Below are 1,114,198 nucleotides of genomic sequence, written 5' to 3' on the forward strand. Positions count from 1 at the left end.
TTGTGTGTTTAGAGTCACAATACCACGCTGGGACCAGTATTTGGCTCATCCCTCATACAGACACTGTAAGAGTTACCAGGGATCTCCCGGCTTTGCCTCTCCTGCCAAAAGAGAGGCGAGGAGCTGCACAAGTCACTCTGGTGGGAGGGGAATTCACGTCTGTTCCAGTTCACGCAAGAGACACTGTAGAAAGGGCCACCAAAAAAAAAGGCTGCTTAGCAGTCTTTCAGTCTCACGGGAAAGTTTCACTACCAGAAAGCTAGTGTTACTTGAAACCTCTTGGGCAGATAAACTGCCTCTGTATTCTGCTGAGATGAAACAGAAATATGATGATGCTTGTTCCCTCAGCTGAGATCATGCTCAGTGCAACCAGCAGAAGCAGCTATCATTTCTCTGGTGGCTTAATGTCCTCCCTCCGTGAGTCCTCCTGGCGCCGAGCTGTGCTATGCACAGTCCTCAACGCTCAGCGACCCCGGCTGAGCTGCCTGCAGCGCTGTAGCGAACAGCAAACCGTCTGAGACCATTTGATCTCCCTAGACTATCGACAAAAACTTCTCCATGCGTGCTTTGGTCTTGAGAAAATGACTTCAGGTGCTGCTGCGGGAGCTGATTTACAAGGGGAGGCTGAAAGAATAAAGGGTCTCACACACTTCTCATGTTACATTGCATCCACGCTGGTGTGAAGTCAGGGGCGTTTACGCCCAGCTAATGGAGGGAGAATTGGGCCCAGACCCAGTATATCTCTCTGACCAACAGAGAGGATCAAAGACCTGTAAAGGCTAAGCAGGGGTGGTCCAAAAATATTAGAATCTGAAGCAATGGGATAAACTATATCAGAGTAAAATTTAAGTTGTAGAGAAAAGATTTGCAGCCGACATCCGTTCCCTCAGCCGCTGTTCTGACTTCCACAGGAAGCTTCTAGGTATGGCTCACATCAGTCAGGAAAGGGGATTAAATGGTTTTTGGGTTTAGCACGGTCTGGCACGCAGCAGGCAGACTAGATCGTGAGTATTTTGAGCACTGATGGCTTGCAAGTCATCAGAAGGTGGTCTGCAAGTGGATTACAGCATCATTCTCCAAATTTCCGCCCATACACTCATGCCTCATGCAATATCTAACACATGCAGTCAAATGAAATGGTGACAAATAAAAGCAGCTGTCAGAAATGAAAAATGCAGAATTTCAAAGGTTGGCTTGATTTTTGTTTGGCTATAACTGCAGGCTGCTGTGTGGTATCACGACATGAAAGAATCTGTGTATTTTTTTCTTCCCTGAAAGGTTAGTTTGTTCTTTGGATTAAAAAAGGATCGGAAACACCAAGATATGTATCGTTTTGAAATTCATCTAACCCTTGTTCTCAGAGACTGTAAATTCCTGAGCGCCATGCCCTTGGTATCAGCCGTGATTCTTTTTTCTAAAAGGAGACCTGGTTCCTAAAGTTTCAAAGCAATGACTGGTAGGTGCTTTGCTATCCTGGTCTTTAAAATGCAATAGAAGTGTACGTGTGCACAGCCTGATGCTAAGACAAAACAGGGCATATAGGCACAGAGGCACAGAGCTGTAAGAGCAGCTCTTTCTGCTTTTTACCCAGTCTCCAGATTGCAGTAGGGTGACAGCGTTGAGTGGAGACACCATGTAAAAGTAGAGTGGAGAGTATAAAAAAGGATACTGCAGATAGACAATGCACAGCCAGGCTAACCCCAAAGGAGAGAGACTTAAAATGTTTCATAAGTCAGTGTCTGCAAAGCTCAACGACAGAGAGTTGGATATATTGCTGAGGATGATATAAAAGGGTCATATGAGGAATAATGAACGTAAAAAGGGAAACTGCAGGTTGGTAACATACTGATGTTTTGGGAGGTGTGTGTGTCTAACTCCAAATTGGACAAGAACACAGCAAAGAGCAGCCCTGTCTTGGGGCAGTGTCTCCTGCAGGCTCCCCCCGGTTGTCTAGCCACGGGGGCGTAGCTGGAGAAGGTAGGTTTAGGGAGCGTGACACCTCTGACATTGCTTGGGAGGTCAGGAATGTCCTCTGGCCAGCTGGCCCCTCTGGGGAGAGGAGGGTTACCCTGGGGTGCATCCTCAGGAGCTGAGGGCTGGCACCAGCCCTGATTTGGCCCCATGAGCTCTCGGCTGACTCCAGGGCACCAAGAAGCACCAGCTCGTGCCCAGGGCCGGGGGTTTCCCTGGGGGCTGAGCCCAGAGCGGGACCTGCCAGCGCCGCGGGGCCTTCCCCGCACTCCCCTCGGTGCCTGGCTGTCTCCAGGCCCCGGCCGCCAGGCTGGGATGTGGGTTAGCAGATTTTTTCCACGCTGTTTCTCTGGGATCCCTGACAGAGCCCATCAGAGCTGCCTTTTATCAGCACTGCACGCCTTAGTGAGCCTGTCATGACTCACACACAATGTGCTCTGTGCTGGATTAATCCGGCCGGCTTTCATGCTCAGGATGTGGGCGACGGGCAGGGTTGAGGGGCACGGGGACGGATGCAGGGCTAGCGGGGGCCCGAGAGACTGGGGATCCCCAGCGTTTTCACTTGCTGAAGGTAAAGACTTGTTTGAGGGCTGTTTCAGGGGACAGGGAAAGATGAGGCCATAAGCAATGAAAAAGAAAGAAGGAAAGGCAACAGGTGTGTGGGAAAGTGGTGAAGGAGGAGAGATTATAGGTAAATAATAGGTGAATAAATGGACTACAACAAAGAGAGAATGTCATGTAAAGGGAGATCCGTGTGCCTTAAAAGGTAAGGTCCCTTCTTGATAGACATTACAGGTAGCTATTTCGCATAGGTGTAATTACTCAGGGACTGCACCCCAGCTAAAGGGATCTTTTCAGCCTTCAGCATTAACCTGGAACACCTTTAAGATACCTCCGTATCTTGACTATTGATGTCTGTAAACCCTCAATAACTTACTTCAGGTTAAGGGAAGCAGTAAAAAGTGTGAAATCTTAAACCCAGTGAAGTCTGTACTGGTGGGAATAAGACTCCCATTGACTACTGTAGCACCAGGTTTCCATGTAGAATCTCCACAGAGACCCCACAGAGAAAAGAAGTGGTTCATCTACCATGAGGAGAAACTAACTGCTTTTTTTCCAACAAACCTCTGCAAGCCTGGAAACAGCAGGGGAAATGGATTGATAAAAGCCACCTAACCAATACTGCGCAAACATCTTGCACTCCCTGCTATGATTCCTAGCTGAAGGTGTGCACACACCAAAAGAACCCCTGATTTTGCATGAGCTGGGGATGCTGCAGGCACGTGCATATACATAATACGGATGCATATGCTAACACATTGTCTACATTGCATATATATGCATATGTATCTCCTCCAATTTGAGATTCACAATGTTAATTTGAAATTATCCATTCTATCTATTGCATTTTACCCATGAAAGCCCCATTTTCAGCACCTACTGCCTAAGTTCCCATCTCCACTTGGAAGGGTGAACTACTTTATAACATATTTCTGTCTATCCGCTGCACATGCATCCTAAAGTTTCCAAATAATTTTCCATTCAAGGGCCTGAATAAGCTTGCCTACTGCTGAAACGGCACCTTCTCTGGGGCAAAACACAACACTTATTTAATAGCACGTAGCAACATTGTAAGAGCAAAAGATGACATGCACAGTCTTGTTTTTACCTCCTATCCATCAGGGGAGCATTTATCATTACTTTGAGACGGATTCGGGTGATAAGCCCAAAGGCAGGAGGGCACGTACTACCAGCACTACCTCTTTCTGTATACGGCAGGTTCCTGGTGCTCTTGTATCCAGCCCCAGGATTTGCCACATCCAGCGCTGGCAGTGAGGTGTGTGGTCATGATCACAAAGGTGGTTGCATTGGTTTTCACTGCATGAAAAGTTTTAAACTGTAGAAGAGTTGTTGCTAAGTTTTGAGGAAGAAAACCGGATCCTAAGGGGAAAAAAAGGCTATTTATTTAGGGCATTTGTCTGAGCTCCTTACTCAAGCAAAAGGGTTTACCCATTGCATTTGATAATTTCCAATGAAAAAACCCTTCCCTTAAAGACCCAGTCCTCCGCCCAAAATGTTGACTGACATTGTAAAACACTCCCCAAATACAAGCGGATCTCTCTGACTACTGATCCCTGAACATTTTAAAATGAGGAAACAAAGGGACCCAAATTGGGTCACTTCATAGACCTGGGAGCCCACTGATTGTCCAAATAATTCATATCAATGAACTCACTACAAACAGAATGGTAGTTCTTTACAACATCCCCTATAGATACATAGTACAGACCACAGGTACATCTGTACCCGTATATAACACATTTTATGCCAATATACCTATCACTGTGCAAAAGGAGAATGATACTTTTGCAGGGAGATGTTTCTTTTATATTGTTTTTACTGTGTCTGAAATAGGAATTGTACCAGTAAAACAATCCTGTTGTCAACCCTTCTCTGACAGAAGGCAGAGCTATCACTGGTTCACTGAGATTTATTTTATTGCAGATTATACATGTTACGCCTCGTGTGCAAACACACACATAAATTCTGAAGTAAATCTCAGGGAACATATGACATTTCTGTCTGACATCAGGGTAAGCTCGTCACAACCAAGGCTATGTCCCTGGCTTGGACCCTAGTGGTAAAACTAAACTGACATTGAGTTGGTTTAGTTTACAGCAGCACAGATTTCCTAATATAGACAGGCCCTATCTCTTGTCCTCCTGTCCCACCCCCCTCTTTAATTTGTCTCTGAGTTTTGACGACTGAATCACTTCCCCTTTTGTTTCTCTGATTTCTTTCCTAATCTTCTGCTCCTGAAAGATGCTTAGTTCCTGAATCCCTGTACAAATACACTTTTCTTTCTAATCTTCTCACCAGCCAAACAAGGTTTTATTTGTTTATTTAATTTGACATGCCGAGAGAGAAATGATCCCATTTCCTATGGATTATCGAAGTAACAAATAGCTTTACAAGAGGGTAAACAAAGTAAAACTTGTGCTGAAACTCCTTTGAACCAGAGGCTTCCCGTTCACATCCCTTCCTAATGTGAGTCTTTCCCCTCTCCTCCCTGCCACACATGATATGACTTTCTGGTCTCTTTGGACAGTGGCCACTGCCTTCAGATCAGCCCGCTGCTTGTGCTGAGCTGGTCACGGCCTCCTCATCCTTCCCTTCACCAAACTCACCACAAATTACCCAAAACATGGCCAGACAGCTTTGAACTCACTCTGTGAAGGCGCGTTTTCTCCATCTTGTCTTTGGCTCCGTAGCCCAATTCCCCCCCAACAATTTCCATTTTTGCAAAGATTCAGAGCTAGGAAAACCTGGGGGTGAGCCCGGGAGTCTCCATGAAGACAGGGATGCCGCACTGATTTTTGTTGGGATATTTGCCTAACTCAGGCGCCAGGTATGGACACCTGAAAGCATCACTCTGCACACGCACCTCCTGCAAGGTGCATTTATGGAGAAAAATAAACAAGACAAGAAAACCCAGGCCTGAATCTGGGCTAAAATTCAGAAGGACTCGGAGCCAGGGCTGCTGATGGGCTCCCCCAAGCAGCGTGCAGCTCACATTTTTTGGGGGCATTTAGGTTTGAGGGCTGGGGCCTAGCCTGTTCCCCCCTGCCCCCAACATCCCTTTCTATTTATTACTCCTGCCGTAATTGGGAGGCATGTGTGGATGAATTAAACATAGCAGGACGGATGAGAAAACTCTCCCTCTTAGCTGGCTGAATGAGCAAATTTAACTGAGCCTGTTACCCACTGAGTATCGTGCCGACATGCCAGGGTCCGGTTTCCTTTGAGCTCGCCCTTTCATGCGGAGTCCCTCCGTGCCCCCCGCCTTGCTCCGCACAATATCAAACAGCTGGAGTTTCTGCAGCCCTGAGGAGGAGCCTTTGCATCCGATGGCAGCAGCAGTGGGAGTTTCGCCTGGGATTTGAGAGGGACGGGGCCGATCCAGGCAAGCCGGTAGCTGAAGATCGGGGGGCTCTGGCACCTCCAGAGGGGGATGGGTACCCCCCCCAAACACAGCGTGTGCCTGGTCACTGCCCACAGTAAAAGCTTCCTTATGCCTGAGAGAATGTGGCTAAAGGAGAGGTTTTTGGCTTTCACACTACTTTGAGTTTCAGCCAGGCCAGTGGCACCCAGAAATCAGTTCTGGTGGGTAGTTTGAAATAAATGGGTGCCAGCCTAGAGCCCGTGTCCCCGGCACAATAACAGGGCAACTGCCTGCAAGCAGGGCTGCTGCTGGCTTGTCTGGGGATGCCAGGAGGACATGGCCGCACGAACGAGCATCCTGCTTCATCCCCAAGGCATTTCTTCCAGCATTAACAACGGGGGCAGGTGGGAAGAGCAGAATACGAAGGGTGCTGCTGCGCCCCGCGTTTCCTCCTCCCCAGGGATAAACAGGGAATGTAATCCTGTGAGGCTGCAATCTTTTTTTCCCTAGCATTAAACAGGCCCCGGGGCACTCCTTTGCACAAGGTAGCTCTAATCCTTCTCCCTTGCCTCTTTCTTCCCACCTCTCTAAGCCTAAAAGTAGTCAGGGCTAATTCAATTCCTGTTTTAATTTAGGACAGTTTATGAGTGCTCTAAATTAGGAAACCCCTGTTTTTCAGATGAGGCAGGTGCTAGAGGTCTCAGCACTTGTAAAAATTAGGCCACTTAGTGAGGTGTCTACGTACAGATTTAGCACCTGAGGACTGTGTTACTAAGCAGCGTAAAGAAAAACTCGGAATCTGGGAAACAGTTCTTTAAAAGATAATTAGACAGCAAAGTTAACATTGTGGAGGAAGGAAGTGTGTGTTCAACCTGATAAGCCTACCCATTCAAATGCAAGTTGAAGAGCCATCAATACTATTCCCCTAGAACTCAAGAAACCCTGCAGAAGAAATCAGTTTTGACATTTTCAGTACCCCTGTCATAAACCAAGGAAATAAGAAACCCAAACCCAAATATAAAAAACCCCAAATCCTTCAAATCATCCTTATGCGTGAGAAATGGGTAATCCAGGAGCACAGGCCCCTACAGTGCTGCTAAGCATCAATAACTCTGAAGCCTAATGACAACATGAGAATAAAATTTAACTCTTTCACTTTCTTCTCTAACTGAAGGACTTCAGATTTAGAAACTACAGATCACGTTTATCATCTACGCTCAGTGCATGGCAAAGGTGTGAGAAACCTATCTCCTGACCTTTCAGTGACAGCAGATTTGTTTCAAGCTAGTCTTTACTGAAGGGTTTTGAAAGACAGAGGATTTCCCTGCACCTCTGGGTAAATTTATGTGTTGGGGCATGTATTCATCCTCTGGTGTGGGGGGAGGCAGTGAGCAGGAGCTGGCTTTGTTTAATCCCGGGGGTGGTGTCATTGCTTTTTCTGAAAATCTGTGCCTGAGATGCTTTCCCCGTGAGGAAGCACCTGCCAGGAGGGATAGCTGGAAGAAAAGATCTTTTCCTTCTTGTCTCGGTTTTCTCCATGTCACCTCCAGAGAAGCTGCACACGTTATGGGTTAAGAGAAGGAGTCAGTCACCTTCCTTGAAACCAGCTGGCTAAAATCACATATAGACCGTTTGACCTCCATGGGATGGAACTGTCTCCATTTAGCAAAATATTAGTCCCCATGCTTAGGGGGAAACTGCAACTTGAAATAAACATTTGGGAGCACCTTATTTAATCTGGATGCATGCAAAGTTTGGCCTTTTGCATAGTCATTTCTCTTCCTCCTTCTCTCCTTCCATGCCTTCACTTTTGTTTCAGGTGTCTTCATGTCCTGATCCAGATGGTCTGTCCCGGGTCGCACAACAAGGCAAGCAGGATGGGAATCCTCTCCTGGAGGGAATGAGCCTGTGGGTGATGCCAAGCGGGGAAAGCACCGTGGGTCCCCTCACAAGCGTTTGTTAAGCCTGTGAGGCAGCTTGGCAGATGCTTGAACTTCAGAAGCACGACCGGGGAAACTGAGGCACATAAGAGACCACTTTCCTCATCCCACCCAGCAGAGTGCCACCACCGGAGCCTGGAGGAGGGCAGGAGCCTGGGCTGGGCAGACCCCTGGCAGTGCTCACACATGGTCACTCCTCCGTCCTTCCAGCAGGTGCCTGGCGGTGCGGGGACAGACCTACAGAAACGGGGAAACTTGACAGGTGGTCGGTGCAATTTCTACGCAACTCTCTGGGCTCGGTCCCTCCTGGGAAGGGGCCGGGGGGAAGGTCTCCCAGCAGATCTGCCACAAAGTCCTATTTATTAGCGGCCCATTTCCTTACAACTAACGAGTGTTGGTTCTCACAGCCGGGATGAGGTGGGATGGCCACCCGCTGTGGGGAGGCCACTTCAGCCAGCGAGGCCCGGCGGCTGCCACCCCACCACCACCACCACCACCATCACCCCACCGTCTGTCCCCTCCCCGGGGCAGCCGGGGACCCGCCGCTGTCCCTGTACCCCACAGCCGGCGGGGCGGCCTCCCGCCGCCCGGGCCAAACTCCTTGGCCCAACTTTCTTTCCTGCTTCCGCCTGCCGTGGTGGAGGGGAGGGCGGCGGGAAGCGGCCCTGCGGTGCCTCCTTTGGGGGTGGGCACCGGCCAGGCCATGCCGGCCGGTGTTATTATGTGGGGAGGGCGGGGGGCGGGACGGGACACGGACATAGGGGACGGGGTACGGCCGCTGCCTGTTTTTTGGGGAAAGGAGGGGGTTTATTTCGCGTTTCTCTCCCTTCTCTGGCTCCTCCTTCTTCATCCCTCCTCCTCAGGGGGAGGGGAGGAGGGAGGCTCTGGGGCAGGAGTAGCCAGAGCAGGGAATTGTTTGGGAGTTCAGTCATCCAAAAGCCGTCTCCCGTATGGAGGGTCTGGCTTCCCGCATCCCGGCGCCTCTTCCCTCCTCCTCCTCCTCCTCCTCCTCCACCTCCTCCTCCTCCTCCTCCCGCCGCGCCTGAGCTCTGCGCGGCCCCCCATCCCTAGCGGCAACAAACACAACCACCACCCCCAAACCAAGGGCACCCCACCTTCCCCTTCTCTCCCCTTCGCCGTCCCCCCCAAAGCCAGGCTTTTCCCCTCTTTCTCTCTCTCTCTTTTTTTTTTTTTTTTTTTTTTACTTTTTTTCTCTGTGTGTGTGTGTGCTGAATTCCCCGCAGATCCGGCCTGGAAGTTCCCCAGCTCCTGGAGTTAAGCCTCTTTGTTGCTTTCCTTTCGTTTGGGGGGCATCTTTGTGTTTCCCCCCCTTCCACCCCCTCCCCGCCTGCTGCAGCGGAGGCCGCGGTGAGTGAAGCCAAGGGAGGGGGGACACGGGGGGACTCGGGGGTGGGGTGGGGGGCCGGGAGGGAGGACGGGCTGCGGCGGGGCGCGGGGCTCGACCACCATCCCCTCCCCGCCTTCTCCTTCATCCGGCGGCGGCCCATCTTTGTGCCGGAGTTTGGGAAGTTGGCGTGGGGATGCGGGGAAGGGGCTCTGCCTCGGGAGGCGGGAGAGGTGACAGAGGAGGAGCGGCGACCCGCAGGTCTGTCCTCCCTCGGGCAGGTGAGATGCGGGGACGGGGATGGGGATGGGGGGGTTGTCCCGGCCCTTTCCCTCTCCAGCTCTTCCTCCTGGGTCAGGCGGCGTTAATGGAGGGCCCAGGCCCGTGCCTGGAACTTCTTCCCCAAAAGCTTAGTCTGAGACATCCATGGCCCCATCCTCGCCGGCGGCTAGTCGAGGAGGGAGGGGGCACGGCGGAGAGAGGGAAAGGGGAAAAAAGCTGGGCGTAATGAACCCCGGATTCATCCTCCGTGGCTCCAGCTCTTGTCAAAAGCTGATGGGAGTTTGCAGGCAAGACCCGGCTCCTGCAGATGCGAAGGCATTTCGGAGTGTGCCCTGTGAAGGGGGTGATGCTGCAAAGCGAAGCGAGGGTGGGTAGTGTGCCAGTAAAGTTTTTCTCCTCTCCTGGTGCGACTGCAGGGTTTTTAACCCACCGGTGCGAGGATGAGGAGCGATTTGGGTTGGGGGAAGTGATTTTTCTGCCCGGCGGTGGGATGCTGTGGGGTTTGTGCACGCGTGCCTCCGCTGCTTGGACGGCAGCTTTGGCAGGTCCTCCGGATGGTGACTGTAAATAGAAAATGTGCTGGGGAGAAGGCGGGATGCTGAATTTGTAGCTGTGTCCAGACGAGACTTTTTAAAGTGCGCTGAAGATACTAATAATTACTTTGAAAAATAATAACAGACTTTTCCCAACACCCCCCCGGCTGGCAAAAGGTACTTAATGCAATTATTGTATTTTTGAGGCGCTTCCGCAACTAATTCTGGTACCCCAAGTGTTATTTCACTGGCATTGTGGGAAAGGCAGTCCAGGTCTATTAAAGGGGGAGGTTTGTCCTTGTTTGTTTTAAAGAAACTCTCTTGACCTCTCTGCAGTATTATGCGAGTGGGATAACAGGAATCTACACACACACTGTGCGCCCGCGCGTAATTCCCGGCATGTCTTAAATTGCTTGTTTTTCTTGGTGCCCAATTCTCTTAATTTCTACACCGCTACCGTAGTGTCTTTTTGATACGTTCATTTGCAATCTACCATTAAAGTTTCTTTTCCCATGGGCTAAAAAACTACTGTGGAAAATATTAGAAGAATGTGGGTGTTTTGTAAGTAGGATTTTATCTTAGTTTTCTTTTCTTTTGAAACTAACTGCCTGTGTGCGTATATTTAGAGGAGGGTTCTTGCATATTTATGCATATACATGCAGACGCTTTTATTTAATGGGTTGGATATTGAGGTTTTGGGCTCCAGGAAGGATTTCAGCAGAAACACATCATGGGTTTGCACTGAAGATTTCTTCTGTTTATTTAAGTGACCTAAAGAAATGAAGGTGAAATAACTTCCTGCACTAATGGGAGTCATCTTGGGATCTTTTGAAGTAAATAGCACAATTAAGGAGAGCTGTGAGCTCCCTGCTGGGTACATCATATTTTCTAACAAGAAATAAATGGAATTTTGTTCCATGTACTTTTCTTAGCCCTCCCCTCTAGATACAGTAACAGGGACTCATCCTGCACACACAATGCAGACGAGGTCACAGTAGGTGTTGTCCATGAGGGTTGAAGTCAGATACAGAGCAGTCCTCCCTGCTGGTGTAGTTCCCACTGGTGAAAATGACACAGGTTCATCTGAAGGGCGCACAAGGGTCCTTGTGCGGATTTGAAAGGCAAGTTCAGTTTTCTCCCTCTCTTATACACCTGCATAGCCACAAGACGTTTCTTTGAGAAATATCTCAGTGCAAGTAACTGAATCCACACACATCTCTTCTCTGGTTGGTACACAGAAGAAGTATTACAGGTGCTACAAACTGGCATGTAAGTCTTACGGGTGCTCTGTATCCCTACAGTCTGGAAAATACAGCTTTTCTGTATCTTGTACTGACATGATACTGAAGCACAGAATGAGAGGTTCTTAAAGATTGCAAAGTGAAACCCAGTGCCTGGTGTTTGCAGAGGTCTTTCCAACCCTTTGGGTGTGAGACTCACAGTTTGGAGTTTTGCTCCATTGAAGGATGGGGGAATCATTGCTCAGTCCCCCTCACTTTTTGACGTTCTGCTCTGTCCTCAAAACTAACAGCAGGCAGATCCCTCTGAGCCCTCGTATCAACTTGCAGCCCCGCAGTTGCCAGGCTGCCGGTACAGCTCCTTCCACCTGACTAGGGCTGGCAGAGTTGGCCCTTTGGGAGCCAGCTGAAGCCTCCTGCCGAGCAAGGAGCGTGGGCTGCAGGTGGGGCCATGAAGCCAGCAGCCTCCTTTGTCCCCATCCTCCCCAGTGATGCAGAGGGGAAACTTCCTGAGTTAAGAAAACTAAGCCATTTGGGGCAGACCTGTATGTTTGTAGTTTCTTTTCATTGTTGCTTAATGACCACACTTGCCTACACTACCAACAAATCTACCTGCCAGTGCTTCCCAGCCTCTTCTTGAATTGCATGTCCTCAGGAATGCAGAAACCTCGCAGTCTGATACCATGCACGGAAAAAAAACCCCACTATTAGTTCTTCTGCCCAGGCTGTGGGAGGTAAGATGGGTGACAGGGCAGGAAAGACACTCTTTGGGTGGAAGCACAGGTTTGGATGTGGACTTGTTTGGGCTGTGTCCTCAGCACATGCCCTGTGTGAGATTAAAGAATTTTCTCCACAGCTTTGGTTTTCCCATGCAGAAAACAGAGCTAAACCCTGTGCCAACAGGGTGAGCGCTGTGGCAGGGCAGATACTGCCATCCACGTTGACTCTTGTCAGCCGACCAGCACCCAGCCTCGTGTCTCTCAGAGTGGAGGACCAGGGAGGACCTGCTCTGCTGTGCCAAGCCTCTCCAGGGCTGCTGGAGGGCTGGAGAGGCACTTCTGTGTCCCCAAACCCACTCCTTTTCCTCAGGCAAAGTCAGGCTGTCTCCCCAAAACACCCATCGCATGCCTTACGAAGTGGGGGAGCAGTGGCAGGGAAGAGTGTGTTGTGGACCGTGTTGGTTGTTTTAGCCCAGGTTGGCCCACGGGTGGGTTTTCAGAGACCTCAGGCTCAGTTAGTCTCAGTTTAGTCACTCAGCCCACAAGTAGTTACAGCAGCAGTTAGGCCGGTGTAGCTCTGAGTTAACAAAAGTTTCTTCAGCAGTAAATAATGGTGGACCGGTCGTTTTAATGCCTGATGCCGAGTGCCTGAGAGGTATGAGGCGCAACTCCCTTGGACTTCTTTAATGTGCAAGGATAACTTGATGTATTACTGCTGGCATGCTACCGACCAAGGCTTGCAAATCTCTTGGTTTGAACCGTTACCTCCCGGGCTAAAAACTTTGCAGTACGAAGTCTATGGTTGGGATGGGATATCCCGCAAGGAAAAAGCCTTCTTGCAAAATCTTCGGAGACTTCCTGTTTCTGGTTAGACTGAAAACATCCTGAGGGAAAAACCTGCTGCTGTGTATTTTGGTGCTCCTGTGGCCAGTCTCGGTTTAAGAGGTTGTTACGTATTCCAGTTCCTAGGCCACGAGAACAATTTAAGGAGAATAATGAATAAATGAATTGCAGGTCCTTTGGTGGAATGCGGGTGAATATCATCTTCCAGTTTTCTAAATGTACCTTGGGTAATTGTTCAACAAAAGGTATAACAAGCATCTTTTTTTTTATTTCCTTGTATTTGGTTTAGTTCCTCCTGACCCCGAATCATACGACATTGTTTCTGGTGCTTCGTTGGCTGAACATAGTGCTTGAAGCTGTTTTTCTGGAGGGAATGCTTGCAGGGTAGGAAGCTTGCAAAATTTGCTTCGCATGCACATTTGCGCGTAAGAGTTTTTTAAAATCTACTCCACAGGAGTGTGTGCTCCAGCTGTATGAGCATCCATGGGAAATCAAGACGAAAGGAGTGTGGATGCAGTGGCAGCAAGTTGGCTGAAGAGCTCAGCAAGATATTTGTTGCAGGGGGAAAAAAAAAAACGCTCAAGGGTTGCACAGTCCCAAAGCTGCCGCAGGCAGTGCAGGGCTTTCTACATAAACAGGGAACAACAGATCCCTGCCCTGAGGATGTTGCGTGCTCCTTTTATTAAAATGGCCTCTCTTCTTCCCTGCAAAAGGACAAACGGGGATGGGAGGCTCAGCTGTGCCTGATGGGGTTGTTAGCAGAGCACCTGGCACAAGGCAGACAGGGTGCCTGAGAGGGGCTCTCAGGGCTGCCGTTGTGTGTTGCAGGAGCCCTTGAGTAAGAGGCAGTGCCAATTTGTTTTGGCTCTGGTGGGATTGGTGGAGGGAAATGTGCTTCGGGGAGCGTGTGGGACGTGCTCGAGCTTCTTCGCCCTCCTCGTGGGCAGTGTGCCAGCACAGAGGTGAGAGCCAAACTTTACCCTTGCTTTCTGCTTGGCTGCTCCAGGGAAGCTGCTGCCCTGTGGCCGAAACCCTTGCCTGAGCTCCCCTTAGACGTGAGGATGGCGGCTGCACCTTGTGCCCCTGCAGCGGGTCGGAGGCTTGCTGGGCAAAGTCCAAACCACACCACAGCGTGTTTCCCCTATGAAAACCCACTGTTGTCGAGTTCACAGAGGTTTTGGGCTGTGGTGTCTCTATCTACGTCTGTGGAAGCCAGATGGTGTTTTGGAAACCAGTCATTTTTCATTAACTTCTGTGCCCGGCGTAGGCAGTAAGTCTTTCACCCTGGGCCCCGCAGCGGCAATGCCATTTTGGCTTTACAAGGTCCACTCTGGCAAAGAGATTAGCCAGCAGGTCGTACTCTTATGCAGAGCCACAGTCCTGGGGCCCCGCCAAATGCAAGGATGTGTTCACTGGTTGCGATGTCAGCGAGTCTGAACAAGCTAGTGCGCCTAAAGACTGTGCATCAGGCCCTTCTGCTATTCCTCAAATCATAAGAGTGGAGAGGAAAAGGGTGTAAAGATCCCTGTCAGAAATGTGTCATCAGGTTTCAAATGACAAAATGAGGTTGCTTTTTATTTTTCTTCTATCAAAGAAATTCTTCTACCACAGAGCCCTGTGAATCAATGTGTTGAGCTTAGTGTGGTTAAGAAAACTTGTGCTGATATAAACCTACTGAGGTAGTCTTTGAGAAATAAACCTCAAATGTGGATGCACTGGCCTAGAATATAGCATTTATATGCAAAATGCAGCTTCCTCTGGTAATGTCACTGTAATTTATGCAGGTACAGCAGCCATCTTGCTTAGTGATGCCAGTGTTTTAGGGCACAAGCCTGGGGTGTGAGGAGAGCTGGGCTTGGTTCTCCACTAGACCGCAGATTTCCCCCTAGGTTGGGGCAGGTTGCTCTTTGCCTCAGCTCTCCACCTGCAAAACCTGTAAGTGGCACTTCCCTGCCTCCTTGTGGTGTTGAGGTTAGGTCTGCTGGAGATGGAGAGAGACCATAGGTTTGCTGGCCCTCGAAAAACCTCTCGGATGAGGACCACGGCTGGTTTCAGCAGAGAGCCTCCCGCGGCGTTGGCAGCCCAATGGGCGGCTCCTGCGGTTGCCTCTGGGGGCGTCCACCCCTGTCTGCTGGGTGGATGTGTGCTCTGGTGAGGGTTGCGTGATGCTTTTGGTTTAGAGGGTAGGCTGGGTGTGCGGCTGTAGGGAAGGCGCTCTCTGAGCGTGACCCTTGGGGAGTCTAGCGTAGGTAGTAGCACTGCAGCTGCAGCGAATTTATGGCTCCAGCCAGTGGTGGTACAGAGAGGCCATTGTAGTCCTATGTACTGTACAGTGTACATCTCGACAGGCAAAGTGGCTCCTGGGTTGGTTTTCACCCCCCACCCCTCCTCCTCTCCATCCCTTCACGTCTAGCTTTATGAAGTTCCTCCCCTTAAATTGCAAATTTGGCCTTATCTTCAAAGAAGCCCTTTGGTGCCAAGCTTTTAAAGGTAGGGAAGAGGCGAGAGTGAAAACATCAAATCCATTAACAGCCCGGTTGCCAGAGAAAATGTTTTTTAAAACAAAATCTGAAACCTTAGTGTTTGAGATCCAAAGCCGAGATTGAATACAAGTATGGGCCTTGTCCCCAGAGAGTCGCAGCGCTGGGAATATGCTGGCAGAGACCATGGAACGAGGATTCTTGTGCATGCACGCACACAAATAGACAATTATTTGGAAGCCAATGGTATTCTGAATGCTGAATAATAATTTACTTCATCTAGTGCCTTCTGTCCCAAGTTGCTCCCTGAGCTGTAGCTGATGTGGAGAGCGTTCCCATTGCTCCAGTCCTCTGCTGGATGGCAGTCCCCTCTGGGGCAGGAAGGTGGTACTTGCTTGCATGTTGCTCGGCCGTGGGTGGTAAAAAGGACTAGCTGGCCCCACTTCTTCAGAGCTTGCTGCTGTCAGTGAGAGATTCCTTTGGGCCCCCTTAATGGTGATGAGAATGCGATTTTTGTGGTTTTTTTCCCCCAGAAGAAAGCTGCTTGTTTAACAAACCCAAGCAGTGTCAGAGTGGAGGGATGGATTTGAGTCCCAGTGTCAAGAGGTGTTTTCAGAAACATGCTGGGTGGGATTTTTCAGAAACACCTGGGGTGACTTTAATGATGTGGTGGAGAGTCAATGAGACTTGTGCATTGAGAGACCCGACAGCTCTCCCCTCACTTTTAAGTACAAGGTCATGCTTGGCAGGTTTGTGGGATGGTCCCACTGTTACCAGTGTAGCAGCTGCCCAAATTAGCCCCGACCACCTACTCCTGCTGGAAGTGGAATCTTTATTTCAAAAGTGGCTATCATCAGGCACGTCTTGGCTTGCAAGTAGTTGAAGTGCAGCTTCTAAGCCAGAGCCGTCTGGGCAGAAGGAGGGCACTATGGCCCAATTATCCAGCCTTAATGGGGTCTGAATCCAGTGAGGAGCACCCCATCACTGTCTCTTTCTTGCAGCACGGCCAGCCAGACCGCAGCAGAGCTGTGGGACCCTGACAGGAGAAGGGCTTGACATCTACTAGATTTTGAGTCCCCATGGGGACTTCCCTGCCCCTTAGCTGGCCACAGAGTATCTGTCTTGTAGCTGTCAGCCACCTCTGGAGCTGGAGGTTTGTAGGGTGAGACAGGGCAATGAAGAAGCTGGGACGTGGAGGGCTCCTCAGAGAAACATGCCAAGTGCTCTGGATGTGTCCATCATCACTGTTTCACCAATCTGATGCTGCTCTTGGGGTGTCCAGGGCTGGCCTGAAGGGAAAAGGTCTTTGTTTCCCAGCCTGTGAGGAGCAGAGCTCCTGGTTGCATTCCAGCTTGTGCCTGAACACTTCCATAATGCTGTAGAGAAAAAATCCAAGGCAGCGAAAGTGCTAGTTGCTTTTGAGGACCTTGCTGCTCTGGGTGCCTGAGCTGCTGTGAATGTTGCAAGAGTAGCATAGCACATTGGCACCCCAGCTCCAGGCCAGCCACCAGAGAGGGAGAAGGTCTCAGGATCATGCTCAACTGTGCTCAGTAACCATGCAGCCCATTAGCTCGATGATGGATGCTGAGAAAGGGAGGTCAGTACCAATGTGTGGAGCTGGAGTTGCTGGAGCCTGGGTGTGTGTTTGCTGACCCTACTCCCTTCTTGGCAGGGAGGTGAGTAGCCAGTCTGGGGAAGCGCTAGGGAAGAGCAGTATGGTTTACATGGTTATAGCGAGACAAGCCAGCCCTGTATCTCATAGGACAGGCACCAGTCTACTAGCAAGATCTAGCTGTACTTGCCTGGTACGCGAACACGCAATACAGGCTGTGGGATCCTGCTGATTGCATCATGAAGCCTGTAGTCTTCTGGGCGAGCAAGGGTCGACTATTTACATCATGTAGCAAGCCAGGCAGGAACATACTTGCTAAACGTACAGTTGTCCAGTTTTCCCCACGATTGCCTGGACTGCGGATTTGGGGAGGAGGGAAAAGGAGCGCAAAGAGAACAACATCAAGAACAAAGTGTCAAGCCATGTTTGTCGTTGATGCCTGACATGCACTCTACCCCATAATCTGGCTCCCCTGGGATAGCTTCGGACATCCTTAACCTCTGAGCCACTTCAAAGAACCACCTTTAAAAAAACTTCCCAAACTAGTGACCAAGCAAACCAGCAAAAATTTCAGCAGCCACAAAAATGTGAGCATAACCCAGCATAGCTCCAGCATTGAAGATAAGTAGAGGTTTCTCAACATTGACTCTCTGGATGAAGGCCTGAGAAAGGCCTGCCACGCCATCTTCCCCATCACCGTATTCCAAAACCTAAATTATTATTTGTATTACAGTTGTGTCTACAAGTTTTAACCAAGGCTGGGACCCAGCTATATTAGGTACCATGCTAACTTGTAATGGGAGATGGTTTCTACATCCTCATTCAAAACAGCAAGACAAATGCAGAACAGGAGGTAAAAACAAAGCATGACAAAGGACACATGTGCCTTGGGGTGACTCAGCAGGTCAGGAGTGTAGCTTAGTACAGACCCCGTGTTGCCTGATACCCAGTCCCATGCTCCATCCTCTGCCTTGGCCTGCTCTTCAGAAGAGGAGGTCAAAGTTGAGCATTGCCAGGGCTTGACTGAGAGTTGTCTCCCTTGAAGCTGAGAGTTGTCCATAGCAGAGTCTCATCTTCTGTAGTCCATAGCTCACATCAGTCACTCACATCGGGGTGATGTAGCTTCATGTGCTCCAGTAAATGGTTGCCTGAATGGGGCACTTGGGCCTGCAGGTGACGTTGGTAGCATCTTGCTGCTGTGGCATGCCTTGCTTTGGGGTGGGCAGCCGGTCTCGCGGAGCTGAAACTTCTGCCCGTCTTTCAGGAGGCAATTGAGCAGGCATTCTGCTGGTGTGCTGGGGGAATGGCAGGTGGAAAGCAAGAGAGTGTGGCTGAGGGGGAAGGAAAGGAGCCAGTTATGACTTTAATTCTCTCCTGTCAGCTAGTTTTCAGTTGCGGCGTCGTGCTTTGAAAGATAACTGGGGGAGCAGAGAGCTAGTGTAATAAAAGCGTTTTGCTTGCAGCGTGCAATCTCATTACATAAATATTGCGTGCCTTCTTTCTCGGGGCGGGGGGTGGGGGGTCTGGGACTGTGCTCCTCCTGCTTTGGAGGCACGGGCTTTCAGTGCACAAGCCAAGGATAAACTCAAACAGATGCTGCTAAGGCCAAGTCCATGCCTCTTGCTGTGACCCAGGTGCAAGCAGAGAGGTTGCTCACCTCCCCATGGTCAGCACGGAGGTACCTTATGCTGTAGGGAAGTGCAGGAGGAGGAATGAGGAGGAGCAGTGGTACAAGGAGCTGCTCTTCCTGAGAGCTGCAGGGTTGAGCACGTGGGCTGGGGATACACAGGGGTACCTGAAAGCTAACCTGACCCCTGCAGGCACTGGTAGCCCAGGATGGAGCAGCTGTGTGGACACTAATAGCAGGACACGAGCAAAACTACCTCTCAAGGGGGATCGGATTGCTTCAGTGAAACCTGTGCAGGTTCCTTCACCCCTCCTTTCTTGTCTGACTTACAGCACCATTTTGGGGAGCAGGTGGGAATGCATATGCATCCTCTTCTGGCACCTGTTTGTTTGCAAAAAGCTGTGGGCAAACTCTCCTGGGGGGATGCTTGTGGCCGTGCCGTGCTGCTGTCTGAATAACAGCATGAACTGCAGTCGGAGGCTTTTTTGCTTAGAGGAATGCTTTGAAACATATTGTTTGTAATGGCACTGTGTTGCCAAGGGCTCTTTGTGGCTGGATGAAGAGATGACTCCATGCTCTGCTCTGCAGGGAGAGGAGCCTATCTGAAGCAGGACTCCTCCATTTTGCAAGTGGGTTTGATCTGACCTCTTCAAGCTAAGTAATTTAACTACATAAGAGATCTTAGATGAGGTGTTCAGGCCCCTCCGGTTTCTCCCTAGCTCAGTCAGCGCCTTGGGAGCGTGAAGAGTGGTGGGAGATGCCAGACAGCTGCACAACTATGGCTTTTTCTTCTCTGTTGGCCCCAGGTCGCTCCTTGTGCATGGAAGACTGCAAGGAGGCACCAACGTAGCTGTTGCCTTCATTTCTGTCCAGGTGAATTTGGCAGGGTGTGGGATGGAGAAAGTGTCAAAAAATGTGTTTATGCCACCCCATCCCTCCTTGTGCTTATGGAAAATAATCACATTCCTCTCAGTTTTGCTGGGGAGGCTTTTTTTTTTTTTTTTTTCCTCGGACCCTGCAATGGGGAGGGAGAACGGGTTTGCAGCTGAGGCTGTTGCATGCCCCTGTTCCCCGCGTGTGTGCTGCCTCCCAAAGGATGCAGGGGCTGCCGCCAGGCTCTCACACCCTCTTTTCTCCGCATCTTCTGGCTCTAATTTCTTCGCTTCTGCCTGAGGTCCCCCTATGCCAACAACAGTTGCCGGGGCTGAGAAAGGCTTGTTGGGCCATATCCCGGATGCCCCTGTCCTTACTTGTTTTGGGGAAGGCTGATAAGGAACAACTGGGGGTGCCTCCCCAGGCGCCAGCCCGCTGCCGGAGAGGTGCTCCCAGTGGGGTGCTGGCATGTTGGAGCGGGTTCGGGGAGCCCTTGCCTGGGCAGGGTGGCTGCCTGCAGTTGCAGGCAGGGCTGCTGCCTCCCTAGAGGTTATTCTGGAGAAATACCATCCTTGAAAGGACAGCCACGTCTCTCCAGCCCTTCTTTCCCCACAGCTGGTGGGTTGGGGCTCAGGGGTTCAAAGGCAACGTTCTCAATTCTCTGCCAACATTTCTGATCTCACGACGTTTTGCAAACTGGGAGGGTTTTGTGTTGACCTGTCTCCCTACTGGCAGCCAGAGAAGCAGCTCAGTGGGGCTGGCGGACGCGGCATGCACCAAGGTGCCAGCATCTGCAAGGGGCATGTAGGCACCGGGCCAAAAAGCCTCAGTGAGCTGTTAATGAGCTACAGATTGACAGCTTTATCTGGGAGCCTGCTGCCTTGGGCTTCTAGAGCTTTCTGCTGAAGAAATACATGAGTAAAAGCTGGTGGTAGATAAGGGTTGGGAAGGAAGACCCTAAATTAAAGATCCTTAGAAAGGCACATCTGGGGTGGACCTCAAGAGATCACCTCTGACAGAGGCTCCTCGTGTTTTTTTCTGAAGGTTTCCTTAACTACTTGGAGGCTGCAAAAAAAGACTCATTTTCTGTGTAACACTTTTGTCATCGATAGGTAAGACCAGCAGAGGTTTCTCTGTGGCTTTTACAGCAGAGGCTTTCCAGAGGCTTTGCTGGGGTACAAAGCCCCAGAGGCTGTGATGGATGTGTTCCCCTCTTGGGGGGAAGGACGCTCCCAACAGATGTTTGTTATCGGCAAAGCGGGGGAACAGACAAACTTCAGCTGGTGAGAAAAGCAGAGGGAAATTATCACTGTTTCCCTGTTGGGCTTGCAGAGGGAATTCTGGAAGCTGCTTTTTGTCCCGTTGTTACGGTTTATGTTTATATAGCTTCTCTCTTTCATGAGGGACTATTAAATTCTGCAACGTGTTGTGGATGTGACTATATGAGAACTGCTTGCTTTACCCATCCCAGGGCAGAATGTGCCAGCTGCACAACTTGATTTAAAAATCATGGAGCAGCATTGCCTCAAAACTGAGGAGTGCTTTTCATCCTGAAAGAGTTTATGGTATTTTCCAAATTAAGAAATGGTCAATAATTTCCCTATTGGTAATTGTAGCTGAGTTTTCCCAGTTGCTACCGGGAGAGGGGAAGTCCTCATTCCCTTCCGCTTCTAAGATTGCATTTGTGGTCTGTAGCAAGTGACAGTATTTAGCGTAAGTTGGAGGGTAGGTACTGACTGAGCTGGTCTACAGATGACACTGCACTGAATAGTGAAAGTTTTTTATAGGGGTATTTAGTGCTATGGGACAGTCACAGACTTCCCTTCTCAAAGAAAGCGTTGACAGTCTCTGTAAGCAATTAGAGATAAATATCCTTGAGGCAGAGGATGTCTCTTTATTGTATTTTTTGTAGAGTACCTAATACTGAGGTCTTAAGGGAGTCTCTGTAAAATAAGAGAATTGAATACTCCTTATGTTCCTTTACGGGACAGTAACGTAAGGATCTTTGGAAGATCCAAAGTGTTTTAAATATGTTTGGTTTTTTTTTTTTTTTCCTGGCAGACAAGTGAGCAAATGGCAGAGATTTGCTATGTTCTCCCAGACCACTGCAGGGTGAGTCTTTGGAGAGGATGATCTGATCTTGTCTGTGAAAAGCCTATGAACACCTCTCAAGCAAAGGCGATTTTTGCATAAAAAGGCTTTCTAAATTGGTAAAGCACTTCACAAAAACATCTTAGTCCTTTGCAACAGAGGAAGAAGTAGACTTCTTGGCTTAGACCATTGCTGGGGCTTTTAAGAATTTCTTTGGCTGAACAGTATACGTTCATAGATGGAGAGGAGAGTCACTTCTGTTCTGCTTCCCCTGCTGTCACCTCCCGAGGCCCAGGGGCTGGTGTCGCAGTTTCTTCCTGGTCTCTTCACTGCATACGGTTTTCTCCAAAAATGACTAAATATATAAAACAAGGATTGGGTTTTGGGGTTGGTTTGTTGTGTTTTTTTTCTTCCCCTATTCTAGGACAGATGCTGACCACAGTCATGTGGGGTTTTTTGGTTTTTTTTTCTCCCTTACTTCCAAATGCAGTCACATAACAATAGCCTGGAAAAAAATACTGGAAATGAGTTGGTCATGAATTTGTTTCCTTTTTTGGGCTATAGGGAGCGGGTTAGCATTTGGGTGAGGAGGCTGGGAGCTCCAAGCCATCCCTTCCAAGGTTGAAGGGGGTTTAAATGGGGCACCGTCCTGGTAGAATGAGAAGTACTGTAGAAAGGCAGCCTTTTGTGGGCAAGGACTTCCATTGCTCCATGTGCAGAGCCTCGCGCTTGGGTCCCCTTTTCTCAGCTGGCCCCAAGACGTTATTTGCTATTTACGTAATAGTAAAGCTTTGTGCAGACCCTGCTAAACAGGCTTTGTCTGCTGCTGGCAGGCAGGGATGCCTAGAAGAGAAATGTTGCCTCTTGTATCAGGCTTCTTCAGTGGGTGACTGTTTGCTTTCCTTAACAGATTGCTAATAGAAGGTGGTGGGTGGTGTTGTCTTTCTTATTTATTTTATGTAGGACGTCATGACAGATGGTTATTTTGAATGTTGTCCACAGCTGTAGAAACTGCTTGCTTTCTAAACCAAGTTGACTAGGATGGAGGCATGGGAGCTGATGAGACACGGGATAGTCTGCAAACGAGGAAAACTGATCAGAGTACCAGTGGGCTGTTTTCCGTCATCTCTCTCCTGAGCAGCAGGCAGAGAAGTATTTTGCAGACAGGGTTGGGAGATATGTTTTCAGTATCTGGATCTTTAGGTCTTGGGAGGTGGTATCACCGTTTACAAGGAGAATGAATGGTCATCAGGTGGGACAAAGATGAATATGTGACTGCTGCACTGGTCAGGAGGGTGGCTGTTAAAATCTCAAACAGTACAGGCGGTGAAACCTTGAAATTTTATCGATGGTTCAGTGGATTTGGTTCTTATATGGAGAAGAAGTGAAAGCAAGTGGAGCTTATGCATACTGGAGAGAATACCATCTGATAAAGGCTAGACCAGTAGGTAAAGTCTTCAGATCACAGTAAATTTCCTTAAAGTATTTATTTATTTATGGCTTTGGTGAAAAAAAAATTCAACCAGCTGTGTTTAAAAATATAACAGTAATGAGATACTTAAAAAAGGAGTTAATCTTTCCCTCTCTTTGACGTGCTGCAGAACACCAGCTGTAGCACAGGCGAGCCCTGGGGAATCAAAATGGCATAGCCCTGCAGCCAGCAAGCCAAAGTCACACCTTGGGAAGCCAAACCCCAGAGGGAAGCACCAGCCTGCAGCGGGTCACAGGGATGCTGGAGGGGTGACCCTTTGGCCATCCTCCCAGGGCAGCAGGTTCAGCCTACCAAGCTCTTCAGGGCTCCCCAAATCTCCCGCAGCCCCCCAGCCAGTCGCCCTAAGGGCAGCAAGACCCAATTTTGTCTGTGCTGCTGGAAAGCCTTGAACTGTCTCTGACATCCTTAATGGGGAAATGCTGGAATGAGGAGGAGGGGAAACCAAGGGCTTTTGTACTGAGGGAACAAAAAACATCCTCTGCATGTCCCTGGGTTCAGCTGTTACAGACTCTCCAAATTGGACTGGGTTTTTTGTTTTGCTATTAAATGCTTCTTTAGTAAATGTGATTTTTTTATTTTTTTTTTTGGCTGGAGGGTGTCTCTTTGGGAGACAAAGCCAGTTTGGGGCTCTTCATTTGGCCCATTGATCTTATCCACAGACCATGTACAAGCCCTCTCCTCCAGGCTGGATTTCCTCTAAGATGCCCTATGGCTTTGCAATGGCCAAGCCTTCCTGTTTGGTAGCGAAGTTGGAAAGGCCAGCAAGGACAGGCCAGCTGTGTCATGTCCTCCAGCCCTCTGCCAACGGGGGCTCAGTGCAGGGTTGGGGAGCACTGAGAGGGCTACAGCTATGAGTGGTGAAAAATGTATGTGGTGATTGGCAGGAAACTGAGGAAGAAGACGCCTCTTCTGATGATGGTGGGGTGGCACGTGGTAGACTAGAAAGGTAAAGCAAGTTAGGTTTGGTTCTAGGTGGAGGTTTGTGTGGAGAAGTCTTGTTTCGTCTGGGCCTACTGGTTTCAGCTTCAAGATGACATACCGCAAGAGAAAAATCTTTCCCCACTGTTTCCTTTTTCCACCACTGGTAGCTAATCAAGATTCAGTTTTAATGACTTCCCTCTACTCTCTCTGCTTCCTCTCCCCCTGCCCCACACATGCCTCTTTTTTTTTATATATTTTTTTAATGCATTTCTTTTTGGCAGAAGTTGAAACGCAAGAAGCATTTGGACAAAGATGAAACCAGTGGAGGAGCATGTTGGGCAGTGCAGTGCTTTGTTCTGAGTTCAGGGGGAGAAGAGGGGGAAGTGAGGGGGGTGGGATGTCATTTCCCAGATGGGGACCCTGCCAAAGATGTTCTTGCTTCAGAAAGCAAAGAACAATTTTTGAGGTTATACCAGGTTTAACCCTTTGTTATCCCACTTCTGCTGTGCAGGGAAACCCCCCTAGTCCTGGTGCCAAACTGGGGCCATGTTGTGTTACGTGGCCCAGGTGACATGAATCCAAATTCTGCTGTTGTGACTAAATGCTAACGACAGTCAGAGGTTCTTGTTGCTGGAAACCATAAAGAGTGCATGAGAAATCTGTGTTTGTCTGTGAGCGTCCAGAACCAGCATGGTTGCCGTTTGAAAAACAAAATCAGCGTTTTCCTCACAGGGGGTTGGGACCGCTGTGCTGTTTCCTGCCCTGCCCAGAAGCACCTGGTGGGATCCGGGATGCTGCTGAACTCTGCTTCAGCTGTTCCCATCAGGGGGCAAGGAGTACGTTGGCCTTGTAATGTGGAAGATGCTTGGGAAGCACCTTGTCCTCTGGCCAAAGGAGCCCTGCACTGCTGAGACCGGGGCAGCAGCGAGCCCTGCCCCCGGATAGCTCGTGGATGTGCTGGGAACTGCTGGGAGGTTGCAGTGCTGGTTCCTCCTTTCTGTTTTGAGCCAGTCTCCTGTGCGAGAAAATTGTGATGTTGGAGGGTATGGGGGGTGGAAAACCTCTGTAGGCATGTACCACTATATTTGTGTCTGCCTTGGGCCGTAAATATTGCACAGTGCATAGGCCACTGATTTAATTGCCCCAGTGCTGTTGCACAGTAGCAAACTGAGGGTGTGAGGATACAGGAGGGGATCAGAGAAGGGAAAATAAAAGCAGCTCTATCTCTTCATTAACATATTTTCCGGGTCATAAATACTTGGAGCACTTGTGTCAGGACTCCAGAGGAGGTCATGTACCTCCTGATTAAAAAAACCCCAAGGGTTTGGGTGTGTGGTGCTGGGCTGTTTGTTGGTATGGAGATCCAGCCTCTTCAATCTGGATGGGGTTCTACTGGAAAGACCACCCTTTTTTTCTCAGAGCTGGAGGGGACCTGTGCTGTATGCATAAATTCCCTTTGTGTAAACCCAGGCGGAGTCACTGTTCACCACAACTAAACCTGCAAACCCTTTCTTCATGAAGACCAGCAGTCTCTCTGGCCCTCTCACAGTCCCTTTTGTCCAGAAAGGGAGGTAGCAGCTTCCCTAATTCCCCTGTGATCCTCTTGAACATGAACACAGTCTTCAGCTCCAAAGAAGGTGTCAGTAACTTTGGGCCGGAGACCACAAACTTCCTCTTCCCAGCAGCTTTGGCTGCAGCGTGTTGAATTTTTGGTGGCTTGCACATAGTGCAGCTGGCCCCAGATGTGCCAAGGAGTGGTCACAGCAGCACCACTGTGGGTGCAGGGGTGGCCAGTGACTAATAGAGAAATGATGCATATCATGCAGGCCTTGAAACATGCCTCGTGTCTTGCACGCTTCCTTCTAGACAGCCAAAAGAGGCCTGATCTGTAGGAAATGAATATAACACCACTCTGGTGTCACCCATCGGGATGAGGTGGGGGAGAATAGGGGTATGCAGACAGAAGATGTATGTGCGTGATCACCTGTGATGGGTTTCAGCTTTATTTTTCAACATGTGCAATCTTGAATATTTTCCCATGGAGGTCAGTAGACCTGGTTGGAAATTTCTTGTGCACAACTTACTGCACAGTATGCCTGAACTTGCATATTTTTCATCCCTTTTCTTGGACCCCTTAAGTCACCTGCATATGCCTTTCAGCAGTCTTGTGAACCATAGGTGGGAAGCACTGACTGATGGATAGGCACTTGGGTGGGGAGCAGAAGACCAATGTTTACCTCCCTTGCTCCACTGCTGACTCTGTGTGGCTAAAAGAAACTGCCATTGCCTCTTAGAGGTTCCTTTTCCTCCTGCCCATTGGCTTTAGCCAACTTAAGTAAAAAGCATGGAGAGTGGTCGTGGCCTTTGTGCAGCCTTGTAGCCTTGCTCAGTGCCACTGAGCACCCCTGGTTTCAGGGCTGAGGTCGGCCGACCTGCCATTAGATCTGTGGTGTGTTTGGCCTTGGTCTCTGGCTCCCTGTAAGCATGGTAAATACCACCACAGGCTTCTAGGTACAGCGAGACTGAAAATAAGCGTGTGAAATGTGTCAAGGCCAGGTTGGATGGGCTTTGAGCGACCTAGTCAGTGGAAGGTGTCCCTGCCCGGGGCAGGGCGGGGGGGGGTTGAAACTAGATGATCTTTAAGGTCCCTTCCAGATCTCACCATTCTATGATTATGATTGTATGATATCAGTAGCTGTTGAGTATCACTTCTTGTCTTGGAGGACTCCCTTCAGCCTGGAGTTTGGCTTCATTTCACTTGTCCAGGTGGTTGCATGTGTACGTGTGTGCTGCAGGAAAGTGTCCATTGAACCCACGCAGACTGCTGTGCCCACACCTGCCCAGGTGTGCAAATCCTGTACTGAATGAAAATATTTGGAAGGTGTGAATTGCTCCTTGTTCATCTAACCTGGTGGTGGGTCTTCCTTTCAGCCCCTTGGCTTCACTAGTGCCTGCTGATGGGCTCGATCGTGGGGCATTTGGAAACGGTGACACATGGACTCCGGTGTTTCTCCTTCTCTGTTTGCTTAGTTCTTGGCAGCTGCATGTTTGAATGTTTGCTTGACAAACAGTTTCCCTGGAGTCTGTGATTACAGAAAGTTTAGTCTGACAAACCTCACTGAATTATCCTGTTCTCTGTTGTCAATAATCTCTTGGTTGCTGTCTCCCTTAACCACAATATTTTGTGTGTGGTGCAAATTCATTTTTTTTTTTCCACCCGTGTTGTAATCAGCCTGCCCCTCCCTGCTTGGTTCAGTTACTGAGGCTGTATCCCCGGGATGCTGACATCTGTATTTTACTAATCCAGAAATCCTGAGGCTACCAGGAAGCAGTACAGATAATAAGACTGCATACCTGTCTAGCACCTTTCATCTGAGAATCTGAAATTGTCTGACTCATCTTACTGCTTGTACCAGCTGGGATTTGCTTTTCCTGTTTTTGCAACCTGGGAAGCTGAGACACGCGGTAGGGGGATATTTTGTCCAATAGATGAAGAAGCGATTGCAGAAATGTGGTGTCATAACCTCCACAACTATGAGTTTCTATCTCTCTTTGTCGTGCAATACCTAATTTGTGCCCAAAAGGATAGAGATCTGAGCGATTGGTTGGTTTCGAGTAACACTTTATTTGTAGCGATCCACAGCTTTTTTTTTTTTGGCACCCTGATAAATTCCACCCAAGAACAAAAAGGCAATTGCAAGATTTCTCCAAGGTAAGTTACCTTCCTTGTCTGTGATCAGGTGTCCATAATGTGGGTCACGGGAAGGGCGATAGCCAAATATTGTCTCTTGTTGTCAGTTTGGTGGTTTGGAGTGATGCTGAGGGCCAAGTGTTAACCGCGGGCCCAGAGAGGGGAAGGATCTCGCTGTGTGTTTCAGGAGCGGTAACGAGACTGGTGGAAACATGTCTGCAGGTGGTTGGGTGGTCAGCCTGGACCGTTAATCTGTCCTGCTGCTGGCCTGTTTTGGATGAGGTCCAAGACCAGGTAGGAGACACTGCTGCTTTTCTTACCGCCTCCAAACACAGCTGAGGACCTTCCAAGCTAACCTAGGCTGGGTTATGGTTTTGGGTGGGAACCACAAGTAAACCACGTCAAATCGCTGGATTTGACCCCAAACCAGGCAAAGCGCATGAGCTTCTGTTTCGTTTTGCTTGGGGATGACTGGGAGAAGAGGGAGATGGAGGAAAACCCGCGTGGATGCGGCATTGATGTAAGGCCATAGGTGATCCATTCCTAAAGCCCGCAAGTGCTGTTCCCACAGCTAGACCAGGACGGTGAGGGCAGAATGATACCCAAGCTGACGTCCCCTGGGAGCTTGGATGTAAAAGGAGGGATATTTTGTCTGAAACCCTTCCAGACAGGGACAGTTGAGAGGGAAGGGAAGAAATTTAAAAAAAAAAAAAAAAAAAGGTGACAAGGATGCGTGCCCCCGATGTATGCAATCTCAGCTGAGGTGATGGGGAAGCTGGGTCAGCGTTTCCCGGTGCTTCGGGGCACCGGAGCATAGTGTGCATGGGGGATAAGAAACCCTCAGGAAGAGAGGGGGAGAATTGTAAGCCCCAGGAGGTAAAAGTGTATTTATTCTTCACGTGTTCCATCAGAACACACTAATTCTGCCTGGAAGGGAGGGCAAGTGCGTGCAAAACCAATCCGGCTCGCTAGGAAAGGGGTGCGGGAGCGTGATGCCAAATGGCTCGGGAAATGTTGCTTTAGACCCCTCTTTCCCCTGGGCATCCGTGCAGGGCACCAGACTAGCACCCCTATGTGCTGACCCTCCTGTGGCCGTGTGCCAGGGCTTCGTAAAGCGCCTCCAGCTCCCCTCTCTGCCCCCCTTCTTCCCCCCTTCTCCCATGTGCTTTTATTCCTTTCGCAAACAGCGTATGCCAAATCCAACTTCACAGCTGGCTCTGCTCCACGTGTTTGTTTTCTATGCCTGCGCGGCGCTCGCCAGCTCTGCTTGCGCCGAGGTGGAGGCGGCGGGGGGAGAGGGAGCAAGGGTGGCTGGGGAGGGAAACGGGAGCAGGCTGCTGCTTTCCAAGCCCTTATTTGTTTAAAGCTTAAGCCTGTTTGAGAGAGCCTTTTTGGAGTTGAGGGGTAAGTGGCAGGGGTGGGATGGGGGGGAACGGAGAAAGTAAACTGTGCGTCAAGGAAAGCAAACTTTGCAGCTGGAATTGCTGCTGGTGCTTATTGTGTGAAGGGCCCGGGGAGGTGCCTCCGGCTGTGTGCTCGCACTCGCTCTCTCGACACGGGTGCAAGCGTAAACGGGCACGGGCAAACAGCAGGGAGCCAGCGATGGGTCTGTGCTGTGTGCGGGCAGTGCTGCCCGGCGGGCATTGCCACTGTGGTCGCATAAAACTCTGGTGCAGGTGCTGGCCATGGCTCTCACCAGCGTGTCCTGGTGGCCAGCCGGGGTGCAGGCAGGTAAGCCTTCCTTCCCAGGCTCTGGGGCAGCAGCGTGGTGCCGCTGTGGCGCGTTTCCCATCTTTTTGTCCTGGAGCATCCCCTTGCAGAGACGGAGAAACCAGGTGCTGGGCCCTGCCCATCTCTGCCGGGTGATGCGAGGTCTTACTCCATCTCCTGCCTGCGTTTGGGTCACTGTTCTCAACCGGGACATCATTTTCAGAGAGGCGTGTTTATTGCTGGGATGATAAATGGGACAAATGACGTGCAGACATAATATTTAAGAAAAAAAACCCAAGAGATGGCAACAGTTTCTTCTTTACCTCTGAGCCAGGGGAAATCTGTAACCCATCCCAAGACCCTGCTGTGACTGTGTCCCCCATCATTTTTCATCTCCAGGTGGGCCCCATGGGATTTTGGGGCAGCACGGCGGCTGCTGGTCACAGCACGAATGAGGGCTGTGGCTCAGCCTGTCTGGGTGCTGGCACTCTGCACCGAGCCCCTGCACCCCACCTAGGCATTTGGCACCAGCCGGAGCATTTTCTATGGGCAGTCATTTCTGTCCCTTTGTTTTGCTGGCCTCGAGCTTCCTCTTGTGTTTTTTGGAGTAGTGACATGTCTTCCAGGGGAAATTTGTCCCAGCAGAGAGTCCTAGAGTCTTTTGACCTGCTCCCGCAACCAAAATGATTATTGTTAGTGAAAAGCATTTAAGTGACAGCTATGGAGAGTAAAAACTCCCATTTATTCCCCAATTTATAAAAGAGAGAAAATAACCCCAACTTTTAAATACCATCTTCAAAGGACAAGAAAAAATGGGCTCGTGCTCTTTTGCATCCCAACAACAAGGCATTGCTGAAAGGAGTGCAAACTAGAAGGCAATTTCTCTTTATGGTGGTGATGGGGATGTCTCTAAAGCCAGCCATCTGGGGATTAAACTTTGTATTGACGTTACTGGCGAGTACTTTGTCCTGTCTCTTTTGTATGCTCTTCTGGATTTTGATGTCAACTGTGTTAAACTAGCCTCACGCTTGTTAATGCGGTTTCTGGGCCTGCTCCCATTGAAGTCATGGCAAAGATCAGGGTGATTTTGGAGACAGCAGAATCAAGTCCTCTGTTAGGATCTTCTGGATGTGCTGTTTTAGCACGTATTTCTGCTGTGCCGCTGGCTTGTATTTTATATCAGCTTGGTCAGTTTTTTACTGCAACTGTTGGAGGTGCCCCTGCTCCTCAAATACACACTGGAAGAAGGCTCGAAAGCTAGGAAAGCTACCCAAGTCTTTGCTCTGCTCCAATAGGGAAATTTCCCCATTGCAACTTCCCCCAAGGAGGGCTTAACAGTGTCACCCCCAGTTTCTGTGGGCTTTTCTGGTTTGTTTTTTTTTTTTGTTTATGTGTTTGTTTCACTCTATTGTTGTTCCTAATTGGACATGGACAAGATTTTTCTATTGTTCCTAGACAAAGATGACTTTTAAAAATTATTTTTTAATTGGTACTTGAAGGTAGTCTCATATTTAAGCGTATAAAGAAGCGGGCTGCTCTCAAAAAGCATCCATAGCTGCTGTCTTTCTGGCTTGTGATCCACTCTGTGAACAAGAGCTTTTGAGACCCGGTTCGGAGGTGGCCGTAGCTGACAGGCACACTGAAATGCTCCCTGCTCCCTGGGCACTCCTGTGGCGCTTCATGCAGGTGCTGACTGGTGGTGTTTGTCTGGTGTACAACTCCTCTGTGCTTTGGTTTATATTGTATGGATTCTGCTTTCAGAGAGAGGAGCGTTTCATCTGGTGGTTACCAGCATGAATGGACGCTGTGATATTTATTGTCTGCCCTGTTGCAAGCCTGACCCATCACGAGACAGAGACAATAAAACGGAGATCGGTCTCTTCAGGGCAGCTCAGTGTCACACCTTTGCTGTGATTTGTGGTCCTCCTTCCCTGGGGCCTGTTACTAACCGCTGGGCCAGCTGCAGAGAGGCCCTAGGGTGATATTAGGTAGCGTAGAATGCAGCATTTATAGTGTTGCTGCTGCATCAATGGTGAAATACTTGTTTTGGTCAACGTGGCGGTGTCCTGTGGTTGGGGAGTGAGGGCTGGCTGTGTGTATGTGCTCGTCGAGAGCTGCTGGGGGAAGCAATGCAGAGCTCAGCGAAAACAGCTTTGAAGGAGAGCATCCTTCTCTTCCCCGTGGAAAAATGTTGTTTCACTGGGACCAGAGCACACTATGGAAGCGCATCTGTTGATTAAACTTTTGTGTTGGGAGCAGGATGGAGTTTCTGGTGAGAGCAGGCGTCGTTTTCCTGCTATCATGAGTAACCCACGTTTAAACAAAGTGGGAGAGTGGCAGCTGGGAAGGGAGAGATTTGCTTGAGATGTGGCAGTCCCAGGGGACAGCCCTTACTCTGAGGAAGACAGGGCAAGGGCTTGAGCCTGGGCACATGAGCAGCAGCTGAGCCATGGCATTGCCTGCTCTGTGCCTCCCCAGCCCCTGGAGCAGTGGGGACAAATGCAGTGTAAGGAAATAAGCCAGAATCCCAGCTCCTCCATTTCACCTTCTTTCTTGACCCCCCTCATCTCAATTTAATTTTCCTGCCTTTTCTGTTCTGCCACCTTTATTCCCCGCTTCCCTTTGACATCTCGCAGAGCTTTTGCCCAGCATCACTTTCCCAGCATCTGCCTCTTCTCTGACCTCTCCCTAACCCAAGAGGCAATTAGAGCCTCAACCTCAGACTTCAAGTTTTGGGTTGGTTTTTTTTTGTTTGTTTGTAAAGGATGAGAAGGGAAAAACAAAAGCAGTGCCCTGACTAATGTAAACTAGCCACAGGCGCATCTGTGCCTGGGCGATGATGGCTCCTGGTGGGAACTGCCCATCCCTCCCAGCGCTCTCCTTGGCTGCAGTTGCTGACAAGGAGGGGAACAACCTGACACTGGGCTCACGTTGGTGTGGGATTCGGTGTGGTGGAGCCCAGACCAGAGTCAGCAGCATCGCCTGGTGCTTGCTGCCCATCCTGCAGGTCGCACAGCGTCAGCCCCCAGCAGAGCCATCCACTGGGCTTTCCTCCCCCAGGAGCGTGCTTTGCCCCTCTGTGCAAATAGGAAAAGGTGTAGATGCTAGATAAATTTTGTTGTCGCCTGTATCAGACAGCCTAAAGGGAGTAACTTTTCTGGCCAGTGGTGTGAAGTCTCTAGGACATGGGGTAGTTTTTGCTCTGTGCTTAGTAGGGCCTCTGTCTGTAGCTCTGACTGCATTGATGCTGATCCCTGGCTTTAGTTGTGATGCGAATGATAAAGCGGGCATTGTCTTCACATGGCAAGAGATAGGATGCTTGAGGTGACGGGCAAGTAATACAGTGCAGTAAATCCCCCGCTTCTACGACTGAAGGTGTTTTCACGTCGCCCTTGTGTCAATGGGTGACCCCTTTCCTGCTGCCTCCTCTGCAGTGCTTCTCACCACAAAAATGCAATGTTGTCCCATTGCAAAGCCCCAGATAAGTCAGGGTTTATTGCTACATTGTGAGCTGAGTTTGTAGCAGGCATGGGGAAACGGAAAACGCTCCAGAGTAGGTAATTATCTCCATAAGTGTGTGGCTATATTGATGTAGTTTTCCAAGGGGATCCTGACCCTTTCTCACGGCACCAACTTTGGCATAAGGGTAAGTTGAGCTGCAACCCTGTGTACACTTGGTCGGGGTCTCACCAGTCCTTGATACCAGCAGTTCTGCTGATTCCTGACGTTTGACATTCAATCCCCCAACATGCCTGACCTGCACTCTTCTGTAAGCACTGGAGATGTGCACTCACTTTGGGAGTCCTCAGCTCTTTAAATTACGACATTAGCTGGGAGGTTGGAGAGTCCACAGGTGGATCAAGGATGAGAAGGATGGGGAGTGTGGAGGAAAAGTTGGTCTAAAGCTATGATAGCTTTCCCAGGTTGGAGGCTGAGCCTTGATTAAGGCTTTCAACTGGAGAGGTGTCCTATCCTGGCCTCAGGGGCATCCCTGGTGACTGCTGCAGGGCCGCTTTCCCCCCTCACGCGCTTGGGAGAAGGAGCCAGCGAGCAGCCAGCAGCTCCAGACTTGTTGCAGCAACAACATCTGTTTCCTAGGTGCACTTTGTTTCTGAAGAGGCTGCGCAGCACGCTCCATCTGCGCCCTTCTCTTTTATTTTTTTTCTTCTCTCTTTCCCCCCCCCCCCCTTTTTTGTCACTTGTGCTGCATTCGGCAGCCGAGGACGGAGGCACTTAGGGGAGGCGAGCGCTTCCCTGGGAGTTCCCTGCGCCAGCCTCCGTGCCAGCGCTGGCTGTGGGGCTCTTTCCACCCGAAGCAGCATTGTCAGCATCTTGACAGCTGGCCGGCTGCATGCTTATTAGTTGCTCCTTTCCTCTTGCCCTCCACCTCTCCTTCGCCTCCATAACCACCTCCACCCTCTCCCTTCCCCCTTCGGGCTCCTGCCCCGCCGGCCGGCCGGCCCTTTGGGGAGCCCCCAGCCTCTCCAGATTAGAGCTCTCCAGGGACTTGGTCCTTTTGAAAGGAAGAAAAGGGAGGGGAGAGAGTCGGGGGCGGGGGGTGGGGGGGAAGGAGGGGGGAGAAGGAGGGGAGGAAAAAAATTTATTAAAAAAAAAAAAAAAAAGAGAGAGAGAAAAGAAAGAGGGGGAACAGAAGAATGAAAACAGACCCAAGGGGCAATAGTCCCTCGAGCCATTTCACTGCATTACAATGAATATGGACTCTATTAAGCTCCGTTCTGCCTGTTAGTGTTTCCCAGGGCAACACAGCTCCCATATGGCAAGCATGCAGCAGATTAGGGTAGGCCTCCGGGCTTCATTGAGGGCCCGAGGCTTGACTGGCAGTTGAACCCCATCCTTGCCCCCCCCTCCTCACACTTGACACTGCCTGTGTTTATCTAAAGCAAAAAGGGCCGGGGTGGGAGAAGGGGGCATTTGGGGGGTTATTGTCCCGGGCAATGGGAGAGGGCAGGGAGAGGGATTGGGGGGGTGATGAGGGAGGGAGGTGGGATGGAGGAGAAAGGGGGTGGGGGGGCGCAGCCCCTCATACATATTCAGGAGGGGTCTTGAATGGGCAGAGGAGAAATAAAGCAGATGGAATTCATGTTAAAGAACAGCCACAATCGCCCTCCAAAAACAAGGAGAGAAAAGCGGGCAGCCTTAAAGGAGCGTAGGGAGCAGCGTTTATCCAATTAGCAGGGTTGTCAAATTGAATTTACTCAGAATGGAGGGGGAAGCCGGGGGGGGGAAGGAGGGAAATTAAGTGTCTAGGGCATGGGGGGAGCACGATATTGAAGAAAGGATGCGGGTTTTCTTTCTTTCTTACACTTTAGCCTTGTCTTTTCAAGGGCTGGAGCTGTTTTCGGGTGCGCCAAAGGGCAGCGAAAGCCGGCGTGCATACTCTGTTTTAGCACAGGGCTCCTCTCCTGGTAGCTGTGGAAAAAGGGAGGCATATCCCAGGGGGCAAGGCCATCCTCGCATCCCTGGCCCACCGGCAGCAGGGCTGTCTCAGGCCAGTGGGTCCAGTCACCCTGGGACCACCGTGCCACAGGCATGTCCCGAGGCAAGCCGCAATCACTGCGGTGACACTGTGGCCAGCATGAGGGTGGCATTTCCTTCTTCAGTCAGCCTTATGCTTGCTGGCTGATGAAATGCCAACATGAAGGGGTTTGCTGGCGCTCGGCGAAGTCAGCCTGGAAAGTGGCACTCATTTCAGAGGAACGGTTGGATGGAGATGTGCCAGAGAACACAGGCGCTGGGTCTTCAGGGGGTGCGACCAAAAGTCAGACAGGCGATGGGAAGGCTTTGTGTCCTGTTGCTAATTCAAAGCCAGCATGCCCGGTCTCCTCCCTGGCGATATCACAGGCAGTTTTGGAAAGGAGTTGCCTAGGGCAGTAGCTTTGTCTTGAGGAAAACGGGACGAAAAAAAAAAAGTCACAAAGATCACTGCATGATTTGTTTGGCTTGTTGCTGGTTCGGTTTGCAGGAGCATTTTTGTTCAAGGAAAAAGAGTTGTTTTACCTGTGAGTTTAGTTTATTTTTTTAGAGAGGTGTCTGTTGCCACTGAATTGCTCAGGACTTGCTTGGAGAAAATCTGTGGTTCTTTTTTAGGGTCACACAGTGCCCAAGCACAATTTGTAGTTTACAGGTAAACTGGCTAATCTGCATGGTCATGGTGCCATGCCAGGTTTTGCTCTGGATATTTTCCTTATCCCAACTATGAGCATGAATTTATCCCAGGCTTTCTCTGTGGTGGCTTCTTGATGGACACACTGAGCTCACAAGTAGCCAGTAAGAGAGTCTTTTTTGCCTAAGCACTTTAAAAAAGGGAAGGGGGGGGACGACACACTCCTCACACAGTTAATCAAGGGCTATGTTAACAGAGCTAATGCACTCTGAAGTCAGGAGCTTTCAGTGCTATAGAGGGAATCAGGCAAGCCTTTATCCCTGTTTGCATGTACACTGTGCTACCTCCTTGACTTTAAACACGGCAGTGTAACGTTGGATGCTGCCTCCCTCTGCCCTGTCATGACACCACCCGCTTCCCATTTGGGATCCTGCCTCTCCATACAGCATCTGCACCCCCATCCCCTTCAGATAGCCATGCTGTTATGTGGGAGAAGGAGCATGTCTCCTGCTGCAAACCTCTCCTTTCCCAAACCCTTTCAGAGTGAGCAAATATAACTTAGTGGTGTGAAGTTAATACTTGGAGTGGGGATGGGTGTTGGTAGAGGGTAATCTTGTCCTCTGGGGTGTTTTTGTTTGGTGATTTTGGAGAAGCAGTCTTCAGAGGTGTCCAGATTGCCATACGTGCCCAGAATCATGTGGGGACTTTGCAGTTGACCTGCTCAGGTGGGTCACCTCGACGGGGTTGGTTTTTTTTCAGCTATAAGATTATACAGTTGTGTGGGGTTTTTTTCAGATGGGACTTCAAAGATCTGGGATCCAAGAACAACATGCCTGATGGGGTGAAGGTCCCAGTCAGAGAGCTTTTGGTTTCCATCCCTGCTGTTGCTTTATTATATAACCTTGGGCCAGGTTGCCTTCCTCTTCTAGCCCTCAGGTTCTCTCTGTTGTAAAGCAAAGGGGTACTGTGGCTCTTTCCTCTTTTACATTTTGTTTTTCACTGCTTTAAGCTCTACAGAACAACAACAAAAAATACTGTCTTGTATTAAAAAGTAATGATTACAAGTAAAATTGGCACGCTGTGCTGTGTAAGACATTGCTTTTTCTGAAGAACTGAAGTCTCAATGTATAAAACAGAGAACTGGGAGTATCATTGTCCCTACTTGACCCGTCGGAAATGGAGACCAGCTGCAATGAATTCTCCAGAGTCACCCAGGGTGTCCCCAGCTGGTAGCTGGACCTGAGTTTCTGCAGCCTTTGCCTTAGTGCAAAGCAGCCCTTTCCCCTTCCTACCATTCCTCCATGGCACAAAGGAGGGGCCGGGGGTCCGGTCGCCTGCCACAACGCCAAACTGCCCTCGTGTGCACTGACACGCTTGCTTTCTGGTGGATAACAGCATGGACGCATCTGACCTGAGCCATTCTGCCTCTGCTTTTCCCCCCCGCCTGCCCGTGGAGCTGGGTTGTGTGGTGCGGGGATAGTGCCCCGGAGCCGGGGCAGAGGCTGGTTCCTATTTGGGAGCCTTGTAAATCACAGGCAGCATGGCAGTAACAAGGGCTGCTTGGCTGGCCCTTGTTAAGCAGGAGGGGGCTTGGGCCTGTGAGCAGCATTTCCTCAGTAAAACCTTCAGTTTCTAATCAGCAAACACCTCTCCCGCTGTCTGCATTTAATTCAGATCCCTTTTTCCTTTCCAGCTTTATCACACACACCCCCACATGCGCACGCCTCTCTTCTCTTTTATATCTTCACCTCTGGTTTTTCTTTCTTGCTCGGCTCCCTTTGCTGTGCCCTCCATCGCCGCGGCACAGCTGGGGCTGTGCGGCACGGGGGCCGCAGTGGGCTTAGGTGTGTGGCGGGAAGCTGAGCCGACAGATTTTACACCCCCACCACCCCCTATATCTGATCAAGCTCTCGTTAATTTTGTTCTCCTAATGGCCCCTCCTTGATTTACTGGGCTGTCTGAAAGGGACTTAGAACCTTCACTCCACTGACAGGAAATTGTTATTTTAACCTGGCAGGAAAGAATTAAAAATAAATAAACAAATATTTTTTTGTTTTCCCTTCCCCCCTTGAAGCTCTTTAAGTGACTTTAACTCTTTCTTTTCCCAAATAGCAATTAAGCGGGAGCTGTTGAGGCTGGTGGAGGCTGCAGAAATGCTGGCAACCAGGGCTATCTCGTAGCATACCTGCCTTGGGGAGAGGAGGCATCAGAGCAAGATGCCATCATGCAGCAGCCCTGCGGCTCCCGGCGTGTTTGCCTGCCCAGGACCGCTGCCTCTGGGAAGGCAACTGGAGCACCTGGGGCCTCCTCTGCTCCCTACCTCTGCTGCCTCTCCTGCTGCTTTGGCGGTGCTTGAAGGGACGCCGGGCAGATAGAAAGCTGCCTGATTAATAAAGTTCCTTGCTTTGCACTACTGCAGGCTGCTTAAGGGCAGCATTTTCAAAAGAGGTCAGCTCCCATTTAAGCATCGAAATAAGTTGGTTGCCTATTCAGGAGAGCTCAGCATGTCAAGAACTGAATGCTTTTGAAAATCTGGCTTCAATTGTGGAAGCTGAGAATTTCGAAATCTGGCCCTGGATCCTAATAGTTCTTTTGGAATTGATGTTTTCATTCATTTTCCTCATTATTTTTATGCTGGCCATTTACTTTTTGTACTTCACTCAGCTGTGAAAGAAATGGCCACATGTCCCTATTTAGAGCTCATATTCTGCCTGGAGGTTTGGGGAGGTACCATACACTTGTTGCAACACACCTTCTCTCCTCAGTCTCTGCTCAATACTCTTCAATCTGCCTGGTGCCGTGGCCAAATTTTTTGATCTCCCCTTTTTTTTCTCCCCACCTATTACCCTTCATCTTTTTACAGGCTTGGGGGCAGCCAGTTCAGTTGTCATACCAATGTGCCTGGGTGGTCCTAGCTCACGAAGGGTCCATTACACATTTCTGCGCCTTTGGCTTTGCCCTTCTGGCCAGAGACTCCGCACGACGCAGAGCTGCAGGGAGGTCTGGTTGGGAACATCTTTGCCTACCCCCTCCCCCAGCATGGGCTCCAAGAAGCAACTCTTTTCTGTCCAACATTTTTCCATACTGCTGCCAAACCCATCCAGATAGGGGGAATGAGTCAGCTTTGTTCTGTAGGCTTCCAACACTGAGGAACAAGACGTTAAGTCCTACCCCAAAATGTTTCTTCTATGTTGGTGGAAGGCTTTCTATCCCCAGCAACCCTGACGGTGTGAGGTCCAAACAAAACCCAGGTTTTAAGCCTGAACTAACTCAAGGTCTTTTCTAGATGAGTGTAATGAGGGGTCTGGAGAACAAGTCCTATGAGGAGAGGCTGAGGGAACTGGGCATGTTTAGTTTGGAGAAGAGGAGGCTGAGGGGAGACCTCATTGCCCTCTACAACTACCTGAAAGGAAACTGTAGAGAGGCAGGGGTTGGCCTCTTCTCCCAAGGGAATAACGACAGGACCAGAGGAAATGGTATGAAGCTGCGGCAAGGGAGATTTAGATTAGATATTAGGAAGAATTACTTTACTGAAAGAGTGGTCAGGCACTGGAACAACCTGCCCAGGGAGGTGGTGGAGTCACCATCCCTGGAGGTATTTAAGAAACGTGTAGACATGGCTCTTCAGGGCATGCTCTAGTGCCCAAGATTATTGGTTTGTGGTGGGGTGTTGTGTGTGGCGTTGTGGGTGTGGAGTTTAGTTGGTGGGTGCTTTTTTTTTTGTGGGGGTTTTTTTTTGGGGGTTTTTTTTTTTTTTATGTGATTGGACTTGATGATCTCAAAGGTCCCTTCCAACCACTAAGATTCTGTGATTCTGTGATTCTGTAATAAGTGTCGCATCAGTGGTGTCAACAGTGCATGTTCTGGTGCAGACAGAACTCGGTCACTTTTATGGCCATGGTCAGCGGTGTTTGCCCTAGATAACAGCAACAGATTTTTGCCCTGGATTGTGGCATAACGAAGGGCATTTTTGTGGCTGTCTCACATGGAGAAACAAAATTGGGTATCTCAGATGCTCTCTAGGCTGATAGCAAAAGGATCTCATACAACTGTATGTGCTGGTTGATGGGGGAAACTCTTCAAAGACAAATTGTTGAGACTCTGTTCCCTCTTTTGGGGAGGAGAGCGATACCAGGAAGGATGAAGTATGTGGGAGGGGGATGTTGCTGTCTTGTCGCTTTGACACTGGAGGTTACCCACAGAGGACATCCACATGTAACAAGGCTGTGGGCTGCAGTAGCTGGAATACGAGTCTAGCTGATCTTTCTGGGTTCCTTCAGGGTATACCTAGCCCGATGGTCGAGCTCTGTCCATGCTCCTGGCCACCCAGAAGCCAAGCTTGACCTAATTTACCCTACCTGTCGGTGGGGTTTGTTATCTTGGGCTTATGGCCACACTAACGATGGCTGGGTAACTCCTGGGAAACAGCTGTCTTGCCTTGAGCCTGCTGGGCAGGCTGGCCAAGTGAGCTCACATCGGCCTGTAAAGGTGCTCTTTGTGGCATTAGCAAAGCTCCAGCTGCAGGTCACTTCACTTGGCATTGCTTCCTTTTGAAGTTGCCAGCTCACAAGTGGCTTTTCTTTTTCGTGTCTCCTCTCAATTTTATACAAACGTCTCCTCTGTGACTACTCCCCCAGTCAATGCTTTTGGGGGGGGGCAGGATGGGGACAGCTTATGAGGCTCTCAGAGGGACAGCCCTATTTGCAGAGATTCCTGCTGTCGCGATGTGGACCTCAGTGTGGCCAGCCGTGGACTTTGACCCTGCGCTGTGCTCTTGCACCTTTGCTGTCACCAGAGGCCAAGCAAAGTCATTTGAGAGTAGCTTGGTGAGATTTCCCCAAATGCTGTGGTTCCTTGCTAGCAGTAATCAACCTTGCCTCGAACGACTTACTGAGCATCTCATGGGAGTCTGTGTCAGTGTGTACTTCATGAGTTAGGGGGTTTAATTTTGGAGGTTATTCTTGAAGGGGCTTGTCCCCTCTGTTTGACTGAGTTGTGTTTGGAAAAGGGCATGCTTAAGCAGGTGATGGCTGGATCAGTGACCATGGTGGAACTAGGAAATACTGCTCTGCAGAGGCCAGGTACTCCTGAGGATGGTGGTTGCAGTTAATTGTGCGTCTGCGGGGGCAGCAGGCAATATAACTGCGGCTTGAGCTGGCTGTTGGTTTGGTCTTGGACTTCTCCCCTGCCAATGCGGACATGTCACAGGAGCAATTCTGAAACGCCTTTGAGACTTGAGGGTCATCGTCTTAGTGCTGCAGCTGGAGGGAACTCAAAGTCCTGTAGCTGCATTACGATGTCCATAGAGGGAATCCTCTTCTTGACTTCAGCCCTTTGCCCTTGGTTGAAGCTGAATTCAGCCTGACATCCAAGGTGTCTCTTGGTGCAGCCACTTAGATCTTTAATCTCCCTGACCTGGCTTGTTTGCTTTAGCGTTCATTCATGACAGTCTCTCCGAAACAGCTGCTGCAGTGTGCAGCTCTTCACAGTGATGTGGGCTGTGAGGGGTGGCCTTTGGCTTCTAGTTTTTTGGAGATTGCCGATGCTTTCAAATGTGAACCTCGTGGTTTGTCCAGGCAGGGTAGTTCAACTCAAAATAAGCAGCGTATTTCAGGCAGAAGAGTTAATCTGAAATTGGGTTTCGTAGTTTGGAGTAAAAGTGTGTTATACCAAATTAGTGTAATCCGCCCTCAGCATACTGCACTGAATTTAAACAAATTTAGAACTGGGCATTTCTTTTCTCTTGAAAAAGGGTTCCCTCTGCTTCAGAAAAATACCATGCAGAAATGCCCTGAAAAATTTTACATCTCCTAAGGAGTCCCATCTGGATTGAAACATAGGTATGCCCAGTAGCAACATGGCCAGTGTCTCAGGAAGAGACTGTGAAACTGCAGGATCATCTCTGTTTTCATGTAGCTCAGGAGTTGTACTACGCTTTAATTTTGTGTTCAAGCTGGAATATATTCCAGAGACAGCCAAGAAGTGGCAGCAACACTTAGTGAATATCTCCAGTGACACTTTGTTGGAAATGTTTGTGTTTTGCTCCTGAAAATTGCCTGGTGTGCATTGCTGACACAGTACAGGCGTTCACTGCGCCGAATCTGAAACGGGGAAGCAGAGTGAGTATAAGCAACCTGGTCTCACCTCCCACTGCAAGTGCCCCTGCCCGTGGCAGGGGGGTGGGAATAGGTGATCTTTAAGGTCCCTTCCAACCCAAACCATTCTGTGATTCTGTGTGTCTATATGCACACATGTAGATTTGTACCGATGGCTGAGGATAGTATATCTTGGGAAACTCATGACTGTGCTTGCGGGAGAGGCTGGAAAAGAGAAGTGCTTGCATCAGTGTCTGTAGCTTGCTCAGGCTACTGGCTTGGTGAATCCCTGGGTGTTATAGGTATGTTGGTGGAGAGACCAGAAAGGGCTGGAAAGCAGAGGGAAATCTGAGGATTTCATCCGTCGTGTCTCTTGTCATCCACAGGAATCCGCTGTCGCACCTCCACTGCATCCCCCGAGGCAGCTTATGGGACCTGTCCCTGGGCGCCTCTGCCCCAGGACACACCGCATGGGATGGCAATGACACGTGGAAAGCAGAGACCCATGTCCCCCATTCCTTGCCTCATCCTCGCAGCCGCTAGCTGCTTTGCCAAACTGAGTAAGTTTCTGTTTTTACTTATCTGTTCCATTTTGTTTATGTTTTGCCTTGAGGCTGATTAGCATAGCCATACCTCAAGTGCAAAGTGGTTTTCTCTCTCCGCTGCTTCCTCAGTAGCCTTTTCCAAAGGTCTGGGTTGAAATACTCCTCCAGAGGACAAGGGGATGCAGTCAGAGTTGGACATCTTTGTCCAGAAATGGAGCTGGTGTGCATCTCAAAGCACTAGGATGCATGTGTGGGGAGCTAAGGGGAAGGAAGCGATGGGGAATGCAAAATGTATCAGCACTGCAGGTTTTTTTCCGTCCTTTCTTTTACTGAGTCTCATAGAGCTTTCTTATTCCCATTTTTTCCCTCTGTGCAGGTGAATCTCTGCAGGTCACGGTGCAACCTGCCTCCATTGTCCAAAAACTTGGGGGCCCAGTCAGCCTGGGGTGTGTGGTGGACCCCCCCAGAGTGAACCTCACCTGGAGACTGAATGGGAAGGAGCTGGCTGGATCAGACGAGGTGCTGGGTATCCACATTGAGCGAGGGAAACTCGTCATCACAGCTCTCAACAACCACACCGTGGGGCGATACCAGTGCATTGCTCGCGTGCCCGAAGGAGTCATTGCCAGTGTCCCTGCAGTGGTCACGTTAGCTAGTGAGTAAGCTTAGTCCTCTGCCGTCCCCTGCATTGCTTGGGCAATGAGAGGTTCATCCACGCTCACTTGTTCATACTGGCATCAAGGGAGGGCTCCTTTGGCTTAGGCCGTTTTGTAGCATTTTTGATCATGGACTGGCTGTCATGTTGTGGCCCAGCCATGACCCAAGCAGTCCTCCTGCATGGCAGGCTGCCAGGTAGATTTTGCAAGACCACAAAAAAAAAAGAAATACCTGAGCAGTGGCGTTCATGCGCCTGGTTGGTTCCCTGCCTGTCGTGTTGCCCCATCTGGTTGTTGACTTCTTCATTGAGGTTACCAAAAAGTACCTGCTGGTGCCTGTGGCCACACCACTGCCTGGGCTGCTGCGGGGCTGTTGCCAGTGCTGGGTCAGTGTGTGCCAAGTTTTGCTGCCTTCCTGACCCGCAGAAAGCAACGTCCCTTGGCCTGCTTGTGCTGTGATGGGGCCTGCACTTTTTTGTGGTGCCCCTGGGTTCATCATAGCCAAAGTACCAGCCCCTGCGCTCGCAGTAAGGAAAAGTTCGCCTGGTTGTGGTAAGGAGGTGCACCTGAGCAGCTGCATTAAGTGGCTGGTGGCCCTCCGTGAGCCATTGTGAAGATCCCTTGCCAAAATGCAAGGTGAAGGACGGGGGGAGTGTTAGGAGAATGGTTGCATAGCGATGTTGAAGGCAGAGCCTGCGCTTTTGTCCTCATTTGGTAAGGCCAGTGAAGAAGCTGGCAGGTGGCAGATGCAGGAGAGCAGAGTATCTAAAAGCACTTGTAATGAGGTTTTTGTCTTTAAGGGGCAGGAGGCTGCATTTGTTACCACTGCTGTTGATCCCAGGAGGGTGGGCTCTCCTTTTCCAGGGCTTCGTCCTCTTCCTACGAGGTTGCAGTGGCATGGCAGCAAAGAGCCACCTTGTTTCCGAGCCACAGCGCTGAGCGAGGGACTTTGCTCCTGTCCCTGAGCTTACATGCTCCTCGCTGCTGCCCTCTGGCATTGGCAACAGACCAAGGAGATGTGCGTGCATGTGAGGAGGCATCTTAGAGCGGGGAACTTCTCTTAGAGGTGCCTGCTTTTGGCCAGACAGAAAGTGCTGTCTTTGCATGCATCTGAGAAGGAACAGCCCATGCCTGCTTGGAGAAGGCAGGGGTGGGGGGTGGGCTCTGTGTGGACCACCCTTGTTTAGGCAATGTAGAGCCTGATCTTCTCGGTGCAGTTTTGGTGGAGCAAGTGCGTGCAGAGGAGACCGCCGTCCCCTGGCAGTGACAGCCCCCGGGCGTGGAAAGGCCTTCGTCTTCCCAGCACGGGGGAGTCTGGGGCTTGATCTCAAGAAAATGAAGAAGTGAAGATGTTTGTGTAAAGTGGGGGCTGGCTTTGCTTTAAAGCCAAGAGCTATTGGCTTGTCACTGATACATTAATCAGGAGTGAAATATTTAGGCCAGGCTGGGTGGGAGGAGGAGGTGAGGGAAAGCGAGGGGAGAGTTTCTGAGCTCTGCAGCCGGGTGGGAGGGGGTTGTCATGGGGCCGAATCTGTCGGGGGATTTGGCATGAGCCCCATGCTGAGATTAAGTTTCGGAGAACACATTCCAGAGCAGAAAGGGGGCTGTGTGCGCTGGTGGCCTGATAGAGGGAAGGAGAGGAGGGGAGAGGTGGATGGGATTACCAAGGGCATGGTTTGCATTTAGGAGAGCAGGGTGTGCACAGCTCCTCAGCCTGATTGATTCCCTCTTAGGCTGATCCCCTGTTCTTTTCTTCCCCTCACACCAACCCACCACCACCAGCTCTGTCTCCTGGGAAAAGTGTGGCTGTTTGACCTATCTGTCTGCTTTGGTCTGGCATCAGTGGTGGCTGGGAGACAGGTCCTAGAGCACCAGAAGGTGTCACCGTGTCCCTCAGGACAAATTTAAGCCACAACTGAGTAGTTCCTCAGGCCTCTCCAGGAGGCAAATCACTTTGAGCTACTGGATTGCAACTGGGGACGGGGGTGCAAAAGAGGGGGACTTGCCCATTGCAGCGGTCCCTGCCGTGGCAAAGGCAGTACCGCAGAGGGGAGCTCAGGAGCACTGTTCAGTGGAGCTCACAAAACTGGAGCCAGAGGTTGGTTGAACAAACAACTAAACCATCATGGAGTGCCCCCGTGCTGCACTGCATGGGTCCCCCGTCCTCCAAGGTGGGTGACAGAGGCCGTGTCCCATGTGCCCAGACAGCCTTAGTCAATAGAGAGCCCCCAGGTGGGGAAGACTTGGCAGACAACAAGTAAAGAGAAAGAGAGGACAGCCCAGGAAAGATGTGGGGCTGAAGGTGTAGGAGGGAAACCTTCTGGAGGGGTTCTAATAACCAGTTTCATGTTCATGAGCTGGAGACTGCTTCTTGCAACAGTGGCTTTGCAGTGGTCTGAAATAACAGGGGACACCGATTTGTGGTGGGACTGAGTTTGGAAGCTATTGTAGCAGATGTGCCCTGGGCTGTCACTCCTGTGCCACACGTCCTCTACAGGGCCTTGCTCTGAGCTGGTTTGGTGGGGACCATGGTCCTGGGGATGGAGGGGGAAGCCCCTGGCAGGTTGACATTGCAGTTGATACATCTCTTCCAGATCACCTGCTGGGCTGAAAGAAAATCCTCTGAAAGTCTTAGCTCTATCCAAAAATTATTTTTGGGGGATAGGGGGAGAGTGAAACTAGAATGTGAATGAAAACAGCGGGAGAGTAGTGGTGGAAATATTTTCAAGGTTTAGGTTTATTTTGGAAGAGGACATGGAGTCATTGGAAAAAATGACTTGGTAGGTTTCGAGGGGTGTAGGTAACATCATCTGGCCAACTTTTAGGCTATTTCCACTCCACCTCCTTTGGAGGAAACACCCTCGAGCACCCCAGGCTGTGCATGCCTGGTCCCTCCGGGCCTCCCGGTGCTTTGCTGATAGTCAGCAAGCAACAGATAACCATCTCTGCTGTGCTGGCAGCCACAGCATAGCCTTGGGACCGATACCTCCTTCTCCCATCTGTGGCACAGCGACGCCAAGTCCATCTCTGCTCTCCCTGTCTCAGAGGGCTGGTTGAAACTAGCATTTAATTCCTCCAGCAGAGATAAAATAACTATTGTATAGCCAAGCGGTGGAGGGAGGGGGGATTTGGAGAAAGGGGAAGATTTCGTAAAGCAACAAAAGGAGCAGTGCTTCAGGCATTTCTTGGGCATTTTTGAGTCCAGTTAGAGCTGACCTGGTGCCCCATGATCCCACACTTGACCTTGGCAGCCTGTGGCAGATTGGTGCAGATAGATACCTGCTGGCCTGCCGTGCTGTGCAAGATCAGCCCCACACAGCCCTGAGGCAGCCCTTCAGCCTGGCAGCGATGGGCTGGAGTCTGGAACAGCTTGAGTGGATGGGACAGAGTTATTCCTAGTTTTTCAAGCCAGGCCCTAAGCCTTTATATGGCTGAGAGCCGCAAGGAAGAGAAAGCTATTTTCTCTGCCCACTTGAGGTGGCAAATTTGCCATAGCGCCAGAAGCCCTGCTGCAGCCCCTCTCCTGGGTGGAGGAGCTATATCGAGGAGCCCACCCCAGGCAGTGGGCTCTGCTGGGGCCGAATAAATCCACCAGGGATGCGAACACAGCGCTGTGGGCTGGTCCTGCAACAGCAAAAGGCTCGGAAGGTTGAGAGTCCTTGGTGGAGCTTGTGGGGCAGCTGAAGTGTGGGGCTGGAGCAGAGGTGACAAAAGCCACACAACTCCCAGCATTCGGCTACGGGTGTGGAAAACCAGTGCAGTGAGCACAACAGCAAGCCTGACCTGGGTAGACGTGACATTTAAAAACAAAACAAAGAAGTAGGCGAGGGGCACAGCAAAGGGACTCCATCTGTTCACCTGTATTCCCTGCGGCCAGGGACCAGAGGAGCATGAGGCACCTGTGTCCCAGGGATGCTGTGGGACAAGGGAGGCTTATTGCCGCCGGGGAGGGCAGCCCTCGGCTTTGCGGCAGCACGTGGGGGAAGCCGGGCCTCAGCGTGCGGTGCTCGTGGTCAGTGACCCTGTGCCGGGGCCGGACGGGCATCCCCCAGGAATTTGCAGCTGCTTTCTGAAGACAGCCCCATTCATTTTCTTCCGCCTGGGCCTCTCCTCTGACGGCTCCCTGGAGGCCATGGCAGGAGGGAGGGAAGGAAAGAGGGAAGGGGGGTGGCTGCTGGTTGGAAAAGCATTTGCTGAGCAGGCACGGGGGGGCTCTGTCCCCTGGGAGGCAGAGGAGGGGGCGAGAAAGAAAACACAGGTGGTGTTGCTTGAGCCGGCGGAGTGGTGGCACGAGCGCTGTGCAATGGGCCCGGGGCGATGTGGGGGATGCCTTTGGGTGTGCGTGAGCAGGGAGGAGGCCAGGGGGCTGCACATGTCCCCTCGGGGCGGGCGGGGGCTGGTGGGGACAGCATTGCTGCCCAGGTGCCTGCGGCACTGACTGGACAGGGAGCAAGAGCCGTAACCCTGGGCTGCTGTGACAGCCGAGGGGGGATTAGTGGAGAGCGCCTGCCCCCAGGCTGGGGGACCCCCATCCCTGCCCATTCCCCGTCTCGGGATCCCTCCTTCACCCTTCCCTACAGCGGGGAGGACTTTCACCTTGAGGGCCGGCATTTTATTTACTACTGCATCTTCTCTGGAGTTATTTATGGTCTCCCATTCATTTAATCCGGTCTGTCTCGCCTGGCTCGTTGCTTGGCCCCCGGCCCTAGGATTCAGCTGGTTTCCCTCCCCGATGACAGGGGCGCAGCTAGCCGCAGGGCTGACCCTCCCCGCACCCCGGCTGGCCACATCGCGCCTCGGACTGGGACACAGATGGACACAAGCGCTGGCCTTTGGTTGCACTCCCTTCTAAAGAAAAAAAGATGGGGGGAAAAAAAGAAAAGAAAAAAAGGAAAAAAATAAGCCCTGTTATCCCAGCACGGCTGGGATTGGCAGTGCTCGCGCTGTCTGTCTGTCCGCAGCACCTCCTGGCCGGTGGCTGGTGGATGAGGACTTGCTGCTTCCCTGTGATCAAGCGTGTCTTTTAAGGACAAGGACATGGGCTGGCACGTCGGGCGCTGCTGTATGGAAAGGAAAACCCAGCCAGTGGAGAGGGGATGTGGTTTTCTCCCAGCTGCGGCGGGAGTTAGGCCGGGGGTGCAAATTGCATGTTAGACGTGGGGCACGGCTGCTGCCGGTCGGGCAGCTGAAGGGGCAAGCGCTGCATCCCCTCTGGCACTGACCCTCTCCTCCACCCTTCCCTGCACTGCCTGGTGGGGGGAGGCGTGTGTGGCTCCCCGCATCTCGGGGAAGGCTCATTTGAAGACCCCAGGGTGAAACTGTGTGTCCTAACGTGGCAGCCTCCATTTTGCTGCGCTGGGGCCAAGTCCAAATGGGTGTGTGAAGGGGGGGCTCATGCCACGAACAGGGGGTGCCCCCAACCACCCCTTGCCAGCCGCAGCCGACCCATGGGCATTAATGGGCGGCTGTATGCGCCCGTATCAGCGGGGAGCGGGGCGGTTGAGACCGCCTGTGGCCAAAACTCACTGGCAAATAAAACAGTCTTGTTCACTGTGGGGGAGCAGGAATTTAGGGGAGTAGTTTGGCAGGAAGCTCGTACACTTGCGTATTGGAAAATAATTTGTCCCGGTGCCCACCTGATGTTTTTCCCCTCTCCCCTGCCAGTTTCACTCCGCTTCTCTGGCGGTGACCAGTTCTTGCTCCCCCAGGCACCTCAGGATCGCTTTGCTCCGTCCTTTCCCCCTCCATCCACAGCTTTGTGCAGTGGGGCTGGGAGGGGAAGGCTGGAAGAGCTGGGGGTCCCACTCCCCACCCCCTTCACCCGGGGGGCTGCAGCACTCACAGCTGTGAGAGCAGTGGGCTGAGCTGCCGTCTGGGTGGCTGCATGTGAGGGACCCCAACGCCCGCCCAGCCCAAGGTCGTCCCGGGGGTCCCCCGGCACGGGAACATCATTTTCCATATCGAAGAGCGTGGTGCTCCCCGGTGGGCTCTGCTGTGCCAGGACCGTGGGTCTGCTCTTCCTCTGGGCTCCTGGGCCCCTTCTCCTCTTCGGGGTCTGTGCGTGCATGTGTGTGTGTGCAGATCCCTGCCAGCATTGCTGGAGCCTATGCCTTGGCTCTGAAATCTTAATTTGGCTGTGATGAATCCAGACCACCAAGGCGCACATTAATTTTCCTGATGCTCGTTTATATTTTGTTGATCGGAGAAATATGCGTGATGTGGGCAGGCAGACACTGGGCTCTCGCCTCTTCTCCACCTCTTTCCATTTCTGTGGCTCTTACTATTTTATTCCTTGATCAAATATAAAAAGCAAAGAGGAGAAAATATCCTGCACCCTTCCCCTCCCCAGCAGTAACTTTCGTTGTTGGAGGAGCGTGAGGCGCTGCCAGCTTTTCACAAGTTAAGAGTTAACCTTCATCTGGCTTTAATACCCAGTGGAAACATGGCTCCCCTCCTCAGCTTGTCTTAGAGGATTAATCACATTTCTGAAGTTCACCCGTATTCCTTCTTTTTATTATTATTTTTTTTAATTGAACGATGCCAAGAAATTCCAGAAGTATTAAGCATGTTCGCTGCAAATCATTTTTATGACATTGCAAAACCTCCCCTTTTCTTTTCAACCTCCTCCCCTTCCCTCAGATCTGGGCCCGGGAACGCTGGCTCCCCCGGCAGCCGCCCGGCAGCCCCTCCGCGCCGCGCTCGGGGAGGCTTTCTCGCCGCCTTGCCAAGAGAGCTGGTTTTTATTTAAACTCCATAAAGGATCTTGCTTTAATCAGAAAGTCTGCTTGAGAAATTTCATGTCACTTTTCCATGACTGTGGGTGGGAGAAGCTTGGAGCCAGAGTTGTCTTTTGCTCTTGGAGCGCTGCTGCATTTCCCAGGGAACAAAAACACATTTTTCTGCCGGCTGGGGCTGCCAAGGGAGGCTGCCTGCCGTCCGCCCGCCGCCAGCCCTCCTGCTTCCCCCCTCCGGCTCCCCAAACTGCCCGAGGTTGTGGGCGCCACGTCGCGGGATGGGTTTTGAGGGGCGAGGGAGCTGTTGACAGCGCGTGGCCAGGCCGTGCCGTGGCAACGGATGCGATGCGCTGCCTTAGCGTGGGGTTTTGAAAAGGGAGTGCGGTCTCGTCGGGATTTAGCGGCGTGCCGCTCGGGAGACACGTGTTAGCCCTGGGTCCCGGGGAAGAGAGGCCAGCTCGAGCCTTGATGCCACAACGTGACTTGCAACTGACCACGGGATGTGCAGTTTGTCACTAGCGGTCGCCTGGGCTGGTGCACAGCACTGTAAAAATGCAAGTGCGGGACTTTTTTCCTGGCACAAAACCCTCTCCCTCCCAGCACAGGCTGACCAAGACAAACTTTGGGCTTGCAGCGCCCCGGCAAGATTTGCCATCGTGCGCAGGGAGAGCAGGGACCAGTTTCATCTCCAGGAAGCTCGGCAGGGCCGGGCTGGCATGTTCCCTGCCCTGACAGATCTGCAGGGTTTCACCGCAGTCCTCTGCTCCTGCTTTGAAAAACAGGGAAAAGAAAAAAAGAAAAAGTCTAGCGTTCCTTTCCCCTGCCCCTGTGCTGCCACTCGTGCTGCCTGCATCGGCCCTGCTGGGGGAGCGACCCCTGTCACAGCCTGGCTGGGGCACATGTGCTGGGACGGGGTGTTTTCACGGCTGCTTTAGGGAGGGGGCAGCTGTGCCGTGGAGAGGAGGAGCTGCTTTTCCTCGCAAGTCCCTGTTCTTTGAACTGGGGCGTGCGCACTGCTTGGGCACACGCAAAGCATCGTAGTCAACCATCCGTCGGCCATGAGGTATTTGATGGGAGCGAGAGTGGCCGGAGCAGAGGCACAGATTACTCAGGCTGCTGGAGGAGCTCAGGGCAACTCTGGGAGCGTCCAGCATTCACGCACCTTCTCCCACTGTGTCACCCGGTGTCTCTACACCCTTGAAGCAGTCTGGGCTCCCTGAGTTATGGCTCCAAAGTTGGCTTCTCGGTAGCAGGACGGCAGCCGCGTTTGAAATAGCAGGCGGCAGAAGGACCATTTTTGGCCGCCCTTCAATGCTGCAGTAAGTTGGCTCATTTTTCACTCTCAGGCCAGGATTTTTCGCACCCAGTTTCTCAGCCGTGGAGCGGGCGGTTTCTCCAGAAGCTGTGTTTTAAGTTATCCATTTTGTAGGAAGGAGGAGGAGAAAAAAAATAAACCTCTGAAACCAGGCCAGTTTCCCTCGCTGCTGGGGACGGAGCAGTCCTCTGCCTGTACCACAGTGAAACAGCCCCAGGTCTGCAGGGAGAGGATGAGCCAAAGCCGGGATGCTGAGCCAGCCACTGAGGTGCCCTGTCGTTCGCTCTCTCTACAGATCTCAAAGATTTCAAGTTCGACGGCCAGCACGTGATCGAGGTGGATGAAGGGAACACGGCCGTGATCGCCTGTGACCTGCCCGAAAGTCACCCCAAGGCTCAGGTCCGCTACAGCGTGAAGCAGGAGTGGCTGGAGGCTTCCCGAGGTGGGTGCCACAGGGGTCTGTCCCACTGAGTCCCTTCCTAGGACCCTTGGTTTTACCTTTCCGTACCAGCAGTAGCTTTCTTTACCTGCTGCATCCTTGTTGTCCCTTTGCCGCCGGTCTGAGCACAGGTTAGTTTAGGAACTTTGCCAGGTCTCCCTGATGTCCCCACTGCCTGGGACTGGGGAGCCACCTGTAACACCAGCTTGTGGTAAGGCGAAAGGAGGCAGAATTAGGTGATGCACAGCGTCACTCTTCATTGGGTGTCTCCACGTGTCTGTGAAGCGTTCTTCTAGCCCAGCCTGGGTAAAGGCAACTTTTGAATTTGGGGAAGTTTTTAAAATTTGGATCTGAATTTTGCAGCTTCACTTCGTCTGCTGCATATACCTGTGACAAGCTAGCTTCACCCAAGGCTCTGTTCCTTCCATCATTGCATCATTGCTCCCCCTGAGAGTTGAACCAAAAGGGGTCATTCCAGTGGTGTTGGTGTTACCGTATTGTTTTTTCCCTCACCAGTTGTCCACCTTTTCTTCAGGGCACTGCATGTCTTCCAGGAGGTTGGGTGGGAGCATATTTTGTGACCACGTGCCACCTCCTCTTCTCTCTCTACAGACAATTATCTTATCATGCCATCTGGGAACCTTCAGATCGTCAATGCCAGCCAAGAGGATGAGGGGACTTATAAATGTGCTGCCTACAACCCTGTGACGCAGGAGGTGAAAACCTCGGTCTCCAGTGAGAGGCTCCGTGTGAGACGTAAGCCATTCTCCTTTCACTGCACGTCTTCTCCATAGCGCTTCCAGCCCTGGGAACACATACCAGTGCTATTGCAGCTGGTTTTCTCTGTGAACCGACATTATCAGTTGCTGGGAAAACCCCTTTCCAGCAGCAGGAGGCCCCAAGGTCTGCTCCTGGGGTATGTGTATACAACTCTGAGATTGCCATACCTCCTCAGGACTTGTTCTTGGTGATGGGCGAGCAAATGCCCTTAGCCCTTCGGCAAGACTGCTTGCTGTGTGCCCGTATCCCTTAGGGAATGTCCTTCCTGGCCTGCCTTGCCATTTATCCACCCCAGCACAGGGGAGCAGTGCGTTAGCCCTACCATTATCCCTACCTGCACTCCACACGGGGTGCTTTCCGACTGGCCACCTTCCTTCCCACCCACCTCCTTCCTCCTCCTCTCCTCACCAGGCTCCACGGCGGAGGCAGCCCGGATAATCTACCCCCCGGAAGCTCAGACCATCATTGTCACCAAGGGGCAAAGCCTCATCCTGGAGTGTGTGGCCAGCGGGATCCCCCCACCGCGGGTCACCTGGGCTAAAGACGGCTCCAGCGTCTCTGCATACAACAAGACGCGCTTCCTGCTCAGCAACCTCCTGATTGACCCCACGAGTGAGGAGGACTCAGGCACCTACAGCTGCACAGCTGACAATGGGGTTGGGGAGGCTGGAGCCGCATTCATCTTCTACAACGTGCAGGTTTTCGGTGAGTGCTGCTGTAGCCTTTGTTTCGGGAGGGGCTTGGACTTTCTCCACTGCTCTCAGGGGAAAATACTAGTGCTGCTGTACTCTTCCTCTCCCTGGACAAACCACAATGTAATGCAAACCCCTGCCTGTGGTTCCAGTTTCTAGGAGATAGGGCAAATTCTTCCTTGAGGGTGGTAGTTCCTCCTTCCTGGCTCTCCTGGCTGGAGATGGTAGATCCTCCCTTCCTCTGCAGAAGCTCTTCTCTTGTCATTTGTGGCATTGGGTTTGCTCTCACACTTTATAGTGAAGGACTGGCTGCTTCTTAGACACATTTGACATTGGCATAGGGAAGACATCAGACTGTCTTGCTTTTTGTTCTGTTCTGTAGGGAAACTCTCTATGGGGTGGGAAATGTAAGGGATACTACACCTTAGATATTTCTACCATGCATCCTCCCCTTCTCACAAGCATTAGGGAGGCTAAGCCTACGTTTTATTGGATTGCATCTCATCCAGGTGCCGATGCGTTGTTTTGGCACAAATGCAATCTTTGCAGAGTAGCATTTCAGCTCAGAAAATGTGACTTGTAGGTGGCTGCTGTCATCTGAGAGGGGCAGATGGCCTTGGGCCGCCTCTCCTTGCGGTTCATGTGGATGTTGAAGGGGAGGTGCAATGAAGCAGACCCCTGCTGGCCCCCACAAAGGGAGTGGGACTTGGGGGTGGGCGAAGGAGCCATCACTCTGCCCTTGGGCCTGCCAGAGAGGAAAGCGCAAAGCCGTGACTGTGCCATGCTCCCTGCCAAGTGGCACTCCTTGGAAAACACATGTTTTTTCCCTTGCACAGAGCCCCCAGAGGTCACCATGGAGCTGTCCCAGCAGATCATTCCCTGGGGCCAGAGCGCTAAGTTCACCTGCGAGGTTCGAGGGAATCCCCAGCCCTCCGTCATGTGGCTGCGCAACGCCGTCCCCCTCTCCGCCAGCCACCGGCTCCGGCTCTCCCGCAGGGCACTGCGGCTGGTCAGCGTGGGGCCCGAGGATGACGGCATATATCAGTGCATGGCAGAAAATGAGGTTGGCAGCGCGCAAGCCATGGTGCAACTGAGGACAGCCCGGCCGGGTAAGTCCCTCTCTCCAAGATTATGACCATTCAATCCCAGAGCCTAACACACAGGGAAAGAGCAGGGGGAGCAGGAGAAGAAAGTTGGTGTGTAATCCTGCCACTTGTGTTTGAGGTGCCTTGCTCTTCCCTCCCTTTCATCCCACACATCGAGTGCTTTTTTGACTAGGATCTCCATATTTCCCTGTAGGAACAGATGGTAGCGGTTTTGCTTCTAAGTGCAGTGCCATGTGTGCTTACTTGAGCTATCTCTACGTGAGAGGCATAGGACATCTGGGTGTAGTGCCTTACCCCATGGTTTACGCAGCTCTGCCTCTGAGCTTGCACTGAGAGCATAAACTCTCTGATGTGGGTATGTTCACCTGGGGTAAGAGAGGTACCACCTTGGTACCACCTTGGACCCTGCTGAACTTATCCAGGGTAAGAGGGGCTTCAGAGAGGGAGGAGGCCCCATGTAGCTGAGGCCCGTTCTCGGAGAGGCCCCGGTGAGGTTTGCAGCGGGAGAAGGAGAGATTATTGCCAACAGGTTTTTGAGTGGCACAGCAAGCAGCACCACCGGGGACCTGATACCTCTAAGGTACCTGTGCTGCGATGGGTGTATAGTGCTGGTCTTCTGAGAGGCTCAAGGGGCTCACAACTCTGCCTTCAGCAGAGAACTGGGGCGGGCATTTACCCTGCCTCGACACCTTGTCTTTCAGGAGCTACACTCAACCCTGAGCGAGATGCCCAGCTGGGCTCGGCCCAGCCTCCAACACCACCTTCCAGGGACAGTGCCTTCCAGCTGCCCCTGGATAAAGCTGGACTGCCAAAGCCTGGGACGACCCCGCTGGCAACGTCTCCACAGTGTGCGGCCAACAGGGAGCTGGTGTCTCCAGCTGAGGCCCCCATCATCCTCAGTTCTCCGCGGACGTCCAAGACAGACAGTTACGATCTGGTGTGGAGACCCCGGCCTGACAGCAGAGCCCCCATCCTCTATTATGTGGTGAAGCATCGCAAGGTATTGCTGTTCCACCCTGCTCCTATCTTCCCTCTGCGCCGTTCCACAGGCGGGCTGGTGGCCTCACTGCACGTTTTCACACCTCATGAGCAGGTGTGTTGGGGCACGGGCACCCATCGCTCACTAGTGGTGCTGGTTGGTGGGACCTCCTCAGCTGCAGACTCAGCCTGTCGAGGTGTGATGAGGACAGGCTGCGAGAGGAGGTTTGCCAAGCTGTGCAAGAAGAGACCATAGTGGTGCCCGTCTGCCTAAGTACGCAGAGGGCATATGCACCCACATCTCTTTCCAGTCTGAAGAACTTCCTCTTCCCAGTTGTGTGCTTACACAAGTAGGAAGTCCTGAGGGCAGATTGCACCATGACTTGCTCTGTAATGCTTTTGTATTGGCACAAGCCACAGGGACACCTCTGCCTTGAAAGGCTCGGGCTGCAGGACACTGAGCAGCAGCCTGCCTCTGCTGCGTGTGCCAGCTCTGCTCAGCAGCACTGAAGCACCCATGCTCAGTGACTGTGACGAGCCGGCAGAGAGCCGTCGTAGCCATGCTAAATCTTCTGGGAAGGTCCTCAACCACCAGTTTTATTCTGGAAGCTGAAAGGCAGCGCACTGTTGAGCACGTCTCTTGGCTGGTGAGCGCATGGTGCACTGCCGAGCCCTGCTTGAGCCCAGGTGCTCCTGCCCTCTGAGGTGCTCCTCAGCACCACAGGCAGAATGCAGGCAGAGCTGCAGCCCAGCGGTTTCTCTAAATAGCGAAGCGTTGTTGAGGTGAAAATTCTGCTTTTGAGGTGTAGAGCATCTCTTCTCATTGTGCTGCAGCTAAGTGGGAAAAAAGGGGCTTGAATTTGTTTGCTTCTCATATTTCCTTTGGGTAGGCAGGGAGTTGCAGGAGAGAGACAGGCTTTGGGGTTTGAGTACATTCCAGATCTGGCATGTTTTGGATTCCCAGCCACTGCAAGGCACTATTTTCAAGTATTTGTGAATATATATATCTATTTTCCTGGAATTGTTTGATTTTGTGAAAATACGGTATAATAGGAAGCTGCTATAATCCCTACACATCCTTGATTTCTTTCTAAAAACTTAAGCTGAGGGTTTCAACTAACCATCTCTTTAAAGAGCCCTTTAAACAAAGGCAGAAGATGCCAACACAAGAACACAATAGGGCAAGCTTAAATAAAAAACAAAAGATGCCAAAGGCCTCACCACAGCGTTGGCTCTGGTTGTCTGCCAAGAAGGGATTTGTCCCCCGATGGTGTATCGTGTAACTACCAATTCTGCATGCGATCCTGACTTGCAGACCAGAGTTTGTCCATATTTTATTTGTTTTTCAGCGCTTCACCTGGAAGGGGCTGTAGGGCAGTGGAGGTCACCGCGGGTCACTGCAGTTTGCAGTAATATGTTTTCAGTGTAGTCCAAATTCTCAGCTGGAGACTCTTTCTTGGGATGCTTAAGGATTGTGTGGGAAGGAATTAGTCCCAATAACCCTTAAACTTGTTTAGAAAGAATCTCTTTCTATCAGAGATCCTCAGGATCAAGTTATATAATGATCTGGTTTTGACATCTCTGACTAGAAAAGCATGTCTGCAGAGAGGGAAGAAATCAATTCAGCAACAAAAGAAAAGGCTCTTTGTGTGAAAGATGGCTATAAGGAAAGTAAAACCTACTAACAGGAGGCTTATATTTGTGCTGGGCAAGGGTCTGGTTCTCCTCTGGAAAATATCTGAGGATGTCTCTTTTTTTTTTTTCCCCCTGCTCTTACACTGCCCCTAAAATCTCAGCAGCCTGCAAGCAGTCAGATGCCATGCAGCCGTTATCTTTGTTTCTTAAGAATTTCTCTTTTTCTTTCCTGGATATTGGCAGTCTTTAGGGCTCCCCACCCTGGCCTCACAACTCGGCGGGCTTGGGAATAAAAATAAAACGAGGCAGGCATTAATCAGTCAGTGTCAAACGCTTGGAGAAGATGAATGATACGGCAGAGTCTTGGCATTTCCGTTTTGTTGCGTTGCCTGCATTGCTAATGCTCCTTGCGGCACTGGGTCACTTCAGTGTCCTGCCTGTTTGCCTGCAAAAATATTATCCTTGCAGCTGGGGAGAAGGAGGAAGGTCCCACCTTCCCTCCCCCTCCACATGGGATGTCGGGGCATCACTGAAAAACCAACTGTGTTTCCAAGCCTTTTGCGGGGGGCCACAGTCTCTTCCCTGCGGAACCCTGTGCTCAAACATTACGGTTCCTCATTTCAGCCAGAAAGTGCCAGCGGTGAGGCGGGATAAAACTGGATAAAAAGCTGTTAGTCACATGGTTTAGGTCCAGGCGATCAAAGTGGTGTCCGAGGTACCTCATCCCATGGAAATGGCCAGCGTCTAAATAAGCTGCTCAGCAGCTGGGCTGCAGGAGAAGTTTGGTTCCTGAAGCAGCTTGAGCCTCTGGCTAATGCTGCCGTTGTTGAGCGTGCCTGCGCCAGAGCTCTGTGTGTGTTGAGGGGCTGTGGTATCAGAGGGGACCAGTGGACAGAACTGGGTGAACCTCTGGGGTCAAGAAAACACCCTGGTGCTTGGGGACTTGTCCTGCTTATACCTGGATCCTTCAGCTTTGCAAAATCAGGTTGGAAACATCTCATACCTTTGCAGGCAGGGAACTGGCCTCCCGGCAGGGAATTGGCCTCTGGGCAGGGAAGGTAGCCCTGGTTGATACAAAACCTGGCATGAAAGTTTCTGACCTTGGTGGGGGCAAGAAACCCAGCCTGTCCCCAGCTTTGCAACGCCCGCGTTGGTCTCTCAGCAGGTCACCAACGCCTCGGACAGCTGGACAGTGAGGGACGTCCCAGCCTCGCAGCACCGCCTGACCCTCACCAGGCTGGACCCTGGGAGCCTCTACGAGGTGGAGATGGCCGCTCACAACTGTGCTGGCGAGGGACAGACGGCCATGGTGACCTTCCGGACTGGTAAAGGTCAAACCTTTCCCTGGGTGTTTTGCTCTGAGTCAGGGGAGGGCCCCCCCGAAACATCCCGCCCCAGCCCTGAGGCACAGGGACCAACCCTAGGACAGAGGGGCTGTTTCTGCTCTGGAAGCCCACCTGCCCTGAGCTTAGAGCGACTCTGTCAGAAGGGAAAGCGGAGGGTGGGACTGAAATGGGATGGGGAAAATCAGCTCTTCCCCTTCGCCTGGGTTGGAGTAAGTCCCTTCCTTCCTCAGTGTCTCAGCTGGACACCTGCAGAACCGTAGAAAACAGGTCTGGCAGGGATGTCAGGAGGTCATTTAATCCATCCTCTGCCTGGGGACAGGATCAGCCTGTGGGGGTTGTTCCCAACAGGTGTTTGTTTAATCTGTTCTTGAAAGCATGTCCTGCACTAAAGGAAACTCCAGGCCTTCCCATACAGTCTGCTTGGTGCTGAGTTGTTTTTGCCACTAAAAGGATGTTCTAAATGTCTCCACTAAGTCCCTCTGTCCCCTGGCTGCTTTTCTTGTCTCCAGCAGGTGTGGGGAATGACATTCCCTTTGTAGCAACCTTCCCCATGGTGGTGGGCTAGCTCACATCTCCCCTCAGGGTCCCATCTTGTGATAATTACTACCTTCTCAGGCAGAAATCTAGCCACATTTCAAGAAAACCAATTAAAAGTTTTAGAAAATTAAATATTGGGGGTGAACACCTATTAACAGTTTAACAAACGTGCCCCTTTAGCTTTAGTTCCTGCCTGCAGGTTGAGTGGTTTGAACCTCTAGGGTATTTCAGTCCAGAGAGTACTTACCTCATCAGTGTGGCTGGGAATATTTTCTTTGCTCATGACAGCAAAAATTAACTCTGAGCCACATCTTCGTGTCACTAACGCCACCTCTCCCTTCTGCACAGGCCGGCGCCCAAAACCAGAGATTGTTGCCAGCAAAGAGCAGCAAATCCAGAGGGACGACCCAGGCACGAGCACTCAGAGCAGTAACCCATCTGACAACAGCCGTCTGTCCCGTAAGGCCCTCCCTGAACTGGGCAAGGAGGGAGGGCAAGGGGTGCTGGATCTCTTGTGGGTGCCAGCGGCCAGGCCACGCTGGGGTTGAAGTCTCCACTGAGTAAAGCAAGACTGTCCAAAGCTGGATGGGTGGTCTCTAGCTCCTGATGAGGAGAGGTCTTTCTCAGACACCCCTGCTACTGCACGTGCCAGGCAGTCAGTCTTAGGAGAATCAGACTGTTCCCACTGCCTGTCCCCACCATTAATGCAAGGACTTGTCAGAAACTCTGTTTCTCGCTGAGTTTCAGATGGAGGGTTCCTCAAGCCCTGCCATGGAGTCTGCAAATGTGTGGTGCACAGGACCAACAAGCTGCTGTGCACCAGTGGGTGCTGGGGAAATGCGAGGGAGAAAGGGCAACCAAGTTCCTGCAGGTCCTGGCATCCTCCTGTCTCAGCCAAGCCCTGACAAGGGGCAGTTAGTGCCCATTCTAGGGGTGCAGGGTGCTCCATTTGGGTATTTTGCTGCAGTGGAGAAACATCAGTTCCTGCCTGGTTAATCCAATTCACTGTTTCCCACCTTGTGTCTGCCATTACTATTATTCACCAGTGCCATTATCCTTTCTGTGAAATGCTCTCCTTCAATCCTTGTCCTTTCTGTGAAGTCCCCTCATTCAGTCTCCCACGCTCATTCTTGTGTTGCCTTTGCTTTCATCTCCACAGCTCAGTTAATCTCTTTCCCTCCCATTTTCTGATTGTTTTCCTATCAAATTACATTTCTACAGTTCAGAACTTTTCCCTATTTCCTCCTCAGCTGGTTCTTCCCAGTCTCTCCTGTTTTCGTCTCCTACACTCATCTGTCCCCAGTGTCAGTCTCCCCCTGCTCGCTGCTTCCACATCAGCCAGGCCTTTTGCTCTGTCTCCATTCCTGCATCCACCTCTCACTGCTCTCCCTTCCATGATGGGTGTACACTCCTCAAACCTTGTCTTATCCTACTTGAGCTGGGAGTGGAAAAGGAGCAAGATGCAAGCAGGAGTAAAAGATGTCTGCACGGCCCAAACTGAAAGGAGTGAGGATTTGGGGGTGCTAACTCTAACGATGGAATGTGGTTCATGTCCTGATGTTCTTCTGTGCTCCTTGCAGCTCCAGAGGCACCGGACCGTCCAACCATCTCCATGGCATCAGAGACATCTGTGTACGTGACCTGGATTCCCCGTGGGAATGGCGGGTTCCCCATCCAGTCTTTCCGTGTGGAATATAAGAAATTGAAGAAATTGGGAGACTGGGTCCTGGCCACCAGTGACATTCCTCCCTCTCGCCTCTCTGTGGAAATCCCAGGCCTGGAGAAAGGTAGGCAGGTGTTCTCCTCCCTGCTTCCTGGAGGGTCTGTAGGAAAGCTGTGCAGTCCCTGTAGGATGGTTGGCCATCTGTCACGTCATGCTTAGCCCTGGTCTGTGCGAGCGAAACAAAGCCTCCCCAGCTCCAGCCTTAGAGGCATGGGGAAAAGCTGCAGATCCAATTTCTCCAGCTGCAAAGACCAGCATAGATTTGACCTCCCTCAGGGAGGCTTTTGCATGCTTTTCTGTATTACAGGATATAGTTACTGAAGGCATTTGGTTTTGCCATTTACTAGACAGGACAGAACTTTCCTTAGCCACAGGCAAGACAGATGGGCACGCAATTCCCATTGCACTTCTCAGGAGAAAAGATGTAATTACTGAACTGGACAGCTTAAAAGGGCAATATATCTACCCCAATTTAAAGACCACTAAAACAACATTTGGGTAAAAGTTATTTAGGCTTTGAGCTTTTAACTGATGTTTGTGTACTTAATTTCCACATACTAGAGGAATAACGCCTGCCTTTACCTGCGTTTGGGTCAGGACATCCTTTCAGGCATCTCTGAATCCACCCACACACTGACTGCCGCCTGACCTCTAGACCATCCAGACAGGAACTGGGGAAGGCAAATGAAAGCAGGCTCCATCTAGCAGATGGCTGAAATCTGGCCATTCAGTGTTTGTACTTTGATCAAAACCTCTCTGTAAGTTCTCTGCTTCAGGAGAAGATGTAGCACCTCTCCACAGTTAGGCCTATGCTGACAGGAGAAGTCTTGGAAGACTCCCATCTCTGCAACTTTTTTATTTCCCATTTTTCCCCCAAGGCATGTCCTATAAATTCCGTGTCCGGGCACTGAACATCCTGGGAGAGAGCGAGCCCAGTGCAGCATCTCGGCCATACGTGGTGTCTGGGTACAGCAACCGAGTCTACGAGCGCCCTGTGGCTGGGCCATACATCACCTTCACAGATGCCATCAATGAGACCACCATCATGCTGAAGTGGATGGTAAGGTTTGTAGGGGTGGAGATCCCTGAATGTGCAGGAAGCAGATGTGTGGGTGCTACTTGCCTGGCTTACACATCTTCAAGGTTACCACACTGGAGCCTGTCACCACCACAAATGGGTCTGGGATCCAATAGCTCCCTCCAGCAAAGGAGGATTGGGCTTGGTGCACATAGAAGTGGGGTAAGCCAGAGAGCCTGGGAAACCCTTTTCATCTGAATCCAGCATCCAACAGGAGGCATTTCAGTGGGTAACCTCAGGGTCTTGACCATTTTGTTCAACAAGCACAGTTCAACAACGCACAGGGCGGCTGCTTGCTCTGCTGGCCAAATTCCTGGAATCCATTAGCACCTCTTTCTGTCCCAGTAGTCTTCAGCAGATATGTCCTTCACTCTCACTTTCTGGGTAGCAGTCCTAAGTGCTGATAATAATTTACACTGTCCACCCCAGAGGATTTTTAGGAGCGGGCAGGATCTTTTGGATCACAAGCCCAGAACCAAGTGTTTCCAACAGCTTAGAGCTTATTCAGAGGGACACGTTGCCCTCTTCTCTCCTAGCTGCTTCTAGACAGAAATTGCTGAAGGGCAGGATGGACACTGCTGCCCATTTAAACACAAACAGTGGCTGATAAAATACTGGGGGAAAGACAGCAAGAACACATGGAGCTGGGACAGTACTGCCCTGGGTGGGGGAGCAACAGAGCTGTCTTCGGAAACACAAGACTCCTGTGGTCACGGGTTCATGGCATGATGCAGTTTGTCTGGAAGCCACAAGCCTACTGGAGTCAAGGTGAAGGTGCGCCTGTCCTTGCCCAGCTGAGTCGCTGTTGCTGAGGAATTTTTTCTCGGAAGCGTTGGCTGCAGCTGCTGAGAGGGAACAGAGTGCTGGATGTGTGGGGTGACAGGACCAGACTCATGCTTTGTCTGTTACCTGAGAGAAGCAAGGTGTGAGAGCATAAAAAAGCACTGAGCTCTTGGAAGGAAGCCCTTACTGTGCAAACCAGTGTCAACACAAGGAACATCCCCCAGTTTTCCTCCCATTTATCCTTCCCATCCCGTTTATCCCCACTGCTCCTCACCTAGTACAATATGGAGCACAGACATCTCTGCTAATTTCTGCTCTCCCTCCCATTCTCTGCAGTATATCCCAGCCAGCAACAACAACACTCCCATCCACGGTTTTTACATCTACTACCGCCCCACTGACAGTGACAATGACAGCGACTACAAGAAGGACGTGGTGGAAGGTAGGAGATATTGAGAGACTGGTCCCAGCTGCTGGTTCCTTCTGGAAGAGTATACGGCCAGAAGGAGCACAAAAGGCAGCTGCTGCTGCTGCTACTGTCCCGGCCTGCTTTACTTAGCACTGCTGCACAGCTGGGCCAGCTGCATGTTCCCCAAGGAAGATAACAGCACCGTGTGTGTGTTCCCTCCTCAGGAGATCGGTACTGGCACTCCATCAGCCACCTGCAACCAGAGACCTCGTATGACATTAAGATGCAATGCTTCAACGAGGGTGGCGAAAGCGAGTTCAGCAACGTGATGATCTGTGAAACCAAAGGTAACGAGCTTCACAGGGCACCTCTGGGAGTGCAGCCTCCTGCTATCCCCACCTGCAGCTGTCCGAGCACGGCAAGGCAGGTACCATCCCTGCCTGACAGTGTGTCATCCAAGCTCAGGCAAGGACATGGAGGCAGCACTGGGGAGCAGAGGGGCATAGGCTTGTTGATGCTGTTAATCAGTATATACCCATAGAATCATAGAATGTGTTGGGCTGGAAGGGACCTTTAAAGGTCACCTAGTCCAACCCCCCTGCAGTAAGCAGGGACATCTTCAACTAGATCAGGTTGCTCAGAGCCTCATCCAGCCTGGCCTTGAATGTCTCCAGGGATGGGGCCTCCAACACCTCTCTGGGCAACCTGTGCCAGTGTCATTGTAAAGAACTTCTTCCTAATGTCTAATCTAAACCTGCCCTGCTCTAGTTTAAAACCATTGCCCCTCCTCCTATTGCTACATGCCCTTGCAAGCAGCCCCTCCCCAGCTTTCTTATGGGCCCCCTTCAGGTACTGGAAGGCCACTATAAGGTCCCCCCAGAGCCTTCTCTTCTCCAGGCTGAACAACCCCAGCTCTCTCAGCCTGCCTTCATAGGAGAGGTGCTCCAGCCCTTTGATCATCTTCGTGGCCCTCCTCTGGACCCACTCCAACAGGTCCATGTCCTTCTTGTGCTGAGGGCTCCAGAGCTGGACGCAATACTGCAGGTGGGGTCTGACGAGAGCAGAGTAGAGGGGGAGAATCACCTCTCTGGATCCACCGGCCACGGTTCTTTTGATGCAGCCCAGGATGCAATTGGCTTTCTGGGCTGCAAGCGCACATTGTTGGCTCATGTCCAGCTTTTCATCCACGAGTACCCCCAGGTCCTTTCTGCAGGGCTGCTCTATCACTTCATCCCCCAGCCTGTGTTGATAATGAGGATTGTCCCGACCCAAGTGCAGGACCTTGCCCTTGGCCTTGTTGAACTATACCAGTGCTCACAGAGCTCTTGTGCAGAGTCCGTGACCATTTCCCTCAGAGTAGCAGTTACCTTTTTTTTTTTCCCTAAGTATCACATAGATGGTGATGGGAACCAGAAGGGCTGACTTTCCCTTGCTGCGCTGAACTCCTGTGTTTGGTTATAAGCAGGTCCCTTGTTGTCTTCCAAGCAGCTGCACTGTCATGATAGGAACAGCATTAAGTCCAAGTGTGTGCTTTGGAGAAGCTATTTTCCTTTTTGCTTTTGCTTTAGCAGCCCAAGAGCCTGGTAAATCCATAAGCCAAGCACAGAGGGCTTGTCTGTACTGCAATATTGCATATTCAGCCTAGGAAACCCTCTGTCATGCAGGAGCATTTCTTTAAAGCCACCATAGAAGTCTATCCGCGCCACAGCAGCATAGACATCCCTGGACCAGGCTGCTGTTCCATCTGCCATGTCTGTGTCTAATGCTCTCTCTCTCTCTCTCGCTTTCCTTTGCAGCTCGGAAGTCTCTTGGTCTGCCAGGTCGTCTTCCACCCTCCACAGTGGCCCCCCAGCAGCATCCCCCACTCAGTGGTGGGCACAGTGGCCTGGGGACAGGAGCCATGGTGGCCCGTTCCAGCGACTTGCCATACTTGATTGTAGGCGTTGTGCTGGGCTCTATCGTACTCCTCATCGTGGCTTTCATCCCCTTTTGCCTGTGGAGGGCCTGGTCCAAGCAGAGTAAGGGTTCTTTCTTGAGGGCTGATTTACAAGATGTGCTCTGCCCTGTGGATTAGATCTGACTCTGGGTGTAGTTGGGTCAAACACCCAAAATGTGAGGGTGGCATGTTCTCGGAAGTAGGGAGAGGGTGGGCAGAGGGCAAGTCCCAAATATCCTGTGGAACCCCATAAAGACAAAGGCCACAGTTTGTCCCTTGTCCTGCTTATCTTGTTGAGAGGGAACTACAGGACTAGAACAGGAGGAAAGGGGCATTCTGTTTGCCTACATATAGAGCACCTTTCCACCATCTGTTTCCACGACTGCTTTGAGTGCCAAAATAGCTGCCTGATAGAACAGCCTAACACTATCCCTGCTGGCAGCTCACTTCAAGAAGCTCAGCTTTGCCTCTGCTTTTGGCCTCAGACTTCCTTTTTCTTCCATCTGCAGAGCAAACCATCGACATGGGCTTCCCAGGAGCTGGGCTGCTGGTATCATCCTGCCAGTACACCATGGTGCCTCTGAGGGGCATCTCTGCTCCTCGTGCCAATGGACATCCCTATGTTAATGGGCAGCCCTACGCTAATGGGGCCCATCTGAATGGCATCTGCCCCTCTGCAGGAGTGGGCTATGCAAGCGCCAAGCCTCGAGATTACAGTCCAGATGAAGTGCCACAGGTATGTCCACACTTGCGGTTGACAGTTAGTTTGGCATGAGCTGGAGGCCGTGGTTGAAGTGAGAGGGCTTCTCCAGACATGGCTGTCACCCTTTGCAGCATGTAGAAGTGGCAAGACTGGCTCCTTCTTAAACGAGATCTCCCCTTTGCAGTGGGGTCTGAAACAAGGGAAGAACGGGAAGGTCTCCAAAACACTGGGTAAAGAGGTGGTTTCTTGGGGTGGTGGCTCTAAGCATGGAGGAGGCAGTGAGCAAAGGCTACTCTTATGGGAAAGGTTCCTCTTTCTCCTGAGCAAAGCTCAGAGGGGCCGACGCTGTTGAGCACTCTGTGTAAATAGTAACACAGGCCAAGGCAGTGCCACAGCTGAAAATTGGTTATCACCCCCAGTGATTCAGCAGTAGGCGTGAAGTGAGCTTTTCAGTGCTCAGTTCTACTCTGTCCTTTGTAGCAAAAGTTTCAGCTTTCTCTGCCTTCTGTCATAAGAGCTTCACCAGTCTGCCCCATGGCTCTGGCTCCCAGATCAGCACCCACCTCTAATGCTGCTTTATGGTGTTGGTCTGCTGAGAATCCTTCTCTCTCCTTCCAGTCACACGAGGAGACCAACGCCTTGCTCCAGGCGAGAGTGCTGCAAAACAGGACTGCCCAGCAAGACTACCAGCCCTCCAGGTTAGCCCTGGCTTATGGAGGGGGAGGGTGGAACAACATGGTGGGGCCCACAAGACTACATGCTCACAAAAGCTTGCCCTCAGCATGCTCCCATCTGTCCCAGTTTGCTTGGGAAACAAATACATGCTCCATCACTACCCCTTCTTGGTCTAAATTGTCTTTGTACAGCTTGTGTCTCTTATGGTTTGAGGGAGGGATAATTTAATTGTAGAGGTGGCCAAGACCTACCTCCCCTTGGCCCCTTTTCCTCCCCCTGCTCCTAAGTGGGAGGCTGAAAAGTAAGGATGAGAGACGCTAACATCTATGACTAGATGCTGATAAACAGCTGCCCCAGAATCTGACCCGGGTCCAATTGCAGGTGCTTTGTGTCTCTACCGTTCAGACGTCAAGTCGTTATTCCCATGGTTCCTCGGGGGGCACTACTCCTCCCAGCTCCTGTGGCACTCACTAGATTTCTGAATCGTGGATACCAGGTCCCATCACCTCATTCCCATCCTGCCAGTACATCATAATTTCTGCTCTTCCTCTCATTTAGGAATGCTCTATGTCATTGCATTGGTGCAGCTGGCTGAGATGTTACATAGATCATATCTTTCAAAGAGGAAAGATCTATGAATAGTGCTAAACCTCTTTGTCTGCCTCCCCAGATTGCCCAACTCAAGAACAGAAGACAGCTCTTTCCTCTACAGTCTCCCAGATGACTCCACTCACCAGCTTCTTCAGCCACAAGATGACTGTCCTCACCTTCAAGAGCACTATGTTGGCCTCCATCATCCAGTGATGGGCAGCAAAGTGGGAGGCGCTGGCCTGGATGCTCGACGGGATCCCCTGTTCCACCAAGGTCAGTGGTCTGGAAAACTCCGTGCTTGCTTCATTGCATCATTTTAGGCTGATCTTGAAGGGAAACGTCACTGTAGAGCCTTTCTGATGGCTCTGTTCATGCTTGCTTCTGCGGCCCAAGGACAGTTTTAATGCTGCATAGAACAACAGCATGGAAAGGCCATACTAGCCAGCTGGTGGCTGTAAATTGCCTCAGTCAGTTTTAGAGGACACATTTCTTATTCCTCCAAAAGCTTGAGCTGTATGCTGCCGGAAGGGCACATGCCCACCTCCAGTTGCAGAGACACTGTCCTTTTTTTAGTCCTTCTAAATTTTGCATTTTCCAGACTGCTAGTAAAACAACAAGGTCCCTGAAAAATTATGTGAATCCATCTCCCTAGGACCTCATCCATTGATCCACCCCTGTAGTGTGGATCAAACTTGTTGTGTGCAAGCATTAGGATCAAACTCCCGTGTAGCCAGGACTTTCAGAATGCAGACATTCCTGTTTGATCAGAGTACCTATCCTCATAAAGTGGACTATTGACTAGAAAGCTACCACAGTGTCTCTCATTTCTGTATCCATTGTAATTGTTTCGTGCTCCTTTCCCTTTCAGGAAGCCCTTGCTGCCTAGGCCTAGTGCCAGTTGAAGAGGTAGAAAGACTAGATTGCTGCCGGTCCAGAGGAGATCTCCATCCCCAGAATCCAGTGATCACATCTTTGGGTCAGGACCTACCAAGACATCTGAACAGCAGCCCGCCACCGCTGAGACCCTTAGAGACTCATTCTCCCACCAGCTAGGGACCAAGCTGCCTTTTGCAAAAGACTTATTCTAAAGAGAAAAAGAGAATGGGTATTTATTTTTGTATAACACCCCTATTTATATATTTATGCACTTGTATATAGATGTATATGTGCCTTTTATAATGCTATGGAGACAGAAGGCATCCTCAGCAAGGTCACAGGAGGGCCCAAGAAAGAAGGCAGCAGCTATCCATGATACTGGGCTGTTCATCAGAGCACAAGATTGAATGAGCAGCACAAGAGACGTCGCAGGACATGTGTGCAAACAGAGCTGCCACCACCAAAATCTAGCATTCCCTTGCAGTGAGGGCTTCACGAAAGATAACGTTGTCGAAAAGGTCCTTTCCTCTCCCCCCCAGGAAGGTTTGTCCCAGGAACACACTCCTGTGAATGGACTGGAGTTATGCACTCTGCCTAATCAACTTAAACAACTCTTCACATACACGCCATCTGCAGCCGCATATCTGTAAAGACAAACCCACGCTTTAACATCTAAAATAAAGGCTTTAGTCTTTTCTGTGGCTGGCTGTATGCTAAATCCTCCCACAGAATGAACCTACTCTTTTTTTACTTGCAGACATACAGCAAGCAGGACACCTGGGGAAATGTGACACTTTCCTGCAGTTCTAGTTTTCCAAAAAGCCACCAACATGAATCTGCTTAATGCTGAGCTCAGGAGAAGAGGGACAGCCGCTACCTGTGCCACTTAAGTGAGATAAAACTCCTGGTGAGGAGCACAGCTAGAGAAAATTTTCATTTATCTCCCAGGACAGCTGCATGAGTTTGGTGATGGTGGGGGGAGGCAGATGGACACCCAAATCGCTGCAAATTTTTTTTCCTTATCCCCCACCCCACATCTTGTGGTTTTTTTCAGCATCCAGGCCTGTGGTTAAGGGTGGGTTTTTTTTCCCTTAATAAAGCAGGAGATGCTGAGCACCTTCATAGGGACACGCTGTAAAGGCAGGCTGCACGTGTACCGTTCATTCAGTTGTGCTGAATCAATGTTCTTGCACCAGGTCTTGTTCCTGACTGGGATCTGGTTGGATCCTGTCTGAGTGTACACCAGACAGAGGAGCAAAAACCAGTGGCCAAAGGCAGGGAGTGGGGAGGAACAGCAAGTACGGCTGCATGTTGTTCAATCTATGTAGTTAAAAATTAGCAACAAACCCCAAACTTCCCCATGTACCCTTTTTGCACTGGAAGAACAGTGCAACACAACCCCTCCGCTTTGGGGATGAAGGAAGTTTTCACAGTAAGCCGGGGTAAGTGCTGTAAATGATTGTGTGCTGCCACCATACCGAATACCAGAGGCAAAAAAGGGTAAAACCTGAAATCATACGGAGCCTGGGCTCTCTCACTCTGGTCAGGCAGGTGCAAGGCAGTGGAATTACAGGCTGACTTTGCATTTGCCATACCCTCCTCCTGCCAGGTAAATAGCACGTAATACCAAACTGCATGTAAATGTCAATACCAACTGCACTGCAGCGCAGTTTTCCACTGCTACAGAGCAGAGGCAAGCGGGAAAATACTTGATTGGCTCCATACCCATCTGAGCGCTGTAGGCGCTGAGGACAAAATTCCCTTTGCTTTCTCCAGATGGTGCTTCCCTTGACTCTAACTAGCTCAGTTACCAGAGAAGAGCCGTTGCTGCTAGGATCTTCAATAAATAACAAAACACACCCTTACGGCAGACCTCTTTTACCGTTTTTGAGACCACAAGGACCAAAGCTGTATTTGCCCACGTGAACTCGTATCCAGACTTCAACAGCCACTTGTTTGAAGAACAGACATACACATATACACATACACATGCACACAGGACAATGGATCGATAATAGCATTTACTAGTTGTATTTGCACTTTTTAATTCTGTATCTGTCACTACAGTCATATTTTGATAGGGAAAGCAAATATAACCTTTTACATCTAAAACCCTGTATAGCCAAAGCAATTAATTTCACACTTCCAGGTACAACTACTGCCACAGTTAACCATATCCATTTTTAAAGGAGACTTGGACTGTTAGTTACCGCTTTTGGTGTAAGAACAGGGAATGATTCAGTTGGTGTTTCAGAGTCCTGTGGTGATGAAGGTTGAAGAAAGAGGCACTCATCTTTTCTTCTAAGGAGAGCGAGTTCTTCTCTTAAGCACCCATCTTTTCTGCTTAGAAGATTGATTTCTTCTCTTAGGAGAGCTGTGTCATGAGCCATATGCTTGAGCCGTGACTCCAGCCTGGCCTTCTCTTTGATGTCAGTAGTTCGGGGGCCCTGAAAGTCTGCTCCCTATAAGGAGAGAAAAAAAATAGCTCCTATAAAACATGGGAGAATGAACGGTGGAAATTTATTTCAAGCAGGAAAGTGAAGCTTTCTAAGGGGCAGGACAGCCTCACAACTTCTGCACTCCTCAGTCAGAACTACTTGGAAGTCAGAGGGAGGGACCACAAACTTAGACTCAGACTGTTGCAGGTGGCTGTCTTATTCCCTAATACAGGGCAAAGGAAATACTTTAATTCATTTCGCTGCTTCCATGTAACAAAGGAATAATTTTGACTTGCTGCAAGGTATGTTTTAATTAGAATTAAGATGAGTTTGTTTCAATAGTGGAAAGCAGCTAAGTAAGAAATTAAAGAGAAGCTAAGGTATGGCCTACTTCAGGATCAGCTCATTCATCTGCCTTTCTACAAGACCTGGAGCAGCCATTCAGCCTGTGCTGCTAAGCAATATTAGCCCAAACTGCTGACTGCGGAGCAGGATGCGAGCCCAGAAAGCTGATAAGGGCCAGGTGGTCCTTTACTCCTTTCTGCAGTCCCAAACCTGCACGTGGTACAGCAGCTAAAAGGCTTACCAGATCATTCTTTAGCGAAGCCAGCTTAGTTTCAAGTTGCTGCTTTTCAAGGCAAAACTGGTTCAGCTGCTGCAGCTTGCTGGTGTTTTCCTTTGTCACCTTCATTAGCTTCTGCCGCAGGTCTAAGATTCTTTCCTAGAAAGATATAAAAGGTTGAGCTGGGATGAGAGAGGACAAAAAGTGTAAAGTGGAGAAGAAGTGGTAGGCACAACGTAAGTGTCACACAAGAGACGAAAACAACAGACTGATCCTGCATTCACCACCTGATCCCACACTACCTTTAGTGCAACCTGGTGTCGTCGTGTTTTTCTTTTTTTCAATATTGCAAATGCCTAAGGAGGTAAAGCAGTTAGGCAAAAGTGTGGGAAAGAGAAAGCCATTAGGAACGTAGTACTTCTGTATGTGCCCTTCTGTAAGGGCAGCATAAGCACGTTGCCTGCTTGCACCACAGCAGCTGAGCCTTGGGCCCCTCCAGATAGAGACACGAACTTTTCAGACTGCGCAGACTAGCATCCCAGGTGTGAGCCAGGGCTGCCCTCTACTCAAATAGTTTGTCACCAAAGGTGGAGGGAGGAGGCAGTAGGTGCCAAATGCCAGCTGAAAACCAAAGGAAAGCACTCAGGAAGAACTTCGTGTAGGGACTGAAGCAGAAGGATGCATTTGAGGGAAGTAAAACAAAAAGATCATCAGCTACCTCCATGACAAAATAGGATGTGTGTCAGCAACTGGAGCAGAGGTAGGAATGATGATGGGAAATGGGAGTTAGACATCAAGGTCTATTAATGACAAATGAAAAGAAACAAACATGAACATGTTCACAAAAGATTTTAGTGTAACTATTCAGCCCCAGGGGAACGAAGCCGTACAGATCATCGTAACATAGAAGTCGTATAAGTCTTCCTCCATTTCTTGCTCCTTACCTCCCACTCTTTGAGCTCCTGGGAGTGCTCATATTCTTTCTCCATTATTTGCACTTTCAACTCTTCCACGCGTATGTTAACAGAGCGTGCTTGAACTGCTTCAAAATCAACCAGCCGGCCAAACTTCTTCATCATCAGATGATTGCACTTCTCTTCCAGTCCTAACAGAAGGGACATGGCACAAATGGCAGCAGTGTCTTTCATTGCTTAATAAGAATTTCTGCCTTACCCCCAAGCTTTTTGTCTGAGCTATTTGGTATTTGCTCTGTAATCAATAATTCACACAAAACTACATGGATCTCACAACTGAGTATTGCCTTTTGCCCTTGCCCACGACCATGTCCATGTGGTCATTAAGCCACACTCTAATCCAGTTTTAGTAAGCTGTTCCCACACCGAAGGCTACATAGGGCCTCCACAGGTTTGGTGGTGCTAGACGCATCTTTGGGTTTGGTCCTTGGGAAAGTAAATGTTTCAAACAGGGCTTGTTCATTCTTCTTATGTTACACAGAGGAGGAAATTGCCAAAAAAGTTTATGTAGCTTCGGGGAAAGTACTTTTTTCCTAGAAGTTCTGGTTTACAGCCAGAAATAGCACTCATGTGTCCTGACTTCCAGTGTCTCATCTCAGTCAACTCTCCTTATACTAAGGTCCCAAATTATTTCACACAGCCTAATTAATGACTCTGCAGCGCTGGAGAACTACCAGTACTTCATCAAAACAGTCCACTTGATCTGCTCTGTTTTATTTTCTGCTGTAACCAGCCATGACATCTGTGTGACTGTAAAGACAGACATCTGGTGAGCTACCCACACCCAGTGAGGGGGACAGGCTGAGCATCAGTACGCTGTGTTGTTCAGACCCTCTGTTACTCACGTCGAATCTCTATCTCCATCTCCTTTTTGTCTTGGACAAGCCGCTTATGTTGCTCCTGGGCCGCCTTATAGATCTCTCTTTGCATTATCTTTTCATTACGTAGGTCCACAATTCTCTTCTGCAGATACTCTAAGGCCTGGTTGGTAAATACCAAAGCCTGGGAGAAGTCACTGGGCATCTCCCCATTAACCAAGTACTTCACCTACAAGAAACAGCCATAAGCAAGGCTGACTTTACTTATTAAGAGTGCTGGTGATCTCTCTGGATAACAAATGTGTAGCGTTAGAGAACTAATGAGTGAGGTAATAGTAAGTGCCAGGGAATCACTGCCACTCAGCAAAGCCCAAAGACTACTTACAGCTGTGATGACTGCCTACACACAAAGCTGTCTACTATTCTATGGCACCTGGGAACAACGAGGGAGTAAGGGTCTCCCTGTCAACCGCACTTTTGAATGATCTGGCAGCTGCGGGATTGCATAGTCAGGCCTTAGACTCTTCCATCTTTCTTACCAACCTTTTAACAAAGGGAGACAGAACAAATGGAGAGAGCAAAGCTTGACTCAGAAGTATGTAAGCCGGAACAGACAGAGGCCTATCTTCTCTCTCTGAGGACAATTTTCCCAGAGGAAATAACAGTATTGTCTTGAGTTTTCCTCCTAATTTTCTACTTATAATCCCTGTGCTAACAGCTGTGTAGATGAATGCAGTGCATTCAATCCAGCATTATTGAATTGAGCAAAACTCCCATTAGTTTCAATAGTTTGGGGGCTTTTTTGGTTTGTTTTTTGGGGATTTTTTTTTCCAGGAGAATATCAGTAGGTATGGACCTGAAGGAAAATCCCATGCCAAATGTATAAAGCACTTTTAGGCTACGCACGTTTCAGCAATGACCTAACCTGCCTGTCCTTAAGTTTTCTGTCAGTACAGGAGAAGTAAAAAAAATAGCAGCATGAAGTTCAATTAACGGCACTTCACTCCCAGGAGAGTATAGTGAATCATGAACTAAGGGCCCCAAAGAACAGTAACACCATTGTTTAGCTGTACGTAGGCCATTCTGCACCTGCAGATGTACAATATCTTGAATTACCTGGTGGAGTTTCAAAGGCACAACTACATATAGCTCATTGAATTTCTGCTGCTTTTCCCACTGAAAGGTCTCCAGTTCCCTCTCTGCGGTGTTCAGACTGATTTCCACTACTTTTGCCTGCAGAAAGACAAATTGTGGACAAAGAAAAATCCAGTACTACTCAAATACATAAGGCAGCAAGGTTCTATGTTAGAGTTCCTGATCCAAAGGGAAAGAAATATAGAAAAAAAGTGTGCTTTGTTTTTTGCATGCTATGATAGATGAGTTTCATAGGCAAACACAAGGATCATCTACATATTCAAGCAAGATTCTACGCTGAATACCTCCGTACACACGTACACTCATAAATGTCTCCTCAGTAGAGAAGCCCTGTATGTACCAAGAGCCAGCTGCTTTGTTTAGTGTCTAAAACACTTCTAGATCTACCGAGCCAGCAAGATATTTTTTATTGTGTTTTGCCTGGAAATGCTTATTGGTTCTGCATGAGAAAGAAACAATTCAGACTCAAATGTCAGACCCCAGGGTGAACATGTGGCAGCTGGCACTTAGGAAAGCCTTTAAAAACTAAACAAAAAATGCTGTAAGTTAAGCATATTTGATGGAACATTTTTGAGACACAATAAAAGCAAGACTTGCGTAATGTTATTTTGGCAGAACTCTATCCCGGATAACCCTTCAAATTAAGATACTCTTGAATTAATATAAATCAAATGTCTTGATGAATGCAGGAGCTCAAAAAATCTAAAAGGAAAACTTGCACCAAGAGAGATTATTCAGTGATTCCTATGACAAAGAGCAAAATGAAATAACTAAAAGCAAAAGAAAGAGATGGAAGAATAGCATTTTTATGCATTTATTTTAACCTGCATTTGTGTTAGGATAAGTATTCTTTAATCTCTCCATCCCTGTACACGTGCACGGAGGATAGGCCAGACTACACCAGGTGTTTCAGCTGAACCAGAGAATCCCATTTCTGCTGCTGCATGATGGTTAGACAGCTGGGAAGGAACTGGACCTAAAACCTGGATCCAGCCTCATAGCAGCTAAGGTTGGACCACTTGGATTTAGCCTTTCCAGGAGGACAGGTGACCCACGGTGAGCTGCCTCCTGTCTCTGTGCTACCACAGATATCTCTACCCAAACTGAGGCCTCTCAAAGGCCTAGGATTTTGGTTTCAAATCTTAGTCAAAATCACTAGCGCAACATTTTCACTGTAACGGAGCCAGACGATGCTTGCTGAGAAGAAAACACTTCAATACCTTTTTGGCCAAGGTGTTATATTTCTTTCTGAGGTTAGCAGCAAGTTTCTTCTCCTCTGTTAAAGCTTTCTCAATGTCTAACCGCTTCTGCCGGAGCTGGATGGTGTTTTGGAAGAGTGCCTCATTGCAGTCTAAGGAAAGAGTCAAAGAATAGCTTAGTTTCGTTATGACTGTACTGTAGTTACAGGCTTGAGCTAGTAGCTTCTCCTGCTGTGCACACTGCCCAGCGTTCCCCATAATAAGACCATGCTCTTGGTTCTCTACAGCTTTCTCAAACTTAAACCACATGGGCCACGCTCCTCCATGAGGGGGTGAATGTCTTGGATGGATCGTTTTCTTTACATTCAGTCAAGAGAATTTGTTTCCAGAAGTAAGACTAAATGCATCAAAGCCAAGTGCTCAAAAGTTAGCTTTTCTAAGTAACGCAGTCCCAGTAATTAATACAGGTTACAGTATAATCTTCAATTATGTGAACATGTAGTTGTTTATCCATAGCACCCTTCACTGTAAGTGATGAATTTTCTGTAGGGATCATTTATAGCTCTGTTTTTAAACAAAGCTGTGGCTCATAGGACCTGTTTCATGGTAAGGAAGAGCTGTGAATTTTTATCTAGCACAGTGACTCCAGTCATACTAATCAAGTGCATAATTATGCCCAAATCAGCGGGTATAATAAAAAAAGAATCCAATAAAGGCAAAGCACATGGCACATAAAGAGACAAATATGAAGAGGGTAATGCAACATGTAATTTCCCTATGAAATTAGTAATTTGGACCTTTTTAATAAAAAGTAAAAACCTTCATTTCTTCCCATTTCGTTGAAAAAGGAGATGAATGAGGAGTTAATCAAAAATTCAATTTGTGGAAATGACATTAAAATCGAATATAAAAAATATGATAAGGTAATTTGTTGGTAAGGTCTAATTGAAAATAAAGCAATGTTGCTACATGGTCATTGAAATATCACTCAAAGATTTTTTTTTTTTAAAAATAACAACACCCTAAACTAGTTAAACTCGTGCAAAAGAAAAGCTGAGGGGGGCGAAGGGAATGCTTGCCTTTGTTGAATGAATGAATGAATGAAGCGGATTTTGCAAAGTAAAGCTCGTAACTTTACAGCTACCCGTAAGAGAGCAGCCTAGCAACAGACAATTGCCGCATAAATCCACGAGGTGGTAACAAAGAGCTTAATTTAACAGCATGGTAGGGTCCCCGCAGAACTTCCCTGGACAGGGATGCAGCTAGGCCAGGCAGCAAGTTTACAGAGAGCAGCAGCTACGGCCTCGCTCCAGCTCCACTCCTGAGAGGAGCCTTTTCTCTCCAGAAAACGGCTGTGAAATGGTGAATGGGTCTTTACACAAAATAATGAATTCTTAGTGCTTTGCTAAGTTTTATGTTTCCAAACTTCTTAATTAGGGTACCCTATACTACCAGTGGTTTCATTATTTTCACTGAGATTTCCTGGAGAGAAATGCTGCACTCAGGAGGGGTACACACATCTGGCCCTTAATGCCATTAACATGCACTGACTAATGAAAAATTCAGTGGTTTCTTTTTAAACACCCAATATTGCCCCTAAAGCTAAACAATTGGTCAACCCAAGGAAATGATGGCTTAGGTACTCTTTGGGCAAACAGTGTCATCAAAGACTTCATCATCAGATCCAGAATTTTCTTCATCAATCCCCAAGCTGGACTCTTCATCATTCTCCTCTTCATGCTCATCTTCTTCATCTGGAAGAAAAGGACAGTACTGCTGGCTTGAAGAACACCAGCAGACTCACTAGCTCTGCATTATGCCAATGTGCTGGTGAACACAATCCAAATAATCCATGAAAGATCATCCTGGTAATATGTGAATCCAGGCACCTTGTGCCTACTGTATTGTATCTGATAATTTCACCAAAAGAAAAAAGGAGAGGAAAAAAAAGGAGAGGAAAAAAAAGGAGAGGAAAAAAAAGGAGAGGAAAAAAAAGGAGAGGAAAAAAAAAGGAGAGGAAAAAAAAGGAGAGAAAAGAGATCACCTAGCAGTGCACAGACCCAGGCACATTTTTGGGGCTTCTTTCAATAATGTTCCCACTAAATCCTATGTGCTAGGATTTTAAATTTCATGAGTTTACCATTCTACTACAGAGATTATTCAACCAAGCAAAATATGGAGGCACAAAACTGTTACAAAAGCATCACTGCTGTTCTCTGCCAAGTCAGAGAGAGCACACAAGTATTTTATCTCAGTAAGGCTGCCTAGCCGTAACAGTTTAAAACCAAGTCACTAAGATAAGTGAAATCCTTTCATAATATGTTTAGACAAATAGATGATTGCGGATTAGGTCTATGATCTCTCATTAGTCAATGGACAGATTAAAGGAGAATGTCACGAAATGTGGCAGACTAATCACTCATCCACAGCTCCCACTGATACAGCATAGGAAGTACCTATTTAAAGCGTTGCCTCTTCTTCATACTCATATATTGACTGACAGGAAGTAAATTGCAGGAGCTGTCATCAGACCAAATGTAGCCATGTTAGAGACTGAATTACATCATTGTAATCATTCAAGATGGCTGTCACAGAACATGGGTCGTTATATAAACAAATCTGTGTAGGGCTGATCTGTGGCTTTTTGAACTGAGTTCAGTGTTGCATGTAACCAGGGCTCCAGCTAGACTGAGAGACATTTAGTTGACCACACGGAAGTATGTGTAACAAATCCATAAGACAAAAAGAACGGTATCTCCAACCTGCTTCTCTTTTGACTTCTTTTTTTTCCATGCACTTGATTTTCTTCTTCAGAACCTTGGTCAGAAAATGGGCAAACTCATTGCCTTCTCCAAGGGATGCTTGGAAGTTGGCGCAAAGAGCATTCTCACATTCCTGAAGCTTTACAATCTCACACTTTCTATCCTCCATCTGTGCAAGGCAGCTGTTCAATTTTGACTAAACAAACAAAAATACTACTTCAGTTAAAAGGTACAAGCCATGTGTGCATAAATAGGATGTACCTGTGAAGATCTGGAAATGCAGAACTTATCTTTCTCTCTTTAAACCCATGCTTCAAGCAAGTAAAACCTATAAGTATGTTCATAAATTTAAGTATATGATTTGTCGCTTATTCTACATCCTGAACTACCTATTAAAATACAACTTCTATGATTACAAAAAGATTAACTATTGGAAGTTAAAAGTGACCATCCTAGGCTGATCATCAAGAGTTTCTTGTTTGTCAAAATTTAGCACTAGACACTGGATCAATGCTAAAATGAAGCAAAAAAGATGCCACCATTTACTTTATGACTTGCTTTTGTTTCAAGCCATGCATTAGTGGTACTCTTAAATCCAGACACATGGCCTGCTTACTTGCATGGCCTCCTGCTCATTGATGAGGGTGTTAACACGCTCCTGGAGAAGGTTCTCATGCTTCTCGAGGTTCTTCAGGATAAGCAGCTCTTCATACCATGTGATGTAGCGCAGGTCAGCACTTTTCATTTGCACATCCAGCTTCAGTTTCTTGTGCCGCAGAAAGCGAAGTTCAGCATCAAAGTTGATCACCAGTGTGTTGATCTGGAGCATATGAGAGAGTCAAATGAGGAACAGGGAAAGCATTACGAGTGGAGCTGAACATGTGAAGCTAGAGAAAGGAGCAGAAGGGAAAAATTCTCTCTGCCAAATCAACAACTCACCCATGTTATTTACCATGAATTACTGAAGCGCTTAGAAAGACAAAGTTAACCCCAAGTGTGTCTTTGTTCTCAGAGCAATAGTAAAAGAATCACCAGGTCTTCAAAGGAACGTTTCACTGCATCCCAGTCCACCCCTGACATATTTTATAGAATCATAGAATAGTTTGCATTGGAAGGGACCTTCAAAGACCATCTAGTCTGACCCTCCTGCCATTGGCAGGGACATCTTCAACCAGATGAGGTTGCTCAAAGCCCAGTGCAGCCTGACCTTGAATTTTTCCAGTGATGGGGCATCTACCACCTCTCTGGGCAACCTGGTTCAGTGTTTCACCACACTCAGCGTAAAAAATATCTTCCTTATATCTAGTCTAAATCTACCCTGGTTTAGTTTAAAACCATTACTCCTTGTCCTATCACAACAGGTCCTGCTAAAAAGTCTGTCCCTACCTTTCTTATAAGCCCCCTTTATGTATTGAAGGCTGCAACCTGTCCACATCTTTCTTATGTTGGTGGCCCCAGAGCTGGACACAGTACTTCAGGTGGGCTCTCACGAGAGCAGAGTAGAGGGGCAGAATCACCTCCCTCGACCTGCTAGCCACGCTTCTTTTGATACAGCCCAGGATACAGTTGGCCTTCTCGGCTGCTAGTGCACATTAGCAGCTCATGTCCAGCTTTTCATCCACCAGTACCCCCAGGTCCTTTTTGTCAGGGCTGCTCTCAATCCCTTCATCCCCCAGCCTGTGTTGATGCTGGGGATTGCCCCGACCCAAGTGCAGGACCCTGTACTTGGCCTTGTTGAACCTCATGATGTTCACACAGGCCCACTTCTCCAGCCTGTCCAGGTCCCTCTGGATGGCATCCCATCCCTCAGGCATGTCAACCACACCACTCAGCTTGGTATTATCTGCTGAGGGTGCACTCGATCCCACTGTCTGTGTCATTGATGAAGATATTCAACAGTGGACCCCTGAGGGACACCACTCAACACTGATCTCCGTCTGGACATTGAGCCATTGACCACTACCCTTTGAACGTGACCATCCAACCAATTCAGCTACGTTGGTCAGGCAGGGCTTCCCCTTGGTGAAGCTATTCTGACTGTCTCAAATCACCTCCCTGACCTCCACGTGCCTTAGCATAACTTCTAGGAGGATCTGTTCCATGATGTTCCCAGACACAGAGGTGAGTCTGACAGGTCGGTAGTTCCCAGGGTCCTCCTTACCACCCTTTTTTAAAATCAGTGGAATGTTTCCCTTTTCACGGGGGACTTCACCTGACTGCCATGACTTTTCAAATATCATGGAGAGTGGCTTGGTAACTACATCAGCCAATTCCCTCAGGACTCTGGGATGCATCTTGTCAGGTCCCATAGACTTCTATATGTTCAGGTTCCTCAGGTGGTCATGAACCTGGTCTTCTCTTACAGTGGGAGGGACTTTACTCCCCAAGTCCCTGTCTTGTGGTCCATCCACTTGAGAGGTGTGGGAAGAGAGGTTGCCAGTGAAGACGGAGGCAAAAACATTCTCTTCAGACAATGTTTTACAGTGCCCTGAAGTAGTTCATGTAACAATCCCAGATGTAGCAATAAATATGTCTTCTGCCTTGACAGACTACTTTGAGAATACCTGCTGGCTCTTCTCTTAGACATTTACAGTTAAATCAGTATTAGCAGCTGCCAACATTAACTTAAATATATGTAATGGTCACAGCAGCATTTGGATATTCCTCAAAACCTTCAGACACATGAACACAAGGCTGTCTGTACTGGGATAGACCTAAGAGTTAATGGCCAATAGCAGAAGTTAGAGAAAAGACGGTAAGAAATGGAGCAAACAAGTGAACACCTCTGGCAGGCTCCCCTCTGTACCCTCCTAAACTCTGACTTAACAACATCCTGAGCTTGAAGCAGCATATTTGTGTTCAACAGCTTTGAATGGATTTTTCTTCCAGACTTTATCACATTGTAGCTTCCCCTACATGCTAATGCTGAGTTCCAAAGCTTAGTTATTGTTGGACAGGAAAACTATTTCCATTTGCATGTTTCAAGCTTTCTACATGACCATTTGATTTGATATCTCTCCTTCTTTTAAGAGATGATTCCCACCCTCCTTTTCTATGTTATTCATAATTTTATCACCTCTGCTACAACCCTTTCAGCTGCCCTTTTCCAGGACAAAGATGCTTTATCCATTTAGATGTGCCTTTTAAAGAAGCTTTTCTGTGACTAAGCATTTTGGTTACTCTCTTTTGTACCTTTTCTAATTCTATAATCATTTTTTGAGACCAAAGGGTCAGGACTACAGTTATTTAAGAGCTGAGAACATTGTGAATATACGAAGTTGTAGTGATGCTCCTTTTTTTCCTCTTCTAACATTTTACATGTCCTTTTTGGCTACTAAGCTCATAGTTTCATAGAACAATCAAGAAGAAATCTAAGATCTGTTTTTCAAGTGATAATAGTTAGTACACAGCCACAGTTAGGGATTTATACTGATTTACACTGTAAACTTGCACCAGATAGCATTTTCTTGCCTTCGGAAAGGCAAGAGTAGCTGCAATCCTGAGAGAGAAGAGGAGTTGGTTTTATTTCTGATGCAGTGGGATTGTTCAATCTGAAAAAAATAACTTTTGATTACCTACCTTTTTAATCAAGGTCTCCTGCAAGTATAGATTTTTTATCTTCTCCCTCTTTAAAATTTCCAGTTCCATTTCTGTTGGCTCTGCCTTCTCAATCTCAAAAACCTTTCGCTGCTCTGTGACCATAGATGATGCTGTTTTCGTTGGATGTGCACCTGCAACCTGTGCCACAGGGTCAGTCTCTTTAATGGAAGGAGCTCGAAGAAACCCACGCCTAAGTGCATGAGATGAAGGAGACCCTTCCAATTGTTCCTGGAGCTTTGCCTTGGCCTCCTGCTCCTCTTTGAACTTCAGGAGGATGTCACTGTCATACTCAAATTTTTTTTCAGGAACCTCATCTGGGTGTAACTGAGGGATCAAGGGAAGAGGGAGGCATTCTGATAAATCCAAGGCTGCCTGTATGGATTTCAATTCTTGCACTAAACATTTGATTTCATCAATAATAGAAACCTTGAGATCCCGCAAAGACATGATCTCTTTGTTCATATTCACTTTCTTCTTATGGATCTGCAAAGGAAAAGCAATTTTAGTAGGATTCCCCTGGGACACTTACATAGTCCGTAGTCTTCCCCAACAAAAGTAATGGTGAACAGGCTTGTCATACTGACTTTCCTTCTTTCCATACTAGCTTTCTTTTCTGTACCATCTCCACACATGAGCATTTTTAAACAGCTGTCTTTCTGTCTGTGGCTTTAAAATCTTTGGAACCACCCCTCCCTCTCCTTCAGCAAAGGTATAAGAAGGGAAATGAGGCTTCCCCATTCTCTCAGTTTCTGACTTGATTGTGAGTTCCTTGACATGAGATGTTGAAGCAGTGCAGAAATCAGACAGAGGCTGTGAAAATAAGCTGTGGGTTTTAGAGCTTTAGTCATTTGGGCTGTCTCTCATTAAATACAGAGAGTATCTCAGTTTTGATATATGGCCCTCTTTTCAAGTATATAGTACTAATACACTAACAAAAAGAAAATTAGATTTCTTTTAGTATTTTGTATAGTAAGCTTCCATCCCCAAGACAAAAGAAACATACCCAAGAGGACATTTACTATATACGCTACCAAATGCACAGCTGTACAGAAATCTAGGCCTCTTTGACATAGTCATTGAAACAAACCCATTGTTACCTCACATAACCTCAAAGACAGTGCAGCAGTTCTCCATAAATGTAAATTCTGGAAGGCAGATGAGATTCTTGCCTTTTATACGTGATGGTGAAGCTAAAATCACAGCTACTGCAGGTGGTTAGAAGTGGAACAATTTTTGAAGCATAGTATATAACAATATTAAAAACAAGAAAGTAACATTCTGTCAGGTGCTTTTGGATTTCATACAAGCCACTAGATTTCCAAAACAAATTCTCTCCAGGTCTTTCAGCAGTCCAGAGTCCCGAAGCCAACTCAGAAAACGTTGGCATCAGCTGAATAGTTTTCTGCAACTCAAGATGAAGATCCACTGATCTGAAAAGTGACACTTATATCAGATGTCAGAGATGGGAATTAAACAGCCCAGTGCAGCAAAACCTATTTGTAACAACTTGTTTGCATCTTGCTTGGCCTGTAGGCAGACCTCAGTAATAATTCTATATTCAGAACTCTGTAATAATAATTCTGTTCAACACCATTATCTAGATGATGGGGCAAAGTGTATCCTCAGCAAGTCTGCTGATAATGCAAAGCTGGGAGGAGTGGCTGATACACCAGAGAGTTGTGCTGCCATCCAGAGGGGCAGGCTGGAGAGATGGGCTGACAGCAACTTCATGAAGTTCAACAAGTGGAAGTGCAAACTCCTGCATCTGGGGAGGAACATGCGCCAGTACCTGCTGGGGACTGCCCAACTGGAGAGCAATTTTGCAGAAAAGAACCTGGGGGTCTTGGAGGACACAAAGTGGACCATGAGCCAGCAATGTGTCCTTCTGGCAAAGAGGGCTAATGTTATCTTGGGCTGCATTAGGGAGTGTTGCCACAGGTCAAGAGAAGTGATCCCTCCTCATCAGTGGTGAGGTCACATCTGGAGTGATGTGTCCAGTTCTGGGCTCCCCAGTACAAGAGAGAGATGGTGCTACTGGAGACAGTCCAGTGAGGGGCCACAAAGATGATTAGGGGACTGGAGCATCTCTCCTATAAGGAAAGGCTGAGAGAGCTGGGACTGTTCAGCCTGGAGAAGAGAAGGCTCAGGCAGGTATCTCATCAATGGATATAAATACATGAAAGGAGGGTGCAGAGAGGATGGAGCCAGGCTCTTTTTAGCAATGCCTAGTTACTAGCGAGAAGAGATGGACACAAACTGAAACACAGGAGGTTCTCTGATCATCAAGAAACCCTTTTTTACTGTGAGGGTGACTGGGCACTGGCATAGATTGCCCAGTGAGGTTGTGGGGTGTCCATCCTTGGAAATACTAAAAAGCCATCTGGCCGCAGTCCTGGGCAACCTAGTCTAGATGGCCCTCCTTGAGCGGAGGGTTTGGACTAGATTACCATCATAAGTGTCTTCCAACTTCAGTCAGTGATTCTGTGATAAAGAGACACTATTAATTTCCTCTTTTCACACGAAATAATAATCAAATGTGATCTAACATTAATGTATTTGGCAGAAACTTCTCTGATCTTTATAAAAGAAAGCAACCCTATACACCAGCCACCTGAAGTAACTGTAATTCTTCGTGTGTATAAACCTGGAATTTATAACAAGAACTATTCCCTTTGTTTGCATTGGCTTGTCCTACTGAGTTAGATTAATCACTTTGTATCTGGTAACATCAATGAAGTACTGGAGCCCAAGCATGAGATTAAAATGATCCAACAAATTCCCTGAGACTGTAGTGTTGCTTCTGTAATGCTTAGACCTTGCTATCAAAGTGACCCATCCAAGAAGGTACCTGCAATTAGGCAACCAGTTCATGAGGATAAGACTGGAGAAGATTCAGGGCCAGAAGATTCAAGAGTATAACTTACACTTTGCCAGAAAAAGATAAACCATACAGAGAAGAGGCTTCTCTGTCAGTAAGCAGGGTAAGAAATAAGCCTTCCTACCAAAAAGCAACTAGGCAGTTCCAAGCTCAATAGATACATTTCTTCATTGTTCTTTTAGCTAAAGTAATGTCACTCTCTGGCACTGCAGCCAAATAAAATTAAAAACAGTTCCTATGAGAAGTCACAAGGGAAGCAACAAAGATAATGCACATTTGAGCTTCTTGTGTCTTTGTGGTTAAAAGACGTGTGGTAGCTGTAGGAGTCCTGTCACAGAAAGGCAGCTCCAAAAGACCTGGTTTCTCAGGAAGATTCCAATGCTTAGTACCCAGAAGCAGCGATTACCAAAGTGCAAATATGGAGAGGCCACACCAGAAACACACCTGTCCTTGCTCACATCCCTGTTTTTGTAGATGTATTTCATGGCAGGGGTTATTTAGCTCAGTGTTTTAAGGATATCAGCTACTAGGTAATAAGACTTTTTGAAGAATTCAAAAAGACAAATGTTCCTGCTGAAGTACTGGAAAAGGTAAACTCTCTCATTTAAAAAGAGCCAGCTGAGAGTTATCTTGGATTGATTCAGGTTTGAGTCTGGTGAAGCACTAACAGTTCGCAAGAGAAAGGCTGATTTGAAACTAAACCTGACTCAAGACAGTCTGTCCTCCAAGGCCTCTCTGAACCACACCTGCATCCACTTTGATTTCCTTTCAAAAAATTTCTTCAGTGACTAATACACTAACCTCTCTGCCCTAAAAAGGGGGAAATATACACTTCAATGAATCAGTTTACATACCAACACTTCCAGGGATGTAAGCTGCATCATCTTCTTCTCAGTGTTCATGTACTTCTGTTCAGGGACTCTGTAATTACTGGCAGTCTTCAGCTCATAACATCCCATATTTTCCTGTGTTTCTATGATGTCCTCAACATCCTTGGGATTCTCATAGTCATCACTAGGTTTGCTTTTGTATCTGGCAGGTACAAAACAAAGCTGAACTGGTACAGATGAACAAACAGGGTCATTTCATACCTTCTGATCTCTGCAGCAAGGCTTGGGAGGTGAGCTAGGGATCAAGAATCACACACATCGCTTTCAGGAACCAATGGCTACTTTGAGAAGAATATCTTTGCACATTTGAACAAAAACCTTAGGTTTTTTTGTTTTGGTTTGTTAGTTGGGTTTTTTGTGGGTTTTATTTTGGGTTTTTTCCCCCAAAAAAAACCCCATTTTATAACAGAGCTCTGCCATGGGACAGATTAAACCTCTACACTTGGACTGAGTTCTGGGTTTAGAAAGTACATGATGCTCTCATCCTCAGGGAGCCATGTGTCAACACTCCACAAGCCTGCAGCACAGAATACCTGATCCTACTCTATATTGTTAAACACTTAATAACCTTAAAAATCCTTGCACTCTGACTCTACATTGGTCCCATTCCCTGTCATTCATCTCCTAATGAAGAACTTCTGTACTTTCATGAGTAAAAATGTCTTGTCCCTCTTTCTTGCCTCTCAAGATAAAGACCAGCATGGAGCGTGAAGGCATACCACAAATACTCACATAATGGCCATGATGTTAGCGCAACTGACTTCATTCAGCTGTTACAGCATCTGCTCTATGTCGTGCTGGTAGGGTTAACTGAGAGTCGACTGTAATAGTCTAGGTGTCCCTCAGTCATGACTGATTTAGACACCTTTTTACTCCCTATCTGAGGATGCAGATACGTTGCTGAATTCAATTTATTTAATATTTTAGAAGAACAATAGAAACTAACTGCAAGATTTTAATGCTCTCTTGAGACTCACAGATACATGAAAACTCAACCATTTTAATTACAGCCATTAGGAATATAAAAAACTAGGTAGAGAGATTATAGTGCCATATGACATCTAAATAGCATTACTTGACCTCAGACAAGAAGCAGAACTAAAAGAGCACAGAGTCCAAGACTCACAATTCATCCCACTCTGCCTTCCTCTTCATGATCTTAGCTTTCACCTTGTCAGATTTCTCAACAATTCTTCTGATTTGCTCACGTTTGCTTTCTATATACTGTGCAGTTGGCTTTTGGACCTCTGACGTCTTCAGCTTTTCAGCCTCGCCCTCGAAAATTCTACCATGTGAACCTAAAAGTAACAATGTGAAGGTGTAAGTACCACGCAGCACAGTGCAGTCCCAACTATTGCAAACCACCTGGGATGGCTCCTGTAGAGCCAGTGTTGATCAGTATAGTTTCACTGCAGTGGATGTTCCGAATGTATTCATGTTCTTTGACTTGACTTTTACGTCATGCTCTACCCACAGGATTGACAGACAATTGCCGAGATTGACCTAAACATGGAAAACTATGTATGTGTGTTACTATGTATGTAGGTACTAAAAAAGCATACCAAAGTTGTATTTCTTTACCTGTACACCTAAAGAAATTATAATTTCTTTAGCTTGGACTCCTGAAAAACAAACTGAAGTGAAAGACAGAAACAATATTACTGATAAAACGGAAATGGTCATCATTAGCCCTATGCATACGCCTTGTCTCTCTGATGATCTTCTTTTCTTCTGCTTCTTTCCATGCCCCTTTAAGTACTGTCTTCTTCCATGATGGACGTTCTTGGTAGTATTTCTCAGACATTGCTAGAAGTCTGTAGGTGGAAATCTGATGATCGCTTTGAATAGCATGGACAACAACAGTTTCAAATTCCAGTGAGTCCCGAAACCTGAAAAGTCAAATTAGACAAAACTGTCTGATGTCACTATGTGCAACCTACCATTTTTCCTTGACCCAAAGGACATGAGTAATGTAATTTATTTATTGCACATACAATCAATACATGCAAATTCACAAGTCAATAAGTAATTGCATGACGATATCTGACACTATCTATTGACTTTTATCCAATCCAGGAATGGAAATGCTTGAGAATAAACATAGTAACACCACTCTCAATATTGAAACTTACACCAGGTTCTTCATGAGAATATCTTTCGTCTTCCATTAAGGACTGATTAAAAACTTTTTCGTTAAAGTCTTTTTCCCAGTCACACACTGGGAAAGATGTTTTTGTTATTATGTATTATTTCTATTGTGTATTTTTTTTTAGGAATTCATCTTTTGCTATATACTTAGATTTAAGAAAACCAACCCAAAATGCACCTCGTGCTTAAACTTGTATTCTTGAGAAAGTTCATTTCATAATTTTAAACTGTATAGAGAACATTGCGTTAGCAGTGACGTTAAAACATCTGACAGACACGCAACATGCCTGAAAACAGGAGTTCATCTCATAGGTTGTTCTTCAAAGTTCCAATAAGAGTTCTTGGTTCTTACTGAACTTACTGGCAAAAACCCAAGCAAAATTAGTCTCAAAAAAACCAAATCCTAATTTTCTTCATATAGAAGTGAATCAGAATGACACTACTTCCCTGATTTGCATATTTGAATTTTTACCAAAGATTCAAAAGAAGTAATTACACCCAAATATCAATATATACTCTTGTGTATGTTCCAAGTAAAATAAGAACAGAATCATAACAGAACAGAAAAAATATTTACTATATGAGGAAAAAAAAAAGAAATCACATTCTTTTTCCTCGTGGCAGGTACAACATCATAAATGATAAAGCCCATGCAAGGTCAGAGGGAGAAGTAGAAGAAAAGTGGTACTTACTGATTTCGTAGTTTCTGTAGTCCAATCAATTGTTTCTCACGCTCCCAAGCCAGCTCTTTTTGCACCAACTGTATTCTCTGTGCTGTCTGCCTATCCAGTTCCTCAAAGATCCTACGGTCCATCTCATACTGCTGCAGAAAGACACAAAAACCCAATATCACATTATCTTGGCTGCTCGGTTTTGGTAATAGGTATTTTTTCCCAGGTGCCAGTTTTCCATGCACGTCAACACAATCCTTTATTTCAGGAGCTATTGAGATCTCCGCAGAGAACCACATTTTTCTCACATGCTTCTTAAATGGCACAAATCATCACCTGTGACTCAGAAGTCCCATCAAATTATATATTCATAGAACTACCTTAGTCCAAAGGGTTGGACATCTTTGGCCCCAACACATCTTGTAGCAACATTCACCAAGAATGTGTCTCTAAATATAAATGACTCTCAAAAACCAGATGTACCTCTCTGTGCAGCTGCATGTGCTTGGGCAACTCCTGGTTCTTTTGAAGAAGAAAAAGGAACTCATGCCTCAGTGCAATTAACTCCTCTCTTTTCTTTTTTTTTTTCCCTTCAGCTTCCTTCATTACCCGTTCATACTCCTTTTTCTGTTTGACTTCCTCAATGCTGAAAACACACGAAAAAGGAAATGGTGTTATCTCAATGGAAGAGAGGAAAGATTACAGTTTATGTAACCTTTTAGATTTCCTTGACAGGCTTAAACTCCCAGCCAACTCAATGGCTCTGAAGGTAATTTAAAAAGGAATCATCTTCCTGTATATTTGTACAGTCCTAACATCATGGGGCTTTGACCTTGACCTTGTGTTGTCTCTGTAGTCTGAAGTTAAATAAGTCTCAGAGTACCATCTTTGAATTACTACCACAGAAAAGTAGATGAAGTAGAGGGAAAGGCTGAAAAAACTTTGTGTGTAACAAGGAAATGATACAAATTCAGGGTAGTCAACTTCTCCCTCCTCTTAGGAGGCAAAAATAAATACACGGTCTGAAGAAAGAGCTACCAACACTCGAAAATCTCTTTCATCATTATCCAAACATCTCTTACTTGTAGGCATTGGGATCCTCAATGTCTTCAGCAGCCTTGTCCTTCTCAAGACCACTCTGGAATAAAAATGTTGTCTTGCCTTTAAACAAGCAATGATAGTTTCAACAGACGATAAAGCTTTTACAAACATTAGGACAGAGCTCCCATTGCCTCTAACAAAACCAAAAGAAACCTTCATGATCAATATTGCTTTATGGGCCTTAAATACCAAGTTTTAATGTTTCAAGAACAAAAAGCAATTTAGTTGGTTTATGAGTAAAAGAACAAATGAAGCATAGTTCTTAGGGACAGAGAACACAAATCCTACATCCTTCCCATCATTAACCATTACATCATTGCTTGCCCTAACTTCATTCTGTCCCATAATATCTTTGCTTCCCTACTACCCCCCAAACCCAATTCTCTTGTCTCCTCTCACTGCCACATTGACAAGAGACAACATATCCTGGGCTAATTCCAAGTTACATGTGTAATTCATCTGGTTTGCTTCTGCTGACTGCATAATGGGTTCACAATTATTAGCCGTGAATAATGACAGATGGATGGACACTGCAGTTACACAAGCCTCATTTCCCTAGGCAGTTATGCTCTAAAAAAAGAGGGGGGCCTATCATCTTACAGTGAATACAGTCATACTAAATTGATCTGTAATTTAACTCAATTAGTTTCAGAGGATTTGTATTTGATTCTCTAAGAATCCCATTACATTTAATGAAGACAGAATTTTTAAAATCTTCCACGTGACTTAAAGCTAGAGTAGATACTTAATGAAGGTACACTTTGATAAGGGAAAAACTCTATTAGGATAGTCATTAAGCAATGTTGCTAGTCTGAACAATAGAAATTCAACATAAAGATCTTTATATAGATCTACTTACATACTCAAAATGACAAAGCTGTATATATGTGCTTTATAATTCTATATTAATACTACTTGTAACACTGGAGCTAATAAGGCTCTGATATAACAGGTTCCAATCATTCACTTAGTTTAAGAAAATAATTTTGAGTCTATTCTTAGTGCTATATATTCTTGTGATACTGGTAAAGAATTCCAACTAGTCATGAACAATTTAACTAAATGACCAAAATCACAATTTGCTCTCTGTTTCCCTTGTCAAGCATCTTTCAAAATGTAGTTACCAATTAATATTAAAAATATTTAAAAGTTGAATTTGTTTTATGTTGACACTTTCAAGATTTTTAAACTGTACTGAATGTATATCTACTCCAAAATTCATTGTGCATGATAGTGCTTCTTCACTCAACAGGTCTCACCGCTTCTTTCAAGTTATATTTGTGTAATTCAAGCACTCAAGAGTTTTTTAAAATGTGTTTAATTTTGGATGATTCAATTAAGTCTGAACAATTTTAGTGGGGGAGTTGACAACTCCCTCTTCTTGTGTATTATCAGTAGAATTGTTATTGAGTTCCTGTGTCATCGGTTCAAACGTGATAAAGGTGATGAGGTCTACTGTGATTACAGGACACCCGTAAAATCATTACTGGTAATGCTGTCCAAGAGTGAAAGAGCAACAGCATCAGGATCATACTGCGCTATTTTGTGAATTTAAAAAATCGAACTTCTGAATTGTCTATGAATGTACTAGATGCACAAAGAAACTATACATTTGGTATTCTCCAACATTATTTCTAGAATCCCCATCCAGAGCAGAATCACACTTTACTGGAACTAAATCCAAGACAGGTATTAAATATGACAAATCCTTGTGGTTCTTTCATTCTAGGAATGTGCATGATTCACATTTGAGTGGGAAAGACTAGTAGAATATTACATATGAAGAACACATACTATGTTTATTTGGAGAAAAACACAAAACATGCAGATGGAACAATCCAGTCAGTGCCTGTTCATTACAGAATGTTTCGCAAGAGCTCTTCTTCCAAATTGTTTGGAAACCTCAGCTTTTGCTATGAAAGATCTATGATGCCAAGTAATTGAACTGGATTTTTTCCACCTGCAGTAGTTTCATTGTAAATAGGCCTAATTCAGTGAACAAGGGTAGCGACTTACCCTAGGAGAGGGGATTTTGGCTTTTAGCTCTTTGTGAACATCCTCTGGAGACAAGACGTTGAAAGTAAAAATGTTTCCATCTCCACCACAGGTAATCAGAAACCTATCATCATAACTAGAACAGATCCCCTGGATCTGGCCATAGTCATTGTCATGTACATTCAAGGACCAGTGTTCCTTCAGGGTATTCACTGAGAGGCCTTCTTCTTGGAGAGGATAAACACGCAGTGCGCCATTCTGCATCCCACAGAACATCAGTAGTCTGCTGGTACTGTTAAATAAGCAACAAGAAACAGTAATAACAGGCAACTTCAAACAAGTAAGGTCTCAGCTCAAAACATGACACTTCTTTAGAAGAGCTAATCTATCTGAATAAATGTAGCCTTCCCAAGTTTGTAAGCTGGGAGCAAAGTATTTGGACCATTTAAAGTATGTGTGAAACTACTACAAACTTTTTTGCAGCTAACTAGCAGCTCAGGAATGCTCCAGCACTGGCTGAGCATCATGGAACTGGTCTCAGCCCCGAGTTGTGCAGGGCAGCAGACGCCAAGAGCTAGAAAAACAGTTGTCCCTCCCTGCTCTCCACCTAGTACGGATGGTGGTGAATGCAGCCAGCTGTAAAGCCTGAACTAAACCTGCTTCCTTAGATGAAGATCATGCCTAGCCTTACAGGGGACCTAATATCAGGAGTCTGAAAATAGTTTACCATTTTCATTCGTCCTGTTACCTCTGCACAAGAGGGATGGACTGATCCCTATATGTTCTCCTTGAGGGCTAACTGTGTCCTCTCTTTGCTAATTACCAAAAAGAAGAGCTGTTCTGATGATCACAATTTGCAGAGGCTTTTAATGGGTCTCCTGGAGATCTACAACCTAGGATGTTTGAGTCCTAATCAGTACTTAATTAAATATCAGACATTTTCATCTTTGAAGGGCTTTTAAAATTATTCTGTTAGACACAGTGCCCAACTGTGTCCATTAGGAATTTTAAGTGAAATTCGGTGCCAGGAAAACCTGAGATAGTTCCTGCATACTACAGTTGACCCACAATTAAAAAAAGGACGAAGCAGTGTATCCTCTTTCTTTCCAAGTTCAATTGCATCAAGCTTTATCATGAAGCTAAGTGTTACACTACAATGTTTTACCTGAAGGAGATTCGGTGGATGGGATTGTTGTCAGTGCCCTCAATAGGAATCGCTTCAAAGGGTTCATCTTGCCTGTTTTCAGGGTTGTCTTGGTCATCATTTGAGGAGAATTCACAATGATAGAGGAACCCTGAGTCATACCCACCCTGAGGAGGACAATAAAGAAATGGTAACAAAAGAACACTGAAGCAGCTGACCAGGTAAATGCAATTTTCAGAATAATTCTTCCTTTCTTAAGGGTCTACTACAGGTTAGAAAATGTTACTTCCAATCATCTAGAGGTCCTTTTTACCCACAGAGAAAAATCTATCATGATCAATGGAATTACAGGTGATTATTGGAATTACCAATACGTTAAGGTTCTACTGTCTGTTTGTGAGGGAACAGCTTAGTCTTTGTGCTCATTCAGGCATCACCAAGAAGCATACCTATTGGAAACTTACTGAACAATCTGAACCGGAGTTACGCTACTGATTTATTTCACAAAGACCACTGAAACTACCAAGTATGAAGGGGATTCCATGGCCTAGAGAATCAGTTTTCTAAGGCACCCAGACGTGAAGGGAAGGTTGCCGCATTTTGCAATCCCATCAACATGAACTAAAAATTAATTTACCAAGGAAAGCCAAAATTTTCCTGGTGATGAATAAAAGCCACAGAGGATGGGACTGGGCTCCTCTGGTATGTAGAGAGGTGGCAATGGCTCTTCTTCGGGTTCTTCTTCAGGTTCTTCTTCTTCTTTTATCTCCTTTCCCATCTCCTGTTGATGCTTTATCCATTCAAGCTTTGCTTTCTCCTTCTCCTGCTTTTTTTTCTCTCTCAGTGCAATCTCCTCTTCCAGCTATTACAACACGCAGAGAAATATGGAGACATGAAACTGAGGCACTCCATGCTTTACTGACTGAAGGAGTCTTATAAATGAAATCCAAGGTGGTCCTGGCATTATATATACAGAGTATCTAGAGAAATCTCTTTTCCTTCAACTAAGCAGATATCAACCAGACTTCACAGTAGTCTCCAGTGGAAATGCCCCCATTTCCTTCCTCCAAAGTAATTTAATTCATGGTCCTTTGAAATAGAAACCATTCTGCATGAGAAGCAGACTTCAGCATAACCTCAGAGACATTATTCCCCAAAACAACCACTATTAGCACATATTACTCCTGCAGAACTCCTAAGCCCTGTCCTTTGCCTGCCCAGGAGAAAGAAAAGCACTGGAAAGCTGAACTCAAGATTCCTGAGTTCTAATCCATCACTGATGTAAAGTAAAAAAAGCAGCAGTAACTGATTTTACTTCTTCTGAACAATGAAGGGAAGACATTTGCAGATTTATAAAACCTTTAAAAGCTCCTTTCCATTCAAGCCTACTTTAGCATAAACAAATATCAAATATTCTCTAAACCAGGATCTTCCTAAGAAGATATTAGATAGCAAATCATAGAGAAAGGTCTGGAAAGTATCTCAAAGGAGCATTCTTTTGCCCAAAAGCAGAATCAGCTAAACCTTAAATATTATCGGCTGATGTTTGTCTCATCTACCCTTTAAAAGTCCACTATGGGGACTCTACAGCCTATGTAAACTATTTCAGTGCTTCACCATCCTTACTGTCAGAAATCTTTTGTTACATCTTATCTAAAACATCCTTGTTGCAATTTATTAATTATTGATCTATTCCTAGAGGAAAGATAGAGCAATTAATATTCTTTCTCTCTGTATAAATTTTTTCTATTTTTAAAGATTTATATTGTCTCCCAACAATATTCTTCTCTTTTAACTTAAAAAACCAAACCAAAACAAAATCAACCCAAAACCCCCAAACCTCCAAACCTCCACACACATTCTTTCAGTCTTTCCTAAGATATGTATATTAGCCTTGTGATCATTCTTGTGGTTCTTCCTGTGAAAAAAACACCAAGAAATCTTTCTCCTGAAAGCTGACTTCCTCCTAGTCTTAACAAGAAATGAGGCTTTGCCTGACATTCAGTAATGCACCACTCAGAAGACAGGAGCAGTTAATAGAGAAAGCAGAGAAGTCACAGGTTAAGATTAGAATCAGAGAGGTTGTTCGATTATAGTGGATGGAACACGTGACTGAGAACCTACTCATTGGAGCTCTGCTCCTGAGCCTTAACATCAGCTTGCTTTTTGATTTCACAAAATTAACTGCAGCTGAGAGCAGGCATAACTCTTTTCCTTTGCCCCACATATCTTCTAAAATGCTAGTTCTCATTCAGAAATAAAAACACACCTTTAAAGTTATCAAAACATTTTAAAAAATCATAAATACATAACTGCTGAAAAAAAAAAGATGTTTCATGCTTGCCTCAAAGTGACCACGTGATTGTTTTATTACTGTTCACAGGGATTTCCTACAGGGCTACCATCAACCACAAGAAACATATTTTTTCTGAAAATTACCAAATTACCAAACCGTTTCCCTTTCATTAATACTATCTTTTAATTCTAATCAAAATGCACCTCATGCTTTCAGTGTGATGTGTGTTCTATTTGAGTAAACAAACAACAACTTGTAATTTCAAACGTTGAAACTCAGACACAAATGGACTCTATTTGTCCTTCCCTTTCAAGAAGCTTAGCAAAAAAATTCTATGATGCAATACAGAGAATAGAAACCTTTTTGGGTAGTTTTGTCCTCTGGAACATGAAGAGCATGTAATTCCTCTGCAGGAAGGTTATTTACCTTGATTCGGGATTTAATACTATAAAAATGGAAGTACTGCATCGGCAGGTTTTTTATTTGATAGGTGGACATTGTATCATGTTCCTCAGGAAGAGGGGCAGGAACCTGGAGAGCAAAGCCATTCTCACAAAGGATGAGCAGTGTGCTCTTCACCTGTACAAAACCACAGAAAACACAAGTATAGGGCAGACATATACATGGAATTGAGAGAAATGTGAAAAAGTTAGTCAGAAGATGCATAGGCACAAAGCCAAGCTCCAGCCAGAAGGCATTAACTCTAACTGTGCTCTTATTTAAATGGACACTTTTAAATGGACTCTTTTAAATGGACACCAGAAATCAGTGAGCTTCTTTTACACTGTGTATCCCAGGCAAAGCTAAGGAATTGAAGAAGTCCTTGCCATATACAAAACAGCTATCATTCTGACACCGTCTAGCTTGGAAGCAGCATGATGATATTTTGGTAGTTTAGGTAAATTAAAGGACGGATCTGACCCAAAAGTTAGCAGCTGAGGTTTTGTTTTGATAATTGTTTGAAAGTTCATACATTTCTATACTAATGAATCCCTTATATCTTCAAGACTGGGCTCAGAATCTTGCCAAATGCTATTTAGATTTGAGTTTGTTTGTTCTTTGCTGGTACTTGCCAGGCGCTTTAAAATATTAAATTAGGAAGAATAGGTGAGGTAAGGGTAATAATTATTTAGTGTTTTGAGATTTTAAAAGGCAAATCTGTATTTAGTTTCAATTTTTTAAGCATTCTGGAGAATAGAGAAAGGGTTATTTTATCTGACCCATCACTAAAAATGTACAAAGGGGGCATATTAGAGTTGCTATGGAAACCTTAACTAGAATTATATGGGTTTTATGTCTATAAAATCTCAGCCTTACAAATGCATTCATTAAATGTATAGTATTTAATCACCAAGGTGGTTTTTTTAAAGAGAAAAAAGGTAATGTAACACTCAGATGCTTGTACTATGTTTAGTAAGTGTTCATATCTAGCAGTGGAGACCTGATACCAGTAGACAAATTACTCAGAAGGAACCTAACATATCAAAGACGTGATGGGTGCTTTTTTAGTAAGTAGGAGTACCTTGTCCTTAAGGAAGGGACTCAAAATGCAACTGTCAGATCAAGATCTGTCATTTCTGCAGTAAGATAGAGTTCATAGCAGCAAGACTTCTTTTGCCAATGCAGTTTTTATCGGTTCCCATGCACAAGCAATAATAGCTACACTTTGCCCCTGTGCACCAGTATAACATATCTTGCTGGCCACTTTGTCAGTGTCTAAATATAATGAACAGTCTCCTTTAAAAATAAGAATATTGGACCAACCAAATTTCAGATGTTAATCTAACCTTATAAAACTTTTTAAATATTACCAAGAAACTATTTGAATGTGTCACTGACACACTGCAAACACACAGTTTGAATTCCAACCAAAAGCTTTGAAAAAGACTGTTTTAACATGGGAAAGAGGCACAGACAATAATGTTTAAATAACTCTTTTATCAAAGAAGGCTAAGACCTTCCAAAAGCTAAGGCACGGGCTTGTTTCTTCAAGGCAGGAACTCAAAGAGCTGAGCAAAATTTTGTGGTTTGCGTATGTTTCTGCTCTTTATTATCCAAAGTCCAAAATACGTCCAAAGTGACTGGACCAGAGATACAGCTATACAGAACCTGTAATTCTGAAACAGCACGAAGAACTAAGTAGCAAAACATCGTTTGCATTGTCTATAGAGAACATGGCCAGGGTGGTCATGGATCTTCATCTATTTTCATTGGAAGTTCCTTTCAAAATGACATTTTAACCCTGTAGGGAGGGAAAGAAAACAAACATGCATTACTCACATGAGAAGGTGGAGACCACTGTAATGCCTGCACAGGCCCAGGGACACAGATGAAACCAATTGGCTTGTATTCATCTTCAACAGCAAAAAAGAAAACGGTTTTGTCTTTACTCTGAGAAAAACAAAAACAAAGATGATGACTGAATCAAATCTGACCAAAAATTCAAAAGGCTGTAAGTACTTTATGACAGAACACAAACTTCAAATGTTTTGTGGCTCAACAGGGGGACTTACAAGTGATTTGCAACTTAGAATTGCATTTCCATGATGATTACAAGGAGGAAATAAAGATTCTGCTCACCTTGCTCCAGGGGTCTGAGTGCACTACATAGCCCTAAATTGCCCTGATGGGCCTTACCGGCATCTCCAGCCATGTGCTTTCTGCCCATTGCCCCAGGAGCTCCTGTAAAGCTCAGGCTCAGGCACAATTTTTCAGATAAGACAGCACAGACTGATTTCCCTGGATAACAAGAAAATGGCAGCTTAAATCCTAAATGCTAAATGGCAGCATTAAGTGAAATGCATGGTGATTCAGCTCAGGGAACACGTAACTGTAAATGCACTGATCATGGCTGAAGGCTAGCTTTTAGAAAGAGAGACCACGTTGACTGGAAATCATCTCCAAGACTAGCAGGCACACTGACAAACCAACTAGTCGATCCTGTTGTAAGGCCAAGCAGGGCTGCACAGCAGCTGGAGTGCTGCCAAGGTGGTGTATGAATGGACTTGCTTATACTAATTCCAAGATACTACTAAACTAATTCCAAAATGAACCAAATCCATCTTCAAAAGGGATTACAGTATTCACACTAAACAGTCCAGCAATTCACAAAATGAATTGTATGAATTACACAGTTGCTTTCCTTCATAAAACAAATGTGAGTGCAAACAGAACCTTCTCTTCCTGCAGCACTGCAGAGAACTACAAGAAGTGATCGAGGGCAGTTAACAGAAGTATAACTGTGTTGTCAATAAAAAAACTTCACCTTATCTTTTAAAATAATCTCTACATTTGTGGCTTAACAAAAATAACCAAAAGAAGTGATACATACCCCTGTGGCAAGCACATCTCCATTTCGTTCATACGCCAAGGCTGTAACTGCAGTAGCGTGAGGTTTGAAAGCTTGTTTAAGATTTATCTTTGCATTCTCTGTATTAGTCTGTCCTGCAAGGACAGGCAGTCCTTTGGGATCATAAACCTCAATTATGCGGACAACACCATCTTCAAATCCCACAGCAATTAGACCTCCATTTGGATTTACCTTTGAGTAGAAGAATGAAGAAAAAAAAATCACAGTGTAGATCTGAGAGTTTAGAATAAGAATCTGTATGGCACATGCTCGGGTGTTAACCTGTAACTCACCTTAAATAGAAGTGTTGCTAAAGCACAAAGAATGTTTCATACGTGGGAAATGTTGTTTATTCTCTCCCATAAAGGGAGTGGGACGACTGATGGTTATTTTTTTGCTTGGATTGGTTCATTTCTTTATGGATAACATGCCATTGAGACTAGAAATGTTAATGAGGATGCGGTTGTAACATCTCAGGAAGAGGTAATTCATACTGATATACAAATATATCCGTAGCTTCTTAAGAAAAAGAGTTGGCACTCAAAAAAGGAATGATTATATTACCCTGAATATAATATTGGGCATGGAATATGGGTATGATTCTTGAAGAGGTAAGGGGACAGACTGGGGTCTGGCTGACTCCATGTAAAGTACAGCTGTCAACAGGGACAGCTACTTGAGATGGAAAGAGGAGGCTATGGAGTCTTTACCGTAAGCCGTGTAGGTAAGCCAATTGCTAACAATGTAGACAGGCTTGAAACGTGAGAGAGAAGAGTTAACAGAAACAGGCCTGTGTTTTAGCTGGATCTAGCTGGACTTGCAGATTTAGCTGATATTAGCCGTACATGGTAGTGTCTTGAAGTGATTTACCAAGGTGAGCCAGCTCCAGACACGGCACAGATGAATGTTAATGCACATGAGAAATGAGACCAGAAGGACAATTGCTATGTGAAAAGATAAGAGTGAATGGAGAAGATCTGTGAGCAATTAGCAGAAGTATGATCTTAGGTATGAAAATATTTATTGCTCAGAACGGAGCTGGGGGTAACCGTCTTCCTGTTATCTGGGGAGATCAGCCCATGACGTCTTATCTTAAAAATCCCCTCTGTAATAATCAGGTGTACAATAGCATTGCTCAGGAAATGACCAAGAGGAGTCACTCATGGACATCAAATTTATGGCTCTGCGTTTGACTCCATTAATTATGTATCTTTCCTCTACTAGGTAGCCAGCATTCAAGATGTGGCCTCCCCAGTGCTGAGTAAAGAGGAAGGATCACCTCCCTCAACCAACTGGTAATGTCCTTCCTAATGCAGCCCAGGATGTTGTAGGACTTCTTTGGGTGCATTGCTGGCTTGTGGTCATCTTGGTGTCCCCCAGGATCCCAAGATCCTTCTCTGTAGAGCTGCTTTCCAGCTGGTGGGCCCCCAGGCAGTACTGGTGCCTGGGGTTGTTCCTACTCAGATGCAGGACTTCACATGTTCCATTGTTGAATTTCATGAGATTCTCCTCAGCCCAATTCTCCAGCCTGCACCCATAATAACCCCTAGGGTACACCACTGGAGATTTGCCTCTAACTGGACTTTGTGCTGCTGAGCACTACCCCCTGGGGCCCAGCCATTTAGGTAGTTTTAAATCCATGTCACTGTTCACGTATCTAACCTGTATGTTGCTAGCTTGCCTATGACGCTATTGTGGAATACAGAGGCTTCAAAGTACCTTGGATGAAATTTTCTTAGATTAATAGGACAGATTTTCAAATACATTTGAGCACCTTAAGCTATATGTAAGTATCTAATGGGATTTTAAATGCAGCTAGTTAAACTAAGTACCCTTGTTTTTCATATTGTGTTTAGTACCAACTTCTGTAAAACTGAACTGAGTCAGTTTTGTAATGCTGAACAATTTATCGTGTCAGTTGGCTTATGTCTTGAACGTACAGGTCATCACCTAATAGCATCCCTGAAAGTCTGCATGGCCAGAATTATAGTTATAAGAGCATCGTCCTAGTGTTACCCCCACCTTGGAAATTCAAGTAGAGCACTTTCCTCCATAAATTTGCTTATAATTAACCCACCAGGCTTGCTACGTTTCCTCAAGAATGTAACTAGACACTATTTTAATTAAAATTAGCAAATATGTCTAAAAGTGATAGACTCCACACTCCACAAATGATCAGTTCTGGCAACAGTTTTTTATGATTCATCTCCAAATGTTTGTGGATTGTCTGGGCTGTCATTTCTAAATGTGTTAACTAACTCATGTGAATTGACGATTACTCTGCGTGGGTTAAATAGAAGCTGTTAGTTTATTATCTAAGACTACTACTTCCTGGGACTGCATACTGAGATCTGATTTTAAAATCTCAGGAGGACACAAAGTAGGATACCTGATAATCCACAGTAAAGTCAAACTGTAGATATACTGTATACATATATACTACCCCACAAACTTATATATACATACTACTACAGTAAATTCCACCATGGCCTAACAGTGACTTCTTTAAGGTGAGCAGTTTTCTTGTTGCTGACAGGCTCATAGGCCCCTTTTGAATTTTTGTTAACACACTAGCAAAAACTCACGACACGAGGTGCCCATGTCAGTGCTGTTCCTCCTTGTTTAAACTTAATTTCACTCAGTTCGCTGTTGCTGATGAAATCATAGATGCGCACTGACCCTGCGTGGAAAGGAGACAGTAATAATTTATTTCTTGCCACGTCACTTACATTATAAGACTTATGGAGAAATGTCCATTTATTTGAATTAAAAGCTGGATAGAATGTTACTAATTTTTCTCTTTGAGTATCAAACGCCTGCTTGGAAAGACATAACTGGTGGTTACAGAATACCACAGCTAGCTTGGTGCTCATGAAAAAAACATAAGCTTTCTTCACTCTTTAACTTACACACTCCCAAGAGTTGTCAGGGCTGAGGGTTGTAACAAGAAGCCCCATGCAGACCACCATGTGTAATTTTCACATAATCACAGAACTGTGGCATGCTGTAAGGAAAATCTGTACTGACAACATAGGAAGAGATGATACGCTACTACTTGGGATTGCCTAGGGAGGAAAATATTTAAATGGATGAAAATGGGAGATTGTCCAAAGAAAAGCCAATTTCACCAGAGGTGAAATTAACAGATTCGTAGACACACATATTGGTCTGCATAAAATTCCACTCCAGCTGGCATATATCCTAAGTGTCATTTGCTCAACTGGTAGGAGTTTGTCTTCAGGCTAGAAGAGCATGTACATTGTATAACACAGACAAATGACAAGATACTGCAGACAAGAATTGAGTTAAAGACCTTGTAGCATTTTTTGAGGAGTGTAAATGACATTGTTAATGATCTGGCCAGTGGTTCTTCTTTCAAAGCACGATAAAGCTAACTGTGAGAGGCCTAAATTGCAATATTTACAGAAGGTAAATAAGTATGTCTGTAATTACATGTTAGCTGTCACTGAGAGCATGATAGCTATTGCATTTTCTAAGAAAGCCACAAATATTAATATTCACAATGACTTACACAATGCTAGAGATGTATGTAATTCCTTACAGAACAAAAATCCCAACACTTACTGATCCAGAGCTTTGAATATAAGTGCTGTTATTGAAACCAAATGTCTCATCTTTTCAGCCATTCCTTCAGAACGAACAGAATTTACAAAGTTTCCCATTAAAAACTTCTCTTGTTAAAATCCCAGGCTTTTAAAATGAAGCAGTCTTAATACATTATTTCAAAACATTAATGATTTGTCTTAACTATTAAAAAATTAATCCCAGGAATAACAATTGTCTGTAAAGTGATTTTTCATGAACAAATATTGAACTTCAGATCAGAACAGAATAGCTCCAAACCAAGCATCATTACTCTTGAAAAACAATTACAGTGGTATGAGAGGAAAGGAATAGTGTACTTACGGTCAAGAGCAGTGGTGGCCACAAGGTATGTAATGGGAGAGACACTCACGGCCTCAATCCTACCGGAGTGAAAGGTATACAGACACTCTGGATCATGGGTCTGCAGTGCAAAACAGAACAGAAATTCTCCTACATTCTGAAGCTGCACTTATATGGAATTACCAGCCATACCACCAGCGAACCTGAAAAATCTAGACAGGTGCTGTTCGTGTGAATAAAGTTTGGCACGCATGAGGTACCTATATGAAATTCACTTTTCTCAAAAATTTAAATGTCCATAAGAAGATCATGAGCAAAACTAATGTAGGAGCATCCGTTCGTTTAAAATTCTATCATATTCTGTGTGAAAATAAAGGGCAATGCCTTTCATTAAGTGGTTTCAGGCTTGGAATTAGCATTTGTAACAAAGAGCTGTTGCTTGGAAGTCAAAGAAGATGCTCTCAAACTTAGGTCTTATGCTGCCTGGGAAATCATTTCATCATCCAAAGGATTTTAGGTTTTGCTATACATTTTTTACATTAGTTTTTATAGTATGCTTTGTATATCTTTTATTTACCATAAAATTCTTGGAACATAATTTTACATGTTGCCACATAATTTTTTTCCACTCAAAGGGATTGTTCCCATTTACTTTAATACATTTGGGAGCAAAAATCATCTGCCCCCATTTTAACTGTGTCATCTATTTCTCCAAAAGCATCTCCAGCAGTAACACTAGTAACCAGTAGGATAAAACATGGGAAGTGTATTTCATCTTCTCCGTGTTTTTCCTGGTTCTTATGTCATTTAGAGATAACAGTAAGGACTGTTTCAAACACCTATCTAGATAGGATATATCAATACTCCTTGAACTCATTTCCTGCATACATGCAACTTTTATTACCTGCTTATGAGCATAAAACTCCTTTAAGGTAACTTGAATTTGGCAGCCAAAATTTCAGGAATCAAAAATCAATTTTTTTTTTTATAATCCTGCACAATCATTATAATCAACAACATTATGAAAATATTTTTTTTAAGAAAAAAAATAACAACATGTTTCAATGCTAAAATTTCCAACTGTGCAGCTTCATAAAACACAAACTTCATTCCAGATGCATGCAATATAGTTAAAGGAAGTTATTGCAAAGGAATTGAAGAAATCAGAAGAAGGAAAAAGAACACAGACTTACCATATTAGAAAAAGTCAAATCCAGCTTCCAGATTGCTCCATTGGTATCCTGAAGAAGAAAAAACAAAACATGTAACTTCAATATTTTCAAACTCAATTTCAGTTTGAAACTCACAGTAACTCCTTAAAAATTCCTTAACGATTATTGGGAAACTGAAACAAATGAATGTGGTGATGTTGGTCTTATCAGTCCAATCCATCAGTCCAGGATAACAGAACTTGGACAATACTTTTTGACATTCCCCGGTTCTTATGCAGTTCTGGCTCCGAAAGCCAGAGTCTCACATGTTACTATACACTAAAAATACAGAACAGAGTAGCATAGCATAGGGCAGCATAGCGTAGAGTAGCATAACGTAGTTCAGTTCAGTTCAGCTGGAAGGTACCTACAACAACCATCTAGTCCAACTGCCTAACCACTTCAGGGCTGACCAAAAGTTAAAGCATGTTATTAAGGGCATTGTCCAAACAACTTTTAAACACTGCTAGGCTTGGGACATAAATCCCCTTCTAGGAAGCCTGTTCCAGTGTTTGAAAGAGGAAGATGATTTTATATATATATAAAAGAAATGTACTGATTTGTAATGGACTCCTGCTGTTAGTTAACATCACCTCCCTCATTCTGTGTTTCTCCACAGAGATGAATGTACTTGCACATATCTTACCTGAGCATACCAAACGGGCTGTCCACAGTCATGAATTTTTGACATGAAACTCAGACTGACATTTCTGCCAACATGAAGTTCATTCATAGGCTCCACTTCCAGTAACCCTGTGTCATCCACAGAGTCAGCAGCATCTATTGCCTCAAAGTTCCACATCTTCATGGTGTTAGAAGCATGAAAAAAATGGGGGTTATAAGACCAGGTTATGTTTTCATACACAATTAATATGGAAATTCAAAATCAGAAGAAACCAGGGGAGTGTAGATACTACAGGTAGAGTATGAAACCTGTCATATCTGCCTCGCTGCTTTGAATGTAACCTAGAACAGTGACAATCAATAACTACTATCCGATATGTTTGGGTGCCATGCAAATTAAATGTAAAAGTTCTCCGTCCAATTCTGAAACAACAGTTGCTTAAATTCAGCCCTGGTACTAGCAGAGCTATACATGTCAGCCTCAGAACTATAAAGACTGAATGATATCTGCCTGCTCTCAGCATTGCTTGTGCAGCGCAGAAGAAAGAACGGGAAATCTAACACATCTGTGTTCTGCTCTGTGCGATAAGGACAAGACATCAGTTGGCACCCTTATAACCAAGTGAATTTTCCTAATGGGATAATATCAATTTACAAAAAAACAACAACAACAACAAAAACTCAAGGGTGTTTGAAATCCTCTGCTGTCTATAACAGTCGGCTTCCTGTTGACTATCTGCGTCTTTCACACATCAGCAGATGACACATCATGTCTTCCCTTAAAGAGGAGGCAAAAAAGATTGCAAAATCCTTGATAATTGACAGGTGAGATCAGAAACTGGTCTGGTATGGATAAGAAAAACTTTTTGACCTTAATTTATAGAATTATCTGTTAACTTCAGGGTGCCTTTTCTTTTAATTGTTCCTCTATTTCAGTATATGTATCTCTGAGAGGCTAGTAATTTTCTATGTCATTTTAATATTAATAATCTGAGCTTTCAAATACTCTGAAAATTAATTTCAAATATGGCTGTAGTTTATAATTTGAAATAACACCAAAAGTATTTGGTGTTACTTCAGACACAAAGGTCTGAAAATTATAAAGATATTAATAGGCCTGAAAATTATAAAGATTAATCAAAACTATACATGACAGAAAAGTTAGAATGCAGGCAAGAACAAAGCTGTTGGAGAATCACTGAAAATTATTCTGATTTACTAGAGTAAAAGGTGATTTATTTACCCCTATTAAACAGAACGTTGCGTGAACACTATCCAATTCAAACATAGACACTGTGGAGATGTGCTCTTATTCTGTTTGTTCTAAAAATTCATTCTCAGAAAGAAAATTGCCTCCATAAATAAGCCCTGGTAAAGAAAACATGTAACGTGTACCTACTGACCACAAATTTGCACACCTAAAGGCAGAGCAGAAGAAAAACTCACCCGAATGAAGCCATCTTTTCCAACAGTGACAAGTTCTCCTTCATCCAGAACTAACTGGCTGACAGGGCCACTGTGACAGGGCTTGTGTCCAGTTCGACAGAGCTCTACTTTAATGAGGCCACCTTCCCAAAGCAGCAAGTTGCCCCACTCAGTCCCTGAGACAACCTTCAATGAAAATGAGATAAGCACATAAGCACCTGCACTTAACCATGCAGAAATACTGGTTAACATTTGTGGCTTCCTTCCATGAAAGCATTAAATCAATAGCAATGTACAGTTATTTGCAAGAGAAGGTGTAAAGGGTGAGAAGATTCAGTTTTTTACAATGTGACTGAAATGGTTAAAGATTAGGGCTGACAGCCTTTGTATTTCTTTACACTAAGGTTTCACTACCCCATAAGAGAAGCCTCAGCTCTAAGCCAACAGAGATCTTTTGTCTGGGAATTACAATACTAAATGTACTTTTCAATTACTACAAAGCAAGCCCGGTTTTTGGCAAATTAAAGTCAATATTAACTTATCAGAGCAGTGCATTGAGGGTCTAATTCAAATCACTTTGAAGCAAATAGTAACTCTCCAACTTACTCAGTAGACTTTATATCAAAACCTGAGAGAGAACATAAAATCAATTAAACTTTTTCTTACTTACCTTCCCATCAGGCAGCTCCACATAACCTATAATGTCGGTCACTGCTGTTTTTCCAAACCTGCCCAAAGCTCCTTGTAACTTGAGACCAGTGAATGTGAGAGCCATCTTCCAGAACCTGAGTATATATAAAAAAAAAAACGCTCTCTGATACAAGATTTCCTAAACACGTTCTTCAGACCCGCTCCAACATTGTAATACTCTTATCAGGGATGCCTCTGAGATAAGGGCTGTTCATTTATTATTCTTTTTCACAGGAGCCTTTGGGTTTTTCTTTTTAAAATGAGATAAAGCTTTGTAACTACACAAACACATTTCCCTACGCTTCCCCTATGAAAAAGCTAGGAAAAGTATTTGGAATAGGCAGAATGAAGATTAAACTACTATTTAAAATTAATAAGTGTAAAATGCATAGCTACAGCCTTCCAGCTACAACCAATAGACATACTTAGGGATACCTATTTTACTCTTCTTGTCTTCAGTGTATGATGCTTAACTTTGTAAATACGAGGGACTAAAGTCTTCACTGAATTCATCCAAGTACCCTGACAGACTTGAGCTTGACTATAAAATCTCAGTGAGACAAAGATTTTATCCTAGATCTTCACATCTATTTCAATTTGATCATTATTTTTTTAGCAGTATGAAACATAGCTTTAAATGACTGCATTACAGAAAAATTAACATCTACTGCAATTAGAGATCCCTCACTGTGTGTACAGGAGACGTTACATTTAAGACAGGTGTTGAAAATTGAATTAGAGACCACATTTGGGTGAAAAGTCATGTTTATCATGTTATAAAAACTATGCCAGAGTTTATTCACAGCATTTTAGCTCAAAAGAAAGTTTATAAGGGATTTTGTTTTGTCTGATTTCCATAAATAATGTATTCTAAACCACATTCATTCTAGGTCTAATAAGCATTTCGTATTTCAGACCAACCCTGCAACCAAACTATAGAGTAAATCTCAGATTTTGATCTGACATCTCCCTTAAAATTCAAAAAATCTTTATAAGTGTTATAATTTTAAAGGTATAATTTCTATTACAAAAGCATCCAAGTCATATCTTAAGTCTCTGCTGTATTAACATTGAATACTGGATAAGTACAGAACACAAAGCTGATACAAAGAGCTTAAAGTTGTGGTTTATTTTTTATTACAAAAGAATCCATGAACTCACCAGAGAAGGGAGTGTACATATATCTTTTGTAAAGCTTCCTTGCAGGCTTTTGGTGGTATCAGAGGATTTCTGATCCACGACTTGGCAACCAGTTTTAATGGCTGCCCAAACAGCAGCTGAGTTCAAGAAATCAGAAGTAGAAAGCCCAGAAGGCACAAGAGGCATATGTGCTGTGTTACCAGTTAGAAGACATATATATATTAATATTTTTTATTAATTCTCCCTGGTGCTTGTTGAAATTACAAGAATGGAGCCAGTGGCACTGACATTCAACATCAAGTATCATCCTTTTTGCACAGCAAAAGCATTAAAAGACTTGGGTGGCTGACTTGAACTTTCTCATTTTTGTAATTGTAATGGCTGGATAAAATAGCATTTCTCATTGGTCCATGTTTGTTAATGATACATTCCTGTTAGTCATCTTCTACCTATTATGATTTTGGATAATCCTAATCTGTAAACCTACCTGATGTGTCCCGCTCCAGATGTAGTCAGTTGCTCTTCATTATCAGCACAAAATGTGACCCTGTAGACATCCTGTGAAAAAGCTTTTGACCTCAACACAATCTTTTCTTGTTTCCAATCCCAGATAGTCAGCATGTAGTCAGGGCTGCTCCCAATACTGGCCAGTAAAGTGCCAGCACCATTGAAATCACCAAAAACGTAGGCTTCCTCTGTTCCACCTGAAGAAACACACAAGCCCCAATACACACATACACACACAGAGAAAAGAGGAAGAAACTAATCTACTTAGAAGAAGCTCAACTTTCACTGCAATTATTTGTTTCACTAGGTAATAGCTCTCAGTTGACTATTTCTACAAAATAAAAGTTTCCTCCCACACAATAATGAAAAAGCTTGAAATCGGTGTTTTCTATTTTGCTTTGAAGGACCAAAAGGTTGCATTTCCTTCTAAACTTCTAAAGTGATCCACTACTCCATTTGCTGGGATCTGTAAACACTGGCCCATTTGTGTAAAATGAAAATAGAACTTTTACACTACCTCGTAGTATTCTGTAGGGCCTCAGTGAAGGATAATCATAGATGATGAGGTTTGGCTTCTTTCCTTTTTCTCCTACTGCAAAGTACTGCTTAGTAGGGTGTGCCTTGAAAAAGCAGAAGTCCCGTTGCATACTGTAATGACACCGTTGTCTCTATTCTGCTAGTTATTGAGTTATTGTATTTACTCACTCATTAGTCAAAAGACATTGCCATAAATACTAGGTTGCGTTTTTCTGTGCATTTATTCTGAACAACTGCCAATCTATTGCTCAATATCAGAATGAAGTGACTATGCACACAAAATGATAAAACCATTACGCACAAAAAATGGTATAGTGCACATGTAATGCAGAACCATGACAAACTATGAAATCATTTGCTTTATTATGCATTCTTTTACTATTCCTACCTCACTCAAGTCAATAGCTGATCTTTCCACGAGCAGGATTTGTGTTAGCAGCCATCTACTTCAGCAGACAGCTGCAGAAAACCCATCCTGAATGACATGGTTCTGAAGACATAAAGATGTACCACGATTCCCCAGAAAAGGCTGCTTACAATGGAGCAGAACAATCTGAGGCTGGCATTCTGAAAGCCTTGCTCATGTGGAATACAACTGAGAGAGGGCAGATCCCTTCACGGGGTAAGGTTCTTCAAATCCAGCGGAAGCATTTGAGAGTTACTAGAGTGAAACCAGATACTTTTTCTCTTCATTTATCTAGGAACTTGATTTTCTAAATTTTAACTGCAGGCAAAACACTATATTAATATCAGCTGCGACTAGGAGAGATGAGTGGTCAAAAAAAAAAAAGTTGATATAAACTGAAATAAGACTGCGATAGTTCTAAAAATTAATCCCAGCTGGCAACTATCAGTTCTTTAAGGTATCTGAGCCTGGGGCATAGGTATGCAGGTATTTGTCCTCTGCCAATTACGTTGATGGGCTGAGCAGCCCATGCTGCATAGTCCACACATCCCCTTAATCAATGCCATACTTTCTTATGTATATGCAGGTGCAGCTGTAGAAATCTTCCATCAGGCAACTAAGTGAACATTTTGCTTCTAGAAAGTGACTAACAGCCTAAAACAGGAAACAAAAACCATACCGTGAGAAACCCAATTCCACCACCACTGCTGCTCCGGAGATAACTTTGAGATTTAGTTTTCAGGTCCAGGAGCACCACTTGGTTACCTGCTATATACATCAGTGTTTTGCTATTCATCGGCAGCAGGTTTACACTTCTGGTGGAGTCATATCCAAAAGAATGCCTGAGAACAGTTCAATAAGGAAAAGATTTTACGCTGGCTTTCTAGAAAAGTTTACTAAGTGGATAGAAACACTTAAACAAAAACTGAAATGGGAATACTGAATCTGGTGACTAATGACTCCTACCATGAATGATGGTAGGAGATAGTTTTATTCAGTATACAGTGAAGGTAAAATATACCAAGTCTCTATAACTGAGGGGAAGGCGCAAGTGAAGACCTTCTAAAATTCATAGTCCGTCCTTTCATCTCCACTACAGGGTTACACCTCTTGCCTCTGCTTGATCCTTTGCGACTGCAAGGAATTAATATTCTATCAGTGTTCTCTTTTCAAACAAAGTGTAAGAGATGTGCCTCAGATTACTAGGAACTGTTCTACAGAAATGAGACCAAACCAAGGAAGTGCTCAAGATCATCTCTTAAATGTTTACAGGCAGACGTAGAAAAGGGAAAATCCAGTCTTCAATAGCAACTTGACTGTGTCTGCAGAGAAAACCACCAGCACTTGTGAAAGTCATGTGTCATATCCTACTTGACCATACATAGCAACGGACTTACTGGAGCTCTTAATTGATGGGCATCGCTTCATTCTCCCAGTTTAGATCTTCTGAGCACCAGGCTACAAATCTACCTGGTTTCTTCCACACTTCTCCCTTAGCAGTTCTGTGAGGAAGTATGAGTTACACAGCTGGTCTTCTCCTGCCCTCCCCTCAGCTTCTTGGGGAACACCAATGTGGCTACACAGAAAGGGAGAGCTTTGCAGGGGATATTCTTAGGTTAGTCTTCTGCCTGGTCACATTAAATTGGCCCTGATCTAGTTCTACAAGAGCACTTATAACTGTAAGAATTATGTCAAATAAGAAATGTTTATGAGGTCAAGACAACGTTTAAGATTAAATTCACCCAGAACCATAACTGGTCAGGATTCTTATCTGTGTCTCAATCAAATGTATCCCACTAATGCCACATAATCTACTCCAAATTAGACAAGTACAATTTTAAAACCATATATTAAATATCCTTAGCTTTAATTTTGCACAGCCTCAACAGAAAGGATACTTAAGAGTAAGAAGGTTAATTGGTATCCCAGAGTTTTCAGTGACAAATGGTCGTGAATATATATCTTCATAATTATAGAAGAAAGTTTCCGAGATTTTCTCTTCTACCTTCTCAGGCTTTTTTTGTGTCTCTGAGAGTATTTCACTGTTATCTTGCTCTTCCAAATGGCCTTCTGCACCTCAGAAGTGGGAGCATAAAGGAAATTTATATTCACCATAAATTTTAGGGTCCTTGCTGATACTTGCACCTAACTGCAAAAGGGAAGGATTCACACATTCCTTGCCTCCTTCAACAGAATAATAGGCACTCCATAGCTCAAAACAGGTGTACCACGCCTTAGTAACAACTTGTCCTGAAACAGCCTGTAACAAGCACTCCCTCAGGCTTTTAAAAACTTTACTGTGAATATTCAAACATGAAGAATTTAAAAATAAAAATTTCAAGAGTGCTTTATAAAAATATATTTTAAAACTCAAGACCTACCAAAGTAGTTTGGCTTTGCCTAGTGTTTAGGTCTCAGCTTTAGAAAGCAAATAAAGTTTAAAGTGTCTCTTTTCAGTAGCTATTAAATGCACATCACTATACAAAACAATTAGTAAAACTACATACAACAGATCACCATAAGACACCATTGTCCTCAAAAAGGCATACTGGTAATGTGCGACCCAGGGTAGTTCTTTGCTGGACTGCAGCGCAGAATACTGTCAACTTGACTTTCAACTAGTCATAAGCACTTGATAAAAGTACTTTTCAGTTTGATATCTCAGATCAAACCCCCATTACCTATGTTGTAAGCTCTCACCCTGTCTTGATATTTTTCTCTCCTAGGTGTTCTATGAAAAACAACCAAAGGGGTCAGAGACCAGCCATGGGAAATGTAAGCCAACTGAAAGGGGGCAGAGAAACTCAATAACTGTAACGTGATGGCACTGGTCTGAGATGCTGTTCAGTGAAAAAATGAAACTAGAAAGTAGTGGGATTTTTAAGTTCGTACCAACATCTCTTCAATAGAAAGCAGTACTCACCAACGCTTTCAGCATCTGATTCCACTTGTTCCACTTCTTCCTCCTGCTCCTCTGCAGCTGGTGATTCCTCTGGAAGACTAGTTTTTCTTTCTTCTGCAAAGGACAATTGGAATTACTCTCTTAGGTATGAATTCCTTTGACTAATTTGCTCATACATGTCATGTTAAATAAATACATAGTTCTGCAGTAGCAAAAAAAAATCCCTTCTGCATAACAATGGACTTGCTGCTGTTTAGCATTAAGTGTAGGGAGAAGTTTGCTACATAGTTTAAAACCTAGGGGAAGGAAAGAAACACATCCTATAACAGGAAAAAGTCATGATAGGAAGATCAAACAAATGCTGAAAGTAATGCAGCAATATAAGCATCAAAAATCCTTCCAAAGTTCCACAGGAGACCCACTAGTGGATTTTGTTGTCCATGCTGCCTAGATCTAGTGTATTAGATGACATGCAGAACACCTGAAATAGACACTGGACAGGCATTTCAAGATGAAAACGGTGTTAGAAAGAGAAATACAGGTCTCTGACTGAAAGACAATGGTGGAGTTAATGAACTGATTGCAGTACTAAGCACAGAGATAGATCTAAGCAGCAAAAATTTTCAGGGGAGAGTCTTTGTGGGCTGAGGGACAGCGGGAACTGCAGACACAGTGGAGAGCCCAGAACTTCACTGGAAAGGGTCATCTTTGACCAGAGTCAAAATGAAATTTGGCAACACCAAGAGCAGCAACTGAAGATGAACACATGCTAGTAAGAAAGAGGTGAGTGGTGGGAGAAGCCAGAAGCTAATGTAGATTCAGTATTGAAATCACTATATAATAGCAGGAAATACTCACGGACACCACCATGATCTGCCTGTGCACCTTCTGATGGGTTCTCATCAGCTCCTTCCTGTTCCTTTGGAGAAGATGGCATGTCCTCTTTACCTGGTGGTGGTGAAGAGGAACTTCTAGTATTTTGGCCTTCATCTGCCATTTGGATTGTTTTCATTTCCTCTCAAATGCTTTGAGATTACCAAAGATAATATTCGTGTCATGTGTTATAAGAATAACCCGAAGATATGTCCTAATTTGAAGGGTAAATTCATTGGTTCAGGTTTTAGGACTCCAGGCTCTGTGTACACTGCTATAGACAGACCACATATTGCATAACAGTGGAAGCTGAAGACAGATTTACATGATTTGGGCTTCTCTTTAATATACTGGGGAGAAAGTTGGTTTTGAGACCACAAGGCTATTTCTTCACCTTTCTGGTGGACCTCCCAAAAATATCAGAAGATAAACATTCTGAGACCATCTAATACCTTGAATGGAAAAGCAGGAGAGATGAATATTTAACAAAAAAAGGACTTTCTTTCAAACATTCTATATTCATGGAAAATGAATTAATAACATTACACATTTTTTTTAAAAAAACAAAGCTTTAAGCAGCTTAACTAACACCCCCCAACAATTTTTCAGCTTTCAGATTATAATTTTCAGAGTGCTACAATGTCACTAGTTACCATTGTCCTCTGGGGTGGGAAGGATCCAATTTTTTCGTATAAAAAACAAACACATTGATCATTTATGTAAACATCTCTGAAAGAAGCAAAACGCACAAACATTGCTCATATTCTAAATTTGTTCTGCCTTTTGATTTCAAACACGGTGTCCATTTCTAAATAAAACACTTTAAAATGAACATTGCAGCAATTTTGTACGAATACTAGAGCTATAAAATACCATCAGAAATCAGAAAGTTCACAAGTTGAATGTAAAGGAACCTAAATATTCAAAATAACAAATATAGGCAGGATGCAAACAAATCTCTCTTTATGTGTTAGCCTGACTTTGATACCAAGAAAAAGTTCCTAAAAACACATTTCTTCTTTCTGGCTTTGAGTCAGAATCCATTTGGGAGAAGATCTTTTAAGGCATTTCAGACTTTTCAGGTATTTCAGGAAAGGCAAAGTGTCCAAAGATAATGACACCCACAAGAAGGACAGTGAGGGCAAAGAAATATTATACACATGTCATTCTCGTCATTATACAGTCAACCTGCCCTACTCAATCTTCATCCAAAGGTTCTGAGTCTCTGCCAGAATCTGACTTTCCTGCATAATTTCATTTAAGAATTAAAATTAGTTTTTACCCCTCAGGACTGCTTAGAAAACCTTGAAAACAGACATGCAGGAAGTTTTACATTCAGAAAACAAATCAAAAGACAACAATTGCAATATATCTCAATATATTTAAATGAAATTCACGAGGTTTTAATGGTGTAACAGAACTGATATCACTGAAGTTGAAGAAATAGTTACAGATTAGTTGCATAAATATATAGTAGAGTGTTCAGAGACCTGAATTCTAATTCCAAACCCACAAATGACGTGTACAATTTGTATCAGCCATTTCACCTCTGGCTGTCTCAGTTATCTCTTGTGAAAAATGAGATAATAATACTTATCCATCTTAGCAGAGTGTTTTGATATCCATAGAGAAAAGTGCTATAAAATTTCAAATTATTGTAACTAATTAGCAATCATTTATCTTCTAAAAATTAAGATTATCATGGTTTTCATTATAAATTAATTCCTATCTGGAAAACGCTTTAGGCTGAAAGAGGGTATGGACATTTCCTCCTGCATTGATATTTGGGTCTAGTTAAAGAAAGTTACTGTGATGTTCACGGTGCATATTACTGGTGATGGTGTTCAAGCACTGTGCCAAAACAAATTTTGAATTTAAAGACTCTGAGGAGGCTCAAGGGGGACACACATCTACTTTGGTTGCAGACTCTGAGTTTAATGGGTTGACTGATCCAGAAAACTTTTGTGTAGGTTCACTGTGACAAAGGTATACTTCTCTCTGAATGCTGATTTTCTTTTCCTGTATTTTTTGAGGCAGTTTTCCTAAATAAGCTAGAATTAAGGCTTTTGATACTGAAAACTGAGATAGTGCCAAGTAGAACTGGTGTGAAGTGGGAAAAAAAACCAAGTTGGCAACCAGATATCTTTGCCAACCCTAATTATACATTATGCCTGATCAGGACAGTATTATTATTTTTCCCCTCTAGTCCTAGTAATTCAAGATACTGGCCTGAAGCGCTGTACCAGATCCACATCGGTTCCACCATTTCACTTTCTAAGAACTCACTCAGGAGTGAATTCAGATTTTATTTGTTTCAGTGGTCAGTGCTATAAGCTGTGAATTTCAGCTAAGCTCCGTTTTCTTTCAGATTGCCTTTCTCTTAGCTATGTTTTCAAAAGCCATAGCTCACCTCAGGATGGAGAAATATGTTCATTTGGGTATATTCTTTCGGTTATTCCAAAACTAAGATGTTTATTTGCAATTTTGCTGCCACGCAGAATCCTTACATATAGGAGCTTCTCAAAAACTCCCAGTAAATTTGGGCATTAAGAGATTTCTCATCTCAGACAATTGTCTCAATTATTCAAAATACAAGATAGTTAAATCAAATGGGTGTTTATTTGGTAACATACAAAAAAAAAATCACTGAGATGACATCCTACATTTTTCCTCTTTCCAGAAAAAAAAAAGGCGTTTAAATGTGTAAGCTTCATAAATGCAGTGCTTGCCTTAATAAACCCCATGACTGACATTTCAACTGCATAAAATGCATCAAATTAAATAACAATCAAAGCATGGCCTACAATTTTACTTTAGAAACCGAACATATCTAATAGTTACTATTTTAAGCTGTCTCTGCCCCACCATTAACTCTGTGACTGTGCTTAAAAGACACCACCTACCTCACCTCAGCTTTTACATCTACAGAAGAGCGATTATCAGTTTTGTCCACTAATTCAGGATATGTAGAAATAGGGAACTATTTCTGCAGAAGATAACTGCAGTGCTATTAGTACCAGTAATAAACAAGAGATTAAAAATTCATCTCTACACTGTGCTGCTTCTGCAGGATTTCATTTTTTGGTTCACACTGAAATGTGCAATTTTTTATAGAAAATCTTGGGCCACTGGTAGGTTTTGAAAAAAAAAAAAAGTCACTTGTTCTGTCCTTCAGGAGAGGTTGTCTTGTGTGTTATTCCTTTACTTGTCTTTATTCCACGTGAAGGAACCCAGTTCATCCCAGGACTTCATTTTGCTTTATTGCTTCCAATCCTGACTCCTCTTAGCACCGTACTATGAGCCTTACGGGCTACACTCGGCTCTCTTTTTGGCCTGGGGGTAACACTGGCCTGAAATAATGACTGCAATGTTTGGCTATTGTGAGGGATGTCTGCCACAAAGAATTACATACTGAATTATAGCCTGTCTCCAGGCTGAGGCATCTTCTTCAAATCTAGCTCTGCTTCGGATGTGTTGGATTTCTTCCCATCTGCCAAGTCCTGCTTGTTTAACTCATCTTCAGATACAGTCCCCTCAGCAGTTTTTTCTGAGTCTTCTGTTTCTTTATGAAAAACAGCATGCCATTGAACAACTCTCTAAGCATTCCTTTTAGCCTTCAGACTACATCAGAGCAATTTATTGGGCTGCTGATGAACACAACATGTGGAAGGAGCGGAGTTTTGCAAAAATTACTTTCATTCAAAAAATTGTAATGTCCATTAGTGCTTATATACCCAAAGAAAAATATCCAAGTGTAAATCAGGCATACCTATCCAGTGCTGTCTGTGTATCATTATCAGTCAGCATTACTACAAATTTAGTAATAAAAGTCAGTTTTAGGCAATCGACCCAAAATCCCACAGAAGAAATTTTTTGTACTAGAGAATATTGCTTTCTCTCTTACAATAGCTAAAAGACTTGAAAGCAAGGACAATAACAGAAGATATCAATTCTCACAGTAGTTAAGGTTAAGTATATAAAATATTTACTAGTCAGAGACTGAGACAGCAAGGATATAGCTACACAGCAGGATCTAGACATATTGTCTTTATCATTGTCTCTTTTTTCCCCCCCTATCAAAGAGAGAAAAGTGGACAGGACAGCCCTGCTTAGAACCTCACTATTGCTATGTTGCACACATTCAAAACATTTTCCTATAAAATTAGGAGAAATAAAACTTAACTCTAATTTCCAACCTTACAACTAAAGTAGTCCTCTGTACGATCCAGATGTCCTATCTCTGCCTCATGCAAGCAAGAGTTTCAAGTCTGTTAAAGTCTGCCTTGTGAATAAAGGTTACCAGGTTTTTATGAAGCAGAAACATAAACAGGTGACATCACCACAGTTACTTATTAACTTACAGTGTAAAAGAAAATCATAAAAATGAACATGGGGACAGTGCCACAGATGCAACAGGTAATAAAACTAACTGCCTCACACAAGGTAAAGCAAAACCACATTTCAAATGAAGTACGGGATGGTCTATTTCAGCTGCAGAACATTCATTCCTGTTTCACTTCTCTGAAGCCAAGCATCTACATGAGAATAAAGGCTTTTTCCAAAAGCCTCTGCGTAGGAAGACTGGTCCCACACAGCCTTCAGCATGCAGAGGTGATGGCACTGGCCTTGCACAGAGGTGCAGGCCCAGCATTGCCTTAGCCTCACACTCTTCCAAGGCCACCTTCCACCTGGACACCAGGGAAAGGCCATGACGAGTGACCGTCTGTTGTGCGGGGGACAGCAAAGGGGCAGGCAGGGGACACCAGGAGCTCCTCAGGGCGAGCAGGGAAGGGAGCTTCTGAGGAGCCATGCGGTGGGTGCCGTAGAGGGGACCCAGCTGGACGCAGTGAGGAGACGCCCCGGCTGCAGCGGGTGCATGAGGAGCGCGGTGGCTACCAGGGGGCAGACTCGTGGGACCCGGGGACACGCGGGCGCCTGCATCCCCCCTCGCCCCGGAGGGGCGATGTGGGCCCGTGCGGGCCGGAGCGGGCCCCGACCCGACCTTCCCACCACCCCGTACCTTGGGCCGCCTCCATGGCGGCGTTACCGGTTTCCAGGCAACCGGTGGCGCGGGGCGCTGCGGGAGCTGTAATGCGGCGGGGGCGGCGCGCGCATGCGCCGGCTCGGGGGGAGCGGTGGGGGGCGCGGCTGGCACCTGCTGGCGGCCGTTACCCGGTGTAACGGCCGGGGCTGAGGAGGACACACCGCAGCTCCGGCTCCGACGTAAATTAGATCATATTGTTTTTGCATTAAAGTGGCTGAGGGAGCTGGGGTTGTTCAGCCTGGAGAAAAGGAGGCTGAGGGGAGACCTCGTCGCTCTCTACCACTACCTGAGAGGAGGCTGTAGAGAGGTGGGGGTTGGTCTCTTCTCCCAAGTAACAGGCGATAGGGCAAGAGGAAACGGCCTCAAGTTGCACCAGGGGAGGTTTAGGTTGGATATTAGGAAAAAATTCTTCACTGAAAGGGTTACCTAACACTGGAACAGGCTGCCCAGGGAAGCGGTGGAATCGCCATCCCTGGACGCACTTAAAAGACATGTAGACGGAGTGCTGAGGGACATGGTTTAGTGGTGGTTTTGTCAGTGTTAGGCTGATGGTTGGACTCGATGGTCTGAAAGGTCCCTTCCAACCTAAACGATTCTGTGATTATTTTGGCCACCGTCACCGTCTTTTCATAACTCAGCGGGAAAATGAAATTAATTCCTTAAACTTTCTGCCCACGAGACGAAGTGCGCACTCCCGGGCGCCGGCCAGTTACGGCGTATTTTCCCAGACGGCAAGAGCTCGGGCGAACCCACCTACCTGCGTTCACACCCTCACATATACCTGTGTGCATTTTTTTTTATATTTATTATTATTTTTTTTTTTAAGCAGTTTCTGAAGCTGGCGGCTGGCATTTTGTCTTTCGGCTGTACGGAGGAGGAGGGAGGGAGGGAGGCGTACCTGCCGACGGGCGGGCGGCGAGGGGCCGCGGAGGGAGGGGACAGTCAGCCCGGCCCTGGGACAGGTGCCACGGGAAGGGGAGGGCCTGTGGGCGCGGCGGGGTGGACCGGCGGCGGACGTCCCCGGGCGGGCGGCGGAGGAGGCAGCGCCATGGCCCCGCGCGGGCGCTGCCGGTGGGCGCTGCTGCTGGCCTGGCTGCCGGCCGGTGAGTGGGGCCGCGCCGGGGTGGCGGCGGTGGCGGTGGGGTCCCTGCCCCCTCCCCGGGGCCACTCCCCGCCTCGGGACACCCGTGTGGCACAGGGGGCCGGGGCCCGGGTGGCGCCCTCGGGTTTCGCCCGGGCTTAACGTGGTGCGGCGCGGGGGGGAGAGGCGGCGGCCGCGCGACGAGGGGAAGGGGCGGCCTGGCCCGGGAGAGCGTTGTTCCCCTTCCTTGGTGTCCCTCCCCGCCGGGCGGAAGAGCGGGGCTCTCCCGATCTCGGCAGGAAAGCCATGCGGAGAGGAGTTTCGTTACTCCAAAGGTGCGGCTAACTGCTGTCCTAGGAGGAAGTGGCCGCCTGCTTCCTGGCAGGCTCCAGTATCGGTCGTGTGCGGCCAGCTTGGTTTGGTCCCCAGCACAGGGTACGGACACAGAGGGGTTCCCTCACAAGCGCCCACCCCTGCTAGCTCAGCAGCCTCAGCCACTTTGGAGATCTGGCGTACCTGGAGAGCTTCCATACCTGTTAGATCCATGCTTGTATGGAGAATAGGAATTCACCTCCATGTCCACAGGCAGCCTTCAGAGAGCAGAGTCCTTTCTGCCGAGCTTTGCAGGTTGCCTGACAGCTTCTGACCTCTTGTAAGGAAATATAGTGATCATTTTTCTTCTTGGATGCCTGAGTCTTTGCTGATGATTTAGCTTTAAATACCAAAGTTCAGGTTTTCGCAAAGAACCAGTAAAAGAAGCAAAAAAAAGTAATGGAGGTATGCTTGTTGATTGTCTTGCTTGACAGCTGCCGTTCCTGCATGATGTTCTAGCTAAAACTTGGCTTCACTGGCGCTGAAGGTTAGTGTCTTCAATAGGCCTGAGGCCTGGGGTAGCAGTAACTTACTAGGTTGGCAGTGTCCAGATTTGTTCTTTCCAAGCAGGTTAAGAAGGATAGCAGCATGCAGTGGAGTAATGCAGTCCAAGTTTAGGAACCAGCCTTAATTGCGCAAGTTTTCAGTTTTCTTCGAGGAGGTCAGTATGAAACATCAGACGTGCAGAGATATTTGACTGTACTCCAGTGGGAACAGTAGTTTTTTAACCTCCTTAGAAAATAAGGAACTTATCTTTCAGCTCCTGACTCTTTTGCAGAACAGAGGTAATGAAAAAGGATCTCTTTCATAAAGAGGTTTGGTTTCTGTAAGTGAAAAGCACATAGTGATTTTGAGTAATTTATTATTGCCAGAGAGATGCTGCTGTAGGAAACCCATGGAAAATCTGTTCTGTTTCCATGAGCCTCGACAGGTCAGAATTCATTTGATTGACAATGAGATCAAGGTTTTGCCAATCTTAGGAGTTTGGATTTTGGGTTGGTTTCTTGTGATTTCCTGCAGTAAGAACCTGCAGATCAGCTATTTCACAATGAAAGCTGAAACAAGATGTTTGAAGTACGATGCTCTTAAATAAGAGCAACTGTAACTACCTGTCACCAGTATGGACTTTGCTTTGCTACAGCATTGTAAAAACTAGACATCCTTGGTTTTGCTAGAGGTTTGCACAGCTGCTGGTATTTCTGTGTTTAAGTGCACGTGTGTATATTTTACTTTTCAGAAAAGCCTTGGACTAAGAGTTTACCTTGGTCCTCTCTGTGTTTGTGTGGTATTTTTAAGGCAAATGAGTTTGCTGCTTGTGCCTTAAGTTGGCAGAGCAGGAGTCTGTTTCAAACCAGAAACTGGGCAAGTACTGCACTGACAATATCCTGCTGCAGAATTGCTTGTTGAGGCAGGATCTCACCTCCGCAGCATGTTTTCCATCAGGTGGAAACGAGTGAGCTTGTATTTGCCTGGAAAATACTGTGGAGGTGCAGCCTAAGAGGACACTGAAAGAATGATGCTTGCAGTTGTGATCCAGATGTTACTACATAGTCCCTTGTTCCCTTGCTGTCATCCTGAAAACATTGAGTAGAGGGAAACTCTTTGAATACATGATAGAAGTCAAGTGTTGGTTCACGGTAACCCTTTCCGGTGGTACCTTCCAAGCCTCCCCCCTTTCCTTCCCTCCTTTCCTGCTGTTGTGTTCCCGAGTTAAGAAGCAACTAGCATAGCACTGCAACTCCTGCCCTGTTCTCTGCAGCATATTCCAGACAGGGCATCCCACGCTTGCTCCACACTGTTTGTATTGCCTTATCGAAGGCAACTAGTGATAACTTCGCTATTGTTAATGACAACCACAACTTACTGTATTATCGAAGTTTAAATAAGATAGAGATGTCTCTGGAGTGTGGCTAAAATAAAGCATAGCTTATGAGAAACTGTGTAAAACTTTGCTCAGTGGGTGCAGCTTCTTGGATAGAAAATGCTGTCAAGTTTGTTACAAGTGAGTTCTAAACATACATAACAATAGCTTCATTAAAAAGGGAAAAAAGGGTAATTGATATGTGCTGTTCTGAAGCTGCGATAAACAGAGCAAGTTTAACTATGATGCTGCAGCCCAGAAGTTGTATAGTCTTAATCCTGGTCACCACTAGGTAAAATTCTGATGACTGTCTTTCTTAGCGAGAGCTTGATAAAATCCATTTCGTGTTTATACGATGGTACCATAGGACTTTTCCAGTTAGGATGGCAAGGCAAGGCAATCCCATCATGTGTACTTCTGGGCCAAACAAATTATCTCCCCCAGGTTGGAGGGACAGTTTTCCCCATGCAGAAGGAGAGCACCAAGTGATGTGCTACATAATGGCTACTAGTAGTTGCTTTGGAGAAAATAATTCAGTCCATAAGGCAGGCCAGTGCAGCTGTCTCAAGCTGCCTTCTGTCAGGGAAAGGTGAGGCTCGTGTTCTGACCAGGATTTGTAATTCTGGATGGCTTCACCAAAGGGGCTGGTGAGGTTTGTAGGTGCAGGTGCTGGGTGAGGCTGAGGGAGGTGTACTTCAGTTGTTGGTCTGGTGCAGAGTGAAAGTTGTGATGCAGTGTCTGTTCCTGCTGGCTGACTGCCTTCTGTGTTCTCATTTGCAGGTTGCCTCTCCCTGCTGGTGACAGTGCAGGATGTTGAACGTTATACCACCTTATTTGCCAGTGTTGTCCTCAGGTGTGACTACAGCACCTCAGCACAGCTGCAGGACGTGGTGGTGACCTGGCGCTTCAAATCCTTCTGCAAGGACCCCATCTTTGACTACTACTCAGTCTGTAAGTGTCAGGCTTGTCCTCCAAGGAATCCCTCTTCAAATGGAAAGGGGAAGGTAGACTTACTGGGGAATACAGGCTTTTGACCTCTTCCTGACCATAAACCAGGTCAGGTGGTGGTATTTCCCTGCACTCCAAGAAAAAATAGGTCATGTCTGTGATTTCCTTTGCAATGTCAATGCTTTATGATATGATGTTGTAGCAGTTCCAGCCAAAGCAGCTCATTTATCCTACTTGTCATCAACTCAGAAGGCAGAGAGGCTCAGCCATGTTTGACGTGTGTCAATCTTGGCAGCCCCACCTTATGCTTCAGCATGTTTGAAAGCAAGGGCCCTGCAATAAGTGGACTTTATGATTCCATGGGGGACCCTATAGTTGGAGCTAGATACCTGTGACCAGGTGTTACTGATTTTAGAGTCACATTTAGAAGAAACACATATATTTTGGAGGGCAGAAAGACTTCTAAGTAGTAACATTTAGTACTGGTGACAGCACTTCATGTGCGGACTTTCTGGTGTGTGCAGCCTTAATTCAGGAATGTTTAAGATGGTTATTAAGATGGTATGCAAACTGCATTCTGGGGTGCATCAAACACAATATAACCAGCTGGTCAAAAGAGATCCCACTGTATTTAGCATTGTTGCAGCCTCACCTTGAATACTGTGTGCAGTTCTGGGCCCCGCAATTTAAGAAGGATGCGAAGGTTCTTGAATGTGTCCAGAGGACAGCAACAAAGCTCATGATGGGGCTGGAGAGCATGTCATATGAGGAGCAGCTGAGGACTTTGGGCTTGTCTAGTTTGGAGAAAAGGAGGCTGAGGGATGACCTCATTGCTTTCTACAGCTTCCTGAGGAGGAGCAGTAGAGAGGGAGGTCTCTTCTCCCTGGTATCCAGTGATACGACGTGTGGGAATGGTTCAAGGCTGCACCAGGGGAGGTTTAGACTGGACATTAGGAAGAATTTCTTCACTGAGAGGGTGGTCAAACACTGAAACAGGCTTCCTAGAGAGGTGGTCAATGCCCCACCAAAGGGCTATTTGGACAATACCAGAGGGTATTTGGACAATGCCCTTAATAACATGCTTTAACTTTTGGTCAGCCCTGAAGTGGTCAGGCAGTTGGACTAGATGATCACTGTAGATCCCTTCCAACTGAACTCCCCTCTCCCCTCTCTTCCCTTCCCCTGAAACAGTCTGCAGTCTGGATGGTCTGGGTAGGCATATTACCAAGTGCTCTACAGCCTAGTCCACAAGCAGGCGGGTCCCTGGCTCTGCTGATCCCAACATAATGTGAGTCCTTTGAGCCCAGGCTCAAGCTAATAGCCCCCAAAACGGACAGAAAGCATGAAGGTCACGGTGTTTGCTTAGTTGGATCTGCTGCTCTTTATGATCCATTGGAGATACAGCAACAGAGGAACCTTTGACAAGCTTTGTCCTCTCCTCTCTTCATTGCAAGCCCTTTACACACAACGCTGACTGTCTGTATCAGCTGTCTCCCCAAATGTCCCAAATACTTGGAAAATAGTTTATGTTGTGAGTCTATCATAAGAGTATTGGACAGAAATTGCTTCTAGCCCTCCTTTTCTGTCTTTATGAGCTCCACAACATCTAATGGGATACAGGAGGGAAATCCCTGCAGCGGTTCCTGTATGTCTGGAGATTTTGTTTGGTAAATAAAGACACTTTTGTTTCAGTCAGTACTCCTGGGAGTTTTATGACTTCTTTTCCTTACAGTTCATCTTCATACTGGGAGCTGCCCTCCAACCAACACCATTAGCTTCTTTCTGCTGTTGTTCTTTCAGCTGTGACTGCAGGAGGCATCTCCTCTGCAGCCCCTGCATTCTCAAAATCTCTGCCATTCCTGTGGCTCTACCTCTGTTTGCTTTTGAGTACTCCAAAGCAACTTGTCCTTGCTGGTTTGAAGCCATGCTTTGTATTACTAAACCAAAGAAAATGCACACATGCTTTCAAGAGTTTCTCTGCTGCTCACAAGGGGATAGAAATTGGTCCATAACTTTTGGCATCTTACTTGATGATGTGTGTTTGTAGCGTATCAGGCTGCTCTAGCTCTTGGCCAGGACCCATCTGATGACTGCAATGACAGCCAGCGAAAGGTGCGCATTGTCATCCAGAAATATGGGCAGAAGGAGCCTGTGTTGGGTATCGACTACCAGCAACGAAAGATCACCATTCAGAACCGTAAGTGACTTGATCTCCCAGGCAGGGACTGAACTCAGTAACTATCTGATATCTGGGCCTGCCAAGTGAAGAGAAGCATAAACATAGCTAATGTCATCTGTATCATTCTGTGAGGTGGTAATGAAATAAGAGTTGTGAAAGGCCCTGTTCCCAGCTGTCCTGAGGGTGCCTGAGCATTTTCCTGAAGAATGCAAACATAAGCTGTGGACTACCGAGGCTAGAAAACAGTTTTTCCTTCAAAGAAGTACTGCATAGTTGTCCAGGTCCATTACATGATCTCTGACAGCCCTCAAGCAATAGCTGCTGCTACTGCCAGAAGAATTATTGGGATGGCTGGCCTAACAGGAACAGCGATCTGTGTTCCAAAACCAGTAGGGTTGGCAGCTGTGAGTATCTGTTAACATTCATCACCCAGCAGCATGCTGGTTATTTCACTCCACAAAGAACTGGTCCCGCTTCTAAGAAGCATTGCCTTCAAGCAACACAAAGGAAAAAGGGACTGGCAGTTGATGCTATTTTACAGGAGTTCTCAATGGACTCAAGTGGGATTGTTTGAAGATGATGGCTATGCTTGGGAAGAGGGTAGATGCAGTACTATATGTCACCTGCAGGCAGAGGGCCCTCTTAGACTGGGGCAGAAAGTAGTTTCTGTCAGTCCCAAATAACCTGCTGACTTTCTCCCTCAGGGGCAGACCTTGTCATCAGTGAGGTCATGTGGTGGGATCATGGCGTGTACTACTGCACTGTGGAGGCACCAGGAGATACCTCAGGCGATCCAGACAAAGAAGTTAAGCTGATTGTTCTCCGTAAGTGCCTGTGATTTGTTGCCTTGGTTGCAGATATCTCCCCCTGTTCTATTTCTCCACACCCCAAAATATCTCCATCAGTGGAGAGGTGCTCAGTAACTTACTATGCCCAGGTACATCAGGACTGTCTTTCTTTCTCCGTGTTTCCCATAGACTGGCTCACAGTACTCCTCATCATTCTTGGTGGCCTCCTTCTCCTTCTGCTGATTGGAGTATGCTGGTGCCAGTGCTGCCCACAGTATTGCTGCTGCCACATCCCATGTGTCTGCTGCCCAACCCGGTGCTGCTGTAATGAGGAAGGTGAGTTTCAAGCAAATGTGCATCCATTCATAGCTTCTGTCAAGACAAAAGCTTGACTTGGAGCTTTCTGAGCTACACTTTCTCCCTCCAGTTCAGCATCCATATGGACTGAGACGTTTCCTTGGCCAATGTGACCCCCATGACCAGTTTGAGTTTAGAGGAGGGGAGCTAGGATACATGTAGCCCATCTTGCTCCTTTGTGACCTACTTTTAGAAGTTCCTCCACACTCACACCTTGCTACCAACATCTCTCATCTCATCCAGGGCATGATCACTTCCCTTGTACGAGTAGCTCAGGTCTTTTCTTCCCTGTCTTGTGGTTCATATGCATGTGCATGTGAGGAGGGCAAGCGAATGCCTTGGTACTACTGAGGTACTCTGAGAGGTAATTACGTAAAATGGAATTTTCTGTTTTCATGTTCTTTTCAGAGCTGCTCCTTCTACAAGAAAAAGATTTTGTTTGTTTTTCTTTTGGGAAGGAAGCAAGGAGAAAGAAAGGAGAAAGACAGTCTGTCTTGGTCGTCAGCCCTGCATATGCACTTTGAGCTTTTGAGGCACAAGAAGCTTTGTTGTGCATAGTTTTTAGCAGTAATAAAAATTCTGTAGCCAGACCCTGTGCTCTTAGTAAGGCCAGTGTTTGATTTTGGCTACTGAAGTCATATAATCTCTGTGTTCCTGTGACTGAAACTTAGTAGCGACACAAGGTGGAATAGGCCCCCTGCAGTTTATACAATCTGAAAGGAACAAAATGCAACAAATACATTTGTATAACACTGAAATCACCAGATTCTTCCCCAGATGTTATAAGGAGAAGATTTATGAACAAGGAGCTGTGTTTCTGGTTTCCCTTTACCTGAAAAGAGCTATTTGGTATACCTTGGGTGTTAGTAAGCTGTGAGAGTTTTAGATTTAAGCTTAATTTGATTATCCCTTGCAAAGCATCCCTCTCATTTGCTAAAAGCAAAACAAAACAAAACACTTTCTGGGAGCTTTACAAGCTGTCAAGTAAAATGCGTAGTATTGAGGAGGCTATGGAAACTTGGCAGAAAAATTAGTTTCCATGAAGGGAGAGAGGCGCGATGGAGATGAAAGACTCACACCTCCAGACTTCCTAGTTCTCGGCAAAAAAAGGGATTCAGAATATATGTGAGTTCTTTTTTGTTTTCCTGTGCTGTAGGAGATGATAGCGCACACACTCCAGACTGCTTCTCTTGTCTTTCCTGCCTCCTGTTGAGGATATGTAGGAGGGATTCTTGCAGGGTTCCCAAAACCTCTCCCTGCTCATGACAGAAGATACAGACAAGTCCAGACTCCTTGACTGGCTAATGGATTCTGTGACTGTAATTTCCATCCCAGCTGCCTGCCCTCTTGATCCACTTCGCAAGGGATCCTTGTGCCTGCTCCCCTCCTCTAGCACACCCTTTTCTTCACTTCCTCTGACTTGCTTTTTTGCACTCCAAGAAATGAACTGGAGGCCTTAAAAAGCCCAAGAAGATAGATACAGGGGGCATCTTAAAAAGCAGTCCCGAGGAATAACAGTTTCACACAGCTGAAGAGAAGACAGAAATCCTCAACTAAGTCTTACGAGTTGGATGATTTCTTCCGAATTATTGTCCACTAGAGGGTAGCCTAGATCTGCTGAACAGTTACAGATGCCATTGAGGCAAGGTAATTCTGGGTGGTTTAACTAACATGATTTTGAACCTAGTAATAAAAATGCATTGTTTGAGTAATTTGGAATTGGTGTACAGAAATATTAAACATGCCCCAGGAGCAAGCCAATTACATCCCCCATGGAAATCTCTCAGAAAAGTCCACTAGGGTAAATATACGTATGACCTCCTCCTGTTCTTATTCGTTCCTTTTCTACGGTGGACTTCTACCACTTATTGGTGCAAAATAGGATATAGTTGCACTTGGGTCTGACTCGGTTGGAAAATATTTTTTTTATAATTGGATAATTGGCCCAGCATCTGTAAAGTCTGTCAAAGGTGAAGAACAACCTTTCTCAGCAGGGAGTAAGTGGAGGGAACAACATGACATTCTGACAAAGTTTTATAGCAGGTATGAGTTTTGGAATTAGGGTGAATCTGACCTTCGTCAGATAAATATGTTCAATTCTATTATGTAGGTGGGGAACCAGAGTATATATTGGGTTCAAACTAGAAGGCAAAGTATCTGGGGAAGAAAGAGAGGATGAAGGTAGTGAAGGAAGTCCACGGGTAATTCTGCATTTGTTCAGCTGTAGGGAGAGATCAGAGAATTACAGGGACAGGATGACTTTGGTCCTAGTGACGGCCTTCATACCCTACAGAGGGGAACTCAAAGTAGGTATGCCCGCCACAGCTACTGGGCCTTTCACTACTCAGGTAAAGACTGTGGTCAAAACCCAGGGACATGCACTCAGCAGGTTCTAAGACATTCTCGAGGTGATAACTGGAGGAACAGGAGAGGAAGAGATAAGGCCTTTCCCTTCTTTTTATCCTTTTTCATTTTCCTCTTTCTCTCTTCCTCTAAGTTTGAAACGTAAACTAGAGGAAAATCCCTTGGGGAAAAAAAATAATAAAGCAAGTTTGACGTAAAATGCTTGAAAGCTGCTACCTCAGGCGACACAAATTTGAAGAAAAATCAGAGTATTAGGACTAAAACCCCTGAAGTTTCCAGCTTTGTAGTTCAGTCTGGTTGGATCCAGGTTGGGGAGAGGGAGGGAGTTTGGAGTGGAGAACGAAGTGGAGCTGCATGAACTATAGGGAAAGCGAAGGAAGTGTTGAGACGCAATGTCAGTCCCTGTTTTGCTGCACGTGGTGCTCCCTACAAATTCAACGAAACCACTAAAGGAGAACACGTTTAATAACTGGAGTGCTATCTGAAATGGAGAGCTCAGTCCCAACGAGCTTGCAGTCTAAATGCTGCCTGCTGCAAATGAACCCAGGGGATAGAATTAATTGCAGCTTAGCTGTAGCCTGGTTTCTTAAAGAAGCGAGGCTTATGCAGTCAACCTGTCTGTCTGTCCCCTGTCTCTTTCCTTCCTATAGCTTTTAATTTCATCAGCCAACTTCAGCCAGATTTATCAGAGGGGTAAAAGTCTCAAAGGCAATTACGTTCCTATCTGTCTTCTGAACTGTATAGCCAGGAATGTTCTATTCATGCCTGACCAGAGAAGAGGCTGCAGTAAAAGCCTGCCACTTCAGAAACTCCAGAGAAGCCATATAAGAGAAATTTTGCAAAGGCCCTGTTGCAGAAAAGCTTCACCCAGTAATGACAGACAAGCCATGCAGACTTAGGCTTTGTAAGGTCTGGGGCTTGTAGAATTTACTTGCTCATAAACTTAAGTTTTGATTGTGGTAGAAGGAGTAAGTTTCTGTAAGATGTTTGTAGGTATTCCCAAAAAAGAAGCAGCAATGAGTGATGGTTTTGAAGACAGGGATGGTGAGGTTGTCCGTGTAGAGGAGGTGAGATGGAAGTGCTGAAAAAAGTGAAGTGAAATTGGACCCTGACCCCATGAGTAGGGGTCTGCAGTTAGCAGTTGTGGGAAAACAGTGAGGGAGAGAAATTTCCTCTGAGTTTGCTCTTTTGGCACACTGAACATTGCTGTTGAGAATAGGAAATTTAGTTTGTTCACCAGTTTGACCACACTGTCCTAAGGGATTTAATTTTAGCAGTCATGCTGAGGTAAATTACAGAGAGAGACAGCAAAAGTGGTTGTAAGGCTAGAATGGGAGAAGCTGGACAGTGCACCTCCGAGTGCCCGATTTGTGGAACAGAGAGGAAACGGTGAAGTATGGTGTGGAAAATATGATCTGGACAGAGCTTACATGAAGGTGGCAAAAAAGGTCCCATTTAGCTGTAAATCAAAGCCAAAAGGGGAAAGGACCAATGATGAGCTGAAAGAGTTTTAAGAGAGAGAAAACAGTGTAGTATGTCTTGCTGTATGAAACATTATTTCCCACCTTTCTGCAACTGTACTCATAATGACAGTGCAGTAGAACTCTTGCATTTGGTTATGTCCTGTGTACTTATAGTGCCATTTGTTCCCAGTTGCTGGAACTGTACCCTGAATATCAGGCAGTAACCCTTTTCTTCTGGTTTAGGTATCTTTTTGAAGCTGTACAACTTCCTATTGGAATTTCCTGTGCTCTATTTTACTTTGTCATAAGGTGGAGAGAGGTTTTCATTCTGTGAATTTCCTATATCTGATCACATCCAAAGGCTACAGTCTATCAAGCAAAATGGTATGTGGTCTGCAAGCTGTGCTCTCTGGATAGCTGCGCTAAGCTTTTTTCTTCTGTTACAGTACTGAAACGGCATCAGTTCATGAAGCAGGCTCAGGCACTTGCACCTTGGATGTCACCCAACATGTTCTACGGAGGTGGCGACAGGAACTCGCAACTTTCCTCTTACCAGCTGAACCCTCTACTGCAACAAGGTGAGACCATGGGCATCATTTCAGAGGGAAACCAGGATGAGAAATGGGTACCTTCTTAGGGAGGTTCCGCAGGTGAGGCTTTAGCCTCTCTACCACCAAAGAGAGAAATGTTACATCTGCAGTGTACTATAGACTTGCCTGGGTGGATAAATACAGCCTATCCATCTTAAGTGTCTTGCTAGGCTCAGTGCTGGGTGAAGTAGTTTAATACTAACTAAGGTATATCTGTGCTACACCCCAGTGACTGCAGGGTAAATATACCCAGCTTATCTTGCTTCATGTGGTAGAGGAGGGTGCTGTCTCTTTGTTCTGCTGTGCTGGTCACGGTCAACTCCTTATAGCCAAAATTGACATGACAAGTGAGGTGCAATTTGTTTGAGTTCTTATCAAATGTCTAGTCTTCAAATGATTAAGGGCAAACTGCCTTCTGTGCAATAGATCTAGCCTGCATGCAGCAAAAAATTAAGGACTCTCTAGTGAACTAGGAAGAATTTTCCAGTTGTTTTGCCCCAAAATCGCTTGTATTAGTGGTATTTATTTGTAACTTTAATAGAGGAGGAAAGATGGAGTCTCTGAAGTCCTAGAGAAATAAGTAATAAAATAACTTATTGACAGTAATATTATTTAATCACCCAAGGAAAATAGGGGAATTCAGCATAATGATTTCTCAAATAAATATAACATATTTTTCATCTGAAATCAGCTTTTCATCACTATACAGCAGTCGCAGATTTACTCTGTGTCTGATGAGTCTTAACTGTTATTTGAAGAAATAGTTTGCAAACATCTTAAATGCTAGATTCAAGATGGTTTAGTATATACCTTTTTAGCCTGCTAGTTAATTCTACAGTTACCATTTTTCCTAGCCAGGGCACCAGTTTTCCTTAGGAAGATCTGGTGACTGAGCCACAATGATTTAAGACAGAATGTACTGAGTCTTCTCAAGGAAATCCACGTGCATACTGGCAGAAAATAGGCAAGTAAGTTCCTCAGGCAGTTTGTTAGCCTGTGTTTTCACAGTCCTTGAATCTCCTGTGTTTAAGTTTCCCTTAGATTTGTTTCACGTCAGCTTTTTAGAGATGTTGGGTAGAAGGGACCTCTAAGGTCATCTAGTCCTACTAGCAACTGTCACCAACCTCAGTCACATTAGCTGTGGTTTTGTCCAGCTGAGTCTTGGAAACCTACAAGGATGGAGATTCCATGACTTCTTTGGGTAACTGTTCCAGAGCTGTATCAGTCTCCCAGTGAAGAAACTTCTCCATTTGCTGCTTATATGTATACATACATATGTGTCTGTATGTGTGTATATATATAAAATTTTCTTTTTCTTTTGCGGTATTGGGTCATATTTCTTCCAGTTCAATAAGATACGAGAGGAAACACTATGAACTTTCTCTGATTTTTTTTTTTTTAATAAAATTTGGTATCAATGATGTAGAAAAAAAATGTTCCTCTCTCTAAATACATAAGCTATATTTCCAGGTGTGCTGGATGACTTTGATTTCTTACCTCTGTGCTGCCCAAAACAGCACAGATCGTGCTGCAACTTACCAGTTACTACTCTTTCCACCTTGCCTTGTGTGGTCTGGATGTGCTGGTTGTAGTGCTTGAGACTCGTGCAGCTCTTGCAGTGAGGAGGAGCAGGAGAAGAGAGGCTCAAAAGTGACTCAGTCAGGATCATCAGTGCAGAAGGGCCCTGTCTTTATTGTTTCCCCTTGACTTGCTGTGTCCTCCCGTGCTTTTATCCTTAGATGTGTCTCTGCAGAACAGCCTTCCACTGGTGCAGCCACAAGCTCAGCTTTTCCCTAACAAGGGTGTTCTGGACTATCTGGAGTCTGAAATCCAAAACCTTAATATGTCACAGCTCCGGCCACCCTCCCACCAGCGGCAGGCTGTACAGCCCAGCTTGCTGTCCTCCCTGGGCTCTGAGATCATGCCACCTCCTCTCGCTGATCACGTCTCCTCCATCCATGGGAGCAGCAACTCCTCACGGCCACAGAGAGCTGCCTGCAACCCCAGACCCTGGGATGCTGCAGCAGAGGACAGGAGGGAAAACCGGAGATTGCCCTTGCCTTCCAGTGAGGATTCTCATTCCAGCTACAGTCAGGAGCCCTGGGACAGGCGGCGAGAGGACCATCCTCAGAGGCAGAGGACAGGCGGCTACAATGGCAGGCCCCAGCACTCCAGACGGGATGTGTCACCCCCACGCCAGGCTGAGAGGGGCAAGAGCAGCAGCAGCAGCTGCAGTTTCTATCCGGAGGAGGCCAAGGAGCGCTCCAGCCACCATCGTGGCTGGAGACCAGAGCCCACAGGGAGGCCAGAGTACCAGCACCATACCAGGAGGAGCAATAACTCAGGTCAGCGGCGGCACAGCTACTCTCCCCCTTCTCGACGGGGATCATGGAGCTCCTCAGAAGAGCAAGTCCGTCTCCCACCAACAAACCGCAGGCGGCGACACCGGTCTCGGGAATGGCCAGAAGATAAACCCCCCAGTTATCGCTCATTAGAAGTCATCCCAGGTCAGGAGAAGAAGCACAAAGGCAGCGCAGGGCCACGCTCGGTGAGTCAGCTGCCTTTTCGCTTTCCCGTCTAAGGGAAGAGGTGGGTTTTGTGGAGTGAGAGTGAATGTTTGTTACTTTCTGCATCCTGTTGCCTTTCAAATGGAGGGCAAGGAGCGCTGCGCAGCTTGGTTATGAGGAGGCTGCTGAGCTCCCTGCCTTCAGACATGTGTTGCATGGCTATAGTGTGTTCAGGGGCAAAGTGAACAATCAAATAAAGTAGGTCCCCTATCACATCCCACATGGAGTGACATGTTACACCTTCTCACTCCTGTCCCCACCTAGAGGCATTTGGGGCTCTATGTATGTGTTGGTGTTAGAATAGCTGTTCTCCTGGCACTGCCTGGGGAGAAACCACTTCCAGAGTAGGCAGCAGTACTGTGTATCCCCCTGCAGCCCTCTCTGGTGTTGGTTTACTTCTGATTTCTTTTAACATGTGCATGATTCTCCTATTATTGATATCCAGCATTTAATTTTATAGCGTCTTGGTGATATTTTTAAGATGGTTCATATGGGAAAGCATCCAGGTGAGGTGCTTAAAGCTACATGAAATTATAGTGGTGAGAAATGTGTGATCCTCCAGGATGGGTGGAAGAGGATGGCTTGCTTTTTGGGACTCCTGAGAACTGAACATGCATTATATGGGCAGTGAACAGCTATTGTTCACAGTTCAACTTGTCAGTTTACACTGGGACTAGATTTCAGGTAGCAACCAAAGTGTGACCTAACCTTCATATCCAATTGCTAGTCTCCAAGTTAGACAGTGTATTCCCTCTTAAAAAAATGAAGGGTTTTTTTTTTTTAATAAAAAAACATTAGCTGTCCCTTATTACATATATGCAGAATTTTACCAGGTGGGAGTCTTCTCAAAGGGCTGTATTTTGCACATTACCATTTTCGCTTCCAAGTTTTGGAAGGAAGTGCAGTTCTACTCTCAGCTGGGATGTGTGTATGTATGAATGGTTTTGTTATGGTGCTCAGAGGAGGTAGGAAGACATATGATTTCCTTTCATCCTTCCTTGTTCCTGAATCTTTTATTTTCTCTTGCAGGACAGAGGAAGTTCACACAGTGGAAGAAGCATAGTCATTTAGTGCCAGTACTGAAAGAACTAAGATTCCCACCGGACTCCTCTTAGCTTTTCTCCTATGTATGTTGGGATGGCTGCTTTTGATTGAACTGACAACCAGCAAAAAAAACAGATGAAGCTGCTTCCCCTTAGACTTGTAACTCTGAAGAATCTATGTCTAGTGGCCATGAAAGCAATACATAATCCCTTTTTATTCTTGTGGTCCGTTGAAGATATTCTGTTGGAAATAGCAGATTTTTTTTTTAGTAAATGCTGTATTCCCAGTCTTTAAAGAGAGATGCCAGTTGTCTTTGTTAGTTGCCCCAGCATTGCAAGGAGCCCAGTCTGTAGAATGCTGGTCCTTTGCACACCGGTTACCGGAGAATGGCTCTGATGATCACAGAGTTGTAAAGTCACAGGACAGTAGAACAATCTATGTTGTTGGGGGCCTCTGGAGGTCATCTGATCCAGTCCGCTGTGAGTTTGGCATAGGGAGGGAGGCACAGCATCTCCTTTTTAAGACCCTCTGTTGTGCTTCACAATGTGAAATGTTTGCTGCTTCTGCTTGGCTGCTCAGCATAGTTTGGGCAGTTGCTTCCTTTTGTCCTCAGTAAGCCTCTCTCCCAAACAGAAGGAGCACAACGCTGGAAGGATGTTTGGCTGCCTTAGTAAGAGCTCACTAGCACGTCTGCAAATTGCCAGCTTATCTACCCTATCCTGACTGAAGCAACCTGCCCTACTTTAAGCTTAGACCTTAGTGCCTTCTAGCCTTTAACCCAGACTTGAATTTATTCGTAAACTTAAAGGAATAAATTTACCAAGGTTTGGCCATTCCTACAGAGACTGCACAAGATATGACCACTGTCCCTCACACCATGGACCAGAATTTCTTTCAACTCTAGGAAGCATGGCTTTGGTGGATATATCTTTCCTAAGCCATGTACTCTTTTCCATGCATTTTATATTCTCGCTTTTCTCTCTGTGCCATGTATCATATACATGGGGCGGGATAAAGGGCTGTGAAGAAGTCTTACAGTCACCATTTTCACTGTTGTCCTTGATCTTTACCTGGACATTTATACCAGCTCTGCATATGTGGTGCATCTGATCTGTAGCTAAATTGCAGGGTTTTCTCATCTCTTACCTTGCAACTAGAACACAGAATTTCTGTACATTCTAAGACAAGTTGCAAAGGAGAACAACTTGCCATTTCTCCTTGATGTGATTGATCCACTGTTTTCATTTAAAATGTGCTGGAAAAAGAGAGGTTCTCTGGGTGCTGGCTGCTTCCACAGGAAACTGGCTTGCCAAAGGCACTTCTTGGATTCAAGAAACTTAAGCTTTTGGAGGACCTTGTGAAGTATTTTGTAACCCAGAGGCACTAGAGATTGGCCAGTATCAATGACTGTATTGCCTTATTTCCCAACCAATGCCCTATGGGACACTACTATTTGTTCTTTAATGTCCCAATTACTGATGTGCTTATGCTTTCCCTTGGAAGACTGACTTGGAGAGACTTTCACTCTGCCCACTTCTTTTTTTTTCTTTTCTTTGGACAATGATGGGAAACATCACACTTAAAGCAAGTACTCCTATCTGGATATCCAGTACAGTCGCTGGTCAACCAAAGGCTACTGCAGAGTGCTCATTTTCCTACGGTTTCCTGGCTGACGGTGCTTATTTCTAATTCCTGTGTATGGAGATAAAGCAGGAGGACCCACTAGCTTCTCTGGTTCACTTCGTTTCTGAACGACAGGCCTACTTTTTGAAGACGGAGAGGCTGTTCACCAGCAGTTGATGGCTAGCACAAAACAGAGCTAAAAGACCAACTCCAAAGTTTGAATTCAAGAAAGGAAGGCTGTGTTAAGTGTAGTCCTTGTCTGCATTAGACCCAAACTGAATAATGTGAACTGACCCATGAGTTACATCTGAAATCTAGGGAATTAAGTGTGTTTGCGGAAGTTGCAAAGCCAGTATCACTCTTGAATCTGGTTCTCAGTCACTGGTTGTGAATCTTTTTTATTCTTATTTAATGACATGCTGAGGGTTTTATGCATACCCTCTTCTGTGATGGGCTAGTATTTTTTTTAGTTAAGAGGAGTTTATGGTGACTGCAATGACAGAAAATAATATGGGGCTCCTTCATCCAAAACTAGCACGCAGTTTTGACTTTAGCATTGCCCTCTGGCGACTAGTAGCAGATACCCAGGGCTCTGCAGATTCTCCCCTTGGAAGCTGAATTAGTAGCTTGGAATTTGACTCTCTCCTTATTCTTCCAATAGGTCCACACATCAGGACAGATTCTTCTCCCTGTCATGTCAACCCAGCCCAAATGTCCAGGTTTCAGGGAAGGGCTGCCCCTTTCTCCATCAAGAGTAGAGGCTATTGAGACATCAGTTGAGATCCCAAGATGGGAAAGAGTTCACTTTCCTTCACATTCAAGTGTCTACAAGCCAACAATATCAATCAAGTTTGCTCAAAAGCAAGAACCCCCTCACATAGCAAGAAAACCTAGATGGCTTTGTGTAACAGTAGCAGCTGTTGAAGCTTGCTGCTGTAGTATGAGCACACTAACTGCAGAGGTTGTGCTTTTTTATCTAAATCCTGTGAAGGAGCCCTCCATCTTTATTTGTTCCTGCAGTCCCCATAATTGAGCTAGGGTGACTAATTGTCGCTTGTGTGAATTTCTGCAATTTGTGCTGTGTGAAGTCTGAAGAGTTTTATCTTTATCATACTTGAGCTCCTCTTCAGTCACTTTGTTCATATTTATAGAAACATTAAACAAAACTCTTCAGGGAAAATTGATTGTATCTCAGTCTTAATTTTGTAGCTTCTGAAATTGTGACGGAAGTAGATTAAGTTATCCAGCAGGGAAGCAGAAATGGTACCAGGTTTACTGGTCCACAGACCACTGCGGTTCATAAAACACCAGTTGGTGGGTTGTGAAATAATGACAAAGGAAATCTATATCTGCATGCTTTACAACTGCAAGCAGACAGAAGAGTCGGAAGGAAATAGGCTCTGCTTTGAATGCTTATTTCTGTTTTTAATTGGCTATAAATGAAAGCTGTTGTGACAGCACTGCACAATACTATGTGGATTCTTTTTTTCCCAGTAAGATTACGGGGTCTTTGACTTTTCAAAAGAGAGAGAGAATTGAGCAGCTCAAATAGTGCACTCTGAAAGAAATAACAGTAGGAAGTAACCTAGCCTTGTTCTTTCTAGATTGTAATTTATTCATGCTTAATTTTTCAACCATTCCAAAGAGCTGATGTTCATACATCAGCCTGTTTGTGATGAAAAAAAGTTGAATATGTTTCACATTCAGGAGTTATTGCCATTATGGACTTTTGGTCTTCCTGTCATGCAGCTGAAGGGAGATATCTTACCCCCCAAGAATTAATTTTCTGTTTCAGATAAAGTGCCTTGATAGCCAGTGGAGTTACCCTAATTTAAAATAATAATGTAATGAGTAAGTAGCCATGCCACATGGGGCAGATAAGGATGCCCGTGCTGCTCCTGTCAGCTGCTTTTCACCTCAGACCAGAGATTCATAGGAGAGATCAAAAAATCATGTAATTTTTCTTTGATTAAGAAAGGACTTGCAATATCTGGCTTTCTTGCTTATTTGTAGAGCGCCGTGCCATTCTGGAATGCCGTTCCAGGAATGGAGGGCAAGGGCTGATTCTTGTGCAATCATTGATCTGGTCTTGGCAAGTGCCTGTTTGGCAGTAGAAAGTGCTGAAATGCCCGGTTGCTATCTCTGGGGCTGTATTCATGATAGTAATCATGAGCTAAAGTTAGGTTAACTTTGGCGGGGGGGAAGTTACCTTGTGTGATAAGAACCACTAGGCAAAGCTCTTCAGCAGTACCTATTACTATATAGGGTAGCTAAGTCCACTCTGCGTTACTACCTCCAGCAGCACATCAGTTTAAAACACCCACTTAATATGGCTAGAGCCTTCCATTTGTCGACTTGACATAGGACAGAGATGACACTTGAGGTTTTATTAAATTGACCCCCACAAGTAATGACTGCTCGTTGCTATTTCTGCGAAGTTTAATGCCTATACTGTGCCTTGTGCTGGTCTTCTGAATATTATTCCAGCTGTAAAAGCAGATGGTAAATGTGTAGATTCTCTTCAATGACTGTCAAATGTATAATTAAAATATAAGAGAACTTTCAACCAGTTGCTCTTGTGTGTTCTTCCTAGACAATAAATTGCTTTTTAGTGTTTGCACCAGAAGTGGAATTGAAAATTCTTAGTTCTTACTTCTGGAATTAATCTTGTTATAAGTTAGTAAGGATTTTCTGTTGCTATTTTTTGGACAAAAATGCAAAATGGTTTGCTTGTATGGGGGATTTTTCTTGTTCATCTTATTTCGGGAGACCTTTTTCTTTGTTTTTCTAAGAAATAAGATAATTTGAATACTTACCAAGAGAGTGGAAAAATGTCTGGGAAACCATTGGCAGGCCTCTTTAATGATGTGACCCACTGCAGCAATTGCTGACTTGGCTGCCATGTCTGTAAAATGAGGATGCTTACTGTTTGGTTCTGAAGTATTTTGAGTTCCATAAGAAGAAAAGTCTTCAAAGTCTTCTAGAAATTTTGTTTGGTTGATAAATGAAGATACTGACTGAGCTTTTCACACTTTCTGCATGTGACAGTCACCTAATAAATAAGTGGCTGACCTATGAACGGAGGTCTGTTGGGTGTCACAGAGTAGGCTTAATTTATGCTTCATGTCCTCCCCATTCCTCTTAGCTAATTCTCTTTGTAGCTCAGTGTTGCTCAGTTCCTTTCTGTCTCTTCCCCCTACTGCTCCAAGGTTGCACATGCCAAATACAGATGGTTGGCCTGACTGAAGACCCAATGGGCCCATGGAACTTGAGCTATGAGAAAACAGGCCCTACAGTGGCAATGCAGCCACTGTCTGACTGGGACCAGGTCCCCTGGGAGCCTGGGGACAAGTTACCATAGAATCATAGAATGGTTTGGGTTGAAAGGGACCTTTAAAGTCATGTTGTCCACCCTGCCCCCGGCTTGGCCAGGGACATCTTTCACTCTATCAGATTGCTCAAAGCCCCATCCAACTTGACCTTGAACACTTCCAATGACATGGTGTCCACAACTTCTCTAGGCAACCTGTTCCAGTGTCTCAGCACCCTCATCATAAAGAATTTATTCCTTATATCCAATTTAAACCTACCCTCTTTCAGTTTAAAACCATTTACCCTTGTCCTGTCACTACAGGTCTTGGTAAAAAATCTTTTTCTGTCTTTCTTTATAAGCCCCCTTTAAGTACTGGAAGGCCACTATAAGGTCTCCCCAGAGCCTTCTCCTCTCCAGGCTGAACAACTCCAACTCTCTCGGCCTTTCTCCATAGCAGAGGTGCTCCAGCTCCCTGATCATTTTCATGGCCCTCCTCTGGACCCCCTCCAACAGGTCCGTGTCTTTCCTGTGCTGGTGGACCCAGAGCTGGACATTTCCCCTGGGCAAGTTTTGACAGCTGTCTCAGACATACACCCATCTTGTCAGCTTGTGCAAAAAGGGTTGGACATGGGGCAAGAAGAAATGCAAGAGAGGTGCACACTTGCCCCTGTGCACCATTTGGTTAATGCATTTGTTGGAAATGGAGGGTAAAATATGAGCAGGTGCATTAGCCACAAATAAATCCCACCGTCAAAGCAGTGGGGTTACGGCACAGGCCTTCCCACAGGAACAGTGGGAGCAAAATTCAGCTAAGCTTTAGCTACTGTTAATGTGGAATTTGGTCAACTTATGAAAGGGGCCTCTATGACATAGTTGCCTGTAGAGGACTCAGTGACCCAGGAGCTGCCTTCCACATCTCTTAGGCTCAGGTCAGACTGACCCTCCATTACCAAATCTCAATAATGGGTCCAGAGTCCTCAACAGCTTCTTACCTGTCCCACTGAGCTGGATCTGCTTGCAAAAGAGCAAATGGAGAAACAAAGCAGGACCTTTGACCCCTTGCTATCGCTATATTAGCTCTGCATAAATGCCGGTGTCTCAGATGAGCATCTACCTCAGCTTCGGCCTGAGAAAGAGAGAGAAAGCAGGACAGGTAAGAGCTGAACTCTCTCTTCTGGGTGCTATGGACTTTGTGACTGGTGTATCTAGGACATAGAGAAGTGAGTGGTCTTCTACTTTGCCCTATTTCTTATGGCAAGCCAAAAAGCATGAGCCCTTCTAACACTCCATAGCCAGGAATGGAGGAGGGTGGGAGTGCTTGAGGTGACCTGGATTGAAGCTGAGTGATGGGTGCTCCATAAGACACTCATAAGAGGGTCAAACCCATAGTAGGGATTGCAGACTTTCAGTGCTGGAAGATACATAACCTTTTCCCAGCTGCCTTCAACACAGGGACTACAGGCTCTAAACTGGGTAAGATCCTCTCTTTATGCTCTTGGGAAGCACATGTATACCTTTCGTCTACAGAGGGAGAAACTGGGTCTAGGATTAAAAATCAAGGAAGGGTGGTAATGGAGCAGCTGCTGCTGGTCAGCAAATTAGTGAAGATGGAGTGGTAGCTTTTGGAGGTAACCTGTGCACAGAAGGAAATCAAAATGGATGCAAATTTCTTTACTGTGGGATAAGAAGGAGCATTGACTTGTAGCTACCAAGCACAGGATTTAGCAAAGCAGCCACATGTAATAGCCTTACAGCCTTTTTTGCCATTGCAGTTCCTAACACTGCGATGTTTTCTTCATGTTGATCTGAGTGATGCAGCTCCCTAATTCAGGGCATAAATCATTTTTAACTTCTAAACACCTTTTTAAGTGTAGCGTGTTCGAAAAACTTGTTTAGATGTAAAGTCATCTTTTCAATGTACCAATTACCAAATTTTAAAGAGTTCCTCCAATTTTGACTTTTTTAACAGACAAAATGAATGAGGTTGGATGAGGCTAAAGTTTGCACTTACTCCCTTTTGAGAACTTGTTCTGCCTGGACTACTATCTGCTTCATTATTCCCAGCGTGGAAAAGACAAGAGAACCTAGTGCGTAGTCAGGCCTTTCCTCATCTAGAGCAAGACAAAATACTCAGATCACTGGGTCACTAAGGTGATCATTCTATGTGATGTACTCACTAGCACAATGTTGTTTAGAGCAATCCACCAAAGAAAATGAAACAAAAAAAATCCCACATTATGAATTTTTCAGTTATACTTACGTATGGAGGAAACCTATACTGACCTCTGACAGTGTTAGTGGTTTGCTCACATGCTGAAACAAGTAATTTTAGCTCTCGTATAAAAGAAGTGGCTTTAACTGTCACATATTTTTTGGAGCTCTGAAAGCTATCATTCATTGTGGATATTTATAATCATACAAATAAAAGGACGCTTTCATTTTTATACTATGTTTTCCTCACTTCTTCAGAGTGAAATTTCAGAGGAAATGCACCGTGATCTTTGCTGTTCTCTTCTTCATTTATTGGTTAGGTTTGTTGCAAAAATCTGATGTTTAACATGTTTTATTTCTCTGAAAACAAACAAAACATTGTATGCTGATTCCAGCAGGTCTCTTGGTATAGAGAGCGGAACTGGTACTGCAAACCATGGTGCAGTCCAGGGCATTGGTGATAGCTCTGATTCTGCTCCTTAGCACCACTCTCCCCGGTAAGTCTGAAAAGCTTTTCTGTCTGCCTGAGACACTGCTCAGCTCTACAGGTTCTCACTTGCCTTAGAGAAGCCTAACCCATCCATGAAGTAGGACTGAAGCCCAATAACACATACAAGACCATGAATATACGGTGCTTGGCAGCATGAAACAAGACGGCAGGGGCCTGGCATGAAGATTGTCCATACTTGATGCAAATACTCTGTCATGTAATGCCTATGACCTAGCTGCCCAAAAATGAGTGATGAGGTGCTGCAGGATGCTGCTGGAGTGAATTCTGGGGGAGGCTTTGAATCTCAGAATCTCAAGTCGCTTCCCACTGCGCCTGGGGGACAATATCAGAGACACAAGTGACTGGAGAAGCCTCATAGTTTTTTGCCTCCTCTTTCTCAGAAGTGCACTCAAAGTCCATCTTTGAGAGAGACCGTCGTGACTGGTTGGTCATCCCCGACGCAATTGCAGCTTACATCTATGAAACTGTGAACAAGATGTCCCCTAAAGTTGGCCAGTTCTTGGTGGATGCTGCCCAGACTCCAGTAGTTGTTGTGACCAGGTATGGAAAGATCTGCAATAGCGCTGCAATGAAATGGAGAGGGAGAAGTGGGAGAAAGAGCAGATTAATTAACTATTGACTGGGGGAGACCCAATGGGAAATTAATCAGGAACCAAAGCCTGATGTGACTACAATGGGAGTGGGGTGCTGGAAAGGTGGGATGGGACAATATAATTTCACGTGAAAGTGCAAGCTCTTCTCAGGGATGCACATTGAACATGACAATGCTTGTGGGGATAGCAGGTACTGCTCTTTATACATTGGTGGCGAGGGAGGGGGCAACTGGCTGGTGGGGGATCAGCCTCCCTGGAAAGGTGCTGCGGTGCCATCTGTGAGGCGCTAAGTACTGAAGGTGCCAGGAAACACTGCTGTCACTCAATGCAAATCACAAAATTGGCTCTAGCTGTAAATACCTATTCCTGAAGAAGGGGAAAGGGTTTCATCCCAAGAGGAAAAACATGATGACCCAAGAGATACAGTTTCATGTAACTCATGGCAAACACATACTGACTATTCCTGTCTTCCAAGGAAAGCCCCTCTAGGACTGCTGAGGAGCTTTGCACTCTCAGTGACAGGCAGTGTGATATCTACAGCAGACAGAAAATACCCTCATGTATTTGTGTATCTTACCACATACACTGTCGTCTCCTGCAGGAACTTCCTCATCAGAGAAACAACTAAACTCAGTATACTGGCTGAACAGCTGATGGAAAAAATAAAGAACCTGTGGTACACAAGAGTTCTAGGCTACTAGCCGGATGAATATAAGTCAGTGTTTCCTGATGGGAGTTGGCAGCACCCTGCAGTGTCCTCTTTCCTCCTGCCCCTATTACTGACCAAGATCAGTCAATAAGACAGAATCGACGCTCCTCTTAATGCTTCTAGAGGGAACCTAGCTTCAAAGACCAAAGGATGGAAGGCATCTGCTGAAATCTCCCCCCCCAAAAAAAAAAAACCAAACGCTGCTGGGAATGAGGAAGGCAATGAGATTGTAGAGCTCTTCTGTAGCCAAATCCTGAAAATTAATTCCTCCTGAATGGCTTGGTCATTGACCCTCGAATAAAATAATGTTCGTTGTTACACTTCCTTAAGTTTCCTGTTTGTATTGACTGTTACAAAATCACATCCACCCCAGCATCCCATTCTGTTGACAATGCAGCTGTGATTCACATGAAGTTGTTGCAAGCAATGCTAACAAACCCTGATTTTCAGGCACATTTAACTAAGCTCAGGTTCTTCCCATCGGGGGTGATGGGGAGAGGGGGGTGCAGATGGACAGATGGATGACACAACTACCTGAGCAGCTTTTGGGGTAACCACAACATGACAACTGTAACTTCACATCAGGAAAGACCATGAAATGTTGAGTCCTACTGATTGTGCTCCTTGGCTAGGTAAGAAGCAAGCAGGTGCACCTCTATCAAGGGGAGATTTCAGATCATTTGGGAAAACACGTGCCAGTAAACCAAACTCTCCGTCAATCTGAGCAGGACTTTGAAAGTATGTTTCATCAGCCAATCACTGAGGCGACTGAATAGTCTTTCCAAAGGAGAAATGAGGGGAAAATTTCTCACTGCCTTCAAGGTGGAGGGTGATCAGTTTATGAGAGGGGTAGCTATGTCCAGGAATGTCTATGAAGACCTGGCAGGTCCTTGTCAGCCCTGTGTAATGGCCTTATCTCAGATGCCCACACTGGATAAAGAAATCCATCTACTTTATCATTAAACAAGCAGAAACAAGTAGGCAATTTGTCTGAGATCACAATGGGAGACTGCGGCAAAGGCTAAAACAAAACCCTGCTAGCCTGAGATCTAGGAGTCACATACACATGGGCAGAGCTACTGCTTAGGAGAGCATCGCTACAACTGGCAAAAGGAGACCTGCCTAATAACTGAAAAGCAACGCTACTGTCTTTTAAGGTGCATCTCCATTTACTTACAACACTGGGGTCTTAAACCTAAAATTTTCTTCTGCTTCAGCATTACCCTTAACTATCTGTCAGGGCTTGAGAGCATCAGTAATGGCCCTCACGTGGGACCCTTATCCACGCACCCTGCCTATGGACCCAGGAGCCACATCTAAGCTCTGGCTCTGAGCACCCAGACCTGTGGCTGCTACCCACTCTCCCAGCTTACTGGTGGGGTTTCTTGCATGGATGCTGAACCTACATTGTTGGTAGACTCATTCTACCTGTGGTTGTGCTTTCTGGGTGGACCTTGGATCTATGCTGTGGCCTTGCCTCCAGCTCTGCCTCCTTCTGTCCTGAGTGGGCTCCCTGGTACGGCTGAAGGACCCTCAGTTACTACCTCACCTCTGCTTGGGTACAGTGGGACTGTGCCCTAGCTGGGAGTGTCACTACCTGTGCTGTGGTCTCTGCTGGCTCCTAGCTTGTCCTCCCTCTCAAAACAGACCAGCTCTTGCTGCTCCCTGACACTGTTTCTAGGTTATCAGGTAATCAACAATTGAGTCGGGGAAGCAGGAAAAGCAGAGAAGCCCAAGGAGGAATTGTGAGATGTCGGTGTTTGGCCCTTCCCATGAAAGTGTGCAAGAGAGCAAAGGGAGAGATGGAGGGTCACAGGGAGAAAGGAGAAGCAATAGAGATTGAAGGAAGAAAAAGAATCAGCTGCAACTCCTCTAAAAGCTAAATGTATTTCCTTAAGGCTATCCCTTCATCCCTGCTGGGTTTGACTATGGAAATTAGCTCAACCAGCTGACAAAAGGCTAATTAACAGATGAAGCCTCTATTTCATGTTGTATCTCTGTGCCAAGCTCCACTAGTATTGGTGGAAGAACTGCCCTGATCCCATGTATGCAGTTCCAGGTCTCTATTTTAACCTGTTCTCCACATTTTACAACAGTATTTGACCATCTCAGGAAAGCAGGCTTTGCCATTGTTGAGCTTCTATGCTCCTATTGCTTGGGCAGCATTGGGCGTGGAGGAAGAATGCCACAAGCCAACAGTAAAGCTCTTTCTCCAGCCTCAAGTGCTGAAAATGTGTCTGTCTACTTTCTTTCTCAGTGATCAGAAAGTCTTACTGCTAGCAGTGCTTGATCGTCCAAAGCTTCCTGTTGCCACAGGCTAAATTTCATCTCCCAAGACTTTTGCTGCTGAGAAGAGTTTGCTTCATCACAAACCTGAACATGTTGTAGCTGTTGTCCTGTTAGAGCAATTTGGTAGGCTATTGATAATACAGGAGAAATGAGTCCCTGATGTTTTGGGGCTTGTTATTTTGTTGTTTCATTTTGGTTTTGTAATTATCAGTCAGATCAGCTATCAATATAAACTTGCACTTAACCATTTGTCTGGAATAAAACATCTAATTTTGCATTTTCTATGTCTCAGCAGCTGCTTCGTATCATGCACAATTGGAATGAAATCAGTGTCCCCATGCAGAGCAGCAAGTTTTTCCACCTCCAGTTGCTTTACCGCTTCTGCAGAGTTCTTTTGCAGATTTTTTTATTGCTGCCTGTTTCGCTTAGGCTGTCTGCGCTTCCCCATTCACACATGAATGTGCGCATGCATATGTATCATGTAAATGCACCAGTGTTTAGAAGAAGGTTTAGAAAGGCACAGTTTGGACTGATAAGAGCGTTTACCACATTAAAAAGCCAGAAACTTCAGCTCCTTCTGCTACAGAGATGATTTCCTAGCTGCTTGTTTTGCACATGTCTGCTCAGTCTTTCTTTCTTTTTTCCCAAATATAACCCTTCATCTTAAATCCCCTCACCCCAGAGAAGAATTCAGCATTCTGAGTTTTCTCAGGATTGAGCTTGTTCTTTTTGCACTTCAAAAGTATTTATTTCTGAAAGAGTGAAAGTCATGAGTCTCATGAAAGAGCCTAGATGTGCCCTTAAGAGTTTGGTGTTCTGGAAATAGCTGCTTCAAGCCTTTTCAATCTATTTGCATGGACTGCCAAAAAGGGTAGGAAAAAGTTTGGAAAGTATAGGGGGTCATGTTGCATTTGGAGCCCATTGTGTGACTTCATCAATGCAACCCAGGCGTATTTGTACTGCATCACTGCACAGCTGGAGCAGAGCAGTACCTGGTATGAATTCCATGATAAAACTCAACAAAGTTTTGGTATGTTGTTAAATACACTTAATTGTAACCCTTTAGTTTTTTCTGCAATGTAACCTTCAGAAAATCCAAGCCGGCCACATGCTGATCACCTGCTTGATATTTGACCGATTTTAGCATACAGGAAAAACTGAATCAGCCTGTATTTGCTTGTACTGAATCTCCTGATCATGTAGTTATCTACGCATTTGTATGCTTTAAAAGAAATAAACAGAAAACCTCCCAGATGGTTAATCTGCTGTACAATGTAGGGCGACGTATGAAGAGTAAAGTAGACAACCTCCCACTGCCACTTCTGAGCCTGACGTTACTGGCATCACCCTGTGGTGATGGGCAGAAACTTAAGGGCAGAAACTAGCATCTGAGACAACATTCAAGCTAGGATCAGATAAAAAAAAAAAAAAAAAAAGGCACTTTATCCCAAAAGAGATCCTGGGGCAAATTCATGGGACAGGTAATGAGAGGGCTATGTGTTTTAATCTCAAAGTCAAAATATTTCACATCCATTCCCACTTTCCAGTAGGAATTAGCCAAATCTGTAATTTCTTTGTAAAATAGGGATGGAAATAACTTCCCAAGTGATGTCTCCGAAAGTTCACCGAGTGCTTCAAGATTCTTGGAGAGGCTTCCTAAGTCAAGCATTCATTTCAGTGAGATGCATGTCACAGAAACTTTCTTTGTGAGTAATCATCATTCACATAGCAGCTCTGGGAAAGCTTGTGGTGTAACTGGTTCAACAGAGTCCATTGAAATGAAATCGTAAGAAATGTCAGTTTTCTGTTGTTTCCAAGATGGATGAATAACACCTCACGTGTTCCTGATTTCTGCAAAAACACCCTCTCTTGAGAAGTATTTATTATGGTGAATACACAATTTTCAGTGGCTCAGAGTGTTGATGGCACAGAACTGTTAGGCTTTTACACGTCCTAGTTTCCCTCACCTCTTACTTCAACACTTGGAAAAATCACAAATTAACGCTAATGAACGAATGCCTCAGGCTCCACACCGCTGTCAGCAACGGCGGCTGACCTTGTTGACGGTGACAAACAGCCCAAACCCTCCAGCAGCGGAAACCTGAAAGCGAGCTATTTTTCCCCTTCCAAGGAGCGATGATGAAGGCTGGAAGAAGCCATGTGATATGTACGGACAGTAGTCACAACTTGAAGAACCATGTGGTGATCTCCTCTCCACACCCACACACACACAGAGGCACAGGCCGATTTAAAGGTATTATATTTTTTTGTCCGCTGGTGATGGCAGTGCATGGGGACGGAGAGGTGTGGAGATGGAGAGGTGTGGGGATGGAGAGGTGTGGGGACGGAGAGGTGCGGCCACCGCCATGAGGGAGCAGGCAAAGATGGCGACCGGCTGCTGAGGTGCAGAGCTGATAACAACGTTTTTTCAGATGGTTTTGTACTTTCCACAGGCCTTTGGCAAAAAAAAAAAAAAAAAAAAGCTTTTAACAGATTTTAAAAGTAAACACAAACGGGGTGCATGTCTGTGATGACAATAACGACAACCGGCACCCAGAGAACACAGGGGCCTCCAGGTGTCCCGGGCCGCCGCCGCGGGAGGCGGCTGCCGCTCTCCAGCAGGGTCGGAGGGTCGGGGCTACCGGCTGACGCCCCTCAGGAGGGGCCCGTTGTGAGGCTCCGCCGCCGAGGGGGACTAAAGGGGACCGGTCCGGAGGGCAGTGCCGCCCCGGCGAGGCGCGGGCGGGATGACAGCAAGCCTTGCGTGCCAGGCGGCCGGCGGCGGGCGGCAGAGATCAGTCAGCGTCTTTCTCCCTTTCGCTCACAACCCGCCGCCTGCCGCCGCGGCGGCCAGCACTGACTCAGAGCGGCACCTTCCCCGCCACCCGCTTCGCACGCAATGCCGCCGGTCTCCCCCCCCACCTCCCCCGCTTCCCTCCTCCAACACACCCGCCCGGCTCCCGGCCCCGCTCCCGGCCTCCGCTGCACTCCCGCTCCTCAAGGGGCCGGGGCGGCGGTACGGCCAGCGGCGGCCCGGGCGCGCAGGTAGGCTCGGGCGGCGGGGAGCGGCGGGGAGCGGCGGGGAGCGGGGAAGAGGCGTGCTGCCGCCTCGGCGCCTCCTCCCCGGCGGCGGAAAACACACGCTCTCACGAATTTACCTCAGGATTTGAGGGGTGGCTGTTAGTTTTTGGGAAACTGCAGTACCCTGAGCCCCCCTCCCTGCTCCTCCGGCCAGGCCCGCATAAGGGGGCTCGGGCAGCGGGACGGGGCGGGGTCTCCCCGCCTGGGGAGGCCAAGGGGGTCTTCAGCCCCGGCGGGAGTCGAGCAGAGGGGGCCGAGAGTGAGGGAGGAGTGGTTTTAATGGCCGTGGACCCACGTTGAGGTGCGGCTGGGACGGGGAACTGGCTCCCAGGCGGCCGGTGAGGGCTCACCCGTGGAGCCTGGGGAAGGGGAAGGGTGTTTTGGTGCGGGCCAAGCTGGGTTTGAGAGGCCGCAGCTGGGAAGGCGTTGGGTGGGGAGGCTTCAGATATTGTTTCCGTAATATGTAGAAAGACCGTTTTTCACGTATGTTTGCCTCCTTACCTGCGTGCTCACCAGCGAGGTGGGAGTTCCTGTCCCTCGAGTGTATTAATGAGCACGCTGTGCTTTGCAGACCCTAACTTACTTGGGGTTTTTTGTGGGGGAGAGAGAGTGTATCAAACCAAATGATCCCATATCACAGAATTCCTCTTTACGCATAGGTTTGGGGGTGATACTGGGACTAGGTCACTTCTCAACAAATGCTTTAAGAAACATTTCTCGTTTTGCTATTCCGAAACCTAGAAAATGGCAGCACAAGTGCAAGCTAACTGTCTTGATGGTAGCAGTGATAAAACGGCTTTATTAAAAGTTCCCCAGTGCCATAAATGCAGTGGCGTTCCAGTGTGTGCCACAGCATCGGGTACTGCCCGTGTTGCGTGGGAGATGCACAGGCCTGTTCACTGGCCTGCTTCTGGAAATGGTTTAGAAGAGAAGTTGCTATCAATCAGCCCCGAGTTGCACTGATTACTGAAGATCTTAACAGCAGAATAAATATTTGCAAGTACAGCTGTGATACATGTCAGTGAAGAGCACGGATCTTTTATTTTCACATCTTCCTATCTCCAGGTTTACAGTAGCGTCCCCATTAAACAGGTTCAGATACAGGGTTTAAGGCCGCTTTATTCACAGAGTCCACTTAAGAAAGAGAAAATGTGTAACTTGGTGTTTGAAAACAAGTGGATTAAGTTCACTGCTTAGAACAACCACTTCAAGATTATTTTTTTTCCTCATAATTGTAACATTGTCTCTTCTCTCCAAAGGCTCCCTTGTCCCTTGCCTTTCTGTAGGGTCATGATGTTCAAGTTCTGCCGGTGGAGGATTGCTCCCTTTGGAGTGGGGTACGGACCCTCCCAGGTAACGTTCCCCGCAGAGATGTCTTCAAAATGGCGTGCTTGGGTCGGCTTTGCCACTTGGAGAGCGCAGAACTGTAAAACAGGCGGCATGGCTGCATGATCTGCAGGACTACTCTGTTTTCAGTTGTGGTCAGTAAAACACAAAGTTCTTTTTTTAAAAAGAAAAAAAAACCACACAAATCAAACCATGTTAATAGTTACAGGCTGTTGCATCCTTAGTTTAATGCTGTTTTTTGTCAGTTAAACTGCTACTGTAGCTGTTAGCTAATTCAGCATTTTACGTTCCCCATGCTTCTGAGCTGCTTTGCGTGGCGTGAAAGTGGGCAGTTTCATATTTCTCCTTTTTGGGTGTCAAAAATTGTTGGAGTTACATACCCATACAGTTATTTTAGCAATTTAAGTAACTCATTAAGTCTTTTTTGGCAGGTAAAACCTTGCGGTGATTTTTAGATTTAAAAGGCGCTTTCAGTATTCTAATAATAAGGTTGACTCAATAGAAGTCATATTTTGTAAAAATAACTGTGGTAGATATTGCTGGAGGGAGAGAATGCTAATTTTATTTGGAGTTACCCATTTTCCCAAATAATACTTTGATACCTTAGAAGAATAAAGATCTATATAAAATCAATACATACATACATGACATGTAATACTTTGCTATTTATTGAGAAGCAATGGTTCATCGAAAATAGTCATTCATCTGATTGATTGAGTTCTGTATTTGTAAAACCATCCTTTGTCCATACAAACTCTGTCTTTCTTCTAAGCACTTCTTATTAGTGGCTAGGTTTAAAAATTTTCCACTTTAATCGTAAGCACCTTTTGCTCCATCGTGTATTATTGTGGAGGGTGCACTGGGTGGCTGAATGGGGGAGGAAAATAAATATTTCTGTATTGAATTGACTCAATGTAGGTCACTAATTTTTGCCAGCTCACGCGCAGTGTTAAAAATACGCCGCAGGCAATTGTCATCTGTCAACCTGGAGAAAAATGCTTGTGGCAAGAGGGAAAATACAAGAATACTGGGCACTGTTACAAGTCTTTTGGGCAACTCATTGGCAGGCAGCCACCATAGAGGGCTGGCAGCTATTGCAGACATTGCTAACTCATGTTATGTCATAGCACATAAAATCAAAATATGGAGCATGAATGCACAAAGTACTTCAGTAATCCACAAGCACTTACTGCCACAGGGCACCAGAGTTTATGATTTACTCCCTTGACTAAATCACAGACCTGACTTACATAACTGAGTTAATAAAAAATCTGGTTTTGAAGCATCTAAACTGGTATGTGGGAGCATGTCCATTCCCTGAGTGAACTGGCAATCTAGTGATGCCAATAGCTAGTTATGTCCTCAAAGCCTACCAGCTTTCTTTTTAAGTGAAGGTTTGTTTCCCCTCCTGTTTGCACAGAAAGCATGTGGTTAAAGGGTAAACCTATGAGTTCAAAAGCAATTAAAAGGATCCTCTGAACATATCTGCATGGCATCTCATGATTTTCAGTGAATTTTGTGAATTCTGAGGATAAATGATGGCCTACCCTTATGGTTTTTGACAGATACACGTCAAGGATAATCTATGTGTATTTGCTTTTAGTGAACTTGATGATTGCCTGAGGTCTCCTCCAGCTGTGCTGCACTGGTAATGCCACTTGTGTTAAAGCATGAGTCAGAATATGAGTTTGCTTTCTTAAAATAAAAAGGAAGAAGGCTGCATGTCACTATTTGTCCTTTCTGTGAACATGCAACACTATGTCAAAAACCAGTAGTATTCTACAGCTGCTAGCAGACACCTCAGCCTTTGCGTTTTTACACTACAGTTGATCACCTTCACTCGATGTGCATTTCACACACTAATTCGATCATGCCCATTGTGTGGCAGGAGCCCTTGGTTTGTTTTTCTGTCTGGTAAAAATGTCAGCGCTTCCATGCAAAGTCTGAATTCAGCATAAGATGAACTGACAATTGGTTTTTGTTGTTTTAGTTTAATTATAAGACTGAAAATCTATACTTCGGTCCTTGTTCACTATGTGCAGTGTTTTGGAAATCCTGTTTTTATTGTAATCTTCCTTTTTCACTTCCTCTGGACCTTTTCACAAGACTTGGTTTAGGGCACATGCTTTCCTATCTGGTCTTAAGGCAAATACCAATTTTTTATTTTTTATTTATTTTTTTTTAGCCACTTAAACTCACTCTCCACCTCTGAATTTCAAGTATGGCTGAAGTGGGCATTGTCTGGGTATGTGGCCTACGGGTATAGCAGCACACTAGCTGTAGCCCCACTGCCTGTTTTGTCTGTGCCAGAGGTCTGAAGAGCCGGGCTGGTGGCTGACTGCTGCGGGAGGGCTGTGCGTGCAGGGGCAGAGATGCTGCCGGAGGACGACAGCCTTACGGCCAGCGGAGTGGCAAACTTGCCTCACTGGGGCTTGCTCCCTCCAGCACCCTCCTAGCTGGGTCCCTTTCCATGTCAGAAACCTTGTCCCATCCTGAACCTGAAGCCCAAGGGTGGCAGGCTTGGTTTTGACTGATCTTTTCAGAATGCTCCCCAGTGATGCTTTCTGTCCAGCTGCTGGACACTGGAGGAAGGCGCTAGCTTTGCCTCTTACAGAACAGAGAGGGGACTCAGCCTTCAAACACACAAACCACTCGTGTTTCGCTGTCTAATGCACTGGCCTACCATGCAGCCAGAACTGCGGTAACCATGTGGGTTAGGATGCCTCAGCCTTCATTTTACTAGTTTACAGGTTTGGTATAGATGAATAAATGCCAGCACGCACTTTAGTGTCAGCTTGCAACCCAAACATACAGTCCCAGTCCCCTGAGGCTTGTTCATCCATATTGATATTCCTTCCCATCACTGCATCCTTGCTGCCCTTGGCCTGCGATCACTGCATTTGGGTGAGCACGTTCACAGCTTCCAGTGTTGCAGTTGCCAATTCAAGCTGTGGTGCAAATGAAGTCTAACCCAGGCACAAACTGCAGAGGGACCTAGGCTGCATGCGCGGGTTGGTCCTGTGCCTGGCACTGCTCCCTGGCAGTACTTACAACCAGATGAGAAGCGCATGCATGCCTTAGCAGTGCACACAGGTGTCTAAATTGGCGCAATCTTGCCCTACGCATTATCCAAATTACTTAATGGCAATTTAAGGAAGGTGCAGCTAATAGTATTAGGAAACCTAATCCAGCAGCACGCGAGCATCTATTCATATGGCTCCTCTCTATATGGCTGAGTGAGGCCATATGATTGTAGGAGTTTCGTGGGTCTTCAGATCTTTTGGAGATGAATCATTAGCATGAACTCTGAAAGAGGGCACACGAGTTCACTCCCGGGTAAGCAGTGTGTGGCTTAGGCTCCCAGTCTTCTCATTCAGCCAAACCCCAACTCTCTTGAAGTTAATCATGTAAAACTCCAGTTGATTTCAATGAAAACAGCAGTTTCTCTACTGACTTGAATTGGTATTTATTTGGGTGACAGCGAAGGTAGGGACCTATAAGCATCATTAGACTAGTTGTACGAGTTCTTAAAAGTTAGAGTAATAGGGGGGTTTCATCTTTCATGAATCAGCAGGGATTTCAGATGTTTTTAATAGCCTCAGGATGGCTGCAGCCTCTAAAGTGGCTATGCAAATGTGAGTGTGCGACAGCACCATCGATGCCTGCTGCCAAAATGTTAGCCCTAGAAGCTACTGAATTATAAGGGTTGTTCAAGGTTTATTCTCTCCTTTTCTCTAGCTAGATCTAGTACTTTTTCTGTGCAGCAGCTCTGCTCTGAAATGTTCTCTCTTCTCAAGTGCTACCTTAGTTTCTCATGGGTACCTTGTTTTAGCACATTTCATATCTGCTGTATACTCTTTGTTCTACTCTTGTCAAAAAAAAAAAAAAAAAAAAAAAAAAAGGGTGCTCTCCAGGGCTCTCCTCACCTTTATTCCCTTGATTTTCCCCTGAGCCTTTTTCTCTCTCCTGGCAACATACCCACAAGGGTTTTTCAATTACATGAGTGTTCCTGAGTGGTCTGAAGTACTGTATTCTTTGACTAGAAATCAGAATATCTGGCAGCTTACCTACAGCTGAGCTGCTGTGAGACCTTGGGCATGCCATTGCACTTTTCAGTGCATTTGTCTGTCCTCTCTTTGCTTCTTAGCACCCCTCCATCCATTAAGTCCTGGTTGGATATAGGAGAGCGGAAGTTTACATACATATATGTGTTTCTTGAAAGCTATCAAGCTTCTACTCCTACCTGCAACATTTCCTTAGGTGGCCTGATTGTACCCATGGCAGTAACTCCCACAGGTTCAAAGCTATGCAAAACCAAATATGCACCTCTGTCTCGCTCTCTCTTTTTTTTTTTAAATCTTTTTGTAATGGTTTGAATGTTTTGCTGTGTGTGAGGCGTGGGTTGATGTTTCTGTGGTTCCCAGAGGAGGGAGGGTGAAGAGTGGGTAACAGGGGAAATGGGTGGTGTGGTCATGCAGGTGTTTAGGCAGTGCATAGAGGGAAGTCAAGTGAGTGGTCAAGTCAGGTGCATGGTACTATACAGGGCGAATATTTGCTGTGTGTTATTTGTACATGGTGTTCCTCAGTGGAAAAACTGCTGTTTACATTTTAAGTCTGCCTTTCTGGTCATTTTGTATACCATTTTTAAAGATAGACTGAAAATTTGGATTGATTTAAAAACCACTGACCAAGTTTCGTTCTCTAACTGAGCAGAGTGCCACACAGTTTCACAGTCCGGTTTTCTTTGCCTCAAATTGAGGGTAAAAGAAAGGGCATCCTTTGGGGAACAGCTGTTCTTTTATATTCATATTAACTAGTTTGATCAGTTTAGAAAGAAAGACGGCATCAGATTCTGGGATCTCCTTTGCATAGTAAAAGGCAGAGTGTTTTTTTCCAGAACTGACTAGTGATTTTTGGATGCATCCAGTTATTTTCAGGTATTACCTAATTTATTTATTTTTGAAGGACCTGCTGCTTAGAAAGTGAGTACTCAGCCCTTTCTGGAAATCAATGCTTCGCAAAGGATCTGAAGCTAGACATTTACAAAGGAAAGCCTCTGAATTTTGTAATCACTTTGTGGGAAGCATTTTCTTTGAACACGGATTCTTACATTACTTCCCCTGTACCTCCCCTGCTCTAGTCCCCAAAGCAGCAAAATGCAGTCCAAATTTCAAGAGGAACACTGATCTCTTCTTTTCTGAAATCTGTTGTGGAGGTGTCTCTTGTAAAATCCCATGTGCCCTAGAAAACGTGAAAAGTAAACAGTAGAGGAAGTATGTTCACTAACTAGACTTAGTGGGAGCTTCTGACTAAGAATGTGCTCTCTTACTGATAAGGAGACTGTTTTGAAGTTTGAAAATACGTATTCTGGTCACAATGCATTGTTTAGATGATTGATACTGATAATGTTGCGTGCTCTCAAACCACAACGTGTGCCCTCTATTTCCAAAGCTGCTTCAATCTGTTACAAAAACATAGGAGAGGTAAATTGGAAAAATAAAACCTACAATTCAGTTTATATTTGAAAATAAGTATCAACCCAAGCAGCTTGGCCTTTGGCAGGGCTTTTTTACTGAGTCACATGCGGAAGGCTGCCTTTCTTCTTGAAGGATGTTGGTTTCCAATCCACTTGCTATGTCATCTCCCATGTCTTGCATTCTTTTACTTTATTAGGAACTCTGGTCTTAGCTGCCTAGATGTTTGGGGCCAAACTCCCTCTGGCTTTTACTGAGAGTGGAGTACTCCAAAACCTCCTGTCACTTGCAGCAAGACTCCAGCAGGATACTGAACACCCGCATCTGCAAACCGAGCAGGTGCTTGGGTTGTTATTGAAACCTAGAGTGCTTGTGGTATAGTATTAAAATGTTATATGAGATAATATGGGCTTTTTCTGGTTTTCTAGGGCTACCTGTCCAGCTCTGTGTGTGAAATTCAGCAGCATTGTAATTACTTCTGAGTCCATTTATTGCATCTTCAATGCCTGTTTCCATCGGTTATGACTTTAGGTAGCTCTTTCTTTGTTCCTATTCATGAATTGATTTCCCTTTCTTTGATGTCATGCAGAATGCTGATGTATTTGGTAAATAGCCTGAGTGGATGGATTTCCCATTGCAGGATTGTCATTAGGCCGTTTGTGGTCAGTGCTTCCTGTTCTTCGCTTGCCATGAAATGTGCTCCTTAACTGGATAAAGCTTTTTAAACAAGAGAAGAATTGGAACTGTTTTTCAATTAGAAATTTTGGGACATATAATGATTTGTGCTTACAGCTTGCAAATCTACTCACAAGTCCCCGTTGACCTCATGAATGTAAGTGATCATACAGGGATAAAGAATTAGTATTCCAGTAGCGTTAAATTGCTAAAAGCACACGTAAGCATCCCCAACCATGAGTTGACATCTCTTTGTACTGTATGCCTTGCAAGCACCTGAAAAAAAATTTAATTTGTCAAAGGGCTTACTCTTCCTGTGCAGCAGTCAACAAGTTGGAACACCTTTGCAAAGTCAGGAAATGTTCTTACTGTAATTCAGCCTATTCGAAACCTGAGTCACAGACACGCCATGTGGGGCTTTTCATCCCTGTCTGACAGAGCCAGGACAAGAAGCTGCAGATGGAATCTTGATGCTCCTTGTCAGTGGAAGTGTACCTCTTAGCTTCTAAGAGCCAACCTTTACTGCATTACTTCTGGAAGGTCAGCCCAGTGCAGTGATTCCACCACTTGTCTTACACGTTTGAGGGCCCTGTGTTAGTTTCTTCTCAGTCCTCCACAACTTCAAGTACCATTTAGTGGTGGTGCAGTCATCAGTGTTAGCACATCTGGCACTGAAATGAAGGTTGCAAAAATTCTTTGCCCATTTAAGTAAGCATCAGATCTGGGTACAATTTTTCTTTGTGTTGAGATGAAATACTTTATTTCTGAAAAATGCTGATTCATTGAAGCCAAAATGGAGACCAAGAACTGCATCTAACCAGGTCCTGATTTATATCAAGAAGCAGAGGCACTCCGACTTTGATTGTGCACATCTCAGGAAAGTGCACCAACCCCTACATTGTTGGGGGTGGTGCCAGTGGTGTCGTTGTTTTCATGAAAAACCTCAAAAGGTCTTGATTTCGGTCCAAAGCAGTACAAAAGCATTTGTGAAATCATGAAAAGGTTTGTGGGATGGGCAGATGAATGTTCCCATCCAGATCTGCTGACAGATTTTCTAGTAGTGCTTTGCTATCTTTTCATGACAGTGAAGGCAGTTAGATTGCAAAAAAACAAACCATATTTCTTAGCTGCAATCATAGTGGATTTATTTTAAAATAAAAGTGGGGAAAAAAACCAGTCCAACTTACTTAACAAGATCTTTGGCAGGTGTCATATCAGAATTGCACGATTTCCATTCCACATTAGCAAACCACTTTACAGTCATTAAGTTCTTTTAATGCGGATAAAATAGGCATCCTGTTATATTACTCAAGTCTACCAGGTTAAATACTTAAAATCACAATAATTTTGGTATCATCCTAAACTGTATTAGTGCTAATAAACAGATAATGAATATTAACATGGAATAGTCAAAATTCCAGGTGTAAGTTTGCTCAAGCATATGTTGCCTTTTCTTTGAAAGAAATAATTGAAAATAATTTTTACATCATTGTGAAAATGTTAGGTAGATCTGCAGTTTACAGGAGTAAAATAAGCACCTTCATAGGGTACAGTCTTTTGGATGAAAGCCTGTAAGAATCCAGAGAGTTTTGCATTGTTGAAGTAGTTACCTCTTTTGTATTATTATTTTTTTTCACTGATATTGAGCATTTGCTGTGGCATTTGTATGTGATTCTCTTCAAGCCTGGATATATTTAGCAAGTTGACTTGTTTTTTTCCAGATGCCAGTACTAAAGCTTTAGGCAATGGAAGATGATCTTGGTAGATTTCCTTGGTCATTGTTCAATTTGGTATTTTTAAGTATTAAAAAAAAAAAAAAGAAGCTGGCAGCCCTAACTTAAAATTATTTAAGGTCTTGTAGATTGATATCCAAAGATACTGTTCTGCTTTGGGTGGGGATTAAGGAAATAATGAGTCTGACTAACTAAGAAAACTCTCTTTAAAACAAGGTGTGATTTTTTTCTGTAATAAAAATCATAGGTTAGTTGAAGTATAAGTCTTAGGCTTCTTTTTGTAATTAAAAAAATAAGCCTCTTGTTAGGTACGAGTAAAGGCAGAGGGAGGATAAGACATTGAGAAGACACTATTGAGACAGTAGTTTTTGAGGGTCTCTGCAACTAAGATCAAAATTTGAGCTGATACTCCTGATTTTCAAACAGTGGAAGGTCTGAAAATACAGTTCATGCTTTTCATGCATTTGTAAGCCTGACAAAGGAGTTCAGCTATTAGGTGTAGGGAGAAAAGTCTGTCATGTGGAGGAAGAAAAAACAAATCTTTTAGAAGAGGTAGTAGGGGAGAAAAAAAATATGCATGCAGTGAAGGGAGAGGATAGCAAAAAGCTAGTGTGTGTCTCTGATGCCCACACTGTAGCCCAGACTCATACCCTGCTGTCATAACTGTGTGCCAAGAGCACACAGTGTCGCCAGCAATTGCTGAAAGACACTTTTGCCCCCACTGACCCTGTAGTGCCATCTCTCCACCTGCTGAAATGAGGGCTTGCTCTGTTAGCCTGTGGGTACAGTAGGGAGCTGACTGGGGAGTTGGGCAAGACGTCCATGCCTTGGTTTCTAGGTTTGCACTGCCCTTGGGTGAGGTGTGGTTTTGTTTCTTTGCCTATATTGAACAGCACAACCTCAAGGTTCAATAAAAAATGGAAATACCAGGATTTATTTGTAACACCCAAAATAGTCATCCCCATTTACAGATGTTTAGAAAATACAGAGGTGCGAAAAGAAAAGCTGTAGTGAATGTACTTGCACTACACTTACATCAGAGGGATACCTCTTCTGTCGTTCAGTTTACACATTTTTTCCCCTGCTATCCAGACAGTAGTTGGGTCTTCAAGCTTTGCCCATTTCTCTGTTTCTCATTAATTATGTTAGCTTGTATAGCTGTCTTCCCTTTGAAGCCTTTTAGCAGGTCTGCATGGGTGTAACCCTTCCCCCTAAAACTCACTGCATCGTTGTCTTAAGTAGGAGACAGTAACTCTTTCATTAGACCGCTCCCTTATTAGAATAAAAGTAATTTTCCATAGGTTTGTAAAATGCCTCGTTGTTATTCTAGGAATAATCTCCTGCATTCTGATCACCTAGAAAACAATTCTTAGCTTCAATGAAATGTAAAAGTCTCACTCTGGTGATCAAAGTGATCCAGGGACTATTCCTGCAACCCTGTGGTCAGTTACAGTATGGATTTGTGTGTCAGCTTATTCGTTTCCTGGCAAAGTTGGGAGAAAGGAACACAGAACGAAACTCTTAAAACTTAACTTGAAACACTGCTGTCTAGTAAAATCATGTGGGGTTTGCTGTATAGCAAATTGCATGAAAGTTGTTACCAGCTTATTTTACTTCTTAAAATTAGACCCAAAGATGTATATTTGCAGACTCTTTCTTTCATTGGCAAAGTTGAATTTGCTTTATCTTACAGTGATGTAAGTAAGTACCATTAAAAATCTTTTACATATTGCAATTTGAGATTTGTTTCCATGTATTTTATCACTTAGTGATAAGATGAAATCTGCCTCTAGTCAACACCTTTGTGGGTTTTGCGATAGCTAGTTTAAAAGCTTCAAAGGCTAAGTGCAAAAGAGAAGAAAGATAAAAATCTTTAAAAATCAGGAAATACAAAAGTTTCTAACAGTGTTTTGACTTAGTCACATTACACATTCTGGATGCTTTATGATGCTCATTTATTATATTTATGACAAGCAGTATTATATTAAGCTAAACATTTAACAATAGAGACAACAGAATATGAGACATTGCAACACAGCCAAGGTATCCCAGTGCTGTCAGAAGTTTAATTCTTATTTTAGCTGTGCACTTCAAAATATTGTACCCTGGTTTCTTGGTTTTAAGCAAACATTTCTATCAATCCCTGGCATTTAGAAGAATATGAAAGATTTAATAAAATAGACGTAGTCAGCTTTATAAAAGTCCATTACCGTTTTTCTGATGAGATGCTTATCTCCTTGCTCCACGTTTGTTCAGTTTGTAAATCTAGGAGGTACTACAGCTGTTAAAAATATGGAGCTTTCTCTGTTCCCCCCTCCCATTTGCTGTCAGACTTGACACCAGTTGGGCAAGTGACATCTTGCACAGCATATTACATGCAAGACTTTTTCATTTCCCAAAGATTGCTGCATAGGAATGAGGCAGCTTTATAGAGCAGTTTTATTTACAGAGCTCAATTCTGTAAATGAATTAAAACATTGGTCCTTCTGAATTCCTTTTCTGTGAGCATCCCTGCACGCCAGGTTTCTTAGCATTCTCAGTGATTCTCTGTGCTTCTCACGGAGAATCACTCAAAAGTTTGTGAAACTCTAGCTAATTTTGCTTTTCAGGCACATTTGCATTTGACTTTGACTCCAGTGGGAGAAAGTAGCCCTACTGCATATGACTTTACATAAACTGGTTGCAGCTAAACAAAGCAGACCCGGACTTTGAACGGCACACAATGTCGTACCATTGTACGACAACCCAAGCAGTCAAAAATTGTGTCAGATCTTCAAAAAAGTCTTAAAAAGCACGAGTGTTTTTTGTTGTGTTTTTTTTTTCCTTTAAGAAAAAGGTTAAATGCAGGATTTCTTTTGCTTGTCCTCTGGTTTCTCTGCCTTCAAATTATCTTTTTTATGAAACCACAAGGGCTAGAAACTTTATTTAAATATTGTGATTAAAGGTAAGATTTAATGCCATAATAAGAAGCTGAGACTTAAAGAAAAATGCACAAGAGTTAAGTTCTGAGAACCGGTAACACACAAATTCATTAAAACATTGGATTTCTAAATTCAGAAAACCTCCAAAAACCCAGAATTGATGTCACTTTGAGGACATTGCAACACGTTTGTGGGTAAGCTAGGAACGAAAGAGAAGAAACATTTCTCTTGCGTTGTTGTTCTTGCACTGCGTGGAATAAAAACCTATATACTTTTAAGTTCAAAGCTTGCCTCGGAACAGCTTTGAGTGAATCACATGGTTCTTTTCTGTAGTTTGTAGCACTTGCACTGGGGTTCCAGTGTAAGCCTTTGTGGATGTTTCTCGGTACAATGGTTTCAGATTTACACCATGCAGTGACATGGCGATCACTGTGAACCATAATTCAGTGGTTAAGGTTTCCTATTCCATTTATCTACATTTAAAGGGAAGCAGCTTTCCTCCCACCTGAAGTGCCAGCTGGATTACACTTGCACCTCTGTCTCTGTCGCTTGTTTCTTTTTTTCAGCTTCTCTCGCTTTTTTCTTTTCCTGCCATCTTTGGAGAGAGAAGTTCCTTCTTCCGCAGTCCTGGCTCCCAGTCAGAGAGAAACAGAGCGCTTCCTCTTCCTAGCGGCATACTCCCCCGCAACAAAATTGGATAAGGAGTGGCTCAGGCGAGTGTCCAGAGTATCTGAGTTGTTGCCACTGCTGCTGCTTTTCACCCATGGGCACAGGCACCGGAGCATGGCTCTGCGGATGTAGTTGTCAAAGCAATAGTAAATGAAAGGGTTGGCACAGCTATTGGCAAAAGCAAAAGGGCTGCTCACCTGCATGCCCAGCTGGGCAATCATGTCAGGAAAACAGTCGGTCTGCTTCAGGAGTCCCAAAAGAATGGCCATAAGCTTGAAAATATTGAAGGGAACCCAGGAGATAACAAAAGCCGCCACTACAATGAAGACGATCTTGATGGATTTTCTCAGTTTCTTATCATGTTTCCCCGCTCTCTGATAATGCACACAGAGTCTCTTGGTGATGGAGCAGTAAAAGGTTAAGATACTCAACAGTGGGAAGAAGAAGGCCAGGATTAAAAGCATCAGTGATACGACCTGTTTGCTTTCTGTCACAGCTTTGTCTGTGCAGTAAGTCTTTCCGTATTGCTTCTTCAGTTCTCTGGACAAAAGAGTTGGCATCCCTAAGCAGCAGGATAATAACCAGACACAGATGCAGAGTCCACTGGAATAGGATCTTGTTCTGACCCGTCTGGCGATAGAGGGATGCATGATCGCAAGGTACCGGTCAGCACTCATACAAGTGAGGAGGAGGATGCTGCAGTACATGTTGACTGAGATGACATAGGAACTGGCTTTACAGAGGAAAGACCCTACCCTCCAGCTCCCATCTGACACCTCCTTGTCCACCCAGAATGGCAGCGTGATGAGGAAGATGAAGTCAGAAGCAGCGAGGTTGATGATGAAGACATCGATCAGCCTCTGGACCCGTCGCTTGAAGACCAAGGCTGCTATCAAGATGGAGTTGCCAACAATGCCCACCAGGAACACAGCAGTGTATAGGATAGGAAGGAAAGTAGCCATATGTTGCAGATGCTGATACTGGCAGTTGTCATCGTAGTAGTAGTAGTCGTCAATGTTGAAAGTGACTGCAGTCACGGGCGAAAGCTGGGTGAGTTCCATTTCTGGCCAAGCTGTCCTCATCCCCGCTCTGAGGAAGGCTCTGAGCTCCCCCTAATCTTCCCCTCAAGCTCTTCTTTAAAAACATGTTAGCGAGTGAGGGGGGAGGAGTAGGGGGAGGGAGGAGGAGAAAAGTGGTTTTGGGGGGGTAATCTATATACTTTTAGCCAATCACATAGGCAACGGACAAGCAACGAGTCTCTGATTAGTCAAAACCCTGTCTTCAGAATAAACACTTGCTTCTTTTTTTAAAATCAGGTTTAGTTTTACTGATTTTATCTTCATTTTGCCTTTGCCTGTATAAGCGAACCAGGTTCAGGTTTTGCTTTTATTTTGGGGGGAGGGAAAGTAGTTTTCAAGATTATGAACTTTTTATTTTCTAAAACAGGATATTGCTAGTTTGCAGAGGTTTGAGATTGTACTAGCTCAGAAGAAGTCAGAGAATGGTAAATTCAGGTGCCACATTCTTTATCTTTACTCAAAGCATTTTATATAAATTGGTTTTCAGGGCAAGTTCAACTTTTCTGAGGCCTGGAGGTTTTTGCTTTCTTTGTCCGTTTATGATTGTTGTTTTTTGTTGAGAGTAATTTTCTCATACGAACATATTTAGGGAAAAACATTTCAAACTACCATCTCCATTCTGCCCTGTAGTTAGTTGTTCTGTGTCAGTCCCAGGCTCTCCACTGCTTTGCTGGTGCCTGTCTCCTGCCCTGCAGCCTCTCCAGTTCCCCTGGCCCTGGGCTCCCCATACCCAGCTTTATTAATGTATTTGGAACTCGGAGGACAGTTTTACAGCATGTCGTATATTTTTCTGCAATTTGAAACTGGACTTGATGTTCCCATCCCTGCACAGGCTTCCTTATCGGCCACAGTCCTGGTCTCTGGAGCACTGATTTGTTCCTTCTCCTTCTGATTGTGAAGCCCACATGGCTCCTGAGCCCTTGTTATGTATAGTGCTTGCTTCTCTTGAAGAACTTCTCTTACGGAGATGATTTTCCTCATCTTTCCTTCACACTATCAATATCGCTTCAGTTGTGGCTTGCCTTACAGACAGCCTTTTCAGTGTTACGTCAATCGAATGAAGATTCTCACTTTTTAAGCTACCGATTTTATTACAGCTTCGTGCAGTGCTTACTAATTTGAAACTTCTACTACTGGTCTTCATCATCCTTCCTCTCTTCTGCAGTTAATTTCATCTTCTCCTTCCTCTCCCTCCCACCTGCATGTTCACAGACCAGGCGCGTCTTCAGGATTCTCAAAGCTTTGAGCAAATCACTTACCAGAGCATGCTCGAGCCCCAGCCAGATAGATTGCATCCATGTATATCTCCACAGGCAGAGAGCAACGCCAAATCGCATGGACAGCAAATTTGTCCCATCCCATGTAGTCTGATTCACTCTGACAGTGCCCAGACTATATGCTCCGGTGCAGCAGGTACCTGGTAGACTTCAGGCGCCTGGCAAAGCAGCCAGCTTTGTATTAAACGACTGGCTGCTGGATCAAGGGATATTTAGGTATCTCTTGTGTAGATACGCTGATATCTAATAAGGAGTTAGTGATATACAGCTGCCTTCCTATCATCCTTCCCTCCATCTCACACCACTACATACTCCTCCTCGAAATTTGCTCCCTCCCTCCCCCCATCCCAGAGCAGACAAAAAAGTGAGTAACTTTTTAAAAAGCTTAATGTAACCATAAAAATAAGCATATGTCCATGTATTCTTGTGTTTGCAGTTCCTCACTTTGTTATCTACCTGCAGTTTAGTAGCCTTATTTACTAAATAAAAAATTAAGATAGTAAACCTTTTCCAGCAGGGATCAACTCTGTTCTCTTCAATATGTTCTGTATTTTGTGAATGCTCTAAATAGACTTGTGGATGTTGCTGTGCGTTGCTCTATGACAGATGTGACACTTCCCTGTCTGGACAGAAGACTTGCAAAAATAGTATGAAGCATTGTCGTGAGTAATGAAGTGATCTGTAATTATCCAAGTGAAGCAGCAACAGGCATATTTGTTGTTAGTCTGTAAGCCTTGGGGTTTTTTTTATGTGGTATTGATTGACTTAGGACTTCATGTAGGCTTCACGTAGCTTCACTCTTGCCAGAGCTCATTTCGCTAAAGTAGAGCCAAGCTCTCAAAAATACGGAGCACATGGAAATTCCCCTCATAACACGTCTGCATAGATATTCCAGAAAGCTCAGCATGTGATGTGCTAAGATCCAAGAGATGTAGTGAGATATTTTGTCACCAGGAGGATAGCCTCTACCCTGTTCTCACCCCTCTCAGAGATTTCCCCAGCACTTTCCTCCTCCCAGGCCTCACCAGACACATGTAAACCCTTTTCCTGAACAAAATCTTCTGCTGAAGCAACACCTACTGGGGCTTGCCTTGGGTGTACGTTCTTCCATTCAGGGTACCCATCTTGTCCAGCCCTTGACGCAGCTCTGCTGAGGCAGTCTGAAAAAATGCAGCCGTGGGGTTCTGAATAGTTTTAAACCTGACTGTGAACCTAAAAGCTTTTGTAACCACATGCTCGCAACTGTCATCGTGGCCGTGAATTTGGCCAGTTCTGCTTTAAAGCTTATGTTTCTCTGATGGTCCTGCCTTTCTAAAATGCACTTGTGAAGTTTGTTATGTCAGTGTTTGTACCATTCCTTAAATCTTCCTCATAGGAAATACTGAAGTCTTTCAACAGGAGCAAGGGAAGAGATTTCATGTCTTTTGTTCACAGTTCTGTAACGCTTGTGATACGTGTTTTATTGTAGCCTTCTAATTTTGTGGCAAAATCAGTAAAAGAGATGCGCAGGAGAACAATCTGCACAGGAAGTATGTAGGGTTAATGATCTAGTTTGTTACACACGCACATTCCCCTTACATGTTTCTGCAATTGAAGCATTTCTGGTAGCAAGGAGTGGGGCTTGTTTTTTCCAATTTTTTTACATTTTCTATTTTACCGATAGTATAATTGTGGTTTTATTGCAACTTGCATATACACTTTTATATAAGCACAGAGATCTAGATAAAATAAGCTACATATCTGTAAATTATTAGTGATGGTAAGTGCTGAGAAGGAACAGAGGTTCATTTGGCTTTAAAAGAAAGTGTAGTAGTTTCTAAATGATTGTGCTTCAAAAACCTTCTGTAAGGAATAGAGATTTGCAGACGTAATTAAAAAAACAACCAAAACCCCCCACCAAATTGGCTGAAACTGCCTTACTATGCTATAACCTAGGTGAAGGCAGGCTCTGAGGTAACCAGAGGAATGCTAACCTACAGAAGTTTCACCCCTGAACAAAGAGGAGAGGGTAGAACTGGTTCAAGTAAAATTGTGGGCCCTGAAATAATGCCTCGGGATAGGTCAAAATAGTTTCATTCTGAGAAACAGTCTCCAAAGTGGGATCTAGGGAGAAAATATTTTTTGTACACCTAATAAAATAAAACTATTTTTTAAATAGTGTTTATATCCTCTTTATCTCATCCTTTTTTAATTTATATTTTTGTGTATGTTCATATATTAACTAGTATTCTATATACCAATAATATATTAGCACAGTAGTACATGTATATAATACTTTTAAAAAATATGCATATAATAGGGGTGCATGCTCGAAATGTTTTTACTTGTTGGGGTCCATGGTAAAAAGGTTTGAAGACCACTAATTTAGATGACAAGTGGGTGTCACTAAAGCGAACCTGCGTTATCCATTTTATTTGGAAGAAGCACATCTAGAAGGTCTTCTCTCTGTGAAAATTATAGTTGTGGCAGGGTTTTCTTAGCCTACCATGTTCTGTGGCACAGATAGAAAAATACAGAAGGCAGAAATAAAACCAGGGAGACTGTAGAGAGGTCTGAGGGGGATGCATGGGATTTTCTGCTTATTCTGGCTATGCGAAATGTGCGTAGATGCCTGAAACACAAAACCTAAAACTACCCTTATTATTATTACAAAGAGAATATTTGTTGGGAGAGGCAGTATCTTGCAGTAAATTAGCTAGCAGTACTGGAAGAAACAGGCAGACACCTTTTTCAGGTCTGAATCAATAAGTTCTAAAGCGAATGTGATAGATGAAAAAGGTTTTTTCATTTCTCATCCTGTATCAGCTTCATTTAATACAGGTAGTACCGCCTCCTACAAATGATTACTTATTTCCTTAGACTGTGAGAGCTAAAATGACACATATTTTGTATGCCACAATTTTTTTGTGACATGCTAGGGTTTTGTTTGCAGCACTCTAATGTTAAACTCTCTGTCAGTGCCTGAGAACTTCTGTTAGAGGTACTAACGAGTGCACGTGATCCAGGTCTGCTATCAAAGAAACGTCAGTTTTGCAAAAAGCAGGAACAGCATTTAAGCTATAGCCATCAGCGTTATTCCCTTCATGCTGCCACGTGCAAGCTGCCACAGTTTCTGCATGGGAAAGCAAACTTTTACTTTGAAAACCTTCCCAAATGATCCTGTTCTGTACCTAAACCGATGGACGAGTGGTTCTGCTGAGGCATGCTGAGGAGGTGTGAAAAGAAGAGAAAATGAAAAAAGATAGGTGTTACCAATGAATGACTGTGTGTTCATTTGTAATGTTTTTATTGGGTTACTCTTACCATATGGAGGGGTATTTTTCCAGACAAAAAAAAATCCAGGTAAAATCTGTAAAGAGTATTTGAAATTAAATAAATAAAATGAAAACACATCTCTTCCCTCTGGCTATTTTCGAGCAGCTGTACACATCATATTGATTAGGGCAGATTATGAAGAAGAGGTCACTGTAGTCTAATTCAATAATTGAAGTAGCAATGGCTGCAGAATTTTGCAGTTGTTTCTCGTTTTTACGAGATTAGATCTTTTAGGGGAAAAACCTATAGATTTGCCAGTGTTAGATAATTCACTACGATTTACAGTAAACATTTCCAATTCTGCTTATCCCACAGCTTAGAACACAGAGGGGTTTCGTTGGTTTTCTTTTTCTTTTTTTTTTTTCCCTAGCTTCAACTTCTGATAGTTTTGCCAGGTATGCTGAAAAAATGATTAACCGATTTTATTTTTTTTTTGTTCCCTATTGCCATTACATGTATTTTATGGTTTTACAACTCCTTAGCCCTCTTTTCAATAAATTAAATTGACTGACCTTCCATGATACATTTCACTGAGAGAGGTTTTCTAATTGCTCAGTGATTTTCATGTCCCTTTTCAGGTTTCTCTCTAGTTTATCAACGTGTCAAAACTAGAGGTGTTATTTCAGCAGCCAGCAGCAACTCTAGATGTGATACAGCTTCTTTCTTCCCTGTGATTTCTCTGTTTATACATCTGAGGTTGCAGGAAAATTGTGGTTTTTGGCCACAGCACCATCTTGGCAGTTGGTAATCCACCATGACCCGTTTATCCTTTTAATTTTGTGCTTCTCAGGATAAAGTTTTATGTCACGTAACTACAGCCTCCACTCTTTGCTCTTAAATGAATGAGCTCATCAATGACCTTATTGAAATGCATGTTTGCTTGCCCCCGGCTACCAAATGATCAGGTCACCCTGTACCAGTGCCCTCTCCATGTCATTATTTACACTTCCCCCAGGCCTTGTGTCATCTGTGAAGTTTATCAGAGATACTGCTGCTTTCTTCCAGGCCGTCGATAAAGATGTTAAGTATTTTAGTCTCTAGCATAAATCCCAGTTTAGACTCCAGAATGTGTCCTTGCAGACAGTCACATTATGAGGTGTTGGTGAAATGGTTCCATGATCTGGGAAGGTGGGACATATAGACAGAGGTTTCTTAATTAAATATAATTTCTAATTATTTTTTAAAATAAAAAAAAAATATATTTTGTCACATCAAGTCAGAGAAGTTTCTTATATCACTGCTTTCACCTTTGCCATCCTAGCTTCTTACCTTGCTGCGAAAATGCTTCCTAGCTGCTCTGGGAGAGGAGTTGGTCGGGATTGTTCCCCAGAAGTCCTCAGAGATGTGAAAACCTCAGGCGTGATTCTGGTTTTTCTGTGTATTTGTTTGCGAGTTTGGAGGTTGGTAAAATCAAAACTGGGTGTGGTGGTCTCTCAGCGGGGGAGTTGTTAACCACTTTTAAGAGTCCTTTTGTAATTTGCATGGGTACGTGTACCAGGGATGGGGGGAAATGTCCAGCTTGGGGCATGGAGCCAGTGTTGCCAATTTTTGCGATTTTTACCGAACCTTTTTCTTTTCCTTAGTTGGTGTTTTCCCAAGTCAGTCAGACAGGATATTGCATCACATTTTTATAAGCAATCAAGCAAAAAAGAAAGAAATATGAGATTTATGGCTGCAAGGGCAGACCAAATAATAGAAATTGCAGAAATCAGAGTTTGTAAAGGTAGGGGGTTTTTGTGCTTCTGTAAAAACTCGTGGCTGTTACAGCAGGTATGGGACTTTGGGACCATGACTCCAGATCCCCAAGTGCCCGTGTCTTGCAGGCCTGCAATGTCAGCATTAATCAGAGTTAATTCTTGACCTTGAGGGTGGTGAGACACTGGAACAGGTTGCCCAGGGAAGCTGTGGATGCCCCATCCCTGGAAGTGTTCCAAGACCAGGTTGGATGGGGCTTTGAGCAACCTGGTCTAGTGGGAGGTGTCCCTGCCCATGGCGCTCACGGCAGGGGGTTGGAACTAGATGATCTGTAAGGTCCCTTCCAACTTTATGATTTTATGAATCAGCGGGCCAGGGTGGTGTGAGGTGCGGTGCTGAGGTGTGGCGGCGTGGGACTGGGCTGACGCCATCCCAGCAGAGCCAGCCCTATGTCAGTGGCAGGGCCCGGCTTTGGAGCCTGCAGGAGCCGGCGGGGTGCCGGGCACCACCGGTGGCTGAGGGGAGGGAGGCGAGGAGGGTTGCCCGTGGGCGTCGAAAGGTGAGGGTTGGCGGCCCGCGGTGGCGGCGGCAGACTACAACTCCCAGCCGGCATGGCGGCGATGCTGACGGGGAGAACTACAGCTCCCGTGGTGCTGCCGGGCCGGGCGCCTCGTCGCCGTTTCGGGAGAGGGCTGGTGAACTACATCCCCCAGGGCGCCCCGGGCAGCGGGGTGGGGCGTTACCCTCTCGCTGGGCACGGCGGGGCGGAAGCGGTGCGGCGGGGCCGGGCCGGGCCGGGGGTGCGAGGCGGTGATGGGCGGTGGGTGAGGCGTCGGGCCGGGCTGGGCCGCGGCGGTTGTAACCGTTGGAGCGGGCTGTTATAACCGTTCGAGCGGGTGGGGGGACTGAGGCGCTCTCTAGGGGTTTGGTGCCGGGCGGCAGTTTCCCCTCACAGGGCTGTCACCTGAGAGGCCGGGGCGGCCGGTCGGGCTCTGTGGAGACGGTCCGGCCGGCCCGGCCCGGCCTCCGCCTCCGTCCGTGGCGGCGGGGGGTGAAGCGTGTCGGCAGGGCTCGGGCGGGCTGCGGGGGGTACCGGTGCCGGGGGGCGGCCCTGGTAACCGACCGGCTGTGGGGCTCCGCGTTTGAACGGAGCGAGAGCCGGTCGCTGAACCCGGTCGCTGAACCCGGCCCTGCATGTCTGCCCCTGTGCGGGACTGATCCTGGTGGGGCATGGTGCTGCCGGCATGAGGGCTCCTGCAGTCATTCCCCCCCTCCCCCCCCCTTTTTTATTTTTCTTTTTTCTCTTAATGAGATGCCTGTTAAATAATTTCAAAATGAAACGATGATCTCAAACTATTTGGTTTGCTTTCTACTTCTAGATTGCTTTTTGGGAACTGGTGGTGGTGAAGAAACGGAATGAATGGAACAGTTAGGGCAGATAGGAAGTTTGTATTTCATGCCCTCCGCTTGCCACAAGACACAAGCAACACTGTGTCTCTGAAGTGACCTGGAAGCATTGGAGAGGTGTGCCCTGAGGGACTCTGAAGACCTCTGAAGGTAAAAAAAAGTGTTTGGTAGTGTTCTTTTCCTAACCCTCTGTTGCCCTGAGTATTAAAAGGAGGATCCTGCTCCGTAGCGTTGCCAGCCCTCTCCCCACATTTACACCTTCTTTTAGGCCTTCTGCCTATTCTCCTTTCCCAAAGAGCAGTCAGATTGCAAGCGTGTTTTCTGAGAAAATGCCAGCAAATGCAGCCTTGCTCTTTTGTGATGTCAGGTAAAAGGAGTTTCTTAAGTGTGGTGGCCAGCCATTGGCTGAAGGGAGTGATTACTGTAACAGGATAAAAATATGCATATTTTGGTGTGCCCCTCTGCCGTGGTACAATAACTTCTTAAAATGCTTCTCCATTCTCCAGTCTTGTGGTTGATTATTTACCACAGTACTAGCTCTTGTGCTGTTCTGTGTTTTTTTCTTTTTCAACTCTACTGGCTTGCCTTGTTTTCCCCTTCTGTGGGGTGCATAGATCTAGTCATTCCTTTGAATGTTGCTGCTAGTTTGGCCTTTGCCTTCTCCTTTATGAGCTGGCGCTTTGAAATTTTTATGTGTCTCGCCTCTTTCAAAAATGAGTACAATATCCTGTGAAGCACTTCTGCTTGAGTGCCTGTTTACTGCTGCCTGTGTTGTCTTATATTCACTGTATAGCTTATTCTAAGCATCTCGTACATATTGCTGTGCATAGAACTTTTTGCAAAGTGTGGCATAATCTCGTAAACATTTTGTGTCTTTCTTCACGGTCTTCTCTGGTAGCTATTTTTTACTGACTATGCTTTCAGCTGCCATTGAGCTCTGCCTGGGGCTTGAAGGATGATTCTCTCTTTAACAGAGCAAAGGACACCTCATTTAAGTTGGGGGGTGTGTCTACTGTAAATGAATATGCATTGGATATACACAATGAATGGGCAAAGTAGTCAGCAACAGTGTGGCAGGAAGAACTCCTATTTCAAAATTTGCCTAAAGTGTTGTAGAGTTCTTCATCGCTTCTGTAAGTAGTTGAAGTGTTAGGCAGAAGCATTGAGGGGACCTTTATTATAAGGAACTGGGGTTGTGCTCTTGCCCTGGCACTGTCTTGTCCATACTGAAAATCTATGTGTGTTCTTTCTGGGACAAATGCCACACAAAACCACTGGGGACTGTAGCCACCTCAGCTGGTTTCTAACTATCCCAGGAGCTGTGCATTGCAAGGATTGAACATAGATAGCCATGACCCTTTTACCAAGACAGTAGTGACAGTCTTTTAATTCACTGTTTGATTTTTTTAATCCGTCATTTTGCTTGTGAATGGCTCTTGGTTGCCAGCTGGCATCAACTCTGTCAAGTCCACTGTACGCCAATGCACAGAAAGCTGTCGAGAAGTGTGTGCTTGTGTTTTAATATTTCCAGCACCAGTGTTCTGCAGCTGGCAGCAGGGATGTTGTTTCTGAAATTAAGGTTATTTTTTTTGAGCCAGTTGTTTTCTTTCTATATGTTAGGTACAAAGTTGATAGGACTTCATTATTGTAAGCATTTATATTAAAGGCAATGGCAGCAAAGAGAAAATAACGTCCTGCTTACGTTCTTTTTTGTCGGACTCTACTGTGAGAATGGAGCTTTTAGGTTCTTGCGATTCCTCCTTCCAGACAGAGCCCTTTTTAAAGAGAGGAGTCTGTTGCAGAGGGTTCCTCTCGCAGTGAACATGACTGCAACAGGGTGGAAAATCCAGACTAGCCTGCTTGCCCGCCTGTTCTGCTGCTTGCCCTGAGAGTGAGTTAGTTCCCAGAGGATCTGCTCTGTTCTGAGCTCAGCTGAGCAGGGGCCGGGCAACACAGCTTTGTCCCTGGAGATGCCACTTGCTCTGTTTGCTTTGTGAGAAGTTTGTGAAGGGGAGGGGATCCCTCAGTGAACTCAGTGAGGATGAATAGTGAGGTCAGCCCTATACAGCAGCTTCTTCTCTCCCTATTATGCGCATGCAATGTCCTGTGTACCTTGAGCTAGACGCTAGGGTATTGAAGGAGAGTATAAGTACATAACCAAGAATTAACACTGCACATAGTATTTTCTTTCAAGTCTGGACTTGATTCTAGGTTTTCTAGGTGAGTAAGCCCAGATACAATGTTTTCTCCCCCTCAATGTTTGTCCTAGCTTATGAGTTCACAGCTTGTGGATTATTATTTAAGTACAGTTGTGGTATGCAAACTTTGCACTATTTTAAATGGGTGCTGCTTGTCAGTTCACCAAAAATCAGTTCTATTCTTACTTGTTGCTAAGGGTGCAGTTAAATGAGGCACAATCTCTGTGATATCCCTCCTTGAATATGGAAATTAAGCATAGGGGATGATATGGATACACATCCTCTCTCCTCCCTAACCCTGTTAGCTAGTTTCAGCCAAATACAGGAGCAGATAGGAGGGAAGAGAAATAAGAATGGCATAGTTAGCAGCAAATATCAGTGCCTTTGAAACTCCCTGCTTTAATTTGCACCTTGTTTCATAGTTCAGAATTTCTTATTGGCAGGTCTGACTTGAGTGCTCATTTTTTTTTCCTTGTGAATATTGTGTTTTAAGGCATTTGCTGTTTCCAGTTGTGGTTCATTCAGTTGCAAAGGAGCTAGACCAAAATATTTTGATCAAAGTATGTGGGAGAAGGGAGGCAGAACAAGCAATAGACAAGAGCTGATTAGATAGTAGCTCGTGTAACCAGACTAGCTCTAGCTGCTGAGTTAACTTCAATTGTTTTGTTGGGTTTTTTTAATTGTTTTTGGCCAGTGTATCAATCCTGATTCATCATAATCCAAAAATTCAATCAAGCATAGAAAATGCATGAGCACAACAGGCATTTGAGTTTCCTCTGATGTATTGCACTATCTGCAAAACATTCCATGTATTATCAATCAATTACTCATTAAAGTCAGTGTTGTCATAAGTGTAAGCATGTGTGGTATCTGTATTTTCCCATGCCTCCTTTGACGCTGAATTTGCACAGTTTTTGAGCATGACCCTGCAAAGGAGGGCATAGATGACCCCCAGGAGCCGGAGCAGGCTCCTAATGACAGTGCATGCAGGCCTTTCAGTTTTGGAAGATCTTGTCATTTTGTTCCCATGGAACAGGCATGCCTCCCCCTCCCCCCATTGTTTTAATTATTGCAACATTTATCATCATTTCCAAATTTGTCTTGCAGTGCTTCCTTTGTGTTCTGTCTCTAGTGCATAGATACATTTCTCTGTTTCCCTAAAGGCGTTCTGGCATCTTGGCATGGTTGCCCTTTGTGAGCAGCCTGGAAGAGCTTTTTTGGCATGCTTCTGGTTCTTATCTTTGCTGTAAACACAAGCTGTGAAAGCCGTATGGGATGGTAGGCTAAAAATAACTTCTACCCTTGGTAATCTCTTAAGGAAAGATAAGTCTTCTGCCTGGGCGCTGTGGATGGATTCTCTGTGGTTCTCTACAATCAGGATCACAAATGGCAGTGAGCTGTGCCATCTGCTTTGGGGACAGAGTTGCTGTTGCTCTGTCACTGCTGTCTCAGAGAGAGTAGCCAGCGAAGAGTGGCTGGGAGAAGGGCAATATCCATGCCTGAACCTCCAGATCCAGCGGATGCTGACTAGTACTGTAGACTTGTTCAGTTGTTCCTTTGATCCCAGCATGTTGGAGAAGGAAGACATGCATATGTTGCATAAGAGGAATGATATCATGAGTTTGACACTGCTAGGATAACTTTGTGTTTACTGTTAGAGGACTTACTTGGCCTTCTCTTTCTTTACAGCAGCAAGGGCGCAATGATGGATAACCGTTTTGCTACAGCGCTCGTAATTGCTTGTGTTCTCAGCCTCATCTCCACCATCTATATGGCAGCTTCCATTGGCACTGACTTTTGGTACGAATACCACACCCTGTCCCCAGCTGAGAATGTCAGTGAAGCTGGTAGGAGCATCTGGGATGAATTTGTCAGCGAAGAGGCAGATGAGAAGACCTACACAGATGCGCTCTTCCGGTGCAACGGCACGGTTGGATTGTGGCGGAGGTGTATCACTATACCCAAAAACTCTCACTGGTACAGCCCACCAGGTATCTCCAGAGCAATTAACACTTCCCTCGCTTGCCTGGGGTGGTATGTGCTAACTTCCTCACAACGTATTCATGCCATTTTGTTCCTCTAGAAGGCTTACTTCTAGCTTATGTGTTTGGGTTTTTTTAATGAAGACAGTCTAAATTTTTAAAGCAGCGAAAGGCAAAATGGTCTATGGCTGTCAGCGCTACAGACTCTGAATTTGACACATGATACTTGATCTAAATTTAGTCTGGTATAACTTGATTTTCTTTTGCATCTTCTGTCTGCCTGAGGATACAGTTATAGTTGCTCTGCCAATCACTGTCTTTTTAGGAGGGGTCCTGGGATCCAGCAATGGAATAAAGATAACACTTTATCAAGGGGGCACTTGTTTCTTTTAGCTAGTCGTTCATTTTGCTCACAAACGTGGTGATGCAACAGTGGGACATTTTGGATTCCTTGTACCATAGTGCTGGATATGGAATGAAGTACTTGTATTCTTTTTCACGATGTTTGGGGGCTAAAAAAGTGTGGTAAGCAATTGTTTTAATTGCTTCAAAGTAGATTTTGGACACATATTGTGTGTGTGAAGCTCTTAATTTTGAACCCTCTTAAAAAAAAAAAGGTAGTTTAAACACTTTCTCTGGAGAAAAACCACCTCGTTAAATACTTCTTTTTTTTTTTTTCTCCAATGAGAATACTGATTTTGGAAGGTGCTTAAACCAGCTCTGATCAATAGTATTAATAGTATTCTCAAAGCAAAATCTAACTGAGGCAAAGAAGAGGAGAAATTTAGTATAGAGAAGTAAATATTTTCTGTCCTTTAAATAGTCCTTTCTATCACATTTTTGGATGAAGTGTTTAGTACGATACCACATTGTGCACATGGAGATAATAACAGCTCAGTTAAGCGACTCTGAGTACAAGAACGTGTAACAACATAGTTGAGCATCGTATGCCACATTTCTTTCTCAGTCTGTCAAGCATGGCCCAGTTCTCTGTGGATAACACAGGTGAGGTTGAAGATTCTGCATGTTTGAATGGTGTCCCTCATTGTAGTAACTACATTGTGACAGACCTGTTTGCAGAGGTAATTTTTTCTCTAAGGTGTTTTTTTTCTCTAAATTTTTTTCTCTGAGGAGCTGCACAGCTTAAATGGTTGGGAAAGGAGGAATTGAAGGAATGGGAGGGAGACACCTAACGGTAATTTTTTCTCTTTCTTTTCCCCCAGAAACTGATATGACTACAAACTGCATCAGTTTTTCCCTCTCTGATCAGTTTATGGAAAAGTACATAGAGCCTGGAAATCACAATAGTGGCACAGACTTGAATCGAACTTGTAAGTATCTTTCATTTCTGGCAGGTAAACAAGTAGGACGAAAAAAAAAAGACATTTCTCAAATACAGTCACTGGTGAAGGAAGCATCTGCTTTTTTTTGGTTTTTTTTGGTCTTCACAGTAGCACAGGCAGTAGGTCAGAGTTTAAAAGGAAGACTTAAGTGCTTTAGCAAAGGTTTTGCCTGTGAATGCAGTACAGGAATTTGTGAGTTAATAAACAAAGTTCTTCCTACTTTCACGGGGCCTTTGGTCCTTTTTAGCTGTGAATGTGGGGTGTCTGATGAAGCAGAAGCAGTGTGGGTAGAAGGGAATGTAAGATAGTGACAGAAGATCAGTTTCTAGTACATTTTCAACAAACTTTGTGTGTTTTTCACATGCAGATCTCTGGCGATTGCAGTTTCTCCTGCCCTTTGTCAGCCTTGGCCTCATGTGCTTTGGGGCTCTGATTGGGCTCTGTGCTTGTGCCTGTCGCAGCCTTTACCCTGCCATTGCCACTGGAGTCCTCCATTTCCTAGCAGGTAGGTCTCCTGCCAACTTACCCTTCCTCCTCCAGAAGCTCATGGCGACAGCCAGAACACCAACAGTGAGCTCATTGCGCTGTACTGCTTCCTCCCCCAGGGCTTTGTACGCTGGGCCTGGTTGGCTGCTATGTAGCTGGGATTGAGCTGCTCCATAAGAAGCTGCCCCTGCCTGATGATGTGAGGGGTGAATTCGGCTGGTCCTTCTGCCTAGCCTGTGTCTCGGCACCTTTGCAGTTTATGGCAGCTGCTCTTTTCATCTGGGCGGCTCGCACCAACAGAAAGGAATTCACTCTCTTGAAAGCGTACCGTGTAGCCTAAGTGCTGCTACCGAAGTATTTGGTTTCCATGTTATGGCCTCTTCTCCCCCCCAACCCTTAGTACTTTCTTCTTTTAGTCAGAATTTTACCTTGTACTGCATGCTTCTTGCAAGTTGAGACAATTTAGCCTGCGGGCCCTGAAGACAAAGACCTCTGGGCTAAATGGCCAAACTGTGCCAGAAGTCTGCAGAACTTGAACATTGTTTTTAAATTGTTTGGTTTTTTTTTAAGAGTTATTATTATTTTTTAAGCTTCATTTGGTTGTTGAATATCCCCTTGATTAGGTGTACATGCCCCTTCCTGATTTTATTACCCTGTCAGCCTGGAGGAAGTAGGAGTGGTATTGTGGGGTGGGAAGAGAGAGAGGAAAAGAAAAAGTGCAGGTAGGCAAGAATGGGAACCACAGTGCACAAATAATAAATAATCAGGAGCTGTCTGCTGTACTGTCTGCAGTAGCTATGGATAGCACCCAAGAGACATGGGGGAACTCAGAAACCCCTGTTGTGGAAGTACTGTAGCTAAATCAGTCCTGTATCTTTGCTTTGGGTCTCTTATTCTCACTAGTTTGCTACTTTTTGTGGCTTCTGGCAAAACTGATGCAGGCAGAGCAGCCGGCTGTGGGGGTGCCTGCACAGCACACCATCCTGAGGTAGAGTCTGCGCTCGTGTTTGCCGAGGAGTGGGATAAGTTAGCCCCCAAGGAGCTCTGTGCTGCTCTTAGCTACACTGGTTCCAGGACCCAGGCTAGTTTCGTATCTGCACTGCATGTGATTGTGCACTCCGATCTTAACTTGTGGTGCTTTTGCTTGCTGTGAAATAAGGCTTCCCTCTCTCTTGTGTTGAAAATGACCCTTCCCAAGTTTTTCGGTTTTAATTTGATTTTGTGTATGTGTGTATATGTACATATATAAACTTAACTTTTTTTAAAGCTCACCTATTTATCCTATATAGCACACAACAGGGTTTTTTTTAAAAGGTGCTGCTCTTTTACCATCTTGCCCCTAACCTATTGTTTAAATGAAATAATAAAAAAAAGCTCAGAAATTTTCAGTGTTGTGTGAATCTGATGGGACAGTGAGGGAATGGTCTGAAGTGAATTTTACTTGGGGAAGGAAAAGGTGGTGTCTAGATCGTTCTGTTTCCAGGGGAACGTCACCAGAAACAAAGATGTTTGTTTTAATTGAATTCTTGGGCTCCTACTAACTTTAAATTTTCTCCTGCTCATCATTGGGTAGGTGCAACACCCCATAATTTCTAATTAGTTCTCAGCTGCTGCACATATTTCTTCTAAATCACTGCAATTCTAGCCAGACTGACTGATATGTTTTATCTAGAAAACAATGTTCCAAGACTAAATTGTTTAATTCTGAGGCCTTAACTCTCCTTATTTCCTTACTCCATGCTTAATGGAAGAAATATGTCTTAGAAAAAACAAATCCTGACAAAATGATTAAGTCTGTGATGGCAAGGGTTCTGTGAGATACTGTTGTTGAGAATGACACAGAAATATCCTTTTTTTTTTTTTTTTTTTTATCTCACATCTGGTTTTTCATTTTGTTTTGTGCTTTTTTCCCACCCCCCACCCCCCATGTAGGTACTTCTACCCAGGCTGGCTTTGCTGGGTCAGCAAACAGCCCTAGTCACTAGTTCCTTGAAGATCAGGGTTATCTGCTAATATTGTTTCTTTATTGTTTTTACCATGTGTGTGATAGGGATCAACCTACTCCTTTTATCATCATTGGAGTCTTTACAAAATGAAACAAGAATGATGATTAAAGCCAGGATGACTGAAAAAGCAGTGGTAGTTCAAGACAATCCTCTTTCTTTTGCTGATGAGTAATTTTTCACCTTCCTCCTAAGACAGCTTCTTTCCCTCTCTGCAATGTCTGGGCCAATTCTAACCCTGTGAGAGGGAATGTGGTACTTCTGTGCAGTATCTGAGAGTAAATGAAAGTCCGTGCTGCTGATACGTAGTGATATGGTGCTTTTTCATTAGTTATCTCTGACTTGGGTAGATAAGGCCTAACTGCTCAGCTTGTCTGGTTCCTCGTTTGTCAGAAATATTAGGGCACGCAAGCTTCAGCTCAGGTCAAAAGGACTGGAAGGCGCTATTGTGCACTCTGAGAGGAAACACTGCTGGTTATTTTATCTACTACGGTTTGGGTGTGTTTTTCTTTTTTTCAGGAGCTGGCAGAATAATCATGTGATTTTAATTTGAGCAATGGGAATCCTCTGCGCTTGGTCTCTCTTCTTGTATGAGCACCTATTTTTCTGAAGTGTGAATCTCACTTTTTAAACACTAACATTCTTGCTTCCAAAAGAATGATTGTTACAGAGAGAAAATGGAATGTTAGAAGAAGTGCTGTCAGTCCTTTCTCGACCATATTAAGTATCAGCAAAACCGAGATCGCCTGCTTTTGTCTGTGTCTTAGACAAACGCTGCTGGCTTTCTCTTCCCTGAAGTGAAGAAAACGGGCTTTATTTGACCCTTGATTTGGAACATTTGCCTAAAATGAGGGTCACCTTTCAGGGTTTTGAGGTTTTTTGCCTTTGCTCATCTTGTAAAGATTTCTTCATGAGAATGTATTTCAGTGAGAAGCAGATTTCATACAGAAAGGGCTAGCCCTCTCTGTTGTCTGGGGTGATGGATGTGTGTGTAGCTATTTTGCTTTGTAACTGTGTGCTTTACTCAGGGTGTCAAGGAGCAGGAAGAGTTCTTGGACTGCTGGCTGGGGTCTGCTAAATGGCATTGCAGGCAGACAGAAAAACAGAGTAGACACTGAGGATGGAGTAATTCTATAAAAGAGAGATGATTAAGCACACTAACAGATGATGAGACAGATCTTGACCCTGGAGTGTGTGGTACAGGCCCTTCACACCAGGAGATCCTCGTGCCACATTCAGATGTCAGCTGCATTCAAGAGAAGCTCGAGGCCTGTATGTATGTTTGTGGTCACATACATATATGCAAATGCAGACACCCTTGCTCAAAAAAGTGAAGAGTGCTCCAAGTCTGGAAGAAAATGGTGAGATTAAAGGCTGATTGGTGTTCCTCGATATTTTGTGGTCTGACCATGGGACATGTTTACTGATACTGGTTCAGTGTTGGAGACAGGGATATACAGAGATGGAAGAAAGGGCTGTCCTTGTGTGTCTGTGTGCACAGGGGAAATGGCACCCATCTCTAATACTGTTGCATGGGCCGGTGAAAGTGAAGAGAAGACATATCAAAGGAAAAAGAGGAGGAGAAATCCTGTCAGACTGAGCGTGAGAACCAAGGACTTTCGACAGTGCATGGAGGAAAACTCACAGGACTTCAGTGTGAACTCCCCATGTGGTACTGTGTCGCCAGCACAGCAAAGGCCAGACGCTGCTCCTCCACTACCAGTGCCTTCCTGCCCACCCGTGGCGCCGTCACAGTGGTGGCACAAGCAAGTGGGTGAACTCTCCTCTTGTGCTTATGAGAAACCCTTACGGGTTCAGTCCCCCAAATCTGAGGTGTGCAAGCTGCATTTGTCCTTCAAACATGCCTCTTTGACGATGTTTCTTCTTCACAGGCTTGGGCTTGTTTCCCTGCCAACCTAGTGAAACCGCTGGGAAAGCAGGACTAGCAGAAAGCTGCACAGAGCAGTGAAGTGTTTAGTCCAAGTAGCAGCCTCTTTGTATTTTTTCCTCAGTGACATTTCCCCCTGTCCTCTCCCCCTGCTCCAAATAGCTGTGAGAAGGGGCTGGCCAATGAAGCCTCAAAGAGGGGGTTTATTATGGTGGTTGTAAAGACGACTCCCACTGGTGTGAGAGGAGAGATCACTGAAAACTGCAGAATAGTCAATCCATTTCCTTACCTTAATAAAAAATCAGTAGAGGACAAACACCAAAAAATTGCTTTGTTGCGTAAAGGGGACAGTTGGCCACTTACAAAAGGAATAATGTATTGTGGGTGCAAGTGGTAGCATAGTCTTGGATGACCGAAGAGGCCCTTCTAATCTGTTGTCATGCCAGAAACTATTTGTGGTAGTCTAGTTTTCCTTCTGGATTGTGTGCTGGCCAGGTGGTCCTTTCCTTGTGGAAAGTCTGTTGCAGTCTTTTTGCTACAGTGATAATGAATGCCTCCTCTCCCCTCATCTAAAATGCTCTGAAGTGTGTTTTGGTTTTTTAAAGTTTTTATTTTATTTTATTTTTTTCCTGTTCTTTGTCACTTATGGTTGGCACTGAGTTATGTACCGGCTCGCGGTCTGTCTTCTGCAGTGTTGTAGTTCTGTGATTCAAGGCAATGTGTTCTGAAAAGCTCTTTCCTGTCACTAGCGTTGTGTGTACTCAGCCAGCACCTGCGATTCAAAGAGAAAACCTGAAATGTCAGCAGCTTGTCATCATTTTATATCTCGGGCTGATTGTCGACCTCTATCTGTGCGTATTTCCTGCTTGAGTAGATTGTGTATCTCAACAGAAGAGAGGATAACATCCTGAAGCTGCTTTTTTGTTTGTTTGATTGGTTTGGGGTTTTTTTCCGATTTTTCTCAGGAATAGCTAGAGTTTCATGCTATAGACCTCCTTTATAACCTGGTTTCTAATTTGAAAAGATGAAATGTTTGCGTGTTTACTACTAACTCTTCTTGCCCTATATTTTTTTTTAAACCACAGCTTTCAAAACTGCAGGGTGTAAAGTGAAGCCTTTGTTCAAGTTACGGGTCAGATACATGGCAGTTGAAGAATGGATACTCTGTAACTGGAAGACTGTATAGGTAACTGCATATGGCAATAACAGCCATACACAAAATTACACTTAACAAGCACCTCTCTGCCTACTGATACATAGCAAACCTTTGTACAAACCGGTGACCACTGGAAAAAAAAAAAAAAAGAATCTGACAGCAGTAATGTATTCTGTTCCCCTCTCTCCTCTTCCCTTCTAAAATTACTGCTTTTAGAAATAACCATAGGGACAATGTTTTATTTATTGATCAGGTTAGAGCAATGCATGTCAGATGTCTCTGTGCTATCTGTGTACAGACAAGGGTGGAGCAGATGGTAATTGATTTTTTCGCAGAGGATCCAAGCATCTCTCTAGTTTTGGATTTTCTGAAGTGAAGATTGAAAATTTGCAAGAAAACTAGAACCTTTTGTTTAATGAAAATTAATTGTTACTTAATCAAACTGTCAAAGAAAAAAAAGTTAGTGGGTTTTTTAATATCCTTCTGTACTTTTCCAGCTTTCTCAAGTCTTTCATTTGCATCTTTTAAAGTGTTTCCTACCTTAAGTGTTTTTAGAATATTATCTTTTTTAGCTTGATATTTGTGAAGATGATGATCTCCTGGTGTATTTTGTATGACTATCTGAGAAGAGGAAACCCTTACATGTCTAACTTTTTAAATGGACTTACCCATTACATCTGTAATTTGGACTAATTCTCAATGTCAGACATGGACATTTTAAAAAAATTTGGAGTACCTATTAAAAACTAGATTGATCCAAACATGCTTAATAGCCTTTCAAAAAAGTAATTAATGAGGGAGTGTTTCCAGAGCACTTTATTTGCAAGGATTCCTTCTGTCCCATGTTATGACCTACCACGTGTCTGGGCCTTTGCCATCAGTCCTTTTTCCATTCAGTTTCCACAGCTGAATGCACGTGAATATATTTTGCTGCACATTAAGTTGATTGAGCTGTGATTGAGGACCGTTCCCTGTTGTAACTTCACCTTTTATCATCCTCATGATAAAAGGGTTGCACTACAATGCCTCTGTTGTTAGACAGGTGGAGAAGCCCTGTGAAGAGGCAGCACGTGGTCTCTTTGTGGAAGAACCATCGTCTGTCAGCTGTCTGCCTGGAGGAGCCGAAGCAGACCCTTCCCCGTGGAGGGAGCGCAGCTCTTTGCCAGTGCCCCATCATGTTTCCATACCCATAAGCTCAGTGGTGGAGACTTCTATGTTAGCTGTAAGTGTTAGTATCAGGTGTCCTTTGCTGCGTGTCAAGTGAGTGTGATTAGATTCCCAGCAGTGTCCAACCGCAATGTGTCATGAGTGCTGCACTCAGTGATGGGGGGTTTCCGTCCTCTGAGGGCAAGTACAGCTTGTACCTTCAGCTAATTTGATTCTTTGGGAGGCTTCTCTGCGGAGTCTGGTAGCTGACGCTGTTGGCTAAGTGGCCATGGCAATACCTTTTCACGTTAAATGCTTTCTATGAAACCTCCCTCAGAGGATTTCCCTGCGACAAACACATGTAAATAGGATCAAAGCTGACCATCCACTGTGTTTACACTGATGTTGATTTAACTGTTGATTGAATCCACCAGTTAATCACCAAACTGATTTGTGTTTTGGAGCGCTGGCTGGAGGAGACCAGGGGTGTCTGGAGTGGTGGAGCAGAGCGGCTGCTAATTTTCTGTGATGCCTCAGCTCTGTCAGAGCCTTCCTGCCTATGGGCGATACCCATAGCAGACGCTGGAGAACTGGCTCCACAGCCTCTCCACATCCTTCCTGGGGCTGAGCCCTGCACTGGACCGTGTTCCCCGACCACTGCTGATTCCCTAATTTAAACAAACTACTTGGGTGAGTGATTTTGCAATCACAGTGACGTCACTCAAGTTGTTTCTCCAACCCCCATTAAACTGCTTTTGTTGAGGAAGGAGCGGTGTTTGTCTTCACCAGAAATAAGCTCTGCTTTCCCGGGCTGTTGCAGTAGTTTCTTTTGCAAACAAATCCCTTTTGTCTTGCAGTCAAGTGACCCATTTAAGTAGCTAGGTTTGATTTGCATTTTGATGTTTACTTCCACACAAACCAACAGCAGCAGTGGTATGAAACCACAGCATCTGCCCAGTGCTAGAACTCCTTGGGTCTCAAGGACTTTGAGTTCTGGAGAGTGATTTAACCGTCCACAGATGATGAGGACCTCATGAATGGTGTCAGTACTGGGATGCTGCTGGTGGATTTGCCCCTGCCTCCCAGTGCGAACTGGGAAGTGAGGCAGGAGGAGCTGGTGGGCAGGGCACGGATGGCTGGGGGAAACGAGCAGCTCCGGGGAGTGGGTGGCAGGTTGTGGACCAGCTTCACTGTTCTGCTTGAACGGCCGCCGCAGACCTGCCCAGGAACAGCACTGGGAAAGCTGTATCAACCCTGTGAGGGACAGTGGGGACAATACTCGGTGGTTTCCCCCACTGTCCTGGGGATGAAGAGGAGGCTGTAGCAGCCAGGGTTGTCCTCTACTGGGAGCAGAAGGAAGTGTGTAGTGTTATGGAGAGAGGAAGCCAAACCTGTTCTGCAGCAGACAGGTGTGTGTTACCTCCAGCCACCTCTTAGGAGCTGGCAGGAGTGTCATCACCCAGGTGACAGGCTTGTTATTCCCCTTCTGCGTCTCCTTGCTTCCTTCTCCCAGCTCCTGCACTGGTTCTCCCCTCTCCATTCTCTTTCTTTCATAGCTTCTTTCACCACAAGAAATAAACTAGTTTCACGCTCTAGAGGCACATTGGGCCATACTCAGAGGACCCTAAGTCTGTCCATGTCCCTGTTACACACCCTGTTGGGTGCGTCTGGAAGCCTAAAGCCAGCTAATTGGAAAGGCTGGGCACGGGAATATTTGTTAGGGCATGTAGCTATGGCCCTGGATGGCTTTAAAGCAACTGGCACCCTTTTTAATATGGCTTGGATGCAGCTGGCTCTGCTCTGCCAGGCGCTCAGCTTACGGTTTAAATTCTCTGCATCCAGTGTTTACAGAATGAGAAAGACAGACCTTAATTTGCAGTAAAAGATTTATGTAGTACAGTCTGGGCTAAAGGAGCTCTTGTCTCTGCCAGCTGTCTGCTTCTGTTACGCTCCCTACCCTGGGTCATCTTCACCTCAGGAGATGCCAGTAGGGAGCTGACAGCTTCTTGGTATTTGGGCATTGTTCGTGTTCAACAGGCTGGCAAGGAAACGGGGATCAACTTGTTGATCAGTAAAGAAAACCCCTGTGGTGCCATCATGCACAGTGCGAAGATTCTGGTTTATAGGTAAAGACCGTGGGGAAATTTTTCCCCTATTTTTCGGAGACCGTATCGTACATTCAGCTTGAGTTTTTTCTTTATTGCCAGTAATTTTTAGATTAACTGCTGGAGTTTCTAAAAAAATATGTGAGTCACCTTTGTCTTCTCACTGAAAAAGGAGATTTGCAACAAAGATGTCACTAACTTCAAGCTCCTGGATGCAAGGAAAAATCCTGAGAGTCACCTGAAGCAGTGAGAAGTAAGTGGGACAAAGAAAGCCACCAATAATGAAGGTTCAGGAAGATGAATTTCAGGCAAAGGTAATGTTTTCTGTAGGTTTCCTATTCTGGGAGGTAGCAACTTGGGAGATGCATAAAAGATGCTGTAAATAATTGTTCTTCTTCACTGGATCATTTTAATTTTTTTTTCATCATTGATGCCACTGTTATACAATAAATGAGAGGTACTATCTATCGGGACTTCTGTAGGTGATTTTGCAAGGGATGGATTGTGACTTGCTCCTCCTGCTTTTAGAACAAACAAAAGGCTAACCTTGAAATCCTGCAGACACTTGAGTGATGCCATGCAGACCTGGTCTGTAAAATACACAGTCGCGTGTGTGTGTGTGTATATATATGTATATGTGTGTATATGTATATATAATTTGAACCTTGGTGCAGCATTTTAAGGAAGTCAGTCACTTAGTGTAATGAAAAATCGCCTACTGATTCACTCTTCACGATGTATCTTGCATTAGATTCCTGTCCCATTTGTGGTGTTTCCTGTAGAGGTGAAATGAGGCTAAACGTGACTATTGTTCGTAGCCCAGAATTGCTCTTTTTTAGGCATCGATGAATTAGTTCATATGGAGTGATGCTAAAAAACTGTCATAAATAGGAGAATAAGAGCAGACGTTTGATATGCAAGGAGACTTCTTTTTGATGTTTGTTACGCCGCATCAGGCTGAAATGAAAGCCATCAAGGGAATGCATCAGAAATAAGAGGTGACAGAGAACTAGACAAAAGCAAGGTTTGGAAAAAAAATTCTGAACTATAAATAATAAAGCTGACATTCTTTCTGGCCTTGCAGGAAAGAAGGTAGCTTCACGTTAGTGATATATTAGTGTCTGTTCTGAGACAGTATTCTTCTTGAGCTTGTTCACACAGAAGTATTCGTCAGCTGGTTTCCCAAAAACTTCTTTGCAATTTTCCTCTGAAAATGAGGCTGGTTAAGCAGCATCTCTTCATTGTTACTCATTTCTAAGACAGAATTAATTATCTTTCAAAGAGGAAATAATTTGTTTCTCCTGATACGCTTTTTCTAGCAATAGATTCTGCTCTATCTGAATTCATTGTGTCTTATCAGAGATGCTCCAATCTTGAGCTCCCCTTTGTTCTCTGTGTCTTTAATTTTTAAGTAAGGCTCTTTACAGCCTACAAATAGCTTGTCTTGGCCGAGTTCTTTGAACTCTTTGCAGCTCATGTTGTTGAACACTGCACAAATCTTCTCATAGTGAGGACGTTTAACTAACAAGAAGGGGAAGAGTAATGAAGAGGTAAGTAAATTAAAGTAATGAGCAGTTAAGCCCAGAGAGAAAAGCTGGGTCCAACTAGAAATCCCCAAATTTGAAGAGAGTTGCTAGCATCTCAGTGCTGCGGCGGTGGGCGCTTTATGGGCTTTGTGGGGATATGAAGCTGATGCGGCAGCTCTCCTGTGCAGAAGTTACAAGGAAATGGTGTGAGTTCGACACCAGATCACAAATTTAAGGGCTTTAAATATAAACTTCAGATTTTAGCGTTAGATGTTAATTTTGTTTCAAAATCTTGCCCTAAGTTTTACAGAAAAACAAGGAGACGCTTCAGGGCTTTGTTGCTTACCTACAGTCAGTGGTGGAGGGAATTTGTTTTGAAACTGTGTTGTGGTTTTTTCAGCTTATGGGTTTTGTTTTGGTTTGAGGTTTTGTTTGTTTTCGACGCAAAGAAAATCTTAGTAGGTGCTTCTGTGTAGGAGAAATGTCTCCCCAGAGATCCCTGCACCAACACGTTTAATCGCTGGGATTACCCTGCTTTGTACATTGTCATAGTGCACTGAGGCTGACAAATTACCTTGTCTGAGGCTTTATCCCACGACGACTTTGCAAAATATTGGTGAACGGTAAGTGTCAGCAGTTGAACGTTTCCAATCCTTACTTTTTCACAACGCACCCTGCCATTAGCCTCTTAATATCAGGCTTCCAGTTACAGCTTTGTATGATGGTGCAGAGATACTTCAGCAAATAGCACAAGGGAGCCCTGAGCACACAAGGAAAAATAAATGCACGAGTACAGAACTACTGCAGTCAGCAAAAACTCAGACTTTACACAATCTCCCCAGTCCCACATGTAGGAATTAAGAAATGCAAATTCAGAAACGTTCTTTTACTAGCCAAGTACAGTAATTGTAGCCAGAAAAGGTACACAGAGAAGAAAATGAAAGAAAAACACTTTAAAGAAAGTAAGCAGTGACTCAGAAAAACAAGTTTTTTGGTCAAATCTAGCATTAGCGTAGCGCAGATAAGCAGAAATTAATTCAGTGATAGTCTCAGAAAAAATGCTCTCTGTTCAAACAGGAAACAAAGCACCAAACACGCAATTTGGCGGTGGTTGAATGTGTGAAGACGTGCTCAGCGCTGTGCAAGAGAGGGCAGCAGACTTGCCAAGCCAAATTTCAACTCCTAGACAGTGGCCTCACTATCACTCCACTTGGAAAGCCGAACTGCAGTACCAAGGAAAAGTATAAAGGTTAAAATACCAGGAAATATCGAGATGACTGAGAAACACGCTTTGATTGATGGGTGTATTTATTTACACTTAAACTTACCAAATGAGTGGCAAATGATGCCCTCGGTAGATCTACAAACAAAACAAGTGCTACTGGAAGAGCATGCATGCCATTTTGGCTTTTCTGTAGCAAAGCTGCAGAAAAATTTAATGTTTTGGAAAGAAAACAAGTAACAAGTTCTGCATAAGTTACTCCAAGAAGTAGACTGCTTGTATCTCTCACTCCAGCACAGCTTTACAGAGCACTTATTGAAGAAAAAAATAAATAAATCTGTATTTCTAAAGTAATGGAAGAATTTAAGCAAAGAGAGAGTATCCTTGTCCTGAAGTACCTGAAGCCAGGTGACCAGCTCCGAAAGCCTTAGGAAATTCAGCCAAGATGCATGTTTGCCTAGGCCCAATTTAAACGAAACACCCTAAAGAGGTGACTGCTGGACACATGCAACGAAAGAAATATGATCTGATTTGGGGAAAAGCCACAATATTCTTACAACTTGGTGACAAAAATGAATCTCAGCAATTTGGAGAGAGTGCTCCCTTACCATGTTCAGAACACTAGTAACAGGACAGAGGGGTTGAGAATGTCCCTGGGGACCTGATTTAGGGAATCTATGAACCCTCACAGCACAGTAGCTGTTATATTAGAACATCATCTAGTGTGAAAATTTGTATGACTCTGAGGACAACTGATTCTTGTGTCTCCTAGAAGGAGCCAACAAAGCAAAACTAAAATATTTGAGGAGTAAGTGCAACATCGTGCATGGCAGACATGGTCATCACCAGGGTCTATGACACAAGTCTGGAAAAGTCACCACAGAAAGCCCACATGTCTGTAGCTCTTGTCATATTGTAATATGCTGCCTACCCAACAGGACAATTTAAGAACCAAATACATCTATGTCCTCGGTGACATGTTACCGGTGAGATAATTTCCCGGCAGAAGCTACTGTGAGTAGGCAAAGAAGTGGCATGGGATTTGCTAGTGTTCACACTTGTTCTTCAGAGTGGGGAAAAGAGAGGCTTCGTCTTCTTATGCATCCCAAAATATCACTATGGATTGAGCGTCCACCATAGCATTGCTTATGAAGACACTAAAACCTTCAGTAAATCTGAAGTCAAGAGAGTTCAGGAGCTCGTTGCAACACGTATCGGAGCTGTTCGGAATGAGAAGAATGCCTCCAGGCAGAGACAGATGCTGCTTACTGTGCAAATATGACTGTGATAGAGATCAGGGACATGATGTCCAGTGGGATATACGCATGGGGACAAGATGCAAAAAGAGACAATGAAAATGCACAACTTCCAAACGTACAACGGAGCAAAGTGGGGCGCATGAGTGGCTTAACTGGGGGGAAAATGCACTAAAGTCGAGCGGAGCCATTTTAACTAGGGCTGTATAGAGTTGACCTACTCTTTGCTGCCCAGCTGAGAAGACCAAAGACCCTACACGAATTTACCCACTTCTTTATCACTGCAAATCTTTTTCCTGTTAATACGAGCATTCTTATTGTAGGCAGTTTCTCGGTGTGCTGGGAACTGGGTGAACTCCTGAACTCCCCAGCGGTGACCGATACCAGTGAAGCGATAAGGCACTTCAGCAGGCACAGCCTGCTCTCTCGTTCCACCATGTCACAACCAACAACGTACTAATGATAAATTAGCACTTACAATTGTAATTACACTACCTGTGTCCTTCAGTGTGGTCTTAAGTTTACTGTAAGGCCCAGGACTGGTACAAGCAACAGTCAGATGAGCCAGGTAAAGTTTGAAATCTTCCTATACTAGTAAGTAAAAGACTACATGAAATCATAACCAAAATGCCTTGTCGGGATCATTTGCTCAGCATAAAAGAGGCAGTTTTACTGGGAATTGAGGAGGTGCCTCTGGGGCTGGGAGCTTCCCGTGTTGGCAGTTCCTCACCGTGGCTTGAGGGCTGTTGGTCACAACACTATTCAGATTTGGGAGCACAGCAGTATCAAGTCCTCGCCTAACCTGTCCTTGGGCAAAAAGGTGCGGGCTTTGATCAGATAAATCCTGGTCATGTAAGGGAGAAAAGGACTGGCACCGGGACCACAGATGTGGTCTGTTACCCACCAAAAGCACAAAGCCTGAAGATGAGATGTAATGCACCTGGCGTGCCTCGGCTGGGGGCTGGTCAGAAAGGAAAGAAACACAAACCAACTTGGTGACCAGCTCAGAGCGTTGCCTCCCCAGCAGAACAAACTGCAGAGCTGTCTCCTCTTTTCCTCATGAAAGGTAGAGCTTTTTTGACTATCCTGATGTTTTTTCCATTTCTTTTTTTTTGCCAAACCTTTTTATATACCAAGTATGAAACCCAGAAGACAACGATTTCCACAGCAGTGAAGAGGTGATGAGTCATGAAAAAAAAAACAAGGTGGTGGTGGCAAATATGAGTGTTGCGCAGGGTTGTATGCCTGTAGAGAGAGAGAGAGAGGGTTTGAAGTGCCTGTGAAACAATATTAACTGTATAAGCAGAGTACAGCATTTGAACTTGGGCTTGATAATTTGGATTGTGATTGGGGAAATAGTAAAGAAGAGTTTCCCAATAGAGTACTTCAATAAATATAAGCTTAATCGTATGTCTCTGTTGGAGTTAGCAGAAGCCTGGCCTGACTAACAGCAGAGGGATCCTGGGAACACTTGAAAACTTGCCATATGCAGCGCTGGTTGATGTCAAGAAGAGAGAGCAGCTGAACCCTTGCTCTCTAGTGCTCCTCCTAATAAATCTGCAGCAGTAACCTTGAGCTCATGGCCAGCCTTCAACCGGGCTACAGGAAAGCAGATCATGAATCATCGTAGTAGCACCCTCAGGGATTGCTTGATTTCACATTTCCTGTAGACGTAGGAACACTATCTAAAATTTAGCCCGTTACTGGCTTTCTAACTTTATCTACTCAGGTATCAAACATAAAAGACACTAGTCTGTACACTGGATGCATCCTAAGAAAGCAATCTGGATAACGGAGTGGAGGCAGCGTAACGTAGATCTCCTTTTCTTCAGGAAGTCTCCAATTGCCCATCCTCTTAAAAGTGGAAGATTCAGAGCTCCCAGGTGCTCCATAATCTAAGCAAGACTGACTGCTGTTATGAACAGAGGCCTTCAATAAAAAAAGCACTTTTCTGTCTCTGTTGCTACCCGAGGCTTGAGACAGTACCAGCGCGAGTTTTCAAGCTATTTATGATGTTGTAGGTGAAAGCGCTAAGTTGGGACAAAAGGGGAAAGGAGAGAAGTGTTGAGGTGGCAAGTGCAGAAGCAGGAAAACTTTTAATAACTGAAAAAAAGGAAAATGAAGCCTGAACAATGGGGCAGTAAGAAGCTAAAGCAGACAGCATTTGGAGGAGGTGACTCAGTGCACAGCAGGCTACATAGATAGGCAGCACTGGAATATACGGGCAGAACTGAGTGAGGAGGGTCGTCTAGAACAGTAAGCATTGAAATGTACTTGCAAAGGTGGAACAAGAATTTTATGTGCTTCTGATCTGTATTACGCCTTCCCCACCCTGGCCATCCCTTCCTCTGTCTCCCAGGAGGAGCTACGAATACACTTCTGTTTACGTTATCTTTACAACCAGAAAAGAATTACGTTATCTTTACAACCAGAAAAGAACAATGTAATTTTACTCTGTTGAGGACAGCCCATGAATTTAAACAACAGACTATGTCAAAGCAAGTATTTTAATGGGCTTCAGAGTCTGGAGGGGTATCATGAATCTTGGTGTCATTGGTATGAACTGGCACCATGGGTCTTCCGGCTTTGTCTCTGACAGGGCTTCCTGTTAAATGGATACAGACGTTCACATTAGCCATTCCTTTTCAGGGAACTCAGAGGGATTTCAGGAACTTGTCTTGGATTTCTAGAGTGTACATTCATCTCCATGTGTGTGTGTTCCTCAGGCCTCCTATCGGATGAAGTAACGCAGCCTCTTGGTGGGTCTCAAACTAAGCACCCTGACGTGGTGTCAGTGTTTAAATAAGATGCTTTTATTCAGCCTGTTCCTGTTTTAGGTGTACTTTAATTCCGGTAATATATCCTCTCTTTTACGTGTCAAATGTCACTGGAGCTCTAAAATGAGAGCCAGCTGTCTAAGGGTGCTCAGTTGATCACATATGCCTCTTTTCACCCATCCCTTTGCATTGCTATGGGCAGTGCTCGATGTGACTCCAAGGAGATGCTCTTCCCCATGGTTTGTACCAAGGGCAGTGCCCCCAGGTGGTGATGGCAGCATGGTCTGCATTGCCAGGGCATGCTGTGTGTCTGATGTCCTGGCCAAGGGACATGGCAGTCTTGGAAACCTTTTTGGAGTCATGGCCACATTGCCCTGCTGGCGCATTAGATTATGTGATGTCATAGAATGTCCACTAAAGCCTGATGGTTTCTGGAGGACATGAGAGCCTCTGCATTCCCGAGCGAGCCTGTCCTGCAGGCAGCAGAATGACTGCTTGCTCTGCAGCAAAAAGGGAGTTACAGGCAGACCAGACTAAGAAATGGATGCTTCTGAAGAACATAATAAATAGTGTCACTAACGCTTGGGATAAGACGACTGTTAAAGTCAGAAAAGCTTTGACATTTCCAGTGACAAGAGGATGAGGCAGCCAGGCCAGTCCCCTCCCCGCCCCCAGTGACTGCACAGGAAGACAACGAGGGGGCACCTGCACCCCATCTCCCTTCCACGGCTTGTGTCTCCTCTCCCCATGCCTTGGGGAGGGATATGTGAAAGGATGCAGCTCTGGGTTTCCTGTGTTACAAACGGAGCTTGTGGGGTAACAGATCCTCACATGGGCTGGAGTCAACCATAAGGCGGGAAAGGAGCCTGCTGGGGTGGTGTAGCTCTTCCCTAGCTCATGGCCCGCAATATATTTGCCCCACATCCAGCAATGGTAATAAAGAAGAAGCTACTGCTCCATTAGCATCTCCCATCAGCCTCTGCTTCAACCATCTGTCTTTTCCTTTATCCCAAGCACAGGACTCATGTCAGTTCTCCCTGCCTCCCTTCCAGAAGTATTACACGTGTAGACCATGAGGTCCACTCCTTCATGGGAGGAGTGCAAGCAAGTACGCAGAAGGGGCACAATTCATGTGGAAATGGCTTCTGAGGGGAAGGTCCCCCCGCAGTCAGCTCAGGAGATACCACCTTCTGGGACCGTGCTGGGAGAAAGCTGGCACAGCAAAAACCTGAGAAAGGTAGCCTTACTTCTTCATCACCTGAGGTGTATATACATGTGTGTGACTAACTGTAGACAAAAGCAGGCGCTGACTTTGAGAAGGTGCTGCAGGCTGGAGCCATCCACCCTCACTATTCAGAAATGCCACCATCAAGATGAGACCCAGGGCACAGCAGCAGTGAAGCTCCAGGAGATACATACTGCACACCCTCAAACCAGGAGCCACTTGGGGCTGAGTTATACACTGGAAATAATAACAATGTTGTCTTTCCTCATCAAAGTTTGACTAGGCTGTATCACCACTAAGGCATGGGCAGACCTTCCATGCAAGACAATATTAAACAAGACTGTTGACTTAATTTGTTGTTATAGTAACTCTATTGCTTATGTAAATAGTTTTATCACCACAAATCATGTGGCAGTCTTAGATATGGGGTTTTTTTTTCCCTCTGAATAGGTAACGTGGAGTTTGTTTCCCTTTAGAACTGTTTTTCTCTTCTAACTCCCACTACCCAAACTGTCATTCTGTATCCTTGAGTCATCTTCCTATAAACCAGTCTTCGGGGGGGCAGTTCCTTTAGGGAACGTCTAACACCCATAGTGTTGCAGGAAAGGCTTCCTCTGCCCCTCATGGGAAAAGCCCTTGGCCTGGGCAACAAATCCATCATTGAATCTGCTGGTGCTGACCAGAGACCTCTTCTTGTGGTTGGTGGTGACACCCACAGAGATGGCTGGCTGTTTCATTTGAGGAGGAACAGCCTCTATGGGATGAAGGACAGCCCGGCTTCCACAAGAACACCTGACATCTTGAACCTCATGGGATAAACATCATTAAATACTGTGGAGTCCTTATAAATTCTTCTCTCCCCTTGTGTCTTTCAACAATAAGGAGCCCAGGAGCATGAGGTCGTATCATCCCTGAGGGCCACCTGCTCTGGTGCTGCAAAGGGAACTCTGTTTGCAGCAGAGCTCAGAGTTCATCTGAAGAAACAGCCCTCCAACAATAAGGCTTCATTGCCCCATGCAAGTGACCTGAGCCTCAAAGTAAGTTTATTCCCCGTGTGGTTTTGGGGAGCCAGTAGTCTCTACAGCTCAGTTTGCTGAGACGATGCCCAACTCCCTCCTGTGCTGTCTCTTGCTGCTACTGAGAAGTGGAGCTCAGGCAGGTAACGCGCAAAACGTACATGAAGGAGTAGGATCGGGGAATTAATTTTGTTTCCCTAAAAATGGTAATAAAAATGCCTTTGTGATCCCAGTGCACTCGCCATAGCACAGTAAAACCATGATTAGCACTTAATGCTATTTAATAAATATGCTGATTAACTTAGGCAGCAGTAATCAATAATTGCACAGATAAATAGCAGACTTGACCAGCCAGCAGTGTGAAACCATCACAAGGAAACAATGCATTAATTCTGCTTCCTATTTCGAGTTTGAATTTGGGCATCCCTCCCTAACACCATGCAAAATCTTCTTCCAACATTGCAGATACACTTGACTGTCAAAGGATCCTGTGTTTTCTTTTTTTTGTGTGTGTGTTTATTGTTGAACTGAGGACAGGAACCTCATCTATTATCTGGGGGCAGGGGCCCGTAGGAAAGGGAAGAATTGTGGTCTGAAAATTTCTAATGTCTTTTCTGATCAGGTTTGTAATTCAGGAAGGCTTTGAAAGAACAAGATTAAATGTAGGTTTTCAAACCCAAATGATTCTGATAAATCCAAGTTGTAGAGTGGACAGTCAGGGTACTTGACAGTGCTTTCCTGGGCTTGGGGACCCCAGGAATCCTGTAAAGCATCTGCAGAGGTTCCTCACTATTCCCCCTTGGTCCCCGCTCAAGAACGCAGCCCACCAGGCATCTGTCAGGGATGGAGCTTGGTCTGACAGGGCATCTTGTTCATCCAGGCCCCACGTGGTGTTTCAAAGCCTGCCGCCTTCTTTGCACTTCTCATTTTGAGGACTTGCATCCACAGGGCCCTCAAATACAGCACACCCCACCCTCCAGCATCCTCCTTCCTCAAATTTGTATTCTTAAGGTTAAACATTTGCCAGCAACAGCTCACCGTACATAGGATTTGGCATTATTACTTGAGTAAATGTATGATTACTGAAGGGAGTTTCCGAGGGAGGAGATGTAAGCTGCGCAGCTCCTCCTGGGTCTCTCCGACGTTGCGGAGGAGCCGGGGCATGGAGCAACTCCCTTCGCCCTCCTCCTTCCCCTGCTGCCAGCACATGGCCCATCGTGGGGGCGGGCAGGGGATTTTGGGCTCTCGGTTATCATGAGGTTTAGCCACTTCTGCCATCTCCTTTGCCCTGTATCAAAGGCACCCGATATATACTCAGTCGTGAAAACTTGCTCAGCAAAGAGTGCCAGCTGCTGCGGTGGGGCTGGTCTCAGCAGAAGGCAGCCCTGTAAATGACTCACTGCCGACCTTTGATTCGAGTTCCAATATTTAGCAAGAAAATATTTAAAACTGTGCCGCTATGAAGGAGGCGCAGCTTTACCACGGGAGACTTGGGCAAGGGGTGCTGCTGAGAAGGGCTAACGCAAGGGAAAGGGCATGCAGCCTTCCTCCCCTCCTCTCCCTCTCCCAGCAGAGCAGCCGGCCCTGCCCGTCCTGCCCACGCTGGGGAAGGAGGAGATGCTTAGACCCCGACAAGGTGGGTGGATGGCTGCTGTACGAAGCAAGGCAGGAGTTTTAAAGCCCTGCAGGGCTGGGTGAAGCTCTCTCAACCCTAAAGGCAAAATAAACGTGGCCATCCCTCCCGCTCACGTTGCCTGCGTGTGACGGGGAGGCCGCTTTGCCCATCCGGCTGCCCGGTGTGACCAGAGCACGGCTGGCCCTGGGGGACTGTCCCCAACCTCTGGTCTGTTTGCTGTGGCTGGGACCCACATACTGATGAGTCTCCAGGAAATTAATTAGCCGGGGTCAGGTGCAGCAACAGGCCAAGGGGGTATTTTTTTCCCTCAGGAGTGGCGTAGAATTAGCTCTGCTGGTCAGTTTATAATTAGATACTTGCACCTAACAGTATTCTTTCTGTTGGATTTTTTTATAGTTTTGTCTCCTCTTTTTTAAATGTGAAAAATAATCAGTCTTAAAATAAAGTAATTTAAAAAAAATTACCCTGGAAAGAGCGACCTATAAAAAGAGAAAATCCTTGCCAGGGGGACGCCACAGCGGCGAGCACAAGCCGCAGAAAGCCCGGTTGCAGGCTTCCCTTTTCCGCAGCTACTCAGAGGTTAACCAGGGTCTGTGAGCAAACAGCTTAAAGAAGGAGCCCAGCTTAGTGCCTGGGTGTCTGGGGCTGCCCCGGGGACCAGCCTAATGCCCTTCCAGCAGCCCCTCCCTCCATCCCTTCCTCCCTCCCAAAGGCGATGGTCAGCAAACAGGGACACCACACCGCCGAAGAGGGTGTTTCGCTTCAGACAGGCGCGGAGCCATGTCTATATAAACCCCGCAGCAGCAGCGGCCCTGGAGGGTTGTTAAGCACACCCTCGCCTCCGCTCCCTCGGCAGCCTGGCGAGGTGCCACCGGCCGTCCCGGCGGCTTGAACCCCGGCATGCAGGAGGACGGGAGCGATCTGCCCATGGGATCCCGCCTGCTGCTGATGCTGATGCTGCTTCAGGCAGGTGAGTACCACCTCTCCGGCCCTCTGCCTCCCCAAGCCTTTCCCCCCCACCCACCCTTGTCCCAGCACAGCCTCTCCCCTCGCCGTCAGCTTTGCCCGGTCCACAGCAGGCACTTCAGCGTGGTTTGTCCAAGTGAGAAAAAATCTCTGCTCGACTCTTTTCAACTTTATAGCGAGGGGCTGCGTTAAGGGAGCTGCCTGCCCGCTTCGCTTCCCTGGCAGTTTACAGAGCTGGGGCAGTGTAAACATGGGGGGGTCCTTTTCTTTTTGGGTAGTTTGTTTTCTGCTACAAAGTTGTTGGCTTCTGCGTTTATTCATAGCAGTACCCTCTTTTTACACCAGCGATCGTGGAGTAAGCCATTTTCAATTCATCTCGATTTAAAATAATTTTTAAAAAGCCTGTTAAAAAAAGCTTAATGCCTAAATGTTAAAATGTAATTGTTAAAAAGCCTGCCAACAGAAAGCCCCTACACACAGAGGCAACCCAACACTAAACCGGCAGGTCTGGGGTTATACCTGCAGTACAGTTTGAAAATAAAACCCAAAACGCTGCTTTAATCTACAGCAAAGGCTGCTCGTTTAAGCAGGAAATAGAAAGTGTAAATTGTCAGATCCAGCCCTGCTCACCTCCCCACAGGTATGTTCTCTGCTAAGGCGCCCCGTTAGTAGTATAGCTAATGAGTGGTCATGCTTCTAACAGGAGATGAGGCTCAGTGCCGGCTGCTGTGGACTTTTTCAAGGCTGTCCCAGCTGCATTGGTTTGGCTGCCTGGTGTAGAAAAAGCAATTTCAGTTCTTGGTGGAGTTATTAGCCGCGCACCTGAATATTGAAACGTACTTGCTGGGGCTGACCTCTCAGCCGCAGCGACCCGCTGTCAGCTCCAAACCCAGCCAGCTTTCAAAGAACGAAACGGCAACATTGGGGTCTGCCTGGGTGCCCACGTTATTTCAGGCTCTCGCAGAGTGCGCAGCCTGAAGCACCATCTTTGGGACTCAGTTCCCCTTGGGGCTTTCTCTCCGCTTTCATGAGCAGCCCTGCACTGTAATTACAGTGCCTTGATCCTCAGAGATATCCCCCAAAAGAAGAATGGCCTTTGTTTTCTTCTGGGTGAGGTGCCTTACCTTACACCAGCCTCCGCTGTTTTCAGCCAGCAGCCAACAGACCGAGCCTAGCAGTCCTGGCTTAAGAGGTCAGCAAAATACAGCTTAAAAAAAAAATGCAAGCTGCTCGTCAGGAGGCCTGAATGCCTACAAAGAAGTTTCTGTCTCCATTGGAACATTTTCAGGGTCTGCAAACTGCAACAGGTTGAAAAAAAGCATGATTTTTAACTCAAAATCCAGAGCAGCTCACTGCGTGTGATTGATTTCCCCTGGGGTGCCCAAGAGCTGAGCCGGCTCCTGGCCCCGGAGCCCCGGCTGTTTAGACAAGGGAAATAGGTTGTCTCTTTAGCCTCGAATAACACCCGCCTAATGCGTTTTTAGCATGAAACCTGAACACTCAAGCAGTGTTTAGGTGAGCAGTGTGGTTACTTTTTCAGGATTGTGCATTTTATCCCCAAGGAATGCCCTGGGAAGCACAAGGAGGCTGTGTGAAACCCCCCACGCCGGGACTGCCCGAGGTGCCGATTGTGGGGGCAAAAATGGCAGAGGGAAGTGCTCGTTCCTGCTGGGGGACAGAGCTGCAGAGAGGGAGCAAAGCCCCTGCCTCCTCCTTCATGGGAAGAGACCCTCCATGTCATTGCAGGGGGTTTGGGTCAGGCCAGGAGGGCTGGCCAGCCCAGGAGATGCGGGGAGAGGCCCATGGAAGGGGATTAGAGGCAAGGTTTTAAAAGGAAAGCAACGGTTTTAATAATAGTATTGAGTCCTCGGGTGGTTTAGGGGATTAATTAGCCCGTGTTTGCGCAGCACTTTGAAGAGGTCAAGCGTGCTGCAGCAGCCGGGGGCAGGTGGCAAAGCAACTTCGGTGGTGGGTTCCCAGATCCCAGCCATCACCACTGTATCCATCCCAGCCTGCCGCAAACCCCCCCGTGCAGGCAGGCGTCTCTTTTCAGAGTGACTGTGCACAGGTGGGACGAACGGACGGGTTGGGCAGCGGGTTTGAGGGGTTTGATGTTACTGGTGAGTAGCTTTGCCAGGTACCACATGGCAAGTGCAAAGCCCACTTGGTCCTTCACAGTAAACCCAGGCAATAAATACTCCCATCTATTGCTATCGTTAACGTGATAAGCATCAACGTTTTCAGCTGAGTGTGACCGAGGTTTGAGTTTTAGGGTCAGGGTACTCTAGATTACTATAACAGTTACTGCCAGGTAGAGCCTGGGGTTTCTAAAGAAGTGGCAAATTAACACGTGAAATCACACAGAATCCACAGAATGGCAGGGGTTGGAAGGGACCTTCGGAGATCATCTAGTCCAAACTCCCCCTGCCAGAGCACAACAGTCTTTGAAAGACTTGTAACTCAAAAAACTCCAGATGGGTTTGGGTAGCCATCCGCACACTTCAGCTGACACGGAGCTCCTTTTTTTTTATTTTTCCAAATTAATGCAGCCAACCTGATGTTACGAGTTAAATGGAACATAATAATGGAAGTGGGTGTAAATGTAGCCAGCGCTTCCAAACACTCAAAAGAAAGCAGATATACGTACATCTTGGCTAATGTAGGCACTCTATCCCTGACAAAGTATACCTTAAGGCTCGGGGACTTGTAGCTATCCCTGTATGCAAACTAATAGTACTGTCAGCTCTTTGCTGTCCGGAGAACAGGCTAAAATATGCTGACTTCTTGGGCAACACAGAAACCTCATTTTTTGCTGTAGAGCCTAGGTTAGGTCTGGTTGTGTGCTCGTCTTCTGCTGCTTCCTGTCTCGCTTAGGACCACGGCATAGCTAGGAAGCTTTCCCAGGTTTGGGAGCTCTGGGATGCAGTGGAGTCCAGCTGGCTCTGCATGGTGCTGGTGGTGGCCCTGCAAAGCTTAACAGTCTGGGGGCTCCGTGGTCTGCCCAACGAGGCATGTTGCTCCCAGGTGCACTATAGAATCATAGAATTGCTGAGGTTGGAAGGGACCTTTCAGATCATCAAGTCCAACCACCAACATAACACTGACAAAAAGCATCATTAAACCATATCTCTAAGCACTATGTCTACCTGTCTTTTAAATACCTCCAGGGATGGTGTCTCAACCACCTCCCCAGGCAGCCTTTTCTAGTGCTTGATAACCCTTTCAATGTAAAAATTTTTCCTAATATCTAACCTAAACCTCCCCTGGTGCAACTTGAGGCCATTTTCTCTTGTCCGATCGCCTGTTACCTGCGAGAAGAGACCGAGACTGATATAGCTGCAATCACACACTAGCACACCAGAGCTGGTTAGTCTTGCTTGAACCGAGCTCCCTCTGCAGAAATAGCCTGCTTGAGTATTTCTGTCCCTGCCTCCTGGACAGCCCAGCCCTCAGGTGAGGCCCTTGCAGGGTCCCCTTTGCGGGGTGAATGTCATGGCAAACCGGACTGCCAAGGCTGTGCCCAACCAACCAGTCATGACCAAAAAAATCCCCCTTTAAGGACTTTAAGAAAATCAGCGTCAGGTGCATTTAATCCTTGTGTGAAGCCATATTCTGTCTTTGCAGTTTGGAAAGGTGCTTTGGGAAAATCCCACTCACTGCACACCCGAGGAATCATCGAGTTGGCAGGAGCTATATCGTGTGGCACGGGAAGGTCTCCCTTGGCATATATTGGCTATGGATGCTACTGTGGACTGGGAGGACAAGGCTGGCCTAAAGATAAAACGGACTGGTAAGAAGAACCTCAACTATGTGTCCAGAAGCAGTGCAGATCTCCCCAGCCTTCCCTGTTCATACTCCTGTGACTCCATGGACTTGTTACTGCCTTGTGGAGGGGGAACTTGGGACATAGGAACAGCACTGGGGAATTGTGAGTGAGGACCCGCGTATCACTTGGGGTTTGAATGAGGGTTTAACCACCTTCTGGATGAGAGCAGAACTCTTGGGACCTTGTACTATGTGGGGTGGAGGGCAGAGGATGTTTATTCAAAAAGAGCAAGCCCTGCCTGAAATAGGGGGACTGACCAAGGTATTTGGAGGGTTCTTTCACCCAGGTCCTGAAAATGGCAGTGATGGGAATATTGCTGTTTATCGTCTGGAAGAAATCCAGATCATCGCAAGGAGTAATCAAACCTGTTGCCTTCATTGCCTGTTAGTTCACACTGAAACAAGGAAGAACAACAACAGGGCAGAGCATGGTGTTATTTTCCCTCTTCTTTGTCAGCGGGGAAGATGCTGGGCTTGTTATTCCCGGGGCTAAAAGCAATGAGTCTAGGAGGTGCTGCAGTCAAAGGTTTCTTTCTTGTACTTGGCGATTAACATACATGTAAATCTTGAGCATGGTGGACTCTTGTGTGCTTTGAGCCTGTTATTTGCAACCTTGTTTGGCTTTAAACCTCAAAGACGGAGCACACCAGTCTACCTGTTTATCTACAGCCAACAGCACAGGTGTTACCAATAAGCAAGCGCTGCTTTTAGCAGGGGTGAAGGCAGCGTGCAGCTCACTGGGAAGGAAACCAAGCTTTCCAGAATATCCAGCCACTGGAGACATTTCGCATTGCTACAAAACCAAACTTTTGATGAATGGGCAGGACAGAAAAAGGGGAAAAAGGGAAGAAAAGACGCCAGGGTTAAAGGCCAACTCCCCAGTGGGCATAAAAGAGCAAGTGTCCCTTAAAACTAGCGGAGATGTCTTCATTAGCGCAGCGAGAACTTTCTCTCCCAAAGCCCTCTCTTCACATCCCTGGTTTGTACCTATGAAACATTTCATCTGTGAAACAGTCATTATGGGACTTACAAATAACGAGTAACTGCCTCCAAAGTGTCATAGCTTGCAGGTGTAGAGACTACTTTTAATTTTCAGTCATATCGCTTGACCTGCTTATCACCACCTACAGCAGTGTCTATAAACATGATTATTATTTTCAATAGCCCTTTACCAATTCTCATAATCAAGCTTTTAAAATAAAACACAACTTCACTAATTTGGACTACTTTTACCGAAGGGCTGAGTGGAGTCACCTAAAAGCTGTTTTCCATAGATGTTGGGTGACCCCCAATTTTAGGTGGCTCTGGGAGATGCGAGTCGTCAGCACTCCTGAAAAACAGAAAAAGAGAGTAAAATATGGCCTTGTGTTCATCAACCAGCGTTTCTGCTGCCGTGTGATTTCCATGGGATGTGGATTTTATCCTAATGGCAGCAATGGAGGACTCTGCACCTGAAAATGCCTCAAAATACCAGATAGTTTGTAAAAAGGCAGCTTGATCCTTTTTTCATTATTATTCCTTAGCTGCATGCTTGACTGCAAAAAAAAAAACCAAAAAAAACCTCACACAAAAAGCCAACCAAACAAGCAAACAAACAAAAAAACCAACCTCGAAAAAAACAAACCAGAAAGGTATTCAGTGAGGTTCTTAGCAAGGAAGAATAGGCAATGCCCCATTAGATTTAGCCCTAAAAATTTCCATTTGATGTTTGCTAGAGGAATCTTCTGATATCTATTACTGAGAATTACAGCAAGGATCAGTGTGGTTGAGTACCTCATGCCTGTCAAACCGACCACATTATTTTCCTTATTTGCCATTCTAAAAAAGAAAGAAGCAGAGAGGCAAAACTACTGTCTGTGAGTGACAAGCACTGTTTGAAATTACTCACCCCCTTGACACTTTTAGGTTTGTTACTGAGACCCTTACAAAAGGAGTAATTTTCTTGTGAGTAATTTGGTCAATCTGTCTAGACAAGGCAAGAGTGCTTCTAAGCACCTCTCTTTTGTGGGAAAAGGGAAAAGGAAAAAAGCCATCGAATGGGTAATCCTTTTACAAGGTCTGTTCCACACACTGACTTTGATGTGGCGTTGTCAGTAATTACCTTTTCCTTTTTGTTCCACTCTCACAGTCCCATCACTTCAAGACATAATGGCATCTCTTCTGCATAAAGTCAATAGATTTGTTTCTCCTTCCCTCTTCTGTTCCCCGATGCTGCAGCACACATTTTGTAAACCAGGACCTGAAGGTGCTCAGCATCTCGCTGAAAACCTCAAATGCCGGTGGCATGTATGGCTCATCTAAGTCCTGAGGAACTCATAGGGAAGACTAAGATTTCCCCTCGGTGTCTGAGTTAAAGCAAAACAAAAGGACACATACTGGTGGCCGTGCTGTTAACGTGACACACACACAACGTGACAAATTCTTACCTTAATGGCATTTACTCAACAGCAGGGGTCTGGCCAGCTGGTCCCTGCAGGCCAGCCAGAGCTGTCTGTAGCCATTCGGGCTGTCTCGTAGCCCAGACATGATGAATAGGTTGCTTACTAACTAGATGACGTGGTTGTGTTTGTTTTCCATACCTGTTGACCAGTGCCCTGCCATCGTGTTGGCTGACTGTTTGCTTTGGTCTAGCTGAGCATTTGCAGGTTATTAAAAGCTTAACGCCACCCCCTGACCCGGGTGTAGGAAAGGGCATTTCCAGACAGGAGGGGATCATGTGAAGGTGGCAAAGGACAACGATAGGTTTCCTCAGTCTTCGTTCCCTGGCAGCTCTTTCAGCGCATCTGAAAGAGATGTTTGTAAAACATGAGACAAAGCCTTCTCGCTTTGTGTTGGTGTAAGCTACCTGTCACCCAGCTGCAGTTACGGGTATCATCAGGAACAACTGGTGTAAGCAGAACTGTGCCCCAAATCCTGCAGAATTTATACAACCTCCCTGATTTTGCCAAGCCAGCTAAGGAGCAGCGAGTTCTCACAGCTAGCTAGCACACCTCTCCGGTGCTCATTTGCTTGTCCTTTCCTGATTCACAGACCACGCTTTGCCTCCTCTGAGCTCTGTTCTCACTTCTCCTACCTCTTTTTCTGTTCCTTCCCTCTGGCTCTCCCTGAAGAGCAATTTCATTCCCTTGGCACACAGGCTCCTAACTTCTCCCTTTGCCAGTCTGCCTTCACATTGTTCCTCCTCCATCGTTGACACCAACTTCACCAATTTGACAACTGATTGACTCCCCGGGCCTCACAAACCCTATGATTTCTACAGCTGGCACTCCACCTCAGCTCAGCCTGATTCGTGGCTCTCCACCGTGGCCTCCTGTGCTCTGTGTCTCCTATATGAGACACCAATGATGGGCCTGCTCTGCTATCTGTCACCCCCCTGAGGGTGGATGAGGCTGTGCTGCAGCTTCAGGTATATTAGCCTTGGGCTACAGCAGCTCCTCCAGATGACACATGCCCAAATTGTAGCTCAGTGCCGTGGTCCATCCCTGTCATATCATATGACATGTTGTGTAGGGACTCAAACGTTGGAGAAAGTTGAGACTTTCCCACTCACCACAAGGCTGCAAATTCTTCTCTTCTGTGGCCTTTCACATCTAACCTCTTCAGGATAAGCCCAGGAGTGAGGTGTTACTGGACCAACAAATGTCTGACCCACAGCCTGTTACTGCCGTCATGTCCAACAGAACTGGTTCCATGGGATAAATAAAGTCTTCTCAATTACAGCAATTGCTGTAAATCCTCATGGGAAAGCTTCCAGATACATATATCCCATAGGGCTTAGACCCATTCTTTGAGGAGCTGGCATGGAAGGAGATAGTAGTCTGCTACTGCTAACGTACATTTCTAGGTTTCACAATGCAGTGAGTAGTCTGGTCGTAATCATCACACAGGTTTCATCTTTGCAAGCTGAGAAAAAAAAAAGGCATTTAGTTTGCCTTTTTCTGTGGGATGAAATTGCTACTTTTAACTACTAAACTGGGAGCTCAGTCAGTAGGGAAAGCACACTGGACTAAATGCAGCCTGCGTGTAATTACAGGGATTACACGAGGATGAATTTGATCTGACTGGTCTGATTCTGTTGTCTCTTTCACATGATTCACCTGATCTACTGCCAGTGATTTTATTAGAATTTGTGTCAGTGGTGGATCATCTTCTTTGCACTTAAAAAATTGCTATTTTTTTTCCTGGGTTTTATCACCTCATGGAGCCCACCAGCCCTCATATCCGTAAACCAGTTTCTAAAAGGGCAAAATCCTCCTGCAGCAGAGGGTGATGAAGCTTGTGATGTTGCTGGGCTCTCCAGTAAGGTACTGGTAGCTCCCGACAGGTGCCCAAAGAAGCCCCGCTTCCTGCACAAGGGACCTTTATCCTTCTTGCAGGGTTGTTCCACTTTTCCAGAGGGACATAATGATGGATCCCAGGCTTTTATTGGCTTTTCAGGTACACCGGCCTCAGGTCTTGAAGGTAACAATCGAGGTCTTCAATTGGATTTGGTAATCTATGGGCAATCAGCACAGCCATGCTCCCTTCTGGCCAGTTCACCAGCCTCTTGAAGAGATTTGCACCTAGGACTCAAGAGCTTCTCTAAAAGCTGACTGCTCTTCATTTACGCCTAATATCAGCCTTCTTCGATGCTTCCCAGTTAGTAGAGTGGTTTCTCTGTAGAGTCCCAGTGATCTTGCAGGGACAGCTTCTGGAAATGTAGGAGGTCACTCCTCTCTGGCTCCAGCCTCTGACCTCGCATTCTTGCTGAAACAGCCTTTGTTATTTGTCAGAGGACCTCTCTAAATGCTGAATCTTTTCTCGGTGTGTTTTGAGTCCCTAAACTACCAGAATAAAATTCAAGCGGGGTCAAGTTTTCCGTAAATTCTGAAATAATTGACAGTGGGAATTACCTCACTGACTAGTCTGTAGGACAAGAGTCATCAGCTGAGCTGGTCACCCTCAGCCCTCTCTATGGTCAATGAAACGCAATTGCACTTTCAAACGCAACGTTTTTCCCCTATGTTAGATCTCTGTAGTATGATAATATGAACTGTGCCCCAGACACGCATAAAGGGAGTATAGATCAACGTTTAGATGTAGATGTTTACGGATGTAGACGTTTATATTTAAGGATCTGAAGTTAACTGATATGAATTCCACCATTGAGGCTGATGAGTTCGTAGCCAGCCCTCAGAAACTGGATGGGCCAAAGAGCACGTGGCAGGTCCAGCTGAACTGAGGAGATGAAGCTGCTTGGTGATGCTGAGGAAGGCAAAAAACATCCCAACTCCAAAGTCTGGGATGAGCATAAGCCTAAGCTGGGGAGCCACGATCACGCACCTCATAGGAACGGTTCAGCCCCCTTTCGGTGGCATTACCGTGTATTGACCACACCTGCCTTTCTGAGGGTAAAAGCTTGGAGGAAAAAAGCACAGTGGTCATGGGAGAAAATATGGCAATACTGAGTTCTTGAGTCGTGTGAACTTTCACAGAGATGCCAGGGCGCTTGGTTCATCAACAGACGATTTAGTGACCGGCTGGGGCAAACATTGCCGTCATGAATAGTGTGTGAGCGGAGTAGTGCAAAAACCCCTGAGCAAAACATGCAGGATGCAGGAGGGTGCCCGAACTCTACCTTTTATTCTCTCCCAGGTGCTGCCACAGGCATGACTGCTGCTACGACAAGGCGGAGAAGGAAGGCTGCAGCCCCAAGGCGCAGCGCTACCAGTGGGTGTGTGAGCAGAACGCCGTGCGGTGCGGTAAGGAAATGCTCCCTCATGTTGGGTTCGTTTCGCTCCCTCCTCTGCAGGCACTAGGCTGACTGAAGAGCTTTGTGAGCCTCAGAGGTAGGTCTCTGTATGCTGAGCCGGTTTCAAAGCTGCTTTAGGCAGCGTCCATTCTCCTCCAAGCTCTCTGACCATCCCTTGCCTGGATCACCAGGCTTGCCAAGAATTTCTCGCTGGACCTAGAAGGAAGGCTGCTTCCAGGAAGGAAGGAAGGAAGTCCCGCTAAAGAGCGGGATTGGGGGCCATGGAGCCCACAATCCATCTCAGTTTGTCAGGGATGCAGATGCCCCTCTGGAGGGTCTCCACTCGCTCACATTAAACATGCCTGCTCCTCACCGATGTCTTCCCACAGCTCTGCAGTGGTCTGCAGGGGTGGTCTTCCTGTGGCAATTTTGGCCCTCCCTCCAGCAGGACCATTCACTTTTATACGTACCATTATGTACTGCTAGAGAAGAGCCATGCTATTTTGCATGGCTACAAGACAGGTTAAGAAAAGTAGGGTGCCAGCCTGCATCTCTGATGTGTGTGGGGCTCCAGCCTAAAGCCCGAAGGCTCCAGCGGGGATTTTGAAGCTTGCAAAATCAAATGCTCTCAAGTGTCACAGGCACAGAGTGAGTGTAGGCTGTGCTCAGCTCTACAGCTGGTACTCAGTCAAGAAGGTCTTGAATTGCACAGTCACAGCCCGTCAGTGGCTCACACCAGTTTGTTTTGACATACACCAGATGACTTGAGTCTTAGAATTTGTCACTTCTATTTCTAAGTCTCCAAAAAGTCCCTGATGGTAAAATCCATTGTAGAACACTTCGGAAGTTTGAAAAGAAACATGTGAGAGTAAAACTTGTCCCCATACCATCAAAGCCTGTATTGATAGTGGGGGTTGCCCCAAACCAGGTGCAGGACCCTGCACTTGGCCTTGTTGAACCTCATGAGGCTCACACAGGCTCACTTCTCAAGCCTCTCCAGGTCCCTCTGGAGGCCCGTCCCTCAGGTGAGTCAACCACACCACTCAGCTTGGTGTTATCTGCAAACTTGCTGAGGGTGCACTCGATCGCACTGTCTGTGTCATTGATGAAGATATTCAACCGCACTGGCCCCAGTATGGACCCCTGAGGGACACTGCTTGTCACCGATCTCCATCTGGACGTTGAGCCGTTGACCACTACCCACTGGATGTGACTATCCCTCATCCACCAAACAGTCGATCCATCAAATCCATCTCTCTCCAATTTAGAGAGAAGGATGCTGCAGGGGACCGTGTCAAAGGCTTTACAGAAGTCCAGACACATGACTGATGCCCGATTCCCTTCAAACAAAAGGGATGAAGAATTAAATTTCCAGGCATGCTTGCTTGGCCTAGGGTAATGATGTCCAGAAACTTCAGAAGCAGAACTGCTTGCACTGTCCTTTCTATGCAAGAGGAAATCAATGCCTGTTGCCTGGCACTGTATCACAAACAGGGAAATTAATTAGAAACTCATTTTACTTGGGACTTCTCCTCCTTTTGCTACTGTTAGGCAGCTTTGTTTGTGGAATGAAAAATATCAGCAAAACCATATTTTTCAGTGCAGGGGTGCTATCACGTGTAGGCAAATTCCATTCAATAAATATCTGGAATATAGAAAAAGTTGTAAGTTGTGGGGGCTGGTCAAAAAATTCATTCTGCTCTAACAGAAACGACTGCCAAGCCAGACTCTTGTACTCTCATTAGATGGACAGTGCTTGGCATGGCATAGGAAGAACTCCAGGAGCAGGGAGCAAGGAGAAAATCAGGCAGGACTGGTAAAGAAAAAAATGGAATTAGTGCTGAGTCTTCATCAGTGGGAGCCTTGAAATGCTTTTTACTGATAAACATGTGATTCTTCAGGAAAGCTTAAGAAATATGGGCTCTTCCTATTTATCAGATACAGGGTTGACCCAGCAAACTCCAGTGAAATCTGGAAGGATTCCTCTACTCACTGCAGTTAGTTTTGGAGCAAAGCCCATGTGCACTGGCATGAAGTTACACTTTAAATTTTGCCCAGTGCAGGGTTTGGTGAGTGTTAGATAATCCATAGCAGCAGCCTCAAATAAATAAGGCACTCCGCTTTTAAGTAATATTAGCCCAACGGCTGCATTATAGCCACCTATTGGTGGGATGGGGTTCATTAACCCCAAATCGGTCATTTGCACCGTAGCCACCTAAGCTAGTTGCTTCGATGTACCTTATGGTCCTTACCTAGTCATGTAGTCATATAAGTGCATCATAAACAGTTCCATACGTATAATTTTGATCAGCTTCTTTAGCTGCTGACTCACAAAAATCAGGTGCCTGACCCTGCTGCAGAGTTCCTTGGCTCCTCTGCCGTGATCAGAGAGAGATGTAAGAGCACCTCATGGAGCACGAGTGAAGGACGCCCGGTGGGGGCTTTCATGCCCCCAGGTTTCCGCATGTCCCTCTGGGAGATTCTTCCTTTCAAAGCATCATTTTTCCTTTTGAAATCAGTTTGATTTGCACAGGGAGGAGCTGGAAGGGAAATTGACTGACTGAGGGAAAATTGAATATTTTTAGCTCAGGCTAAGCAAAAATAATTTTCTTTTTTAGCTTCAGACACTGAACTAAACCCCCGTTGTTCACACAGCTCTAGAAGCGGGGAGTGCTCTGTGCTGGGCAGGTTTTTATAAGCATTGCCAATTTACACTTAGCTGCTACTTTCTGATGCTCTTGGTCACAAGTAAGGTCAGACCTGTTGCCAGAGACAGGACAGGGGAGGGTCAGATCCACACACAACACAACACGTTGGTCCTCCTCTCTTCCTGCTCCCACAGCCTCTGTTCCCTAAGAATTGTGTTGTTAGGGAATTGTTCCTCTTAAAACTGTTGCTCGCCTTCGTCCGATACAGAATCTCTCATTCTCTGTTCACATTTTCTTTTGCAGATAACCTGACAGACCGATGCGAAAAAATGGTGTGCCTGTGTGACCAAGAAGCAGCCAAGTGTTGGGGAGCAGCCCCCTACAACCCACACTTCATCCTCTGGCCAGACTTTTTATGTGGACAGACTCATCCCACCTGCCATTTCAGATATGGGGGGCCGGAATAGGTCTTTTTAGGACTTTTCTTCTAACCCTTTGAATCTGAAGGGACTGGAATAAAATTTTACCTCTTTTACCAGAGCTAACAATGGTGTGAGAGAATGTCTATCAGGCCAGGGTTCATGGGGAGGAGGCACAGGGGAAAATATAGGTTGCAGTAAGGAGAAGATCCTGCTCTGATCGCCGCCTTTGCAGAAAGAGAGGGTTCGGTCTGCAGCGCAGTGAGAACACATTACCCGTCACCAAATGGCTTTTTTGCCCTTTCACATTGCCTGACTTTCAGCTCCCACACATTTGCACATGATCTGGAAAATATGTAGAGACTTCTGCTGGACCGGTTTGTAAAAAAAAATAAAAACATCCGTCTCTGTGAAAAGACACACTGGCTTTCAGAGACCCGAGGCATGCCAGTCTGGAAGCAGAGTGACCGACGTAATTTTCCTGGACATGCAGGAGGAGAGGGGACATCAAAGAAGGAGGATGCCTCCTTATTCCTTATTTGTCTTGGAGAAGTTCTGCTTCCTACCTAAAGGAAAAGCAGAGTCTGGCCCCTTTCTTGGGGGAGGTGTGTGTCTTAGCTTATATAGCCAGCTGTCTTACCCCTCGTATTGCTGTGTCACAGCACTGGGGATGCTTCTGAGGCACATTCAAAGGTACGCAGCGTCACAGTGGGCTATTGCTGTTGCAAGGCCAGGAAGGGTTTCTGACTTCTACTAGTTGGCATGCCCATACTTTGCAAAAGAACGTGTTGCTTACTCGCCACACGCACTTCAGAGCTGATTTGCTGCTCTCCTATGCAGGTGTTGGCATATCCCCCCAGCCATTGACCACCTGGGAATCAGTTATTGTCACATCAGGAAACTAGTCATGTAAGCACATCTTCCACCTCTCCCTTTTTTTAAGGGTATTAGAGGCTTATATTGAAACGCTTCTGGCAAGAGTAAGGCAAAATCCCATTCTTTCAGCCAGGGATAGCTATGTTGAAAGTGGCCCTTTGTTGCCTCTCCGTTACAAGCCTGTTGGCTGGAGCGAGCCAACAGGACAAGAGCTTCTATACCGAGAGGCGCAGGCAGACGGGAGCCACAGTTGCACCCGCAGAAGCAATGCATTCCACTTCCTTGGGTAGGTGTTAGCAGCTGGGGAGCTGGGGGGGGCCTGGGCAGGTCAGGCTCCTTCTGTTTCTTCTGAAGCACAGCTGACAAACGTCAAGTACCACCTTTAAAATGAGAAGTGATGGCAGGGAAAGACCCAAGGTACCTCATCAAAGTCTGGATTCAGAGATACGTGGCTAAACTAAGCCGGGCTTTGGCAGGTGATAATACAAATTCCTTTACAAAAAGCTGTTTTGCTCCTTGCTGCAGGAGAATGCTGAATATGCCACTGTGGCTGACAAAGCTGCAGGAAAAAGGAACAGACTAACAAAAATAAAAATGCCAAAGACAACATGTACCGAGGCAAAAGCTTTTATTTCATCTAGAGCTCCATTTTTGGCTTACAGGACATCAGAAGTTGTTCCGCCTGTAGGCTTTCTGTCTTCCAGCAACTCCTGTAACGCTGCACCTCAAGCTACGCTGAGCAAGAAGGAAAGGAGAGAGAGCGGGTGAGCGGTACGGAGTTAGCACAACACAACAAACTCTTCCAAGGCTCCCTGGCAAGTAAAGGAGTTGTGAACTCTGTCCCTGCAGGGGGGTGATGCCGTGTGGGCTGTATCAGCCTAGGGGTGCAGGTGGGCTTCTCAGCAAGGGCTGGCAGATCCTCCCCGGAGAGCAGGGGCGGAGCTCCTGGTCGTGTCCCTGTCCCCGCCGGGCTGGCCATCAGGTGGCGGCAGCGCTCCAGTGAATGGCAAGAGCAGCTCTGCCTTCATCCCTTCGAGGGAGGGGATTTTTTTTTCACCGGGCCGAGCAAGGTTTTCGGGGCAGGGGAGAAGAGGTGCAAATCACACGGCTCCCCGCTGAAAACACAAAGTCAGCTGAGCCCGGCCTGAAACGCAAGACCCCACCTTGGGTTGCGCAAAATGGGAACTGAGCTTTTTTTCAAAATCCAGCCTTCGGTGTCAGTCTAATTAGACAAGCTGACAGAGCTGGGGAAAAAACAGGTGAGCTTTCAGGTACATCAGCTTCTTCTCAGGTAATTTCTTTGGCTCGTGTGTGATGAAAATGTCTAGTTTTCGCAACCTGATCAGCTGATCTAATAAAAGATATTACTGGGCTTGACAAACCACACCTCAAACATACACTTGGGCTTTCTATACACAAGCATTACAAGAATATGGATGTAAGCATGTAGTCGGTGGGAAGAAGAACTATCCTTCAGCATAAACCTAAAAGAACCGAAGGAGACCCAGGACTTTGTTAAAAGAAGGAGGAGCATCTCACTGAACAACTCTTTGTCGAAAGTGCCAATTAAAGAAGATCCTATTATTTCATATATAGGTAACTCATTAGGCCCATGGGTGAGGCTCTACCCAACATAAACAAAGAACTACTTGAAAGAGATGGAATATATATACAGCCCTGTTAGAGTTTCATCCACACTGCTTATTTCGTGAACCAGATCCCCTGTCTGACCAGAGGTAAGTAAATGGTTAATTCCTCCTTAAATTAAAAAAAAAAAAGGTACCTTTGAAAATAGGTGATCCGGTTCACCTTTCTAGCAAGGGATTCCAGATTTTGGGTTGTGTCCCTTACCTTGGTGAGAGCCCTGTCTCATGCAGAGGACGCACCTCCTCAGCTGTGGGGTTAAAACAATGATCAGAACCACTACGCCTCCGATACCAGCCGCCACAACGCCTATGATGGTTCCAATGGATTCCTCTATCCCAAACAAGCCTGGGGGAGAAGGGAAGGTAGAGAGAGTAACGTAAGATGTCGTCCACGCAAATATTTGCAATGCAGCCGGCACATTTTCTGCACTGGCTGCAGAGGAAGCTGCTTACTGTGATATTGATTATGCCGATGTCTTGTCTGACATGAAATCATGGGCTTCTACACGGGAGAGAGTTTATTGCACTATGGCGTTATTGATTTTTTTCATTCCAAAGTAGGAAGCTGCTATGCTTTCTGGGGGTTTAGGGACAGGACAGCCCCATCTCCTTAGCAATCTCCCTTAACAGATGGATGCTATGGGATGGCAAAAGATGCGTCTGCCTGAATTAATGGGACTCAAGGCTGTATACTTCATTTTGAAATGGAAAAAAATACTTTGACAGTTGTGAGAAAGTCATCAGTCTCCCTGCCTACCCTCAAAGGAGGCAGCACCAGAGGATGGGCAGAGCTCCTCTGAAGTCCTTTCTATGATTTGTTGCTCTTTGGGCCTGTTGTATGGCAGACATGGGATAATCCCATTTTCTTTGAGGTAAGAGCACATCGGCGTTCTGGCTTTTTAATTTGTCAGGATTGAAGGATGACTGAGGAAGAGCCTCTGGTTAGGTGCATGCAGTAGGATGAACTGTAACAAGGGTTATGGGATGCAGCATGGAGAGGATCTGCCCTGTAGCGTAGAGTCTATCAGAGCAGGAGTGTCTCTTTAGAGAGAGAGAACCAGCTGGGCCATGACGCAAGACTGATCTGATCAGATTTTAAGTGACTGCCTCATGCTCACCATAGTCATTTTGCCATGTGACTCACCCAGGAAGGGTAATAAAAAAATGGCTAAAAAGCCTTCCAGTTTTATCTACAATTACAGTGTGATCAGACATTCATTACATATCTCTGTGTGGTTGTATTTAAGCTTCACCAGAAAATTTGCACAGTTTTGCTACCATATTCACACACAGATTTCCAAGCACTAGGCCACCCATTCACAGGAGCAGCTGCTCCTCTGTGCTGCCTGGCCGAATGGACGGACAGCCACAGCTGACCAGTAACCCAGCTGTAGCTCATCAAGAAAAAAAAACCCACACCCCTCCTTCCTCATACACGGAGGTATCCTGTAGCTTAAATCCATTTGCGGGGCTGTTCATTTCATCAGGAAAATGAGGGCCATGATGGTGCTGTAGAACCATTGCTTACTTCACTTCAAAATACATGTCATTTGCTTTCTGTAATGGACAAGTTAACAGAGTCAGCTACCTTCTCCTCATAATTTTAGACAAGTTTTTGAACAGTCTGGATTTGTGGCACGTGACCTTTCTTTATGAATTACATTTCTCACATTCTCTTCTCCCTATAATTCAGGTATAGTGCAGAAATTATGTATCTCATCTTCTCAGGAGCACAGAAGGGCAATTACACTGGCCAGGGTGCAGACGTTGCAAGAGCAACCTGCGCTACTGAGACTATGAGATGAAGCCAACGGGAGACCTCACCAGAGACCTCACCAAGCCCTTGCGGGGGTCACAGTTTTCTTGCCTTGTTAGAGCTACGGTTTAAACTGAGCAGTTTTATACAAATTAGTAAGGGAAGAACCGTGCTCAAAAGGGCACAGGCGTAGTGAATCTCAGTGAGCTAGAAGCTTTGGTAATGAATAAGGGGGAAATGGCACTTGCATAATTTACTCTTGACACAGAAGGTGCTATTTTTTGTTAATTGGGTAATAAGATAATAAACCTTTTGATGTGTCAATTTGTTGGGACTGGAATGTGTTTAGCCTACACAAAAAGGAAAGCTGCTTTGACATTTCCAGATGATAAAGGCAAAGCAAGTTATCTCCTTACTTAATATGCCTAGTGTCTATTTGTGGGGCTAAGAAAACATAGCATGGCACTTTTAATGCTACTTTGATTTCAATGTTTATGAAGTTAAGCAGAAATGATATAATGTGATCTTCATGTTTATTGTGGGATTACTTATGTCATCCAGAGTTAAGGAATGAATGTGCAAGTTAGTGGGTTGGAGACAAATAATGTCAAAAAACCGGGAGTTTGGAGCTGCTCCCTGAGGTGGTATCTTGACTGTCACTATCGGGGGTTCTGCCAAACAGAGCTGTGAGTACAAGAGAACTTGTCTGACTCTTTCACTCTTGGCACTGACTTTGATTTTAGTGATAAAATTATTCCTTCTTTTTTTGGTTGTAAATGCCTCTCCTTACAATATTAGATGTGTGATTGTTTATAGAGGCAACCCAATCAAAATTAGCTGGCCTTATGAAAAGAATGAAAAATGGTATGGAGCAATTACACTCCATGACACCAGGCCCTATCTGCTGGAGGCCAAACAGGCCAACTTCCTTCTTTCTGCAAGCGTGTACACGAGCTTCAGAAGAGAAAGAGGGAGAAAAGAAGTAAATAACATAAAATATTACCCAGAGCCCTCCTGATCCTGAGCTTTGTGCCATCTCCTGTCACCACTTTCCCATCCGGAAGTGTAACCTCACAGAAATAAATACCATGGTCACTGGTTGTCACATTGAGGATCACCAGGGAGGCATCCCCTTGGGACAAGTCTCCACTCATGAAAACCCTGGAGTTATTTGGCAAGACGGTCACATTGTTTTCCAACAGGTCCATCTGCCCCTTTTCATCTTCTTTGTACCACTTCACCATCAGGTCTGCCAGGGAGGGACGTCGTGGACTGTTAAGGTGGCAATTTAAGACCACAGTTTCACCCTCTTTGGCTTTTTCCTTGGCTGGTGTTTGAGTCACCAAAAGGTGCCACGGCTCAGGTGTTGTCAACAACAAAGGCTGTGCTGTTGTATGAGTTACAGCTGCATTCTCCTTGCTTGCACTTCCACTACTAACACCAACATCTGTACCAGGAAAGAGAAAGAAGAGGAGGGTTGAGGGTGACAGGTTGATAAACTTTCTGGCTTTTCCTGACCTGTAACCAGCACAAAGAACGGCCCCTGGAATTAAGACTTGCGGGTAGTCACTATTATGATGATAGGGATGTTTTTCCTGATTCCTGCTTAGATTATGTTCACGTGTACAGATAGGTCTTTTCCTGGTACTCAGTTCCTTTCTACTGACATCCTAGGGGAAGATTAATGCCATTGTCCAATGGCTTTGAGTGAAATTTAGAGTCCATTCAGCCACATTTCCACCTGGAACACTAACCTCTTTCTTCCTACCCCAAAAAGTCTTAGGGCCTGATGTTCGTGAGTCAATTGCTTTTGAGGCAAAGTAAAAAATGCCTGTACACTTACACACAGGCAGCTCTGTTCTGACAAATAAAATGAATATGTGTGCATCCTAATGCAACTGCCCGTATCCCAAAACATAATGTGAGCTTCTTAGAAGTTTTGGCACGCCCTGCCAGATTCATGGTAGGAAATCAAGAAACTGTGGGAAGAATCTCCATTGCCAGACACCGAATCCCCAACAGATGCTACCAGCGACCTGGGGGATGACATGTAAGCATTCTGCAGATATTGATACTGAGAGCACTGGCGTGGGTGAGTTTCCCTAGCATGATAACACTCTGCTCATGAGAGACAATGAGAGATTTTATAATGCAGAAGTTCCTGTGCCAGGGGAAGCTAGTGGTGAGAGGCACTGGCTGAAGTTTATTATGCATCTGCTTTACAAATAGAGTGGGAAAATACAAAGATGGCACTTGATTTTCTGTTTGCCTAGTAGAAATTCAATGAAGTCATTCTGCCTGGGCAGCCAGTTTCTGTAACTGTTTTTTGACAACTTTGAGTTGCTGTGACTTTCGTTTGACGTGTAAGTTTTGATAACTTAAGAGTTGTTGTGAAAACATTTGGCATATGAAATAGCCAACTCCGTTTTGACAACCAACATCCTGAAAGACATAAATAAAAGATGCACCTGAAGACACAGTCAAACTATCATGCGTAAAATTAAGAGGCCTCTTGACAGTATGCTGAGTGACATCTATTCTCTGTGAAGGGACCACATTGTCCTGCTACTTTTTGTTAGAAAAATATGGACAACACGCCAGTAGTACAGATTTAAATCTGCCTTCTCTCATGCAGCTGCTAATCATAGTATCAAACAGCCTCGAGCTAAGAGTAGTGCGGGTGGATCTCATTTCTGGAAACAAGCCTAGGCTCAGAAGATGAGAGGAATTGTTGCTGTCTCAAATCCCCAGCTGGAACAAAAAGAGCGGAAAACAAACTCTTAAAAAGAAGCCAACAGCTGTCGCCAAGAAAGAGTTCAAATTAATTTTTTAAAAAGTGTCTTCTGTTGTTTTTATTTTCTTCAAGTGAAATAGTCTCCCTTCATATTAGTTGGTACCTTCTCAAGGACTGATGACCATCCCGCAGCGAAGGTCTTGATTTTCCATTGCCTTGAGTCTTTCATTGCCATGCAAAGGGTGTGAAACGCTATTGTGCAAAGGGTGTGAAACGCTATTGTCTGGGTCTGGTAAAGCTTCACAATGACAATAGCTTGAATGCTCAGGGACAAGTGTCTCAAGGCAATGGAAAAGCAAACCCCTTGATGATTGGCTTGAGAGTTGCTTGAATGGCTCCTCCAGGCATGCTTGTGCACAAAATCACAAGTTGTATTCATAGTTACTATTATTTATAACTCGTATGGGAGTAGCAGTAACAATTGCTGTCAGACAGCAGGGCCCTGATGTTCTAGGTGCCTTATAAAAGGATGGGCTACAGAGCTCACAGTTTAAATATCGGACAAGAAATAACTCATGGATGCAAAAATATATAAAATACAAGTTTGGTATGAAACTAGGCAACAACAAAGCATGTGAAAAACCCTTCAGAGCTGTTTGGTGCTCTGTGCTTTTACCTCAGAGTAAAAATTTTGGGCCTTGTAACTGGAACACCAATCCATGGGAACTGGATGCCTGAGAATTAGGAATCCAAATATTATTGTAGTTCTGGTTCCAGTCCCCTAAAATTACTAGTCCTTATTAAAGATACCGGATGAAATATTATTCTCATGCTCATACATCATCTTACCGATGACTCCACTGGAGTTACTCGGGGGAATGTGAGGTCCAGATTTTCCCTTTCCAATTAGATAACAGTGTATCAATGCAGCAGTCATAAAAGTTGAAGTATCTTGACAAGGTACTTTGACGAAGTACAAAGTATACTTGAAATACTTGACAAAGCTGATGGTACCTTGACATATTACCATCTTTGTGTATTAAATATTCTGATGTGATATGTTTGGTTGTTTTAAATCTCTGTTCATCAACCATGACCTCCACTGGATACTGCTGCTTTAGCTAGATCAGTACGTGCTACTGCAACCTTTTTTTCAAGGAAAGGTCGCAGAATTTCTTCTCCACTACAGCTATTCCAGTCTCCCCATGTACACCTCTTGCAACACAATTATAATTTTTATTCCTTTTAGTGATGTAAAAGGTATTGTTTTTACACAGTCACTAAGTGGCACAGTGAACATAACTGGGCAGGAACAATGTGCTTTGATGTTGCATCTGTTCATCATGAGTTTTATTTGCACTTCCCACTATGAAATAACCGGCCTTGTCATCTGTGTTATCCCACATCTTTGATTCAATACATATCATGTAACTTACAGCTAGTTAGGAAAATCAAAAATGCAAGAGGATTGTATTGTTTCATCCCAGCTCTGTCTGGGGGCTCCACTGAGAAGGTCACAGCATAGCCTCTATTTTTCTTTCTTCATTTCTTTCTTTTTCTTTTGTAAGGTTGCAAAACTGGAACATACTAGTTCACTGGTATTCAAATACACAATGCCCTTATCATATTGGCATCTGGGAGCATACCATGCCAAATGCCTTGTTGATTCTGCTTCAAAGCTCTTTTTACGTCAATCGCTTCATTAGCAGAGTGATGTGTAGGTCCCCTGTCATGCGGGTTGTACGGCTTAGTTCCCGATGGAGAGGAATGAAAGGATTTTTGGTGAAAGCACTTGAGCTAGACAGAGCACAGAGAAATACAGCACGGATGATCTTGTCTTGACCTGGAAAAATGATTAGATGATCTAATAGGTCATTGTCATATGAAGTCGGTAGTTCATGGCCAGTTTTCAACCACGAGGGGAGAAAGCTCTCTGGGACTTCTGTAATGTGACAATGTGCTCCACATTTGCCAGTATTAATAGGGCACCTACTAAGCCATCAGCCTCCCCTTTACGTCATCTGCAGGTTGATACTTTCCCATGTACAGCCATATCGTTGGCTGTGAATGAGAAATACACAAGGCAGGCGAGAGGAGGTGGGGTGACAAAAGGAAAGAATAAAATACACCTGTGCTCTCCTCCAGTCCTGGAGCATCTAACTTGCTCTTTTGTGCCAAGTAAACCCAAGCAGCCCTGCAAGCTGCTTCTGCCAGCTGCCAACAGTATAAGGGAACCAAAACGGTGGGTGGAAGTCAGTGCAAAACTTGATCTTTCTAGTTGAGCCTCCTCTCCTTTGTTCGCACTCAATAGATAGAGGAGACGTTGAGGGCAAATAGGGCTCAATTTCCAACCCACACATAAAAACCCTCTCATGCTGGAATGACTGTCTTTCGCATGGTTTTGTGGGCTTTAGAGCTCAACTTCACACTCAGATGGTGCCATGAGGGTGCTATACAAGCTGTATCCAGCTCCCAGTTGTCTATGATTAAGTGATCAATGACTGCACATTACTTATCTTAATTTATATGACTTTTGCCCTGTGCTGAGGTTGGCTTTCGCAAATGGACATGAATAACTACCTTGTGATGATAACCGGTTGCTAATACCTCAGAGAACCAAAATAGAAATGAAGCTTCTAGCAATGATGATACACAGCCTTTCTTCTTGAAAGACAAGCAAACATACTCTTTCTGAACATTTCTATTAGCTAAACATGAATGTATCTATAAGGAAAAGTATGCTTTAATGCAGTGCACAATACTAGAAACAGTTTTCCCGCATCCTGAGGAAGCCCTCAGTGGAAAGTTGTGTATTGAAAAAAAGGAAGAGAACCTCTCCAGCCAAGCTCTAGGAATAAGCTATATTTCTTCTAATTAAGGAAGGCGGTTTAGTACTCACCCGTCAGCAAATAGAGCAGGAATGAAGACACAGCAGATCTACAGAGCTTCCCAATGTGCTGGCTCATAGTTGCTGAAGTATATGGCCTCACCGTCTCTCCCTCCGGTAGTACGGGCAAAAAAATATGTGCGTTATTGCAACAGGACCTCACATTCTGCCCAGTGAATGTCACACTTACTAAAGTTACCACAGCTTCGAGCTCACAGTGCTCTGCCTGCTGCCTGGATGACAGCCACCTTTGAAGTGACAACAATGAGTTCCCGGGGGCTGTTCTGATCTCTCCCAGAGAAGATGCCGAAAATGCTCAGAGAGCAGAGGGAAGATAATCTGTTGTTTTTTGCTTTGGCCTTGTATAAACCAGAACTTTGGGCTGAGTACAGAATAGCCAGATACTCAAAAGGAGACCTTTCTTCTGCTGAACCCCCTCCCTAGTGGAGATGAGAAAGAGCATTGGCTTGATTTTCTGAGCAGCCGGACTCCTGTCATTCTAATTTACCATGAAAGGAAGTTATAGGAATTAAATATCTTTGTGGCTATATGCACATGGTGTTTATAGGTAAAATGCATTCCCCAAAGTATTTTTTTCCAGTGCAGAACCAATCCTTTTTCACCAAAAGTTGATTACTTAAACTCCATTGAAGTAAAGCACATCTACGCCACCAGGGTGGAGGGGAAAACCGCTACAGCAGACGGCCTATCCGCAAAACCAGCAGGTGGGCTCTGGAACGGGAAGTCTGGGTTTACACACAGGTACCTACACAGCACTGCTTTGTGGGAAGAGCTCCAGCAGTCCCAAACCTGTAGCATCCAGCCTTGCCAAGCAGTGCCACCACTGTACGGAGCACATGCCGCCCTGGATAGCTGGCCAACTCCTTTTCCCTCAGGAATGGGATTAGGGACTATGGCACACATTTCCACAAACCTGTTGGCTTTATCTAGTGATTTTGCTTATCTTTAGGACTCTTCAGATAATGGAATTGTACTTGAGCATCGAGTAAGGACTGAATTCCACATCTGTTAAAACACAAAGCACAATTCAGCTGAGAGGCACGAGTATTTCTGCTTTTATTCATATTTGAAAGCAAAAAGGACCCCCCAAAAGCCCCCATCACACTATGAGGAAATCTGTCATCATGCTACTGCCATACGGCTTTCTTGAATACACTTTTAATAAATTCTGTGATCTGCATCTTTGCATGTGGATGCTGTACAACAGTTTCAAGAAATTCCACATCTGATTTGCAAAAATCTGGTGACAGAGCAAAGTCAAGAAGAAAACCCTTTTCCTTGAGTGACCACTTGTTGCTCTAGCTTTGATGTGGTCACACCTGTATCAGCAAAAGCAGGATAGTCTAGAGGGAGTATGGCTAAAAGAATGTAAAAGGCAAATATTTCTTCTCTGTTTGAAATGGGTTGGGAGAAAGGGAAGACCTGGGATTACCAGGAAGGAATCACTCCAAAGTAAACTATATATTAAGAAGATAACTGGGACCAACTGCAGAGCAATATAGCACTTCAGTAGAAAGCTGGAAGGTAGATTGTGAGGGTCTTCTGAAGGAAGTACCGCCATAGTGTTAGTCAGCAAAGAAAAAATAAAAATCTATGAACGGAGAAAGTTAGAGGAGTCAAAAACAATCAAGGGTTCGAGGAGGGGATAACCAGTAGAGTCAAAGGCACCTGGCAGACAAAAGAGCAACTGGGACGAAGTTACTGGCTTAGAGTACTGGCCGTGACTGCGTGTCAGAGAAGTCAGTGTGGGAAGATGGAGCAGGACCAAAGGCATTCCAAACACTGTCTGATTTAAACCCAAGTATTTGGTGTTTTTCTAAAAAAAACTTCAAGTGTGTTGTCACAGACATACTACTGTTGCTCCTGCAAATGCTGTTTATGTTCATTTCACTTCATCCTGTAACAGCAGTTCCCTTGTCCATTAAATAGGACGTGCCTGAGTGAAACTGTCAGGTCAGCCAGCTTTTAACTGAGGGAATAAAGGGTTTTTTTGCTGGCAGCCATCAGTTGAACAGGAAGCTTCTCCCACTTGGATAACCCAATATGATTGAGAGAGAATCTGAGTTTTTGGACAAAAAGCAAGGTAAACTGGTCCCCTGAGAGCTGCTGAGAAAAGCTTGAAAAAATTTTGTTTCAGAGGTCCAAATCAAGGAAGCAAGCAACAAAAATGAAATGAAACACACACTGATTTTTACATTTTCTTGTAAATTTTGGACACTCAGAGTCGACGGTGTTAAAGCTGTCCTGCCTGGGCCAACAACTGGGAGGTGACGTCAGCCACCGGGACTTCTGGCACCTTTACTAATGTATTAGGCAGGCAGATATCACAGGGCCCAGAGATGTCCCTTCAGGGGGAGCCTCAACCCACTTTCTGGCGAAGTGGTGAGAGAAAACGAAAAGCAGGAAGAAACAGCCCTGCCACACCAGGCTGCTCTACTCCTCCGTCCCTTGGCCATCCATCCATCCATCCATCCATCCTTTTCCATCATCTACCAGCCAGCCTCCCAGCAAAGTGGAGACTTCTTTCCACCTCACGGGGCTCTTCTTTTCCCTGTGAGGTGACCTGAGGGCACAAATGTTCAAGCCGTCACCGCTCTGCTTGTGTCCCCTGAACTGAGGGGCACGGCCTGGCGCTGCCTGACTCGGAGCCCGGCATTTCAAACCCCCGGGGTCCCCACAGCCTGGGCAGAAACCACCGGGTGCTGCTCAGCAGCAGTTTAACGCCAAGAGCCCGGGTTCCCTCAGAGAAGCCCCCCACCAGCGACTGCCTTTATCCCACCTCACTCCCTGCACGGCCTGAGGACGCGGGGTCTGGCCCCAGCCGGCCCCTCAAGGCTTGTCACAGCGGCCATGCTTGCGAGCGGCCGAACCCGGGGCACCTCAAGAGCACCCAGCAGAGGGTTCCCTTCCCCTTCCCCTCTCTCCCCCTAGGTGTCCCCCTGGAGCGGGCTCTCGGCGGTGTTTTCCACGGAACCCCAAACCTGCCCCCCCGCCCGCCCCCAGTTAGATTTAGGAACCGCTTTTGCTGCCCAGACGCTGTTTAATCAGCTGCCGGGGCTGGGCGCAAGGGGAGGGCGGCGGGGCTTTCCCTCAGGCGGGAGGCAGCGGAGGCCCCATCCCCCTTCCACCTCCCCGCAGCCAAGAGTTTTTTCCTTGCTAAAACTTTCCGAGGCTTCGTAAATTAACCCTTCTGGAAGCCGCCAAGGGGGCCTCCCCTCAGCGAGGAGAGGGAACGGAGGCGCCGCCGCCCTCACGCCTTTGCCCTCCTCAGGCGGCCACCGCTCGCCCTTGGCAACCGCCTCTCGGGTCGGCGGCCCGGCCGGCGCCTGCCCCTTTAAATGGCGGCCGCGGCCCCGCCGTGCGCCCCGCTGAGGCAGTTAGTGGCCGCCGCGGCGCCCTCGCCCCCCTCCATGGTAAGCGCCGCCGCCGCGGTCTGCGCGTTCCCCCGCTCGCCTGCCCCTCCGCTGGGCTCCATGCCCCCGGCCGCTGCCTCGCCGCCCCCCCCGGGGCGAGACGGTGGCGGGCTGCGCAGGTAGGTGTGGGGGGCGGGAGCCCCGCTCCTTCCCCCCGGGGGACGGGACGGGCGGGCCGAGGCCGCGGGGCTTGCCCCGGAGGCCCGGCGGCGGGGTGGCCCCCGCGGACAGCGCTGGGAAGCACCGCCCGGGGGTGCGGGGCCGCTCCGCCGCCGCCACCCTCCGCCCGAAAAGTTTTCTGGGGGCGAGACGGGCACGGCCCTGGGGGGCGGCGGCCCTCCGGGCCCGGCAAGCGCCGGCGCTGTGGGCCCCCGGTGAGGAGGGGCGGCCCGCGAAGGGAGCGGGGGGTCGGTCAGGGCTGTCGGGGTGGCGAGAAACATCCGGACGGGGTTGCCGTGGCAGCCGCGGAGCTCCGGCGATATGGTGGGGTCGGGAGCGGCGGTGCCGCGGCACGAAAGGGTCTGTCGGCTGTGTGAGGGGAAGCCGGGGCGGCGGAGCGGCAACTGGTGGAAGTTGCAGGGAGTCCGTGTGGTGGTTTTTGGTGGTTGTTTTTTTGTGGAAAACTCGGGGAGAGCAGAGCCCTTCTCCCCCGCCACGTAGCCTGCCTGAGGTGACTGGGTGCTGCCTCACCCCGTTGTCTTCTCTCCACCGTAGCCCCAGCCTGGGCCAGCGGGCTTGGCTGGAGCACTGGCCCCTGCCGAGCCATGGGCATGCATGTGTGCCAGCATCGGTTTGGGTTTGAGCTGTTTCTGGGCTGGAAACTCAACTTCACCTCTTTCTGATGGATCCAGTAGTGCAGGTGGTGTTAGGTATTGGTTGGGTCCCTCGGGCTGGTTTTGTACCACTTTGCTGGGTGGCTTGGGACAAGTGTCTTTCTGTGGCTTAGTTTCCCTTCATAAAGTAAAACTGACCTCCTGAGTGAAGAATATTGATATTGAGGGAGAGTGCTACAGAAGAGTGCTTATCTTTATAGTAAGTGATAGGAATAGAACTACTTATCTCTGAAGTGCTGTGCTTTTGTTTATATATGACAAAATATACAATTTAGAGTGCAACTAACAATAAGTATAAATATTTGATGTATTTGTATTGTAATAATATATGTCAGTCCTCTGGTAAATGCTACACACCTGCGTGGCCTTTCTCACATTTTGAAAGGTCCCACAGATTCTTGAGAGGTGCTGCATGTTATGCACTGATGTCTTGTGTTGATGTTACTCCAGCTCTAAATGTCTGTGCAGTTGAGGGGCTGCCGTGGACATAAAATACTCTGATAAAAATGTAAGTAATAATTAAATATAGTATACTCTGGAAAAAAATGTAAAATCAGTGAAAAGGCTGTCAGTGGGAAGTGTTTCTATGCCACTTGCCTTGGTGAAACTAGCATGTCAAGTTTTATTTAATATATAGTTGTTAAATGGATTAACTATCTTCTTATTTCACCTTTCTCCTTCATTGTTGAATTGCATACCTTGCTTCTTTGTTCACAGGAAGTTCATGAAGTGGATCATGGTCTTATTAGCCAGCTACTTGCTGATTCAGAGGAGACTCTTAGTTCGTGCACAGAGAAAATGCAGGGTCCTGCTCAATACAGTTGGAGTGCTGACTGGAGCTTTTGGGTAATGTGTTTCATCTTTCTTTTAACTTGTGTTTTATTTATAAATATAGTATATATTTTAATTTGTATGTGTGTGTATATGTACCAGCTTTATATCTGCAGTTCTCAAGTTGCTTTGTAGTCATGAATTAGTAAGGTGTTCTCCACCTATGTAGTGAGGTAGGTAATTTTATCATTATCAGCTTACTAAAGTGTAAGCTGAGACTGAGGGGATGAAGTTGTTTACCTGATGTCATGTATCAAGTTAGTGACAGGACTTCTGGCTTCTGTGCCCAGTCCTGTCTCCCACTTCCTTGCATGGTTCATTAACCTATCCAATGTCTTTTTATGCCTTTAGAAAGACACTGTTGATGTTTTTTAACGGTAAGGGCTGAATTTTGATACTCAGTGTTGGGTAGTTCTACTGATGTGCTTTCCTAGTGTCTGTTTCTTGTCAAGTAAACACATTTGTTTTCCATGAGAGTAAATAAGCTTCCTGTGTTCTTTATAAGTAATGGGATTTGTGAATAAGAAGGGCAGAAAGAAGGGGTTTAATTTTGCTCCTATCCAGGGAGATGCCTCACTGAAAGTGGAGGATGTCCACTTATATGCTGTCTTTAATATTCCTCTCATGCTTTTGATGGATTTTTTTTTTTCAATGACATGAGAGAAGGTAAACTTATGGGTGTAGACTTAGAGCATATGTTTTGCTGTTAGTTTGGTAGGGTAACACCTGATCTCATGAGAGACTTAGATTCCCTTCCTCACAGCTCTGACAGTCTGACTCAGGTTCTGTGTCAGGTGGCCTCAGTAAATTGTCTGCTTCAGCTTGTGCATAGGAACATCATCTGTACTACTGTGTCTTTGTCCTGATGAGGTCATTGGAGTGTTCATTGTGCTCAACAGGTGAAAGATTAAGTAACTAGCAAAGGCTGTAGGGAATCTGTGGCAGAGCTGCAAACAGAACTGGGGGATTGGATTTCCTCACTCCCTTATTTATAAATCTAGCTTGTATGTCTTTTCATCCCTTCTGTTGAAACTAAGTGAATATCCTAATGGTCGGAACATTGGTTTTGCATCTCAGGCCCTAGCATAAACTTCCCCGAAAATGCGTGTGTACTTTTAAACTGAGCAACAGTAGCCTAGAGCCAATGGAAGTGGGACAGGCTGAATGAATCCCAGCAGGTCTTAGAATTGTGTTGCTAGAGAATGAGTACTTGGATTGTTCACTATTTTCTCCACTGTTCCTACAGTGTCAAAGAAGATACAGGAGTGTCCTGCCTGTGCACAGCTGTATCTGTACTTGAATCGATAGCAAATCATGCTGCGCAGATGTTGTAACTGCCAGCTGTGCTCTCATTAGATGGAAAATTAGACTGCGTAAAGTAACTCTTGGATGGTTTCTGTACCATGGTTAATGCAGTTGGTAGCTTATGTGAGGAGGAAACCTGTTTAGGTCTTGGAGTCAGTCTGTTGGATTTGCAGTTAGCAAGTCAGTCTTTCCTTGGTAAGCTTGGCAATCTAAAATAAAGTCAGAAGAGTATAATATATGAAGAATGTAACTGTGGTATTGGCTTTGCTCTTTTAGGTTTGAAACACATGCTGAAGATTAAAAGTTTCTTTGAACAGAGCTTTAGGCATGTACAGTGCAGGGCATCGTGTGTCCTCTCAGTACCACTTTCTGCTTCCTGTAGTAATGTGTGCCTGTAACTTGAGGGGCATGGGATTCTTCAGTGCAGTGGCAGCTGCTAAGAGAGTGTGAGGCGTTATCTGCTATGATTAAGTGGTTACCTTCTGTCTATGATTTATACTTCAAGACCTCAGTATTTGTTTGAAGTTACTGTTTATCTGGTTCTGCAAATATGACCTTGCAGTTAAACAAAGGAATTGTGTAAATACTTGCCTCTTGTGAGATGGTGCTGTGGCTTGTAAAGTTCTAGCCGTACTGTTTGTCACTGATTAATTTTAAAAACCTCTACCCATCTGGCTATAGGAGGCTGTGGGTACTCATTTTCTTAGCCTCGAGGGGACTGAACTTAGAAGTAACATGAGGCAGAAGGTCACAAATTCAAGGCAAAAGCTAAGGTCTTCTAATTAAAATGTTATTGCATTGGCATCTTTCCCTGCTTTTCTAGACAGAAAATGTGTTTTAATAACTTGCATAGTTGATGATCAACTGCTGACTATATAAACAAATCATTAAAACTCCCTAAATACTGAGTCATAGTAAATGTGTATGTGATAACACGGAAGGCAGCTTCTTGCAGGGTGCAAAACATGTGTCACTAACGTTTGACAAAGGATGATCTTAGTATCCTGTGGCAGGTGTGGGTTTGTTATGCTTGTTCCTACTCTTAAGTCAGTAGCACTAAGGAATTTCTACGACAGCAAGGCTAGCCTGAGGTAGCATCCAGGGATTGGCTTTGGTTGCCTGGGTTATTTATTGGCTTTGAGAGGCTGCACGTTTCTGACAACTTTGGTTTGCTCCAAGGATTAATTTCTTCTGAGTATGTACTCTTGCTTTGCTGATGGTGGAAACCAAATGTGAATGTTAGAGCCTGACTGGTTTGACTTCAATTTTTCATGGATTTGAGTGGGAGTAGGCAGTTGTGCCATGCCTCTGGAAGTCAGGCCAGGTATCATGAATGCTCAATAGGTGCTGTTAGCACATGTAATTAGCAGCAAGCTAGGGTTGGGAGCCTCTGGGTTATAATCTCTTTCCTGACTATGGTGAGTGGAGAGAAGGAAGGTTAGCAGAAAAATTAACACGTAAGGAAGAAAAGAAGAGAATCCTACAATGCGTAATTTTTCTGCTTCTCTATCCAAAATATTCTTTTGTTTTTTAGCTTTATTGAATAATTTTGAGAAAGAAGTCTTTTTTCTGTACTACTGTAAGCAATTCTTAAACTGGTAGTGGTACTAACTGCTGTTTTTAAGGTGGGTGGTTTTTTGTTTTTGTGGGTTTTGGTGGTGTGTTGTGGGGTTTTTTGTTTCTTTTTTTTTTTGAAGACTATTCCCTGGAAGTGGACAAAGCTAGAATTTTTATAACCTCACTGGAGGAAGAAAAAAAGCTTGCTTGTGAACTTAATATCAGGGGTTACCCTCTTTACTGGAATCTGTAAAGCGTGCATCTACTTTGGATTAAATGGTTCTAGTTTTGGCAACTGCAAATAGAAATGATGAAAGTCAAAGATGCTTTGGAAATTAAGTTCCATCTGGAAACTCTATCTCAAGATTCTGAATTCACATTTTATCCTTTTTACGCTCTTCGTACTGAAATATAACTAAATTTAATGTCCTTGGAAGAAGAAACACATGAAAAGTCCTAAGTATTCTCCTATTGTAATGAAGAAGGTAAAAGTGAATGAGGAAGCTAATGAAAAGGATCCTTGCATCAAAAGTGAAGTTGTTCTGTCTGGGGACTCTAGTTTCTATTAATAAACAGTCAAAGAAAGTTCATATTTGTCTACAATAAGAAGAATGCCTGTGGAAAGAAAGAATAAAAAAGTAAGTCCTTCCCTTTCAATGAAAAGGTAGGTGTGAAGAGTTGAACATCTCAGAAAACTGTTTTTATCTGGGAGGCTTGTTTAAGAAATTGGATATGTGGGGTGCCAGGAAGGTGTTGGAAATAAAATAGGCTTCAAAAAAGCCAGTTTGATTCCAGTGTAATGTCAGTTTAAAGAGTTGGTCAGTGTGAAGGAGTACAACAACAGAAGCATATAAATGATACACTGAAAAGTGAAGGTAAGCATTTTATTTTTCATAATACAAGAACAAGGGAGGTTGCACCAGATTTGAAAAAGGATTTTGAATTTTGACAAACATGGATTTGGTTTCTATGAGAGAGAGCTAGTCTGTTGGGAGTGTGTGAGAATATCGTATTCTTGGCACAAGTAAACATACATGACTCAAACCTGCACGGGAGGGATGCAGATATACATTACAATTTGGAAGATAATTTATTGCAGCACAGGTACGAGTTGACATACTTTGAGGCCCAAGACTAGTAAGGATTAGAAGAAATATTTCTTGCGTCTATAGTCATTTGAATGCTCCTCCCACCTTTCTCTGAAAGACTCATGTTCACTCTGGGAATGGTTTACTGGGCTTGTTAAATCAGTAACTATGTTTTGGCAGACTGGTATTTAAAGCACTCTGACAGTTGCTTCACCTCCTATGTTGTATACTTGGTGTGTTACTCCTGGAAAAAAAGCTTTTCTTCTCATCTGTGCCTCCAAATGCTTGGGTTGTGAAGGAGAGACATCATTACTTGTGGCATCAGAGGATGATTTTTAGCGTCCTTTTTATTTGCCACTATGAATCTAAGGAGGATGAGAATTGGATAAATGCTGTAGGTCTCTGAAAAGAATAAAAATCTTAAACTCACTTATGCTGGGTTTTTTTTTCCTGAAATGTTGTAACTTTAATATAAATAGCTTTTGCTGTACTTGTAACACTGGTATGTTGTTTGCTTACCTATCTGGAATCTCTAGAACAGGTGCTTTTTTTATGTCCTGTGGCAGCCCTGATTATATAGAAGCAGACTTCTAAAATAGTAAGAAAAGGTAAACTGTAGTTCTGACTAGCCCTTGAACATGGCAGATGAGGCTGAAGTGTTTTTCTCGCTTATTTTCACCCTGGGAATCTCTTTATTGCTGTTGATGCAGCTCCAGACTGAGCACTGGCTAGATCTGACTGCCATCAGGTTTCAGCCTGTTCTGATCAAACACTGGCAGGTAGTTGGTGCCCTGTCTAAATAAGCTTACCCAGCTGCAGCAGTGGTAAGTTCTATATAGTATGAATTATTATTACACACACCTAAAGAATTAGTCTAGAATCTGAAAGTTAAGTTTAATAGATGAGGAAGAAAATACTTCGGACTTGTGTGATTTCCTTATTTTGTAAGTCACTGGGAACAAACCATCAGAAATGCAATATAGTTCAGAAAATCAGCATGGAGTTGCTAGAATTATGATATCCGTTTAATGAGAAGGGAGTTCATAGCTTATGGAATGAAAGCTTTAAAAGGCAAATCTAGGATATGGAAGTTAAGCTCTTTTTTGGTCTTTGGTTTGGTTACAGCTTTGTTGTTAAGTATTTCTACAAACAAGTAGAGGTGTAACATTGTCTTTTTCAAGTCTGCTGCAGGTGAGCTACTTGCATCCCTTTGTAGGGAAAGAAGACAGGTAAACAAAACTCTACAGGATGTGATTGTTTAGAGGTACATTTAATTAAGTCATTAGCAGCAGCTAGTGGTAGAAAATTCTCCAGGAGGTGTTCAAGAAAAAAAATAATAATAAAAATCTGAAATCCTTTGTCGAAGTTTAGGTGATGTGGGAGACATACTTACCAATCCAAAAACCTAAGGGCATTCTAGACAAGAGTGTACGGCTTTTCTACACTAATGACTACTCTGGAAGTTATATTTTGTATCATCCTATGCAGCAGATGGTTATGCAGTAATTGATCTATGTCAAGATTCCTTGGTGATACCGGCAGCGTTTTAGAAATTACATGGAGTAAGTGAGGTTTTTTAGGTAGTGCTTTTTTTATTGAAGTTGCTTGAAGAGTCAGTAAAGCCTACACTTGGGATATTCATGCACAAGCTTTAACTTCAGTTATACGTTCAGGCTGTGTATTTGTTACTGCAACCCTCTAAAGCCCCTAGGGCAATGACGGATTTCAGGATTCGGGACTTCAGCCTGCTCATAGGACCTCTTAGCTTCTGTTTGCCACTGTTCCTACCCACCAGGAGTCAAGATAATCCCCCCTTGTTCAGAATGAGTGGAGGTATGTGATCAGAGATGTGATCAGATTCCTGTTTTTTTTTTTTTTTTAAAAAAAAAAAAAATAATCTTGCTATCACTCTTGCTTCCAACGGGATTGTTTGTCTCCTTCATGACCTTTTTTTCTCACCAATATTTGTGGACTATTACTAAACTCAAATACAGATCAGAGATGCCAGAGTCCAGTTCTGGGAGAGTAAGGAGGGAAAAGTGCGACTGAGGTATGCCATTCTTTTGCTTTTGTATTTAGCTACTTTTGTATTAAGTAATCTTGGTGGGACTTTTTTTGCAGGTAAGGAATATGAGAGTTCAGAAGTAATGTCTGAACCATGGTGTGTCTGTAGCTGTGATCAGCTTGTGCTGATACACGTCTCCCAATAGCTGACCCTTTTTTGTATGCAGTTAAACAAAAATTATGTGTGGTCTGTCTTTGCTGAAAATGTTTCAATCAAATCTGGTAGCAGCTTTTAATATAGAAATGACTAAGAGTAAAATCTGCATTTGTTTTTTAAGGTAGAAGAGAAAGAGATCAAATTAGATATTTCACAAGAAAAATAGTTTGGGGGTGATCGCTTGGTGAGTGTTACCATCCATGTAATTTCAAATGCAGTAGGGCTACTCGCAGGCTTAAGGAGATGACCAGTATAATTTATACCAACACAGTTCCTGTAGCCGGCTACGGTCACTACTGCATTAACTATGTAACTACTGTTGCAGTTCGTCTAATACGCTCCTACTGGTTTTCACTGTAGTCCTGATTGAAAGATATTTATGTATCCTTCTATGAGTTGCTGAAAAGTAAATGGCACAGATCAGTTATTACATCTGAAGTGCTAAGTAAAAGTGGAATAAATCTTTTGAGAGTTCTTTTTAAAAAAAAAAAAAAAAACAAACAACAAAAAAAACCAAACCAAAACAAAACCCAAAAAATCTTGCAGTCACTCTTGCTTCCAAGGGGATTGTCTCCCTCCTCAATGACCTTTTTTTCTGACCAATATTTGGGGGCTGTTACTAGTTAATCAAATACAGATACTGTTACTCAAATACAGATCAGAGATGCCAGAGTCCAGTTCTGGGAGAGTAAGGAGGGAAAAGTGCGACTGAGGTATGCCATTGTTTGCTTCTGTATTTAGCTACTTTTGTATTAAGTAATCTAGGTGGGACTTTTTTGTAGGTAAGGAACATGAAAGTTCAGAAGTAATGTCTTTTAGGTACTTTGTTATATGCAGTCATGCCCCCTGCGGATTTTTTTCTCCTGCTTATTAAATGGATTAAGTCTAAAGAAAAGCAGTTTGATTTTTTTCATTACTTAGGAGGCCTACAGTGAAAGATCAGGTGAAGGAACAGATGTTCTTACAAATAACATCAGCTAATTGTTTTGCACACAAGCTGTAGGAAGAAAAATGAGTCAGGTGAAACTGCTGTTTAGAAAGGAATGCATTTTTTTATCCAAAAGGAAATCATCTTGACTGAGCTTTTAATTGCCATTGCATCATGTTAGTATGTTTACGGCTGTTGAAACCTGGACAATGCAGTTACAAGACTCAAACTGGGGAGCAGACAAATTATCTGAGCTAAAGTATAACTTGGTGTTGGGAGAGTGACAGACATTTCAATTAAACAATCTTAAAATAGTAACTGCAGAGTTTATACAAACACAGTTGGTTTATTTGTATTAATTTTGTTGTGGTGTTGTGTGTGTTTCGGGTTTGTGATGTTTTTTTAAATCCTTTTAGTAATTGTATTGCCAATCCTTGTGATAAAGTTGCTAAAAATAAATAAGAAGATTGTTTGAAGTCAGGAAGGTAGGTACAGGTCCACATTTTTTCCCTAAAAGGAAGAGGAGCTAGGCACTTAAGACTCTTGTGATCTTGGCTTGTATTAGTGTCTTGCGGAGGCACTATGAAACATGGTCTCTGGCAGAGGCATTAAAGGCATAATTTTACTGCCAGGTCCAAAGAAGTTATTGCCAGTTACAGACGGTGTTGATGAGGATGCTGAGTAAATCTGAGACTGGAGCATCTTGCCTCCTGGAAGAGCTAAAACTACCTTATTTTTCAGTTTGGAGTTGGGGAGGATGGTTTTTCTGTGGAAGTGTCCAAATCTATTGAACTTCTTGCTTGAAATGCTTGAAACAAACTCAGAGGTACTTGGTAGCAGTTACATAAATAATTGTATTTGAACTAGAAATTATCAGCCTTATTGCTAATTACAGACTTCCAGACTCAGGTGTTTAATCAGCTGAAGGTGGCGTTATCTTATAAACAGGAAATGCACTTAAATCACTTTATGCTCGTACTGCTTCTGAGGCCTGAGTCACACTGGTACCCAGGCTTTGGCAGGGCCTTTCTGAGATCACTTTGAGATCTCTTACTGTTTTTCTGATGGAAAGAAATTGCCAATGAATATTTTTCTGTATAGATTTGCTTCCCAATATCTTGCTGCTCCTTCAGCACACAGATTCCCCGTGAAGTATCCTAGCTGTGATTTGGGAAGGCAGAAGAGTTGCCTCGTTTTTCTGGTGAAACCAGTTCCTGCTATTTACATACATAGCTGATCTTGACAACAGAACTGCAGGTGATCTAAAGCGTCACCACCCAGCTAGGTGCACAAAGACAACCACTTAATCCTAGCGAGCAGCAGCGTCTTGCAAAATGACTGAAATATGGCCCCATTGTGTTCAATTATCTTCTCCTTTCAGGCATTCAGATTTAAATCTGATTATACAAGTTATTGAAATGCCTTGAAATTCATTTTTCTGTTTCTTCTTTCAGCTCCCTCAGTAAGGCTATGCTAGGAGAGGGATCTCTCCTCCCTGCTTTTGAGTGAGTCATTAGCTGTATCTTCAGCCAAGTGCCCAAGGGGATCCGACGTGTCTGAGGCTGGGCCTTCAGTGAGCTGAGCGGATGCAGCACAGGGACACCTGCTGCTTCTCCTCTTGCTCTGAAACTGTATGTGTGTTGTGATAGCTTCTAGGGACCCAGTCTTGCAGCTGGGGGTGGGTGGGTGGTGCCGTGCAGGACAGAGGGGCTCCACAGCCCCTTGCTTGTGGTAAGTGGCTCACCCTCTGTGAGGGGTGAAGCTTGTATGCAGGCCACTGTTTCCGATGTAGTCCTCCTCTTTTCCAGAACAGCCCCCTACACAAACTGCAGTTGGAGCCTGACATCATTTAATTAGTCACAGAAATGCAGCAGGCAGGTCCTAGGTAAGACAGATGGAAGGGGACAGACAGCACAAAGAAAGCAGAGCAGATGTGTGCCTGATGTTCCCTTTTCACAGCAGGCAGAGAGGGCTGACGGGCATGCAAAGCCCTTTATCCCTTACCTCAAAGTGTCTGTTCCCTGCCTAGTGTCTACAAAGAACTGAGCTCTGCGTGAGTGGTAACATATTCATTTTGGGAGCTTGGGTGTGCATGAAGTGTGCCCTGATCTTCTCCCCTCCCTCCTCTGATGCTAACCCTGTGGAGATTTGTTAGCAAGGGTTTGACTTAAAGTGGGCAATGGCCAAGTCTTGTGTGAGAGTAGATTTAGATCCATGCCAAGTTACCAAGTGTAGATGTACTCTGTTTTTAAGACTGGTGCACAATGGGTGCATGGGCTGTAGCCTCCAGTGACGCAGAGAGGAGGAGCAATGGGCATTGAGTGCTCCTTTCCAAGCTGGTGTTTCCCTGGTGATGGTACTTTCCTCTGCTGTCCCCTTTGGAACTTTTGTGAACTTGAAATGACCTGTGCCACTGCAGTCTGCCTCCCAAAATCCATTTAGATGATAGCGATTTTAGATTGGAAGTGGGCTCTTAAGTTTTATTTGGCTACTTGCTGCAGCGTTTGTATGTGTGTTCTGCAAGGCTAGTGTGTTTCAGCCTGGTCTCCAAGCTTGCACGCAAGCAGAGGCTGGCAGAACGCTAGCTAGCTCTGTTGGATGGTGGCCAGCACCAGCTCTAAGCAAGCGGGTGAGAGAAGGGGGAGCTGCAGAGGCTGCCTGAGTGTTGGCCAGGGATTTGCACGGGTTGGAACAGGTTGCAGGCAGCTTGAGGAGGAGGTATGTGTAGGGGTGTGTGTCTTCTGACTTTATGTTAGCTTCATACCTTAGTCAGTTTTATTTCTGAAATGGAGCATATGCTTTTTTCCTCACTGTATGTGTCAAACTTGAGATTTTTATATTCAAATCAGAGTTGTTAGAAAAGTACACTGGCTTCACAGCTAAAAAATGCTTTAAACGCTTATTTGCAGAAAATACTGAATACTACAAAGCAATTGCTTCAGAATAAGCAGGGTATAGTCTCAATCCAAACTTTTTTTTTTCAGGGAAAAGTCTATAATATTACTAATGACAAGAGGCTTTGTTATCATTGATAAGAAGGTTATCAGCTTGTTTCCCAAGGACCTTGTTGGACTAGCTTCAGCTGAACCCTATTTCAATGAAATGTAATGGCTTGTGAAATGGATGGGGCTTTGAGCAACCTGGTCGGGTGGAAGGTGTCCCTGCCTGTGGCAGAGGGGTTGGAATTAGGTGATCTTCAAGGTCCTTCCCAACCTAAACCATTATACGATTCTATGAAATTGAGCTAATTCTGGTGGGATCTTGAAGGAGAAACTTGGGGGAGACCCTCACATGTTTTAAGCGGAAGCACTTTGTTACAAAATTCTTGCACATCTTTGCTACTGTTTAAGAAATAACACTTTTGAAATGTTAAAAAACGTTTAAAAAATAATCTTCAACTGGTTGTGCAACTTCATTCTCTGTAGAAATACCCTTACATCGTCCAACTCTTTAAACATTAAGTCTTTGAAGTTTTCTTTCTGCTTGGGAAGGAGGCCAAATCTAAAAATTCTTCATGAAAAAATGATACTTTTGGTCTATTTCTAATTATATAACCTGATGCTAGCAGCATAGTTCCCAGTATTTCATATGATGCTAAATTTTCTTGTCTGTCAAAATCATAATTGTGACAATGTTGGTTGTAGAATTTGTAGGCTGTCTTCCAAGCTGTGCTCCAACATGATTTGATATTTGTACTTATATAGGCAAAGCTCAAGTAGGAGACCTTCTTTCCTGCTTTTGGAAGGACAAGGTGGAAGTGCAGGAGTTGACCAGGCCTTCCGTGAGCAGGATTTCCAGTTCAGCAGAGTTCATGTCACACCATGGGGTAAACAGTTGTGATACAGTAGTTGACCAGAACTGCTGCATGTCAGGCTTATGACCATGGTGGAGTAGTTTCTTCCTACATGGATTTTTGGAAGCTACTAGTGTTAGTGGTAAATAATAGTCTGTCTGACGTTTTCGGTGTGCCTGCCCATGTATCTGTGAGAACTAGTAAATAGTAACATTCATTCTGGAGGGACAAGGGACTCTGTCTTTAGCCTTGTTTATGGGATCTCATAGGATTTAAAAAAAAAAAAAAAATCCCAACACAAAACCCCTGAACAAACAAACAAAACACTAGAAAATACAGTAGCTTGAGTATTTGCTCATGACCTATATTTTAATATCCCTTCCTTGAAATTTTATTGTTGTATTTCTAATGAAGAAAGACATAGTTGCACCAAAATTCTTACTGGATGCCACTCAGCCTGTACACAGATGCCACTGAAGGAGAACTGCCATTGGTTTGCTTTCTGCTCAGTTACTAAGAAATGTTAAAATCTGTTTCACATCCAGCCTCTGCAAATCAGAGGGGGGCTGGGCCACAGAAAGGGACGTAATGACCCTGTGCACAGCCCAGTGCCTGCCAGTGGCCCTCTGGAAGACTGCCCTGTGCTTATGAGACTCCCCTCTCTGGGGAAGTTAAGGGTGAATGAGGAAGAGTGTATAATGAACGTAAGTAAAATAGTCCTGGCTCCTTAAACTCTTCCACCTCCCACTGTGGTTATGAGCTTGTTTCCATTTCCTTGAGAGCATGGGAACTTTTGGAAAGCAGGCGCCTAGGGAATACAATGGCTGAGCCAACCCTGGCAACAGTTGCTTGTTTTTCTTTTTTTTTATTGGTTGACGTGCCTCGTATGACCTATGAATTAAATACAAATGTACTTAATAAATGTATCCACACCTGGATAATCAGATGTGATCAAATAGCTCCTTATTTAAAAAAAACAACATGAAAGTGGACACTTTGTACACATCCAGTCCAAAAGTGCACAGTGTACTACTGTACATAACACAGTAAGTCACCCTAAATAAGATGGTGTTGATCTTCAGGTCTTGTGAGAGCTTCTTTCCCTGTGCAAATTTAATGCTTTTGTACTTCAAGAGAAAGAAAAGGACAGTAAGTTACTGCTAGTAAAGCTTACGAGTACTCAATAATTGAAAGTTATTTCTAACCTCAAATTTTTCTGTGATTTTGTCAAGGAATGGTTAGTGAAAATAGATGACCGAAACAGTAGATCTGGACTGTTTGCTTGTGACAGAGTAAACAGAGAACAAGTCTTGACACTTTCAAAATACATCTTCATGCTTGTTTTCAGAAGAAATAGAAAACTGTGCCCTAGAACTGTGAAAAGATAAGGGAGGCTGGTAGTCACATGAATGTGAGCTTCCACTGTGGTTCTGTGCCTAACAGCAAGTGTGAGTCGGATTTGTGTGTGTTTGCAGTGACTCCTGCAATGCTATGTCTATCTCTCAAGAAGCACATTGAAAATAAGAGGGGATTCAGAAGAGCCAAGAGAATAAGTCTGAAAAAAAAACCTCTTTGCTAATAGACTTCAGAAGCTTAATCCCCATCCCAAAAGAAGATATGGGGTAACTTGCGCACAATCCAGAAGTAATTCACAAAATAAGGATAAGATTAACCAACAGACCATTAGAAGAACTATCCGTAGGCTAGGATGGATTTTTCCATCAGGAGTGACTTTTAATTCAAGAAGGTAAAATATTTTTTTTTTTTCTTTCACAAAGGAAAATTTGGTCATTGTAGCTCTGGTTTTAATGCAGAAGCTAAATTGTGGGATAGCTGTGGCTTGTGCATTATAGATTAGATTGGATGGTCATAATGAACTTTTGTGGACTGAAGAACCAGCTGCGGTGGGATCAACACGTTTCTGATGGCAGAAAGGCTTGTCAGACTTGGCACATTTTACAGGTAGCCTCGGCAGAGTGATGACATCTCAGTGTGCCAAGGGAGTTGTTCTTGTGTTTATAGACACGTCCACCTGAATCTGTTTTGGACTATGTGAAATCTTAAGTTTGCCTTCCTTATACTGCTAAATGAGGCTTTTGTTTAGGGCTGTTAACTTAGTTCTTCCTAGCCTAGTGAGGCTTTAGACTCACTGAAAGTGTTTTGGTTGTTTTTGTGGCTTTTTTTTTTCCCCTCCTAGTTAAATTTCAAGAATACATGTAGTCTTTTTGTATAAACTCAGACTCTTCTCTGGTGGTGTGCTATTCTTCTGGAGGCTGTTTTCTTTCTCCTAGTACTAAGCAGGATTTTAGATGGATTTGAAGGGGGGGGGAAACAATGTATTCTTTAGTACAAGTGCAAGTTTTTGCCAGGATATTTAATGTTTGTTTTGATGTGCTAGTGTAGGATTAAAAATTACTTTCATCCTAAGTTTACTAATACCTCCAAATTTGTTTTCAACTGTGTCTAGAAACTTCATAGGAAAGTACAGGTCAAGCTCTTCTGTCTTTGGGGAATAGCGCATCAGGTGGTTTTTAAGTGGGGTGTAGAGATAGCGGCATGGATTTTCTTGCTGGTAGGCAGAGGAGCAAAGCCATACATCTCATTGGCCACATTTTGATGGTTAAGCAAGGCTTCTGAGCATAAAGGGGGAGTAGGTTGGGTGGCGTATTGGCTTGTTTGATTCTGGGACCCAGAATCAACACTTGGTGGTAACTGATACCAAGACTGAAGCTCAGTGAGAGGCATGTGTGCATCTCTCAAAATGAGGTGACATCAGAGTTGCATTACTCTGGTGGTGAGGTCAGCTTACCTACATCCTTGGCTGTTTGTATTCATAGCTGCGTGTCAAAACTATAGAATGCAAATTGTCAGGTAACATGTGGTTTTTGTGGTGTCTCAAAGCAAGGGGAAAGCACTAACAAAACAAATGTGTAATTATTACTGTTGTTAGCAAATGTTAAAAAATGTGCACACCGTTCTGCTGAGGTTGATTGACTACTTGCATGCTTAGTGATACGTGCAATCAAATAATTTCCTAACAATTAGCATTTTTGCTGTACTCCTGGGAGAAGGTGTAGCTTAATTTTCCTCCACAGTTTGCTAAGTGGCTCAAATTATTTGCAGTGTCCACACTTTGAAGATGTACATGTGAAGGGGAACTGTTCTTTAACAGGCTTCTATCATATAAATAACTCGGCTTAGTCCTACTTAAGTTAACATATATTTTTTTCTGGAAGATGACTTTATATAGTTGGACTCTGGTCCATTTCTAAACAAGGTATGAGAATCACTTCGTTATGTGTCTTCAAGTAGTATCTGGTTTTTACACAACTGTCTTCTGTAAAACTTTCAGGATAACACTGTAAAGGTTTTCTGCTTATGCTATTTCACAGGTTTCTGGTATATTTTTGTGGCTTTAGACAACGAGTGCTAATATTTTGTTGGCTGGACTTAATAATTTTCTTAGTGATTAAATATAGCATACCCATAAATGCCTAAGATTATCCTCAGGCAAAGTGTTTGCCTGACGACTTATAACTAAACTTAGAAATGTGCATGTGTTAAAAATGAGTTGCTGTTTTCATCTGTTAAATGCCATCCTACAGCCTAATTTATGCCTTTCTTCTTTTAATATTTGATGGTAAGTTTTGTAACCCAGAGGTGGCAACCTGCCTCAAATGCTGTCAAGTCTTGGATATTATAATAGTGATTATGAGAGATGCTGTGTTCATAGAAATGAAAATGTTGTATGTTCTTCACTTTAAGGAAATTGGTAGTGCCAATAGTGTTAAAATTGTCCTGTTGTTTCCTGAGTCCACTGAGTGACCTCTTAAGCACCAAGCCACTTACAGATCTAAGTGAGCTAGTTTTCGTACAAAGTAAGGAAAAGATAAGGTTAAAAAGTTTCAATGTGCTCACTTTTCTGTAGATTAGATAAGGATTCAGAGCAGGCTCTTCATAAATGTCCTAAAAGCTCAGTAGAAATCTACAACTAATAAGAGGATTTCTGTCTGTCACTTGTGACAAAGAACACTTCTAAATGCCGGCAAGGATTTCTCAGACAAGCTATAGCAGGTTTTATGCTCTAGGAAAAAAATTCATTTCTAAGTAAAACTCAAAGATATCTTGAGTTTGTATTCTTGGAGCTGTTGAACTGGCTGATTCAGGCACTAATACAAACGTGTCTGTGATACTGTAATGTTCGTGTTCTCCTCTTCCTGATTCCTTTTGTCTTGTAACCACAAAAGTGCTTAAGTTCACTGTAGCTCTTATCTCTTGTATGCAGCATGTTTGAGAAACTGCTTCTCTCCTTAAAATCATGGCCTCTTACATCATGGTTTCATAAATCAGGCTTGAAGATTGTGAAGTTTCTCTTGCTGTCATGGGAAGTTTCTCTTCCCCTTGTATGTTAGTGTTGTCATCACAAGCTCAGGCTTCAGTCAGTTGAGGTATGACTGTGTAAACTGTAGGGTCTCTGGAACTACAGGTGGAAACTTCATAGATCTGAGTTAACTTTTCAGTTTTCCCTGTGTCTCTGTCTAGAGTAATTGCAAAGAACTCAATTTCGTCAAAGTGGTGCAGTCATTGGATGCCTGTTTCATATGATCAGTTAAAAGTGTGTGTTTCAGGGCATGATGTGTCAAGGCCAAGAAACCTTAGCCTGTCTGCTTTAGTAGGTGACATGCTCTCCATGCTCTTTCATAATCTCAGAAATAGCTGAAATATAACTGGAGGCGTACAGCTTAGAGGACGTCTGACATGTTGCCCTATTAGTTGTACCTAAAACTTTCATGCTTGCTTTTCTCAGAAGGGGAGGGGTGGACATACTTTCTTTCTCCCTCCCTCACTTTTGCCTTTTTGCATTGCAATGCTCAGAATACTACTGGACTGCAAATATGTACTCACCAGTGGTCAGACATAAAGACTTTCCTTTATTGATGGTAATAGAAGGTAATGTTAACTTTCTTTTAAAGCTGGAGTGACTCAAGGTGACATTGCCCTGTCTTGTGTGCACTTAAACACCTGACCTTGAAGTAGCGCTTATGTGTTCTTGTGGCCAAAGAACTCAATTGTCAAGTACGGGTAGATGACAGACCATCATAGGATGTGTCTGTAGTGGTGTTCAGGGAACTTTTGAACTGCAAGAAGCAGGAATATCTTCTATAGAAAATAGCAAAATGTGAGAACCTTGATGAGGTGGAGGCACTATTGACACTCACTTATTAACACCCTTAAGCTGAAGATAGTCTATCTATGTTCTGGGATTGTTTTCACAACAAGCACAGACATAATGAAAGGGTAGTGACCAACTAACACACTGCAGGAGTGTGGTAAAACTATGGGCTTTTTAGTAAACATGCTGCAAGGTCATACAGTCAAAAGCAGTTATTTGCCTCTTTTCTACTTTCTTCTCCCACCCCAAACATAAATAGCCACTGATCTTATAGTAAAGATGGGTTTAGTGATGAATATCAAGTTTTGGTGTAATACAGGTGTTCAAGGAGAGAACAGCAACCACATGCTTAAGATCTTTAGAAAGGTTAAAGGAAAAAAAAAAAGGTGTAAAAGAGGCCTTTGTAGTATACTTATACCTGGTTTTTGTAACACTTGAAAGTGACTTCTTCCTGTATTAACTATAGTCCAGATGAGTCATTGTCTCTTACAGCCTTAAGTTAGAATGGCCCCTAAAATAAGTAACTGACATCTGTTAAGGAAAAAAAAAATATGACCTTGTTATTACTGCAAACGAAAAATATGGCTTTTACAGCAGAATTGTTTCTGGAGAACATGCTGAAGCTCTTTATTTGAATGGGAGCAGGGGCATTTGTTTATAAGAATAAGGAGTTAAAGTCCATCAAGATTAATCTTCTTTGCTGTGAGTTGAAGATTTGAATCTTAAATAAACCATAGACAGCGATCTTAAGTATGGGGTGAAATGTAGAACAGGTCAGGAAATCAAGGGGTGATGATGGTGTTGCTATTTGTGTTTACTGGAAGAAACTTTGGCCTTTATTCCTACAGGAATCCTAATTATAGTAACTGGCAAAAAATCCACTGCACTGTAGTATTCCCAAAATGGTACTCCAATTAGAAACTGGTGTTACAGGTCGTGCCCTTGTGTCCAGCTATTGGCCTGCATGAGGACTTGATCTGCTTTGTCACCTCCTATGTTGTGGCCTTGCTGCCTCTTGATTTAGTGTGCGCTAGAAGACTTAGCCCTGGAAGGGGCTCTCATGTCCTTACGAGTGGAGCAGGTTGCCATCATACAACTGTAATGCCTTGTAACTGGCATCTGGCCTCATGCAGGGAACAGTTTGGCCAGTCCTATCCTAAATACTGGAAGCACACTCTTACGTAAGCAAGCATAAAGTTACAGCGATGATTACATTTAGATGCCACCTATTCTTCATTGCTCTTTTGATGTTCATTTGTTCAAGATAAAATTACACATCCAGTATGAAGACAGTCAATGGCTGAAAATAAATCTGTTTGCTTAACCTTTTGCCATTCTTTGTTGCAGCTCTCAAGTTCCACTTACAAATATAGGAGTGAGGAATTCAAGAGACAGTTTTCTCATCTGCCAGACTCGGAGAGACTCATAGTAGGTAAGATGTAATCACACCAAAAGTGCTTGTCTCCTAACTCCAGATTGCAGTAGTGCCAAGGTGGTTTTTTTAATTGCAAATTCTGACTACAGCTGATACCTTCCTATTCTCCTGTCTCTGAACTAGCATCAGATAACTTCAGGGAAAGTCAGGTCCATACTCCTCTCCTATACTGCCTGCTTTGTGAAAAAGACAGATTCCTTTTGGAGGTTGAGAAGTGAAGGAGAGGATATAGAATTCTCCAGTTCATCTAGATGTGGGATGGGAGCCTCAATGTCTTTTCCTGCTGCTACTTTTTAGTGGATTTTGGACAAAACTGTTTCTGACAGCAGTGGAAATGTGACTGCCTGACAGCTGTTAGGGGATAAGCTGGAAAGAAAGGTCACTGTGCAGGGTCAGGGTGAGCACTGAGCATGTAAACTCAACATACGTGCACTGATGAGTTTGTGCAATGTTGAGTGTGAGAAGAACAGAGGTAGAATTAGATCCTGAGAGCAGTGAATTTGTTTTATGTTCTTTCCAGTGTGGACAACCAACTTGGAAGTGTCATAACCATTAATTTTCTATCCTGTGAGTGTCTGAGTTCTCTCTTTTTACTTTAAAGAGACAACTAGTTATGACTGAGTCAGTTGCCATAGATGTTGAGGGAGGAGGGAGTGATTCCATAGTTGTAACGGTTTGGTACTTGGATGCAAAGGTAAGGGATGTTGCTTCAGTGACTCTTAAGTAAGCAGATCATCCTTAGCAGAAGCTTTTCCTTTGCACCCTGGAACTAAGCCTAGACCCTTGCCCTAGGCATCTTGGTTAATGTGACTTCTGGGACTGAGTGACACGGTGGATACTTGTAATTTAAAAGAATCTTTTCAGAGACAAATGCCAGCTATGTGGTATGAGGACAAAAAATGCAGTAGTTAAGTGTGCCATTCCTATCATCCTTCATAGGAGATCATTGGAAAACACAAACCAATCTTTGTTTTGTCCTGACTTACATCCAAGTGTACAGCTTTCTATTTGTCAACATGGTATATTAAGGGCAGATAAAAACATTTTATGCCCCATGCTGGTCTGTGCAGTTATAGTTACTGCTCAGGCTAGTGCTGAGCATGAAGTGCGCTATCTGGTACTGTGCAAATCTATTAGTTCTAGGTTGGCTTATGCCTCGAGCGGAGGTTTTTCACAGCCCAGCATACCACGTTAGCTTATCCATTTGCTCATGACATGGGTGCGAGTGTAGAAGTAACGCTCAACTGGAAGAGTAGAGGTGGTAAGTGCATGGGGTGGGAGGGGACAGAAGCAGGTGGCAGAGAATATCGAACTATGGTACATAAGGAAAGACATCTTTGAGGGTGACAGAGCACTGGAACAGGCTGCCCAAAGAGATTGTGGAATCTCCTTCTCTGGAGATATTCAAAACCCACGTAGACGCGTTCCTGTCCAGCCTGCTCTAGGTGAACCTGCTCAGGCAGGGGGGTTGGACTAGATGATCTCCAAAGGTCCCTTGTCACCCCTACCATTCTGTGTGATTCTATGAGAATTTCTTGGCACTGAAATGTTCCTTTTGAGCTCTGACTCCCTGTTTTGGTCCACTGCAAAATCCAAAGGTGGCAAGCATATAACCCTATCTCCTTTGCGTGCAGTGGTGCACCTTATTCCCTCTTTTTATCACTACTTGCCTTGCAGCTGCCCAAACACTATGTAACACATACACTGTCCAAGAAACATGTGGTGTTTCTATACAAAAGTGGCGTTGTGACTATTTAAAGGTCATCTCTCGTCTTATGTAACCTTTAAGGAAGTGAATATTGAGAGGCTGTCGGTATATCCTTGCAGCATGCCAAGTTTCTTCTGGGTTAATGGAAGACAAATCAGAGCTTTTGCTTGCACAGAAACAGTTAAATCCCTGTGTCCTTTTTCAGCCTCAGAAGAAGGCAGTTATCCTTTGAAATGCCTTCTGTGTTTTTAAAATACTAGAGTTCTGTAGAGAAGTAAAACAGAAGAAAAGGATACTACTTCAAAGCATTGTTTTGGTGTTTCTCCTTACGCAGGATTGATACAGAAAGCTGTGGAGTGAGCTCTGAAGCACAGTTCCAATGAACAGACTGCCTAGGGCTTGGAGAAAGATTTAGTAATGGGTTAATCTCAACAGGATAGCAGCTGCTCCATCAGAAGCAAAGTCATTACTTTATACACATTTTTTTGAAAATGTGTGTAAAAAGCAGTGCTCCTTTGGAAGGACTTTTTCCATCCTCCAGACAAAGAGCTCTTCTTTTGCTTGATGCAGAGAAACTTACCACAGGCTTTACAGTGCTCAAAGAAGCAATTACTTGCTGCTGTTCACTAAAAGAACTGTAACTGCTCCTGTTCTTCACTTAGCTGTTAAAAAAGAAGTGAGTATTCCACTGTAATGATCCCTATATATAAAGATTATATGAAATATAATTCTTATAATGAAAGAGAGGTGACTTAGACTTTTGAAATGGGAGTTTAAAGGAGTGCCACTACTTCAATTTGTCTGAAAATATTGTTTACAAGCACCATCTTAAGTTACTGGCTCTGAAAACTTAGAAGGAGAAATGCTAATCTCTCCCTTTTATTTTGATATTCTCTCTTGTGTAGGTAGGTCATGGTGGTATCACTCATCACTTGCCCAGTGCTCCAATATTTATAGGTCTGAATCCCTTTTCCTCCCCCAAACATGGAAGTTGGATGCAAACTTCTTAGTAACGTTTTCCTCCAGTCCTTAACAGACTCCTGCTGCCTTCCCTCTTCCAGCATTTTGGTATCTGACTTGTCTTTAAACATGCACTTAAAACTTATTGGTTTGGATTTCTTTAAGTTTATGTAATTCTGTTTGCAGTTATGTCTCCAAGGGTTGTATACATGCCTCATGTTTGTTGCAAGAAACTTTATTTCCACTTGATTATTTGAGGGGAAAAAACCAAGAGAATTTGAAAAAAAAAAAAAAAATCATAATAAAAGCTTCTGTAGATGCAGACTTACACTGAAGTTAGGATGGTGAGGGACTCATGAACCTCTTGGTACTTGAACAAGAACCATTTTCATATTCTTACTATCCACAAAATCAAAATTCTGGCTCAGACAATACCAGATACAGTGCTTTTCAAAATAACAGAACTCGTTGATACCTCTAAAATTGTTAACATCCTGCATTAATAGCTACATTCTGGATATTTTCAATACATAAGGTAACCGTCTTTAGGTTGGAGCTTCCAAAAGGGATCTGTCTTAACTTTCTAGTAGTAGTACTTCTGAAAATTCCCTTTGTTTGAATCTTCGGGCTCATAATTATGAAAGTTGTCTCAGAGAGGCTTTTTAAAACTGCAACCAAATCGTCTGCTCTTGTTCTTAATTAGCAGGTATCTGATGGTGGGTAATTGCATTCTAGATGAAATCTGTTTCTCAATAGGGATGTTTCAGCCAGAGGCAGTATCATAATAAAAATGGCAGTCAGCTTTAGAAAATATCCCCTGCCTGAAGAACTGTATAGCTTCAAGCTGCCTTTTAGTGTCTCACTCTGCAGATAGTTTTAGCTTATGATAGGATCTGTTTAGTGGAAAATTATTATCTTACTACAACATATGAACTACTGTTATGTAGGAGTTGACAGTATAATCTGTTTTACTATAAATGTTTGTGTATTCTGTTGTTTAGGCGCTTTGAAGTTTGACTTATGAATGTACACTTCATTGACTTCTTCAGTGTACTCCTGATCTTGCCTGATACATCTTCCCTGAAAATATAGGATAATGCACAGGGGGCCAATACATGGAGTGCTGTTGTCACACTGATACTTCCATCAACTCTGGCTTTGGGGTGTTCCCACACGTTGTCTGGATGCAACCCAGTACAAGTCTGCCTTCAAAGACTTTTGAAGAGTGAAAGAAAAGGCTTTTTATTTATATTGCAGTACCCTTATCTCATTTAAAGTTAACAGCTTTGGGTCAACTGAGCTGCAATAAGTGAGTAAACGTTCTCTTGTTCTTTACATGTAGATTATGCTTGTGCACTCCAGAAGGATATCCTGCTGCAAGGACGCTTGTATCTCTCTGAAAACTGGCTCTGTTTCCACAGCAACATTTTCCGATGGGAGACCACGGTAAGATCTCTTAGCTCATGTGAATCCCACCTCTTCTTTGTCCTGGACTATTGGGATATAAGAGTGTCTCACACAAATCTTAACCCTGTCAATTTCATGCTAGTAACTTTGAGCTGAAGAGAAAGAGCCTGCATCCCTGTGTAGAAATGCAGATCCATTGCTTCATAAAATGAGAACAGCATTGGAGACATCTGAATGCTGAAGTAAGCCTGCTCAGTCAGTCATTCAGCATAGGAAGGAATTCAGGAGTTATGCTAAATCTGATCTCTTTCATTTCTGGATGACAGTTTGCCTCTCCTTACCGAGGAGAGTTGCTCTATAAAAGCATGTAACACATAATGTTCTCCTGTAACACCAGGAACATGATACAGTACATGGTGTTGCCCTATTCAAGAACTCTCCAGCATTGAACCTTGCTTGGTTTAGTCTTCCATGTAAATATCAGCATCTAAGAACAGCTGAAGAGAATCTATAAATGATCTCTGCAAGTTCTCATACTGTGGTATGTAGCTTTTGAACAGTATGAGCAAAAGTAGACATTTGTGATATGTTAGCTCTCTATTTCTGTCAAATTAGGTTAATGAATTAAAACTTTTCATTGAAGTAGTTGTTGCATCTGCTGTAGAAATAGTATGAGGCAGTGAATGAGAAAAGGAAGGTAACCTAGTTAATGGGTGTTGGAGATGCATCAAAATGTTCTGCAGCTGTGAGACTGCTCACACCTAAAGTTAATCTCTTATTCTGCTATGTGTGCCCTGAAATACACAGGACAGACAACAAATAGCTTGTGTACTTAAGACAAAGAGGGGGTGTAGAAATGCTTAATTTCATCAGATGTATATGACGATTGAATGTTTCTTATTGTAGACTTGAGTTCTTTTAAAAATCCTGTCGAAGTTACACCCTTGAATATATAAACTATTCAAAGACTGATTTTTTTTTTTTTTTTTCAGCCAAAACAGCACACATCCTAGTAACTTGTTCCTGACTGCCTAGCAGAGTCGTATCTTAAGGCAATCTGAGCTCATCAGCTAGAGTGCTAGAGCCAAGCTTTGGGATCCTCCTTAGCAGGCTGTGTTGATGCAGAGAGAGAGAGTGTGGAGGACATTCTGCATACACAGGAAAAAGCAAAAATCTAACTGTATGTTCTTCCTTTCTCTGAGCTGAATGGTAGCACAGCCTTATCTTCTAGGGAAGGGGGTAGGCTAAATAGAAATGGCTTGTTGCAGCCAGTCAGACCGTGCTCTTCCAAACAGAAACATTTTGAGTACTGATATGCAAGGCAAACATACCCAAGCAGGAAGACTTCCTTCCAATGTTTGGATGGCAAAGGAAGGATGGCAAATAAAACTCTGAAAATGGACTAGATTGCAAACTTCTGAGAGATGACATAGACAAGATAGTCTATTATCTGATCTGCGTCCTGCCTTATGTATAGGGTACTGATGCGGATTGGTTTTCAGATCTGTGGTTTGTATGTGGTTGGGATTGTGCCCTCAATCCCCATTGCTGGAGGAGCGGAAGGAAAGAAGAAAGAATTACTTGCTTCCCTAGTCCTAGTATGAAAGAGGAGGAAACTTACTCTCAAGTCATCTTAACTTGCCTCTACTTTGGAATGCTTGCTGTTAAGGTTAGCAAGTGGGGATAGTAATTGCCTTTGTGATCTCAACTGATTTGCATCCCAGGGTTTGGGGTTAGTTTAAATTCCTCTTGAGTGTTCTGTGACTTGTAAATTTTTAGTCTTAACAGTTATTTTTAATGTGCTTTATTAACTCTGTTTCTGCTTAGATTTCTATTGCCTTGAAGGACATCACTTTCATGACAAAGGAGAAAACTGCTCGGCTCATTCCAAATGCCATACAAATAGCAACAAAAGGAGAGAAGGTGAAAACCTGTATTTAAATATGGTTGTGGGCTTTTTTTAAATTATAATGTCCAGGGCAGAGCACTTGTAGTTTTAAATATGCATAAGTAACTTCTGTGTCAAATCTTCAAATGTAGTTAGGATTAGAAGACAGACTTGGTGTTTTGGTCCCTGTGAATACTGGCTTCGTAATTCAACTTTAGTTTGATTGTAGACTAGTGTTGATGTAATAACCAGAAAATAGGGAAGCTTTTGTCCAACCAATTCTCAAAGGGAAACCATTTGAAAACTAGAAGTTCAGGGCATGAATACAGAATGTGTGTCCTCGAGTTTGGTATTTTTGCAATCTCAGTGGATTTAAAGTGCCCCTGAAGAAAACTGCTGAAAACAAAAGGGCTGTGATGTCATAAACATGAGGAGGAACTTCTTTACTTTGAGGGTGGCAGAGCACTGGAACAGGCTGCCCAGGGAGGTGGTGGAGTCTCCAACTCTGGAGACATTCAAAACCCGCCTGGATGCGTTCCTGTGCAACCTACTCTAGGTGGCCCTTCTCTGGCAGGGGGGTTGGACTAGATGATCTCCAGAGGTCCCTTCCAGCCCTATGATTCTATGATTCCCTCTTTGCTAAACAAACTTTTGAATAGGGAAGACTTTAATACTGCAAATGATGTGTATTATTTTAATCTCATATCTTCTCATGTGAAAAGATTACTGAAAGGAATATGTGGTGGAAGGGCATATATGTCTCTGATTGTTGCACTTCCAATCTGGAAGTGGGAGAAAGATTTAACTGTGTAGTTAGTTGAGGGGAAGCTCTTCCTTTATGCAAAAGGTACGAATGATTGTGATTGGATGCCCAGAAAAGCAAGTGTCTTTATATTCTATGTGGATATTGGGGAACTAACTCTCAATTATTAAAAGTGATAAAAAGCGTGGAGTGTGAGAAATATGAGACTAGTTTTGTTGAGGTTGAGGGGAGCATGCCATTGCTGAAAACCTTAAGATATTCAAGATCCAAGGAAACATTCTGGGCTTCTTGAAAATACCTACAAGTCAGCTTTTTGCACCTTGTTTTTCTTGCAGTTTTTCTTCACGTCATTCAGTGCAAGAGACAGAAGCTACCTCAGTATATTCCGCTTATGGCAGAATGTGTTGCTGGATAAGGTAAGCTTCGAAGTGCTGGTACCTGTCGTTAAGTAACAAAATAATCTTTTTCTAATGTAAGCAGATGTGTCTTTGGAGAACAAGGAGACTTTTGGATCTTAATTTTAATTTTATTTTAATCCTTGAATTAAGGAGACTTTCCTTAATAAATTAGCTTTTTCTTTCTGATACAGAAATCTAATCTGATTTCTTCGTCTTGTTGTACTTTAGATCCCAGATAAACTTCTATCCTTTCCTTCTCACGCTGCCATCTACAACTTCGCTGTTGATGGAGCATTTTGTCTTTGAAGATAAATTGCATGCTTCTCTTTCACTACCAACTCAAGCAGATGTTACTAAATTGGCATGCATTTGCTTCACATTTTCTATGGCTAATTTGTCATCAAAATGCAAGAGGCTTTTTCGGTGAAAGCTTTTTTTCTTTTTAAGGTAAAAGCCAAAAGTCACCTTCTCAGATAGGTTAGCTGAACTTTTGCCAGCCAACTCATTACAACTCCCCTGACCTTCATTAAATGCAACAAAGTCAGGCTGTATGATATGGAAATGTGTTTTGGCAACTTCTGCTAGTTAGCTTGATTTATATTGCTATTTGTGAACACTTAAGCTAATCTTCTTTCTAAAAATGTACTGACGCTTTTGCAGAACAACACTGTAAGTAATGCAATTTTTGTAAACCAATTCCTTCCTGTTTATGGCTCTTGTTGTTTAAATATTTCAACACAGTTGCAATTGAACACTGAAATATCCATACTTAACTCTGCAATACAGTGGTCCCCAAAGGCTTACAGCTGTTGTACTACTTATATATAGATTTTCTTGTTAGATGAATTTTAAGGCAGACCAGAGGCATTTTTTGTCAAACAAAAGCTGAAAATAAAGGAAAGAGCCAATTAAATCTGTTATCACTCGTATCAAATACCAGTTAACCATAACATCATACCTATCTTGCCTTGAATCCAGCAGTAGCACTGCAAAATCCACAATGTACTATGTCATCTTTTGATTGGAATATGCAAATGGAATTAACTTTGTTTTCCTTTGTTAGGCAAAGTTAGTCAGGAGAGGTAATTAACTTATTCAGTTGGTTACGCTGTGGTAAGGTGGGAGAGGTCTACAAACTTACTCAGTTGGTTAGAGGGTGGATGTATGGGCATTCAGCTGTGTGAACCTATCTATGGGGCTGGAACAGAGGCAGCAAGCTTTGTGCTGTTCAGTATTAGTTTTTCCTGTGTGTTTCTACTCTTTGGCACTGAAATGAGTGTCACGTCTGGAAAGTTTTTTTTTTTTCACTTCAGTGCAGTAACTAAAGAATAGATACATGCAGTCCCTGGCTTCTCCTTTCAGAAGATGAAGTGAATGAAGCCAGCAGGTTTTAGGGACCAGTGCTTCTGATAGCTTTCTTGTACCCTCGCTGAAGTATGTTGAAAGCTAAGTCTGTTATATGAATTTCTGCTTGGAGTTCTCAGTTGCAAAATGGAACATTACCATGAGGTGTATGTAGGGGTTTTTAATGTGGTATGTTTGTAGCTGCTGCTTGAAACAGGATTTCTGTTTGGTTGAGCAACTACTTCTGCAATGTAGTAGTGAAGTCTGATTCTCTGCTAGAATGTTTTTTGAGTCACTTGTCAGCCTGCTTTGTGATCCTTTACTGCTTAACCAAACTAGATCAAGCTATAGAAGGGCACTGAGGAGGTGAAATTAAAAACTGAAGTTGCTTGAGCTGGATCCACTCACTCAGCTACAATGACAGCTGTCTACTGACCTGTTGCTAAAAGAAAGCCTGTGGTGCATCCAAGCAGGTTTGCTGCTTTCTCCCCACCCCCTCATGGCAGTGGACAGCATACATTTGAAAGAGACCTCGTACATCTGAGGCTCTGGCATGGTATCTAGTGCCCTGAGTATATGAAGTGTTTCTGGGCTCTAGTGATCAAAGGGATCCCGTCAGAATTTGTTAGGCTTGTGACAAAAAACCCAAATCTCGCTCTGGAAGCAATTCCAAAAGGAGATAGTTTAATTTTTTTTTTCTCTGCAGATAGCTAAATATTTTAAAGCCTATGGGTAATTTAGTTATCTGGAGTACATCTGCTAGACCTGGAGATGACATCCAAAATAAAGTCCTTCCGGTGTCGTCAGAAGTATGACACTGAATGCAGCTGTCATAGTGCTGGTTTACGCCACCTGATGGTGGATAATCCCCAGTTTGCAGGATTTGGATCCAGAGGAGTGGAATTGCAATTGCTTCAAATCACACTTATGCAGAGATCATTTTTCAGTCACTGGCTCTGCCCTTTTTAGTGCTTCCTGGGCATAGATTTCTTGTTACAAGGTCTCACCTCTGAAGAGTGACCTGTCTGCTTTACCTGATATACCTTAAGCTTTCACCACTTGCAGAACTTCTCGGTAGGGTCAGCATGCCCTTTCCCAGATCTCCATCTTGTGGCCATTCTGCCTTGCACTTAAGTATCACATGTCCTAGACAATTGAATGAATAAGTCGTCTTCTGTAAAGTCTGCCTTCCTATTAGAAATGACTTGCATTGTGTAAGAAAAACAGTAAATGGTCACATGCGATTCCGTGTCTAGGCTTACTTTGGCTGTCAAGATGCTCTCCCCCAATTTTGCGTCCGTGTTCTGGCAGGACTGCTGGTCCCCGTAGCTGAGTTGTAATTCTCTGGCTCATAGCTTCTCCTTCAAATCTTGCTCAGAGTACAATACTGTGCATTTGGTGCCCTTCAACTTTGGTTCCTCTGGGAATCAGTGGGTTCCTTCCTCTTAAGATGGTCCTGTTTTAGGCTATTTTTTTAAAGTGTCCATGTAAAGACTTTTTTCTTTCAAGGAAAATTCCACCTTTTTTTTTTTAATTTTTCGTTTCTATTGTAAAATGTGCTCAGAGTGAGCCTCTTAGGCTTTTACCTAGCCATTGTTTTTTAAATGCTCCTGGTCAAAGGGGGAAGCATCATGGAAAATAAGGAGTCATTAATGTAGGTCTGGAAGAGACATGACACCGGTCTTGATAAAACAGATAGCTGCTTCCACATCCACTGAGGCTTTCAATAATACATCAGTTTATAAAATCAGCCAAAATGCCTGTTTTGTAACAGGCTTTCCAGATTGGTAAAACAAGTTTAAGTAATGTGTGCTATTGACAGTAGGAGCAATGCCATTTATACTTTTGCTTTATTTTCCTGAGGCTTATGGGTGTCAAATATCCTAGTTCAAGGGAGAAGGAACAAATTAAAATCCAATTAGGCAGGTTATTCAAATCCCGAACAAACACAGTGCTCCTTATTTCTAACGGAACAAGATCTTAACTTAATCGGTCTCAATTCCCATGAGTCCTCTTCCTTAGAGTTGGATTTATTTTCCTATTGTTCTTCTTAAGCTTTGCTGGGTAGAGATTTGCACCTGTCTCCAGAATTATTGTAGCAGGTAAGTCTAGAGGTGTGAGAAGGGACCAGAATTTCTGATGAGCTGGGCTTCTTGTGGCAAACATCTGCCAGGACAACAAGTCTGCCTTCCCCAGCAGCTTCTCAGGGGAGGATGTAACAAAAAAAAAATGATGTTTGTTTGCACTGTTGCGTGCTTAGAGATCAGAGAGGGCTTGGTTTGATTCTAACCTTCATCTTTGGGTGGTTAGAGGGGGAGTTTGCTGTTTTCTCTTGCGGACAAGTGATCAGACAGAATTCCACGTCAGAGTTGCCTGATGGGAGTGCGGAGTGTGGTGGGGGGCTGTCTCTGGAGTAAACCTGTATGGACTGTCTTGTTCTTATTTCTGCATCTGTTCAAAGGGGGCAAAAATCAGCGGCTTCACTTAAGTCAGTGGTATTCTGTAGTATTGTTTGTGCCATGCCACCGCTTTGTCTAGCATGAGACAAAGAATTGATGTTTTATGCTCCCAGTTAAAAAGACAAAGATGTCTCCCAGCTGCTTCTTGTAGCCTTTGTTTCTGTATACAAAGAGAACTGAGGGGGGAAAAAAACCTAGCACAGACCGTCACCTTGAGTGGGCAAAGTAATTCATGTTTGGATTCAGCCTTTCAAGCTTCAGAGCTTCTCAAACCATCCCCTCAGAAGCAGAAGTCTGACCCAGAAAATTTGTGCCCTTCTCTGCCTTCACAACTAATCCTTTCTGATACAATAAAGCAAAGTCTGGTTTGATCTTGGGCTGTGACCATTAACAACTTCTTATATCTCGCTGAGCTAAGAATAATTGAGCAGAGTGCAAGAGTCCTCTTTTAGAAGCAGGAGTTGGTAACAGTGACTTCACAAAACCACAGGAAACCACTTTATAGATTCCTAAAATGCATCGCTGAAAGTTTCTCTGCTTTCCGCAAGCCACTGAGCCCTCTGTGCAGGGGCAGTCTGCTGTGCCCACAGACTGAGGCAGAACGTGCTAGTGAATTTAATTAGCGACATTAGCTGTTTCTCAGTTATTTTCTTATGACTGGAAATAAAGGCACTGGCCATACTGGGCAACAGAAATGAAAGTGGCTTTGTCCTTTAATTTCTGGCTGAAAGGTGTGCTACCTGAAGATACACCTCAGTCATATTTTGAAACCGTGTAATGCCGACTCCTGTTTTTAGCTGTTTAATGAACACAGCTGTAGGTAGTTGTTTGTGGTGATGAGTTTACTGCTCCAAAGTACGGTGTGCCTGGGGAAAGTAAGGCAGCTGTATGTCGATGCCTGTGTTTTTAGCACTTTGTAGAACAAACACCTGTGGCAGAGGGAGGCTGGTGTTCAACTGTTATGACTCTTGCTTTATATGTGTGTGGGGTTTGTGGGTTTTTTGGTGTTTTAATGTTTACTTTGTCCTCGTTGGGATGAAATACCTTGAAACTGATCTCTACCAATAGGGTGCTTGCGCCGGCCCTTTCTGAAAAGCCTGAAACCTTGTTGAGCTGGGAAATACCCGAGGGACAAACCCCTCTTGGGGACGGAGGGAGGACAGCCCTGTCCTGAACCGGCCTGGCTTCGCCCAGACCCTCTTTGTGTGCGTGGGAGCGATACAGTGCGGGGGGGGGGGGGGGGGAGGGGGGCAGAGGGACACCCGTGGGTGTCCCTCCGAGGGCGGGGGGGCGGGACACGACATGGGGACCGTGGCCATGCCCGCCGGTGCCCCGCCGCTCCGGGCGGAGCGCGGTGGCTGGCGGGGAAGGGCGGTGTGGGGGGGGCGGCCCCGTCCGGGCCCCGCCGCCCAGGCAGCAGCAGGAAGCGGGAGCGCGGCGTGTCCCGGGAGAAGCGCTGCCCGGCGGGAAGCGACAGGTCTGTGGCGGTGCGGGGCGGCGGGGGGTGGGTTCCCGCAGCCCCGGGGTTGGGTGGCGGGGAGTGGGGAGCACCGAGGGTGTATATGGGCGGGCATTTACATTCCTGCTTGTGGGTCAGCTTTTTTACGTCGGTCTAAAATTGCGGGTAGTATAACACTCCACAGGTGGAGCGGGGAGGTGGAGAGGATCATTTAAAAGCCCTTTAAATAATGCATGGGTATTTAATGTGATCGTTTCATGCAAATAGTAAGCCGTACTTGTGTTACTGCCTCATTAGCACGGTTCTGTTCCCTTGATCAATATGGATTGTGGCTGAGGCACATTTTCCAGTGTGGAGTCTCTTTTTTTTTTTTTTTCTCAAGATCACTAGTGTTGCTCCCTGAGCTTCATTAAATCCCAGAGCCTTATTTCCTTTCTCTTTCTTTTCTCGTGGTTTTTTTTTTTTTTTGAACCCTTTACAGCTGAAGTGGACTTTGAAACTAGTTGCTTACATTGCCGATACGAGTTTGTCATACTGCTTTCACTTCCTGACTTTCCTGGTGATATGAGAGAGCGTAAATATCTCCCAGTAGCTGTGAGAATTCATGGAGCAGGGCAGAGAAATTTTAGAGAAAGAGAAGAGTAGCAAGTGATGTTTCAAGGTAACACTCTTACTGAGCAAAAGCAACTATTTTACGTAAAGGGGGTTCTGGTGTCGTTCCAAAGTGAGGACCTCCTGTCCCACCTTGGCAAAGCAGACAGTTGGCCGACCTAGACACCGCTCTCTGCAGTGACTGAAACGCTAGCCTCTCACCATTTGTAAAGCTCTCTAAGCATCCTGAGGAAACAGGCATGTATCTATTAAGCAGTTTGTCCAAGATCAAAGAGGGAGTCCCTGGCTGTCTACTAGTTACTGGTATTGTGCCGTATCGAGTGAAATTCAAGAGGGAGCTAGCTTGAAGGTATCCGTGAAAACATTGGTGACACATGAAGAAGGAAGTAGTGGCCGCATGTGTGTGTTCTCTCGAAATAACAATTTTTCTCATGTCTGGTGTTACTGGTTGAACAATGATGGGTTGGGAATATATAGTAGACAGGAGTACAGTTCCCCAAAATGCTGAAATCCAATCTTGAAATGTGATACCTAAATGCTTTCAGTCCTTGTCAGAATTGAGGTTAAAGGCTGTGGCGTAATTCAAACTTCTTACTGTTTTACCTCCTGTGCCTTACTGTCCCGTACCATAGTTCTTGACTAGCTTGCTTTCTTTCAGAGGCTGACGAAGCAGGAATTCTGGCAGCTGGTGCACCAGAGCTATGGCTCTGAGCTGGGCCTGAACAGTGAGGAGATGGAGAGCTTCCACTCATCGTCTGAGGACAATGGGCAGTCTCGGTAAGGACAAGCTATAAAGCTTATTGAAATACAAAGGGAGAAGCAGTGTCCTCTTTCTTAAAAATTCTTTTCCCAAAGTGCTGCTGTAGCCTCAGCAGAAGAGTTAAGTCTGTAGTGAAAGGATGCAAAGAACTGAACTGCATAAACTGAACATGCATAAAAACTTAATTGTGTTCATTGCCTAAAATAGTAGGAGCACAGCTGAGGCCCCTCAGAGGAAGGGAGATAAGAAGACCTTGTTCTCCCTGGATCTGCTTGAGGATCTCGACAGGATAGCTTAAATAGCACCCTTTTCTCGTGGTGGTATCTAGTCAGGATCTGTATGCCCTTCAACAGTATGGAAAGGCTGAATGAAATGGATCTATATATGATGTTCAGACACTTTTTCTCTCCTCTGTGGAGACTGAAACCCTTGCTTTGCTTTGTTCTCCTGATCTCTGAGGCCTTATCTTATTCTTGTATTGTGCCCAGCTTGAATTAGGAACCTGGAATGATCTAACTATATGTGGATTATCTTTTTTTTTTTTTACACAGTTGCCTTGATTTCTTGGAACAAATATGAACTAACTTATGAACTGCCAGTGTCAGTCTAATAGTGGGACTTTAATTTTTGTATCTGTATGTAAATAAATATGGCTCTGCAAAATCGCACCACTTACTTTCTCTCTGATTCACCAGTGCTTGGTTTTACTAACCTTACGGTCAAAAGCTGAAGCCCTCTGAAAGGTGGCCAGGGTGAGGAAAATGGCTTGAGGGATTAGTGAACTGAATGTGGGAAGAATGAGTTGGTTGTTTTTAATATTAGCTGAACAGCCATGGTTTGAATGCAAAAATCATACATGAGAAGCTTTCTGAGACTTTTCAGTACTTATATCTCCAAAGATACATTCCTTTTTGCTTTGGACAGATCCAGCATTTGTGATGATTCTGGAGAAAGGGATGAAAAACTACCTAAAATGATTGGTTTAGTTCGGGAACCCACGCTTCAAACGGAAGGAGAGTCTCTGAATAGACACGCGTTGCCAGGCGTAAGTGCTGACACAGCCTTTCTTGTTATTTGTAACTGATAAGCATATATGCTTATTGTGTATCTGTAAGCATAGGATGTGTGGGGATTGCAACTCCTATGGAAGCCTCTGAGAAATCATAATAATCTAGGAGGTTTTCACATCAGAAATCTAATATGAATGTCTTCAGGTTTCAAGAGTATTTCTTGAATTTGGAAATGAATAAACTTCTGCATAAGAGAATATCGTTGGTGTGAGTTTTGACAATGTCCTATCACTAACGCGCTGCATAACCTGGTTAGAACGCTAATTAAAACAAAATTAACTGTTAGCCACATTCCTAGTGACAATGTGCGTTTTTATGCAAGTGCTTTATGAAAGTAATGCCTTTGTTTACTTCCAGTGCTTTCTTGCTTGTGCTACTTTTTGTTTAAAAAATATCTCCTCTTCTGTCTCTCCTATACATGATACTTATTAGAGGGTAGTTATGCTGTGTTATCCTTGCCTTCAAAGGTCAGTTAGTCTGCTGTTGTGAATATATGAAATACTTTTTTTTAAGTTGTGGAAATGTTTCAGAAGGAAGGGTGGAAGAAACCCACCCTTGATGTAATCAAGATAAGTTTTCCCTTAATGCCTTGGGTTAATACAGCTGAACAAGCATGGGTGCTTCACTCATGATGTCGTATGAGTTTGTGAATGTATTTGGCTGGTTGGGAGGGCAAGCGCATTAGTAGCGGTATCTGAGGTGTGCACAGTTGCTGGGACTCTTGTGTGTAGTTGCAGTCCTAAAAGGTTACAGGCATTTTCTCTTAGTTAATAGATACCCCAAGGGAAAGATCCTAGAAAAGCAAATAAATCATTAAAGCACTTCTTATAAACTTAACTAGGATTGGATATCTAACTGCTGTTTCTGCATCGGAAAATTTGGGGAGAGAAAAAAGGAGATGCTTGTAGTAGTTTTTACAACTATATAAATCTTCTGGCTTTTATCACTCGCTAAAACCGATCAGGAGGTTAAGCAGGCTTTAGGTAGTTTTGGCGAAATCCAAGTTAATGGCTAGAGACTTGTACCCAGCAAACAATACTGGTATTTGTTTTTCAGATGTTAAAAGCTTAGTTAATCAGATGATGGGTATCCCTCATGGAAATCCTAGCAGTGTAAAATAAGATTTTCGGAGAGCTGTAAGGGAGGCCTGTGGATGCTGCTGGAATTTGAGCTCTTTAGGATAACTAAAAATCTACCCAGGTAGTCTTGGTTTGGACTCATAAGTCTTGCACAAGAACAAGCTGTTTAAAAATAATCGCTCTGCCTGGAAAAGTGTGTTGTTTACCTGCTGGGTGCCACACCCTGAGATGTCTCTTGCAGGTGCTAAATGGGCATGTTGGTAAGCAGTAATGCCTAGGGATTTAGTCTATATGCAAGGAAAAACACTAGGATTCTCCCTTGAATGAACTGCTCTTAAAAAGTCCTTCAACTGTAGTGTAAAAGTGCAGTCTTGATAAACATGTAGCTAAACTGCATAGCTTATTGTTGCGGTGTAACTAAAATACATAATGAATGTGTTCAGCCTGTATGTGTCACTTGGCACTTCTCAAGATGTCACCACACTCTACGCAACCCCAGGATTACAGCATATGTTGTAGAAACACAGGGGCGGTAGGAGGAGACAGTAGTGCTTTGAGTGTATTTATCAAAAACCATGTCACTGATGACACAAAACACACTTAATCACCTTCTGAAGACTGGAGAGAAACAGGCTTAACCCCTTCTTTCCTCCTCTGGTAGGCAAAGTCCTAAAGCTCTCTTCAGAGGGAGATCTGAATTGGTGGAGTTGTCGGACATAATACTTGGCCTGTCTTGGAAAAAATATCATCAATAGTTGTCCATAGTTGATTAGAGAAAGTGTGCGTAACACCGGTCACGACCTGTGTCCTATGCTTGAGAGACATAAGTGTGGTTCATCACAATGTGGGAACCGCCTTATTGCCTGTATGAATCAACCATATTCTTGCCTCCACCCCTCATAGGGAGACTTAGAGCCTTCCAGTCCTGGAGCCTGCTGTTCATAGACTAAAAAAACTGAAAAGCCTTGGCACAGAGCTTATCAGCCTTGGACTAGCTCAGGAGATAAATGTACACACAGAAGAAATTATACATCTTTAATTCCAGCTGGCAGATCTTAAAATCACTACTCCTTTGGAAAAAAAAAAATAGAAACAAGAAAACTGTGTTTGAGTTAATCAGTTATTCCAAAAACTTTAGCATTAATCTCATCTTGCCTGACATCACAAAAGGCTTTTTTGTAGGAGCTGTTGCTCTAGTCTTTTGACTTTAGCCGGGCTTTCCTGCTCTGCGCATGGCATAGAGGGGGCTGCTCTTATGCTGCTGATGGGAGCTCCACCTGTTCACCAGATTCCTGATCCTCATCAAAATGCTATGAGTTCTTTGGTTTTGTGCGGGATCTGTGTCAATTTTTAGACTGTTTAACCACAACTAGCTCCTTTCTGACTTCCGTCTGTGTTGGTAGAGTGTTTTGAAATGGAAATGTTGGGTCTGTCCTAGTTCCTGTTGTGTGACTGAATGTAACTTCAGGCATGGTAGCTCCTTTCAACAGGAGCATTTGTTAACTGATCTGCTTTTCTGATGCAGTCTTCCTGTTTGGTGGTATGTTGGGGTTTTTTTTGACCTTGAGGGAGTATTTTTGCCTGCTTATACTGCAATCAAATTCATGCCTGTCTCTATTTTCCAGCCACCCACCTTCTGCTAATGGCCCTCAGTTGCACAAAAACGTAGATGGTCTCTATTTTCAAAAAAGCGAAGAAGTATAGGAAGTATGTGGTAACTGTTCCAGCAGCAGAAGCTCTTGCTTTTTTGAGTGTGCTGAATAACCTTTAGGGATGATGGTATTGAAGATGAATTGGAAATCCTCAGTTGAGGAGGCTTGATCATATGTATTTTGGTCAGTGCACTACTGCATATGGGGGGCTGTGCTACTGTTGATCCCATCTGTTCCACTGGAGGCAATGGGAGCTTTGAGGAGATTTGAAGCTATGATTTGTAGCTCGTAGCTAAGCTTTTCGGTGGCATTTTGAGGTGTATGAACCTTGCGCATATGGTTTCACTAGAAATTACTTTATGTGCAATGGCATGTAAGTTTAGCTGCCTGTTACTATAGTTAGGGGTTAAGAGCTGCATCATTTGATTCAGTGAGTGATGTTTTGGGGAATGTACCGCTTATATATTGGCGATGGCAAATGCTACTCCATTGCTTTGTTTCTGAGAAGTAATGTTTTACAGGTAGAATGGCTCTAGACAGTTTTAAAGCTTTGGGTTTTTTTTTTTGGTCGAAGGATAATGGAGCCCTATAAAATAAGAAAATCTTTCAAATATATAATTGGGATGATCTAATCTTGCTGAAAAAGGGAGGCCCTGTCTATTTCATTGTGCTTCCCCTCAGGATTGTCGGACCCCTTGCTAAACTGGTAGGAAAAAACCAACTCAGATTAAAAAAAATAATCTGAGTCAGGTTAATGAATTTATAAACGCTAGCATTGATGCAGAGAAGGGGGCCAAACCGTTCAAGGGGCCTGGATGGGGAGTAAACTGTCCCTTTTAAGGCAGCTTTAGGTATGAGGATGCAGATGAGTAAATTTGTCCCATGTTACCATGGTGAAGTGAAATAAAGAGGAAGAGTGGTTGGCTGGGTAGGGGAACAAGGGAGAAATTAGTGCTTGACTCTGTGGTAATTGAGCGGATAGAACTTGTGGCTTCCTTTATATGTCTGTCTTCTCTTAAAGTAACTTTCTCTTTTTAAATAGCCTGTGATTCCTGATGCAGTTTTTTCCTCTGGGTTGTTTCAGGTGGAGGAGTCTCCAAATGAGAAGCAAATAAAGAAGAGCCCTCTTCCATCCTCAGAAAGAAAACCTGTTAAGCTAGTCAGGAGCAGGTCTTTAGAAAAGTCCTTGGACCTGAATGAGAATGAAAATCTTCCAGAGAAGAGCAGTGCGTCAGATAGTGAAGAAGGTAAATCTCTTAACAATTGGGACAATGAAGACAATCTGACTGTGGTGTTCCAGCTCACTTGTGGAGCAAGTTAGAGAACTTTCTGATCTTATGAAACTTACTTGCTTATTTGTTTCACAGAATTGTGGCAAAAACATCTTTGTATCTTAGTTTCTGGGGAAGAAAAAAAAGTTGTTGTTGGGGGTGTTTAGAACAAAAACAGATTGTGGTTTTGCTTTTTTCTTTTGGTGGGTAAATAGTTACTAACAGCTTAAACTTAAAAAAAAAAAAAAGGTTTCTTGTCATTGCAGTGGTGTTTGTTCACTTTCCATGCTCTCACAGGTATTTCAAAGATTTTTCTTTGTCTTCACTTCTTGGGAACCGAGGGGAAATATTTCAGATTGTTCTCCAGTTTCTGAAAGATTCCCCCACCCTCTCCATCCCCCCCTTCTTTACACTTCTAATTTCTTGAGGTATATGGGCTTCAATATTGTTGGAGTAAACTGAGGAACTCGCTGAAAGTCCAGGCAAGACAACTTCCCAGCCTCCAGGACTGTATTGTGCATATTCTGAATCTGGTCTGAAGATGAAAAACCTTGACCATGTATCTTGGAACAGTTTATACTTGTGTGCCGACTGAGTTAGTATCTTAATGGATCCTAATATACCATCCTTGTATCTCATTACCCAGTACAAGACGAGAAGAAACTTGGATACCACGGCAGTGTAGAGATTGTAACTTGGCTGTTATGTGCTGTTATGCGTTTCCTCTTCTCACCATAGGAGAGAAAAGCATAGCTGTATGTCGCAATGGTTTTGGTTATGAGGGTTTTTGCTACATTGTGGGGAGAGACTGAGGCCGGAATGTGCCTTCTACCTAGGCTGGATGACAGTGAGACTTTTGCTGAGGTCTGTGGGTGCTCGTTCAGTGGTCCCACAGTAGCCCCGACAAGTTCTTGGTGTCTGAGGTGAGCTTTTCACTTACCATGGGGAGCTTGTCTGTGCCAGAAGGCCATAGTTGTTCAGACAGTGCACTGAAGTTGTGGTGGTTGTTTTGTTAAATATCTCAGTCTTGGACTCTGTAACTGCTTTTAAAACAAGGTGTGCACAACCTGTATTGGTTGCAAAGTAGTATGATAATATGCAAATGAAGGACAGAGAAGCTCAACAGTAGGAGTGTGCTTGGTAGCAGTGGAATATCTCTTTCATATGCGGAGATTACTTACTTTCATCACCTGTTGGCAGAATAGAACAGCTCAGTTAATTGAGGCCAGTTCTTAATCTGTCTGAGAAACCTTGCATCTCATCCTTTCAGAGTTGGCAACTGAAATTGCTTGCAGGTGTCATTATGTTGGGATCACTCAGGTGTCCAGGAAAGCTTTCAAAGTCATGGATTCAATTGGCTGCCTCCAGGTTATGACTGTTGCCTGACAATATACTTTATATTCAAGTAACTTTCCTTTTGCTCACCCACACTGCTGCTGTGTTTGCTTGAGTTCAGATTTAACTTGATGCATGTCAGGTTGTATCATTTTTGTGAGTATACCTACTTGAACAGGCTGCTGTTTATGCCGTACTCCTACACATTTAATGAGCTCCACAAATTAATTGGTTATCCATCACAGGTGTGTCTTTTACAGCAGCAGAAAGTTTTGGCCTTTGTATGTTTTAGATATCTTGCAGTTTTCCTATCCTCTTAGTGCCACATCTCTCTTATGTCTCTGGATTTTATTACTTAAGGCAAAGGTCTCCAGTGAAACTGATTTGAAAATAGTCCTCTTGTCTTTCATGCCGCTATTTGCCTAAGTGATAGCAGTAAATGCTCCCTGTCATCCCTGCATTGATGATGTTGAGTAAATACAGCATATTAAACTGGAGATGTCTCTTTAAAAAGAGAACTGACTTTATGCTGCTTTTGTTATTTCTCCGCCCTCTCCCAAGACTAGTCCTTTTTTTTTTATTCAGAGCAGGATTTTCTAGTTCCACAACATTAATCTGTTCTCTAATTCCCTTCTTCATGCTTAGAATTCTTTTTTCTTCTGTTTCTCTGTCTGTTTTCTATTGCAGTTGCCCCATACTCTTACAAGGTGAATTCCTTCATGCAAATGAAACTAGCTTTCCCACGTGGCAAAGGTTTACCCATGCGATTAATCTCTCTTGTGTCCTCTGGCTCATACTCAGGCAACCCATGGAGGTGTCCTGGCAAATAAGGTGAGGGGCAAGCTCAAGACTGTTGTTCTCCAACTCTGGGTCCACCTGATGCCCAAAGCTGGAATACCAGAGCCTTAGCAACACTAGTTCCCTTGGCCTAAGCAATTCTCGCATGGTTTACTGGGCGATGGAGGGGGTATGAGTCTCCCTGTGCACCACTGGCCTATTGACCTGCATCTTGGTGCTTTTGTTCTGCTTCATAAACTGGAGTATAAATGTAGAGCCATGGCAAACTTTTGGCTAAGCTAGAAATTAACATCTGTGGTCTTAATTCTAAATTTCAGAAAACAAATTTTAGCTCGAGCCCAGAATATATAGTTCCAAAATAGAGCCAGGAGATTCTGAAATTCCTCAAGTGACTCTCTTGTGTGTAGGGTTTCTATATGCAGGGGGAAGCAGGAAACTGAAAAAGTCTCTTCCGTTAGAAAGCTTTACTGTATATGGAGACATCATAAATTCCTAATTTCCTTTCAGAACTTGACAGACTTACTGTATTGTTTCCATTTGTATTACTGGAACCTTAAATGTGTGATCTGCAGGAAAGCGTACCTGCTTGTACTGTGGTGCTGTGAGATGGGTACGATGGTGACTTGACTTTTCTTGCAGATAGGAATATATGGGGCAGAAAACAATTTAAATTACAGGGTGTCTGAAATTAGTTCAGCTGTGGTTTAGGTGTTTGGGGCTTTTTTTCCCCCAAAGTAGGAAATTTTGGTTATACTTTGTATTTAAGGAGGAGTAGCCCTGTTATCTTGGTGGTATTTTAATCAAAATACCAAAAGCACGTATTTTGTTGACTATATAACTTCCAATTACTTGCTTTGGGGTTTGGAGGATACGTGTTTGAGTTATCTAAAGGCAAAGGCATATTTTTTTTTTTCTAGTGTACTGGAAAAAGCTAGTGTTGTCACAATATTTACTTGGTACCTCCCTGAGTTTATTTTGTACTTAGTCTTTTAAAGTGTAGGAGAGCTCTTTGATAATGGTTAATATTGCTGATATAGTCTTTAAATAGATGGTGTCTGGAACACATTCGCTCTAGGAATTGGTTTTATGGACTTGATTTCAGGTGTATCTGGCTAAAGGCTCATACCTGCATATTCTTCATGCAGTGTACACTTTTTCCCTATCCCCAGTGGCATACACATCCTTAACAGTGCTAAGATTTGCATAGATACTTTTTTTTTTTCTTCTCTCCTGATCCTCCTGCAACTCCATGGAATGGAAAAATTGGCTATCTTATTAATTTGTTTGATAGCCTCTGCTCTTACCTGTTCAGCTTTCTTCATTTGCTTATGGTGTGTGTGTTTAGCTTCCAGCTGTTGGCTGTTAACAGGAATTTTAAGAACACTTTTTTTTTTCCTGTGTCCTTTCTGCCCCTCCAGTTTTCTGTCTCTCTTTCTTCTTGCACTGCAGATGTTTCCAAAACTCTGCAATCACTGGTGTATAATGGTATTATGTTCAAACAGTATATCACAGCTTGCCTTGCAGTGATGAAAATGACCTTACGGAAGTGCAAGGCAATAGTGGGGGAGGGAACAGATTTGCTGTCTTCATGCTGAACCAGGGCACTCTGGGTAATACGTTTGCTTCTTGTGTTTTTGGGTTTTTTTTTTGAGGGTCCCTAGGGATCCTAACCTAAAGTCAGAATAATCTCATGTTCTTTTACCAGACAGTAGCTCCAATTTGTCTATAAATGTATTCAGGCAAAGAGAGTTAGTGGTTGATAACTGCATACTGCTGAGGAGTTAGAACGGCATTAAAAGTTAAGGAGTTAAATTGATATTAGATACTTGCACAAAACATTTCGTTCATGAACAATATTTCTAAGCCAGTCCTAGGTAAAATGCTTCATGTTGCTCTAGTATTGAGACAAAAAAAAAGGCAGGTGGGTTTATCTGTGTGAGTTAAAACAAACAAACAAAAACAGTAGACAAACATGTATGTTCATTTGTAGCAGAGATGAGGGGTTAAAGCTTTCTATCCTGTTCAAATTGCAAGCGTGTATACTGTACGCTTATACTTTGCAGTGCCACTGTTCCTGCTTGCTGCTTCATCCAGGATTTCTACAGATAAACTCTTGAGAAGCCCAGATTGAAGTGACTTGAAGCTTGTCAAGTTCTCGGTCCATGCAGAGACTTGCTTTCACAGATGTGGAACTCACAGCAGCATTCATACTTGTACCTTCCAGACCTATCATCTGAAAGATTTCCAGGCTTTCTGGAAAACAGCTTTTTTGAATCCTAGCATCTAAAGTGGCTGATAGGCCTGATGTATCAACCTAGTTTCAGCTTGGATTTTCTGAAAATACTGCTTTATATGATAACACCATTTTTAAAATTGTGTGTGTTTGTTCCAAGACCTGAGAGGGATTGTAGGTAAAAGCATATTTCTCAATAGGTACACGACTAGATAAAAGTAGCGTAGGCAAATCAAGTAACAGGAAATCTTGTACAGACCCATGGATACTCTTGTGTAAGACTTGGTACAAGGAGGACAGATTTCATGCTTGAAGAGTAAAATATTTCAGTAGCAAGGTCTGCACCTTAAGGTAATAATGCATGAGCTTTGTGCATATCATAAGTTGCTGTGGTTTACCAAATTACCTCACATCAGCAGAAACATAGTAGCTGTCCTCAGGCATTTCAGGTAAACATAAAATTATGTTGTTTAGCTAAGCCTCACTGGGGCAAAGGTAACTTGTATTATCTTGTATTTGCTAAGACACACACACAGATAGCCTTTGTATTTTTTCGCCTTTTTTTTTTTTAAGTGGTAGCAGATTCCTTGGGCATATCAAGGTCCAGCTGAGTAAGACTCAGCCAGAGTAACTAGGTTTGAATTACCTGGTGTCTGACTCAACACATGTTAGCTGATGCGCAGTAGGCAAAGGGAATGTCAACACCAATATCTGAAGCTTCCTGTCCCTTAGCAAAAGAGGAAGTGGGGGCTGCACTCTGAAAGGAGAGGTCTGTGATGTTGAGGCCTTATTAGATGAGGTCAAACTTACTGTTCACTCGGGCTGCATTCGATGGAATTAGGCTCAGCTCTGAGAGGAAACACAGTGAACATAAGCTGAAAACCCAGGATGAATTTCAGGCTTCCCACAGAATGTTTCAGCACAGCAGAATCGGTATTCTAGTAAGTAATGACTGCATATTGGCTGGTTAAATAGGCCTCTTGAAATGCGTGCTTGGTTTCTTTCCCACCTCGCAATTGTATAGACTTACAATTGCATAAGGAGAACGTGACATGGGAAGGAAGTCCATCTCTTGTGCAAGCACAAAAATATGGCACTCATGCTTACTCCTGGGGTCCTACATTGAAGCCCGATTAGGACGAAGGGAGCTTTTTTTTGGAGGGAGATGTGTAAGAGGGGCTTTTAGCAGGCTAGAAGCAGCACTGGAGCGGAAGTCTGCTCAGTCGGAACTGTACTTCGTTGGGGACTGTTGTGGTGTTTCGTTGCTGCATTTGCATTTATCAATACCGACTGGTACCAAGCAGTAATGTCTTAAGTGCTGTAACCTCAGCCTATAGGCAGCTTGTGAACTGTAGCTTGATATTCAAGCTACCTTTGCATTGGTGGCTGGCGCTGACCTTTGCTAGCTCTGAGCATTCATTTGTATCGGATGAAAGGTTAGGTGTCCTGACTTCTGTCTTGCTTCTGCAAGATTTGCTTTCAGGCTTTTTGTTTTGTTTTAGCGATGTGTGGGTGGGGGGTTTTTTGGTAATTATAACTTAGAATGGACTTGTTTCTAAATCATAAGCAGATTGACCTGGGGTTGACATAGGAAACTGTTTGCCCTCCAGGATTATAATTCTATCCCTTGTCTCTTGCAAGAGTGGCTGAGACAACCACAAAGCTGAGTCATGCCAGCAACCAAGAAGAAGCAGAAATAGCAAGGATCAGTGCTGCAGCCACAGAACACCGCTGGGGCACTTGGTGGTGGTTTTGAAATAGGGGATGGCAATTAAGCATCTTGGTGCAGTTTTCAGGACTGCAAAATGCAGCAGGGTACCTCCTGCATTTCTTTTATAAATAGGTATGGAGGGAGGAACAGTTTGAGGAGCCACTTGGGAGTCCGTGCCTGGTCTCTTAAACTGTGGATGCTACCAGCATTACAGATGTTAAAAGCAGAGTTATGAAACTAGTCACAAGTAAGAAGAAAGCTAGTATGGTTTCACTGTCCTGCTTGCTATGCATGTGTCATTTGCATATATTAATGAAGAGTATGCTAACTTTTTGTCTTCCCTGGTGTTTCCTGTAGGATTAATAGAATACTGAAGGCAAAACTAAAGGAATGGGACCCTGTGATGTTGATTTGTAAACTTATGTTTGCATAGGGAAATTGGAGGGGAAGGGGGAACTGGAAAAATCAACTCTGGACTTTGCTTACCTACCAAATCATGTGTTGCTATCATTACTGGATTTCTGAGAGTGAGAAACAAATGCTGATGCAAGCTTGGGAAGGATTTGAGCTGTATTAAAACTTAGAATATTCTAAAGTTTCTTCATAATACTGCTCTTTTCTTAACCTAATCTCTCTGCCTTTCCTTAGCGGTGAAGGAGACTGTCTCTGAGAATGATCTCTATGGGAGACTTTTTATAAACAGAGTTTTCCACATCACTGCAGACAAGATGTTTGAAATCCTTTTCACCAATTCTCACTTCATGCAGAGGTTTCTCAATTCCAGGAGTATAGTAGGTAATATACTCTTCTCCCTTCTGTCTATGTTGCAAACTATCCTGAAAATTTCAACCTCTAAGAAATGTTAAATAGGGCTAAGCTGAATTTTAAGTTTCTTCTTGCTTTAAAAGAATTTTTAAGCTTTAAAGTTGCAATATGAGAGAGGATATTTAAAGCTAGCCTGTTGTCACTGTAGATCAGTCACATCTCAGAGGAAAAACCTAATTTTAGTGCACGACAAACCTGCACCTTGATGCCTGAATTTTGGGTAGGCTATTAAATTCATGCATTCTGTGGGGTATTTCTGATTACATTGTGTCCCAGAAATAGTGAAATGTGTATGGCTGGCACACAGGCAAAATCACTGCATCCTCCTAAATGATACTCACAGGCTTTAATTTTCTGGATGAGTAAATTTTATTCACTGAGATCATAAGGACAGAAAATTAAGTCAAAAAGAGTAATATTTATTCAGTATCAACTTGGAAGGGAAAGTGGCAAAAGCTTTTGATAATGCTAAGTGAATCTATTCAGCTTTAAGCAGATGGGAAATGACATATTTTCATTTAATTGCTTATTCTTCTCCCCACCCTCAAGTCTCTTTGAGTAGGCTCAGGTTCAGCTACTTAGTGTGTCACCTTTGTTCATCAGTGAACTACAATTTTCCCTTCTCCTGCAAAAAACACAACCATTTGGAATTAGTTTTCTGTCTGTCTCCACATCACTGTTCTTAAAATGTTAAGATATGAGAGGGTAGAGGTAATGCCTTTTAGATAATCTGCATGTGAGATTTTGCATAATTTCTCATCTAGATGCTGTGTCAACCCCTTGGAATAGAGATGCCAGTGGCAATCAGTTGAGGACTTTGACATACACTGTAACAATTAACAATCCACTTTGTGGGAAGTTCACAACTGCAACCGAAAAGCAGGTACTGTGTGCGTGTGTGTGTTTGGTGCCCTTTAAAGCAGGGGAGAGGTCAACCCTATGGTCTGTGAGAGATCTGTCAATGGATTAGAGTTCAGTGAGCTGAATGTGGATCTGCAGTTTAAACATAGCATCTCTAAGGGTAGCTTGCTGTGCCCCTCTCACCGTTAATGGGCAAATGTTGATGAAATCAGAGAGGCTTTCTACCTTTACAGATGGCTGCAAACTTCTCCTGCAGTCTGTGGGGAAAAGTGTTATGAACTTATGAACTGGGAGGAGGTGGAAAGATGCAATGAAATGCTTTGTGTCCATTTCTGGGGTCCCTGGTAAGAGAGAGATGGAAAGAGTCTAACAAAGGGCCACTAAGATGATTAAGGGACTGGAGCATCTCATACGAGAAACAGCTGAGAGCTGGGACTGTTCAGCCTGGAGAAGGCTCGGGGGGTAATCTTACAATGTATGCAACTGTCTGAAGGGAGGGTGCAAAGAAGACCAAGCCAGGCCTTCACCATCAAAAGCCACACCTTTCAGTGGTGCCCAGTGACAGGACCAGAGGGAATGGCACAAACTGAAACACAAGTGGTTCCCTCTGAACATCAGGAAACACATTTTTTACTGTGAGGGTGATGAAGCACTGGAACAGGTTGTCCATAGAGGTTGTGGTGTCTCCTTCCTTGGAGATATTGGAAAGCTGTCTGGGCAACCAGTTCTAGATGGCTGTCCTTGAGCAGGATTCTTGGACAAGATGACCACTAGATGTGCCTTCCAATCTCAACTATCCTGTAACTCCGCTTTGGGAAAGGTCGTATGTCAGTCTCAAAGAAGAGCTGTGGTCACAGGTCAGTGGCCAGCCTTGCATGAGGTACTTGAAATGGCAGTGGGGAAGTACTGCTGCTGCCTGTGTTGGCTCTAGCAGGAGACATCTTCTCTTTCCACACGCCATCTATACTTGCCATTCTTAACTGTTTTTTATTGTGGTTGTTCAGGCTTTCTCCCTGCTCTAGTTCCCTTGGAGTTGGTGGATCTAGCCTAAGGAATTCAGACCAAAAGGGGCAGGGGGGGGGAGGGTTGGGGGGAATGGAGATTGGGTACCATGAATATACCTTCTTATTTTTATTTTTTTTATGGTAGATCCTGCATAAGCAGAGTCAGAAAGGTCAGTCTTATCAGGTGGATGCTGAGGTACTGACCCATGATGTCCCCTACCATGATTATTTCTACACTGTGAACAGATACTACATCAGCCGCACATCCAGTCACAAGTGTCGATTACGGTGAGCCTGAGTGGTGCACAGTGGGAGGGGAGAAGCCAAGGCACATATGTTAGAGGTTGATGAAGTGTGCTTATCAAAAGATCTGCCAACAGCATAGGGAAGGTCAGTTTCTCTTGAAGTTGGGGATCTCTTCTGAAAAATAAGTTTGGTTTATCTCGTTGCATGAATGCTGTATTTGAATCTCATTAATTCAGTGGGAAATGAACTCTTATGTTGACTCTACAAGGTACAGAACTCATCCCCAAGACTGAACTGTGTTCTGATTAGCCTTGCATTTTTGAGTGCAGGTGTGTGAGTGGGATAAACTGGAACTACCTGAGATGTGTTATTACAGAGTTTCCCAGCTATCCTTGCTCAGGGCCTGCAGAGGAGGATGGTTCACATGAAGATGCAGGGAAGATGGAACGTGCCTACTTCTGCCGGCAGGGTACTCCAGTAAACCAGGCTTCATTATTGACTCTACCTAGATAGGGAAGTCTTAAAAGGCACTTCTCTTTTCTATCCCATATCCCATTTGTTGAAAACGCCTGAAGTGATCAAGTTCCATATTCAGTACATTTGTGTCACTTTCTGATGATGTAATCCTTGGTAGTTTTTCTTCTGTCTTCAGTAAAGCCTTTTATCTCAAACTTCACCAGTACCTAGGAAAGGTAAGCAAGCCTGGATTTTATTCTGGCTTATCTCAGGCTATCAAAGTGCTGAAGACTCCCTCTCTACTGGGAGGAGAAGGGAAGAAAGGTCGTTGAACAACTGTTCTGGATGATTTTTGAGTGAGTCATTCTTCCTCTTTGAGGGATGTATTTCTTTTATCCGAGATACATGGCAACCCTATGGTAAGAGCAAAAATCTAGGTTTCAATATGGTGCACAGAGCATGCATGTATAGAACAGAAGGTGCATGGTGGTTTTACAGCTGCCTTTATTATACTGCATTTAAAGTGGCTCAAAAACTCTATGAAAAGGTGCTGTTTTGTTAGACTAAAAACACAATGGGCTTACATTGATTATTTGAAAATGCTGAAAAAAGTGTATTCTAGGGCGATCAGTGTACTTGACTTAAATCAAATTCACAGGCTATCCTTTTGTCCTTTATGAAGAGCTTTGGGATTTATTCAGTTATTAGAAGCAGCCCTCTGAAGGAGGATTCTGCTTCTCTGAAGAATGATTCTGCTCCAATTCAACGAGGGACTTCTTACAAGGGAATGTAGTGATAGGACAAGGGGTAATGGCTTCAAACGGGAAGAGTGTAGATTCAGATTAGATAACAGGAAGAAATTCTTTACTGTGAGGGTGGTGAGACACTAGCACACGTTGCCCAGGGAAGCTGAGGATGCCCCATCCCTGGAGGTGTTCAAGGCCAGGCTGGATGGGGCTTTGAGCAGCCTGGTCTAGTGGGAGGTGTCCCTGCCCATAGCAGGGGGGTTGGAACTAGATGAACTTTAAGGTCCCTTCTAATGTAAACTACCGTATGATTTTGTGATGTGATTTCTATTCTGGAGACATTATTGATTAGCTTGACTTGGAGAATGCAAGGCAGGAATGTCACTTCCCCTCTGTCATGCTCACAGAAAGACAGATTTTAATTTCTGTCCGGTCAGGGTAGGGTCTGAGCACTTGGTGCATGGGTGGTGATAACGAATTTCACCTGCTGACATTGCAGTGCCCATGCAACACATCATGTGTACACGTACAGAGGAAAAAGAAGGACTTTATGATCTGAAAGCCTGAAGCCTATTTTAAATGTATGTTAAAATGACAACACTTCAGAGGGCAGAAATTCTATGATAGTTTGAATGTGAAGGAAAACACTTCAAAATGTTTGCCCTAATTTGGACGGTCAGATCTTCTGAGGCTTTAGCTAGAAATGTTGTCTTTGCTACTGTCTGTCTCTTGCCTTGCTTTGGTGTAAGCGCTGCCCAGGTGGAAAGCCAAGGCAGTTCCAGTTGGTATTTCAGATTATGGTCATAAACTAGAGGCCTGATTCTGATAAGAGACTTCTGCTATCACTGTGCTACTTAGAAGAGTACTCTTTCAGTATTGCATTCTCTTTATTAGGGTTTCTGCGGAAGTGAAGTACAAAAAACAGCCTTGGGGCCTTGTCAAGTCTGTAATCGAGAAGAATACCTGGGGAGGAATACAGGAAAACTTCAAACAACTTGGTGAGGCATTTTCTTCTTTGTGCTGGACTAAGGAGGCTACCTTTCCTATGTATGTTTTCGTGTCTGTCAAACTTGATTCCATAAAGAATGGTGTGAAAAGAAGGCAGCACCAAAGGAACCTCCAAGTCAGAAATTCATGTCATCAATATATCTGGCAATTCCAGGGTGTAAAAGAAGCCTGGTAGCTTAATGCTAACAAGGAGCTCTTGTATACCTTGTGAGTAATTGCTTTCTGAACAGGAAACATGAGGAGCAGCAGGAAAGTGGTTACTCTCAACTGCATGTGCCTGTCTTTAAGTATTTCCTTGACCGTGGGTGTGAGAGAAGAAGCAGTGGCACCTGGCAGGCTCCCGGGCTGTGTCTGTCAATGGTCTGGCCAGCCAAGAGCTGCAGACTCAGACTAACACAATTCCTAGTCTCAGTCTAACAGTGTCTTCAAGCGCTCCTCCAACTGTTAACGTATCATTAGACAATCCTGCATAGGCTGAATGTCATCGTATCTGAAAAGTGTACTAAATGCCACCTAGCAAACAGCACAAGTAGTATAGGTTAAGGTGTAGTTTATGTCAATTATCTGTTCTAAGTTCTTTTACTAGAAGGTACAGTTATTCCTTTCACTGCCACCCTCCATATCTTACAACTTAAGTCTTTAGCGCTAGGCTTTTCAGCTTTCCTTTTGAAAGTTCAGTAACCTTATTTTTTCCACTGCAGAATCAGACCTCCTAATGGAGGAATATGCAATTAATCAGTCCATAGAAGACTCTGGAAAATTAGTTGCCCTGAGACGAAGACGACGCACTTTACACCGGAGTCTAGCAGAATCGCTTCCCAAACGCTCTTCCCAGCACTCTGCTAGTGATATGGGAGTAGAGTCCCAGGGCAGCATAGTAGGTAGGAACTTTTATATCAATCGTTTTCCAAAAGGTGTGTTCAAGAAAGCTTAACTTTTAAAATAGTGCAAGAGTAATATATGTGTGTGTATTACTCTCATTGCCTTTAAGTGGTGTGGTAGCAAATGCTTTCGTGTGTTCAGGCTTGCATAAAATATATTTGGAGCATGCATAGTCACTTTTATGAGTATCTGTCTCATGAAATCAAACCTAATCTCACCCTCTGTTTTTAAAATGAACAAACAAAAAACCAGCCAAAACCTAAAATGCTGTACTGTACCTGCATAGGATTGAAAATGAGATAGGATTAGAAAGAAGTTTAACCTGGCTTTTGTGAAGTTGCTGAAAAATTGCATTATTTCTTCAAATGACTGCACATGCAACTCATGAGTTGATTAACTGCCACTTGCCTCTTGGCCCTATGATCTCTTATTTAATGTTTTTTTTAATGTTGAAGAGGCCATTTCCTGTCTGCTTCTGTAATTTCTGTGTCACTGAAGCATTTTTGCAGTTCCACTGCCACTAGGCATGGCAGCCTTGGACGCTAGCATATACGATATTAGCTACACCCACAGAAATGAGGAATGTCTGTGCACTAATGTGTACTAGAGAATGGTGGATTTCATGACACAAGTTGAATTGTAAGCACTGAAGTAGGGGCAAGTGCCCTTTCATAAAGGAGGAGATAACATTGAGTATAGCACTGAGAGAGCATTTGGATCAACAGTGTGTGTAATGGACTCTTTACCCAGCTGAGATTACTTCCTGATTACTTAATTTTGCCACTGCTGCTCCACCTTTTCAGGTGAGTGTGTTCTGTCTCAGTATACACTATAGCTTTCATGTATGCCCTTTGTCCAGGGCAGGAAATGTGAATGTAAGGAACTGTTTTAGGAGAACAGGTAATTGTATTTAAAGATCAGCCTGCCCACAGTGGTAGGTGATTGCTACTCAGGACATGCACACTTCCTCTCCCTCACTAATGTCTGATCGATCCCTGTTGCCTGACAGCTAGCAGATGCCCTTTCGTAAGGCTATCTTCAGGGCAATACATAAACCAAGCCAGTAAGGATGGGACAAGTAACAGGAGAACTTGATTTGACACTGGTTGTCAGAAAGACTAACGTGGGCAGGAGAACAAGCAGAAGAGAGCTACTTTGCAGCCTGTCTGCTCGTGTGTGACTAACAGCGTATGTGCGGAATGAGTGTTAGTAGTGGATGGACTGTAGCCTTCTCAGGCTATCTAGATTTAATGTGAACATACCCCAGCGCTGTGTTCTCCACAGCATACTGGGATAGGGGGAATCCTGTTCCTTATGGAAGAGCCTGAGTGTCCAGCTGGCTTGTCTGTGTTGACTGCAAAAATGCCTTGGTGAATGTTGGAGATGATCTTGTGCACCCACATGATCTGTTATTTTTTTCCATCAGAAGCTGTTGAGCTATTCTGTGTGAAATGCTGGGCACTGGCATGTATCTGCAGGCATCCTTTAGGAATGTTCTTCAGTACTTTTTAACCTCCTTCTCTTCCATGCCCTATAGGAAGGAAAAGAGATGCTGTAAGTAGGACCACCACCATCATTGTAGTAATGAGTGTCTTGTAAGTACTCACTTGCATTAAAACGTGGTTTGACTCAAGCTCATCTTGCTCTTTATCTGTATCTGTCTGTACCTCACTTGCATGTTAACATTGCATGTAGCACAGTAGATGCTAACCTAATTTTAATGGAGCACTCAGATATAGGAGGGAAATGGGTTGACTTAAGAAGTGACACACGAATGAAAATGCTGACTTGACAAACTAGTCTACCTTGCAGGTCTACTTAGGTCTGATCCTATTAAAAAACATCTAGGACTTACTCATCCCTAGTTTTAAAAGCTCAAAGAGGAGACACTTGTTGTCATTCCTGTTGGTTACTGTTACACAGCTTAACACTAACTGCTAAGAATTGGATAGATCTTTATTTTCAGTATAGTGCTGTCCCACACCTTTTTTTTTTTTTTTTTTTTTCCCCCTCACAGAAGGATTCTCTTTTCTTAGCTGTTTTTAGCCCAGATCTTGTTTTTGTAGCATTGCAAACAAAATTGTTACAAGACTTGATTTTTGTTCTCTTCTCTCTACAGTTTGCTGCTTTTGGTCTTGCTGAATATAACACTGTTTCTCAAACTGTCAAAGATAGAGCATGCAGCTCAGTCCCTCTATCATGTCCAGCTTCAGGACGAAAGCTCTTTGAAGTAAGTTGAATTCACACTCTTTGCTTTCTTTCTTCCTCAGCTTATGTGAGAATCTGATGTAAAGAAATAAATTTTGAACAATGAAACTCGGTGGTAAGTTTTCAAAAGCTGCTGGGGCTTGCTGCTTTTCTGTGGTCTATGCTGATATCCAGTGACATGTCTTGACTGCGTCTTGCAGTAATAAATTTCTTCTTTGACAAGCTGTGTTTTGGGGGAGTGTTAACCTTAGCTTGCATTTATCACCTTCCTGTGACTCATCTTCTGTGAATATCATAGTGCTGATCACAGAATCGAAGTGTTCACTTCATCCTGTGTGAAGCAGCATGATCTCAAATGTAATGCTTAAGATTAATTTAGCTTTTTAGTCTCTTTCTGTGAGTCTCCTGCCAAATCTCCTCTCCCCCTCAAACTTCCATGTTGGGTGCCTTTTGATTCAGACAACATGGAAGAGGCTCAGATGTTGCTTCCACTTGAATATGGACCAAACAAGTTAAAAACCATAACCTGATCTTGAGTGGTGTGGTGACCTCCTCTGGTGATCATCTTAGAACTGATTAGAGTAACTTTCTTCATAAGAAGGATCTTGCCCTCTGAAGACACAATGTGAGCTCATTTGCCTGTGGCAGCCATTGTCTACAAAGGTCCGAGGCGGTATTTTCAAGGCAACAGGGATTGAAATTCAACTGCAGGCAGTTTTTTATGTGGCTTTTGGGAAAGTATGCTTTTGCCAATGGCAGAACAATGGTGGCAGAGAGCAGCTGCTTTTAGAAAAGCACGGAGACGCTTGTTTCATGTTTCTGATGTGATCTCAATCTCTTTCAGCATATCGCCAGAAATGGTATCAAAAGAGGAGATCCCTCAGTATGATAAGGAACAGGTTAAACACGTGAAGGGAGTTTTGAGAGACTCAATTGAAATGCTTGAGCAGGTAGGTCTGCCAGTCTTTCCTGGTGATAGTCTTGTTTCTCAACAACTCAAGTTTTTCTGCTGTGTGCTGTCAGAGCTTTTCTTTGACATGAATATTTAATCTTAGTCAAATAAAAAAATATTGGAAACATGAGCACTGCCTACGTACCAAATTCAAGCCTAGGACAAAACAGGTCAAGGAGTCATGAAAATTTTTATAAGCGCTAGATGTCAATCTTCTTAAACCTGTCAAGCACCTTTATTCATGAGATGTGTTGATGCAATTCTGCATCATGACAAAGCAAAGACTGGAGTAATTAAAAACTTCTTTTCTAAGAAAACTCAAAACGTGATGTTAAGTATTTGCCCACCTCATTATGGGGTTTCTTCACTCAGGTTTATCCTGGCTTTTGCTCCCCACTACTATTTGAGATACGGGTGGGAGCTTCACTTACCCTTGGTTTCATGGGCCACCTAATCTCCACTGAAAAATAAATAAATTCTGCAGACCATATGTTTCTGAGAGGCTCCATAGCTATGGAGTTAATCTTCTTTCTTCACAGTAATTTACACTTCTAGGCTCTTACATACTACAAACACTATATAAAAAAATGAGGTGGTTGAATGTTGTTGTGTTTCTCTGATCCTGAAGTCCAGGACTGGTAAACCCCTAGGCTGAAATTTCAACTCAGTAAGTAAAGGACAGTAAATTCATACTTTGGGTTTTTTTACTTATAACCTAGGAATGTTCTGATTTTAAGTTCTTTTATTAAACCTTAAAATGTGACAGAAGAAATTATTAGATTAGGAAAGCTGTGGGGGAGTTCACATGTACCTCTATCCATCACCAGTTTGCTCTGTGTTCTCCCACGCACTAAAAGAGGGTAGAAAAAGAAGCCATTTTTGATACTTCTTGTTCAGAGGTGTCTCTGCACACAAAATTGCTATTAATCTATTAACCATTTTGATCATGTCTTGAAAAATCCTGAGTGCTGGAAATTTCACTGTAGAAATGAATTTTCAGGTTTCCATGCCCTTTTCAGTTTCTTTGCTTACTACCCAAAAATTTCCTAATTCTGAAGTGTTAAACTGCCTTTTGAGCAAAGACTGTAAACAAAAAAAAAGTGAGAATTCAGCCACCTTTTTCATCCCAAATAACACTTTTGTGTGGAAGTCATGACACATTTTAGTGCCTGTTACCTTGTGTTTTCTGAGGGTTGTCAATAATCTAAACACATTTTGTGTACCAAAATGCACTGGGAGGGCCAGGCATTGAAAGAAAATTCATGCTTTGCTGTCATTTTCCTTAGAGTATTTGCTATGAATGTTAACTGTGACTAAAAATGACAGGGTGGCTTATCTTTCGCACTATTGTCTGGCGAGGTGTTAAGACTTTATCATACTGGACTGTTAGTAATTATAAACTGTACAGAGTGTAGCTGTTAGGAGAGCGCAGTAAGGCAACCGTTTATAGAAACAGGGAGGAGGAAATAGCATGAAATCTTTAAGAGAAAAGGAGGGAGACGTTCTTTTCCTGGTATCACTCACCCATGCAGGAGACTAACGTAAGTTAATGTTATGATGGTTATATCTTCACAGCTAAAGATTTCCCTTTCTATGCTCCAAAGCAGCTTTGACCACTTGAACAGGACACAGAGCGGCAAGACTGAGAGTTAATACCCACATCAGCTTTTTCCGTTCAAGACGTCAGAAGAAGAGATGTGCGTGTGTGTGTGTGTGAGGACGTACGGGGTGGGGATTGTAACTGTCACCTTCGGACTCTTTACTATTTGGCTCAAAAACTGCACGGAATAAAGGTTTCTGGACAGAAGTTGGGTTCTGCATTCCTGTAGCCTGGTGATGTGTCGCCCCAGGACACAGGGATGGCGGCGGAGTCTCGCTTGGGAAGAGTGTGGAGCTCTCAAATCCCGTGGTGAGTGAGCCAGGGCACTTGTGCTGCTGGTTAACGATCTGCACATTTTGGAGAGAGCTGGGTTTGTCTTGAATGAAATTGTAGCTTTTTATGTCAAATTGAAAAATGACCGTCAACGGAAGAGTGTTTTGGAGAAAAAGAGCAGGTTAGTGGTTTCACAGCCACAGGATATTTACGTGCTTTTTTTAGCCGTGGGGACTTTATAAAACAAGTCACCATTGTTAAGGATGAGTATTTTTAAGATTAATTAACTAAACAGGAAAATGCTTGCCACCTCCTTGCTACATCTCTCCTGCATGCTGCCAGCTTTGGCAGGCTGCCTCCTGCCATATGTTTCCAGCTCTCCCAGAGAAATTTCAGCCCTTGGTATTTTCCCCTCCCTCAGGGGCTGCTCTTCAGTTCTTGGTGACTGATGATGAAACACCTTTTTCTTCTGGCCCTGGGCTCATTCTGAGTGGGTCTGGAGAAGGAAGATGAAAATAATAAAAACTAAAAGCAGGGGCAAGGGCACTGCCCCTGCCAGCTTGGGTAGTGCTGGCCCCTGCGGGGGTGCTCGGTGGTGCCAGCAGCGGCGTTGGGTTCCTCCGGCTGCTGCCCGCGCTGGGTGGTGAGGGGGTGTGAGTTCCTGTGCGGGTGCCTCAGCCCCCGAAATGCAGGGCGGGTCCTGGGGCGGAGCAGGTTCAAACACCCGCAGCGGGGGACACCCCTTATGCTCCGTAGGAAACTTTCCCGACCCCGGGGAGCAGGAAAGCTGATGGCGGCCTGGTCGCGTGTGTGTCCCCGGCTGCGGAGGGGGCGGTGGGGCCTCCCGCCGTGCCCCGGCCGCCACCTGTTGCGCTGTCCCCTTTAAGCCAGGTGCCGCCGCGTCACGGCCAGCCCCGCCCCTCCCGCGCAGGCATTGGGCCGTTCCCCCGTCAGGTGGATGGGTGGGGGGGGGTGTCCCTCACCCCCTCCCGCCCCCCCATCCCCGCACACCTCCGCGCCCGGGGGACGCTCGGCCAATGGCGGCCGGGCTCCGCCGGAGGGGGCGGGACCTCTGTGGTGGAGGAGGTGGCGGCGGCGGCGGGCTCGAGGCACCTGCGGCTGGGAGGGAGGGGAGCGGAGGGGGCGGGGCGGCTGCCGCGCGCGCCGCGTCCCGGGCCCGGCTGGCGGTTGAGGCTGAGGGGAGAAGGGCGGCGGCGGTTGAGGGAAGGGTGGCGGCGATGGAGGAGCCCCTCTGCTGCTGCGAGTACGTGGACCGGAGGGGGGAGAGGAACCACCTGGCGGCGTGCTGCTGCGACTGCGAGGACCTGGACGAGGGATGCGAGAGGTAACGGCTTCGCCGGGCCCCCTGCGGGACAACCCCTCGCGGCGGGAGTCGCTCAAGGTGTCCCCTCGCCTGCCGCCCTGAGGGGAAGGGAGCTGCGCGCCGCTTCTCGGGAAACTCGACGGGAGAGAAGGGGAAAGAGGGCGGCGGGCGGGCCGTGCCCACCACGGGGCAGGCTGCGGGAGCGGGAGGAGGCAGGGGAAGGGCCTCGGGGAGCTCGGTTGTCCGTCCGCTAGTCGGTGTCTGTGCTTTCCCCCCCCCCGCCCCGCCGCCCCCCGAACAGGTGGCTGACGTGCAAATCCCTGCCCCCGGGAGCTCTGGAAAGAATCGCCGACACCGTGGCCGACCGGGTGCGGGTCCCCTGGTTCTCGGGGGCCGTGAAGGTCAACCTCAGCCTCGTGCCTCCCCTCGTCCTGCTGCCCGTCCTCCTCCACGTTGCCGCTCTGCACTTCCTGCTGGGGCTCGTCGTCTTGACGTCTCTGCCCGTGGTGGTGCTCTGGTATTACTACCTCACCCACAGAAGGAAGGAACGGACTCTCTTCTTCTTGAGCCTGGGGCTCTTCTCCTTGGGCTACATGTACTATGTGTTTCTCCAGGAGGTGGTTCCCCGAGGCCGCGTGGGGTATTCCCAAGTGGTCGCTCTCACGTGCGGGTTAATTCTTATGCTTGCAGCCCTGTCTCGAGCCAAGAAAGACCCTGGATACCTTCCCATCCCAGCAAGCGACAAGAAGTCATCGCTTGGGCAGGGTTTGCCCAACAAGAGTGTTAGAGGGAGCTCCAACGGGCTCCATGGCATCACCACATCAGGAGCTGCCAGTGGCCGTGCTGTGAATGGGGAGGCCAAAGGCTATTCCAGGATGTTAGCTGAGGAGCCAGAAGGTGTGAAAAAGGACTGGTGCACTAAATGCCAGCTGGTCAGACCAGCCCGAGCAGGGCACTGCCGGCTCTGTGGTAGGTGTGTAAGGAGACTGGACCATCACTGTGTCTGGTAGGTTTTACACTGCTGAGGCTACATGCCTTCTCTCTCTCTCTCTTCCTCCTCTTTTTAAGTTAGCTTCTCTTTTTACAGTCCCTGTCAAATGGGTTTGGTTTTGTTATGTGCAAGACCTGATGACATTCTTTAAAACCGTAAATTTTTATGTACCATTTTAAAGAACAACTTAACTTTATTGTAAGTGGGTTGACCTGATAGCTGATAACTTCTACAGCGTACATCAGAATTGACTTTGATTCTCTACTGGGTTTTGTGTGGTGTTTTTTGTTTGTTTGTTTGTTGGTTGGTTTTGTTTGTTTTGGTTTGGGGTTTTTTGTTGTTGTTTTTGTTTGGTTGGTTTTTTGTTGTGTGGTGTTTGTTTTTTTTTTTTTTTAAGACTGGCACTGTGTTGCACTAGCAATCCTGCAGTTAATTTGCATTCGTGTTCTCTTGGGGCAAGGGAACCTAAAGCTGCACCAAGGAGCAGTAGGGTATAGATGTGCCTTGGTAAAGGATGCTACATTTGCTAGAAGTTTGAGGTAAATTGTCTACCGCCATTACCCTACTGGTCTATTGACTTGTGCCAATAACCTTTCTATAAAAAACTATAAAGCTTCTTTGAACGTGTTGCAAAGTTCTTAGCCTGTGTTGTATAGAAGCACCTTGGAAATTGGGTTTTCTGACAGCTCGGGGAGGGAGGAGGAAAGAGAAGCCAGTTTCTTTTCTTTTTAAGCAAAGTAATCTCTTCTTTCCTTTTGGAGGATTAACAGCTGTGTAGGGGAGCAGAACCACCAAGCATTCATCCTTGCACTCTCCTTCTTCATGCTCACCTCTGTGTATGGGATTACGTTGACCCTGCATACCATCTGTAGGGATCGAACTCCATTTGTGGCATTGTTCTACTGCCCGGGGGCCTATTCTGACTACAGGTGAGACATCTGTCTGGGAGAAAGCTGGGGTGGGAACTCGGTCCTAACCAGTCAGCTTAGCTCCTGTTCCTCATTCTGTGCTCTAGGCCAGTGCTGTTGACTGTTAAACCTGACCAAAAAGTGCTACCTGAAAAGCTCTGGAAAGCAGGGATGCATCACTGCTTTTGTCAAGCTGTGGGGCCTGAGACTCGGGGAGAGCTCACCATTTATTTAGAAAAAGTTGTTGGAGGAGCTGGGATTTGAAGTCTTTATTTGTTGTGTCCTGTATAGAAGATAGACTCTTAAATGTGTTTGCCCCCAGGTGCAGGTAACAGTCTGACAGTCTGTAATCCATGTGCTGTCTTTCTCTCTCTCTCATCCCTCACTGTTTATCTAGTGACTGTCCCTCCAAGTTATCTGCTTAGAACAGACAGTGTTAATATGACTTGTCTGGCAGGGAGGGTGGTGAGAAGCGTTTGACACATGTTCAGAGTCTGATGCTGCCGTTGATGGGCAGAGTACCCTAGCACAAGTGACTACCTTCTGTACTCCATTTCATGATCTATTGAGCGTGAGCATCGTTGTGTCCTTAAGTAAGGAACAAGTACCTTTACAACAGTAAGACTAAAGTGCTAGGTAGTGCAATAGCGATGTGCAAGAGTAGCTCTGGTAGTGCTAAAAGCTCTCATTAAGTAAGCACTGAAGCTTTAATTTTGAGAAAGTATTTAAGGATTATCTGATGAAAGCAGCGAAGTGAGATCACTGTGGCAGATGTAGACAGGGATTTGAAAGGATAGTGATTACCAGGGAAAGTCACTCTAAAGCAGCTGCTCCAAAACTAAATGGCTTCCTTCCCATCTTTTTCCCTGCTGCCAGCTCTGCTCTGTCGTTCACCTGTGTGTGGTACTGTGCCATTGTAACAGCTGGCATGGGATACATCCTCCTTATCCAGCTGTTGAACATCAGCTACAACGTGACTGAGAGGGAAGCTCGGCTGGCTCTGCGGGACAACACTGGGCGCAGGCTCCTGGGTGGGTTAGTGATAGACACTGGCCAGTATAACAGGGGTTTCCTATGCAACTGGGGCCATTTCTTGAGCCTGGGGTCTTCTCCTCCACAGCACTCTGCTGAAGACATTGTGTGACACCCCTCTTTCTGCAGATGATGTTGACTGACTTTCTTTAGCAGGGGAATGGCCCCTTCCACTAGGACTTCCTCCTCCCACACCCTTCCTTCACGGTTGGTGTATGGACTGCCTATCCCATCACTGACAACATCGGAGGCTTTCCCAGGCAGAATGATTCTACGCATGCTGTCAGCCAGCAATAGGATGCAGAAAGCAGTAAGCCATATGCACAAACCTGGAGAGAAGGAGCCTGCTGCCTTTTTCCACTGTGGGAAACTTTGTGCAGCTCAGCTCAGCAAGAAGAAGAGCACAAGGTTTTGAGAACTTGAGTTTTTGTTAGGTGTGAATGCTGGCATCAAGAGGAACCCACTGCTGGACTTCAGAGCATGCACTGGTTCCTGTAAAGGTTAAGGAATCCTGGCTCACACCTATGCGCGACACTTCAGAGATGTCAGGAGGGTGAACTTTTGATACAGATAACAGATGGACTGCTGCAGAAGCCAGGCTCTTAGGCTAAAAGAGACTGTGTATAGGCAGTCACTGAGCAGCTCCCTCCCCTCTGGTGCATTTTTTTTTTTATTGTCTTCGATTCCATCCAGCTGTATACATGCTTGTATTAAGTGCCTTTGTGAGCAACATTCCTGTAGGGCTTTAAGATCCCTTCACCTCTTGACCCTTAAAATTGTTATTTTGTCTCCATTTGTCTGACTGTGTGAGAAGACACTGTCATCTTTGATCTCATTGTTCTTCTTGCAAGCTGGGTGTGTGTTTGTTTGAAGGTTTGGCTTATCTCCCTCAAAGCGTTTCTGCTCCGATTATGGATTGTGACATGAGACAGCATGTAAATATGCAAAGTAAGAAGGAGATGTTTTGAAGCTATGTGTAATGATGGGCTCTGAGGGGAAAGCAGAGTGCTGTCCGATGTTACTGTTGCGTTATGGAAACTACCTTTCAGACAATTCTGCTAACAGCTTTTTTGGTAGGTGGTATCTTGGTTGCTTGTGTTGCTAATAACATAGTGATCCACTCTCCTCTCAACTCAGTCACTGTGGAGCTGCCTGACTAGATCTGCTTTCTCAAGCCAGGAAGCCGAGGAACAGCTCTGTCTGCGTTTGTAAGGAGGTGGAGGGGATGTCTTGGAGCTGACTGCTGGTGGGGTAGATTACCTGCACTGGCAGGTGAATAAATGTGTTAAATGTGTTCTGGAAGAATGCCACGTGTTCCTTGCTCAAGACTGGGCAATACCACAGATGCAGTCTGCCTTCAGCTGAAATCACAAGGTTTTGGTGGTGATGGTTTCTGGGTTTTGTGGATGGATTGGTTTTTTGTTGTTGCTTTTTGTTTTAAGCCCTTTATGTATGTTTATGTTGTTGGCCCTGCAATAATAATATGAATGGTCTGGCTAGAAAAGCCTGGGGCCATGGCACCAGAGTTACAAGTTGGGCCTAAGAGACAGAAGCAGAGGGAAGAGCCTTCTCCTAGCTACTGATGTTTTTAGACACGTGTGCAGCATGCACACACAGGTCATCGTCCCTGACTCCAGTTGTGTGTCAGGCAGCTGGGGGATGTTGGCTGAGTGATGCAAATTCACTGTACGTTATCTCTGAAGAATGGATGGATGGTAGCAGGGTTGGGGGTATCCCTAGAGATCCCTGACGTATTTGGTGTTGTGCGCTCCTGATTATGTGTCACAGTTTAAGGTGATGACCATGTCCCTCTTTGTGCTGTTTGATTCCCTCAAGTGGCACTCTATAGCCAGCAGAAAATTGAGGAGCAGCTGCATTTGGATGTGGCTGTGCAGAAAGAGGTACTGACTTACTGAGTGTTCCTTATTTCCTCTTACCCCTTCTCATCCAGTGAGCAATCCTTTATAAGGAGGTGAAGGGGACACCTCTATTGCTTCCTGCCTCTAACCAAACACACTAAGAGGTTTCTGACCAGTTCCCAAGCCTATTGTGAAGAAAAAGGCACTCAGCTGGACTGTGCTAACTGTTTTACTGACCTTCTGACTGGAGATGGAGCCTGATCCTAGGAGTTTAAATTCACACAAAGACCTCTCCTCCACATGAGTAGTCTGTAAACATTTCCATTGCACACATGTATTTTGTGGTGCCTGCTGAGCTGAACTGGAGCTTGGCAAGCCCGGAGACGCAGGGATGCTGTGGGCTAGCAGGTTTGTGATCTTCTCAGACCTCATCCTGCTGGCATTAGGGAAGATTAAGGCAGAATGACCTCCCAGGCTAAACAAACCCCTGCAGTGGAGGTAGTCAAACTCTCTGTCCCTGTGAGTTACATGTGCAGAATTCAGTCATGAGCCGAAAGTGCTCTGGGAGCATTTACAGGTTTGAGATAAGTGGTTTTGCAGAGTCCTGCTACTCCTGACTGGGAGAAAGCAGAGCAGGTCACAGATCATTTCCCTGGCAGCGCCTGACCCTGTTGTGCTCACTTCTCCCACAAGCAGAGGTTGGTTACTACTTTGCAGCCGGTCTGTGTAGCCTTGTCCCTTGTCTCTTTGTGCTCTGGCGTGGGAGACTTCATTTGAACTGCTTATACTAAGGCACTCTCAGTGGTGTTCTCCCAGGCAGAGCGGACTTTGGAGTGCAGGTTAGGAACAAAGGACCTTGGACTAATGTAACCATTCCATACCTTGGTCAAGCCCACTCCAATATAGTTGGGGTAAAGTGCTAAAGTAAAACTTGCTTTTTACACTCCCTCCAGAGGGAACTGGAACCATTCAGGACCCTAAAATGGTTCGTTGCAAGGCTGGCTTTTTTTTTAAAAGGAGTATGCAGTGCTGATTCCCCCGTGAATAGGAAATTCACGTGGTTGTGATCTGCATAGCAATGGTGACTTTTTCTTTAAGGACATGGCTTTTGTTTACCCTCCAGGCTTCTTCCTGAGAGGATTTACCTTGTGATGGGAGATGAGAAGCGTAAAGTAACAGGATATGTAAAAGGGTGGAAGAGTTGCGAGCTTCAGATGCATACTTGGAGTTCTCCTTTTAATAGCCCTGAGAATTAGCTAGAAGTCCTTGAAGGGTAATGTTCCCTTTTGCACTTATAGCAAGGGCAGACTGTTGTGATCTCTTGTGCACTTAAAGGACAATTTCTTTTCTGAGTATTTTTTTGCTGAGATTGTTATTGGCCACATTGGTAGAAAAATGTTAAAACCTAGACATAGAGTCAGTCCTTGGTCTTGCTGTGTTAGTAGCTGCCGAGATCCATGCTGCCTGGGTTTTGGAGCAGTGGGAGCAGGCTGAATTTGACAGGTGACTGTGTGTGGCCTTGAGGCCAGGACCAGTGTCTCGCCTGTAAAACTGTATGCATGTACCTGGGAGTGCAGAAAACAGTACCCTGCCGGCCCTTGAAAGGCTTTCCCTCTGTAAGATGAGAGGACCCAGAGCTGGTCAGAAGCAGGGAAGAATTTTGGTAATATCTAGCTTCGATGTTCCTCTGCACAGACTTGGGCAGAGTTTATCCTGCTTTAACCATGACCTTCTAAGAGGCATTTGCTGTTTCACAAATAGCATGGACTTCTGCAGACCAGGGCAAGTCTAAAGGGACCAGGGTTCTGATGTTGCTGCTGTTGTAGTGTTAAACCCCCCGTGTCCAAATGCCAGCACCCTACCGTTTGGTGACTGTACAAAGAACCATGCACCATTAGATACACCCTGTAAAAGGTGGCTTGGCACTCTTTAACTGTGTCTTCTTAAATCATACTTTTTTTTGTAGGCAAGTCACAGGTCCCCACATCGACTCTTTCTCCATTTAACTTGTCCTTAAATGACAAAAGTCACTGGTGAGCCTGAGTTGGCGCTGCTTGTGACTCCTAATCACATTTCAGCCTTCATGCTATGATGGTGCTTTTTTTCTTTTTAAGTAGGTTGCTTTCAAGTGTCTTAATGAAACCATTTGCTGTAAAATTTCTTCTGAAGATAAAATGGTTACTGCCTCACTGCCTAATGTCTTAATAATGTGCTTGGTTTTTCCTTCTATATGAATGTATATTGCCTCATTAGGGCAGGAAGTGTGTGTGATTATGGATGTGTTTTCCTGTATTGCTTTCAGTGAAGAACTCTACAGTTTCCTATGATTTTCTTCCCCTATCAGGATGTTTGTACAGGGAAAATCTTTCTGTGGACAGGTGAGGCTCTTTCTGAAATGCGGAAATTCAGCCTCCCAAGATCTTGTCTTTATCGAACTCCTTTACTGATAATGTGAAGAAACGAGAGGCTCTGGAAGAACTGTGAGGTGTTTTGGGGGTTTTTTGTATTTTTTTTTTTTTTTTTTTTACCTTAAGCTTTAGGAAGAAACTTTGTGAAACACATTTGTGAGCTCTGTTGAAAGGACTGGTGTGTGTGTGTTTGTGTCCATTTTGCATCATATGCAGTGTTTCCAAATGGATGCAATTGTGAATCAAAATAAATTATTAGAAATCATCTGTGGAGTGGCCTGTTGATTTATGCCAACGTACTCAGACAGTCACATGACCAAAAGTGGCCATCATCTCGTGGCTATTTAGCTGTGAACTGGACCTGGGAATAAGGGAGCAACAAGCTGAGGAGAAGCCAGGAAACAAGTGTTCTTCCAATTCTGCAAAAATTGACATTTGGGTTTCTTGGGGTTGGGGTAAAACAGAGACTTGCTGTCAGTTTTCACCACCCTGGAAACCAGGGATATTCCCCTGCAGTGGGGCTCTGAACTGGGATCTCACATCCTGACAGCAATCCGTTAGCAGATACTGAGTGTTTGTATCTGATCAGGTTCCTAGCCTTTTTGTCCAGTGTCTTGTTTTCCCTCCTACACCTGCCCACACAATACATCCAGAACCCAAAAAAGGGGGTTCAAACAATCTATTTCTTTAAACCCTCTTCTAACCCATGTTTGGAAATCACATGGATATTCTGTGTGCAGGTAGTGGGAAGAGATGTAGCCTTTGATCTTGTCAGTGTCTTGGGACATCTGCTGAAAGGAAAGATGACTTTTAATGAGTAAATCGCAGGTAGCTTTGATTGTTCCCAGAGCTCTGCTTTGATTTGCCTGGGTGGCACATCTGTCTGCTGTTCAGCTATTTCTCCTTGAAGATTACTTTGCACTCACTGACAACAAGGACCTTGCAGTAGCAGTGAACCAGGTGAGCAGTTAGGTGAGAGTGGGGTGTGCAGAAGGCTGTCAGACTTCTCATGTCCCAGCAGCCACCAACTTAATTAACTCCAGTGCCAATGATGGGGACACCTGAGACTACTTTCTCTCCCCAGCTTATGTTTTTTTCCTGTGGCTTGCCATGGTGTCCCCACACAGCAGGAGCGCATCTGGGATGGCAGCTCATGTGTTGGGAAAGGCCAAGGTGCGTTACTGCTGCTGGCAGCTGTAACACCTAACGGGGTCTGCAAATGTGAGCTGTGGACCAGACTGCAGTGGTTCATGGACCCTTCCCAGGCTAACTACTGTCTCCAGCTACAGTCTTGTTTGCTTGAGGGGAGCAGAGGAGATTGTTTAGTACTTCAGGCACTGCTTCAAATCCAGTTTGAGCTGGGCCTGGGAGACTGAAGAGACTGGTGTACAGATTTTACTGAGAAGATATTTCTGCGGTCGAGTTTTTTGAGAAAGCCTGTAAGAACTCTGGAGGGCAGGTGTCAGCTGGGGGTAGGGTTGGGAAGAAGGGGAGTTTGTCATCATTTCGAGGTTCTGCATTTGCTGTTGTACCAAAATGAAAGTCCTCCCACCCCTCCCTGTGCAGGAGAAGAAAAGTCTGTCTGTGCAGCCACCTCCCTCTCTTGCTAAGAACAGAAAGGAGCTGACAGGCAGGAGTGTGCCTGAGCTGTGGGAGTGTGGGCTGATGACCAGCATGAAGGCATTGACCAAGCATTTAACCAAGTGCTGGAGCAGGAGGGATACTCTGGCACAGCTGCAGGCTGAAGCTGTTTCCTCGGTCTGGCAAGCTCTCTTGTGTGTCACCCTCCTGCTGGGAACTGTTTTCTGGAGGTTTAATTTGCAAAACACCAACATCATGCCAGGGATTTTAGGGGTGTCCTGTGCAGTCTCTCAACAGCATCATCAGGCACAGCCTTGCTTCTGCCAGAGGTGTGAGTTGTTTCAGCCAGGTGGGGACTGAAGGGGGAAGTCGAGGGACTTCTCCATCACCCTTCGATTTTGATCGGGTTCATAATGAATGTGCTTGATCCCTGAACATCATCCCTTTCCCTCAGCTGTGTCCAGCTGAGGCTTCAGCTCCATGCTAGCATGGAATTAGCAGTAGGCAAGGGCAAAAGGGCATCAAAAGCGATCCTCCTGGATCACTTTTTTGGCTTCTTGCTGCTTGAACTGTCCAGCAGAAGAACATCTTAATAGGAGAATTTTTGTCAAAGCTGCTAAGAATAGAAGAAAACTCTAGAAAGTAAGAGTATTGTAGACAAGGGCTAGTTTTACAGAAGTTGACTACTTCAGGTTCTGGGTGGGGGAAGTTGTGCTCCACATAAGCAGCATTATTTTCATGGATGGTGAGTGGGAGCAGTGGACCTCGAGAACAAAATGTGCAAGTGTGGCATTGCTGGGGGAAGAATCTGCAGTTCAGTAAACTGGAAGCACCCCTGAGTTGCCAGTGGTTTGGGGCACCCTTTTAGTGTGTGTGAGATGCAGATTCGACCCCTGCTCAGTCTGTTGCTAGAGTCAAGACCAGGCTGCATGTGGGTTCATCGACTCTACTGCTCCATCCTGCTGCTACTCCCTTTACAGCTCTGGTGTGTCCTATCTCCAGCTGCCTGTAATGCTGCCTTCTCTCTAGCTGAGAAAGCCCTTGCATCCTCGCCTTTCCTCCTCTGGCTTACTACCCTTCTTATGCCGTGAATCCAGATGGAGGGTGAGCTGGAGACTTTCCCTGCTGCATTCATTGCCAAGCCCTGGTAAGCTGGAAGTCAGCCTAGGAAAAGGCCACCAGTAACATGAGAGCATAAGGGCTGGTTCGTAGGTGTTCCAGGAGCTCGTTAGGCACAAGGGAGAGACTTCCAAAGAGAGGGAGTGTACTAAGAGAAAGTGGATTGCTGCTGCTGTGCTGCCACACCTTGCTGCTATTCACACCAAGAGTGGTTGCTGGTTGCACTGGGGCATTAGCTTGGTAGCTCAGTCCCCAGCTCTGCTTCTCCCTGCCTCTTTGGCTCAGTCCTCTGCGAAAGATGCTACCCCTCTGCAGTGCCCGTTCTTTCCTGCAAGATGAGTTACTCAGTCCTCTCTCAGCTTGTCGCTTCCTCTTGCAATCTGCCTTTAATGCAGCCAGATGGTCTGTACTCGCCCACACTCCACGCAGGCACCTTCAGCTCCCTGTGCTTGGATAATGCGCTCATCTGACCTGCTGGTGGTCAGGTCTGTAATTAGCCTTTGGGAGATGGTAAATGTTCACGTGTTGTAGAGGATGGCTGTGGGAGGTAACCTGGGAGTGACGGTTGTCTTCAGACCTGCCCCAAGAGTTGCTCGACAGCCTGGCTTGTGTGGGCAGGGAGGCTCTCTGACCACATCCTTGTGAACTCTCTGCATGGACAAACTCCTGGTGCTAAAGCTCTGGACCCTGCTGCTGGGGCTGGGCACCTGACCTGTCCTATACCACTTCATTGGCGGTGCTTACACTGGTCTAGGTCCCTGACCCCGGACTTTTGTCTAGTGCCATTCAGTCAGCTTCTGATACAATTTGCACTGACAACTCAGTTGTGTTCATTTCAGATTTGGGTTTATTGAAAACTCTCAGGGCATATACAGGTTTTAAAAATTATCTGATGCAATGGATAACAGTAAACTGTCTTCTTCCTGGCGTTACCCAAGTGCTCCCTGTACTGCCAAATGCTTTTGGAGAGAACTTTGCCTATCTTGCTCTGAGGGGGAAGCAATTCCAGATTCCTGCCTTATGCTGTTGCTAAGACAAGGCATGCTGTACCTTAACGGCATTACCCTATCTGCACTGTGCTGCAGGTTACAGTTAAACAGTGACAAGAAACTTTCATTTTAATCATGTCAGCTTTAGCTTATGTAAAAATACAGTCTGTCTTTTTCTTGGATTCTTGGTTTTTTTGAAGTGTTGGATCAAGTGAAAAGGCCCAGACAGACTTGCTCAATACATCCTTACAGTTAACCAGCTTCAAAAATCTTTAAATGACAAAAAGATAGAGGCTCATAAATTTGGAATCACTGCTTGCTACCACAATCAAAGCACTGTGCTTGTGAGCTGGTCAGTGCCGTGAACTATGCGGTCCCTTGAAAAAGAATCCAGGTTTTAGATTGTCCATATGTGATGCTGTGATCTGGACCGTTAGCAAATACAATCTGCATAAATAGCTCTTTCCCCTCCTCCTCCCATCCAAAGTTTCCTGGCACAGTTGGCTAGAAACTGTTCTCTGGATGGCCAAGTTTGCAGTAGTGGGTAGGGGACAGCTGACAGTCAGGTCTGTTCACTTTCTGATCAAGCTGTGTCACCCTATAGAGTACAGGCAACATTAAGGAAAAATAGGTGCAGCTCAGTTCTGTACTTCCCGTGATGGAGAAGGATTCGTGTCAATGCTGCAGCTCTGCTTGTAGAAATGGTCTTGGCCTGAAACACGCTCTGTGCTAGGTGTTGGTTATCTAGGCCTCACTACCACCAGCCAAGACATCCCTACGGAGACTTCACATGAGGAGGACCTTGTGGGGAATAACCCCCTGACGTGCAAAGTGAAACCATTGTCTAAGTTTTCATATATGCTTGGTTTACTACAGCAGTGGCCTCAGGGAGCTTCCTTTGGCTGTAAGACCCTTGGCACTGGGCAGGACTTCCCCTTGGATTTGTTTCAGACAGTGGGAAGATAGCACTGAACAGACTCAGTCTTTTTATCCCCTTTCCCAATTTCCTTTGACTCTCTTCTGTCATGTTTGGAAGTCGGGGAGAATTTCAGCTACTTTCCTGCGTAGCTGGTTTCTCCTTTCTTCTCTCTCTCTTTCCTTTTTCATCAGTAACGGGTACTGCCTCCATGCCTTGAATGCATTCAGCGTGACTCTCCTTAAAGAAATTGGGGACACAAAGAACAAAGTGACGACATCCAGATGTGTGCATAACATTAACAGGTAATCAAAAGATGACTCCTATTTGAGGGGGGAAACTCTCCTAAAATACCTGTGGGATTTGTCCTTTCTGCTGCTACTCAGGGCTGTGACATGTTAAATAGCTGCATGCAGACCATTCCATTAGTATGTCAGTCATCCCAGGGAAAAGTAAAACATTGCCCTTCTCTATTCTTCTCCCCCAAGAATTTTGCTCCTCCCTCTGACAGGATTTACTAGCTGGTGCTTGCTAAGCACTCTGAAGATGAAAGATGTTTCTTGAAGAATAAACAGGGTCTCTGAAAGCAGTTTCTTCAGGAAAAATTCAGGCTCACTTGGTCCAGACCAACCACTTAGAAGCACAGGTAGCTGGGCTCCAATTCTTACCTGATTTTAACCACCCCACCAAAGGTGCCTTGCCCTGGGTTCCCATACAGGCAATAGGGAGCAACAGTCCTGTCTAAAGAATAATTTGCGACATCAAGGTCTGAAGTGCCTTTTGCCAGTCAGTGGGGCAAGAGGCAATGTAGAATGACAGGTGACTGTGCACTTAATATGAGATCATATGTAGAATCAATGCAGTCTCTTCCTGGGTCTGAATTTTCCCTGGTTCTTCCAGTTTGCTGGCTTGTTAGGTTAAATCATGCACTGTTCTGATCTTACTGGCATGACAAGCTAGAACAGGTTTGCTCTACCACATAAGAGGTGAACCTAATTTAATTCCTCCTCCAAGGTACTGCGGATCCTGTTTGGGCTATGCACAGGCGCAGCCTATGCATGGCTGCATGCAGCTGACGTGCTTTCATGGTGAGGAAGGTGAATATGCTTCTGTTTTCTGCTTAACTTTGACAATAGTTTTTTTTCCTCCTGTTAAAATGCACAGCTAATGCAGTTATGGGACAATGAGTGAACTGGGTACATCCAGCTCCAGTCATGATCAGTAGAACTGTCTGCTGTAGTTCTCACTGCCAAGTCAGGCTGACGATGGCATAAACTGAAAGATTCCTTAAGTAGGGTTTCTAGTTCATCAACTTTGGATTTGTAAACTAAATCATCTGCTGTGGACAAAACAATACAGTGTAATTCCTGCACAATCACTTGGCTTGCTATAATTGTACTTAAAGATTTTCCTAAGGCAGCTTTTAGCAGAAGCTGCATGGCCAGATCTGCTAATCAGCTTAGAAAGTTTCATCTACTTATTCGCTTTCACTGTATTCTCTTTCAGCAGATTTAAAAGTCTTGTGAAGGGTACTGCTAAATTTTCTTTTCCAGGCTGCATGTAAAATTCTTACCATAAACCTCTGCTGATGTTGTCTGCGCATATCACAGAAGCAAAATACCAGCAGTAAAGAACCTGTTTCACATGTTCTTGGGGAGCAGATAATTGATCTGTCAAAAGTAGTCTCTAAAATAATCTATACGGTATATTAAACCTAAGTAAAAAGAACTGCTGGCAAGGGAGTGCACTTACTTGTTACTATGTTCAGTAGCGATCTTCAGCTTCTCCCATAAGGTACTTTTTTCCTCCATGACCAGATCAAACCATGCCCAGAAGTACTTCCTCATGAGGCAGGCTGTATGAAGGGTACTCGCTCTCTCCTCCATAGTGGAGAGATAATCCTTGTACTAGGGAAGGAGGACAGAGAGAGAGGTGAGAATAGTTTCTTTCTCCCAACCCCCAGAGCAATAAGCAGAAACAGAGCAGTGCTGAGACTGTGGCATTGAAGGGTAATGGGGACACGATCGGAGGAAAATCAGCAGGGAGCTTTTTCTTTGCAGGAAAGAGTGCTAAGGTGGAGGAGCGGTACGTAGGAGACTGTCCTCGGTGGAGGAGGAGGATGGAGAGTGGAGAGCTGAAAGACGGTCTCTGAAGAAGGGAATGATGTTGCTGGCATGGGGACAGTGTAACTCAACAAAGGTTGGGCTGCAGGTGTGTGAGGTGGCACTGTGGTGAGGGGAAAGTGCAGCAGCAGCTAGCTCACTTGGTATCATTTTTCCACTGTGGTGCAGGCAAACCTTTAGCCAGTTCCTGAAGCCCTGTCTCAGCAACATGTGGCAATAGAAGTCCTCAGCCCGAGACACCTTCTCCATGATGCTCCCTTGGGTGTGCTGTAGCCAAGTCATCAGGCATTTCCTCCGCAGACTCAAGCAGTGCTGCCTTTGTGCCACCTGAGTAAAGACAGCAGGAACAGCAGCTAGTTACTTGGACTACTGACTACATAAACATAAAGCTACAGAAAACAGGGTACACTACAAAATCACCTCAGCTTTTTGGGGCCCCCAAAATGCAGATGGCTGACAGATGGAATAACTTACAGGATAGGTTCCCACAAAGAGGGGTCATCCTAAGGAACAAGACCAGTCTCTCTATCAGACTACTGCTGCATCACCTCTAGAAAATACCCTTTTGAATTAGATGCTCAGTTTAACTTATTGCGAATGGAGCAGAGGCATAGAATCATAGAATCATTTAGGTTGGAAAAGACCCTTGGGATCATCAAGTCCGACCATCAACCCCACTCTACAAATTTCTCCCCTACACCATATCCCCTAACACCACATCTAAACAACTCTTAAACACATTCAGGGCTGGTGACTCCACCACCTCCCTGGGCAGCCTATTCCAGTGTCTGACCACTCTTTCTGTGAAATTTTTTTCCTAATGTCCAGTCTAAACCTACCCTGTTGCAGCTTAAAGCCATTCCCTCTTGTTCCATCACTAATTACCTGTGAGAAGAGACCAGCACCAACCTCTCTACAATGTCCTTTCAAGTAGTTGTAGAGAGTGATGAGGTCTCCCCTCAAACTAAACAGTCCCAGCTCCTTCAATCACTCCTCATAAGATTTATTCTCCAGGCCCTTCACCAGCTTTGTTGCCCTCCTCTGCACTCGCTCCAGCACCTCGATATCTCTCTCATATTGAGGTGCCCAAAACTGGACACAATACTCAAGGTGTGGCCTCACCAGTGCTGAGTACAGGGGGACAATCACCTCCCTACTTCTGCTGGTCACACTATTTCTAATACAAGCCAGGATGCCATTAGCTTTCTTGGCCACCTGGGCACACTGCTGGCTCATATTCAGCTGCTTGTCAATTAGAACCCCCAGGTCCTTTTCTGCCAGGCAGCTCTCCAGCCACACTTCCCCAAGCCTGTAACGATGCATGGGGTTGTTGTGGCCCAAGTGCAGGACCTGGCACCTGGCCTTGTTGAAGCTCATTCCATTAGCATTGGCCCATTGATCCAATCTATACGAGTCTCTCTGTAGAGCCTCCCTATCCTCATGCAGATCAACACTCCTGCTTAACTTGGTGTCGTCTGCAAACTTGCTGATGATACACTCTATGTCCTTATCAAGGTCATCAATAAAGACGTTAAACAGAAATGGTCCCAACACTGAGCCCTGAGGAACACCACTTGTGACTGGCCACCAGCTGGATTTAACTTCATTGACCACCACTCTTTGGGACCGTCCATCCAGCCAGTGCTTGATCCAGAGCGTATGCTCATACAGGCCATGAGCAGCCAGTTTTTCCATGAGGATTCTATGGGGAACAGTGTCAAATGCTTTTTGAATGTCTAGGTAGACAATATCCGCAGCCTTTCCCTCGTCCGATAATCGGGTCATCTTGTCATAGAAGGAGATCAGGTTCATCAGGCAGGACCTGCCTTTCATAAACCCATGCTGACTAGGCCTGATCCCCTGGTTGTCCATTATATGACTTGTAATGGCACTCAAGATGATCTGCTCCATGACCTTCCCTGGTACCGAGGTCAGACTGACAGGTCTATAGTTTCCCGGATCCTCCTTTCTGCCTTTCTTGTAGATGGGCGCTACATTTGCTACCCTCCAGTCCATTGGGAGCTCCCCGGTTAGCCATGACTTCGGGTAAATAACGGAAAGCGGCTTGGCGAGCACGTCTGCCAACTCTTTCAGCACTCTTGGATGTAACCCATCCAGTCCCATAGAGTTGTGTGCATCCAAGCGGTGTAGCAGGTCACTGACCGCTTCCTCTTTAATTGTGACAACCTCGTTCAGCTTCCCCTCCCTGTCTCCTAGCTCATGAGGCTGGGTGCCCAGGGAACAGCTAGTTCCACTGCTAAAGACTGAGGCAAAGTAGGCATTGAGCGCCTCAGCCTTTTCCTCATCGTTTGTGACTATGTTTCCCTCTGCATCCAATATGGGAGGGAGATTTTCCCTAATCCTCCTTTTGTTGTTAATGAATTTATAGAAACATTTTTTTGTTACCCTTAACGGCTGTAGCTAGGTTGAGCTCTAGCTGCGCTTTGGCTCTCCTAATTTTCTCCCTGCATAGCTTCACTAAATCTTTATAGTCTTCATGAGAGACCTGCCCCCTCTTCCAAAGGTCATAGACTCTCCTTTTGTTCTTGAGGTCCAGCCAAAGGTCCCTATTTAGCCAGGCCAGTCTCCTTCCCCACCTACTTGTTTTTTCGGCACACGGGGACAGCCTGCTCCTGTGCCTTTAAGACCTCTCTCTTGAAGTATGTCCAGCCTTCCTGGGCTCCTATATCCTTCAGGGCAGCCTATATGGCCTATAACAGTTTAGTCCAACCCTGTCCATAACACTGACCAGCAGGGTGGACTTAGGTAGCAGCTGCTATTTCTCTGCTTCTTCCCAGCTGGAGGCCTATGTGCATTTGGTCAAGTACTGTAAGTAGGTGCAGTTCCAGTGACTTAAATAGAAGCTTGCCAACTTAGCCCTGGGCTCTGGCTAAATCTTCAGGATATGGCTGCGTGTTATTAGTCCACCCCGATAAGGCATGCCAATTCAGTCATGTACGGAAATGTTTCATTAGCAATATTTATACGTTAAGGTCTCAGAAGCTACCACTTGCTGTTCTGCACTGAAGGTATGGCCAGGCTATAACAGATTGCTGGATTATCACCTGTGGTGTCCTACCTCTAGGAGTGGCCAGCACTGTATCAGCAGCGACTCCAGAGAGAGGGAAAGCCCTAGTGATGGGCTGGGATTAACTGTACTATAACTATACTGGCTTGGTAATATCTTACTGATTTGCTTTGCTGCGGAGCAAGAGAACTGACTGGCTCATGTCATAAACTTCAATTTATTTTTTGTCTGTATCATACTAAACTAACTCCTACTGTGTTATTGACATCAAATCATGTGGCAGTTAGTACTGCAGACAATAGGAGGTTAACAAAAGATGATTTCTCATTAGATTGAAATTCATTCCTTTCTCTGTCCTTTTGGTTCCTGTTTAATCAGCTATAAATGAGGATGCCACCCTTGTGGGTTTTTGATGACCTTTCAGGATTACTGTCAGATGGGCTGATTTAAAGAACTAATACAGAGCAGGATGTACAGGGAGAATTTTTGCTTTTTCCATCTCTACCTGATGTAAGAGCCTATTAAGGTTCTTGTTAAGTGCTGCATCCACTCTTTTTCCCATCCTCCCACTGCACCAGTCCTTTCCTTTATCCTCAGCACTTACCCCCAGGTTTTCCTTGGCTTGCTCCCTCAGCCTTTTCCATGGCACAATTCCCAGCTTTCTCAGCAGGACCTTCTCATAGTGATCTCTGGCCTTTCTCTGGAGCTGCTGCTCTTTCTCCAGCCTCCTCTGCTTCTCCAACTCTTTCTATGATATAAAAAGCAATAGTTTTAATTCAGTCTGGATGAAGAGGATGTTAAGCAATGACAATAGGTTGTCATATTGGAGCTGGAGGTCCTGAGCTGACAGGAAATAGGGATCTGCATCATCTTTAGCAGTGCAGACCAGACATGACCCCATGTACTAGAGCCTGTGGTAGAAAGTAGAGCAAACTGTCTTGAAAATCCTCATGGAAGATGATGTGATTTCTGGACATTTTCTTGGGCCGTGTATGAGCACATGGCCTTCCCTCAGCACTGCAGCCACATAATCTGTGGCTGCCAGCAGTGCTGACGTAGCAGGAACCTTCTTTTGATGGGCCTTCATCAATGCGGGGAGGGGTGCTTTGGTGGCCTCAAGGAAGGCAGCTTTGTATGTTTATAAAACTAGATGTCCAAAAATGATTCTGAGTTTACATATGGACGCTACCACTTAATCTAGCTTAAATAGCAGGGGAGGGATGTGGGTATTATATAACTGTACAGCATTATATTTGACTGAGACTCAGGGATGAAGGTCAAACATCCTGAAAAACTCAGTCCAAGTAGAGCAGTAGCTGTAGGTTGAATTCCCGTAGGATTTCAAATGTGCTATTTGGGTTATTAGGATAGCTCATTTCCAAGTAACAATAAAGAAGTGGGGCTATTCCTACGGTAGTTCCAAGGAGAGAATGCTTCTGTTCTACAGGTGGAAAGTTGCCCTTGATATATCTGTCAGGCTTGTTTACTTTTGAATTGTGTGTTTGTGACTGGTATCATTGTGTATGCTGGAGGGGGATACAAGTGGAAGGAGCAGCTGTACCTCAGCAGTAAAAATCCACCAGCTGGCACCTCTAGTCCTGCTGATGAGACAGAGACAGTATATACTTTATAGCGTGTTCGGTCCACAGCCCCTCCCCTGTTCCCAAAAAGGGGAAGGTGGTGAGTCTATATAGTGGGTGCTGTGCTGTGGAACTGTGCTCTACTAATGAAGACCTTCAGTTCACATTACTCTGGCGGCTGACTGAGTGCTAGTGTGTAATGGCTCTTCCTCCCTAATCCCTGCTAAAGGAGGGGGAAACAGGTGAGGTGTTTGGTCACCAGCTTCTGCTGCCTTCTTTCCTCCCGTCGTTTTTTCTGCTGAGCTTCCTTTTCCTCCACCTCCTTCCTCTGTCGGGCTTCCTCTTCAGCCTTCAGCTGGGCCTTGAAATGGAGAAAATGGAGGAAGGTAAAATTTAATTTGGCACATGTGACCTTTTCAGAGACCACAGACCTCTAAGCTTTCCCAGTATTCCTCTAGTATTGACCAGCACCTGAAACTTCAGAAGGACGCAGACTTTGTCACATACTAGACATGATCTGTGCTGGACAATGGACTGTGGAAGGGAGAGGAAGGAGGGACTGTTCTTTCTACTACCTATATATCTTTCTTTGCCCTAAGTTATAGTATTTGTCTACTCTTCCTCTAAAAAATTTAAACCATACACCAAGTTATTTATTGATAACCTGATTGCTGAAGTCAGTTCTGAATCTGTGGGCTCTGCTCTGAAATTTTACTTCTACATGCAAAGCAGCATTACAGGTACCCAAACATTTCTTTCCCCAAACACTGAAGATCAGACAAGTTGTTTTACTGCAGTACTGGTCATTCTTGGCACAATATCCTTCTCTGCATGTTTATCTACTCCCCTTGCAAATCTGAGTCTGCTTTCATTGCACAAAGCTTTTGCTCTTGATGTATGCATCAAAGGCCTAAAACCCACACCAACCATAATGCATGATTACTACGACTGCTATGACTGTGCTTCCCGATCTCTATGATTGTGGCAACTGCAGCTGAGGAAACCTAACCTGATGCTTGTCTGTCCACTCTGTGGTTAAACTGTTCTCTAAGACTTGTTTCATCCTTCTGTGTATGTGAGTGCATCTCTCTTGCTTGGAGAAGGAAGAAATGTTGGTTGTTTTAGGAGCCCAGTTCTGAGCTTCCTAATCCTAATGCAACTTACTATTAACATTTTCAGTAACAGCTTAGTGCCCTGAAGCTAAGACGGCTCCTCTGTTGGATGTGTATCACAGAATTTGTGTATTAACTATGCAAACATTGCCACTATCTTCTCTCTTCAGCAGAGATTTGCTAGAAAGATGCAGGATTTTTACTAGGTGAGACTGCATGTCCTCAAGCTGCCCGTGACCAGACAGGAAAGGCAGGGGAGGGGAAATCCACCATTGCCAGGTCCAATCAAGTGGATCTCTGCATGCACTTCCACCCTTCCCATCCTCAGCAAGGACAAGTTACGGTCATGGAGTAGGTGTGAAATAAGTATTGGGGGGGTGGTAAGGGAGGCTGCTTCTAGAATTGCAACTGCACCAGCATGAAGTGTCTGCCTGTGATATGGCAGGGCTAGTGCTGTCATCCTATGCAAATGCAGCAATAACTACTTCTTTTGATGTGTGCTGGACATCTGCTTTGTTATGAGCTATAGAACTGTTTTGGATAAAGGGCCTTTTCTTGGTCCCTCACTCCAGGGTTCAAACAGGATTTCTTGTAACTGGGATGGTGTGAAAGACACCATTTCACTTTCCACTTTCCTTACCAATTTTTCCTCTTCTCTTCGTTGTTTGGCTTCTTCTAATTTCCTCCTCCGTTCTGCCCGCTGAGTTGCTCTTTCCTCCATAGCTATAGAAACAGAGGACATACGGCTTAGTGGAAATGAGGTATAGGATAATGACAGAAGTTTGTTGAACAAGGATGACCACTTCACTCTACTGCCAGGCCCCCGATGACCTGGCAATGCCAGCACAAAGGGAGACTTGCTTTCTGCTGCCTCTTATGGCTGGCAGTGGCATGAACAAGGAATCCATAAACATTTATGAGATGACTCAGGACTACCCCAGTTAGATTCACTCCACACTCTTTCGTTGACAATCACAGCCATGAGGCTCAGTTATGAAAGGAGCTGTATTTAGAGGTTTCATCCCTGTCTTCTCTGATTAAGTGCTGAGGCTCAGGGCGCTTGATTTATCAGCAATTGCTACAAGGTCTCCAAAGCTCCAATTGCCTATTTAAAGAGTGACTTCATAATGGAAAGCATCCCTGCCACAGTGACACATAAGTACACGGTCCCAGTAGTGAGAAACTACTGTTTCATGCTTCTTTTGGGAGATAAATTGCATGCGGTGTTCATGCTGGGTATCAGTGAAAGTGTTACGGTGCTGATGTGACCACACAGAACATGCAGTGGAGTTGAGAACCCATGCTCGCTTCTTCTGAAGCCACAAATGAAGCACAAGCTGGAGCAATCAATAACTGGGGGCATTTAAGTATTTTGACCACAATAGGTTTCCTCAGATCCTTTTCTTCTCTCAGCTGTCCCAGAATTCTCTGCCAAGGGAATATCATCCAGTGATAACTTATTCACTGAATTTTTTGGGGATCTTCAAACAAAAGCACTTGAGCTTACCAAATATGCTTACTATCTCTAAGGTGTACAGAGTTCAGGCAAATCAGAGTGAGTGATGGCTTGGACTAGGTTGCATTGAAGATGAACAGTCAGTTAATGAAAGGCAACAAAAAATGCCCAACCATCATGGCCAACAAGCTCTGGTGATCCCAAAACTGTTAAAATATCACAATGATCATATTCCAGACAGCCGTTCATGCAGACTGTGACCACCACCCAATTGATATGGAGGAACATGATCTAGGGATATAACAGAACCTGATCTTAATTTACTGCATGAAAAGGCTGCCCTGCATGTTTTAACATGTATATGCTGTTCCAGTGTGATTAGAAGAAGGGGAGATATCTCACAGAAGACAGAGATCTGGAGCTCCTTCCCCAGCCTAGCTACTGTTGTCTCACAAAACCTTGGGTAAGCACTTAATTCCCTTTGAAATCCCAGTACCTCTGTCAAAGTTAGATGAAAATGACTGGTAAATTTAAGTATTAGTTGGATGCACAATGAAAGGAATAAGACTGATAGCAGAAAAACCCTGTAGAGCTTTTCTCTCTGGGTGTTGTCACACCAGAAATAACGACAAGTGTTAGGAGTAACCGCTACCACAGTGTACTAAGCATGGACTTGGGGGGCTTGCAGTGGCCCAGGTTTTACAGATGCCTGACTTGGGCATGAAAACAGCTCACCCTCTCACAGCGCTGGTCAGGCTGGGAAAGAGAGTGCTGAGTTTTACTTGCATACTGTCATCAACCAGCAAGGCTGAGGTGAAGAAAGACAGAAGTTGAGAAAAACAGCTCAACAAGCTGTTGAGAAAAGTGGTCTGGAATGGTCTTTGCTATCTAGAACAGTACCTTTCAATATGGGGTGTGCTGAGGTCAGCTGGCTGGAGGGCCTCCTGCCTGGCATTGCTGCCCTTGTGTTTTCTGGCCCATGAGAAACAGGTGGACTATGAAAGGAAAAGGAAAGAGTAAAGAAATTCATCAACGAATGTGGTCAAATGATGTCTCGCACCTACTACCTATGGTTGAGAAACAGGCCTTGTAGTTTCTGTTCTCCATTGTACTGCATTTTCATTTTGAGTCCCTGGTACACCTTTCTTCTGCTTGAAGTGGGATTAATGATGGATCCTTGCAAAGGAGTTGAGCTCCCAGCGCTGCTGCATGCTTTGAAATACTGAGGATGACACTCTCTTTTTTCCCCAACTAAATATATCCCTGCTGCTACTACGTGTGACACTCCAGTGTTGCTGTTTCTAAGCGGATCCTGTATAGATCACATAGTGTTGAGCCACTGCAAAAAGGGAGAAGGGTGGGGAACTGTGGCCAGCCTGATACTACACTTGATGCTTAGTCACAGGTGTGAGGGAAGAGCAGATAGCCCTGGCATCACTGAAGTGTGCCTGGCAAATTCTGGCTCAACTTGAGTAGGAATGATGCACGCTGATTAATTGAGCCTGCTTTATGGAGGGCATATACCTCAAATGGGTTGTATTCTTGCATCTGGATTTTTTTTCTGTCTTTGGATTTTCCTCCTTGGTTTGTGAAGCAGAGTTGTTAAGTGGCTGGGTTACAGCCATCGCTTGTGCTGCCTCTTCTTTTGCTCTGCTCAGCCTCTGATTTTCCTGCAGTTCAAGGATCAGCTCTTGCTGTTTCTGAAGCTGCTGCCTCTGCTCCTCAATCAGACGTTGCTGGAAGGCATGACGGTGCTCAAAACGGCTACCATAAGCAGGAGCTGTCTTTGGACCAGTTGTATGAAACTGCTGGCGGAGAGTGGCTGTTTGATTCCTGTACACAGCCTGGTCCTGGGCACTTGGGGCTGCATGTTTTAGGGTAACTTCCCAGGCAAATTTGGGTTTTCTGTAGGAATGAGATGTGCGACCAGCATTCCAACAAGAGTGGTCTCTGGTCTGGTCAGGTTCTTTCTGTATGAGGCAAGTTTCAGTTGGCTACAGGGAAAAAAAAAAGAAAAAAAAAATTAGGAAAGTTTGGCATTGATTAAAACCAAGTACTGTTCTGCCCTTCCTACATAGTAAGTGTTTCTTTAATGCAAATCTGCAAATCTAGTGAGATGCCTGAGAAGTAGGGTCATCTCAGCTATGCAATCGTTATCCAGTTCCTAGCCAGGGCAGAGGGGCCCTGGTTTGCAAAAAATGGGAGGCTGTGGGAAAGAACTGTTAAGGGACTGTGTGCCATTTCACTGGGAAGAAGAAATCCTGATCAGGTAAGAGCTCTAGCAGGAATATGTCCTGACTACTTTGTTAGGGAGCATAGCTCTGGACAGTTCATTTCTTAGGGATTGGCACCCTCCCTTTTGGACTGTGGTGTCCCCACTTAGCGCTCAGATGGAGAATAAAGGAAAAAAACAGTTGTTGAAGTGATCCTCACAGCTGAATCTACTAGACAGTCGCTTTTCATATGCAAGAGAAGTCTACAAGGTGCCTCTTCTCCGGCTTTGATAAATATTACCATAAAGCTGGCACACAGTGGGGAATGAGGCTGTGCTTTTTCTGCCACGTGGTCTTTCTCTGAAGAGGCATCAGATGTAAGGTCTGTTTTCTGATTCCTAGGTCAAACTCTAAATTCAGTCCCATCCTTCCAGCCCTAATTTTGCCAGTGCATCAGAAGAAAAGTACAGGTCTACTAGGATGCTATAAGCACTGTAGGAAATCAACTTTTGCTGACACTTAAGCAAACAAAAAACTTGACCTCTAATATGTGTGTGTGAGCTCTCATGCTGGGGTGGGGACACTGCTGTGGTACAGGTCCTACAGACAGAAAGGAAGGGCAGGCTCTGACCTGACAAATGACAACTTAAGGAAACAACCTCTGATTCTTCTCACTCCTACCTCCTTGTGATCTGCATTATCCTGAAACAGCCAGTGAAAATGTTTTTCCTCCCATGCTTAAAAGGTAGATAGCTGCACTGGCATGACAAAATCTCTTGTCATGCAGTCAAGCGTTATTCTTTTTCAGTCTAAGCAGGCATCAAAGATATAACTAATCTCTCAGCTAAAGTGATCTGGGGGTGGGATGCTCATTGCGACTCAGTAGATGAAGGGTTGTTCTCTGGCAGCATTAGAGATTATTTTAAAAACTCATCCATTGTCCTTCACGATTTTCAGACTTCTCTCCTGTACAGTTGCAGACAAGTATTTGGGGGTCACCCTGGAAAAGAAGTCTTCATCTGGGACAATGTACTTTTTATTTCAAATTGCACAAAAAAAGTACTTTGTAAGAATACTGAGATGGCAATAGACAAAACTACATGGGAAGGATTTACCTTGTCTTGCTGCAAATCTTGATGATGTTTTACTTCTGCTCTTCCAGGCTTCTTAACCTCCAGTGGCCTGTCCAGACCACCCTTCCCCCGTGACACTGCCTCCAGCAATTGTGCCATCTTTCTTTTCGTCTCCTCCCTCTTGATCTGCAGCTCTCGCTTTTCTGTCTCTGCGTGGCTCCAGCGCTGCCAGGCCAGAAAGCAGCAGCGCAAAAGTCGTCGCTGGTTGTGCTCCACAGACAATTGTGTTTTCCTGAATGAGAAAGCACTTGTGTTATGACAGGATTGAGGCTTCTGCCCAGGCCTGCCTGAAACAATTGCATCCAGTACAGCAGTCCAGGCCATGGCACAAGGCCCCATAACTTCCCAAGTCTTTTTGTCATTTAAATCTGAAGGCCCTCCAAAGCTGTAGAGTTTCTCCAAGGAGGAGTGGGAGGGCAGAAATGATGCCCGTTATTTTGAAGTAAGTTTCCCTAGTTTGTATTTTCGATGTCCTGTGTCATCCTTGGTTGTAGGGCATGTGCAACAAGAAGTATCCTGTTCCCTTGCCAGCTGCGTAGGGGGAAGTGGCAGTGCCTCACCACAATAGCCTGCCAGACACCTGCAAAAGCAACGTTTTCGCCAGCTGACAGGGAATTCATCTAACAGCCTCCTTAATGAAAGGCACTGGCCAAAATGAGCTCTGCTATACTACTACTGAAATGGGAAATAACATATTAATATGGCACCTCATAGTCTCTGGGGTCCAGAGCAACCCAGGGTGAGATTTCAGGGAAGATACCTACAGAAAGAGTGAGATGCAGGCTTGTTGGAAAATGCTAAAGCTCTTGTTTATCTCTGTCCTCCTTTTCATGTGTGCCACAATGCCTCCGGCAGACTGCAGGCAATGTAGCAATTTTCTCAAAAAGCTACTACTTTCCTCCTGCTGGGTAACTGGCAAGCCCTTTTTACAGTCCCCAATCACTGCACTGCCAAAGTACTGCTGCAGTAGGACAAATTCCACAGTGTAAGGTCACTACCTGTTTTGATCTTGGAGATGAACTTCCAATTGCTGTGTCTCCTGCTTTACTCTCTGGGCCCAGGCATAGTTTCTCCAGGCTCGTAGGGCCTTCAGTTGGCATTTCCAGTCAGCAAGGGCTCTGGCTTTTCCCATTTTAATTCTGTGCTCCAGAATGACTTTCAGCCAAGCAGAAAAATGTTGTTGCATGCACTGCATGGGAGAGTTCCGGAAAACCACTGAGCAAGATACAGCCTGTCACACAAATGCTGATCCTCTCCACCTTTCCCCTTATCTGACTTTCCTTTTTGAGATTCTTCAGAATCCCCACTTTCAGTAACTACCCTGAAGGTAAAAAAAAATAATGCAGAGCACGCCAAGTCTTCTACAAAAAGCAGAAAGATAACATCACGGGGGTCTATGCTTTTGAGCGAAACATGCTTAGTTCACCAAGTGTAAAGGAATAAAATGCATGAGGAACATAGAATTTCTAGAGACAGGAAAGACGTTTCAAAATTTAGAAAATGTCTAAGATGCTACAGGTAAGAACACTTCTATGGAGAACAGTTCACAAATATCTCCATGGACCACTTTTATTTTTTTAAACTTAGACAAAAATCAAGACACTTTCTAGTGCGAATTTATGACACAACCTAAGCTCACCCTTGTTCTAGCAGGAAGCCAAACCTTTCCCCTATTGTGTAATTAGACTCGCTGCCTCTGGGAGTGATTTACATTGTACAGAACAGCAATTTGCTATCTAATCTACCCCATAATTCTAGCCCTGTCACTGCAGACAGTGTTCATTCTGATCCTCCAAGTGGGTCAACTCACAGGACTCAGCCATTCCCCTTTTGTCATAATGCCTTGTTTTAATTGCATTCCTCTCACTCGCTGAAGTCTCCAAATGGAGACTTACGAAAAGGACAAAATGTCAATGCATTAGCTATTTCTTTCTGCTTTAGGAAAATAATCAAAGTGTCACTATTGCTTAGCTCAGCTAAGTCATGGCTTCTCACATTATGCCAGCCCTAAATTGTACTGTGGTTTCATTCAGGCTTATCTTCGGCGCTTAGATTGTGCTGGAGAGAGGCTGTGCACTGCTCAAATCCAGCAGATGGGCAGATAAGTGAGCCATCAGGAGAATCACCATAAATGCTGGGGATTCTTCTATTAAAAAAAATAATTCTAGATGTAGATAAGTAGACATTAACAATGATGACTGCTCTATTAATTAAAAACATTATGTGATGGATGGCATTCATACCTGCACTCAAGGAAATTTATTCCCTTTGCTAAGACTGCCCATATAAAATTAGTACAAAACGATTGCTCTTTAATTGCAAGTATTTGATACAACTAGGTGTTTAACCCAGAGCTGGCCATAATGATGGTAAAAGAAACAAGTTCCTACTAGGAGTTATTAAAGTTTGCACGTTTGCCTCAAAAGAGCTGTTGCAGTATCACAGACTATCCTACTGCACCCAGTGGGAGTGGATCCTTGAGGAATCCATTATTGCGGATGTGCTGGCATACTTCCTTGGAGACACAGCTCAAAATTCATTCCAGGCCTCAGCATTTCTATCCTCTCTCCTCTCCCTGCTCCTGCACCAGAGTGTGCAAGGCAATCTTTTAAATGTCTTCCCATACACACAATAAAAGCTTCTCAGGTCCTTTTGTGCCACTTCCCCGTTTTTAATTCCTTCCACAAGGGAAGGTGGTGCCTCCTCTGTACATCTGCCTACTTGTCAATTGCAGAAGCCTTTATGTTTGCAACTGTCCTGAACCACATGTTTTCCACAATTCTAAGTGAAATCTCCCACTGAGTACACCTGAGGCACAGACACTCTGAGGATGGAGGCTCGAGATTTTTTGCTCCTAGTCTTACAAGATACTTTTTGCCCTGCTCTTCTACTGTCCTGGTATCAGGAGGAGGGCTTGGAAGTGAAAAATTCTAATAACCAGGACTTTTTACTTCAGTTTTGCAAATAGTAGCTGAAGGCAGTGTGCTCAGAGTCTCAGATAAAGAAGAGCGATGCTTACTCTCTGCTTATTGGTGTGAATTCTGTGCATCAGCTCCTGAGCCTTTCTCTGTTTCTCCTCCTCTTCCTCTTCTTTCTTCAAGACCAAGGGTGGTGACGCAGTAATAGATACCTCCTGCACTGACAGCTTTTGATTTTTTTCTTGTCTGTTTCCCTCCCTGGAAAGTGAGCAAACATACAGATCTAATGCAATGAGGAAAGCACTGTAGCACAGATTTCACTCTCTTTTTGGACAATTCTAAGAGAATCACGTCTACAGCTAGAAAGTTGCTGATTATTTGACTCAGCCTTCTTCGAAAACAGCCTCTGTCATGGTTTGGGGTCTGAGTTTAAACAGCATTTCCAAAATATAGCAGTCATAAGAAAATAGTAAGACCTCAGTAAAGCACTTGCATGAGAAGACTTAGGATCTCAGTGCTGCCTAGGTAAATAAATGGCATTCCTACAAGTCACATCTCTGTGACAATCCAAGATCAGCAGAAGCAAAAATTATGTCTCTGCAGAATTCTCAGCCAAGAAGGCCCTTCTCTTTCTCATAGCAGAGGAAGTATTGTAAGTGATAGACTTTCAACACAGACTATTTTTTTTTTTTTGGTGTGTGCGTACTGGCTTTCATGCTTCATTAGATGCTAACAAGGCTGGATATGTCCACAGAGCTGATAGAGAGAATCCACAGTGGTGCAAACACACTCCTACTTTGTGATTCAGTGTACACACTGGTAATGGCTGAGGGGAGGCTAACAGTATCTTTAGCCCATCTTCCCACTAATGATAAAGTCAGCCATTGATGTTGGTAGCAAGGTAAAAGGGTTAGGGAGAGTTCGGAGACAGAGGAATAGCAGATGTTTCCTTTGGGACCACCACTCCTCTTACATTTATCAAAAGGAGCTGATGAGAGAAGTGTTCTTCAGATGGTTCTTGCCATGCCCCCCTCTCCCTCTTACGTTCTCCATGCTTCTGCCATGGTGTGCCTCTTCTCAGCCATTTCCTTTCGCAGCTTCACCATTTCCCTCTGGATCTCCTCCTCCTCCTTCTTGGCCTTCAGGGCCTTCCTTCTTTCCTCCTCCTGTGCTTGGAGCTTGGCCTCAGACAGAACTGATTTCTTCAGGGACTTTTCTTGTCTCTGAAGCTCTAATGCCTTCTGACGCCTCATTCGGTTTTCTTTCACCTGGGAAGGAGGAAATCAGCAAAAGCCAAAGCAGATGCCAAAGGCTGAAGAATTTGAGGTTCATTGTACACTAACAAGGTGGATCATAATCCACCTTTCACATGAAGTAAGCAACCCTATCCGTAGCTGGCACTGGCTGGGCTGGTTCTGCTCTCAGACCAGCAAAAAACTCCATTCAAGAGAACAAGGTTAAATCAGTACTACTTGATGGGAGCAAACTCAAAACTGACTGCGGTGGCAGCTTTTCCTGTGACTGTTCAGAAAGGGGAAAAAGCTGAACAGATGTAGTGAAAGCTGACTGTTCAAGCTACTGTGAATGGCTAACGTGTACGTGGAAACACAGTAACGTTTCAGCTAAACTGTGGAAGAGTAACCTTGGGTATTTGCCTCCAAATCAGAGATTATTGCAGGTTGTGAGAGAACACTAGGGAAGTATCACTGAGCATTTACTGTAATCCTATAATCCTCCATCTCATTCCTTTTAACTGTATTGCCTTGCCTGCTTACCTGCTTGTGTCTGAGCTCCATGATTATTCGTGGATCTGCAAGTTTTTGTTTTTCCTTGATGTCTTCAAGTCTAAGGTCTTCCGCTATCCCACAGTTCACAGCTTTACTCTGCAAAAGATGCTGCAGGTATTCTTGGACAGAAGAACTTTCCAATTCATGTTCCAGATAGCTGCACAAATCTGAAATGAGGAATTCAGATTACTTTAGGCTAGTCTGAAATGAATAAACCCCTCTGTCTCAGATCACAAAGCCTAATGTAATTAAAGGGATCACTTTCCCAGACTGTGAATGCATTTCTGATGAAAGCTGACACACTGACTGCACTCCATTTATCCCCGAAGAGTCTTAATCAGTCTCCCATTGAACGTGCTAGAGCAGTAACATTTCATCCATTTTTTACTGCCTTGCCTCTGAGCATCTCAAATGGCTGTATAAATTTGACAGGCCTCACAAATACCCATACAGAAAAGAAATAAAATTTCTCTTTTACAAAGGGAAACACTAAATGTTTATGAGGTGCATTTGTGCAGCACTACAGCAAGCTGCTGTAAGAGCTGGGGGAGAAAAATCATCACCTCTAATCTTGTTTCTACTGAGCCCGCTATCCTGGCCTCAAAAGAGCTTTCACCTCTCGGTTTGACAACCTATGAGGCCTGGCTCCCTTCCCCAGCACATCCTCAGAAAGGAAGCCAGGAACTGCTTTTTTGTGCTCTCACCATCAAACCGCTCATACTTCAGAGGGGCTGCAGAAGGCTTTTCCAGGAGGACAGAGTCAGCTTTCTCTTCTCCATTGCTCATCAGCTCCACTTGCAGTTTGGACTTCATCCAGTTACTGAGCAGCTCTTGGGCTATCATGAGGAAACAGACTGATGACTTCACTTGCTTAAAAAAATATATGGGTAAGTGTAAACTAGCAAGACTCCGTCTCTGGGATAGTTTTATCACATGCTGGGAAAGCTGTCTAAAATGACTGAAAGCTGAGCTGCAACAGAAAATGGAATAAGGCTAATAGCCCTATTCTCATCTTCTTGATCTATAAAAGAACAGGAAGAGAAGGCGGCAAGCTTCTTCCCTGTCACATACGTCACAAATGAATTCTTCTCCACCTTATTTTTCCCACAAGATTCTGTGGACATTTAGATCACTCATATGATTATTATAGCATTTATCAAGGAGATGGAATTCACATGAGGTAATTCATAACTCAGATAGCTTTCATATGTTTTATGTCTGCACTTGCAGACACTTCGATATTTTCCGCAGGTACAACCAAGGTTGTCATATGTTAAATACAAGAACCACTGTTTGGACAAATGTTTGCTTCACATGTACGGGTTAACCTTTGCAAGTACCACAGCTCCAAGAACAACTGGTGAGTCTAGACTACAAATTTGTCAGGTAGCAAACTTCACCAAGGACTACCTGTACTTGGAATTAAGATTGCAACTACAGGAATGGACCATGATGGATTTGGTACTCCTCAGTGAGCTCAAATGCTTAACGAACCACTGGATATAAAGTCCTTCTGTGGACTTCATTTGCATCTCCACTCTTCTGTGGAAAAACACAAAAATTCCTTTTTCGGAGTTTCTACTCAAAAGCAAGGACAGCTAACGTGGCTGCTGCCTCAGTAAACCACCTGGCCTCGCTGCACGGTTGGCCAAGCTGTTCCTGAAGCAGAACACAGGGCTGTAAACTGCAAGACATCAGAAGCAGCCCCATGAGAAGCTGAGCCATCCGTGTAGTGAGGATGGGCAAAGAGCGGGGATCTCTGCAGCCACTGCAGTGCAAGTTACTCCCTGCACAGGCACACAGCCGCTAGACAGGAGGAAGCAGCTGCTCCAAATCTCTAGTTCTAACACAAAATGAAGATGCTCCCATTGAGTCCTGGTATTTCTGAGGCAATAAAGCCTTTTAAAAACCTTAAAAGGAAGGGGGGGTGGGTTTGAAGAAGACATAAATCTAATATTTGTTGTCCTTCAAATCACTTTTGTTCTCCTTTATAATCTCTCAGGCCAGCTCAGGAACAAGGTGATACATCTGATAACAGAAAGAGAGAAAAACAGCTTATGACTTGGGGAATGGTTACTTTTTTGTGTGGGAGATGTGAGCTCCTCATAACTGGAGTAAAAGTGTTCTAGTACTTCTCTTATTGATACCTTTCTTTGCGAAGTGGACTAAGTGTATTTAATACCATTGAATATTCTAATAATGGATTCCAGATAAAAGGCTTTCAGTTGAGCTAGGAACAATCCTGAGGGGTTGGTAGCTATAAAAAGGAAAATCCTAGCAGAGAAGGACAAACAAAAAAAAAAAGCATGAGGAAAGCAAGTGACTTTTCCACCAATTGCAGAGACAGCCCCTTTTGAGCCACTATGGTGTATAATGCATTCAGATAGTGCACTGTAAGCAGATAGGTGTATTCTGTGCTATTAGTTGAACCCTTGACGATTACACGTGAAAAAGCTGACTTCCTGTATTGAAGTGGACGTTCCTGAGAACGTCTTCATTCCATTCTGTAAGACTCACTTTTGAGTCTTAAAAGACTGGTTAACTCAGTTTTTAAAATCCTGTCTCCTATCAGCTTTTTACGCTGCAGATGTACTTCTAGCACTGATGGGAGATACCTTCCATCTCTTTTGTTTTTTTAAATGCACTGCGGTTTTATTTTCAAATTTCAGAAAGCACTTGTGGCTGCAGGCATTACAAAGGGAATATTTAGTTAGCTAATTAGTGAAGAAAATTTTTCATGGGAACCAAAGCAAAACCACACAATTATTCGTAGATGTGAAAGTTACACAGAGTAACTCCATTTTCACATCTGGCCTGCTATCCAAAACGTGGCAGGGAATTTCATCTGGTTTCCTGTAGCCAGCCAACTTGTATTTGACCATACAATGTGTGTTCAATGGCAGAATTCATCCTCATCTTGACCTGAAATCTCCAGGAGACAGAGAGTTTATCCTTCTCTTAGGTATGGCTAATTAAGATTTACCTCGAACTCCAGCAATTTATTCTTCTTATGCCTTTCTTCGTTAGGTTAAAGGCATTTTACAATAAACTGTTTCTTTTGGTCTCAAGCTTTGTAAGAGCCTGTTCAGACCAGAAACACAATATTGCATCAAGAAGAATTAATTTTAGGCAGCTTGTAGCAAGCAGTATTTCAGCTCACCTTCCTCATATGCCTCATCATGATCTTGCAGTTGTTCCACGGTTTCCAAACATGTCACAGAACCATAAGGCCCCTGTGGATATCTTGACTTTTGAAGAGAAAAAACTTCAGAGACAGCATACCCAGGGGCTTGCTCCACTCTCTTTAAATTAAAGACAGGAAAACATTTCTAAGGATTGCTGGATATTCATTTTTAAACTTCCTATATCTGTGTTTCTCCTCCAGAGAGAGCAAACATCAGTGGGAATGTAACACAAGACAGTATGGCTGCTATAAGAAATAGATTTCCTTTGAAACACATTTCTGCAACTGCTCTTGATTGACTAGAGAAATTGGACTCAGAAATGATTAAGTAACAAGCACTCATTTAGCAATTAGTGCCAATCACAGTGACTGGAGAACATGTTGGGAGAATGCAAACACGCAGCCTCTGGGGGCTGAACTTGCCAAGTTAGTCCCCAGCAACCACCAACGTGATACCAACCAAAGTTGGTTTCATCATTTTTTCATAACCAGGTTGGCCACCATGTAAAGAGTCTGAGTGATTTTGTCCCATATTCATCTCTCTGAGGTGTAAACAGTCATGATGTGTCACTGTATTTTCACATATACCGCCTGTACCCCAGACAGTCCACATTTCTGCAGGACTTCTTCCCTTTGCAGAGAGGTCTAGGAAGCTGCATGAGGCAGCAGATGCACACTCCTACCTGCCCTAAGCAGCAGGCTGGAAGTGGGAGCAAGGGGATACCCAAGGAAGTAATACAAAAGGAAATTTACCCTAGAACTCATTTCCCTTGATCTTAGGTGGTTGTAGATGCAGAAAGTACTTTGAGGTAAATCTCTTCTATTGCCCATACGTACAACCTGCAGTACTGCTCAGCAGCATGTTTTGTCTGTGACCCCTAAGTTTTACCCATAAAACTAGGGTACTTCACTCCTGCGAGAGTTACTGTGCAAATTACTTCACCCTGATCCAGCGTTCCAAATTATTGGAGTCAAACCTTGGTGGGGAATAAGTTTAAAAAAAATAAAAAAATTTTGAACCACCTGTCTCTCTTTTTTTTTTTCCTAAACTGGAGTTAAACGCTGTCAAGTTCCACGCCATTCCCTCAGAGTACAGTGCAGGCTTCCCATCCACTGGCAAATCATAGAATGGTTTGGGTTGGAAGGGACCTTAAAGATCATGTAGTTCCAACCCCCCTGCCATGGGCAGGGACACCTCCCACCAAACCAGGCTGCTCAAAGCCCCATCCAGCCTGGCCTTGGATACCTCAGGAATGGGGCATCCACAGCTTCTCTGGGCAAGCTGCTCCACTGTCTCACCACCCTCACAGTAAAGAATTTCTTCCTAACATCTAATTTAGATGTACCTTCTTTCAGTTTAAAACTGTTACCCCTCATCCTATCACTACACTCCCTGATAAAGAGTCCCTCCTCATGTTTCCTGTAGGCCCCCTTCAGGTACTGGAAGGCTGCTATAAGGTCTCCCCGGAGCCTTCTCTTCTCCAGGCTGAACACCCCCAGCTCTCTCAGCCTGTCCTCATGGGAGAGGTGCTCCAGCCCTCTCATCAGCTTCGTGGCCTCCTCTGGACCCGCTCCAACAGCTCAAGCAGCCGTCGCTGCAGCCCTCCCACAAGCCTGGGAAACCTCTTGTCCGAACCTGACCCCTGCTCTTAAAAGCGGCCGGGACCCCACGGGGCCGCCTCGCGTGTGGGCATCCCACGCACCACCCTCCGCCGGACCCGGCCTACCCTCCCCACCGTCGCTGGAGCCGTTAGAGCCGTTGGAGGCGCGGCGCCGGCGCGCGGCCTCTCACCCGCAGAGGGCGCGCACTGATTGGACAGCCGCCCTGCAGGGCGCCCCCTAGCGCTCTCCGCGCCGCCCCCGCCGTCCCCAGTTACCTTCGGCCCGGCCCCGGCGGTGAGGCGCCGCCAGCGGTACAGCCGGGGCCTGTGCCGGGGGAAGGCCGCCGGCACGCCGGGCGGGCGCCCGTCCCTCTCCGCGGGGCCCGCGGCGCACCGCGCCGGGAGCGGCGGCTTCTCCATGGCAACGCCGCCTCCCCTCAGGCGGGGGACGGAAAGGGAAATGTCTCCGCCGCCGGCGCAGGCTGATGACGCCGCGGGAGGTGATTGGAGCGGGTACGGGAAGCGGCGGGGCTCTCACCCCCGCTGTTAACGGTGCTCCGAGGCCGACGATGAAGTTGAAGCTGTGTGGAGCGGGCGGCGGGCGGCTGGGCACGCTGGCGGGCCTGGGCAGGAGCGGGGCCGCCGCCCTGGCGCTGCCGGGCTGCCTCCTCTACACGCGGACCGGCTCGGCCCCCCACCTCACCCGCGACACCCTGCAGGAGATCAGCGGCGTCCCCGCCGTGGCCCAGCTCACCCTGCCCACCATGTGAGTACCGCGGCCGGGGGTGTCTGCGAGGGGGGCGCAGCGAGGCTTCCTGGGTGCTGGCGTCGTGGGGGGCTGCTCGCTTCCCTGGGTGCAAGGCAAAATATTGAAGTTCCATTGCCCCTTTGTTGCTTCCCCGTCGAAGGGAGGTGTAGTGACTTGGTAGGAAGCAGGTGGAGGTAAAGGACCTAGAGAGCTGCCCAGTTTTTGAGCGTGTTTTGGTCAAACCCCTCTTAGCTGCTTCACAGGCATCTTCCCAGCAGAATAACCAGGTTTAGACACAGCCAGATCTCAAAACTAGTTAGGTAAGTGGCAACTGAAAGGAAAGGCTAACATCATAAAGCTTGTTAGAAGCTCTCCCCTCCTTAGCTTTTGTAGTTGTTGGGTGATACACATTAGTAACGTTACCCAGAAAGTTACAGTGTCACTTCATGCTCTCCAGCAAGTCAGTGGTCACTGGTCAGGGCAGGAAAAAGCTCTGCCTTTTTGCCACAGAATTAAGAGTGCCCCAGTTTGTAAGCTGTGATTCTTGAGCTGTTTGTCTCTGGTGCTTAGTTCCGTCTGTCCCTGCCTTGCTCCCTGATAGCTAGATGGCAACTGTCAGTGTGTAAACCAATCCAAGTTCACACAACACATAAGTATGGAAACAGAAGCCTTAGTTATGAAACCACTGATCTTTCTTGACAGTTGTTTGCTTAGTTAATGTGTTTCTGTATCTGGATGCAGGGCAGAACTTCATGAGGTCCTGGAAGAATATAAAGAAGGAGCTGCAAAATTTATAGGTAAAGTGTGTGTGTTTGTGTGTCTGGAGAGAAAATGCAGGTAGATCCCACTGGTATGTTTTTAGGCAGTACAGCGGGCAGAAAGATGTAGGCATAGGCTTTCCACATTTAGACGTTTTCTCACTCAAATGGCGTTGAGAAAGACTTGAAATACTATGTTGTTAATAGTAGGGCCAAAAATCCTTCAAACACTGTGAAAATATGTAGTTTTGCTTTGTTTCTTTTTTTCTACACCCAGCCTTCAGCATTGACTGGGATGAGCTTAGCACAAAAGTTGAGATTAGAACTGAGCCCCCAATCACTGCTGCAAATGAATCTTGCCAAATGTAATTTCTGACTTTTTTTGATGAGGAGAAGTAGAAAATGTCATGAAAATGGCCTTCCCCATACAGCTGTCCAAATACATTTCCTGAGAGTATCTTTCTGCTCAAGCTGGCTTTTTTTGATTCTCATAAAGCAGTTGGTTTCATCTGAAGATTTCCAACAGGAAATCTTCATACGGTATGAAGAATAAGCAAGCAAAGCACCCCACATCAAATCAGTCTCAGCTGGTGGACACTTGTCAGTCAGCTTCCGAGCTATTGTTCTGAGAGGATGTTAGGGAAAGAACCCATATTTGATTTTCGGGAGCTTTGAGAAACTAAAGACACGGGCGAAGAAGCTCGTTTTTCTCCCATTCTTTGTTCCTGTCAGTTTAGCAGTTGGACTGTACTTGCTCCCTGTATTCTTCAATTTTTCCATGTTAAAGAGTCAGTTTTAGGAATATACTCAGTTTTACTTATGGGTAGTCAAATGCAAAGCAGTCAATGTTGCCATAGCCCTCAGCTACTGCATCAAGCCTTTGTGATCTTCATCAGTCCCTGTGCTCTATTTATGGAGCAGTTCATAAATGAAATGTTTATCTTAACACCTCGATGATAAGAATGAGTAAAGCAGCAGTTCCTGTGTTCGTAACTCCTGGGTTTTTCCTCTGGTTGTTGTAACAGATCAGTAAAGGCCTGACCACATGCATTATGCAGGCAAGATCTGTGGTGAAGGAAACTGAGTATGTAGTGAATGTGGAGTTAGCATCTTATATGTATATCTGTATCATAACCTGTATTTGCATCTGGGGAGGTAGGTCAGAGAACTGGAGGACAAAGAGCCAACTCAACAAGCTTCTCTGGGATGCTTTGTTTGTGTATCTCAGGCTATACTGGGTATAGGGTAAATCCTGTTGAAGTGGTGGCATGTCTTTAACATCTATAATTTACAGACAGTTTTTTGTATATGTAATCTAATGGGCTTTGCAAGAAAAAAAACTTGTGAGTTCCTAATGCTTGTATCAAAGCTGAGATATTTTTATGAATATTTGGTATGTGCCAGTTAAACATACGTTATGAATGTAAATTATTATAATTTTCTAAAAAATTAACATTTTTTCCTATAAATGGAGGCCAAGCTTTTTTTTGGGGGGGGGGGCACATTAAAATTTTGGACATGCATTTCATTACATAAACAAAGTTATGGCTTGGATTTCCAAAGGAAGTTTGCACCCAACTTTCAATAAACTTCAGCTGCCTTGGGACAACTTAGTCCTTCAAGAAAAATTGAAAATCTCTTATCTCTTTTATCTGAAACTTCTTGGAGGCTTCACCAATTTCAGTGACTATCTGTGAAGATAAAAACTGTATGTAATTGTGACATACTGTCTAGTTTATTGTATGAAATATGAAACCTCTAATCTGGCAGGGATGATAAATTTCTCATTTCTGCAGCTGATCTGATCTCTCACTATATATTGGCCTTCCTTAACATTTCTAGGCTTGAGGCTGTTGCTCGGTTTAGGTTGTATTGGATGTCTCCAGTGTATCAGTTGAGTGGTCAAGTGAGTCAGCTGTTGTGTCTGGCAAATTTTAGTAGTAGAAGTATTACCAAGAAGAAACATAAATAAATCTCAAAGGAGCTGTGTAGATTGCTGAACCAAAGGGTATTATTTGATGATTTGTTCTGCTGCTGCACTCTTCTCCCTGCAGCTAGTAAAGCTGGGGAAAAAGTGCTGCCTTTGGTGCTGAGACATCAAGTGAACAATATTTTCTTTGTCAGAATGGGTTTACTTGTGTGTGGGAGAATACCCTTTTGCAGATTTACAAACCACATCTTTGCATTAGCTTTGTTTTGGTTCATGAAATTCTGCTCAGTGTCTGTCACTTTCCAGGTATGCCAGATGCAGTGCTGTACTGCTCCCTTCATGACCCAGTCACTCCCTGTCCATCTGGCTACAACACAAACAAGGTACAGTAACTGTAAAGGCTTGAAAGAATCCAATTAAAGTTCCAGTAAGAAAGCTGCCAGTCCTCCCCCCCATCTGTGTGGGTGTGCTTAGACAGCCACAAGATGTTTTTTATGCTTTGTAGAAAAATAAATCTTTGCACAAAGAGAAATGTCATTTACATGCTTATAACTCCAACTAAATAAAGCTGGACACTTTCTTACTTGGCAGTGTGTTCCCTGAACAGTTAAGTGGCAATTCAGATAGGAAGGAGAGCTCTGATGTTGTGGTTAATGGTAGTAAAAGAAAATACATGTGTTTTAGCTTATGTGCTGTACAAGCTTACGGTGATGCCGCTGGTAAGCAAACCTGAACTTCTGTGTGTGTATTTACAGTCTGCTACAGGCCCATAAAGGGGAGGAACTTAGTATTTCTGCAGGAAGGTGGCTCAGTGATCCAGGAGCATGTGGTTTTGTGGATGTTTGGCCATTCCATCCCATGGGTACACACGTTCCCTGGGCGATCTACACGTTGCCTGCTGCAGCTTTGGCCTGGAGGGGCCACTCCTGGCAGCTGCTCAGATATGGTCAGTCCCAAGGCCTGTTTGGGTACAGTCACATTTGGTGAAAGGTCAGTGAATGACAGAGGGTTACTACTGCCATAATGGGGTTTTTTTTTTGGAGTGTTTATTCTTTGCTGCTGGGAACCAGGTTGAGTCCTGTCTCTCTGCAGGGAAGGAATTACCTGAAGCTTGTCTCACCATTGTGCAGCTATGAGGTGACAGCAGCGATCTAAGCATGGGTGTGGCAGGTTTCATTTAGTTATTTTTTCTTTTTTTGAAACTGGTAAAGATTTTTGTCACCTTGTTGCAAGGCTGCCTGCAGCTGGATCTCTCCTGAAAAATACTTATTAAAGCTTTTTGAAAGCAATGGGACAGAAAGCCTGGCACAGGCTGGATTTAAATAATAATGGGGTAACGCTTAGTTCTCTAAGCCGCGTGGCTATTTTATTTCTTAAAGCAGCTTTTTTCCTCTGCACAGCAGAACAAACATAACTAGACTTGATTACACTCCGTACCCTTTGGCTCAAACGGTTCTGACTTTCCTCCGCCTGCCTTCACCAGTTGTTCCTTGATGCTCTCATGTAAGAGGCAGCAGGTACTAACTTGCCAACATGCTGCTGCAGAACAACGTATAGTTATAGAATCATAGTACCATAGAATGGTTTGGGTTGGAAGGGACCTTAAAGATCACCTAGTTCCAACCCCCTGCCATGGGCAGGGACACCTCCCACTAGACCAGGTTGCTCAAAGCCCCATCCAGCCTGGTGTTGAACACTTCCAGGGATGGGGCATCCACAGCTTCTCCAGGCAAGTTGCTGTGTTCCAGTTATTCTGCAGGTACTAATTTGGGATCTTCCTCCTTTGGAATTGCTTTTGGTTTTTTAATTGGAAATTTACAAAAACGTTATTGCTTTGGAGACTTCTGTCTGTTTCTTTGTTGCTCAAATTTAGTGAAATGGGCTGATGAGGCCAAAAGTAATCAGGAGAGATAGACGGACAACAGACATGGTGTATTTGCACAATCCTTTTGTTTTTTGTCAAGACCAGACAAAAAAAATAATTGTTCTGCTCGGTTCTTTTGCATCAGATGATCAAATTCAATTTGTGGATTAGTATGCATGAGAACTGCACTGCTTAATCTGTCTGGCATAGCCTAGAAGAATGCGTTTAAATCCTCAAGCCCCCAAAAGTCCTCATAACGCTTCAAGCTATAAGCTATTTTTGATAGCTGAAAACCATTCCTCATTTTAAAAAGCACTAATGGAGTCGGAGATGAAAAGAACTAACTTCTAAAGGACTTGATCCCAATACTTAATCTACTTGAATACCCCTTTAAAATTTTGGAGCAGCAGTGTCACAAGTCTAACAATAATACAAGGAAACCAACTGCCAAGCTGCACTCGCGGGTTAATTACAGATTTCACAGAATAGGATGAAACATGGTAGCATGCATAGCTGCAGTGGCTGCAGTAACATTTTGTGAGTGTGAGCATTTAGGAATCGAATAGTAACACCTGATAGCCCGGAAGTGTTCAGGTAACATAACCTCTCAGCGCAAGTGCTTTTATCTTTCTTTAGAGTCTTTTATGAGGGTAGCATGGAGTAATGATGGAAGGTGGGTGCCCATCAGCGCACACAGAATGGAAAGCATGTAAACAGGCTGAGGAGACTCTGTGTACAATCTTCATGAGTACCTGCCATGCCTTATGTTGCTCAGTTTGAAAGCTGTGAATTTCTTTTGCGCTTGGCATTTCAATCCCTTCTGAAGTGGCTGGATTTCGGACCTAAAATAACATTGGATTGCCTAACAACCTTTTGTCGTCTTTCTAGTGTGTCTGTGTGATTTATATATATATACATATATTCACATGGATGGTATGAATTCACTGCTCGGAAGAGGAATTAGTTTCTTAGTTTTGTATTGCGTACAGAAAATTAGCGAGCTGTATTTCCCATTGCGGCCTTTGCTGCTTTTCATGTGATGACAACATAACTTTGACAGGAATTAAGTCTTTTCCTCTTGTTAATTTTTTTCCCAATTTTGCCACTAATTTGTGTGATGATAGGTCAGCTGCTCTATTTCAGACTTCCAAACATGTTGAGAAGTCACTGTGTTGAGTGTGTGTGATGGTTTCACCAAAGACTATCCCAGAAATCCCAATTTGGTCATTTATCTCCTTTCACTCATTGTGCCAAAGGCAGCTGGTTATCTGAGCCATGCTCCTGGAGAGCTTTTCTATGAAGTATCATTCCAGTATCTGGAATGACCCATCCCTTCTCTCCTTTCACCCTTAAGTTCTGTTAACCTTTGCAACTAACCTTCATCCCTATTATTCCTTGACAGACGGTGTCCCTGTGGGGGACCTCAGGGCGCATGGAAATGACAGCTTCCAAGTTCATGGACATACAGCGGGCCATCCAGCCAGACTGGTTCCAGTGCATCTCTGATGGAGACACTATTTCTGGGGAAGTTGGTAGAAAAAGGGCCAAGAAGTCTGTGGATAGGTCGCTTTCCTTCCTGGATGCATGCCTTCAGCTGCTAGAGAAATCACCGGTAAGGTCCCCAAAATATCAGGGCAATAGCACTGCCGCTGCTTTTTGTTCTATGCTGCATCCTGGGCCAGTCCCAGGATGTGATTTAGTAGGAAGTTTTGCCATGCATATCTAGAAGAGAATGCCCAGGTGACTGTCCTGGATGAAGTATAACCAGTAGCACAGTGGGGTTTCCTTCTGCCACTCTCTTTTAATAACTGCCTCCTGCTCCAGGATACCCATCTCTACTAGTTAAGGAGAACTACTTGGTTTTATTGGGTAGGTTTTTTCTGCTTTTGAACTGTAGTGCATTTCTTTCACTTACCTTCATGCTTGTCTACATGGGCAAAGTAGGATCTTCTCATTCAGATTGAGACAACCCATCTTTTTGCTCTGAAGTCCCCTCAGTTCCAAGTGAGGGAGGACTTGCTAGAATTTGCCAGGACTATTCTTTGTTTCTCCCAGCAGTTTTGAAACTTCCTTCCCTTTTGGTGAAAGGGGACATATTATCTGAATCTGTACTACAAAGGAAAATGGGTTACAGGAGCTGATATTGGTATCCCCTGAAAGGCAATTCATTGTGAGGTCTGGTGTCTGACAGCCAGGATATTGGCACCTGCTTTGTATTCTGCACTGACACATGTAGTGCTGAGAGGACATCTGTAATAAGCCATTTACAAAGATGATCTGTGGCTATTGCCTTCTATAGAGAGGTGGGAAGAATGGCACCAAAATTCTCAGTGGGTTAGTGTCAAAATAAGGAGCAGAATCTTGTCCGTCCTAATCCCATTTCTGCCTTAAACTTAGACTTCACAGTGTTGCGTGGGGAGTAGCCTTGCATGGGATGAGACACTCTGGCAAGTTCCTGGGAATGTAGGGCTTACGTAGCAGGCATCTGGAGTCTGGGCTGTGAAGATCTCTTGCGTGTCTTTGGCAGAGCATGCTCTAACACTTGTAGCTTTCTCCTGGGCCAGGAACTACAAGGAAGTGTAATGTTTGGGGCAATTGAAGGTGGAGATATCTTGGAAGAGAGGCTCAGATCAGCCAGGGAGACTGCCAAGCGACCTGTGGGTGGCTTTCTGCTAGATGGCTTCCAGGGATGTGCCATGGCCAAGGAGACCAAGTTGAAACTGATAGCTTCTGTCACAGCAGAGTTGCCAGAGGATAAACCAAGGTAAGTTGTGTGGGCAATATCCCAAGAAGTCCATCTGTCCTGTTAGGATGAGTGTCTACAGGCTGCTGTGCGATGTCACTGTAGGAAATAATCACTGTATTGCACAGCTCCGTGTGTGTGCCAGGCTGCATAAATTCTGCCATTATCAGGCTGCAGTCTTCAACCCTTGTTTCAATTTTTAGCTGCAACTCGCACCAAGCTGTGCTTACACGGTGGGTATGAGGATTCTCCATGTTTGGAGAATAATCAAGCTTTTCGTTCAAGTCGTCTTTACTTTTTTGGGGAAGAATTACAGGTGGGATATGTCTGGGTAGTTTGCATTTGGCCTCTGAGGCCATGATTTACTTGCAGTTCAGCTCAAACAAGAATGTTATCATCAACCTATTTTACAGGTATTTCTTCTCAGAAAAACTGTCATGTTACCAGTTCTCTCTGGTGTGAACTGGAGGAGAGCAGAGAGGGGTGCTGACAGAACCAGCCAGTGCTTACACAATCTTATGGCAGACAGCTCTGGCCTAGTACCTGAGGCACTGAGCCTGTGAACTACCAGAGGTGGTACAGCCTGGCCCAAAACAATTGTATTCTCTGCTTGGACTGGCATCGTGTGGGAACTGTTGTGTATTCGGAGTTGTTGGTTATGCCCATCTGATCCATGGACAAGAGTGGCAGCATTCTTGGCCTCTTATAAATGACTAACAGTAACTAAAGACTACCAGACAGTACATGCTAACGTTTGCTAGAGGGTTTCTTAATTGGGTTGAGCTTGCTGGCTTTTGCATGGGCTGCTCTTGCAAGAGCAGCTGCAACAGAAGTAGTATGGGTGCTTTTTTCATCGTTTCCTGATTAGAGTGACTCAGGCCCCATTGTCTTTCAGTAGTTGTGCAGCCCTCTGCTAGCTGAGGCTGCTCTGACCTAATGGTGTTCAAAAGGAAATTAAATGTGAAAGCATGTGTCTGGTGCTGCAGCTTGTCCATGCTTAGCGGTGCCTGGGGTTTGAATTTTCCTGACAATTGGAAGGCTTGCTGGGTTATAGCCATCCTGTCTGGTTGAGCTACTTAAAAAGATCCCCTGGGAGCATTAGAGTCCAATCTGCTCAGCTAACCTTAGTGGCTATCACTGTATCTGCCTCACCTATCAAATAGTTCGCTTGTCTGGTTAAGACAGGTGTTTCTGACCTCTTTATAAGAAGAAAGCTGGCTAGCCCTAGGGGGTCTTATAAGCACCTCAAGTGAATTTCAGACAATCCTGCTTTCCTGAATCACCCTTGCCATTCTGTCTGGAGTTGTTTTGCAGCTGTTTTCTACCCCAATATGAAATTCTCTAGAAGACAAACACTTCCTGTGTTTCACCCAAGAAGCGACTGCTTTTTGTGTGACGGTGAAACGATCTTATGAGTGTACTCTTTAGAGCCCTTTCATGTACCTAAAGATGCTGAAGTCTCTTGGTAAAATTTATTTTCCTTTTCAATAGTATCAGAACCCTTGCAAGGAAAAATGTTTGTCCTTACCTGTGCAAAGATAAGTTTTAGCAAGGATTTTGATCATATACGCAGAGCTACTGTTTTAACAATTGAGTATCATTTTCTCCCTGCCATTAAAGCCTGAAACATAAGACACTCATGCTGTAAACTTCTCCCATCCTCATTCTGTGCTCATCAATTTAATTGGAGTACTTAGAAAAGTGACTAAAAATGGCATCTTGCGACTTCATTTATCAGCCCTTGTGTATTTTCCTAATTATCTGGTTAGATCATTGCCCTACATTAGCTGTCAGCCCAGCCATGCACCTGCAGGAGAGCAGGCACTTCTCTCTTCTCTTCTGCTTCACCCACCCTCAGGGAAGCTGCCAGATAAATTTGGCTAACAGCAGGATCTCTATTACCATTGATGGCAATCCAGCTGGGCTCTTCCTGGCTCTTAATGCCATGTCCCAGGAGATGTTACAGCCCAGGTTTTTGGGTAATTCATTTGAGCAGGTAGAGTGTAGAGAGGAGGGAAGAATAGACCAAGGATCTTTTCTCTTCCCAGTGACACTTCTCATTAGTGTATTCTCTTCCAGGCAGTTCTCCAAGTGTTATATGCTGTGTCTGTCACCCAAGGACTTGTATCTTTGACTAGCCATCTACTGCTGTCTCTGCTGCTCTTGATCAAGTCTTTTTAGACTGTCTTCTAAACAGTTACAAAGCAGAGGGGCCCATGTGTCTGGAAACTGGTAGTTCCCTGGGGCACAAACATGACTAAGGAAAATGACTGTTCTAAGGCACAGATGTTAGGTGAATTTTGAATTTAAGTATATTTTTGTGTGTGTGAAAGAAACAAAATCACTTCAAACATAATGGGCAGAATGAGATTTTTCCTCAGTAAATGAGGGATTATTGCTGTCTTTCAAATGGCGGATAAAGAAAAGCGTGCCACGTACTGGATGGGTTGGAGGTGGAGAAATGGAAGCACACGGGATTCTGAGTGATGACGTGCCTTCCCACTTGCCTTCCAGTTAGCAGTTGCAGGGATAAGCTACGTGTGCTGTGTATGTGCCTTCTGCTTCAGGTACCTGCTTACCTGTGCTCAGAATGTTCTAGATTTGTCGTTTTGTGGTGTCTTACAGAATCATCCATGGTGTAGGCAAACCAGATGAGGTGCTTGAGTGCATTGAAAGGGGAGTGGACATTTTTGAGAGCTTCTTTCCCTTCCAAGTGACAGAGCGAGGCTGTGCCTTGGTTTTCAGTTATGACTGCTATCCAGATCCTGAAGCAGCAGGTAAGCTTCTTGGTGATCATTATAATTTTTACTATATCAATTAGTATTGTGGCAAGCATAATTCATGCTTTGGAGGAATCTATATTTGAGGGTTTTGTTCCTGAAGTAAGTGCTGTAACCACTGGAAAAAACTGGAATTCCATTGTCAAGTAGTGCCCTGGAAGGTGGGGTATTTGGTGTGAAACCTGTTGAAGGCAACTTGAGGCCTCAGCCTGGAGTCTGAATGTCTGATTAGCCAAAAGATGCTCAAATGTTTCTTAAACATTTGCAGAATAGAAGTGGATGGGTGTTTGGTTGGTTGGTTGGTTTTTTGTTTCTTTGTTTGAGACCACTGGCAAATTTTCTGTTACCATTAGCAGTGAAGGCTGGACTTATTTAAGTGGAGATCTAAGATACTTGATCTCTCAAATTAATTGAATATGTATTTGTTTTAATAAGATATATTTGAAGTCCCTTCTCCTTTCTAGCCAACAAAACTTAGGGATCCCATTTCTTTGGGCAGCTTTCCTCTCTGTCCTTGCATTCATTAGTTCATATCAGAACAAAATGGACATGTTCATAACTCACTGCTTCATTACGCGGTGAGATGGGAGCAAGTGTCTTGCCCATTAAAGCATCTATCAAATGTGTTTCAAGCAGCCGTCTTGTTTTGGCCTATTAAATGTTTTTAATACAGGAAAACATTTTACATTTTTCCTCCTGGGTAGAACCTAGCAGCTTTTCTTGCCTGGATAATTTAAAACCAGCTGAATAGAACAGAACATCTTGTTTCTTTGTGCTTGCTGCTTTTTTTTTTTATTATTATTTTTAATCCTTCTCTTTGTTGTTCTTTACCTTGTATCACCTTATTCTTAAATGATAAGATTCTGGGCAAGGACAGTCTCTTTGTTCTGTCTCTGTTTAGCACTCAGTAGACATGGACTGTGCAAACACTAATATTGATGTTTCTAGACACACATCCTACTTAAGAACAAGCCTAAAAATTCAAGCCTACAAAATTAGAGGATCATTTTTTATTTTTAAGATAGACTGCTGAGAAGGCAGATGTGGAATCTATATCTTCTGCATCAGTGCTACCAGCCTCTTTTTATTCCAATTGTTTGAAAAAAAAAAAATAAAAACAAAAGGCGTCTAAATCTCTGAGCCTGATGACAGCATGGAAAGTAGAATGATTGAATGCAGATGAGTTGCCTGTCTACTCTAACAAAATCTCAATAAAATCAATTTGTTCAGGTGACTGCATTCTATTCAGCATGCAGTTCAGACTGTAAATATTTTTGACATTTTATTAAGAATTCAGCTCAGTAGAGCAGCAAAAAGTTATACTGATGTTTCAGCTCTAGCTCTTCATTAGGTTTAGTAGATTAGTTTTCACTTGTCTCTTGCTGTTTTAATCATCTAAAATTGTATTTATGTTAACTAACCTATGACAATTAAAGAAAAATAGTTGCTTACTCTAGGAAAGAGGTGGAAACTTGTGGCAGGAGTTTTCATCTGGCAAGAGGGTAGCAGAAATACATCCTGTAAGGTTGCTACCCTTCCTCTGCCCTTGCTGTCTGTTCATAAAAGGCTGTTGTCTTTTTATTTAAAACAGTTTTCAAACAAAATGGAGCCCAGCACCTGGAGAAGAATGGTACTGAAGAAGATCAGGATGAAATCTCCAAAGCTGACCCAGAAATGACACCGTTTGAGATATTTCTGAAGGACAAAAGGTACATGAGTTTGTGAGGAGGGTACCTGGAGCTGCGTCAGGGGATATGGTGCTTTTGTCCTCTGTATCTGATTGCATGTTGTCAGTAGCTGGATGGGACGCCTCATAGAAGTTGAAGTTGTTGAAGAAAGTTCTTCTGGACACTGAATGGAGAGTGTTGGACAAGTGTTCTAGCTTGTTATCAGGCAACAGTGCATGGCTGAAAGCATCATCTTTTGCCTGACCTAAAGCCAGGGATTTTCTGATCATTTATCCAGCAGACCTACTGTGGTCATAACTATGTTCCAGCTGAAAGACAGCAGCTTGACAAAGGTTGTCTGGGGATCGTTTTGGTCTTCCACATCTAACTTGGGTCGTCTTTAGATGCTGGATTTTATTTAAACTATGGAGATCCTCCACTTTCTGACTCAGTTTGGGCAGCTGCAAAGCAATGCTGCAGTTTCTGGATACGTCACAAAAATTTTGGCCAGAGTACCACCTGTCCATCCTTCCTCTTTTCCACAGCTACCGCTAGGCTGTCTGACTGGACAACTGTGTTGCTCTGCTCCATCTTCTCTCCACTTTGTGAGAATGGTGCATCTTGCACTAGAGGGGGAATACTGTTTTGTGAATAGTGGAATCATTAAATCCTTGTTTCTGATAGCTTCCTCCTTTATAGACTGTGTGATAGCTAGCGAGGCATGTCTTGTGCTGCAGCTTTTCTGTCAGGAAAAGCATGGATAAGGCCTCTCTCTGCTCCTAGCTGTGGATGTAGTCAGAGTTCTCCTCTGACTTAGATGTGTGGCCTTTTAGCTCTGTAGTGAGTTCTTGTGTGATATTTGAAGTCCTTCATGCCAGTGGTGCTGGTCGCAGATGTCAACACATCTTACAGCAGCTGGTTTTAGGCCCTCAGGACTTCAGGGCTCAGGTCCCTGCAAAAGGCCACGTCATAACTGGGCACTCCTTATTGCTTGATGGGGTCTTCTGTACCACTGATGTTATCCAACGTTGCTTCCTCCTTAGATACCAAGAGGATTTTGGTCCTTTGCTGGAAGGATGTACCTGTTACTGTTGTCAGAGGCATACTCGCGCCTACGTCCATCACCTCCTCGTGACCAATGAGCTGTTGGCCGGTGTCCTGCTCATGATGCACAACTTCCAGCACTACTTCGGTTTCTTCAGTGCCATACGGGATGCCTTAAGAGACAATAAACTGGATCAGCTGAAAAATCTTGTCTTCAGGCAGGCGCTTCAAGGCCCAGCAGATGCGAAGCCAGGCCAGTGAGTTCAGAGGAGGTTACATCCTTATCCAGTGGGACTGGGTAAGGTGGACTGCCAACTGTGTCACCTGGACCGGTCAGCAGTAGAATGCCTTCCTTCCTGGAGGGAACTGAAGAGGACATTTGAAGATCTCACTTTCTTGGTGTGGAAGGAAGACCTTATTCAAATGTCCCTTTCAGTTAATTGGCTTGGTGCATTCTCAGGGTATGGAGGAGCCTGAACAGCTCACAAGACCAGTATAGGTAGCTTTGTATTCAGTTACTCACTCGATTTTCCACGTGTAAGGACAGAATTATTGACCTTGTGATTGCAGAAGATGCAGGGCATATATTTTAAATTAATCCAGCTTCTGACAGGAGGCTCAGCAGCTGTTGGGGACTCTCGTTCCATCCTCAACGCATATTGCAGGTAATTATTTTTCTAGAAAATCCCAGTGATGTAGTTGTCCCATCATGCAGCTCCTTGATGAGAGATCCTGCCTCAGTCTAACACACTGTTTCTTATGGCCACTGCCAGCATCTGCGTCCCTGAAAAGAACTGACTGGAAGCGCTGCCGTGTTCAGTGGCACAAGGGGCTGTACACGTAGAATGTAGGCTGCAGTGTAGAATGTTCTCTGGCCAGGAGGAGGGCATCCAGCTCGGCCTGGCCATGAAAACCTTCTGCTTCAGGAGTCCTACTCTGTGACATTAGAGCCAGAAAGAAGGGAAAGCGTTTAATCCGTGTCCTGCTATAGAAGGTTTTTTTTGACTGTGTACTCTTTCACCTGTATGGACAAAGATTTCACTCCTGCACTAGCACGTGGTTGGTCGTGAATGTACCGTTCTTTCCAACTGCCCTAGCACTGGTCAAATAGCAGGCTGCACAAATGTCAGCATGAGATGGAGCTGTGGAAGAGATGAATTGCAGGAAAAAGGGTTTAGAAAAGATTCTTATGGCTCCTTGTTTTAAAATATGACTTAATTATGTCACATTCCTCTTATTCAGTTTTTTTTAATGCCTCTTACTTCGAATCCTGGATTTATTCATTTTGTGTTACAAAGTAACAATAAAAATTTTTTTATTGTTAGTTCATTGCATTGGCTCCTCAATGTGTGACAGAGGTGATGTACCAGAGAGCTTGAGTGCAGTGCTCAAGAAGATGTCTCCTTGACCTAACAGCCTGATGAAGGAGAGTGACTCATCTAGAAGCAGGATCCTATCATGGAGCAGGGGTCCAAATAATTTGCTTCAAAAGAAGCCATAATTGACCTGGAAGTGTTAAATACATCTGCTTATCCCTCTCTAAGTAAGAACTCTACTACCTGAATTAAGCTTAAAAAAAATACTACAGTTGAAGTTGCTGGCCTTAAAGCAGTTAAGGATTAATCTGCAGTTTGATCATCTTCACCATTTCTTTAATGTTTTAAGATTTTAATGTCACATCAGAATGGCTTTACCATAGACTATAAGGAGTCTTTACCTTCCCTGTCAGCATTGCCTGTGCATCCCTGTTTCCTTGGCAGATACACAATGGTGTCAGAGTCCTTTCTACCATTCCAGCCTTATCCGCTGTGTTGCACTAACTACATTTCTGTTCCTTGGGATCCTAAAGAAATGGTGCAAAGACTGCTTTACTGTTGTCTTTAAACAGAGATTACAGGGAATAGTTCAGCTGCAGAAACTACATAAAATACAGGACTAATGTCCTCACTGTGAGAAGTGCGTTATGATTGTTAATGTTGGTGCAGCACTGGGCACCTTGGGGATGGTGTCCTGGGTATACAGTGTGAGACAGAAGGTCCTGACATTTTCAGGATTCACCTGTCTTAAAGGGCAGGGAATTCTAATGAAAATGACCGTGCTTTGAAGAGGCACGCAGGATGGGATGGTAGCGTTGGGACCTTGCAATGCTTGTTTTTGCAGTGTCTGTTTCTACAATGTTGTGTCAATGCAAAAACCTTATGAGAGGGGACAGTGACAATTTTGAAACTTCTCATTCACTCACACTTCCATATCCACATAGAATCACCAGAATGCATGAGCCGGGCCAGCATTCAGGCACCAAGCTGCTTGCGTCTGGAGTTCTGTCAGGGATGCTCTGTGAAGACATGAAGGATAAGGGATGCTAGCGATTGCGTCATCCTCGTGTTGCCTGTCTTCTTCTTAGGTTGGTAGCCCTATTACTAATTTTGGAAGTGCCATTTTGTACCCTTTGGGAGCTAGCTGTGAGCAGTCTCCCCATCCTGCACCACCTCTGTTATCCTAATAAATCATTAGGATTTATTCCTTTTTCTTTGTCTCCCAACCTGGGTTGGGAGACATGTTGGGTTGCACGTAGCTGTACTGGGATCTTAGTGACCTGCTAAGTGAAGTGCCAGTAACATGCTGTCCTCAATATCCTTTCTGCTCTTCCTTCTGGCCTTCCAGTCTTTCCGTACTGCTGTGTCCCTGTTCATTCTCCAGTCAGACTGATCAGGTTTTCCTGTCACGCTTCTCTGCTTAGCTTGTGTGTGTGTGTGTGCATGCGTGTACCAGAGCTGCACAAAGTGAACAATTTCCTATCGGGCAAAATTTGAACAGGTACATACGCTCATTATCAAACACACACAGTAATGAACTGCATCAACCCCGAAACAACACAAGTTTTTTTTACACAAGTTTTCAATCTATCTGTCAGTCCTCCTAGTTCACGTTTTAAATTTTAAGCAACATTTTTCATGCTAACTTAGAAAGTTTATTTCCAAGCAGAGATCTAATTTCTTTCAAAAACAGAATTCTTGCCCTAATATGGGGAAGAAAACTACATGAAGAAAACTAAAGTATTCACAGAGAAGTGAAAAATGAAATGACTAAGGAGTGGAAAATTTTGTGTTAAATTAACTTCACTTAGTGTAGAAGACTGCAAAAACATCCTTAACTGCCATTTGTCCCCAAACGGCAGAATGCAAAAGAGCAGAGCAGAATACAAAAGAGATGGTGTGTTACAAAAACATTAGACCCTTGAGCATCTTTCCCGTAGCAACTTTTAGTGTAACCTTCCCCTCGATAAAGAAAAATCTTCCATGCTCTTCTGTTGTTTCTGAGGAGAAGGACCTGGGGGTCCTAGTAGACAGCAAATTATCCATGAGCCAGCAGTGTGCCCTTGTCGCCAAGAAGGCCAATGGCATCCTGGGCTGCATAGGAAAGACTGTGGCCAGTAGGTCGAGGGAGGTCATTCTCCCCCTCTACTCTGCACTGGTGAGGCCACAACTGGAGTACTATGTCCAGTTTTGGGCTCCCCAGTTCAAGAGGGACAGGGAACTACTGGAGCGAGTCTAGCGAAGGGCAACCAAGATGATTATGGGACTGGAGCACCTCCCTTATGAGGAAAGGCTGAAAGAGCTGTGACTCTTTAGCCTGGAAAAGAGAAGGTTGAGGGGGGACCTGATTAATGTTTACAAGTATCTAAAGGGTGGGTTTAAGGAGGACGGAGCCAGGCTCTTTTCAATGGTTCCCAGTGACAGGACAAGGGGCAATGGGCACAAGCTAGAACATAGGAAGTTCCGTTCAAATACACGGAAAAACTTCTTTACGGTGAGGGTGACAGAGCACTGGAACAGGCTGCCCAGGGAGGTTGTGGAGTCCCCTACTCTGGAAATTTTCAAGACCCGCCTGGATGCAGCCCTGAGGGATGTGCTTTAGGTAATCCTGCTCTAGCAGGGGAGTTGGAGTAGATGATCTCTAGAGGTCCCTTCCAACTCTGAAGATTCCGTGATTCCGTAATGAGAATAACTGACAGGGCCGCATGTTAAGTCCTGTACTTTTCTGACCATCAGTATTCCGCTCAGTGACTTAGTCCTTTCAGAGCTATTTTAATATTGCAAACTCTTTGTCAGTTTCAAAGGTATGCTTTAAAATGTGTTAAGGAAAAAAAATTAAATCAAATTGGATCATCACAATAATGTTTTCTCCTTTCCTTCAGGTATGTCATTTCTTCCCCCATACCTTCACCCACCCCATCCATCCTCTAAATTAGTAGGACACGGTGTCCACGAGAGGCCATATCAAGCCTTGTCTGCCAGTTTCTAGGTCTGCTCTTCTGTGGCTCTACAGGGTTGCAAGAGCTGCCCAAGACTGGAAGTGTTCCAGCAGAGTGTTCAATTTATTTCTACGCCTCTTAGGTCCAGAGGGCTTTCAGATCATGGGGTTTTTATGCATAGAAAAATCAGCTCCAGGTATGTTTCGGAGGTCCTTTTAAGTTATTTTTTTTTCTTCCTGAACCCTGTTGATTTTTGATTCATAACCTGAGTTGGCAGGCAAAGGGCTGTTTAAAAAAAAAAAGCCCCAATAAAATGTTGAAACCTTCCTCTCAGTAATTTCAGAGAGGTTTCCTCTGTGACATGGAAGGCATACACAAAACAGATCATAGAATCATAGATGACGGCGCAGGCCGGTTTAATGGTCTTATTTGTGGTACTATGAGGTGATCTACATAATTCACTAGGAACTTCATCTCTTTTCTGGTAATGCAGCACTCACTTCTCCAGGCTGTTCAAGATAGTCAAGCACGTGTTACCATCCTTCCTTAAGCACGTTTGAGAAGTTGGATCTAGGCTGGCAACGGTGGTGCTGGCACAAACGTGGTTAACATCTTCCTGCAGCAAAATGTTCTTGTTTCCCTGTTGATGCTGTAGCGTGAATGGCGTCTGTCACAGTGCACAGTCTCCTCCCCTGTGGCATATTGGCTGGAAAAGGCAATACCTTCCCTGCTTCACTGTGAGGTGATGATGAACTGCCTGGTTACTTCTACATCTGTCATCTCTACTATTTAATTAGACTGGTCAGGTGAAGATGCAACACAGTGGGATGCTCTGTCATACTTCTTACGTACCTTCTCCAGCTCCTGGCCTTGCTCGCTCCCCATCAGTTCGAAAACAGGAGAAAGCCTGCTCTCTTCATCAGCTGTTTGTGTGTCTGAACATCTTGCAGAGCTCTTTGGGGAGCAGGTGTGGATGAGAAAGGGTTATCTGGTTAACCAGGGTCATTTCAAACTTCAGCCTGAAAATTTAAGAAGCTGTATGATGGGGACAGGGCCATATGTAAAGAAATGATAACTGAAGGCATCTGGATCTGCTAGACTGCTCAGGATTAGCCAGCTTCCCGTCTTCCCTATCCCCGTCCTACTGTGTAAAGCATTTTCTGGTCAAGGGGATGGCCAACGTGCTGGGAAAGGCAGTGGCTATGGTTCATGCCTGCGGCTCTACGGGACAAGGTGCATCTCGCCCATCCATACTTGCAGAGCAGGCTGGTTTGCAGACTGGTGGTGAAGAAAAGACCTAAAAACTACAGCCCTTCGATGTAATGGTCCAGCACAGATTTTCACAAAATAAAGAAGTGGTTTCAAGGTCCTTCGCCAGGGTTCCTGGACCCATTCCAGTGCTGTGTGATACCTTCCTCTCTTGAGTTGGCTGCCTTTCCGAGGTACTGGACATGTATTGCAAAGCATGACACAAAGGTGGCTTTGTAGCAATGCTTTGTGCTTGGTGCTCCCTCCTTCCACTGGAGAACGGCTGGTTTGCCTTTTGACAAGGTGATCAGGGGAGGTATTGGAAGTAACGTAGCCAGCATTTTGCAGGAAGTCAGCAGAGCTGAGGCTACAAATTTGTCCTGAGATTTTTATATTGCCTTCCACAGACTGGAACGGAACCGTCTACAACGTAATGTCAAATTTAATATGTGCTGAAAAACATCTGAGGAAACCAACCCTTAGGAAAGCCAGATGCTTTCCTCAGACGAAGCTGAACAAACTGGGATGGGGAGAACACAGAGACTGGCAGGCAGCCGAAACCTTCAAAGAGATGCAGCATCTTCAAGGAAGGGAGCAGGAGATGGAGCATCTGGGAGGAAGGAGCACAGGCAAACAGGATGATTAGGATTTGGCAAGGCCAGCAAAGAAAGGAGTGGGAGCTGTGCAGTATGTCCATGTGTAGCATTGCCAACACCAAGCTGCAGAAGACACTGGCATGCTCCTTTCTACATCCCTTGCTTCGCGCATGTCTTGAGGAAGAAGAAGCGTTTTGTTGTTGTTCAGGAAGTTTAGCAATGGCTGCTATACTCCTGCTCACAAAGGCAAAAGGCTACAGAGTAATGCTGGTGGCCTTCAGACCTGAGACTGAGGAGCAACTGAGTGGTCAATTCACCCCTGATACCCGGCTCCCCGGCTCCCCGCAGCCAGTGCCATCACAAACATTCACGGAATCACGGAATCTTCAGAGTTGGAAGGGACCTCTAGAGATCATCTAGTACAACTCCCCTGCTAAAGCAGGATTATCTAAAGCACATTCCACATTCAGGGGAGTCCTGCGGCATGAATGATCTGCCCATCTCCCTCTGCGTGTCCCTCACAGACAGACAGACTGAAATGCTGCCGCCTCTCAGCTGGGGCGTTGCAGCTGAGCAGTCCATCAAAACCCTTCAGCCATGGCACAGGGCGGCAGAAGGAGACATAAGGTCCCACGGAAAGCGTGCTTCTGGCCAGTGAAAAGCAGCCTTTATTTGTGCTGTTCAATTTGCCATGCACGCAGCTGCGGGGTAAAACTTATTAAAACTGACAAGAGTCCCCAGGGCAGGGAGCCAGAAAGGTCTTTCCCACATGGCCAAACATACAGCAGCCTGGTGCTTGTCTCACTGAAATCCTTAAATCGTTATGCTGAAATTAATTTTTAATTATGTTCGTTTTCTTCTTTCGCTCTAGGGGCTTTCTTTTTCTTTGCCTCACATTTCCAGCGGCATTCAGGGAAGAGATGAGACCAGTGTCTGGCAGGAAGAGATTCACTAATGTATGGCCAGAGTCATGAAGGAGGCTCAGGAGAATCCCTTGCCTGGGCCTGGGAGAAAGAGCGTCCCTGTTGGAGAAAGGTGTGGTTGGCATCAGGGCTGATGGGCTCCCATTCTGGCGCTTGAGGTGGTATGAAACCAAGAAAGGGTGGTGTGAGTGATGCCAGGAAAGCAGAACAAGAAAGGTCGCCACTCTGCCTTGAGTTGAGATTGACTGCTTGGATAAGAGACCACAGCTGGATCAGTGGCATTTCAGATTGAAAGGCAGGATTGGCCTGGGGTGTATCTTTAACCTCCTGTTCAGTGTCACTCAGCAAGGTGTATGTAGCAGCTGATGCTGACTTTGAAGAAGTACTCTTTCGAATCCCTCACAACTTGGATTGCCTGCCGCCTTGTGAGCCTGCCTTTGCTCTTAAGGCAGCAGGTCAGGTGATAAGATACCACCAGGAGATGACAACGGTGTTCATTCATTTTTACTATTAGATAAGGAAAAGTTCAATTCAGTTATTCAGTCAAGGGCTAATTCAGATTTGGGGTTACCCGCACTGGTCTGAGGCAGAACTGACGTGTCCATTCCCTCTGGGAGATGAAACACCTCACAGCCAGGAGGGTTTGCAGGCTGAAGCCTGCCAGAGCCTGTCATCACTTTGTGAGCAAACCATCACACACTTGGCTGAAACTAATCAGATTGGTACCAGCGTCCTCTGGGTGTCCGCAATTCCTATCTGTAGTTTTCTGAGCATCACCATATCAGCAGCCTGCAGCCTATTGATCCTTCCTGGAAACGCTGGCGTTGATTAGACGTTCTTCGAAAACCACCACGTCACTAACAGTGACCAAGACAGGGTTGTGCTCTGCAATAAGCTTAAGCTGAGCTCCGTCTTGCGTAAGTCTGCCCCTTCCGGAGGAGCTGAGCAGGTTGTGCTGACCCCAGCTGCGGACAGAGGACACACCTGGGGAAGCAGGTCCCCAGGTCCCCCCGGTCCCCCTGGCAGGTGCTGCCACACGGCAGGCTCCAGCTGCGCTCCCCACAAGGGGCAGCTGCTCGAGCTTAGCCCCACAGCGGGGTCCAGCTGAGCTCAGCCGCCTTAGCCGGCCTGCCCACCCCCTAAGGAGTCTGGGCAGGAGTACCTGGGGAAGCGAGGTTTTCTGCAAGACTTTTGTTTTGTCCTTGTTTTAGTCTGACAAATGTGGGGTTTTTTTTGTAATGTCTGGCTGCAGCTGGGATTGTTAAGGCAACGCGTCCCACAGCTGCTGCAAGGTGCGCTGGAGCATGTTAGCTGAGCGGCCTCACCTGCGGAGCAGCGGGACAGTGCCGGCGGGTGGAACGCGCCTCCTCCATCATTTCATTGCCTTCCCAGCAGGCAGCTTTCCCTCATGGAACGTTGTTTTACCTTCTCCGCCGTGGGCTTTTGTGCTTTCCCACTGAATGAAAGACTCCTGTGTGACCTGGTGCCTGTCGTGCCTGCTGCTGCCTCCGACAGGGGAGAGTGTTTTATGGCTTCTCTGTTTACATGTTACAACATAAAACTTAACGGAAGAACTGCTGATTTTAGCTCTGGATGGTTTCAGTTTGGTGCCCGGTACCATTTAAGGTTTTAGTAACTTGAGTAACCCGTGGTTTTGCTTCTAGGCCTGAAGTTTAAATTGTAGCCCTTGAGAACACAGCTGAGAGCCATGGGGCACACGTGGGGCTCTGATCTGTGGTGGACATCTCCTGTTGCACCTGCCCCCATGTAAGCCACAGAAGTAGTTACAATAAGCACCATACAGCAGTTTAAATAGAAATTTTTGGGGGTCTGTGAAGGGGTGGGAGTGAGCTATGGAGATGCTCTCTGCTTGCTTCTGCCTGCCATCCTTGTAGGCGTGAGTGACTGAGAGCAGGTCGGGGTGGGCTGTCTTGTCTTGCCTTGTTTTCACAGGATTGGTACCCACCTTCAGTACCCTCTACCACGGTGGCCACGACACAGCAGCCTGAGGAGGGGTTGCACATTGAGAGGCAACATGGAGAGTAGGTTGCTGCCTGGCCGGCTGTCCTTTAAAGCCAGTCCAGAGTTGGGTGGGGGAGCGGGAGGTGAGCATCTCTGACCCTTTATTCTGAGAAACCTCTTATTCTGAACAGCAGATTCATAATCCATTTTATTTGTGGGTTTTGCTCTAAAAAAGTAAAGTGCTTCAGAGCTGCAGCCAGCATCAGGGTGCCTCGTGTCCCTCCTGGGAGGGCACTGGCCAGTGGACGCAGACGCCTGGGTGGGTTGTGCTGTTTAGGAGCCCCCGCAGAGCAGCATTACACGCAGAAGCAGGAAACTTGATGCACGCAACATGTAGCACACCTGCCGCAGACAGGACATGGCAGGTCTGGGCAGCCCCAGGTATGCACAGAGGAGATCAGGGGCTCCGTGGCTTTGCCCGAGTCGGTGTGCCGTGCTGCGAGAGAGCTGCATCTGCCTGCTAACCGGAGCGACCGCAACTCCCTGCGAGCCTGCTGAGCGAGCCCCAGTGGCTACGTGGTCCCAGCAGCTCGTCTGGGCTCCCACAGTTCAGTCAAAGCTACAGCTCTGGGAGCTGGGAGACATGTCTGCCTGGAGAAACAGTGGAGGCAGGGGATAAGCGGTGTTTTTCCGTCCATTTCTCAGGCGTGCTGTAATTGCGTCTAGACAGGCAGTACTTGGATGGCTGCCTTGTACCTTGCACGGGGGACTGCTGCTCCCGGTGGGTTTCACCAGCTCTCCTTCAACTCCAAAGGGTCTTAACTCCCTTCAGCTACAGCAGAGATGCCTCCTGGCTATTTGGTCCACGGGCTCATCTACAAATGGCATCCGGCATAGAGGTCCGTAGGTATCCCGTTCCCGCTGCCTGGTGGAGCAGGGTGAAGGTGAGCACAGACAGCATGTCCGCCCAGCGCGCTCTCGCAGCAGGTCTCCTGGCGCCGGGAATTATTTACAGCCGGCGGCGGTCTCTGAGCTCCCTCTTTCTCTCTGCGGGAGAGGAGCTTTCTGCGTTCTCCAAAGGCTCTTCTAATGTGACTATCAGCATGTAAATGAAACCCTGTACAATGCCTGTGGTCCTTCAGCAGAGCACGGAGTCATGGCTCACCTCTCCTCTTCCAGCCAGTCGTGGAGCCAGGGGAAAAAAAAACAGCAAAGATGAAAACATTGTAGAAAATGAAGGTTAGGAGGAGGCATTTCAGTCAAAAAATGAGGGAGCGTGGATTATTCTACTGCAAATAACGAGGGGGGGTTGTGAAGCACAGGTCCTGGGGGTTTCTCAGCTGCCCCTCTGCCTTGCTAGGGAGGGCAGGGGGGTGTCAATTGGTTGCACCTCTGACTGCCTCTGTTCCTTGGCATGAGGCCACCTGTGTTCATATTGCCACAGTAAAACAGGGCATGGAGCTCAAGCAGCACTTGAGGGAGGGAGAGAGAGATCGTTTTCTTTTGGAGTTGAGTTTTTGTAATTGTGGTGGGGGTTTTTTTTGTCCATAGCAGGTTATAGTTCAAGAGGTTGCTGTCAGTTTTGTGATGTGATAGTTCAAATCTTAATTATTAAATAAAGGACCATATTTTTAGATGTAGAACTTTCCCCATCCCTCATAGCTGTGTGGGTACCAAAATAGTGTTTGGTCTCCTGTCACACCTCCTGTTCCTCACCTCTGTCCTGAATCGCCTTGGGGATCACTACTTGAAGAAAAGGTTCAAACTCAAGTAAGATCAGGCTGAACATGATACCTGAGAGATGGTAGACCAGGGCCTGAAAGGGACCCAGTCACCCTTTAAAAGATCTTTTTCCTTGTTTCCACCTTTATGGCAACTGTGTATATAAAGCAACTGAAATTGGTCTCTGGTGATCTGTGTTATGAAGCATCTTAATGAGAATTACTTCAGCGGCAATCTGTCCACAGGTTAACTCACTTGATTGATACTCCCAAAATCCTGTGTGCCTAGTGCCTCCCGTGCTGTCCAGCGCCTTTGAGCAGATGGAGTAACACTGCCGCACGCCTGCCTGGTGTAGCTGGGAAACTAATTGACCATATTTTCAGAATTCATCTGCTGGAAGTGCTTACAGCAGCTGTTGATTTCTTTCCCAGTTGCAAGTAAAATGCAAGTAATAATGAAGACCTCCTGTGGGTGTCCAGGCGGATGATCATTTTGTACAGGGGAAGTGTTAAGAAAGTTACAGGTGAGAAAAGGCTTATGGAAGGGCTACATTCACCACAGAGGTACCAAAACTTCCGTTTACATCTGTGTTTTATTGTATTAATGCCGTTACAATGCAGTATGGAGGGCACTTCCCCAGGCGAACAATACATGCTGTCCATCTCCTCCCAAAACCCAAACGAACAAAAGAAGAAGCTAGAGCTCTGCTATGGGCTCCAGAGGCGGAGGACAATGTTTTTGGCTTTATATTCGGAAAGAGAGGAAGCTCTTCCCGGATGGAGGAGCTGTGGCGTGGGCGAGAGCAGAGACAGCGCACACAGTTACACCCAAAGCTGTCAAATGCGCACAGGTAGCGGCACGGCTAAGCCCGGCCCGGGGGGTGAGAGCTGGGGCCTCGGATCCTCTGCAGTGATGGGGGAAAGTGAGAGAAACCCGTTGAGGCTGTCCCAGGTCAGGTTTGTCTATACAAGGAGAAGAGCATTAGACTGCCCTGATATGAGACCAGCTTACATGGTACAGCAGGCCTCGTCTGGTGTTTGCACCCAGGAATTACTGGAGATGGCTTTGTGGAATACTGCTGGGAAAGGAGGCAGTGGGAAGGCTGTATTTGGCCAGCTCCTGGAAGCTGGGATGTACGGATGCCCCGTGTGCTGACAGGTCTACCGGCAAGGGCAACCAGGGAGACTCCCATGTCTGATCCTGAGGCGCATGTCCTTCCTTACTGGCAGGGATGTTACTGAAATGCCCCCCAGGATGTTATCTGGGGGATGCCTCTTCCCCAGGCATGGGCTGTAACAGGATTTACTGCAACAGTCAGACAGGACAAACCCTTGTTCTAGCAGTGCTCCTGATGAGAAGAGGAGCACGAATGGAGATTGGTTCCAAAGAGTTTTGTCCAAAGAGTCCAACAAGTTTTGAAACAGAGTGCATGCAAGCTGCCCCAGCTGAAAAAAGCAAGTTTGAACCTATTGCAAGCGTGACTGGAGCTATCCTGGGCTTTGTTCATTATTTAACAACCCCAGTAGATGACCGGGTGTGTGGTAGTTAAGTAGAGGACAATCTATCACTGCTCCTTGGGTTAGAAAGAGAGGGGACACTGTGATAGTGATGCACTTCTCATACGAGCTGACCTACAAGAGGGATGGTAGCTGCCTCTCTACCTTGCAAGGAACAACAAAATACAAGCTGGCAGCATGGGGGAAGGATTCATTTGCATTTGGGGAAGTTGTCTCAAGCACTCAGTCTGACCCAGTTTTATGGGCAAACCTCTTGATGGAGACAACAAGGACATTGTCGTTTCTCCATCAACGTTCCCCTTCTAAATTTCCTTGCCAAATTTTTGCTCTTGGCTCCAGATTGAAGGGATCAGGACCCTTATCCAAGAGGTCATGTCTGCCCTATTACTAGGACTGCTGTGCGTGAGCTGGGTGCCTTCTGCAGGCGGAGGCTCTAGCAGTGGAAGGGCAAATGCCTTCCCAGCACGCAGGCGGCGGAGATGAGAGATGCTGTCTGCTTGGGTCCGGTGTGCTCTGCAAGCTCCCAGCTCCCAGGAGTCGTGCCTGATCTTCCACTGCAATCCCAGCTCTGCCTCTCAGCACCGCTGTGCCCAGTGCTGAGGGACTCACTGGTTTGCCTCAGTGTCTTCTTCCCCTCCCTCCCCCGAAGCAGGAATCACAGAATGGTAGGGGTTGGAAGGGACCTTCAGAGATCATCTAGTCCAACTCCCCTGCCAAAGCAGGTTCACCTAGAGCAGGTCGGACAGGAAGGCATCCGGCTGCGTTTTGAATGTCTCCAGAGAAGGAGACTCCACCACCTCTCTGGGCAGCCTGTTCCAGTGGTCTCAAAGTAAAGAAGTTTTTCCTCATGTTGAGATGGGATTTCCTGTGTTCCAGTTTGTGCCTGTTGCCCCTTGTCCTGTCAGTGGGCACCACTGAAAAGAGCCTGGTCCCATCCTCTTGACACCCTCCCTTTAGATATTTATAAGCATTGATGAGATTCCCTCGCAGCCTTCTCTTCTCCAGGCTAAACAGACCCAGGTCTCTCAGCCTTTCCTTGGAGGAGCACTTCTACTTCTTAAGCAGGAGCGTTGAGGCTCAGTGTGGAAAGCCAGCCATGCAGGTGGGGCGCATTCCTGCTCTTCCCTCTGGTGCAGAGGGTGCCTGGCTGTCGGCAATGACCACGTCTCGCCGACCACCACCGCTCACAGCTGAGGGCAGCGCATCAACCCCCGCAGCCTGTAAAGCAGAGGGAGGGAAGGACCCCACACCTTGTCCAGGAGGCTGCTGCAAACCGCAGTCGGTGCAGCCCCATGCCGGCCCCACAGTCAGCAGCAGAGGATCTTGAGGAAGGCTTTGCGGAAGTCGGTGTTGAAGGTTGTGTAGATGATGGGGTTGAGGGCGCTGTTGACGTAGCCAAGCCAGGTGCTGGCACTGTAAAGCCCTGGGGGCACGTGGCAGGATGGGCAGTGGGCGTTGAGGATGTGAATCAAGAAGAAGGGCAGCCAGCAGACTATGAATGCCCCTGGGTTTTGGAGAGAGGGAGAAAACAATCCATGACTTTAGAGAAGTAACTGCTTGGAAAGGGGCCTGCTCCTCTGCCCTCTCCCTCCAGCCTCTCACTAGTTCCATGCGTTTGGTAAACGCTGAAGGTGACTCATGTTTATTCCTGGTGCAGAGGGACTTGGCAAGAGCTCAGGCTCCCTGGGACCAGTAGTTATGTGAATGGGTGGATGGGGCTTCAGAAGTGGCTTGGTGACAGGCGAAAGCAAGTGGCCACAACTGAGAGGGAAAGACTGCTGCCTTAGCGGCTTCGATCAGTTACGCTGAGGGCTGGGTTATTTCCCTGCTACTACTGAGTTAATGAGGGGAAACAGTGCATCTGGTGACCGTGGCAGGCGACTGGGGCACCAATCTCGACTTCTCTACCCAGCTCTATGAGCTGGTTCCTCTGCTGCTCCTTGCCCCAGTTTCCCCTTCTGTAGTTGGAGCTAAGAGCTGCTGCATCTATGGAAACCTAGGGTTGTTCCATCTTAATAATAATAACAACAATAATAAAGGAAAAGAGAAAGCAAAGGTTGTTGCTGCCTCTAGCAGGGCTTGTTGGCCACTGATTTAAAACAAAAGGGTAACAAAACGTATCAAATAAAACACTAACATACTTGGCTCTCAACATCTGAGAGCATTACTCTAGATTCTCTCCTGAGTTTGTGGAGCAGTGACAGATGAAGTCTGGGCCTGGCTTGCATTTTTTTTTAATCTCAACACTGTATTAGGAGATTCCTTGCTCTTGCAAGTCCCAAACTATCACCCCTTGCACCCCACTAGCCAGGGCGGCTCTCACTCACCCAGGACAATAGCTAGCATCTGCGTAGCCTTCCTCTCCCGAAGCTGGATCAGCCGGGGCTGCTGGTGTGCTAGCTTCAAAGAGCTGATGGTTTTGCCATCGCTGAGCCTCCGTACCTCCAGCCCTGGCTTCATACTCTTTCTCCTGTCTTCCAGCCTGCTGTGTTGCGTAGTCCCTGGTGTCTTGGTGAGGGGTGCCTCGTGGCAGAAGCTGCGGTACCGCTGCAGGCTGAAGACAGTCAGCAACTTCCTTTTGGTAGACATCTCCTGGCCTGAGCATTTGAGCGGGAGACAGGGGGAAAAGGTGCCTTGGCATCTGTTTGGCAAAGTTTTTCTCTCCATGTGTTCCTGCAAAAGAGGATGCCACAGAGGAGCTGGGGACCATCCAAACCCTTCATTGGGTCAACGGATGACGAGGAAAGTTGTAGGAGTCATCCTTAGCCCCACCTGCTTCTTAGGTTTGCACCATATCCTCTGGACTGACCTTGGCTTATCAGGGGTGTGAACCACCACCGGACAACTCTCTGCCTCCATCCCACCAAGGAGAAGCATGAGAATAAGAGCTGAAATACCTCCTCTGCTAACCTTTCACTTGCATTTCTGTGTTGGTCCTGCTTCCCTCAACATCCCCACCCTTTTTTAATGTAGCTTCACTGTGAGAAAATGGGTAAAACAAGCAGATATGCATGATGAGGCAACCCCTTTCAAACCATTGTGCTCGTTCCCATGGTTGCAGATATTTCATCTAGAAAGGTCAGTGGAACAAATGGTCTGTGCACCATGAGCATTTTGACCTCTTAAATCTGTCAGATGAAGAGGGATTTTTTTTTTTTTTTTAATAATCCAGGTTAAGGTCTGTGAAGGCCTGAGAATGAAGCCTCATAGAGGAAAAATCAATAAATGAAGACATTAAAATCAATAAATGAAGAAATTAGCCAGACTTCCTCATGGCTGAGAAAGCCCTGCTCTGAAGAAATACTGAAGTAGGCTGTGCTTTTTCCTAGCTGCCTGGTTCTAGAGGGCACAGACACACACAAGGGGTATCTTCTTTCTAGAGGGCTGAAAAGGATTTAACTGAAACTTCTGCGTCTGGAATATCATGGTGTATGAGCGAGGGATGGGATGAAAACATGCCATGTCCCTTCTTTATGCTTTCTGTTCTGTGCTTTGACCCTTTGAGGAGATGATGCATGCCCTGTCCTTTTTGACAGCTCCTACTGTGCACATGTGGATCTTACTTCGTGTGCGTAACACGGTTTGGTGCTGGCGCTGTGGCTGCCCTGCCGGGTGAGGGTTCGCTTCTTTTGTCTTTGTTTTAGCACGAGGTAAATCCGGACATAGAGCAGCAGGGTCACCATGAAGGGGAGGTAGAAGGACACCAAAGAGGAGTAGATGATGAAACTAGGGTTGGATATGGAACAAACACTGGGATCCCCTGGGGAGGAGAAGAGAGAGAGAGAGAGAGAGAGAGAAAGGAGCAGCTGAGCTGCTTCGGATTAGTACAAGGAGGCTCTGGTACCTCCTTTTTGGCAAAGCAAGTCGAAAGGTGGCCGGTGGACAAAGGCAATCTAAGGAGTGCAAGTATCTCCTATCTCTGTTGTTGTAAATTACACTGTGGCCTACCCACTCGCCTAACTGATGCTTAAAAGGGACTCTACCTAGGGCCATGTGGCATGACCCAGCACGCATCTGCCTGCTTTTCTGGCCAACAGCTCTGCCCTCTTCTCTCACGCCTATTCCCGCCCTTTCTCAGAGGATCCTTTCTCCTTTCGTCCTTCCTCCTACTCCTCTGTCAGCCCCTGAGCTGTCTAGATGCAGAGGTGTGCCTTCAGCCCCACCTGCCTGGACCAGGCAGTGGGGGACAGCAGCGGCTCCCACTCCCTGTCCCCTTCTCGCCTCAAGCACTGCACAGAGGACAGATGGGGAGCAGAGGACTTCTCCCTGTGGCTCAGGGGGAGTGAAGGGTCCCCTGCCCCTCCACCTCCAGGGAGAATGGGCTGCCCTAGGTGAGGGGAAGGAGAAAGACCAACCTGCTTCCAAGGAGGAGACTAAATTGTTTCCTCTCCTCAAGGGATTAGGTGAGGAAGCAGACAGACAGTTGGAAGGGAAGGAGGTTTCTCACAAGCAGCGCCAATATGCAGTCCTTGCTGTTTAGAAATGTGTCCTGTATCCGATTTAAAACTGTGTGTCTGGACCTATTAATATCGGCAAGATGCAGTAAGTCTGGTAGGGGTGGGGGGGGCTGTGGGTGGGGGGGTGTTGGACGTGCTGCACATCTAGAGATTTGCTCTGTGAGCACAGAGTGATTTTTTGGGGGCACCTGTAGTCCTGGAGACTTTGATGGGCATGGATTTGGCAGGAAAGCAGGCAGGTCTGTCCTCAGAGCAACAGTCAGTGTCTGCCTGAGCAAATGGCAAGTTTATCGACAAAAGCACATCTGCTCTCCAGCACTGGAGATTTTTCTCACCCTTCATAGTGTGCTTTCCAGTTCCCTAGAATTTCCTGTAACTTGGAAAGTCTGCAGGACCCATGATAAATGACCTGGGCAGCCCCATTTCCAACCCCTCCTTGCGTGCTATTGTTCGGGACGTCACATACCTGTAGTATTGAAGCCAAAGAGGAGCGGGCATGACACTGCGAACGCCAGCATCCAGACTATCACGATCATGAGAGAGACCCTCCTGCAGGAGCTCTGCCCAGTGCTGTACTGGTACTGAACTGGTTTCACCACTGCAGTGTATCTGAGGACAAAACCAGCTCGAGAAAGAGGAGAGGTAAGAATGGAGGGAGGAAAAGGACCGGGTTTTAAAAGGAGAAATGAAAGCCACATAGGGAACGTGACAGTGAACGTGGTGAAGAAATAGAAGAGGAAAGGAGAGAAGACCAGATGATGGGATCAGCAATTTGTAGAAATGGTAAGTGGGGCGTTGGGGGGAGGAACAGAGGAAATCAGAGTTAGTTGGCAGCACTGCAGAGAAACGCTCTGCAGAACTGCTGGCATTGTGAAGCTACAAGTTTTGGAACACCAGATGGACCTAGAAACCCCAGGGAACCCTCATCCCTCAAGCCCTTAAGGTTATATGTGGACTGCTGGGAAAGAGCGGTCTCTGGAGCAACCACAGCCTGCTACGCTCGGTGCCTCAGCTGCCTGCTCTGGTGTTGGCCTCGCTGGCAGCCAGAGGATTGCCCACAGGCAGGTGTCCAGGGCCTTCGGCTGCCAGGGTGCCTCAGGGGATGCAGCTCAGCAAGGTGGGGATTTGGAAGGCGCAGGAGTCTCGTCTTTCAGATAGCCCTGGGGCTGCTCCTTGCAGACAGAGCCAAAATGAAACGGGGATGAAGATTCCCATGAAAGAACACTGGGCCAGCCCAGCGTTGAGAGCTGCTTCATCTGATTACCCTTGAACCACATATTACAAAGGTACCCTGCAGCGTTTTTTTCCTTTCCACGTGTGCTGAGGTCTTGGCGCCCAGCCCTCAGCGTTGCTTAAAATAGGCTCAGTTTTAAGATGCAGAAAACCAGGGCAAGGCTGAAGACTACACAGCAATAATCTTCACCCCTCCCTATGTGCGTGGCAGGATTGTGTTTATTAAAACTTCATGAGTGTGGTCTCCAGAAGGAGAAACTCTCTTGGAGACTCAACGGGAATTAGATGACCCATTCTGGTTCCTGCCTTCAAAAAGCATGAGGGTGCTTTGTTGATACTACCAGTTGACTGCCTACTGGTGATGTTTTACTGCTTGTGCCTCTCTGCCCTTAAGTGCAGACACCTTCTAGCACATGGAGGGCAGAGCCATATCAATAGCAGTAGTGGCAGCAGTAGACTTGCAGAGAGGTTTATGCTCCTGAAGACACCAATGCTGCCTGTGCAAACCCCCCTCTTCCTTGGCCCTGCTACACTGGGGTACGGGGCCCACCCCAACTCCAGACTATGCCCCTGGATGCTGTTGGCTCTCACCTGTCAATGCTGATAGCGCAGAGGTTTAAAATGCTGGCTGTGCACATCATTACGTCCATGGTGACGAAGATATCGCAACAGATGCGGCTGAAAGTCCAGACTCCTCCGGTCACCTGCACCAGCAACCACAAAACTGTCAAGCCTTGTTCTGCACCAAGTCCTGATAAGTGACATATAAGGGGGTGCTCTCCTCCAAGCATCTCAACAGCTAGATGTGTTCATGTCCGCCGTGATGTCCAGAGGGAAACCGAGGGGCCTATGCTGTGTGCAATATAACACAGCGGTAGGTCATGGAGAAGGAGCCACACCTTGATTTCAATCCTTTAGTTTAGGAGTAGATAGCAGCTATCCCTTAAGGCCTAGCATGATACACTGATTTAAATCTGACATCACTGTGTATATCCTTTGATTAAGGATTATCTGAGAAAATCTAAGGGCTGAAAATGTTTCTCAGCTTAGCTGCTGGAGTTCTCTTGCAGGCAGTGAGCTGGAAAAATGCCGCAAATGTTATGCATTTATGCATAAAAAAGAGACCTGAGGCCCGAGGGTTCTCTAAAACCTTATCTGGATTCTTATCTCAGTTACAGATTTTGATTTTTAGATCTGAGTGAGAAATCACAAGCTATTTGGATAAAGGGTTTTGGGTTGCTACCATGTTGAGCTTTTGTTCTGGTTGTTTTGAATTTTTAATCTGAAGTGTGTAATCGTGAAAGCTTAGCTGCAGCCAATCTTTGCGATGGAGAAATGCATTTTTTTCGCCCAGCCATCAAGTTCTCGATAATGACCTTTTCGGCTGACAACAATATGCTCCAAGCACCGTGCGACACTGCTCTCCTTGGGGCTGGGATGACAGCCTGACTCCAAGCAAGGTGGTCTGCCTCAGCACCCGCTCCTTGTAGCAGATGAACAAGGAGGCAGCCTGCTCTCCAACAGATAAGTCCCTTGGATGAATACAAGCAAACAAATCTAATGCTGGTTGGAGAAGGCGGGGTAGGAGAGAAAGAGGGAGGAAAGTCCTTGCTTGGAGGGAGCCTGGATTTTAGCCTTCGGCCCTGTAGATCCTGCTGGTTCAGCTGGATCCTGGGAAGCTATCAGGAACTGGCACCATTTCCTGGTCTCTTTGCTTACATTTAGACCATATGTGGAGTACTGCATCTGGTTTTGGGGCCCGACTACAGGAAAAACGTTGATCAGTGGGAGCGGATCCAGTGGAGGTCCTGGGGTTCCTGGGGGCTGGAGCACTTGTCCTGTGAAGAGCAACTAAGGGAACAGGGCTCGTTCAGCCTGGAGAAGAGGTGGCTTTGGAGGGGTGGGGGGGCTAACAGCAATCCCTTAGTGCCTAGTGGGAGGTTATTAAGGAAGTCAGAGCCAGGTGACTAAGAAGACGGTGCCAGGTTTTTCACAGCAGTGCGTGGCGGGAAGATAAGAAGCGACAGGCACAAATTGAAAGAAGAATGGTGAAAACTGGTTATGAAGGTAAACTTTCTGACCATGTGGACAATGAGACAGTGGAACCAGTTGCTTGGTGAGTCTGTGCAGGTTCCATCTTTGGAGGTTTTCGAGACCCACTCAAAAATACCCATCCCAGGTCAGGCTTGGCTGATCTGTAAGCTTGGCTTCTAAGGCAGTGGGTCAAACCCACCCCAGGTGTCGATGCCTCGGAAGGACATGGTCCCTGCAGTGAGAAGCACCTGTATTAATACAGACTTCACTCTGTGCGAGTTGCTTTCAGAGTCGTTTAAGAAATAATCCTGAGAAATGGAAATGGTTTTGATGGCACCAGCATTCCCACACGTGGGCACAGGAACTCGCCGAGGTGAGCTGTGTCTTTAGGGTGTTCTCTGCTGGAGCCAGCTGCTATGTGTCAGAAGTCAGGTGCTGAACGAGGCAGTCTTCCATTAGACCCCCCTGACTCAGAATAAATGCAGAGGAGAGAAATGGGAACTGTGCTCTCACCCTCAGTTCTCTGACACTTGTCAGGCTCCTTTGTTTTCTTTTAAAAAAAGCAAGCACAGAAAAAAAACAAACAAACAAAAAACAAACCAAACCCTTAGAGCTTTTCCACACAATTAGGTGGGCTATAAGATGTGCAAACTGAAGGCTGTCCCTCTGAAATTAGAGACCTTAATAGGTAGGTTCAGTTTTCAAAGAAACCCCACACCATTTTTGCTTTAGTTGCAGATTTTGAGATCTGCTTGACCAACTCAAAACATAAAAAAAAATTATAAATGCTGGAAGCCTTTGCAGCGGGACCCGGTAAGGGTTGTTTCTGTAGTCTGAGGCAAAATGCAATGCAGCATCTGTGTGATCTGTGGAGTCTGAAGAATATTTCACCGGGAGCTGGTGCCAGGTGTTCGCGTGAAAGCCAGCTGCCACTAGCCCAGCAGATGTGCAAGCGCTTCGCTGGGGGAGTTTCCAAGGTCCTGAGTGCATTCAAACGCTTGGCACAAGAATATGAACCATCAAAACTGAAGAAGGTGGTGGCGGGAAGGGCGCTGAAGTGAACCCTCTCAGGATGGTGCATTGAGATTGCACCACCTGCATTATATGCTGTAGCTTGTATTAAGAGGATGCTTGACAGATCAAAACGCTTGGGCTTAAAACCCATCCTCACTTCCACCAGCCACAACTTCTAAAATGGGGAGTAGCTGACGTCGGTGAAGTAGTCAATATTTACCTGTGGGGTATGTGAACCCAGAATTCATTCCAGAATTTAACAAAGAACCTTTTTATTATAGGCCTCGTCCATAATTTTTTAAATTCTATTTCTGCTCTTCCTTTTATTGCTCTGTTCCGCTCATCTTTGCTACAGCAGCTCGAACTTGCCAGTGTGCATTTCTGGTTTTCGTGTGCTGGCAGGGTACCTGTTCTTTATCCCTCTGGTGCCTTTTGTCCAGGAATCTCAAAGCACATCACAGGTATTAATTGAACGAATCCTCACAACTGCCTGGGTGAGGTGGATGGTCAAATATTGTTCTTTCACAGCTGATGAGAGCAAACCACAGAGAGATGAGACGATACAATCTCTCATTACCACTCAGCGCCTGTGCAGCAGAAGTGGGAATAGAGTCCAGGATGAAATCCTGTCTCTGTCAAAGACAATGCTAAAGCTCCCTATAGACTATTCAGGTCAGGTTCTCACCTCATCTTTCTTGATGACCACTCTGCTTTATCCACAAAATTGCGGTATTATTATTTTTAATTTTCCAGCCCTATAGGAAGTCTTCCAGTTTAAAACAAAATAAATCATTGCACATTTATGAATGCACTTATGCAAATCCATCACTCTCCTGAATCCTTAAAAATAAACAAAAGAATCTCTGTATATCAGATATGTACGATGATGCCATAGTGAGAAGTACATGGATGGGAAAGTACAAACCATGAAGTTGCACCAGGTGATGACAGGCACGTAGGTGGCGGTGCATCTAAGCAGGCTCGCTTAAGCGTGTTGTGTTTAAGAGAGAGGTCTTCTTGGGGGGGCTGTTAGCTCCCTGCAGCTGTAAAATGGCTGCTTATGTTTTTGCACGGCAGGAGTAACCCCGAGCATGAATGCGGTCAGGCCTGCTGACAAGCGGTAAACTGCTGAGCTGCAGTCACGCAGTTGTCCGTCCTCCCTTTGACGGTAATCTGGCGAGCTCCTTGAGCTCAAAGAGCAGTTGTGGGTCTCGCTCCTCTGGTGTGAGAGCCATGGAAGAGGAGGCAGCGTTATTCTCACACGCTCTGAACAGAGCTGCAGACTGGAGCTCAGTGACAATCTTCTTCTGAAGGTTTTTTCCCTTTGGAGGTAGAACTGGATGTTGTGAGAAGACTGAGAAGGAAGCTCCAGGCCATGCTGCTACATGTCATCCTCCATTTATACAATGACTATAAGGCATAATGGTATTTAATACCATCAGACTCCGGCAGGCAGGATACCCTAATGCCACTGTCTTGGAAACCTTGGTGAGCTTCAATAGCCACACCAGCCACAGCATCAGGGATCAGTAAAGAACTGGGGTAGCAGTACTGGTATATTAGACCTACCCATTGACCCCAGAATATTACTGACACAGCACTGAATAGCATTTTTGTGCCAGGAACTTCATTAAGTGGAGATGAGGATTTTGAGGTTATAAAATCTTCCTATTGGTGCTCTGTCACAGCCTTCCCAAAAGACTTCTCAGAAAGAGACAGTTCTGGTCTGCATGATCAATAAAATGACAAATTTTGTGGAGAAGGTCCAGGCCGTAGATGGCTCTAAAAATTGTGTGTAAAGCACCAAGTTCATAAGTGACATTTAAATCCGAGGTATTCATCCACCTTTAGCTTCTCCTGGTCTCAGATGTCTGCTTTGGCAAACGTTCAGTAGATGAATAGGTTTTGGGGACTGAATGATTTCTTGGCAATTTCCAGGCCCAGTGTGTACAGAAGCATGATGCCATTTCTGCTTCATTGGTAGCATCGTTGATCCATAAACGGCAGCAAATATCTAAATGACTTTGGGGCTTTTAGGATTGTTTTTTAAATCTTTATCTTGCTGGAGTCCTACAGCCTCGTTCTCTAGGACATACTGTGCAATGTTGGGAGTGATTGGTTTGGTTTGGGATGTGTGTGTGTTCTTGTCCATGTTGTTTGGGTGACTCTTGGCTCAGCTACTTTGATTCTCCAAGCTCCAGACATGAAAAATTAATCTTGAATTGGTCTACAAACACAACTAGGGAATGGATCTACTGTAGTCCTCACAAATTGTGACCACAGTACTGCGTGGCGGCAGAGGCTGCTGTACAGGTGTTCCTCAGTTCCACCATCTCCACAGCGATAGCGAGTGATAAGCCTTTTCTAATGCAAAGCATATTGTCATTTCATTAAAGATTGGGATATGCTTGAGGTGATGGACTATTCCTGTATAAGCAGCCCCAAATAAAATTTGACTTTTAATAATATTTTTTAGTTGCAATGAAATTGCAGAGTCTAATTCTATCTTGCTGGGATGGTTCTCCTCCCTTTCCCCTCTGATTCTTTGCTTTTAAACCGTTCAGTGTAACACAACCGAGCTGTAGACATCCCGCAGGCCAGCTCCAGGACCGCTCCACACAGATTAGTCTAAATGTTGCTACTGACTTCATTAGGAATATAACCACACATGCAGTATCATGGTGCTCTCTTTGTTCTTTCACTCCACAGCGATGCTATACATAAATAATTAACCAGCAATGCCCTTATTAATGATGCCTATATACAGAGCAAACCCTTAATTTCTCTTAATTGTAACCTTGCTGAGACTGCAGTGGGCACACTTTGGATTAACACATGGGAAATGATTAGGCTGGGTGCCAAAGCTGAGAGCTGTCTCGCCTGTTGAACGTACCCCGGTGGCAGAGGAGGGCTGTAGGTCACTTCCAGTCCCCTGTTACTTGACCAAATCTCCTGCTACTCACATAGCAGGTCTGGCATTTGCTGGTGGTGTCCTGTCTTGTCCTACTTTTCTGTTCACGCGCTGTGCAGTCCATATGCACAAGTCAAAATCCCTCTCTGCTTCTGATTTGTTTTGCGGGAAGGAGGTCAGCCAAAGGTGGGCAGCTGCCAACAGAATATTTACCCTCCCCTTCAGCCCGATCTCGGCTTGCCCCTTACAAAAAGAGCACGAGGCTCCAGCGAGATCATGGCTCAGAGGCTTATTCTGTCTCTGTTAGCATGAGAACAGGGTACTAGGGCTCAGCTGAAAGCTTAGGGCTGATAGATGTTCACTCTAATTTTTCTAGACCTACCAGTTTTTGTGAATTAGTGTAAAAATGCTGAAGAGAACAGATAAAAATGTCAGCCATAGCATACCTTCATGTATTTAGTTCAGTAAAAATCTTTGCCCCAGGAGTGGCTTCAGTAATTCAGGATTTTACTGCAGTGTGGGGGAATTTGGTTTCCATCTTTGCTGCCCTGTATCTGATGGTGTTGTCCATACTGTGCATGGACCGGCCAATGTGCAAAGGTCAGGGAAATGGAGAATAAGATCCCGAGGGCTTGATGAGTCCTTTGAAGTTATTGTGAAAAGGCTCACATGACTGAAAGAGATTTTGGAGCATGTTCTTCAGCTTCATCTCTTTGTCAGCCTGCTTGGGGGATGTTGCTTGGAGCTGACCTAACATCATGGACATTAAGCCTCTTAAACTCTGCAGGAGACAAGGATTTGACTGCCCTCGCTTGTTTTCTGGCCAGCAGGAGTAGTGACTGATCTAGGCTCTAACATGAGTTCCTGTAAGTTATATCCACCCTATTGCCACCCCCACAATTCCTGAATCATCACGGTCCTCACTGGCAACCTTTCTGGCGGTTGGAGTCAGCTTCAAGGATGCTCAGATGAAAGTGGTGTTAGCACATCAGAACCCAAAATCTACATTACTGGCTATAGCCCAGCTGCCGTTCAAGCTCAAAGAGGCTGTGCTGTGCCAGGAAGAGCAAGGCTCAGGGTATCTGCTGATGGGTGGGACTGTGGTGCGTCTGTCCAGCATATGTCCAGCCTCTGAGGGCCACCTGTGTGACATTGTGGGCTGCCACCCACCCCACGAGTGCCCCAGAGTTAGATGGGCATTAAAATATGAATGGACTTTATCTGGCCTAGCCTGAGAGCGTGCACCAATGCTGGTGAACTTGTACTGCAGTTAAATTCTGCTAATCTTCTGCTAAGACGTACTCACCTCCAGGTACACCACCCATGGCATCACCAAAGTAGCCACCAGCAAGTCCGCCACCGCCAGGCTCACCACAAGGTAGTTTGTCGTGGTTTGCAAGGTGCGTTCCCTCAGCACGGCTAAGCAGACCAGCACGTTCCCAAAGATGATGGCCAAAATCAAGATGCAGTAGCAGAGGGCGTAGTAGGCATGTGAGTGTGGCAGCTCAGGCTCTGTAGTGTTGTCTGCCGCACAGGGAATGAGGTCAGTGGTGTTAGGATGACTGCTCGTTCTTGTGAAGAGTGCCATGGGCATGCCGCTGCAAAGAGAAAGAGATGACTGAAAATCAGGGCTATACAATAATTCTGGAGAATGGTACCTCTTGTGGACTTTCATACTTCCAAGCCAGTTATAAAAGCCTTTTTTCTGCTTATGTATAGGCAGAGCTTTGTTTAAAGTCTTGCTTGGTTTTTCACTGAATCTAAGCCAAGAGAAGAATGCAAGATTTCAAAGATTTCACCTCCTGTGTGCGTCTGAAAGGTGCAACCAGCTCACCAAGCAGTGCAGCTCTATGGAAGGCGCCAACGGTTTTAAGATGCACCAAAGTCACACCACAGTACAAGTCGGCTGGGCAAGAGCACACTCTGAAAGACAACAATTTCTAGCGCTGGGGAAGACTCAACGCAGTTACCCAAACCAGGGCTTGGCCAGAAGCTTAGAACAGAATCATGGAGTCATTTGGGTTGGAAAAGACCTTTAAGATCACCTAGCTTGGACCTAGTATCTTTTCTTCTGGGAATTACCCTCCCTTTCCACTCATCAAAAAATGTCTTCAATAACTTCACGCAGTCGAGTGCTTGGCAGCCTGGCAGAGAAACCACACCTGCAGTGCTCAAGTAGCCTCTCGAACACTGTCTGCCCAGCAGTAAGCACCACCTACAGAATTACTCTTTTCCTGCAACGTGTTTCTTGTCCCAGGCCTTTTGTTCAAACAGCACTCTGCTTCAGCCCTGCCCGCCTGGCCAAAGCTTGACTGTCGGCGCTGCCCCCATGTCATCCATTATTGAGCTCTGCATTTTCCATGCCTGGCCAGAAGATCCGCTTCCTGTGCTGAAGAGCAAATCAACTTGTCATTTGGGATGAAATAATGGAAGGATGCTTGCAGCGTACTCTGCATTTCTTTTTCTTACAATAGGTTTGTGATTGTGCTCAGGAACCTACCCTTTCTTGATTTAGAAGGAGGACGATTTTTTCCAGGTATATGAAGGCTTCTGTCCCAGGGTCGTTCTGTGACATTTAATCGCTCGTATCCCTTTTTTTTTTCCTTTGCTAGTGCTCCCATTGCTGAACTCATCATCATCAGTGTGACAGGTATGAAAGGCAAGGACAAAATGTTGCAATGCCAGTGGTCTAGGTATTACTCTTTGTTCCACCTCACCCCTTGAACAGCAGCGTCTGTGGTGCACACACTCCTGGAAGAGCAGCTGTGCAATAGGTATAAATTTCTCCAGCCCCCTGGCACATATTCATCCTTAAAACCGGTGTCACTTGCGCCTGCTGGTTTGTAGTTGGGAGAGGACAAGGGCTGAATGAGATGGAAACTGAACTCCCCTCTGTCCCGTGAACACAGATCCCTCAGGACAGGGATGAAACAATCTCTTACAACACGTGTTTTGTTTGAAGGTGCCTGTGCTTGTCTCTCCTCTCTCATTCTTTTGCCTGCCCCTGACAAAGAAGTTAAGCCTTCTACTGGATCTGAAGGATCTCCCATACTGCAAGCGCTGCTGCTAAGTCCAGGACTGTTTGTTCATAAAACAGTTCAGCTGCAGCCACCCAAAGACAGGACTCATTTTGCAGTGTCCCTTGCACCGACACAGCTCCCAGTCTGGGAAACCTGTATTGTCTGGGGCCAAGAAAGGCTAGTTCTGTAGCGCTGGAAAAAACCTGCATTAAGCAGCTGCCTAGCCGATAAGCAAAGCCACAACAGGGAATGAACGAAATAGCATGCACAATATAACCAAAAGGCTTAAGGCACCGCATTACACCATTTGCCTGTGGGTTTCCTGCCCTGTCTCCTGCCCCTTACATCCTAAAACACTATTTTCGACTCTCAGCTGGAGACCAGTCTTCCCTACCATGATTCCTCCCAGCTCCCCGGCCCCAGCCCTACCAGGACCTCCAGCCCTGGACTGCCCCACACACCCCCTGGCTCTGCTCACTCTGCCTGTGGCCAGGGTGCTGCCAAACCAGGCGAGTACCAGGGTACAGGAATACGGATGTGTCAGGGGTACCAGGATATGTACGTGCCAGGGTACTGGGATACGGATATGCAGGGGATACTGGGATACGGATATGCAGGGGATACTGGGACGCTGATGTGCCAGGATACTGGAATACTGATGTGCCAGGGTACCGGGATACAGATGTTCTGGGGGTACCAGGATACAGCTGTTCTGGGGGTACCGGGATACTGATGTGCCAGGGTACCGGGATACGAATGTGCCAGGGTACCAGGATACAGATGTGCCAAGGGTACTGGGATACCCACCAACGGGGGTGGCGGGATGCAGGGCTACAGGCACACCGGGGCACCAGGATACCGGGCTAGCACCACCCGGGGCAGCCGGGCAGCGATCTGCGGCAGGGACAAGGGTCGCTGCCGTGGGGACGGGCAGCAGGAGGGGGAAAGGGAGGGATGCTCCTCCCGCGGGTCTCAGCCTCGGAGGGGTCCCGGTGCGGGTCCCGGTCCGGACGGCGGGGTCCGGGCGCGCGTTCAGCCGTTGGTTACAGGGTGGAGGGGAGGGGTCCGGGGTCGGGGCGCAGGGTCCAGCCGTGGCCGCGGCTTTGGGTCCGGTTCCCTCTGCGGGTGCTGCTCCGCGCCCGCCGCTTCCGCACCCGAGGGGCAGCGGCAGCTCCGCGGCTCCCGCGCCCCCGGCCCGGGGCTGCCGCCTGCCCCGGAGATACCGCGGGGGGCGAGGGAGGCTGGGGAAACCCGGGGTGGGGTGGGGGGGCAAGGGAGGGAGGGTAGCTGCAGGGAAGGTGACCGCCGGCACCGGGCGGGGGGGCATTAATCAGGACTTACCCCGGGCCCGCCGGGATGTGGCACCGCCGTCGCCGCCGCCGCCGAGCAGGGCTCGGTCCCAGTCCCGGTCCCGGAGCCTCCCGGCCCGACCCGCTCCCTCCTGCCGCCCTCCCGGCGCGGAGCCGCGGGGCGGAGCCGGGCTGGCCGCCTCCTCCCCGCCCGCCCCCCGCCCCTGCCGGGCCGGGACCCCGCCGTGCCCGGGGAGGGGGCGGCCGGGCCGGGGTCTGCGCTCCCCTTCCCGTCCTCAAGCTCCCGGGGTGTCGCCCCGCTCCCCAAAGGGACCTGGCGGAGGGGGGGTCTTGGCTAATTTTGGAGCCGGGGTTTGAGGGGCGGGGGGGGAGTGCTTTGCTGAGGGACTGACCTGCTTCTGCCCGGGAGGCGAAGTAGAGAGATGGGAACCCAAAATCCGGGCGCTGCGCTTGGCCCCGAAAGCGCCCGCGTTGTGGCGGAGCCGGGGGGGCTGGGGGGGGGATGCCCTTCGGCTGGAGCAAAACCCCTTCGGGAGATGCTGGGAGCATGCGGCTTGGGAGAGAAAGTTCGCACTTAAAAAATCGTTAGCTTAAAAACAATGATCAAAGTAGAGATGATTTTAAAAAGGGAGAGAATTAAAAAAAGTCTTTAAATAAACTACCTCAAACCTGAGATGAAAGAGTGCTGGGTAATCGGGGAGGAAGCCAGGAAGGATAGTGATGCTGGGGAAGCGTCCTTCTCCTGGGACCACAGCTCGCCACATCTACCATGGCCAGAGCATGACTACAGTCACGAACTCAAGCGATGTGGCTTCCCCTGAGGTCTGAGATCAGGTCTCTGAGGCTCATTCTCCTCGAACTGTGGTCCCTGGGAGGGCTCTGTGGGGTACGAATGATCCTGGTGGGCCTTCTCTCTCCCGGGGTTGGGCTGTGCCCACCATCCACTCTGGCACAGCAAGTGTGGCTCGCTGTGGGTTGTCACGAGGGTGACACAGGTTGTCACAAGCAGGAAGCTCGGCTGCAGGGCTGAGGTTTCCCTTCCCAGGTGTGCAAAACTTGAGGTCCCAGCAGGAAGGAGGGAAAGTGTTCTTCCCCTTTATGCACCCACTGGTCAGGGTGGCTACAGGCTAACTTGTAGGCGGGCAAGACGAAAAGGAGATACTACGGACAGCAGAGTTTATTTATTTTTAAGACATTAGTTACCTTAACAAGCGTGCCTCAGGACTCTGGCTGCCTGGGTCGTGTCTCCTGATTGCAGCTACCCAAGCTAATCTCTTTGTGGATAAGGGTGGTAGGAGGGAGAAGTGCCGTAGAGAGCGCTCATACCCATGAGGTGTGAGGGGTGTGAGAGTACCGGCTTTAGCCTGGCTGGGGATGGTGGAAGTGCCCATACAGGACTTCACGGTGACTGATCAGCACCAATGCCTTTAACTGAGACTGTGACTACCCCGAGGCAGGTTGGTGGATGGTACTGGATGAGTGTGGTGAGTCACTGCCTAGTTGCTACAGGTGACACATTTGCAGGTGTCCTTGGTGGAGGATATAGCTACCAGACTATAGACCAAATGACCCATGAAGGGCTCTACAGCCCCCTTGTCCCCTTGGGAGCTCCAAAACGGTGTGACACAGACTACATTCATCGTGCTTATATTATATGTGTACAGCTGAACTTGTGCTGTCGTCCGCCCTATACTGCTCACCTTCGGGGAAATGCATTTGCTAACTGTGTCTGGAGCAGCCAAGGCAGGGGGGAAGCCGTCCCACCCATCCCCAGCAGAGGCTTTTTAGCTGCGAGCTTGGAAGGAGTTCAACACACCCACACTGGTGTGATTAAAACGGGAAGGAAAAGCACACACCGTGATGCCTGTTCTGTCTAGCGAGGGCTGTGGGAGTTGCGGGCTGGGTGTGAATGGCCGGTGACCATGGCTCCTCGAGTGGGGCTAGAGAGCTGCAAAGATCCAGAAGCATTTTAGCATTTTTTTTTTTTTAAATGGATTTCGTTTGTAGGCGATCCCCAAAGGACTGTTGCCAGCAAGGTGTTCGTGTCAGTTCCAGAATGCTGGGACTGCAAGGTGCTACTGCAATACACTTTACTAATGTCATCTGTTCAACGTAACGGCTAAGCAGGGATCGATAAAAGAGACATTACCTTGCACCTGTCCCCAGCCTCTGAGCTATGGGGTATTCAGCAGGGGGAATCCAGTGCTTTTCCGAAAAAAGCACCGTTGTTCTGATTCACATCTTCGTCTTCCAGCATTGAAACCTTCCCTGTTGCTTTGCCCCATGGGTCAGTGGAGCCCCTGGTGCTGCCGCTCCCAGGAGCCTCCTCACCCCTAAATCCATGTTACCCCCCAGCCCAGAGGCACCCATTGCAAATGGCCCCAGTCCTTTACCCTCTTCTGGTCCTGAGAGGTCTGTGGCAACCTGCCCTCACCAGCCTGCTCAGATTAATGAGGCAGACGGGCAGTAGGAGCTTGTGAAATTGTTTCCAGCTTTAATTATTTTTATCTCTTTTCTTAATATTACTCTGACTTGAGAAAAAAAAATATAGTTGTGAATGTTGCTGCTCTATTTAAACTCATACTCACCGGTGCTCCCTCCCCACCTCCTTCTGGGGTGGGTTCCTTCACGCCCCCTTGTCTGGTTTTCTTAAGACTGGAAGCTCTTTGGGTTTGGGACTTAATGGCTTTCTTGTGTTTGCTCTGTGGCAGAGGTCTTGTGGAGCAAGATAATAATCCACGTGAGCATTTAATTTAGATTAAATTATACCACATGCAGAAGCAGGGCTGAATGAAAATTGCATAGGCAATCTCAATTGTGATATTTGAAGCGATTTTTTTTTTAACTTTACAACTTCTTTGATATAGTGCTTAGGCAATGCCCCTCTCATGAAGTCTTCTCCTTCTTCCTACCCCCAAATCAAGTATGTGGCATATATTGGCCGCAGTTAAACACTGGAAAAGCCGCAGCCTTTGGCTGTGACAAGATGGTGTCACTGGAGCATGGCAGAGAAACCGGTCAGTAGTGGGTTGTGGGAACCTCCAAATGAGCGGACGTGCCAGCAGGTTTCACAGGTGTATTGCTAACAGCAAAGGACTGCTCAGACTTCTGTATCTCCAGCTCCATTACAGGCTTTCTCCCTCCATGTACAGAAAATTGAGAGAGATCATCGTTCCCAGACCTGGTCCATTCCCTCTTCATTGCCCCTCCTCCAACACCGTCTCCCCTAATTCTTCTTTTCAGTCCTCTGTGTCTGCAAAGCTCGATGACAAAGATTTCAAATAACTGGCATAAGTCTCAGTGTTCCCCCTTAATTTTCCCCCATCTCCTTGCCCATCAGTTCCAATGTTCCTCTGTGCTAAGTTTGTTCAGTAGGTGTTTGAGGACTCTTGTTCCCTTTTGTCTCATTCTCCTGCCTATGCTCATGTTTCTTCCTTTGGTTTCTAGGCACAGCCTCAGCATCCTATCCAGTTCCCAAATCTCCAGCAGTTTCACCCAGCTTATTTGTTCTTCCCTGCTACTGCTCCTTCTCAAGCTCTTCACTCTCCATCTTGCCATCTCTGGCTGGGTTGCTGGTCCCCCACAGCCCTGTGGCTTAAAGGATTATTTGCTGTGCTTTCACACCATGGTCCCTGTCACTACAGCCAGTGTGTGAGGTGTGGTGCCTAGCACATGCCACTCAGGCATCACTCATCCTGCAAGCCAGGATGCCCCTCTGACAATAAGTATTGTTAAAATACTCTGTGTCCATGGAGGTTTTCAAGACCTGACTGGGAAAAGCTGTAATCTGACCTCATGGTTGACCCTGTTTGGAGCAGGATGCTGGACTAGACATCTCCAGGGGATCCTTCCCAACCTGAATTATTCTATGCTGCCATGAAAATAACCTTGCCGTCTGGATGTGAAGTAAATAGAGCTTTCCTGGCTGGCACAACCTGCAAACTTCTGATGAGACTTAAGTTCATACCCATGCCACCTAAGCAGGATATGCCTATTCAGCATCGGTTGCTTTAAATTTCTTACAAAACTTACTAGTTTTTGCAGTGGCGTCCAAAAAGGAACTCAAGCAGCTTCAGGATAATGTATGCACAGCAGCTTGCGGAACCAGTACAGACTCCTTGGAGAAATGGGAGGAAGTTACCACAGCTCACATCAAATAAGATTCACAGAAGATTCAGATCCTGCCGATATTGATTCCCTTCTGCTCAGCCTTTACCTTCCCCGTTCTCTCTTCCAGCAGTCTGGAAAGCGGTGGCGCATCCCCAACCTGCATAGCAGACAACGATGTGAGCTTAGCCCACAGGGAATGTTTGTCATGTAGATTGCATCCGCAGCAGATTTTATACAGCAAAATAATATTACTACAAGGGTAGGTGGTAGCATAACAACTCTCTTTCTCATCCGATGGTTAGGTATTAGGCTGGGACTTTCAGGTCCAAGTCTTTCTTCTGTGTCACCTAAGGCGTATTCTGAGGTAGAGGAGCTCTCTCCGTTAGGTAGAACTGGGACTTCAGGCTCTGCATCCCGTAAAGCAGGCTGATCGAACAAAGCCAGCATCCTGCCGAACCCCTCTCTAAAATTACTGGTTCGATCCTACTTTCCTTTCTTTAAACGCTGGTCATGTTAGAACACATGTTTCTCAGCGTGCTCACCAAAGGACGGATCCTGCTGTGGTTAGTTTTCTTCTGCATCCAGTCTCGGGCAATCGGTGCTGCTGGTGAGGAGAGGAGATGGGGCTTTTAAAAATGAGGAGGGTGACTTCTCCAGGGACGCCTGACCAAGGAAGGGCTGTGGAGGGGGCCAGGGGACCCACTGCCGTACCTCACCTCACGGTGCCTCCCCACGGCCTCCACGCTGCACCGTGTGCAGGGAGCCCAGTGGGCTTACATGAGTGGAGCGGTCCCAGAAGACATGAGAGGGACAATGTTGGAGGCCCAAAGCATATGCAAGAAGAAGGGCATCAGTGTTCAAAAGCACCATTCTGTTCTTCAGGGAAACTCATTCACATTTTCATGCAAAGAAGCCATGGAGCTGCAGGGCTGTCGTTACCTCTGTCCCTCCTTCCTGCCTTGGAAAATGAAGCTGTCTGGTCCGTGATGGACTATGCTGCTGGGGCTCTCGCCATGCCCTCTCGTGAGGCACAGCCTTTCAGTAGCTGGGGCTGCCAAGTCATTTATTGAAGCAGCCTTAAATCTCAGAAAGGCTGGTTATTGCTGTTGCAGCTGCCTGTGGGGCAGGGAAGGGCATGCAGGTTTTCCTCTGGTAGCGTCACTGCCCCTTCTGCACGGGACGGCTTTCCATCGCCGGAAGGGAGCAAAGCCCTACGGGAGGCAGGGTGGGTTAGGGGAACAGTTGCTCAGTTTGAACTGGAGGTGGGGTCTTATGAGCCAAACCCAAATGCCAAAGCTACATTTGCTCCTCAAGTCAGTGTCCTTCCCTTCTCCCATTCCTCCCCTCCACCTCAGCCTGAGGATCGTCAGCAAACGGGATCCCTCCGCAGCAAAGGGCTGCTGCGGCATCGGCTCTTTCTGCGGTGCCCGTGTCCCTCTTCTTCCCTCTCACCTCCTCCGTCCTAAAGGGCTTTTGGGGTCTTGGCGTTGTCAGTAAGAGTACTGATGCTTTCTATCCTACACTTGGGATTCCTGCCCAAGCCTGTCTGTCTGGTGCCCACGGCTCTGCGGTGTTTGTGCTGGTTTCCTGACCTCTCGGTTTTGCTCATTGCTGGTCACAGCAATACACTCGCCTGACAGCTAGCAGGAATTTTTAATCCTCTTTTCCTGTTTGCGAGCAGAGGCTGCGTGCACACACCTGTGTATGCATGCAGGAGAGTTGAAAGGGGTATTTGTGGCTCTCTCCTGTCGCTGACTGATCTCTGCTGTGGCCCCAGTGTCCCACCTAGCGTTACCTGCTGCCACCCCACAGGGTGTTTTCACTGGGAAGCAGATCTGGCCATTTCTCCTTTCCAGACTGCAGCGTGATAGGCTGGCAGACATCCATGTCACTGCGGGAGGATGCGGGGAGATACCATGCCTCCTACATGGACTTGGAGTGTCCAAATCAACACTGGCCAAGATGCCTGAATGCCTGAGTGTCCCACAACACCCACCAAACACGCCTCATAGTGGTGTGAATCACAGAATCCCAGAATGATAGGGGTTGGAAGGGACCTCTGGAGATCATGCAGTCCAACCCCTGTGCCAGAGCAGGGTCACCTAGAAGAAGTGTTGCCTCTGCCAACTTTTAATTTCCTAGCCCTGAGCCAGAGCGACCCATGGGTAGAGCAAGGATGCTCCAGGACATTTAGTTTCTATTTTAAGATGCAGAACAGAAGATCCCATTTCCACTGTTCCAGTGGGATGGGTAGCATCTGCCCTCCTGTGGGTTTGAGACCCCTGCCTTCTTCCTTCCACCACCCTAACCCTGGCTGCTCCTCTTACTCCCTGGCCGAGTGGGAGAGTTGTCCCGAGCAAGCACAGCAGCACGCCGGGGAGAGCAGGCAGCAGCAGAGCCTGGTCTGCTGCCTTTTTCCTCCCCGCGCTGCTAGTTTCCGTGGGGCCTGGAGTCATGTCACCCTCTTCAGGTTTGCTGCTACTCCCTCTGTCAGGCTTGGGTCACAGGGCTCAAAATCTTTGCTCAGGGCCAGGGGGACGGTGTGATTGCACGAGCCATATTTCCTTGAAAGAGCAATGAAGCTAAAAACGTCTGAACCATTTTTACTTAAAAAGCACAGAGAACAGTGAGCTGAGGCAAGACCGACAAAATTATAGCCTGAACAGTGAGACAAGAAATTAGACTGCGTTCTGGTACTCTTCATTATAGCTTTCAGAGGTACTTCAGCTGCTATATACAGACACACCATGAAACGATCTCAAGAGAAAATTGCTGGGATGGATGTAGCATTTACACATTTCCCTGGCTGTGAACTGAAATCTGTCTCTGCTTCCCGTCTGCCTCCCAGCCAAAGCCCCTCGCAGACCTCCCCTTTCTCTCCTGCGCTCCCTCAAATACCTTGCCCCGAGTTCTACTCACCTGCCTGCCTCAGTGAACCACACTTTACCTGTGGTTTCCCATGACCTTTTCAATGTAAACCTCTATTCTGGGCTGTCTGCTGGGACAGAAAGTGGTGAGATCTGCTGCTTGCTGCCTCTTGGGTTTTCTGCTCTGCATCCCTGAAGTGCACTAGAAGACAAGGAGCGGTTTAAGGTGTCGTTCCAAACTGCATATTCCTATCTCGCTGCCATTTGCATGCTGCTCAGGTTTTAAAACCTTGCACTAAGTGCTTTTTCCTGAAGGAGAAAATAGCAGCTTCATCACAGTCATTTGCAGGGCACTTGCATTTGTACAAGCATTCTAGACCTAGGAACTAATTGATTTATTTCTATTAAACCAGGCCTCTGAGAGCCAGAAATCAGGAGTTTCGGCATGCACTCTTGTTCAACTTCAGGGAGGTTTTCTCTCAGGACTGGGTCGTGGAGCGAGTGCTGTGGGTCCAGGGCTGTGAGTGTGGTGGGAGCAGGGCCACCACAGCCCCATGAAGCCACAGAGTGGATGCACTGAAAATCATTGTGGCTAGTAGCTGGTGGCAAGGACCAAAGTGGCTTTTTTAGGGGAACATCTCATTACGGAGAATCCCTGCTTCCATGAACTTTCTGTGCATTGAAGAATAGAGCAGGAGCTGCGGGGACCTAATGCCATGGGAGCTAGCAGCAGTAGGTTGACTCCTCAACCCCTTTTGTCTTCAACTTCAGCTCTCTCAACCCCACCTCAAGGACTGTTGTGTGTTTTGCGAGGGGGACTCAGCGAGGTCCCAGCCGATTGAGTGGTGTAAAACGCATTGCTTCAGTGATGGACACCACAGAAAGGGAGGAGCACGTACCCCGTCTTCTTGAGCAACCTCTCTTCTTGGCAGGACTCTGTCCTGGGCGTAGGAAGGAGCGGTTATATTAGAGGGAGGCTCGCTGGGAGGCTGGATGGCGGGCAGTGGGTTGGCAGCTGATCTGTTACAGGTGGATGAAGGGCCTGTGGAAGTCACTGTGCATCTTCTGAGGACCTGGCTCTGCGTTTAAAGACCTGTGCAGCTCAGCGTTTGATGTGCTGGGGTCCTCAGCAGCCAGGAGCATAGCATTTGGCTTGCTAGATCTGACCAACAGCAGACAACTCTGTTTAACATCTGAAAGCCTGTAACACTTTCACTGCAGCAGCGCTTACTGATCACATGCCCGACGCTACCCGTTATATGGCCTTCTTCTTCGCTTCTTTTAACGATGCTAGACATGAACAACTTTCCATGTCAGCGGCTTGATTCATGCTGAATATTTTCAGAACTGTTAAGCTAGAACCAAAACACAGGGAGGAAAAATGCTGGTTTGTTTCTGCTGCACCCCTACCTGTTGAAATCCTGTGGCTTAGAGCTCAGACTCGAAATCTGACAGGGAATTGCTGCAGGGCTACGGAGGGGCCCTCTCCTGCTCATGTAGGGGTTTGTCTGATGTGCCCCAAGACAGCGCTGAGGTTGCACATACGGGTGACATCCCATGAGCAGGTTTGGGGGCTGACTGCTCTGACCAGCGTATCTGCTCTGAGGGCGCGCGGGCTCTGCTGAGCTCCTCTGCAGAGCAGGAGTAATTACTTTTATTATTACTGCTGCATTTAGGAGGCCCCTGCTGAGATAAACACCATCCTGAGCCGGGCACCAGGCACAGCTGTAGTAAGAGGAAGCTGTTTCTTTGTACACAGTCAAAGACCTACAGCACAGGATGGTTGCGACTGGAGCCTCAGAGGTTGAACCCAGCTGGTGGAAGGGCTGTCCAGGGAGGCAGGGGTCCGGGAAGGAGAGGTGGGAGGCGCAGGTGGCCGTCACAGGGCACATGGGGTGACAGCAGGGACGTGCCTGGGAGCAGCGCTGTCAGCCCACAGGCCTGTCTGTGGGACATGAGGGGACAAAGAAGAACAGATGCACAGTATGGAAATGTATTTGAAAAGCGACTTTTTTGGGTAGTAGGTGCCCTGTGGTGTTTGATACATCCCCCTGTCTCCATACCCCTGTCTCCATCCCCCTGCTAATGACGAGACTGGACGTGTGCCACAGCAGCTGGTGGCACTGGAGCAGCGTCCCCCCCCTTCCCTCATCCCCCTGGAGCGGCACCGCTGCCCAGTCCCGCCGGGACACCCGGTGGCGGTGAGGAAAACTGCATCCCCTGGCTGTAAACCGTGACCCCATGGGGGATTCTAAGAAAGGCAGGTATTGCTTTTGCAGAGGAGAAAAGCCGTTTCCATGAGAGGTGACATGATAAGGGAATGACTAAGACAAAGAGGCTCCAGCAAAGGCTTGTAGAACATCTCTTATCACACAGACAAAAGGACAAACTGATTCCTCCTGGATTAGTGTCTAGAAGGGTAGCCAAACACTTAACCAGGGCGAATGTCATTGAGCAATTTTTTTACCAAAAAAGAAAGAAATAAACTAGTCAGATAGTCCCTTTAGGTGTAGCATAGAGAGAAGTAAACAGAGGCAGGACATCCGGGAAGAATTTTAGACGCCTCGGACAGACTGTGAACCCTGGAGTACCTAACCAATGGGAGACAGGGGAGGGAAAAATTCAGCCGGGATTAGGAAATAAAAAGGTGTGTTTCAAGAACTGAAAGGGTGCCTACTTGCTAGGTCACCCGCTCTTGCAAGAACGTGAATAAAAATGTGCTTCACAGAGGACTCTGCCTGAGCCTATTTCATTTGGACCGGAATTTATTTCTCACAGGACCGAGCACCCACAGCCCCAGCCCCCCAGGAACGGGGGCTGCGATCCCAGGAACAGCCTCTGCTGAAGGCACCAAAGCATCCCGGCAGTGGTCGTTAGCCAAAAAACCATCCCTTTGGGTGGGAACGTGGCGAGCACCCCATGCAGGGTCACTCCCGTGGCTCAGCTAACGGGGGGCAAACACGCAGCCCCACATCGGTGGAAGGCAGCACCCTGCCAAAGCTGAACGCCGAGGTGCACAAGGGGGACCTGCAGGCGCACTTGGCCCACGGCGGTCGTGCCGCAGCGTGCTGATGCTCTGAGATTTCATGCATTTATTTCCCTGTCTAACACAGCTGCATGGAGTTTCCTGACTCATATAAACACCATGGGATTTTTTTTTTTTTTTTTTTTTTTAAATGAATCTAGCCTCTTGGTAGCAATGATACAGTGTGGCAGTGAGTCACACGGGATAATTATGGTGTTTAAAAAACAATCTTTGTCAGCGCGGAGTGTTTTCTCTTTTAATTTCACCAACTATCTTCTTACGAGGGAAGATTAATGACAACTAATATCCTTGCACTGAGGCTCTCTCAGGAATGGGCTCTATGCACGTCTCTTAAGAGAGATCACTGGATTACAGAATGAGGAGTCTTTCTTCACTGCCATAGAGCAAATTCCTGCATTGGTTTGGCTACTTACAAACTTTCACTGTGCTTAGGCCCTGCTATATGTTACTTCGGCTTTTTTGGTGCCAGCAAAACCAGGCTACTCTGTACCATGAGGTACCTGGAGCCCTCATGTGCAGATCATCCCACAGGCTTGTCCTCCCCACCTTCCCCAGCAGTCTGCAGGTCAGCCGGCCCTCCCTGGCCATGAGCTTTTTGAAGGGAAGCTCCAAGCTGTCCTTCAGCTTTCAGCTTGGCTCAGGCAGTTCACCCGAACCCTGCACTTTGCATTGGAGGCAGCCTGTCCCCTCAGTCCCACGTCCTGTGCGAGAAGGTGACCTCTGCTACCCCATCCACAGAGCCCCTGGGGCACGTTTTAGTCCATGTGACTGGGAGCAGTGGGAGCAGGGGACCTGTCCTTGTGCCAGCATCTTCCCTGAGGGGCCTTCAGGGAGCTCACAGCTGGGGGAAGGTGCTCTGCTCCCTTGAAGTAGCTCTGGAGGCAGTCCCACCTCCAATTCCAACCCCTCCTCTGGAGTGGGGTGATTACGGTCTCACTCCAAAAGGCAGAAATAAGGAAATAAAAATGCTAGCTCTGTGTGTTTTCACCTGCAGCACAGGGGAAACACAAAGTGATATTAAGTCAAGTGCTGTTTGTTAAATTCATCAGTAAAAAGCCAGCTGTTGTCTAGCGGCTCTGACCAGCATAAGAAAGCGGCAACAGTGAAATTATTCATACTTTTATCACTGACCTGGATTTGTTCTTGGCCCTGATTATTCTGTTATTGGGTCATAAGATGGCGCCGCCCAAAGCAAAGACCTGCTCTGAGGCCCATCTTCCATCCATGTCCAGAAGGATTCAAACAGGAACACCCAAGGGAGATTGCTAATCTTCTCTCTTAGGTCCTAGAAAGAAGTCCACAAATAAACTGCGTTTTGCTAGCAGTTACAAAGTCCATGGCTGCTGATTCACTTTAAACTTCTGAAACTTTAGCCTTGAGTTTCCTCCAGGAAAGATTTTGGTCGTATAGAGATGCCTGGGAGAACAGGCGAGGTCTCTGCACTGGAGCTCTGGGCCATCTCCAGTCTGGACCCAGACTCCTCCTGGACTGACCCCCCAGAGCCGCAGCGTGCTCCCCCAGGGACTCGCAAGCTCTCTGGAATGCAGTGCGGGCTGTCACCTTGCAGGTGGCATGGTCCCAGGGGGTCCTCTTGCTCCAGGGGCTACCTCTGATCAGCTGAGCCAGCTGCCTCCAAGTTTCCTCTGCCAATGCAAAAAGTGGGGTGTTTTTGCTTTGGAAAAGTAATCTTCACATTAATTGCACTCAGCCTGCAACCGTAGGAAAAATTGAGAACCCATTCTTTCTCCAGATGAATGGCTGGATGTAACTGTGCTGATATCAAAAGACGGAAAATGATCCCGTTGCTGCTATTAATGTTTCCGAGGCAAACGCTGGGCCATCAGCAACTCAGTTCATCAAATTCCTCCTGCTGCTCGCGTGGGGTCAGTGCCCGCCCCCTTGCCTAGCGCTTATGGTACTGTTCCGAGCAAGAGGGGGACTGGCTGTACTGTGTTTGCGTTGAGCAGCTCCACATTTACAGGATGACTGTGTTAGTCAAAGGAAGGAAACTTTCAAGTAACCAGAAATGAGTTTTAGCATTGATTCATTATAAATATCTCCAAAAAAGTAAGACAAGACACCAAATGCGGTGAGAGAAGAGAACAAGTTGTTATTTCTAACTTTTCTTCTTTCCATGCGGAACGTTAATCTTCTCACTCCCTCATTAGAGATGTCTATGTGTGAGTTTGTTTCAACATAGCTTCTGGGAAGGGAGGGGTCAGAGCGACTCCAGGGTGAGCGCTGTGTGCTGGCACACACCGGTGACACAGCTTTGTCACCAGCGCTCTGCAGCTGGCCTGTCAAGGCATGACACCTAGGGCACGGCTGGGCTGAAGGACTAGCCTGCAGCCCAGGCTGGGGTTGTCTCACCACAGCTAAAGCAAGGGTCCCTACACTGTACCAGAAGAAAAGGTTGGTTGTATCCTCAGTGCCTTATTTCTTGGGCGGGTTTTTTTTTGTCTGTTTGATTTTTTTTTCCTTTTTTTTTTTCCATTTTTCCTTTTTTTCTTTCTTTTTTCACAATAGAATCATAGAATGTGTTGGGCTGGAAGGGACCATTAGGGGTCACCTAGTCCAACCCCCTTGCAGTAAGCAGGGACATCTTCAACTAGATCAGATTGCTCAGAGCCTCATCAAGCCTGGCCTTGAACGTCTCCAGGGATGGGGAATAGAAACTGTATGTGAGCCATTCCTTTAGTAAGACAAAAAAGCTATGAAACTCTTAAGTGGCCAGAGTTTATTGCAGCACCGTGCAAGACTTGCCCTTGTTCTGGGAGGCGCTGGAGAGGACTAAACTGCTGTTACTCGCCTTGCTTGACGGCTGCTCTTGCCTCAATGGGTCAGCGCTCCTCAGTGCGGGCCAACCATGGTACAATATTTGGGTAATTAACTCCTTGCCTCAGCATTCCTTAGGGTACTAAATATTACCATAAAAGTTCTTGCTGTCTGTTTGCTTCCCTCTGGCTTCTGAAAGTATTTTAACATATTAAAGGGAAAGTTAAATTATTTCAAGCACTTGCAACAGTAAGGACGTTTGCAATTAAGGAAATACATGCTTTGGTGCATAGAACAGAAGAATGGTCTCAGGTCATCTGCTGACATGGATTTCTAATCACAGGAAAGGGGAGACATTGCTTTGGAGATTTCATCATGAACTTCTAGAAACCACAGGAGTAATGTTTGATAAAATTGTCAAATATAAGAATGGTAGGCACTAACCTATTCTTATTCATTGATAAGAAGGCAGGTACTAGTCCATTTTAATTATTTTCTTCTCTTTTGAAAAAACAGTAACAGGAAAGGTGCGCTACCAGTTTGTTCTGTCTACGTAAGGCTTGTGGATTTGTATTTTCTTTTCAGTTATGAGCTTTAAAACTGTGAAGTATTTCAGTAGTTTGTAGAAAGAGGATTTTAATATCTTCCAATATTACACAAACTACCAGTACTAAATTAGGGAACATAAATGGAAAAAAAACCCCTTTAGTTTGAGTCTTTAAGTTGAAACTTTTCTATGCCTCTGGATATTTGATTAGTTTAAACAGCGTATTTCAGATCTGTAGGATTTTACTTGTAGCAAACAAGCAATTATTAATGAACCTTTGAGTTTTAGGGGCCTAGTGACAAATTCAAAGGATAATAAGAATGTAGGAAAAAATATAACAAAACTCAGTGGGGGATCTTTTGGAAAGGGAAAATGATTTTTTAAACCAAATCTTTAGCAGGCTGATGTTACACACTCATATACTAACAAGCACCAAGATGTATGGGTTCGGGTGATCAGGCCAGGACCACTTGTGTGTAACATGGAGGAGAAGGGACAGTGGCTATCGAGTCCTCACCATGTCCTTGGGTTTCTCTTGGTTGTCAATAATAAAATAAATTTTGGATGGATGCTGAGGGAGGGCTCCCTTAGCAGCCAGCAGCTGGTAGGGGCTGGTCCTGCAGCTGAGGATCTGGCTGGCTGCAGCTCCCCCAGCCCGTGGGCTGGGCTGCTGCTCAATATCTGATCTTCCTTGTTTGGACCATATATTTGAATTATAAGACCAGACTCTTTCTCTGTCAGGTCAACAGGAAAAGAAATGGTATATGCGATAGGATGCAGCCTTGTTGCCGTCATGCTGGTGTTTGGATGCTGGGTCTTCTGCTGATGAGTTGTCTGTGTTGCAGTCACAGTGGCCTTTTGGCCATGATGTGGCAACTTCTCAGTGTAACCATGGGGAACAGTGTCTTCCATTGCCAGTTCAGGCCTTTCTTGTAACCCTGTGCTTACAGACCTTTCCATCCATGCTGTGTTTGTACCAAATTTCTGTTACAGTGCTGACTCTCCTGTTGTTATGCAGGAGGTGAGACAAAAGGTTTCTCTGTAGTCCTTCCTCAGGCTTTGATGGTGTCACCAGATGAGGGGAGGTTACCTCATGCCAGCTGCCTTTCCTTGCCAAGATTTCCGTCTCCCTGTGAACTGTGAGGTCGGGATGATGGTGGTTTCAGTCCCGAGCTATTAATGCACTTGAGCAAAAATTGAAGAGTGCCAGCATCTCCTTTGGGATCACTCACATATTCAAAGTCAAATAGGTGCAAGGGTGTTTTTCTGGCGTGGGACCCCGCTTACTTGCTCCTTCAGCATGAGCAGCCATGGGCTTTGGCCATGATCTGCTGAGGGCCACGTGGATCTTCCCACTTGTACAAAGACAGCTGGATTTTGAGATCCCCTTGCTGTTCTACTCCTTTTCTGAAATGAAGGCAGGGTGAAGGGACAGGGAATGATGAGGGTCTAGGGGGGGTGGAGGAGGGGAGAGCAGAGAGGAAAAATAAATGAAAAAATGTGGTTTGGATGGTGGGGCAAGAGGAGAAGGTGAAGAAGGATGTAGGTTGTGAGCTTGCCCCTTTAAAGGCATCAATCAAGCGTGACAAGTGGAAAAGGAGCAAACAGGCAGGTAGATGAAGCTGTCAGGGGAGACACATACTGAGGTGCCTCCCAGAGGGGTATAGCTGGGGGAACATGGCCAGAAGAGGGAGCCAGGGAGGACCGTGAGGAGACAGGGGACCTCCGGCAGGGAAAAGAAGGCACAAATGCATGGGGATGGTAAGGGCTTGAGCCTTGAAAGGAGGGAGAATTTGGGGAAAAGAAGACAGGAGATGGCACAAGTGGCAAGTATGGGAGGGAAGGGGCTGTGGATAGGTCCATCTGAACTGTCGATCAAATTGCATATTCAAAGGTAGGTCATACCCACTTTTGCTGGAAGCGCATACTGGGGCACCTGGTAGACCTGGTATGGCAAAACACACTCCTCGAACCTCCTCCTAAAATACACCAGGACAGCTGGACTGTGTCAGGGCCTGGCTGCAGGGAGGGAGAGGGGGGACACATCTGTAAGCTAGGTTCAGGAGAAGCTCCTCCAGAGAGGGGAGATGGGATTAATGAGCCATGCAGCAGCTGCTGAGCTCTTCCTGTTGCAGCCAGGAACAGGTGCTGGCACTTTGGTCCTGTCTGGGATGGATTGGGATGTGGGGCTAGACTTCGCCACACCAGTCGGCTCAAGGTGGAGGCTGCCCCATGGGCTGGAGCTCATGGTGCTTTGCTGCAGCCCTGTTGGGTTTTTTTTTTGCTGGAAGACAAAGCTGCTGGCTCTCACCAGGCCTCCAGCCAGCACAGACATCATGTGGGCAACTGGGGAATGAAAGCTCTAGGTTCAACGTGCAGGTCAAACAAATATCACTGCTAAAGTTTGGACATATAGATCTATAGCTGTTTTGGCTAGAGGACACTTGAAGTGTAGACTCAAAAAGAGAAGTGTTTCCTGGTGGCCTTTCCCAAAAAGTCCACTCAAGAGCATGTTCAGATAGTCACATTTTTTGGACAAATGCTTTCAGGAGCAGGCCCTACAGGGTCCACGGCTTATGAACCACACATGTGAGGGACATAAGTATGCTTGCTACCCTCTGGTCTCTGCAGACATCCTAACCCCTGGGCATGGAAGAGAGGGAAGGTGCAGAGGGCACTGAGGAGCGCAGCTGCTCTGCAGTGCCAGCATCGCTGCAGGAACTTAGAAAGATGGCAGCACCTAAATTCCTTTGGCATTTTTTCAAACGGCACCCGAGGCTGGGGCAGGACAGTCTGGTGACAGTTTTCTGTCTCACATATAATTGCAGGCTAGAGGCTTTGTTAAAATACTTGGGTTTATGATTTCTTTTTCTCCTAAGCAGCTGTTTATACACTTTATTAATGGTGACTAATTAAGTCCCTTGGATAAGGTCCTTTGGAGGCTGTCCAAAGACATAAACCCAAATAAGCCTGGGCATGACGATGAAACACAGTCACCAAAATATCTTCCCAGAACTCGTGTAAGCAGATTGCAAATGGACCAAAGAAGGGTCTGATGAAAAGAGGTGGGTGGGACAATATATAGATTCAGGTAGGCATCATCTGAAACTTAGGGGAAGAGGGGAAAGGAAACAGGATTAAAATGCCTTGACGTTCCTTTTGTGCTTGAGAACTCAAACTCAGCAGCCTGTTATTTATGGTCAGCTCAGGTCACTAATGCAGTTCTGAGCCAAGGGGCAGACAGGAGACCCGCAGCCCTGAGCTGTCACATTGCCCTGCTTGCAAAGGCCACAGAGCGTCCCGAAAGCCATCCTGCAAAGCCAAGCTATTGACCTCATTGCACTGGATGGTAAATCCCCTTGGAGGCAGCCTGCTTGGCTTTAAAAGGCAGCAAGAGAAAAAAATCGAGAGCAGGTGAAGTTTCGGCGTGCTGTTAATCTGGCGGAAGGAGGTGGTGAGCGACGTGAGTGTCACAGGCCGCCTGTGGTGGCAGGGCCAAAGGACAACCAACCCCCCCATCATTGCTGTGCCCCGGCTCCCCAAACCAACCCCCACATTGCCCTGCCTGTGCTGCAGCTTGTGGGGCAGGAATTGGAGTGTGTGGGGGTGTGTGAATGCATCAGAGGAGACGTAGGTTGGGAAGTGGCGCAAGGAAGAAATATAATCTGATCGATGTTGGAGAGCGGGCAGCCGGCAAACCCTTCCTCCGAGGCAGCGGTCGCTTTCTGAAAGTTTGGGCAAAGCCGCCTTTCTGTGCTTAGGGATGGGCACGGGCTGAGCCAGCCTCTGCCGGCAGGACTCAACAGGCAGCGACTGGGCACCTGCTGCCAAAAGTTTTGAGGGGTCAGCTGTGCGGCGGAGTTAGCAGAGAGGGGGTAACAGCTTCTCTTCTGGGAGGCTTCAAGGGAGTTTCAAAGACCAAAACAAGAAAGCACAAGTTGTGACTGCAGGCTCTGGAGGCGCCCTGCCAGCTTGCTCTTTATCTTAAGGATGGGGTTTAGGTAAAGGCAAAGCCCAGATTCCTGAGTCAGACTTGGCTCCCACGGGCACAGGTGAGCTGGTGGAGCGGCCGGGCTGGGGTGGGCGCTGAGATGTGACACCGCAAAGCCCAGCGCTTCGTGGCACGGGGTGTGCAGGTCTTTAATTTCACAGGACAAGGATGTTTTGGGCTGAGGAACTTTCCTTTTCCTCCCATCACTAAAGACATGAGCTTGCGGATGCTTCTCCCCTCTTCCCACACCCCGAAACAGCGGAGTGGTCTCCCTTAGGGCTTATTTCCACGGTGAGGGATGCAGGAGGAGTTGTCTCCAACCTCTATGCTGGGAACTAGAAATGCATTTTCAGACACATGCAGCCGACTGCAGGTCAGTGGCAAGTTCATTTATGCTTCTTTCGGAGGACAGGTGAAATGGGTGCTGCTTCCAATTAGCTTTTAAAATAATCTCTCCATAATGGCAATGCCTGCTGGAGGGGTAATTGCAGGAGCTATCGCCTGTTAGCTTTCCCGGCTTGGTGGCAGCGTGGCCTGGCTGCTTCTGCCAAGGGGTCTGTGCTGGTTTGTGATCAGCATCCTCGTCCTCTCTGGTCCAGGTACTGTCCTAGGAGGCTTCTGGGCTATGATGGCTTTCCTGGAGCTCAGGCAGGGAAGGAGAAATCTTGGGGTTTATCCAAAATTCTGTCACTCATCTGCAGTGGGGGCAAGTTGCTTTTTTGACTCAGTGCTGCAGGCCTCCAAAATCATGCAAGGAAAAAAAAAAAAGGAGGGTTGTGCTGTTGTCTGTGGAAGTTGGGCTCCTGTTGCTTGCTTGCTTGCTTGCTTGTTTGTTTGTTTTCTTTCTTTCCTTTGATTGCTTTGTTTTTAGTCTCTTCCAGACAGCTGGCTCTGTCTCTTTCATCAGGCTAATTGATGATGGGCAGCGTGGCTATATGGAAAATAAAACTTGTCTGAATAGCTGGATTCTTCTTTGCTTGCTTATTTTAACGAGACGAGATGAGATAGATGGGATTGCGGTCGGTAATATTGCCAGTGTCGTTGTCATGTGCTTCTTCTGGCTTGGGCAGAAACGCCTGGCATGAAATCCCCGTGGCACACAGCCTGGAATCTTAACACTGGGTAAAGTCTCAGCGGTGGTATCGGTGTGAGGTTCATCAGTGCAGTGCCACCAGAACAGTCCCTGGGCGGAAGAAGTGCTAAATCTTTGTTGCCTACAATTTGCTGGTAGCACAAGGGCTACTGCCGAGGGGGACATGTGAGCTGAGTATTTTTCTCCACCGAGGTTTGAGTTTGAGTCCCATCAGTGGGACTAATGTGGGCAAGGAGACCATTATCTGCTGGTTTGCAGGCACAGAGAGCTTTGTCGGCACAGCTGAGTTTCCACAGACACTTTTAATTCCTTGGATTAATGCTGTTTATGCCTTCCCTCCCTCCCTCCTAATATAATCACTTGGTCTGCAAGGTGTATTGCACAGCACCTGTATGAGTTTCTCAGAGTTTCTCAGAGTTGTCACCGATGATGATGATGACTAAAAGAAGCACCTATGCCAAGGCCTTGAAGCACAATCAGCTCTATTTCAGCAGGGCTGTGGGGAGTCTCTCTGCTACTTAAAAAGATGTGCAATGGGGGCAGCGATGGCAGTATTCATCTGGTCTGTCTCCATACAGCTGTGTAAGGGCATCCTCCTGTGTCTCCTGAAGGAAATCACAGGTTTTGTTCCTTCAGCAGAATGATATTTCAGTCTCCTATTGTGTGTCAGGCTTGGGTTTTAGTGCACAGACCCACCAGTGAATGGGTCAGCCAAGGAAAGTCACAGGAAAGCAGGCGAAGTTTCAAAAGCAGCAACGTCCTGCTTTCAAAAGGGACTGGGGCTCAGCTCCGAGGAGCTGCGTACATGCTTTGCCTCCTTTGAAGCAGAGCTATGTTAGAGACACAGAATTGTCCCCATGGACCTGGCCTTAAAGCGTTTCATAAATTTGTCTGGGCCTTCAAAATCACAGAGCTAATGTTCACAACCGTTCTGCATCCCATGGGTATCCATTGGGAACATTAGGACTGCAACCCTTCTGAAAAAAAACAAGCTATTTTAATTAGATTCGACTATAATTTTTTATTAGCACTTACCAAAAGTCACAGTTCTGATAAAAACAGCTTGAACTTTGCACATTTTCGTTGGAAATGGGGACTATTCATCTTGGTTTTGGCACACGGAAGCCTTTCTAGTTCTATGAAAGTGGCCTGAAGAAAACTTTGAGGTTCCTGTTTTGCAAAAAAAATTATGTTCCATTTTCCATACTCTAAAATGTGCAAAAGTGAAGCTTTATATATGCATTTCTGAAAATCCTGATTTGGGAGTTGTGCTGTAACCTGAGCATGGGGCCACAAGTCTCCAGATGTGGATCTTGCATTTCTTCGTTAATGTTGTAAACAATTGTGCATTTATACGATTTATTTATTTTTTTCCCTGCAGGGGAAATTTAGCAGTGAAAGGTCTTCATTAAAAAAAAACGAAAAAGAAAACACAAAAAAACTTGAGGCTGGTCTTTGCCAGAGCTGCAGCTGCGTCTGGGGGATGGCAATGAAGCTTCACCTCCCTGCTGGTGGGCTAGGAAAGGCTGTTGGCTGTTTCTGGTGACTCCGGAGAGGGTTGTTTGATGTTGCGTCCCTGCCTTATGGTATGGTTTGATGTATGACCCTTGCACGATCAATACGCTCAGCCGTTTCTCCTTGTTGTTGGGCGTCTGGACATATAGGCCTGGACAGAGATGCCTGCAGGTGTTTAGCTCAGGAACCCAATGCTGGACTCACTTTGCCAGTCTTGCAGTCTGGAGAGGGGGGTACACACACCGCTGGTAGATTTAGGCTGCTACTTCATCCCAGCAGGTGAAGGAGAGCCCTGGCCGTGGCCCAGCCCATCTAGGATTGTTGGAAGCACGAACGAACTCAACAAGGCAGGGCTCACTAACATTTGTCACCTGTGTCCCTTCACTCATTCATGCCCTTCAGCAAAACATTGCTTCCAAACACAGAGCAGCGGGGCTGGACATCAAAAGGCGAGAAGGGCCATCAGCGCGAGAAAACAATTTTCTATGTCGCGATGCACACCTATATCTAACTTTGAATATATGTATATGTGTAATATACATATGAATGCTTTGATTCTTGCAAAAATTGCATTAATATTCAGCAACAGAACTGACCCCTTTTCTTTCCCTTGGGGTTTATTTTGGAGGAACCCAACCTAAAACCAAATCAGATTAAATGCCTGATTGGAGCATAAAGGCACTATCTCTGGACGGGGCAGCAGAAGCAAATGGCTTGGTTTTTTTTAGTGTTTTCTGGAAAAATATGAGGCTGCTTCTGCAAGGTTTTGAGTTGAAGACCTTTTTTTGCGTTTAAGGCTAATGTGCGACTGTGTGCAAACCCCTTGCGGGCAGCAGGGCAGCTCTGTGCTTCGGGTGATGCTCCAAAAGGTGGAGAGCAACAGGCAGAGAAAATGGGCTAAAACCAAGCGAGTCTGGGGTCTGGGTTGGGAGGAGCAACATGGGAAAGAGGTGCATTTCCCAGAGGGGTTTGGGGTACTTGGGAGCACCCACTGAAGGAAATGGGGTTCATCCTATTGTAGGTATGGTGCAAAACCCTGAATTCACCCTGTTTCTGTAGTGTAGTGGTTATCACGTTCGCCTCACACGCGAAAGGTCCCCGGTTCAAAACCGGGCAGAAACATTATTTTGATGGTTTTTCCCCTCCCTGTCTTGCAGATATTAAAGGAGTTGGGCCATTCTGCATGGGGCTGGTGACACTCTAGTGTCACTTAGCTCTGGTTTGGCCAACTGGAGAGGGAGACCTTGGCCATGCCCCTTGCAAAGCGATGGCTGGAGAGTCCTACTCCTTTTTTTGGGGTATCTCTGGGAAGGTGTCTTTATGTTGTGTTTCCTCCCTAAAAAAACAGTTTTAATTGGGGAATTCCCTCTGGCTGTCAAAAGCAGCATGTTTTGGATTTCCCTTAGTTGTGTCCACTGCTTTGAGCACCCTTAAGAAATCATGAAGAAGGGTGGCCTGGATGGGTGTCGGTGAAGAGGGAGGGATATGGTTTTGTGGTTGGTGCTTTTGGAAGATGAGAGAAAAAAAGAAAGAAACAGAAGAAAGAAAAAAAAAAAGGCAAGTGGATGTGGGAAGTATCACTGGGAATGGAAAAAAATTGGTGGAACAACCTTTATTCTGAATTCCGACAAATATGACCTCCAGGAACAGCATTTCCAGGTTTCTGTAGTGTAGTGGTTATCACATTCGCCTAACACGCGAAAGGTCCCTGGTTCGAAACCAGGCAGAAACAGAACATCTAAGATTTTTTTTTTCCCCTTCCTCTACCCTTTTCCACCCCTCTCTGCAATCTGCTTATACAGGACACCCAATACACCCATGTGCTCTTTGACATGTAATTTAGCAGTTATTATTATCTCTTATCGTACTGGGGGGGCCACTGGTGAGCATCCAGTGTCACATGTTGGGCCGAGCAACCAGCCCAGACCCTGGCTGAACACACCTGAGTCCTGGGGTGGCACCTCACCAGCCCAGCGCTTGGCAGGCAGCTGGAGGATCTCCACAGCCAGCAGACTTTTAGCTGAGCGTTTCAAACCGAAACAAATGCCTCCTGCCCAAAAGTTCCTGACCTTCGCAAATCTGAAGGACAGTCTTGAACTCACCCTAATTCTGTGCTTTTGTGTTCAACTGCATCTTCTGATCCTCTTTGGGGCCTGAGGTCCAAGTCACCAAGAGGGCTGAGCTGTGTGATGGTAAGAATGAATGTCTGCATGTGCATGCATGCGTGTGTGTATGTGTGAGACGTCCCCATGTCCTTCTAAGTGCTTCCTGAGGACATCCAGTGGCTTCCCAGAAGCCTATTTCCAGGCAATTTCCCAGTTCTCCCACTCCCAACTACAACAGGTGCCATTCTGAGGAGATGCTCATGTCAGGATCCTCATTTTCAGCTTATCTTATCTTGTGTGTCTAAGTGTGCCAGCATATTTTACAGCTGCACATACAGAAGCCACAAGGGACCCTCCTCTTCCTCACAGACCAAAGGTGAGGGCACAGCTCGGGAGGCTTTATTTCTTCCTTGACTGGGGACAGGTTTCCTGTGGGAGCTTCTCCTTCATCAACTGAGTGTGTGACACCTCTTAGGAGAGCTCCAGCCTATGGGGTTGGTATAGGGCCCTGAATCACCTCTGTTCCCCGTATCTTCTTTAGTCCTCCACTGAACTCCCACCCAAAAATCTCCTCATGAGACAGTATTACCCAGTCAGACAAATACATTGCCCAAACTCACTGAAACCCTAGTAGCAGTCCTGCCTGCAGCCTGAGGAATCTTGGTGGTTTCAGTGATCGTGTGTGTGTGTGTGTGTGTGTGTGTGTGTGTGTGTGTGTCTTCTCTGCTGTGGAGCAGTTTGGTTTGAGAAGGAATCTAACTTGGAGGGTCACCAAGGGACCAGGCACCACGGCAGAGGAAAGGTCAGTGTCAGCCTGGAGCAGCAGAGTGCAGAAGGTTGCTGATAGTGAACCTGAGCATTGTTCATGCAAGAACATGTTCATGCAAGACCTTTTGTCTTGCACTACAAAAGCCACGTCAGTAGTGTGAGCAGTGCACTAAAAATGGACTGATTTGGTGAAGAGAGAGGAGGGCAAGGCTGAGAGCGGAGATCGTGCGGACACGAGATCAACCCTGTTGTTCCTGGCATCAGTTGTATCCGGGCCTCCCTGGCTTCTCCCAGGTCTATAAAAGCGGGTCCAGAGGTTGGGAGAGGGTTGTGGTAGATGCAGGAAAAGGAGCTGTGTGGTGGAAATCAGTGAGACTATTGTGGGACTGGCTGAAAGGCAAACTGGTGGAGGCCCCCACTGAAGGGCTAGCAGGGAGGGTGAGAAGGCAAGTGACCAATGTGTGTCGTGAATGACGGTGACAGCAAGGCCTCTCAGCTAAGAGGGCAGGTAGGACCAAGCTTGGGTTCTTGTCGTCTCAGCCCACTGCCGGGGACACACAGGGGACATGCCTGGCAAGGCTGTGGCTTGGGCCACCCATGGCCCAGCAAACCTCAGTGTCCAGAGCTGATCTCTGCATATTTGTCCTCCTGACTCAGAGGGAGGTGCGAGGTGTTAGACACGAGATAGCTTGGCACTTTTGCTGATGGTGGCTGAGACACAGGATTTTAGTTCCATGCTAAAATGCCCCTCGGAGCTGTTCATGGAGAGAGTCATCTACCATGGTTTCTCCCAGGTGGAACGATCCCTTCCTTTCTACCGCTCATGGGTCAGAGGACTGAGGGGACAGTTGTCCTTCGTACCACTATGGAAAATGAAGAAGATAATTGTTTTGCATACAGCAGAAAACAAAAGGACTAAATGGTTCTAATTTTCGCAAGGATGAAATTAAGATAGGGTACCTCGGTATCACCTGGGGTCCCCCAGTCTGCTCCAAGCAGAAAGCTGATTATCCAAACGTAAACCTAGTTGGTTGCAATATGTGACCTCGAAACAAAATTTTCTAGATCCAATATGGTTTTGGTTAAACAGGAGCAGAGTTTGGGCAGTGAGCAGGAGCTCAGCATAGGTCTGCACATCCAATTCTGGTTTTGGCAATTCTGTGCCCTGTTTTTTACATCACTTCCATAACTTGCAGCAACCTTTTCTGTATTTTTATGGCATTGTCTCAAGCGTGACTTGGGAGTGAGTTCGGTAGGGCTTGACTACTCAATGTGTTTAATGGAATTCATCAGACTTGGGATATTGCGACTCAGTGGTGAACTGGTACCGGAGGGAAAAGCGTGGTGAATGTATGGAAAGTTAAGAATGACATCCACTATGAAAATGGCAGGGCTGAAAGGACAAAGCTGAAGGGCAGAACTGCTTACACCTTCCATAACTTTTGAAGTATGCAAACCAAAATTTGTTGACAAAATTTGCTTTTAAAAGTTGCTTAAATGTAGCACTTGTGCCTATTTCATCCATCAACGTCTCTTGCACCCAGCGCCTGGGGGATTTTGACCATTTCAACTTCGGATTGGGAGGAAAAATCATTAGTGAACAGCATGAACCCTCAGCTGGTGTTCTTTGCCACCGTTCAACACAGTAACGAGTAGCTTTCAGGGCTGTCTTTTTAATGTGCTTGTTGTAATGATCGAGGAGGAAAAAAAATTATTGAAACGAGAGGACTGACTAGTCCCTGTCAGGAAGGGGAAACGAGACCCTTCGGAGCGAGCGCAGATCCTGCCGCTCCCCAGGAGCACTTCGCTCCGCCAGAGTCTGAACCGACAGGCAGAATATGCTTCTGATATTTGGAGGGGGGTGGCAAGGGCTGAGCAAGTGAAACGCCCTCCTTTCGTAGACTTAGCGCTGCGTTGCTTAAAATCGGAAGAATGGGAAGTCATTCATTTTCTCTCTGAGCGGCATCTCAGATGCCCGTACCCCAGCCTTCTAGGCCACACCATCAAATACCGCTGATGTTCTGCCTCGACATTGATCCCAACACGATACAGTTTTCGGCTGACCTTGCCGACAGCGGCCAGCAGGGCCCATGCCACGCTGCCTCAGAGCTAAGAGGGCTCCGCAGGACTCTCGCCATCCACCTTCCCGGTCCTCCAGAGAAAATGAAACGCACAAAGACACCTGCCACGTTCTTTTGTCTTTTTTTTTTTTTTTTTTAATTATTCCTTCATATTCAAACTTCACAAACAGTGTGAACTTGTACAATACCTCAGAAAGTGAAACTTACAAAAAAAGTGCTGGTAACATTAAAAAAAAAAACAAAAAACAAACATCATTCTTAGCAACATCAATTACTCTTCCACACAAAACAGAAACCTTGTAAAATTTATTTCCGTATTTTTTTAAGGCGTAATACTTCCGTATAAAGTATATGCAAGAGATAAAACTTCACAGTATTCCAAAATGTCACAATAATAATAATAATAATATAGTATAATGAAGCGCTACAGTTAATTTTCTTTTTTTCTTTTTTTTTTTCCTGTTTTAAATAACAAATACAAGTCACAGGTAAATATACGTGAGAAAAATACGAGGCTAATATTAAATGGCAGGTAAGGATACTCTCACTGTAAGAAAAAACTGGCAGGATGTGTGTATTTATTCTATATTTTAAAGCACTTGATAGAAAAGGCGTATGCAAGGTATTTTTTTTTTTTTAAAACAATTTTCTATTTGCTTGTTTTTGATAACTGACATACCATTTACAGAGTATAATGAGAGAAAAAAAAGGAACTTAACCCCTCAAAACTTTTGACCTGCTCTTCACATCGTCACAAACCATGTTTCTCGAGAGATGCCTGTACAGCGGTGGGCGGGTGGGGGTGTGGGGGGGTGTGTGTGTGGGGGTGTGTGTGCAGGCGGCAGCACGCACGCGGGTGTGCAGATGGGTATAAGACCATGGCAACACGCATCGGTACCGGCAGAGACCCGTCTCCTGCGGAGGATCTCCACCACTCTGGGGCCAAATCCTGAAGTCTCCATGCCAGCAAGACGGCCGCCGACCTCGGCATCGGCGGTTGCCTGCATAAAGACCCCAGGACTTAGGCTTGGGTGCAGTTTCCCATTCATTCAGCATCGAATGACTGCTAGGGATTTCTTTGTCCCCAAGAAGAAGATGTCACGGTTTATTTTTGCACATCCGCACGCACAAGTTCACCATTTAGCTTGACTTCTTTCTCCCCTCCTCCTCCCTCTCCTCCACTCCGTGCACGACACACCAAAGACTGTCCAAGAAATCTCTGCCTGGGATTCAAGCCGGTGCCGCCGCCGGGAATGGGAAGGTGGATGGAGCTGCGCGCTCAGGTGTGCGTGTGTAGCGTTTTGCAGAAAGGCCGTGGCCCCCCACCCACCCCGCGCACGGTGGGGCCAGCGCAGCGCAGCGGCATGTGCCCCCCGGCCCTACCCTCGCCCCCCGCTCCCTCGCCTGTACCTGCCGACAGCCAGCCGCTCAGCCCACCGGTAACAAAAAGACAGCAGATAGCATTAACACATCAGTAAGGTGCTCAAAGAAAAAAAGGCGGCTCCCACTCCTGGAATGGGAAGCCACGTTAAGGTGCTTCAAAAAGGTTTTTTTTTTTTCTTTTTTTTTTTTTTCCTCTTTTTTTCTTTTTTCAGTTTCAGACATTTTAAAAAAAAGGACTGATTGAGCATGTGGTATGTGAGAGCAAGGCCAAGAGTTTTGAGACTTCTGACATCCTCCATAAACAAGAGCTTCCTCAGGGCAGGATGCGTTTTTGTTTGTTTGCTTCTTTTTTTTTTTTTTAATTTGTTGTGGTGGATCAGTTTAGATGCAATTTTTTTTTTCGTATAAAACAAAAAGAAAAGTAACAAACCAACCCAATGTGAGAATTAGTGTAAAAGTCAAACTGCGTTATTGGGCTGAGTTTTTGTTTTTGTCTTTTTTTTTTTTTTTTTTTGCCCGTTCACTCAGTTAGCACCGTTCCTTTTTATTCTGGTTACAACCCAAATTCCTTCTGTAATTATTGAACGTACAGAGAGGACCAAGTAGTTGTTTTTATTTTTTGTGATCTGTTTCAAGAGCCCAACCGCAATTCCTCTGCTGCTGCTGTGTTTGTGTAGCATCTGGTTTCATGAGCTTAAGGAGAAAGGTTAGTCTGCTGATATTTAAGGTTGACGTGTGTGTTTGTATGCGTACACATTGTTCTATACATACACACTGCATGGAGTACATTTTAACTGGAGATAAAGTGAACTGGGTTCAAACACGTATGCACTGTCTTCCCCTATGTATTTGAAACAGTCTGGAGCTTTGATTTGACTTTTTTTTTTTTTTTTTAAAGTGCATTTAAAGCAAAATAACTGGCATTCACATACCCCATGGAAAACACAATAGCAGTGGAAAGCTTGACTACGCTAAACTCCTCGGACTCGACAAAGCCAAAAGCAAATGGGGCAGTGACAGGCCTCGGTGTAGGCAGCTATTCTTGGGCAGCACCATTGGCAAGGAGGGAAGGCAGGAGGTGGTGGAAGGGAAATTGCTTTAGAGGTTGAATATTTGAACTGTTCTCAATTCCGACATAGCTGTGTCATTCCCAATACAGCTTCCTTTATGATGATTAATGACCTCTGTTACAGATGTACACATCTGACTCTCCCTAGTTCTGTCTTTCATCGGTACTTTGTGTGTGTGTCCCAAGTGCCAGCATCTATTAGGAATAAGGCACTGTTGAAATTACAGTTTTATAAAAGATGCAAAATAATCCAACCCTAACAATCCTGCCCGCCTGCACTGCTCTCCTCCCCCTCCCTCCCTTTTGTGGGGGAAATATTGCATGTGAGAGGGTCTATTCTTATCTTCTCTAAGTGTGTCAAAAGTAGACCTTGGACAAACGTCTGAAGTTCATCAGCACCAAAGGTGGGTAGGAATACACCCTTTGTACATACATGCACACATGCAGGCTGCTAGTGGGGAGGAGGAATAAACACGCTGCTCCCCTGCTGCGCCTCCCTAGCTCTAGAGCCCAGCCTAAAGAATAAATCCCCATCACCCAGGTTTTACAGATGGATTTCTAAAAGGGCAAACGCCTGGAAAGCCTGCGTGGAGCTCCCTGCTGTGCTGAGGAGCAGCATAGGTGGGCGCCCAGCCCCGTGCTGGCCCACCAGATGGACACGACTTGGTGGGGCGGGGTGGCTACTGCTTTGCACTGATTCATAAAATCAGAAAAGCCTCTACAGCGCAGCTGGCTCCTCTGTGGAGTCAGGGATGCTGATCGTGCAGTGGGCAAGTCTGCCGGGAAACCAGGCGGCAGTTGGGTCCCTGTCTTTTTACCTGGACCTCCTTTGCCCGCGAGCAGCTGTGGATTGCAAGCTGCTTTTCCGTTATGCCAACACGCTGTTTTCTCTCCATGGTTTTGACCTGGGAATAAGCCATGTTTCAGTAACTGAGTGGGGTTTATTGGCCCTAAAAACACTGCACTCAGCCCATCACAATATGCATTTGCTGTGGCAGCTGGTACATCTTTCTCCTGCTAAAGCACTGAAAACGATCCATCAACTACCTTCCCTGAGCCAGGATGCCACTGGCTCCTCTCACCTTTCACCCAAGGCTAGGGCTGTCTCTTAAAGCAGAGAATACAGTAGAAAGTAAGAAAAGCAAGCAGACAGTAGGGGTTATAGCAAAGGAAGCATGAGACCAGACGGTCTAGCGTTTAAGCTCGTTTGGTCAGTTTAGCCACCATCGTTAAAATGGACTGAGATTAAAGGAGTCTAAACTGCTACGGACTGGATTTTTAGAAGTGACACAAACCTTGGGTGGGAATTGAGTTGCCTTTTATTTCTTTTAGTGGTTTAGAAGTCTTGATAAGGCCACAAACTGCATTTGTCTTGTCAATGTAACTGCCTGCAAACGGCATGAATTGAAATCAAGCGAGTGCTTCACTCGGCCAGGATTGGAATGGGAGAGAAGAGCCACCCCACGCCCGCTACGACTGCTCTGTAGGAGAGAGGAGCATCTGAGGAGGTGGTGGTAGAGGCTGTCTCCTTGGAAAGACCTGCTACGTGTGGAAAGGGAAAGGAGCTAATAGCATCTCTCCGCTCCCCTTCCCCTCACCACCACACCTTACTGTTTTGCTGGGCACCTATAGACAAGTAGCACTTCTGAAGAGCCTCCTCCTGCCTCTCTCACTCGTGTTAAGTTGGGGAAGGGGAGGAGGTTGGTATAATTACAAAAGGGGAAAAAGAAGGCACATGATTTTACTCAGTCCTGACTGAACCCACATTTTGAAAGCAAGGGCAGTTTAGGTGGAGGGCAAAAAAGTGCTCAGTGGAGCAGGTGCTCACTGAGAAGAAATCTCAGGGCAAAGGAAGAGGGAGAATAAAAAGGAAAGGCAGGAGAAATGAAGGCCACATTCAGCTTTCTGTCTGCTTGACAGTCTCAAGATTTGGCTGCATTATTGTCCAGGAAGGAAAAGAGTCTGGTTGGTCTCGAATGTAGCCCAGTTACATATCTCCAGTTTTTGTGATGGCTGTTGGTGTCTTCCTCCTTCCCTTTTCTCTAGTCCCATGAGTGCCTGGAGCACTGCTTTACTCTTTTTAAGCCCGTTCTTCAAAAATCGAGAACGTGGCACACCTCTTCGGTCGCCCTCAGCCTCTACTTCTCCTCAAATCCAGAATCAGTGATCAGACTGAGCAGCGCTCCCCTCTGGTCACTCCCACTGCTGGGGAGCCAAAAAGGCTTGATTAGCAACTGGAAACGCAAACCATCCTCGCAGTTTCAGTTTGGTTGGTGAGTTGGTCACAAAAGCCTGATGACAGGCAAACAAGGGGAGCTGCTGACTGAGAAACTGGGATGTCATTTACAGAGGTGATTATGAGCATCGCGGCTCTCAGTCACTTAACCCCTTGCACCTCACCACGTCTAGGTACCACGAGTGTTTTTTCCTCTGCCAGTGACTGTAAGCCTTTCTCATTCCTGTGGTAGATGGGAGAAGAAGTAGAGCTGATGGCCTGGCTTTGGGATTCCAAAACACTGTTTTGCATTCCCCCCTGCCCCGAGTCTCTGCCTCAAAAATGCATTTAGTTTCTCTCTCCCCCTCCTACCATTCCCCCCCTCCCCCAATTTGCTCAGGAATTCATAAGGCAGAGTAATGAGAAGTAGGATCACCAACAGCTCTATGAAGACACAGGGTGGTAAAATGCTTCCACACAAACTCACAGTCCAGTGTTTGTGACATTTCATAAATAACTTTTTTTTTTTAAAAAAAGAATAACACAAGAACAATCCCTTTACTTACTCATCTGAAACAAAATAAACAGCAGTGGCTACAAACTTCTTCTTGTAACAATTACAAAAAAACTCCCAACAATACAATCCCCCAACTTTTAACACGCGCCTTGAATGGTTTTTTTTTTATTTTAAACCTCAAAACTGCAGCATATCCTTAAGGGCAAACTTTTCAATTAGTTTTTTCTTTCTTTTCTTTTTTTTTTAAATAATGTGTTCACCAAAAAGAAAAAAAATTCCACAAAACAGTCTTGTACCAAGAAAATGCATTCAAAAATAGAAAATACTACACAACAAAAATATGTACCCTTCCTTTCCAAAAGAGTCTTCACAAAAATGTAGAAAAATGCCAACCATTTTTTTCCTTTCCTGAACACTTAACTTTCAACCTAGGGCACAATTATTTATTGACTTATAATGTCTGTTTTTGCATAAAATATGGAAGATACAAACCAACTATCAGGACTGTGAAGTTACAAACAACACCTCATTATTCTCCCCACCCCACATTCCCTCCTTAGAAAACAAAACAGAGAAAGCCAATGTTTCAACAACTGATTGAAAGCCGTGTTAGGCTAGAAAAAACCATCAGCTGATATGGGGATTCAAAGATGCTGGCATAACAGGAAAATCATCTGCCTTTTAAAATGTATGCTCTTTGCAGTTATCTCAACACAAGTCTCTGTCCCACTGTACTCAAATGACCAGGCACTATGGAGACAGGACACTGCCGGGCACAAAAAGATTGGGGAAGAATTTGGGGCGATGAGCCCAGGGACCGCACCTGGGTGTGCGTGGGTGCGCACGCGTGCACGCCCATCGTGTTTTACTTGCTAAAGAACTGTTGCCATTTTGAAAGACAGAGAGGATGTTTCCATATGCCTTAAAAGTGCAAGGGCCATTTCTGGATCATAGTAGTTTAAATACGCAAAAGTTTTACTACGCTTAATAGTCAAGTCCATTTTTCTGGCAAAGGCAGGCTCTTCAACCAGAGTTAGATCGTATCAGTTCACGGCTGGGAGTGGGTAACAGCTGAAAGCTGGTAGGCAAAAAGTGTCACACCAAGGTGCATCCAGAACTGATTTATTCAGTGGGAAAGTGTTTTGCCTACCTTAAACAACGTTCAAGGGTGATTATGTGATTAACACAGCCAAAAGACCAACTGTTTCAACAGCAATAAGATCTAGCAGTGGGAACTTAGGTACTATGGGGAAGGCTGCTGTATCTTGCACTCATGTGGCTAAATCCATCCTTTGTGTACCTCCTTCGACTTCACTGCAAGTAAATCTGCTTGCATCCGGGATGAATTTGCCCCGTGTGGTTCTGGATTTTATGACTGTCGGCCATTTAGGAGCCCGACCTTGCAAAATACCGTGCTAAAATACTCCAGATTGCAGAGCTAGGATCAAAGAGGCTTCTCTCTTCTTTTGTTTGAGATTGTTTGTTTGTTTTCTTTTTAGCATATCTGTTAGAGGATGCTTCCATAATAAGGAAGAAGAGGGGAGCTTTTTCTTAGCCTTTTCCACTGCGTGGCTGTGTGCTTTCCTTTTTTTTTTCAAATGGCAAAATGTGTTTGTGTTTACTTCCAGTGCATTTTTTTCTCAAAAATTCAAAACGAAAAGGAAACATTACTTTTCCCATCCTTCAAAAGGAAAACAAAATCAAAACAGACTGATAAAGTACAATACAATAAAAATCAGGCATTATAAAAGACAACATGATGTGCAACAGCAATACCAAAGAAACAAAAATAAAATATATATATATATATATTAGGATAAAAGTACGAATGAGCCAAGAAAGCTATCTAACCCCACTACCGGATGATTGGTAAGCATTGGTTAAGAAATAGGTAAGGCTATTCTGAGATTTCTAACTTAACACAGTTAACCACTGCTTCTCTCACACCTTCGCCTCCTAAATTTTTCACCTTTCACTCACTGGTCTTTTGTGTCTTGAAACTGATTTTTTTTCCTTTTCGTATTTTTTTGGTCTACAGTAGAATTGCATGTTAATAACAACAGCAAAACAAAACTCAAGCTTGTTGTGAGAGTAAGTTGGTGCCACATCCGCGATGCAGAAGAGAGAAGACAGACAACAGAACAACTGCATTCAGTTTTTCACACACAAAGCATATTCGAGGGCAACAGCATAGTTGATCAAAACAAGTTTGGAGGGGCAAGCAGCAGAAGCTGTAGGTTTATAACTACACCAGCAACCAGAGCCTCGTCTCTTGCCTTTACCGGTGCCCTTGAGGACAACAGTAGCTCAGTTGCCATGTGGCTTTGCCTTTCTTGTCATCTGGAGCAACAGCTGACCCGCCACCTACTCACCACTAATTGCACTCCTGGTTCGATGGAAAACCCAAAGGAAAAGGAAAGGTAAAAGGCTCCTAGCTGGGGCCAAGGCTATCTCTTGGTCACCTTGGCTGATGTGACAAACCACCAGCCAGTGTGATACTAGGATCAATGAGGGAGGGCACCTGGCTGGCAGGCCATCTGGGAGCAGTCTTGAAGCAAATTCAGACTGTCTAAGGTGATGTGACAGATTGTTTAGCCTCCTCCATTAGGGAAAAAGTGATGAACACTGGCAGGCTACTCTGGGATCATTCCATTAGCATAAATCGTCTTAGTTCAGCAGGGATGAGAAAGCATACACTCTCTATTGCTTTCAAGTTGCCTTTGTAAATGTCAGCACCACCAGCCACCAGAATTGCATTCCCTACAAACTTGGCTATAGCACTGTGACTGAAGCTCCATCGTGATTCCTGGCATTTTCTTTTTTCTGTGGAACTTCTGAAACATAACATTTTCTTCAAGGGTAAGCTCTAAAATTACCATAATGTCGAAAATATCACTAGCATCTTATTGAACCATAATTATGCCACATAGTCCCAGCATTAAGCTGATCTTCAGTAGTGCTTGTCAATGTCACGGAAAGGAACGTACAGAAACAAGATGATCAAAAAGTACAGGGAAGTTCTGTTTTGGATCTAGCCCATCGGCCAAAGTGATTTTCATTCAAGCGAAAAGGTGCAACAATGAAGCAGGATGACAAATGGAGGAGAATTATGGAAGTTAGCGTTTCTCCATCTGGAGAAAAAAACAGGGCATTAAGTTATGCGGCATCTCTAGTCAGCAACATATGTTTTGGCTTCTTAAAATAAACCTCAAGTTATCCTTGGTTTCTCAGTCAAGCACTGTCTACATGGGGCTTTAGTACCATGCTGAAAAAAATTGAGTTTGTGCTATATTTAAATGCAGTTCCAGTTAAACTAGTTTCAAACTGGCCATGTAAAAAGGAGCAACTTATTTAAAAGCCATTAAAACTATACAATCACGCTTACGCCCAGGAACTGACCTCGTAGAGCACTGTAACTAACTGGGAACATAGTCTGGAATATGACTTCTAAAAATGGTTTGGTTCCTGTTTACATGGACTAGACTGGTTCTGTTGAAACTGAGTCAGCTGGAATCAGGTTTAAACAGGATGAATTCAAACCCGGGTTTGGAGCACAGCTCAAAGCCCACTTCTTCACGTTGCAGTACTTCTTAAAAACTAGTGCAAATGGCATCTTATCACAGCATTGCAAGCATGCAGTGTTCCTCTCCTTGTCCAAATATGGTTGCCATCCGGTCACACCACAAGGGAGGAATATGCAGCAATCAGTCAGCCAGAACAGCTCAAACTACAGAAGTTCTTTATTTTACCACAGCAGGAAAGGCACTCTGGACACAGCAGGCTCAGTAAACCCTCAGCTTCACTTTTTTTCTGGAGCAATCCACTACTCCTCTTTGACAATGCAAATCCACTCTGACAGTAGCAATATATGCAGCTGCCTTAAACAAGAAAACAAATCAAAACCTCACCTAAATAGAAAAGGGGAGTATTGGCTCATAACCTGAATTAACCTCAGTAGACAGACTTCATTTCCTCCCACATCGTGACTCTGTAGCTGTCACTACTCTTACAGAAGCAAATGCCACTTTACAAATTAAAGGTGCTCTTCTACCACTGTATCATGATGGCTCTCAAATGAACTGTGCTTTTGTTGGGCATCCACTGCCTCATTACTGGAAGATGACCTTCCAGGGGTTTTCATCTTATAGGATTCCTCCAGACGGCTCAGAAAGATACTGCATGTTCTACTGTCCTGCCTGCTTTCAAGGGAAGAGTCATTCAGTAGTTCATCAAACACTACATCAGGGGATATCTCCTGTTCTTCTCTTCCAGTCCTTTCAAGCCAGGATGGATGAAATCTAAGAGTGGAAATCTCAGAGCCTGCCAGAAGAACACATCTTCAACTCCAAAGTATCTGCTGTTTCCAGACAGATTTGCTCCTTCCCACCCAAGGACCTGCCTCTGGTATATTATTCCTCCTCTAGTTCTTGATACTTTTCTCAAATGAGGCAGCCCAAGAGACTGACCAGCGGCAATCTGCTTTTCATTCTGCAGCTCTGTGTAAGGTCTGTACTGCCCATTCCTCACTACTAATGAAGGCAAAATGTCCTAGCTTCAGGTCTATGGAGAAATTCAGGGCACAAATCGCTTTCTGGCCACACAATTACTTTAGAATTTCCTTACCAACTGGATGCCTACCTTCCCGTTTTTGTCCATGAAACCTCTGTGTACATTAGACAGGCAGTCCCTACACTGCAGGACCAAAGCAGATGCACTCATGTTTTACCTTCTTCTCCCAGTTACTATACAGAGCACTTTACATAATCCTGTCTTAGCTTCTGGCTGAAGTTCCAATTATAGTCTAGTCTTACCGAAGAGATTCAACACAAACTTTTGAGAGTTTATAGACTACAAAGAGCTACAACAGACATGGGTCTTGCTGCACATTACTACTGTTTTCTTTTTTCTTATATTATGCTTGTTACAAAGTTAATGACCAAGGCATAGGCTAACGTGCATCTTGACTGTAAAAATACTTTCCAGCTTAGGATTCCTTTTGCTTTCAGCCAAAAGCTTTTATAATGCTTGACTATGTGTTTGTGGAGAGAAATCAGACTGAAGATCTTAAAATGCTAGAGAGCATCTTTGCCTAAGCAGGAATTCCTTGTTGTACTGAATTCCTGTCACCCTTTCTTATCCACATGTCCCTTCTGCTGCCTCTTCCCCAAAGACTTGACTGGAACACCTTGAATCGAGTGTTCAGGGTGACTGTTTATTGCACTGTTCCCATAACAGCCTCAGAAAGAAGTGCTTTTTTCCAGTGACTTTCCCCTTTGGTAAGCCTGCTTTGTGGCTTCACTTCTTGAGCTGAGAGAACATACTTGTACTGAAGGGATGCTAATCACTGTTGAACCTCCCTGAAGAGATTCTGTCTGACAATGCAAGTTTTGACATCTGAACTGGGTATTGGCATCTTTATGTTGAAGCCTTACGTTGGTTTTCATGCTGAGCAGTTCTCTTAAATCTCTCACAGCCCTAAAGAACACTCTCTAGGAAAAGGGGGAAAAAGATCTGTAGCACCCTGAAACCTGTGATGCCTCTTCAGTTTCTACTATAGTGTTTTGTTGCTTTTTAATTTTTTTATTTTACACAAGCTATCCAATACAGCTATCTCAGTGTCTGACTAGTTGCTTAAAGTAAAGGTAACCCCAGTTCTCTTTCAACCTGGTCAGGTTTATGGTACATCCTCTTTTCTGTGCCTGTTCCTTTCTCTTCTCCCTTCCCGCTTAATTGGCCCCTTCCAATCCCACCACATGTAAATACATTTCAGTAGTGCAATGCAGTGCAGTGCAGTCGTACTTAGTGCAAAAATAAAAAGCCTTATCCAGACCAAAAAAGCACAAACTCCCTCCCCACCCCACCCAGTCCCCAAGAAATCATCTCTCAGTAAAAGTATACGAATGCCCCAAAACAAAGGGGAATTTGCAGTCTCCCAGCCACACTTTCACATGCCTCATTTTCTCTCCTCCCAGCCAATGTAGAGATCTCATTAGCAGACAGAACATTTATCGAAAACATAAGCTGAAAGACAGAAATTGTAAAGGAGACAAGCCATTGTTTGGGGGCTGCGGAAAGAAGAGAGCACTGAATGGATACAGCAAAAAGGTCAGTAGTGGTTTTACACAAAGTTGTCAGATGCAAACTTTGCAAGGGAACACCTCGCAAAGGGCATGTTTAAGTGTGGATAAAAACACCTAAAAAGCTTCCCTGTTCCCAATATACAGTCCTTATTTTAACAGTGCCCAAGCTAAGGTTCTGTAGTGCAATCAGCTCTTCAAAGCGGCAGCTCTCTGAGGCCACCCTAAAACAAATGGACAGATCAACACTAACTTTAGTTTTCTCCCTCTCACGCAGACATGCACGTGCATGGACAACTCCCTCCCCCATCCTGCAAATACACAAGTATATATATATAAAGGATTTTTTTCACAGCCCTTCTAGGGCTATGGTGGGAAAGCAGGAATTTTAATGACAGGCATATAAGCTCTTAAGTAGCTCAAAATGAAAACATTTAAGAAAAATAAAAGAAAGCTCACTAATAACAAAGGCAAGCAGGTTACCGAATCCCAATCAGCCCATACCTCCCCTAGCCTATCTATCTCTTTTAACAAAATAAAACATCTGCCAGGGCTTGCCACTCATTAAGATATCACTTGGGAAAACACACCAAAGACTTTGGGTTACTCACTGGTTTGGAGATTAATTTCACTTTGGACAGCCACAAGAGCCTCCATCTAACCCTCGTAAGTACTAGAAAGGAGTGTGGGGAACCACTAAAACAGTGTAAGAGGCCGCAACTGGGAAGGAGGATCAAGAAAGGGAAATGTATGGAAAGAGGAACACATGAGGGCAATGCTGCTGCTGCTGCTATACTAATCTCACTCTAATTGCTCAGTACATAGAGGAATATTTGCATGATGGCTCAGGCACATGCTTCCTCATGCCTTCTGCCTCTTCTCCCACTCACAGTCCCTTGTTGAAGACGGCAGCCCACCCCAGAATTTAAACAAAAGCAAATACCAACAAATAAATAAACGATAACTGAGAAGCAGGTTCCTCCTTTTCCTTTCTCTTACAAAGATAGAATACTGTGTCCTCGCCTCCAGGCACACAGATACACTCTGATTCATCCTAGTGCAGAAAAGATTAACAGCGTTTCACGTGCACATAAATAAGGAAAGAAGCTAAGAGACAGAATCTAAATAAGGGTGCAGGGATCCTGAATATCCACGTCCAAAACAGAAAAATGCCAGGCCATAAGGACTTTTGCTGTTTATCTTTACCAATGAGCCTATCATGAAAAATAAAGAGAGCACAATGGAATCACTAGCCGTGGCAAGGGGCCAGCACTTAAACCCAGTGCCCATCTGCTAAGTTCACATTAGAATGTGTGGGTTCCCATCCATTCTCCTGCGCACCCATTACAGTAGCACTTTTTTTTTAAAAAAGTGCACACTAAAGCTTGATGTATAGTCTGAATTTGGGGTTATGTAATCAGATATTACAAAGAAACACATTATTTCACCCACATGATTATATGATCAACATTACAGAAAAGGTATGGCCCTCTGGCCATACCACTTCTGGGTAAAGCAGTCAGAAACCTAGAATCAAGTAACTCCAAATATCCAAATACCCAAATGCTTCTACATTGTTCGGGCAATAGAAAAGTGGCACAGCAAGGGTGTAAATTAGGGAAAAGCGATTGCTGTGTATCATATATCTATACTAGCTGTTGTGGCTCACTATTTAATTATTTAAGATAAACTTGCCACGATCAATCAAACCCCAAAAGGCTACATACTTGCGTAATGAAAGACAAGACTATTTATGATTCACTGGACAAAAAAAGTCCCGTGCCTTGTTGAAAGGGAAGCAGCTGTCCTGCCTTGTATAGTTCTTTTGAATTAAGGCTCCCAGCAAGAAGCAGAGATTATTTAATCACAGAGCCCTTAACACAGGAAAAATCGGCCCGGTGGAGTGAAATTAAATCTTGAGTCAGTTTTACAAGGACTAGAAACCTTGGGCAGAAACATGCTAAATTATGGGGAACAGTCCTGTGACATCTTAAAGGGTGTACATGAAACTAGTTTTTAGGACTATAGCTTTCTGTAGGACTACATATGCTTTCCCTTTCAGAGAAAATGCACTGAAGTCAACAAAAGAACACGTGGGTCCCGCCTGCAGAATTTGGCCCAGACAGTATTGGTCCAATCAGTTTTCAGGATTAAGTACAGACCCCACCGGCGCTGACAAGAAAGGTCACGCAATACATCTTGCCTGAACCAAGCAGCCTATTTATCGTCTGTTTGACAACAAAAGCTCATTATGGGTGGAGTCTATGGGAAACCACCAGTTTTCTGCTTCATTTCATTGTAAGAATTTCTTTGAATCTGAACTTCAGAGCAAGGATCTAGGGGACTGAATGCTCAGCACATATGAAACTGGGAATAAATCCCAGATTTACACGATCCCTATGAGTTTCACAGCAGTCCAAACTACATCCTAGCATCAGGACAAAAGGAACAGGGTAGCCCAAAAGACAACGAAACTTCTTGGAAGATACTGTGAACAAATTGTTCTGACTCCAATAAACAAAAGAGTGACACTTCTTCCACCAATAAATAGGAACTATAATTTTTTTAAAAGATATTCATACATTGAAAAAAGAACAGCAGCAGATTCTGGAGATTCAATTTTTTCCTCTAAGTGGCACGGGTGAAGAGCAAGTCCCTTGTATGGAATTCAAGCATTCCTCTCTCCTGGGAGGCCCCCCAGTCTTTGGTGCAAGCACCCCCAAGGCGGGGGACTCTCCTCTTATTCAACCTTGCAGCAAAGAAGTTTAAAATCCCTTTCTGTCTCTGCACAGTAGCATAGAGCGACATTCTCTTAGTACAAGGTTCTCCCTCTCGTGGTGACAGTGTTACCTACTTCAACTGTTGTGTTCCTCAAAAGCTGTATAACACCAAAAAAAAGTGCAAAAGGAGCTGAATATAAATGCTGTTGACCACAGAAATGTGAGACCATGGCTTGCATTAGCCCTAGAGGTCTACTTAGTCAACAAGGACATGGAAAATTAAAGTAGTAATGAAAACGATATACTAGAATAAAGCTAATATTTGGACAGAGTTTTCCCTTGATGTTTATATCATTCAAGGAAAGTCTCCAATGCAAGAACCTAGAAAACTGTAAAGCCAGTATCACCTTCTGTTTTCTCTCTCTTTAGAAAAGCAGAAAATATGCACATATGAAATGAGTTTTTTACAACATCACAATTCTCAAGATTAGCATTTCTTCAGAGAATGAAAAAGAAAGGATACATCTTCAAAAAAAGCAAGACTTCTGGATTCACAAATGACTGACTGTCTTTTATGAAAAAGATATGTTAAAATAGTGTTCACCAGCTGATTATTTTGTTAGTTTCACTTTCCCTTAGGCAATTGTATCTGTACACACTGCGTTCTAAAAGTACAATCTCTAGTGTAGATAATCTACCTGTTTGGTACCATCCTGTTTGTAAAACCACTTCTTAGCCTAAAAATATAAACTGTAAACTGTATAAGATGCAAAATGAACTGAGGTGCTTAAAAAAGCATTAGGAAAAATAAAAGGCAACAAAGAAGTTAAATCAAGAAACACGTTAAACTAGTAATTATCCTAAATGAATTACTGAACCTTACAAAGGATTAGCAGGGGAAGCACGGAATGGGTATGCAGCCATTTAAATAATCAGGCATTCTCAGTGAAGTGAGAACACTCTCTACGAAAATATGTATGATTCAGCATTCAGAAAAGGCAAAGACCATGGTCAGAAAACGTGGACCACTGAATCAGCACTCTGTCGCAGCAGCTAACTGGAATTAATTTGGGAAATGGCACCTGTTTGGCTTAATGGGACAAAGCCCATCCTTTATGTAATAGGGTAATCTAGTTTTGTTACCTGCGTAATTAATATTGAGAGGATAGTCTCTTCCTTCCCTTACAAATGGATATACACAGAATAAAGAAAAGCCAGACCTAGAAATCACTGCTGGAAGACCGTAACTTTTAAACTGCAACTAGAAAGAAAAAGGATGTGGTAGTGGCCTCCACATGAGTTCAAATGGCAGATGACAGGAACCTGTAAGGAATGCCAGCACTTGATGATTCCCATGCTTGAAGTTTTATTATCCCAAGATGTGGCATAGGTAACTCCTTCCCTGTCTTCCCACTCCAAAATCACTTTTAAGTTTATCGATTTGCAGTGACACAGATTTCCTCATTCTCAGTGAAAATGGAGTTTGTAATTGATGTGACCATCTCTCATTTCTTCCAATCTTCACAGCTAGGAGAAATGAGATATAATGAATACCTCCTCCACAACCCTCATCCATTTGATTTTGCACATTTTTATTTAGGAGTGATGTGTTATCGATCAAAGGAATGAAGGTCAGCTGAGATGTATCTGAATTAGAAAAGCAAACATAAATTTCCGTGCTCTCCTAAGTTTGCAGTCTTACGAAGTTTAGATCTAGACTTGTTGCCTGGGCCATTTGTTGCAAGATGAGAATGCAGAAAGGACACCCCAAGCCATAAGGCCTGGGTGTCGGATCAGCTTCCTCTGGCCTATTTGGATCTAGATTTTAACATATCCCTAGAGACATTTTTTTCATCAGCTCTGTGGTGAGAATTAAAATTTAGTGGGACTGACCCAAAATACACAACCAACAGCAATGTGGTGTGAAGATGATAAAGGCAACATTCACCGTGGAAAACTTCTGAACTGAAACTCAAACTTGCAGAGGATGTTTTCATTTGAAAAAGGAGGGATCAAGTGGATGAGCAAAGATGCAATTGGAATATATTAATAGTGGTGGTTGGAGGTATTTTTTATCCAATTCCTGGCAAAATCCGCTGGCCACATTTAGCATAACTGTACAGAGAATAATATTTCTTCTACCCCACGTTAGTGTGGAGGGTAATTTTAGGAAATCTTAAAACTTCAAAGAAACAGAACTAGGAAAGAATGAAAGACCTCTTGTGGCATCTTTCTCCAAGGCTAGGAATGGAAGAGGAAAGTCTGACACACACTTTTATAAGTGAAATAACAGGACATCTTAGAAGAGAGCTAACAGATAACCTTAATTGTCTTGATTAATTGTTCTTCTGATATGAAAGGGTAGCAGGGAACAATCTCTAAATTTTGTAGAGCCTAATACTGTTTTACCATTTCTTAAAAAAACTTACTTTCCTACATCTTGCTACATAGAGATTTAAAAAAGCCTGAAAAAAAAATACTTGTAAAGACAATAAAGAAGCCAATAATATGAAAAAGCACACTAGAGCTGTAATAATGATTGTTAAATGCTTCAAATAGCTGCAGCAGTTGATTGGGTTGTGAATGATACATGTGAAAAATAATTTTTCTATGAACATAGGCAGATGCAAAAGTTAAATGATTATACTATGTATATATATTGATATAGAATTGCTATATATATTGTGTACTGTATGTTCTAGCTTTCAGAAATACTGTATTGTAGTGTACTGTACTTAACTAAGCAGATCTAAATAGCAACTTGTCATTTTCCACAAAGTCACTAGTACTGTTAACAAAACCCAAAAAGTCTATTTTCTCCAGTAAAAGAAATACATACTGTTACAGTCACAGACATTTTGACTATAGAGAGACAATGTACATTTAACCAAAGAAAAACCCCAAACCAAAATAAAAACCTCACCCCAAAATCAATTAGCCAAAATTGTTGCATTTATCATCTTATTCACAAGGAGAAGGGAAATGCCAACAATCTAAGAAGAGGAATAACATTTACTCAACATTGTATGAGTAAAAATGAAAGAAAAAAATTCCCCACAAATCTCCAATTACCCTTTCTGGGACAAGGAGAATCCCCCAATTGGGCAAAAGAGTTAAAAGAATACAATGTGACTTTTAGGGCCAACATGATACCAAAATAGGCAGCTGTAGCTAAATATACTTATTCATTCCACTAAGTGGGCGCAAAATGAGTTCTAGAAATCCTGCAGTTCTCATGGATTACATACTGAATACTCTCACTGACCAATTTCTCCTTCTCCTGACAATCCATTGGTTTTCTAGACACACTAGCCATGTTCCTGAAAAGATTTTGGCAAAGACCAAGGGAGAGAAAGTTAATTTTGTTAGCGACTGCGCATTTGGATGGAATGGATTACTCGGATTACTTGTAAAGATATTCATAGTCAACACATTTCAGAGTATGTGAGGTGGGGAAAGAGCTGTTTGATATGATACTTTGGATACTACAGACTCCAGACCTGGAGTATTTTAGAGCCTATTAATACGCTGCCTTGCTAACTGTTTAAAGATTTGATAATTTTTTACTGTTCTTTTTAAGGAGAGCAAACAGGCAAGTTAGATTATTTTGCTTGGATTTTATTCCTTTGTCGGGTGAACATTTTGGAATTCAATGGAAATGAGTGACTGAACTCAACAGTATTGTTCCAGAGCTGTCATCCCCCATGGATGCCCATCTCTGCCAGTGAAGCCTGCTGAGCTGGACTGCTTTATTTATTTTGTGGCTGAAAGACCACACAACGCTCTGAGAGGCACACTTCAGCCTTCCCTTCACCATGGGTACTCAAAAAAATACACTGGACCAAATCTGGGTGTCACGTTTTGAATGAGGGCAAACATCTTATTTGGGCAAACATCCAGTCAAAAGCGTTTAGCCGACAGAATGCGTTTTATGAATGTGTGCATACATACTGTATAAGTAGTGTACTTATTTTTCATTAGATTCATATAGATTCATGCCAATGCTACGCAATCAATGTTGTAACCATTGTTTCATCTAAACCCTTTCCTGAACCACGCATGTCAATCAACAGCCTGTCTGTAAAGCCAGAAAGAGCTAGCTAGCTATCTACCTATACATGCACACATACACATGCATACTCACACATGTATTTGCATACACACACACACAAGGGCCATATAATTTGGTTTTACTCTAAGAGCCCGCACGTACCAACAGACTAAGTGAAAAATGAAAGTAAAGGACTTCACGGGAAAAGTAGGAGGAAGAAAGTCATGATGTATTTCAGGGCAGCTGGGTGAATGTAATCCTGCTTCCTGAACGTGATGGTCCTCTCTAGTCAAACAGAATATATTCAGTGTGGGGGCTGAACTTTTAGATTCAACAAAGAACATGGCAATAACCAGGTGGCAAAAAGAAAAGTAGCAAAGTGAAATAGAAAAGGTGCCTGATTAAATGTATAGATCTCCGAAAGATACTTGTCCATTTAGTAGGAACAGGACATTGCAGAATTGGACAGCTGAGCACAACAGTAAGTATCTAATCAAGTTCTGCACTTTCCTCAAGTGTCATAGGACTGTGAACTTGGCAAAAAATCACCAACAAGCCAACTCTATGAAGTGTGTACAATGTAGAAGTCTGCAGTTCTGCCTGGAAAATACCTAAAGTAAGAAATGCTTTGCTACCCTTGTTCCAGATTTTCCATCAGGATAAGTCCCAGAGGGGATCTTATGAAAGCATATGGGCTACTGTAATACCTAAGCCCAACCTGACATAGAACGGTCTAGTTTGGAAGGGACCTTTAAGATCATCAAGTCCAACCATCAACCTAACACTGCCAAAACCACCACTAAACATGAAGCGCTTAAAAGGGATGCTTGGGGTATGGCAGCATGACTGTGCATGAAATTTTGCAGCACAAAGAAGGCTCAAATGCTAATAAAGTTTGCATGAGGAGTGGAAACAGGAATGTCCCTATGGGCTGAACTGGATAGAAGTTCTCACACACCATGGTATATTGGCGGTTCTTTTGTTTATATAATGATACTGCTGCAGCAAAAGTATATTGTTAGAATATGTTTTTCTTAAAAGAAATAACAGCTAAACCATTCAAAGGGCCTACATTTATCTCCAGTGACATGCATGCAATCCCAAAAGTGCCCATACTGGTTGCACTGATAGAAATTAAGAACAGAGTTTGTCACTGGGAAGGAGCTTTTCAGTGGATTTTCTCTCATGAATTCCACTGGTATTGGTGAGATTGGAGTCAGCAGTCAAATCACACAGCCTTACTCACATGTTATTAATTTGCTTTAGGAAGAGGATTTACCCTCTAGTGTTTTACAGGGAGCTGATGCCAACCAACCCAATCAAAAGGAGGAGATCACTTTGGAAGAGGACCAAACCTGGAGCTGCAACTGAAACAGTTGAAAACCACCATACAATATGAAGAGACCACTATGCCTCACAATACTTCTTTATCTCTTTCCTTCCCTCTCAAGCAGAAAAACACAATATAACACATTTTGTACGAAGGGAATGTTTTAGATGAAACTTTGCTACAGATACAAAACTTAAGTACGCTCCATACTGCTCAGAAACATTTCTGTTTTAAGGCAGCAATTACCTATGAGGCTGTAGTGTATTCAAGGCTGTAGTGTATTTGCTTCCCAAAGAACTATCTTACTGCTCTTTCCTTTTTAAGAAACAGTTGAGGACATATGTGTAAATTGGGGGCTTAAAATACAGTTAACAGGATGTTTGGAAGACCTTCTTTGTCTGCTTACCTCAACGTTACACTCATTTTCCTAGGGGACACATTAAGATTTTTCCTTGGGCATGTGTGGATGTGCACAAAAATCTCAGTTCATTGACTGTGGGGAAAAGAAGTCAGTTAGTGAAGTAGACTTAGTTCTGGTGGTGGAAACTGTGATCACGTATAACATGAAGAATCATGTTATAGTAGCAGAGTTCTGCATATCTTGAGTTGTCCTCTTATTATTTTAAAAGCTTTTAATGAACAATTCTTGGGGAAACTGGCATTTAAAAAACAGGACTATTTTTTCTCCTGACGTGACTTTGCTAGAATTATGTTTATAATACATTTGACTCCTTGTATTTTAAAATAACGCAGAAACTCTTTAGTTGAGTTACCAATTGCAATGTGAACAGTGATTTAAAGCACATTATTGGTCCAATTTAATTTTTTACTTTACTCACAGTAGATCAATCAACTCTGCTTCACCTACACTTGAGACTCTCCCATAATGCCTGGGGATCAAGCACTACTGCAGAGGCTAAAATGCAAAAAGAAGGCAGCGCCATTGCTAAATATATAATGAAAAATATCAATTACCATGTAACTTTGTATTTTTTTCAGTAAAAACATGAGTTTTAAACCAAGATTATCTAACGACATCCTAGCAATTATAAACATTAATTCAGAGTGGATATTGGTCCAGATACTGGCTGAAATACACAGGGAAACAATTCTATCGTTCACCAAAATTTTGCATTTGTATAACTCTACTGTTTTCATCCTAGTTACTCCTGATTTATAGCGAAGGACGATCAGAAATAGAAACATTGAATGCATAACATTTTCTCTGTTCCTAGAGGCACTAATCTAGTTGATTAGTTATCAGCACTGGGAATAATTAGATGGATATACACTATTACCTAACACATCTTGTTTCTCATTTACATATTTCCTTAGAAAAATGAAACAAAGATTCCCCCTAGTGCTTCACAACAATAGGTAAAGAGTAAAGTATTCTTATTTTTCAGACAGGTTGCCTCTCTGTCAGTGTCTCCCTTGTGGACCAAATCTCTCTGTTCTACACCAAAGAAAACATAAGCCGCCTTTTTGTTTTGTCTGAGTTAGTTTGAAGAATATGCACATACCTAAAGTTCTCTCCAAATTTCCCAGTTTAGTCATCTGTCAAAATATGGGAACTCCTTTGCTCCTGCTGAAATGAAATGGATCACTGAGTAGCTTTAGCTGAGACCTTATTCTGGTAGGACAAATATATAGGTTAACAACAGTAAGAACACTGACTTGGCATGGCTAGGACAAACCCCTGATGGATGTGAATCTAACACTAAGCCACCTTTATACACTTCGCTGTCTTGCTGGACATGCTGCAGAAACTTGGTACTTCCAGTACGTGCCCCTCTGCAAGGCCTTCCTACACGATTTTGGTTTCTGTCAGAGGGACACTCACGCATTGGGAAAGATTTTCATTAAATTTACAGACTCAAGACTCAAGATTTGATGTATTATCTGTAGTTTCTCTCATAAGCCTTTCTTCAGCAGAGTTGTGATCACTGAGGGGCCAAATCCTACTGAGGGACAAGCCTCCTGGGAGCACAGGAGGCTCAGAACCTCTCAGGGCCGAGTTCTCATACATGACACCTCCTTCATGAATTTTCACAGCCAGCATACAACCAAATCAGGGAATGTGAAAAGCAGCTATTTTGCTTTAGGCTGATCAGATGCTGCTTCAGTTAGGCTACCTGCTGATTCATTTCTATCAGGTTTATTTCAATAGCTCAGAGATGGATGCTGAATTGAAAGGGCTGGATTACCAAGGTCTAGTTTGTCTTGACAGTACAGCTACCAGGTGATAATTTGATATTATATTTCTCTTTGAGCAGCAAGTCATCTTCAGCAGTGTGAGCTGAAGGATTTCCTTAGCACAAGACTGTCAGAAGGGTCACAGATCTACAGTCCTAGGCCTACTGAAGCTCTGGTTATGTTTGAAATGGTTTGGGTGCTTCTGATTTTGGATTGGACTCAACACTCCTGCAAACAGTATGTTTTGTACCTTCTCCCTATGGGATTTGTTTTCATTACTAAGAGAGGCAGGACACACTAGTGTAATACTTGCTAAAAGCAAGAGGTTTTTTCCTCCACAATGTGAATGATCCAGCATTAATACAACAGCATAAGGTCACACTGAAATCAATCAGTTTAGGGGTGGTAAGAAGTGAGGGGGCTGATGGTATGTGGGTTATTACCCAACTCTCCTTTGGATGAAAAAGAAGTCAAAAGAAGAAAAATGGGTACCACTCAGCCTCTTTGATCTCAGAGCAAAGAGAAATCTCATTCTCTTAGAAAGTCAATTAAATGCCACTCTTCCCTAGTAGTTTACTGTGAATTTGAGCTGGTTTTGAAAGTAACTAACAGCGTGGGCCAGAAGTGGGCCTAGTGGAAGCATGACGGTTGCTGAGAAAGTATCCCCAGAGCAGCTCCTGCAAAATACCTATACCTGTTTCCCTTATGAGAGACTATTAATAGGGGTTTTGTGAGAGGAGGGGCCAGACTGAAAATCATATTACAGTTTCTAGACTGGTGTACTCTACTGATGTGTTCCAATTATTTACGAGCGGTACTTGCTTGTCCTTTGCAAGACATCACTGCAGGAGAACCTTACTAATGCACACACCTCAGACACACATACGCACACACTCAGTAGCCGTTCTCTCCTTACTGACGAGCAAACGCTGACATTGTGGTCCTGCATTCCTTGTGGATTCAGATTTCCCAGAGAGTGGCAGACCTCAGCGGAATGGGCAAGAGAAGTTAAATTTTGGTTCTCTGATTTATGATTTCACATGATAGAAGAACAAAGGTGTTTCAATGAACAGCAACAAAATTAACCTGAAAAGGAATCATTTCAACAAGGTGGTAATTAACCTGAGGAACTCACTTCCACAGGATAGCACTGGGGCCACCTAGCAATTAATAAGCTAGATCTTTAATTCTTTATCTGCCACAATATATAATTTTTATATGGGATAAAAAGTGAAGGTCATAAATTATTATGCCTTTAGGTTATAAGCAGATAGATAGCTAATGAGGATTATAATAAATCTTCTCTCTTAGGCTTATTACTTTGTAATTATCCAACATGGGTCTTTCATCTTCATCCAAATCACCTGTAACCGGCCACATGTCAGAGACAGAATACCGGGTGAGGTGGAGCACAGGGCAGATCTGCTCTGGCCAATCCTACATTTTCAATTGACTTCATCAGCCTCAGCAGCAGTAAGAGAAGAGACTCACCTCTCGTTTACTCCAAGGCTTCCTTTATTGCACTTTTGCCTTGCAGAGAGGCCTTGATTTGTGTGCTTCAATTTCTGTCCTATTTAATGCCCTTTTCCATTGCCAAAGCAATATAAAGAGAGCTTTAGGGAAAGCGAGAATCAGGCTCAAGGAATGCAGAATACTGCATGCTCCATCAGAGGGATGTGTGCTACAGTCTGCTCTTTCTCCTCTATATCATTTTATCAGGAATTTTGAAAGAAGCCTTCTGAGCATACTGAGATGGATGTGCTCAAACACCGTCAACAGCAGCTTGCAGATCATTGCAACTGCTGGTGTACCACAGGTATTCTTTCTGCAGAGGAATATTGTAGCAATACATGGAACTTGAAGATACCTGTAACATTCAGATATTGTAATTGTTTCCAAGTTGTAAATAAATATTTCAACAGGTGGGAGGAAGCATTACTAAAAAGAATTTAACATTTTAAAAGACAAAGGGGTCTATGCTTGAGCTCCTAAGTTCACAGAAGGGCACTTAAATTTCAGCTACATTTGCAGTCATGCTGCAAGTGGCTCCATGTTTTACAAAATCAAGTCACTAATTTTTGAGCCTGGAAGTTCAGCAAAATCAGTTTATATTTCAGGCAGCCACTTGTGAAGACCTTGGCCTAAACTCTTTGACAAGTTAAGGTGATTTAGAGTTCAATCTAGTATGTCTTAGCTTCACTTTAAGAAACTAGTTTATTTTTTTAATTGGCACCCTTCGTTCATTCACAACTGATGTTTAATTCACTTCAAATTTATTAGGACCATAATAAATTTGCATTTCAAAGATGATGCTTCTTTGATTTAGGGAAGGTTGAAAACTGAAGAATTAAAATTTAGATAGGATTTTTCTCTATAAACACCATATTCGGATTTTGGTGGATGTAAACTCTGATTCTTATTTCCTGTGTACAGGAAATGGCATATCTCTTCTGGTATCAGAACCATTATTCCAGAATATGCTACATCTTAACTATAGTTCACCAAATTTGACAATGGCAAATTAAACAGCTTTCCCCAGACCTCAGGTGACAAATGAGCAGCTACAATTTTTTAACTGGATAAAATTCTTCATTAATTCCTCATACGAGAGAACGCCAAACTCTCTGATACTATAGATCTCACAAAAAAACTCCCTTCTTCAGAGAAAGACCTTCAATTCTTTTGTATAGGTTCACCTTCCCCTTTTCTTCCACACCCTCGTCTCCAGAATCTTTACTTTCTGTACAGATTTAGTGTGTCTTCACATGGCAGATACTAGTTCTCCCTCTCTGTGTCTTAGCTTTGTATTTCACCTCTCTGTTTACATCCCAGCATTGCTTTTACCAGTGTGGTTATGAGAACATTTGTTAACTAACTTGTGCTCCTTCTCCAGCCCCTTTGAACTACCCAAACAAATTGGTAACAAAAAAAGACATTACCATATAAAAGACTCATTTGCTCTGGCACTCACCTCAAAGTCTCTTTATGCTGCCTATTGCAGCTGAGAATCAGGGCTTCAGCGTTTAGGATCTGCTAAACCATACCTTGCAGGGTACACAGAGATTCTGAGGCTGAACCACCTGTCAGTGTTTTTCCCCAGAATAAATCAGTACTGGAACAGATGTAGAACATAGCAATGAGGTTACCTGTGCTGAACCACAGACATCCAATATAGAAGCTGCAGGTGTAAAGAACGCGCAAAATTGTATATGAAGATCTATCAAGTCAATAGTTAGAAAGTTGTCCAGCATAAAAGTGTCTCATGTAAAATGCTCAGTGTTCACAAGCAAAGTTTTGTAAACTTAAGAAAGCTTAATTTAAATATAGACACAAGTAAAAGCTAAACTAGCAATTTTTCTTTTTTTTTTTTTTTTTGCATATTTTTGTTAGGTGCTTCTTCTCTGCCTAAAATATAAAGTCCAGAGTGCAGCTGGTGCAAATCCTAGCTATGGATTTCAAGCAAGACGAAGATAGTGTCAGACACTGATCCAACTGAACTAAGGACCCATGTACTTTGGGAGTTGGCTTTGGGGGAAAAATTCTCACACAGATACACAGAAGACAACTAGGGAGAACACCAGCCCAAACACAATAAAACAAAATACAAAACACCAACATATATATGCAGATCAGGAATCAATCTTTCACACTGATCCTACATTCCTTGCATAGCGTTGCATATGCAGAGAATGCGGGATGTGGCCCTTCAGTTAGACGTTTTTGCAAATGAAGAAGGGAAGATTATTTGCAATGGTAACATTTTAAGTTATTTTGGCATCAGCACAGATTACCAGGGGCAGGATCAGATTCCCACACAAATATGGAAGCTCTCTAGCGAGCAAGGCAGGGATGAGAGAACAATACAGCAGATTAATTCTTGTCCAGTGACCAAAAAGAAGGGAAATCCTAGTTATTACACACTTCCAAAACTTTAATTACTTTTTCAAATAAGAAGAAAGAAAAGACTACAGATTCTATCATCCCCAAAACCAAGGGAACATTGCTAGAAAAATCTCTTTCTCAAAAGGAACTGCCCTTGAGCAGAAATAAATTCTGAGATGGAACCAAAAAAAGAAACAACAGAACCTTGGTAAGAGCCAAAAAGAGAACCACGTAATTCAAAAACAAAGTAGCAGTTCAAACGATACTGCAGGATGCACAAACTCTAGTAGATAATCTCACAGATGACTTCACAGAGCCCCTCATCGACCCAGGTAATTCTTGATTCCATTAGAAAAGAGAGAGAGAGAGAATAATACTAGAAAAGAAAATTAAGAAACATCCTTCCTCTTTTTTAAAATAAAAATCAAGATCATCTCCCCTCCCCCCCTCTACCTGGAAGCAGGTTAGCTAACCTTAACAGTCTCAATTTAAAATAAAATATATATTTATATATATATTCATATATATAATAAAAGAGAAGATATTAGTGGCAGTGTACGCAAAACAAAAAAGAAAACAAAGAAAAATTACTTTTAACAATCTCACTTTTTTTGTTTTTTTACACAAATACTGTTGTAAATATATTAAAAAAATCAGCATTCTATCTGGTAAACGTCACTTTTGCCCCTCTATAAAATTTTGAATTAAAAAAGTCCCAAGAACTCTTTTTTTTAATTATTATTCCCCTCCCCACCCACCCTCTATTCCTCTTTCTTCCACAAGAATAAATCCTGATGCAACTTTTTTTTTTTTTTTTTTTTTGCAAAGATTGTGGGAACTAACCCTTCTCTTGTACCTAGATCCATAGGTTGCAACCTCTGATATCTTTGATTTTCCTCTGTGTTTCTCTTTGCCTTCTGTGAAAGTCCCTCTTGATTGTGCTGAGGCCCTGGGCTCAGCGAAGACACTGAATAAATTACAAAAAAGCCACCGTTGCTCGTTGTCTGAATCTTCTTGGTTTCTGCTGTAAGGTGGTGGTGGTGGTATGGGAAAAGCAGTGGGGAGGGTGCGCCAGGGAGCGTGGGATGGAGCAGAATCCAGGTGAGGAACCTCTGATTCTTTTTCCTCACTCTGCAGGGACTCCACACTATCCAAGCCACACTGCCTTGCACTCCCCTCAGCCCTTTTGTGTGTTTGTGGATGCGTGTGTGTGTGAGAAAGCAGACACGTGGTGGAAACCAGCAGGGCCTTGTTTCCTCTGGTTGCTGTTCAACCAGAAGCAAAATATTCCACAGTTCTAACTGGATACTGTGAAGTCCAAAAGCGGTCAGCATTGTGAATTATGTCCATTGAAACACTGCGAGCGGTGTACTTATAACGACAGTAGGCCTTGTAGATTTGTAATATACTTTGTTTTGTTTCGTTTTTGTAGTGCTCTTCACAAGTGAGAAAAAAGAAATTGTTTTTTTGTTGTTTTTTTTTTTCTGTCTGTTTTTTGATTTTTTTTGTGTTTTTTTTGTTGTTTGTTTTTTGTAGTAAAGAAGGGTTGTATTTAGAGGCCAGTAGCTAGAGATCCAACCAGTGGAGCTCATGAAGCACTACCTGGCCTTAAGGCCACCATCCAAGGGAGGTTGGGAAAATTATTATTCACCCAGCCTCCGGAAATGTAATGTACCAGCAGGCAAAAAACAGTTCTTCATGTAGTACAAAAACAACAAAATGAAACGAACCCAAAAAAAAGGAGGAAAATAAAGGTAAAAATGAAACAAAAATCATTTCTTAAATTCTAGTGCCATAGCTTTTTTTGTTGTTTCTATTTTTTTGTTCATAACAAAGAGAGAGAGAGAGATTCTACTTATCCGTCTGACACATGCATCCTCATGTGGTCGTTGAAATGCTCGATTTGGTCAAACTTAGCTGGACAGACAGAGCAGACGTACGTGGTCCCCTCCGTGCAGGCCACCACGCCAGCAGGGACGGCCCTGGCGCCAGTGCCGGTGGCTCCGGGTGTGCCGTTGGTGGCGCTGTGCAGAGCCACATGCCTCTCCAGCAGGGTCTTGTGGGAGAATTTCTTCTTGCAGATGTAGCACTCGTAGGACTTCTCCCCGCGGTGGAGGCGCATGTGCACATTAAGGGAGCTCTTCTGGGTGAAGCGCTTGTTGCAGATACTGCACTGGTATGCCCTCACGCCAGTGTGCGTCACCATGTGTTTGATTAGGTAATCCTTTAAAGAGAAGGAGCGCCAACAGATGCTGCATTGGTGGGGTTTCTCACCTGCCCATTACCAACGAGAGACAGAAAGAGAGAGAGAGAGAGAAACAAACAAAAAAAAGATAATAAAATTAAACCAGCTCAGTACGACTCTTTGCAATAAACTAGTGGTAAGTCTCACAGTAGTCTCTGGAGAGGTGCTCTGGCTAAGAAAGAGTAATTCTGTTAATAAGCATGCTTTGATACACAACATTTTTTGCAGGGGCTTCGAAACACTTTACAAAGGGGGCTTTAGGTATTCCCAATCCACATACAGTAAAAAGGAGCTCAGGTGATCTCTTCAAGTTTACTGACAAAGACAGGACTAGAGTTAAAAGGTCCTGGCATCCACCCCAAGCTTCAATGGCACAGCCTCTCCTGCCTTGTTCCTCACGCTTGTTTCTAGACAGGTCTTAGTTAAGTTACTTTACCTTTCAGTGCCTCCATCTCCCTACCCGTATGTAATAACAGCGTGGACAAAGCTGGTGATTACTAGATAGCTGACCTGTAACACAGTCATTTTTGTCAAATTGCTTTAAATTTCTCATCAGAGAAATGCTAGAGATTGCCAAAGGAATCCAGTGCTTTATAAGAGGTTTACATTTGTTGTCCCTTTTTCTGGACAAATCTCATAGCTGAAGCATGAATAAGAGCAACTGAAAACGGAACCTCAGTACACAGAATTGCCCAGGCCAGCCAGTACCATGCACAGGGCAACATAACAGATAAACCTCCAGTGTAACAGACATGAAATTTAAATGATTTGACTGACAATTACATAAAACACCGTATCAGGTATACCAGAGATATAAAATACTTATGTCATCTACCACATTGCCTGTGCGCCCAGGGCTGTTGTAAAACTGATTATGGCAACTTGTATAAGTAAACTCTGATCATATCCAGACAAACTAGTGACTACAAGGATGAACTGAAAAAAATATTTAGCTGAGCACATACAATTTGTTTGTCCAGACTACTCTTAATTCCTCCTTATCCTCAGAGTTCTTCTGGGAGACAATTCTACGGCCTCATGTTTCATGGTATCAGGCAACATTTTGATGATATGTTGCTGTATTGACAGTGTAGACAACACCTAACACCCTGAATGCCTCATCAAAAGCTGCTTTTTAATTTGTTTTCTGAATAACTTGTGGTATAATTCAGGTGTGGTAATTCATCATCTCCAAAGCTGTCAGGGAGAGAGATGGTACCATAGCTCTGTGACAATCAAAATGATCCTGTGTTTCACTCACTGAAAAATTATTTTCCTTTGGTCATTCCATAATTTTCCCTCTAGCAGAGATCCTTTTTTTTTTTTTCCACAGACATCCTGCGTCCTCCTTTTTACAATCTGTCTGGCACTGTTTTAAATCCTGGAGAGTCAATCTTCAGGGACCATCACAGATCTGTGGTAATATACCATTTACTCTTTGTACAGTGAGATTACAATACACTACTTACATTCAATTTTAAGAGGAGATAATTAATATGGATTGGATGGGAAGGACCTACTTTTTTACCTCCCCTGAGTCTCTGTTTCTTTTTATTTCACAGTTTGCACATATGACGGTGACATCTGTGAATGAAATATACACGCTGCTCTTCCTTGCACCAATGATGAGTTTGTCCCTACTTGGTAAAAAACACTTGGTCAAAACACATTAAGTCCTTACTTTCCTGCTGGCTTTGCCGAACATAGTAGTGTGTTGAGTGTAGACGGGCCAGTATACTTGACACGTGTTATGTGGAAAATGATAGTGTGTCAGTTATAATAATGTCTGATTAACTTATAAGAGACTGATTATATTTACAATGCTCATTTTTGCCTTAGGCAACAGATGTCCCAGAGATTGTAACAAGTCGATCTCTTCTGCTCTAGACCCTGCTAAGTCTATGCTATAAAAACACCCTGATTTCTGTCTGCACGTGCTTCTAAGATACACCGGGTTCTGGCTTTCTAATCTTAGCTTCAAAACCTTCCTGGGATTTCATCTCTCCTAAGAACCTCAAAACATTTTAGGTTTTCTTTTTTGTATGCAAATTTATGCCCTTCCTAAGTGAGCACTGTAGATTCTTTATTCCCGTGATTCTTCATCTTAAAGTCGGAGAAAACTTTACTCAGTGTATTAAATTTGCATATTCCTCCTTTTGGTTCTTTATTTCATATTTGGCTGGTTTTAGACAGCAATGTGGGACAGTTATCGAATATTAATCACAGCGTGATATGTAGGAGAAGGCAATGGTGGCTTATAAGGTGCACGGACACTGCATGTATTCTAGCACTGTATTTCCACAACATTGCACGTCTTGGAGAACAACATTGTGGGATACATTAAAACCAGTCTGCAGGGAACATGGAAAAATATCCATCTCTAGCATGTTTGTGTCCATGTAAAAGAAGAAAGGGAGACAGGCTTCCATTGCATGGAAAGCTACATCAGAGTGTAGTTTTCAGAAGCATAAAACCATAGAGATTGGGAAGCCTTTAGGTTGTTGAATTCTGGTTTATGATTAGGCTCCTCCATGGCTTCTCTTGTGAGCCCTCCAAACAGCAAGACTAATTCGAATATTTGCATATTCCGAATCTTTCCCTTTTTCCATGGATCTTTTCCAGAGCCACTTTGCCTGGCTTCTTTTAACAGGGCTGAGGAAAGTCATCCTGACAGTGGGAACAGCTGTCTCTTCTGTTTTCATAATGATCCTGTCCAGCACTAGATAAGGTAGCAGACACGCTTTCTCTGAGCCTGTACATATAAAGGTTATTTTCAGAAGGGTTTTCTGAAGCCCTGCCCTCTGTTGGTTAAGGTGCAATTATTCTCCCAGACACTCCAGGAGCCAGTTTGTTCCTAAATGAACTTTTAAATCATTTATCTACCCAAAGCCTTCCTTGCCACCACAGTTCATTATTTTGGGCATTCTCAGACCCACACAAATAAAACATTAATTCATTATCGGAGACGCCTATCAATTTCCTTGGTTGACTTTATGTGTAGTAGCTAGGAATATTTTAGGTCAAGTCTTCCAATATTATTCTTTATCTGACTCCAAATACCAAATGCAGTGCACAGCTGGGGGTAGGGGAAATAAAGCACCTAATCTCAGTGAAGTTATTTGTGAAAAAGCCTTTCTAGCTTTTAGAACAAGGATGCAGGCAGATGTATTTGACTGGGTTCTAAAAGGGATATTTTTCTAAATAACACAACACTATCTACATAGTATTTTAGCTGCTCATCCACAACAGAAAGATAGAGAATATAAATAGACACAAAGGATAATCTTGGGATTTAGAATTCTTGATCCTTGCAATCACACATTTTTTACCAGTCCTGAGGAGTTGAACTTTTTGTGTATGTACATGTACATGTCTGTCTTAGACGTCTAGAGGAATTTTTCACTTAAGTGATACTTATAAGTAAACAGAAGTTAAAAGTTCACATACACACATGGAAGTGAAATCCATTGGATACAATCGGGAGGCATGACTTACATTCCTCCCATACCTTGGGCAATTTCCCCAGGTTCTACTCCACGTATGACAAACCCAGCACTTAAATTTTAAGATCTGACGTTAACAAAACCACTGCTTGATGAGAGAAATATTTACTGTTTCTCTAAAGTAGAATTTCTCTCCAACATCAGAAAGAGCTAAAGGCTAAAGCAAGCAAAATTTAGTCCTGAACCCAGGATAGCTTCTCCATGTCAGATACAGTATCTCCTTGCTTTGAAGTCTCATGACTTGATAAAGCTAGAAAAGGCAGTTTTGGCTCAGGAGTAAATATGGTTACCTATGTTGTCTCGAAAGACCACATACTAAAGCAATTACACTTTTAAACAAAAAGGGTGCTGATGTTGTGTTCTACATATATTATTTTAATTTTTTCTCATTGAGCACCATGTTTCTGTACTCACAGTTAGTGAAACATCTGACTTGCCAGAAGACAGCAATAGGCTTCAGTGAAGTACAGAAAAACTTCTCTAAAGAACTTCAAATTTACTTTCCTATAGGAATATGTGAGATTTAGAAAATACGTGGCAGTGTGTCTAACATGCAGGCCTGGACCTACTGCTGCAACTCCACCAGGAATGTACTTGCCCTCAACTCATGCCAATTATCATCACTTGAGCTTAAACCCCTGAATCTGCAAACCTTACAAGAGGATGCCCTTTCTTAGTAGATGCAGTTTTTCTTTAATGACTTATTACAGTTTCCTCATGCCACTTCTACTTAATGTTGACTGGTCAGCTTGCAGTGGACAACAAATGCTTACCATTTCCTTGGATGGGTGCAGGACATATTTTACTCCGAGTAAAATGAGCTTGTTTCTGCACCACGCACAGTTAGGTCCCTATGAGGGACCTATAAGTTTCTGCAGGGGCTCAGCTTCAATGCAGTAAGCTCGGAAAGTGTTCAGTGATATCAGCTCCCTGGATAACCTCTCCCTCCTGTTTGTGCTGGGGGTTGGCAGGTTGGGAAACAGAATCTAAGTCCACGTTTGTCAAGGACTTTCTCTGGCTTCGTGTATAAACCAAAGGGACACGCTCTTACCTGTGTGTACAAACATGTGCTTGACGTAGTTCTGTTTGGCGGTGAAAGTCTTGTTACAGAGAGTGCACTCGTAAGGCTTTTTTTCGCCTTGCCCACCTGCTGTGCTGTGGCCCGCAGATGGGGCCAAGGGCTGTGGGGCTGGCAGCTGGGCAGTAAAGGTTGACAGGCCAGGCTGGGACACTGTGACAAACTGTGTCTGTTGGCCAGCTAAAGGCTGGGGCAGGCTAAAGAGAAAAGGCTTAGGGCCACTGCCAGCAGACTGTGTGGTGAAAAGGGCAGGCAGGTAGGTGTTGCCAGCTGTACCAATGACCTGAGTGTTGCTGGTCAGAGTCAGTGGCATCCTCAGATTGCTGGTGAGGGTTTCTGTCTGGCGTAAGTATATCTGTGTGGTTGGCAATGGTTGGGCAACAGTTGTGTTGACAGAAGGCTGCAAAGCCCCCTTTTCGGTGCTGTTATTGACTGTGAGCACTTTGCTGTCCATTTCAACGTCATTGCTTCTCTCTGGCGAGGAAGAGTTGGCATCTACATGCTGCTGCTGCTGCTGCGGCTGAGTGCCATCAGCAGGGGCATCATTTTGATCTGCTTGAGAAGGTTCTTGCTGCCCATCTCGGCCCAGACCAGCCATAAACTGCTGCTCCATGGAATCAGGCTCAGTTCCAATGGAGGAACTGACTCCCGAGTCAAAACTCTCCCCTTTGGGCTCACTCTCAGTGCCTTCTGCTTGGTCAGTGTCCTCGGTGCATTCCTCGGACTCATTGCGTTCAAGGATCTGCACCCTTTGTTGGCCATAGTAGTCATAGTCATCCTCCATCTCCTGCTTAATATGGATGTTGCCCATCAGGGTTTGAATTCGGACAGGGCGTGGTTGCTTGCGGCAGTGTGTAGTCTCTGGAGTGGTGGAGAGATACCGCTCCATCTGTTGCGACCGTTCGTGGATGCGGGTAATCCAGCTGGGATCTTCCATATGATGGTCCCTGGGGAGCCCCAGGGCTGTTTCATGGTGGCTGACCACAGCTCCACTGTAAAAGGAGCGCTCCCCACTGCCATTTTGCATGGAACAGGCATAGAGGGCTGAATAGATCCTGTCCACGCTGTGCTGTGAATGGCTCTGCAGGTAGCCAGACTCTGTGTCGGTGCTCTGCCCCGAGGTGCCTGATTCGGGTGTTCCCCTGGGTGTCTCCTGGCCAGAATCCTGAATCACTGGGTAGACCTCTCCCACATTTTGTGAGACAATCCTTGTGCACTCATCAATCACAGTCTTGATCTGCAGGATGCTGGCAGCTGTGAGGATCTGGAGGGCCTCCGACTGTGAGACCCGCAGCACCCCGCTGTACATGAAGTCAATGAGCTTTTGCACAGACTGGACTGACACCACTGAGGGGATCTCAATGTCACTGTAGCCCAGCAGCAGCTTGTCCTGGAAGAAGGGGCTGCCAGCCGCCAGCACACAACGGTGGGCGCGTAGCATGCTCCCGTGGATGCGGACCGTCACGTCACAGAAGTGGCCACGGTTGCGCTGCTCGTTGAGGGTCTCGAGCACAGAATTGCTGAAATTGTGAAGGTTGATGCTATGAATGCGCTCTGTCATCCCCTTGCAACTGATGTTACCTGTAGCAAAGCAGGTGACAAAAAAAAACACCAACAGATTGAGTCTGGTCCATCAACAGAGCCACAGTCAAGGCACTGGCGAGGGTGACCGCCCACTGGGTAAACCAAACAGATTATATGGTAAAAATGGCATGCAAAGGCACCAATGAGAAGACAGCATCTCTGTAAGGCTAGAAGTAAACTTGCTACTCATTTACAGAAGCTCAAGTTCTAACTTTTTGTACAAAAGCAGACAAAGACAAGTGTAGCTGGGCCTAAATTCCAACCACATTCCTGGGCCTTGGACTTCCTATCAGTTTATCTGGCTTTAAAAAGCCTAGAGCCAGCCAATTGTAAACACTGAGCACATGGATTAAAGCTGGATTTTAGGCTGTTCAGATGTGGACCCATGCCAGAAAAGATCAGATTCTTACTTTAATGACCTTTTACACCAAGTTGTTAACACAAAGACTCTATACGCAATTTCTATCTACATTGGTATTTTAAGGAATTTGGATCCTGTGTTTTAGAGTACAGTTACTTGCATCAAAAAAACCTGTCAGTCACTTTGTAAAATCCAAATCTGGTTCAAGATTTAGGCTGTAAGCCTAAATCCCCCCCACAGTTTTGTCTGGGGTTGTGGTTTAGAACATTTGCTACCCAATAGTGACAAACAGTCCTCTGTAAGAACCCAAAGCACAAAGTTAACATGAGCTGTCCCCTTCATTTTTAGCATATCCCAAGTTCTGACTGGCACCAGAATGCCATCATATAAAAACAAATGTTCTCCTGCTGTTATTTACTTGACAGAAACTGGAAAATTACAGACATCTACCCTAAGGAAGACTTTGTCTTAGTTTGGCTGAATAATCAAAATAAAGAACAGTTCAGAAAAGCACCTAATTTGGGTACAGAGCCAGCATATCCTTTAAAATTAACTTTTACAAGTGACTAAAAAGTAACTTCTTTATCTCTCAATCCACTTCTCCTTATCTCCATCTTGATTGCTTTGGTTTTAATGCTTTTTTGTTTCCTTTCCTGTCCTTTACTCATTTTTCGACTATTTACATTTTGATGGACAGAAACCATGGTTTCACCTTTTAACTATGAAGAACCAACTATCCTTTGAGTGGTAAGCAAATAAAACATTATTAATAATTTTTTTCTCATAGCATCACCTCAGTTCCCAGAAAAGAATGCAGAGAAAAGTAATGCATAATCACAAGTAGTATTAGAGGCATTTTATCTTGAATATTACGACCAAAGCTACAACCCTTCTTGACACAACTACTTGTTAATGTGCGAGATCTAAAAGTGAAATTTGGTAGAGAAGCATGAATAAATTAAACTAGTTTATTGTCACTGTCTGTTCTAACAGAAATATACAGAACAAACAAATAGCATCCAAAGTGGTTTCATATATGTGTCTTTTAGCTCAAAAATGTCCCTTTGGTCCAGCCTAAAGGGTGCTTTACATCTGCTACACAGGCAGTGGAACACTACTCACTGCAATTTGCAGGAAAATGTGCTGTCCTCCCTGCTCTGCCGCCTTCTTCTCATTTATCCACTCCTGACGTCTCAAGCACACTCTATTCTGGTGGTTCAAACAAAAACCACCTTGGACAAAGGTGGTTATTTTAATTCTCTGAAGCAGCTGAATGATAAAAGGGAAGCACAAAGGTCAGGAACTGGAAATCCTGACTGGGCCAAGCTGTCTGAAGAAGTCTGATATTAACAGATGTAAACCAGCCCGTACCAGAAGGGTACTAATTTCCACGTGAGATTAGAATACTGTGAGGATGCTCACATAGCAGAAACAAGGAGGAAACCACTAACAGTATCATGGAGGTTGTGAATTTCATCTGTCTTGTTCATAAGCTCTGATGGTAAACCTGAGTTTCATCCTCTGATGAGACTGATCATAGGACTGGAAAAACATCTTAGAAACTGGAGGACTTCCCTTCAAGGGCACTGCAACTATTATTACACAAAATAACGTACAGAAGAGACGTATTGCCTCCTTCTTCTGGACAGCCATTCTCCAGAGACCTCCAGATGCTTCCCTTCCCAACATGTCAAATCACACAAGGATTCAAAATGTAATTACATAAAAAGTCAGAATCCTCGATCTGAAAGGAGGAGAACTTGGTAAAAGCTTTCTATTGGTGGGGAAACAGAAGTGTACAAAATGAATGATAAACAGATGACACTTCTTTTCAAGACCTACTGTAGGCCATGGCAAGTGATTGTATAGCTACCCATTTATCTGCATCTCCCTTTCAGTGGTTGCCTATTAGTATGCTAGAAATCTTTCCATCAGTAAGTATCAATCACTAATTGGTTTGACCTTAGGGCTCCCTCTTCATGCAAAAATGTCTTTCAGATGTGCTTCTGGAAAAGGGAATGACCTCGAGTTTATGTTCTGCTTTGTCAAATGAGGTATTTGATAAGAAGAAGAAATACGCAGCAGTCTAACTCAATAAACCAAAAATCCTGCCTTGCACATGCACAAGGTGGAATATTCTGCGTGTACCAGAGATGCTATGGATAGGTCTCTTGACTTGAGCAGGTGCAAAGAAGTCTACATTGTTCCCATGCACCTTGGCAGATAAAATTAATTTTGTGAGTGGAACTCTGAAAAATGCATTCTCAGGACAAATCCTTTCCAGAAATATGTGATATGCACCATGAGACTGGATGACTTCTTGAGAAAGTGAATTCTGCCACTTATCCACAAATCATGTAGAGAAAGGAGGAAGGGCAAGGTTCATCTGTAAGTTTCACCAGCCTTTCTAAGGTCTTAGCCGTGGGAAGCAAGAGTTGTGTAGCCACAATGCATTTGGTCATTAGCTAACTTGATGAAAACAGCCAGCTGGGGTTAATCAAGGCTAAAGAAAAGAAGTTTGTATGCATTTATTAGAGTGATGTGAATATTTCTCTTATAGGAACTGATCTAGGATGCACCTTGAGGTGTAGGAACTGGTCTGAATGTCAATTGAGTCACTTCATAAAAGGCATGGAGTACATTTTGGTTGCTATTGGTATAACAGAGTTTTCCCTCAAAAAAAATCCTCTCCTCATTTCTTTACTTCTTCAAATGAAATTGGAACATCTACCACTTGCTCAACTGAGAAACAACCGAAATACACTCCTTAAGGATAAAACAAGAGGGCTGCATTGAACAGACACATAACAGATGGTAAAAAAAGCTAATATAGATTTTGAGGATGTTTCTTCTAGGCCACCTTCCTTGTCATTCAACACTGAAAACCATACCTATCCAAAGTACAGGAAAACAAATAATTTGCCATAGTGTCAGAGATGCTACTACACAAACCACAGCAGTATAAAAGAGCAGCTTTAACAAATTCCAGAGACAGGTCTGTAGTAAAACCTGCTGACCCATGCAGCTCCTCTCCCTCTCTGCAGGAAACTGTGTACAGATCCAAGTTTTGTGTTTGTCCCTTACTGTATGCTGTTCTAACCTGAAAGTCCAAAGGTGATGCTCCCCATACAATGTCGACTTGCCAACGCAGGTTAGATTCTAAAATAAATGCCACATTCTGACAAAGACTACTAGAGCCTTGGAAAAGCCAGAAAGTGTGTCAGCTCTTCGCAAGACCCAGCTACACACGCGCACACTCACCTACTTGTCACTGCACAGAATGCCTGGCTCAGGAACAAGACTGCTGTCTCAGGCTCTTCTCAGGCCTGCCACTCTTTTAAACTCGAGACAGTGGGAACCTTTCTGTGAAATTCAAGTGGTCTTTGTTAAGTGTCCCCCTCCTCCTTTTTTTTGTCCAGTAAACATGATGTAGAGATCCCAATGGACTTATTCTGAGAAACTCCTGTAAAATGGTTTTGTCCCTTTCTGTGAAGTAAGTTCTGATTGGAAGGGTATTCACAAACCATATAGGAAAGAATGGGTGTGAAAATGCAAAGGCCATTCTTACCCAGATGGGCAATGAATAGGCGTTTGCCAGTTCAAAAAAAAAAAAAAAAAAAAAAAAAGAAGAAGAAAGAAGAAGAAAAAAATAAAGAAAAGAAAAAAGCCCAGACAACTGCACAGATTATGCACATTTGCAATCCTCCTGGGATGCAATTTGAAGCTGGCATGGCATAAAGGTGAAACATATTACTGTGCAACTTTGAAAAAAGCTCCGTTTGCCCATATGCAAATGTACCGATTAAACTGTCAGGCTATTCACAGAAACATGCATGGAATTCATCCTCAACTACTAAGAAGGAGCACAACGTGGATGGGAAAGGAAAAACTTTTGTTGTGTAATACATGACTGAGTGCTTAGATTAGTGTTTCCTTGAATCTCATCCACCCCTCCCGCTGACTTTTATGCTATGGGCATTCAAAAGAAAGTAGATTTTACCATGACAATAACAATGACAACCTCTCCAAGTACAGTACCAAAAGGGAAGGCAATGGCAGACGGAAACAGCAGGCAGTGAACTCCTGGAAGATACCATAGAAAATGTGAAAGTGCAGCAGAGAGGTACATCAAGCATGGCTTGAAGGTATTTTTCCTATTTGCCAAAGCTAACATACATAGACCTACATAAAGCTGGAAAAGTATGGCTCGCAAAGATGATTTTTTTGTTTGCGAAAAACATAAAAAATGATCCCAGCAAACACATGATGTAGTAGAGCTACAAAAATGTATGAAATACTGAAGACCGCAAGCCACACACAAATGGCTATAATGTACATTTTAAAATGGATTTAGTGAGGGTTTTTTTGTACAGCCACTAGATGTCCCTTTCTGCAAAGTCAATACTTACAGCTTTAATGCTCATAACTGAAAGATAACACGGAATTTGATTTTCTCTAGTGTCCTTTAAAAGCACAGTATCTCAAAGCTCATTGCACAGTAATGACTACCATTTCCAGAAACACAGTGATGATGAAACCACCACAGCTCCCGCAACTCAGCAGTAGCTCAGTGCACAGCCTTCACCTGAAGCAAAACTGCCTAGGACGCTGGAATCCAAGCTCTTTTTGGAAACTTACTGTGTGGTCTTTCCAAGAAATAACTAGCAGAGTGAACCCCAAAGGCTCTGTCTTGCTTTCATACTTATGAGGCAAAGAGAATAATCGTCTTATATCCTTGAGTATTGGTAGGCTTGCTGAGAGAGATATAGATTGATTTTTTGCCTCGATTTTCTGCAGTAGCATTTAGAAAACTGTCTGGCAACTCATCTCACTGATACTTAGACAAGATTAAGTAGAACTAGCTTGATATTGTTGCCTAGTTTGTCTTCCTGACAAGCTTCTCAGGCCTCGCATTGAGAAGAATACACACATTGAGAGACAGTAGGAAAGTTGGAGGCATTATATCTCATATAGAATATGATATCTTTATATTCTTATCATCAAAATGATAAGTTCCTCCCTAGGTGGGAGAACACCCTGGGCTAAGTCAACAATGTGGAAGTTAGGATTGGTAGGCTTTCTTCCTGCTTCTGGAGCCGTTTCTCTGTGCATCTGTAATCCAGCCACTAGTTCCTAGGAGCGCCATAAACCTAAGTAACCTGCTGCTGGAGACAAGCATCATCATCTACTCCTTACTCTCTTCCTCTACCATGCATAGTTTTGGAAATATCCAGTCCTTGGTCTCCACATCAAGTGTTGGATGACCATAGCCTCCTGGTTGTATCAAAAGGATGCATTAGGTTCTTCAGACAGTCATCTAGTCTATTCCTTTTCCTCATGGTGGGAACAATTTACCTACTCTATCTCTTCAGAAATTTGTCTAACATGTTTGAAAAAAACAAGAACGTGCGGCATTTCCATTCCCTCCCTAGACAGATTGTCTGCTATCTTTATAGCAAGAAAGTTTTCCTAGTATTTAACTTTGAAATCAATTACTCATCCCTTCCTCCAGCAGACATGGAGAACTATTGACCACTTTCCTCTTTATAGCACTCTCTCATATATTGGAAGGTGCCCCACTTTACTTCTTTAGACCTATCTTTTCCAGAAAATACACACTCAGGTCTCCCAATCACCCTCATTGGTTATATGTACTCTCCTCATTCTTATCTTCTTCCATCTTCTGTCCGGTTTGTCCTTCTTTCACTTAAAATGCAGTGCCCTAAAGTGGATAAAATACTTTAGCTGAGTTAGATGAATGAAACAGTTGCCTGAGACACTTCATATATGAAACACTTTAAAGACCTTACAGAATAAATAAAACCAAGCAAACAAAGCCCTGTTATCAAAATAAAACTCTACAGATTTTCCTTAAGAAAGGCATGTCTCAGTAAAGAATCCTTAATTTGGAATTAAAATCTCAACTCTTGCATAAACATGACAGTTCAGTTGAAATACAGCATTTCCATCACAACATATGAAAGCTACGATAGTCCCACAGTTTCCATATGAAGTTTTCTCATTTCCATACATTAGTGTCTCCTGTTCCAAACCTAGCACCATAACCATGGGTGCTTTCTTCAGCTCCAATGACCTGATTTATCCCTAGTGATTAAGTTTTATTTTCTGTTGTTCTCAAGTTAGTTGCTCTAAAATAAAACTGGATTAACAGAGCAAAAATTCATACCTAGTGTTTCCATACACAAAATTAGTCCTGCATCAGGTTCCAACTCTCTGGGACCAAATTTAGTGCAGCATCATTTTCCACGAAAGAAGTGACTTGAATTCAGATCCTGAAAACCTGGTAGTGTCTGACTTCTCAGTATATCTCGATGATGCTAGAGAGGCCGATTTAGCCAATCCTGCTCAGGCTGATTCTCCTGAATATTTGGCCTCATTCTGAGCAGGGGCCTGCAAGAGGAAAAGCTCATATGGAGTTTCAGGAACACAGAAGAACATTTGTATCCTCAGCAGGAGATCTGACCAGGAGCAGCCCTTGCTTTCTGTTGCTTTAAAGGTTTGCTGGATTTTTCACCCAATCATCTGCTTGAACATCTTGAAAATCAGTATCTCCTTCTATAATATCTATCCAAAACAAACACCAGATGACACTACACGAATTGCCCTAACCCTACCAGATTGTTGTTAGAATCAAAATATGTAGCAGTCTACATTTAACAGGAAGTACTGTATTTTTACCAGCACAACATCTATTAATGTGTCAGTAATACACTCTATGGAAGAAAGAATCACTGCGTTCTGAAAGCTGTCAAACTTCTCTAAATTTCATAGTCTAATAACTACGTTTATTTGAAAGACAGAAATGCATGCACACACAAACACAACCTTATTCTCCAAGGAGCAAACATATCGAGTAGATGGCTAATAAGAAAGAGTTTGCTTAAACTTTCAGGAGAGAAGCTTTTTCTGCAGACTACAGAATGTTCAGCAAATTTCCTATGCACAATTTATTCAGTTAATTGCCCTGTCCTTTTTAGCATCTACCTTATGACGAGATACTCATTTTACATAAGACTGAAGACTAAACCATAGGTGTTCTGTACATAAAGATTACTTCCATATCCAGAGGGCTTAACTTCCCAATGTCAAGCATAAAAGCCTCTGTTTCAATTTACACGCTTAGGGAGCAGGCAGTCAATCACCTTCCTGTGCTTCACCTGAAAGACTGAGGGAGGAGTCTGTCAGCACTAATCCTGTTTGCTCTACAATCTGCAGGCAGCAATGTTTGTGTGTCAGTTTGTTTCATCTGTAGAACAAGGACAGCATCACGCATCCAGTTCCACAGGACTGCCTGCCTTAATTAATCTTAACAAATTGTTTTGCATTCCTTGGATAAAGAACACTACAGAAAGATCAGGAATTAACTGCATAGGTCTCTTCAAATTTTGTTGTCCAGGCTTACAAAAAAGAAGCTTTCCTCTCACAGTACTCTAGTGCCTTGATTCCTTTATACGTCTTTATGGTGAGCGTCCTCCTTACAACCATAAAACACCAGGTAAAAGCTAGCTCCAATTCATAGCAGTTTGGTGACCAAGGGCTTTAAAGCGTTACAGCACATTCAGCTATTTTTAAGTTAAAGAAATACTCCATTTTTAGCTAGGACATTCACTTTTCCCACTTTCACTCCAGTTTGTATTCTTGCTATTTTAGGAACTCCAAAGTTACTTTAGAGTAAACAGGGTATACTCAAAAGCCATTGTTATTCCCAAGCACGTATCTGGGGTCCGGTCGAATATACCTCTACTGTAAATACTGGCACACATACACACACTCTGTTTCTCTCAGCCCTGGTCTGTAGACCCTCTGCTGCTACAGCCATGCCACCATATCCCGAGCATAGCCACAGACTACAGTGATGGGGGATGCTTCTCCTGAAGGTATCTACAACACCTCCAAGCAATATATACTACATTAACAGAAGAACCACTGAAGCTGTTGTCACAGCTACATTAATGAGGGTTTCAACAGGCTGGCCATACCATTAAAAGGTTGTTAATTCCTGTGCCCAGACCAGCTGTAACCTAATTACGTTACCAAAAGATACAATCACCAAATAGCATTTTAATGCTCTTTTTTAAAACGCAAAGGGAGAAAACAGTTTGTACAACTGCCCTCCTGTAATTGGAAACAGAGAAAACAACGTGGCCACATGATGGCACTATTTCCTAGGAAGAGAAACGAGGCTGTGCTCATCCCTTCTTTAGTAGGGAACATTTTCATGTTCTACATGAAAATTGTTTCAACCCCTCTCGCTTGTTCCCAGAGAGCTCACGCACGGTCCTGCCAAGCCACAGCATGGCCCAACTGTTTTAATTGGCCATAAGTTTATGGCAGTTTGGCTCTTTAAAAATCGAGGTGCATCTATTGCTAGTTTTCCTTCACAGTGCCAGGTGTCCATTACTCAAGAGGGCATGCTGCACTAGTGGACCTGCAGCAAGAGAGCCACTGGGAAGAGGCGAGATGGGCCAGGAATGCCAGCGAAGCTACGGTGTGAACATTCCCCACTCAAACAAAGAACAGGGGGATGCTTCTTGGAAACAGAAAGAATAAACATTTTGGAAAATGTAGGCAAACAAGGTGATTTATTTTGCTATTCTATGGTCCTGACTGAAAGCTTACAGTAGTCATTAGGAATACCTTCACCTGCTTTAAGGGCTCTTGTTTAAATCCCAATAGTGTATTTCAGACTGAATACCAGTAAGGAAAGCGAACAGGGATTGCTTTTGGTCGTTCTGCAGTGGTGGACTGTATAAACTTAACCTCTCTCAGAAGCATTGTTTAGGGAGGAGAAGGGGCTGGGGTTTGAGGTGGAAGCTGAGTCTGGAGGAGGAATGAATTAGAAGGATAATAGGTGCAAATATATTAAAACACGTCTCCAAAAGAGAAAATAGCTGTTCCATGAACTCTTTCACGTTTACCCTGTATTGTTAGATTTTTCCCCAGGCAGAAATACAAGGAGGAAAAGCTTATCAGTTTGAGTGTGGTTAAATACAGTAAGCCTGAAAGCCTGTGGGCTTTGGTTAAAAGGAAAATACAGATTAAAACCTCTTAAGATAATTACCTGTTTAGAAGGTTTCTATTCAAGCTAGAATCCTCTACAGGGAGTGTTTGTAGCAGTCTTTTAGGAAAAGGGTGCAATCAGAAATGGCTGACTTTTGTGGGAGAGCTGCTGCCTGTGGAAGAGCACTGCTTATACCCTTCATGTTTCCAGAGAAAGGCCTTTCAGTGTAGAAGATTTTGTTCTGGTCACAGAACTACTGGTTGATTGGAGAAACAAGGAATGGATGAAAAACTGTAAATGCCAGTCCTCAAGGCTGGGAAAAGAATACTTCCATCTATTCCAGTGACTGTGTCTCAGCCCTGAGTAGAGGAAAACTATCACATGAAAATGCTAGATTTTATTTGGTTATTTTTTCCATCTATCTTTTTTATCTGTTAGTGAAAGGGTAATTGTTAACTAGTACAACTGGGTGCTTTGGTGAATATTTCAACATAGAAATATTGTGAGACAGATATTCATACTGTTTTGGACTGTGGCTTCTTTATTTTGAGTTTATGGGATGAGTATTCAGGCCTGCTTATAATTCAGATTTAAATATCAGCGGGAAACAGCACATGGTCACGTCAGCGATGCTGAAGGCCACAGGGAAATTTTCTGTCCTCAGTGAGACCTCTGCAATCCCTGGGAGCAGACTTATTTCCAAAGTCACCTACTTAGTTTTGATAGGAAGAGAAACGTATGGCAGAATGCTTTAATAAATGAAGGCAATAAACAAGAACACAGCATTCATGGGTGGCTTGGTATCATCAGATGGATCTATAGCATTATATGTACATTGTCAGTTCCAATGTTCCCCCCCTCTCCCCCCAAGGGAAATGGCCCTGGAATTACATGTGTACACAAGCATACAATCACCAACAGGTGATACTAATACAGTGTATGAGAGTTATTTCTATGGTCTGCCTTCAGGCACATTCTACCCTCTACACAGCCAAAAACATTAGAGACAGCATCTGTGAGTTTTACTTCTGAATACAGGGAATATGCCCTGTTTTGAAACACTGTATGAGATCAAAGCACAAGACATTTTTGCTAAAGTTGACATGGCTGCACACACAGGCAGGAAGCTGTGGGGAGAAGTCCCTTGCTCTGTTTTTATTTCCTCTATCATACCCCTTTTCACACAAAAATTGCTACTTTGTGGTTTTTTCTCTATCTGTGTAACATCAATAAATTACACGTTATCACTCCTATCATCTAGTTATAAAGAGCCTTTCAAGAATTTTAAGAGATGCACAATATTGCTACACTTACATTTTCACTGGTTAAGAACTCAAAAATAGCTCTTGTGAGATTACTCTTAATTTATACTACTTCTCTCTTGTGGGCTTTCAAGAAGCAGCATTTCACCACATGTCACAGATTGATACAGAGTATATATTGTGCATCCCAGCCAGGCAGAGATCCTTTCAGTGTTTTACACAACAAAGCTGGGATGAGTAGGGGTCCTAAGATTTGTTTATCATTTTTTTCATAGGTGCAGTTAATTCCTCAAGGAGCTATTTGTGCTGACAGATTGCGAGATCGCAAATTCTCTTTTACATTCCAGTTCCTGAGTGGTAGGTATGTAAGACTAGATCTCATGTTATTTTAGCCTTGTAAATTACTCCATGGACAATGAAAACAGTCACAGAAAACATAAATGAAAAGATGGCACAATTGCATTCTCTCTAGAAACAATAATAATTGGCATCCTCAGGAACCCAAACATACAGTGCCAGCCAGAACACATCGCTGTGGTCTGCGTGCACCAAGCTTCAAGGCAAATACCCTGATGTAAATGAAGGAGCTCAGTGGCACCCCAATGGCTTACAACTGACTTTCACCTATGGAGTAAATCAAAGACTACATTTCTTGTAGAAATACAATGATTTTCCCCCACAACATCCCCTAGCACACTTTATAAACATTAGTAGGCGGTATTAAACAGCACGTTGGTTTTATGTTTCAGGTTCTCTCCCACTACCACGTTAAGGCTTCACTTCAAAAACGCTTTGAATGAAAGAGCTCTCTTTGTTCAGCCGAGAACAATACAAGAATTGTTTTGGTTTTCTCTCATTCGAATACTGCTCTGGTCCTACCTTGCTCTAAAGTTATTGAGTGGGATCACAGCACAAAGATTACACGGCTACTCTGCTATAAGTAAACAAGAGAAAAGGGGAGAAAGTGACTATGGAAGCTTAGATGAAAACAGCAGAAAGGACAGTTTACAGTGGTGAAAAATAACAGAAGGTGACCAAGTCTATTTTTACAGCTGTAACTCTGGAGTTGCGTAGTTGCAACAGACCAGGCAACTAATGCACCAGTCAATGTTTCTCAAAGCATGGAAGGTGCCTCCCTATAGCATGCAAAGAACCAACCAAGAGAGATGCAAGCACTGAGTTATGCACGCTTTTAACAACACACAGTAGCACAAAAGGAGATGCAGATGTAGCTGCTTTAGTTCCCTTCAAGTAAGAGTCACCTGTCAAACACTGGAAAATCTTTAATGTTTGACTCTGCTACATGAAGTGTCCCTCTGCAGACCATATGAGGGAAACGGTACATTTGGTTTATTTTTCTCACCCGATTAGGACAGAGGAGATGACAGCAGTTGCATGCGTGGTTAAGACATGAAATAACAATGATTGGCATAATTATGTTTGACATCCTTCAAGCAGACCATATGAAGTGGCAGTTTTGGTATGTGCAACTTCAGGAGGAATAACTATTAAAACGAAAAAAAAAAGAGGAAGTTAGAAAGCATCTGAAAGGAAAAGATAAGGAATTAAAATCCATAAGACCAGCAGGGAGGTGGCCTTCATAATAGTTTATTAGAGTCCATATGCATAACCAAGGATAACAACGACAACAACAAAAAAGGAAGTAGGAAATGCTACAATGGTTAAATAACAAGGTATAAGAGTTCATTAAAGTTGAAAATGTATCCTTCCAAACATGGAAATCATGGCCAAGTGACACTAATAGAACTGAGCATAAACTGTAGCAGGCTAGATGTAAAACAAAGATTAGGTAGGGTGAAGGCAAAATTTAAAGAAAAAATGACTAAAGGTATAAAGACAAATACTGTAATTATTTGTCTTTAACACAGACATCAGACAGAGAAAGTTTACAGGGCAATGACCGGTACCTAAGAAGTGCTGCATATTATATGGATTGATAGATTAAGTAGGCACGTAGCAGGCTCAGTGGGTTAGCTAGACTGCTGATCTATGAAAGCAGCAAAGGTAATCGAAGAGGTTACAGAAATTCTGCAGTGGAACTGACATTATTGCTTTAATTTTCAAAATGGAGGATGATGGAAGAAGGGAAGCAAGCTCAAGGGGACGAAGAGGAAAGCACTGTTCTGGAGACTGTTATTAAAAAAAAACAAAACCCACATACAAAACCAACCAAACAAAAAATCCCAAACAACAAGAGTGCTGGAACATCTAAATACATTGAACAGTGAAAGACAGTTGTATAGTATTCATCGGTCACTCCAATATATAAGGGAAGGATTTATTACAAGACTCAACTTAAAGAATGGTAATAAAAACCTGTGGGGGGCAGACTCTGAAGACAGGAACAGGTAAACTCAGAAACAGACTGCAGATATTTTACTGGACCGTTACAGTAGGTCTCAGTGGCTGCAGCATGACTTACAAACAGAAATATCACAGTATTACCAACTCAGTTACCTCAAAATCTTAAGAATGGAAGCTATGGGACTGTAAAGAGCAATAAGAATTTTTATCCTTTTCCCCAGTACTTAAAAAGAACGGATACACTAGGGACATATCTTCAAGTTCTCCCCTGAAATCATGAAAGCTAGAAACTTGGACAGCTGTTTTAAACCAAAACTGAAATTACGCATGTTATCACTGAGAGTTCTGTAAATGGAGAGCAGTAAGAAAACACTGAATACCACAAGAATTGACAACCTAGCATCAAGCCAGTATTACAGGGTCATCAAATAAGAGAATCAACATTTAGGATAATTAGACAAATTTTCAAAAGCATCTATGTGTTATAAATGTGATTTATGCATCAGTGAAACTCAGGCTCCAAAGTCACACAGTCGCTTCTGAAAACATACTCACTGACTTCAGAACTGAAGTACCATATGCTATTAGTCATTTCTCATGAGAAGAAAAGCCCGAGAGACCAACCTGACAAAACTCACTTAGTGTACTGATTAGGAATATAGAGACCAGTTCCTATCAGTAGTACAACATTTTACACCACCAATTCTTCAGTGTACTGTGATAGCTTTTTCAACAGAGGCAAGGTGAGCTCAGCTTATAGTTTTACATACCTACACTTGTACTTACTTCTGTCTCTACACAATTCCAGCAACATGTATCTACTCCTATGAAAACACAAGTCATTCCTGGCTGATATTTCTTTGGTAATCTTACAAACAGAAATATAAACCTACAAGACACAGAAACCACTTACGACTGTTAAAAAGAGAAGCATTTACTAAAAAAAATTTCAAATGTTCTGCAAGACGAAAGTATAATTGTCATGACATCAGTATTTGAGAACTATGGATGTCCTTGCTTTCAGTTTAGCTTGCTACAGAAAAGGCCTGTATCATTATTATTATATCATCTAAAATAGATATCTAAACATACATCATTTCTTAGGTCACCAAAAACAACCTAAAAATACTCAGCGTTAGCTAACAGATACCATACATAGATTAGCAAAAATACAGATGAACTTACTATTGACATACTGCCTGCCTCTGAAAACAAGGAAGCTGGTAGGATCATGGCCCCCTCCTCCCCTCTGAACGGGGAGATCATTTGAAAGCTCCAGAGCAGTTCCTAGGGAATTACAGCCACAAATTTCCAGAGGCAGAGGGAAGACCATAAGGGCATGTAACCATTCTCTTCCTGCCACAGAACCTCAAAGAGAAACACAGGAAACCTAAAACATAAAGATGAGGCCAAACCACCTTCATATCCATCTAGCCTCTATATTAGCCCTGGGCAAATCAAACTTGCTGATTCATGGGAAGGGAATGGTGGGTCCCTCTAGCTGCTCAAGAAAATGAAAACCCAGAGTTTCCACATTCACTCCCAATGCTCTGTGGAGTTCAGGAACCTTGTGAGCTTCCCTCTCTGCCTTTCCCCATTATGCTGTAAGTCTCTCAAGCTCCAAAAATCAGAACTTAGAAGGAGAAAAAGAAAACAGACTTCCTCAAAGTTCCCATCCTGTAAAAGCTAAAAAATGCTGGAATTGGACCAAGTCAGCCACGTCACTTGAGCATGTATGGACAAAGGGTTCAGATGTGGTCCATCACTGACAGTGTTTATAAAGTGCATTCTATTTAATGCATAAAAACTCCTCAGTCCCTTGCTAAAATATAACTTTTATAAAGTCCTCCCCCATCTCAATGTCTTTCCAATGATTGTTTCATGGATTTTTCAAAAATTATCCATGCCTCACTTTCCTTCTCAACTTTCCCTCCCTACCAGAATCTCAGGTTTCCGCATGAACTGTGTTCTCTAAAATTAGAAAAAATTGCTTCAGCAGTTTTTCCAATGATTGTCCAACCTGCCTCTTGGTCCCATGGAAACTCTTTGCAAACATGTTGCTTGTCCCTTGTCTGGAACAAACTCCTTCACATATGGACCATCCAATGTCTAAGAATAACTCTTTTAACTATCAATAGAGACAAAGCGATTCAGTTGCACTGTTCCCGTGGGATTCCTTTGAGTTTGGACACATCTGTTAAGATGCATACATCAGAGCTTGAATGAAGTTTTTGTCTGACTGTATCTCTGAGAACTCGTGAAAGTTTCTGCCAAAATGATCTTATCTCTTGGCACTTGCAGAGCATATATAGTTATAGATGCTTTCTGAAGGGCTCCTGAAGTAAGTGGCCTATACAGACCAAATCAGTTTAAATACAGCAGAGTCCTGATGACTTGCTTCCCTCTCAGCAGAATCTTTAGAAGCCTTACCTGAGGCAGTTCAGCCTTCAAACTAGGACCCTACCAACTTTGTGTGTTCTCTATCCATAAGCAAGAAAGCACGAGGAAAACTGCAAACAGCACCAATCTTAAATGCTTTCCTTTGCTTCTTTGTAACCTTTCCAGAACCTGTGCCTCTATGCTTGCCCTTGTAGCTTTTTGCACAAACACCTTTCTTCTAGGTAAGCAGCTACATCTGTTTGCGACAGCTGAGTAGCTAGAGGTGGAACTCATTTGGAGCTCTATCAGCTCACTCTATGACTTAATTCCAAATTAATTCAAAGTGGTGCTTTTTATCTGCCAAGCCCTACATGAAAACAGTTACCTCAGGAAGCGCCTCTTCCTCTAACTTGTTCCTCCAATTGCATTGCGTGACCTAGCATTTCCCAAGACTGAAAGAGATAGGAACGGGACACAATGCATCCTAGGTTCTGGATTTTGCTTCAAGGATTCATCTGTGCTGGAAAAATATCATAACATTCAAATGCAGAAATCTAGGACCCAGTCCTGCAAGGGTCAGAAGTAATGAAACTTAATTGGGACTAAGTGGCATCAGAAATGGCATGTAGAATGTACCACGCTATAGAATTAAGCCCCAAATTAAGTTGTGCACCACATATGACTTTACCCAGACTTTTCTGCTAAGTACTCGATTCAGTAAGACTGGCATTCAGGCTATTGCTTAGGCTTTCTTCACCTCTGCCTTTTACAGCTGAGGAGCAGATGGCTACCATAGAGTTTTTATTTCCTATGCTTGGAAAAACTATTTTGATCTGAATCATTCCAAAAGCACCCTGATTTTTTAGAGTAGATTGGCTTTGGAATATTTCTCATAATAAATATGTGGTGTTGTTTTCTGCCAAGCACTAGTGACTGTGCATGCAAAATGGGCAGTGAAGATTTCAAATTGATTTGAATAGGTGGCCCATAAAATCCAAGTCTTTTTTCCAGATACATGAATGAGGGCTTATGGAACCATCTGTACATCACTACATTTTTCCAAGAATTGATATACCCTACCATGCTGACTCTTTCTGGGTGTTTCTGATATTTTCAACAAAAATTCCTCTCAAACTTCCTGTCTAATCCTAGTTTTTAAGTATTTTTAAATTATTTATCATCCGCGAGAAAACTCCTCACCAGAATGAAGAATGTCCTTTGAAAATGAAATATAATATCCATTGTGGGGGTAGAGGCAGTATGGTGGTCTGGGAAATGGAGGTGAGGCAATGTTGTAATGTCTAGAAGGTAGAGAGAAGGACAGGAAGTGTTGCTGGCCCGAAGAAGTAAAGCATCACCACAGGTCCAAAAAAGTTGAGAGGAAAAAAAAGATGCAGCAATGTAGCTGTGAGAGGAGCGGAAGAGAAGGACAAAGGGAGGGATTCTAGGGTGAGGGAAAAGAATCAGTCCAAAAGGCAGAGGAGGCAAGAGGTAAGGAGAAGAGGTTTGTCATGACAGGGAAGCCCATTTTTAAATGTTGGGAGCCACAAATATTAATCTCTTGGGTTAAAGAGCAGATCCCAGCACAAAGGATGGAGGCAATATTAAAAAAAAACACCACATAAACCAGGAGATAGCTATAGTAAATATGCAGTAATTATTCATCATGCCTTGTTCATGTGAGAAACTGGCATTGCTATTTTGCAAGGTCATGCCAAGCACTATTTACATGCATACCGCGCCAAACAAATACAGCCTGATAAAGGTTATAACCCATCATAAACAATGGAAGTTTTTCCATTGGTTCCAAAGCACATGGAATCAACTTACAGAGATCAGCACTACAAGATGTCTTATCATTTCTTGAATTTTTGCAGGACTCTAACTGTATTTTGGGAACTAAATTTTAACAATTCCTGAGATAGGACAATATTATTGCTGAAGTTATTATTAAACTTCTTTTCTGAAAAGAACAACTTCAGTGTGAAAAGAGCACCTAACCTGGGTTTGCAGTTTATTCGTATTGGTATTGTGAATGTAGTAGGAATAGAAGGTGATTTGGGGACATTAAAAACTTTGGGGTCTAAAAGACTCTGTTTGTGTACAGAACAGGTAGAGCACAAGGAGCAGGAGGCTCCATCTACCTCTACTGCCCTCTGCAAATATTCCTCACGCCTGAACTTGGCCACCTCAGAAATCAAAAGCAGGAGCTCATTCTCCAAGTTCTCTACAGTCCCTGCTGGCCTCTGTCCTAAGGTTGCTTTCATGGGTTTCCATTTGTACTGTCAAAAAACATCAGTGTGAGGTTTCAAATCCCATTTACTAATGAACTCTTTCATCTTTGTGAATGGGATAAAGGGATTCTTTGTTTGAAAATAAGGATTATTTTTTCTTGTTGTTCTGCTCATTTTTTGCATCTTTTCACAAGCTTTTTGTTTTCAGAAAACATAACAAGACAAAACTGTCCCCCAGTTTTAACAAAGAGCCTGACATCTCCAATTTGAAGAGAATTCTTGTATATACTGAATTGCATGCTGCCTGCTGCTCAATTATTTCACATCTCTTTCTTCTCCCCAGATCAGCAGGTGAGATTTGGGAAAGTCTCCCCAATGTTTACCAGCTCTATTAAAATCAAGATCTCTAGAAGAAGCTCATAATGAATAAAGTCAGAAGCCAACAGGAATGAATTGCAGCTAAAGTGATTTTGATAGAGATGATCCCTATAACCCGGCTGCTTCCAAGCTTGGCCCTGAGGCAGGATTTTTAAATTAAAAAAAGAAAAGGATATACATACTTTTTAATCTGATTTTTTATTGTCATGCCCTGACTTTTTTTATAGTCCTTTGCGAATTCTGGTTGGCTTACGAGCTCTTGAAACCTGGCGTCATCATCTTTCTTTCTCTTCCCCCTCCCCGCCCTTGTAAATTTTACAACATCCTAAAACCATCACAGAAGAGGTAAACTATATATTCTAAAACTGGTGAATGATGAGGTTCACATCATCCTGCATATTCTTGCCCAAGAGCCTTCCAGGCAGGGACCACTATGAAATGACAGTGTTTTGAAGAGCTGACAGGGTAAGTTCTGACTTTCCAAAATCCAGTTTTAATCACTCCCTCCTTTATTTTTGTATTTTTTGGCAAAATGGAAAAGAACATCTTTAAAAGGCCAATTAACCCATGCTGAGTAATCTGAAAGTGGATGCACTCAAAATAAAGGCCTTAAACTGGTACAACCACACAGGTCTACAAAGATTTTCCAGACTCTCACAGGCTGAGCCTCTCCACAAAACACTTCCCCCTTTCTTTGTGGAAATCCTTTACAATCCTGGGTGTCAGAGCCAGACACTTGTTTTTTTCCCATTGCAATACAGCATAGGCTGAAAGTCCCCAGTCAGTAGATATGCTTGGGTAATGAGAAGCATGTGACTACGTGGAGAGGAGTAACTACGGCTTGAGTTGGAAAGAGACACGCTTGAGGGGGTCTTCCATTTTTAATTCGTGAGAAGCAGCAACCTGACCCAACAACACACTCTCAGCTTCCTCTGGCTGACTCCATTCTCACAAACTTAACGCAAAATGCTCTGTTTCAGTGGTAATTCCCAAAGAAGGGAAAAGGTAAGCCCTGAGGAAATCCTGCTCGTGCCATTATGGAAAGAGCATCCAACTGGAAAACCTGGTCCACAGTAAGGAGCAGGTTTTCAAGAACCCCGGCACAACCCAACAGCCTGTTGGTGTACTCACAATCAGATGACCCTGTGTGCGCGTGCAGGTTTGTTGGTGAATGTGGTGAGTGGATGAGGGCTGGGCTCAGAGACGGAACAGCTTCAAAGTTCAGGCAGGGAAGGCCTGGCTTGGCGCTGCATGCACCCGTCTGAGTAATCTCATTCTCCTCAGACGCCTTCTGGTTTTCAGCTGTCTTGGGTTTCTTCCTGAAAATAAACAAAGAGACCTTTGAAGGGACTGACTGCATATTTGGGAAAAGGCATTTTTAGAATCTGTTAAAGATAACTTTCCTTCCCCCCACCACCCCCTCTCTCCTCTCTTTTCCCTTACAGGGAAGGGGGCAGAGAAGACTTTCCTCCATGCTTCTTGTTTGGAAACAAGCTGCTCCTTGTTTTGACTCTGATCCAATGGCCCTGGGACTGTTACAGCAAATAGGCCAAGCACGAAGCTCCTCATTCTGCCCCTACTGATGACATATAAAATGAAACTCGTCCCAGTGGTTTAGACAGTTGGAGCTCCATTTGACAAATATTAACCAAGGATGTAGCATTCTGAATAGAGAGTTATACAGAAATGTAATAGAATTGTTTGAAAAGCAAACAAATATGCAAGTTCCCAGTTCAAGACAAAACAGTACAGAGGCTCATTTTGTAGGGAAAAGCACTGAAGTAATTTTGAGATACAGAGGTCATCTAAGTAAAGCATGAAGATCTGGAGCCTGAAACAACAGTCTATGAGCACTGTGCATGTGAGCTCTCAACCCCTCCCTCCACCCAGGGCCTCTGAGCATTTTGTAACCAGAGGAATTAAGCCTCAAGAGGAACACTAAGCAGGTAGTTAATCGCCACCTTTGTTTCAGATGAGGAAACTGAGGCACAAAGAGAAATGGCAGGCTTTGAATCACACAGCGAGCATACTGCACAGGGAGGCAAGTGCCCACACCTCCCTGTTCCCCCTCTGTTTCACAGCTGAAGGTGCTCCCTCCTCCACTCCCAGAGGCAGGTAAGCCGCCCAGCCAGCTCTGTCCACAGCTTCCAGCCAGGAACACCGCCAGCATGTGGCCATGGCACTTCAGGAAACATCCGGCAACTCCTGCCAGGCAGCAGGGAGGGCTACAGCCATGCTTCCGAGAGAGCAGCAGGAGCTGGGGAGGCCGAAGTCCTCCGAATAAAACGCTGTTATCTCCTGCCCGAGGCGCAAGCAGTGGCGGGTCACCCTGGGAGCAGGCCCTTCTTGAGGCAGCACCTCACGCTGCTGGGCAACCGTGGAGCAAAGGTCTTCCCACAGCATGGAGGTACCACCAGCGCCAAGGTGTCTCTGCCTGGCTTCCACCAAGGCCCCACAGCCGTGGCCCAGGCTCTCTGTCTGCTGGCAAAGGCCCTCTCCACAGGGACAGACTCGCCTCCTGAAGGGCCGAGGCAGGAGCCCCTTCTCCCCACAGGCATCTTCTCACCCGCATCCCACCCAGAACAGCACACAGGCTGACACACCAAAACGTGATTTTCTGAGGATGGGACGGGCCTCTCGATTTTTAAACAACAAGAAAAAGCCCCATTCCCGCAGAGGGGTGTGTGTGTGCGGGACACCTGGCAGGGGAGAGCAGAGGCCCGGGCCACAGCCAGTTACATAAAGGCATTACATAAGGGCGGCACGCCTGGCCGGGGGCAGGGCTGGCACCCGCCGCCATTTCCCGGCGGCCGCCGTCGGGGGGCAGCAGCCGCCTGGGTCCGGCCCGGCCCGGCCCAGCCCGGCCCGGCCCGGCGAGGTCCCTCCCCAGCCGGAAAGCGAAAGCTCCGGAAGAGGGGGGAAGAAAAATTGTAATTATAATGAAAAAAAAAAAAAAAAAAGAAAAAGTTAAACGGGCCAAAAAAAAAAATAAAAAAATAAAAGAAATCCTCCCCCAGGAGATGCTGGGCCCAATCGGCCGCTGGCACCTGCCCGGCGCTGAAGGGATGCCCTGGGCTGGCCTAAATGCAGAAAAAACGCGCTCGGCCCCAGTCGGAGGGGGTTTCGGGGTGCTGCAGGGGCTGAGCTGAGCTGAGCTCTGCAGGTGAACTCCCGCCGATGGAGGGTGATGCCGATCGCCTGGCAGCTGCTGGCAGCTCTGATGTGTTTTGGATTACCGGGGCTAAAAATCCCCCCGCCACGGGACAGGCAGATGGCACTGCTGCTGTATCCTCCACGTATATCATCAATATGCTCAAAATATACCGGGCTGAAGTCTAATCTGATCTAAATCAATAGATGACCAAATGGACCTTACTTAAAAGTTGTAGAGGTATAGCAAAGGGCTGAACTGATTTACTCCATTTTAAATGGGAGGAAAATCAAACCATTTTAAACCGTATTTTTTTCCCGAAGCATCTTGTCACTCCAAGCTCGAGCATGCTTCCGTCTGTTCCCTGTTCTTCTGTCACTGGGATCCATCTCTTGCTACACGGATGAGGATGCAAGAGATGCAGAGCTTGTACGTGGGCACATGTAATTTAAAGTATATGGACTGCATATGTTTTGTTTGTAATGGTCTGTGTCGACCCTTGGCATACGAACTCTAGCACACCTTCACACGCTTCATTTACAGATCCTATGACTTTCCCACGTGCAGCCAGCATGCACTGGGAGCTGCCGGGAATCTGTGTATAAAACAGTGCTTTTTTACAGCATTACTACCCAATAATCTTTTGGATAGCATGGCTTTTTGTCCAGGCAGCAAAAGATGTATGTAGGCTTAGATTCTGGATGTATGGGGTAATGAAGTCCCAAGCGCCTTGAAGCTGAACTGCTGCATTTAAGGTCTGTTTTCAGCCCAGAGTTAACCCAAGTTACACGCTCGGAATACAGCCTCTGACTCCAGCTCTATCCACACACAAAGTTGCCTCCCCTGGGCAGGACGCCGTTGTTATTTGCAGGGTAGGGGCTCAGTCTGAATAAATACAACTTGTTGTCCGCTAGCACAGCCACAGTTGTGGTGTTAGACCAAGCACTGACTGATGCTTCATCATGTGGCTGATCCCACCTGTGCATCCCAGGCATTGAAAACTCATTGGAGGGACAGGTTAAAAAATACTTTAGCAACAGATAGTGACACCAGCTAGGCTGTGCACAGACCCCCCTGCTTCTTCCTTTCCAAACCCATTTATTTTCTACTTCACTCTTAAGGCTGACACTACGTTATCAAGATGCTCTTGTGTCGTCGCTTTTGCACATCAGAGTCCTGCAGCTTGGTGACGTGTGCTCACTAGGATAGGAAGAGAAGCAATGTTGCTGACTGGCACTACCGGTGACACCTCTCCATAGCAGTTTGTTTCTCTTACACTGTTCAGACATAGACATGCCCTGCATCTTAGTACCACCTGAAAGGAAGGCAGGCTTCCACATGAGGAAGGCTGAGTAAGGGAGACAGCCAAGTCAGCTAAGGATCCAAAGAAAAGTTTTCAGACAGGAAAAATCCTGTGGACACTGTGATCAAAACTACCTATGAAGAAACCCAAACAAGGTTCTTCTCCAGTCTGCAATGTCTGACTGCTGTTGCCAGCAAAGCACAATGGGCAAAGCCAGAAAAACCCTGCTACTGCTGTAAGTATATTGCTATCCTTTTGCCCTACCTTATCACCCATATAGAAAGCTCCTACTGCTATGATCTTCACCTATATATTCTAATTAAATATTCTTACATTCACTTACATAGTCTACTTCTATTGCTATCTAATTGCTATAGTCTTCACAGGAAGAGTTGTTACGTGCTGGATCAGGTTGTGGCATCTCCATCCTTGGAGATTTTCAAAACTTAATTGAACAAGGCCCTGAGTAACCTAATCCAACTTGGAAGTCAGCCCTGCTCTGAGCAGGGAATTGGACTAGAGACCTCCAGAGGACCCTTCCAACCTAATTTTTTTTTTTTTCTGATTGCACACTTCTATGAACACTTCCATCAGCAAGCTCTCTAATATATCTCCATGTTCCAGAAGGTAAAATGGCATACTAACTGTGGAAGAGTATGATTTGTCATAGCTATGTCAAAAAGTGTGAAAGTGAGAATGAAACAAGTAATAAATATTGTTTGTGTAACCTTCCCAAATTATACCTATCTATGTATCACGCCTAGACTTCATTAATTGTCAGTCCTGTGTGATTATTTCAGTAGTAAGGGTCAGTCTACCTTGCTACTTTAGTTCATGTGATTATGTTCTTCTCTACCCACTAATCCTGGAAACAATAAGTTTGCTATTTTCTTGTTAGTAAAGGCAATAAAAGTTGCAACTTATTTGCAAAAGACTTGGGAATGTGCCTTTGGAGTACGGGGCTCCAGTCTGATATCCAGTTATCTCTGAGCTCCTTCTCTACACACACCTGTGGGGCATTACAGGTCCTTGCAAATACTGTCCTAATTCTTAAAATTATCAAAGGGCCATCATCATGTTTGCTTCTTGTGAAGGACAGCAGAAGGCCAATATAGCAAAGAGATGGCACTTCTGTATATGGACCTGATGCACAGCTTCCCAGAAGTTGAGGACAGAAAAGATGCTGACCTTTCCAAACTAATCTGAATCTTGAGAGTCACTGCAGAATTCATATTTGCTACTGATTTATAAAAGATTTATCCGGTCCATTTCTGAACAGCCTACCAACTCCACCTCTTTACATTTTCTATCCTATGTCCAGGTACTTTTCTTTTGTGTTATTCACTTTCAGCATTCCCTTATATTTTTTCCTGTTATTTTTCATTATGTTCATTTACATCACTTAAAATATTTTATCTTCTTTCTTGATTGTATGCTCTCCAGTACCTAACATCAGGCTAACTGCATCCACTGTCATCCCTGAACTTAACTGTGCATTATCAGCGCTTTCCAGCTCGTGTATAAAGCAAGATGTACAATCACTGCCATCTTTTTATTTCTGCTTTCTGTCAGTATCTTCACTGCAGTGAGGTATTCTCTCCTTTCCGTGTACCTTGACACTATACTATCATACAGCAAGGTCTCAAATGATGGACAACTCACAATGCTGCAGTGACTGCAATGATCCGGGCACTGGCTGCAAAACAGAATTGGCTCCTTTCTGTTTAATTTGAAGGCAGAGCAGATAATATTTTGGATAACCTAACCTCAAAGCTATCTAGAAACTAATTACTACCTCTGAGCTTTGGAATGCCTTTAAAACCCCTGCTACACTTCCCCCTTCTTGCTGCCACTCTCGCATACAGCCTTCTCTCCCCCAATCCTCCACTTGCTCTCCACACATCATTTCTTTGCGTGTACCTCCCTTGCAACCATTCCTTGAGTTTGGAATGAATTTCCCCTCGATGAGTTAACATGTTCTCACAGTGGGGCCACCAAACCAGGTCTCTGTCAAAAATAGGCAATGTATGTTGTTGTTTTACTTCTCCCACAGCAGCTATAACTAATGCTTGAACCTTCCCTTACACAGGGAACAGCTCTCTGTCCTGCGGAGACACCAGGTTAGCAACGAACAAATTAGCTCAGGTATAGGAACCAGCGTAGCTCTGCAGAACCCACAGTAGCATCCTGGCTCTCGGGGGAAGCTATGATAATGTGACTGCATGAGAATAATACTACATAATGAACAATAATGAGGCAGTTTTCAGCCTCTGAATACAGGGAGGGCTGGGTCACCAACCAGACCTTTGTTCATCGCATACTAAACAGCACAGAGGGAACATGCCACAGGGTTGCTGATGTTGTTACAAGTGCTGCTGCTGGCTGAGTCTGCCCACCCATGTTCCAGGCATTATTTCTCCTCCTCACAGATATGGCATCACCTTCTAGCAAGTGCCCTCAGGTCAGAGATGCCTGTAAGTGCCCAAGCACTGCATTTAACTCACTAGTGTACAGTTTGTCTGTAACCTTAGTAATTCACAGCAACTGTATAAAATGAAAAAAAAAAAACAACTGGCTTTTCAGATCCTAAAAATATGAGAGTGTGAAAATAGTTCACGTTTGATTTTAAGTGATATTTTTCCCGAGTGTTCTGCTACACATTCTTCCTCTGCCTGTGTGCGACTAACACAGCTCCTGATATCAGTGCTTATCACTGCCAGTGTTGTGTCTCTTCCAGACATGACATTGACAATACATATTTAGAAACTGACAAAGTGAAAGTGAGAGATGAGTACAATCATTGAATATAAAAAAACCCAAAGCCCAAAAGAATAGCAAAAACACTGAAATCTGCCCAGAGACCTCACCTCAAAATTCAGGGCACACTAAACGCCAAAGCTGATGGTGAAACTTCCCAAGACGAGCTTGTTTTAAACCACCTGAGCCATCTCTGTTTTCCTGCCAGAAGTGTTGCTTCAGTAGTTGAAAGTCCTGCACAGGCTGACTGCCTGAATATTCACACAGCTTCTCTGATGATTTTGCAGCCACATTGATCTTCATGCTGTTACAGCTACATGACTGGCAGTTTGTTTAAAATCTCTGATTGCAAGTTTGTGTCATACAATGGAAAACACAAACTCCTGAAAACATCGCCATAAAATGTAATATGAAAGAGAAATCCCAGCAGAACACTGCAGAGCAAGAACGGGAGACACGGAGAACTGACAAGAGAGGCCCAATGTTCTAGTGCAATAAAAGCCTGGAAAATTTAATCAACGCAGAAAAGTAAAATAAACTCCAAAATCCCTTACAGGAGACTGATTAACATAATTAAGTTAAACTCAGAGCTTAAGTTAAACTAAGACTGAAATGTGCTGGGTCTGTTTCAGACCTGAAGTGGGGCTTACATGCCCCCAGATTTGTCCATTTTTTCCATCTAAACCACAATTCTCATGGAAGTTAGGCCCTGCCTACAAAACTTGCCTGACTACACCCTCAGAGCATCTCAGCTACAGCAACACTGTGACAATACTGGGAAGCACTAAGAGTTGATCATAACGTACCATAACTATGAGCTCTGCAGGGAAAAAAATGCAAATAACATACAGTTGATAATTTCAGAGCATAATAAAACCACAACACAAAGTCAAAATTCTCTCAGGCAATTTCATCTATGTAATCCAGCCAAATTTACCCAATTGTAATGGCCTTAGGAAACACCAGCCCAAATCACAAATGACTCAAGGCCTGGAAAGAACAGCTTAGATTTTTAAGGAGTTACAGTAAATTCAATCAGTATTGCATGCAACACCAAAGAGAGGAAAGGTGTCTCATCAAAAAGTAACAGAAATAAAAAAGAAGATAAACACTCCAAAGACAAACGAGGATGAACCAACTAGAACAGCACAAACTTAAGCAGTAAGCAGGGAAACCTGCCAAACTAAAAGATACAAGTAGATCAAACCAGCCATTGCTGAACTATGCTGTGAGGCTACAACTTAAATATTTAACAGTTTTTTATTGACATATTTTTTGCCCACATAGTTCCTTGCAAATTTCAAAAGCAAAACTTAGCTTACCCTCATCAGTAATGCTCACAGGTGCTGCAGTTTGTTTTTGTTTTTTAAAGATGTCTTTTTTTGCTGAAACAAGAAGTCTTTTATAAGAGATAAAATATACTCACAGTGGTTTCCAAATGGTATCACTCTTCAGGTAAATTACTCCAAGCCTTGGACTTAGTGCAGACGTTCATTGGGGCAGGGAACAGAGAGAGGCTGTGTCTGTACCAGAAAGAACCAAAAGGAAAGGTCAGGGGAAAATAATAATTGTTTACTGAGAGCAAGAAAACTTACTGCAACACTAACTGGCATTCTCCACTGTCAGTACAGCTGGCTGCAGCCTGGTAGGGCCAAATTCTTCCCAGTTCAATTCCTCCAGCCCTGGCTGCAAACAACAACAGAGTCAGTCCCCAGTTACCCCAGTCTGCCCATGCAACCTATTCTGGTGAAGTGAGGAGGAGAGGGAGGATTAGCCAGCAAAGCGCTATCAGTAGGATTCATTCTGAGAAGTTGCTCACTCCAATGGCATGAGCACGGAGCAGTGATGGAGAGCTAGCACAAACTTGGCACTCAAGTGCATCTCATCAGAACAACAAGGCTAGTCCTGTTCAGAGCAACAACAAACACTTCCTCGGGATTGAAAGGCAGGAAAAGGAAGGAAAAATCCCCCTTCACTTCTTTTGCTGTCTTTACATCACAAAAATGACGGCTCATATCAAAGCAGAAACCCCACTTATCTCCCATCAGCCACCAGGTCTACTGCGGTGAGACCCGTGAAATAACTTATTGTCAGCCTTTAAGGAAAGATTCAGCTCGGCAGCAGTTTTATGTCTGACATCTCCTGAGCTAAAGAGGGAGTTGGACTCAGTGGACTAATACAGAAAGGGATCCAAAGAAAAACCTCAGCTCCAGTATTTATTAGAGGGTGATTTCACCACCCAGACCTAAGTTTTTGGGAGTATTTACATTTTTGGGGGACTTGAATCCCTCTCTAGACTAACAGAACTCCTCCTTTGCTAGCTTCTTATGATCTTTGGGTGTCTCACTGTGGATGTTGGAAGTATGTCTGAAGTTAACATCCAGGGACAGAATTAAATCCTGCTCACTTCACTTATGCAAAGAACTCCTGGGACATCAGCATATTCAGTCCTACCCACAGTGAAGCCAATGGTGCTATTTCCATGAATAAATGATTTTGCCTACTCTGATCAGACAAGAAAAGCAAATATTTGCTTTATCAAAGAAATCAAGAAGGTGAAGAAAAAATGATAAGAGATGTAATTGTTATTTCACAGGTAGTTAATGTCACTGTGCAAGTTGGAATTTATGTCTGTAAATGCAACACAATAAAAAAAACCCACTGTTCGTGCAGCAGGAACACTGGAATGAGCGCCAGCAGACACAATGAAGGATTTTAGATGACACTGTAATAAGGTACTTCACAAAATATACATTCAGTTTTATGTTCAATTTATACATTTTGTAATGATGACGTTTATTGGTGACTGGGATATATGTTACATACTGATTTCAACAGGCTACACGAAACCTGGCAGCTACACTTCACAGGGGCTCAAGCAAACATTTTCTTTGATTCCAGTTTTTGTGGGTTCTCCCCTCTTGAAGTCTGCTTTGAATTGCAAATTGAGTAAATTTAAGTAAATTTAAACACACACACACACACACACGCAAATCCTCAACTTAGCCTGAACCTCTGAGTTTCACCAGGGCTTGTGAGAGGAACCATATGCCAGCATCAGGTTAGCTCAAAAGAATTACATAAAACAGTGACACCTTTGACCAGTACCAAGGGTTGAATTTCAAAGGTGCACTAACGCCCAAGGATTCTGTAGATTTAAGTTCTTACTAACACTCAGCATGGCTTACTTTCAAGCTCTCCTTCTCACTTCAATATACGCCCCACCTGTTCTGTTAATGCTGACCTTGCTTCTTATATCCACTTTGCACACATCAGTCTGTCTTTTATCTGGCTGTTGCTCGCCTTCTTAAGGCATAAATCCTGCATGCCTTAAAGAGTGCCCAGTACTTCAGTTAACATGCATTTTTAACTTGTACTAGAAGCAGAAAAATCACAGGATGGGGTCTTTTGTCTTTACTTCGGCAGAACTCCTGCTCATTTCACTCCTAATTTCACACAAGAGAAGCCTAAGAACTGCATGTACTAATCCTGCATATTTTGTCACCTCTCTTTTTGTGCCATTATTGCTCTTCCAATCTCTGGGATCCCAATCCAAGTGGCTCTCTAATGTAGCACTGCCTAGCACTCAATCTGGCTTCACATCAAGGGTCAGGCAGACAAGTTGTTAGAGATGGGCTGTTCAAAGTCTTCTACAAAATCTGGGCACTAAAATCTCTGTGAAAGGCAATGCTTAAAATATCTTCATTTTTCTCCGTCATTTTTGCTATGGGCTGGGAAGATACCTTTTTTTCCCTCCAGTGTGATGAGCATAAAGCACTGAGATCAGCAGCAGCTGATAGGTACATTTTAAGTACATAAAATCAACAAAGCTGATGGTGTTTCAGAGTACATGGGGAGTGCAACAGAGAACGAAATACCCCTAAATTTTTCTAAAAATTTTAATCTAGCTTGGGAAAAATTAGAGGAAAAGGATTTTTGACCATAAGAAGATTGGGCAAAAAGAGAGACAAGCAGGACAACAGGGGAATGGGATGTGTGACATCGGGTTAAGTCACTCCTCCCCTCTCTACCTGGGCTCCTCTATCCAGAAAAGGAGAGCATTAACAATTCTGCTCCATGAGGTACTGTGTGCTTAATTAAGATTTTGGAGGATAAGTTTTCTGCATGAATGCATTCCAGAAATGCAGACTCTTATTACTTAAATATTTCCACTAATGATAGTAACTTGGGCATTTTATATATGCTCACTTTTATTCCACCTTGTTCTTCCCAAGCTTTATCTGGTAATTTAGAGGGTGTAAGAAACATTAGTCGTATTACTGTTTTTATTAAGGAAGGTCTGTTTTATGATAGCAGTGATGTACTACAGATTGTGATTTAAGATGTACACTTTAGGTCAATTCTATACTGGCTTCGGTGGAGTTGCAGCGGGCATAAAGTCAGGAGAAAATGTGGTACTTTACATAATAATGCTGATGATTAATGGGCTCCTGGACCATAACTCCATATTCTGAGGCACTGATCCTCCTTCTCCTCCTTCCTGAAATTTGTGTCTTGACCCTTTCATCTCTTGTTATCTACCTTTCTAGAGCTGTTCATTAATCAGCACCATTGATCTGATGTGGTCTGTCATATCATATTACTTAAAACACACGTAAGCAAGCATTGGCCTGACTGCTCTTTACACAACACACCATCACAATATTTCCTTTACAGATGACTTAAATATTACAAACAACAATTTCCTGCTGCTGCTTGGTCATGAAATTTGCTTTTTCTAGGTTGGTTCCTGCAGGATATTTCTATTTCTCCCCCTGGCTGTACTTCTTTCTGCTCAGAGACACCATCAAACACCTTCAGTATTCCCTGTTTGTTGGGGGCACTCATATGTCTGACCTGCAAAAGACAATCAGCAGAACAGCTCTTTCTCTTTGCTTGACACCTAGTATCACAGTCTTCTGTTACTTTCTCTTAGTAAGTCCTGATCAAGGGGACTCAATTTTTTTAGTTAATTGCTATTTATTTTATCCCTGCAATACTTTCCCTGATATCTTCAGAAGTCTGCTTCCTTCTGCCTTCTGTGTGATCCCTAGTAATGAAAAAATTAAAAGAGGAACTTCTTGTGAGCTTATTTCTGATTATTCTTATTTGCTGTGATGGCACAGCGCTGTCTATCATGAGGCAATGGAAAATAAGAACTTGCTAGTGCCACAGAAGTTAGTACGTCTGATCTTAATCCACATATTGTACAGTTCTCTTGAGTAAGGTGGAGTCAATTGTAAATGATGCTTTCACAATCATGATATATTTTCAGACAGAGCTGTCTAGCCTAAATGCAATTCTTTTTTGGTCACTTTTTCTCTCCAGAAAGAGCATTTGGGGTGAAATTCTTAAAGTGCCAACAAGAAGGAGAAGACGAGACACAAAAGTGATTCAAGAGCCAACTTGCCACATGAAGTGGGTTATTCCAGATGCATTTTAATGTTTCTTTTTCAAAAGAAAACACGTTCTCTGACTAGGGCATTTATGTTACATGAACGTAAAGGTTAGGCTGTTGGCTACCTATAGATAGATATCCAACCATAGTGTCTTAAACAGAAATTAAGATGGACTGGGATATAAAAAAGACCTTTCCAACAGAGGTCAGAACTTGTGCCACAGAAAACAGAAAAATTTAGCAGCACAGGACATGCTATCAGAAGGCCATAGCATGAATTTTTCACAATAGTCAGGGCTTCATCTAGGAGAGGAAACTGCTCATTTCTGTACTCTACTGGGAACACTGTGTGTCCACTATCAGTAATTGGGCCTGAAATTCATAAATTAATTTGTTAATGGATTAGACATTTGCTGAAAGACTGTTTAAAGAGGCTGGACTGCTCTAGCCTGGTAAAGGCCAACTTCCCACAAGGACATCTTTGCAAAAGTACTAGAGAAAATATCTCTCCCTGAAGTCCCAGGGGTACTTACTGAAATCTGGAATAGCAATGTGGTTTGTAGTAAAGTCTACATCATGTTCCCACTTTTTGTCTCACAAATCCTCTATTACTTGTCTGTATGTATTTCTTTTTTCCTTCTTTCACTGCCTTTTATCTGATACTATAGAATTTCACTTCCCTTAAGCTGCAATTCTTTTCTTAAGTTTGAGTTGGGCACTTGGAATAGGCATTTTCTTGGTCTCACTTTCATCTGTTGATTCTTCTGATATTTATTTCTATTTGCAAGCAGTATTCTCAATGCAACAGCTAACCATACCTAAGAGCTAATGTCCAAAAAGATAACTCTTCTCCTACTGACTTTCCACTCCCCATGCCGAATGGCCCCTCCTGTCCTAGGCAGCGGTACCAGGCATGAACCCTGAACTTTTGGAAGAGTTCTCTGTCATTTGAGATATAAATTGTTGCGCTGCCTGTTTTTCATTAATGAAGATCTCATCATGCTTAGTGTCTTAGGTGTATAAAATGCACACTTGCAGAGAAACAGGTTAGATGATGACCAAGCAGAGCGTAAGTTGTTCTCTTGGCTGCACCTCACTGTGGGTAGAGCAGGATAAAGCAATGTTAGGCAATGTTAAGCATCTGTTCAGACTTTGCACACCTAATTTGAAATGTTGAAGATAACTGGTACCTGGAAGAGACAATGTCAGTAGTTGGTAGGCTTATCAGAGCAGAAGCAGATCACCAAAAGCCCTGATGTAATATTCAGCCAGACGTTCAAATGAATACAAAAATTTATGATGCCAGACTGAACCATGACAGTGCGTCAGTCCATGAGTTATTTTTTCACAAGTGGTAAAAAGAAGAAACCGTATTGTACATATAGATAGATATGTACAGATATGGTAACCATATATATATATGTATGTATGTATAGTTATATATACAATTATTTAAAATTGTCTTATTCTGGCAAAACATTGCTGGGATAACAACACAGAACTCTCTACATTCCTACTATGGAGCCTTCACAATTGTATCTGAATGTTGAATGAAACCACATACTTTTCAAAGCAACTCATTCAAGTGGGGTGCAACTGAGGCAAATACATAAAATCATGATTTTATTGACCTTGGTGTCAAACATGGGGTAAATCTTCTGTGCTCAGTGGAACAGCACCTACATAAGCTTCCCAGGGAACAGACTGATTTGTGGGTAGTGCTTGTATATTGCTAGTGTTGTTGAGTTTTGAGTTCTAGTTTTCTAGAGATACTTACTATTAATAGAAGCAGTTTGAGAGTATAAACAGCCTCAGGCATTCATGTGTTGATGCTGTAGGTTACAAGGCATCAGCATTACGGTATGAAACTCAAAAGGTTGGTGGGAGGGGAACAAGGTAAGAGGTTAAGATTTTGAAGCCATCAACACTGAAGATGGCCAGCGCAATCAGAGTATTGCCTTGTTACCATGAAGGCAGCACTTGGACAACATGATACTGCCTTGCTACCTTAAGCAAGGTTCTCACAAAACCAAAAGTACAGTTGTGCTGCAATTACTACCAATGTTTCTGCAACTGAAATATGAGTTGCCATCACTGCAATCACCAGAGACGAAGAAAATGTGTAGAAATTAAATTGTTAGGGTAATATATCCGCCTAAGCTACTGCTTTGGCTAGATGAGCCAGATTAGCTCATGACAGATGAGCTTCATGAACATTTCATTGCCAAGGAACCCTGTCAAAATATTGGTGATTTCTCCGAATCTGTTCAACATCATGGAGATGTCAAACGAAATCTGAAAGGACATTATTTTTTCAGGAAGAACAAAAACAATGAAAGCATATGAAGAGAACGAGCTCAGTTTTTTCCTGCTCCCCTACACATTGCTTTGGTTTCATTGAATGCTGTCCTTGCAAATACTTTGGCATAAACCTGGAAACCTTTAGTACCATAGATGTTGGTGAATTGAAGAAAGTGCCGAATATCCTCAAAGAACACATCTCCACATTTCAGCAACCAGGTTTGCAAACTGATAATGTATTTTTACCTAGGTGCAGGGACTGTAAAATCTCAACACATAACACAATTTAATGAAGCTTTACACTATTGGCTCTGGTTCTGCCATACGCTCCTCCCTCCTGGTACAGGGACAGCACTTGATTTATCAGTGTCCGGCCACCAAATTTGTAGATCTCATGCTGAAAGCTGATCTCAATCACAAGTCTGAAGTACGGTCATGAGTATGGAGGATGATACAAAATGGTAACTGGTAAAAGTCATGAAAACTCAGGTTCTTTTTGTTGCTTGTAGAAACTGTGACATACTGTTTACGTTCATTTGTGGTATAATTCCATGCAGGACAATGGAATACGACCAGCTTTAAACTTCAATGGATTTGATCCATTTGTCACAGAACTACTCCCTCAAGGAAAAATAGGAAATAAAACCTTCACTCATACATTTGGTTTTCTCACGCACCAAAAGCCAGGTTATTAAATAGATAAACAGAAAAACTGAACACCCTCCTCCCCCCAAAAAAACCTTTGCATCATCTTAATGGAATTCTTCCCTCTCACTGAGCTTTTATTATGTGACTTGTTTTATAAGGAGAGGAAGAAACTTACAGGATTTTTATCTGCCTTTACTAGGGGAAGATGTATATTAAAAATCATGTTTGCATGCATTCTGGGGGGCAAGGTCTGAGACAAGGCATCTTTTCCTCATGTTTTAAGATTCATAACACCAGTGCCCGAATGCTGAGCTAAACGATGTTACTGACAGTCAGGAAAAACACTCAGATGATTTTGAGATTTTTTTTTTGTTTTGGATGACTGTCTCCCGTCTCTGAAGATTTCCCTTGCAAGTCAATCATTAAAGAGTCAGTAACCAACACAGTGAAAAGACTAGGTAAAAAGCACCACGAACATGTTTCCCCATACCATTCTTCCCGTGTGTTTGCTGCCTCTGGCCTCAAACTGTACAAATGAAAGCTTGTTTGATTTATGTCAAAATGTATATATAAAATATCACACAGGATCCACAGAGAAACAGAGTCACTCTGGGCTTTGGTTTCATTATCCACTGAGGAATAACTGACTACAGCCTTGGAGTACGTAGAACTGATCAAAGCATTTGCTTCCTCACAAGCAAAGAGAAACCCACTGTAGATTTCCTGTTTCATGCTTCAGTGCCAAAACACAATGAAAAAAGTTCTAGATGAGCATGTGAATTATTCTAAAACATTGTTCAATCAAATCTGATGGTTATGCACATTTGTGAAACTCATCATTTGAAATGTCAAGTCACTGACAGCAATGTGTCCTGAGGTGTGATATATATTTGTGATAATTATTTGCTTTTTAAAGTTATGTATCATCTGCATCAAAACAGGAGTCTTCTTAAGTGTGCCTGAAATGTAGAGATGTCAGTGCTGGCTGCGTTGTTCAGATCTGGGTTTTAAATACCCTGTGCCAGGAAAGCACAGAGTCAGGATACGACTACAATGCCATTTTTAAGGCATTCTGAGTTATTTTTCACTTTTCTTCTAAAACTGTATGCTGTGTGCCCGATGGAAAATGATTACTAGCATTAATAGTAGCTGAAGTGATTTCTACTCTGTACAGTATATACAGCATGATGCATTAACGAAAGTAGCATAGCAATAATTGTTGTTATTCTTACTCCAGTATTAGCAAATGAAATGATTTATTGGAATTCAGTATTCAGCTCTCTTCTGTGGCTCTTAGAGGCTATTTCTCTGGTCATTTCAAAACTCTCTTGAATGAAACTGAAGGCAGTTGGCTGTTGTTGGATAAGTTCTGCTAACGTAGGAGGGCTGTCTCCTGAGTGCTAAAAAGACCATTTCCAAATCTTCAGCGTCTTCTTCCTTGACAGCAGAAGTTACTACGCAGAATGGTTTAGATGACGCTGACAAGAAATTTTACAGGAGATCTACAGTCTTTCAAGAGGACACATGGTAGGGAATGGCAGTGACTTGAGGGGACCTGATAGCAACTTCCCCACCTTTTACTTCTGGAAGGTTAAACTCTGTAAATAAGCACCTCGCTGGTGTTCGCTTTTGTATTCTTAACATAACACTTTTTCCTATCAGGAAAGAAATTCTGTGAGGAAAAAAATTCTGCAAGGAGGAGATTGGATCTTCAGCTGCAGACAATCTGGCAGCTACCTTACTCCTGCTATCTCCCAACAGAAATTGTTATAAGAAAATGGCCCAGATGAACAAAATGATGAAGGTGCTTGCAGATATTCTGATCTTTGCTACGACCAGCAAGAAGTACTGTAGGAGATGGATCAGGAGTCTTAGCTGTAGGGGAGCTCAGAGCTATTCTAGTTCAATCAGATTTCTCAATTTGCTCTAATGAAGAGTGCTGGCAGAAGTTCAAAGCTACTCCAGGTCTCGACTCTCCCTCCACATTACTATAAAAATGACTGTAGAAGTGTTAACTGCAGAGGAGCCAAAAGTTGTTTTGGTTCCAGCCTTTCCCAGCAGGAGTAACTGAGAAAATAGAGTAGGAGTGCTAGTTCTGCTCACAGCTCCCTCAGCCTCCTGCAGAACACCAGAGACGTTGCCGGGAACATGGCAAAGTGTGCCCAGCGCTGTCTCCCCTTGCAGCTCCTGCAGCCTCAGCCTCTCCCTGCAAACGCCGCCGATACAGATGCACCGGCTCAGTAACTCCAGAAGTCTTCGGAATTAGCATTAACCTCTGCTGCTGATAACCCGACGGCTGTTTGAGAGGCAGAAGGTATCAAGAGGATGGCTGTGTTCAGCCAGCATTGATTTCTTCGGCCTTTTGTCTGTGTCTGCTTTCTGTCTCATTTGGAGGTGGTTACTGTTACTACAAGTAGCATGAATCATGTCTCTGTTAAAAAACAGAGCTTCAATTGTCTTACATAACCCCTGGTAACTGCATGTCTAATAATAGCAAGCCATTTCCAGGTAGGGAATCTGTCTGAGTCCCAGACCCAGACACATGCACATGCGCGCGCACACACACATTCATATTACTTTTTACACCTCACTTCTGGGAAGGAGTGAGCTTTTAACATGTGGTATGACAGTTCTGAGCTGCAGGACCTGGCAACTATTATTTTTAAATGCCATTTTTCACTTATTGCCTTGAGAAGCCAGTCCGGCACGTGCAATTTGCTCCAACAGCCCAAACAGCAAGAGGGAGTGAAATGAAAACCTGACAGCAGTGTTTTGGTTTGAGCAAGCATCGAATGGCAAAGGCCGTGGTTGGATCCTGACCTGAAAGCTTGACTCTTTCTAGACATGAGCTCTCCTTCTGTCTCTTAGAGAAGGCCCACATTTTGATAAAGTTGGTACTTCTCATAGTTCTGGCAAACCCTTATTTTTTCCATCCCTCAGTTTCCCCCTTGAAAAAGTAAAGGACAACATGCAGTTCCCTCACTACTGCAAGGCTAATAGATCATGCTGAAAATCAATAATGAGGTCTTCAAATGAAACTTCTTTGTAAACTGAAAATATTCTTCATATTGTAACCCATGAGTAGTCCACAGAAGGATGAAGTTTCTGAAGATTACTATGGTGTCACAAAAATTCTAAACTTTCATTCAGTAGGAGGTCAAGGAAGAAATTCTGACTGGTAACGTTGCCGCTGTTCTGTGAGACATTGATCTGCCTGTCCTTTTGCCAAATGAGACAAAATTTCGCTGCAGAGAAATGCTACCAAGTCCATCAACTTCAGTATCCTGATTCTGGTTAATAACAAACACAAGACTCTTCAAAGGGAAAGAAGCATAGAATAATAGAATATCTCAAGTTGTAAGGGACCCATAAGGATGATTGAATCCAACTCCCTGCTCCTTGCACGAATACTTTAAATCATACAACTATGAGCATCATCCAGACGCTCTTTGAACTCTGACAGGCTTGGTGCCGTGACCACTACCCTGGGGAGCCTGTTCGCAAGCAGAGTGATTCTAGACTGTTTCACAAGGTCTTCCAAAGAAAACAGTTCCTTCTGACCTCTCTTACCATCAATAAGCATACCTGGGCATCTAAGCTTGGATTATATGGTATTATCAACATAAGAGCCAGGCTTCAGCCACTCCATACTTCTATATTCTGTGAGTTTAAGAGATGGATTCGAAACAGGGATTTGGAAAGTCAATTTGACTTCTGGATTTGTCCAGCTTTGGGAGTTCAGTTTAGGTTCATCTCTTCGCATTGTGGGAATGCAATGAACAACTAAAAACTTAACTGATGACATGATAAAAAATGTTCTCCTTCAGCTTTTATTTCTAAATGTATTATCTTTGTCAGCTCAGACAGTCTTTCTTGAAAGTTCTTTGGAAGTACTTAAAAACAATAAAGCTTAGTGGATCCGATGTCAGACTCTGGTTCTACGCCTACTTCTGACCAAGGCGTACCATATAACCAGGCGGTGTCTTTGGAGGAGTCTTTACTTGCCTGTTTCTCGGGATCTATGGACAATAACTAGAACTTTGATATTGTTATTATGGGATCAAGTGTCTTACGTATTATGAGTCCCTGGATCCACAAATAACCTTACAGTAAAGTCAGAACCGAACTAAACATAAATTGTGTTTTGAACTTACCAACTGACTGGTCTGGCCAACAATTGTCGACCAGCTTTCATGGATGCTCTCCCATTAAGTTACTCATATAGTCTCAAACAGATTTCTGTGGGTGCAACAGGGAAAAAATTGGACTGGTACTTTTATTTTTTATCAAATAAAAGCCTACGGTTCAGCAGCAATAAGCCTACTCTGAGAAGTCCAAAGACCCAAGCAAGTAAAAAAAAACAAATCAAACAAGAAACCTGCTGAGTTGTAAACTGTAGTTTATCAGTATCATGCAGTCATGAGCTGACTGTGTTACTGCCCTAGGGTAAGAAGTTCTTACCTTTTTCTGTAGGAAGTCAAATTAATTTGCCTTCGCTATCTAGTAATCCCCTTGTCAAGCAGTAAGAAATTCAGATATTGGCCACTCTGTGTTACAATGTACTATTTGGAAAGTTGAAAGACATAAATGAATGGAAATCATAGATCATGCATCAGTTGCTGAACTTGCAACATTCCTGCTACAAAAATCATATTAATATTTTAATTGCTGATCATAAGGCTATGCCCCAGATTTTGGCTAAACATCTGAGAACACAATGGATCTTCTGCGTTCAGGTTATTTTTATTAGGATTGAAACTCCTACAGGAAGCACTTTCACTGGTGGCCCACTAAAGGGTTAAGCAAAAGTTGGACTCAAGTTTACAAAGCCATCTGAACTGGCTTCAAGTAGACATGAAACATCTATGCATCTGGAAAATGGAGCTTGCAATTGACTGTTCTGTACCATCTGCTCTCAAGAACATTTTCTGCTTGGGAGTTGCATAAGCAATGAAAAAAAGCACACAAACAACTTCCTGTACCATGTTTTCGGTCACTTGTAATGACGCATTACAAAGCAAAGCAGCTAAATATGCACAACTGTGCCTCACTCCAGATGACAACATGTATTATATAAGAGCAATGCTTGACAGAAAGACACTTATTTTAAGATATCATGACACAAAAAGCACCCAAGGAGAAATATTCACTACACATGAGAGTTGGGGGCAAGAGCCAGGGAGAGTTCTGCCTCCATCTTTAAAGGCCAAGTGCAGTTCAGAAGACAGAAAAATCAAAAAGAGGACTTCTTTGGGTTTACAAAGTAAAATGACAGAACTTGTTGCATCTCCTTCTGTAAAGGGGAGTTTAACTTGTAATGAATGCAGGCTTTTTGTTGTTATTTAATGTCACTTTAACACATTTTAGATTCAAAATTATTCTTATCCCAAAAGCTTTTAAAAATATCATTTGTTTAGATTCGCTTTGTTTGCCTGTTGGGAAGCCGTGGCCTGATTTAATCTCGTATTGCGGCATAAATAAAACAATATCCAAAGGAATTAGAATAGTTTAACCAGAATAAAAATATCTGCCTCTCCAAATGGGTCCCAAGCCTTTAAAACTGTGTACATGTTGGCCTCCTTCTCTTTCCAGTGACTGCACTAATGGAATTGAATGGAGACATATGGGGAAAGCCCAGTACCCGTGCAAATGCGGTGAACCGCTGAGGGTGAAGGGGGACTGGAGCCTAGACTGAAGGAGGGTGTGAAGCTAAAGGAAGGCAGTTTGCCTCTACTTTGGTGGATTTTTGATGCTAGAGTCGAGATGAGTTTCCCCGCTAATGAACAGACTCAGGCTATCAGTCCACAACCGTTACCACGGGATCACTCAGCAGTATAGATCTGACCCGGTTTGGGCATCAGCCCATGATCACATTACTATCAAATTAGCAAGAGTTTGTGTCGCTGTAAGAGAACAGATGATATATAATCTAGCCTGAAGTCAGAGTGGCGCAGACAGGTGATATCTGATCTGGCATAAAGCCTGCCATATAAAGTTAATCCATTTGTTCTGAAAACATTCAAACCAGTATTTGGATTTATCCTAGATCAACATTTTGTGTTATATGGCTACCATGTTTTTGATAGGGTATTATGACCCAGATCCACTGTGACATCAAACCACAACTTCAGAAACTGTTTGGCCCAGAGATTTTGCATGGAAACAACCAATTCTGTCAATTTACAGGGTAGATCTGGGGGCACAAACAGCTCCAGGGGAGACAAACTCCCACCCACCTGAGAAGCAGACTGTCCTTGTAAAGACTAGCCATGTAAGAATAAAGGGGTTCTCTTCCAAATCAGCATCTATTACTTCACACAGGCCAAAATAACTTGGACCACCTATTTTTCTTCTTACCTTCAAAATACGATGGCTTTGTTGTTACTACAGGGCTTTCCTAGATAATGGACCCTGTAGTCCAGAGTTTGCAGGACCAGACTATTCTCAGACCAGTCCATCTCCAAGAAAATACCTCAGCCTGTGGCAACAAAGTCTCAGGTTAATGAAAACTGTTTTAAGATTTCAGATGAATTAAGCAGGTGCACAGTTCACACAGGTCACCTCTGCATGGGAAGGAACATCAATATGTTTTCTGTACCTACAATTCATTAATAACAAAACCGAGTTCATATCCTCTTTGCTACAGCATCCTTCCTCTGCCTCCCTTTGCCACCTAGCCCCCTTCCTGACTCTAATGCCTTACACCTCCAGCCATCAGAAGGGCACCATATGAAATTTTGTTCATAATTACACTGGCAAGTCTCCTCTGGTTTTTGTGGAAGTTACATCCTCATAAACGAGAGCAGAATTTGGCCCTCTGTCTTTTCCAAAGGAAGACTAACGATCAAATAATTTTCTCACATCTCTGTTTGCACTTTCACAGTCTGGTTACATTGATTTGTGTCTCATAAGTAGACATTTCCTTTGTTGGTTACAAATCAATGTTATAGACCTAGTCTGCCTGCACATTTTTCCCTTCCCTCTTACTGTGTGAAAAACAAAGTGCAGTCTCAATTCTTCTTGCTTTATAAATGTGAACTTCCTTGATGAAGCATAAGAGAGAAAAGCAGATAAAATTCCATCTCTCCCTCAAAAAACAGGAAACGTCTGTGCTTAAATTTCTAATTACTGAGACGCTTTATGGTATGATAAACACCTTTATCATTCCAGTCCTGCCACAGCTTTGTTAACCTAGTTATAATCCTCTCCTTCAGATATCGCAAGATTTCCCATAGCAGCCCACTGTGATATCACAGACAGCTATGACTTCATGGCATGAGTAAGGAAAAAAAAGGCAAAGGTTTTAGTCTGCAACAGGACTGAGCTGCCACACAAATCTCCTGGAAAGGATGGAAAAGAAAAGGGTTTGCAACTGGTGCCTGAGAGGCAATGAGCTTTTTGACTGGAGTATGAAAATACAACAGTGAAGACAGCTGGGTATTTTACTACAAATGGATACGTGTGATAACAGAAAAGGAGTAGTAAGAAATGGAGCCATCAATCAGAATATACCAAGTGAAAGGCGGTACAGGTGTAAATGTGGAACGTCTTGGTTTGATTGGCCTTTATTAAAAGATAAAAAAAAAGTTGAAAAAAAAAAGAGTAAAAGCAGCCTCAACTCAATCTCATCAATTTTAATACTATGAAGAAGTTTAATAAGTGACAGTTCCACCAATTTGATGGAAAACTCATGGCTGACAAAATAAAAATAGAAATAGATTAGAGCAGGCATCAATAAAAATAATAATAATAAGGTTTAAAGGATGTGAGATCAAAAAGGAAAAGAAAAATTTTACAAATATGAAACAAGGCTTGCTACACTGCCGTCACCACCATCAAAGAGCATCTTCAGAAGTCAAAAGGGAATTTTATTTATTTTAAAGAACAGCACTAGGAATCACGAAATCTGGGTTCTACTTACACCTCTTCTGGGGAATCTATGCTTGGCCTTGAGAAAGATACTTCAGTGCTCTGCGCTTCAGCTTCTCTTTAAGGCCAATCGAGATAATAACAGATTGACTTCACAGGCATTTTATAAAGCTTAATTCATGAATGTTGAGAAAACAGTTTGAGGTCCTTATGTAGAAACTGCTATATGGAAGGAAAGACACACAGGAATTTGAAGATTTGGGAAACACTTGAAAAAGAGATTGCATAACTTGACCATCTCCTGGAAATCACAGGAAAGAACAAATCACTTCCCTTTTTGGATTTTATTTCCAAAGAAATCTTAAAGCTTCTCAGCCAAATGGGCAAAGAAGTAGCCCCCACAAATGGTTGAAGAATCAGCGAGTAAGTGGTAACAGGGAGCCCTGGCTTTGCTGTGCGCTTGCTCAGCCTCACTCCCTGCTGGACTGCAATGTTGCAATATCATATGCACGTGCCCATTCCCAGTGAGATAACACCATGCTGCTGGTCTGGTGGCAAGAGAGATAAGGAGAAGTTATGACTACTTGGATGGCTGGCTACTTGCACAGCCTCTTGCAAGCAACAGTTCAGGCAAGATGCCCCAACTGTTGCTATAAGACTTTGAGGACCAACCATTCTGCCTCTCTGTTCCACCAGTCCACAACCCTAGGCAACTTTGCTTGTGTTTAAAATGGACCTGGCTTTCTAAAACTTTTGAGTACTGTAATAGTAGATATGGTGGAATATCCATTGATCAAATCCATAAACTAGGTTAGGAAGAAAGAAATAGAGATGCAAAATGAGAACACTAAAATGAAGAGATTATTAAAAAAACCCCACCCAAATTATTCTGATTTTATACAACTTTTCCAAACTAGTTTACTCAGATGTAGATGACAAACAGAAGATACAAAGCTGACACGAATCAGACCTGCAGAATCAAATCTGTTGTTTTGGTAGCACCCATCGTTCCTGCAACTCTTGTCTCTAGTAAGAGTTAATCCTAAAGAACTCAACAAACAGAATTGCCCAAAGGTGGGTTAGCTTACTGATTAAGAATACAATCTACCAAAAACCCCAAGCAGTGATATGTTACCAATTCAAAAGGACTACCGCTACCACATTCATCTATAGGATGCAGAGAACTCAATAAGCATTTCAGTGCAAATATATTTATAACTGCTTGTTTACAGCGTATGGTGCCTTCCGCTGTATTCTGCATATTTTTCTTATCTTGCACTATCAAAGTTAGCAGACAGTGGCAAGGTATGTATCTTTTTCTTATCTTATCCTGAACAGGCTTCACTAACAAGGACATAAATTCTGTCTTTTCAATACCAATCTGCAATTAGCGCAGAGGTCATGACATTGCAGTTAGTACAAAGGTCACAGTAGCACAGCTACTCAGGAGTTCTCGCACTAAAGCTAAGCATGAACCCAAAGCACTGTGGGCACAAGGAAATGTATGAGTTTTTTTTCATGTCTGCATATATGCATGCCAGGAGTAAATATTTAAGGAACAAACAACGTGATAACATGAGAATGAGAAAAACAATGATCGTTAAGCGTAACAGTGATCAAAATATCTAATTGCCAGATGGACAAAATAGGTTTACCTGGTGGTGAGCACTGTGGAGAGAAACGAAGTCTTGCCTTTTACATTTCATGCATTTTAAGAAGCTCCTTAAATTATTTGTTTACTTTAACCTGATGTCAGTTCTGTTGAAAGCAAGTGCTAGGGAAAAAATTGTACTTGAATACAAACACCTTCAAAAATTCCAAGGTATCTCAACATGGCGTTTCTTTTTGATTCTTTTTATATGGTTGTACGGATAAACATCAAAAGGTGAAACATCGGGGTTCGAGTCACCCAAAGACTGGGGAGAAGTGCCCAGGCAGAGCATTTTGCTGCAGGTGCATATTACTTTAAAACTTAGTCTCATGAAGTTGACTCGCTTACCCTAACATTTTCAAAGAAGCCTTGAATGGACTTAGATAACTAAAGGTGAGTGCCAGTATTTGTTACACATTGGAGCAAGTACCCTTAAAATCTCAGCCCACAGGGCTGGTTCCGAAAGCAGGTAGAGCTGAACTATTAAGCGCAGTATCCGAAACACATGTACCATGAGAGGATTATATGGAATTCTGTGACAACTGCACTTTAGGAAACAGAGGGAGCAAAGGGGCTGAAGGAGCCTGAAAGGAAAATGAATAAATTCAGATCAACGGAACAGGCCTGGAGGCTGCTAAAAAGGCTCTTTTAAGAGCCACAAATGATGGCCACAGTCTAGACTGAACACACACACACACAGAGAAGTCAAGACAAATCAGCACCATTAAAAGCTAAGTAATCACATCACATAACAGCGAAGATACAGCAATAGTCTCTTTGTCTCTGCTCTGAGGTGAAATCACCTAGAATGTGACATTTGTTTCTGGGTACCTCCTCACCAGAGTGATTGGAGAGAGTTCAGAGAAGAGCCACATAAACGACCAGGGTGGTGGAAAGACTGAGGTATTCGGAAAAGAAATGAAGAGCTACATCTGCATAGCCCAGTTACATGCCAATGACTAGCAGACGAAGGGAAAGGCATGAAAACAAGCTGTGTATAATTGAAAGGTGCAAATGCCAAAAAAGCGGGAGGGGGAGCAGAGGGAAAGAAGAGAGGGTAGCTAATAATAAAAAGGTGTACGGATGAAATTAAGACCAGTAACATAGAGTTTAAATTCCAGGGAGCAAATACCATAAGCCTGAAGAGTAGTCTCCTTAGGGAAGGAACTGAAGGTTGACTGTGTATTTAAAACTGCCCTAGACAAAACACTAGACATGTGATGCACACACCATCCTTCATTGGCCCTGGGGAGATGGGCTGAGCAGGTCTTGATTGTTTTTCCAGTTTGATGACTCCAAGGTACACCCTGTTTTTCTGGCCTAAAAACCATCCGTAAAAATATGGAAACCCATGAAACACATTTTGGCAGGTTAGATGATGATTAACCAGAAGGAGACTAAATTCACGTTCATTGAATAATCCTGTGAATTAGACAGAGTTGTATATGAAGAAAGGAGTAAAACAGCAAGGAGCAAAATCTAGTGGGTTGAAGCAATGGCTTTTTTAGCATCAGATGGTACAACAAGGAACAGCCACACAGCAGAGTGGATAATCCACTGCATACTAAGAGAGCAGCATGTATGGATCAGGCAACAAGATGTGACAAATGGAGATGGGGAAATTACTTTAAAGGATACATGACCTCCTGAACCATGAGTTGGACAGCTAGTCTATGGAAAGTTTAAATGCTTGTATCACAAATCCAGAAACCTGACTGTGCAAAAAGGGAGCTAGTCTCGCTCTCTCTGAAGCATCCTAAGAAAGTCAATGACAGACAGACAGAGTGAGCCTTGCACTCTTCCATACTATTGAACCATGGATATAAGCCTATAAAAGAAAAAATAATAGTCCCCTTACTTGAGTATTAAAACACTGCAAAAAGCTGCACACACAGACAAAAAGTATGACAGAACCATGCAGGGGGTGGCAGTGGAGGGAGCGCAGGCATTTGGACGTGATGAGATGAAATGCTACTATCACTTCCCATCCATAACCCCCCCCGTAGCAAGGAGTACAGACAGGAAAACCACCCACTAAACCTGAGATGTAAAAGTTATTACACAAAGCAAAACAGATCCTGAATGATTTCAGCCTGCACTGGAAATAATCCTTAGGTTTTTTAACTGGAAAGTAAAGAGCTTATGGGTGAGAAGCAAGGGGAAGGTAGAGACAGGAGTAATAAACTTGTTTTTACTGATAGTTTTCATCAAGAAGGTCAAACAGTCTTTACAGCAGTGGTGTTATCAAAGAGAAAAAATAGGTCAGTGGTATATTCATTTGAGTGGCATCCGTTATTCCTTTTATATTTTTTGGAACCAGGGGGAAAAAAGGCAACCTTCTTTGGACCAGAAACACTAACTGATTAAACTCCCTTGTGGCCTTACATAGGAGGGGCTACTTCAGATTTGGTGCTGCCATGTAGCCTTGACAATATAGAACCTTCCTGACACTGCTAGCTCAGTCTGAGGTCTTATGAGTACAGCTCTGCTGACTGTGAGATCACGATGTGAAGGAAAAACATCTCAGAAAGTTTCAGGTGACATTATACAAAGTTCATCTTTGCTTCTGAATTCTTTACTGTGAGGGTGGTGAGGCACTGGAACAGGTTGCCCAGAGAAGTTGTGGATGCCCCATCCCTGGAAGTGTTCAAGGCCAGGCTGGATGGGGCTTTGAGCAACTTGGTCTAGTGGGAGGTGTCCCTGCCTATGGCAGGGAGCTTAGAACTAGATGATCCAGGTCCCTTCCAACTCTAACCATTCTGCAATTCTATCTGGGACAACACTACGATTCTATGATCTTTGGAGAAGTGGATCTGTTTGTAACTGCAATGGTGCTTCCTGCACAAAATGGTAAACATAAATGCATTACTGATTACTTCGCAAATCATGCCCTGAGGCTGAAGGTCCAATTAAACAGTGATTTCAAAAGCAATATCAGATAAGGTATTCTCACTATTCCCCCAAAATTACTCCCTGATCCCTGCAAAAATCCATGATTTAAAGAAAGATTGGTTGTCTCCGTTCATAGCCCAACTCTACAAACAGCTGTGCTGGAACAAGGAGGGGAGTTGTGCAATGTGTTGGCCAATCTTAGCAGCCAAAGAGGGAAATTTGTTCAACTGGTTGGGTCCCTGAAGCCCATGTATCGACAAATCACAGTCCGTGCACCTTATTAGCTTTCTGCAGTTCCTTGCTAACTAATGGTATGTACCTGTCCATCTGCAGAGCCAAATATAGCTTCTTTTAATAGAACAGAAAGGAATCCCTGCTGAGCCTGACAGAAGACAAGCCCACTGTGTGTCTGCCTGGTGCTGTGGAGTCCTGTGACAAAGGTGGCTTGAGGCTGTGTGTTTATTATCCAGCTGATCCACATTGATAACTTGACCTCTACACTTACAAGATCCGTGTAATATTTCATTGCTTCCCTCAGCTTCTACAGGCCCTGCATCCTAAAATCCCATGTACGTCACAGAGGACCTTCCAAGCAGCTGACGGACAAAACACTTCTGGCAGCTATTCTGGCTAGGATAACACTTAAATACGAGGAGGAAATACCATGCTGCTCACTCCCCCAAGTGCAAGCTAATTTTAAAGTTAATACTGTAAGTCCTTATAGATAGGATGCTTTAATTACCTTCAGCCTGTCCAAACCAGCACTCCTAGCCCTATGGGTACTGCTGATATGACTGACAGCTGATAACTTTTCTAAACACCAAGTACAGCATTGCAGTCACTAGTGACTCAAACTGCCCCAAATGGTGTGATTTTTATCACTTTGATAATACTTATGACAACTCTCTTTAAGCATAAGATTTATAAAATGAGCCCACCTAAGAGTGTGATGTGTGTATATAAAATGGTGTTTAAAATCACATACAAAGAACAGTCTAACTTTGCCTCATGCCGACATTAAAAAAGGTCTCAGCTCACAGAAACAAGACTGGCCCTCCTTTCCTCAGTTTGCATAGCCTTCCACTTGGCTCACTCTCCCACTCTCCCTTTTCCCTGGGCTCCCCCCAGGTGGGTACATGAATGTGGTAACCAGAGAGACAAGGCATGCAAGAGAATCGATGGCTGAGCTGATCAAGATAATTCAGCTGTTAAGAAAGGGACCAAACCCCATAAAGCCCCTCAAAGGTCAAAAAGCATCTCCTAGATTATGCCTGAGAACGACCTGTAAGTCTGTGTCATCCAGAGTGCGCCAATATATTAAATTCCATGGCAGAAAAAATACTATGCAAGCAAGAACTTGCTCTGTATATGAGCTGAAGTTTTTAAACTGTCCCCCACAGAGATAATCATAGTAGGATCCACCATGAGAAAGATCTTGTTACAATTCCCCACCAAATACTAATGTAAACAACACCATGCTTCTATATTCAGAAAGCATCTACATCTCTGACAAGTCTTCTAAGATCTCTGAGACCACAACAACAAAAACCAGTCAAATGCAAGCAGGTCTTAATTTCCAAATCCAGGTATCTTAACATCCTAAGGGCGCATTCGAAATTTTTTCTGGCTCATAAAGTATTAGGTACTAGAATACCTAATCCCTAATTTATGTCTGATTCAGCTCCTGCTAAAATAAGAGATGTTGGTGGATCCAAATGGGAGGCTAGGACACTTCCAGAAACTCTTTAGCCATTATCAGGCCTGGCTGGTTTATGCTTTTTCAGGCAGAAGCAATGAGAGTGGCTCCACCTAATGCAAACTGTGGTCCTGCTAGAACAGTCCTTTTAGTAGAGATCTGCACACCTTCCCCTGTGTATCTGACCTTCTGTATACTGTCGGCATAGGTGCACCTACTGCTGGTGCAACAGATGTTAAAGCATGAAAACCTGACTCCCAGAGTGGAGGGATTAATGGGGCATTAAGGCCCCAGTTGTGGCTGTTTAAATGCTAACAGCCTTAAGTAAGTTACCCAAAATACAAGCTTGCCGTGTGAGCCACTAGAACTTAATTATACAATATTTGTGGCTAAAACTTGCCCCAGGATATGCATGAAGTCATCCTGATGATGGTATTGGAAACCCATGTGCTATATATTAGAAAAGCAACTGGTTCTAAGAAGGGCTATTTTAAAGCAGAATGTAACAGGTTAGATTTTACTGAACAGTCCTTTTTAATATTTACATTTACAAAAATTAATCACATCACAGATGCCCAGACTCATCATCTGGCTTCCGATTTACATTCTTCGCTAACATTCCCACAAAATCAGTTAAAAAAACCCCTTGGTTTTAAAGCCTAGCATGTTGAATTAATGTTCTGTTAAATCTGGCAGATTTTGTCCATGGTTCTTTATTGACCCTTGTTGTTATTCTCCTTTTGAAACTCTTCCGATGCACCTTTTCCCATCCAAAGTCTATTTCATGGTCCAGAGATGCTTTTTGACTGAGCAGAGCGTATTTTCACCTACTCTTCACCTCCCACAGCAGTCTTTCAGGGCCCATCATGAGGTATGCCAATAAACCTAAAGCATGCACACAGCTCCTCTCGGATTGCTGCTAACAGATCTGTTAGACTTCAAATCTGCTGGGCAGCAGCAGGTAAACACAGCTTTTGTTTTAGCAGCTCAGTTACAGCTAAGTGAGCATCTGCCCTAGCTGTACACAATAAACCTATTTCAGAGGAGTATAATTGTCATTGCATTTTGTTGTCCTTTGAAACTTGGAGCAAGAGGTTTCAGCCCAAGGGTCCACTGCAGTCTTTAGGTCATTAAAAAACCCACATCCTTCACTGCTTACTACCATATGCAATTGTTGATACCTCTGTAAAATGAAAGGGAAATAGCTCACTACCTAAAGCCTCGTATGATCCACTTGGCATGGGATTCATACACAAGAGGCAAAGCAGTAGGAATGCAGTATTGTTACATGGTTATGGTACTTGCTATATGCAATATACTGAGCAAAACCCTGCTGTCACTTCGAAGATTCTCCTATTCCTGTTGACAGGTTAGGGGGCTCCAGAGAAGTGTCTAATTCAGCTCTAATGAAGCTTTCTACAAAGTGGGAGCTGAGCCGGCTCCATTTGCCACTTCTCTTGCAAGAATTTCACTTGTGGAAGATATGGGCCGGTTCACTGATATCAAGCTCCTTGTTCCCCCCAAGAAAGACTTTCATGTCACCATTTCTTCAGGGAATGCATTAGTACTTTTGTTCTGCATCTCCATGAATGGCACAGATGCAGCTTTGAAAGGAAATGTGTGGTGAAATTCAAGACAGGAATGTAGCATATATGTGTTCAGAACAGTTTCCACGGCATGAAGGCTGCAAAGTAATCGGCAACTGATCCAAAATCTTAGAATGGGCAATTTGAGGCAAATTAATCTATGTAAAGTCATCCATGTAAAGTTATCTATAGCATGTAGGGAACACATACATACAAACATACGTGCTTTTGAGAAAAAATACCCAACCTCTCGGTGCATGCTGACATTGCATAGTATATGCATTAGTGTCTAATGAAGTGTTTGGGGCCCATGCTAACTTTGATTTGTAGGGCTTTAAGTCATGCAGCTCATGATAATGTTACTGTGTGCTGCTATGAATACAGAGAAGAATTTTTAAGACCAGCTCAGTGTGTTACACTCACAACTCTCATTTTATTTCAATGTAAATTGTGTGTTTAATCTCTTCTGAAGGTTTCAAAGATCCTATCCACCTCTTCTGGGTAGAGAGTCTCATGAAAGGATGCAGTGTAAATTATACCTACCCGTTCCATTGCACTCCTCCCTTTCCCACATTTTTCTTGCTGGCTGTCCCTTTATCTGCCTTTTTTGGTCTCTCTTTACTCATTTCTAGTCATTCCCTTAGCCTGCCTCTTGTTTTCCACTTTCAGATAAATATTTTTTAATACCTTCTACTACACATCTTTTTACTGCTGTTCCTACTTCCCTCTCCTGGCACTGTCAATGTCCCATGCCACCGCAGTACCTGGGCTGTGACGTGTGTGTTTACCTTTACCTTGCATTTATTATGATAAACTCTCTCCGTCTCACACCCTCACCTTTTGTTAACTCTGATTTCCTATCCTCTTCAGTTCCTACCACTCCAGAAAAGGCAGGAGGGGGAATGAAGTGCTTGCGGAGGCAGGGCCGGCTGTCACAGATTGATTGACAATGAGCACGATGCCTGCAAGTGCCGAGATGCTGCAGTTTGTAGAGTGAAGTGAGACCTCGGTGCCCGGTACGCCCTCCTTGATTGAAAAGACTTTTTGAGTGTGGCTGCCGATCACCGTTATCCCTGTGACTCCCTGCATTCTCCTCACTTCCTTCTCCCAAGCTGTCAGACTGGCAAGGCTCAGGAGAAATCACAGGTTTCTTAATTGCATTTGTGCCTGCACAGAGAGAAAACTTAAACACAGGCTGGTCAGATCTGTACGGATGATGGAGAATGTTTTGCTCCATTCTGCACTACTATGGGCTCTTCGATTTGTGCCTGGCAGCTTCCTTGTTCCTGAGGACAGAAAGATAAACTGTGGCTTTGTATGGATGGGGAAGATGACAAAGAGAAAGGAGAGGAAAGGAAATTCATTACATTTATCTGTGCAAACATTTTCTCAAATGATTCCTGCAATTTAATGTACCGAGTCCCCTCCACGGGCGCATCTATCCTGGATGGTCGTATCTTGGATTTATAGAAAAAAAGCTTGTTCCTTTATCTACACAGTCATATTGGAGCCCTTTATTGGTGCTGATCAGTCTGTTCAGACTCTTCTGACTGCTCCTTGCTCAGAGGCAAGGCACCATGCACTGTTTTCAACGGCTATTTAAGCGGTGAGTAGGCTTTGCCAGCTAGGTAATTCAGAGAGAGTGTGCTGCAGCAGCTGGTCTGGACTGCGAATCCCACTCGAAAGTGGTTAAGTTTTTCTTCGACTGCACAGGATAGACTCATCCTTCAGCAGGTTGTTTTCTAGACAAACCAAACACAAAAGTTGACTAAGTCAAGATGGACCAGCGACTCTTAGGAATCCCAGTGCCTTTAATGATCTGAAAGCAGGAGCCACGGACTGTCCTTCTCCCAGGCTGGGGGTGGCTCCATGGGCAGCCTTAGTTTACTTAGCTCAGTGGCTCACGATTACTGAAATAACAAGTTGCTTTCTTCTTTTTTATCGCAAAGTCTCACGGGAAGCTTATTTTGCATACAGTGACTCAGAAAGCTGCCTGCTAAGCTGCACGTACTGTATGTCTGTCTGGAACAAGTCAGAGTAATTTGTCCTCTTGTTTACAGCAGCCTATTTATAACGGTACAGAGATGACCCAAGGATACACCAAGTCTCCCCTCCACACACCCAGAAAGGGGCTTTTCACACTCATCACAAAGCCACGAATACTATAGCTCCCTCAACTCCTCCTTCCAGTGCAGATGATCTCCAAGGGCAACAGGGAGCAGGGTGGGTTAGAGCAGGCTTTGATGAAATACATCAGCAAGAACATCTGTTGTGTCATGATCACAGCAGGAATCCACCTGACCCAAGAAGATGGAGGACAAGTGCCCTTGAATATCTACAGATTATGGTATTCACTGTCACTCTTGTCCCCAGAAATAAGTTGTTTGCAAAGGGTAATGTCCTGAGGGACACAGACAGGGGATCTGCATCTTTCAGGATTTTTGTTTAACAGCGTTCAAAGCTCAAAACTGCTAGAATGAAATCTATAAAGCCACAACCTTTCTTTGTCAGACAATTTCATACCTGTTTCAGAAAGTACTATATGTCACGTATGTAGAAGCGACAGGCTTGTAATGAATCACACACGTGTATTCTAAATTAATTTTTCACAGGAGTAATTTTAAGTGTCTTGCATTAGCATCTCCTGCTGGCTAACCTTTCCTTCCAAGAATTAGATTAACAATTCTCTAACCTGTGCACCTTCAAACAACTGCTTCTTCCCAGACTAGGAAACAGGCTGTTCCTCTCTGATACAGATGTAATACTCCTCCTTAGAACCACAGAACCTAAGCTCCAGTCTTTATCCAAATTTTTGTCTTTATATTCATGTGCAATTTCTATTTTTCATTAGAAGAAGGGCAACATTGCTGCTCTGGAAAAGAGAGCAGGTTTCTTAACCAGACATGTCACGCTTAGTTTTGACCCTGTTACTAGACTGAAATTAGTGACTACATGAATATATTTCTCATATTTCATATATAAACATAAACATATACGTCTGCACAGACACACCACAGCAAACTCCAACAAAGTTATACATATTCATGTGTACATATGTGTAAACAACTATTTAATCTTATTTTTACATACATATATATTTACAGGCATGTTTGGATATATACTTATACATACATACATATACTCACATACATAACTTGTAAGCATTTTACACTCATTAAACTCTTCCGAAGCTTTGTGCTGTCTCTTTGGTGATATCTAAGTATTTGGCTGAAGATGAAGGGATAAGGTCAATTACCCTGTACTTGCAGAAAAGCTTAAAGCTTACCTAAAGTATTTTTTCTGTAATATATTGTTAAAGAACACAAAACCTTCTCCCTGCATCCTCTTTTATTTGGGCTGAGCAGCACCACTTGGGAATGGAGATTATGAATGTCCCATCCTCATGTCAAGAAAACTATCTGTATCACATCACAAATGCATGTCTGCCATTTCTACAAGAGCACTCCCTGTAAGAGGAGCTGCAGCTGATACTGATTCTTCTGCCTTTGCTCACAAGCTTCTCTTCCACAGTGCAATTTCTAGTATCTCAAGCTTCTTAATGCTTACAAAGAAAACAACCTCTTCCCCTGCTCCCCAATTAATTTTACTTCTTTCTTTCCCTTTTTGGATCTTAATGATTGCGTGGATTTTTTTCTTTCCCTAAATGTGGAATATCTGACCATAAACTAGTGGTTCAAAGTTCCTGAATGGCAGTTTTGATTCCTGGAGCAATGACAAATGCAAGGTGTGAATTTTGCAATTCATGATGACAAGGGACTTCTGTATCATTTAAGCAAGACAGTTCCTTCCATTTTCAATGAAGATATGCAGAACAGGGTTACAGGTGGCTTGTAAGGTCTTGAGAGATCAGCAACACTATTTATAGCAATGCTATGTACAGAAAAGCCATATATGTAATTTTCAAAGTGTTCTAAAATACGATTATAGCTATTCCCTATGGAGGGAATGGTAGACCTGACTGAACAACTTATTCAGAATGGAAAAAATTACCTCCTTTTTATTTTTGGTACACAAGTCTTAATTTTTTCAAGTGATGTTGTTATTCAGTTGCATGAGAGCTGAACAACCCGGATAAATGGTATATATCCCTTTGGAAATATATGAAGGAGTCATTTTTTTTACCATTTGTAATTTATACCGTGTGTCTGGTCTTCTCAGTCATATGCTTCCTGTTTTTAACTGAATGATAAACTTTTCAAGCAGGAGGATGGGTTCTAAATGCTGCATAAGTACTCATAACCACAAAAGTCTTCACCTGAACATTTCTGAAATATTAATTAGGAGAGAAATATTACAGAATAAAACAGAATCTGGACAAATATGCACAGATGCCATTTTGTGGTGTTTTGCCAGGCCTACGATTAAAGATTTGAAATACCGATATGTGAAATAAGGAACTTTTTTTGTAAATGGTTTTACTTTACAAAGAAGTGAGTATGAATTAGCGAGTGATACAGGGTGGGATTAAGGCTTTACAACATTCCCATGGGAAGATTTACGTTACTAACTTACCATAGACTTTTTTACTTTCCCCAACTTTAAAGATGTTATGGCAGGTTCCAAACATTCTCTAGCTACATCACAGCAGTGAGAACAGAAACCTTGCTATTGATCACTCAGTTTAGCCTGTGGCTGCATTTTGTTGTTTCCTGGCAATACCACTTCAGGTCCTTGAGCCTTCTCCATCCAGAAGGAGTGGGAGAGAAGCAGAGGTAACAAATCTGACTATTGGTGGAGAGCAACATACAGCTCTCTCTTCCCAGAGAAAAGATCGCTACGGTAGTACGTGATGGTAGCGGCAGCAGGGAAAGGCATCTTGGAGTGCAGGCAGATTAAATGATTATTCCTCGGCCTTATAAGAACAAGCCTTCGGGCTCAGTTGCGCTGTAGTCCCCCAGCATTTCAAGGAGAGGGCTGGCAAAGAGCTGCCTTCCCCCAGAGCCCTTGGCAGGAGGCAGGAGAGCGGCTCGGGAGGGGACGCCGGCGCAGGGAGCGGCGCGGGAGGGTGGGCGGCGGCGGCTGCCAGGACCACGGACAGAGCAGGCGGGACGGGGCTGCGCGGGGAGGGGCGCCACCAGGTCCCTCACCACCCTCAGCTCCTTCCTTCTTAGCTACACACAGCGACCGGGCTGTTTTCTTGCACCCACCAACGTGTTGAGTGGCGTTCTCGGCAGCGGCTATCTTAGCCGCTGGGGCTTGGAGGGAAAATAGTGGAGGAAAATATCGAAGATAAACTCCAAAAGCTGTCAACAATGATTTCTTCTGATTATGAGAGGTGCTGAGATCATATATCACTGACATCAACAGAAGTTTGTGTGTAGCTCAATATCCATCAGATTCCAACACTCAGTTGTGTGATTAATGCATTCCGATATGAGTCACAAGACTAACTCCTTTGCACAATGCTTTGAAAATTATACTTAAGATTGGGAGGAGAGATGGACACTCCATAGATCTGCATTCCCACCATTTCTTTTTTTTCCAGATACTTATGTGAATCATACAGCTGTAGCATCACTTTACTGCAAGACTTCAATATATTTTGTCTCATAAAATCTTTATAGATTACTGAAGTGCTAGCATTCTTATTTTACAAGGCTAGAAACTAAGGCTTGGAGATGTTAAGTTACTTGCCTAAGGGTCACAGAAGAAATTAATACACAGAAATATGAAAATTGGACTTTAGAATTCCAAGTCAGTGAATTAACTACTGAAATAGTCAGGCTGTCCACTTCAGGATTAAAGAACCTCAAGACCCTTTTCCTCTTGCCATCCTACGTCATTAAACTGGATCTTCAAGCTTTGTCATTTCACATTAGGTTTTATCCTGTGCTTTTACCCATCAAATATCTTGTTTTGAGTACCTTTTTTCCCTTCCGGGCACTTCTACTATTCCTGTTTTCCCCCAATTTTTCCCATTTCTCTTACCCTCCTCTATTTCTTTCCCAGTTCTTAGCTTCCACCAGGTTCTCAGATTCACCCTTCTCCCTCCTCCTAGGCCCTTTCAATCTTTGCTTTAATTTTCCCCTTTTTCTTCTCTAATATCCACTGCTACAATTCTCAGAAGGATTGATAATGCTCAGAGAAGTAATTTTTAATGCTCAGGTGCTCTTCTAAAGGAAAAAACAAGCATACTAACCTCTCAACTTCTGGAAGTCAGAAGGAGGGTGAAGAAATTGCAAGTTTCAGGTAAAGTGCCCTTTGTATCCTGTAGTATACCTGTATATTTGGGGGGTGAAATTCATGATACGCAGCACGTGGCTTTGGAACTCAGCTACCTAAAACTGCTTTTCCTTCTGTGTCCACTCATTGCATCTGAGATCAGCAGAGGCTGCTGTGCTTAAAGTCCCAAGAGTCAGGAAACCCCGACGCAGCATTTTTAAACTTTTGACCCTATCTTCTCCGTTTGCTTCATTGAATTACTTAGAAGTTCATGCACTGTGCAAAGCTTGAGCCTAGTTTCTCTGTGGGCAGAACAGGCTATAATTTGTTATGGCAACATTTTCTGGGGATGTTATGGAGAGATGTACACTTCCTCCTATGGCATTGTGTATTTCCGATTTCTATTCTGGATGCTCACAGACCACTGGACATCTAGTGAGTCCTTCATAAACCTGAACTCTTTGCCTAAATCAAGATTCACTTTCACAGACCAGTTAGGAGCATGGCTGCTCCCCAGCCCCATAAGTCCTTTCCTCTTTTCTCTGCCCGTATGTTCTACTGCTCCATTCAGTAGGTCTCAAGGTGGTGTGTTTTCCCCTCAACTCCACTGCCTTGTGCTTGGTGGCACATACTGTCACATGCAGCTGAGATCGTTTGTACCCCGTAACTGAGTGATCCTGTATGCCAGCAGCAACAGCAGACTGAGAACATCTCAGCCAGGTGTTGTAAAAAGTAAAGCGTGTCTGGCAGTCACAAACTTCATTATGTCCCTAGCAAAGACCTTATAAAAAATGATGCTCCCTTGGTGCAAGAACCCTGTCTTTCCCTATTTCTTTAGAACTTCAAGTAAAGTCCTGGAACCAGATGGATAGCAAGTGAGAAGGAGGCTGAAGGGTTTTTTCCTGATGGAGACAAATAGTGAATGCTAGCTACTCTCAATACCACGCTCACTGTGCTTTGGCATTTGGAGACAACCTTAAGCATGGATTTCTTGGTTTCTATTGTTTGTATGTTCTGCCCCAATGCTATTTCAGTGTACATTTTAATGAGTGAATTTATTATATAGCTCACTGCACAAAAATTTCAGTTACATTATAAAAAACTCCCTAGTACTGATTTTTGGATCAGATATTTCCTGCATATATTTTGAATCCACTGTAGGTTGTTGAGTAGCTTTTCTCCATTTTCTTTTTGTTCTTGGTCCTGCCTGGGAATAAAACTTAATGTGGGTCTGCCCTCAGTACTACTACCTTTTTTTCCTCCCGTGTATCCCAGACTACAGCATAGACCTCTCTTAAACCCAGAGAGACAAGATAAGCCTTTTTTTTGCCTGGCAGCATTTCAGAGACATTAAGTGTAAGAGAGAAGGTAAGTAATTCACCATGCCTCCCCATTTCTGTAATGGGGGAGGACATCTTGATACATTTACAATACTCCTCTGGGGATATTTCATCAGTTATACCTAACTCTAATGGACAATAATTGATTTGAACTTTCTACTTAGCACAGAGCTGTAAACAGCTTCACTCCAGGTTGCAGCAATGAACTGGTGTTTTGTAAAATTGAGAGAAATTTGGAAAACTTCTGCGTTGGTCTATTAAGTAAGCTAACAGCTGAATGATACAGGAGTAAACTAACTTGACTTTTCAATTTTAATAACAGAGAGAGCAATTATTAATTTAGATGATACATTTTTTCATTCTAACATCTCTCCTCCATTTTTGTCAGGGGTTGGCATTTCAGCTATTTCACTTACTTTCAGTTGAGATCTGTCAAATTAGGATAGTTCGAGAAGGTATTTTTATTGCTCTATTTAATGTCAGATGCTTATTTTTTTTCAGTTCTCGGAGCAAAAAGTTCAGAGAACTCTTTATCCTGCTGAAGTCATTAGACAATATTTGCTAATGTCTAAAGTCTAGCAAAAGATAGCATCCAAGGCTCTTGGGGTGTCCCCCCACCATCAAATTTTCTAGTAGTCGGTACCTTAGGCTGTTTTATTCCTGGGCACAAAAGCAAAATTCCATCATGTTTGAAATTTGGCATATATGGCATTATATCTTTGCCAACGTTTGAAATGCGAAAACACAGAGTTCTTCGTAGCTCTGCTATGGAGTAACTAGGCAGCCCCTGTTATCACATGCTGTATTTTTTTAATGCCTGTTGCATTAGAGATTATCTAGAAAGGTCGCAATTGGGCCAAAAGATCAAATCAGTAATCCATGTTTTAAGATCCCTATTTCCAACATACTGATCATTAGGGTGAGCCACGAAAACACTTTTGTAAGGCATTAGCAATTCTTTTAAGATAATACCAACGCTCACAGAAAACAGATAAGCAAAATAGCTATGCTTCACGTTAATACTAAGGTTAGAAATCAGGCAAGCATAAGCAAGAAAAGCCAAAATGACGACCTTCCCGGTTCAGCCTTTTGTTCCTCTGAATGGCAGATATCATTCTGCAAGACTGTGTTTCTGCACTGTTTTGTTGCGTTGAGGACAGAGAGAATTGGTTGTTTTTTTTTTTTTGGGGGGGGTGGTGTTTTTTTTTTTTTTGGATCATAATCTTGGACTGGTGCTGGAGCAAGATACTGGGCCTTGAAAGCTTTGCTATGGGGCCACAAAAGTGCCTCTAACACAGGTAGGTCAGAAGATGTTACGTTTCAAAATCAAGCAGCTCTAGCTGCCACCAGTGTCTGACAATTTGAATGGAATTCCAACCTATTTTCAGTTGGTATGAATACCCAGAGCCTAATCCTCACAGGCCTTTCTTATTTTGGTAGTCTCACTGACATCAGTGACACTTCCCCTCTGAGCAGGATCAGGCCTTTTGTTTCTAATTTTTCTAGGTTGCAACAGATGACTAAAGATGTACTAAACCAAAATGGCAAAAGGCAAGATGGCCACCAGACTAATGTAACTTTAATATTCTGAATGATTGAGACGAATACCGAAAAGCAGCCCATGTGCGTTCAGAAAGTTGAGAACCACAGTACTGGGTATGCAGCTTCTATAGTCCTGGCATTTTAAGAGAGAAAAGCTGTTAATTTCCTGCTGGTCCCTTGTTCGGGCAGAGTTTTTGGCGTTCTTCCAGCACCAATTTAAGGAGTTAGTAGCAAATACTAGGTGCAACTCTGAATTTTACACTCTCTTTTGTACCGGTGCTACGAACACAGAATCACAAAATGGTCTGGGCTGGAAGGGACCTTAAAGATCATTTAATAACATGGCAATAGGGAAACTGGACTACCGCTGTTAACAGGTTGTGTTCTCTTCTGCAGTTTGTAAATAACTGATTGTATATTTCCATATTATGAGGGTCAGGTGAACGAACGTTGAATGCCAATATGTTTCTGCTTATTACTTTGGTGCTTTTGTTCTCTTATAATTTTTTTTATAGTTTAGTTTCATTTGATTTCGTAACAGGAGGCACAGCTGTATTTTAAGTGTTTTCTAATGAGTTACTCTAAGGGATACATTTCTTGACCCAATACCTCAATTTAGCATCTTTCATGAGACAAATCTGCAATTTGGGACTGGCAGAAGATGAAGAGAGTGAGGTGCTAGCACAAAGGATTTCATCTGAACACATCACATTCCAGCACATTTCAGGGAGAAACTGCTAAAAGGAACTGGCTCTTCTAACACAGTCCTTACTGTGAAACCACAAAGACAGACTGGACTGAATTATTAACTTCTGTAGTGAAAACATTTGTCCCGTCTCTTCTATCCTCATGGATATCGTAGGAAATGGATCCTGGATGCAATACGCAATGCTAGCTGCCAATTACTGCTTCACAGACCAGCACCTAGCTGGTAGCAGGAACCGGCAGAACCTCCTGGCATGTGGTGCTTGGAAAGGTGCCCTTCTGCAGAGATGACACCCAGGACCAGAGGGGTGGTCTGTTCAGGACAGGAGGCATTAGACACTGAAGCGCTCGGGCACAGACAAATTCTTCCAAGCAACTGGAAGGAGCCAGTGAAGACTAATCAGCCTGCAAAAAATTCTTTATGGTTTTAACTATAATGGTAAACAACTTACAAACTACTGAAGCAAGGTTTGCTAAATTCATTCATAAGATGACCACTTGGTCTTTCAAAGTAATAGAGCAACCTTTGAATCTCCCTGTTTCTCCAGCTAATTTTAAGAACAGATTGCTTTTTTTTTTTTGGCTAGGAGCACGAACACCTTCTTCTCAGTTCCCTGAATGCTCTAGGATTCATATGCAACATGACCCTGGATGATATGTCACAATTTGTTTTTTCCTTTTTCCACACGTTGTCTGTGAAAGTGGTCTAAAGAGGATCTTACTCAGCTGCAAATCATAAAGGGCTCCTCCAATATATACAATGATGACAAATGAAAATAAATTCTTTACAACATTGCCGTATTCCTATCCTTAAATGTTTCCTCTCTTCTTTCATAGATATCTTATCTATTCCCCCCTTAGTCTCTCAAGCTCAAGTACAGAAGCTATGTCTTTCTATGGGTTTGCTCATTGCTTTTCCAACCACTGTTGCATCCTTTTTTCTGTAACTTTTGTCTGAGATTTATAAACCTTTCTTACCGTTCTGCTTGGCCTAGACTTGTGCTTAGTAAAAAGCATTTGTTTGGCTTGAACAACCTCTTACATCTTTGTCCATTTAGGCACGCTCACCTTCCTGCTCCCCTTCTTGTGCTTCTCTGGTACGCATAAGAAGCCACTGTGAACCTTGCAATTCTGTCACCTGAATTTTACAGTCTCCCTCAAATTATCTCCCCACCCCTCCCCCCCACTTTTTTTAAGCCAAAATAAAATAGGCTACCATTATGTGTCTGTTCTGGTATTCAGCAGCAGCAGAAGCGCTTCCAAAGCAATACCTAAAGACTACAGTATGGTCTGGGCCAAAGAGCAGTTCTTTAAAGATATGTTGTAAATGAAAACACTCTCTATAATAAATGCTATTTGCAACACACCATAACGGCTTGACTTGTTCCTTCTAGCGATTCACTAATGAAAATATTAATATTTCTAATTTAACAAAATAAATAAATATAGGTGCAACTTCTAGTTTCTGGCAATATTCTCATTCTTACTAAATCATATTAAAGGAATGTACTGAAATGCAGTGTGATGAATTTATTTTCATGAAAACAGGAAGGAAGATAATAGATCTAGTAAGACAAGATGCCAAGATCTTTATGCACAACATCCTTGAAAACCTATCTCTTCTCATTCTATTTAAGAAATAAATTCTGCATTGAACTGGCTTAACCCAAGGTGCCATAAACTTTGGAATTCCAACTAGACGATTACATTTTCAAATAATTCTTAGGTACAAAACAATCTTACATATGGTTCCTAATCATGGACTCCAATATAATATTGCTAAAGGAAGGTATAATTTTTACTGCTCACCTGTCCAAAACTTTCCCCAAGTGGCAGCCCACACATCTGATCCTGATATTTTTCACTTGTGATTCTGGATATGTGCAACAATTGTCTGGGAAATATTGCAAGGTCCCTTTACACAGGGTGAATTGGGTAAAGACTCAAAATAAGTGGTGCCAATCCTTTATCCATCTGGTTTATGACTGTTCCAGATGGAAGGAAGCTATTAGAACACCACTCTTAACTCCCAGCAAAGGCAGAATATAGTCTCCAAATTAATGATTTACCATATGAGCAACCTAAGCTTCGTCAGAAGGCCAAGACAGTACTTGGCCCACTCAAAAATGTTCAGATCCATCTCGAAACGGAAAAGGCCAGATTAACAGTTCCTGAAGTCTAGTAGTGAAATGAGCTAGGACAGCTTGACGATGCCTGACAGAAGCAGGATGGAAGTCAGCCCTTCCACTCTTACGCAAGTTGAAAATACCAGTCTTCTGCCCATGACGTATTTTAGGACAACTGTGTTCTCCTGCAGCAGAGTTTCCAATCCAGTAATGCAGGTGCAGCCTTTGACATCCAGCTTTCCTTAAAACTAGTAAAGCTACCAAAATGAATTACTCTCATTTCTTCAATGCTATTTAAATGCTGAAATGTAATGATGTGCAACTAATGCGGACAACCGGTGCAAACACGAAGCGAGGGAGGCAGTAGCTGAGGGGTGACCAGTGGGCCCCCAGGCTGCTGGGGCAGCTGAGTGGCAGGGCAGGGCTCAGCACACAAAGGGCAGGATGAACAGGAGGAACCCAAAGCTTCGAGTGACACCTAAAGGCAGCTGGGATAATAGAGACCTTTAAAGAGGTCTTTGAAAGAGGAATGTAGAGCGGGGATAGCAGGGGGACAGGAAAGGCATCGCTGAGGATTTTTCTATTCGTTAAGGAAAGTAAAATACAGCCCTCGCTCATTATGGAGGCAGGCAGCCTCGCCAAGCCGATATATCTCATCAGCCTATTAATAAAGCTCTGCTCGAATCTAGTTTCACAAGGCAAACCATCAGAGTCTGTGCTTCCAACGTGTGGTACAGACACAGGGCTATGGAAAATCTCACCCTCCGGAGAGACCTGAGTGAGGCAGTCTTTTTCATTAATACCAAGTCTGCACAATGAATCAACAACAGATTCAATAAGGCCAGGAAGAGCAAAAATAGAGCTTCTGACCAAATAAAAGACAGGTAATGAGATCAGAGTGAATTTAATGGGAACCTCTATTCCACTGAATAGACAAGGTCCCAGACATCCTCCTTCCTGGGTCTCAGGAGCTAAGCCAATAGACTTCGAGTTGCATCATTAAGTTCAAAATCAGACGAACTGTAATTGAAATAAAAGTCTTATTTTTGGCTTGTTGATCAAAATGGAGCTCAGATGTGCCTGAGGGCATGATTTTCATCAGGACCTCAATGCAATCCTTGATTTCCCAAGCACTGCACCTGCAATGAATCATGGGCTCAACTAGTAGCATATTAATACCCAGTTACCTGGTGTGCAGGTGGAAATAGAAAATGCAATATTTAAACGCTTTAAAAGCACCTGCCATTTATAATGAACACAATTCTTTCCAGGCACAAAATTGCATCTTAACACACATATGCCATTATTGAAAATCATGCCTGATGATTTTGAAATAGTATATTCACATTTGTGCCTACGTCCTGATAGCCTTTCATTTCCCCTCCCTCCAACAATTAGTCTAAAAGACCCTCTTCCTCCCTAAGGAAGTGAGTAAAGTAGAATCTCTGTATCGCGATCATGGCAGATCCATTAATCTTGTGGGAGAGTATCACAAAGCACACATCAACCAAGAGCCAAGTAGTGATCCTACACTGTAACTTGTAGTCAAAGGTCACTAGTTCAATCCACCAAAAGCAGCATGTGGTCCCTCCTTTAATATGTAATACAGCAGGTGATGGAGAACTGAGAGAAATGAGAAATCTTGTTCTCATGGGTGAAGGCACAGCCTGTCATCTGTCCAATTTTCCCCACACATGAGTAGGTAATAAATACAAATTAGCATCCATTGTCCTAATGTCTTGAAGCTTGGCCTCTAACTTAGTGTCACGCACAGATTCAGCAAATCCTGCGGGACACTCTGGTACCTAGGCAGAAGAGAAGATAATTTGGGGGTTTGGTGATCTGGGGCAGACAAATGAAAGAAATAAATGGCTTCTTCGTTTCACTTGTTTCTTGCAGAAGAAAGCATCTGCATCGAAATGAGTTTAAACATAAGGGAATATGTTTTCAATGTGTTGCACAGGGATTTAGCCACATGACTCCCATTGATGTTTATGGGAAATGAGTGGCTAAATCCCCATGTAATAGGTTGAAATTTTAGCCCAAGGAGACTGACTGTGGAGGAACTCATCAAGGTTTTTGCTTACAAAAACTGTGAGTGTATCAACCATTCTCAAATACCATCTCTCTTTACTGGTATATAATCAAGTGGACCCCTTGAAAGGGACCAGTGAAATTAACTCTATTAAAAGGTTACTGAAAACCTTTAAACTGCTCTAGTAGCGAATGCACGAACATGATCTGTGGGTGAAAGGGCATGTCAGAGGCTGACTTTTGTGTTGATCATGTCACTTTTTACAAGCTAACGCTCTCCTGGAAGACAAAAAATAAGGGGTTATTGAATGATTTAATGCTTCAGACTTCAGCAACAAAAGGTTTCTAGCAGCATGGACATCCTGCTATAAAATGCATCAAGAAGAGCTTCTAACCATAGTTAGTCTCAGTAGGTTGCAAGAAAAGAAGGAAGATGCTAAATCCCTTGGCGTTTCTCCTGCCTTAAGGAGGATGGAGATAAGCGTCAGATTAAAGTGAGAGAATCTCTTCTGTTTTCCAATTACACAGATATAGGCCTACCGCAAGCCAGAAAATTCTCAGTAGCCAAAATTTATGACCAAATCGGCTATATGAATATCAGATTAGAGGTTTAACCAGGAAATACAAGTCTAATTCTTTCCTCAACCACATGACAGTTACTTCTCAGGGTAAATTAGCAAAGGACTAGCCTATTTATGACCAAAATACATAGTCAGGGTGACAGTGTTTCTGTGAGACCCGCATGCCTTCTGCAGCGATGACAATGGAATTCTGCAGCCATTTCCCCTCCCTCCTCTCCTCTCCCACCCTGTCCCCCCCCAAAAGAGGATGTTACAGAGTTAGTATGGACAAAAATGAAATGTTTTAACATAGCAGATAATTAGATTATATTCTGTCATCCTACCGCAGTTTAAAGGAAGTCAAGTTCAACTACGGTGATTACAGAAAGCGGGTCATTTACAGATGCGTAGCCAGCAAAAAGATTGTTGCATTTCTGTAATTTTATGGACATAGCTGCTGAAAAAAGAGGTTAGTGTTCATCATTACCGAGAGACCTCTGAAGGTTTTGATTACAGCAAAAGATTTTTTTTTTTTTACAATTATAAACCATCAGTCAGTGGTATTCCATGAAGTTAGAGCAATGCCCACCTATTTTTCTTTGGCCATCGCACTACTTTTTCAGAAGATAAACCACAGTCCTCCGTGTGTTTCAACTCTGAAACGCTGTATATGCAAAAATTAATCTGGCACACTCTTCTGAAATCGCAGGCTTCTGGGATGAGCAAATGGGTACAGTTTTCTTTTAACTGTTTTTTGAACCCCATGTGTTGAGAGAAAACAACAGAATGGAAATTGCTCATCAAAATGTTAACTTGTGGCACGGCAGAGCCCCAAAGCAGGTGTGTGGCATGCCGTTCCCTTCGCTGACATGCCTACCACATGGCACCCAGTTCTGCCACCTCCATCTCTTCCTTTTGGAATCCCTCCTCCTGCAAACACCAAAATGTGGCTTGACACCGAGTCTAGCACAGAAGCAACGTGACCTTTCAGAGAGCAGGCAGTTTGGGAAAACCTTCATTTAGGATAATCCATCACGGAATAATCCTTTGGATTATCTGTAGTGACCACGGTTCTTCCAGCCCAAGCATAACCGTGTTTCAGCTAATACTTTTGCTATTAGGAGCATATCTAGTCAGAAAAATAACATAATCTTGCTAATTCAAGCTAACAGCTAGGATGCTGACCTATCACAAATAACTGAATTTTTCAAATTAACAAACACTTGAACAGACAATACAAAATATAAATAAATAAAGGATAAAGCATCACAGAGCATACTTTGTTCATTTATTTTGACAACTGCTTAGGTTTAATTTGTGAAAATACTTTACAGTGTACAAGTAAATGTGCTGTGATGAACTTTCTAAAAATAATGAAGGCTTCATCATCTTTGAATAAATGTCTATCTCCGTAGCTTGTAGCTGGAACTGAAAGCTACTAATGGAGAATTTACCCTGTAAGAGTGACTGAGATTTTCAGAGAAAACAGGGGAGAAGAAATGTCCTTCCTCACTTGTTCTTTATTCTTTGCAACATTCTGTGCACTTGGACATCACAGGCTGCAAGAAGCCAAAAACTGCTCTATGTCTCCTGGATTCTCCAGCCCTCTGCTAAACCTCTGTGAAGGATCACTCAGATTTACCCAAAGCATCTAATGACAAACAAAATATTTTGTCCTGGTCTCCAGTACCCACCCCCATTTGCCTTGTTTAGGGCCTTGCCAAACTTTCACAGGAGTCTCAATATAACTTGCCAAATTCCAGATACCTGCTCACAACCAGGTTTCAGATAGAGATGGATTTGAAATAAATCTGACCACGGGCCTAGAATAGAATTTCACTTGCTCAAAAATCCCACATTTCTAAAGATACTACCAGGAATTTTAGAAGTCACTTTTGAAATATGAGCTTAAGGGTATAAAATGTTTATCTTCACTACCTTTTCTTCCTCTCTTAAAATGCAAGAAAACGTTCTGTCTTTTCTAAGGCATAAAGACAAACGTTGCTCCACAAACTAGAGAGTGATAGTCTTCTTCCAGCCGTATCTTTGTCTTTTTCTCCCACAAAATAGCATGAAAGGATACGATATGTTATTAACGTTATTTGAAGAGAAGCTATCAAGCCTGTGCTACGTAGGTATTTATCTCTGGGCTGAATCTATCACTCCCTTCCTGTGCAAAGCACCGAACTAACAGTTCACCAGTTTTGTTATTGAATTTGTACAGTGTGTCCCTGAGGTGCCAGAGATCACCCTGCCGCACTCTTCTGGAAGAGCACATGAAAGTTCTAACGCACTTCTCTGTAGGATCCAAGTTTACCCATGGGTTTACATTTCCTTTTCCCAGCTAGAGAGAGAGCACAATAATCACCTGAAATGGGGAACTTCTGAGGTTTCAGAACAGAAGGAAATCTCCCTGTGAAAAGCCAATGGCACAAAGGAAGTTTAAAAAATTCCTGATAAGGCCAAAATAGTGATCAGGCTGCAGGCAAGTCTGTGGGCTACAGCAGCCCTTCTTCAGCGGCCCTTGAATTTGCTGAATTTAAGTTTTCTCTTAGAAACAGCAGTATGAACAACTGCTGTTTCAGGGGGCAAAGAAGAGTCGCCACACCAGAGCACACATGTATGTCACTCTCTCCAAATCTTCAAAAAAAAAAAAAAGATTGGAGCAAAAATCCTTGCAGATTCTGTTCTTAACAAAACGTGAACTCTCAACTATTTCGGCTGCTGGGTTCCAGCAGCTGCTGTTTATTCCTTTCACCCACAGAGTGAAAGCTGAAGAACAAAAGGCTGAGGACAGAGTATTGCGAGTGAGCTGGCATGAATTAAAGAATTACACTGAATGTAAATAGACTGGAGGTGAAGAGGGAAGTTGGAAGTACACATTATGCTGATGTATTTACCACACTACAAGGCCGATGGAATAGGCAACAGTCAGGGAAGCATCCATTGACTGGACTGGGCTAGAGAAAGGTGGAGGGCTTGACCAAAACGGTTGCACAAAACATTCCTAGTAAAATATAATGCAGCAGTAACCGTGGTTATCATATTTATTCCAGAGTTAGTATAGTTTACTATTCAGGTGTGACATAGCACTCAGGGGTGAAAAAGGGGCAGCTCTTGCCATGTGGACAGCATTGATGGGATTTTCAGCTTTCATTTTCCTGTGGCCAGAGAGGTAAATAACTCACAGACGTAGCTTGATTTCAGCCATGAGATGGCAAAGGGAGAACCAAGTCATAGTTCCGCAGATACTCAGTTCCTCCACTGGCAGTCTCAGTCTTTCTTTTCTTCTCAGGATGGAATTTATTATCATAGCTCTGAGCTCTGACTTCATTCTTAGTGGCTGAATTTGTGTCCAAATGTCTCTTTGCTGGCTGCTTAGACTAGGTGGGGGGTATTGCCCTAGAGGATCATGCTGTTTGAGGACAATAAACAGCTCTAAAAATTCATTATTTTTCTTTAACCCCCATCTCCTCATTATCATTTTGCAGTGGTAAATACAAAGTGCAGATAAGCAGTGAAAACAGAAGACATGGAGTACACATAACAAAATACGGAAGCATTAAAGTGACGCTTCCTGCCTTCTTTACCTGGAGCTGAAGTTAGCTGACACGCTAGAAATCATAAAACCGAAAACCAAAAGTATCTTCAGCAAAAAGTGATTTGGTCCTTTTTAAAGATTATTCATAGCTTACGTTGCATTGGAGAACCTAAGTCCCCAGGAGTTGTTGGCATACATGCTGCGTAGCTTTTGAGATGGATACCAACCTCAGACTATCAGCTGAGCTGAATTAAGAGCCGCCTGATGCCCTGCGGTCTAACAGCATGATTTGTCAGGGTATGCAATGTGGATCAAACCATCCCTAAGTTTGGTGGGCACGACCTTCCCTGTGCAAAGCTCACTCACATCCCAGCACTATCGAGGCAAAGCTCAATAATCTTTTCTTTCCTATGACTGTTTTAACAGAGAGATGTGTCCTTAGAGGAAACGCTGGGGTGAAAATGTCTGAGTATTATTTGGTATTTTCCTGAAATTTTCCAGTGCTGCTCTTATTCAGGATTAAGTTCTACTTTATTTTGTTGTACCAACAAACAAACAACAAATCCAACACCAAAGCATTTAGTCTAAATCCACTGGAGTTTTATTGCACTACTGCTTAAGTGGGAACAGACCTCAAATGCTACTTCTCCTTTTCTGAAAGCAGAAGACCTTAGCACTTGAGCTCAGAAGCTTGACCATTAATTGTTTGTATTGCAGAGCCTATGACATACTTAAGTAGCTGAGCACAACAATAAACACAATAGCCAGTTCATTAAATCATTCTTTGTTAAGACTTTCCAAAGCTTTGGGCTTAAGCCTCTTAAAATTGAAATCATTATGCTATTTTTTTAAACAAATGAGCAAACATAACTCACACAAAAAGGGGAAAGCACAACAGAGTCTTTGATGTATGCATCATCACCGTGATGCCTCGCTGAGATTAAACTATATGTCTAACACTGCTAAGAGGTTTCAGCAGCTCTTTCCAAGGAGAAGCTCAAATCAGGAAGGGCTATAAAGTGCTGCTGTTGCTGTCACCTCTCCTGCAACAGCTTTCCTTGGCCTGTCACATCACGAGAGAGGCTATCAATAAACTTTGTAGAGTGGTGTTTGCAGTACCTCTTGTGTCTGTAAGATCCTGTCAAAACCTTGACTTGTTGATGCACCCTGCCAGGCTCCGAGGATGACTGGAGATGACAAAAGGTGGACGCAGGAATGCAGGTTTGCTGCCTTGGGCGAGTTTGTTCTTTTACGGCAATGTGTTAGCATTCCAAAACGGGCCGAACTGTTCACAGCCTTGCAAGCATTAGGCAGGTATTTTACACAAGGCTATTTAAAAAAGGCTAAAATACCTTAATAAAATGCTACTGTGATGAGCACACCGAATTATGCTCCCTCTTAAATAAAACCACAATCCTCACCCTTTCTTTTGCCACACAGCTCTGGCTGCCTACAGCTTGTTTCTCCTCTCCGTGCCAACGCTGCAGCCGCGCTGCAAACGAACTCTGTTTCTCTTTCTCCCTAAAAGAATCCCGCACCTTTTCTCACATCATATGTCACGGGCAGAATCTCTGCCTTTCCCTTCCTGTAAATACCTTTAGTATGTGAATTCACACACTATTAACATGAAATCATATTCTACGGAAAGCAGAAGAAATATGCAGAGCTGGGCAAAAGACTTCAAAGAAGAAATTGCCCTTTTTTTCCCCCCACTGTTGCTACTATCTGCTTTTTCCCTTCCCTCAGCTGTGTTGGTTATGATGTTTGGTGTTACAGCCGTGTCCAACTAAAAGCCAGATCCTGCTAGGTGCCGAGTGCTCCCTGTTCCTGATGGGGTTAACGAAAGCTGCCAGCGCTCGGTTTCCTTTCTGGAGTTGCCCCCTAGACTATAAGCAGGTTAGGGCTGGGGACGGTTGCTTACGGGCTTGTGAAGTAACATGTTCCTCTTTGGGAATAACAAATACAAACAATAATGAGTATGTTGAACATCCTACTCTATCAGAACATTAAATCACCTTCTTGCAATTTTAACCATTTCTTAAAATTGCTGCCACTGTGAATTTTAAGACAAAGCTCACACTGATATGGAAGTTACAGAATTGTGGCTCAGCAGAGGACTCCTGCTCTGAGGTACACTAGCCTTCAAGGCAGTTCTGCCTGAAAGGAGGAAGGTAAAAATAAATAGGTTGGAGGGGGGACAAGGAGGCAAAGCCTGGTTTCCTTTTCCCCACCTAAGGTACCTCAGCCTGACCAGAGGGCTTGCAAACTACCTGCCTAGGACAGTTGTGGCCTCAGATCTAAGACTAGGCTCGCCTTTCTGTGCAGACACAAAGCACATACAGCTTTAAAAAAAATGTGTAAATGAATTGAGAGTTAAAAACTACTAGAGAATACTCCCTGGGATTATCTGTACTATCAAGACAGGAAAACTTTGCAGATGCTACTGTCTCTCTAGAGGAATAAATGCTTGCATTTTAATATTCTCAGCAGCTGGTTCCTGTTGAATGCCATCAGGATGATTCAGCCACCCACCAGGAACACCAGTAGCAAGTGCACACACACAGAAATCTGCAAAACTTTCTGCTCTTGATGCCAGTGCTGTTACTTTGGCGGAGTCTGATCTGTATTAACTATTGTTCATTACTACCAGTAGCACGTTTAACTTCACCCTGGGATGGTGAAAGCAAACTACTAGCCCCTGGTGCTGCCCTAATCAATCCAACTGTCTGCCTCCTACCAGTACTGCTTCCCACAATCCACATCCTTAGCAGCTTACTCTGTGGTTACCTTATTCACCTTCAGCCTTGCCACAAGTAACGTTATCTCTCCTGTGAGCTCACCTCATCAAAGTTATGGGTCAGGCAGTCTGATGCCCTTCCTCTACAATGGTCAACATCCGATGAAAGCGACATCACCTTCTAACATACTTGGTTTCTACATGAGACTTAAATGCGATAGATTATTTCCTCACTCTAGTTTATGATCAATTTATGTCTAAAAATATGAGGTCTGCTACCTCTCCCCATTTTTAAAAAAATCACCCTGAGTGATGTTCTGTCTGTGGTCTGTGGACCACTTCCAGGTGTTTTATGGAGGTGCATCTGTCTAGCAGCAATAATGAAGCATTTACTTTTCCTCAAGTGGCAATGCTTCCTGACAGTTGTTGACCGGGTCAAATCACTCAAGGTTTCCTCTAATTCTACCGGGACAAATTTCTGCCTCTCTTTTGTCTGGCATTTCTTGGAAATAGACTAAACGGTGATGCCAATCTCCAGAACACTACCTGGAGAGGACAGAAACTACAGAAGACAGAACGAAACAGTACAGTCACTCAGAGAGATTGGAGGACCCATGACTACAGATCCTATAGTTGGGAAAGAGTCTTTCAATTCTAACTCATGTGATAACTGACAGCCAGAGAGTGAAAATAAACATCTCAAATGCAAAATGGTGGGAATGAAACAAAGCAGCTGCATCCATCTGGTGGTCAGTAATGCCCACTTAAGTTACTGCCATTTCATTCGGCTCAATACGAAGGGTGCTAGAGGTAGACAGCAAAACAGTATCAACATCTATTCTAAAATTATGGTTTTTAATTCCATCATCATAGACCATCCTAATTTCATCATTATTCAGTGTCTTGGAAAAAAAGCGTACCTTCACCATGGAAATAAATGTTAGCTCAGACCAAGCCAGCAGTGTTGGCCTTTCAACAGGAACAATCCCAAATACTGGTGCCATACATATAGGTAACTCCTCAAGTAATCTCTCAAACAAATGAAAGAAATTTAGATGTATTACCTGTGCCAAGTTTTCCTAATGTGGAAAACAAGCCAAAATAGAGAAGTCGGAGACTGTGCATTGAATAAGTGACAGAAACATTATGAACACAAGTGTTCTCATGTCAGATCCCTGATGTACCCGTATAGCTTGTGACACCTACTGCTGACTGCAATGATATTCATCCTGATTAGAAGTGATGCTATCATATTCCTTACTTGCTTTGCAATGAATATCTTCAAGAAGCCGTGTCATTTACAGAATCCAGAGTGGTCCCTACCATGATCTCACCTTAAATCAACAAAGTTATGGAGCTGCCACTTGCTCATTCTAATGAGTGAAACAGTTAAGTGCCATTCAGAGTCAGCCAGGAGTCTGCATGAATATGGAAAAGAGAGGCAGGAGGGCAGCAGAAAGTGAGAGAATAATCTTTTATACTGAATTAAAAATGAAAAAAAAATTAATGAAAATTTTAACTGCTTTCACAGCTTTCTGGTATTTCATCTCATGTAAAAAAGGAAAATCAAAATTCACAGAAATTAAAATCACTTAAAAAACCAGAGAGTTATTTTTAATTAAACAATAAAAAGAGTGTTTTGGTTTTTTTTTTCTGCCTTGAAAAAAGAATGAGCGGAAGGGGAAAGAGAACATTTTCATTTCTTTTACTTTTCTTTTTTTGCAATCAATAATGAGGGTTTTTTGACCAATTCTTCCAGTAAGCTATCTCATTGGATGCGATGTGGCAACAAGGATCTGTTACCCATTGTGGTTTCGGGGCTGAGAATGGATTGGATTGTCTTCTCTGTTATTTTAGCCCCAAAGTATATTTTAAATAGCCTTAAAGAGTATGAAAATTCTTCTCATACCAGCGACAGGGAGAAATGGCTTTGGAAATGACTTTCATGTTTCCAACAGTTTTTGCTTTTTTCTCCTTCCGAGTAATTTTTTTTTTTCTTTGCTCGCACAAATGCAAGGGGATAGCCTTGTTTGAAAGATGTCAGAATACGGCACTCGGTGATCCATCAATCAACAAGAATACTCAGATATGTGTTTCTAGTAAGCAGTGAGTGTCATGGACTTTACTTCCACCCACTTCATTCAAATCAGAGACAAGTCAGCCATACAAAGCCAGTTTGCAGGGCTGGCTTTTTTTTTTTTGCATCTTCTTAAAAGCACGTATCTTCTTAAAAGCTAGTCTGACTGGTCCAGACTGGCATCATTTCAGTGCTTGGCCTACAACGGCAACTTTGAAATTATCTTTTGTCTCGCTCTGTTTTCCCAGATTGGTTAGGACTAGGCATGTGTTTTGAAAAGAAAATCAAAGTCCTTTAGAAAAATATTGTTTTCTTTCTTAATAGAAACCAACCAGAATTTTACCTCGGCCAAAGGATTTTATCAAGATTTGAGAGGAAAACGCTAATACCTTCAAAGCTTAAAGAACTCATTACACTCACACTCAGTGCTCCCGTAGCATCAGTGACAAGCATTATCAGAGCTATTTCACGGGTAAAAGAAGACAGGAGAGAAATGACACAACATTTGAGGTGAAGATGCATGAATTCTTCATACTGAACTGCATGAAAGCCCTTTGGTTTAAAGGCAACCTTGCCACTTGCGCCTAATGATTTAGTGGCATTTTACAGACCACGATGATCCCATCTTTTCAGCTGCCACTGAGATAGGAAACCACCAGCCGGTTTTAGAGTTGTTTGTAGTAATCTGAAGCCAGGGGGTTAAGTGACCAGTTCCAGGCTGCACCGTGAGCAGACAGTGGGTGAGGAACATGTCGAAATCGTGATGTCCCAGCCGCCAGAGCGAAGAGAGGTACCACTCTGGAGAGGGCTGAAGAGAAACAACTTGAGAAAACTAACAGTACACTTACCCTAAGAAAGTTTTACCCTCTTTGTTCTTTTGTTGGTAGAAAAAAAAAAATAGCTATGTGTGTCAGAAGAGCTTTCTCTCGCCTAATTAGGGCTCCCTTTCGTTATGCCCTGAACATTGGAGTTTTAATCCTGAGCACAGAGGGGCCTTGGGCAGAAAATTTGGCCAGTTTTTTTTAACAAAGTCTGAATGTGTTCAGACCTTTCAAAACTGTACCAGCCCCTCTCTAACCTGAAGATTAAGCAGTACATTTTCAAAGCCATAATGAGCTAAGCCCGCTGGCCTCCTCTGAGATAGGAAACTACCCACTGTTTGAGAAGCCGTAGTCCATACTACCCAAGGTGAATTACTGCTATTCTTTTCGTTACATTCTTAACACAATCTGGTATTTCCCCATTTGTCCTGACCTTATTGACCACTTCAGACCACGTTTGTTTCTCTTTTCTGTCCTTTAATGGCTTTATGTTGCTTCTCTTTTCACACTACTTTCTGTATCTATTCTCAAGACCTTTCCTCTTATATTCCCATCTCTTTCCCTCTTTATAACTGTTTCTTCACCTTTACCCACATATTTCTTTCATTTCTGCCTCATCTACTCAGGAAGAAAAAGAAACCCACCGTGTCTGCATACTGCTTCTCTTCTCTACTCACCCATTTCTTCTGCCACCAATAATTCCTCACATCTCCCTTCAAATTCCACTACTCACCTTCCCATACCTTCAAACTGTACTCTGGGTGTCAAAAATTCACCATCAATCAGCCAAACCAGCAAAGTTTATTAATACTGAGCATGGGGAGAAGATTTCTGACAGTAGAGGGCTCCTTAATACATCAGACAAAGGCATATCTGAAGTTAGTCAAATTCAGATTCAAAAGAAGTTAAATGGACTTTAAAACCTTCAGAATAATTGACTTAAATATGTGGTCATTCCCTTACTTAAAGACTTTAAGATTACCTGTCTTTCTGAAAGATATGTTCTAGCTCACCAGAAGATAAGAGCTTTAAGAAATTCAGTAGGATTTATCATGTGAAGGAAACTAGATGGGACTATCACAAGGGCCCTTGCTGCTTGACCATCTTCAGAGATGAAAAGGCACCAGTATCCAGTCTGCCTCTGACTCTGCTTGGCAGTCTCATCTCTTGTTCCCACTCGCTCGTAGATGTTGGATAATTTGAGACAACTCCTTCCCTCTTTCGCTACAAGAGTTTTCCCCCTATTTGTGAGGGTTACCCTTTCCCAAGCCCGGGCTTGCATTAAAAATGGTGGTTGTGAGGATCTGAATGAATGCATTCCCCTACCACCCATCTGTACTCAGAGAGAAAAACAGAGCAACTTTTACTTTTCAAGAGCGTTTTCTCATTTTACTGCTCCGATCCCTGCCCCAGCTTCTGCTCAGGGCTTTTCCAGACTGCCTCCAATAAAACTGACCTAGTTCTCCTTGGCTCATTGAGGTCCCCAGAAGCATCACTAAGAGCTCAAGATTAATACATTTTTTCTACTACATGTTCAAAGGATCTTAGCAGCCACAGAGCTGTTAGGCCCAAGACACATGAAGTTATCAATGACTCAATTACATTAAATTACCACTTAGAAATCTTTCTTCTTAATCATATCTATGAGAATATACAGTCATGTCTTAACTATGGTACAACTGACAGATATGGAACCAACCCGCATCAAATACGTGAACTTTTTAAGGTCTGTTTAAATTAATTTTAAACTGTGGGTTTATGGCATCGCAAAAATTTACTGAAAAAAACATGAGTTAATATTTGTCCAGTTCTTTCACTTGAGAAGTGCTGCTACTATTGTCAAAAAGTCTACTGTGGGCTTAAGTAGCTGTGAGAATGCAAAACAGTTTAAAATGTGAATAGCTTTCGTAACTAATAGCAAGTAGGCAATATAACAGATGGCAACTCACATGAAAGATAAACCACATCTTAATAACAATAACTTACATTCAGAGGGGTAGCATTTCCTAGCAGTTAGAGCATGGGACCGGGATCCCATATTTCCAGGTTACCCTCCTGGCTCTGCCACTGACTCGCTGTGTTGACTTAGAAAAGTCACTCAAAAATCTCTGTGCCTCAGTTTCCCCATCTGAAAAATGGAGATAGTTCTAACAAATATCACGAGACTACTGAGGGGAAAAGGCTCAAAATTGTTAGTTTTTATAAGCAGCATTTTGAGACAAATGAAGATATGGAAGAGCAGTGTTCGCTCGTGCCGTTATTCAACCTTTGACCAGCAAAGCAGTACCTTTGCTCAGCACTGAGTGACTACAGCCACCCCTGAAATGAGAAGTGGCAGCTGCTTCACTCCATAGCCTTATGGTATGGTTCAGGCCAGGAAGTGAATATTGCTCTACCCAACTGATACTTCAGAGGGAATTCAAGAAGGCCAAATATAATTACCTTCATTGAAATTTAGCCAGAACATTATGCAATCTTTAACAGCAGTCTGAATCTCTATTTTATATCTCTGACAAAAGGGAGCACCTACAGCTCTCCAGGTTTCTGTCATCATTAGTTGGCACATTACTTCGTTTTGATCAGAAACAAGATTGCATCTCACTCGCTGAGTCTGCTTTGTGCAGCTCTACAGAGTCTCACAAAGGTCCTCCAAAGCAAGCACCAGAAGTCTTACGCTGTCTGACATGAGCATAATACAAAATGAATAGGCTGCAAAATAAACGTTCCCCTTTGCTTTCCACTGTATATCAACTTTTTCTTTTGAATTTTTTTTTTTAAGTGATGGATTGAATTTTTAACTGTATGAGTAGTAGAGACTCTACTTGGAGAGGGTCCATTTTTGCCATGCTTCCCAGATAGAGATTTCCCCTGACTTTGGTGAGAATTTCATGAAAATGTAAGTTAGAGAATTGGACCAGGAGGGAAAACATCGCTGGTTACAGAGAGGAAGATTCTTTGCAGGGTACACCCCGGTGCTTCAGCAATGCGCAGGCAATGGCACAAACTAAAGCTCAAAACCAACTTGCTGGCTTGTGTCATCAGTGGGGAAGGCTGCCTCAGATCAGTTCTGCTTTGCTCTCTCCAGCTGTACAGGGTTACTGTGGCACTGATACTTTTCTGTGGCTTCTGAAGATTGTGGGGATATATTTCAACAAGACCCCAAAAAGAGTCACTAAATAAATAAATACATAAAAATAATTTAAAAAAGATTATATATATAAAGAACAGCTGATCTCACTGAAGAAGACTCTGGCATCTTCCTCCACAGAGTTTTCACTGGTATTTCCTGATTCTCCAGCCAAAGAAATCATCACTAAACCCTTTTTTTCTGGGAGGAGGGATGAAAAATTATTTCTCACACTAGCTCTGTAGGCTTTATGGGATATGTAGTTGAGATTAACAGGTCAAAGAATCTGAGGAGTCCTATTCAAAGGACTGCCTAAAGAATATTCTATGTAACTAACTTAACTGCTCTCCAGATGGTCAAAACTGAAAAGGCCATCTGAGCAAAAATCAAGTTTTGGAAAATGCCATGAGAAATTTTACCCAGAGGATGTGGATTCTGCTTCTGCTGGCTTCAGTGGAAACAGAATCAGCCTGATTTATTAATTATTTCATTTGAAAAATCTTAAGTTCGTACAAAGAAATGCCTGGAAATTCCATGCTGTTATTTTCAAAAGAGATGAGCTCAAATCACAAAATCTGGATCTGGATGCCTAACAGTGCCAGAAGTTCAGGAGAGTTTGGACCGACAAGGCTGGCTCAGGCAAGTGTTGAGTGTTTTCCCAGGATTTTTTGAAGGCCAATACAAGGGTTTCAAAGAGGAGAGAGGCATGTGCAACATGGCAGAGTTACAAAAAAACATCGCTTGGAATTTCCTGGGTTTTGCGAGATTAAAATTGTAAGTCTAATTAGTTTAAGGAAATTAGCTCTTTATAATTTTCATTTTGTATTGAAGAAACACGAAAAATTAAAAATAGAATGAGAATGGAAAAATTAATGGGTTTCAGTAATTAGTTAATCAGAAAATGCTCCTGTCTTAGTGTGACTGCCCAACACACATTAAAAAAGAAAAAAAAAAGAAAAAAGTAACCATGACTTTCCTCATACTTTCCAAAATAATACAAGCTTCACCCCTGAGCTTGGAGCAATTACTTGACATTTCAACTCAGCTCATTTTTTAGCGGTAAGCCACTGAAATCGGTGTTTAGGTTGAAATATCATCTCACCACAACATTAATACAGACATAGAATAAATACATGCATCCTGGCAAAAATAAGCCAGAATTTGTTCCTTCTACTGGCTACATCACATTTACATGAGTTGCATGCACTAATGAAATGTTAAATGGAAGGGAAACCTCTTCTGAGAGCAGACCTTTTCACCAAGTGCTGAACTGAGGATCTCTGACATCTGAAAGCAGCAGGACAACTTATTACGCTGTAGGAAAACGCATTTCTCTTGACAGTGGTGATCCAGTCTGAGGCCCCACAAGCCACACACTGGTGCACTAAAGAGACATGTGTTAGACAAGCTGTTTTGTCCCTTGGCTATCACCCTCCCGAGCGCTGAATAGATCCGGATTGGGCTGGCTTAGAAAAAAAGTCAGATGAAAGCAGTGAAATTAAGCCAAGTCAAAACACAACTTTGGTGCAATTCCGAGTCCAAGTTACGCTAACAAAACTTCAGCAGCAACGAGCCGGGCCTTCTCTGCCCAGCCCAGAGCCATGCTTTCAGACATGAGCTGCAGCGCTTGGCTTTCAGCTTTCTGCAGCTCTTTGCTATATTTATTTAATGAGGTAGCTAAATATGCATTTTATCATTATTTGAGCTTATAATAACTTTGAAATAGAATAATCTAGTCTGCAGAGATGAAGTCAAAGAGGTTGGAGGAGAACGATTTTTTCTTTAAATAAAGGTGCTGAGCAACAATCGACTGAAATGGCCAAAAACTTGAAAGAACCCTTCTGCCTCACACTCACACAGCTCTTGAACTTCAGCCTTACCGTTGAGCTGTTTACTGATTGTCAAGTCAACTAAATTCATGGGCGGCTACCAGAACAAGCTCACAAATAAATACCCACAGCCAGGGCTGCCCAGAGCACTGCAGTGTGCGCAGAGTAAAAGTGAACATCACGTACCGTGCATGAACAGCACGCAATTTTTAAATATTTGCAATACTTATTTCAAAAACAAATTTCTTCCAACAAAGTCTGTAGTTCCTTCCTCAGAACCATGAATGTGCCTAAGCATAAAACATTAAAACAGAGCTGGTTTCAAGCTGCTAGAGGAAAAGAGAAAAGGAGAGAAACTTCACAATGTTGTCTCTGGTCAGAGTCTCTTACTTCTCCTTGAGATGACTGGCAAAAACTAAATAAAAAGAAACGGTCTGCTGTTGAGAGTGAAGAAGAGATATCGGTAAGTTTCTGAAAGAACTGAAGGCACACACAAATAAAGTTTCAGACTGCAGGAGTCATCTCAACTCAGCTCTAGCATCTCCACTACAGCCAGTGCGCCCCGCATGCTACAGAGGGATGCTGTGCTGAGCAAGGACACAACCTGGGGTGTCTGGTTTCCAACACAGATTCCAGGGGATCACCCTAAATCCCGATGTTCCAGCTCTGTTTTTCATAACACTTTCTCAGGAAAACCTGCACTGACTTCTGTGGGAAGGTGCTCAGTCAGATGAGAAATATGAAACACCACCACCTAGCAGGGAGACCTCGATGTGGTTCAACACACCTACAGTATGGGCGAAATACAGTTGTTTCTGGATTCGGAACCCAAAAAAATCTCTAGTCTGTATTTGCCTCACTTACAAGACCGCTTTTGTACGCTGGCCTAAGTATACACCAGAGAGGAAATGCTAAAACTTACAGATCTTCAGCTACGCTAACAGGAATATGAGCACAAAATGTATAGAAATTGCATATACAAAATACGCCCGTACTTTTCCCTGGAGCGTGGCGATCGGCCTGCAGACAGCCAGCTGCTGAACAGCACAAGTTGGTGGAAGGACTGGCCGCCCAAAGCACCCACCTCTGACGGAAAGTGTCAGTAACTCCTTTGTGTCTCTACAGTGCAAACAGGATTTCGGCTTTGATGATCTTACCAAATTCAGATGAAAAAAACCCACCGCGTTTCCACAAAAATGCAGCAGTAATTACTGAGGGAGCAAAGTTGTGTAAAAAGCTCATTTTCTGGTTTGCTTGCCAAAGTATATTACAATTCAGGTTGCACAAAACTGAAGCAAACAAACAAAAAACCAAACACTCTAAATTCCTCCCAAACGACCTCAATCTCCCCCCTTCAAACCTGCTCATTTTGGAATGTTTTTAAGGATTTCCCCCCCCTTTTCCTTTAGAAATCAATTCTTAACAATTGTCAAAATAAATCCTTAGTTCAAAAACAGAAATGAAAACATTGCATAGGAAAGTATCAAAACAAAACATTACCTCTCTTTTGGAAAGACAGGCCCTTTTTCTTGTGACGATTTAATACATTTGATAGCAATTCATTGTTTCTGTTAACGTGACTTTGCATTTTCAGGCAAAAAGTTTTGCAGCGGTGTTTATCTAAATAAGGCGTTGCTAAAGACAGCACAAATAGGGAAAAAAGTCACCTCCCCTAACTAAAATGTGACTCTGTATCAGAAATATTGCTGCCATAAGGCTACTTGGCTATACACCTCCGATTGCTAGCTGCTGTCTGGCTCCCTCCGTCCTATTATTAGGCACCAGCGTTCTGGTACGGGAAACTTTTATGGGTGGCGTACACAAAACACGTCTAATTTCTACCTCGCACTTCATCCTCTATTCCTTCAGCACAATATTTCATTTTCTTACAGCCTTAACTTCCCCCGTTTGCTCGCTTAAACACAGGAAAGCCCAGCATAGGGATCACTACCTGACAGCTTTTCACGCTCCGTGTGGAGAAGGTGCCCAAATGAAATAAATAAATAAACAGAGGAAAGTTTATGAAAGTGAAAGGAACGGTGCCGAGTGGCAGGAGCGGCAGCAGACAGCTTTGTATTCCTCCTTAGACTGACACAGGTGTATCCCAACTTCACCCACTCAGGCAGGAGAGACGGAGGGACATACACAAGTGTGTACGGACACACCGAAAAGTGCCGGGAAGGGTGAACGAAGAGGTGGAAGAGAGAAAGAAAGCCGAAAGGTGTTATTTATTTTTACAACTCGACAATGAACTTCAATTTTGGCAGAGGATTAAAAACAGCCCTGGGAAATGATTAAGGTTGTTTTTTTTTTTTTTTCTTTTCTATAAAGCCTCAGTACAAAAAGAGAGATTATAAAAGGGATACGCTCGCACAGGCACACATAAAATAAGGGGGGAACTGGGGAGAAGGAAATGAAAGGAAAAGAAAACAAACAGCCTCCTAACAGGCCCATACTGCTAACGGGAGTCCAAATAAAGAGTCATATGATATCTGATAGTGCAGGACACGTCGCCAGGAGCTGGAGCGGATTGCCTGCAGGAAGAAAGAGCCAGTGTGTTACTGCTCAAAGAGCTTTTCTTTCCGCTTTTTTAAATTTTTTTTTTTTCCCCTCTCTCTTTTCTCCCGTACTGTGAATGTGCTACTCTCAGGTCAGGTCCGCGAAGAGTCCCCAAAAGCCAGCTATCGTCTTTCTCCCTACTTCTGGAAGCAGTGACAGCCGCTGGAAGATGCCTCCTAGTTGAGATTGAGGGGGGCTAAATCTAGATCTCAGCTCTGTTATGTCCTCCCTCTTCTGTCACCATCTCCACGGTTGCAGATATAAAATGCTCACAAAAGCCTTTAAAAGATTAAAAAAAAGGCCGGGGGAGGGGCGGGGGGGGGGAGGAGGAGAGAGATTCAGGCAGAAAAAAAATGAGACTGCTTATCCTATGGAAAACTTCAAAGGCCAAGTCCCATTTCTGTGCTCTTTTGTTTACTTTCCCTGTATTTTTTTTTTCCTTTTTGGAGAGTGAGAGAGCAAGAGAGAAAAGTCACAGAAAACATTCAGACCATGAAAAACATCAGAGGCTGGGAAAACTCTCCGGAGGAACGAGGAAAGCGAGGACTTAAAATAAAAGAAAGGCATTTGTAATTTGCCAAAAAGTTCCTCTATTTGTTATGTTTGCCAACGGAACGACCAGCTCTTCTTTCTGGTGGTCCATCCCTCTCCGTCAAGCATTTCACGTTAAACTAGGGAGCCCACTAAGTACTTTTGACTCAATATCTCTATTGCTGTTACCCATGGAAATGCAGAGCACCTGGGTTACCTGCAGTGAAGGTACCTGGCCTCAGAGCAGGTGACTTGAGCCCATCACGACCCCACACTTTCTGCTGGGGAAGCTGTGCCCACCACAGATTTGGAGGGGGAAGAGTCCTGGCTGAAGGAGCTGGAGGGGGTGCAAGCCCCCAATGTAGATACTGTTATGAAAACAAAACTATGTTTTTAACTGTCGGTTTCACTCATCGTGGATGGTTTCCCTTCACTTTTGCAAGGGACGGGCTGTATCCTGCAGGACTTTTTGCTATTATAGGGTAGTGGCATCTCTAAAGCGGCGCAGGCAGAGCCTAAGGCTGGATTTCCCCCACTTCATCAAATGAGGAGATGTACATGGACTAATTCTCAGTGTAGACTTACACAATGCAAAGATGTTGCTTAAAAACGGTGCCAGAGATACATACGCGATACCTATGTAGCTGTAACAGACGACCTCTTCTGAGGGAAGCCTGCAGCATGAATATAAAAATCAAGGTATTGAAGTAATAATGCCCTGTATCCCGAAACAAACGTCGTAACTCTATAATAATTTGATCTAGTTCTATATATCGTGTGCTTATGATTCTTAGGGGGAGATAAAATATACAGCTTCCTCTCTTTTTTTCTGTACCACTGATATATGATGCAGTTTTTAGATTGGTAATTTGTCAAAGCCAGGAAAATACAAATCAATAAAGGAAGGCAGGCAGAATTTGGCTAAAGAAAGCACTTCCTTAAGCTACTGAATTTGCGACAATATATATTCTGAAACATCCTAACCATTGTACAGGAGACACTGTAGAGAAGATATCCTGTATGTTATGCACTATATGCAATAAATTCCAATCTAAACATCTCCTTAAATGTGATGCATTATTCCCTTCTGTATTACGTGTGCCTTTTCCACGTACAAATAGACAAAGAGTGTATCTATAAGAAATACATTCAGAAGAACAAAAAATCTACAGTGCAAGGAGGTCTGAAATCCTGAAATCCTCAATTTGGGGCTCGATGAGAGAACTAAACTCAGAAGGAGAAATGGAGCCATTTGAGAGAGGGTCCCACCAAACAGGAGGAACAAGCAAACAAACAAACAAACAAACAAAAAAATCCCTGAGCTCCGACTAATCATTTGAGCTGCCAATGAGAGGTGACTTTTAGACAGATGGTCAGGGAAAAGCTGGGTCCGTGGACACAGACGTTAGTGCCCCATCTGTATTTTAGGATCCTAGCTTCAACAAGCCATTACCAACTTTTTTTCTGAGTGACAGAAAGTGAAAGATATCTGTTCCCACTCATTTATTTCTTTTTCACCGAAACCACCCCATTTCCTTCTTTTTTTTCCCCTCCAGTAAGAATTTATTACTTGATTTTTTTAAGTAAACAGAAACTGTTCGCAGTATAACTTTTATGCCAAAAAAAAAAAAAAAAGAGGCTAGGTAAGTTGGCAAAAGAGCAATTGGATTTAAAGAGAGAGTTTTAAAAAAGGGAGAAAAGAACGACATATCAAACTCACTTGGTCTCGTCCCCCTTCCATTCCTGTTCTTATTAATTCCAAATTACAATTTGGAGGTAAGGGAACTGCATTTCCTTTCAATCTATTTTGTTGCTGCCACACATTCTGGGCTTTGCTTCTCTTTCTTTTTTTTTTTTTTGGGGGGGGGGGGCGGAATATCCCTAATAAAAATAGAAAAACATATCTCAGGCGTTAAGCTCGCTCTCCCCCTTCCTTTGTAAAGAACTCTTTGTTCTCTAGTGAAAATGCTGAAAAAAATCCCCGGGCTCCCTGAAACAAGTGCAAAACACTTAGAGGCTTTTGGGCTGGCGAGGAGCCAGAAACCCTCCCGCTGTCTGGTTAGGAAGAGAGGAGAGAGAGGGAGAGAGAGAGAGAGAGAGAGGAGAGAGAGGGAAAAAATTGGAGCTTCCTTTAATAGACATAGGAAGCAGGTCTTTTTTTTTTTTTTTTTCCCTTTCCTTTTTTTCAAAACTGGCGGTCAAGCGTTAAGTAACTCCCTGTCTAAATCCACCTGCTGGAAATGAACTTGGGTAACCCACCCACCCCCCCCCGAGCCCCCCCCAAGGGGTGCACAAAGAGGAGACACAGTAACACACTCCCAGCTCTTCTCCCACCCGCCCCCTCCCCGCTGCCCTGCTTCCATTCTCCCTGCGCCCAACCACACCAATGCCCACGGCTCGCGCTCCCGCTGCCACCGACACCAAACGTACCAAAATAAACGCTCGCTCCGGCTCCTTACAGAGCAAGAGAGGGAAGGCGGGGGGGGGGGGGGGGGGGAGGGGGGGGAGAGAAGAAAAAATGAAAAAAAAAAAAAAGCAAAAAGCGGGGGGAAAGCGCTTTTTTTCCATCTCGGTTGCGACAGTGATAAGGGGTAGGGAACATCTCATACCTGGTGTGAATGCTAATCAGCCAGGAGTTCTCCTTTTTTCCCAAGACAGGGAACTGTTTCCTTCCAAATTTATTAGAACCTCCTCCACTGCCTCTTTGAAAAACCTTCTTTGTCACCCTCTTCCCAAGTCCTGATACTTCTTTAAAAAAAAAAAAAAAATGGCTTCGGAGCTCCTTCTATTCTTGATATTGATTCTCTCTCTCTCTCTCTCTCTCTCTTTCTCCCTCTCTCTTTCTCTCTCCCCCCCCACCCCCCCACCCCTCCTCCTTTCTCCTGTCTCTGTCTCTTCTGAGTGGTCTATTGATAAGTCCCTAGAGGCACTGGGTCAGCCTGCCCGTAGGAAACCAGACACAATGCACAAATCTCCGAGTGCCATTCTGCCATCAGCAAGCAGACCACGTTTAGGAGAGAGGAAAAAAAAAAAAACCACACACACACACACACACACACACAGAGTAGAGCAAAAGACAGAGAGAGAGAGAGAGAGAGAGGGAGAGTGTGAGAAAAAGACTGATTGGAACAGGAGGGAGGGAGGGAGCGAGAGAGCGAGAGAGCGAGGGAGAGAGAGCGACACTGCCAGTCAGGTTAATCATCCCTACTTTAATTAGCTGTTCGGCTTAGACATAAAACAATTGAATTTGAATGATCTGTCAGTGGGCTCGGCTGAACCAAAGGGGAAATGCGAATATTACAAAAAAGACTGTTGGTGTATTCAGATAAGCTTGCCGGGAAAATCCTCAAAGGATAACTATTAAAACTTACCACCAAACAAAAAGTACAGATTCAAATGGCATTATACAGAGGCCCTCTCCAAAAAGCTGGGAGATTCCTCCCCTCTCTTTTTTACACGCCACCACAGCTCTCGCCGAAATAAACACCCACACCTTCCCGCAGCCTTCCAACACTACCTGTCCGGTGGGCTGGGGAAGGGAGCGCAGGTTTGCCTGCTACTTCGGTTTGGTTAAAGCGAGACCGTGCTGCCCTTGCATTGAATTTTCCTGATGGATCACTGGAATGTTATGATTCAGGAACCACACAAGCTCCGAGAGCACATCCTTGCCATGGACGTCTGCACAGACACAGACAAACTGAGTACCTGTCAGATACAGACAGAGATGCTGGAAAAAGGCAGTGCCGGGTATTGGGACAGACAAGTCCCAGGCACTGTGGGGGGAGAAGTTATACCCCAAAACAGGTGGCAAAGCAATCTATTCCTTCTACCCCGGGTCGCAAAACCAACTGCTGCTCAAATGGATGAATCCTGGCGATAACCAGTGCGGCGGCAGCGCTGCGTGGTGGGCAAGGCAGAGATTTATGTCACTTCTGCAAAGTCTGCTAGTTCTAAAAAGGCGTGGGGCAGGTGGCCTCTGCCTCCGAGAGGGCAGGCGGCAGGTAACACGCTGCTGTGAGAGGGAGCTGCCAGCACGTTTAGCTCCCAGACATTACCCACCTGGCCCTGCCAGAACTTTCCCTTTTCAGACACTGGGGACCTGCTTTAGGTTTCAGGGCACATGGGCTTTGATGTCCCCTCCTGAGCGAACGGCAGCAAGGGGTGTGTGTGTGAATTTATTGTGCGAGGCAGGGATATTCTCTGTGTTTTAAATACATTCTCGGTATTTCATATAGGGCTGCAGCTACAGCAGTAAATCCGTAACTCCTGATCAGCTCTGTGAACATCTGCTGTATATAAACTTTTAAATGGGCACAGCTAACCTGCAAGCATTGCTCAAAAGCATGGGAAGAAAGTAGAGAAGCAATTCACAATGCGGCTGAGTGCTGGCCTTCGAGAAGGAGCGCTGCGATTCCCCCCTCACTTTGCATTTTGGGTACAAATGCTTAGGGAAAGAAGAAACAAAAGACAGACAGAAGCTCTAGCAACTTCTCTATATTAATTTCATCATCTTTTCTACCTACATCTCCAAGCAAAGCTAGCACCAGTTTTTGTGTGTTGCGTCGTTAACGGAGAGCTGACGGGAGGTATCAATATCATTCATTCCTTCTACCACGCTCTGCTATGGGAAAAGGTGGGTTCCTGCCCTTTTCCACCTTTGCAAACGCCACGTGCTGGATGGCTGTGTCCCATCTGCCTACCAGCCCGTTGGGGCCTGTTGACTCTGTACAGATTACAGGAAGAACTAACCAGGGTCAGTAGGAGAGGGATGCACTGCAGAAGCAAATGGGACATTGGACTTAATGAGGTCTGTTAAATGCTATTTATGAGTCGTCTCCCCAGCCTCCCCAAAATACGAATTGCTCCCACTTGAAATATTATGGCATTATGGGAGGTAAGATGCTACCAAAGAATGGAAAAGGAGATTTCGGAGAAATACAGTGCCATCAAAGGCCTCAACTCCTTGCCAGATGAGGAGATTTTGTAGAGCACAGTGACACAGACAAGTAGTTTTCTCTTCCCTGGGTCAGTACCAAACTAATAATACAGCAGGGTGCAAACCAGCTCTGCGCTACGTTTCTAATGAAATATGCAGAGGACCTGACCACCTGATGCAGGGGTTCAGTGGAAGAAACAGTGTGTAGTCATGTAATTACAGGCTATGGCAATGGTACAAGGGCCCCTTGGTAAGGTTGCACAAACAACATTAACGGTGGCATTTCCTAACTTTTAAGTGCTTGACTTAGTAACATTAACATTACAGTAATGCGTTTTCAGTATAATTTCTCAGGGTTTTCTTTTAAAGCCAACTTAAAAATCGAATGCGGTTGCATGTTGCTGCTGATGCTGAGGCGGGTTAGTACCTGTGGAGCTGTAATACAGAACTTCACCACTTCAGCCGGCAGCGTCATCAGCAGCACGAGTAAAACGGTGCTTACGAGGTGATCGACCACTGGAAGAGCGTGAGGACACTTCACTCAGGGCTTTGACCGTGTCCTCCTGACAACGGAAATGCTGGGAGTCAGGAGCCCTGGCCTGACTTCCAAGGAGCAGAGCAAAATGCACTGCCATGGGAAGAGACCCTTTGGTCCCTGGACCCCCAAACCTCCATCCCTTCTGTTGCTGTTGGTTTTGCTTCCATCCACTCCATTCAGTGGACTGCTGTTCCTTCCGTTTCCTAGCTTGCTCTCTCTCATGCTATTTCTCCCTCTCTACAACTACTCCTTGCCACAGTCTGTTCCTCACCCCATTGCCCTAAAATGAGCATCCCCTCAACTGCCTCTTCACCTCTGCTCCACCCCAGGCACGGACGGACCCTGAGCACAGAAGAAAGCAAACCGCTTAGCATGGTAAATTAGGCCATGTGGCGTTCCAGGCTGCCTTAACTAGACCACTTCTTGCAAGACTGTTTAAAACTAACTCGGGTATCATAATTTGCAATCCACAGTGTAGACATATCAAAATGTCCTTGTTCTCATTTCCAGTGCTTGCTGCCATAGCAACCCCTGGTCAAAAGGAAATTTCCATTGATATCAGAAGGAGCAGCATTTCACCCAGGTGAGTTTTTACTATGTGGCACATATTTTATTAGCATGTGTTCCTGATATGGTGATCCCCACATCTCCCATAGTGCTTAATGTAGAAAGTGCTACTGTTAAGTGCTGCTCTCAGTAGGTCCCCTTCTACTAGAAGCTACACAAGTCAAAGATCTCCTGATTTCTACCGGAATATCAACCAAGAGCAGACCTGCAGTCTAAATGCAAAAGGCCAGAAGCAGCTCCAAAAAATGTACATCAGCTTCCCCTCCTGAGATTTTATCATGGATTTTAATTTAGATACATGATGACGATGATGGTCTCTCTCTTTGCATCGCACCCTCTTGCTTGCTCTTCCTTCATATAAATCACTGCGTGTATCAGGGAGGTTTAGCCAAAGAAGCAAGAATTGAAAGCTCAGTCTGATCAGCTGAATAAAGTTTGCTGTTTGCTATGTAAAAGGCAACCAGTGCTGCAACAAGCTTTCAAGCTCATATGTATGATTCCCACTCCACAGGAAGAAAGTGCGGCTATAGAATTGGAACAGATCTTTATGAGATTTGTCACTGGCAAATGGCAGGACTTACGAAAGGAAAAGCCACCAGAACTCTTCCTCACTTTCTGACTTCTACATGCATCATGTAATGCCAGCCAAAGCAGGACACAAAACAACAGCAGACTGGGAAGGACCTGGAAACGGCTGAGTACTTGCTCCTTTAATGTGTATGAAGTATTCTGCAGCGCAACTGGTAACAGTACGGCTGACATGAGCTGACATTAATGGAAAATCAACAGATCTGGGTGGCACAGAGAGGAATTTGGTTCCTTCGCAATGAAGGAGCTCTGTCTACCTGAAAAAATGGTGTTTAACTATGTAATCTCAGGATAAGTTGTATAAATATATTCCTCTAGATTTATTGGCTTGTCTTCATAAACAGCTGTGAGTCTGCGCTTTTTGTTCAGAGATGTATACCAGCACAGCATATCGGAGAGGGTGAATATATGGTTATCATTCAGCACACAAGAAATTAGAGGAAAAGACTGGAAAGTCCACCTATTACAGAAATCTACTCCTTGCTTATCTTTTGGGTATGCAATCACTCCTAACCTGCACCGCTATGCTTGGTACATACCTTTATACGATAAGGTGACAGAGGTACCATGCCTTGCATCTAACTTAGTTCATTTCCGTCATATATGAGATTTGATTTTCTGGGGCAAAACAAACAAGGTTATTTCTCATTGCACTGATTACCAGAACTACACCCCCCCAACCCTCACCCCACTCGCCCCCCCCAAACTATATCAAATGTCCAGGACGGGTTCCTAAAGCACCTTTTACAGACACTGTGCTGTTCCCAAGGCAATTCCCTTCAGAGAGTTGGTGATAATAGGGAAATGTAAAGGGAAACATCAGAGGGGCTCCATATTTTTTCTCTCTTAGACAATCCAAGTATAATGGCCAATTTAGTGGAAGATACTCTATTTTTTAAAAAATGAAAATATTGCAAATTGGGTTATGAGAGACATCTCTGTTCCTTTTTTTTTGCACATTACCTCTGGCAATAAGATGCTGAAAAGTGAGACATGCCCTCATGGGCACCAGTGCAATCCCCTTGCCTTCACTGAAAAAGCAACAGTGCAACCTAGGGGAACTCTATAAAACATCTGGTTGAGAAGACACAAGAAGGGCAAGACTCCTGCCTTTCTTCCCCTTCAGCTGCTTTGGGTTGAAAAGTAACATTTCTAAAGTGTGTTTTCACACAAATTAAGGAAATGTGATTACTGGTTACAAAGCAGATAAATGAGCAGGTGACTTTCGCAGGTAACATGTTTTCTGTATGTTTATATGGATGCTTATAGTGAAGGCCTCAGAAGACTTTTAAGCACTGAAAACATTAACTCCAAAATTAAAATGACTTAAACAGCATTGTGTGTTATATTCAGCCTATTCTACTCTGTTCTGTTATATTTTATTCTATGATTTTTGAAAGAAGCCTAAGTATCTCAGGGTGTCAGGAGGCTTAATTTTCTCTCGTACTTTCACGGGAAGACAATTATAATTTTGATTTGAAGAACTTTAAAGCGGACGTCTGCCCCACTTCTGTTCTAAATGCTGACGTGAAACATGCTATGTATCCCTCTTGCTAACTTTGGTCCTGTCACACATTCACAAATCTTATTTCCCGCATTTGGAGGTGACAGGTACTGCGCCTCTGCTTCCAGTCTTTCTTATCTAAAGATGCCTTGATTCTGTAGGCTTTTCCACAGGCTCAATGCTGAGTAAAAATGGTAATTATTTTCCTGTTCCTCATTCGGGACAAAACCTTTGTAAGAACAACAGTACTGCTAGCAGTCCGGGCAGTTGTACAGCCTCAGCGTGCCAAAACCACGAGATTCCCACCAAAGTCACCCCACTGAGGGCTTCTGGCTTCTCTGGCAAACCACTAGTTTTTGTCCCAGGGACAACTGCGAGGGTCCCTGCTCTGCACATACCCCTTTCTCTCATAGATTTGGATATAAAGACATAGGGAAGCCAAAGAGCCAGAAAGGAGGGTGTAGAGTTCTCTCTCCTTCCTGCAGCAGATATGGTTGTCCATCACATCCTTGGAGTAGGTAAAGCCATGGGGGAACAAGACACAGATAGGCTTGATCTCCACCTCCACTCTCTCTCCAGACACAGCTGCAGCTTGCAAGGTGACTGGAACAAGACCGGCTCAGGAAATGAAGAGTAGCGCATCACTCATTTTTTCCTGCCTGTTTGCTCCTAATTATCTTGCAATACATTTCGCTGGTAGTTTTATCACACAGAAAGACAGAAGATTTTTCTGGTTTCAGCACATAATGACTCCTTTTAAAACGACTTGCCATTCATTCTTGGGCAAGCCTCAGTGTCTTCTTCCCTCCCTCAAGCTCACTGCCTCCGATTCTAGGTTTGTTGGGCATTTTTTGGGGGGTAGGGTGTAAATTCTCGGATAATGTATTCCAATAAAAGGAAACGAAGGACCAGCAGAGGTGCCTTTCACTTTCTTTTGATGAGATTGTGGCCACACTGAAAGAAGTGTCAACGATCTCAATAATTTCATTTTGGCCAATACAACGCCTCTTTCAGGCTTGAGCTATGCAACTCCTGTGTAGCCCCTAGTACAAATCAACAGAGCCTCTTCTATACTCGTTTTCCAATATTTCTCTCCAACCTTAGAGAAACAGAGAATTGCTGTAGGGCAACGAACTCTCATTTTGCCATTGACATTTCTGCAATCCATCTCCCTGAGTTGGGAGACCCTTTCACAGATCCAGAACCTCACCAGCATAAGGAAGAATTAGTATAATTAAGAATTAGACACAGGGTCTCTAAAATGGGAATCATAACAATAAGTAATGTCACAAGAGTGTTTTCAGAATTAATTCATGTAAGTAAAGCACTTAAAAGATAAAAACGTAGGAGCTGCCACAACAGATTAGACCACTGCTCCATCTAGTTGAGCGTTGTCCGTGCAACAGAGAGCGGCTATAAATACAGGGTAGCAGAATTGGGATCCCCCCTCTGTGGAGGAACAGGGCTCAGTCTCAGCATAGCCAGCGCCAGTCCTTGCTGACAGTATTATTTTATGACTCAGGGGACATATTTAAGCCCCTACAACTCACTGTCACTAAACACGGTGGCCTTACAATTAAAGGAAAGAACCAGGCACAGCAAGAGTCTGGTGGAGTGGCAGTACAGCTGTCCTGTGCAGGACAGCTTCTGATCAAGAGTTTCTGCTTATCAATGAGGGAACCTAAAACTATTCTAAAAATCTCAAGTTTCAGAAACAGAGTTACTGAAAAAATATGCAGTAGGATATAAGTACTTATAAAATGGGTAGATAGAAGGATATACATGCACACACAAACAAGCTGGTTTATAAAGCAGCTGGATCTACTTTGAGCAGGGGTGAGGGTTGGACCCATGTGACTTAAGGAGGTTCTTTCCAATTTTTATTATTCCAGGGTTCTGTGATTCCACAATCTTCCATTGCAGAGTTCTATCACTGAACATGAAACAACTTGTGGTAAATGCAATTTTTAATGAAAATATTATTAGGGAAGTTTCTTGGGTCTAGGATAGAAACGCTAGTTCAAAGCCGGAGAAAGCGGCTGACCCTAGAGCCTGATGATTAAGGGTGCGATGAGGGAGACCTGGAAGGGAACAGACTCCCATGCTCCCTCACACACTGGAGGAGCCCTGGCCCTGGAGCCATTAGCTCTACTGAGGTGGGTCTTTTGAAAACTCATTTCTTCACGAAAAAGTTTCATTCTCATATTCCAAAATTTCGAATGCTTTCACCATGGGGCATTGCTGTTTCCTGGCCAGCTCACGTATATGACAATGCATTCTGCAAGTACCTGCAGACCTTACATGACTGCTAACATCAGTTGTGGCAAAGGTAATAACAATTTTTCTGTGAACTTTCATTATCTCAGATGGTTTGACATCTTTATTTTAATTCTTACAAATTTTTTGCTTTATGAAACAGCCTTATCTGAAAAGTAAATGGATGGGTTTGGATGAGTTTGTCGTCATTTAAGAGTGGGGTTTTAAAATTTGTTTTTACTTTTGTATTAATCATGCAATGTTTAATAGAAACAATCCATACAATGCAAGAACCTGCAGAAAGATAGAGCCATGTTTTTGTGCATGATTCTACTCTATTCCATATTCTGCTTCAGGACAGGGTAATGAAAAAGAACAAATTAGAAGATAATCTGTGAAAAGACAAATCCCTCATAACTGACCAAACCATAAACAAGTCTTACATTACTGGGACTGGATAAAGTATCATCAGTGCTGGATTATTACATAAGAATATGTTAGTAATGTAGCAGGAGTCTAGTCTTTTAAGATGTGAAAGAGCGTTATCTAACCTCTCCGCAAAGTTCAGGAAGAGGAGCCATATGCCCAAATAATCATTTTCTTGCTGGTGTTTAACATGTCAGTTTTTTCAAGGGGCCTATTTCAAGTTTAAAAAAAAAAAGGTGTGAAACGCATTTCGATTTTTTTTTTTGGCAAAAGCAGCTCATTTTCAAGCTTGCAAGGAAACAAGAAAAACAAAATCAAATGTCAAGTAGATTTGCTCTTTGTTGTAATTAATACGCAAGCATTCGCTTGTAGACGGTCCTCAGCCTGAAAACACGTAGCGTCAGTCGTGGTGCTACTGAAAACCAGTAGTTCTCTGGGAATCAAAGGGCCAAGTGCTCAACCAGTGAAAATCCCCACTCAAATCAATGGCCCTAGGCCAGTTTACATCAGCTAAGGATCTGACCACAAAGGAAGGACGGTGGGAAATCCGATGGCCCAGGACATGCCATGTGCTTGCAGCACTGGGCCCTACAAGCGATGTGACAGCGAAGAAAGGTAGGGCAGACTTCTTCAGAGTGGGAGGTGGGAAATGATTAACTGAAAATAAGGAAATTGCAAAGCCCTATGCTGCAGACTACAGGCATGCTCAGTTTCTGGTCAAGGAGGTTACATGAGATTTCTCTTTGAGTCAGAGCAATGTAGTGGATAAAAAGGCCCTGTCTAGCCAGGGGGATTTCCTGAGGCCATCGCAGACCAGCTCAACACGCTGTTAAGAGGCTCGTTTTCATGAGAGTTTTTGTTGCATTTGTAACGATGGCTCCACGTCCCCTAGAGCTTTAAGTGCCACATCACAGCACTACAAGCCCAGTGCTGAATGCCTGGCACAGGACCAGGCATCTTTCCTTTCTTCTCTCAGTTTCCTCAAGTCAGCAGGTGGGGCTCCAGGGCTCCATCTTGTTTTGATTTGGGGGGGGATTTTTTTTCTCCAAGAAGGTTCAAGAAGTTGTTTCCTGTTGAATATTTGCTCTTCTCTTCCTTTCCCCCATGTTGTTATGTGGAGGCGTTTGGAGAGAGAGAGAAAAAAAAGACCTTTTTTTTTTTTTTTTCTTCATAGGGGCTCGCTATTTTTCCTGAAACTGGATGCTGGAAAAACTTCATCACCGAGGTCTACTGGCCTGAGATCTGCTCGTTTTTACATCAGGGTGAATCAGTAGCAATTCGACTGAGGTCACCAGGAGTGCTCTGGCAGGCAGCTCCCTTCCCCGGACGCAGGGTCAGCCCTACCGAGCCAAGATCTTCAGCAGGACCAGCCATGGCCCAAGCCCCGTGCCAGGTCACACAATGGGTGTAAATGGATGCAGGGCAAAGACAACATAAACCTCTACCGATTTTCCCTGTGAGATGGTCATAAAAGTGCTGGAATTCAAATGCTGGAGGGACGAAATGGGGGGCAAAGCCAGCACAGCAAAAAGCCCTACCAACAAAAGTGCATGATATTGGCCAGGATAAGAGAGAACCGGGGCAACATGTATTATTTTGCTACTTATTTTCCCACACGCTTGTGTCCGGTGTGTAATGGTCTCCTATCCTTTAGGTCACCGCTGGATTTAGCCCTATGGGTTTGAACCATTAATTATTTTCAGTGATAGAACGATTTCATTTTTGAAACTGGTTTGAACGGTAGATTAGTTCTAGATTAAATAATTTAACTACAGATCAGTAGTAGGTGTTTGCTCTATATTAAGCTGGCATATCACTGAGCAGGTATTACTTTTTAACATTTTAATATACTTAATAATTTATAATGCTACATTGTAAACTGGCTGAATAACCACCACCTTGGAACACTACAGCCAACGCCTCCAAATTTAATCTCGTCTCCAAAGAGCCTTGTTCAATCTTTTAAATGATCAACTGCAGGGAGAAAGGAAGGAATATAACCAAAAAAGACTATGAAAAGAAAGATGCTTAACTCTGTGAGCATCAGGTTGTATGACCTTCAGCAAATGCTATGCTTTGGTTTCCCCACCTCTACGTAACAACAGTACCTAATTAATCGACTGCTATAAAGACCATGCAGTTCTTTTTAAAATGCTTTTCAGCAGACAACTCGAGGCAGCGATTTCAAATGATTTCTCAGCAAATGTCTTAAAATGACCCTTGAATTAAAAAAAATAAATTGTGCTCACGTGTTGTTAAATCAAGAAGTGATTAATCCCGTGCCTCAGTTTCCTCTGCAGCTAAGTGCTGGAAATAATGACCTCCCTACTTCACAGAAATCCAGGGAAAGTTAAGTCATTAACAATTACATAGTAATTGCAACTCTTTGGGCAGAAGGTCTCGGAAGATGCAGTAACATTAGATACTATGGATAACTGAGGCAGAAGAGTCCCAGAGCTCACACCGTAAGCAGTTCTGAGGTTCACCGTATCAGAACCAAAAGGATCTGAAGTCGCTTTTGTGCAGAGCAGCAGCACCTGGGAAGAGGGAGGATGAGTTGTGCTTCGCTGCCAGGGAGGAGAGAGGGGCTTCAGAGGGCTCCCTCCCGTGCCACTTCTCATTAACAGCGAGAACCGCAGGCTGCCGCTGCTCTGCTGGAAACAGGGGCATAGACATAGATGTCTGCCTTCTAAAAGGAAAAGCAAGAGCGAGAAGAAGAGATGCACGGAGAATGGATGAAGGAAGGGCGTATTTTCAGAGGAGGGAAAACCACCAAACATCCAGAAGTGGCAAAATGACTTTACAGAAAAGTACAGAAAAAAATACTGGAGATATGTAAACTGAACGGGCTGCTCAAATGTCATATTTAAGTTCAACCGATCACATTAAGGGTCAGGAACAATCAGTTTGGGTTACAGAAGTGTGCAATTGGCCAGGGGCACTAAATATGGCCTTTACCTTCCTGCGGTGCTTAGATGGGGACAGACCAAAATCGAGGCACTGGAGGTCACTTCTGATGCACAGCAGAGAAACTTGTCCTCCCACATATTGTTATTATTATTATGAGGTCTGAAACGCTGCAGATGGAGGACTGAGCAGCCGAGAAGGTACAGTGTACATTATGGAAATAAACTGGAAGCACAGTTAAAGGTTAGCACGTCTTTTTCCCTCCAGCTGCCATTGATACGAATGACGCCCGTTCTTGCACTGGCAAAGGGAAAGAAAAGATGAGTTAATGTCACTTTCCCTTCTCTAAATTCTCAGATCTGATGAATACCAGGCTACAATATTTCACTAAGAGAAAGGCCTGCTTTTTACTTAAAAGCACAAAAAGTATCCAGAGAAAGTAATTTTCAAGGTCAGAGGGCTGTTTTGACATTTAAGAAATACTAAAACAGATTTTGGCTTTTAAATTTGTAAACCAGAACTACTTCCTGACCCGAGAGACAATCTGCCAAATTTCTAGCTGACCACACGCTTTTCAGGGTAAGCTGGAATTACCAGATATATTGTGTTGTCTAGGTGCACGCCTCCATGATTTTAAAACGAAATGTTGATCAACCTTAAAAAACCCCCACAGTTTCTGAGACCCTTTGTACAAGTAACACGCGCCCCTTCTTGCAGTAACGGAAGAGGCAATCCTCTCTTTAATAACTGTTTTGGTACAATGTTTTGCTCACTCCTGGAGAACTCAATAGCTTAAGATTAATACACTAACGAAAAAAATGGAGGGAAATAGAAACGTTTCAGCACACAGAAGCCAAATAGCTCCTTTTATTTTATACCAAGACTTTGATCCTCCCACCAATCCTGTTGCAATACAAACCAATTTCATTTAACGCTACATCTGACAAGCCACACTTCTCTGAGATTGCAAAACTCTGCTAAATCCCCAGGCAAACTGTAAATGGGCTGCAGGAAAGGTTCGCAAATAGCACATACGTGCAGGTGGGCCACACATAGGTAGCACAACCTTGCCGTACAAGCTCAACAAGACTTTGTGCATATAGAGTATCAAAGTATTATATTGTTGTTAAAAGTGTGCAAGAGATTGCATGGCTTCTCCTTGCAGCCTGTTTCTCTCACAACCCGTCCTGCCTGCCTCTGTGGCTCCGTTTGTGCAAAGCGGGTTGTAAAATAGTTATGTTGTTTAAAACGGAGAGGCTGTACTTTCTGCCTTGCCTCTCACGCCAAAACAGCCAAACCAATTTTGCTGTTTCAATCAGGCAAGAAAACTAAAATGTTCTTTGTTTCCTCTCCATAATTTTTTTCAGTGACAAAGCCTGAAAACTTCCAGCCAAAACCGACAACAGCTCAAGATGCAGTCCTGCAAAGGCAGCTATGCTGACAAACAAAAGCCTGCTGGAGTGGAGTGGGAGCAAAGAGGATGCTGCAAAGTTTCTGTTGCTTCCTCACTGCCTCCCATATGCACCTGTGCTATTTAAATGATGCCGGTTCTTGTATGGACTATAGTGGGAAATACTTTCTTTTTAAGATTTCTTACTAGGTTTTAGTTGTTTCTCCTACTTCACTCAGAGTTGAAATGCAATTGTATTTAAAGCTCTGTTGTGGCTTTTTTTGTAAGTTCTGTTCATAATAGTTAGCAGGAAAGTAGAGAATTTGCCAGTCTGCAACTCTGTTATACTCAAACTGCCCCAGGCCTTACAGGATGTAGCTCTTTCTCCAGGGAAGGATTTATCTCCAACAGACTACCCAACTCGCTGACTTCTGCCTTTTATTAATTCTTCTCTTTTCTCTATCCAGTCATCTCAACATATCCTCTAGTCAACAAATATTTAAAAATCATACAGTCTAAAAGATGACTCAGGAAAGCAGGAACTGATGAACTCTGATAAAAAGATCCGCGAATCTGGCATTTTCTGGTGTACAGGATATATACGTACCAGAAGGAGAGAGATGCATAACACAACTGCTCAGCTTTTGAGTTGTTTGCAGTAGGAGAATCACAAAACACTTACATGCGATAGTGGAGAAAAAACCTATTTGTGTAGCTGAGGAAGTGATGCTGCTAGCAAAATGAGAAGAGCATCATCGTTTCCATCCAATGCCCAGTTAAAGGCTGGCTTAGGCTATGATTCTGGTTTCTGGAGGAGTACAAGGACAGCTTCCTGTGAGAACCAATGGCAACGCTAGACACCTCAAAGGGGAAACGATCAAGGGAAAACAAAACTGAGGACCGTCATGAGCAAGATGGTCAATATGCAGGGCACACAGCCAAAGCATTTGAAAAGCTGAGAAAAGATCGATGGCACCCTGCTGTGCCGAGGGGATTTGCACAGTTAGGTGTTCCTAGCTGGCTAAATTAAAGTTTTTTCTTCATGGGAATCCATAGCTTAGGTGCACACATCAAACCTAACTAAATCTGGGGCTACTGCAAATGTGCTTGCAAAAACAGCAAGCTGAAGTCTGTCTCGTGATTACCAGTTCTCAAGGAGCTCAGATCAGCTGTGCTTAGAAAATGAAATTATATTTATGTCCCACTGAAATACCAGCACCGAATTCTTAACCTGGAGTTGCTACTGAAAATCTCCTGCGTAATGTGCAAGACAGTATTGAGTCTTGCTCTCCCTCCCAGAAACGGTGGTTCTGCCGAGCTAAAAAGAGTGAAAGCCATAAAAGCCCGTTTAATCGGGAAAGTAAGACAATGGCACTCTGAACATTGACAAGGAGTGGGCTTGTTAGGTTAGAAAAGCATCTCTACAAAACCTCTGAGAAAACTGAACTTCAAGAGGAACGGTATTCTGGTGAGCTGGGTCATGACTGCCGGTAATACAGAGAGGAAGAAACTGAGGTGCAATGACAGGAGATCAAGTGTTTTCCTCAGCGTCGGAGGGAGTTTTATGGCTAGGGTTAAAGTGAAAATTCATGTCCCAGTCCTGTTGGCAAACCACAAGCTTATATTGCTTTTACTACAAACAGATTTCCCTTCACCATACTGTACTTTTCTTCTTGCTGACTGTTCAGTATGATCATCCAAAAATACTCCTATTCGTGTTATTTTTCACACACACCACCCTGAAACAAAATTCAGTATGAAAGAAGAGCAGTTTCCTCTAATACAACTCAACATCCAAACTAAGCAGCAGTAAAATCATATTTATTCACTGACTGAGGCTTCAAACAGTAAAACGATTGTTACTGAGTTACGGATTGGACCATGCCCTGGATAAGACCCCAGAATAGGTCCCCGGTGACAGCTCCCTCACCTTGACAGCCCTCGGGAGCGCTGGGGGAGGAGTGTACGCACGCTTCCAACTGGGGGCGATACTTGAGTATAGTTAAGCTTCGCAATCACAGTAGGCAGAATTTGGCAGGCTTTGCCTTTGGGAATGTCGTGGTTTCAGCTGGGACAGAGTTAACTTTTTTATTAGCAGCTGGTATAGTGCTATGTTTTGGATTCGGGATGAGAAATACTTTTGATAGCCACTGGTGTCTTTAGTTGTTGCTGAGCTCTCAAGGCCTTTTCTGCTCCTTATACCACCCTGCCAGGGAGTAGGCTGGGAGGGCACAAGGAGCTGGGAGGGGACACAGCCAGGACACCTGACCCCAACTGACCAAAGGGCTATTCCATGCCATATGACGTCATGCTCAGCAATAAAAACTGGGGGAGAAAGAGGAAGAGTTACGGTGTTTGTCTTCCCAAGTAACCGTTACACGCGACGGAGCCCTGCTTTCCTGGTCATGGTTGAACGATGGGAAGCAGGGAATGAATTCCTTGTTTTGCTTTGCTTGCATGCGCGGCTTTTGTTCTACCTATTAAACTGTCTTCATCTCAACCCATGAGTTTTTTTCTCACTTTTACTCTTCCGAGTCTCTCCCCCATCCAAACTGGGCGAATGAGTGAGCGGCTATGTGGTTCTAGCTGCTGGCTGGGGTTAAACCATGACAGGGAATGAAGTGAGAAACACAAAGCGAGGCTCTTCACCTGCAAGCTGCCTAAAACGGGAGTCAGAGAGAGAGAGAGGAGCCGGGAGCTCCCCGATGCCAAGTGTGCCCGAGAAGGAGCCACGCTGTGCAAGCCGAGTGATCTGAAGGCACGGGTGCTAAACATGGTCATTTTCTCTTTCTGTGTAAATTCTAGCAAGTCCTGTACCTTTCTCTATGTCTTTGTTTTCCTCTTTGAATATGTGATATTCCAAAGAAATATAAATATTAATATTTGATTAACTCACAGCTACAAAGCCTAGTTCCTTAAAGTCTAGTACAGATCTTTGAAATCTTTGAAAAACTATATAAATATGAATTCTTTTATTTTTATAGCATTACATTAATGACTCTACAGTGGAAACTGATGAATTAAATAATCTCTGTCTATATTTGCTTATACCTTTCTGAAACTGTTACCTTTTCAGCAGATATTTCTCATGCCTTGTCTCAATCCAGAAATGACATTTTTGGTAAAGCTTTGCAAAAACCCATTCAGCTGTTTTTGAGTCATCCAAGTATGTAAAAAACAGTTTCCAGCTGTTAAGTTTTCCATAAGCCTTTTTTTCTTAAACAAGCTTGTATAATTATAACACAGCTTTGTTTTAAAACATCAAACTTGACACGTACATAGTCCTGAAAGAGAAGTAGCAGCACTGCCATGTTTGAAACCATTTGGTTTTGAAATAACAAGGTATTACCATATTAAAATATCTTTCTTTTCTTAAAGATTCTCCCAGACACTGAGCTACAGTTTTCTAACTATAGACACTGAATTGTGTAAATGACCAGTAAAATAAAGAAAAAAAAAAAACCAACAAAGGAAAAAAAGACACTATTTTTGCAATGTGTGACTGAGCTGTAACAGGGAGGACTGGGGACACTGTTTACACTGGGAGCTGGCTCAGACTCGTCAGTCTCAGACCTGCCCAGTGCACCCTGCATACGCACTCTTGAGGAGCACGGCTAAAGCTCTTAGCCTGGTGTTCTCACAAGACCCAGCTCAGGTTTGTGCTCTCTGGAGAGACTGGCAACAGCCGGACCCAAACACTCTTCAGCCCTGTCTTCTGGTGGTGGCTCAAGGCCACTTCTTCCAAGCCCAGGCTAGCTACCCTGAGTTTTAACAGCTGGTGGGCTAATAGCTGTCAATAAGGTCAGAAAACATGTGGGTGGCATGGCCTGGTTTCAAGATCATGCTTCAACTACTAGTACAGACCTACGATTATGTACTCTCTAAAAAACTTGGAACCGGCAATTAAGGTGGGACAAGGACAAATGTGTCCTCCCCCTTGACCACAGCACGTGGCAGTCCACTGTGATGGCCGTAGCTTTCCACAAAGATTGTGAATTCAATTTGGTGTTGCATACTTCTACAGTTTTAATTATTACATCTTTGCATTTTGGTAGAGAAGAGCATCAAATCTGACTGGAGATTATTCTTCAGTTATATTCTGCCTAGATAGAAATGCACTGACATGATACCAAGTAGATAAGCATCAACCACGTACTTAATTTAAACACTTTGTTTAATCTGGAGTATTTCAGGTTTTGATGTCTTAGTGGAGTAAATGTTGGTTTTGAGAGTACAGAGAGCTCCTGAAACAGGAGCTGTAGTCTGATTGATTATTGGATTACATGGGTTTCACTCTCAGAACTATTTTTTTATATGACAAGGTAAAGGCATACGTGGCTTTTATGCCATGATCCACTTTTTTTGCACAAACCACTGGCCTCAGCAAGAACTCTTCTGTCAGGCTGGAGGAACTTTTTCTAAAGATGCAACATTTCCGCAAAAGAAAAGCTCCTGCACATGCAGATTTCTATACGGGGCTCAACTGTGCTGATCTGTACAGACAAGAAGAAACTCCGTAGCTGTTTCTCACTCAAAGTACCTCCTGCTCTTGCCTTTCCTGGGACGTATCCTCCTACCATGCAGATGTGAGTCCACAGAAACTATCCATGTCAGTGACATGACAGTGAATCTGAGAAGACAGTCTGACTCATCTGAAAGCAAAAGATACAACTCTGATGGGCTTTCACACAGAGAAATCTGTGTGTACTTGTATACGCTCTTCGTTACCTCACACTATCCGTGCTTTTGTCAGTACACCTATAACTCAGCTGTACATCCATTCCTTTGAGAGGTTTTCTGAATGTGTTTCAAACCACATCGAACATATAGGTGGTGCTCAACAAACAAAATCTCACTAGAATACAATTACAGGGAAAAAACTCAGCAGTTCCTACCCATCACGCTGTGTTCTCTCTCCTATCTGCCTTGGTAAGCCCACAGCTAGGCATCATACAGTAAGAGATCCTATTGTAAGCAAGGGGCAGAGGTAAGGTTGCTGTGGGAACCTTAACTCTAAATTTCCTGAGTTTAGGGAGATTAAAATCTCAGTCTTCACATCCCATTAGCATACTTTTTGTGCATACAGAACATGGCCTAGACAAGTGTATTGTTTCTAAAGGAAAAGGTATACTATTGGGTAAATAGGTGCCTGTGCACCTTTTGGCAACTCTAAGCTACATAATTCAGTTCTATTCTATGCTGCTGGATTTTGAAACCCACCAATATAACAACGAAGTGGGAAAAGCAATAGAAAAAATACAAACAAGCTGTAAGTTATACTGTATGTTCTACCATTCTGAGCGTTAGTGTCGAGACAAAAGAAGAGTTTGCCATTTGCCAGTTGTTAATAATCAAGAGAAGATCAGCCACACTCTTCAAGGGCCCTGTCTGTCTGGACCAGGTAGATGCTGCAATACACAAAGGACTTCACACACAGAGAAAGAAAGAGTGTTCATGGACAATGATGCAGCGTTCTTAATTAAGATTTTCATTACTGATACATACATTAAGGTTTTGCTAATGCAAGTGCCCAAGCACCCTCATGTGCAGGTAGATGTCTCTGATTCTATCTCTAGGAACCCTTTTGCAAATCGTCGCAAACATTCACCAGCCAAGGCTCAAAATCAGCTCGCCTGCCCTTTGCTATAATGACAATGAAAAATAAAAAATGACATTTTATTTGTCTCTCAGATGAGAACTTAACACTTTGCAGGCGTGAGAATGAATAGGCTTTTGCAAGGCTGTGCTGCCGCGTATTGAAACTGATTCTGATCTCACTTACACCTGTTTGATGTTGATGTAACATCAGGAGCTTCAATAGCATGAGTGCGGCAAATGTTGAAGGAAAAAATAATGAGAGAGACATGCAGGTAAATGGAAAATGGGATAAAACACAACATGAGTTTGCCAAAGGTAGATTGTAGTAGACTAACCTGATAACTTTCTTTGATAAGATAACTGATTATCCAGACAAAGGAAATGCAGTAAATTTAATCTATCAGTACAGTATTTGATATGGTATCACAAGGGAAATTATGAGGTAAGATGAAGATTTGCAAAAGGACTGTAAGGTGAGCAAAAGCTTACCTGAAGGGGAGACGGAGCAGTGGTGAAAAAAGAATTATTGGGCAAGATGAAGGCTGTATTTCCACAATTTTTTAGTTAAACAAAATAGTGTTTTCCAACTAATAAGTTTTGGGGGTACTGGGTAACATTTTTTTATGAGGCACCTCAAAGGGGGGGGGAATAGAATAGGAAAAAGTAGGACCATGCTCAACAGCCATAAAAGGATCAATCAACTTCAATATATTGCTCATTAACAATATTTAGGCCTCATTCACCTGTAATGTTTCTGTGTTATTTCTATGGTTCTGTCCTTTGGGAAGTTCACAGATGCTACCAACTCTCTCAGCAGTTTACTTGTACAGTTGAATTAAATATCTAGTTCATTTTTGTGCTTTTAAAATATTCTTATTCCCAGGACAGGATGCCCATTCATCTACAAATCTGCTTGCCGAATGCCTTAGATCTCGTTTGAATGCTGGACCCTGCCTCCCAACTAAACACTGCCGCAATAAGATGCGGAGGAGAAATACTTGGTGAACAGAAGGACTTACAAAAGCATTGCTTCTCCCTGAACGTGTTACATGCTTTTCTTGATCTATTCAGGCTATGACATTTTGTGAATTTCTTCAATAGGACAAACTGGGCTGACCACTAGCAAGGCAACTGTATTGCACTGACACCCCGTATGGATCAGGATGACACGCACCAAACCGCAGCCAAGATGAAGACAATGCCACAGAAATCACAGCAGAAGGTATCAATGTGAGATGAATTCGCAGGCTCCAAAATAAATGATCCACCAGCATATTTTCAACAACTTAAGAAAAAACCTAGGATTTTTGACAATCTTCCCTGAGGCGTGCCCCAGTCTACAGGTAATTCAATGACTAAAATTGTTACCTTTCCATTACAGTTCACTGGTAGAAAAGCTGCATTTTTGTTTTAGTCTTCTGTGGCAGAATTTAATTATTTAGTGTCGTAACTAGACCATTCTAAGCATGCCATGGACATTCACGCAAGAAATTTGCACTAAAAACCAAAACTTGAAGAACCTGTTAAATGCAAAAATTGAAAAACAGTTTCTGAAACACATCATTCCTTGGCGTTATATGCTGATCACACACAGTAGGTTTCCTTCACATCCTTCAGTGCATGTTGCAGAGCATCCAGAATGTAACACATTAATTTTTGTCTTTTATGTAAAAGTGGATTTACTGCAAAAAGTGAAATTCAATTAATGCCTTTTACAGACATCCAGGAGAAGTGAACACAGATGAATACGAAATTTAAACACACATCTAGATCCAAATGCTGCAACTGATCCTTACTTTGGTGACTGGGTGAAGCATGAATACCTTTAAATTGTATGCTATTTGAAGTTGTGAGTCCAATTTTGTCTCTGAAAAATCAAGCTGTTTAGCGTATGCTTAAGCAGCTAAAACATTAGAAAACAGTACTCAGAAAACTGATACAGCTATTCTAATAAACTTAAAACTCAATATGATGGAATGTGAGAGAGCAAGATCTATTCAAATCCAAAAGCATTTGCTTTCAGTGGTGTGCAAAACCCTGGCATTGTGGGCATGCAAACATATGAAATGAAAATATTACCTGGGGGGCTGAATTTGTGAACCATATTCAGCATGATATTGTCCAAAATGACAGAAAGAAGCTGCAGTGAACAAGAACTTCAGAGGAAGAAAACATTATTTCTTACATCACCGTGAATCTTTTACGTCTAAGAGTTCCCATTCCCACCAAGAGGTAAAACAGCCTTCATGAAGCATGGCCTGAAGACTAATCATGTATGTTTTGACATGTACACCTGTGTAATGGCACATAGCTAAACTACATGGCAGGTGGCCTTCACTCCTTTTTCAAGTGGAAGAGGTGGAGAGAAGAAGGAGATGGAGGAGATGGGTGGTGAGGCACTGGAACAGGTTGCCCAAGGAAGCTGTCAATGCCCCATCCCTGGAGGTGTTCAAGGCCAGGCTGGGTGGGGCTTTGAGCAGCCTGGTCTAGTGGAGGTGTCCCTGCCCATGGCAGGGGGGTTGGAACCACATGACCTTTAAGGTCCCTTCCAACCTGAACCATTCTGTGTGATTCTGTGCGTGTGTGAGATAACCCTACAAGCTCATTTTCAATCCTGGTGTCCTACACACATGATATTCAGCATGAGTATGAAGACGTGGTCTGGCATTTAGACCTCTGTGAGTATTTGTATTTTAGCGCCAGTTTCAATAGTCAAATCTACGACATTTTGGTCAAGAGGTGACTTGGAAACCACCTATTTCTGGATATCCAGTTTTGTAGTAACCACTCCTCCAGTGCTACTTCCTCTTGGTACAATTTTTACCTTATATCTGGTGTGTACGTTTTACGGAGACGGGTATACAACACAATGTTAAAGCTGGGTGCACCAAAGAGGATTTCTGCATAAGGAGAAGGACTGACAATACATTTCAGAAAAGAAATAGACACATTTGTGATATAACTGTAGAATGGCAACGTGCTTGCCGAAGTTGGAAGGTAATTTACCATAACCACAAAGAGAATATTCTGAAAAACTCTGCTACGCTCTGCAGTTATGCCATTTTGCGCAGTGATTTCAGACCTAACAAACTGAACTGTCTCAATATTTTGATGTTTGGTGTTCAAACTGCTGTAGGAAATGCTGCTACTGATTCAGCAAGGTGGTCTTTTCCATCCAAGTCTATTAAATTATGCCAGTGTGGGGTAAAAGCACACTGAACAACTGCATTTTATTTCTGTCCCTTTCTTTTTTCTATCTATATCTAAAATATTATGCTCCTAGAACTGTCTAGTTTGAAGTCCATTTTTTTTCTGCTGTAATCTATTATATTTCAAAAGAAGCTAACACTCAATACATTATATTACGCTAATTAGATGAAAAATAACCCAGAACAAAAAGATCTCTAGTAAGCATAATGGCAGAAAGGTGTGACATTTTCAGCTGTCATGCTGGCCAATCTTAAATTCAATCTCCTCCAACTTCAGTGGATATCTTGTACGTATTGCAATTAGAAAGCAGGTTGCATACATGCCTCTGTTGTAATTCACACAGCAACTTCACAGCTATGGGCAGCCACTATTATTTGTTAAATAATTGGAATGTTAACACTTAAACCAATGCTTGAATGAAAAACTAGTATCAACTTTTGCTCTTCTTTTTAACCTGACTACTTCTCTAGTTTTCTGGATGTTGGGTCTATTTTTATTAAAGATGTTTTAGAATACAACCATGAACTTCATCAGATTTATTTTAAATAAGGGGTTTTTTTTCCTCTAAAGCTATTGCTTAGGTCCATTTGATGATTATGTCTTCAGAGAAAGAATAAAGCTTAAAGTTGTGGCACTTGTTTGAGAAGATTCATCCCGAGGCGCATTCCCAGTTATACAGTTTGATTTCTACAAACACATCAGAGCAGAATTTCTGCTCCACTGCTATTTCGAGCCTGTTTCACCATTTCTCTCATTCACAAATGTCAAATAAAGGGCCTCTGCCCATGTTGTTCTCTTTTTTGGAACATTCCCTTCTTTCAGGAGACACATAAAAGCTGGTGAAATAATATCCCTTTCCTGTCTCCGATTGCTGTGTAGGTGACCATTCCTTTCCAAAAACTCCTTATTTTCAGAAACAGATGAACTGATTCTTCTGGATAATTTGCATGTCTATTTATTACATTAATTATGATAATTCTTGAAAAACACTATCTCTTGAAAGCTGTTGTAAACATAAGGCTTATTACATTTAGACTTTTTTGGCATTTTGCAAATGTTCATTTTTGATTCATGAATAAGCTTGACCTGGAGGTTATTATCCTCCTCTGAAGTAACAGAGAGCTTCTTAAGAAACCTGAGAAAAGATGTCTCCTCCCTGTTCCTGATGTAGCAATCACTCTTGTTGTTCCTCATCTGCAAAGCAACACTAAGCACACTAACCAAATAAAGGGATTCAGACGGTGCTAATTAGTTGCTGTTTCACGATGATGGTTCGGAGTGCTAACAGATGACAGTTTGGTGGTGAACAAGTACCAACAGCAGGGACACATATATAGCTATCAAAGACTATTTGAGCATCATCATGTCTGCTGAAGTGAGTATGTATTCTCAGAAGCTGGCAACTGGCAGGCTGGAATACTGCTGGGTGTCTTTTGACATACAAATCACTGCCCATATGATGGATGGTTCTCATAACTATGATGAGATCAGTAAGATGCTGCTCAGCTTCCCTTAGGTCATCATTACTTGACCGAATGAAGCTGAGGAATAAATGGCACTTTCTTTTTCTTTTTTTTTTCTTTCTTTTTTTTTTTTTTTATTAACAGGATGAAATAACAAGGATTAGAATCAGTGCTGAATCTAATAGGAATGATGCTGGAGTTCAGTACAACCTTCAGTACAACCCAGTTACATCAGAAACCTCTTTCAAGGAAATGGACAGATGTTCATGGAATTAGGTTAACGTGTCCTGCAACTTCTTTGTATCCGGATCACTTTGGTGCATTTCTGATTTGCGCTTACCAAAGCTAACAGCGGATAATTCTTCAATATTGTATGGGTTCCATCTGAACGGGTAGTGCTCTGGAAGTAAAAGAAGTGTCCTACTGTAGTTATTTATCCTACTGTAGCTACCTATCTTACTGTAAAGCACCTTAGTATTGTTGGTACTGTTACACGCCGTTGACAATATGATAGAAAGGCTCAAGACTGGTTGGAAGACTTCTTCCATGAAAAGGGCGATTTTTGACAAAGAATCCACCTGCTTCTCTCAAACTCCTGAGGACATTCAAATGGAACAGAGATTAATTGTATGCCTCTTAAGTAGGAATATCATTTTGGAGAGAGATCCATGAAATCCTTCCACCTCCAAAACCTTGATGCCGTATAGTCAGACAGACACGTATGTGCAAACTGGGGGAGGAGGAGGAAGAAGACGACTGAATCATCGACAAGTTGTGGGTAGGGATGTGAGAAGGGAGCCCCGTGCTGGGTACTGAGGCAGAGGGCAGAACAAATCGGTTATTATCTCTAGATCAGAAACATGCTTGACAGGTACCATTAACAGCTTCTAATGTAAAAATGTTGCAATTCTACTTTTTCTGTTATCCAGAAGAACTCAGAGTATCAGAGGCCTGAAGGACTTACCTATCTTCCAGAGAGAAAGGAGAGAACCAGTACAAAGAGAACTTTGTGCATGTGCCTGAAATAAAGGGACGCTCCTATGAGCTTCCTAAGTTGGGAATGGAGAAGCACAAAGAAGCTCTCAGCTGTGGAATAAGGCTGACTTAAAGAAGAAAGAAAATTTGTGACTCCAGTTTTATAGGTCAAGAAACAAAGGCAGACAGATGGGCAACGACGTATGCACAGTCACACAGCAAAGCACTGTCGGAGAGGGATTTCAGCTCTGGCTTTCCACATGCCTACACTGCCACCCAGTCAGCTTGCTGCTTCCACCTAAACTGCCTTGTGCTGCAGAGGCAGAACCACGACAACCTGGTGCCTTTGCGCAAATGTTGAAGGCACACAGTCCGCGCCACAGACATAAATGATTTTGCCGCTGTTAAGTGTTAACATTAGCAGTGTGCGCTTCACGTCCCTGAGTATCATTAACACTTTTTATCGATATTATGAAGTTCTGCAAAAAAAATAATAGGATTTGTCAGGGGCCGTTATGAACCGCCCCTGCTGGATAAATACATAATACATGATGGCAAAGGTCTGATGGGACTTTAATCAATTGCCTTTCTGAGTCAAATAAATGTCACATTAGACGTAAGCCATGTTGCATTCTGTGGGGGCCTCTGCTCCCCTCGTCTCATGGGCCTGACACCGCCACGGGGAGCTCTGCACGCGCATAGACTCCTACTTATTTGTCGCAAATATATCAGAGCAAAACTGGAGCAGCACGCTGTAAATTACAGATTTGGGACACCTTATAATGAAAGGCAAAGGGGAAAGGAAAGAAATATGGGGACACCACAGGCATGATAGGTCAGCTCAAATACGTCTCCTTGGTAGCTGGCATTGTCCTACCACCTTTCGCAGTCACTGCGGCGTATCTCATGCTTCTGCCCACAGGGCAGGGGAGAAGGAGATGTGCCGTTTCTCTCTGCACCGCGAAAGTAGGGAGTCAACTTAAATGTTAAAGTTGCACATTTTAGGTCTAGTATCAGGAAACGAAAGCTCTTTGATTGTTTCAGCATGCACCTGAAAAAAAATTATGAGATGTCCATTTGCACTTTAGCATCCCTTTGAAGAAATTCCAACCATCAAAACATAACTTGAACATAAATTTGCAGTTTAATTCCTCTCCCAAATACGAAAGAGCTATTTTTCTTACTGTGCTATGCCTTTTTTTTTTTTTTTTTTAAATTCCAGGCAGCACTTTAACAGCCATCCACTTTCCTCTCTGAACGGGTAGCAGACATGAATTTAAATTGCAAAATGGAGATCTAAAGTAACACAAAGTCTAGGCATATTTGGACGTGGAGTTCTAAATCTAAATTTAAAAGTCCTCATTATTTTTGGCATTTACTAAATAGCTCCAGCTTGGACATGCCAAAACAGTGGCTTAAAATGCTGGTGGACATTTGGAAAACTTTGGTCTGTCTTTACTTAACTATAGTAAATATTATGAAGCTGTAGTGCTATATTTCCCTTTATATCACAACAAGAAGCGTCATTGTTTTAAAAACACTAGATTTCACTGCCAGTATGCATGAAGGAATCCCAGCAAAACGCAAACTTTTGTTCCAAATACGCAAAACTATCACGTGTCAGAAGCTGGCAAAATTAAAACCCAAATGATAACAAACAAACTCTCCCGAAGATTTCATCCCCTATCCCCCCAAAAAAGGAAAAAGCAAAACTTAAACCATGAAAATTCTAGTTCTTCTTTTTCTAGGTCTTAAAAACACAATTATCTGGATTAATTTAGTATTTTCTTCAATTAAAAAGGTCACCAAATTGACAAGCTACATAGCAGCAGCCAAACTCAAGTGAATGAGACCAGGTCAGAAAAAAACCTGCATAACATCTTTCAAAGAAACCACTAACAGGTTTTTAATCCTGATAGTGTTAGATGTCAAAGAGAATACAGCATATTTAATCCACCAAGATAAGAAGAGCACATCAGCGTTAGGTAGGAGAACACACAGGACTAGGTAAGGAAGGGTCCTCTGCCACATGGTCAGATTTCAGCAAGGACAGACTGTAATGCTAGTTGACTGTTTTCTGTATTTGTTTTACGCTCGCACAGCGTGGGGGCGTAACGTACTGTATGTTTTATTCTGAATCAAGAGCGCAACAGCATCATGCCCATTACAACACGTATATCCCCAAATATAACAGATATCTTACATATTGTCATCTGTAAATCCGCACATATAAATTCCAGATCAATCACACAATGCCACTGAACTAAGTCCGAGTCCCATAAGATGACACTGCATTAAAATCCTGGACTACTGCATTAGAATAAAAACTCAGTACTGAGTCCTGTGGCCACGGGGAGCAACAGAGAAGTTCACAAGGCCTCTGGGCTGACTTGGATGGAACTTGAACAAAATGCACAACTCATATAAATGAAAAGTATAAAATGTCTGGTATAAATACTCACACAAGAGACAGGAAAGGCTCCTTCAGAGGAATGCCACAAACTGCTTGTGAGTGATCTGAGAAGAAAAGGGAGAAAGAAAAAAGGGAATTAAGTGACAACAAACACACTAAACAATACCAATATAACACACGGATTGAGGAGACTCACAGATGGTAACAGCTCCCACAGGAGAGGGAAAAAAAGCGTGTTTTAAATTCACGAACTGCATAAATCTTGGAAGTTTTAAAATTACCTGACCCCAAAACTATGTAGCTGAGAAAACTGGTAATGGCTGAGGAGCCTTACAGTCCTGGGATAATTCCAAGCCAGCAGAGACTAAATATCCTCTGGTGGCTGTTCAACAGCCTCCGTGAAATAGGCTTGTGGCTCCTATGGACAAATGCTCTTATCACAAGAACACTGCCAGATTTGAATGGCATCCTTCTTAGCAGTCATGCCAGATGATACAGGCCTCGGAAACAGAACTCGCCGCCTTCTTGATCCTGACCTTCACAGAAGAGGGGTTAGGCATGTTATTAGGGCTGAGGATGCTTACATTACGGCTGATAGCTGCACAGAAAAATAGCGTTGTCTTAGTTCCTTCTGCCAACGCAGTATCTTTTGGACTTGACAGATTTGTTACCCTGAGACTCTAAAGAAAAAAACATGGCTGCATGAAAGTGGAATGGCTAAAGGATTGCAAACTTTTGGTAGACTACAGGTCTAGTTTCCAAAATCTACTATGGAGTATCTAAGCTTAATTGCCAGCACATTTTCTAAAACATATTAACCTGGGATGAAGTAATAGACAAAATGAATCAAAGCCTGATGCTCTGAATTGCAACAAGAAGTTACACTCCTGTTGGACACCGAAAACAAAGGCAGATGCCCCCAGAATGTTCAAAGCTACAAATCAGTCCTGTCCCCCATTCTCTGCACCGAGATGAAAGAAATTCAGGTAGTCAGATCAGACAGTGCTCTCCAAGATTGCTATCAGGGGACCAGGAGCACAATGGACAAAGACCATGGGATCCATGTGCTGTACTCCAGTACCTAAGTCAAGACATGGCCCTCACCTACTGCTTCCTGTCCAGTCAAAGGGGAGATTAGCTCTACCATTCCTCAAAGAAATTAAAAATATTCAGGGAAATAAAAACCTAAGTTGAGATAGTGAAGGAAAAGTGAGCAGCTGTCATAGGAGAGAAAAGAGGGAAGGCAGGCAGAAAAATAGTTCAGAAATGTAGCTATTATTTGTGGGAATTACGGGCCTAGTAGAGAAGAGTGTGAGCGAAAGCAAGTGTGCATATCTAGGGGTTGATCATCCGCAAGGGAGGTGGAAGAAATACAGCAAAGAGCAGAGAGAACCATAAAAAATGCAGGGCAGCAAACAAGATGCTTACAGCATCCTTTAGAGAGGCCACCCAGAGAGGCCCAGTTTAACAGCAAATTTCTCTTTAAAGAAGTTGACTGCTCCCACAGGTAAGGAAGATTTGCATAAGACACATGACAGGATGGATTCTGCACAGACTGAAAAGCTGAAGCACCGTAAGATGAAAGGAAGGGCAAGATCGGGCTGGTGGAAAGGAGGTCACTACTTATCTTACTTTCAAGAATCCATTACTCTGATGAACTTTTAACAGGGAAGTTCTCCTGGTGGAAAAAGAACTCCTTTGCTAAGCATGTATCCCTTATTTTCCTTTTACGTTGCTCCTGAAGATTTAACCATGAAGCCTGTAGACTCATCTAGAGTGTGACAGACCCATGTGATAGACTATATGTAAAGGACTGTTAGCAGCTGGTGGTTGGGAAGTATTTCTTTCAGGGTGTTGGGCAAGTAGGACAGTGAGCTGCACACCATGGAAGAACCTGAGACAAGAAGTCTGAGCCAAAGAATGTGCCTTGGAGCCCTGGAGTTAAAAAAAAAAAAAAAAAAAAGAAGAAAAAAAGAAAAAGGGAAAAAAAGAAAAAAAAAAAAGAAAAAAAAAAAAGAAAAAAAGAAAAGCAAGAGGCATCCAGCATGGGAAAAAAAGCACAGAATGGAAAATTTTAGGCCAAGTGGTTAGAGTTTGGCTTTGTTATAAGCAGCATAAAACAAGTTCTCTTAAGGGAAAGCATCAAGCAACTTTGATGACATGGACGCCAAAGAATTCTACAAATTATGGCCTGAGACTCTGGAGGTGCTGAGTAATGACTTACACCAACATTACCGTCAAATTTGCTATAAGAAGTGAACAAGATTGTCAGACCTAATTAAAACTATAGGGTAATTTTAAACAGGCACAATATACCGGAAGCTGCAAACTAGAATCTGGCAAATCACCAGAACTGAAACACCATAATTTTTTAAATGATCGCAATTGCTCTGGACACTTGATTACCAGTTTTGTTGAAAAGAAAATACAGGAAAACAAAACTTTCCATGTAAAGTATTGGAAAAACAAGATGTGTCTGAGGAAACTATTATTCATTCCAGGTTAGATAACTGCAGAACACGTATGCGGGAGAGAAGTGGGCCAAATCCTGTTCTCACTGCCCTGTGCAGTTGTGCTGACTTAATTGAAACCATGAGCAAAACCTGAACCATTAAAATGCTGGGGTGAAACTTTTTATCATATGGCGCTGTTTGTCACTAGAGACATACTTAACCTAATTACATTAGATTAACATAGCAGATTTCTTCAAGATATACCATTATATAATAACATAAGAAAATGAAGTCTAAGAAAGCTGACCGTTTTCCCCAGGTCTCCGTGTTACAAGCAAAATAATTACCCGTCTCTATTTATGTCGTTTGTTTTCAACCCAGTATGGCTCTATTTGGTGGGGTGGACAAAGGCAATCCGCTGATCTTTTTCATATTGAATTCCTAGTGTTAATTAATCATTATTACTTGGAAGCTGTTTTGGCCATTGGACAGAATAGCCAGGGGCTAATCTTAAGCCTGCCCTTGCTTCATTGTGGCCAGATTCTGCCCGCTTTCTCTTTCTTTGCTACGTGAATAATTCCATTTAAATCACAAAGACTAAGAGACAAGCAAGGCCTAAATGTTAAGAATATTTAGGAATCTATCCCCCCTCGAGTTTAATGAGAATAGGGTTCTATTTATGCGGAGTTAAGATGGTGAAATCCAGTCATATGAGTTACATTATATAAGCAGGTAATCGATTTATGAGGCTAACTACAATTTTCAAAAGTAACTTAGGCTTTCACGTCAAAGTCTATTGGAAGTCAGTGAAATTGTGGCTGTAAACCACCTGGGGACTTGAGAATATTTAACCTTTCTTAGCTTAAGCACTGCTTACTCTCAACAAAATTAACATCTCAGGTGCCAAAGTCATTTTTGCAACTGGCATTCAGTTCCTTCTTACAATTTATTCACTAAATGGCTTGAATTAACCTGCTTCAAGTGCCTTTTCCTTAGCAGTAAATTGGGACAGCAATTCAGCTCCATTTTTGCAAAGTGATTTAGGATCTCTCTGATGTAATGCACTACCAAGGTGAGAAACGTTATTCCTTCAGCCTCTAGACTGGCGAGAAGCAAGCAAATTATGAACTGCTTTAAGCAGGGAGGACTGGCAACGGATTCAGATAATCCTAAACTGACTGTTCTTGCCTCAAAACATTTTCACCCTTTACCGAGATGGAACCAGTGAAGGCCAGAGCTTTATCGTATGTAATCTACCCAGCGAACTGGATCTAAGATGCAGAGTCTTGTCACCCCTCTCCTCTTGGATGCACTACACCTGCTCAGTATCTAAACTAGAGTTTAAACCCAGTGGGAGATAAAATAATTTACTAGAGAATTCCTCAGTTCAGAGGGGGCCAAACAGAGCCAGTGCCATGCTGGGGGAACACGGTGGAAGAGGAGACTCAGCTGAAATTCCGTGGAGCCCTGTAAACGGTCTGAGGGGGCAGAGAGGCTGGACTGCGTCTCTGACACAGCAGAGACAGATTACAGCAAAATTAAATTGAGGATTTTAGTGGATATAATTGTTGGGTTTATGTATTAATGAACAACAATAATACGTGATTCTAAACTGAATACCGGGTTTGACATTTAATCTGAGCGCTCAAACTATCCATAAATGTTCATAAACGTCACAAGACCCCTACCCTTTGATTGAATTACTATCTAGTATGCAATTTAGGAAACACGGATTAATCTACATAGATTTATATTTCTGCAGGTTACATTGTTATTTGTTGATTTATTCCCTTTTCCCCTAAGTGTCCTTTCCATCGAGAATCCAGGAAAATACATGCAAATCTTTAATAGGCGAGCAGCTCAAGATCCAGTGACTAGCAGCAGATGGAAACTTGGTTCAGTGAAACCTATACTAATTATCATTTGCTTTTTGAAGTCACCTCTGCTAATGGCCAGCAAAATCTTAGTCCCTGTGATACCTCCTATTACCTTCACATTAACTCTTACTACAGCCAGCAATCACCTAACATGTTTCTTGTCAATGCTATGCAATTAAACCACCTTTCAATCAGCTTGCTGAGGAATCCAGAGATGGAAACTGCTTTAATATTAGGAGTTAATTACAAGAATGCAGAGGAAGGCAGTCAAATGTTATGTTAGCATACCAGAAATATGACAACGCCTTAGCCACAGATGTCACACGTGAGGTAAGGAGCCACATCAGGAAAAGAGACAAAGCAACAGAGAGGAAAATGCTCTCCAAGTTCTCCTTTTCTCTTTTTTTTTTTCCCCTGTGGTCATGCTGCTTCAGATGACCACCTCCTTTAGCAGCCAAAATATCTGGAATTTCACTGTCACCTGTACTAACAGGCTTCACGGCACAATGGTGTCTGCTTGGGGACTGATAATGACACCTACTCAAGCAATGGGTCGCAGCACGGAAAAGGTCCAAAAGACTGACCAGACAATAACGCGTCTGCAGATCCTGACCTCTGCAGAAGCCCAATCCTGCTCCCTTTGAAATCATTAAAGTCTTCTCAAAGAGTTAATGGGGTAGGTTTCCTTCTCCTCCTCCTCTTCTTTACCTCGATGTGCCTACAAGCAGAGGGAGAGCCCCACAGCCTGGGCCTTGTCCTCGTGGATTCATCCATTCATACAAGGCCGAAGAGAAGGGCTGGCTGCTCTATCTAACGAGAAAGGGAATGAACATCACTCCGTTGAGTTAGTGCTAGGAAAGTGATGAACTGAGGAGATGGTTTTACAACTGACAGCTGATTGCAGGAAGGGAGAAAGCGCAAATGGGAGAGGATACTGCAAATCCAGCTTGAGGGCCGGTTATGTGGCCATATATCAACTCTTAGTCTACGATACTGGAGAATCAAATTAAAATGACCTTTGAAAAATGACACAGACTTTTTGCATGTACGTTAGAATTAAGGTATGTCTGTATACATTGGAATATGTGTTTTGGTTATGTATCACTAAAGAATTTGCAAAAAATCTGCTCAACTACAGGTGCACATGCTCTTTTTAATGAAATAAACAGCCAAATTCTGGTTCTGTAGAGAATGCAACAATGACGTGAGAACAATTTTGAATCAAAATTTATCACTAATACTTACATCGCTCCTTTTCCAAAGACAGAGACTATTCAGAAGCTACAGTCCACGGAAGATAACAGAAAAGGTAACTGACGTTTTTCCTCTCTCAAACTTGAAGACAGAAAACCTTGCAGTTTACCTTATTAAGTATTGTAAAGGATTTATGATATAGCTATAGCTTATATTTTCGTTAATTAGTATACAGTTGTTGTATCATTGTTAAATTTGGATCAGAAAGTGTAGTAAAAGGAGACTTTTTTATTTTTTGTAATTAAGAATAGCTAAAATGTTAGCCTTGTCTTTTGCAAATTAAGAAAGATGTACTGGGAAAAGGAGACTTTAAATGTGTGTTACACGTGCACACACACAAAAATAGTTTTATAAACCAGAAAGTTCATGGACCCTTAACTAGAAAATACAAAAGAAAAGTCTTGATGGAATAGATTTTTCAGCACACTCTGCTTGCCAGGAAGGCTGGATAATATTATGTTTTGATAAGACAAAAGAAATTAATCCAATCAAAATTTGGACTTTCATGTGTATGTCAGTCAGCTAATTCAAAAAGACATCAAGTCAAGGAGCTGACTCATTCCACAGGTAACTCAGCCCAAAATAAGTCCTACCAGCTGTTCTCAATGAAAACAATGAGAAAGATAAAATAAGAAAAATAATCTCTTACATCTGCAAACTGAACTCTAATTAACATCCATCGGAGGTCTCCAGCTCCCCAAGAACTTCAGTCAAGAAAAGCCCCTATACAAAGCATCTCTGAGGAAAACATCTCTAAAAAAAGAGGAGAGCTCCCTGGAAGCAACAGCACATTACGGTTCCAGCAGCAGTTGCTTTAAGGGGCTCAGGGTGAGAGCAAAACTAGCAAGAAATGGAAAAAAAAAGTTTAAATATTATTGTTTCATAATCTAAATGTAGCATTTTGAGCACGCATCCTGAGTTAAAGATGCCCTGAAATGGTACTACTTTTAACTTTCAGTACCTCTAACGGTTGACTACGTCTTTGAGGAATCTGCAAAAACATGTTAAACTAGGACATATCATTGGCAGGTACTTGGCCACCGCAGCCTCATGCAGATCAGCCTACGGGCAGAAGGAAGCTGCTCACAACCACTCTTCCACTGTCACCGCACTGCCCCTTCCCTGCTGTCCGCCACCGCCCCGGCGGGGTGCATGGACAAGGAGGCCAGTGCTTCTAGGGTGTTGGGGGACAAATTCTGGGAAACAGAATAGCTGGGAAGGGGCAGCCACCACCAAAATAACTCACACGGCCTACTTCTGACTGCTCAAAGGGGCTGCACGGTACGCAGGTTCACTGCTCTGGTGGCAGCAGCTGCCTGCTCCTGCCTGACATCTCTTTGATGTCCCTGATGCCCTTTCCTCATTGCGTGGCTGTGCATGCTCCCATCAAGAGACAGTGAAGGAGCAAAGATGGCCCTGGAAAGGGTGGTGGTTGCAATGTGACTTGTCCAGCTTAAAGTCTGTTCCTTGTTCACTCTTGGAAAAGAGGGGGAAAAAAAAAGTCAACTGTTGACCAGATGAGTTGTCTTTGTGGTGCATAAACAGCCTGGGAATTTCCATTTTATAAAATATTTGTCTTGGCTACTCTTTGCACCTGGAACCTTTTCACCTGCTTTGAAACCTTAAATACAAGAAAACAGAAAACATATCTACCTAAATATACAAGGATATATACCTAAAGGTTCTAGTTGTCTTTCAGGATTATACCCTAAAAATTAGGTCTTGGCTCTGCTCATGCCTGTAGGTGAATTTTCTGTTCTGAGGTAGCGTGGCTGAACTGACAGCTCACAAGTTAGATCTGTTGCCTTACACCACAGCCACATCAAGTCATAGTCTCCTTATTGAAAGCTGGATAAGCAGAGAAGCGTATCTTCTGCTTCCCTGCTTGGAGGTTTACCTCTCCAATGCATGGTTCGTGTTCCTTGCACCTTCTCAAGTACCTGTCCTGAATTCAGCAGTGCCAAAACTGGACTACGCAGCGTGAGAAAGTACAATCAAATAATACTGAACTATTTAAGCAGACTAAACGTGAGTAACCAAAATGTTAAGGTGAGAAAGTACGGTACTAGGAACTAAATGCATCTGTATTAATAATAGCAATTAGTGAAGTTTGTCTACTATTAATAAGGAGATAATTGCTATAAAATCCAGTGATACATACAAATAGGTTACTGATGTGAGGAAGTGACCCTGGAAAATGAGTTTAAGTTATTGGTTGGGAGCTTTCTATTGCTAATTATTATTTTCTTTCTGGGTATTAATGTTCCTCCAGGATGATCTGATAAATCTAGCGGTGGTGTGATCACTTCTCTAAATGGTATCTTTGGATCATATGTGGTCCCAAGAGCCATGACACTCCAGTGTACTTTACATAATTTATTTCCAAAGTGAGACGTGCTGACTCTCCATAATATTTCTTTCATTTTAACATCTGACTAACATTCAATTTGGGACATAAGTACTCCGATATATCATTTTTCCCTGAAGGCATTGCAGATCAGAACTAAAGGGCACTGGCTGAGTTTGCGAGTACCGCAAGGCTCAGAGAACAGGGTGGGCTGGAGTGGGGGGCACTGCTATGCCCGAGCTGCAAGGGGACTAGAGGGTTGTGCAGGGAAGTGGGGGTCTGCACCATTCATGGATGCTGGGGGGCAAAGGGTATGAGCTGAGCTCTGGCAAGCCCCAGGCTGGGCTTACACTGGACTTCAAAAATCCAACTTGGTCTCCTGGGTGAAAGCTGAGTAGTTTAGGGCTTGAATATGAGGGTGTCTGTTAAATCAGGAGCAAAGTGGCAGGAAGATCATTACAGAAAAGTTTAAGTACGTCAAATCCATAGTCACAATCATTTAAAGAAAATGTCAGACTGATTTCCTGACTGCCCATCCACTAAAGGAATCACAACCTGACTATGCGAAGACCTACAGGAAAATGCTAACCTGACAGATACCATACACAAGAGCAGCAAATCCTTGAAAGGTAAGGTACTATATGGTTTGTGCTCCATTTTTTACAATTTGTACTGCTTCAAACATGAACTGTGTTCTTGTGTCAGTATGCAACACTTGGAACAAGACTAAAAGCATTACAGAAGTATTTCACTTGCCTTTAAACCCCTGCAGACCCACTGAAGTCACCAGGGTTATGCAGCTGCACCACTGTAGGCACTGTTAAGGCCTCAGCAACTATAAAGACAGGTTAAATATGTCCTTTTTCTGACTTTTCCAGAAAGAGAACCAACTTTTTTTTTTTTTTTTTTTTTTCTGAAAGGCCATAATCAATACTTTGGAATTTATTTTTCACATGTTTCTTCTCACTCTATGCCTATTAAAATAAATCAAAACTACTTTATAAAGAGCCACTAAAACAGCTTCTGGGAACAATACTCTTCATTTTATTTTTGGTATGAGAACAGTGTACTCTATAGCATGCTGTTAATTTTGGGACACGTGCCCTGAAAACTGAGTTTCAGGGGAACTAAATTTTTCATTGGTCTTTTAGATAGGGATGGGTGGCTGAAGAGGGAAGAACGCAGTCTCTGATCACTGAACCTGATCCCTCTTATGATCAAATCTGATGCTGTTTTATAGGATCCTGTCCCTAATTCTAAGTTTTACTGCTAATATATCCAAACAACCTCCCTCCTTCTTTCCTTGTTTTATCAGTTTAACTTCGACATGGCTCTCTCCAAGACCCTCACCACCAATATGAAGCCGCAGGAAGGAAGTTTTAAGTCCTGCGACAGCAGGGTAGCTTAGATGGCCATTTTTTGACAACGCTTCAATCTCAGCTGGAGCATCCATTTGATAATATAATTAGAGGACAACACGGGGTAGTTGACTGAGTCAAATTACTGCAAAGCATAACTGAAGAGAGAAGGTATATGCCCCAGTCAGACAAAATACAAAAGAAACGACGCTGTAAGCCCGCAGCACCTTTCCTAGTAGGATTCACCCTCTGAAGCGACGCTCTGTTCCAGCCTCCTCTCCTGAACAACCAAACTATCTCAGGCTATCTCAGCCTGGCAATTTCATTTGCTGACCCAGTCAACAAGGAGGAATAATGCTTATAACTGAATCATGGGATGAGCTTCACGACTTTCTGAATTATTTCTTGGGTATTCCAAACTTCCCAGTTTTCCAGTTTTCCCTAAACCACTATAGTTTATCTATATCGATACAGCTCATTCAGAGAGAAACTAGCATGCCTTGAAGCCATGAAGTTCAATATAGTTAGTCTCAAGAGTTTTATTTGCAAAAAAACCAAACAAACCACCAATGAGATGAACACTACCTTTTGCTTTATAGAGGGAATTGTCCTTATACCCACTTTATGGAATGAAAAAAGGAAAGAAGAGAAAGCTAAACTGATCTTGAAGCTGATCAATACTAAAGCAGAACTGCGAAATGAACTCACATCTTTTGATGCCCAGTTTAGAGCCTGAACCACATCAAATGAGAAGAAAAATCCTTAAAGAAACCTGAAAAGCCACCTGCATACTCCTTTCAATGAAGAAAAGCTGATCCCTTTGATTGCTGAAGCCAAACCAAACAGCAGACACGGAGATTTTACAAAGTCTCTTAGTGGTGAGCCATAGTTTACGCTATTTATCAGCTTTCCTGCACAGCGTAAGTGTCTGTTTCACAAAGACAAAACCAAAAGCAAACAGTTCCAAGAACTTACCTAAACCCAGTTTACATAGTTCACTGCATCCATTTGCTTCAGAAAAGTAAACCCTTCTTTATGGGTTGGATTTGAATATAATCATTATACCATTTTCCCAGCTCATCTAAAAATGCAACAAGTTACAGCGATCAAAAAGAGGTTTATAGGTGAGTCAGTTTAAGAAGCAGCACAATAAATGGGCATTATAGTCTAAAAACATGTCACTTCTGTAGATGCACCCTGTCTCGTAAGCAATTGCAGAGTTATATTCAACGTTAGTTTGGAAGACAAGTGGGTGGGGGAGGAAAGACTCGGATCCAAGGGATACCGTATAGCATGAGAGCAACGCTAGCTTTATTTTGCAAGCCATTATTTTCCTAAGAACATGAATCAAAGAGATAAACTATGCCAATTTCTTCATAGCTGACTTGTTACAGGATATTGTTTGAGTCTTCACTAATGACTCCTTGAGGTTGGTTATTACTGTGATTAGGAGTTGGGAGGATAGAGGTCTGAGACCTTTCAAAGGAAACATTTTGTTCAGAACTGTTACAGAAAATAAAGTCAGCATTGCAGTAACTTTAACAACCCAACCAGGATAATGGTCTGTGCATGCAGACAGTGCTTTTGCTATTGTAAATGAGGGAGATAAACTCCACATAAGATGGGAAGCTGAGATAACCAGCTATTCAGTCTTGGGGATCAGAAAGCTGCCAGCTTGAAAAATATGAGTATCTGTGGAAACACTCTGGAAGAGGAAGGAGATGGTGAAGTGATTAGCAGGTAGCAAAAAAAAAAAAAAAAAGAAAAAATCTTTAAAATTTGCTTTTGATTTGTGTCACAAACAAATAAATTAAGGAATCTGAGATGCTTCGATACCCTTGGTAGCCTACTGAGATAGATTTTGTTTTTCTTTTTATGCAAAAGCAGGCTGTATGCAATGCTATTCTGCTCTGACAGCTATCCTGAAAAGATTTGTGGACATGCCCATCACTGAGGTCGGCATGAAAAACTCTACTGGCCTCATGAAGAATGAAGAAAAGAGGTAGCTCTACACCATGTTCATTTGTAGTAATGGCAGATAAAAAGCATTCCTTGAAGAAAAAGGCAGGTTTTATGGGATCTGGTTCCTCCCCATGGCTCCTATCTGCTTTAGTCACAAAATCTTAGTTTCCGCATGCCATAAAACTGAGATTACAATAATTCACTTCCTCAGAAGATATGTTGTGAGGGGATGTATTTAAAAATTAAGAATCCTTTTCTTTCATTATCACCTCTATCATTTATCAGCTGTAGCGTTTATCACCAGCATCTAGCACTTGCCATTATGGCAGGATCAGAGCCAACACTGTTTGCCCAGACCCCTTTGGTACCTCTGATAGCGCAAGGTATCTGGCAAAGGTATCACCATCTTGTGGTGAACCTTCACTGGAGGATTTTGAGTTAACCACCTATTTGCGAACAGCTAGAGGGTTTCCTTATTCAAAGCACTCAAGAATTTCCATTTCAGTGCAGGTGAAATGGTGAAAAGTACTGAAGAGAGAAATGTCTTTTGTATCCGGAGCTTTGTAATGCACATGGATACTAACAGACCAACCTACACGCTTTAAGAGCTAAGCTCATGTCTATATCCCGAAAGAGCCTTGAAGAAAAGTTATGGTCTAGACTAATGAGCAGACTCTATTTACTACGAGAATTAAACACAAAATGCATGCATTTCCTCAAAATGTTTTCCTGGGGACATGTAAGTGGTAAGATATACCATGTAAGCTGTCAGATGATCACTGTTTTCTAGCTTCAAAGAAGGGAAAACCACGCAAGCAACCAACCTCCCCCACCTGCACCATACGAAAGTGATCGCTGGGAAGGATTTAATGGAATCAGCTTGTCAAAATGATGAAGCTGAAAGAGCTTTTACAGAATATGTCCATGACAAAAACTTTAGCATAATGTATATAGTGCAGAGTGGTTTTTGTCATGGCAAAAAGGAAGGAATATCATTAATTTAGACACTAAGTGTAAGGTTCTGCTGAAAATCTCCATGGGATAAATCCCAGAAATACAGCCTTGACCAGACAAATGGAGCCAGGCAAGTCCCAGTTCTTGTTAGAAGTTATCGAAAGTGCCATTGAGTTTTTAAAGTCTGTCATCTCTGGTAGATGATAAGAAAAGGGTTGGGCTGTTTTCTTCAGATCTACAAGCATCTGGCTACAGTCTTGCTGAGGCATATACATGATTGGAATCTAAAATGAGCTCTTTTAAAAGTGCTTCTTAAAGGGACCCTATTCATACCCAGTACTTTCTCCCCAAATCTTTTATGGGAAAAAAGCTCATTACGGTCACACAGACAAATGCTGCATAATCTTTCACCCTGTCCACTAGCAACGTGTTCAATCCAATTTACAGCACTTCCCGCTATTCTAGTTCTGGACTCCCCACACAGCTCTCCTAAATGCATACCCATCCTGACCCACTGCTCCCCACCCGCTGCTCTTTCAATTTCAGGCTTCCCTGGAGCACTGACTGCCATTCATGCCTAATAGCAAGGTGGAGCAACTTGATTGTACAACTCTGAAAAGTGAAATTTCTGTGCCTTTTGTGCTGAAACGCCATAATTAAGACACATATTATTGTATGTCGGAATGCTCTGAGATAGAGATGAGAGCGGCCTTCACTTCAGGAAATGACATTTTGTACCCATGACAATTTATATTCATCTAAAAAACAAAAGTTTCTGATCGAAGCTCCTTTAAACTCCTTCCCAGCTTGCTGACAGACCTACCCCTGCTCTTTGCATCCACTTCCACATCATCACCAAGGGAAGCTGGGGTTGGCAATTAGCAGAGAGAAATTTTTAAGGAATCATTTACTTGGCTAGTTCACATCCTTGTCTGCTTTTGGAAGGTCCACCATCAGACTGCAATTTTTTTTCAACCCAGCCTATTTTTTTAATATCTACCTTGGGCAATGCTGTTCACTAAGCACATACAGTCTGCTTCAAGTACTTGACATTTGGAGCAGGGGTGCATAGGTGGGATCAAGCAATGCAATAGACCACGTCATCCAACAGACGCACAGCGCTGTTTTTGCCTCCTGACTGGATTAATGTTAAACCCTTGAGCCCTCAAACCATGTACTCAAGCCTGTGCTTAACTTCAAACGTGTGAATGCAATGGGACTCAAGCATGTAATTAAAATTTAACCTTTACTTCAGGTTCTATTTAACAGAAATGGACTTATGCATGTGCTTAAATGGCTTGCTTTGTAGAGACAATTTATTGAGCTGAAATAAGAATTGGGAAGGAGAGATGAAGATATCATTGGGATTTGGATTCATTCAGGATTAGAGAGGAGAGAAACGTTACTATGGAATTATAGAAGGCAGTGACTTCCTTTAGAAGACAAAAAAGCATTTTTGATGCAATACTAGATTTACTGCACTCCATAGCTTCCTGGTTAGGGGTGCAGTTTCAGTTTCTCTCACTGCTTTTACTTTAAGCTTGTCGTAAAGGTATGTCCGTCGCCATTTGCAGAAGGTCAGGCCAACTCCTGGGCAGACTCCTTTGACTGCACAAGGGAAACATGTGCAAAGCCATCTCTCGCGACACTTAGTGCTTATAGGGCACATACATACGTGAGCTGATAGTCCACTACCTGAAAGCACACGAGCACGTGACTTCTGAAGTGGGCCGTTTGCTTTCACTAGAGCAAAGCCTGCCTGCTCGAATGTTTGCGCAAAGCAAACACACGAAGGGCGTGCCTGCGGCCGGAGCAAACTCATTTGTAAAAGTAAGCGAATACTCGTGGACTTTTCGTGTGTGCGCGCGTTAATGTCCACACAGTTGTTCTTTTATTAGGTATAAATGGCCTTTCTGGTTGACACTGAGAAACCGTGCATTGGTGCTCATCTCAAGGAAATATTCGCATCTGCCAGCCTTCCTCATCTGTCAATATGCCCGTGCACAGGGGTGAACCAGAAGGACTGCGCAGGACTGACAATAGAGCCTTGCATCAAAGGTAGTATTCCTCTGCCTCTGTGAAATGCAGACATTTTACAAGCCTTTCTCCCTGAAGGAATTAGGATTAGACTTCAAAGCTGCAGAACAAAACAGAGTCATACAGGCACACAATTATTGGACTAAGTCCATGGACAATGATACCAAGGGGTTTAACGTCCATGAGATCTTTTCAGACTATTGTAGTATCCTCTCTGTTCTCAGAGCCCTCTTCCCAGAGAAAGCCTCTGACCCCTCTGGCAGCGTCCGCTGTATCAGCTGGCATAACAGCGCCATGCGTCCCCTGCCTCACCGGTGGTATCATATTCCCACTAGAAAGATTCGGTATACATCTTTCACGTTTCTTAATAAAGGAAAGGATTACAAGGTACGAAGAGTATCAGGCACAAAACCCACCAGTCCCTCTTTCACCCCAATTCTCTTCTCCCAAGTTACTCATTACATCAACTCTAAATTAGTTTATCTTAGGTAAACAGCACAGAAATACTATAAACAGAATCAACTCCTCTTCAACTTGCTACACTTTTTTTTTCTTTCACGTTCTTTACAAACAAAGTGGAAAAAAATAATATATGTACATAACAGCAAATGTTCTCTCACTATTTTTCTTTTTTCTGTTTTTTAAACTGTTTTTATCTTATATAAACAGTGGTGATGGAATTATAAACACCATTATTCCACCTCCATGTTAATACTCTTATTATCTTGCATAAACAGAAGTGAACGAATATGTACATGACACCAATCAATCCTTATAAAAAAAAAAGGAGAGAGAAGTTTTTATCTTTTTTAAACAGCGGAGGAAGAACTTAATGAATTCAAAATGTAGTTTTCCTGTTTATATTATTATGATCCGAAAGTAGAAACCAAATGAATGTATATTCAACATCACGCAAGCAGTCAGTTATGAAATACTTTCTGCTGACTTCAAGAGTAAAGGCAGCATTAGTGAAATCTGCTGGTCCGAGGGATCTGAAAACTGGTGGCCTGAGTTTAACCACAGAGCAGGCCAGGAGCTGCACTGTCTTCTCCTACAATACTTTTGCCAAAGTTCTTCAGCCCCTTCCTTGAAGGGCCACCCAAGATAAAATAGGATAGCTCAATCTCCGTGGTGAACCGTTAGTACTTGGTCTTTCTGCTGAGATTGCCAGATATTGGGGGCCAATTAATACAGATGGATTTTGTGTAATGTGGACACCTGCCACTAGAAACTGGGCTCAGACCCCTAAGTCATTTCACAGAGGCCACCCAACAGCTGTTCGACAGTAATGACTTTGGGGCATGAGTGACCTAGGTCAGATATAAACGTGTAACTTCAAGCTGATAGGCTCCATATGTCAGTACTAATCCCCATAACCACCCACACCTTCTGCTTTCTTATTTTTGCGTGTGTGTGTTTCTGGCTGATCTTCTAAAGCCCATCTCCGAGCCTAAAAGATTTTTCCCTCTACCTCATATGTCAGCCTTAACCAGGAGGAAGTGCAGTTTCCATTTTTTTTCCCCTCTACCATACTTTCCTGTGGTGGATCATCTCTTCCTTTGCTTTAGCGATGCGGAGCCTATCTTTTTCTGATCCTGAATTAAGTCAGTCATGGCGACTGGGTTTCCCACAAAGGACAAGTAGAGGAGATTTTTTTTTTTTTGCAGGGCCTGTCCCTTGTCAAAAAAGGGACTGCTTTTCAGGTTGATGATGATCTTCTCTGCTGTTATCTTTTGCAAAAGCAGCATGCGTTTTATTTCAGCTAGTCTGGGTATGAACACAAGCTGGGGTCTCCTACATAGCTGGGTGCAACTGGCATCCCAGGTGATAAGCCTTGCATTTCTTTTAAAAGCATTTATTCTGAGGTCCCAGCCTGAATATGGCTGCCTTAAGTTTGAAGTTGCATCCTGCTTCCCCACTCCCCCAAAAGCTGGGACCTTTGTATACAAGGAGAAGATCACTCAAAAAATTTGAACTCAATTCCACTGTACAGATTTTAACAGGATGCGTGGTCTGAACCACCTGCTAAAGGGCAAAAATCTCTTCTGTGAGTTATTCTATGTGCTAAGGAGATCACGAAGGAAAACCTCTGTATGAAAATTCAGAGGAATTAGGGCCAATCGGGGAATGCAGAGTCCCTCTGTGTAGGGTCTACAAGAAAGCATTTTGCTTGGCAGCAATCTGCTTTGCTGCATCCCACACCGTGAAAAAATTTCCTTAAAATTGCTCAGATAATTGGGATGCACTGATCATGAATACAGAAAGTGTTGTCTCCCCCTGTTCTCCTCCTTTCTCCTCCTCGTATTCCATTTATTTTCTGTATTTGTACGTACTCTGAGCCCCATGAAGGGGCTTAATTTCGGCATTTCACTGCATCACCCAGTTAGTGACCCTTCTGCTTTTTATCAGAGAAGAGCCCTGAGATGCAAAGTCCTGGCCAGCAGGATCTATGTCTGATTTTTCCCTCTTCACAAGGATGTTTAAGTTTAAATTTTGCAGCATAAGGCCCCTCTATCTAAAAAGGCTTCTCAAAGCACCAAATTAAACACACAAGGGAGAAGTAAGGCCTTTCAGAGGAGGGTAGCCAAAAATAGAAGGAAAAAAACATATTTCACCATTTGTTTTGAAAACACCAAAAATGATTAAAACATATTATAAACGAAACTAAACTAAAAAAAAAATCTTACCATATGAACAAATTCCCTGCCAAGTTCCATTTTTAAATCAAAGCCATTTTAGGCTCATATGTCGAAAAAGAGAGTCTTAAACTAACAAACTTATGTAATGGATTTTAAAAAACTGCACAGACGTGCTGAACTGAAATTGCCAAATCTGTTCGGACTACATGAGGAGAGAAGGAGGAGGAAAGGGAAGGACATACAAAGGTTTGGGATTCATCTGTGCAACTGCCCCCAAATTGAGACTCCCTTTGAAGTTGGTTCCAACTTTCAAGGAGCCAAGAGAGATGACTCACTTCAAATTAGTTTCCCCCCCTATCCCCTTTCAGTAGACCTCAAAATTTGAGACAAATACAACTGGGTTTCCTTACCCATAGTAAAAAATGACGAAGTTACATGCGGATAGCAAAGCGAAAGGAAAGGAAAAGAGGTGGGTGAGTGAGAAGAGAGGTACAAATATATCCACAAAGATTCTCAAACAAGAAGCAACAAAGGTTAGGGAGCTTTTGGGGTTGGCAGAAAAATATACACTGTAAACTAGGACAAAAAGATGAATTGAGTGGTAAGCAAAACATCATTAAGTAGCATGAACAGAAAAATGTGAAAGACAATTAAATACTTGTATATCTAACCCAGATTTTGGATAGTTCTTTTCCACCTCAGAAATATCAGGTTTTGCTTTAGCTAAGAGGCTATCATTACATTCTAAACAAATATAAGAAAATATAACTTATAAGAGAAAGGATGACTCAACCATCTTTGTCACAACCGAAAAGCCAAAACTGGAGGTCTTAGCCTGTCCAGGCAAGGACTCCCTGCTTCTCTTCAAGTACTACATGTCTTCTTCCGCCCTGAAATGCATCCTGATACTCTAACCCCACGCAGCAACAGCCCCAGGACTTCCTATAACCTTCCTTCCGTGAAGAATCAGAATGTGGGACCTGCCTCATACCTGTCCCTTTGAAATTCTCCAATGGCCAAGTGGAACACTCTCTGATCTACAGAGGTGCACCTGCCCCTCTCTTCATGCCAAATTTTGGGTGGCCAGGAAGGCCTGCTCACCTTCTCCCGGATTGCCTGAGTGGTCTTCCAACTCTTCCTAAGAGTCAGTTGTGTTCCTTCACCTGACATCTGCCAAGCTCAACCAGCAGGCCTCTCTCTTTCCCCTTCAACGGGTTCCCCCATCAAGTTTTGCTCCTTTAGGATTTCAGCGTTAGCAATAACAACAAAATTACTTCTGCATCTGGTGACTGCATGGCCTTGCTTCCCTGGCACGCTTCCACATTTGGTTCCCAGTGTTCAGACAAGATTGTGTCTGGATCCAGGTTTAAACAGCTCTTCAAAGCCCATGGCTGGTAGGGTGGTTCAGGGGCAGTGTCCGGATTTAAGCCTCTCCCAGTACTAATCTGACAAGAATGCTGTGAAGACCAAAGGCTAAAGAGTTATAATTGCTTAGTATCATAATTATAGGAGGGCAAAGGGGGTTCTGTTGCTTTTTTAAAATTAAAAATGTGTGCAAGTTCAAGAATGCTTCTCTGTCAAATTTACACAGAAAAATAATCTCAGTTCATAATGATGAACAATGACTTAACTGGAAAAATAAATCACCACCAGAAGGCAGGTCCCAGGACTATGCAGTCAGTAAAAGATATAAAATCCCTCATGATATAAGGAAAGTTACAATGGGGCCACAATAAACTATCCACTTTTGGTGGCTTAAATCACTCCCTCTGTTAACTCCTGCACAGCCCACACATTTGCAGATGTTTCTTCCAGTCACACTTCTGCAACCACGAAGCCTATGAAACACACCGTTGGTGATCCACGTTCTATCCTACCACCTTCAGTGAAGCAGCATGGGTGTAACCTAGGGAGAATTTCCTCGTCTGGGACGAGGGAGTTCAGAAATCACCTCAGGAATGTCTCATTACAATCGGATTTGCAGACTGTTTATACAGGCACATGCAGTGCTATTCTTTATACTCCTTGTTTAGATTAAGGTCCCTGCATGTGAGGAGCTGAAGCTCCAGGTTCCAAGGAGCCGTCTCTCCCAACGGCACTGAACCTCTGCCTTGCAAAGGGCTCAGTGTTTTCAGTCTCATTTCCCTGAAAGCAAAGGTTGGATCAACGATCTGTTGGAAGGCCCCAACCGTACGGTTTCCAACTGAAGAAGTTCTTAAATGAGCTTAACTATTGCTTTGTGCCCATAGCTTCAATCTAGGAATTACCAAGCGATACGCCGTCACCGTCCACAGAGGGAGGAGTGCTACCAGGCCTACAAAAAAACACTACTTGTGCCTGAGCCCGGCCACTATTTCTGACCAAACCTTTAAAACAGATTAAGAATCCCTAGGGAAAACAGCAAAAAAAAATGCCCACGCTAAATCAGTCCCTTCTCAGGGTCTTCCCATAGCAGGAAACACATGCTATGGTAAATCATTATTTACTTAAGTCATCCATAACCTAGAAACACTGTGCATCACAGCAAGCACCCATGGGATTTGTTCAATACCAAAAGAGGACTGGGACCTTTAAGCCATACTATACAACAATAATATCAGCAAGACAAGAGACTGAAATACGCCATCCTTTACATTTCCAATTGTATAAAATCTTATCTGTTGTGTAGCTAGAGGCAGAATTTGGTGTAAGAGATCTTAGATGACAGATCCTAGAAGCTCCTCACGTTCTTGGTTTCTATCAGCTTCCAAGGAAGTTGTAGTGCTCAGCAGCTTATCACAAAGATGTGGAAAGGGTCACGCATATTCTAAGCTTCTAGTTTTTAAATTTCAGAAAGTATCCTCACCAGTAAAAACCGCAATGACATCCACACTTTTGTTTAATAAATAAAGTAATAATAATAATCCAAAAGTACAACTCCCCCAGCTTCAGTTCACCTGTTATGCATGTGTGGAAGTGTCTCTCGGTAGAAGAGCAGGGCTGTGCTGGGAAAATAAGTAATTTCCAGCTGGAGCAATGTACAAAGAAAAAATTGTAATTTGATCAAGGCAGTGATATCTCTTCCATTCTCAAATCAGTATTTGCTGCCAGATATGGGAAAGCTGTGACTCAAATCTGTAAATGCTTGTGAAAACATGATGGTTTGCAATAGAATGTGCAAGCACTTTACTTACAACCACCTCTTTAAACACAAGCAGAGAAGGAAGCACGGTCTACGGGCTAGTGAGGCTTTGCAAAATTATCACAGAATTCTACCAGCCCCAAAGTGAACAGCTACTCCAGAGGTGTTATCCTGCCCCGGCTATCGGGTACCACTGGCCAGTGATGAATAACACTGAACAGAGTGAAAATCTTTTAAGCCCTCTATCAACAACCCACCAAACTCCCCACATCCCTGCACCCTAGAGAAAACTGAGATTTTGCAAGACTTGTTTAGAACAAACTGCTAAGAAAACAAGAACACCTGAGCAGCAACCCCATATTTTCATGGGGACTCACAGAGAACCCCAGGGCAAGTACGTTCATGTGAAAACTTCAAACCAGTTGGTTGCTTGGTTTTCCACAGGGCAAAAGAGCATGAAGAAGTAGAGTAGGAGACTATTAAAATGCATCACCACACTACAGCAACGCTGTGTTCTTTTAATGGGCCCATTCCTTTAACAGATGTTTGAGCAGTGGGCTGCAGCCTACTCTAGCTGAAACCCACAGAAAGAGGACGTGTGCATTGTTCAGTTTTTGGAAAGTACTCTGTGGCCTTTTAGAGTCGTGGTATAAACGTAAGCCGTACCTGATCCCAGCTCCCAGAAATAATTAAGAGCCAGTGCCAACATTTATTCCGAGTTTGATTTACAGTTCTTGTCAGTATAAATACAACTGTCCTTTTCTGACACAGGGAAGGGTGAATTGCCTTATAAAAAAATGCAAACCAGTCTGATCTTTTACCCAGAACGCTGCTGAGTAACTAATCCTTTATCCATGCCAGTTTGGGAACGAACAACAAAGGCAACAGGCATTTTGTTCTGGGAAGCATTGCATATTTGGACCCTGAATCTTCTTCAAACTTTAAAAATGCTGATGGAATTACCGAGCTCTTTATTACTAAATACATACAATGAACTTTTGAAAAAACTTTGTTTAGACACACAATGCATTTTGCTAGGCCTATGCGACAAAATATTCTGTTCAACAGAGTCCTTAAATAACTTGTAGTCCTGTTTTGAAAGCACAAACATTCAAAGGAGTTCCCACCATTCTGGATGCTTAGCTAAACTGATCTTCCTAGTGCTTTAGCTGTAAGTACTCAGGCAAAATTTAAATGGTCAGAAAACAGATGAAGAGTCTGGAGCTATCTTTGGAAAAAGCTGGTCCCATCAAAGTCAGCTTTGCCTTTGATTTCAAGAAGCCAGCATTAAATGTGGGATTTCATTCTCTGCTTTGATACTCGTTCTGTTGTATGATCTAGTAATTTTCTGCCTCAGTTTCCCCTTGCCACCAGGGAATAAATTCAGCTGTAAAATAAACTGTTGTTTTTAACTGACGATATTTCATTGCCACAAGAAAAAGCCCTGAACCCCTATGACACAGTTCAAAGAGGGGAGAAGACTCTGAAATTCCATCAGCCCTAAGACAGTCAATTTCCCAGCAAGATATTGAGAGCCTTACCATAAAGGCTCTGCCTCTAGTGAGCTTTCATACAACTTCTGCTCATATTTCTGAGAACCAGGAATCCTTTGGAAAAGCAAAACCGGATCGATATAGAAAAGAAGGGCTCTGAAGGGAGTTTAAAGAAATCTTACTTGCTGCAACTCCCCCATTGACCATTGAAGCATGAAGTTTAAATGTTTTCAGCCAAGCCTTTAAAAATACGTATACATTATGGATCTCCTCAGAGCCTGTTGTCTTTTTTTAAATCTAATAGGAAGGTAGATACACTGCATTAGGTACAGAACACCAGATCAGCATTCCTGCTGAGGAGGTAGAGCACAGATGGAGGACACACCTGACCTCTATGCTAGAGCACAAGGAATCGGTAAAACTTAGAATCAGTCTTAGGCATTGGGATGTCAAATGTTGCTGCCACGCAACTCTCTATCCACCACTGCTACAATGCTGCCTGAAATGCCCACGAAGCAGATTTTGAAATGTTATGGCTCACAGTCCAACACTATAAAGCAAATCGTAAGTCATGATGGTCTTCTTGAAAATGTTTGGTAATAAAACTGTCATAGTTCAGGGGATTCTTCAGAAGAAGCTCAGATGTTTGCACAGTTGGGATGGAGCAGTTAGCTTGGGCAGTTAACTTTGTTTACCACACTAGTGCAAGCTGCCCACACTCATTACCCAAAATTCTTGGGTTTTCTGCTCACCTGAATTAAATCTCTCCCCTTTGAGCTCCAGTGCCATAGCAGAAATTCTACAGCCAGACAAACCTGGACTTTCATCCCCCCACCCCCTTGAGATTCTGGGCTCATTCTCTTCAGCTTTTTAGGTACTTGTACAATCCACACCAAGCACTTCTCCATTTTTGCCACAATTATCTTTATAGGACCCTTAATAAATTAGAGACATGTACATACAGGTGGGAAATGGTGGTACAGGAAAATTAAGGCTGAAGTCTAAAATGGTATTTTGATTCCCATTTCCTACTAAATCAAACCAACTTTATCATCCACTTCATCTGCTAAGAACAGTGGGAGCTCAATTACCTGAATATCATGGAAAAACACTAATAAGTATTTGGCCAGTCAAAGGTTCAGATAATGTAGGCATTTTTCATTTGAACAAACAGGCTATAAAGGACACAACACAGTCTGAGATAAATGAAAATTACTCTGTATCCTAAGCCAAAATAAAAATTACTGAATGTAATGTTTTAAGTGATGCTTGGACTCAAAACTGGTTATTCTGAAGTGCAAGCACAGGCCTCGGTGTCATTTCCACTATCACTTTCTTGTTTTCTTCTTTTTGTACTAAATACCATACGATGGAACATATCATGAAACTGAGTATCATCTGGGTGCATACAACCAGGATGACTTGAGATTTTTCCAATAGAACATATGGCCATTGGAAGATGCCGATTTATCAAAAGTGAAACACTGAAAATACAACAATTTCAATGAAATTTTGTTTACAAAAAGAATTGAATGATCTGCTACAATCAAGTCAATATTGCATCTCAATATTGCACCTTCTAGTGGTTTTTTTTATTCAGATGGAACTGCACAATAGAAATTAAGAATAAAAGTAGAAGTCAGAACAAATTAGTAAGTTTTTAATGGACTATCAATTAATTTTTTGGAGCAAACCCATGGGTAGTTATGCCAGAAAAGGAAAAAAAAACCACACACACAGCAACACACACACCCCCAAACCAACCCACAGAATCCTACAGCTCTCTGAAAACAATTCTCTCTTAGTTCTGTGCACATCCTAAAAGAAATAAAAATCAGTTCAGCTTTGTTATGCAAATGAGAGTGGAATAAACAGAGATAGGTCTGCATTTGCTAAATGCCACTGAGATGCAATGTTTCAGGACCATCTGGGGAGTGGCAAGAAGAGGAAATAACAGGGAAGAAACAGCATGGCTTAGTGAGCTGTGTGTATAGGACCTCCTGAGTAAATCCTACACGCATAGACTTGAGCTGTACCAGTGGAGGCTACTGGAGTCCTAGGGCTACAGTAATTTCTGCAGTGGCATCAGGACGTCTCTGGGCTGGGACAACAAGGTTCCTTGCAGAAGGGAATAAACGGGCTGAGGTTGCCTACTCCCTCTGTCTTTCTGCCTGACGCTGCAAGACGGATCTGCAAAAGAGCCTTGCCTACTAGGCAATCAAAACTACACAATCAAAGGACGAGAATGTCCCTCCTGACATTGATCTCAGCACGGCCCAGGATCCTAAGTGCTGCTGCGGTTCAGGGCATGATGGGTCTGTGTTTCACAGAGCACCACTACTGAGCCCATGCCTGTTTACGCAGAGTTAGCAGAAGCATCAAGGTAAGTATTTCAAAACATGGAGGCACGGCAGATACCATACAGAAATATAACCTGATGTTATACTCCCCTAACTAACCCTCAGATCTCCTTCCTGATAATACGCTAAGCCTCCAGCCCTGCATTTGTCTAAGCAGTATGGCTCCTGAAAAAGAAACATTACATTTTGCTCTGACTCCACGGGGGGAAGAACCATCATTCCCATAGCAATCACAAAATGAAAGACATACGAGGACATAGTTCAGGCATGAGAAAACCTTACCCTAATTGCTGATTACTAAAGTACCATAATGTGCTAGAGAAGAAAGGATTCCTGAGAACATCAGGACAGGACATTAGCAGATTAATATTAATCTCTAGAGTTCCAGATTCATTTCCTGTCCATGCTAATGTCCTCTTGATTACTGCAGAAAACAATCACACAAAAAAGTTCAATTACAAACAGGAGAAGAGACTTAAAATATTAACATTTTTGGAGCTTTCAACTGAATATGTATAATTAAATGAAAAGCTAGGCTAATGCAATGTTAAAGTTGAGATTTTAATTGTGCAAAGGTCATAGACTTTAGCATCAAAGTTCATCAGTACATTTAATCATACTGGGCCAAATTCTGCTCTCAGTTACATTGGCATAAGCTTAGACCATCTTTATTTTATTGAGTAGAATTATTTTAGTGTCACGGTACCATAAGAAAGGTGGAAGCCGATTCCACATTGGTGTGCATAAACACTAGAACTTCCTTACAATGTACGCAATACACAAGCTATACAACACAAAACACTACGTGTGCACTAAAAAGCACATTGTAGACATGAGACAAAGCATAGCTGAATTTAATTACACAGTCTACTCAGAAGTTCAATGCAAAAAAAAAAAAAAAAGCACTGCCTTCTGAATTCCACGAGACTTTATCATTTGTCAAATTATTTCACATTGTCCAGGACAGCATGATGAAAAATTGTATCCCGTGCCTGCAAGACAGCACAAGTATATTCATTGTACTTTTGCACAAGCAATATCTGAATCTTCACAGTGAGTTAACATCATTGCACAACTAAGGACCTACATTCAACAGATTTTGTCTCATTTTGTCTATTTGCCCCTGCACTGCATAGTCACACTTGCACTTCCACTCTGTCAACTATCCCTCGCAACCACAACCGATTAAGCTGTTGTTTTCCTGCAGAGAACAACACACTGAACCCCAAAAGCTTTTGCACCCACAAATAGTCCTGTTTGTGATCTAAGTGTAGCAAACAAATGCGCTTGCCTGCACAAAACTGCATGTGAACAAACCTCGCTTCAAGCCCATCTAAAAATCCGGTATAAAATGTCCTCATTCTCTTTTAAAAGACAACATAATTTAAAACAGGAGAAAACAGAATAATAATGTACTTTATTGGAATAAGTAGGTCATCAAAAAATAAATGCGCCTACGTTTATTGGAACGTCTAGTCCTCACAAATGGCTTAATGGATTTTTTTCAAACTTACTGAAACATTATTCACCTCTGAGCTTAGAACAAGCTTGAGAAATTTCAGCCAAAAAGGTAATTGTTTCAGAAAGTTATAAACCACCAAAGATAGGGGGCTTGCAATAAAAGTGCTGTCTCAACCATAACTACAATAAATACAGCTAATGAGTAAATGTGGTCTGGCAAGAACAAATAAAATTGGAAAAGTCTGATGTGGCCTGCACAAAATGCAGGAAGGTAATTGAGTGAGTAAATGTCAAATGAAGGATTATCCTGTCTTCTGAAGAATTCATCTCAGCGCAAGATTCAGTGAAGGACCTGAGGACCCAAAAGCAGGACAGCTACATTTTGAAGCAAAGGAAAAACCTCTCCTTCTTTATTAACAGCAGTTGTATCCAATGCCTGCAAGCAATAATGATGCATCAAAGATTATGTATTACTACAATTACCTGCGCTGGTAATCTCTAACAGAAACGCTTACAAGACCCTACCTTCTTTCTCTTTCACAACTTCCCGTGCTCAAACAGTACCAACCTACACATTCAACCACCCAGATATTGTCTTTCCAGTGGCAACTCTTTGTGTGGCAGCCCTGCAACTTAACTCCTATCTTAGTCATCTTGGCATGTATTTACGTATCTGCAGTATCATTATCTGTACACATCACGTCTTTGTGCTCTCGAACTGTACAGACAACAAAATATACGTTTGATAACATGGCAAACAGAAAGAGAAGGAAGGTTATAATTACTTGGCCTGGGTACAAAAGAACACAGTTTTCGGAGTGCATGCTTTTGCTGCAAGATGCTGAGAAAAACTTCTGGATAATGACGAGTGCCCAGCCATTCCCACTAGACTCAGACAAGCACCGCTTTTAAATGACATTATCATCTTATGACACAGTCACAAGTCCTTGTTCATATGTACGCAGATGCAGTCTCAAAAACCCTTTACAAAAAGGCAGAATTATTTTAAATTGGATTCAAATTCCCACTGTAAATAACCAGAAGGTGCGTGTTCTTTACTGCCATCTAGATACCACTAAAATTTTCCTCTAATGATCCTTCTTGAAAAATAAGGTATAGTGCAGAGATCTTGGGAGAAAAGCTAACCTTGCACCACTTTGGTTTAAGATATGTAGACAGAAAATTACAAGAAAAGCTGCAAAATGACCACTGACTCTGCCTTGAAAGCCAGCCACGTCCATACTTCAGCATGACCTTTTTGGTTCAGCTGTGGAATGTGATAGTTCCATTAAAATGTCATTCTCCATGTCCTAAGGCGTCGTTTAAGGAGGATTTGGCAACTGACAGGCATGTCGTTTATTCCTCAACTGCCTGGACATTATAAACTTCTTCACCAAAATAAACTAACAAAATCAAACAAATTCCCAATTGTGACAAACTGTAACAAGTCGTTTCACATGTGAAAACGTAAGTGAAAAGGAATCAGAACTGCGTTTCACAGCTGATATCAAAGTGCTTGATAGCAAAGTCAAGGGGAGATCTGAATGAGGAAAAGGTGGGAAGTTCCCATCGCTGGAACTCATGTATCATATCAATCTTAACAACAGGGATGCTATTAAGGGCACTGGACCATCATTTCTTTATATAAGTTCTGCTGAACTTCGTTCATTGCAAAAAAGGAAAGAAAGCAAGTAACAAAATAATCCACAATTGCCTTAACAAGTGTTGCAGTTGCAAACAGTGCCACAGTTATTTAAACGTTAAACCAACAAAGCTTTAGTTCAACCAAGGTCTGCCTCAAATCCTACATCTAAGCAGCCTTTAGCAGGTGTTTTACTACCTACAATCCTACAAATTTCTCCTCTTGTAATTCATTCCGCCATACACTTTGTACAGAATACCACCCTCATCGCTTTCTGAAAAACTTTTATTCGGAATTACCAGAGAACTGGTAACACTTTTTCAATTAAAAGGTTTCCAAAACCTTTTTTTTGCTATTTTTAGGGCTGCTGAATTGCCCTTAGTCTGACTCAAGGCACACTCAACTTGGTGGGAATTTCTCTGGCAACTCCAATGAGTTTTTATGTGATCCTTATGGAAAATATCATTAAATAAAAAAATATTTATTAAATCATTATATGTTATTTCAACTTTTCTCTAATTCTTATAGCATACTATCTAAAGCACTTCCAAAATACTTCCCAAGTTATAAAAATTACCAAATTCTTACAAAATGTCAAGCGTGTTAAATTCCTCCTTGTGTAACTGCAAGTAGTTCTGTTGCTATTTGGCACAGCTGCTTCGTTAGAAAATCTCTGTGTTTTTCGCTTGATTCACTAGAGTAAGGGTATCTATGGCTTTGCAATTTGTAGATTCAGGTTTTTCTTTAGATATTTCACGATTCAAAACCCCCAAAGAATGAGACCTGTAACTAGGAGTGACACTTCCATTTAATTTGGTTTAAAAAGCTGCGTTTGGAATTTTAGAATACCAACATCCTATAGAAATACTTAACCACACACAGGGATAAAGCTCTTACTTAAATGAATTATCTCAAACAAAGGGCTGGATATTTTACAAGTATAACTTAGCATGTTTCAACTAAGATCTAAATAATCGTACTGGTTTTACAACATCTAAGAACGTGGCCAGACATTCTTTTGGCTAGTCAATATGCTATTTCAACAGCTTGGTATTTTATCATTTCCTTCTTGCTTGATACTTAGAGCCATCTTTTCTCTATCAGTGTCACTAAATGTACCATTTGGAAGCGCGTAATAGTCAAAACATAACATAAAGGAGAGCTTTTCTCTATGTCTGGACTGGTGACGTAGGTATCTTCTTCTGAGAGGCTGCTTATCAAGCCAAGATATGCTTACTGTTGAATGGCTGAAGTTCATATTGCAGCCGATTTGTCTGTTCAGTATTTCAGTGTGAACGTGACACCCACCAAGCCTGCCGTCCTCCAAATCCATCTCCTCCCCGCTCAGCAGACATAGCACAATGACAGCATTTGTGGTGGTGTGGCTTTCGATGCAACGCTCGTTGTACAAGCTTTCTCTATCCTTTACAAAGTCAGTTGAAATTTCCTATTTTTCTAGTTTCCTCTTATTTACACTCTCTTCTCAATACTTGTGTACTTCTCAATACTTTGAAAGAAACAGACCGGGGCCATATCACCCTCTCACAGGCTTCATACAGGAGAAGCCTAGAGGGTGCTCGCAGCTCCTCTGGTGGGTGAGCTGGCAAGCCTTGGAGGTGGCAACAGAGATCTTTAGAGAAATCGTTATAATCAAACATAACAGCAGGCAGTGACCAGAGTGTTAAAAGGCATCCAGTGCCAAAGGAACGACCCTAACCTGTTAACGTGCTCTTGAAAATACTTTCCGGCAATCAGTGACATCTTTAAACACCTAAATGCTTTCAATAATCTGGCATCCAACAATTAGATCCCTCCATTGCAGAGTCTCTGTAAACAGGAAAAGTGACAACAGCATGCACGTGTAGCCAAAAGCAACATAGAAAACACTGCTATAAGGCTGATAATAACCTCCCGTCCTGAATATTGAGGTACGATCCAGAGAGGCTACACTGTCTACCATGCAGCAATCCACTATCTGGCTCTAGGTATCCGATCATCCCTGCATGCTACAGAAATAACTGCGATCGATTCTGTTTCTATACAAAGCGAGGGTGTCTGTGAAGCTCCAGACATTATTTGCCCCAGGCAAAATTTGCATTCACTTCAAGGGCTCAGAGGGTATTGTTCATTTACTTTATTAAAGCTTTTGTTCCAGTTTTAAAATGTAGTATATCTGGGAATTATGAAACATGCCTAGTGAATCAGATGTCTGGGTATCACCAACAATCAGGACGGCAGGCCATTTTGAAGCCCTGTTTTATAGTAAAACATCACTGTTCAGAAAATTGTTTCCTTTAGCAAATAATGTTTACAACTCAAAGGATCTAAAAAGGTTCTCCAAAAATAAAAGACAAAGCCTACAAATAACAATTAGGTCAGATAAGCGCACGGTTAAAAACAGTCAGAAATCAGGGCTGCTCTCCACTTCAATTTGATTTTGGTGTCTAAAGTACCAGCACAAAGCTCTCCTCTTCCAGGGAGCTAAATACCAGCTATTCCTGAAGCATCATGAGAGTGAAGAAAGGGTTCAGGAGAGCTTCCTCCTCTGAACCTCTTTATTTATCTGACTGGGATCAGGTAAAGCTCCATCATTAGCCCTTGCTCAGCTCAGGAGTCCAGGGTACAGCGTGCCCACGGGGATTTCATGACTCCTGAAGGGGATGACTGTCTGTTGAAGAGCAATGCCAGCCTCCTCCTATTCCCCCGTTCCCGCTGGCACCTCGAGGCAAGCATCTGGGAGTGTATGCTGCCCCTCTCTGAAGCAGGTGCAAAGAATGGTAGTCAGTGTGTTCGCTCCCCATGAGCCTGCTGCAGGCAGACAGAAAAGCCTGGAAATCCCTCCAGTAACCCTCCCGGGGGAGAATGAGAATTTAGCCAAGTGCACTTAAGACCAAAATTGTTGCAGAAAGGAGACACATACACTTGTTAAAATCCGTCTGTAACATTCCCTCCCATCCTCCCCTTACTGTGGACCGATCTGGATTTCTAAAGAGTATAATTATGTCTTGCACAATGATTATGAGCTTTGGGAGCTCTCAGAGAAAATTTCCTCACTGCACATGTGGCCATTGGCTGACATACCAAACACATATCACTCCATTTTTTATTTTTATTTTTTAATTTTTTTTTAATTCTGCATTTTGCTGGGAGGGAGGCCAAAGAGAAAGGACAGACACCCAAGCCCAGGGCCAGATTCTGCACTATGCTGGTGTGTCCTGAAGGCCAAAGGGAAGAGCCGTAAGAATGACTTTTGTTTGCTCCCATTCCTCTGCCTGTGCCCTACTACCGACAGTGGGACGTCTAGTCTATCTGTACATCACCAACAGACCCTTTACCAACATGTATTGACGTATTCTTGATTTGCCCTTCTTATTTTATGTTTTCCTTTAAAAGACATACAAAATAGATTTTGTCTTCCCTAAAGCAGATGCTCAGAATTCACTGTATGCCCATGCAGGGACGTCAAGGTTTATAATCATTGTCAAGCTACCTGGTGGCTTCGAAAAAACCCCACTTACTGGCAAAATGCTAACAGCAAAAATTACTGTAATACACTATCCTTGCTTCTAAATGGATCACTGATGGGCTGGACATCAACTTTGTCAATGGGAGATGCCTTTGTACTGAGTACAATTAGCGTTTTTATCAAAAAAATTATTTCCTGAATGAGACGACATATTGTCTACTCATGTGAAAATGGCACCACTGTATATCACAAATGATACAGCCAGTCAAGAATAAAAGACATTATTTCACCTGCACGCTGTGAAAATTTCAAGGCACCTGCACTTGGTAAAAGGGAAGGTATGTAAGAATAGCGTCAGTCAGCTTGTACGCCTGAGGGTAATGGCCATCATCCTTTTTCCCATCCCAGTCACCATCTTTCCATTTCCAAAGGGCCTCCAAAGATGAAAATGAACTTGACAATCATTCTGCAAGTCAAACTGATCCTGATTCTTCCAGTCACTTTGTAATTCACTGCAGATGGTGAGAGTGAGATGTTTACTGGCTGGCAGGTAATGAGCCTCGTTGTAGGTAATAGTGATGGACGGGCAATCTTGCCTGCTGACAAGGAGGCAACTCAACATGGGCACATGGCATTCATCCATGACTTTGTGTAAAAGGATAGCTGTGACAATGTACACAGGTTATAAACTACCCTCCTCTGTTAATATCAGCATGCAGCTATACTTAAGCCTTTCCAGTTCACGTTTAAGTAGCGTAGAATTGATCCTGATTGTCCATGAAAGTAGAACAGTCTGATTTGTGACCTAATGTTTACTCTTCTATAAGAAGAAACTTGATCTGTTTAAACATCTAGATATTCCCTCTTCCCAGGTAATGCCATTCATCACAGCTGTCAGTGCTTCTTTAAAAGAGAAATGACCCTCAGGCATAGTATAAAACTCTGTGGAAGAACTATGTACATTTTTGCCAAAAAAAGAAATAGCTCCTTTTTTTCACGGGGCTTGTATACGCATTGTGGAAGGCCTACACACACTGAATTATAAGTCAGTATTTCCATTTCCACCCCCACCCCCATATAAAGGAACTCGTATTAAGAGACCTACACACTGTCCTGATTTTATTTATCTCAGACATAAGGGTAGTGGATTTGGACAAGCTCAGCCATTTGATGAGATATACTTAAGCAGCTGGTTCCGAGGGAAGATCAGAGTAATTCAGAAATGCAACAGAAGATAACAGAAAAGCCCTAACTCCATTTCTCCTCTCCTCAGAACTTTATGAAGCAAATATAAAAAATCATACACTCAATCAAATACTACCTATGTCTTTTGTTTCACCAGAATATATTCCTCTTGAAGAAAGGAGGTATGGCTAAAATTCTTAACATATGCATTTTTAAAATGTATTTGTTCATATATAGAGACGCAAAATATACACACCTTTAAACGTGGATATTGTTATTCCACAGATAAACAACAGTTGGTCTTAGTTTTCCTATTCTGAATCAAACATCCTTTCCCTCCTTCCCTGGTGAAATCTGATCATTTGTACTGTACCCAGGCTTCAAGACTTGATAAACGATCCCGGTGCTATGAAAGTTTCATCCAAAACCTGTCTCTTCCTAGATTCGCTCCAGATATTCTTTCTACTTTAAAGACTCATGTGATCATCACTTTGATCCTTTCTCCCTCAGCTCTATTAGGGGCACCATCTCTTCAGGGCTTGCAGCTTATAAAAAGACCACCATATTTTGATATGCCTTTGATGTTGCCTTCCAAAGTATCTTTGATTTTTAAGTTCTGTTCAACTCTTTCACCATTAACCTTGATTTCACTCAGGAATTAATAGATCTATAGTTTTCTTGGAAGGCTAATTTAGAAATTCTGCTTTCTTTGGTACTATTTTTCCCCTCTTAGCTGCATAGGTAGGTGAAACAGTACAAAAACCTGACGAGTGTCTGCAAAAAAAATGTAACTATAGATAAGTAATACCTTTCTTGAGTTTTGAGTTGTGCTTATTGCACAACACTCTTGCTGAATCATTAAGCTGCCAGCAAATGAAGTGGTTCTGCAGGATGATAATGAGCCACACGCACCTTCCACAAGGCCACTGGTGACTGAGAACTGTTACTAATGGATGACTCCTCAGCAGGACTGTGGTCTCAGTCCAGTGCTTGAAGACTAAGTCTCCCCCACATGACACTTACATTCCCCCTTCTTTTGACACTCAGCAAACAGGCTGATGCTGAAAAGGCCAAAGGAACTATATTGTTTGAAGTAAACTAAACATAGAGCAGTAAAACACTTAGTCAAGAGGAGAAACTGGCATTGTCTTTCAAGTCTCTTTAGTAGGTATTTTCAGTTTGAAGCTTATGATATTTGAGATTTATTCGCCCCTCCTCAAGCACACTAAGTGTGACTGAAGATTCATCTTTGCTGGTATAAAGAGACAGATGAAGGCTAAAACCAGGTCAGCCACATATGCACACACACACCCCACAGGATTTATTTATACTCCCTAACTACGTTCAGGTGACATTCAAACACATTTCAGGTTCTCGAAAAAAGAAATAAAGCTCCATCTATGGAAGCTGTATCCCACCGTGCCTTTCCTTTATTTAAAACTATCCTGCTTTTCCCCCCGATGCAGTTTATTTCCTATTCTTTAGAGGAACAACTTAGAAGGTCTTATCCCCTCTCCCCACTTAAATGAAACTGCTACTAATGGAGACGAACACGCTTGCAGCAACTGGTATGTGCGTACCCATCCTTTTCAGTATCTGCATAGGGCCATCACTGCAGCCTGTCGCCTTTGCTAAGGCACCGCCAGCACAGTTTAAGGGTTCCTTCCCAAGAGCACTCGTAATGCTACCACAATTATCATTCTGGGCTAACAGTCTAACACCTAACCCTTGGGACACCCGGAGCTTCTGATAAGACACCGCGATGAGAGAATCCAAATGCAGCTCATCAGATACGTGCCCTTTCCAATGATCCTTCCTATCACTCATCGCACTCGCTATCTCAAACATCTTTGGCAGAGAAGCGCCGCCTGGGCGCTACATGACCTGTTCACAGCACTTCTCGCCCTCCACTGCTTAAGTGCACAGTCTAACACCGTAGCTCGAGAGTCCCAACCGGGGCTCTCGGCTTAGCCCCATGGCCAGGCACCGTTCCTACTGTATCACGCCTTTCCCAGAATCTTAGCCCCGCTGGAAAGCATTCAGCATTGAGAGGACCCGTCTTTATGCTGATAACACTAAAATATAAAATAATGCCAACAGCTGGTGCTACAAATGGCTTTTAAAAACGATGTTCATTCACTAAAATTCCTCTTGCTACTTTTGACATGAAACACGCAGTCTCTAATTATTCTGATCAAGACGGTGAAATACAAAAACAAACTTTAATTGTGTTTAACAGATATTTAATCAGGACTCACTGAACTACAGATTAAAGCTGAAATTCATAAACCATAATTACCCAATTGTCGCAAGCTTTTTGGTCCACATTCTGCTTCCGTCTGGGCGTCTGGCACTTTGCCCCGAATTTCTTTTAGTGTCTTCTCAGTTTCATTGCTGTTCATGTTTTCCAGCAGAGATTTAGCACAGATTATAAAATATCTGTTCTTGGCAACTTTATTAGTTATTTTTTCTTACAAAGATTATATCCCACCTATCCCCATCCTGGGGCTGAATGAACAGGCGTACGCTGTGGGTTATTTCTTGCCATGAGCTACCCTTTCCTCCTGCCAGGGTCCATGGTATTCACCTATCCTACTTAGCTTCTGATTCCCTGACTACTGCCATGCTACCAGAGCTTCATCCGGATATTGCTTTGAGTATGCCATCCGACATACTTACCACGAATTATTCTTTCTCCAGAGACAGAAGCGGGTGCAATATGGTCTCCTGTTTCAGTAGGGGCTTTTTTATGTGCTTGATGCCCTGTATTTATATTTAGGAAGACATGAAGAAAGAAATACACTTCCCATGGGAAGCAGAGAGTGGTGAGGTATACGCTAACCACCGGTTCCTCAGGGAATTAACTGCACGGGCTCAGACTGCCTCCTGAGAAAATTACAGATTGTCCTTTAGCACCGAGAGCCTGGTCGTGCCAGAGAAGCATAGCTGTTGACAGCAGTTTCCCGGGGACCTCTATACATTGTGTGCAGGTTATGTGGGTGCTCTGAAGGTAAGATTTGATTTAACATACGTGGGAAACTGGTATTGACATCTAGTGTTTTTACAGTGATCCGTGCTACCAAGTACACACAATCCAGTGTTTTCTGCCAGGCAGAGTTTTCTAAGTCCTGAAGTTTTCACGCGCAGCTACACTATATTGTACTCCAGCAGAAAACGCACGAACCTCAATGGTGAAAACACTGTCCATTAGGATGAGACAGATAATACAGGAGAGGTTAGAAAATTATACTCCAAGAGGCTTTGTGAGACCCTATCTTTTGCTCCACAAAGATGTCTAAACTACAGATCAAGTGCCTTTGACACAGCTTTCCTTTTTATTTTCACTGTGTACTTCCAGGATTTGGGGAAGAGTAGGTGGAAGAAATGCTATTCAAAAATTTCAGAGAACTGACAGTCAGAAGATAAAACTGGGAACACAGAAGCTGTTTTGCTGCCGTTGTACAGCATTAGAAGCAGATACTGCACAAGGACAATGCTGAACTCGCTGGGAACGGATGGGAGTTTAGGTACATCTTGCTTATTCACATAAGTGATCTTTCAACAAAAACGCTCACATTGCCTTGAAAATTCAAGAATCTTCAAACTCCTCCTGTTAGAAGATGATTTTTTTGAAAAAACATCCTTCACAGTCTCCGCTGCAGAACCTCCCTCTCCAAGAATCGTTCTCAGGACTTTGCAAGGGAAGTTTATGACGTGGCCTTTCAGGCACAGGAGAAGCAGCTTACCAAACCGCAGGTCAAGCTGGCGAACAGCAAAGACACTTCACCCTTTCAGAACGGTGAAGTAGGTTCCCATGCTGGCACCAGGCCCGCGCAGCCAGCCTGCTCAGCTGTGGGGAAACACAGAACTCCTGTCAGCTTTAACCCATCTTAAACCCAGGGCATGAGACAGGGTGGGGGGAGATATAGAAAAAGATGATGCTGTGGAGGCATGGGATCTGAGATCCCTGTTGAAAATACAAAAAAGAATGAGCCTGATTAAAAAATGGGATGGCCTTCCATGCGCACCTGCTATAGCTTTTTCTCCTAAGAGCTGGAGTGTTCTTGAAGAACTCTGAGTCTGTGTGAAGATATATGGAACCACATACTGAAATTCTGCCAGAGGTTATTTGTCCTTCATGGTCATTCATCAAGTTCAAACAATTTCCTTTATTATCCTGACAAGAAGTATGAGAGTATAAGCTAAACCTTTACCTATTTCCTTGGCCCTGTTCTCGGCTAACATGCAAAAAATACGTGCATTTCTTCTGCATCTTTCAGACATTTTTCATCATCAAAAATTGTATTTCACACATTTATTTCTATCATGGTCATTTTGCCCTGTCTCCACTTCCGCTTCTTTTGAAGAGCCAGGCCGTTCTACTCCCACTGAATCAGTCACATACCTTCCTCATCAGCTCCTTTAGAGCAAGTCTTAAAACAAGCAGCAGTGTACCACCTTAGCAGTCACTGCTGCATGCACATCAAACTGCTTTTTTGTTTGTTTGCTTTTGAAACCTTCTCTGAAGCTTTCACGACTTGACTGACTTGAAGGTCTCTGCAAGAACCCGTATCTCGCATTTCGCAGCAGCCAGACACCAGGCTGGGAAGACACAGAGACAAGGAGAAATATGCTATTTCTTCTGTTTCCCTGTTTTATTTTCCGACATAAGAGAGGTTTGATTCTTTTTGTCAGCCACACAGTCTGAAGTCCAGTCACAGTCAGATCTTTGCATCCTATGCAGAAGTCTGACGAGAACACATGCTATAGGATGGCGGATGGCTTGCCATACAAAGCAAGGATGATTTTTCACAAATAAATTGTTTTCCAGTTTGAAACAATTGTTTGTCCAAGGGTTTCAAGCTCCGTATTTAAACAGTGATAAAGAAATTGCTATCCAGTGTTAGTGTCATTCTTCATTCAGACTGTTCCTCTGAAAACAGCCTACAGCCTTTGAGATGCAAAATGTATCGTTTTAATGTAGTCAAGGTCCCTGCTTGCTACGTTGCTAAATCTATTTAGCAGATTCTTCGTGGTATAATCTGTCCCCAGACCTGAGGAAGCTCAGTGATTTTAAGTGTTTTAAACTAATGATAATGGTTAGTGCTGAGAACAGATGTACCTGGCTGTGATGTGATCTATTCTATTAGGCTGTTAAGAGCTGTGTATTCATATTGACTTAACCATTCTACGTCTATTTTCAAGGTGTGATGGCTGCATGGGGTGTAGTCTGTTTTTTTCCCCAGACATACGATGTATCATCATATCTGTGTTTTTTGATGCATGGTGACTGCACAGAGAGAGAGATGGAGAACATCTGCATGTTTGTTTTCACGCCTTCCCAAGATTTTGTATGTCTATTTTTGCTGTCCACTGGCAAGATTATGGGAAGCGATGTTGTATACCTGCATTCATACTAGACCATAACCCAGGGAACAGTTGCACAGATTGGATCTGCATGCAGAGAGTCTGAGGACTGTGCTAGATACTGCAGAAGTTTACTTTCCCTGGTGGGAAGGCATTGTGCATAAGTGAATTCCCTGTAACTGGTGGCTGCACTGATAACATGCTAAGTGGAAGCTGTTTTACTGTTCTTCTCTACCCATAACAGAACATAGTGTAAAACTCTTCAGTCGTATCAATAAATAGTGCTTCACTTCCCTTCAGCACAATGAAGTGAAATTTCCACTGAAAACTATTTTCCTGATCATATTGCAGACTTGGTCTTGCCATTCACAAACATCTGCTATTGCCACCCTCTGGGGACAATATGCTATTTGGGCTGGGCTGTAGATGAAGTCTTGTATCTTAAGGCCTCACCTTGGTCCTCCAACATATAAGCAAATCCTTCCTACTTACATGGTCAATACCACTGATGTCCTGACAGTAGGAGTTACAGAATTAAGCTCTTACAGAACAAATGCAACCTTAACTGGTCCACGTTAACAGTGCAACAGGAGACGTGCCTACTGAAAATGAATGCAGCCTCCTTAAACAAATCTCATGCAAGCAATCTCTTCCCTGTGAGAATTCAAAAAGCAGACGCAAATGAAAAACCATGTAGGGCTCTAGCAGAGACACCACCTCCACCTTGACTAAATGAATGGAACTTACAAAGGGAAGATCCAACAAGGTTAAAATCCAAGACCGTTTAAACAACTATAACCTTGGACAAGCTCAGAGACCTGCAAACACAAGTCAACAGAGACATGTAAATTACTCTCCTGATCTGAAAAGATTAACTGAAGGTGTCGCAGTGCAGCTCTGGGCCAGCACACCACCAGTTCAAGTTCTGAACCACACTTCGAGCATGGAACCCAGTTCAGTGATGTGCCACAATGCTAGAAACAAGAGGTTAAGAGGTTAAATTCAGGACCCTCTTTTTCTCTGATGGTTTGGCCAACCTGACTAAAACAGAGCCCAACTAAATGACAGGCTTAATTCTACAGCTTCAGTTCTCTTAATCAAAGAATGACACCAGTATCACAAACCTAATTTTCATTTCAATACAAGGAAAATACAAGGCAGATGAAACTGATATACATTCTCTCCATTCCCTAAACCACTGTCTGGGAACTTTGTCTCTTTGGAAGTAGAAATGCATTCTTATGAAAACACTACAGGTTAAATACCTAGGACATTGCTTCATAAAGCAGATAATTTTGCTCTGAAAAGAAAAAATATATACAGATAAATTCTAATCTATTTCTGACCTTTGAGATTCTGCCTATACATGAATTTCTCATTTTTTTCTCCTGTTACCCTATCTCCTTCCTAAGTCCATCTACTGCAGAAGTCAATTTTCCCTCCATAGCCCCTCAGAACATGTGCTATAAACACCCTTACCTTTTCGCAAAGCCTTCTTTCCCCATCAGGATTTTATACAGATGCATAGGGAAAAAGGCCTCATATCTGACATTTCATAAGAATCTCAAAGAGAATACACACCAAGTGCATTAAGATTTTCTCCTTGGTACTCAGAAGGGAGTGAAGACTGTTTGCCCACTGCTAGGAGACTGGTCTGTATCTGAAGCTGGGATCCCTGTTTCTGCAGCTGGTACAGCCATTCCTCTCCTACATTTTGCATTCCAGCTACTGAGGTTCAATTTTTAGTTTGGGAAGAAACCATCTTTGTTGGAAATCTTATTGGTGGAATCAGGTATTCCTTAATAGAAAAACAATTTAAGTGGCAGTAATCTGGGATCTTACAGACTGGGACATGATATTGTACCAGCTACGTTTGGCTAACATTTTTAAGGCACGTTTCTCAGCTATGATGTTGAGAAACGTCTATGGCTTTGGTTTTAAATGCAGATTGCTGTTGACAGAATTTAAACTAAGGTTCATGATGCAAAATACAATATGCGAAGCTCTAAAAATGCTCTCTTACCTTACTTGACTCTAGAGATCCTACCCATCTCCCATTTTTTATCGTTACATATATATGTTATCTGTATGTACTAGACTGTGGGTCTTTGTAAGAGGCAGCCTGGACTCAGCTAATGGTGCTTTTTAAACTTCAAGCAATAATAGTGACAAGAGTATAATCTGGAAATCTCAAAATTCATGACCATAACCTCCCAGACTAGGTAAGGAGAATAGCAGATTCCAAAATGAGTCAGGTGTTTATGTAGATATTGAGAATATACAAGAAAACCCACTCAAGTTTCCAAAACAAATCATCCACTTGGGTCATTCTGGCCTTGATCATTGCTGGGCTGCTTGCTTTTCTCGCAGACGTACGTATCATAAGCTGCTGTGAAGGCCAGGGCATAAGTTTGGGGAAGGGGCACAGAGGTGATGGCCAGCAGTAGCAGTACGACTCAGCGTGAGCACACCACTGCTCTCCTTCACACAGCCACTGACACAGGTCTTTGTCCAGCCAACACCAGTCTCCTCCACCTGTGTCTGTGCCCTGTGGCACCTCCTGCTGCGCAGGCACGGTGGGACCACCACTAGGTGAGGGGTGGCATGGGGGCACTTTGGGTAGGACAGCAGCTAAGGGGACATGTGGGGGCAGCGGGAGAGGAGCAGACAAGGAGGTGAGGGGGCTGCCAAATGACAAGAGGCCTCAAGGCAAAATCAAAAGACACACAGACGCAGCCTGCTACATCTCCCAGCACAGAGCCTCTGCAACGGCAGTGGTTTCACCAGAGCAGACAGGCAGAGGTCTGAGACCCTTCCCATCCCAGTGACCGCCGCCTGCAGGGAAGGAGTGACGAGCACGAGGTGCAACAAGGGCAAAAGAAGAGACAGGAGACAGACCGATGTTTTCTACCCTGAAGTCTCTAATGTGAAGAGAGGGCAAATATTTCTTGCAGTTTCTTTAAATGTCATTAGACATGAGTTCTCACCGGCAGGCAAGGAGGCCAGAACTGCTCTCAACACTAACCGGGGGAAGCAGCAAAGCTGGCATCACAGCCAGCTGAATCGGAACAAATAAGCACTGCGTGGCACATAAGGTGTACCACAGCTTTGCAAGACACCTGAATGTTTGCCTTTGTCCTCTTTGGGAAGTACTTGTGCCAACTACCACACCGATGGCAACTCATGGCCCAGAACTAAACTGAAATGGAACAACTCCTGGGGAAGGGTGCAGGCGCCTGGGGAAGATGGTGATACTCCCGCAGTGTAGGATGGGGAGAATGATGCTATTCTGTTAAGCAAACAATAATAATTTCTGCAACCACAAAGGAAACAGGAAGATGGCAAAAACCTGTTTCAATGTGATGCAGAGAGGAAGGGATTCATTAATTTCTAGTAACAGTCTTTATTCTTGTAGCAATCTTTATAAACTCACCAGAGGTATCACTTGTAATTTGCTTGTCAACCCCATACTTCTGAAGAAACATCTTATGAGGGAGGGGAAAAATCCCTAATTATTAAAAACAACCCTAGGCTGTGCCTTCAGATTTTGGTCTGAACCCAGTACCCACAAAGGAAACCTTTCAACAGAAGGCAGTACGGACTTCTCAGGGAAAAGCTACAGGATCAGGCCACACGTTCCCAGTAAAAAATGGCCTTTTCCCCCCCTCCTCCCAATCTCATTATTCCCAAAAGATACAAAGAAAATACAAGATTGTTGGGATTTCTATAAGAAGATTTGGCAGGTTTTTCATATTTGTTTAGACTGTAAGATATAATTTGAATTTGGGGCTTGCCTCTCTCTCTCTCTCACTAAGAAGAAGAATGAGTTATTTGTTCTCTGAATAAGTATTTGTTATTAGTGGATCAGACATGGATAAGGTATATTATTACAACCATGTTTGTTAGGTATGATTTACATTGTTTGCTGCATATCATCTTAGGCTGTCTTTAATTTTGTTATACTTCAGGGGGTTTTTGTTTGGTTTTATGCATTTAGTCACAGTTGGTTGTGTTTTGAACTTTGAAAAAAATTAATACAAAGGAAATTAAAAAAAGAAAAAGAAAATATTTTCAAAATGATGTGGAAATCAAATCTATCCCTCAGTAATTTGATTTGTAGGAAATGGAGAGCACAGCATTACAAAGCATTACAAACAGAATGCCTTGAAGTGCATCATAATTACTTACATGTGCAAATACATTGTCTAGGTTTAGGCATTCAGTTAATAATAGTCATTATAATTCTATGCCCTTACACAGGGTCTTTCATCCAAGCTTCTCCAGGTTTGTGTAAGCAATCATTAGCTAATGGTTGGGCACCCATGAATACTCTGCGGCTTATAAGAACGGAGAAATAAGGGCAAAACTCTCCAAGGTCAAGGACAAATTTTGATTTGGTGTCAAGTTGGGAGAGAACTGCAGATGACCGTTTTCTAACTATAGGCGGATCAGAGATGCAGTTTGTAGCTGATTCTACATTTCTACAACTTACGGCTCTGTAAGAATGAAGGAGTGCAACAAATACACACCTTCTGTTCCACAAAGTTTAAAGGCTGAAAACGGACATAAATCAGATCCATGGCTAATATTTAGTGGAACTCTGTTATATACAAAAATATACCAACATTCTGTATCAAAGCAGAAAGACTGACAAATTTGCCTTGTTTGGAACTCTTTCCCAGTGCGAATGGCTCTCATTTGAGGCTCCATAAATGGTTTTCAGACCATGCAACCTTTGTGGAAATCTGGGCTGAATGTCGAAGGAATCTGGAAAAAGATACCCTATAAAGTTCAGTTGTTACAGAAAGTCCCAAACGCCAATTTCACGCTTGTAGATTATTCTCACATTGATCTCTGAAATACCTGAAACACATAACAAAACTCTAAGCATGCCATATTACCCAAAAGCTTTTCCACAATTCCTGCCAGGGAACTGGATTTTATACTCGTCTACCGTTTACTTTATGCTACTTCCTAACTGCACACCTGAGCTGCTCTTTCTCCTAAGCCAAGAGAGGAACCCATGGTTTCTCTAGCCCAGGGGTACCAAACTTTCCTCCTTGCTAGCCAAAACTCCATCCTTTATTTACTAGAATGTATGTTTTCAGGCTTCAACTAGATGACCAAAACCCAAGACCGCCAAATTATTTTTGCTGTTTCATTTAGCCATGCAATAATGCTAATGCTTTAAACTACTACCTGCTGAAATAGCAATAAGCGCTGCACTGCGGTTACTGACCCACGCATGTATACAACTGCCTGTTCGAAGGATTTCACATTAACACATCCCATTTTCGTTTAGCCTACATTTCTGTGCTCCATGTAGCTGCGACAAGAAAGCGTTTCTCTATACATTTCCATTACCTGTTATGCCTTACACTAATAAAAACACTGGATATTATTTATTTGTCTGGCTGACTGACAAAGCCAGGCATCAAAGCATCATTCTGGTGTCACATACTTCAACACTCTAATCTTTCAGAACTTGTAAAGCAATCTCTTACGGCGCTTTGCGGGCTGTGAGATCACCCTGACAAACTGTGATAATGTTGGCAATCTCCGAATGGGTGTTCATTTGCAATCTTACTACAGAGGAATTGCTACATTTCCAAATTTGAGGGCTTGACATAATCTGCCTCCACAAACCTATCAGAGTCTGTCATAAGGCTGTCTGTGACCCAGGGATTTTATGGGGTTAATATCTACCCCCAGTGCAACTTCATCGTAAGTAGTGGAATTACCTAGCGTATGACTTTTTCTATCTATATGCTTTCTTTCCCTTTATTTAAAATACCCCTTGTTTGTAATTTTTTTGAAGTGCAAGCAGCACCTAGTAATGACATCTGAGTCAGGTAGGGGGGATTGCTCCTCCAAATCACGACCAGTTTCTTAACAGTTCATGCCAAACCCTCTGCTCCCCTCATCACACTTAGCGACTGAAAAACAATGCAAATGTCAGGTCAAGCTACAAAGTTACTGCCATCATCTCTTCCCTTCCGTATGCTCCCAGTACTGGCAGTCTCTGGGCTGCAGTCCACAGGATATCCACAATTATGGCCCAGATTGAGGGAGGGGTAGAAAAGCGATGGTACTCTGCCAAGTATGTCAGAACCTGAACTTGATCCATTTTAAAATCGAAGCTGGGGACCGTGGGACAACGCCGCCTTCTCTATAATCCATCTAAAGGAAGGAAAATAACTTATCATCTCCAAAAAATAAAAAGTCAGAGGTAGTGCAGACCTAACATTAACTATTTTACATTTGCCTCTGAACCTTACCTTTAACTAAAGAAATATGCTGTCTTGACAAAGAAGGAAGATTTTTAAAATGCCGTAAGACTGTTAAGCACCTCAAGAAAAAGTGCGAGAGAGAGTCAGGCTTCATCATATTTATGAGGGCCGCAAAACTGCTAGTGAAGTCGTTTCGTTTCGAAATTACTTAGGAGTCCTGTAGAAAAGCCGGGAACACGGGATGGAAACAGAGAACTAAAAAAAGTGCATCCAGTGTTTCAAAATACGTTCCCTGCACAACACCCTTTCCCTGCTGTCATCCCTTTAGGCAAATTTACCAGCTTGGCAGTTCCTCACAGTGAACAGAAGATCCTCCCCGAATCCTGCTCAGGGTGTGGGTGAGCCGCTGGGACCTGGCCACGGTCGGGTCAAACAGCCCGTGCCAGGGCAAAGGCGCTCCACGTCAGCGCAGCACTGGAGCGCCAGCTTAACTTTAAGCGCTGGCTTGGATATTCTGCTGAGCTAATGCCGGGATGTTTTGCTACGTTTAGTACATTTTTACAAAAGAAGTTCCCTTCCTTGGATTATTCCATCTAATCAAACCAAAAATTGTTAAAGATGCACTGTACTTTGTTTTTTGCCCCATTTAAGCTATTTTCTGCATTTCACTCTCTATGGAAAAGGAAACTCGGTGCCACTACCCGACCTCAGGAATAAGCACCTAGCTGTAATGCTACTGGAAAATTTTTGAATACAAATAAATTCCAAACTTGTATTTTGGCCTGAAATTACAGCAAACTTTTTTGTTAGTAAAATGTCTACTGCTTTTACTAGGAGCAGCAATTATCCCTCATGTCTCTTTCATCCTTCAGAAAAACGGGTGCAGCCCTGGAAACTCAAGGTAAACGTCTTAATCTGTGTATCATCTTCCTGAAGTCAGCAGGTTGCGTGGATATACAAAAAAAGGCTGCAAGAAAAGATAGCACAAAGATCCGTGGGCTTCAAAAGGTTAAACAGCTTCACTACTACAGACACTGTAGATGGGACAGTCCTAAACCCAGCAATGAAAACGGTATGTGCTTTTCCTTCCTAAAACTCCCTTCTTGAGGCCTAGTGTTTTTATTTTACAGTAAGCTGAGAACTGGTGAGTAGACTTGTACACTCGTTATTATGTGACTCTTTTCTACAGAAATCTATTTTTAAAACAGAAAAAGTCAAAGGAAAGGGCCCTACCTCTCAGCTAGTGCCACTTCAGAAGCATTTTTGCTAAGCACAGCTGAATTATCATAATGTTTCTCCTTTTTCATTTATATTTTTTATTATTTTTCAAACTGCCGATAAGTCACTATGCACCCAAAATTTTCTGAAAAATAAAGAAAACAAACTATCACTGGTAGATCACTATTTATAGAGGAAAAGAATACAGAAACATTAAATTTACCATAAACAAGGGGTTTCATACCATGACAGCAACTTTTAATGTAATTCATTTGTCATATAAATTATGTCCCTGGGGATACCCCATAAAATTAATTAGGTCAGAGAGAGAAGGAAAACAAATCGAAAACTTATCAAAACTCCAGCTAACAATAGGTTTTGAAGATAGCAGTATCAACAATCTCACTGTAAAGTTCTACCCTCCTCTTCCTTCCTCTATTCTTCTTTCCAGGAGACCAAGATTATCAGATTGAGAATCATCTTGGCCCACCAAGATCCAGGAAATCATACAGGTTCAAGTACACAGCTTTTCTGAAATTGAAAATTTTGCAAGCTGCTGTGTCTTTCCAAACTACAAACTCCCTGGAAGAATTCTGAAATATAATTTAGTAAAGACTTTCATTGTGTCGATGTGGCTTTTAAGCACAAAGCTACAATTGCAAAATCTGGGCATGATACATTCATCACAAAACACAGAAAAGCAAAGGGGAGGAGGGCAGAAGAAAACAATAGTTTTAGACAAATTTTAATACTGGCCAAACTCATCCTCAAATCAAAACTCTGAAGCTTTGCCTGTTCTTTGCTTCTCTAGAGTTCAGGCAAAAAGGAATTTGGCGGTGCACTTCTCCTGTACCACCCTGGCTTCATTTCATGCAAGAAACAAGACTTAGCTTTTTTCACCTTCTCAACACAGCTCACTGAATTGGAAGTGTTGATACGCATGTACAAAATCCAACACATTTTCTGATCCCATTCGGAACACCGATGAAATTTTGCTCTTCCCGATGCCCGTGCCACCTTCCAGCGTAGACTTGAGAAATAAGGGCAGAATAGGAAGACAACAACATGCAGCGGAGTAACTGAGCTGATGTTGCTTGATCATTAACGACATTAACAGACCGCACCAATGGATAACTCCACAGTACAAATTTCATCTGGATCATGTGAGGGCATGAGATCACATTTCTGCCAGCCCTTATATGTATTAATGTTAGCAGTGGGGAACAAAACATATCAGATAAGGCACGGAGCTTTCTGGTAAAAGTCAACACATCGAAATATATTTTAAAAACCGCATCAGAAGAATGAATTTATAATGGATCAGTGCTTCGCGTTTTGAGGTGACAGAGTTCTCGATCTGGTAGAAAGTTCCCAAAGCTCAATTTACTACATTGTCAAAATATAGCCTGAGGGAACAATCTGACTTACAGCATCTTTATGACTGGTGATGAAAGAACCTCGCTTGGCTTTTAGATCCCAAGTTTGGCTCAAGATAGTGCAGTAGAGAACAGAACATCTTTTATTTTATGCTGTGAGTTCACAGCGTTCCTCTTCAGCACAGAATTAGGTTTTACTGTATAGAATTCTCACACCGAGCTCGTTGATGGGTTAGAATTCACACCTTCAGATTTTGGGGATATACTTCACACCCTTCATTGTTACTGCTACTAAAGATACGTATTACAGTGTCCTCATGTCATTGTAGCATCTGTAACGGAAATCTTTAGAAAATTCGGGGAAAAATTGTGTCTTTTACCAGGCCACAGCATGTCTTACTCAGCCTTGGAAAGACTTCAGAGTGCAGTAACCACATTAATTGGACATTATATGGACAGCCAAGTATAGCTTAGTTACTGTGCAGCTTTTACTGTTCCTTGTCTTCTTGCTTCAAAACACATTTCATGTTTTAACCAGTCATATATACATATGAAAGCATTGCACAACACTGGACAATGCTACAGATCCACAGGAAATAATTGTTTCACAAACATGAAGCAATCTGCACAAATATAAATAGCGTGGCCCAAATCTGTTCTAAATTATGCTTATGCAAATCCATGGAAATCAACTAGTACCACTAAAAGAACAGAACAGATAAGAGCATGTAAAAATATAAAATAGGGCTCTACTGTACAGCTATCCACAGGCCAAAGCCTGCCGGCCTGCCATCATGTACATTTCCCAGCATAGATTTACAGGAAATAAGAAAAATACGAGTATCTGGCATTTCTGGTTTTGTCGTGCACTGGAGGACACATGTCCAAGAATACATGGACTTAAACGTGTCAGCATCCTACATCACTCTTATTTCAAGAATGTTACTAATTTTTGCGGATGGAGTCCAAGATTTTAATGCCATATTAGCACACAGTGGCTGTTTCTCTAATGCACACGTCACAGGGAGCATATATGTAGCAGTCCAAAGACAGCATTTTAACTTGATTTCAAGTGATTTTCCGAATTGTAATACTCTCATAAAAGATGAAGTATTGATGCTACCAGCAGGGTATTTCACAACTTTTGTCTTCACGCTTTCATCCATCCACCTCAATTCTGACCTCCAGGATACCAGGCTATTGCAGATCTGGACTCTCCACACACAGCTGTTTCAACAAATCGCATTTTGCTCTATAATGCACAGCGTGTGATTTCAGGATTGGTATTTTCAATGCTGAAGCAAGTTACATGAGTGATATATGCTACTCTAGGCAAAAAGCAAGACTAAGATCAGCAAATTCTTTGCTCTGCTCTGCTAACTTTACCTAAATTTCAATCCAAATCTTCTCAAATGAATTAGCTCTTTACCAAACTCACAGGTACAGACAGATACCGTGGGTATCAGCCATGCACTCGCTCCAACTGGATACAGTGAGAAATGTATTGCCAAGGGCTTTTCGGCTGTGAATCAACAGGTGGTTTGGCACCGAGATTTCTACCTGTTTGTGGTTTTCATCTTTGGTTTCAAGACAGAAAATGAGATGATACCTTTCAATGCTGTATCTCAAGCAGGCTGTACGGAGAGCAAGGTTTCATTCCAACCAAATCTCTCTCTCTCTTGCGAAGTTGAGGAAAACTGCCAACCACTGCTGCTCTTGCCATCAACACGCGACGTAGATGTTAGGAAAAGGCAAAGTAAGGGGAGAGGAGACAAAGGAAAAGAAAAAGAAAAATTTAAGTTTTATATAAACAACAAACTGTATATAATGACTACATCTGAGGACAACAAAATAAAAAGTACTGGCTTTAGTATAAGGAAACAAACAAACAAAACCTTGGAACAGCTTAATCTAAGAGGTTTTTTTAGTTTATTGGATACAGATAGTTTTTGTTTATATTTAGTTCCAAGAAATACAATACTTTAAAAACATATGATAAACTTAAAGGGATAACACTGAAGAAACAAACCTATCATAGCATCAAAACAAACTACACCCTTACTCAGAGAGCAGCCTAAGCCCCTTCAACAAACACCCTGCAAAGCAGCAAAAGCACTTACAACATATGTTCTTGCCTGCAAATAGCCCAGGGTGCAAGAGATGGGGTTTGGTTTTTGGTTTTTAAAGCCTTCTGCATGGGCCTAACTCTGCCTTTGTTGAAGGTGGCGTTAACACACATCGAATGCAGTGGGAACCAAATGTGGATAACTGCATACTTTGAAAAATCACACCCAATATGTTCAACTGATGCCATCATTCTCTGAGGACAAGTGTAGGCTATGGAATACTACAAAATAATAGAGAGCAGTAGTCTAAAGTAAGCTTTTCAGAACCAAGGATGCATATTTCAATATTTTTCCACAGATAATTGGGAATGTGCATCTTCAAAATAGTAGTCAAGAGTAGGTATAGACTGTCTAGAGATCCTTACTGTGATAGAAGTCTTAATGCCTTTTCATAAAATAAGAGTTCTTCAAAGCAACGCTCAGCAACCATTAAGAGAACAGCCAGCGAAACTACGCTTTTCGGATTAAAGTAAGAAAACGAAAGTCAGTGCCTCTCCACAGACGCAGATGTAATGAGAATGACTTCAATACATCTGCTAGTAATCAAAATGGGTCCACACTCACCAGTGCATAGAAAAGTGGAACCCTAATGATCGGCGAGAAACTTTGTTTTGCCCCAATAACTGTAAAACCATTTCAGGAAGTTGTAGGTACTAATTTACCTACAGAAGGCGCAAACTGCATGATTAGATTGCATTAAATCACCTACACTAACAAAGACTGAGCTGAAGAGAAAATGGAACTATGTTATGGCAAAGATATAATCATTTGGCAGGGGGAAAGGCCCCAAAATGTTCTATTCCTGAATTGGAATAAAAAAAAAGAGCCCAGTGGGTCTTTTTTCCCCATGAGAAGGTGTTGCCACAAAAATTCACCTCTTAGATAATGAAAATGGAAATTTTCTGTCAACTAGCTAGAAAAAGGGGTGGGGAGGGAGGGGGGGAGTAAAGAGCCTTCCAGAACCAGCAGTTGGGAAATACTTGTTTTGACTTTTCTTGGGTAAACAGAAAAATTTTTATTTCAAGAAAAAGAGTTGCCACTGAAAAATCATTCCAATGGAAAATGTCTGGCGACGGCTACAAAGGGTAGGACCACTGACCTCATCCAGGGAAAGGTGAACGCCAAGGTCAGTGGGCTGGGTCTGCCACAGCCCTCTTGCACAATCGTGGGCAAAGCGCTTCCATTCTCCGCAATGCTATTTCTCCTCCAGCCTTTCTGCCTGCACAGACCGTCCACCCTTCAAGGGCAGGAACCGTCTCTCACTGTATGTTGTATGCAGCCTACTGTAACACGCGTGCTTAATGACGTTCAGCACTGCAGTAACAACAGTGTTTTTCCCTCCTACAGCAGCTAGTTCCCAATACTGAGAGGAAGAGAAAAACACAACCTATGGCTGCAACACACTGCTAATCAAACACTATTGTATACCATGGGGATGTGGAGGGGGATGCCTTTTCATCGTAGAACTAATCAGAGTTTATACACACAAAATCAGACAACTCTATAGTCCAGTCTTGTGATCCGTGTTCCAAGCTGCCAGAAATAAGGCAGGAAAGAAGGGGGGGGGGGGGCATCTCCTGTGTTCATAATGAAAGAAGAGAGATGACTGGACCAGGAGCTGATGAGGTTACAAGGCAACAGCAGTGCCATGAGTTGTTTGGGCTTAAAGCCAGATGTCTTGTATTTCCTTTGATTGTTTCTAAATAATTAATGGTATTAATTTAATCATGTGACTCCCCCCCCTTCCCCCCCACCCCCCCGCCCTTTTTAGTATTTGGCTCTGTGTACTAACGCTAAATATAAAGGAGAAAAACGGGACTGTCTATAACATCCTGAATATTGATGCTGTGTGTTTGGACTGCAACAACAGCTGATACTTGTATCCATAAGACTATACATCTACAGCACTCACACAGGGTTTGCACGAAGTAGATCAAGTAGTAGCCTTCATACTCCATCCATAAACCAGCTCAACTATGGCATATGGACTCTGCACGTTTGAAGTAGTGAAATAGAGGGTACAGCTCTCTCTCCGCCCACACTAAGATGAACCTGCCACTACTACTTCACGTAACATTTTCTGGCAAGCTCCCAGTTTTCAGTCATGCTGCTTTGCTTGAAAGAAACACTCAGAGGAGACTCTGCTCGTCTTGCTGTTCGAACAAACAAAATAATCACGCATCTTGAGCTAATGGCCCAAAGCTTAATGAAGATCATAGAAAAGAGGCTACCCATGATGTGAGCATTCCCTTCTGACTTAGCCACATAAGCCACTGCTGTTGGCAAAAGGAAATGGATTATGAGGATAATAAGTAACCCTGAGCTCTGGTCTAGACAAACCCTTGCTTGGTACAGTAGCAGTCAGCGCACAAAGAAAACAGCAACGACCAGAGGTAAAAATTTCACTTCTCCACAATTTTCTACACCAGGGTACCGGTGGCAACAGGAGGAGGACCTGGGGCTGCAGGTCTCACAGGCACCAAGTAACCTCATGGGAATATTCCGAGCATTAGGGTTGAGCACTAGGACTGCTGAAATGTAACAGCACAAATTCTGAACAAATGAAGACTAACAAAGGCAGCTCCTTACTCCCTACATGCATATGTACTCAGTAAAAATGTTTGCCCATGCTCCTACATACTACAGCATACTCTCAGCTCCCCTAGTCAAGTCTCCAGTCCCACCCATCTTATCTACCCTTTTTCCCTACCACATTTCCACTTATCTTGAATCCTGTGGCACCTCAGTTAGTATTAAGTGGGGTAGCTGGGAGGTAATGGAAGGGAGAAAGAAATCTGACGGCTTGGAGAAGACCCTCACTTTGTCCAGCAATGCCCGAGACTTCAGGAGGTAAGGACAAAGCGAAACGAGGCCTTCACAGATGTCTGAAGAAATTTCCAAAAACGCGCACAAAGTTAACCTCATCAAAGAGTACCTGTGGGGAGTCAGAGACAGCGTGGTCAAGTCTCATTTCTTACATTTTATCCATAGCTCCCTATTTGGTTGTCATTCTGCAGCTAGATTATCGGATCAAGACTGGCATTAGTGCTTTCTACAGTTACGATTCTTCAGTCAAGGGAAGTGAACGCTGAAGAGGTCTCCACTAGAAAGCCTGGGGGCTTTTCAGGGACTTAACAATCAAGGGCTAGCATCTTTCCACAGGCATTTTTCTCCACCACTAACTCACCGAGTCAGTTGGGTTCATAAGCAGAAGTCCGTTTCATTACAGAAAGATCATATGGGACGTAACCCGAGCCTTTCTACTGGGACTGGGGCAGAGCCAAAACCAGCATTGGTGCCGCACACTGCAGAGAATGTCACCTGGAGCCAAATCACAGGCTGCGGCGCTGCAGAGCGAGTGGCAGAGTGCTCTGGGTATCAGAGCTCAGGCTATGGGTCTCTTCTGCAAGAAACAAGCAGAACGAATACCACACTGACCATGCTGGGAAGAAAATATCTCACCCTGTCCTATAATTGCTTCTCTAACAAGGTTATAAGGTTGAATAACATCATGGGTTTATTTCTCATAGACATATGTAAATGGAGAAAGCACTAAAAAATATCAGTTAAAACAAGAAGAGGAAGAGTAACATACACACAAAGTTAAAGTGACTCCTCCAGTTCCTACCAGCTATCTACAAAGAGTGGCAACACCTACACAAGCAAGAAGCACCTCAGGAATATCTGATGCCAGAGTAACCCCCTTTGGAAGTCGTTCACAGAAAATGGGCACTGTGGTTTTGAACTGGAATGAGAGGAAACTGCTTCAAGTTAGGAACGATCACACAGAAATGACCAAATTGTTTGTAAGGTAGAAATGCTGGAAATAGACAACAATACAGCTGAAGAGCGTTTGAGTCGCAGCACTTCATGAACAGCCCCTGTACTTATCTGCCTGTTTTTCAGGATTTTGGGGGGGAGGTGGTAGAGTAAGAAGACGGCATTTTTCCTGTGGCGACAAGGATCTCTGAAAGTGTCTACGTGTCAGACTTTGCTGAGAATGTCTCTTTTGTTCCTTCTTCTGCTTTATTTCCCTTTAATGATAGCTTTGCAGTGAATCCCATTTGTGAGTTGCTCAAATAAATGCAAATTTTATCTTGTAAGCAATACCCTCCAAAATACTACTATAACTGAAAATAAAAATGTGAAGAGCTAAAAGGCACTGGGTCTTCCCCAGTGCCCGCATCTCCCCAGTGCGCTGGACTGCTTGCTATTATTATATATGGAGTACCAGGCAGGGTACTTGGTATTATAAATATGTACTGTATTGAAATATATAGCCCAAGTCCCCAGGGCCCAACATTCTAATTAGAATTACAGTTGTGCAAATAACTGATTTATTTGGCTAGCTGACCAAACTGAGAAAATGGAAAGGAAAAAAAAAAAAAACCACACAGAAAACACCTAGCTGTTTAACAAAATGGTCTAGTTTTTTGCTTGTGTTCGATACATTTGAATTAAAATTGACTTTGTTTCAAAACAAAACAAAAAAAAACCCCAAACCACAAACAGACACCTAGCTTAGAAATATCAAAACAAAACCTTTTGGCTTTCCAAAACATTTATTTTACATTTTTTTTCTCAGTTTATTTTTTTCCATAGTTTTGGCTAACCTGTATTTGAGGCAAGCAGATTTCAGCAAACAAAACATTTAACTCAACAGTTTTACCCAGATCTAAATCTAAGGGCTGAACTGTGAGTTAACCGGCTCCCGACTTAATGAAAGAAGAGCAGGGAGGCAGGGGATCTGCATTCTCTTCTTGGTTCAGCCCCTGTCTTTGTGTCCAAGGTGAGTTATTATTTCGTTTCTTTATGGTTGTCTCCCTGTCCACACTTTGTCTCCGCCGTCTCTGAGCTCGTCGGGGTTAGATGCACCTCCTACAGCGTGTCTGTACAGTGCCTAACACAATAGATTGCTCGTCTCAACTGGGGCCTATATGATTTACTATAATATAAATAACTGCTCAACTGCAGTCAAATCTCTTTTTAATGCCAATAGTTTCACTTGCATATATTTAGCAGCCCATCATGGGAACATCAGCTTCTTTTTTAATTAATTACTTATTAATAGAGGTAAAATATGAACGGACGACAAGTCTAGATTTTTCCTGCTTCATCAATTTCAGCGCTCAAAGAAAGCATCTCGTTTACAGCTACCAGGAACCAACAGGGACACGTACTGAATGAAGCCTGAAACCCAAGATCCCCTTGGCACTTTTGTACCCCCATTATTTGGGGACAAATCCTCTCATCCCTCCAGGGAAGGAAAGGTAGCTGGATTGAAAGAGCTGCTTAGTGGAAAGCCTCACGGGCAACCTCCAAATTCTCTGTGCAGGGCTTTAGGTACGCAATTGTCACCGGTAGGAATGGGAAATGCAAGTTCAACGTCTGCACAGAGGTGGAGACAGCCCGCGAGGCTGAAGGGAAGAGGTCTGCCTGCCTCTGGTCTGAAGACACCTAGCATCTCGCAAGGCCAACTTGCTTAATCAAAAGACAACTTTAGAGCTCCTTAGAAAATAAACACCACAGAAATAGAATCGAATGCAACGTTCCAAACTCCTCAACTTCGACGCGCAGCGCTCGGAGCTGGGGGCGGGGAGGTTTCTCAGAGCACACACGGCTGTCGCTGACAAAAAAGTCAGTCACGTTTTTAAAACACTGGGGACAGAGTTGCAAATGTGCCCCATTATGCCTTGAGATGTGCTCCCTGGGTACAAAAGGTGCGTGGGTTACGGAAAGCTCATGTGTTACTTTGCCGAGACTGTAAAAGGCAGCGCAAAGTACAGACCGAGAAAGTGCAACTCTAGAGCACACAGGGAGATTATTCCCACTGCACGGGCCCGATCCCGGGTGCCCCAGCCGCCCCGGCGGCCCACCGCAGCTTTAACCCCACGCTACTTTTCTCCATCCTGGGGGCTGCTGGCGTCTAGGTGACACGGCTGAGGTTTCATAGCCCCCAAGGCGGCACCTCGCCCCCAGCCTCCTGCGAGGGGGCTGCCAGAGGAGGACAGGGCAGGCCGGGCACTGCCGAGGCGACCACGCTCTGGCCAAGGGCAGCATTTGCAGTCGGCCATTCCCCTCCGCGCACGAGTGCCCCCACACCATGTGAAATGAACAGTTATTGTAATTAAAAATAAAGCCTCCTCCCTGTCGATTGTCTGTACTTATTGGCCATTGCTGCCATCTAGCCAGACGCATCTCCTGTATTCACAGAAGCCTTGAGCCTGTTTATTTTCCCTTTGCTGCTTGGCCTGTAGCAGGGATAAATGCATCCCTTGTTACTCACTGCCTCTGCGGAGACATTTGTAAACTTTCACAGGGTTCTCCTTTTTATCCAACAGGTGATAAAACACTGTATAACTGCAGGTGCTCTGGGGACACAAACAGGAAAATGGAGATCAGATGCAGCTGTAGTTGGAGTAAGGGAAAAATCAAGATAAAGGCAGCAGATCAGAGAGTGCTAAAAAGAGCACAGAAATGATTGAGAAAGGGTAGTTAGCTATTTTTGTTGTGTCTTACTCTTGCAAGGTAGTTCTAGCAGAATAATTTTGTCTCTTTTGTTATCATGCCAAATTTTTGCAGGCGTTACCAGGAGAGGGTTGGAAGTTTATTGAAAAAAAAAAAAAAAAAGTTTCTGGACATTATTGGAAAAGGATTAAGAAGTTGTTGACTCAAGCTAGTACCGAAGAATGTGCTGGAGGTCCCAGCTTAGGGGCTGTTTTACTGGACTTATGAAGTAGGAATCATAAGGAAGTGGTTTCAGAGAGCTTCTGAGTTCAGATTTATTCTTTTAAGAGTTTATTCCCAAAATTCAGCTAGGAAGATGTTCCTAATGGAGGGCTCACTCTGCACCCATCCCTTTATCTCCTTTTTGTATACATGACAGGAAAATAGGGTGAAAAAAAGAATATTCTAAGGAGATTTAGAAATGGAAACATTTAGACGCAGTTTTCTGCCTACAATTCAGCTCTAAAAAGCCAATCCAAACTTCCAGACACTGTGGCCATTCACTTCTCTAGACAACCTGGTTTCAGAGCCATAGATCCAGCAACAAAACAAGCAAGAGGTGAAGCACGACGGGTAAAGAGAGAATAAACATGACTGTGTGATAAAAGACACTGATTGCTCTCTGGCCATAACATTTTAACCAAATAGAAGGGGACACACACACACACACGATACAGCAAAAAATGTCAGTGAATCGAAATTTCTTTTACTGTACTTCCTATTCCACCAGGGGAAAGAAGAAAAAATTGTATTTTGCTTCCCTGATTTTTTTTTTTTCCACTGAAAAGGGAGGTTTCACAGGTAATCTAGACTAATATTCAGCTGTGAATCCAATTTATGCACTGGGATAGGATTAAAAAAAGGAACAGAAGGTCTGGATTTTGAACCTGCTCTAACAGTTCTGATTTGAATACAACCCAAGTCTTGAAATGGCTTGTTTTCCACTTCTGGTTTGGAGCTGGTTGAAATATTGCCACAGTAGCACTTCCTGTGAAATTTTTGTCCAAGATTCTCATTATTTGGAACTAAACTCTAAAGATTTTGGCACCATGAAATCCAAACAAAACTCTGTTCCTGACTCAACTGGCCCAGGAGTCAACCCAAGCTTAATCTGGTTCTGGGTCCAAATCCAGCTTCAGCCCATTTCCATTGTTATATAGATTATGCCATAATACCACCTCTAGCCTCAGGATTTATGATGCCTCCTTGCAGGATGCATATTTGTGTGTAAATACATAAATCACATCAGATAAACAAAGAAGACATGCCAGAAAACAGGAGGGGAGGGAAGAGGAGAGATACCTACCAAGCAGTTTGTCTCTAAAGTGTTGCCAGTTGTGAAAGGACTTGACGTGCTAATATCCGCTCATTCAGACTCTTACAGACATGCTAAGAGCGTGACGGCTGGCAGGCAGTGCATTTAAGTGCTGTTACTGAGGCCCCCAAATATTGACAGAGTGCCAGACTCTGAGAAACTATTGATGTATGCAGCCGGCCGCTGCTCCAGACACCTCTCAGACAGAGTCTTTAAATGTCACAGATTAATGAATTTTCATGAAACGGAGAAGGAGAGAAAGAATTAAAAAAAAAAATATCCCACAGCACCAACATGAAAGCATCTTTTATCCCTACACAAAATTCTGCCCTCAAGCCTCAAGATTCCTAATAGATTATAACAGATCCTAAGTCGGCAGGAGATACGGGGTGGAGGAGGTTAGACCCTCTAGATCACGCAGAGCATCCTCAAACAAAGCCAATACATGAGAAGTTCATTTTCACAAAAAGACAATGAGAGTCAAGGGCGACTCAGATCTCAGTTTCTTTTTAACCAAACCCACAAGTTACAAAGCTTAAGGGGTAAAATTGCTTAAATGATTTTTCTCTGAGGTACAAACGGGGCCAAACTGCAAAGTTCAGCTGTTGACTTTGAACGACCCCAACTTTAGAGCCATTCAGATGGACAGCTGTACTTGGACCCTCTCCTAGTATTTGATGTTGTGCTTGATCTTATCCAAGAAATTGCCAAAGTTATGATATAACATTTTTATGCCATCAGATAAACCAAGTATGCTGATTATTTCTCTTTTTTCATTTATATCAGTGAACTCAAATATGTATGAAAGAACTTCAAATATCATTAAAATGTAATAATGCAAAATGCAGTTGGAGCGTAAATGACAAATCTATGCATAAGACATCACTTAAAGGGGAAGGAAGTGAAGGGATGATGTAGATGATGTATGCAGAGGTAAAAATGGGCCATTTATACCCAACTGTGTTAAAAATACGGTTTCAGCGAGCCCGTCTGCACACAGCCACTTGGAAGCGGGGCTCCACGAGCCATTTGCTCCATTGTTCCCAGACGCGCAAGCACTCATTCCTGCAAGGCTCAACCGCCCCCACTGCCACTGGGCTGTCCCGCAGGATTTCTCTTCCATGCAATGACACCGAGCAGGGTGAGCATCAGTGCGCCCAGCTCCTGGCCGGTTGCCTCCTTCCCCCTCAAAAGCACAGCCGTTGGACAATGCTGACAGAGCAAGGGAAGCTGCCGCCACCACAACAGCCTGGCCTGCCGCAGGAGAACCCGGAGAAGCTGAGAACATCCTGACAAGCAAAGGGAGTGCTGTACGAAAAGCCAAGAAGCAAGATCCAGTCGGTGGCACAGTAAGACTCTGTGGTTCACGTTTTCACTGCAGGAAAGTCAATGTTTTTCACTAAAAACTGTTCCCCTAAGTTCTCTCTGTCTCTGGCCACATGAGGCTTTGCTGACCACAGCAGCTATAAAATCTCACTGTAAGAACGGAGACTAGCATGAGCAGTGTTCAAGAGGCGCTTGTTTCCACATCATCTTGTCAGTCAGGTTATTTGTGACTACCTTTGCCAAAGCAAAAAAAAAATATTTTTTTTCAAAAACCAAAGCTACCTTTCTGACTGCAAAGCCAAGTGGAAACAAGTGTAAGGAGTCTGACAGTAACCTCCAGCTCCTGATGACACAGAAGTCTTTGGTTTTCGAAAGCCAACACACTTCTGTCAGTTGGCACACGTGGCAATCAACTGTATCATGGACTAGGACAGTCAGCCATTTGTGCTATCCACTCTTGTCACCACCCAAATCATGTCTTCCCTACCACCATACATCCCACGACCAGCAGAGTTGCAGGAGGGTCTCCAACACCGTTATCCATTAGCTGTAGCTGTACAAATGATCTGGATGAAGTAGCAAGTAGCCATCCTCTGCCGACAGCCAGAGAGAAGACAGAGCACATGTGCGTGTAAGAGTGACACAAATGACTGATTAAGTACATGAGAAGGCAAAATGTCAAAGCTTTTCTATTCCGAGAACAATCTCTACACAAACAAAGAAAAAAAAATCAATATAGATTTTCACACAGGGAACTATTTTACACATCATTGCAAACTTACTTTAGAACACTCAGTACTTTTTCTTTTGGACTTTTAAAGACCCTGTCTAACGTTACTGCCCCTTCTGGCCTGCTAGTTCTCCTGACACATCCCTTTTCCTGTCTCCTTTCTTCCCCTCTCTCTCTCTTTTTAAAAAATAGTCACTGAGGAGCTATCACAAAACACTGACCCGGCGATTCATTCAGACCAGTAGCACATCTTCAGCAAAGGCCAGCACTGGTTGAACTGAAGGAAGATGTAAAAAACCTCAGTATTCCCCTTTTACAAAAGCCTTCTCCTATACCTCCGTAGAGATGGGCTTCAGTCTAAAGACTGAAGTGGAGCGCCGGGTGGGATGCTCCCTGAAGCACATGGAGAAACCCATGTGTCGAAGCCACGAAGTTGCCCCTCACAAGGGCCGATTAACCGGACTCTCTGCAATAACGACACGATCATGCCCCTTTGGGTCACTTCATGTCCTGACCACACGCTCGTCGCAGAGCCTGCCTGACACCTCCCTCCCCAGGAATGTGGCGTGTAACCCTGGGTAATGCAAACACCGTCTCCTCCAAGGCCACCTCACACGGCAGCCAGTAACAAAGATTTCTTGGAAGATTTGTCTCTTTTCTGGGGAAATAGAAAAAGAAAGCTAAAATTTCTGAAATGTAGCATAAATCTAAGTGAACGTGTTGGGAAGGGAGAAAGCTAGGCTATTTTCTAACTCACTGCAATGCTTTTTTTTTTTTTTTTCCCAATGAGCCTTTGTCATTTTAAGTAAATGAAGGGACTAAGTTAGAAACACAACAAAGTCTTATGACTTGTCCAAAGTTACGCAATAGCCTCCTCTCCCTGTCTTCTTTTGCAAATACTAGAACAGCTAAGTCTTGTCCCCGTTCTCTTTGCATGCTGATGTTACAACAGCCATTTCAGTTCCATAAATTCTGCACCACCTCCAAGACTGGGATAACAGAGGGGCAAAAATTTGGAAGAACTGGAAGTATTAATGGTTACATAAAATTTATCATAGAATTGAATAGAATAAAAGAGAACAGAACAGAATATACACACAAAATAGCATTTTCAAGGGAGTGAATGGGAACAAAGGTGTTAAAGAATTAAAATGATTTAGGTCTCAAAGGGACCTTGGAACTTCCTGAGTTCAACCTCCTTCACCTGGTTTAGGATAGTATCAAAGGCCACCTCCTTTGTCTCATCTAGTCTCTTTGATTGTCACCGTATGCTTTCCATCAATTAATTAATTTTTTGTAGTAATTTCTGATTACTCCTACCTTCCCTCTTTTTCTTTCCTTTCCTCTGCGTGCATGTGTGTGCGTACATCGCAGATCACAACTGCCTTGCACAACCCCCTGATTGTTAGAAGTCCCACCTCTTCTGCTGACTTACTGCACTCTTAATCAAAAGGGCAGGAGGAAGCCGCCAGGATTCATTCTTCCCCCTCTCTCCTTCTCTCTCCCTCTCTTTTTTCAAATGGCACAAATGTCAAACTTTCTAAAAGGATGTTTGGCATAGCTGAGTTCAGTCATGTAATGTACAAAGTCGGTATGATCAAAAGGTTGCAGGGCTGCCCACTGCTAAAGAGGAGGGAAAAAAAAAAGGAAACGGGGATCTCTTCTGAAGTGTGAAAAACGTGTGAGCCAACTGTTGCCACTGGAAACACCATGTCTATTAGCAGCAGCGGTGGATCTGAAACACGAAAACCGAGGTCCGGATTCCAGCTTCTCCGAAATTCGGGGCTGTTCTGATCCCATTTTCCACCCATGAAGAAACAGGGATAGACACAGCTACGGAACTGAAGACTTTTATTCTCTGTGCATCGCATTGTTATATGGAAAATGACTGTATCTACGTGGAAATAATAGCAGTTGGTTTTGTAGTCAAAGTTGCTGAAACTAATCAGACAGAACACAGGTTCACACATCAAAAATACATAGTCTCTCTGGTGTTTTTATACTGCTACCCCTCACCATAGTATTTTCAGTCTTATTCTACCCACTGCCAAAAAGATGGACAAATTATTCCCCCCTTTCATATAACTAAGATTGTTACGATTTTATGTGGCAACTGGTTTGCAATTGTAGGGCGCTTCACGATTGATATACTGCACGCTCACATATTCCTCTACACTTCTGATGCAACGCCATCCTATTTGCTCCACTTTGCCGAGTCCTTGTGAAAATATTCGCACCTTCTTACCCAATGCCAACATTAGAGAACACCCCAGCTATGCCACCGGCTCCTGCAAAATGCCTGCGCTCACAGTGGCCTGGAAACTGGTGGGCAGAGTACTCAGCCAGAAGAATCTCTCCATGAGCTGAGACAAACTTTCCCTGCCAGAAGATAACCCCAAAAATGTAGACAGAAAAGCTCATCGTCAATATCCATTTAATAGAAAAATCTTAATTATAGATAGCTTTCAGTCCCAGAACAGTAGACGGGAACTTGAGATTAATTCCCCCTATGACAAAGTATGTGAACAATAACCAGAATTTGTAATCAATACCCAGAGGAAAGAGCATCCAAATTGTAAGAGGGATTTGGGATTCATTCCCAGAGGGCGTAATATATGATTTGGAACAGGTAGACTGGGATTAATTTTTGATTATGAAATATTTGAACAGCAATTTTCAACTTTTAATGAACAGAGGATGTGGACACCACAATTAATATAATTTCTAAGTCTCTCCATCATATTTCAAGACACAGATGACAGATCACAAACAGCTGCTCGGGTCGTACACAAGTTAATGTGGGAGTGCCATCTAAAGGAAAGTGCACTAGGACGGGACTCTGGAGAAAGGCAGGCAAAGACCAGAGTTGTACTTTCCCCATTTCTAATAAAACTTGCTTATTACAAATTCTGCATTAGAAGTAATTATTCTGTGTTTGCTGACTTTACACGGGTAATTTTAAGTCAGAAAACACCGGTATGGGAACATGGCTTTTCTCTTACACAGGGAAAAGATATAAAGGTGTTCAAAGGAGAAATAATTCTCACTCTGAAGGAAAATTTCAAAATAGGAGTGCGCAAGGCAAAATATACAGAACGTCACCATGTCCTGAGGGGAGGATACAACCCAAGTTTCCAAAGTTCCTTAGAATATAATAAAACAGCTAATTATTTGCCTAGAATAAAGATAGCAAGTGAGCTGTGAATCTTATCCTTTTCTGTTAGTTTCTACAAAATAATTTTCTTTATGTTCTCCTCACAGGCCAATGAGTAATTTTAATGATTATGAGCTGCATCTGTAGCCATGTAAGACGAGGCAAATTCCCTCTATCTGCATATTTTGCCATTTATGAGTTAATGTAACAAAGCGATGTTTCAGGATGCAGGATGATCATTGCAGGGGTCACAAAACCTGGCCTCCATGTCCAGCGTTTAGTACGCAGTATCCAGAAGGAAAATGTCTTGCCCTGAAACAACTGATGGTAGTTGTTTCAGAAGCAGGACTAAAGACGAGATGAACCAAAACCCTGTTTCAGCTCAACACACATTTTATTCCTAATTTATCTTTTCGACCTTGTAAAATATTTTAAAAGATCCTCTGAATCTCTGAAACTGAAGATTTACCTCCTCCATTTTAGGCCTGCTGTGTAAAAGTTTTGGGTCTTTCACTGAAAAGAAACAAGCCAGCTGGGCTTCCCTGTGGGGCCATCCCTCTCCCCTTAAGCCCTCAGACCCACATCAACCCAAAGATCACTTCCCAAGCCTCCAAAATTATATATAAGTATGCTGTCTCCGCCAGACCCTATTAATCATAAAATTCTCGTTTCATTTCAGTATTAAACTCATCTTGTTCAAATCTCTAATTTTCCACACTGACAGAGGAGTTCTCTATACATCATTCAGCTCTATTTCCCAGATACGTTCGGAATTACAAAATTCATTCAAGCCCATCTGATCTCTTCTCACTAAACCTTCTGCCTTCCACTGACTGACAGAGAAGAATTAGCCTTCCTCCTGTCAAGTATACGTCTTTTCCCCACAAAAGTACACGAAAACACATCCAAATACAGCCAATGACTCAGCTTGCCCTTGTACTTGTGTCTTTGCTCTACAGAGCAGTCAATTTTATGGAGCAGCAAGTCCCATTGATATAATATCAGACAGACTACTAATATTTCTAAAGTAAAAACATCTGTAGCATTCCCTGCACGGCAGGGTACCACACGCTGAAAGCAACACTATGGATGAAGTGGTACCGTTGGCACCCCTCATTCTAGTGGAGGCGGAAGTCTCACAAGGAAGCCATGCTATGGAGCGACACCGCCGAGCCTAATACATCACAGGTCATTTTAAGTCATCAAAAAGTAAAAATTGCCAACCACAATTATCCTCAGTGATCCTATCTAATATTAAACCCAGATGCAGATCTCAGGGTTGGGAAGAAAGAGCGTGTCAAGATATTCTCTCTTCTTTCCCTGCTGCAGCAGTGTCATCCATCTCATTTCTAACCCAGCGCCACAGCTTCTCTCCTGTTGTACAAAGACACCGCAGCTCTATGCCAGCAACACAAACGATGGTACCGCTGTAGCAAAAAGGAGAGGGGACCAAAAGAGCACTCAAGCCCCTCTTTGCGTTTTTTTGGATGAGCAGGTATTCAGCAGAAACGACGTTGCCTCCCCTGAAAAGGTACGTGCTGCAAGAAGTTTGGTGCTCCACAGCTGTGGAGCAGCCCCTTTCCTCACCTAGGGCCAGGTATCCATTGCTCTAAGAGGCTCCGGCTCCCAAGCAGCAAGCTTCATCTCCACAACATGACTCAGGGACCTGCAGAGCCCTTCACTCCCACATCCACATCCAGGCTACGCCAGCTCTTCTGGCAAGTTAATCAAAGCAGCTATGGCAGGGGCCTCGGAGTCAGACAGACTCCATCAGGGCATGCTGTTAGATTAGTCACCTCACCAATTTCTGCCTCAGTATCCCCAAGTGTGAATTAGTTTTTGGCACCTACAAGTTAAGAGGTCGGTAGCTTTAGAAGCACTGTGTCTTAGACAGACAGATCAATACTTCATTTTAAAGAACACTCTCTATTCTAGTATACTTTTTCTGATTTGAAAGAAAACAGACTCTGTTGCAGTATTTTTTTTGACTAAAAACCTGTAGCAGAAATTAAGTTACAGTCTTTTACAACCAGAATCTGGAAGGGTGTCCCATTGTAATATTTTCAAAGAGAAGTTGTGCATGCAGTATGTATGTGCATATGGTGTTTATGAATTGTTTTTTAACTTTAGATATTTTATTCATTTTTCCACATGGTACAAGTAGAACACACATCTTTGTTGGACAGACACCAACACAGTAACATAGCTTTAGATTTCAGGCACTCAAGACTGAGTGGGACAAAAGGCTACCCTATCTTCATGCCAGGACATCACGTCCTGAAATTAGGACGCATGCCATCAGGCAGTCAATATCTCCCTGAAGATACTCAGCCCTCGATACATTCAGTTATACTAAATGAAGGAAACTGTAACCACTTCCAGTTATTCCATACAGAGATAAGGACCATGAGAACTCTGCGTCTTGGCATACAACATCCTATTTTGATTTCACTCTGTTGCGGGATCTGCTGTTATCCACAGTTTGTGGACTTCGATTTTTTTTCTCACTTGCAGTATGCACACAGCCAGCATAGTAACTTCAGTCATAACAAGGTTCAGAAGTCCATAAAGCAGAGGGAAATGGGTAGGGAACGGCACAAAAAGACCCAGCTAGAGCCTTTTAGGACAGAAGCAGAACGAGCAGAAATGCTACTGATACCTGCAGCCCTAGCCCCCAGAGTCAGCAACACAGAGTTCAAAATTCACTTCTCCCATTTCTGCTGTATGCCTGCGTGTAAGCTGCTCTCACAGACTCATGGAGAATATCGAAAGCATATTCTCCAGGATAACTGCCTATCCAGACTCCGAAGTGTAGTTTATTGCTCAAAGTCAGATGAAATGCAAGCGTGAACAGCTTACCTTCAGACCAGAAAAGTCTGCCCTGCTACTGCAGTCTGCCATGTCTAATAACTATATAAACCTTGCTTATTTAATTTCAAAGCTGCTGTTTCATTTAAGCTGCACCACGGTCTCAGGAATCACAGGATGGTGGCATTTAAGAAGGAGAAGCAATGATTTAATTGATTTTCCAGGAAAAAGCTAGGTCCAAAAGCAAAATAAAGTTTCCTTTATAAAGAATGGAAATACTAATAATATAACTGAGTGCTTTTTATAATTTAACATGGTGAACCATCATTCTGTTAAATGAAATGTAAGAAGGGACAAGCTGGTTCAGAGAAAATAAATAAATATAAATCCTGTTCCCACTGGTAATTTAACACCTATCTTACACACCAAGGTCTCGGAAACACTGAGTACAAAAAATACTTTTTTCCCCGCTATCTGGAAAAAAATGAGGATAAGGGAAACAAAGATTAACATTTACATGAACTTGAGATGCTTTGGTTTTCAGATAGCCAAATTAAAATGCCTACGCTGGGTATCTACGGCGCACAAAACTAATGGTTCTTGTCCATTGTCCTACTGAAAGTCTCTTCCTGTGCCTGGTTTAAATTTGAGGTTTCTTGACAAGCTCTAATGAATCGTTAACCTCGCTTTCCTGATCAAAAGCAAATGCTCTCTGACTTCGCTCTTTTCTTGAAACAAGCCCATATAGATGAAATACACGAACCTCTGTCCGTGTGAGCGCTGCTCTGTGCATTACTCAAATGTTAAAATAAAAAAAGGGGGAATTTTTTTCACTCAGGTGTGTCAGGTCGTACCGCGGGGAAGTTCATCTCTGCTCTCCCAGGCACGGACCCGGGGCAGCGCGGAGCCCTCTCCCCCCTGGCTGTCTCCCCTCCCTCTCCCCCAGCAGCCGGCCAAGTCCTGGGGCTGCGGGGAGCCATTTCAGCCAGGCGCTGTATAAATAGCAGATGTGCTGTAGCCTCGCGGATCGCAGGTGGCACGGTGCATTTATCTTCACACGCGCCAGGGTGGATATCTACAGCTTACGAGTGGGAAAGGTCAGGCATGTCAGCTATGATGGCAACAAACAGCCTCACTAGTGAGCACGGGCACATTCACCTTTCGCTGCTCGCAGCTGGGCGACGCTTCCCGAGCCGGAGCGGAGCGGCAGCCCCGGAGCACTGGCTATCTTCGGGCATGGTCCCACCTTCATGGCCTGGGGCTCCCGCTCCTTCCCCTCCCTGCCGGGAAGGCGCCACCGACGGCAAGGGTGGCGGATAACGCCGGTATTTTGGAACCGCTCTCTTCCGACACCGCTGAAGAGATTTATTATTTATAGGCAGAGGGATGAAAACATGAAGTACGTACGTGGGGGCCCGTGGGGGGAGGGCCGGTTACTGCCAGGCAGTAATTTCAGTCTGAAGTTCCTATGACTTAAATAGCCACTTGAGCTCTGTTCTTGCAGTTTACGATGTCAATAGAACCCCTAAATGAAATTACAGCCTTCTGATACGCAGCGGGGTAGCTTTTCTTCACCGTGTAATATACGCGGCCGGGAGAAATTGCACTATATGCGGAGTTTCACTAAAGCAGAGTTTATCATAAGAATGTTCCCGTTAAAATATGATTAGGCTTCTTGTTTGCCGGATAACACATCTAATGAATCAGGGTGTGTGTGATAGCCATGTTTTGTGAACGCAGACATATACCCTGAGGTGAACTGGGCACTCCACCGCCTCAAAGCACCAGCTATTTCATTTCCACCGTAATTTGCACCTGCTTTGTTTTGCCAGCAGCGCAGACCCATGCTAGCTCTGGAACTCGCCTCGGTTCCAGGAACTTGAAGCATGCACGGAGGAAAAAACAAACAAGGCAGCAACGGGGGGATCTACGCGCTGTATTCACAGGCTCTTTTTTAAGCATGCCTGAGCCTGGCTAACTCTGATCAAGTTTTCCTTTCCTGTAGCCCTGTGAGGGCAGGAAAAACACTTTCCATTTTACAGGTGGGTAAGTGAGAGATAGACAGAGGTAAAGATCACACAGTGGTGGATCTGGGATTCAGGTCTCCTAAAGCCCGTTTCGTTTCCCTCCGTTCTCGTTACGTTATTCATCCATACCCCTTCCCAGCCCAGGACAGGAAGAAGAATCTTCATTTTACTGTTCGTACACCTTGCTATTCCTTTATCCTTTAGCCGAGGACATGACTTCATTGTTCAAGTGTTCCATGTCACAACGCAACTCTGCAGTTGGTAATTAGCGATCCGTGGTCAGTGGCTGCTTTACCTCAGTAAGTTGCAGATCCGTTTTACTCTCACAAGATTCCCTGTCATGTGACTTAATTCAAAATCAAGTTTCACTTTCTTTTCAGATTTACAGGAAGGGAAATGAGTGCTGTGTCAATGTTGTGACCCTGGAAAGCAAGCTGCCGTTCAACTTCTGGAAAAGATAGGCTTGGAATATAAAATAAGAAAAAGAATGTAGAATACCTTAAAACGGGCAATGTACTCAAAACAAGGCAGTTGCTTTTATGTACTTTTACTGCAAAAATTGTCTCTGGATATAGCTTAAGTTCTTGTTACTTCTGAAGTGTCCCAGTACCTATGAATCTGTGTACCTTTATCGTTACATCCTTTTCTATGCTTTGTTCTTGTCTGATGCAAGAACATTCACAGAACAACAAGCACATCACATCAAACAAAACTGTTGTGCAGAAAACAGTGGTTTTGATTCAGCTACACAAATACATATTTTCTTCCCCAAAAGTATAAAACGGTGGCTTGAACATGAGCAAAAGACTACCATTTTCCCTTTGCCTGTCTCAGGCAAGAGATGACACCTTTCCCACTTTATCTATGGGTGAAAGAGGGAGGTTTAATTCGGCAGCGCATGCAAAGCACTTTGAGATTACCAGTTGGAAGGGTTGCTGTAACTAAGATGGCTACTCCCAGAAACAAACAGTGCCACCTATAAAAGAACGACCGCGTGCAGTCACCTCCATTTTTTAAAGCAACTATGGTAAACTACTACACAGTAGACAAAGAAGCTACTACTAATGAGACAATTTATCATCTTACCATCCCAGAGTGTTTAAACAGACGGTTAAAATATGATTTGAAATTGCAGATTTTCACCCTAATGATTTTAGACCATAGACAAACAATTATAACCTTGGACTACAGTCAGTAAGCAGCTTATACCATAGTAAGAAAGCAGCTGATTTTCTCCACATTACTGTGCATAAATACCAGCGAAGACAAGTTCCCTTGCTACCGTAGAGACTAGCCGAATAAATACATTAATTAAATAATTTAAACATCGAGAGGTTTAGAGCAACAGAGACTCTTAAAAAAGAGATTAAACATTGTTTTGCCTTCTTGGTGAAAGTTACCAGAGTGACAGCCCTTGACTTCAGTATATCCAGAGAACAAGTGTTATGCAGGCAGAAGTTTGAAGTTTCAGACATTTAGCACTCTGCTTTGAGAACTTTCCATTTCAGAAGTACTTATGTCTTTCAGACTTACACTGCCTGGAGGGAGAAAGTAAATCAGAGATAAGCTTCAAAGATCAGACCCAAAAGTGTGTGTGGGCGTTCAGTATAGCCCATTTAGAGAAAAGAAAAAAACCCATTATGTTTCTATCTGTGATGTGAACTGCCTGAAAGTTTGGGATGTTCTGATCTGCCAGCTGCTTTGAGTACACTGCGGAAAGGTGGTGCAACAGCCAAGTCGGGATCTTAACATCAATTTAGTCAAAAGCCGGGACCATTCGGATTGGGGCTTTGATGTACGGGAAGGTTATTTCTATGTGTATGTAAGACTCTTTACTGAGGGGATCAGCCAACTTAATTGCGGGTTTTGTTAAGAGCTGGTGATTTCGTTTAGGTTCAGAGAGAGGTTCCACAGCACCAGGGAATGAAGAGAAAGAGCTAACCCCTCGCTGCTCAGTGCTGAAAAAGGTCTGAGGTCAACTTACGGTTTTGTATATGAAAAAAAGAGGAGTTCACGGTTCTTTATGGTTCTGACGCAAAACCAGATGAAACTCGGAGGCTTTGTCTATCTTCCATTTGAAGCTTTCAGGCTCAGTGAAACTTCAGGCCGAAACTGAAGCAGCGGGAGGGACTGAGAACCCCACACGGATCGCAACCAATGAAAATATTTGAAAAAATTGCCAAGCAGTAAAACCACCGAATCCTGCACGACTTTACTTATTGGTTATAAGAAATAGCAAGTACTTTCATTTGGGTTGGATGTAATTTGATATCGAGCTCAGGTCTGAAGTCAACGTCAAAGCCTCTGATAACTCCAGTGACAGACCGTTCGGCGCCAGCCTTTACATACTGTCCTCATGGCTTTCACTGGGCATAAAACCAGGGAAAAGGTGACCAGACCCCTCTGTATGTCACAGGTGACATGCAGATGAAGCAGGATTTGGAAAGGAGCCGTCTCCCTGGGGGCCAGAGAGACAAGCTTGTTGATACACCTGCTGAATGAACCCAACTCAACAGCAAGACAAAGGCGAGAAGAATGCTTCCCAGTTACTATTCCACGTGAGATACATGGGTGCCATTAAACAATGGTTCTTTTGCCAGGGACACGTTTCAAAGAACAGGATAATACCTCAAAATGCAAATATTTTGACTGCTACCCTGCATTTCTTATATGCCTACTTTATTAAGAGCAGAAAATGTTAGTCAAGAAATGATTCATTTCTTCAAGTGAGATAATATGGGAGATGATGAAGGATGAATGGAACAGCCCACACGCTGCCCTGGCCTTCTTTAGCACTACAGCAGTAAAAGATTAACAGAAGCGATACGTTCCGCGGGGCAGGAGAGGACAAAAGGAGACCCTGAGCAATCTAGGCCTGTAACTAGAGATGTACATCCTTCTCCTTTTTCTTTCACTGTCTTTCCCATGTGGCCGTGAGCACATCGCTGCAGCCTTCTATGCCCCGGCTTCCCTATCCAACAACTGGAAATAACTCTGCATAAGTACCTTGATGTTGGCCGGGACGCCCAATTCTTTAGCATCCAAGATTTTGTACATGAAGTTCTCCAAAGTACTTTTTTTTTTTTTCCCTGATTGTCCATTCCCCATACAGGCAGAAACAGAACAGAAGGGGAACGAGAGAGTTAAAAAAAAAAAAAAAAAAAAATTAAAAATCCAACGCTTCCCTCCCCCTCAAATTTATAGGACCAGCAGCCTATAAACCAACTAGTTCTTCCTATTCCCAGAGGTGGCTTCCACAGAAGCATTTTCTTTTACTATGCATCCACTGTAGAGTTTCTTTTCTGCTTGGCTAGGCAATCAGGTATTCAGAGCATAATGTAAATGCTCAGAACACAGAGGCATGAAAACTTGCCAGACAGAAACTCCGAGCAAAGGATTAACATTTCCCCCCCCGCCGCCCCTTGCTTCCCCCCCCCAATCCCCATCCCTCTCTTGCTTCCCCCCTCTCCGTGCTTCCCCCCTCCTCCCCGGTCCCCCGCCGGCCGCGGCTGCCCAGCCTGACCCCCGCTGGTGGCTGCGGGGACGGGCGCAGCCCCCCTGCCCTCAGCTCGGCAGCCTCTGCTTCCAAGCTCCATATTCCTCTGTGCTTCTTGCTGATTTTGTTTTTATATTAAAAAAAAAAAAAAAAAAAGGGCAAAAAAGGCAAAAAAAAAAAAAAGGGCAAAAACACAACAAAAAAAACCTTTATTTCCTGCTTCGCGGCGGCGGCCCCGAGAATAGAAGCCTTGACACATCAAATTCTGGGAGCTCACCACTCACCAGGGCTGTGGTTCCTGGTCCAAGCGGTGACGAAGGAGAATCACCTCACAGTCTCTGGAGAGTGGCAGGGCTTGGCTGCGAAGCGCGCCCTGCGCCGATGGGCTTTTTGAGTTCGCTCCGTTCCAGAGCGAGTGCCGAGGCAGAGAAATTAGGGAGGGGAGAGGTGGGAAGGAAAATCACTGGAGCCTCTTACGATCAAACTTCCACTAAGCAAGAGGAAATGTCTTATAAATAAACAACAGCAAGAGAAACAAAAAAATCCATCCCGTCCTGCCAGAGGAATGTACATTATTGTCTCTCGACGGAAAACTTTACACCACACCAGAAAGCAAGAAAGCAGCCATGTCTCCTGGAGCTACCCTCCCTTATGGAAGCGGGGGGGGGATGAGGGGGAGAAGAGGAGGAGGGCAACGCGAACTTAAAAAAATATATTGGGAAGTTCATGCGATTTCCCAGTAGACAAACAAAACTGTCCAAATTCAACAGATGTCACTATTCCAAGGTTTCACGCAGCGCTAAATTTCTTTAGATCTGATCATCGCTCCGCCATGAGGACACATTCAGGGAAGAAGTTCAAGGCAAGGGGAAGGAGGAGAAGCTCACAGTATATATATGTGTGTGTGTAGATCTGAATGTATACATGTGTATATTTATTTATGCATAATATGAAAATTTTGTGCATTTTTATGATGCATTTTAGAAAGAATTTTTTATATATGTATTTAGAAGCCTGAGATACATGAACTTCTGTCGTACCTCCCAATAATTTTTGTTATTTGTGGGATGGAGTTCCAGTGCCTTCATTCTCATCTCACAAGACCGCAACTGTAGTCTACTTAAAGCCAACATGTTATCGTACTGCAGCTCACAAGTGACACGAGTTCGGTGATTTCAGTACAGTCCCTAGCTTTGCAAAAAACTATTGCATGATTTGGCACAAGGCACGGCAAATAGCAGTCTCTTTATGAGGAACTACAGATGGCGATTGAAAGAGTAATTCAAATAATTTATCAAGCACATTTGGAGGCCTAGAATGGGGGATGGCCCGAGAAACCAGTATGCTACAAGTTGTTATTAAGGAGCTTATTAAACCTGCCTCGCATGTCCAGCATTAGAAGATCACAGATTGCTGATGAGAACCGAGGTGCTCGGCAATGCTGTGTTTTGGGTCATGAGTAGGAAAGCAGAGTGCAGCAGGTGAGGGCCTACTTCAGAGGAGAAGTGGGGCAAAAGACTAAAAGATCATGAGATAACTGAAAACGTCCTGGCAGTCTCAATCTGCAGTTTGTTTCCAGGGGACTCTTCCATTTGAAACAGAGCCGCAATGCTGAATGCGTATAGTGCCCACCCCAAAACTCAGCTTCCCAAATCTCAAAAAAATTGCCTAATCTGTCAAATTCCTGAGGACTACCGTATTCGCAAGACACAAATGAAAACATGTTTCTTAAAATAATTAGTTTTACATCTGTGTGTTCTTGCTGGCAAAGCAATGCTGTCATAGACTCTTGTTAGCAACAATCAGTCGACGATGCAGGTGGGTAAGGCAGAGACAAGCTGAAGATTGAAGTCTGGTTGAAAATAAAAGCCCAGAGCCCTTAATGCAAAATTTATAGTAAATCACAGCTCCTTCAGGCTCAGATCTTTTGGGGAAGCTACTGTTAAAGCATTTCTAGATCTACAATACCAAGGGGATCTTCATAAAATAAAAGAAGGAAGCATTTTCAAGAGAATTCTGAAGACAGAGGAGAAGTGACATCACCGATACAGCACCGGGGGAGCTGTGGGAAGGAGGGGGGTCTAATCGATTTCGCCAGACTAATTGGCAAATTGTGAATCTGACCATCTAGCTCACACGTGCTGATACCAAAGAGATCCCTAAGCCTGAAAGGACTTTGGGGAACAGAGAGAAGATGTTGGCTGATCTGACCTCGCTAAGAACTGCTTTGCTTAGTTACGAATCAGCTCATCATTCACCTCTCACTACCTGTATGTTTACTAGCATTGCCAGAAATACTTAAGAAAATTGAGACAAATTTGAACTCTCTCACGTGAAACCTTATTATTGAGAGGTGTCCAGAGAGCCAGGTGCTCAGAGAGCAGAGTGGCGTGCATAGGATAATGGAACGGAATTCGAAAAAAATAATTCCTGCCCATGCCGAGGAAAACTTTCAACATTTCGAAGTAGGCAACACAATTAGCAGGCTGACCAACTGACCTTAGCTTCCCAATTCCTTTACTGCCTTTAGGGTATTTATGTGGATGGAAGTGAAGGCAGTATATGGCCCTCTGCGTTTAATAAGTCATTTGCTGAACAGTCCAGAGATCAATAGCAGACATTAAATTAAGCATTCTGACATTCTTTTTATTTAGTATCATTAAGCATTAGGGATGGCTGTACTATAAAACCAGGGAGCAGAGAACCAAATTGAATGCTATATTTAAAAAAAAAAAAGCCGACAAAGTTTCTGAAAATTAGCCTAAACAAAAAAAAACACATGCAGCGAACAGATCACGCAACTGTGATCAAAATCTCAGAAAATTCCAACTGGCTGCCTGTCAGCGCAGACTATTTCCATTACAGATTTCAGGAGACTGAATTGTGCCATTCTTGTTTCACTACTGTTAACAGTGGCCGCAGCCTCAGAACTGCAAAATAATAAGAGCCAGGAGGACAATCATTTTCCTCCGATTTTTTATTTTGACATTTCCCATTTGTGCCCTTTTTCAAAGTTTTAATTTGGTAAAGGCACTTTTCAGCCTGTCTTTTAACAGGTCACTAATAACTTGGGATGCAAGATCTCATATTTCATTTTTTGCTGCTGCCACCACTAAATATTTCATTTACCTTGAGTACAGCAGACCACTCTGGAAGGTTTATTTTTTTTTTCTTTCTGCAATACTGTTTATGGACTAGTTTTGGCGATTCATTATTTGCATTAGGCTAGTTTGATCCTACCTGTTAAAGTAAAAGCAACAGACTGCCTACAGAAATATTTTAATTGTTTACATAGCTTGGTGAGGCAACTGTACTGACGTTCCTTCTTCTTGGGACCTATATTCAAATAATTGGGAGTCTCAGAGGTGGTACCTAATTAAAACACAAGCTTTCTCTATATAATATATTGTAATAATAGTCATAACAGTGTTACACACACAAATATAAATGTATACATCTATACATGTGCACAAATAAAATCATCAGAGTTTTATTTCCACCTCCTGACTTGGCCGTTCGCCCTTGAACTATAAGACTGAATGCATTTGGCTGCAATTCTACATATCTGCGCACGCACACAAAATAGAGAGCTAAACAGAGTGCTTTTAAAACCAACGCTATGATCTAAGGGTTTCTTTGCCTGCCTTGTATCAGCCTAGGGAGGACAAGCCTCAAAAAGGCCGATGCTTTCCCCCCCATTCTCAGCAAAGAAAGGGGGAAGAACCCCAGCAGAGGCCGGAGAGGGCTCGGAGACCCTGACTTTTTTCTCCTCGCCTCCATGCATCCCTCCACGCAGCTGAAGCTCTGCGCTTAGAGAAAGGCCACGCTGCGAACGGACCTCGGGAGCAGCTGCAGATAAGCACGTAGAGGTTAATTCTGCTTTTTGCTCCATTAACCTCTGCTCCACCTTCGTGACACCCTCCAGGAGGAAAGATAGCAAGAGGGTGCGGGCAGGAGAGGCAGGCACGTGCAGCAGGCCAGGCAGCGCTACGAGGGGAGCCAGGCCATAACAGGGCTGCCTCTGGATGCTGGGCTTCACAGGATTTGGAGACCAGTTTCCTTCGCTCCTGCCAGTCCTGCCCTCAGCACTTGAACACTTGCAGGGTCTCTGCAAGGGGAGCTTCATGGCAGTTCCCTGCAGCTTTCCCCTCTGCTGTATGTTCCCCTCTACAGGAGGGGATACACAGCCTTTGGCAGCGGGAGCAAACAGATGAGATAAGCAGAGAGAGATGATATAAACCTAGTGGAAAAGTCTTCTCCAGATGTAGTGTCTCTATCTGTAAATAGAGATTCTCCTAGCGTCCTCCAGATGCAGACAGAGTTGAGATTTTTGTTGTCGTCTTGTTTAGTACAAAGCAATTAAAAGGTAACAACCTCTCAAAATCTTCCTTTATTAAAAAAAATAGGTCACGGACAGAGAAGCAGTCAGTCATGGTTTGGAGCAGGCAAGCAAACAATTTTCATTTGATTGTGCCCTTGTTTTTGTAACTAGCTTTTCTGCTGTGACCCGCTATACTTACCCTGTCTGCTGCGCTAACCAGCAACAGGCCTTTTTAATCTGCCTTCCTGGGGTCTGCATTTGATTACAGCATTCATGTTCTATTTAGATTCTTTTGAATCATGCCCTGTGGTGCTAGCACGAAAGGTGTTATTTATAAAATGAAATTCTGTTGTATTGCAACTTGGATTCAAAGAGGACAAGTAATATTAAATACTTACTTTATTTAATAATATCTTGGATTTATTAACTCAATTTCATTACAAGATTAGAGACGGTAACCTGGAGGGGGTTATTAACTAATAAACAGGCTTCAGGCAACTTCGCCCCATATAAAATAAAATAAATAAAAATACATATATATACATTTAAATTACTTCTATTTTGAGGGCCCAGATACACACCTCCAGCTCAAAAGAATGGCTTTCTTGATAAATAGCATTGCAGAGAGCTCTTGGCTGGAACCCGCTAAGCTCACGGTGCCTTTAGGACAACGGGCATCCACACACAACAGTTATCCCAAGTGACCAGCTCTAGTTAGTTGCATCCCACGTGGGATGAAGTCTACCACTCAGGTTTGACAGAACTGATGCAGGCTGCAGTTACTTCAAACCACTGTGGGCAGCACACCAGGAACCACGAAACTCTGCCAACCCATCTGACCCTCCTTGACTTACCCAGCAGCGCAAGGCTCGCATTTTTGAGCTATTCCACAGCTCTTACTCTCCCAGAGTCAGTCCTGCGCATTGCATTCCCTCAAGCATTTGGGGAAAACTGTAGACAACATGCTATTTCTCCCCCAAACAAGCTCCTAAGCTATCACGGAGCTTCTCCTTCCAGAAGGAGAGGGCACAGAAAGTTCCTGACTTTGTACATAGTATGATGTGACTCTGTATTCTGATATTTAGCTTTTCATGGTAACCGAGGCTATATTTCAGACCAATACATATTCAGTTCGGTCGGATACCGCACAATTAGCAGTTGTATTTAACTGTAGTCTCTTCACCTGGCAAGCTGAAGCACGTTTGCTAGCATCCCAGCCCCGGGATTAGGCCCAAGTTAGAAAATTCACAGAAGGTGCAAAGCTCCCTAAGAGTACAAGGATACTGAGACGCAATTTTTTGTCCATTCCCTAAATAAAACTAATAAATGCTCATACACTTAAATCCCTCTTCTCTGAAGCACTCTACGACAAGACGTAGCTTATGTGACTTTGAACCTGTCAGGTCCACAATAAAGCCGGAGTCTGACATGGGAAAATAGCGCAGTATCAATGTCACAGATACTACAGGCTGGGAATTCCCACTTGGAGGTGCATGGCTGCTAAAAGCTTTCACCCCACATCTGTTGCAGAGTTAGCTGTGAGTCACCTGCAGTCAGCTTCATTAGACCCGAGGTGTCACTCAAGTAAGACAAGCTATTGCTAGAACAAGAGAAATCAGATTTTTAAGCGTTTGATAGATTAAAAGGAAAGTGTCACGATATGTTAAATGGATATTCAAATACTTTAGGTCTCAGTTTTCAGCTACTTAGAGATCGTATGCCTTTGCTTGAAGCTGGATGGTAGGCAGAGACCAAAAATAAAGGGCGAATGATTTTTTTCACTCATGTGGTGTTGTTCGTTGCAATGACTCAGTGAAATATAAAATCCAGTGCATGAAATCATGAAAAGACAGAAATACTTAATGAATTAAATCTGTCCAGAAACAGATTTGAATTCAGAGTGATCTCTAAAATTCAGGAGAGAATACCTACAGCATGGTGGTGTACAGATATTCCCAAGAGAAACCGAGGTTAGGTAACAGAACTGTGTGGAGAAGAGGTTAATTTGGGTCAAAAATGAAGGGAGATTGAGAAACAGATTTATGGTGAAACTTTCAAAGGCAGAAGCAATAATTGCACCCGCAAAAGGCATGTGCATCATTGCTACAAACAAAAACACATGCTTGGACTCTCTACAGGCAATCTGGCATCTGTCTCCCATTCCCTCCCTCCTCCTGACCCTGAGACCTCTTTCTCTGGAATTCTGTTCCATGAATATTCCATAATACTCTGCTCGGCTCCTATTTTCATGAAAAGTCAGTGAAAACGCATTAGCTAATAAGTGGAAGTTCACAGCATTACTGTCAATCAGTGGTTGGTTTCCATGAGAATGGAGACAGATCTCAACAGAGAAAAATAGTGAGCTTCAGGCACAAGTGATATTCAGTCTACGTATGTTATGTATACACACCACTTTGAAACTGCTGAACTAACTTGTCTGGCATTTGATTTATTACCAGACTCTCAAGGGTAGCTACAAAATAAGCCAAGTTTAAACAACATTCATTTGGGTCATTTTGAAGTGAGGCAGAAACAAAATACATTATCGGGTATGTTCGGAATACTGTTGTTTATTCTCATGCTCTCTTTCTTCACTTCTTTCTATATGCTTAAAACCACCATAAAAAAAAAAACTTCTTTTCTAGCTTTTTTTTTTTTTTAAGTTTTCATTCTCCCAGGTCTCTAAGTATAACAATTTCTAACCTAAAATAATTAGTGAGAGAGAATTGTAACTGATACGGTGGATTATAAAGGGAAGCTATCTCTGTATTATTGATAAGAGCACGCTACTATTCCTGAATTAATTCAGTCTGTTTACAATGAACAGGCTAGGAGAGTATACTCCAAGATGCAAGAGCACAGGGTATGTGTGGGGTAGAGCTTTACAAAAGGACCTTTACCATCTTCTTTTTTTACCCACTCATCAAAGTTTCTTGCATATTCTCCTCTAGAACTAAACAAAGTAAACAGTGCAAGAAAATAAAAAAGCCAGTTATTTCCTTTTTTTTAAGGGGCTATCAAAACCAGAAATGCTGTTAAATGTAGATCTATTTCTAAATTTCAAACGTCTTTAAAATTTAATACAATTGGGTCAATAGCATTGTAAAGAAGTATTATGAAAAGAAGGTAGTTTCGGAACTTTAATAGAGAGAAGGATTCTGTTTTAAAATATACCCCAAATTTAAGACTATTCAGATAAAAGCTCTTGGTTTTACTTGTGATTAAATCAATGAAGAATGAGCTCACAGGTGGTGGGAGAGAAGCACCAGCAAACCCAACACTAGTAGACAGACACAGTTAAAAAGCCTAATTCTGTACAATTGCTTTAGTGCAACTCATCTCAAGAACAAGCTAGTTCTTCAGGGACAGACGGTTTGAACAGTGGATGGAAAAACAGGTAAGAGACCTTGGGGAGAGAACACTGCTGGGTGAAGCCTGCATGAGCTAAAAATCACTTGGCCTCTCAAAGACCCACCAAGAGCTAAGAAGGATAAATTAAATGCCATTTTAATGCATTCTACCATGTGTCCACTTTCTTTCCACTCTCCTCAACCAAGAATCTCTCTGAATGTGTCTACCTAATGAAAAGTTTATCTTCTTTTCCTCAATGAAAGTTTAAAAAGTTTCTGGGACAGACCTGTTTCTAAGGCAAACAGGAGTCACACTACAGCCACAAAGCAGGAGAATTTTCTCCCTCCTGGGATGCTCTCTTTGCCCATGTGAGGTCAGCCTTTGAAGCCCGCACACATGGCTCCATCATATACTGTAACAGCTCTTTAATTAACCAGTCACTAATATAAAATTGAGACTGGCTTCCATACCGCATTCACGTGCGCACTGTAGGAAGCCGAAGGACCTGGTTCCAACACAGTTGAAATCCTGTTTTGCAGTACACAGTGAAACCATAATTCAAAATTTTTATTCTAGCGTGTTTTCATCCAGCACTCTGTGGAAGGACCAAGGCCCATTACAGCCACATTACATGGTAGAACAAACCAGTCTGACCCAAGGCAATGGCTTTGTCCTCTCTGTATCTCAGTTTCCCCAGGTGTCAGGCTGGAACAGTCATTCTTCTTCACTTAATAGGGACACCTTGGGAATTACCTACTTAACATCCAGGTAAAAAAAGTCTCGTAATGGCAAAGTACTGTGGGGCTGAGTGAGTCGGCTTGCTGCAGTAACATGGCTGTTGACAGCAGGCAGCAGGTAGCGCATATCTCATGAAAGATCACTCACGTCGATTTTAAGTTACGTTCATTTTTGTGCCTGTTCTGTAGGCCCCTAGAGATTAAATACAGCTGAGTGCTATTATACAGTTAGCTCCAGCAAATGAAAAATATACTCTTTTAGCAGTTTTATTCCTTTATCAATTACTACTTTAAGAGACTTGTACTGTATTATTTTATATTGGCCAGTTGTAAAAATAATTTATTCCCTGAAGAGTTTTATTCCTTTAACATTTCAAATTTTTGTTCAATGTTTACCATGTGACCATTTTTGACAGACACTGAAAGGAATACTTTAATAAAGGAGCTAATACAGCTCCTGTTCTTCGGTTCATTTTGACCGTGTTTTAAATAAAAGACCTGGATAGGATTTCTAGTAACGCAGAAAGTCTAGTAAGATTTTTCTGCTTGTACGTTTGTTTCCAGTAGTGCTTTCTCACCATGTTAAAAAAAAAAAAGAGATCCCATCCAGATTTCTGGCAAAGCACTAGACCTACCTATTGAGGACCAAACCCACCTTCCTCCCTTCTTCTAGGTACATCTTCTTTTCTTAAGCTTGCTTCTACCAAGGGCTGTGCAGAATAAAAATGAGTTCCTTGCAGGCTAGAAACCCATTACAAAAACCATCAGGATGAAAACCTGTCAAGCGAGCATAGAGCCACTACATAGCTAGCAGGAAAGCACACTCAAAACACTATTCAATGACTCCGACATTGTGAGGTAGCTCTGTGACTTAGTTCTCTCTGTGAGTAGCTCAAACCACGAAGAAAATAGCTGTCATGATGAGGAAGATGTCCAGTTGGATTGAAAGGTCAAACTTATGTTGCATTTGAGAACATGGTATCATCGATGCAGGAACCCATATCATGTCCAGTGCAGGCCTGTGATATCACAGAACAGGGTGACATCATTATGCATGCCTTAGTTGTGGTCATATCCACAGTCCAGAATCAATTAAGGATGAAGCCATCTGGGATGAAGTTCATCTAAGGATGAACAGGAGAACGAACAGGGTGTGCAACAGAGCAGAGCTGGCGTTTGAGCACTGCCAAAAGAGAACTAAACTTTTGTGGAGACAGCGTTGCACAGACTCGTAAAACCTTTGCTGCTCAACAGAAGATGTTGATTTCATTGCCAATTCGTAATTCAGATCACACGACGAAGGATTTCCTGAGGTTCACAAACCCTGTTAACGATAGGGGGCCGAGCTCAGACTAACCCTGGAGCTGTTACAATGAAAACATGCTGTATTCAAGGTTTTGTAGAACTTCAGCACAAACCCCGGAGGCCCTAAAGACTCACCTGAGTTTTGCTTTAGGCTACCAAACTCAAGCAAACTTTGGCAGAAAGGACCAGCAAAGGTCCTAGCCAGCACCTTTCATTAGCAGTTCTCAAAGTAGTTTACAAAGGGATTCCCTGTTTTACAAGGGCAAAAATAGTACAACAAGGAGGAATGCCTTGTTCAAGACCATTGAGCATACCAGCGGCAGAGCAGGGACAGAACTCAGGTTACTTGTGGTCTAGGCCACCATACTTCCCACCAGACACAATGCCCGAGGAAAACAGATACTTCAAATTAGTGGCAAAGTTTTGTACAACTCTAATCAGCAGCGGTTGACACACCAGTCCCCCCAAACACCTTCTCCTGCTCAGTCACATAAGTTTATTCACTGGATCTGGATGAAAAGAAGTCCTTTACTAACTGGAATGACTTGTGTCAATCTTTAGCCCTTTAAAACACTGACTAATTTTAGACTTTCTGTGGTTAAATACATTTGTAAACTATTAAAACAGTCTCCTGGTACATGGAAAACATATGGTTTCAACAATGTTATTCCTTCATGAAGGTCTGTTTCTTCAAAGTTTCCTTTAGTTGTACACTAGGCTTGTTTGTTGTTCAGAACGCTTATTTTTATAACTATTTCTCCTCCTTTCCACAGCTATTTACTTAAATGATATATATGTGCATGTGTGTATATATATTAAAAACACATACGTTTATTGACTGAAGATGTAACGGTGCTAGTCAGAAAAGAGTATAAAAACTGCATATCCCCAGGAATGCATACCCTCTCACAGCTGGTGCACTGCAAGTTTGCAGAGAGAAAACGTTGCTCATCGCCTGGTTTTAATTTCTTACACATTTGGTTAATACATTAAAAAACAGGGGACAAGACAGCCTGCCCAGTCTGAGACCTACATATACATTCCAAAAGAATCCCTACATTTTATTGAGCCAACAATCTACTAATGAAGAATATCCATTGTTTCCCCACTGCTCCCTAAATATTAAGCTATAGCTGCCCTCAGTTTTAACTGTTTTTCCTGGAACTATTTTCTGTGTCAGACTGTAATCACCATTTTTGGCTAGCTCTACAGCCACCCTGCATTTGCCTTCCCTCTCTGAACTGATCCCAGCAAACGTGCATCGCTCCCGTCTCAAACCAGTTTGTGAACTTGATGGAAACTGTGTTTACCTCGGGTATCTTGCTTGGCAGCGCAGGCTGCTGTTGGATAAGCAGTTAACCTTGTTTTGCACTAGATGGTTGAAAGGGAGAAGTACAGCAGGTAAGACCAGGCTAGTGTTAAGTGGGAAACAGTCATCCTTGACCAACGTTTAGAGCAGGGTGCAAAGCCAGGAACTCCACAAATTCCATCAGCCTTCAGACAAAGATTAAGCAATTTTTCAGCAGCCAAGTGGGCTACAACGAGCATCGCTTGTTGAGTTCTGAAGAACAACGGGGCTGGCCTAACACCAGGCCTCAATACATGAGAATTGGGCAAGAATACTGCTTACCCCAGAGCAGAAAGGTTGCTTTATAAAAATAGAGAACCATGTCTTTAGGAAACATGCTAGACCTATATTCACTAAATTAGGGAAAACAGCTGAGAGAAGGGAGTAAACAGGACAGACTAGAAACAGAACTGGACAAGGGATGGTGACAAAAATACAGGGTATAAGTTGGGTACCATATTGTATTGCTGGATGAAGAAAAGCAAAAGCCAAACAAGACCATAAATTCCTGTCAGATATTAGCTGCATTGCTCAATGAACTTCTGAGACATGCTGAAATACTATGACTGCAGAATAATCATCTATAAAATAAAATTGAGCATTTTTCTTTTCAGGCATGGTTTTTCTGCCCTTGCATTTTACTCTTCTTTAGATTGAAATTTTTTTTCCTGTGTGAATTTATGCTACAAAGGTTGGAACTGACTGATGTATATGCATCTTGTTTGCACAAAGAAATCTAAAATATTGCACATGCAAAAGTCCAGATGCAGCTACAGAGGTCAGAAGGAAACACTTGTCCATGGAATCGAAATGAATAAATTAATAGATTTATGGCTCAAACATAGCCCAAGTCGCACCATTTTACCTCCTAAGTAATATAAGCCATAGAATTTCACTTGGTTATGTCTGCGTTCAATCCATAAGGTGAGAGACTTTGAATTGTGAGAACAGAAGGAAAAAAACAGACAAGAGAGAGATCAAGGAAAAGAGAGCTTGACCTGGCATGGGAGAATAACTGTCAGTTAAGGAGATGTAATGAAGGGAGAGAAACGCTTGAAGGAATAGGTGTCTGTACACACTGAAAGGAGGTACTTGCAAAAGACCTGATAAATCTGTAATGCAAATACAGAGAAGACAGCACTAGGACAGCAAGGAAATAAGGAGAGATAAAGATAAATTCCCTTTATGCCTAAAAATGACCAAGGACGTAGAAACTATAATACATACTTGTTAGGTGAGCACATCTGAACTATTGTGCTTGAATTTTGACCTCTTGCTTGATGTAAAATTAAGTTTCAAAAAGAGAGAAAGGAAAAATGAACTTGGCCTCCAGACGGGACGCTGAAAGAAGTGCTGTTTGCTTTATTTGTCCATGTAGTTTTTTGCCACTCCTGCTGAAACACTGTGAAGGACAATTACTTCAAATGTAATGAAATGAGTGCCCTAATGTGAACACTTCCAAACACGAGATCCATCACGCCTTGACAAACCGTAATGCCAGAACGCTCCGCCATCACTGCTCTGTCCGGAAACTGCCCTCAAATATTTGAGACATTCCTGGAATTAACAAGTAAGTGCTGATTTGGCCTGGCTGGTTGCTGCCTGGTATCCCTGGCTGGCACTGCCTTACAATGGATGGCATTGTTACGCTGCAGCAATTCTTTTGCTTTTCTTCTTAAATTTCCCAGCACCAGCAAGAGGAAGACTGATTCATTTCAACTAATGTGACTCTTGAATCAAAGACATGACTCATTTTAAGGAAGCTTTTGTTGGATGCTTAGTCTATCAAACCATGCATACTTTAGATTATTTGGCTTCCATAGACGATATACTCAGGAAGACACAACCATTTTGGTTGAACTCAGGTACACAGTATTTTTGTACTGAAGAGCTGGACATGAACAAACAGTTATAACGCAGCCTCATCTAAAGTACAACCAAGCCTTTCTGTGCTATCTGGAAAAAGCTGCATAGTATAGTATGTTTAACTTCCTAGAAAATAACAAAAAGCAAGTAAAAAGGACAAAAAATCTTCGTCAGTTCCCAAGTCAGTGAAGCTGCAGTGCTCAGAATTTGGTTTATGCAATATACATAAATGTCAGGTCACAATGCAAAAACTGGAAAAGGAAAACCTGTTCTGCTCTCATCCCACGAAGCAGCCCATAACACATCACTTAACTTGGGGCTGCTCGCTGGACTAAACAGAATAATGTATTTCAAACATCTCTTTAATGAATAAAACTAAATGTAATACTACAGATACCATCGCTGCTTTTTAAAGCTCACAGATGCAGAGCCACGTTTCAAGTAAAGTTCATCAGGATGCCAATGGAAAACACCAGTCTAGGATCACACTGTTTGCTTTTCTACCCATGCATTTTCACATCTAGCTTTCATTTGCAAAAATCCTTCCAAGTGTCACTTAGTTAAGGCTCACAATGGCTCTTTGAGATGGGAAAACAGTGGCAAAAGTGATGTGATCTACTCGAGGCCACAAAAGAAAAACATTGTCAGAGACAGCACTATTAGAAACCAGGATTAGCAGAACTTTTTTGTATCTGAAACATGCTTTCATTATCATAGAAATAACTACTCAGATCACCCACACTTCTGTAAGACAAATACAGTCCTGATCCTATTATCCAAAAGTGTCTGGAAAGAACAAATTTGGGAGGTGGATATGTAAAATGCATGGTCCTTGTACAGAGAAGAAAGAAGGACTGCTATGGATATTCAAACTACCTTCAAGCTTTAACTATCAGGTCATTCAAAGTGAAGCTGCTAAATGCAGTGGTTCCCTTGGATACATGTAGGTCCACTTGCATACTTTCATATATTTATACATAAACTATACGTACACTGCATCTACATCTATTTGAGCACGCACACACAATATAAGTGACTAACGTACAATGACCTGGCATGGTCGCAGCTGTGCATACCTGGGACTTGTTCCATGAGCAGGCTCAACTCTTTCTCTACTGGACTTGCAAAGAACAACTGGAAAGCATGAAAGTAGCATTCCTGCCATCTGGGCAGGAAGACTAGCAATTACATGCCCTCCTCTCACGTTAATGTCTTAACAGTCCCATATAGCGGTCTAATCCCATATAGCGGTCAAAGAAACCAGGGTTTCTTCGAGAGAACTATCCTCTTCCGTCTCTTGGTTAGACAGTTCAAGTTGCCCCTATGATGTATACTGAAGAGTTCAAGCAGGGAGGATGTGTGTGTAGGTAAGAGGGACTGAACTAGGACCTGAACTAGGAACCAAGAGGCTCTGGGTTCTCGATCCATATGCTCCTGGGACCTGCTACCCATGTCATAGGACAATTCTGTGTTTCCACTTACCTATTTATTAGAAAAGGGACAAAAATAATTACCCACAGCACCTGAGCAACTGAAAACCCTGAGATGTGTGTGTAGATTTGTGTAGGTACATAAAGTCTCCTGAATAACATGTGAATACATGGGGGCAGACGCTCCATTTAGCCCAGTCCTCCCTCTCCAATGGAGGCTGAGAGTATGCATGCAGTATGAAAAGTATAAAACCAAAGCAAACCTCTTGTCAGACCTTCCCAGAATATTCTCCTTCCCTTCAGTGATTTAGTTGATGGGCTTTTATCATAGAATCATAGAATATCTCAAGTTGGAAGGGATCCATAAGGGTCATCAAGTCCAACCCCCTGCTCCACGCAGGACCACATAAAATTAAACCTTGGGCTCCATTAACCTGAAGATGGGGTTAAATTCAATCAGTAAAGCTAGTAACCAAAACCATAAACAATATCACTAAGTGGCAACAAAACACGAGCACAACTGTAAATACACTGCAAGGTCATATTGAAAAACTGCTTTGTGAACTACGAATACCTAATTGAACTGTTTCTTCGAGGCAATGCAATTTCTTGTTTCCACAGGTTGTCCCAGTGTCAATCAGAAAAGGGTTGTATAACCAACCAGCAGAGCACGGCAAAATATATAGGATCAAACCTAAATCTGAAAAGCAGAACAGCATTATGGTGCACCTCAACAAATAAATACTTTGAAGAGGCAGAGCTTATTAGCTTGGGTAGACTGCCATGCTGTCATACCTATGCCACTTCTTGTTTCTCAAGGTAGTTTGTTCACAGCTACCTTGGGTTCTCTGCACTGTGCTGAACTGTGCAGGTAATGCCCAGTTTTCTAACCTTTCCTGGACTAACTTCTCCAATATCAGGACCAGATTGGTATTGCAATATCTAATGGCAACATGTATATGCATTACTGCAGCCTGGTGTCTTTCGCTTAAATGTTTCCTGAGATACCAAGACTTTTGGGAATAAAGGCTCACAAAAAAACCCAAACACCACCACTCTGGAAATATGGAGGATTTCCCTGCATTCAAAACTGTGCTACCTGTGAGCCTGATCACTATCTGAACTGAAGGCCCATTTCAGTCAATCTGTGTCAGCTTATGGAAAACCCAGCAGGAAAGCTTAAATTAGAAATGAAGACGACCTGCTGTCATTTTTCTGAACACTTTCAAGTGTGGCATCCAACAATGCCACACTTGGATGTGTTCAGAAAAAGGATAGCAGGTGTTGGGTAGAATTCAACCCACTTATCTTAGCTATCTGTAAAGTCTGCGTTTAGCCAGGTACGCATGCTAACCAGTGGATAGAGAGTTCTCTGTAAAGAGAAATTTGTTCCATTGTAATAGGTCTATCAAAGGACGAGAATAATTTATGCTCCAGAAAGGCCCATTTCTCTCTGGTTATTTTAGAGAAAAATCTAAAATATTGACTTTCAGTTTTCCAAGGTTAAACAGGAAGGATTTTTACCCTTAGCTGCAACTTTGACCCTGTCAAGCTCACAAAGTAGTTATGGGTCAGACCCGTACTGGATTCCAGTACCTCAGAGCTTGGCAGAAGTTTAAATCCCAGCTCACACCAAACTTGACAGACTTTTCCTGTACGCACATGCTTCTGTTTTGCTGCAGGGGAGGTACGCGTTGGGGAACTTCCTCTAATACTTCTCTGCTGTAAACTGGTACTCTTTTCTTCCTTTCATCTGATGGCATTCCCAATATACAGATGGGAAAAATAAAACGTGGATCCCTTCCTCTGTATCTACAATAGGGATTTAGGTATGAATTGCATTAATAGCAGCAGAAATGTTGTGAAGAAATCTGCACTAAGATGAGAATTTGACCTTGAGTTTAAAAAAAATTCAAAGCTCAGACATCCCTGGAAGTGTTCAAGGCCAGGCTGCATGAGGCTTTGAGCAGCCTGGTCTAGTGGGAGGTGCCCCTGCCCATGGCAGGGGGGTTGGAACTAGATGATCTTGAAGGTCCCTTCCAACGCTAACCGTTCTATGATCCTATGATTCTATGATCCGGGGATTCCTGCCATGAAGACAAACAAAGCAGTAAGGAATGTAGCACAGCTCATTTCCCCAACAACAGGACATCTAGCCTGATAAACTCAAGTTACCTTGATTCAGAAGCAGAAACTACTACAAATTAAACATTTTCAGTAGGGTTTTGCTTTCGGTTATCATTTGTTTGGATATTCAAAAAACAAACCTGGAATAACTGACAGATGCTCATATAGGAGGGAAGACAACCCAATTCCATTCATTGTTTTAAATACAACAGAAAGTAACGTTATTCCTATTAGCAGAAATGGATCATGATGCTATTCGTCAGTCAGTCCAATCTCTGCTGTACTCGGAAGGAAGGTACGGAGAGGATCCCTAAGCACACTTTCCTGTTTTTCTCATTCCACTTGGAGAAGCAGAAAAAGCCTATGCACAAGTTACTCCCAGTGCATCCAAAGGCACTGCCTGTGGGGTTCTGCAGCAAATTGTCAGCCTACAGGGAAACCTTAGGAAAAGCTTTTAACAGATTCCTGCAAGAAGAATGAGATAGTTCTTCAGAGAACAGATGGGAGGAGAAAAGAATATTTTTCTGTACCCTGCACCTGCTCCAGCCTCATATAACTAGATGATTATAGCATTCCTGTCTTAAATCATTCTCAAAAGGGGACCAAGTTTAAACTTTACAAACCTCAAACCCTAATTTAACCAAATAAAATACCACTCAACCCTGTCGAATGCTTTATATGAATTCTTAAATAAATGAGGTAAGTTCTTCTTGAGTGAGGTATCATATTTATTTTGACTTTAGACCTAACTCAAATCCTGCAACTCTTTGTGAATAAGAAAGAAAGGAAGAAAAAAAAAGTATTTCAAGTGCACTTGCCAGATTCCAAACTGGGTAAATACAATTTTCTCATTTCAGTCCATTTTGCAGTTTCAACAGTCTTAGGTTTTCTCCCTCTCTACTTTAGCTTAGTGAATAATGTTCTTGTTTCTTATTCCAAACGTGGTCCTGTTTTTTTGAAGTAGATGATAAGGTTCCTGTGCAGTTTCTTTAAAAATTTAAAATGCTGATTATGAAAACATGCACTCATATACGCAGCTTACATCTGGTTAGCTAGTCCCCTGAATTTTCAGTCCTACAGGACTACTCAAACACTTAAATAGTAAGTAATGATAAGTATTCACAAGAGTGAGACCTAAGTTTATAAGTTCCATTAGAATTTTTTCAAGTAAAGAAACGTACCAAAACTCAAAATACCAATACCACTGTTTATATTACTGTCACTGCTCTGAAAATATAACAAATACATAACATAAAATACATCTGTAATGTAAGTATTGCAATATTTACAAAAGCAGTTCCCAGTAGAACTGAGACATCCCAAAATCAGTGACATTCTCTAATTCCAGAAGAAACAAATCTCCTTTCTGAGCCGTTACATATTGCGAATTGCAGTAGCCATCATATAATATTTATAATCCTTATTGGTAGCTTTTCCTGTTGTTACTACTTTTGATGTTGATAAAGTACTATTGATCAGAGAATTTAATTTGTTTTATATCCTTTAAACAAGAGCATAGACCATCTTCAATAGTACTCAGCTCAGAAGTACCTACATATACAGCCCAGACCAGGGCATACAGATGTTAGTGGAAGCATTCCCTCTGAACTAAATGGTCTTCAGTGCAGGCTTATTGGGAAAGTTCCCGGAGCTGTAAGAATAATTGCACTGAAGCCAATGGAAGTTCTGGGTGTGCCATTAAACGAGAAAGGAATAGGTCCACATGGGCTTGTACAAATTAGAAATATTCTAAACAGACTGCAAATCTCCTGCTGATACCTCAGTTTGGATTTTTAAACCAGAAATTCCTTCATCTGCTTTTCACTTAACAACATCTTCATTTTGTCCTGCCTTTCACTCAGAAATCTAGTCACACACATGGTCAAGACCAGGAATATAAAAATCCAGACTTGAATCCTGAAGCACTATTCAGCTCTTTCTTGGGCAAAATTCCCTCTGAGATCAATACAAGAGTATGGGCTAAAAAAGCATCTGAGAATTTATCTAAGTCGAATAACAGATGACACAGGATGACACGATCCTGTGACAGTCTGCTCAAACTGGGGGACAGACACGCAATAGGATTTTTTCTATGACCTGCCAAATGCCCTTTGGCTTCTTTTTAGGTATTTCCTTAGGCCTTTTGCTGGAATTATGAACAGTTCTAAAAGTCCATTGTTAAAAATGCAGCCACCTTACAGTGCTTCACTTTTAAATCTCAGAAAGACATTCATGTACCTAAAACTCCTCACTCTGTGTCCTGGTCAGTCTGCCAAATGCTTTGTCCTGTAAAATGATAAAAAAGGACTGATTTATCAGCCTAGGCACTGCATTCTACCGCTGAAATTATGTATTTCTAAACATCCATAAGAAACAGTAAGACTAACCTAAAACTGGAACGCATTACTTATATTACTTATTTCATTTTCTTTAAGAAAAGGTATATTTCACAGAAATGTTTGTATGTCCCAACAAGCTCTTAAAGTAGGAATCCTCTCCAAGGTTTTCACAATAAGAATGTCGTTTTGTTGATGTGTATATTGCACTTTTCATTAGTCGCCACAGAAACAGCCCAGGCTGAAAACCATTTGTGTGGATAGTTTATACCTGTTAACAGTCTGGTAAACCAATTGCATGAGCAACAGAAAATAATGTTTACAACAAATAATTCATGCCAGGTATACAGTCGGCTGTTACTGGAAAAATGGATTAATCTATATACTAAAAAGTTAGATGGCTTAATCTCCAGCCCATGATGGAGTATGCACAAAGTGGTACTAGTGTTTACACACAGGAAGTAAAAAGGCACATTTAGATCAGTATAGTTCTACACAAACTTCATAACGTCAAACATAATACGCCCCCCTCACTAAGCGACAAGAAAAGCTGCCATCAAAGCAAGCTTGTTGAATGGCACTCATCTCCAGTTGCTCAAAGTGCAGTTCTGAAGATTAGAGTGATGTCTCATCAGCAAAGGGAAAGGGCCTGAAGTAAACAGAAAATTTCTACATACAGTCTTATTTCTCTGTATCAGAATGAAGATATATTAGGCTATGGAAAAGAGCTTCTGGGAACAAAGTCTCTCTAAACTGTGAAGCAAATTCTCTAGAATAAGATAATAGCGTTTCCACTGTTTATTCCTTTGGAGCTTTCCTGAACACAGTTAAAAGCAAATCTACCAGGACCTGGAAGATATGCTATACACAGAAAAATTTCATGCAGCAAAAAATCATAGAATCATAGACTCATTTAGGTTGGAAAAGACTCTTAGGATCATCGAGTGCAAACATTAACCTAACACTACCGAGTCCAGCACTAAGCCATGTCCCTAAGTGCCACATCTACACATCTTTTAAATACCTCCAGGGATAGTGACTCCATCGCTTCCCTGAGCAGAGTGTTCCAATGTTTGATAAACCTTTCAGTGAAGAAATTTTTCCTAATATCCAATCTAAACCTCCCCTGAAGTAACTTCAGGCCATCTCCTCTTGCCCTATCGCCTGTTACTTGGGAAAAGAGACCGACCCCCACCTCGCTACAGCCTCCTTTCAGGTAGTTGTAGAAAGTGATAAAGTCTCCCCTCAGCCTCCTTTTCTCCAGGCTAAACAAACCCAGTTCCCTCAGCTGCTCCTCATAAGACTTGTTCTCCAGACCCCTCACCAGGTTCATTGCCCTTCTCTGGACAGCACCTTCTCCAGCACCTCAATGTCCTTCTTGTAGTGAGAGGCCCAAAACTGGACACAGTACTCGAGGTGGGGCCTCACCAGTGCCGAGTACAGAGGTACAAGCACTTCCCTAGTCCTGCTGGCAACACTAGTTTTGATACAAGCCAGGATGCTATTGGCCTTCTTGGCCACCTGGGCACACTGCCAGCTCACATTTAGCGTCTGTCTATCGAAACCCCCAGGTCCTCTTCCACTGGGCAGCTTTCCAGCCACTCTTCCCCAAGCCTGTAGTGCTGCATGGGGTTGTTGTGACCCAAACACAGGACCTGGCACTTGGCCTTGTTGAACCTCATACCATTGGACTGGCCTCGGCCCATCAATCCAGCCCGTCCAGATCCCTCTGTAGAGCCATCCTACCCTCAAGCAGATCAACACTCCTGCCCAACTTGTGCCTTACTAAAGTCTAGGTAGACAACATCCTCCTTTCCTTCCCCCACTAAGCAAGTAATCTTCTCATAGAAGGAGATCTGGTTAGTCAAGCAGGGCCTGCCTTTCATAAACCCATGCGGACTGGGCTTGATCACCTGGTTGTCCTGTACATGCTGTGTGATGGCACTCAAGATGATCTGCTCCATAACCTTCCCCAGCACTGAGATCAGACTGACGTGCCTGTAGTTCCCCACATCCTCCTTCTGGCCCTTCTTGTAGATAGGTGTAACATTTGCTAACCTCCAGTCTACTGGGACCTACCCTGTTAGCCAGGACTGCTGATAAATGATGAAAAGTGGCTTGGTGAGCACTTCCGCCAGCTCCTTCAGTACCCTTGGGTGAATCCCATCTGGCCCCATAGACTTTTGTGTGTCTGAGTGGTGTAGCAGGTCTCTAACCACTTCCCCTTGGATTATGAGGGCTTCATTCTGCTCCCCATCCCCATCTTCCAGCTCAGGGGGCTGAGTATCCGGAGAACAACTGGTCTTACCATCAAAGACTGAGCAAAGCTCTAACACTGCGTCCAGTCAGACAAACAAGGATTCTTTGCTTCCATGGGAATCTGCATCTTTTTCACCATAATCTAGAACCCTGAATCATTGTTTGCTGTCACCTTCCACCCATTTATATGCACAGCTATCATCTGCTTGCTCAGCAGACGGGGTAATGAGAAGAGACCCAAATAAATCAATACACATAACATAAAATCCTATCCTCAAATCAGTGCCAGGCTCATGGATCTGTGTACCACCTTCTGAGAATGCAAGCATTCCTGACAGAAATGCCACTTTTCTTTGGAAATCCTAATGCTCCAAATATGACCTCAGAATAAAAAGCTCACAGCCCTTTTCAGGTCAGTACTATTCTGAACTCCTTTACACAAGCAGAAATAGGCTTGTAGGGCAGTTACAAGTACTATCTTACTTCAGACTCTACCAAGTAACAAAAAACATAATAAGGACCTTGTGAATGTTCCCCAGCAAATAAAATTAAGAAGCAGTGACTGAACCCCAGCTCTCCTGATCCCCAGTACCACGTTTTCATCCAGTAAAACATTCTAGGTTTCATGCCTAGACTGAAAATACCATCACAACTTCTAGATAAATACTGGATAAATACAGGATCTGGGTGATGATGATGATGGTGGTGGATGTTGATCTTGGGGAAGTGACCAACTCTGACTTTGCAAGTCTTTAACACAATGTCTGGAGCAAAACAGTCGAGTGTTTTTACTTCTGTACGTTGCCCCTTTAGCGTGAAATGCCTGCAATGCTCATGGTGTCTACCAGCTGCACTTGTGAGCCACAGCAGGAAGAAAATTCAAGCAACAGTCAGAAGCCCATGGAGCACAAGCAAACCTGTGTTTTGGAAAGGCAGACCTCACCATACCTGGAAAGTATTACAGTGTCTTGCTTTCCTGACTAGGAAGCCCTTCACCTCCATTTTAAGCAAGACACAGCAAACAAAAGTCTATTCTGTCTCCTACGACATGGCAGCATGCGACAGTTCAAGTGTTTGCTTGTCTTTCCTGGGAGTAGGTGCTGCAGATGAGACATGTCTATAAGGGGAGAAGAGTGGCTGAGAGCTCAGGACTCATTTCGGGGGTGACCCGCAGAAGATGTGAGTTTGCTTATACACCGTGTCACCCCCTTGGTCTGATGAAAGCCTCTGCACCTCCTCTCCCTCCCCTCTCCTTTAATCTCTGCATGCTGCTATGCGGAAGGTGCCAACTTGAGAACAGACAGTTCTGAAAAGAAGGCAATTAAAAAAAAAAGCACAGTACTTTAGAAATTTAAACAACAAGCCCTGTGATCAAAATAATTCATAAAGGGAAGGATTTTATGAAGTCATTTCACGAGCACACAATGCTTTTTTTTGCTTTGTTTTTTAAATAAATCCGTCAGTACACATGCCAAGGCAACACATCTGAATACAATATCAGCAGACACACCCTGAATCCCTGCGCCTGTGCTCTCCCAAGTTACAGCAAAAGCTAAAAACTGGGCTTTTTGCCTACATTTTAACAATTATCAATTTATTTCTTTTCATTGGGGTGAATTAGTTAAAACCTTTTTCCCCCCTCCCTCTCTCTTTCTCTCTCCTCCTTTACAAGCACTTCTTTTCTCCTCCCTTCACAAAAAAAAAAAACATTATTTGAAAAATGGATTTTTCTCTTACTGACGGTAAGTGTGTCTGTTTAAAAAAAAAAACATAAAGAGATCTAACTTATAATGAATCCCTCTGGCATACGGAAGCCTGTTCTAATCTCCCTTTATCGGGCTTGAGTGATAGTTTTGCTCAACGAGTATTGACAGGGCCGTCCTGTTTCTCAGGCTTTCATTTTCCCTGAGTTGGAAAAAGGATACAGTGCATTTTCACATTCTCCAAGTCTGCAGTTGTTTTTATATAAGAAGCAATTTGCTTGGGTCACATCAGGTCAAATGGGAAGCCTGCCCAGCTCTTGGTTTTAAAGGAAAAACATACAGAAAGACACAAAAACACAGCAGTTTCCTTCATTAAATTCCACTCTACCTGCCATGGGCTCGAAGCCACAATGGAATTTCCCACCCTGGCTGACCATAGCTAAACTTTTATTTTTAGGGTGGTTTTTTTTTTTCCCCTTTAAATAAAAAGACTTATTAGTTTTCTTTCAAGTGAACTTTGAGGTAAGGGTTATTAAAGTCAACGCAATTGTCCATTTTTTTAAATGAATAAATTAATAAAGGCCTACACAGGAGCGGGGCCAAATGCCGAAGTCCTTATTGAAGCCCGTATTCCGATCTCTGCTGCAGCGCTCTAAGTCAAAAGCAACTCCTCTAAAGTTGTTGGAGTTGTGCCTGCGTAAAAGACCAGAATCTTGCTTCAGTTTTTAACTCACTTCTCACTCGGGGGAAACCTCAGCTGACTTCGGCGTGAGTTTGCCTGAGTTAAGACTGCCTGTGAAGCACAGCGTGAAGCCTGCCTCTGCAATGTGTTAGGCGTTCTGCTGAGCTCTTCCAAACTCGCAGTGGCTTCAACGCTTGAAAAGAATGGCACCCAAATAACTGCCTTTCTTATTACTTAGTAATAGCAAAGGTTACCAGCACTAGGAAAGCTTACTCCCAAGGAAAAGGAAAGCGAGCACAATCCTCCCCCAGCCGCCCAAACAATCACTGAAACCCAAGGTGAAATTCTACCCTGAACTGCACGAAGATGCTGAGGGAGTGACTCAGCGTGTACATTTTTAAGAACAATAGATTACAATGATGCTTCATTGATTTCAATATATCCCTAAGGAGAACCAAACATAGTTGCTTGCTTTGCTTCGACTATGATTTCATTGTGCACACAGGCAAGGCGGGGGAAAAAAAGGGGAAAAAAAAAAGAAAGGAACACATCCTGAACCAGAGGTGAGACTGTTTTCTTCTGCTAAAAAGGTATTTAATTCAAATTCAGATCCATCAAACTATCAAAGCATTTGTACCTGGCCTCTCTCTGCTGAACACCCAGCTAATCCCACCGCTTTGCCACTGGTTGCATTTAACTGCAAATGCTGTAATTAAATTTGCAGAACAGTTTCTATTCAGACTATTTGCCCATAACTTTCTCCAAAGTTGTCCTTTTGGGGTGAAAGACTCGAATGAATGATGCAACGTATAAGGCAAATTGGGGGCAGGTGGAAAGAGAGTAGTGGAGGATCTACTCAGCCTTGAATTACAAGTGGGTGCCCCCCTCCCTTTCTCACCATTTCCTCCACCCTGAAAAGCCATTCAGCTATTTTTCTACAATAAATAAAAAAAAAGGGGGGGGGGGGCAGGGAAGAACAGTTGGCTTAATGCCCCTGTATCCTCTGTTTTCCAGACACTCATCTGTGAAACAATGGCAGTTTTGCCTGAATCAGGGCTGAGGATTGCTGGACTTGGCCTTTGAATGATTTTTTGGAACTTACTATCGTGACTTTCATCCAGAGATCACAAAGAGCTTTGCACTATTTATCACACCGGGCAGACCTTTGAAGCTGTTTGAGCCATATAATAGCAGAGTCACTTCTTCCCTTGCAGTCTCCTTTCCCCGCCAGTCTAAGAAACAAATGAGTTTTTAAAAATTTCATATACTCTCTTCAGTTTCAAAGGCTTGCTAGTAGGAAACTTCTGCGTTCTCTTCATTTTATTTTCCTACGGTCAAATGGTTCCTTTCTCTTTCTTTTCTCCCTGCTCTCTCTGGTGTCGGTTTTTCTAGTTGATTCATCTATTATCCCTCTTTATATAATCAAATTTCTCTAGTCAGTGTGTCATTGTGCTCCGGCCGTATTGTGCCCTGTCACCTCCAACTCCTTTCCTTCAGAAACTCCACACCCCAATTCCTCTTTAAAGTTGCTTGCTGAAGCATTTGTTCTTTCAGCATTGCCATACGTTTTATAAACTGGAGATTAGTTCACTTTGTCTGACTTCTAAAGCCATTTGCTGCTTGAGACCATTTCATGAGCTTGTCTATTCATGTGGATAAACAAAAAAAACCCCTCAGCTATAATGTGAATTAGGAAGAGGAAACAGCAGTTGTATGGAACAAATACCAGTGAGGGTGAATTTAGTAACAGTCACAGTTTTTATTGGTGCCACCCCTGCCTGAACTATTCTACTCCGACACACCTTTAGACAATAGCATTTTACAAGTTAAAAGCATTATAGTCTTTTTTAGTAGAACCAAGTGACCTACCAAAACATTTTGCTCATGACTCCAGCATTTCTATACTGAACAGTCCCTGGACTCACAAACTTCTGTCTAGATGATTAATCTGAATACTCTGGAGTTCCCCAGAGCAGTCCATTATTTCCCACAAAGCCTTTAAAACTTTCTACTAAACTCAGGATTTTGAAGTGATGTCTGGCTAACAGATGTGTTCATTCTGGAACTTTCAGACATCTTCCCTTAAAACAAGAGTCCTTTCAACAATTTAAATTCAAGTCAATGGCAAAATTCCTATTGATTTAAAAAGATATGCTCAACTCTTGAAATGGGGAACTGGACCTGAGTGTCAGACACTTTGTATGTAACATCAGAATATATAATGAAATTCCAGTCACCATGTGTATTCATCAAATTATCTTGATTATTTGCAGCTTAAAAACACGGGACAAGGCAACAAAAGGAGTTTTGAAATGGTTTGCAGGAGAAATGATGGCTGAAATTAGATGTAGCCTAATTAGCTACCTTGAGCAGCAGAAGGCCTGCAAGAACGCTCCTTTCCCTCGAGACCATTCAATATGTGCTGTTTATGGCAATTTCCTCAGCACACTTCCACTCCTCTGCCCAATTTGCAAGACATCACACACCCCATTTCTCTGCTTTAAACACCTTGGACCTGCACTTCCTCTCGTAGAGACGTACAGCGCTGAAAGCCTCCAGGCTTCAGGGTCTAGATTCACATCTACAAGGCTCAGAGGAAAATCGGATCCTCTCTATGCAATCATAAATGGTATGAAGTGGATAGAGGTGAGCACCACAACTTGTTGCAAATCTGATGCAAACCTCTACAAGGTAAATGGCTCATCACAGACTAACGATCTACTGGAGAGAGAACCAGGAGACCAAGTGTGCCGCTGAAGTCTTAAAGAAATATTTGCCAGTAGAGCTTCGATTCTGGTCAGGGAAATTTAGCAGCCTTAAACACCACAACTGACTAAATAAATGTCTTATAATTTTATAAATGACAGCAGGAATGACTGTAATTATGGTTATTAGCAGATAAAAATGTCTCTAAAGGATTGGATTGGGGGGGCTTATAAAGCAAAACAGGAAACAGGCTCATTGAACACATCTGTGGCGCATGGTTAATCTAAGCCGAAGCCTTGTGTACGTTTGTTTTCCATGCCAAGCATGATCATCATAAGACATGATCATATTCTATCAGTTCTAGGGGTTATAGCTTGAACTACTATAGAAAACTAGCTTAAAATTATAATCATGTTAAGATATTACATGTATTTTCTTAAAGATGCGCTTAGCAATTCTGTCTTTTGAGTGCTTCAACAATACCCCCAGAATCAACCCTTTAAAATTAACTACTTCATTATTTGTGTTGCTTAGGAGTTTTCTGAATGCAGAGTAGAAAAAAGTTTCAAATTTATTACAAGTTCTTCTCTATGACCTGCTTGCACTGCATATATTTTGATCAAAATTCCACATAATTTATTATTCTTATAGTCCTCAATAGAGTGGTAAGCACTGGAAAGAGAAAGTAAGAGGTATTAATCAATCCTACCTCAATGATTTGGATATTTAGGATGAAATCATGGACCCAGAAAGAAAACATTTACAATTGATTTCAATATATCTGGGATTTCAGCTTTCCTATTTGCTGAAATTGTAGATAATTTAATTACTAAAGCACCTAATTGATAAAATAACTGGGCAGAGGTAAATCTCACTAACGATAAGTTAACCACTAACAAAACCAATATTTACCCTTTTAATTCTCTTAATCAAGAGGAACTAGCCTTCCTGCCTTTAAAGCCACGCACCATACCTAATCTCTATACAGCTGAAAGTCACAAGACACGTTTCACAGACAAAGAAAGATATGAGGTACGGGATCTCCAAAAGCAATTCACAGGTCGGAGATCACAAACTCTCACAAGAGTCCTGCTGTTTTACTGCAACTGGGCTGAGCTGAGCTTGCAGCTGGGATGCTGGGTGAGTTGCTAATGTTGGCGTCCCTGGTCCCCCCAGTGAGGGACGGAAATGATTCAGCAGTGCCCTGTGCCAGCACAGCCCTGCTGTGCATCATACATCATCCCTCCTCAGCCCTGCAACTGGGTTGAACTTGAAGTGCTGACATGCCCGAGTATAGCTAAAAACTAAAATCTTTGCTATCACTACTAGGAAACCTGTAGATTAAAGGTCTGGGGGTCTATACAGCTCGCTGTGTGGAAGGGTAGGATATATCTGGGCCAGCTCAGGGCAGGCGGAAATAAGCCCCATTAGGGTCTTTAATAAGGGAGCTCAATTAGCTGCTTAAATATTTTAAGATCTTATGAAAAACAAAAAAATTCAGTGCAGGGCTGACTTTGTAAAGTAGTTCGGGGTACCTGGACTTCTACTTTGAATTTCATGAGAGTCACCACAGCTGAAATACTTAGATTTTTGTTCACACTCCAGAACCTGCTAAGACCATAGTTTCTATTATTTTAATATTATTATTTTCCCAACATGTGCGATTCCTGCATCAAAAAGAGCTGGCTGGGTACTATGTTTGAGATGCTAAGGCTGTATGAATTCTCTAGACATATTCACCATTCACTTGCTCAGAATGGCAAGTTTCAATGAGATTTTCCTTGCTTTAATCGGTTTGAGCTAGCTCTTTGGCATTCTCTTATAAATAATAAAAGCTACACACTGCACTTTTATAACATCATTCATCTAAGGATCTCATAACTTAATTAAGAGGGACATTGTCAAGTTAAAAATCATATATTTTTTATTAAGTAATTTCCTTATCTATGTTACTAATAACATTTTAGGCTATTAAGCTGAAACAAATTCTTAAAATCTAATTTAACATCTAGTACTAGCGTGTATATATTATATATACACACAGCTGGTTTACTTTCTGAGATATTAAAACAGATGTGCTAGCTTTACTTTTGTTTCAAGTTGGTTTCATTTACAGATTTTCATGTGTGAACAATGCTCTTCCTTCAGAGTCGTATAAACACTCCACAAGAACATTTAAATGCAAAGAAAAAACTATATTAAGATGTAAGAAAATAAAACATGTGGTTTTTTTAATATAAGACTTGCTAGGATTCAACAACAGTAAAACTTTAATTTTGGAGAAAACTATCTAACATTGTACGGTGGTTGTTTTCACTTTCTCTAAAGGGAAGGTGACAAGTACTGCTTCTGTATTGCTTGATTATGGGAGAGCACAAATCTGTTTGCTGTGAGGGAATACATCATTAATAAATTCATTCAGCTACATTTGAGCCTTTTCAGACATCCAGAAATGTGCTGTTGCTTCACTGAGGCTTAAAGCAGAGGTTCTGCTTTTGATGGGAGAAGTTATAGCATAATCAAGTTTCTACCTGTCACAGTTTAACTAAACTGTAAGTTGTTGAAGCCTACACAGCACTTCCAAAATAGACGGACAGTAGCTAAAACACTGTGGGGTCTCTTGGAATCTATATAAAAAAAGTGTAACATCAAAAACTACAGTACGTATTTTTCCAACCTTCACTTAGGGGAAAACTAAGACACATGATCAAAGTCACGCAGTGAGTTGATGATAAAACCAAAATACAATCCATAGCCCGCACCACTCACTCCTCACTAAACTACTTAGTTTCTTCCTGACATTTCAATGTATTTTATATGAAGAACAAAAAAAAGCTATTTTTCACTTGTACTCTTACTAGCTAATACAGCGAGGAAGGTGGGGTTTTGACTTCCACTAGGTCATTTTGCTTAGAAAGAGATTCCTTCTCTTTCCTCCGTTCGTTAGGTTCAGTGATCAGCCAAGCGAGTGTTCACTTGCAGATCCAGAGCTCCTGCCACACAAGCCAAAAGGAGTTTTACCTTTCATTTTGCTTTTTAATGGTCCATTGCTCAGACATCAGTCCCAGGAGACACAGTGCCAACTAGTAAACTTTTTAATCAGGTAGCGGTTGAAATGGGGAGCAGATCATGGAGTCAACAGCATTGAGTCAGCTCTTTTAAAAAGAAAATTGCAGTAAGACTGAAAATAATAAATATAAATATTAAAACATACAGCCAAAAGGCCGCCCAGGAGCCAGTGAGGAGCCATGGAAGTGTGCTAAAGCCAACTCTGAAGTATGGTGGTGCAGCCCAATACCCAAACCCAACACTGTTGTGCAGAAGAATCCCTTGGATGAGAAGCACTAGGGTTCTTCAGCATTAAGTGAGATTGTCTTCAAACTCAGGTGCGAATGCTGCGTGCTCAAGGTTAATCAGTTTTGTAGTGCACAGACAACATGAAATTAGGCCAAGGACCACCTTCCACCACAGGAAGAATTAAAGAAACACATCATTATTCTATTATATAATGTGTTTTACCTAATAAATATGTGAGCTTTCAGAGGTACCCTTTTGCTGGTCAACTGCAGGAGTGGGACTTGAATGTGTATTTGTTTGTTCATAGCCAAAACTCTGATAACCTTCAGTAACCTCTCATTCCCTGATAAAACTCTCCTTATTTCACCTTAACATCATCTTATGTCAGTGTCAAATACACCTGCATGAGAGCCATAGTTGTCATAAAGAGCAGGAAAGCGTGTCCAGGATGCTACAAAACATGGATCCCTAAGCCAGGATAAAATTTTTCCATTAAAGACTTTTCATGTTGCACCTAATTCAGAATGCAGGACAAAAAAGCTGGGAACCCATGGCGTGGGTCTGACCAAACAAAAAGTTGCATCATGGGCTTGGCTAAGTCTTTCAAATTATCGCCGTTTCATTTTCTTAATTTGTCATGCGCAAGACATGTCTTGAGAGATAGTGCTTTAGTACTATGAAGTCCTACTATCATTATGTACATGGCAGCCAAACTAGCCAGTGACAACTACAGAGAGAATAATGCTTTTCAAAAACGTATTTGTGTCTTTCTATTGGTGTCTTAAAAGTATGAGGTCTGATTACTCTGGTATTAACGTGTATAATTGTCTCATTAATCAGCACGGACCTTTTTCAACTGTATGTATGCTTCAGCAGTGAATAAATTATAACAGTGATGGTATCTTTTAAGTAAGAAAAATTTTAAACGTCACAAATACATGTCTGAAGATACCTGCCTGCCTCACTTGGCCGTTCCTAAGAGCAGAATACTGAATTTAAAAGGTAGCTTGTCTAATACAGCAAAATCAATCCTGAGAGTCCTGCACTTTGCCCGCTTTAAGGCTATGTTAATGCCCAGAAAGCAAATTTGGTCCTGTATTTCTATGCCTAGGGGGTTTTGCCTTAAAATTTAAAAACAAATCCCTAGTTCACAGATTTAAAAATATTGCTGAAGCCAAAGTAAAAAATAAAAACACAAAAAAACCCCACAAAAAAACCACCCCCAAAACCAAAAAACCAACACATTAAGACTTGATATAACTTAAGAGTATATTTTCACTGTAATTATCGAGGAAAAAATAATAGCTAACCAGTTGTACCTATTTAAAGAGAAATATAAGACAGACTGTGGGGTCTGATATCCATATATCATAGATAGGCTGAGCACACAAGGTAGATGCTCACAGTATAGTACTCTTCTATTGCTAAAAAGATTAGCTAGAGCAACCACGAGCCAATGCTCTCATCCCTTTCCACATAAACGCTAAAAAATTCAAGTTGACCATTATCCTAAAATAATCCCATTAGGCCACTGCATGGTGATACGTATTACGTGTGCCCAGTTCAAAGGTAGAGAACACAGGTAGAGAACTTGGGTTTTCAGAGCTGAGCATTAACAACAAAATATTCAGTTTCGCAGGGCTAATTACACAGGAAATTAAATGAGTTTCTACGTTCCAGTAGCTGAAAGCAAATATGATTGTATTGCGCATCTTTCTCTCCTTTGCCCATTATTTTTTGGGCTTACACGCGCACTATTTCTCATCCTCAAATATGCACAGTCTCATTTACTTTCTCCCTCGCTCTTGCATTCCTCCAACCTCTCCATCCATAACCAGCTACCTACCCACGGTTTTACCAGTTGTTCATGTTCTCCCTTCCCTCTTTAGCCATCACATGAGGCCACAGCAGGGCCTTGTTCCCCCGGAGCCACCCTCCTGTCTGGTCATGGAGAGTCACAGTAGGGCAGTAGTTGCTGCAGGAATTCCCAGCTGGCAATGAGCTCCTCTAGGGTTCATGCAAAGAACTGAAACACAGAGTCACTTGGTCTGTGTTTGACTGAGACTGCCATCAGACAATATAGCCACTAATTATAGCTTTGCCTCGTCCCTCACCTCTTCCTGAACCAGTTTCTTCTCTTCCCTATGAAGGGAGCTAACAGCAGTGAAGTACATCCTTCGGGTATGTAAGGAAGGCCTCCTTCATTAAATGCTATGAAGTGTTTTGATATCCTCAGAAGCATGGTGTTATTTAAGTGCTAATCACTCTAGTCTTCAGTATGTCCAAAATGATTTCACTTGTTACCAAAAAGCTCCGTTGTCACACATTACATTGCCATTGCACTGAAAAATAATTAACAGCCTACATTTTGGGGTCCATTATTTGAGCTGTCTGACGAACTAGGGAATTATCCAGAATTCCCAAGTTTTCAACGGCGAAATTAGAAAACATTAAAAAGCTAGGCCAGGGAACAGCTCTATGAAACAACTCGAACAAAGAATGAGAAGAGAGACCATTCCTTTCAAGCACTAAGACAAAGCAGTAGGTAAAAGTCGAAGTAATCTGATGTAACAAGCAATCTATATGATAATTTAAGAAGGTAATCTTTTAGATGGAGTCCCAAAGATTATCAAACTCAAGTATTCAGTAAACCATTCTTAAACAGCTAGAAACCCAAAAAGTTACGAAGAACAACACATAGTGCTCAAAACAGAAGGTGTAACATATGGCTATACCATTTTATATGTGAAACAACACGTAAAACCTGATGTATAAAAGAGAAGCAGTCTCTAGTACTTGGAGCACTAGTAAATGAGGATTTCCCTGTCTCCCCTCTTGGTTGTTCAGAACCACTTCACCTCTTTGCTTCTCTGGATGCAACCAACTTTATCAGCTTGAAGTCTAGCTAATACAAACACTCTTACACATGTAAGTCAGAGTCAATATCCTTGGCTGACCCCAATGAAATCAGGTGGGACTGAAACTCTGCATCCAAACAGACCTCAGACTTCAGTGCCCACCAGAGTAGGACCTGCATGACCTCTTTATCCTTCAGAGTTCCCAGATTCAGTTAGCTAACATTGGGCAAATACTTTGGTTGCCAAAAAACCTCATCAACCCCCCCAAACCCCTAAAAGAAAACCCCACCGCAACAACAAACCTAAACCACAAAAAACTCTAGGTAAAGCACCAGTGGAACAGAAAATTCAATAAGTAAATAAATAAACAAACAAACCCCCATGCTTTCAACAGCTATATAAGTAAACTGCATATTTGCACAAGACCAAATCCTTAGCTGGAGGTAGCAGAGCAAACGTCTTGCAAAGGCAGTACAGGTACGTTAAGAACATGAACACCAAGATCAAACTCTGTCTCTGAGGAACAGCACTCTGGGAAGGGGCGTCTTTCAAAGACTCTTTCCTTACATTCCAAAACCATTTTTTCTTACAGTCTCAAAGCTGTAGAAAGTCATCTTTCTTTCCTTTCCAGTTTCAGCTCCTGACTTCCAGCACTGCTGGCCAGGCCGGCACCCAACGCACTCAGTTTCTAGCCGCTGTGGAATTTCTCACCCTGGCACCACATGCCCAGCTGTGCTCATGGAAGTGGAAAATCTGACAGCATTGTCTGAAAGACACAGCTTGGGATAATTGTGCCTCATAGTTCCCCTGTCAGTGAATATTATCATATTCCTCTCACAGGACGGCTACTGTACCTTTCCTATTCCTCTGCTCCCAGCCACAGAATTCCTCTTTGCCTTTAAAGCAGCAGCAAAGTATGTTATGATGTGAGAAAAGGTTTAAAAGTCCTGTGCAGATTAAAGCTAAAATCTCCATAACTGTACCTGCTTTAACAAGTTCTTTGTGTGGCATAAACATGGGAAGAGGAGGAAAAGGGAACCAAAAGGTACCTATGTTTATGTAGCAGAGATGGATGTCCTTCATGCCTGTAAAATCCTTATTTTATAAATACAATATATAGATTAGACTTGTTTTAATGCAGGAAAGAAAAATCACTATTACACTACAAACGCTTCGGCATAAATTTTAAACAAAACATAGAAAGAAAAGCTGTGCAGCAGCTCACAGCCAGGCACGTATCTGGTGCACACACACCAGATCCCTGTACAAGGAATCATTTTCATCACAGATCCATGCTTTCTACCTTCAGTTCAACTAACATCATTCATCACATCGAACCTTGGTATCTATCTAACCTTGGAAGGGTGCTGTTACCAACGTGCCTGAGCTCCTCTTGGACTTCCAGTGCCTCCACCCTGCTGGCCCCTGGGGAAGCAGAGCGCGCTGCTTCCCCACCGTCCTCTGGGAGAGTGGTGGCAAAGCATGAGAAACAGACCAGGGCTTACGTGTTTCAGGTGACAACTTCACCATCCAGTTGTTCTCTCAAATGCATGCCATGAGGTTTTATTTTTAGGGACGCAGAACTGAAAAAAAAGATGCCAATGAAAATCCCACTCACTCCCATGGGACAAGGACTGGCTGCACTTTCTAACGTTCTTCGCTGATTTTCCTCCCCTTCTCCCCATCCCCCACCCCAACCAGTGATTTCACATCTGATTACTTGCCAGTCATTGCCTTTTGTTTTTTAGAATGCTAGCCAGTACTTAAACATTAACTTCACTGGAGATTGTCAAACCCAAGGTCACGACTGGAAGGCCATTCTCTCTGCTGCTTCCTGCCATTTCTTTTGCTACAGGTAAAGGTGCCGTTGTTATTCTGAGAAGAATAAACAATATTGCTACTTTACCCAGAGAACCTGAATGGCAGCTCCTCTGACCAATTTTCAACCCTCATATTTGTGTATTTGCTGCAATGGCAAGCCTTATGCTGATCTCATTTTAACACTTTTAGGTGAAAGCTTGGGTTAATAGAGCAAATTAAGCTACAGAGTTTCATGCCACCTTGGTTGGTTACAGGCCAGACCTAAGCTCCCCTCTGAAATGGAGTTCAGTCAAAATCAAAACCATTTAACTAAATCCACTCAAGGTTTACACTGGTACCTCAAAGTAACTTTGGTGATCCCGAAAACGTAAATAAATAGCGGATGCCCAGGTGTGGGAAGCAATGATTAAGTGATATTCTTTCTTTTGATTAAGTAGAACAATATCTATAGTCTCCCTCTCTTTCATCAGTCCAAACAAGTCTCCCCTCGCTCATTTCTACAGAGAAGTACATGTAGCCTAGTTATTCATGTATCAATGTGTCTCTCCCAAAAATCAGTCATGATGTGAGGTGATTAAGAGATACCTTAAAGACCTTAATACCTTAAAATAGAGCCCTTAAAACGGAGGTGCACACAATCCCTAGGCATTTTATGAAATTTAGGCCAAAACATATATAAGACATGCATAAATAATGCATGCATTTAGTGCAATGGAAGCCTTTCCTATATATTTTGTACGTTATGAATTGAAAGAAATGAAAAAACATGAAGTAGATACAAATACATGCACACACAGAGAGAAAATTATGTGGCCCTTTCTAGCATGAAAAGGAAATTATTAAAAGTTGGATAAACAACAACGGAGGATATGACAGGGGCAGCTGGAGAACCACACTGGGGGACAGAACTTCTAAGTGAATCCACACAAAAAAATGTCTCCCCTGACAATCCGTTGTTCTTCAAAGAGAATAATGATTCTAGAGATGAGTTTGCATTTGTCTTTGGATGTCACAATAAATGCTAAGAAAGCAGCTGAATGAGAGTTATTATTTCCTCTGAGCAACGAAGGATTTGGGTAGACTGTCAGAACACCAGCACCCGCAATCTGAGGGCAGATACAAAGCAACAAAAGCTAGCAGGAAGCTCAAAATCTGTCCCGGGCCCTGGGAAAGGAAGATGAAAGAGGCCATGGGGCAAACTGGAGATCTGAGAAAGGTAGATCTAAGAACCACAACTGCAAGGCAGCTGTTAAATCATGAGGGAAGTAGGAGCAGTGTTTGAGAAAGCGATCACAGGAGGCATAATGTTTTCCAAGACCAACAGAACATAAATGCATGAGAATCAGCGGAGAATGTGCTCCACAGTGGTCTATGCTACTTAGTTGGAATAACTCAGCCGGTTTGGGGGTACTGGGGCTGCATCCAAGTCCTTACCCTAATCACACGCTCGCTGCCCTGAGCACAGCAGAAAGGACTAGTAACCCCTCAGTGCTCAAGAGTATCAACAGCTATATTGTGGGCTGCCTAATCCTCCCTCTCTAAATGAGCATACTGGGCAGAACATAAATCCAGCCCTACCTCTGAGTAACAAGATGCTTTTCCAACTGGCCTGATGGAGTACTTGGCCTGATGATGGCTCTCACAGTCAGATGTGCAATCTACCCTCTGGCTCCCTGTTGGTTTGGACTCATTGCCTGTACTCTAATACCCAAGACTGCAAGAGATAAAAGAGCGGTTCTTGTTTGACTGTATAATCGAGTATGCTACAGACAATAGGTGAGCTGTGTCCTTGCACCTGCTGCTTCCAGAACCAGCCCTTTCCACCGCACGCTCTTCCCTGCTCCTATATGGAAGACACCTATAAATGCCACAAGAAGTAACCTTTAAAGCTACTGTATAGCAGCTGGAAAAAAAATCACAAACTGACCCAAGAAAGTGGGATGTATCCGCTCCCAATTGGCCGGATAGCTTTGAGGTGTTAAGTGTCACAATGCTAGGGAACCTGTGTCATTATTTGCTAACTTCTATGGTGCATTTTAGTATCTTTTTTTAGTCAGAACTAAGTCTAAAATGGACTACGGATTGCATTACGAAAGCATAAAAATATTTTTTAAATCCACAGCCCTGCCTCCCGCCCCCATGCCACTCTATCAAAACATGCACAGGAAAATGTTTACAAGTTATAATCTTCTCAGCTAGGCTTAGTTTCCTGTATACATTTCAAATGCAGTGTCTTAAGAACACACACATACAAAAATCTAGGAATGCAGGTGGGGTCCACACAGACCCGAGCTCCAAACTTTAGATGTGAACCACGTCATCTTCCTACATGTTGGCTTTGATCTTTCAGTTTGCCCCATTACAGTGGGGAGAAGATAGGAGACGAAGTTCAGACTGAAGCCGAACAAGGAGGAACCACAGTGGAGTGCTACTTTTTCTGTATGTGAAGTTGCTCACAATTAAGGGGAACTCAGAATCACAGTTTAATTTGGCATTTTCAGAGCTGAGATTTCTTCATTTCAAAGACTGAGCTAAGTCTGCAAATTTCAAAGTATCTAGCACACTATAAAAAACAAGAAAATGGAGCAATCACCAGAAGAGAGAGTCAAGTGCTTAAACTAGGACAAAGTAATAACTGACATGGAACTGGGACTTTCCCCCTGTTTTCACTCTCACAATCCTGTGGTAAACCCTTTCACTTCATCTTTGATTTAGGAAAAAATTATTGAAAACTCTCGTGCTCGGAATGAGCATATATTAATCTTTTGTTCCAAGTAATAAGGTGCAAAGAAACATAGTCCTGGCAGGATACTAATTTCTGATGTTGTCAATTAAAAAACTTCTCCTGGTGTTTTGAATGGAAAAATCTCTCAGAAAGTGTTTTTATCGAAGCACCCAGTTCCAAGTCCTGGATTATTAGGTTAAGCTCCATCAGCAGAGAGACCAATATAAATGCTTTTCATACCATCTGCCTCAATGCTTTGACAAAAAAATAAAGAAGAGAAGAAAATATGTAGGTTCAAAACTCTCTGATTTTAACCTGTTTCCTTCTAACATAAAGCTGGGAAATTCAGGTTCCAAAACCATAAAAGGAAAAACACTTAATGGCTTTTTTTTCTTTTTATCTTTCCTCAAAACATCCAAAATCACCCAGTGTTTCCAGGACCTGATTTCTTTTTATATTTTAAAATCAGAAAAGCAGCTTTAGGTAAGTGTAGGCACTGGCAAATTATTTTCGCCACTCCCTTCTGCTGTTCTGAAAAGAGCTTGTTACAGTGCATGCATTTTTACCTAATGTTTATTAGAAGGCTCTATATAATTACCAAGGTTTTGATTTTCCTGTTTAAAAACAAATTAGGGTGGTGTGCAGGGCCTTGCAATATTAGGAGGCAACTCCAACAGCTAATGATGGAGGACAGTGCCTCCGTGAAGGCGTTAGCGATCCATCTGGCCAATTAAAGAGTAACTTAGTCAGAGCCCGATACTATTTCTCAATTATGGTGGCTGTGACATTGAGAGTTGAGAAGCAGTGAGATTTGGTGTGAAACGATAAAGTGAATCCACACAGAGAAAAATGGGGGGGGGGGAAAGCTGTTGTAACCCCACAGCAGAGAGGAAAGAGAAAACACTACCAGCCAGAGATGTACCTTGACTTACCAACCAGAAAGCGGGACGGACTTTAAAGAAAACAAAACAGCTCAGACATGAAACAAATACCGATATAGTCTGTCTTGCTAGAGATTTGTGATTAGAGCCTGCAAGTGCTACACAATACGAGTACAATTATCGTAGGTCTCCTCTCCCACAACAAAGATAAAATTCTCAGTGAGCAAAAGACAGCATGTGCTGTGGCTCTTCTGGAGCAAAGCCTGTGCTGGCCAGCCAGCTGTCCTCCGTCGAACATGCTTAGCTGATAAGTCCTGCTTGTCTTTCCCTCAGCAGGGGCACTAATTTGAGTTTTTCTCCTCTCCTTAGATACCCGTTTTGTAGAAAACGAATTCTCTTCTCATTTCTTTCTGACTTGGCTGAAAGGGATCGGCATGCTCAACAGCTATGTATGGGCGTGACAGACTGTCCCATAAACTCAGATGAGATAACTTGGCAGAAGCACTCCAGAAATCTGGGGTGTTTAAAATCTGGAAGTGGATCCAAACTTTAGCTTAAGCTATGCCTAAGGTAGACAGAGACCAAGGCTTTGTTCTGTTTGCTGCTTTCCCATTCGGACCTCCATGAGGTCTAACCATGTGTTGATTTCTCTTGTGGCCATGACAGCAGATGCAGGCCAGCCAGATCTGCCGTGGCACAATTTGGACATGGGCATCCCATGGGACTTCCTAATGCATTTCATATCATAGACTATTTTAAAAGGAATTTTGGTTTGTTTGCTTGTTTTTGATGTTTGTAGCATCTTCAAAAGCACCTAACTTGAACTCAGAAGTCAATAATAGCATTTCTTCCTGTCTTTTCCCACCTGAGAGACTTTTTCTGCCCCCACCTCTAGGAGGTTAGCACATCCCCTCCTTCCCACAGCCAGTTTCCCGTGCTGGCTTCTGCTCCTTTCTCTCATCTTCCATCCGTGACAGAAGGAGTTAAAACATTGTACTGCTTTCCAGCCAGTACCTTCTCAAGTACGTCACCCCTCCCCACGCATGCACGAGTTGCGCTGCCCTCCCTCTGGATGGTTCCACATATCTGTCCTCTGAAGTTACAGAGATGGGAATGATTTTCCTCAACATGAAATGCTGTATAAAGAGTGTGGGTGGGAAATATGCAGTGTAATGGAACTGAAACCCCATAAGGGAAATGAACGCAGGCAGCTGCTGATACACTATTTACTTGGATAAATCATCCATTTTCCTCCCGGGCAAGATGACTTGAGGTATCACCTACCCAGGATGGCAAGTGCAAATATAAATAATAAATAAAACTATCTGAGGAAGAATTCTCACTGTAATGGGTTTTGTAGGGAACTAAGTTTCAGTTAAACTTAATCCTTGCTGTCTTCTGTGTCTCCAGCAGCAGAAACATCTGGTCGGTTTTAGATTCCCCTTGGATTCCCAACTTCAAAGGGAGTTATAAAGAATAACAAATACATGTACTGGCACTGAAAAAAAAAATTAGAGCAGCAGGAGAGAATGGTAAAATTGTCCTTATTTGACTGCTAGTGACAGGCGCCACAGGCAGAACTGTGAGAAAAAATCTTAACAGCTCAGGCAAATAAGCTTTTTTATTTTTTTAATGACTGGTTCTCTCTACTAATGACGCAGAAAATCTATGGGATCTGCCCCATAATGGCAAGAAGCACATGTGCCAAGGAATATGCACGCAAAGGTATGCAGAAAACAGATTTCAAATCAGATATGTATTAAATAATAGGCAGGAAACCAGGAACTAAGTTTTGTTCCCAGCCATTTCACCGAGAGTGCCCTGTGTATATCGTTGGTTAAATTACAGAGGTCCAAATTTTTGCTCTTTAAAGTCAGTAGGACATTGTAAAGCGCGGTCAAAAACAATGACCGTCATATGCACTTTTCAAATCCTACTTCTAAACCTCCAGGAACAGGGATAGGTAAGCAAACACAATAACAGATGTCCGTGGCTCTGTGTCTTTCCTCCACTCTCTGGTGGCTGGAAAGCGAATGCCGTGCTCCCTTTATGAATGCAGCACTACCAGCAACAACTTCTGACGTGTTTCTGCCCTTGTGTGCAGTGAACAGAAGCATCTAGCTTCACGCTGGTCTTCTGAATCAGTGCACTTGTGAAATAATCACATCCTGTTCCCTACTTCACCCATGCAGCATCAGGATCTCCTTTATCCTTTTTTGTTCCTCATGTTTTACCATTTCAGTCAGAGGGTTACTAAAATAAATGTAATGTGAAGGATGCGTGAGGATTCATCAACCTGTGTGAAGCCTCCTCTCTGCTAAACATTAACTCTTGTTGTATGAACATTAACTCTTGTTGTATGAACACTAAACTTGCTACCCTCTTTCATCAAGAGTATAGACTCCTAAATGCCTGGTGTCATGTAATGCAAATTTACAAGATGGATGCCAGAGAGGAAAATTACAGAATAGGATTTCGCAAATAGTATTCAAACCACAGCCATACCTCTCACCTCCACCTACAGAGAGCCCATAGAATATAAGTTTTGAAGGTAGTCATCAAATAAATTCCAATGATTCCTGAATCAAAGAGACTGATCAACTTGCGGATATTTGACTGGACAAGAAAAGCTGTAATTGGCAAGTAAATTACTTGTTGCAAATAATTCATTCAGCTCTGTTGCTGGAGTTGCAACTGTGACCTTATTTTGCCTTATTATGTCATGAGGTAAGCAGCTTCCCGTTGTTTCCTCTTTAAAGATATTTCAGGATCTCTTAAACGCCCCACATAACAGCAAGATCATATCAAGATTTTTCCATAAGTACAGTAATCTCCTATTTATATCAGAACTTTCAATCTCAAAAACCCAAAGTTCTTGTACAATGTAATGGTCAAAGGACTTCTTCAACAGGCTCTTTAGTAAAGGACCCTATTCCCAAAGCGATTTCTCACTAAATATTAGAAAACTGTAAGTGAAGATGCTTTATGAACTGCTATAGAAGTAGGAATTAAAGAACATACTGTGAAATTTGTCATCCTCGAGACAGAAATCAGCAATTTCTGTAGCTCATAGTGCAGCACTATTAAACAGTTGAATCTGAAAAGGGGATCCAGAATTAACCTGAATGCACGGCAGAAACAGGATGAGTCAGTTCTATGTCTGGTGTACTGCTAATGGTTTTGTGGGAGTCGTGGTGGGATAAACTCATCTCTTTTGCCCAGGAACTACCACTGGAAGCAATGCTACGTGCAGTAGGATCTCTAGTGACATCAGACTGTTGGGACTTGTGAAAGATAATACTTTTGGAAGTGCTACAATCCACGACATACTGACGCAAAATTAACTTTTGAGAAAGTCTCTTTGACTTCTTGACCTGAAGACCTTTGACTCTTGAAAGGGGGCCTGCCTTCCTAGCAGGGCTCAATCACCTTTGTTGCCAATATCCTCCTATTAGGAACCCCTTCAGATTAATGTTTACAGCCTCAACTGGCCAGCAAAATGGCCTATTTACCTCTACAGACAGCAAGGAAAGATAAAAAAGCAGATCGGGAAATCTCAGGCGGTTGAAAACTCATATCCAAGGGGGGATTTCTTCAAGTAACACTTAATATCAAGTTAAGTTTTCTGATTTCTGTATTTGCAGTTAGAGCAGCCATACTGCCGATGTTGATTCTGGACTGAAGGCAGCACGGGCTGCGATAGCTTGAACGACAGTCACGGGTTCTGACCGCATCCAGCAGTTTAAGTGGAGAATTTCCAATATGGACTTGATCCCCAGCCTGCTAAGGCCAAGGAGAGAATTTAAAATCAGGCTCCATACACGTTCCAAGGAAACTTCATCTCTTTTTCTACAATAAACGCTATATACAGCAAAATACAGTTCATTTGAAAACTATACAGTCATACCTCTGGTCTACACCCCTGAAACTTCGCTCCAATACCCTGCAGAAACAGCCTTGACTCTCTGAATACTGGCAAGTAAGTATCAGGTAGAAGTGAAGGCTGAGAGAGATGTGTCAGCATTTGACTATTACACATAGTGAGGGAAATGAAAGGTACTGAATAAAGGAAGGGAAGGCAGAGTAGCTCTCTCTACATTTGCTACAAGTTTTTAGTGATACAAATCTTTCCAGTTAAATGGTATCTCTGAGCTTGATGCATTATTTATTAAAGGCAGCAGCACAACAAAAGGGACATTGGCTATCAGTTCTGGGACACTGACTAACAAACACTTCAGTTACATCCCAGTATTTCTCCAAACACCTTTATAAATGTTTCTTTACATCCTGTTTATAGCATGTTACATTCTCTTGTGACTAGAGCTGGAAGACCAGATCCTGAATGGTTTAATAGTTTCTTGAGTTACCTTTCCTGTCCTCTTACGTGTCTGTAGGCATTCAGGCACAATGCAGCAATTGAACATAACCATCATAAAGACAGTTCAACTGCTGACCAACCCTCAGCATGCACATATATGCTAAAAACAACCATCCCAATAATATTAGCCAGCTAGGCAAGATCTACAGATGCTTTCTGTTTGCTTGGGATATTTTACTGCTTATATTATTATCTTCTGGACGCGTGCTGCTCCAGTAGCATGCAGGAAATATTGTGAGTGTGTCCACAACATAAACTATTTTATTTATTTATTTATAGAGCTCTGAGTTGGGAGAGCTTTTATTTTTATATTTTTAAGGCCTAAACACATCAATATTCCAGCTCTTCATGTCCAAGATCAGTGGAAAATATATTCTTCACATTAAATCAGCCTTCTTAAGACTAAATTCAATTTATACTGATATAGCAGCTTACATGCTTAGTCACGTAAAAAATTCTGATGAATACAGAAGACAGCTGTTGGGACAAAGCATATCTTCCTGTCTGTCTTGTCACAGGCCTGGAACTGAGAAATACCGAACCAACTACACTATTGTCCAAATACATATTTATTTAAAAACAGCTTTTCTGTATCACAAAATACCCCCCCTCCAGGTTTGAAAAACAGAAACAAAAGTTTAGGTGGGCTCACAAATGGAAAAGCTTTTCAATTTGTAGTACTGTGTCATCTTTCGTTGACCTCCGACTGGAGCAAGAACTCCAAAGTTTGCAGAGCCACAATTTCCCCTGAATGGGTGTTCAGATGTTGACTGTTCTATCCCTAACTTAAAAAAGTTGCAGTGCCGATATTCTTCAGGAATACAACGTTGCTGTAGCTAGCCAAATTTAAGAAAGCCAGATCTGAATAATGAAGGTATCACAGAAGCGGGTTAGTATCTCAGTCTTTGCCCAAAAAATAAGGATCATCACGCTCTTGAGACGAAGTCAGGTGCTTTACATTTTCCAGCAATGGAGCAATCTTTAACTACGTTCTTTGCTTTTAATCTTCACCCTTGCTCTACTTGTCCAAAATACCCCACTTAAATTCATGTTTTTCTTTTGCAGGGTCCTCCCACTGAGATGGATTTAGGCCAATCCTGAAGAATTTAAACTTAGCCAAAACCACAATCTAAAGTAATATGCCTCCAAGGCATATACCATATTGTGGCCCTGGACAAGACTGCTGCCAGAAGAACTTTACTATTTAAGTATACAGATTCTACAGGGGAACGGTGAGTAAAAAACATCCAATATATTAGGAAGAAAAAGAGAGAATAATTTGGGTGTTATACAGGGCAAGGAAAGACTCAAAGAAATAATAGGAAAGTGCTCTGCTATGGGAAGGTCCCTTTTAAATCAAATCTAAGAAGCAACAAATGGAAGTGAATACACTAATGTTAACTGTATAGGCTTTACACTCACACCATCATTACATTCAATGTTTGCTGACTTTGCAAGCAATTGCACTGATAGGCACCCCAAATTTGAAAGGTTTGGTCCATGACCAGCCCACATAGAAGGAAGCCAGGAGAGCTGAAATAGTATCAAAAGCTTCCCAACTTGCTGAGCATAAACACAGAATATATTTCCAGGGTTGCAGAGTACAGAGATAGAAAGTCCCATTATGACATCAATACAAGAAGACCTCAGCATAGTCTAAGGGTCCTCATACATTTTAAACTTTTTGTTGATTTAACAGAATATGACAGATTTCATAGATTTTTTAGAACACATTTAGTAGAATTCTGATGAAGCACTCCCCTAAGCACCACCGAGAAGAGCCCAAACACAACCTAACGTTTCTGCTTTATAGGATAGCTACAAACTTTGAAATTTCCTTTTATTTCACAGTGGAATCAAACATTGCATTGCAAAGTTGCCCATGAAACAAAAATAAAAAATAATTTCAATCAACTGAATGTTTTGACAAAATAATTCAGTTTTGATTGTTACTTTCAGTTTTGATTTAAATTTTATATTAGAACATAGAATACATTTTTGAAAGAGAAGTTTGAAACAGAAGTACTTCTGTTCCAGAAATGCCAAAAAGCTTTATCTGGAAATATGAATAATGAAAATAAATACGAATCCTGGATTCCTGGAGTACTTTTTTTTAATGAGCCAGTATTTCCACAACAAGAGACTACCACTAGGTATTTATTTTAATGCTTCTGAGTCCTGACCTTCAGTACTCTTTAGTAAGCCTCAGAAGCTTGTAATACCTCTGCAATACTATCAATATATCAGTGACAATCTAATTATTATTAATAATCCAGCTGGTATGTTGTTCTTGTCCAAGAACCGGTGGAGCTTACCGATGTATGAAAGGCAAGAGGCTTTTTCAGACAGTCATTTATGTAACAACTAACACACGTCTTGTTGGGTCAAGTACCCTTAATTGCTATTGCCATTTGGGGAAGTATTAAGCCAGTTCTGAGCAGAATAAGGCAGCAGGTTGAAAGTCACAGAGAGTCCTGTGGAAGAATGCGGAGTGAGAAGTGAGGGGAATGCTAGTTGTTTCTGCTCTGTCCCTGTAACCTTAAACATAACTGGTAGAGAAATGTAAGAGCAGTTGAAATTAATACAATGTTTAACATCTAAGAATTCCTTTTTCTTTAACCATTTGCTCCAGCCGCTAAGGCGGCTCTTGATCACTGCTTATACATTTCTAAATGAGTAAAATGCAAAATACCGTGAAGTCATGTAAAGCTTGACTGAAGCAGTGAGGCAAATCCTGGCCTAAAACAGGAAGAATTCAGGGATTTCACCTAGATCAGGTAGCAGCAAGACTGCCAATTTATGAAACTATTCACTTAGGAAGAGCAGAAGGGGAGCTGAAGTACAGCTAGGCCTTTGACTGTGAGACCACATCATTCCCAGTGATCGGCATCCCCTGGCTGTTAGAGTGTCGAGATGCTTTGGAAAAGCAGTAGTCTCCCGTGCCATTTGGTGAAGGGATTTTTGTAACACGGACAGAACCTCAGGAAGAACCAAATAATTTTTCTTTCTTATAAAGCAAATTTCTGAATGCAGTGCTTGGACCAGAAGTCCAAGGATTCAAACAACTGTGCTGCTTAGTCCCCCAAAAAAGCACTTTCTAACTGGAACGTGAACCTACCTACTACAACATCAGATGCCATGCTTCACAAAGCAGAGATGAGGAAAGTCTTAGGGAGAATTGTTGGCATTACCTCACCTGTGGTGTTTTTAAAGCATTAGATTTGGGGGAGGGAGGGAGGGAGGTTTTTGGGAAGAAATAGGGTGGCTAAAATGAAAGGAGTTTGGATTGCATATCTTTACAAATAGGTTATTAGCATATGAGAGAAATACAAAGGCTTGTTCAAAAGCCTGAAATACAATTACCTCTAAAAGAGCTTTTCCTGCTGCACGCTAAGCAGACTGTTGAATTTGTGTTCTTCATACTGGGCCCATGTGCTGACACCTTCCAAACTCTGAAAGGAGTTGAACACTCCTTCATCTTGTGTGTGCCTTTAGCTAAGGCTGTCTGTAACCCCTTCCTACCAGTAAGATTTAAGAGCTTAACTGCCCAAGAAAGATGACCGACTCCCTCACTCTTCACGAACTAAAAATACAGATTTAGATATCAGAGAAAACAGAAAATACCCGAATGCACTTTCATGCCTCAGCATCCTCAGCACTGGCAGTGAATGATCCTTGGGCTTAGATCCACATTAGGCAAAAAGTTTCCCTTTGCTAAACACAGTGCCTCTTCCAACTGAGGGACTCTCAGTCCTCTACTACCAGCTTCCCGCTCCCTTAGCTGGTGTCAGTTATTAAAACAAACAAACAAATGAAAAAAATCCTCCCTCCACTAAGCATCCCTCCCCTCTCCTCTCTCAACTTTCCTTGTGTCTCCCTTCATGCCTCCCACGGTTTGTTGTTTTTAAGCCCCTACACTAATACCTGCTCTCTTTGTTCTTTTTTCTGTTTGCTTAAAACTCCAGTGCCCAAAAGTGAATTTGGAGAAAACTGGCTTTCTCTAGTTGCCCCATTGTTCTTCTCAAGCAAGATCTATTTCAGATGTTTCTATTTCAAATATTTAATGACAGACCTATTCATACAAAGATATGCCAACACCACTCCCCTGTCTCTTTGGCATGATGCAGAGCACAGAAGAAGATTGTCACAAGATACAGGATTTAGTTAGTCAATAAAATCAAGTTCTAACTTATAAACAGTATGTAGCAGATTCCATACATTGCCACACTTTCCAAAAGCAAAAACCCAATAAAAAGCAGTTTCAAGAGAGACCCCGTGGGACAGATACATCCAGTTAGCACGACCACAGTGGACCCTGTCTTCCTTTCCAACAGGACCTGAAGAGAAGCCAAAGACTGTACTGAGCCTTGGAGAGTTAATTTACTTTTGGGGTCTTGTCTTCACTGCAATGGTGTTTGAAAGTACAATGCTAATGTTGCCCCCAGCATGACTCCCTCCCACAACTGAAGCCTCTTGCTCAAACTAAGTGCTATTTTAACTCGACTCTTTGGCCTAAAAAAAGATTATAAGTGTCAGCCCATGTGTTGTAGTTACTAGTGTCAGTAACACAGTGGGAACTCAGTGGTTCTCTGGTTATGGGTTTAAAGCGTTGATCTAAGACCCTGTCTTGCAACTGAGATCTAGACTAAAAACACACAACCCTTATATCCCGTTACCTACATCAAGCTCTTGCAGATAGCAGGTGACAGTCTGACATTAACAACCTACTTCTCTGCTCAGTCACTGCAGTACATTGCTGACAAATAAATACTCCAAATTTGCAGAAGAAATCACATGTGTTCAAATCAGTTTAGGACAGAGAACCCTTACCAACGTCAGCCTGTAACACCGTTCCAATAAAACTGGTTCAACGCATGTATAACTAGGCTGGTTTTAAGCATTTTTACTCCCTACCTCTGCCTACCCAGGCTATCACTGGGAATGAGGGAGGCTTTTTGCAAGTACCTTAGGGTCACTGTCTTGTGTGGCAAATCCAACTGCTCGTATCTTGACTGTTACCTACATAAACCCTCTCTTCACTCTAATAAGCTGGCATGGGATGAGCAAATCTGAGTACAGGCAACTAGTGCAAACCACCACAAAAGTGGCCATATTGTCATCTGAACATCTCATGCTCTAGTTTATTTACAGTCTCCAGGGCTGTAATCCCAGCTGGTAGTTTTAATTAGTAGTGAATGTACTTTCACAACAAATTGGACCTTCTCCTTCTTGGGCATCAGAGATCCTTTCCGCAGATGACTGTGGAATATGAAGAAACAAATTTGGGGGAGGTCAGGCAGGCAGTTGTCTCATATCATGTATCTGAAAAACTACCATCACTCTCTAGCTCACAAGAGGACTTGGCAGCAACTCAGACTATTTTGACTATCCAGAGGACTCTTCCCCCAGTGCCAGAGTAGTAAGATACAGGCATCATGGAAGCTTGTAACAAAGCATAAACTAATGCTATTTAAAAGTCAATACAAAATTGTGGACTACAAGGCCAGCTGCAGGGGCTGTATTTTGCTTGTGGGGTTTAAGCCAAAGCATGGGATAATGTGTCAAGCATCATCAGAGTACGTACGTATCTACTCTTTTGCTGTTATCGTACAAGGGTAGCTTTGCCTATTCTGTAGCCATTAGTAAATGCCTTACTATAAAACTGCAAGTGTAGCAGGGTTTTAACAGCCTTTTTCCTCTAGCTGCTCTGGGATTTTTCCTTTCTTGGCTGTAACCAGTTGCAACCAGTTGTGAATAAGTCGTTATCCCTCTGTGCAACTCGCAGCAACTAAAAGAAACCAGTGTCATTATGCAAGTTTCAAAAAAAAAAAAAAGTTTTGTTTTATGGTTAATTATCCATGGTCTATTTACAAAATAAATCAACCCATTGTGCACCACCAGGATTTGTGGCCTCATTTGAACTTTGCTTTTCATTAATCGTTTTAAAAATAAAAGCTAACTAGATTTTTTTTTTCCCTTTTTGGTTTATTACTTGCATCTGGGTATAAACTGTAAAAACGGTGAGAGAACCAAGTATGGATTATTCACCCTCAGTTTCATGACTTACATGATCTCAGTCTTGTCTTTCTCCACGTGCCTAAACAGATGCACAGTCCAAAAATTCCAACATTCTGTAAGAAATGCAATCATAAGAACATTGAAGTATTTTTTAAACTCAAACTTTGACTTATTCCAAATAATGAATTGTAAAAAGCTTCCCTTAAGAAACAAAAAGGTGGGCAAACATTTACAAACATATTTTAGCTACTATAAGAGGCCAGTAAAATTAGTCATGTAGATACCAAAGTAATACACAAATGTTTGTGAGCTCTGAGTGCAAGGCTATTTTGTTTAAACAAAACCTACTTGCAGGCAGGCTAGAGAAGGCAGAAAATGGATATCTGGTTTCTTTATAGTGCTTACAATTTATACAAGAAACCAGAAATATTTTTTTCTGAAAATGTTTTAATTATATAAGATGTTTAGATCTTGTACACATGTGATGACAGTGAACTACTGAATTTCTGAAAACTAGCCAATGGAGAGGCAGGCGAAGGACATTTTTAGCTGCTCTGTTAAAAAACGAACTGTATTAACACTTATTCCACTCCGATAGGGAATAAAATACATATTTTTATAAAACTGAAATTCTCCTCAGCTTCAACTAAGAAAGCTTGAACAATGCATCTGTTTCCATTATGGACTATTCAAGGAAAACTAAAAAATAAGAAAGGCTGATACACAGCCACAGTAAGAGCACATATAACACCAGGATACCAAAATGCCGCCTCCCCTCCCCTCTTTTCTTTTTTCCCATTTATCAGTCACCCTTAAGTGTTATTTTGCCTTTGCTATGAGAAACAGAAAGTCACGGTGCTCCACGTAATCACTAGTGAAATGCTATGGAAAAAGCTGTGCTGTCAGTAGGTCAAAAAATGTGGTTCAGCTGCACTCAAGACTACAACTTTTTACTTAAAGCTCCTGAGCTGGATGCGAGTGTAAAGAAGACGACTGCACACAGCCAACAGGTATCTTTCAGAAACTGAGATGAGGAGTTGAAGCTAAGACATTAGATCATTAATACTACATGTTATTACTAATAGGAGCTCAGGAAAGTAATTTTTGCTTGCCTGGTGGTGCAAAATAGAATCGTAGAGATTCGAAAAGTTAAAGAAACCCACTGCCTCCTCGTCCACTTTGCAGATGGCTGAGCTGCTTTAACTTTCATTTCCAAAAGTAAATTAGCTCCTACTTAAACGAAAGTAAAAATCTAAAGCTGCCTCCACCTGACTGCAAAGCAGAGCAGCCAGGCTGGGAAAGGAATGGATAGGCCTTCAAAGAAAATAAAAGCCTTTTTCAGTGACTCCTGATACGAACGCCTGCCCTTGCAGCAGTGAGCTGTGGCCCTCCAGCCGCTTTCCATTATAAATGCTAAATTGGGAAATGTTTAACATTCTTTGTTTAATCTTTGCAGTATAAAGAAAAAAACAGCTGATTCTCAGAAACACGACAGCCCGAACAACCATTATGGATCTGCCCCTCCCTTTCTCACAGCAGAACAGACCCTTTCCAGCCTCAGCAGCGACTGACACTTTTTAATCAGAAATGTATATTTACATGGATCCCAGAAGATGAGATCGAAACTTTTTCGTTTGTTTTTGGTTTTTTTTTTTAAAGTCATGTAAGGGGCCTAAGGCAACCAGGATATTTAATAAAAACTGTAAGCAGAAAAATAGTTTAAGAAATACATGTAGTGAAAACTATGGACAAAGATGGTTTCAGCTGTTTTCTGCACTGTTCTCTGTTAATATCTTTCCTCAGTCTTTCCATGAAGAGCATTATTATTTGTTTTGATTTAAAACATTATCAACGGAGTGCGTTTTTCTCTTGTTCACAGCACAGTCAAAGCAGTGAGTCCCTCTATTCTGCTGCAACCAGACACAAATAAATCAGCAAAAACTCGGGAGCGAACAATCCTCTTTGCTGCTTACACAGGCAAGCTCTCCTACTATCTTGTCTCTGCAAGAACTTCCCTAAAGGGGTGAGTTTCATCATGCGTCCTAAAAGCCAAACAAGTCAGAGGTTTCTTCAGTCAAAATTATGAAATAATACCCCAAATCGAGTCTCCGCAGAAACTGAACTGTTTACAGTTAGTTTTCTTACAAGATTTTACCCCGAAGCATGCTTTCCGGATTACCAAGTCTAATTCTCCTCTCTCTTTTTCAAGAGGTAGAAAGGTCACATCCTAAAGAGTTGTTTTTAAGCCTCCGCATCAATAAGGTGAAGAGAGCTTATCCATCCTTCCCACGCTGGCCTTCAGTAGTCGGCAGTGAGGATACCAGACATCCCAGAAAGAAGCCCACCAGCGAAAGAGGATGTGCTCCTTCCCCAAGTGGGCATGGCAGACTGCGTGGTGCACCCTCTCGCGGGGCTCACACTGGTGTAGGCACTCCGTCCAAACAGAGCCCACTTCATTTAGCGGCGACAGGAAAATATTAGCCCCTGGGTAGAAGAAAGAGCACGGAATATCCAGGTGTCGACACTGCTCTAAGCACTGCGCTCATCCCGACAACTCCTCTACACCGCTGGACTTCAGCGATCCTCCCCCTCAAGGTGTCATGGCCCACCTGCATACATCGGATTTAACAGCGAAGACTAAAACATACGGATTCTCGGATGGGAGAAGTGAACCCTCTGCTTCGTTTGCTGTGAACATGGAAGATAGTAATTTTGAAAAGGAGGGGCGCGGGAGCATTCAGTGCGCCTGGGCCTGATACTTCTGTTACAACTACTCTAAATATATTGCTTCTCGCTTCATTTCTTACAGACTTCTCTAAGTCAAAACGACCTGTGAAACTTCTGCAGGCACTAGCAATGAATTACTGATAGTGAAGGTCACAAAATTGTCATAAACTTCAACCACAGTGTCAGAGTTGCAAAACCCACTGTTCTGAGGAAGAGAGGGAGGGAGGAAACCTTGCCGAATAATTACTAGATAAAAAAAGACTACTGTAGCTAATTCAGCACAATGCTGGATACAGCAAAGTCGTATTAGCTAGCTATTTTTCCAATATACCCAACCCCAAGCACGTGTCAGGGAAGAAAAATAATAAAATTTAACAATAAAAATTAATGTAGAGCTCTCTTAATTTTTGCTGTTGTTTTTAAACCTTTAGGGTTCATATTTAACCTTTTCTTTAAAATAACAAACATGAATTTAAGAAAACTACAGCACAGATCTTCATAGTGGCAGGGCTCAAACAGCTTATGTTTAAAAATAAAATACCAGTGTCTTTTTAAGTTGTGAAATGAAGTCTTATTCATCGAAGCTGAATATTAACATCTCATTTCAGAAACTGTTCAGACCCATCACTTTTGCCTATTTTGCCTATGAATTTAGGAAGACAGAAGTTTCACAGGTTGCATGTCTAGCATCTGGTCAAGTCAAATCACCCTCTCGTCCATAAATTAAAATTAGGTTTCCATTCTGCAGAAAAAAACAAAATTCCACCATTCTGGTCGCTGTTCAGCTGCATATATATAACCAGACTTTTAGCAGCATGCATTTCCAAGGTTTTTCTTCTCATTTAATTTGTAAATACTCAGAAAATAATTAAATGTGTTTGACCACTAGGAACGTTAGTGCTTTGTTACAGCCCCACATAAGTGTACAAAGCAAAGCTGGCGACTGAAGACTTGGGAAATTAGAGATAACCTAGTGACATGCAAAGAAAATCCTCAGTAACCGAAAAGCATGCAAATGTCTTTAACAGGGAAATTTCCCTGTCTGCTGTTAAAAGTCATCAGGTTTTGTACACCTATTCCAACAAATCTTCCATTGTAATTAGCGCAGACAAAAAATTTACAGACTAGAAGTCTCAGAAGACAGGCAGAAAGTAATTTTCAATCAAGGACATATGACCACTCTTTTGATTAAGTTAAACACTGGAATCATTATTTATCATGTTCTCTGTAAAGCTACACAGTCTACATCTTCCAAGCATTTTATAAAGGCTTGAGAGCTATCAGGGACACCAGGATAAGGGATTTTAAGGAGGTTACTCTCCTCCACTGCGTGCAACCATGTCATAAACTGCTATCGATACGTCAATTCAGCCCCATCTTACAACTACACAGGCTTTCAGGCCCTATAATTCCTATAGGACAGCCTTCCAGAATTTAATCCTCTGATGACTAGGGTCATCTTCTGTTTTCCAGCTAAAATTTAGATATGGTAGGTGCCCACAATTTAGTCTTTGTGGCAACAGCAGCCTGAAGTTTAAATGATTTTTTAACCTCTCCAAATTATTTCAACACCTTCTCCTTTTGCATTTAAATCCACTTTATAAACATTAATAGAATAGCTTTAGAATATTTCTGTAGGGCACAATAAACCAAGTATCTACTACTATAATCCCTAAGAGATTCTGTACGGAGACAGAAATGGAGGCAGAAGTTGTTTTCATTGCCCAGAGCCAAAGCAAGGGCTGGTTTCAGAGTCAGGCAGGGAATCCAGGTGTTCCAATATGCTTTTGAATGTATATCTATGTACTACCCAGCAATTTGGTGAAATATACTTATAAAGCTTATAATATACTTATAGAGCTTAAAATATCCCACTTCCTGTTTTCACAAAACCCTGTTTCATTTAAAGCTTGTCTCAGAGATCACTGTCAAAAGATGTCAGCTTTAACTATTTTTTCTATTATGCCTGAAGTGGGCATAATTCACACTCATTTTATGACTCCTTTCTAATGCCAGAAAAACACTTTAAAATAACAAAGAATCGAGGCCTATAACTTTATAATTGACCTAATAGACTCCTGACACAATATCAACAGAATTAGCAGCATTACACTAGGGAAGAATCTGTCCAAGAATGTGCACGCAGACAAGAATGATTTGTAAAGGGCAAAAGAAAACAAACCCCGACACAATGCTCGCAACCACAAACAGGTCAGATCCTCAGAGGATACAACTAGGAATAAACTGGTTGCAGTAAGTACAGGAAAAATTTCTTCCTGTGATCAAAAAGTATGAACTTTTTCTAGTATGGACCCTTTTCTTCCCTTTTCTGCACCCCCAAATCCCTCATTTTTTATTCTTTTAGCAGGGTTATACATTTTTCTCTTGCATTTGGCAGAAATAAATTAAAATATCCCGAACCAATCCTAATCAAAAGAATCTCTCGATCTCTCTGGACGTCAATCGCTTAAATGAAATAAAAATGAATAAATAAAGTTCAGCACAACCTAAAATTTCACTATGCCTCTGCACTAGCTGCTGGTTATATGGAGACTGACCTGATACTCGCATTAAGGTCAGGAGAGGAAAAGGAAAAAAGCTTTCATTGTATACATCCAAAGTTTGGGACGGGGGGGAGAACGAGAGAGGAGGAGAGAGACAGAAACACTGTGCAGAAGCCACGGATGTTCCAGAGCGCACTGTGACAGGAAAATACTCAATAAGAATTCCTCCAGCCAAAAACAGATCTTAAATAGATCCATTGTCTTCCAGCCTGAAGCCCTTAAAAAGGCTCGAAATTAAAGTCTGTGCTGTGGGCACCCGGTCGTTCTGTCCTTTCATCAGGATTTGCAGGTTTTAATACAATCTGTCGTGAGGAAAAACAGTAGAGCTGTACAGTCCAGAGAGGTAACAAAAGCGAAAGGCAGGCGAGAGTTACATAACTGGCTTTTTACATAAATATTACATTGAGCGATATTTTGCTTTTCTGAAAGGAAAAAAAGATTCAAAAAAAAAAGCACCCAACACACGCACAAAACCACGCCAGAGAATTCAATCCAGCCTCCCTTACTCCTCATCCCTCTTTCGCTTTGTAACATGTATTGAGTAGTTAAAGTGAGGCTCTTCTTTTCCTTTTTCCATTAAGACTAAACAAATAACCAATTCAGCCTTAAACACTTCGTAATAGTTTTTCTCATATTACCTGAAAAGTGCACCACATCATGGAAGCTGGAAAAAACTCTTATTTTAAAGCACAAGCAAGTCTGCCTTGCTTATCTGCAGCACGGGGCAATTAGAAATGACCATGGATGTTAAACTAACTCCCCTCTGTACGGTCTGAGAAAAGGGAAAATAACTGCAAGTCTCCCCATCTGTTATTTCCTTTTTTTTCTTTTTTCTTTTTTTTTTTTTTTTTTTTTGGCTGTAGAGAAGCAGAATTATGCAAGAGCTTTTGAATGTAAAGCCTGTGTGTGCTTTTTCCCTTTTTGTCTCTGTGTACACGGTATGTGATATTGCGTAACTGAGTACCGAGTGGGCGGTTAGCATTTACTATTGATTTACACTACTCCATATAATGAATTCAGAGCTCTAAGAAAGACACAGAGGAAGAAATGCAGAGCGGTGAGGTGCGGATTTAAGGCATGCGTGAGGAGGGGCGCCACGGAAAGAGGGGAGCAAAGCATTTAGAAACAGAATTATGCCCTTCTGAACCAAACATGCCTTTCCCAACCTTTTCATTTTTGTGCCCTTTGCTAGAAGAGCGGTTGCTCAACAAAAGCCACTAATCCCTCTGTCCAAAAGCAAGGCTTCCCTGCCACACCCACTACCCAAATTCTATTAGAAGCTACAGAAAAATATGTATTAATGCCACGGTGGCACTTGTTGTGCTAGATGTAAAGATGCATAGGAAGCTCATATTCAGCCATGAGGGCCATAAAGGTTACTAAGAGAAATCTTTCTTTAGAAATGCTATACATCAACTTTTGACTTATGCTTCAGGACCTACAGGCTTGTAGGAGTACTGAAATCATAAGCACTACGCACAGCATGCAATACGAAGCCCTGCATTTTTTGAGATGGTAGGATGACATGGGAATGTGGGAATTAGAGATTGGGAACAAGGAATACGTGACCTATTCTGCTCACTCATTAGGCCTCCCAAAATATCCCCGTTGCTCCCTCTTGCACACGAGCACGCACCTGGATTCCGCAATTCAGACAGACAGGCCCCTAGCTCTGTAATGGGAATTATATTGAGTCAATAAGGTGAAATTCTCTCATTCCCACAGGTGAATGCCCACCACATTGCTGAATCATGGCATCATTTTCGTTGGAAAAGACCTTTAAGATCATGAAGTCCAATCATTAACCCGGCACTGCCAAGTTACCACTAAACCAATCCTTTGCCTCCAAAGTAAGACATGGGTTTCCAAATTCTGCCTGCTCCCCACTTGACACTAGGTCCTACAAAGCAGGGAAACACCACCAAGCTGGCCCAACACTGGACTGATCAGCGTCCATTTATTTATTCATATTGGGCTGGGGATTTTGCTAATAACGTCAATGTGATTCTGAAGTGTGCTAACATAGTTTCTAAAGCACACCGAATGACTGAAGACTAAAAGGAGCTTTATTACAAGGCACAGCGGTCACCTAGCCTCGTATCAGAAATGAAAATAAGTATGGTGATAACAAAAAAAAAAGTAATAATCAACTATCAATGCTCTTAAAGCTTCCTTTGCATTTTTACTGGAAGACATTCATTCCCCATGTTGTTTTCTTCAAATTCTGTGTAACAGGCAACATGCTTTTTCTTTATAAGTCTGGCATTGAGCATTTTTACACGTCCTAAATTAGCAAAGCAAACAAACAAAAAATCCCATGTTATGAGAAAGGTAAACCCTTTTTAGGGAGATTCCACAGATATGCAATGTTTCTGACAATTCTGTTGAGTTTTTTCTTTACCCCAGATCCACATCTAGTAACTCTAGCTATGATACTACCAGACAGCCTGCAGCCAGGATCTCTGTCACGATGTTAGAAAAAGAAAACAGTAATTCACTGTCTTGCTCGTTATTATTCATTTTGTTTGCAAAATACCTCGAATTGCATTGAAATTACCCCAGAAAAGCTTTAAACAAAAACTTATGTGCAGCCTAACTAGTCTGATTGGTCTTAAAATGAAACTGATCCTTAAAGGAAAAGATTAAGGTGTTCTTAAAGAAGGATCTAGACGTGCAATCTGGATTAAACAGTCCTTAATACACATTGGGCCCACTCAAAACATGCTCAGTCGTGTCTTTTTTTTGTTGCCCAGGAGAACACTGGGGGAAAGAAATGAGACACAGAAGACACAAACTCTACATCACTGTCACGTGGTCACTAGAAACGATGCTTCACAATCAAACTTTGAGTGACACTGTCCAAAGTGAATGTGTGGACTGGACCACAGGACCAGCTTATCAAACAACGAAAACCTGCACTTTTCTGAATAGGAGCACAGAGGAACGTATTTTTCAGGACATACACTTTTCCGTCATACACTTAAAGTTAGCCTGGGTGTTTAGTATGTCCTCATCTTATGCAACGAGGGATGTTCTGTATTATGTTACAAACAATTCGCTTATTTTTAATGTGGATGTTATATAAAAGAGATAAAGAGAGAAAATAAAGAAATACCACCTAAGGGAAACCAAGTTTGGCTATCAGTAAGAGCAGTTCCATTGCTGCTATGCTCGCTTTATCATCGTCCAGAGTACACATATGTTTAAGCACTTGTTTGCATGTTAAATTACAAGCAACTGGCTGTGGATTGTACATAGTATGTTCAGACAGAGATGTGAATACCCTAAAAATATGGGGAGTTAAGTTCTGATATTTTTTTGTACTTGAGGGGCTATCAAGTGAAGCTGACAAAAGTCTCCATTATAACCAACTTGCCTTCAATCACTCAAAAATTTTGGAAGCTTAACAATGTAAATTTTCTATTCTTAATGTTTACCTAATCTGAGATTTCATGAAAACTCAAATAAACAAAAGCTCATCTGTTTTGCACATAGGGAATGTGAGAAAAAGAACATCCAGAGATTTAAGAGAAAGGGAAAAAAAGATCTTAAACTATCTATAGCAAAAAGTATTAACAATTGAAAATATGAATGGACTCACAGCTTATAAAGTCAATACTGGCTAGATTCATGTTTCAAGAAAAAGTTTTCTACTATGACGAAAATACTGAAGTTTTTAAAAGTCCACACAGATACGAAATCCTACCAAATATTTTACAGAGAGCATCTTGGATACATACTTAGGTCAGGAAATCCTACACAAACCTTTGCGTGTGCTAACAAACTGCCCTTTTTGTACATAAGTGTAATGTTACAGCATTTAACTTCTCTGATATACATTCTCCCTACAAGATAACATACCTGCAAAGCAGCATTATTTTTCACTATGCTAGACAATTGGTTTGGATTTTTTTTTTTATTAGTGAAACACATTAATAGCAGATGCCATTTGCACCTATCAAAGATTCTATAGCTCTGCGTTTGCAGAAAAACAATGTGACTTCTTAGTAAAGACTGTATCATAAGGGAGAGACTAAGGTTATAAACAAGTTATTACTCTAGGATTTCATGATTTTGCATGTAAGCTTAATGTTTCTCAATACAGCTTCTGTCTTTTTAATGACTGTAGAAGGAGATACGCACAGTGCTAGGTTGCCATGGGCTTTCAATGGCAAAATGAATAATAAAAAATTATTAAAATTATAGAGACAGAAAAATAAATACATTAGAGATGCTTACCAACTCTTCTTGCAGTTAAAGAATCAATAAACCTTTTGCAGACCTCCTGCAACATGATTTTTCTTGCAGTGAAAGTAACACACAAGTACACTTTTCTTGGCAACTTACTTTTATTTTCCTCCTACCAACTTCTCTTTCACATGAACCTTTTGGACTCCACCATTTTGGAATGACCGTGACTCAGCAGAAGTTACTAAAACTTCCCCACCTCTCAACCAAACTATTAAAACACATGTAATGGTGTTATTTCCTAATGGTTCTTACAGACTGACATATTTCCAAGACAGTTTTAGTCAAAGTGAATGGCAGTAAAATTGGCAAAGACTCAGAAAGCAAAGTCCAAGGAGACTAGCAAAGAACTTCAGAGTCAGAAAAAAAGGTCCCTGGATATTTTTGCCTTGTCTGCCAGAACCAAAAGTATTGAGGCTATGTCAGTGTTTCCATAATAAACCTCAGTTTTCAAGACTATAACTCAGCTGCAAACATCTGATCCAGACTGAAATCAACACATGCAAGGTTTTAGATCAAGAGTAAATTTTTTTTTTTTTTAAAAGAAAATGTATTTCCCCTACTGCAAATACAATCTAATGTTTTAAATTGATCTGGTAAGGATTTATTAATTTATCAGAATTAGGGAGAGAAAGGGGCAAGGAAGCAGAAAACAAGATTCAGAAATCACAGGGAATGCTTTCTGGGATAGCATAAGTTCCCTTCCAGATGTTCCCTACGAGACTTCGAAAAGACCATATTTCTATAGTAACTGGGGGCTCAGTGTAATCCCTGTCCAACCAACCTCAATATTTGTTTTGGTCCCTAAAAGCAAAATCTTATTTTGAAGCTAGCATGGCTGTTATAACAGGCAGCAGACTCGGAAAAAACTAGGAGGGATTCGGAAGAATTTACTGGATAGGCTTGTTAATTTTTGAAGTACTGCAAATTTATCATATCCATTCACCTCATGCCTCTCAAATATCACTCTTATGCTACACAGACATCCTACGGGAGTCTGAGTAACTCAGGGATACTCAGACAACAGGTAGCTCACACATCTGAGGAGTCCCCGAACTGCAGACGGCAAGGTGCTCCCGCCGCCAGGCATGCGAGAGCTGTGCCCGGAGCTGAGAGATCCTCCAGCCAGCGGTGAGAGCTGCTGCCACAGTCACCACCAGCAGCGGCACCTGAACAAAACCTGCAGGTCCCTCTTCCACCGGCTCGCGGACAAGCGAAATTGCCAACGACTCCTATACCAGTTAGAGATTCCCCCATAGCGTCTCACTGTTCATATACATATGACTTCAGATTCCTCTTTGTGTTTGATTACGCTATCTCAATAGATACTGTAAAAAACAAGCACCTTCACAGGGTACCTCATGTGACTTAAAGATCAAATTTTTAGAAAGCACTTAGGTGATTGGAAATTGGGGTCTAACCTGAATAATAGGTTAAAATATAACTGGAAGAGCTTATTTTCAGGTATCAAAATAAGAAAGCTGAGTAAAAAACAGCTTACGCCAAACCATGTCATAAGTTCAGGAGCAAAACCCAGATGTTCTGAGCTGCCTTTCTCTTTTTATCTGCAGAGGAAAATTAACTTAGACTAGATATTTTAAGAAAACTAGTGTTATATGAGCTGAATACCACAGCAAGGCTTCCACCAGTTGACATTTTGATTTTCTGTCTCTGGTTACGTTTTGTCATATCGAGTACTATTGGTATGAATATATACGTGCTGGGTTTTACCTTTTTTCTGCTTTGCTGTGGGTTCCTTGGAATACAGAAACTTGACAATACTCATCAGTTAATGGCATATTTTGAAAACGATTAAATACATTAAATATAAGTGAATTGTTTGTAACACAATACAGAACACCAGCAATAGCATTTTCTACTGTTATTTCTTCATTTTTCCTCAAGACTGTCAGAGCACTGCGTAAAAAGAGATATATACTCTTATCGAACACCTTGCTCCATGAGTAATTCCAATGAAATCACGAGACCTATTAACAAAACAAGGTATTACACAATTACCCAACTCTGTGAAATAATTATTACCTAATCTACTCACAATCAGGGAAATAAGTACCTAGACTTTAAACAATTTGTTCAAGATCTCACTCTAAGCAAGTGGTCAAGCTGGAAGGAGAATGCCAAACTCTCAGCTGCTAGCTTCTTCCTGTAAACACCTCAATACTACCTGTATTACACAAAGAAAAATAAAACACGGTATTGACAATTTTCTGGCATTTTCCAGCAATCTTGTTTTATATGAACACCCTCATCAAAATGTTACAGAATAAGAAAAATTGACTTTTCAGAACCCCTGAACGGCTGCGATGTTTTCTTTATCTCTAGTAAGATTAAGACCTTTTTGACTTTAACTACCTGTATTATAGCTATGGATTAGTCAAAGCTATACTGCTACAACAGAGAGAAAGCTGACTGTTCAAACAGGCATCGGAGATTTGCAAACAGAGGGCTAAGATACACATATAGACACACACTCACAACACTATTTCTGAAAGTTAATGTGTCATGACCTAAAAGTTTTCCCCAATACCCTGCCACCCAAGTTCATTCGGAGGGACTGTAGGACCTGAAACAAAGAAGATTTGTTGTATAACAGAAGCAGAAAGTGACAAACACGGTGCGTGAATGTTACTGTAAAATAAAAACTAGAGGTTGTACTTCCTCAGACTGTGGGTTGGGATTTTTATTTTATTTACTTATTTTAAGGTAAAATTACAAACGTTATGCCCTGTTTCCATCCTCTGACTTCAACCCCAGAAGAAACTACACAGTGACTTGCATTAAGCAAATGATTAGAGATAGTAAAGCTTCTGTCGTAATCGCTTCTCATATTGGAAAGAAGTTTTCTTACCTTTTTACTACATTTGCTGAGAGCCAACAGTGTCATCCCCTCAGACATTTTGGTGTCAGCTACTCTGTTATTATACAGAATGCAAGTAATAATGAAACTGTGCTGATCTGCTTGCTTTCACTCTATATAGCGTCTATATTTATAGGCTTATGCTTCTATTTGAATCTATATTTATCTGCTTTATCTGCCTACAGTGCATCTGTTTCTCATACACACAGACATATATACATACGCACGCGTGCATGCACACAAATATACAGACATATATAAACACACATACGGACATACCCAAGAATATGCATACTTACAGTAGGCTTCTGTTCAACACTAGGATTTGTATAAATATAAACATATGCGGTATATACAATATAAATGAAGACACACGCACAAAGAAAATCACAAACAATTACATGAATATGCCTTGCTGGGTTTAGGAAGGTTTATTATTCATGGGGCTGCCTAGTCAAGAGGACTGTATACAATTAGTTTCCTTTACATTACGCTTCTGCTGTAGCTTTGCAAGCAGTAGCCAATTTTGCTGTTATTTTGCCTGGAGTTTTTTCTGCATAAGCTTACTTGGCACTGTTGTGAAATCACTGCTGTCCTGTCTGCAGACTGATTCCCTATTGGTACCACTAGCAGTTTCCCTCAGGCTAGTCATTAAAAAGGCCAGAGTTAAGCCACCCTGTGCCAGCTCAGGAGACCATCCCCTAGAGGGAAGGAACAAGGCGCGACTCCAGATCCAGGTCAATCTGGCTATGTTAAGACCAAACATCCCCTAGGCCCTAAGATAATATCCCCCCCTAAAAACATAATTTTCCCAAAATTACCAGAGGATGAACAGGGGTATTCACCTTCACATGAGGAGAAACCAGCATGCCACACTTCCCCGTATCACCAGAGTCGCAGGTATTCTGTCATTGAACCATATCACAGAATCATAGAATGGTTAGAGTTGGAAGGGACCTTAAAGATCATCTAGTTCCAACCCCCCTGCCATGGGCAGGGGCACCTACCTGGATTTGAACGCTTCCAGGGATGGGGCATCCACAGCTTCTCTGGGCAACGTGTTCCAGTGTCCCACCACACTCACAATAAAGAATTTCTTCCTAATATCTAATCTAAATCTACCCCTTTCGGTTTAAAACCTTTACCTCTCATCCTTTTACTACACTCCCTGATAAAGAGTCCCTCTCCATCTTTCCTTTAGGCCCCCTGTAAGTACTGGAAGCCTGCTATAAAGTCTCCCCAGAGCCTTCTCTCATCACTTAAGACTGGAGCTAGGTCTTGCCTCAATCTTTCTTCTTGCTAGCTAGACTTCTGCCAAAGGACATGACGGAACTGAAGTCTGTGACGCTAAGGTCTCTATGGTGCCGTAACGTGACAAAGCTTGCATTAGGCCAGTTATGTAAACAGATTACAGCCTGTCTCCACTGGACGATCTTAATTCAGTACTTGATTCGTCCACATCCTACCACCTCAAAGGAGTGTTGGAGGAGGAAGTTCCACAAGATAAGAGCAATGCTAAGCAACAAAGTCACTGGGGATTTCTTTCTGTGTCCCTTCATTGCAGAAACTATATTTTGGCTTCCCAGTTGCTCATAAGGCAGTGAAAATGAACTGATGATTCAATACATGACCTCTGGACTCTTTGAAAAGGAGCAGGAATCCCTAAGCCAAAAACTAGTGGATATATAGCCTAAAGAAATAAGATACCGAGAACCCATTAGGTATCAAGGACAGCTGAAAAAGACAGCCTTACCATAATCTTTTTGAAATCCTGCAAAACTTCAAACATGGCCAAACAACTATCTTAGCATTTTACGTGACTAAAAAACTATACTCAAGTCTAAAAAAAGTCTCCTCTGAAATCCAAGTAATAATTATATTAACTAGTAACTTGAGAGACAAACAAATTATTAGGGTATATTTTTAAACCCTGAAGAAGTTCTAAAATATCCTGTAACTCAAAATCAAGAGAAAAAAACAAACCTTAAGATGACTTTTTATGTCAAGATCATGTTGGATAACTAAACCAGAAATACTACTTCCTAAACCAAAGACTTCTGGATAATTCTTTCATTCACTTGATCATACTGAGGAACTGCTCCTGTAGTAATTTTATGCTTATCCGGTATTAGCTGGTCCATTTGAAAGGGTTTTCAGAAAATCTACAGACAAGAAGGTATTTAAATATAATATGAATATACTTTCCACATAGACAGATTTTCTACATATCTTAATTTCATTTCTTTTTGGTCTTAATATTCCCATTTCTCAATCGTTATACTGAACTACAGCTACTAAACAAAGCTCTGTTCATGCTTTCCTCACTGTTAAAGTTACCCCTTACCTCCTGATGGCTGACACAACCATTTTAGGATTTAAGAAAATATAATTCCATCCTCTTAACTTACTAATGATTTTTTTAACTGCTCAGCACAACTTACATAGTAACAGGGGATAGACTCTACTTGAAAAGTTTTGCCATAGAGAAATAAAATACAAATTTGAAGGAGGAAGAGAAAGAGGTTTTGGTTAACTTCTGCATTATCTGAGCACCATCAATCTGGTAGGGTCTATTATGAAAATACTGCCCTTCTGCTAAAAATGAGAGTTTTGTGATAACTGTAATGACTCTACATTTATGTTATCTTTAGCAGTGACCATTTAGCAACCAGTCCATCCTTTTTTTTTCTCAGCAGGGTATTTTATAGTTTTAGTGTGTTTAAGAGCACTTCTAAATTGAAAAACATTATTTAATTATTCAGGTGGCAACAGATGGATTACAGAATATAGTTTCTCTTTGAGGGTGCCCTACAATGTACCTTTATACATATAAGAAACTATTTAAGCATTTCTTTGATGCACAAATGTACAAACTCCTACCTCATTTGTTCGGCATTCTTTGAAATTCCGTAGGTAGAACATAAAAGGAATCTGTTTAACGCAAACTCTCTCCTTTCTTGTGACAAAGAAAGTAAGTGAATATTACTGGAGTTCAGGAGATGCATCCTTTCCTCTGTATACAATGAACTGAAAAAATACAGGCTGGGACAAACGGCTAATACATCTTATATCGCTTGAAGGAGAACAGCTATGTTAATACACAAATACGTCTCAATTCCTGGCATATTGTCTGACAATATATCTTAATATCTGACATACACCTATCCCTCCTTAGGAATCCTTCTATTAGATTTGCTAACTGATATCTATGATCTTAAACATACTATATTATTTATTGGAGAAGACTTAATGGTATGTTAAAATTTAAATCAGATAAAGTAACCCTGAACTTCTAAATAAATTAAAATATAAAAACTTAAGCCCTATCCTTGCCTCAACAAAAGACCCATGTCATTTTATGCTGATGCAAGTGTATGGGTTTATAACTCAACCTTATATTTGTATAACTATATCCATGCATGAAGTTGATCCAGTATAATTACTTCAGTAAAAACATCAATCCTTTGAAATAGGACAATTATAGGAGTATAAAATCTATGCACATACTAGGCCTTAGTAGATGTCTGAGACCTCCTAAGACAAAATGGTAAAGACCAGCTGTCCATTCCAATGGTCTCAGTTCCTTATTAATCTCAATAAAGCCGAAACTGCCCCAAATGTATCAGACTTAAAGCAAGTAAACCGTGTGGGCCGTGCACTAACGTGTAGAATCAGAATTTCAGAGACCAACACCGAGCATTTAAAGATTAAAAGAAAATATTTGTACAATTTACCAACAGACAAACAGCAATGAGAAATTATAAAAGGGAATTATTTCGTTGGGTTTAGTGGGGGACAAATTCAAAGAATGACATGGGCACTGTAAACTAATCAAGTCTGTTTAGCAGGTCTTCTTAGAACAGGCTGAAATCTCATAGGGAACAAAGGATCAATGCGGCTTCCTAACAAGCAAAAACTTAAGCTGTAGATATAGAACGTGGCACCATCATCATCTCTCTACACAGTAGAAGCTCTCGTATGGTCAACAACACTTCAAATTTGGCAACAGGGCAGGCAGTATGCTTTCTGAAATATGCCACTCCACCACTATCTCAACTATTTTACCCATACCTGTAACAGAAGACTAAAAACGTGACAGAAAAGTCAGTAACAGAAACAATAGAACTGTACTAAAATTTCAATGCTGCAGGAATGCCTAGTTTAGCACAATGCATAGCTTTTCTTTCTCTTTTCTTTTTTAAAGCACCCCCAAGTAGTATAGATGACTTAAGAACAAAATACACTCTTGAAACTGAGATATCAACAGATGAATTTTAAATCATTATAAAGGATCTTTCCAAATGGCAATGCTCCAGGGCTTTAGCACTGAGTTTGATATATCTTTTCAGAAGCTCCTAGTTCTTTATAACCCTTAAATACTCTGTGATTCTCTGAACACAGAAAACCACCTTATTCCTCCTTGGAAGCCAGCAGAAACACGTTCTTTAGGAAAAGGGGGGGGAGGGAGGGGCAGTGGAGGGGGAAAGAAAAGAAAAAAAGTATGTAACTCTTTTAACTCTTTAGATCACCTTGACCAAAATAGTTAATTACCTCAACAAATAAAATGCTGGCCAAAACACAAGGAATTGACACCTTAGTTCTATCACTATTAACTTAAATTGATCATCTCATCTTTCCTGGAGAACTGTTGCAAATCACTTGTCTCCTTACACAAGGAAAGAAAAGTATCCTCCTTCCTGCAGTAAGCACTAAAAAGCTACTGAGTAAGATTTTTGTGGATAATTATCTCAGGAAGTTATTTTGAAGGCTCAGGGGGGAACTTAAGCAATGTGTATAAATAACTGATGTGGGGCAGTAAAGAAGACAGAGCCAGGCTGTTCTCCATGTCACCCCATGAAAGGACAGGAAAGAATGGGCACATATGGAAATACAGGAAATTCTACTTGAACAGAGAACAAATTTTGATGGTGAGGGTACTCAAACACCGGAATGGTTGCTTAAGAGACAGTGGAGTCTCCATCCTTGGAGATACCAAAAAACTAACTTGACGTAGCACTGAACGACTGGCTCTAGGTGACGCTGCTTTAAGCTGGACGATTAGACTAGACAATCTCCACTGATGCCTTCTGACCTCAATGGCTCTGTGCAATTTTCTTTTCAGATATGAATTTAGGAGCGACACCAAAAACGTATTAAAATATCTTCCTGTACATGGCTTTATTTGCCTTGGTCCTGCTCAGAAATATAATGCTTGACTCCATATAAGATTAACAGAAAAGATGGTAGAAGTATCAGTATGCTTTCATAGCGCCTTGAGGAGCAGCAAAAGACACATCTTTTGTCTTTTGTTTTGATTTTTGTCACATTTGTTTTTGATTTTGTCACATTGTTTATGATAGCTGCTGAAGACTGATACTCAAGTCACCATAATCTATACATTATCAGATCTCCCTATCTCTGCATGACAGTTTGCTTTAGAAATCAAATCTTCATTCTGCATCTCAACAAAGCCTAAAGACTCTCTCATCCATCTGATGTAAATATGCCTGAGAACGAAGTAATGATCTTCTGTATGCATTCAACCAGATATATTTTTCTAGGCTAACAGACACTTTTGAAATTCCAACATGTGAATGAACAGATCTGACCCAAGTGATTTACACCATTAATACTAATCTGCAAGCTCTTACCTACCCTAAACTCAATTTCCAAAAAGTATGATTATTTACCAGCCAAGATAAGAGAGTGATATAATTCCTAGAAGACTTAAAAGTCTTTCTATTATTTCTCTTTATTTGGTACAAATAAGAACTAGGAAGTGTCACAGCAATTGCAGCACAGAAAGCGATGAAGCAATAATCATTCCATCGAGGTTTCAAAGCCAGAAAGACACAGACAGATACTAACCACCCCAACTAGGAAACCTAAAGTGGATGTGTATAAAGCTACCTATATCCTTAAGAATTAAAACCAGTCAAGTATGCCAAAACAACGAAGAAAAATATAGCAAAAGCCAGTTTCCTCTCTCACTGATGACCTCTGGTCTCCTTAGAAATATGGGGAAAAGCACTAAATGATGAGTATAATAACAGAGTCAGAATCCTTTGGCTTTCCTACCAATCTAAAAGATGCTAATTTTAAAAGACAGTGTTCTCAGGCATATCCATCTTTGCAAGCTTTTACTAGAGCAGAGTGCTACTGAATTTTCAGCTGCTCAGAATTAAAATTAATTTACCTTCTTGGGATTTCTGTAAGTATCTACAAATGAGAATCTTTCCAGATGTGATTGCTAAAAGATGCGATATAGTCTACAACAATCGACTAGAAGAAATGCCTGGACAGCAGTGTAATTTAAAAAGAGTTTTCATCATTACTGTCCAATTCTTTTTTAAGAAGAATTCGCATTTGGACTGTCCATCTTTTACTCTCAACTCAGAACCTTTAAATTCTTTACATAAACAGGATGTCATACTTTTATGAGGGCTACTTTTGAAGGTTTAAAGGTTCAATAAATGCTTCTTAGCTGTTACAAAGGATTGACTGGAGCAAGCCAATTGATGTTTATAATAACCTATAGATATATCTGTGATGTGCCTACAAAATGTGTAACGCATATTATCCATCTCGAAAATGTTCTTAGAATATTGATAAATCATATATAAACTTTTATGAATTGTTTAAAAAGTGTGCCATCAATGTAAGTGTAGCTGGATAAACAATGCAAGAAAGAACTTGCAAGGAGGATATTTACAGGACCTGTAAACACACGTAATACTTCATTGTGCGAAGACTTGAGTAATAGTCTTCTGTTTTCACAAGGATTAATCCTTCTCGTCCCTCAGCTGGTGATTCAAATTTTATCTCCCCCTCCTGCATAGTACCTGGAGATACCTCAAACATCTAGAAAAACTGAGCAAATTGCACCCATAGTGACATACAGACCATCAGCTCCCACAGCATCAGTAGAGAGCCGTATGGCATCACATTTTCAAAACCATGTAGGAAATTTTACCCTAAGGAACACCAGGGAGTATATATGTAGGAGGAATTTGTGTATCTCCTTAAGGAACTTAACCAATGAATGGATCACTACTATGAACGCACACAAGTTTTACCGATGGAACAATTATAATATTGAAAGTATTTTTCCCTTTACCCTTGTGTAGTCATAAATTACGCATTCTGCTGTTAAATCAGTAAAAATCCTTTCATTTCAGTCAAATGACCTCACATTTCATTGAAAGCAGAATCTCATCCTGAATGTCACGTCAGTGAGAACATAACAAAATGGAAATCTCTCATGAGAAGGCACTGCAGAATTTCACGGCACATTAATGGATCTTTTCTGACTGCGGTTAAGGCTTTCACTTCATTGACAAACGCTAAATAGCACAGACAACTACCAGTCCTTACTGTCTTTTTTTCAAAAGAAGTTTCCTGGTGACAGCAAACGCCTATCCAAGAAGTTACATACTGTCAGGAAGTTCATTGGAGGGAAACAAACACACAAGATTACCTATTGAAAAATATAAAGACTGAGTCTTATACCTCTAACTATGCAATTTTACCAACATTGACACTAGAGTGTAACTCTATTCCTGGTTCACATTTCTGCAGAAATCGTAGTTCGGCTTTAATAGTAGTATCACATGTTGACTCTTTTCAGTAGAAAGTATCAAGACTATCATGCTCCAACAAGAAGTCTATGTCTGTAGATCCATGACAAGAACAGGATTGTCTATTTTTTCATTATTTAGCCCCTAATTCAATTATTTTTGGCAGCCAAGTGAACTATACTATCTGAAGTTCAAGCACAACTTCCTATCTACCACCACTGCCTGAACCAGTGTGCTGCTGTTTCACAGGTCTTCCCAGAAGCCCAACTACAAAGCACAATTCTGCAGTGTGATGGTTATGCACAAGAAAATACAGATAACACATCTGGTTTGGGAAACATTGTCAGGTGAATACATTGCCCCACGTCAGCTCCGACCATGTCAGAGTGGCGCACCAGAAACACATTATGGTTGCGATGGGAGAGTAACTGAATACAGAAACATATCACATTGAGTACAGGAAAAATCTAAGGGCATCATAGAAAAGCTGGAGAGAGTGATTATATAGGCTCAGGGGGATACCAGCAATTACGAAAAGGACGTTGCCAGCCACAACTGAAAAGCAAAGAACAAAGCCAACAATATGGTATTAATCACATGCCCTGTCCGCCTGTGATGCCAAACTATTCAAAGCACAGAATGTTCTTTATTCACCTCACTTTCTATTGCTTAAATGAACACAGCATTTATGAAAATGAGAGATTAAAAACATTGATATTAACCAACCTTGAGGCCAAATCCTACTTATCTTATTGATGCAAGTAGTTCCACTGATTTTAATAGATGTGATTACTATTGACTTCAACAGAGCTATTCGCAGAGTTAGGAGAGCAGGATGTGGCTCTTTGCATAACCAAGCTTCCCTTACCACCATGAATGGTCCCAACTCATCACTTCTGACGCAACCCTCCCTGCTTTGCTGGTAATGGATTCCTTGAGCAGAAACAACCGCACGCACCAAACTCTGTGATGCTTTTGAGGTGAGCACAGAAATAACTTGATTGAAATGACTGATTTTATTTTTACTCCCCTCTTCAGAAGCAACAGACAGAACCTTCTGACACGTGGAACTTCATAGCTTTGTTTTGTTGTTCATTCCTCCAATTCCTTTTGAATGAAGTATCTGAGTGGGGCTGGTATTAAAATTCTGCAAGGACTGCCCACCCTCTGATGATTATTGTGTATTTGAAAAGGACAGTACAAACAAAACTGATTTACAGTAAGTCTCTTGGGTACAGGAACAGAATGTTTCCAGCAACATGTTTCTAGCAATGGATAGACCTTCTGAAGATTAGACATCCCATTCTCCCTACTTTCAGATTTAAATGCAGAGTCTTATTTATGACCACACGTATTTTCTTCTGCAGTATCTCTTAGGACCATGCCAGAATGGAGGAGATTCGAGGGACCAAAAGACAGAATGCAGCAAACAACATGAGAGAGAAAAAAGAAGGGAATCATCCTGAGTTTTGAGGGTTTCAGAGTGATGCTAAGGATGCTACCTTTTAGGGGCTCAATCCTTGTTCTTCAGTCATACTGCTTCAATGCCTCAGAGATAGGGGCCATTAAACATGTAAGATGGCATGACACACGTGCAAAGCAGAGGAAGGCAGAAGTCTAGAACTCTTTTTTCAATGACTTAAAACTGAAGAGGCAGCAAACCAGTGCTTTATGGCAGTTAAATGCATTGGAATATACTATAAGCCAAGAACCTCTGTCTTAAATCCCAGCCTTACACAATCCACTTGCTACAGCATATTCTGAATGGCTATTTACGGTGGGACGCAGTTCTCATCTTCTTCTTATTTCATTACAAAATTTAAGTCATCTCCATCAATCTCAAATTCCTTTGTGGGCAGCTGAGATAAGAACCAGTCTGAAGATGTTCTGCTGTGCTGGTTCTTACTCCTCTCGGTGAAAGGTTATTCACTGCCCTCTGAAATTCCTCACTAGCTCCTGAATGTAGCTATAGATTCAAAGCTGACACAGATCTATATATTTAAGGACACAGATTCCAGACACTTTAAAAAAAACCCTGATCTTTTCTTGCAGAGCAATCTTTGCATGTAGGACATTATGAAATTCTTCCTCGTTTTATAGAAATAATACAACTAGGCTTAGATCCTGTTATGTGCACATTTTTAAAATGATTATTATCTCAAGCATACAGAATAATGGTTAATATTTCAGATTTTAAAATACAGTGGAGCCTCAATTATCCAAATTCAGTGAACCCAGACAAGGTTTTGCCCCTTGTCATTTATTAATTAAATGGTAAATTGCTTCTATTACTAATTATTTCCACAGATCCATGGGCATGCAGGGCATTTTGGTTACTGGTAAACGCGATTATCGAGCTCTATTCAGTGTTCTTCCCATGTTCTTCAGATAATTGAGATTCTGATGTACTCTGAAAACCATTTAAAGCATTTTTTACAATGTATTACTGGGAGAGCTTCCAGGTCTTGTAGGTCCTCTGGGGTAGAGGCATCCCCAAGATTGTGGGAGGTAGCAGTCTTGACAAGCCAAAAGACAGAAAAATGTGTCAGCCAACACGTAACAAAAAAGCAAAACTATTTCTTGAGCTCAATTTCCAGTCTCAGCAGTATATTAGTTTGAATGAGTGACTGATTGTCTGAATAGGATGCTAGCAAGTCAGATATTACATTAAACTTGCTCTTTTTTGAGGCTGGTCTCTATTCAAGGGAAGAGAAGTTTAGCTGAAGAATCATTTAGATGTGAGGGATCCTACAAAGACGAAATGGTTCCAGCTAGAGCAAAATGGACCAGACTCAAAAAGACTATCTGAGATATTTTAAGGCTAGAGGTACGGAACTGTACACAGGCTAAAATGATGCATCATCTATGGGCAAAACCACAAGAACTCTGTGGCTTTGTAAAAAAAGAATGGGACATAAGTTGATAAAATTCACACACCAAATTCAGCAAAGAAACACCTCAACAGACAAAGCCTGTTGTCACTTTGAGCAGAGTATCTAAATAGATAGCCTGGTCAAATGTGTAAGCACTTCAATACAAAACTTTAGGACTAAGAGAAGTGCAATGCCTATTTTTCAAAGAAAAGACTTATATAAGATGCAATTTCAGCAGCTGGAGAAGGTGTTCTATGTTGCAATACCAGGGTGTGTTTCATAATAATCACAGAGTAGAATACACAGGTGAGGAGGGACTGTAGCTCTGAAATAGAATGTATATAAACAAAATAAATAAATTAAAATGAAAAAGTACCATAAAATCTCTATGGTTTTTAATTCCAGGCCTAAAATGAAAGAGAATGGTGTTAGAACCATACTATGCAATATCCTACCAAAACACTGACAGTGACTATGAAATGCAAAATGGAAGACTTGAGAGGCAGGAGCTAGTCAGAAAACCTATGAAAGAAGGAGCACTAGCACTAAACCTACTTTAATATGTGCATGTGAAAGAACCACCTTGTAATAATGAACATAACGCGTGTAAATTCAGTTCTCTATAGGACTGGAACAATAACAACAAAATCCAACTACAGCAATATGTAATTTCAGGAAAAAAATCCTATTTAAAATAAGGAACATAGGAAATTAAAAAGCAGCAGCTAAGGGTAAAATGCTTTAAGATGCTACTATTAGAAGATGTGTTATCAGAGATTCACGTCTCTTACAAGTAACAGGAAAGCCTTACCTTAGACTAGCTGTAATAATCCTGACCCCCAGTTGTCTGCCTCAATCATTTTGAGGAACATCTCAGCAGTTTGCCTGGCAGACAAGGGAAATTACAGCCTGAGGTACTAAAGAAACCCCTAAACAGTTCTGATTTACCTGAATATGCTAGGTTGTAAACTGTCATAATTCAGTTGCCACTTTAGATGAAAATCCTTTGCAAGAGGGCAAAAATCTCCAGGAGAAAAGCGTGATACAGCTCCTTTAGGTGCAGGAACCTTTAAAGTTCTCCTACAATAATTCATTTCTACTCATTACTCAGAACTCACAAAACAAATGTATAACCACATGTGAAAAAAGAAAATAATAGGATTTTTAAAAAGTGAGCCAAGTGAAGGGATTTACTAGAAGCAAAAAGACACCATCCAAAAAAAAGGGAGTCATATCTAACTGCAGAAAGCAGAAAAGGGTGTACATTTTGATGATTTTTTAAACAAAGTAAATGCAGAATAAGGCAGGGCCATGAAAATGTTCAGGAACAACTTTTTAAAGCCAAAATTTTAGAAAGTTTTTTTAACCTTTCTAAACACCTTACACAGAATCTGTAAGGCCAACAGATGAAGTGTAAAAAGAGTGTTCAAAGAACAAAACACTCAAATTAATTCTTTGTACTTGTGTTCACTATGGAGAAGTTTAAAAAGGTTTGCAAGCGAAACCCCTTCTCTGGAAGGTCAAGGCTGAGAGAAATGTATAATGGAAAGAATAAATGTTTCCCATCTAACAGTTATAAAGAAACTCAGACATGAAAGAGCTTAACTAATAACTCTTGCACATAATCAGGGTGGGTAACAAAAGAATAGAAAGTTATTTAATGGCAACAATAAAAAAAGGGCTTTAGGAAGACCCACACAAATCAGTAGGTCTATATTCTATGCCACAAAAACTGGTAGAAAATATAATAAATAATAACAGACACTTGGGTAGATAGAAAAGGGAAGACTCAACATGAGTTTTTTGCAGAGGGAGATTTTGATTCACAAATCTATCAGAGTTCTCTGAAGGAGTCAATGGGCATATTTGTGAGAGATTCAAGTAGTACTAGTTGCTAAAAAAGAAAAAAAAAATATTAAAACCCTCACCGAAGATGCTAAAAGAAAGTTATCACGACATAAAAGAGACTAAATATTCATACAGCACAATAGGATTTAATTTAGCTATTACTACACAGGAAAGACGGCGTGGAATCCTTGTGGATATACCTATGAAAGTACCAGCTCAATACTCAGCATTGATCATAAAGGCAAAAAAACCCCAAAGTTGGGAATTATTAAGAAAGACCTAGAAAATAAAACTAAAAACATAATTATATCCTTCTAATAAATCCATAGTAGACTCACATACTGAATACTATATACTAAGTTTGAACCTTCATATGCAAAAGGGTATATAAGCAGCCTAAAAAGATGCAGAAAAGGGCACAAAGATATTCAAAGCATGGAATAACTTCTGTGCAAGGACAGATTAAAAAAGAGTTGGGTTCTCTGCCCTGGAAAATAAAAACAATTGAGAAAAACATAAAGGAGTTCTATAAAATCATAACAAACAAGGACAAGGTGAACTGTTAATAATTGCTCCCTATTTCTCATTACATCTTTCTAGGAAGCATCCAAAGAAGTTATCAAGCACCAGGTTTAAAGCAAACAAAAGGTAGTACGTTTTCACACAATATATAATTACATTGTGGAATTCACCGGCACAGGATGTTTTTGATGCCAAAAGCAAAAATGGTTTCAAAAAGCAATTGGACAAAATCAGAAAAAAAAGCTTGGGCTTTAATAGCCCTTTCTACCACGGCTATTAAACACTATGATGCAAAAGCAGAAAACATTACCCACACTAAGAAATGAGAAGGCTCATCTGCACATTTCTGAAGAGCAGAATGAACCAATCTGACATGTGTATCAGACAGCAGCTAAGCTTCAACACAGCTAACACGTAGATCACAGAGATTCTGGCTTATAAAATGAATTTATGGAGCACATGGATTATGGCTGCAACTGATGATTTACTATTGCACTGTCAGCCTACTGGATGTTGATTAATATCCTTCCCCAGGTACAACCATAGTTAAAGTGTATGTTAAGGACAAAAAGTTAAGAGTGAAACAGAGAAATGTTTGGAGAACAAGGTATTCTTTCGGGAGACTTGTAATATATAGATACAGCAGGTTTTCCTAACTGGATGAGATTCCATTAGGTGATATTCACACCTGAGATGAAAACCATCTACCTCATGTAGTTACCAGCGATGATACACACACCCCCCCCAACCTTTGGTTCTAATGGGTCTTCAACATTCACACTGCAGAGCGATTTCTGTGGGAGCTGCAGTTAGTTTATTGTGCATGTTACACTCAAAAAAGCCTTTTAAAAACTACGTAAAAACATTAAGGTCACAAAGCAAAGCACACTAAAGTTTGAAAATACCAAAATGAAGTCTGTCACAACAGCTGTAGTGTTACAATACAATCTTCCATGTTATGATTGTATATTTTGTGTTCTGTATAATGGATAGCATCCAGGGAATGAGACTAAGTCAAATACTCTTTTTTTATCCTCTCTGTTCAGTGTGTGGCCCCAAGCCTTGTTTACTGAGTGGCATCCAAGTCTTGCATGAAATAAGATGTTTTTTTGTTTCTGGCTTTTCTGTGGTACTCATCACTATAGCGTCTGAATATCTCAACAATCTTGGTGAATTAATCCTCACAATGTACCCTCAGATGTCTGGAATGATTTTAATTCCTCATTGAAGAAAACCATGAGAGAAACGATGTGACTTTTTCGTGGCCACACAGGAAGTCTGTATCAAAGACAGGAAGACAATTTAGATCCCTTCATTCTAAGGGGTGCCAAGCATCTCCTGAACTCATCCTAGAGAAGGAGCACTCCGAGGATTCGTGCTCTTCCAGCAGACCCGCAGTTAGTTCATCTGTAGCATAAACACCGCAGGGACTGGATACCATGGACAGGGACCTCATTCCCACCGCACTCTGCATCTAATCCTGGGAACTGGGAAAAGCGGCTCTAAGCATTCATCGCTGCAAGATTTGCAAAGCCCTTGGAGATACTCAGACCAGCAGCACGACGAAGGGCAAAGTCATGAACATTTTGTCGCTACAATCTTTTGTCGAAATTCCTCCTCCTCATTTGCATTCTCCAGGCTTCTTGCCAACATGAGGTATTTTATATTACATTTTTTCTAAAAAGTCTCAAGCAGGGGCATTGGTCCGGGTGTAAGAAATCAATAACTGACAGGTGGACTGTTTCTGTAACGTTAAAGATTGCAACTTATAGTTGTGGTGTGGTTCATAGCTATGAATTACAACTTTATGAAACACTCTTTATACACTGTACTTGTGCTCTAAGTGCATAAAAACACACAAAAAATTGCCCTGATGTACTGCTACCTTAAGGGTCTGTCTCACACCTACCAAATCCAAGAAACTGAGAGTAAAGCTCAGTCTCTGTTCTTCTATTGTGTTTCCTATTGTGCCTACATATTGCAGCATTTGTGGTCTGTAAGATCACCCAGTGTAGGAACAACTTTCAGTTCTGTGACAATAGGGTGAGCTGAGGACAGACTGGCAATCTTTGGAGATGAATTTCCTGCCCTTTGTGGGTTTCAGTTAGACTCTTAGCATTATTTGAACTTCTGTGGTTTAATTTTCTTTGTTGGGTTTTTTTTTTTTTATTCTAATGGCAGAAAACAGGAGAAGAAACAACATCCCTCTGGAGGCAGTGACCCTCAGGATCTGAAGACTAAACGCCCATGTTTTCTCTTTCTGGCATTTTAAGATACATCGGCCAACACAGAAAGGACGTAGTAGCTCTGTAGACAGAAAAGGGATGTAGAGCTTCTTATTTCCTGGTAAAGATACCAAAAGTCTTAGGATCTGTTTATGGCTTATGGCCTTCTGAACTAATTTCTTCCCATTAGCACCCAGTCGCAACTACAGGCTCAGAAACTGCTCACTACCATTCTCTTAATAAGGTCTGAAAAAGAAATAGGGTAGAGGAAAGGCTATCGCATGAAGGCTATCCTGCAGTAGCAATATTATTTGCACAAAACACACAGGAATGAAAGCCTCTGCCAGCCTGAGACCCAAGTATTTGCTTCACTTAACTATTATGGGTCAGTTGTGCGCACGTTATTCAGAGAACAGGAGCTCTTAATTAGTCAGGTAGCAATGGAAGTCCTTGGAAAAGGCAGCCAAAAAAGTCCTGTCCCGCGTTCTTAATTTATATAACTGTAGTAGACTGCCCTTCTCTCTCCCCACTTCCAACATCTGTGGGCCAAATCCACTACCTTTAGGATGAAAAAGTAATGAAAAAGATGTTTTCTCTGGCAATGTGCAAGTCTAGTCGGGCAAGGATATTTTTCCACAACCACTGGTGGCTTGAATCAAGTGACCCTTCCAAATAGCAGTGAATTTCAGATGCAAAGATGAGATCAAGAACTGTACTTTAGTAACTACAGTTATTAAATTCTTAATGGAGATCAGATCTGTTTGTTCTGTTCTCCCCTCACAGACGCAAAGGACATTATGAAATAATATTTCTTATGTATATGCAGGGATTTTCCCTTTATATGTTTGAAAAAGAATCATAAAGTAAATCCATTGTAAAAATAAATAAGCCACTAAAAGAAATAACAAATGACTTCTCCGAGGGGCAAAACTGCCAGCTATGGGATAACAGTCACTAGCTACTGCCATGAATTTTCTCAAATTCCAGGGATCATCAGTATGAGAGAGTTTCGGTTAGGTCCATCTTGACTAACATATGCAGAAGGGAACATTTCTGTTTCTTCATTCCCTCATTCTCTTGGGTGTCATAGCTTCCTGTCTTTTCCTTCTGTTTATAGTCGTCTCTCACAACGTATTTCAGGGAAAGAAAAATCTAAATAAAGATCACAGCCTGTTCCATTATGTGCCCTTCCTCTTCTTCTTCTCCTCCTCTCTTGCATTTGTGCAGTGTTGTGGCACCTATTAACTACCCATGTTTTCAGAATGACATTATACAAGGTGCAGGATGTACCACTGTGCCCTAAAAATATCAACAACTGCATTAGTCTCACAATAATTAATGGCAGGCATTATGCAAATGACAACTTTTTCACTGCAAAATAATGACATTTCTTCATTTTGAGCAGAGTTATGCAAAACAATGAATTGGGGATGATAAATCACACAGGAGAATTAAGAAAGCCATAACGTTCCTGCCCAGGCAGGCAGAAAGACAGACAGACCAACAATTTAAAACACATTGTTTGTTCTCAAACCGCTATTAAGAAATAAATAAAAGCATAGCCAGTCGGTCATTAGAACGTATGTGTAATTTAGTTTCCCCCCTTTAGGCAACTATGCATACGGGGACGTTAAATTCTAGCAATTATATTATTACAAGTCACAAGCAAATTTTTTTTTTTATTAACCTTAATAAGTCATTCACTCAGAGACTACAGTCATCAGGCAAATAAAATGTATCACATGTCGTTCTCCTACACATTAACTAATTTCTTATGCAAACATCACAATGTATAGCAATTACCGCTGCTCAAAAAAACCCCAAAGTCAGTTTCAATTTATTTTATTGCTTTTGTGCATGGCCATTTCCTGTAGCACTTTATTCTCTATCCCCACATTTTAGGTGCAAAAGCAAAGAAATGCAAGAAACGAGAAGCTACTTCTCTGAAATGTTCCCACAGCTTTTTCTCTGAATGCTGTTGGAAAAAGACATAGGTAAGATGCTCTTGTAAGCCTAAAGAAGCTTCCCAAAGGTAAAAAGCTAACACTGACCTAACACTGACCAGCTGCAAGCACCCTCCCTTCCCCATCCCTTTCTCCGCGACATGCTTCCCACCTCCTGAAAGAGCAATCCCCGACCAGTCCTCCCAGTGTCTCCTGCAGGCAGCCTGGCGCGGGACGGGCTGTGAGCTCCCCAGAGCCACCATTCCTGCACCGCTCCCTGAAAAGCAGGCTTCCCAGTGAGAGTGGGACTTTGAAGTCCCCTATGTACAACACTCTTCCACTGTTCCTTACAGTGTCTCCTGCTGGAATGAAGTATCTATAAGCTTTTTAATAGACAGCATGCCTGGATCTTTCTTTCTAGTGATTCCTGCTGGGAAAGTCTGATGTATCAAAGAATTACAATGATTAAAGCTGGAAAGACCTATGGTATTTAATCATTTACTCCATCCTCCCACCTGAGGTGGTGTATTCCTTACAGTATTTTTTTGCTGATGTTCTAGCGACCCTAACTTTAAAGAGTGCCAAATAGCTGAGCTCTCACCTCTTACCTGAGGAGGTTATTCCAGAGCGGTATGTCATGAGACTGGAAATTTCCCAAGGTATTTGATGTAATTTTACTTCTTTATGTTTAGTTTTATTAAGCAGGCATTAGTTTTCAGACTCCAAACACTGCCGTAAGATTTCTTTTCTCTGTTAGCAGAGACTGGAACTGCACCAGTCTTCCTCACATCCATAGCTCAGCATAATATTTAACAACGTTGCCCACTGAAAGAAAGCTGGATTTGTAGCACCTAAGGATTGTCCAAAGACTGTTTTTATTCTTCACAGTGACTTCTGATGAGAACTGATAGGAACAAGGAACCAGGACAGGACCTTTACAACCAATGCTGTGTTACTCCCCTTCTGGCCATATCAGCCACTCCCCTCAGGAAGCACTGGTGGCAGTTCCAAACACACATAAAGCGGAGCATCAGCAAGGACTACGTACTCCCCGTGATGCCTGCAGGTTAAATTGTATAGTTCCTGTTAAGCATAGTGAGGGGGACTGGAGAACTAACAATTCCTGCATCACAGTGGAGTCAACTCCAGCTTTATCTGAATCAGTAGGAAGATCAACCACCACCTGTTCTTCTCCCCACATGCAAAGTACCCTTGCCTTCACCCAAAGACAATTGAGTACATCATTGGCATAGTCGTACAGAGAGCCCAGGAAAAAGACCAGTTGTGCTGGAAATAACTGGTGCCTTTGGAAACAAAGTGGTAGCAGTTGACACCCCCTCCCCCCCACCCCCGGTCCTTCCTCTTACTATTTCAGGACTTTTAAGATTCAGTGCAATTCACCCCCCTTGGAGCACTGCAAAAAATTCTCCACCTCCAGCCTCTCATCCGGAAGTTAATAACATTTTGCAGCTCTCCTTAAATAAAATCCAGCCCATCCTGGATCAATAAGACTGATGCCTATTTCCCTAATGGCAGCCGATTGCCATTTGCTATTCAAATCAGACTAGATAAATTACAGTACATGCCAAGGAACAGGCCAGTGAATTAAGACAGGCCTCCTGAGGACCAGCGATATTATTAATCTTTTAAGACACTATCATATTTCTTCTTGACAGTGTGCGTAGACTCTCAGACATGCTGCACCCAGATTGAAATATCAGCTGCAGCAAAAAATCAATAGCGTTAGAAACACAATAATTTTCTGTCTGCAGGGCCCCCAATAAGCAACACTTGTGTTTCTCCTCCTTTCCACATCTCTACTCCAAATGCATTTGTTTTAAAACCCAGGCCTCAAATCTGAATAATAACTGTGGTGGGCAAAGTTGCTTTTGTTGTCATCCTTTGCCACAGAAGCCACAACTGTGATTCTTGATAAGGCTGTGGTTTTCAGAGACAGTGTAAGGTACTGAAGGGTCAGATACTCACCTAGTATATTTTACCCTTCTCCCCACACCCTCCTGCTCAGTCTCTTGCTCTCTCACTGCAGGCTTTATAAAGACAGATATTGCTAGAGCTACTGCTATCCCTAAGAAAAATGAAAACAGGGACCTTGGACCTGAACTGACAAAGGGAGACTGTACATGACGAGAAAGCAAAAAGCTTAAGGGATTTCTCTTCACGCTGGCAACAGAAAGGGTCAATTCAAACAATTTTGATCTCTTTAGACCTGTGGATGAATTCAATAGAGGCTCTGACAGTCAAGTAAGCTGCCCGCCTGGTTTCTCAACTACTCTTTATGCTAAAGGGGAGAAAGATTCTACAACTGATAACTATGCCAAAAAGGGTATTCTATGATTTACGAGTGCAGCGGGCTTAGGGAAAAATGTGCAGCTTAGGGGATTGGCAACAAGATGTTAAAATGAGGTTTCTCCTCACCCTTGACATGATATAGTTTAACTGTGTGAAAAAAACAATTATAAAACACAACAAAATCAGAAGTCTCCACACAATTCTAAGCATGACTATATTCTGCATGTAACTGGGTAAGAAAAACGTCTACAGAAATGGACTAGAGTGGATAAACCAACTCCAGGTTGTCTAAGCTGCTATTCAACATTGCCAGACTGCTGGCATCCCAGGTCAACGGTGACCAGAGAGTTGATGAATGTCCCAGTTGGGTTAGAGGAGTAAGGCGATGAAATCATTCAAGTTACATCACAATTAGCAGTTGCCTTCTGCCCTTAAAACATTGTTAGCAGCATCAGGAGGACCAGAGACCAAAAATATTAACCCTCCTCTGCCACTTGCAGAATCTTGGGGGCTTCAATTCAATCTCTATTTAAAGAGTGGGGTAATCATGGCCGCAAGCAATACAAACATAGCCCTGCCCTCTTATGAATACTAAGGTGAGCTGATCCATGGCCACGGCCCATCAGCAGGGCGCTCATTAGTGAATGGATGAGGAGTCAGCCTGTGCAGCTGTGGGGTGTGATCTGCCTTCTCTGTGTTGAGCAGAGGACTTGGCTTCTCTTCTCCTTCCTTGGGATTCTCAGCACAGTGCCTCTCCCCAGCGCACGGTGATGTGCTTAGACAAAAAGTAGAGTAAACTGCCATCAGGCTCGTTGCTAGGGAGGGGGTAATTTTAATTAGAGCTGGCTAGTGGATGAGAATCTTGCTTCCTTCATTGGGACAGAAATAACAGGGTTTGAACATTCTAAAAAATAATACGCTGGCCAAATGCCTTCAGACCTAAAAACCCGAGGTTTTCACTCTCTCTGTCACTGCAAGTGACCAGAAAGTTCTCTTCATCAAAGTCTTTGTGCTAAAGAGAAAAGGGAATATTATGATGAAATTACACCTTGTCAACAGTGTTCTGACCAGCTCTAAAATTAATGCAACAGCACCATGATGCATTTTTCAGTTAGAAAATGAGTTACTTCCCTGTAACTTGCACATCCAAGGAGCAGACTTGAGAGATTCAGCTCTTGCTCCTGATTCTCCTGAATCTTCTGATTTGTGCATCTGAGTGAACTGCTCCTGATCTATACAAGTATCCACTTCCGATAGATTTTGTTTATGCCATGTGGGGCCTAGGACTGTGTTGATAACACTTTGTATTATTTAATTCCATTGCTTTTTTTTTTTTCCTCCTGAGTTAGTCACCTACCTAAATTAAATTCTGCTTTCATTAATCCAGGAAAAACCTGCCCTCGAATTAGTAAAAGATGTCTCAGTTACTGGACTTTAATTTGGGAAGCTGAAACCAATGCATTTGCAAACATGATCTTCTGAGCCATGTGCATGTGGAGTTCAGTCCAAACTGTGGGGTTTATGTGATCATGGGCACAAGACTACGAGTGAGCAAGCGGTATGGGGGCTAAGGAATAAAAAAAGAAGGACCAGCAAGGACAACATCATGGGCTACAAAGGATGGGATTTCAGCTTACCACTCTTCCTCTCCTATCCTCTGCTTGCTCCTCCTCTTTCTCCTATAGTCTCCTCCTATCAGTGCTCCTTCCTCTAACTACAGATCATTGCTGCTTTGATTCTGCACAGCAAAAATCATTAGCTCACACAGTACTATGGCTAGCAGCAGCATAGTTTCTTAGAAGATGTCACGGCATCTGTTTTAAGGCAACTGGGACCTACAAGTATCACTGAGTGAGACAGAGAAGGGTAACTCCTTTCTCCAGAGCAAGAGGCTAAAACAATGTGTACAACCATGAACACTTTGAGTCAGGCCTTCCGACAAGTTCCTATGGCATTCCCAATAATGAGGTGGTGGTCCTAAGCTACTCTCAGACCCTGTGCCACATCTATGCAGAAAGCCCTGAAGTTTTAAGTGGGCTGCAGTATAGCATCATGGACACAAAACTTCACACATCAAAGCATGTGACAGCCATTACACTAACAACGACCTGTCTTCATGTTTGTAAGCATACCAAAAAACCCGAGTACGAATTGAGGTCTTTAGAAAGTTGGGAACTTCACGTCACTGGACATTGTAACAAGGCTTTCCCACACTAAACCTGTACTCCACCTGCATATATCCTTTTCCTGTTGCAACGGAACACAATTTATTCTGATCAGTATACGCTAATTTCTTCCTTTCTTTTTAAGGGCGATTATATGCTACCCTATGCCCTCCATTACCCTCACATTTGGAAAAGAAATCATTTCTGTAATAACTGGTCATACAACTATTGTTCAGGTTCCCCTGATATTTTTCCCCTGGGAAGCAAGATCATCAGTGCAGCAGACTGGTTTAGCTAGGCCATGTAACTAGATAGACTCTTTCATGCTGAAAAATACTCTCTTGGGATTTAAAAGAAGCTGTGCACATCTTCCTTCTGACATTTCTGTTTCTAAGGCAAAGGATTAGACTGAGGGCAAAAGTAAAGTACTGTACAAATAAAGCGTTAGGGCCATCGCTGCTGGTCAAAGCTGGTTCAGAGGAGATTCTCTAGACAGCCTCCTCTGGATAGATCCTGCTGGAACTGAGTCTGCAGACTGTAATGTTTAAATACCATTCAGAAGTTAAAACACTAGTGACAAACCCAGTTAGGTTTAAAGCCAGATTTCCATTGCAAAACACCCTGCATGCCATCCCTGCTGACAGGCAATGCTAGGCACCGCTGTCAGCTACAGGGTACAAAAGGAAGAGGAAGAAAGTAAATGTATTGCAAGTTTAAGGCACAGACACATACTGCTAACAACTGCTGTCTGATATTCTTCCTCATCCCCAGTCTCTGCCACAAGACATTGCTCTGATTTTGAAATACAGAAGAGAACTGGTCTTTGCACAGAAATCTACCCACAGGCTATAACTCCAGGATACCTGAAAGCATTTGTCTTACCCTGTGCTTGGCCTCTTTAGTCATAGGTGCTGAACAAACCCACCCTTTGAGGAAGAAGCAGCACAAGGATCATCAAACTGTGGTTGTGATTCACTATGATAGTCTACCAGCTCATTCTATAAAAATGGATGGACAGAGATGGAAATTTCAACTGCTTTTAGGGGAGAGGAGCTGGGAGAAGAGTGACAGTACAAGATCTCCATGCCAGAAGGCTGGAATAGAGAGTCAAAAGTGCAACTCAAATGGTATGGGTTGTACAAAATACTTCATGTGAGAAGAAGAAAAAGGAAGATCTGGCTGGCAAGAGTCAAAAGACATAAAAGATGCAAAAGGAAAAGCAGAGAACATTAAATGATGAGAAAGTAAGGTGAGATAAATCAGGATTTTGGGATGGCTGGGGGAAGAAAGCCTAAGGATTGAAAAGATGTCAGCAAATTCAACTAGAATTCACGCAGCTAGCACAGGATGGAATGCCCTTCCTAAAAGCTGCAGCTAGATAAAACCTATTTCCTTTTCTGGTCATTAGCATCTATGCCTAGAAATAATATGAGAGCAAAACAGTTTTCAGGGCTTTTTCAGGTATTCTTCTTCCCATACCATTACCACAACCTCCCTGGCATGTCCAGAAAAATATCCAAACAAAGCATGTATTAGAAAATCTGGATCTTCTCACCTCTGTTTAATGATTCGGTCCAGCTGCAGTCAGCGGTGACAGGAAGTCACTGGTATACAGTGAGCTCTGTGAAACGAGCCTGGAAAAGGTAATGCACTTCTCCAGAATAAAACTCTCCATGGTACATTGAAAAGAAATTGCTGCCGACACTCCCTGGTTTCACTCTTAATAAAGTAGGTTAGGGAGAAAGAAGGCCTGATGCCGAGAGATCAGGAGCATCCTAAATCCTCCCTTTGCTTTCAGTGGGACTCATTGCAACGAGTTCCCACAAAGCTGTGGGAACTGAGCCATACACCTGTGCAAGACATGTTAAGTAATTGTCCTGGTTCCAGCTGGGAAAGAGTTCATTTTCTTTCTAGTGATTGCTGTGATAATGTGTGTTGTTTTAATTGTTGCTAGGTAATGTTTATACCTTTCAAGGACTCATTTCAGCTTCCCGCAGAAGCTGAGAAGAAGCATAGACAGAACAATGGAATGGCCAACAGAATATTCCATACCACAGATGACGTGCTCAGTATAGAAATGGGATTGGCTAGGGGCGAGAGATCTGTGATCACTGCTCAGGAAGGTACCAGCTAACCAGGTGGCGAGAGTGACTTCTGACATTATTACAAATATTATTGTTATTTTCCTTTTTTGTTACTGTTCTATTAAACTGTCTTTATCTCAGCCCACAAGGTTTTTTTCCTTTCCCTTTCCCCTCCTTTTCTCCCTCTTCTCCTGCCATTCTGGGGGAAGAGGGAGAACTGTGCGAGCAGCTACGTGGTCCTAGCTGCCAGCTGGGGTTAAACCATGACAGTAATGAGTATCAGTAAGACACAGGCTCTTCCTTTGTCTGAAGAAATACTCCCTCCAAATCGTAGCTAACATCTCCCAAGAGGGGCTGGGAGGGAACATCTCACACTGTGGCAGCCCCGCTGCCTCTCTCACATGGGTAGAAATATGATTTCTCACACTCACATGACTCTATCCCTGCACTGGAACCTCTGGTGGGGACACTCCCAAATCAGTTAAGGTTTTAATTATGAGATGACAGTACCGATGGCTGGTTTTGCTTGAACCGGCATGTGTCACTGAAGCCGATGGGAAATATGTAAGAAAGAGACCCAGTTTAATTAGCTTGAATATTTTACAATGATTATTTTCTACAAGCAAACCCTCCCACATCTTATTTGTCACCCGTCAGGTTGCTGTCCTTATCCACCATGATCTCTCCTTGCCTCTTCGTGTCATAAAAAAACCAATGGTGAAAACGACAGACAGATGCAAACAAGATTTTGGTAATTACAGCACTGTGGCTGGTGGTTGTTTGAACATCGTTTTATTTCTTCCAATCAAACAAGTCCTTGGACTTCACAGCCCTAGAGCTTCAGACAGGGGTGAAGCTGATTATATTATGACATTACAGTGCAGACTGGCAGATCAGACAAAGTGGATTTCACTCAGTAATTAAACTGCAGTATCTTTCGTCTAAAGTCCAGGGCAGGATTAATCGAAAGGTAGCTCTTTATCATTGCGATTAGTGCTGGGATTTGAAGAGTGAGTCCACAGATTTCTGATTTGATAGCTCGTCCTGGGTACCAGCTTATCGGTGGCTGCACATCTGTCTGACTTGTAAAAATAGCATGAGGTCAAGACGTATTTGCCAAGTTGAACCATTTCCTTTATTTTATTTTTAGCTGGAGGAAATTCAGATTGATTTAAATATTACAGTGTCCTTTGTCTTTCTGTGGCAGTATGAAGATTTCTATTTCAGACTTGTTAACATCTAACTGTGCCCATCCTAACCTGCGTTGCATCTATAGGACAGACTCACGCTTTTCTCTGTAGCTTTACCTTTATTCTTCAGGGTCCGAAATAATTCACCTGAGCTTGGGAAACAGAACAACACAAATTTAAAGGACGGTAGCTTTACAGCTGCTCTAAAATGGTGTAGCAAATCAAGTTTCAAGCTTTCAAGGAGCTCCTAAGATTTACCGGATGAAAAGAGTCTTAAGATTTTGGTTTTGTGTCAGCATTGTATAAAATCCCTAATACTAAATGCCAGCTGATGCTTTTTTTTTTAATTTTTCTTTTTTTTTTTTTCTTTAAAAGTTTCCAAAATGCTTTCACTGCTCCTGCTTCTCCTCACAACTTTAATAAACACAGACCTGGGAAAATGTGCTCGGTACAGCCAGACAGTTTCCTTATGCTGCTGGCTGGGGAAACAGCACTCCTGGCACCTGCCCTGATTTACTTACTGGAGGAGATTATCTACAAGTGGAAACAAGGCAGGGAAAAGCAATGGATATCTCTTTTTACTTTCTTCTGTAAGTAGTCATCATGTTTAGGAAACAGAAAGAAAAACACTATTTCTTCCTGCCATCAGCAAAACAGCGTTAGGATCTGACTTCAAATTCCACTGATACTTTCTACCTAAAATTTGGCACAGATAACGCTGTTTCTGGTTAGATTCTTGGGGGAATACACCAGTAAGAATTCCAACTTCCCTGAAGTGTGTCAAGGGTGACTTGGTATTTGCCCTTAGGAAGTCATATACATTTTTAGGTTCCTTTCATTACATTTTCAAGCAATGGCAGTTACAAAAACCAGTGAGCCACAGGCCACTATTACTAGGTTCCAACTTTTTCCCCAAAAAAGACTGATAAAAAAAGAAATGTATTTGTGAAAATTTCAATAAAAAATTATTTGCAGTTGAATAGAGTTTTTGCAAGACAAATACTTTTACTGAAAACGTTAGGAATTCTTGTGGAAAACTCTCAGCTGAAAATCAAAAGTATTCTCTCTGGAAGTCAATATTCAACAGAGTCCTTGAAAATTTTTAGCTTTAAAAAAAAAAAAAAAAGGGACAACATAACACTGTTTTGTTTCCTCCACAGAACACACAGTGCTGTGCCTGCTGCATTCTGCATGATTCACATGTAATTTGGAATAGCTTGGCCCATCTCTATGGCAGGAAAATCTCCAAAACGTCCTTTGACATTTTGTCTACAGAAATGTCTCCTCTCATTTGTATGAATCTCTGATATAGATTATGAAGATCTAAAGCAGCGGCAATCTCTTAATTTCTACTCAAACATTTACTACAAACAGACCCTAATTCTGTTTGGGGACTGGGGTAGTACTACAATCCAAATAACGAACTAAACAATTCCCTAGGCAAGCAAACTACTTTATTTGCAATTTTATTGTTATTGTTATTTTTGTAATGGAATTTACAGAGAAAAAACCCAAATTATTCATAACCATTCATTTTAAGTCTTGAAAACTATTTCACAGCTCTCAGAGACATAGAAGACCCTTAGTATCATGCAGTCTGATTCCCATACAATAAAGAACTTACAATTCCACTCAGTAACTCCTAAAGCAATCCTAATGACTAGTGTCTGAAGGGGCACATACCTTCTACTAACACATATGATCTTAATTTAAGGAGTTAAATCAGCAGAATAACACAAAATACCTTGGAAATTTGTTTTAATAAGTACTTTCACTGCCCAAATACTTATAAGTGAAGAGAGAAGAGGAAATCTAGCCAAGCAAACAGGCAGAGGCACAGAAACGTTGTACAGATGAATGATGAATAGTGCATTTCTTGGTCAACTAATAAAGATACAGATAAGTAATAAAAGACAGAAAAGTTTCAGTAATCTTTGTTTAAATGGCTAGGAAAATATGCAATAAAATCTCACTGCTATACTTCTTCGTAGAGGTGTGAAGGTGAGAATTTTATTCCTAGTCCTCGTGCTGATACTGTAGATAGATTCAACTTGCATAGGGATTTCAAAGCTGGCATTCAGACCACTAAACTACTCCTCAGACCAAACTGAAAACAAAATGTAAATGAACTACTGCTGATCCTTATCTCATGCTGTTTCCCTCCTGCCTTTCACCGTTTTTCCCCATTTTTCCTCTGAAAATTCTAACATGTTTTTAAAATATTATTAACCAATCTAATAAGTACCAGCCTTTATATTTATTTTTTTTTCTCATTTCTGAGTCTCTGTATTATAGCTTTGATCATAAATTCAGTGTCTTCCCTCCAATCACAAGGACTAGAAACTTATTTTACAAACAAAACCCAAAAATCTTGACATTATCTGTTTACTTCAAGAGTATAATCTTTTAAGAAAAATATCAGATATTATGACACTTTCAGTAACACTGCAACCACTGCCAGCAAAGTAAAACATTAATCTAGGCGTGCACATCCCTCTGGTTTTCGCATCACGTGTAAACACTGAAATTCCACAAAAAGAGCCTTGTCTTTTTTGTTGCTCTGGAGAAAAGCTGTATATTGTAACATATCCGTGATTTCACAAAGCGGTCAAGCAACAAGTGCTTCCTACTACATAGGAACAGACCCTAAAATCCCAAATCCTGGCTTGGGGGACACAGTGGCAGATTTCATATTAATATAAACCGGTGTGAGATTTGTCACACTGTAAATACAACCAAAATTAATTTTATGTTTTACAGAATTCCTGAAGAACTACAAATTTCTTCCACCAACCACCTGGAAAAGGGGAAAACACATGCTTTGAAGCATGATGTTGCTTTTTAAAATTAAATCGCAGCTGAAAGCTTGGATAAGTCCAGCTAAGAAAGGAAGAGAAATTCCCAGCCATCAACACCAAAAGTGACTGCATATGTTCCCCAAACTCAGAAGATGCTGTCAGCACCCAGTTCCTAGGCCATATGTTAGTCAGATGAACTAAATTGATCCATAAACCTAACCAGGAAGTTATCATGAGGGCTGAAACAGTGATGCACTGATTAAGAATCTGTTTTTCTCAATTAAAGACATAACCATAATTACTTTCAGTTGACTCACTCACAGTCTTGTAATGTACCCATCCTCAAATGATATTTAACATTGTATACTAAGTATGTTAAGCATTCTTGCCTTAATAATATGTTGAACTTCTATTCTGCTTTTTATCCCAGGAGCCCAAAGCACTTTGTGATCATGAATTAATCAATGCTACCGCCACCTCTGCATTGGAAATAGTTGGCTGGAGTTCACTCAATAACCCTGGACGATAGCTAGATTCTCACTCTTCCTATCTCCTATTCCAAGTCTTAACCAGAAGTCAAATCATCAAGTAATAAAACTGAGTGACAGTGGCTTCCCCAAATTACCAAGTCTTGAGCACAATACAAATAAATTTGTCAGAGTAAGCAGAGGTCATAAAATTTGCCTTTATCAAGGCAGAGCATAGGAAAAACAGAAACATCAAAAACGAAAAAAAGAAAAAGCACAACTTACAATTTTCTAAATTAACACCAAATATGCCAGGATAACTGTATCTTATTCCCCTGCGTGATCATCAGGGAGGTTTACAGTCTCTCTCTTCTGTGCCACGCTTACAGGCAACAGATGAGACTGCCCAATGTGGAAGATTAACAAATTGGAGAATAAAATAAAGTGATCTTGCCAATTTCTATTCTCCAAGTTTGGTTACAGGTGAAGTTTCATGAAACTAAACTCTTCCGCGCTGATTGTTAACAAAATACAGGTTTCTGTTGAAAGCATCTATAGTTTGCTTTCTGGAAAAAGTTTAAATAGGACTGGCAATATTCAAAAGCTCCTCAGATATCACCACCAAATATATCTATCTTTTCAAGTCCCTCTAAATATAGCACAAAATCCTAAAATACTTCACTAACTTTTGATTTGGTTTCTACATAGGTAAAATACTTACGGAAGTCAATGGGAGATTTGCTGGAATAAGGGCTAAGAAGAGAGTTTGTAAAAGACATTATTCTTATTTTCATGCTAGAAAATAGTACATGATATCAGTACATGAAATGGAAGAAAAAGGTTCAGCCTTCACAGTGTTGCTTCTAATAAGAATTACATCTTCAAAAAAAGGACTCAGTGGACCAGACTGATGAGAGGGCTGGAGCACCTCTGCTATGAGGACAGGCTGAGAGAGCTCGGGCTGTTCAGCCTGGAGAAGAGAAGGCTCCAGGTAGACCTTATAGTGGCCTTCCAGTACCTGAAGGAGGCCTACAGGAAGGATGGGGAGTAACGGTTTTAAACTGAAAGAGGGTACATCTAGATCAGATATCAGGAAGAAATTCTTTACTGTGAGGGTGGTGAGACACTGGAACAGGTCACCCAGAGAAGTTGTGGAGGTCCCATCCCTGGAAGTGTTCAAGGCCAGGCTGGATGGTGCTTAGAGCAAACTGGTCTAGTGGGAGGTGTCCCTGCCCGTGGCAGGGGGGTTGGAACTACATGATCTTTAAGGTCCCTTCCAACTCTAACCATTCTATGATTCTGTGACTACATGGCAATCTGGAAATTCAAGTCATATTCATACCCCTCAGCAAATGTGCTGAGGGGGATTTTATACCGTGTCAGATATATGAACAGTTAAAACTGTATGCTAATTATTCTTAACTGCTCATCACACCCCTGGTATATGGTACAATAAGAATGAGCATTTATAGATAAAAATCTTGGCCTATGGCCTCATCTAAATTGCCAGAGGATTGCTGATGTAATCAAATCAGCATTAATGAAATCAACTGGTCTAGATCTGGCCTCCCTTCTTTATATGATACGTCATTTTAACAGAGTCAGAAATTATCTCTTATAACTGCTATAAAAGGATTTCTCCTAAAGTACTAATATGGTAGGATTAGCATCAATAAATCATATGCTAGATGTGGTTACAAGTACGTAAAGTTTGGGGGTTAGGGCTCAAGGCATTTGCTTAAACATAGCTTTCAAGTGCATTCAGGAAAGCCGCAGGGCTTAACATCTGGACATGGCTCGGGGATACGACTTACCACTTCTGAGGTACCTGTCTTTTGGGAAAAGCAGCTGAAGGCCAGGAGGTACATCCTACAGCATCTCACACGGTAATACTTTGTTTGAGCCCTTATTGTACAGACAGTGCCTGTGTACTTTCCACCTACTCACTGCTTTCAAACATTCTTATCCTCAGCACAAATGTAAGAAAATCAAATTCTTTCTGTTTCTGGCCAAACACAAAATAAGATATTAATGAAAAACTCTGCTCACAAAACTCCACTTTATGTCCTCCATGTCTTGGCTGAGGAAATTCATACTCTGTCTCTGCAAACTAAACTGGCTGTAAGACACGCAAAATTTCCTTCAACTGATGGAAAATTTGGATTTCTAAGAAAGAACGTTTTATAAATGCACTGAGCTCAATCCTGACAGGAATTCACAAAAGTCCTGTCTGAACAAATCATGTTGAACTGCATTTCCCCGACTCTTGAATTTTCCTTTCAAGATTATGAGATCGGATTTTCCAGACTAGATCCATAGTCTACGGCAGTCTCTTATACCAGCTAACACACTTAACCCACCGATTTCAAATGTTTGCCCAGATGCTGCAGAAAGGTACTATTTGCACTTTTTCTCACCTTCTGTCTTCATGCACTGTGAAAACTACTGGGAAGACAAGCTGATGTGAAGAGACTTCTCTCAAAAAACAGAAATACGTCCCCGTAAAGCTCACCCAGTGCGTTGTCAAATTTCAAAATATGAATTTAAAAACACAGAGACTTATCCATATTTATTCAAGAACTCAGAGAGATGGTAAATACTATTAGACAGGGGTTTTAAGATAAATAATATCATCTTCTGTCTCATCTTCACTACTCTAAAAAAAGAAGCCCAACACTGGCAGAAGCATTCAAACTGCAGCCTATATTCTTATGACTGTACAGTTTCTTTTTATTTCACCCATACTTGCGTTTTTCACTGGCAGTGGTGGTACTTTTCACTGGCTGTATTTTCCCCAATATGTCCATTAAGAACAAGACTTTTGGTTTACAGCACTGAAAGATTTGGTAGCGCAATGTGCATCCACAAAGGAGACATGGGTTTGGATTGAAAGCAACCTCAGGGACCTCGGTCAGTGGAGCACAGACGTATTATAACCACACATTTATTGAAATGGGAGACTCCTCATGCAGAGTGCTACTGCTGAATTCTTGAGTGTTTTTCTTTTCGAGGCAGTATACTCTCTCTGAATTCAACAAGAAATCAAATTAGGACTCCTGGGTTCCATTTCTAGCCTGCCACTTACCCATGATAAGATATTGGGCAAATCATTTAACATAAATATGCTTCAGTTTACAGAGCTGAAATACTGCACATGGGTGCAGTAAGACTGATGAAAAGTACTATAACAGTATTATTAAAGTGCTTTCTCCCAGATTTTAAAAATTCCGTATCAAAGGTTCTCTTAACCCTCCTCGGTGAATCTTAAAGTCTATGCACTTTCTTAAGAATCTCCTTTTCAAAGGACATTCTTTGAATATCTAAAGATTTCCTTGCAGACATTTGTATAAGATTTTAGAATAAGGCAACATATGACGCCAGCAGACTAAATTTATTAAATGATTGTCTTCAAGTCCCAACAGAAAGTGGCATAATATGCTAGGACCTTTTTATACGTCTTTATCTGACTTTACCTTATAGTGCTGGGGGTACATGTGAGAAAGGGCAGCTGTTTCCCTCTCCATCAACTCAGTCCTGCCATTCCGTTTCACTCAGTTTGTTCTGTGCTTGGGCTCTGTCAAGCAACTATTGGTTTGTGTAACTTTTTCAAACCAATGAAATTATCTTCTGTTCAGTCTTTTAATGCACAAATTAATGTTCACCAAAACCCTGAGGATCAGATGTAGCAGATTAGAAGTACTAAGGGGAGTCAGGCTACACCAATTAATATTTAATTGCAAGGGCATGTAGCAATAGGACGAGGGGTAATGGCTTTAAACTAGAGCAGGGTAGGTTTAGATTAGACATTAGGAAGAAGTTCTTTACAATGACACTGGCACAGGTTGCCCAGAGAGGTGGTGGAGGCCCCATCCCTGGAGACATTCAAGGCCAGGCTGGATGAGGCTCTGAGCAACCTGATCCAGTTCAAGATGTCCCTGCTTACTGACAGGGGGTTTGGACTAGATGACCTTTAAAGGTCCCTTCCAGCCCAACACACTCTATGATTCTATGATTAGGAGAGACCAATAATTTCACATACAGCCAAATTTAGCAATAGCGTGAGGTACCCATGCTGAGACTAACAGACGTATCCACTCAATACTAATCTTTACTCATAGTATATGTGAAACTAAAAAGAGGTCATAAAATGTAAATGCAAAACATTTAGGAGCTAGTAAGAAGTCTCCTCATTATACCAAGTAAGAGACATTCATCTTCTCTTAATCTGCAAAACAGCATAGTGCTTCCATTTTACACATAGAAACAGAAAAGCAAAGACTAACATTTCTAGGACAACTCCCTAATTTAGTTATTCAGCTTGAGGCACGATGCAGAGAAGAACCGCAGATAACTTTTAAACTGGTTACAGTATTCATCCAGACTTCCCTTACAGTCTGTGAACAAACAAGAGCCCTTATATGAGGGTCTATTTCAAGTGCCTTTCCTTGTGACAGGCTGAATGACACCTCTAAGTGCCTAATATTCTTCATCTGACTGCAAAGGGAGTCCAAATGAGGATTAAGGTACCTGCACCACACGTGACTAAATTCCAGCAAGAAGATCCTTTGACCTTCGTTTTCAGAAGCTCTGAGCATTTCTAGCACCTAATGAAATCCATAAAAGCTACAAGTGCTTAGCCCTTACTTGATCCAAAGATGCATAAAAAGGAGCTTTCCAGAATTAAAGCACAATAATTGGGAGATCATGTTGTGAATTCATTAACAGTTTGTTAATTCAAAACATTAACATCATAAGCACAGGGTAGGAGCCTCACTGCTCCTGCAGTCTTTTTTTTTATTAAGATGATGTCATCTTTCCAGCTACAAGTAATACAATGTTCAGACTGGCCATGAGGAAGTCTAATATAGGATGCTTCTCTAGAGACACCATCACTTTAACCACAATCAGACCTTTGGTGCTACCCTACCAGGAAAGCTTTCCGATTATCTCTGTTGTGACAACACACACCGTACCCGCTTTAGAGCAAGAGCATTCTTCAGTAAATGGAACTGTCACCGAGGGGGTTTCTACAGCTTTTGTGGAAGTTGTGCAGTTGCCTCTCTTGCTCTTTGCAAGTATTCTTTTTCTTCCTTTCCTCTTCAGTGAGAAAAGAAATCTGATCTTCACAGATGGAAAATTAAGGATTGCCAGGATGGTCAATATACCCAACAGCCATTCAAACTGGTCTGATAAATGAGAGCATTTAAATAGTTGCAACCAAAATAAGCGACAGAAGGTGGGAAAAGAAACGCATAATTATGCCAGCTACTAGGGTACTGTTTATGTTTTATCAATTGGAGCATCACAAAGTACACAGAACACAAACTACTACTAGCATTTTTGCACGCCTTAATATCTGCATACTAAATCACAGGTATGTGCGGTATATGAAATTTAGAAAGAGTACAAATTAGCTTAGCTTCTCTAATTGATGTGTCAGTGTTGTCAATTGGTCATTCAAACCCCACTGCCAGGAAAATTGCTCAAAAATGTAAAATGGCCAATCCCAATCACAACGCAATGTGGTCGCTTTAAACTGCCTCCATTCCCTACACGATGTCTCCATGTTTGCAGGTAGTGCGTGTTAGGAATACCAGAGATGAGGTAAACAAGATTACATAAATTAACAGAATCGTCCTTCTCTTTCACGTGATCACCCCGCCCAAGTAGCAAGGAAAAGGGCACAAAGTAGTAGTGGAAGGAAGGTCTTCACGGCTGTCCTTTCTTTCCCCTTCACTAAGTGACTTTTGAGGGACTTTCCTGCATGTTAAGCATCTTTTTTGCATTGCTTAATATTGTTATTAATAATTCATATTTTTGTCTTTCTCCTCTCACTCTGACAACTTTTATTTTTAATCAATGGGCATGTGTCAAATTGCTTTGTTATTTATTTATAATGTAAGCTGACAAAAGAATGGGATATGTGGTATAAAGCTGAGAGAGTGTTTCGTTCCTACAGCTGATATCCTCAGTAATAACTGTGTGTCTTATTCTAATCAGTAGGGTCCAAAAAACTAATTTTGCCACAAATAGCGGAGGACACATTTAGTAGATTTGTACAACTGGATGTCTCTCTTCTGTCCCCATGTGCATGCACTGAAATAGAAGTTGAAAATGTAGGTTTATTTGTATGCGTGCACATTGCCTTTGAGAAAGAAAAGGAGTAGAGTGCACAAAGGTGTTAATAACAATGTACCAAATACTGATGCACTATTCAGACAAACGTATTACTCAGATCAATGTGCTCGGTCCCCTAATACATCAACGATTCTCACAAGCTGTTTACAACAGAAACCTGTACCACTCTTTTCAGCTAACAAAACTCAAGCAGAATCACTAACTTGCCCAAGACTAGAGAGGAATTCAGTAGCACAATGCCTGCTTCAACTAGCAGTCCACTTTGCCTCATAAAGTTGAGAAAACAATTACATTACAATTGGCTTCCACATTACGTACCTGGGATTTGACTCTTATGCCCCTTTCACGCACACACGTTTTACCTTGACTGCTACTTGGGAACTCATTTAGTTACTCTCTGGATTTATTTTTGTCAAATAGTAAAAGCATCCCGCAGTTCCAGCTGAATGAAATTCAATGTTGCGACTGTCTTGGTGTGTCCTGAGGCGGGGAGGCAGCCCTGTGGGAATGGTTTGATGGAGCTTAGGACTGTGTTCTGCAGCAATGTTTGCCTGCTGGACAGGATGTTGTCATACAGGGTCCAGCCATTGTAAAATAAAATAAAGCACAAAGCTATGAACAACAACCTAAAAAAAGGATTAGACACTTTTTTTTTTTTTTGGATAACAAGGATACTGTGCCATATAACTTCTCATTCAAAGGAGGGCACAGACTGAGGTTGTCTACTTAGACTTCTTCTGCCTGAAAAGTTCCTGCTTCCCATTTGCCTATAGTCACCACCACATGGTGGTCAGTGGGGATGTGTTTGAACTTTTTATTTCAAAGCCTAGTGAGAGGGTTGGTGCAATAAAGTAACAAACCTTTACAGTCTGTGCCAAGCACAATGTAGTATCAGCAGATACTAGGTCCAGCAGAGTTACCCGTTATAGCTCTGAAAGTCAACCAAGTGACACAGGACACCAAAAATCTCAAAGCAATCGTATAGACTGGCCAGTGAATTTGAGAAAGTACGTCAAAGAAAGCAAGGTAGAGGATCACGTTATTAGAGCATTATGTCATTAGAGCTCTGGTTTGGGGGAGGGAAGAATTTACTTTGATTTTCGAGAATAAACTGCCATAGTCTACACATACACATTTGCTTTTATTTTCAAGCTAGCTGGTGTTTCATTCTGTTCTAATTACTCCAACATGGAAGGAAGAATAAAAATTGAAGCATTTTCTTTGATGTTATCCTAGTCTTAATGCTTTCTTTCAGTGTGTTCTTCACCACACACATCATGCTGAGAATAAGCATGGAAGAGTGAGGACTGTCCCTCCTGATTTACAATTCGGAAATACAAAGAATGCAAATGTGTATTTCTTATGAGTAAACACCAGTTGGTAGCCAGATCTCCTCCATCTTAAGCCTGCTTTAGATACAGTTATTTGAGAATCCAGACTCCAATATGGCCATAATAGAAGCGGGCAGTTCTCAATTTTCTGTCATGACCACCACCCGTAAGCCAATTTCCCCTCAACTGCAATATAAGGGACCATTCAGATTTTGAGTGACAGAGGAAACTACGGCCATTTAACATACTTTAAACAACAGAAATACAGTAAAACCAGGATAACTCTTAGGTATCATAACTAACCCCACCGCATAATCAGGGATCAGGCACAGATGGCATCTAGACAACTTGAGAATGGGAGAGCATTGCCCTTGCCTAGGGAGAGGAACCCAGCAGTCCAAAACCTGGACACTACTGGGGAATTAGTCTATGATTTCTGACCTCAGAAGGCTAGAGAGTGCTCTCCTCACCTACTACCTTCCTCTCCCCGAAGAACCTCACAGAATTAGCTTTTTATTTCTATTTGTGCTACCAGTTAGGAATGACATAAGCAAGTAGATAGAGAAAAGCATTCTTGTCTAGTATATTCAACAATTTGATAAATTTTAAAAGGCCAGAGGAAAACCCTCTGGATGCACAGATGAGCTGGGCTGCAAGACAATTAAAAAACTCAGCAATTTTGAAATAAGGCTAGCTGGAAAGCAACAATTCTCCCTGGATATGAAATAATGCCCATTTCTGTTCATTGTCTTCCCTTATATGATTCAGGAACACAAAAGCAAAGGCAGGTATGAGTCATTCAGTTGTTGTTGGGCGTTTTTTTGTTTGGGTTTTTTCATATGAACCTGGATTTATTTAGGGATGAGATTTTCCCAATATGCAGTACTGGTCTATTTCATCTTAAGTATAGGGTAAACCCCCCGTTGACTTCCATGAACATAAAATAAAGTCATTGCTGACTTCTGAGAAGCTTATCCTAAAAAAACCCCCAGAAATCTAAAATAATCATTTAGTGTCAGTACGTATCTGATGCTTATGGGCAGTCCTGTCTTTTCTCACCATAATTTTTTCATTTCTTACCAGCTGAAGCTTCTCTTTTTTCCTTCCGTCTTTCATAATATGCTTGACTAACAGATGTAGTTACACACTAAACTGATATATAGGTACAGAAGTCTAACGGGGGAAAGTGATTGCCACAGATATTACAGTTACCTATTCAATGCATAATGGTACATACCTATCCATATAATTATAATCTGCCAGTAACATGACGTAAATGCAGTTCTAAATGTTGGTTGGTATGTGTTCAGTCTAAAATCTATTAGAGATAAAAAAACAGGGAGGCTTGTCCTAGTGGAGAGTGACACTACCTAGGATTACTGATTTCATGACCTGGGTCTTGGGATGAGAGAGTCAGAGCAATTGGATCATTTGAGGTAACACACAGCCTGCAAGAACAAAAATCAGCTTGACCTGTAAGGACACGTGCGTGCTTCCAAGGACTACGGATCTTCTGGTTTAAACAGTGAGGAAAAAGGTCAGGGCATCTGTTTTAACTTCCTCAATTGCCACTTCATTTGCTGTGTGGCCTACTTAATTTCTCTGTGTCCAGATTTCGAAATCCTGAAATAGGAAATACTAATTGTACACAACACAAACGCCCTGAGACAGTGTGGTGTATTTTGATCGAGTTCTTTTGCCATCGGCTGAAGAGGTGTGCTATCTGGGGATTAGGTACTGTTTACCAAAAAAAAGTTGAGGTTTTCATGTAAAAAGTAATGGTACTACCACTGATGTGAAACTAAAGGAAGTTTATCTTTTCATGTAGTTACTTTCCAAAGTATTTACTTCTACTCTGCAGGCTTGCCTTAAGCTGTATGTGCATTTTGAAATTAAGTATACTAAGAGGTAAGTCTTCTGATTGTATTTACACCATGAGCCAAATTTAATCCCGTTTTATACACTGGGTAGACACTTTGACCTTCAAGAGATGTCAATCAAGACAGAATTTATCTCAGTACCTTTCTATGCCAAAGTTTTCCACAATCTTGCTCATGTGTTTTACAGTAATACTTTCTTTTTCCCTGTTCATTAACTATTAAAATAAAATATTCACATGACAGATTTTTGCCTCAGTTTTCCCACAGCAATCATATTTCCTCACCCAAGAGGATGTCAGGAAGCTTCATTAATTGTTTCTGAAACATTTACAACTTTTCATGGAAAAGGTAAAGCATCTGTCTCCTAAAGGAGAAAAATCATTTCCAAATGGATGAAGTATCTCAGCTCCCCTCTGAAACACACATGTATTTTTATTCTTCTCTCAGAGATAAAGAATTTGAGACACAGACTTTATAATCAGTTTGTCAAGTTCACATGTATTATCTAAAGACCAGAACTTGCGTCTTTTTCCCTTCAGTTCCAGTCTTTCATCTCAAAGTGATGCTTCTTTGTTAAAATACCTGTGGATATGGTGACAGACAAGAGGGTACCTGAATTAAGTAAGTCATCCCACAGGTAACACCATCGGTGAGGCTTGGCCTCCTTTGGATTTGGGTTCTCTTCCTCAACAACATCCCGGCCACGATATCCCTAGCCTTCGCAGATATGACTGCCCTCTCCCACTCTACCACTTCTTCCTCCCACGTTCTTTTGCTCTTCCCTCTGGCCAATGCTCCAGCACAGCACCTCCAGCTCCCTCCTCCACACCGCGTAGCACCCAGAAGTGCTCAGGAGGAAGAAGCACAGGTGCTAACCACCAGAACAGTCTGGGAGAGCTGACCGGCCCAGCTGGTAGGACAACTCATTGTGTGCATCTCTGGCATGCACACTGCAGGCCTCCTTGGAGGGCTGGAGTAATTTCTGCCTCATTTCTAGTTTTCAAAAGCCTGGAGGAATTCAGTCTCCTTGCAGCCTCCACCCTTCTGCTAAGCTTGCTTAAAACCAGGTGGTTTCAAGCTAACCAGAGAGGAGAGGATAGTGGTCTCCCAGAAAAGAGGAATCTTCTCATATCAGTAATTTACCAGTGTGAACACCCCTGTAACCTTTACTCGTATTTTTCCGGATTCATGGACTGTTATCCAAAGTCGTTGCAGGCCACGATGGTTAAGCCCATGTGAAATACAAAGCCCACTTACAGTTCAAAGAAATTACCAGCTGGCAGCAGCTCACTTGACCTAATATTACGTGAGAGTTGCTTCTTTTTTTTTTTTATTAATTTTTAGATTTTCTTTTAAAAGTGAATAGAAGTGAATAGGAGGAATCAACTCCAATGAACATATCCAGACTGAAATCCTCTGAAGAAATGATTAGCACCGAGTTACAGACCTGAAAGCAAGAAGGCGCCATATGAATACTTTTCTGCCTTCATGCATAATACAAGTCCTAAAATCCTGACTCCTACATGCAAAGCAGACGAGCCCCATTGAAAATAAAGATCTATTGGGCTTCACTTGTTCAGGCTGAGACTCCCTCATGCGATTCCAGCCCCGCAGTCACTCACCGCAGCACAGCACCACCTGCGCAGGGCAGTGCTTTAGCTTCTCCCCGATCCTGCGATCCCTTGTGCCAGGCACAGCTTGACAGCTTGTCCCCTGGTGCGCTAAGCACACTGCACCCAGTGCCCAGGGCTGGGGAGGAGCCATGGCCCCAAAATGCAATACGACTGTGCTGCCCAGATGTCCTCGCGTTCAAAGTCCTTGCAGAAGTAACACACGCTGTATCAGCCTAACACTGTGGCTCCTCTGCTGCCATGGGGCTGGTCACATACGGACTCCTTGGCTATCCTGTCTCACGACCTAAATAACACACGTTCTCCTAACTCCTGTGCAATGTGACCCCGATGCACAGCTCTCATGTGCTGGGCCTGAAAGCAAACAGTACATTTGGGGAGCCTTGGATTTATTTCAAAATAGATTAAGTCTTTTCCAAAAGAAACAGGAACATAAAAGTCTTCGTAATGGAAACAGTGAGACATGGGTTTCAGACTGATCAAGCCGAAGCAGTCTTCAAGGCAATCTTTTGTCACAAACGAGCAATATTTTCTCTCCCCACCTCGCAGCAGACCCCTGTGATATATTTTATTTCCTTTGCAACTGGCATCAACTCATTTTCCAAAGTCAAATACATCTACCTTCCTTGCTTCTCTCTCTTGGGACTCTTTGAAAGAGAAGGAAAACATCAAGACTAGACTGTGTTGTGGGATTAAACATGTCAGGAGAGAAACAACAGAGAACACAATTACAGGCATGATACATAATACAAAATAAATTGGGAAGAGGGTGAGAAAAAGAAAAAGCATAGCCCAATCATCTGAGCTATAGCTGCAGAACATAAATCCCCCTATAATTTGCCCAATCACACTCGCTGGGTTTAGGATTCTGCTGTACTCCGTTTCACCACTGTCTATCATTCACACACATAAAACCAACACTGCTTTGAGCTACGCTGCTTGATCATAAAAACCTTCTTCCCCCCAAACCGGTCCTCCTGCCAGCACAAAAATCCCAGGTAAATCCGCCACGCAGTATCACCTCCTCACAGCACTTAGAGCTGCTGCGCCCAGCCACCTTTTATCCATCTCACTTCAAGCATCTTTTTCTGAGGACTGACTCGCACTACCATGTCCTTTACTTCTAAGAGGACTGAGTAATTTGCCCTTTGTAGAAACACCCATTTTGTCTGATTTCCACTGTTCTTGGAATTTCATGAGGTCACATCAATTCTGTGTAACGGGACAGTAAGTGAACTGGAGTGAGGGGGAAAATCATCACGGAAAGAACAACTGCCTTCATAAAAGGACACTATCGCTGCCTTACATCTATTTACATTCCAGATATCACTGGTTTGGATGGCAGCTCTTATTCTGTCTCTGACATCTCCCTCTGTGGATGTGTTTCTGGCATTTCTCTGCATTTCCTGCATCGTTTATACATTATTCTGAGCACAGTCCCAAATGTGTCCGTTCTTTCGCTCCCCTTCAAAGCTCCTGCCTTGATATACTGAAACCTCCATCACTGACCACCTTTCACATCCAAGGTTAAAGCAGCTCTCTGGAACTTCTGTTGGTTTGAAGTTTCTACTGCTTCACAGTGAAGGGACCGTACAGTAACCTGAGTGATGCTTTAAATATGCAGAAAAGAAGTAACACCTTTATAACGAAAAGGTGAGCCTTCTAGACAGAGAGGTCACATTCTAGCAGTAATGTGCAAAGAAATGCTAAAGCCTCATTACTACTCACAGCTAGAGAGAGATCTCCTTCAGCTGAGTTGATAATTGACCACCAAGGCAATCTGTCTGAAAATACGAACAGGAGAGCAATCTTTCCTCTAAGGGTATCATATATTCACAGTTGGCTGCAGTATTCTCCCTGCTTAACCCTCCATCAAGACTCCATCTTTTAAAAAAAAGCAGAAAAATACCTCCCCATTACTTTCTTTTTTCCCAAGTGCTCAGAAAGTTTTCCATTCTATTAATCTTTTTCACTTTAACTTTTCAAAGTATTTTATAGCTCTTATGACTTGTTTTTTCCCATTTTTATAAACTTTGTTCCAACCTGATGACTAATGGAAAAATGTTTTTACGGAAAAATCGAGAGTATGATGTACCAGATTCCATAACTCCTAGAAAAACTCTTGCGTAAGATTATTGATCTATAATACTTTCTTATTCCTGTACTCATCGATTTTAAAATGTGATTACGGTTATTATAAATTTGTTTTCTAATAGGACCAAGCACACTGAAACACCTTCCTTGCAATCTAGAATTTAAAGACTTTAATATTTAATGCTTGGGCAGTAAGAGCCCACGTTCATTATTTGCCCTTTCCTAATTTCTCACTACTTGCTAAAATTCTGATTAGTTATCCTCTTGGTTTCCTTTACTTCTACCTGAAATAGATGATCCTACTCTCCAGTACTCCAATCAGAAGGCTAGAAGTTAGGGTCTCTGCTTTTTCTACCTCCAGCAATGCAAGAAAGCCGTTTTGTTGCCTTGCATAAATTCCTTGTTTCAGCAAGGATAACTCTTGTGATCTCTAGAGAAAGGTTACACCAATTCATAGTCCTCTGATATCCCAGGACCAAATGTGCTTTTGAGCATCTGCGATAATGAAGTGCTCCCAGCCCTGCACTGTGGCCCTGATTCAGTAAGCACATGCCAGGGATTTCAGTCGGACACCTCAAGCTTAGGATCACAAAATTAGGTCATAATGACTTTATTAATAATGAAGTATTTATATTCTACAACCACTTTTATTCTTAATTGGGATTTACGGTAGTGTTAACAAAACCCTGAATAAATTCCGTCTGAAGATATCAATAGCTCATGGAAGCCAAGCTCTATCGAAACATGAAGAATTGAAAAAGTGCAGACATAGCTCCTTAACCACTGGAAGGCTGGTAGCCAGCCTTTGACTACCCCATATTAAACTCGTAAGATAGGACAGGCACGACTAGAAAGAGGTAACAGTAATGGTATGATTTTTCTTCCTTTGCTAATGACCTACATGTGTTGTTTTGCTTGAGGTATTGAACAACTTCTCTACATATTTCAGAAACATGTTTTGAGAAGCCTCAGTATGTAGCGTTTCAACAGCAATTCACTCTTCCTTCCTTAGCTTTTCCCATACAGGGATGACAACAATCTGTAGAACGATACGTTAATTATTCCTGCACGACTGTCCTGCTTTTGTGTGGGAAACAGACATGAAAAGACTTGTGCAAATTACTCAGCTAGTCAATGGCCATAGCAGAATTCAGTGCAGGCTTCTACCTTCCAGCACTCTGCATTAGCTATAAAGCTTATCTAGTTCTTAGCAATGGCTGGCTACTCTCAGCATATGAACGCTGCCCCTGCATCATCTACCATAAAAAAAAAAAAAGAATATATGTATTTGGACTCTTAAAGTCCATCTTTTAACTGTTTCTCCTTTTTTTTCCAGTTTGTCTGGGAAATGGGATTGCTTTGCATTGCAGAATCTGAATAGGGATCTGCACCTGTTAGTTCTGCGATACCTCAGGGCTCTCTAGTCAACCATCTGCTTTTCAAAATCTATTTGTTATCTCTTGGGCAACTGAGAAGGCATAAAGTATGTTTTATCACCTTAATGCTGAAAGTGATCATTTACACTGTGGTAAAATACACTAGGCCAGGCAGAATTTTTACTAAGGAAGAAAGGAAGAAAATTCCAGGTGGAAGGCAGAGAGGGGCAAGAAGAGGAGGCAAAAGAAGGGAGAAGAGAGATGAAGCAAGAGGAAAGGAATAGGAATAAAACTCACTCACTTCCAGCAAAAGTCAAGTCGATATGCTCTGCTTGGCCCTGGGGACTTTGTATTACCTATTTCTATAACATGCAGAAATAAAAAGGTAGAATTTGATGATCTAAACTGAAAAAAGCTTTTTTCCAGACATTTTGATGTGATTGCTGGCCTTGAATTAGTGCCCGAAATGTGCATCTTTCAAAAGAATGAAGTATCATAGTGCCATCTGAGGAACAGTCTTGGGCTTTGCCTGTTTTTTCCAGTAAGAGTAGACCAATGACTGATTCATACTTCCATTATATCACAATTGAGCTTTTGTTTGGCACCCTCTCATCTCTTGCAAGTCACTTGCAGATGGTCTAGAAGCCACAGAACAAGCTGTACTTCCTTTTCCATGTCAGCCATCCCCATCTTATGGAATCCTTCCAGTTTGCTGCATACAAGGTACAAGGATCCTTCTCCACAGATCTCTCTTTTGACTTTAAAAAAACTGTCCCTATGATTCTGTAGCTAGCCTTTTCCACTACCCGAAATAAAGAAATAATTTGCACTGCTGCCATCTCTCAATGCACGGTAAGTTCAGAGCACCCAATTCAGGAAAAGGAAACCAAGGGATTTGGTGGGGTTGCTGAGTGCCTCGCACGGACCAGGGGGTCCAAAGGAAATACTTTTGAGAACGCTATAATGCAGTTATGTAAGTTTGTGTTATGCCATCACTTTGGATTTTGCAGCCAACCCTGATCACCCTGTCTCAAATAGGATAGAGAAGAAACAAAAAGGGTTCAGAGAGTAAAAAGACTCATTAAAGCCCTCAAGAGCTTTCCATATGCGAAAAGTTTAGAAAGCTTCAAACTGACAGAGAAAATGAAAAAGACTGAACATAGTGGAAGTGATATAAATGTAGCTGCACAGAGAAAATAAAATAAATCTGACCTCCCAAGAAAAGAGGGGACAGTCATTAAAACTAAAAGGCAGAACATTAAAACCAATAAAAGGATTATTATTTTTCATCCACATACTATATAATTAACTTGCAGTACTCTGTACCCAAGACATCAGAAGGGCCAAGATTTCATGAGTTTAAAAAGGACTAATTATTGCCATAATAATAATAACAATAATAAAATCCATTATAATAATGATAAATATATTATAATTATAGAAATAATTAGCATAGTACTGAATAAACAGAATATCCACAATTATGCTACAATAAAGTATGAGGACTGAAAACTGCCCGTGTTTAAAGACATAAGGCAACTTCGATTTGATACCTATTAAGGAGAAACTACCCCCGTGGGAAAGGTTAAATCACCACTACTCTTTACCGGGAACTTCGCATTTTTTCTGAAGGATCTGGTACTGGGTTCTGCGATGCTTACTGTGTGGCTTTCTAGAGGGGTGTCTGCAACGCATAAATGCTCATCAATTGCGTATTCATCTTGGATACCCCACCTGACAACCAAAAGCAAATCCCTATAAAATCAAAAGAACATTTTTGCTCTTCAGGGGTATGTGCTATTCTCATTTACTTGTGAAAGGTGAGATTGTTTTGGCCATTCTTTTTAATGCTTATGATGCAATGGGGAGCAGAAACGAAGAACAATATTTTGTAGGTTTGATAAAAAATGGTGATGTTACTGTTTTGTTATTTGATGATTAAGACGTGAGTAACAGTCATATTTTAAGGCAGAGTATCCTTAACGACCTATACATCTCCACAGCCCTAACAGACTTTTTTACTACTAGAAAATGAAGTTCAAATGTGGAATATACAAAAATAAAATTCTCCAAGTATTTAAGCCAGCTCACAGAGATCCAAAAGAGCCTCCTTTCTTATGGATTTGTGTCCACATTTGGTCTCTGAGGCAGCCTCTCCCCAGCAGGGTCATTAGAGAGCTTTCCCCCTTTAAACAGCTGCCTACTTCCAGAACAACATGTGGAAGCTTAGGTATCTTGGAGACTTCCGCCCATCAAACTTGGCTGAAAGTGGCCAAATTAAAAAAGGAAAGGAAGAGGAGACAGGTATGCAAACTGTATACAGGAGCAAACAGAGTAGGTTCCCAGACATCTCATCTTCCTGGGGAGTCACGCCGAGGGAAGCCTTAGGGATGCAGGCACTCCCTAGGAGTTGCTTAGAAAAAGTTCCTTCCCCGCAGCATCTCACCAGCATTTCTCCAGTGAAATCAGACTGCCTAGCAATGCAAGCACGTAGGGGCAATATGCTCTTGCCCCACATTAAGCTGATGTGTAGCTTTTTAATTAGAGGCACCTCTGTAGAAGCCGGAACCCATTTAAACTAAATAAAGCTGGGCTGTGTACTTTCTCCCACAGACTTGTTTTGTTTTCTTGTACATCGATATATCTGTGCTGATAGAAAAGCAGACAGTACAGCTTAGAAGACTATCTCCACTTCCCCAGTTTAGACGAAATATAGCTGTAAAACCAAAACACCATCTCTCTCGGAAAGAGAAAATAATAGCAGTCCTGTAAACGATGGACAATCTAAAGGTTCGGAAGAAATATATGCAGTAATACACACGTTCTTACCTGCGCAAGTCTGCACCATCAGCCTTTGAGAGTTTTTTTACATCTACTCTGTAACGATGCATTTTTTGAAAATGGTTCTAGTGCTCAGGAATGCCAAGAATTTAGGAAGAGAGCCACAGCTTAAGAGAGCAATTATTTGCCAGTAAATACTCAATTTGCTTGTCCTGTGATTTTTCTTCTCCTAACTCGGCCTCTCCATAATCCGTCTCTTGCTGCGTCACGAGCACAAGAGGTCTTTTCTTCATAACCTAACACTTCAATTTGCTATTTTGTTAGCATTAATTAAGAATTCCCTCTACTGGTCATTTTCTATACTCTTACAAATAGCACCTTGAGCCCCGGACATTAGAAGGCAGTGAGTCAAGTGTGTGGGATTCAGCCACCGTTTATAAACACCTTCAACCACATTCACCCAGTTTACAATATTCAGGACATCTCAGCTGAATTACTGCTTTGTGTCCAGTTTGTATTCAGATGGGGGCCATATGTTCCTTCACGTATTAGAGCAGAGCTCATTAGTACTGCTGCAGTCAAGCCACAGCAAACATTTTTTTTCTATCTTGCCTCCATTTTAACCCGATTAAAAACATTTTCTGCAGGGTAGATTTCGGGACGAGAACTGCTCAAACCAAAAGTACTGTTAAAATGGATATGAGTAAAATTAAAATTACTTTTAAAATTAGTAGCTGCTTTTGCTGCAAAAGAACTCAGTTGTTACTTAGGCTTAAACTACTTACTAAAAGTACCTTCTAAAAACATGGAAAAGCCTTCACAAAAACTCTGTTGCAGTAACCACAAGGGCTAAATATTCGGTGAGCACACAGACCTAGAAAAACTCAGTATCCGAGCTCTCTCACAAGGATTTAGGCACGTAACCTTTTTTTAAAGAGGGTATGTATGTATGCATGCATCCGCGCAGGCAGCATCATACAACTAGATTAACACCTTGCAATAATGGGGAGAGTGGGTGTAGTTAGAAATCTGGATGTGCAAATTGTATTTCCTAAGAAATTTTGTGTAGGCAAGTTCCATTCTGCTCAATCAACAGTAGGCAGAAAAATACTATATTTGGCAAAAATTAATAAAATACAGAAGGAGTGACTTGAATCACCCACATTAATTGCTAAATGAAAATCCAGGTTCTGAAATACGAAACAGGAACACCCTTACAGGGAGTAGAAGATAAAAATGACCCACCTGAGTTTGAATGGTATAATAAAGAGTCCATTTCTATCCATTTCCGGGTAGAAATGCATCATCTATCAAAATCAGTTTGGGTCTGGCTACTTCTTACGTGAGTGAAAACAACTTGTGGGCCCAAAATTGAAAATTAACATCATGTCATGGAGACTCTACTGCATTTAGAAGGACTGTGTGCATTTCATATGATGCGGTGATATTGTAAAAAAGCATGGAATTTCCACAAATTCAAACCATAGGATGATAAAATGTAATAATAATTCTTCACACGCAAATATGCATTCTAAAACGCCATGTTCTGAGCACAAACACCATCAGAGGCATCAAACGTCTCTAATAAAATGCATTTATGTCACGTATATCCTATATATCAGCTGCTATAAAGCAGACAAGTTAGAAACATGCTTAAACAAACCAGTCATCTTTGGGATTCTTGTACACATATATCCTACAGTGTCATACGCCCCAATTGATAGTTCATGTTACAAATCATTTAATTCCCACCCCCCCGCAAAACCCCTGTCAAACAGCAACATAAAAAAAAGAAGTCGGTGAACTTTTAAGGGTACTGACCATCTCCATCATGCAAGACAGGGCTCTCCAAAAGCGAAATAGGATGGGGAAACAAACAGCATGCGAAAGGTGAAAACCCCACTTTGAGTGCACTGCTCCCTTCATCCCTTATACTGATTTTCCTCTGAAAGCTCTAAAAACAAGGCATGAAAAATACACCCAATGGCTAATACACCTAGCTGTACAAGTGCCTTCAAAACAGGAGAACTTCCAAGCGCCCGGGCAGGGCCCATCCTGTATCCTTTGATGTAAACGATCGAATTCTCACGGGTTTTGAGAAGACAGCGGTGGACCTGCTCTCCAATGGCCGTTTGTGAGGGAAAGAACTTTGGAAATACACTCAACTTTTTTTAAACAGAGTTACATGCTAATTTTATGTAAGGTAAACTAATTGTATCCCCTTAGGCTTTGACTTAAACTGACATAAACAAAGCATTTCAGAATTAAATCTGACTAGTGTCTGGTATATCTTATGTATAACTTAAGAACAGGGCAGAGAAGAATACATCAGTCTTAGAAGGTACTTTCAGGTCAAATTTTCAATATTTAGATGAGAATCTGAAAATGAAACTTCAAATCAACTTTAAACAAAATTAAAGTACATTAAAGAAAATGAAAGTGACAAGAATAATTCTGTTGTTAAGGCTTAGAATTGAAAAATAAACAGTATGAACAAAAATAAATTTAATTTTTATAAAGAACCGTAAGCAAGCAGAGTTTGTTGTCATATTCTGCAATAAATAATTCGTTCTGAAAAAAACGGACAAGGCCCTCCTAATTTTTGTAGTCTTAAATTACATACTTTATACATACATATTTTAATATACTAATTTGTATTTGCACAGCAGAGGTTTTGAAAGAAAAGCTGACACACTTAATAGGGACAACTGGGTTAAATGGGAATTTACTGTATAAAGTCAGAACATAACATTCTTACTTATCCAGTGTAATTAATGTAAAATTATACTCTTCTCAACAGGGACTGCATGGCAAAAGGGATATCTGGTTTGCTTAGGAGGTGCCCCCATTAACTGGATTTTTTTTTCTTCAGATGCTCTAAGCAATCAGCCAGTAAAGCCAGACATTGTCCTCAGGTAACCTCGTGCGGCTGCCTTCAGTGCAAAACGCTGTCACTTCTCAGACTTCATACACTGTGATCCGCTTCCTTCCTTCACATTCGTCCCCCGAGGGACGGCAGTCCCTCCTCTCTGTGCGGCCCGGGGAGCGAACGCTCACGTGGCATCATGCTCCAGCAGCAGGGCTGAACTCGGCGTTTTGGTAGGAAACCCTTCCAAATCCAATTGACAGGAAGACGGGCATGTGGTCACTCTAACTTTTTAACCTCACTTTTGTTTTCTCCCTGCTTGCAGCACCTATTTGCTTTCACTTTCAAAGGTATTATTATTTTCCAAAGCTGGACAGGAATTCTGCGGTGACGCCTAGCAAGAAAAATCTCTCTCAAAACATCTCAGTGCTTGCTTTCTGTGTCACAAAGGCTCCTGGTACTAACATCCCCATCTCGCCTCCCCACTAAATTAACTCTCAGCTTTATCTATGTAACGTGTACCACCCCTATGCACTTAGCTACAGTTAAGCATCTTTAGCCACTTATAAACGAAGAAAGTAGAACTCCAAACAATAAACTTAAAATATTAATTTTGAGGAAAAGAGAAAAATATCAAGCAAATTAAGCACGTGTTTAAGTAGATTAACTACGTAACAAAGGATCCAAAGGGCCCAGAAGAGTTAAAATTCAACTGCTCAATGTTACATCTTTATCCACGTAAATTCCTACTGAAATCAACAGATGGGCTTCTGATCAGTAACGCTGATACAAACCTGAGCTACTTCTACTAAAACAAATGCTGCTAACACAAATTTATAAAGGTGTGACCATGCCCCAAGCCTGACCCAAGGCAGCGACGCCTTAAGGCAGACTGACCAGGTGGTTAATAGGAAACAGCTTGCTGTGGAAAGCCCTCCACTGGAAAGCTGTCTCCTGGCAGGCACGAAGGTCTGCTGCAGCTGAGCACTTTTGCAGAAAGGGCTCCTGGAGGAGCTGAACACTATCGCTATTTCCCATTAGCAGTGTTAGGAAGCTAGGGAGGTACGTAGTGACATGTCTCAGTCCGGGCACGGCACGTGAACTTATTTTTTATTTTGCTCTTTTCGCCAAAGCAATTTTTGCGCTAAATAAATCTTATAATCCATTTTCTGTACACATTCAACAATAGATTATTCCACAACATGACAATATGATATAACTTAGGTCAGGCATAGAGGCGTAGTTTGCACAGGCTGTTACTAAGTGACAAAGGAATTTAGGGCATCAGCGAAGAGGCTGCATTCATTAATTGTTCATTTCCAAACAGTGGTGGCTACAAGAGGGTTGCATTTGCTTGGCTGTTTTTTGATGGGGTTTCCTGCCTACCTTTGCTGAAAGTTGCTGGAGAAAAGCTGGCCAGGTATTTTGGTAGAAGAATCATTCAGAAGAGGTTTAACAAACAGTCCAGGTGCTAAGCAGACATCACTGATGTACAGTTCCAGCCTCTGATATTTCTCAACTATTTTATTTTTGTTTTATACATCTCCACTTAGAGCTCACGCAGCGGACTTATTTCCAGCTCAGAGTTAAAAACCCACCAGGAAAAAACTGTAGTGCTTTCTCCTATCAGACTAATAACGCACAGCTTATGTGCCATTTAAATCAGAATTGCTTTCCCCCGGTGAATGGCGGATAAAATCGTTCTAGACTGCAGCAGATGGAAGTGGAAACTTTGTCTTCCTGTTTGTATCTGGGGCACATATCATCAGCCTATGTGAATGAGGCTTCAGCAAAACATTTTAAAAAGAAGTGTATCAGGAACACTAGCATTTGCAGACAATAAATCACAGAAGAATCTCTACACTGCGGCTCTGAAACAAACACTTTCACCCTGTAAAGGGGATCAAAAACTCCACAGTAATGAGCCAGGCTGGGCAAGGTCACTCACTACATCCTGCAAGGGTAAGGGGAGCACACAGAAGTCTCCTCCATGTCAGCAGCCCGACTCAACAGGGAGGGAGACACGGAGGTTTCCCGAAGCAGCAGCTGACACGTTGTGCTCAGGAAGGAGCAGAGGACCTCTCTGTGATTGCCTTGAAGTGTAGAAGATTTCCCGGTGGCTCTCCAGGACCCTGCACTAGGAGAAAAACATCCCACTCAAGGCGCAGGCTGGGAACCTCACCCACACGTGCTTTTTTTGGGGCTCACTATCAGTTTCAGAGAGCAGGTTTATCTTCAAAGGACCTCTGCAGCAGGGAATTGGCATCCCCTTCCTTTTATAGCTGGGGATTGGAGGCACAAATATATTATTGACTTTTCCAAGGTTATTGAGGCAGAGAGGAGAAGAGAAGACGGATCTCTCTTGGTCTGCTGATCAGAGCCTTAAAAACACTAAGCAATCCTCCCTCCAGCTTCAAGGCCACAAAAGTTTACAGTTTAGTATATTCACAGAGGGCATAATCTGGGCATAAGTGAGGATGTGCAAAAGAGAAAAAAAACCTCTTGTTTGATCTTCACAGGAAACCTTAGCCCTGAAGTAACCTTGAGGTAAAAAGAATAATGAAAAACATGATTTTTACTTGCGAGTTTAACACATGAGGTTTGAAGGTCATCAAAGAGTTTTTGTCTCTGAAGTGAGAAGCAGTGTTTTTACAATATACTTTCAGTACAGTGGTTTTAAATTATCTCTGTAAAGATGGATACAAGCAGTTTGTTTACCGGGTTAGGAATTAAGAAAAAAAAACAAAACAAAACACACTAGATTTAAAACTCTCCTTGGCTTAATTATTTTCAACATTTTATTCACTTAATCAGAGGCAAAAAAAACCCACCAGCTTGACTTTTTTGACAGCAAAGTCAAACCAACTGGAAAATTCACCTCCTACAAGAAATGTTGAAAGGCAAAACTCTGGATAGCAACACGTTAGTGAAATGCCTTCAGCTGCAGACACAACTGTATTGTAATGAAATCTTATATTCTCTTTGACCTGCTAGCTCTCCTTCCCTCCAGAAGACAGGGAAACCTGTTGGGTTAGAGTGTTGTTTTTGATCAACTTCTTTCCCATAGGAAGGGGCGCTGCATGGGATACAGACGTATAAATGTGAATTTACTTTGCGGACTACCTGCATACATAAAAACATGAAAAAAGTTATGTTAATGTTAGAGAGCACAACTATTTCTTCAACATTATTTTTTTCCTTCCTTAATGCATGTTTTTAAGTCAGATACGTACTCTTAAATTCATTTCAGAAATAGAGATTACTGGAGATCACTAATAGGTTTTTTCTAATTATACAAGAAGTCAGCAGCAATGCTGGGAATGGACTGGAGCTGTGAGGTCCTCATGCCGCGTCTCCCTGGCTCTTTTCTGGGGCCCCAGTGATCTTCTGTAGCCGCTGGGAAACATGGGAAACAGTGATTTTTATATCTGAGATCAAAGAGGCAGAATCTGTTCTCTGAGGACATGAAGTCCTAATACAAGCTAAAACTAAATGCTCCTAAGTTGTTCACTGTAGGGAACTTGGAAAAGAGACTTTGTTTTGCACCATTTATAGTGCTCTGCAACCAAAAGATTTTAGAGAATGCAGAAAGACATATACATAAGTCTAGGATTGAGAGAACCGTTCTGGGACTCATCCTAACATGATATTATATAGAAAATAATAAAATGGACATAGACGATCTTTCATAACAAGCTTCCAGTTTTATTTGGTTCTATTTAATCACGTATTTTGCTGTGGCCAACTGCATTCTCTCTGGTCTCTTAGACAGTGGGTTTCATGCATTCTTGCATATATTTGAACTTTTGATCATTTTCCAAAAATTCACTGCTAGTATCCTAGGCAGCCATCACTGGGTAGTGATATGGGTCATTCTAGTTCAGAATAAAAAGGAGATGAGTGTGACTGATCCTCTTTCTCAAGGCCAAATCTCATAACAAACCATCTGGAGAACTGCCAATGACTTCAATAAGACCAGAAATTGTCCTTACTGTTATCTAAAAAACTTCATCTGCCTTATGAGAAAATCTCTAGCCAGACTAGATTCATTCTCCTACACACTAGGAAAAGGAAAAACAAACAAAAGAGCAAAGGCAGGGACAGCAGTCTTTACTGATCCCTGTATGTTATTGCTTATCGAATTCCAAAATAGATGGAGGGAAAGCGGGGACATTTGAACAGTGTTGCATCAGTTCTTTCTGAGCAAAAGTGGAAATACTACCTTTTCTTTTTTAGTACAATTTAGAACAGGTTTTATTATATAAATAATGTATACAATACATATATAAAAAATAACATATAGACGTAATACAGGGTTGTTCTTGTCTTAATCCTTTAGTCTCTGCTCCCAGCACAGAATGAATGGAAGAAAATAAAGCTGAAACATAAACTACTTATGAAGTTCCTTTTTGTCATAAAATGAAGGGACAAGGGGAAAAACCCCCATGCTTTTGTTCCTATTTTTGAATTTCATGCTTTGGAAAAATGTCAGTATGTCTATATGAGTACGCGTGTGCACGTATGTATATCAGATTTACTGGACTGGCAAGGAAGAAAATGAGTCGATCTCAAAAGAAGCCAAGAATCTGGGACTTGAATTCTCTGACTTCAGTAGTGTTGCAAGGACTTGGAATGTGACAGATACTGGCATATTGTGTCTTGCTGTGAATGAGAGCTCCGCTCCGAAGCTTTACAGCGTCTCTGTTCCTAAACAGCAAAACGCACTGCTCACAAGGCACATCTGAAGACTTGGGACATGATTAGCTATTCTTGACCTCTCCCTTTCCAGCGTGCAGTGCTTATCCCATCGAAAGCCTGGCCTGCTACTGACCTTTAATTTCATAATAGGCTCATGTTGACAAATCGCTTCAAAATGAGATCAACACAGACACGTAACTCATGCTATGATACTGACAGAAAGGTGTTTTCAAAAGCTGGTGAGTACAGGAGATAAGCAGTAGCAGCATATGTACGGGGAGCTACACATTGAACTCTTTGTGTGTTGGGCTACCATCTTCAAGTACTGCATCATGTTACTAAAGCATCTTTTTTTTTTCTGAAAGCCTATAAAACTTTTTTTGTTGTTGTTTTGTTTGGGGGGGGTTGGTTTTGTGGTTTTGTTTGTTTGGTTTTTTTTAATTAGTCCTATACTTTCACTCAGTTTTATTAGGCGGCTATCTCTAAGGCGGAAGACAAAGGCAGATGGAAGGTGGAAAGAGCTTGAGACGAGTATTCGGAACTAAAGAATTTCAGTCTTGAGCTTCAGACCCCATCAGCAGCCATTTTAGCAAAGTTACCTTGTGTCGTTGCTCTTTATGTTTAGGAGTAAATACTTAAAGCGATAATTTAACCACAGAATGTTTGTATTAAACAGGAGCCTCCTGCTCTCTAGTTTCTCTAATTTACAACAAAGAGTTTATTAAACACAACTCTTTCTGTCTGACATTCAAATCCATCTCTGCAACACACTCTCCTCTGGATTTGCGCCACCGAATGAAATGCTTTGGAAAAACAAAATAAACCAAAACCCTGCTGTGGAAACAGGACAAATCTAGTTTCACATCCCCTGCAGAGAGAGAAACAAGACGGAAGTAAAAAGCACCAAATGGAGCTCATAAAGCTTCACTCTGATCTCAGCCTCCACATTCTGGCAGAAAGCACTACCTAAGAGATGTGCTCTGCTTCAAGTGAGAACAGCCTCTGATTGCACCGCGAGCACAAAAATATATTGTCTGTGAACAATTATCCTGAACAAACTCTGAATAAGGGAAATCTGACTACAGAATAAGGGGAAATGTGGTGGGAGGCAGGCTAATCGCCCCCCTCCCTCGCCAAGGCCTTATCTCGCACGCCAGCCATCTGTAGTAGCTGTGCCTGCAACTACGGCTTGCGGGCTCCGCTGAACCTCCTTTCCCCAGACTGCCTGCATCGTGCTCCGCGATGAGGTGGCAATCGTCCTGCCTGTCAGAAACCCTCCACCACGGGAGGCAAGTAATTTGAGTCCTGTAACAAAACCACCGTCTACCTTTTGGTCCAATCTATCACAGGTAGTTGCTCACATTGCTTATAACGTTCCATACAGCAGTGCATAAGCAGAAGGAAACGCACCCTAACCCTCAGGTGCCACTGGGAGTTCAGGGGGCTAGCATTTAAATTCATTCTTTCTCTTTCAATATAACTACAAATAAAAATGATATATTTGTTTGGAAGTGACTGCCCAAACCAGGAGCAGATTCTGACCATTTTGAAGCTAACATGACATACCTAGAAAGAGAAGGATGCACGCCTGAGCACAATCTCTCCATTCCTGGATCCTGGGCACCTACTCTTTACTTACGTCTCTGAGGACAGTCAACAACTTAAGACAGAAAGGGTGTGTTGGGGCAGGAGTCATTCTGGGGAGGGGGGGGTGTTTTGTGGATTTTTTTTACTTTTACGCAGCATCCTTGTGCAGTTTGGTACCTATATATGTGGATAGTAAAGCAAAGAAAAAGAACACAACTAGATACAGGGAGGCCACCTTGTGATCAACCAAGCTCTCATCTTGCAGGTAAAACTACTCCTAAATTCAGGTAGGAAACAGCTCTGTTTTTGCAAGGGAGCACAGCAGAATGCTTTGCCCAAATGCAGGAGATTCTGTAACACAATACATTGCTGACAGCTTTCTTGTGACCCCCAGAAGATCACATTTACTTCTGGAACTCTTGAGTTTGGTTTATTAGCGTACTGGGCACTCTGTATATATTCCTCATTGGGCTTTTACAGTAAGAACATCCTCGAATCCCATGTCATAGGATGGTCTCTGTTTTAGACTTCAGTCCTTTATTCCATTAGAAAGACAATGTTCTGCCATGATTTTTTTTGTTGTTGTTAATTAATTCATTTGAGACTATTCCTTAAATTTTCATTTTAAGGCACTTTTGTGTGTGGTTACATTAGTCACTCCTGAAGTTGCACACAACTGTGACTGTGCCTTTGCTAACATACACATACAAATCTGTTTGTATTATATGTGCACGTGTATGTATGTGCATGTGTATGCATGTACATAACTAAAAAAACAAACCAAAACCCCTTTCCAACCGCATCTTCCTCCCTCCTCCCTTCTCCATTCTGAGCAGGTTCCTGCTATCAACTGCTGGAGTGTGCTCACTCTACACCTAGAGCTATAATTATTTTGCTTTAATTTTACAAAACCTTTTGTTCCATTCCCACGAGCCCACCTGATCCTTATATTACACTTGCTCTATTAAAACACTCATGCAGAACAAAGCACAGTTGTACTGATTCATAAGTAACTCACCCCCCCACCCCCTTCTCCTTTTTCTTTCTACTAGGCTCATGCATCTTAACTGCAGTTTCATGATGCTGTCCCTGATGCCAGTTCATGGTCCCATTTTTGCCTTTTTTTTTTTTCTCTTTCTTTTAAACCATTATTTTTATGTGCTTAGGGTCCAATTACACTATTGTGTGCTGTTGTTTTGAATTGCTGTTGTTCTCAGTCATTTTATGTTATGCTCTTTGGCACGACAACAGATATAGTGCAGAGGGTGTTATGGAATTTATTTGTTGTAATCAGACTCTAGGATTGTTTTTTATTATTATTATTATTCATAGAGTACAAGCACCAAGGCTAGCCGTACATTTTTCCCGAGGCAAGCAGAAGACCATTTGTAGACCAGCCTCTGACACCAGCATACCCTATCTGCAGTAAAAGGGGCCAATAGCAGCTTAGGTCAAGGTGACTATTACTTGGGCACGGCCTGCATGAAACACCAGGCTTTACAGAAGACCAAATACACTGACAATGCTTGCAAACAGGATCTTCACAGAGGCACCAGGCATTTCAGATTTAGAATAAAAAACAACCTCTCATAAATTATTCCTGAAAAACAGAAAGACAGAATATCGCTCACCAGTAAAGATGAGAACAATAGAAGGGCTGTTTCATCTATTTGTCCTGTACAAGAACTTCCCTCAGCTGAGACAGCCTTCATTTTCTGGCTTATAAAGTACCAAGCATGTTGCTAGGACTAAGTAACAGATAAATAATAATCAGCCAGAACAGTGAGGAGTGGGTCCATATGGAGGAAGTGCTAGCAAAGAGCAAATAAAATCTAGGTCTCGGTACCCATCTTTTCAGAACGGGGAGCCGGACATTCTGCAGTACCCTACCACTGCGGGTAGGGGAGCACAGCAGAACAGGCCAGGCAAAGGTGTGAGAGAAAGCAAGACGGGGAAGGAAAACAAGGTGCGTGTATGTTTTTCTGGGTGACGTGTAACAATGGTGAATACTAATGATTTCTAGCAATGAAAGAGCATAACAGGGAAAAAGAGGAATGTGGCAAGGCACAGAACAAACACGGCTGTAAGGGGTGCAAACGAAAGTTGCAATTTACCAAAGAACAATCGTTCTGCACATTTTATGTAGCATGTCAAATCTATCAGATTTTCTCTTATTAAATCATCATTCTACAGCAACAATCATTCTCTCAATCAATCCCCCGTGTTAACAACTCTTAGTAATGACTAACTTGGCAGGAACTGATGTTTACATATATTTTAAAGTCCTGAGCACTGTTCTGTATTTTTTGGATGTTAAATTTCCTTTACATTTTTTCCCTTATTTTTTAACCTGTTTTTAAAGGATGGATGCATTCAATTGGAAAATAAAGTTTTGTAACACACACACTCAGATTATGTGAGCTAAGGAAATTGGCAGTGGGATAAGAACAAAACCATTCACCTCCTGATTGCTGATTCAAATCTAGCCCAAGTGAGATAGTCACAGAAGCTATAAGCCTCCCTTGGTGGCTTTGTGATTTGAGATTATTTTTTATGAATCTCAATCCACTTCAGGCCAAGAACCAGAATTGCAAATCCACTGCCTCAATGAGCATTAACTGGCATCACTGCACACAGTAACAGAGGAGATGCCAAAAAACAAACTGGTCCTGGAGACAGACTTCCCACCTTATCCTGGAAACCGATCATTAAAAAAACAGGGTTCGTTCACACAAATGTGGAGGACAAGGAAGCAACATTTACCTGCAATGTGAACTGCTTCTCCAAGACTTCAGCAGTCCTAACCTTCCCCAAAACCAAAGGATTTCTTATGGTGTGCCCTATGTCAGAGATGTTGTACCACCTAGCTGATGTGATTACAGGTGTGTTGGTTTGTTTTCTGTTTGGTAGATAGGTATATACATGCTTCCTTGTCCTCCACACTTGTGTGAACCAACCCTGTTTTTTAATGATGAGCACCTGAAGACAATCTTTGGTCCACTTTTCCTGCCTAGATAAGAGGAGCAAATGAGGCATTTAATTTTGCAGAAGACCAAACCTGAGGAGGGCTGTGTTGCACTTTTTATTTTATTTGGGACACAACTGATTAACAAAGCTTTCAGCAAAGCTATTTTACTAAACAAACATCCTATAGTATCCAACTAAACAGTGATGCCCAGGCATATTTCCCATGGCTCCTTCTTTTAGGGAGCATGAATCCTTAAAATCACTTGGGAATTTAGCTACACCAGCTTCCTCCCTTAGATATGTTTGCTAACCTGAGGGGGGTAAAGGTCTCAGGACCCAAGAGTAAATTTAAGTTTTTCCACCATCTGTGCTGAAGTGCAGCCAATGCAAATTCCACCTTCAGATCTGCACTCCGGTGCCTCCCTGTTACATTTCATTTCACACTTGTGATCTTTATTCCTTAGAAACAGGAAAAATGCACAGCTGATAAGCCACGTTTGCACGCAACTTGAAAGTGTTCCTTTAGTGGCTGTTGCTTGGACATGCACTTGCCTATTCAAAGGGAATTGAGAGGAGAAACAGAGCTGCATTTTAAATGGCCAAGTATTCCTAATTTTACACGGGATTTTTGGAAGCAAGTAGTGGTCTTTGAATTTTTAGAGACGTCACCAAAAGTATTCACGTATACAACAAGGAAAAGCTGGTGGGAAGGTCAGTCTTTTGCCCCTTTCCTTTGCTTTTCATTCATTTTTTTCTTCTTTTCCTTTTTTGCCAACAAAAAGAAGAGAAAAGGAAAGACACTAATGAATGTAAGATGAACAAGTATGGGTTTGATGTCTTTGTCCAAAATAAAAATTTTAAGAAGGGGTAGCATTTAAAGTTGTAAAACATGTTGGGCTTGCAAGCACTAGCACTTACCATCTTCTTCAGTGACGACACGTCTGAACCTGATCATCATTTTGTGTAGCTAGCGCCCCACAAGCTGACAGCGTTTGCCAAGAATCAGAAGACACAGACGTTTACTGTGACATTCCCACAACAAGATGTTTACCAGTGTGAATAGTAACAGTACAGTGAAAAAAACCTGTTCAGATATATCTTACAGGAAAGGGTCTCAGATGAAGAAAAAGTAGCGCAAGTGAAGATGCTATCATATATACATCCCAGATTTGGCCTGAACCTAGAGGGGGATTTGAGTTTTACAATTAGCTCCACATGTCCCAATTAGTGCCTCAAGCTGCACAGAAAGTAGAGGAAGTTCACTTTAGACATACAAAAGGAGACAATAGTAAACTTTTGAAAAAATATTATAAGGAATAATTGTGCTCTGGAGGATTTTTTTATTTACTAATGTAAACAGTACACACTGAGATAACATCTGGCAATGTTTATTACAATGAAACCCAATCAATACCTCTGTCTACTACAATACCTGTCCACAAAATAGTCATTCCTCCTGGCACCCGCAAGAAATACTCAGATATCTGTCACAGTAGCCTTTGTCAGCAAAAAGGGAGGTGGTCACCTTAACTCTTCTATTCAAGGCCCAAGAGAAGACAAAGAATTAGATGTACACAAGAATGATGGTGGAAAATTAGAGAAAAAGTTAGAGAGAGAGATGTAACTTGTAGCATTGCAAAGAGTACACAATTCATCTCCATAGAATTTCAAAACCAACAGATGCCAGATCTTTTTTCTTGTGCCTCAAGAACTTTAAACTTAGGGCCATCCATTACTTTTGCTAGTGAGCTACCAGGCCTTTTGTGGCATTTTGGAGTTACAAGTAGAGGCAGAAATTTTGACTTCTCATTTGCTTTCGAAGTCAGAATTCAAAAAGAAGTGATACCGAACCTTCCCACATAATTAAAAAGCCAAAAATAAATTTGTTTTGAAAGTTCTGTCTATTAGAATTTCCAAGTAAGCCCTTCCATTCTTTTCTATTTCTATATTTCCATTATTGCATGTCACTGTAGAAAAACTAGCAGTGTTTTGTGCAATGAAAAAAGTCACTAAGCATTAGCTTAGTACTTATTGCACCTTCACCTTTCCTAAACCTAAGTGCCTCTTGCAGTCTAACAAACAGACTGCCATAAGGCAAGACTTGCATTACTATTTACATATCATGGAATTAGGCAAAAAATAACAAAACCATACAAAACAAAAATCAGTATTATTATTTTTCCTCCTTACATTTGTAATTGCTATAATTTTGCTTTTGTTGAAACGGTCATTTCCAAAGAAAAATTATATGTCTGATTAATGTGACTATACATAAACTAAACGTACATTTGCCCCTATTTAATATCACATTTTGCTGGCTCACTGTTCAAGGCATTTCTATTTGCACAAGGCCTAGAGGTAAAGTAAGACCTTCTGTGCTACATCAAGTCCCGAGGCATGAGCTATGTTCAGAAGTTATTGTGGTGATATGTTACCTTTTTCCCATAAAAACATCTCTTTGACAAGATAATTGAGATTGTAGTTATGAAGTGGGGAGAGCGGGGAGGTGAGGGGACGCAATTTCTTCCCCTCTCTACTGGTCTAGATCTACTGGGCAGAGGAACGCACAGTTCCGTTTGGACTAGTAAACTGATCAGCCACAGTAAGCACAGCAGCCACTGAGGAAGCCATTACACATGACACCAATTCCTGTAACTTCTGTTAGGTAAGATTTGCATCAGGACTTTTTGTTTAGCTTCTTACTGTTTCTTCCCCTCCACACCACCAAACTAATTTTATAACCTAAAGTTCCTAACAACATGGCTATTAGGGAAAAACTGGGGGAGAATTTTAACAATAGTGAAGTGGAGAAACATACAAAAAGTGACCTTCCAAGCACTGAAACTGGTGAAAATCCCACTAAAGTAAATGGAGGCCCTAGTTAAAGGGCAACAGTACCATCCATCTTTAATATCCACCCATTATTGTCAATTTAGCCACAGGAGTTAGTGCTAAACTTGCAAATATATTGAATATTTGAGCTGGCTTTAAGTGTGAAGACCAAGATTTCAAATGTGCAGAACAAGCTCTGTTATTTTCCCTACATTTAAATAAATACAGGCCAAATACGTACTCAGTTTTGAAAGCTCTCAACAGTGACAAAGATCAGTGCAAGAGTCTCCATCTGCAGATCACGGCTACAGAGGAGTAGAAAAGCCAAGCTGACAGACAGACCGGGAATTTTACACCTGGTTTCAGTACAAGCAAGAGCCCAGAGCCCCAGCCCCATAGAGGGCCAGTTTGTCTGAACCTCATATTGAATTCTCCTGTTCCTCATCGGTTCCAAAGAAGAATGAACTGCTTTGTAAGCTAATATTAAAACTGGGCTAGATAAAATGGGAGGAGGGAATAATTTCTAACCAATATAGTCTTATGAAGCTTCACAAAAGAGCTCCAAATCACCTGAAATTAGGAGATTAAAACCAAAATAAACCTTCACTAAACCACTACCGGCAAGCCCATGCATATGATAACTTTTATGTCACTTTGGTATGAAAAAAGGATAAACCTGGTTGTTTACAAAAAAACCAACAAACCAACCCAAACAACACCTCTCTAAAGAAAGCACGGTGTATTTATTTTCCCACTGTAAATTCTTTTCCGTTACATCAGCTAAGGAAAGTCCTGTGTCTCCTCCTGTACCTTGAGGCCGGCGTGAGAGCAGACAGAGCGGTCGGTGTCTGCCCCTCAGCAGGGGCAGCACTGCTGGAGAGGTGGGAACAGATGTATACGTGCAAATGCATCAGGCATACCATAACCCACACCATGCAAAGGGGCACCTCAAGCACCCACATTTGCAACACATACTGGCTCCACTGAAAGGAACGTGGAAGAATCCCACTGACTTTATTTGGGCCAGGATTTCACTCTTTATCTGTAAAAGCAGTGATCGGAAAATAGCTGCACTCAATACAGAAACGGTGTGCAGACTTCTGTCAGGGATTACAGGTGATATCATGTTTCCATAACCCCTCTGGGCACTACAAAGAAAACTTGATTTGTCACGCCACTTACCTGCAGCCCTGAATTTCACCGAGTTCAACAGCCCTGAGTCGCCAGCTCTAGGAAGCAGCAGGGAGGGTTACAGGCAAAGCCCTATCCCATTCAGACAGCGGGATGAAGTACTGGCAGCAGTGGAAGTGAGACGCAGTGTTTCACAACATGGGTATTTGTGCTTCCTACCATCTCAACAGGGAAAAAGCAGGAGGAAAAGCCTATTACCCTTTCTAGACTTCACCAGTGCAACCATGAGTAATCACGATGTGGCTTGAAGAATTAGTTCAGCATTAAATAAGGAACATCTGTTTCCTATACAGTGTATTTCTTTTACAAGGTTTTCTAGGTATAAGGAGGCTTAAAGAATAACTACTGTATGGTATAGATACATTCTAAACATTATGACAGAGACAGCGTAAGAGATTTTTAGAAATTAAATGCTTTTAAATGTGATTAAATCATAATACAGATAATCATACAGAAAGCTGTGCCCCTGACAGTCTGACAATGCAGGGACATTGAAATGTTTTCCACCGTCATAAGGAAACGGGAAATGTTTTTCCTAGAAAAAATGTTTTTTCCTAGAGAAAATGTGTTCTTCCTTCTGCCATAAGGAAATGGTAGACATGTTTTCCACCATCATAAGGTATGGGAAATCTATGCCTATCTCATGTAGCTGAAAGGATTTTAAAAGCTGTTAATTTCATCAGAAGTAAAATTTACCTGGCACATTCAGAATTCTGTAGGACACTAATGGCTGCAGTAAGGAAAACATTCTTTCTGTGTTTTTAACTGGTAAGAAATCCAGTCCATGGAAGAATCATTGAGCCGTCAGCCTTTAGAGCTTCCCTTTGGCTGCTTCTAGGTTGCACTCCACCCAACAAGATTCCTCCCTTTGCCCTTAATGCATCCCAAGTACTGGATGAAGACACTAAATGTGGGGTTTGAATTCCACTCAGAATCAAGCACCTAAATGTTACTGCATCTAGCTTTAAAGGCCCTAAAATAGATTTGGACTTGGTAGCAAAGTGGCCTTTCATCATCAATTGCCGCATCTCTGCAACAGTCTAAGACCTCACATATGAGAAAAGAATGAAGTTTTGAGAGCCCCAGAAGTTCAGGGAGTATCTGAACACAAAGCTCTAATTCAGTGCCACTCCAAAAACATATACATTAATGTAAAAGATTTTATATTTGTAACAGATCATAATCACACATAGTAGTTGTGATTACCTTCCTGCATGCAGAACTCTCCTGAGCTCTTCCTGAAGGACGGTTCCCTGGGCAGGGCAGGAACACACTTGAGGTGACCAAGACTGGTAACCTGAGGAAACTAAATATCTGTTAGATATCCAGAGTTGTACTAATATATGAAGGTTTTCTTTAGAGCAGTTTTAGAGCCACATGTGTCAGCACATAGCCATGAGAAGACCACAGGATAACAAAGATCGGTAAAGAGAACAGGAGTTTGTCACAGCAAACAAGCGTCTTCTCGAATGGCAAGGGTGATCAGAATAAGGGCAGATGTAGCTGTAAAGAGCAGCATTTTCTAACACTCCCTCCACGTACACACACACACAAAGAAGCTGAGAAGTAGTACTATCTCAATTCATGACACAGGAAGAAACGGCAAACAGTACCATTTCTGGGGTGATTTTCACATGGCCAAGAGGCACCAAAACAAATTCAATAGCACCGAACCCCTGACAAAAGTAAAAAGCATAAAGCTTTGCTTCCTGGAGAATTGAAACAATTATAAGGAATCACAAGTCTTACATTCAGGTGCCATCCATGAGCACCAGTACCTATAGCAACTTGCCTATTGACACAGAGATTTCCACTTCTAATCGTGCTTTATTTCCTGAAGGGTTGATACACTACTGTAATTCTGTGCCCTTTTGGTCACCTGATTTCTGGCTCCCTCGGCATCTTCTCTCTGCATTCCTCAGGCTTGTGTGATGCCCTGACCACTGGAATTTCCCTCTAGTTGTTAACAGGCAAAAGCTGTCATTTACACACTAAGCCTGCCCCAAAGGGTGACCACTTTATAGTTGTTTGCTTAAGGAATCCAGGATCACTTGTTCTGGAGAAGTGACAGCCGCTCAGACATAAGAAGGTTAGTTGTGTATTAAAACATGGCAAGGGACATGACAAAACAGATTACCCTCCTCGCTCAAAACCCTAATAAATGGAAAAAGAAACTGGGAAGAGATGAGAATTCATCTGCCTCTGGCTCAGACCCTGGTGTTCAGACGATTTTCCCACTGATGGTCTGATTTTGAAAGCCATATACACGGGAACTGTGCCGCTATACCCTACTTAATGAACTGGGACTGCAGCATCATGACCTAAACCGGTTCATATTTGGAGAGGGCACGCAGTGATCTGGCACGTAACTGCTACCATTGCTGCAGGGAAATATGTACCTAATTCCTTGAAAAGGTTCTGCTGCTAAGAGTCACAGGATTCTTGATTATTTATTGCCAGCCAGTCTTGAAAGAGATAACACTCTTCCACTTTACAAAAGATTTTCGTTATTCAAAATTTCCATGTCAACATTATATGAACTAGAATGAAATTTCTAAGGAAACATTATGAAAAAAGCTAAAAAAAATAAAATCTGCCAGGGAAAGCAATAGGTTCAAAAAAGTTTGTTAACGCAGGTTCTGACTCAGAGGTGCCTTCAGTTATTACTGACACCAAAACATCTTGCAAAGCCAAATACTTGTCCAATGGCCTTTAATGGCACAGACCGATCTGCCAAGTGCTCACTATCTCCAATTTGCCTATCTTGCTGCCAGCTCCTGCAGGCTCCTAAAGGAGAGAGATGTAAGAGAAGGAAGCTAGGAGCAAGAACTAAGTCCTTTTAAACCAAAATGCTATAGGATGATGATGCACATACAGAACAAAAGACGCTAGAGGAATTCTTTTGTCATGAGGAAATATAAGACTGTTAAAATATGTATTTGAAGAACAGCATTCCCTGTCAGACTTCTGAAGGCCCTGCAGAGCGTGCACTGGCTCCAAAGCCACAGACATGTGGCAGTGAAGCTCTGTAAAGGATTTATTTTTAAAAATAAATAAATAAAAAATATTCTGATCCCTCTCCTGCCAGTGGAAACTGTTGAAAACAACAGACCAATATTGACACAACTGAAATGAAAATATCTTCTGATCTATTATCTAGATGCAGGGGCAATGAGGGGAAAGAGGGCAACAGGAAGAACCAGATCTTCTACAGCAAAATTCAGAGCTAGACCACTTACACTAATGAAGAAAACAGACCAGAAAGTTTGGATAACTTACATTCATCAGACTGCCCTACATCAGACTCTGGAATTTGAAATGATTCAGTGAGAGTGTCCTCAGGGACACTGATGTAAATATAGAATAACCACAATGCCTTTCTGTGGAGTCCCTCCCATTATACACTGGTTTAGCTGAAGAATTTAATTTCGGATAGGACAAAATAAGAGTACCAAGGCTTGGAAAAGGCCAGGTCTGTGTTGCCTTTTTTCCTTTTGTAGCTAACCTGATGACATCTCTGGTCTAAGATAACTTTCATTGCTCAATCATTTTTGGACTTTTTTTTATCTTGAAACAGACCAGCAAATGCTTTGATAAATGGTGTGAAAGGTTTTCCACTTCCACCATTAAATCTTCAGGTGCTGAAATGCTGAAGTGTTTTACAACTTGCTAAAGTAGTGCTACTCAGGGAATCACTGCTAATATTCCTATGCCTTTTAAATATGAGTGAATCACAACCCATACTCCTTTATATACTAAAGCAACCACACACCTGAGAGCCGTTTTCCTATATTCATCTACTGTAGCTACTATTCTTCAAAAACAAGAGCTGCCACCTATGAAAAGTCCGGATTCTACCCATTTGTAGACTACAACTGATACCCTTAACACACAGACCTACAACAACAAACAAAGCCCCACACAACCCCTCCACCTCCCAGAAAATCCAAACCTTAAACATTTGCAAGAAAACAAAAAAAGCACGAGGGACTTAATCAACAATCATTCCCAACTCTTTTTTTTTTTTTTTTTTTTTTGCAAGAAGTTGTGAATGGGACTGATTAAAACCAACCTGAGAACTAACAAAATTTTCATGTTTTTCAGGTTTCATTAAGTGAAAATGTCTTTCAAGGATTTTTGCATGAAAATTCAGAACACAGAGACAATCACAAAGCTCCCCATCTCCTCAGACAGGAGGTTTACCTTTACCTTGTTGTAGCAGGATCTACTCCAGCCCCATTACACGTTTGCTCTGATCATCAATCCTATTTGCAGCTTTCAGCTGTCTCCACAATCTGTGTCAGAGGCCTTTGTATCAGGCAATACCTAGAGTATCTCCATTCATCCAAATTTTGAAACCCGGTAACAGAAGTAAATCAGCATTTGTGCACCGACTGGAAAGAAACCATGCAGACTCACAGTGACTGAAAATCTGTCCTTCGGTGTCTATACGACTCCCTCCCCTGTCCTTCTCTAAAAAAAGAAGGGTCAAAGCAAAATGCTGGCAGCCCAATGAAATCTTTGAAGAGACAGTATGGTTTCAGTTATGAGAGGATGGAAAAATGAGAACCCTGGGGATCTTTTGGGAACATTAAGCTTTATTAATCAGGAATGTATTAGCAAAATACCAACATTCCCAAACGGTACGCTGAATCACAGAAACATCAGGGAGCAACAGAACCCATCCAGGCTGGTCTTCTGCCTTATGGCAAGTTCTAACACGCCCTCAGAGATGGTTTTCCAAGCCATTCCTTTAAAAAGAAACCTCCCCTGCTTCCACGGTATCTACAGGTTGTGCATCCCAGCGCTTTACAACCGATACAGTCAGAACATGGTTCTTAAAATGTAACTTGGTAATTTTCACTGCTTGTTGAACTGATTTCTTTAGGTCTTCCTCCCAGTGGATATGAAGAACAATTAAACACTGTGCTCCTGATTATAACTTTTCAGTCACTAGAATATTTTTTTTCGTATTCTCCTTAACATAGAACAAAAGCAACACTTCCAGAAGCATATAATGCCATGCAGGGCTCCTACGTATCCTCTTGCCCCTGAGCCAGGTAACAATCAACCAATTTCTGCTTTCTCAACAATTTTAACACTAGGACAATTTCTATCTTGATAAACATTTTTGACCTCTCCACATTTCCACTGGGGTTCCCCAGGTAGAAATCAGGACAGAATTCATCCCCATGAGTTTCTGGATTAATGCCATGGTACAGGAAGGGGAAAAGGCAAAATTAATTCTCTTTGTTAGTGCTAACACAATCCCTTGGTGACAGTCAGCCCCAAGACATTGATTTTTGTTCAAAGGAAGCACACTTCCATACTCATTTCACATTTGTACACATCTTCTCCAGTGTAGCTTCTACAAGCCAGTACTTTCTGTATTAAAAAAAAAAAAAAACAAACAACAACAAAAAACCCCAAAACAACCAACAAAACCCACTAACCAAAATGGCTTAACAAACTATTGAGGGTTTACATTTTGGTAGAGGAATAGAACCCGGGAATTCGCAGGGCTCAACAAAGCCCATCTTAGACATGAAATTCTAGTTAAAAAAGCAAGTTACAGGAAGGAAAGACAGATCGCGTACCCATCAGCAACTGTGAGGATTCTTGCACTGTAAAAAACACAGTAGGGTAGCTTGTTTGTTGCGTCAAAACTCTTCCTTCATTTAAAAGCGCTCCTGTGATGGACAAAGCCCTTCTCAGGCCTGACGTCCTGACGCTACACATGCAGCATGCACTCTGGGATGCCAGCTTACTGTGTCACATTGGCTTGGGTTCTGCCTGTTCCTTTCCTTATGCCTGCAAGCTCAATTGAACTTATGAAAATTCAAACTGTCTTCTGTCTGTTTTATACATCATCAGCAAACAATCACGAGACAAAATGAATTTGCTCTCTGTAATTTGGAGACTACACAAATGTCTCTGCTGTATAATACAAAAAAGGGGAATAAAGTTTGGTATGCAAGGTTAATTCAGCATGGAGGAAAGTAGCAGAGAAACAGACGGAGAGAGAACACGAACAATAAAATACTCAACAGTGGGGAGAGTGACATGAGAAATACTTCTGTAAATTGGAGTTGGCCTTGATACCTTTGAGTGATGGAATTAAACAAAGGCACAAGTGAGTTGTGAAAGATCACCCCCATGAGTGGCTGTATCTCCATCCCTCGTGATTTGTCTACACAATATACTTATTAATAATAACAATGGTTACTATTTCTCCTCTAAGAGCTTTGCAAACACAAACTCAATAATGTTCACAGAGCTGTATCAGTTTGAACCAGATTGAAAAAGTGATCTGCTGAAAAAGGCACGGCGAGGTTAAATGACACGTCCAATGCCACTCAATGAGCCAGCATCCGTCAACATTAGAGCACCAGACCTCTTCGCCAGTAATCACATCACAAGGCTGCATAAGGCTGCAACCTTGACAAATCTCTCTTTTTAACAAAAAGTGTTGTATGCTCCTTATTGGCCTTAGCCGATGGCAATGTAACTAAAACCATTGATTTGGGAGTGCATCCAGTGCATTGCTTGTATAGGTTTTCACGTTGTGTGTACAGAATCTTTTTCTTTCCCACACAATAATGCTGTCACTGTCTCCTAAAATTAAGTAGACACCAAATATGAGCAGAGGTAGCTCCTCATACTAGACTTAATCCTATTTGGCGTTACTTGCAAACAGCAAAGTACTTAACCACATCCTTAAAGTTAAGCCTTTGAGTACTCCCATGGACCTCAATGGATCTACTTGCCTATCAATCCACATAACTCTAGTACGCAGCGAAACACAGCCAGGGCACCCAAAACAGCAAGAATCCAGCCCACAGACCTTTCCCATTAAGAGCCTGCCTGCACTACATTAGAAGGCTGTGTTTTTATGAAATTTTCTACCAGATGTTCAAGTGTTGTGAATCTGTTTTTTCTTCTAATGCCGTGTCAAGCAGATTTTGTATCAGCTGAAAATTTGGCCCATCTTATATTTATCAGTTGCTTTAGGGACATCCGTTTCCCTAAAGCAAGTTTTCCACCCTTCAATTAAAGAAATCGAATTCAAAAAAACCCCAGAAAACTACTAAAGCATGGTCTGCCTTTTCTTCTTGCTGTTTTCAGCTTAATAGATAAAAGTAATTCTGGGAAGTTCACTTTATTAAAGATCTCACAATTAGAGACACCTGATTGCAGCGAACATACATAGGAAACAAAGGAAACCCTTAAAGCATACTTTCCTCTATAAAGAAGATGCCCTCATTTTTATTGTGCCAAGTTACTAGTTACGTGGACATAAGGTATAGCAAGAATCACATCCTCATTTTACAGCATACGTAAAGGTTCCCCCACCTTGTGCTTCTATATTGCAGAGACAGGCTTTATGCCAAGGCTACAGAACCTACGAGCAGCTAGAATTTTACGGGGTGGGGGTGGGGCGAGGGTGTGTGTGTGTGTATCTTTTTTTTTTTTTTTTTTTTGGAAAAAAGCAAATGACACAAGAAACTCAGATTAGAAACTTGGATCTTTACTTCATGGGATGGAAAGAACTCATCAGCACAGAACAGATTTGGGAATCGTGATCCCACACTCTGTCCCCAGTTTGACCACTGATTTACTCTGACCTTGAGCAAGCTGCTCAACATCTCTGCCTTGATGTGCTTGCCATCGTTGATCAAAAATAAAATATTTCCTATACAGGAGTTTTACACTTGCGTATTTATTTCCCCTTCAAAGCCTTGAGTCTCATAAAACTAAAAAAAAGCCCATTCCAGCCAGCACCACTCATCAGGCCCGTATATTGCTACCTGGTATTTTGCCTTAGGGCTGTCCATGCAGGACTTGCTGACCATCTGGATCCTAAGGATTCAAAGAACATGCCTTAATTCACTCCTCACTCTGCTGCTGCATTTTCAAAAGAGAATTACTTCTGCTTTCAACAAAAATTCTCCTGGTTGTTCATACAAAACTGGAAGACAACTTTGAAATTCTGCATTCACAGATTCAGAAGCGTTCCCCCCACTTTCCCCGTAACATCTCCCTTTAAATTGCTGCTGGATCCAGCAAATCCACGAGTGTTTTCAAGTCGGCTCACCAGTGTAATTGCAAGGTTAACCTCTGGTGGCCAGGGAAGCTGCTCATATTCAGGAATGATGAGCAGAAAACGTTAAATACCATTCACTGGCCACAGCCTGCAGTTAATACACAATATTTAAACAACACAATGGCATGGCCCTTGCCAGTAATGTAAAAACACCATGGAGTAGAGCCAGAATGGCACAGTCTGCCTGGCTGAGTCATGCTTGGTGCTCCACGCTGGAAGGGGCATGCATTAGCTGCCCACAGTGTACTTGTACCCTTCAGCTAGTTTAAAATAAATCACTAAAATACAATTTAAAAAAAATAAATGGGGGGAGTAGGGAGGGAAGGAAAAATGCCATGTAATAGTTAAAATATTTTAACACTGAAGTACAAAAGCACTACTTTGGAAGAAGGCTCTGGATTTCATTACAGACTGCACATTTTGATCTTAAACAAGAAAACAAATCGACTTTGCTTTGTAATATTCCACAGCTTTGTACCGTCCAATTAAAATCAATTTTTTCCTACTATCCAACAAGCTCCTGGATTTTTATTCATATATTATTTCATTACATTCAGAGTATCTGAGTCTACTATATTTTCCAATCCTCTTTTGCGTGCCTGTTGTTCAGCCACTGAAGTTCAAAATCTTAATTATTATCCCAAATACATTCAATAAACAGATTCTAAATAAGGATAGATCAGACTGATGTACAATCTGACTTGCGTTTATGGAATAACTACGCTCTTAGAAAGAGACTCCTTTCTTGCTGAGAGACGCAAGACGTTATTTTGACTGTTTTGTTGTGTCACAGCACAGATGAATTAGGCGTTTCTGCCTTCATCTACACCCTAAAGCAGCTGAAGCCCCCCCCGTGATGTCATCAGAAAGTTGTTCATTTTTTTCTTCTATAAAGGAGAAAAATTTGTTATGACATCATGGAAAGAGAATAAACTGTATTTTATGCTATAAGGAATCTTCTGCTACTTTCTGTTATTTCTGCACCAAAGTGCAGAAATCCTTACTGACAAAGCGACAGGAACTGTAAGTCAACAGAGACGCACACTATTCCTAATAATATTCAAAACAAAGCAGAAAAGAATGATCTATTCAGGGGTCTGAAATTAAAGATCTGCAAGATGTAAGTTTGGTTTTAATTTTTAAATAAAACATCCTTTGAACTTCTAAATCCCATTCAAGGGGACTCTGACCTTTATCCAAGACCAGCTACTCTGCTAACACTTTGGATGCATATAGAGGAAAAATACGGACAAAAGGTACCGGAAAAGCTTTTACTTACAGGAATGCAGTGCAGCTTAATCTTTTTGTTTTTAAGGTGCAGTGATTTCAGCATCTACAATGTAACTTCAGGCAGTCTGAAAAGAAACAGGTTAAAATCTCTTTCAGTTATAATTGGTATTTCAGATTTAATTAAAAATTAAACTTTCATAATGTTTCACCATCCAAAGCAATGCATTATCAGTCAAGCGTAGCCTTTTTTTTTTTTTTGTTAAAAGAAGCTCTTCCCAGAGTAGTTTGCAATGAAAGAAGAAGAGGAAAAAGGCAATTGAGAGTAGCAAAATATATTTCTTCAGCAAAAGATCTCTGAATAACTTGGAAAGAAGCCTTCTGCCACTTAATTTTAACAATCAACCTTATACTAATTAAAAAAAAATAAGCATCACAATTAAAGAAGACAGAAAAACACCATCACATACCAACAACTGTGAGGGGAAAAATGTTACTTTCAGCAAAACAAGGACATTGCTGGGACCAGAACATATGCATCAAAAGGGGAAATATGGTTTTACATAATGCCAGCCAACATTTTTTTAAAATCCGTTCTACAGCATGTAGCACTTGCAGACTCTTGCATGGAGGAGCAGAGAAAGAAAGACAAGTTCAAAAAGAGGAAAGCTGGTTTTAAAATGTATAAGGCAAAAGGTCCCTTGCACCCTTTTGTAAAGAGATACAAAACAGCTACTCTATGAATTGCAATGTTTCTTATCATGTAAAATAAATGTCATTTTACTGCTCAAAACAGATGATTAAGAAGTGGTAGCTGTAGACACAGCATTTGAACAGATGCAAAAAAAAAAAAAAAGTATTTTTTTTTCAAAATGCAGTTGGAATGACAATAAAACTCCAGGGGCTGCACCATAAATACGAGTTTAAATGTTAGACTGGAGTTTAAAACCTGTGGTTTTAATTATATCTAATTATAAAGGCTCCAAAACCAGGAGAAATGAGAAAAACAAAAAATATTAATAATAAATTAAAACAATTTTGCAATAAGTTGTCAGGATTTGGCCTCACAATAACAAACCATACAGCTATATACACAGACAATGTACCAATGATTCATTAAAGGAACAAACCAAAACTTGATTAAATTTTATTTTTAAAAGGTGACAGCAGAACTTGCCTAATTTGCGCATTCAAAGTCAAAGCTATTCTCTTCACCAGCAACACACTGACAGAAATTTGCAAAGAAATACTGGATGCAAATCTAATACTCATTTTGAATGTCCCACAGGCTGGGGGCAATTCTTAAGTGCAATTTTTTTCTTTGTTCTCTCACGAGTAAAAGCAGAGTTCTTCAAAATTCAGTGTTGTATGAGCCTTCCCAATCTGTCCCCATAGATGTTTAAAAAGCAATGCACTGTATCAGACAATATACCATCACACAAACGTGTTCATACACACATGGACACCACAAACAGGAATGAGCTCAGGAACTTATTTTTAGGTTTAACTTTTCCACTCTGTCAAGATCAGAGGTATTAAAAAGCAGGAAGCAAAGCAGAGAGCACGGAAGGGGACAGCACAGCAAGAATTATCAAATCCTACGCAGCACCAATTCTTGAGCATTCGAATGAAGCAACAAGAGCCCCCGGACAGAGGCACTAGGACGATGCTGCCAAAGGATAACCTTTATAGGCTTCGATGAATTTTTTCTTGAAGGAATCATTTGAGAAACATGTTCCTTCTCCTTTAGACAATCTTTACATCAAATAACTATCCTTCTTTCTCCTGATTGGCATCTAGCAAGATAGATAAACGAACAGTGTAGAAATCCAGGCAAAAAAATCCTAAATCAATCAGAAGTAGGCGACAGCATAAATGCCAGATAAATGATAACAACTTCAGTCTCTGAACTTCCATTTCTTTCCCTTCCTTTCCCTTCCAAATTTACCCCTTTTCTAAGATCTTCAGGACTGTAATGCCGGCTTGCTGGCAGGGAAGAAGAGGGGCAGCGGTATTTGCAATCCAAAGCTATTTCTTTTAATGAATGCAATGAAAAACTGACCTCAACTGAGAAAACAAAGAGCATTCACTGAGGGTGAAATGTATCCCTGTATAGAGAGCCAGCATACAGACTGCACCACTGAAGCCCTATTCTGATGACCTAAATAGGAATAAATTGGTGCATGGACTTCATCACAGTGAATTTTGTCCAAAACCCCCATTTTCTTGTAGCAAATGAGGAAGCATTTAGCCCTCTTCTATCAAAGCACAAAGCTACACCACCCCCTTCCCATGCTGGGCACTATCCTGACAACTGCTTTTTGGTACATTTTTCCTAGTGGTTTTAACCTGAAGTCCTTCCTGCTCCATGCACATTCTTCCGATTAGAAAGGAAAAGGAGGAGATGCAACACCTAGCGTTGTTCCATGAGTTAAGCACCGGGGCCCGGCTCCTGCAGATAAAATGGCCCCTTCTCCTCAAGGCAGGCTGAACCGGCACATGCTGCAATCCACCCATTAAAAGAAACGGAGCCTGGGAAACATCTGTCTCTGAGACCGTGTTCACTGCCATCTTGAAAAACTTCAACTAAATAACCGCAGTTAGCAGAACACCCGATGTAAACACACACAGACAGAGCATCTTAAAGAGCTATTTTAGCTACAGGTTGGAGTTAAACTCAGCGCAAAAGCTACAGAAAACCTCACTAAACTCAGAATACCAACTGGTGCCACTTCAGTAATATCTTTCATTTTACAAACTGAGAAACCTGTGGCCTCGAGGTGAAATTATTTAGACAGGTATGTACGAGCAAGAGGTAGAAATGGACGCCTGCATTCCTGCGCACAGATGAGCTTGCTTGGCACTGCAGGGCAGGAGACTGCCGTCTGAAAGGAGTGCACTAATCACCTTCCGAAAAGCAAGGGAGGTGGCTCAAGAACAGCTGGTGAACTTCTACTGGAGAGAGACCCAAGAGCTGGAATTGCAAGAATGAGGAGCATGGCAGGTCAGCAAAGAGGTACATTAGTAGAGTGACAACAAGAGAGCAAGCATTACCTCTCCATAAAGGCTTTAAAAACAAATTTCAGAAGGTAAACATCTTTCACTGTGTTTTCTCATGATTCTTGCTTGCTATCAAGTTTATGCAGAGCCTGAAAACTATTCCAGCAAAGCTACCGACTATATAACGACTGAAATTCATTAACAACATTCCATGACTTGCATGGCACCTGACTCTACTGTGCCTGACTCAGGTTTATGGTCTAGTCCCCCACTTTTGTAAGAATCACATTCATTCCATCTAAAAATTAAAGAGAAGAAAATTAAATACCATTTGTTATCAGAAACATTTCAGAGGATGTCAGCCTTCTGCAACCTCTTAGCAATAAGGAAGTTCTGTAAGGGTTTGATTTCCCTTGAATACCTGCAGTCAGCTGGAGCAGGTTAATGAGAATCATATACAGTTCATTAGTTATGGGGAGAGGGAAGGCTAGGAAAGAATACAGCACAACACTCATTGGTATCTTTTGAATTTTCTACATAGAGTTTACAAAATGGGTCAATTATTCTCTTTCAAAGTACTTGCTCATATCATTGCTCTCACTTCTGGAACTGAAAATCAATGATGAATCAACTGCCACAAATAACTATGCACAGAAAGTAAAATACTGATGTCTTTACTCAGGAAAAAAAACCCACCTCATTGATTATTGTCAAGAAATCCCTCTTCAACAACAAGGGAAAGGGGGAAAAAAAACACCCCACCAAAAAAAAAAAAAAATCAAGCCCATTACTTTCAAGAGAATTTTCAAATAAGCCCAGGGGCCACTCAGGAGACCTCATTCCAACATCAGAATCCAAATAATGACTTAGGATATGGCCCAGATTACTTTCTGGTATTTTAGGTTTGAAAACATACGCAGGGCCATGGACTAATTGTGTCACAGAAATCGGAGAGGGAGGTCGATGCTGCACAGGCTCCTCATCTAACAAAAAAATAAGCAAACTTTGAAATTGGAACCCATATAGACACGTCAGCACAATGCTCTGTCTAGGCTCATCAGTAATGCAGAAGAACAAATCTTATTAACATAGATATAGCATTACACTATTTCTGCTTTTTTAAGGTGAATGCACTTTAGTTGGTACTAGTTCTCTATAAACAGGTTCATTTTGTCACCATTCTCTTGTCTTGAGGGAATAAAAAAAAAAAAGTAATGCGTATACTTAAAGAATCTTCCCAAAAAGGAATGTTTTCCTGAATTGAAGGCCTTTGTACACTTTTAAAAGTACACAGGAGTTTTCGTCATTTACAGTTCCGCCTTTGAACTCATGGCCATTTGTATGGTATAGCAACACTGAACTGGGCTCCTTCCTAACCATAGGGCTGAGGCTCAAACTGGGGTCACAGGGCTGCTGGTGGGAAAAACCTGATTTTTTTTGTGATTTAGTAAAACAGAAGCAGAGGACAACCTACAGCATTGTGCTGGGATTGAGGGTTCCTGCCACTGCAAGTAACGGGCAACATGAGACCGAAGCTTGCTTTCTCAAAACGGTAAATCTCCGTCTGTTATTAGGTCACTGCAAAGCTGTGTGTCCACAGAGATTTCAGCTTCCTTATGGCATTCATCTATTGAGTTTACTTTCCCAGTGAAGACTGTATCCATTACAAATTTTAATTTCCAAACCATGGCTCTTTCAGATAGAAAAGCATTTTAATCAGGAAAAAGGTGTATTTTTGGCTACTTTTCACACACCCCACCCCATCCTCAACAGCGTTTGAACTATTTTTGTTCAAGTATGAAAAATACTGCCTTTGGGCAAAGACTAACACTCCTTGAAATGTGGGTTTCAGAAAGTTAGAGACACTCAACTGAATAAAAGCTGCAGTGCATGATCAGTCCACCCTAATGGTCACTCTGAAACAGGTACTGGATGCGATTTCACCACAAGTCCCCTCATACCTGTTAAACATTTTGGATCCCCTAATAGCACAGTCCACCTCTCTCACTTATTCCTACTGTTAACAGAGTAAGCAATAAGCACTTGAGAAGCCCAGCTGTGAAAGTACATTAGAAGCTGAACTTCTCAACCCGGTGAAGAGTTAGTCTCTTTATAACTGCACTTAAGACCTGACCTGGACTCCTAAAGTGCAGCTTAACTGGTAGTTCTGCTATGGCCAGGTGGGACCCAGCATCCTTCTAAATACCTCTTGAAGCTTTCCTCCTACGCAGGGACGATGATGGTAATCAAGTTGGCTGCTGAAAACCATGATATTCCCTATTCCAACTGTTTTCTTGCACAAGCTGTCCCTAGATCCTGTTTATGTTCCCAAGGAACAGGAACAGTGACAGCATGCAGCTTTCACGAGGCCTTGCCCAAACAATTCTTTCTCGAAAGATACAGTTTTTTGTGAAGCAGTTCTAAAACTGATATTCTCTGAGCATCTTTTGGAATACAGCTTGAGAACTTTGCTTATGCCCTTTACAAGTTATCGTAGCGTATAAGCTTCTCCCACTTCTTTTCAAGGTTCATAATGCTTTGATCTTCACAGCCTCGCCGCTCCTGTTGAATGGTATCATCTCCCATGGCTCAAATTATCTTCAGTGCATAAAATGATAATACCTGCTAAGACGCAGGCTCTATCATATAATCACAGCAGAACCTTCACATTTATTCTGATTTAAAACAGAAACTTATATCAATAAATGTTTCATTGTGATGGGTATTTCAGTGCAGTGACAAACTGGGCGGATAGAGGAAATGTGGCGGATATAATTTGTTTGGATTTTAGCAAGGCCTTTGACACAGTACCACACAGGAAGCTCATAGAGAGACTAGAGAATTATGGTCTGGATAATAATACAATAAGGTGGATAAAAACTGTCTGACAGATAGGAAGCAATGAGTTATTAATCAATGGTATTAGATAAGAATAGAAAGAAGAATCTACTCTGATGCCGAGCAATAGGTGCTAGGATTATTATCATTAAACAGATTCATTAAGGATGAGAAGAAGAATGTAAATGTTGACAGCGTCAAAAACTGATGATTCAGAAATAAGAAATGTATCAAATGTGAACAGAATCAAAATTGTAAGATCCAAATAATGGAGATGTGCATGAGCCAGAACAATGTGGTATTTAATGTATCTTAAAATGCAAAAAAAAGTTATTGAATACTGATATAGAATTTGGTTTTGAACTTGGAAATACAAGGTTTTCACTCTGTGAGCATACAACTTCGTCATGTTACTCTGCAATGGTACGGTCTAGTTGTGAAATTTGTTCCCTTGCAAAACAAACTAAAAACAAAATCGTAGCCACTGTGGTCACGCATATTATCTGACTTCTTTTCTTAGAGTAAGGATATTAGTTCTAATGATTAAAATTTTAAAGTTGAAAGTAATCACATATAGTACCCTTACGTTCCTCTTTGGAATCAGGGTCCTCTTTCAGCTGTAGCCCTAAATTTCCAGCACCCTGCACAGTTAAAGGCTTTTTGTTGCCGATTTCTGGTTCAGGAGATGACATTTAGTTGTCCCCACAGAGACACTGTGTGCACATAATACTGGCTGTTTAATGGGAACTCCCTCTCCCCTTCCTTCACAGATCTGCCCTGAAGAAGTTCAATCTGACCCCCGTCTATGAAAGGGCAAGATCTTGGATGAAAGGCAATATACTGAGGTGAAATGAAAAACCACATGGCAATACACATACACTTCATGGGACATATGGCAGAAAACATACAAGTGATAAATCTTTATTTTGAATTCTAAATGATAAATCTTTATTTTGAATTCTAAATATCTCAAAGTGTTGAGCAATTAAGCATGGCAATTGAATATTTTCAGGATAAACTCAGCAATATCAGCGAGACATGAAGTTCGCTATATCCTGCCCCTTTCTCTCTTGCTAGCACTGGGACTTTCCTTTTCCTTGTACAGAGAACATACCTCCAGCACCACAGCACCAGCTGACTCGTGCCGCTCCCTGAATAAGGACAAAATAACTTTTGTTGGCCTCATTCTTGAGACACCAAGTGCAAACTGAACAACTTAGTAAAGGCTGCAGGTTTTCAGCTGTAAGAAGCTTCGGAAAGTGGTCACAACTCTTACTCTTGCCTGATTCATTGCCCTGCAATCTGACCTCAGGAGACTGTACCTAGCAACCAGCTCCCAGCTCCTTTTTGAGACCCGTCATCTATGTTTTTGGGACCTTGGATCTTCTCCCAGGACATAAAACATTCCTTCTACCTTCATGCAACAGCCAAACCCCATCTCCCTGACAAGCACCTCCTTCCCTTTCTGCCTGCGCTGTTAGAATCCACCTTCCCTTGTTCACACATGAGCGTCCATTCGCACTCCTCTGCTGCACAGAAAGAGGGAATTAGGATGAAGGTGTGACACTGCTGTCACAGGAGAAAAAGTCAAGGAGGGAAGCGGTATTAGCAGAGGCATGAATTTGTAGTTCTAGTTGATGCCAGAGGAGTGGAAAGAATGAGGGATCGCAGTATCCCCCCTGCAGCTCTCCAGAGCAGCACCAAGTGTGACTTCTGGGGCCCTGGAACACATTTGATGGACGTGAGGTCCACAACTGTTTGCTACCCTAAGCAGACGCCTACTTTGTCACATAAAGTAGTTTTTAAAGGTGCCCTCTGCCCACCTCCTTTGGAACTTATCTCTACAGGGCTACCAAGGACCTTGGGAGGAACTTTGGGATTTTGATGTATAAGAAGGGACACACTAATTTTAATAGAAAGTACAGTTAATAGAAAGTAAAGTTAGAACTACAGGCTAAGTTTGGACTTCCTATAAGCACGTGCACCTCAAGTGGTATCAGGACTCTTCTATGTATGGACTGACTTTATCCCACCATGTGCAGAAGCACAAATCAATGCACTCCTTTACTTAGGCACATTATTTATTCTTTTGCCAGTAGGCCATTAACCTGAAGTCCAAAACCAGCTTCATCTTGCACAATGTCATGCACAAACCATGCCCATAAGTTTCACATTATTTCAGTTTATGTAACTGCCATATTAAGCTCAAGGCCCAAGGAGGATACTGAACAATATCTTATTGTACAGGCTATTGAGATTCAATATTACAGGGACAATGCTACCAAACCCCCAATTTCATTCGTCTCAGAAATCTTTGGAAATTTAATACCAGAGGACTTTGAGACCTTTGGACTGTATTGTAAATCTACTGCTTAAACTTTTACTGTAACACCAACGTGAGCTCTCAAATATTTCCCAGTAAAGTCCACATATGTAATTCTTCTTTAATTACATATCGTCCTACAAGAAGTGAAATTCAGACCAAGCTGGAACTATACAAAAGTTCAGAGAAGTTCAGTTCCTGCATTATGATTTTGCAAAGCTCTGTTGTAATTTTTTTCCCCCGGAAACAATACAGAAAAGGAGAATATATCAGCAATGATTCCAAACTGATCCCTGTGTCAGAACAGGAAATAATATTTGGGGAAAAAAGGGGAAAAAATCTTCCATTTACTTTCAATATTAGTAAGAACAACAAAAAGGGTTTTATACTGCCAGCCACATCCTACAAAATCTAGCCAATAAAGCAACAGCATAATTACTAGATAAGTTTAAAATAGATTTTTAAAAATAATGGCTACTTTTGCTGGAGGCAAAGTATATCTAAACGTGTTGCAGGACTGGATTCAGAGACCTCAGCATCCTGCCAGCCTGGTCCAATACAAATTATGTTTGTAGTTATTGCAGGGACCTTGAGCTATACTGTGTACACACTTAAATCTATGAAATATTTATCTCTGCTTCAAATATGTAAGATGAAGAGTACACGCTAGGTATGAGCTCAGGCTAGTAGGGCTTCTGCAATGATTGAATTGTTCAAAGTGCCAAGACTAAAATTCATTCTGGCTCCATTTACACTACAAAAAACAAAACACCTCTAATATACCATAAAATATTATTATTAGAAGAGTAAGGTTGTGTATTCAACCTGTTCCATAATCGATGTTTAAACAAAACAGATGAAATCAAATGCACCCCCCTGGTGGTCAACCAAACTACAGAATTGAAACTGCTATATAACTTTTTAGCAGAAAAAAAAGATATCTAAAAAAACACCCCTGTGTACAGCAAAATAAAATAATTAGGTTCCATCATGTTAGCACTAATACTGGGTGGGCAAGGGACTACAAGACCGTATGCTAATTATGTTACAGGTAAAGAAGTTGTTCACATATGCAGTTGGTAACTAGATTTCTAATAAAACAACAACTTCAATCTTTTTCAAGTCTTTTCCAAAATACCAGAAGTGATTAGAACACATTATGGATCAGTCACTTGCCAAGTTTCATGTTTGAAATCAAAGCTGTTTTAAAATTTCCTGAACAACAAAAAAGCATTTTAAAACTGGTAACATTCAGTCATGGTGATATAAGCAAATACCAGCCAATCTGAATCTTGGAACATTCTTGATCTAATGCCTTTGTGTTGCCTCTAAGCCCAGAAAAATATTTCAGGCCCAACTGCTACGACAGTTAAAATAATATTCACAGATTAAAAAAAAAAAGATAATTTACATATTATACAACTACATTTTTTATTTCTTCAATATACCTTGATGGAATTAAAAGCAGAGATCCTTCAAGACTTTTTGTCATCATAACTGAGATGCGTCTACATTTACCAAAGATGAACCTGCCTGTAATTTGTATGGAAGATCTAAAACCCTTCTCCTTCCCTCCTCTGCACCTCCCCCAGAAAGAGCTCAGCATTCTTGAAGCGTGTTCTCTCCAAATAACTATACAAAGGAAGTGGGTCTATGATGGAAGAGCTGCTTAGTTGCTTTTCACATGCTGAGGAACTCTCTTTGAAATACTGCAGTCCAACACCATCGCGCCCTTCTCCTCCCACCAATACTAAGCAATGCATGAGGAACAAAATTTGAACCTATATCTTCCCCAGTAAAGGTACTTGCAAAATACATTAAGCCCGCCAGGAAAAAAAAACCACCAACTGCTATTCCACTCTGTGGCTGCCTTTTAAGATTGTTGCCCATTACTCTTATGTATGCAAGCAGAAAAAAAGAAATATGATAAGAAGTCACACTTCAGGGTAATAGTTTACAAGAAAAAGAACAAGATTCTAGGAGTTATATACACCTATAAATTCTCATTATGCATCTGTGTGTACTAATAGAGAATATTACATAAAATACTGTATTATTTAATGTCAATTGAACGGAGGTTTGCTTTCAATTACATGTAGTCAAATGTCCCTATAATCAGTTGGTACAGTAACTGGGCAGAAATTCCCAAACATATTCAGCCGTTGCTGCCTAAATCTCAAAATTATTTAGAAACACGCTTTCTTCTCCATGAAGAGATACCGTGATGCCAACAACAACTACATTATTCCCCCAGCAGACCCAGAAACGCTAGAGCAGAACTTCCATGTCCAGCTGCCTGATCTTCTGCTGTAACCAGCTGACACAAGACTCTCCTCATGCATTTCTCTCTTTCAGCTGCCAGAGTTTTTACTCTTTAACAGTACCCTATAACATTAATGGCTTTATATTTCCTAACTGTGACTGGACCTCATAATTGGTCAAGAGAGGGACTTTCCACCTACTGAGCTGTAACTCAAACCAGCCCTGAATTTTATGTAGTTGGTGATCTCCTTTCTGTTCTCATTAACTGAAAGTCTGCATTAATAAAAAAATAACCGGTACCGTAGGGCCCTGATGTTCACAGAGACAAATAAAGATCTCTCTATCGTATTTTAAAATGCTTCTTCCCCTGATGGATTACAGGAGAAAAGTTGTTTTTTCTTTGTTCTAAGCCACATTAAGTCCAAAAGGAGGAAGTCCTACACAGTAAATGAGTCCAGAACTATTTCCTACCTCTGCAGGCTGCAGAAAATGCCACTGTGTTAAGTAAGATGGTACCAAGGCCACTTACATGTATTAGACTATTAAATCTGCATTCTCTTATTGTTCTTAAAATGGTAATGAAATGTTCCAGGCCAGTGTTTATTTGTGGGACTTCTAAGGAGTCACACGCTACCACCATTTCTTTTAAAGCAGCACAACAGTCCACGTACCACTGGTGAGGCTCTTGCTGATGGCATGCATAGAATTTGTTAGTCACATTGCTCTGGCTCACCTTATTCCCAGTTGCTAAACTGCATATAAAGAGAAAAAAACCAAACCAAACCAAAACCCAATGAAAAAACCAGCTGAAAATACATTCAACATTTAACTTTGGACTGGAAGCAACCACAGTTCGCAAATAGAAAACTACACAATTCCAACCTGCAGGGGAGAGAAGCCTCACAGCTATTAATAAGAGGAGGATTGTCTCAGATTTCCTAAGATGCCTCCCACATTAAGACGTGTCCATATCAGGAAAAAATTAAGAACCCTATCTTTAAGTTCTCACAAGTACAGTTCCAATTAGGAAGGGTTCCTTGCTTTGAGCTATCACCATGCTAAAAATAGCGATGTTCAGGAAACACATTACTCTCAGAAGTGATTTCACATACAATCTGTAAACATGTTGCCCTTTTAGGTAAAATGGCATTTGTTCGAAAGCCAGAAGCCAGAAATATTAAAGTGGAAGGGATCTTCAAAGATCATTTGGAGCCCTAAAAATTGAGATCTGTGTGCTTTTTTGTTTTCTGTAAAAAAAAAAAAAGAGACTGAAAAGACTAAGTAGGGATGGGGGAGGAAGGAGAGTGAAAAGAAACTTTGCACTTTTGCTTTGAAAGTTTTTTGTTTATACACACATATGTATACATTTATAAAAGAAACGCCGATGTTCTTTTCTTTTCATAACCTTGTATGCATCTCTGAGGGACGTGACTTGTACCAACGCCAAATTTTGTCACGTTTTATACAAATTTCATGTTTTCATTTTATCAGATACAGCTTATAAGACAACTTAAAATTCAAACCATTCAGGTTTTAAGTACAATGCTGTACAATAGTTTCCTTTACTAAAGGCTACTTTTTTTATTTATTTAAGGATTACTTATTTTTCTTTTCTGTTGTACCTTCCCTTTGCGCTTTAAATGGTACAATGCTATTTTCTTGAAAGGTACGGTGGACAACATCTTGGTTGGCGGGTGCAGAACACTGGATGACTATATTTAATATTAAAGTTGGAGGCATTAAGCAGGAAAGTGATTTTTATTCTTCCAGGTGTTCAAAATACTGTTTGTTAAGTTTCTTAATAAAAGTTCTTAAGCAATCCTTGAAAAAATACATATCTTGCTAAAAGAACCAACAGAACTTTCAACATAGAATTGAAACTGCGTGTAATGTCATCTAAGGATTTCAAGAAGTCCTTAAATAAAGTAAAGAAAAATAATTTCTGTCATTGTCATTACTTGAAGGAAAGAGACACAGACAGGTGAGCCAGACTGGACAAGAATTTTGAGAACAATGATCTGTTCCTTCTCTTCTGATCATACTGAACTCTCTCAAAAGGAGATTAAAGTGCAAAGATCCAAAACTGAGCTTGTATCTATCCAAGAAGAATTAAACAAGTGCTACTGCCAGTGGAACTCCTATGGATAATTCTGTTACTATCACTCACCCCAGAATATCAATGCCATTAGTGGAAGATTAAAAGCTAAAACAATATACCATATGGTTAGAGCCAAGGGTGAAGTAAAGCCATAAAATGATGAAGTGAATCATCATTGCAGACCCCTTCTTGCAACCAAGTAGCGTGGCTCTTCATAATGTCATGCCATGCCATTGCCAACTGGGTTGTACACTGAGAACCAAAACAGCAGTTCTTTCTGCTTGGCGTAAACAAAATAACTACGCAAGGACACCAGAGGTCTAGGATCCTCCCTTCCAAACTAGAACATCTGTAGCTTTTAACCACCTCTTCATAGTCAGTACTTTATTCTGTATTTAAGAAAGGCATCATGCTACACTGACACTGTGTAAGCAATGCCACAGGAACCACATAGTGATGAACTCATCTGCTATACCACCAGCCCCCGGCCCTGTCTACAGAGATGGCCAGAAGCAACCTTCTATTTTTCTGTGCTACAGATAAGGTCTACATAGCTCAAGACTTCACACCTCATTTTCAGAGACATCCTAATGTGGTCTTTGTCACACACAGTTTCTAATCATCTTTCGACAACTGGGACAAGTTGGCCCTCTGTTAATAAATGATGGTAAAAAAAAAGCAAGGTCCTGAGTCTAAAAAAATGCGTTAAATATAATTTGGCATAGTCTAATGTAACTTCTGACTGATGACCCCTGAGATTTCTTGCATTATGCCTGATGGTTGATATTCACTGAAGACTCCCCATGGAATAGAAAAAGAGACTTTGAGACCAGAGAGTACAGAAAACCATATGTGGCAGTGGTCACTATGGAAAACTTGGTAGCGTCACAGACCCCTGTAGAGGAAGCAGCTTCACCTCAACTTTCCATACCACAGAACAAAAAAAAAAAAAAAAAAAAAAACACATACCCAAGAACCAACATAAAACACCCTCTCCCTTTTATGAAGTGCTATAACAAATTCTGAAAACACCAACCATTTTATTACACAATCAAGAAACGTGAAATTTATGACATGGCAAATGGTCAGCCTCGTGCTTGACAGACAGCTCAAACTCCGTGCATGCAAAGTAATCAAAGTTCAAGGGCAACAGGGATAGCAAACTCAGTTAATCAGGACCATTTGGGGCTCTTGGAGGTCACAGAATAGCCAACTAAAAGCCAGGAACAATGAGCCATCTTCTATGCAGAGCTGTACCTGTTATTCTCACTATCCTTCCAACCTAAGGAGTGTCATAGAAGATTCCCACACCACCAGAGAGAAATCAAACATATTCCATAAAAGAGCTTGACCCAAGCAGCAAGTTCCTTCTTTTGGAAAACCCATGGTGTAGCCAAAGCAGAAGCTGTTGCACACCTAAAGCAGAAGTATGCTAGGATGGATATAATTGGTATTTTCTTGCCTTGAACACAACATAAGTACACTGCAATCAGTCACCGACATGAGTATACAATATTTTGTAAGACCATAATAGTAATAAGTGGACAAAATGCATAAACATTTTGTAATACAGCTAAGCACCCCTGTGTAAGTTAATCACAAAGGGACAAATGGATATTTGTGTTATTGCTGCAGAAAAGAAGGTACAGGAAAATATATGAGAAGTACTAAAATCTGCAGGATAAGAAAAAGGACACAGAACAGGCAGGAAAGCTATCTGTAGAATCAGAATAATCCTGAATACTAAGCTGGAAAACTGTCCGTTAGAAACAGAGCAAGTGCTTGTCTTAAACATAAGAAAATGCTGAGAGCAGATGAGATTACCCCACTTTGGGGGGGGGCGGGAACAGGGATGAGAAGCATACAAATCTCAAAGAAGAGCAAATGAAAGAACGTGGAAGATGTCACTTCCCTCACGAAAGAGCTCTTGACTGATGACCTCAACCTTGGTGACTAAGACCACCTGGAATTGTAGGACAACCAAAAGGCATCAACTCTGTGGTATTGTACACTCACAGCTAATGTAGAATGGGATTGTTAAGAACCAAATGTTCGAATATGCAGCAATAATAACTAATAATGATTGAGAATTACTGGCTATATGTATTGTTAATGAATGACAGTCTAGTAAAAATTTGCTTTTAAGCTGGCCTGATTTACTAATCCTCCAAACACCCATTCATTGTAACTGATGCTGATACCCAGCTTCCCACTGCACGGCTTGTATGTGGCATCACATGACGAAATAAGAAAAGAAGGGAGGGATTTGCTCTAGCATACAGACAGGTGAAAGGAATGAAAATGAAGCCTTGATGCTTTACTTTTCACAGATTTGCCAGTGTATGACAAAACAGAAAAAAAAAAAACCAAACAACAAAAAAACAACAAACCAAGCAAGTGAACTAATGTAGTCTCTTTCTCTTATGGCAAGTTTCAATTTGCAATAAATCACAGATAGTACACGAAGAGTTAAATAAATCTCTCCTCATTTCTGGGAGACCTTTTTATTAATGATAAGCTAATGTTCAGGTAAACCTCTCAAACCTATAAATGCTCTTAAGTCTCCTTTCTTCAGGCTGCACAGTCCATTCCCAAACTGTCCTCAATTCAGAGAAACATTTTCACCTGCATTCAATCAGCAGAACCTGCTCAAACCTTTCAGTATGAATCATTATCAAGACGTATGTCAGCGTATCTTAAGAAAATACTGACAGCCTGTTTACCATTACCTTCTTCCTTCTCAGTATTTGGCAATAAAGAACCCTGAGATTCTCAGTCAGGAAGCTGAAAATCACCCTCATGCCACACCGAGATCGATTCAATCAATTGATATTTTCTTACTGCATAAAGATACAAGTGGTTTGCCAAAGGTCATAGAGCAAATCATTGGTTAAACCTGGAATAACTAAGCATATCCTATCTCTGGACATCAGTTATTTCTCTTGGTTTCCTTAAGGCTAAGATTGTGCTGTCTGGACGCATCCTCTCCCTAATACTCTTTTAATTTACCTAGTTCAACCACATTTGATAGAGGGGTATAGCCCTGAATAAAAAAGATGATTCCTAGAAGCTTCATAAAAAAAGGCCGGGCTAGAGAGAGACACTATTAATTCCCCCCAGACAGAACCAACAGTACAAGTTCATACCTTAAGGACCACAGAATTGGATTTATAAACATCTCAAAAACCAGAAAATACTTCAGTGAGAGGTCACAACTTCTTAGGCAGCAAGTCAATCAACCATAACATTAATCCGTAGAAAATCTAGATCCGCAGAAATTCCAGTGCTCACTGAACTAATTGTTTCTTGAAAATTACTGGAAGTGCATTTTTTTCCTCTACTACCTTCAGCAGTCCTGGTAAAAATGAACCCTATGACAAGAAGTCTTCTTATTAACTTCTTAAGGTGAGAGAAAGACTAAATATCACCAAGAAGCACCATTTTGACTGAAGAAAAAGAAAAAAAGGCTTCCACTTTTAAATGACAGCTACAGAAGCTTCCAGACCTATCAAGCACTTAATACCTGATTTTGCCTAAGATGAACAATTTCTATGCCCTGTGGAGATACGAGGTTTGACAAACATTGCTAAAGAAAATGAGGATCTCAAACAAAACTCTGAAATGTGTTATTAGATGAATCTGCTAATATTTTGGATATCTGGTATCTTTATCTCCTAATCTCTTAAAATGTCCAGAACATTCTTCTGAATCTGCAGTAAGGGCAAAAGTTGATTTCTACTTTAATTGAGGTTCTGCAACTTCAAACCAGTCAGCTTCTGGCTTCAGAAAACAAGTAACTGAGTTAACCGTGCAAGGCACATTTAGATACAATGTCGTGGTTTCGGCCAAATTGGCCAACAGCCAGCAACAGATGCTCTCCCCCCACCTCTCACATACAGAGAGAAGAAGGAGAGATAGAGAGATTTACAAGTTTAGAAGAAACTAAACTACTTTAATGAAATATTAACAATAATAATAAAAATAAAAGAGAACAATGAAATAGATACAATGTATACAAAACTATATCAAGCTCCCAGGATGACATCACTAGCAGGCACTGGGGAAGTCCCAGACTGGACTTGGCCATGGGTGGGAACTGGATTCCGGATCTGGAGTCAGGAACCCACAGATCAGGATCAAAGGCAGATGAACCGACAGAGTCCTCCTCGGATGTCGGCCACTGAAGAAAGAGCTGACCCTTCGATCCCTCCGCTTTTCTACTGAGCATGGGGCAGATGGGATGGAATACCCTGTTGGTCAGTTTTGGGTCACCTGTCCTGTCTGCTCCTCCCTGCAGGTGGGGCCCTCTACGCTTTTCCGTTTCCGACCCTTCACCGGGGCAAATAACAAAATTAGCAGACCTTGGTTGTTATAGCAATAAGCATAAGCAAGAGCCTCTCTGCGTACCATTCCTTGGCACCAACTGAAAACATTGTTCTTATCACTCTGAGCACGAACAATTTTCCGCACAATATGCTGTTAATTTCAGAGAGTTAGAACAGGTCTAGCTAAGAAGTAAAATTACTGAACAGAAAGTTGGTTCTGTTTTACCTCGAACCAGGACACACAGTCATCACATGTGAAAGGTTATATAAAAGACTTCAAGGCTCCATAAACAATGTGAAATTGCTCAACAGTTATTCATTAACACATCCTTCAATTGCTTGAAGTGGCAGAAAGATTCAGCATAATCTGAAAGCATTAACGCATTGGTTCGCAATTGGGCTGCATATGGACAAGAGAGTATTTGCATCAGCTCATTTTTCCCAAGGAGAAGGCAGCATAGAACAGAGATTCCCCTACAACCACCACAGTCACAAAAACCTAGGCTACAGCTCCTGCAGCAAAGAGTTATTGCCGCTGAGAGGTAGAGGAGGGATGATGCAGCCACTGTAAGAGAATGGACAGGGTACAACACAACATGGCCTGCAACACAGGAGGTGGCCCAAAGACTGAAATGCAGCCCTGGTAGCACCATGGTGGGGGTGGGGGTCTAGAAGAATAGACTGGGAGTGAATCTGCAGTGCCCCTTCCACGTTTTATGAGATTTTTGCTTCTTTCTGTTTGAAAAACAGGCTACGTGAACTAACAGTTTGACTTCTATGTTGTCCCTTTTAGGCATCATCAACCGTTTCAGCATGTTGTTATAAAAGACAAGTCTAAAAATAATTTTTTCTTCTCTGACAAGTAGTATGATTGCTCCATTAGCCAATACCATCACTTTTCCAGAAGCTGTCAGTAAAATGGCAACTGGTACCTACATAGGAAATAACAGCAATACCTCAGGTCACACAGTGTGACAGCAATGTGTAAATGCTGACTACTGCGTACACGGAACTTCATTTTCCACTTGCATCTTTCTTTTTTTTTCACCTTCCCAATCACGTGACTCCAAGGATTTTAATGTGGCAACCCCCAACTTGACCCTCATTTATACCTTAATCAAACCTACAGCATGTGCTGCAAGGTGCTTAAAGAGCTGGAAAATAAAAAGAAATAGCTAGTCATTTTCAGGGCTTCTGCTCTTTCCACTTACACTCTGGAAGAGGATTGTGTGGACATCCCTTACGTTTGAAGTACCTGCAGACAGTTTTCCTCCCTGCTTATTTCATTACTGAGGCGAAAATTCCGGCACATAATCACACAGCTCCTGTTTACAGCTAATACTGCAGCAGAGCTTGAGCACTACATCAGGGAGCAAACTGGTGGCCCTCCGATGCATCCTTCAAGCATGGAAATGGTACACATGTTCTGAAAAGAGTAAGCACAAAGAGAGCAACGTATTCCAACCACTCTGGAGAACACACGCCACTCTTGAGAAGGCCCTTGATTACATGGACAATTTCTTTCTGCCTTTTCTGGGTTAAAATATGACCACCACCTTGAATTAACTCCTGACAACATCGTCTTTCTCTGGAAGGCAGTGTTTCTGGAAAGCATCTTGCTGTGCTAGAAATCTTAACAGGCTCATCGTACAGGTGGCCATGACACGCCCTCTTACTGTGATTTTCATTTCCAGTAATTATGCTCCAGAATAATAATTTGGCTGGCACTGGTTAGGGAATGAAGAAAAAAATAATATACTACCTCCTGCACTGGCAGGATAACATAATTTAATCCTCAAGCCAAATGAAAAAACTCTGAATCTGAATACCTCCACCTAGTACACAAGTTTGGTATTTTATCTGAGCGTGAAGTTGGTGGCCCAGGTCCCTCTGTTTTCATTTTCTTTTGTGTTCTACTTTATATCCCAACTATGACTGTATTCAGCAGCACACATTAGTGATTTCCAAATCATCAGCTCATATTTAGTCCCTATTTTCAACTGCACACTAGAGACCTGCACCTATTCCACAAATAGAAAGAATCCAAATGCTTTCCCCTAGGCTCCTGCTTAGGATTTCATTATTAATTATATTTGAAGGTTATACAGTTAAAATACTAACTTTTTTTATTTGAACATTTATATTAAGCTGCTGAGATTTCCAGCAGCTTAGCAGCATTATTTCTGTGTAAGAGAATAAGCCTCTTAAATTCTGCAAGCAGGCCTCTCGTCTAAAATGAAAGATTTTAGAAACGCACTGAAAGGTAACACTGAGTTAATGATGCTTTTTAAACTGAGACCTCGAAGACTGATCACATGGAACTCTATCAGTTATGCACCCCCTTGACCTCAAGCCCTTTCACATGCTCTGCCGACAGTGCCTGAATTCAAATAAAGTTTAGCAAAAAGTTAGTTCCAGAAGATGCACCTCAGACTCGTTGCTAGTTACAATTCTTTACATGGATTTACTATTTGTAATGCAATAAGATGTTTAAATATTTGGTAGCAAATCCCAGAAGACTGTACTTAACCATTTTCTCCAGAGATGATCAAGGTTAGGTACGAGAGTTATCCATTAGGAATAGTGGATATTAAGATAATGAAATATTTTGCAGGCGCGGATGTTGGCGGAGAGCGCAGATGACCTCAGCAAAAGGAGGTCTATGCCAACAAACTGGTACCTCACAACACAAATTCAAACTCACAAATTTTAGACAGCTGGCCATATTTTGATTTTAGATATATGCTAGTGTAAATCCAGAACACTGACACCTGTAGAAAAATCCAGGGTTATTTCTGATTTATGACTGCATAAGAGAAGAGAATTTGCTTCACTGGGCCAACTTCATTTCTAGTGCTGTTCTTTAACCAACGGATAATAAGCAAGAATTAAGATCTTTAATACGTCAAGTGCTGAAAAAATCTAAACAAAGTTGTATGTACAAAATAAGGACTTTTTTTAAAAAATATATATTTTATATTTATTAATGACAACACGACAAGCATCATCTTTCCATATATGTCAGAGGCTGATTTTTACCCCACTGATTTTTTTTTTTTTATGCTTCGCCTGCTGGTGCACCTCAAACAGATGTTTTCTCATAATTTTTTGCCCACGCTTTTGATTCTGATGTACAGAAAGGTTCATTTTCCCAGATCAACTTCAGATTTCCCAGCTGGACCCATCTACTTATAAATCGGTATAATCACATGAAGAATTTCCACTATTCACTTTCTTCCTTTAGAGGATTCTTGACAGTCTGAGCACCGAAGGTACTCCCTGATCACCACGACCAGCTACAAAATCAAAAGTAACCTGATGGCATTACTTTCAAGATGGCAACCCCGTAAAAGCATCCAACCAGTTTGGAAAATCAATGCCCCTTCAAAAAAAGCATTGCTCTTCATACCCTGATGAACTAGAGCACACAAATACACCAAACCATGCTCTCTTCACAGGATTACACCATGCCTTGTACCAGATGACATTTGGTCAGAGCAAAGGTCGCATCGTTACAACTACCCAGTAGTTACAACTGCATTATGGCCTTGAAATCCACCTCTTGGAAAATATTACTGGAAGTATTAAATAACAATGTACTTCATACACTTTGAGCATGTTATAGCGCCAAAACTCTACACAAATGTTAACTAATTAATATCAGCTAGTTAAATGGAAACATTAAACGCTGTTTAAACCTTAGAGCATAGCAAAACAACAGTGCATTTAATTCCCACTTAAATAAACGCACGCAAAGGGCTTCATGGATTTTCCTCCATGTAAAACCAACAAGGAAGAGAACAGATAACTTACGTAAAATTTAAATAAAAGTCTTTCCAAATTTAAGAGTTGTGCAAGAATACAGAGAGGCATCAGGGTGCTCCCTCTAAGCAAGCCAGAATCCAACCAGAGCGTCATTTTAAATGAAAGGCACAAAATGCTGGGCCCTTGTCCCTGCTCTCTCTTGTCTTTTGAGAGGAGCCGTGCACACACCTCATGTCTTTTAACACTGTCACAAAGCTGCCTGAGGACAGCCTAAGTTTCAGCATAACTTGCAGAGACTTCATCTTGTGTGCCAAGTTTCAGCCTGGAGTGAATTTTTAACAGTTGAGTTATAAACCCGTGAAAATAGGGGCTTACAGTTGAACTGCTGACAAACCCTTAACTATAGCGGTGCACACGGCGCCAATAATAGACAAAACTGCCCCATTTTATAGCATGCAGAAAGGCTGGAATTCAGCTGTTATCGGGGATAATAATAAACTTCTGCCGGTGACTCAGGCTCTCAGCCTCAGATTTACATTCCCTCTGTCACTAAGAGTTTTTAAGTTAAACAATTTTACATGAAAATGCAATAAACAACATTTATATTACCGATGGCATTTGTTCCGACTGCTCTTGCGCTAAAATACTGTGCAGCCTTCCTCCTGCTCCCCATTCTCCTCCTCCCTGCCCCGCGCCACCCAAACCGGGCACTGACCCACTTGTTCCTTGGACTCTCGGGCAGCCGGGACGAAGCGTGGGACGGCCCGTGGCACCCAGCCCAGCCCCACGCCAGACGCCAGATCGCAGCGAGGGGAGAGGCTTGCACAGTGAGCACTGCCTGCCTCCGTCCCCCCGCTCTTCCTCCAGAACGCAAAGGAAAAGCACGACACAGCACCATCAACAGACTTTTTTTCATTATTATCATCATTATTATTATTATTATTACTCCCCCCCCTCCTCCGAATACCTCTTGCAGTACTCATCAAGCCATGTCAAGGGGGGGGAAAAAAGCCGTAGCTTAACATCGCATCCTAGCTCTTCAGTGTTTCCTCCTGCTAAAGAGCCAAGGTCAGAAATGGAAAAACTCGACAAAAAATGAGGCTTGCTTCTCACGCAACAGACACTTGAGGGAAAAAAACCATCTGGTCTAGAAGATGTAAGAGGCCTTGCGGAGCTGTCACCCAAGTTGTCCCCAGTCACTGGCACACAGAGACCAGCTATTCAGAGAACTTTTTATGCACAGCTTACCACTCCTCTGAAGTTTCCCTTCCTCCAGAAAACTCTCCTTCACTCCCCTGAGGAGTAGAATTACATCAGTGGCCACCAAGTTTAAATTTAATCTGCCCAACGTCTATATTTTATTTTTTAATCCATCTCTCAGGAACAGCTTTTAACGCATTTGGATTTTTTTTTCTGTCATAAAATATTCTATTTATTTCCCAGCAGCTGGTGTCAAAAAAGTTGTTGTTTTCTTTAAATATTACTCTTAAATAAATAAAATCTGTTTTCATATCATGTAAAATTAGTTTTGCCTGCTGTGAGTTTGTGGCATTATGAAGTGATCATTTTTCCCATGAATTATTCAAAATGAGGATAAAAAAAGGAAAAGAAAAAGATGACGGACAATAGCATGCCATTCAATTTGTATAAATGGAGCAGTCGCACTAATAGTCCACTATGTGCAGCACAGATGAAACACTTTTTCTCTGTCAAATGTAGCCACTAACCTTAATTTAGTATTTCAGAAAGAGGCAGCAAAAGAGATTTATTTCACTCCTCTGTGTCCCCCCGTGACTTATCTAGTGGGGCAGATAACAGACATGTCTTTATTTGCCAGCAAGATACCAATATTTTAGACAACAAGTTTTTGGTTGCTTATCCTCAGTACTACAGCTCAACTGGTCCTTGATGGCCTTCAAGTCTTTCTTTCTTTTTTATTTTAACCTATTCTTTGTTTAAACCTCTGGTTTGACAGTGTCTCTCTGTCTTTTATGTAAAACTATTAGAATTGTTAACATTTCCTCTGGAGTCTTCATATTACCCTGTCTTTCAGAACTGCCGTAACTGCACAGCTGTAATTATTCTCACTTTGAATTCTGACTGTCGTATTTGGAAGGGGATGAAGGGTGGGGATTTTAATAAATCATTCAGGCTCCCCAAGGCACATGGTATCTCACCAAATCTACAATGAACTTTTAAGACAGAGTGACTTATGGATGGAATGTATAGATAAACTGATAAGGCACAAAATGCCATTTTCATCAAGAAGAATGAAAAGATGATAATAAATTTGTGGGTGAAAAAAATACAGTAACTTTAAAAAACGCTATTTCAAATGGTTTATCACTAATAACTTCCTTGTATAGGAATATTCTCTTGAAAACACAATGCTTTCATTAAGTTTCAGAACAAGTAAATGCTAAAAGAGTGGTTTTGAGACTCATGAATTCTGTCTGTCATTACAACACTGAAATCACTGAAATTTTGTTTCAACTTCTCCACCCCATACATTACGGTAATTAAAATATTTGTATAACAATAATGCCCGGAGAGCCTGATCTGAAACAACAATCCTTTGCACCATGTAAAAAGAAAGTTCCTACCCCAGATATTTTCAACAGGGATAGCATTAACCTAACACTGTCCTTCATGATGTCATCCTTTGAATAGGCAGAAATTTAAGTATTTTGAAAGAAAGTGGGGATTTTTTGAGGGAGATAGAGACTGGGTGGGGTTTGGGTTTTTTTGTTTTTTAATTACAAGAGTGAATTTCCCTCAGAATACAGTGCAGATGGATTCAAATGAAAATCCTGGATCTGGACATTGGAATCCTGGACTATCTGCTCTGAACAGCATCATAAAAAGGATGAGTGTTTCATGCAGCAAAGGTACGTTGATCACAAAGTCCTTCCATAATAAAGCACAAACACGTCTGTTGTCAATTAAAAGCAAGATTAGGATGAAGTGTAGTCACCAGTGTCCCAAATTCCATTATCCCATAGCTACAAGCCATTACTCTTTTTTCCAATTTAATTTTTTTTTAAAGTAGGTCATTTTTGTATACTCTAATTCATTTTTTTTTGCCATCCGTGCCAGCCCAATTTTGGCCAAGTCTCCATGCCCTAGAGACAAAATAAAATATACACATTTATTTTATACAAACTAAAATATTTCTATACAGACAACTCTCATCCACATCTTGCAAACTTCTGTACACTAGACAGAGTCAGATGTTGTAGTCTATGAATCTTGCTTGCAGAGCCCTTCAACATTTTTCATGTTGAGACTAACGTAAGTGGTAAATATTTCAGGCTTACTAGACAAAATAGGATGCAAAGCGCAAAACATCTCAAGGCCTGATAGGGAAGAAAATTACTTCTCAAGCTATCTGAAAGGAACACCAAGATATTCACAGGAGTCATCAACCTCCTGCTTCCACAGCAGCACAGCTGCTTCATCATCATCTCATGTGCACCTACAACTTTGCAGTATTTTGAGGATTGCCCCTCTAGATTCCCATTGTGAACATTAGAAAATGAAAGAACAGACCAGCTGAGAAAAACCAAGCTCTACTTTGAGCTTTAGTACAAACAAGAGAAGATTGTGGGACGACTGCGTCAATACCCACAGAGTATATACATATGCTTTATGTAAGATAAATGAATTCAGATCCAACATTAACTTTTGTAAGAAATCCCAGAAGCATCTTGATGGATTAAAATTCCAGTTAGAGACCTTCCCACTGTCCGCTCTGCTTATGGTCACTGGGACTTACCAGTGCATTCCATCCACAGCCACACAGAGAAATTCCAGGCTGGCTCTCCAAATATTAATTAAAGTACTCTTCTTTACATTACTGTACCCTTAGCCTTGATTTTTGCTTTATTCCTTTTTTTTTTTTTTGTTGTAATACATGCTGATTAAAAACACTGTGAGGAAAATGTACAAATCTACCAACACCAGTGAAGTTGCACCCATGCATGCTAAGGCTGAATTTACTGATAAAGGAAAATAATTAATGCTAGTTAACATGGTTTTTATGGAAAATAGGTCTTGTCAAACAAACTGGATTTCATTTTTTGGTAAGTATATAACTTTTCTAAGCCTAAGACCTTATACAAGCACTTGACTTAGCGCCACTACAGTGCAGTCCAGTTCTGTCAATGAAGGCTCATGTTGAACAGCTAACTTACGGAAAAATGTACATAACATTTTTCTGAGGGTCTTCCATAAGTCTTCAAGCATGTAGAAGGTCAAGATTCTCTTGACCAAGCACTGACCAGACAACTCTTAGCAAAATAAATCACACTCCAAGATGGCACACCTGCAGGAACTTAAAGAGATAAGAGATGTTTTCCATTGCCAACTCCAGCTTTGAATTTTCCTTCTACATGCTTCAAGAGGTCTTCAAACACAGGTATTTCTAGTAAGATGCAGGTAAAATTAGTAATAACATCAACACTATTCAGCATTTTGATCAATGACTCATAAGCTATAAAATCACTGCTGATAAAAATTTCCAGGTGATGGAAAGACTGATAAAAGATCAGGAGAACAGGGTATCAACAGATGGGGAGAATCAGATATTTGCACAAGCTTCTGTTCTTTCAAATAACTTTTTTCAAAAAACTTTTTAGTATGGCATACCTTTAAGAAAAAGGAACAAACACTGTATCCACGTGATTGGGCATGGGTGCATGTGGCATGTGCTACACCCTGGAAAACAGCGGTTCTGAAAACGACTTAGAGTTCATAACAAATAAACAACTGAACATGAACACCCAGTGCAATGTGGCAAAGATGGCTAACGCAACCCCTGGAGGCATAAACAGGAGGTAGCGGACAGGCTTGGGAAGCCGTTTTTACTTTTCTTTATTGCATTGTTTTCTAAAGGGATCTTCAATTGGGTGAAGAAAGGCATAACAAGAACCAAAGTCTGGAACATGAAGCCAAGAAAGAAAGAAAGAAAAGTCAAATCAAACTAGAAACGAATCCCACATTTTCAAACAGCAAGGGACTTAACCGTTGGAACAAAACTACCAATGGAAGGGAGGAGCTTTAACCTCCTAATGGTTTCAAGATGGAGAGATGCTGACTGCCTAACTGGGTTCAAAACAGGGATGGCTAGACAAATCTAATAGCTGGTGGCACACAGAAGATCAAACTAGGTGATCTGACAGTCCTTTCTGACCTCAAATCATATGAAAGGAAATTTCTGATGTTCTATTTTATGTGCAGCCTGCAGAATTAAATAGAACGGTCTACCTTCTGAGTGACCGTAACAAGCAGTTCTCCCACAAAAGATGCACATACATGCTGCACAGCACAACAGGTCTTGCTGCCTCTGAAGATTTCTGAGAAGAGTTCCGAAGTCTGGAGGCAGCTTAGAAAGACACCACTCACATCCTCTGAAAAAATGCGTTGCCTTGTTTGTTAGTTAAGTGACTGTGTTTCACCAGAGTGTAGCTCAGTGGAGAGCCACCATCCAGAGCTCACATTCAAACAACTCCCAGTGCTGGAATGTTTGCAGTCCTCTCTGAGTCTGCTTCTGGATTCAACTTCACCTTGTGCTGGAAACCAAGTCTGGCGCTACCTGGAGGAATGCTATCCACAACAAATAGATTTTTAAGTCCTACCTGAAAGCTAGACCTGTAGAAATAAATACCCCCCCAAATACCCTGCTGGGCATAGCATCAGAGCTGGCTTCTAGGGAACAGCACCACCTACTGAATCGCTCCCACATCTCCCTCCAGTTCTTCCTGGTGATTCTCTTGACTAAGCACTGACCAGACAACTCTTAGCAAAATAAATCACACTCCAAGATGGCACGCCTGCAGGAACTTAAAGAGATAAAGAGATGTTTTTCATTGCCAACTCTAGCTTTGAATTTTCCTTCTACATGCTGTAAATGGATCAGCTTATAAATGCAATAATTTTTTTGATGTCACTAAAACTATGTTTTAGTTACAGTTACAAGCAAATGTCACTCATCTACACACTCTACCTACTGCCTGAAAACAATATGATTTAAGGAGTATGTCAGCAGTAAGAAAAGACTCTTCCCACTGGATTAAAAATGTGCATTTTAAGAAAGGAAACACTTTTAGAAAGAAGGAGAGGGAGTCTTCTGTTTCTGTAGTTTATTTTTCTGCTTAATGAAACAAGGTTTCCAGCTTCTACAATAGCAGCTGCAAAGGCACTTCATTAATCTCCTGAGTGCACTGCCTCTCCCTGCATACCTGTAGCTGCCCTGGTTCTAGCCTCCCGAAAATTATCTGTTGGCATCACTTCAACATTCTTACGAAATAAAAAAAAAAAAAAAAAAAAGAAAAAGAAAAAGATGTATTGAACTATGTAAATTCTACAACTTTTAGAAAGAACACATTGACCAAACAGTTCATTGTCTGACACTTGTCCCATATTTTGAAGACCTTCAGAAGCACTGAACTCCAACTTGTTCACATTAAGAATAAATCAAAAGACCATCCGTAGAGATCTGCTCACGTAGACGACAAACAGGGGAAGAAGTCATTGCTGCAGTCTCAACACAGACTGCGTCAAATGCCAGATGCTTGTTCAGGCCAAAGCCTTCAGGGATGATTAAAAAAACACACAAGAACTTTCAGAAGTGCTCAAGTATGCTAGGAAAACAAATGCCATGGGAAGCAAAGAGTGCTGGTCTCCTAATGTCATCTAGATGCTTTAAAAATCCCACATGATGAGATTCGGCCCAAAGATTTAGACAACCAAAGTTTTCCCACCTTGTTCTGGAGCATTTAACTTGACTCACTTATTGAAAATGGAGAGATATACGTATATTACGCAATCTATTTTAAAAGGAAACAGTATCAGTGAGCCCCAGACCTCACTATCTTGTGTTTCTTAGTTTAAACAGTAAACACTAATTATGCAAGGGCTTTAAAGGGTTCTCAGACCTGTAATGGCAAAGCTGCATAGAGGAAATGAAAAGCTAGTGACAGGGCAGTGCTCCCAGGTCTGATTACTAATTACATTTGCTTCCTTATATTTGCACCTGCCATAATTATGATGCAGGGTGGAGTTTTAAGTAGAGCTGATAGGAAATTTTATGACAGAATTCTCCCCAGAACACTGGAAAACGCCTCACTTTTTATAGGGCTGTATTTGTTGAAAACACGAAGATTTTTCTAAGCATCCATGCCACGGTTAACCCACAGCTCAGGAAATTCTCTCACAGATGAACAAAGATGGTCTATACCAGGTAGAGTTTAGTTGACCACAAATATAGGACTTTTTAACTGCATGGAATGGAAAAGGAAAAACTTTGTTTAAAATTCATTTCATATACGAGTTTTTAAAAAAAAAAATAAAATAATTATCCCACCAAGTAAAAATTCTGGCTTGTGTTACACTCAAGGTTTTAGAGAACGAAAGGGAAATTAATATGTACACTCCAGTCTATTCATGCAGTTACATTTTAACTCTGCAGTATAATCTCTTCTTCTTTGCAATATCACAATATTTTTCCTAACTTATCTCCAAGCTCTTGAACTTCTGCATAAAACAAGACACACTGTTTTCCACATGTGTACAGTGTACACAGTAATAAGGAAATTAAACGAAAACTACAGAAGTGGCCAAAACGGAGATAAGAATGGGGGCTTATTTGCTGCAGTATTTTTTCCCCCACTGGTGGAGTGACTTAATAATGGAGTCTGTTCATTCACTAAAAAAATTGCTCTTCATTCCAATGCCCATTCTAACCATAAACTACAGAAAAAAAGGCGTGGTAATTCTTCTTAATGCAGAAAAACAATAAATTCTATTCTGCCACCAGGAGAACAAACCAGTTAAACATGGTACTTACTTTTTTTTTTTTTTTTAATTTGCAGGAAAAAACAGAGCTCATTAAGGAGGAACTATTCCCTCCCAGCAGCTACCCCTACCCCTCCAAAAAAAGGAGAAAAAGAAGGAAAAGAAAAGAAGGCCTTAAAGAATGGGCAGATGAACAGAGGAAAAAAAATATCCCATGCATTAGGCAAAAGTCTGTAATATTATCTAGAACGACAGCACAGCCATTGTTCGTGCTGCCAAAGCACTGCATGTTTGCTATATCACCCCAGGTCCTAGGAGAATAATAAACTAAGCAGATTAGACAGAGACTGATGTCTCCGTGCTGCCTCTACCTCCACCGAACACAGGCGCTGGTCTGTGCTTTAGAGCACACGCGGGCAGGTAAACCCAGAAAATGGGTACTGCATGTTGGCAGGGGCGGGGGGGGCCGGGGAGCTGCTGCCAACAACCAGGGCCTGTTTATTATTTAACAGTTGGTATTGCTAGAGGCCTGGCACTGCAATAGAGCAATCTCTGTTTCAGTGCGAGTAAGCCTGATTACGAGAGCGCAGGAGCCAAATCATGTTTACCATCGTCGGCGAGAACCTCAGTGCCCCCAGCAGACATGGAAATCCTTACCGCAGTGTCTGCCCGTCTATCCATCTGCAGGCTGCCTCCCTGGGGCAGGGGTAAAGACGGGATGGTGGTCCCCATGCAGGACAGGGAAGGAAAGGTTTTGGAGAAGACGATCCTCAAAGCTGTAGAGTACCACCTGTACTGGCATTGGCCAGTCCATGCCCCCCCTCTCCATTTTTTATAAGCCAATACACAAGTCTCAACTCACCACCTCAAGCACCTCATGTCAACCCAGAGCTAAAATAAATTTCCAGCTCTGGGGAGGGCAGCGGCAGGAGGCAACGATGTTCTTGTGCGTATAGTCTACTTTCCCCCCCAGCAAGGAGAGCGTGCCATAGAAAAAGCCCTTCCCCACTGTAACTGCTATGATTCGCAAAAAGACGTCACTGACAAAGAACTTGGCATTAGAAGTTTTCTTAGCTTCTGCTGGAAGTCATTCCTGTACACAAAAAAAAAAAAATCTGGAACACCTCCCTATACACACACAAACTTCAACTAATCCAATTTTTAAAACTTATTTACAGGAATGCTCACAAAGATTCAGTCACACTCTAAAACAGAATTTATGAAGTATCAATCTATTGAGTAAATGCAATTATCAAGTGCCATGAATAAACAACATTGGGTCAACCCTTAACAATCTATTGCTATTAAAAATCATAATAAAGGAAGGTAAGACCATCCTGGTGATATGAAGCCTTCAGTTTTAGCTCATTGGTTTAAATGCTAACTCATTTTGGTAGCCACAGGAAGCTAGTTGCATCTGATAGCTGCTTCTCAGTCTGTATAAAAAAAAAGCTCAACAATGATCTTCTACTTCCCAATACACAGGGGTCATCTTTGGTGTTTCTCCAGTTCTGGTGAGGTTCATGCAAGGGTGGGCTGTTGGAAGACAAGTAGTCTACTTGAATCTCCACCACTGGCTTGCTGCACAACTCTAAGAGCTAGTGGAAAGTGACTTTCCCACATCCTCCTTAAAAAGAGGATAATGAACAGCAATGCATGTAAAAAGTAACAAATGATTCTTTAATATTGATGAAGAGCTTAGCAGTACTGACATGTGCTTAGAAACACAAAGTTGTATTATATTCTGCATCACTACAACAGACCCTGACCGGTCTCATCAGCAGAGGGACAGCAAGCGGAAAAGCCTGTGGAAAATGAAGTGTAATTGTAAGGTGAAGTCACTCCCAAGTTCGGACAGCCAGGAGCACAGCAAAGCAGGATCCTTGAATCCACTGGTTATGGTCTCACCATGGGGAGACCCCAGAGCATCATGAGGGATCCCATGCCCAGGGAAAAAAGCTGGAGCCTGCCATAGCTTCTGGGCAGCGCAGGAAAGCGTCACTCAGACAGGTGGTTAGATGCACAAACCACCACCTGCTCCTGGATCTCTTCTCACTGTTTTCCAAAGCTGACTCTGGCCCTAACTGCTTTCAGCTGGCCAACGGCAGCTGCCCCGTACGTCTGCGAGCGAGATGGCTGCAGGCTGCTAGCAGGCGGAGGGGGGGAGCAGCAGCTGCGCACCCCTTCCCTGCCGCCTACCGCCCACAGTCCCCTCCTCTACTGGCCGCTCATCCCCTTAGAGGGGGACCCGATTTGGGCTTCTATTAAAATTCCCTAGTTTAGTCAAAAATCCCTTGGCTGCAGCACAGATGAGCTGCAGGAGGAGCGGGCACGACAAGCAGTGGCCTTGCCTGCAACTAGCAAAAATAAAGAGTACGCAGTAGATCCTTCACCACTAGCAGAAGCGATGGCTGTGCAGGACTCTGGGGTTGCAAGGGAGGGTGGGCAGAGCATAGTCGGCTGGGGTACCTACGCTATGGATACACAGAGCAGACTGTAGTCCCCAGAACCGCCAATTTGGCACTAACATGTAATTTGTACTAAATAACGTTTCAGGAATTCAACACAAATAATGTAATAATAGCAATTAGACCCATTACCAAGCATAGCTGTATCAGACATGCAGTCCAGTCACTTCGCAGAAGGTAAAAAGCACTTGATGAAGGAATCTGCACTTTCACAGGCACTGGAGGTGTGCAGGTATATGGAATAATTGCATTCCTTGTGTATTAATGTTTGCATATAAGAAATGCATGCTGAGCTAGCATAACACCTCCTTCCTCAAATAATAACTAAGTTTCATACTGTGCCTGAAGTGCTCTTTATATAGTGCACAGAAATGGGTTATGTAAAGATTAGAGCTGTGAGAGTTGTTCACAACATAATTGAAAAATCTAGTAAAGAAGTCCAATTCTAGCCTAGGTTTCCCCAACACAAAACTTGGGCCAGCTTTACAGAAAGGTCTGTAGATTTTTGATAATTTTGATACTGAAATCATACCAATCTTGTACCCAGAAAGGGAAAGGAGAACAGAAGGAGAATAAGAAAAGAATAATATGTCATGGAAAAAAGGAAAAATAAAGCAGTAGCAGTGAGATTACTTCACTTCTTCCTGTGCTACTGCCCTTCTTTCCCGTGGCAGAAAGGGGGGAAACAGCCCCCAGCTTTCAGGGAATGCATCTTGTTATACTGGAGCCACTATGCGATGTGTGCAGCTAGGGGTGCTCAGATGCATTTGCATGTATGTGCATCGTTACTAGGAGATGACTAGATTTGGTACCAGGATAATATTTCACCATTGTGTGGTGTGTTCCCATCTGATGTTGCCTTTTCCCCAGTTTAAAAAAAAAAAGAAACTAATAAAAAAGAAAATTAAAAAAGATACAATAATTGTTACTGCACACTCTAATGAATTATTGTGTTCAAGGTTCCTACAAAAAAAGTAATATTATACTCGGCTTATGTTTTAATTGATTTATTAATATTTTATCACAGGAATGTAATTTAAGCTCCTCATGATTTAGATCTCATAAACCTTTAGCATTTTGCAAATTCAAATTCCAATTTAAAGCCAGGGCGAGCAATTAACTTTTCTATCATCTTGTCAGGGGAGAAGGTTCGTGTTTAATTTGAGACAAAGTGACAGAAATATATATACACTGTATGTATTACTCCAATTTAATTTATGAGTCAGCACCATCCACCTTCCAAATGGAGATTTAATGGAAGGGGAGGAGGGAGTGGGGGGAAGACCCCGCTATCGTGGCACTTGCTGCAATATCTGCCCCAAATTCAGTATGAAAAAATGTCCCTGGCTTCTTGAGATACTGGGCTAGAATGATTACAGCTCTATTTTCAACCCTTTTGTTTTAATTTCTATTTACTCTTCGCTTCCTCATATAAAGGATGTTCTCTCAAATGTCAACTAGGAGTTTCCAGCCAGTGATGGACAGTTGACGCCACTGCAGGTTCTCCCCATAGCCTGTCCCAACCGCTCCGCTTCCTGCCCCCATCAGTCCCCCTGAAAGGCAGATAGCACACAAAGAAAGCTCCCCGTAGGGCTGCTATGACTTAATACCTGTGGGGTCAAATCCTGGAGTCCTCACTGATGCAGTGGTCTCCCTGAAGTCTGTGCGATGCTCGTTTGATTAAGGACAAAACAAAAGAAGATGGTGCTATTAAACTACCCTTGTTATTATCTCCCACTCAAAAGGACATTCCAACCTCTTTATGTGTAACGAAGGAAACCTGCAGCCTAAATTTGCATGGGCAAAAATTTGCACGAACAAAATAAACAGTTGGTTAGCATTTGCATGTGCTGTTTTAAGAAAGGAAGGGAAAGGCTAGTTTACGGTTACCTGCCAGAGATTTTCCAGATCTGCTGTTCCCACAACACAGCTAAGCACTGCACAGGAGTTAGCTCATGAGCTTAAAAGAAGGTCACTGAGAAGCTGCCCCACATATTACCTATTGGTCTTTACTGTTTCCCTAAGTACTTACATAAAGGAAGCTCTACTTCAGCTTTCTAGAGGAGAAGAGGTTTTTTTGACATGTGAGAACTTTACCATTACTGTTGATACTTCTTATAGCCCTTATGTATCAGAGGGGATTGTTTCAGAAAGGGATTACGGGCTCATTTCCAACACTTCTATACACAACCAAGCTGAATCTCAAGACTGCCAAAATCTTGGTGCCACAGACTCAGGCCCAGACATTCCAAGATACCAGAATAATCAGATCCTGTTCTGATTTACAGAGCTGTGACACACACACTGCAAACGTAGATCCAGCTCTACATCCAAACCTAGGTAAGGGTAATTGTAACTTGCAGTGTTCAACAAGCATGTTGGATGAAGCCAAGTCTGAAATATTCTTCCTCCTCGTGAATTCAAAGTTTTGGCCTTCATCTTCAAAACATTTGAAAATCAAAATTTCTTTGAGATAAAAGATCTCCACCAGTTTAAATTAAATGAAATACTTTGTTTCAATAATTTCAGGCCATTTCATTGAAATTGTACGGCACCTTTAGTGTAATTTTCTTTCCTTAGAAATAAAAAAGAATGTTCTTGTATTGAAAAATCACGATCTCTTTAAACAAACAAACAACATGTCTGTATATATATACACATATGTGTATTATACAACTTATACATAAATTCATCCAAAGCTTTTCTCCAAAACTCCCTTATGCAGCCTTGTATCAGCTTACAGTTAACCAGATTCAAGGTACAGTCGTGATAGAAAACCCAAGATGCAGAAGATCTCCGATATTAAGCCATACTTCACTCTAAATACACACCGGACTTAGAGCCAAACTTTAAAATCTTCTTTCATGCCCTATTCATTTATGAACCTTCACTCTAATTCAGAGCCTTATCACTTTCTAAACTCAGGTAAAAAAGCTTTGCTGTCATGCATATTTTTAGACAAATTATAGCAGAGTGTCTTGCAATTTCCATTACTTTGTGGTGTCTGCACTGCTGATAGACACCAGCCCACATTGGCATCACTGCTGAGGTGTCCTAATACTTGTCTGAAAAATACTATTAACTGCACATCACAGGCATTTGAAGTGCACAAGAAAACCATAAACTTAATTACACTGGAGGACTAGTGTGATCTCACATGAAATTTGAGCTACTGTTATTAAAAATAGAGAGATTGCATTTACTTAATGCTTCTTACAGTAAACCAGTCAATTTTAAACTTTGAAGGTTGTATAATCAGACAAAACAATATTGGGGGGGAAGCAGCTGTCTGTGGAATTTACTAGTACAAGCATTTCACATGTCAAGCAGCAAAAACTTGTTTATTCTGCTAAAAAGAATATTCCTTGAATTACTATTGTATACGAGATAGGATAGCTATTCAGACTGCACAGCATAAAGACTTAGACTAAAATAATTTGCAGAAAAGACTGGTTGCCATTCAGCATTCTTTCTTACCCCACCTCCCAAAACCCCAACTCGTTCTGGACTTCAACCAGCTTTTAAATTCTCAGATCTGTTCTTAATGCTGTTGTAGCCATTACATCTACTCGTCATACCTGGAACACTGCTTCCCTCTTCTATGTGCTACCCACTCCTAGAGGGTAAAGAAGAACTTTTGTTTTCTTCACTTTTCTTCTGTTATCCAAGATTTACCTCTCTGAGCCTATGGAGTTTACCTGGGGCGAAAAAAACCCAAACGAACACAGCCGGGGAAAAAGTGGATTGTGATTAAACTAGAAACATGAATCCATGGCACAGAGCGACATCCAGATTTTAGATACCGTGCTCAAGAGATGCTCGTTGGAACGAGTCACATCCAGGGACACTCACTTCCCTGTGGATACCCTTGCATTCGCCAGGTCTCCATTAAGAGGGAGGGGTGTTCTCCACCAATGGTTGGGGGCAGGAAAGGGGGAATTAAAAAATTACCCAATCTCTCCCTTACCCTCAGAGGGGCAGAAGAGCTATATTACACAATGCCATTAAACCATCCTTTTGCTTGCAGAAAAGCAAAACCATCCCCCTTCATTTTTCTTCCCATACCCACCAACCCCACCCCAGCCTCTTCAGTTTGAGGGACTTTGGTAAGGGAATGAGTGTACAAAGCAAGCTGCTTGCCAGTAAATTCTTGCCAAGCATGCCTATCTCATAAAAATCCAGAAGTTAAAAAAACTTTTCCAAGGGAAGGGTCTTAAATCTGCTCATGACATGAGCCTACCTTGGGATCGCACCAGCTGGCCTTGAGACAGGATGTTGAATCTTATTTCTGAACACTAAAATTTGCTTATTTAGATTTGAAAAAAATTTTGCTCTTTTTATCATCAAAGATATCTCCCAAGAGTGGTGGCTGCTACAGGAGTCTCAAATCTTATAATCTGTGCTGCCAGAGATTTTATGCAGGAATGTTTGCTGTTCATGCTGCATTATTTCAGACCTCCATGACTGACTTAGGAAAAAAAAAATAAATCCTATCTTCCCCATTTTTGGGGAATTATCCATGCCTAAAACAGCATAATAATTTGCAAAAAAAAACCCAAAACATCTTTTCAGATTAAACTGACTCACACCTGATTTTACCTACAGCTCCGCCTTCCAGCAAGCGATGTGCAGTCACTCCAGTTGGATAAAAGCACTACACCTTGTAACACACAAGGTAAAATTGTCTACTGATGAGTGCACTGATGCAGTTGTATCCTACCTAGGACCAAGTTCCCCTAAGTTCTGTCCTAGCCTGCATTATACTCATTTGAAAAGGTGAGATGAGCCTTTAGAGTGGGCATAAACGGGGGAAGAAATAATCTCCTTCCAGTCTTCTTGAAAGTCTGATGTTGCTACATAATCCTGCAAAATGTATGCCTGAAAATCAGTATGGTTTTCTCTCAAAAAAAACCCCAAGACCATAGTGACACCCTTCTGAAATTGGTAACTTAAGTGGACAATAAAAGAGATTAAAATCAGAAGCAGCAGAATAACCCTAGAGGCAGGGCCACTCTTTGTGAAAGGGCACTCTTCAAAAAGTAGCTTCAGAAGCACACCTACACAATTCATACACCACTTCATTTAACGTTCCTCTTCATGTTTGCCCAGGTTCACGTCAAGGGTACGGCAACCCAAGGTGTTTCCACAGCAAACTTTCAAGTCCGCTGCAATTTTCCCTTTCAAATTCAATACAGTAAAATGAAACGAAGCAAAATGAAACAATCTTTATATACCAGTTCAGCTAGCATTCCCTAGCCCTCATTGTGCTGCATCTCTCATCAGCTCTCATTTACTCAGACAAGACAGAAAAGATTTGCAGATCCTATTACATTTTCCCACCCTATTTCCCATTCTGTGTGTAATTTTTTCCTTCAAATAATACTGATTGTGTCAACTGGAGAGAAAAAAAAAAAAAAGAGAGAGAGAAAGAAAGAAACAAGCACTCTTTGTGTTCTTGCCGTAGTAATAAAATATGAAAAGAAGAATTCACGAGAAAACAGCTGAATTCCCAGTGCTTAGAAAATGGACCTGGCTACAGACAGACACATTCTACTAAGAGCAGTATCTCCAACTAAACTGTCAAAGTGTCAGAAAGAGTTGTGTGCACTTTTGTCAATGAATAGTGTGGAACATAGTGCACTTCCTACCAACTGAAAGTCAAAATCCTGGAAATTGCTATTTTATGGGGAAGAAAAAAAAACAACAAAAACCACACACACAAAAAACCTCACCATGAAAAAAAGGGTCTTTTGTATACCAGCAAAGTGATGAGTAAGAAGGCAAGACCAGGGTTGTCTGTTAATACTTGTACTGACTTTATTTCTTCTTTAAAGGAAAATGAACAGAATGTTTTAAAAGGTAGAAATAGTGAAGGGTTAAAAAGGAGTAAGTGAACTGGTAAGAGAAAGCAGAAATAGTAGCTTTCTTTGTAACCCACCTGAAGATGTCTGATTTTACAAGCAACTCAATTCAAGCACATTTTTTGCTTTAAGCACGCACATGCTCTCACCGTAATCTTGAGAATAAGAGCACCCTTTCTTTTTCCGCTATCTCCTGCCTCATATATTAAACATTTTCCAGTGTTTGCAGTAAGTGAGGCAATTGATCTTAAAGAAAACAGCCTCTTACTAAAGAACCTCTATTCAACCTCAGACCAGTCCATTAGGTGTACTATGAGAAGAATGGTTCCCACAGAAAACAGCATGTGATCACATAATTAAAAATTGGAAAAACACAGGGAAGTTGAATTAAGGCTGCTCTGTCAACTTTAATTCTAGTATCCATGAATTTGACTTCAGATAAGCAAAATATTCTTTCACCTTTTTTAGTGTATTTAATTCCCTGGATTTTCAAATAGCCAAGTGAAAAAGAGAATCTACTACACACCAACATATCAGTCCTTTGCCGTCATCAACAGTATGGCAACCTTCAGGCCCACCAGACAGACCTCTGCCTTTTGAGTTTGTTAAGAAGCTGATATTGGCAGTAGGTCCTCCTTATTTTCACGGAACAGCTATCGTCGGGATGCACAAGTGAATGCACAAGAATAAAAAGAAAAAATACCTCCCTGCCACAAAGGTCATTCAGTTGATTTTCTTCAAAGCATTATTCCAAACCATGAAAGATGATGTTATCAGAATATTTTAGCATGGGCAAAATCAAATATTTTCCTCTAGCATCAGATTTATAAACAGCACACCCACAGCAGAAGAAGGTCTCCCCAAAAGTTATTTTTAAAGCTAATAAAACTACCAATGGTTAAAATTCAGTAAAACTTACAAGCAAATGAAAGAGGTTGTTGTAACAGTAACTGCAAGACAGTGAAACCTGCATCTAATAAATGTAGATAACGTGCATCAGACAGAGCAAAAAGGAAAACACTAGGCAGGCTTTAAATAATTCGGAACATCAGAAACACGTAATTTTAACTTGCACAAACATGACAGCACAGGTTCAAGGAAAATTCTACCTAATAGGAGGAATGGTGACTGATTAAGCTGAACTCTTACTACATGTAACATTATGTTTAGGAAGCTACATCCATTGAGTTTGGTGGACGAAGAAGTAGTGCCTGCATCAGTTCCCAAAATCTTCTACACACTCCCATCGTCCTAGGGATTGAGATGCTGACAACAGTAAATGAAAAAGGGAAGATCTTGTTCAAAGACAAGGGAGAGAACTGTGAAACAGGAACAGAAGAGCAGGACGGGTCTCTGCCACCAGGCATTTTGTCATCTGTAACAACTTCAGTCACTTCCACCCGAGAGAAAACATGCATCATCCTCATCATCACCAAACAAACTGAAAGCTCAACAGACCTGTTTCTTAATTAGATGAAAAAGCTAAACTAACTTGATTCCTATCAGACAAGTCCTACATGGCTTTCTTCACGCACCTACCTGCGTTAATCTGGGCACGGAAGGTCCTGCTTAACTAAAGCTCCTGCCACCGCAGCCCTCTCTTCCACTGGGAGCACAAAGACTAATTCACGACTCTGGAAGGAGGAAAAAAACCCCACCCACTATTCATCTGGTTGTGCTCATAAAAAGCACTACCCTGACCATACTCCCAAAACTGCACCGCTCCTGCAAATGTATACATTACAAACACACAGGTCTGGAATTTACAGTCAACAAACAGCAATACAACCAACCACCAGAGAACGTATAAACACTCGTAGGAGCAAAAATACTCAGCCTGGCTGCACCACACACAGTGTTTATTTATCTCCCTTGCAGAAGATCAATGGGAGAAGACATTCAAAACAACTTTTTAAACAAAGTGTCACTTTGTGTTAGTTTATGTCAGTGGGGCTTCTTACAAGTACTTGTGTCACAGTAAGATATGGACGTGTTTAGATAGTTTTCTTGTTCCTTTACTCCAGTCATGGCAGCTGGGCACGAGCGAACAGAGAGCAGAAGGGCTGCTAGTCTGATCCAGTTACTGATTTAACATTTAGAGTCTTTGCAGCTCAAGAGAAAATTGCTGTGTATTTGTAACCTGAATGCAGGTCAGTAACTTTAAAAGGTCAGGCTGAACGTTTAAAATCTTTTTGTTATTAATTCCCCACCAGCTCCCAGTTCTGTGAATGCCAATGAGCAGACTCAGCTTCTACAGAGCTGAGCAGCAGTTAGCCTGCACCTCTGAAGACGAGGTCCTCAAGAAGATGCAGAAGAGGCTATGAAGCAATGACTTTCTGCCATAGAAGCAAATGAATACTCTATTCGCTTGAGACTTGCTTCTTAAAGCGCAGGAGGCACAGATTTCTTTACTGGGGTTTCTTCACTTGTTCCTAACCCATTAGCCTTATGTCAAGGCAACTGAGTTTTCTCCATCCACTTATTCCACTTTTTAGGAATACACAAACTATTTTGGTGATATCTTGCACTAATTTACACAATATCACAAGATTTGTTGATGCTTCTTAATAACACAGATAACTCCCCACAGTACACTGCACTTTTATAACTTCTTTAAACCAGAGATATCAAAGCACTTTGCAAACACTACATTTGCCTTACAAACATCCCTCCCCTCCCCCTTGCATTAGGTCCATATCGTTACTTCCCCCCCGCCCCCCTCGACTTTACCATTGAGAAACACTAAAGCAGAGCAACATAATGCAATTTAGAAGGGTTACAAAGAGAGCAGCAGAAACAGGAGCAAAATGCAAGCTTTCTGACTTTCCAGCTCCCCAATTCATCAGAAGGCCAGCCATCTGACATGGTGAAATTCAACAGAGGTTATGATTATGTCTCAAGTAGATTTACACTTCTAACATGAAAATACAACGGTGTATGGTTTATGCTATTAGCCTTTCAAGGGTCCTCTGACTCTACAACAGCTCTTAAATACTCAGGGGACTTTACTTCCACAGGAATAAACTCCCATTTGAAAACATGTGCACGATAGCAAAGAACATACCTAAAGCATCATAGTAATTTTCAAATTAATTCCCTTCTGATACAGTATGCCCAGCCTCCAAAAGATAGACGAATAATCCAGAATGCGTGTGATTGCCGCTTTGCTGTCAGAACAGCAATCTACGTAAAAATCTGCTCCCTGCAAGGCTGTGTGATGCCAAAGGATCACATGAGGAACTTGGAGTTTTCCCCCCGTTTTGGTAGGTCATACACACTCTCCTATTTTATCTCATCAAACAGCTGATGAGGGAGGACTGGAGTGCACTGAAAGAGCAAAGCACTGGAGCCACTAGCAATAAATGAAAGCAAAATAGTAAATCTATGGAAGTAGTCTGGTTGTAGAGTGGACTACTTCAAGTCAGATTCAGGTCTGAGGCAAACAGATCAAGTTCTTCTGGAGCAGCACCTAGAGGCAGCGATGACCTGATTCACCATCGGCTTATGGGAAGCTGCACGTTAACTTCAGAGGATTCTGATCAGACAGGAAAGCATTCAAAGTCTCAGGACGCTGGTGTCTTGTGTATCTCTCTCTTGCTTAGAATATTTGCATCACATACTCTCCTGCTCCACATGTAAGGCACTAGACTCTATGGTGGACCATTCATATGTCTAGGTTCACATGTCTATCATCTAAGAATAGATGAGTATTTGTGACCACACATCTTGCAGTGAACTTGTTTCAAGGGGCAGTGTCTTGTGGAGCAGCTACAAAGCCAAGAAAGCACACTATTAATTTTCAGGCTCTGGTTTAAGCCATGCTTGATTTCCCACCATAAATGTATTTGAAAATTTGGCATGACTCCTCTTAAGTAAGCACCTTCAATGATTAATTTTTCAAGGAAAATTTCTCTTGCATTGTGGGTGCAGTAACCTTCTAGTACTGTGAACAGCCTTTTGTTTTAATGACTTCAAAAATCTCTTAAGATCCTTTACCCAAGACTTTTATGAACAAGTAGCTCTCTGCTCTGGGAATGTCATCTCCATTACTAACTGAAAAAAGCAATGCTTATGTATCCCACACCAACACTGAAAGATAATCAAATAAGGAATATTGGTTAGATATTAGACACTGAGCACAGTAAGACACACACTGAATCTTCAGTAATTGTCAGAAGAACATAGCTTAGTGAAAACCGACCCCGTTTCACAGGAACACAAAATTCTAGTTTATAATTCAGCGCTAAAGAGGAAGAGGGAATGCAGCCTAACATACATTCCACTGAAAAGGCACCCTACCTTCTTACAGCTTGTAAAGGCATTACACTGAAAGAAACATGTTTTACGCACAGGCAGTACCTTCAATCATACACACATATGATCAACTACCATTCACGTTAGATTATCAGTATCCTACTTACCAGATCTTTAAAATGTGACTCTATGTTAGATTGAGTAAACTCCCTTAATTTGTGATTACTAGTTATGCATCCCAATTTATCAAGTGGGGGCAACTTGTACCCCACCCATTACAAGACTCCTCTACAATATATTTGCCCAGATCAGTGCACTCGAACTCCTACAGAAATTATCCAACAGCACGAGCTGGGCTGGAAAAAGAGTCTGCCTTGCTGTGAAAGAAGACATTACCCCACCAGAACTATCACCCTCATGGCTTGCTTTTTTTTTTTTTTCTTCTTTATTTACTTTTTAATGGAAGTAAAAACCCCTGTCATCTCACCTACTCCTCTTTTAATAAGGAACGACTGCCGTGACTACCCCCATCTAGAACCACCATTCACTGCCAGCACCTCTGCTCTCCTCGTGTGCTTAGAGAACAACTGATTAGCACTTTGCATAATTAACCTGATTAGCACTGTGCATAATCAAACTGATTAGCACTTTGCATAATTAAAAAGAAATAATAATAATAACAATAATAAGCAGTAGGTAATAGCAAAAACTGTTAGTCCCAATGCCTGTTCGTTAGCTCTAGGATTAGTTTAGTGAGGCATATTTTATTTCTTAAAACTATTTTTTTAAAGATGCATAAGCTCCTGAGAAAAGAGAAGTTAAAGAATTCTCATTTACTTTCAAGATCACTAGTGAAAATATTGGTTGTTCCACTACTACAACTTAGGATTTCTTGTGCCTCTCTCTGCTGCAGTTGAAGACATTGAACAGGACGATACCTGACCAGATGGACCACTGGTCTGATTCCTACATCTGGCTACAGCACTGCTTTTGGATCCATTATCACAGGATGCAGAAACCTCACATCCTTTAATGAATACATCCTCACAATGTACTTCAAGGGTAGGAAAGCTGTATCATCATTATTTCCAAGATACGCGAGGCAGTAAGATACATATCCTCAGAAGTACGTAGGCACTGAATTCTCTCCTGCCCTGAACAATTACTCCAGACCACAGGAAGCCTGGAATGGAACATGGAGTTAATCAGATTCCTGCCCCTAAGCCTGCATCACTCTTCCCCCATTTGAGCGTCATTCGTGTTGTATGTATGTATGTTTTGCATCCTGCTCAAGAATGTGAGAGACAGCAGGTACTTTCTTTGACTGCTAGCCTGTCCCACCTCCAGTGTAAATCTCCCAATTAGGGTTTCAGGATTAACAACCACCTCCCAAAAGCTGAAGAACCTGTGTAGCTAAGCCTAGCTCAACTGCAAACTGTGTGAAAGTATCAACATAAAATGTCTGCATCACTGGTGACTCAGTTCTAGGACATTCAATGCCGGACAGCCTAGAAGCACAGTGCCCCAAGTGAGTGGGTAAACCACTAACACGTTCTGTTTACTAATGTGGCCTCATCCCATCTAGTCACCACTGTACCCTGTGTTTCTCCTTACTGTATTAACCTCATCTCTCTCTAGCATCCTTATATTATAGCTCAGATTTTCTTTGCATTCCCTACAGAGCAATCTTCACCTTACATCTTATATTATACCTTCAAGAGCACCTGAAATGTTCGCTGCCAACCCTCCACCATGTCCCTCACAATGACCCTGCCCACATTTCCCACAGGGCAGCAGACAAACGTTGTGGCTTCTCTGCTGACTGCTCAGCCAGTATGGTTGGGACACTGAGCAACCGGGGAGTCAGATCGTTCTGAGCGACCAGTCTGCCTGCCCTGCAGGTGACCAGACAGGAATTGCTGCCTCCAGACTGCATGTGGCCCAGATGCAGCACATTGCATGTCCTAGAATGTATTCCCACTGTGATAGAGATTCTCTCATAAACGCTGTCTCATAAAATCAGCCAATGAGAAACCATGGGGGGAAAGAGCAATAAAAGAGAATCTTATCACCATTAACTGGAAATGTATTATTACCCATCCACAGAATCCTTTCCATCACCTCAAGTAAAGAACCCATACGAACAGCAAAGGGTGCAGAGCTAGTCGCTCATTTTACAAGTTGTTTAGTTTCAGAAGAAAAGTGTTGCTGTAGAGATTTTTCAAGTCCAAATGTTCCTGGGGAAGGTAGTTCCAGTAATTCTGGGAAGAAAGCCAATCCCTTGGCTTTATATGTAAATATTTAAACAACATTATTTTTATATACATATATTTTATACACATATACATATATGTCTTTAGACTTCCAGACTTGCAAAACTGCAACGGAAAAAATATGCCAGTCGATGTACAGCTATCAGCTCACCTGCCTGAACCATGATAACTGACTGTCAGAAACAAAATACAACAATGACTTCAAAATATAATTGAGCCATGTCATCTATGTATATTAATCCAGCCAAACAGAAGAGCTGAAAGAGCAGGACTACAGATTCTAAAGTAGAGAGATTAAAGTCTTAAATTTTATCTCCTTAGAAGTGGCGAGAATATAAGGTTCATCAATTTTAAATCTTTCAAAGCCTAAATGGATGCTGAGTGCTCCATCCACAGGTGTGGGATCTCCACCTTTGGATGACACAAAGCTTCACATTTCTAGCATCTTAATATTTTGACACCTGACAGTAAGGCTGTGACTTCATCGTGTTTAGAAAGGTCACTGCTGTTTTAGGCTTGAATCAGGTCCATACCTCAAAAGGTATTACTTGGTAGAAAATGCAAGTGAAAGGATGGAAACATATCTCGCTCTGAGATTTAGTGAATAAATAAAATGTGAAGAAATAAAAAAAGCTTTAAAATTGTTGAGGAGAGGGTCGATAAAATGGAGGAAGATGATTTAGTGAGCAGAAGGTATCCAGTCAGAGCACATGATGAATAAATCAATCCATGAAAATAAAATTTACCACGTGGGTTCCACCTGTATATACTCAGTAAGCAAAAAAACCACACCTTAATGTGAAGTACATGCATGTAAATTTATAGCTGTATGATTTAAAGATATTTATGAATACAGTATTTACATGTCTGTTCAAGTATGTATATACAGCACAGCCAGTGTGCGTTTTAAGAAAAGATCACAGAAGCGTATGTACATATACTTAAGAAATGTGCAGAAAAAAGGACCAAGACTAGGGCAAGTCTTTTAGAAAATATTTTAATGGCTTTATAAAAAGCCCTCACCCAAAGTTTGAGAGGTTTTTGCAATCTTACATTTTTCTATTGCAAAATACACCTGCTTTCTCTTCTTTCTTCCCCCCCCCAAACTAAATATTTCTTCCATCTAATGACTCTCTTTATTAGACAGCATCTAATTTGCATACATTTACATACAATTTAACTGCTAGCTTGTGAGAACAAAGAAATGGCTCTGTATTGTACTGAAGGACAATACTCAGAAAAGGAAGGTATAAAAACCAGCTAGCTCTGTGGCTGTGTATTCTCTTTGTTTCAGAAATACCAGGATTTTTAAACACACCACTTAAAGGGTGAAAAAGATTATTTCATCAAACAATGAAAAAAGATACAGTGCAGCTCCCTTTTAACACATTCTCTCTCTGGCCTGGTTAATGGGATTTAAGGGTCCAAGATTTCTTTGCTTTCTTCTATTTCCTTTATTAGAACTGATGGATTTAATTCTGTCACATATTTTGCTTCATATTTTATTCCTATAACAATCTATGCTGAAGTTCAGCTCCAATGCTAATTCAATACTACCTTCCTTTCCTGCAGTCAGTCTGGAATACAACTGAATGATCTTTGATGGGCATGAAGTACTCTGCCCTCAATGCCCAGTGCTAATGGATTTTAGGGAGACTCTGCCAGAATTTTACCTTGTGGCAACAAGGCTAGAGATAATGAAAACTTACCATGTAGCTGACTGGGAATCAACAGGAAGGGAAGCAGGGCTGAGCTCCGCTTGTGAGAACACGGAGGGACTGTGGTCAGAGTAAATGCAGGACGTAAAGGATGTGTCAAGCCCTCTAGTTCCCTAAAAGAGGAGGAAAATGATCTTTAAGATCTCGCATCATCCAAAAATCTTTACAAACTGTTGTCAGGAACTTCAACACGGGCCCTACCAAAAGCATACATAATACATCAGGAAAGGGTTTTTCTACAAAGGCTTTGCAGTGGGAGTACCAATTGCAGAAGATGGCTGAAAATATAATCCATGGGGACTTGACACAAAAACCTTGCAGGAAAAATAAGCATGATTTCAGGCTGCATGCTGCACATCTCCATGTCCCCTCAAACGTGCAAAATCCAGTGAAACGGAACATTTGTTACTGTCTACATAGCAAAGCTGCTAGCTTCACTTCTGAACTCTCCGCTTCCCAGCATCATACTCAATGACTGGTGCTCAGTGGGGCAGACCAAGTAATGCCTATTTTTGGAAAAGTGAAGTACCAACACTCAGTGGTGCAAGAATGGGGGAAAGAAGACCCAGTCACTCTGCTGGCATGTTATAAGGGCCAGTCCTACAGAAATGTAACAAGTGAAATCTTTTCTAGTGTAAGCAGACCTATTGGAACCTAATGGAATGGGACTACACAAGGTAAAAATCATTAGGCCAAGTTAGCTTGCATACAAAGCAGGTGTAGTATTTAGGATCCAAGGGTTAATTTAATGGGCATTCTCACACCAGTATGTGTGCCACAGAATCACTGGGAGAGAAGACACAGGAGCCACATCACAAGCTGTATATGGAAGAAAATTGTGCTGATACTGCCCTGACATGCCTCACTGGCACTCAAAATACATTATAGATTATTTTCAGACACAAATTTTAATTTAAAGCTGGCTGAAATGTTAATGAAGTTTTAGCTCTTTTTCAAAGGGGAATATCCCCTACTGCTTACAAAAATGTTTTCTTTTTTTTCCCTGCCTGATTTGCTTCTAATGACATATAGCAACCAAACCTCATAAAAGAAATTAATCGAGCCTTCATATAATTTTCCCTTTTCAAGGATGGAAAGGTTGAGGTGTATGATCTTCAGTTTCTGATGAGTACCAAAATGCAGGTTTTAACAAACAGTGGAGAAAGTAAATTCCAAAGCCAAAATTCCTTTAACTATTATATCCTATGGTCACAGCAATAGCTTGCTGAAACAACTGGGTTGTTATTTTCAGAACTTAAGAGCATGGCTGCACTACGATGTAAGCTGATTTTAACTGAAGCTGCCACAATCCCACCCTTCCCTTCACCTCTTTTCCTGGGCACATGTCCCTGAGCCCATCCTTGAGCCAGGACTGGATAAACGTCTGGCTCAGGGAGCTTTCAGCTGAATGAAACTCTCTTTTCCATTGTTTTCATCCAAATCAACCCCCAGTCGCAGCTCAACATCCAGGCATGAAACTTGGGGGTTAGAACTAAGGAGGCAGCAGAACTGTGAGGGCCAGCAACAGAGCTGCCTCAATGTCAGTCAGTTTAAGCTGTTGTGGACCTACATCTTGAGATGTCTAGGGCTGCTTTGGTAAATGACATGGAAGAAAGGCTCCTATCACATAGCTAAAAGCCAAACCAATCATGGCTTCATAGGTAAAAAAGCTACCACCTCACACGCTAACCTAAAATAAACTGGCAGGCTATGCAGATCATACAGAACAGATGTAGTCTGCTTCTGATGAGAAATAGCTTGAGATAATGGTGCACTGCTACAATCTGCACCAGGGGCAACTTCCAAGTGGCAGGTTGAATTAGCCTCAAGTGACACGCATTAAAGTAATGCTTCCCTGAGGCAATAAGGCAGGGTCCCACATTCAAAAGGAAGGAACTGAGCTTTCTTGCCAAAGGCAAACGATAAAGCGCATGATTAAGAACCACTGTTCTGGACATCCAGAATTTCCTGAAAAATCTTTCAAGGACTTCAGAAAATACATTTGGAAATAAAGAGCAGAAATTTTCTTTTACATTCTCTACAGTTACAGTACTAAGCACCTATTTTGCTACTTTTCCAGAGCACAAGCATTCATTCCATCCTGACTGGAAACTAAGCTTTCTAACCATCGCATTTCTGAAGTCACTCTGCCCAAACAGTTGTGCAGGAGGTTGTTTATGTGTGTACCTGGATTTCAGCTGAACACAGAAGACACTGCAGTCCAAATCTCCTCCTTTAGCTTGCCTCCTCTAGGGGTAACAAAATTTGGAACATTTTAAACCGTATGTGTAAGAAATCCTATGGCCGTAAGGAATCACCCAGCACCATTATCTACAATTTCTTCAGGAGAAGGAATCACTAAGGAACAGCTTCACTAGTTAGTTAGCATCCACAGATGATTCGTCATCTTTTGAAACTACAATAACTGAGAGAACTGAAAGAGTCAGTGCGGACATCTGATCTTCATGCAATTCCATCAGCTCACAGCCAACACCCACCTTTTCAGTACTGCAGTCAGAATTTTTATACCCAAGTTACAACCAGGCCTCAAGCGCAGAATACCACATCAGACACAAGAATTGTTGGCTTTTTCCCCTTCAACAATAATGAAACAATGCCTTCATATGCAGTATTACATAGCAGCATATGTGAATCTGAAGCAATGCCATCCAATCAACTGATTATCTTCATTCCAGTCTTACATATGATCTAATGATGGCTACAGTTATTCTATCAATCATGGTCAGCTGCATAGGTTGGTACACAAATCTATACATGTTCAAGTTATGTGATCCCTATACAGTAACTCTGCTGGTTTCCCCAACAGAAGACTCCTGTTTTCCTTCAACTGCTTTGACCTGGCTTCCTGATAACAGTACAGCCTACTGATGGATATATTCTTGCTGTAGTGTCACTGTCATGCTTCTACATAAAATAATGGCCCTTTGGAAAACGTGCATACATGTGTATCTACGTGCTAACACACACACATATATAAAATACTCTGACAAATACCTGTTATTCGTAAACTAATTCGGACAGTATCACTGGCTTATCATCACAACAGTTTGATTAAATTAATTTTATTCTTTTCAAGTTACAACTGGTGCCTACAAGAGATCTAATAGTCTTTTAAACGACGAGGAGAATTTAAGAATTTTAAATTATGCCAATATTTGAATACTTTCTATTCAAGCGTTCTTGATTTGTTTAAACGCACATTACCACAACACCAGCCTCAAATTTTATCTTCAGTTCAACAATTCTTGCTGGAGCTAAAAGTAGGTTAAGCAAATTGTTCATGAGATTTTTCCCTTCCTTTTCTTTTGTTATTATATACTCCATTGAAGCTGAGATATGAAAATAGAATCAAAGAATGATTTAGGTTGGAAAAGACCTTTAAGATAATCAAATCCAACCATAAACCTGGCAATGACAAGTCCGCCACTAAACCATGTCCCTAAGCACCACATCTACATGTCTTTTAAATACCTCCAGGAATAGTGAGTCTACCATCTTCCTGGGCAGCCTGTTCCAATGCTTGACAACCCTTTCAGTGAAGAAATTTTTCCTAATATCAAGTCTAAACCTCCCCTGGCACAACTTGAGGCTGTTTCCTCTCATCACATCACTTGTTACTTGAGAGAAAAGACCAACCCCCAACTCGCTACAGCCTCCTTTTCGGTAGTTGTAGAAAGCATAACATCTCCCCGCAGCCTCCTTTTCTCCAGGCAACCTCCGAGTGCTTTTGAAAATCCTCTCCCTTCTCAATCTGCCCAGAAAGTCAGCAGAACCAAATAAAATTCCACCACCTTGTGTCTGGGAAGCAACACCTCCAAGTTGCAGCTTGGGCATTCCTGTCAAGTTAAAGATGCCGAGAATTCCCTTTTAAATGCAAACAATATTTCTGAAGCTAGTAAATTCTTTCAAACATTCACTTCGATTTGATAAATTATATTAAACACAAATTGCCTCAGCAGCATTTTAAAGCATGACAGCTAGAGCATGAGTAGGTCATTTTTACACACAAAAGTAAAATCTATCCAGTTATGTATACAGCCTAGATTATGTACGCAGGCCCACACTCCCCGAGATAACAAAATTACCTGGCTTGCACTCCAAGCCAGTCAGAAACTGTGTAGTTGTAGATAGCAAAGTCAAGCCCAAGCCAATCAGTCCGGCTAAGCAGCTGCTATCTCAGTTGCTTATTAGTTCACCAGAACACTAGGCACAACCAAAAGCTTCAGATGGGCTTACAGCGTGCACAGAACAAAATTGTCTCCGCTTTCAAAATACTGCAGAAATGCAACCATGAATGAATACTATCAAAGGGTGGAGGTAGGAGAGAAATCTATTTTAAATTTTCTCAAAACATTATTTTTTAACACTGAAAAGAAAATCCTTACTCTTGAATACTGTATAATAACAGATTCATGCTGTTTGTTGGCAGAATGCTAAGTTTCATTTTCAGCAGAAAAAACATCGTATAATAATTTTTCCTGATTTAGATGGGTTTTAGGTCAACCTTAGCTACATACAAATGAACGTTTTGTTCAAATTACAGGGTAATTTTAATTAGGACACCCTGTTAGACATCCTGTTGTTCTATTTAATGGACTTTCTCAATTATGAGAAGAAACACCTCCCCACCCGCCCGCGACTTAAAAGTTAAACTAAAAATTATGCTGAATAAATATACAAAGATAAAAATTATTTATTCTGCATTAGATCATTTAACTTTTCTTAATCTTTATTTGGCAACTTCTGTATCAAAAGGGCAGAGTTCAGAATTCCACACCCATTAAACACCTGTTTAAAAACCACTTGAAGCACTGGAACCAGCCAAATATGTCCCAATTAAGCAGAAACGCTGGCACTGCTGTCCCGAGTAAGGAACACCCATTGCCATTCGCTCTCATTAGGTTAAACAGGTTTCTTGGGACATAGCTGAATTCCTGATTACGTGCATTGCAAATGGATGGAGAACACCAGAACAATAAAGCTTAATTCAGCGTAGCCTTCTGTCCAGTTGTCGAGCACGGAATTTTGGGAAAAGCAAAAACTGAAGCTTCTGGAAGCGGCCGGGAGTTATGTGCACCACACCAGAAAAGTTACACTTTTTTCAAGAAACCGCCTGGCTGACAGAAAGAACGGGGCTGGGATTCCCTCTTGCAAATACTCCAAGATTAAGAGCCGATTCCCTTTTTCTCAGCGTTTCCTCCTCTCTACTTTGTATTAATTTGATTCCCTTACACAGTTTTATTTGTTGGTTACGAGCATAATATGGTATCTTTTATATTCACTTTAGGGTTAAATCAGTCACCGATTTCTTGATTCTGTATGTTTATGAATTCAATGATGGAATGAAAAGCCCAGAAAATAAAAGCTTTGTTCATAGATCAGACACAGTACTGCAAGTTTTCCAAATATTTTTGTCAACTTATTTAAAGGCTCTTCTAGAGCGACCAACCGCATGGCAAACAGAAGAATCTCGTCTCTGTCATTCCTTTAACCTTTTGGCCTCTGTCAAGGATGTGGACATGCTTGCCAGTAATTGACAAGTCAAGTCGTCTTTTCCCAAATACCCAACAATACATTTCAGGGTGGTGCCACTAGACAGAATCAGAGCAGAGTGGTAGTGATTAAAAAGTATGTCTGAAATGGTTCTAATATCCATGCTCAACACTTTATAATCCCACTTCATTATCAATTTATTAACTTCCTTTGTTGTCCTTTATGTCACCCTCCTGTGCTAGTCACTAATATATCTTAGTTTGGAAAGTACTCTACTCCATGTGCACAAAAAGCTAGCATACTTCACATAAAATTGATCAGTTAACTGTATCCAAGTAAAAGATGTACAGAGTCTCTAAACTGATACTTTAAAATTAAATGTATAAAAAGGATGGTTCAGCACTATAAACACTACTTAAATCACAACTCATATAGCCACGATGTTATCAGACTGAAAAGAACATCTATATATTTTTCTCTTCACTTATGCCACATAGACTTCTGGAGAACATAAATTCTGTTGGTTTTCTTCTACCTCTTGTACTTACTGTAGAATTCAAAATTATTTAGCGCCTACATTTCTAAAGTAAACTTTAGTACAAGAAAAAAAGCATTCCAGGAATAAGAGATGTCAGCTAGCAGTTGCCGCTGACCTAAAACTATATTTATTTTCAAGACAACCATAACAGTGGCAGATGCCTCCTTGTTCTGGCTGGCCACAAATGGCACCAAGAAATCCTAAGATAGACACTTACTTACTTACTCTTTGCTTGTCATCCCCCTCCCCAATAACAAGTATTTTTGCATACAAACAACACTTTCTGATTTGCTATTGCTCTTTATTTAGATATCCATGGGTGCTATATTCACTGCGGTCTCAAGAACAGTTTCCCTTCCATATTCCTCCTGATCTCAACATGAATGTGGGTACCCAAAACATCTGAAAAAGATAAATATTCCGTATTTATTTTCCATTATTTAGTTCATAACAAGTGTTGCTGCTTATGGTGAAAATGCTTTACAATATCCCTAACATTTGAGAGCCACAGTCCTTAGCCATTTCTTAATTTAAGCCTTAGCAACCTCCCCTCTTAGAACTGGTGGCTGACATTTTATTCAGTAGATGATATCTGTAGTTGCAGCACTTCCAGACTACAAAGAGCTGCAAGTGCTATCATTACAAATGAATGTTTTTATTGGTAGACGTTTTGAGAGACTAACCAGAAAGGAGTAGGAAAGCAGGAGCATGGGTGGAAAGAAAACAAAACAAGCTCACAAACAAACAAACAAAACACTACAAATCACAACAGGACAAGAAAAAAAAAATCAAGTGGTGACATCACCTTACTGGATTAGTAAAAACAATTCTGGCTTGATTGGAATTCCAGCTTTCATCTTCCTTTGTATTTCCATTAGAGAGCTATAAAAATGTTTAGTTGCATCACTTTCACAGACACCCTGATAAACTACCTTGTATTACTTGTATCTGAGCACATTTAATGGAACTTAGAGGTAAAAACAGTAGTCTTCTGTACTGTAAAAACAAATAAATAAAAGGGAAGCATCGGCTCTACACTGCACTTCTTGAAAAAGCAGAAACAATTCATTCTATACATTTCAACTGGGATTTCACTTCCCCTGAATCGTAAATGTATTTTGGACCCTAGAGAAGTTGCCTTCAGCAACACCCTTCAAATGCCCGAGCTCAACAAAATGTAGAGAGCTGCACAGCGGCTGGAGAAGCGATGGAACATTCCATGGGAGGAGGGACTTTGCTTACATCACAAATCTACAGGCAAATCACATAATCTTTTTATATACGATATAAATAAGAGATATAGGTTAAAAGGAGAGAAAGAAACAGCTTCAGAATCCTCTGGAACCCTCTGTGGAACTGACTTTTAATTGCCTACAACAGCAGTTTTTAAAGCTTTTGCAGGCGGCAAGTAAGTCCCTGTACATTAGCTGAGGACAAGGGCCTCTCAGCCCTAGGAATAATGTGGTAATTCCCAACAAATGAGAGGAAAGAGGAAAAAAAAAAAAGAAAAAAAAAAAAGAAGAGCGGCACTGGAATAGGATAATACAGGGATTTCTACAATACTGAAGCCTACCTAAATATTTAAAGCCAAAATAAAAAAAAATAATTACTCTTGTGTCAAGAAATACACCATCAGGATCCCACAGTGGAGTGGCATCTTTCAAGACAAAGTTGAAAACTGTGGTCCATGAAACAGAAACTAAAGTAGCAAAAGAAAAGAGCAAGAAGCGATGTGTGAGGTGAACACCAAGGATGAAAACACCTGGAATTAAAAATCTAAATACAGCCTTTGAGGCAGGGAGGGACAAAAAAGGGAGGCACATAAACTTTATGCACAAAGTAAAGGGAAGTCAGTGGAGGGATATATTAAAAAAAAAGCTTCAATATGCCATCTTGTAATATCACATTGAAAAACCCACACCACTCTGTACTGTTACTGTACTGCGACAAGTCCACCATTGTATTTAATTTGAACTTTGATTATGATAAATCATACGATACAGGGAGGCAACCAAGTGACCCTCAGTCCTTTCTGAAATCTTACTCTATTAAAACTTAGACTGTTGTAGCAATACGGTAACCAAAATCTATGCACGTGACACCAGAGGAAGGGATCGGAAGTATGGAATGGAACACCCCAGGACTGCTTTGTCATTTATTAGACACGAACAGTAACTTTGCCATGCCAGCAGTTAGACTGTTAGAGCAGTAGATAGATTTGGTGCACGCATCAGATACAGCAAACCGTGGGCTGCCCAATTTTCTAAGGAGGGCACAGACGTGCCGCACACCTGAGCACAATTAAGCCTTACTGCTTATGAAGAAGAGAATCAGTATTGGCAGTGCACTGGCTTGAAGGGGAGGAAGCAGTTGGAGAAGCATAAACCCATTTCTGCACACTACCAACAACGTTACTGCAGGCAGGCACCAGTAACGAAGTGGCTAGGCTAGAAGGGGAAAGGGATATAGGATCTGGAGTGCTTTATCAGCTCCAAGACCAATGCCGGTTTTGGCACTATTTTCACTCTAGTGAGTTACAAACAAAAAAAAACCCCAACCAAGCAGGTGTTAGCAATCTGAGAGACCACATGCCAGCTACAGCTGCTTCAAACTGATTCAATTACATCTGCCTGAATAGTCCCAGGACATTGAATCCACTGTAGGGAACCACAGATCGAAGGGAGACCCAGTACTTTGGGATTTTAACACTCCATTAAATTAAGGTGGAAGTCCCCCAACTGAAACTGGGGGAAGATATTCAAGCAGAGTCTGAAGCACGTGATCACATTCAGCCTAGGATAAGATAGAAGCTGGAAGACAGCATACGCATGACACCAGGATACACAGTAAAAGCTCTTTGGAAATAACACCTCAAAAATTTCCTGAAGCTGCCTGACAGTACTGCCTTGTTTCCCAAAACACTGGGTGCAATACATTTGCTTGAACATGCTCTTGGGATTGGGACTTCACTCCAAACCTTGTTTGTACAAAAAGGGGCCAAGCAGCTGGGAAATTCTGGAGTGTAGTGTGTCCTCATTAGCTCCCATCTGCCATCAAAACTCAGCTCATGGCAAGTTTGGCTAAGTCCTGGTGTTCTCAGGTCCAAATCTGGGTCAGTTTTAATTACACTATACAGAATTCAGTGTGCAGTTTTTAAATCCTTATTATACAGCGCAGAAGAACGGGCAGCTCTCCAACTAATCAATTTTTTAAAAGTACATATATAAAAATTTTAAACCAGGCTAGACAGACAGTGGGTGGAAGAGAAAAAAAAAGTATAAGCGAGTACAGGGGTTAGTTAAGAGAACTGTTAGCAAAAGTGGGTCACCAGCAAGTTCTGCTTTAAAACTTCAAAGGAAGGGGAAAAGAAAAAAAACCTCTTCATTTTTTGAGACAGTGAAACTGATGTGCAAGATGTATACAATTCCTACTGCTTTTAGCATCAGCATGGGTTACACACAACAATACTGCAGCCAGATTGCTAAGATTGTCTTGTGGCTACAGGACCATACAGGCATTGGCTGACCTATTCCCTGTCTTTTAACAGTCTTTTTGCCTGGCTTGGCTAAGTCCTTTCCCTACAGACAAAAATTAAGATTGTAGCCTCTACCCCACAGGTATAGAAGAGGTGCAGTGGTTAGAAGAACAGTTCAATGGGATTCTTGAAGGTGATAGTGAACTGCAGAATGTTAGTCTAAATCCTTACCCAATTAATATTTTTTGGACTACCGTAACTGCTATTTATTTGCTCTTTTTCTATGCCATCAAATAGCCTTCAGCCAGGTCAGGACGTGAAAAGAGTTTTGCTTGCCAGGTCGCTGGCAAACAAAACAACAGGAGGTCCAGAGAACTGCATGTTTTTCACTGAACAGACACTTGGGATAAGATAGCACGCCAAATCTTATCTATGTAAATTGGGCTACAATCTACTCTCAAAGTCAACAACCAGAATCTGCCCTGTTTAGAATCTTTGTCAGATGCAAGGGAGCAAGCAGAAGCCTTCAGTGACAGCTACCGACATAAAGGTAGCTCAGAAATGGAGAAGGATGATCAAGGAGCAGAGTAAACAGTGATGAAGTGATAGATGCTTGTTAGAAGAGCATAATACTCTGCCATCCTCTACACAAAAACTACACATTCAAAGATTTCCAAGTTTGCTTTAACCATTTCCATGAAAAGTTCCTGTTAAAAAAAACATTTCCCTTCATGCACCTTGTTGGTATTATCATAGCTTTCATCTTAGAGCTACAGCATAGCAGAAACACAACACGATCCTGAACTTTCCCTTGTAAGTACTTCTTCACTTGGTGGCTAATCCATAAATCTCCATCTGCTAGGCAAATCTAGTACATCCTGATACAGTAAGAAACACACTACTGACTGTTTCAGGATCAACAAAAGCTACAAGACTGGAGTAAACAGACAATACTTTTTCTTTGGAAGGAAGCTTTTTATTTAATGTAACACCTCCCTCACTCACACACCACCTCTAATACACAAAAATCCATACATCAAACATACATTACACATCAATCCAAGCAGAAATCAAAGAAATAAAACCTACCACGAGAGCCTTACAATCTTAGGTACCACCACCTTCTCCATTATGGTACTGGCTCTCAAATGTTGGAGGGCTACTTGCCCATACCACCTGACTGGTCTCAAGCTCTAACTATCCCCACCTGGGCCCACTTGTATTAATTAGGACAATTAGCCTCACCATCTCTGGGATAATTGTCAATTTAGTTGAGCTGACACCAAAAAGAATTTGGATTAAAAAAGCAAGCTGAAGCCAAAAGTAGACTGGGCAAAGTAATCTCCAATTATTGAAGAAGAAAATTACCCCATGAAAATCTGTTTTCTAAGGGTCTGGTTTCTTAGTAGAACTTCTCACTACACAGTTTCTGTGCAGATCTATAACAGAACAGCAATGTGCAGAAGAACAATAACACAGCAAACATTAGTAAATTTAGCGTTATCATCTTATCAAGTCTTGTAACAGAAATTTCAGTGCCCAGATGTGTCCTTGGACTATGCTGTCTTTTAAAGCACTGTTAGTGTAGTTAGGCATGTTTGATGGACTTTCAAAGACATGATCCACCAGTGACTAGGCAGAATAGACAACCTATAACTACACACAATGAATAGTGGTGTAATAATGCTACCTAGTGCTGTGTGCGCTCTGGAACACCGACAAGGAAGTTCAATGGTGAAACAGGGTGGCTACTTGGGAAGCCTGGGAAAGGAGGACTGTGCACTTCAGAAGCAAAGTTCAGCTTCTAGTTGATTTTTCAATGTAGCTTTATTAAATAATGTTACATACTTCTTTCTTTGGCCCCTCTGCTTTTCCTCTTGCTCCACATGACATGTATTATAATAAACCACTCCAAAAGGTTAAGAGTCAAAGAAGGCTAGCATTGTATCCAAGCGCAAAGGTGGAATTCTACTAAGCTCTGAGTAATCTTAAGGACCACAAGCACAACAACAGGTGTCACTCACTACCTGCTGCAATGGTGGAACTATAGAGTAGAAGGAACGCAAGCCTCTGAAGCGCCTTTACTTTCCACTGTCTAGACATGTGGAAGCTGCAGTGTGGAAAACAAGCCCCCCTTCCCCCCCAAAACAGACAAGACAGGCAACTCCAGGGTGAAAGAACAGGCTCTGCCTGTGCTCACATCCCTAAAGACAGGCTTCTTTTTCTTTCCTCTCCTCCCTCTAAAATGGTGTTCGGATGTGACTCAAGTTAAAGTCATGAACATTCTTCAGGTTCTTCAGCAGATAATGCAGCCACTTCAGAGTTGTCTATTGTCAGACTAACTTGTTCAAGGTGTATCTGGTAGCCGTGAATTCTGACCAGGGAGCCTAGGAGAGAGGAGACTGGCTGATATTTCTGAATAATCCATGCTGTCCTTGCATAGCAAGGCTCCCACAGAAGCACATCTTCCTTCCACAGTTCTGTTCATGAGAAAATGGTGAAAGATCTGACATGGCATATGAATGCAGATATACTCTATAGTAACAAAGCAAGTATGCCATCCTGAGATAGGGGACATTTTATTTTGCAGACTGTCAGCACCTGGGCATGTTAAAAATGTGAGAGTAATTTACAGAATGAATTAAACCATGGGGGTCCCAAGTTAGAAATTAAAAAGAGACTCTTGTCAAGCGTATCTCCGCTAAAATTTGACAGTACTATATTCAGCTGTCTTACTGTACCTACAAGTAGCAACTCACATAATCCTCTTAGTGGGGTCTGTCCTTTCCACTACATGAGCTGGAATACCTGAGACAACAGTATGATTTATAAACAGAATGAGTGTCTCAACTTTATTGTCCTTGGTTGCAAGAGTTTAAGTCATACCCCTAACGTTTGAATGCCAGTTTTCTATTGCACTTTATTTGTGAGTGGGTGTTTTTGGTGCTATACAGTCTACATAAAATGAATCAGTACATAAAAACACAACACCTATTATCATGTGTTTCATAAACATCCAGCCCATGGCTTGTGTGTGCTGTACAGAACGGTTGTTATTACCAGCTAACAACGTGTTCTAAACTAACAGAAAAAGTCCTACAGATATCATTTTTTGTGAATTTTAAAAACAGTGTAGCAGGATTAAGAGGAATTTGTCAAATTTCTGTGTTCCCTGTACCGGCAGGAGGAGGAACCCTGCAATTCTCTCACTGCAATGAGGAGAAGATATCAAGAACAGCACTAAACAAGCCTAACCAAAGGCATCACAAGTACTTTCCTAAAGAATAATACTCTATGTATATTGTTCTCAAATAAAAACTGAGAGTCCTGACTAAAGTGATGTCAGCTTTCAAGTTGTGTGGTCCAGTTTCCAGTCTGCATGTCAAAAGACAGCAAAAAAGCACACAGACCCACATACATATCTCAGTTTATTCCCTTCTATTATTTCATAGCCAAAGTAATGTCAGATAATGAATTCAGAAGACCCTCCACAGTGAGACAGAGTATAACCCAAGTTTAAGACAGAAAAGGAAGTGACAACAGATAAACACAGGATGACAATGAAAAGAAAGTTTATAATATACTGCTTTTATACGGCAATACGAGATACAAATACCAATTATCCCCATTTTCTAGATGAGGAAAAAAAAAGCCCTGGTATAGGCCAAAAAATAAATCAAGGGTCTCTTGCTCAATGTACAAGATTATGTCATACTCTGGTTTCTATTCATTTTATCACATTTACCTTCAGTACCTGACCACTAGCGCTTTCTTTTATTCAGCTAAAGAAGTCAACAACAATAGATAAGCACCAGAACAGGTATCTGGAGCATGGTTCAACTGAAAATCTACCATATCCACATCCCATCCCATTGCAGACCATGCAGACAGCTGCACAGGCTCAACAGCACATCCCTGACACTAGCCAGGGCAGTTACTTACTGAATCAGTGGGCAGGGCAAATGACGAGTCTTGTTGCCCTCCATTAAATCTTTCCAGTTGCTGGCAAACCACCGGCTAGGGATTTCCTGAACAAGTGGATATATTCCTGTCTTTATGTGAAACAGCCTTTGATGGACTTTTCTTTCGTGAGTGTATGTAATTTGCTTAGTAGGCAGATTTCCTTCTGCTTTTTCTTCATCTTGGGTTAATGACTTCCACTGTCAATATTTGTGTTGCGTGTCTAAAGAAAAAAGAGATCTCTGATATAAATATGAGGAAGAGACCGGTCTATAGATTACTCCTGGGCTAAACCAGTATAGAGCGTAAACAGATCTTAAGACAATGGCAGATCTGTTCCTGCCTCATGATGAAGATTTCAACAGATCATAACAATGCTGTAGCTTTGCAGTTTGTTTAAACAGATTCATTGCATACTAACTCCCTTTTAGAAGAGTCAAGAGATGCCTAATCTGAGCCAAGAGGCACAAACTGAGTTGATATGAAGGTGAAATGGTCTCAATTTGCTTGTCAGACTTGCAGTGTGACTGCATCTGCTGCTTGGATGCTGCCTAAATAGGCCAAGATCAAGGTTACAAAGATTGATTTGATTCTGATCCCTCAAAGTAAACAACAAGACCCAGAAATCCAAGCTTATAATAAAATTTAAAATTATCCCATGAAGTCATCTTGTATTTCCACACTGCAATGACCATATCATGTGTGCGCGTGCGTGCACGCACACATACACACAGAGTCACACTCAAATCCATGTTATCCCCTCCATTTGTATGTTGCGCCATTGCAAATATACTCTGAAAGAACACAATTGCCAGAGCAAAATAGCACCCATTAGCGCAGAGAGCCTATGCTTATGTTCCCCTTTTCTAAGCAGCGAACACTGATTCATACCTACTTGCCTCACCTCCCTGCCCCTTTTCCAGTGAGGAACTCACCTTACATCTGTATAATGCTTTCCTTAGCCAAGTCTGCGACCCCAGGCAACCCAGCCTCGGTTGTAGGCAGCAAAGGCAGAGAGCTCAGCTCAGAGTTTGCCATGCTCAGTGCATGTCACATAACACAAGCAACCTGCTAACGAGCTGCTGTGTGCTCTCTCAAAGTCACAGCTGCCAGCAACAATTGAGCAAGTGCAGCCTAGCTTTTCAGGATTCCTGCCTGTTGCCCAGGAACCACACAAAGCACTGGAGATTTTAAACAGGTGCAAACAGTGCTTTTCTCCCATGCCTTGTCCTCCAGCTCGTCAGACCACACAGCCTCTGCAATGGAAACGCAAGAAGAACCAGAAAGCAGCTAAATGAAGTTTTAAAACGCGATCAGAATTCCTACTGATAAAGCGACACTTTAATGACATGAGAAAAACAGCTTGTACGTAGCACTGGAAGCAGATGCAGGAAGGCTTGGTCAGGCTTGCCTTCATGAAGACCCACTTTTTTCGGAAATATGCAACTGTATTATAATTCTGGGTTGCACGTTTTTCTAAATTTGTCAGTATTTCTCACCTGCAAAATATTTTGTTAATGTAAGAGGTAATGTTTCAGAACACACAATGATTCAGAATGTGTAATAAGCACCAAAAATAAATGAAAAGGGTGCATTTTAAAGTTTATTTTTAAAATAAATTCTGTAGCTGCATAAGAATTTTTAATGCTCAAAACCGTCTGTCTAGTAAGTGTCTTTACAAGCATAATATAAATTATCAAATTTTGTGTATGTCCAGAAATTATATATGTACCATCTGTTTACAGCCCATTGATTAACATTCTGATCTGGTACGTACACAGATCAGTGCATAGGTGGTACCGTAGGTAAACAGAAAAAGTATTTCCTGAACTGAAAATCTGTGAGACAATTTTTAACAGGCTTGCTAGAAAAGACTGTTCTAAGTCCAGAATGGTTTGTTTTGTCAATATTGCCTACGCTGTGTTAAGGTCATCAGTACGAGTTTGTTATTAGCCACATTCCCACACTGATAATCAGGCAAATTCCTGTTAATTTCAGGCAGAATCTTGCTTGAATTGCAAGGGAGCGGGAACTGGTTAAGGTCATTAACCAGATGGCGATTAAGATCTGGTGCTCTGATGTTATGATCAACTACTAGTCTGGTGTCTACCTGCTACTTACAAGCCTACTCACAAAAGCAGGCACGGGTCAAGCCTTGAGCAAGGCTCTTTCACCGTTAGTTCAGAAATGTTATAACGCTGACATGCGTGCTAAGGGCTTCTCTCTAAGATGAAACTGCTCAGATAGGTTTTACCTTCCCTTTTGGATTCAGCTTTCCATTTGGATGGGAGGCTGAAAAGGCTAAAGGGTTCTCTTGTACAGACGCCAACAAAAACAAAGGTAAACTTAGAATTTTCATTAACTGTAAATTACAAGAGCAAACAGAAATAAGGATTGATGTGAGCAACAGGGAATGCTAAAGCTTCACCAAATGTAATGTGTAATGCCTCAACCCAAACATATTTTGGGATGACTGCCAAGAAGATGGGTATAAATGTGGGAGGCTTAGTAGAGTACAGTTTGAGCTAAAATGTGTAAAGTTTTCACTTGTGCTAAGGAAACATTCGTAGCTAGGTAAAAACAAGGCCTTATGAAAAATCCAATTTTGCATCTAATCTAAATTTCTCTGGGCAAAGCGACTGCTGTCTTCCTAAACTGATCCTCAAGATGCTGGTGGTAGCATGTAATTATTGTGGATAGTATTGCCATGGGTTAGGCACTAGTTGAATATTGTAAAGTCCAGAGGTGTGTAATCCAGCATTAAGTGTTTTGATGTTCTCATCAAAACCTGAACTGGAATTAGTCATTATTATGTTTTTGTCATTTGGTGGTCCAGTGACACCTGTGCAACTGAGAGACAAAAATGTCAGCTCTGTCTAGCAAGCTTTCATGTGCTACCTTACCTTACGCTTTTATCCAGTAGATCTTTTGACCCAGAATCTCCTAGTAGTGAAGGATGCAGCATCCCAAACCATCAGAGCTTCTCCAGCGAAGAATAATTACAGTGTCCTGAGTGTTGTCAGGAATGTAGTAGAAAGGGCATTAAATAACCCAAACAGTCTCTCTTCACTGCTAAAAATCCACCAACAGAAAAAGGCCAACATGATTGAGCTTTGGTTTATCTACTGTCAGAGCTGTGCCTCAACAGTAAGAGTATGAGGTGCTCGACTAGAAGGCTAGGTCATGAACTAGAACTTAAGTTTATTTTCCATCTGATTAACGATGGACAATTCTAGTAAAGGCAAGAGGCTAGAGAGTAAAAGGATATAAATTCTATATAAGTGTTCAACACAGGCTCATTTCCCAGCTGTTTTTAGGCTACTTTCTTCATTTGATAGACCAATTCTTTCGGCAGAAGATGTCTGCAGCAGTAAAGCTTCTTACCTATTTTTTCTGCATAGACTTCATAAAGCATACACAGTAACGAAGCTCCAGGAAGACATTTTACTGGCCTCCACTTCAGCTTTATTCGTGTGATTGGTTCCAAGATCTTGAGACAGTAACACAAGTTACTTCACTTTTCTCTGTGTCAAGGGCAGGGTACATCCTCCTCTCTCTGTGCCCAAGATGATATAGCATCTGCAGCTAACAGATATGGACAAGCTTTGATTCCCCTTAATGCACCTCCAGTTCTACAGATGTGGAAGTATGAAGTGCCTATTGACAACACAGTACAGGAATTGTGCTGACAATACACAATGCATCCCATTACCTGGCAGTTAAATGTGACCCTTTAGTTAAGAGATGGTAACAACAGAAATTTACCCCATCTAAAAGAGAATTAAAATCTCAAAAGACACTGCCTATTCGTTCCATTGCTCAACATGTAGATCTATTCAGCTAGGAGGACCAAAGGTGACAAGTACCCTAGCAATATATACACACAATGCTACTTGTCACCCAAAGTAATAATAAGGCCTCCATTGGTAGAAGAGACCATGTCTTTCCTTTTGCTGGAGAATGTCTCCCTTAAGGCTAACACTGGCAAGAGAATGGTGAGAATATTTAGGAAGGACTCTAAGGGAAACGCAGCTCAGATTTGTCTCCACAGTTGCCAGTGGCTAAGTGGTAGGCAAAGACATTTCTTAGGTTATCCAAGAACAGAAAGTACGCAGCGTGCGATGGAGTTTAATGACAACTGTGATTCAAAAGACTCTCTTTAAACTCTAAGTAAGGATCCTAGATATTGTGGAACAGGCCAGGACTCACTATTTTGGCAACAATCTTAGGGTGAAGTTACCCTCTCTGTAAATTGAGAGTTCCCTTCAAATGACATCAAGTGTGTACACCTCAAGCAAAGTTTAGAAGAGTCTGAAAGAAGAATGTATCCTTTTCTGCAGTGGCTTCTGTAAAATAAGAAACTGGATTAATCATAGTCTTCACTGGTGCCAGCCAGACCACAAAGTGCACCATCAACACTCTGCTGTAAGGTAAAAGCTATTGCAATTTAAAAAAAATATCAATTATACATCCTGCCCCAAAAGTACTATAACCTGACTTCAGATTTCTTAAAAACTATGTCGTCTTGCACTCCTAAATAATACCAGAGTAAGAAATGTCAGATTACTTTCTAGGAGATATTTACAAAACTCTGGGATATTCTAAGTAGATACAAGCAAATATTATTATTCTGAATAGCACTACAAGCTGCCCTCCATCCACAGCACCATGCAGGCTGTCATTTTTGTAGTTAGGATGCATTTTGCAGCAAGACTTAACTGTTCTTTCAAGTGCACTGTACTGATAGTTGTTGTCACAATTATTTATAACTAGGGACACCCATCTCCTACTAACCTTCTGTTCAGGTCCAATATACAGGAAACAGTATTTGGAGAGCTGAAGTACATTTATATGAATTTCAGCTCAATATTCCTTAGCCAGATTTTGCCCTCTGGTTTTGACTGCAATCCCAGGCAAGTCAAAGATGGTATATTTAGTCTGTCCTTCTACTGCGTGGTATGTGTGTATAAAAACTTAATTTTGACCAAAGGTCAGGATAGAAAATGAAGACGTTCGGCAAAAGAAGTGCTTTTTTAAGAGACCTGTAAACATGAGACCACTGAAAAACCATGGGTTCCTTCTTTAAACTGTATCATAAAGGTAATGTAGCATCCTTTAACACATAGAAGCAGTGGAATAGTGCATGAAACACTCAATGCCAAGAAATAATCTATCCCTAGCTTAGCAGTGAATTATCCTACAACCTTCAGAAAGTTACTTAACTGTTCTGTGTTTCAGTTTCACCATCTATCAAATGGGGCTAAAGACACTTTGTAAAACCATTCTAAGGTTCTTTAAAAAATATATTATCATTTGGAAATTCATAAAATTTATGGAATTTCTAAAAAAAAACACAACAAGAATATAGAAATAAGCATTACTTTAAATATTTGTTGCAATATTTTAATACATACCTTTCTTCAAAATATTCTCAAGTATTTATATGTACTGTTTAAGTGAATCAACTACAATTATCATACCTCTAGCATACCGGATTTGAAGATACTACATATGCTTTAGGTTTAAACTTGCAACTGTTGGTTGAAACACAAATCTTTTCATGGAGCTCGGTAAGAGATGGGCTGTGTCCTGTATTTTTTCCTAAAACAGGCAACCGTCTTTCAGCTGCATTCTGCTGTATCACTGCATTCTTTGAAACATACAATAATTAGGAAACTAAGAGAAAAAGAGATGAACATTGTGTCCTGCCTCCCCGACATTCTTTTCAGCACCTACATGATACAGATGCCACAGAAGACTCAGTCTTACTTTGAAGTGCAGGAAAATATATCATGGTAAGAGAGTAAGTGTCATTCAAAACATCCTTTGAAACTTCTTAAAAACTGCAGCTGAGTTTTGTATCTGGAGATGTTTTAATGATCAGTTTATTTTTCTGTACTTTTAGAGCACAGGAGAGCAAATTTAGAGCAAAGAGGAGAGCATGTTTAAAACTCAACACACTTTGCAGGCTTTAGATATTCAAATACTTCTGAAAGTTTACCTTGCTTAAATATGTACTACTAGGGTATAATCCAAAAGTGGTTGGACGTATATACTGTAAGCCAAATTCCAAGTCATCAATCAGTCAATTACATTTTTTAGGCAGGTGTTTTAGAGCTGAAGAGAGCTTTTTCCTCAACTTCATATTACAAGAATGGACCACAGAGTTTCTCAAATCATCAAGATGGGACCAAGCATGGAAACTGCCAGGCCAGGCCCAAAAGATTATTTTCTCTGGACGTTACTAACAATCAAATCGAAGATATCAGAACTGGGAATGGCTCGCAAGTTTAGAAACAGCACTCATTATAAACCAAACACTACAATAGCTATATTACTGAAGGAGAAAAAAGTTGTGGAGATTCTACAGCCACTTCATCTTTAATAAGTATTTCATTCACTAACTTTGTAATACAGAGAGGAGATTTCTATCCATCAAGTTATTCAATCAAATTTATAGCAGATAAAAATTTACAAGCATTAAGTTAGCTACAGTCACCTTATCTCCAAGTAAAAAATTACCTATATATTTGAATACAAAGGCAGCAAACTGGATTTTCTTATTCTTATCAAGATTAATATAATACTTGAATGCAAATAGGACACGTAGATAAGAGTTTCAAAAGCAACGTGTGAAATTTCCCCCATTCTTACGTATGATTAAGAAAGCAACACTAGAAATACAAGTAATCCAAATTAAAACTATGTTTAAAAAAAAAAGTACGGCCCTGAATCTCTGGTAGACCTGTGAGGAGAGATCGCCAACTAGAAGGGGAGTGAGCTGAGATTAAGAGCACAGAATGTGGAAGAGAGTGCAAGAGTGAGAATGTGCCCACACAGGTCGTGTTAGAGCTTCGTATGTCTCCAGCTCAAATGACTTTATGTGAATGCGCAGAGAGACAACCACTTCAAGCAAAACTTTTTACTGATTAAGGCACTACCATAAATCTCAATATGTTCCCTGCCATATTGGCAGCCGTTCCCTTTTTTTCTTTTAACTGTGGGCCAGATCCTCAGCTGGTATAAGCTGGCATCGCATTTTGTTGCCTTCAGTGGAGCTAAGCCAATTGATGCCATCTGAGCATCTGATACTGTATTTCTGTAGCAGTTAAAAATGATACAGTGGCATTAATTACTACATAGCCATGTCTCATAACCTCATGGCAGGGGTGGAAAGACTTCTCATTTATAGTCACCAGTCAGCACACAAAGTGGAAGGGTCAACTGGCATTCCAAGCTGAGTTTGATGGCTGTAAAGCTACTAGTCATTCCAAACACAGCAGAAACCATTTCTCATTTTCCTATGTGATTTAAATACTTAAAATTTGTTAACTCAAAGGCATGTAGTAGCTATGCTATGTCCTTAAAGCACCACAAGCTATTGCATCAAAAATGCAATGGATCTGACATGCAGAAGAACAGGCCAACTGGGGCAGACAAAAATTCGTTTAACTGAGAAGCGTGAGCCCCACTTCCAGCAGTGGATGCTAAGGGAAAGAGGGTAGTGCACCTTCATCCATAAGCATTCTGCTACAGACTAACAGCACATCAGAGATGCAAACTGAAAAATCTTTGAGGTTATAGCTGCAAGTCAAAATATACCTGTACTTTTATTGTTAACTGTTAGGAAGAGCTTTACAGTGATAACTATGTAACATCGTTCTCCACTGCAGAACGCAGAGGAACCAGAAAACGTAAGGCAGTCATCTTTCCATGGTCTGGAGGGACAGCGGTGGAAGAACTCAGAACATTATCTTAGTCTTTCTGTATTCATGTTTTTGCTTTCTGCTTGGTTTTTTTTTTGTTGTGAGGGTTTGTTGTTTTTTGTTTTTCTGGTAGGCCACGTACCCTGTAGAGCTAACTAGCTATATTTCAAAAGCCAGTTAGAATAGGGTCTTTGGATTTCTGACAGCACGCTGAGAACCCTGCCTCAGACACAGACATTCTCCGATTTATGATCTTCTAATAGAGAAGGTGGCAATTTTTTGGTTCAGGAAAGGGAGAAATGGAGCACAGGACTCATTATGGACAACTGCACATTGGTTTGGACTATCTCTTACAGTGACCTGACACTCACTGTTTACACTCTTTGTGTAAAAAGGCCGTATGTTTCATTTCGCTGCAGAAGGAAATAACCTTAACAGGAAAACCTTAACATCCAAAAAAACCCCTTCTTTCTCCAATGAACTAACAATCCTACGTTCTACCCAACACAAAAAAGCGTAGGTTGGAACTCCAAAGAACAAGGGTGGGCTCAGACACTCAGACATCCAGTAGAAGTCATGATCACTTGCATCAACATTTTATATGCAGCAAAATGTTCATTAACTCAAGGAGGTTTATTGAGGGTTATTGTCTGTGTGTTTGAGGGAGGGGTAAATGGCGAGTTATCCTGTGTCACTGAATCTATCTTGGCCTGCCTTCATTTGCATTCCCTGCCCTTCCCAGTATTTCTTCTCATATATAATTATCTCCTCAGCTCCCAACTTACTTTAATTTAAGCACTTCATATCCCCTGGACACTCAACACTGAGATCTTACTGAACATTAAACAAGCAGATTCCCATCTTTGTCTTTAAATGGGTAAAATAAACATACTAAGCTATCAGACAAAAAAATACTTATTCTCCACCTACTCATTAGAATTTGCATGTTATAGCAGCATGCACACTCCTAACAAGCTTCCAAATGGGGAACTGGAAGTAAGCAGACTCATTCTACAAGTAAATGTAAAATAAATGGCCTTATGTTGGCTGAAGCCTATGTCCCAAAATGCAGATAGTTTGCTATGGATATAATGTAACTACCTGACAACAAGCAAAGGCCAAAACAGGGGAAGATAAAGCCTGGCTTGACTGACTTCAACAGACGTTTTGCTTGCATAAGGACAGACCATGAAATTTAGTGCTTTAGGCACAAAAGGGCAGAGCTACTGAGAAACAGGAAACAAAGAAAGAATGAAAACAGTGAGGGAAGGAAACATTAGAGAAGAAAACGTATGGGGGAAGGACAAGAGTAAACAGGAAAATATAAGGGGATGAGTAGGAAACAGGAGAAGCAATGGACAAATATTGATTTGTTAAAGCTTTTACAGGATTGACTGCAGGTTTCTCTGCTCAATACATAATAGTATTTAACATGCCGAAAGATGAGTAACCGAATCTACTTATATGAACGAGGAAAAGCTGTCCTGGTTTGGGAGAGTTTCTGCAAGCACCTCTCTTCATCCGTACCAAAATGCTATTCTCCAACTTTCTCCCACGTGTATCCATAGCTCGACTCCCCCTCTAGCTCTCATCAAAACAGTTTGCTTTTGAGAAGGAACTATTCTTCCCCTTTCTAGTAATGGAAAAAGCAGCTACAACCTGCCCCTCTCTCAGGCCCCAGCTCAGCAAGGAATTTATATCAGACGACTGCTGAATTGACCCACTGATGAGCAAAATTTGCAACCGAGTAGTAAGGAGTCATGTGAAAGTCAAATTTCCCTGATGCTGTCTGTTTATGTACCAGGAAGATGCCAGGATGCTGGTGAAGTGTACTCAGATTCTTTTCAGAAAACCCCGCTGTGATGAAATGTCTTCACAGCCGTGCACATTTGCTGTTAGGTTCTGATACTACAAATGGACGAAAATGATAGAAGCTCTACTACTGTCATTCCACTAGGAACAACTTCAGATGAAGAAAAGAAATTACAGACTTTCTCTCATAGGTGAGCGTATCTGAATGTGGCACATGAGATTCACACTGCAAAAAGGTTTGAAACCTATTACATACCCGCTAGAAAATGTAAGAGAATTTGAGAGAGACATATTCTGCCTAACTTAAATAAAATTAAACCACTTGATTAAGAATATGTCTTAAATTCACACAAAGAGTATCATCCATCTTTAAAAGCTTAGTACATTAGACTTGGCAGAAATATGTCCACATTCAGTCATTTTGTCTTAAGTCAGTTTTAGGATCCGGCTGTTCTGATAATGGTGAAAAGGAAAAATTTAATCTTCAAACACTTAATTTAACTATTGCTTAAGAAATATTATTGCCTAAATGAAATGCTCCCTTCACAAAAAAACTACCTGTTTTCAATGTTTTCCTAGGAAGCTGATATACACAATTTCCATTTCTAATTAGAAAAAGCAGGCAGCTCTTGCTAACAGGCCAAATGCTGAAACACTTGCCTGAGATTTCGACTGCCCACTCTTACAGATGCAATGTGACTAAGACTCCCCATAACATCTAGCTGATAGTCTGGGAAATCTGGACAGGCACCTTGATAATAAACAGAAATATACAGGCTACGCAGCCTCGTAACTTCCATGTCTCAAGTCTGTTTCTCCGTTCCCTCTCCATTGACACTTCTTTCCTCCCTTTGAAAAGATGTGGAAGGGAATGAGGAAAAAAGCAACAAGCCCGTTAACAGAGTTGTTCTAAATCTCCCTGAAGAAGCAGGCAGAACAAATGGCTCCTCAAAAGTGAATCCCAGGTGAAAGCTCCTTGCTGCAGTTCTGTGGTCCTAAACAAGAGAAGCGATGCAGATATTCTTTAAGCTGGAACAACCTAGCTTCTAAATTTGTATTTACTCCAGTAAATTGTTCTTCCTTTAACCTGTGATTTTGCTAGCTAGTAGCAATTTTGGACTGTTGCTCAGAGGACAACTCCTTGCTTTGCTAACTATCTGTTATGATGTGTATGTCACTGCAGAATTTGGCTATGTAAATCTTGAAAGTAATCTGCAGCTCGGAAACAATTCTGATCTATTTCTTCAAACCCTATGCTGTCAAAACTCAGTGAAACTGGGAAAAGGATATGAAGATAACATCTACAAACACTGCAGCTGGGTACACAAAAAGCTGCAGAGAAAGAGTAAGGGTTACCAGAGCAGGAAAATACTGTTAATTACTTAGCATTGTTTCTTGAAGCATAATGCCCAGACCTGGAAAATACACATTTCCTACCTGTATATCACATCAGTATTACAGGGGTAAATCTCTCTAGAAGAAAAGAGAAACCAAAAAGAGAAATGAAACAAACACAAATAGGTGCTCACTAGGTAGTATCTGCAGATGTTAAACTCGCAACTTCACTTTTCCCACTCCTTCTTTCAGCAAAATGCTATACTCTGAACATTACAAATATTAGATACCTTCTCCGGTGTGCCCCGTGATGGAAGTTCATAAAAAGTTAAAGGATAATACTTAGTAGAAGCCAATAATAATTTTGTGTTGAAATATTCACGTAATAAGAATACCACTGCGATGGTAAATTTCCACCTCGGGTGTTAAATACTGGTGTACTCAAGCTTCTGCTGTTCCCGTGGCTTAGGCAATGCTCTGCTCAGGAAGCGCAGGATAAGCCTGTCCTCCCATTATTCTGGCGCGAGCTAGCTCAGCAGAAGAGACTTTTATTCTGATACGACTCAGCCAAAAAGTACTCTGGACAGATATACAAGGAAAACAGAAAATACCCTACAAACAGCAATCATATCATTATTATGTATTCAAATGTAAAGTGTTTACAGGATTAAGCAGTAACAGCATTGACACGATAACACATAGTATGGCCTCATCCTGCAAGCCTCTCTCATCTGAATAATCCTAATAGAGTGCATGCAGTCCCTTGCAGGGATCGTAAACTGCAGAAAACTATGAAAATTGTGAGGAAACAGAACAAAAAGCTGAAGCACACAGCAGCAATGCGGCTCACAACATTCTACAGAAAACACACAGAAATTCATAAATAAAACTGTTTCTGACTTTTGATCTTGTCTGTGGGACACAGGATCTCTCCCACGAGAATAAATATACCAAAGAAAAAGCAACTCCTCCCTTGACATTTTATTACATTTCTATAATTGTCTCAATATACCAGATCAATTGCATTTCAAAATACAGCTATTAAACCATAACTAGACCATCTTTGGAGCCTTTGTTTGTCAATTGCATCAAACAACAATTCTTCTGCAGACAAGAAATCAGACTGTATTTTTACAATAATTGCAAGTCATTTCTAGGAGAAAGAGGTAGCAACAATACCCAAGGAAATAAAATAACACACTTTTGTGCTTTCCCATCAAATCCGATAGTGGTATGGGTTTAAATCAGTCAGCGGCAGCCACGCATGAGAGATTGCACTCTGCAGGCTCTATCAGTCAGAAGTCAAGGATACACGTCCATGATTTATCATACTTTTCATGGTAATTAGCTAGAGTGCCATTTTGCTTCCAGTAGCATCACTCAACTTTCTTTTTTTAATTTGGTCTTTTTTTCTGCAAATGAATTTACATATTTCTCAGTCTCTCATCCCCTACTATGTTTTATTTATGAATATAGGCCTTCCTGATGGTAACTTTAATGTGAAGAAGGTAGTAATTAGTGTACCTATCGCCTAAGTTAATCCCTTTCCCACAATGTCTGCAGAGAAGTTTAAGGTAAGTAACAGTTTACAGTCAATATTAGGTTTAATTATGCTTAATGAGGGTAACTGTTTCTGTTTACTAACTGCACCTAGGTGTGTAGCTCCTATATGAGTTTTTCTTCCAGCCTCATTTTGCACTTGTTAATAGTGCCACAGTGCCAGGTACGTGTGGTGCTTTAATCCGTAAAACTGCTCCAGGAGAGCCAAGCAAGTGAGGCACCTGTTTCAACACAGGTTCAGAGGGAGCAGAATGGCCACAAAACAACGACAGTTTTGTGTAAAGAGAAAGTTTTACTGTCTGGTATTTGAGTGTATGCAGTGCATTAGAGAAAAGAGGGGGGAAAAAACAACCCAACCCTCCCCCCCCCCCCCCCCAGACATTCCCCAAGCCCCTCCTCTTAAAAAAAAAAAAAAAGAAAAGAAAAGAAAAAAAGGCATTTGTTCCCAGTTTGCAGGGATCATCCTCAGGAATGTTTCCTGTAGGAGTTACCATGTTCTTTTAGTTCGTTGAAAGCTGTGTTAACAATTAATATTCTGAAATTAAACAAAAGAATGAAGACTTCTTGTCTTACTCATATTTCACGAGTGGGTATCTTCCACAACTAAAAAGATTCCAGAGGCAACTGAAGACACCAACTTAGAGCTGTCTTATAACTCGGTATTTTATTTATATGTATATATATATATATATATAAAAAAAGGTCAAAAGCAAAACCTCAGATGCAAAACCAGTTCTACATCACCTGCTCTGTTTTTAGCCTCAGTGCAATGTTGTTACTTCAGTCTGTATCTTCCTAAAAGGAAGATCTAGATTTCAGTTTACTTCATTATTTTTGCCATAACATTTTCCTTTGTGATTTCATGTATTATCCCCTTAGGAAATTCATGCGATGGGAAAAAATTTATACATATTTATAACTACCTATGAAAAACGTACCTTCCTAAATCTTTGATTCCCTAGGATGCATGGATTTAGGGGGTTTTGTGTGTGTACATGAGGGACTAAGTTTGCAGGAGAAATGCCGAAAAACAAAGCTGCTTGATTTCCAATAAGAAATGGAAGTGGAACACACAGAGAAATTGTTCTCTAAACTGAAAGGTTAGTTCATTTGATTTTTCCAAAGCAGTTAAGAAGAGAGTTCTGCATTTCGTTCATATCGGAGAAATGTGAAGTTTGCTCAGACATAGCTTAGGATTTTTTTTTTCATTTTCTTTTTTGGCCTAGTGAGCACTCTGCATGAGTCCACATGTTCCCTCCTTATTTTTGCCATTGGCAAGACTTCAAGAAAAAAATCTCTGGTTAGAAAATTGTTCAAAAAAGGAGGAAAACCTTCAGCTAAATCACGCTTTTTGTTTTTAAAAAACACCCTATTATTTGATTGTCAAAGCATTAGTTACTAAAGTGAGATTTTATTTAAAGGCTAAACTCTGTAATTTTGGAAGCTACATCCAGATAAACAGGCTCTGAACGGACAGGTTTCAAAATCTAAGCGCAAGTCTCTGTTAAGGTTTACTGTAACCCTAACACCCCTATTACTGGATGTTAGTGAAAAGGTTTCTAAAAGAGAAGTGACATTTTGTAACTGATGTCTTTCCCTCTCAACACTGCGTTCCAAATTATGCGATTTAAACATGTAAATACAAGTTTAACAGTGATGTAAAGCTGCGAATAGCTACATAACAAGAAAGAAAAGATACCTGCTTTCAAAGTGACAGTATATTCTTCTTTTGCCACTTAAGACATCAATATTCAGATAAACATGGACTCCATTATGAGATGAAAACTATTTACATGCATTCTTCAGAAAACTGGGGAAGTTTTGTACCCAAGAAGGGAGCAGAAGTAGGATGGGTTACTTTACTGCTTGAATACAAAATCCAGCAGCTAGCTTAATTTAATGACTTAAAATACTATAGAAGGACTCTGAGGATCTGAAAATTTAAAATCATGATTTCAAGTATCCATTATGGAAAATCTAACTGGAGAATGAAAACAGCACTTAATACAACTGGCCAGTACCAGGAGAGGGCATATTCCAGTTACTTCTCACCTGCTGCTGCCTTTCAGTTAGTGCCATAAACCAAGCTTGGGTAACTGAACATTAACATATTTTACTAAAGGGAAGTCCTCAAGTTAGAGACAACAGGATTACCTGCAGGCCACTGATGTTCAGTGTACATACACGTGTAACTATCTCCTCAAAAAGCCACAGACCTCCAAACCATAGGAAGTAGATCTCCCTGAGAGAAGGATGGATGTGGGCATTACTATGAAAATCTGTGCAGCTCCCCTCCCCACACACCTGGTTGGAAAAATAACGCCACGCTTTTCTGAAGAGCCTGGGAGGAAGGTGGTCTTGCTCACTTGGATCAGTCTGGATAATAGCTAGGTTTTTCACATTGCAGTGTTGCCTCCGCATATCCATCTGCTCAGATTCACCAGTTATAACAAAGAATGCTGGGAGGATGTCCTGGTTTCATGTAAAGCAGAACCAGATTTTTTTAAATTAATTGCAAAATAACCAAAGAAAAGCTATTTTTCAAACATCCAGAGTTTGCTTCAGTAAAGATCTAGGGATGTTCAGTAACCCCTGAATCTCTGCTGCAATATAGGGTCTCAGCAAAGAGAAAGATGCTCTCCCATGACGAGCTCTGAAGTAACAATGAGAGTGTCCAGCCTTGGTGAAGGAGATTACCTGAGACACATACAGTCTGGTGGCCTCCAGAATCTCAAGGAGGCTTAAAGCTTATATGGAAATGGCTCATTTCATGTTTATAGCCCAGACAAGCGGGTGGGACTGGAACATTGTGTTTTAGCCACATACATACCAATCCAACTGTTAGAACACAACTTAGAAGAGAACTCTTAAAACACGGCGACTGAGATGTTAGGGCAATCCCATCTCTTAAAGACCATTTAAATGTGCCTATAAACATTGCTGTAAAGGTATTTTAATTCAGAGGAAGGGAAAAAGTTTACACTCAAAGTTCAGCAAATGACCATAATTCAGAATATTAAAAAAATTAAAGGAAAATTCCTTATGTCATTAAAATCTTCTTTGAGTAACTGAGTAGCAACGTTTCTTGCTTCTTTATTGTTTTCTTCAATATTGATTTCTTGCCAGAAAAAATACAAGTTTTCAGCTGCTTGTCTCTCAGAAGAGCCTCTGCCTACTTTCGTGAATTCTTTCTACCATCCTTAAGATACGCCTTCTGAAGGCAGAGAGACTTGTATAATCCCCAATGTCCTATTAATATCAGCAAGAATGACACAGGCTTGATTCAAAACAGCCAGAGGGAATGGCTAAAATGGCCTCAAAGCTGTTTTTCAGAGTCAGAATGGTCTACCTCATCTTCTTGCCACTAAAATGTGCTGCTGCCACGTAAATGGTCCGACTCACACTGCTGCTGACTTCTAGTGGTCTCTCATTTTGTTTGCTATTTTATTTTCTGGTACAGGAGGAAGAGGAGGTTGGTCTTTAATGACCTGCATTGCTGATAACAGAGTTATGCAATAATGCTGCTCTGCTAATCATACTATTGCATAACATAAGGTTGGTTTTGACTAGAAGGTTTAGAAAATGAACAAGGCACTTTGAAGGTGTTTAGCGGCATCACCACAATGTCACCATATAAATGCCTGATTCAGCCCCAACATGAAAACAGACGACCATTGAGAGAAAGAGGGGACAGGGAGAGAAAGAGGGAGATACTGAGACAGAGAGGGAGAGAGAAAGAGAGAAAAGGAGAGAAATAAAGGCAGGGAAAGAAGGAGGAAGGGAAGGAGAGAAGGAGAAAAGGATTTCAGAGTACTACTCAGTGAAAGATATATCTATTGAAGTGGGACACAGTAACGTTTTGAAGAGAAAATCTTGTACTACCTGATGGAGGATTTAACCCTTCCTTTTACAATTAGTCCCTTGTCAACCCAAGTCCTACGTCTATGGAAAACTGTGGAAGCCAAGTGTCTAATGGGTTTAAAAAAGACAACAGAATAAAAATCTGACGAGGAGGAGGAGAAAAATAACCCACTGTCCTGAGCTATCCAGTGAACAAAATTAACTTTCCCAAAACAAACACCAGAGATATTAAAGATCAGTACTTTAATCTGTCTGGCCACCCAAATATTGACATCTGGACAGCAAAATTGCTATTTATTCTTTCCAATGAAGGTAAACTGACTCACTGTCACAGAAGAATTTAATACCAAATTTTGTTCCACGTGGCAAAAATGCCAAGTGTAACCTGTACCACATGCTCCAGATATTACATGATGATCTGCACTTAAGATGAAGAAGAAAATCAGAATGCCTTAAAGCAAAGTTTCTTCTTGGCTTCTACCCTGGCAACGAATACAGCTACATACATTTGAGCAAGAACGATGGTGGTTAAATACCTTCTTCTGAATCTTAAAAGACTTCCGTGACATTCATTCCTTGCCCATACTTCTTCACTCCCAGTGGACAGGGATGTTGTGTTTTTCATAGAGGAGGTGTCAGATCATGGCCCCTGGCAAATCAACACAAATCACTGGCCACATGATTAAAACTTGTGCTCTAAGAAACAGAATTTTAGCAACCTGGAACTCCAGTCTCGAAGTGCTGAACGAGGAAACCTGTTGTGCCAGTGTGTTGATTAAGGAGACCAATACTTTCGTTCGTTTTCAAAAACGGTAAAGGAGGGAGGGTAAAACACTACCTCTCCCACTTTTACCTTTTATATAGAAAAACAGGCACACTGGCCTTGCATTGTTAGTTTTACTAGAATATTTGCTGAACAACACAATGCATATGCATGCAGGTAAGCATAAACGCACACGCATGCACAACACTGAACTTTGTGTTGGCAGCCAGACTGCGGTAACCCATGTCCCCTGGGCAGCAATCAGCTATGAAGGAACAGGAAAAAGTTAGTGTAATGATTAACTAGCCCAGTGGGCTATTATTCATGACAAGTAGAGCAGCAGCAGTGCAGGCTGAGATGCCGGTTGCCTCTCCCTCTGGAATGCTGCTGGATGCCTGGAATCAAACTCAGTACAAAAAAAAAACGGCATAAGAAAGAAGCTGAATTTCCCCGTTTGGAGTTTGCACGTAATGAAGACATGCACGGGAGCAGAGACTTTCTGTTAAGCTTGATATTGAAAGAATATGACAGATTCCAATATCACCATTTATCAAATATGTATGCATAGGTTTTGGTAAGATTAATAAGGTTACTGGTATCAGCTATAGGCAATTATTCCCTATACAGCAGCAAGCATACAACTCTAATGGCAACCGGCAAGTATCAATGTTGATAGCTGCAGCCACGGTGTACTGCAGCAGATGGTAAAAGTGCATCCGTTTAGGTGAAGGACTAAACCATAAGTATCCCTATAGCCAATCAGGGAAAAATTAAAGTCATCATGGCTGTTCCCCTTCCTTTGGTGCTTTTACCCTGCCGTCACCAGGAAGCTCCAGAAATTCTTTCTAAATTATTTCAAATCTTTCAAATTCTTTTAAAGCAGTGCATTAAAGGTGAACATACTGCAACACGCACTCTATTTCTCTTGGTGCTACCTCAGTCAGCATTTTGCAGAGAAGCAATACACTACTGCCTGGACTTCAGCTTGGAAAACCAAATTCCATCTGATTTTTTCTAGCTTTCAGTGATTTTAGCTTCATCATCCATGGCAGAAATGACAATCAAAGATTCAGTTTTATTTTTTATTTTCCAACAAAAGCATTTGCTCCTTATTTAAGAAGACCTTGAAATAAAATATTTAGCGCAAAAAAAAAAAAAAAAAGGAAACTATTTCTTTCAATAAACTCACTTTCCCTCTGAAATGCTTTGCTCTGTGTGTGGATTATTCATTTACTTTAATTATTTTGAAGTGCCTCTGTATGAGTGGGTAGGAGTTAAGTATCCACAACACCAAAGTAGGGCTTAGAATTAGTTGTTGGAAACAGAATGTTCTGCAGTGGCCTAAATCTGCACAAGTAGTAAGCCTTAAGTATTTTGGAAGTCCTTCTCCACAAAGAGTACTTCTGGGGACCCTGACAGCTATGGGACCCAGGTCTATGAGCATGTATCATGGGACTTACATTGCATGGACAGGTCATATCTTTCTAATTATGAACACATATAAATCCTTTTTCTCATTCTGTAGGAAAACAAAAATGTTGCTCTTATTTAAATGTGGAAAGCAAAATCCCACCTGGAAGAGAGGCTGGTACCAACTAAAGCAACTGACCAGAATTTTTCATCTGTCATACAGGAAGATTTATTAGGACACAATGACCAAGTGATATAAGAGAATGCAGAGAGCTAGAACAACACACAGAGCTAGGCATGTAATCAAAACCAAATAACAATCTTTCATAATCTCTCTAATCACAGCTTGCTGTCTCACACACACACATATACTCAAGCACAGATACAGGAATTACATAAATCGTTACCCTTTGTTAAATGTTTTCAGCCTGTTGTTCTCATTGGCCAATCTGGCCCAAACCACGACGCAGCCCAGCTATCTTTCTGGTTAATAGGTACACACACTAAAAACAACAAGAAGAAGAAAACAAGCCAAAAAAGCCCTAGGAAAACTTCAGATGGAAGACTTTGGACAAAATTATGTGCACACATTCAAAGAAAGAAGAGGAGGAACTGAATCTGGGGAAAATACACAGGATTATCACTTTATGGGCGGTGGGCACTGACTTGAACAAGGATTCTAAAAATAAACACATCTAACATTTAAATCCCAAGCTGCATTTTCAGTGACACCCCTTCTCCCATGACTGTACATACACTCAAAAACAAAACCCCAGCAGCTAAACATCCACAGCCTTGAGGAATTTCAGTTCTCAATCTCAAGAAAAAGCTATCATCCAAAATTTCCCCTGCATCTACAGGTTTCTACTAACACATTCTGTTTTAAGGACACAAATGCAAAAAACTAAAACTAAAGAGAGAAACCAGTTGAAATGAAGAGTTTACAGTACCCATTCCTTCACAGACATGGAAGGTGTGATGTAGGCATCTGTAAAAACAGAAAATACCTTCTCTGGTAAATCTCGTTTCATAAGTCTCCCCACTTTCAATTTGCATTCCTGTGCTTTGCGTATACTTCCATATAAATTTATAGCTCCTCTGCAATGTTGCCCATAGTTGCACCCAGTATTTACAGGTAAACCTGCAACCCTGATCCTCCACGGAGGTAAGGGAGAAAGGAAAGAAAACAGTATGCAGGAAAGTAGGAAAACAATTTTGCACTTACTTGTCTGTGGTTGGTGGCTATATCTTAGGAAAAGTTGCTTTAAAATACAAGTTGTTGTTGAGGTTTGATTTAAAAATCTCTGTCAGTTTTGACATTGAGGTGAAAGTATTGCTGCTGGCTCCAGAACAATTTGCATATCTTATCACTAAATAAAATGTCTGAGGTGTGCACCAATCTGATGAAATTACAAACAAGAGTCCACACAAGCACACATGCCTTCCTGTTTGATTTCTGTCCTGTTCACTCCTCTATAATAAATTATATGATCATCTCATTCTAGCTGGAGGTTTAACTGTGCATGTAAAAAGGAAAATGATAGCAGCCTATTCTTTTTCACATTCTACAGCCGAGAACCTAACAAAATTGTGGATTTGGGGAAAAAGCAGAAAAGCTTATTTTGTTACCATCTACCTCCTCTTTAATTGCCACAGGATTGGTGGAAAATCCCATGTATTCATGTATTTTTAAAAATAATTTCCCATACTGATAATAAATAATTAAATGAAACTACACCTCTTTTACTACAAAGACTAATATACATGCTTAACTTTACGTCCTGCAATTATCTCATGTACTTCAACAGAATTACTCATAATGCTGTAAGTGAAATACATGTGTAAATCGTTGCAGAATCATGGTCTGAATTGCCAACAACGTTATATGGCACAATTAAATGCCTAGGCCTAGAATGGCTCTTCAGAAAGATTAGGAAAAAAATTTTAGGCATAATAACTAACAAAATTTACTCCAGGGAGTGACTATGGGAGAAACAGTATTGAAGGAGTCACCTTCCCTTGGGAAATTCACCTGTCACCAGATCCTTCCAATAATACACATTCTTCCTCTACCAGTTATCACCTTCACTTACCACTCCTTTCTCACTCATCAAATACCATTCTCCCTCTTCACACACCCTGCTGCTGCTGCCATGTGATGAAGGAGATGGGAGATGCATCTTACTCCTTACACTTTTGTGCAGTGAAGTAGCATGAGAGCACAGTCTGGCCCTTCTATTAGCTGGCATAGTAATAAACAGCTCATGTGCTAACTAACAGAGCTGGGTGCACAACTAAACAATCTCACCAAATTTGCTTCTTAACCTGTTCCTGAACTGTTCACATGCTAGTGTCTCACTGAAAATTATTTGCCCAGTATGGACAATTGCTAACCTATTACCAGAGTTCGTTACAAGAAGCTAGTGATCAGAACGTATACAAATTGGATACCTAAATTGCCTAGCTCTGTCTCCTGATGAGCAGCTTACCATCTGGTTCCTTCTGCAAATACTCACAAATGCTATGTCAGAAGTTATTCTCTGTACATTATCTAGTTTTTGACTAAAATCCACGGCTTCCACAAACACTTCTGCTTGTAAATTAACTCAGTCAGAAATATTAAGTAAAATGCCAGCAAAACAAAGTCAATTCCTTAAAAGTTCAAATGACTATTTGTCACAAACATTTCACCTCTACTAATGAACTGCAAAAATGAATGATAGAAAATGCAAAACTGTATTATGTTTAGCAGTTAACATTTTAATAAGGAGGAGATTAGCAATTTTTAATACCTCCAGTGCTTTGTTATATACAGTAGCACAATAACTGAATATTTTAATTGCTAATTATTTAGACCTCATTCAGTTCTCACTCAGGCAAAACTCCCATTGAGGGACTCTTGCCTGAGAAAAGAGCTACAGGATTTGTCTGACTGTAATTTGAAAAAACTTTACATATCATAAAAACTATCAAGTTATAGCGAGACAAAAATCATTAAATCCTTAGCAATATTAAACCCTACTGAAAGTCCCACTGACTCTTAACGCCAATGTTTTCATATTAAGTAAAACAGATAATTGCAGTTTACCAGTTGTAACTTACCTGTATAATTTATGCCCAGATATGCTGGTGCTCTTAAAGAGGTCTAATAACATTTTGAGTCTTCTTACCATGTCCCTACTTTTCTCCTGGGGGAAATCTCAGTCCAAATGTGATAAGGAAATAGCATTTTGAAACAATCACGATATCAACACTTTCAGAAACCCCAAAACTAGCATTTGGTTTTACCTTTTGACTTCGGACTCCAAAAGGGTTAAGAGCAGCTCTCAACACTTCTTTCTTATGCTGCTGTAAAGAAAAGAAATGCTTATGTTTAGGGATTTGCATACACAACACCTTGAGTTTTCATAACAGTCAAATAGCTAGGCTTCAGTGGGGGAAGTGGGTGGAAAGATGTATATATATAAACATATAGCTATCTGAAGGAAGACAAAACAAAGTCCTACACGTTCACATCTAGTACACAGGCAATGAAAAAATAAGCTAAATGTACTAGTATCCAAAATGACATTATACACATCCTTCAGAGAGAAAAGTTACACAACTGAACACCAAAGTAATTTCTAAGACTCCATGCTCAAAAAAACCAAAACCACCTAGTTTTTTTCCATTAAGTGTAGTTTCATTCCTGTTAGATATAAAAACAAATGGGTGTCACAACCGAAGTTTTGCCACTTATGTTTGCCATTCAAATGCACTTGTGGAAGACGTTACAGGTAAGTACTCTAACAGGTCAAGAGTTTGAAGAGGTTCTTTTATTTTTTTTTAAATGAAAAATTGTGTATAAAGTCGTTGCATCTTTCACCTATAAATGGCTTTAATGACTAAAATGTTCAGAAGACCTCTCTGTAGACTGCATTTTGAAAAAAAGAATTAAAAGCAGACTTAGTAGCGTACACTACTAATTACCAAAATGTACAGAACTGTCTGCCAAGCAGCTGAGGAAAGAGTAAGTATTCTGAAGTCTGAAATAAGACTTAGGCACTCTCCTTCCACCAATTCAGAATATGACTTAGGGACCTGACTGGCATAATTTCCAATTCCTGTTATAATAGGTTCACTTAGATTACAGCGCTTCCTCACAGAAGCAGCGAGATCCCTTCATCCCCCTGAAGTGCTGACTTTCCACCTAAGAACCTGTGTCCAAAGCTCAAGTATGGCAGGATGTGAGGGGTTTTCAAAGCTAGCCACAAAGACATTTTAATCACTGAGAATACAGATAAGAACAGATGACAGAAAAGAACTGCTCTTTGGAGCACCCTTACTTATTTAGAAAGGAAGGACACAAAGTGCTGCTTTCTCAAATAAAGAAGATGTAACACCAGCAGGCTTTCAGGCTCAGCGTTTCCAAGCCTGACCTGACACCCATTCCTGGCTACTACAGGGATGCTGCAGTTGCTTTCTCAGACACACTCGCAATTTCTTTTCAGATCTGCAGGCCTCCTCTTGTTTTCTGGGTGCTTTCTACCTCTGATCATCGCAATCAAACGATGCCTCAACGTCAGCATTTGCAGAAATTTCCCTATGGCTATCCCCCAGCCTATGCCGGTCAGTCCCAAGCGTAGGTAGCATAGTCTTTTCGATGGCGGCTTCCCCTGTTTTCAGGGAAGAACTAAGGCTGTGTAGCATGCGCTTCAGCTTTCATAAAGTCTGCAGTTGCCTGAATAGACACGCTGGATGGCAGCTGTTAGCACTTTCCAACCTTATACAACGCTGGTCTGGAATAGTCTGTCAGTTCTGCGCAGCCAATGAATACAGCAAAACATCAGGCCTAAAATATTGAGTAATGAGAACAGGATTTTGACCTTTAAATGCTGTTAGATGTATTGCATGAGGATATGTTTGATTTAAGCGATACTATTAGGTATGAAACTGTGCTGTTTGCCTAACGTCTAACAACTGAACCGCTCTGTACTTGCTGGCACACTATGTGCTCCAGCAAGAGATGGCTTTGCTGAGAGAGCCCAGTCAGAGATGGTGGCACAGGGGAACCTGGAAGAGATGAAAAGCAGCAAAAAAGTATGGGAAAAAATGATCAAAAGGTGAAAGAGAATATTTTGTATTTTAAAACCACTGGTCAGTCAGACCCACAGCAGTGCTTCGACATTATCTCCTCAAGCTTTGCAACGGCTTAAATCCAAGTCAAAAGTCTCAGTTTCTCTTCTCTGGCCTACTGTCATTTGAAATTTTGTACAACTACCCATGATGTACACAGCTGTCCTTGTGCCAGTTGTGATTCTTGCCAGAAAGTGCTATACAAGAATCTGGATAACTGTTACGGTTACTTTTTTTTGTTTTCATAATCATTAACCGATCCTTTCTAAACATTTGACTGCCTGAGTTTAATTAGCAGCAATGCTTCTGCCACATAGTTTTTAAAACTATTTTTATAAATTATTTAGATTACTCAAGCCTTATACATGACATGGTCATTTGTTGGACCAAGAAAGCTACTAGAGTACACCATATCCAAGATTACAGGCCATTCACTTTGTTTTCAATTCCAACCTCCACGTTTACATTTAATGGTTTAATCTGGATCAACAGCTAATTGGTGATTCAAATTTTATCATATCATAGAATCATCTAGGTTGGAAGGGATCTTTAAGATCATCGAGTTCAACCATTGAGTAAGTAATACCCTCTAAATCTGATGCATCCACATGACATCAATAAAGTGAAAACCTACAAAGGCAACTCAGGAAACCACTTTTGGTCCACCTGAAAGTAAAACCCCTGTACTAAGCAAAGGTGAATACTTTACAGCATAGGCTCACAATAGACTTACTGACCCCAAAATCATAAAATATATCACAATCCTCAGAGAGCCTTGAGGTAGATCATGGTAATTTCCTAGAAAAATGTGCTTTCAAGGATGAAATAAATTACACACACTTATTAACTCTGCTTTTTAAAATATCTAACCAGAACGAGATCTACCACAAAAATAAGAAATATGGAAATGGATAACTTTAACAGTCCTAAATTAAAAATGCCTCTTCTGCTATGCCAGTTGCTTGCACAGTAACAACAGAATACTGTACTGCTGTTCAAATGCAAACCAAAAAGAACTATACATACTTGTTCATTTCCTTATGTTAATGCCCTATAAGCTGCATGACCTTTTGACATTTGCTACTAATGAAAAAAATGCTATTCAGTGAACTACCATCAAATTAAGTGAAACTGAGATAAATACATTACATTCAGGAATATGTAAAGAACATGTAAATTTTATTTACATTTTCTCTCAAGGTTATAGAGTTTTCACAGTGGGGGAGAAAATATTACAGGATGATAACTGTGAGGATCTTCTCTTTTTAAGACTCTATATTTAAAGAACAAAATTCAAACAGTAAGATAACTTATATTAGCATCACTCCAGTTCAGTTCCTTCCAAACACAGTCATCATACATACAAACTAAACTCTGGTAGTAAGTGGATGAAAGGAATCACTGTTAATTAATATCAAGCATATAGGAGCCAAAAGAATTTCAAAGAATGATTTACTGTGAGACTACCAGTAAATCTCTTGGTCTCTTTTGAGATTCAGTTGACCTGGCACGAACATTCGGTAGAGTATGTCCTTAGCAAAATGGATAATGCATCACAGCAACACTCTTTTCTTAAAAAACAAGACTTGTGTGTGAATTTAATGCTTATGGAAAAGTCTAATGGCACACTTCTTAGAGCTTGAAATCCTCTCATTTCCAGGACAGTACTTCTAGCAGCAGAACAGGCTCACCAGTACCCTTCAGCCTTGAAATGAGGGACCACGTGGAGTGGTCAGGTTTTGTGGCTGGTTCAAGCTCTTCATTGGACTTAAAACCACAGACCAACTACTGTTGACTGTATTAACATTTTTGCTCGTATGAACTTCCGTTCACTGAGAACTAGAGTTGAGACCTCTTTTAACTTGTTTCGAGAGATAAGATTGTCTGGGGGGAAAAAAGTAATAAATCGAATGACTAGCATTAGACATATGATAAAGACAGATTCTGGAGAATTTCTGAAGACAACTGCCCAAAGCAGACCACTTATGTGGCCTCCATGTGTAAGATAATGAACAGGATATGAATTGTCTTTTCTTCAGGAAAAGCAGCTTTGTACACGTACAGAAAAATTTTAAAGAAACAAGAGTGTTACAGTACCCATCTTAATGCATGAAAACGCCCTCCAGAAAACAATTTACATTCCCTGTGCACTTCTAAGTTCTATTTGAAAAGGACTATCTGCCCATATTTATCTCCATGGAAGACTTGGATTAACTGTCTAGGCCCAGGACAAAATGACCTTGGAAGGCTACAGTCACACGATGGGGAAAGGGAAACATCTGTACCACTATCTAACAGGTTAACCTCCTCTTAATTTTATGTACCACAACTTTACTTAAACAGAAATCATCAGCTGGAACATGAGAAGCAAACGGCATTTTTAATATTAGAGGTACTAGCAACTAGCCTGTGTATTTCTTCAGAAGGAAATACCAATGCAGACAGTGAATTAAAACATGCCATGGTAACAGATGAAGACTTCAACTGTCAACAAAATCAGGCTATTAATTCTCACATAAACAGTCTTTTTAAATCTTTGATTTTTAATATACAGTCCAAAGATCACTCTCACATTTCAGCAGCTTTTGTCTTTTAGTGCCAATCATTTCAACTGACTTTTCTCACTACTCTGCTTTCTCTCCCCTTTGGAAAAGGTGAGTGAAAATATCAAATGATATCTTACTCTGCCAAGACCAAAGGAACAGTTCAAACGTTCAAAAAAATTAGGCAATGACTTTGCTTAAGGCAGGGAGGGAATGTGATTAGCAGTGGGGTGGATCACTGCCTGGCAGCGGAGGGAAAAAACCAAGCCCAAACCCAAATCTCTTCTCATTCTCTGTTGCAATCCATGCTCACGTCTAGACTATGTAAACAGCAACTGAATATTACTGGATGGAAAACACACAGAATTATTTTGCTGCTCACCACGTTCTTTTCTCAAATGACAGACACTGAGATTCCAGGAGAACCTGGGAAACTATTGGCCTGTTCGTTACCACGGAAAGCCCTCGCTGATCCACTTGGACTAAACTATCACCTGCCACACGATGCAGTCTCACAATGGATCTAAATGTGTCTGGGAGAGCAGCTCGCACTGCTGTTTGCCTCTCTGTACCTCCTCAAATGACAAAGAATATTTCAGACTTTACAGCCGTCAGCTTACAACCTTTCACCAGGCTTTAACTCACTCACGCGAGAAGAAAACAGATATACAATATGTCTGTTACCTGATTTTTTCCTTCCAATTTCTGTTCTGTTTCTGAAACAGAACAAGGCTGAAACTTCCCTTTGACTGAGATGAATCAAATGTCACCTCATTGCAAAGACAGACTCCTCTATCCCTGGTCACTGGCATCACAAAGTAGGAATCAAAGGTGCTGCTTTAGTCCGAAAAATTGTTATCACCTTTAAAACTTTATGGCCTCAAAGCACTAGAGACTAGTCTGGGGGAACGCAGAAGGGAAGCGAGAGATGACAATTCCCCATTCTCCCCAGAGACTATGCGTCCCTACAGATTTTGCTTTCTGTGCAGTGCTTAACTCCTTAATGCCTTTTCTCTCATGATGTCTTCCTTAGCAGAAACTTCTTCAAATTTAAAAATCAGAACATGAGCCAAGTAAATAAAAATAAATAAATAAAGCTCAATGTCTATAAAAAGTACACAGACTAACCTGCTTAATTATTAACAGGTAAACACAACAAATTCTGAATTATTTACTTAATCTTTTTCAGCTACAAACCTCAGACTTTTAGAGCATGAAATACATGCTTTATTTTAGGACACAAAACAGATATTTTATAAGGCTGTGGACTTTTTTTTTTTGAGGTGGGCTTGTTTTGAGGAATGCGCATTTCTTATTAACCCCAAAATACCTTCCTCTCACTGAACCCTGCTGAAATTTTAAATACCGAAGTCAAAGTTTTAGTATAAAGATCCTGTATTTGCATCTTCGCTAGTGAATGAGCTGGCTGTTTCTGACTTGCAACTGCACAAAAACAAGATTTCTGTGAGGCACATTCATCCTCTCCTGTTTCTGTACATCTGTTAGGAAGACACTAGATTCAGATGGAGAACCTGGTGAAGAATCCAGACAAAAATTCTACAATGAAGGATAAAATAGTCCCAGGTACAACCCCGTTTTCTTTATTGAATAAAGCTACCCTGATGAAGGAAACTTTGTGCTGCAAGTGAAAAAAGAGGTCAATGCCACCAGTCCTCGAAGACCCGACAAGATGCTGTTCTAGGCCTGACCTCCAGCTGAGTTCATCTTTATGTTCTCTCTCCTGACACACCGTTCTGCCTAACCCAGTGCTGATCTGATGCAGCCTTCCCTGGTAATAACGCTGAGAACGAGGGAAGTTCCGAGATCCTTGCTGGATAAAACAGCAACATTTCTATACCTGCTGAAGTTAGCACATACCTTTTGAAGTCTCCAACATTCAGTAGCCTAAAACAATGCCATCTCCTCCTCAATAACCTCAGGCCATTATATAGTAATTACCATCCAGAAAAAAAAGGTTACATCATTATCATCATCACAAAAGAAATGTGGTTGTGAATCTCAGACATTTTTTCTTAACTAGCTTTTCTTTGGAAATGATTCTACAATATTGCTTGTGAATCCCTGGATTAATAAAGACATATGGATATATGCTGAAGCTGCGCACAAGACATGCCACTAAAAAATCTATTCTAAAGTTTCACATGCAAGCAGAAGTCTTCACAAGAGCATTACGATAATATTTAACAAGGTATTCACACTACTATTTCCTCATCGTTGCTACAAATGTGTACAAATGTGACATCTGATAACATATTTATTAATCTACTCTTAATTGCTATAATGGCCTAGCATAATTTGGAGGTTTTTTCCTGGTTTTAGATCTTAACAATTTTGTCAATATTTATGTATTACACTTTTTTTTTTTTTTGCTTAACAAAGCTTTCCAAAGGTGTAATTCAGGAGATGAGACAGTTAATCACAGAGCTGGCTTAGCCTCTAATTTAGGTGGCCTACTTATGTTAGCAACATTTTATTAGCACGTTATGCTGTATATTTAACATTTAGTACACTATGTGAAAATGGTTTACTGTGTACTGCTCACATAAATGACTTACAAATTCTGTTTGACACATAGAGAACAGTGTATAAGTAATCAAGTATTTCTGAGTATACCTAATGCTGCAGAAAATAAGGATAAACAGAAGACAAATAGAGAAAACTCTAAAATGTATCTGATGATGGAGTTAAAGGCTAGCTTATAAATAGTGTGGTAGACCAAAGACGCAGAATTAGGGATATATGCATAATGCCTATCCTTCTATTAACTTCTGATTTCAGATCTTCCTCTGGAAGCCTCAGCAGATATCCAGCTGAAGGAAAAGGCAACTTTCTTAATTGCTGAAGTCTCAACAGTGCAGACAGCTACAACAAAGCACACAGCAAATCCCTCCAAACCCTTTTGCATTTTACCAGACCCAAAAGACAAAGTAGGATCTTTCTTTGAGTTCAAATGGCTAAAGCCATTTTTGTTGTACTGATGTTCAGAAATTAACACTGGAAAGGAGATTTTTACTTTAGCCCTTAGTTATAAGGAAAAGTACACCATTTTTCGTGCTCCTCCTATTTACAAAGTGAATCAAAGCTACACCAGCAGGAATTTGTAAGGGTCAGAAAAGGGAAAATCCTTCAGCCTCACCCGAATTAGGCCTCCGTGAAAAGACCCGTAAGCAGCCCTGGTGCAATTCTTACTACCTTGAAAGGGCCAGAAGGAGGGATTTAGCCTACTTACTTCAGCGAGATCCTTCTTAACATTCAAGTTATTTCAACCACTTTAGATACAGGTGGCTCTTTTTACCCTTGAAACAAGTTTTCCTGGGGGGTAAAAAAGGCTTATACCTTAACCCTAACTGTAGCTCTTGATCTCTAACGAGTGAATCATTCATATTTATCAGAAATACTTTTTTTCTGAGATCATCTGACAGGTGAATATATCAGTGTTAAGGAAGGACAAGTTGTCTTCAGTTGCCTCTGAAGCTTGCGAAACCCCAGTTAAGAAGGAAAAGTCCATCAAAAAGCAAGAAATCTTGTTTTTAATCAATATGTTTTAGCTTTTTTATATTTCTTCTGCTGTGTAATTTGTCAATATATCTATAAATCCTTTTATAATGAGGTAGCTAAGACAGATGCTAAGATTTTAGTAAATGCCAAACTTCTTTTCTGCAAAAATATATGATCACAGCAAAAACATTTTTCTGCTGGTGAAGTATTTTCAGTATTATTTCAAAGACCCTTACTGTTTATTACAATCCCTGACAAAATATCAGTTACAAAGCTTTTCTCAGTATCTTCAGTTGATGTTTGTCAAGTGACATTCAAAAAACATTTTCATTTTGAAAAACAAAAACAAAACAAAATTGAGCCTATTTCACATTCTTTTTATTCTTGTACTTTACTGAATTTTTCAAAACTATTCCAATACATGTACACCACTTACATGGCATACTCTAAAGTGCCTCACAATAGAGAAATCCAGTTCACATTTCCTCTAGGAAAAAAACCCACAAAACAAAACAATCTACAAAACCTCTTAGAAAATGTGTCTTTCCCCAGTTATGTTCAGCAGGGAACATTAAAAATTCAATATTTGCCACTTTACAGTGACTTCTGGACACAAAACAGTTCCTTCATGCTGCAATAGGTTCCAATAAGGGAAGAAGTACAGACTTGAAGCAGTACCAAATATGACACCCACAATACAGCTCTGATCCTGACATCACTTTTTCCTTTATTTTTTCCTATCATTTCTATCATTGATTGCAAATACAGTATTTATTTTTTATAATGATTAACATGTAAAAATCAGTACATAGAAACCAAGTAACAAGAATGGGTCTAATTAAAAATTAATACTATTACAAAAATAACTATTATATTAATCAATATGAAGACTGAGATATTCAGATCAGTAGGACATTTTTAGTTCTAACATTCATCCTGCTTTAAGGACACAAGGACAGCTGATTTAGTAAAAACCTTAGCTGAGATACATCGATCTATAGTATTTGGATTAAAACCATGTTGGGAGCTATATTGCAAGATAGCAGACATCTCCATTACAAGAATGCCTCATATTTTACAGAACAAATATAAAGCCTGTACAGATTAAGACGTGAAAGAAACAATCCAAAAGGGAGTCTACATTTTTAGCTGAAAATTCACTGGCAAAAGTGAAGGGACAGTTGTGGATCAAACTAACTTTTGCTGTAATCTTACCAAAATCAAAGAGATTCAAGGATGAATTTAACTCACTGCTTATTACATAGTACAGTTTTTAACTACGAACACTTTAGTACAGATACTTTACACTGTAAAATCTGTTTCTCGATCCACTCCATATTATTCTAATATCACCTATGTATATAACTTTTATCTCTATTTTCCTCAAACTCGCACAAAATTAGCTCCACTTTTCTTCCATTTAATACAGGCCAATGGATTATCCATGTTTTTGCCCTCATGTTAAATGAGACTAAAAAAAGTTTCTGAAATATATAATATGAAATTATGTTTTCAGGTAATAAATTATTTCTATTGAAGTAGAGTTGAAAGATCACAGTGAGATCGATCTATTAGGCAGTACAGTGACACAGACTGGGAGACAGTCATCACTAGAAAAAACTTTTCAGATGTGCCAGCCAAAGAGTGAAAGAGCAGCAACTACTTTTTCAGATGAGTTGGGACATCTAGATTGGAGTTACTCAGGAAATCTGTGATAAGAGTACAGTGCTGACCTTTTATCTCAGGTTACACTCCACTGCTTTAATAACAGAGCCTTCCTTCCTTTCTACTAATTAATATAAAGCCCACCCCAAAAATCCCAGTACTACATCTGCCCCATTAACTTAGCAATTCCAAACATTTCCCTAACTCTAGCATCAAGAATCTCAAAGCACTGTAAAGCAAAACCAAATGCAACCGGATTACCCTCACTTTGCAAGTAGTAAAATAAAAACATAGAGGCATTAAGGGTAAAGTCATCTCACCTAACTTGGGCCACCTAAAAGACACTGTTGCCTAGCCTGCTCCTTTCACCACAGGAACAAGGTGAGCATCTTGAGAGGGTGGTTCCTTCTCTTCTTAGGTACGTGGCTAAATCAATCACCAGAGAAGGCTCTCCCTTTCTTTTGCCTATTCTCCATCTAGCCAAGATGCCTAGAGTAAATGCCTCATGTTTAGATGAGTGAGCTATATATCCCTACCCTATCACAAAGTACATCTCTCTTCAGTGTTCCCTTGATATCTTTTCTAAGAGGCAAAACGGGGACTGGCCAAGGTCTGTATGTGCTGACTAGTCAGCACGCACACGCGGAAAGTTAGGTGCACACTCTAGACCTATTAGTGTACCGACAAATGAGACAAACAGAACTCACTGCTTCCGTGTAGTCTAACAGTTAGGTCCGTGTAATCTAACAGTTGACCACCCTTTCCTGAGCTACTGGCAAGCCAAACAAATGGCCCTAAGGTGCTAGGTCTAGCTGAGATTTGTGCCGCTCTTAGCCAAGAGTGGAAGCCCAGCAGGAATACTCAAGGTGCTGTCACAATGTAAATAATGCTTATAAATAAAACTCACATCAAAATGAGATTTTTTTCCAAGAAAGGTGATAAAAGTCTGCTATCACACATCCTACTATTCAGAAAAGGAAATATCCCCAAATCCCAGTGAAACTGAATCTGTCTGTGGACGAAATAACTTTTAAAACACATAAATGTTTATACTGTTTCCTCTGTCAAGCCAGAGATCATATTTGGGGGTCCAAAAATGCTTGACTTTTCTATGCAGACTTGCACACATCAGAAAAAAATGCCACTATACTACACGATAGGATCTTGAAGCTCCAATGTAACTATGAAGTGATATTTCAAATACCTCTTCTAAAATGGAAATTGGTTAACAGAAAATTAAAGTGATGCCTCTTCCAACATTAAAACAGACAACAGGAATGAAAGATATATTGTCTTGTCTCTCCCACAAAACAATGTCTTAGACTAACAGCTTCCATTCTATGCATAGAAAGATAAGTAACGTATTTCAGCATTTTTGCCAAATAAAACCTGAGAAGTTCTCAAAAGAAATCACAGGATACCAATGGAGTTGCATGAAAAAATACCAGCACTTTCACTCAATCACTTTCCAAGTTCTAGAGGGAACGAGAAAGCTACAGTACCTCAAGAATCAGATTTTGCAAATTCAAGCTTCTCCTCTTTCTGCATTTACTGGCAAAAAGCACCTATTAGGTACATGTAAAAGTACTGAAGTCTTGCTTTAAAACAAAGCACTGCTGTGTAGCGAATGAGCCTGAATCGTTCATGCTTATCACAAGCCCAGCAGTTAGCACAGAGCCAACAGCTAGAAACAGCACTACCACGCTCATGCTTCTCAGTTTTAGCTAGTCACTCTGTTTAAAATGGAAGTAAAATGCTAACAGTTCCCCAACCAGTACTTGTATCACTATTATAAATGGTTATCTGTTATCAGCAGAGAAGAATCGATACGTAATGCAGTAGCTGAAGACCAGCTCTCACTGTTTCACGGCTGAGGGGAGAAACGGGAGAGGGATGCTAAGGAGCAAGACTCCGACCGCAGATCCTACCACCAGGAAGCACAGCAGCAGCAAACAGGCAAACGGCTCATTTATCAAAGAGCAGAAGGAACTTCCAGGGCCAAAGCAGTGGAATGGCCTTTCCTAGGAATAAATTTGCATAACATATCTTGCCTCCTTCTTCCATACATGCACAATTTATTTATGTGACCTGCCCATTCCAAAGAGATCTATGCTCAACAAACAAAACCTACCAAAAAACCACAGTGACCGTGACACTTCCTCCAGGTAAGAGGATGAGAAAACAAATGGAAAAGCTCTCGGTTAACTCAGTGATATCTATTTGCTAAAAATGCTAACGCAAGTAATTCCTAGTGCAGGTACTAACCTGTCAATAACATTTTTCGACAATTTTTTTCAGGGCATAAAAGTAATCTTAATGCTTTGCCAAAGTAATATCTTCATATCCATCTACTACCATTAAGTTAACTTTCCAAACCAGAGCAACTGACATTATGCATAGGGATTAGACTGATGTGTTGTTTATTTTCATAGGGAGGAAAAAGAATATCTTAACTCTGAACTTTCCACTTTTGTTAATGATTAAAAAGTTACTTAAATATTAACTTTATTAAATTAATAATTTATATGACACTCCTAAAATTTACTTACAACACATACCAGCCAAAATGTGTTTGTTGTTTTGAGGGCAGGTAGATGAAGTGGGTGAAGTGTTCAGACAAAACAAGTCAGTTTCCAATAGAAGCATATAGACCATGTTCTATTTATCTGAGAACAACATCTATTATTTAGTGTGGAGCAAATACGTTCAGAGGCTAAATGGTCTTTTTCAACTGACAGAGGGATTTTTTTTCCTCTTTTTGTTTAGTACAACATGCCCCTGATAGACCCAAATAGCTCTATTTAAAGGGCAATTTTTATTAGGTAATTTTTAAAATGGGAATTACGATATGTACTAGCAAAAATTTCTTGGCTGTTTACTTACTGATTCTTTACAAAAGCCAATTATTTTGCCAACGGACAAGATGAAATCTGTTACCAAAAAATGGGACTTATATGTTAAATCCCATTTATAGCAGAGAGTTATTTTGCGTCTAGGTCTGGTCACTTAAAAAAAAAAGGGACAATAAATTGAAGACTGTATCATACTTCAGCAATAATAACTGGTGCCCCAAACACTTTCCATCACAGATCTCACTGGCACGATTCCTATTTTACAAGTGAGAAAAAGCTATCTGAAAAACGAGTCGGGGTGAGATAGATAAAGAACAGAAGAAAATAAAAGGCTTCCTAACTTCCAGTCTTGTGCTTAGATGATTACGTTACTGTGTCTAACCAAGAGACATTACATCTTCTCAATTTTTAAAGAAAAAAAATCCTGCATTTTTAACATCTCTCTTGCACGTCCACCTCTGCATCCATATTTGTCTAATCTGCTATCGTGACTAAAATAATCTAATCCAATAGGTATCCTGGCCATTCAAATTTGAAAGTGAGTGTAAAATTCGAGTCCTTCCGATATTGAGGTTATCTGCGTAAGCCCCTTAGAACATTGGGTATTTCTGTTCCGCAGCGTCCCTCCCGTGCATGCGCTTACATAACCCTCCCCGCGGTACCACAGGCAGCGCTTTCCAGTTACATAGAGCCCCGCCAATTAAAAGGAGTCAAGAGTTAACAGCAGGATGCTGTTGAGAAAAAAGCTTAACTTATGAACATGTTCAGATTGCCATTGCCCAAAAATCTGAGTAATGTTCCAGATATGTTATGTTAATCTGTTGCACAAGATTGTCTGTAATGTGAATATTTTTTTAAGGAGTACTGAGGGTAGTGTTGGGGGTTGGATGAAGGCAGGTGGCCAAAGTTATTACTGAATTGAAGAGGATTATTTTAATTATTATTGGACTATTAACCCTCTGCATGGTCCTATTTAGCCAGTTTCATTGTGTTTACGAGCAATATGATTTATAACCATTGTACTTTAAATTACTGTTGATCACCCAGCATTTGGGAATAAAAATAGATATGATTAGATGTGCAAAGCTCATTTGAATGCGGTTTTATGCATGGACTGGGTTTCTATCCACTAAAAAATAGCCCTTAATAATAACATATCAAGGAAAATGCAGTGAGAAATTATATTTTATGTATAATATGTGATCTGTGTATTCTAGATACACCTCATAATGAACGTGACCAAATACTGAACACGAACTGAAGAACAAACCTTTTGTGTTGATGCAAAATTTGAGTGGCAGGAAAAAAACATAACAGAAGATAAGGGTTTTCATTCACAATGCAATGTAAATTAAAAAACCATGGATACAAAAGAGTAGAAACAAGAAAGGTAATATAACAAACTTACATTTCACCCTCCATCATTACAAGGATCAAAACAGGGGTATACATCTTCATTCTAGTCAGATGGCCACTATAATAATAAAATATAGTAGCTCATACCAGAAATAAAAATATCAAGGACTCAGTTATGTTTTAAATCGAAACAAAGCAAACAATAACAAAAAAGAAACAAACCATGAAGTCTATGGTTTGGGTTTTTTTTCAAACAAAGGGCAAAATACACATGGAAGTAAGGTATTTCTCTATTTATGCAATCACTTTGCCTTTAACTTCACTGGGAACAGCACGAAGCTCAGAGACTTCCCTTACCAAGCCTATTTTCACTCTAAATAGGTCTTGACGGTGCTGTAGCTGCAGAGCCAAAAAAAACAAGGCCAAATTTTATGTGGTCATGCTAGTGTGGTGGAAAAGCTTTTGTGAGGATTTGATGTTGTAACTGCATTTGTACATCTGGCTCCTCACAGACCTTCAAAGACTTAGACATCTATAGATACTCAGACGGATTATTAAATGGCCTGTTAGAAGAGGTGGATTCAGGACACTGCCACATTCCAATTCGGTATCTGCAACTGGACTCTGACATTTCATTTGGATACTTAAAGCATTAATGTTATTGTATCCTGTAGACCTATATTAACAAGTTTGATGTAACAGATGGGAGCTTTTTCAAAAAAATGTAAACAGCTGATCTGAGAGACAGTACTTTCTACAGACAGACCTTACAGTGAAATATAGCACTCTACTGTTTATTCCAAACACATCACAGCACTGTAAGTAGACCACTTTATACAGTGAAGAAATACTACAGTAAACATAAAAGGAACACACCTCAAGAATTTCTCTTCCCACTTTCACTCATTTTAAATACAACATTCTCCCTCAAATTCTCTAATTCTGACCTACCGAAAAAAAAAAAAAATCAGGGAAAATATTGCCCTCTATAAGCCAGGGCAGATAATTTGAACGAACTTTGAACCAACTCTCACTGAGTCTTGCACGTCTTCTCATTGTACATTCTCAACATCACTACATTTCTGAATTTTGCTAATTTAAATATTATGCTCATTTTAATACTGTCTATTACAGTTGACCTTACTGATTGTCTGAAATGTAAGTAGTTCTCTAAACACATACTTACAAAACCTGCTCCTAAATAAAAATAAAGAAACTACTTCATAAATAAGAGAGCACAAGACAGCCGGGGGGGGGGGTTGGAAATGGGGTTTTAACTATTCTTGTTGGATTACCCTCTTTGGTTTTGAGTTGCATGCTTCTTCTTGCGCACATATTTTAAAGGCATATTAATAATATAAATGGTTACAAATACAGGACTGTCTAGTTTCTGCATTTTTCACCTTGTATATTTGCTTTAGCACAACTGGAATTAATAACAATAGCCGCATCTGACTGCGGTTGCTTCTTGTATGATTTCTGTGATGCAGTAATAAAAGACACTGAAAGTTCAGTGCTCTGGAACGATAACTCTAATTACTGTAATGTTTGCTACAGGAAATTACCTACTGGACAACCCTGCCCAGAACCCTTAGCAGGAAATGGGACAGATTTCTGTTTGTGGAGAGAAACCGCCAGCCTAGTGCATCATTAGCAGCAGTGCTTGAAAACTGTCCTCCGTTACGTAGAATGAAAGATGGAAAACTGCAGCTCTTACATGAATGCAATATGCAACAGATTCCCAGAACTGTATCTGAACATGGGTTGTTGGGGTTTTTTTTCCCCTTGGAAAATAAGAAAAATCAAACTGTTTAAGGCAGTGCTCCCAGGCAGCTGATAGTATTGTCTTAATAACTCGGTTAAATAAGTAAACGACAGGAAAAAAGATCCCTGTTCACAATGGGCATTTAAAGCAGAGGAGAGCCGGAGGATGGGAACTGCCTAAAAGTAGCACTGAATCTCTGTCGTCAGAGTCCAACTCGCGTACCCTTTTATTCAGATGCTCTTCTCCTTCCATAACACGCTTTTATGATATGGCTAGTACGCATCAGGGAAGAAGTATCCACATTTATTAGGCTTATGACAGTGTAAACACCGTTAGAAGTGGTTCTGGTATGACAACCCTTATTTTGCACTTCTCTGTTTCTAACTTCCTTCATCAGTTCTCACTCTCATCCACTCAGCACTTCCATTTATTGTTTCAGGGCCAGATTTTCAGTACTTTATGTTCATCTCCAGCTCTCTCTGCAGCTTTATATGACAACCAAACTGACTCCCCTGCTGTCATTTGGGATACTTTTAACATTAACTGGGCAAAGTCCACATTCTGTTACTTCAAATATTTCCCGAGTATCTATTCACTCTGTGCTTTAGAGATCTCCAGGCTTTAGTTTACATTCTTTAAGATTTGATTTTTGCCCCAAGTCCAGTATTTCTGTAATATAACCTTTATATATAACAAATGTTCCAGTACATGCAGAAGATTAAAGGAATGAAGGAGGTACTCAGCTGTCCTTTAATTTTACATGTGTTTAATGTTATCTTGGAGAAATGTACCCATTTTCATTTTGAATCTAATCTACAAGCTACGTTGGAGGATTGTGCAAAAAGCCAGCATGCTAGCTGTTTAAAGAAACAAAATGGAGCCAGGAACAAGCACGGGATGTCCAGTGGCACATCCCACTGGATAATGGGTAATGTTTGGTTACTCTCCGACACTTGGTACCTCTGGCTTTATCTATCATATCCAGAGGATTAAAATCCAGAGGCAATCAGGCTGATGGTTTTTGGCCTCTTAAACACAGAAAGCAGCTAGACATTTCTGATCTGGGTTCAGCTACCAAACTCTTCTAGTTGTGGGAGTGGAGATGAAAGCAGGCTGTTTCAATTAGGCTGGCTATAGAGACTGTCTGGAGCTGTGAATTAATTGATTTGAAGACCAAGAGGGACAGTTGCTGCATAATAGAGGCCGTGGAATCTCACTCTGTAATTACAGTTAAGTTCAGCTCCAAATCCAATAGAAATCAAAGGTGACCGTATCAGGCCCATCTCTAATCAAAAGTGGTTCTTTCCCTCACCACGAAGTGCAAAATATTCCATGTTTCTTTCTATTTCAAAAAGCAATTTGGGTTTAAAATGAACCTGTGTGAATGATCTTTATTCCTGCATGGTCAGGAACAAATTTTCCACTGCTGAATGAAAAGACTAGAACAATGAAAGTACTGGGAAGGAAAGTGGTGGTGGGGAGGAAAGCTCTGCCTTTCTGGCAGTACTCACAGAACATTAGTTAGGGTAGGTGGTGTCCTGCTGGGTCTAACCAACTGCTCAGATCCCCCCCAATATTTTACTGACCCCCAGCTTTACACCGTACATCTCAGAACACGGCAAAAAAGTTCATATATACATATATTTAAAAAGACAGAAAACTCTTGAGCACACATCCAAAGCAGATCAATTGCCTTTGCAATATTCTCAGTACAAAATGTTCCACCAGCAGATCTGATAAGAAGAGCCAAAAAATGGAAAACACTTGCTACCAATTTATTGCAGTCACCCATAAACTATTACTAGAACATTATGTATTGGGGTTCAAGCCAGAAAGCTATTAAAGCGGACTGCACTAGACTCTTTCCACTATGCTACTGAAGCATTAATAAGTCCTTAGAGAATTGTGTTTATGTTGAAAGAATCATCTTATAATCAAATTTTCACACACAAAAAATGCAGCTCTTTTTTAGAATTACTGTGTGCCTTTGCTCTCTCCCCCACTTTGGCTAGTGTCTCCACACAAATACCATCATTTTCTATGTTTCTGTCTGGCCCAAACCCTGACGTACATACTTTGTGTTCCAAGCTGGACAAATTTCAAGATAAATGGTGCTAATTGACAGTGTTAATGGGCGCAGGATGTACCACATCCTTTCCCCCGTTGTCTCTGCCTAAGTGTCTTTCTCACTCCTTACAGCCATTCTTTGTGCAAGAAGAAGAGTTAAAAGATAATACTAAAAGGGCATCACTTTTTTTACTTAGACGCATAAATAATAACCATCCAGTGGCATTCTATGGGACTGTGTTTCCAGTCCCTGTTACAGGAAAACGTCTAGTAAATCAAAACCCTCCTTTCTCATTTAAGGGACAACACTGATACCCAGCAAGATGATGACGAACTCAATGATTTAATGTTTTTACTTCGAGAATTGTTGTTTTCCTTTGCAAAGGTCTGTACTTTCTTTTCAGTCACCTTCCTCTGATAGCACACAGGTGCAAACCACATAACAAAGCAGGTGAAGTAGAATAACGGCAGTTCTTCTATCCCTGGAATCTTTAAAACATTGAGCCTTAAGTCTAGGCTGTCACTCCAGAAAGACTTCAGATTCAACTTGAATTAACTACAAAAAAGACCTAAAACTCCAAGAAGGGAAACCAAGTCTCTTGTATTTATTTATTTGCTATTATACCAAGGAACTAGTTAAGAACTGAAATTTGTTATATGTATTATTACAATGATATGTATTATTATCATTATCAGCATCACAGAACCACTTCACCTATATCCCCAGAGTCCTAGAGAGTGTAGGCCAGGGAAACAGTAGGGAATTCTGGAAAGGACAAGGTTATGGTAACGTAAGGCCTTTCCTGATTTGCCTCTTCTATCCCTGGAACATTCTTGTGGTTTCAGAGATGACCGTGAAAGCAGTCCTGGCTGCCAACTGACCCACAGGCTGTCCTCACTGGGTAGAAAAAGTTAAAACTTCCTTGCAAACAAAGAGAATCCTCAGCAATAAAAGACCATTGTAGAGGCTGTAATTACCAATTTTGCTATTTTTTGAACTTGTTGGACAAATGTCATTAAATTTGATCAGACAGTACTGATACATTTGACTTCAAATAGTCTGATTTGAAAAAATGTTAAGAACTTGCAGCTCACACTAATGTCAATGGAAATTGCAGGAACTTAGTCTCTCTCCTTGACTTAGGCCTTTAGGATACACAAAATAAAAACAAGGATAGCGGGTCAAATGTATCCCTTAAGTAACTTCACTTGATCCCACCGTGTTTTTTATCTCTTGATTAATGACTGTGGGATATATTGCTTGCTCAGGCAGCGCATTTATGTGTGCGGCTCTTCTACTTGCTTGTGTAATTAGTTATATTCCAATCTAACTTACAACAAAAATAATAAGCAATCATTTCTACCTGCACTAGTGCACAGGACTCCAGAGAGTGATTTTGCAGTAGATAAACAGACCAGATCTAAAACTTAATCTCTCTCTACGGTTTGCCTCTCACAGCAGGATTCAGGCTCTGCTGTCATCATGAGAGTCAATGAAATCTTCAATTCAAGAGGTCCTTTTTGATTCTTCGAAGAATACAGAGACACGTGCTGACATAACAACATGTCAGCGAGCATTTTAAGTGAGATCCTTAGTATAATGCTGAAAAACTCTCACTATGCCAGGAAGAGGAATGAAAATACTTAAGCAGAAAAATCAACACCCCAGAATGGCTTGGAAGCGCTCAGGAGGAGATTTCATCTAGAACCTCTGCAGCAATTGAGTTATTGCACCTTCTGCTCCAGCTCCATTAGTCCATACACTTGCAAAAAAGTTGTCCACTGATTCACTGAAAGGTTTACATTAGGACAGAAGTCTGGTGCCCAGGAGAAATGTCCTAGATGTTTTCTAGGCTTAAAAGGCAAGATGTTCTGAATACTATTTTTCTGTAAAGGGCAACTGAAGTATGGTATTAATAAAAAATAAATGATTTTAACTTATGTTAAACTTTTGCTCTTCTCCAAAAATATACAACTGAAAAAACCCTACTCCATCAGTACTAATGCACAAGCAAGTCCTCTCCATCTGCCAAATATGTAGGTCATTTCAATGAGTGACAGAGACAAAGAGGCCTGATTTTAATTCATGAAATATTCCTGCTAATAGCAAAGTTATTGAGACATCTGTTAAAAGCCTGACCTGTTATAATGGAGGGGGGGATATCTAAAATGACTGAAATTTCTATTTAAATTAATGCTACACTATTTTATTGGGCATTTTAAAGAGGTACTGCTATTAACAAAAACATTATATAAATTAGAAACAGGACCACAATAATCCTCCAGATAAAATCTGGTGCTGTCTTCTAATGCTATGGTATGAGCTTTTATTTGCATGTGCACTATGTGTATATATTACAATAGAGCAGATATGTAAAAAAAAAAATAATAATAAAAATCTTAGAGTCATAGCAGCCCAGTTTAAAGTTTGGCAGAGAACAGTTGGCAGACATAAGAAAAAAAAAAGAAGTAAATATGTTTCATGGCCTGTATATAATTGAACATTCTTCAAATTCCTATAATGGAAATGTCAATACCATGGAAATCCTTGAAATGCGGACACAGACAGATAAATGTGACTGAAGCCAAACACCTCCACCCAGAATGAATAACAGGCCTTCAGACAAAAAAATCTACATAATAATAAACTACCCACCCAATAATACCAAAAAAATTAAGTTTTTACTTTTTCGGTAGTGGTGAGGTGAGCACAGGGAGGTGGACGATGGATGACGAAAGCTGTCAGGAGGACTGTACTGCAGAGGCAAGGTACGGATGGGATCTCCCCCCACTGGCACTCAGAGAACGAGAGCTGAGCACCAGGAAGGACCCTCTGATGCCGTGCACAGGGCTGGGCCCTGGGTCACAACAAAGATAATGGCTATTCTGTTACTGTCTGCAAGAGAACAGGACCAATGACTCACTCACTTCTCTTTATATTAGATGATATACTAGAAGATGCGTTGCACAGGTGGCAAGTACCTCATTCTCAGAGGCTGGATGCTGCTTCAGGAGCTCTTCACTACATGCACTTCTTCCCACTGGCTCATTCCCAAAAGCTGATCTCAGAAAGGGGAGGCCAGGCTTTCCTGGGCCACAGAGAGATGAACTAGAGTTAAGGGCAGAGGTCCCAGGTCTTCATTCTAATTCCTAAGGAAACACTCAGCACATCTCAACTCCAAACCAAAGAGAAATCTGAACATGCACTGGCCTTTCTTCTCTTTCTCCCCCATGTCCTGGTTTCCTCACGAGATGCTCTATGCCCACACAGGTGGAAGCTGTAAGGCTTTCTGCAGTAGTGCCCCTGCTACAGACACCTTGTGGACTGATGAGATACTGAAGTGCATAGCAGAAAGTACATAAACAGCCAGGTATAACTGAGTAACGGCTCCTCAAAAAGCTGCCAGAAGCCTCCAGATCACATTACAGGCTAAAATACAGCTCTGAAAGTTTACCAGTAGACCACTTATGTTGTATTTAAGTTAAGGCTTCCTTTCTCTGAATCTTAAAAAATGCTGGGTGGAAGATCGATATACTTTCATTAAAAATGCCACTTTGTTTCTAAGGGAGAAAACTCCAAGAGACACCATTTTTTAAGAAGTGTGGGTCAGCTAAGATAAACTCAATACCTATGACAAAAAAATATTAGCACGTGCAGAAAATACAAGGTCCAGTACGTGCTGCTCCATCATTACAAGATATCGTGCATCCCCCCCCCCCCCCAACATCCACTTAAGTCATACTCTACAGCCACTTGATGTACCACCCATGTGAAATCTAGACCTTTTTTATAAAATTAGCTAGGCAGAGATCTAGGCTTTACTGTTTCTCCTGAGATGCTCTGTGAATGTTCAGAGTTTCACAAGCATGTCTATTTTCACCCCCTCACAATCTATATTTCACCACTTTTCTTACTGCTTTTCCCTTTTTTTCTATTGCTGTGTGAGACATCAATGTACAATGTAAAATACATATACCAGGGAGACAAACTGCCTCTAACAAAGGTCTATCAAATGTACAAAACATACAGATTTTTTCTTCAGCATTCAACCATAAAAGCATTACACAGCTAACAACAGTAAGAGAGAAAAGTGTCAGTCTCCCCTTGGCAATAAAATATTCAGTCTTGATTTCTCCACTCCCTAAATTCTGAATACTTCTCTGTGCGATTTTAATAACAACTTAATTGTATTTCTGACTGGATTATAAGCACACCTTAACAAAGCAAAATACCAGAAAACAGCGTGTAGTAGACAGCTTATATTCTACTTTGGTAAAATCAAGGGATATTTTTGTATTATTTCATTCCTCTTTCCAAAGTCATGTTCTTCTGGTGCAGATAGTGGTTCCAAGGAAAATCCCTACTTAACTAAGACCAAATAAACGTCACTAAAGAAGTCTAACTGTGCCTTTGCCTGCAGTCATTACGAAATGGGCATTATGAAAAGAAAATCGACTAAGAGTCAACTCTGTTCTGAAGTATGTAAACATCTCATCATTATTCAGGAATACTTTCCTCCCTTTGCAACTTATTCAGGATCTTACTTGACAGACCTTCCTCAGACCACCACTGCAAACAAACAAAATGCACAATCCTATCACATACTTCAGGGCAGGAAGTAAGGACAGTGGATGTAAGCTATGGAAACCATACTTGGTGGGTAAAATTCCCTACCGGTGAACTGCACTGCCACCTTCTCAGCCCAAGGAATGCTAACAAGTAGAATCATACTTAAGAAATAGATGATTAACATCAATGAAAACCTCTTATAAAGAAATGTCCTCCACTTGAAAAAAAAATTGCATTTGTCTGCAGTTTTTTTGTACTTAATATGGTTAAAAGTAACAGAATTTATAGATATTAGTGGGAGAAACTGTTATCCAGTTTTCAGTGCATGTGCACTTTGCAGCTGGTGTAATAATAAGATTCACTGTTCGCCCATGAAGTCGGGAGCTCCCAATCCTGTGAGCAGGTCTGTCTCTTCACACCTTGTACTTACACACAACTCACTCAAATCATTGTAGTTCTCCATAGAGATTCCCCTCGAGAAATTTTTGTAAGCTTGAGGACTTAATTATTTTCTCTCGTTTAGTAAGTTGTTCTAACTTAGTATTGGAAGAAACAAAAGTCCTTATTGACTACGATTTGGCTTTTTAAAGAACTTTGACTATGCTCCTCACGAGCAGTATAGTAGGAGCTGGGATTCTCTTTCTTGTTTTAAAATATAGTAATTTTATGAAGCACTTTTTGCTTTAATACTGAAAGCATTGCTTCAGCATCTTCTAGACCAGAGCAGAATTATCCCTCTGTTCCAACAGACTTTACAGTGTCATTTTTTTCCCAGTCTGGATCAGAAGAGATTGACTCTTTCATGAAAAGAGTAAGGAAGATAAAACAGACTTCATCTGAGACTTGTGAGGCTCAGGGACAAGACCTTGCTGTCTTATTAAAAAATAGGACTTGAACATGGTTGTTACCCATCTCAGGTAAAGCGACTCAACCATAATGCAACTGACCGTTCTTAGTGGATTCTCAAAGTTTCTGTTACTTTGACCAGGCAATTTTTTTGAGGAATGCTATAAAGCCCAGGAAATAATTAATAAAATCTGGTAAAACCCCTGAAAAACACTGAAATAACTAATAAAATCTGGTAAAACCCCTGAAAAACACTGAAACCAAATGCAATCTCCACTATTGTCAATACTACCATATATAATGATTAAATATCAGTTTCTCTGAGGCAATTATTTTCTCTGCAAGCGTATTGGCACACACTTGTTTGCAAGTGCTTTTTCTGGCTACCGAGCTTCACTGGAAAGTTGAGGAAATTTTAAGGGAAGTATAATTTTCTTTCAAACAGGAAAGGCGGGAAGAGAAAGGTCTTAACAGACTTTTAGGTGGCCCAGGAGCCCCAGGCTTGGCCCAGCTTTCTCTGCCACCTCTGTAAACACAGGGAGAATTAAGCAGAAGGGACATGACAGGAGAGGTGGGGGGACCAAGCGCCCTAACAACTCATCACAAGAACTGTTAGGCACATCAGAAGTATTGCAGAGGTTTATATTGGTTATTGAAGCTAATTCAGAAGTTCTCACTTCTGCAGTGACAGCCGGAACAAGGCCGCAGTACCAAACTCGGCAGTTGCAGAGCCAACCCTTTACCGCCTAACAAAGGCTGCACAAGTGGGTTTCCAACAGATCCAATTTTTTCCACATGCATTCATTTCAGAGGGATATAGTGGACCAAATCACAGATCAAGTCCTCTGATTTAGCCTTCAAACAATACAGTTCAAATCTCAATTCCTTTTTGGCTTCTTGAAAATAAAAGCCTGGGGATACAAAGGGAAGGTGGAGAAAATCAAGAGCTTACACTTTACATTCCCGTTTTGTCTCACACCATGGAGGGCAGCTGGGTATGACTATGAGTGGTCTAGGGACCTCCAGTAATCTGCATCCTGCCATGACTTTTGCACTCACAGTTGGTGATATCTTTCTGATTTCCAGTATTTTCATTTCATAAAAGACAAGAAGGTAAGTTTCAGTTTATTGTTTCCTCTCTTCTTTCACAGCCAAAAGGTGCTTCCAAGAACAGTGCCTGACCGTATCACTAAACTGCCCTCCAGATATCACCTGTGCAGGAAATTACTGTTCCCAATCTTGGTCTGTTCCCTTTTACAGTAAGTTCATGGTGCATTTTTACTCAACAAGGTGTATGGTTGAAAGGAACTCTGTAAAGGTACCAAACAGACCTGTGAAGTTCAAATCTTTGTAGAGATTAGACCTCTTCTGACATTTCACTATATGAACTGGTTGTGTTTTAACTTATAAACACAGAAACCTCACTTCAATGCAGGTAAGACTTAAGATATTGTGTTTTTTTTCCTAAGAGTGAAAAAATAGTATAAAAGTGGCTGTGACAGACCTCTCCACAATAGCTTGGCACATGTAGTATGTACTAATAGTTTGCCATAAAAGAAGAATGATCAACACTCCAGGGCACCAGCCATAGGCTGTGGAGCATCAGGTTCCCCCAGAGGCTCTGCGCATAGGCTATTACTTTTGGCAAGTGGCAATCTCACCATGCTCCAATTCCTCATCTACGAAATGAAAATAATAGCGTGCTCTGCCTCTCCGTCAGCGTTGCACAGCTAACCATACTGAAGTTCTATTAGTAAATATGAGGGTAAGAGGGGTATCTCTCCCTGTTACTGAAGACTAACAATTATTTTTTAAGCCTAGCTGGTAGGGCTTTTGATGCTGAAGGCTAAGGGTGGTTTGGGATGAAATTTATGGCATATTTGACAAAAGCTAGAGGATACACACAGGGAAGCTATTTTTCTCATCTGTGCCTCTCTCCCAGACTTTTAGGGAACTGCAGTGAAAGGCACCCCATTAGTTTCAGTGCCCCAAAAGTTGGAGAACTTCAACTATTATGCTAGTCATAAAATAAGCATTTAAACAGTTTCTGAAAGTAGAAAAGGCTTTTAGGGAATGGAATGCAACGAGAAAACACAGGATGCTGGAAGGCAGCATTGGGAAAACCAGATTGAAAAGATTTAACCTGAAATATTTCTAAATATTTGCGTTTTTGAGCCCTAATACTCAAGCTAAACCTTCCAGAAGTTTCAAATAGTACTTTAAGATGTCCAGAATACAGTCTGCCAGCCTGAATCCAAAGCTGTTGTTCTTTTCACTTTTTTCCCAACACCACTGCTATCCCACATTTAATATACCTTTAAAAAAACCCCCACCTAATCCATGAAGTTCTGTTTAATTTACACAGAAAAAAAAAAAATTAAATTATATATTTCTCCGGGCATCAGACACTCCGATTTCCAAACTCTAGACCAAAAATACAAAGTTAGACCTTAATGTGGGCTTAGGTCTACACTTAAAACTGGCTGGTTTTGGTTAAAAGCAACTACAATGAAATTTAAGAAATATGAAAAAGTTACATGAGAGAAACCACTAAGGGTTGGATTGTGTTGAATTTTTATTCATATTTATTAAACATTTCCCAAGAAAGAAAACATTTTTACCACTGAATGCCTTCCACGGGAACCCACTAAAGAACACTCAACCTAGTCTAAGAAAAAGAAATATGTCAAGGAGGAAAGCAAGCAACTATGTTTACAGGATCAATCAAATTCTCTTTTCCCTTTCACAGGCAAGATAAAGAGTCACCCAAAATGGATATGAACAGAAGTGATGTGTATGGGCCAACACAGAAACCTCACATTTTGATTCAGCCTTACCAGGCAGATTCTCAAGCAAGCATAAATCATCACAGACAATGGAGGCGGGCTGACAGCAAACATCTGATTATTTGGCTATCTACTTTGTCCTGAGTAATGTTGGAAGCAGGGAGTCCGCAGAGAAAAGTAGAGCTTCCATTTGCCCACAAACTCACTAGCACAATATACCCTTCACAGAAATCAGAGAAGTCCTCAAGTCTCCATTTAACTTCAGTTGAGAATCCCCAAATGGTAGTAGAGTGCCTCAGTAACACTGAAGTGAATGTCAAGTCAATGCGATCTGCTGCTGTTCTGCCTTCCTGATGAAGCAACACACCTACAAACAGCACATGACAGAGTCAATTCTCAATTCACATGTGGCACAGAAAAGAACTAATTACGGCTTCACTTCAACAGGATATTTACTGTCACCAACCCAGTCTATTCCATTCTAACTGAATCAGTTCAATTCTAACTGAATTGGTTCCTGGTTGCGCAATGTCTCTACATCGACATAAAATAGTTTTAAACCTCCTAAGCCTATGTGGCAGAGACTAGCTCATATCCACACTGTTCAGAGCTCAGCAGACTTGTCTTGAACAGAATTAGTTGAGGAAGTACAAAGTGTAGACACAGGGAGAGCTAACACATGAACTGCATCAAGGAGTCAGGTACTCAAACACTCCTGTCCCTCTTCTGTTTAGGAGAGCAAATCAGACACAGTATACGATTTCCAAACTTTAACTGAAGTTAGTTTGGGAGCTACAACTCATTTTCAAAAGTGATTTTAGTATTTCTGATCCTAAGACAAATCAAGCCTCACAAAAATGCAGGGGGCATTACCTCCTAACCGGATGATCCACTACTGAAAATGGATTGTAAGAACTTCAGGCATGATTGAATCTATTATTGAAATACTGAGGTGGCATTTGAAAAAGACAAAATATATGTGTACAAACGGAGAACAATTCTAGAGTCAAGCTTTAGTCCGAGAAAATTTAAGGAGGTTCAAGGTGTTTTTCATATTGGATAGGCAGATAAAAGAGACTAAGAACCAACTGAGAAAACCCTCTCAAACGCAAATATCTACTACCTGGCATATGATTTTTTTCTTCTGGGATTACTGAAAAAAACCTCCACTTACTGAAAGTGATAATAGTACTGAGCTTTTGTCTCAACTGCCCAATATCCTCAATTTATCTCTCACACAGAAACCAGTTTCCAGAAAAGATCACCAAGAACTTATACAAAGGTACTCTATTAAAAGTACCGTGTTTGTAAAATGCTGAGGGTGCCAACAAACTCAAGGACTGACAAAGCTGTGTCCCCACTGATCATCGCTGGCAAAGCAAGTTGGATGACAAAGTTCAGCTCCTGTCCCAAATACAACTCCCAAATACAACTCTACGGGAAAAAAAATACTAACTAACTACAAGGAAAAGTTTCAAGAGTCTTTTGACCTGGAGTTCTGTATTCAATTCTGGTTTATGTAATGACTTCTTCCCTCCACACCCCAACTTTCAACACGTTTATTTTTTTTGTCTCTGGAAAATGGAGTTTAATAATAGTTACCTATTATTCTTGCTGATCAATACCATCTGTGGCAGAAGACTAGTGAGTTACACTGGACAGATTAGACCCTGAAAAGCTTTTAAAATTACCGAGAAATCAAGTGCAACGTACAGTTCTGTTGACTGGTCTGGATTAACTCCCAAAATTGGCTGATAGAAAGATGTGAGAATCTTTCCAAGAAGTTAAAACCTGTAGCTAATAAAAGTAGCTGCAATATGAAAAATTAGGCTCTTCTCCCTTTAAATCACAGCCCATAGAGGCACTGAAGTAAATCCCTTAATCTCTTTTTAAGTAGCTATTTTATCCCAACTTCCTCTGTGGTTTATACCCTCAAAGCATCTACACCACAATTCAAGAGCAGCCTAGGCAAGGAGCTTCAAGTTTCTTGTCTTTAAAAAACATCTATAATAACAAAATAATTAAAAAAAACCCCCAAACTAAGGAAAACTCAACGAACAAAAAATAACCCCCTCAAAAAAACCCCACCAAACCAAAAGAACCACTAACCTGAGTTTGGCTTTCCTGATCTGTTAACCCTTTGTCCAAGAGCATGCACCAAAAAGAAATATTCACCACTCTTAAAACCACTATCATACATATTCGCTAAGGCACGCCATTGATTAAAACACTGTACATTTGCATCTTTTACAAGTATGCATCAGATCATGAATCTGTTTTCATCCTTGTAATCAATTTACAGCTAAGAAAAGCGGAACAGCAATTTTAAGGCCTCAAGTCCGTATCCGTGGACAAGTGTTCTGCTTTCTTCACCACAGTATTCAGTAAAGCATTAGGCAGATCCAAGGGGATCTGTCAAGATTCAGTGCACAGCAGCCAAATTAACTTGCTCCAGAATTTTTAGCAAGTCAAGGATGGACTGAGATGCAGATCTAGAAATCTAAATCTCTTAGTCAATTGCTGAAACTGAACATATGAAGAAAAACCTTAGGAAAAACTTACAGAAGAAAGGTTTAGTAGTAAAGATTTAAATCATTATGCCGTTTCTCAGGGGAAACCAGAAAAGTATATTTAAGATGTTGGACCATGCCTTTTCCAAACAAGGACAGTTCCACAATATCATAAATCTATGCCCAACTCATTGAACAACAGGATAAAAGGTGCTGGATTATGAAGGTCAAAGCGCTCGCTTAGACAGTCTTCAATTTAATGGTGACACACAGTTTTTTGGGGTTTTTTTTGTTTGGTTTTTTTTTATTATTATTTATTTACAACACTTTACATTTTCACATAACTTTAGAAACATTAACGAAATGTCATAGTCTCCACCAGGGAAGCAAGTATCATTATCTGCACTCTACAGATGGGAAATTCCAGGCAGAAGAGTTGGATATCGCATCTAAGACCACAGAGGAAGTCCTGTCAGCACCAAGAGGAATAGATCCTCTCCCCAAGACTCAGATTCACATCATGCCTCTCAAACTGCTTACCAGACTGGTCTCTATTTGATAATAATTTTTGGTTTTATGAAGGATAAAACTGTAGGTGTTGTTGACAGCATTTACCTTGTCATCTGGATGATTCCACTAGCTCAGCAGAGGAAACACCAGTGTAATGTTGAAGGTTACAAATTGAAGTGTAAGATCACCAGATTTTAAGGAACATGCCAGAGAGGCAGATGGTTATATAGTAATGAAAGGACAGCATTATAAACTAAAACCGCATTCTACAATCTCCTTCCTTGTTTAGACATATGCACCCTGACTATTTACGAAACCCATCACACATCTTTACATTTCATCACCTGCATCAGCTCTGAATTTTTTTGTGTTTGTTTTTGCTTAAATAAACAGAAATCTTCACACCTGGTGCTCACATTTAAAGTCACAACAGAGATAAAGAAGCACTCATGAACTGGGAAAGGGACACTCGGTAGCTGAATTATGGGTTCCCATAACATTTCATTCCTTTGGTTAATGCATTTCTTTGAACTCCTCTGTCCTAAGCGCACAGGATATATGAGCATATCAACACTTTCATGACAGCCCAAATCACCCACTTTCCATAGCAGTAGATTGACATGTCACAGAGAGTGTGATTAGGAGGTCGTCAGAGTACACAAAGCACCAGATTAAAGCTCAAAACCAAGACATATTTGCTCCTTTGGTTATTAAAAAAAGATCAGCAGAGGAAGAAAAACGCTGTTGTAATTGAAAAATATGAGACTTAATATATTGTTGAAAATGCTTCTGTGCAAGGCTGTTCGGGATTTTTTTAAACTAACAGTATGTTATCTTTTCATAGCAAAAATATACATTTATTATAATGTGGCCTCTGCTTAGGTTGGTATCAGGTTGACAGACCAGCACCATTTGTTCCTGCACCAAACTCTTAAAAAAGAAAGTAGAAAAAAAGAAAAAAGATGAGAAGAAGGATGTTCCTAACCTTGAGATCTTTCTGATTCTGTCTGTAGATCATGTTGCTGACTATGTTACAAAAAACAGATAATTCTTTGGATCTCTCTGTTACTCTCAACTCTAGGCCGCTATGATCCACCTTTTGCTTGTTTAATACAGGAATGTGAGTCTGCCAATTCACTATCCTTTCTGAGAAAATCCATCAGAACGAAGGGAAGCAGGCAAGCTATTATCCTATCCCACTGATGTCCAGGAAATGCCAGCCTAGCAGCTGTCACAACAAAGGAACTTCAAAGTCACAGCAAAAAACTAACAATTGCCCTTACCAACGCTGTATCATTAATGAAAACACTTTATGAGAACCAGATTCTGCTTAAGAAAGAGAAGGAAGAAGTGGGGGGAAAAAAAAAAAGAAAAAAAAAAAAAGAAGGGTAGGCAGAGAGGTATTTGGCTGTTGGTTGGTTTTTTCCCCCTCTTTTGAAGGAGAGATCCAAACACCCACATTCTCCAAAGTGACCTTGATTAAAATCTGCAAGAAAGTTATCATTCATGCCACCTCTAACCTTATGTCTTCTTGCTGAAAATTTTCAAGGAAAAATGCCTCCATCACGTCCTTGGTACAAGTACTCAAGGATGTGCCTTTCTCATGAGCTCTGAAAAGCTTAAACCCCCTTGTCTCCTCAAAAGAAGTAAACGGATGTCTGCTAAACACTTAGGTTTACATTAACATTTCTTCCCTCTTATTTATTGAAAAAAAAAAGTCTTTTTAGAAAGCACTTCATATTTTGAGAACACTGAATGCTTTCTTTCCTTTTTTTTAGTATTTTTGGCAAAGTATGTTTTTGATTATTTAATCTCTATTCTAAATTGCATCTGACTCACGTAACCTCCATACTTTAGAAACCACAATGAAAGTGCCATATATTAGCTATAAATGAATAGGGAGTGAGTCAGTGAATAGTTAAGGACATTCCATGGAAATGCATGAGCTGCATACTAAGTTTTTAGAAAAATATTCTATTTCATTTTTTAGAATTAACAGTATAGGTTACTTGGAACAAAGAAAATACTCTTTTTTAATTCCCAGATGCAATGTGTTTTGTTTTCCTTATGCGTCTTTGTCTACTGTACAAAGAGACCTTTAAGTGAAGTGACAGACACACTGGTGTTTTCAGAGAAAGAATAGTCACAACTTGTAGATACTAACAGATTTCTGTAATTAAGATTTTATTTTAACTCTTTCACTGGGAATACCTCATTCTTTGGCCTTTGGAAGGCCATCTTACACTATCAGCTTACAGAAATGACTTTAGGGAAATCACATGTTTTTCTCCAGCTACTGAGTTCAAGTGTGCTTAAGTTCAGTGCTTTAAGTATTTAAAAAAAAAAAAAAAAAAAAAAGAGTTGATACTTCTACTTGCTAAGGCTCACATTCTCAGCAATGTCCTCATATTGAATACAGGAACAAGTTCATTAAATACTAACTGAAGTTTTCCATGCATCATCATGTTTGCAGATCCACACTGGGAAGTCATGCCCCTTACTGCATGCATCCCAGATCCAGTAAGTATGGTATAAATAACTACACAGAAATCCTAAGTAGGGGACAAGAGACAAACAGAATTCTTACAGCACACAATTATAGCTATAAAAAGAGTCATAATAAATCTCATTCTATCAAACCCATAGCTACTGTCTGAAAAACAACTTTTTTGAAGATCAAAATCTGACAGAGCTGAAATGTTTACTAGAGATGATCCTAAGAGAAAGGTTCTCCATTCCAACTTAAAACAAGAAAAGCTGACTGGACCGTAATCTGAGGATAAACTTAAACGTGATGTGGAAACATATTTTGGATGGGGCCTTGGCAATCCTGTCAGCCATAATTAATTTCCGGAAAAGCTATTAACCACATAGGTGCTGAGCGTGCTGGAGGACCCCAGCACAAAACTAAGGAAAAAACCCAAACAAACTCTGTGCTAAGGAATTGCTCAGTGGACCTAGGTGTACCAAAACCAAAGGCATGCCGTATTCTTTCCCACAGCCTCTCCCAACTTGGGCTGCACTAGTTGTTTGGATGGAGAATGCAGGTCAAGTTCCAACACAACCATCCAGCCACATCTTAGCTAACCCCTGGAGAACAGGGCTAGGCAGTTAAGGACCCCCCAGAATTAACAGAAGATAACAGTATTGATTAATTATTAATCTCACACTGAACCATGGGGACTGACGAGGACAGGCTTTTGCAGCTAGTATTCTGCAGTCATAAATCAAGGTGATGCATAGCTCTGGGGACAGATCAGTGTTGACCCCAAAGCCTGTGTTGGCAGAATCTCATCTTTTTTCCACACCTACTCATCTGTCACTACCATGCAGGGAAAGTTCAGGGTTCAAAAGAGAGTCCACCCAACTATACCTTTGGCTCACAGCAATATTAAGCAATGCTCTCTGTTAAATGACAGCTTGGGACAGCAGCTCTTTGAGCTGAGTACCTAAATAAAGAACCCCTGGACAGGATACTAGAACAAATCTTAAATCAACAGCTGTTTTCTATACATGATAAAATAAGGATTTCCTCAAATAAGACAGGTGTGGGAGATCCTAAACCCCTTTCCACTTAATCCCCATAGCAAAAAAAAAAAAAAAAAAAAAAAAAGTGTCCATCCACACCACCACTGCAAATCTTTTCACCGCTTCTCAAATGCAGACGTACACTCCCCTGATACCTCTGCCAATAAAACCAGAAGGAGGAGCGAAACTTAATGAGATATAAAAATATAACTGGATTCCTTTTTGTATCATTTGCTGGTTTTATTTTTGGACTGTTTACCCACTGAGGTGACATGATCTGTAGCAGCACGGCGTAACCCTAAAACTCAGCATCCCTCTCTGCAACACTTGCTCTGGTGTGTCCAGGCTGAAGCTAACCAATAGCTGATGGTGCAGAAACAGACCATCCACACTCAGAAAATGAAATGCAACAGACAGGGATAAAAGAATTCTTATTCTTCAGGGTTTAGCTTGTAGCTGGCTGCATGTGCCAGAGAGGCAAGGATGGGAAAGGCTCGGGAGTATGACCGGGGCAGACAGCCCAGCATTTTCAATTGGGAAGATAACAGTTCTAGTGAGTCTAAGCAAGACAGTGACTGCCTTCTATGGTGCAACTTTCGGAGGGCAGTTTTCAAGAGCACCAGGACTAATGAGGTCATGGTGAAACTTCATGTGCTGTCAGCAAGGACTGTAGTGGCTTTGCTGAAGTAATCTCTTCTGTAATCAAACATGGCCCATCTCCTCAGCCTTCCTCTGTGGCGTCTGTTTGACCAATGATCTCTTGTTTTGCCCAGCCAGGTACTTCTACAAAGCAGAATAAGGTGCTTTTATCAAATCAAAAGCCCCAGTCAAGCAAACTAAATGACATTTCAAAACATATCTGGCTCACCTAGTGCAATTTCCCCCTCTGCTTCCAGCGGCTTACAGATAATGTACGATTACCAAAGTTGGTCTTACTCCCAGCTTTATATTTGGAGTACTACAAAGAATGGCATTTGGTTTGCTTTCTCCTGTACATACCAGTGAAGTAGGACCTTCTTAAACTGAGCCACTCCAGAACTGAAACATTCCAGTAAACTAATATCACGCAAGCTTAAAGGCCTATCCCCAGATGTGTGCTCAGAGTTGTCCGGTGATTAAAGCCACAAATACAAAACCCTTCTATACAAGGAAAACCCTTTAATACAGCTATTGCTTCCCAGTGAGCTACAGTATGCATGCAACACTGGGTACTGCTCTGAAGTTGGAAGCAAGCACTATTTATACTGCAACAGAGAGCAAGTTTGGTCTTAACAGGAGGGATGCCAGCTTCCCGAGCTGGCATGCATGATGGTTTTACACACAAGAAAATAAAAATGAGGAACAGAGGGCAGAGGAGGGAGCAAGAACTGTAGTCCTCACTCCTTCTGTCTGTATCTATTATAAGTGCAAAACCAGCTGTAAACAGTAAAAATGCCCCTATTAAGCAAAAATACCATCCGGATTAAACAGTGGTCACAACAGTTAAAATATTTTTAGACTTAAATTAGTCCACTACAATTCACTAGGATTATAAAGGACCTCCTAACTAAACTAAGCAGACAGTGTAAATCTGCAGCCTTTATCAAAATGAATAAATAGGTGTTGAGGACTTTTAAGTCGTGGGGAAGGAACCTACTGAAAAATAGTTTTTACTGTGATGGCACCAACTTACAGAGATGAAAGAAGAGGGTAAAAGGAAAAAGAAAATACTTAACATGTCATATCATTCCTTTGCCAGGATATTGTAAAATGCTATTCTCCATTACATTTCCTTGAGTCTTCTGCCTATATTCTGTTGGTGACAGCTTGATTCTGCCTACGCTTATCAAATGGATGGATGCATGTACAGCCATATGATGGAAAAGGGCTTCTCCATAAAAACAGCAGCTGAAGGCAGTTTGCTGCCACCAGACTGAACCCTCCGTGCTGTAGCTCATTCTGCAGCAGCCCTCAGGAAAGCCCCATTTGGGACACAGGCCAACCTGGCTGTCCAGCTGGGCTGCACAGAGCCCAACGGCCTCTGCCGAAGCATCGCTTGGTCTAGGCAGCTGCTCAGAAATAGACGGCACAAGACTGGTGTGCTTTTGAGTGCGCACGTGTGTGTGATCTCTTGGCGATATGAAACTGTAGGCGGTTTACCACCTTCTTGCAGAATCCACTCCATGACTTCAGCACATGCAGTTCTCAGGAAGTTTTTGTGATTCACACTGAAATTTTTCCTTGCTGAGTTTTACCCCTCTGAACATCTTAAAATAATTCAGTTTTTGTCTTAATATTTTACACCCTTCAAATACTTGTAGATTGTTATCATATGTCTTAGTCATCTTTTAGTCCAAACTGTACATATTAAAATCTTGTAATCTTTGCTCATATTTCAATCTCTTCAGCCTCTTAACTTCTGTTGCTCTTCTCTGAATTCTCCACTAATTTCTTGACAACTTTTTGGCAACAGAGTGGCCAGAATAATAGTGTCATGGACACCTTACGGCTGTACAGAGATAAAGAGGGAAACTTGTGCAACACCAAAATGACATTAGCTCTTCCCCAAAAAAACAACAAATATGTCTAATCTGTTGTCCAGGATCACTTATTTTTAGTGGCTGCATCATGAAATGCACTGAAATACAAGAACAAATATTCACCTAAAAATAATAACCTAGAGTTTAATGTACTCAAAACTGTATTTAATTAATCTTCATGTCACCTGTGAAGAAGGCAACACGGAACAGTATTTACCTGCAATTCTGGAGAGCAAATGGCTGAAGGGAAGTCTCAAAAATCATGACCCATCAAAAATACGCCACACCAAAACAAAGAAGCCAAACAGTTTCTTCACAACAAACCAAATTAAGCAGCAAGTTACAATCGAAAAGGTAAGGAGACAAAGCAAGGTTTAAAAAAGGAAATCTTTCAAAATAAATACAACTCTTCTAAACTCCAGAAAATTCTAACATACAAAATCTCTACAAAATAAGACAAAGCATGGTAGCTTTCTGTGTTGTATATTTGGATAGTAGATATATTCTTCAGATAAATCTGATCAGGCACGGGACTAAAATGTATATAATCTAACTATTATCTTCTGAAAAGTTAGGTATCTGACTGAAGCCACCATAATCATCTCCAGAGAGCCATTAATCCCATCCTAAAACTGTAATATATTTAGGATGAATAGCTCTCTAGAGGTATTTCTCCTCCTCTCCACCGATAACAGAGGGAGACTAAATAGCTGTCTTAACTTTAGTCATCTTAAAGGAAACCTGTATCCGAACATAATTTTTAAATCCTGGTCTCTAACGGAATTAATGTAAGCAATTAGATTGTGCACACACTTTAAATATTATCTTCTCTAGGATTTTTCAGTTATGTGTTATTAAAACCAAAAAGAAAAGAAACAAAAGGAAAAACCTACAGATTCTTATTCAAATGTCCTCCTATCTTTCCAAGCACTAAACTAAGGACTACTGAATATCTGCTTGCGTGGAAGATTTCATTCCAAACACAACTGCAAACATTGGTGGCAACATGACAGCTTCAGTACCACAGAAATCTGTCATTGCCTTAAGATGTAGGGTTCAAATGTTCTGAAATGGCTATTAACTAACTAAGGTTTGGGAAAGAGCATTCAACCTTCACCTGGTTCACAACAGGCGGGAACAGCAAATGAGTGTGAGCAAAGTTAGTCCATAGAGAGGACTCACACAAAGCTGGAACAGAAATCAGACAAAAGTTTAATTTTAGAGGACAATTATAGGGAACCATATGGTTGTAATGGCACTGATCTGCAAAACTTCCAAAAACGCTACCAAGAAAAGAGAATTATGTCCGAGAAAAACCGAGACAAGAACAGCAAGTCTATTAAGGCATAGCTGACATGAGAGAACACAAACGCTTGCCAGAAGGAACTTGCAAGCTAAGAGGAGGAAATAATTTTAAAAAGAGGAAAAGGAAGGGGTGGGAGAATTAAAAAGAAAAAAGAAATGGAAGCCAGAAATATAGGAAAAGAAATACAGTATATTGATACTGTAAACCAATTTTTCAAGTTGGTAAATTCAGATTTCAATGGAATTAAGTGGCTTTTAAGGGAGGCCAGGATAGTCTCCTGGACATTCCAGTTCAGGGAAGCAACACAGGAAGAAGGCACAACACAACACAGAGGGCATAAGGAATATAAAAATATCTACAAAACCACATCAAGGCTCAAAAGTGACTACAATTTTCTAGAAGCAACACTGAAGGAATCAGTGTTCCTTCCAGTCCACACAGCGGAGGCAGGGATCAGGCAAGGATACAAATGCTAGAGATAACTGCGTCGTAAGTGGATACAGATGCCATCACTAAGGAGAGATTTTACTTCTTTGACCATGGGAAATGGTATTAAGGACAAGAGGACATTCACCTCATACAAAAGGAGAAGGATGTCCGAGCACCAACTTGTTAACTTACTGGGAAGTGTTTTAACAAGGACTAAAATGGGCAGCTAAGTATAAACAACAGGACCTCCAAATAGGAGGTGAGCAAGACAGAAAACAGGATGCTAGAGGGGGAAAGAAAAAAAGGAGGATAAAATGTCTGTCAGAGAAGCATCTCCTGTGTCCATATAATAACGCAAGAAGTTTGGTGAATAGAAAAATAAAGTAGAAATCTTAACACATCATCAGATTGTGACTTAATTAGTATGACAGAAATCTGATGGTCTAACTCGCATGACTGCAACAGAAATATAAAAGGCTACATATAACCTTTGTGAGAAGGATATGGAAGAGAAAAAAGGAAAGAAGTGTTGCCGTGCAAAACAGACTGCACAAGCATGTGCTGTGGTCCAGAATGTATTGAGTGTCAAACCTACTGAAAAACTACAGATACTGCTTAAAGGCAAAAGAAACCAGCTCCACCATGATGGGGAAAAAACACAATTAGTGAAGTAAGCCAAAGTGTTTGCATGAAAGAGTTGGTGAAGATGAGGATTAATTACGCATATTCTGTGGAGAAAACAATACAGCAGATCACAGTTTTCCAGCATATTCATGGAATGTACCTGAGACTTTTTCTTTTTTTTTTTTTTAATTCAGGAAGTAAAGATCAAAGGACTGGGCTCTAGCCTGTATGGATGAACAGACTGAGTGGGTCACAGTACAGGACAGACAGCCATGAAGTTCACAATTCTTCAAAAAAGAAGGAGGGAGAAATGCAAAATAAAATCAATGCACTTCTAGAACGTAGATCTCAGTGATCTTGGAGAGCTTGAAGGTAAACATCCCTGGGAGAATCTACAGGAATAAAGAAGTTAAAGAGGCATAACCATTCTTCCAAGAAATTATAATAATACCATAAGCACAATCCCAATAAAAAGGAAAGAAGGAGAATAGTAGGGTTTTAACTTTTCATTTTTTTTTAAATTATGAGCTCTTTACTGCTACCAAGATAGAGGAAAAAAAAGCCTGAAGAAAGCAGAAGGCTATCAGAATACATGAGAATAAGTATAAAAATTGCACAAATGTGTAAGGACAAAATCATAATGGTCAAAGCACAAAGTTAACAAAGTATATCAAGAGTAACAAAAAAACCCTTTCGATTAGTACATTTAGGTATATGAGGGAAAATGTGGATCTGTTAATCAATGGAGAAGAAGATCAACTGAGAGATGATGTGAGTAGGCTGAAGTGCTTAACGTTTTTTAGTTCCACCTTTCATTCAAAATTTCAAGTGGAGAGACATGGATAATTCACTTAATAGTCATGAAGAGGGAGGGGTATGTTCTTACTCCAGAAGAAAGAGCAAACAGAGAGTACTTAGCTACATTAGATCTTTTTCAAGTCATTTATATATGAATTTCATCCCGGTATCCTTAAAGAACTATCTGAAACAGACTTTGAGACTTTGTGGAAGACAAGAAGAGACTGGAAAAATAAACCTAGAACCTACGATGAAAAGACAGAGAAAAAAGAAAAGAGAAGAACACGGGAAATCCAGACCAGTTGATTTAAGCTTAACTTCCAGAAAAACTCTTGGAAAATGAAGCAAACTAGCTTCTATGCACCTAAATATAACAGATGAGTAGCAATCAACATTGATTTAAGAACAAATCGTGCCAAAACAATCTAATTTCATTCTACAACAGGATAAGAAACCTTGCAGAAATCAAATGTCATGTACCTTGACTTTATTTTGGCCTCTGACAATCTCATACAATATTCTTATAAACAAGCTAGGAAGAAAACAAGTGTAGTCATGGTGTCACACACATGCAAAACTATTTGGATACACAGTAATTATCAAAGCATCAAAATACAAGACTACATCCACTGGGTTTCTGGCCTGAGTTTTGTTCTATTTGACTTTTTCATTAATAACCTAGATGATGGAGTAGAAAACATGTTTATTGAACTTGCAGACAACATGAACCTGGGAGGGCACTGCATGACTGAATAAAATTCAAAATTACCTTGGCAAATAAAGGAAATCATCTAGAGACACTGGATGAGATTCAACAGGAATATGTGTAAAGTAACGTACCTGGACAGAAATACTTAATGACACAAATAAAAGATGGGGATAACTGAGCAGGTAGCAGTTTTTCAGAAAAGGACCCAGCGTTATCGTGAATTATAAGCTTGATATAAATTGGCAATATCTTGGCGAAGCAAGGAGTAAATCATCATTTTGGGGTTTGTAAAAACAGACATGCAGCCCCAAGGGCACAAGAAATAATCTTTCCACTCTGCTCAATTTGGGGAATTTTCAAGATGTAAACTGTCAAATTATGGGCAATGCTTTTCAAGAAGATGTGAAGCAGCTGAAGAATATCCAGAAAAAAGCACGAATGATCATAAAAGCAAATACCATAAACAGTGTGGAAAAACTGCCAAAAAATTACTACGTTACCCAGATTTTCAGTACATAAAAGGCTATTGCAAAGGGAATGGAAGTAATTACCAAAGTAATGGAAGTAAACTGTAGCAAGCAAGAATCAGGTCAGGCAAAAGGAAAATCTTTTTAATGGCAAAAATATTGAGGTACTAGAACAGATCACTTGAAGTGTGACTCATAACTTAACAGTCTGGAGAATTACTTGTCAGGAATAACAAAAAATACAGTCTATCCTCTTGCAGACAGGGAAGACGACTACCTGAGATCCTTAGGCCTTTTTCTCTTTTGAAGGTCCTAGCATGGCTAAAATCACTGACAAGCATTAAAGGAAAATCCCAGAAAAGAAGGAGAGACAGTTACGAAGCACTGCAAAATGTACATATATCTTAGGAAGAGAAAATTTAATCCCAGAAAGGATTTCAGCAAAATATGTGTTTATACAAGTAATGTAGGCCAGAAGTGATAGCGTCTCTCATGATCCTTCAAGATAGCCTCATTACACCAGGACTGTCAATCCTTTAGGTTTCAGTATGTATCAGATGCTCATAAATAAATCCATTAAGTCCAGAAACTAACAGAGAGTCTTTAGAGTAGAAGCCAGTACCTGCTAGGCCTTTCAACTGGTCTGATAGCAGCAACAGGTCACAGCAAAGTGGCAGCAGCAAATTTAACATTTTTTTGTCATCTGTTCACTATCAGGGAAAGAAAAAGGAATAAAAGGTAGGAAACACCTTGAAAGAAGAAGCAAAGGTGAAGTGCTGGAAATCAACTGCACCCAGGACACAGTAGTTAAGTATGATTTTTTTTAAAAACACGTTTATCAAGGCTGGACTACTGTAGTAAGAGAGAAGGAAATCCAATGAGGAGTGGGCCTCAACTATATTTATTTTTAATGTTTACAAACTTATCGAAAAGCAAAGAAGTTTCTTATGATAGCAGAACATTGACAACGACATCTCCCAACTCTGTGACGAACCCCTGACATGCACAGGTAGGGGCATATCTGTACTTTCTTCTTTCCCTCCAAATCAGACCCTGACTTTCCCATCCTTCTAAAGCAGATTCTACTTAAACCACCTTCTGTCATGGCCCACCCCATGGCACCGGTCCCTGCTTCATCCCCTCCCCGCTTTCCTCACCTTCACAAAACCAGAGTCCAGCTCCATCCTCTCACCTCTCTGTCCCACTCCCCGCTCTTGTTCCCCATGATCCCTGCCCCGTGTTGCCTTGGGCCTCCTCCCCAGTCTTGAGGAGAAAGTGTAGATCCTGACATGGTCAGTGTTTCGGCAGCAGCTGCTGGGAGCGGAGGAGACTGGGTTACCAACACCGACAGAAACAAGTTATCACCTGCCACACGACTTGCCTTAAGAGCTGTTCAGATGACTGGGGCAATCATCCGAGGAAGGATGTTTATATCATGTGGTCAGATAAGAATCTCCACATAGGCAGGGCTGGGAGCTTCTACCTATTTGAGTGGCTTGAGTACCTCAATGGATTACTCCAGTCTGTAGCAAGTATCGCAAAAGAAGACTGCAGAGAAATTACTTCCCAAGTCAGATTTCATAGCTTTTTGCCTGCCTAGAAGACAGGCACCTCAGCTGGCTCAATGCATAAGACTTCACACAGCAGTTTGCGTTACCTGGGCTGTCACTCCAGATACAATGCCTGCTGGCGCGTCTCCTTGAGCTCAGGATTTCACTTGGAGGCATAAAGCCCTGCAGATATTGCTAAGCACCATGATCTCTACGTGATGCCCAGGATCACACACAGAAGACACAGCTGGCCAGCAGGGTGGTCCGATGCATCTAGAATATGGAGTCCCACAGAGGAGGTGCCTCTGTGCTGCATTTGCCAACATGTGAATCGCAAACAGCACGGCTGAAAAGTGTAATGCAGAGATCAACCGAATGAATGAGTCCCAAACATCACTGTGCCTAGCAGATCTGAAAGACCTTCACATAAAAGAATGCAAAGGCACTTCCATCAATTAAAGTCCACCTGCTTTACTGGGAGTTATAAAATACCAATCCTATATTAAAGGTAGGTAAATTGAGGCAATATATACATAATACCTTGCTCCAGGAAACACAGGTAGTTTGCAATTTTTCTTGAATCACTAATGCAGGCATAGGTAAAAAAGACCTACTCCTACTATGTCAGTGGCAGAACCGTTTGGGGAATGCGAACAAGATTAAGTTTTAGCATTTTCTGAAGAAACTGAGCCATTACCCAAACTCATTATTCAAACACCTATACATTCAGACTCTTTCCAAATGCCCTGCTTGCAAACATAGGCATAAGCGTAGGAGTTAGCACATAGATTGTATACTTATATATTGTATACCCAAATACACATATTTTGTATACTCCGTGATGACTGCAGCTAACCCTGAAGCCACTGGAATTCTGCTAATGACAGGACACACATGTCCACCAGATAACAAAACTGAGATACGAGGAAGGAAATTCATGCCATAGTGATTCATGTTTTTGACTCAGTCTAGTTGCTCAGGGCTGTCTGCTTCTACATTACTTGAAACCTCAAATATCCAAACATCTTTCCCAATATCCACACACAAAACTTCAGAAAAATTAAGCCATTTCCTTTCATGTGTGAATCAACCTGCAGATTGCATGAGATCTGCTGCAAAGTAACACTGAGGCCCAAGAGCTTATTAAACAAAAAACAAAAAAACCCTTAAACTTTCATATGGCTAGTACGAATATCCATTTCTAAGTCAAACAGGACTCCAATTGAGTAGAAATCCTACAACCGCATTGTTCAAAGATTTGGCCAGTTATCCCATGACAGAGTAAGGTAGGAACTTCCTCCATGGCTAGGTTTTTCCGTGCTTGCTCATAAGAAGGCTTTCCTTACCTACCTCAGAAGTTTTTGACACTTTCAGAAGCAGAGATGACTGAACAACGTAAAGAACTTACTTGATTTCTTCAACAGTTCCTTTTTCCTACAGATATCTGTATCTTTTACTTTCACATAAATACCATCCACTGTAATTATACAACTTTTTAAAACAACATTTTTGGAAGAAATGTTTCGCCAGTTACCTGGAATTTCTAAGCTTATCTAGACCTAAGAGCCTTCTGGCCAACATTTTTAAAACTAGTATCTAAATTTGCTCTTCTAAATCCATATATGCTACTAGAAATTCTTTGCATTCAGCAGCTTCTGGGCATTAAGCACTTTGGAAAAAGTAGCTACTTATTTAGAAACATAAATATGGAATTGGGCAAGTAAGATGAGATAATCAGTTCCTTTAAAGCTTAAGTCTTGACAGTTTTAGGATGTATGTTTTTTGTCTCCAGATCATATGAAAAAAAACTTGTATCAGTTAACATACTTGAACAAACACCCCCTCTTTGAGGCTACCAGGGGACTATCTCCAATGAGGCTTTCAAGTTGATCGCTTAGTTTCTCTGCTGGCCTGGTAGAGCGAGAACCTACAGATATTTTTAAAATCCATCCTTATGCAGAGGGTTTTCACTATGCAAATCCAATGTTGGTTAGTGTTGACATTCTATCAACTAACTCACAATCAGTTTGTCAATTATGAACTTTAAGAATTAATAGCAGTTTAATCTTATATGTGTACTTAGGAACAAAGTCAAATTAAACAAGTGTAATAAAAGAAAGGCTGGCAAAGATACTCTAAAACATTCTTCAGGGCACAATCTCAACATACAATTACGAGCTCCTATTTTCACACTGTGCATAGGCCTCTAAGACAAAACGAGTTTCTCCCAAGGTAGTTTGTCAAAACTATAGTCCCACCACATTCTGTTCTGTCATCACAACCAAAAAAAAACATGCCAAACCCCTCTTTGTCATCTTTGAACTAACCGTACACCAGAGTAGCCAAAATGTAAGTAAAGCAGGTAGTTGCCAAGCAGAAACAGAACTTGTGAATACACTTGCTTTTCTTGTAATAATTCTAGAAGTCACTGCAAATACACGGTATCTCTACCTTTGGCATGTTTCATTCCCAATTATTGGAGCTTATGTATGTACAACTGCTCGTAACGGAAAGCATTCTTCAGTATCTGTGGACCCTCCGACAATTGCACAGGAAAGCAGTGGCATCCAAGGAGAGGCAGGGCAACTAGTACTCTACCAAGAACAGTGCAATAACTGGCATATGATATTTTCCTCAGAGCAAAGCAGCTATTGAAATTTGGTTTGTTCTGGATCCCCAGTATAAAATTAATTGCTTGGGACAGTTTATCAACCTCTTAAGCCAAGTCTGCATGGGGATGTTGAGAAAGTTAAGGCAAATCAACTAAAGGTCTGCCATCAATATGCACACATTTAATTGTCTTGAAGCTGTGAGTAGATGCTCTCATTCAACAGCAAAGCTCCCTGTAGCTCCTTATTCAGTTAAGCTATATCGGCCTAAGACTAATTTACTCCTGAATTAAAGTAGGCCCCCCAGGATTCAGCACAACTCATTTTTGCGCACTGACTTCATGCATTTAGCCAATTTGCCTCAGCTCTTCCTGAGTTCCCCAAGCCTTAAGGAGTTTTCAGTCTACGGCTGAAGGGAGCGTGACTACTTCATCTCTGATGCTGAGAACATCAAACTGAATGTTTTCTTTGACATTTTCCATCTAGAACACAGAATAAGTAAAGAAAAAGTCTTCACATTGCTTAACTGCTTCCTGCTCCAAGGTGAAAATTCAGTGGTTTTTGAGTTTACCATTACCTTCTTCCTACTCTCACCCTTCAACTCTGTGGAAGCCAGTCTTGGGGACCGGCATGTTAACATACAGGAACAAGCAGAAACAGGCAATGAAAAAAATGCAAAAGGATATTAACGGCACAGAGGGGTCTGAACTGTCACATCAGCTTCTTTAGAGACTTCAAAACATGTCAAAGCTGTATCTGCTGACACTGGTTTTGTTCATCGTGATTTGGAAATGGCAGTCACGTTGCCATGTTCTGCTGTTTCTCATTGCAACCACTGTTGTGGTACCTCAGCACTTTCTGGAAATGAATCTTATTCCATGAATTCAATACTAATCCTAAACTGGGACTGATATTTCTCAAAAGATGCTAATAAAATTATCTATAGAAAGGATCAATGATTTTTAAAGCAAATGATTTGCTTCCTTACAGCAAGAGCTCAGTGTACCATGTTAGGTCAAAATTTAAAGCACTTCTCAAACTACAAGCACTTCAGAAAAGTAGAGGTATCCTTTTTCCATCCAGGGTCTTTAAAACTTACTGAGATGCTCACAGCAGTTGGGCAATACTTTGTTTTGGCCTTACTGCACGGATGTTCAGATTTCAGTGATGCTTCACATGCACTCACACGGTATCCCAGAAAATTAAAGTTCCTGTATTAAGTTTATTGATGGAGCTATCTGAATAATAAACTAGAGTTGGAGGCCCTAATGTATAGAAGCTGGCTGAAAGGAGTGTTTAGAAGAATAAACAAATATACATAATGCCTGATGTTTCCTTTCCCCAAAATAAATTGATTCATTACAAACGAACTGTCACATCATCATCTTTAGAGATTTCAAATCTTGTCAAAGCCGCATCTACTGACACTGGTTTTTCTTCAGCGCAATTTGGGAACTGGGAACTGCAATCTTATCACCATGCTCTACCATTTCTCATCACAACCACTGTTGTGGTACCTCAGCACTGTCTGGAAATGAACCATATTCCATGAATGCAAACATAGAACTAACAAACACTTTAAAAGACCACTCAAGCCAGGCACCACCAAAATAAAGCAGTGAGTAGTATGCAACATGGGATGCACTGGAACATGGACTTTTTCAACTTGCATTTTTGATTCTAGATGTTTTTAAAACAGAATATTTAGCCTCTCCATGTCAATAAAAAAAATGATTTGTGTAGCACTATCAAACAAGAACTTTTTAATATTTTGATATATTTTATTACTCAAAATAATACAATAATGAGTATGCAAATGAAAGTAAAGTCCTCTGGACAATATTTTCACTGATTTGCCGGATAGAAGGACCCCTAGTGTCCAGCTGGATTTTAGCCAGCCTGGGGTCTAGTGACTATACAGCATCCAGGGTGAAAAAACATTTTAGCTTGTAAAATATTTCCTGGAAACACTTTCCCATCTCTCTTATTTGGAAACCAAGTGATTAAAAGAAGAAATACATGCATACTGTTCTGCTTTCTTAAACTAATTATTTCAAAATATTATCAAGGTATCATATCATCATCTGGACTCCGAGGATTCATCATTACCGATGAACAGGAATGTGCCTTGGCACAATAGTTTCAGTGGTTGATTATGCATTGCAGACACCTATAGATAAACATCTCTATTTGTAAAAAATGAGCACTGTCTCCAAGCGTAGTTTCTGATGAGGCTTTAAAAGCAGCATTAAAAAAATGTAATGCTAGAAGGATGAGGCTGCCCAGCCCTGTCGTATAGTGGCATTGCTTTCTAAGAGGAAAAAGAAAATAAATAACCTGCACCATTTCTTATGATCAGGGTTTTACCCATTTATTTGGCTAATCATTCAAATGGCTAAACAGACCTCTAATTTGAAAATAAAAACCGACTGATGCAATCACAAACAAGTTCTGAAATTGTGATTTATAAAAAAAAAGGGGAAATCTTGTTCTAAGCCAAAACACACACACAGTTACCTTTTTCTAATCAGAGCATTCATTTCTCCTCATTATGATCTCACAAGCACATTAAAATCTTATTAACATTAATTACTTCTGAGCGTCTATGCATGAGCAGCGACAGGCTTGCGTGCGCGCGCGTGTGTGTGTGTATGTGTGTGTGTCTCTGGATCATATCTACATTTATATACCTTGCTGCACTTTGCTTATAAAACATGTGAAAATATTGCTGCTAACACCAATTAGCTAATTTCACACACACAGATAGTAAGCTGCTGTCTCGCTGCACAGCTTATTATAGACCAGCAGACAGATGGACAGACAAACAGACGCAAAAAGCATCACGGCTCCTCCTAAATGCAAGATCTGAAATGCCTGGCACCCCCAGGAGTGCGAGTTTTATCCTCGTAAGTCTGAGGGAACAAAATGACACAAATAAAAAATAATAAAAAAAAAAAAGACAGCCAAATATCCTATTTTCTACACAGATGGGTTCAATGATGAAGTGATAGAGACAAAGAAAAAACTGGCAGGCAGACAAGCAGCAGGCTCACAGAGAGATAGACAGAGACAGATAAACAAAGCAACAGAGAAAGAGATGAAAGCGTATTCATATATGTGAATTTGGGCTAAGCAATATCAACTTTATCCCACCAATAAGGTAAGGAAAGAAATGGCAGAGTCAACAGTCAGAAGAGGTCCAACTTCATAAGCAAAATAAAATCCTGACTCTCTACAAAACTATTTATGGATTTTATTCACGCTGAGCGTACTACACGCAGCACTTGCTGCTGGTGAGACTCAGCTCCACCACAAACTCTGGAACAAACACAGGCATCTAGACAGTTATTGCTGTTGAACTGCACCTTCCTCTTTTTCGCCCTGCGTTTCCATCCAATTTATATTCACCTTTATCCTACTTCTAAATCCCATCCCCATGAACACTTCTCTCTGCCAAGAGTGAAGATATGAACAATACTTCAGCACCCCTCATCATGCCAAAGCCACGTTTCTCCATTGCTGGGGGATTAGCCTCCTAACTGCAAGTCTTTCAGTCCTTTGCAGAACCCAGGTGGACACTTGCCGGTCTTTTTCCTCTCTGCCCAAATACACACCTCTGCTCATCCTCTGCAACTCAGAGAACTAAGTGTAACCCTCGACTGGAATTAAAACTTCCACTGACATCAGTAGGATACAACATTGAGCAGCATCAAAATTTGCCTTTCAGCACTACTACACTTTGTTTCCCTTCTGTATTCTTCTACTGATGATGGGATCAGGCAAAACACTGTAAGGAGGGAAAGGATTAAAGCTTCAGAAGGCAGTTTTCTGGAGAAATTTCCAGATGGCATGAAAGGCAACCTTATAGGGAAAATTTTTGAAATGATCACATCTTCATTTCTCATGGTGACACAAGTGTTTGCATTTTCTGCTCGCTCCTCTCAGATCAAGAGAAGGTAAATGTGGCAATAATTGCTGTTTTATTCCCATCCTTTTTCACCTAAGGATTTCTGAGCATTTCACAAAACATTCATTAAGCTTCAAGGCATGCAGAAGCTAGTCTCATCACTCCATTTTACTGATAGGGTACACAAGAGCAGAGAGGTGACACTGAAGTACCCAGATCAATAAGAAGGTCTACAGCAGACCCAAAAAGTCCTCTTATTTACATTTCTCACATCTTCTCTTCTTACACATGCCCTATCTAAGGTCATTATAAACAGTACCTGAATTTAAAAAAAAAAAAAAAAAAAATTCAGTGTTTGAGGACTGTACTCAGGATGCTTGACTTTTGTTTATCTATCTCATTCATAACTTTCTCCTGATGATGCTCATCCAGGAGGATCTATTCCCACACATGCCCAGGGCAGCTGCTGAGAGAACTACCATGAATGCGGTCAAGCAACTTTGGGACATGTTGGGCGTACTTCAAACATCCAAATTAGTTATGGTGCATTCACAGTAAGTCCAGTGATTCCAGGAAGCTCCTGGGCATGGACAAGGCTGCACACAAGCCGTAAGCTTGGTGCACCTTGACCAAATTCTGCCCAGCCCAGTTTAACCGTGCACACACAACAGATCTGGTCACACTGCAGAGAAGGAACTGTGGCATATGGCCCCTTCTGCCACAAGGAGTGAGTACATGACCTGCTCAGGCAGAAAGTAAATAAGCAAATTGAACACCAGTCCATTTGCTCAGCTTACTATGCTTCTTTTGTTAAGGTTAAATATACAGGTGTTGAGAGTAAAGCCACAGAAAAGTAAAAGCTTTATAAAATACGTAAAGAACAATAAAGACTTGAGGCTTTCCCAATTTACGCATATGACGCAGAAGGCTCTTGCCTGCATATTTTCTAAAAAAATAGAGCATAGACCTTTAAAACGTCTCTTGAGTCATGCAGAATTACTTCCTTCCTGGCCTTTCCCGAAGAAGTGCTCCGAGAGGAAGCAAGATTCTCTCTGACAAGCCAAGGAGCCTCACCAATGCTGGGTTAACAGCGGTTCAGCCTGAAGTTCAGCTCATTTACCAAGACTTCCCAGAAAGCTCAGAGAAATCCCCAGCCAGTCACACATCCAGATTCCAAGCTCCCTGCTGTGCTCCCACCTCACTGATCTCTAGGCATGTTTAAAACAGGAAAACAGGAGGGCCATGAAGAATTTCCCCTTAAACACGTCAGTGATCCTCACCAAAAGCAAAGGAAGAGCCGCAAAGACGTGAGTTCAATTAAATGGTTAAGAATATAAAGTACTCCAAATTGGAGTTCTGAAGACACCGTGCGTCCTAATTATATATAGCAAAAGTTGCACCTCAGTAAATTAAAAAAAAAAAAAAAAAACCACAAACCAGAGCTCATTTAAGTAAATGTATAACGGTGGAGATGCTTAATGAGAGAAAAAGTTGCCAGTTTATTATCACAATAGCATGTGGAGGCAACTATGTAATAGGGAACCTCTGTAGAATTTAGCTATGTCTGAGTTTAGCATGTAAAATGGATACAAGTGTCCTAAGAAGTAAGAGAACTCAAATACAACTGACTTGAGGATCTCTCATAGGACCAATGCTTATCAGCAGAGACAAATAAATCTCAGAGACCATTCAATCTATGGAACAGGTCATTATGTATATGTGAAAGGGGAACAGGGGAAAAATCTCTGCTTAGGGAGTGTCAAGGGGGGAAAGACATTTATTGGCTTTCCTGTACAAAGCAGTGTGACTTGCCTTTCTCAGGTGGGAATTCTCCCAGTAAACCTGGTGTCTTCACCTACTGTATTCATCCACCTCATGAACCTTATTTTACTGTATGAGGCAGTATGAGAGTACTTAAGAGAGGCACCTGGCATCCAGACCAGCCTTGCGATCCAAACCCCTTTGTGTCCTTTTGGAGGTTAATAAGACAGACAAGGTTTAACTGACTCCATCCTGGCTTTTATAAGCTTCTCAGGGATTACTGAAATTGGAGATTGCATATGAAAAAACTGGTTCATCCATTTCCTAGAAGGGACATTCATCCAGTTTGCCCTTCAATCTTGAAATGTGAGACGGGCCTGAGGAGTGTTCTTTGTTACAGTGTCTCACAAATATATCCAGCAATGGTGAGTCCATATGTCTCTGATAAAGGGAAAACCTTATTGTGCATTCCAGCCTTTTCTTTTGTAAATATACTACACTAGATGAATTTGGTTCTGAAAGAAGAAAGTATCAATTGTGCTGGCTAATAAAACTTTCTGTTGCTGTCCTTCCAATCTGGTCTTCTAAGCATTAACAGATATTAAAACTGGTTCTTGGGAAGTGAAAAGATACTAGCAGGATAATCCCAAAACTTGTTTGCAAGTTTTCAAGAATTGAGATCTGAATCTCATTCTGAAGTAATAAAAAGTTAAATGCAGCTATTCATAGTACAGTTTTCAGGTTGAATGCACAAACAATTCAGTTCCTCCTACTGTTCATTCTCTGACCGATGCCTCAGCAGCAAGACATCTGTGTTCTGCGCAAATACAGTACCTGCAAGCTTCAACAATTACTTCCATGTGCTTTGTTGCCGCTGACAGTTTAAACAGAGAAGTAACAATCCTCTTTAAACGCTTGTGTCCAAAGAACCCTTAGGGGCTATTTTCTCCTTTACGCATTGCGGATCCCATAGAGGTCAACAGCAGTTGCACATACAAGCAATTATACATACAAGAAGCCCAGAACAACGTAACTGAAGGTACTTTTGTCTTTACTTGTGATAGGGAGCTTCAGTATTCTTTTGATGCCTATTTTGTGGAGCAAGCAACACAAGATTTGAGCCAGGTACAATATTTCCCTCTCATTATTATTGTACAAAAAGAGGTGACAGACTGGTCCAGTTTTCGACCTTCTGTGTCTTGGACAAAGCTAACGTTGCAGTTCATTTGGACATATCCAGCTGTGGGAAAGCCAGTTGGGAAAAAAAAAAAAAAACATTTGTTGCTTACAAGTCTTTGAAGTTGCATTAACTGCGTTAAGAGAGTAATTATAAATAATAAGCAAACAAAACACCAAAAATAAGACTTTGTTGACATGTTGGTATGTTAAATGAGTTTGGCCTCAATTTTCAGTTACTGTAGGCTCTTTTTATCTCATTCTGAAAGTAGAAATAAGATTTCAATGGCAAAGAAGTTGCATATGTGTTACAGTACCACAATGGTGTATAAAAAGCCTAATGGTCTTTAATACAGCCAAGAATCATCTGAGCTTCCTTTGTTCATGGAACATGGTCTTTAGTTTTCCAAGTCCCATCTGCATGTACAATACACTGAGGAAGGAAGAAAGAAAGGCACCACTTCCTTTTTCTCTCTGTGCCTCGATTGTTCCTGATTAAAAAATGGAAATTATAATGTTGATTCAGCTACTGGAGTTAAGCAAAACTAAATTATAGCATTTAACGAAAGTAGTTAAGATATTTGAATAAGTTTCTTCAGAAATGCAAAGTGCTATTTATTCATATCAGCAGCTATCTCTGGCTAAACTGTCCTGGAACCCTTTGTGAGCATTCCCTTCTCCGGCTGAACTCAGCTGATAACTGCTCTCTGTTTTGAAGTAAGTGTGTCACTCCTTTATCTAAAAAAGCCTAGGAAAGACAGACAGAACTGGCACTTCTCTTTTTTGGGTAATGAGAACAAAGAAAAACAAAACAAAACAAAAAAAATCACACAAGGTCTCAGGATTGAACCTTTGCAGATAAGCAACAACAACAACAAAGACATCTTTTTGGATGTTAAATTCTTTGTAGGCTTTGCTTGGGCATTATGAGAATAATCACCAACACCTCCTAAAGGCAAGCCTTTTCATCAACTCCGTAAGCTGAGATTTCAAGGAGATATCTGGTAAGAATCTTATTAATACACCTATGTATGCTGCCATAAGAGCGACAGTATCTAACAGCAAAAATGAGGTCAAATTCAGCAGCAGTGTCCTGAAGAAAATTGTCTCCTTGTCACAAATCACTTGTGGAGCACCATGCACCATCTTTACTGCGTCAGACGCATGCCAGCTGCAGCCATTACGCTAGAAATACAAAGCTAAATTGAGCTCTTGGTTCAATATTGATTCTTTTAAATTTCAGGGAATTGGTTCACTTTTATACAAATGTAACCTAGGGCAAAATATGACCCATAAACATTTTAGCAGAGATGATGTACTTTAGGCTTTGGGACAACAGAGACACAGACATTCAGAAATTCCACGTGGAACTTCTTATCCCAAGAGTACAGTCCTCTGAAGATGATTATTGTATGATGATTATTCCAGCTCACTGCTCATGAGGGAAAAGGAAAGGGCTGGGGCCTTGTCCCACCCCACTCTTGGCCCTACTCATACAGAATCCTGCTGCTAAATTTTTCTCCCCCTCTTGCCAGTGGGACCAAGTTAGCCCCTCTTTTTGCATAAAGTTCAGACTTTTTGTCCTCATTTCTTTGAGCAGCTCTGCCCCCTGCCTGTGTCTCAGCTTTTATTTCTTCTAGCTGCTCACATTCTTCCCAAACCTCCCTCCTAAATGCTCCATTTGTGTCCTTCTGCCACATTGCAGCCAATGTTCCACAGTAACATTACTCAGCCATATTTTAACAACTCTTTGAAACAGCTTACAGACAACTAAACTGTGTTCCTGCACAACCAGTCCTAATCAGGAAACTCTATAAAAGTTCATTTTAGCTCACTTCCTTTTCATTTTCCACTTTTTTCACCTGAAAAAGATGTGGAACAAAAATTAAATTAATTTCAGTAACAGATTAAATTCTCATGGGGCTGGATATGGATGTGATCTAGACAAGAGGGCTCTCACCCCACCACAGAGCCAGCTTTAACTGAGCTAGTTCAGTTATTAATAGCAGTTTGGTCCAGACAGCCTAGGGCTGACTGCAGTGAAAATAATGTAGCTCAGAACATATGCAAAATTCACCTGAGATCCAACATAATACAGCGGAACAGGGACAAACAGTTACTGCCATCTAAACTACTTAAGTAAACGCTAGCTCTTAATCTCCATGAGGTGAAAACTTCCTCCAAAAAAAACCCCCCACCCAAATTCAAGACCTCAGGTGTCAGTGCTATTCTGACATGCCAGCAAAAGACCACAAGTATTCAAAAAACTTCACTGGGAGGCTAAAGCAAACCCATTAGAGTAAAGAGAGAGATTGCAATGCACTTTTAGGGTAATAAAAAGGCACAAATTTGAGAGGGAAAGATTCTTACAAGAACAATAAAGGTAGATAACACAGCTATAACTAATGGTCTCCCCACTGCCCTCAGAAGCTGATAAACATCATTATGCCTGTCTCAAAGACAAGTAACTGAGACACTGAGAAATGAAATGACTTGTTGAAAGTTACATAGAAAACCTGAAACAAACAACAAATCCTGCTTCCCTAATCAGTGGGTTATCCTCACCCGTACCTATGGTACCACAGCTTTGTGCCGACAAAAATATTTAAGATCTCTGCACCCATTAAAAAAAAAAAAAAAAAAAAAAGAAAAAGTTGTCTCAAAAAGTATTAAGAAAGGCTTTGAATGGGATCCAGTCTCCTATAAAAAGGGACTCAGAGATTAGCAGAAAAAGAAAGCTAATTCCAGAATACAGAAATGCCCAGCACTAGGGAAAAATACTGAGTTTTCTCTTGTCCGGCAAAAAGTACAGCAAAGCACAACTGGCTTTTAACCTCATTCAGGAGCAGCTGCTTTCACAGCAGTGAAATGTTTCAGGCTGAGCCTGACTGCCGTAGTGGATAAATGATTTGAAGTTGCTATAGCTCAGAAAGACAAGCTCATTTAGGAAATGTCACTATCTTAAAAACACACTTTTTCTATCCAATTGGAGCAAGTTTTGAGCTTTCAAAGCTTGGCCATGGCTTGGAGAGGAAAATAAAAGCGGTATTTTTATTAAATGCTGGAAATTACAAAACACAGCTTGGACTTCAAACAGTCTGCCCATGAGCCAGGACAGGCTGGGCCTTCGCCGGGAACTCATGTCGCTTCTAATCTCTTGTGTAAGTCTAGCACTAGCAAAAGGTGCCAGATTGGTAGCCCCAGGCGCTGAATTCTCTATTTATCCCCAAAGCAGGTACAGCAGGAGGGCAAGCTACCATAGAGATAGCAACCCCTGCTACAATTCCTCACATTCAGGGACCTGGTGACAGGAGGGTGATGTGGTCTCAGTGCCGTACTGGTTTCCTGATGTCTCCACCATGACTGCCCACATGAGGGCCAGTGCTCCGCACTATGTTTCAGGAGGATGGATTCCTAAACTGCACGGCCTATGAAAGGGAAATAATGGAGAATCATACTACAAGCATCCTCCGAGACACTTTGGGAAAGAAGAACCAAGGATTATTTTCTTTGCATTATGTTCAAGCCATCTCAAAATGAACAAATACTAGCGAGAGCGACAAGGCCAAAGAGAGTCAATGTACTGAGTACAAATGAGATTTATATGTGGCTTGAGTCACTCCAGCCAATTAGCTACCCACCAGGCTCTTTGGTTTATTGTCCCTACCGGATAAAGACTTAATAAGCAGTCACCTAGATGGGAAGCATGAGACTTGCAGAAAGGAAACTTTTCACTACTCTACGTGGAAAACTTGAGCCCAGTCCTGCAACAGCTCTGCACAGCTGATTCTCACCAATGTGTCAACGGCTGCGAGACGAGGCTCTTTATCATGACAGTCCACGTAGGTGGAAAATAAGGGGAAATACAGGACAATCTTTCATTATGTAATTACCATGTCAGAAATTTTCCACACATTCCAAATATTCTACAGGAATTAATAAAGCCTTCTTCAGGTTTTTTTTTTCCTCCAATACTCAGTCTTATCCAGGACTTAGAAATTTCTCATAGCATGAAAGTACAAAATGCTGGATTTTAAAAACTTATCTGCTGGGGAAATTTGCTGTGTAGGGAACATATTAAACAGTTCAGTCTATGTTTGGAAAAGAAATACAGATTCATCACAACGAGGAAGGATGTTCAAGAGTATCCTGAAAAAACAGCCGGTATTCAAGCCAAAGGACAGGATGAAGTGGGCACAACAGTATAAAGCTGACAAGCAGATTTAACTGACAGTGACAGAAAGATTCGGAAGCTGCCAAAGCCTAAGCTACTCTGGGGCTTCTTCAGATACTACATGCACTAAAATTGAAAGTAAAAGCACCAATGAGAACATTTCTTAAAACTCCTTCAGATGGGAAAAATCCTAGAAGGAGCAGCAGCAGCAAAATGGAAAATACGAACTTTGAGAAATGATAGAAAAAGAAGTGCCTATCAAATATAGGTAAGACTGGAAACAAAGCAAAAAAGGCTGAATTACAGGACTGGACGTTTCATGACCTTTTTCAGCAATCATGCCTGGTATATAAGGCTTTAACATATTTTGTCAGAAGACTTCTTTCCCTGTTAATATCGCTCGTTGCGAGAGAGCTCAAAGCCATTCATTTAGACACAATTTTTGTAAGGCAGTGTCCCAGAGGGTGTGGCCCAGTCTCCTGGGAACAGCATTTGTTAGTTTCAAAGAACCAGCAGAGGGAGCACATTAGCAATTAAACATGGATTTCTTGTGTTCGTGCCTAAACAATGAGATTTTTTGGTTGGGTTTTTTGTTTTGTTTTTATTCTCAGCATTCCTCTCTGTCACTAATGTCTGTGACTCACTTAGCTATCAAATTGCTAGGAGTTTTGGAGCCAAAGCCATGGAGAATAACAGGCTCCATGTCCACCCCGCATAAAACGACAGCGGACATAAGCTTTTACCGAGTTGTCTTTCTTTCCTCTCTCCCCATATCAACCTCCATCTTACCCGTTCCTGACATCCTGCCCATGAAATCTTGTGTTGCCACACGACGATTGCTCTCAAATTCCTGCACTGTGACCACTAACTTTCTAGCCAGAAAGAAAGGCATATGGATCTCTAGGGAGGAAAGAGAAATCAATAATTAACTTACAGTCGGCTGAAAGGACAACTCTGAAGTCCATAAGGCAACTTTCCCGGTCCTACTTTTGTATCCTCAAGGGATTGATCACACTTCCAACTATTGATGATTTTAGAAGCAAGATATTAGAAAGCTTGTCTTTTAGTCGGGAAAAAAACCCAAACCATGAGCAATTTCCATGCTGTATTTACCTCTGAATCAAATGGTACACTATACTTGCCTGCATTTTTAGCTCTACCACAATTCCAAGACAAATTTACTGTGGAACCGTAACATTAAAAGGTCATCTACAGGTGTAACTTACGGAATGGCCCCACTTCCATCCTGTAAAGGATTTCCCATAGGTGCTCTGCAGAGGGTCAGATGCACTGCCCATTCAGGTTTCCTTCTCTCTTCGCTGTAGTTACCAACTGGTTTTAATACAGACTTGTAAAGCCACTGATTTGATACTAGATTAAACGTTCAGGAAGATGATATGGGTTTTGGTTCACCATTTGTACTGTCGTTACATTTGTGCAAACTGGACATTAAATGTTACCTCGGGGTCTGCGTCCACAGAAAAGCACAGGAAAGGCATATGACACGAGGCATTGAAGAATAAAGTCCTAAAGACACTGACAGTGTCTGAATTAGGAAGGACTGATTTCTATTAGAATACCTGTCTTTCATAAAAGATGTTGACGAACAGTACCTGATAACAAGTACAGCACAGGCTACAAATCTGCCCTTCACAGGGCTGGTGGGGCAGGTTGTCGCTGATGGGAAGAGACCACTTCTTGGCATGGAAGGGTTTCAGCCTTTGTGCTCGCATAGTCCATGGCCTTTCTTCTCATAGTGCCACCTAGTGCCAACTCGGTCAGCGGTTCGTTTTTCTGCGAGGTGAACATCTGCCCCATCGGAAACAGGCTGGGACCCTCCACACTCATTTCACCAATGCCAAACCCCAGCTGTCGGAGCAACAGTATTTTTTCCTCCAACGACAGCTCTATCCCACTAGCCCAGTTTCCCACTCCTATATTTTAACTACTTCAAGATATAGAGTCCTCACTGTACATGATAAAAGCTGAACTTTTTTCTTCTTGCAAACCTCTGCTACGCATAGTAACCTGGCCTGCAGCATCAGCAGCCCTGGCTGCACCAGCAGCTATGGAAGAAGGATGTGGCGCATGTCCCCATGCTTCCGGTGACCATTTTACAAGACCCATCCACAAACAGAGCTCCTGCCAGCACCAGACAGTCAAAATGCCGTCGTAGTACACGATGGCACCGAAGGGTTAGGTATAAAAATGCATGAAAACATGGAAGACGTAGGCAGTAATCACTCTGAAATGCCAGTTTTCTATTAGAGGAGAATTGGATCAGTGCTGTTAGAACTAAATATTAACTTTTAAGATAAATAATAACCAGGAATATAGGTAACACCGTCAAAGCAAAAACCATCCTGGACAAAAGCCTTTGCCTTTATTGACTCCTCACTGAAAGTTCGGTAAATCGGTGAAAACCTGTTCAAGTTAAAGCTGTACAGATATTACAAATATAACTCAAAATTTGGTGCATGGGTAAACACTACTCTTTACCAAGAGAAACCTGGATTATTGGCATAGATAGATTACTAAAAATTTGATTTATTTTTCACAGTTTATAGTTTATTTTCTGAATTTTCTTGGGCCAAACTTAACAAAATCAGTGAAGTCCGTTTCACTTTGATTTGCCATAATTTTCCTTTTGCAGCACAGTTTGAACCGCAGACCCTACAGAGGGGACAAGTTATTCTTTAAAAACAACTATTTCCAGTGCATTGTTTGATTAAAAAAAAAATTAAAAACATTTATAAAGGATTTGTATTTTCTAAAAGTTTTGCTTAAAAAAAATCTAAACATATTGCAGTTATATTTCAGTGTTTAGTTTTCCATTAACATTAACTCTTTCGGTAAAAGCTCTTCACCATACGGATCAGAGTGTAAAAAAGTCCTATAAAAAGAGACAGGAGCAAAACCAACTGAAATCGCTAAGTCCACAGCATGCCATCAATCTCTAAACAGAACTCCTATTCAAATCATTCTGCTTAAAATCTCATATGGTCTGCAAAAACGAACAGGGTTTTCTTGAAATGATTTAAATAACAATTTATCTAAGACTGTAATCTCTCTTGTATGGGATTTGTAAGCCATCCCACAGAATTCTCTAGCAGGGGACACTGTTCCCTATTTACATCAAAGTTTTATATAAATAATATTACTTTTTTTTTAATTTTCTGCAGCTGTTTTCCCTTATGAATAAGCTGGGCCTATGAAGAAAATGTGAAAATAGGAAAACTGTGAGTAATATTTATAATAATGATATATCCAGCTCAGGAAATTGCTACAACTGTCTTTATCAAAATAAACAACATTGATATTTTTCCCCCTTTAAGAGAAAAGCAAAATCCTCTACTATTAAAATTAATTTGACTTGATATTTGTTTGGTATTTGGATTTGCCTGTCTTATATCTCATTTTTAGTCCTGTTAAAAAAGAAAAAAAAAAGACACAACACAAAAACACACACACACAAAAAAGCCCAACAGCATTGCTTTTCGTCTCACAGGAGTGAGAGAGGCATATACGCACGCCATTCAGCCCAAAATTACTCTAGCTACAGGGCATGGCAAAGCATGAAATAACTGCTCCAGAGCACTTCCTCATGTGGGTGTGTTAGATAACTGTCTGCTCCAACGCTAAAATAAAGCACACTGTGACCCAATCAACACCGCGAGCTCTGCTCCGCACAGCTGCCCAGGCTGCGGGCATGGGAACCCAGAGCACCCCACGCCGCCCCGCACACACCGCCCTGCCAAACTCAGTCCTACCCCCCTGGCCAACAGGCTTGACGTTCCCAGGGTTCCAGCTACAGCATCATATGCTGGATTTAAGTTTACTTAGGCATACTTTACCCTTTGCTGCCGTGTTCAGATTGCAAGCGGACTTTGTGCTATTGAAAGGGGCTAAGATTTTTTTTTTTTTCTAGAATATACTTAGGGTTCAAAGAAAATCAAATTCTCCAAGGCGAAAAAGTTTTTAAGATTAAAAAAAAAAAAAATCTTACTGGGTAATGAAAAAATGTTTTTCCTACTCCGACTCTCCTTCCCTGCTTGAGTTCTTCTTGTCTGGGGTTTTCATAAAATCAGGAGGTACCTTGTAGTCATTTTTAAAGTTTTTCAAAAATGTTAAAATGAGGCTGGGCTTCTGCTAAATGTACACGTAAAGAAGCCTGAGGACAGGTCCATGTGCCTTCCTACAAAAAATATGGACTGCTGAGGAATGTACACCTGCACTGGTTCAGGAAAAAATGACAGGTGCCTGAAAACCCATCCATCCCATGAGGGAGACGGCTGCTAACACTCCAGCTGCATCACTCTGGGCTGACCACCATCCAAAGGCATCAGCAACTCCACCTTTTAGACCCTACATTTTTGGCTTAAATTCAGCATCCCCTCTAAGCCCAAATCTGAGTTTCAAAGCTTGAGATTCAAACTTTAGGAGGGGAGGAAACACCTTGCTACAGTTAAGAGGTCATTTGACGCAATAAAAACATTTAAAGTCTATCAAAAAGTATTAAGTTAGAAGCTTGACTAAAAAGGAGGAGAAAAAAAATAGGAAGCAATGAATGTCATTCGGCAGCTAAGCTATGAGCCACCAATTCTTGGCACACTGATATATAAAACCTTGAAAAGTTTTGCTCAGGTTCTGGAAATAAAGCTGCTAATAAAATGGAGCAAGTACTTTCTGTAGTTGAAGTGCCAGTGAATAGATCTGCTGCTCTGGATTTCAATTAAATTAGTTTGTTCAGGGAGGAGGCACTTCTGTTGAAACTGGGGAGTCGTAAGTTAAAGGACAGCTAAAAAAAAAGCCCCAAACAACAGCATAAAAACCTGTTGGCAGCAAAAGTTCTCTCTGGCTGTAAAATAATGGATTTTTAAGAAACATTTCAAAGGATTTGAAGGTTTTGGAGAATCTCCTAGGCAGTCCCAGGTGGGTTGGGAATATTGCATTATGGACTTCTTTGTGCTAAGAGGAAGGCCTAATGCATGTTTTTAAGAAGTCCGCCTCTTGCTATTAAATAAATAATTTTCTATTAAAAAAGGTGATTGTTATTGTTGAGAGATCTCCACTGATCAGCGTCCATTTTATATAATTACTTAGGATTCTCCAGAACATTTTATGTAACTCACTTCCACTATCTCTTTTCTTTTTTTTTTTTTTTGTTACCAGCAGAGTAGCAGTTTTACTCTCCAACAGAAATGACAGAAGCTCAGAAAAAAAGACCATTTCAAATGGATCAATTTAAGGAGTCTTTAGAACCCATGATAAATCTGAGCTCCAAAAACTCGACAATGCTAAATGGGCTATGAAATGCATCACAAATCCCTCCCCAGAAAAAAAGAAGAAAAAAAAAAAGAAAAAAAGATTAATTCAGAGAAAAGCTTCAATGTTTGAAATTACAAATAAGCAGCATATTTGTGGAATGAAAATTGGTAAATAAATAGTTACTATTTCTGGACAAAATGGCTCGACAGATTTCATAATTTGCCACCACTGTAAAAAATATCTATTCCCTTCCCCCCTCCCTTCCCCGGCAGTACACACGGAAACACAAGCATAACCATGCATAAAGTGGGAGGGTGGGGGGCAGCCAAGGATACAAACTCCCTCTTAGAAAGTTTGAATTCTTATTAACCCAGTGATGCCTCCATAATGTTACATTAGATCAGCAACATAAAAGTTGGAATATACGTCTCCTTTCTTCCTAGTAAAGGAAACTGGAAAAATACTAATAATGAAAAATAGACGTTAAAAATATCCAGGAGGAAAAAGTACATGTACGATAACCAAAATTAACCCCCTCCGCCCCCACACCAAAACAGACAAACAGCAAAATCTCCAAATAAAAATCCTGTCAGAAGGAGTGGAACCTGCTTTCTCTTATTTTGCTTTTATTTACTGTATGCCAAGCACGGACTTTAAACTTACAGTATGCATATATATAGAAAACAAAGAACGAAAGTCACCGTTAGCCCTGGTCACCGGCATTACAGTTAAAAGTCATTGGCAAATACTAATAAAACCCCATTTAGCAGTAAATAAGGAGAACATGATATATGGACGGACAGATGGAACTGCATAAACAGAAAAGAAAAAGCAGAGAGACCCACAAACATACGGAGAGGGCTGTTTTAGAAGAGTGAAAGATATTGATTTACTTGGAACTAGTGTTGGAAAACAAACGTATTTGTTTCCTTCGTGATTAAAAAAAAAAAGTAATTAAAGTGAATCATAAGGGGGCACACCCTTAAATAAGTAAAAGGGGGGGAAACATTTGTAGAGGGTAAGGCCTTCTATAGATGTTCCGAATTTTAAGCTAGCAAATAGGTCTGGCAAACTTACATCTCTAAATTAAAAATCGAGGGGGGGCGGGGGGGGGGGGGGGGGGAGAGAATAAAGAAGTGCTGGTGGTTTAGGGAGAGCAGAGGCTTTATTCTTTCATTTTTTATAAAAGTTGACTGGCCTACCTTGTTCCCCAGTCCTCAGTTTGTCTCCTCATAGTCGCTGTCTCCCTGGAAGTACAGTGTGAGTGGTAATGACTGCCTGCCTCCCTAATGAGTCCATTTTCCTGCTCTTGATGTTGTGTATATACACACACTGCAACCTACCTTACAAACCACAGAGACGGGAAAGGGAGAGGGAGCGAGAGAGAGCGAGCGAGAGCGAGCGAGAGTGCGAGAGACAGGGAGGGAGAGAGCCAGCGAGGGAGAGAAAGGCGCACACAGACAAAGCCCTCCTACCAGACAGCAGACAACCCTCCTTCCCCGATCCAGCAAAATACAACTCGGCTAATGCAGCAACAGGTTCAATACCGCCAGGCTGAGGCAGCGTAGAAAAGGTATAGGGGGCTGAGCAGGATCGCTGGCAAATAAACAGTTGCGTGCCGGCTGGCTCCACCTTTCTTATTTATGTTACAGGATGTTGGAATGCATTGTTTCAGACAGTCCATATAATTATCATAAATACATTTTTTGTGCATATTAGCGCGAAGCACCGAAACGTATCAGCCATTCTGCTCTGTAACCTTATAGCTTTAACACATGCAGGGAAGGTGTAAACATATCTCTTTTGACAGGCAGACTACACAAAGCCCACTGATGATTTTAAAGTCATGAGATCTTTCAAGAAAGACGCTCCTGAAGATAGGTTTCCCCAGACAATAGGGGAGCAGGGAAAATTGATCTTGATGAGGAAGAAGTCTTCGTGAGAGACTGCTCGGTAAACAATTGAAAAGAGAGGGCTATTCTCCCCAGCATTCCCTCCCTTCAAAAATATGTATTGGGAAGCTTCTACCCCTACAGCTATAATAATGTGCTGTGCTTATGTCTGAACAGGTGCAATGCATATAGTACATGGTGTTACAAGGACAGAAATAAATCTCTCAAGTAAAAAAACATTTTCCCAGTTGCAAACAGGCCAAGGTTATTTAAAATATAGGTCTAATTTGAAGAACGTTCTCCCCACTCCCTCTATTTTTTGGCTGGGGGGGTGGGGGGAGGGGGGCTAGAGGGAAGGTGTGAAGGGGAGGCAAAGATGGGAAAATTAATATACGTGACTAGTTACTAGATTTTTATTTTTACAATATTCTGTCATATCTGAGGAAGATATATACTACTTCAAAAATTTTTTTCGCTCAGCCCTGCCTCTCATCACATGTAAACTTAACGCTGTCACAAGAATTCTGTTGATTTTAATAACAACTCCAGGCATGTGAAAGTAGCAAGAGCAGGGAAACAAGATTTTGCACCTGTATTTCATCTTGGGACAAAGGTTCTCCAAGAACTTTCTCCACAGGGTAATTTTTAGATGGAGAAAATGGGTTCAAGGAAAAAAAAAAAAAAGGTTAAGTGATATTCCCAAGGTTATGCTGTAAATTGGTGGAAAAACAGCCGAGAACCCAAATCTGATGCTTAACACAGAATTTGCTTGGAGTAACTCATACCCACCTAAAAGTTAAGTGTCCTTAGCTAAGCCAGTTGTGTAGGCTCCCTCTATTGTCAGTGGAGAGACAGGCACCTCCCAAAAGCAATTCATCCCAGCTTTCTCTCTCAACTGAGGAGGGAGCCTACACAACTAAATTAGGCTAGGCAGCTAGCTTGTAGTTGGCTAAAATTAAGTAAAATGAATCTCACTCTTGATCTAAAGCTCTATTACAACATCCTGCTTCCCAAAATGCATTTTTATTATCACATTTATTATTAGGCAATATACGCCTAAATTGTAGTGATCGAAAAGGGATAGCCTGCTGACTATAAGAGATAGGTAAACTCCCTAGATTCATGGGTTTGTACCCTCAGGCTGGCTGGATATTCATGATTCACACAGTCTTTATAATATTAACCAGCCTGGTGACTGGTGAATTTGATTAGTTTTGTTCACTGGTAGCTGCTACACTTTTTTTGTATTTATTTCGCTTATAAACATTCTGTTTTCATCCAGATGTACAGTAAATACAGAAGGATTAAGTAATTTTTTTTCAAAAGGTTAATTTTCATTAGTGTTTTCATCAAAACACAGCCTTTCTTACCTTAGGGTAAAATATAAAGAATAAAAAGCTTTATTAGGTGACTTAGTTCAATTCATTCTGTAATGTGTAGCTACATATACACCTGGCATATGTAGAGGCAGCTCTATAAGTTACTCCAAATATATATTGCAAAAATTTAGCCCTATTACATATTTGCTTCTCTGGACTTTATGACCATATCACCTTATTGAAGGGTATGCAAGGTCAGGAAAGCAGAAGGAGCACTTGGAGACTTTGCTTCTAACTGTGGCAACTTGATTTGGCTGTGTATGTGCCAATTGACCACTCGCTGCCTCAGTTTTTCCATCTGTAAAATGGACTCAAGTGTAGTTTCATGAGCAGATGGTACCATAAATATATGAGATACTTCATCTTCCTATCTCAGCCTGACATCTCTCAGAGTTTAATGATGGAGAACATTATGGGAAAAATATAAATACTTTATCAAGGGGACCTGTATCAAAGCCAGTTGATGAAAAGTTTTTATATACTTCTATTCAGTTCATATAACAGGAATAGTCTCTGAATTTAAAATTTAAAAACTACATCTACAGCAGAATGAGGATATCAGATGGAAGAAGTTCTTAGTACTCTGGAACATTTGACCCCAACCTAACATTCATTCCTCAGTCCTAACTACCTTATACATACAAATCTGAAGAGAAATTAAAAATGTGCCAAGTTTGGATAAAATACAGACTTGAACCCTTCAAATTTAACAAATATTCAGGTTGAAAACTGAGTACTAAGTTGGAAATACTTAAATTCAAAAAATGTTCAGATTTACAATTAATCCAGATCCAAAACCTCTAAGTTGGGAGGCATCTAGATCCTTACTTCCTGTAACTTTCTAGAAATGTCATATATGTATCTGAACCAGGATCACAGGCCAAAATACCCTCATATTTTGAGGAAGCCTGAATCTCAGTAAGAACACTTAGAACTGAGCCCCATTCCATACAGTTATGGCAATGCTTAGAGCCAGACCCAAACTGGAACCCAAAGCCACCCCTTCCAAAGTTGCATGGTGTTTGTATAGATGCAGAACTGTAGAACTAAAACCAAACACTTTCAAACCTCAAGATTAAGTAGATTCCAACAAATATGAAGTAGCAAATATGAAGTAGATTCGAACTTAAGCTAGTTTTGGCCCTCAATCAGAAATTAATCCAATTAGCCATCATCTTTATAAAATCCAAACATCTGTCTGACCTGAATGAAAAGTCCCACAAGATGTGATCTGCACAACTGATTCCTTGCCCATGAGTCTTTCTAAATGGATCCAAACCATCAATGGTCCGATTCTCTGTTGTCTTATAAATCATTCAGTCTCTACCTAAATCATAGAAAAAGAGCATTAAAAAATCCTGAGCCATGCAACTGAACGGTGAATCCTGATTTAACATTTTGCCAACATAAAAATGTTTCCCTGTTTCCTTGATTCAAAATGCTCAATGAGAGCCTGCTCACTATCATGCCACGTTCCCATGGGCCTGCAATCCATCCTTTCCATTAAGTGTGCAGGTCAATGGCTACGTACTTGGTTCACTTGCAGGAAGAGGAAAGACGACATTTAACTGCCGATGGCTTTCAGCTCTATCACAGGACTGGACGCACACCTGCCATGTGGTGGTGAGGGCCTGCATGGCACTCACATGGCTGGCCTACACTTGGCCACACAACAGAACAGGCAAGCAAACCCTTGTCACGTGCCCAGGAACATACCTCTGCCATGGCAGAGACACCAACGTTTGGTTATGACACACATGGGGTCACCCCACAAGAAAGTGGCTGGGACAGAGGACTCCCAGCCATCTTAGGAGAAAGCTGCATTATCCATCCTGAATGCAAGAACAGGCAATGCTGGTCTACCCAGTAGATGATACTCATGGTTTTCTTTTTCTGTAAACTTATCTTCTCAGTTCAGAGTTAATCTCTAGCAACTGTCATTAGGGAGGCAAAGGAGCCCCAACACCACTAGCAAAGCCTTAAAAAGAATGAAAACATGACTAGCACCATAAAGCAGGTGGAAAATTCTGGTGCTTAGCACAGCAGGGGCACCCATCTACAGTTCTCCCAAGGAGCTGCAGAGCCCTAAGAACACCCTGATCTTCAGTAGTAAGGGGGAGACAGGAAAAATCAAACTGTCCACCAGAACCGTGAAAGTCTTTGTTGCAAATGACAAAATTCTGGATGACAGACTGAGAGGGAAGGAAGCTGCTTCAGTGCCAAACAACATATTCTATAGTTCTCAGGTCTTTTTATGTTGCCAGGCACACCAACATTCTGAGTTTAGACATATCTTTTTGGCAACCACAACTGGAAAAGGAGTCACAGCATCATATAGCCATGTCTGAGGCCATGAGCTACTTCCTTTGGAAAAAAAAAGAAAAAAAAAAATTGGCCTCTTAGCAGTTATCTAAGGGCTGATTTTCAAATTCCAAAGAAACTCGAGTGGAACTGACTCCCTGAACTGGTTGGGTATCCTGCCCATCCTTGTGGTGGCTTAACACACTGTTTTTGATGTACTCCACATACCTGCCCTACAACAGTTCCATAAATGGAACATCTGCTTTACTAGAATCCTAAGGATTGTTCTTAGAAATGAGACTGGTTTAACACCATAATGGTGGCAAAAATCCCAGGCAAATTTCTGTCGCAATTCTCTTTCAGATGGTATAGGCAGGACCTAGAAACGCAGCAACATGTCTGAACTTGATTGCTTCCACTTAGTCCCCTTCACCACATACACAGATCTCCTAGACTCCCCTGGTATATCACACCACCATGTTGCCAGCCCAACAGGATTGGTGATTCAGATGTCTCTACTGGTGTCCTGCAGTGTCTCTGCAACTTTGTTCAAACGTAATGAGAAAGATGCCAATTAAAAAAGCACAAGAGTCCTGCAGCGTGGCAGGCTGATTCAAATTAGATACCTGTATGAAGTGATTAAAAATAGGTTTTCTAAACCTGAAGGTAACAGGAGGACAGTATGTTTGATTTACATCAGCAGGGGTCAACAAAAACGTAGAAGAACCACACAAAAGCTCTTTATCCCTGCAGATTTACTGGTGAAGATGCTGAAGACAGGAGGAGAGAAATACGGCGCACTTCTGGTGTCTTTCAATATGCAAAGAATCTCAATTGCTCTCCAATCTCAGCAGTCATTACTTATTGCCAGACCTCCAACTAAGTAATACTTTCCTTTTATTCAGCAACTTTGATCCATCATTCCATGGTTCAGTTGCACATACACATTAACAAATCAAATCTGAACTTCCTTTGGCAAAAAGCTACTGTCATTCCCATTTTACAGATAGTAAAAACTAAATGTAAAGAGTTAACCACTCTGTTGAGAACAGAGAAGTGAGATTGCAATGTCAGGCTTTCCTGATCAGAAGTTCAGGCTATGCTGCCTCTATGGATCAGGCTCTCAAACAGTCCAATTGATTGGCCAGACTGGGGTGCACTTGCTGAACCAGAACTGTTTTTTCTAGTGTTGTTTGTTTGTTGTTTTTTGGTGGTTTTTTTTTAATCCCAGAATGTCCTGAATAATAGATCAAATGCAAAGCTGGTACGTCTCCAACAGTTTCAGTGGATTTGTGAAAACCTGTCTGCAAGTAATATGTACCAAGTACCATAAACGCTCACTTTCTTTTATGATGACACTACCAGCACTTTGGTAAAGGAACACACTGCACAATGACTGATCCTTTACAACCCTTAGTCCATTTTGCACAAAGGCTGCAAAACGGTGTTTCCACTGAATAATAATCCCATGTCAGATACAACAGTACTGCATTACTCTAGTACTGAGTTGGGTAAATATTGCTGCTACATCAGTAAATTGTGACAGTGAGAGCTAGGCAATATAAGACATTTTGTCCCAACAAAGCCAATCCCTTGCTTCTATACCCATTAACATTGGTGTGTATCAATCACCACCTACAGGGACTGAGTCCTCATAAAACAAACTCCAGAAGACCAGCATCATACCAATATACCATTTTCCAATTCAAAAACCAAAACCACACAAAAAGTCCTCAGACTCCCACATGCTTTATCCCCATCTCCCCGTTACACACACACGCACTTGGGATGTTCATGTGTTAGCTTTCTGTCTTGGACATGTGGACTGTGTTGTAATTATTTAACACCTAACAACCTGCAGTTACGTATGTGGCCTCGGCTGTGTATATGTTCATCCTCTTCACTTACACAGTGCTGGGATATTACCTTTATTTGCATCAACAGGCCATTTGTGACCAATTTAGCCGTTGAGCTAACATGTAAGGCCCTCATCCAAGCCGTGGAATTACAATGGAATCGGATCTTGTTACACAGCTTACTGCATCGTATGGTGCACCCTCTATTATACAACAATATGGTTCCCAAAGGTTACCTATAATTCAATTATAAAGAGTCATGTTGCAGTTCCATCAACATTTAAGGACTAGAAGTTTGATGATTTCCTTATGGAAATCCATACTGAATCCATCCAAAATGGAACAAGTAGTTTTAAAAAGTAGTTTTACCATCTGAAAGGAGCTACAGTAACAAACAAGTCAGGATGCACATCATCACTCTCTTCTACCAGATAACTAGGATGCCTATCAAAGATTTCTATTTTTGTCCCAGAAAGTTAGGGAGCATGCAGGAGAATTTGATTGCTGTCGTAATGGTAGACGGTTATGACACAAACCACAGTGAAAATGCTGAAGCTCTAGGTGGCCATCACTTCATTTTTACCCTCTTTAAATAGTAGAAGGAAAAAAAAAAACAACAAACCAAAACAAACTTCTGCAACTCTAGTGATTGTCATATCAGTTGAGATGCACTAGGTTTATCATGAATGAAAATCTGATCTAGAGGGGGAAAAAAAAGAGAGAGCCATCAGTAGCAATAGTTTCGAACCTGTTATTTTACCCTCTGGGTGCAACTGAATATTTTCATAAGCTTATAAGCATGAAGCCATTCTACCTGGAAAATATGTATGTTAGTATTTTGAAAGATGTTACTCTTCCAAAAGGTACTTATCTTCTAGTTTAGAATATCACATCTGAGAGTATTGCCCCCCAAATGAATAGCCAGTTCTGGGAAAATAAAAACAAAAATGCAATTTAAGTGTATCAGATGTACAAAGACAGAAATTCCATACTTTAACTTTAATTTGATTGACTATACATGAAGTGGACAAAAAACATCTCTACAGAAAAGAGACAAACAGTATTGAAACTTCAAACATCAAAAAAATCTTGAACAGGTTCTAAAAATTGCATGATTGTTTTAAAAGGCAGGGATTTTTTTTTCTTTTTTAAATCTCTATTATGCTCCCAAGTACTTTTAAAGCTTTTCTATGCAATTATAAAAACTAGACAATTATTTATTTATTTTCTTAAAGCAAAGGCTATATGGCCAACATAAAAAAACTAAAAATAAGTCAGAGCATGTACAGTAATGCTGTAATATTTGAAAAGAGCAACACTAAGTGCCATTAATCATCTAATACTTCACCATGAAATCCGTTCAGCTGATACAGGATTATTTTCCTCAAATATAGGCACTGTGTGAAAGTTCCTATATAAGATTTTTCTCCATGTATTCTAGGTAAGGGGAAACCAATGCATTTACCAGGCAGACTGAAGTTGTAAGTTACTGAAGAAGCTAGACTTCTCCTCAGAGCCGTGTGGCTTGTATCACACTTTGAAGCAGCTCAGCACAAAATTTCACCCTTGGACTCAGATTCAGATGTCCCAAATTCCTGCTAGGTCAGCTTGCTTAGTGTTTCTGCATATATGCCCCTAAAATCCCACAGCCAGCTAATAGAAAATATCAGACACAGGGACTTGGGGGTGTTCAGGCCACTGTCTGACCTCTAAGTGTATAGAAGTGCCTGATTCTCTTTTGGGGCAAACTAAATATTACAGATACCATGAAGTAAAGAAATGGAAATGAATAAAACATCAAACAGAGGTTTATCCTTGTTATTGTGAGAAGCCCACTCCAACAAAAAACTTAACTGCTGACCTCTGTATCAAACACATAGGGAATACTAGTAAGGATGCAACCATTTTACTAGCACTACCACCGCCAAAATTAAGTACAAAAGTTTCACTTTCACAAACCTCGATTATCTGAAGACCACCTCAGGGGGATCATTTTTCTGTGTCGGTGGGCAGGATTCATCATCTTTGCAACTTTTAGTCAAAGATGTTTCTGAAGAATAAAAAACTCGATGTACTAGATGTAATAAAGAAAAGGAATGTCCTGGTCTGAATATTTTTTTACTTTATATAAGGTAAGTCCTCTTAGAAAAACTAGCCAAGACTGGTTCCAATTAGTCCTTTAGTTTTAGCCTAAAGGAGAATATTTTTAGATAATCTGAACACAGTTTGCTCAGCTGTTTTAAAGGACACATTGAGGTGCATTTATTTTCCTGAAATATTAATCTAAATTCATTTTTTAAGGAAAAGATGAAAGAATTTATTATTTAAAGACAAAGAAATGAAAAGCGAAAAGTTGTATTAACTGAAAATTAAGCCTCAGGTCTTCTTTTACATAACAACAGTGATAAGAGCCTTTCTTTCAATCAGACCTATAAAAATTGGAAGATTTGGTGAGGTTAGTGGTGGTGTAAGCCTGACAGAAATTAGGTTGGGTATCCTATAGACAAACAACTATTTCATTTTGCCTGTATTTGAACAAAAGGGTCTTTCATTACAGAACTAGAACATGCAGAACAAGGTGACATAATATTTTCAAAATGATATAATGGAAACAAAGTGTACCAACTTCAGTGCTACTCTTCAGTCAAGTTTTGTAATGAGCCCGAGTTAGATATGATTTTATGGTCAAAGGGCTCCTTTTCTATAACTTTCTTTGCAATTATTAGCTATGATTGCAATATTTGGTATTGCTACCAAGATGGTCTATGATTACGTAATGAGAGATCCCCTTTGTAATATCTGAACAATTAGGCATAATTAAGTTTGTCATTTCCTGATTTTTGAGTAAATAAAGAATCAGTGTTAATATTGCACTAATCAGCACTAACTAACATTTAATTTGTTTTGTTTCAAAATCAGAGGTCACATTGTGAAACCATTTGATAGTATGCAATGAAAAAAACCCCAACAAAATAAACAGAAGTTGGAATAAAGATAACTTTAAATTAACTGGTACTTTGCTGTCCTACTGTTCCATTTGTTGAGTTGTCTTGAAGCCAACAAAATATCGGTGAGAATACGGATACAAATATGACTTTCAGTACTCTCTGTTGTGGTCTCAGAATGAATCGACATTTGTTTTTACCACGCTGTGATAACATCACAGATGTTAGAATCATAAATGGCAGTATACCTTAAAGCTTTCTGTTTCAGAAACAAAGGTTCTACCACTACAGCTAAATGAAAGTCTCGACTAGCTTCAGTAGACCACTTGTGGGCCAGGAACCAAATGAGGCAAAAATCATGTCTGATAGAAAACCCACATAAATATGAAGCTATATACATCGTGCATTCATCCAACTGAGTTTCAATCTGTAATTCCTAGGGATTCATATAGTAAAGCTGTAACACACCATAAAAATCCACTGGGGATTATCAGATATGGGTTTATGGGGGGAAATTGGGAGTGCCCTGTTAAAGGCTACCTGGTGCAAGACATCTATTCTCAGTCACGAGAACTGGGACTGCCTGTTCAGGCACTGCATCCAGCTTATGCATGCATCTAGTGCTGATAATCATTAAAAAAAAGGTAGTCATAGGGTTATAACGAAGAGAATTTATGGGGCGTTACTCTCCCAAACTGTGGTCTCAATCTAAACACTACTCAGGGCTCAAGGTATCAAAATATGACAACAATGCTCAAGGTCTCTGTAACAGGATTATCTCTTTTCTCTTCCTGCCTTATTTCTTGAAAATAAAACCAACAGTAAAACAACAAATAGTTTTAACATTTAAATGAATGTCAATAGTCTTCAGAGTCAACACTGCTTCAAACATCCAAGACTTATTGTATTAGGAGGCTGACTGCAAATAACCAAGTGTCAGCTCACATCTAGTGCAATCTTTAATTAGAACTTCACAGTCAAGCAGGCTACAAGCTTTTTACCTCCTAAATTAAAGCTGTAATTTTGGAGCACAAAAAGTCAACCACCAGGGAAAAAAGCACCAGTTTACCATACTCCTAAAAGTCAGCTGTCTGACCCCTGTCTCAAAATATGAAGGACACAAATTACATAATTTTCTGGAGAAGCCACAACATAACAATTTCTATAATTTTTTGGTGTTAGGTACTTAATGATGTTGGATGTTCTTTGGGATTACTTTACAGGCTACTCCTCTGAGAAAATAAAAGTTATGTGCAAGACAAATGAAACCAAAGAGTTGACTTAAAGGCTCTCAGCACTATCCACAGGTCTCAAAGCTCAAGATTATCCATCCCTACCTATGGCAAGAGCTCCCTTTCAGAGGAACAAGAATATTTGCTTCACAATAGCTCAAAGGTGTTCAAATCCCTGCAAGATACTAACACTATATTCCATTCATTTTAATGGAAAATAGATGTCCAAATTCCCAAAGACAGCCCTTTTACCATTGGGCCCAAAGAAACAGATTACATGAAAATATCTTTTTATCACAAGAGAAGACAGGAAAAAAAAATTCCAATTAAAATTGATGGAATTGATCGAAGAATGAAAGCCAACAAGGAGCAGACAGGCAAAATGGGGAATAAAATAAGGGAAAAGTGCAAAAAGTTATCTCATTCCCCTCAAGGAGTATAAAAAAAAAATCTGCCTACAAGAGTAAAAGAAGGCATTTGCAATTTTTTTTCTAACAGATTAAAGAAGTGTAGATTAAAGAGTAGGAAGCATGTTGAAATGAAAATTGTGGCAGACAATAAACTTGAAGTAAAACATTGTAACTTGAATTACTCCATTGTCACAATTAAATGGCGAGGAAGCACTCCAGTGTTTTAGGAGTAGCCATAAGCACCCTTAACTCCATGGATTTGAGTTTGCATGAAAGTCCCTTCGTCTCCACTACAGTAAAAAACAGCCTTAACCCCATTCCTCATACTCCAACTCCCTCCTGCTAACGTAGCCTTTCAGTACTCAGTCGTCTCATGTGCACTCAAGACTAGATCAAGCCCTGGGAATTTCTGAGCGGAGCTCTGGACCTAAAACCATCCCTGTGGGGACAAGGAAGTACTCGGTGGATGAAGAGCAGACCATCCCACACATTCTCCTGCTGTAGCCAGGCTCTCAATACACAGAAAGCTTCTTGGGACTTCTCACAGTACCCAGTAAATCCTTCTCACTCTTAAAGCAGTATGTGTACCCTCATCTTTGAGAAAATGTCAATAAACAATTTAAATGAAGTGTTACTTGAGAGACTGATAGATTTCACTTAACAGAACTGCATCTAATACTGCACAGAGAGTGTAATACTGACACACAGATGCATACTGCTCTGCAGCCATGAGAGAGATTGAAAAAAAAAAAAAGCAATAAGCTATAGAGGATCACTAAAAATGCCAATGACAAACGTGAACAAAAGCACATGAACAAATTGTATGGTACTGTTAAATTAGCGTATTTCTCTCTTTTCAGCAACTGAAAGCATCTGAGGAACACTGGCTTTTAGAGAGGTGCTCCTCATGCCCTCCCATTTAAAGACCAAACCAAAACGCACACAGATGTGACTGATGAGATAGAGCCCCAACAGCTTCAAAAGCAGAAATACATTTGACCCAAGATGTGAGGCCTGCATCTACTGTAACACAAGTTACAGCAGAACTCTCCTCAGCCCTTCACAGTGGTCCCAGTGGAGATATTAGTACATTTTGCTGCTGTTACTTCTATCTACTTTGGCAAAGAGTCCATGAGTCATGATACCTATGTTTACAATGCTGACAGATACAGGAACAATCCGGTGGTGTTTTTCTATTAGTGATGACTGTTCAAGATCTGCCACTTAGAAATGTTTACATGAAAATAGGAACACATGATGCTTGAAAAATAAGGCTCCAATTTTAATTGGCAAATGAAAAATTTAAACATTCTAAAACTTAATAGGGAAGTGACGAGCACAATGGTTTCTGTCCCTTGTAAAAGACAGCAAAAAATGTACACTTTTGCCTGCCTACTTACATGGGGAATAAACAATGCTTTCAGGGCCTGATGAGAGACATGCTGCTAGTTGATGGAACCTTTTGTCATCAGATGCTAAAACAAAAGTAATAAATGAAATAAGTTTCGAACATGAGCTTACAAGAGATCTAAAGCCTCCCATTAAGTAGTCGTGACAAGGGTCTAACGAAAGATAGCTACTTCACTCAGGTTTTCAATCCTAACTATTAAATCCAGACAGCAGGTTTCTTGCTCTACTGTTAATATTAAAGACACCAGTGTTAAAAAGTGGAGCTTAATGGTTAACACACACGAGAATATTCATTTATTTGACTTCAAGAGAAGTTGAAGAAAGCAACAGGGAACAAGTGTATGCATGTACCAAAGTAATATAAAACTTAAGATAATTCTTTAACAGTATAGTGTAGGCATTGTCAAAAATCGTTCAAGAAGTTAGGATGAATTCACATCCATCTCAAAAAGTGCAGACAACTCAATTCTGCAGACCCTTCAAGATAAGATGTTAAGTGAAACTACTGAAGCAGAACTCTGATGAGTATGATGATTGTGAAAGTGAGATGTTTTTAGTGCCATCATTATCATTATTAAACGTAGCTGCAATGACAATTTAAATCTGTGTTCCAAACTTCCTAGCTGCTCTTCAACATTAGACACCTTTGTGTCTTGAAGACCCAGAAATAAGCTTACTAGTTGATTATGCTATAAAGAAAAGCTCTGCTTAACAAGACAGATGCAACCTTATTTTACCTTAATGATATTGCCTTCAATGGAACACAAAAGAAGCAATTGATAGCAATGATTGAAACATTTCTTTTAGAGACTTGTAAGTTCAGTTGTCCACTATAAAAATCTCCAAGTGAAAAAACAGGGGAAAAATAAAAGAAAAAGTAGCAGCATTGAACAGTGACATTAGTGCAGGTTGGCCAGCTGAACATGACAAATAACCTCCTAATGGCCATAAGCATATAGACAATTAATGGTATGTCCTTATATGCTGCTATTAATTCTGTATCAAAATGAAACCCACAAATATTATTACAGTGTTACCTAAGATACCATCCAATAACAAAGAGAAAACAAAGAAAGATGTCTTTACTAATTAGTTAGACAACAAAAACAAAATTGAAACAAGAATGTTTGAAACTATTTCTACTGCTTCTGATATACAGCTGCTTCAGCCGCACTGAGTGAAAAAGTAATAACCAAACTTTCCCAGGACTGTACTGTAGAACCTAAAGACAAAAATCACTCTGCTATCACTGGCAGCCTGGCTAACTCAAGTGAAAAAGGCAGACTCATGTCCCTGGTTCCCACTTGGTGTTGCTCTCAGAAACACATACCTCTACGTTTGCATCAACAAGTGTCTTGAAATTTTCACGGAGAACAAGAAGGACTTTGATCAAAAAATAGCACACGTTTTCCTCTGCAAGGAACTTTACAGAGAGGTACTAAATTTACAAAAGCAGTTGAAGGAGGTTTCAGAGGGACAGATTACAGGCTGATGACACCACCGTTTCAGCCTCAGTGGAAATGTGGTTTGATCTAATTAACAACAAAGAACTAGAACCACTGAAGAACAAAATTAAAAAAATTATTCAAAGACACTTGGAAGCTTTCCATTTCACAGCCACCAGGACCGATTACAAACACAGACGGATGGGACTAAACCCAGGATAGGATGTCGAGGTTGGGACAGGCACAGAACATATTCCAGATATCTCAAATCTTCTAAGATTAAAAACTGAAGATACATATTTTTGCTCTAAATCTGTAATTACAAAATGGATTTGATTGAACACAATTTAATCATGCAGGTGGCAAATACAGATGTTAAATTAGGGCACACAAGATGTCTGAACTTGGAAATGCTGGATTGTAGAACAGATGCATTGCTGTCCAGCCAACTCAGCATCACTTTTTACACATTTTTAGTTTATTCATACCACTTTGATTGAAACTGTGTAACAGTGTGGGTGCTAAAATCAAAGAATCCGGTGAAGTGCACTGATATGCAGAGTTAGATATAAATCCTCAAAGACCTAACTTTTTTCACAGACCATGGAGACCATGAGGATGTTCTTATGTTTTCATTACAGAATCACATATTTTACATTTTAGATAATGGGTATTTTTGTGTTTAAGCAATAAATATGCCTGCAAAATAAGTCACTTCACATGCATGCACTCTTTCAGTGGAAAAAATACTACATTCGAGTGTTTTCTCCGAGAGACTTTTGCAGAAATAACCAAAAAAGTCATGCTGGGGAGAAATAGTCAACCCTGATATGTTGGCTGCTGTTTCCACATACAAATTTTCTCTCCACACCCAATAGAGAACACATACCTCAGCTGAACAATTGTGAGCATATGTTAGCTATGCCAATATCCTGCGGAAAGTAACAAAAGGCTCTAACTTATTTTTAACTGAGAGAAGTGCGTAACTAAGAAAGTTTGTGCTTGAGAATTTCAAGTCAGATTTGGGATTACTGTATTTCCCTCTTTGGGAAGTTGTATGATTACTAATCTTATAATTAAAAAAGTAAAAGTTAATGAGGAAACATGTTAACGTCAGATGATTTACGTGACTGTTAATATTACAAGTGTATTGGGGGGGGGGAAAAAAAGGGGGAAAAGGAAAAACCCATTGTGTAATTCAGTTCTGATGAAATGCCGGACAATTTTGAGACTGATAAAGTGAGTCACTGCCAACTGACTCAGCATGACAACAGGAGTTCATTGTTGCCTTCAGACCGAAGCAAGCAAGCAGCCAGTTGGTTCAAACTGGATTTGTTCTTTCACTAAAATGTGGTATTTCCACCACCTTCTTGTTCTCCTTTCACATCATCCATCGGACTCTCTAGTGTCTCCAGTACATACTGCATTTATTAAGCCCTGCACTATTCAGCTAGCATCGGATACAACACACATTAAGCCCTTAGATGCAGTGTGTTACAAAATTAACTTAAAAGGCTGGAATACAGCTCCATTTTTAAGTCCCAGTGTATTTATATTTCACATATGGTTTTCGCTAGGCTATTCACAGGGGGGACTATAAAGCATCTCAACATGTGAGGTACTCTTGTAAACTCCACTATGTCCTCAGTTGCACTTACTGTCCTCAGGCATGGGGGATGTTGTACTGCAAGTATTAATACGGATATACGTGCCGCCTGTTACATCCACATCTCCCCCTCCCTGCTTGTAGGTTTGGCAACAATAGGACAGCTGAATTCAGCTCAAAAGCTGGAATTACTGTTTGTCTCCAAGGCTTTCTAAAGATTGCTTTCTGCCAGTCACTGCAACTTTCCCTGGCACCCTCTGAAGTTAACAAAACAAGGAGAGCTCAGCAGCTCCCATGGGAGTCAGGACCCTTCAGACTCTGGGCAACAGAACTAAAAAAATATACTGCCCCCATCCTTGAGATCTCTCAGGACTGGAGCTATGTGAGAAGGACCTTTTAAAATATTTTAATAAGGTGGATTTATATTGTTAATGCACAGGACTGACCAAGAGGAAGGTTCACCTGTTGCATAACATTGTATAAAGTGTACGGAGTGATGTTACAAAATCTGGTTTGTGGCTCTTTTCTTTCAATACGCTCAAATCTCAGTCCCATCATTCATTATTTTCTGCTTTTCTCACTAAAGCTGCTTTTCATGAAGCCTGTCAGAAATGTGAAAATCCCTTTTTTTTTCCCCCAAAGAGGTTATTAGAGTCTTCAAAGTTTACTGATTTAACTGCAGCTTATGAGAGAATCCTGGAAATAAAATTAAATTATTTTTGAGAACAAACAAGCAACAAGAAAGGTCCATACTTCTTCAAGTAGCTAAAGCATCCCCACCCATTACTTTTTAAAAAGCATATTTTGCCAAAAGGAACTATGCCACGTCAAAAATTATCATGCCAGGAGAAAGAAAGTCCTTACAACTGAAGGACAAGATTGGTAGTCAACAAATGTGGGTTACATTCATGATAACTTGGCAGGTGACTTTGACTAAATCAGTCAACATCTCTAAATCTGAGTTTATCCATCAGTGGAAGAGGCTACTAATGCTTCCCTATTTCAGGAGGGTGTCTTAAAGCTTAATTAATTGATGTTCATAAAGAACTCAGATTCTCAGATGAGAGGCATCAGAGAACACCAAAGTATTATTAATCTCAGGTGCCAAAAAATTATCCCTGCTCTTGCATGAAGCAGCTCTGAAATATTTGTAATTTCTATGGTAGCAATATCCCCAGTTCAGTTCGCAAATGATGAGAGTTATCCAAATAAAATAAATGTCTGGTCATCAGAGTAAACAAAGACATCATTTTACAAGTCCAATCTAAATTGTAGAGATAATCAATATGAGAATAGCAGTGCCCACAATGAAACCTGTATTAATTATGAAGAGAGTTTATGAAAGAAATTAATCATTATTATGGAGCTCGCTGTAAGAATTTAATAGCATGAGCCAATTCTACATGACTCTTATGATGCTTGAGGTCAAATATGCTGAGTTTGAAATAAACTTTAATCTACTCTGAACTAACTTTGTATAAAAAAAGAAAGCTTCTCATAAGTTCCACAGTACTGCCCAAAATAACAAATCTACTCTACCCCTTAAGTGCGTGTGGTCTGATATGCCATCCTGAAAATAGATTCTAATGTCTCTCTTCGGTCTCCCTTTTTTTTTTTTTTTTAATTGGTGCTATAGCAAAGTTATATACACTGATTACAAGAGAAAATTAGGTATAGGAGATAACCAATGTATTTTTACGCTTACTTTGTTGGGTTTTTTTTTGCTTAAGTAACCATTCTTCCAAAATAAACACAGCAATGTTTATGGAAATAAAGAAACAAATTATAACAATTTTAGGTAGCATACCGCAGTCAAATAAATACCATTTTCTAATAAAACAAACTGGGAGAAAACCTAATAGAACTTAACCCATAGTAACTGAAACAAAAACTCAAGAGACTTTCTGTTCCAAAAGCAGAATTGTTCTTGAGAGCTAAAGATTCCTATCCATTGGTCAACTTCAGTATTAATCAATTAATCCTTTTTGTAAGATTATAAATTCTCTGGGGAGAGGCTATGACTGGAAGTGTTGAGAATGCTCAATGTTGGCTTAATTCCATCTCCAGTCAAGTCAAGTCTGGGTTGTCTTCAAAGGGAGAAGAGCTAGACTGATGCTGAGAGCTTTTGAAAAGTCTATCCTTTATATTTATTTGCTTCTGTGAAGTACTTCTTAAGAAAACAAATAAAAGCAGGAAGACTTAAGTAATGAGCCCATCATACCTCTGAGGTCCACGCATGGCAAGAACTCCATGCGTCAGAAGTGGATAGAGAATTCTTGGTGGGGGGGAGGGTCTTGTTTAGGGTACTTCTGGGCATGTGCATGTTCATGAGGGGAAGGAAGGTAAGTCGGTGGGATGCAGCCAAGTCAGAAAAGGTTGGCTACCCCTACAAGTGCACAGAGAGGTGCGGCAGAAATAGCATCCTCTTGCTTTTGCAAAATACAGGATTAGTCATTTTGGAGACTACTAAAAACATATGCAAAGCTTACAACACAGTCAGTAACAACTAGGTGTGCAAAAGGAAGAATGAACCCTTAAAATATTACAAGAGCAAATGGTCTCCAATTAAAATAGTCCAAAAGAGCTCAGTGTGAATATTTCTCTGAGCTTCCTTTGTTGATGCCATAGGATTTCTTTGTAGTTGTACAATTCTGCAAGCTAAAATTCTCTTGGCAACTACAGACTTCCTTACTTCTGATCTCATCACACACAGATGGCTCAGGCTTGTAAAATATTATTAGGGGACGTGTTGGAGTGGCCTGAACATGGGTCACTCCAGCAGCGTAATCTGACTCTAACAGTTTCTCTGGACTTGTATAACCTTGAGTTCTGCCATTGTTTCTCAAGCTGCAAAATGGGAAGAGAGTCTACCTCCTCATGAAGCGATGAAAACATGTGAGTTAATACACGTACAACTCTATAAAAAAGGAAAAGTGTTACTGCTATTTGGGAAGAGTAAGATAGGGTCGTGTGGGCTTCAGTTTTACTCTCTTCTCTGAAACAAACACCGACACAGATATAAATAGTGCCTGCAGAAAAGCAAAGGGTGAACTTTTGCTTGTTCTTTTAAACAATGTGTAGCTTTTGCATGTAAAGGCTGTTTAGAAGAGATTTGAATAGTTTAATAATTAAACCAAAATCTTTAGTTCTAAAAGTATTAACATTTGCCAGATTAGATTTTTTTTCAGTGGTGTCATAAATTCACAGTATTTACCCACCAGTTCTGGTTTTCATAACAAGACTGTGGTTTTTATTTTGATCACTGGTTAATTTATTGCTGCAGCACATCATTTTGCTTTTCTTTTGGAGGTTCTGAGGAAAAGTAATTCTTTACAGACACTGTTCAGATGGTATTTTTCAATTAAAAACACTTAAAGCAGAAAGGAATGGTTGTCTGGTGGGGGACTGAAGATCAGAGTTCAATGCTTGGCTCTACAATAGACTCCCTGGGGAAATTTTCAAAGGCACAAATGGCAGGTTGGCACATCACTCCCATGCTTGCTTTAGTGGGAGTTAGTTGCCTCTGAAAACCTCTCTTTCTTTTCCCTGGATTATCCCGATCAAGTCACTAAATCTTTCTGTGTCTTGGTCTGCAACCACTGTAGTGGGAATTCTAGTATTTCGTTTCCCTCACCTTTTGCCTGACTTGCCTATTTAACTATAAGCTTCCTGAGACAGCATCTGTTTTACAGTATGTAAAATACCCCACACCAGTGGACGAGGCACTGATCTCATCTGGGACTCCTAGTTTCTGTTAGAATACGTACATGCAAATAACATTAATTCTAATTGGGAATCTGGAGAGTATTAATTTAAACTGTTTTCCCAAAACCCGGGTTATCATGCTTTCCAGGAGTAGTACTGCATTGGTAAAAAGTGCCAGATTAGCAGCCCAAGAGAAAGGCATGCACAGAACAGGTGCAGAACAGCAAGATGGGGTAAATGTCTCCTGTGTGGCACCCAGAAGATGAACCATTCATTGGAAAGGGGGATTACTAACCCTCTTCATCTCAACCTCTGATTTATGCTAACTGCACTTGAGGCCAACCTATACCATTTAAGTCTATTCTTTCAGTTCATTCTTTCACTGAAATGTTACATTCTTCTGGAACAAAAAGCTACCTAAACAAATGTCCATGAGGCCTTTCAAAAAACGAATCGTGAGCCTGAGTATGCATTTGCACCACAAGAGTACAAGTACTCATCCAGTGGGGTAACAAAACCAGTTCTGTCTTATTTGTCTTGCAAGTCATAACTAGGCAAGTCAATTTTTATTTTCACACTGCAAATTCTCAAAAATGTGACATATGGAACCACTTAAAGGACAAGAATGTCAATATAGTGAATAAATATGCGTGAGAAGTAAATTCAAGGAAATATTGATCTGTATTTGTTTATTCCAAAAGTGGAGTGCCCCATAATTATTCAAATAAAACTGGTAACTATTTTTTCTACTCTACTGAACCTAAGTGTGGTGCGACCACGAGTGAAGATAAAAACCAATTCATATTGTACGTGCACTCATGAATTACCTACTACCCTACCAAGAATTACCAAGTTTGCCAAATGAGATGAGCATAGGACTCATTATATTCCAGAACACCACCACAGAGCGATGACATCTTTCAGATACCCACTAGTAGTTAAACTAGGCTTTTTACTTTTGTCCTGTTGCATAAACTTTTCTCTAAGCCTCTACATCTTTCTCAACAATCTCTTTATGGCTATAACCAAGACCCTGAGTTTTGTGCGTGAATTTTTTTCCTCAAGTTAACTCAGCTAAAGCCAGAAGCATTACAGTAGGAATTATTTTTGATATATTCATAAGAGTAATGCATATCTTTACGTGCTAGGCACATCTTCTGTTTCTTTCTGCATCATCCAGTTTATATCATCTATGCAATCAGCCCAGTATGCAATACAAGACAGAATTCCTGCAGTAGACGTAAATAATTCAAGAAAGTTTGTAAATCCTCAGGGAGATTTACTCACAGATCACCTATTCAGAGAGTTTAAAAGAGATGTCAGAAGAGTTCCAGGATTATTATAGACCAAGGATAGGAAAGGTTGTAACAAAGTATCAGTACAGCATAAAACTGAAACTGGCTTTGCTTTTGGAGAAATTAACAAACTTGTAAGGCATTGGTCTAAATCTGCCAGTGGAGGAATGTTGTTTGATTGGATCATGTACTGGGATGCTGCTGCAGTCGGATCCAGAAAGAATGACGCATCATAGCCTGACATGGCTCTGATAATAGATAAGTAAACCATAGGACTGCCAAATGAAGAGGTCAAAAAAAAAAAAAAACCCCAACAAAAACAAAAGAGCTGATAAAGCAAATTACACCAACAGAATTTGCAGTGCAACACGAACAAAAGAAACCCAAACAAACCCCTATTACTGATGGGATGCCCCTGTGTCCCACATGGCATCATTGGAAATGGATTCTGCAGAGAGTGAGAAAGACACAAGCACACGGTTCTGCAGTAACAGCAGCCCTCGCAGAATATCACCCTTTGCCAACTGAGAAACCTTGACGTGCTGGCCACATGCCTCCATTTCTATTCTACTGATCCACTAAATCAGTCACACCTTAAGGTAGGTTCAAAATCATGGGTGACAAAAACCCAACCTTTCTGTTTGTGACAATCCTTGTATTTTCCTCCCAAAGGGAAAGTATGCTAAGGACATTCTTTATATGTCCGGAGGCCAACAGACTGTCACTTTCTTTACACAGTGTACCACGTATATCTAGGACATAGAAAGGATTATTTAAAACTCTAAAGGAGACATTTATACCCAGTGCATTTCCAAAATAAGGATGGCAAGTTGCTGAAATAACTTATTTAAAACTTTTTCTCAAGTACAGAGTGATAGAATTAGAGTAAAATCATCTAGAAGGGGTTGGAAACACTTTCTCGTGAAGCCTTAAACATCACTTCTAGTGACATTAACTTGAGCTACACATCCCATCGGAGAGCAAGTGTCAGCAAAGTAAATGCATTAGTTAAAGCTTAATAGTAGTTTGGTGTTCAATATCCTGAAATATTTAATATGTTTTTTCCCAAAGTAAACTGTTATTCAGTTTTAATGAAGACATTAACCTGCTTGATTTGTAAGCTCCTGTGGGAAGTCAGTCTAAAACACTGTCACAAGAGGTAGGCAGAAGTAACAAGAGCTGTGACAGGAAATCAAGCACATTTTAAATGTTAAAAAAGCAGCCAGAAAATGAGTCTCAATATGCTCTTGTTTTCTTTTAGTTTTGTTTATTTTTTGGTAATATGATTTCTGCCCTTTAAAAGATGCCAATTAAGGCTGGTTATAACGTAGTCTGCACGTAACTGTGGGCATTGAAATCTATGTGAGTTTTCACCAACTATTTTGTAAACAAGAAGTGGTAGAATACAGACTCAAAAAAAAGTCTGGGTCAGATTCTGAACTTCAAGACACTTTTCAGTTTCCAGCATTGTAGGATGACAGCTTTGAACTGGAATCCACTGTTACACGTTTAGTCACAGTTTGAATTTTCCAGACTGACTTTGGATACAGTCTCCATTTAATGGGAACAGCCGGTTTTGTGAGTTTTCAGCTTGAAATGATAGTGATATAACAAGATGAGCAAAAATGGTGAGACCCCAAGCAATTAAGGTGGGTGTGTACTCTTCCTGAAATGCATATTGGTGGTTTGACAAGGGAGACAAGCTGGCTGCTTTGTTTCACAGGAGCTGCGTTTAGTTCATGCTGTCAAGCGTGGATTCTGACACTTAACAGTATTAATATTGCTATTTCTATTGATATAATTAGCACTTCTATAAATAATAGCTAAAGCTGCCATAGCTAAGTATATTACTGCAATCAGCACCATCAGGCCCTTCTTCGTTACACACCCTCCTGGAAATACAAGCTGATTGATCTCAACAAGCCACTGAGCAACGCTGTTGATTCTAGCGGCCCAGCTAAGAGCAGCTACCTCCATGTAGAAGACTCCCCTAAACAACTAGTTTGTATGTGTGAGACTGAAGTTTCTCACCAGTCTTGCACCTGCCAATGTTTGAATGCTATAAATAGGGACTCTTCTTTTCAGCCACGCGGTAAAAAAAACCTCACATTGAGTTCAGTGGGTGTTATTCATACACTACAATGGGGAAGAAGTCCTACAAATGCTTTGGAGAGAAACCGGACCCAACCTTTACATTCCAGCTAAATAGCACACAGATTTTATTTATTTACTTTACAGCTATGAAACATGAAATTGCTTAACAAAACAGATATTGCTTCTTATACAGAAGAACAGCAGCACCTGCTATTTCAGTCCCTAATTTCATTCTGTTATACTTAAAAATACTGAAGAACAACTTTTCTAGTGCCCTAAACACCAAACTTCAGGAACTCCCAATTTGTTTCAAAGAACTTTGCCCTTATTTCACAATGCCTAAAAGCTGTAAGTTCTACGTTAATTTTGAGGGTGTTCAGTATCTAACTTGAGGTAGTTATGCTTACTGACTGCAATTTATAACTACCATCAGTGGGAGAGGGAAATGTACAGAACTAGTAGTGCTGGTGGCAGACATAAAGCCTCAGGGTCTCAAAAGATGCATGCAGAAATATAAGCAGTTAAAAATTGTCACCAATTATTGAAATAGTGGTTATTTTCTGCTTTCTTCATCTTCCATAAAGTGATGTGGATAAGTACCGCACAAAGATTTTCTGAAGGCCAATATTTACAGTGTCTGGAAATAGAAAGCATTACGTATAAGAAAAGCAGCCTAGATTTCTGACTGTAGTTTGTCACAAAAATTATTTTAAAGTTTGAAGTTCTTAAGGTTTAGTCAAATGGATGTGCTAAAGGTCGTATGGGGGATTAAGTCATTTGTGTGTATAATTAGTATTGGGTGTGAGACATGCACACTTTTGAATCCTGTAAGTTGTTCCAGAAACACTACTTGCTAGCTGTAGTACTTGAAAACTTAAAATGGTAAAGAGGATACTATAATTCCAAAGAAGCTTTGAACTCCCGTACTACTAATACAGCTCACTTCATATGAGGCCAAAGCACTCACACAGCACTGTCTTTCAGTAGTACCAATGCCAAAATAATTCCTGTATAATTCCACTGATGTCACTTCAGTTATTTCAAAGAGGAAATTCATGTCTAAGCCACGTTCTGTTTTCTGATGCAAACCCAGAATAACTACACCAAAGTTTATAAAGCTACTGACATTGGCATTTATTGTCAAACCAGAAAGCCAACAGAATAATTGGCACCTACCATTTGAAATTATTACTTGAAATATTATATATAACCATAACAGCAGTGTTTCAGAATTCTCCGTGTACATACCTTTGCAAATATTTGTGATGACAGCACATGATATTATTCCCATTATACAGATAGGAAACAAAGACACAGCAATTTTCCCTAAAGTCAAATACGCTATTCGTGGCAGAACAGAGCGCTTCACAAATCCCAAGTCTTAAGCCAGGAACCAAAACCAGTAAACAAGTACTCAGTCTTCAATATGCTTTCATGAAAATATAAGAAGCAATAACTGGGTTCGACCCCATATTTGATGAAAAAAATAAGGAAAGCTGAAGGAATAATTATTTCTTTGAGGAAGCAGTAAAAGAATCAGACTCAGAACTTTCCCTGGTATTATGACAAAATTTGATTACAGGGGGTTGTATTTCGGTATTCATTCAGGCACCTTTCATGAACACCTGAGAAAATCAGAATAGAATCTGAGATATACTAATACAGGTAAGCGCAAAATAATCTACATCCTGACATCTTTTTTTGTTCTACTCACCCTGCGCAGGCAACAAAGCAATACAGACCTTCCAAAATCACCTCTGGTTGTGCAAACCTGTCAATGGCAACCGTTTTCTTTTGTTTCAGAAATGCTCAGTGATTCATCTCACTGTATACTGCTCATGAAAATTAAGGAACTGAATTTTGTTTTGTTTGAGTTGCTCTGATACCCAAGATCAAGGGTCAGCATGCCTATGGAAGTGTAAACAAACAAAGTTTACTAAAAACTGCCAATCTAAGATACTATATTGTTTTTGTTTTGTTTGTCAATACCGTAATGATTTGTGCACGCTAGCTGGCCCCTTTAGAGAGCTTAAACCGCTGGTAAGATTTCTTGGGCTACCATGTATGCAATTACAGCTGAATTCTGCTTACTTAACATTAATTTGGTACTTTGAACAAATTAAAAATAATTATTTTTCCCCATAGCATCTTCTACGTTAATATCTGCAGTCACTCTGGAATCTTAATGAGCTAAACTTGGTAAGTTCTGTCCATACTTGGCTAGAGGACAGACTCTTCCTTCATGATACACATGCGATCGTTTGGGAACAGTTTGCAAATCTAAAATCCCACCTCGCTTGAAGGGATTTACAGCCTCACATGACAAACTATACTGAACAATACTGAGGCCCTGTGAAAAATAAACAAAAAGAACACATTTATTTTCTAATACCAAGATGGAAATAGTAAGTCTTGAGGGCCACCTGGAATTTGACCAAGGTTACCCAGCAAGGATCAAATCCTATTTGTCTTAGGCAGGCAGTCCTGCTGAAATCAAATAAGCCTACAGCACAGATCAGTATACTAGGGCTATGGTTTAACCTCTGAGGCATGCTATAAATCCTGTGCCATAAAATAGGTGCTATGGATTAATTTCTAATCCCAAATTATAACTCCTCATTGAAGATCTGAAAACCCAATTCCCCACACAGATTTAAATAACAAGGATAGAACCATGCTGAGATCTTTTGAGACTTTTCTTTTACAATTTCAAACAAAATATTTTCCAGGATACTCAATTAGTGCAGTGACAATTAAACCACACTGTTTGAAGTAATAGAACAAATCATACGCTATGACACAGCATCTTTTTTTTTAAATCTGCCTGCATATCTAGTCACTAATTTACCCAATAAATTAATTCCACAAGTGGCTCTCCGAGTCATCAGTTTGAATTATCAAGTTTCTGCTGTATTTCCAAAACAATGCCAGGCATGCATGTGCGTAGGAGGGATGGGACAATGAAGCCAATAGGTGCAGCTGGGGCTGGGGTGGCAGAAGGTCTGTTCAAAGTCTGTCACTGACTGCTCTTTGACATTGGGAAGTCATTTCAGTGCTGTTTAATTCAGGGTCTTTCTAGCATATAATATTTTAGCAATGAAGTCACTCCCCAAAAATTTGGAATGCAAAGACATGCTTCGTGAACTTTATGAAATCTTCTTTTCCCCTCAAAATCAGGAACACCGGGGTAGGGGGGTGCATGCCGGTCTGTTTGGATTTCTTGCCTTTGTATCTTCCCTACATGTAAAAGCAGAAAAATTTTCAACCTTCACAAAGCATCTTTATGCAAGTACAGGTGAAAGACAACCTCTGTAAATTCAGTCTATTGAATGAGCTAGCTGGTATCTTGTACATCTGGCATTGCCGCCGCGCAGCATCCGAACAGCTCTCCTCTTTAGTCTGAACACTAGCGATAGCAACCCTGATTTTAAAGCAGGGGCTTAGGATTCCATTCCTAACATTACAAGGTAGTAACAGCAGCCATGAAATCCTTGGCCAGAAGGATTTTATTTTTTGTGTTTGCACGCTAACACAACAAACAAGCTATGTTTTAAGACTTACGAACTATTTCATTTTGGAAGACACAAGGCATTCATATTTTTAACAACTGACTAGTCACAGATTCTACATTCTATCAGAAAGTTTTCTTCTGCTAGAAATGAGGATTTTTTTTAAAACACCTACAGATTAAATGATGAGATTTAAAATAATGCTAAAATCTTCTGTAATGTTCTTCCTGCATTACAAATGGACTATTAAATCAGTGAAGTGCCAATCAAATGCTTTTGTACTTTGAAAGAAAGGTTTAAATAACAAAAGCAGTTTTTCAGGCCTCTCTCTCCCTCGGTAGTCAGTGTCACCTATGCACTAATTACAACATATTTACTCTCTTTTCTAGTAAGATCACAATTGAATAGATTTTTCAGAACATGATTTTTAAGAAAAGTTGCAATCAGAGCCTCGTGGATTCTGGCTCTTATTAATCCAGCTTGTCTCAGAAAAATACAATGTTGTGCAGTAAACTTCAAGATATCTGACGGGATTGAATTATAACAGCTCTGGATTCAGTCTCCAGCTTTAAAAATCAACTCACTGCATGACCTCGGGTGAACCATTAATTAACTAGGGCCAAATCCTCTGTGGACTAAACACAATGGAACTAGCCAGCTTGTACAAGCCAAAGATCTGGCCCCAAGTTTCCAGAAGTTTTGATTCGGGCTGGCCAAATACTGGAATTTTCGTCCTATGAAAAAATGTTCAGTTGTGTTTCAGGGTAAGAAGTAAAGCTCTCACATCCTTTGTGGAATAAAAATTCCAAGCAATTCCTTTAAAGGGGGAGGGAAAAAAAAAAAAAAAAGTGGAGGTCTCTCGGGGAAGATTCTGTTAACTGTGCTTTCTCCCCGTAAGCAGCAGAAAGTGGAATTGACAGAATTCTTCAAGGCAGGTAGCCATGAACCATCACTTTAATTTTCTGGTCAGAAAAACCTTAACTTTTTTTCCAGTAAAACTGGAACTTTCCTGCAGAAAACTGCAACTTCACAAATACCACATTTTCCACTGGGGTGGGAAGGATCCTCCCAATCAGCTCTAATATTGTGTACTCACAGCATCTACTGAAGACAGCCTAGCTGCTAAAAGAGCTCTTGCCTCTGAGGTTTTCTTCGTGTAAGAGAAGGATGAGACTACTTTCATATCACAGATTTATTTTTGTCTTGAGTTACTCTTTCGTGCAAAGCACCCTAAAATTCACAGATACTAAATGATTCTGCATTTCTACATTAGCCCCATAATTTCAAAGGCATCCTTTCTGTATAAGAGTACATCCCAGGCATTCAGAAAGACCCAAGGTGGTGTTCGTATTTCAGGACTGTTATACAGTTGCAAATAATCACAGGTTTTATAGAGGTACTTCTACTTCCTAAATAATTTCTTTGATCTGAGAACCTAGCTTCAGGCTTTGTATGTTAGTTCATTTTACTAGACCGTGACTCTTACTTTCTTATAGTTTCTGGTTTGCCATTCAGCAAAGAGGACTACAGGAGGGCATTTAACCTGAAAAATAAAAGATTTGCTCGGCTAGAAAAGGAAGCAAAGACTGGATAACAGAAGCAGCAGTAAGGCAGCCCGTGTTCTAGTTCTCTCGCTGCAACAACTAGCAAATTCATTTTTTCCTCTGTACTCCGATTTATAAAAGTGAGAACACTCCCTATTGACAGGGCTAAAGAAGAGACCCTGCCATCTTGGCATAAACAGACGCCTGGCACTGGAAGGACAAGCGACTGACTGCTTTTAAAGCCACTGTCGGACCCGCGATATAAAGTAGCCCGATGGCTCGCTCAGGTAGAAACGCGCTGCCAACCTCAACGAGGATCAACGCGCCTATTTTCTCCGTGAGCCCGAAGGGACGGCATTAAAAATAAAACTAAAAAAAAAAATAAAATTAAAGAAAAAAAAAGCAAGTAGCTGAGCTCATCGGTGTCGGAGGGACGATCAACTCCTCCCAAGCCCGCTTCTCTCCCGCCGCCTCACCAGCCCGCGCCACCGGCCGCCCCGCAGCAGCCAGAGCCGCGGCCGGACCCGGCACTTTGCGCACCCCCCCTCCCTTCCTCCCTCCCTCCCTCCCTCCCGCGGGGCTGCCGCCGAGCTGTGCCCCCCTCCAACCTCCCCGTCCCGGCGGCTGCGGCCCTCGCCTTGCCGTCGCGCCGTTCACAAAAGGGCGCTGGCAACTTTTCGCGGCGGCCCGGCCAGCGGCTCTTCCGCGGGGGGAGAAGGAGGAGGAGGAGGAGGAGGAGCGGGATGGCCGGGGGGGGGATGTCGGTGCCAACTCTCCCTCCGGCGGCACGCCACCCTCAAGGGAGCGGCGCCGCGGGGCGGCTCTACCGGCTCCGAAACTTTTTGGGGACGGGAAAAAGCTCCGCGAAGCCGCGGGAAGTGCGCGTGTGTGTGTATTGGGACCCAACGCCCCCCACGCGCGCAGCCGCCCGATCCCGGGCGCCCCGGGAAACCCAGCTGGCGCTCCCCCCCGCCCTCCTCACGGTGCGCACGGGGGCGGCCCCGCCCCCCCGGTAGGCGGTGCCCAGCGGCGGCCCGCCCCTAACCCCCCGCTGACCCCGGAAACGCGGTACCTCTCTCATCTTCTCCCTTCCCCTCCGCGCAGCGGCTCCACACTTTCACAGGCGGCCGCCGCCGCCGCGCCGGCCCCCCTCATCGTACCCCCTCCCCCCTGCCCCGCCGTCCTGCCTCCATTGGCTCGCAGCCCCGCCACTCCCGGGCGAGCCGCGCCCCTCCCCCCCCTCCCCCCGGTGCCCGGGCCCGCCCTACTCCTCGCGACTCATTGCGAATTTTCTATAGGCGAAGCCGTGGTCCCCGGCCCGCTACGCGCCCCTCCTATTGGAAAGCGCAAGTGTTGATCAAACGGATGGCGCCTCTCATTGGCCGGCGTTTAGAACGATAACGGCCGCTTTCGCCGGCCTAGCGCTCTCACTGGCTCTAGGGAGGTGCCACTCTCTCCGGCAGCCGGGGCAGCGATTGGCCGCCGCGAGTGTCTCCGCCCCCAAACAGCAGGCTAGGTTGCGCGCCCTCTCCCCCCCCCGCCCCCCCCGCCTTCTACGCATTTCTATTTCCCACTTTATTTATTTATTTTCTCCATAAACTTAAATGACCCCGGAGGGGCGGGGGCGAAGGCGGGGCCCCGGCGGGCCCCGGCGGCCAATGGGGAAGAAGGAGGGAGGCGGAGCCATGTGGCGCCCGGGCCAACGGCAGCCCGGCCGCCCTTGGCTCTCCGCCCGCCAATCGAGCGGCGCCCTGCGCCCCCCGCCCGCTGTCGCCGCGGGAGCCCAACGGCCGCGGCGGGGCGGGTCGGTAACGGCGGGTAAGGGCAGCAGGGAGGGCGGGCGAGCAGCTGATGGCTCGCCTCACGCAGCGGCGCCCGCCGGCCCGGCCCCGGCCCGGGTGTGGAAGGAAAGGGACACACACAACACAGCCGTTTCCTTCCTCACGACGGGGAGAGCGGTGCCCGGGGGCCGTGAGCGTGCCCCCGTCCCCCCCTCTCTGTGGCGTTCCCTCAGCCTCGCGCCCCCGAGGGAAGGTTCCCGCCCGCCGCGGCGGGTTTTCTCGGCTTGCCCTGGCCCCGTAGCACCGACGGCAGTCCTCGTCGCACGTCCTGAGGCGGATCTCGGCTGTTCAGCCCGGGAAGCGAGGTGAAATCGTTTTCCCGAGAGCGCTCGGGCCTCTGCCCTGGGCCAGGGACTCCTCACGGGACTCGAGGGACCTCTGTCTTTAGGGCTGGGGCAACAGACCCTCCCCCTCAGACAAGCGATGGAGTTTGGGGTTTTGTGTTGGTTTTTTTTTTTCTTTCTTTTTTTTTTTTTTGTTACACAGTGAAGGAGTCATTTGTATGTGTTGATTTTGCAGCCAGGTCCGAAGCGAGCTGCCAATAATCGCTGTTGCCACAAGCACCGCGAGGATTCTCTGAGAGTCCCAAGGTCAGCTTGTGTCACTGGTTCCTCCAGAGGGGACCTGAGAGCCGTTGGCTTTATCAGTCTCCATCCCTTCCCATCAAAGTGAAGACCAAGACCTTTCTTGGTTTTCTTACCATTAGTGTACTTATAAATTTTTTACCATCCTTAATTTTGTCAGTGTTTCTGATTGGAATCCTGCATGTTTGCGCTGTTCTTTCAGAACTCCGTTCATCTGACCTACCTTCCACGTGCTTGCTTTTTGTTTCAAGTCAAATAAAACTCATGCTTTATCCAAATTAATATCTTTCTATACTTCCTTTTCCTTCCTGAACACTAGGTTAGTTTAGATTTCGTGGTTGTCATTCCTTTGAAGAACCCTGAGCTTCCTACCTCCTTTTTCCCTGACGGACCACTCCTATGTGATCCAATGTAACAATTCTCCAATTCCCTCATCCTAGCAGTCGGTTATGTTTGCCATTCCCTGTCCTTCCCTTTGCATGGATCACCCAATCTAAAGTTATCACCCTAACCCAAGTTACCTCCCACATTCATATCAGAAGTATTTATATCTGTCTGTTGGAGCCATGTGGGGAAGACCTCCCAGTCCCATTGGTTTCTCCATCTTTCATGTCAAAGTCTGTCACCAGGAAATTTCTCCAGGAAATGCCCCTTGTTGGAGTCTCCCATTGACATCAGTGTGGGTGATTCTGCTAGCTGCTTATGGAAAGCTCCTCTGCTCCGTGAGCTGGGTTCTGTAGCAGATCCTTACTGTGAGAGTGCCCAGCTTCTTTCATAGAGTCAGAATGGTTTAGGTTGGAAGGAACCTTAAAGGTCATCTAGTTCCAACCCCCCTGCCATAGGAAGGGACACCTCCTACTAGACCAGGTTGCTTTCCCCTCATCATTCCCAGGGACTTAGAGTGCACTGTCACTCTGTTAGCATATTTGATTTCAGAACTTATGTATAATAGCCAAGGACATCTCTCTTCCCCCTTTCCCCCTTATTATCCTCCTTTAACAAGGAGTTATTTGTGTTCCAGTCATGTGGGTTACCCTACTACATCTCTGTTGCCCCAGTTAGAACATGTCCTATGTAGCCCCTTTATGTTTTTGGAAGGGGGTGGTGGTGTTGTTTTTAGTGTAATGGGAGTAATTAGTAAACAAGTTACAACTGGTAGTAAAAGAAGGTAAGGACCCCCATCAGACTCGGCTCAGTATTGTAGTGAAGCACTTGGATTTTAAGCACCATCTTAATCTGACTGCATAACTGCTTAAATGTAAGCGTATGCTGAGGTTCTTTGCCAAATCAAAGCTTTAATTTTCTTTTCATTTTCTTGTGGCCTGTTCTGCATTTTTAAGCTGAGACAGAGTGTGAAGTAAAACACTCAGAAAAATAATTTCTCTAGGGCATACTCTGTTTGATAATGTCATACCTGGAACTTCATCTGGGCTGTCAAAACAATGGCGCATGACAGTAAAACTGAGCACACTTCATATACATAAATCTTTCACAGTCTGTAACTAAGTATCAGGAATGAGCTGAAGGCTCCTCTCGCTGAGTTATTTTACCGAATCAGAAATTATGTGACCGTTAAGAGAGCAGACACCTCGAGTTACTATCTGGGAGGTAACAACAGGTAGAGGTGGCAATGAGTATATGACAATGAATGATTAAAAGGCATACTGCAGAAGGACAGGGGATTTTAAAGAGATGCAGAGGAGGAGATTCCTCTCCTTGAACAGCATTTGTGGTCCACCACAGATCATGAGGCTGCATTCTGGTGGGAACTGCAGGTGTATCAGAGGTGCCCAGCAAGTTATTGGCGATTTGATGACTCAACGGAGAAGAGTATTTACAGTGATGATGTGGGTCTGCTGCCGTTTAATGTTGTAATTAATAATTGTGGGACAGAGAGCACACTTTTAAAATTTATGGTTAGAAATCATGCTTTAAAATGTTACAGACCTCTCAGACGACATGATTAGAACATGAAGTGATTGTGTTGAGGAAGTGATCCAACCAACAACCTGGTATTTAATAGTATTGCTAAGTACGGTGTACAAATAGAAATCAACTATAGAAATAGTTGAGGAATTTCTTCCTGGAAAGTGGAATAACTAAGGAGGCAGAAAGACCACGGAAGAGGATCCAAGAAGTCAGGCTACATCACAAGTGAAATACAAAGCAAAGGTGAAAAGGGCAAATCTCATTCTAGGGTGTGCAAACAGGACAGTTGTACTTAACGTAAGCCCAGGAAGAAATAGTTCTTCTACATCCAGTACCAAGGAGGCCTCAGCTGTGTTTGGTTTCGGACACTGCATTTAGAAGAGATTCGGAAGATCAGAGACTAAAAGGTTTGAAGTGGCAACACAAAGAGTCTTAGAAAACATGGCCTACAAAAAAGGGGCAAAGGAACTAGATTTGTTTAGTCTAGAAATGGGAAGAAAGAGGGGAAGTTCTTGCATTAAGTAAAATTACTGTGGAGGAAGATAAATAAATTGTTCTCCAAATCCACTGGGTCAAGGCAAAAAGGAACAGCTTTCATTTGCAGGAGCATTTTAGTTCAGATATTGGGAAAAACTTTTTGTGGGTTCAGCGCAGTCAGAGAGTCCTTGGATGCCACAGGATACCGAATGCTTTTAAAATTACAACAGACTGGGGCCATCCACCCTCTGGACAGTTGCCCAAGGCAGCAAAGCAGGAAGATCTCGAGTGGCACGCTGCCTTGCTGGGACAGGCTGAGAAATGCAATACTGGGAGCACAGTGCCTATGAGAAACAACCCAAAGCTCCCCATGTCTTCCAGCAACAGCCAGCACCTCCTGCTTTTCCTGAAGACGCGATATCACCAGTCAGCTCAATGGTTGCCTCTCTAAGCAACAACAGTTTGCAGGTTCTGCTCGGTTTTGTTGTCAGGCTTGATGTCAAGTCACAGGTAGCAAACATAGACAGGACACCACTGCTAGGAAGCTAACGGGCACTCGCTATCAGATACCGTCAAGTGCTGTCTATACTTGTCCCTGCAAGATCTTTCAGGTCTGTCCTAACATTACAGTTTTATGAGCGGGGCTTTTACTGGAGGAGCCTTATAACAAAAGGCCACTTTGTAGCTCCCCACCTCTGCGCTGCTTGAGCTAAAACCCTGTAAGGGCACAATACCTCTCAAGCCAATAGACTTGCGAGCAATTGCCTCTACTTGTGGAATCATTTAAAACAGATCTTAAAAATAAGGTGTCTGGTCACACAGTAGAACGACTTGGTAAGGTTAGTTTGGAATCTTGTAAACAGCAACATTGAAATGGGTTACATTTTTGTAGTAACTTTATGCATGTGAATATCAAATTCCATATGGTTGCTTACTGAATTCCAGTTTTGGGGCCTGAATTTCCTACCTTAATTGGCAGGAATGAAGAAGTAATCCCTCATCAGGCAGAGCTCATAGTAAAAGCATAAAAAGTCCAATTTATTGCATTCTTTCAATATGACTTCATTTTTGAGCATTTTGTGACAATCTGACCTAATATTGCACTGATTCAGACAATAGAGCTGTTCTATTGTACTTTAATGACTGGAAATGTAATTTGCTTCCTGTTTAATATTTAAGCCAGCAATAATACCAAAAAGGCTTATTGCTCCTAAGAAAAGATGAAAGGGGCATAACTCTTAAGGTTTTTTGTGTTCAAAATTTGACCTACTTTAAAAATACTAGAAGCTCGTGGGAATGGTCCTCAGAATTAAAAATACCAATATAAGATTGTTGCCTGGGAATTTTAAGATACATCACTTCCAGCTCATTGAAAAGCAGAATTTCCCTCCCAAGGGAAATCCAGATAATTCAAAATTAATTTTTGTCCTGAAATACTGAATTAGCAGAGTTTTTCACAGAAAGAGAAGTTTTACAAGAAAAAAAAAATAATATTCTGAACTTCAGAAATATTTCACTTGGGCTTGGTGATTCTCTTGAAATTTTTCAGTCTGGCTGAGTTGAAGATCGGCCTGTGCCTGCCCTGGCTGCCTCTAGTGACCCTTACGTGGCCAGAGCTTGGTGGACTTGCGCTGTAATTCTCCTTGGAGAGACCAATGCCATGTCTATCCCACATTGCCCATAAAGCTCTTCCGTGGTGGGCAAGGAAGACAAGTTTTGGCTTAATGTGCGAGGAAGACAACTCACAAAGGCTGACCAGTAGAGGATAATAGAAACATGTGTTCTCTGAACTGCTACAACAGTGAGACATGTGGTGGCTCAGACAGGGATGTAGACCCATAGAAAGAAAGCAACTTGAACAGAGAACAACACAACTAAAACATAATCTTCATGTGATATACAGCTGTGGGCCTGCCCTCACGCTTCCCCCATAACGGCCCATTGCCTTTTCATTTGGTATTACTGCACACCCCCTTACACTGTGGGACAATATTGCACACACAGCTTGGCCAAGACTCTCCTCTTCCCCTGCCCCTCGCCACCTGCGTGAGACCCTTCAGGGACCACATTCCTCCTTGTTGGCCTTGTATTAGGGCTGTCCCCATTGCAGGGCTCAATGAGTTGAGTCCCACACCTACATGGAGAGGAAACCTGAGATCCAAGGCTTCATGAAATCCCTGGGGGACAGAGCCATTTCCAATACTTCACAAATAGTTAGATGTACACCGTTAAGCCACTGTCATGCTTCTGCCTGACAGTTGCATGTGCTGGTCTTTGTGTTAAGTTCGTGGGTTTTGTGGGGGTTTTTTTGTTTGTTTGTTTGTTTTTTAAACCATCCACTTAGAATGAACATTGGAAAGTATATGTTAAAAAAACTCCAAAAGTATCACAAGTAATTTCACGCAAGTATCTGTATTTTGTCAGGCCCAACTAAAGTGCTACTAAAACTCACTCCTGTGGAAGCACACACAAAAATGCCAGGTATCACTGGAAGGAAGACAGAGGGAAGACAAACACTTTTGAATGTTGTATTTCACTTGGTTTTAGAAATAAGAGGGTGGCACCTCTTTTTAAACCATGACATTTTGACAAACAATGATGCTTTGTGTTACCCTTTAGTGAGAAGAAATGTGAACAGAATAGTTTCAGGCAATTTGAGAAGCAGCTTGGGAAGGAAGACTGCTGTGTACTATTCCCAGATCAGTCATTTACTTGCTCCCTATATTTGGATAAGATACTTAGTCCTTATCTATATGCCAAGGTTGCACTGCTTTAACTGTACCAGTTCAGTAAAGCTATACAAACTCTCTAGTATGAACAGAACTATATTGGTATTCAAGTACTTTTATCAGAATAATATGTTCATGTTGGCCAAAGGGAATAATCTTGCCACTATAACGTACCTTTGTACCATTATAACTGCTGGCACAGTGGGGAGTGTACTGTTATAACAAAAAGATAAAAAGATCGCAGCCCTCACCAAAATACTTCTAGCTAGTAGTAAAATTGTGTGTAGACCACCTTTGGTACCTCACTTTCCATCTATAAAAATCTTTTAGTTCTTACCTTGCAGGACTGTTGAGCCTTAATTCCCATCTGTAGCAGGGCTTTGCGAAGTCTGCATGAAAGGTGCCAAGGCTTATTTTTAGCCAGTCACAGAAGCTTTTTTGAGTTTCTAAAGAGTGTTTGCAAGAGACAGCTGTGCCCCAAAACATGCCATAGCGGAGGAGTTCGGCTGGGCTTGCTTCCTTTTTCTGTGAACATTTCACATTACATTTGACTCAGATTTTTCTAACAGCTATTTCATGACATATTGACTATGAAGTCGTCCCTGTTATTTCATGTATTAATGTGAAATCCACTCCTCTATTTCTCTGGGCTTCAGGGGTCAGCTTCTTTCCCCCACCACCATTAGTCTGACAAGCAAAGGTTAAATCAAGAAGGACAAAAATCTTTCTTGTCCAAGGCAAAAATACAATAAGGGTGTTTTCCCTGCTGCCTTTTACCTAAAATCTGAGAGGGGAAAAAAAGAGAAGTCAAGAGGCTGCCATCTGTTGGGAGAAATAAGGGAGGACACCAGAGCCTCAAACCCTGGCAGCACCTGATGAGAGTTGAGCAACGTTGGGCTAATTGTTGGTGTAAATGACATCAGCATTTGGCCTACGATCAGTAGCTTCTCTCCGAATAATTTGGGAAGTACAAATATTAAAAATACTTGAAGTTAGACATTAACTAGATGAAATGTTTAGACAGCAATAGTAAAATGCATTTGATCAAACTTTATGGACTGAAACTCAAACAGAGTTTTATTTAGTAATAATAATGGGGATGCTGATGCAATTCCTCGTTAATCAAAGGGGGAAAATTCAGAAGCAGCAGTCTTTTGAAATGTAAAAAAAAAAAAAAAAATCATTTCAAGGACGACTTTGAATTTGTTCACAAAAGATTTCCTAATCCACAAATTCATTCTGGTGGCTCTTTTCCCACAGGCATGCACTCTGAGTGCCAAGGCCACTGATGTTTTCTCCAGGTTCTCTGTTCATTCTGAAGCCATGGAGCAGGACACTTTGCAGCAGGCTTTCTGCTCTATCTTGCAAGCCATGCAGGTGTTCCAGCTCCTCAGCCCTGCATTAACTTAGTTGTCTGCTACACTGGATACGAGACTCAGATCCAACATGAGCAGGAAAAGATGCCTACATAGAATAGGATGCACAGGATAGGATCCTCTAGATTTTCAGACTCTAAAGGTTTACACACCTGTGTTTTCCAAACATCTAGGTAGAACATATCCTAACCCACATCGCAGGCATAAAACCCCCCTCACCTACTTTCTTCCAAGAATTATTATGTTAAAACGAAGTACAAGGACATCACAACAGCCACTTTCCCTGTTGGATGACAGCCTGGGTCCAGGAAGTCTGTTAAGCTGGAGGAAAGAGGAGACCTTGGAGAGACCCGCTGGATTTTAAGTGTTGGAGCCTTCCCATCAGGTCTGCTTTCAAAGTCACCTCCAACAGCATGGAACTCCAGCCCAAAGCTGCTTGCTGGTGTTTAGGGAGTGGGTCGCATCTGGCTTAAATTTAGCATTTGCTGTTTGTTAGCACTCTAAAGACTGTTTAATTTATGTGCAGCCTGCATGTATGTGCATGTGTGTGTGTATGTATGTATTAAGTAAGAGACAGCTGGTCCTGTGCAGGCAAGGTTGACTGTTACCCCTGAGGCAAGAGGCCCATGGAAAGCAGGGTGGCCGGTGTTGCCTTATTGCCCTTTACTATTCTTTGACCTCCGCTTGATATATTTTTCCATAACCCTAGGCAGTGAGCTCTCTGTGGGTGGGAACTATCTGTGTGTTATTGTCTGTTAAATGAGGACCTCATTGTGGAATACAGCTTCTGAACGTCACTACTAGACAAATAATACCAACAGGCAAGGTGGCCAGCATCTGTCTTAGCAGGTCCACCACCACAGGCAAGGGGGATATTGCCTGATGCAGGGGAAGCCTGCAACAGGACTAAAGAGCTGTTGCCTTCGAAGTGTGCCAACAGTAGCAAGACATGAAAGCCACAATTGCTAAAAGCATGAATAATACACACATCACAAGAAGCAATAACTATGCTAGCTTCCCAGGTCACAAAGGTGACCTGTGAATCTTCTGAGAAGGACAGTGGGGAGACAATAGCAAGTATAGTCTGAAGTAATAGCGTGAGAAAATGCTTCTTCAAGGCATAGCAGGGGCACATACTAGTCATTGGAGTCGTCCTTTCAGCTGTTGTGTTTGTTGCTGAAAACTGAGTGGTTGCATATTAAGGGGGCGTCCAGGAGACTTGCACCTACATTTCTGATGCTCTAATATTTCTTTGTCATGCAGGGATGGAAATGGATTAGCTTTTTTTTTTTAAACATTCTGAGAAAACTCAGTGTTTTTCAGTGTAATTTACACGGTAAGGCAAAAAATAACAACAGAACAAAGGAGATTTTGCTTGCACACAGTATCTGATATATGATGATACTCTCAGGATATTTATACCCAGGTGCTACTGTTGTTCAAAGGAGCAACAGTTAGAGTGGTTGCAATGTGCGCCATTAAGGACAACTGAAAGAGACCTGTACCAGAATGAAGTTAAGAGAGGCCCTTAGCTCAAAGTAAATATGACATGAAGGACTCAGGGTATTCCCCAGTTCCCTGGGAATAGCATTCATCTTTTGCCATGAAACTGTGCTTCAGAATGTGAGTCCTTTAGGTTACTAAGGAAGCAGTGAAAGCATTAGCTGAATGTACCTGGTGCAGTATTGCCTGACTGCTTCTGTGGCCTCTGAGGCTTTAGCTTGGGGGGAATTACAAGTGTTCAGTTCCTCTCCAGGGGACATTAACTCTGGAACATAATGCTAGGCATTAAATTACAAAGCATATAATCATTTCACTGCTAATCAACTCATGCTCACACTAGAATCCTTACTTATTCCTCACGCTTTCCCAGATCCCACAAGCTCCTGTTGCCTTCTATTCAACTGTCCAGTTTGGATTGACAGCACATGAACCCTGTCTGAGTGGTGTCAGGACAAAGATGTTTGGCATTCTGAAAACTGAAAATAAAAAGATTAAACAAGCCTGAATATAAAATGTAACACATGACCTAGTGTCCTCAAGGTTGTATTTATTTTCACATTTAATTTCAGTAAAAATGTACCTTTAAGATTAGAGTCAACACAATCAAAGTCTAGTCTGCTGCACTGTCAAGATAAAAATCCAAGAGGTTTTCTAAAGGGACCATGTCTAGGTTCCTGTGAAGTTCATGCTGATGAAGGGCCCTGATAGTGCAGAATATTGTTCAAGAGGCTGGGAATCAGGACATGCAGGTACTGTGTGTTTGTGCTATACACTTGCTGAGAGTTCTTGGGCAACTTGTGTCTCTTTTTCCTCAGAGAGAAAGTAGCAGTAACAACATTCCTGATTTCTACACACAAAATTAAAAGCATAAAGCAAGAGCAGTAGAGGTATTACTCATACACTATCTGCTACCATTACTCTGGGATAACGAAGGAGAAGTGTAATTAGGGGCATAATGGGCATTACTGTACTAGCAGTAATGAAGTAAGATTGTACTGACTATTAAGGTTAGAGATCTATAAAAATGTTAACTTTATTACTGCTTCCTAAAATGAGCTGGTCTCTCCTTTCTTTGGACAGCTAACAGCACTTGCTGCATCCAGTGACAATGCTGAAGTGACAGCTCTCAGCCTCTGCTCGCTCCCTTATTTCTGTTCACATTAGGATATGACCTAGAGGGTTGCAGGGGCACTATGTTGCCTGATGGCTGGATGATGTCAGCCCCAGTCATCTGTGTATCATGTCTCTGGGGCACTGAATCATTTCCTTTTTGTGCCCTTTCTGATGAAGAGGAACTGGAACTAAGCACTTTTGCCTTCCATAGCCCCTGGCTAGTAGTATCTGGCATGGGAACCAGTTATATTGAGCAGGCTGTGCAGGAACATCACATTTTAACCATAAGTGCTTAGAAATTATGGTGCTGCCATCCCATCTAGTGGAGGGATCAGATTAATTCATCAGCTGCTTGTTGCTAAGTAAGCACATACTTCTGCTGTGCCTGTAGGAGCAGAGCTATTAGCCTTGTCAGGACACAAGCAGTCTGCACAACATGCTCACACATTGTCGACTGCAGAATGAATTGGGTGCATTTCTTGACATAAAAGTCTGAACGTTTACACTGATGTCAGACAGCAGTAGCTGTATCAGAAGACCAAGTCAGAAAGACAATCTAATGGCCAATTTGGGACCACTCACCAAGGGACAAAACCAGCTCTGCAGCAATGCTTCACTAAGTGAGAGTAAGAGGAAAGTAAGCAATCTATTACTTGATCCATGTCTTTTTATGTTCTCCCCTTGCCCCTCCACAAATGCAGCTGTTTTGACCTTCTGTCTTCCTGTCAGCCCACTTAACTAGTCATTCCCCTTTTCCATGGCTGTGTAACCTCTGGCTGAGGTGTTTTCACTAGGAAGGAATAACTTGCTACCTTTAACTGCAGGCAACAGCTTTGCTGCTCCAGGGCACGAACATGAGAACCAGCTGTAATTTCTGAGTTGCTGCCAACAATTAAAACTAATTTGCCATTTTGAGGCTAACAAACACTTTGCAATTCCCTTTGACTCCTCTTACAACCCCATAAGCATCATGATCCACCTTGGAAGAACTTCACAGGCAGGATGGAGTGGCAGACATCCCTTCTTCCTACATGGAAGAGGCTGCAGAAGCCAAACCCTGTTCGGTTATCCTTCCCTGAAAGAAGGAACTGTTCACAAACAGGTCAGACGAGCCGGGCACATCAGAAAAAACCCTAGCACCAGTAGAATTAACCATCCTTGTACCTGTACAGATAATTTTGACTTGCACTGTGAAAATGGGCAAGATTTCTAATAGGACTTGAGTGACGCCTCCTTGAGGACAGTTTATTCTGCCAGCCCTGAGCCTCATCCTCCACCCACCCCCAGCAGCTCCATAGCACAGAGCTCTGTCTGCTGCCACTGGGCAGACAGCTGCTATATGGTACCACATGCAGGCATCCCCCACCCTGCACCTCAGCGTGTGGGAAGCTCATGTGCTAGGACAAAAGGAGGTCAGTCCCAAACAGGGGAAAGGCTGCAGACGATTTCTGCTCTTTTATTGGCTTCAACAGAGCCCATCAGTCCACCCCACAAAAAAAAAAAACAAACCACCAAACAAAAAAAACCCAAAACATGTGATCCATCTCAGTTTCACAGGCACAAGTTTTCCTGACAACCATCAGTCCTGCTGGCATGCAGAGAGAGTCTCCGGGCACGTAACAGTCCAGGTTCAAGTGGGCCCACAAGATAGGCAAGTGTGCCCCCATCCTGACAGGTTATTCACTGCTATAAGGAATCAGACATTGCTAAGGCAATGCATAGGACAAGCTCGCATCCAGAGAGCTTGTAGAAACCCATTTTGTAGAGCAAACACAGATTCCAGCTAAAAGGATTACTCACGCATAATGGAAGTATCAAAAGGGGGGTGTTCATTCCACTTCTTCATACTTAGAGATCACCTGCAAGTTAATATACTGTTTCTTTACACAAGAAAAATACAGTGCCTTCTATCTGGCAGTGCCTCCAGCCTTTGCACACACAGACCCAAATCACATTATTTTCAAAGTAGTATCAAAATGCTCTGTTCAAAGTGCACTAGATGGCAGTGTTCCTTTTGAATCACTGCTGAGCCACTGCTCCACCATGATACCACATTCAGAAAGCAAGGCCCCAACAAATGTTGGCATTGTCGTTCCCAGGGTATTCTTCCAAATTTTGGGTTTCCAACCTTTGTGTCTCTCTGAGGTCAAAAAACTACATCCCCCCTCCTCAAGCCCCTTCTGCCATTGCCTCTAGGAAAGCCTTCCTCATGTTCAGTTGTCCACTATTCTTCTTGCTGTTGAGCCCTCTGGTGAGCCTTTGGTGAACCCAAAGGCTAGTTGTGTTTCTGCAGCACGGGGGCTATGGGCTTGTATGTTGCTTAATCTTACTCAGACTGAGCAATTTGCCCAGTACAAGCTTTGATCTGTTGTCTGTATCGCTCTTTGGGATTCTTTGGAAGAGAAGGTGCTTCCTTGATGTATTGATATGAATTTGGAACTTTCAAGTAACACATATGGCTTTCCAGTATGAAGCCAAGGACATTTTTACTCTGTGAGATGCTGGGAATGCTTAAAATCAGCACACCTTACCAAGACAAAACTGCATATAACTGCAAGTTGAGAGAAGGGCAAGTAATTTTGATAGCCTTGTCTCATATTTGAGCTTGCTTTGTCCATGCACAGGTGTTCCTGACAGATTCATTAACACTGCACACATCTAGTGGGAAATTTAACTTTAGTCAGCTCTCTCAACTGTGCAGATCTGCCCCACTTTGTCCCCAAAGTAAGGCTTCAACTCGTTTAGCAGCTGTGCTTTTAGGAGAGAAAGCAACTCCGAAGGGAACTGTACTCTTGACCTGATGTTGAAAGGATGATGAGGGTTGCGGAAGAAAAGAGGGGAAAAGCAAAGCAGTGCTCAAACTGTCTTGATTGACTTCCACAACCCGTAAAGCAGGAAAGTTGTAGAAGGCAATAATTTAGGATGGAAATCTGATGGTAGTGTTAAACATCCCAAATGGCTGAATGATAAAATTCTGTGACCATAGACTGCTGAGAAGTAGAAGGTAGAACTGCTTCCCTGGTAATAAATCCCTGAGAAGCCCCAACACTGCACTTGCAGACATGGCAGAGCAGCATCTCCTGTTCAGTGTTAACGCCTGCACTCAGCCCATTCTTGCAGGCACTGGAGGAAGACATAGGAAATAAACCCAGCCCTCACACTGCATAATCAGTCTGTAAAGACAACACAAGCATTTCCAGTAGACGTGAGCCGAGTCCCAGCCCCAGTTTCCACCTATAGGAAGAAAATTGAGCTGATGTAGCCTTCACCCTGGCTCTGAGCTCAGGTTCAACCCAGTTTATTATGTAGGAGTGGAGGATATGGAGACTCCCCCCCTCCCCCAGCCAAGAAAACCCAAATTATAGTGTTTCCTGTTTAAGTGCACCTACACAGTCCACTTTAGATGCAAACACGCCAAAGCTTGTTGGGTACCATAACCTGCCAGCAGCCCTATACAACGTGCCAGATGACCTGCCTAGACCAAAATATTCAGGAGTCTGGAATCTACATCCTGATGATACGTCTCAGGCTTCCAGCAAATCACCACCCCCTGCAGCTGGATGCTATGGTATCCTTTCAGTGGCCAGAAATACTAGCCCCTGAGGGGTAGTTTCTGGTGGCAAACAAAGGTTGTCTCCGCAGCCAAGAGAGGGCAGCATTCTCCCTCAGCTGGGAAGGCAGAGGAGGAGGGAGCTGCCTGGCCACACATCTCTTTCTAGGAAAAGGCGTGCTTTATCAGATGGCATTTTAGAACAGACATTCATTTTAAGACTTTGTGCATCTGTTTATAGCGATATCAACCGATTTACACCTTGGAAGTGCTGGGGACAATTTATGACACACCTATAAATAAAATCCAAGCCAATTCTTGGTGTGCCATCCCCAGCTGCCCAGCCCTGCCGTTATCCCAGCAAGAAGGTGTGGCAGTCTCCTGGTAACCAGCATCCCTCCCCAGGTGGTGGCACAGCGGGAAAGGCAACTGCATCTCTATTTCAGAATATATGGCTTTACAAGGTGGTGGTGGAGGGGAGGTGGAAGAGAACAAGTGGGCAGGTGCTCCGCATTTTTGTTACTGTTTCATATTCATGCATAAGTAATACCAAAACTGGACTTCAGAAAGAGCAGCCAGTAAACGGGAATAGACGACTCCAGCCTTTAGCAGTGGCTTGCATACCAAATTGGGGCCTCTGTTGCCTAAAACTGCATCTCCTCCAAACAGTTACCTGCATGATCCACCAAGGCGGATGCCCGTGGAAGCCCACACCGGTGCTCATACTGTCTGTGCACCTGGCAGCCTTCAAGCGCTGAGCGGCTGATGAGCTCCATGGAGGTGCGGTGCAGCTGGAAAAATCCAGCCTGTGCCGCAGGAAGGGAGAAAATACACAAAAGCCTTTCCCTGCTCCCTGCCCATGTTCCTCCTGCAACAGGCGAGAAGGCAAGAGGAAATGCAAATAGCTACTGCCGCCCCACTCCCCTAAGTGAAGAAAGGGGCTGGTCACAGAAGGGTTCCCTGTGCATGGAACTAGCACTCATTTGTAGACTTGGGAAAAGAGAACAAGCTCGTGCTGGCAGAGATGTGCCACCAGCATTTCATTTCAGAGCTGCATTTCAGAGCTCCTGTGGTATGCTTCTTATTGGCCTAATTAAGAAGCTTGAAAGACTAGGAGTCACAAGGTTCATATGTAAAACAGATGGTAGACAGGACATCAATAAAGCTCTTTTAGATCACTCTGGAAAAAAAAAGCAGAAGCTTTGGCTTGAAATAGTTTCAAGCAAATGGCACTTGATTTACAGCACGTTTATACTGTTGCAAACCTTTAAGAATGCGAGTTGCTCACTGAAGATGAGTTTAACTACAGCAGCAGATGAGGGTGGGTTTGATCTACTGCTTAGAACGTTGCATTGCTGTGCAGAAGTAGGTCTTATTGCCAGCTCTGCTACTGACCTGACACACAGGACTTCTCCCCTGGCCTTCTGCCAGCCTTATTTAAAAGTGGGAATACCGCCTTCATATAATGCTTTGAGATCCTCAAGTTACATATGATTAATTATTCTAGTAGATGGAAGAAAATGGAGGATTGTTAGAGGTTCATATCCTTCAATTTCTGAGTACTGCTATATTTAAGTTTGCAAGTGCTTTCGCCATTTTAATTAGAATAATTTCAAAGAAGAGTCAAGCTGAGCCACTGCACACTGATACACTCAAACACTGCACAACTCATCAAGTCATCTCTGACTCAGTCCAGTCCTTCCATAAACTACAGGGAAGGACTTAGACCCTGAAGATACACAGTGAGAGCCAACAAAATTGGCATTTATCAGACTGTATTGGGGACACCGTCCCCCCACTGTCACTGGGGAAAGAGCCTCATTGATAAATTTAAGATTAGCAGAATTTATACCACCATACCAATGGCAGTAAAATCTAGACAGCTAGAGGGATCCAAAGAGCAATGAAAACATACTGTTATGCATAGAAATATGTCCTAGCCACTAGACTTTTTGCCCAAAGGCCAAGCACTGGTTTGTACTCTATCTGCTAGCTCATACTGTCACATCTCCACCACAACTGGACACTCACACTCCCCACAGTAAGCAACTGCTAGGATGGGAGCGCATGCTACACCTCCACTTTTATTTAATAAAATAGATTTGGTGCTCTGCTTCACTGTTACTGTGACGTTGGATGCCGGTTTCAAGGATGAGGAGAAAAATCTCCTCTCTGGGGCAACTGCAGTCACTGTAGAACAAACCCAGCACTGAACTGGAGACCATGAAGTGAGAGTTCAGCAAAAGCTTAGTTTGATCTATTGACCAGACCTATTGAAGAAGTCACTGCTGACTGAAAAGCAGCCAGGAACATTCAGAGCTTGGTCTCATGAGAAGCCTAGTATGAAGCAGAATAGTACTATTTCTGCAGCCTGCGCCTGCTGGGGCCACAGAGCATGCTGTATGTGCTCTCTGTTCTTGGGGGAAAAAAAGACCCCACGCTCCGATATTTGTCTTCACCTAAAGCCCTGATCCTGACTGATTTTAGCAGAAACATGGAAGAGGCACACCACACCCAACAATCAGCTGTTGTACTGATTATGGCAACGGTCAGAGCAGAGGTCATCTGATACGCTTGTCTCCTGTGAAGCATTGAGAGAAGTGTGAGGATTTGCAGCTCTCAGACTTATTTCAGTGGGAAGCAAAGATGTTTGGTGTGCTGAAAGCAAATGGGATCGGTGGTTTTCCTGTGTTTCTTAACAGTGCTAAAGGGACCTGGTTTGTTCAAGCCACAGGAAGGCACATTAATATCCGATAAGCTTTTGGCAGAACACAGAACAGCAGAAAAACACTTGCCAGAAGGGTTGAAGTGCAGAGACTTGGGACTAGGCAGATCCAGTAATAGGCTGAAGCACCTGTCGTGGCAATTAGATAGAAGTGCATAGGTCTAAAAATGCAATTCAATACCCCTAATCCCCTTTCCCGTCACACCCCACCCCTGAGTCACCAAGACTGTAGGTCTCTTCACTTCCCTCTAGAAGTGCATAGATGCCTTTAGCCCAGTTTTCCAAAACGGATATTCACAGTACTGCTTGTACAAACCTATAAGCAAAACAAACTCCAGAGACATGTCCATCCCACTGCTTTTTCCACAGAGGGCATGAGGAACAAGAACACCACACAACTGCATGCCTAAAGAGGTGACACTTGAACCTGCATATCACTTGAACATTTAAACATGAGGAGAAACTTCTTTACTTTGATGGTGGCAGAGCACTGAGGCTGCCCAGAGAGGTGGTGGAGTCTGCTTCTCTGGAGACATTCAAAACCCGCCTGCACATGTTCCTGTGCAACCTGCCCTAGGTGACCCTGCTCTGGCAGGGGGGTTGGACTAGACGATCTCCAGAGGTCACTTCCAGCCCCTACCGTTCTGTGATTCTGTGACCTCCAAGCTTAGCTTTTCTTCTGTGTGCCTGATGGGAGCAGCTCTGCTCTGAGCTCCTGTCTCACCCTGACCAGAGCTAAAGTAGTAGGTTTTCTTCTTTGTATGTACCCTTAGAGCCTGGATTCCATGTCATGCACAACTACTGTGAGCACAGGGCCATTATTCTAGAAAGAATCCCCTTTGGATGCCTTAAAGGAGAAGAATTATTGCTTGCTTACTCCATCAACAGACACAGCAAGACACACCTGTGATCAGCAGAGGATCTGACAGCAACGCACATGTAATATGGGTCCTGCCCTCTGTCACAACTAATCTGGCTCTCGTTAACAACAGAGGGACTGCCTTCTGTGGGGCCATGGGGAATTATTTGCATTTCTTTCAGTCGCTCACTCCCCCTGATGTCTCTGCTTCCTGACCTGAGACAAACCAGCCCAGCCCTCAGGCCAACACACCTGCAGAAGCTACTTGCTCAGTACAGAGGCAGCAACAAGGTGCCCAAGGAGGGGCCTCCACAAGATGGTATCCCTGCTGTTATCCCCATATAGTCAAATCCTGCTCTCGGAGCAGCGAGTCCTAGACAAGCAGATGGGCCTGGCTGCATACAATGGCTGCGTGGGCAGGGGTGAGGACTTGCTCACCCCAGCGCTTCCCCATTGCCAAGGTTTTGGCAGTTGCCTGCTGACCCTGAACTGTGCCCTTGCTTAATGAGCGGGTTTCTGTACATCTTTCTGTGCTGTTTATCTCCCCTCAGACATTGCACAGGGAGCCTAAACCTGGGCCAGGAGTCTGGGCTCTGCTCAAAGGGCCATGACAGCTAAGCACTGCAGCACCCACGTCCTTACAGGATCTCGCTCTGCACAGCAGTGAGCCACATGGTCTGGTGACTAAAGCACAGACTTGGGCATTGGTTTCTACCGCGAATTCCAATATTGACATCTTATGTTATTAGCTAATACTTGCAGACAAAAAGGACATCGACAGCGTATTGCTTAAGCACACTTAGCACTTAAAAGAGAAGCCTGTTCTCTCAATGGGTGCTCACAGCATCTAACACATCGCCCCAATTTACTCTCCTACTTAGTAACATTTTTACATACCGTTTTCACTTTGACTCACCTTTCATTCTAGTTGCACAAGTTTACATAAAGATAGAATCTCTGTTTATACGGAGGTTCATCAGTTGCAAGCAGCAATGCCCCTTCTATTGTTCAGAAGATATTTGGAGTAAATTGTTTATACAGTGCCATCTTCCCACCCCTCAAAATTCTACATGAAGTTCTATAGGAAGCCATGTTGCTCACCTTACAGCACAGATACTTCTGAAGCAGAACACGCTTACCCAACAGTGCTTAAGACTATAAATTTTCAGGTAGAAGCTGACAAATAACTTCATATCCGGTTGAAGTGGAAGGGAAAGTGTAGCTAGACATCAGATTTTGGAGTGCCAGTGCTTTATAAGAGTGCTACCGGAATCACAATGACTATAAATGGTCAGAAACTCCATTTTAGGTTTCATGCAAGAGATGGCACTGTTAGCACCAGCAATTAATTTAGAACCAGGAGGAGGTGTATGTGGGAGGGCACGGATGTATTTTTAAAGGTAGATTACAAATATTAATATTAGAAGAAGCATTTTTGTTTCTGTTTTAACAGAAGGTTATTAATTTTTCACTGAAGAAAGACTCATACATTCCATTGCAAGAAGATTGGTATTTCACTAGGACACAGGAAACAGAAAAAAAAAGTGTCAGCTAGGGAAGAAAACCCAGAAATCCAATACCAACACCAACCAAGCTCGATATTTTCTTGTTTAATCAAGAATTGATTTTTTTCCCCGGATAAAAAAAGACTACGTATACATGTGTGCCAGCACCAGCATTACAAGTAGGAAAAGGTGAAGAATTTAGATCTTGCTAGGCAGGTATCCTGTGAATCTTCACTTGGTAGGTACTACAGATGGTAGCCAAACATTTCCAGTTTCAAAATCCCGAAGTGGAGTTAAAAAGAAAATAAAAATCTCAGCAGAGCAAGCAACATTCACAAAGTGGGATTGCCATGCCTAAACTCACTACGCAAGTCCCCCACGTGTTTCCTGCTAACCTTGCGCTCACCTTAGTTGTGCAGGCTACCAGCGAAGCATCAAACCTCCGCTGCTCAGTATAGAAACTCAAACACCTTGTGCTCCTCAATGCCTCTTTTAAACCCTGACCCTTGAGTGGGATTGCAAATGATTAAGGAGAAGAGCTGCCTCCTTGGTGGCTCCTGACCTGGCAGCTGTGTCTAAATCACGCAGAGCTGACACAGTGCAGCTGAATGAGATGCTGCTGTTGCTCTGATAGGCAAATGTACCTAATACTTAGGATATTCACTATGATGTGAGGCACCCAGATTCCCTTCTCAGGTAGCGAAGGGAGCAGAGGCTACTGTGAGACGTGCTTTTAAGCATTTTTAAAAAGCATTTTAAGCATTTAATAAAAGCCCCCTTTTCCTCCTTCCTCTTTTGTGCTAACGCCCAGTAAATGGCCTTTAATCACAGCATTTCCTATTAGTTCCTTTGGGGCGGTTTCCCATCAGGCTGTGGTTTCCTAATTGGTGAAGCTGACCAAAGCGGAGGCTGGAAGCCCTCCCTCCGCTCCACTGCGGCAACATGTTCCCAGCCCTGTCCTGTGCCAGTGCAAGCGTCCGTGCAGCCGGGCACCCAGCTTTTACGTTTGATTGGGCTGATTTTCAACTCTGTGGTCCAGCTTCCTTGTGCCCCACGAACGCTTGTGGCAGAACAAGGCATGGAGTGGGGAAAAAAAAAATGACCCCTTTTGTCCGCAGGCTGCTTTTGGAGCAACTAAAACCAATTATGGTGCTACCGTATTTGCTGTGTTGCCTTTTCTGAAGGGCGTCTGGCGCAGGGTCTGAACGCACCTTCTCATGGCAAGTCTGAAGACTCTCAGCGTCTAGCTCAGTTCTTTAAAACAAATGGGTTTTGAAGTCTCAGTGTAAATTCACTAAACAGTGACTGTATTTATTGTGCAAGGAGGAGAATAATTCTTAAGTGAGAGAAATACAAGCTGACCTTGTTGACCAATTAAGTTACTGGAAAGTGGCAGTTTCAACAGTTTGATGATGCTTCGGTGTTGGGAAGTCAGAAAAAACATGATAAGAATTGTGGTATGTGATGTATATCTGAGTCACATAAAGTAAAGAAAGGTAGTTCGAAGTTTCCTACTATGGACCCACCAGCTGTTTCCTTTAGCTGATGAAACCCAAACCCGCCCAGCTCTGCTGTAAAACAGCTTTGCTTGGGATGTTGGGTGATTTCCTAGAGTAAGACATCCCATAATTAGAATATCACAGGAGGGCATGAAATACACTGTGAGGCCCTTTTACTGTCTTTAAGGAAAATCCTAAAACTGGCATAAAACACATCCCATCAGGTTGATGTTGTGCTGTTTTGCTTTTTCAGCCAGAAGGCAACAGGAGAGGAAAAATATACAGTGCCCAGAGTTTTCCCCCTGTTCCATCCACAGCCTTGGAGGGGAGATGAGCAGGACCATCATCACACTGCATGCACACCAGGACTACCTGGTTCCCTGGCCTTCTGCTGAATTTCTGAAGAGAGTGGGAACACTGCACACAATTTAGAAAAAGCAAAATTAGAAGTGAAATCCAGTTCCCCTCCTTTCTGTTTTGGGTTGGATAAGGGTAAGTTTTTCTTTGCCCTTCTCCAGCAATGGCCAACTCTCCTGCTCCAGAGTGAAGGATGGAAGCAAGGGTGGGCCAGGCACAAGCATTAGGGTAGGATTTTTTTCCTGCCTCTAACCACAGGGACTCTGAGGTGGGAATGCTAAAGAGGACAAGCCCCACATGTGATTATTGGGAATTGCGTTTAACTCATGTTTAACTACAGGATAGTAAGAGGACATGTAGTGGGACAAGAGGATTAGCTACACAAAGGTGTTTGTGGAAGTTTTTATGCATAAAGAGTGCCCTTACCTGGGAAGAGTGATGCTGATGAGGTGCTGGCCAACCTGCACAGACAGCCTGAGGCTGTCCAGAGATGTCATTTGGGAGTGATAAGGCAAACTTGTCCCCACAAATATGGCATAGTTGTGCTGCAAGGATTCATCTTTCTGAGCGTAAGGTAACTGAGAATCTGTTTAGGTAATGAATGGTAGAGCTCTGTGCTCAACTTGTGGACAGAGGGGAGCTAAAGTCTGCTGATTTGGCTGAAAAAAAAAATCATGGGAAGATTGTGCTGCATCCCCAAGACAGAAGCTCAATAAAATAAGCTAATAAAACAATGTTACATACGAACCTGTTGGCTCAGTGGGCCAATGAAGTTAAGGTGGGCCAGTTTCTGCAGCCAATAACACCAAGGCACAGATGTGCCTAGTGTTAGACCTGGTTGCTTTTAAAAATGCAGTCTGAATTACGAGGTACTTATTTACTATTGGGCACACGGGGGTGGCACTATTCTGGAGCAAATTAAAATGACAGTCATCACACTTCTAAGGGGCTCAGTGTTCATCACAGGCGGAGGCTGAGCAAAGAAGCTGCCAGTTGTTTGATAGTTTGTCACACTCCTCAGGTTAATGGAATTCACTGGAGGGATCTGGAGGGATGCCCTAGCATCCTGTCATATCATCTCTTTTCAAGGTTCCTGGAGTTATGAAGTCATTGGGATTCAGGTAGAAGGGTTTGCGTTGGTCCTCTGGACAAGCTGAGGGAGACCTATGGATTGAGATGCTGGATCTCAAGTGTTTTCCACTGATATACAAACCCTTACCTCACTAAAGAACAGAGATATGGTCTTTCCACCTCAAGTCAGCTGTGGAGGAGAACACGGCCCTTACCATTTCAAGGCAATATTCTTTGCCATATACTTTGCTTCTTCACCAGAGCATTTCCCAAAGGATTGGAGATCCCAGGGCTTGATGCTCTGGCTTATTTAAAAAAAAAAAAAAAAAAAAAAGTTGGCTAGAGAGTCAAATGTTTCTCCCCAAAAAGCACCATCATTTTCTGCTTCCCCAGCACAGGACCCAGATGGGACCAAGACAACAATCTTCCTGCATTGCTTCTGGTACATGCCATTAATTTAACACAGGGATGTTGTTGATAGACACCAGTTTCTCAGCCTTCCAGTGTCATTAGTGAAATGGAATCTGCTACTGAGTCTGGTACAATGCCTTGTTTGCATGTAGCTTTGCTGTATGAAAAGAGATAGTCCAGCTACCACAGTTACAGGCACGTATGATACATTTGTTCTTTAGCATGACTCCTAATAGTGTGCCTAAGCTTTCACCAAACATACATACATACATACATAAATAAATAAATAAAATGAAGCAACGTTGGTTCATCACAATGGATTTTTTACAGCAGAGGAAATTCCATTCTTCCATGCTCCCTGCTTTGCTGATGCTCCCTAATGCTTTTGAGAAGCCAGGACATCAACGTATTTTAAACACAGAAGTCAGCCACCATCAAAATGGTAAAAGCAAAAATCTGGTACCTACTTCCTGTGGGGCTGGTTTGAGCCAGTGACTGAAAAATGAAAAGGCCACGTCACTTCTTCTCTGGCTTTGGATATAAAAGCAGATGACAAAGCTATCATGAAAGAAAACTTGCATCACCAGTGGATAATGGACATCCCCAGTTTCCAAGACTGAAATTCCAGTACCTGCATGTGCTCCTGACACACTGGCTGTCACACGCCCCACCTCGTATGCAGCAGCCTGGCACTCTGCACCATGCACAGGCTTTCAGCAGCAGCGTTCCTGGGTCCGTATGTCAGACTCCACTGCTCCCTGCCTCCTGTTTGCCTCCCAAAGCTATATAAATGGATTGCTATCAGTCGGTGCGGATGCCCACTCTGCTAATGTTTGTTTCATGCATGCTAATGAGAATACCAGGAAGAACAGATTTATGTTTGGCTCAGCCCAGAGGTAACACGCATGAAAACGCTGACACAAATACTGAATAAAAGGGATTTGAAAATCAACATCCCCTACTGTTACCAGCTACAGTGTAATCCTTTTCCAGGCCTGTTGGGAAATGTCCTCGGAGAAGCTCTGACATCAGTGCAGCTGCTTCTCTCCTCAGCAGTTCAAGCTTGCTTTCACATTTTTGACCGAGGCAAAAAGAAACGGCAGAGAGTGTGCAAGCGAGAGAGAGAGAGAGAGAGATATTATTTTCATTTCTTAAACTTAGTTTTGGAGATAACGTTGTTTATGTTTCTGAGAATTAAATGGGCAACCCAAGAGGATAATGGATGGAAGTAGCTAACTCCTAGGTGCTGCTTCTACCTTCTTGCGTGCTAAATGCCTCACAGCTGAACCTTTTGTCTAAGCCGGTACAGTTGTTCCTATGGTCACAACTCTGCCTTCCTGCAGTGAAATCTTTCAGTCTTTCAGGCAATGTGCAGAAATGCAGCTGGGAAGATGTGAGGATATGCATGAACATAACTTCTTTTTCCCACCATGTCTGTTTTGAATCCCCTGAGGTATCTATTTGCTGCACCTAGCACAAGCTATGGCTCCCGTCTTCCCCCTTGAGCAAAGAAGGCGTCGCTGGGAATGTCAAAGCTGGCCTTCAGCCGAGGAAGGCAGCGGAGCTCCCTGGGAGGCTGGGTGACTTCGCATTTGCACTCCCTGAGAGACCAAATGGCAGCCCACGGGATTAGGTGAGCACTGACAGAAAGCATTTAAAAATGGGAATAAGACTGGAAGAATGTGCAAAAGCCCAAGTCTGGGGCTGCAGTCCTTCATCTCGATCAGTGCAGCTTGCACATTGACCAGGGTGGAGCAGGGACGCCTGGGAGCTTGAGTATCTGCAGATAAATGCCATCCTAGTAACCCATCCCTACTGTGTAGATTTTTGGAGGCCCTGTGTACTGTAGTCCTTTTGCATTTGTCTTTGCCAAGAATATCACTTTGACTGGACTACAAATGGAGAAATCACAGAATTATTTAGGTTAGAAAAGACCTTTAAGATCACTGAATCCAAACCATAAACCCAACACTGCCAAGTCCACCACTAAGCCATGTCCCTAAGTGCCACGTCTACACAACTTTTAAATACCTCCAGGGATGGTGACTCAACCACTTCCCTGGGCAGCCTGTCCCAATGCCTGACAGTCCTTTTGGTGAAGAATTTTTTTCCTAATATCCAATCTGAAACCTTTTGTAAAAAGCTGAGGGTAAAATAAATGAGCTGTCTAGGCTTCTCCTACAATCAACATGAAAAGATGGGAGAGCCCCCCAGACCAATTCACCCCATTTTTCCTAGGATGGAGTGAATTACTCACCAAAGATGCTTTTTTCGTCTCTGTTGGCTAAAGCAGGGACCTAAGGGATAGCTTAGATCTCTCTTGCTTTCAGGTTGCATCCCCTACAGATGGGAGGAGTTTGAGTGTTGTAAGAAGCAACCTACCTCTGTTAGAGACATGGCCAGTGGGAGCCTTGATGCTTGGAAGACCTCAGCCCACCAAGAGCGCAGATTCATTCCGTTGCTTCACTGAAAATCTCACTAACTGGGTACATGCAGCAAGTATGTTTTGGACACTGAAAAGCAAGTGTTAGGTAATAACTCTTAGCAGATTACTTAAAATTTATAAGTGGTTATAAATAATGAATGGGTACATTTCAGCTTTTAAAGCTAGCTATGTACTCTGAAATTTAAAGCTTCCATTCAGCAAGAGTGTTTATTTAGTTTCGGAGAACTGCACTCATTTTTATTTTTTATTTTTTTAGCTTAACAGATAACCTATTAAAAATTGAATGAATATTTTAGGAGCTGTAAAAGCCCTAGTGTAAATAGAAACCTGACTCTATAATATTGCACCCAATTTTTTTTTGGTTGTCTATCACTGTGTGTGACATTGTTGATCGATCCTGCATCTCTTGCCAACGTGAAGTTAAGGAGGCATTCGTGTCCATAGAGATGGCCTCTCTTGTCAATCCAATCACATACGATTCAGGTGACCTTGGAACAGTCACCTGAAAAACAAATAAATTAATTACTGCATGTTGTAGGGGATCTAGAGCCCCAATCTATAAGGCACCTCTGGAGATGCTGACTACTAGCATTTCAATGAGAATTGAGGGTACTCAAAATTAGTTAAAACTTGATAGAATTGACCTCGTGGGTCTTGATTGAAAGCCCATTAAAGTCAATGGAAAGACTGACCATCATCAGTGGGCTCTTGATCAGTTTGCTAGAAAGGAACCCATAGATACACGGCAAAGAAACCATGCTGAAGAAAGGACCTCAGCACAGCCCTAACACTGTCAACATCCTCTACTGTGATTTCTCCATATGCCAATGTGAAAGAAGACCTGAAAAGGAACTGGCCATCCCAACCATGCCTCTTGCCTGCGTGATCTTTTTCTGTAGGTCTTTAAGTATTGCACTTCATACTAGAATTCATCTGTACCTAATGCTTCTGTATCAATCACCAATGCATGGGAATTTTACATGATTCTGTACTGAATTCACGTGCAAGCCAAGCCTGCATTATCTCTTCCTGGGATCAACAGGAGTTAAGTACTACCCAGGTTGTGCCTAGTGAGCCACAGCCGGAGATCAACACCCACACAGACTGAGAAAGAATGAGGATGTGTTTATATATATTGTTAGCATGTTTTGAGGTAAATATTGATTCACTCCACTCAGTTGATAATTAGGGTTCAGTTTCTTTTCTGGTGCAGTTTTTTTTCCTGTCTTTTTTTTTTTAAAGGAAACTTTCAGTGTTTTCCAAACCAAAGCAAAAGAATTACTGAAGTAAAAATGAATTAATGAAGGTATCCGTAACTAGCTGTAATTTTCACTCCCCGTCTGGCTTCCTTTGCACAATAAAGGACATACAGAAGTTGCAAAGAATTTTGTCAGCCTGTAAATAATGTTGTTACATAATTGTCTCCTTCCCTCGTCTCCATCTGTGTCCTTAAATAGAGGGATCGGCACCACTTACATAACCTGCTCCCATTTTCCTCTCATTTTCCTCTCCTGGCTGGAGTCTCAGGGCAGAGCCTGCTCTCTATATCCAGAGCAAGCTTCCTTCTTGCTTCCCCATCCCTGGCAACATCCCAGCAGCAGCTAACCCTCCCCTTGGAACTGCTGCTGGCTACGGTGTGGTGGTACCCAGGCTTCAGAACGTGCTTGTGGGTGGTGAGGGAGACTGGGGCTCTCCCTGCTCGGGCAAGTGAGGTGCATCTTCCTGGACCTGGTCAGGGACAGGTCATCTACCCAACCCCACTTGCAGCCCGTGTCTTGTCCAACTAGGGCATCATTGGCATGATAGTGCAGGAGGGGTGCTGTGCCTTTTGGGGCTGACGTTGAAATCCACGGAAGCGGTGGATTTGACCCAGCTCCTATGGTAAAGCTCTTATGGTAAAGCCCAGCTCTTATGGCTGGTATCCTTATGGTAAAGATAAGATAAAGGCTGCCCTGGATGCTGAGAGACCGGGGCATCAGTTGTTCACTGCTCTTTCCTCAAAGCAACACCAAGCACAGCCATTTTCTTCCAGATCTTTTTTGACATTAAGCTGCTTCTCCCTGCTCTGCTAAGGAAGAGAGCTGGGGGAGGAGATCCCTTGGTTTGGAGGATTTTACGCTAACAGCTTGGGCGAACCCTGTTGTGTGTCTTAACTTCAGGTGTGGGGACCCGTCACCGTTGGGTGCGCTGCAGCTTCCCTGATCCAGCCCCAAGAACCCAGGTGGGATGCATGTAGCTTCCGCTGCCCCGCTCCGTCCTGGCTCAGGGGACGGTCTGCAAGGGATCCTCCAGGCTCCTCTTGTCTCTCACTGCTCCAAAAGGGAAGTCAGACGTCTAGAGGGAATATGTCCACAGGATATTACAAGCCACTCACACAGGCTCCAATAGAAGCAGAGTATTGTAGTAAAATGATCCTTTATGGTCTCAAAAGTATTAAAAAAAATCTACCAGGGAGAGTGTTTTGACAAATACCTCATTAAAACCCCCAGAATCTCACACTGCACCAGTTTATGTAAATCCCAAGGACAAAGGAATATTTAACTTTTCACGTACCATAAATAAACCTGTTAAACTAATACATCTCTAAGGAATAATAGAATAGGCAAATACAGTAAATACATTAGTTCTGCTCCACTTTTATGTGAGAGGTGCTTTCCTTTGTCTGTCAGACAGGCACTTCTTTCTGGAGGGGAAAAAAAGTGAAATTGTTATTGATGAAAGGTGACAGCCTGTTTGAATCTCAGGAAGCAAAGCCACGGCCTTCAACTGAAGGAGTAGCCAGAGCAGGCAGAATACATGGGAGAGAATGGAAAAACACAAAGAGAACGGAGGGAAGTCTAGTGGCTGGAAAGGAGCATGAGGTGGATGCCAAGCAGAGCTCCGGGAATGGCATTTGTGGTTGTTTAGAAGAAATTACAGAGTTAGTGTACGCTGCTTTTCTTCTCAGCAAATGGGGAAGAAGACTTGGACCTGGCAGTTTTAAAAAGATCTGTTTTCTCCATTTCTGGTTATAGCCATCTTAGTCAACACAGAAGAAGGTTTTGAGACTTGTGTCACAAATGAGAGGATGTGGGAGCACAGAGCATTTTATAGTGACCTGCTGCACATAAATAAGAGAGGAAGGGTGTTGGGTGGCCTTCACTGCTGACAGCAGATGGTGAGAGCTGTGGTGAATGGGCAGTCTCATACCCTGGGCACTCACTACAGAATCTGCCCACTTCAGCCAAATGTAGGTCAGTATGTCTCCAATTCTAGTTGTGTCAAGTCAGGGCTGTCCTCCAGCATGCAGGCAGGACCTTGTAGACACTGAGGATATGAGGGAGTCTGTGAGACAGAACCTTGAAGGAAACACCTTTAGCACTTTGATAGCACTTATCTTCACAGATTATTTTCTCCATTCTGAACCTTGCAACTGAATGCAATAGAGTTATGAGTTATGCTGAGACCTTCGGAAGAGGTGGAGAAGTGTGGGTGCCTGCTAGTTTCCATGTTGGGGCAACGCACAATAAAGGAACCGTGAAATCTGTGAGCAATCTGGATGCTCTGTCCTGTTCTGAAAGACAAGTTTGGGACACCCACAGAAACTTAATCTATCCCCTGCCAGCATAAATCCACAAGTCCTCAAAACATAGGTACTGCAGTGTACAGCAAGTGTCTCCATTGCATGCCATCATGGCATTGTATGCCTCCACGGTGACACAAAGAGGCTGGATGTGAGAAGGGTGTCTGTGCTCCCAGCAACACACCTAGGAAAGGACCACCATTTCTTCGAGGTCTAGTTCAGGAGGTTTTACAGAACATCTGCTCCACTCACAACAATAATATAAAACCCTATACCTTTACAACAAATTTACGATCTATTGTAAGACCAGAAGTTCCATGGAAGAGGACAGGAGAAAGGTCACCACCATTAATATGCTAGGTTGCTGATATAGTAGGGCATTTGTTAAAAAAGCCAACCAAATAACCAGTAAACCATAACAAGAACACTAGAAGAACACTTATGGGGAAAAAACCAAAACCCCCACACTAAGTGGTTCTAGGCAGCCCAACCCCTGAAAGACGACCCCTGTTCCTGAATCCAAAGATCAGTTTAACCTTGAGCGCACGTGTGGAAAACACACCAGCCTGGTAACAGAAAACTCAGTGCCAGTAGGAATTCCAGCATGCCCTGCCTGCATTGAGTCACTAGTTACAGGCAGCAATAATTCTTCTCTCATCCTACGGACAATTAAGTTATCAAAAGTGGAGGGAGAATTCCTATATTCGGCCCAGACAGTCCACCAGAGGAAGACAGACGCATGAAATTAATACAATGTAAATATGATGCAAACGCTATTGATCCAGTCTCCTTTCAGCCCCTCGGAAGTACCAAAACATGGGACGCCCAAGGGTTTTATCACAGGCTGGCTTTCCTAGCTGCAGGGATTCTGCTATCGAGCTGTAGATTTATTTCTGTATGCTTCCAGGTCTTGGTTTCTCCCATGGAGCTGTAACTAAAGTTGCGCCAACTAAAAGCGTGTGCTTTTCTGTGATATGGATGCTTATTTTCGTCCTTTCCAGCAAAAACAAGCTTGCTTTTTTTGTTATTTAAAAGAGGATGATGGAGGTGGAAAGTGATCTCTGTAAGGGCTTGCTCTGTGCTGCTCAGTTCTGCCCCTTCCTATATGTGAACCATATCTTAAGTGATACTTTTTGTTTCCCCACACTGCCTTGTGTTGCCCCATGTAGCCATTCCCTTCAGCTTGTTTCTGTGAATATGAGGTGTGCTCCTTGCTGCCCTCTCTTTAAAATGCTCTTCTGAAAATGCTGGTCTTAGCTCTATGGGGTTCTTTCTCACAAGTTGCTCAATGCAGTGAAAGGCGATGGGGGGAGAGTGGCAGCTGCTGGTCTCCATTTGGCAGGCCCATGTATGACACAAGAATGTAAGAGCTGGGTACTGGATTAGAGCAGTGTTTTAACTGGCCCACTATGCAGTCTCTGTTGTTGGCCAAAAGCAGATTGAGCCTAGAGAAGAATGTCAGAATAAAGTATGCATAATGCTTCCTCCAAGTACAATTCCAACTCAGGGATATCCTGAACCAGGATGTATTTCTGTTCACCTGAATTTTTTTATCCATCAGCTTGTCCAGCTACCCTCTGAGCACATCTAAGCTGGTAGCACCCCTTGTGGCAAGGAGTCCCCCAGTTCAACTGTGTGTTTGGAGAGAAACGATCATCTCCTTCGTTTTGAACCTACTAGCTACATTTGGTGCTAAAGGTTCTCGTTTCAGAAAAGACAGGTAACAGTCAGTGCATGTCCAACATCTTCATCATCATGGCATTTTACAGTCCTATCAGATGTCTCGTTTCTAGGCTGAAGAGTCCTAGGTGACTTAGTCATCCCTTGTATGTAAGCTTTTCCATACATCCTCATTTTTCTCTGAATCTCTCCCAGCTCTGCTATGTCCCCTCCTGAGACATGGAGGCCAGAGCTGTGGACAGTTTCCAAGATGTGGGCAAACTATGGGTTCCTACAGGTAATCCGAGAAAGTCCTAACATTTTCAACCATTTCAGGCTATCAGTCTCTGGAATAAAATTTCCAGAAGAAATCTATACTAATGAATCAATTTTGAAAGGTGAGGGGCTCTGTGCACACATTCGATGCAACGTGTTTGTTCACGCACTTTTGTCACATGAATCCTACTGGAAGGATCACTTGAACACAGCTGCCAGCTGACATGAGTAGCAGCCTGCAAATGGAGATAAAGTGGTGATCTAGAAAGGTTAATAGGTGCAAAAGAAGATACCAAAAACATGCGGATTTGCTAGGAGAAGTCTCAGGTGGCCAGAAAAGCAGACTACGCCAACACATCCCATGAAACAGCCATCAGATCTCCCATCCCTGTCAGCCCTATAACACCAAAGCAAGAAAATTACTCAGTAGAAAACACTAAACTTTACAATTAAGTACTTTTTTCTACTACGATTAGGACCCTTATTTTTCAGCCATCCTGAAATACGTTATTTCCCTCTTCGTCCCTGACACATCTTGGAGCCCCCAACTTTCTCTCCATGCCCTCTGAATAAGCTCATTCATTCCTGGTTCCTCAAAGAGGGAGCAGGTGCAGTCCTGCTATCCACCTGAGCCAGAGGGACATTTTCCAAAGGTGTTAATCCAAAGAAAACATGGTACAGCATCAGAAATCACTTGTCAGAGGCCAGGCTCTGTCTTCAGCGAGCTGGAGCTTTAGGTTTCTTGGAAACATTGATCAGTGTAAGTGCATGTCAATAGAGGCTTTTGTGCTGGCATTTAAATGTTAATCAATCACATTTTATTAGAAGTTTAGAGGGACTGTGCGTGTGTGTGTGTCAGCGTGTGTGTGTAGCAGGTGGGTAATAAAATCTGGCAATGTCAGATCAGGCGGCCGGCGGGGGGAATGTGCTGTCTCGCTGCTGCATGGTGGACCTTCAGTGCCACAGCAAAGCAAAATGGTGCTTTTGAAACTTAGGCAAAACAGAGACAACAGGGCCCTACGGGACAGCCAGCAAGCAGTGTCTATACCCATGCACTTGAGCTCTGCGGTTGCGTTCCGAGTACCTCCACACTGCTTACCTGAGTGACACCTCGGCCTGGCTAGACTTGGCTGGTAGCAGGAGGGCCAACGTTAAGGCGGGGGATATGCAGGTGGTGCCCTGCGCCTTGAAGCACATTTCAGCACACGGTGCATCAGCTGCAGTCATCCCGGCTTGCACTGGTAGCCTCCATCTACCCCAGGGGCCTCGGATGACATCAAGTGATCAACGCTGCAGTAGAGAAACAGAGTGGGATGCTTCCCAGCAGGCCCCCGTTATCATGGACTACAAGGGCAGAAGCGAGGGCAGCTCAAGCCCATGCTGCTTATCAGTAAAGTGTGAACAAGAGGTCCCAGGCTGTGTGGGAGGGCTTTTGGACACCTCAGAGTCTCACAGGGTCAGCTGAGTGCAGATGTGGCCTGTACTTTTCAATCCCAACACTGGAAAGGTATTGCCAGGAATGGCTCTTCACAGCTTTCATAGAATCATAGAATCATAGAATGTGTTGGGTTGGAAGGGACCTTTAAAGGTCATCTAGTCCAACCCCCTGTCAGTAAGCAGGGACATTTTCAACTAGATCAGGTTGCTCAGAGCCACATCCAGCCTGGCCTTGAATGTCTCCAGGGATGGGGCCTCCACCACCTCTCTGGGCAACCTGTGCCAGTGTCATTGTAAAGAACTTCTTCCTAATGTCTACTCTAAACCTGCCCTGCTCTAGTTTAAAGCCATTACCCCTCGTCCTATTGCTACATGCCCTTGCAAGCAGCCCCTCCCCAGCTTTCTTATGGGCCCCCTTCAGGTACTGGAAGGCCGCTACAAGGTCTCCCCGGAGCCTTCTCTTCTCCAGGCTGAACAACCCCAGCTCTCTCAGCCTGTCCTCATAGGAGAGGTGCTCCAGCCCTCTGATCATCTTCGTGACCCTCCTCTGGACCTGCTCCAACAGGTCCATGTCCTTCTTGTGCTGAGGGCTCCAGAGCTGGACACAGTACTGCAGGTGGGGTCTCATGAGAGTAGAGTAGAGGGGCAGAATCACCTCTATCAATCTGCTGGCCATGGTTCTTTTGATGCAGCCTAGCTTTGTACCTCTTCACTGATATACAGCCTGTAGAACCCAGGTGCGTGATAAAAGCTGATCCATATCTAAAGTGTTTGGAAGAGGGTTGGAAACCAGGAGTACAAAGGGTTATTTTCCTGGCTGCCGTCTTCCCTTCTGCTCATTGAGAGGTGGTGCCTGACTGCTTCTCCACAGTGTTTTGAGGCATCGGTTAAATGGGGCTGTAAGACTGACTGCTAAGTGTGATCAGTATCAAACTGGAGGGATGGGGCAGGTTTTGTGGTTCCCAAATGCCTCTGCTGATCAATGCCAGAGTGAAAGCTGAATCAGAGATGAATCAAAGCAACATCATAGGGGGCAGGAAGCTGAGGAAATAGGTACATGGTAGCTTGAACAAAGTGACAGGAAGAAGACGACAGACATCCAGGAGAGGTAAACAAGAAGGCAGAGCATAAATCCAGGGGCTCAGTGAGTGACTGGAGAATTGCAGAAAAACTCTGGAGTATATATAAAATAGGCCTTTTTTTAGGACTTCCAGTGACATCTGGGACAATGAATGGCTGAACCAGAGAGAGATAAAAATGTCCAGAAAGAAGAGTATGCATCCTTCTCTCTCTCTCTCTGTAAATGTAAAATCCCTCTTGGAAACCTGTGCTGAACTCTGTTGTTCTATCCCTCCCATAATAGAAGAGGGAAATTATCACTGGGAAAGGCCAAGACACTATTTCAGTATCACATTTCCCAAAGAAAATGAGAGTGAAATATAACTGTGGATATAATTTTACTGCCTTATGCAAGCAGTCAGACATATGCTCGTGATTATTTTAATTGTAAAAGGATGACTGCCTCTCTCATGTTAAGGAGAAAGGAAATTCCTTTTTCTGATGATTGTTTGCAAGTCTGTGTTCCTGTCAGTAAAGGTCCATGGTGCTTCCAAAAATTAGGTCATACATGCTGTGATGGGCAGCTGGCTTGCCCACCACTTTCCCTAAGAGGTGGAGTGCCAGCTGTGGCTGAAGAGGACACTCGCGTTCCCAGGAAACCTCTTCCAGGGGCTTTAGCTGCCACCACGAAAGGCTCCCATCTTAGATACAGCTTCTCCTGGAGATCAGCCTTAAGCTCACAACTGTCAGAGCACGGTATAGGGATCATGTCTGAAGGAAAACATCTTCCTAGTTAGAGAAAGCCGTCACACCTTCATTTGTCATATTCTTCAGATAATTCTAGCTGTCTGCTGTAGAGGTATGTGCTGGGTAAGTACAGTATCTATGCACACAGAGAGCTTGCTTCTGACAGCTCACAGTCAAACAATCTTTCCTGTCTTTGATAATATCTTTAAGGAGCTCTGGATACTACAGTGATGGGTATTTTAGGTACACCCATCAAAGAAAAAAAATAAATGACAGAATAGTAAGGGTGAACAATACCTTCAGAATTCAATTCAGACATTCAGAATAACATGCAGTTTGGCCTGTGTGATATGTCAGTGGGCTTTGGGACCCAGAAGTCTCCAACATTTTCTGAGCTTTTGTTGTGTCCGTAGCCTTGCTCTGAGCCAAAAAGGTGCACAAATTCCAGTTTTATCATTGAATGTCCCTAAAGTATACAGGCTCACTTGAACCTGAAGCTCGTAGAGCAATTTGGAGATGTGAAACTTTGCAGAACTAATGGATGTAAAATGCCTGCATGTTCTTTTGACTGAATTGACGAGTGGTCTTGGTTCTCAAATACAGTGCTGGAAGCTGTGTTGCCCCATTTTTTTCCAGTTTTCTGTCTCTATCTTCTTATGTAGCCTTGGGGAGGGTGCTGATTATCTCTATGCCTTTAGTTTCCTAAAATGTAAATTAAAACAATGGCTACCCACATTGTGATGGGGTCCTGACTCTTCATCCATTAACGTTTTCAAAGTACTTTAGGATCCTGCATAAGAAGCATTTGAGAATGCCACTGTGATTGTTTATATGCAGGTGAGTAAATATCTTTTTAGCTGTGGTGGGAGGTGTAGGTGGAATAAGGTCAGCTGCAGATGAAGTGATTCAGACCTTTAGAATTGAAAAGTCATTAGTCTGTCTGTCTGAGAGCCTGATGTCAACTGGTGAATGTTTTGCCTGGGGTTCTCATAAAGACCGTCTCTCTGACAAACAGAAGATTCAATGACCCACTCTCAAATGGTGTTCCCAGTAGGCTGAAGCACTCAGAAGCCCATGATGCCACCGAGACACCAGTGCGTCATGGGTGGGTTGCTGGATTTCATGTGTCTGTGCTTAGTTATGGGCATGGTCTCCAGCACAGCATTTGAATCCTGCACACCATAGAGCAGATGTAAGCAATGCAGGGATCTAACACAGAACAGCTTGGGTGACATCAGAGTGACTGCGTGCTTCTGATGGGAAACGGTAGTATCAGGGCAGAGCAGGTGTGAGTCATCTCCCAGGAGAGACAGGCAGAAAAAAGGAGATGGGGAGGGGAGGAGGAAAGCAAGAAACAGATTATCTCATACAGATATATTCCCCTTGCCTGGCTTCCCCTCCCTTTGTGCATCCCCCTTTCCCTCCACAACACGCATACATAAGCATGGAGATTTGACTGTTACGGCTCCATTCCAAAGCCCTGTCAGACAGATCATTTGCTGCTTTCTTTTCTTCCCTTGCCCATTTCTACCCCAAATTCAAGATCATTTAATATCTGGCTAGATAAAACTTGAGCAGTTCTTCGATACTCATTTACTTTCTGCTGTGCATTAGTCCAGTTCAATACTTCCCGTGGCAGGGACTCAAATAAAAGCGGGATAGGGATCTAGACAGAGTTGGCTGCAGAACGATTGCTGCATTTCTTGTATGATCAGCTTTCACCATATCCCCAGTGTGTTCCAAATGCCTCACTGTAATGACTTAAATATAAAAGGTCATGATCAGGGCAGGAGATGCTTTGAGTTTGTTAGCTGGGTAAGGCGGATGAGCAGTATAGGAGGTGAATGGGTGGGAGGGAGAATCTATGTGTTATCAACACAGGGGAAAGGACGCTCCAGTGCAAAACGACTCATGTTGCAAATGCTCCTCACCACCATTAAGCCCACAAAGCACTAGATGTGCTCTCCCTAACAGGCAATGAAACACAACTTCCAAATGAAAGCACAGTCCTACAAATGAAAGCCAGCCCTACAAATCATTCTGAAGCTGTAGCACCAGTATTTAGGACAATGGAGCAAATAATCTCCCCAGAAAAGGAATGGTACTCAAAATAGTTGTTAGATTAAAAGCTAAAACAGAAGAGTTCCTGGGAGGAACAGATTAACAACAAACAAGAGTCACAGATCCCCACAGAGTCCCTGCTCTACCAAATGACCTCACCCTGTGTAGCGTGCCAAGCTCTGCCAGATTGTTACCAAATACAGAATCAGTGATCTTAAACTGTGCTTAGAGATGATGACTCTGCACCTGGAGTAACAATGGAGAAAAAGAAGTGGGGTGACACTTTCTTATTCAAGTCCCAAAAGACCAGGGTAGGGAGATGAATATTTCTTCTAATGATGTGGAGAGACACAAGATATTCTGTTAGAGACAATAATGGAAAAGTGCCTAACAGAAAAGAAAGGGGCACTATGGAGGAGCCAGTAGCACAGAGTATTCATAAATATATAGAAGAAGTCAAACTCTAAACACACTGTAAAGCATCAGTCAGGGCAGATGCCTGCGCTATTGTATATACCTATAACAAAGCCCAAAGGTTTTTCTCCTGCTCTGTCTTGACAAGATTTTTCTCATCTGTAGTGCTAGTGGAAGATTTTATACTTAAGTGTGGGTTTGTGTGCGTGTATGGCAGGGAGTAAGAATTAATAAGTCAAATGAGAAAGCCTGGGGATATTTGACCATTCTCCACGGTCCTGAGAGAACTCCCCCCTTTTTTTTTTTTCCCCTGCAAGCATTGAATGCATTCCTTTCACACCATCTGAAGTGACGGGGTGAAGTAATTAAGACAGAAATAAAGAGAATCAAACCACAGAGAAAGTCTCGTAATGCCAAAGGTTTAGTGTTCAAGAACAGACCGGGACAAGTCATATCTGTAAGCACTCTAAAATCCTCCTGCATGTTGACACAAACCCATTGTCCTGCTGTTCAGTCTCTGTGTTCCAGTTGTCACAGAAAATGAAAGGACAATAGCTATTGTTATGTTGCAGCTGTATATTGTGACTGATTCATAGTTTCCCTTTTGGGGAGGAACACAAACGGGTCTTGCATGTTCTCAGGCATTTGCAACACACATATGTAATTCTCACATATCTGAAGATGGTGAATATTAGACACCGCTTGCTGCTAATAAACCATCATTAGCAAATAGCTGATATAAGCTGTTGTAGAAGTGGCGTGAGCATTTCAAGGTGTAAGTGAGGCAAGGTTTTTGGGCTGGAAGATCTTTTATTAGATGAACTGACACATTTGGAAGGAAAAAAAACCACAACAGAATAGCCTTTGGGAATCTAAGACCTTCTCCAGGCTGAATGCTTTCCAGCACAACCTGAAAAAACAACTTTGTTGCCAAATAGAAATTCTGTTTTTATAATAAGTTTGCATTTGTTGTAAAAAAAAAAAAGAGTGCTTTTGTGTTTTTTAATATAACTGAAGCCCCAATATTTCAAAACAAACATGACATCTGTCTGTCTGTCTTCCAACTGATATTTTTTGTGGAGAAAACAATCCTTTCTAAATGAACTCCAGTCTGGCATAACATTGGAGAGCATGCTCCCTCTCTCTCATTTACATAAATACATCTTTTATTAACTGTCAGTAGAGGAACAATTCATCATGTAAGACATAACCAGCTGATAAGTAAACAAGTTGGAACCTTTACTGGCATAAGTCAGCAGGCACAGGTGAGTTCAGTGGGTCTCCATCAGTTCGCATCACTTTGAGGTCTAACCCAGAGACGTGGGAAGGAACACAGGCCAAATCCTGACTGATTCTCCATTTTGTTTTCCTCAGCGGTTGAATGACAGAGAGCTGAAAGTAAGGCGGAGTGAGCCCGTACACAGAGGCAGTGCGTGTGAGACTATGCATGCCGACAGTCTTTTTCATTAAGCCATTAATGAACATGGATACAAATGAAAGGTGGGTACTTGGGATGAAAGATGTATGGCCACAGACACTGCTCCTCTGATTTCTTCTCTTATTGTTCATCTCTGTTTGCTCGGGTGGGAGACACATGGCTGCCTTTCAATAATTCAGGATCCAGCTTGCACGCATGGCCAGTCCTGCTTGTCACATTTTCTCAGCTGATCACAAGTTCATCTCTCTGTAAATGAAGCAAGGTTTGTAAGGAGTTGCAATATCTTTTATTACACTGGCTGATATACTTGGAAGGGGGCTGGGGACGGGAGGGAAGGGAGGACAAGAAGAAGAGCCTGTGTGCCTGAAAGTTTTATCGTTTTTTCTAACCGTATCAACTGGTCTAACACAAGATATTACTTCTCCCAACAGCTTGTCTTGCTGATTTCCTTAGACTGTCATGACTATCTCTTCTGTTATTGCAATGACTCTATATTAAGCTTGTGTGGACCAAGAGCTGCATTCCTGCTGAGTGCACACTTCCATTGATGTCTATGTGCCATTTACCTCCCATGAATAATTTCACCACAGTTCATAAGGTTATAGGAATAAACAAGATTTCTTAACGTTTGAGTAAAGATGATTTAAATGATTGCTTGTCACTTCAGGTTTAGAACCACTGGTTTGACCATTTATACATGAAGATGTTAGCACCAGAACTGTTAAAAACAAAAATTAGCTCAATGGTAAAATAACTCAATCTGAGTCTCAGGCACATTTTCCTACTGTAATATGGAATATACCACTAATGGACACTGTTCTTTGCGGTCTGAAGTAGGAGAACTTGCATTAGAAAGCTCAATAGCTGCATCACTTTTAATCCATTCCAAGCCATTTTTGCTTAGAAAATATCATCCTTTACTTCTTCATATGGTTCTCTGTCAATGAAAGTTTCAAAGATTTTACCTTCAGCCAAGTCAAAGTATTATCTTCGCAAAAGTTGCTGTACAATTAGTATAGTATTGAATATAATGCATATAGAAACTTCTGAAGAGTGATACAAAGTGCGATGTCACACGCACATATAGGTACAAGCTATTACAGATCTTTTGGGAGGTGTGATCTTAATTAGGGGTTGTAGAGTGCTGTGTCGAAGGGAAAAGAAAATACAGAAAAGAGCTAGAGCAAAGATTAAGGATGTTACAAATATCACAGAGTCACCCTTGTGTAACATGGAAACTGTCTCTTTGTCACCTCCATCTTTGCTTCTCCTTTTCTCCTTCTCACCTGGTCTAAGTGGTGTGCAGAAAGAAGCTTTCCTTTCCCCTCCTCTAAGCACCTCTTTCTCAGTCCTAAGCGTTCACAAAACAGGAGACAGTCCCCGTAGACATTAGTCCTGAGAGTTTAAGCTAATCACGTCTTTTGAAATAACAAGGTTTGAGTTCATTTCACTTGCCTTTAGGGTGCAATTGCTTTGTGTTTCCAAGCTTTTATCTACAACCATGAAGGACAGATACTTTTTTTTTTTTTAGGGAAAACTGAGGGTCTCCTTTAATCTCTCAGTAGTTTAAGTAGTGTGAGGCAGCAGAGACAACTCTGATTTCTGAGTTCTTGGCTCCCACTTGCTTTACTCACTATGCTGATGTTCAGCAGAATTTAAGATGTCAGTAACAATTTATGTATCCGTCCATTAGCAACTCTGAGAAATCTCTTAGATTATTTACCCTTTAGGTTTGTTACGTTTTATTCTTTTGTTCCAACCCCACCTTTTATTGTGTACAAACATTTATACATATATTTAATCTGCTTTGCTCCCCTGTCTTGCCTTGGGTTATATTTCTGACTTGGTGCTTTCCATTTTGATTGAGGTGGTGACTAGATGGGCCCCATCTTCCTCTTGGTTCAAAGAACAATTCATTATTTGCTTGCGTCTGGGGAATGAATGCCTCTGTATGATATGTTGGGAGACAGGGATAAACATCCCTCCTGGCTGATTGATAGTCTTATTAAAGATTGCAGTAGGTGAAATAATCCCCCGTAGCTTCATAAGGGTAAGACGCCTTTCTCTTTTCCCCTCAGATTGGCTTTAGGGCATGCTTGGGACTTGGCTTATGCTCTGTCCAATCTTACAGCATTACTTAATTAGTCTTTATTGAAAGCCATTAGCATTGATCAACAGCGGGACACGTTTTTACTGGGGAAGATGACCAAAATGTTTATCCACCAAAAACTGCAAATTCACTCAGTCCAAAGCTGACCGAAAACTTGCAAATGCAAGTCGAATTTGGTAATTTGTTGCTATTCTTGCTAGTGCATCTATTATTTTATAATTGGTTTAGTTGATATGCAAAGATTTTGAGCTCTTAGTTGTCATCTGCAGTATGCAGGAGGAGCAAGAAACAGCAGCGATAGCTTGATTCCCCAGTTATCCAATTCCTTTGAGTTTTGCATTTTCCTTCCATATTGATCTTCTTGCCTTCCTCTTAAGGGGCTTCTTTGCACATTTACCCACCCTGTGGTCCATCACCCGTTGTGTCCTTGACACTGTCAGTGCATTCAGCCTTGTCCTCTTCCTCCTACTGCCCTCTTGCCTTCTCCCACTGTACCCTGTCTGCAGGAGACAACCTTCTGGACTCTGTCACTCTCGTTCCATAAATCCCTCCTTGTTCATTTTTTCCAGGCAGCTCTCAGGGACATTTATCATCCAGTCCCCTCCCTGACTGAATGTCCTTTCTAAATTAATAATTAGAGAGCAAACAAAATGTGTACATAGCCAACAATGTGTTCAGCTATTGTGGCTTGCTGATCCAAAGCATGTGAAAATCAGTGGGGACCCCTCCCTTTTTGATCAAGGTTTGCTGCTACATTCCTTATCCTTCCTATAAAATGAGCTTCTTTTTTTTTGTGCTTGTAATGCGCTGCTGCAATCCATACAATAAATTAGATTATAATCCCCTCATGGGCAAGAAACTGTCTTTTTGGTATGCCTGTGCATTGTTGATCTCGTAGTACACATGCGTGTTTGCACATTCTCACCTCCTGCTTACAGCACACCAGGATATAAGAACAAAGTGAGAACAGAGGTGGACAATATTTTTCCAATTATTAGCATGCAGATAAGAACCTTTAATTAAAGAAATTATATACCCTGTAAAAAAGAAAGCTCCTCTGTCAGACTGTAGTCTTGTAATGGCTTTGTGTTTGTGCAATTAGAACCAAACCTTGAAGCCACCGAAGCCAACGGTGGCACTTAATGGGATTAATTCTTCATTTGGGGGGTGATGGGCTAGATGATCTAAGAGGCCTTCTGCGTCTTGCGCTTCTCCAGTCTCTCTCAGGGTAAATGACACATAATGGAAGAGACAGCTGTTTTTGAATAAACTGCATTAAGTGTCCACATATAATTCCTAATGCAGGTTAAAAAACCCCACCCCTGTCTCTCTGCTGGCGTGCGTGCCCCTCTTACAAGCAGGTCTCTCCTGTGCTGCAGACACAGTATGAACTCGTCAATACCCTGCAGGTTTCTGGGGGGTATGTATCTCTGTATTTCCCGAGATCCTCTGGGAAAACTCTGCAGCCAGCCCTAATCAAATTGAACCGCTGTCAAGACTTCCTGCGAAGCTTCGAGGAAACGTTTCTGAATATTAGAAGTACAGGAGAGGAGAGTAAAGGTTGGGGGAGGGAGCCAGGACAGTTTTAGAGCTTAAGTGGATTACATAGCTCCATAACCCAGTTATGGGTCCGTGGACTCGAGTGAGCTGTTTTTTCCCCTCCTCTGGCTGTCTGCCTGTCAGATAGTTCCCCTGACAGGCAGGCTTTATTAGCCTCCCCCAGCTGGCTCTCTCAGCATTTCTTATTTTCCAGTGCTCGCATCCCCTAGCAGCTCGTCTCAGCCCTTCTCGTATCTCCAAGCTCCCCAGGGTCCTTCCCTCAGCTACACCATATGTCTGCACCCGTCGAAGTCTCCCCACTAGCCCAGTCTACCAGCACGTACCAAGCCCGGTGGCAGGTCTTTGAGCTCTGTCCGTGCAAGTCCCAGGTAGCCCACAAAGGGTGCGTGGTTTAGCTCAGATCAGGTGCCTTACGTTTGAAAGGTAGCCTGCTCTCTGACTGTCTTCTGTTTTAAATAGCTAAGGGGGCTAGCTTAAAAATAGACGAGGACCTGAGCACCAGTGTTGGTGGTATGAAGGAGCAGCAAGTGCCTAGCACATCTGGAAGCACTAATATTTCCACACTTTGCGTAAAGGTTGAGTGAGCATGAGTTAACCGTGAGCCTGGTTTTTCAGCCTAAGCCCTGAAATTTCCCCTCAAGACTGAGGTGTGAGCCTGACATCTGCTGGGGACTGCACCGCTGCTACAGAAAATGCCAGGCCATCCTTCCACGGAGCTTCCCTGCCAGGGAAACCCTTAGGTGGTGGCAGGGAGGCTGCCGCCCCAGGGACTCTGCACGGGATACAACCAGCCTGCGAGGAAGCAATATGGCCAAAGGACAGGGTGACCCAACTGCAGCCTGGTGGGAGGTAAGGGCTGAAATCCCAATTTGTGCTGGAGGACTCCAGTCCCTCAGGAACAGGCCAGATGCAAGACAGCAGTCATCTGGCACATGGATGCAGGGTTTACAATGTCTGCGTGGGTGTCCATGGCCACTTGAGAGACAGAGCTCCGTGGCTGCACTGGAGCATGTCTGACAGCAAACTGAAATCACGTGCCCTCTTTCCTTTTGAGGTATCCGCCACTGCCACCACCACATTTTTGCTTTGCTGACATAGCTGGTTACTTCAGGCTTGCCTGAGTCTTATTCAGCCTTCTGGGCTTTACAGCCAGAAATGCTGCAGGTAGACTCACCTGCACAAGTAGGAAACAGAGTCACTGCTTGGTGTCCACCATCCATGTGTCTCTGTGCCTCCTTTCTGTCCTATCCACAGCCTCCTTCCCGCTTCCCTCCCTGCCGCTATGGTGTGTCTGTATGGGACTACTGTTGGGTCTTAAAGGAAAAGATGGTTTCCAGGGCTGACTGCGAGTAAGAAAATCAGGTAAGAGTGGCTCAAGGACATCAGGAGTGATGGACAGTAGAAGCAAGTGGCCCCTTATCTGATTAAATACTGACCAGATGCCTTAAAACGGTGCTAGAGTGTGCTGTGCTGCTGCATCGGCTCTGGCGAGGAGTGCCTTTAGGAGGGTGCTTGGCCACCGGTGGTGGGCAGCATCCCTGGGCATTGCTTTGTCAGTGAAGGCATCGGGCCTCCTGCTCTGAGCAGATGGAGGCAGCCGGCCACAGGCTGCCATCCTGGGTCCTCACCTCACCTCTTCCCAGCCTCAGGCAGGGCCCGGTGCTGCCGCTTCGCCTCTCAACAGGGATCGCTGCCCTTCGGTAGGGATCTGGGAGCAGCAGATCCTGCACAGGCTGCTGATGGTATTTGACAAATCCCGGTGGTTGCTGTGGCTTGCCAGCCCCTGCCCAAAAGCAACGTTGTTCTCATTAATCATCCTTTGAATACAGATAGAGAGGCTCAGGCACAGCTCAGCCTCTGCCCTGCAACGCTGAGGGTTTGCACAGCGTGATACGGTTGAGGGCGAGCGATCCCTGGGCACCTTGGCGTGGGTCCCTCAGTTGTGATGGCTGTAAGTGATGAGGGGCTGTGCTGCTTCTGGGTCTGGAGACAGCTCATCCAGCATCAGTACAGGGACCTCTGGGTCACCATTCTACCGGGTCTACTAAAAACAGGGATCCTAAGCAGCGTGCAGGCAATATGGTAGCTTGGAAGTTTGTTGATAGCAGGGTTATCAGCAGCGTCTTTGGGCTCTCTGCCAACGCCTAAATAACTGGAAGTGTTACTTTCTCCTGAAAGTAAACCTGGCCTTTGTGCCACTTAGTCACCAATTGTATTTCTTGCTGGCAGAAACGAGCAGATAAAACGTGTATCTGAAACCCTTGAGGAGAAGAAAGAAGTTGGCAGTTCTCATGGTTTTAGCAAGGATCTTATGACAGCATGTGTTGCATTTTTTTCATGAAGATTCATATTCTAGAGTAATGTGACTAGTCGAGGATCTCAGGGGTTTTATTAATATTTTTAGAGTGAGTTTTTAGAGCTTTTGGCATGGAGGAACACTAAGAACTTGATGCCGGCTTAACCTAATGATTCAGAAACCATAAAGCAAATAATAATAAGCTAACACATCTATTTTTAAACTCATGATTTAAGCCACTGTCATGATTTTGATGGGGCCTGACATGTGATTTTCCAGCATTGGGACTGGTAATAAAGCTTTTGTGTACTGATTTGAATGGAAAATCCTTTTAAAATCCTCCAGCATGCTTGCCTTAGTCAATACTTAACAAGGACTCAGCCACAGCAGCAAAAAATATCCACCAGTCAGGACATTTTCCTTGCCCCTCTCTTTCTCTTTCCGCACAGAAAAAAACCCTGACACGCAAGGGTCGTGATTCATCGCTGTCCTAGGGCCCAATTAGCAAAACTGCTGTGCAGGAATCGCTGTACATGGGAATCATGGAGCTGCTGACAGCCTTCCAGGAGGCCGAACACAGGACAGGAGCATCCCCTCTGTCAAAGGAGTTTCCCATGGGGCTGAGCAGGGACTGAAGAGAGAGAGCAGACCTGGGTCAGGTCTACGTGGCCAGCTTGGGCTTGTGCTACAGCTACTACGTGTCCCTATCAAGTTGTCCTGGGACTGACTGGGAGTGGAAAGAAAGATGAGTTTCAGAGATGAGGAGAGGACCAAGCCACGGCACAGAGCCCCTGCACAGCCTCCTTCAGTCCCTGCGTGGGCATGTGAAATAGCTTGTCTAATGGCTGTGGCCGTGGAGGAGTGGGAGAATGCCAGCTGGTCCCTGCGGCATTTCATTTCTTCTCAGGAGCTGAGTGAGGCAAACATTTATGGGAAGAAACAGCTGAAAGCAGAAAAGATAAAGGTGCTGTTCCTACTGCCCCCAGCCTGCTGCGCCCTCGCAGTCTGGAGCCAGACACCCACCTTGATGTGAGACAACGGCTTTCTATACTCCTAGGCACAACCCAGTGTTTTCCAGCTTGTCAAAAGGGTCTGGGATCAGCTGAAGGAGCGGCAGGCTCTGAGCAAGCCAGACCCATCTCAGTGCTATTTTGAGGCACTTAGCTTTCTGGCCAGCGGGTATGCTGTAATTCCTCTAATACAAGAAAATAAACACATGAGGAATATATATGAAAAAAAAACAACAGGTGACTCATAAGTGAGAATAGCCTCATTCTGTCATTAGTGGAGGGTAATTTGCCACATATTTGTATCAATATTACACAAGTCTGCACAAAGCTTCACTGCCCCGTCACACGCTGCCTGCAGCAGGGGAACAGGAGAGGGTCCACCGTCAGCTGCTGCTCGGCCCCAATTCCTCCTTTTTGTCTGAAGAGTGGAAGAGGGTGAATCCTGCTGCTTGGTCCTAAATCTGTCAGGAAGTGATTTGAGACTTTGAGTAGAGCTTGGCCTTTTCTTCCTCCCATCAAAAAGAAAGGAGATGGTGTTTTATAGGTGCGTAACAGCCACATGTACGTGCTGATCTTTAAAGAATGACGTGAACAGCTTCTTGAGCTGTGGACACAGCACTGTCAGCAGAAAGATTACCTGAAATGAAATCTCAGAGAAAGCGTGACCTGTGAATGGCCTTGAATCAACTTAATAGGTGCATTCACTCTGAGAACTAATGATAACACACCTAACAGTTTAATGAAAAAAAATTATTTTCCTTATCTACAAAGTGTCTCCCACCTCTGCCCCACTGAAGGAAAGGTGGTTTGTGAAGAAATAATTTTTTCCAAAGTGACTTAGGAGCTTCAGATCCAACTTAGAAAAATCTCATCATGAGGCTTTTTGTTCTTGGCTTTTGAGGCAGAGATTTTGGTGTGGGCCAGTTTAAATCAGGACTATCTGCACATACCTGGAAAGCACTAGCTCTACTACCAGTGGCACGTACACCATCTATTAATGACAAAATGAAGGAATTAATGTGAAGAAGCAGGATGGGGAAGGACTGCAAACTCCTCTACCAAGCTTAGAGCGAGCCCTGCCAGCATGACTACAGAAATAAAAGGGATGGTGCAATTCCCTGCTCACTCTCTGGCAGCAGGATGGCACTGCTGCTGGGGGCAAGAAGGCGGCATTATCTTTCCATCAGGACTGTTCTTTACCTCTCCCCTTTTTGTAAGAGAAAAAGAAACATCGTTGTCACAAAAAAAACATTTATGGAAAATCAGAAAATGCAAAAAGCCAGGAGCTAATCATCTTTTCGGAGACAGAAGAACAGGGCAAGCTTTTCCTTGGCAATTTTTTTTCCGAAGAAATATCCCATTATTTCAGACAAAAGCAGTTGGCAGCTTCCACCCAGCTTGGCTTGGCCCATGGCACTGAGGAAAAAGGCAGAGAAATGGTGTGGAAGATGGAAATCCCCTCGCGCCCTGGCTGCTGCCACCTCCACCTTGCTTCTTCCTAAAGCTTGTCTTGAGGAAAGCAGGCTGCAGCCTTCAAAGGACCTTAAAGACCTGCTTCATATCTGTTTTAGGTGCCAACTATGAGTGTGACTTGCTCATCCATTTTCAAAGTCCCAAGTGGAAGGGGAGTCTTCCTGCTTGCAGGTGAGTGTTTGCTGCTGTTCTTTCCAAACTGCACTCTGATCCACAGCGGCTATGGCTTTGTGACTGCACTGTTAATTTAGTTGCCACAGTATAAAAATATCTCAAAAGACTAGCTCACTCAAATTGCAATAGCTCCAGGCAAGAGGGCTGCCAGCGGGGAGCTGCGTTACAACTCGGCTTGAAAGAGCTCAAAGGTAAAGGCGGGTTCAGTAGTGACAAACAGGGAGCAACAAGCACCTCACTCCGCCTCGTGTTTCCTGAAACCTAATGTTTTCACACACACACACAAAGAAAAAAAAAAAAAAAAAGCGCCTTTCTAGTGGAGCAGGTGTGTCCGGGCCTGTTAGGGGTCAATGGTGTGCTACGGCCACCCCAGCAGGGTGGTGAACCGAAACTCAGGGAGCTAGGATGGTGCAAGGAGGAGGCGGAGGAAGGGGGACAGTATCGCAGCAGAAGAGAGACATCATTGAATCTGCCAGAGCTGCGTGAGTCATGGGGAAAAAAAGCGACAGCAGGGGTGCCAGGATCACAAATCCCAGTCCTGTAAGAAGCAGCATGATACACCCTGGCCCCCTGGCTCAGGACAGAGCGAGAGATGACCTGGTACAGTCCCCAGTCGTCAAGGACCCACCAACACATCTGGCTCTGACACATCTGGATTGGATGGTTTCTCCTTTCCAGGGAGGTGCCACTGGCTGAAGGACACGGGTTACTCCTCTTTGGCAGGCTTTATCAATAGATGTCTGTCCTGAACACGGGACGGAGGGATGCGGGAACATGCAGGCATGTTCCTATCCCTATACACCCTGTCACATAAAACTATGCTTCCTCTGCCCTGTAGGTGATCTATTCCAATATCAGCACATTTTCCAACAAGCGCTCCCTGGTGTAAAGGTGTCGCGTGGGGAGTTTGTGTGGAGGGTAGGGCAGAGACTGAGCACTGAGAAAGAAAAGCAGGCGAGGCAAAGTCCCACTGCCTAGAGGTGCTTAATGCCTTGCATGGGGTAAGAAACTTGAGATTCCCACGTATTTTCTGTCGGAGTTGTGTTGCCAGCACCTCAAATGGTCCTATGGCGGGAGGATAGTGAGAGTACCTTTGGATATGGTAGGGAAGAGAACTGCAACATGGATCAGAAAGCATTCAGGGATGCTTTCCCTGAGGAAAGAGGCCAGAGTCTGTGCTCCCCACACCTAACTTCCCACAGGGAAATATGGTGGTGCTAAAAGCCCTGCGTGCGTTTCCAGAGTACCTCTATATGTTGCCTGGGTGAGCCTGAACCACCAGTGTGTGCAACAGTGAACATGCACCTCGCTCTGCAAAATGCAGAGCCATTCCCTGCCTGTGCACGTGTCTTCATGACTGCATGGCACGGCACGCACGGAGGAGGTCGGGTCCGCCGCACCATCAGCCTGCTACCTGCGATCTTGGCGGTCATTCTAAGTGCAGGACGCAGGGCACCTGCCTTCAGACCGCGCTGACACTGTGACCACAAAGCCAGCGCCTGGTCCCTCTCCACAGAGAAAGAGAGAGAGAGAAAGGAGCAATTTCAGACTCTGCAGTGAGTGTATGTGTAGTGCACATATTGGTAATAGCACCGTGCCGGGGTCTCGGTGTGATCTTCCTGTTGCTCATTTGCTGGCAAGTGTGAAATGCAAATCCCTCCGGGCTTCTGTCTCCGCTCAATATTCACAGGAGCATGAAGGCTCCTGCGCGGAGGGGAGGGTGAGAGCCGGCAGACAGCAGGGAGCTTTGTCTCCTCCTTTGTCTGGAGTTTACGGGTTAAAAAACCTGCTTATTCGAGAGGTTTTTTTACAGGGAGAGGCAGCTCAACCCAACCGTCCTGAACCCTGCCTCTGCCCCACCTTGGGGGCTGACGTGGGGTATGACACCCAGCACATTCGTGCTTGAGTGCAGAGGCCATTGCACCAACGCTGGGGCTCCATCGAGCCTGGCGATGGGGGCACGGGGTCTGGGAGGAGGTACCCCGGGGTGAGTTCAACCCGGAGGGCTCAGGGCAGTTGCCCCCCTGCCGGGGCTGGCCGGGCAATGGTTCCCACCCTGCCCCTTCCCTGTGGTGTGATGGTTCCAGTCCAAACCCCGTCAGCTCTCTGGAAATGGCAAGTGAGACACTTGTTGCCATGGTGATCCTTAATAGTTCTGACTCAGATGTAGTGTTGCTATGGCAACCGCATCCGCAGCCCTGGGGAGGCAGTGCCGGCAAGATTTTTCTCTCTCGTAGCGGAAAAGGGCTCCTAAGACCCATTTTGCTCACTCCTTGCTGCAGTGCAGTGACGAAGCTTTCAGGCTGTTTCATTATTCTCCTAATGAACGACCGTCCTGATCCTTCACCAAAGGATCTGTTACTCTGCAGGGTAAAAGTGCTCTGGACTGCTTCGCCATGGGCACATCCTCTGCACCGTAAGGTGATCCCAGCCTCTGCATCTCAGTGGCTCACCAGAAAAGAAAAAATATATATATATATGTTTTGTTTTTTTTTTCAAAAGGAGCACTAACATTTCTTCCTAGGTAGGAACAAGCTCCTTTCATCTCAGGAGCTCAACGCCAGATCCAGCTGGGTGGGAGTGTGGGGTGTGTAGTTTTAAGATGAAGAATGTCTGTGGCTGTGAAAGGAGAGACAAAGGGAGAGCGCCTGTGGGGGAGTGGGTGTGCCCGTGAGAAAAAGAGCGGCTCTGTGTGCAGAGAGTGTGTCCGTGGGCATGGCTACGAATGTGAATGGGAGAGCAAGCGCCAGGAGAGGAGACGCCAGGCAGAGCGTGGGTGTGCCTGGTGTCAATGCGGAGAGGGGACTCTCACCGGCGGGCGCGGGAGCTTTTGTGTGCGAGAGCAGGCGTGCACAGGCACAGGGAGAACAGGTTCACGTCACACAGATTTGCGTGAATACCCTCTCACTCACATTCAGTCCACTCTCCCATCATCTTCGGCTAGTACAAAGGCAGCCACCCGTACACGTAATGCCTGAAAGGCACTTGAGTCCCGACGGACGGGGCAGATAAGCTTAGGGATGGGGCGTGTATGTTAAGTTTGCTGTTGCAAACCTAGCAGCAAAGACTTTTGTGGCACTAAATAATCCAGCCAAAATCATTTCATTATATCCTCCTTAGGCAGAGGCAGGGGGAATGAGGGGACATGTGAATTCTCCACGTGGGCACCCTTGGACCTGAGAGACCTGCGCATGGTTCCCAAGGGAGCTGGTCAGTCATTTTCCCGAGTCAAACGTCTGATGCTCAGTCAGGCAGGAGGAGTCACCGGAGAGATGCATAAAGCTGCCTAGACTTCCCAGGGATTTCATAAACTTTCACTGTGGTTTTTCCAGCTTGGCTGAGAATCACATCAGCTTCTCTCCTGCCTGACATCCTGGTTCTTCTAGGCACCATCTTGCACTAGTAGGGCATGGTGGGATGTCCTGAAGCAGACCTTCAGACAAACTGGGATTACTGGAAGAATGGAAAAATGACAAAGTCACCATTAAAGGTGGGAGATAATTTTACTGCTGGTAACATCTTAGCAGGGCTGGGAGGGACGTAAAAGTTGCAGATGCAAAGAATACAGGATGATGATAAAGGAGTGAACCATGTTCTGCAACAGGAGAGGTTCCAGGGTGATTCCCGTGTGTCAGGCTCAGATGATGTGAGGACAGAAGCCTTATTAGCAAGGGTGAGTAACACCAGTAGCGGAGAAGATTTTGGCATGGAGCCTGATGAATATAAACCAAACTTAAAGAGGTGTTGGCAGACAAAGACATGAGAATGAAGATGGTGGAATGGTCCGGGATGGAGAAAGATATTTCAGAGTCCCTGGAATGGAGTCATGCGTGCACATGAAGATGCCCTGCAGATTAGGTTAGAAGGGAAAGAAAGAGCAGAATTAAGGTCTGAGCTGTGAGGGCTCCAGCAGAGACAGGCTATCAGGAAGCGAATGAACCTGTGGTAGCAGCAAGGTTTCAGGGAGAGGAAGCTTGGGACTCAGGAAATATCCAGTGCAGGGCTTCTGGATGAGCAGTTCATGAGACTGGAAGGGGATGAAAGCCAGATGGAGGGGCTCCAGGAGCAAGTCTAAGGCTTTTCAGAGGTTAATACTGCCTGTCCAAGGAGTTGAGGGAGGTGGGAAGGTGATTGAAGAGACTTGGTCAAAGGAAAGCTTTTAAACATGTACAATAACATGCTCGGTATGCAGAGAGAAATTCATCCCAAGTATAAGCACAATGAAATCAGTAGCTTTGGCTTTAGCTCTGTCTGTTAATTCCACATGATGGAGGCAGACTGAGGGGAACTGTTTGTTTTTCACAGTGACGATATCAAAAGTCTTCTGAATTTTCCTTTGCCCATCAAAAACTATAACCCCAAATATTAAAATGGTATATTTTTCTCTTCCTTACCCTGGCCCTTCTGCCTGACTCCTTAGAGGAAACCTCTCTCCACCATCGTTGGGGTGGTGCTTGTGGTAGGCTACAGCTGCACCTGCACTGAACTGTCACCTATGGGCCTTTGTCACATATGACGGGCAGAGTAGTACCTGTGCCCTGTCACAGCACGTGTACCTGCTACGGAGATGGGACCCCATGTGGTAGCTTGCCTTCATCTCGCAACCACCCCCAAGGAGCAAACTGAGGCTGGATTTGGGTTTTTCACCCTGCTGTGAAAGCACAGGTCCTTCCTCCCCCTGTGCAACCTGTGCTGGCTCCTAAATGGTCATGGTCTGTGTAGGATATTTTGACTATGACACCTTCTGGCATCAGAGTGAGAGGAGGATCACAACAAAGCAAAGGCTACTGGAAGAGTCCCTTGGATCTAAGACTAAATGAAGCCTTTGGATAAATACTGCAACATTTTCATCTCTTTTTTAGCATGATCAAGTATAGAATTTGCTGGATGTGATTTCTTGCCTGAGACCTGTAATAAAACATAAAAGTAGGGCTGAATTGTTGGTTGGGTTTTTTTTTGACAGAAAATGAGGGGAACTGGAGCACACAACCCAATTAATTTATTGTTTATTTATCCAGGCAGGAGCTTACCTGCTTCCCTCTGCTCTCTTTGCTCACACCTAAACCAAGTGAGGAAGCCTCTGTAAGGACACTGACAGCAATAAATACTTTATTTCCTGTTTGCCTGTAGGACAGCTCAGTCTCTTGCCCAGAACAGCAGTTTTATTAAATAAGAATTAGTGTAAAGCATGAAAAAAAGAGATAATTATTGTTGAATCATTACACTCATGAATTCCAGCAATCACCAGGTGCATCAAGATTATTTCAAAGAGAAAATCATGCCTGTGCCGGGAGGGGGTTTGGGGGCTGGCTGGGAAAGAGGGAAGAATAGGCTGAAATACTGCAGCTGTCTTCCTTGTTGTTTCTTACCTGTAAAAGAAATAAGTTGTTGTATGGCTGGGCAGGTTCAGCCTGACCTGAGCTGCAGACCTTCTAGTAGGGTTTGAAATCATCAGCTAGGAAAAATGGCCCATGATGGTCGGGGCATGGGGGTGGGGGAGCACCTGTGTGCTGGGGCGGTGGAAGGCAAGGTGGAAGGGGGGGCCGTAGGGCAAGGAGGAATGGGGTGAGGGGTGCAAAGAAGAAGAGAGGATGATCTTGGGGCTTGGATGCTAAATAAAGTCTTGGGACGACATCTGCTTACTCTTGTTGATGAAGATTTTGTTGAACAGAACCACTTTATTCAGAAGAAATCTCCTCTAGAACAAATGAAAAAACACAGAAGCAGGCAGTCAGAAAACTTGATACCTCCCCTTCCACATACATTTGGGCTTCCTCGCCTTGAGGAATCCCACTGTAGTGAGAGGTCAAAGCACAAGAGCCATGAAGGTTTTGTTTTGGTTTTTTTTTTCTTCCTGTGCTTCTTAAGCAGTGATGCCCACGAGGTTAGTGTTTACCTTGATTTAATGTCTCATCAGAAGCATGACAGCCCCAGCAGTCCTGCTGCGGTGCTACTAAATGAAGCATGCCCTGTTTCCTCAGCTGGGACTTAAACCTCTGCCCTTAGAGACCTGAGAGGTGGGGGAAGAAGGATGGGGAGAGAGTGATAGATATTGACCCACCTAGCATGTACGCCAAATTAAATAACCAGGCTTTGTTTTTTAACCTATTTAAAACAGTTACCGTTCTCTGCACAATTGATGTTTGCGTTTGCGGAGGTTACTGAGGTGGCAGCTGCCGCAGCGTGAGCCTCCCCTGCTCCGTACCTTTCCCCTGACTCCCATGCTGCGGGTGACCTTCATGTGTAAGGACAGCCACTGTCTTAAGGAAAGAGGAGAGACAGAGAGAGAGAGAGAGAGAGTGAGGAGAGAGAAAGCATTTTCTCTGCCAGTTAATTGAATACAGGCTTTCCCTTCAAGTTGTGCCGGGAAAGCCTTATTTTCCTCTCGTGGTGAGGAAGCAGTTGCTCACGGGGGAGCTGAGCAGATGAAACCCTCCAGAGTCCCTTTGCTAAAGATGTCAAACTAAATTTGAATCGCATCTGCTTTTAAACCAGAACTGACCACAGTCTGTGGGAGAGTGCTGCTGATTTTAGTGCTGCTTTACAGTAACCAGCAATATGGCTCAGTGACTATGGAGCTTGATGACCAATTTTTCAGTGTATCCTATATTTTCCTTTTTCCTGTTCTCCTCAGCATATCTGCCCCATACTGAGTCCCTAAGAAATATCACTCATTATAAAAAAACCCTCCTTTGAGGGCCTGTTGTGACAACCCTTTGAACTCCTGTGCTGGGAGAGCACAATGCACAGGACACAGAATTACAGGCAGTTAAATTGCCTCATTAAGAGAATATTATTAGGTCCGATTTGGTCTTTTCCTATCGAGCACTTTTGAATACTTCATCTAAGCCAGTTTTATGTCACAGGATCCCCCCCCGTTTTCCCTCAGAGATTTTCCTTTACTCTCTCCTCTTTGCGTCTGTGTCCTCACGAGGGCTGGATCCAGCTGTGACGTGGAGAGGGTGCAGCATCATAGCCATTCCCTTGCCACAGGATACCCAAGAAGGGCTGTCTGGGAAGGACACGCTTCCTTCTGCAGCAGAACTGCACATCCCAGAAAACATCTTTGCCCTTGCAGCTGAAATTGCTTTTTTTTTTTTTTTTTTTTTAAATCCCACAAAGGTGTGTACCCCTCTACCCCCAAGGCGATTGGTTTAGCACCACACCTCCAGCTAGGAACCATAGGATCTCCATAATTCCACTCTTTTGTCCTCTGCTACAGGGATTTACCCCACAGATTTTTCAGGTTGTACATTTCCTGACCTGCCAATTGTGCATTTCTGTTTTACAGAGTCCCAGCTATGTGGAGTTCCTAGGCACAGCGTGCTAACGCTTTACGCGTATTCTGACATCTTCTCTCGCTTCCTAATCGTCTTTGGTCACAGTTCAGAATTGCTCCTGTAGTTTCAATAGCCTTTGCCATTGTATGCCTGTCTTTTTCTGACTCTTGCCTCTTCCTTGGCCCTTACTCATGGCTTTCTGCAGCTGGCAGTGCCATACATGCACCTGCTGCTTCATCCATTGGTGTGTCCTTCGCCATCTCCTGGGTGACAGTTTGCCTTTTAATGTTACCTTAACCTGTAAGAGAGCAGGAATCTGTGTGTGCTTGTGTGCTTCTGACTGCTTCTACTTAGGAAGACCTTAATTTACAACCTCCCATGTTCCCTGCAGTGTGCTCTGCAGTACCGCTTATCATCCCTCTGCTGTGGCCAGGATCTGTGTTGGCTTGCCCTCACCGAGGGAGCCACCAGCTGTGCTGGTAGGAAAAGGTGCCTCAGCTGTTGAGGCTGGGGTGGGAGACAACAGCTGTTTTACACCCATGAGATAACATGGGGTTTTCATTTTCCCGAGCGCTGTGTTTCTCACAGCACCTTGAAATTGTACTGCCTGGATTTGGCTCTGCTGCTTCCCTCCGGCCAAAGAGACATGTTTGACCCCTGGTCAGCTCGAAAAATCCTGCTTTTGTGCTGTATGCTGAAACACACGCAGTAAATAACCGATGGCCAGGATAAGAATCAGACCCTCCGCCAGAGTAAATTGCTTTGGCTTCAGTGAAGTCAGTAAAGCTAATCCATTTTCTTCCAGCTGAGATTCAGGGAGCGTGGATGAACTATACTGTCTGGAATCAGCCTTGGTAACAAATCCAGGCATAATGAAGGATGTGGCTTCACTGACCCCCTTGTTCTGCAACATCTCGGGCTTCTCCTCTGCGTAGCAGGGCTCAGTGGCTCCTGTCACCTGCCTTCCTGCGGTGCGCAGGAGAACAACCCGGCTGCTCATTCGCAACGGGGAGGAGCGATGCGAGGGGAAGAGACTCTGCTCCCGTGCCGAGATGCACAGTAAGGCAGCCCGGGTCCACGGAGGCTCTCTGATTGATGTGACAGGGAGGGAGTGACAAGCCTGCTGATGTGCTAACAGCATTTTACTCCAGCAGTTCCTGCCAAAAAAATGAAACACCTGTGACAAAAACTAAACTAGCTCACTCGCTCAGGGCATAGATGTCCAGGACCTGAGAGTCGCCGCCTGATGTGAGGCTTCATAAAAGCCCTGCCTTTCCCTGGGAAGACGGGCATGATGTCTCTTGACAGGTCAGGCTCAGGGTGCTCAGGCTCTGCGCCAAGCGTTGGCTTGGCCTGTCTCTGAAGGGCTGCCACCCTGTGATTTGTAATTCAGTCTTAACTGCAGGTCATGAGATGAAGGGTATGCACGTGAGCCTGCATATATACAAATACAGCATGACACAGCAGGGACTGGGCTTTTCCTCAGGAAATCCTAATTTCCCCTGTCACTTGTATCGAAAAAACATTTTACTTGGACTGGGGGGGGTCACACTGGATTTTGGTAGAAGGCTGTGAAAGCTGGAGGAAAGCTAGACCATTTGCCCAGCTGTAGGAGGAATATAAATGTTTGATACCTAATTGCTTGTGATGTACCCTTCTCCAGCACCAGCCCACACCATCAGTGCTCGTGGTGTGAGGGGACAAGGTCTCATCTTTCCACACCTAGCTGCTGGACCATGCACTTTTCTGTCATCACCTTTTCTGACTTTTCCTTATCATTCCCATGGTTAAACACCTTTTCCTGAGTGGTGAGACAGCAATATCTCTTCCCCCATCTTTGGTAGAGTCTTATCTTTATCTTCTGGCATTTTTTCCCGCCGTTATTCCTTGTGATGGCACAGGTCTTTGGGCAGCTGGGTTATGAAGCACATCAAAGAATCTCTGGTGTTTTAAAAGCACAGCTTATATTTTGGCAGGTTATTTTTAAGCCAAGGCACTACTTCCCTGCCCTGGTTCACAATGTGACGGTGCAAGGGCAAGAGCCAGCTGTGGGAAAGCAAGAATATGTAATGTTCTTGTTGCTGCCGAGGCCTTTGTCACATGAGGGCCAAGTGACAAAAATGTTTGGTTTTTTTTTTTTCTCCTTCTCTATGTGTCAGTGCAAAGTGGGACAATTGCAGCAAGAAAGACTGGCAGTAGCCTAGTTCAGGGTTTCTTGATCTGGTGACTAAGCCCTTCTCTTTGGGTGTGGAAATGGTGTGGGTTCGAACTCCTGTACTGGAGGCGGATGCTACAACTATGCTGAGAGAACGCTGTCGCTGCTGGGGAAGGAGGGCGACTGGCTGCTCCTGCTGTGACACTTCGTTGCATCTGGGCTTTCCTTCCTGTCCTGTTTACAAGACAAGCTTACAAATAAAAACGGGAAGCGTCCCACTCATCTCTCTACTGACATGATCTCTTTCCCTCCCTTAGTCTCATTTCACGTGAAATTATTTGGCAAATTCAGCGTGAATTCGCTGATTGTTTTAGTGTCCCAGAAAGTGCAGCTCACAGGAAATAAACGATTCAGCAAAAACAGAGAAAAAAAACCCCACCTGCCTCCTTGCTGTCACATTTGCTTTACTCAGCTCCTGATGTATCAGTAGCAAATTCTTCTTGTCTGTGACAAGCTTAGACATAACACAAAAGCTGCCATCTGCCTTACAAGTCCTGAGGTAATTTTCTTCGGGTTTTCCCTAATTCCACCAAAGTCAGAAGAGGGATTCCTGCTCATCTCACTGGGATACAGGTTAGTCTCCTTGCTCATCAAGATACCCAAAAATCTCTTGCATGAACTTTCCATCAGTTAGGCTAAAGGCATAGCAGCGGGGTCTTTCTGTTGATATATACATAATCTATACATTTTTTTCGTTGAAAACAGGAACGGTAGGCCCTAGAGAAAATGATCCAGCCCTAATTGCTCCAGTGACCGTTCCTTGCTGTCCACAGACTATTTCTTGTGTCTGGTTTGGCTTCAAAAGCTGCAAGCAGTGAGGCTTCCCTCACTTTTTCTGGAAATTATTCTACTGCCTAATAAATCCCATTCTCTCCCAGGTTACGCTCAAGTGGTATTTTCACTAATTTCATGTCAATGCATTCACTTATGACCATCTGCTTGCTGTCCTTTAATACTCTAAACCATTGCATTGTTTGTGTTTCCATCTTTGAGGCTTGTTTAAGCCTATAATCCTCTCTTGACATTATTGCTTTATTAAATTATAGAGAATGACTTTTTTAAAAAAAATTTTTCTCTCTTTTACTTCTTAATCATTTTTGTTGTCCTTCGATGAATTTCTCTTTAATGCCATCAATCTCTCCCTGGCTTTCAGCATCCAAAATACAATGCAGTGTTCAAAATACAATACAATGTTCTAGTTGTGCCAGAAAATCGAACAAGTAAATAATTATTTCCCCAGATCAAGACATAAGTCCACAAGCTCTGCCTTTTGTCCTACTTGGTCTCTTCTTTGTCACCTCTTCCTCTTGAAGTATGAATTATTTGTCCCATCTAGTAAGACTTGAAGATTCTTTGTCCCATCTAGTAAGACTTGAAGATTCTTATGCATATTCTGTAAATGCCACACTGCCACAAAAAAAAAGAGCAGACATCAGATACCCTATCAGGCTATAATAAAGAGGCATGTAACATGGCGGGGTCCGTGATCTGCTCTGCGGTGGTAAAGCCTTGCTGAAGCACTGCACCCAGCGTTGCATGCCGCATGCAAAGAAAGATGCAGGCTATTTGGTGGGGACAGCAGAGAAGAGGAATAAAAACTATCTGAGGTCTAGAAAACACAACCTGTGAGGGAAGAGGGAAAGATTTGTGGTTGTTTGGGCTAAAGAAGAAAAGACTGGGTCTAGATGGAAGCAGTAGGAAAAAGTAAACCTTCAAATATATACGAAACTGCTACCAAGGAGAATACAATTGTCATCTTTTCCACTGAGGATATGAAAAGGAGTATTGAGCTTAAACCGCAGTAAGGGAGACTTAGGCTAAACACTAGGTCAAGTTTTTAGGCTAAAGAAAACATACGCGAGGTCGGGAACAGATGGCCTAGGAAGACTGGGGGAATTGCCAGCACAAGAGGTTTTTCAGAATGGGTCGGGCAATTGTCTGTTAGGGAAAGTTTATACAAATATTGACCCCGCTCTGGGGCAGGGGATGGACTCGATGAGCTGTATTTTCTGTGGTCCTGAGGGCAGAAAATGAGTACGGATTGTTGACCTTTTCACAGTGCTCCATCCTTTTAAGTAGATGCTGTGTGTGTCTGTGAGTATGTGTGGATGCTGCTGGTGTGTTTGTGTGAGAGAGGCTGATAGATGACACTGAGAGAATGCTGGTTTTTCCCCTTTTCCAACAACCAATTGTCTTATCCTGACTTTATTTTAACCTTAGGTTAATGGGGGAGAAGTGATATAAGGGGGAATAAGCTGAGCTCCACAGCCTAAGGTTTGTATTGCTTGTTCAGCACATCTGATCATAACTCCTTCCTGCACCACACCTGAAATTAGCCTTAGAATTATTCCAGAACAGTAGGTACTGGATCCTGTCGGGTTGATCTGTGAATAGAGATGGAGAGAGATGTTCACTGCTCAGCCCTCAGCTCAGCTTACTCACCCTCCGAGCCGAATGACGCATTTTCACCATCCTTCTCATTATTTACTAACATGGGATGTATCCGGCTCACCCCGTCTTTTCCAGTCCAGTAACATGCCTCCCCTGTACACCCTCCCCACCGTGGCTCTGAGTGAGCATCCTTTGACACAAACAAAGAGTTGGAACTGAAAGGAGACACAGGACAAAGGCAAATATCTTTCATGCCTTTGACTTTGAGGCATATGACGGATTAAATGGTGCTTTTCATTTGTAACCTCAAAGTACCGCACAGAGAGTGGCTGGAACCAGGATCCCTTGTTGTAATGGGCATGTGCTCATGCCCTGGGACCCTGGGTCACAGAATCACAGAATGGTAGGGGCTGGAAGGGACCTCTGGAGATCATCTAGTCCAACCCTCCTGCCAGAGCGGGTTCACTAGAGCAGGTTGCACAGGAACGCGTCCAGGCGGGTTTTGAACGTCTCCAGAGATGGAGACTCCACCACCTCTCTGGGCAGCCTGTTCCCCTCAAAGTAAAGAAGTTCCTCCTCATGTTTAGGTGGAACTCATGTTCAAGTTTGTGCCCGCTACCCCTTGTCCTGTCGCTGCACACCACTGAAAAAGGACTGCCCCATCCTCCTGACACCCACCCTTTAAATGAGATTGATAAGATCTTATTGCAGGGGTCCTTGCAGGGATTAGGCAGGGTGCCAAAGAGGGTTAAAGAAGCAGGTGTCAATCCACAAGGATGATCAAGAACTGCAATGAACTAGACCAGCAGTGAGGACACAGATATCCTGACTCTACCTTTTCATAATATCTGCACCTCTTGGGCCTGGACTTGATTCCGAGCTTAAGTAAGTGAGTTCCTGGTTTTGGGATGAGTGTGGGTGATTTAGGGACTTTCTGCACTTACTGGGAGAGCTGTGCCCAGGGCTGAGTCATGGCCCTTTCTGTTTTCTCACTAATGACATGGAGAATGGTTGCTTGCTAGTGGGAAAAGCAGGGGGAACTGAATCAAACTAGCAGCTGAAACAGAGCCATTAAAATGACATGGTTCTTTGAACATGTGGTTCATATGTGTAGGTCTTTGCTGCAGATGTTGTAGATGCTATATGCTTGCTTACATGGGCTTCAGAGGGGTCTGGACTAGTTTAGGGAAGGGGAAGCTACTGAGGGTTATAAAGATGTCATCAATGGCTCAGGAAATCCCAGCTGCAGCCAGCTGGAGGGTATTCTTGGGGTTTTCTGGATCTTCCAGATATATGTTTGATATTTGGTCTCTTAAGAACAAGTATTCTCCAAGTAGTTTCTTCCAGTCACTGCTGGACAAAGGTTCTTGGCTAGATGGACCTTTGATGTAACCCAGGATAGCTGACCTTAAGTCTTAGGTCAACTTGATCTGTAATTATGACATCAGAAATGCTGGCATGATCTGAAGCTTTGCGTTAAAGTTGACACTGTTGGGTTTATCTGGGTGAAAGCTTTAACTGTGATTTCTAAACAGGGACTGCAAAAGTCTGCTCCAAATATAAAATCCCGGATGTAAAACGCATTAGAATTCTGAGCCAGAACTCAGCTTGCCTTTGGTGATTTTCATTGTTTCAGCTATTACAGGCAGCAGTTTATAAAAGGGGTCTTCACATGACATTGTAAATCCCATAGTGAGCTATTGCAAGAGTGAGGAAAAAGAATATGTTAATCCAATAGTAGTAAATTCAGGATCACACAACAAGCACACGCTCCTTCTTGAGGCTGCCAGTTGTACATGTAGCTGCAAGTGACTCACTGTGAGCCATTTTGCACTCTGCATTCTTTCCTCCCTCGCCTGAGAGCGTCGTTTGAGACCTTTGCACTTGCTAGTGACAACCAGGTGTGAACGCAACTGACAGAAGACTTGGGCTGTGCCTGACCCTCTTCTGAAGTGGGATTAGACAAAATCCAGCCAAAATATATAATTTTTTGTATCGATAGGGCAGTTTAATCTGCTCTTCAACTGTAAAAAGTGCCTTAAAGCACAATATAAAAATCTCTAGCTCTCTTAAAATTCAAGCCTGACACTTGAAAACCGACTCTTTGTTAACACAAAAGGCAAATGCTGTGTAAATCCTGATGCTCCACGTAAAGTTGTGTGACTGTAGAAAGTGGGCAGGACCTGTCTTCACAGGAGGAGTGCCTTCAGATTGGCCTTTGCCCTCTTTGGGAAGGGGCTTTTCATAGGCAGCTTTGTTATCTCAGGTAAATAGCGATTGCCATGCTGTTTGTCAGAAGCTGAGAATCAAGCTGTCCCCTTCCTGATCTCCTCAGCTGTCTCCCTTCAAGTCAAGGCTGGCAACGGAGGTGAGATAAACTGCTCCCACATAGCAGTTTTGCATCAGTTGGGTCCACGCTGTGCAATAATGCTGCAGATTGAGGCTTTTCTTTCTCTACTGCTAATAGAATTTTCATGATTTATTTCATTTCTATTTGCCAGTATCTATCTTTGTGTTTGATCTCCTGTACTATATAAATACACATAGTCAAAGTTGGGTTAGGGCACAGATTTATGATGTGCGATCCTAAGGCATGCTCCTGTAGACAAAGCTGTTTTGCTGTTAGTCTTGCATACAGCACTTCTGGGAACTGAAGGAGTACATGTGTGCCTCTTAGCTGATCTGATTGCTTGCTGTTCTGCAGGAACAGTGGATAGCTGTAATAACCTGCTTATTTGCTAGAAGATCAAGGCTCTCTCAGGGTGATGGTGGTTTCCGGAGTGATTTTCTGTAGTGGCCAGTGTCACAATATGGCTAAGGACATCTGATCACCAAATATAGTTCCCTTGTTTGTGGTGTGACGCAAGCTACCTTTCGATTTTTTGGTAAAGAACGCATAAAATTCTCAGATGTACTCGAGGTGGCTAACCGAAAGGAGCATCCGCATGTGCCTGCATGTGTTGTGGTCCAAAACCTTGTTCTCCCTGAACACTAAAGGCAACACAGGTTCCCAAAATAATTCTCAAATACACTTTGAGATTTGTCAATTACTTTAAAAATCAAAGATGTATGTACCAAGTTCAAGAAGATCAGAATGAAGTCTAGACATCTCAATAGATCTGTTATCTTCATCTGCTCGGTATTTCTACCCCCCTGAAACAGTAAGGTTTAGATTAGATAAAAAATTATTTTGTCCACTTGTAACAATTTCTGCAGAAGATCTCAATGGATTTTCAAAATATGAATGAAATCTTCCAGGCTTCCTGTGACTTGTTGTGTACATTTCATGGATGGGGACACTGAGACATACTTTGCCCTGTATCCCACAGCAAGTCAGTGGGCAGAGCAATGTCTAGCAATGCTGCATATTGCTTTTCCACCTCTACTGCTATAGATAACCTTTAGACAATGTTTTGGAACATGTCTATTTTTGCTCACTTTTCCTCAACACTAAATCTAAACATTTTCTCCAACCTTCTGGAGAGAAGACTCCATTTACAAGGGAATTTCTCAGAGCTGCACATGCCCCTATCAAACTTGGATAGGTTTCTGAACGCACTAAATCTAAGCTGCTCTAAACCAGGCATGGACCTGGCGTCTGTTTTACTTCTGCTTTTTCTTTAAAAGAGAAGGAGAAGAAAGCTTGGAAAAAAGATAAGCAGGAACGTCTGATTCACAGCCTCTTTGCAGAATATGCAGCTATCAAATTCTGTTCTTGTGCTTTCTTGTAATACCCCAGGAACCGGGCTGCTTTCATAAGCACTTGCTTATATCCTACCAGCAGTCATGTCCCATCAGGTAGACAGCGAGTTTGATTTTCTGGACTGATGAGGAAGGAGAGCTACTAGCAAAGGTGGAGAAGAAGCCTCCTTCAAATCACTGACCCATTTCTAAATACCAGTATTTAGAAATCTTGTTTTGTCCCTGATTTCCTGGAATATCCCGGTGCAGTTTCCTGAACCCTACTGATTAAGATTTTTCATGGCAATGCTTGCTGTGGGACAGAAAAGGAGATACATGGGAGGAGACAGTGGTGGAACTGGTAAATGATCTGAGTTTTCAGCTGAGGAAGAAAGGAGTTGGACTGACGCTCACAGTGGAAATGAAGGGAACAATAGTGAAGAGTATAGTTTGAAAATTAGGAAAGCCTTCCCACTGGTGAGATCTTAGGGGCTGGAGAACATTCTTCCCGGGAAAGGCATAGCAAGACATGCCCTTGAGTTTGCATCTCACAGCAGGTGAGCGCTTCAGACACTAGAAGGACCTGTACCCAGTGGAAAGTGGGGAAGAAAATAGGCACTGCTGAATGGCCTCTGCAGGCTTTCCTTGCATAGCTGTATGACCAGGAAACTCCATACTGCAGAGGATAAGCAGCGACAGTGGCAAAAACAAAGTGACATGTCTGCTGGTACCTGCCTATGCAAAACTGACACCTGTTAAGCGATTGCGCCAGTCTAGGAAAAACGCTGCTAAATCTTACTACGTGCTGTGTGCACAACCACAGCTATTTGTTATTGCAATGCCTCCCAGAGTACAAATTTAATGAGGAGAGCTCGTGTCTCTGAATGCCTTTGGATACAGGTGCAGAACAAGTCATCCCAGGTAAAAGGTATCCCAGGTTAAGGTGCGATCTTTACAATGTGACAGCACAGTACCTGCCCATGGACATACTTTTACCCTACCGCCAAGTGAGGTAGTTTATTTGACAAAGTAAATGGGTAAGTAAACGGTAAATGGGACTCCACATACAACATGGAGAAAGCATGCACACACGGAGCCATTACACCGGAGTTGCTGATGCTCCCTTCAGGGTCACACCGTAGCTTGTTCTGGGCTAACTTCTCTGTGTGCTGGTATTCACAGATACCTGGGGTAGGACTCTTCGGTGTGGGTGACTAGAAACACATGGAAAAGCTAGAGAAATGGAGGAAAAAATAGTGCCCTTGCAAACCATGAAGCTGTCTCTGAAGAGAGAGGACCAGGGAGTTATATAGGGACAGCACTGAGTGAAACCACTGTTGTCTTGGAAACTTAAGGAGAAAAATTAGCATACAGAAGGATTTTATTTTTTGGAGGCAATCTACATGCACACATACACACACACTCTTTATACATAGGTAGACAGATAGATAGATAGATAGATAGATGGATGGACGGATGGATGGATGATAGATAGATAGTCATGCTCCTCTACATTGCTGATGACTTTCTCACCCAAAGTCAGTCAATATAATAACTCATTGTGTCTGATTTTAAAAGTGAGAATAGGAATGAACCCCTATACTTTCTCTTCAGTATAATGAGAACTGATCTTGTGTTAGCAATGCAGAGAAACAGCTGTTACATATATGGATGAATTAAAGAACATATATGGGTGAATTAAAGATAGAGATAACTTAACAACTTAGTTTTCTGATCCTCCCCAGAGAAGAAAAGGAAGGAGACCTATCTTGGATTATGAAGAAGGAGAGCTGTGGTCATTACTTAAAGGCTCCCTCATGCATGACACAGCAGTCTAAAAGAGCCAGGAAGGCTCACTTCCCCCAGGTGTCTGTGATCACAGGGACAATGGACATTAGTGATGGAGAACACTTGTGACCATAGCTATCCCTACAGACCCCGCTTCCTGGCCAGTGAAGCAATTGTCCCTGTGCAGGAGTTGGAATGGCAGGAGGGACCTGCAGAAGACTTTGGAGTCATCTTGCAGCACTTTGGGAGCCAGCAGGGACAAACTTGTTGCTGCCTGAGGCCAGGGGACGTGGCAGTGTGCGTGTACCTGAGCACGTGCAAAGTGAGAGACACGACTCAACTTCTTTGGCTGAAGGCAGCTCAAGCTCAGATATCTCCTGTCCTCCTCTTGCACAGCTGAAATGAGGTGCTCTTAAGAAGAAGCAGTAGAGGATTTGGTCCCTCAGCTCAGCTTTGTAAGCCTTTAAACCAGCCTGCCAGAGACAGGCACTGGCAGTGTGAGAAGGAAGGGATATTGTCCAAGGGAGAAGACTGCTGTCTTTTCTGGTTCTGTGGCTTATTAAATGGGTAAAAAAATCATGCTGGACTCACCCTTCTGAGGAAAAATAGGTGCCCATTTTGTCTCCCCTTGCCAGAATCTCAGGGAAATAGATTTGTAATTTCCCTCTTGACTTGTCGTGCACTGGTTTGGGAAGGCAGCCAGCAGCACAGAGCCAGGTTCTGGCATCTGCATGCACTCTAGCATGGGCAATGAACTCCTTTCAGATAGATTTATTTCACTGCTTCCCATGCCACCTCTCTTTGCCCACGGCAATACATTATCACAGCACCCATAACAACTAGCTCCTTTAATCACTAGCCCGTATTTACTAGCCCTGTTGCCAATGGCCTGGAGTTCACTCCCCCATCCTTAATGTTCCCACCTCCCTCGATATCAGCAAGGAGCCACACTGTGGTTCTAACTCTGAATTAAGTCTTTTGGCACCCTGCACTGCCCTTTGTGGGGGTTTCTATATGCCTTTGTCTGTACCACATTGGTCTGTTAGGACCTGGAAATTCATGGTCTGCAATGATGGTCCACTGCAGCTCCAGTACTGGGCATGCCACTCAGCTGTGATCTCCTGTGTGGATCCACAGGAACCTCTTGTTGCCTTTTTAGAGACACAGCTATTCTCAAACTGCAGTCCTTTCATGCTAGCTGACTGAAATAACTTTCAGCATTACATTCCCTTCTAGTCTTCACGCTCCAAGTTGTAGTGAGTGGTCTGGGCTGGGAGATGGCAGACATGGGCAGTGTGAGATCAGGTAGCCCATTATTGGAAGGGAATACACAGCCCACTTGGAGCCTAATCTACCCTCAGAAATTAACTTGGTGGAGACAATACAGTTGATAGTAAGGAGCGCATACACTGGTGTCACGAGTACTACAGTCCTTGTGGCAAAGCCTCCTCTGGCGCCTCGCACCAGGACACGTGAACAGAGGCTGTCCTGCTATTAATTTAGAACAGCAGCATCCAGCTCCCCTTAAACCACTGCTGATATCTTTTTGACGGTCTCCTTATCTTGGGAGAAAGGTGCTGATAAAAGCCACATTAAAGCAGTCTGTCATCAAACAGAACTATCTTGCCACTGTAAGTCAAAGCCACGGATTTACTTGTGATGGTTTATGAAAGAGCATCAGCTGCCACAGGCATGACCTCAATAAGGAGTGTCTGTAATAACACTTGGGGCATCGTTAATCCCTTTCAGGAACGGATGCCTAAATATGTATTCTGTGCCTTGTGTCGGGGAAACCAAGGTGGTGTTGCCCTAAGGCATCCCATCAGTTAGGTAGCAGGGTTGAATCTCCAAACCATGGTTCCTTGGCTGTAGCTGCAGTGTCGAGCATGTGTAAATTATGCAATGAATTTCATAGCTTACCTAACACTGCACTTGGGACACCCTCTCTTCCAGTGTAAAACTGGGACAGAGCCATTGGCCCCATGGTACTAAGTCAGCTTATGCTGCCAAGTGTCTGGCCTATGCCTTCTGCCTGATTCATGTCAGCAAGCTGATCTTGAAATCTCTACCTTGGGAAGAGGGAGCTGCAGGGCAAGGGCAGAGGGCAACCCCCAAGAGAAGCCCAGAAGAAAGCAGAGATGGGGGTTGACACATGATTTCTGCTGTGTGATGGGTTTACTGAGTTTCCGGTGATGTCCTGCCTCGGGCTTGCTGAGTACTTATGATAAGGTGAGTCAGAGTATTATTTCATACCCTGTGCTTTACCACGGATTGGCAAAGTGCTCAGCCCAGGCGCTCCTGTGTAAGACAGTTTGCTTGTCTGAGAATCATTTCCTACATGACCTCCCTTCTGGGTGCACTAGGGGAAGGAGGGGCTCTCGCTTTGACTAAAACAAGTCCCAACTCTACTCATCTTCACAGAGTGTCCCTGGGGACTGCAGCTGGTCAGGGTTCCTGGAAACCTGCTTTGCATCCCTCTTTGCACGTGATGGTTAGAGCCTATGTGACCTTTGTGTAGGTGACAAAAGAAGGTCCCCTTTGTAAATCTAATGTCATCCATTATCCAGCCTCCATATTTCCAGAGTTCAGAGATGGATCTTTGTGCATCCAGAAACAAAGAGCTATGCTTTCTTCCTGTATATCCTTTTTCCTTTTTTGTACCTTTTTATCCCTGACTATTTTATATCAAGGACTATTCACCATAAAGACTATAAAACGAATCCTCACAGGAGATGGGGAAATGTCTTGGCATTAACAGTTTAGTAATGGGTTAGACAGAATTTTCATGTGGAGTTTGCCAGTATGAATCCAGCCCACACCAGCAAGGACTGCAAATTTCTATCATACGCTGACTGGCTGTCAGCCGATAGGAAATGAACTTAGTCCCAGTCCAGTCCCTACTTGACCAGTGGACGTCAGAAATACCACCACTGCTGGAAACTGTTTCCCTCTTTCACTGGAAAGCCTGGCAGAGAGGCTGGAAAGTGAATAAGCTGCAAGCTACTCTCTCATCTCTGGGGATAATATCTGAGACATATTAGCATCAGGAGCTGTAAGAAAAAAGCTTACTCAAGCATTGCTAGTACTCAACCTGCTCTGCGTTGAGGCTTGTTGCTGTTAATTTGAAACTTTTCACCAGCCTCGTATTTAATACAAGCATGAAATCCTCAGGAAGAAAGAGAAAAATTGCAGGTGGTGTCTCGATTGGAAAGGCACTAAATGAGTAGTCTAGGCAGAGTTTTAACAGGTGAATGCGCTTTCACACGAGAGCGTGAAGTTGTCCCAAATGCAAGTTTTTTCCATTCTGAAGGTGTGCCAGGGAGAGACAGAGCTCCTGAGATGTCACAGCCAGGCCTGCTTGGGAATTTTTCAGCTGCATTGATTTTATCGAAAAAATGCCAGCTTGCTAAAACCCAAAACTTCTCAGCAGTTCTGATTAAAGTTCGGTTAGGAAGGATTTTTCCAGATTAATGATTGAATTCCTACCCAATGTGATTTTCCGTCTTGCCCAAAATGGAGGCTGCTAGCCAAATGCCTTCTGGTGCTAGACACAACTTCACATCACAGAAATGCATACAAGGAGCTGCAGCGGACGAGGAGAAAAGAGCCAGATGAGAGTGTTGACACTGTGCCCCCCCACTGGCACAAAGGCAGTGTACTTCTCTCTTCACACCAGCACTGTTGCAATGGCCCTAAGAAACACAGGCTCATCTTCCATCTGCCCTTTCTCACCACATCCCAGCCTATAGGAACAGGTATGGAAGATCCCTCCAAAGTTTCTTTCTGCCTTGTTTTAGCTTTTGGGTTGAGAACTCTTCAAAACAATACTGAACAAAACTTGTCTCCCTGTAAGCACAGAGCACGTGTGCAAGTGTGTGCACGTGCAAGCACGGCTGGGGAAAAGTGCATGTGCACCACACGCCGCTGAGATTCTGTGCTGAACCCTATGAGCAAAGGATGCTTTCCCCTGTGGTTTTGGTACCGGCTCAGGGCTCTTTTTTTCCCCCAAAGAATTTCTCGTTGAATTCATTGCTTTGACAGCTGGATTCATTTGCCACCAGTTTGAGATTGCATTTATGTGGCATAATGCTTCAGGGCACTGGTAAGCATCGCTGCGTCAATCCTATGGCTGAGGGAGCTGAGGCACAAAGTCTTGTCCACAGCCACCAGAGATAGTAGCAGAACCAGGACCTGGATTCAGATCTCCTGGTACTTCGTTCCCTGCACTCAAATGCTGCTTACTCACTGTGCTTACAGCCACGTATCCTGCTTTCATTGCCGCTTTCACATTCTTGTTGATCTGAGCTCTCCCTTTAGCTATGCCTTTCAAGTTGTAGAAACTGTAATGAATATGTATCAACATTTCAAAGCCATAGATCCTGTGGTGGAGAAACAGAAAGGGGTCGGGAGAGACAGACACACATACAATCTAATTCATTTTTAAATGTCTGTAATTCATCCAAGAGCATTATCAATAATTGCTAGAAGAAAGCAGTAACTCACATCATGAAAAATCAGTGCTTTGGCAAAAAGCTGGCAGCAGGCCTTACAGATATCTTGCACATGCAAAACCTTTCCTGAGCATGCTAATCAGCTGGGGGGAGCGAGGGGAAAGGAGACCTTGCTGTCTGTTCACAGCCCTGGTGGCCTCGCCGGGGAACCCTGCTGTTCTGTCAGCGCTGAGCCTGCATCAGGCACTCTGTAGCCTCCTGCAGACAAACTCGGTGGGTGCGTGCTAGATCTCATCCCTGGCAGGAGGTATGGGTTTTTCAGAGGAGCTTTATGGGAGCTGGATGCGTTATTTTCTTAAGCGTCCCTTGAAAGATCAAGCCTGGATGCTCACCGAGTATCCTCTCGATGTCTCACCACTGTCTTCTCTCAGCTGTGGTCACAGCTCTCCTATGCTCACGGCAGGGCAATGGGCATCTCCGATAATCTCTGTTATAGTGTATTTAAGATCATTCCTCTCAAAGCTCTGACTAGGAGATAAGTGATGGCCTGGGACATAGCACTGGGAATGGATCCAGAACTGCATCCAGTTTGCAGTCCCCAGTAGCTATCTCCCACCTGCAGACCAGCACCTCCACCATAGACAAAACCAAGGTAGGTGAGACAGATGGGGGAAAGGGAGATGGGCAGTCAGAGAAGGGAGGCTCCTTGTGTTAAAACTTGAATATCTTTTGAAGTCACTCCCGGATGCTCAGTTTCTGGAAAGGAAGCTACCAGGTCTGTGGCATTTAGATTCGTTTCCATCCACCCCGTTTTCAAGGGCTGCCAAAATCTGCTTCAAACGTATGGCCCTGGCAGGGCTGGGGATGAGATGTGGGGACTCTGTGCCATTTTGCAGACATTTGCGTTAGTCTGTGGAGGATGAGTGATCCTCCTCCTCCTCCTTCCCCCCACAATACCATAACCTATGCGATGCACCTCTGACTTTGGGACAGGGGCAGCTGGGGGCTGTGACCTCTGCTGCTGCCACAGGCTGCCAGTCAGGCTGCTTTCCTGCTTTTCCCTGGGCTTACCAGCACCATGGGAGCAGAGACCCTGGCACAAGTGCCACAGAGCATCCCTGCTGTCATGTCAGACCTCAAGTAGAAACACAGCTGGGACCACAACATCCTAAACCCAATGGTTAGATCTGCTGGGGCTCATCAATCTGAGACCTGAGCCTCCTCCACAGCTAAGGCTGACCAAAATCTTGTCACAGCACAGACAGTCACAGCATTTGGGTCACCCCCGGTACAGTCCTCTGTGCTGGGCTACAAGTGAGGAACATTTGGCAGTTTCAGGTAATATAACAGCAGCTGCTGACTCTGTGGTGTGTGTCTCATGAAACTGCCAAACACCTGTACTCTCCAGTTGGCATCTAGTTAATTAACGGATAAAATTCAAGAGATTAGCTTTCTGCACAAAGACCTATACGCTTTAAATCCTGCAGGTGCACCTGGCACTTTTTAACAGATATGGAGAAGGTATGGAGAAGACCTTTTGGTCTGGAGCCACCTGCCCCAGTGGCCTCAGAGGCCAAGGATGGCCCATGGGCCATAGATGGACAAAGAGCTTTCAAAGGATGCTTAGAGAAGTTGGAATTCTTTTTTTTCCAGATGCTGCTGTTGAAGGCTTTATTTGAACCCTGCCAGTGTGTACTTACACACTTGGCACGATTTCCTATCTTTGTATGCACCTCACTGGGTTGATAGACAGATTTTATTTAATCTCATAAATCACATGTTTGCAGTGCCCCTTGCTGTTTCCCGCGTAATGTCTGATGCTCTGTGCCATAAATGGACTGGGTTGTGCTGGCCTGTAACTCAGGGTCCACATGCTCTACAGACACTCTTTGTCTTAAACTTTAGAGCATTGAAACAGGGGCATTTCCTTACTGACAAATATCCATGTTTCCTATGGAGGACAGAATTGGGGCATGTTCTGTGTCTGTTAGGGTTTTGGGGTTTCCCCCCTTTAAATCAGGTCTAGTTTAGCCCTTCAGCACTTGATCAGCTTGTGCCACAGCCTGATGGTTGTTGACGAGAACACTTAGCCCTGTGATGTCATCGCTGCGCTGGGTGACATCACACTGGGAGGCAAGTCTGTCTCCTAGGACAGGGAACTGAAAGGGCCCAGTGCTTTGCAGACGTGCAGCTGCTTGGAGAGAGAATGGACGTGAAGCTCTACCTGGATGCACTGGACAGGAAAAATGGAGATGGAAGGTTTGTTATTCCAGCCCTGCCTACCACAATACAGGCAGTGAAAGGCTGTGTGGAAACTGGTTAGATTTAGCACACTCTAACTTTGTTGTTACAGCACAGTCAGAAAGCCAGGCCAGAGCTGTGCTTTGTAAGCCGAGTGAGTAATGATCTGAGCTATAGATTAGCCAGTAAATGAAAACTCAATTGGTATATCATGATACTGTCATTCCTGAATCCATTCCGCACAGCAGTATATGTGAAGTTATAATACTGCCTGCATAATCAGTGGGTGGTGTTGCTATTTTTTCCCTTAAGCATATGATGGACAAACAGCTTCTCCACTGTACATTTAAACCAATTCCATCATTTCATCTGTCCAGGATAAATTATATAGGAAAAGATGTGTAGGTGATGAAATTGCCCTCCATTTTTATCTGTCGTTTTTTTAACTGACAAAGGAGAGACAACAGACGAGGTGTGTGTTGACACAGAGGTGGGTGGAAAACATAACTTGTGTCTCCAGAAGCAAACCCTAAAGGCCAGCTTGACTGGGGAGTAGGGCTAGGGGCAGTCTGTGCAATAAGGAGTTGGCTTTCTTGCCTTCTTAAAGCTTTCTATCCAGCTTTGCGATCTCTCATCTATTTTTTGTGGGTTTCTTAAAAAACAAAAACAACCTAAGATCCCATTTCACAGGGATTAGAGTTTCCATGGAGAGCTGTAGCCCTTGGCGCCTGTGGTAGGTTGTGGCGTGGCTGTAATGACAGCCCTGGCCCGGTCCCGCCAGTCCCGAGACATTAGTGTACGCACAAATGCGCACATGGAGGGACACACATGCTTCATCTTTAATGGGGTCTTAGTTTTGTGCATGCGGGAAGCGCCAGATAACAACCCTGGAAGCAGAAGTTGGTTGATCACAGATCTGGCATGGGATTTGGGTGGCACCAATAAGGCGCTTGGTGCCCTTGCTGGTCTGCCTGTGACGTCCCAGTCTCCCCAGCTTGGTTTGTCATCGGCCTCTTCAAGAAAATGACCTTTGAGGACCAACAGCACCAGTGGTTTTTCTGATGTGGAGGTTGACCACTGAAACTAGAAAACCACCCTCTTCAAAATTCCTGGTGTTTCCTTCTCCGGCCCTTCTGCGTCCCAGCCTCCAAGGCTTCTGGCCAAAATCAGCCCGGAGCTGAAGGGTCATCAGCTAAACGAAATTAGAAGGCTTTTAGAGAGCCCGACTGGCTGGGCAAAGGGCCTGGCTCAAAGGAGGAGTGGAGCAAACAGGGCAGAGACCAAGGGACGGGGACCTCGCAGGGAGCTGTGAGAGAGGAGGGGAAGGGGAGGCTGGGATCGGATCGGCAGGAAGGAGGAGGAGATGGAGACCCAGGGATAGGGGTGGAGAGGGGCTAATGTAAGAGCTGGACGGGGGGCTGAGGCATCAGAAGGATGCGGCAGGAGATCTGCCCCTTGCTCCTCTTAAACCCTGGTTCGTCATGTGCACAAATCTAAAGGAGCAAAGGGTTCAGAGAGAAGCACCTCCAAGTTAAGAATTACCTGGGCAACCTTCACTAGGCTTTGTAGCAGATACCTGCTTAAATACCATGCTTGATAACGTGCTCACCTATGCTTTCATGCGCGAGGTGGGCCCTGCCTTGCAGCAGCCCAGGCACACCTTGCTGCCCGTGCTCCAGAAAGGTGCTCAAGCCTGCGCACACGAGAAAGGCACTCAAGAGAGAGGAAGGCTTCCCTGCGTTATTGTGCCAGCTCTACAGCTCTAGCATGTTTTAAGGCTAAGAAAAATACTCCCAAGTTTGGACATCTATTCCTGTTTTTTTTTTTCACATGTGCTGATGGCACTCTTTGGAGGAAGCCTGCGTGAGCAGCCGGGGGCTCAGGAGCTCTGCTGGGCTGGGGCAGCTGGCGGGGAGAAGGTTGCAGCCTCCCTCATATCAAGGCAGGGTATCCACAAACTGAACGTGGAAGCATACTTGGGGGACCGAAGAAAAACACCAGCCCCAGCTGAACTGGAAATTAGTAGGACCAAGTGACTGAAGTCATAAATAACAAACTAGTGACCAAAATAGATAGACTGGGCTGTGCTATGCTATGCTATACTATGCTATTCATTCCTTCTTTTCTCTGCACAGGATTTTCACAGCTGCACCATTACTAAATTTATTCATTTTAGAAAATATCCATGTTATCTGCATAACACCTGTAGTCCGTTTTTCTCCTGCTGTGTTGGCTCCCTGAATATGGGCATGCCTAGTTCCTGCTAGGAGGCAATGGGGACCCTGACAGAAGGGACTAAAGCCAACTTGAGGTTTATTTTGATGGACTCAGTGCGTTATCGGGGAGCGTTATTTGTAGCGCAGCGGTAGCATGTAACTCTTGCAATGTAGGTAGGCATATGTGCTCGGCAGCTGGAACAGCAGGAAAATTAAGACTTGATCTGTTTCCGTTTAAGGCAAACGGGATTTTAGTCACTGACTTCAGACGGAGCAGGATCGGGACCCGAGAGCAGAGTCAGCCCTGCGGTTTGTTGTTTGCCGACTGATCTCACGCCAATATTGTCTGTGCTGGTGCAGGGGAGCGCAGAAGCCCGGTCAGATGCAGGGGGGGGAATAATTAGCAGCGCTTATTAAAAGCCATGGCGATTATTCATTACAGCTGCTGTTGGCCACCCTGCTTCAACAGCATGAGCTCTGGAGTCGGAGGCAGGGGGAGGGGAAGGAGAAGTAAATGGGGGCCTCCTTCACTCTGGTGTTCCAGTGGCCGTCTCTTTTCCAGAAGACGGATGTTGCGCTCTAAGTACCTCTCCAGAGAGCTAATGGCCGACATGGCATTATTACCAGCCTGCGATGAGCTCCATTTTTTTTTTTATGATAGTAATTTGTTACACCGGTTTGCCACATGCCCGCTGCTTCCTTGTTAATCCAATAATCTATATGAGAAAAGCAATTTGACATTCTTCCTTCCCATCTGCCACCCATCACCCAATCTATATCTTAACTATCAGTGATTTATTAATGGTGTCTGCATTAAGCACATCTCCGCTTCATTGGCGCCCTCGATTCCCTCCCTCCTAGAGATGCTCTCTGGATGCATTTAGAGAGCAGAGTCAGCAAGGAGATGAAAAGCACAAATAAAAGCAACCAAGCCAGGGGATTTGGGGTGCTTTGGTCAAAAAATCTGCATGCTCCCAGGTGAGGGAGTCCAACAGCCCAAAGCCCACTCAGCTGAGACTCGAGCGCACGCTCAGCCCCCCTTGCTCCTTGCGAAACATGACGCACGAGGCAATGCAGGGCTTTATCAAGTGTACGCCTATATAATGCCTCTGCCAGCATCCCTTTGCATCCAGTGTGGGTCGGTGTTCAGCGGCTGTTGGAAGGGCCACCTGCTTTTGATGGGGCTTATTCCCGTGGTTGTTGGGCAATACTTCAACAAGGTACAACCACCAGATCCATGATCTGCGGAACTAATGAATCCAGTACGCTGGATTCCTTCAAGTCTGAAAAGAGTGGGTTTGTTAGCTTTTCCGTCAGTGGCAAAATGAACAGCGCAGCCTGTACATGATCACCTATTTTCACAACACTTGTAAGAATACCGTATCCTCGATACCTTCAGCAAAGTTGGCTTGAAATCAGCCAATGAGCTCAAAAGCTACTGGAGGTGAAGGGCATCCGAGAGGCTAGCGTACACACACACACGGACACACGCACTCCCGTGTGCTTACAAAGGCCTTGTTTCCTTAGAAACCAAGCTAAAAATCTACTGGCAATATTTCAGCCTGCTTGCCAGTATCAGCGAGGAGCTCAGGGACTACTTGAGTCCTGCAAAATGAAATTCTCTTTTCCTTTCTAAGGAATTCTCTGCTTGAAATTAGATTTGGGAAACGATGGTTCTCGCACAGCTTGAAGCTCGCGCTGCTCCACCTGCGTGGGTCGAGGCAGGACTGCCATTCCCGGTCATTCACCTTTCATTCTCAAAATTCAGCCGGTGATGTCCTTGCATATGCTGGCTGGGCACTGCAAACAGGTTTCATGGATTCAATTACTCCCCACACAGCAATTGCGTACGCACTTACAATAGAGCTCAGCATCATGCTATATTTCTGTGTATGCAAAATCCATGCTTAACGACTTTTAATTTAACTCGTATGGGGGGAAGAAAAAAAAAAGAACATTTGAGTTTACACCAAAGTTCATCACGCACATCTTTCCTGTCACACTCCTAGAGATTTAAAGACGCAGAGTGCAGAAACCAGATCTTGTGTATTACATAATTTAACATGCCCAGATCTGGTCTCGTTAAACTCTGTCTTATATAGAAAGGTCATACTGCAGATTGGATACAACACATTTAGAAAGCATGGGGTGTGGACAACGTGGCACAGGATACCTTTATTTCATTTTTGCCAACAGCTCTTTTTAAAGGGGCTTCATTTATCCAGAATAGCCTAGCAGAACCTTTTCTATAATTATTACTATTTTTAAGTTCCAGAAAAAAGTCATGAAACAACAATGTACCGCGAGGAGAGCCAGATTCCCTGGGAACAGTGACACTGTGGAAATGAAACAGTTAAAAGCAAAACTGAAATGGATTTCATGGCTTTCTGAAGCCCAACACAAAGAATGGGCAAACAGCACCCACATGCTCTAGATGGGCAGGGGCATGGGCAGAGGACGGTCCGTGCCGGGCGGGGGACACACATCGTTGACGCTGCCAAGTTGCCTCTGCTACAGCTGGCACCACCAGACGGCTCCCCTCCAGCTTATTTCCTGGCACAGGAAAAGGGTAACTGGAGAAAGTCTAGATCCACTGGGGTCTGGGTGACTGGCTTGGAGGTCCCACAAAGCAGTTGCCCAGGTAGCCCTGTGGTCTTGCTACGTTGAGCAGTGTTCAGTGTACTTCTTCCGAACTTTTGCCTCTTGGTGCTGGTGAGCTGCGGTTGAGATGCTGCTTTTCCCACTGCTTGGCTCCCCAGCCATTTTCAGTGCCTCAGGATGCCAGTCTGAATATTGTTGAAGGCTCCCAAGGCCATTTTTTTTCCTGTTTCCCTTCCCTATGGCTGAGATTTTCACTGGAGTTTTAGAACATGAGTTAACCCACATTTATCAAATGTCAGTATCATTCAGACTAATAACTCTTCCAGGCATAAGGAAAAATCTTGGGATAAACAGACTGAGAAGAACTCAGGTATAGACTCATTGTTAGGAACTGGGTGATACGGCTTTTTTGTGGGGGTGTTGTCGTTGTTTTGGGTTTTTTTAACTTTTCCACTGTCGGATGTGTCAGTGTAGTGTCAAGAGGCACTGATGAACTTTAGGGTTTTAGTGTAGTGCTGTGCAGTGACTGTAGTGGATCTCAGAATCACCATCACTGATTCAAAGATCTTAGCATGTAATTCAGAATGAGGCTAAACCAAACATTTTTGGTAAATAAACTCTTTCAGTCATGGCTATGCAATAATTACAACTAAATCTGATGAACAGCCAAAAAGGCTTTTGGTTTTGGTTGGTTTGTGTTGTGTTTTTTTTTTTAAAGGAGTAAGAAGCTAAATACCTAATCTGAAGGATGATGAGAAAGGGCCCATGTTAACCCAGCTGCCTGCCCCAGGCATTCACTCACACCGATGGAGACACAGACTCTATCACTGCCTCTGCTTCATTGGCTTGAAATTATATTTCTACCCCGGATTTTCTGGGGCAAACCTCTTTTATTCCCTCCTACTGGAGCTGTTCCACTTTCTGTAACATATTTAAATCCTTTTTTTATATACGGGGGTTTATATATATATATAAATCTATATATATATATACGGGGTTTATAAAGAGGTTGGTTACACGCGTTGCATGTGTAGTACGAAGCAGAGCAATGTGAAGATTGACCTTAACTTGCATAAGAACTTCCTATAGCAGAGGAGGTAGATCTACCGTGGGGAAACCTGAATATTTCACAGGCCATCAGATGGGGAAAGCCGCCCATCTGTGCTTTGTGGTTTTTAACATTGCACTGCTGAATAAAGCAATGTCTGCCTCTACTCTTTTATTCTCATGGTTTGTTTCTGTTAAACTTACTGAAAATGGAAAGGGATCATTTCCTTTTGAATTGAATGAGATGCTTCCTTTGAGCCAAAATAAGGAAAAAAATAGAGTTTGTTTGTTTGTTTGTTCATTGATTTGGCAAGGAAAGTCCTGTAACCATTTGAATTTTGGCTCAGACGAGAACTACTACAATGTTTTGTCTTTTTCTTTTTCACGTTCATCTGTCAAACAGCAACAATAGTCCTCTACATAGGCCTGCTGGAAATGAGATGCAACAGCTTAGGGTACCAAATGACTGGATAAGGCAGGGTGTGATTGGCATGATAGGACAGTTTTGGCTATTCAGCCCTGGTGTGTGCATGGCACAGGGATGCCACTTCAGCTGAAGAGAGTAAGGCTGAGTTGTGTGGAAACAGAGTGTACGAGCAAATCCGCTCCTCTCCCTCCTCCTCCCCAGAGTTGTTGCTTGTAGTCCCTGCCGCGCTCCCTTCTGGAAACACAAATATTTTGAGAACTGCCTGATGCCAGCTTCTCCGGCTGACTTCCTCTGCATGAGAAGAACAAACCCCCAGAAAAAAATATGCAGGAACAATCCTGGCAACCATTTCCATAAAGGGTCCTATATGCACATCTTTGGTGCTTGATCCTGCAAAACTGTAAGAAGAATCTATATATTTGCTCTGGGCATTCCCTTAGGCTGCTGTGTCTCCATGGCACAATCTTAAAGCAAGCTAATGCTAGAAGAGGAGCAGAGAACGGGGAGTGCAAGCAGGCAACCCAGGCTGAAGCTAGATCCTGATTTCCTCCTACTCTGGATCATAACACCAGTTTGCTTGACCAGTAACCATTACAAGATAAACCAGTGTTTTTCCCAAGATTTTCCCTCTCACAGAATAGCTCGTCAGCAAATATTCCACTGCTATTATTTCAGTCTTTATACAATTATCTATATCTATTGCCTTATGTTAGGAAAAATTAACAAGTCAGCATTTTGTATTGTAAGACTGTCTGGTGCTGAGCATTCCATGAGTTGCAGAGGAGGCAGGTGATGGATTATTTGCCCTTGCTGCTGTGTAGAGAAGAACTCACTTGGCAGTACTGTCGGAAGAAAGATTTCATTAATGGCTGCAGCAAATGCAAGTGAAAGCTGAGAGTTATTTGGGATGGGGGAAAAGAACGGAAGGAAGGAGGTTAATCTCATATTTGTAGCTTTGTGGATCTGTGCAATTACCTTTTTAGATATGAAATTATTTCCCCCTAATAATCTGCTTGTGGTGTGGTTTTTCATCCAAGGAATATTAAGCGTGTGTAAAATTCCTACAGTCAAATATGAAATAGCAGTGCTGGAAAGATAATGGTTTGACAACAGCCAAGCTGCCCCAGGTTGCCATCGCCTTGCATATTACTCTATAACATGTCTGAAACTTTTCTCAGTGGAAGATTCAGTGAAAGACATAATTATAATTATATAATTAATCTTTTCCTTTGTACTTTCTTAAAAAATCAAAAGAAATAGAAAAATCTCAAAAAGGTATTTTTCCTGTTTGTACTGAAATCGTTTTTGTGTTTGATGAAAGCTCTTTTTATTACAGTGAGTCTTTAAGAACAAAAAAAACCCCTAGCAATTCATATTTTTGTAAAAATGTTTCCAGAGAAAAAAAATAATAGTTTCTGACTAGCTTTAGTTATCATGTATTTTTTTATTAAAATCTCCATCTCTTTGCATTCCTGCTGCTTATTTGACAGCCTCTGCTTGTCTTTCCTCTACTCGCTCGTCATCATTTCACAATCTCTCTTTGTACTTTACACTTCCTATTTTTAATTGGAATTTTCTTCTTTCCAGTTCCTTCACCTTTTCCGTATCACAAGTCTTTGGTGGTAGATGATCCTAATAATAGCTGAGTTTGAGCTGAACTTTAAACCCTTGGTATATCTGAGTTGTTTTGAGATAGCTAAAAATTATTAGAAAGAAAAAAGGTAGACATGAGACATTGTTGAATATTTTTACCTGATTTGTATAAGCGGAAAGGAGGTGCAACATCTTCAGCTAAAATAGAGCTCACATTTATCTTCTCTAATAAGGCCTAGAGTTTTTTTATATGGGAGAATATATCTATTTTTAATATATTTATATATATTTATATGTTTATAATGAGCATTTTGCATTCCACTTCTTTTCTTGCCCAAAAATATGTCAGTGAAACAACTTGAAAGGTGAGAGGATTGGAGAATAAAGGAGGTGGGAAGGGACCTCTGGAGGTCTCTACACCCACCTCCTGATCAAAGCGGGGTCAGTCAGACCAGGTTGCTCAGGTCCTCATCCAGGCAAGCTGTGAGTATGTCCATGGACAGAGATTACACCGCTTCTCTTTGTGCACCTGCAGCAATCCGTTGGGACAGACAACGCAGAAGACCGCTTGGTTTGCAGATGTGGCCTGCACAGGAGGACTGAAGCCCTGCGTTGGGCTAAGCCTTGGCCTCTCATTTAGTGGTGTCATGCTCATGCCCTCTTCATCCTTCAGCTTGAAGCAAATCAGAGAAGCAGTTCTGATTTTGGCCTCTCTCTACTGTGTAAGTGTCATTCAGGTTTAATTTAAAGAGATGCGGCTCACGTGATCCTGTGCAACAGTCTTCAGAAAGAAAGGTGGAGAAATACTCTTGTTGAACCTGTCAGATGGCCTATGAGGGGCTACAAGAACTCACACCCTGCCTTTGTACTAGAAAGTGGCATAAGGCAAGGGAGAAATAGCGAGGGAAAAGAGCTTTGGGCCTTTTCCTGCTTTTTGTGGGGTGGGAAGAATGGCAGCACCCAGGAAAGGTGGATGGTTGGGATGATGCTGGTATCTGACAACCATGGCCCTCTCACCTTGTGAGTGTAGCCCTTTTGCCATTTTCCATTCGGGTGGCCACACAAAAACAAGGTCAGAGTCTCATAACATGCATTGAGCCAGAGCTCTGTAGCTCCACCGGCTCTCAGGGGATGGATGTGCTGCTGCCCAAAAAGCAGTGTCTTTTGCTGCATGGGGCAGAAGACAGCAAAGCCAGAGGTCTTGCCCTGCAGGTGAGAACAAGCACTTGTGGACTCCTACCGCGACCTCCATCAAGCCCTCCATTCAGGGGAGCCTTCAGGATCAAGGCCCAGCTGAGACAGCCTTACCATACGGGCATCTGTGACTTCTACTTTACATCCAATTGAAATAACCTCAGCATGCTATGGAAAAAAATGGCCTTGCCAAAGTTCAGTAACAGAGGAGAGATTTAACAGTCTGGTCACCTTCTTCTCTTCTGATACAATTTATATCTACTCTTTAAATGAGGAGTAATAGTCAAATTATATATGTTGAAAATGGTGAGGTCTAGAAGTGCATGAAACATGTGAAATGAAACCTGAAATGGAGTGAAATTTGACTAGTTTCAGCTGCTGATACAAGCTTAAAACTCAGGTAGGGCTCATTAGGAAGTTCATCTGACCTTTCTGACTGAACCCAAGGCTGATTTTATGTCTGATCCACAGAGAACATCTTTTCTCTTTTTTTTTTCCTTTTTTTTTTGCCCAGATGAAATCTCACTGATTATGACTGGAAGCTCCTAAGTTTGTTCAAACCCCAAGTTCAAAGCAAGTTCAAAGTACAGGAAGCATGTAGCCAGAAAAATGGAAATAGTTGAGTTTTGAATCCATGAGATCAGAGCGGCTGGAATTTGCACTTTGCTGAAGCTGCCTGAGCCAGAATGCTCTGAAAAGATGAGAGTTTAATCCTGATGAAGAGAGAAGAATGGAGGAGGCCCTGGCTTTGGCCTTGATCTTTGGCAAAGATGGCTGGCTTTCTTAAATGATTTTGCAATACAGATGAATCCTATCCACTAAATATTTGGGTAGAGACTGCCAGGAAATATGATAGAAATGGGTAAATCAATGCATAGAGAAGAGAAATAACATCTTGCCTGTTTGGCCTTTAAGTAGAAGTATGGTAGGGCTAGGAGACGTCTAGCTCCACGGAATGACTAGTTTACTCAGGACTTGTCATCTCAGTAAAGTCTAAGCAATGCTGTTTGCAATCTGCTGTATGAAGTTTCCAGGCTCACACTATGGAGGGCTGAAGAAATCAAGAATTTCCCTTGCTCACCTCTGAAGATAAAGGCAGAAAATGTGCACCATCCTTGCTAGTGCGAGTGGGTAAAACAGGCACGTGTTTGGGTGCAAGTCTGCTCCCATTTGGGGGAATTATAAAAAGAAGCAGCTGGAGAAGGACAAGTCTTATGATTCCTTTTCCCCCTTTTCTGAATTTTTTTTGTGTTAATACCTGCTCTAGCACAAAGTATTTACCATAGAAGCTTCAGTGTTGGATTTTGCAGCCCTGTCTTTTGTGGTGAAGTTCAGGGTGAAGCTCCCCATTTAGCTCCTATGTATTCTCCTGGAATGGGATGGTACTGGAAAACAGGACCTGGGGCATAATAACATTGATAGGTCTGCTTCTTGTTGCTTCGTCCTGAGAAAGACTCATGGGAAAGAGGTGAATGCGACACTGGCTGAAGATACACAGCGCAACGATACTGGGCAGTAGCAAGTCCTGTCAGAAGAAAAAAAAAAAAAAGGGGGGAATGAGGAGTGAGAAAGAAACGGACCTGCGGAAGATCCGGTTCTGAAGGCCGGAAAGAGCCATCTGTATCATCTTGCTTGATGTCCTTCTCAGCAGCAGGCACGGAGCCACATCCAGCAACTGCCCTGCCTGATCCAGAGATACATAGTTAAACAAAAGTGTATGATTTTAAAAGTCCTGGCCATGCAGTTTAGCACAGGCTTGGTGCTGACAACCTGTAGCTCTGGCTCTGTCATCATGGATATGGGACAGGACTGTACTGCAAGCTAATGTGACATGCTGTATTAGGTAACTGTCACTTCTTGTGACCAGCATCGTCTGAACTTCAGCAAGAAAGACAAATCGAAACTTTAAGGAAGAGAACTTGCTTACTAATAATTTTGTACGTTTTGGTGGTTAAATCAGGGTGTTTTCTCCACAAGGTTTTCAGGTCCTCTTCCGTCTGACTAGATTGCTCTCGTCATCACAGTGCTGTAATTCACGCTAGCCACTCAGCAATTAGGCAGTGCTGCCCGCAGCAATACCTCATCCCCTCAAGGGATTAGAGGCAAAGGGGTAAGTCACATCGGTCTCCTAGCACACTTCAGTATATATTTCTGGATCTCTGCAGGTCTCTGCTGCCCCTTGCAATGCCTACAAAAATCAACGATCTCTCATGCTTTGATATAACACACTGGCTCTGCCTCTGTCTATAACATGGAAAGCTGTGGGTGCTTTGAAGTTGGTAGAATAGAGGTGTGGACACAAGTGAAAAAAGTTGTTTTCAGTACCCTGTGCAAAGGCTTGCTGACTGTAAGTAGCTGCTCCTCCCAGTTTGAGCCACAGGTATGCCTGCTAAATGGTATGGGTGTCAGCCATCCAGCGCTTGCTTATTCTTCTGGTCCTGCTGGTAATTCAATCAGAGAGGTGCTCTTTCTCCTGTCCCAGCAGCACTGCGTTCAGTCTGGAATGAAGAAGAATAATGTTGGCTCCTCTCCTCCTTGTACTCTGCCTCCATTTCCCTCCTGCTGCTTCTGAACCCTCTGACCCTTTCAAAGGCAGCTCATCAGCCTGCTCCATCTCTTATTGAATTGAATTGCAAATCTGGAGAGGCCGCAGTGGGAGCAAGCCATCCATTTCAATTCTGTGTCCCGTTGTCCCTCCCATGGGACCAGGGCAGACCCTGAGGAAATGCAGTCAGCATTTGTCGATTGAGCCCTCTGACGAGATTAACTTCTTGTTTAGTAAGAAGTCAGTCATATGGTCCCAGCTGTGTCTGGACCAGCCATGATTTCTGAAGCTCTGCATACCCTACGTGACTTGTGGACAGTGTGTCATGCTTTCAGCAGTGTTATTGGAGAAGCAGACTTGGAAAGTTTGACCCGCCATCTCTGCCACCCATTAGGAAAAGTGAGGCAATAGCAGGCAGCCAACTTAGGACAACCTACCTAAGTGCCTACTTTATGACCAGAAGGCTTCTGACATGAGCACCCTTCCGCAAATTGCCTTTCTGCTGAGGAACCACGGAAGATGGATGACCAACGTGGAGGAGCACCATGACCTGCAGCACCTGCTGCAGGGAATTGCAGTGCCCTGGTCCTAAGGAAAACAGCACAGACCACAGCCCCAGGGCCTATGTCCTTACTTAGGATGACTAATTCTCCACCCGACTGCCGGAGGTGAGGGGTCAGAAGGAGAGGTCAGAGTGGGTCACAGATCAGTAGAGAGAATACAAATCAAAAAGAAACCCTTGGCCTTTCAGCTTGGTTTGTATTAGCAGTTGGATCTATCTTTTTTTAGTTCCAGCCCTGCTCACCCTTTGGAGCAAACTGCTTTCCTCTGAGCACCTGCAGAAGAGCAGTTCAGAAGATGGCAGCCACACTCACAAGGTTTGCTGGATATGTCTCTCTGTGGTGACCCTGTGACAACGGGATTTCACTGCTGTGTCTCCCTGGAGCTGCTCCCACTCCCGTTGACTTCAGTGACAAAGCTCCTAGCCTTTTAAAGCCATGCCGGACTTGCAATAAATTGCAACATGTCATTACAGTGGGTAGCGCAGACAAAGCTCTCCTCTGTGGTGTGCTGGGTGGCACATCAGCCCTTGTGTGGTCTGCTCGGCACCCTGCACTCATCTTCTATGAGCCACCAATGCCCCCTTCAGCGCACTGTGGTTATAGTGCTACTTGAGACCATTCCCTTTCACCAGTACTGCTGTCCCAAGGACGCTTGTTATTACTTCAGGGACTAGATGTGGAGAATACAGGGAAAAGGACTTACTTCCTCACTCTGTGTCTCAACCATAGTGTCTATGTGTCTGTTTATGCTTCTCTTCCTTTCAGTGATGATAGCAAATGACCTTGCAATCCTGCTTCAAAATTAGATGTTGTTTGTGGTGGTTTTTTTCTGTTTGGAAGGTCTTTACCTCTCCAAAGCAGAATACTTTAAATCAATGGTACTTCTGTGCCATGCCTGCAGCCCTAATTGTGGCCGTCTTGAAAGCAACAGTTTTGCAGCAGATTTGGAGTCTTCAAAATTAGGTTTGATTCCAAAAAAGAGAATCAAAAGGAGTCTTATGGCTATTTCTTGATAGTGAGCGTCTCTGTCTCCAGTTGACCAGTAGCTCAGTGGGACTGGCATGTCCTGATGGAATGGGAGTGCCAGGTAATGCAGAATTTGACCCTGAGCCCACCCCTCCATCTGGGTGGCTGCTCCCTTGTCATGGCACTCATGGCTTGCTCTGGCTGGAAGTTGCAGGAAGGGAACGTGCTGCCTCACTTTGCTTTTCTTGTTAGTGGTTCTTTCTGAGGAGATGGTAGCTCTTTATCCCCTTCCATCCTGTCAGGTGTTTTTGATTTGGTGGGTTTCATAGGTGCTGTTTGGGGGTTTTCCAGTCCCTTGGCCAAAGATGTCTAGCCCTGGGGGACAAAACTGTCAGAGCGCTGCACATTCAGAGACTTTGATGGGACAAGGAGCTGCAGGTTTTGGCTTAGTAGGGGAACGTGTTCTAGCTGTGGAGAAGATAATTGGTTGTAAAAAACATATGGCATGTCTCTGTGCGAGCAAGGCAGTTGTTATGTTGACAAACTCAGCCTTGCCGACAAAATGGCTATGGAGCATATTACTGTTCGGTGTATTCTTTATCCTGTTGTACGTTTCCCTGTAGCTACCGTTAGAAGTTATCATCTTTAATATCCCTCTTGTCTCACATCTGGTAAGAAACAGTAAGGTCAATAGTCCTACAAGGCATCAATGTCTCAGCAAGCCCACTCTTTTTTTTGTCTTGACAACAGCCAATAAATCTCAGAAGTCTTCCTTGGAATATAGGAGAGAGAAATCTGTTTATAGTCTGCATGCTGTTACTTAGAATATTCATAGAATCATAGAATAGTTTGGTTTGGAAGGGACCTTTAAAGGTTGTCTAGTCCAAGCCCCCTGCAATAAGCAGGGACATCTTCAACTAGATCAGGTTGCGCAAAGCTCCGTCCAACCTGACCTTGAATGTTTCCAGGGATGGGGCACCTACCACCTCTCTGGGTAACCTGTTCCAGTGTTTCACCACTATTACCTGCTTTTATTGTGGGAATAATCACTTCTAGTTGAGCTGGAAAAAAAACCAGACTGTCCCAGGAAAAGGTGGCCTTGTGCCCAGAAATGTGGTGGTTTCCATAGCAATAGATTAAGATGGGCTGTCTAGGGCCAAATCAGATCCCAGCAAGCTCCAAAGGTATCTGGGGCGTTGGTGCCCACTACAGCCTGTAAGCACAGCACCATGGCTTCTGAGTCCCTTTGCTTAGCTGTGAAAGAGAAGTTGACTCTGCAGCTTCTTAGGGCTTTACATTCAAAAGATGCTGCAGCACTGACTGACTTGGTCAATATTGCTGGGGAAAAAAAAATTTTCATAGAAAAAAAAAAAATTTCCATAGCAGTGGTGAATTTAGTGGTGAGGGTTGTGCTTTCAAAGGGAGAACAGCGTAGAGCTAGTCCTTGAGTCGTGGCACCTCCTCTCTGTCCTCTCTTTATAGACTGGTCATGACCCTCAGCATGGGAATGTGGGAAAAGGAGTTTTGGGATTATTTGGTCCCATATGCTTTGATACAGGGATTGGAAATTTAATCCTTTTACTGGACGTAGGTTTTTGCATGAGACAAAAGGGAAACTTGAGATAGAGGCATTGAGTTGGGAATGTCAGTCTGTTTTCATTAGACATATCTCTGCTTTGGGCATCTGCAAATCGAAGTAGCTCCAATAATGGGCAGCCAGCAGCAAATCGTCTGTATTTTTTTGAGGAGCATAACAGTAGGAATTGCTTATTTGGAGATATTTTAGCATGCCTGATGGAATCTATCTTCTTTTCTGATTGTAGGTTGTTGAGATGAGTGATTGTCTGCATAGGAAGAAAACTATTTTTTGAGATGAAATCTGGTTCTAGTTTGGCTACTTATTCAGTAACTAAGTGGATATTTCTTTTCTGCACAGCTTCATACAGAAGAAGGTAACAAGAATGCTGCAGTCTCTGGCATAAGTCTTTCTTACTCATGACTTTAATGAAAGTATGAGTTTTACAATCGCTTCCTAGACAGGCAGCTTTGGTCGCTGTCCAGAAAGTAACTCCAAACTATGTATTAGCAGCTTGGGCTATTTTTGAACAACAACATCTTTTTTATATTAATAATTTATGTGCCTAAAAATTTCCCTGCCATTCTTCCCCTCAGAATTGGATTTCTTTTATTAGCTCCCTGTTGAGCAGATTATGTTTTGATTTGGGGAGAAATTATAGTTATGCCTTGATGAGAGCTGAGATGGGAATTATTGAGAACATCACTGCATTTCTTATCAGCAGTTGGATGCATTTGGCTGAGCTGATGCAGGATGACATTTTCACTCCAGTGTAAGACAGCACATGTGGTTGGGTGCTGGTGTCCTGCTGTGCGGTAGGACATAACCTAAAAACTGACACCTCGGCACTGGTAGTAAGATTGCCTTGTTCATTTTTTGTTTTCAGCATGGCCAGTTGTAAAAACTGGAGGAAGAGTACAAGGAAGAGACCAAGCAGTTAGCAATCTTTTCTAAGCACACTTTCCCAACTCCCAACCATTAACAGATAAGGAAAATCATAAGTCACGGATGATAGACTTAATGTTGCATCGTCACCAGTGGTGAAACTCTCTATTCCCTTTTTGAATCCTTTCCTACTCCCAACCTGAACAAGTTCTTACAACAAGAAGACATAAATTTATTTAAACATCATGTGAAAGAACTACTTCTATCTAACCCTGTCAATTCTGAGATTCTTTATTGGGTGAAATGACAACTAATTGTTCCTTAAGTCCTTTGTTTGAGAGTCATGTCTATGTATCTTTAATGACTTCAACCATAAGCTATTGTTTAGGCTTTTTGTTAACACTATGCTATTTTCATAGACTTGTTGATGGTCCCAGTTTAGTGGGGTCAGTATCTGCCTGAAAACTCACTCTTCAGTGGAGCAAACAGTGTGTAAGTCTCTAGCTCTAAAGATCTTAACTGGAAGGATCTCCACATGCCTGTTGCTACCAGTGTACCTCCGCACCTGTCTTTTCCATTTGCTTTCCTTTCTGTGAGGAAGCAGGAGGCTGTCTCATTGCCCTTAAGAGCTGAGCACCCCTGCCAGACATCATTGCTTGTGATGGCTGCGGCACACAGCTGCAGTGGTGATGGAATCTCTCTGATTGACACCAGCGTGTCTCAGGGGACAGGCAGTCCACCTGAAGACCCCAGGAGGTAACGTGAAAGAGGAGCATGAGACATTTCATACTGTCATTCCCGTAAGACACCATAATAGCACTTCAAACTCAAAATTTTTATTTTTTTGTCAACCAGACCATTTTGGTTCTGGGATGAAATAGTTTGGTTTGCAAGAATCAATAAGGAAAACTCAACTTGTTTCCTTGAAAATTTTGATTAAATAATTTTTCCATTTTTTTTGGTTCATTCAGATTTTCTATTAAAACACCTGACAGCAAATTTCTGGTGTTGCTAGGTTGAATCTCTAAGCAGGTGTTTCTGTCTTCCCACAGCAATTTCTTGCATATCGAATTAAACTTTTAGGCAACTTCAGTTACATCAGTTTTCCTTGCACCCTTGCCCCACTGTCTCCTTGTCTGTCACAGCTGAAAGGAAAATACCGGCTAACAATTTCCAAAGCAGCCAAGTCCCCTGAGCCCAAGCTTTATTCAAGGCCAGAGTGATTAGTGCCAGCTTTAAGCACAGCTAAAGCAGGCAGTTGCCTAGGGCAGCAGACTGCTGGTGGCAGCAAAACCGCCACTGTTCCTCTGCCTACTTTTCTGTGTCAGAGCCACGGAGACTGAGCTGCCTGCTCTTTGCCAGGCATGTGGGCCAAGGTGTGTGAGCCAGTGGCTATGCCCGGGTGTGCATTGTCTCCTTGGGAGCAGTAATTGCTGCCCATCCTCCTCCCACTCCCCTGGCATCATCAGGCACCCCTGAGGATGGCAGCTCTCCCAGCTCCTGTGCAGCCCTCTGCTTGCCACCCCCAGGCAGTGAGTGCCCATCCTTGTTGCTTCTCCCTGAGGTGGCAAAATCGAATTTCATTTACACCAACAAAGGGCTTTGAGCTGGCTCTGCAGCAGGTTCAGCCATCGAAGGTCTGCCTTATTTTTACAAATGAGACGTAGGTTCTTCAATCACTCACGTTCTTTGGAAAACATTACTACAGAGAGGGTATTCCTACCACTGCATTTACTATAACTACATATAAGTCGTTTGAATGGTTGTGAGGCATGACCTTGGTACCTTCAGAGAACTTTTATTTGTCTCTGCACTTTTTTTCCACTTGGATCCATGTGTACATTTATGTCTGTGTGGCTGATGGGAGGAATATGTGTTTTACACATGCATTTGCGCGTGAGCATGATTTTGACTAAGTCTGTGCTTATTTAATCATGTCTGATGATGACGGTTTACATAGCAGGTTTAAAACACATATGCTGGGTATATATTCAGAAACGTGTTGGGAAGGGCCTCTCTGTAGCTGAGTTTTGCTTAGTTCAGAGAACTGGGGTGCAAACAGACTCTGGCTCCTGCACTCCATGCTGCCTTCTCCCACTGAACGGAGGAGCAGCTCCAGTTCCCGAGAGGGGCTGGAAGGCATCATATGCCAGATGAAGACTGGACCACTGTGGTTAAACTCTGGCCAATTGCCTGGGCAGGACCTAATAAAGAAGATGCTGGTATATGAGGCAGCTACAGAGTCCTCTCCAGATGAATATGAGTTCCCCTGTTCCAAGGGACACTTGAGGTGGATATTTCCAGCCAGAGTATTATCACTGGGGCCACCTGCATGGGATGGGATGTGCGCAGTCACGCAACAAGGGCCCTGTTGGGTGCGGTTCATGTAAATGACAAGTGATGTTGCAGTTCAGCAGCAGGGTTTTAGTGCTGCACAAAAGATGCCCTCGCACTTCTGTGCTGCCCTGGTGTGTGGCCATGAGGTGGGCATGGTGGGCAGAACCTGCATGGGGAGAGGCATGGGCCGGGTTTTTACTTCTGCTGCTGGCTGTACATTGTGTGCATTCTGACAGTGTGATCAAGGGATGATCAAGGGGCTGGAGCACGTCCCTTATGAGGAAAGGCTGAGAGACCTGGGTCTGTTTAGCCTGGAGAAGAGAAGACTGACAGTGGATCTCATCAATGCTTGTAAATATCTAAAGGGCAGGTGTCAAGAGGATGGGGCCAGACTCTTTTCAGTGGTGCCCAGTGACAGGACAAGGGGCAACGGGCACAAGCTGGAATACGGGAAACTTCATCTCAACACGAAGAAAAACTTTTTACTCTGAGGGTGACAGAACACTGGAACGGGCTGCCCAGAGAGGTTGTGGAGTCGTCTTCTCTGCAAATATTCAAAACCTTCCTGTGCAACCTGGTCCAGGTGAACCTGCTTTGGCAGGCGGGTTGGCCTAGATGATCTCCAAAGGTGGATCTGTGAGCGTGGACATGGCACCTGCAAGGCACTAATCTGGACAGTAAGAGGTTTACATGCTCAGTGCCTTTTGGCACTGTGCAGTGTGTTGGGCCTCAGCAAAGGACAACAGCCAGTCAAATGGAAATGCTGTCACTGTGAACACAGCACAGGGCAGAGCTGTATCTTTGCTTCAGTCCTTCACTCTTCGCCTTCATGGCTCTTTCCTTTTGTTTGTTTTTTTTTCAGGGCAGGGAGATTTTCACTTCATTTGCCCAGTGACCTCCCCATCTCCTGCCTGAAGCACTGGGGGAGAGATTAGCACAGATGAAAAAACACAGCAGAAACCTGGTGGAGCCAATATGGGAAAGTCTATGACAGGAGGAGCAAGCAGCAAGGTGTCTGGGCATGGACGGGTTTTCTCTAGGGGACAGAGACAAAGGATGGTTTCAGGCCCTGGCGCCACTGCTCCAGTGGGGAATTGCAAGCACCTTAATTAGCAGCTAGCTTTAGCATTTCCCCAGAGCAGCGGGAGAGGGTGAGACAAGAAGCCCCTGGAGAGGAGGGGGAAGCTGGAAACAAGGAGCAAAGAACACAAACTGGAATAAATTTTCTAAAGGAGGTGTTCCTGTTACATCCATGTATACTCTGCACCTGGAGATCTTCTAGAAGGGCACTGAGAAAAGCAGGAGTGGTTGTGATTAATGCAAAGAAAAGCTGGTGGAGAAAGACTTTCTTGTTCCAAATATCAAGAGTTCCCAAGTCCATGGATCATTGCATGCTTAAAGAATGGTTGCCTTTAGGCTATGAGGTCTGCTGTGGGCTACTTACCGACTATCTCACTTGGCATCTTCATTTGTGGTGCAGTGCCTGAGAAATTGCTCGAGGGCCACACCTGAGGACACCCTGAGGTGAAAAATAGGGCTTGGGGGGTGGGGGAGCTGGCATATTATCAGAGCCTGCAATGAGAGACTGGTGGTGAGGATTAGCACTACAATTTCGGAGGACAGAACTGGTTCTAGGTTTGTAGGATACAACCGTAGGTGTGGACAGGAGAAACTGGATCATGCTGGGTGAGCAGGCAAAGTGGTATCTCTGGCAGAATGGGCAGGATGTGGCTAGCCTTCTCCCTGCAGCCAAATCTTGTCTTTCTACCGCTGGACATAACTTGCATAGAAATGGCTATTTCCTGGTCCCTAGCCAATATATTAAGGGTTAATGCGTTGTGTAGTGGCAATAAATTTTGCTTGCATGACAGAGGAGTGGGCTGGAAATGTTTGCTGAGGAGAAGCTGCTGTCAGCATTGTGCCTTTTATTATTCTGTACGTTCCTTCCTTCCCTCTGACGAAATGCCCATTGACATTTATGGTCTTGTCACCTGGTGAGAAAGCCATTGTCACCTCCGCCCTGCCACTTCTCCCATCACAGCAGGTCCCATTCTAGCACTTCAAAGTCATTGCCATCTTCTTTTTAAGTGGACAGACCTTTCCTGGATAGATTTTCTTGCCCTTTGAGCTGGCAAAGATTACTTTGAGACAGCAGCAAAGCCGACCTCTATACGGTGTTGTTTTCTGTGAACTGCACCTGCGTTCTTCTATGGACACTCGAGGAGATTGTGTTCATGGGCAGTGGCCATTTTGTTTCCTTGTGTGCTTTAGCCTGTTGTAAGGGATGCAAATACTCCCTGCTCTCTAGCGACTTACTCTTGCTCTCTTTCACCACTGTCTTTTGCTTGCTTTTTCTTCCAGATAGCTCTTGATCCCATTGGATGCTTTTGTGAGGAGGAGTGCAGGTCTCAAAGACAAGGTTTGTACACTGACCAGGCAGATGAGAAAGACCATCTTAATATCTCAACAAGGAAAGGACGGCGATGCGAGCTCAATCCTCATTAAACATCAGAAACTCTACACTAGAGAGACCCCTTGAAGGTATCCCAGATGCGGAAAAAGCTTCTCAGTTTCCATTCAGTTACAAGATTCAGATGGGTAACTGTGCTTCGATATGGAACTACTTGCTTTATTCCAAAGTAATAGTTATTTTACACTGAAGGTACATGGTTGCTCTGCATGTGCTGACAAACAGCTACACATTCATTTGTAATGTGTCTTGGTCAGACATGCACTCACGAGTTTTTTTAAAATAAAATCAACCCTCCTATGGCCTACCATTGAGGAGGTAAATACTTAGTCTTCGCTCAGTTGTCTTTGGTGCCTTTCATCTTCCTTTTTTTTTTCTTTTTTTATTTTTTTTTGGTGGGGGGAGATTTTTCGCTTTTTCTTTCAGGATTTCTTCAACATTGTTAAACCCCTTAGCATAACTGGGCACCTACTTCCACAGCTGGGAGAGTGAGATCACAGAAATCTTCCATGGTCTCTCAGAGGAGTTCCCAGGTTGCTGGTAGGAGTACGAGCAAAGGAGAGAGCTTGGTGCCAGTACCATCCCCTCCTGCATACGCAGCTCTAACCACCAAATTTTTCACAACCATGGGGGAAGGCGTTTGATTCTTAGGTCCAAGTGTGCTGCCCAGGCAGCTGTTTCCCACTTACCCAGTGGAGACTTGGTGGGCTTGGAGGAAGGCCGGTTCTGGTCTTCAGGTTGCCACCTGGAACTCTCTGGTATTGCGTTTACATCTGGGGAAAGTATAAGTCCTGTATATTTTTTTCTGTTGGTTTATTTCTGAGTATGTAAACAAACAGGAAGGACAACTCCCAGGTCTGGAGGTGCACAGGCCTCCCTAGTTCACATGGGATCTGAAATAAAGAAATCTTTACTCCTTCATATCACTCCTTGCATCAAAGGTGAGAAGTTTCCTATGAATTTAAAGGCATGATATGCAAGAGAGTTGCTTCATTGTGTTTCAGTTAATAACATGCATATACTACACTTATGAAAACATAGCCTTTTATTGATTTAATCTTCTGGCAGATCAGTATTTATGTTGCGGCTAAAACTGCCTGCCAGAAAGGACTGTTTCTCATCTCTATCCTGAATCTGGCTTCAACAGTAACATATTCACTTACGTCTTCCTTAGGCCAGTAAAGAGCAGAATCATTTAATCATTTTCTTTCCATAACTCAGGCCTTTTCCCCTCTCTGAACCTTTGTCTTATAATCGCTGAACCATGGGTCATCATTATTTTTCTTTCAGCCTTTTCTAGATATAACACTGGCTCTATACCTTTTGACAACACCTTCTTTCCCTCCTCTTTCTCTGTTTTGTTATTCCATAACTAACTTTTTGGTCTAGACATAAAATCCTAGGAGACACGTATTGTGGTTTATTTACTCTAAAGAATTTTTTCTTCCAGCTCTTTTGATAAATCCCCAACAAGTAAATCAAAATTAATCTGTAAAATGGTGGTTTTAAAACAATGTAGTCAGAGTTTTCTGCAGGGTCAACAGCAGCAGAAACTTGTAAGATAGCACACTCAAAGCAGGTTACCGTAAGACTATCCTTGAATGTTTGTTCCAGGGCTCTTTGAGGGACTTGAACAAAACTTTCTGCTAGTCCATATGACACTAGGTGACAAGCAGGCAGTGCACTGCTGAATTTCTTTGAAGAACAGTTGGAAGTTTCTCAGAAGGTAGTGGACAGCTGCTGACAGAGGCAACATTTTAAATCTCATCCTTATTGAAGTTCAAAGCATAATTCCCATTGGCCAAAATTTTATCCAGGGTACACATGCAGGCCATAGGCAAAAAAATCCTACTCCCTACAACATCACTTCATAGAACAGTTGTTTGGTTTTGTGTTTGGGGTGGGTTTTTTTGTATAAGGTCTTTATAGACAAATAATAAAGACAATGTTTTACATCTACAGGAGTAAGTAATTTCTTCACTCACAAACTTACAGTTTTAGGGACGAAAGGGACTAATACACTATCATCTAATCTGACACATGCCAGAGACATTTATCCAGCTGTTTCAGTAATAAGTCCAATAACTTGTGTGTAGTTAAAATAATGTATCATCCAGTAAGGCATCTGATCTTGATTTGAGGATTTAAAAAATGTGCCAAAGCCGGCATATTTTTGTACTTTGTTCTTGTATTTATTAAAAAAACAGGCCTCGTTTCTTGTTTGAATGTGTCTGCGTCTAGCTTCCCATTATGAGTTGTCGGCCCATTTTTCTCTGCCATACTAAAGACCTCGCAAGCACTGGGCACTTCTCTTCAGTATTTACAAATGTTACGTTAGACACCTCTCGGTCTCCTCTTTGATAAGGTGAAGAGGCTGAGCTATTGATACGTTATTCTCCCTGCCTTTGAGATGTGTGAGCTGCCTCGTGTCATGTTCTCTTCTTAGTCCGTTTTTCACCCCATGGTTGTGTACAGAAACAACCAGGCAGCACAGAGTTCCTGTGCTTTGCCGACGCCATCTTTGGTGTCTGTGCCTTCTCCAGCTGAGACTGGGCCTCCCCTCTGGGCCACCAGACAGGCCTCCCGACTGGGCCACCCGCAAGATATGCCCTCTAGGGCTGTTTAATTTTGGCTTGTATTCACAGCTTTTTGGGGGGAATTCTTTCATATAACTGAGCCCAGCAGTCTCTGTATGTTCACATTTCCTTATGTGAACAATCTGCAACATTTTCCAAGAGAAGGATTCTACATAGTGGCAGGTTCTGGAAAGCTCTTCCACCCAGCTATAAATTTGAAGAGATTTTTATCTTTCTCTGGAAAAAAACCCTTTGAAAACAGATGTTGTCTCCATTTGAAAGAAAAGAGCATAGATAAGCCATCTATGAAACTGCCTAAATGTGGAAAGTTGAAATAATGTTTACAGACATTAAGAAACAAATCAGATATTTGGATTGTGCTTGGTGTGAAGTTCTGTGAGGGATGAGGAGGTTGTTCTTTTGTTCAGACTTACTAATCAGTCCAAAAATACTGCTACCAGCTTATCCAGCGTAAGAGGACATTCCCTCAGCAGCCTTTCTCTGTATTGCAACTGAAGACTACTTGAGGATGATCTTGGATTCTCGTCCATTTAGAGGACCTTTACACAACTTCATATGTCCAAATCTCTGAAACACCCTCCAAGGTACCTTCTCTTTGCAAGTCCTATTGTGCAACCTCCTTCTTCACTCTGGGAGTCTCCTCATAGGAATTCCCGAACAAGTTCGTCTTCATTTTTACCAAGAAGATATGCTCTTTGTCATCCCCCGTGGAGCTGTGAAGCTCAGGGTACGTACCTGCTTGAGAAATACAAGCATCCCTGGAGCAAAGGATATTAGGAAGAGGGACAGGCAGCTCAGATGTGATGCATTTGTTACTATGGGACCGTAGGAAAAGCCCTCTTTCCTTTACCCATCCCAATTTTCTTTTTCATTAGCCTCCCGATGCTAACCTCTGAATAACTTCTAAAGTAAACAGCCCATAAATATTGCACGAGTCTCCAATACTAAAAGCTGATAAAGTTTATAGCACTTATAAAATAAATAGAAGGAAATGCTTTTCAGTTTCCTATTTATAGGTCTCAAGAGGGATCTCAGGTATGATTTATCACTTCAATTTTAACCGTATTAGTCTCCCCCTATCACATACACACAACTCTTTTCCTTGGTCATTCTTTTTTTCTCACACACAGCTGCTTCCTCTTTTCCCTGTAGACGTGCTCACACCCACACAGCCATTTGCCCTCCACATCCTTTGCGAACAGGCAGGAGACTGCGTGCTCTTTTACAGAGTGTCAAGTGCCATCAGTTTTCACCAGAGTCAGCAGGCGTTGAGGGTTCTCAGCATTTAGCAAAAGGCTCTCAAACACACGTAATCCAAAGGAAAAACTACTTTTTTCAAGTCAACATGGCACGAGGCCAAAGAAGAATTAAAAAAGAGGGAGGCAACATTTTGGACGTGGGTGGATCATTAAAGCACAGAGAGTATAGTTAACATAGGGTATGTTCCTTTTTAGGGCATTCCTATATGCTTTCCAAGTGTTAATGTTTCTAAATATGCAGTATTCATCCTCAATTGCTAGTGCATTGCACTTGAGCAGATAAACGGACTGTGGCTAATAATACCCTTCCTCTTGGAGCAAATGAACATAATTTCTTCCACTTTATAAAAGGGGATCCACACTTAGGGCCACACATTATGTGTCTAAATCAGCATTTTATTTTGGCGCAAAGGTGCACTTCTGAAGTAAATCTCCTGGTTGTCCCCGTTTAGCTTATTTATCCATTTAAATCAAAACACTTGTTTCAGAAACAAACCTGCTAATGGTCATTCAGCCCATGGGCCAGGCTACAGCTACACCAACTTAAACCCCCCAAAATGTGTAAATGTGAACATTAGATACTTAGCTGTTTTGCTTTAGAGCTCCATTCCTACTATAATGCGGCATTTGCTAATGTGGCAAACCACAGGACCACCACAGATTTTGACACCACTGCATCCGAACTGCGTTTTCCTGCCCTGGTTCTGTATTGAAAAACAAACAAACAAAAATGCCTTCCATGATTGTGATTGAAATAAATATACTTATGTTTGAAATTCCCACAGACTGTACTTCCAGGGTTTTCCTCCCCAAGACCTTCGATTGATACTAGAACAGAAAGACTGCCAAAAACAAGAGCCCACAGAGCTGGAGTCTAACTTGCTCCAAGGGAATAAGGGAATTAAAACTGATGCTTCTGATACTGCTTATGCTAAACTGCTCACCTCCTCATCATAGGAGGGAAACTGTGGTTTAGATGACAAGAACCTGCTTGCTAGAAGGACCCATGTTGGATGGGGTAGGTGAAGGGGAACAGATAACAGAAGAAAGGTTCAACAGAGGAGGAAAAGGAAATGACCGCTGCAAAAGTCTGGGTGTGGGGAAAGGGGAATTCCTCAAAAGACACAGAAAAATCTGGTGTGGGGTGAAGAGGACTCTGCAGACACACAGAGTTTCTCTTCCCAGGTGTCAAGAAGTGGTATTTCTATTTAGAACTTGTAAGGCCCTCGTTACAACTTCTTCATATATCCTCTGATATCAGTCTCTGCACATGAACGGCAAATGAGACAACTTTACTCTCAGTTAATCGCGCTTCATTGTTTTGGATTCAATGATGAGGCTCTGCCTCACTGATCCTCCCTGTTACGAAGTATTGCCTTCTCAGTGCTGCCATTCTCCAAGGCCTGTCCCCTTCCTTCTGCAGTCCCCATCGCTCTGTCTAGGACTATGCTGTTCTTGATGCATGAGCTCTCCCCTCAGTCACATCTGATCAAACCATCACCCTTTTGTTATTCAGCCTATTAGGTAGCATGAATAAACCTTTCATCATTTACTACATTATACCCCACTGACCACGCTGGTGTCTCCTACTGGCAGCAACTATAGCTGCTCATGCCAAAGGCAACTAGTCAATTAACATCAACTCAATTCAAAGCTTACTCAAACTCTGTGGTCCCAGGGAATTATTTCTGGACACAAAAAGTCGTATTCTGGTTTAACTTATCTTTTATCTTATTTGACAAATTTGAGCTGCTGGATAATATTGAGATACATTCATTACCTTCAGGAAATATTGAAGTTGTAAGAAGATAACTGTAAATTCAGATGACTTGCATTTCCATCATTTAGAACACCCTGTTGTTGTCTCGATACTGTTAAGCATGGGGTTTGTTTCAGCTGATTTTAGCCATCTAAAACCCAGGTACGTAAGCATGAATTCAGGCTCCCTCTATAATCAGTGGGGAGACACAAGAGGCTACATGTGGTGTTCCTTCCCTCTGTTAGAGACACACCTCAGAATGCTGCCTAGGTTAGGAAGCTTGCTTGTCCATGTGGTCTGTATCATTAAAGAAACAGGACGGCTCCTTCAGAAGGCTGATTTTGCTGCTTTGGGATGCAGGAAGAGGCTGGAGAATGCACTGAGAAGGCCAGTCTGCAGTCACAGGTTGGCATGCAGCTCCCTTTCCATACAAATGCTTCTCTTACTAATAGATCCTATTGAGCATCAGAAGTGTAGTGTCTTTTGGTTGTTGTCCAGCATCTGGTGCATGGGTTATTGAGGATTTTCATGGCAATAAGGGAATTCCTGAGCTGCTTACGCAGTAGCTGCTGGGCGATTCTTCCTTCCCAACCTTGCTGACCATGGCTCACCCTCTGTCTTTGCAAGGCCCTTCTGCAGTGCATTTCTCCTACAGCAGCAAAGAGGTTAATGAAAAAGCCACCTAATACAGTCTGCCCAGGATAACAACAGACTCGGATGTTGAACTGCCTGGCAGACACTGCAAGGCCAAGTGAAAATGAATACAGGAGCAAAGCAGAAGATGCGCCTGCTTGCTGAGGGAAATGAGCAGGCCCTGAAAGTGGTTGGGGGAAGCAGCCTGACAGACAGCCATCAAAAGCCAGGTGGATTTATTGGCTTGACGAGAAGCGATAGGAGGAGGGCGATGTGGTGAAAGCAATATGTAAAACGTAAATGTCAGCAAGAAACATGAGCTAGGGAGCTCTGTGAATAGCCTCTAAAGACCAAGCCTGATGTGCCAAAGAGCCTTTATTTCCAGAGGTCAGCCCTCTTGCCTGTCACTGCGTAGGGCGGATGGAGTAAGCTTTCCAAGTCCAGAAAATGACATGGTTCCTATCCAGCCATTTTATTCTGTGCATCCTTAGGGTGACTCATGTCTCTTGATGACCGTATCTCTGGCCGCAGAGAACTGCAAGCATTACAGAAGAAACGAGTCAAGATAACAACTCCTTTGGTCCTGCAGAGGAGATTGCTGAAGATCACAACAAACAGAATTTCCCTTCCCGAAGCCTGACAATTTGGGAACAAGAGACCAAGTACTAATGTAGGGCTTAAATCCTCCCTGATTTCTCTCCTGGAAGAATGGGCTTTTACAAGCTCAGTAATCTTCCTTTAATCCCCTTGGTCCAAAAGCTGAAAGATGCTTTCTTGCTCTGTGCTCAGAATATCTAGGAAGAGCAGGCCGCTGAACCCTGTACTTTTTTCACTATATCTCAGCACAGGACTGCTGCAGCTTCTTTGTAAGAAGTAGTATCAGCATGGAGACTGCTCCACGCTCCATTCAGCCATGAGCCTCCCCACTGAGACTGCCAATGTGAAAGAATGCAACTAGCTCCAAAAGAGCTGTGGTTTTAGTGGTATGGGCACCTGTCCACTAGGAAGTGAGCTGAAACCTCCGACGCATTTCACAGGTTCCGCCAGAGACCCATCAAACACTAATAACATTCAATCACTGCTAGCCAAGGATGATTTTGGACCAGATGCTTGGAAGTTAAATACTACCTATCCCACCACCCATCCCTGCCATAAGTCAATTATGCATTGTAGTATTTGAAATACAATAAAACAGAGCTTTTTATTATATGCCATGGCTTTCTTTGGAAGGTACTGCAACCACAGTTGAGTTTGGAAACTTCACACATAGCTTATTTTATTTTCTTTAATGACTTTATATATGTATATCTTGTTACCAACCCTTTTACCCACATGATGTTATTATTTTTTTAAATTGCAAAGAATATTTTGTTTCCTTCTATTTCTGTTCGTCAATGATTTATATAATCTTATTCTTTATTTAGATGCATTTGTTCACTATTCAGACAGCAATAGTACTGCCCGCAATTAGAATTCACTCTAATTCAAACACCATCAATTTACCACACTCCAACCCACACAATAGACAGTGTGGTGGCAGAGACACTGAAGCATCTTTTGAGAGAACCTAGTGCCAGAGTCGGAACCGCGGTTTGGACCCATGCAGAGAGCTGTCATAACTCTAACGGTGTCTAGTCAATTTGGTGGGCAGTCAAATGCCACCAGATGCAAATGTAAGCCGCATCTCTTACAGATGAGCTATGGGCTAACAGTGTTTTGTATTGATTTGGCCTAATCCAAAGTTAGTTTCATGTGAGGACAACCTGCTGCTGGGTTCAGCTGGCTTTGAAAAAAGCCCTTAGGCGAACAAAGCAGATCTTGACTGGAGCTTAGGTAGTGCTGTATGGTGAATAACATGATGTTTCCCAGAGAAAGATCACCTGTCAGCACCCCACTAATTCCAGGAAGAAGAAAAATTTCAAGTGAAAAGACAAAAATCCTGTTGTTTTAGTTTCACCTGAATTTATAAAATAAGGTACATCTGCAATTTCAATGCTACTGTGGAAAAGAGTAACAGTCCCTAAGAGTGAGGAAAAGCAAAAATAAGGGTTGTATTTTTTTATAACAAGAGGAAAGGGATGGAGGGAGGGGTGATAATTAAATTAAGTATAAAGTATCATGTGAAGGCACACTAAATGAAAAGACAGAGCTCCTACCCACCCCCCCAACCATGTAAAAAAAAAAAAAAATCAAGGGAAGTCGTTTAGTGATTTTAAGAAAACGCAGTCCTGAAAGTCCCCTGAAAGGGACAGGGAATTGTTGCTCTGTGGGAAGATGGGAAATGATTCCCACCCCACGCTCTTTGGTCCTCCCTTTCTCCTGATCCTCTTGCCTCCCTCTCCCGCTTCGCCTTCCCACCTGGCAGCCTCTGGCCTGCCGTCCTTCAGCTGCTGCTCTCCTCTCATCCTTGCCTGTCTTTTTGACTTTAAGCAGTTCCCTAGCAACAGCTGTTTTCAGCTGAGAGGAAGAGCTGTGGACATTTTGCAGGCACAGTGGTGGTCAGGGCTCGGCCCCGGCTCACCGGCGATGGCTGACTCCAGGACAAAGTGGGACACAGCACAGCTCTGGGGTGACAACTTCTGCACCCATCTCTGGCTGCAGCCTGAGACAGGGGGGCTGCACCTAACTCTTATGCTTTCCCCGTTTCTTCGTGTTGGTTAACAAAAGGTTGCTCATTCTGCTTCATTGGAAATGCATATTTCCCCCGACCAAAGGCTGGGCTTCGCCCTACAGAAAAGCCCCTCGGACACCATCAGTGTGGTGATCCTATGGTGGGGACACAGACATGGCACAAGGGTCCCCAGTCTTCTGGCTAAAAATAAGAGCTCTGATTTCTATGGGTTGTATGCTGTCCTGACCCCCTTGCTGTCCAGCCCACCTCGCTGCTGGAGGCTGTTCTCTCCGGAGCAGAATGGGGAAATGCGTGCTCACAGCTCATCTGCTGCACTTCACAGTGGCACGTGTTAGCCAGAGCCATCGTGGACTGCATGTGGGGACAGCCAAGGACCTGGGCACACGTCCCTCCACTGGCTCTGCTTCTGCGGCAGAGATGCTTTGGCAGAGGGGAGGATGGGCAGCTGAGGGCAGCAGCATCACTGCAGTAGAGTTACCAGAGCTCAGCTAAAAGACTGCTACCCTATCATTATTATCAATGCTGTTGTTACTTTTATTGCTGTTATCATTATTATATTCCCCTTATAATCTGCCCCAAAGAAACCATATCTGTGTTACTTTATATAGCAGCCATTCCCTCACCACCCACAAACGACTCCTGTCGTAAGTGCTGAAGTTACTCTGGAAAATATGATGCAAGTTTTAAAGCCATTTTGTAGGGCTTTTGAAAACTAGACCCCAAGTCGTCACACTATAATAATTTAGTTACTCTAGAATAGAGACTACCTAAATCTGTAAAGTGGGCACATATTTACACAAACCTATAATGCCAAGTGATCAAAGTATCTGACAAGACCCCATGGTATAGTTGTTCCAGTTTAAAACAGAAGAAGAAAAAAGCGGCCCAATCTGTACCCTGTCTTTGCTGTCCTCTACATCAACAGCAATCACCCTTTGCACTTGTAGCCCCTTCTCCTTCTGCTGCCATTTCCACCTCCCTAGCTCTGCCCCTGTGCCTCCATCCCTATGACAGCACCCTCTGCGGCCCGGAGGAGCTGTTGTGCATAGTCGGATGGGATGCAGATTGATGACAGATGAGATGGAGGAAGGACGTGTGGGCAGAAGGCTGCTTGAGTAGGGAGAAGGGTTTGTGTGGTTTAGGGAAAGGTACAAGTTGGAAATGGAACCCATGTACTCCAGGGAGTATGGAAGGAGTAAAGGGCACCAAGGAAACAGGTGCTGAGAGACCTGGAGCAGAGGAGATACCCCCATCACCTATCTATGGGCTCTTACAGATCTGACAATCCCACTGACATCCTCTCTCACCCACACTCCTCCTGAAATCTGTCCTTTCCATCACACTGACGCCACCCAAAGTACCACTGATCCTTCCCCTGCCCCCCCTCTTTTCAGCCTTTGAAACCACTTTCCTTGCCCTTTCGCACTGTTGCAGAACTCACTTTTCTTCCCCCAAATGTGCTGGTGGCAGGAATACTCTCTGAAATTGAAAACCCTTGAGCTGCCTGGGCTGTGACCTGACGCCTGGGAATTTACCTCCCAGGCAGCCTCATAGGAGCTGAGCTGTGCCCGCTCTCACACCTCTGTCAGCTGCAAATAGCATCTCCTCCTTTGGTCCTACTCCCACCCCCATCCGACAGGCCCCTCCACTGGCATGAAAACGTGTCCACTTCCTGCAGCCACACGTTTTTGCCTTTTGTGTCCTTTCCAAACCTCCATTTTTTTCTGATCACTGCTCTTCTGTATGTCTCTGCTCCTTTCACTTTTTATGCATTTCCGTTTATGCTATATTCCGTTTTTGCCTTATCTCCAGTCCTAAGCTTGTCTCTTTGTCAATCACTGGGGCTTAGCAGCAAACTAGTTAATTCTGACTAAGTGCCCTCATTAGACTTAAAATGAGATTAATGGTAGAGTACAGGAGTTTGCACTTCTCAGGCACTGCTTTATGCTATCCATTGTCTCAGGCAGACACCACTGCTTTAGTTATACCAGCTCGTATCTGATAGGTTCTCTCCCAAATCAGAGGCAAGACTTCTTTTGTTTTCAAAGGAATTCTTACATACTTAGAACTTGAATATGCCATTTGGGCCACATAAACATATGTTGGCCAGATGTTTAATACCCCTGTTTCAACGTGTTTTGCTGACAATAAAAGAATAATGAATGTTCCTGCAGGATAGTTTGATGTAGATTAGGATACAACAAATGCATTTTGACATTCGAGTGTGTAAGAACAGCAGAGACAAACAAAAATTGAATGAAATGTAAATTCTGTTCTTATTTTTCCTCTGTGAACTTGATATTTTCTCCACCAATTTAAGAATAACATACCTTATGAGTTGACCAGCAATATACCATAAAAACAAGACAAACAAACACCCCAGGCCCAGTCACAATGAACGTCACATAAATCACCCCACATAATGGGTCTACGGAATCTGCCCCTCCTGGCTATAATTAGTGGGTATCATCAGTTGCATTCAGGCAAGACTGAATTTGGTCAACTAAGTAACAATCCGGAGTGTTTATGCGTTCCACCTATTGAAAAGATGAGCGTTAAAAAATACTGACACTACAAGGAATCAAATTTTGCTTTAATTTATAAATCTTAAAATCCTCTGGGAGTTACTGGGTGTGTGTTGGTGTAACTGAATGCAGCATTAGGCCTACGATTTATGGAAGCAGTTTAGTACAGCGATAAGCCTATCAGAGATTAACACGCACAGTTTCTGCATTTTGTAAACTGCTATCAATCCTGAGTACTGCCACCAGAGAAGATAATATCTTCACGTCTACAGTAAAATACACTCTTTCTAAATTTGGTACCTGAAATGATTATTCCTTGCACAGCTCAACCATATGAATAAAGAACTCAGAATGACTAGATCAATTCCAACACAAATCTGTCGGTATGCAACGTATTTCATGTCATACGGAGCACTTCAAGTTACATGCTCAAATATGACACCAGCCAACGTATTTGGAACTTGGAGTATGAAATCCTGGTTCTGTTAAAATCATGCTCTAGTCATACCACTGCTTCCATGGTTTGTCTTTGGGCAAGCCTCAGTTATATCAGTGCTGGAATCCTTTTGTGGGGCATGGACTATGGATGAAACTGGTGGGTGGACGCTGGTGTGCTTGAAATGTTTTGGGCAGCTAGGACTGGTCCCTAATGGTGTCTTATCTTCTCACTATTTAGCTCCTCTGGTCCCTAATGGCATCACAAAAGGGAAGAAGATGGACACAGTGGTTACAGAGCTATAACCACCACCAAAAGTTGAGCTGTTGTTCATTATGGAAGAGCAGTGCTTTTCACAAGACGAAAGGGCACTCAGCCATGAAATCAGGAAGCATTGAAGAAAATAGCAAAAAATAGCATTCTAAGGTAGGACTTAAAATAAGCCTTAGATGTGAGGTTTGTGGGGCTTCATTTGGGAGTTAAAAGACATGAACTGTTTTTCCAGCAGTTCCAATGGCACCAACTTCTCCCCAGCTTGTGTTCCCTCTCTGTTGTACTGTGCCTCTTCTATTTATCTTCTTTTGGCATCTAGATCTTCTGAGGAACGACTCCTCTCTCTTCTTATAGTTTTTTTTTTTCTGATTTTCTGATAAAGACTGTTGCTATAAAAAAAAACCAAACCAAAACAAAAAAAGGCCTTACGTGCTTTTTCAGACCCGAGCACCATTTATTGCACAAGTGCAAATGCAAGCTCAGGTCTGCCGACACTGCTGCAGGGCTTAACGAGACATGCGCATCAGGTTGTGCTCTCCCATGTCCGCTCACGCTGCCTGCCTCTGTACAGGCAGGCCTCTGCAGTCACTACCACAAAACGTCTGATAGCAGAAATGGTCGCCAACAACAGCACTTCCATTTAGCATTAAAACTCTTATTGTTTTTTGTTTGCCCTCTCCCCAGTGCAGTGCACATTATAATAAAGACCTGATCTCTGTTACGACACTAAGATCACACAGCAAATGAAATAAAGGGTAAACGGGTGAAGATGGAACTGCAATGAGATACCGAGATCCACTGTCATTAAAAGCTGATGTCACTAAAAGTCTCTTTAGAAAAAGCCTCTGTTTCCCAAAGGTTGGGACTTCCCTGCCAAGCATGTAAGCCCAGAAGACTCTAGTCTCAGCCTGCACTATGTAAGAATATATAAAAACAGCTACAGCAGATGAAACCATTCTGTGTAGTCTAGAGTTCTGCCTCTGATAGTGGCCAACAGCGGTGTACTGGTAAAAGCATGGTGCAGGGCCAGCATATAGCAACCCTTGCCCTGTATACTCTTACACCCTCCAGCAAGTTTTGGCTTAATAACTCCCTGTATAGTACAGCAGCAGAGCTGCATCAGGCAGCTTCTGATGTGTTTTTTTTTTTTCTTCCAGGACTGTATTTGATTACTTTTGAAACTCATACGAACTTCCAGCATCCATAAAATCCTGAGAAAAGGTACTCCAGAGCTTAACTGTGCATTACATAAAGGAGCTGTTTCTTTGCTCCACTTTGAACCTGCCACCTGCCTGCCCTGAATATGTGCTGTGCTGTGATTCCAGCACAGTATTTCTGGCCTCTCCTCCAAGCTGAGGTGTAGGAGATCATGTTTGCAGACTCAGCAGTGTTATATAGCACACAGCAGCAGCAGAGACACACATAGGAGATGCTGTTATTTTCACACTGCTCCTCTTGGGCTTTCAAGAACCAAGAGACTCCTGGTCTTGTTCACCTTATTGACTGGATCTGGTTTCCTGTTTTTTATGGATGGATGGCCATGAAGGCAAGCCTTCCTGGCATAAGGAGTGGCCCAACTATCAAAAAGGAATTTAAAGAGAGTCTGCTATGATTTTCTTCCTTCCTCTGATTCACAGTCATGTTTCATTTCATCAGCTAAAAACCCTAAAGCGAAACAGGAGGTTATTCAGGGCCATTCCATGGCAGTGCAGCTGAGTAAAAAGTATGTTTTCCAACCTTACTAGCAGCTGAGCATGCTAAATACACAACTATCTTGCCAGCGTGAAGAAGTCATGTGGTTCCACCAGCTTTTTCACTGTGAAGAGGATGGAATAGATCTTCCAAGCTGTGCACAAAACTGTAGTACAGCCTCTTTCCTCCCTCTGCATCGCTCTGCAATGGGTGTAAAGTAACACTTTAAGCACCTTTATAGCCATGTTAAGGCCCTTCTGATTTTCTGATAAAGGCTGTTACTATAAAAAAAACCAAAAAAGCCCTTATGGGCTTTTTCAGACCCAAGCACTGTTTATTGCTCAAGTGCAAATGCAAGCTCAGGTCTGCCGACACTGCTGCAGGGCTTAACAAGACAAGCGCATTGGGTTGTGCCCTCCCATGTCTGTTCACGCTGCCTGCCTCTGTACAGGCAGGCCTCTGCAGTGACTGCCACAAAACGTCTGATAGCAGAAATGGTCACCAACAACAGCACTTCCATTTAGCGTTAAAACTCTTACTGTTTTTTGTTTGCCCTCTCCCCAGTTGCTCTCTGTTCCTCTCTTGAGAGAAATTATGCCTCTTCCCCTCTTCCTCCTGAACATACCACTCCATGCAGTGGAGTTGTCCCTATTGCTTCTCCCTCTCCCCTCTGCCTCTGGGAGTGCCACCATCCTACAGTAGGAAGAGCTGTCCTTGTGTCTCACCCCTGGCATCTCCCGTCCTCTCCTTCCCTTGGAATGGGCTGTTTCTTCTTCCTCTCCCTCTAGTGCCTCCCTAACACATCCACTGCCCACAAATCACTGAAGCAGCATGAGTGCAGCACTACCTGTGTTAAATGCCTGCCACATTGCCTGCTGCTAGCAGAAGCTCGATGTGGCAAGCGAAAGGCTTGTCTCTGGCTTATGGATGAGATTACACAAAGAACACGACAGCGTGAGCTGCTTCTTCCCTGAATGCACTGTCTGTGCCATGCGAGGGACTGCCTCAAGCTCCTTCAGCAAACCTGGATGAAAACCAGCTCTCGTCTGCATTGGGCATGGGGCAATTTCTGCATCTTCCACTGTGTTAGGCTAGCCTGGGTATTAAAACAAGTCCTTCTTAACAGAAGCACAGTCGTGAGTACACCTGCATCTTATCCGCACCTCATATGCACAGCTGCTGGTGTGCAAAGGTGGAAGATCCTTTTTCTAGGAGTTTCGGTCAGTGACTTTTCCTCTGATTGTAGCCCAGAGAATACATCCAGGAGGCAGCTGGATCTGGCCACTGGCTTTCCAGGGACCTGGAGCTAGTCATCTCTACACAGCAACATAAAAAAGCGAGAGTCACCAAAGAGGGGAAGGATGTGTAGCGAGGAACAAAAGTGTTGTTAAGGGAACCTTGAGGTTCTCTCCGTTCTGGAATATTTGGGAAAATGTGTGAATATAGAACCAATACGGATGTTCTACAGGTTTCAAATATAACACACAGGATTGCTGCACAGAGAGTGAGCGAGAGAAAGAGGGCTGTATATTTGATGGCTGAAATACTGCCAGTCTCTCTCCCCCGCCTCGAAATATGTTCATGACGCTTAGACATAAAGTTCAGTGTTTCATTCCATCTCAATTGGGATTTTATGACTAAAGTGCTGAGGATAAGAAAAGACCAATTTGTAGTTTTATTGATCAGGCTAAAGGTCAGGGGCAGACGTGTAGGTCACGGTGCTTCCTCTGAACAGGCACAGGACCAAGCGCCTATCTTCTGAAAGCTGAAGAATGAGGCAGGGGAGGGGGCACTTATACTGATGGAATGCGATAGCTGAGATGTCAATCATGACCAAATTGGACAGGCTCAGAGACAGGAGGCCTCGCAACAACCATAACTTTGCCCCCATGCCTGCATGCTCTGGCAGAGGGGCTCGTACTACATGGTTGCTCAGGCTGTGATGTGGTGTATGGGCAAATGCCAGGACACGATGTAATATAATAAAAACAATTCGTGCTGACGAAGTTTATGAGATCAAGTTTCCCAGTCCTAGCTGAACCACATAAAGCATATACTGTCACTACAGGCATTTTGGCTGAAACGGTAGGGGCTTCTGCTGCATGGAGATCGCCTGGAAGGTATTCGTCATCATGGCCCACTCTGGGCTGGCTGCAATAGTAGAATAACACAAAACTACATTGATTCATTGTCAGGAATTTACAGTTTAGACCTAAAATGTCATGAAGTGAAATGGTTTCCACAGCAATGTCAGTTTTTCTCCCCTACATATATTAATTTTGTCCTCATTTGCCCCTGTGAATCACCACTGAAAGTGAGACTTCATCTCTGTAGTATATTCTGTTCCTGTTCTCTCCGTGTTACGTTTGCAGTGTAAAGCTGTTTATGGCTGAGACTGTGCTTGCTGTAAAAGGCAGAGGACCTAACACAGCTTTAATTAAAGATGGTTTAAGTTAACTTTTGTTCCTGCTGATTCTGAACTGTGCCAAGAAGCTGCTGGTGCAATGTTGATGGACTTACTTTCTGTCCTTAGTTTGCTCCTGCCTCCCTTTGGAGGCATGTGTCCCAAAGCCCTGAAGCCAACATGGTATTCATGGTTCTGGAAGACCTCCCTTCTGTGAGAATGTCCTTATTAAGCAACTTCGCAGCCCCTCCACACTCTTCTGATCTCCACGCCCACCCCATGAAGTGTAGCAATGGAAGAAGGCCTTCATACTTTCCTACCATTTAGGATATGTGCAGGCCAGGTAATCATTATGCTAGGCGGCTTAATTTAGTCTGTACAAAGCAAAACCAGGGGGTTGTTTTATGGCAAATTTAATCTTCAGGTACAAAGGAAGAAGGATTCCTAACTCCTAAGTGATAGGTTAACAAAGCTAAGCACTTTGAAGGGGATCCAGAGAGCTAAACCCCTCCTTTTAAACCCCCTTTCCTACATTAAGTTGAAGGAAAACTAAGCCTGAAGATAGGCAAGGCTCCAAGTCCCTGAAGAAGATATATCATTACATGTACAGAACATCTCTTAAGGTTTTGTCCCGTCACCCAGACTGACAGATGGCTGGATTAATATCCCACTATTTCACTAAATCTGTAATGAAGGAAAAAATACTGGTTATCAGTATGGCCATTTCTTGGTATCCGATCCCAGCTTGTGGCAGGGAAGGCAGACGACAAGGTGTATTGGTATCCCTTTCAGCCTTGTTTTCTCTGAATTTGGAATCAAGAGAGAGCCAGTTAAAGGAAGTACAAATTTAGGAATGGTGTATGTTACACATCAGGTCTATCAGGAACTGCGATGGTCCAGCATACACACTTGCAAAAACTGCACGCTGAAATGGAGAACAGGCCTTCTTTGATTTACACTTTCTTATTCTAGATCTAACATCATCTGAATTTTTCTCTGCCTGTACCGCCCTCATCGTGATGGTTTCTGAGCTCCAAACATCTGATTTTATCACATACATGCCCCCCAGCAATCATCTTTCTTTCCTCATCTTTCTTTTCAAGCTGTATTTCTTTCTTCCAATAGTTGATCAGCTGAGTAATGAAGTTCCATGGTAGGTTCTGGCGACAGTGAGACCTGAGGTCTAATGTCTTGAAGCAGTGAGTTATGTAGCTAGTAACACAGCTAGCTGCTACACAGCTTGGTGGCTTCTAGACGCCTGCTGCACCAGTTGGAGCTGCTTCTGGCCACAGCAGTTTCATGACTGTTGTCAGCTACAAGAGTCATGAAAACACAAATGTCTTGCCTAAGAGCTCATTCTAAAGAAAAAGGTGCAGTCGTGTGATTAGACAAAAATCAAATAATAGTTATCTATACCTCAGTAGCAATCTTTATGCCTAGCAGACCTGAAGAGTCCAGTGTAACTCTTAGCACTAATCTCCCTCTGATCTATACCTTTTCTCTGGACCATGGAGATACAGAACTGTCCTAGTGTCCCGTAACAAGGACTGAATAGCCTAGGCTCTGTGTGTATTCAAATTACAGTCTCGATGCTCCATTAGTGTGCATTTATATTGCCTTCACTACTTATATATTTGAATGTCTGGTAAATTGGTTGTTCTAGTAGGAAAGAAGGAAGGGTCATATTTACTTAGTGTAATAAGAAAATATGAAAGGAGCAGAAAACAGAGAGCTGCCAGTGACTATATCTAGTGTTTTGCAGCTGAGAGAGTTTGCATCTAACAGCCGTGACTATTGGACCACATCGGGTCTTATAATTAACTAACAGCGGTGAGGGAGAGACACTCCCTGGGTGAAGCCAAACAGCAGCTGCAGTGTCTACGCTCTATCATACTGGAGAGCGACCTCTCAGTGTGAGGGTCTGGGAGGACCATATGAAAGAAGGAGATCCTGAACTGCAAAATTTTTGATCTATGGAAAGATGGGTAAGAGGCAGAGACCGTTAGAGGGAAAACACAGGGAGGGAAAGCTGGAGGCCAACAGGCATCAGTTTGATTCAGAAGAGCAGAGAGGGTGGCCTCATGCATGCAGGCAAAATCTTTGTCTCAGAAGCAGCTGATGGGTATGGACAAATGTTCCTTTTCATCTCTGATGTATAATTGCTGGTTAGGGACACAGTGAAATATTATAGGGAAATTGGGCAGAAAGATTTCAGCAGCCATGTAATCAAGGACATAAGTGAGAACAGGGTGAGACACGGGAGAGTTTAAGATGGGGGCTGAAGACAGGTTTGGGGCTAGAACAAAACAGAGTTATGGTCAGATCCAAAATTGACCTTACAGGCTGGATAGGTGTAATGAGTCTCTCACAGCTGAAACTGGAGATGACTTTTTGCTAGCCAGGAAGGTGCATTTGAGATAAGGGTGGTAAAAAAAGACATGATTCACTATGGATAGTAAGACAGCAAAGCTGAATTTCCTATTTTGTTTCAAGCTGCTTTCAGGACATCTTTTGGCATATGTTTCCACCACCAGGCTAATTCTCCAGGTTGGCACACAGACGAAAGCAAAGCCTAACCTGTTCCCACAGGATATGCTGTCACTTGTGCATTTTGCGAGGGCTTCTGGAGACATTTCCCGCTTGTGCTGCACGGCACAACTCTTCCCCCAGAAGCTGTGAGCAAATTTGCCTGTGCAGGCACACACAAGCACACAGGAACTGTGCAAAGCGAGCTGGGGTTCGAAGGGGCTCAGCTGGGTTAGCACCAACTTTTGCTCCAAAAAGCATGTGTTACAACGCCAAGTAAAAGCAACTCTCATAGAATCATATATTCATACAATGGTTTAGGTTGGAAAGGACCTTAAAGATCATCATGTTCCAACCCCCCTGCCATGGGCAGGGACACCTCCCACTAGACCAGGTTGCTCAAAGCCCCATCCAACCTGGTCTTGAACATTTCCAGGAATGGGGCCTCCACAGCTTCCCTAGGCAACCTGTGCCAGTGCCTCACCACCCTCATAGTGAAAAATTTCTTCCTGATATCCAGTCTAAATCTACCCTTTTCCAGTTTGAAGCCATTACCCCTTGTCCTCTCACTACATGCCCTTGTAAAAAGTTCCTCTCCAGCTTTCCTGTAGGCCCCTTTCTGACAGTGGAAGACCATTATAAGGTCTCCCTGGAGGCGTCTTTCTCCAGGCTGAATAACCTCAACTCTCTCAGCCTGTCTTCACAGCAGAGGTGTTCCAGCCCTCTGATCATCTTCATGGCCCTCCGCTGGACCTGCTCCAACAGGTCCATGTCCTTCTTGTGCTGAGGATTCCAGAGCTGGAGGCAGTACTCCAGGCGGGGTCTCACAAGAGCAGAGTAAAGGGGCAGAATCACCTCCCTTGACCTGCTGGCCATGCTGCTTTTGATGCAGCCCAGGATGTGGTTGGCTTTCTGCGCTGTGAGTGCCGGTTCATGTTGAGCTTTTCATCCACCAACACCTCCCAAGTCCTCCTCAGGGCTGCAATGAAACCATTCTCCGCGTGTTCCGGTCTGTAGCATCGGTTAGGTCAACTTCACCCAACATAAAAAAAGAGATGTATGTGTGCGAAAGGGTGTTGTTTTTTTCTGTGGATGAAGGACAGCTGCCACACTTGAGGACAAGCCTTGTTTATCTCCCTAGAGAAGGGAAGCCCTCACCAGAACAGAAACCTCCGCAGCACAGAGGCAAAGGGGACCCACAAGGGTCAGTGATTACTTTCATCTACTTGTCGTGGGGACTACTGGTGGCAATGCGGGACACCTCTGGGGAGGTTTTTCATTTGGAAGTCTCTCCCTCGGAGATGAGCAGAGAGGATAAGGAAGCCCTGAGCTCGCCTCCACGTCCCACTGCAGGGCCAGCAGACCCTGAAGCCTGCCTCACCTTCGCCTCACCTCAACCTGCATTTCGGGGGGGCAACGGCATAAGGGTGCAAAATGCCGGGACATGACCGTCCTTCCCAGCCCCACCGAGGCAACCCCGCTGCTCGCTGCTGAGCACCGGGCCCGCAGGTAAGGGTGGGCCCAAGCCGCCACTCCCCCGGGTTGCCTCCTTCCTCCCCGAGGAGCGGGCCGGGCGGCCCAGCGCCCGCAGCCACGCAGGGTCTCCGCCCGGGGAGGAAAATGGCCTCCTCGGGGCGAGGTCGCGCCGCCGTTGCGGCCGTCGCTGCCCGCCACCGCCTTCCCCGGCGACGCGGCGGCGACGGCCGGGGCGCAGCCGGCAGCTGCTCGGGGCTGGTTTCCATGGCGACTCCGGCGGGGAAAGGAGGGGGGAATGTCTGCAGGGACGCGAGTGGGGGGAGTGGGGGCGGGGAGAGATGGCGGGAGGGGAAGGCATCGCAAGGCGGCGGCGTTAACCCTTCGCTTGGGGGGAAGAGGCCTCCCCGCGCAGGCCCAGGGGGGCGGCAGGAGGCAGCCCGGCGTCGCAGGCCCCGCGTCCCCTCAGGCGGGGCGGCTGCCGCCCTGAGGTGAGGCGCCCGCCCCGAGGTGGGCCTGGGGCTCGTCGCACCCGCAGCCCTCCCCGCGCACCACCCGGCCTCCCTCGGAGTGCCACAGCCCGGGGGACACAGATGGGTCGGCCCGCACCCGGGGTTCAGGACGGTGACAGGGCGTGCCCTGTGAGGCACAGGAGGGTGAAGAGGGGGGGCAATGCCACCGCGGCGGCGCTCGCTTCCATGGAGGTCTGGCTTGATGACTGCTCAATATGGCGGCTGCGCCCTGTTGAGGAGCTCTCCTGCAGCAGGCTTGGGAAAGCCACCAGCCATTCTCCCCATAAAATATTTAGCAGGGCAGCCCAGGTGCATCCTCTGGTGGGATGGTGGCTGTGGTCATCTGGGAAATGCTCCAGTGCTGGGTTACAGGGTGTGGGAAGGTGCTTGGTGAAGAGCAGAGCTTGGGGTGGTCGGCAGAGGTGCTGCAGGGGCAAAACAAGCTGTGCGTGTAAATAACAAGGACCTGGTCTTCACACAGGAGTGAGTTCCAGAGTTCAGGTTGGTGGTTGCCGTATAGAAAAGTGCTTGTCACCATGGTGACCGAGAAATGCTGCATCTTCCTGGGAGTGGAAAGCACCAGACCCGGGGATCTGTGGTGTGAGACCAGTGGGTTAAATGCAGCTGTCTTTACCTTTTGAAACCAGGGATCACAGTCCGTCTTACGATTGTATCTATGACCATGAGGTGAATTGACTGGAATCAGCCCGATGCCCACCCAATGGCTGTATGAAGGACACCATGAGTGTGCACTGGTGTCCGTTGCAGGCGTTGGCTTCCAAAAAGAGCCTTGCAAAAACAAAGGTGGCAGCAGGGAGTGTGACAGGGTACGAGGGGCATCTATCCAACTCCAGGTGTATGAAGAGCTTTCCTGGTATTTTGGGGGTTTTTTTTGGTTTGGTTTGGTTTGGTTTTTACCAGCAGCATACCTGATAAATCTGATATACTTGATGAATCTGATAAAAGTTATTACTGCTCTGTACAAACGTTGGTCCTCTTCAGGAAATCTTAAGTATTCACCCCAGAACCCCAGAAAAAACTCTCTGAAACCCCTAATCATTGATGGTTTCCAAGAAAGGTGACAAGAAGCCTCCCTGATCCACTGCAAATTCCGCTAATAGGGCATGTCTAGCTAAGAAGAGGGTAGCTCTAAACATGGTCTGAGACTTATTCACTGGTTCTCATACCTGTGAAATCAAAGGCTCTGAAGCAGCGGGAGGAAAAAAATGGAAGAAATTCAGTGGATTCTCCCTTATGCAGATCTTCTTAGGGTCACCATGAATGAGGCTTGTCTGATGGAAGTAGTGGCAGATTCCTGACATGTTTTGAGATGATTTTGTTGAAGATAAGAGGGACTTTGAGTCCGAGAACTGCTTGCACTGCAAAGGAGAGTGCCCATGAGGCAGGTGAAAAAACACTCGTCGTCGAGGTACCCAAAGTATGTTCAGATGGGTAAGGCAGTGCTGTACTGTGAGTATTTGCACATGCACCAGGTGAGCTGGTATATCTGTGCTTGTCCATGCAGAGACATGAGCCCTCAAAGGAAATAAGCTATATTAGCATAGCGTGACATTGAGGTTAATCTCCCCCATTTCTGAGTGGAATTTGTGGGGTCTCAAAGCACATGTGGCTATTATTGTTTCCAGCTCTGGAGTTATTGGGGCACAACTACCCGTGGCCAACTCCAGGCAAAGTAGGAGGTAGCTACAAGGGCTACTGAAACACCTCCAACCCTGCTGTTAGCTCTGCCGAAGCCAGGTTGGCAACATCACTTAGAGAAAGGCTGAGTTGTGTAAAACAACATTTATGGTGTTCTGAGGGTACTGGCCTCTCAGAAATATCCTTGTTGCCTGTGTTCTCTTCCTCCCGGAGTCTTGAGTGATCCCCATTCCAGTTCCATTCTGCCTTCTTTCGCTTCACAGTCCTTTTTCTTGCTCTCTCCTTTTCTTGCACAGGAATAGTCCAACTGAAGTCCCCATATCAAACCTGAATTTTTCTACACGCCTGAGAATCCACCAGCCACCTCTGGCACTGCCTTGGGGGATGTCCGCTTGGTGTAGCCACATCCTTTGAGACCCCTAGCTCAGATAACGTTTGCCATAGCTAAACCTGGCAGAAAGCCTCCCTCCCTGTCACCCCTCCTCCCTTCCCAGGACATTGTGGGAATGGCAGCAGCAGCAGCAGAATTACCTGGCTGCTTTTCAGAAGAACATATCCCAGAGCAAACTAAGGCAGTGGCCTCAACCACTCAGGGTAATTAAACACAAGCATCATTTTTGTGTAGCCTGTGCCGTGGCAACCGCAGCAGTTATTCTCATTCAGCTGGAAGGTTTAGAAGGGAGAGCCGTGGTATTTCACAAAAGATCCTCCTCGCAGGCAGTGCCTTAAACCATTTCATTGAATGAAATACACTCGTGGAGGGAAGAGTGCCGGAGGGGGGAGAGGGGGTGGGAGAAAAACACACTGGATAGAACCACACCATTTCTGGCCATGGTTCGATAACAGCTCTTGGGGCAGCACCTGATATAGTATTAGGGTGAAAAAGGCTTTTTATACATAGTGCTTTGGCACCCTGATAGCATCTCTGTTTTTTTGCTTTCTTGAGTTCCCCAGAGAGGCAATATATTGTCTTCCCTCTAGTTAAAGGGAGAGAGGGCTATTTGCATAGACAGGTCACTCTGTTTCTGTTGAAGGTGAAATGAAAGGGCTAGCTAATTCATGCACACAGACAAGAGGATATAGCACTGTATTGTCAGCCATTACAGAACCAGCAGTAAGACAGGGTGAGGCAGCACAGCACAGCGCACGCAGCACTTGCCGGAGCAAACCTTTGGGTCAGGATAACAGAAAGGGTGATGCTGATAAAGAAAAGCCAGTCAGAGAGGAGTGGGAAGGCAGAATAAAAGACAAGGGGCCAGATTTTTTGGCTGCTATATATGACCCTAAATTCTTTTGGCAGAATGGTGGGGCGAGAAGGGGTGGGGCCACAGTACTTTTGCGTCCCAGCTATTCTGGACTCTTAATACACTCAATATACAGCCAGGTGGTGACATTGCCAAGGGCAGAGTAGCAAGTACAATCTGGGACATGACAAATGGACGGTGAGATCCCTTGCCACCTAGGATGGGCTCTATGTATTATGCTGGAGGTCCCGAGACAGCCAGCCAGGACCTGGGTGATGATCTGATGAAGGGACCAGTAGAATTGGAGAGCCTACAGTTGGAGCTCCTGCAATTCAGGCTTGTACTTTTTTGGAGCTTAAGGGTTGGATACTGCTGCCAATGAATGCAAAGGAGATTTGGCAATCACCCTCAGCTAGTGCAAGAGAATAATATCATCTGAGTTGTACATAGTGCTTTTCATCAAGAGATCTCATGTCTGTGTCATTACTGCTAGTTTTTTATATCTTAGGAAACAGAAATGTGGAGAAGGCGAGGGGAGTTGTCCAAAATTGCCTGGTAAACTCGTGGTAAAGCAAATAGGAAACCTGCTGCCTTACACTGCCAAGCTGAATTCACTTGTCACACACAAGGGAATGAAACATAAGGCTGCTGTCTTCCTCTCAGTCTTTCTGAGATAAAGCAGAAAGCTCTCTCTGAGGTTGTGGATATGGAGGTCTCCTGTGCCAGGACAGCAGATGCCTGCGCTGTGTGGGTCCCATGCCCTGTGAGGATCATTGTCCAGACAGCATGTCTCACTCTGCAACTGGTCTGAAGTATTTGTTCCTCACGTGGGATGGCAAATGGTGGGGAGGTAACTAGATTGATCTCCCTTGTAGGCCTTTGCCTGGGACTTGGTACGCAAGTTCCAGATGGTACAAAGCCCCTGCTGCTTCGATCTGCACAAAAAATTGCGTCTTCCTCAACCTATTTCACAACGTATTTGGCTTGCTCTCGGTTGGTTGCTATTTGTACGAATTAAGCTGAGCTGCCAGGAACGTTTGCAAACAGTGAAAAGCAAAGTGGGATGCACAAAGCAAGTCAAAATAGGTCTCAAATCTGGCAAAATACCTGCAGGTGCTTATAACATTTGCCTTACTCTAGCCCATATATTACACACCCACACACTCATTCATCCAGCTTTCTCTTGCCCTCACGCCCACATACGCTCACCCTTCACAGGTTCATTCACCTTCTCTTCTCCCTCTCCACTTTCTCTTCCAAACACAGTCATCCACACACACAAATCTACCCCAGACACACTCGTTTCCCATATACAAACACACACACACATTTATGAGTGCTGAGTGCAGTGTCTGTAGGTGGTATATATACATTCATACAGCAGACGATGCTGTAATCTTATACCTATGCTGTGAAAAAGCCTTTGGGATTAGCAAGCTGAGAGCTCTGATTGCTCTCACTTTCACATAAAATACCACTGATCCAGTTTATGGGGCTGGCTGTTTCCGTCCTTCCCTGCCTCAGCCTGAACTCTGCCATCGTTTTCCACAGAACCTCCCTTTGTGCTCATTTTCCTGTTGCTCCCCTTGACTCTTTCTCCCTATGTTTTTCCTTTCTGGCATTGCTGCCCAAGACCACAGCATTTCAGGGAGCTTGGCTATCCCTGTGTCTCTCCATGACCCAATGCTGGCCCTGATTATCTCAGTGGGAGAGTGAGCAGGGATGAGCAATGAGCCTGCCATGCAGTGGCAGGGCACGGGGTAAGAAATCCTGCAAGGTGTGGTGAGATCAGAGGCAGAGACGGTAAGCGGTGGGGCGGACCACACTGCCATCCGAGCAGCGCTGAGTCCGCCTGGCATCGAGCCTGCCTCTAATGGAATGTGACCCACCGCTGGGAGTGAGCTCATCTGTAATCCACTTAATTGAGTTTTATGAGCAGGGCTCTCACATCGGGGAGCCAGCCTGCCTTCTTCCTAGCACTCACCCTCCTTTGCTTGCCGCCTGGGGAAGAGAAGGGGAGTGGGGGGTGCATGCACTGCTCCACCATGCTGTTGATCGTCTGGTTTCTGATTTTCTGCCTGCCCTGGAAAAATGTGCAGGGAGCTGGACAGACACGCTATTTGAGACCCATTGCCTCATGGTGTAATGTTTCTTACTTTTGCTGCAGGTAGTGATGCTCAAATTTCCATGTGAATATTGGTGATGCTGTGAGGACTGCAGAACCTTAAGTTCTCTCAGTTTTTTGATCTCTGTGCCAGTGCTGGGTAGTCAGAGGAAAGGCTTTCATGTGCTGTACAGATCCCATGTACGCATGAACCATCTTACGTGAGAGTCCAAGTGGTATGGGGACAGAGGCATTCTGATCTTGCTTCTGCTTTCAGTATGCAGTGATCTAAGCGGTGGAGCTGTCAGGATCCTATAAGAGCCTTTGTTTACGCTGTAAAGTCTTGCCATCTTTAACATCTGCATCATCATTAGTTTGTACTATGTGAATTGGTCACATAAGGGTCAGCAAACAGAGAAATCTGTCTGCTGTCTGCCAAGGGATTTGCAGGCTTGACTCTGCTTGGTGAAAGATGCAGCCTTTTCTCTTGGTGAAGCGGAACAGGGAGAGAAAGAGGAAGTGAGAGAGGGAGCCTTCTCCCCAAGGGAGTTTTAGTCTCCTCGGAAAGGGCTAGTAGAGACCCTCTGGCATGCATAATTTGGGATGTATTCCCTCAGTGCTGGCATAAATGCCTATATTTGAAATAAATGCTGGGTGCAACTCCTGTTGCTTTTCTATTGCTTCTGGTCTACCTTGTAGGAGGAAACTTTGACATGGGTTTCAGGTCTAATGTTGCATACACATTGCAGAGCAGTAGCTCAGCAGTTCCAGAAATCCATAGCTTTAAGGAAAGGTCATGGCATATGGAAGGGAAAGTGTCCTGACGCATTAACACAAAGAGCATAACAGACCTCTGCTGGGAACAGCAATGTCACCGCTGTGCATTGAGTGATACTTCAGGTGTTTCTTAAAATCCCCAGACACTGGAATAATGAAAATACATGATAATAAAAGATTTCATTTTTTGCAAACGTGTGCTTCTAGTCTTCACAGTTGCAGACAATACTAAAAAAATGGACCAGATGAAATCTGAGGACTCAAAACCCAGAAAGAAAATAAAAAGAACCCATAATATATGGTTTGGTTTTTCTGAATGGCATGATTTTTAAGCCAATCTCACACAGAGTTACAATGACTTGCCATTGACATCCCGATGCTGAGACACTATAATGACTTTTCAGGATGGTTCATTGCAGCCGTGCTACAGTTGAAGTCCCCATTTTGTTCCCTTCTGCTTTCTGAAGTGCAGGGCTCCCTAAATCAGCTGTTGCATTTAAAGAGGAAGTCTGTTTGTCTCATAGGCACCTAGAATGTGAATCCACCTGGGTCAGCAATTCTCCTGTCTTTCTTTTTTTTTTTTCAAAATGAGCTTTGCAGGACTGCAGGGTTCTTCCAGTACCTAGCACCTCACCTTCACCTCTCCCCTCTATCCCAGCTCCCATGTACATGTGTTTGAGGAAGGGCTTTAGAGCAATGACTCTACTACTCTACTACTAGCAATGTAACAGACAAATCTGTTGGAAATAAATGCTGAAAGACTGGTATTCAGTTGGACAAACTTAGACAGAGACTGCCTTGGAGTGAACAAAGATACTTTTTTTCCCCTTTCGTACCATTTACTCTAAAATCTGAAAACAGTCATCCCAGCATCATGTGAAGTCCCCAAACGGCCTTGCAATCTGGATAGAGGTAACACTCTTCCAGTGAATCCAATGCTGGAAATATCTTCTCCCAACTTAAATACATGTCTTGTCCTTTCACTGCAAAACTCCTGACATCATGTTTGATACTATTTTATCTGTTGAGTAGTAGTTAGCTTCAAAAATGGCAGGAGACCCTCAGCGTTGCCTCCGGCTCTCTCTGTTTACACGATCCACACACAACATATGGTACATGGAGAAAGGAAGAGCTGTTAAAAGGATGAAAGCTGTTCCAGTAAATGTGGTTGTTAGGAGCCAGTGGAGTATCTGTCATTGATGAGAGCAAAATATTTTAGGATATTTGTACTTCATGGCACAAATGTTTTTTAGTGAAGTTTTGTAAAAATGATTTTTTTGAAAAGTAAACTGTCCAGGAAATTTCTTCTGTCATATCTCAGAGCACTGAAAATGTTTCTGCAAAGATCTGCACAGTGTTTCACTCCACCTGTGCTTCCAACCCAAAGAGAAGCTTGTGTGTGTCTTTTTCTCCCTGTTCATAGCAGCTGGCCTAATAAAAGATGCTGACCCTCTCTATTGCATTTGCCTCATGTTTAGATGTTTAGGCAGTAGCAGGGGCTGTCTTGTTTATCCAGGACAGGCAATTTTGAAGTAGCCAAGTCTGAAATAATGACTGTTCTTTCCTCTTCCCTCTCCCACTAACTCTCTTCCTTCCACGGTGATTGCCCAGATTTGCTGGAGGGGTTGAGCTAAAAGCAGGAGACATAGTGCTGACAGGGGCTGTGCTATGCTGTGGAGGTCCATACCGCATCAGTTATGGAAGGTCATGCATCTCTACATTCTCAGTAATAAATACACAGCTTGGCTTTTCAGCCTAGCCCTCCCCCACTGAGCTCTTCACATACATCTATAAAACACCCACTCACATATATGTGTATAAACAAGAAAACAAATCACGCCACCTGAAAAACTAATTGAACAATTCCTCCTACAGCCTGGGAAGGAAAAGAAGAAAGGAGAATGTTGGTTGTTTCTATTTCTGAAATATTGAAGAGCTACTTAACTACTATTGTGACAGAAAGATAGATAACTAGGTTGATTAGATGGTAAGAAAAGAAGAGGGAAAGTGTGGAAGAGAGAGAAAGAAGCTTTGTCACATGGCTCTGTCAGCTTGATTAGTGGCTTTCTCCTGAATCCTCAATGGAGTGGCCTCTGTGGGTCAATCTCATTAGAGATAAAAATGGAAGAGCTGCAGGAGTCCACACTGAGCTTTACCTAGAAAGTTTGATGGCAGAGCCTCTGCTCAGGCTTGGAGCAACAACAGCAAGGTCAGGAGGCAACTGAGATGGAGATGGCAGTGACAGCGACACCGCTGACCAAGTGACCTGTGGAAAACCATTTGTTCAGCAGGACACAAAATCACAGGTTTGCTCCTAGTGACAAACCAGTGGCCAAGACACCATGACAAGTAGATGCTAAGCAGACAATCTTTGAAATAAGCTGACTAGCCCACAGGTGACATTTCCCTGCAGGTCCTCAGACACTTGCTGACGTGCATTGAAGGTGATTCCAAGAAATAAATCTGTCTCACAACTAGCAAGTAGTGTTATAAGGTCAGTGGCCCTCGTGGGGCAGGGCAGCATGAAGCCTACCAAATTTTCTCAAGCAGGGATGACATCTAAATAGCATTCAAAATGATCAGGATGTCTAATATCAGATTATTAGATGTCTGAGAGAAGTTGTCAGGGAGAAGGTAAAAAGTCTGGTGCTGCTGAGGACAGCTGAACTAGTCTCTCAGTCTATTTTCTAGAGAATATCTCCATGCAGCAGGTGATCAGATATCTCAGGAAAGGGGTCAGAAAGCCCCTGTGCTGTATTAGGCTTGCGGTTGCTACATGCAACTGCAGTGGGTTTCTCACTGTAGAAAGCGGCCTAGTGATGCTTTTGTACTTCGGGGGTAGAGTGAGATTGGGTCCTGCTTATGAAATGTTCTCTTATCCTCTAATGCAACACAGCGTGCCTGTGCTGTGAACGGCCTTGAAGCTGGGATTGCGGGCACCTGCCATCTGTTCCAGGGGGCGAGAGGGGAAAAGGCACATGAGGGTATGTGGTGTGTGTGGGAAGTTTGCAGTGCATGTGCTCCCGCTCTATCAATTCTGTGGATAGAAAGAGGCTGACATTAACACTCACTGTATAGATTTTGCAAGGTCTGTGGTGATAGGTGTTTCCTGCAGTAGATTAAAGTCAATTTCTGTCTTGTCAAAAGTGGTTAGAAGTAGTCTAGTTTTGTCATGTGCTTGCCTTTAGGTATTTGTGTGGTAGCCGAAGGCTGGGCTGGCAGTGTCAGGAAACCACTGCTTCAGACTTCCGACAGGATTATAGCCTAACAAGGGCCGGAATACTGCTGGGCATGGGAGTTTACCATGACCTGTTCAGTGCGGCTGACAACGCGCCTGTGCTATCTACAGGTGTCATAGCCAGGGGTACAACACTTCCACCTTCATACCCTCTGAGAGCAGTTCTTCAAGCTCCAGGCTTTCATGCTTCTAAGATGGGATCTGGTGTCTCTTCTATTCTTTGCCTTCATCCTTCCACTCCCGTTGCCTGTGATCCCAGTTGGTCCGGGCTCAGCAGTCTTTCTGTTGGGAGCTGTGTGGCCCTGTGCTGATACAGGTAACCAGACAGCATTCTCAAAGCAAGGTATCATTAATTAGAGCAGTATCATAGGCCATAAAAGGAAAAACTTTCTTTTAGTCCCCTCTGGTAGTAGGACACCTTATTTTGCTTTTCCAGTCCCTCAGTGGATCAATTTTTTTCATGACTTTGGGCTCCAGAAAGGTATTCCCTTTCTGATGTCTCCAAGGAGGTGCTCTTAAAGCCATATTGGTCCTTTGGCTCAAATTGTTAGGCAAAATTGCTCCTATGACCTAAAACTAGCATTTTCCCAGGGATGGTAGCAAGTTACTGCCTGTTAGTGATCCTAGTTGTGTTTAGCTAAGGGGGCTTATTTAGACCTAAGACAATACCTTTAAAGCTGCTTTCCTGAGATTATTTTTTTTTAAATAACCTTTTACTCTGCAGCTTTTCTATAAAACCACCTCTAATGAATTAATAAAAATCATAGAATCATAGACTCATAGAATCACAGAATGGTTTGGGTTGGAAGGGACCTTAAAGATCATCCCCACCTTAAAGTTCCAGTCGCCCTGCTCTGGGCAGGGACACCTACAACTAGACCAAGTTGCTCAAAGTCCCCAGGGACATCCACAACTTCTCTGGGCAGCCTGTTCCACCCTCACAGTAAAGAATTTCTTCCTAATTTCTAATCTAAATCTACCCTCTTTCAGTTTAAAACCATTACCCATCATCCTATCACTACATTCCCTGATAGAGTCCCTCCCCATCTTTCCTGTAGGCCCCCTTTAAGTATTGGAAGGCCACTATAAGATCTGCCCAGAGCCTTCTCTTCTTGAGGCTGAACAATCCCAGCTCTCACAGCCTGTCTTCATAGGAGAGGCGCTCCAGCCCTCTGATCAGCTTTGTGGCCGTTCTCTGGACCCGCTCCAACAGGTCCACGTCCTTCTTATGTTGGGGGCTCCAGAACTGGATGCGGTACTCCAGGTGAGGTCTCCTGAGAGCAGAGTAAAGGGGCAGAATCACCTCCCTTGACCTGCTGGCCATGCTTTTTTTGATGCAGCCCAGGATGTGGTTGGCTTTCTGGGCTGCGAGGGCACACTGATGACTCATGGCTCATGGTGGATGAGTTTTTCATCCACCAACAACACCAAGTCCTTCTCGTCAGCACTGCTCTCTATCCATTCTCCACCCAGCCTGTACTTGTGCTTGGGATTGCCCTGACCCACATGCAGGACCTTGTGCTTGGCCTTTTTGAACTTCATGAGATTCGCACAGGCCCATTTCTCAAGCCTGTCAAGGTCTCTCTGGATGGCATCACTTCCCTTCAGTGGCTGCTCCACACAGCTTGGTGTCATCAGCAAACTTCCCGAGGGTGCACTCAATCCCAACATCCACGTCAACAACAAATATGTTAAATAGTACTGGTCCCAGTACCAACCCCGGAGGAACACCACTTATTACTGGTCACCACTTGGACATCAAGCCATTGACCACAACTCTTTGAGTGTGGCCATCCAGCCAGTCCCTTATCCACCAAGTGGTCCATCTGTCAAATTTGTGTCTCTCCAATTTAGAGACAAGGGAGTTGTGTGGGACAGTGGCAAATGCTTTGCACAAGTCCAGGTAGATGATGTCAGTTGCTCTTCCCTTATCCACCAATGCTGTAACACCGTCATAGAAGACCCCCAAATTTGTTAGGCATGATTTGCCCTTAATGAAGCCGTGTTGGCTGTCACAGACCACCTCCTTATTTTCTATGTGCCTTAGCAGAGTTTCCAGGAGGATCTGCCCCATGATGTTGCCAGGCACAGAGGAGAGACTCACCACCCCATAATTCCCCTGGTCTGCCTTTTTTCACTTTTTAAAAATGGGTGTTTTCCCTTTTCCAGTCAGCAGGAACTTCACCAGACTGACACGACTTCCCAAATATGATGGATAGTGGCTTGGCAACTTCATCCACCTGTTCCTTCGGGACCGATGGGTGAATCTTATCAGGTCCTATGGACTTGGTGCACTTTCAAATTCCTCAGCTGGTCTCAAACCTGGTCTTCTCCTAGCAGTGTGTCATTCCTCATTCTCCCAGTCCCTGCCTTTTCCTTCTGCAACTTGGGCGGTATGGCTAGAGCACTTGCCAGTGAAGATCGAGGCAAAAAAGTTCTTGAGTACCTCAGCCTTCGCCATATCCCAAGTGACTGGGTCTCCCATTTCCTTCCTGAGTGGGTCCACATTTTTCCTAGTATTCCTTTTGTCACCGACATACTTATAGAAGCTTTTCTCACTGCCCTTGATGTCCCTGGCCAGATTTAACTCTATCTGAGCTTTAGCTTTCCTAACCTGATCCCTGGCTGCTCGGACAATTTCTCTGTATTCCTCCCAGGCTACCTGTCTTTGCTTCCACCCTCTGTAGGGTGTCAAAATCCTTGTAGCCCAACATGGCCCTGCAAAAGCTTCCTCTTTAGCTGTAACATTACTGATCAACTCCAGGTCCTTTTCATTTTGATATTTGTTTCTGTTTTGAAGTAATTTAGGTACTTGAAATCAGAGTGAGGACACGAAAATTACTTTTGCAGGGGTCCCCCTGAAACTATCAGCTAACTACCCTGGCTTTGACCCAATGACGTGCAAAAGAGCTCTGGGTTGCATCCTCTGATTCTTACTGTTACGACTCTCCATTGTGTAAAGAAGCTCACAGAGGCAGACACTCATCTAATATTCCCATTAGAACAATCCTGCTAATACAAGTGATTTAAGCGTAGACTTTTGTTGTAGAAATAATAGCTTAAGTGGAGGTGGAACCTCCTCTATACATCTTTCTCTTTTTCTTTTGAAATCTCAGGGCCTACAGCATATTATATGTCACGGGAAATATCGGTGTAACTGTATATTGTAATTTGCTTGCAGCACATATCGTGGAACTTATCAAAGAAATGTTTGACAATGATAGCAATACAGAAATAATCTGGTTTTATGATCTAGCAGACATTTTTTTATCAAGCTGTTTAAGTCTTATTATTTGTTGGTGGTGTAATACCGTAACAAGAAGCGTTGTGTAACCAATACTGCATCTGAAGTGAAAACATTGCCTATAACATCTTCGCCATTGTAAAAAAAATTCTTGCCAGAAAAGGCCTCTTTACCTGAGCAACCAGGCGTTTGTGTGATCAAGGACTTCCCTCCACATCCTCACATTGCTGCAAGCATTTGTGTAGTTGTGAGTGATGGAGTCTACAAATGAAAATGTCAGGCAGAAAGTGTTTATGCAATTTTGAAAATAATGTAGATACTGTAGTTGAATCTGAGAGAGATAAGATTACACTGTATGTATCTGTGTGTCTGTGTGTATGAAAGAAAGTGAACGAGAGGGAGATTACATTGTGTTAGAAAAAGGAATGACAGTATGTATTAGAGAGAGATAAAATTGTGTTTTCAGGGCCTCTGTGTTAGAAAGATTTCATTGTGCAGGTGTGTGTGTAGCTGTGCTTATGCCAAAAGCAGATTTGTTTGTGTGTGTTTAGAGGCTGAGATTATAATGTGTATGCATTTTAGGGACGCAGTGTGTTATAGTATGTTATGCGTGCGTATGTATGTATATGAACAAGAGAGCCTACACTGTGTATGTTAAAGAGATGAAGGTCATACTGTGTGTCCTTGGAGAAAGATAAAGTCACAATGTCTGTCTATTTCACAAAATGCAAATGTAAGTATAAAAATAACACAGCATGTATGTTTATATGTATGCATGTGTCTGTATATATTTTAGATAATTTGTAAACTATGTTTCAATTTTATTTAAAAAAGAAACCACTGTCAGTCTTTTAGAAATATTTTTCCAAAATTTTGGAATTTCTTAGAGCTTTTTTATACTTTTTCACTCAAAGCACTTAGGCTTTTAAAAATTGCTATTAAAATACTTGTTGAAGTTGCAAAACTATATCTAGGGAAATACCACTTATAAAATTCCCCCCGAAAAAAGATTCAATTGGAATAAGTGTTCATTTCATTGATAAGCAGCACTTGGAGCAAACAGGAAAATCAAAAACTACCAGAATTTGTATTTTGCCAAAAGCAAATTTTAACGGCACTTGTTGTGTACTTCATGATGAATTCATTCAAAGCAGTAAGTTACTAGAAAAACATCCTTCCCTCCAGGAAACATGAACATGTACTGGTGATTCAGAAGCTGGAAGTTGTGATATAAACATACATTTTTTAAAAGAATGCATTATATCATTTTTCATGGGTAATTTGTGAATCTGAACTGCCTGCTAAAAATAGTCACCTGAATGGTGTTTTTATCTGCATTGAGAAAAGGTAACATTTTGGACATGTTAGAGAAAAAGTATAACTGAGCCATGTGATGGAGAATTAAGATTTTTTACGTGTTGAAGAGAGAAAAAAAGACTTCTACTGTCTTCTCCCTGACTCAGACCTCCCCTGCATCTTGACAGCAATGCCTCTGCTTCCCTATATCTTACCCATACTTAGCTCTCAGCACAAGGCACCCCCTGCCTTTACAGCTCTGCTGGGGTTAGGTGGCCTCTTCAGATGTGCCCATGTTGCGTTCTGCTCCCATGGACAAGGGCTGAGTCTGCAGGGCAGCGTGGCATTGGGACAAACAAAGCAGAGACCACTTTCCACAGCCTTCACTTTAGTCATTCTAGCTATTGTCACCTTACTAAGGAACAAAGTTGAAGTGGACCACCGACAACTGCTTAAAATGTTTTAATCGGACCTTGGTTTCATCATTTGGGTGATTTAGGCTGCGTGTGTTCCTGTGGTTTCATGTTGCTGCATACATGTGAGAGGTGGTCTCCCTGTCCTCTCCTGCTTACAGTCCCTGAGGTGACTGGATACTCCAAATTACCTCATGCAGTAAGCAGTGGAGAACTGGACAGGCAAGACTTGCTTCTGTTAGTCTGAACGCAGCATCTGCACGTAGGCTGGTGTTCTCCACAGCCGTGATTCATATGCCCATCACTTCCATGTCATGGCAACCTTAGCAAAAGCTGTCGGACTGCCAGGAGTGCCACCACACAGGTTTGGAGAGAAGCACTTGGCATCCTCCTTCACACCTGCTTCTAGCGAGGGGAAGAAAATTTGCCTCAAAGTGGGTAGAGACTTCTCAGTCCTGCAAGGCATGTGCAAGGGGCAGGGAGAAAGTGGTAGGGGGCACAAAAGGATATTCTTGTTTGCCCAGCACTGGTTCTTCCCTGCCTGGGATGGAGTCCAAGCAGCCTTTTACTGTCAAAAGCCATAAATGGTTAGTTCTGTGGGTATTCAGCCTGGAGGAATTTCTTTGGTATTAGTGGGGATCCCTCAGTGTCATTCTATAAGGCCCTCATTGCGATTCAGCAATAGTTAACTTCTCTCTGTAAGTTTGTCTTTTTGGCCTACAGCCATCTCACCTTTGGCTGCAAGCTTGATGACAGGCTCGAGGCGTGAAGAAGGGTGAGACTCTGTGAATACTGAAGAGATGAAAGTGAAGACAGAGCTCTTTCATCTGTTTCAGCACTAACCCAAACGCAAGCCATACCGCTAGCTGTGCAGGATAGCCATTAAACATCTGTGCCACTTTGTGCTATCATATGATGAAACCTTCCCTGTCTCCCATGCATAAATAAGATGATAGGCATTTACTCAAACAGGTTATCTTCTCTGTGCTCATTCCCCAGGATAGCTAGCACGTCTAATTCTGGACCATGCTGGTTTCAGAGGTGGTAGAATCTGGCTCTGCTATTCTTTGACAACAGCTGTACACCTTGTCTCGGTGGCCGTGTCCCTCTGTGCAGGAACACCCAACAAATCCTCCCCTTTGTATGCGCTCGTGCACTTTGTAGCAGGTGCATCTGGTGGTTCTCTCATGTGCTCTCACGATTACGTGCACTGCTGGGCACCAACTCTTAGCACCTTCTTATGATTCTCCTTACATTTGCTACTTCCCTGCAAAGCCAGAGCTCCTAGAGTCAGGTGGCTGCATGAAAATGCTGGCTGTCATTTAAAAAGGAATGCAAATTTGCAGCTTTTCTGGTTGTGGAGAAAGCTTGTAAATGTAGTGGTATAATGGATAAAAAGAAACAAAATGAAAAAACGAACTTTTTATTGTTTAATTGCTTGATTTCTAAGTCAACTTAATGATTTCCGAGGGATGGTGGAGGTGAGCACAACTCAGGTTTATGCTATCTAGTGTGGATTTAGATACACCTTTGTATACACATGTGCCTTCTCAGCTGCATATATAAAAATACACATGCATTTGGATGTAGATATGCATGTGTACACCCACACCTGCCAACTGCACATATCCCCTTCTCACAGAAACCTTCACTCCCACTCTGCCTTTCTTCCACGCGTTTCCCTTCCTGCAACTTCTGTCCACCAGCTTTCTCTGAGTTATGTATGGAATCTCCACTGTAACCTTCTCCCCCCCTCTCCCTCCCTCCCCTCCTTCACTCCAGGAAAGCTCTTTCTGATTCTCTTTTCAGTGATGTCTGGCATTCGTACCTCTGTAGACAGAGAATGGCAGGAAGACAGTGACGTGAGCAGACAGAATAACTGGGGAATAAAAAGGAGTTGGTTGAGAATCTGTAATTAGAAGCCCAATTTCCATTTCCTTCTCAGGCACTTTTAAAATCCCTTTCAGGGTTTTCTTGACTGTCTCAAAATTGAATGTCATTGAGATTTTTTTCTTCTTTTTTTTTGCATCCTCTTGTTTCCTTGGCAACAAGTTGGTGATGCAGGAGCTAGAAATGTGCTGTGTCTCCGTGGAGATGTTGGCGTGGGTGTGCCATGGTGACATCCACGATGGACGCACAGCTCTACCAGTCCTACTCCACCCCTTGCAATAAGCACAATAGGCCCAACCTCGGAGGTGACGCTTTTATTTTTAGCTTCATAGGTGTTAATCTGCTCTCTTTTCATTGCACACATACCATGACAATGGGTCGTAAGATCCAGATGCCTCATTAGTTACATCAGCACAAATTGATTGACTTGAGGAGGGTTTTTAGGGCCAAATCTTCAGGTTTGAATGCAAGAACTTCTTAACTTAGAAAAAAAGTGCACTCCTATCTCAGAGGGGCACTCATTGCAACGACTTAAGTCTTTCCCCTTCTCTTAGAGGAGAAAGAGTTACCAGTAATTAATGAATAGGACTGTGAATCAGAGCTCCTTATGTTTCATTTTATTCTAAATGAAGTCGTTTCTCGCTTTCATACCTCAAGGGCTGCTCATTTGGAACGCAAAGAAGCTGCTATCGCTATTGGCCTGGGGCATGGGAGATTAAATTTTATTGAGATGTCTAGTTGGGATGTTCCAAGGCAACTTACTCCCATAAGACAAAACTGTCTCCTCCAAAGGGACTTGCTCAGATTGCCTAGCCCTTGTTTGTGTCTGCCCAACAGTGTGCAGGTAGCCCATGGAACTGTTCAGAAAGCAATAGTAAGTTGTCAAGACATCTTAGACTTGACCTCCCCAAGCGCCTCAGTATAATGCACTCTCTTCCTGTTGTCCCGCACACTCCATATCTTTACCATATTTGTTTTTATGGTGCATTTACCATTGTTTTTATGGTGCATACAGCCTGATCAACCTTGTTATTTTGTATTTTGCATTCATCAATGTTCTGGCTGCAAGCCAAGACTCAAACTCTTCTTTGATTTAGCTCTTGATACATACAACAGTAGAGTAAGGGCTTGCCACAGTCTCATCAAATATGCAGAGGTCCTACTGCTATTTTGTTTCCTGGGAAGCTTTATGACATCACGGAGAAAATGTGATGTCAACAAGGAACCCTCTAGGTAGGCTCTTGAGAGGTTGCTAAGGATCTTCTTTCTGCCAAATGACTGTAACTTCATCCCAATGGGATTTGCAATAGGGCTCATCCATGCAGCAATAAAGCCAAGTATCAAATTCTTCTTGCCAGAAAGACCAATTAAAGGATTAAATGTGAAAAGCTGAAACCCATAACATCCATGGTGACAGGGTTTTCTTTTCTTTTTTAGACTGTAATCATCTTTGCAGCGTATTGTTCTGGGATCCGCACCCTTGGGGATACATTAGTACGGCGATTGACAGAAAGAAGCTGGAGAGGGAAACCAAAGTGAACCCAGCCAAGGCAAGATAAGCTTCTCTTCCAGCCATGCTGGCAGATTTCTTTTGTCTTCCTTCCTACACTTCTTCAGTGATTCAGGCACAGACTGAGCTTATTCAGCTTCCAAGATGGCAAGGTTCTTGTTCAAAAGGTATTTTATTGTGTGAAGCCAGAGGAAACATGAGGAACAATCAGGCACCGGAGTCACATTAAGAAGATGTGTCATTGACACATTATGTCAATGAGAAGGAGTGAATCCAGGTTCTGTTTTTAGGGACATTATGTTCCAAGGCAGGCATATAAATCTGACTCAAATGCCTTGCTTGTTGGATCTGAATCCAGAGTTTATTCCCAACTGCCACTGAAATCCAGGTCAGATTTTTCTTTTTATTTGTACTTGTATTAACAGATTAAGGGACCTGACACATCTGTCTAGCTCCAGCAGTATGCTCAGCATTGTATCTAATACTGTCTAAAGGAGGTCTCGTGCCTCAAGGAACTAGCAGCCCATGGGTGTGATTTGATAAGATGCAGAACACTGTACAAGAGACACTTCTACTAACTTTGACGGGGAAAAAGGCTGCATGTTTACTGGGAATGGAAGTGACACCTCAGTGCCCTCAGCTTAAAACCTATTATGTGATGAATTACCTGGAATCAACAGTAAAGGTAGGGGAAGCTATTGCTGGAAGACTCAGTAGATGGAATGTTTCTAAAGTCATGTAACTAAAACTAAATAGAGAGGAAGATGAGCTCAAAATTTTAGGCAAAACTATTCTATGGGATTTATTTTTTTTTAATGCACTAACAGGAAGTATCTGCTTTCTGCATAAAATTTTAATTAAAACATTCCAGTGTTTATGTTTCCAGACAAGAATTGCTACTGATTTTGCAGGAAGGGTCAAAATTCTCCCTAAAGAGAAAATCTCTTCTTCCTCCCCCTCTTCCCCATCTCCCATCTCTGGAGCTGTGGGAGTGAACCCTACACTTATCAGGAACACCTCAGGTTCTTCTCCATTTTGGGAAGTCACATGGAAACCCCAGAGCAACTTTCCTCATACCCAACAGCAATAGCTTTCCCCATGTCATTTGAAAAGTGGGTACAAATTGAAATAAAGTTCAGTCCAAACTCTTCTGGCACCTTATTCTGCTGTCTGCTTCTTGCGTTTGTTAGCACCGCTTTGTGCTAGGTACTGTATGCACAGAATACGTTGAGAGACCTCACCCTATCTCTTGCCCCCAGGAGATTAGACAAGCATGCACCAAGTATGTGATTGCTTTTGATTTCCCTTCCCCTCCTTCCCCTGACTGAGATTCAGCAGCTTCTGCAACATGACAAGTTCCTGTCAGCTGTCAGGGCACTAAAATAAACCTTTATCTCGTCTCCACAGCCCTGAATGACGGGGCTGGCAATAGGTGCACTGCAGCCAGGCAGCCATTTCTGCCATATGCTCTTTCAACCTCACTGCATGCTAACACAGCAATCTGTAGCCTGGCAGATTTGCTGTTTTTCCTTGCAAGACCTACAAAAGGAGGCAGCCCTGGTTCCTATCTCTTCCTATTGCAGCATCTTACTATGCTGGGTTATAACATTATTTCTTTTGCCTTCTTCCTCAGGCATTGGGTGAGAGTCAGAGCCAGAATACCAGTCCAATGCTAGAGAATGAAAATTCTGCTAATTCTCTTAAATTAGACTTGGCTGCAAAAATGGCCTTGGGGCACACATCATAAATTGAGTTGAAACCATGCACCATGCAGTTGGAGGGAAAAAAAAAAAAACCTATCTTCCTTTAGGGAGTGAAGACATTACATATTCACACTTCAGGCATGCACACCGTTGCCAACTAATCCTTCTTATTCCACAAGGCTAATTTCAAAATAGCATTTATACGGCATGGTTTGCTGGGGAGGGCACTGATGAATCAGTTAGCTGCCCTTTATAATAAACCTTGCACAGCTGCTTCTGAGGCTGCTCTTTTGTAATGCCTTGTCTTCCAGTCATCTCTGTGCCAATGCTCCTTATTCAAAGGGCACCTGTTGAATAACCATGCAGCAAAGTTACTGAGAAGGGGCAATAAATAAAGTGAAGCGTAAACACACAGTACAGTTCAAGCCACTATTTTTCTATGTTCTTGCTGTAGGGACATGGAGATTCTGCTGAATGACTGTGCTGATGCTTGAATGAAGAATGATAAGCCTGTAATTTACTTGGATGGCTGTGCGACTGCTTCCTGCTGAGTAGGAAAGCCTAGAAGAGTGTTGTTAGCCCTAACACTGCTACAGCTCAAAGCAGTTCTTTGGCACCACAGGCATCACACATGTCATTGGCTAAATGGGCCCTACACCACAGCATTTGGTTAAGTATTGCCGCCCAACAACAGTTGGGAAGTCCAGAAATTGCAGAAGAAATATGTTTGCAGCCAGCTGCCATAGAAGTAGCTTCTGATGGGTCTGAAATACTGTATTCATTGATTTGGAAACCTACCTCTGGAGCAAATTACATTAAAAGTGCACTACATTTGCAAAGAAACCTACCCAATATGCTGGTGGTTAGGCTGGCTCAGAATGTTGGTCTGTCCCTGTTATGAGGAGACTTCAACTCACTGTCTCATCCTACCCATGTTCAATAAAGAAGCGGTGACCACAAAGACAGTTCCATCTCCAGGAGTTTCACTAATATCACCTCTGGGTAGGGGACAGAGAAAGATTGAAATTAGTGAAGGAGAGGCAGGGAAACTCAGGCATCACTCTGTCTGTTTGGCAGCTTGAGAATGACCATACTGGGTTAGACCAAAGATCCATCTAGTCCACTGTCTTTATTCAGGAGCCAAAACCAGGGATGGAGAGCAGCAATAAAAGAAACAGCAAAAATGCTTCCCTCAGACATTGTTCCAGCCTCTAACAGTTTCCAGATCTGATACTTTCTGAGGTAGAACGTCTGACTAATCAGCAGACACTTAGTTCTGAAGGAGCCGCGGCAAATTCTGTTTATTGCCTTATGGGTAGGTCAGAAAAAGTTATTAGGGGCTACAGGAGTCAAATGAGGGGACCGTGTAGGTTCAGGGAGATGGCTGTGTCAGGGAGAATTTACAGAAAGTATAGCAGAGAGGAAATTTTAAGAATATGGGGTAGGTTGGGGATACTGTGTGCCATGGTGTCATAGAATAATAAGAAGATTTTTGCATCATATGACTTCAAAAGGATCAAATTTGAGACATTTCAAAAAGTGTCTTCATTACATACAGTACTGTTAATTACCTTAACCATGGACGTGTTCAGCAGTGACTAATAATAAAGATGAATTACGGTGTATTTCAAAGGGACTTAAAGAAAGATGAGTGAGGTTTTTTTCTTCTCCTTTAGGAATGTGGTAATTGAGAAACTGAAGTAAATTTATCAAGGTCCCAAAGCATGTTAGGAGCAGTAAATATCTCACTACACTGAAAACCAGGTATGGAACTGTTTGAAATTATAAAAGATCAGAGCGGGTGCTTTCTAAACACTGCAGCAAATGTATATAGCTTTTAAATAATTACTCTAGGCTGAGCCTTAGAAAAATAGATAATGCTGTTGCCAGGGCATAAGTGTTATATACATTGAGAAAGGGTCTATGAAAACGTCCATTTGTTTCAGGAGGTGGTGTTGCTTTACTTTAAGCTTTACTTAAGAGCAATTGAACACTGGGACTAGAAGAAAGCAACAGAGCCTATTAGGTCCCTGACTGGGTGATGGAGGAGAGAAAGAAATGTGCTCAAAGTCAAGCATAGTATAAGTGGATCACGTTCAATAGGATGTTGCAAAGAAGTTTGAAAAACTGAAAGGAGGTGGTTCTGCATCCAAATTTGAAAAAGATTTGTAAACTAATGTTTATGAAAGCATCTTTTGGCAGTCTGAGGAATCCTAGCTTTGATACTTTTGTAGATTTAGCCCCTAGGAAGAAGGAATAGGGATCTCAGAAAGGCAGAATTCACAGCAGATCCAATTATTTACCACCAAATTAAAAAAAAAATGACATGAGATTATGATTAGAATGCTTGGATAGATTTTACAAAAATACAAGATTGCACTGGATATAATGAAATAATTTTAAATCTTCAGTGAAGTTATTAAGCTAGGGCAGTTTTGCTTTTGTGGCTGAAAAAGCAGAGTGACTGCACAGCAGAATTTCTGTTCCACTTAATAACATTGCAGGAGAGGGCAGACAGATTTACCATCTCGTATGCCTTTTAATAATGTCTTTGTAAAAACTGTTGTGGATTAGGTGAAATGACATGTCCAGCACAAACAACTTTGATATGTAGATGACCTCACTGCTACAAGATAGACAGAAAGTCTTGCACAATAGGAAGTTGGAGGAAGTGACAGTAAGATAGGATTTAAGATCAGTTTTAAGATCAATGAAAGTAAGCAAATGCTTCCTAAATTTTTTGTGTGCAGAGGAATAGAGCTCTACTCTAATGTTGAGCATGACTTAAGTTTTCAAAGTACAAAACCATCCTTTCATTTTTCTAGGATGTGACACCAGTGTACTTACACAGAAAGGACCTGTAGATGTCTCAGGAAATAATGAGGCAAATTTTGGGCCAGTGAGGTTGGACTGCGTGTGAAGAAGATCTAATAAGAGCCTGCAGGAGTTTGACGAGATGGTAAAAAGGCAGATGCAGTAAAGTCCCATTTTCAGTGGGCACAGTATGATCAAAATTAAGTCAGACACAGTAGCTCAACATCCCTTGGGAGACCATTTTGACTTCTTGGATGACTAAACATACAAAGGAGGCAGTACTCACCAAAGATCTAAAAATTAATAACCTTCACTGGCTTCCAAGCAACAATACTAAATGAGCACTGTGTTTCAACAACTTTCCTCTCCCTGTTGGGCTCAGTTTTAGCCTATTAATTCCCAGTGGTTGCAGGAAATGCTGGAAGACCTTGAGGGCATCACAGTGCCTCAAGCCATGGCTTGATGCAAGAACAAAAATGACCATGCTGCTCTCTATTCAATGTTAGTGGCTAACAGCTAAGTAGGGGGTGGATCTAGCGTGTATCGTGTGTAATATGGAGATTACCTGGCGCTGTCAGGTTGTTACCTCTTTGTGCTTGGTGTTGCCTGAGGACTCAGTGTTTTGTTTTCTTGGATCTTTTTTTTTTAAGCCGTTATTTTTAAGAAGGAAATTAATGACATTTAAAGTTTTAGAAAGAACTCAGGACTGTTCTTGAACAGAAGGGCCATTCCGTTCTTAACTTTGTACTGTGACTAACTTTGAGAACGCTGGACATATATAGTTTGTTTTTCTAACATTAAAAAGATGTATTTCCATTTTAGAAAGTACCCAAGGAAATAGCATGCAAAAAGCTATGCTGAGAAAACACAGATCCCTGACTTGAAAAGAACTCTATAATGAGGAAGCTCAGAAATACAGTTACTGAAGCAGCTGAAATTGTATTCTCTTGTATCTGTTCTTAACAATAGAACCTTTTAATATATGATCATACGATACAGATAAGATTGTCAAACTCTCCATCATTTACTATGGAACATTGTTCATACTTGAGCTTAGCTTTCATAACAAACAGAGAAGGAACTTCTTTTTCCTCCTCTCTGGCTGAATAATTTAGGGTAACAAGGAAGTATTATACTTCATACTTTATAGCATACAATATTAAAATAAATTTTAACTTGACCCTGTTGAGATGAACACACATGAGAAGACCATCAAGATCAGCATACTTGTCTTCCCTGATGTAGGTGGTAAATTAATGCCTTTTTCCTCCTTTCTCCCTCAAGCTGAAGGAGACCTTTCCACCTCCACTGAGCACTGCATCTCCTGTGCCATTACCTGAGTAGGCATAAAGCTCCCTGTGCGCTTGGCTGCGGGTCCTCGTCGCCTCCCTTGCTGCTTCCCTCTGCCTTCTTCAGGATAAGAAACTCTGTCTGGCCTCTGCTTGTGTCAGGTTGTGCTTTATCTGCTGGAGAGAGGGGACTGGCAGCTGTGGGTGGCAACTACACCAGAGGGATGGGACAAGCTGGGTGAATTGTGCACGCAGGTTGTAGGGCAAAGAAAGGGGTGCAGCAGGCATGAAACAGGACTGGCTTCTCTAGCGTGTAAAGTGCCAGGCATGCATGGTATATGCCATTCGTGTTGTGTAATACTGTACTGTCAGGTCATGAGGGGGTTGTACTGGAGGGATTAGGCTGCCCCCTCTCCAGAAAGCTTCTCTTTTTCCTTGCCACCAGAATCACTTGTGGAAGGAGCTAATCCCCCAGATTTACAGAGTAAGAAAATCCACTGTTATGCTTGGAGCGGCTTCTAAACCTCCAGAAAAACATGCTCCAGAAACACAGCTTTGTATCCTGTGGAGCTGAGCTAAAACAGGGCCTTTCGCTGCAACGCAATTTCCATGCACGGGGCAGCAGGTTTGGATTCCCGCCTGCACAGTCCTGGACTCTTAATAAAATTCCATCTGCGTTTCCTGCCCTCCAAGGTGAATTCCTTTGGCTAACAGTGGGGTCTTGGAAAAGAAATAATAATTGCTGTACCAGGGCGCTATTATGAAGCCTGGGCATGGTGTGGCTCTGACAATATAGGAGAACTCTTTTTTTAATGCACACACCCACCAAAATACAGCTCTGATGCTGCTGGAGTGAGATGATGATCAGAGCTATGGAAATCTTAACTGTGAATTACCATTCTGATGATTTTATGGACCAAATAGAGCATTTTTTAGCTTGTAAGAGCATTGTGGTCCCTATGTGCAATTCATATAGGTTTGATACTGGATTGCATCATAATCACTATAGGTCCATCTCCCACATCTAGCAGGATTCTACTTAAAGGGAACTGTAACAAAATTTCGGTCTTGGGGAGACCAAAGTACAGACCTGTTGTCTGCCCAAGCCCTGTGCTCTGCATTTTGGACTGGGGAACTTTTCCACTTTAATGGGATGCAGTGAGTTTTGTGTTGAGGATCCCACTGCAAGGGAACAGCCTTCTCCATAAGCTGTGCCTGCCTGACAGACTGAGGGATATGGGCTTTCCTCTTTCCTCTCAATGTGTATCTTGTGGCTAATCTAAATGAAGCCAAGGCAGGGAGAGATGCTTTTTGGAGCCTTAAGGCAGGTGGATGTTTACTGTTTTCCTGCCCATTTAATTCCTGGTAGATCTTTGCTGTTCTAACTCCCCCGTGTAGAGCTCTGGATAAGTGACAGGGTCCTGTCAGCTCACTCCACCACCTCACACTTCTCCAATACAAATATTCCTCCTATGTCCTTGTTGTGGTTTAACCCCAGCTGGCAACAAGGACCACGCAGCTGCTCACTCACTTCTCCCCACCTCCTCAGTGGGATGTGGAAAAGAATTGGAAAAAATAAGGAAAACTTGTGGGTTAAGATAAAGACAGTTTAAGAAGTAAAGCAAAAGCCACGCATGCAAGCAAAGCAAAACAAGGAATGAATTCACTGCTTCTCATTGGCAGGCAGGTGTTCATCCATCTCCAGGAAAGCAGTACTCCATCACGTGTAATGTTTACTTGGGAAGACAACACGCCATAAGTCCGAACGTCCCGCCCTTCCTTCTTCTTCCCCCAGCTCTATATACTGAGCATGACGTCACATGGTATGGAATATTCCTTTGGTCAGCTGGGGCCAGCTGTCCTGGCTGTGTCCCCTCTCAACTTTTTGTGCACTCCCAGCCTACTTGCTGGTGGGGTGGTGTCAGGAGCAGAAAAGGCCTTGACTACTTAGCTACAACCAAAAACATCAGTGTGCCATCAACACCACTCCCATCCCAAATCCAAAACACAGCACCATACCAGCTGCCAGCAACAAAGTCAACTCCATCCCAGCAGAAACCATGGCAGTCCTTTAACCACCTCTGTGGTTTGTGGATTCTGCTGCTGTGATCCTGATCAATGCATGGCCTGATCACCATATGCCTGTGAGTGAAGCATGGCCATGGCTAGAAATTCTTAATGCTTTTTCCTGAAGGGCTGAAGGCTAGGGCAGATCTGATCTGTTGGGTGTTCTTCACCCCTGTAAACTTCACCCCATAGCTGACACTGCAATGCCAAGTAAGGGCAGAGGAAGAGACCTTCTTCAACTTTTTTTTCCTCTCATACATTTCCTGGGTCCAGGATACCCCTTGTACCTTCCTGCATGCAGACTGGTTCTGGTCAACTCAGCTATTTTGCTGGAGAGAAGGAAGAGTCTCATCAGCTGAGGGGACAAGAAGGAAGGAGGATGAACCTGTCACTGCCCACCCAACTTCCCAGTGCTGGAGCAGCCGGATCATCATCCCCACTCTGGCTTGAATGAGGGACGTTGTGGGCAGGTGTGGAGCAGGGCCGAGAGGTCCAAAGAAGGCTCAGGAAATTGTGACTTACACCATAATACTGTCATGTCACCATACTGGTATCATTGGGCAGCTCCCACATTCAGCGTTACAGTGTTAGGGGAATGGCAATATATCAATGAAGAAGCCAGGAGGGGAGTGAAACAGCACTGAGATGGACTCTTCTTCTCCCTGAAGTTAGTGTGCACACCTTAGCATTTGTCTCCGTCCCAGTCCCATCATACCCCACAGCATGGAGCAGTGTAGACATCCCTGATGTGGCACTGCAAGGTGACCAGCCTGGCTGCTGACAGCAACTTTCCATGGCACTACAGGACTTGGAGTAAATGATGGAGCCAGCCTGAGAAGCGAGGTAAATTGGCCCATGCTGAGCTCCTGCTTACCACTGATTCTCGTTCAAAGCTTGCTTTGCTGAGCCTGTGCTACAGCAGAAGGAACTGCTGCGTATACCCAACAGCACATATTGAAGGGTCCCTGGAGAAGCAAGAAGGGGCTTCCTGGGTCATCCTGTCTCATATTTGGTTTGCTTTGTAAAGTATCACATTCCCCCATGGCAGACTATAACTACACTGAGAATAATAGCAGATAGGCTGACTGCTTTCTGTGATGACATTTTTCTTTTTGACAGACAAACAGATGAGATTTCATTTTATTAAAGAGTTACAGTCTTCAGCACTAAGCTGTGCTGGGATTTAACTGTTGTATTTGCATTTTTGATGATTCTGAAGCTCAATAATAATTAACATTGACCTGGGGGTTGTACAGACCATTCTTTATGCATGTTAAAAATCTTTCTACCCTTGCTTCCACCCTGATATTCCAGTCTGTGTACTCCACACAATTTACAGAAAACACATTTTTTCTAACATTGATGAAAATTATTCAGGGAAATTATTGAGGCCATTTCTTACTACGTTTCCTGTTGTAAAGTAAGGTGTCTTTAGTGCTGTGACATCAGCTGTGCTGGCATGGGAAGAAAAATGGAAATCACGGGGAATAAATGCCGAGCACCTGTGCATATCTCTTTGACTAGCACGATGGCAACAGGTGCTAATGTCACGTGTGTTCAGTGTCGTGGAGGATGAGCAACCAAACAGTCATTAAAGGCACTGAATGAATTAGAGCATTCCTGGACTGGCATTTTCTGAAGCCTTCTCTGCAAGATTAAGTGGCATTGTGGCTTTTGAAAATCATGGGTTTAAAGCCACTTATTTCAGCCTGTGGCATACAGACAGTCTTAGGTCAAAATAAACTAGGCTCTCCTTTTCTATTATTAATAATTCAGGATTAACTGAAATCCAAGGTAAATTGACATAAGTGATCCTTATGCTGAAAAATGGGCAGTCCTCCAAGGAGATTCATAACTATGTCTAACTCATTTAGAAAAGGAGTTTGGTCGTAGTGTTGCACTGCACTATTTTGTGTCATTAAGCCATAGATGACTGAAAGCGAGGCCAAATGAGACCAGAGTTGCAAAACTACTGAGGAAACTAAAAATGCAAGTGGGCCAACATTGGGATTTTCAGGAATGCCTATTCAAATGAGGATCCTAAAAAATCTTTATAAAATTGGCTTTTTTCCCTTCAGCATGAAAGTTGGCTAACAAAAGGCGAGGCTACCACTATATGTGGAACATATGAATAAAGAGAAAACCCAGTCTATCTCCCAATGAAAGCAAGTCGCTCACTTCAGTGCTGTTTTTACTGAAGCTTTAAATATCCCTAGTAACGGGACTTTCACGGTACTTCTCTCAAAGAGACGCCTCTTCAGTTTAGCATGCTTACCACTGGGACAACTCTTATAGGCAAACCATCTTCCTTCTTCTTGGTTTTATTTAACTTCGTCTGGCCAGGGAATCAGCCTGATTACAGTCCCAGAAGAAGGTTGAAACTAGGTGTTTCTTCAAATCAAAACTGAATCTAAGCTGTTACTATTGAACTTAAATTAACAGTTGGACTGAAGATGCTTTTTCTTGAACCAGTACGGACCTCGAGCTGCTGGGGTAACTTGAGGCACCGCTAAACCTTGCAGCAGAACTGAACGTGGAAAAAGCGCTGGGTTTTGTCTCAGTCCAACCACCCTATGTTGTAGCAACCACGGATACGTCTCGTTACTTTAAATGATCCGGACCCTTTTAAATAGAAGACAGGGCTTTGAATTAAAGGAGTCATCTTAATGATTACTTTACACGAATTTTACCCTCCCTCACAGTGAAGGAACATGCAGTATACGCCAAACAGCAGGTTAATATATCACTCCAAATGATTCCTTTCCCTTCTGGGGGCTTATGGTTTTTGAAAATATCACACTTCACCTCCTTGCTGTCATTTAGTCAAGTCTCACAGATGAAGCTTTTAAAATCTATGGTCATTGTTCACCCCCTCCTGCCAACCCCCAGCCCCCCATTCATGTTACTCTTTGGAACTCCTCTTCCTTTTATTTGTGTAGATTCAAAAGCCAAGGTCACAGGGGCCTTTCAGGGCATGTCTACACTGCGCAATGCAGCGTTATCCAGAAAGTCTGAAGGAGTGCTGAATAAGCCAGTGTTGGCCATGCAGCAGAGAGACAAAAGTGTCATTTCGATGAAAGCATGCCATCTTCACTTGGTGACTTCAAGAAATGGAGATTCGCCTCCTCTCCTTCCCTTGAGTTTCACTTCTCATGTTCATTAATACCCTGGCTGAAATTTGTGCCATTAATTCCCTCTCATTCCCTTCAGCCCTTTCATTGCTGTGGACTTGTCCTTTTTTCCTTCTCTGTTACCAGATAATTTACCTCAACAGGTTGAAGTGATGACATAGGCAAAATGTCAGGGCAAGGGATGCTGAGATATGCTTTTCAGAACCATATAATTGGCTAAAGAATGTAAAGTCCGACTTTTAAATGTACTTAAAAGGTCCTGATTTGAAAGAAAGGGGTATTAGGAACTGATATGCCCTGAAAATTTGGGTCTCAGCTTATGGGTCTTCTACATAAGATTAATTCAGAGGAAACTCAGATGTGACCTGCAGTGGACTGGCCACTCACCACTAATTCTACATGCATTTTCTACTCCTATTAAGGGTTTTTTTTCTATGTCAAAAGTCGTTTGCAATAAGCTAGAGTGTAGAGTGCCCATGGGGCTGGGCACAAAGAGATGTGGCCCTGCCTTTGGTGAGCAACTGCCTCGGGTGTACATAGAAAGGTAGCTTGACACTACCTGGCTGCCCAATGCAGCCCTTCTGCTGCCAGCCTGCTCCCCCTCCGGGTTGGTGTCTGGGAAAGGTGGGGGCTGAGAAGGCTTTCCTCGGCAGGGCTTCCTACAGCAAGGAGGTTCCCTAAAAAGGCCTTGTCAGTGGGAAGAAAAGAAGCTTCTAAAACACTTCTGAAGCGTGATTCGTCTGACCTAGTTTAGGCTCCTGCTTTAGGATGATCTGAATCACACCCTTGAAGTTCCCATTTCTCTTCATTGTCACCAAGGAGAGTCCAGGGTGACACTCTCAGATGGGGACATGCATGGTTGGCTGGAGGAGTCCCATCTTCCAATGGCACTGGGAGCAGTCGTGTGGGTTAGCAAGTGCCCACAAGCTCATGACACACTACCTTCATTGCGGAGATGAGCCCCCAGCAACTCCGAGGGCTGGAGCAGAGGCTCCTAAGTCCCATAGACGTATTCCAAAATGCCATTGCACTGCTTCTCAGGGCCTTGGCATGGTGTTGCCAGCAGTGGTCTATGTCACAGACACCCCTTCCTTGAACTTCATGCCCGTTGCTTTCTGCTGCTCTGCTTCTTACCTGTCGTCTTTTATGATTGCATAGTTTGCCTTCTTTTTCTCTGCATGCATTTTCTGAAGCTGAATCAGATTTTCGTTATTTAATCCTTTGGTCTACTTCTGTGTCAGCTGGTGTTTGCAACTCTTCCCAGTTTAGTACCTTCTCTGAATTTCATTATCATATCATTATTTCCCTTTTCTAGACTGTAAAACCAGGACTAACACTGATACCTGCTTGACCCTAAAAGGCACTTCCTTTAAATTACACACAGATGCAGATATCTAGCTAGATTCTCTTTGAAATGCTGTTTACTTTCCTTAAAAAAATATGGGGTACTGGGAACTGCAATGATGTCATAGCAACTGAATATGATTATGTAGGAGTCTGCGCTGAGGGGTATTCCAGAAACTGTATCTATATATGTATGCATTTATTTGTATAAGCGCACATGCGTGTGTGAATATTTGTGTTAATAATGTATTTAGATATATTTAGAGAGCAAAGGCCTTAATAATAACGTAATACTTTTTTTTTTCTCCTTTGCGGGCAATTTTACATTAAAAATAAATTAGAAGTAACTCCGTGGTGTGGCAGAGAAGTTGATGTAGTGACATTAGTGCTAAAAAAAAAGAACAGCATCTGACTGTGCCTCCCAGACACAGTAAATAAAATAAGCTAAATTTGAATTTTGGTAGATGAAATCCTAAAAATCCAGCAGTCTTTTTATATTTTTAACGTGCTCAACATTGTCATAGTTGGGTTTAACCGTCGTCTGGAATATTTTTTCACAATGACAGATATAACTACCCTGCTCATATATGTGCTGAGAAAACAGGGTGTTATAACTTTCAAGACGTGTGCTTGGGGGTGTGTGTGCGCATTAATGTTCGCTCAGGCTCACGCTTCGCCATGATCTTCTGTGCATGCAAACCCATACATTTTTGTTCCCACACGTGCGGGGGGAGGGTGGGGGGGGTGGCGGTGTGTGTGAACATGCACATCTTCCCCGTAATAGCGTACAGCGATTTGCAGGCAGAGATCAATAGGCATAGAAATGACTTAGGTGCTGAAATTAATTGAGATCTATACAGAAGGCAAAGGGATGATTTCTGTAGGTTTTGGAGCTATTCTAAAAAAAATATCTGTTGCAGGAGTATCGCTTTCTGTGCCTATGAAAGGTCTATAGGATGGATCGAGGGAAGAAGGGAGAAAGTTGTCCCATTCAGTGCTGCAGGACATCACTCTGCAGGGTTTATGCCAGCACATGTGAGGAAGGCAGCACGTACATATATGTTTGCGAGTGTGCTGCTGAGGGGGAGGGGGATTTTTAACAGCCATTTTAACATATTTTCCGATTGCCATTTAGCTCGCAGCTCCCACCTACGGTACGTCACCTGTGCATGGCATATACCGCCTGCCACGGCAATGCCCCCCGCTCCCTCTTCTCCCCTCCGTGCCCACCCCACCCCACGCTGTCTTCACGCGTTAAATCCCCCTGCGGGCCGTGGCCGGGTGCCGGGGGCTTCGGCTGCTGGGGTGGGAGTGGGGCTGGGGGCTCCCCATCGCCCGGTGTCTCCCAGACACACCCCACCCCACCCCTCCCACCCGCTCCACAGTCTGCAGTGTCCCCTCTCCCCTGTCGCTTCTGTACAGTGGGAAAGGCGTTGGGTAATTGGGTCCAGATTGGAGATTTTAATTATTCATGAGGCTGGCAAGGCACTGGGGGGGGGGGTGTTTGCTGGGGTGGGGGTGGGGTGGGGAGGTGACGAGTCAGGGAGAGCTGGTGAACAATTCTGGGAAGGGTAGGGAGGGAGGCAGGGAGAGGCAGCAGCGTGTGCATGTGTGATGAGCAATAGCTGTGGACCTTACAGTCGCTGCTAACTGCCCTGGTGTGTGTGTGTGTGTGCGTGCGTGTGTGTATGTGTGTGTGAGAGAGCGAGAGAGGGAGAGAGAGAGAGAGAGAGGGAGGGAGGGAGGGAGGGAGCGGAGAGGGTGGGGGGGAGAGATAAGAGAGAGAAGAGGAAAAGGAGAGAGGAGAAGGAAGGAAGAAGAAGGAAGGAAGGGGACAATACGATCATGCTGTGCTGTATGAGAAGAACAAAACAGGTAGAGATGAAGATTTTTATGTTTCTTTCTGTTAAGAAATCTCCCAGGCTGCTGTGTGTCCGTGGGGTGCGTGTCTGCCAGAGTGTGTGAGGGGCTGGGGTAGGGGGGAGAAAATTTCAGCTGCTTTCAGCAGACGTCTCTTTTGCAGTTCTTTAGCATCTTGCGACTGAAGGCTCCTTTCACACCCTGCAACATGACTGTTTTGCCTTTCCGGGGCTGGTGATGTGGGGAAGGGGGGGTGGCCTACGTCCACATTTGGGGAGCTATCAGAATGTCCCCTCTATTCTTCTTATTATTTTTTAATAGTGGGTAGACGTATTGCCTGGGCTATTCTGTCTGTGGTTCTGAGGGTGTGGATGGGGGGGGTGCGGCTGGCAGGAAACGTGGATGAGAGCTGGCTCTACCTTGGAGATAAAGGAAGCAATTCTTCATCTTATGGCAAAAAAAGAAAGGATGCCCAGTGAGCCTTGATCCCTGGTCAGAATGCTTTCTATTGCTCCTGGCTCCGATGAATGGGAGATGCTTTATGTGCATGTGCTGTGAGGTGGCTCGGAGGACAGGTGCATTCATTTTTTTGTGTTACAACGATTTGAGCAAGAATTAACCTGAAGCTTTTTTTCAACCTATGCTGTAGTGAAAAATGCAATTAATTAATAACAAAAGCATTAGCCGGGGGAGGGGGAGAGTCACCCTTTTTGCAATACCCTTCATAGTACAACCAGTTAGACAACTGTGCACCAGCTGGTAAGGAGACAGAGGACCACGCCTCTGTTAGCTCCGAACTCGGGTGGGATAAGAGAAGCTCCCAGTGTGAACCTGTTGGAAACCAGTTCATTCTCCTTACTGGTACCACCTGGCTTTTTCTGTCAGGGAATCGGGATAATAAGAAGGTTTGGGTGGTGGCTAGCTTTCAGTGCCAATTTTTTTATGTACAAAATGATAACGAAATTGAGAAAAAAAGCTACTTTGGTCACTCCCTCCTCACCCTCCCCCCTTTTATTTCTTGTGAAAGCCCAAACCTGCTCCTGATTAAGAGAGCCTATTTTGGCTGAACCTCTTGGACTTCCTTGAGAGGATGCTGGATTTATGAAGCTAGAACTTTGAGGCAGGAACTGGCCCCAGATATCTTTGTAAGGCGTTTTGGAAACTTCCCCAAATTATGGATTTGTAGGTAGCGACAAAGAGCTTTGGTCCTTGTTCTGAGTGCAAAACTCAACTCAGATACAGCACCATGCTGGTTACTTTCTTTATATGTGCGTACATTTATATATCTCTTACAATATAGCACTGCAGTATTCTGGAGCAATAGCCTAACACGCTGATATGAGTAACTCCAGTTATTGTAAAACAGCACAGTGTTGACAGAAAATCCAGGTTAAGGTGTGTTTCTGAATGGAGATGTGTGTTACCAAACGAAGGAGCAATTTTGTAGAATAATGGGGAGGGGCAGGTGAATGGGATAGAACGAGACCCTGCGTCATTCTGTGTTTTTCCCCATGCAGGTTTTTCAAATGCTTTGCAATTAACGATACGTTCACTAAAACCTGGAGGGAGGTGGTGATGGCTGGGGTCGGTGGGGGGAGGAACACGTTGCAGCCAGCCAGCCGAGCACGTTCAGCTGGCAAATATGGGATGAAAAGAGAAGAGGAGGAGAAGGCAGGCAGACAGGGAGGCAGCGTGACAGAGAGGTGGGCGGAGGTGCACAGCAAATTTTAAAATAAAGTCGGTAGCTCTGGGATTCTTTGGAGTCAGAAGAGAGCTGTTGGGGGAGGGGGATAATTTTGCCCATACCATCACAGGTTGGGCATTAAAGCTCCTGAATAATATTCTGATGTATCTGTTCTTTACGTCTCTATGGGTTTGCTCCTGTCGTTTTGTATTCTGACATATTTAGAGATGCATGGTGTGCAGGTATCTTGATCGCACATAGTCCTCTCTTCCCACTCCGTGCATTAATCCACCGCATGGTACACACCCCTTTGCGCGTGCATGTGCGGCACACATCTCCACTCTCCGGCTGCTCGCATCTGTACTACACATATATGCACAAGCCCACATGCACTCATTTGCACATGCCTTCTGATCCTTATACAGCCATACAACCTGAGTGTGCCTGCCCGTGCATATTCAGTGGCTGTTCCTGGGCTCAGAGCCCAACTGCTGCTCTTATACCTGAAAACACACCGCAATTGACAAACTGGCCATATAGCAGTTCGCTCAGCAAAGGTGGTGATACACCAGAGGAGGCTTTAATTTGGAAAAGAAAGACCTTGGTTTTCACCTTGTGTTCTTCCTCTATCCCCACCCAGACCTTTCACAGAGAGAAAAAGATGGAATGGGTTCTTCAGCGCAGGCAGGAATTTCCTTCCCAAAATAAAGACAGTTCTCCTCAAATTATTTTTCAGGGGAAGCCCCTAGTGTCCCGCCTTTCTGACAGCTAAAGAGCGAAATGTTGAATTTACAGTCTTGGGCGTGGAAGAAATCTCTTCACATTTGTGTCTAGGTGTGCCTGTATGTGTCTGTCTTCCCACCCCTCAAAGACAAATACGTTCACACACTCATACCTTGCAGATTATTCTTTCTTGTGGGTGCGATGCCGATGTGAAGTATCTGACTGACTGTGCCCGCCCATGAGAGATGTAGGTAGCTTGGTGTTGTCATTTCTGCCTACAGTTGATTGCAGCTCTGAATCTGTGCCCACAAAATATTCAGCTAAAAGGTGGCATAACCGAAAGGCTGGGTCAAGCAATGTCTGAAAAATTGAGCTTAACCTTTACTGCCAGCAAGAGATGCAGTCAGTAATACGCAGAGCCGGCTAGTTCGATAGGTGGCTAGAAATGCAAGTGTTGCATGCACCGCATACTAGAACAGATGGACGTTATGGGGGTATGTGCTCAGTATTGGATTGCATGAGTGATTAAACAATAACCCGCGAGCAGGTTTCCCACTTGTGGGTGAGATGAGTCTCATTCATCACCAGCCGTATCCGATGGCTTCCCTCCCGTTCCGTCCTCTCCTCCTCCTCGCCCCAGTGCTGGAGAGCCAGCGGCTGCAAAGGTTCAAACCTGCCACACCCATCAAATCAAAGGAGGGAGGGGGGAAGAGGCACTCTGCATTTCTTTCCCCTTCCACACGAGCGGCATGAATAAACAGGGCTGTACCTCTAAAGATGCAGTTTAATGCAATTGGAGAAGGAGAAAGCATTGGGGAACTGTTCTGGCAATTACAGACAGCCGGTGAGGCGTCTTGTCGTTCCAGGAACTGCAGAGGTGTGCAGGAAGGAGGAAATGGAGAAAAAGAGAGAGGGAGATGCATGCAGAGTTAAGGCTTTCTTGCCTCGGGATATTAACATGTCTCAGACCTCGTTTAGAATAACTTAATTATGCCACGCAATCCAGATGCTTTAAAACTTGCAAGGCATGGTCTTACCTTTGAACACCAAGGTGGAGAGAGGAAAAGGGGTATTTTAAAGGAAAGTTGTACACCCACGCCCCTCCTCCCTCCGCTTGCCAGTGCAGTATAAATCATCACAGGCCATTGATTTCAGGGCAGAGGCACTTCATCTGCACCCGGGGAGAGTCTAGCCACTGCCTCTGCCTTTCTGAGAGACACCAAGCGGTTTCTGTGCTTCTTCCAGTAAACGATTGCTGCATGGAAGTTTAATTACCGCAGGTCCTTACTATTTCTCTTCCCGGGGCGATACCCGTGGGATTTCTCCCAAGAAGGATGTCTCCAGAGAAGCAGCCTTCCCATCACCCTGTCCTCCTCCACTCCCTTTGATGACTATTAGAGACATTGATTTCTCCTAGATCGCATAATGTAACTGTTCTTAATGGCACAGACAAGCCCCCTCCTAAGGAACTAATTGCAGGCAGAGTTTCCAGGGGAAGAAGGACAGCAGTAATACTTAGTGGGAAAGAAACCAGTCTTTTGATCCAAATTGCCTATTGCCACTTGCTCCTGAATGAGAGTCCCAGTAAAAAAACCAGTCAGGTGGTACCCACTGGTATGTAGAGGCATCCCTGCTGAGAGGGCTGCGTTCAATCTTGTATCTGCTTGTGCCAGGCTGGGTACACGTGTGCAGCCCAAGGAACCGACATGTATTGTCTGAGAGCTCGTCCTGGCCCAATGCTAAGGGTGTCTGAATGATCTCAGTGCTGCTCCTGCCTCAGGATAAGAAAATGGGCTGTATGTAGCTCCAGACTCTGCTCATGCCATGCGGACAGGGTGGGCATTGCTTGGGAATAGGGGATGAGAGGAACCCCTCCTCCAGTCATGTGGCTTTGACTGACTAGAAGGAGAAAGTGCAAAGAGGTTTCACCTCAAGTACGCTCTCATTTCAGGCTAGCTGTCATGGATTCTGTGATGCCAACCCAGGATCTAGTAGCCACCCTGCACGGACACTATTTTTGCCTCTCCCCATTTCCCAGAGAGCAGGAATTCCCCACTGCTGACTGCTGCCAAGTTGCAAGACCTTCTTGTGCTAGTGGGAAGGTGAACTGGTCCCTTTGCCCATTGCACGATGAAAGCAGGCTGATAGTCTCGCATGACGTAAATCAAGGACGTGTATACCTGCTTGGATTTGCTGGCCTCGTGCTGTGAGGCATGTGCTCCCCTCCATGGCTCTTGTCAGCTCCACGTGCAGAGCACATGGGGCCTAAGTGGGCTCTGCCTAGTCTGTACTGAGCAGGCATGTGTATGCGGAGGGGTCGGTGTATTAACAGGTAAAACAGCAGGCATAGCCTGAAGATTGCCTCTGCTTTTGGCTGAGATTGTGTGAACCAAAAGCACCAATGGCATATAAGCTGAGACCTCTGCATGCTCCCAGCAGGCTGGTGGTGCGTTACTGACTACCGTTTGCTCAGTCCGTGAGTTGCTGGCCCATGCATCCTTCCCTCTGTATAACTCTCCTGTTGTCCCCTCCTCCTGCATATAAATTTCTTGCACCTCTTCTGTTGCTTAGGGCTTCCTCCCTATGCAGGGAGGGCTTTAGTTGGATTTGAGAATGAATGATAGCTCTGATGATAGTTCCAGGCTAAAGACACCTGAGGTTGGGAAAACTTTTGATAGCAGCTTTCTGTGTTGATGCCCTTTGTAAGTCACTATGTGATTCCCCTGTTTGCTGTGAGTCTGACAAGTCTCAGGAATAGATTTGGCAGCAGTCCATACCTGGCTGCATCTGAGTTTTGAAGGCCCAGTGTCCAGCAGTAAGGCAACGACCATAGCCCAGCAGCTCTACACAGGGGAATGCCAGGCTGGTAAGAGGAGACCGGTCATCCAGAAAGGCTCAGTGGAAAGTGCATATGCCTTGCTGGTGGAAATACCAGAACACCTTGCTATGGGAATAGCAGAGCAGGTATACGGGTGAAACACCTTTCAACATCTGAAGTCCAAAGTCGAAGTCTGGAATCCATCCACATTCATTTCATCTATAATTCCAAGATCCTCCAGAGCATGCCAGCAGGTGACATGTAACCTCAGAGCTCTGATGGCCTCATGTGGAGAAGGTGTTTATGTTTCCTTAGGGCTCTCTCTGTCACCTGCTGTGTGTGTGTGTAGAACTCCATGGCTTTTCATGGTTGCAAGCACCACAGGCCAGTAGTTAGTATATAGGAATTGGTTTCAGGAGAGCTGGTTTCTCTTCTGAGCAGTGCTATTAACCTGCTTTCTGACTTGATCTAAGCACAGTATTTCTGCCTGTCATGTGTCCCTCTCTGCAAGATGCTTCTTTAATTTGGAAACTAAATAATTAGTGTGTGGTAAAAAGGATTCGGATGCCCTCAGGTGAGAGGTGCTTTAGACAGGCAAAACATTGCTTTATCCATCCTCAGTCACTCCTGCAGTGTCAGGATGTTTATTAGCCACTTGAGTTCCTTTAACAAAAACCACTGATTTTCTTCCCAGACCCAGGCCTTATTACTGTGTGACATAGCCTGAGAGTAGGGCTACAACTTAGTTTTCTCCCTGCTATTCACCAGTGTGCTAGCTCCTCTGCTACCTTCATAATCATCCAGCCTATAGCAACCTACAATATGTGTATGGGGTGGAGGAATAGTGTAATGAAAATAGTGATTTGTTTTTAATATAATAAAAGGAATTTGTGCTTTTGGAGTTACACTGATCCTGCTGTCTCTGCCTGTTATTCATTTTGTCTCCTCTCCCCATCTGTTCTGCTCCTCACCTTACTCATGCTCCCTTGACCGCCTCCCTCCCTCCATGCAGTCCTCCTGCTGCTGCTTCTCTCCTCCAGCTGGGTACCAGCCCTCCATTAGGCTGTGCTTCTTAAGGACTCCTGCTGGCACCATCAGCCACTACCACTAGGGCGTTACTCCCTTCACCCTTCCTGGCACTGGTATGAGAAGGGAAGCTTGGTAGGAGGGAAAACTACGTAGGTTCTTCCTTTGTGCTTCCAGTTGCTTTTGCAGCTTCCTCCACTTGGGCAGCTGTTGCAGCTACTGTAAATGAACACCTATAGACAGAGACAGCAAAGTGGTGCATCCTCACCTGTCACATTGCTGTTAGCATAGGTAAAAAGTTGCCCAGCCCCAGCAGGCAGCTGGGAAGGGGTATGGCTGCCATAGGAGCAATGCATACAGTACAAACTAGTATCACCATTGCAGCTTTCTTGAAGGTTCATACTTCTTCTGGGCTTGTCCCTTGGCTACTAATGCCACGGTTGGGTGGCAGGCTGTGCTCCAGCTGTCTTGTTGGCCCGAGAGAGGATGTCTTGAGCCTGCATTCCTCCCACCAGGGTTGGTTGGATTTGGTGCCTTGAAAGGCAAGCCAGGATGTACTTATATTCTTTTAAATTATAACCAATAAACGTCAGTCCCATTCATTACTCATCTTACTTCTGAAGTTTCTTGAATTAATTCCAGCCATAATCACAGTAATATTTCTATTTATAGAAAGCTGGGACATCTCACAGTATTTAAACATTTTCTATGTAGGAGACACCTTTCTCTAAAGGCTGGTAATGCGTAAAGCTAATAGGCTCTAAAAGCATCCTACTCACTTGGTTTGAATGCCCCTAAAATTTAGGGGTGCAGAGGAGTGTGTTTGGGTCTGAACCTAGCTCTGAAGATAGCTTTATTCCATTCATAATTGCCTAGGAGTGAAACTGTGCTCTCACAAACTTCAGGTTTTTTATGCATTGGGATGATTTCTAATAATTGGTGATATCCAGAATAATTTACAGTTTTAATTACTCTTCTAATTGTTAAGAGTATTATCAATTGGTATCCCGTTCATCAGACTGTTGAATGGAGTTGAATATCCATTTATTTTATTACTAGTATTCAATCGCCTTTTAAATCTGCAGTGTTAAGTACTCAAGAGTGGGCAGGTTGGGGCAGCGTGGTATCATGCTTTGCTCTTTTGCACAAGATGCCACTCATTTATATTAGTTCAAGTTGAAACCAGCAGGATGTAAACCACAATGGTTTTGAACTGAACATTGTTCTCCTTGTACCATTCCTTCTTCTGTCTGCCCACAGCTTTAGGAGTAAGGTCTTCAGTAGAGTATTTATAGATATTTTAACAAAAATCATCTAGATTTGGAAGGCCAGAGATAAAGAAACAAGTATCACATGCTGATTTGCAGCCATTTAGTTTCATGTAAGACCGAAGTCCACTGCTGGAAATCACCTGTTGAGAAAATGCGAGGAGGGCATCGCTGGCTTGACTGTGTCTGAGAAGTGTAGTGCAGCTGGGAGGAGGTACTGGAACAACAGGGAACTGGAACGATGGGGAACTGAGGAAAGGGGGCTTTTAGAAGCTGGACCAAAAGCTTATCCTCGGTAGGGACGCTTCACTGTAGATTGGAGAGCTGCACTGAAATGGTGCTTGTGTTCCTCAGAACTGGGGGCACCTTTCATAGGGTCAAGATTTTAATTCTTGGCTTGTTATGTTGGAGTCGTCAGGCTGGCAGCTTGCAAAGACCTGGATTGCACAGGCTGAGTTGGAATCTGTCATAATAGAGACTTTGCCTGATCAAAGATGAAAAACAGTGGTTTTAACCCTTCCTGCTGTTTGCATTTCCAGTGGAAGACCCAGAAGAACTTCAAGCCCTACATAGAGTTTTGAGGACAGACACCCACAACAGAAAATTGATGTGTAATGTTGACTGTTAAAGTTTCAGTCAAAAGCATGATAAGGATGCAACCAGTCCCACCTAAAGCACAGACTTTCTTGCAAACAAGAAAGTATCCTAAATCCCTTGTATCCTAAATTCCAGTCAGAATACCAGCTATCAGAGATTAAATCCGAAGGAAAGGACAAATGGAGCAAGGAAAAAAGATTTTCCCCCAAAGTAACTGAAGAACTGAAGCCAACTGAAACATCCATGAAGTAAGCAGAAGTAGGATAACTTCCAGATGATAGTTAGCAAAGTTAATATATGAATCAATACCTGAAGCTCTTTCTTATATGGTAAAACAAGATATGCAGCAAAAAGAACCCTCCATTGTGATGCCAGCGTGCAAGACTCTGTGGAAGACAGAAGAATTGACACTTTAGTGAAAAATGAGCCCTAATGGCTTATAGGAACTTTCAGCAAATCTTCCTTTAAAGTTCAGTTAATTCTTCCTTATGTTCTTTGTTTTCTTTCTTTGAGTCATATGATTCCACAGTTCAGGAAGAGATACCATAAGACAGTGCCTTATCTTGTAGAATTTCATTACTTTTTAATTAGGGTGTGGTTGACAAGAAGAGTGTGAAATGTGTCACGGGACTTTACCATTGTTCTGAACTGAAAAATAAGAGATTGTTGTAAATTGAACTACCTTCATAGAGGTGTCTGTTACAGGCTGTAGAACTTCAGAGCTTCCTTCCTTTCTAACTGTGGAGGTGCCTAAAATCCTAAGATAATTGCACTTACACTTGTCAAGTCCCCTAAACATTTATAGGCTGTTTACTGGTATGCCTAGATGATCCTTAGTTTTAGAAGAAATAATCAGCTCAGTACCTACTTAAGAGCTAAGCTACCATGGGATCTACAAGTCAAGTATTCTTACAGTTGCTTTCCTCTGCATAGCCAAAATGGGTAGGTTTGTCAGAGCACAAGGGTCAAGTGTCCGCACAGAATGCATCCAAGAGGAAGGGAATGTACTACCTTCCTTTTATCCAGAAACGTTTGATTAAAGTATTTACCCAGAGATGTGGTGAATATACCACCTCTGCCTGGGTAGATCTGTACCCCCACCTCCCAGGAGAATGTGCTATTAGGCCATAGAATATACTGGGACCAGTAGAAGCTGATCTATTTTGCACAGACAAATAAAATATTAATTGGGCCAGAGCAAGAGAGTGAAAGAGTATTATCCTGACTCTCTACCTTAGTGTTTATGATACTTGTGGAGGGGAGGGAAGAGCCAAAGCATTTTATGCCAATTTTCCATGTTGATGGCTAAAACAATTAATAGGAGCCATAAAGGAGGAAGATCAGGATCTAGGAAAAGGGCAGAACAAGTCAGGATGTACTGATGTAAGATGGTTGTCTCAAATCATCCTAGCTTATTTACAAAGCTGATGGAAGCAATCTCTGAACCATAGTTTTGAATGCTTTGAAGACTCGTGAGGACTGGATGAGGCGTCAGAAGGCTGAAAAAGAACGAGGAGAAGATAAGAAATTACAGACTACTCAGTTTAACTTCATTCCTGGAAAAAAAAATGGTGGAAATAATCAAATAAAGGAGATTATTAGGAGCCAGCACAGATCTGTCAAGAATAGATCATGTCAAACTAATTTAGCTTTCTTCTATAACAAGCCTTGTGGATACAGGGGAAGTAGTTGTCATACCTTGTCATTTGTAAGGATTTTGACATTATCTCACAGGCTTTTATCATAAGTGAAGCAAAGAAACATGGTCCAAAGGAAAATATTACAGCAGCAATTCCCACTGATTTCCTGTCGAAACAGAAGGCTCTATCAAGCAGGTTGCCACAAGCTTGAGCTGTGGCCAGTTAGTGCTTCATGTTTTCATTAAATACATTGTACTTAATATTTTAATTTCAACCTGGATGACTGTCTAGAGGAAGTGTTTTTTAAAATCTGCAGATGGCATGAACCAGGAATAGGCTGGTGGAAATTTCTGGAATTCAAGACAAGCATCAGAGTGAATGTAAAGTGCTCTCCATGGGAATAATTAATAAATTGCAGCCAGCTGTCCATGGGAGCCAACAGGCCAGCAAGCTATCCTTCAGAGGGGGAGACAGGGTCTCTAGAGGACCACAGGTTCAATGTTAGTCTAGAACGTCATTCTATTGTCAAAAAGGAAAACATCATCTTACTAGGGGTGCAAATGGGAGTATAGGCTGTAAGACACATCTAATAAGCCTTCAGATCTGATGAGCACATCTAAGTCTCAGCTGAGACGTCATGCCTTAGTCTTGTAACGCACCCTGGGAAAATGTGGTCCAGTGAGAGAGAGTGCAGGCTGCAATAGTGAGAATTGCTGGAGGTCAAGGGAAATAAAATCTGTGAGGAAAGACTGAAATAATTAGGGTTGTTCAACCTAAAAGGAATAAGGCTGAGAATGGGTCAGGGTGCTAGTCCGGCTAGCGCAAGAAAGTGGTAATAATCTGTTCTTGCTGTCCAGGGTGGATAAAACAAGAAGTAATGGTCTTTAATGGGCCGTCAGAGTGATCCAGACTAGACTTTAGGAAGAGTCCATGGGCTGGAGTAGATTGTCTGAGGAAACTATGGCAGCGTTAATCATTGGAAGGCTGTAGGAGGTACTTCTGGACCAGAGGACTGACAAATGGTCTCTTGTGCTCTCTCAACACTATTTTGTACAGTTAGTATCAAATATTCACTGAAGCAGGAACTGGACCCAATCTGTCCTCTTGCAGAAGAGTACTTAACCAGTAGGCTACAGAGCTGTATTTACTTCTGTGCTCTCTCTGTCTCTGGCCTCAAGCTTATTTAATTGTTCCATGAAAAAAGCCTAAAAACTAAGCAGGAAAAGCTAGGAGCGACTTACTCTAAACAGTCTTCTGTAGGAGGAAGGTAAGACCTGAGATCTTTTCAGGCAGAGCAGAGAGTTGAATCAACATGTCCCATAATTTAGGGAAGATACTCTCTCCATGTATTTGCTAGATAAATATCTATCTACTGTATGTTGTCAGAGAGGAACTATAGTTGTGGTCTCTTTCTGGGCAGGGGTTCAGGGCTTGGAATCCAAACCAGAAGATGCCTCCCTGATAACCGGAGCAAGATGCCTAAACTCAGACAGTTTAGATGTCGCTCTGTCTTCAGCATTTGCTATAGGCAGATTCAAAAAGCATTTATTTGGTGTATTGTGATACTGAGGTGCCTTGTTCTCCCCGTATTGTCTAGTGAACTTAAGACTGTGGTTTCTGCAAGGCATCTCCTCTTCTAAGTTGGAGATTTAGCCCCAACATGCATCTTCTGAACACAGCCATCTGCTGGAACTCCACACTGAGGTTCCCTTTTCATCATCCTCAGGAGAGAATTGTTACAAGGGACTTATCAGTTGGTGGCATCTCCTACCTGCCTGACATGAATTGTCTCAAAGCATTTATATGGCAGTCACTCAGAAATTCCCAACTGGAGTGCTGTACCCCTACTAGCACTCACCTTCAGTGCTTAATCCCCTCTGCTCCCATTATGATGTGTCCCCGCAGTTGCTGGGAATACTGAATAAAACATGCTGAGACATAATATTCACAATCACTGGATATATTCTCATGCAGCAGAAGGGCTACTGCTGCATGAGAATATAGAACAACTAAAGCTGACCTGTGGTATTCTTCCATTATCACGTGCTGAGTCCATACAACCCTCAGGAAGACATCCTTTCTTCGATTATTCCAAAGCCTTTACACCACACAAGAAGGGAACAAGGCACCCTGCCTATAGCCAGGATTACCCAACTTTTGGGGGATGAGATCAATTGTAATAGTCAAAGGCAATCTTTTCAACGACATGAAATTTTGCTGAGCTTTCCCTGTTTGGGTAAGAATTTTCTTGGTAGGGGTCTTTTCCAAATAGATGTTGTGGTTTTTTAATTTGTTATTTGGCTCTATCTGTTGAGATTAGAGGAATTAAGCTTTGGAATTGTTTGCAACCATTTAATACGCAACAGTTGTGCCTTTATAATATAAGGAAAGAGAATGCCATTATGATTTCAAATGATGAAATTGCCTATTGTCTTCCTTTTTAGCTTGCATGTTAAAAATGAGAGACGAAACGCTTCTGTTAAGGATACATTGAGTTTTCAACGTCAAACACTAAGAATACAGAGAAGTAATTAAAAGGGTTGCCTATTCATCTTTAATTTGTCTTCTCTCACGTATATGCAAAATGATGTCCTTAATTATAAGATCAAAAACTGGTTGGTGGGTTTGTTTTTTTTTTCAATAGGATCCCTGTCTCATTCAGTGCACAGAATGGAATATACTTAGGGACTGAATGAGTTTTGCCATAAACTAAGGTGTTTTCTAAAGGTCTCCTGTTTCATTTACTGCCAGTGATAAAGGTTATGTATTGAATTGGGCAGGGGCTGTTCAAAAACAGAAGAATAGTCTCATGTTTTGGCAATTGAATACTGCCCTGAAGAATTAGGCTTTTTCCTGCCTTTTGCGACGAGTTCCTATGTGGTATGAAAAAGCCATATAAATGAGGTTTTCCATAGGTGGCCGCTAATTGGTGTGTTCTCATTTTCTGGGTTCTCAGTCTGAGACACCTGGGGTCTGACTTGCAGAAGTGCAGAGCTGGTATTGTATGGAGTTCTGCCCTCAACACACACAGAGCTGGGGAAATGCTAATCCAAGGCATCACAAATTAGGGACCGAAAATTAGTGGGTGCTCTGGCCATTTTGACCTTAGCCTCTTTGTGTCTGATTTCACTGTAAAATAGAGATAACAACCCTGCCTGTCTCCCTGGGAGAACATCCATTAAGGCTTATGAAGCACTGGGATATTACGGCAAAATAGCACCACAGAAGACCATGAAGAAATTGGAATTCTGCATTCAGGGATGGGTTTGAATGATGTGTGGCAAATAAGGCATTTTGGCATGCCTGAAATTAGGATAACGGGAAAATACGGAATCGATACCCACTCAGTGAGCTCTGTCTATCCTTTGTAGTAGCTGGGATGGGGGAAACTTGCAAGGGAAAAAAAAAGATAGGATAAAGACTATTATAAGGCATATGCACAAGAGAGTCAAAGTGAGGTTTCAGAGGTAGTCTCCATTTTACATTTTCTGCTTCAGCCTTTACTGTGTGCCCAGAAAGATGCTTGTAAGACAGGCTTTTTATGTAATATATGAGTCACACTACTTTGTACTTGTGCCTGTGAATGATGGGTTGCAAAATAATTGGGCAAAAATGGGCCAAATATGTTATCACTGAAACTAGTACTACACTTTTCACTGGTGTTGGAAGATGTCAGCTTAGATCCTTAAGAAATCAAGCCTGGAACACTCTTGTTATTACTCCCTTTGTATGTGAGGAAACTGAGGCACAGAAGAAAGTGAAATTATCTGCTGAACTCATTCTGCCTGTTTATATACAACCAACACCTTTTAAACTAGTATTCACACACCTTGCTGGAATTAATCTAGAAATGACAGAAAAAGTATGGGTTTATTCCTCTCTTCTTCTCCTCACCTGGAAGAAGTAGTTTGAGTAGTGCAAACTGTTTGTTTTGTTTATTTGCCAGTCGCTTTATAATTGTGTCTGTGGGAGTGGGGCTTGTATCTGCCTACAGGATCCATGGGAGGATCTCCTGAGGAAGGGCTGAGCTGGAGAGTTGAGGAAGCAAGCAGGTCTGTGGTATGACAGGTCCTTGGTGCTGTTCTCATTAAGTTCAGGCTCTTGGTTGCTGCCCTGGAGGATCTCCAGGTGAGGTGGTTGTGCTTGCACCAGGAGAGGCAGTCTGCCTGGACGTAAGCTCCAGACCAGGATGCGCTTAAGAAAGAGCCTTCAAACTGGGCTTAACAGGGAGCCCAAAAAGAGGCAAGAACACAGTGATACACGGTCATAAACTTTTATTAATGAGAGCCTGCCTGGGCTTTCTCCCTAGTCTAAATATGCTGTTGTTATTGTGGAGACTATGAATGTCTGTATTGACTTCCTCAAATCTCTGATGCATAACATGGGACACAATTTTCCGGTCAGGCACAGGTGGGAATTTTTCCCACCATTGCTACATATGCTGGCAGCTGATGAACTGATATGTTGCCTACTAGGCCTCTGTGTCCATGAATTATCTTCAGAAGAAAGTTTACTTCTCCTAGCGGGGCGCAAAGCAGCCTAACATGCTCAAGGGAGAGTTTTTCTTGGCAGAAACTGAAATGAAAATACAAAAATCCCAGTACAGAAATTCAGAAGTCTTGGGAAAAAAGCAATTCATTGGCACTCTGTAAACATGGAAGACGAGCTGTGCCTAGGTCTGTTGTCCTCAGATGTGCCAGCATGGCATGATACTGTAAACCCACTTGATCTAATCACTGGTTATGGCTTGAAGCCTATGCCTATTTTGAGGACCTTCTGCTGAGATTGCCCTTCATGGCAGCTTAAGAGACCCTCCCCCTGCTCCTCTGGAGTTAAATCTCTGGCTGTCAATACTGATGCAGAGTTTATGGTGGAGTGATCCAGAGAGATACTTCATTGAGGCAGTCTAGGTGGCCCAAAGAGAAGGTCCTGTTGGCAAGTCTGGAGGAAGGATGCTGTGCCTCTGCCAGTTAAGAATGGAAGTGGAGAGGCTGTCAGTGTAGGGAAGAAAGAGACCTTGTTGCAAAGTGAATGTGTGGTTGTCTCTCTGGGTGAAACCTGATGCGTGTTTGCAAAGAAGGTAGAGGAAATGTAGGTCTTGTGTTAGCATTTGTGAGGTGGTGGGGATTTTGTAATCCGTACTGCTCCCAAATCAGATGGGGTTTCAGCCTACCCCTGGGGCAACCCCTGCTTCTGGCTTTGCCACAGAAGAAGCATACACTGCCACAGCGCAGAAATTAAGGGGGAGGCAGAAAAGGCACTGGACTACGTCAGGAGATAATTTTGTTGGAAGCATCTACAATTGGGTGGCTCCACTGGCTTCTTCTCCCCATAGAAGAAGAAGCACTAATGACAGCAGATAATTTGGCAACTTGTAAGCACCCACTCCAGAACTGAAGGGGCCTTACCAAGCTAAGGTCAGTCTTCCTGTCTAGCCAAGTGCAGTGAGTGGCCCAACTGGCAGGGCTTGCTTTCTTCTCTTTCTCTGCTGTGGTTCTGACCTGTCCCTGCAGAGAGCAAAATGTGCTCCTCGTTGCTCTGCCTCCTTATATCCAGTCCCATTCAGTTCCATCTTTCACATATGATGCATTGCATCTCAGCTTCACACAGTATGGTATCACTGATGCTGATATCCCCAACATGTAATTCTTCAGCTTCTCTCTTGGGTACTCGCCTCTAACCTTTTCCTGCTGTCAGGTGCAGCACACGACAGAGTATGCTGAGTACCTCTGAGGGGTACCATATAGAGCCATTCTGCTGTTTGGAAATTTGTTTGTGAAAACTCCGAGCAGCACAGAAATGCCTGAAGAAGCTAATCAGAATTGGAGATGGGCACAGTTTATGAAAAACAGAAGTTTCAAGGATTGTGGTGTAAACAGGAGGTCAGTTTGCTGCCAGTGGCAGTAAAATAGCGCTCAGTTATAGAGAGCACAGGAAAATGCTGAACAGGATTTCTGTCATTCCTTTGCTCTGCTTTTATCAACACCCTGTGCTTCTGCCCTGCAGCACCAGTGCTATTCCAGCTCTGATGTTGCAGGGTAGCCATTGAGTTGCTGAAAACTAGGCAAGGATGTAACTGATCCTTTGAACAAAGTAATTCTCAGTAGCTTTTTGTACATATTAAATGATTAAATCTTTAGGGGGCTTTTCCCTGATGCAGTAATTGTGCACTCATTAAATTGCCAGATAAGACTTACTTTCTATTAATTTATTTTTTGCTAAGAAAAATGTTTCATTTTCCACTGATAATCCTGCCTCACCTAATTCAAGGATGGCCAACTTGTGGCTTTTAAGCCACAGGCAGTTACTGAGTGATTGAAGTATGACTCCCACAGTGAAGATATGTCATATTACTGACAGCACACTGCTGATGTTAGGGCTATTTTTTAATAGTATCTTCATGTGGTCAGAAGCTCTCAGGGGCTTCTGAGGCCAACAGCTCTGGGACTCAGCACCCAGCCTCACCCCATCCCACACTGGGTGTTGGGTCCCCGGGGAGCCATTGCTGTTTTCTGCCTGGGAGCTACTTGTTGAAAACTCCCTCACTTCGCCCAAGGTACTGGGTAGGGGTTTGACGCCTCTTGGACACTGGAAGGCGTGGTTTTTTTAAGAGGCGCATGAGGCCAAGAGGTTTGAGCTCCCATGATTTAGTCACTTGCATTTTAGAAAGTGAAATCTGGGTAAAAGTTGAATTGTCCTGCATTATTAGGAGTGGAAATAGATTTAGGCTTCAGCTGCAACATGAGCTAGTGTATGTGTGAAAGAAGACCACAGAGAAACTATGTTAGAAGAGAGTTATTAAGGCTGCTAAGCCAAGTATTAAAAAATTAGCCAATATTGGAAGTGCAGTTGCCTGTACAAAGATCAGCATGGTCTTCTCTTGTGAATGTATTTCAGTACACTTCTAATAAAAGCAACACATCTTATTTCTCTTTCCAGGGATTCATACGGCATTCAGGTCACAGAATGGACAGTGCTCACTTAATGAGCAGTCATTCAATATTTTGTTCTCTCATAATAAGTCAGCGTGTGACCCCACAGCTTTGCTCAATAAATACTATTCAAACTCTGCTCTGAAATCAGAAATATTAATTTTCTCCTGGGCTGTCTTGTGATTCTGAGCACATCCCTAACAATACTTAGTAAATCTTTGCAACACCCATGTGAGATAATGGAGTATTTTTACTGCATTTTTGCAGATGGACAATTGAGGCACAAAGAGAGAGTTTGGTCAGCAGGACTCCCCAATTTTATGTGCTGAATTTGAGAAACAGAAGACCTGACTTTTATTAGTAGTTTTTATTTTGAATTGCACATATCTGAAAACATCTCCGATTACTGTCAGCTGCAGCTCTGAGTGCTTAGCACTGCTCCAAGTCAGACTCAAGGTGTCTGAAGCCAGATACTCAGAGATGTAGAAAGTGCCACTGGGAATCACCCTGTGAAAAGTATGAGCCAGGATAACAGAGGAATTCAGCAGCAGAGGTAGGGCAGTGCTGTGGGACAGCTTTCTGTCAGCTGCCCTGACCCTGAGATCCTCTGTTCTCCTTTGCCAAGCCTCTGCTTCCTGTATTTTAACTTTCCAGCTTTCAACTGAAAAAAAAAAAAAAAAGACCAAGATTTTAGTGTAATCCCTTTATACCCCGAGTTTCCTAAGCTTGAAATATCCAGATTTCCTACTAACGCTTTAAGTCTTTAAGCTCCTTTGTCTTACTTTGCAATCTTTCAGCAGATATTTACAAGCCTAGCTCCAAATGGTGGCAGGGTGGTATCAGGTAATTTACAGAACTGTCCTAACAAATAAGATTTATATAGGCAGGAGCCTAGCAGGATTTTCCAAGAGCCTTGGTGCCTAATTCACACTGGTTTCGATAGGATTAAGCCAAGTAGGCATTTGTCAAGATCCCACCATTTGTTCCGTAAAACCTGGCCCTTTAATTCTTCTTTCAATCAAGTTTATGCTGACCCACTAGAACTAAAGCATAGGAATGTATACTAAAATGTTATTAATTCATGAATGTTTGTAAAGTGCTGTGAGAGTACAATCTGGAAAGCAGGCATCTTGGGGGGACGTGTTATATTTTCTTCAGGGTTCAAAATAATTGCTTCTGCAGCCAAAGCAAAATACAGCTGGAAACTTTTTCCCTCTGCTTTGCACTGAGATCAAAATGTTAGTTACCTGAAAGCCCAAATAAGTGCTCGAATTCTACACCGAGTACTCTCAGATATTAGTAAAGGTTAGGCAGGTCCCAAACCCTTGAGTTAGTGACTGGTTTGAAAGAGTACAGAAAGTATTTGTGCATTCATAACTCATTTTTTCTGGAAGGGATCGAATGACTCGTCTTGAATTTATTCTGTTTGAAAATATTCTGTATCTAGGCTTCATTTCTGATTTCATTTCAGCAGGATTTAGTGAATTGATTATGCAAACTGACTTCAGGCAGTGGATTTCTTGCAAATTACTCACTTACTCCACTATATTTATATATACGTGTGTGTGTGTATGTTTGTGACATGCAGTTTGTGAGAGTTATACAATAAGATTTTCTCTCTCTGACTGGGAAGGAGGAAAAAGAAAGAGTTACCAAAAAAAAAAAAAAAAAAGAAAAAGCCACACTCCTGGGCTAAAATTTTAGATAGTAGTCATCTAAATCATTCACTATAATGGAATTTGCATGATTTGTGTCGATTTGCATGAATGAGGGACCAGTTCATCTGAAAAGTAGAGTACAACTAGTGACATAACCTGGCCACGTAGTGCAGACATTCGCCTACCATAATCTTTGCTTCATTTGAGCAGACCTGCAATTTGCTTAACTACAATGATGTCTCTTACGAAGGACTTTGTATTGTTATTGTTAATGGGTCAATAAATTGGACTGGCAAGAACCATCCTTGTCCTCTGACTTCCTGAAGAAGCAAGAATTATGTCTTTCTACCAAGAAATGGTTCTATATTTTAGATGGTGCTAGGAGAAAGCAAGCTGGTTCCTATAGTTCCTGAATTCTTTTTCCTCTGTAAACCTGTGTTCTGCCTGTGCCATTTCTTGTGTTCAGCACACTCCCATTGTCTTAACACCTGTTGCTTGTTCCTGTTGCTTCCTTTCCTGGCACCACAAGGGAGATATATCCCAAAGATGTAGAAATAATAATGGTTGTCATCATCATAAATCCTCATGTATTTGGCTCTTCTCACAGTGGGCACCTCTTCCTTCGTATGGAAGCTCACCCTTAGTACAATAAGAGCCTGGATGGAAACTCTTGGAGAACCTCTGAAAAGTGTTTGACATCCTTCCACTCCATCTTACTTGTCCCAGCCTGTTCCAGCTACCCAACTTCTTGACATCCTCAGAAAACTCCTAAGTGTGCTGAATAGCATTTTGGGGAGGTTGCCAGGAAATGGAGCAGCCAGACGCAGGGCTGTGTTTAACAATCTGCGTGAATTGCTATCTATCTATAGGACCCTGGGCCATTCATAAGTTCCCCTAAGCTTTTTTTTTCCTCTTCTTTCTTTTTTCCCCAAGTGCTTAGCTATTTTCAGCACCATCTATGTTCATGGCTGCAGCTTTTCCTACAGCCTTTGGGAGTCTGATCCACACATTGATTTATTTTTAGCTATATTGCTAATTATTATTTTTGTGAGTATAGCGTTCCATTATTCATTGGAGAGACATTTTAGTAATTTCTCAGTAGAATAAATGTGAATTCAGTAACCAAAGTAAGATATCTGAGTAGTGCTAAAGAGGGCTAGGAAGAGTGGACGCACCTGGATGCGTTCCTGTGCCGCCTGCTCTAGGTGACCCTGCTTTGGCAGGGGGGTTGGACTAGATGATCTCTGGATGTCCCTTCCAACCCCTACCATTCTGTGATTCTGTGAGTGATCTGGCAAAGAAGGGTAGTATAACAGGTGAGAGCTATTAATACACAAAGGAGTCTTACTAAGAAAGCAGAAACAAGCTATTCTCAACATGGACTGGACAAGACACAGGGGGCTGGCTGAAACTCTGGGAGGAACTCTTCAATTTAACAAAAGAATAAACCAGAGAAACCCAGAGAATCATCTTTGGGGAGAATGTCCAAAGATTGGTAAAAAACACTGCTCTTGCAGGGTGGGCTAAAGAAGAAAATCAGCCCTGCTGCAGTGCACAGGGAGGGCCTAGAGCACCCTGGAGATTCCTAATTATTTGGTCTTTGATGGGTGACAACGCTGTGCAGTGTGAACTGGCCCTTACAAAACAGAAGAGGAAACACTGCACATTTTCTGGTGTTAGATTGTCTGTGCATACTTCCCAGTGCTTTCTGTCTGGCTTTGCACAGGATCCTGAGGGAAGAAGGTTCCTATTCCAGAAACTCACAAGTCCTTCTCAGGATAAAAACTATCTTTCCGTATCACATCTGCAGCAGATCAGAAAGAAGTAGAAGGAGCTTTGTGCACCCTGCCTACCCAGCCATCCCCTTGTCCTCAACAGGGGTCCCTTTTCCCTCAGGCCAGGGTGGCCACTGAGTAAAGCCCTCCACGGGGGGGGTCCAGGGGTGCCTGGATGTACGGTATGGTTGTGCTACAGATTCACCAGATACGGAGTGATCTAAACTGCGTGCCTGGGCAAAACACATTACAATGTGCAATGCTTTGAGGCTACTGCCATGCTTCCTGACTGAAGAATGGGAAAAAGCCAGAATACTTTAGGACCAAGATGTTTAAAGCTTACTGAAGCCCTTTTATAATAACAACTTAAAATGGGAAGCCCAGGGAGTGAAAAAATGGAAAGAACAGCTCTCCTGCAGCAGGAAGCTTAGGAGAAGCTCTGGGTGACTACTTAAATGTGGCGGTGATATACTAGCCCTTATAAGCGTCAGATCCAAACACTTGTGGCTTTTTTCCCTAGCACATCTATTCAACATGTTCCTTTTGGCTGGAGGTCTTTATAGCACTAACTTAACAGTGTCCACAAAGGGTCTATCACAGCATGCACTGCAGGCTTGCCTCCCCCTTCCCCCTTTTTCAATAGGGCTGTATACAGTAGAGGAGCAAAGTAGGAAACAAAATGGCTCAAAGCCACATGTGCATTTCCCATAGCTCAGTGCCAGTCTCTAGAAAAAGTGATTAAGCCCTGAGGCTACTGAGTCTCATGTTCAGCCGCCTGTGGCCCCGAAGGATCTTTCCAATCAAAGCCATGTCTGTGCTCTGGTGACAACCCTACCTGAAGGATGGGAGAGGGGTATGGCACAACATTATGCCTTCGGCGCTGTGCCACTCAGGAGTGACAGCTGCAATCACAGGCCCAATTCATCAGTTTTATGGACCTTGGAAAGCACTAAAGTTCTACAAACTGTGCATGGTCTCAGGCAGTCAAGCCCAGGTTCTTGGGTGAAAGAAGCTGTGTCATACAGGTGCCTCTGGAGACCTTTTCAGGTTCTGACAGACACTTACGCCTCCTTTCAGGATGTTCTATTCCTGCCCTGACAGGAGAGAATAGATAAGAGCACAGCTTAAATATTGCTTTACATCTTGCTACAACACAATGCATTTGAGGATCTTGCAACACTACAAATACTAATTCAATTAGGTTCAGAGTCCTTCTGGAACATGACATTGTCTCCTCTCACAAGTTGCTTGGAGCAGCAGACCACAGAGGTCTTGTAAAAATTATCCCTAGTGAAAATGTCATTGAAATCAATGAAATTTTCCACTTTCTCCACTTTCACCATCCAAAATTGCATTTGACGTTGAACTTCCAATAAGATCTCAGAGCAACTGTTTGCTAATAAGCTGTACCAATTTCAGGATAGGCGGAATAGAGAGAGATAGTCTAGGTCTTCTCACACTTAGCTGTAAGTCAGCAGTATCTAAGGGCTCAAAGTGGGACCAGTGACCTGTCTCCTATATTTGAGATCTTAAGAGTAGGTTTAACTCTTCCCATTGTCACCTGAACTAGTGACTACGGAGGGAAGAGACACAGGATCTCTCTCCTTTCTCTGCTTGTACTTTAAACATGTAAAGGGAATGAGAAAAAAATGTAGGCCACGAGTGATTTCACAGAAAGTTTTCTATAATATCTCTGGTATCCAAAACATGCTGTTGCTGTGAAGAATTCAGATCCATAAGAGGGGTCCATGTCTTACCCAATGCTTGTGGTGAGTTCATACGCATACTGTTGTGAAAGCCCTATCAGCCACCTTGCAGAAGATCCGTGGAGCAAATATCAGTACCAGTGGTACCACTGAAGTAAAGGTGGGTGGAGAGAATGGCCAGGGCAAGCCAGAGGAAAAAGTACATGTGGATGCATGAGGGCTATCTCTGGGTCAGTCAAACCCAGGTGGGCATGAAGATCCACAACACAAATCAATAAAACAAGCTTCTGTGAAGATCAGAGCCAGCACTCAACGAAATCATTCTCTGCCTCCAGCAGCAAGGCTGACACCCTGTCCTAGTGGAGCTGGGGCTGGTGTTAGTGGGGTCAGGCAATCCCATGGAGCAAGAAGCAGAGCCAGCAGAGGCAATCCTGGCTGATAAGGAGAGGCCATGCCACTGAGACCTGTCAAACCCACACAGTTGAGCTCTGCAGTGGTGATGTTGGATTGGTCTAACTGTAACAAAAGCTGAGGAGGGTATGAGAAAGGATATCTTAGGCAGAGCTGGTTTAGAGCCAATTTATCAAATTACGTAGACCTGCAACTCTGGTTATTTGGGTTTTAATGGGGGCAGCTCTGGTGATTTGAAAGATTGTACTCTGCTCCTTGGGGAATGCCGAAGCTGTTGGCTAAAGGTGGTGCTGTGGGTTAGGCTCGTTTTCAGGAGATTAGAAAAACAAAAGACAAAGATCTGACCAGGAGGATAATGAACCTAAGAAAGGGAGTACTGACTTTACTGTACTTACTGTACTGAACCTAAGAAAGGCAGTACTGACTGATCCTTGCCAGACCCTGATCAAGAATCCTGATTGCAACCTTCTTCAGTTCACCCCGTCTTTTCAGGTGGGATACACACCCCCATCCCTGCTGAAGTTCAACTGTTGTATGTGGCTGTGGGCACAGGTACAAGCTACAGGGTTTCACCCCAGCAGTAGCTGCCATTTGGGAGGAGAGAGAGACCTTTTCTTCTTTGTGCAGGTGCTAGGTGTAAAGCAGTGGTGGGTGAAAGATCCTGTAGAAGCATCACTGTCCATATGCTCTGCAGAGCAGAAGTGTGGGAAGACAGCTCAGTGTGGGCTGGTGCACAGCCAAAGGGTTTTCCTTATCGAAGCCTTAGTTGACATGAGCATGGCTGATGGGATGGTCAGTGATAATTGCATAGGGTATTCATGAGAACACCTTGCCCCCCCAGCAGCACCACAGCAAAAGTTCAGGTTTCAAGGGCAGAGTAAGCATCACCCTTTAGATTTTACAAGTAGAGTGACACAGAGCTACAAGCAAAGGACTGAACAACCTTCATTCCCTACCTGGATTTCCTCTCTCACATCTCCCTGCTGCCCTGGGGAAGCTGCTCCATCTCGCTTCCCCCGCTCCACTGTCCAGGATGGGGAAGGAGCAGTAAAGGCTCAGCCCAGAGCTGTCACATGTTAACTCACCCACATCCAAATCAGCCTGCTTACTGACAGGGCCAGCTCCCCAGCAGGGCACTGTCGAGAGGCTGACGCAGGGTCCTCAGGACCTCTGCTAGCCCAGCACTCATGGAAATGACAGCCAGGGTTGTGCAGCAAGGTGGCATGGGCCAAAGGGAGCTCTGCCAACACCTCTTTCATCTGTGGCACAGTCAGTCATGCAGATCTGCTCCAGCAGACCCTGCTCGGCTGTTTAGCTGCCTGTTTTTTCTTGGTATTTCCCGCTGTCACGCCCGTCGGATGTGGATCAGTGATTTTCTCTCTTTCCCTTGCACTCTCCCTTCCTCTGTATCACATCTCTGCCATTGAGCCTCTTATTTATTTGCCTCTCTTCCATTCAGTACCCTGGCTTTGAACAGGTTTTACCTCTCTCTACACCTTTCCTTTTCTCCTCTCCATTTCGTTCCTTTGTTCTTCCCTCTCCTCTACTCGCATTCCTTTCCTTCTCTGCCTTGAGCTCTGTCTTCTCTCCCCTAGCCTTCCACCTTACCAGACCAGCTCCTTGCAAGTGCCCCTTCTACACACCCTGGGTTTTAGCCCCACACCTCCCCTTCCCTGCCCACCCCTGCAGTGGCAAAGCCTGGGACTCTGCTGGGGGGGAAGCTCGCTGCTGCAATAGCAGAGCCCACCCTCTGAGCAGCTTCCCAAGCCACGGGGAATTAGTCCATGCCTTGCTTTCCCTAATTGCTGGGGATGTTTGTTTGACTTTAATGAACTTGCAAATGCTTTCTCAGAAGATAATTGCCCGCATTTCCAGTGACATAAACTAAAATAATAATAATAATAATAATAATAGAACAAATACAGCCCTGAGCTTACTGTCAAGCAGGGAGGAAGCTACTTGATGCTTAGCTCTCTATCATCACAAAGTTGAGTGGTGTAGGCAGTCACTGTCAGAAGGAGGTACCAGAGGAGATTCAAGGTTAACAGGCAGGTTAAAAAGAAGGTTCGGAGACTGGATGGACCTGGGGCTTGAGCATTTCATTGTTATTCTGCTGACTGCAAAAACCCGGGGCAAACCAGCAAGGAGCACAAGTGAGTGCTGAGGTAGTGACAGGGTCTAGTTGCCCATGGACTGATGGCCCCTGCATGAAATTCCTCACAATTTCTAGGTGCAACCAGGAAAGGTCAAGGTAACCTCAGAGACCAGCAGTGGAAAGGCTTGTAGTATCCCTGCCTGCAGTTTACTCAGGCTGGGGAGAAACAGGGATGTGTCCCATCACCAGATCTGGGTGCAGCCCTGTGTTACCATGGAGGGAATGGGGTAGAAGCTGTAGGACATAAGCTGCTGCTTCTTGTGGAAATGGCTCTAGAGACCTTGCATAACCCTGGGCTCTGAGAAGGGTCAGCAGCTGCCTGCAACAGATCTCAGGGAAGCAAGTCTGAGCTGTAAATTAGCCTCTGGCCCTTGGCTGCAGCTAGAGCAGAACAGATGTGTCCAGCTCTCATGCGGCCAGGCACTCTGAGCCACTAGAAGTTAATAGCAATTCCCTGAAAATTTTTGTGGAGTCCAAAACTAATGAAGCAAGAAAAAAAAAAAAGAGTGAGGAGAGAGAAAAGGCGGGGAAGGAGAAAGATGGATAATTCGGAGTTTCATGACCTGCTCATGGTCAGCACACCATGGGATTCAGAGTCTGAAGGTGTTACTTTAAAATAAGTCACATAGCAGCAAACATCTTTGCCTGAACTGCCCCGAACAGAACCATACAAACTACATAGTTGAGCCTGGATGAGATTTCTCTTTAGTCCAGTGACATCGAAGCTTGTTTCTGTCCTGTCTACAGCAGAAATCATTCTTTGAATGGACTTTCCTAATCAAAGCATAGTTCAAGGGAAAATTTTCACCTGGTCCTTTTGATGGATTTCTTCAATGTGGTCTATTTTGGGAGTGGATTTACACAGTCAGCTTGGATACCTTCCTGCTTCATTTCCAGGCTTCGGTCCCTTGATTTGAATGCCTGCTGGCTTGGTCCTTCTGGAGCAACACAAGTATTTCCCTCCAAAAAGGAGACTAGGCAGGACTGACAGCACAGTATGTGCCAGGATCCACCTTGAAGCAAGAGCATAGATGTTGATCATGCCAAACGTGCAAGGCCTTCAACACAGTCCACACAGACCTTGTGCCCTTAAGTGCCCTCACACACGTAGGGCTCTGCCCCGGGGCTGTGCACATGCCCTTGACATTAACTGTAAAGGCACTGCCTTGGCAAGCTGCAACCCAGTCCTGTCTCTGAGACTTCGGTTGCTTTGAATTGAAAGATGAGTGAATGAATGCATTCCATGCCCCACAACCACCGAAGTGTTCCACAGAGCCCAGATCAGAAACAAGGCAAGTGCTTTTCCCCAATGACATCCATGAGCCACTCTGCTCCAGAAAGCATGAGTCCTGGACATCAGCCACTTTGCATCATCTTCACGGGCAAGGCTCTTCTTTCTTTCACCCAGCCTGCAAAAGCAGCATAGGCAGTACTGAGTGCCTTTCTCCCTTTAAACACTGGAGCTATAGGAGCTTCAAGGTGGTAGATGACACCACGGTTGGCCACCAGCTTAACAGAAACAGGGTGACAAACACAAAACAGGTGAGGAGAGTATAATGTATTTTTGAGAAGGCACACTGAAAATACCTAAATAGGTCTAGCTTAGATTGTTTTCTACCTCTTTTCTCAGTCACTGTGCACAAGTGAATAACATCCATTGATCTGCCTGACCATCATTAGCTTATTCCATTCCAGGCACCATAAAATAGAGGGGAAGTTTCCTACATGTGAGAGGATCTTGTAGAGGAACGGATGGAGATTCCATTGTTGGAGGATTTGAAACCGGAGAGCTGAAACCCTGCTAGTTATACCCTGGGGAACCATCCTGCGTAAGCCTTCAGAGAGATGAATTAACCTTTTCTTTCTCAAGGGTGTTTTACCCACCATCACCATAGTTGTCCTGGGAAAAAAAGGAACTCTGTTTGTTTCCTCGCCTTGCAGACAGGTTGTGCTGAGAGATGTCATCCTCTAGCCAGGTGTCTTCACACCATTTAACTGGGTTAAAAAAAGCTGTTCTCTGTGCTAAATTGCTTCTTCACTTCACAAGGCGTGAAAGCCTTTTCTCTCTCTCATGTGTCCATGCTTCGCTCCTTCTGGGGAGACAGCTGGTCTTTTTTTTTTTAATGCATTCTGCTCCTTAAATGCTGTCTCTGAGACAAATCAGGTCATGTAGAGCCAGGCCCACAAAAGCATTGAGGTGACTCAATCCTGTGAAATCAATGGGAGTCAGGTGCCTAAGTTTCCCTGTGAGTCTGGGCCCAAGTGACCTTGAATAACATCAGTAGGAACATACATTATGCTGTAGTCAAGATTACAGCATGGACTGAGATGCGTCTTAACCCCACAAGTACCACGGGCCATTAGTTGGTTCAGCACTACTTCACCTAACTAAATGAAGGAAAGATTTCCACACATACCTTAGTGCTGGTGTCATAAGAAAGGAATGACTCGGAGTCCCTATATCTTTGCATGAAGAACATGGGTTATTTCTTTTTCTTTAATAATCGGGTACCATGTTTCCCTTGGGTTGTGAAGTGAGGTACTGATAACTGTCACTGGTCCTATGTATGTCCAGGCTCTGGCCGGTATTGATGCCTTCTCTTGGTGAAAGCTGTGTAAATTCTAAATCTGGACTGCTGGCACATGGGTTTCAGAACACCAGGAGACAGCAATGTAAATCAAAGGCTCTGGGATTTGGTGTCACATTAGAGAGGATCTCCTATCTAAGGACCGAAAGGAGTGGGATACCAGGGTGATGACTGAGTGTATAGCAGCTTGATCCTAGGATGAATGTTAAGGAGACTGACACATGCTATATATTGATGGGCAGAGAAACACCCGGAAAGGGAAAGCTACAGAGAGAGCAAAGGAGACTCTATAATATTGAAAGACCTTTTAATGAAACAGTATGTTCTTTCTTGATCTCTCCATCCCAGCATCCAAAATACAAAACTATGTGGTTATTTTTCCAAGGCCAGGCAATGAGGTGCACCACAAGAGAGAAGTGGACAAACAGCAAGCGAGGAACAAAGCACTCAGTCCCCTCCTTTCTTGCTCTTTGCCTATATGTGGCTGCAAGCACACGGAACATCTGGAAAACATCTAGTTTGTCCATTTCACCTGCCCTGCTGTACCAGCATGTGGGACATTTAGAAGGGCCTGGAAGTTATAGTAACACTTTCTTCATTCTTTGCCGTATTTTGATCCCCCTGTAAGCTGTAAGTTTGGAGATGGAAAGTGGAAAGCAGGCCAGAGATCAGAAATCTTGGGGTTGTGGCTTCATGCAATTTCCACAGTCCTGGTGCCTAAGAACTAACTCCTGCCCTACCTGTGTCTTAAATGTTCCTTTCTCATCTCTACTCTCTCAGCTATGTGACAGCAAGGAAAGTCTCACAGGAACAGTCTGCCTGGGAAGGGATGTCCTAGAAACCTGGAGGTGTGGCAGACAAGCAGATGGAGATGGTGAGAGGATCATCCCTCTAGGCTTGGATGTTGTGTGCTGTGTAGGTAGAGACATAAAAGCTTAACAGTGCGTTTCATTAAGGCAAAGCTTTGCACACTGGCTTCAGTGCACATCTGGGGATGGTCCAAGTAAAAAATTGGACATGTTTGACTATGTATGTCCTTTTATACATCCATATAGCTGAGTATCTCTCCACCTCAGTGATTTGAAGTCTTTCTGCTATTGAAGGATCTATAATTTGTCTCACACTAAATGAAACAGAGGCCATTTGCTCTGTGTGAAATGACAATACATTGCATGCACACTTACAATATCATGAGTATGTCAATATTAAGTACTAGTACGAGTTTACTTTACACATAGATTTGTAAATAAAGTGGGGGTGTGATGGAATACTAATATATGAAACCTATCCTTACCAGACCTGATTCCTGGTTGGTAGCTCTGGATTCTGTACAAACACTAGTAATAATAGTCACTTTATTCCAGAATTCACAATACTATAACCAAGATGTCATACACGCATGGCAGATAGATAAAACAGATAGATTTCTTGTTTTCCACTGAGATGCTTTTGAATACATCCTGGCAGGGCTGATTCACCCTTTTAGCTTTCCAAGGAAGATAAATTGCTTTCCAGGAGCTTCACTGCATACAGGTTATTTTTGAGCAGCTTCCTTAATTAAGGTTTATCTGCTGTGTGCGTAATCCACAGATGAAGAGCTCTTGGGTTTTTTTTTGTGTGAACAGAAGTTTCAAACAATCTGTTTCTCACACAACCCATTGTTATACAACATAACGCACATACCAGATAGATACTGTGTCCTGCCCCTAAAGTAACTGCAGGCCAGTAGCCTGAAAATAAGTCATTTCAAATGCCTGGGATGTTTCACTGGGGAAGGACTGAATAGAAATGGGATTCCTGAGGGCCACAGTTGGCACAGACAAACTATTAGCACATTTCTTTCATCCATGACCTTAAACTCCACCTCTGCCCCAGCCTCATGTTTCTTATCTTTTATATCTGAAATTATGCTGAAAGCACCCTGTTGGAAATACATTTTGCAGTTGCAAACCTTGCTATCTGGCAAGGACTCAAACTGATGTCATCCCAACTGGGATAAGAGGACAGTGATGTCATCGGACTGGCAAAGGAGCCTTTTAGCTCTGTAATGCGGTAGGTGCAGGTGAGAGGTTTCAGTCTGCCCTCCCTGGAGAGGAAAAGTCCTCTCCCATTCCCTGCCAGGTAAAGGGCTGGCTGACAGTCACAGCTCTCTGCGAGTTCATTTGTCAGAACAGCAGGTGAGCCAACCCTGCGGCTCACTGTGCCCTGGCCCCCTGCTAGCAGTGGGAAGGAGATAAGGGCTGCATAGCCCAGGTAACAGGTTAATTCCTCTAGAATCAGAGGCATGCATGCAGCAGGCCACACTTCATAATAGCTGTCCTGGTTGGTGCCGGAGGTACGTGGGATGTGAGAGCAGCAGGGACAGTGGCAAGAGAGATCTCCCTTCAGTCAATGGTTTTCATCTTCGTCCAGGGATTAACAATTTTGTTACATTCACTAATGGTTTTGCAGGAGTCAGGCATATGGGACTGGACCTTTAGGGTCTCATAGTTATGTCTAAATTGTCTTTCCAGCCTTCCAAGCCTGCTGCTGTTTGAAATTGGCCACAGTCCTTAGGGAGAGAGAGTCAAAGCTAGGGCATCTAAGTGTTACACAGTGCTATAAAGAAGTACCTAGTCTGTCTTCATGTTGCTGTGGCTACAGTGTAATGCAAGTATACTCAAGCCCTCCTTAAACCAGCTAGTCCAGGTATTAGTAGTTATGTTGCCACAGCAACACAGGACTTACTGCAACCTGCAAAACTTGCCTAAGGAGCAGGATGGATGAGCCTGTGCAGAGCTCTGCACTACCCTGGCTGGATCCCAGCTGTTCTGTGTACAAGCTGGTTTAAAGGTACTTCCGATTTGTTTCCATCCCCTTGTGCTGAAATAGGCTGGAAAGCTTTCCCCAGATGCTGAATAACACAGTGCAGAGTTAGCTATGCAAGCAAAAGACATATATGAATGGTTACAGCATGCTAACGTCTGCATCGTCTTTACGCATAACCATCACCTGCTCTCTGACAAGCTGAGACGAACATGAAAGCCCACTTTCCGTACCACGTCACTTAATGCACTTGGGGCGGTGTAGCCTAAGTGCTCAGCTGTGCCCCTGTGATAGGGACAACAACCGAATTGTCCCTGGGCGCGGTCAGGAGCACGAAAACTCCTTGTGCTGAATTCTGTGTATTAATATCAATTGCATATTCATTCACAGGCTTTTTCACTCACCCCCTACATAAGCATCCTGGTGCCTAGTTTCTCTCCCAGACTTATTTCCTGCTGTATACAGGCCCATCCTCACCCCTGCACAGCTACGTGGAGAGGTTCTTTTCCTTGATGATTTGGGGCTTCTCATTCCTTGGCCACCATACCCACTCAAGCTCACCCCTGTTTACCCAGGGAATGATCCTAGGTGGGCACCAGTGCTAGGGTGTGGGATCCTGCACTCACTGGGGACCCAGGGAGAGACAGTGGGTACCACCTCTGGCATGCCGGTGGCCAAGCGTTTGGTTCAGTGGCACAGCTTCGCTCACACGTGTGTGCCTGACCCTGTCTCACTCCGTGGAAATGGTCACTTCCAGTCTGTTTCCCAGTGATCACTGCCAGTGTGGCCAGTCCTCTCTCCCCCTCTTCACAGGTATGATGTTTCCAATGCCATGTGTGCATGCTGCAGTGGCTTCTTCTCCCTTATCCTGCCCCGCGCTTTTTGAATGTATTTATAGGCTGTACACTCTCTCTGCTCCTGGGCCTTTCCCCAGTTGGCACCTCTCAGTTGCAATGGCCTAAGGAGTGGTTTCCTCTTCCCACCCAGGAATAAATGTGTGCTATCTTTCTCAGCCAGCTCGTTTTCTTTCTTTTGTGACCTTAGCCAGTGATGGAAACCAGGTGCAGACAGCAAAGAGGCCAGTGGCTCTGCTTCCGAGTAGCTCTTTTGAATGCTTCCCAGTGGGAATATTAATAGAACAGTGTCCTTTTATCAATATGCAGCTGAGCTGCCACGTGCCCAAGAGGTGCTAAATTATTGGGGTGAAGCATTGTATGTCCTGTAGATTCGGTGGGGTTTTACAAGCTGAGCATTATCTGTCTGCAGCAGACCAGCATAAGGCACAGGCTCTATTTTGGTCCCATTTATGACTTTAATGCATGGCTTAAGTCTAAAAAACATGGGGAATGCCAATTCTTTCTCGAAAGGCTGAATTCCTCCCAATAGTCAGAGAAATAATAATAGTCTGCTGAAATTGGAAAGGCTGATATCTATCTGCCTATTATTCCTTCATCGAAACCATGAGTGGGGAGCAGAGGCAAAGTGCCTGGAGTGCTTGCAGGCAGGGCGTTTGTGAGGAGTATATCCTGTGAATATCTGTGTATGTCTGACAGCATGCATCTGTGGTGGGGCAGGCAGCGATTCTATTCTCTGTTGGCAATCCTGAGCCAAAAAGATATAAAGGGCAAAACACTTGGTGTCATTAGAGTCACACACCTGTGAAACAATGTGTCATTATAAAGAAAAAAAGACTTAAAGGCACAGGTGGATTTGCAAAGACTGTGAAAAACCCTCTCGGGAGAGTGTTTTGAAAATGAGTAGGGAAAAAAATTGGTATATTTCAAAATGGATGGGAAAATAAATCATGGGAATAGAGACAACCCAGCTGGTGGAAGCCTTTCCACACAGCCAAGGTGCTTTCAGCATTGCTGACAGAGATGATGAGGTGCTTTAAATTCCTTTTACAAACCTTCTGTGTCTGTCCAGCCCTAGGATGAAATTAGAGCCACCTGGCTTCAAATTCATACCAAATGGAAAGGCTGCTTTGAAACTTGTTACTGGTTAGCAGGAGGGGAAGGTGGGACATTCCCAATGAAACACGATCCTGGGCTGCACTTGTAGAAATCTTAACTTATCTCCCTGTTTTCTTCTCTGCCCTCTCCCTTGTTCTTCTTTAAAGGTTGAAAAAAATGAGGACGGGGACCAAAAGATTGAGCAAGATGGCATCAAACCAGAAGATAAAGCTCATAAGGCAGCCACCAAAATCCAGGCCAGCTTCCGTGGACACATAACAAGGAAAAAGCTCAAGGGGGAGAAGAAGGGAGATGCCCCGGCATCTGAGACTGATGCCGCTGACAAGAAGGAGGAAGGCCCTGCTGGTGGAGCGGCTGAGAACAAAGAGAGCGAGGCTCCCACTGCCACAGAAGCGGCCGCCGCTGACAGTGCCCAGCTGGAGGAGGGCAGCAAAGACAGCAGCGCACCAGCAGAGGAGAAAAAAGGAGATGGAGCCGCCGACACGGGCTCAGAGCAGCCAGCCCCACAGGCTGCCACTCCTGCTGCCTCCTCGGAGGAAAAGTCCGCTGCTGCCGCTGAAACGGAAAGTGCCACTAAAGCTTCCACTGATAACTCGCCGTCCTTGAAGGCTGACGAAGCCCAAGACAAAGAGGAGCCTAAACAAGCCGATGTGCCTGCTGCTGACACCACTGCCACCACCACCCCTGCCGCAGAGGATGCTACTGCCAAGGCAACAGCGCAACCCCAAATGGAGACAGTGGAGAGCAGCCAAACCGAAGAGAAGACAGGTGAGTGAATGCCTCGCAAGGGAACAGGCCTCTTCAGAAATGGGTACCTCCCTCGGTCTCTTGGGGATGCATCTGAGCTTGGCCAGCAAGGGCAGGTGCGGGGTCAGACTGAGGGTTAACAAGGGAATCCCCTTTCTGGGTTTTAGGGTGGGGGGAGTTGCATGTTCTTGCTTAACAGCCTCTTCCCTGCTTCCCAGCAGCTTTTGGAAATACTGCACCTCCTCTTGATGCTCCTGTTCCTTCAAGTGGAGGTGCCATCCAGCCCTTTTTTCCATGGTGGTGGGAGAGTGTCAGCCAGCTAGGAGGCCTAAAGGAGCCTGGGAGAACTCCCCAAGCTCTGCATGTGCTAAAGGATGAGATGAACCTTCCTGGTCACACTAGCACAGGCAGCTTCAGCGGGGCAGCAAAACAGCCCGAGCTGATACCAGCACACCGAAGGCTGCCAGTTTGAGGTGAAAATCTCACAAGGCAAAAGCACTCTCATACTGCAGGAGACCATTTAGCCTTTCTGGTGGGATGGTCAAGAAGGAGCCAAAAGGGTCTTTTTTCCGTCTGCTTGTAAATGGATGAGATTCCTGGTACAAACACATCCTGGTCAGGAACATCTTGTTGTCAGCATTGCTTACAGTTTCATTCACACCAATACTTCTAGCATCTGTACTTGGAGTAGCCCATGACAGCCATACTTGCATGAAGCTTTTAGACCTCTCAGCTGGGTCAGACCCACATGGTAAGAGGATCAGGTAGGGAAAGGGAAGATTAAAGCCCCTGACAGCTCAGTGAGGACAGAAGAGAGGGTTGAATGCAAACAGTTGCTCTAGGAGGTGTTTTCAATTTTTTGCTCTTGACTGAGTGCAGCTCTGCTTAACTAGTTCCCCTAGGAAGAGGTGAAAAGTTTTGAGAGGCAAAAGTGAGCATTTTTGACAGAGGCGTAGTGTTTCCAAACCATAAAGAAGAGCCATTTTTGAATTGTGATACCGAGCTGGGTAGAAAATGCATCAAAGACCTGAGGATACTTTTGCTCTTGGTCTTTACCTTGCTTATGTTATCAAAGAAGGAGAACATAAATAAAACAAAAGGTAACATCAGAGGTGGGCACCACATGAAACTCAATCAAGAGGCAGTGCCAAGCGTAACTGGCCTCCACATTCATGAGACATTCAGTTGTACAGGACATTCTGCATTCATTTGCTTGTTGGGGCAAAAATGTGGCATATCACCTTGATATTCATAAACAGCCTTATGTAAATGCTACAGAGCCTCAGCATCCAGTGTTGCACTTACTGATGTTTCTCCGTCATTTCATTTGGTCCACTGCTTCTCTTCCACAAATTACAATTCCCAGTCTCTAATTAGACTTCCAAGCTTCATAGCTAACTCAGAGCTTCAGGCGACTCTGTTTCTGCTCAACAAAGTGGACAGATAGGAAAGAACAGATATCCAAAATGCAGATAAGTACTGAGAGAGGAGCTCATGCAGAACATTTATGATTTAAGGTATGGACAAGGGGAGCGGCCTTCAAGAGCATGAGTGTAAACAGAATGTACACAACAACAAAGGGTTGCTGCTTCTACCTCCTTTCATTTAAACGTTTCTAGAGATAAGCCTTGAAATTGCATCGTCCAAGTTGGGGTTTTGTTGTTCAGGTCTCCAGCCCTTTGTTCTTACTTTGTGTGATGAGTTGAGTGGCAAAATAAATGTCATGTGATTTTTGAAATCTAATTTGGTATGTTGCATGCTGTACTTGCATTGTTTTTATGCTTGGGCAAAGGTATAAACATCAGTGGCCAAAATAGGACAGAGTGAACTGGTGTTTTGTGGTCCTCTGTACATAGGATAACGAGTGCTAATTAACTCTTATTTAAGACTTGGGATGCCTTTTTCCTAAACAAGAGTACTGATTCTGCTTTGAATTAACATTCTATTTTTAGTCAGATAAATCTGCTGTAATGGATAGAGGTAGGAAATTCATAGTAGCAGGTTATTTAATTTACTTAATTTTACCTGTTTTGAGTCACCAGAATCAAAAAGCATGGTTTATTTCTATGCAGTATTCAAAATTATTTGCAGGTATCTTCCCCATGCTCTTGTTGGCTTTAACATCATTTGAAATTGCCAACCATTCATGGCCACATCATTTGAAGTGGCCATTTAAATGCATGGTTTAATATGCATTTGCACATGATACTGTTACTTATGTGAATATCTAGCCAACAGAGTAAGTTGGAAAATTTACAATCAAATATGTATTTAAAAATGAGTTTTCAGTAATTGTTTGAGTGTTCAAGGCCAGTATGTGCATCTATTTATACTTATTCAATATGCATGCAGTAATACTTAAGCTTACCAATGTTTGCAGAAAGCAAACATGGAAGATGTGTGGCCCCGGTCAAACCGATAGTCTTTTTAAAATGTTAATGAATATAGATTTTTTTTTTCTCAATGCCTATTCCAGTATGATATCAGCCTTCCAGTCACAAACTTGAACAGCTGGGTAAGTGCCCCCAGAGCCATCCAAGAAAGAAATGCAAAAAAGATTAAATAGGCCTTCTTTTCCATCTCTCTGAGGATGCTGCGTTGTATTCTGCAATACACTCTATAGCACGACGTCCAGAACAGTAAGAAGCTGCTTTCTTATTAAAGAATATTCCACAAAAGAGCATCATCACAGTATAAAAGTTCCTACAGACAGGAAATATTTCCTGACAGAAAGGCTGTGTTTTCTTTTTCCTATCTTCATCCTATTACTCCCTCTCATCTCTTTAAACGTCTCTGTTTGTCTCTTGGTGCTTACTCTTTCCATAGACTTAAAGACATTTGCCACGTCTTGACCTTCTTCCCAGTCATCCCCCAGCAAACACAGCACTGGTGGTTGCTGGCACGGCTGTGATGGTTTGGTCATTCATGAAAGAGGGAGGGCTACCAAACATCTGCCACTCCAGTACTCCTCCAGCCTGGGGACAGATCCTCTTTCAGCTTCATCAGTCCCCTTCTCCCAGAAGTCATCCCCTTGGCTTTCAAAGGTCATCTCATATCGTTTTTGTGATCGAAGACTGGCACAGTAGTATGCAGTGTCAGGCTGCCAAAAATAAATCAAATTGGCTCCTAGCCAGTGTCATCGGTTGGCTGGTTGCCATGGCATGCTTGGCTGCTACTACCATGAGGCGTGACAACCGTGCTACTTTTGTGTGGTGATGTTCATCTGCCTTGAATTTTACTACAATGGCTGTATCGTGTTATCTGTGGATATCTTGCCTGGTGCAAACACAAGCAAAATGCGAGGACAATTTCATTTATACGCAGAAGAGATTTTTGCCTTCATCTAAGGGCAGGACAAAAAAGGCAGGAAGAGGGGAAAGGAGTAACTGACCAGATAAAGAGAAGTGCACAATTTTTAATGCTTAATATTTAATGTTTCTGGAATGGGAGAGAGGCTGGGTGATTCTTCATAGTAGTCGCTAATTCCCCTGACAGCCCTCAGCTCTCCTTGCTATTCAGTTCCACATCTTTTACCTGTCTGTTGGTAATGGCTTAGGAAACGGCTTCAAACAACTGTCCTGTATCCAGTAGCAGTTGATCTGGAACCCCAGACATTCCCAGTTGTACAGTAGGGCAGTTTCTAAGCGATCCTCAAGGTATCAAAAAGTATATGGAAAAAGTAGATTAATTCCAACCTGGGTAAGGCATGAAATGAGTCAGTGGGCTTTGTTCAGTGGCAATGAGGGATTGATGTAAGAAAGTAAACCTCTTGGTTCTCTTCACGTCTTTTGGTGGGTGACTTGCATGCCAAGAAAGTGTTCTCTTATCTGAGCATTCTTGCCAAGACTTATGTTTATAGGCTTTCTTGTTATGATCCAACTTTTGCCTCTTTGGTGTTGATATTATGCTTAGAGAGGCTCCCTTCGATGACAACCTACTCAACAGGACAAAATTCAAAATGGTAGGAGGGAATTCATACATTACATATGGATGAGGAGGTGAGACTTATTCTAATCTAGGTTTTGTTGGCTTAAATCCGGAGAGCTGCCATCAAAGTTACTGGAAAGAGTCTACGTTAGCGCAGCTTTGAAGTGAGATCAGCATCCAGCACAGCAGACTATAGAAGAAGATAGGCTACTGTGTGCCTTATGGGGAGGAGAGGAGAGGAGGTGAATGTCACACAATGTTAGATTCTCTTTGTACTTTCCCAGGTTTTCAAGTCTCACCTCCACATTTGGCTAGCTCTCACATCAAAAGCACTCTCAGATTGTCATGTAAGAATACAACAAAGCCCAGAAATGTGAAAGAGTAAATTGTGCCTAAGGAAACAAATGGATCTTCTTTTGTTGGGAAATGAAGAATGCTTTCTCCCGCTTGATGAAATAGCTTTACAATGGAGCACTTTCACAGCTGAAATGAAAAATCAGCCGGATGACAATTGCTTTGCATGTAAGCGGGCCAGCAGTTCCCCCAGGGCCCTGTGTCCTGCAAGCAGGGAGCACTGGGAGGCACCGTCTTCTCTTCACTTCCTCAGAGGGAGCAAGTCCCTGCGGATCCTTTTTCATGGTTTAAAGTTGAATCAGTTCTTTGTTTTCAGTTCAGTCAGCATATTGATGGAAAGACAATACTTGCTTCACCTAGGGAGCACTGGCTATATCAAGATTTGGAAAGGGAGACTGTCTATCGTCATGTGCCAGCTAGAAGGTACAGCCTGCGCTACGCAAGAGGATTGCAGTTGTATACCTGGAATTTTGTCTTGGCCAATGGGTAGCTGGCATGAGGCAGAACACCCTCACTGCCGTTCCTGTTTCACGGGAGCTTATCTCTGCTGCTACACCTGGCAGCCGAGGAAAACAATGCAAATACAGTAGTCTTCCCTTGACTGCCCCAGAGGGAACAACTCTAAGCAAGCGTGCCAGCGTTTTCTTGTCTGTAGTACTACTCCAGCAACAAAGTAAGAATATAAATGCAATTTAGGTTACCTGCAACATGCTGAAAGGTGTCAAAGTATGTACCTAGTCCTCAGTTGCTCTGAAATGTTTAGTCTTTGCATTGTATCTACACGGGTATAAGCATTGCATATGTATTTCATGGCCTGCTTTGCATTGGAGCAAATAGCCATGTGAGGGGCGGGGTGAAGAAAGTGGATTATCACAATTTTCCAGAGAACAGGAAACCTACACACTGCATGCTACAAGTGCAGGATTTCCTCCTCTGTTGCAGTGAAATACTGTCTCTGGTCCCATGTGTGTCTCAGGTCTGCTGTTTTCTAATGAGATGCAGCTTGCCCCATATAGGTGGGAACTGCACTAGTGGGCTAGTGGTGAAGCAGGACCTGACCTCCTTTAATGAAATCTTAGGTGGCACTAAGCATATTTACTGATGACAAGGTGTGGGCTGACACTGGAAAAGGCCTCTTGAGGAGAGGCCTTTTTTGCACTCTTTTGCACCAAGGAGGTACCAGTTCTTTTGGGACCTCAGTAAGAAAGGCTGGTTAACTGGTTTATTTTGTGAATGATGGAAACTATAGGAGTCTTTCATCCCTTATGATGTTGGGAACCACAGCTGTTGCAGTATTGGCTGAGCCCCTCCTTGTTGATCAAGAGGGAATGGCTTCAAGCTGCAACAGGGTAGGTTTAGGCTGGACATTAGAAAAAAATTCTTCACAGAAAGAGTGGTCAGACACTGGAATAGGCTGCCCAGGGAGGTGGTGGAGTCACCATCCCTGAATGTGTTTAAGAGTCGTTTAGATGTGGTGTTAAGGGATATGGTGTAAGGGAGAACTTTGTAGAGTGGAGTTGATGGTTGGACTCGATGATCCCAAGGGTCTTTTCCAACCTAAATGATTCTATGATTCTATGATTCTATGGCATGCTGCACAGAATTCCTGCTCATGGGGAGGTTGGACAGCTTCATTCTTCTTCACATCTTTATGATATTCTTCCAGCTGAACAAAGCTATCGGTCTTGAACCTGTACAATACTGAACTTTCTGGATGGGATACCAAGGTTTGCTGAGAGTGTTATGCTCTTACACATCTCCATAGGAAGGAGGTCTTACAAGCCGTACAATACAGGTGGTATTGTTTAAGGCAGTGCATACTAATGGCATGGCATGCGCTCATGTTGTATAGTGGTTGCTCACGCTAACACATGGCTCTCTACAGCCAAGGCTGATGGTTAAACTCCATCTAGATTTTGCTCAAAATCACTGTGTCCTCATTACAATATTTTCCACCGTGACCCACTACAAGTGCACTCAGATCATCTTCAGAAAATGCCTGAAATCTCCACATGGGAGGAAGGCTTTCTGCCATAAATGATAAGCGAATTTTCTGCTGAGAAGGGTTCAAATAGCAGACAAGTGGACAGAATAGACAGATGGACAATGAAATGTAAGTGGCAGCTGTTCGCTGTAGCTGCCAACAGTGCTCTGCACCACCACCAGTGTCATCTCTTTACACTAGGATCAAGTAGGCTGAACTTTTCAGATAGATATGAGCTTGCAGAGTATCAGCTGGGATTTACAGCTCCAAGGAGCAGTACTTTAAAGGTAGCAGTACTGCCTCTGTGGTACAGCTGACTGCCATTTGCAGAGGAAAGGGATTGGGTAAGTTCAGCAGGTCAGCACAATCAGATTAGTTAGACATTCCTCGAGAGCTGCTGTAATAGGTGCATTAATACTGGATTATCAGTGGCAGTGCAGTGATCACTTCCAATCTCTGTGGCAGCTCCATGGACTCTGACAAGGTGAATTTGTACTCCCAAGGGTCCATGCAAATAACTGGTAGAGGAACACAAAAATTGCCAAGCCAGGCCAGACCTAACATCCATTTATTGTACTTCTCACAGTGGCTAGCACCAAATACTGCTGTGGGCAGATTTGAGGTAAACAACCTCTCTATTGCTAGGACTCATTCCTGTCCTCTGCTGCCTAGGATTTGGCTTAACAGTTAAAGCATGATGTATTATCTCTTTTGATACTAATTTTAACTGTGGCTTTATATGGCATATATATAAATGCACAATATCCAATTGGCTAAGTGCTAACAGCTTCCCCAACTCCAACCAACTGTACAATGGCTGGGAAGTTCAGCAATGAATTGGCTACCATTGCCTTAAATATCTTCCTGTACTTGTGTTATGCCACAGAAAAGCAAAAGCTTCTGATAGCCCTACATTATGTCATTGATATTGTATATAGCATCATATAGTGTGCACATATGCACAGAAGGCATAGTACCATAGCCCTTGCTGTTCATCCCTTTCCTGAAGAAAACACAGGCAATGCTTTCAATTGCTTTTTATATGAAGTGATCCCCATGATTTTTAGCATCTTTGTTTCTTTTCTCTGCACTCCCTTTAAATCTGCAAATGTCCTTTGAGATGGGGTGTACACACTGTACACATTAGTTCAGAAAAGGCTGTACTTGTACACGTATTTCCAGAAAATTCCAGAAAATTCCAGAAATACACGTATTTCCAATATTTCTTCTGTTTTGCTCCTCATCCCAGTCCCTATGCACACCAACATCTTTGCTTTTTGAAGACAGCTGACCAGTGAGCACTGATGACTGCAATGACATCCAGGTCTGTTGTGGACTTGGGAGTTCTCTTTGTAAAGGCACTGCACAAATATTTTATTCAGCCATATGATGGTCTGTGAGATTGGACAGTGGCCAAGAGAACTAAAGAAAATGTGGGCAGTGACAGGAGGCTTACAAGTTAAGCCACTGCCTTCAGCTCCATGGGATAGGTTTCGCGTCCAGTTCTGGACCTCCAATAGACCTGTGAAAGGCCAACTTACGCAAGCTCCAGTCTCTAGCCACAATATATTTCTCTAGGCTACATTCACACTGCAAGCTTAACTTAAAGGAGGGTTTCCTCATTCCCTAGCTTTTCTCTCTGGTGGCGTTGAGTGTCTTTCACGCAAAATATAGGGGACACACTTAGTGATAATATATGGGGGAAAACTGAATGATGGAGAGTGCTACTATTGCGTGCTTAGCTGTTCTCTGAAGGGGAGTCTGGTCTGGTTTTGCAGGTTACTAGAACTGTGACTTTTTTCCTAGTTCTGTATTCCCTGCTAAAGAGTCCTTTTGCATATCCTGTAGCTCTAATGGCCTGTACCATATAAAAAGCCTTGGCTTTATCATCACAAAACGTGTATGTGATCTGTGGAAATGCTTCTTTTTTCTTTCTGTGTCCTTAGCTACATCATTGTCAGCATGGGACACTGGAACAGAGCTGAAAATCTTGGCTGAGGTCCTGGCAGCCAGGAGCCCACGTTGGACACCTGCCCTTTGCAGGGCTGCAGAGTAGTCAGGAAAAGAAGTATAGAAACCTGGACAGGGCCCAGAGATGTAAAGGAAAATGCTCTTCTCCTAATGACAGGAAAAGTGAGACTCAAGGCTTCATGTAAATAAGTCTTAGGTAAAGGTCATAAGGTCCCAATTATCCACTGTTCAAAGGACCATGCACATTCCAGCTGTACCTTGAGGCAATAGCAAACGAGTCCTCTTTTCATTATGAAAGAAAGCAGAAGGTGGAAGACACTATTCAACCTCTCCATCTTCCTTCATCAAAACACAGTAATTGGGAATTATAGTAATGATAACCGGACATTACCTGTAACCTACAGCGCTTAGTGAAGAAGAAAATCTCTCTGACATTTGGAAGAGCATCCAAATCCCAGTGCTAAAGTGGTGCAGTGCTGCAGAACCGTAGCTGACAATGCACTGCATGTACAGGGAAAGGGATGGGAGGGCAGGAGCAAGAGCTGTGACCAATCTACAGGAGCATTCCCCAGTGCTGCTGACTTTGGCAGAACCATCTTAGCAGCTGTGAAAAATGTTTCAAAGACCTTACTGGGTAACCATTTGAAGAGGTTGAAGACGTAATAAAGTAAAACTAGTTTAAAGTTGGGGTGGTGGAAAGTACTTTTAAAAACCCCTTTGCTGTTCTTAAAGGCTTTGGGCACCCATTGATTTGGAAATGACACAAACCTCTTAGAGGGAGGTGTGAATGCAAGCTCATGTGGACTAAGTCCATAACTGCCTAGTTTTTAGATGAGTATAGGACTCCATCCCCTCACTGCTTAGAAATGAAAGAGTATGTATTCCAGCATAAACACCCTGTGTTACCTATCCCAAAATTTCTCTTCCAAGCTCCCCTTCTACCTCCTTCCTTCCTCCCATCTTTTACAGCCTGTTTGGAGGCGACACTCACCAGCTGTAGCTGCAACTATGGGGCTGAAATCTAAGCCTCACTAACCTATGTAAGGCTAGGATTTCACCTGTGATTTCAGCATCAGTGTCGTAATCAATTCAGAGTAATCTTCAGTCATCAGTGCTGGAACAAGGGATATGCCACAGGAGACTGAGCCCTGGGCTGGAGCCTGCCCTGCTGCACTTCAAAAAGATGTTCAAGTTGAAGGAGTCTGTGGTCTTAATCTTAGATCTACTCACAAATGGTCTGTATGTTTCTTCCCCTGGGAGGCACTCAGTGCAATATTGTAATATTGGTCTTCTGCTTTCCCTTGTGGTCAGAAAGGGTGGAAATCCCTTTCCAGATCCCTGGAAAGGGATCACAGGGTCTGATCAGAGGGCTGCTGTGAGGTTATCTTCAGTAGAGCTGCCGCAATTTATACAAGCAGCAATTCTGTCTGGCCTTTTGTCTGCATTTGCAGTCTGTTGTTCAACTGGTACACCAGGGATCCAGATGATGAAAGCACCGCAAAAGGAAGTAACTTTATTGCCAGACAGTGAGGAGGCATGACTGTCACCTAGATCTCCTAACCCGGTACCACACCTGCTCACTCCTGCACCCTTCCCATGGTGCAGCTCCTAGTGTTCAGCATAGACGTTCAGGGTGCTGCAGGACTGGTTGCTGTTTGAGAGATTCTTCGGCAGTGTAAACAGTTTTGGCACGTGCCTTTAAACTTGTCTTTGGGGATTAACATACTCTTTGCTCAAACCTGTCCCAGCACTACTGCTAAGCCTTTGTTGGGGGACTTATCAGCATGGTCAAACACGGTGCCAGGCACAAGGACTGAACTTGACCATTTGTCCATGACACAGCCTCTCCCAAACACCCGAGGCCCATCAGGAAGGCAGGGGGAAATGCACGGCACTGCTACTGAGCATTCAGCTTCTCTGGATGAACAACAGACTTCGGTCTCAAGAGATACTAACCCATGACTGTTCACTGCACTCAATAAAGAGACACAAAATGAGAAAGAAAACGTTTCTGTGTGCCTCAAGCTAGAAACCTTCTTCATGGCTGAAGCCAAATGACTGTGAGAAAGATGGATGGAGTCACTGATTTTTACATCAGAGAACAAGGAGAAAATTCCAGTGGTTCCTAACTGATGTAGCATGCAAGTACTTCTTGTCCTCGTTTCTAGCAAAACACATACACGTGTTTCTACCAACCAGAGGAGTCAAGCCTAGTTGCAGTTCAAACCACCTCCACGCAGGGCTTCTGAGTCCTGTGCCAGGCTGGAATTTTTCTGTGAAACATTTTTTTCATTAAAAAGCCCTTTAATTTGTCAAAACCAAACATAGTATATATCAGTACCAGGAATGATGGGATTTGTAGATTAAAGTGGCAAGAGAAACCTTTGCCTGCTTTTAGAGTAGCTAGCAGGTGAGGGTCATGTACTCCCTGAAGGGAAGGGAAGATGGGCCCATGCCTTACCCTAGGAAGCTGAAGTCCACTGAGCTTTGCAAGCAAGCCATCGGGCTGCTGGATGAAGTTTCCCCTGATCCCTCCTGCTGGAGCTGTTCCACTTTGTATAAATTATTTATTATTTGCTGGACCCGGGACGTGGAGTTTGGTCTCCCCCATTCCAGATGAATGCCCTCACCACTGGTCTACAGAGTCAATGTTTTCCTCTGTCCCAATGAATATTTAATGATTTATGGAAGTGGAACAGCTCCAGCAGGAGAGGAAGAGAGATGTGTTCATTCACGTGGATATCTCACAACATCGCTCTGCGACCAGAAGGCAAGACCTGAGCCAAGGACCTTTACAGTGAATAAAATCAGCCAGAGGACCAGGGGAGACAACATGAGCACAAAACGGTGGGGTGCCACTTCCTATGCCTCAGTGCAATTTCAGAGCAATTTCAGAGCAACTCAGACCCAGGGGGTTCATACCTCAGATAAGGCTCTCTTCTGTGACAGCCATTGTCAAAATGATGGTGCCCAAACTGAAAGTATGGGCTTCTCCACCTTGGTCAAAAACTTAGAAACTCTGCAAGTGGGAGCTGTGGTGACTCACAATCACTGCGGACCTGTGCAGAGCCGGAGTCCGTAGCAGACTTTGGCTATGCATGAGATAGTGGAGGAGCAGCTACTGCTTGGCCCCACAGCCGAGGCAGGGCCACCTTGGGCTGGCAGTGTTAGCAATGGGACAGCCACAGCAATGCTCAAGTGTTCTTTGATGAGAGAGAGAAGCCTTGTCATTGTAGGCTAGCTCAGCAAAGGGCTGTCTTAGCACCCCATAGGCTCCTTTTTTCCACCATAGTGGACAGTACTGAAGAGCTTTGACTTTGCCATTGACAACCCGAACAAACCTGCAGCTCCAGGGTGTGAGGTGATGCAACCTGGCCTCATGCTGCCATGGCATGGCCGGCTGTGCATGGGGCATGGGACTGCCTCGCTGTGCCCCTACAAGGTCTCTCCAGTGTTTGCAGCTGCCCCACTGGTTGCCCTCATGTCAAGGGCAAATTCTTTACCCACCTGATTGAACTGTTATTGTGAAAACTCAATTAAAATGAGATGGCTACTGTGGGACAGCTGCACTGGTTCGCTTGGCACAGTGCTCAGAAAGTTCAGAGGCTGGAAAGTCCTTCCCAAACTGGGAGAAGGTTGGATTTTAAAAAATAAAAAAAAAAATTAAAAATCCCACATTTGAATTAAAATCAAAATTACTGATGCTAGCTGCTGCCACCTTCACAGGGAAAACTGCTGCTGGCAGCAAGAGCACTTGTAAAGGGTTTTCCAGGCAGCTCCCCCCTCCCTCCCTCCCTCCCTCCCTCCCTCCCTTCCTTCCTTCCTTCCTTCCTTCCTTCCTTCCTTCCTTCCTTCCTTCCTTCCTTCCTTCCTTCCTTCCTTCCTTCCTTCCTCCCTTCCTCCCTTCCTCCCTTCCTCCCTCCCTTCCTCCCTTCCTTCCCACTGTGCAGCTCGGCTCTCTGAAAATGGCCAGCGCCAGGCACAGGGCTGCCCCAAAGCCCTCCTTTCCCCTAGGGCTGAGCACTTACTGGGCAAGCATCATCACACCTCTGGTCACAGAGATTTCTTGGGGTGGAAGAGGCTACTATGCAGTCCGACCTCCCGCCTGAAGTCAAGCTGTGGCTTTTCACCTCCCAACCCTTAGGCTTTCTCATGGGCACCCAAAGAATGAGGCAACAGATGGAGGAGGATCTGGCCTTTGCAACATGAGCTGAGGAAAGCGTCCAGTTTTGCAGGATGGGTGCTGTGACTCTTGATCTTTCCATCCCTGGAAGGCTGTGATTAAGCAGTCCGAGACAGGGGGTTTGGGGGAGAAGGGAGAGTTGCTCTGCACCAGCAATGCCACTCCACCTTGTCTCGAAGAGAGGATTTCCCCACAAGTGCTCATAGTTCAAAATGCCTCTTCCTATGTGAGGGCTGTCATAATGCGTGTGATGACCTCCTCCTGTTGAAAGGAAAAGCAAAGGCTCCCAGGAGCTTCACCAGGTATAACATTAAGCCTGAACTGCCTCCTAGAGAGCAGTTTCTGTGTTTCAGTGCCCATTCTGCACAAACCACATTGGGATCCTACACCAGCTGTGCGGATGGGAAATATTAGTAATATCTTTGATGCGAAGAGCTGGTAGTGTTGATGTTGCAACTGCCGGGGACAGTTACCAACAAGATGGCCGTGGAAGGCCTGAGAACAGGCACTTAATTCATTTTAGCGTCCAATTTGCGGAGCCTTGGTTTATGATGATGGACAGAAACAAACTAATGATCTCTAAATGAAATTTCTCCTTCATTTAAACACAAAATGGGAGGATGGCAAAGGGAAGAAAAAGAGACATTTTATATCCTCTCCTTGATTGTAATTCCCTGCCTTCAGCTAGATCAATATCGTTTCTGCTGGAGATGGAGGCTGCCTCTGGTTTCCATGGCAATCTGGTTGTTGGAGGCTTACAGGCTCCATGAATCCCCAATTTATCAGCCTTCTAGGCTTTAATAATGGAGACCAGCAGTCAGGCAGCTTATGAATGGCACATGTCTTTTTGGCTGGGGGAAGGGAGGCGGGAGCGTGGTTTGTAGTAAAGGCTGCAGCAATTTGTTTTCCTGCCACCGACAGCTGAAGGGGGAGGAGAATGAGGAGAGGAGCGGTGCATTAATTCTGGATGCACTGAAGGAATTTCTAGATCATTTTTGCTGCAACTACGGAACATTTCCTCCTCTGGCCCCTTTTCGGGGTGGGCAAAGTCCCTTTGCCGGAGCAGGCAAGGAGAGCAGCTCCACAGTCGGTCCTGTGTGATGAGGTGGGAGCTATAGATGGACAGCCCAGAGTCTCTAGCACTCTGCACGTTTGCTTCCTCTCCTTAACCCTCTTTATTTCAGGATCAGCAGTGCGTGAATGCCAGCAGTCTGCCACGGTTTTGGGTTCATTTTTATCCCCCTACTGATCCTACCGCAATTGCCAGGCTGATCAGCAGAGCTGTAAGATGAGCAGACCTCAGAGGAGCTGATCTGTCTATCAAACTTCTGTCACTTGCTGTGCTATTCTCTGTGCATCTGCCAGGCCCATCTCTCCAAACCCAAGCCTCCATCCCCAAAGTGCAGTAAGCTTTACTTCCTGAATTAATTACTTTGCTAGAAGTGTCCTGGCTGCACAGGTATCATTATCAGTCACTTCAGTAAGGCTACATTTTGCTCACCTGGACATGATCTACTCAGGGTATTTCCATTTCTTCTTGTTTTTCCTCTGATTTATCCCCTATGATCTCACAGGGCAGCCACCCTAGAGAGGCTAAAGAATAAATGGATATGTCTTATCAAGACCTTGTTCTTCTGTCCCCTCACATGCCCTCTGTTTCTAAATCATCCTCCATAACTTAACTCAACAAGCAGGAAAAGACAGGTGACACAAAAGAATACTGTTGCATGAGATGGGGACATCCTGTTTTCCAATGTGTATGCCAAGAGCAGCTGCCAACTGTTACATTCCACAGCTGGAAGCAAGTAAAAACCTCTATATTCAAGCTGTTCAAATCATAAGGTATTTAAGGAATTAAAAAGAGTAGCCTTTCTGGTCTGTAGGACCTAAGTGAAATCAACAGGGGCAGGCGTGAAGAAGAGTAAAGAGCAACTTGTGGGTTATTTCTTCTTGGGTTTTTCTTGGTAGGGAATGCCTTTCTTCTACCTGCCTTCCTGTGAGGGGGTTGGGGGGACTATTGTTGAGATTGTTGCAACTCCAGTTTTAGCCTGGAATTAGGATTTTGTGGAATTTCAGAAATCACAGGACCAAGGCATCACACCTATGAAAGTGCTGCTGTGCGCAGAGGGTCTGGTTGAGATGCTGGAATGAAGAGACAAAGCAACTCAGCCTCCTGGGTACACCACAGGATTTTGTGTGACCACAGCCCAGTTCTTCATACGTTGCTCACTCTAAAATGCAGATAAAAGCCTTTGCTTTCTTCACTGGACTGCCATAAGGATAAAATACCTCCGTGATTGTGACTTAGGCCATTGTTGTGGTGACAAAGACCAGATAAATACTTACATTGCCGGCTGCCTGTAGCAATTTGGGAAGCTCACAATGGAGACAGGTCTTTACATTCACAAAGGTCTGGGTTCATCATAAATGTATGATCTGGATATTATATCCTGTTTTATCTTATATATCTGGTACGATCTGGATAGTGTATCAAAAAAGACCAGTATACTACCTTGCTGGAAAGTCAAGCAGTGGATGATGAAGAACTGTGGTCTGAGTGTCTGCAGAGGCATCTGACTCTGGCTTGCCCTTTTTGGGGAGAGAGGCTGGTAGCTTGGAACCTCTCCTGAAGGGAGCCTTTCTGCTCCAGCGGGGCAGCTGATCAACTGATTGGGAATCTGATCGGCTCTGACCCCAAGCTGATGGCTGGGGAGACCCTGCACAAGTCACTTCCCATTTCTCTGCTTCAGGATCCCCAGCTGTAAAGACCGTGGAGCCTTGGTAGGACTCTGTTGAAGTCAGCAACTTTGATGCTGTTTGTCAGGAAGCCACGCAATACTAGTGCAAAACATCTGTCTCCAAGGCACCCTCAACCCAAAAGGGCTTTTTTACCTCCCCTTTGGCCACTAGACTGCACAGCCAGTGTACACTTGCCCACCACTTTCTGGTGCAACAAAGCATCCCCACAGCAGCACCTTGACAGACCTCACTGCTGCCAGGTGGGAGCACCCTGTCCTCCCTGGAGCTGCGTTTGCTTGTAGCAGTGATAGTGGCCAATAGGGAGGTGTTGTTAAAGGAGATCTCACTGTCTGAAAACCTAACCACTCTGGTAGGCTTCTTCCAACCCTCTCTGGATTGCAATTGCCCAATTATAGGTACTGTACACAGTTTGGGACAAAAGTGCTGGTAACAGGCAGGAATGAATGACCAGCCAGCAGTAGGCATGTCATTTGTCTTAGTCTTCAGGCCTGGCTGCATCTGTGGGTTAGGTAAGGGAATGGCAGTGGAAAAAAGAAGGAGAGCCTCTTCTTTCCCATTCTCCAGGAAGCAAAAATATTTGCAAATGTAGCTGTAACAGGGTTAACACCTCACATTCATAAGGAACATCCTCCCTTTTCTCTCTCCACCCTCTTCCTCCACCACTCCCATTTCTCTGGAGACCTTACTGCTCCCTCCCATCAGCCAAAGTTGGGGAGTTTCCATAGCAACTCGGCAGCTGGTGTCTAGACACTGTGAAAGATGCTTTGCAATGGAGCTTCGAGCCTTACTCCCCTCACACCCCCTCCCCGCCACTGCGCACCCTGAGCATCTGTCCCACCACTCCCTCCTTTTCCGTCTACTGCACCCCCAGGATGCCGATGCAGGGTGGGATTTCCATAGTGGTGGTGGTGGAAGAAAGGCCCGAGATGGGAGGAGAGGGAGGGGGAATCCGTAAGCCACTGGCTCTTGAGCCTGACAAAGCGCAAAGGCAGCTGGGGTGACAGAACTGGGGCTGGCTGTCCTCTGAGAATTTAGCAGGATCAGAAAAAGAGGCAGCCGTCCAAGCTTGGACCAAAGTCATCAGCCACAGGACTGGCAGAAGTTGTTTATTTTATCTCTGCCAGAGCAACTGAGGTTGGCATACATGGCACTGAAACAAAGATGAAGTGGTCCAGGAATAGGAGGCCCAAACTACCATGTATTGTGGCCGTATTCACTGTAACAGCCTTCTTTGCCTGCTTCTTTCCAGTAGTTACTGGGCAACTTCCCTGGACCTCCTGCCTGCTGCTTGCAGTGGGGCACCCCTTGCCACCACCTAGTTGCGGGGTTTGCCAAGGGTGTGCAGATCTCCCAGGTGCCATGTGCCCACCAGGACCCCCAGGGCTCAGAGGAACCAGGTGGTACCCTGCATCCCTCTGTAGCGAGTGAGGTATTCACCAGGGGTTTGGGAGAAACCATGCAAGTCAGTCCCCTGGACCAGGCACAGCCACTCACCTGAAATACCCAGTTCCTTCCTTTCTCAGTGTTTTGCTGGGCCTGAATAAGTCTGCCAGTATTCAGGAGCAGTGAGTGGGGAGAGTGTAGGATTTTAGCACTGCGTATGACGCATCGTAGGGCTGACTGCAATGGGCTAACTTGGATCGGGAAGAGAGGTGTATAAGCAACAGCTCTGAACCTGAAGTGCATCTCGTTTCAGCAGTCTCAGACCTACCATCGTCTGCCTGGAATCAGCTTCTGGCTGGATAGAAGGACAGATGGATCGGGACAGATGAATCAAGCTGTGAAGCCTGGATCCAAATGTGGATCCAAATGTCATTAAAACTAGGAGAAACTCAGGTCAGGGATTTTCAATGGGGCCTTACAGTGCTCTTTACCCTCCAAAAAATGTCTCTAAACAGAGTGATCACTGGGGCAGATGAGGTCTGCTTATTACAGGGCAGGAAAACCCAGATTAATATTTGGAAGCAAAGCGGAGACCAGATGAGGCACAGGTTTTCAGTTCCAACTCTGACCAAGCTGTAGTTGGCAGAGGACAGAGGGAGAAAGGAGTGAGCATGACAAATACTAGAGAAAGAGCAGTGGCTGAGTAGATCTGGGCAATACTTTAGCATGAAGGCATGAAGTTCTAGCTGCACAATAAATATCAGCAATAATTATGCAAACAGTGGGAAAGCAGCAAAAGCAAAATCCCTGCATCTGTAGTAGAATCCCAGAGTGTTTGTGCAATTTCTCTTCTCTTGGCATCAGCTGTGGTAATTTAAAGATCTGCAGTGGAACAGAGACAAAAAGGAAAACAAAACACAAGCCACAGCCACAAAAGAAATGATCAGCAGAGAGGTTGCTGCTGCTATGGTCATAAACTGATGTCTGCTCTGATTTAATTAATCCTGGCAAGTCAGACGGGAGCTGGGCAGGTCCCAGGAGGCAGTGTTTTACCCGGAAATCCATTCAACCTAATTTCACTAATGTAGGGCAGTGGAGAGACTTGGAGAGGAGCCTGCACATTCAGCCATTAGAGCACAGCATAGGCAAAGGCAGCTGGAAGTACCACCATCCAGCAAAACTGCTGCTTGCGTGCCTGCTTCAACTTTACAGCAACCAGAGCTGCATATGTTCAAGGCGTTTGCTCCCCAGCAGGGCTCACAGACATGACTCTCACCCTTTCCAGGAAATAAGTGGAGTGCTGAGGGACAGGAGCTCTCTAAGACCCTATTTCAGCAAGGATCTGTAGTTCACATCCATGTTGTTTCTCTTTCATGGGCACGGCAGTTCCCTAGCAGGTGCTGGTTGGAGATGTATGTATGAAGCGTGGCTCTGACACAAGCCCTTCATCTGGGAAGCAAATGCACTTCAGCATCTCCCACCAGGCAGCTCTATCACTTAAGCAATTCTGCAGTTGCAGCTCAAGGTTTGTCTGAGGCTGCCCAAAAGGTTTCTCAACGTGGCTGCCCCATCCAGGGTGACAGATTGAAGTGAGATTGGTGGCAGCTCAGCTCACTGATACCTGTCTGTTTAGCAAAATTATCCCATGCTATAGGATGATTTGGACTACTGCATAGATTTCAAAAGACTGAAACAAAAGGCAAAGCTGCAAAACAAACTGAAATCCCAAAGCTGTGGCTGGGGGGGACCACAGGACTGGAATAACCAGGAACAGTGCATTAAAACAACTGTGAGGATTATGACTGCAAGTACAAACTAGGTGGGGTTTGTTGTTGGTCTTGTTTTGGGGTGTGTTTTTTTTTTTAGCTTTTTGACCTAGCCTTTCCTGCTTTATCCTTCAGGACAGATTTTACTTTTTGCCCCTCCTCAAGCTTCTTTTGCTTCATATTGCAGCTCAGCCTTCCCTCCTGTTCTGCTTTTTCCACACATAGAATCACAGAATGGATCACAGAGTCACAGAATGGTAGGAGTTGGAAGGGACCTCTGGAGATCATCTAGTCCAACCCCCCTGCCAGAGCAGGGTCACCTAGAGCAGGTTGCACAGGAACATGTCCATGTGGGTTTTGAATGTCTCCAGAGTTGGAGACTCCACCACCTCCCTGGGCAGCCTGTTCCAGTGCTCTGTCACCCTCAAAGTAAAGAAGTTCCTCCTCATGTCTAGGTGGAACTTCCTATGTTCAAGTGTGTGCCCATTACCTCTTGTCCTGTTGCTGGGCACCACTGCAAAGAGCCTGGCCCCATTCTCCTGACACCCACCCTTTAAGTATTTATAAGTGTTGATAAGATCCCCCCTCAGTTGTCTTTTTTCCAGACTGAAGAGACCCAAATCCCTCAGCCTTCCTTCATAAGAGAGGTGTTCCACTCCCCTAATCATCTTGGTAGCCCTTTGCTGCACCCTCTCCAGCAGGTCCCTGTCCTCTTTGAACTGGGGAGCCCAGAACTGGACACAGTACTCCAGGTGTGGCCTCACCAAGGCAGCGTAGAGGGGGAGGATGACCTCCCTCGACCTGCTGGCCACACTCTTCTTGATGCACCCCAGGGTGCCATTGGCCTTCTTGGCCACAAGGGCACATTGCTGGCTCATGGTCATCCCGTTGTCCACCAGGACTCCCAGGTCTCTTTCCACCGAGGTGCTCTCCAGCAGGTCAGTCCCCAATCTGTACTGGTGCATGGGGTTATTCCTCCCCAGGTGCAGCACCCTACACTTGCCCCTGTTGAATTTCATAAGGTTTCTCTCTGCCCAACTCTCCAGCCTGTCTAGGTCTCTCTGTATGGTGGCACAGCCACACAGGCACATATTGTGTTCTCATATTATGAATTTGGGCCCTCCTTTTTGCTCTGTGGCTGGAATGCTCTAGAACAAATGTGGATGTCTCCACTCTGGCTTGCTAAAGATGTAGGTGTTCCCAGGCTACAACTCCTCTTGTCCTAAAGTAGGCATGTCAGGTTAATAGAGTCCTAGAAATGTCATGTTCATTTCACCTAATTAGAAAGGGAGCAAAGGGTGAGAAATCAGCTGGATGTGTCTCTGTGTAGATGTCTAGAGTTAGGTGAGATGTCCATCCACTCCCACTTCAACTTTCCCATTCCATGATCTCTTCACGTGCATCTCGGTGCCGCCCCAGTCCAGGTCCATCTTAAGAAATAACTCACTGCCTCCTGCTTGTTCTCTTGCTTGCAAGTGGACACAGGGGACTCTGATCTCGCAGGAGAACTCACAGTGCTGGCATGTTCAGAAGGGAGGCAGCTTTAGACAGGTGGAAATTTGGCCACCCAGGATGAAATGCTTTTGTTCCTCAAGCAGGGGATGGAACATTTTGCCTAAATGACCTGGATTCTTGCCAGCTTTTTTTGTCGCCTTTTACACCTATTCCAACAAAGTGCAAAGTGAATCAAAAATGCCAAGGTCGTGCAGTTCTGGTGGTATAACTGTATGTGTCCACTACAAACCGACAGGTGCAACAGCCCAGAGTTCAAGGAAGTGGGAAATCAAGACTAGTATCGGATAAAAAGCAATGTAAGAAATATCTTCTCTGCTGTGTGGAATCCCCAGGATAGCTGTCTACTAATCTCCCCAGGGATACCTTACCCTCCTTTTCTGGGACACTGAAAACTAGGCTGGAGAAAACCCGAGAGAACATACTGCAGAAATAGCCTGCATCAAACAAACTGGTGAAGGGTGAGTCAGATAAACCATCTCACCTCTCCTTGTGAATCAGACACTGCTATTAACTGTCCCTGATGTCAGCAGGGTTGTGCTGCATTGCTCCCATTGCACAGAGAGAATCTTCTTCTTTTCACTGCTGTGGTTTAGTGGTGCCATGGCTTGAACTTCTTTTTTTGTGCTGAATTTTTTATCCTTTTTGGTATTACTTCTTGCTAAAGTTCATTACTGTATAATAACACCAGGTTGCTTCTTTTCACTCATCCCAAAGATCAATGAAATGCTGCTCAAGCTGCTAGGAAGTAAGACATAGCTTAGCAAGGTGAAGCAAGGTGTAGGGTGTTTCCCCTTATTGCTTCAACACTATGCAAGAAGAAAGAGGGAGAGTGACTGGCTGAATTTTCTGTGATAATTCCCGTTCAAAAAGGTAGACCTCTTGTTTATACTCGGGACATCCACAATCATGAAAATTTGTTCTAGTTTGCGATGTGTCCGGCATTTGGGTTGAATGATTTCTCTCTGTTGACTCGAAGATGTGGTGAAGTGACTTTAAATCCTTTCTGCTGCTCCATGACCTCAGAGTCAGTCCAGGCTATTTCAGCCATGGCAGAAATCAGTGCAGTCTTTGGGCTGCTTCACCAGTGAGTCATCTGACTACCACTAACTGCTCCCCAGAGAAGAGCAACAGGGGCAGTGAGGCACCCCCGTGCAATTCCTCTGCCAGCCAGGGATCTCTGGGTGCCGTGGGCACTCCCTGGAAATTAGATTTGCCACTGTGGGGACTCAACGGGGAACAAAACATGGCAGAAAATCGTGTTTCAACCGGCCTGCTTAACCTAAGAGCAAGAACAGCATGGGAAACATTGTGAGCTACCCCACGTCACCGAGGTTGCCAACTCCCCCACTTTGAGTACATGTGGATTTCCTGCCCATCTTGCTAGGTCAGTTGTCAAGAGCCTACCGCTGTAGGAGCTGGACCCCACTTTCAGCTGCTGATGTAATGGGGGAATCTGTGCGATTTCGCGGTTTGTATGTCTTGGCCAAGGCACTCAGTATCGTAGCAGGTATCAGGACCTCCCAGCGTCTATCCCTGTGCTTGCTGCCTTACAGTCCCTTCTGTTGTGCTGTCCTGAGGAGGCTGTGGGCACTGCCAGATAAAATCTATGCATATTTTCAGTAGGAAGACACAGAAAGTTTTAAACATAGTGAAATATAGCGTCAGGGCTTGCGTTCCTGAAGCTGCATTGCCTCTCCTTTGTTGCTCTTCCATTCATCTTGCATTTATGTGCAGAAAAAAACAGAAGTTCTGCCTTACTAGGATCTATCAGAGCCTTATAGAAAAGCATGCTTTGTTGCTGGCTAACAATAGTCTTTTGGCTCAAACTTAGGGGTGGATGGTTGTGCATTAGGATTCTGCTCTTGGCCCCATAATGCAACATGTCTCCTGCTATGAATGCCTTGGAGAAGAGCATGATTAAAAGGACTTCCCTCCCTCCCAGTGGAGTGTGATTAAGTCATTCAGGAAAACTAACAAAACTAGGGCAAGTTGGCCTGCTTTGCCTTGCAACAATACTTGCATTCTATTTTAATCAGTAGCTTGTTTTGTCCTTGGTTCATGGTTGTAGCAGTTCCATACATAAAAGGAGTCCTCAAGTAGCATTCTGTTTAGCTGTTCAGTATCAAGGGAAAGAAAGTCCACAGATGTTTTTGCTGACAGGGGGTTTGCAAATGCAGGGGCTCAGGCCATGGGGATGTTCCCACAGACTTTTTCCTTTTGGAAAATCAATGGTCAGAGTTTACTAAGACAAAAAGAATTTGAAGGTCCAGAAGCAGAGCCTTTAATGAAGATGGTTCAGGATAAGAAGTACACACATCTTAAAGGTGATCCATATGGAAGTGGTGCCTAGGAACATATTTAAAAGCTAGGCTAAAGAGCCGAGGGGGTTGGGAAGCCAGAATGCAACACCTACTGCCAGTGTTGGAAGCAAATACAAGTCTGCCATCTGATGGCATCGAATGGACCAGGCCAAAATGCATAAATGGTGTCAGTAAGGAAAGTTTCACATCCCAATTAACAGTCTCACTAATGCTAAATGTGGGTGTGAGGATCCTAATCCTCACAAACTAAACATCCGCTTGTGAACGTCCATATTATTAAGCTGACAGCATGGGCCACGGTGAGATTTTTGAATATGCCAACTAGCTTTGCCTCAGCCAGCTCCCAGACACAGCCACCCTGTTCTGGAGAGTAAGGGAGTTTAGCCATATGGACATGAGCTGTGTGGTGCCAGCTGGCCTCGGGGCCAGAGAGTAGTCCCTGGCCCATTTTATTTACTGGTATGAGATAATCTGATAGCTCATCAGAGAAGCCAGGAACTGTCCAGGGACCCCACAGTCCTCTCTGAATGACCATCAGAGATACAGTGATGCTACGGAGGTATATTGAGTGCCAGCACTGAGGTATGTGACATACCAATCTTGTGGTCTGTCCCACACCACCCAGCCCTTCAGTATTTTTTTCTTTTCCCTGTTTTTTATCCCAAGTCTGGAGTGATGCTGCTTGCTTGGCCTCTCCATGGTCTGTGTGGGAGGGGGAGTCAGTGAGGAATGGGGAGACGATGGAGCCGACCAGCCACTGCAGTGCACTAAGACCCTTGTGCATTAGTCTACCTTACAGCCCTGGGTGAACCATCACCTTCTCCTGTAAGAAGCAATCCACATGATGCATAGACTTTAGTGGGGTTTCTGAAAGAGGCCCAGGACATGTTTGTGTACCTGTATCTAAAGGTGATGAGAGCTGATCAGCAGGAACTTGGAGACAAATAAATCTGTCCTGCTGCAATGAAGGGGGCATGATATCCTGGGCTGGATGAACCCAACAGCAAGATCACTCCAGCTTGAGGGGTGCTCCTTTCATTTGCCTTGTCCCTCCCAGCTGCCTCTGCCTTCCCCTTGGTTCTGATCCCTGTCTAGTTCATTGTTGTGCCCTGTCTAGTTCATTGTTGTGGGATTGCTCCTAGCGTTCATTTTAACTTCTCAATGAACGATGTGCCAGAACAAGGTGTCTGATTGTCAGGCAGACCCAGCCCCCAGTTACACTCATTGCTTCCCCCCGGGGCAGCTCTCCCCCGGGAGAGCCCAGAAAACGGGAGACGTGACAGCCTCCTACATGAAGGCTCCCATTTCTCTAGATCTCTGTTCAGTGTAAGAGAAGTCTGAGTTACAGGTTATAAAGTTTTTCCCTTTGGGTCTTGCAAGCTTCAAGTGCGTGTAGACTTTTCTCATCATGACTTCTTTAAGTCTCAGCTGGGAGGATGTGTAGCAGTAATTAGGGGGCAACAATTCAACAGTGGCTGTCGCAGTCAGTGGGTTCAGTAAAAGGGTGTGTGATCTAGCTGGTAAACCAAGAGCCTAATCAGTGCACCTGATGAAATGAATGGTGGTTGCCTGCCCCATCAGCAGCGAGCTAGGTGGCTCCTTCCAGTTGCACATGCTTTCTGGCAGGGCCGGAGGTGTTTTGTGAGAGCTGCACACTTGGGCTGAACCCTGGCACATTCTTTCCGTGCTGCAGAAATGCTAGGGACTTTGAGACCTGGGTCACTTTGGGGAGAGAGAAGCCTAAAGCCACGCAGTCCATCATGCGATGGCTGTGTGCACATGCAGGATGCTCTAGATCATGGCTGACTAACCCTGGACCATCTCTTTCCCCACTAGATGCTGTAGAAGAAACCAAACCTACTGAAAGTGCCCAGCAGGAAGAGGTGAAAGAAGAAGAGAGCAAGGCGGACCAAGAAAATGCCTGAACATTAAGAAATGACTCCCCGTTGCCCCTCCCTCCCTCCCCCTATCTTCTATCCTTCCTTCCCATCCCAATCTCAATCTCCCCCCTTCCTGCTCACATCTGTGAGCCTGTCTGTCCCTCTCCCAATCCCACTTAAACCCTTTTTCTCTCTGTGTGGCAAACATTTAAAGAAAAAAAAAAAAAAAAGCAGGAAAAATCCCAGTCAAACAGTGTGGCTTAAACATTTCTTTGTTTCTTGGTGTTGTTATGGCGAGTTTTTTGGTAATGATGATCCAATCATTTTGGGAAAATTCTTGCACTGTATCAGAGTTCTTTGACCTGGCGCGTGCGTGTGTCTGTCTGCCCACCGCGAGCGCTCTCTCTCTCTCTCCTCTCTCTCTTCTCCAAGTGTGTGTGTGTGCAATGTTACGTTCATCCGAGGAGTCCAGACTTACCGAGTGAGTTAAAACAAAAGAGGAAAAAAAAGAAATTCCTTTTCTTCCTTTTTCAATGTGATGGAATGAACGAAAGAAAAAAAAAAAAAAAGACCAAACCCAACAAACGAATGAAAAATCATACTAAACCCCAGTTTGTTTTCAGAACTAGATCAACAACAAAAAAAATGTGCCAATTAGCGTAATGCTTGGCTCCAGGCTCCTTTTTCAAACTGAACAATAATTATAATAAATGAGAATAATGATCATTAATACCACCGTGTCGCATTTCTATGCTGCCGTACATCCTGCTGGGCTGCCAGCCAAATGGTGGGCCACTTCTTGCGTGGCCCCACTGTGCTCCTCGGCCACCGGTCAGTGACCAACCACACTCCCTGGCACTGATGAGGGGATTTTTAAGGGAAGCAGGCTTGGATTTTGAATGAGGCATTAGCACCAACTAACATAAATAATGAAAGTAGCAAAGTCTGTTTTAGGAAAAAACAAAATAAGCAGCCCTCTAGGAGACCTCTAGGCCCTGATTTGGAGAAGCATGGTGACCTTGGAGGGATAACCCTGGGCAGCCCTGTGGGTCCCAGCAGAGGGACTAGCTTTGCTCCACGCTGAAGGTCTGACTCCTGCTGAGGGCCCCACTGGAGGCCATGAGGGGACAGGGTCCTGGGGCCTGAGCTCCCCCCAGCAGCAGGGTGATGCTCGCCCCACCGGGCTGGGGTTGGAGAATTTCTTGCGTAACATAGCGTGGCCCTCCAAAATGTTGTTTGGCAAAATAAATTTGGCCAGTGCATTGAGTAAATAGGTACGTAGGGAGGACAAGGTCTGGTAGCATCAGAGCCAGTTGAGAGCACCTTGAGAAATACCTCATTCCTGCTCCCTGGTGGAACCCGGGTTGGTTCACCCAGCTCTAATGAGGGCCAAGGCTTTTAGCTGTTGTTTATGGCCTTCCCCCACGGCCAGTTAAAAGCCTGGCGCAGGCTTGGTGCCACAGGCAGAGCACCACCTTGTCAGTCTCCACTGACACTTTCCACGGGGTGTAGGATGTTCCCTGGTGTGTGCCAACTGCGCGCCCGTAAACCCGGCCTGTCCCGGTGGAGGACTGGCAGCTGCCTGGCCCTGAGGTTGAATGGCTGTGAGGGTCTGCCGTTCTGTTTATGAGCTGCAAGAGTGAACAGTCCAGACATATTCAGTAATAAGTGGGCTTTCATAAAAGCCCAGTTATTGCTCTTTCACTGCCCCTGATTATTATCATGTGCTTCCCCACCAGTCTGTGCGTGGTTTCCTGGACGTATTGGCAGTGACAGCCAGGGTACTCTGCAGGATTGCTGTACGATGCTGCAGGGCCACGATTAAATTGGCCTCACGGCAGTAAGACCAAAAAGATGGGTCTGCTGACAGCCTCACCGTCCCTTGGTGGCTGATGCTGGGAGTAGCAGCCCCACAGCCTTCAGAGGGCTGCCCTACTCCTTTGTTCTCCTCCATCTCTTTGTTGGAAATAGGGAGAAAAGATGAACGGTGTCTCCTCAGAGATGATCGGTTTGAACGTGGACCGCTCACTGGAAGTGCCATCAAAAGGCGTCAGGATTCATTTCCATGTGCTTCCTGGTGTTGGGTAGAAATAAGAGAGAGAGAGAGTGGGAGGATTTTAAAAAAGAGAGGGAAAGAGAGAGTGGGAGAGAGATTGGACAGAGATTTTTAAAAACAGGGATTAGAGAGATGAGGGAGGGAAAGATTTTCGAGTGGATAGATGGATGATAGGGAGAGAGAGGGGAGTATAGCTAGAGTAAGAAAGATTAGAGTGAAAAAGATGAGAGAGAGACAGGAAGAAATTAGATAATATGGAGCAATAGATGATTGATAGAGATAGTGAAACGTAGCTAGCTAAAGTAGATTAGACAGACTAAATAGGTAGAAGGATGGGCTGACTGACAGATAGGTATTGTGTCATACTTCATAAACGATATATATGCTAATATTCCCATGTCATGATGGGTGGTAAACCCTGAGACACCTTCCAGCCTGACCTCAATTCAGCAAATGTAGCGCGGACATCAGGCATTGCTTGGACCGTATGTCAGGTCTCACCACCCTGCCCGTTTCTGCCGCGGAAGCGGCAGGGGGGTGGCTGGTGTTTGGGGAGGGAGAGCGCTCTGATGGACACGGGGGCCAAGGCGTAGGGAGGAGAGGCATAGAGTATGTTTGCTGTTCGTAGCACATGAGGTGCTCAGCCCAGTTCGGACGTTGCAGATGCCCCGTGTCTCTAGCACTGAGTCGAGAGAACTGAGGTTCAGCTCCCAGGATTTCTGGGAGAGGTGTTTGGGAGGAGGTAGGAAGGAGAGAGCACGGTTTTTGTTTAGCCTCATCTTCTGTCATGACCATTTAAAAGAGTTTTCTTAAGGACTGTCTTGCCTGTTTCTGCAAAGGCTGTGTGGCCTCCCTGCTTTTTTGACTTCAGACCCCCAACTTTTCATCTTACCTCCACTTTACTATTACTGTTTTTAACTTTATAAGGAAAAGAAAACTGCCTCTCATGCCTTCCTGGACATAGGCCTTCCTCCCTCCTCAAAAAACAGAAACATTTTTCTCTCCCTGGGGATGTTTTATCTTTGCATTTCGCATGTTGCCTCCCCCTTGGCTGATGGTTGGGGCATTGCGCGTGTTTTGTCACCGTTCTTAAGAACATACTTTGCCATGTTGCTTAGAGAACAAAGGATTGCGTTTTGTGTTTTGGGTTTTTCCCCCCACAAAGAGAACGGGGTATGTGGTTACCAACTGCAAACCTAAATAATTTAGATACTAATTCCTCTCCCTTGGTTCCAGTTTAAAATTACTAGCTGTAACCAAGCACCCCCCTATCTTTCTTATTGTACCGTGTCCTGATCCTGCCAGAGAGTCAGGGCAAAGAGAGCGTGAGAGAGAGCACACAGACAAACCCTGCCTTCAGCAGGCAGTGGTTTAATGTGTAATACACAAGATTTGTATAGGAAGCTGGGCTGTCTTCAGGGTACAGGAAGAGAGCAGAGAAAAGCATTTGGATTTCCTTGAGTTGCCTCTTCAGCCAGATTTTAAAAGGCTGAAAGGAAACAGTATAAAGGATGTAGCATGGGACGGAAGCTGGAAGGAGAACAGGGGTATTTGAGGAACAATTTTTCTAGCAGGATATCAAGTGAGCTGAGAGCAGCACAAGAGGCAGGAGGTCCCAGAAGGAAAGAGTGGAGCAAAGAGTACCCAGCAGAGTGGTTGGAGCTTTTCCTGATGCAACAACCAACACGAATTCCCCAGGGAGTATATATCTAATCCTCTCTCCCTGAAGAGGATTTGCCTGGAGGTGTTTGTGGTTGTTACTTTATGTATGGAGCAGGAAGGGCTTGTCAGAATGACTCACTCTGGGAAGATGCTGCCTGACCTCACGTAAAGTGCTGTGGAAATTCAGAGTCCAACAGGGGCTTTTTCCATGCCTCTGTAGAAAGATATGCTAGTGATCCACATCTATACTGAATGCTTGTACCAGCTGTAGGCCAGCTCTTGACATTTCACCTCATCTAGACTAAGCCTTGGAAAAGTATAAAACATCCCAACCTAACACCCCCCATCAATGCAGTAGATCATTCACATGAATTTGGTCTGCATTGCAACGCTTGTGGCATCCACAGACTGTCTGCCTTGATAGCGTATAAAAACCCACAACCCTTGCCATAGTTGCATCAGCCAAGAAGCTCCACCGTGAGCCACATTCCAAAGGGAGGGGAAGGGCATACTGCTGAGATCCCTTCAGACCTGGTATTTTCCAACCCCAAACCCTAATGCAGCCCTGTGAGAGGCCTTAGCTAGAAGGAGCTCACCTATGGTGAGAATGTAAACACCATCGCTTGGGGAGCATGTCACTCTAAACGAAAGAAATGGCCATGACCGGAGGAGAGGGTTTTAGAAAGAAAGGAAAGAAGAAAAAAAGAAAGAGGGAGTTCATACCAAACTCCCCGCGGGAGATATTTCTTTTTTCCTCAGCTCTCCGAATGGCAAACTAGCACGTGAGGCTTTTTGTACTGAAGGTCTGGTGTTTGTCATAGGTGTCTTAGGAAGGAAAGAGAGCAGCTGTGGTTTGTGGAGGTGGAGGGAAGGGTCTGAATGAATGTTTCTGTGGCCGCTCTTGGCTAAGAAGTCTGTTCGGTGGTCACCTGCAGCTCAGTGATGCGGGGGTGGTGGTGGTGGTCCTCTTCCAGGCCTGTGCTCAGATTCCCTGCTTTTCCGCATTGCCACATTAGCACTTTCACTGGATATTTAGAGCACCTCAGGACTGGTTCTCCTCTCGCTCACACCGGGGTAACTCAGGAGTCGCTCCACTGGAACCAGTGGTGTTAATCTGGTGTGAAAATAATGCGAGAGGAGGATTCAACTCCTCGGGGGGGGATTTTCCAGGTCCCCGAGGGGGAAAAAAAAATCAATGGGAGTTACATGTCTAACTGCCACTTGTGCCTGTGAAAGTCTGCCCCTTATCTACCCGTATGTATATAGGGTACAGTTTTCAGAATAACCTAAGTGATGTGGGCACTTGAGAGCACACATTTCACTGGCTTTCAAAGAGATGTAAGCTCCTAAGGCCCAAATGCTGAAGGATGTCGAAACTCCTCTCTGCAGCGAATCTTGGACCTGGGGCCTAAAATCCTCCGGTCATTTTCCAAATGGGACTGAAGATCATGAGCCATTTAGGTGGTCCTGAAAGCTCTACCCTCTATCCATTTTTCAGGGTGTTGATCTCAGGTCATGTGCGAGCCTGCATTCTTGCCTACAATGCTTTATTACTACATTCCTCTGTTGAGCAATACTTGGAAGAAGAGGTGAAGGCTGAGATTTTGTAGAACAGGCTAGTGACCCCAGTGGCTCACGTCTGGAGTGCCCAACTTAAGAGACGCCTTGCTGGGGCCCAATCCACAGGTCCCCTGTATCCTCTGAACATCAAGATTCATGTATTACACATCCAGAACCACTGGTCACTTCCCCAAAAAAAAAATCCCAGCCTGAGACCTAGACTACTCTCACAAAAGAAAATCCTAGGTGAACCGTTCATCCAACAGCTTGGTTTTTCTGCTCATGCCTGTTCCCAATGAATGAAACACATCCCTGTGCATCACCTAAGCCCTATTTTGAGGAGTTACACTGGCATACAGCTGAAGTAACACAGTAGTAAATCAGGGCCTGAAGAAGGCGGCTACAGCCTAGAGAGTATCAAGAACTGTGACGTGTCTGGAGGCTAATAAGAGCAGAACTTGACAATTAGAGCGGCCCATTTCCGGTGCTCTTGTGTGAGGATCTGGAAAGAGTCTCTCACTCATTGTACTTGTGCATTATGAATGTGTCCATCTGCAGAGATCTAATGTACACATATGTCCTGAATATTGTCCTAAGGTTGCAAGCTTCAAAAATGAGCAGAAAACATTCCCGAGAAGTGAGAATAATACAGATGTCTGTATTTGAAAAATTGGTTCAAATAAAGTCTCTCACTTATAGCTACGTGTAGTTGTGTGCAATTATTTGCTCCTAGAATAGAAGTTTTTCCCTTGTGTGGGATTTCAGTGCTTTTATGAAAAATCTCATTCTACTCTCCCTTGACCTTCTCAGTCAAGTCCTATTACTGTGGAAAGAAATACTTTCTACTTATTCTGTCTGGGCAAAAAGCTGCGTTAAAATGAAAGGGTGAAGTAAAAGATCTGGTATGTTTTTACCATTGTTAAGTATCTATTGAGGTAGAAGACACAGGCCTGATGCAAAACGTGGTCTCCCTGTGCATAAGAACTAGGTATTTACATAATAAGAACCAGACATCGCTGCAGATGCTCTTGACCCAGGAAAGGCTAGTGTGTGGCTGTCTAGAGACTGCCTGAAACCAGGGGGAACAGAGGAAAGTTGTGCTTCGGCACCACGTACCAGCAAAATGCCCATGGCAAGATGCCGGGCCTGGGATGTTGCGAGTAAGGAAATCTGCTTGGGTGTAGAAATGGTGATGTGGGTCACCATTCAGTAAAGCACTCAGCATGTTTAAAGAAAAGTGAGTACAAAATGGAATAATTTTTTTTAGACAATTAGGCCACCGTGTGCAAGCATATCTAAAGGTATCAAATTCCTCATTGGGTTTAAAGCTTCGGTAGTTCACTCCAGAAGTTTTTGAGACAGGAATATATATATCAGCACCTAAGAAGTCCCACCAAGTTCTCCCCTCAGTATCGGCTTTGTGCCAAGTGCAATGAAATATGAACAGAGCAGCAATTGCTGCCCAAGCTGCGCTCGGCTGCTGACTTAATGCTGTGCTGTATCTGTCAGCAGCTCAAGAGCAGAGCTGAAATCAAGCATTTTTATCACATCTATTCATCCCAGGAAGCTTTGCAACCACTATTTAGAAATCACTTGCAACTCATCTCTAAAATACAGCAGCTGGCTTAGCAAGGGCCCAGGAAAATTCCTGATGAGGCTCCAAGGAGCTGCCTGGGAAACAGAGCAGACCTCGGCACCTCACATGGGTTCTGGACAAAGTGCCAATTTACAAATGAAAATGACACAATTAGATGTCTGTATTCTTGCATGTAATCATCAGTTGCCCCGTGGCTTCTCCAAAAAAGGCGTGGTCTCCAGCTTGTGTGCAAACAAATATTTAGCATTCAAAATCAAGTGGTTTCAATTAGCCACATCGCTAGATTGCAGGGCTCGACCCTGGCAGATTGGCTTTGCTTCACTGGGGCAAAACAGCTGTAAAGGGGCATCCAAGGGCCTCCCTCCAAGTAAATGGTTATGGTGGGGTAGCAAGGCTGCCTTGCACTCTTTTGTCTTTTACACAGCAGGAGGAGGGGAGGGGGGCAGGGGGCTGAACCGTTGTCCCATGGCACGTGTGTCAGCTGAAACACTCAGCCCAACGTAAATCTCCCCCAGAGGCTTTCTAACCAGGCACACAAAGCTCGTTGTGTGTGATTTCCAGTGTCGCGCTCTTGCCACTGTGAGCTGGAAATAAACTTTCTGCCTGAATCGTACAAAACGACCCGCGACTCGCCTTGGGTGTTCGTCCCCCATCTCCTCTCTGCCCAAGTGAACCCCCTTCAGATCACTGATTGCATTCATAGGCTGCACCAACAGCCTTTCCCCAGCTTCTCTGAGACGTCAGTGCGTGATGTGTTTCCGATTCTCATGGTGGTCCCCCAGCTTAACCCACACTGGGCTGGGAAAAGCCTCCTCTCCTCGGGGAAACAGCAACAGGAGCTTCAGGTTTGCCTGGTTTTTGACAACGCCAACAGCTTCAAGGCAGACTTGACACCTTCATTGCTCTATGAGGGTCACCAGCGAAAGACCGGTGTTTCTCATACTATCACTCAAATTTCTAAAAGTCTGCTATCCTTTACCCACCAGGCAGCACGAAGCACCCTGTAATAGACACTTAACTGTCTCCTAATCTGCTACGCTTTGCCCTGTTTTACCATTGTATGCGGAGCTGGCATCCAGACTGACAGGGGCTGCTGCCCTCTGAAGATGAGCAGAAAAAGCCAGACAAAGGAAATTACGCGCTTCTGTACCTAGGATCACTTTTGTTTATTAAAAATGAAACTATTTTTCTCCATGTAGGGCCACTTTTGTTCATTAAAGGGGAAATAATTTTCATGCAGCTTGGCACGGAACGGTGAATATGAATAATAAGAGCGGCAAGGAAGTAAAAGTCCATTTCTCTCAGAGGAGCAGTGCTGACTCTGAGGCTGAGAGGCAGGGTTTGCAGAGGGGGCCATAGCTGCAGAAACAGGCTTGGGGTACTTCAGTCTCTATAAATGCACCAGCCTACAACCCAAACTACAAGCTGGGTACAGGTAGAAAGGCACTGCTTCGTACTTAATTTAATTATTGTAGTTGATTAAGCAAGTTATGAGTAAAATGTAATTAGCACTTTGGGAGCAAAGGGTGGATGCTAAGCTGAGAGAGAGAGAAGACTCATTATCTCTGGTGGGAGAGAGGAAAGGTGGTACAGGTCATCTCCGGATGGATAACAAGGAAGGGTTAATTGGGGTGAACCAAAAACTGCAGGTGAGGTCTCTCTACTGAGCCCATGATTAGACTTTTTTTTCAGTCATCTTCTGAAGGGTTTTGTGGCCATCCTCAGGACCCTGACCCAGAGAGGTAAAAACATTTTCTCTCGTTGGAGGAGAGGTCTAATGGAGAAGGTTCAATTTTCCCTCTCTACACTGGGTGCGCCCGTCCTTGGCCATTTATCCACACGGTCAGTCTGTGGTTTCAGTTTTGATTAGCCTCATTCAACTCCTGCCTGTGCAGCAGCTCATTTTTACGTGCAGGGACGATGTCACTGTGGGTGCTGTGGGGCAGAGACTTCTTCCTTGTGTTTGCCCAGGACCTGAGGCTTTCCTTCTTGAGTCTCTTTCATTTTGAGGCAGACCTGAGTGAGCAACACAGCAAAAGCTAAGAAACTCCAGATTTAATGGTGGCGTAAGGGGTTCTGGTGTCTAACAGGGGAGACACCAGTGGCTTTGGATGTGGGGGACCAATGTTCCTGGAACCCATGGAGAAGAAACCCACAAGGACCAGCCCTGTGTGTGATGATGGGTCACCCTCTCTAGAAGCCACCTGAAGACCAAAAGACAATTCCTGGTTGAAGGCCAGCGCCCGGCAAAGAAGTGAGCATTTTCTGAGCACTGACACTTCGGCTTCCTGACCCCCACTGCTTCTCAGTAGCAAAGAGACAGGAGACCTACAGCCATGAGTTGCTGCCCCCAGGCTCCTCTCCACTCATGACAGCCAAGCCTGGTGCCAGACGGGGCATGGTTGGGAGTTGGGGCTGGAAGAGCAGAGTGCAGTGTAGGGGGCATAGACTTGAGAGACTTCACACGCTCACTGGTCCCTAGGAAAAAGCTGAAGACGCTGGGGGCATCACCACCCTGTCTCATATCCGAGGGGAGGGTGAGGAAGGCTCGCTCGCCGCCGTGAAGGCTGGTGGCTGGGGAGGGCTGGCTCTGCCGCACCGCCGGGCTGTTGGCAGTGTCTGCATCCCAGCCCCTCGCCGATGGAGAGCCCATTAATAAGGCTTTCCAGCCTGTCACTTCCATGCTGAATCCTTTGAAAGCCGCGCTCCTCTGGGCCCATTAGAGGGAGGAACTGTCTCTGCCGAAACATATGGGGCTGTCAGGCTCTGTCTGGCTGTTGCTCTGAAAGCTGCCGCCGCTGCTCGAGCTGTTTGCTGACAGGGAAGAGTAAAAGCCATCTTGAGGAGGCTGTGATGAGGATGGGGGCTTGGTAAGGGGCTGGGGGAAGATGGCAAGTGAGCTGGCAAGTGAGGGATGCTGGTAAACAGTGTGCTGGTAGGTGGTGGGCTGCTATAGGAGGGCACTGGGTTAAAAGCCAGCCAAAGGGCTGCTGGGCAGCTCAGGGGGCGTCTGGCATGCTATGAGTGTGACAGTGGGAAGAAGTGCCCCTGACGACAACTGGGGTAAGCTGGGTGGTGAATATCGGGTAGGGATGCAGGGGTAGGCTGCGGCAGCAGAAGACATGGCTGACGGCAGAGTTTTTTGGGCTTGTCTGGGGAAGGAGAGGATGGCAGCAGTGCTGGGTGGCTCTATGGGGACAGCGCAAGGGCGAGGCTTTGGAAAGCATCAAGCGGTCATACCAGCCTGGAAGTTGCCGGGCGCATTCCTGACATCGCCTGAATGCCGCTGGAGTTTCTCATTAACCAGAGCACCCGCCCCCCAGCTCCATTTGCAGAGACTGAAGAGGATTTAATGGAGTCCCTTGACTTTTTCCTCTGAAATATTCATAGGTTTTAGCAGTCCATTTCATGCTCACCTCCTCCTCCATTAGAGAGCATCGAAGAGGGACTCGGTGGGAAGTACGCTGCCGTGGAGCCGGGAAGACAGATAAAGGGACCTGTGGCTCTGACCAGGGGCTGCTGGGAAGTGATCCACTCCCCGTCCCTCTCACCAGGCCCGCAAAATGACTCGAAATGAGCCCTGGGCAGCACACACAGGGAGGTCATTAATACAGCAGGAAAGGAAGGAAGCCAATTAAGCAGAGTGCGCTATCTGGAGTTGCTGCCCCTGCTACCCCTGTCACACGCGTACACCACACGTCTGCCTCCCTGCCCGTCTTCATAATCTGCAAGGCCAGGAGCTCTGTGAGAATGGCACAGGCTGACAAAAAATGCCTGGAGGCAATTAGTTTCCTCTTTGCCTCAGCACTAACGCTGTGCTAGGATACAGGTAAGGTCCAGGGCTTGGATGAGACAGTGCAGAAGCGTGTTGGATTTTGGATGCCCTGCCTGCAGTACCCAGCACGGCAAGGAGCCTGCTGGGAAGTGTGGAGAAAGTCAGAAATAAATAGTGCCATTGCAGTCTGCTATATGAAATGTCCCAAAAGATCAGGGCCAGGTGGGATCTCAGAGCATCATCTGCATCATCCCCACCTTGCACAAAATAAGAACAGCTGGTCTTGTGGCGCATCCCACCATGATATAGATCCTTCTCAGGTATACTCATTTCCATTTTCTTGCTTTCTGTCTCTCCAGTTTGACATCTTCCAAACCTGTTAGGTACTAAACAGAGGCTCTAATAGTCTAACTGATATGTCCCCACCAAAGTCCCAGAACCAAATGTCTCTGAGAATTTGGTGGTGGGGAGTGGTGCAAATCTCTGCTCCAGATTCAGACCTCTTTTGCAGCAGTTACACTCCTAACACTTGCAGCTTAAAGTCCTAAGTAAGTTTTTATCAAGGACTCCACAGACTACAGTAGGACGTGGATAGTGCCCTGAGGAAACAGATTTTTCCTGCACCAGTGCTATCACAGCAAAAAGGCCAAGAGGTGCTCAGCAAGGGGCTCCCAAGTCCGCGTGGCTTTGCTCTGCATTAGTACTTGCACAAACCAGAAGAGCAAAATCTTCACACTAACAAGTTGTTCACTCTGGTTGACAGAGACAGAAAGCGGCATTATAAATGTACAAATTCCTGTGGTTCCTCCCTGCTGTATTAAACACCAGAACAAAGTCACAGATGCAACAGCACCTATTTTACTTACTCTCAAAACACTTGTCAGGCTGCTTCCCCTTCCCTCCCATACAGACACACACACACGCGTGCGCGTGTGCCCTGGGAATCAGATGTTTATGTAAGTATTTGCAGGATGTTCCACGACTCCCTGAAATGATAATCAACGTGCCCAGAATCAGCTTAATTACTAGGTATTCATCATACGCCCACAGGCTCTTCCACAGCAGCTCCACGCAGCATCTCTATGAATGAGTCTGCATGCTTTTACCCCGCTGCCAAACGCTGCTTGTGATTAAGAGCTCAAGCCCTTATATCGGAGCTGTTGGGTTGTCTGGTTATTTATTTATTTCCAGGCAGGGAGAGAAAACTTTGTAAAGCGGTGGCAGTGCACGAGCAGGCACGGAGAGCATCTCAGGGCGAGACTTGGCTATCTATACCTTTTTGTGTCACTCCGCCCATGCAGGACAGAGACATGAATTATCCCAGTTTTTTAAACAACCCAGATCAGAGGTTTAAACATGCCAGGTCCATAGTCTGGCAATTCACTCTCTCTTGTAGAAAAGGCACAAATCAAGAATCTAAGTACCAAGAAGTATGAACCTACGAAGTTTTTCTTTCCCCAGGTCGCACCCTGACACATACAGGTGCTCAGCAGATAGCCACTTGGAAAAGAACCAAAAAACCACTTGGTTTGGCTGAGGCAGTCAGAAAACTCAGTGCCGAGGTAAGAAAAGAAGTCACTCTCTTAGGTAGCAAAGTGTATCTCCTCTAAGAAGGAGCACCAGAGCTCATCAGAACTTTTCTGAAGGATCTTCTGGACTGAGGCTGTGGGCATCTGCAAAGGTTGTGGTCATGACTTCACTTTCTCTCAGTGCACTTTCTATCAGCCCCACAGCAAAAAAGCCCTCGTGTAACTTCTCAGGTGATTTCACAGGGGTACAAAGCACAGATGGAAGAAAGATTCAGGCTCCCCCTCACCGCTCTGTAGTTACCATCTGCCTCTGTTTAGCCTGACAAGGTTTGGACTCTTCACGCAACTGCAGCTGTCCTCATTTCCTCCCCTGTGGCATTGCACTAGCAAAACCCACGTGATGATCCTACCACAATATTACACAGACTGGAAGCATTTAAGGCCATTAAGGTCACACTTCTCTAGTTTATTGCTTTCTTGTGGAGCTTGGGGGACCACAGAGCACAGAACCAGGGAACCCCTTTCTGTCTCTACATTGCCTGCCATCACACGGCAGGAAGTCTCCCTTCTTTTAAAGTACAAATCCTGGTGTCAGGTGTGCCCTGAAGCAGAGATGTGATCAAACCACACAATTTTGATCTGAAGCAAGGGGGAAAGCTCACAAACACAGGTTCACTTCTCCACCCAAGCATGATTACACACAGGAGGTGTGACTTTTCCTCTCTGTTCATACAGGAAAATTCTAAAATGGCCAGAAACCATTTTTCCAAATCTTCCACGTCCCAATTTGTTAGCTATTCAAGACCCTTTGTATGAACAGGCCATCGCTCACACAGGCACTTGGCTGTTGGTTGCCATCACAAGTAAATAAGATGCTCCAGCAATGTCTGGGTGTCCAAATGGCTGGCCACCAGCTCTAGCCGTTCAAATTTGGGCCTTAGCAATGCCAAGACTAAAGGACTGTCTCACATCGCTGGCGGTGCCTCCCGACCCCAGAACTCTGCCAGCCGTAGTGCCACAGTATCTCTGTCACGCTGTACCCAGGAGCTGTCAGTACTCTAACATTATCCTCGCAACCCCTGGAGCCCCATGCGAAGGCTGATGATGACAACACAGGGCGGTGAAGGCTTAGACCCTCAAAACATTTTTGTGAGGCCTCCCTCCTGGTTTGTGGAGCAGGGCTCTGCCATTTGCCCAGGGGCGCGGGAAGCGGCCGTGGCAGAGCGCACCGCAGAGCCCGTCTCCCGGGATCCCATGCAGATCAGATCAATAACTACCCTGCTCTGAAGTATTTATTCTGCGGGGAAGAGGATGGGAATAAAACATACCTTTAAGCCTTGTTAAAAATACATGCCACTAAGGCAGCTGTCTTCTAAGGGTAAAAGCGTCTCCAGGGATGATCTCTGGGGAACGCCTCTGTAAGCAAAACACCCAGCAGGGAAAAGGCTTCTCGGGACTGTCTCTGTAGGTGAATGCTCCGCTAAGTGAAATGCCTCGGGAGATCACATACGCGTGCAGAGCGCTGCCTACCTCTGTCTTTCCCCAAATACCACTTCCCGTCCTTGCGGCTCTGAATAAGCCTGCAGGAGTCATGGAAAACTCTACACGTGTACGCTAAGGCTTTATTTTAATTCATCTTTCTTAAGCTCATAAAATCAAATTTTAAGCTAGAAACACCTTTTTAGCTCACTCGGCTGCTCGTCAGTAGCCGCTCAGCTGAGCTGTGCACTGCACGTGGGCACGGGCCTCCGCTTGCACACAAGCACTGTCAGCCACCCCTTAAGCTTTTAGTAATATCCAGGTTTAAATACCACTGTCATTGAACTGGCAGTACAGCGATGGCCACCTGAACCACGCAGCCTTTGCCATGTGGTGACATGGTAGCTGGTGTGATAAAGGAAGAGAACGAGGATTTTAGGAGGCCTTGGCATAAGGAAGGCAAAGCACAGCTGGATCGGTGACTGGGGGTGCACCCCTTGCACCGAGCCGGGGAAGAGGGGAGTCAGGGGTGGCAGCACCCCGGTAGCGCTGCAAGTTTCGGAGACGGGGAAGCCGGAGAGCCATGCAGCCTGCACGGCAGCCCCAGCCAAGCATCCCTGTGCTGCTCAAAACAGACCAGCCCTGCTCTCTGCTGCTGTTGAGACTGCTGGAGGGGAAAATTAGATTTGCCTTTTGTTCAGCAAGTCTCACGGAAAGCCTCAGCTCGGCGGCTGGTGGAAAAGCAGAACCCGCTCGTGGTGCGTGCACTTGGGTATTGTCTCAGCTGAGAGGGACCCCGAGAGTTGTACCTTCTCCTCTCTCAGCTGGCTCTGACAGCTCACCCTGGGGTAGAGGTACTGCGTGCCTGCCGCTGAGACATCAGCCTCCTCAGCAGCTATCCCCGCTGGCCTGCTTGTAGTGGAGCAAGCCATACTTCTAAACGATGAGGGAGAACCTTGGGATTCATCCTTTGCTAAACCAAGCTCAAGACCCATGGTGCATGCATGTACTTCCTTGGCTGACTGCAGATGCCTCCCAGATGCGCCCTGCCCTTGGCCCGTTTTTGTCCCACCGGAGAATGTCATGGCACATCCTGACGACATGCAGATGAAGGAGGGGACAGCCTGCCCTCCTTCTTTCCTCACAATTAACCTTACTGTATTCTGGCTGGTCACCTCAGAGGCAGCTCCTGTAACATTTTCTGTCTGAAAGGCACTGATGCTGGAGCAGCATTTAAATTTATGTTCCCATAAAATATTTTTTCCATGAAACATTTTTTTCATAAGCCGTGGGACAGATTGGAATCTGACAGGTTCAGCTGTCGCTGGATGAAGGGAAGAGCAGAAACGACAAGAAATTTTTAGGAGAACTATATTAAACTCTGTGTGGGATTCTGATTTAGTAGTAATGGCAAAGTGACATTTGAGCTGGTATTCCATTATCCTGTTTGCAGCAGACTCTAATAGCATCTCCATTCATAAAAGAGTTCAGCTCCTGTCCTTTAGTGTTGATCTATTTTTTTTTTTGCTCTAGAGTGGTTTTCAACATACAATGGATTTGCCTTCCTGTGTACTTTTGTGTAAGGGAAAGAGACAATACCTTTCCAGGCTGCCAGCCTTGTATTTGTGTGTTGGATCCTGGGAACGTATCCTCTCAATGGTGCGTTATTTCATATGGGTGTCCCTCTGCACATCTCTTTGTGAGCACTTGGTCAGCTGTGTTTCTTTTCCCATCTTCTGGACTAGTAGAGGGCAATTTGAGCAGATAAGCAACGAAAAGAGAGAAACTACAAAAGGCTGGGCTAGGAAAGGGCTGGGGCTGGGGAGGGAAACTCATTTTCTGTTTCCACCTGACCAGGTCCCAGTGACCCATTACAAGTGCGTGACTTGCCTGTTTTTGCAAAAATCACGGTATGCGGTCTCACCGGAGGGTTGCAACGCCTCTCCCACTAAAGCCTGGCTTGAGCTGGAAATCCTTTGTTCTCTTCGGCTCTGCCCTCGCTCGCAGAGTCAGGCTGTGCAGCCGGCACCCAGGCAACTGCGGAGCATCTGCCTGCGCACGGTGAGGGACGAGCTTCCAGCCCATCACAAGCAGAGGTGCAATGTTCTCCTTGCCCTCACTCCTGAAAATTTCGTCCCTTCCGGTTGGAAATTATAATAACGGGCCTCGCTATTTACTGATATTTTCTTAGCACCTCTGCAAGGTGAATGCAAAGCGCTATCAAATCCCAAGGGTATCATTTTACCCCTGCTTTCTGGCGGCATGATAGATAAATCACCCTTTACAGTGAGTTCAGCCTGATTTGTCTCCCTTCTCTACTCCCTTCCTATCGGATACTGCAGCACCTCTGCCTCCTTGCCTGTCTCCCAGCTCCCGCAAGACGTGCGCCTACTTCTAGACAGCCTCTTTCTACACCACTGTTAAGTTACTAAGCAGCTGAGATAAAAGGTTTCCACCTTCATAAATAATCAATGTGGGCCAAATGGCTCGTGCTTGCTCAACGAAATCATGCACTAGGAACAGAAACAGAAGAGACAAACACTAACCCTGCAAGACTAACTACCTAACACCAATAAAGGTGGAAAGGAGATTTGAGTAACGGAGAAAAAAGAGAATTAGAGTAGAGAATGAGGGAGTTGAGCAGCCATGAAACACTTCCCTATGTAGCCACACTTCTTTCATCTGTTCATAAAATGTCTCGAGACTGGATTCGATTTTAGCTAATTTTCTCATTACAAGGAAATTATTAGGGCAGCCTGGTACCTGCCACCACGCTCAGCAGGGTCCCACTGCCCGTGCCTCTGACAGGTTTGCCCACGGTTTGCCACAGTGCCATTTGCCGGCACTGGAGGGATGTAGATATGCAATCAGCATCAGAGGGACCACTGAGCCCAGCGTCAGGGGTCCTGTTGCAGGCACAGGGTGTGCACAAAGCAGTCACAGCCCGGGAAGCCCTTCCCAAGGGCTGCCTCTCCTGTACGACGGGCAGCTCAGCTCAACGGGCTGTCCAGTAAATTAAATTCCTAGGGCAAGATTGCCGTTATGGAACAGCATGGCTTCAAGGCTCCAGAGTAGATGCCACACATTATACCTGTCCTTTCCCTCTGTGGCATCTGTCAAGCAGAGTCCAATCACTATATGACATGAGTGAATCTCTCCTGTTTGATAGGTTCTACATATAATAATAACTCAGCCATAAGAGAGGAGCTCACTAGCCAGCACAGCAGACTCGTTGGTGTCAGTACATCGATGCTGATTTTCACCACGCGGGTATCTGGCCCTTAAAGGAGGTGTCTGTGCCTAGAACAGGAAGTACACAGTAATCTTTTCAGGTAACAGTGCAGTTGGATGAGCACAAATAGTGTCATCGTGCTGTTTGTCTTGGGGTTATCCACAGGCACTGAGAATGAGCATATACGGAAAAAAACCAAACCCCACTCGCACCTGATTCGCCACCGAGTAACCTCTCGCACCACACCGGTGCCATCCTTTTGAAGTGAGGTGAAAGCCGGTGCAATGAGTCAGGTCTGGCACAGGTGGCTCAGGAGGTGTCAATAAGGACTTCAGGCAGGGACTCGTCTATATCTCTGGTATGAAACCCTACTATTTGTAAGCATCGTACTGAAACTGCTACCACAGCAAGAGTCCCAGCAGAGTCCCACACTGTAGGCTTCCCCACTCCCTAAATTACTGTATTGCTTTGACTGTCTGAGCACATAGACCCAGGCGTGGCTCTCAAGCCTTGTTCCTCAGTCACAGGTGACCCTGGAGTGTGCACCAGGTGCAGAAGGATGCACAGAGTGGTGCACAGGCTCCCTCCCCATGACACGCACCTCTTTCCACCCTTGGCGAGCTTATGTCTCTTAGGGCAAGAGTGTACAAAGCTAAAAAAACAACCACATGTCACAGAGACAGAGCAGGAGACCGCAATGGCATTGCCAGTGTTTCGGAGATGGACAGGGACAGGGTTCAGCAATTCATTAAGTGAAATTGTCCAACCGGCCGAGGAAGGGAGCTATTCCCCTTGGTATACAAGCAAAAACCATCTTACACAGCCACTGTCCTTGTGCCACAAGGCAAAACCTCCCTGACCCTAACTGTGATCAGGCCATCCCAGTTTCTCAGGCTGTTGCGTGAAGCTGAGCACGAGGTCAGCTTTTGGCCACCGGAGTAGTGTTGACTTCACACTGCTGTTCACCTTCGCTGCAGACAGCAACTGTTTGTTGCAGATACGAATTTAAAAAGGTGGGAGGGAGAATAGCATCGAAGCAAATTCACCCTGCTGCTCTGAATGAATGTTTTCTCAGCTTTAGTATCTATGTAAGAGCGAGGGGGATCACTAAAGGGCAGGGAGGGAGAGCTCTGAGAGTACAGACAGCAAGCACGGGAGTGTGCAGGAGCACTGGATTCCTTGGGAGATAAAGTTTCATTGCTACCGAGTTAATCTCCTGAGCTTCTCATCGCAATTTTGTCTCATTCAGTGCCTCTTGAAATGAGTTTCCATTTGTCTGTCTGGTGCTAATTTTCCCTCATTTGCCGCATGGCAGCCATCATTAGAAGCGCAAAGTGCCTCCATTGTCTTTTCCCTTTCTTCAGTCACCCTCCTTAGTGCCTCTTGGTTTGTTAACTCTGCCATCACTCAGTTGCAACTGGCTCCTGTTAGTCGAATCTGGCTGCCTCAGGATGGCCCATCCCTCCACCGCCTGAGATGTTTGGTCTTTTTCCTTATTTCCATTCCAATTAGCTAATGGGGGTAACAAGAGCAGAGCAGGAAGGCTTTGGACAGCATTGCAAATGCCCTCTGAGCCTGTGGTCCTTGCCCTCCGGCTGATTCAGGGTTTGCTTAGAGGCAGGAGATGGCTCTCAGCTGCTGGCTCCTTACAGAGAGGCGCTCAGTTGTGGCCCCCCAGGAAGTAAATCCTTCTCTGCAGCCAGCAGCACAAATACTCACGTCTTCTCCCCAGCCCTCAGGTCCCCAAGCACACCAAGAGGTGCAGCTCCCTAGAGAGATGCCCCCTTACATCATCCTCAAGGAGACAGCAGCCCGAGGCCATGGTTGCACACCCATCCCTCTCACAGCCACTTGCTGCCAGATCGCTTGGCAGTAAAAGGCCTGTCTGCGTTCGGGCGTATGATCACATTTCTGTCCTGCTCACAGAGCATACAGTACGGCTTATACTGACGGGTACCAGGGCCGTGTCAGCTGGAGCCCCATCCCGCAGTGTGGGAGGCTTGCCCTGATGCCTGTCAGCAGCTCTCCTGTGCCAGCCGCCACCCCAGCAAAACCTTGTGGAAGAGCAATGCACCACTACCAGCAAGAGTAGCTTCCTTCCCAAGCATGGCGCTGTGTTCATCCCCACCGTGTGGTGTGGATGGAAGCAGCAGCACTGCTCCCTGCACTGCCTCAGCCACAGTGAGAGGCTGGATGCCGTGTTGGGGTACCAGAGGTGCAGCAGGGGCTGTCACTAGCAGCTGCCTTCAGCAATGAACGTCTGGGCATCTTAGTTTCTGTGTCGTGGAGAAGCGCTTTGGTCAGTGGCAGGAGGCTATGCTGAAAGCGTGCATGGCTGTGTGGTGGAAGGAAGACCTCAGGCTGGGTACAGTAACTGTCATGGAAAGGTATGGTGAGCCTACCCCTTCCCTCACAAGACAGGCAACCAACACACAAGCACTGGTGTTGGGAAGGGTGTTCTCTTGGCTCTGCTAAGCAAACCTGTAAAGTCAGCATCCAGTGAGATGAGCTGGGAGAGGTTCCCCATGGCTGGAGAAGTTTTCAGGCCACTCTACAAATGTGTGATGGACCCACAGGCAGGCATGACAGCTTTTATTTGTGGAGGCTTCCCAAACCACATTGCAGAGAGGATGCATAGTCTTATCTCAAGCTCACCATCAGCTCATGGGTGCTCTGGCCAAATGCACAGGGCCTGTGTTTTCCATGACTTGTGACAACTGAAGCCACTTTAAGTGAGGAGTATGCCCCTGAGGCAGAGGTCCTCCAGTAATGATGGTTGTGCCAACGTTATATCCAGAGACCCGGCTGCCTCCTTGTATGACCTGGCTTTTGCTGTTACTTGCTGCAGGCTTGGGCACCTCTAGGAGCCCTTCACGTGCTGCCTGCTGGGCAGCAATGGAGGGGTTCTGGCTGCCAGTCAGCCAGCTGGAGGCACGGCTCCCACCATCAGTCTCAAGGAGGGCCTCCTGCTTCTCTGCCAGGATCCCTGGTGGTTCCTCCGCCTGTGCATGACACTGAGAGAATGAGGATTTGGAGATGGCATGGAGAGAGTTGGGGTTGTTCAGCCTGAAGAAGAGAAGGCTCCAGGGAGACCTTATAGCGGCCTTCCAGTACCTGAAGGGGGCCCATAAGAAAGCTGGGGAGGGGCTGTTTGCAAGGGCATGTAGCAATAGGACGAGGGGCAATGGTTTTAAACTAGAGCAGGGTAGGTTTAGATTAGACATTAGGATGAAGTTCTTTACAATGAGGGTGGTGAGACACTGGCACAGGTTGCTCAGAGAGGTGGTGGAGGCCCCATCCCTGGAGACATTCAAGGCCAGGCTGGATGAGGCTCTGAGCAACCTGATCCAGTTCAAGATGTCCCTGCTTACTGCAGGGGGGTTGGACTAGATGGCCTTTAAAGGTCCCTTCCAGCCCAACACTTTCTATGATTCTATGATTCTATATGTCTGGGTGGGAGGGGATGGGGGAAGCCCAGCTGGAGTCAGAGCTTCTCCCTGTGGTTGTTTCAGCTTGCTTACTTGCCATGTGTTCACTTGTCTGGGGGATGGGTGGCAAGGAGTACCCCTGCACACTCTTTGGTGCAAGATACTTGCTTTCTGTGCTGCCATATCCCTTGGCCTGAAAGCAAAATCACTTCTCTCAAAACAGCATGCATCTTTTGATCCCGACTCTTGACACTTGCCTGCGCTGGGGACTGGACCATTATTCCCCATGAAAATGTTGATGCTAGACAAAGTGCATGGTTTCAGCGCTGGGAAGGAAACCCAACAGAACAATAGGGCAAAAATAAAACCCAGCTTAATTCAGGTATCTACAGGGAACAAGCCTGCACGACTATTGGAGCTATGTGTGATCACATAGGGCTGAATGCAGGGCCAGGACTGGGAGCCAGGTGCACTGTGAGGGACCGGAGCTCTGCTAGATTCCTGCCCTCATGTCAAATGCCTTGTGCATCCCCAGAGGGTCCTCTGTCTGGGCGATATCCTCGAGGGGGCTCAGGCCTGGGAGTGTTTTATCCAGTTGGGAGGACTGGGTTGCAAAACGGGTTGCAAGCTAAAGACGCAGTCTTGGAGGCTGGGCTCCAGGAGGTGGAAAACCCAGATCCATGTGTTGATCTGGCAGAAGAAGGTGGGACTCTCCACTTCTACCAATGACTTCCACAAACTCTCCCAATGCTAGCACTGCAGCCTGTCACCACAGGCATCAGGGGACTGCAACCCTCAAGTCGAAGGCACAGAGCTGGTTAAAAAATCAGCACCCAAGGAAAGAGCGAGAGCAGATCAATGCAGAGGTGTGATTTCCAAACCAAGCCTAAAGGGTGCCTCGCTGCCCTCCAGCCCTATGACAATTTTAGAGCAGCTCTCATCTGGCAGAGTAGAGTTATTCCTGCTTAGTGTTTTGCATTTTAGTTGTAATATTTCAAAAGACCCGAAATGAGATTTATGACCAAGTTTATTGGAAAGTATGACTGCTCTATTCTGCATTTCAATTAGAACCTTCCTCTCTGTGAAAAATGGTTCAAACGTTCATTCCTCTAACTTCCTGGTCATTGCACCATTTTAAAGACAAACTGGAAAGGCAGCACTTTTGAAGAAGTAATAAATATTCTACAAACCATATACCATGAAAGTATCAATCATCAGAAAGCATTGGGTAAAGATCATAATCTCCATGTTTTTCCAGGTTTTTACAGACACCACACCTGCCACGTGTGGACAGGGTTCGTAACACAGACGACAGACCAGTAACAAGGTGCGAGGTACAGCTATCTGAGGCTCTGAGCAATCTGATCTAGTTCAAGATGTCCCTGCTTACTGCAGGGGGGTTGGACTAGATGACCTTTAAAGGTCCCTTCCAACCCAACACATTCTATGATTCTATGATTCTCTCTCTCTGGAAGCAAGTCACTGCAATTTCCAGCTCTCATAGGTATCCCATGTCACAGCCACTCAAAGATGCCCCCACGCTTCTGGGATGCTTGGGTCTGGATTTTGTGATGAATTGTGACATTTATGACACAGCCTGAAGCGTCACATTTTGAGAAATCTTCTGAAAAAAAGAACAAACCAACCCTATTTCTCTTCCCAAGCATCAAAATAAGGATTGTCTAAAACAAATAAGCTGCGTTGGGATTCCAGCTGCTGATGGGCACAAGCGACAAGGTCTGTCAATCTTAATCATGCCAACCAGGGCATAGTTGTGGCAAACCTGATCAAACATCCATTGCAGTTTATCTCTCTAAACCCAGCTCTTTGCCCGTTCTGACAACGCCTGCTTTGGATAGCAAAAGCCAGTCTTGGCTGAATTGCAAGATATTTTTATGGACACGTATTTTCCTATGGCCTTTGAGCACCATAACCCTTAAACTCATTTCCAACTGCAATTTAGCCGTGTTTGAACATAGTTCTCCAGTGACGAAAGATGAAGAAGAGAGTCCTCAGAATGTCTCATCGCTTTTCTTACTCTTCTGGAAATTTTGAGTTATGGTAAGTGCCAAGAATTTAGATCCTCATTTACCCATAGGTCTGCATCACTGCTAATAATTTCCTATGTACCTTTTCCAATGAGAATGGGGTACATCTGATAACTGCTGTTACAGATACAGAAAGCTCTTTGTGGTAGTAAACGCAGCAATTAATGCTAATGAGTCTGCTGTTAGCAAGTAATACTATCGGTGTTACGCTCACGCCTCACCAAATGCAGAGCTTCAGTTTGTTAAGCAGATGCCAGTGTTAACAGCCAAATTCTCTTCCCATGGATAAGTTAGTGTTAGTTAAATGTACCATTAAAAATAACCATTTAAAATGTTAATGAAAAGAAAGGTTGTGCTTGCCAGGGGTTTGCTTGTCTTCTTTTTTCTCTCAGCTTTAAGGTGGTGGAGGCGAAAAGGCACAGACGGCTTTTCCAGGTGCGTTCAGAGCAGACATCGAGGTGGAGCCCTGGTGACATCCATGTACAGCACCAGAAGCGGGACTTGTTTCCACCCCAGCGACAGGTCAGTAAAGCGCAGTACTGACCTTCATATCCATACAGCACACTGATACCTCAGCCCGGGGCTCCCCCCACCAGCTCTGCCTGTGCACCCCCCTACCCCGCAACCCCCCGGCTCTCCCAGCACCACAGGGGAGAATGATGGTGATGGAGGACACTTCATAATCCATCGCTTCTTCTCGCTCTCGAACAACAAAGGTGTGGTAAGCACTAGCCAGGTTCATGTTCATGGTCCTGCTTACGCCTAGTGCTCACTGATGTACCTCTGCTTAGCACGCTGCTTGTGCTGAGCTGCTTTTTTAATTTCATGCAATTTAAGAAACAAGTCTGTGCACTATTGAAAACCAGGATTTCATTGTCCTATGTGTTATGTTCCAGAAACAAAATTAGATAAACGTTTTGATGGAACATACACCTGTTTTTTACGTAGGTCTCGAGTCTCTGCCCCAGCGAACCGAAAATGGGCAGCAGAGGAGAAGGTGGAATGTGAAGCAGAGGCAGCGAAGGCACCACACCGATGCTGGGCATGGCAGACCAAGAAGTAAGAAGCCCTGTTTTTTTCCACTCTCCAGCAGGGTGCGAGGACGAGACCACCTCGCAGCGCTGCAGCCAGGCTGTCCCATGCTGCCCGCTGAGCCCGGCCCCATGCAGCCTCCTGCTGCTGCTCCAGTGTTGGGGTTGCCTTTCCCCAGGTGCATCCACACGCTGTTCCGACCCACGCTGTCCCAGCCCCACTGACACACAACCAGGGCCTGGACCCCAGCCCCACCGCTGCCTTGTGCAGTGGCACATTTACCTGTGTCCCCAAGGGCCCGCCAGGAAATACAGGTTCTCCCACTGGGACAAGGAGGGTGTCACAAGGCTGGGACAACCAGGTGGTACTTGTGTGCTGGACATATCCCGCCATTGGAGCGATTTGGTTGTAGATGTCCTGGGTCTCCATCCCTCATGCTGAGATATCCCAGGTGCTGCTTTCTCCTTTCACCACACTCCCTGGATCCCGCTTATTGGTTTCTTCACCTGTTTGGCTGTGTTTTCCTGCAAACCTGCCCTGGCTATTCTGCTGCCCGCCCCCTCTCTTCTGCTCTCCTTCTAACCTGTTCTTTTCATGCCTGCTTGTGCCAGTGGGACGACTCCTGCCCCACTCCCCCTTGTCCCGGCTGCTCTCACTCCAAGCCCCAGGCCTTCTCCCTTCCCCTGTCTCCCCGCTCCCTCCTCAACATAAAACCTGGCCTCGCCAGTGCTGTGTCCTGTTCTGTTTTCTTGGCCAGAATTTCCTGCCTCCTTCCCCACTGCCCTCCTCCTCCGTCTCCACCATCGTGCTCTGCCTTTTGGTGCTCCTCTCCTGTGCTCGCCTGTGCTGCTCAGCCCCAGCCCATCCCTTCCATCTGCTTCTTCCCTCTTCCCT

At 43.3% G+C, this 1,114,198-nt stretch overlaps 15 protein-coding genes, 1 long non-coding RNA gene and 2 other non-coding genes across 61 annotated transcripts; 12 read left to right on the plus strand and 6 right to left on the minus strand.

Annotated features, from left to right (window-relative positions):
- Nucleotides 1-8,761: 8,761 nt before the first annotated feature.
- BOC (BOC cell adhesion associated, oncogene regulated) lies at nucleotides 8,762-67,768 on the plus strand. Of its 6 annotated transcripts, none has more exons than XM_054188099.1 (20): nucleotides 8,762-8,811; nucleotides 9,099-9,222; nucleotides 41,917-42,090; nucleotides 42,452-42,730; nucleotides 51,076-51,222; nucleotides 51,832-51,975; nucleotides 52,411-52,704; nucleotides 53,528-53,800; nucleotides 54,499-54,797; nucleotides 57,573-57,741; nucleotides 58,642-58,752; nucleotides 59,874-60,080; nucleotides 60,895-61,076; nucleotides 62,214-62,319; nucleotides 62,511-62,633; nucleotides 64,083-64,304; nucleotides 64,732-64,958; nucleotides 65,544-65,623; nucleotides 66,271-66,464; nucleotides 67,060-67,768. In XM_054188099.1, exons 3-20 carry the CDS (start codon nucleotides 42,006-42,008, stop codon nucleotides 67,242-67,244), a joined length of 3,327 nt encoding a protein of 1,108 aa, XP_054044074.1. In that variant the 5' UTR covers nucleotides 8,762-8,811; nucleotides 9,099-9,222; nucleotides 41,917-42,005; the 3' UTR covers nucleotides 67,245-67,768. The 6 variants fall into 6 exon arrangements, with proteins under 6 accessions (XP_054044074.1, XP_054044077.1, XP_054044076.1 ...); XM_054188102.1 differs by having other exon boundaries at nucleotides 57,573-57,735; XM_054188101.1 differs by having other exon boundaries at nucleotides 57,576-57,741.
- A 1,138-nt stretch (nucleotides 67,769-68,906) lies between these two features.
- Nucleotides 68,907-116,348, minus strand: CFAP44 (cilia and flagella associated protein 44). Its single transcript, XM_054213407.1, has 35 exons — nucleotides 116,289-116,348; nucleotides 111,254-111,343; nucleotides 110,451-110,509; nucleotides 109,392-109,498; nucleotides 108,173-108,335; nucleotides 107,068-107,170; nucleotides 106,531-106,747; nucleotides 104,884-104,998; nucleotides 104,235-104,399; nucleotides 102,811-102,966; nucleotides 102,147-102,194; nucleotides 100,975-101,074; nucleotides 99,633-99,727; nucleotides 97,030-97,239; nucleotides 95,979-96,089; nucleotides 94,125-94,277; nucleotides 92,040-92,264; nucleotides 91,424-91,569; nucleotides 90,280-90,550; nucleotides 88,245-88,300; nucleotides 87,646-87,808; nucleotides 87,184-87,314; nucleotides 86,045-86,232; nucleotides 85,470-85,641; nucleotides 84,308-84,485; nucleotides 80,555-81,058; nucleotides 77,592-77,795; nucleotides 76,976-77,171; nucleotides 75,857-75,967; nucleotides 74,235-74,365; nucleotides 72,976-73,092; nucleotides 71,887-72,088; nucleotides 71,012-71,172; nucleotides 70,092-70,226; nucleotides 68,907-69,529 (listed from the first exon to the last, which is right to left on the minus strand). The coding sequence occupies exons 1-35, from the start codon at nucleotides 116,302-116,304 to the stop codon at nucleotides 69,251-69,253; spliced, it is 5,478 nt and encodes a 1,825-aa protein (XP_054069382.1). The 5' UTR covers nucleotides 116,305-116,348; the 3' UTR covers nucleotides 68,907-69,250.
- A 981-nt stretch (nucleotides 116,349-117,329) lies between these two features.
- ILDR1 (immunoglobulin like domain containing receptor 1) lies at nucleotides 117,330-136,098 on the plus strand. The gene is made up of 8 exons (XM_054189024.1): nucleotides 117,330-117,415; nucleotides 120,407-120,577; nucleotides 122,622-122,771; nucleotides 123,458-123,577; nucleotides 123,731-123,877; nucleotides 128,172-128,303; nucleotides 130,055-130,863; nucleotides 131,912-136,098. The coding sequence occupies exons 1-8, from the start codon at nucleotides 117,361-117,363 to the stop codon at nucleotides 131,951-131,953; spliced, it is 1,626 nt and encodes a 541-aa protein (XP_054044999.1). The 5' UTR covers nucleotides 117,330-117,360; the 3' UTR covers nucleotides 131,954-136,098.
- A 3,411-nt stretch (nucleotides 136,099-139,509) lies between these two features.
- On the plus strand, nucleotides 139,510-140,878 carry LOC128904188 (apovitellenin-1). The gene is made up of 3 exons (XM_054188166.1): nucleotides 139,510-139,570; nucleotides 139,965-140,124; nucleotides 140,779-140,878. Exons 1-3 carry the CDS (start codon nucleotides 139,510-139,512, stop codon nucleotides 140,876-140,878), a joined length of 321 nt encoding a protein of 106 aa, XP_054044141.1.
- A 16,531-nt stretch (nucleotides 140,879-157,409) lies between these two features.
- On the minus strand, nucleotides 157,410-160,173 carry GPR15 (G protein-coupled receptor 15). The gene has a single exon (XM_054222811.1). It carries the CDS (start codon nucleotides 160,155-160,157, stop codon nucleotides 159,045-159,047), a length of 1,113 nt encoding a protein of 370 aa, XP_054078786.1. The 5' UTR covers nucleotides 160,158-160,173; the 3' UTR covers nucleotides 157,410-159,044.
- Nucleotides 160,174-167,189: 7,016 nt separating this feature from the next.
- On the plus strand, nucleotides 167,190-175,239 carry CLDND1 (claudin domain containing 1). Of its 5 annotated transcripts, none has more exons than XM_054222824.1 (6): nucleotides 167,190-167,214; nucleotides 167,821-167,998; nucleotides 171,736-172,037; nucleotides 173,252-173,359; nucleotides 173,739-173,876; nucleotides 173,977-175,239. In XM_054222824.1, the coding sequence occupies exons 3-6, from the start codon at nucleotides 171,749-171,751 to the stop codon at nucleotides 174,195-174,197; spliced, it is 756 nt and encodes a 251-aa protein (XP_054078799.1). In that variant the 5' UTR covers nucleotides 167,190-167,214; nucleotides 167,821-167,998; nucleotides 171,736-171,748; the 3' UTR covers nucleotides 174,198-175,239. The 5 variants fall into 5 exon arrangements, with proteins under 5 accessions (XP_054078799.1, XP_054078793.1, XP_054078813.1 ...); XM_054222818.1 differs by having other exon boundaries at nucleotides 167,197-167,261; XM_054222838.1 differs by lacking the exon at nucleotides 167,190-167,214 and adding an exon at nucleotides 167,222-167,241.
- An 18,473-nt stretch (nucleotides 175,240-193,712) lies between these two features.
- Nucleotides 193,713-206,485, plus strand: LOC128901216 (phospholipase A2-like). The gene is made up of 4 exons (XM_054183050.1): nucleotides 193,713-193,783; nucleotides 197,404-197,569; nucleotides 203,239-203,345; nucleotides 206,287-206,485. Exons 1-4 carry the CDS (start codon nucleotides 193,714-193,716, stop codon nucleotides 206,448-206,450), a joined length of 507 nt encoding a protein of 168 aa, XP_054039025.1. The 5' UTR covers nucleotide 193,713; the 3' UTR covers nucleotides 206,451-206,485.
- Nucleotides 206,486-207,892: 1,407 nt separating this feature from the next.
- Nucleotides 207,893-216,444, minus strand: LOC128904432 (synaptogenesis protein syg-1-like). Of its 2 annotated transcripts, none has more exons than XM_054188762.1 (4): nucleotides 216,314-216,444; nucleotides 211,684-212,127; nucleotides 209,130-209,270; nucleotides 207,893-208,008 (listed from the first exon to the last, which is right to left on the minus strand). In XM_054188762.1, exons 1-4 carry the CDS (start codon nucleotides 216,378-216,380, stop codon nucleotides 208,004-208,006), a joined length of 657 nt encoding a protein of 218 aa, XP_054044737.1. In that variant the 5' UTR covers nucleotides 216,381-216,444; the 3' UTR covers nucleotides 207,893-208,003. The 2 variants fall into 2 exon arrangements, with proteins under 2 accessions (XP_054044737.1, XP_054044736.1); XM_054188761.1 differs by having other exon boundaries at nucleotides 207,930-208,013.
- Nucleotides 216,445-219,370: 2,926 nt separating this feature from the next.
- Nucleotides 219,371-274,800, plus strand: GRAMD1C (GRAM domain containing 1C). Its single transcript, XM_054213853.1, is given in 20 exon segments — nucleotides 219,371-219,788; nucleotides 219,790-219,819; nucleotides 219,821-219,854; nucleotides 221,286-221,414; nucleotides 238,812-238,896; nucleotides 242,910-243,013; nucleotides 244,802-244,897; nucleotides 245,961-246,041; nucleotides 252,556-252,674; nucleotides 253,582-253,702; nucleotides 257,543-257,705; nucleotides 264,455-264,601; nucleotides 265,396-265,514; nucleotides 266,642-266,784; nucleotides 268,839-268,942; nucleotides 269,654-269,833; nucleotides 271,372-271,429; nucleotides 271,954-272,064; nucleotides 272,887-272,992; nucleotides 274,570-274,800. Coding segments are annotated over 20 exon segments (2,136 nt in total). The 5' UTR covers nucleotides 219,371-219,660; the 3' UTR covers nucleotides 274,648-274,800.
- Nucleotides 274,801-274,980: 180 nt separating this feature from the next.
- Nucleotides 274,981-284,428, plus strand: ZDHHC23 (zinc finger DHHC-type palmitoyltransferase 23). 4 transcript variants are annotated; one of them, XM_054214127.1, is made up of 5 exons: nucleotides 274,981-276,212; nucleotides 276,493-277,197; nucleotides 277,944-278,111; nucleotides 278,967-279,121; nucleotides 279,211-284,428. In XM_054214127.1, the coding sequence occupies exons 1-5, from the start codon at nucleotides 275,905-275,907 to the stop codon at nucleotides 279,219-279,221; spliced, it is 1,347 nt and encodes a 448-aa protein (XP_054070102.1). In that variant the 5' UTR covers nucleotides 274,981-275,904; the 3' UTR covers nucleotides 279,222-284,428. The 4 variants fall into 4 exon arrangements, with proteins under 4 accessions (XP_054070102.1, XP_054070092.1, XP_054070119.1 ...); XM_054214117.1 differs by having other exon boundaries at nucleotides 278,967-284,428; XM_054214144.1 differs by lacking the exon at nucleotides 278,967-279,121.
- Nucleotides 284,429-286,914: 2,486 nt separating this feature from the next.
- Nucleotides 286,915-310,579, minus strand: CCDC191 (coiled-coil domain containing 191). Of its 2 annotated transcripts, XM_054213831.1 has the most exons (16): nucleotides 310,406-310,579; nucleotides 308,505-308,646; nucleotides 306,049-306,180; nucleotides 305,333-305,511; nucleotides 304,602-304,825; nucleotides 303,659-303,815; nucleotides 301,638-301,828; nucleotides 300,622-300,871; nucleotides 298,818-299,287; nucleotides 298,194-298,288; nucleotides 296,478-296,560; nucleotides 294,985-295,086; nucleotides 293,750-293,893; nucleotides 290,292-290,444; nucleotides 289,747-289,901; nucleotides 286,915-288,234 (listed from the first exon to the last, which is right to left on the minus strand). In XM_054213831.1, the coding sequence occupies exons 1-16, from the start codon at nucleotides 310,547-310,549 to the stop codon at nucleotides 288,102-288,104; spliced, it is 2,754 nt and encodes a 917-aa protein (XP_054069806.1). In that variant the 5' UTR covers nucleotides 310,550-310,579; the 3' UTR covers nucleotides 286,915-288,101. The 2 variants fall into 2 exon arrangements, with proteins under 2 accessions (XP_054069806.1, XP_054069815.1); XM_054213840.1 differs by lacking the exons at nucleotides 301,638-301,828; nucleotides 303,659-303,815.
- QTRT2 (queuine tRNA-ribosyltransferase accessory subunit 2) lies at nucleotides 310,525-324,971 on the plus strand. Of its 3 annotated transcripts, XM_054214158.1 has the most exons (8): nucleotides 310,525-310,895; nucleotides 311,619-311,674; nucleotides 313,872-313,948; nucleotides 316,832-317,041; nucleotides 317,994-318,193; nucleotides 320,798-320,949; nucleotides 322,544-322,661; nucleotides 323,663-324,971. In XM_054214158.1, exons 1-8 carry the CDS (start codon nucleotides 310,615-310,617, stop codon nucleotides 323,922-323,924), a joined length of 1,356 nt encoding a protein of 451 aa, XP_054070133.1. In that variant the 5' UTR covers nucleotides 310,525-310,614; the 3' UTR covers nucleotides 323,925-324,971. The 3 variants fall into 3 exon arrangements, with proteins under 3 accessions (XP_054070133.1, XP_054070153.1, XP_054070144.1); XM_054214178.1 differs by lacking the exons at nucleotides 311,619-311,674; nucleotides 313,872-313,948 and having other exon boundaries at nucleotides 310,681-310,895; XM_054214169.1 differs by lacking the exons at nucleotides 310,525-310,895; nucleotides 313,872-313,948 and having other exon boundaries at nucleotides 311,631-311,674.
- A 12,222-nt stretch (nucleotides 324,972-337,193) lies between these two features.
- On the minus strand, nucleotides 337,194-349,123 carry DRD3 (dopamine receptor D3). The gene is made up of 6 exons (XM_054214187.1): nucleotides 348,842-349,123; nucleotides 342,168-342,280; nucleotides 340,810-340,952; nucleotides 339,450-339,646; nucleotides 338,214-338,559; nucleotides 337,194-337,390 (listed from the first exon to the last, which is right to left on the minus strand). Exons 1-6 carry the CDS (start codon nucleotides 349,121-349,123, stop codon nucleotides 337,194-337,196), a joined length of 1,278 nt encoding a protein of 425 aa, XP_054070162.1.
- A 23,735-nt stretch (nucleotides 349,124-372,858) lies between these two features.
- TRNAV-CAC (transfer RNA valine (anticodon CAC)) lies at nucleotides 372,859-372,931 on the plus strand. The gene has a single exon. It is a non-coding gene; the product is annotated as a tRNA-Val (tRNA).
- A 537-nt stretch (nucleotides 372,932-373,468) lies between these two features.
- Nucleotides 373,469-373,541, plus strand: TRNAV-AAC (transfer RNA valine (anticodon AAC)). Its single transcript has one exon. It is a non-coding gene; the product is annotated as a tRNA-Val (tRNA).
- Nucleotides 373,542-402,974: 29,433 nt separating this feature from the next.
- Nucleotides 402,975-890,480, minus strand: ZBTB20 (zinc finger and BTB domain containing 20). 28 transcript variants are annotated; one of them, XM_054213903.1, is made up of 13 exons: nucleotides 861,914-862,174; nucleotides 801,071-801,130; nucleotides 765,840-765,961; nucleotides 720,922-720,997; nucleotides 712,745-712,844; nucleotides 684,623-684,803; nucleotides 637,797-637,860; nucleotides 567,719-567,819; nucleotides 520,359-520,413; nucleotides 437,212-437,308; nucleotides 429,706-429,893; nucleotides 409,003-410,610; nucleotides 402,975-404,477 (listed from the first exon to the last, which is right to left on the minus strand). In XM_054213903.1, the coding sequence occupies exons 12-13, from the start codon at nucleotides 410,588-410,590 to the stop codon at nucleotides 404,059-404,061; spliced, it is 2,007 nt and encodes a 668-aa protein (XP_054069878.1). In that variant the 5' UTR covers nucleotides 410,591-410,610; nucleotides 429,706-429,893; nucleotides 437,212-437,308; nucleotides 520,359-520,413; nucleotides 567,719-567,819; nucleotides 637,797-637,860; nucleotides 684,623-684,803; nucleotides 712,745-712,844; nucleotides 720,922-720,997; nucleotides 765,840-765,961; nucleotides 801,071-801,130; nucleotides 861,914-862,174; the 3' UTR covers nucleotides 402,975-404,058. The 28 variants fall into 28 exon arrangements, with proteins under 28 accessions (XP_054069878.1, XP_054069859.1, XP_054069888.1 ...); XM_054213884.1 differs by lacking the exons at nucleotides 684,623-684,803; nucleotides 712,745-712,844 and adding an exon at nucleotides 571,423-571,638; XM_054213913.1 differs by lacking the exons at nucleotides 637,797-637,860; nucleotides 684,623-684,803; nucleotides 712,745-712,844 and adding an exon at nucleotides 571,423-571,638.
- LOC128914734 (uncharacterized) lies at nucleotides 880,002-889,424 on the plus strand. Its single transcript, XR_008468419.1, has 3 exons — nucleotides 880,002-880,082; nucleotides 885,890-885,946; nucleotides 889,287-889,424. It is a non-coding gene; the product is annotated as an uncharacterized LOC128914734 (long non-coding RNA).
- Nucleotides 890,481-1,033,326: 142,846 nt separating the features above from the next.
- On the plus strand, nucleotides 1,033,327-1,089,982 carry GAP43 (growth associated protein 43). The gene is made up of 3 exons (XM_054182289.1): nucleotides 1,033,327-1,033,371; nucleotides 1,065,262-1,065,883; nucleotides 1,089,863-1,089,982. Exons 1-3 carry the CDS (start codon nucleotides 1,033,342-1,033,344, stop codon nucleotides 1,089,949-1,089,951), a joined length of 741 nt encoding a protein of 246 aa, XP_054038264.1. The 5' UTR covers nucleotides 1,033,327-1,033,341; the 3' UTR covers nucleotides 1,089,952-1,089,982.
- The last annotated feature ends 24,216 nt before the right edge of the window (nucleotides 1,089,983-1,114,198 follow it).

The sequence above is a fragment of the Rissa tridactyla genome, chromosome 1, assembly GCF_028500815.1.
Source record: "Rissa tridactyla isolate bRisTri1 chromosome 1, bRisTri1.patW.cur.20221130, whole genome shotgun sequence".
NCBI lineage: Eukaryota > Metazoa > Chordata > Aves > Charadriiformes > Laridae > Rissa > Rissa tridactyla.

Excerpts from the sequence above, each read along its gene's own strand:
- GPR15 (XM_054222811.1), bottom strand. The coding sequence starts at position 160,157 with ATGAGGACAGCTTGGCCAGAAATGGAACTCACCCAGCTTTCGCCCGTG.
- QTRT2 (XM_054214158.1), top strand. The coding sequence starts at position 310,615 with ATGACGCCGCGGGAGGTGATTGGAGCGGGTACGGGAAGCGGCGGGGCT. Across the intron at positions 313,949-316,831 it reads CTGGCTACAACACAAACAAG|ACGGTGTCCCTGTGGGGGAC; the intron begins GTACAGTAACTG and ends ATTCCTTGACAG. Across the intron at positions 322,662-323,662 it reads ATATTTCTGAAGGACAAAAG|ATACCAAGAGGATTTTGGTC; the intron begins GTACATGAGTTT and ends CTTCCTCCTTAG.
- GAP43 (XM_054182289.1), top strand. The coding sequence starts at position 1,033,342 with ATGCTGTGCTGTATGAGAAGAACAAAACAG. Across the intron at positions 1,033,372-1,065,261 it reads GTATGAGAAGAACAAAACAG|GTTGAAAAAAATGAGGACGG; the intron begins GTAGAGATGAAG and ends TCTTCTTTAAAG. Across the intron at positions 1,065,884-1,089,862 it reads CCAAACCGAAGAGAAGACAG|ATGCTGTAGAAGAAACCAAA; the intron begins GTGAGTGAATGC and ends TTTCCCCACTAG.
- CLDND1 (XM_054222824.1), top strand. The coding sequence starts at position 171,749 with ATGATGGATAACCGTTTTGCTACAGCGCTCGTAATTGCTTGTGTTCTC. Across the intron at positions 173,360-173,738 it reads CACAGACTTGAATCGAACTT|ATCTCTGGCGATTGCAGTTT; the intron begins GTAAGTATCTTT and ends TTTCACATGCAG. Across the intron at positions 173,877-173,976 it reads AGTCCTCCATTTCCTAGCAG|GGCTTTGTACGCTGGGCCTG; the intron begins GTAGGTCTCCTG and ends TTCCTCCCCCAG.
- LOC128904188 (XM_054188166.1), top strand. The coding sequence starts at position 139,510 with ATGGTGCAGTCCAGGGCATTGGTGATAGCTCTGATTCTGCTCCTTAGC. Across the intron at positions 139,571-139,964 it reads CCTTAGCACCACTCTCCCCG|AAGTGCACTCAAAGTCCATC; the intron begins GTAAGTCTGAAA and ends CCTCTTTCTCAG. Across the intron at positions 140,125-140,778 it reads CCAGTAGTTGTTGTGACCAG|GAACTTCCTCATCAGAGAAA; the intron begins GTATGGAAAGAT and ends CGTCTCCTGCAG.
- ILDR1 (XM_054189024.1), top strand. The coding sequence starts at position 117,361 with ATGGCCCCGCGCGGGCGCTGCCGGTGGGCGCTGCTGCTGGCCTGGCTG. Across the intron at positions 128,304-130,054 it reads GAACCCTCTACTGCAACAAG|ATGTGTCTCTGCAGAACAGC; the intron begins GTGAGACCATGG and ends TTTTATCCTTAG. Across the intron at positions 130,864-131,911 it reads GCAGCGCAGGGCCACGCTCG|GACAGAGGAAGTTCACACAG; the intron begins GTGAGTCAGCTG and ends TTTCTCTTGCAG.
- ZBTB20 (XM_054214041.1), bottom strand. The coding sequence starts at position 410,590 with ATGACAGAGCGCATTCATAGCATCAACCTTCACAATTTCAGCAATTCT. Across the intron at positions 404,478-409,002 it reads GCACATGTTTGTACACACAG|GTGAGAAACCCCACCAATGC; the intron begins GTAAGAGCGTGT and ends GGTAATGGGCAG.
- CFAP44 (XM_054213407.1), bottom strand. Across the intron at positions 107,171-108,172 it reads GTGGAATTGGGTTTCTCACG|GCACACCCTACTAAGCAGTA; the intron begins GTATGGTTTTTG and ends TGCTTTTTCAAG. Across the intron at positions 96,090-97,029 it reads GAGATGTGCTTGCCACAGGG|AGTAAAGACAAAACCGTTTT; the intron begins GTATGTATCACT and ends TGTTTTTCTCAG.
- LOC128901216 (XM_054183050.1), top strand. The coding sequence starts at position 193,714 with ATGCAGGAGGACGGGAGCGATCTGCCCATGGGATCCCGCCTGCTGCTG. Across the intron at positions 193,784-197,403 it reads GCTGATGCTGCTTCAGGCAG|TTTGGAAAGGTGCTTTGGGA; the intron begins GTGAGTACCACC and ends CTGTCTTTGCAG. Across the intron at positions 197,570-203,238 it reads CCTAAAGATAAAACGGACTG|GTGCTGCCACAGGCATGACT; the intron begins GTAAGAAGAACC and ends ATTCTCTCCCAG.
- CCDC191 (XM_054213831.1), bottom strand. The coding sequence starts at position 310,549 with ATGGAGAAGCCGCCGCTCCCGGCGCGGTGCGCCGCGGGCCCCGCGGAG. Across the intron at positions 300,872-301,637 it reads CATCTCCAAGATCAAAACAG|GAAAACACAATTGTCTGTGG; the intron begins GTAGTGACCTTA and ends TTTCTCATTCAG. Across the intron at positions 299,288-300,621 it reads AAGATTTGCAGCAAGACAAG|CCAACTGAAACTTGCCTCAT; the intron begins GTAAATCCTTCC and ends TTTTCCCTGTAG.
- BOC (XM_054188099.1), top strand. The coding sequence starts at position 42,006 with ATGGCAATGACACGTGGAAAGCAGAGACCCATGTCCCCCATTCCTTGC. Across the intron at positions 57,742-58,641 it reads GACCTTCCGGACTGGTAAAG|GCCGGCGCCCAAAACCAGAG; the intron begins GTCAAACCTTTC and ends CCTTCTGCACAG. Across the intron at positions 64,305-64,731 it reads GAGGGCCTGGTCCAAGCAGA|AGCAAACCATCGACATGGGC; the intron begins GTAAGGGTTCTT and ends TTCCATCTGCAG.
- DRD3 (XM_054214187.1), bottom strand. The coding sequence starts at position 349,123 with ATGGCACTCTTCACAAGAACGAGCAGTCATCCTAACACCACTGACCTC. Across the intron at positions 340,953-342,167 it reads TGCGCTATCAGCATTGACAG|ATACACTGCAGTGGTGAAAC; the intron begins GTGAGAGCCAAC and ends TTTTGTCCTCAG. Across the intron at positions 338,560-339,449 it reads AACCGTGTTACGCACACGAA|GAACACATGGAGAGAAAAAC; the intron begins GTAAGATCCACA and ends CCTCTTTTGCAG.
- ZDHHC23 (XM_054214117.1), top strand. The coding sequence starts at position 275,905 with ATGGCGGCCGGGCTCCGCCGGAGGGGGCGGGACCTCTGTGGTGGAGGA. Across the intron at positions 276,213-276,492 it reads CTGGACGAGGGATGCGAGAG|GTGGCTGACGTGCAAATCCC; the intron begins GTAACGGCTTCG and ends CCCCCCGAACAG. Across the intron at positions 277,198-277,943 it reads CTGGACCATCACTGTGTCTG|GATTAACAGCTGTGTAGGGG; the intron begins GTAGGTTTTACA and ends TTCCTTTTGGAG.
- LOC128904432 (XM_054188762.1), bottom strand. The coding sequence starts at position 216,380 with ATGAGCCAGCACATTGGGAAGCTCTGTAGATCTGCTGTGTCTTCATTC. Across the intron at positions 212,128-216,313 it reads CCTGCTCTATTTGCTGACGG|ATGTTGGTGTTAGTAGTGGA; the intron begins GTGAGTACTAAA and ends TTCCTGGTACAG. Across the intron at positions 209,271-211,683 it reads CAGGATCAGGAGGGCTCTGG|GCTTGTTTGGGATAGAGGAA; the intron begins GTAATATTTTAT and ends CTTCTCCCCCAG.